At 40.1% G+C, this 1,091,115-nt stretch overlaps 3 protein-coding genes and 3 long non-coding RNA genes across 32 annotated transcripts; 4 read left to right on the top strand and 2 right to left on the bottom strand.

Annotated features, from left to right (window-relative positions):
* Window positions 1–43,102: 43,102 nt before the first annotated feature.
* CREM (cAMP responsive element modulator) lies at window positions 43,103–110,020 on the bottom strand. 12 transcript variants are annotated; one of them, XM_067542648.1, is made up of 8 exons: window positions 109,936–110,020; window positions 108,635–108,758; window positions 91,699–91,845; window positions 86,141–86,238; window positions 85,685–85,827; window positions 78,175–78,363; window positions 54,500–54,656; window positions 48,254–52,465 (listed from the first exon to the last, which is right to left on the bottom strand). In XM_067542648.1, the coding sequence occupies exons 1-8, from the start codon at window positions 109,977–109,979 to the stop codon at window positions 52,321–52,323; spliced, it is 1,047 nt and encodes a 348-aa protein (XP_067398749.1). In that variant the 5' UTR covers window positions 109,980–110,020; the 3' UTR covers window positions 48,254–52,320. The 12 variants fall into 12 exon arrangements, 11 of the variants coding, with proteins under 11 accessions (XP_067398742.1, XP_067398749.1, XP_067398741.1 ...); XM_067542647.1 differs by having other exon boundaries at window positions 52,324–52,882; XM_067542641.1 differs by lacking the exons at window positions 48,254–52,465; window positions 108,635–108,758; window positions 109,936–110,020 and adding exons at window positions 43,103–43,602; window positions 99,610–99,694.
* Window positions 110,021–150,204: 40,184 nt separating this feature from the next.
* On the top strand, window positions 150,205–151,435 carry LOC137149288 (uncharacterized). Its single transcript, XR_010918723.1, has 2 exons — window positions 150,205–150,734; window positions 151,244–151,435. It is a non-coding gene; the product is annotated as an uncharacterized lncRNA (long non-coding RNA).
* A 1,283-nt stretch (window positions 151,436–152,718) lies between these two features.
* CUL2 (cullin 2) lies at window positions 152,719–246,264 on the top strand. Of its 6 annotated transcripts, XM_067542633.1 has the most exons (23): window positions 152,973–153,080; window positions 153,879–153,942; window positions 159,819–159,957; window positions 167,873–167,975; window positions 171,820–171,914; window positions 189,876–189,981; window positions 190,519–190,601; window positions 201,796–201,882; window positions 207,751–207,847; window positions 207,944–208,054; window positions 209,464–209,626; window positions 215,373–215,497; window positions 216,901–217,008; window positions 220,513–220,572; window positions 220,995–221,123; window positions 221,271–221,357; window positions 221,950–222,102; window positions 222,551–222,628; window positions 230,780–230,846; window positions 232,614–232,816; window positions 236,315–236,416; window positions 239,333–239,449; window positions 245,667–246,264. In XM_067542633.1, the coding sequence occupies exons 3-23, from the start codon at window positions 159,839–159,841 to the stop codon at window positions 245,796–245,798; spliced, it is 2,325 nt and encodes a 774-aa protein (XP_067398734.1). In that variant the 5' UTR covers window positions 152,973–153,080; window positions 153,879–153,942; window positions 159,819–159,838; the 3' UTR covers window positions 245,799–246,264. The 6 variants fall into 6 exon arrangements, with proteins under 6 accessions (XP_067398735.1, XP_067398737.1, XP_067398733.1 ...); XM_067542634.1 differs by lacking the exons at window positions 152,973–153,080; window positions 153,879–153,942 and adding an exon at window positions 152,719–152,862; XM_067542636.1 differs by lacking the exon at window positions 153,879–153,942 and having other exon boundaries at window positions 152,968–153,080; window positions 232,653–232,816.
* Window positions 246,265–277,180: 30,916 nt separating this feature from the next.
* LOC137149287 (uncharacterized) lies at window positions 277,181–279,340 on the top strand. The gene is made up of 3 exons (XR_010918722.1): window positions 277,181–277,260; window positions 278,429–278,502; window positions 279,206–279,340. It is a non-coding gene; the product is annotated as an uncharacterized lncRNA (long non-coding RNA).
* A 27,023-nt stretch (window positions 279,341–306,363) lies between these two features.
* Window positions 306,364–308,793, bottom strand: LOC137149217 (uncharacterized). The gene is made up of 2 exons (XR_010918703.1): window positions 308,454–308,793; window positions 306,364–307,271 (listed from the first exon to the last, which is right to left on the bottom strand). It is a non-coding gene; the product is annotated as an uncharacterized lncRNA (long non-coding RNA).
* Window positions 308,794–308,874: 81 nt separating this feature from the next.
* Window positions 308,875–950,181, top strand: PARD3 (par-3 family cell polarity regulator). Of its 11 annotated transcripts, XM_067542620.1 has the most exons (26): window positions 308,877–309,456; window positions 382,365–382,466; window positions 532,321–532,501; window positions 564,588–564,665; window positions 574,927–575,105; window positions 595,011–595,142; window positions 653,782–653,870; window positions 657,920–658,003; window positions 690,562–690,687; window positions 691,793–692,175; window positions 703,894–704,033; window positions 709,295–709,423; window positions 713,527–713,565; window positions 727,914–728,102; window positions 728,556–728,726; window positions 739,390–739,540; window positions 754,567–754,756; window positions 759,183–759,331; window positions 760,569–760,613; window positions 767,558–767,785; window positions 774,116–774,332; window positions 798,324–798,434; window positions 820,359–820,616; window positions 932,910–933,030; window positions 944,514–944,641; window positions 948,050–950,181. In XM_067542620.1, the coding sequence occupies exons 1-26, from the start codon at window positions 309,337–309,339 to the stop codon at window positions 948,441–948,443; spliced, it is 4,134 nt and encodes a 1,377-aa protein (XP_067398721.1). In that variant the 5' UTR covers window positions 308,877–309,336; the 3' UTR covers window positions 948,444–950,181. The 11 variants fall into 11 exon arrangements, with proteins under 11 accessions (XP_067398728.1, XP_067398729.1, XP_067398724.1 ...); XM_067542627.1 differs by lacking the exons at window positions 944,514–944,641; window positions 948,050–950,181 and adding an exon at window positions 933,386–933,499 and having other exon boundaries at window positions 308,875–309,456; XM_067542623.1 differs by lacking the exon at window positions 798,324–798,434 and having other exon boundaries at window positions 308,876–309,456.
* Window positions 950,182–1,091,115: the final 140,934 nt, after the last annotated feature.

Here is a 1,091,115-nt window from a genome sequence, read left to right as displayed (position 1 = left end):
CTACTGAGAACAGCCTAGCTCCGTCCTCCCTGGAACCCCCCTTCAGGTAGGTGAAGGCTGCTATCAAACCCCCCTCACTCTTCTCTTCTGCAGACTAAACAAGCCTGGTTCCCTCAGCCTCTCCTCATAAATCATGTGCTCCAGCCCCCTCACCATTTTCATTGCCCTCTGCTGGACTCTCTCCAATTTGGCCACATCCTTCCTGTAGTGGGGCACCCAAAATTGGACACAATACTCCAAATGTGGCCTCACCAATGCCAAATAGAGGGGAATAATCATTTCCCTGGATCTGCTGGCAATGCTCCTATTAATGCAGCCCAATATGCCATTAGCTTTCTTGGCAATAAAGGCAAACTGTAGACTCATGTCCAGCTTCTTGTCCACTGTAACCCCCGGGTTCTTTTCTGCAGAACTTCTGCCTAGCCAGTCAGTCCCCAGTCTGTAGCTGTGCATGGGATTCTTCCATCCTAAGTGCAGGACTCTGCATTTGTCCATGTTGGACCTCATCAGATTTCTTTTGGCCAAATCCTCCAATTTGTATAGGTCACTCTGTATCTTATCCCTACCCTCCATCATATCTACCACTCCCCCCAGCTTATTGTCATTTGCAAACTTGCTGAGGGTGCAATCTGCCCCATCCCCCAGATCATTAATGAAGATGTTGAACAAAACTGGCCCCAGAACTGACCCCTGGAGCACTCTGCTTGTTACTAGCTGCCAACTAGACATTGAACCATGATCACCACCCATTGAGCCTGATGATCTAGCCAGCTTTCTATCCACCTTATAATCCATTCAACCAACCCATACTTCTTTAATTTGTTGGCAAGAATACTGTGGGAGACTGTATCAAAAGCTTTGCTAAATTCAAGATACATTATGTCTACTGTTTTCCCCACATCCACAGAACCAGTCATCTTATCATAGAAGACAATCAGGTTGGTCAGGCATGACTTGCCCTTGGTGAATCCATGCTGACTGTTCCTGATCACCTTCTTCTAAGTGTCTCAAAATGGATTCCTTGAGGACATGCTCCATGATTTTTCCAGGGACTGAAGTGAGGCTGACCAGTCTGTAGTTCCCCAGATCCTCTTTCTTCCCTTTTTTGAAGATGAGCACTATATTTGCTTTTTTCCAATCATCTGAGACTTCCCCCAATCACCATAAGTTTTCAGAGATAATAGCCAGTGGCTCTGCAATCACTTCAGCCAACAAGAAATTACACAGCCCCCTGTATTGCATTTCAGTCTTTGGCTCCCAATCAGCAACTCTGCTCAGTGTATAAAATGTTCTCCTAATCTCCAAAGGGTCAACCACATTACCAGATCAATATTGGTATGGATCTTACGCAAAATACGATGCTGCCAGCCAATTCTTTAGTATCTAAAGTTAAAGGTTTATTATAAGAGGAAAGAAACAAACAAGAAGAGAGGTTAAATGATCAAAGCAATCAGATACATACAAATGACTTCAAAGTCCATATATATCAGATTCTTAGCAGTGTTGTGGGTTTGCAGCTTGTACAGTTCCTCTGGAATGCATCCAGTACCTGGATGGGTCTGCCAGTCCTTTTTTTCAAAGCTTCAATTGTAGAGATGTTGATCCAGAGGTAAAGAACGAAGACAAATGGAGATGGTACAGCTGCCTTTTATGTCCTTTTGCCATGTGGCTTGTCCCAAACACAAGCTCACAGCACATGGGCATGGAAAAGCACTTGCAGTCCCCCTGACCGCAAGCATGTCCCTACATGTCCCTACATGGCCTGATGACTCATAGGCGCAGCCCCTGGCTTCTCTGAAGGCTCTCAATGAGTATTCAGTGCTGACACTAATCTGCGTGAGGAGGGAGGGATGTAACCAAGTAGCACAGCACAAGTTTTTGAATACAGAATATCGCTCATCTCCATAATTTACAATACAAAGATGATAAATATACATAAACAATATTATTATACTTAGTCAATTATAATCTTTCCAATGATACCTGACATGGCATATCTTGTAATATCCATTGTACAAAACAACTTGAAGCACAATTAATAATCTTCAATGGATTTTTTCCATTCATCACATAACAAAATTTTCCGTTGCTAAACAAGTCTAACAGATACTTCTTTGCCTATAAATCAATTACTTGTCTCTTTCTCAACATGGACTCGGGGCATACATTGTACAAAAAAGTTTTCATCCCGTTACAACAGAGATATGCCATTAAATACAATGGGCTGGATTCAAATGATTTAATGAGTGTATCAACCTTTTAAAAATAGACCACGTTTTATTTGGGTCTATAAATCTGGAGTTAGGCATCTAACTTGAGGCATCCATGTTCGAAAAACTTGGCTTCTATCTCCTCATTCATTTATTAGAACTGAATACAAAATTCATATTAGATAAGAGGGAAGTCAGAGGAAAAACCAGAAGTTGTTATTGAAGGTGAGTTTTAAAACAATTAAAACATTGATATATATTTTAGAGCAAACATTTAAAAAGCAGTCCTTTAAAATGTGTAATAAGTTCTGAACAAATTAATGTGATTTTCTCTTTTCCTACTTGATTACTTATAGTTTCAGTTATGTCTTGACTTGTATTCTTCTTGGTTTCACCCTAAAAGCTCACTCTAGCTGTCACTCTATTGACAAAAAAGGCAGGTGCTATATTATGTATTTAAAAGATAATGCGAAGGGAACAGAACATTGCCACAGGATAATGGACTCATGCTGGTGCTACACAAGAGCTGAGCCAAATACAACTGTGAAATAAATGTCAAGAAGATATTCTTGGATGTTCAATTATAATGACTTTATTTCAGCAACATCAAATGCATGATGTAGATGTAATCTTATTATTTGATTGATCTTGGTACAATAAAGTAAGAGCTGCTCCCTGTACCATTATTAACTTGCTTAAGTGCTATTGACTTCAAAGGAAGATCTGTTGTGTGCTTCATTTGGTCAGAGACCAGCATGAGCTTCTTTCTTCCCTGACCAGCTCTGTGCTGCCTACTGCAGAATAACCATAAAGCCCCTCAATAACTAGGCCCAGGCCTCTGAAAATTGGCTTGCATGGAGCTGACTGGGCTTATATGGCACCTACTCCTGCATAACCACATTTCTTAAATTCCATAGAAAAGGAAATGGACTTAAGAAAGGAAGGTTACTGTCAACTTGTGAAGATGGGACCCATCAGGGTTCATAAAGTCTGATGTCTGAGATCTTTCTCAAACATTCATGAAAACCTGTAAATGATTGGGACAGCCTGAGGTGGATCATTGTACTGCTTAAAATAAGAAGTCTTTTGACTCCAGGTACCACTACTGATGTATAAGAATCTGGAAGATAATATTTAATCCAAGACCATTTTCAGTTTGTACAATAAGTAATATGGGAAACAGAAGTTATGTAGGAATGCATTATAAATAATAGACTGGTGGCAGCCATATCTTTTAATATGGATTGAAATATAGTTATATCAAACCTATCCATAACTTCCAATAACTTCCAGTACAAATATGACACGTACACATAAACAATGTTATCATACATAGCAAATTTATAACCTTTCTAACAGTACCTGACATGGTATATCTTGTATGAATTACTGAAATTTTGAAATATTGATGTTAAATAACATCATAAATGGTCCCTCTAATCCAGACAGCATCACAGTAAAGTTTAAAAGGAAAATTCTTATGAGCTCTTAACTAAGGCAAAACAATTTGATCACCATTCAATTTCAATAATGGAAAGAATTTTTGACATGCTCTATTTATAGGGCATAATTTCTGCAGTCATTGAACTTATAGAAGTACTGTATTGTGTTCCTGATTTCACATTTAAATATAGATGTTCCATGTATGATAAATAAAGTTTAGAAAATAAAGTCTGTTATCCCAAACATAGTGAGAAAAACCAGTTAAATAAGAATAAATGTCATTTTTATGTTGAGATATACATAAAAAAAAACTATATGATGATTAGGCATTTAATCTGATCATTCAACCTATTTGTGTTTATTTTGGACAAGTTGCATTTCTTTTCTGACTCATTTTGTCCCATTGTAAAGAATTACATAACCTGACAAAAAACAACAATTTGGGACTTTAAAGAGGTAGATGCCCTTGTGGTCATGTGGATTATCTGTCAAATGTAGTTGAGAACTAGAGACTTCCAGTGCTAAGAACCTACACATCAAGGAAGTAGAGAGAGAACAAACGTAAGGGTTTAAGTAACTGTGGAAAATAATGAGAGAAATGTATAAAAGTATTATTTAATGAGACACTATCTGCAGAGGAGAATAGGTCTTTTAATGAAGTCCAAGAATAAAGAATGAGTGCCATGTAAATACCCACACATATAAACAGAACGTAACCATTGCACCAGCATGTATCTAGCAACAGAGTGTACTCAGTCTGGCTCTTCTGTTGCCACTTGCATTTAATACACCCAAAGTCTGCTAAAGGAAGAATGCTATTACACCTACTGGGCTGGAGTCATCCTTGTTGTAATGGCACTGATTTCAGTTGGAGCTCTTTGTGCTCAGCACTTCCAAACATCAGACTACTATTATTCATCAGTCATAGGGACCCAGATCATCAAAGGTAGGTAGGCTCCTAAGTTGCATTAAAATCAATGGCAGTTAAAAACCTAAATACCTTTGAGGATCTGGGTCACAGTTATTAGCTCTCACACACACTACTGAACTTGGGAAGCAAAGGCCTCTAGGGAAAGGGGTGAAGAGGGGTCTGGATAGTGTTGTCTATTACTGTATGTGCTCTCACTTTCACCACCACTTCTGTGGCCAAGCGGATAGAAAAGTCTTTTCTGCCATCTAATAAAGAGGCTGCGAGCACTTCTGTCACCATTTCATGTTGTGGGCTCAGTTGCCTGAGTGCCAGGCCACTCTATGCCACCATTGCCATGTGAACCAGCCTTCCCTTTTCTATCCATAAAGTGCAGAGACTTTTTTTAAAAATGTAGACATTATTCCAGTGTGTCTCTATACCCGAGTTTCATCTCACCTTCTCAGCCACCTCAGGTGCTTCAATATCTGCCTTACAAGATAACTCTGCAGTCAAGGATGACAGCTTCATCTGGAGCTTTAACTATACTCCGTAGCAGGAGATGTTGATATAGGGCAGCCTGCAAGTTCTTCAGCCATACTACTCCTAGTCTCAGCTGGCCTGGGAGAGAACTATTCCTTAACTCACAACTCAATACGTTTTGCCACAGACAGGGCCAGACCTAGACCAAATGGTGCTCCAGGTAAGGAGTGTATTCAATATCCCCCATCCTTCCATTTTGGCATGCCTCCCTATTTGGTGCCCCCCATGCCGCACATGTACATTTTCACAATTACAAAGTAAAACAAGGTTCACAATATCACAGCTGGACTCTCACTTCACTTCATTCTTTTATATCTCACTAATTGACTGCTGACGCCCCAACCCCTATATATCCGCAAGGGCATGGCTGACAACATCCTAGGAGATTCAAGGAAAATGTAGTTCTCAGAAAGTCTGGAAGGTTCCACAAGATTCTACAATGGTCCAGAACATTGTAGGAGGTTAGTGAAAAATGAATCCACATACAGAATACCTGAAACATTTTACTTCAAATATTCTATTTTCCCTTTTGTCATTAACAACAAAAACAGTACCCCGAGCTTTGTTAAGCCAAGCTGGACGCCTACCATATTTGCTATTCTTTCTGCACATCGGGTTGGTTTGTTCCTGTGTCCTCAATAAGGTTTCTTTAAAATACAGCCAGCTCTCTTGGATTCCTTTCCCCCTCATATTAGCCTCCCAGGGGATCCGGCCCATCAGCTCCCTGAGGGAGTCAAAGTCTGCTTTTCTGAAGTCCATGGTCTGTATCCTGCTGTTCTCCTTTCTTCCTTTAGTCAGGATAGGAGCAAATACTACAGAGAAACATATTGATAAATGTCTATTAGATAAATATTTTACAACTGAAGTAACACAGAATGCAAAACACTCCAGAAACCACCCTGCTGTTTACTTAATGCAAATTTACAAATACAAACTTACAAATACCCATAGGTTTTAAATAATTGTTCATAAATTAAAACCAGGTAAGTCAGTGGCCTTTCATTTCTTAATGGATTACCCTGTTTCCCAGAAAATGCAGCAGTATTCCAGACATCCCATCCAACTCTGCGAACCCTCCAGCAACGTGATAAGTGATGTCAAAGGGTTTAGAACTCTCGCATACTACAGAACACATTTTCAAAATGTGGTCTGCAGAGCACCTTACATTAGCTATCAAAATCTGATTAACTTTTGTAGTTCCATCAATAAACCTTCTCATCTGAATTATCCCAGGGAGAGGGGCATATAAAGAGCAAATCAAGCTTCCTATTTAAGAAAAGCACATGTCCACTATAAACCTGTTTTTATGCTCGAATTCGTACCTATGGGCATGATATCCTCACAGAAAGAAAAGGTCTCTCTTTTGTCATGGAGAAATTGTTCTTAAAGGTCTCCTCCAAAGCAAACAACAGGTACAGCGGAGTACTTAGACTGTATTTAATTGTTATCTTCAGAGCTGGAATAAGGTAGAATCCAGGGATTTGTGGATCAAGCCCTGAACCAGGACATATCCACAAACTACAAGTCTATATGGGGGAAGTCTGCTGTCAGAGATCGCTGGGGCCTGCCATGGGTACCAGGAAGAAACAAGCAGAGCATGAGTAAGGCTAGAAATGCCAGAAACCAGGCCGACAGGGCTATGAGCACACTTGGAGACAAGCAATCTGATTTCTTGGGGAGGGTGGAATTTGGTGGATTGGCTCCTGCTGGGTTCCAATTACTCTTAGTCTACCATGGAATGGGAAATCATATTAGAAATAAGGAAACTGTCCCTAATGCTACTGCTGTACACAGCTAGAATGCAATCTAGCACAGCCTCCTTATATTTTTCTCTCTTCATTGTCTCCCAAACTAGCTTTCTTGTGCCAGTGTGTCTCTCCTGGCATCAGGATTGGCTCCTTTCACTTGGCTCTGAGGTCCAGGATTTTGAGAGCTATAATTATCCAATGGTATGGCTTGGTAGTTATTTAAAACAGTGGGAGTGCCCCCTCCTGTAAAACCTCTTTTACAGAAAAGTGTAACAAAACAAAACAAAGCATAAGCAGTGCTACCTCCAAGTGCTTTGCCAACTGGAGATTCTATGTCATATGAGTGAGAGGCCCATTGTGTTCTACTGTTCTGCCCATTTAATCTTTAAAATACTTACGCCTGATTCTGATTTCACACCAGTTGGAGGTGTAATTCCATTGGTTTCAGTGGAACTACTCCTGATTTACACTGATACATGTGAGATCAGAATCAGATCCTCTGAAACTAGATTTTTTTTTTAAAGACCAACTTCTATTCCAGACCATGGATACTCAGCATTGCAGAAATATTCTTAGAGCAAATTCTGGACTGGGCTTTTGGGGACCAAATGTGTCCTCTGTTAATTCATTTCCTGCTCTCTGTCTCTCTATTAATATACAGTAGTACATTGCCATGGTATTATTTGTTAATATTTGAACAACTTTTCCCTGTATCTGAAGAAGGAAAGCCTTGAGAGTCAATCAAACAATCTGGACCACTAATACATTTATATGCAGCAGGAGTCAACAGCTCCTGTAATGTGAGCCAATTTAGACGAGCCTTCCAGCCAATGATAAATGCATGATGCACAACAGCAGCTGGAAAGGTACATCTCTGCATGTATTTGTACTTGGGCTGAGTCCACTACATCAGGGATTTCAAGGCCTCCTGGGAAATGATGACTTTGGTCTCCAGATCCCTGGAATGAGGAGAGTAAGCCTCTTTCAACCAAAACTGTAGAAGTTGCATTATGAGCATTGCAGATGTAAGCAAGATCTGAGTGTCTGAGTGGCACTCCCCCTGCTCAGCAGCTGAAAGGGGGGCATGTTATTTGCATGGGTTTTGTATTTGCATGAGTACAGTTAAGTACTCAGCATAATGCATAAGCACACTAGGTGCTGAGCATGATGGGAAATGGTCAATGTGTCTGGTATTGTGTAACAAGTCACTTTTGTGTTAACTGCACAGGTAATGAAATGTTGTCCTTCAATTGTATGAACAAGTGGCATCAGAACTGTGTTTAGCCTGTTCTGATAAAAAATTCACTGTCACCTAAACCGAGCCCAACAAGAGTGGCAGACGGATGTTTCAGCATTGGAAGGGCAGCAGGAAGGGGATGAGAAGTCTCCTGTTAAGATCATACTAGCACTGGCAAAGAGTTACCCTCAGGCATAGATTGATTATCTTCTTCCACTGTTAAAAGGTAGAATTAATGATTCCTTTTGGAGTCTTTTGTTTGTTAAAAGTAGGCACATTGCTTCTGTCAGCTGAAGATTTTCCTGGGAGCTGAAAGCTGAAATTCACTAAGAGCTGAATCACTAGAGGAATTGGAAACCTTGACTGACAACCAGCAGAGAGGAGCCAACAGTGGTCGGCACCTGCAGACGCCGGGAACCAAGAATGGTCGTCGCCTGCAGATGGTGGAAGCCACCAATGGGGAGTCGGGGAGGCCTGGAAGTAGTAGGAGACAGCAGAGCAGGAGGCCTGGTTAAGCCCGTGTCTGGCAGGAGCCTGTAGAAGGGGACTGGCTGAGCCCCAACTGAGAGGTGGACATTGCAACTACAACAGTCAGTACAGGGGAAAGCAAGAAGGAAGAGGTGAAAAACATGCCCCATACTCCGGGGTGGGTTTGGCTCATTGAGTTAATGAATTCTGTTTGCCAGACCAGTGCTGTGTTACTGCCTTCCTGTTATTAAAAGGTTTACTTTCTACACTCAGTCTCTGTGTTTGCGAGAGGGGAAATATTGCCCTTTGGAGCACCAAGGGGATAGTGCGTGATTTCCCAGGTGACTGGGTGGGGGCTCGAGCCGGTTTGGTGTTGTATCATTGACAGGGACCCCTAGATATAGAACCCGGCCCTTGCTGCTGCTGACTTTGTCTGGCAGAAGGGTTATATATGAATTGTTAAATATGTGTGATTGCTGTGAGACGTTGAAGTCGCATCAACAGACTAACCCTGTCCACTGAGTCAACCCAAACTAGTTGAGCTGTGCAAACCAGCTCCAAAATTTCTTTTGTGAAACAGGTGCTAGACTTATTTTCAGGTTGATTAAAGCTCCAATGAATATTATCACCTATGCTGGGGTGAAAATTGACTTTTCAGTTTATTTTCAACCCAACAGATTGAAAAAGTTAGTAGGTAGGTAGTAAGGCTGACTGGAACTCCTGGAGTGTCCAAGCTTTTACTAGTGAAGTGTCTAGACATGAACCTTTTTCCTTTTATTGGGTAAATGGCTACAATTGTGAGGCACTGCATGAAGACACTTGAAGCGGTAGAGACACCTGAAAGTATTGGTAATGCAAACACTCAATATTTCCCATGCTTTAGTCTGATGGCTATATAGAAGTATTGGTCTTAGAAGTCAATAGAGCCAACCTTGTGAATTTAAGGAATGGATAGTGGAAGGTGGAATTATTACCATTCTGAGTGTAAATCTTACAATGAATTTGTCCAACCTTCTCAGATCCAGAATGGGTCAGAGTCCCACTGTTCTCTTGGACATTAGAAAATATCAAGAATAAAAGCCTCTTCCTCTAACCCCATGGCATTTCTTCTATTCCTTCTGTTTGAAAAAGGGATTTGTTCCACTAGTGATGTCTTGTGAATGTAGGGGTGGCCTGAAGTAGAAGTGAATAGAATAATCTCGCTCAATGATTTCCAAAGCCAACTCTATGTTAACTGGAAAAAAGACAGATAAGAGAGAGAAGGTGTAAGTCTATAATGTTCAGGTTGAGGCTCCCAGGAAAAACCTTAAAAATGCTGCTATACCAAAGGCTGATGTCACAGCTGTGGCAGATTTCCATTTCTGTTGCCAGTAGAAGAGAAGGATAACTTATGGAAAGCTCTCTTCTATCACTTAGCACGCTAAGTAACCTATTCTTGCATCTGGTAATAAGAAGGTGCCTATTTCCTGTATGAAGACTGATACAGACCTAGCAAACACAAAGTAAATCTGGAATCCCTGACTTTCTCCAGCATTTTGTTTCTGGTCCCACAAAAGGCAGATTTTCTGGTTTATTTTGCACATTCTGAGCTAACCCAGAACTCTTTGGCCAGATGGCCCTCCTTGTTGTCACTAAAGTTGCTATTGAACGTGCTGCCATATCAGAGTAGCTTGAGGGAACATTTAGCTATATTCATCCACAGCTGTTTGTCAGTTTTATCCACCTGTAGTATCTTAGACTGTGAGCTCTCTGGAGTAGGGAATTTCTTCGTTCTTTACTTAAGAAGGATGGTCCAGAGGTTAGAGCACTAGCCTAGGACTTGGGAAACCTGGGTTCAGTTTCCTGCTTCATCACAGAGTCTGCATGACTCTGGTAAATCTTTTAGCCTCTCTGTGCCTCTGTTCCCCACCTGTAAAATAAAGATAATTGCACCATTTCATAAGGGGTGGTGTGAGGATAAATGCATTAGAGACTGTGAGTTACTCAGTTATTACAGAAATGAGGACCAAATAAGTAAACAAGATAGATTATTCAATGGTATTTTAAGGTTTACACAGCGGAGTTCTTTGATGCATGTTCCATGCCTGTCATGAAATGCCTGGTTGAGATTAATGTAATGAAGGAACAAATCACTTTGAAGTCTCTGTGGCTTATGAACTTCTACCCACAACATCACTTGACTGAGTGAGCAGACAGAAGTAAATTATCAACTGAAAGAAGAAAAGCTAAAAAATATGGAAGTAACCATCTTTCCACTATAAATAGAGCCAGTGTATATCACCAGAGCTTGTAATATGGGCCTGAGAAAATTAGTCACTGACCTAAAAACACTTCCCACTGGATGTCTGCAAATACATTTCACATATTGCGAAAAAATAATCACTGAAGAGAAAAGAACAAAAGTAGATAAGAAAACATCATATGGTGAAGTAAAAATAGATTACTGTACAGAAATAAAATTATAAGAAATATAAATATAACCAACGTTCATTAAGTTAATATTATTGGCCTATTTAAAATAGTCAAAAGTCAAAACAGTAGCTGCCTTTTAGTAGAAATAAAACAGAGTTTTCTTTTAAATCAGCCAACATTCCCTAAGCACAACAGAAGTGGGTAATTGCACATCTCCAGTCTGCTGCAATCTGCACAGCAGCAATGGCATTTTAGAAGTTTGCATTCCCAAAGGTGACTTGAACATTTTCTTTAAATCCAGCAATTTATGGTTAAACAGGAATTCAGTACATTAATTAAAAACATATTAGACCATTTACTCAGCTGGTGTAAGTCAGCAAAGCTCTACTGAAAACAAAGAAGATGCAGCAGTTTACATCAGAGTCTGGCCCAGTTCTTTTGCTTTTTAGATTAGTGATGTCCACATCTGCTGCAACTCACTGGCTCTCACTTTCCAAGAATACACTCTACTGATTGACTCATACCAGCCATAGAATTCCACTGGAGGTGGTTTATTGGAATAAAGCAAGTCTGTGTTTTTGCATTAGAATTTTATTGTTTTCCAAAGCTGTCAGTATTGTTAGGCCTGATACACCATTCCATCACTCCAGTTTTATGGCAATGTACATTAATTGCACTCAGTGATGTTACTCCAGTTGTACATCAGTGTGACATGATGGTGAAGCTAGATCTTTGTTTTCAAACTGTTCTTCAAAGGAGAAGATTCAAAAGACATTATATCATAACAGGTCAATCACATATCTCACTGCAAGTTAGAGCACATTGTGATAATTTATTAAATTCTAGGAAATAACGTGGAAGCACTTTACAGCATATGACTACAGGCTACAACCCTCCTGGTTATGCTTGAGTTGAAAATCAGAAGTTGTATCTTCTCAAATGCGTTTTTCATGAACAACAGTGCAGAGACAATTACCTACCTTTCTGCAACTGTTGTTCTTCGAGATGTGTTGTGTATGTCCATTCCACTGTAGGCGTGTGTGCACCTCAAACACAGCTGGAGAATTTTTTCCCTCAGTGGCACCCATGAGGGTGGCTCGAGCATCCTCTGTTGTCACAGGCTCCTGCATGCTGGTGTAAGAGGGCAGAGCTGCACTGAGCCCCCTCAGTTCCTTTGTGCCAGGTAGACTTCAAGCCTGCCTCCATGTTTGTGAGTCAGGTACAATGGAATGGACATGCCAAGCACTAGAAAAGAAATTGGTTACCTATCTTTCTGTAACTGTTTTTCTTTGAGATGTGTTATACAGGTGTAGCATGTGTTGCACATGTCCATGACCCATGTTCCTTCCCTTCTCTGTCAGAGTCTATCTGATTGGGGGCGGATTAGCTGTCTTAGACCAGCACGCAGGGATGTGTGACAACAGAGGGTGCTCGAGTCACACTGCTGGGTTCTCTGACAACTGTGTTCAAGGCACATACATGCCTACAGTGTGGAATGGACATGTACAACACATCTCAAAGAACAACAGTTACAGAAAGGGAGATAACTGTTTTTATTTCTGCACTGCTGGGGATACCGGTAGCAAGAGGGTAAGTAGGTTCCTTGTGGCTGCATATTCGTCCAGGGAGGTTGAGAGCGGCAATGACCACAGAGATCTTTCAGCGGATGCCCTTGATGGACCAGGCACAGGCTCTGGAGGTGTCAATCCCTACTTCTCAGCTAAAGCATGCTCCTGCAAAAGACTCTCTCCGAATGTCTTGGTGAGTCTTTGCCTCTAGATAGCTTCAGTACTGACACATCTGAGGGAGGTGCCAAACCTGAGAAGGGCTTGTGCCTTTTCTTTGGTACCAGTGAAAGAGACTGAGAGGCTGCAGACACCTCAGGTGGATTACTCCATACCAAAGCTGATGTACTTCGGGTGCTCACTCGTGAGATGTGTCCGATGGAGAGTGAAATACTGCCTCCTGGAGTAAGGAGAGCGTCTCGCTGCTCTATCTTTGTTTGAGCGGGGCTTAAATCCCTGACAAATGTGACATGTGTCACTGATGTGGGATTCTCCCAAACATTTTAAGCAGAGCAGGTGTGGGTCACTGACCACCATGGCTAATCGCAAATCCAGCTGTACTTAAATCCTATTGAGCATGGCCTTGTTCCGATACTGATATTGGTACCGAAAGATACAAACTGGTCAAACAAGACCTAAAACTCAACTTAGCACTAAAACCAGCTAAACTAACGTAAAGCCTAACAATACCAGGATATATATCTAAAGGAGTGAGGGAAGCAAGTCTGATGTCACTCCGACAACTTTTACTGGCAATAAGAAGGAAATGAGGGTGGCCGGAGGCAGCTTGGTGTGGCAACAGAGGGCACATGAACCACCCCAAAGGGAGGGAAAAAGTTCTCTGACAGCTATGCTCCAGGTGCACACACACAGTGAAATGGACACGTGCAAGCACATGAAGAAGAATTATGTCTTGTGTAACATAGGAGTGAATGTCAGTATATGAACATTTGATTATTTTCTGTCAGATTTGATTATGACCTACCAATAACTATAAGACTTTTCCAGAAAAAGAGAAAGGAGGGGGGAAAAGAAAATACAAGATCATTGGTTGGCAATTCACCCTCTGTATTAAAGTGATCTCTAAGAGTAAAAACAAGTGAATCATATGCATCATGGGGACTTGATGCAAGAATTACAGAGTGAGGTTCTATTGCTTGCAATATGCAGGAAGTTAGACTACACAATCACGATGTCCCTTATGGCCTTAAAATCCATGAAAAACAGACTTGTTCCTAGTTTGACTGCACTTATGTGTCTGATATGTATAAAGTTTTCTGAGACCTGGCTCCACTGGGACTTTCATCTCCTCTCTGTCCATAGAATGGATACCAATGGCACAGTGGTTCTGATATTCATTTTTTTAAATGGTGTGTCCGTTTTTCCATAAGCAAGATATGCTGTTTTCTCTGGATCCATTTTACCACTTGCAGAATATTTCCAGTTTCTCAGCCATTAGGAGATATGAACAGAGACTTCTCCATACATGGCTGGAAGTGTTCACAGTGTATAGGTTGTTAAAGTTAAAAGAGCATCATATTTGTGATTTTTAACATTTCCCCTTAAATGTTTTTCCAAAAAGAGGTTTAATTTCAGGGTAAATCTGCCACTGATGTAGGCAAGTGGACTTCTGGGCACAACCTATCTAAGAGAAAGGAGAGCCAATTTTATTAGTGATATTAATGGAAAATACAATCTCCATCATCCATCCATCCATCCATAGTATTCACATTTATACCTATTTGAGCTTTTTCTGTAATCCTTAATCATATGTGTAGTCCCATGGACTCAAATGATTAAGCCTTGTAGAATCCAACCTATTGCAGGCCAGCCTCTATGTGAAAGAGAAACACAAATACTTGAGTTAAGTATTTCATGGGGCCAGTGGGAGCTGTGGGTGTTCAATACCTCTGAAGATCAGCTCAGGTTTATTTAAATGCCTAACTTTAGGCACACAAATCTGCAGACATTGGCCTGTGTTGAATGAGGCATGGATTCTGTAGAACAAATAGTTTGTGAACGGTGTGATAGGGTCCCTGAGGTGCCCAGACTGTGGGACCACCACCTAGGCTCTCTCTCACACTGTGATGCTAATGTCAAGCTACAAGCCTCTGACAGGCACTGCATTTACACAGTCATCCACAAGCAGGGACATACCCAACTGAGTTACATGAATGATCTCCCAGCCACTCATGAACCATCAAAAGAGAAGCTTCAGCCAATTCCCCCCAGCTCCAGAACTGTACTGGGATTGCACTGGTCTGAAGCCTGACCAGTGTAAGCTCATTAGTTAGTTTCCCATTCCCTCGGTGTGGAATGGACATGCACCAGCTGTTGTAATCTGAGCTGAGATTCTCCAAGCACTTCAACCAAAAACACAAAGTTTCAGGTAAAATACAAAACAGATTTATTAACCACAGAACGATAGATTTAAAGTGATTATAAGTAGCAGGCATAGTGATCAAAGTTGGTTACCTAAGAAATAAAAATAGATTCACAGTCTAAATTCTAATTTAGACAGACTAAGCAAGATATGAATCAAACAGTCTCTCACCCTAACAGATGGTCTATGCTGCAATTTTACAGCCCCACAGCCCAAACCGTGAAAGTTCTAGTCAGTTGACATGGACCAGCCAGGGGTTTTAATTGCAGCACAGAGATACCCAAAGGGTTTGTGGAGCTGGTTTTATAGCCCCATGGAGCAGCACTAATAAGCCTCTGAAGCTGAGTACTGTGCAAGAAGGGAGGGGCCCTGTATGACAACATGCCTCTGCTGCTACCTGGGTGTATGACTCACAAAATGCCCCCCATCCTCCAATCATTCCATTACTCAAAGAATTGTGGAGGCTGCAAAATGATTTTTTTGCTGTTTATGCAGGTGGTGGATTTAAAAAGGTTGAGAACGGATACTCTACACACCACAGGCCAATTAAATCTCCCGCAGCTTATTAGAACCACTCTGCTGTGTTGTTTTCTTATTTGAATTAATTACAGTGATGGCTTCAACTACAGCAATTTGAACTTTTCCACATTGCATTGCTAAGCAAAGACCAGAACCAGAAGGGTCGAGGACAGAGGCTGAAAACAAGACTGCCTTTTTTTTCACTCTTGTTATTATCTTTATCAATCATGCTGGGAATCAAAATTTTGAATAATCTGATTTCACAAGCAGATGCTGCTGCATATTTTCTGGGGTCATTGTACACATGTATTTTGAAGTAACATAGATAGACAAGGCTTTTTGCTGTGCCAAAGGAAAAAAGATCAATGTCACAGTGTTCTTTTTGTCACAGAGAAACCCATGTATTTTACAAGAGAAACAGTTTCCAGTTGAATGTATCAGCTGTGTCACTGAGCAAAGCTTTGCTGCTTTCTGTGCCACTTCTCCACAAGAATCTATTAATACCAGCTGTACAGCCAGTCAGCCACTCCAGGCTACTACCAATTAGTCATTTAGCAATTGTGAGCCACTGTTTTCCCTTTCTCAAGTTGTACACACTGGTGTCTAGTCAGCCTTGAGCTTTGAAAATCTACCTAGAGGGCAGGGGAAATGAGAAAAGCTGTCTATTCTATCTACTGACATGATGGAAAAGATTATTTGGGAGTAGACAGAAGAACTCCCCACATCCACCCAGCAAAAATCAATAAAGAACCCAGTTTCTTCAGGGAAGTCCTACAAATGCAAGGCCATCTCTCTGATTTTTCCTGATGCATTTTAGACATTTTAAAAAATGATATTATTGCTCATGAGATGGCTGGATTGACAGTGCTAGAATATAAACTCATACTTAGTCTCATATCCTGCTCCCATTTATGTCACTGGTAGTTTTGACATTGATTTCAATGACAGATGGATTAAGCCTTACATTGCTGCATAATGTAAGTCAGAACCCTACCATGCATTTAATTCAACTAGTTATATGAACCAGGATAGCACCTATTTGCAAATAGGGCTTCCTCCATGGTAGTCTATTTAGACAGGCAGTAATTTTATATTATCTTATACAAACACACTGTGTAGCAGCTCCAGAGAAGCATTAAACACATCTTAAAAACACAGTCAGAAGAACATTATTCAGTGCCTCCTAGACAACAAGAGGTATTTTGGCAAGATCGCTATAGTACCTACTAATTAAATTCCAGCTAGCTCTGATATATAATTAAAATCCATAAATAAGATAAACGTGGGAAAGTTTCACTAAGGAGAATCAATGGGATGAAATTAGTTGGCACAATCAACCAATGCACTATGGAATTAACATGTAGGGCTGCTCCAGCAAAAGACAACAGCTTGATTCTGGATATAATTGCACTGCTCAGAAATACAAACTAATGCAATGCCCATATCCAGTTATCATTTCTATCGTAGTATTAGCAGGTGCTGTCTGAAAGTGGAAATCCAGCATTGTAATGTAATGGGACATGAATTAACCCAAAACAGCTAGTCTGTGATAGCATTAGGCATATGTTACTGTAGCAAAACCATCATTTATCAGTGCATGGGAGAGCAAGTGCATTTCTCCACTTCTGATTTTGACTTTTAAATTCATAACAATATAAATATTATAGACACTGCCATAACTAGATGCCGTATAAAGAGACCCCGCTAAGCACAAAGACTTAATATCAAGAGTGAAGACACTGCTGCTATAAACCAAGTTTTCTGTATTTTTCTAAAACACAACACAACAGATGAGAGTAAAAACCATACACTTAAATCAATGCACACTACCAAAAAGATCTCTATAATTAGGATTTTCACTTGTTATGATGAAGCTGCTAGCAGCAGTGGCAAAGCACCAGTATAAATAGGGCCCTACTAAAGTCAGTGTCCATTTTGGTCAATTTCATGGTCATAGGATTTTAAAAATCACAAATTTCACAGTTTTGGATATTTAAATCTGAAATGTCATGGTGTTGTGTTTGTGGGGGTACCAACCCGAAAGAGGGTTGTGGGAGGGGTTGTAAGGATATTATAGGGGTGTCACGGTATTGCCACCCTTTCTTCTGCACTGCTGCCTTCAGAGCTGAGCGGCCACAGAACAGTTGCTGGCCGGGCACCCAAAACAGTGCCATCACCAACAGCAGCACAGAAGTAAGGGTGGCAATACTCCCAGGGAGCTTCCTGCAGGCAGGGGAGGTTCCCGAAGGCAGGTCTGACCCCGACCCCAAGAGTGGCCCGTGCAGGGGAAGAGGAAATCCTGTCCCTCTCCAGCCTGTCCAGGACTAGTAGCTGCAGCCCTGGCTGGGGCACCCCCAGTCTTGCCCCTGTCTGGCTCCAGGCCCATTGCTCAGGAGATAAAGGGGCCTTGGGCTGGCTGTGTGTGTGTGTGGAGGGGGGGTGTGACCATGGTGTCCCCCTGACGACAGAGCCTTGGACATTCACCCACTCACCCACTCATAAAGCTGGCCCTGTCCCTCCTAAAGTGATGACTCCCCCCAATGCCATGCCACACTCACCTCTATGCTGCTGCTAGTGGGGGTGCTGCCTTCAGAAATGGGCTCCCACCCAGTAGCTGCCACTCTCCGGCTGCCCAGCTCTGTGAAATCTGGTCTCCCCTACAACAGCCAGATTTCATGGGGGAGAACAGATTTCCTGGGGAGATCAGGTTGCACAGTCCGTGACGCGTTTTTCATGGCTATGAATTTGGTAGGGCCCTAAGTATAAACAAATGACAAAAATAGCTTCAAACATTTTCATTAATAACATCAGTTATTAATTTATTAGCTTTATCTGAGTACTTCACAAAATTATTCAGCTGGAATCCAGGTAGACTAAACAACGATTATTCTGGATAGATTTGAATTTGTGGTTAGAATGAAAAATGCATCATTTTGCAGCCATGATTTTGATGTTTTGATCTACACACAAAAAAAATCTTGCCCAGAATAAACATTGATGATTTAAGACTCTTTCCTAGGCAGCAATGAATTCTTTCTTCCCCACTCTCAGTCCACATTACTGTCAATCCCCAATACCTTTGAACCCAAGCACTGCAGTGCATTTTAGTCTCTCCTTCTGGCATTGTGGATTTTGGAGGTATTTTGCTGATGTGTTTCCCAAACACTCATGGAACTAGACAGTTTAAATCAGAGGTAGTCAACAGGTGGGCGAAATCTAAAGTGCCAGAAGCTTTTCAATGGACTGCAAAAAAATGTTATTTGCTCTTTATTATCATTATTGTTATTGTGGTCTGAAAAACATTTCTCTGGAGTCTGGATCTTGACTATACCTTCATCAAGAAATTTAGACCTTGACAAAAAATAACTGTCTACCCCTGGTTTAAATCTTTGTTTGTGGTTTTTATACAATTATGCAAAATAAGTGTTTTTTTCCCTAAAATCTTAATTAAATGTTTTGTTATACAAAAAGTTCTAAAAGGGTAAAGACTTTTCAGAAAAACTTAAAATGTTACTAAAGTGTGGTTTCCATGAATCAAGGTAGAAAATGTCAGTTGTGTAAAGAAAAGTATCAAAGAAAAGAATAATAAAATTAAGAATAAAAAGTAGCATGTATATAGCATTCTGTAGCTGAGGATCTTAATGTGCTTGATGCAGGTGGTAAATATTACTTTGCCCATTTTTCAGATGGGGAACTGAGACATGGAGACAATAAATTATTTGACCAAGGTTACACAGCAAGTCAGGACACAGTTGGAAACAGGAGCCAAATCTCCTGCCTCCCAATCTCCTGCTGTAGTCAATAGGCAACACAGCCTCCCACAGTAGGTTGACTAGGTCTATTGCTTCCCAAACAGAGAATATTATGGGTCCTCTCATGAATCCTGAATGTAGAACATCCTTTCAGGTTCCAGTATCAATTTGGCTCCCTCTGGTGATTGATAACAGCAGAGCCTGAAATATTCTTGCAGCTCAAGTTTTAAATGTAAAGTATTTCCCACACCCATCTGTCTGTCTGTTTTTCTTCACTCTCAAATGAAGACTCACATTAACCACAACAGATTTTGGATCATACAGCTTAGCACTTGGTACAAAGGGCTATACGGCTACAGCAGAACCTTACAATATAATGTATACCACTCTCTACTATAATACCTGGCTAATCCAACAGACAATTGTCATTACTTTCTATTGAAACTATTCAAATGAGCTTGTTGATTATCATTCCAGTGAACACTGCTGTCTGTGTTGTACAGATGAGAGCATCCAAACAGAGAAGTGCTTACCATAGCTCCTGTTGGTTCATTTGGTAGATTTTGCTGCCTAGGGTCTAAGCAGGTTTCCTGCTGCAATTATTGGCCTATGTAGTGAGCTGACTATAAAACCTGTTGTTTGTTCTACTATAAACGTCATTTCCATCAGATATATTCAGCATATCTTTGAGTGTCTTTTATCTTATGGGGAATTGTTGTTAATGGTACAAAGCAGATGAATTTGTCAGGAATCTAGCCCTTAATCAGATCTAATAACATGTTTTACCACTGTGCTATGTAAATATTTTACTTATTAGACAGTTATTCCTTCATCAAGTGTTTGCTTTTAAACCCAATTGATCTTCTTACAATATTTCTCTGAATTAGCGCAGAGATAATATATTATTTTAATAGGATTATTTTTATATCAGCTATTCCATTAAGAGGGTTTCACTTGACTGGGCATCTATCCAAGATCTTAGATAACTAATCTCTTAAATGTGGCCCACAAATTTATCCATTGTGCCAATCCATGAGGGACATTAATTGACTCATATTTTCTCTTTGATCTATACACAGATTTCCTCTGTGCAATAGTATTAATTGTTATAAATCAGTCAAACAATTTTATTTTCTATGTGGAGGTCTCTCGAGTGATTTACATACAAAGAAAATTGAGCTAACATTCTACCAGAAATGAATTTTCTACTGAAATATACTTTAATTTATTTTAAATAGTCCTCTGTAGTTTAAATGTAAAAATACTACATGTCCATGTATGAATACACAGTAATTATATACTTTACACTTCTCCAGGGATAGCGAATACAGTTTAAACTTTTCTTTACCTTTTATAATAATACCGGTTCTAGCAGTATTCTCCATTTTAATGATGTGGAATACCAACTCAAACCAATTATAAGGAAAAAAATGAACAGTGACAACTCTGTATTTAAGTATACACGCACATAGAATTATTATGCATATATATGTACTATAGGCAGGGCTGGGAGTGCTATTATTAAGGTTGCCTGACACTTTCATTGTAAGAGCCTATTTTCAGTTGCTTACAACTTTCCCAAATTTTAGCTACTTGGGATGAAATCTGCCATGCCAGATGTTTGCCTCAGGCTGAATTTGTATGGAAAACATCATCCAAAATGGTTGGTGGTTTCCAAGAACAAGGCTAGGAAAAAACATGGTTGAGGAAGCTATTGATGTAGAGAGAGCTCTGGTGGAGTGTGTGCAGGGTGTCCCGGTGGGGATTGTAACTGTTGAAAGCAATAACAAAAGTCAATTCAACCAGAGATTCATTTCGACAGCCTCTGTTTAGACATGGTGTCTCCCTTAGATTGTTCCGTTATGGAAAAGATTAGCTTTGGTGACTTTCTGAAAGTCTTCGTCCTCTCAGTGTAAAAGGCTAATGTCCTTCAGACATCCAAGGTGTGAAGCATTCAATCTTGTTTTTTCTCATGAGGCTTCGGGAAGAACTATGGGAGATGGAGGGTTGATTCAAATGGAATGATGTAACTATTTTAGTTAGAAATTTGAGATGTGATCTTAGGGTAACTTTATTCTTGAAAAATGCATATGGAGGGTGTGCTATGAGGGCCCTAGTTCTCCTACTTGTCAAGCGGATGTGATAGCGATGAGGAAGGCCACCTTCATGGAAAGGTGTTGAAGTGAACATGTCACTTATGGTTAAGAAGAGGCCCCCATATTAGATATTGTAGCACCAGAATGAGGTCCTGCTCTGGAGCAAAAGTGTGACACTTGGAATTCTGATTCATCGCAAATAGATCTATGACTGGAAACACCCACTGTTTGAATATGCTTTACACCCTAGTGTACCCTGGTGTCCATTTCGCACTCATGGTCCTGGGAACATTTTCTGCTCAGTTCATCTGCAGTGGTGTTTTGTCATCCTGGAAGGTAGGCAGCTCAGATGTCAATATTATGGCAAATGCACCAGTTCCATAGTAGGATGACTTTTGTGCAGAGAGAGTATGACTGTGCTCCTCCTTGGCATTTTATATAAAACATGCAAGCAGTGTTGTTGTCAGTACCTTTATGGTCTTGTCCCTGATCATGGGTAGGAAATGTGAGCATGCATTACAGACTGCCTGTAGCTCAAGTAGGTTTATGTGTAATGTTAATTCCGATGGGGACCAGCAGCCTTGGATCACATGGTTGTGCTGGTATGCTCCCCAACCTAGTAAAGAAACATCCGTAGTGATTATCATTGATGGAGAGGTCTGTACAAAGTGAACTCCTGCGAAGATGTTGTATGGTTAAGTCCACCAACATAGAGAATTTTTTACTTTGGTTGGCATCATAAGAGGTTCATTTATATTGTGCCTGTGTGGGATATATACTGTTCTGAGACAGCCTTGCAGGCATCGCATGTTCAGGCTGGCATGTTTGATGACAAATATTGTTGCTGACTTGTGGCCTAATAGTTGCAGACAGGTCTTGGCTGATGTTTGTGGGCTGGCTTGCATTGCTGCAATTAGATTGATTAGAATGGTAAATCTCTGCCGGGGCAATAAGACTGTAGCTTCCAGAGAGTTGAGGTAGGCCCCGATGAACTCCAGTCTCTACACAGGTGTGAATGTTGATTTTTGTTCATCTATTTGTAGACCTAGCTGCGTGAAGAGAGCTACTGTCTTTTGGTTCACTTCTAATGCTTCTTTTCAAGTCAAGACTTTGAGCAAATAATCATCCAAGTAGGGGAATTCCTTGTCTGCAGAGGTGAATGGTCACTACCGCGAGAACTTTTGAGAATACTCATGGATCTGTAGACAATCCAAAAGGGAGTATTTTGTACTGGAAATGATCTGTTCCCAGAGCAAACCTGAGAAACCTCCTGTGTGAGGGATTTATCATTATATGGAAATAGGCATCTGGGAAGTCGAGAGCCAAGAACCAGTTTCCTCGTTTGAGTGCTGGAACTATCGTGGCTAGCGTGACAATCCTGAATCACTGGGTCTTCACAAACTTGTTGAGTCTTCTTAAGTTGAGAATGGATCTCCATCCTCCATTTTTTTCTGGAAAATAATAGGAGTAGAAACTCTTTCCTCTGTGTTGTGGTTCCTCTGTCTATGTGTTGGTTCTCCTGCACCCAGGTGTCTGAGGTGGTTTACCTCCTGTCATAGTAGATGTTCTTGAGAAGAGTCCCTGAAGAGGAACAGGGAGGAAGGGGGAAGGGGAAAGGGAATGGAAGTAAAGTGGATGGAATAGCTAGTCTTGTATAATTTTGAGTACTCATTTGTCTGACGTGATATTTTGCCATGCTGAGTGAAATGGAGCCAGACGGTCTCTGAATGGGTGGGTGGTGTTGGATAGTTCCAGCAATAGAACATGTGGGAGGTGTCTCTGGTCCTCGACCAAACCCTCAAAACTGTTGTTTAGAGGGAGGTTGTTGGGACAGCGAGGGCTGAGAAGGATGAGTCTCTATCTTGCAGGTCTCTGCCTCTGCCTTTGTGGCTCATATTGCCCTCTGTGGTTGGATATAGGACATAGAACTGGATCTTTGGGTCAAATAATACTTGCCCTGTTTTTTCTTTTGTGTAGGCATGTGTATGTCCAAGGACCTGAGTATCACTCTGGAATCCTTCAGTTTGTGAAGGGACTCCTCAGTCTTGGATGCGAAGAGATTGGGGCCTTCTCAAGGGAGATTCTCAATGGTTGCTTGCACTTCTTTAGGAAACCCCAAGAGAGGGAACCATGAAGCTCATCACATTACTATGACCACAGCTGTGGAATATGCCGCCAAGCCTGTGGAGTCCAGTGAAGCTTGTAGAGCCATCTGAGCTAGTAATTGACCCTTGGATATCAGGGCTTTAAGTTGTTCCTTTTTATCCTCCAGTATGTGCTCAATAAAGTCAGATAGTTCTGAGTAATTGGAATGATTGTATTTGGCCATTAATGTTTCATAATTTGTGATCCTAAACTGTAGGGTCGCTGAAGAATAAGCTTTATGCCCAAAGAGGACCAATTTCTTCCATTCCCTGTCATATGAGATGGATCTGGAATGGTGTTGTTTGCCCCACTCATTCATGGCCTCTACCACCAGCAAATTTGATGTAGGGTATGAAAATAGAAATTTCATCCCTTTCGAGGGAACATAGTATTTTTATCCGCTCTTTTGCAAATGGGCAGAATTGTTGCTGGTGTCTGCCAAATGGTCTTGGCTAGGTCCATAAGAGGCTCGTTTACAGGGAGGGCAATCTTGGGAGAGGTTGACGTCTGGAGGATGTCCAACAACTTATACTGGGACTCTGCAACCTCTTCCAACGGTATCTCCAATGAGTCTGCAATCCTCTTGAACAGTTCCTGGAACTGTTTAAAATCATCCCCAGATGTGGGTGGTGGAAAATGATAGCTCTGTCCAGAGAGAAAGATGAAAAATTTGCAGCTGGGGTGACTTTCTGATCTGAAGTCTGCTCCAGCTCTTCAACTGCCTCCTCTGGAGGTTCAGAGAATGCAGGTACAGAAGATGATGGAGAATGCCTCGACCTTTCTCTGTGTGGGCTGGGAGGTTTAGGGTAGTGTTGGTGGTACACTGTCCATGTGTCCCAATAAGGCCACTGAGGTGGAAATAGTATTGGTGGCAGCATCAAGTGGTGTTTCAGGTCTGGGGTGCTATTCCTGATGCTATAGTATAGCTGGTTTGGAAGATGTGCGTATAGGTGAGGAGTGATGGGAGGAGTAGATTTCACCTTCATCTTCATCATCCTCATGGCAGGATAAGAGAGGAGCTGATCTAGGTAGTGTGGTAAGAGGACTTGGTACTGAGCACGCTGGCGTAAGATCAGTATCTAGGAACGGGGATTCTGGCACCAAGGTGACCAGAAGCTCTTTCTGGTGCAGAAATTTCTGCAGTACTCAGAGAATCGGTACCGAAGAGGAAGTTATCAGCGATACCGATGCCTTTAGCGCAGTCGTTGGTGCTTAGAGTCATGCGCTATGCGCTGCAAAGCCAGAAGATAGTGCCTTAGCTGTAGCACTACCGAGCTGCTCGGAGCCACATGTTTGAGCAGCTCCAGCAGTACTGAGGCAGGGACTGTAAGTTTCACTTTCTTGCCCTTATCTGAGCTAGCCCACTTAGGGTTTTTGGTTCATATAGTACCCATGGTACCGGATGGTCCCACTACCTCAGAGGTTGACAGTCTCGGTGCAGACAGTACCGGAATGGTCTGACAAGTCAGGGAACATCTCTTTTTGGCGTATTCCTGAGATGGGGAGGTGTGAGCCTGTTTCTTTGTTGCCTTTTGCGGGAAGTGCTCCTTCTTTTGAGAGAGTTGTAGGGAACCTCTTTCCAATGTTGCCAGTGGGGACTGGTGCCCAGGAGGGGTCTGTGAGCCAGGATCAGATGCCGGGCACAGAGACTTCTCCATTATGAGGAGTTTGAGCTGTATGTCTCTCACCTTCCTGGCACAGGATTTCAAATTGTGGTAGAGGGAATATTCTGAGGAATATGTGTGTCGCCAAGTCAACAGACACCACACACTGTGAGTGACTGTCAGAGACTGGGATAGATGACCGGCAAGTGAGACAATGCTTAAAATCCAGAGAGCCGGGCATGCCCCTTGGAATAGGGTTTCTCCCATAAGGGAGGGTACCTATACTATACTAAGGGGTATACTGATAACTAAAACTTAAACACCTAAGGTAAATGAGATTTTTTTTTTTTTAAGAAAAAGGAAAATAAACAGGGGAAGAGACCGGGTAGGAACTATGAACTAACTAACTAAGTAGGTCCTAACTGATACTCTAAAGTTAAGCTAGATTAAGGATAAAGCTCAGAGGTGCTGCCAAGTGCTCCATCTCAAGCCAAGGGCAGTAGAGAAGGAAATGAGGAGAGTTGGCTGCACAGTGCTACATAACTGCCTGAGGCAGCGTGAGATGGGGACAGCACATATGCAACCCATCCAGGCCCTGCTACTAAAAATCTCCAATTACAAGTGCAGGGGTGGAGATTCACCTACACTCACAGGGACACTCCTCGAAGAACTATTGTAAGGCAGAGGTGAATGAGCTTTGTCTAAAAAAAAAAAAAGAAAACTTTCCACCCCAAAGGATGGATTTTCTCCAGCTTTGTCTCCACCATTTTGCTTTGTTTCCCACCTTCTAATGGTTTTTTCTCTTGCTTTCTTCGTTGGGGGCAGGAATAACTGACTGGCTGTAGTGAGGGCTGAATGGGGTAGACAGGTTGGCCTACTGAAGCAACCAAATATGCAATCCTCTAGTTATAATTCTGTGCTTTACCCAAAACCATAAGCTGTTAGGCACTAATTCTCTCTCTATTCAGCAAAGTCCTTGAGCATATGCTTCTCCCTCCCTTTCTCCAACCCCAAAATTACTTTTCAACATCCATTGACAATTAAAATATTTCCTTCCACCTCCATATCATGTGTGTCAAAAAGATGTAGACTAATTTTTATATATTTTTATTTCATGTTTTGTAGCCCAAAGCTAACTAAATATCAACCTCCAGGAACCATCAGATTTATCACTCTACATAGAGTTTGCAGTGTACGTTCTTGACATTTGTGTAACAGAGTTTATATTTACTAATCAGCATATGTTCAAGATTCAGGATCACCTATTTTGGCTCCTTCATCAGATGTCAATATCAGTCAGAAAAGAATCTGTAAATTAAAATTTTTCTAGATATGATTGCTTAGGATATTGAGAAAAGAGGCCAATAATGATAAAATTATACAGTCATTTTATTACTAGATAAATCTTTAGTGGTGACCCACAAATAATAGTTAGTTTTAGCTTTTTCAATAATCACAAAACAGCTTTTATGGTAGAATTAAATACTTAAAAAAAAATGAAACTTTTATATAAGAGAAAAATTTTTATTCCTTCTATTGGTGCTATTTGATTCTTTAATTGTTGCTTGGATAATAATAAATACAGCTGACACTGAATTCCACCAGGTGTCACTATAAAACAAGTATACTTTGTTTCGAATTCTAACCTGAAATGTTACAACTGATGGGGAACTGCATTCTCAAATGGAAAAGCCCTATGTCCTCTCCGCTCAATTACCTGACACAAAAAAACAGTGCAATAGGGATTTCTTCAATTAGCAAGTATATTTAGAAGCCAACCTATTGAAAAATTATTTATCAAGCTTGGTTTTACAAAAGTGTCAATAAATAATGTTTAATTTTATGTTAACATCCATACTACTTATTCAGGGTACATTCCAATGCCTTTTACACAACTGACATTGACTTAGCAAAGGAGCAGAGAACAACTAGATGATTTAGGCATAACAGATATTTAAAATTCTTATATTAAAAAGGTGTTCTCTCTCAAGAAAGTTACTCTAACCATGACACACACACTTACTTTCCCTTTTAAATTCTATGTGATGTATGTATGCTAAGGAAGTTTAGGCACATTTTAAAAAAATCAGAAAAGCAAAATACCTCACTTGGGAAGAACACAGGCCACAAGGCACAGGTTTTCTATTTGTGTGACTAAGTGCATTTGCTTCAGGGAGATGGTGGTAACTAATCATTTATACTAGGTTTAAGAATACAGAGCAATTTTGGGAAGAGATCATCTTTTAGTCATGTGCAAGTTTCATCAGAGCATGATTTTAAATGCAAACTGAGACTAGCCACAGGTGAGGGGTGATGGGCCCAGCACAGGAGGGGTGGGGAAGGGCAGGCTGGAGTGGAGCTGAACTGGTTATACATTTTAGCCTGCGGAAGCAACCAACTGTACAATCCTCTAGTAATAATTTTGTGCTTTACCCAAAACCATAAGCCTTTAGGCACTGATTCCATTCCTATTCAGCAGAATCCTTGAGCATATGCTTAAACTTCAGCAATGTGCTTATGTCCCATTGACTTCAGTAGGAACTAAGCATGTGATTAAATGCTTTGCTGAATTGGAGAACTCCTTCAGTAGAACAAGCATCTCTGGCCTAAGTCTTAAAAGACTTTTAATTCTGCACCTTTTGATTATTTCATTAGACACTGCTGGTGTTTAATATGTGATTAATGTAGCCATATAATTGAGTTTTGCTGTATGCTACACTCTTTCAGATAGAGGGGTCGTCCTTCCTGCCTCTTATGTTTTTCTTCAAGGGGTAACAATTGTTATAGATGTATCTGGTGAACTTTTTATTTGGTGTGAGCTCAACCACATTTGAAGCATCATGGAAGTAAGTCCTCAAATGTGGTTGCAACGGCCAGGAAGTGGTTTACATTCAAGTTACAAGCTTCTAATTAACTAGGAACCACATAACAAAACAATAGCTTTGCTGCATCACAAGACTTCTGAGTAGTGACAATTTTACAGGATGTATTAACCGCATCAGCCTTCACTAATATGGCCATTAAAGGGCAGGAAAAACCTCAGTAGGTAACAAAACAAAGGCACTTCCTTTGCTGTTTTTTCCATTTCATTTAAAAAGATTTCAAGCTGCACTTGATATGATTAAGAGCTTTCCCCTTTAATCTACACCCAACATTAAGTTCTCACGATGTCAGCAGCTGCTTTGACAGTTTGAGGTGGCTGAGGCTTGAGATGTTACTTCCAGGTTATGGAAACCCTGCAATATTTGTAATTAATGAAGTGATGGTAACAACCTGCCGTTTCTTTTGGTGCACTGAATCACTATATCTGCCATGCAAGTTGCAGTTACTACAGTGCACTGACAACTACTAGTAAACTACTCTCATCACTGCCTGCTGGACACCAACAGGTTCATAATAGAGGCCCATTAGAATTCTGTGAACAGTACAGAGGAGGAAGACAGGCTGTATAATAGACATTAGCGATGGAAAAGATCTATTTGATCAGCTTATTCATGCACCTGCCAGATTAATTTGGAGTAATTACTGTTTTGCCCTAAAATTTAATACTTGAAATCTTGAAACTTAAGAAACTTGTTGTAAGTTAATGATCTCCCACTATCAAATGAATACTAATGCCACATTTGTTGAAATAATGAAAGTGTTCTTATGTTTATATAGTACCTTTGATCCAGAAGAATCCCAAAGTACTTTATAAACTGATTTTACAAACCATATATTGCATAGGAATCACTTTATTCAACACTGAAACAAAGCCATTTCTGCATCAATTGTTTAACAGCTCAGCAACAGCACTCAACAATGTAATGTTATTATGATGCTGACAGAACAGGTACCAGCTCATGCCAGAGCCCCAGGCCAATTCACTTGTATATTAGCATAGATCAAAGTGATTGTTAAATGTGTAAGAGTGTAGTTGGTGGTTAGACTTCATGAAAACTAGTGAGATGTTACTTGAATTGTTTTCATTTATCCGTATTCCATTATAATGTAGTAGCAAACATTTACATCATGTATACTAAATAACCCAACAAACAAGCAAAACGCTTGTGGAATGCAAATGAACAGAAAAACACTAATTTCAAAGCAAGTGGTCATTGTGTGTGATGTTGGAGGTCAAAGACAAAATGCATTCCTCACTCTCCTTCTTCAAAGGAAAAGCCCACAGTGTACTGATATTGTCAGCTTGTTTTCTGTGAGAAGAATCTATAAATATGGATTCAAGGAAAGATCCTGCATCTCTGGACTCTTACACAGAAATATACCAGATGCAAAGAGTACATTCTCAGAGACAATCTGGGTACCCTGAAGAGACTTTTGAGAAATTGGCAGTTTATTACAACCCTGCAACCATTTGGAAAACAGGGTTACTTACCAGTAACTGTTGGTCTTCGAGATGTGTTGCTCATATCCATTCCAATATAGGTGACTGCATGCCAGCGTGCGCGGTTCCCGGAACTTTTTTCCCCTTAGCAGACCCCGTAAGGCCAGCACTGGTGCCCCCTGGAGTGCCATGCGCATGCCATGGCACATGAGGCACTGCCAGCCCCACGCCCCCTCAGTACCTTCTTTCTGCCAACTCCAACAGCGGGGACCGGGGGTGGGTGTTGAATGGATATAAGCAACACATCTCGAAGAACAACAGTTACTGGTAAGTAACCCTGTTTTCTACTTCGAGTGATTGCTCATATCCATTCCAATATAGGTGATTAAATAGCCATACCTTGGAGGTGGGTAGGAGTTACCGGTGAGCTGCTCTCAGCATGGCTCTGCCGAATCCTACGTCCTCTCTCGCCTGTTGAACGATGGCGTAGTGGGACGTGAAGGTGTGGACCGACAACCAGGTGGCAGCTTTGCAGATGTCTTGCAGGGGCACTCTCTCCAGGAGAGCTGCAGAGGAAGCCTTAGCTCTGGTTGAATGTGCCGTGATGACACCTGGGAGTGGCACATTCGCCTGCTCATAGTAACACTTGATGCAGCATGTGATCCATGCGGAGATGTGCTGGGTGGAGACCGGTGATCCGTTCATCCGGTCCCCCGCTCCTCCCCCCGCGGCAGGGAGCTGCGCCGATTTCTGGAATGGCCGTGTCTTCGATGTAGCAGGCCAGGGCTTGTCTCGCGTCTAGCGAATGCCATCTTCACTCCTCCTCCAAACCGTGCGGTTTGGGAAAACACAGGGAGAGATTTATCGTGGTTACAGCGAAATTGGGAAACCATCCCAGGCGGGGAGGCTGGGCGCGGCCTCCCCTGCACCTTATCCTTATAGAATAGTGTATAAGGGAGCTCTGAGGTGAAGGCCCTAATTTCAGAGATCCGCCAATCTGAGGTAATGGCCGCCCGGAAGGCTACCCTCCACGAAGCATGGCAGAGGGCATGAAGCCATGGGTTCCAAGGGGGAGGGCCCTATGAATCTCGAGAGGACCAGGCTGATACCCCAGGGAGGCACCGGGTTGCGTCCCTGGGGATACCGCCTCTCCACCCCCTTGATTACCCCGACCGACATGGGATGGGAGAACGGAGATCTCCCTGCTAGCGGTGTGATGGAAGGCCAAAATAGCTGCCAAGTGGACCATCAACTGGGCCAACACCAGCTCCCGGAGTACTCCAGGGTCGCCTGTGGAGGCAAGAGGTTGGCGGAATGCCCCGGGACTCTGCCCAAGAGGTAAACCATGTCCACTTAGCCTGATACACGACCTGTGTAGAAAGGTCCCTGCTGTCCAGCAGGACTTGTTGGACCTGCACCGAGCAGCCTCCCTTTACCTCCGTCAGCCACAGAGCCTTCAGGCCGTGAGCTGCAGGGAGTCCCGGTCCAGGTGCAACAGGCGACCATGGTCTTGGGAGAGACGGTCGTGCCGCCTCGGGAGCCCCATGGGCGGGGTGAACGAAGGTCCAGCAGCATGCTGAGCCAGCGCTGGCTCGGTCAGGCCTGGGCAGTGAATATGACATCTGCCCTGTCTATGTTTATGTTCAGTAGGACCTTGGGCAGGAGTGGAATGGGCGGGAACGTGTACCTGAGGGTCCCCGTCCCGTTACTGAGGGATGTATCTGAAACTGAGCCAGTCTCATGACCCCAGCGCAAGCCGAGCCTTGGCACTGTGCATTCCAAACCGACGCAAATAGATCCCACTGGGGGACACCCCACTTTTGGAGGATCGCAGTCACTATCTCTGGGTGCAGCGACCAGTCGTGGTGGGGTAGAAACGATCTGTTGAGGTGATCCGCCTCATTGCTCCTCACCCCCATGAGGTGAGAGGCAGTCCAGCGGAGTCGTGCCTCACGACAAAGCCCCACGGACGGGTAGCTTCCTCACAGAGAGCCGAGGAGCACGCCCCTCCCTGCCTCTTCATGTAAAATGACTGTGGTGCTGTCCGGCAGCGCCTGCACCACTCTGCCTGTCAGGAATCGGAGGAACAGCCTGCACGCTAGGCGAATGGCTCTCAGCTCCTCCACGGTGACCTGCAATCACTTTTCCTCCACCAACCAAGTCCCTGAGTGCTCAGGTTGGCACCCATGTGGGCTCCCATCCCACATACGAGCCGTCGGAGATTAGGGTGACCGACAGGACCAGTTCCGTGAAGGGAATGCCCTTCCCTACCGCCCTGGGGAATCTCCACCAGACAAGGGAGGCTAGGGCGGGCGGGAAACTGGACCACCCAATTCAGTGGGTGTCTGCTCGGCCCATGTACTGAAACATGCCTGAAGCGGCCTGTGCCTCAGGCGAGCTAGCTTCACTATGTACGTGCAGGCGGCCATGTGGCCTAACAGCAGTTGGCAGTGCCTGTCTGTTGTCATGGGGCATTGGTGCAGCTGAGAGATGATAGAGACCACCACCTCAAAACATGGCTGAGGCAGGAAGGTTCTGGCCTGGGGAGTGTCCAGGGCGACCCTAATGAACTCTATGCGCTTCACTGGGGTCAGTGGACTTCTGTTAGTTTATGAGTAGTCCCAGCCTGCTGCACGTGGAGCAGCGTGGGTCGTGCTCTCCTGCACTTGGAACCTGGACCTACCCCCTATTAGCCAATCGTCCAGGTAGGGGAAGATTTGCACACCCTTTCACCTCAGGTGGGCTGCCATTACCGCCACGCATGTGGTGAACACCCTTGGAGCCGAAGATAGGCCAAGGGGCAGGCTGTAAATTGGTAGTGGGAGCCAGCCACTGTTGGCTCCAGAGGATGGACCCATGAAAATATGCGGCCTTGTAGGACGAGGGCAGCATATTAGTCCCCTGGATCCAGGCAGGGATTATGGAGGCTAGGGAGACCCTGCGAAACCTGAGTCTTTGATATATTTGTTCAGACGACGCAGGTCTAGTATGGGTCTCAGACCCTTGGGGGCGTCCCTTCAGGATAGAAGGGCCTTGACCTGTCCCTGTTTCTGTAGGGTTAAAAAGGGCCTATATGGAGGTCCTGGTCGCTGCTGCGCCTGGGCCGCGACTGCCACCTGGAAGCCTGGGGCGTGTACAGGCCCAGGGAGTGAAGCATGGCCCTGGAGTCCTTTGGGCCGTGCAACTTCGCATCGGTCTGATTGGAGAGGAGAGCCGACCTATGAATGGGAAGGTTCTGGATAGACTGCTGCACCTCCTGGACAGGCCTGAGGGTAGCAGCCATGAGCACTTCCTCATGGAACTGGCAGGGGCTATGGCACTACCCGCCACAGCAGCAGCATCATTGGACGTTTGGAGCACTCCCTAGCCACCATGATTCCTCCATGAAGGATGGCGGAATCCAACCTCAAGGTAGGGGCCCTCCACTTGAGAGGACTTCCGAGGCAAGTCTTGCGGGTGCTTCCCTTGCCGAAGGGATGCACCCGTAGGGGGTGCCTCCACGGGGTCTGACTCCTCAGCCGAGGAGCGGTGTTTGTGGGCCTCAGACTGTGCCAGGGCACGTACTGTACCCCTGCTAGCAGAGTGGATTGGGTCCTGGTCCCATCTGGGTGTCCCATGGGGCCCAATAAGGCCCTTGGCCCCAGGGCCCAACTGGGGCTAACTTTTGCCACCTGCTTGGACACCTTGTGGGGGTGTCGGCTGTCCCGACGACTGTTCCCCCCGTGGGACCTGAGCCGCTACACAGAGTGTCTGTGACTCTGTAGTAAGATTGATATAGTGATCCAGGAGTTCACATTTGTTACTGCCTTGGTGAAATGTAATTATAGAACACACCACAAACTTGGGGTATCTGCCCTGTTTTCTGACATGTGACAGGAGTTAGGCACTCACAGCTGTGAGCCACTCCAGACAGGATGACAGTTATCACTGCATTAAGGAAAAAAATCCTTCTTTGACTGTGGTATCAGTCAACACCTCCATAATCAGACTGATTATGATCAGACACAAGAGAAAATTTTAAGTAGGCAAAATGAGGCTACTCCCAATTAGAATGAGAGTGGGATGCTGGGCTGCTTTCAATAAAATAGGAGGTATCTAAGGTATTATATGGCCCTTCGCCATAGTATCTGATTTCATCACAAATCTCTAATGTATTTATCCTCACAATGCCTCTGTGAATTAGGGAGGTGTTATTATCCCCATTTTACATATGGGGAACTGAGGCAGAGAGGATAAGGGATTTGCCGAAGATCACACAGGAAATTGGTGGCAGAGAGCAGGGATTTGAATCAAGGTGGCTAATGCCCTAACTACTGGACAATCCTTCCTCTCTCAAGCTATATTGATGAACTGAGTGTGGCAGGATGCATGCTCTGGGATATGGATCCAGAGCTGCAGCCTGTATTTTCATAAAATTTGGACTCAAATCCTCATAACAACCATCTATAGGAAGATTATCTTTGTGTCTAATTGCAGGGGATTGTCTTTCTCCTTCTTGCACCATGAATACCAAGTCCTCTAGATACCTTAGTAAGCTCAGCTAGTGAAAGTTGTAATCAATTTCAACAGGTAATCATCCAGCTTTTGAGAGTAACTATGATCTAGGCGATATGGCTACGAAGGTTCCATATGGTAAACCTCAGACGGGTAGGTCTAGGGGGCCAAGTGAAGGAAGTCCTAAGAAACCAGCATTATTCATGGCAGACATACACATAGAGCAATCTATGAAATCAAGAGTGTCTGAACTAAGGTACTACAGGTGATGAGCACAGTATGAGAACCTATATGAAACAGAATAAGCTAGTAAGGGGTGATCAGGATTAATCAAGCTTGATCTTGGTCAATCTTTCTGGTTACCCAGCACATGATGGGAAAGGGTAGAAAAAGTAACCAGCTGAGACAGCTGGCCATGGATTTATGTGACACTGAGGGACAGCCCCAAGTGTTCCAAGTGCAGAAGAACTTGTCTGACTTTTCTGTTTAGGCTTTTGCATCCTGTTCTGCCTAGGAGGGTGAGAAACACCACCTTGATTCTTTTGTCACTCTTCATATAAATGGCTACAATTCCCAGGAAAGATGTTCAAACTAATAGCACACTTGTCATGGCAGCATGCAAAACAATGGAGAGTGGTTTTAAGGTGGTGTTTGATTTTCTGGTCAAGAAGTCCGTTGGTGAAAGTCCACCTAATTGACTATGATCAAAATCCTTTCTGTGTGAACCTGATCCTATGATGAAGGAAGGCCAAGTCAATCTCACAACACTTCATCATCAGTGAGCCCAACTCCAAAAGAGTTTGATATTTAATTTTCAGAGCAGAAGGAAAATTAGGGTGGGATTTTTCAAGTCAATGGAACTTGCACTCAACTCCCTAATGCGCTTTTGAAAATCTAAGCCTTACTTGTTATAGAAGATGCTTCTATAGCCCAAGAAACAGACCTTCATTCTGCAGATCTTTGCACTGTGCACATCAGGAAGTCCAATGCTGCTGCATTTCCACAACAAGAACAAGTGGAAGCTATGTATTGGCAGAAATGAGGTTAAGCATTAGACTTGTGCAATGAACAGAAGTAAGCTTCAAGCCCCTGGTATGCCCTTTTCCTGACACACACAAAGTAAAAAAAATGAAACAGAGGTAGGTGAAGAATGGGCTTAACAGAAATCCTCCGGCTGTATTTCTGTTACTAGAGAGGAGTAACTTTCTAGCTGCACTATAATGCACTTTAATTTAGACTTGCAACCCCCTCTATTGCATGTCCTGCTCATCATTTTTATACTTTCTGCTACACTCAATACTTGTCCAGTGCAAGCTCAAGCTCTGAGTAAGAAAAATGTTTGAACAATATGTCTTGTAAACAATTTGACAGATGTCAGAGAGGAAAAGTGTGTCCTGTGAAGACTAAGGCCATGTCTAACAGAGTTAAGTTGACTTAAGTTATGTTGACGATCCTAAGTCACTTTAATAACATCAGTTGAGCATGTCCACAGATTGCTCCTTTTGTCAGCAGAGCACATCCAAAGTCGTTGCTCTTGCATTGACAGAGAAAGTGTTGTATCATGGATACTTGTCCCACTGTGCAAGTCGCCACCTTCTGTCACCCTCTGCCACTGTAAGCTATGGGAATGGATTGTGGTGCATCATAGGAACATGCTTGCCACCCCGTGATGCAGTTCTTTCTGTTCCATCATTCCATGGGCTTCCAGCTTCATTTTGCACCATTTTTTAACAGCCTCTGTAAACTGTGTGCACGCCATATCTGCCTGAAAGCATGAATCCTGAATTGCTGAACATTGCGGTGATAAGCATTATGAACAAAATGCGGCTGGTCCTGCATTATTTCAGAAGCAGTGAGACAGAAAGTGAATTAGTGATGCCTGCCCTCCTGTCTGCCATGGAAACCAATAATTCAAGATTGCTTCTGGTAGTCATGCAACAGCTTACCACAGTGGACCTTCAGTACTGGGCTTGGGAAACAAGCACTGAGTGATGGGATCGCATTGTGATGCATATATGGGATGATAAGCAGTAGCTGCAGAACTTTTGGATGTGCAAATCCACCTTTCTGGATCTGTGTACAGAGCTCACCCCAGCACTGCAGCACAAGAATACAAGACTGAGAGCTGCCTTCACTATGAAAAAGCAAGTGGCTATCGCTATGTGGAAGCTGGCAACTCCGGACTGCTATCAGTCAATCGTGAATCAATTTGGAGTTGGAAAGTCAACCATGGGGGTTGCAGTGAGGCACATGTGCAGGGCCATTAATCACCTCTTGCTATGAAAGACTGTGACTCTTGGTAATGTACAGGAAATAACTGATGGCTTTGAGGCAATGGAATTCCTCAACTGTGGTGAAGCGATAGATGGAATGCATATCCCAACTTCAGCCCTAGACCATCTTGCAATGGAGCATATCAACTGAAAAGGCTACTTCTCCATGGTCTTGCAGGCGCTGGTAGCTCTCCAGGGTCATTTCACTGACATCAGTGTGGGGTGGTCAGGGAAGGTGCATGATGCATGCATCTTTTGGAGCACTGGACTATATAGAAAACTGCACACTGGGACTTTCTTTCCAGACCAGAAGATTGCAGTGGGGGATGTAGAAATGCCCATAGTGATCTTTGGAGACCCCAGTTACCCCTTGCTCCAATGGCTCTTGAAGCCTTACACTGGGAATCTGGACATCAGCAAGAAGCACTTCAACAACAGGCTCAGCAGGTGCTGAATGACTTCTGAATGTGCCTTTGGCCAATTAAAAGGGCACTGGCTCTGTCTTTTTGGCTAGTTAGACCTCAATGAGGAAAATATTCCCATAGTCATTGCAGCCTGCTGCTCCCTCCGTATTAGGGAATCGAAGGGGGAAAAGTTTCCCCAGGTGTAGACTGATGAGGCTGATCGGCTGGTTGCTGATTTTGTGCAATTAGAGGGCTGCAGTGCAAGGCTATTTGAATCAGAGAAGCTTTGAAGGAGCATTTTGACAATTATTCCCAGTAATGTGTCTATATGTGATGGTTTGGGCCAGGCACTGTTTATTTGCCACCTTGAATTATCCCTGTAGTGCTTGCTTCCTGAGTGTTAATTGCAAGGAGCAAATATTCCTACCTATAGCCACTGTGTTTCAGTGTTAGCACTGAGCGAGGTATGTATGTATTTCACAAACAAAGACTCATTTAATTTCAGAGACTCAAGTTTAATAACAGGATCAAACACAAACTTTTGGTCAAACTGGGGACATGACAAAGAAGAACAGTCTCACAGTTAGGGCTCTCACACCTTTTTTTGGGAAATCAGTTCCTAGGCATGGAGTGCACTGGGTACTGTGAGGAACCAGGAACACACGAGGAATGCAGTAGGGGAGTTTAGGGAACTGTTCTGTAGTGGTCTGTAGTGGCTGGAGGGGCAGTTTGGATTGGATATGCTCAAATTGAAGGTTAATGAGGAACTTCAACATCTCAATCTGGCCTTCCAGGAGCTTTATCATTCACTGCTGCCACTGTGTCCTTTCCCAGCTACCCAGCCTGAATCTCTCATTGATTGTCTCCCTCCATGCTCTTATTTCGTGCTCTTATTTTGTGCTTAGTTTTGTGCTGTATCTGTTGACTGCAGTACTTCGCGAAACATATCCTCCTAGGTCTGTGCCTTACCTGTCAGAGGCACTCCACCAGTATGGAGGAGTGAATCTTCAAGAGCACATTTGCAGAAGGTATAGTAAAACAATGAAGAGACTGTATTTTGAGTGCTCTCACAGCCATCAATCACAAAAGTTACACACACCTACTTCTCATTGTCCCTTGGCCAGCACATAGGTCAGCACGAGTCCCACATATGGCGAGTTTGCGGGGGGGATGGGCAAGGGAGAGTGGGCAAGAAAGGACAAAGAGTGGTTTGTGAAGGGGGTTACTATAAGTGGCTAGGGAGCATATTCTGAATATTGGTGCCCTTTTCCACAGGCTAGGACAATTGAACCCAATATCTCACTCCTAGGGATGTAACCCAGTATACAAGGGTGCATCTCCTAACATGCGTGTAGATTCAGGCCAGCTCTGAATGCTGCTCGCCTGTGTGCCACTCTGGCCCCTGCAGAAATAATTGCTGGTTGGCATGGCCAAGTTTCCTACAGCAGGGGAGGGGGAGAGGACTGCAGAATATCTACAGGAAACTTTCCTAGAGATCTCCATGGAGGATTCCCAGGACATTCCCATGTACATTAACAAACTTTTCCGCCGTGGCCCCACTGCGTAGATGGACAGACTCTGTTCTTAATTTCTGTCCCTTATCCCTCCTTTACCATGTAACAAAGCACATGAGAGCTCAATCTACTCTCACTGTGCAATATCAAAGCGATGAGCACTTACCAAAGTTCCCCTCTTCTGCATCCAGAGCTGGCATGCTGGGATTGGCTAGATGCCTCCAGAGTGGAAAAGAGGTCCTGACTTGCCACGCCACCGGACAACCCTCCAGCGTGTTCCACATTGCCCTCCATCTCCACTTCCTCATACACCACTTCCTTGTCTGGGTTGAGTCCGCTGGCCACTGACTCCAGTCCCCCCAAAGTATCCACGGGGCTCTTGGCAATGGAGGTGGGTCACCGCTGAGGATGGCATGCTGCTCCCTATAGAAGCACAGTCTTTGGTCACACCAGAGCGATCATTGACCTCCCATGCCTTCTAGTACCCCTGCCTCAGCTCCTTGATTTTAGCACGAGACTGAGTGTCCCTGTCATGCCCCTTCTTGTGCATGCCACTTGCAATCAGCCCGTAAGTATTGAAATTCCTACAGCTAGTGCAAAACTGCAACTGCACAGCCTCCTCTCGCTATATACTCAGCAGATCCAACAACTCTAGTGTGCTCCATGTGGAAGAGCACCTAGTGTGTAATGTTGTCATGGTCAGTTGAGAAGATGCTATGTGAACTGTGCACGCCGAGCAAACAGGAAGAGGAATTTCAAATATTCCCAGGTCTTTAAATGGGGGAGGAGCGCATACCTGCGTACCTTCAGGACAGCAGAGGTCAAACTGTTGAACAGAGCGGTCATGACTGGCATTGTAGGACACCTCCTGGAGGCCAGTCAGGGTGAAATAAGCAAGAGCGGTGTCTACACTGATGCTGCATCGCTCCAACTATGTTGTAAAAAGCTCTATGCCGCTTGTCAAGATGGTTTTATTTTGTCCGTATAGCAAGTGAGTTATATCATCGAGAGGATCTCTTCAGCATGTATAGCTCCACTGTTCTGGTGACGAAAGCTGACTTTTATCGACAAAACTATGTAGTATAGACAAGGCTTAAGTAGTGTTACACCTACACCAGTCATTGAGAATTTTTTCCAGGCTATTGCATAGCCCCAAGAAAAATATCGAGTTCAGTGTCTCACTTTGGAGACTTAAGTTAAAAGTGTCACCTCACACCTTTAAATTTGGTTTCTATCTATGTCTGTGGTCACCTGACATTCCCATGCCTATGGAGACCTGTAGACCTGAATGCGACACTCCTCATGGGAAAGGACCCTTTCATCCATGCCCCTTTGCCTGCGAATCCCAAGCAGGGAAGTCTTCAGACATACTTCCTTCCCTACTTTTTCTTAGAGGTTGAAAGAACATTACTTACTTTTCAGCAAGTGTGGTTCTTGGAGACGTGTGGATCCCACTGAAAATGCACATAAGCCTCATCAGTGTGAGACTGGACATTTTTGCATAGTGGTGTCCGTTGGGGCTGTGCACACACCCTGTACCACCTCATGCTCCCATGCAAGGGCATAAAGCATAGGGGGTTGCTGTGAGCCTCCCTCTGTCCCCTTGCAATTCAAAGCGTCTGGTAGTTTCAAGATGGTGGGATTTAGGAGCATCATTTGAATGAGTCAAACAGTGATTAATGCCAAGTGGACTTTGAGAACTGAATGCCAGTCTCACCTGTTTCAGGAGCAGAATGCTGGGATCTTTGGTATCGGTTCCCTAACTGGATCCAAACAATTTGAAGCTGCCCATATGAAAATTTTTTCCACTTCGAGAAGTAAGTCTTCTTGATAGAGGATTTTCTGCTTTGCATGGGAATCTTTTGAACCTGTACAGAGCAGTCTCTGTCTGTACTGCTCAACCAGCCAACATCCAAGCCAGCAGTCGTAATGGTTGAGGGTACAAGTGCAAGATCTGATTGTGATTCTGGGATATTATATCTGGCAGGCCAGGTCTGACATCCAAAACTGGCTTGGCCAATAAAGGGCTATCAGGATGACTGTACCCTTGTCCCCTGATCTTGGATAGTATTCTGGGGATCAGGGAAATTGGTGACACAATATGAGGTCTATGATAGACTCCTTCAATAAGTGCTTGTGGTTAGACACTGCATGCCTGCTTAAGAAGTCTTCCAGGTTGTTGCTGACCCCTGGAAACTGTAGAGCCAGTGGGTTTAATCTGTGTTGTTGGCACTTCATCCATCATCTGATGGCTTCCTGACAGAGAGGGGATGATCAGATGCCTTCCTGTTTATTTATATAGTGCATCACTGACGTGTTCTCTGTCAGGATCTGCACCCTCAAGTTGTGCTGAACAGTCAGGAATGCTATGCAGACTAGTCTGATGGCCCTCAACTCCAAGAGATTCCTGTGTAATCTTAGGTCATCATTGTAACGATCTTGAGGGTTCATTAAATAAACTATTGAATGAGTAAAGAACAGAACTTTAATAACACAGACAGGAGTGATTCCCAGGTGTGTAACTGGGAGCAGCCATGTTATATCTGATATAGGGCACATCTCTGCAACATTGCCTGACATTTGCAGAGTGGAAGGAGGTTGTAAAACATCCATTCTTAGAGTTGTGCTTTACTTACTTGCTGAAGGCTTCAAGGAACTGTCCTTTGTTTGCAAGGCACTGTCCTTTGTCTGTGCTTTCAGTTGCAAACGCAGTTTTCCTTCAAATCCTTCTAGTTTCCAAACTCATTCACCACTTCTGACATCATGTAACAAACTTGAGGGTTCATTAAAGAATAAACTATTGAATGAGTAAGGAATAAAACTTTAATAACACAGACAAGAGTGATTCCCAATTGTGCAGCTGGGAGCAGCTGTGTTAGATCTGATATAGGGCATATCTCCCAATTCACACAACTGTGTCCCATGCCAGGGAGTGTCTCTAAATCACAATCTTCTACAAACATATCTCTACAGTCCTGAGGTCATTTTCCCTATGCATCTGCAGGAGGTTCATGTAGGCACCCGAACTCCATCCCTGAAGCATCTGTGATAAGTGTCACAATTGGGGAAGGAACAGAGAAAGGGACTTCTTTTGGTACATTCAGTGGGGCCACCCACCTAGTTAGTTCTCATAAGACTTGGGGCGGGACTGTCACCTTTTTGTCTATACAGTGTCTCGACAGGGTGTACAGGGACCTCAGCCATGGGTGTAAGGGGCGATGGTGAAGTCTGGGAAGTGGCATCATATACATGCATGGCAACATATGGCCTAACAGCCCCAGACACATACACACTGTCATTGAATTTGACTCAGGTCATTGACTAGCAATGGGAGAGACTGAGGCTATGTCTACACTGCCGAGACTGTCAGCAGGCGATTTTTAGAAATCGTAGCAGAGTGTACACACTACGGTGTTCGCGCTGGTCTCTTGCATTCACACTGACCAGCCTTAATTCGAATTAGAAAGCAGTGCAATATGGGTAGCTATCCCACAGTGCAACTAGCCACGGTGGCTGTTGGGACGAGTGTCTTCGTCCCAGGATGCAACTCTGCTTCCCTCCTGCCCAAACAAACAGGAAAAGTGTTTTTGCACCTTTTTTTTTTTACTCCCCGCGATCGCCAATGCTGCAGAGACATGGAGCCAGCTCAACTCTGCACTATAATTGTGAGCGTGACAAATACATCACGGCTTATTATTTTTTAAATAGAGCAAGAAGCCAAAGCAGAGACAACAGCAATGCCACCAAGACTGTCCTGCTAGAAGACATCGAGCAGAACAATTCTCAGTTGCTGCAGGCTGTAACGAGTCATCTGCAGTCCATGGAGCACAGGTTCTGGTGCAGGGAAACAAGCACAGACTAGTGGGACTGCATCATTAGCAGCTGTGGGATGATGATCAGTGGCTGCAAAACTTTCGGATGCAAAAGACAACTTTCCTGGAACTGTGCTCGGAGCTGGCACCGTCCTTGAAACGCATGAACACTCAGTTGAGACAAGCTATGACGGTGGAGAAGAGAGTCGCCATCGCTCTCTGGAAGCTGGCAACCCCCACTGTTACCGCTCGATTGGGAATCAATTCGGAATCGGTAAATCTACAGGGGGCATAACCATGAATCAAGTGTTCAGTGCCATAAATAGACTTCTGCTACAAGGGCTAGTGACTTTGGGAAATGTACAGGACATAGTGGAGGGGTTTGCCACGATGGGCTTCCCAAACTGTGGGGGGGCAGTTGATGGGACGCACATGCCCATCTTAGTGCCTGCACACCTAGCGACCGAGTATATAAACCGCAAGGGGTACTTTTCCATGGTCCTGCAGGAGCTTGTGGATCACAGTGGTCATTTCACCAACATCTATGTGGGGTGGTCTGAGAAGGTGCATGACGATCGTGTATTTCGTAACTCAGGGCTGTTCTCTAAGATGCAGGCGGGAACTTTCTTCCCCAACCAAAAAATTCAGATTGGGGGTGTGGAAATGCCCATAGTGAACCTGGGGGATCCTGCTTATCTCTTGCTCCCTTGGTTAATGAAGCCGTACACTGGTCACCTTAACAGCGACAAGGAGTGTTTTAATAAGAGGTTAAGCAGTTGCAGAATGGTTGTCGAATGTGCCTTTGGACGTTTAAAGGGCAGATGGAGGAGTCTCCTCACTAGGCTGGACATGACTGAGACGAACCTCCCTTCTGTGATATCTGTGTGCTGTGTTCTTCATAATGTGTGTGAAGCAAAGGGTGAGCGGTTCCCCCAGAGTTGGGCTGTGGAGGCAGAAAGACTGGCCGCCAATTATGAGCAGCCAGATGCCAGCAATAGGCTGAGAGCTAACCGTGGCGCACTTTGCATTAGGGAAGCTTTGAAAACCAGGTTCTGCAATGAGATACAGGACTGATTTCTGTTCCTGTATGTTGTTTGCCTTTGGTGTACTCCCCCCTCCCCCAAAAACAATATCTGTGCCCACCAAATCCCTCCTAAACAAGATAAGATTCAATAAAGAAACATGTTGAAATGATGCAAAACTTTATTTCTGAACATTCAAGTCATGCAGGAAGGGGGGGAGTGTCCATTCACTGTATCAAGGGGTTGGGTGGTAGCTTGCTGGCCAGCTATCAGCGTGGCCACCGCTGCTTTATGCTCACCTCCACCGGGGTGGAGGAGAGCACGTACTGCATCTTGGACAATCTCCTCCAAGACCTCTTGGGGGCGGGGGAGGGCGGCAAAGCCCTCAGTTGAGGATCATTATGGAGGGGTTGCAGTGGGACTCTGTCCTGCCTCTGCTCCTCCTGAAGCACCACAAGCCACTGGAGCATGTCTGCCTGGTCCTGCATGATTCGCAGCATTTCCTGCATGGTACTGCGATCATGCTCCATCATTTCTTGCCGACTCTCCCTGTCCCTGTCCATGTTCTGTGACAAGGTCAGCCTCCACACTCTGTACTCTGTCTCTGCGGCTGCTGAGGCATTCATGAGCTCCGCAAACATGTCATATCTGCTTTTTTTTTCCCTCTCCCTAATCTGAGACAGTCTGTCTGCAGCATTTCTTAAGGGTGGGTCCAGTGCCTAGGTATCTACAGAATGAAAGAAAAGTAACAAGGTAGCCACAGTTTGCATAGTGAAGAAAATTAAACAAATGTAACAATTTAGATAATGATCCCCTGAAAAAATTTAGCAAATGATTACAGAGAAACAACATACACAATGTTACCATTAAAATGCTGCAAATGATTCCCTTGATACAATATAGCACGATTCACTCTCTCTGCTTGTATTTTAAACCTTTACAGACAGGAACTGCGGACGGCATGGTCGGGGGGAGGGAGAGGCTATGCTTAAAACACATGAAGCCATGATGCTGGCTACCTTGATTGCAGAGAAGAATCCTATCATGGAGGGAGGAACAAGGCAGCCTTCCCCTGAAAAGTTTTTTCTGGGGATAACAGATTACATACATTAAATTTTCCATGAGATATCAACTGATGATAAACGTAGCATTTCTCATCACATACAAAAAATTATCCCTGGGTAACCACACAGTACAGTCAACGAAATGTCTGAGATCCCCTTCGTACTTCCCCCTCCCCCCCAATGTACAAGGACAGAAATGCTAATAAGAAAGAAAACTCACCAGATGTGCCTTCTCCCCAGGATCATTTGTGCTGTCCTGTGTGCTGATGGACTGCTCAGGGGTCAGGAATAAGTCCTGACTTTCGGGGAGAACGGATACCCCGCTTTCCTGCACCCTGATCTCCTCAGCTTTCTTCTCCTCCTCATCCACGGAGTCTTCATTGTTGATCAAGGACTGTGACCTAGCGGAGGTATCGATGTTTTGGGGAGGCACCTTGGGGGGATCCCCATGGAGAATTGCGTGCACCTCATCATAGAACCTGTATTTTTTGGGTGAGGAGCCAGAGTGGCTGTTAGCTTCCCTGGCTTTCTGATATGACTGGTGCAGCTCCTTAATCTTCATGCGGCACTGCTGAGCGTCCCTCTGGTGTCCCTTCTCCGGCATGCCCTGGGATATCTTCCCATAAATGTCCAGATTCCTTTTGCTGGCTCTGAGCTGAGCCAGAATGGACTCCTCGCCCCACAGCCCGATGAGGTCTAAGACCTCTGGTCGACTCCATGCTGGAGCGTGTTTGGGCTTTGCAATAGCCATGCGGAGAACAGTGACAAAGCTCTCTCCATGCTAGCAGCACAGGAAATGAAAATTGAAATCTTCCTGGGGCTTGAGGGGCGGGGACTTTTCCTGCTAACGTGACCACTGAGCAGCACAGCATGACTGTCCAGAGCAGTCAAAACGGGGCATTGTAGGATACATTCCGGAGGTCAATTAATTTGAATTAAGTTCCGTTGCATCTACAATAACACTAAATCGACTTAACAAATTCAAATTAGGTGCTACGCCACTTGCAGAGGTGGTCTTATTAAGTCGATTTTACAGGCACCTTAATTCGAATTAAGAGTGGTGCCAGTGTAGACGCAGGTGTAATTAGGTCAACTTCAGTGACTTTAAGTCGACCTAAGTCGCCAGTGTAGACGAGGCCTGAATCTGTCCTCTGACAAGTAGGTGTAAATGGGGGAATGGTCCCGCTATTATGGGAAGTTTCCTGACTTATACACTATTCCAGTGGAATTGACTAGTGAAAAGATCTGAGTCCTCGCTCCAGTTCCCTTACTCGGAGGTCTGTCTGACCTTGAGGACTCTCCTTTCACTCTCCCATGTGGCAGAGTCCTCTTAACCCCCACAAAGCTGGGCCAAGCATTCCTGGCAGGCTCGATCCCCAAGTCTTGTGGTGGTAAGGTGACCAGATGTCCCAATATTCAGAGCTTTTTCTTATATAGGCGCCTATTACTCCTCACCTCCTGTCTCGATTTTTCACACTTGCTATCTGGTCACCCTATGTCATGGTCAATTAGAATCGGGTCTGGGGTGTCCCTACTCCAGGGTACTCTCTTTGCACCAGACGCTTCCCTGACCCACTGAGCATTACCTATAGTTGAAAGCAAATACAATTTATTAAACAACTACTAATCAAAAAATAAGGGGAAAAAAAGGAAACAAGCAGCACTCTGTGGGCACAGGGAAACCACAAACAACAGTCTCTGGAACATAAGGAAAGTTCAGAGTCTGTTCCTCACATGTCCCAGGCCTCCTTTCCAGGTCCTGGCTGTGCTGCAGTGATTCCGTGGGTCAGATACTTGCTCTAGTGGTGGACACATGCCTTCAGGCTCTAGGTGACAGGACCCTTCTTCCCAGCATCAGCCCTCCCATTGGGGTTACGATCCCCCTTCAAGTCCAGCCTGCAAGACCTCTTGTCTGTGGCATCTCCCTGAACTGGGCCATCGTTGTACAGGGTCCCCCATCACTCATCCCAAATGCTCACTGTACTTGGGTCTGGACTGCTCCATCTCCACTCGACCTCAGTGCTGCTGCTGTTCTGCCTCCAGCTCAGCTCTTTGGTCCCACTGGCCCTGGGGATTGTCAGTCTCAGGGTCTTGATTTTTCATCAGCCCTTCCTCTTTCTTTTGGTACTGGGAGAGAGCAAATGAAAAACTCCCATTATTTCAACCCTATCATCTGTTATGGGACAAGGGACAATTTCTGTAGCTCATAAGGAATCCTAATTGGGACAACAGGAAAAGTATGTAATCCAAGGATCCCATTCTTCTGCTGGGACTTGTCTCTGATCAGCCAATTGCTCAGATACAAGTAGATATGGATTCTCTATCTCCCTAAATACACTGCAGCTACAGCCAGGCATTTCATGAATACTCCTGATGTGATGGAGAGTCCAAAGGACAGAACTCTATGCTGGTGATGGTTGGGCTCCACTGTTTGCTGTAGGTACTTCCTGTAAACCAGATGGATTGGGATATGAAAATATGTCTCCTTCAAGTTGAGAGCCATGAACCAGTCTTAAACTTGGAGAGACAGGATGATAAAGGCAAGCATTACCATCCTGAACCTGAGACAGCATATTTGTTGTCTTCTCAGGTCTAGGATAAGACAAAGACACCCTTTCTTCAGCATCAGGGAACACTGGGACAAGATGCCTCTCCTGAACTCTTTCAGTACTTCCTCTCCAGCTCCCAGATGAAGCAAGGAGGTCACTTCTGATTGTAGTAGGCTCTCATGAGAAGGGTCACTGAAGGAGGACAAGAAAGGGGGATAGGTGGAGGGTAAAGAGTGAAAATGGATGGGTTAGCCATGGGTGATGATCCTTAACACCCATCTGTTTGATGTAAGGGAAGATCATGCCCAGCAGAATTGGGCAAGGCAGCTTCCAAAGGTAAAGCTTATTAGATTGGATCTGAATTGGCTCCCAACTATGCTGTCAAATTTGCCGGTGAATTCCACTGATAGGTGTGTTGGCTCAAGGTGAAGGTCAGTGTCCTCTAATGTACCTTGATCTTTTCTTGGTCTGGTATTCAGGATACTTGTGCTTGTAGGATGATGTCTGTGGCCTCAACTGAGCCTACGAGTGCTACAGCTTGTGTTACAGTGTTGGGATGCAAATCCCAAGAGATTATAAAGTGATTTGAGTCTTCTAATAAGTGCAGAGCACTATCTGCCTTCCTGCTAAGTAGCTCCATGTCCTCAAAGGGCAGGTCTTCAGTTGTGGTTTGTACCTTCTTTGGAATACGATGCTTGCAGCCCTGCTGCTCTACACATCGTCACTGTGGTGACCACAGACCTCACCACTCTGTTAGAGGTATTCTCATTACAGCTTGTAGTGCCATCTTGGCCACTAGTTGATCTTCCTTTATTATGTCCCTTAGCTCCTTTCTGCCATCTTGTGGGAGCTTTGCAAGGAGGGGTGTCACCCTTAGACAATAAGGGCTGGCAGTTGGCAGCATGCAGCAGTAGGCAGGCACAGGAGTATGACTTTCTCCCAGATAGGTTGAGTTGTTTCAGGTCTTTGAGGACACACTTGCTCAAATTTGATTTCCTGTACTGCCAAAAATTAAAGAGTCTGGGATGGGGTGGGTATAGAAGTTTTCAAAACCCAATGGTGGTAATTGGTATCCGTTCTCAACCCATTTTGCAGGTGTTTCCATGGCAGATGTCAGCCACAAAGCTTTGGTTAGGTCCAGGAGTCTCCTTACAGGGAGAGTGATCCTGGCTGGACCAGAAGCTGTCAGGACATTGAATAGCTTATGGGATTTTTCTGATATCTGCTATCTCTAGCTCCAGAATTTTGGCAATCTGCACAAGGAATTCCTAGAATGATTGCAAAAGGAACAGGGCTTGAAGCCTGTGGGTTTCAAAACTGCCATATTAAGGAGTCCTGTGCAGGGCAAGGATCCATATAGGGAGTATGTCAGTATAGGGGAGCCTGTACAAGCAGGTCTAGCTGTTGATAACCAAGATGGGTCAATATGATCACAGCCATCAAAGATGAAGGTAATCAAAGGAGCTTTTGAGAACTTCAGAAAGTTTGCACAAGATCGAATTAGCAGGTTTGACATTGTCCAGGTTCTGTCTTGCTGCTATGGATGGTAAGAGGGAACTGAGAGAGGGTCATGGTCGCTTTGCTTATGCACTCACACAGGAGCATGAGGAGGCACAGTGCACTTGCATAACTTACTCAAAAATGTCCAGGCATAGGCACACCTACAGTGCGATCCATACTGACACTTCCTTGAATAAGACTTTTTTTCATGTCACCAAGACAGGCAGCATGAAATTCCCAAACAATAATCTAAAGCTACAGGCAGTGCAATAACGTAAAATTTATTAAGAGTAGAAAGAGAAAGGCAGATTAAAATAAAATGGTACTCATAACATGAATTAATAGTCTTACTCTCTGCAAAAACTATTCAAATAGATCCAATCCACATCATTACAGAGAATAACTAATTTTTTACTTTACTCAGGAGTGTCCATCTTGTCCCTTTCACTCTAACTCTTTGACCAGGGAGCATGTTAGAGACTCTGCCTCTGGTCTTAGGTGTCTCATATAATTCCTTCCTTCCTGCTTTGTGCTTCTGGGATGCCTCAGTTGTATCTTGATCAGTCCCCCTGTGACCTCCTCCACAAATACATTTACATAAATGTAATCTTGGAGAAGTATATGACAGTTTCTTATGAAACATTCACTGTATGCGTCCTGAATCCATTCAGGTTTAGATTTGCTCTTTTGAATAGTCGGTGGTTCCTGTTTTTTCTTTATCACCTTGACAACACAGATTCCTTCTGTAGAAGCATATACATAATAGTTATCTCCCAGCCCCATCCTTGAATCTTATTTCAAATAAACATTTCCCTTCTCTAAGGGTTATAGGATCTTTGTTCTCTCTTAGCAACCATATATTTGCATGTTAATTGTCCCAGTCAGAGCTGTTAATCTGAAATTGGCTCATTCTGTCTTTAAAAATACAGGACTCGTATTTTTGTAATTCTCTCCTAACATTAATTCTGTGCTATATCAATATGAATTATTGAGAGTTTAATAGGTCACAGGAAGTTTCTCCATTTTTCTAATCTCTTTCAGTTATGTGTCTTTTAGAATCTTGTGTCTTTTAGAATCTTGAACAAAGGTGCGCCCATAATACAAGCTGTACAGGCTTGGAACAGACATGGGATTCATTTGGTCCAGTTTCCAACAGTAGCCAACACTAGATGCTTCAAAGACAGGCATAACCACATAATGCACTTAATTTTGCAATAGTATACAGTACAGGGAGGGAGCTCTTCCAGATCCAGCACTGATCAGTTTATGCTTTGTGCACAACATTTGTAATTTTATAACCATCTTAACTGCAGATGTTATGCAAGCACCGTAAAATATATTATCATAGAAAAAGAAAGTGAACTTAAGTCATCTGCCAGGAAGCCTACTACTTTAGTCATTTCCTACATAGTCTGTTACCAGCTCAAAGGCTTGCTCCAGATCAGCAGGGAGGACTGTACATATTAAGACTGAAGCATGTTGCTGAGTATGGCCCTTCTGAGAGCCAGGTCCACTGGAAAGGACATGGAATCTGGGGCTAAGTGACTTGGAGATCATGGCTACACTAGAACATAGACGTTGTTTAAGATGGGGGAAATTTAGGAATATAAAAATGTCAGTCCTCCTATTGAGACAAAACTAGATATTTGGATTTCAAGGACTTTTAAGTATCAGTTTTGCCGAGCCCATTCCTGATATATATATATTTTTATTATAGCACTGTGCACTGGGAAGATACAGTGGAATTGAAATTTCTTCTCCCAAAAACACAACCTTGTGGTTGCTCAACACTGGCTTCTAAACTCAAAGAAATGAAGGCCCTGAGAATTAAGTCCTCTGCTGTCTCTGACAGGGGTATCCCATTCTCTGAAGTCTAGCTGGTCTGGTTGCACAAATACTTCATCCAAGATTATAAAATGACGTGGATGACTAGTCTGGCCTGTTTGCTAGTTTTGTATCTGTGTGTTTGGGAGGTCCCACAATGAAGGGGAGAATTCCCCAGAGCCTTCTGAGGAAGCAGTGCTGTGGGCATTGAGCAAAACCACCAAGTTCCTGATGGCTACTCTTGATTTAAGATTGCACGGGGAGAAGGAGTAGAGACAGAGAGTGTTAAATAATGGGACCCATCATCATGCATAGAAAAGAAAATGGGAAAAGTTTATACTGGAGATGGCACCATCTGCCATATGCACAAATGTCTTCCCACCTAATTTCTGAACAGGTTGGGGAGAGCAGTATTTGAACTGCTCACAGTGAATGAAATTGAGCCCTGGTGCAGATGGCCAGCATAAGACTCTCGGCACTACTTACAGCTGACATAGGGGACTGCATTGTGGGTCAGCCAATTGAATGGCCAAGCAGGGATGTCTGTCCTGATGTCTCTCAATGGGACTTCTCTCCTAAATCACTTTTGAAAATGGAAGATAGACTGACAAGTCACTGAAGCGGTTTTGAAAATTTGACCTGAAGGGCCAGATTTTCAAAGGTATTTAGGCATCTAAAGATGCAGACAGACTCCTAATGGGATTTTCAAAAGCACCTAAGCAGGTTAAATGCCTAACTCCCACTGATTTCAAATACCTATGAAAATCTGGCTCTAAGGGTATGTCTACACGGGGATAAAAACCCCACAGGTGGCCCGGGTCAGGTGACTCAGGCTTGCAGGGCTTAGGCTGCAGGGTTGAAAAATCGCTGTGTAGACATTCGGATTCGGGCTGGACCTTGAGCTCTGGGACCCAGCAACAGGGGAGAGTTCCAGAGCTTGGGCTCCAATCCGAGACTGAATATTTAGCCTGGTAGCCCGAGCTCCGTGAGACTGAGTCAGCTGATCCGGGCCAGCTGCAGCCATGCCACGGGTCTTTTATCCCTGTGTAGACATACCCTAAGTGACTTGGCCCAAGCCAAGCAGTGAATCAGAGTCAGAAATAGTTCAGGTCTACCTACTTTCAGTCCTTGGATGAAATCCTGATCCCACTGAAGTCAATGGGAGTTTTGTCATTTACTTTAATGAGGGCAGGATTTCACCTTCTGTTTTCAGTAAAACAAATTGAACAGGAATGAAATATTTCTTTCCTGCCTTTTTATAAGTTAAGCATTGTGGGTGACCAGTTACTACTGATATGTCCAAAGATCTATACTCACAATTTGGACCTACCACTGACAAATTAGATCAATCCCACAATATTCTCCATTTTATAAAATAATCATATATATAAATATGTAATAATTTAAGTATTTTTTTCCACCAAGGCCCAATGGAAAGTTGAGTTTATCAGAAATTTCAACTAGTTTAGAATGGATTTATTTTTAAATACATTCAGGTCTCACTTAAAGGACATTGTGGAACACCATAAATCAGCAGAGAGCTAATGTTGATTGGAGAGCCTCCCTGACAAAAAAATCTTCAGTTCCTTTTGACATCTCACAGAGAGGCCAGAAAAGATCCTGCATCTCAGCCCTCGCTATAGTTAACAGCTTGGTCCTGTTCAGAATCTCGATCAGTTAGCATTCAGGATGCAAAGTCAATTCTGATACATAATCCTCTAATACATCAGATATTTTTTATAATGCTTGACTTATAAGGATCAAGGAGCCATCTAACAGATATTGGAACTTCATCCAGGTATTTAAAATACTTATAATGTTGAGAAGCTTGCTTGTGTAATATAAAGTTTATACTTATAACTTCTCCAAGGTATTTCATATCGTATCATCAGTTTAAAAACATCTCAAAAGTGCCAGATGTTTAAATGAACAACAAACGCTACAAAGGTTAAACAACATGGTTCTATTAAAAACTATCTTCAACCATGGCACTCAGTGACAGCAATACAATACTTTCTTTGCAAAGCAACTAATAAAAATAGGCCATAAATTCATTTATAGGCTAATATTCTACTACATATATATAATCATAACGTACTTTATATAAACTTTTTCCTGAGATACTTTGGGTAGTTTAATTTTGTTGTATTACTGGATGCATTATCTTTGATGATTGACTTTAAAACACCTGTAAAATACTTTTGTGTGTGTAGGACACTATCAATAACACATAAAAAGTAGTAAATGCAAATATATGGCAATGGAACAGCTCTTATAAATGTTGCATTTTTAACCATGTTACACACACTTTAACATTTGTCTCCTTTCAAAAAAAATGAAGCTACAGCTAAGAATCTACAAAATGCAGAAAAGTATTTCAGGAATGTTAGGGATTGGAGTATAAGATAAATGACACAAAGAAAAAGTCGTAATTATTATTGGCTCGGTATTGTCTTCAAAAGCATCTGGACATGTTGTAATCAGTTCACAGCATAATAAATATTTCTACTAATCTGTTTTGGAAGAGCAAATGTCTTTTAGAGTTTCAAGCTCCTCTATAAGTTTCTTGTTCTGAACTTCTAGCACTGCAACACGACTCTCCAGACATTTTATGTATTCTTTCTTCCGACGTCGACATTCTTTAGCAGCTTCCCTGCAAAAAGCAGAAGTAAAGAGTGCAAACAAAAAAGCCATTTGCATGCTGTTAGGAAATGCAGATTGAAGAAAGCTCAGTATAGTATGGAGACCATGACAGCATTCCAAATTTTGGAACAATTTCCCAAATCAGTCTGAAAATGCTAAGCAAAACTGCATTCACAAGGGTCACAAATGTCCCTTCCTCAAGTTCACATGGCAATCTGTAGAATTGCTTCATCTCATGACTTGATTAAAGTTCATAGTAAACAAGGTCCAAGTCAAAGACAGTTATTCTGCTTTATGGCAATAAAGATCTTTGAGGGCCTTGAGTTCCTCAATCAGAGTCTTGTTTTGGTTTTCAAGCACAGCCACACGATTTTCAAGACATTTGACATACTCCTTCTTCTTTCTGCGACATTCTCGAGCAGCTTCCCTAGAACCAACACAAGGCAAATGACTACAGGAACAGCCACAACACGGCAAAGACCGGATAAATGAAATTACCTGCAATCCCTAAAATTCCACAATAAATCAATCATGCATCAGACAACAAGAAAGCTAAGCAATAATTGTAGACAACTGCATGATTAAACAGCAACTTAAGACAACAGGAACAACTTGTTAATTAATACAGTTTGCTCAGCATCTACAGCATGATGAATGAATTGTTACTCACATGAACCAAGACACACACAGTGGGCACAATAATCAGATGATAATGAACTGCCTTCAACTACACTGTTATGGTTAAATTACTGCTTTCATTTCTGAAACCAGCATTTTTTCTTCCCTTCACATCATACTTTGATGTACTTATGCAGATATTTAAGGCATCATAGTCTGTAATCAAAAAGCTTAACTCCAAATATGTTACAGAATTACCTTTCAGAAAATTTAATGTAGCAGTTCTCTCTTCAGACTGAACTCTAAGTATCAATTTAAAAAGACAAAGTAACCTTGACCTTACTTTTGCAAAAACTATGAGTTACAGTTAGTTATAGTTCAAACAGGGTATAATTGTTTTCTTTAAAAACATTCACTTGTACACATACAATCCTGATTCTTCTTTTTATGCAAAGGCAACCACCCATTACACAAATCTATTCAAAATTCTGTTACACAAAAGTTAAGCAGTTTGGGAAGGATTTTCAAAAGCACTTAAGTGAGTTACCACCCAACTCCGTTAGGCATTTAATTCCTTCAAGCGCTTTTGAGAATCCCACCCTTAACCTTTATAGGGATGATATTATAAATTGTCATCATATATTTAAAAAAATTATTTCCTGCATGCTCTGCATAAGAGGGTGTGGAAACTAGTTCAGAAACTGAAGAGAGAAGAATTAAAAAGAAGACGAAGCAGTATGAAAACACAACAATCCTCATGAGTGATTTAAAACGAAGACAGGCAAGACAGCAATGCAATATCATGAATGCAATGAGAAAACATGCAGCTATTCAGTAACAGATATACATAGGGGTCTATTTCCTGATGCTAAGTGCATCTCGTTCCATTGAGGTAAGCAGCAGGTATGCACATGCACAGATGAGAAAACAACACCATTACAAAACATTCAGAGTAATGCACGAAGAAAGCATGATAGGTCAGCTTATTCTTCACACCAAAGTACATCCAAAGAAATTTTAAAACATATCCAAAGAGACACAGTGCACCAACTGTCACATATGAAGCTACCAAAATCAAATTATCCTATGGCAGTTTTATTTACTTTGCAAAAACATTTTCCTGCCAGAGTATCATGTAACAGAGCCTGCAACAATCATTTCATTGTACAATAAAAGTTTCTTTTACAGCACACACTGGATAGATACTTCATTACACACACCCCAACTTTAAATGTAGTTCATATTTTAAAAATATCAACCATAAAAGGAGAGAATGTAATTTGTGTTACATAGAAAATAACTGCTTTTCGTCACACAAATATTTTTTATCCTGATTACTTACTTACCTTTGGAGAAGACTACTCTTTGCTGACATTTGCCCTTTACAGCAGTGACTAATAATTACATTATAGTTACATACTCTTACCTATTTTTCATAAGTCTCAGTTCCCTTTTGCGTGTTGCCTCTTCTGCTAGCTGCTGAGGGCTGTGCAAAGTTCCTGGTGAGGCTGCCATTACCACTCCTTGAGGCAAGCCTGTGGTGGGAGTTCGGATCTGGTAAGTTGGCATGTCTCCAGTAGCAGCTGTATTAAAGAAGAACATTTTTTATTTTATATAAACTTACCTGACAAAATCTACTGAAATAGCAGACTTCTGTTGACATGTTAATCGGGATTTCTGTGACATCAAACGTTTCATAGGCTTGTGATGTGATGACATCAAAGCTAACAAATACAACTAAGACATTCTTTTGTATACTTTGTAACATGTTAGTTACACATTTTAAAAGTAGTTTTATGTTTTTAACTTGGAACCAGTCTCCTTCTGATACTCTCTGTTTTCTTAGTTTCTCTAATTTTTCATTAATTTCTAAGACATTCTTTTGTTACTTTTATGACAAAGTCAACCTCTAAAATGTCATTAAAGCTAGGTAAGTGTTAATGTAAATGGTATGTCTAACATTTGAAATTAATATACATTTAAATGTTGAGTGTCTCATACTTAAAAATAAGAGCAAGTTCTTGCCTGTTAATTTTGATATGTTTTAGACTAAAAGACCAAAGAGCATAACTTTCCCTCATCACAGCAGATGGATACAGAAGATCAATCAAATTTCAGGTGCTGTCACATCATCTCTTGAAATTTTGTACTGCATTTCTTTAAAAAACTAATTCCAATACACAATAATGGAACACTCAGTGAAACTCAGAAATGGGCTAAAAATAAAACAAAAGGTAAAACTATCCCCCTCCCCGCATCACTTTTTTTTTGAGAGAGAGAGAAAGAGTGTGTGTGTATGAGAGGGGGGAGGGGTTCGGAAGACAGAGAAGTCAGTTATATGGAGGAAAATAGAAAAAACTAAAAGAATAAATAATTACCCTTCTCATAGCCTTCTTCCACATCTTTTCACACCAGTGGATCTTCTAAAGCAGTACTCAGAAATTGTGAAATGGGAGAAAAATAGATTTAAAATAATAGACTCCTAGGAAGACCACACCAAACATTCACTGGGCATAAGTCGCATTCAAACAAGAGAGGTTGGCCTTGTAGGTAAGGCACTGGACAGACTGGCATTCCAGAAATCTTGGTTCAGTATTGGTCTCCCTGTGTGACCAAGGGCAAGTCACTTAGCTTCTGATTCAGCAAGGTACTTATACAACTGGATTTTGTTTCAGTTCACCATTTGTAAAATGGAATAATATACTTCTTTGATATACTATAAACTATATTTACACTATATATGTCAGGTCTATTTAGATTGTAAGCTCTTCAGGGCAACGATCGTCTTTCACTGGGTGCATCTTCATTAGGAAAAAGGTGTCCTCTTAAATTGGGTTAATTAACATGAGTCAAAATCCTAGTGAAGACAAGACAGTTTGTAATTTTTACTTGAATTTGCAAGTAACCCTAGGCTTCCCCATAGTCTTTAACCTTACCTGTTAACTCCTGTGAAAACTACAAACTGCTTTTTCTTCACCAGAATTTTAACTCATGTCAGCTAACTCAAGATAAAAAAACCTTTTTTTCCTCTAGTGAACACAAAGCCCCTATGTATATGTACAGGGTTCTAGCACAATTGAGCGCTTACCTTAGTTTGGCCTCTAGATGCTACTGTAAAAAAAAAAAAATAACAACACCTTGACCACATCAGCATAACGTCTTTCCCTACCTAACAAATAGCTGCCATTGAAGTCTAAAAGCATGGTGTTAGAGGGAAACAACTGTTTTGCTCCAGCAAAGCTAACAATCGGATCACTACACCAAAACACAGACAAAGCCCCAACATTTTTTAGTTCACATCTCAGTATAACAGGATAATGTGATTGCGCAGTAGAGTAAATCTCTTCAAAGTACTTTACAACACACTGAATGAAATTACATTTGAGCTGTGATTATTTCTATCTGCAGACCATTTTGTATAATGTCTTAAAAAAATCAGAATTAACCAGAAAGGAAAATGCCATTTTCCTTATAGACAAGCTGCGAAATGTGATGTAAATAGACGTACAGGTAAAATATATCCACCTACTTTTCTATTATTATTTGTTTAGTACCAAGAGCCTCTGGTGCTATACAGTACACAATAATAAAGATAGTTCCTGTCCCCAAAGATATCGCAGTCTAAAAGACAAAGCCACAGAAGATGGGCACACTGGGAAATCCAGAGGATGGCGTGGCTTTATTTGGTTTGGGTGGGGGGCGTTGTGTTTTCATAAATGAAAAACATGCTTCTTGTGAGACTCACAGTGAAGTGGGTTTTTAAGAACTTGAAAGAAGACAGGATTGTACTTGGAAAGCTGGTCTGAGCAGCATGGCCTAGTCCTAAAATGGTATGGGAAAATGCACAGAGCCTGGAAGGGGGAAAGAAAATTGTGTTTTAAGACTGGAATCACTACCACAGTGAAGTGGTTAAGAGCCGACACAAGGCAAAGTTTAAGATTTAGGTAGGGAAGGAGTTATGAAAAGCTTTGATGGGAATATTAAGACATTTTAGAAAAGCTGATGTTTGATACCATTCTAACCTATGTGAAAGGTGCCCAGAGTCCATAGTGATGGGTGCCTTACAAGAACCTGCAATAAGTAATAAAATAATAATGTTCCATTAAACACTGGCATAGTGAAAGTGGAAAGCCCCAAAATAAGGAGGGTCATATATTATTTATTTTAAACTAATCTGTTTTGTCTTTCTGGTCCCCTGATATACAGATTCACCCGCTCCTGCTCTATATGATGCTCCACCATGTATTCTATTGGTGACGTCTGGGGCAGGTATGATATCACAATCAGAGAGAAAGTCAATGTGTCATATGGAGTAGGAGTCAGTGAGGCTGTATTTCAACAACCTAAAAGACAAAAGAAATAATAAAATCTGATGAATGTAGATGGACCCCTGAAAACACGTAAAACTTCATTGTCTTTAATGATATTCTATGCAAGTGTAAGAGTTTAGTCTACCATATGGGCTCAGACTGCAGGATTTTATTAGAGAGGGAAAAAATACACCCAGAGTGATCTTTTTTCTTCCTGAACAAAATCCCAGAAAAATGTGTTTCACAATAAAAGTATGAGCTCAATTCACTTATCTTAAAGAAATACAGTATTATTCATTATGACTTATAAAGAAATGTTATGTAGATTGTTATTGTAAATTGTTTTCACAATACAAACCAAACTCAAATCAAACACTAAAGTCAGTGGTGTGTATTGGTAACAGCCAAACACTGGGAACCAGTTCCAGAGGGGAACCAGGATAGTCCCGATGGCTGATCCATGCTCTCGCTGCATTGCCCCAGGCAAGTCACTTTGTCCTTAATATTAAGCAAAAGTAGGCAAGCAAACTGGGTAAAAAGCACTCACTGAAAACCTTGAGCTGTATCTGAGTTCAGGCACATAATTTACAAAATGACTAAATTACTAAAAAATCCCACCAAAGCAACATTTACTCTTACTGTTACTATTCAAATTAATCTTGTAAATCAATCTCATCTGGAGGATTTAATAAGACCAACATACTAATAAAAATCCCTTTAAAAAGAGGCTATTGAAAAATATTCTCTTGCTGAGCACTGGCGAGTATGAAGAGTTGAATTCTTATAATGGCTGTTCAGGAAAAAGAATCTGACAGAATCCCTCCCCCCTGGTGACGCATATGCAGTGACTGCCTTATTAGAAGGGTTTCAAACTTTACCACAAAAGCTTTCTAGTTAGCTCCTGAATAGTTGTTTGTGTGAGCACAAGAACCTAAAGTGTGGACCTATGGAAGATACTTACCTTTGGAATAATAAAACAAAGTATATGAAACAGCTTTACTCAGCTAAGAGCAGCATGTATAGACAGGCTGCAAACTAGTTAACAGTACAACTCTGCCAGCAGCGTCTGATGAAGCAGAAAGGAACTGACTAAATCACAGCATGACTCGGAGCTGACGTCAATGTGTATCTTGTTTGGAGTTTAACTTTTCCAGTTCCCTACTGCAACACGATTCCAGGAAATCTAATGACATCAGCCTTTTGAACTCAATTAGCTGAGGACCAGACCATTTTAAACAGAGGAAGAAAAAAAAACAAGCAGTCAGGCATTACAACACAACACTACAGCTCTTTCAGAAGCATTTGTGCTCCCTATTTTCTTTAGCAATGAATAGTAAAGGCTTATTTATATAACTGGAACAGTGCACATCTTTCACTTACAACTGCACTTTAGTTGTGACAAGCTAAAATAATCTGACGTGATAGTTTATTTATTGCTAAACCAAAAAGCAACAGACCAGCTGCACGTATCATTTATAAAGAAAAGAAACTGCTGCAATGGTAAAGTTAGTAATAGAACGACAAAGATACACAAAAGAGTACTTTTTAAAATGGTAAATTTACACTAAAATGCCATATCAGCTAATGGGGAATAAAAATAATTGGCACCAATTTGTGCCACTTTGCACTGTTAAAAGAGGTACCTCAACAAGTTCCAAAAACAAATTCCACATACTGCTAAATATGAAATCTTTCTGGATTTCCAAATAAAGTATAGAACCTGTTATTTTAAAGATCCTGACAAGAGATTCTTACCTGTTTCATCTCCTGTTACAGCCATGATCAGCTTTTGCATAGAGGATTCTCTTGTTGCTCTATCACAGCTCAACATGAAATGTTCCAAACTAGCAAGCATGTGCAGGATTACAAGCAGGAACACTGACATCACAATGACCTCACTAGCCTACCACTGTCATTAACATGCTTTGTCCTGCAACAGCTCACTAAAACTGCAGCCCAAAAAACCTACTTCTGATGATAAACCATCTTTTCATATTTCTGTAGCCTAGCTTTGGTTTTTTCTAATTTACATATTTTCCTAATTTACAAAACACACTCATCACAGATCTGCTTGTAAATCAGAATCAAAAACACACTGACAGCAAAAACTGATGGAAATTATTTCATTATCTTGGTATTGTCAACTCCAAAAATCAAGAGTCAGATCCCTAAAAACCATTAAACTGGACCAAAAATCAAGAGATTTTAAAAAGAAGTGTAAATCATATTTTTTGGTCTGTCTTCTAATTTTTCAACTCTTACTGCCCACCCCCAACATGAGTAACAATTATAGTATGCCAACTTCTGCAAATGTATAGTGAGTACAGATTTGTTCCCCTGGCAGGAACTTTTCCTAGAAGACCCAATTGAGATAGGGCCCCATTGTGCTAGAAATTGTACAAAAACATAGTAAGACACAGTCTCTGCCCCAAAGAGCCTACAATGTAGTGCAAAACATAGTGATGAGTTTGTAAAATGGGAACTCCAACTGGGACCCACCAATTTCATCTCATATGGGACTACCAAACATCCATTAGATGTGAACAACTGTTAATCCTTTTTCCTGGGGAAAGATTCAGACTGGTGACCTACAAGTGAAAGGCTCTGTTGCTCCTTAGCAATGTCCTGAGGCATCCAGTTCCCCATAAGTACAAATGTTATACCTTCGCGAATATGGCTGCTTTTTGGGGGGGGAAAGTTTATTAGATCAAGTTCTGACTTTCTTGGAGCTTGCACAGACAGGTCTTCCACTCTCTGGTCACACAGGGAAAATATCCCACACACTGCTCACAGCACCGTAATACACTCTATGATAAAGTCTCATGCCCTGTTCTTACAGGGACAGCTCCCATTAACCAAAATACAACTACTAAAAATGCAACAGTAAAACAAATATGAGTACAACATCCAATTTCAAATCCATAGTAAAATAATTACACCAGTTACTAAATCCAAGGTCCTTACACTAACTCTTGGACATATGTGTACATTTTTCCACTCCTACATGAGTCATCAGCAGAGTTTGGCCCCTCAACCCAGCACAGACCTCTTCTACTTCAGCTACAGAAGTAACTAACAGGAGGAAAGTATACCCTTTATCCTCTAGGTGGACTAACCCATACAGAGAGATTACCAGTGGGTTACACAAGTATTTATGAGACAGCAGTGCAATGCCGAGCATCAGGATTCCTGGTTTCTATTTTTGGCTCTGGAACCAAATTGTGATCTAGAGTTACAGACCATGTAGCCAAATGTAACAAAACTCTGTTTGGGTTGTCTGCAGGGACAAATCCTGGAACCTCTGGATATAAAAGCATGAGTTAAAGAATCAGCGCCCAAGCATGGTAGTGGCAGCAGAGTAATAAACCTCTATATGTGATCTAGCCACTAGAGGAAGACAAAGAGTCACACTATTTGTGTGGGTTGCAGAAGCACCTAATTTGACATGTTCCTTCTGAAAGGCTGTTGGCAAACTGAATGAGATTTGACTCTGTTACAGTAGAGACCTAGGCTCAATTCCCAGCCTGCCTGACCTTGTATAAACTTCCAATTAACTTTTCTGTTAAGCGAGTGAGCGATAGTTATGACAGTTACCCATCCTTCAAGGTAGCAGTATGAAGACACAATAGTGTTTGTGAAAGCACAGAAATATTAACAGCAGTCAGAGGAAAAGCTAGGATGTAGGTGGCCTAGTGGTTTTCATAGGAAAGGGGACCAAGTCCCCATGTCAGCCGGGGTTCAGAACCAGGAAGTCAAGAGCTGAAATTAGAAACCATGATTCAAATGCCAGGAACCAGGCCAATTCAGGAAACCAGGAGGTCAACATCAGGAGACAGGAGCAGGCAGTGCTGGATGAACAGTCTAAAAGCAGGGTGGGGCCCAGATGTACAGACAACTTCCTGTTCTTCCTTCTGACTTAAGTAGGACAAATGGGCCAGTCAGGAGCTCTGGTGTTCTGCCAATCAGAGCCCAGGAGTGGAGCCTTCTATCTGAGCTGGGCTTCAAGGAGTCCCAGTTCTAGATGATACTAGTAAGTTATCAGGTGGAGGGTGAATCATGATGATCCGCCAGGAACTATGCAGACAAGGGTTTGAGAGCCATGGGTCATGACATCACCCCTCACCTAGGGGTGCCTTTGGGGTAACTTTGGTCTAGCCTTCCCCAGGTCACTGTCATGGAAGGTTCATACCAGCGTGAACATTTTCTGCTGGTTCCCAGGTGTGCTCTTCAGAGCCATACCCCTTCCACTCAATCAGATACCACAGCCCACCGTACTGAAATTTGGAATCTAAAACTTCATGAATGATGTATTTCTCATGGCTCAGTACGTGGTTGAGTCCTGTGGGGAAATTAGTTCTTTGAGTGGTTTTAGGAGTGATACATGGAACGCTGGGTGGATTCAAAAGGATTGGGGTAGGTGGAGCTCGAATGTAATGGGATAATTTGTCACTGGATTTGATAGGGACTGAGGAATTGGCAGTAACATTTACAAAAGGTTTTGACTGTGCAAAAGTGCTCCATTAAGAGCTATACTTTTTGTCCCACTGAATAGCTAGAGTCCTAATGATAATGCTGACCTGCATATCATTTGTAATCTGTTTTTGCCTTTTCCAGGTGTCCCCTCACTTCCTCCTGGATTTGATAGTTCCATTGTGCCCAATCCAAGGCAGTCAGGTTAGAGGAAGTTGCGGGTAGGTTTCAGATGAAATTAGGGGTGGGAAAAAATGGATTTTGACCCATAAATGCATAGTTTGAGTCTTATACACAAATTTCACATATGAAAAAAGTGAGGTCCAATCATCCTGGTGATAACTGATTAGCATTGCAACTACTGTTCAAGGATCCAATTCACCCTTTCTGTCTTGCTCTTCGACTGGGGATATTAGGCAAAGGAAAGATGTGTGAGGACCACCCAAAGTAAGCTCAGGGTCCCACACCAGAACCAGAAAATCAACAGTGGCCTTCTACTGATGGTAACATGATACATGTAACCTATAGGATGGTTTGGGTTAAGATAAAGTAGAAGTTAGGTTGTGGACCTAAGTGTAGAGGAGTATGGGAAACTGAAGTTGCTAGTGTGTGAGAAAAGTCAAAAATCAATTGGAGACAAAAGTGTTACGAGAAAGTAAGAATTTGCAAGGACATAACTCATGGTTATGTTACCATTATGTCTTGGTTATAACTGTTTTTTAATAAGTGTTTTTAAGAACTGTGATGTATTATTAAAATATTAATAGTATGGGAAAGACACTGTGTAGATGTTAATTTAAATAATGTGCAATGTAAAGAGTCAATAAGAAGGTGGTGGAAATAAAATTATGGCAAACAGCAATTTAATGTTAATTAGTATTATAGTGAAGTATAAAAGGAGTAATTTTGCTAAATTGTAGGAGAGCTCCATTTAACATCAAAATGGTACAGTTAGATTCCAGGATTATAAGGCTGTACTTCACTCTGTTGGCGGTGGACTGGTCACCCATTGACACACCATTTCATCTTTGAATGGTAGTATAGCAGTAGCTTTTGTGCAAGTAGTAATTGAATGCCTGTTTGCTTAACTAATCATTTTTCTTTTCAATAAAGTTTGGTTGTGTCACTCAAAGTGTCACCTACTGGTCTTCTATTAAATATTTTTTTTGTAACCAACTTAGAGACTTTAAGCTAAAAACTAAGTTGGGTTTTATCGCACCCTTATCTTTAACAACTTTATATGAATAAGGAACTTTTCAAAATAAAGGTTACAAAAGGTTACACCCTAAGGCCCTGGAGACGGACTATGTTGTTTATCCATAGCTGGGCGGTTTCCTCAGCAGAGGATAGACAACTTAAGGTAATTAAATGGGCCATCTTAGTGAAGTGGTCAGATTCCAGTACTTCCATGATGAACACCAAGGCAACAACCGCACAGAATGGGGATGGGGTTTCCAGAGGTTGGGAAAATTGCAGGGTTTATGAGGGGTGTCCTGATATGGGTTGCATTTGGAGCCACCAGAAGAACTAGAACGCTAGCCACTGGGTCTTAGAGCACCAAAGTGTCATTACAAAGGGAAGTCATGACATAACTGTAGAGCTGCCATTCTTGCAGGATCCAGAGGAAAATTAATATGGTCATTTATGAATGTGATTCCGCCCCAAGCGTCATGTGGTTCTTTGTTTATGATGGCCAGTTAATTGGATAGAATCCCTGAGGCAGAGGCAGAATGGATCAGTGTGAATAGATCCTGGTGGAGAGTTGCATTAAGGAAGTTTCCAGGCTTGAAAATGTGGGCCGGTTCCTGGTTGAGACCTCACGCGTCAATTCTATATTTTCCCTTTTAGACAGGGCATTGGCTTTGCCATTTTTGGTTCTGGGATGGTACATAATGGTAAAGCTGAATTGTGAGAAGAGCATGGACTACCAGAGCTGCCATTGGTTCAATGTCTTGTCCCTGTGCAAATGCTCTAGGATTTTCTGGTCAGTAAACACTTGGACCGGGTAATAAGGTCTTTCTAAATAATGTCACTATGCCTCAAAGGTGGACTTTATTGCTAGAAGTTTTTTATCCATGATCTCATAGTTTTGCTCTGCAGGAATAAGTTTTCTGGAGTAATAGATGCAAAGGTGCAATACTTGCTTGGGCCTGTGATTTTGGGAAAGAACTGACCCAATCGCCTTGCTGAAGGTGTCAGCTTCAACAACAAAAGCTTGTGTGACATCTGGGTGAGCCAATATGGGAGTGGTGATGAAAGCAAGCTTCAACTGTTCTACTGTTCAAATACACACTGGGCCTCAGGGGACCTTAGGGGAAGTGGATGATTTTACAGAGCAGAGTGGTGAGGGGTATGATTTGTTTTGAAAAATTTGAATGAACCATTGACAGAAATTTGATAAACCCCAAAACACTGTAGGTTGCATACACTGCAGGGAGCTGCCCAGTCACAGACACTCTGGATTTTGGGTGGATCTATCTTGATTCCCTTTGGGATGGAATAAACTCTGTGGTGTTCTGGTCAAACACATACTCCTCAAGCTTGGCTCTTCAGGCTAGCCTCTCCAGGATAGTTTGGACATGAATGGTGTGCTGTTCAGATTCATCTGAAAAGACCAATATATTATCCAGGTTGACCACAACGTATTGATACAATATGTCTCATAACACATTGTTAATAAAATAATAGAAGGTCACTGGGGCATTTTGTCAGCTTAAACGGCATCACTAAATATTCAAAGTGGCCATAAAGGTTCAGAAGGCAGTCTTCCATTCATCCCCAGCCTGATGAGCATGAGGTTGTAGGCTACCAGGAGGTCCAGGCTGGTGAATATACATGCGGCCCCTGTACAGTCCAATAATTCTGGAGTCAGGAGTAGCAGATACCAGGTCCTGACTGTTGTCTAGTTTAAAGCTCAGTAGTTGACTCAGAGTCAGAAACTGCTGTCTTTTTTTCTTAATGATACACAGGCCTGAGAACTTGACTTGCAGATGAAGCTTCTGGCCAGATTCTCTTGGAAGTATTCACATAATGCATCCAGCTGGGGTTCTGAATGGTATTTTCACTCCTGGCTGCAATTCAAAGCCAGAGTCCTGGTGTGGAAGGAAATTTTATGTGTTTTTCCTTTCAAACACATTGGTGTAGCCATGATATTTATGGGGAGTTCTGATGTAGGTTCAGCAGATGTCCCTGTCTGGGTGGTCATCTCTGCCTGCGCCTTCCTCAGAGCTGAGTGATGAGGCAAGCACAGGTTTGCTTTTGACAATACTGCTGACAGAATTCTGAAGGGAAACTGACCTCCTGTTCTTATCAGTGAATGAGGGATTATGAAGGGTCAGCCAAGAGATACCAAAAATCAGAGGAGAGCGTGGGGATTGCATTACACCGAATCTCAATATTTCTTGGTGCCCCAGATAATGGCTTCCAGGAGGACTGTCTCCTCGACCATCAGACCTGAAGACAGAAGGGAGCTGTCAATAGTTTGTTTAGGTCTGTAGTGGTGTTATGCCGCAAAGAATCTGCAGGGCCCAGGCTGCTGCTGCATCTATGAAATTGTTGGCTGCTCCCGAATCCATCGGGGCTCTCTGCAGATGCACAGCAAGATACGCATTTACAAGTGAGAAACCCCTGGATGGGGTTTGGTGCATGTCCCAGTTAGGACTGAGGTGCAAGGGAATTCTTTTCTTACAGATTTCTCATTTCCCAGGTTCCTTGGGCTCACGCAGGAAAGGCAGAAATGGCTTGCTGCAATAGAAGCCAGAGGTGATGCTGATGGTGTCATTCCTTTTTTTTTTTTGGGGTGGGGGGTGAGCTGTCAACAAGCCAGATCAAACTGTATTGGTTTAGTATGTGGAACAGGTGCTGAGATAATGATATGAGAACAGATGGACTGTAGGGACCTTCTCTTTTCCTCCCTTTGTTCCCATAATTGATTATCTATATGGATGGGCCAATTCATCTTTGATCTCCTCCCACAGAATTGCTACCACTGCACTGACTCATTCCACTCTGTGTCCACAGTGAGATGGCAGAAATGTGCCACGTAAGAAACAATGGTATCCTGCCCCTGCTGTAGTTTCCTTAGAGCAGCCTCAGACAAATGGGCATGATGCTGATTGTCAAAGAGCACTGATATAGATTGGAGGAAAGCGTTCCAATTTGACAGCACTTTGCTGTTAAACTCAGCAAGGGAGAGACCCAGTCCAACACCTTCCCCATCAGCAGATTGATCACCAAGCCCACCTTAGCCAAGTCAGAGGCATAGTCTGGCATGCAACAAAAATAGAAGGGGGCATTGGTTCATGAATCACTGGTGACTCCGATCGAATTGTTCTGGTAACGATATCACGTGCCCCTGTTCAGGACAGGGTATTGTGGGCTGTGTCAAAGCACAGTGTTCTCTACATGAAGCTGACTTAACTCATCCCGCAGCAGCTAATTCTCTAAGGTCAGTTGCACAACCTGGGCCTGAAGCACTTGATTATCCACCTGGAGGCAGGCGACCCATTCGGGAGAGCCCATTGGCTCTGGAGGCAGCAGCTGGGCTGCTGGTTGCATACCTCTCATACCAAGTCCACTCCCTTAGGGATTACTATGTAGTCTGCACAAACTGTCAGGGCCAGAACATAAGCAGCCAGGTCTAGTGGTTCGTGTAGGGTGGTTGGCCAGGTTACCATGCCAGCCAGGATTCAGGGGCAGAAGTCAGGAACTGAGAGTCAGATACCAAAAATCAGGTTGATTCAGGAAAATAGGAGGTCAGGATGAAGAGTGAGCAGTCCAAAGCAGAGTAGATCCCAGTTGTACAGACAACTTCCCTCTTTTTCTTCTGGATTATGTAGAGAGAACAGGCCAATCAGGAACTCTGGTATTACACAATCAGGGCCCACAGGTAGAGCCTTCTATCAGAGCTGGGCTTCAAGAAATCCCAGCTCTAGCTGATGCAAGTAAGCTTTTTGGGTGAAAAGTTGGAGCATGATAACCCCCAGGAACCCTGATGACCCCTGGGTTCAAGACCCACGAGCCATGACACTGGGACCATGACACTTAGTCTCTGTGTTTGAAATTTAATTAGCCTTATTTAAAAAGCCTTCTTTAACTAGACTTCAGGAAATGGAAAAGGAGAGCAGGGTCCATGCCTCTCTCTCACTCACACACACACTCTCCCCTATTTGCATGCAGGTTAGATCTTTTTACATCACTGAAATTGCCAACAGGATGGGACAAAATCATGGTAAGTTTACAAGAGGTGGCTGTCACGCTGGCTAGATTGGGGTGGGGAGCATTTATGATGTTACTTAACATCGATATGTCAGAATCATAATAATTCATGTGAGATATGCCATGTCAGGTACTGTTAGAAAGGCTATAATGTGCTAAGTAAGAGGATAATGTTTATATTCATGTGTTATATGTGTAATGGAAGTTATGGATATGTTTGATATATATGTATTTCAAACTGTGCTGTGTCTGGGCGACATCCCAGATGGGATGGCTGCAGCACTAGCCTGCTTAATGGCCCATTAAGGAAACTCACAGGTACAATGGCCCAGGGTGAGGAGCCAGGGATATACGTGATGAGTCACCAATACGTACTCTGGACTCCATCTTGTTCCTGTAAAATTCCACAAGCAGCATGTCAAAGACCAAAGGAAATAAAAGGCAGCTGCCCGTGATCCATTTTGTCTTTCAGTCTCTGTCTTTAGACTACTGTCTACCTCTGGATCAACTCATCTACAACTGAACTGAACTGAAGCTGTGAAACAAAGGACTGAGACCCATCCAGGTACTGGATGTACACCAAAGGGACTATACAAGCCTGAAAATTCCACAATTCTACTAGAAACCTGATATATATGGACTTTCAAATCATTTGTATCAACATGAATTCACCAAGGGAAAGTCATGCCTGACCAACCTGATTGCTTTCTATGAAGAGGTGACTGGCTCTGTGGATGTGGGGAAAGTGGTGGACTTGATATACCTTGACTTTAGCAAAGCTTTTGATATGGTCTCTCACAATATTCTTATCAGCAAGTTAAAGAAGTATGGGTTGGATGAATGGACTATACAATGGCTAGAGAACTGGCTAGAGCATAGGGCTCAACGAGTAGTGATCAATGGCTCCATGTCCAGCTGGCAGCCGGTCACAAGCGGAGTGCCCCAGGGGTCGGTCCTGGGGCCGGTTTTGTTCAACATCTTCATTAATGATCTGGAGGATGGGGTAGATTGCACCCTCAGCACGTTTGCAGATGACACTAAGCTGGCGGGAGTGGTAGATACCCTGGAAGGTAGGGATAGGATACAGAAGGACCTAAACAAACTGGAGGATTGGGCCAAAAGAAATCTGATGAGGTTCAACAAGGACAAGTGCAGAGTCCTGCACTTAGGACGGAAGAATCCTATGCACAGCTACAGATTGGGGACCGACGAGCTAGGCAGCAATTCTGCAGAAAAGGACCTGGGGGTAACAGTGGATCAGAAGCTGGATATGATTCAGCAGTGTGCCCTGATTGCCAAGAAGGCTAATAGCATATTGGGCTGCATTAGTAGGAGCATTGCCAGCAGATCGCAGAAAGTGATTATTCCCCTTTATTCGGCATTGGTGAGGCCGCATTTGGAGTATTGTGTCCAGTTTTGGGCCCCCCATTACAAAAAGGATGTGGACAAGTTGGAGAGAGTACATCAGAGGGCAACAAAAATGATTAGGGGGCTGGAGCAGAAGACTTATGAGGAGAGGCTGAGGGAACTAGCCTTGTTTAGTCTGCAGAAGAGAAGAATGAGGGGGGATTTGATAGCAGCCTTTAACTACCTGAAAGGGGGTTCCAGGGAGGATGGAGCTAGGCTGTTCTCAGTGGTGGCAGATGACATTCAAGGAGCAATGGTCTCAAGTTGAAGTGGGGGAGGTCTAGGTTGGACATTAGGAAAAAGTTTTTCACTAGGAGAGTGGTGAAGCACTGGAATGGGTTACCTAGGGAGGTGGTGGAATCTCCATCTTTAGAGGTTTTTAAGCTGTGGCTTGACAAAACCCTCGCTGGGATTATTTAGCTGAGGTTAGTCCTGCTTTGAGTAGTGGGTTGGACTAGATGACCTCCTCAGGTCCCTTCCAACTCTATGATTCTATCTGATTGATTTAATCCTTTAACATTTCTCTTATAGTTTGTTTCTTTCTTTTTATAATAAACCTTTAGTTTTAGTTACTAAAGGATTGGCTGGCAGCATGGTATTTTGGGTAAGATCTAAACTTATATTGATCTGGTACTGTGGCTGACCCTTTGGGGTCAGGAGAAACCTTTCTGGTAAAGAGCATAGAGTTTTAAATAACTGATCTCTTTACTGGACCTAGTGGCTGATTGGGAGCCAGAGACTGAAATGCAGTAAAGGAGGCTGTGTATATTTTTATTTTGGCTTCTTGATAACCATTGTGGGGAATCAGAAGCACTGTTTGTGGCTGGTTGGGAAGTCTGACTTCAGTGTGCTGGGAGAATCTGCTCTCCTTTTACTGCCTGCCCTGACCTTGGCATTTTCAGGTGGCTACCCTAGGCACGGACGGGTCACAGTGGCAACACTGCTATCACTGTTTTTCATAACATACAAAGTGAAAACAATGTTTTTGAATATCAACATTTTTGTAAAAAATACACAGAAAACAGTGAAAAGTAATAAAATAGTTCTTATAAAACAGAGAAAGGGATTTTAATGATTTTAATGCCATGTTTTAGCTGTATGTTTGTTCCCAATGTTACCAAAATGTCAAATCCTGACACAAATATCAGAATGCACATGTAATCTACATGCCTGACTTATTTTTAAAAAAATGTTTTAACATGTGGTATTATATAATGAACTTGCAGTATTTCTCCACCCACAAAGTAGATGATGTTCAACCAAAAGTGTCTAAAGACTTAGTAAGACACAGATGAGATAGAATGGAAGTAAAATAAGTTGTTGCAGATGATGTAAAGAGCAAAACAATTATAAAAGCTAATGTGATCTTGGGATAAATAGATTAAATTACGCAAATTAGAGGTCGAGGGAGAAGATTAAAGAAAACCTCAACCAAATAATACAATGAAAATATGAATGATTTCCCACTCAACAGCAGATAGCAACATAAGAACTTTGGATGGGGATTTGCCTCCCTTTTAAAAGACCAAGGAGTAACTCCACTGAAGTCTTTACTTGCAGAGTAATTCCTGACCTAGCAATGTAACTTATCAAATTCAGGTCAATAGTCTATAATCTATGCACTGCTCTGTACGTGCTCTATGGCATATAACTTCACAGTAGCACTAATTCATTTTCTGCAATTCTGGATCTGCACAGCTAGGCATAAGATAAGACGACTTGTTCAACAGGAGTAAAATTCAGACTTGTAATTCACCATCAGGGAAACTACACCAGAGACAGCAGTATCAGAAGCACTAATACAAATAGCTAGCACCACACCACTCACCACACCTGACCCTCATTTGCAATAGAGATGCCAATGCTGATATCACTGATGGAGCTGTATTAGAGATGAATTGTGGTTATGACTTTTGCTAGTGTACATGAATTCCAAGAGGGGAATCAGTGATAGGGCTGCTACACATTCTAATTTTCACAGTTGCATCCTGCAGGATATTAAAAATTCTTGAATTTACTTTGGTTAGCGAAACTCCCGTCTGCATTAAGACACTCTGTCAAGGCATCATGAGTGCCATATGGAGAGATTACTCACGTCATGCAGTAACTAGAATTCTTCAAGATGTGTGTCTCTGTTGGTGCTCCACGTGAGGTTCACATGCACCACATGTGCCTTCGATCTGAGATTTTCAGCAGCAGTGCCTGTTTGGTCCATGCCTGCAGCCTAGCTATTCTCATGGCCCATAGCAAGGGTATATAGCCCCATGACGGATGAACCACCCTCACTTAATTCTGTATCATGCATTTCCATGGAGATGAGACTCCGAAGCAGAGAGGAAAGAGGGCTGGTAGTGGAGCACTGACAGAGACATCCAAAGAACTGCGGTTACTGGATATGGTAAGTAACCTCTCCTTCTTCAAATAGTGTCCTTATCGGTGCTCCACTTGAGGTGACTCCTGAGCAGTACCCTCTGAAGGAGGTGGAGGCTTCGGAACCCACTCCAGGACAGTTTGCAAAACTGCAGAACTAAAGGTATCTTCTGTCCAGGAGGCATGTGCTAGGGCCGCAAGAAGGTGTGAGCTGAAGCCCATGTAGAAGCTTTGCAGATTTCTGTGATAGGAACATCTTTCACTAGGGCAACAAATGTAGAATGAGATCTGGTAGAATGGGCTATGGCCCTAGGAGGACACAGCACATTAACTGCTGCATAGCAAGAGAGGATGCATCCAGAAACTTACCTAGAAAGTCTCTGGGTGGACACTGGAGTCATTATAATTCTGTCTGTGGTAGACACAAATAACCTCAAAGAAACTCAGAAAGATTTAGTCCTGGCTGAATAACATGTTAACGCTCTCCTAACATCTAAGATGTGAAGGGCAGCTTTCTCCCTAGTCAGATGAGGTTTAGAGTGGAAAACTGGCAGATGAATTGTCTGATTGATATGAAAGACCAAGATGACTTTGGTTAAGAACCACGGGTGTGATCAGAGGAACATCTTATCCTTGAAAAAGACAGTATAAGGAGGATCAGCTATCAATGCTCCTAATTCACCAACTTTTTGAGCAGAAGTAATTCCCACTAAAAATGCAGTTTTCATGGAAAGGTTTAAAAGGGTAGCTAGTGGCTCAACGGGAGGTTTCATCAAAGAATTAAGAACTAAGCTTATGTCCCAAATTGGGCTGTGCTCTCTCATATTTGGTAAGAGATTGGATAACCTTTTGACGAATCTGGAAGTTGCAGGGTGAGCAAATACCAAGAAACCTTCCACAGGAGAATTAAACGCTGTGATGACTGCTAGGGGAACTTTAACGGAGCTCAAAGAGAGATTTCCTTACTTTAAACTGAAAAGTTATTCTAGAACCTTGGAGACAGATGAGCTGACAGGAGACAGGTCAATGGTGAGTGCATTTTCCATTTCTGAAGGTAAGTTTTCCTGGGGGATTCTTTTCTACTGTTCAGTAGGACTTCTTGAACCTCTCTGAGAACCATCCATGTACCAAGCCGAGTCATAGAATGTGCAGGTAGGGTGACAAAGGTTCCCCAAATCCTATTTGAGGGAAGATGGGGCATCAGCAGAAAATTGATGGCCAGCCAGATGAAGAGGCAAAGTAGGTGAAGAAATCATACCTGTCTCAGCCAGGTTGGTGTGATCAAGATTATTGTGGCTTTCTCTTGTCTGCTTTGGTAAAAAACCCTGAGGATTAGCGATATTGAAGGGAAGGCATATAGGAGACTTCTCGACCAACATAGGAGAAAGGTGTCTCCCAGAGAATGATGACTAATACCTCCCTTTGAGCAGAATTTCACACATTTCCAGCTGACAGAGGTGGTGAAGCGTCTATGTTCAGAAAACCACAGTTGAGGAATATCTTGAGTATGTACCTGCTGAGTTCCCACTCATGATCTTGAGTGAAGTGTCTGATGATATCATCGGGTATGGTGTTTTGAAGGCCTGGCAAATAAACTGCCAGGATAAGGATTTGGTGGGCTATTCACCAGTTCCATAACTGGATTTCCTCTGCAGAGGGAAGGGGATTGAGTGATTTGTTCATACTGTCTCTGTTGGAGGTATAAACTGTCCTGAGCCAGGCTTGGAAAGCAGCATAAATGTAAGTGGGAGTGTAATGTGGCAAAGGTATGCACTGCCATGTGCCCGAGGAGCTGCAGGCATGATCTGGCAGAGACCTGTGGGCTCATTTGGACTCGTGTGATTAAGTATGTCAGAATGAGAAATCTGTCTTCTGGTAGGTAGGTTCTGGATGTCATGGCATCAAGAGTGGCCCCTATAAAACTCTATCAACTGTAAAGGTACAATGGTGCACTTTACAGTACTGAGCTGAAGGCCGGGCATGTGAAAGAGAGACAATCTACTTTACCACTCTTTGGTGTAGGAATGCCATTTTAGAAGCCAATTGTCGAAGACAGAGGAAAATAATTGCTCCCCATTGGCGAAGTTGTACGACTACCACCATTATAATTTTTGTAAACACTCTGGGGGTAGTAGAGGGTCCAAATGGGAGGACTTGATACTGATAGTAGTCCTAACCTATGACAAAGCATAGGAATCTCTTGTGAGAGGGATGTATCGCAACATGAAAGTGTGTGTCCTGAAGGTCTCTTGGATCCGTGAAATAGTCACCTGGATCCAGGAATGGAATTAGAGCTACAAGAGTTACCATCTTGAATTTCTGTACCTTGACAAAGGTATTCAGGTATTGAGATCCAGAATTGGCTTCCACCACCCTTCTTTTTGGGAACCAGAAAATCCTTGGAGTAAACTGTGCTTTCTCTGTACTGAATGGGAATGGAGGGAGAGAACTTCTTGCCTAGAAAGGGACAGGGAAGGCAGGTTGGAGGGAGGTATGGAGTGAAAGTGGTTGGAATAGTACAATGTTATAATTTCAAGATCTATCTATCAGTGTTAATCTTTTCCCATGAGCTGCAGAAATGGGAGAAACCAACCCCAAAAGATGGGAGGTTGGAGGAGACCAGGTGGTACAGTATCAGATCCATAGGGTTGTTTGGGGCTGCTGTACTGATCGTGGTGTAGAGGTTGATAACTTTACCCTCTGCATCCCCTTTTAGATGGCTTTTAGCCCTTTTAGGTGGCTCCAGAGCCCTAGGGTTGGTGGGAAACTGGATTGGGTAGGATCTCTGACCTGTCTGAGACCAACTAAAACTCCTCTTATTTGCATATATGTATATATATGCCTCAGCCCCATGAGTAAAGGGCTGCCCTACAGTCCTTCAGTGAATGCAGAGAATGCAGAGAGGTGGATTCACTGAATAATTTAAAACCATCAAAGCAGAGGTCCTTAACAGTGTTCTGGACTTCACATGGAAATCCTCAAGATTGCAGCCATAAAGCTTGATGCATACTATACTGTGGCGATGGAGGGGGCTGCTGTGTCAGTGGCATTGAGGGAAGCTTGCAAAGTTGCAAAACCTGCAAAAACTCTGCAATGAAAACCTGAAATTGTTCCCTCTGCTCTTGTGGGAGGTGTTCAATACAGGAATTACATTTTGAACAGCTAATGTGATTGATTATATTTTGCCAGAATCACCTGGTAATTAGCAATTCTGAATTACAGGGTATCAGACTAGTAACTTTGGTAATCAAAGAGACCTCAGCATTTTGGGTCTTTATCAGTGGGGTAACCTTGGAATGGTGTTGCCTGTTGTGTTCATTTACTGCATCCACAACTAAGAATTAAGGACAAGATGGGAAAATAAAAATTCTGAACCCTTTACCCAGAAAGTAGTACATTTGTTTGCCTCTGAGCAGTTGAGGGTGGGGAGGCTGGTAGCTAGAGTCTGCTAAATTGTCTTGGCAATGTTTTGTTTACAAGAAGGTCTACCTATGCTGATTATGGTGTGTGTAGAATGTCTAGTAACTTGTGATGAGTGATTTGGACTTCTTCTAATGGGACATGAAGGATGTCTGTCACTCTTTTCATCAAATCCTGAAATTATTTAAAGTTGGAGTTGGCAAAACAGCTTCATCAGGATGGTGGATACCCTTTTCATCTGCTCTCCTTTCTTGATCCTCAAACATCTCCTGCAGTGAAGATTGCCGTGGGGGAATAAAGGGAATTAGAGAGTGTTGACCCTCGTGTTCCCTGTGAACACTGCATTCCTTGGAGAATTGTTGGAGGTAAATAGCCTTAGGGTCTCAATATAGCCATAAGGGAATGGGAGAGGCATGAAGGACAGATCCTATCAAGGAGGATGCTAAGCAGATCCAGGTCACCCTAGCCTTGAAGTATCCCTCAGAGGAGCAGGTTCAGGAAAGGATGGTCTAGATAAGTAATCATAAGAGCCCTGAACATAAATCTGAGAGTCTGAAGAGCTTTCATCTGCATAGTCTAACAGAAGAACAGACAGACGAGGAGTGATGGTTTGTCTCTCCATACGCATGTGTACCAGGGAATCAAGCAATACTGGCAATAGGCGAGGTACTGGAGACAGTGGAAGTTGTGGTACTGTGGATCTGACTGAGCTGAATAAAGGAGACAGGTTCACTGAAAACAAATACCTGGAAAATCTGAACTCCTGTAGTACCAGGTGCAGTTGTTCAGGAGCCTGGTGGGCTGAAGATATGGAGGCCTGCTGTACCAAGGAAGCCGCAAGAGGTGCTGACATCTGTTGGACTGCTGGTTCAGGTACCAAAGACGCAGTCAATGCCACAAACAATACCGACTTCTTTGGGACAGAGTCCCTAGAATCTGTACCAGCTCAGTCAAGTTTCAATAGTACCGAAGGCTTTGGTACAGATTGGTGGGAACCATGTGATTTAAATGAACTTTAGGGCTTCAATTTAGAGCTCTCAGTACTGAGACTACTTGAAGCCTAGGTGGAAGCCTTTGAGGGGTACAGGATCTCTGGTACAGTGGTTCTCTTAGAAGTAGGCTGTTTCTGAAGAGTTTTAGTACTTCTTCTTCCCACGTTGCTTGGAGGTTTCCTGTAGGCTGACGGGGCACTAGAGTCACCAGGAGGCCACTGTATAGGGGGGATTTCCAGGCCTGGATCTGAAGTCAGATGAAGATAGCACTCCATCATAAGGAGGCAAAGTTTAATCTCCGTGTCCCTCTTGGAATGGATCTTAAAACTAGTGCACAATCTGCACTTTGAAGGCATGTATGTATCACTGAGTGCAAGTGTCGATCACTATATGGGAAGGACTCCCAGCAACTGAGCCAACATTTGAAATCTGGGGACTTAGGCATACCCCAAAACAAAACAGTCTTCTTTAAAAAGGGGGATCACCCCCTATACGCAGGGCTGTGGGTAGATGCAGTAGGCAAAAACATTGACCAACAGAAAAAAGAACCTGCAAATATGAAATAAATTCAAGAATAAAAACTATTAATTATAAAAAATAGAAGAAAAAACTATAAGAGCAACAAGTAGGCAGGTATCTGCAAGCACTGACCCATCTCTGGCCAGGGCGGTTGGCCTGGACAAGGAACTGAGGACAGTTGGTCCATCACAGTCCTATATGTCCTCCGTATGGGGCACAAGGATAGCTAGGGCATGTGTGAGGACCAAATGAGGACTGCTGCTGAAAATCTCCAATCGAAGGCACACAGGGCACATTCATACCTCAAGTGAGCACCCATAAGGACAATACTCAAAGAAGATTTCCATATTATTTATTATTCACTGAAATTTACTAAACTTTGTGGTAAATTAATTAAAAGAACCCATCAAATACAAATGAAGGATCACTCTGTGGATCAGAATTTTTAGAATGGCCCTTTGCTATGCATACACTTTTCTTGGTACAGTCATCTATTGACACACTTCAACCCCAGAGTGCAAGTAACACCATCCATCATTACACTAGGATTTTTCACAGGTTGCCCTGGCACTTTTAAATCAGATACATTTATACTTGCTCTTATCAGTCTAAAAATTTCAAACTAATTCAGCGGTATCCTTTTTTTAACCAACAGCACTATTTTTATGTTGTCTTCCCCAGTCAATGTTTCTTACAATGAATAAGACAATAAAATCATATGCCACCTAGCCAGAGTCAGTGGTAAAGTTTTTATACAGACTGTTTCTTTTATATTATAATAAATTGTGCTATCACAGAATTAGGAGCATAATTAACTATACAATATAGTGGACATATAAAAATGCTATTGGATTGGATTCCCACACCAAAAATTTCTGACATTTCCTTCCATCACACTGGAAAGAATATAGCAGACAACCTTAGTTTACAAGCTTTAAACTGTGTTAAAGAGTTATGTACCCAGTAAACTCTACCACCTCCTCCCATTCTGACTGATTCAAACTAGTTGATGATATATAATTAGCCCATTGGAAAGAGCTGTGCAATCTCTCTATATCTTAGGGAAACACACTCACTGAGGAGTTTTCACAAAATTAAAGAAAATCTTAAGATTTTTTTTTATCAGTGAAGACTTTATCGTCTTGAAATCTTGTACATTTCAATTGTTTAAATTAAATGCCAGAACTTTCAATTCATGCTCATCTGACTTCTTTCTCTTTTTATTTATTTTGCCTTTTTTCCATTTTATGTAGTTTTCTTTCCTGCTATTAAGTGTGAGGGTCACATCAGTCAGTGATGATGCACAGGCATATCCTCCCCATTAACTCACCTGGACAGCCTTTTCTCCTCCTATGGTGACCTGTTCCAGATAGAGCAGCAGCATGCTCTTTGGCCCATGAAAAGGCACAAGAAATGAAGAAGGAGACTCCCCATGCTTCCCACCCCACTTCTCATGGAAGGATGCAGAAGTGAGAAAAGATCACCTTTATCCCCCACTGCAACTTTCAGCTCCCTGACTCTGAGGAGAGATCCAGGAATTGGCCCTCCCTGTCCCTATTCATCTCCCACAAAGTAGCCTCAATGTCACTGCTGCTTCCCCCACCCTTGAGAAGAATCCAGGAAGATACCTACTGGCCTGACTGACCTCCAGTTGCCTTCTCTCTCAATTCTTTCTCTGCTCTTTGGAATAGCTGGAAAGAGAGGAAGGAAAAGAACCTGCAGGCCTTTGCTACTGCCTGCCTTAATATACCAAAAAGAGAAATCCACCTCAATGGCTCAATGCACGGAGATAGAGTAAAGGAGACACTCTCCTGACTGCTTTTCTATGCACCTTACTAGCTCCCTGCAGAGATCTCCTGATTTATAGAAGAGCCTTCCAACCCCTGTCCTGACTCCTGAAGCCATCTCAGGGTACAGGGAAATATTGTCCCAAACATTCCTGTCATTTCCTAGACTCCTATGGGACATATAAAAGTTCTATGACCATTGTTCAAATGCTCAATTAAAGGAAATTCTTAATTTCATTTTATTTACTAAAATTACACAGCAACTTCCAATCAAACTCAAACTGCAGCAGCTCCACTCTTGTTATGCTACTATTAAACACTCTCTCACAAGGCCTGGACAAAAGTGTGCATATGAGCAAGCAATGTCATCATGCTCTTCCCTCATTACTACATTTCCTCTAAAGTACATAAACCTTTATTTTCAAATGAGGACAGCTGCCTTTAGTGAGCAAACCAACCCATTCTTTTCCTAACACTAATTTTTTCAGTTCCTTTTATTACTAATTATCCCACTGATTTAACATCATGATAATGTGTGCACCAACAAAAAGCACTTTGTGAAAAAAGTCATTTGTGTAAATCCAAAATTTAGTAGATTACAAAATATACCTTGGACAACAACTTGGCTTCCAGGTACAAAAAACTGCTGTGTGCCATCGGGTGTTTGTGCTGCATATTGCACAATAGTAGCACCTGGTTGAGGGGCTCCTGAATTTGTCATTGTTAATGTCTGCAGTCCCTGGACGCCATCAGATGCAGGATTAGAAATCTGGATTGCTCCACCTTGAGCTATGGCAACTACATACAAAAAGAAAAAAAATGATGAGGCAATATAAACAAATATATACAACATATTATACTATATTTACCACTTCTGGAAGAAAGTTTTTTTCATCATATAGGGACTTTCAATCATATCTGTGCTCAAAAAAATTTGCAGAACTAATGCTATAGCATAGCTTGCTGAATTAACATATTTTTAAAAAACTGTACGAGCCTCTTATGTGTCACATTCCTGTTTTATATTATTCACTTTTGGGGTCAATCACATGGGGAAAGCATGACTTTGCCCATTTTTTTCAGTTTATAATCCCAGCAACTCTAATACTTCTATAATAATTTCCATATAAGAAGGGAATAGTAACTGATAAAGATACAGAGCATCAAGCCCTTGGAGAAATGGAGTAAGAAGTTGCGGGCAATTATACCAGATGCAACAAGAAAAATAAAAAGATATTTCAATTTATCCAGCTCCTTCCACAAGATGGAAAATACTGGAGGATCAGGAGGAAGGAAAAAGGCACCCTTCCCTGGAACTTACAATCTTCCTCTTTTTCTCAAGTTAGGATGTCCAAGTTTAAGCCCCTTGAAATTTAAGGTTCTCCATGTGAGAAAAGATGGGGAAAATTTTGTTTTGAGATACCAAAATGTGAAAATCAGAATCTATTACCATGCAGCCAAAAATATGAAAGAAAATGTATGTATACATTTTACCAACATCAACTTGATTAAATTCTTCCATGTGACTCAAAGAATACTTAGCATAGTAAGTGTTTTGTAAAAACCAAATTCATTACAGGGGTTAACGCTAATTTCAACAGAAGTTCACAACTACTTATTTAAAAACAGGAACATATTCACTAATTTCTATAATACCCACTTAGAAACACCATTTAAAGAGTACCCAAAAAGAAGTAAATGTTCTTTCTATGAAGGTATTTAAACTACACTCATCACCATAATATTTAAATGTTAAATGTTGCTATCTGATGGTACATAAAAATCTAAGTAGTCAATGTTGCCAGCTCATGAATGTACAGCGAGGCTCAAGTTTTTTGGTGTATTTCTTAAAGCCTCAGCTCCTGGAGTCATATGAGCACAAGAGAATCTCAGCTTTCATTATTTTTAAAAAGTAAGTTTTCACCCCTCATGGTTGTAGAGAAAAGCTGTAAAACGTGTAACATACAGTTAAAAAAACTGTAAGATAAATAAAAAGATATTTATTATTTTTTACATCGCAAGATTTTTAAACAAATTAAATGATTTTGGGGTCCTGACTTGTGATTTTTAATGCCAGAGGTCAGCAATACAGGATGTTTTTCTTTAAAATGCAACATAGTATATGAAGTTTAGCCCATATCAGAGAGCTTTCGGTTACTGACAGTTAATCTAGAAACAAGACGCATATACTTCAAATGGTTAAAACTTTTGAAAGGTAGGGGAGTTCCCTTTGTTTGCACAAAGGGCTAGATATGATGGTGCAGGTGCCCCACAGATAGCTTAGTTGAGTATAGGAAAATTACCCCCATATAGAAGATTGGGTGAAGCACCTGGCCTTGCTTGAATCACTGAGACATGGTTCAATCCCACCTCCAACCCTATCCTAGCACAGCTGGTCCCCACAGGATACTCTATGTCACAAGCCAGGACAGACAGAATGCACCAGAAAAAAAGAGAGGAGGTGGAGTAGCAGTCCTTTTCCCCTCCAGCTGTGCATGCAAAAGATGTTCCATACAAGAAACAAAACATTTGAGTGCATCCACATGACCTGTGAGATGAAGGACCAGAGGAACCTAGGACTCCTGGTGTTGTACAATTAAAACCTCCTATGGAAACCCTGTCAACTTCCTGTTCTTATAGATCTTATAGAGCTGCTGCTCAACATGGTATCAGAATCCCCCAGATTTCTCATCCTTCATGACCTCAACCTTCACAGACAATCTCAATGGCACATCAATACTTGCTCTCATGACCTGAAGACTCCTGAATGCCATAGGTTTTCAATTCATCCTAGGAGAACAAGCCCCCAAATACAAGGCCAAGCTGAAAATGAGTTTGTGTGGAGCCGTCCCTCCACACAGACAAAAATGATCACTATGGGCACAGATGAGCTATGGCAGATGAAGCACAAGTCTAGAAAGGTAGAATGCCAGTGATGCAAAAAACATTTTGAATCCCTCCACCACAGCACAAAACAACACTTACAGGATGATACCACTGCAGTAAAGAAGGCAGAATGAACCTTCTACTCCTCCATAATCAACATGGCAGAATCAAAGCCTACATAGTGAACCACCTACTCAACCCAGACTACATAGCCTGAATACCAGATCCAAGCATCAAAACTATGAAGAGCTGTCATCATACTTTAATTATAAGATTAGCTGAATACATACATACAGCTAACCAGGAAAGAAAATTCTATCCCTAACCAGAACTGCATTATCCTCCCCACCACCCATGACTAAGTTTGGCCTCTTCACACATGCCAAAACTCAATAAACCCTGAAAAATGTTAGAATCACAATCAGTGAAACAGATTTATTTCCTTCCTGACTGGTAAAAGCTAGTGAATAACTATTAAGCCAAGTACTAATGGCAATAGTCAATGCTTCCTTCAGAGAATCACATTTACCAAACTCCTTGAAAAATACAATAGCTTGCCCAATTTTCAAGAAGCCAACACTCAACCCTGAAGATCTTTCAAACTAGTGTCCCATCTCCAACCTCCCGTTTCTGAGCAAAATAATTTAGAAAATAGTACCCACCAAGTTCCAGCAACATGTGACAGCAGCCAATATCCGGGATGCCTCACAATCAGGCCTCAAACCAGGACACAACACAGAGGTGGCACTAGTGGCACTAAAAGATTACCTTCTCATGGCCATGGACACAGGTAAGATCTACATGCTTACCCCGTGGACCTCTCCACAAACTTTGATACAATGGACCACAAAGTAGAACTAACACATCTACATGAAATAGCAGGAGTAGATGGCTAGCAATACAGTGGCACCAATTGTTTCTCTCCAGCAGTACTCAGAGAGTGGAGATAAATAACTGCTCCTCTTCTCCAAAGGCACTAACCTGTGAGGTCCCACAGGGATCCATACTATCCCTGCTTCCCTTCAATACATAAGACCACTGGAAGAAATAATGAGACACCATATGCTTAGTTGCCAACATCATGCCAATGACTCTCAACTCTCTCTCATTCTCAGCTGATGTAAACACTGTCTCTACTAACATGTCAGAATGTCTACAGGAAATTAGCTCTTGGATGAAGAGCAGCTGAACAGAGCTGAACCCAAGCAAGATTGAAGTGATGCTGAACAGAAAGGAGAAACACTTCCAAGAGTAGGTCAAGATGTTGTCTCCAACTTCCATCAAAGGGGTGTAAAGGCATACATCCTCTCAACACTCTGTTTGACTCTTTTGATAAGCTTGGATAAGCAGGTAGCATTAGATGCCAACAATTTTTTTTTAACCTCCAGTTTGCTAGGAACCTTCATCCCTTCCTCCATCACGCCCACCCTGAAACTGACAAAGGGGAAGTGTCAGGGCATCCTTACGCTGTGCCAGTTCTTGGCTGTCATATCAGCTCCTTAGGACTGTAGGTGGCTGGAATGAAGTGATAAACTCACTGTGGCTGAGGATCTGTGCTTAGAAGCTCAAGACACAAAAAGAAGTAGTCAGGCAACATGATATCTTTTGATAAAACAACAGTAAATTCCAAATGGCCAAACTTAAAATTTCCAGTGCCAGTAACTGGCCATCCATCACTACTACAACTTTGATTGACTCTCAATTCTAACTTTTCTTTCATATGACAATTCTGACAGGAATGAGAAGCAGATCAAGAAACATTTTGTTATAATTTCCTTGATGAAAGGTAGATCTAATATACTGAATTCACTGCAATAAAAGGTGGATGTGATTTTGTTTTAAGGTTTTTGCCCTTTCACATACAATGGAGAACTTTTTCAGATCATGTTAATGAACTAATAAATAAATTATGGAGTAAGAAAACTGATTGCAAGAAGATACAGCTTTAAAAATAAAGCTCCTAAACCAGACTCATCATGGCATATGAAGGTTGATATCTGCATCCTTGAACAGTGCCTAATATTGAAGCATACTGTTGCAAATGTATTTAAAAAATACTGTACATTAAATCAATCTAAAAATGCAGAACATGTTGTTCCAAATTATAAGCATGATTTCTTATTTGAGGGGAAAACAGCATGCGTCAGGACTCTTCTAGACCATGCTCATACCAAAGCGTACTTAAAATTAGATTAAGTAAGATTTAATTAAATTTCTTATGGACTCTGCTAATTCAAGCAGACATTGGTGATGATTTTTTTTACTTATTCCAAAATAGATGTCTTACTGAACAAATATTCCAATTAAAATAGACAAAAACGCCTGCACAACTAGTCAGTACAAGCATGACAAATTATAACAAAGGCAATGATGTGCAATTACAATTTAAAAAATTCTTGTTACTAATATTTGCACTTAGTTTCATTTTAAAACATTCAATTTCTTAAAGAACCTGCTAAACAGCTGCAAAAATAACAAGAATAAAGTTTGAAAGAGTTCTTTCAGATTTGCCACAAGAGTGATCCCTGAGCCCAAAGAGGGAGGATGGCCACCTAGAGAGTATTTCCTCCAAATAATCCCAAAATGAAAGTAGAAAAGCATAGAGTAGACTCATACAAGAATGCCTATGAGTGCTGCTGACACCCTGAAGCCCAGGAGGTAGAGGTCCTGACCAATGGAGGCATGGGAGTTCATCAGGTTTGACTGAATGACACCTCAAGATCTTAGCCGCCAGGAAGAAGACAATGATGTGACTAGTGAAAACACAGGTCCTTAGATGGACTGGCTGCGGAGTTAAGATGTTTGAACTCCCAGTTTATCACAAACCTGCAAGCTTAAAGATTCATTATGAGTCCGTTAAAATACCCCTGCATAGTCCCGAAGGGGTTCCCGTTGTATGACAAAGATGATAAATATCTCATTGCAACTAGAACCAACCCAACCCAAAACTAATAGACCAGTGATATTTAAGAAGATAAGATAATTTTGGTATTAATGATGCCTACAATAATTCTGATATGGGGAATATATATTTAAGAAAAGTAAGTCAGAAAACATGGTCAAAGGAATTTTTACATAGAAAGCAGATTTATTCATTAAAGCACTCAGTAACAGTATTTGATATTAATTCTTAGTGCTGATGAAAATGCTTAACCTTTCATACATTAAGCCCAATTCTGTTTCCATTCAGATCAGCATTCAAATTCATGCTGACTTCAACAAAGCAAAACTGAACTATAAAAGAAACTCTAAATGAATTATATGTACTGAAAGTTGCTGCATAGAATAAGTAATCACTGAATTTGTGTTTAATTTCCAAATACAGATAGTTTCTTCTGGCACTTATATTCTTTTCAGTCTTGGATATATTCAACAACTCTATCCCTTTGTGTTTTGCTACTTCCATTCGTTCAAGCATATCCAGGTTTTCCTGAACAGGCTATATTTTGGAATGAATTCTTTACATTTTTTAATATAACTTCAATGTTGAGTCTTCTGACGAAATTGTTCTTTGGTCATGAAGACCCAAAATGTAAACCTGAACATAACTAATAAATACACTTTCCAGGTGAGTGGTACAAGTTGTGAGCAGCTCCCAACAGGAGCTTAGCACTCCTACTGCAGTCACTGGGAATTAAGGACTCAGCACCTAGCAGCATTGATTTTTTCACAGGATCAAGGCCCTAATTTCTTAGAACCAAAGAACTTAAGGAATTTCATGTTCTACAGAACCTTAATTTGGTCATCACCATTAACATCTCTATAACTAGAGTAATGAGTATGAAGAGTAGTAATTAGTAGTTCAATGCTATATGTAAATTTTGCTTTCTTGGTCACTTTACTTTACTTTTACAAATTATAAAGGATATCTAGAGGAATTCTAAGAACATTTAAAGAGTGAATTTATTTAGAAAAAGCCATTCTATTCTTTTCTAAGTTCTATTGTTAACATTTTAATAGGAGTCCTTGTTCTGATATATATGCTTCAGAAGAAGCAGACCTCCTTACCATTTTCCTGCCTTTGTGTAGGTAAAATACACTGCTGTTTTTATTTAAAAATCTTCATTATTTCTACATATGAGAAGACTTGATACATAAATGACTCACTGGAACAGTAAATTCTTTGTTTTAAATACTGTAAAAATAAACTCTATACAAAAAGGAAAAAGATTCATGGAAATTCAACCCACAGAACAGAAATGACTATGCAAAATGTAACATTCATAGTGAGGAGTGAAATGTTTAATATGTAAATAAAGCACAAAAAAAATCTTTGAGGAATACTGCTGTGAAGCTAATTTTTTCTCCCATTGTTTGGAGAAAATGAAATGAAACCAGTTGGAAACTGTAGCTTGTGGTTAATTCCATATAGAAAATTATTGTTAATGCAACAGAAAGATTAGAAAAATCAAACAATCAAAAGTCAGAAAACTGAGAGATAAAATAGAAAGTTTTATACCTTTCCCTCCTGTGCTTTATCCCTAAATTATGGTCTCTATCTCATTACAAATTATGTGTCAATTCATACCATAAATAAAAGGATGAAAACTATAATTTGTCATACAATGTGACATGCAATAAGTTACAGTACAGGACACATATTCTTCAGATGACAATTACTGGCACAATCAGAGATTTAAATAAATTAATATACTATTTCACACCATATAATTTTATACTGCATTGATCTTTTGCACTAGATTAGCAAAATGGTATTAAATTTTTGAAGACAAAAGGTGACCCATAGTCACGTACAACTTTGTATTGCACTGTACTAATGTTTTAATCAACATTTTCCAATCAACACAAGCATTTAATACAACATTAAAACAATACAGTAATGAAAAACAGAAAATTCTTAAAATATATAAATACAAATACCTACATACATAAAAAACAAGAGAGACACCTACATTTTGCCTCTTTCAGCCAATGCCTGGTTCTTCAATTCTTTAAGGCACAGTACAATTTCAAAATGACCCGATCTTTGGAAAATTAACAGAGGCTTTGAGGTGGGGGGAAACAGACCAGAAAAAGTTTTATTTTTGCTAATGTGATGTGGCAGAAGATGCAATCTACAATCCTCTTCTACAAATATGAAGATAAATCTCATTCTCTTTTTCCTGGTCCAAACAACTCTCTCCACTTTCAATCCACTATTTTTAAATTCAGCAAAAGATAGTAACAGATTTTTTTTTAATTAAAATGCTATACTGTATCTTAACATACATACTGTATTGCCCTGTGCTAGTCTGATATAGGCTGGTTGGTACTGCCATTGCAGGGATGCCAGAAGGTGTTCCTTCTTCCTCTGACTTTTCCTCTTCAATCTTAGGGACACCAGTAGCATCAGAAGATAGTTCATTCAGAATTTTTCTAAAATATAATTTAAACAATTTAATTTAAATTACAGATTTAAAATCAATGCCCATAAGAGAAATATTTTGAGTGACTGTCTTTTACTGATAGTTATGTTGTGAGTAGTACGCATGCAGCGTTGTGGTAGCCATGTTGGTCCCAGGATATTAGAGAGACAAGGTGAGCAAGGTAATATCTTTTTTATTGGACCAACTTCTGTTGGTGAGAGAGAGAAGCTTTCAAGCGTACCCAGAGCTCTTTCTTAGGTAGTATTAGTAGTAGTATGAGTAGTATGTGACAGTTAGGCTAGTTTTAAAAAAGCATAACTTACCGGTATGAAGGCCTTCTTGAAAGAATCTCTCTACGTTTTTGAGAATCAATTACAACCTCCGAGTCTGCAGAATCTTCTGCATTTGCAACTGATGCTACCTATAATTCCAAAATTTCTTAAATTCATCATCTCATATAATACAGATGCTGGTAACAGTGTGACTGACATATAGGCTACATCTACATAATGAGCTAGGGTGTGATTCCTCTGCTCGTGTATACATACTTGCACTAGCTCTGACTTAGCTAGCATGAGCATAAACAGCAGCATAGCCACAGTAACACAAGTAGTTGCAGCAGAGGCCCAGGTTAGCTGTGCTGAGAACAAACCCACCTGAAACCAGTAGGTATATATCTGGCACAGCAATGCCATGCCTCTGCTACCACCACACGTGCTACCACAGCTACACTGCTATTTATGCATGCACTAGCTCGATGAGAGCTAGTGCAAGTATGCGTACATGAGCAGAGGAATCACACTGCTAGCTTGTAGTATAGATGTAGCCTTACACCTAAGTAATTTCCATGTTCACAATGTGGTGGAACCTTGAAATTTGGTACACATTCATTATAAACAATAGTACTATACGCAATTTGAACTCTGACATTTCTGTTATAGATCATCAAATAATCTCCAATTTGAAATCTATATTAATATTTTTCTGTGAGGTGATCTCCAGTTTGGAGAAATGAAGATAATCCAAGTTCTATATTTCTAATTTTAGCCAAAAAAAAAAAAGTCAGAGGTGAACAAATGTACTGCATGCATCCATGTTATTAGTCACATCCATTCAAAAAGGTAGATTACTATCAGCTAGAAAAATATAACCATTTCTTAAATTGCAATTACAGAATTAATCAGTTTCAACTTAATACCTAAATACTAAATGCAAAATGTTATACTAAATGCAACTTTAACGCTAATGCACAATATACATGAAATGCAAAAGTTAAAGTTGTTGTGGTAACCTCACCACAGCTACAGAAATTAAGTTAGCATCCAGAAATTAAGGAATACATTTAACAACATAAATGATCACCTAAAATACTACATACCACATGTGCATTTGGGTTAAGTTATGCAAACTTTAACTTTAGAACTTTTTGACTCTTGTGAATTTACATTCTCACATTTTGTTAGAGTTGCATTAGCATCATTTTTTACATGTTAATTTCCACTTGGGGGATTTCAAAAGCAAAAATTTACACAGCTAAACCACAGTCTATATCAGCAGATATTATCTTGTGTAAAACTGAAACTGCGATTAACTGAGTAAGGAAAAACACTATTTACTTGATTCATTTAACTGCTCAGTCCACAGTTGTGTAGGATATGTGCAAAAATGGAACTACGCAGTTCTATTAGTTATATGGAATATCATAGAGAAAACTGAAAACTGTAGTTTTTTAGATTAGATTATTTTTAAACTAACTAAATTACCTAAATATTAACTAGACACAACAAAAGTAAGTGAGCTAGAAATCTGACAGTCAGACCTGGGCACAGTGGAGGTTCCTACAACTGGAGCTAACAGCGGAAAAGATAGAACTCAGATGATTGCTATACCTATCTCACATAACATGGGGCCATAAATGCTCGTGCACAAAGCAGCACTTGCATGGATCTGAAAGGGGATGACTTCCTGGAAGATTCTGAAAACTTGTAGCACTGTGATACCTCATCTCAAGAGTATAAACAGTCAGAGGCCATGACTTCAAAAAACTACAGGGTACTGTAAAACAAAAAAACCTAATGTCTCGTTTCCTTTACTGATTTGACTACAATTCCATTTCTGTTCAAAACCATTTTGCACAGTATGGCACTTGCTGGGATAAAGCGTGGGACATACAAGGTAAAATGAAGCATCCAAATAATTAAAAAATATAATGAGAGGTATTTCTGCAACTGTGCACAAATCTAATTTTGAACTAGACTGCAGAACCCAGCTGGGATGAGCAGAATCAATTTGTGGTGGTTCTGCTCATTCCTCTTACAAAAATCATGAAGTGTGTCAAAGGGGACTTAAAATTGCCTTAAAGATTCCCCTTGCATAGGCATAGGGTCAGTCTAAGGCAAGCTGGAGGCATGTCAGGTGTCCAAGGGACAAGGCAGCAACATGATGCTGTCCAGCAATTATGTCCGGCAAATGGCCTCTTGAGGTTCCTTACTGATGAGCACTGCTGCGATACAGTAGGCAATCTAGCCTCTAATATGTGGCACAAACCTTCAAAATGTGGACAAACTGGCCAAAATCAATAGATGTCATTTCTTGGTTATCTGTACACATAACTGGGGGGATTATACAAATGAAAGGGATATACAATTTGCTTGCTGTAATAAATTCTGTACCTATGGATTTTTTTAATGGTATGATAAAATATTTAACACTTGATGGTTGGTGAGGGATTACCAGAGACAAAGGCTCCATTAGAGAGCAGCCAGACCCACTGTTTCTACAAGCTTTCACCATCTCCATTCCTTCCCAGCTCTACTCCAGTCCACAGCTCTAGATTGTTGCTTAATTCCAGTGCACTGTTCCTATTTTACAAGGCCAAGCTAAAGTTCAAGGGCAGGATGGGTAAAGGTCCTTCAGCCCCTCTTTCTTGCTCCCTCCTATGAATCTGCTGTAGACATCTGACAAAAGGCAGAGAGGACTGGGTGAAAAAAGAAAGCAACTTCAAAGAATGAGCTGAAATGCAAAGCATTTAAGATCATTAATTTTGGGCAACAGCTTTTTCGCCCAGAAGCCTGTGGTGTCCGAAAATGCTCAGTCTTTGTCACCCTTTTTGTTCAACCGCTTGTGAAGCCACGTGGGAGAAGGGGGTGGAAGACTGTGTGGTGGTATAGTCACCATGTCATCAACATGCAGATGACATTAAGCTTCTTTTAGTGAAATCCAGATAACACCATTTCCTCAGTCTCCCAATGTCTAGTAGAAATAGGGTCCTGGGTGAAAGCCAGCTGAACAAGGAGGGTGACAGGGAATGAATCACTTGATTCATTCTGTTTTGTTTTGTTCTGTTCACTCCCTCTGAAGCACTTAGCATTGGCCACTGTCAGAAGACAGGATACTGGATTAGATGGACCATTGCTCTGACCCAGTATGGCCGTTCTTATGAGGTGCTGCTGACTGGAAGGGGACAATCCTTTAAGGATGTGATTAAATCTATAACTGCTCATGTAATGAGCATACTAGTCTACTATATACTAGTATAAGGTATATTAGTCCTTTAGAGCTTTTGGAACCCCATAAAGACAGAAACACCCTGTCTCCCTTTAATAACCATTTTCCCAAAGCTAAGGAAAAAAGGAAGCAACCAGCTATGGTTAACTGAGCAAAAGTGCTTTGTTCCCTCTGCCCTGATTGTGGGAGAAGATACGCAGCTGTAGTTGGATCAATACCCATTCAAGGAGAACAGCTAGTTCCTATTCCCCTAATAAAAGAGATGGTTGGTGAGAAACCAAGGGGAATGTTTCTCTTGCTGGATGACTTCTAGCTGTGGGGCAAATATTCTATTTTTGTATGTTTGTTCTGGACTAAACTGAGTTGAAGAAAGGTGATGATAGCAAGCGAGAAGGGCTCTCAGATATTTGTTTGTTTTATTGATAGAGTTGAGTTTGCTGTCAATTACTTTTGAAAAAAATTTCTAGAAAGCAATATTTTCTTTTGAAACTCAAATACTGGTGTGGCTGCCAAAGCGTGGTCAAGCCCAAACCTGGGGCCTTCTACACCCACCTAATGTAAAAGTAGTCTTCTATATTGGTATCTTGCCAAGCTCCACATACATATCTGGTATCCCAGATAACAGCCAGGCCAGAAGTTAGTATTTCATTTTCCACTAGATAAGAGACTACTCCTCTCTCACAAACACGTCCTTTCCATGTTTTTACATGTCTTTATTATCTAACTGGTGCTAAATCTGAAAGCTACTCAGAAGCTTCAGCGAATGCAGCATGTAGCTATCTGCCTTTCAAGCAGTCCGATGAGAATGTATTGTTCCTGTGCTCTGTTGCCAATAAATTTCTGGGTGAAATTTGAGATCTCTCAAGCCCTTGCTAACAGAGGCTAGATCCCAGTTATCTAAGATACCACCTCTCTTTGGCAGGAACACTTCAGCTGTCTGTGTGAAGACATGGAATTCCAGATGAGGTCTTCAGCGATAATGGGCCACAATTTTCCAGCACAGAGTTGAGGCAATTTGCCTGAGATTGGGATTTTCATCACGAAACCTCCAGTCCAAACTACCATCAATCAAATGGACTGGTGGAAAGGTCTATACAGATGGTAAAGAACCTGATGAAAAAGATTTTTGACAGTAAGGGCGATACGTATAAAGCGTTGCTGATCTACTGAAGTACACCCCTGGAGAATGGCTTTTCTCCAGGTCAGCTGTTAATGGGAAGAAGGATCAGATCTGATTTAGCTATTACTGATAATTTGCTGCAATCTCAGAACAATGCCACCATTCAGAAGATGAATGAAAATCAGAAATGGAAGCAAAAATATTATTTTGACAGAAGAGCCCATGATCTCCCATCTCTTAAACCCGGTGATAGAGTGTGTCTGAGAAATCACCTCTCCAATAAATGGGGACCTTTAAAGAACAGCTGTATCCATGGTCTTATGTGGTCCAGACAGACCAAGGGGGCACATTTCGATGTAATCGACAGGATCTACGAGTTATCTCAGAGAGTTCCAACACCGTGGAAGTTGAGGTAGATTCCGGTATATCTCCTCTGACTCATCCGGTATCATCAACATATGGTGAAGAAACTGTTGGGGAACAAGAGAACTCAGACTCGAATGAAGAACTGATACTAAGAAGATCTAATCGGGTGATCAAACGTCCAGAAAGACTCACAGAGACTTGCTAGGATATGTGAGGAAAGTGGGTAGTAAAGACTCACTTGAGAGTGATGTGCTAGTAACCTCTCTTCTCTGGGTAGCTGATACATTGAGTTGATGGAATTGCATAATGCATGAGTTATTAGATAGCTGTTATGTGTTATTAGATGTTAGTGTATTGTTATGTGTTTTTAGATGTTAGTGCATGCATCATTACATAGTTTTTCATATGTATCTAAGGGTTAACATGTTTTCCTTAGGAGGGAAGATGTAGAGATATGCTTGTAGAAGATTGTGATTTAGAGACGCTCCCGAGCATGAGAGTTGCATAGTGTTGTGTGAATTGGGAGATGTGCCCTACATCAGATGTAACATGGCTGCTCCCAGCTGTATACCTGGGAATCATTCCTGTCATTGTAATTAAAGTTCTATTCCATACTCATTTAATAGTGTGGTCTTTAATGAACACTCAAGATTATAACAATCTCTTTAAAAGATAAACAGGAAATATTAATGAATCTCTACAGGCCACCTGCCTAGCTATTATCAGTTGACCGTTACCCACGGCAATCATGGTAAAAGTGGGTCTTCTATCTACTGGTGAGAAAGAAGATGGAAAGTTGAAGATCCAAGGTGAAGGTTTCAAAATGGGGGGGAACCACAAGTTTAAAAAAATCTATAACTACAGTGAAAAATATAAAGGACAGCTAACCTGAGCAGCCTGCATTTGTGGTGACTGAATCACTGACGGCTGTGCAGCTTGAATCACTCCCTGGACATGTACAGTTTGACCAGAAGGCAACTGTACTAGAGTAACAGCTGGAGATCCTCTTCCAGCACTTGATCCAGTTACAGAAACCTGCAAGAATTATGATAATCATATTTAAATAAAGGGCCCTGTGGATTTCAACAGATACTTCAAAAAGCAATAACAGATAAGTTAAATGTTAAAAATTTGAGCCTAACTTCAAGCAAATAAAATATACATTATGTTACTTACTAGTAAGACAAAATTATTACTATTTGTACTAATTACATATCTTTAAGCTGTCTCAATTTGGGAACCAAAAAAACTCACTTATCACTTCTGAAAATCTTGATCCTTTGTCTTAAAATTTCAAGGACCTTGTCTGCTTTTTATTAAAGATCTCCAAGCTTTCAAAGACTAAATCCTCTACCTCTACCATATACTTTAGGACAGAGTCAGAGATCTCAGCTAGAAGTATCAGTGTGGGGTGAACGAAGCAGCACTTGCCCAGGCAGCAACATCCAATCATGTCAGGATACTCTCAGTCAGTGATATGAAATCCTCTGGTTCTCTTTATCCTATCTTTGGCTTTTTATTTGTATTTTTCACGAAGACATTCTCATATAAAGAACAATTTTTCCTATGATAAAAGTTGTATCACTAAAGCAGTATTCGGATTGTAGACTCTTCAAAGCAAGGACTGTCTCTATATTATGTTCATACAGTATCTAGCACAATGAGACCAGGGCCTCTCAGCACTACTGCAATATAAATAACAACATTACAGCACAACTGATGATTCTCAGTCCTCAAAGTTTCCTATCCAGATTAGCAATCTTTCTGGCCTGTTTTTCTTATAGCATTCTACAACAAACTCTTCTGCCCTTAGGCTTTCCTACTGCATCAGAGACTATCAGAGAACCACGTGTTAGTTGGGAGAAGAAATATTCTAATCCCTATGGTGAGACATTCTAATCTATATTGGTTTGCTTGCCAACAGGTAGCCAAAAACCATTTAAAAGGCTACAGTAAACTTTAAATAATTGACACAGCAAGTTTCTCTCTTTTCTGGGTCTCTAAAACATCATATTTTGTGAGATTGATAATTTTATGGAATTATGATACCTCCAAATGTAGCACATATGCCATTCTGGATAAAATGCCATTCTGGATAGCCATCCAGCTACAGAGATGTTGAAATGATGGAAATATTGCCCTAAACAAGGCTGGAAAACTGTCCCAAAGCAAAGGGAAGATTTTAAAGATCACTGTAATTGATCTGAATCTGTCTCTGGCAAATCATTCCTAATCCTGACACAAGAAGAAAGGATGATATTATAGAAGAAAAGGACAAAGACAATTCCATAGGATTTGTAGAAGAGGAGAGAGATAGCATTCTTTTCAGCTCTTCAGAGTGAACTGGATAAAACCAGTTTTCTACTGTGTTCAGGATTACAAGAATTCATCATCAGATGAGCTTCTCCAAGACTGTTTTTTCCATCCTGCCTTGGTTAGCATCCCCAAGAAATATCTGGTGGACAGAGGTCATAAACCAAAGCCGAACTACTCTGAGACAATAGATCGTGAACAGAAGTTGTAGAGGACACAGTGACAGGAACAGAATATTGAAATACAAGATGTAAAAAGGCCAAAATGGAACTAGAAGATAATGATAATTGCATTCTGTTTCATTTTCCAAAGTATCTGAGATATTCATAATAGGGAAGAAAAAAAATCCAACTGTTGAAAGGACTTTGATTAGTGATCCCTGAGGATTTTGATTCGTGATCTCTGAGCAATTTTCCTATCGGGAAAGCTGTGTTGGAAAATGGTCACTTATTAAGACAAAAGGTCTATCAGAGGAAAACTTTATCTTCATGTTATTTATTTACTAGGAAGTGTAGTAATATGCAATACCATCAAGAAGACTGGATGCTGAATCACAGATTCCTGAAGAAGCAAGTTTTACAGGCAAAGTAGACAGGATCTGGTCAACTCCTGTTAATATATTTATTACATAACTGTTAAATTGTCAGTAGGAAACTGAACAGACTCTCAGGAAAGCTAAAAGTAGAGAGCTTCTTCTAACTCCCAGAAGGAAACCATGCTAGCCTGAAAAGGATTTGAGGATACTTCTATAAACAAGCATCAAAAGCACTCAAACCTTCTCTCCACTCTTTAACACATACACTGGTATTGTCATTAAGATGCTGACAATTTGAGCCCAAGAGCCAGCCATTCCAGAAGTTGGAAACTCAATATGAACTGAGAATATGATCCAGATTTTAACTGATGGTAATTTGGCTTGACACAAGAACAGTTACAAGGAAAGAACAAGGGTTGAGTCTAAATATTTTCAAAGCATTCTAAATGTTCAATGCATACTACAAAATTATTAAACAAGCAATTTATAAGCACCTAGAAGATAATAGGATCATAAGGAATAACCACCATGTATTTGTCAAAGACAAATCATGCCAAACCAATCTAATTTCCTTCTGAGACTGGGTTACTGCCTAGTGGATGGCGGGGGAAGGGGACAGCAAAGTAGTAGATATGATATGTCTTGATTTTATTAAGGCTTTTGACACAGTTCCACATCACATTCTCATAAGCAAACCAGGGAAATGTGGTCTAGATGAAATTACTACAAGTGGGTGAGTTTGGAAAGACCATACTCAAAGAGTGATTATCAATGCTTTGCTGTCAAACTGAGAGGGCACTTCTAGTAAGGTCCCACAGTGGTCAGTCCTGGGTCCAGTACTATTCAATATTTTCATTAAATGTCTTGGATAACGGAGTGTCAAGTGTGCTTATAAAATTTGCATATGACATCAAGCTGGGAAGGGTTGCAAGCACTTTGGAGGACAGGATTAGAATTCAAAATTACCTTGACAAATTGGAGAACTGGTCTGAATTCAGAAAGATGAAATTCAATAAAGACAAGTGTGAAATACTTCACTTAGGAAGGCAAAATCAAATGCACAATTACAAAATGGGCAATAACTGTTTAGGTGGTAGTGCTGCTGCAAAGAATCTTGGGGTTCTAGTGGATCACAAATTGAATATGAGTTAAAATGTGATGCAATGGCAAGAAAGACTAATATTATTCTGGGGTGTATTAACAGGTGTTTCATATGTAAGACACAGTAGGTAACTGTCCCGCTCTACATGGCACTGGTAAGGCCTCAGCTGGAGTACTATGTCTAATTCTGGGCACCACACTTTAGGAAAAATATGGACAAATTGGAGAAAGCCCGGAGGAGAGCAACAAAAATGATAAAAGGTTTAGAACACATGAGGTATAAGGAAAGGTTAAAACACAGGGCATGTTTAGTCTTGAGAAAAGAAGACTGACGGGGACCTGATAGTCTTCTAATATATTAAGGGGTATTATAAAGAGGACTGTGATCAATTGTTCTCCATGTCCACTGAAGATTGGATAACAAGTCATGGGCTTAATCTGCAGAAAAGGAGATTTTAGGTTAGATATTAGGAAAATGTTTCTAATTATAGGAGTAGTTAAGCTCTGGAATTGGCTTTGAAAGGGAGGTTGTGAAATCCCCATCACTGGAGGGTTTTAAAAACCAGTTAGACAAACACTTGTCAGGGGTGGTCTAGGTTTACTTGGTCCTACCACAGTGCAGAGGTCTGGACTTGACAACTTCTCGAGGTACCCTCCAGCCCTACATTTCTATGATTCTAAAAAGAACGAAGCAAACATAATCACAACAAAACCTTTCGGTATGTAGCTAGAACACAGATACCAGAAATACAAAACAATACTATAACTGACATGAACAAATTATACCACACAACTGACAGTTATTAGATCCTGTGTCCAATACATTAGTAGGACACATGAAATTTTCATATAAACAAGGGCTTGAATCATCAGGAGTAACTTATCTCTGATTAACTGAAATACCTTGATAACCAAGGTAAGTTATGTTCCCCAGGATGCATAAAATGAAGTTCTGTTCCTTTGGATCTCATAAGTTTTACTGAGCTAGATTCTCCTGTTCCCTAGGAACAGAGAGACATAAGAATTTCTACAAGATCCCTATGGAACTTAAGAAAGCTTCAGGAGTAGAGCTTCAGCCAATGCACTGTACTGTACTGTACTGAAGGAGTGGAGTGTCAGTATAATACAATGCAATTTCAAGTTAAATAGAGTTGTGAAAATTGGGATTGCACTGTACTGCCACAAAAAGTAGCCTGCTAACCTGGGATAAAGTTTTACCTAAGCCATTTGTCCTAACATAGACATAATATCTATTTGTGCAAATTAGCGATGTTTCTTAGGTTAAATACATTTTGAGTAGGCAGCCTAAATCTTTACCTGGCCATATAACAATTAATACTAATACACATTCCAATACTTTCCTATTGTATAAGCACAAAAACTTAAATCAAAATTCAATATTTCTGGAAGTCAGTTTTTATTATAACAGTTTGATTTAAAATTTGGTTAAATTTCCTGCTTTCCTATAAGGCTGCACCTTAGCTAGAATATTGAACTACAAAAGCTTCTAGAATAGGCTTTCCCTGTACACTTAAAGGACAATTATATATAATAGCAGTTACACATGTATTTAAGAGTGCATTTTATGCAGACTTATGTAAGTGGAGCAGAGCAGCTGGCAGGGAAACCGGTGCAGCAGAGTAGGTGGAAGGGCGGCCAGTGGAGCAGAAAGTGGCTGACAGGGAGGCCGGCGGAGCAAGCAAGGTGCCTTCTTCCTTCCCACCCCCAACCAGGTTGGCAGATGAACTCTGCAGTTGCACCTCTGAACTCTTGAGTCTGCACTGACTAAGGACAACAAGTGTGAGTGGGGTATTGTGAAATGAGAGGCAGATTAAACAAACTTCTTGTTTCTGGACTTAAGAACCTGAAGCAAAAGCAAACTGCCCAACATACTATGGGGTGGATGTTTTGCTCCTGATTTTATGCTTGTGAACCCTGCTTGCAGCGTTTTCCCAAGTTAATGCTAGGTTACCTTCCCCCTTTTATTAAAAGTTTCTTTTCTACACTCAGTTTCTGTGCTTGTGAGAAGGGAAGTATTTCCTCTAGAGGCGCCCAAGAAGTGGTGTATAATTAGCCCAGATTGGGGCAGGTAAGGTGCAGAAGGGCTGTGTGTAATTGTCCCAGAGGTGGGGGCTCGAGCCAGTTTTGCTGAAGAGGAACCCCTTGATATTAAAACTGGCCCTTGTTGCTGCCGACTCCAACTGGCAGAAGGGTTACACTTACAACCACACAAGAAAATGTACCTAAAACTCTACTAGAGTAAAGCTTATTTAAAATTAAACAGGGAAAAATTATTTTGCTCTAATGAGTTCATACATGAGATTATGTTCTGGATGAAAACAGCACATTTAAATCTGGATCAAACTAAAAAATCATTTGTTCTTGTTTATAGAAAGAACTATGTAAACAGAAAAAACATAATTCACACATTAAACTAGAATTACATGAAAATTATTCCATTAGAGTGACTTTTTCTTTTAACATTTGCAGACCCTTAACAAAAAGCGATTTCACATCAGACTTATTTCTGTGATTTTTTTTAACTTCTCTTTTTAACAGAGTTTGGTTTCCGTAACTTTCAGATTAACAATCGTCTTTCCATTCTGAGATTCTGATATAAGTATAAATAATTCTGTAAAAGTAACATTGGATTTATTTTCTTTCATTCTTAATTGTTGACTGTGTTCCAAAATTCCAGCCTCGTGCATTAACTAAAATACCAGAGCGTTTTGACTGGTTTATTAGATTACTTGTGTATTGATTGAAGTAGTCTTGGCAAGCCATGCAATCCTTACGTCAGTGATGAGCAACACTGCCTACGACATCTGAATTTCAAGGCTTGCCTAGACTGCCAATTACTGAAGGCTGATGATCAGCAGTGGCAATTCAGCAACCTGAAAAACACAGTTTTAAAAACACTGAGTGGTGCAATGTTATAATGCATTTCACACTGTCCCAGGCAAGCGAGGAAAGGAAATTTTGCATCATGTAGTTTCATGGGATCTGATCCTCTGAGTTGCTCAGCACCCTCAAATGCCAATGACTTCAATAGGCATCAGTGGCACTCAGTGCCACACAGGCACTCGTGTTCTGTATATTTAGAGCCTGATTGTGTCCTACTTCTGGGTCGACTTGCAAAAAAGGAGAGGGTGTAAAGACTAAGCACAATCACTATGCTTATGCTTGGGCCTGCATCCATTCAAAAGGAATATTTCCCACAGGTAGTGGCATTGCTATAGGGAAAAGGAGTTTTGGAGGTCTCCTGCTTCCTGGTTCTGTATCCATTTATGAAAGTTGGAAGCCTTCCTAAACAGGAATTTAAAAAAAAAAAAAAAAAAGGCACAGAAACGCTCTTCTAAATTTCTCACCTATGACTCAAAGGCTTTGGGGGATGAAAGGACTTGAGGCCTTCAGCAGAGAGAGGATTTTTATGACTGTTTCCTTTTTTATATTGTACCTAACCAATTGACATCTGGAAATCTAATACAAAAATTAAAACAACCAACTGTCAATAATTGGCATAAATCAAACCCATTCCTACTTCTACCAGTCCTACGCCTCATAAGATAAATATCCTGGGTATAGGCCCAAATTTTTAAAATATATCTTACATATTATCTTTCCTCTAACCAACTACAAAAAAAATCACCAAAAAATGGGCTCTGACTACTGGAGCAAAATCAAGAACAAAATGCCTTCCACCAAAACTGCCCTGTGCCCATACTCAGGAATTTAACCACAGAGCCAGAAAGCAAAGGTATTTTGATAAGACATAATTTCTGCAACAGTGCAAGGTGGCAGAGGCTCTCTCTGCAACAGTCAGCTCCCAGGCCATTCATGACTTTATAGATGGCATCCCTTGAACTGCACTCCAGAAAGAATTCTGAACCACTGCTCATGATGACTTTCCCTGATCAGGCTGCATATTGACTAACTGACTTGCCTCAATTAGACTGCATGCTGACTCGCTGAATGGTGTCTGTATTCTTCAAAGTCAGTTTTAAGAGTACATTATAGTAGTCCAGTCTGGTGACAAAGGAATATATAACTGTAGTGAGATATGCATTAGAAGGAACAGGTTGGTCTAGTCTAGATTCAAGAAACAAATGATCAATTTAATGAAATCCCAAGATCGGAAACAACTGAGAAAAATTGTGACAGTACCGTTTCAATCAAGGGAGTAGACACAGTTCCCTTTCTTTTCAAATGTACTTTCCTCTACCTAGCAATGCTACCTTCATTTCGTCTATACCGAATTTAAACAAAGCACTGAGAAAGTAGAAAGACTGCATATTCCAGGTTTGATGTGGAGACACAGAGTTCATTTTCATCAACTTAATGATAATACTAAAGTCCAAAATGCCTTTCTTCAACAGCCTTAAATACAGAAGGGTGACAGGATGGAATGATGTGGGACCTTCACTAGGAGAGGACATGCAACTGCCTATCACAATCCTCTGTGTCTTTCCTAAATAAATAAACAGTTCCTCTGAACAACAATCCCATTCACCACTATCAGCTCCCACAGACAAATTAATAGTAACTCAAGATAACCTTATCAAAATTTATAAAATGTAATAAAATCATATGTACTCTGACCTCTAATCACTGCTCGAAGATCACCAGAAACAAAATACCTGAGAGAAGCAACCTTAGGGAGAGCCACAGACCCACCAGTATATGAACATACTGCACAATTATACCTATGAATTCCTTATGGAGTGAGAATGCCAACATCTTCCATTCAATACCTCTACAAAAATATCCATTTGATACTCCAACTTAGGGTGCTTACCCCCCAAGGAAGTGAGTTCACTAGCAACATCCTTTGGTGTGAGAGAGAGACTCACCTTCAGACTCTGGAGCAGAGAAGTCTCCCAGGTAGAGAAATTGGTTAACCAAGCCCTCCTCATCTTAAGTCAGCAGACACTTAAAGAGGGGACCACTGGAATGCTAATGCAATGTGCTCCTTCCCAGAAGTAGGCCGTGCTATGGAACCAGGCTGTGGCTTTGCAAGAGGAAGAGCTGGGAGAAGTTGGTTTGAAAATGTAAAGCTGGACAGAAGCAGTTGGGGATACCAGGTCCTGAGAATGGCAGCCAACTCTTGTACTAACCAACTGCGGTGGAAAAGAGCCGAAGCAGGAGACAAAGAGCAGCATCTACTATAATGCTTTGCTTTGTAGGAACAACTGGCTAGAACAACTGCATAGTCAAGAAAAAATGTCAGGCTGAGCAAAAACAGTATGCAGCCACAGCAGTGTGCCCCTGGTGGCCAGAAAGCTAAAATGCACGTTGATCTGCAAGAGTTGCCAGGGCAGCACTTTGGCTCCTCAAAGCTCTCAATTACCCTCCTCCTGCTGCAGATAATCTGATGCCCACATCAGTTTCTTCAGAATTTAAGCTTTTTCTTTTTTTTTTATTGTAAGATGCCTATTTTTTTAGAAGGGCTGAGCACCTACAGCTCTCACTGACTTCAGCTGGAGTTGTGAGTACTCAACATTTCTGAAGATCTGGCCATATGTTTTTAACCCTTATGGCTGAAAAGAAAACCTTCCAAATGTGAACTGATTCTGTGCTTTCTTCCTGAGTCTGCAGAAAAAAACAAGGTGTAAGCTGCTTTAACTAAAAACATCCATGGTAAAATAAATACCAACATTTCTCACTATTTCACAGTCGATCATTTTAATTGAAACATCTAAATAAGGTGCCTATCTAATGTGGTTAAATATCAGAGAAGTTTCAGACAGAAAGCCTTTTTGTAATCATCTGGTGCTGATTGTGAGAGAGCTCACAATTTCCTGCAATATCCTTCAAAAATCTTAAAGAATGAAGTTTAAGCATCTTTGCAGTCCATTGTATCAAATGAAAAGGTTATTATTATGGGTCGGGATTGTATGTAATCTCTCCAGCGGGAAGAGTTATGAACTTCAAAGGATGGCATTGAATAATGTGCCAGATGAATAGACTTTTGTGACAAACACTTACAAGTGGTTTGCCTGGGGAATTGCTATAGGGAAGTGAATGCAAATTCCTCACCTTTGCTTACGTAAAAACCCAGCCTTTTGAAGTTATGCCCTGGGGAGAGGACTAGCAAGCTCTGGCAAGCTTATTAGCATGCATGTAGGTACTTTTATTGTTTTTAATATATTTTTTTTCTGTAATGCTGTCACCTTAATAATAAACGTGATTGCTTATTAAGAGCTATGGGGTAACTTGTAACTGTTGGCAATTACAGTTATTCATAGCCTTTGGAGAGAAAGCAAAGCACAGACGTTGATCTGTTTAGGTCAGAGGTCTGCAAATTGTGGGGTATGCCCCCCTAGGGAGGCATGGAGGAATGTTCAGGGAGCACAGCAGGGCCCAGAGGGAGGAAACGCCACCCAGAAGTCTGCTGTGACTTCTGCTCTGGCCCCACTCCCCAGCCCCAGCCCTTGGCCCAGCCATAGCCTCTGCCCCCGGCTCAGCCACAGCCTCGGCACCTGGCCCCCGGCCACGGACTCTGCCACCGGCCTCCACCTCAGCTCTGGGTCACAGCACCCAGCTGCAGTCTCAACGGCTGGCTGTAGCCTCGGTCTCAGCATCCAGCCGCAGTCTCGACACCCAGCTCTGGCTTCAGCCCCTGGCCATGGCCCTGCTCCCAGCTTCAGTCCAACAGTGGCCCCCGTTCCCAGCCCCAGCTGTGGGGGGACAGTAGGGAGTGGGGACAGGTGTAAGGGGGGGCATGGGGTAAAAAGTTTGGGGACCACTGGTTTAGGCAGTCTGGTTTGCTGAAAATATCACAGTTTAGGCAGGGAACTGTGCAGCCTCAAAATACAACAGTCAGGAGGTTGAGAAATGTGAGTCTCTACGCAAGAGAGGTGACAGCTGAGGAGCCGGGAGCCTAGAGTGCATGCCCTTGGTGGACCATATAGGGGAAATGCAGGTGTTGTTGCCCTGAACTGTGACACAAATCATTACCAAAAAATCTTTCCCAAGGGGTAGTGCAGAATTCTTCTCTACAGAGTATTAGTCAGAGCTTTGTTTACTTCATTGTCAGAAGTCCCAAGAGATAGGATTTCCAGAACTTCTCTTGAGACACCATTCCACAGGCTAGTAGTGCTCAATGTTAGGAAGTTTATCCTGATATTCATCCTAGATTTTATACTTCTTAATTTCTTGCCATCACTCCTAGTTAAAATGTAGAACTTGAACTGAGCCACCTGAGGGAAGGAAAGGAAATGGGAGGCAGTAAGTGGTGCTTATTTTATTTTCCTGTTCAACCTTTGGAAGACCGAAATTACAGCCTGAAGGAACCCAGGAGTCTTAAAACCATCAAGAGCACTCCTATACCAAATACCTGCACTTCTCTGAAAAGATAATTTATCTATAGGGGACACAAAAGTACCACAAGAGAGAATGAATGAGCAGAGCAAATGCTCTCCAGCAAAGAAGAAGCAGTAACATTTATCCCTGAAGAGACAACTGTATTGATGACTGGGGTATAAATATGTGGGGCTCATAATAAGGGTATCAAAAAGTATAGATCCCTTGTCTTCATTGGGCAGGAATCCTGTCTAGGAAAGCTTAATTGGTAAAAAAAATTCACCTGGAAAAATTTCTTCTTCAGTGAACCCTTTCTTCTGCAGAGGCCTCAGGTATAGCCATAGTAAGTGGGGTCACATGGTTGCATGAAGCTATGAAGCCTAACATCTTCAGGAAGATTAATACACTTCTCAGAGTTTGGAATTCCAGAGGATACTATCTCCCAGATGGTATAGAAAACTCAGGGCTCTGAATAATCCCATCTTTTACACCAAGATAAAAATAGGTGCTTCATTGCTTAGGCAAAACCTCAGGGGTTGGAACAACCTTTATGCTTTCTCCAGAAATAAGAACACTCCCTGAGCTCATGGTACTGTTATCAGTCAACAGTCTAAATACAAGGAGACAATGATACTTGGATGTCTAAGGAAAGACGGCACAACAGGGAAAACATTCAGTGACATAGAAAGACCAAAGGGTAAGATATATTAATGGTAGTGGCCTTTTCCTACACAAAACCAGATGTACTTCTCATAAAATGGATGGATTAACAGGTATAAGAGATGCTGTTAGTATAACCCCTTTTCTTTTTCATAGCAAAAAGGAGTAGAACATGTTCTCCTTGTTACTATTAAAGGACCACCTCTATTCCCTCCCTCTTCACATGAGATGGATCTCTGAAAATAGAGAGGCAGAGAAAAGGGTACAAATCTAAAACTGAATAGTTGAAGGCTGTTGACTATCACATCAAACTTTCTGCCAGTAGCTCAATGCAACAGGCAATCTTACCAGTGAGATAGGGCAGACCACTGACAAAAATGTTTGAACCTCTGCCTGAAAGAGGAGTGTCTCTGGGCAGACTTCCAGCCTGTCAGAGATCAAGGAAGAGCTCTGCCTCTAGAATCCAAAGGGAGTGGAATCCTCTTAACTGAAAGCATTTAAAGAAGCTAAAGATGTCTGGAAAGTTGTCCAAAAATCTTGAACCTTTTTTAAAGTGTCATCTCCCTCTTCACTAACAGATCTTTTCACAAAAAGTGACCTACTGTGGTTTGAGCTTCCTACAGCAACATGAAGCTCTTCAGCCAAGAGAACTAGTGAATGGTAATGGCTGCATTATAATGGGCATTGTATGTTAAATCCTAGGGCATGTTTGGCCATCATCTCATCCACAGACACAAAGAATCTAAGATCCTGGATGAACCGGGAAAGGATTTAATAAAAAATGAGCAACAGCTTGTAACATGTGAAGAAGTTGCACTTCTCAAACATGGCTTACTAACTGTCAATTCACACCTGCAAGGTTACAACCTAAGAGACCAGTGCAGATCAGAAGGGTCTTTTCCAGCACCAGTGAGATCTTTTTAAAAATTATATATTTTAAAGAGTGCTTTTTCTTGAAGATTTCAGTTATTTTACAATCTATCTTTTTAGTTCTGTTGGCTTAAAACAAGATCAGTCTCCCCCTTTGATAAAGGTACACGGGTAAAGTGGAAATAAAAAAAGAAAAACATACTTGAAATACTGGCTAGAATATAATTTTTCAATCATGTTAAATGTAACAATCCTCTCTGCACTGTGTCTTACTTACTTGTGTCTAGATAGTGAAGCGAAATGTACAGAAAAGACCATAAGAGTTGCTTCAGCCACATGGAAAACTATGAGATGCAACCTGCTGTTTTTAATATCCTCTGTTACTCTTTTCCATTCCTGCAAGGATATTAAATGAAAAAGAGAAAATAGCAATAGCTGTAGTTCTTTAACCTGGCTCCCTCTGGCTATTTACACTTGTGGAATCTAGGTGTTTGTGTCACACATTCCAGGATCATGTAGAGAGCAGTGTTCACTGGAGACACTCGCTCTTTCTATTCCCCCTTCTTCACACAGGGTTTCAAAGGTATAAAAATGGAAATGGTCTCAACTACCCATCAGTTCTTACCACTAATGCAGGAATTCTTAACCCAAACTCTAAAGAAGTAAAGAAAGCAAGAGAAGAATATGAATATGCAGAGATAACAATACCTAAGGGCAGGTCTACACTTAAAACGCTGCAGCAGCTGCACTGCTGTAGCACTTCAGTGAAGATACAACCACGCTGATGGGAAAACTTCTCCTGTCAGCATAGTTAATCCACCTCTGCAAGAAGTAGTAGCTCTGTCGACAGGAGAAGACCCCCCGTTGACATTGCACTGTCTATACTGTGGCCTAGGTCAGTATAATGGTGTCATTCAGGGGTGTGTGGATTTTTCTCACTCTTGAGCAACATAATTATACTGATATAAGTTTATAGTGTAGACCTGGCTTAAGAATTATAGTTCTGGGACTATAACTTTTGTCATGTTGAGGTAGTCTCCATATATTCATTTGTAGAAGTTTGGCAAGCAATATAGCCCCAAAGGTGTGCACAGATGTTTTAGGTAAACAAGAACTGCAGAACTTGCTAAAACAGCTCTGGATACCAGGTCCAGAGAGTATTAGAAAGGACTTGTGAGGGTTAGTCTAACTCTTAAGGGCAGTGGTGCCTAAGGGTCAGCCCACCTCCCAGTCACATAGCATGGTATTTTAGGATTTTGAGAGGTTTTGGTGTATGCGAAGACTTAGGAAATAAGAGATATTTCTGGACAGGAAGCAGTCCTGGAAATAAGCAGGGTGTGGGAGAAAGTCAGTTACTGTTTCTTTAAGGGCTCAAGACCAGTAAACTTGCAGAGTGGGTGAGGCAACTGACCAGGGAAGAGCTGGGAACGGGACTCACATATATGCTACCTCCATCCTCTGAGCAGGGTAGACATCACCAGTATAAGGCTGCCTGCTGAGCCCTCCAAGCTTGAGGACTAATTGGAGAAAAGGAGTCAGGTGAAGGAGAAACTGGCTATGGCTCTACAGTGGGCCTAAATTACAACCCAGCTCCAGGGAGGAGAACTGGGGACTCTTGGCTTAAGGAGAAACAGAGGGACTGCCTAGTTACAACCCAACTTTGGGGAGGAGAGCTGGGGACTTCTGTCTTAAAAGAGGATGACCATTTAGGCTATATCTACATGACAAGCTAGGGATATGATTCCCCAGCTCAGAGAGCTACTTGTGCTAGCTCTCATCAAGCGTGAGTACATACAGCAGTATAGCCATGGTAGTGGAAGCAAGGCTGAGCTGTCATTCATCATCATCATTAGTTCACCTAGACAGCAAAGATCTGTTGCGACAATTCCCTATGGTGCATACCTTATTGGATCGTATGTCCCTAAATACTTGGCCACCTTGGGGAAGTGGGTATGGAAGCACAGTGACTGAAGCCGTTTTCCTAACTATTAGTATTTTGCCTTCAGCTATATGGCCACCATTGCTGTTAACCTGAAGGATTCATCCGCCACGGGTGACAAAGATGCTGCTGCTGCCCGGTATTCACCAGAGCTGAGATGTATTGATCACAAACCCACTTGAAAGTGGTAGGTATGTACTCTGCTGTCATTACCTATGCTACCTCGGATATGTTGCTATTTAGACTCACACTAGCTTGATGAGAACTTGCACCAGTATGTGTACACAAGCAGGGGAATCACACCCCTAGCTTGTCCTGTAGACATAGCCTTAGAGTATGACCCCATCTCCCCAAAGGGACAAAAAAGATGACAGGGACTCTTATAGGAACCAAGAGTGAGTGTGAACTGGGGTGACTGAGTGAGTTATACTGTGTAGACTTAATAAAGCGATCCCAGAAAGATGTTTTGAATGAATCTAGTCTGGGTAATTGAGTGAAAGAACGCAGGGAGCGCTGAATGCAATACACCTGCAGAGCTATGAGCGGCCACAAAGGGGGGGTGCTGGAGGGCAGTGCCCATGACAGGCTGCAACCTCATTCTCTCAAATAAGACTTCATTTGAATGGGAGAGAAAAGGATTAAATCATATATAGAGCCTCAAGTAGCAGTCTTGCAAAATTTTAAAATGAAGTCCATGTGAAGACATATTATATTTCCTGGTGGCCGAACATCTGTCAGATCACAACAATTCCGAAACATAGTCACATTGGGGACAAACTCTGAACTGTGATGGACAGATCCCTGATCTCATATATATATATACACACACACACCCAAAGTGGAAGGAAACTGCAGATAGATTTGGTGATATATAGATAATAACTTAAGACCCAGCAGACACAAAGTATGGGGCATAACTTCCCTAGATGTAAATAAGGCTCAGGGAAAATACAGACAAGCTAGTCACCAGAAAGAGCTGAAAGTAGGAGACTATGTTAGCCATCTAGAGTCCATAACCAGGACTTCATCCCAAATTAATGTCTAGAAAACTGGAGACTTTCAGTGGCTGGTAATGGCCAAAAGTAATTACTAACTGATGCCTATAATGTGCCTGTCACAGGACTGACCCTTTAAGGGGAAATCAGGGATCTACCTACCTGTGACTAGCTCCTGTAAGGGAGAATGAGCCAACTTATACCCACCTGGAAGCTACTAAATCTTTACGTGACTTATTGCTAGTTGTTTGCCTCATAAAGGGTTACTAGCACTCAGCTGGGTTCTGAAAAACAGGAAGTCCCTGAGAAGAGTAGCTTCGAGGAGAGCTCACCAGAGCAAGAAATCTGGATGGTGTGTTCCCAGAGAAAGTAGCTCCCCAGCAGCAGCAGGAGGAGGAGGAAGAGAACCAATGATGCCAATGTAAAGGGCAAGAGGATAATGCCATGAGCATGTGGGCTGCAGCTGGCTGGAAGAAAGTGGCTGCAGGTGAGTGCTGCAGCAGATTAAGGTAGAGATTAAACCAGACACAGAGAATCACAGACCTCATGAAGGAGGGCTGTGCAAACCCTGAATTCAAGGGGAGAGTCTTTTTATTTCAAATATATTTAGATTTAATAAAGTAGACCCATAACAGAACTTTGTTTTTCATTCTTTTGAACTGTGTGGCATTCTTAGGGGAAACTGAGGTAGAAAGAACCTGTAGTGCCACATTCAGCAAGCAGGGGATGTTACGGCATAGCCACCCCCCAGTACAATGCCTTGTATCTAGTGGGTAGTCTCAATTCAGTTTCTAATTCATAGGTATACGTATCACAAATAGGACCTTTATTAGTTAAACTAGAGAAGGCCAAAAATTGGTTGAGATTTCAGAAAGAACTACCCTGTAACCTTTACAGCTGACTCTCCAAGTCAGCATTGAAAAGAACAGGGGTGAATGGGGTGTATGTGGGAGGTGTAAACTGCATGGGCAGTATGAGCAAATTTGGATTGCAGCTGATACACCAGTTCTATGGAGAAACAGAGACATTATCTTTCTGGGTGCTGCTAGTCTGAGTCTTTCACAATATCAGAAGCACTAATGTGATAAGGACAGATCAGTTGAGCTTCAGACCAGTTGGCACAGTCCACAGGAAGACTGAGATTAACAGGGGAATGCATCGTGCTCACACTGGGGTCATGCTAATAAACTGTATTTGGACAAAATATTCAGCACAGAAGCATTTTCTGGATTAAAAAAAAACCTGATGGAAAGCCATAGGAGTCGAATGTAGTATTTCAAAGGATCAGGGTACAAATACTGACCAGTATATTGGAATATTAGTAGCAATTTATTTTTAATACAGATCATGGATAAGCTTCATAAAGGCTTCATTTTAAAAAAAAAAAAAACTTATCTACTATATCAAACTGTTTGAAATTTTTAATTGTCACCTCCATTCTGTTAACCATTAAAATACTTTTCCAGAGAATAGCTAAAGTTTCTTTAAAAAAAAAAAAAAAAAAAAAAAAATCCCAGAAAGTGCCATCAAGTGCATAGGGAAGAAACACAAGCAATGACTAAGAAGTTTTGCCTGCAGGATTGGACTCGTTTTGAGTAAACAAGAGCACTGGGGGAAAAAATCCAAAAATTATCTTAACCTATTATCATAATTTGCTGCACCAAGCATCTCCAAATTCTAGGACACATTGTACACTCCCCCCTCTAATCTTGTAGCTGCCTCAACTTAATAGACACTGTTATCAGATAACTACTATATAGCAGTACTGTACTTCCAAGAACATGGAAGGACAGTCTACGGGTTTCCACCCCAGTGCCATTCTGAGAAACTCAATCTTCTTGAAGTGCTACTTCTATGAATGACTTACAATAATGTGCTGTATTATCTGTGGCCCTTATTCTCATGTCCATAACACAGCAATCGACATTTGGGACTATATCTTTATTGTTTTTAATATTAAATCACTACTCTAAGAAGAACAAGATTGCTACAGGATATGGGGAATTTAATGTTGAACTACAGAATAGTATCATGTTCATCTAAATGCAAGTAACAATTCTAAATGATCATTTTTATTTGTTTTTCTCAGTTTCTTGCATGTCAAGTTACCTGAGCTATGGGGGGAATCTGATTTTGGCCTGGCTGATTTTGTATGCAAACAGCATCGCTCTCTGCCACAGAATCTGTTGCACTTCCATCCTGTTGCGATTCAACCATTTCCATGGTCATTTGTCTAAAAATAAATAATATAGTGCAAGGAAATGAATTCAGACCTGAAGAAGGGATATTTATTTCAACTCTATTCTTTTTCTCCTGAACTCCCAATTTCACCTCTTTAAAATATCTGATAAAAGAGCAACCCAAGAGTATATCCTAGCATCACAATGTGTTGCCCTCAATGACCTGTAAATTAGGAATCAAGCTCACTCCCTTGGCTGGCCAGGACTGGATGCACTGTGTCGCCAACACTCCCAGCACTGAAGAAGGAAATCAAAGCATCACTCTCTAACAACCCATCTACAGCTAGCACTGCTGATTCCAGGAAGAGACCTATCCAACCCTTCCATGTTGGAGATAGGGGAATGGAAGGAACATTAAAACAAGGGGAAACTGAAAATGAGGGGAGTTAAGAGGAAAAAATAAGGGGACAATTCTGAGGAACCCTGAGGGCGAAATATCTGGCAACTATTTATTTATTTAGTCAGGCATATAAAAGAAGCAGTAGTGTGTAGATTCAGTATAGTATAGGTGGAAGTGACTTGATTTGATATCTAGGAAGAATTGGTTAAAATTTTTCTTTTCTTTATTCAATTAGGTTGGAGAATCATAATACTATGTATCCCTCAATGGATACAATCAGATACACAAGATTATACCTAACATGTGAACCTTTATTCTGGATTATCATCTCTGGATTGTTTTTTTGTTTTGTTTTGTTTCTGATGAAATAAAATTTCCTTCAATTCTTATCTATATAAGTCAGCCACTGGAGACAGATACCAGAGTATGAAATTATTAAAATATGGAGACATCTGAAAAGTGTTCACAGAAGTATTGTACATAAATTCTACTATTCTGTCCTGCTAAATAGAAATATCATCCTCCTTTAGACAAAAAAACAACTTTATATACTTTTGTCTCTCTTTTGCTAACAGAGTAATTCCAAACATTAAGATCTCATATTCAGGACACTGAACTGATTTTATTTTGAACCAAATGATAGAGTTTAACACTTGATTTTTAAATTGGTATCAGCAACTCTTTTGTGATATTTCAAAACCATTTTATATCCTGTAAATCATAAACCTAAATTTGGGTAAATTACATCCATCAATTGAAATGTATAAAGTGAAGGACTCTGTTAGTGGAGAAAACTTTCAAACACATCAGCTACACAAAAACACAATTACCTTACAATTGTTTTTCCATGATATTTCTTGACACACTTGCTCATAATGGAAGGTCTGAGTGTTTAAAACAAGAGCTTGGTTCCCCTCAGCTCACTTTCTCTCCTACTGAACACTGCAGGGAAGTTATGATGTTGAAGTTGTGATGTCACAATCCTCACCATAGCAACAAATCAATGTCACAAACAGTATACAGCCTTCACTGCAGACTCAAGGAGAAGAGGGACAGTAAAACAGAGATCTTGTTCAAACACATACCAAATATTAGAGGAAATGCAGGAAAAGACCATTCAAGGAAGGGAAAATCACCTATTTGTAGTTCTGATTTTTTCTGAAGATATAATATGAGTCAGTTCCTATTCTTGGGTCTTGTGCTATCATGTGAGACAGGCAGGACCCTAGACACTCAGCCTTGAGAATGTTAGCTGGTTAATATGGAAATCCAAAAGGATGTCCCCATAGATCAAAACAGCTTAAATGCCAGGATCAATAACGTGGTCAGTATGTATCACCAACATAGTCACTAAAACTGCCTTCTGGAATTAAGACTAGGATCCTAATTATTTTACCCCATGCAGCCCCAAAATCACACCTTCATATGTCATATCCAAGAGTGTCTGTTACTCACAGACAAGGTTTAGTTCAAAATTACTAATTTTACCCCATCCCACTGAAATGTTCCATTGGCTTCTCTTGGCAAGGACCATCAATCATGCAGTGCAAAATGACATGTTTCCAATTTTACTACTTTATTGCTTTGGGCTTGATTTATATTATGTCTGGCTCCATACATCCACTAGTTAGAAATACAGCACTTTTCTCGCTTTGGTGAAAAGACAGTCTCAATTAACTGCTGAACATCATTGCCGGTTGCTCTAAGTATCATTGAAACAAAAGCAATAAAGTGTTAGAGGAAAATGCCAATCTGGTTTTGTAGTCTTGACAGTATCTTTTATTTCCTAGCTAGGAAGTTAATCCCTTATAGATTGCTGAAGGCCCTCCTCCTACAGAAAAGTTTTATTATTCCATTTATTTTTGACATCTCTATGATCCTTCCTGATCTTTCTAAGGGCAAGTCTTTCATGTAGTGTAGAAAGCTAAACACTTAACTAATTTCAGTTCATGTGTCTATGTTATTAGATGAAAGCACAATTAAACTGTACTGATGTAACTAGCGAAGACAAGAATAAAAAATTAAGACAATATCTCTAACACTTCTGCAAGCTTACAAAATACAAAAAAGAGGACTGTGTTCTTATTATTCTCTAGATTTTAGGTAAAACTCCTGGGCAAGTACAACACAAATGTCAGGTGCAGAACACAATTAAGATATACTTTGGCCACATTTAAGCGTGGGAATCTATTCAAGTGTATTCTTCAAAATTATATCTGAACATACTCTGGATTTTAAGGTAGACAGAGGATTTACTGTTTTTAATCTTCAGTACAGCCAAATAGCATTAACATTTTTATATAGTCTTTTTTGCAGTATTCCTGAGATTTGTTAATACCATTGTTCTCCTAAAACATTACTTCTGGCCAAGCCATTATTGTTATTATTTTCAAGGGGAAATGGATTTAAATGTCAACAGCGTGTGAAAGCATGAACTTGTTGAGCAAAATGCTAAACTGTGCATGGAAATTGCCTTCTCCAAGTATGAAGAAGGCCAAATGAAACCTAAAATTTTGGGCCTCTAAAAGACAAAGCTTAAAAAGGTAAGTAGCCATTTTAGGTGTGATAGTCCCCTTGGTATAAACTTATATAAAAAGCTTGACTAAAGACAAAGTTGCAGTATAACAGCTGCATAATATAGAGTACAAAACAAAGGATCTGTTTTGGCTGGCATATCTGAAAATATCCAAGCAAGTGATTGTTTTTCAAAGACCATTAAAACTGTTCTCAGTATCAAGCCCCCATAAAACAGACTTATTAATTCAGTCCAGAAACTACCAAAATGGAAGACTTTTTCTTCCTATAATGTAAGCACAGTTTTGATTAGAGGCAAACCACTGATGACAAAGGAAATTGGCAGATCCATTGCTCCTATATTTCAAAGTAAGGCTCTACATAGATGATACGATCTTTGGAGCAGAGACCATCTTCTTCTGTGCTTGTGCAGCCCAAAGAACAGTGGGGTTCTAGTCCATGACTAGGGCTTTTAGGTACTACAGTAATAAAAATATCCAACTTATCCCCCTCATTTCATGAGAAGTCTAAACATCTTTTGAAAAGGTTTATAGGATCCATAAGTAATGGAATTAAGTTTTAGCTTTATATATCCAGCAAGGATCTTAGCTCATTTTGATGACCGAGATCATGTTGTTTGGAAAATCAGAAACAATCAATCATTTTTGTTTGTTTGAAGTAAGACAGAACAAATCATTGTAATTTTATAGGCCTTGCATATGGACTTAATCCTAAACTCAAAAATTGTACAATGCTTTTATTTTATATAAATATGGTTTAATTACAAATCAGCTACATATCATGAGATTTACTCTGATGTTAAATATTAATAGGATTGTTACCTTTTTAATCTGGGTTGCTTTCTATCTTTCAAAAGTTATGGGGTAATACATTGATATTAATTTGGCAGGATTTTTTATTTTAATACACACAAATTACATGACTGCACTTCCATAAATTATGGTTGAAAATATATTCTGGAATTTAATGTAAAGCGAATCTACGCTTTTTTTTGCCTGGGGATGGTGAAGAAAAATCATAGGACTGGCAGGAAACAGATATGCCTATTGACTCTGTCTCACTAAATGACATTGTAGTAAGTTACTGTGACACTGTATATTGTGTATCCAATATTGAGATTTTGAACATTTTGGAAATATGCTTATCTATGTCTTTACTATTAAATTTGTAGTACTTATCTTTCTCAGAATGTCAGAAAATCTGAAACCCTCTAAGGAAATGCTTTTACTGTTTGAAAGCATGTTAAGAAATTATATTGCACTGTGATTTATTTCTTATGTATCACTTGCTTTAATCTAGTGTTTTCAAGGTTTATTTCAGCTTGTGCGATTGATGTTTGACACTGGCCTCATATCAGAAGTATTATATTCCCCAGGGACAGGTTGACATACTGCTCAATTAAGGAGAAAATGCCAGAACATTAGGAGTATTACTGGCAATAGATGCTATATGTAGAAATAGCTTGAAAACAGTGTCAATAAAAGATGTCGGACATCTGAAAAAGAAAAAAAGAGAGGCAGAAGTAACTGTCTTCAACCCCTCATCCCAAAATAAACCTCACAGAAAATCCATTCCATCAGAAATCATTTGTCTCATGAGCCACAGAAGCACCTGTGACTGGATAAAAGCCAATCAGAAGCAGCCACAGCTAAAGGAAAACCTGATCATGTGACTCAAGATAGGCAGATGCCACTAAATTAGGCGGCATGAACCTTTATTTTAAAACTTTTTCTTTACCATTGAGGGGAGACTGATTTAACACCAAAAAAAAAAAAAAAAAAAAAAGCTTAGCCCTATGAAGATTAACAAAATACTTTTGAGGAAAATAATTTCATACTATTTCTAATTTTGAAATTCTTACAATAAAAAATTAATTTTTAATATCTGTTGATGAGATTTAGCTGCAGAACCAATAATCAAACTGGTCCAGAATTAAATATGACCTGAAGTGGATACCTTCATTAAATACACAGAGCCATTATGAGATAACTGGTTTATTCCAATACACTTTTATGATATAAAATATCAAAATGTATAAATTCTCCCAAAAGAATGCTTAGTAGTGAAGAAACTACCACTAAATAAAAGGCAGATAAGCTGAGATTCAGCACTTCCAATAATGTCTCACTGGGTGCATCATTTTTTCGACCTCCGCAAATCTTGCAAATGTCAGATGGACATTACAGAGTTTAAGGGTTTTCTTCTCCTTGGCTACCAACCCTGTAAACTTCATTTGTAGAGAGCAGGGCCTTGTGTTTGAGTGAAAGTTGCAGAGAGGAAACTCAATCCTTTTTTTTTAAATGAATTTCAAGGCAATTATTTTTTCATCAGGCCAACTTCCACACCCTTACAAGCAGAGACCAGGCAGGAATAGTGTTCAGGAACATGGGTTTGTTATACAAACTGAGCACCACCTGCAGCTCTCTAGTTAATAGCACAATTCTATTGATTTCACATTAAGATAGTGATTCTCAGATTAATTTCCATTATTAGTAGCACTCCCCACTTTTCATCTTCTCCCATGTTCCAAGATTTTTCCATTCTTTTCCTTCCTCCCTTTTCTCTGAGGATTGTAACATTCTTAGCAAAAAGAAAAAAAAAGTCACTTGAATTAGGACAGGTGAGATGATACGTGTCCCTCAAGACACATCTGCTCACCTAATACAACAGATGAGACAAATCCAATACTAGGCTTGCTCTGACTTTAAGACATGAAACAGCTGTGTCAAAGAACAAAGTGGAGCCCAATATACAGTTACAGTGTAGATGAGATTAGCATTTAATGTGAAGATCTGGTTGGAACATCTGTTTAGCTGCCTGAGATACAGCTGGACTCAGGCCTGCGTAAAAGCATGGCAACAGCAGAGCTGGAGCTGACTCAAAGTTTGGAAAAGAGACCTGGTTCTCACCAACCCCATAGGGATCTTTTCCCCCACTCCTGCTCTCCTGCCTTTTCCTGAAAGGCAATAACTTAGTTACAAAGAAGGGATCAGGCCCAACCAGATCCCTTCCCAGATAACTGTCAAGGAAGGCAGTCAAGAAAGAGTGACTCTGTGCCCTTCACCCCCAATATTCTGTGAAACAGGAGCATCCCCAGTAATACACAGACACATACACTGTTTGAGAGTCTGCAGTTTACTTTAGCCACTTGCACAGTGCTTCCCCGCAACCTCCACACACAATACCATCTTTTATGCCCCCCACATACCCTTTGGATGCATGTATACAGTGTTGCTCCTACCCCAGTCACACACTATTGCCAGAGGACCTTGCTAAGCCCCTCCCCCATGCAATGTGTCCTCAATCCCTCTATATGAACCCTTTGCCCCCTCCCACACACCACATACTGGTACCAAGCACTGGCTGCCTGCTGCCAGGTGTACACATGCAGTGTGCCAGGGTATCCTAGTTTAACCCTTTATACCAGCATGGACCTATTATTGTTCCATGCTAGAGTGGAAATAACTCTCTAGCCTACTCTCTCTCTCTCCAGCACAATGAGATAGAATAACACTGTAGATAGTGATTAGGGAACCCACCTGGGAGGAGACCTCAGATTCAGGCCCCCCCTGCTCCAATCACTATCATTATTTATCTATATGTGAACAGCTTCAACAGAAGAAACTGAAGGAGCCCCACATCAGAATATCCCATAGTGCAAGTACACTCCTGAGCAGTTGTAAACCTCTGTTCAAATCACTTTTCCCTCATCTAGCAGGGAGGATCAGAACTGAACCTCTCTCCCACATCCCAGGCAAATGCTCTAACCACTGAGATGAAAGTTATGATAGAGACAGCACCACCTCTGGCTGTTTTGTGTGAAGCAGGAGCCTAATTCACTCCCCCAAGTAGCAGTTTAGGCTGCGAGACGCTTGACTGCAGACAATAGGTTCCACTTCATGGACTGATAAACAGAGATGGACTCCTCTGTGCAGCTCAGACTTACGCCTGGTCTATACACGTTACGCAAATCTGTGAAAAACGTCATGCCCTGTGTGATGTAGTAGATTGACCTAACTCCCTACCATAGACGCAACTAGGTCAGGAAAAATTCTTCTGTTGACATAGCTACCACCTCTCAAAGGGGTGGATTTACTACAGGGACAGAAAAACCTCTTCTGTCACTGTAGAAAGTGTCTATGCTACACAGAGCCTGCAGCTGTGCCCCTGGAATTCTTCGAGCTATACTCCTAGGTGCCTATTTCTGTGAACAGGGCTGGGGTTAGCGCACACCCCGCTGGTCAGCCTCTCACATGGACTAGCTCAGGTGGCTCGTGCTCTACCCTTCTGGCATGTGGACAGCATCACAGTGGGAGCGTAGGCACCAAAATCTGCTTTGGGACTCGCGCTGTTGTGCTTGTGATTTTCTACGTCCCTAAATGTTTGGTGCCCTGCTGCACAGCAGTGCCTTGGAGGACCCTACCCTTAGTCTCTCTGTGCCTCAGGTCCCCGTGGGTGGCATGGGGAGAGCGGCACCCCTCCCCCGTCGGAAGGGGTGACGATAAACACCCCACGGACTGAAGCACCCAGATCCTGCCCTCGTGAAGCTGACCTCCTACTGACGCCGTTTAAAGGGGAGGGAGCAATGCCCAGAGACCCGGAGAAAGGCCCCCAAGCCACCGTTCCAGTGCCGAGCTGCCCGGCTGAACAGCATCCTCCAAGGAGGGGCAGGCGGCTGGGTAAACGAACACCTCTGGACCGAGCCCCAGGGAACGGGGCGCGCAGCTGAAGGCCCCCCAAGGCGGCAGGCGCGTCTCTCTCCACACACACAGCAAGGGCGGCAGGCAGGTCCCGCAGCGCGGAGCCCTCTCCTCGCGCGGCCCTGCGTACTCTACCGCGCCCGCCCGCCCGCGCTCCCATGCCCCACTCCTCTACCATCCCCTCGGCCCTCGCTACCTCCACCACCCACCCACGATCCCGACTGCAATGCCTGATGGTGTCTCTCTCGCCCCCCGGCCCCTAGGGCCGCGGGGGGTCGGGCTGCGCGCACACGTGTCCCCGCCCCTCCCGCACTCACCCGCCGCCCTGTACGTGACGCCCCCGTCACAGGGACGTGGGGGGGATTGGGCCGGGCGGAGCCGCCGCACGTCGCCTTCACGTCAGTGCTGATGCAGCCGCGCCGCCGCGGGGGCGCTGAGGAAATGGCGTCCGCGGCGACTCCCAGACCCAGCGGTCGCAAGAGGAGGAGCCCGGGCCTAGGTGGCCGTAGCCGCCTGCGCCGATTGGTTACAAACGGGAACCAACCGCCGTCGCCGCGCCAACCGCCGCCACGGGGCCAGCAGCCAGGCACCTGATTGGCTGCGGGAGACGGACGTCTGTTCTCTCTGCGGACTCCCCTCGCTCTGCTGGGCGGGTCTTGGGGCAGCGCACCCCGCTCTCTGTGGGGAGGTGCTCCCTGCTCGCTCGGTCGGACCTCACCCCATCCCCTCCTCAGAGGCACGGGTTACCTGGGGGGGGGGGGTGCGAGCGCCCACCCAGCCTTCCTGGGCGTTGGAGGGGGCGTGACCGCCCTTGCTAGCCAGATCGGGGTCTGCACCCCCCCCCACAGGGATTGGAAAAGGTGTAACTGTGCCGCAGCCCTCCTCTCCCCCCCCCCCCCCCCACCACCACCTACCCCATGGCAGAGATCCCAGTGGGAAGGGCAGAGGGTTTAGAGACAAGGCTGCTGGGTGTTATACCCAGCTCTACTGCTGGTTTCTGTAGCTTAACTAATCGCTTAACTATTCTCTGCCTTAGTTTACCTTTCTGTAAAATGGGCGTAAACTCTTACCAAAGATGTTAAAATACTCTCATTGGGCACCAGGAAGCCCCTTTCTATGATATCACTGAACTTGCTTGTTGTACTAGGAAACTGAATGATCTGAGTTCTTTGATTTCTTTGAAAGACAGGCACTGTGTCAGTATTGCATATTAAGACTGGGCACTTACATATTTCCTTTCATCTGAAGATATCGAAGTACTGAGGACGGTACAACAGGTTAAGTGATGTGCTTGAGAATACACTTGTGGAATGTCATTGTTTACCTAAAAATTATTCTTTAATTCAGATCATATTACTAAGAAATATTTTTGTTTAAGGGTATAAATCACACATTGTTTTTATATTAAATTTTCCCCCAAAATGTTAATACAGGATATCAAAAAGTTTCCAGTAGATAAGAGAGATTGGTAGCTATGTTAATGTTCTCTCCCCATAGAACCAAATGAATACATTTAATGTTTGATACTTACTATGCATTTGGCATCTTTGCTGTATTCTGGGAGGTATAATATTTGTAACTTTAATTTTAATTATACAAAAATTCTGGTAGATGTAGTTTGGGCCATGGAGCATTTTGCTACTGTTCTAATATGTCTACTCTTACAAATGTTTAACAGTATACAAAAAAGGGATGATCCTGTGGTTATGGCACTCTCTTGGGACTTGTGAGATCCAGGGTTCATTTCCCTGCTTCACCACAAACTTCTGTGTGACTTTAGACAAGCCACTTAAACCCATAGCACATAACTGTTACTGAAATCAATGGGATTTGGGTGCCTAAATACTTCTAAGATTCTTTGCCTCTATATATTGGGGATGATAATACTTCCCTACTTCACAGGAGCATTGGGAGGATAAACATGGTACAGATTAAGTGCTCAGATGGTACACTAATGGGGGGCCAGATAAGTACAAATATCCCAATGTATAAAATTTTAAGAGTATAAACGAAAGGAAGGAAAAAACTGAGTCAATACTTTGCTGTATAAACTCTGCAAGTACTGTAGAATGCCAAATGTAATATTAGAGACTCAAGTGTTTATATCATATGTTTTACATAGCAGTTTTATCTGGCACACAACTTTTATTCTGAAGAGCCACCTCTTAATGCACTGTCCAGCAATACTGTGTGTAATAATAATAATGAATTTCTTCTGTGTGCTTCCTTAAATATTTGATAACCTATTCAATAGTGGTTTGATTTTTAAAAATGGTCTAATTTTCAGATGAATTACTGTGATTAATGAGTTGGAAACTGTTTGTCAGGATGGGTTATGTTTTGTCCACTCCCAACCTCCCAAGCAAATAGTCAGGTCAGGTGTTCAGTCTCATTTACTGAGTAAGGGAGAAGAAATCTGGGCATCTGTCCTGTTCACAGATCATAATTGGCTGGCTCCATCTCTGGTCCCACTGTTGAGACACAAGCAAAGTGACATTTATCAAGCTCTCACCTTTTAGGTTTCTTATTTTTCCTTTGTTTAATCAGTTCCTAATAGATGTTTCTCTATTAAAATGTTATATAGCACAATTGGCAAAAATACAACACAATGCAAATGAAGTAATTGTAGTAATCTAAACACTATCACTTATAAAATGTTTTTGTTCTCGTCCTACATTTCCTCTGTTGAAATATTGAACAACATCCCCTTCCTGTTTTGAATTCTCTCCACCTTCGCTTATTCATTGTGACTTCCCATCTGCTTTCCTTTTGGGGAGTTTGTATTGGGATTGCTCTTCCCTTGCTTTCTTTCCCCAACCCTTTCCTGTTAGTATGAGAGTCAGTTGACCCATTAGATATGATGTTCTCATGTATTATGGCAGTTAATAGAAAGGCCAAGTTCTGGATTAAATAATTTGATTTAAAATGTTATTTCAATTAGAAAATACTTAACTGAATATGCAGATAAGACTCTAAGGGACTAGCAAGCCTGAAAATGTTGAAGACAGATGTCTAAATGGCATCATTACATGTAAAGCTTAATATTGTTTTAAAGCTCAGAATCTTTAATGTGATATTCAGCTTGACCTAAAACTTGACATGGGTGTGACTGACATATCATCAAAAGATGTTTCGTGGAAATGCAGTTAGAGATGGTGATGTTTAGGGACTTAAGTGACCATGTTAAATAAAAGAATGAATTTGAGTGGATTTCATGTCCATTTAAACCAGGGGTGGGGAACCTTTTCCCTGCCAAGGGCCATTTTGATATGCCTACGGTCATTCGCGGGCCATGCCGAAAAGGGGCACTGCCCGCCGCCGCCGTGAAACCGCGCCGCCGCCGACTCCACCCCCACCGCCGAAATGCCGCCGCCGTTTCCGCCTTTTCGGCGGCGCAGTTTTACAGTGTCCGCGGAGCCTCCGAACTCCCCCGCCGCCGAAAATGAGCAGACGGCGGCGGGGTTTCGGCGGCAAGCTTTCGGCGGCGCACACTTCCCGCCCGCCTGCGGGCCGGATTAAATTCTTTCGCGGGCCGGAGGTTCCCCACCCCTGATTTAAACCATGCTTAGGTTTTCTGCCCTTCTGTATGGAGTTAAGGAGGAAAACACCTATCTTCTGTATAATATGCTAGGTAAATGATGGATATAAATCATCTTTCATCTTCCAAATGAGTTGCTAGCACCTGGCAACTTTCAAATCCAGGCTTTTAAAAGTTAATGTATTACAGCTTTATTTATACCACTTTGTTTGGCAATCCAATATGATCTTGCCTCAAATTTTTTTAATTGAATATGGATTTTAAATGATAACCTGACAACTGAGACCCCAGCCTCTAAAACTCCAATGAAAGCCAAGAGAGAGGAAACTAAAGAGATTGCATTCTAGAGCAACAGAGATGATGGAGCAAATTCAGCTCTGGTATAAATGGGCATGGCTCCATTGAAGCCAGTAGAGCTCTGCCCATCAAAGTCAGAGCTAAATTTAGTTCAGAGCGTCAGTGCTATGAACAGGGAGAAAAGGTGGTGAGGAATGAAATTGCTGTATTCTTGCAGTGATATGTTTTGGGGCAGTATTTGTATTGTCTAAGTTGAGATCCAGACCTTGCACGTACTAGAAAAGTGCACCAGTTTAACTAACAAGAGTCCTGTAGCATTTTAAAGACTAACAAATTTAATTTCTGCAGGCATAAGCTTTCGTGGGCTGTAACCCACTTAGTCAGCCCACGAAAGCTTATGCCTGCAGAAATTAAATTTGTTAGTCTTTAAAGTGCTACAGGACTCTTGTTGTTTTTGCTGTATACAGACTAACAGGGCTACCCCTCAGGAGTTTAACATTGCTTTTAAAATGATTCTGGTTATCTAGTGCAAATTCCTAATATAGCAACACTCGACCAATGTACCAATGTGAACCACATGTCCAAGATTGATGGCAACTCAGTGCCTTAGTACCACCACAACAGTTAGTACCACCACAACACATTTATGACTCTGTCCTCAGTCACATACTATGGGCCCGCACACAGCCTGGAGTAGGAAGGGGCCCTCCTCCTCCGATCAGGAGTGCCAACAGGGGTTCCTTATTGTTCACACAGAGAAAGAAGCAGGTCTCAGTACTGAAACGGTGTGTCTGCAAACTCAGTAAAGCATCAATGCTATGATAACACTCAGTCCATGTTTTCAAGCTTTTCTGAACAATCATGAGGGCTAGACATTTTTGCTTTTAAATGAAAGCTAAGGTTCTGATGTAATCCTATAACTTAGGTGATATGGCCCTTAGCATGGGCCTGTAGCATCTATGCTGTCATCTAGTTCTATTGCTTGTATTGCTTTAGCATAAATAGGTATTTTACCAATTAAAACTAAATCAGTGCAAGCAACGGGTTAAACTGGTTTAAGTTTCTACATTTGGGGTTTGTATCAGTATAACTATAGAGATTTTTAAATCAATTTAATAAAACCCATGTTCAACGTAAGAGCCATATTGATTGTCATCTTGTGAAATGTAACTATCCTGTAAAATATTCTTCTAGAAAATTTGTAGTCCGTGGAGGGTCACATGGAATTAGAAAAAGGATTACATTGTATATAAAAACATTGTTTATTGACTTCATTTTAGTGGGGTTTAAGCAGTTCTTGGCCTATATTATGCACTATAGTGTTTGACAGGAAAATAAAGATTTGCTGCTTATTGTTGCAGTAGTACTATATTAGATCATTTTGTTTCATTATGCATTGCAGTAATTGCTCCCTTGCGGCTTGTTTCAGTGACTGCAAACCCTGTTTAAATATATAAATGTTTAAGTTTTATACACTTTTGTAAATTTACACTGATTGGATGTGTTACAGGTGTTGTACACATTAAGACAGTGTGAAATGTGCTTTTGCTAGGATAAAAAGACAGCTTTAATTCAGATGTTGAAGTTAGACTGATGTCCCAGTTTTATATGGACTGGGGCTTTGTCTTATATAGGTGGCTATTACCCCTTAAAATTGTCCAGATTTTTCACACTTGCTATCTGGTCACCCTTGTTGAAGTCTGATACACCATTCATCCTGAGCAGGAGCAGTGCTGAGGAGGGCTTGCGGGGGCTATAGCCATCCCAAAATTTGTCTTAGCTACCCTGTAGCAGCTTCTGCTCTCTGGTCGCCCAGCTCTGAAGGCAGAGTGGAGAGAGTAGCAGCTGCTTGGTGGGCACCCAGCTCCAGCAGCAACGGAGAAGTAAGTTCGGGCCGGGAGCTCTAGAGCAGCCCCTGGTCCGTGTCCCACCCACTGGGGCGTGCCACACAGGGCAAGTAGAGAGTCTAGGGCTCCACACAGCGACCCAGACTGACCTGTTCCAGGCTGGGCTCCTGGGCCCCACCCCCCACAGTCACTGCTCCCCAAAGGCTCAGCTGGCCCCGGAGTTGGCTCTTAGTGACTGCAGGTAGCCAGCGCCTACCCAGCTCCAGCTTCTGACCTGACCAAGGAGAGGGGCAGGGCCTTGTGTCAAGGGGGTGGAGTGTACAGCCCACCAATTTTCTCTCTGGCCCACCTCAGCCCCCCCAGGAGGAAAAGTCTGGTGCTGCCTCTGATCCTGAGTATCAACATCTTGTAATGTTTTATTTTTCTGTAGTTTCTTCTAGGTTGTTTATTATGCTAGGAATCTCTGTTATATTTTTTTGTGTTAAATGCTAGTTAAAAGATGTCCAGTATTTTATTTTCACTTAACTGTTTTTATGGAGCTCATTGTTTTGGATTTTTCTAATATGGCTTTTTATCCTTTTTTTGACTTGTGTGATTTGTTGTTCAAGATTGCATACCTGTAAATATTTTAAAAGATGAATAAAAAAAATAAATGGGAGGGGGGGGGTAAGAGAGAGAGCTTGAAATGTTGTAATTTTTTGCTGAACAGCTTATATGCATATTGGTAATGTTTACAGCAGACATACCATGCTTTTAAAGGTATCAGGGTTTTGGGGGAGTTTTCCAATGTCTAATGGGCTTCATGTAAATAAGTATGAGCATTCTCAATGAGAACATGAAACTAAAAGAGATCGTCTAGATCAGCGGTTCTCAATCTTTTTTTCCCCAAGTACCACTCGGGAAAAAAAGGGGGGGGGACTTGCGGCGGCGGCGGGGTTTCGCGGCGGCGAGGAGAGATTTGCGGCAGCTTACATGGGAGAAACAATACCCGCTGCCGAAACCCTTCCGCCGTTTGCCCATTTTCAGTGGCAAAGTTTCGCAAGGGCGGACGGGAGGGCACTTCCAGCGGCGGATTCAGCGGCATGGTACGGCTCGCGTACCACCCAGCCTTCTTGAGAACCGCTGGTCTAGATTATATATAAGAAAGAAAGCCATATTTGAAGTCCACTCTTTTTACAGTTTATTATTGGTAAACATGATGAGATTAGAAAGTTGCCATATGGTGTTGCAGCAGACTACTGAGATGTCCAAAGTAAAAAAATGAATTAAACTGTAAAAGTACATAAGTGAAACTTAGTTAAATTATCAGCTGACAAGAATACTAGGAATAGAATGTGTTTAAGTTGGTTCTAAATGTAAATAGAAATAGACGTTTTCTTAATAAAGCAAATACTGAACTATATTGGTAAAGACAAGAAGTTTTTGTAAATTATTTTTTTCCAGACCATTTTTGATGTATCTATAAATATCTTCCATGGCTGAAATATTCTAATTATTCAATTATGTTTCTATTCCCAGATAAAAACTATGTTAAGATGAAGTTAAGGTTGAGAAATTGTAATAAATAAATAAATAAATAACCCACCAAACAAAAAAACCCCACCATTAACTTATCTTATCATTATCTTATCTGTTATAAGGGTGTTATACTGCCATCCATCACTGTAATATCCAAGGTCCAGATCCCCAAAAGCAATTCAGGTGCCTAACTTCTGTTGATTTCAGGATCTTTGAGGATCTGGGCTTGAGTGCCTTCCATGTAAAATCAATAATAATAGCGAAGTCCTTAATGGAGTTTCCCTTTTTGGGATAAAACTTCTATTTGGGGTTGGTTGGTTAGGGGTTTATTGAGTAGAAAAAGGAGTCAAGTGTTATGAGAGTCATTCTTATAGTGCAAAGGTCTTATCAAGGATGGTAGGATGTTAATAAATAATAGCAATGTTAATTATCTGAAAACCTAGGATTATAAACTCAGAAAATTCAGAGTTAAAATTACACTTGTCCCAGATTAGATTAAACTGAATTTTAAAAACAAATTTTTTTTCAATTTTTTCCCATTGTGGCATTGCTACATGGCAAAGTTAAGGATGTTTGTATCCCTAAAATTGTGCATTTCTAACCTTATGATTTATCTTAATTATAACCTTAACTCTGAATTTTCTGGATTTATAATGCTTGGGTTTGGGATAATTACAATATCTCAATGTTTTAGACCCCTTAAATTACTGATACATACTCTCAACCTTAACATCATTCCAATATGGGTTTTATGTTTGGGAACTGCCTTGCTTTTTAAAAATTATTAAAAGTTTCATTCACAAACATTAAACAAGAATCCCAAAGATAATGCTACCATATATTTCTAGTGCAAACCAACCGGAGTGCATGAAACAGTTAAACTAAGCTTACAGCTGTTTTGCATTGCCTGAGCTGCACAGTGCATCTGAAATGTATTGTGAATCTGGCCCTTAGTTTGCAGTTGAGTGCTGTGTGAATAAGATGGACACTATAAGAAGGGTAATAGAGGGAGACCAATTCCTGGATACCAGTGTCTCCCCCTGCACTCCCCAAGCAGTGCTGCCTCAATGAATGGTAGAGCTGAGGCCGCAGTGCCAGAGGGAGTCTTTCAAGCACTGATGCCCAAGCCAGTCTGCTGCTACAGAACCTTTAAAGAGCAGTGACAGCTGAGCTAAGTAATCTACCATTGAAAACTATTGACATGCATCTCATTGTCTATTCCACTGAATCATAACAACCAATAGAATTGTTCCTCTAATTTGCTAATTTGCATAGAAGAGTGATGATTGGTTCAGTTACCTTTGATATCATAATGGTTCCATTTAGAATTATCTGAGCTGTTGGCCTGTCTGTTTGTAACCTATATAATCACAAAATTGGATACAACAATCATTAATTGCTTCAATATAGCCTATGTGCAATATTTCAATTTAGCTATATGGAAAATTTGAAGTGTCTGTGTTAACCCATTGTTAAAATTATTTGAGACAAAGAAAAAACTGACACGTGCTAAATTTTTTAAAGGATCCAGTTTTTAATTTAAGGTCTGTTTAATAGATTTACTTGTATATTCTCAGCAAATTCATTCTGTACTCAACTAATAAGTGCTTAAATGTGGAGGGAGGGATACATTGTGATTTTTATATATACACTAGAGGTTGAATCACTGTAACTGGATCAGTACTTCCAAAATGACTACTTTTAAAGTGAACTCAATGCCTTTGAAAGTCACAGGACTTCATTTTTCTACAAAACACTGACAGCATTAGTGCAGCTACTTTATATTGTCATGTCATACCAGTGGTCCTCTGTCCTGACTTGGAAGGACCACAGAGGGAGAGAAAGTCGTTCTGACTCCAGACCCATTTAGCGTTGGCTTGTTGGATGATTACAACAAAGTTAACAGTGTTGTGGTAGTTTGACAAGGACAGTTACTTACTAGAAACTGGGCAGAGACCACCACCTTATTCAGACAGGTTAGTAAACATTAGAAAGTGATAACTTTCAGACATTGGTCACTGCTCATTTACTTTGAATCTCTAACCTAAAAGTAAAGGATGTGTAGTGAGGGGGCATGGCCTCCCCCTGACATGGACAGGGAAACACCTGCCCCTGCACCCAGGTGGGCAGAACCAAGGCATCCACGCCCGCCCTTTTGAAAAAGGGGTGGGGCAGGAAGGGGAAGTTCAATGGGTGGGCTTTTTAGCTCAGTTGAGGGAAGCTGTTGGAGGAGAAGGATGTTTCTCTCCCAATGCCGGAGTTGCCTGCCTCCTGGACGCCAAGGAGTTGCCTGGGATGCCGAGGAGCTGCTGAGCTGCCTGCCACCTGGGATGCCAAGGAACTGCTGGGACTGCCGCTAGCCATTTACCCCAGGGAGACTGTTGACCCCAAACTTCAGGTACCATCACTGAAGACCTAAGCCCCTAGACTGTGTTTGGTGTTCACCACTGCCTGTGAGCCCTAAACTATGTTTGTTGCTCACCCCTGCCCTGCCTGAGGGCCCGGGGCCATCGACTGCTTAGTCACCTGGGCATGCCTGAGGACATGGGCACCAGAAAGAGCCAATTCCCTGCTTCGAGCCTGCCTGCACAGATGCAACAGCACAGGGGCATGGCCTCCCTCATGGACTGACAAGGAGGGACGGATCTGCGCCTCTACAAGTGGTGGAGATTGCAGGCAGCCATCCCCCTAAAGCCAAGTGGGACTGCACCTATTTTTAGCCCACCACCAGTTTAGACTACCATGGATTGGGACCAGCTGGTGAGATGGTCAGCTGGGAACCAGTGGCGAGAACAAGCTACCCAGCAACAGTGACTGGGGGTGCAAGGCCAGATTTGGGTCATACAATACCAGCCCCACACTTTGAGAATGGCTGTACAGCTGATGGAGGATTTCCTGGCGGCCAAAAGCTCCTGCTATGTGATCCAGCCCTTGGCCAACTGTGAAAGCCTTGTGATGACAGCCAGTATCAGCAATGACAGCGTCAACATCCTGAAGTGGTCAGCTCCGATAGCCAGGTGTGCACCAGCGAAACCTGAGCCCATCGGCCCTCTGCCATCAAGGTTACAGTCCCTGTGGTCCTTGGAAAACTACATCTGCAAGCCCTAGTTGATTCTGGGTGTGGGCAGACCTTAGTGCGCTAGCAGCTGGTTCTGATCTGCAGCCAGATCCAAGGTCAGATTCCCATCCGCTGCATCCATGGGGACATGAAGACTTACCCCACAGCCAAGGTGGCCCTGACAGTGGCCAGACTGACCTGGAAAATGCCCATAGGAGTCACCCTGGAGTTGCCCTATCCCATCAGTTCCACCAGGTTCTATTAACTGTCAACCACTGAGGAACCCCTACCCAGATATCTCTCGAGGGGAATCACCCCAACAATATGAAGGTATAAATAGAAGCTGGGACTCAGTGACCTCAAGGGGGACCGCCCCAATGATGTGGAGGCAGAGGAACATGACCCCAGCAATCAGCCTACCCTACCAGCAGAACAGGTCCCCATAGATGACAAGGCACCTATCCTGCCAAAGGGGAAGATGCCCAACTAGACGCAGCCATAAACTTCTGCAGAGATCAAAAAGATGACCCCACACAGAGTAAGGCATACGAGCAATTGGCCTCCGTGGATGGCATTGCGCTAGACCCATAGCGAGTCACTCAGTGGCCCCAATTCGAGCCACTCAGTGGCTATACCGAGTCAAATAGGACCCTCGGACCCAGGAACCCCAGTCCTAACTACTAGTTCCTCGCTGCCATCGATGGGCTGTGCTGTGACTGGCCCATGATGTCCTGGCTGCTGGCCACCTGGGCCTGGAAAAAACCCTAGCCCGGATACTGGCCTAGTTTTTCTGGCCTAGCATCCACTAGAACATTAAAAACTGCTGCGCCTCCTGCCCAAAGTGCCAGTTGTCAGCGCTGGCAGGGGGTACTGAAGGGTAACTATGGACTCGGTGGGGCCCCTTGTGAAGAGTATACATCTGGTACATCCTTGTGGTGGTGGACTATGCCACTTGGTTTCCTGAGGCCAGGCCGCTGAGGAGTACCACCACACGGACCATTGCAGCGGCACTTTTAAAGATCTTCACCTGGGTGGGCTTGCCCTGAGAAATCCTCACAGGCCAGGGGACAAATGTCACATCCTGACTTCTCTGAGAGGTTTTCAGCCTCCTGGGGATAAAAAAGGCACTGGACATCTATATATCATCCCCAGATGGATGGATTGCTTGAGTACTTCAACTGGATGCTAAAGAATATGCTCTGGAAGTTCTTCCTGGAGGAACTGCACCGCTGGGACTAGCTGATTCCTCACCTGCTACAGGCAGTGTGGGAAATGCCACAGGCCTTCATAAAATTCTCACCTTTCAAACTCCTATATGGGACTTGCTGGACCTCATGTGGGAGCAGACCCCATCTCAGGCTGAGAGTCCACTCCAGTACATGTTCCAGCTACAGAAACACCTTGCCCAGGTGGGGGCTCTCACAAGGGAGTATCTCCAAGGGGCACAAGTGAGAGGCTAAAGTCAGGGGATGTGCAATCAGACATTTGAGCAAGGGATCAAGTCCTCATCCTGCTCCACTCCAACGAGTCTAAGCTGTTAGCCCGTTGGCAGGGTCCACATGAGGTAATCTACTGGACAGGCCTTGTCAACTATGAGGTCCGCCAGTCAGACCAAAGGAAGAAGCGCCAGGTGTATTACAATAATCTTCTGAAGCCCTGGCACAAATGGGAAGGACTCCTGATCACCCTGTACCTCCCTAAACCTGAACTAGGAACTGGCAACCAAGCCCAAGACTTCCCTGCTTGGGGATACCCACTCGGAAGAGCAGCTGAAGCAGGCCAGGTGTCTTACTGAGGCTTTCTCCAGGACTTTTACAACTGTGCAAGGGCAAACCACCTAGATCCACCACACCATCTCCACCAATCCCAGAAAAGTCATTTGGGGGACGACCCGACTCCCGTGCCACATATGGGAAGTGGTGGAACAAGAGGTCCAAGCCATGTGGGAACTCGGAGTCATTGAGTGATCCTCCAGTGAGTGGCAGAGTCCTATCGTGCTCATCACCAAGCTGGATGGGACCCATCAGTTCTGTATCAACTTCCAAAGGGTCAACGCAATATCAAGATTCAACGTATACCCAATGTCGCAAGTAGACGAGCTCCTTCACTGCCTGGGGTGGGGGCACAATATATTTATACCCTTGATTTAACAAAGGTGTACTGGCAGATCCCATTGGAGCCTGGCTCAAAGGAAAAGACAGCCTTTGCCACCCCCAGTGGACTCTACCAGTTTACTCAGATGTCCTTTGGCCTGCATGGAGCCCCCACAACCTTTCAGCAACTCATAGACTGCCTGCTGCAACCCCACACTGAGTATGCTGTGGCCTACCTGGATAACATCATAGAATCATAGAAGATTAGGTTTGGAAGGGATTTACAGCCGATGCTAAGAGGACCACTTGAACCAGATGGCAGCTGTTCTGAGGACCCTCCGGGAAGCGGGGCTGACTGCGAACCCCAAGAAGTGCCACATCAGTTAGCAGGAGACCACCTATCCTCAGCCACACCCTTGGGCATGGGAAGATTCTGCCCCTAATTGAGAAGACCCAGGCCATCCAAGACCATTTGGTCCCAACCCCGAAAAAGCAGATGAGACAATTTTTGGACTGGTTGGGTACTACCAGTCCCAGAAATTGGGTACTACAAACCTGGATTTCCCTTTATTGCTGCCCCCTGATGGAGCACCTGACTAAGGACCAGCCGCAGCGAGTCCAGTGGTCCCCTGCATGTGAGGAAGCTTTTTCTGGCTTTGAAGGACCACCTGTTCCACAAGTGCGTATTCTACAGTCCTGACTTTACTTGTGGATTTGTGGTCCAAACCAATGCTTTGGAGATGGGACATGGTGCCGTCCTCTCCCAGACCTTTGATGGAGAGGAACATCCAATCCTTTATTTTAGCCGAAAGCTGTTTCCCCAAGAGTGCAATTACTCAACCATCAAGAAGGAGAACCTGGTAGTTAAGTGGGCAGTGGAGGCCTTCCAGTACTACCTCCTAGGGGCCCTCTTCACCGTAATCACGGACCATGCACCCTTCAAGTGGCTCCAAACTATGAAGGAGACCAATGCCAGACTTGAGGTGATACCTTACACTCCAGTCAGCTATTTGCGTTTACCATGCAACATCAGGCTGGGAAGGAGAATATAAATGCTGATGGGCTATCACGGCTGGGCAAGGGAGGTCTGGCCAGCCCTGAAGCCTCGGAGCTGGACTTGAGGGGGTGTATGTGTTGCAAAGGGGCATGGCCTCCCTTTGAGATGGACAGGGAGACATCCACCCCTAACCCCTGTGGGCAGAGCCACGCCCGTCCCGCCAGAAGCAGAATAGTGGGGCAGGAAAGGGAAATATAAAGCGGGTTCTATAGCTCAGTTGGGAGAAGATGTTGGAAAAGAAAGACGTCCCCACTGCCAAAGCTGCCTGCCGCCTGGGATGCCGAGGCACTGCCAGAGCTGCCTGCGGCCCGGGACACCGAGGAGCTGCTGGGACTGCCACTACCCATTTACCCTGGGGAGACTGACAACCCCAAGCCTTGGTTACCTTCACTGGAGACCTGAGCCCCTAGATTGTGTTTGGTGCTCACCCCTGCCTCTGAACCCTAAACTGTGTTTGCTGCTCACCCCTGCCCTGCCTTGGGGCTATAGACTTTGGTGGCCCTCCCCTGGCTGAGAGTCTGGGCACAAGAGAGCTAATTCCCTGCTTTGAGCCTGTCTTCACAAGTATGACAGTGCAGGAGTGTGACCTCACTCATGAACTGACAAGGAGGGACGGCCCCGAACCTCTACAGGGTGCCATAACCCATTATAAGTTCCTTCGCCCCCTCTATTATATGTGCTTTTTTGGTATCTTGGCAGAGGTAAGCCTTACTTATATTTATAGCTAGAAAATAAGAGCTGGGCAATCTTATGCAATCTGCTACAAATCAGAACTCTGACTTTCCCTGCATAGTGCTAGACATAGGAAACTCTGTGCCTGATGCAATGTCTCCAGTGTAGTGAATGCTCAAGTATGGCATGGATTCTGTGATTCATGATTTCAGAAGATCTTAAAAACTAATATTAAATTAAGTGTTGATTTGGCCCTCTTACCTCTGCTACTTGAAGAGATCCTCGTTTCCACTTGTGACAGTGTGAAAATACATCTCAAGAGTTGAAAGTCTAGTGCACATTCTACTGCCTCACATCTGCATTCTAGAGGTTTACACAATAGACCGTTTGATCACCTCTATCACCAAATACAGCGTCTAATCTATTCACTGCACATATATCAACTGCAAAATAGTAGCCCTTGCAAATCCATAATGGCTTCTTTTCAAATCTCATTTTCCAACCTTTTTACTTTTTTTTTAAATACCCAAAATGATTACTCTACACTGGGGCATAAAGTTCTGTGAAATGTTTCTGCTTTCTGAATATTAAAAGAAGGCATCTGAACCAAATTAATGTTGTTCTCTAACTTTAAAAATGGGTTTCAACAAGTGTCGATAACAAAAAGTAGATGGAAAAACTTCTACTATACATTTTAGCCTGCTGTCAACTTTGAAAGCCAAATTATTCACCCCTGGAAATAAGTGATAATGAAAAAGAGCGCTAGGGATAACAAGTCCTGCCACACTATCAGGCAGAGATAATCAAATGACTGCTGGTGATGCAATAGAAGGTAAATAATGTATTTTAACTATAACACTTCCTTTATTGCCCCATAATTGTAACACATGATCTATTAATTGGGTTTCAGTGTTCATGCATTAATAAAAACATCAGTTGAAATCTAGTGTGTGAGGCTCTGGTTCATTTTTTCTGCCTGGCAAGTAATTGTTAACTCACAGACTGGGATCTGCTGTTAGTGTGCTCAGGAATTGACACGACTCTCGTTCGATAATGACAGAAAGTCTTTAATTACTATACTTATAAACATATAAAATGAGCCCCCAAACCAAAAGTCCAGTATATTTTAGCTGCAAAAGCAATTATCCTCACCAATGCAGGCAAGAGGCTGTGATGGTTTCTTAGCAGCTTCCCCTGAGAGCCTGGATCCGTGGTCTCAGAAGGCAGCTGGGCAAGGTGGTAGTTCTTCTCAGTTTCTTGTCAAGAGTGATTCTTCTTCTCTTGAAGCTTGCTTGCTTGCTTATTTCCATTGCTTCTCTTTTATATTCTTAAATCCAATGTTTTTCAAAGCATTTTGGTAATTTACATGAGTAACCACAGGAATTCCAGAAAACAGTACAAGAGGGGGAGAGACCCATGTGCTTTCATTAGTGAAAAGGTGCTAGCCACCTAGATTTGTTCTTTAGTTTCAGTGTTCCACCCTTCAAACAAAGGGGTATTGGGGTTGTTGTGATTAAATTGAGCAATACCTGGGGTGGCATCCAGCCATTAGCTTTGATCATAAGGTATTTTGAGAGGTCTGGAGCCATGGAGGTCTAGCACGCCCTGCATTTAACACATTTCTGTTTACTGCATAGATGAGTTACTCCCAGAGGATAAATTCATTAGGGAAAATGGTCCAGACAGAGAGGCAATTAATAAACAGTTATCTTAATGAAATACCAGACATACTTTGAGAATAGAAAGACAGCATGGGTGTATTGCAATGAGAAACAATCACCTCTTTTCAAAAGGGACTCCAGCCACCATTTCACATATTCTGCAATGTGCACTTATTAATTTGGTAGTTTAATTTTATAAGTAGGCCCAGCTTAGCTGAAATTCCACGGTCTACAGTAATAAAGTTTTTGTTTGTTTGTTTGTTTCCACGTCCACTGCAACCTCAGCCTCTGATCATAGCATGTTTTACAAAACTGCTTACTCTAGTTAGAGGAAAATCCTGCCTGTGTATGGGTTCACTACTGTCCTTCACTAGCTCATTGCTGCAGGTGGGCTAATCTACACTTCCCTATTTTATTTTTAAGCTCCTCCCTTATAATTATCTCCATTACCTCTACTGGCATGTCTGGCTCTTCCAATTAGCAGTAGAATTAAACTGACTTGATTCTTGTTAGTTCTATTGTTGCTATTCACAGTATTCTGAATAGTAGAAGTGAAAATTCTATCTCCTCTTTAGTGCTGTATGTAGAAAGACAACAGTGCAGCAGTTCGCAGTTTGAAACTTATATTTATAACCCCATGAAATATCCACTTGACTTTTGAAAGCTTAAGCTCTGCAAAAACTGATGGCTTATGGTGTCCTTCCAGCCTGTAAAAATGTCTTTACTTGCCACTGATTTTTATGAGTCCTTGATGAATTTACAAAACTGTATGCAGAAATATGGCAACAAGTGCTCATACCCTTCAGCATACCGGATCTTAGTTTGGGGGCAAGAATATGACATCTGACCTTATTTCTGTGGTGCACTGATGTTTTAAACAAAGGACACTGGTAAAAATTAAAAAACTAAATGGAAGCTCAGAAAAGGATCAGATAGTTGAATGTGAATATACACTACTATAGGAATTCCAGAAGAGTAGCCGTGTTAGTCTGTTTTTAGCAAAACAGCGAGAGTTCTGCGGCACCTTAAAGGCTAACTAATTTATTTGGGCATAAGCTTTCTGCCCACGAAAGCGTATGCCCAAATAAATTTGTTAGTCTTTAAGGTGCCGCAGAACTCTCGCCATTTTACTATAGTAATAGGCATCTGACAAATTGGCATTTTGCAAACACCTTGTACTCTAGCTCTTAGCAGTGCAAGCCCATTTAATAATGTGACAGGACCTAATGTAGCTGTTGAGAAGCTGCCTAACTCACAGTACATTTTGAATGATTTTGACCACTCAAATAATGCAGTATGAGTGAACATGAGAAAACGAAGATCTTGCTCTTGTTCAGAGTTATATAATAAAAATATGAAGAAAATACATAATAAAATTCTGTCCAGAGATGGATCTGTTTTATAAAGCAAATTTCCTAGCATCAGTAAATCTGTAAGGAAATGGCCACTCCCACAGAGTGGTGATGCAGCAAATATTTTAATTTTTTTTAATGGTTGCAAATGTGGATGCAGATATGATTTAATGGAAAACATAAGAAGCTAAGTGGAGCTTGTGAACCAGAAAGCAGCTTAAAGGAGTTAGTGGGACCCATACAAAGAGAAGGGAGCAGAAGAGACAGGAGTTTTAAGTAGGCCAGGCAGTATTCAACATAAAGGAATAGTAGCACTCTAAACATAAGGTAGTTTATTCCACCAAGCTATTCTATTCCTTTCATGTCAGATTCCCTCCATTTCCTTTCAGTATCCCAATAATAACAACAATAATTAATAAAAAGCAGGGATCGAGCAACAGGTTTTCTCTGCCTGAGGGGGAAGACTCCATCCTGCCCCTATTTTTCAAATGCTGGTTCAATAAACTTATTTCCTCAGCTAAGATATTTTGCCACTTTGCTTATTCACATGGCCTGATTTCCCCCCCTCTGGTTATATGTTCTCTTTGGACACCTAGACCTACTTTGGTCTTCAATAATTAATGAAAAAGAGTTTTATATTGAACTAAGTAAAAAGAGAATGGACATATTCTTTGGAATCAGCCTTTGTTTTCCTTTTGTGGAAACCATTGTACTTGAGTCTGAGACAGCATGCTGTCTGAAATATAGAGGTGTGATTTTACTTTGAAAAGTGACATTCTAGAAATGGTACTCTGAAGCTTCATGTTTATTGTACTTCAGTGATGCCAAATCCTAATTGCTCAGGTTACATATAAAAAAGATGTTTCTCTTAATGCCTGCTCTGCAAATTCAACCTTCGCTCAGAAACTTGATCTGTATTTTGTCTGGTTTGTGCATCATCAGTAATAAAGATTCTGCAAGCCATATTTTGCTCTCAGATACATCTGTGTAGCTTCATCTTCAGTAAACAGACGTGTACCAAGAGCTAATCTGTGCCAGTAAACATAGAGAAACAGATGTATTCCTCTCATAAAACTGGTTGAACAATCTTTTTTCACTAGCTATTGTGCACTGCTATAGCATGCCCTCGTCAAGAATATTTGGGGTTGACTTATAAAAAGTCATGTATGGAAAGCATGATTCATATATTTACATGAGATATGTAAAGTTATGCCCAGGAGATAGCATGAAATGTCACTTACAATTAGAGACCGGTTGGTAATGATGAAAAGTTACATCCAATGGCTGTTGAGCAGTGTTTGTGAAATATGTGGATTACCAGAGAAAATGTGTAAGACTGCAGAGAGCAAAAGGAAGCAGTATTTTATAATGCTGTTTATCCACTTCACTACTGCTATTGAAAAGAAATAAAGCTTTTATTATATATGGATAGAGATGATATTTATAAAGTCTATACATTTTCCATAGGGTATGGTGCCCTCATGTGGCTGTTTCATTTTCTTAGTACGTCTGTACAGTTTGTAATGAATGTTTTAGCTCTTGTGTTTACTAAAGATCTTAACTAAATTCTGTCATTCATGGATTTTGTGCTTGTGTGTGTAAGTTGGTGTGTAGATTCCCCAGCCAGGAAAAGAAAAAGTCCCAACTCCAGGTCACTTCCCATCCTTTTCTTCAGGGCTGTCTTTATTTCCAAAAACAAAACTCAAAAACAGAAGACATCAACTCTGACTACTGGGTAATAACCAACTCAGGCTTTTCCAGTTTGTCAGCTGAGAGGAGAGCAGACACACCCTTTCCTTATGTTAATGTCCATTGCATCAGCTTCCCCTTTCCTTTTTAAGCCTGTCCAAATCAGCTATGTGATAGACAGGAGCCCAGTAACTTCTTCCATGCCAGAGCAGATGTATGCCTTGCCAGGTGTGTTTATGTAAATTATACTAATAGCACTACTTACAACACAGGCTACAACAAGCAAGTGCTATCCACATTTTTCCACAAAACTTTGCCTTAATTTCAGTTCCATTCAGATTACAGATCAAATAAAAAATGATAATTCTTGTGGAACAAGAAACAAAAACTTTTAATATATTATGAAAAGTAATAACAATGATCAAAAATGTAGTTAATCATTAAAAAACAAAATTTACAATTATTTTAAAAATAGGGATAGCAAGATATGAAGTAGTGGATTCTTTCTGTTTTATATTCAAAAACTTTGCATACACCCAGAATTGCTCTTGCACTTTGATCCCATAGTGGGCATGGTTCATGGAAATACAAGGCTGAAGGATAATTCTACCTTTGCTTACAAGGTGTATCCCCAGGCATGGGATAGCAAGATGCTAGCAATGGGGATTGCACAGTTTTCTGCTGGTTGGTGTGATCTTATAATATAACTATTTATACCATCCCAAGACTTACAGAGACAATCCTTGTCCAGGAATTTGAGTGAACTAGGCAGTCAACTAATTGTAATTAACCCAAATTAAATGGCTTCGACAGAGCAGAATGTACCTTGTTCAGCAACTGAACATGCATGCTGAGACAGTTGTGGACATAGCTGATATATCCACAGACCAGCAAAAATCTAAATATTTGTAATAGGAAAATTGAAGGTTCTAAAATCATTTACTGTTTTGATACTTGGCACAAATAGCATTTTATATATTCAATGTCCTCTAAAAATGCTTTTTTACTCACTTAGATTCAATACTGCATTTTACTATGAAGTTTTATAATTTTAAAAGTATACAATTTAAATACACAGTTGTACTAAAGGATTCTAATTTACTAATTAATAGAATTATTCCAGATCTATGTGCATAGCAAGATAAAAAATGTGGGGAAAGTACAGAGAGAGACTAGCTCAGGGAGTTGCTGCAGAGGTATGGAGCCTTTGGCTGCTTGGGTGTCCTATGTAAAATAATTCCAGAGGGGTAGCCGTGTTAGTCTGTATACAGCAAAAACAACGAGAGTTCTGTGGCACTTTAAAGACTAACAAATTTAATTTTTGTAAGCATAAGCTTTCGTGAGACTCAGCTCACTTCATCAGATGCAGAGGTAAAATTCTACCTCTGCATCTGACGAAGTGAGCTGAGTCTCCCGAAAGCTTATGCCTATGTAAAATAAGTCGTGGACTTAGATACAAAGAGGAAAGATGTTTGTTTACATTATAAGTGCCCTTATTGGCAGTCTCAGTGGAGAGGCCCAAGAAGCCATAGAAAGTGAACTAACATTCTTACCATTAAAGGTGATGGGGATGACCAATTCACATTGGTTAGGAAACTTGGACTCTTGCTTTTCCTCTTTTGTGGATAAATAGATTGAGATTTCAGTATTGTTTGTCAGATCTCTTTCATGAACGGTAAATATCCTGTGAAAGTGTTGAATAAATATACACTGGTTTAATAGCTATTTATTAAATTCTAAATGTACTGCTTAGTATTGCCATCTAGCGGACATGACTGCATTGACATTTGACATTTCTTGAAAGAGTAAAAAGAAACTTACATGAAAAAGAGAGACTGAAATTATCATATTCTTTAACTTCTTAATTGACTTCCTGTGATAAAAGCTACAACAACACATTTCTTCCTAAGGATCTTAGATAGCCACAAAATCTGTCTTACCTTTATACTCTAATTCTATTAATGTTATTGTATGATGGACAAAAGAAGCTATGACAGAAAACAAGATTTTAAAAAGAACCCGTGTTTTCTTTGAGAGGATTTGAAAGTTCTGTGCTGCTGATTTCATGTCTTTTCCATTGATGTTATTTAGGGTAGCATTTTCCAACATGTGAGGTGCATCCTCCCAAAGACCTAACTGGTGAGTGGTGTGGGCGATTGTGAGAGGTTAGAGGGGATACAGTTCCACAGATCTCTGGATTGTTTTCCAGAACTTCAGCTTCTTTGTTAAATTAGTTTCTAGCTGTTATGATTATGAAAACAACTTTCAAAATGTGTGTCCCACGTGTAACCAAGGCAGCAATGTCTGCCTGAGTTTGCAGAGAGCCTGAAGCAGTAGCTCTGAGGGGTGATCTGCCCCATTTATTTCAATAGGTGCTAACTCAGATGCCAATGATCATACTTTAAATATCCACATTAACTATATCATTTCTTATTAAACCATGTTATGAAGAGCTATACAAGCATTTATTGAAGTAGTGGGGGGGTGGAAGAGGCATGAAGAATTAGCCAGGGTGTGTGGAAGATGTACAAGTTAAGATGAGTGAGCCTTTAACAACATATGGTGTAGTCAAAGTGAGGCTTGATTAGTTTCATTTTTCTAAGAGGACACTCAGCTTTCAAAAGTTTGGTAAATACTCACATGAAGGATTGAGGCTTAGGTGAATAATTGTTCAAATGAATCTAAACAGTGTAGAAGTGAAGACAGAGCTGAAAAGTTAACAAGCATTAGAGGACTAGCCTGTTCAGAAAGGGACTGATGTGATTGGGCACATGTTGATTTCAGTATCATTTTTTAGAATATTATTATTTTTAATATTTATTTATTATTTGGACTGGCTGAAATGTTTCCATTTTCTAATAACTTCAGGATCATAAGCCACAAAAGCACTACTAATCACTGAGGGGACTTGAAACTACAAGCCGAGAAGAAGTTTCTGAAATTATTCTCTTCAAACACCTGAAGAAAAGTCTCAGTTTATTAATATTGCTTTATGTTACATTATATTAGTGTTCTCTGTGTAGCAAATGGATACTATTAAAAAGTGCTCTATGGATAAATGGGTAAATAGTAACTGATTGGATTGTAAAAACTTTATTCTTGATTCTTTTCTCAGACCTTGGCTCAACAGTTCCAAGAAATATCTACCACATCCATGGATATTAAGTAAATATTGTACTGATTCCAGTAGGAAAAAAATAGATACTTGCTATGGGAAACGGACTGGAAACAGGTATTGGATATTTTACATTCTGAGTAACAAAGAAAAGCATTTTAACTAAAAACCAATTTATCTAGTGAGTGCTGCAACTTAGGTGGTATTTTTTCAGAAACCATGATCCATAAAATCCTAAGAACTTCATTCATCCTCTTTCAGATATGATGTAAGCCTTGTATATTCTGTAGCATGCTTTACTTAAGTTTTGTGGCAAGACCCATGATTTATGGAGCTCATTTCTGCAGAAAACTGGAAATACTCTGGCAGCATGAAATGGATAGATAAATATTCAGAAAAATTAGGCTTCAACATTATTGTATGTGTTGCTGATTTTAATTAAAACTTCTTTGTGAATGTTTTCCACATATTTTGGGGTGCTTCTTATTTCGTTTGTCACAGTATCAAATATTGACGTCATGTAAACTGGAGAAGGTAGTGGGGAGGGAAGAAGAGAAGAGTGTAACATGCTGCAGAATCTAGTCAGTATGTTACACTCCCTGTTTCAACCCGGAAGCAGCATGGACAGACAGAGGCAAGTGGAGAGGTAGATTTACAAGAGCAATGGATGACATAAACAGCTTTTGGTACATTCAGCACCAACCCAGTCTATTTATTTATTATTATTTATTTAAAGTTACTGAAATGCCTGAAGAGTTATGAGACATATAACTGACCTGTGGAACTCACTGCTGTAATGATAAAAGGTGTAACATGTAGGAGTGCAGATAAGAAATCAATCTCTATTTTCTTGGGTCAACTCACAAGCCCTGGGTCAAGGTCCAAAATACTATACCCATTTCACATGATAAGGGTCAATAGCCAATAACTCCATTGGCTCCTCTTACGACTTCAACAACATATCATTGGGTATATCTACACTGCTATAAAAAACTCACAAAACCAAATCTCAGAGCCCAGGTCAATTGACTTGGGCTGCTGGGGCTTGGGCTGCAGGGCTAAAACTTGCAGGCAGATGTTTGGGTTTGGAGTGGAGTCCAGGCTCTGAGGCCCTCCCCACATGCAGGGTTTCAGAGCCCAGACCTGGATGTCTACACTGCAATTTTTAGCTCCATGAGCCTGAGCGCTGCAGGCCTGAAGTCAGCTGACTCAGGCTAGCTGCAGCTGTGCCACAAGTCTTTTATTGCAGTGTAGATGTGCCCATTGAATTCATATGCTTAGTGGGATTCATAAAAGGACTGAATATTTATTATGGGCAGTATGTCTAGTGACACCTAAGGCTGTCTGACAATGTTTCTAGTTGCTTATAATTTTGTTAAATGGTAAGTTTCTAAACTAAACTTTTTTGGTATGTCTTCACTGGAGAGTTAACTTGGGTGATTAGCAAATGGATTATTTTAGCCAGAGTGTGAGCACCCACACTGCAAAGCCATACGCAAGTGTGTCCACTCAACTGCATCGATGCTGGTGCTGTACTCGTTTGTGTGAGACACTAGGCCTTCTGGGGGGACATATCCCATGTTTCTTAGTGCCGCAGTAAGCTAAGGTGGTTTGAAGATAGGAACTGTGAGGGCCTGCAGATTCCTGATATTGTATTTAACTCCTAATTATCAACAGACCTTGTCATAATCTAGAAAAATGTCTATATGTTATCAAACAATTGCTCAATATTATCTTATAAGATAACTCATAAGCAGCACAGTCCAACAGGATATGCAGTAAACCTCTTTAAATGGGTGTAATAGGATGTATCCAGTGATATGTGATAACCCACCCAAAGTTATCCCTTCTTAGTCATAAGCATACTATTCATTTTTTGATTCTCTTCATCTCCTTTTTTCATAATATTAAAAATATTTAGAAAAATCATATTTAGAAAAAAATTAAGAGGGAGTTAAGGTTGTATTTATTGCTTATCAGAAAAGACCTCAAGAACGTTGATGTTAAAAAAAATATTGGAAAGCCAAACAATTTTCCACTGAGTTAAAAAGGTAAAGAATAAAACTAAAAAATTACAAATTTCAGAGATAAAGTACCCAAAAGAACTTTCATCTGGCCCTATACCTCTCCACTAAATACCTGAGACAATCTTATGCCTTCACCCCATACATCTTCATCATTGATACTATGAGCCCTGGCCACTACACTTTTCCTTACTGTTTTGGGTACTCTAAAATATGCAATACTCTACTATATATATGCGTTCTACACAATCACAAACTCTCCTCCAATTCATCTTTCATTGAAATAGCAGCTTCCACATTTAATACTAGATGCAGACCAAAGACCTATTCAGCCCCCACCTTCCCTGTACAATTTCTTTTTGTCAGCCATTAGAAATCTTGCCATCATTTAAAATCTTTGTTTATCTACAGTGATCAGAGACTCCTGGGGTTTAAGGACTTTGTAAATCCTGCTCAACTTGCTATTTGGTTACACAAACCTTGTTATGTAAAATCTTGGGTGGACTTTATTAGGATGTCCGTATCTTCAGGCTGTATATTTCTAAAAGCTCCTTGACAAGATGTCAACTAGTTATGATACTTCTCATAGGTATGTATTTACCTTACATATGGGCACACAGAGTTAAGTTTTTTTGGAATATCTTGTCTCTTCTTTCATCTACTATCCAATATTCATGCATTCATTTTTTTAAATTTTACCATAACTCTGTCTGTCATGCTCTGCATCTTCTGTGCATGGTACATACAAATTTAGGAGACATATACATATTTTCTTTATAACTTAAATTAATAACTATTAAATAGACTTGGCCTCAAACATACTATTAATCCAACCCTCTTTATGAACAAGTAAGAATCCTGAACAACAAACCAGTATCATTATGAATAGTAAACATCCATTTTTGGTTGTTTTTTTCCCCAATATCTAGTCCACAAAGTTCCGTCTTTATAGGACTTGGAACATCACCTCCCACTTGCAATTAATTTTAAAATGTTCCCTCCTGTCTCAAGGTGTATTTCAGGTTACTTTTCTTCTTCTGTAGTCTTGCAGAGTTTAGACATTTAGGATTTGTTTGGCTACTGGAATTAAAAAATCATCGCTAAGTGAAGCTCTCTTGAAAGAGTATCCAAAAAAAGGAATAGATTTTTTTCTATTTTTTCTGAAGTGTGTGTATAAAATTGTTGATTGCAAACATTTAGAACTATAAAAATACAGAACTGACTTTCTTCAAATTTGACTTAATTTTTAAAGGACAGCTATGGTCAGAAAAGTAACTGTAAAATGCTACCTTCTTACTAAATATATATGCTTTGCCAGCATTCCAAATAATTTTAGCCATATTTTAATGACAAAAATCAGGTTTACTCCTGTAAGTACTACAGAAATAATACAGCTACAAGAGGGCAAGCTGAGTTCTAAGGTAACTCTTAAATTCTCAACAGTGTTAATAAAGAATCCAATCCTGCTCCCACTGGAGTCAGTGTGAAAATAAACTGACTTCAGTAGGAGTAGGATCAGACTCTGAGTTCCATTTGCAGAACTCTTATGTATGACAGCCAGAACAGCTTGACTTTGATTCAAGGTTGAGTTTTAAGGGCTGGCAGTTTAAAAGCAAAAAACCCAAGCTGTAGATGTGGACTGAAGAAAGCTTGAAGCAGAAACTATGGAGAGAATAATGAAGCCATTTATAGTCACTTTTCAGAGTCTAACCACAACTTAATTATCAACTAGAAGTTTCTAGTTTCTGACATATTTTTTAGTTGAGCAAGTGAAAAAATGATTAGAATATATTGGAGGGATGTGCATGGGGGTGTGCATATGGGGGTGTGCATATGGGGGTTGTCATGCTTATATAACATAAGAACAGCTAAACTGCTTTTGCTCAAACTTAAAAACCGAATTAGTAGGCTGAAACCAAACAGCTTGCTTTCTGCGATGAAACTTTCAATATTCATCTGAAAGGGGGGTTAGAACTAAGATTGGATTTCTGAACAAAGTATCAATTGTACTAGCAACTGCTACAATGCATTGTGATTTATTTTTTTCTCTTTTCGGAGAGTCACTGTTTGGCAATAATCTGTTTTCTTGTCCTTTTTTCCCTGTCACGCTGAACTTCCAAACAGAAAAGAAACACAGCAAATCTCCTACCACAAAGAGCAGATTTGTTAAGAAGGTGCAATTGTTAGTTTCTTTTCTGACCATAACTACCCTTTAAAAAAGCAAGTCAAGTTTGAAGAAAATATTTTTTTAAAGTCCTGAATGTTCAAGGCAACAATTTTACACATGCACTTTACGAAAAAATAAGAATATATTTTCTATTGCTTTGTTGGGTTGCAGAACACTAGAATTAGTTACTACTCATTACTATGTAACCCAGCATCAACAATTTTTCTGTTTCTGTTGTGGGGCCTTCAAAGGAAGTTCCCCCCTTCCCTCAGTTTCTGTATGGAGAACTGGCCAATTGACATTCCCAACTGACAAGAACCTTTTGACTTCAATGTTCCACCCCATCACCTATTAGAGGTCTCGCCTTAAATGGAATGCTAAACTGTATGATACCATTCAGCCACTAGGTGGTTTTGTTAGTTGTTGGCTGTATGTGTGTTCTCCCACTGTGTATGCTGTCCCAGCTCTGGGCAGATAACCGAGACACCACACCACAATAAGAGCAATAAGACCAGGGATCCGTTTCAGTCACGAAGGTGCCAGGCTAGGATGATTGTAGACAAAGCACGGTCCTAGTATCCTGCAGACCCTATAGGACCATTAACAGGTGTATGCTTGTTAGAATGGACCAGCTCAATAAACGGCAGGACTTTCTGTTTCCCCCTCAGCTGGACAAAGACACTCCCTTTGAGACTCTTCTTTATACAAACAAGTTGCGTATTGCCCCTCTGATGTGTATATTTGCCACCCTCTGACGTGGTAAGGTATGACCCTCTGACGTAGTAAGATACCATCTTCTATCTTGTACCAGATGGTTCGGCCAAAACATCCCTATCCATCATATTGTCATTCGGAGGGATCAGCATGCCCTCATTATCTTTGTGGTATTGGGATGTTCTGATACCTTTCTGGAATGTGGTTGCGTGAGTGTTCTGTACCTAGTGCTTCTTTAGGAATGTGTATCAGCTCTGTTCTTGCTAGTTACTGTGAGTCTGCCAGCATCCACAGCATGACTTCTACTAACTTTGCTTTTTAACAGCAGGGTTTGACCATTACTTTAGCTCAGGCCTCAGACCTGGCCTGTTATACTAGGCCTCATGTTTCAGGCTCTCACTTTCTACTACATTCCCTCACTTTTTTCTTTTTATGGGGAGGATGTTTACTCATCATCCCAGAAAAGTATAATAACCCAGTGGGCTAAACTGGCCACCTTTTATTATATGGCCACCTTTTATTGCCATCCATGCACTCATGCCCCATCTGTCCCTTAGTCTGCACATTCCCTCATATGACTGATGGGCAGATTTTATTTCCCAATTATTTTTAGTCCCTTATCATGGGTCTGGGAATGTTAGGCCCAGGACTTTGATTGAGGAATGTAGTTTAATGATTGAGCCTTGGGGCCACTTTCAAATAATTAATATATATGGATATAATGTAGGTATATATGTATGTTTACATATAACACCTCCTTATATTTCTTTTTTTAATCTGGTATTATAGTTTGGCCCTTTCACTCTGATACTGTAGATAGCAACATACTTCTATTACAGCAATTATAGTTACCACCTGTATTAGTAGTAGGCTTAGTGTTTTTGAAGTACTGGAATAGGCATTATTATAGTGTGTTTCACACTGCTATGTATATAAGAAGTAATTGTATTTGGAGTAATGACCTTTATATCTGAATAAAACCTTTATATATGAATTTAATTTGCTAAGTTACTACACTGTACTGTCCATTCATGTTATAGGTTACTCTTACTGCTGGTTGTTATCCTCTGGTAAGCTTTGCTGGTCAGGAAACAGGAATGGCTATCTTTTTTGTTCCATTGATTGTATTGCTTTGTGAGACACCAGTAGTGTACGTAGATCCAGCTGTTTCTTATAGATGCTGTCTTCCAGATAGCCTACTGAATGGACAGTAACAAATTAATTAAATTGCTCTGTCAGGATTTAATATTGGTACACAGACACTGAACAAGATTGTTCTTCTTCGAGTGATTGCTCATGTCCATTCCATTATAGGTGTGTGCACGCCTCTGTACATGGCTACTGGAACTTTTTTCCCCTTAGCAGATCCCATAGGGCCAGCTCTGGCACCCCCTGGAGCCCTGCACACATGCCACAGTATATGAAGTGCTGCTGGTCCTATGCCCCTTCAGTTCCTTCTTTCTGCCCATGATGGTTGCTGGAACTGCCTTTGCTTGCTTTGCAAGTACTTCATTCGCCATTGTTGAACTTTACCGTTGTTACTTCTGTTAGTTAGATTAAGTATCTGTGAATAGTGGTAGTTAGTACCTAGGGTAGTCCCAGCTGGAACTTAGCCAAGAACAGGGTATGCCTCGGTCACCAGGTTCAAACCGTGTGCCTCTTGTGGGAAGGCTTTCCTGCTCAGCGACCCCCACAACAGCTGCCTGAAGTGCTTGGAGGAAGCCCATCACAAAGAGACATGTAAGAGCTGCAAGGCTTTCAAACCAAGAACTCAGAAGGACAGAGAAATCTGTTTGAAAGCCTTGCTCATGGAGGCAGTGCTTTGTCTGGCCTCCGAGCCGACCCGCTCCATTTCGGTACTGAGTGTGGGATCGGTGCAGAGTGCACCGTCGGTACCGGCCTTGACTTGACACCGTGCATCTTCTCCAGTACTGAAGAAGCGGAAGCAGCGCTCAGAGCGCGGACACTCCCCCACACTGTCCAAACAGGCAGGATCGAGCACAGAGCCGCACCGGGGCTGGAACACAGACACCCATTCACTGGACCCAGCAACTCCAGTCAGGGAGCCAACTCCAGGAAGGGGAGGAGCTCCTCTGCACCTGCTGGCATCATCAACACCGGAGGCCTTTCAGGTGGCAAGAGCTTTGTTGGCCTTGCTTACGCTGCCTCCACCCCGGCCTCTACTAAGGGAGAAGGGGCCGGTGTTGCAGGGGAAGCCTGTGTTGGGTCCCCCTGAATGGCTCAGGAGATCCCTGGTGAGGGAAAGAAGATCTCCAGCAGGCTGGTTGCATAGGGTAGAGCAGCGCCGCGCCTCTAGAAGCCATTCCAGGTCGCGGTCGTTGGGCTGACCTGCACCAAGACAGGAAATGGAGTCACCCTCTCAATGCCGGTCTCAATCCCTCGTACCAGGAGAAGGCTACTCCAGGAGACAGCACCGGTCTCGGCCGCCCACTGGGTGCTGCTCCACAGATGGATCCTGCCATTCCCACTCCCCGGCACCAAAGAGTTCGCCTGCATCTAGGTGGCACAGAACCTGGTTGTCAGAGACAGACTCAGCACCAAGGCGGCGCTGAACCCAGTCGCCAAAGCCCGATGCAGCACCAAGAGGCAAGCAGCGCCGCAAGTCATCAGTACCGAGGCGATGCTCCGGAACATCCAGCTCCTCGGAGCATGGTTCCGTGCAATGGCACCGATCCAGGTGCCAACAGCATTCCTCCTCCTCGTCAAGGTCGGTGGTGGCGAGAGGATGTTCTCTGGAACAATGGAGCACCCGTGGCTCAGGACTCTGCTCCCCCTGACTCGGTACTGCACGGCAGATGCCTCAGAGGCTTCGGACGGTGCCTCGGTGTCCTCGAGGGGGGTAATCGCCGGGCGAGTCACCACCAACAAAAGGTGTCAGAGCCCCAGCACAGGTAGCCCCCGGGTGGTCTCAAAGGCAATGACCACCCCAATGGCCATACTGGGGCTCCTGGGGTTCCCCGGTGGGTCTGGGACCCCAGTCCATTAAGTCCTTGGGGGTACAGTCAGTGCCACCGGTACCAGGGAAGGCCCACCACTCGCCCTCGGAGGACGATTCGGACCCACAGGAGGGGACCTCTGTAAGGACCGCTCATCGGTGGGAAGGGGTGCCACCTCCTGTTGTACTCCTCCAATCCTCCTCCTCCTCACCAGACGAAGCAATCTCCCAAGGTCACTCAGGGCCCTTGGATGATTTCACGGTGGCCTCCAGGTTGGGGCTCGAGGTTGAGGAATTAAAAGAGGCATTGGACAGCCTCTTTAATGTACTTGCAACGGCTGCCACAGCTCGAGTAGCTCCCCGTCCATGAAGGGGTACTCAAAGTAGTAAAGGCCCTGTGGCAAACCCCCTCTTCCATGGCCCCGACGTCTAAAGGGGCCGAGAAGAAATACTACGTCCCGGCCCAGGGGTTTGAGTATCTGTTCACCCATCCCTCCCCTGGGACTCTGGGGGTGGTGGACTCTGCCAACCAGATGGATAGGCAGGGGCAGCCGGGGTCTTCTCCAAAAAATAAGGACAACAAAAAACTGGACTGTTTGGGAGGAAAATGTATTCCATGGCAAGCCTACAGTTTAGGATTGCCAATCAGCAGACTCTCCAAGGCAGGTATAATTTTAACCTGTGGGACTCGCTGAGATGCTTTGCTGAGGCCCTGCCCCAGGACTAGATGCCTGACTTTAATACCATTATGGAGGAGGGTACCATGGTGGCTAGAGCAGCGCTCCAGGCATCCTCGGATGCGGCTGACTCAGCAGGCAGAGTTATAGCCTCCATCTGCATGCACAGATGCTTGTGGCTCCAATCCTCCGGGCTGTCCCAAGAGATCCATCCAGGATCTTCCCTTCGACGGGTCGGCCTTGTTCTCGGACCAGACCAATGCGAAGTTGCATGGTCTGAAGGACTCAAGGGCCACGCTTCGCTCCCTGGACCTTTTCACGCCCTAGTTTTCCAGGTGTCAGTCACGGCCCCAGGCGCAGCAGCAACCAAGGCCACAGCCCAGGCCATTCCAACCGTATAGGCATAGGGATAGAAATAGGGGGTTTAGAAAAAAAAATCAGCCCCCTAGCTTGTCCTCAGCTCCCCAGCAAGGGCCCCCCAAGAGATCGGGCAATCAGAGGAGACAATTTTGATGGTGCACCCGAGGGTGGCACCCTGATTGCTCTCCTGGATCCCTCCCGCCCCTTCCTAAACAGGTTAAGGCCCTTCTACTCCACTAACCAGAGCTCAAGCTTCGTCTACAGTCTTCCTAGAGAGAGCGCCTGTGCAGGACATCTGCAGAGCTGCCATCTGGTTGTCGATACACACCTTCATGTCCCACTATGCCATTGTCCAGCAGGCGTGGGACAACGCGGGCTTCAGTAGAGCGGTGCTGCAGGCAGCTCATCCATAACTCTGGCCCACCTCCAAGGTATTGCTTGTGAGTCATCTACAATGGAATGGACATGAGCAAGCACTCGAAGAACAAAAAACGGTTACTTACCTTGTAACTGTTGTTCTTCGAGATGTGTTGCTCATGTCTATTCCACAACCCACCCTCCGTCCCCGCCGCCGGAGTTGGCAGAAAGAACGGACTGAGGGGGCGTAGGTCCGGCAGCACCTCATGCATACCTCAGCATGTATAGGGGGTGCCAAAGCCAACCCTACGGTGTCTGCTAAGGGGAAAAAAGTTCCAGTAACTGTGCACGGAGGCATACACACACCTATAATGGAATGGACATGAGCAACACATCTGGAAGAACAACAGTTACAAGGTAAGTAACCGTCTTTTATTGGGTTAACAGATAAAAATATTTCACAGCAGCTACAATTAAAAACAGACTTAAACCTACACACAGCTATTCAAATAGCAAAGCAGTCTGAGCTGGTGAGACAGCAAACCCAAGAGCAGCTTGCCAAACTTGAAAAACATCTAATTAGCTTAGAATACGTTAACAAATATAGCGTGAATGCTACAAGTCATTACCTTAAAATCCCTGAGGCAAGGAGAAAGCACTCCCAGGCTAAGAGGGACAAAGTCCAGTCAAACACCAAAGCCTTACAGACTAAATGCACAAGATGTAGAAAAATTCATATCCCAAAGAGATGATGTACATTCAGCTGAAGGTACAAGGTGTAATATGTGCACAAAATATTTGAATTTGCAGCAGTTTGCTATACCAAACAGTCAGGGAGTTGACTCATACTACAGACAATTAAGAGGCATTGTTTCTGGGATCTATCACTTGTGGTGACCCCACAGCCTGACTGGAGAGTGAAAGTGAATATTCATGGAAAGGCTATTTACTTTAAAATTGATTTAGGATCAGATGTCACAGTCATCTTGGAAGGGACTTACGATCACCTTCAACCTCTCCCTGACTTGAAGTCACTGACAACTCTGACCAGCCCTGCATAGGCTCTGACCTGAGCTGCATAGGCCAATTCACCACAGAAGCAGATTACAAAAAGAAAAGCTTTTAAAGTGCATGTTATCAAAGACCAAAAACCTTCTCAAGCTGCAGTGTGACAGCCATGATGGGCCTAATGAAAAAGGTAGAAGAAATTGCTGGAGTATTTGATAATATTGAACTTTTGAAAGGCAATCCAGTACAAATAAACTTGAGACAATGCTGAACCATACAGTGTACAATATCTCCACCAGACAGACCTTAGAAGTGACTAGTTGCAGATTTATGCAAATTCGGAGGACATCATTACCTGTTTGTAGTGGATTATTTTTCCAGGTACATAGAAATAATTAATTTGAAAGACATAACATGTTGCAGTGTTATTGAAAAACTACAGTGCACTTTTGCTCACTTTGGTATTCCAGAATGACTAATGATGGACAATAAACCACAATTCACTGCAACAGAATTTGTCATTCCAAACAAAATATGATTTTGATCATATTACTTTCATCCTACATTACCCACTAGTGAATGGAAAGGCTGAGAGATATGTAGAGAAAACCAAGAAAATCCTACCGCGGGAAGATTCATTCCTTTCTCTTCTGAATTACAGATAAACACCAATAGGAGTTACTGGATATAGTCCAGCACACCTTCTGATAGGAAGACAACTCAGAACTACTGTTCCAGCTATGAAAAGAACCTCTCTCTAAAGTGGTCAAATCAGATAAAATGGCCAAAAAAGAGCCTATGACTACTTTTACTACAGATGTCACTCAGAAAACTGCTGGGTCTAGAACCTGGTGATCATGTTTGTGGCAAATTGGAAAGAGAAAATGAGACTTCAGCTGTCATTAAGAAAAAAAAAATTCAGTGCCCAGATCGTATGTGATTGAGATCAACAGTGGAGATTTTAACAGAAACTATCAGCAACTACAGTTTGTTTCTCGGAAAGAACAATCAGCAGAGCAATCTACAGATGACAGATGCAGAACAAGAAGACGACTTAAGGATTCCAAACGGACCACAATCAGCTATGAATAGATTACCAAGTTCTTATATGTTCGGGTCATGTAATCAGAAAACCACTATAACTCAGAAACACTTAACAGACTGATAGGTACTGAATTTAAAGATGGCATGATAGTGTAAATTTTGTAACTGGTAGGAATGTAGAATTTAAAGGGGAGGTGTAATGGACTGATAAACTGTACCATACTGTTCAGCCACTAGGTGGCACTGTATGCAAATACCTGGCAGAGCAGAGCAGTAAAAGATCTTATAGTAAACATATCTGGTGTGTATTTCTCTGAGAAGTATGCTCGGTAGCTAATCCATATCTGGTATAGATGCCTGACCTGCTAGTAGCAGGTACATGAAGTACAAGAAGTACATGACATCACTCGGACCCATTCTACTTGCTATTTAAATAATAGCAGAGCTGAAGACCTAATCATTCAATGTGCCCCTTATTTCACATGAACCTAATACAGCTGCAGATGTTTCACCTAGCACAACCTTCCTTTAATTGCAATTGATCTAAAAATAGCAGCAGCCATAGGAGTATCTGACTCTTGCATGGTGGCGGACTCTTATTTTAGATAATTGCACAGCCTTGCCTAATCCCTGGTTTTTGGCCAGGGATCTTGTTTTATAGCCTGCTCTCTACCCAGCATCTTTTTCTTTCTGGATAGCTGCCAGAACCCCTCCTCCCCACAGTTGCTGGAGACTATATTCTCCTTATTTAGGCAAAGCAGGGCTTGTATTCAACAACTAAATTATTTGTATTTAAAAATGACGTAACTTTTAACACAACAGTAGCCAGAGCCTGGTGTTGAGTGCAAACTGCAACTCTCTGCAGTCCAGAACTCCATCTTCCAAAAGATCTTCTTTGGTCTCTGCAGCCATATTTGAATCCTGAGGTGGTAATCAGCTGCTCCACCAGCTGCTGTGGCTATGGTAAAAGGGGCTCTGTCTCCCATATTTTCCCATATGAACTGTAGCAGGAGCCAAGGGTGTAGAGGAAGAGCTACCCTCATATGACCTGGAAAATAACAGCAGTGATAGCAGCAGTCACTTTCCTACTCAATGGGTATCGGTATTCTGGAAGAAAGGCAGGGGGCCAGGACACTGTTAAGAGAAAACTGTCCTAACCTGCTGGGAGAATGAGAGATGAGCACAATATGGTAAGAAGGTGCCTAAATCCTACTAAGATTAGGAAGAAACTGATAGATGAGAATTGATACACTGTGAAGGTAAAAGCTTGATGGACTGTGCGTGTGTGTGCGCGGGGGAGGGGAGGGGATTTGGAGAAAAGTAACAAGTATTGTAGTGGGGATCTTGTTTGAAAGAGCCTATTCATAAACGGTTATACCCTTGAAGGGAGAAGCTGGATTACAGGTATGATTCAGCAGGCTGAGAGAAGAGTAGAGGGGAATTTTAAGAGGTAAGGGATGGATGAGGAAAGTCAGCCATGAATATATACAAGTTATACAAATGTTAGTTTTACATAAATTAGTTTACATCTTTTTGAAGGGCCAATGTAGGCAGGTCTGCAGTGGAATTTAGCAGAACTGCCCAGCTTCTACAAACTGCATCATTAAGCAACACACTAGCCTGCTGAGCTATATCTTGATTAAGAAAATACACATTTCAGACACACTTCCCCGTGACTGGCAACTGTTGATTCCCACAGCACATCTTCGATGAAAGATGAAGAGGCAGCTATGCAGAATACCCTGAGGAGTCCCTGAGGGTGGGAGGTAGAAGCACATCAACCCGTGAGAGTTCCATGTATATTTGTAATAAATTGTGTGAAGATGTAAGAATGTTAAGTAATCACACTTGGACTGCCTTCACTAATAAAAAAAAAAAGTGGTGTTCTTAACTTGTGTGAAAACTACAATCTGGCTTCCTTCACTAGGAATTCATCTTGTGTTAGTTAACTCAGTTGAGAACACCTTTTTTTCCCCAGTGGGGCAAGGAAGGTCATGGGGGAATTAAGAGTGACCAGTGTGCTTTGGAAGGGGAATGTGTGTTTAAAATTGTAGGTGTTTAGTTATAATTGCCTGTTACTAGCCTCCAAGTGTATGTCTTATAATTACAGTAGTTTTATTTACAGTATTTTTCACTCTAGTAACAGGTATAATAGTAAATCTATAAAATGTCCTTTATAGATGGCATAAAAATGCATAGTGGGCTATTTGGAAAGGGGAAGGAAATAAAAGGGCTGCATGCCCTGTCTCCCCTCCAGCCTCTCAAGAGGCATTCCCTCTCTTAGGGAAATTGATTTATAGGTACTCCAATCTCTAAGGACATAAGAATCACCATACTGGGTCAGCCCAATGCTCCATTTAGCCCAGTAGCCCGTCTGCAGCCAGTAGCCAATGCAAGGTTCTTCAGAGGGAATGAATAGAATAGATGTTCATCAAGTCATCAGTCCCAGAAGCCATTCCCAGCCTTTGGCAAACAGCAATCCCTGCCCATCCTGGCTAATAGCCACTGATGGACCTATTCTGCATGGATTTATCTCATTCTTTTTATAACCCTGTTACAGTCTTGGCCTTCACAACCTCCTCTCACAAGGAGCTCCACAGGTTGACTGTGTGTTGTGTGAAGAAATACTTTTTCTTAACTACTGGAGTGAAGGCTGATCGAGTATCCCATGGCTGCCTGCTGGAGGGTTACTCGCACTGCAGCTATTCCTCCGTGCCTCGCTCGCTCTGAGAAAGACTGGAGGGGCTGGCTGAGGCGCAGTTCTCCCCGAGGAAGCAGCACAAGTGTGCGCCAGTTGCGTAGGGAGAGAAAGCGCGTGCAGCAGCTTGGGTTTCACGTAGCGGGGCTGGGGCTGTGGTGCCGGCCGGAGTCTGGCTGCGAGCGGAGTCCCACGTACTGGCATCGGTCTTGGGGCTGGGACACTCCCCATTTCACGCTATACACCCCCGCGCAGCGGCACCAGCCGGGCCACTCGCGATGGCATCATGAAAGCCAGCAGAGAAAGCGCGTGTGTGGAGAGCAACGCATGCGCAGTGCGGAGAAGGGAAATCGCTCCGACGGAGCAGCGGGGAGCATGCGCTCACGGGCCCCGCCTAGTCCTGCGCTAAGGGGAGTTCTATTCGTTATCTGCGGTAACGGAAGTCGAAGGAATTTAGACCCTCCGTACTTCCCATAGTGCGGACTGTACCAAACTCGTTGCGGGGGGAGGGAGGTGCATCGCGGCCAGGCCCGGCCGTTCGCCGCCCGCCCCGCGCCTTTAGTTTGGGGAGACGCAGGCAGCGGCCGGCTGGGTGACCTGAGGTGCACGCAGTAGGGCCGGTAAGTACCAGGCCTGGAGCACGATGGGGCCAGCGTGTGGGGAGGCTCCCCCCAACCCCGCGCTTGGCAGTGTAGTGGCGCCGCCGGCGGAGAATCCGGGCTGGGGTCCGCGGCAGGGTAATGGCAGCGCTGTGAGGAGGGAGAGCGGGGCAGGGACTGCAGCCCCAGGACGCCGACAGAGGGAGGCCGGCTCCGCCGACTCAGGCCTCTGCTGCCAGGTAACCCCGCGCTGGAAGCGCCTCTGGCTTCCCAGGCGGACGCCGGGTGGGAGCGGAGCGGGGGCTGCCCCTGGCTCCGAGGGGGTATGACCTCCCCGCGCACGGCCTGGATCCAGAGGTGCGTTACCCCCGAGTGCTGCCGCCCCCAAGGGGGCTGCCCTCTTCCCCTTCCCCCGGGGGTCTGTTGGCTGCTTCCCAAACCTTCTCGCCCTCGTGACGGGTTTTGTTCTCCTCCCCACGCTAAGCCCCACAGGGTGGAGGTTCCGGCCATGTTTGGCTCCTTAGTCTTGGCTCACATTCTTCCTGAGTTCTGTTACTCACAGGCCTCCCCCCCGATCCGCCTCCCGGGAGGGGATGTCGCCTCCCCCTCCCCGGCCAGTTTCACTTTTGGTTTGAATAATGTGGGTGTGGAGGTGAGGGACCTACAGCCTCCCCCGTCCTGGGTGGGCGCCGGGGGACACTCACCCTGAGGGTTCTACTCCTGTATCTAGCTGTTGGGCAAGTTGCATCTTTTCGATGTTCCAACTTTAATGCCCATCCGCCCCATCTCTTCCCCTAGCTGTGCCCCAGCACCCCACCTTTGTGTTTTGTTTTCCCTTTTGCAATATATTTATACAGCTGAGAACTATTGAGGCCTTCATGTGGTCACAAACCCTGCATTTATCACATTTAGCAGCCCCACTCACACAAACGAATGCCATTTTTGGGGATGGAAACCGAAGGATAAGAAAACGAAAGGCTGTCTGTGTCTTCATATGTACAAAGGAGTTAAAATTTATCTACCTGGTTTTTCACTAGTGCAAACCCCTTGAAGTAGACCACCTGCTCTGGTGCAGCTTGCATTGAAGTGAACTGCACTAGTGTAAGTTATTTTTTTTATATTAGTGTAGTGTGTCCACATTGTAACTACACTTTTGCACAGGAGAGTTTGTGTAACACTGCCTTGTAGACAAGCCTTACTGAATTGTTCTGAAGATTAATTCATCTAAAATGTTTTGAAATTCTAAAAAGAAATTATGTAAATGTTTTGTTGGAGTGAAAACTGCAATAATGTATCCACCTCCAATAAGCACTCTCTATCTCAAACTAGTTAATATATTAGATTTGTGCTTTTTATCACAAAGGACCCCAAACTGCTATACAAACTACATATCCAGCATCACTGAAATATAGCCTCATTGGCCTGTATGCCTTACGGAAAAAAGGTACTTTCTTCCGTCAAGTTTATCATGATTGGAAGAAAACACTTTCTTGTGTAGACACCCACAGAGAATTGGGGCAGCAACAAACTGGTGCAAAACATGCTACAAAAAAACTTTTGAGGGGATGTTGTTGACCAGGGACATGGCAATAAACCCTGCTCATACAAAAAGTGCCATGGGAGCCTTCATATTCTTAAATAGCAGAGAGAACTTCAGCTTAGGTCACATCAAAAAGTGATCCCAAATTTTTAATAGAATTAATAGAACCTTTAGATAAAGATCAGTTACTAATTTTTTGTTGATTGCTGAAGATGAGCTTTATTGTGGCTTATGCTTCTTGGTGTCTTTTATCCCTCAACTCTCTTCCTTTTTTGAAATTTATTATAACTTGTTGCCATTTTTGTCAATTCATATTAATCGTATCCTATACCATGTGGAAAATTATCTCCTGGATTCTGGAAAATACTTTCTTTAAACATAGTAATGCACATATTTTACAAATGCAATGTTTTGAATGTTAAACTAGAAATACTAATACATCACTTAGTGTGTATGAATAGTAGTAACTTTGTTTTTAGCAGGAAAAAGGTTGCTGTTTTAGAGCCTGGGATAGTGTCCTGATGTAACTTGATGTTCTCATCTGTCTAAATGCCCAATACTACTCCGAATCCTACTAAGCTCTCTGCCTTTATGTAGTCTACTGATGAGTTCCACAGGCTAATTTTTAAAGAGTATTTCTTTTTATCAGTTCAAAACTTGCTGCCTTTAAATTGTGTGAGAAGATTAAATAGAAGTGCTGCTTCATCTATGTTCTCTTAAGTCATTCATTATTTTGCATGCTTTTCCCATGTTCCCGCTTTGTGTCCTTTTCAAACTACGCAGACCTAATCTTTGCAGTTTTTTATATGCAAATTGTACCATGCTTCAGATCACTTTTGTAGAGGGTGGATTGAGTTAAATCAAGGCAATTTAAATAATTGATTTAAATCAAGTTTCCCACTGGTACTTCACATATTTCTTAAACAATGATGCAAATCTGATCAATAAAACATGTTAATTTACAACTCAGTATAGCATTTTACAAGACCTAGGAGGATATACTTTGTGTAATTTTTTAGATAACTTGGTTTTTATTAATTTAGGAAATAGTACATAATACTTACTACCTGTGTCAAGCTGCATATGCAGCAGCAGTACATTAGGAATGGTAAGAACTAAATCACACCCACAAACACAATAGTATTTATATTTTATTAAACTAAAACTTAAATGTTACATAAATGTTTCACATTTGCAATTGCAGCTGTCTCCTGAGTTGCCGGCTGACGGCTGTCCTTAAACTTCTTTTTTTAAATTTTCATAATTTTTATTAACTCTAACAGACAAGTCACCACAACACTAAACGTACGCTGTCTTTAAAACTTGTACAGCTAGCTCTCGTCTTCCCCACTCCCACTGTCCTTTTTATTCATAGACTGAAACAGAAATATGAGTTTTTCTGCTTTCTTAACTCCCAGTCGATTTCTTAGCTTTGAGTGAATAATACTAAACAACAAAAATATTCTCTCTGTGCTTGCAGAGGAAGCTACTGCTGTGAAAAGTTGGCTTAGCAACTTGAAGGAACTCTGTTTCAAGGTGCCAGGCTAATGATTTCCACCAATTCAGGAGAGTGACTTTGTTCAAAACATCATCAGTAAACATGTACTGTTTAAATGGTTCTGCTCCAGCCCTGAAATTTATTATGACTTGTATAACTGAGGAATGAACTTGAGATGCCCATCCCATGGCAGCAGCATCTTCTTCAGAAGTTAGGCATCTACCTTTATATCTGGGGTTGGGAATGTTTGCAAGAAAATGAGGTGGAGTTAGTAATGCTTGATCCATTCGGTTCTTTATTGCCTGCAGTTTAAGTTTCTGGTGAGGTATTTCTTTCTTCAATGTCTCTTGAAGTGCCTTCCAAATTTTGACAGCATCAGCAATTCAGCAACAATATCTCTGAAGTTTGTTTAAGGCTATGGATATGGGCGTCAGTATACTGAGCATATATCCTCTACAGTCCTCTTTAATCCAATGTTAAATACTTTGAATGAGATACTTCCATCTATTTTATCACGGTTTTCTTCACAAAGTTTTATGAGAATAGGCCAGTTCTTAATAAATTGTTCAAAACAATCAACCACAGAATTCCATCCAACATTTTGAGGGAGAATTAGTTTGGATCCTCCTGCTCCCTTCAGTGAAGCTGAAGCAAAATGCTTGTTATGGAAATATTTTGCAACCTCAAAGTTTTCTTTTATTTATGAAGAAGATGTACTTAAGTCTTTGGAAAGATGCATTAAATGGGCACTGCAGCCATATGTTAAGGAACATCCTTCCATTTCTTCTTGTAAGTATCTTCTCATCTTTGCCACCTTTGCAGCATTGAGTGAGTAATATGAATATGAAAATATTCTCTCTTGCCTTAAGACAATGTCTCAACTAACTCCTCTGCCCTGCTTGGCCCAGCTCCACCACCATATAAGCACTGAACAACAACAGTCCTATCCAGCTTGTCTTTCTTTGCAGATGTGACTTTTGTCTGCTGAGAAACAGAAACTGAAAGCCCAGAATTTTCAAGAAGCAAGAATTGATAGGCTGGACAGACTAGAGCCATTAATTAATCTTTGAGTCTGTAAGTATAGGTTTAGCATGTTTGTGATGAGATTTAATTGTAATTGATGATTTTTTTTAAATGAGAGAAATTTAGTATTTGATTCTTTTTAAAAAAAATCAAAAAAGCGATTTAAACTTAAAAAAATCAGATTTTTTAAATTTTTTTCTTTAAAATCATTGATTTTTATCTACCCTGCTTTTGTCAGGGATCTCTAAACACCCTCTATTTCTACTATATCTGTATCAGAGAAACTGCCCAATACTGAACATGGTATATACTAAGTGAAGTTGTACCATTCCTCAGTATAATGGTATTCATATTTTCAGTATTTTTCATTCCTTATGCATCCTAACACTTTTTTTGGTCTTTTTGACTGCTGTTTCACACTGAAAAGAAGTTGATTACTAAAATTGAGTTATTTTTTTTAGTTTTATAATTTTATGTATTTAACAGCATTTTGTCAATTACAACTGTTTTGTTTATAGTCAGGTGCTCTTTTGTCTCATGCACAAGCATGCACTTTTGTAGGGGGAGTTATTGTGTACAGTCTTTCCTGTGCCCTACAAAGGAGTGTTCCAGTAGCACAGAAAGCTGTTCCTGAGTTTCGTACCCAGAGATGGTTTTTATCTAAAGATATATGGATCTTTGATTCTTTGTATAGGACATGCTTTACCTTACCTTCTTCTCAGATTTTTATCATTTGAAGCACTGATATTCTACCTTCATTCTGAGGCCAGCTGTCAATGCCCTTGTTTCAGTTGCTTTCAAGCTGTCTGTGCTGACCTCAGATTCCATTTGGACATTGTATAGAAGCCGTACGCAGCAACTATGTAATCTACTGGTCTAGGAACCATTCAGTAAGGGGGGGGGCAAGATTATTGCTCAAGTATAGAACACTCCTTAGGATAGTTTTCAGGCAGTAGTGAACATTCCAGAAAATACCAACAGCAGTTACTAGCTAGTATGTGAGTATGCTGACATATGCAGTGAATTCCTAAATGTTACCAAGTTGGTACCCTTCAAATTGACCAGTTTTGTTATAAATAGTCAGTACTCCTTGAGAAAGGAGTTGATTTTCTCTCAGAATCATGGAATAACATCTAGAATCATTCTTTCAAGGCTTCAGTGTAAAACACGAATAATTTACCAACAGATCAAGATACATAAGAAATGATGGGCTTTCTGGATTATGATGATCTTGCACTGTTGTTCAAGGTGGCTGAATTAAATCAGTTACTGAAGCTTTAGGGATTGTCACTTCAGTAATGTAGGAGATGACATTGTAGTGTTGCAGTGCACAACCCAGAATTTGACTCTGCACACCTGGCTTTGAGGATGGGCCTCCTTCTGTCCTTCCTTCCTTCTCTTACAAAAGTTTGTAAGTACTGGAGAACCTTATGTATTTAAGTAGTGCTAGTATAAAAGACTGAACATCAGAAGGACTGTGATAAGGCTTCTCTATTTAAGAATGTATAAGTATAGGTCCTTCTGCTACTCACGCACCAAGCACTGCAAGTAGCTGAGCTACAGAATGCTATACCCTTCAGTGGCCATTGACTGTTCATCAGGTCCTTGAAGGTAATAAATCATGAAGATGTGAAAGTGCAGGGATTTAAGTACAGTAGAGCAGAGTAAGTTCCAAATATGTGTATATAGAGAAGCATGATCATCTCAAAGTCTCAAAAAGGTAGAATCTGAGTGTCCAACTCACCATAAAGTGTTAAGGATGATGTAGTAGCATGTGAAGAGCATAAGCCAAACTCTTAACTGAGAGGGATAAGGAAGAAACTTATCTTATGGGAATAACCTTCTCTGCCCATAATTGTCTATGCATGGTTTCTTAATTTTTGTTTCTAGTTGCTGCCAGGCACAGGATGATGTACTAGCTGGACCGCTGGTCTGATCTAGTATGGTAATTCCTGTGTGTTGACTCTCATCCGTTACCCCATTGATCACTAATTTGATCACAACACATGGAGTCAACTTTACCTGGTTTTTAGGATTCTCAAGTATTCATGTAATGCAACATTATTAAAACCACCTGAAAAGAAAGTATTGCCTAAGCTACTAACGCTCATTCTGTTAGCAGCATTTGAATGAGTTCAAATGCCATTTTTTTTAAATACATTGTTTCTTCAGTAGTTTTCAGTGTTAACCTTCTGATGCTTATTTTATGTGTGTGTGAAAATATGTATATTCAATATAGCAAATATATACTTGTATATTCCTTCAGGAAAACATGACCAGCGAAAACATAGAATTACTTTCATTGTTAATCATCAGACTAAAAGGTGGATGGCTAGACTTTTGTGCCTTGTCCGAAAAATTTTGACAAAAATTGATGGTCTTAGATAGATGTAGGACACATGATACTCTAAATGTATGCAGCATGTTTGTATATCAACGAGACTGTAAACTCCTTAATTTGTTCAGAGGCAACCAAACCAGAATTCTTAATGTTATGTGAGTGTTAAGATGTACAGATTCAATATTCCTGTTAAATGTATCTTAATATGTTAAATGTACATCATAAAACACACAGGCTGTTCAGTGCAGTTGGGCAGATTTGATGATACTGCAGCAACCTTAATTTTAATCTTCATAGACTGACTTTGTGAGATCTTGATGTTAGAATAACAGGTGCATTTAACTTCTACATAGGGTCCTTGATGCACAATATCACACCAGTGTACATAGTTATAATCTAAAGAGAGTTTAAAGATGATGTTAAAGAAATTACTATTTGCTTTAAAGAAAGAAGAAAGTTTCAGGTAGACAAGGCTGTACTAGTTACGGTACTTTCTAAAAACTCGTGAAATGTGCTGTTTCTGACTGCTTCTTAATATTTAGGAGGTTGAGACTAACACTTTTTTTCCCCTACAGATTAACACTAAATCCCCACAATGTCCCTGAAACCACGAGTAGTTGATTTTGATGAAACATGGAACAAACTTCTAACAACAATTAAAGCTGTTGTTATGTTGGATTATGTTGAAAGAGCGACATGGAATGACCGCTTCTCGTATCCTTTAAACAGAAGTTTGACTTAATTTTTCTCTATATAAATATACTTAGGACAGAGTGGACCTGGGACTATGTAACACAGTACTGTGGGCTTGATCCAGAGCCCATCAAAACCAGTTGGATTATTTACACTGATTTCAATGAGTTTTGGATGAGTCATTGAGACCTGGGTTTTGTACACATTTTACTTGTTTTTCACTGTTGGTTTTGTATAGAAATGGTAATAATCAAGTCCTGTGTTTTTTCACATTCCTTTGAGCAGGAGAAATCTTAGTAGGTGTAACCAGAGCTGTTTTAACTGTTTTCTTTCCCTTCCAAACAGGTATTCATTCTGTTAATAAATTTATTTGTTAAATGTCCACTACTCTGAAACTATTCTACGTTAAAGCATCAGTAGGCTGAAGACTCCCTGTTCTTATAAAACTATTTTAATTGTACACCTAGTAAAACTACTTCTTGGTTCTAAGTATTCTTGATAGCATGTAAAGATACAATTGTTAAAACTTAAATCATTTCCCTAATTAACAGTGGCCAGGGAAAAAGCCTCTATCACATTAGAAACTCGCATCCTGCTTTAGTGCCATTTACCACCCTTATTCGTCAATAGCCAAGGATAAGTCATTTTTTCATAAATGTGATTTGTGGTGATATCTTTCAATCTTGTATGTATAATCTTATGATGTGAAGGATCTTTTCTTTTTTTGAGAGAAGCATTGACGTCGTAACTAAATTAGGCTTGTAGCATAATGTAAAGGCATAACCTACTGACCTATTTCTTTTGCTTTCAGAGGAGTAGTCTTTTGACTCTTTGAAAGCAGCTTAACTGCTTTCTCTTGGAAGGTCATGCACTAAGAAAATGCCTCATAATGGGAAATAATGGGTGAATTCTAAGTGAGTTTTTTAGATACTCTCCTGCAATCCGAATCTTTCAAGATTACAAGCAGTAATTTTCAAACATCTAAGAGCCCAGATGTTACAGGACAGCTTTTGGTACATAAATTTACAAAAAGAAAAGGAGAGCCTTTTGAATCTAGGTTCTGTTTAATAAACTGTGTTTGCATTTCGTGGTAGATGGCTTTCTGTTGTGCCCATGCTGCTGTCCCAAAGAACAACATACAATTGAGTCAGTTGCAAGTCCACTTACAACCTCACTTTTAAGGACAGTAAGTTCTCTAGTGGCTCTTTCACTTGAAACCCGTTTATAATTGCACTTCTAAAATGGTGACTTCTCACCTTCTTTAGGACAGCCAGATTTAAAAGGTAGCTGTTACTTAACATAATTTTAAAAGTCACTACTGATTTGATTTGAGGACTTTCTTGCATTTTGTCAAATTGCCTGTTACTCTTTAACCCTAAATGTGCAACTCATAAACAGCTTTTTTTCTGGTTTTCAAGAACTGCATTTTACAATCTCAAAAGGAAGCATAAATCAAGGTTGTAGCTCAGAAGTTAGCCAGGATCTCTAAGAAATGGATCATAAGTTCAAAATTCTTGCAAATTTACAAGAAATTATTACATTTTACACTCTCTTCAAGAGCCTGCAAGGAACAAGATAAATGTTCCTGTCCTGATAGATCATCCACCACAGCATTTCAGGAACAGGGGAGAGGAAAGAAGTATTTAGTTCTTAAATGTGGTATGGTATTTGAAACTTCCCATTCACTGCAAATAACTTAATAATTATACTGATACAGTAAAAGGAATCCTATTAATTCCAGAACACATTTTGTGACCATGTATTATAATGCACTGCAAAAATGGAGAGCTACTTCCAGTAGTTGAGATCAGCTTGGGTGGTCAAGTGGAGTCCTAGTATTTCAATGAGGGATGGTGCTCTCAGTGGATGACCCACACATGTGGAATTTGCTTCTCCCCTCTGCTTCAACAGAGTCTGAGTTTGTAGATATCCAAGGCATAGGGTTGTTTTTTTGTTTAGAACAATTCTATTTAAAATGCTGAAAACAGCATCAATAAGTTTTGGGGCACCAACGGTATAATGCTAAGGTCTTCTGGTAAGGAGCAGCTGAAAGATTATATGTCTATTTAAAGCATGATTCATTTTTAGCTACTTTTGACCTTCAGATTTCCTCTGTCTGAACCTCTGCAGAAATGAAATAGTTCTGACGGGGCTTTATACAGTGTTATCACAGTACAGATTCCACTTTGGTTTTGTTTAAAGCTTGTTACTGTAAGTATCTTAGCTATTGAAAGTAACTTTTTAATTTAGAAAGTTAATGTATTTATTAATTTGAGGTGGCAAAACATCAAAACAGTATCTTGCAGGATGCTTGTATGTTTATCAAATTTTATATGGCTAAGATAGCTAACTGTACCCTTTTGTATTTTGCTAACTATTTAACAGTAAAAGTAAATCTTAGGAAAGTTAATGTTCCACAGTGCAGAATAGTATGGTGTTTTGTTTTTCCTTTCTTTCCCACAATGTCAAGATCCACATTTACTTGCAGAATTCCAGGTGGCTTTTTGCCTGCATAGTCACTTTTCAGTGAACCAAATAGACTGAAGGATACCAGAAATAAAGGATCCTGTATGCAGAATATTGCAATTGGATATAAATGCCAGAGCATCTGCTTTCCTTCCCTTCCCCCCAACATTTCACAAAGGATTCTGCAACAGACTAGAAATCTGGGAGTCTGGATTTACATGATGTCTTTTTCTGTGTATGTTAATTCCTAACTTAATTATACTGTTAAATTGGATGCCAGCATAATTCAGGCCTCTCCATATTGAAGACTCCATGGCAAGGCTATGGCTGCCAATCTTCACAATGGGGTCTGTCCTTCTTTTGCCAACTGGTTCCAAGTGACTGTCCACACAAGAATTCTCCAGAGGTTTTGCCTCTGTTTGATAGTGAACATCAGTTTAGAGACTTCTGCTACTATATGGGTCTAATCTGGAGGGGTTTTTTAACTTTTGGATGCAAATATTCAGGAGCATTTGGAGCCCTCAGAGGTCAAATTGGTAATATTTATCTACCATTTGTAGATCCTCTCTTTAGCCTGAGGACAACTTAGTTTTGCATTGCTGGCTCAGGCACTGTGCATGGCAGCTGCCACCTACTTCACATGCTCTTGCAACCTCTTCTCTCTACCTGTATGCCAGTTGTGCCTCATTTTATTTGACCTTGGCCAGCTGTCAGGTTTAGGGGCTGAAATGAAAGGGCAGCTGGCTTCCACTGTTAAAGGTAACTCCTTGAATAGTAGAAGCAGGGTTCCAATCCATCTTCCGAAAGGACAGAAGAGATCTCAGGAGAGAAATGGTTAAGCGCTTCTTAAATTTTGGAAATTGATGTTTTTGGGGCATATTAGCAGGGATTATTAATTAACCCTTCCTTAGAGGCATTTCCTTTGTGAGGGAAGAGGGATTTCTTTTAACAAACCTGGAGGAAAAGTTTGGCTGAGGAATCACCTCAGATACCTCTGAGTTAGCTATGTATGTGAACTCTGACCTTTTTTGCCTCTGTTTCTGGAGCCAGCAGTTGAGAAAAAGAAAACATCTGTGAAATACTCAAAATCTAAACATAATTCTATCGAAGGCAAAAAGTTTCAGGTTTGGGGGGATTGTATGTCCCACTGCTATTCTTAGGTCTCTTCCACTTCAACCAAGAAAGAAAGTGAGTTTACACGTGTTCCAGGGTAGGGAAGGAAGAACCCAAAGACACACATTTTCCTTCTTATTCATGATACTGTATTCAAGAGAGTGACTGTCTGATTCAGTTACTGTTTGACTCCACTGACCACAAAAGGGTAGAAAAGCAGCAGATTCAACCCAAGTTAATACTTTTCTGGAGGGTCAAACAGGAGTTGGTGATACTAGTGCACAAATCAATAAAGAAGATCTCTTAGTGGGAAGCTCTTGTGAAATCCAAACAGTATAGACAGTTGCTTATATTCAGCATGTTTACAGAAGTCAAGAAGCAGTTATGCAGACTCCTGCTGTGGCAGTAGCTGTAGCTTTTTAGTTAAATATAAAGTTATTCCAGCTCAGGGATACTACTTCCCTAAAAACCAAATAGCTCAGAATTTTCTGGGGAAGAATGTTGATGATTTGGCAAGTACTATGCAAACTTCTGTCAAAGCAACTTTTAACAGGGTAGCCTTGAGAAACTATTAGGTCTGTTAGGGCAAGAAAATTTGTTAGTACTGAGAGACAACTTGGCCATCTGCATTTCTGGCAGATGGCTCATTTGACATTATTAAAATGCTCTGCTTTTGCTGTTACTTCTAATGTAGGCAGGTCTCCTTGCTCACCTGGAAGGCAGATGGATAGGTGAAGTAGTTTCATTTATTTATATAATATAAAAAGCTTTTGTTGAGTCATTTAGGCAAAGCAATCATGGAGTCTAGTGTAAGAAGTAACTTCTTTGCTGTTTAGAAGGACAGAAGGTTTTTCTGAGCCTGCCGCTATAAAATAGGAGAAAATTCTCCATACATTGGAAAGGCTTGGAATGAAGATAGGAAGGGGAATTAGAGTTAATCTCCAGAGCTTCTTTAGCTTTAGCAAAAGCCAATTTATGACCCCTCTTTACAGCAGCACAGTAAGGGCAACACTCACTATATATTAAAAAAATAAACAACCATCGCATACACACAGGTTTTGGAGGATATGAAGATAGAATATACTCTGGAGCTGTTTTATCCTGCTTTTCACACCATACTTGTTCTAGCCTTAGCTTTCCCCAGTCTGATGTTGACATAGACCATGTCAATAGCCATCTCTAATTTTTGGAAATGATGCATGTAAGTTGTCCCACTGAGAGAGCAGCATTTAGGAGAGTTTATTCTGTGTTCTTTATAGTTCACAGGAAGAATGTGTAAGTGAGCAGTTCTGGACTTGAGGGCACAACTTGCTCATGAGAATCAGAATGGAAACTCTGGTTTCTATCACTTTGTCTAACCAGAGTTATCGGTACCTTCATGAAGTTGTTGCGTACTGTTGTATTCTGTATAAATATCCTGCCTTGGGCCCATGAGGACTCTGCAAGTTTGATTCTTAGACGTTGGCCACACAGCTCCCTGAAGGAAAAGAAGTTAAAGGGTCCACCTAGGGATATTCGCAATGGATATGACATCTGCTCTAGTTTGGGAGCCAAGAGGAACCTAGAGTCAAAATTTGTCTTGTCTCCTGTTGCCCCATGAGTTTGGAACTATAAGACTGAAAGACCTACAGTTTTGCTTGGACTAAGCACATCTCTTCATCCATGTCAAAGGGCTAGTCTACACTTAAAACTTACAGCGGCATAGCTGTATCACACAGCTGTGCCACTGTAAGCACTTGTGTAGCCATGTTATGTTGGCGGGAGAGCATTTCCCGCCGACAGCACTGTCCACACCACTTTTACTGACATAAGCGCTTATGTTGCTGGAGGGGTGGGGCGTGTTTTTCACACCCCTGTGTGACAAAAGTTTTGCCAAAATAAGTGCTAGTGTAGGCAAGGCCAGAGTCTATAGAATAAAATAACCAGAAGAACCCAGGAGGCTCTTTTCTCTAGCAAGACCACAATCCTACTCTGTTGGATTCAGTTGCTTGCTTTTATTCACGAAGGTTCACATGCGACTCTGCAAGAGTGGCTAAGCAGGCAGCAGCTTCACTGGTGAGTAAGAGTCTCAATGAGAGTTTTTCACATTAATGTCCCAGTGGGGAGTTGCCAAGTTTTGGACCCAGGAAGTTGTGGTAGTATTCTATAATGGAGAATTTGAGAGATGACCCCTACCATGCTGCCTCTTCCTTCTGTGTTGGGTTCCCCCCTCCCCCCCCCACATCCAAATCCAGCCTGTCTAGTGACAAGAAAAAAATTGAGATTACCTTGTCTCCACTATTCTGTTTTGTGGGAAGTCTTTCATTGCACTACAGTATTGTTGGATATGGGCAACATTTGCATGTTGTTCCACTGAAAGATCAGGCAGTCTACTGAAAGCTAAGGTGTCATCTCTTTTCTTCAGGAAGGAATTTCTATGGGCATGAGTTTAACTTGATACTGTAGGGAATGTTCTCAAGTTCCCAGAAAAGACCTACTGTATCAATTCATCCCATGTATCAAGATTTCTCAAACTGGCCAATTCTCACTCTCAAGGTCATCAACATGGAAATTCAGCTTGGTTCCGTTGTCTCCGTGTAATCCCTATGAATCTTTGTCTGGCACGATGCAACCACACCGCTAAATGATTGATAAAATTGTTTTACCTGGGTTTCCACCCAACATTTCCTTCCCTCTTTGCATGCTGAAGGGAATTCTTCATGTAAAAAAGTTTTATAGTGATATAATACTCCACACACAGATTACAACTCTTGGCTTTCTAAGATGCCCAAACCTCTTTCTGACTTGAGTTTATTTTTGTGCTTCAGTATTTTCATTCTCATTCTCACTTACATTTAAAACTAAGAATTAGGTTCGGAAATTTTTTTTGCTGAAACTTCTTTGTAAATTCTTTTATTGGTGTAGAATGAGCAAATGGCTTACCCACTGTCCACCTCCCTTTAAACTCTTAGCAGGCAGACCGGCAGGCAAACATGCCATCCTAAAATAGTGTAGTACATTAGAGGAAGATGGGTCAGATGTGCTATCTTGCAGTTCAGATAATCTTTTGTATGTGAAGGTTTATTTCTAAGATACTGTACTTCTATCATGGATGATTACATAAATTTACCAGAATGGATTTGTATGAGTGAGTTTTTTGGGTATTTTTCTTTTGCATTTCTACTTCTAAAGGTGTACTAAGCAATACCTACCTAAAAATTGACCTAGTGTGTCTAATGTCATCTTTCAGGGAAATATCCTAATTCTAAAATGTTTCCCGGACTTAAGTGATAAATTGTTTGGGGAAAAAAAATACACTTTTTCTAGTAAACTTTCCAAACTACATGCTTTGTGCTTACTTTACAGTAACACTTAATAAGCAAGCCCTAAACTCAAAAATGGTTCCATTCTTCCATGTCCATTTCTCTGCATACTCCAAAAACAGAGCGTAAAATTTTTCATTTCATAATCAATTGCATGTAGAATGGGGATGATTGTTGGCAAATAAAAAGAGAATCTGTTCTGGATGAGAGTGAAAAATAATTATTTGATTTTTTTAGATTACACAATGTGAGTGTGGTGGGGGTTTTGTCGGGTTTGATTGCTTTTTTGGTTAGTGTCTCTGTCTGAATGAGAACCTCCTAGTGATTTCTAGTATTTTATCTTTAAAAGAGCGATCTCCTTTTTTTAAAAAAAAAAAAAAAAGAGAAATTCATAGGAGGTTCTCATTCAGACAAGGACACTAACACCCCCCCCCCCCAAAAAAAAAAAAAAAAAAAAGTCTCCGCTTCAGACACCAGTGAAGTTATATTTCTTACAGAGCAAGGTAGACGCTTCTCAAAAATCCATCTGTTTTATTGTTTTGTTTCTTTACAAAAGACTTCTCTTACTAACACAGTTGTTAAATGCTATGGTTCCAAAACACAATATAAATTGTTTTCCATTTTAGTATGTTTGGTAGTAATTGAGTGAGTTCATACATCTCTTAAAAATGTAATGAAGTGGTAACTTAAGACAATTTGCTCTTAATTAAGCTAATATGCAAGACTTTAAAAAGTGCTCCTAAAGTTAAACTTCTAAATTCATCTTTAGACACTTAAATAAGGGACCGAATTTTCAAAAGTGCTGAGCACTGAATTGTTGCGTACCTCACACTTTGAAAAGCAGGCCATTTGTTTAGGTGCCTAAATATGTACTTAGGCTCCAAACATTGGCCCAGGTGTTTTAAAAATGGGTGCCTTATGTCTTATTGTTCCAAGAAATGGTATCCAAAGAAGTGTTTGCATACGCCTATATAACAATTTAACTTCTTTCCAAAATGTATAACATTACCTGAAGCCTGTTTAAAAAACCTTTTAAACCTTGACTTCAAACCCAGGGACATTTATGCTTTATGTGTGGCCTATCCAGAACCTCTTGGAGAGAGACTTTATACCGAGACTAAATTTTTTTTGGAAAATCATGTACGCCATTTGCACCAGGTAACTATTACATGCCTAAAAGTAAGTATGTTTTGTCACTGTACGTAAGAGAAATTCTGCAAGTCCGATGTGCATAGATTTAGCTGCCGAGGTTCGGAGTACATATTCTAGCTGCTTTTACTGTTTCTTAAAGAGTATAAAATATGGTCTCATAACACAAAATATATCTTTTAGTTTTTAAAAAGCAGGTATAGTTCATTACATTTTTGTTGGCTGAGGAGGATTGTAAATACATTTAATGTGATGGGATAATTTCAACTAAAATTAAGTTTTCCAAAGCGTCTTCTATTTTTAAAAATATTTTAATGGAGAAAAAGTTGAAAATGGGGGAGAGGGGAAGGATAGAAGCAGAGAATCACAAATATACAGGCAAAACTACAGTTATAATTAGATTACCAAAACATACATTGTCCAGTTGAGAATTTGCATTATAAACATGTATAAATGAGGATATTTCAGCAATTTCATTTGTCATTGATTAACTCAATGGGTATAGGAAACTATATTTCTTCCAGCTTACTGTATAAATTCAGTTTTCCTGCTCCATGAATTGATCTCAGTTTTAGGCAGTGATTCATGTATATGTCAAATGTTTGAGTAGTCGTAAAACACGGGGGGGTGGGGCTAATGAAGAAAAGATTTAAAAAAAAACAAAACCCAACAAAGCAAGCAAAGCATGAGGACAGAAAAATAAAAACAGGAGGCGGGGAAGAGAGTAACATCTCTTCCCATCCACTAGCGATTAATCAAAGGGTTTAGCAAGGTTAGACCCACTCTTTTAGAATTTTCTGAGGTCCCTCTTTTCTAAAAACAATCACTTTTTAGCTGCTATGTCATCCAAGTTGCTGTGCCCAAGCTTCTATCCCTGGAGACTATCTCCTGTCCTTCTAAGTAGTATAAATTGTGCACAGCACAAATTAAGGAACTAATGTGTGATCTTTGTTTCCCTAATACACTGGTACTTAATATTTCTAATTAGAATGTTTTCTAGTCACATTGAAGATCATTGAACAGTTCTTTGGGCTACTAATTTAACATCTACACTACACTCTCAGTGTACTGTACCTGAATTAATTGTTGAGGTAGTTTTTCCATACTTAGTTGTTTACAAATATAAACACAAATACTCAGAGTCCAAAAGATTTTTTTCCCCCCAAATAGCTCAACTCTGCCCTTCCTTTTCATCTTTATACTATGGAATGATAACAGGAAGTCTTTGTCATAGTAATGCTATAAAGAGAAGATTGTACTTCTGATGCTCCTACCTCTAATAATTTTACGGTTTCATCCTGTATTGAATACACTATTCAGTAGATACCTATCTATTTTTGCTGTCTCCTTGAAATGGGAATTTATAAAAACTCTCTTTCTTGAGGATGTTACATGATTCTGTTTAGAAGTATTTTAAACTTTAGAAGTTTCCTGGCAAGCTTATGTGATAGTCATTTGCTTGAAGAAACTAGGCAAAGAATGGGGAAGTAAAGAGCTTCCTAACTACTTGATAAGTAATTTTAATTTCCAAGAAAATAAAGAAAAACTTGTAATTAACTTTTGGTATTTCTATGCCATTAATGTAACTATACTGTAACTATCTGTTAACTATGTGTGTGTGTGTGTGTGTGTGTATATATATATATCTATATAGGTGTATCTACACATATATTAAATATGGTATGTATAGGGTTTCTGCTTTTAACTGATAAAACTATCCTGAACCCATCTCTTATAATTAATCTTTTTTAAAATAAGCACTGAAAACAACTGATTTTCTTTCTTTAGGAATTTCTTCTCCCCTCCCCCCCAACTTTTTTCCTGGATTATGTCACTACATTTGTTGTTAGGGTATTGAGTAGTACCTGAAGAGCTGTAAGGAGCTGAATAAATGCAGTTTTGCAATTTATTGCTTTTCCTATATTGATTAAGAAAGCATCTGTTAAACTACAATAAATTAAAATAGGGAGGGGGAAGATATTGAAACTAAACATTTGGAAAATTACTTTTTTATTGATTGAAATGCAGTTTAAAATGAGCTATGATTAGAATAGGACGCCCCCCCCTCAAATTTCAAACTAAAATGTAAGACATCCTAGGTGTGATATGTAATGGTGATTACACCATGAAAACTATCACTGTGTTAATTCAGGCCTTAGTTCTGCAGTCAGATCTGTTAGCTTGGAGCTCCATTGAAATTGGTGGGGCTCCCCAAGGGCACAGAGGTTCAGCCAGCAGATCTTGACCTAATTTTCAGGCTCTTACTCACTGGTTGCTTGTTGGCAAGCTGTTGAACTTACAGTGATTTGTACAAGATTGTTACTTATTCTCTACATGGATTAAATTCTACTCAAAAGAACTGAGCCCTTATTCAGCAAAACACTTAAGCATATGCTTAAGGCCATCCAAGGTCAGTAGCGTTGTTATGCATGTGTATATACGGGCTTTGCTGAATCGGGACCTTACTGCTGAGATTCTTGGTAAAAGTAAGGTCTTTCCTAAACTAGCAAGTTATGCTGCTTTAACTATACTGGCATAGGTAAAGTAGTGTGGACACAGTTATGCTGGTATAAAGCTTTATTTTACAGGTATAGCTATTCTTCTACTGGAAGAGGAATAAGTACACTGTTATGTCACTTTTTATATCCATATACTGTCCACACTAGGGCTTTACCAAAAGTAAAAAAATACTACACACACACACACCCCTAACCAAAATAAACTGCTAAAATGCTCACAAGTGTAAATTAGACCTATAAATAGTGTTAGTTTGAAAGGTGTATAGTCACAACTTTGTCATTCATTTTTATAAATGTCTGAAAGCAGAACTAGTCAGTTGATGTAGTTCTGCTGTCTTCAAGAAATTGCAATACAAGGTCAAAGGATGGCTGTGGTACAGCAGAGGTAAATTTATAAAATTAACTTAAATAAGATTTTTGGGGGCGGGGGGAGGTTCATTTGGCCTTTAGTGTTTCCAACATATCAGTGAGATTAAATGTCTGAATGCCATTTTAAGTGAGGCTTCCTTGCGAAAGAAGGAATTAAACATACGAAAGTAAGAAGTATAGAATAAGACACTAATGCACTACTGACTTTTCAGCCTTACCTCATATTCTGAATGTTTGTTTTCAGAAGTGTTTGTGCTTTTCATATACCAAATTAAAATAGATGAATAAAGAATCTGTATTTCTAATAAAAATGAGAGTTCTGTGGCACTTTAAAGACTAACAAATTTAATTTTAGCAGGCATAAGCTTTCGTGAGGCTCCGCTCACTTTGTCAAATGCAGAGGTAGAAATGAGAAACATAGGATCATCATATACATATACAAGTGCATAGAGAACAATGGGGGAGGTGGATGAAAGTCAGGTACTTGAGGTCTAATGACAGTCATTGAGTAGGAGGTGAGAATGGGTGAGCAAAGCACTGTATTTCTAATGCTTTCCAATAATTACTTTTCCCTAAACAAATAGAAAAATGATCACATTCTATTTTAGACAGCAATTATCTCCCCCCAAAAAATCTTCCAATATAACCAGCTTTTGATAAACCAGTTAATTTCTTAGTTTGGTTCCTGTAAAGAACGGAGGGCAAACACTTCGTCCCAGAAGTGGAAAATATATTCCAAGAATCAGTGTCTTCAATAGTAAATAATACCATTATAAACTCCCTGAGATGCAGGGACTGTATCTCAATTTCTTCTTGTGGCTTGAAATACACTACTGGAACTCTGCTGAGTCAATTGATTACTGTAGTCTGTCAAAATTGTAATATACTGTACCTGCATATAGGCATATTTTGCCATTACATTTGAAAGTAAACATTGATAATATGGCATTTTTTTTCGTTCCTAGAATGTTCTGGAATCTGAAGAACAAGTACTGGTTATGTATCATAGATACTGGGAAGAATATAGTAAAGGGGCAGACTACATGGACTGTTTATACAGGTAAATTTTGCCAACAGGTTTTTAAATAAGGTAACTGGAGATGACTGGAGTAACAAAATTTGAGAATAATTTTGTACAGAGTTGGCTAAAGGATGCTGAAGAAGATGGGATTGCTCATATAATACGGTAGCTTTAGCCACTGGTTAGAATATGGCACAGAACATTAATAACAATAGTGTTATCTGATAATAAATAGTCTATATATGAAATAGGATTGTGGTCTCAATTAGTGTTCAGTGCAGTGATTCCCAAACTGTGGTCCAGTGATGATCTCTGGAGCACATGCTAGTGATTCACAGAAAATTGGCTGCCCAAGTTGTACTAACTCCCGTCTCTGTTTATATGTGCCACGCTGCATTAAAAGATAACAGGAGGAGCTCTCTATATCTCGAATGTTTATCTCTATCACCAACAGAAGTTAGTCCAATAAAAGATATTACCTCACCCACCTTATCTCTTTGTAATTCACTCATGTTTTTGTATATGAGAATTGTTCGAGTGATTGTCCACATAATTTCCATATTAGTGCAAATATGCCCTTTCATGCAAGACCAGATTCTTTTTGAATAGCACTGTCCTTTGGGGTGGCACCTGCACCTTGAGTGCTCTCTTGCTTCATGTAGTCAAGGGCATACAGGACAGGGGGCCTCTGCCATCACACAGTTCCTTCTTACTGCTTGTGACTGCAGGATGGAACATTGGCTTCGTCTACATCCCTTGCGTCTAGTGATTAGGCTATTACTTTAGTATTTCTTAGGTATGTTAGAGTAGTTAGTAGGTTAGTTAGGTTTCATTTTTGCCGACTGGCATTTAAAAAAAATCGTTTCTCGATAGCTGTTTTCTTTCCATACATGCAAAGCAGCATAAGTGAATGAGATCCCTTAAGAGAAGTGAGTGAAAAGGACAAAGGAAATGCCAAGATAATACAACTATTGCTAACACCATTCTTATTCTACCGTGTGTAAAACTGTACAGTTGATATTATTGATTTTTTTTTAAGTGTATAAGCTTCATAAGTTTGTTTAGGTGTGGTCTCTATCTTAATATCTCACTTACTAATATCTCTTTAAAATCCTGCTTTTCTCAAGGTTTTTATTCTAAATTGCTTGATATTGTATATCAAGAACTCAATATGAAAACAAACGTTTTATCTTTGGTCTCTGGTCTAAAGATGGAACCTGTATAGAAGAACTTTTTGAATGAAGATTCTAGGCTTGCAATACAGCATTCAGTTTTCATATACATAGAAGTTATAGCTTCTAAAATTAATAAATGTACTTAATTTGCATTTCCTATTCTTTCTACTCAAAGGGTTTATTTGAATTGATGGATTTGGTGCCAATTGATTCAGCTAAGGGAGTGACTCCTTTCCAGACATGCCTAGAAAGAAGTGTTAGCTTATCCAGTAAGAGGAAGAAAAGGATGGAGCTTTCTCTGCTCTGAACTTGTTCATTTATCAGTCTTTGCTTTGTTGCGTTTTGTATTGTGGTAGTGCCTAGAGACCCCACTTGGGGATCAGACCCATTGTGGAAGGCACTGTTCAACGTAGCAAAAAGATGATTACACCGGATGGGTATGACAAATAGTTGACCTAAGTATGCGGTAACAGTTGATGATTATGATCAGGGTAATGAGCAGCAGTTGCATCACTCCAGCTGCCAAATTGTCAAATGTTTAGTAGGCATCATGGCAGAGGTAAGTTAAGGAGAAATTTGAAGGATAGTGTGGTGGCTTTAAGGGTAGCATGTGGGAAAAAGTGAAGAGTTGCTTCAAAAGTTTGCAAGATTGGTTGCATTGTCCGAGAGGAGACAGTGGTATGGGAAATGATAGGTATGGTGAAAACAGGCTATAAAGTGCCTTTAAAATGAAGATACAAGTAGCTTTTCTTTGTAGTGGAGAAAGGGGAGCCACTGGATGGATGCCAAGAGAGAGGGGTGACTTGTCTCCACATTTGCTCAGAATATCTGGAGTCCAAGAGAGCCTTGGATAAAAGAACATTGAATATTCCCATCTCCAAATTTGCAGTTAGAATTTTTATAATTTGGGATTGCCTTAATGAAATTTCTTGCTTGAAAGGTCTTTCTTTGAACAAGCTTGTCTTGTTTCAAAAACATAAACCAAGAATTTTCAGATTTTTTTCATAGCATGGGCCAGATCTTGAGAGGTTGGGGTTTTTTTGTGCACCGCCTCCCATACCATTTCTAATATTTTGACATCCCTATGGCAACTATGCCAATTGCTTGCATAAAATAATATAGATATTGTTTTTAGTTGCTACTTATGCAGTAAATGTGGTCAACTTTTTTTTAAATATCATGTTATCTACTTATATAAATCCTTTCTCCATCTGTTTTCTTCCTCTTTCTCCCTGCTTTCCTGAAGTTGCTTCTGTGGTGCTTTGTGCCGTTTTCTTCCTTTCCACATACTAAGCTTGTTCCCTTTTCCCTTGGAAATTTCCCAGTGGTATTTGGCAGCTCAGTCTTACTACTAACTGTGGCACCATGCTATTAGCCAGCTGTCTGTAGACCACCAGTAAGGCTAAACTTCAGGAGCCTCTGGTCTAGGCACTTCAATGTGGTAGCTACATGCTTGAAAGCCGTTGTTTCCCACCAGGGCTGTAGTGGCTCTGTTCGTTACATCCAAGTTTACTACTGTAGAAAAACATCCTAGCACAGGAAGCTGGTAAGGATGTAAAAATTAGTTTAATATAGAATCAGTTTAAATGTTCTAAAAATAGAATGTTTAAACGATTAAACGCAAGGGGATGGAGCCGCAGCTGGGCTTGGCTCCTCACCGCCAAGCAAGAGCTGCTTAGTTGTGGCTCCCCCGCAGCACGTGCAGAGCCATAGCTGGCCAGCTCTCGCTCACAGGGAGCTGAGCCAAGCCAAGCTGCATCCCATCCCCCCCGTTCTGCACGTGCATGAGGAGCTGAGCTGGACTCCCCGTGAACAAGAGCAGCTGGGCTGCTCTCGCTCGTTGGGTTTCGAGCCCAGCTGCCCTTTCCACCTCTGCTCTGGGCTCTGTGCCTCCCCACAAGCGAAAGCTGCCCAGCCACTGTCACTTGCAGGGAGCAGAGCCCAGCTGCCGGGATCTGCACCGAGCTGTTCTTGGGGAGCCAAGCCCAGCTGCCACCCCACCAGTTTAAATGGTAGTCAGCTGTTTAAAACGTTTAAACAGCTGATTACTGTTTAAATGTTCAGGCTTTTACATCCCAAGAAGCTGTTCCAGTGCTGTTCTGTATCCTGCCCTCTATAAAATACTGCCTATTCACTACACCAGTGGTGCTCAAACTTTTTTCAGTTGTGCTTTCCGTTACCAGTAATGGAATCTGTCTCCTCCCCCTTCCCAATTACGCAGAGCCAAAGCTTTCTCAGCGGTGGAGCTGGGGATGGAACTGGGAATGGGGGAGGAGCTGGAACAAGAGACAGAGTTGGGCTGGTGGTTCAGAGGGAATCAGGGCAGGGCTGGGCTGCGGGTAGAGTGGAGCAGAGCTTCAGCTGGGGTCAGAGCTTGTTTGGTGACAAAGAGGGAATGAGGGCAGAACCCAGGGTGGAGTAGAGTGGAGCTGTGGCTGGGGTCGGAGCTGGTCTGTGGGCAGAGTGTGGCTGCAAGTGTGGCATGCTCTCCCCACCTTGTGTGGGGGCTGGCCCGAATGTTCCTAGTGGGGCGTGCCCCACAGTTTGGGGACCACTGCACTACTCAGTGTAGCAGCCTGTGCATATGAACTTTGACTCAGCATCTCTAGACCTTTAATGCTACCTATATTGCTTTGAAGCTCAGGATTTGCCAAGACGAATTCACCCCTATTATGATTTAGAATATATAGCTGTCAGCCACTAAAATTTTACATCTGCTAGGTACTAGCAGTTTCAGAACCTGTAGTGGGCATGATCAGTAGTGGGTAAACAGCCTCTCAGGGGCATTAGTTGCACTGCATTATTAAATAATGTATTCCTATTAGGGCATTTTCAAAGCCAGAGGTATTGTTATGCAATACATGTGCAGTAAGGGCCTGTGTCTGCAGAGAGTTACAAGTATGCATATACTCCTGTACAGAGTTCAGATAGGAGTATCTATTTGCACAGTCCTAATTTTTTGCAGAATTACAATGTGGTGTGTATTCATGTGTTGGTAGCCGCACAACTACTTGTCTGTTACTCATCATTGACACTAATCGTGATTCAAGAATTCATATGAATAAAAATCCATTTACAGTTGGATTTCACTGGCACTGTTTGTGTAATAAATGTTTCTGGGAGTTTTCCATTTTTCAGTAAGTGTTAAACTAAGAAGACATTAGAACCATTCCAGTCCCTTGGGTAAATGACTAATCACACACATGCCAGAAAGACGCTTGTAATGATTGTGTACTTCTCACATTTTGGATCATGAGTTTTTATAAGAGACATTCTTTGTATAACTGTGGTACATACCTATAGGGTTAAAAATGTACAGCATTTTCTGAATTACAGTATCTGAGTAATCTACCTGCCAACAATGAGAGCAAACTTTTTAATCAGTTGAAACTATCCTTTATCCTTTAAAATTCAAATCCAGCAGTGATGGTCCTAATTTTTATTTCTGCTTTGCAGACAATATTTTGAGGCTGAAAATTTTTTTTCAGCTAGAAAGGAATTTTTATATCCATGTCCTACATGTTTCAGTGTTGGAAAAGTTGGTGCAACTTTAATTGTAGTATTGGAGATGCTGCTGCTCCTAGAGTATGAGATGTAAAAACGATTCAGAGAGCCAGATGACAATTCTTGTTATGCTTCACTGACTAATTTAAAAAAAATTCCCATCAGCTGCAAGAAAACTAGCAGAGTCAGGGGACATAACTGGCATAACAAACATTGGGTGAATATGGCAGGTATGGGGCATGAATCACATTGTTTTAAGTTAGTACATTCTTGTCTACAGTCACTTGATTAAAGGCACTTTGAAGGCTTGAATAGTGTAAAATAAATACTAAAGATAAGTTTTATGGTTTTAGATCGTGGTAAGAAAATAAATATTCTTTATATAAGGCTTCATGAAAATAAAGTCAGCTGAACATTATCATCCTTTTGGATTTTTTTGAGTCTTTGAGTGAGATACACTCATGTTTTCACTACCAGACTGTATTTAAGCTAGGTTGTGAATCTTTACTTGTTTTTAAGGTTCTAGAGGTACCCGTATTAAAATAATACTAAAGTAATCTCTCAACTCCATTTGTTGGTCCTCTTCAAATTAACACACAACACTCTTTAAATGTCACTAAGATTTGAGATGTTAAATGTATTGAACAAAACATTTCTCCAAAATGTCTTTGGGGGGGGGACTGATCATATGATAAGGAGTTATGATGCACAGCCACCTTTACAGTTGCCATCTTTCCCATAGCTCTTTCTTCGTTGTGGTAGTCCTAAGGGACAAGCTGGCCCTATGTGCTCTGCACTATACAAACATTATAAATGACATTCCCTTCCCCCAAGTTAGAGACAAGTTTCAAGTCCTACGTATCCATGTACCTATTTTGAACTACAGTTTCCCCTCTCGTGGAGTAATGGATTATTACAGAAGGGAATGTTTACCTGCTCAAGCACACTACCTGTTCTTTTCCTCTCTATTGCGCTGTTCAGACCTTAACTGCCCAATGGACATCATGAACCACTTTTTCCTTACCCTGCACTTTGAGGAGCGTAAAATTCACTTTTTGTCAATGAAGATAATATTGCATTTCTTTGAAGTGAAGAAAAATAAAATTTCTATTTTCAAGAAATGGAGAAAATATTACTGAACTATTTTACACAAATTTAAAAATAAAAGGTTATCCAACATCTCAGACACTCAAGAACAATAAAATGGAAAGTATATCTTACTCAGCCATAATCTAGAAGGATCAAACTGACCACTATGCTTGTCAGGCGGGTGAGACACACTAATGCTCTTGTTCAGAATTCACTAACTCTGCATGAGAGAATGCAGTGGAATACAACTTCCCTTCCCTCCTGCACATTTACTCTACTTTTACTGTGCATATGCATTAAACAGTTGTGTAAGTTAACTCAGAAAATATTTAAAGTTGAATAAAAGCATACTGAATCTTAGTTCATGGTTCTGGATCCTTTTATAGCATGTCCAGTGTATAATATATAGCCACAGACTCACTTTATGGTTTCCAAAACAATGCATTGAAATGTGAACACATTCTATAACTATTCGTTTCTAGTTAATTGTTTTGCTTTTTCTGGCCAATGTGCACCAAAATACCAAATCTGGGCTTGTCCATATACTAGTCATTTTTTTTTATCCATTGGACATGAATGTAGTGTGGAGTAACTCAGTTGATGGCAGTGCATTTACAGTGCAAAAGTGACATATTTTTCCCCACTACTTGTGTGGGCTTGTGCTGTATACCTACTTTTGCCAACAACTATGTAGGTTGCTGTAACATTCTGATATTCAGCTGTGTGAAACATGGTTCCATGGCTGCATATGTGTCCTTGGTCTATTAAGATACATGTGTCCATACTGGAGATGAGATTTCTTGAAGTGGAACATTGGAAGGTGGATTTTGCAAAACATCAGATGCCTTATGGAGTTCTATGTGAAATTACAGCTGTTGTGAATGCAAACCTGGTGGTTGCATGGGCAGGTACATAACTGGATGTCTAATTAGTTATTCATGCATCTAGATTATGGATAGTATGGGGTGATTTTAAAATGTTGATCACTAGGTAACTCTATCCCATAATTTATTAAAAATTAATAGAGAAAAAAGAAATGGTAGGCCAAATCTTCATTGCCCATCACTGGCAATTCAGGTGTGTGACTCCCACTATTTTAGTCACGTCTTTCCATGTTTTAAGAGACACCACAATTAAAGACCAGAAAAATAATCACAATCATTAACTGACTATTTAAGAAAGGGATGCGGGGAACCAAGAAACAGTAGTATACTTTGGTTACTATCTCTTCTGTATGTCTCTGGGTACATCTATATTGCAGCTGGGAGTGTGCTTCCCAGCTCTGGTAGACAAACACATGCTAACTCTACTCTAGCTAGTGTGCTAAAAATAGCAGTGTAGCAAGTATATCATGGGTAACAGCTCAGGCTAGCTGCCTGTGTACAAACCCACACAGGCCCCCTGACTATGCACTGTCAGCGACTAGCCGGAGCCTCTACCTGTGTTCCCCTGGCTACTCTATTTTTAGCATACAAGTTTGGGTAGAGCTGGCGCATGTCTGTCTACCCAAGCTAGGAAGCATTCTCCCAGCTCCAGTGTATAGATGTGCCCTCTGTGGAGAGTTTTAACAGAAATTACACCTTTGAAAGTGAGTCTGCTCTAGTGGGACAGCTATCTTTAGGTGTACTAAAACCAAAGTACGTTACTCCCAAAATCATTAATTTCCTGTTTAAGTATCATAGGTAAATGAAAATCTCTTGTCCATGTATAAACAAACTGTTAAAGATTTGATTAATCCTGGGTGGTTTTATCATGGATAAACTAAATAGTTTATAAAGGGTCAGAGATAAGTGATCTTAATCAAGTCTTATGAAACAAAAGAAAGTTATACTTTCTCAGTTACTTAAAAGAAGTCATTCAGATAGTGGTCTTGAAACAAGTGAACTAATATTAAAGAATCTTAAATTCAGTTAAATCCTGCTATTTCTGTCTGTCTAGACTGTATAGTCCTACAAAAGAGACAAACTCTTTGGTAAACAATCTGATGTTTGGTATAAAAGGATTATCTTAAATTACAATAGTATTTCAGTATCCCATTACAATTTTTCTTGTAATTTTAATCTGATACCTTGGCAGTGCTCTTGCAAATTCCATCTCACCAATGATGCTGAAGTCTCAGTGATGGGCTGGGAAGTTGCTGCATCTTGTTATGTCGTGGCTTAGCTGTTGTTTGCTTGGGGAAATGAGATGAGCAGGATGAATGAAATGAGTACTGCTTTGTTGGCAAAAATTAAGAGACTTATCCTCTTCTCTTTCCATAGTTTCACTGAAGGTGAAAGGCCCACCCTTTCCAGGGACTTGCCTAGATTGAAATATCAGCTGATGTCAGCTTTTCATTGGGGCCACATCTTGAGGGGATGGTCTTGATAACATCATCAGCTCAGAGTGCACATGTAATCTACTAATGCCTGTGCAGCAGGATTGTAACTGCTTTTGTCCCTGTGACATAAAATTCTCAGAGTATCTGTCAAGATAGTTTTAACTTTCTTTTATTCATTTCCTTTTCTGAGATTCCTTTAGATCCATCAAGTTTTAATAGGAGTTGAAATTCTGTTTCAAATGAGTTCAAACATTCCTGTTTCCTGTCTCTATCTTCTCTAAAATAGTCTTTTAAAACTTGAAATTCTTAGATATTTAATTTTAAATGGTCATCAAAGAAGGTGTGTTTTTGTTTTTGTTTTTGTTTTTGTTTCTTTTTACCAATCCTCAGGAAGGTTCTTGTCTTCGTGAGTTTGGTAAGGAAGTGCTTAAGCATGGCCAGCTATCTAATTACTTAATTCCACAATTAATATCAATATTTTTATAGACAAATAGTTTTTCATTAGTAACCAATTATAGCATTAAATGCTGTTGCTATGTGTGTACATAAAACATCTTAGTATTCCTATAACAATAGTACCAACAATTATATGACAGTGTTTATATATAAATATTGCAATTATACATCCTAAAAGAAGCTTTTGTTAAACATTTGAGGGATAACAAAAAATTTTACTTTTAAGTGAAAACAAGTTACAAGGAACCATTACTTTCTGCGGAACATTTCCCAGCCATAGACAATGTTTTCCTTAACATTTTCAGAATGAAGACTTCCTTTGTAAAGAAGAGGTGTAAGAAAAACCCACTTTAATTTTATAGTTTATCTCTGATACATCCTAAGCATCACCTTTCTTCGAATTTTTCTGAATAAAAACCCATCCTCACCTTGTTTTATGAGAACTGATATAAAGATTAGGGGGATGTGTCCTGTGTGAGAAGACAATCTTGTGATGGTTTGCCCTTTTGACCAAATGGTTACTAGATTTACAACCAGTTACTGTTTGTAATACATTGACAATTGAAAATTCCCATCAAATATTCTATATGAAGCATGAATCACAGTAACCTATATCTTTCAAACATAGTATAAAGGAATATGGTATAGAATGCTAATGCAAAATAGAAGCTCAAAGGCAACGTTCTGGAGTCATAAGTACATTTGTAGGTTTTATGAGTAAGGAGGTGTCGTTTATTGCCAGAAGGGACCATTAGATCATCTCATCTGACCTATCCATCACAGGCCACCAACGCCGCCAAGCACCCACACACAAAACTCTGACTTTTGGAACTGTCACTGATTGACGACAGAAATTTTCTAATTTTTTCAGATAGGTCAAATCTTTCTTATAAGCAACAACAAAAAGCATGTAAACTATCATATTATCCAAGCATTGTATGTATGAACATAACTAAATTTCTCTTAAAGTTCAGCCACAGGCATGTTTGTAATAACCTAAAAATAAATGTATTTGTATTATAATTTAGTGACACTTTTTGCATCAGTTGTGAGGTCTATCCTATACAACATACTTGACTGGTGTGCACAGGTGGCATATTCTCCAGGGCGCTCTCCTGGTACATTATCACTGCACTACTTTAATGTTGTTCCATCTCACAGCTCTTTATAGTAGTGCTGTTTAAACTTTGAGAATACAATATGAAGTTCCGGTGGGATTTTGCAAACTACATTAGTCATTTATATACATGATAGATGCCTTATACACACCTAAAGAGAGTTAATATTATGAAAAAGTTTTACTTCCATAGTATCCAAACTATTTATATGTATGATTGTATTAGAGAGACTGTCTGTACTAGGTTAATACCGCTCAGCTCTTCAGTTCAGTACCTCATCAGTTTGTCCTTTTTAGAGTCATGTATTCAAGCCCAGAAGGGACTATTAAGATTATCTAATTAGATCTGCAAAACATAAATTGTAGGATTTGATCTAGTGATGGCTGCATCTAGTTGAATAATTTTTTGGTTAAACTAGAGCATATTTTTATAAATATATTCATCCAATTTTGATGTAAAAACTCCAAATAATGAATTCACATCATCCACTGGTAATCTTTTCCAATGATTGATTACTCTTATATTTAAAAACTCACTTTATTTCCAGTTTGATCTTTAACTTCAATTTGCAGCCTTTGGTTCTTAAGATTTTTTTTGCTGTTAGATTACAGAGCTCTCTAGTATCAGATATCTTCCCCCATATCGGTACTTAGTCTGTAACCAAATTTCCTCTTAACTTTCTCTTTGATAAACTAAATAGACTGGACTCTCTTAGTCTCTCACTGACAGGTATTCTCCAGATCTTGAATTGTTCTTATAGCTCTTCTCTAAACCCTGTGGTTTTTTTTCCCCCATCATGTTTTTTTAAAATGTGCTGTTTCAGTAGTGGTCTCCCTAAAACTATGTGCAGTGGTAAATATTACATCTGTACAAGAAGCAATGGGCTTAAATTACAGCAAGGATGGTTTAGGTTGGACATTAGGAAAAACTTCTCAACTCTCAGGGTAGTTGAGAAATAGACTAAAGTGCCTAGGGAGGTTGTGGAATCTCCATCACTGGAGTTTTTTAAGAGCAGGTTAGACAAATGCCTGTCACAGATGGTCCAGATAATATTTAATCCTGCCATAAGTGTAGAGGCCTGGACTAAAGTACCTTCCAGTCCTATGAGTCTATGATTTATACAACTAAGGCTTGTATTTACCCTTTTCATCATAACATTACACCTGGTAGCTCATATTCTGTTGGTTATCTGTAATGATTTCTAAATCCTTTTTAAACCACTGCTTTCCAGAGTATAATTCTCCTATCCCTCTTCCACCGTTTTTCTATTAAACATGAATTCCCCCTCCCCCCCCCCCCCCCTTTTTAATTGCAGATAGAAATATAGGCCAAGATTTTCAGATATGACTAGTAATTTTTGGGTATCCAATTAAGATGTTTTAAAACTGCCTGCTTTTCAGAAAACGCTAAGCATCCACCCTCCTTCCCCCTCTCCCCCCCCTCAAAAAAAAAATGGTCAAAGAGCTTATGTCTCAACTTGGACAACCCAAATGACAAGTTACAGCACAAAGTGGTGTTGGCTACTCCGTTTGTTCTCCTGTCAACTTCACTGAAGCAACAGCATCTAAGACCTAGGATTGTTAATTTGTGTTCATGTTTTCAGCTGACTTTGCAAAAGAAGGTAAAGCATTTTATTATAAATCTAAAGATCCTCTTTATTTAACAATGAAATTAAAAAATTACATAGCAAAAAGTTCTGGCTACAGCACTGAACTACACATTAATTCTATTACTTTAATAGGTTTTTCTTGTATTACTTCTTTAGGTGTACAAAACTATATTGTACAGCAGCTCCATTTGTATGAAATAGTACATGAAAGTGACATACTTAAGGCGTGGCCAGAGTTGTGCCATCCTATTTTTCCTTGATGTATAATACCATTGACTTTAACCGTAAGGATCCTTCAAAATGTAAAACACATTTTTATTGATCACTGGTATATTCACTTGGAAAGGAGCTGTGTCTTTTAAGAAATCTGAAGAATATCTTATGTTTTTGCCTTCAATGCAATGCTCACTTATTTGAATCAGAATAAGTAATAAAAGTTGCACAGCAAAATTTGCATTTTACTTTGTGGAGATGAAAACTGGCTATTATCCCTGTCTGTATGTACCAAATTATTGTAAATGCTTTCTACAAGTCTAGTACTTGTGAATAATCATCTAGGCATCTTGCACAGCAGAAAAGAAGACTGCTGGACTGAATATTCACACGTGAGGTGAATGGGTCATACCTGCAATCTAATGATGCATGTATACATCCAAAGATCAGTATAGAGCTCTTAAGTTATGGATCTACACTAAAAAATGAGACCCTCTGCTCTCTAATAAGTTTGTAGCACTGTTTAGCTCTGTTAATACCGGAGAGCCAATACAGTTTACACTGAATCACCTGGATTCTATTTCTTCTTAGAATTGTTTGCTAGATTACAGTTAGTTGCATAGTAAGAAAATAATTTCAGTACAGTGGAAGTAAAGGGGTAGAAGTTGGGCTAATGTAGCTTGTAGAACTTGGATTGTGCGAGAAGGAAAAACCTAACTTGAATGCATGGAACCCCACAATACCATTTTTAGAGTTGCTGTTCAGAGTATAATTACAATTTAGGCGTATGCAACATTTTCATAGTATTATGTGAAATTCTTATTTACTATTTTTAAATGCACGAAATGATAACTAAGCACATCACAGAAACAAGTAAGGGTTCAAATCTTCCCCAAAGATCTTACGTGAGCTTACACAACCAACATGATGATGTAACCAGCATGATGATGTGGTACATTGATGGACAGAAAAAGAGAGGCAAGGGCTAGGGGGTGCGACAGTACAACATGTTCATACCCTGGCTGTTCTGTTATGTCAAGCTTTTTTATTACCATCTTACTTCTCAGAGGCAATAAGACAGGAATGAGTAAATGAAACAAAATACAGATAATGAATTGGATAAATCAGCCCATATTGCAACACTTACAAAGAATCTTAAAATACATCCATTAGCAATGGATACAGCAGTTAGATATGCTTCCAAAACAGTCAGAATTGGAATATGTATGGTTCTGCATGATCCAATTGCATTTACAAATTGGCAAGATCATGTACTACTGTTTAAGCAAATGATCATTAAGCATGCAACAATTAGCATAATAAAGCAAAATTATGAGCTTGATGTGTTAAAGTGACATCCCTCCATCTTCCCACTTCTCTCCTTTGTAATTTTCCCCTACTTCCTAAAAAGAAAGGTGCTAGTTTATGCCTGCATCTATTGGAGCTAAATACATATACAATTTCAGGTTGAAGAGTAGTAGATTTAAGTTTTGAGAACTTGGATCTACATTGATAATGAGCAATTCTCATAACATTGAAGCATAATTAATCACTCACAGAGGTCTTGCATCTGTTTAAAGGGCTAGTATCAGGTCAAATTTGGCCTATAAGTTCCACCATAAAGATTACATAACCTGAGGCTAACAGAAGTATGTATATATATTTTTTAAAAATCAATAGCAATGAGCAATCAATAGTTTAACTAACCACCCACCTGCCAGTTCCATGCTGTGTTTACAGTGCAAACTCTGCTGCACTAAGAAGCTGCAAGTGAAAACGACTCCATTTTTACCTTCTTTGTTTTAAATAAATAAATAACTTAAGTATATTTGTATATAGTTGTGATATGAGTGGTAGTCAAACTTGCGCCATATACTCTAAATCATCTGTTGCATCTAGTTTGAGTTGTTTTTTTGGTCAGTGATTACTTTGGAAGTGTGTGATTACATTCCATTAGAACTGCCTTTGTAGTGATGAGAAGGTGGTTATATTGGTATTTTTAAGGAATCATTTTAGGTATCATTTTCTGTGGTACCCTGGAACTCTACTTCCCATTTTTATTTCTTATGGAAACAATTTATTGATCTCAGTATCAGTCCAACTTTGCAATTAATCCTTTTATCAATACAGATTCAAAGATAGATGTTGGCTGCTTTATTTCTTATCACTCTGGATTAGATCTGAGATAGTAGTGTAACTGGAATAATTCATAGAAATCTGATTTTTGAAGTCTGTATTATCTCAATTTCTCAAATGTCAGGTCTGTTTTGTAAGAATTGATCTAACTAAAATATTTTATTTTTCCTGGTTAATTTTTTCTGTGAAACCTGGGGCAGTCACATATTTTTAACACTAGACTATCAATGGTTCCTTCTGGTCTGACCTCTTGCACAACACGGGCCATAGAATTTCAGTCAATAATTTCTACATTAAGACCATAACTCCTGGTTGAGATAGAGCATATCTCTTAGATCTCCAGTCTTCATTTAAAGACTTCAAGTGATGGAGAATCCATCAGACCTCAAATCATCCTTTTAGAAGTGTGAATACTAGAATTGGATAGTGTATTCCACTAACAGTCTTGTAGAGGTAATGCCAGTTCCTTTACTCTCTATCTCCCTTCTGGTACATTCGAAGATCACATTAGCCCTTTTAGCCGCTTCATTGTACTGTGAGCTCATTCTCTGTTGGTTATCTACCATGACCTCCAAATGCTTTTCCACAGTCACTTCTTTCCAGGATACAGTCATCCATCGTGATACCGTTACCTACATTCAAGTTTGGGATATCCAAGATGTACCGTATATTCGTTGAGTGAGGAAGTCTTTGAGAACAGGTTTAACTGTTTCTAAATAGGAAGAATATTTTTAGTTGAGGTGTTCTGAATGCAGTATTTGCCTTCATACAGTTTTTGATTAATGCTGATTTCTGTGGAAATATAGGGGGGAAAATGACTGTTAAAAACGTCATCATACTTCACTACACGCAAGGAATCTGAAATCAAGCCAAGTAGATGATGTTATCTAGGCAGAAATAAATGAAAAAAGTAATCAAAAGAGCACAGAAATAAATTTAAATTTAAAATAAAAATGTTCTGTTGTCTAAGAAACTGGTAAGGACTTTTGTTTACCACATGTAATTTTAAAGTTGATGCTCTAATATTTGTCCATCACTTTGAAGTTATAAAGCTGTATACAGTAAGTGCTGAACATTTATAGCCATAAATGTCAAAACATAATGTCCTTTGGAACAGGTTACATATTGATCTTAGGTCAGATCCAATTAACAGTGGTATCTTGTAATTACTGACAATTTTTATGTGTAGGTACTCCAGGATAATACTGATTAAAATAATAAATCAAGCAATTATTTCATTTGTTGTATGTCATTAATATCTAGCAGCTAATGAGCTAAGATCTTGTGATATTAAAGTATGTAGAATGCAAGTTCATTCTCAATTACGTTTTAAGAATTCCTTATGGAATCCCAATGTGATGCTGTGGCCGAAAGGACAAATGCAAGCCTTGTATGTGTTGAAAGGTGAATCTGGAATAAGAGTAGGGTGGTTATATTACCTCTTTATTTGGCAGTGGTGTGACTGATACTGGAATACTGTCCAGTTTTGGAGTCGTCAAATCAAGAAGGGTGTTGATACATAGAAGAGGGTTCAGAGAAGAGGCACAAAAATGATTAAAGGATAGGAAACGCCTTATAGCTAAAGAATCCAGAAGCAAAATCTGTTTAGCTTAACCAAGATAAGTACCTAAATGGGGAACAAAACCTTGATAATGATTACTTGAGTCTAGTAGACAAAAGTGTATAACAAGATCCAGTGGCTGGAAGTTGGAAGCTTGACAGTTCAGACTAGGAATAAGGCACACCTTTTCAACTGCACATGAGATTGCTAGTCAGTAGCAAGGATTTTTAATAAAACTATTCAGGAGTACTACCATATGACTAGAGAATAGCTAATGTCATACTTGTGTTTAAGAAGCGGGGGGAGAGAAGGACAGTTATCTAGGCAATTACAGACCTGTTAATCTAACCTCAGTAGTGTGGAAGACTGTGGAACACACGATGAAAGAAATTTTAAAAGGGGGGGTGAGGAACTAATGGAGATAAACAGAAAAAGGAATGTCATGTAACACGGGAACATGGGTTTACCAAGAGTAGATTGTGCCGGACTAACCTGAATTCCTTATTTGAGGAAAAAAATTTAATTTTTTTAGATAAGGAAAATGCAACAGATCTAATATACTTGGACTTTACTAAAGCATTTGACACAGTACCCAATAAAAAATTATTAGTTAAATTAGCGAAGATGGAAATTAGCACAAGAACTTTAGGTGGATAAGGAACTGGCTAATGGAGAGAAGGCAAGCAAGAGGTAGTGCTGAAAGGTGATCTTTCAGACTGGAGGGAGGTTACTAATAAAGTTCCTTAAGATCTTTCTTAGGATTAGTCTTATTCAGTATTTTTGTTAATGAGCTTGGCACAAAAAGTAGGAGTATGCCAATGAAATTTGCTGACAATACAAAGTTGGGAGGTATCAATATAGAAGAGAATCAAAATGTTATACGGGAAGATCTGGCAGATCTTGAAGACTGGAATGTCAGAACAGGGATTAAAGTCAACAGTACCAAGTGTAAGGTCATGCTCAAGAGGTTCTGCTACAAGCTGGGGTCTTCTCAGTTGGAAATGATAGAGGGAGAGATAGGGTGTGTGGGTTGATCATAGAATGATGATGAGCCACCAATATGATGCAGCTGTGAAAAAGGCAAATTTGAATCTGGGCTGTATCAGGTGAGGCATTTTCAGTGGAGATAGAGAAATATTAATGCCATTGTACAAGGCAGTGGTAAGAGCTTATCTGGAATACTGTGTACAATTCTGGTCACCCATCTTTAAGAAAGATTAATTCAGACTGGAACAGGTGCAGAGAATAGTTATTAGAATTATCACAAGAATGCAGGTCCTATTTTATGAGAGGAGACTGGAAGAAGTTGGCTTGGTTAGCCTATCAAAAAGAAGGAGGAAAGAGGATATGATTACTTTTTGTAAATATGTTAGGGGAATAAACACTAAGGAAGGTGAAGAGCTATTTAAGATAAAGGAAAATGTTGGCGCAAGACAAATGGGAATAAACTGGCCATGAACAAATTAAGATTGGAAATTAGAAAAAGGTTTCTAACTATCAGAGACCTGGTCTATACTGCCGGCAGCATCAATAGGAGATATGCAAGCTACGTATTGAAACGTACGTATCTCCCATTGACTTACTAATGTTCCCTTACCATGGTGTCTCCACTGTGCTGCGTCGACAGGAAACGTGTTCTGATCGACGCAGCGTTACTCTTTTGAGGGTAGGGGGTTTACTGCGTCGGTTGGAGAGCACTTCTGGGATTGATTGTGCGGGTCTCCACTGCCTGCTCAATCGATCCCACTGCATTAATCCGTGGAGCCTGACGCAGCCCCAGCAGTGTAGACATAACCAGAGGAGTGAGGTTCTGGAACAGCCTCTCAGTATGTGGGGGCATGCAACTTAACTAGTTTTAAGAGTTTGCTGGACATATTTATGAGTGGAATTGTATAATGGTGTTTTTTGGAATGGTGGGGAGCAAAGTTCAGCAGCCCCGGGGGACACTTCTTTTTTATGTATTATGTTCATAAAACTCATGCTGCATGGTTTCAGCTGGTCATCTGCAGGGGTCAGGAAGGGATACCCCCGCCCCTGGGAATCTGGGTGTTCTGGGATGTGGGTTTTTTGGTGGGCTTCCTCTGAAGTATCAAGGAGAGCCATGGGCTGGAAATGGGACACTGGATGAGGTGGACCAGTGGTCTGAGGGGGTACTGAACATTTTGTCTCTCGTGCTTAGCTGGCTGGTTATGATTGCCATATGTGAGGTCAGGAAGGAATGTTTATCCCCAGATAGATTGGCAATGACCTTGAAGGTTTTTCGCCTTCCTCTGTAGCATAGAGTGCAGGTCACTTGCTGGGATTATCTGTGAATATCTCACTTAATGAATTCCCTGATATTGCAGGGGCTTCAGATATTGATGCACCTTGATTCCTCCTGTCTTCTGCTTGTTGCACATGATAGTTTAGTCTCCTGTAGGTTGTAATACTTTGGTCTAATTTTGGTTATTGCATTTAGTGTGCAGGTGTTGGTAGCCTGTAATATACAAAAGGTCAGTTAAATGATCTGGTGGTCCCTTCTGGCCTTAAACTTTGACTCTGTGACATTGGAACAACTTGCCAAGGGTTGTGGTAGATTTTTCATTAACTGGCAATTTTAAAATAAAGATAGATAAGTTGTAGTTCAAATGAATAAATTCAGCGGGGTCCTGCAGCCTTTGTTTTTATACAAGTGGTCTTATCTATGTAATAGTGCCATTATTAAAGTAATCTGATTTCTCTTCTTCCACTACGCTAAAGACATTGTGTTTATTTAAGTATTTAGCATTTCACTCAGTTCTGTGCTCTGGGGTTTGATTAGAATGCTTTTGTTTCCATAGGTACCTCAACACACAGTTTATAAAGAAGAACAAATTAACTGAAGCTGATCTTCAATATGGCTATGGAGGTGTGGATATAAGTGAACCACTGATGGAAATAGGAGAGGTAGGTACCTCTGAAAGTAGCTGTAAGAGGTAAACATAAACTGTACTTAAAAACATTTTTTATAACTCAACTGTGTTCTTTTAAATGTTTATCTTAGAACTAAAAATGTGTACAATCTAAAAGATATTGCTTAACTTTCAAATGGAGTATTGCAAGTATTGAGCACCTTGGAAAATCAGGTTAATAAGTTTTATAGAGAACTTGTCAGTTTCCTATCTGGAAAGCAAAATTAAATGAGGTAGAACCTGTGGGTTGAGCCCTGTGCAGATACAAAATTTGTATCCATTCGATCTGCAAAAATGGTTTGCAGATATCCGTGGATTTGCAGGGCGCTACACGGGTGTGGATCTTAGAAAAATATTGTTGATAAAGCAGACCTGGGATTTGTCAAACAAAAGAATTGAGAATGGAAACCAATATCAAGAGAAATATTTGTTTACTCACAGTTAATTCCTCCCCAATTCTTGCTTCAGTCTGTGGATTTTTAAATGGCATTTACTATGGGATAAGTTTTCTGTGGCGCTTGTGTCTTGACAGCTAGCACTTGATATGTGGAGGAAATTAATGATCGAACCACTGCAGGCCATCCTCATTCGAATGCTCCTCCGAGAAATCAAAAAGTGAGTACTTGCTTGTTTTCTATTAGTTACAGGGTTTCTAATGTGATCTAAATTTTTTTTGTAACTGTTTGCTGGGAGAGGTCTGTGACTTCTTTGGACTTCAGCTAAGCTACTTCTTATTTTTGTGTAAGCCAACTCTGAACATGATGATATTATCTCATTAATGTGCCAAAAACTCTAGCTGTTGAAAATACAAACACTTTTGTTGCAATTTACTTGTGCAGAAAGAGAACCTAAGTTGAAAATTTAATTCTCTATAATTAGGCCTGGCAGAATTTGTTTTTTTATTTTTTTATTTTTTTACTTTTTGTAAATTCAGTTGTTAATATTTTTTAAAAAGGTTTTATGCCTGATTTTTATCTATTTTTTTCCAGTTTCACAGCAGGATTACAACTTTGTGTGGCTAGGGAACTGGTAATGCCAGATTCCTGCAGCTGCAAGGTGTGGGAAAAGCTGCAGTCTTGGCAGGGCAGAGCAGAAGCCCCTGGGGGAAGCCACCCCCTTGCTGAATAGTTCCTGCCTGTGGATGGCCCCCACACTCCCAAATGGTGTGTGAGTGAGTGGGACTGTGACAGTGGGGCTGCAGGGTGTTCCCTGCACAGTTATAAAGCTGATGACATTGGATTCCTGTAGGCACAGAGTATGGGGGATGCCAACAGTATGCCAACTGTTACCAATGGATATTTTTATCACGTCTTTAAGTGTGACATACCTGTTTACCAAGGACCTGTTTACCAAGGACTAACAGTTTAAATCGAATCCTGCCAAGCCAAATTATAATCCAGAGGGAATGTTCTGTACTACCTAGGATTTGAGACTAGAACTCTGGTTTTTCTTCTTATTTTTAATGCTGAGTTGAAGAGAAACCTTGAGCTAATCACAGTGTGTTTATGCCTCCCTTTAAACATCTGTTTAATGGGGATTTTTACCTACTGCACTTAAAGAGGGGTGTTGAGAAGCTTAATGTTTCTGTACTGCTTGAATATAGTCAAACGAAGCTCTTTGTAATTGAAAAATAGTAATAGCATAATAGTAATGATTATTATTTCATTTCTACTTCTTTCAACTGGATTTTATGAATATGTGGTAAGGACTGATATTACATCCTTCTGTAATATTACTCCTGAGGCCCATATGTACTTACTAATGTTTAGAGCTGCCTTCTTCTGGAGCCAACATGCACACTGATTGAAGGATAAATTGGGGTTTAAGTAACAATAATTATACCTTAATTCTTTTGAGTCTAATGAATGAGGGTCACGAGGGTCTCCCATTTAGCAATGTGGAAGTTTCTGTTTAGTTACAGTAAGTATATAAGCAGCATGGATTCTTATCTTGACTATTTATTAGCTGACCTAAATGTGAATTACGCTACTCAGACAGATAATCTGATCAATCAAAATTGGATATTTTGTAGGAAAAGGGAGCTGATACATTTATTAGATAGGGCTATTTATTGTCAGTCAAGAAGCAACACTTTTAATAGCTATGAAAATGATCACCTTCCTGCATTGTGGAAAATGAACTGATTATGAGCCTGATCCAAAGACTGTTGCAGTCCAATGGAAAGACCTCATTAATTGCAGTGGGCTTTGGATCAGGGCCTATAAAGAGAATGGGGCTGAATTCATTCATTCAAAGATACTGCAAAAGTAGTGAAAGCTATGTGCCTGTAGGGCTTCAAGCAACACTGTCGCTTCTCTTTTCTGTTCTGCCACAGGCACTGCTGTATGACTTGGAGCAAGTCATTTCACATTTGTTCCTTAGTTTCCCCATCAGTAAAATAAGGAAAATGACTTTCCTTTCCAGAGCAATTTATAAACTCTACATGATGAAATGCACAAAACAAGAGAGAACTTAATAATATTAATAGCATTACAAATAATTATTTCTTCCGAGTACCTGATAGTATAGTGGATACTATCAGAATCTTTACAATTTTGCCTTTGCTGACGTAACATTACAGTAGCATTTGTGCTGTCTTCCGTAATTAGTATAAGCAGTTCGTGTTATGGCGAACAACAACTGTAAAGATTTTAGTGGCAACAGCGGTAGCTGTCTTTTAGAATCAAGTTTAGTAGTGCAGGGATTGCACAGTATTTCATAGGAAGAAAAAATATTAAATTGCATCTCATACAGAGAAATACCTGAAGTAACAAAGGTTCTTTGAGTAGTGTCCCTATGGGTGCTCCACTCTAGGTGTTGGTGCGTCCTTGATCAGATATTTTAACCAGCATTGTTCGTCTGGATTGTGCATGCACCATCCCCGTCTCTTGAAGCTATTGGCACCCTTTTCAGTTTGCGCGACCCTATGCCTTCAGTTCCTTCTCAACCGTCCGCAGTGCAAGACGGAGCCCTCGGTAGTTCTCCTCAGCTTGTCAAACAATTCATTAATAGTTAGTTTATTCAGTTAAATTTAGGCAGCTTTTCGCTTTCAGTACTTTCAGTACTTCCTGTAAACCAAAAAAAAAAACCTTAGAGTAAGTTAGCATTTTACTTTGTTCCCTTTCATGGAACTATGCATCATGCTGAGTTCACAAGGTTTCAAAAAATGCACCTTGTGCAGGGACGCAATGCCATTATCCGATAGGCACTCACAATGCATCAGATGTCTGGGTGAGGGACACAATGCAGAAATGTATCCACTGTAAAAATTTGAAAGCCAGAGCCAGACGTGACAGAGATCTGCAGCTGAAACTTATCCTAATGGAGAAGTCACTCAGACCCTCCTCTGACCCTGGTCAAGCTAACACAAGAGAAGGTTACCATCCACAGCGGGTAAAAGATCTGGTTCCAGTGAGGCTGTAGGTTCCTCAGGCACACCCAGTGTCTTGATGCCAAAGGACTCCCATCGTCCCAGTGCAGAGACAAGAGGCAAAATTAAACAGCCCCCCTCCAATGCAGCACTGGCAAAAGCAACGGTTTGCAAACCGCCTATTAGAATGGCAGCAACTTCCACAATGTTGGCACCGATACAGTTCACAGCACTGACTTCAGCACTGTTGCATGGCACTGATACCCACCGAGACACTGACTCCTTCACCAATAATAACTATGGTACTCTCTGCACCAATAACCATGTTGGCACCACTCAATACCTTGGCACTACCCCTGGTGTGGAGCTGCCTTCGTCAGCAGCACTGTTCGCAGCATCGACAGCCCAAACGCCGCGAGAACATACAGAGAAGTGGTACCATCATGACCAAGAGGAGATACTGTTAACATCTCTTCAGTCATCACTGTATGGGACAGATACCGCCCCAGTGCAGTTCACCCATGACAAAAGCCATCTCCTTAATCCCATTCTCAAGTGATAATGAGGATGAAGGAGAAGGAGCTGTATTCTCCTCCCAACATTCTTCCCCCACTATACAGACAGCCAGATGCCAGCCACAACCCAGACACCCCACACAGCCATGGTTTGGACCACCATGGTTTAGACCATCAATTGCCTACCATCTGAGGAGGCTAGGCTGGGATAGCTGGTCTAACTATACCAGATCTTATAGTAAACCTCCAGAAACAGATCCAGATCACCCACAAAGATCTGTTCCAACTGGCACTCAACCACCCAAACCTGCAGAAGAAAAGAAGGAAAGCATGGAGCAGGAGGCAACACTACCTGCACACAACTCATCTTCCTCACCAGACGAGGCTATAATCCCTCCACCTACTGCTACTGCAGATGATTTTTAAGTAGTTTCAGGAGTTGTTTAAAAGAGTGGCTGACAACCTAAAAATCCCACTCCAGGAGGCTGCAGAAACACAACACAAACTATTGAAGATCCTTCAAACCTCAGTCTCTTCAAAAATTGCTTTCCCCATTGACAGTGCCCTGGTGGAACCAGCCAATAATATTTGGCAAACACCAGCCATTTTCCCACCCACCTGCAAAAGGATGGACAATAAATACTACGTTCCTGCTAAGGGCACAGAATTCCTCTTTACCCACCCAGCACTGAACTCCCTTGTCGCAGAGGTCGGTAACCAGAGGGGCAAGCAACAACAGTACAAATCAATGCAACAGTACAAGGATGGGAAAAGATTAAACTTATTCGGCAGAAAGGTCTATACATCAGCAACTCTACAGATACGAGTGGCGAACTATCGGGCACTTTTATCCAGCTACGACCACAATAATTACACCAAGATATCTGAATTTATTGACGACCTTCCAGATAACAAAAAGGAGCAGTTTCAATCTCTCATAAAGGAGGGCCAACTGGTCGTAAGACGTGTGCTGCAAGCCTCTCTTGATGTCGCAGACACCGGGGCCAGAACAGTAGCAACCGCTGTGGTCATGTGCAGTGCATCGTGGCTCCACTCTGCAGCTTTACCTAGGCAGTTGCACTCTATGATAGAGGATCTCCCATTTGACAAGGCAAAGCTCTTCTCAGAAAAAACTGGTGAAGATATGCACACAATGAAGGATTCGAGAGCCATGCTTCGTACCCTCGGCATATACACACCTGCGACGAGGAGAAAACAGTATAGATATCAGCCGTGCACTCAAAGGTACCAACAGTACACACAGCATAAATGATATGAGCACTCACACACTAGACAAAGACTTCAACGACGCCGACAGTCGAACCAACAGCCATCGACATCCCAGGCAGCTCCCCCTAAACCACAATTTTGAAGTCTTGGTCAAGGGCCTGCACAACCTCCCTCGTCATCCAGGGCCAACAATGATGGCAATGACCACCCTGTTCAAACACTGATTGCTCCCCTTCCACCACAACGGAGCACACATCACAACAGACAGATGGGTTCTAGAAATTGTTCGGTTGGGATATGCTATTCCCTTTCCATCCATTCCTATTATCCAACTCCTTTCCCTGTCTCTCTTCAGGGACCCATCTCACGAGCACCTATTACAAGAGGTTGTTGTACTACGAATAGGTGCCATAGAACATGTCCCTCATCAACACAGAAGCAGAGGCACCAAAAAAAACACTGGAGGATGGAGACCCATCTTAGACCTCAGAAGACTGAATAAGTTTGTAAAGGTGCAAAAAATTCAGGATGGTCACATTGTCTACCATAATACCAGCACTGAAACAGGGACTGGTTTGCAGTCCTCGATCTTTGATGCATACTTCCATGTCACTATCCACCCGGCACACAGAAAATTCTTAAGGTTCACACTAGGAACCAATCACTGCCAATACACCATGTTACTCTGGCATTTCTACTGCACCAAGAGTTTTTTCCAAAATGCTCGCTGTGGTTGCAGTGCGTCTATACAGGGAAGGAATCGCAATATTCCCCTGTCTGGACAACTGCTTGATAAAGGCACACAGTCATCTGCAGGCCTTTCAAACTGTTCGACTGACGAGCACTATTGCAAAAGCTGGAACTGATGATAAACAACAAAAAGTGCACTCTTGAGCCTGCATGAATATTGTTCATAGGCGCTTACTTGGACTCACTAACAGCCAGAGATTGCAACCAAAGGCCAGGTTTGCTGCTATAGTAAACATGGAATCCAAAGTAAGGAACAGCCCAACCTTGAACTCAAGCACATGCCTACAAATGCTGGAACATCGGGCGGCCACCACCTTTATAGTGCAACATGCACGATTACACACGCGAGCTCTACAGCTATGACTCTCAATAGTTTACAGACAACACATAGAGTCACTGCACCAAACATTGCTGATGCCAAACAGAGTCATACAATCATTGACATGGTGGACGCAGCCCAGCACATGACAGCAGAGATCCCGTTCACACAGGAAACACCGTCAATCATGATCACCACAGATGCATCCATGGTGGGTTGGGGATCACATCTATAGCAATGCACCATACAAGGAAGGTGGTCGCAAAACAAAACAAATCTACACATAAACCTGTTAGAGCTACGCGCAGTCCACAGTGTGTATATCAACTTCCTACCACTTATAGCAGGCAAAACGATAAAGATGATGAACAACATCGCGTGCATGTTTTATATCAATCGACAAGGAAAAGCAAGATCCAACTCCCTGTGCACAGACGCAATAAAACTCTGGAATTGGTGTATCTGCTACAACATCAAGATTTCAGCCACTTATCTGGGATTCAGAACACCACTGCAAATACCCTCAGCAGACAGTTCGGTCGGAACCACGAGTAGAAGTTGCACAACGGGATCCTGAAAAATGTTTTCCAACAGTGGGGTCACCACACCATTGAAACTGTTTGCTACAACACAGAATCGCAAATACCCCATTTTTGCTCACAAGCAGGGCTGGGAAAGGGGTCAATGGGGGACACACTCCTCCTCTACTGCAATGTAAACTTCCTCTATGCATTTCCACCCATCCCAATGATACACAGAACTATCCACAAAATACATATGGATAGAGCAAGAGTAATAATGATAGCACCATCGTGGCCCAGACAAACATGGTACACTTACCTGATGCAAATGTCAGTCTGCGCACCAATCTCTCTTCCACTGTGCGAAAACCTCCTATCTCAAGACAAAGAATGGATTCTTCATCCGGACCTGAGGAAACTACAACTAAAAGCCTGGCTCCTAACTGGTTCCAACATGGAGAGCTAGAGTGCTCAGAATGAGTAAGACAAATCTTATTAAACAGTAGAATACTCACCACAAGGAAAACTCACCTTTGGAAATGGCATAGGTTCATCTCATGGTGCCAACAGAAACAGATCTCTGCCATGACTGCACCGATTCCAATCCTACTTGACTATCTCCTAAACCTAAAAGAATCAGGTTTATTCATTAGCTCATTCAAGATCCCTCTAGCAGCCATTACCACCTTCTACAGCCACATAGACGATAAGTCACTCTTTGCACACCCAACAGTGAAGTGCTTCATGACTGGTATACAGAATGTATACCTAGATATACGACTTCCCATAATACCGTGGGACCTTAATTTAGTCATAAGGACCATCATTAAACCACCATTCAAACCCTTAGCAACGTGTTCGCTAAAGCATATGTCTATGAAGGTATCATTTCTAGCGGCCATCACATTGGCATGATGTGTAGGTGAACTCACATCACTCATGGCCCAACCACTATACACAATCTTCCATAAGGACAAAGTGATGCTCAGTCCCCAGCCAAAATTCCTCCCCAAAGTCACATCCGTGTTCCATCTAAACGAGCCGATTCACCTACCTATATTCTATCCAAAACCACACAGCATGAGGCCCTGCTCACATTGGACACATTCTACCTGGAAAGAACAAAACCATTGAGAAAATCCCCCAAACTTTTTGTATTGATCACAGAACGATCCAAAGGTAATGCCATATCCACACAAAGGCTCTCAAAGTGGATTTCAGGTTGCATCCACACTTGCTACACACAAACGGGTGTATCAGTACCACAGGGGGGTCAAAACACATTCTACCAGGTCGGTCTCTATATCCACAGCTTTCTTACATAATGTACCAATCATAGATATATGTAAAGCAGCTACCTGGGACTCAGCCCATACGTTCACGAAACACTATACAATTGACTAAGCATCAAGAGCTAACGTGTCAATTGGACTATCGATATTCTCCTCCAGATAGCCTACCGACTCCTAAGTTCCTTCCTCCAATTAACAGTACTGCTCAACAGTCACCTAGAGTGGAGCACCCACAGGGACACTACTCAAAGAAGAAGAGAGGGTGACTCACCTTGTGCCGTAACTGAGGTTCGGTGAGATGTGTGTCCCTCTGCGTGATCCATTACTCACCCTCCTCCCCTCTACTTCGGAGTCAAGACTTATGGCTCCGCGGTGGAGAAGGAACAAGGGGTCGGGGTCACATGTGCTGAAAAGGGCACTAACAGCGCTGCAATACAGGGATGGTGCATGCACGACCTGGACAAACACTGCTGGTAAAAATCTCCAATCAAGGACATGAGAACGTGCCAACATCTAGAGTGGAGCAACCACAGGAACACACATCTCGAAGAACCTCAGTTACTGCACAGGGTGAGTAATCCTCTCATACATGAAGTGCATGGAATATTGAACAATATAAAAAAACTAAGTTAGATGCACACTTTTCATATATAGTACTCAGTATGCAAGCCCATACATAAAAGTGAATTCTGCTTCATGCAATTATTTCTCAGTCCACTAAAGTTGTATATTTATGTGTGTTTTCAAAAGTATGTTGGTAAGTAGAAGGGGAGTCATATCTCTTATAACTGGAACTTTTAATGTATAACACAATATAAAATTGTGGCATTACTAAATAAGTATATCCGAATTACGTAGCCTTGTTAGTTTTAGGATATTAGAGAGACAAGGTGGGTGAGGTACAATCTTTCATTGGACCAACTTCTTTTGGTGAGAAAGACATGCTTTTGAGCTACACAGAGATCTTCCTCAGGTCTGGGAAAGGTATTCAGTGTCATAGCTAAATACAAGGTCAAATAGATAGTGTAGCGTAAGTAGTTAACACACATTCTAAGAGGCCATTCAAGGTGAAGTTGCTCATTAACCCCCCTGTAGTCATAAGACAAAAAAGGAGTTTAGCGGGTTACAGATTGTTGTAATAAGCCATAAATCCAGTGTCTTTATTAAGACCGTGATATTTAGTGTCTAGTAAAGTTATTAATTTAAGATCCCGGGCTTGTCTTTTGAAAGAGTTCTGCAGGTTTCCTTTGAGGATGAGGGCTGATAGGTCAGATATAGACCTTTGTCTGTTTCATTTCGCTTTGTGAAAAATGTTCACGCACCAATGATACAGTATTTTTGTCTTCTGTCATTTTCCTGTGTGAGTTCATTCAAGAGGGTACTGATTGTCTTTCTGGTCTTACCCACACTGTAGTTATTGGCACATTTAGTGCACTGGATGAGGTAGACCACATGTTGTAATAGGCACCTGTAAGACCCACAGATCTTGAGAGGTGTGTTGTGGGGAAGGGGGCGGGTGTTGATCATTGTAGCAGTGGAGATATGTCTGCAGTTTTTGCATCTGTTGTTCTGGCTGAGTGTGGTACCATTTTGAGTTGGTGTGTCCTTCAGAAAACTGTCCTTGCCATCATGGATGTCACTTCCCTATGCACAAGCACCCCTCACAGTGACATCATAGTTGCCTGCCTCAAATATTTACAAGACAGTGGACAACCCTCGTTATCCACCCCAAAACACATTGCCAAACCCATCCATTTCATCCTCACATAACATTTTTACATTCAACAACAAACACTTAGTTAAAACCTCCATGGGTACTAGGATGGCTCCCCAATATGTCATCCTCTTCATGGGCCACCTTAAAGAAGAATGTACCACAAAACCAATGATATGCCTGAGATTCATCGATATTTTCATCCTTTGGACAGATGACTTAAACACCCTCATAGATTTCCACCACAACTTCAACAACCATCACCCATCCACTAAACTCTCTCTAGAACTTTTCCATACTAGCATCAACTTCCTGGACACCATGATCAGCTTCAACTATGGCCCCTACAGACAACTATATACAGGAAACCCACAGATCACCACACCTACGTCATAGATTCAGTAACCATCCCAACACACCAAGAAATCTGTTTATCTACAGCCAGGCATTCAGATATCACAGAATGTGATCTGAGGAGAAAGTTTGGAATGTACACCTTAACACACACAAAATTGCCTTCTCCCAACAAGGACATTCCACCAGAGAAGTAGATCACATCATGGAATGGGCCACCCAACTACCCCAAGAGAACCCTGCTTCAGTACAGAAATAAACCTTCTCCAACCTCACACCCCTAGTTGTCACTTATCACCCCACACTGGAACCCATACAGGGTATCATCAAACTACTACAACCCATACTCAATGGGGAACCCATCCTGAAAGAAATCTTTCCTGAATCTCTGCTGGCCTTCAAACAACCTGCCAACGGGTATGTCTACACTGACGGCGGCAAAGTCGCTGCCGTCAGATTGACCTTTCTGGATCAAGTGTGCGGTCAGTGAAGACCCGGTCAATCGATCCAGTAATCAACACTAAAACCACCCCCTCAAGTGGCACAGTGCAGTGAAGATGCCGTGCAGAAGGGAAGCACAGCAGTCGATGGGAGTTAGGCAAGCTACTCTGCGTAGCTTGCATAACTCCCCTTGACTGCTGCCGAATCGCCAGGTAAGTGTAGATCAGGCAGCCTCTCAAAGCTCATCATCAGGAGCTAGCTCCCCACAAACTCTGAACACACCAACTCAAAGCGGCACCAGACCCTGCCAGAACAACAGATGCAAAACCTGTAGACATATTTCTGCTGCTACACAGTGATCAACCACCACCACCACATCACACCTTTCAAGATTCATGAGTCCTACCCATGCCTATCACAACGTATGGTGTACCTCATCCAGTGTACTAAATGCCCCAATAGCAACTATATGGGTGAAACCATACAGTCTCTATGCTCTTGAATGAATGATAAAAGACAAAAATACTGTATCAGCTGTGAGTGGAACACTTTTCACAAAGCAGTCTCTCTATATCTGACCTATCCGCCTTCATCCTCAAAGGAAACCTGCACATCACTTTCACAAGATTAAGAGCCTAAGAGCTTAAATTCGTAACTCTGCTCAACACTAAAAATCATGGTCTTCATAAAGACACTGTGGATTTATGGTTTATTACAACAATCTGTAACCCACTAAACCCTTTTTTTTTTCCCTATGACTACAGGAGTGGTAACGGGCCACTTTACCTTGAATGGGCCCTTTAAAATATGGGTTAACTACTTACGTTAAATTATCTGTTTGACCTTGTTTTTAGCTGTGTCACTCTGAGTGTCTTTCCTAAACCCAAGGAAGAGCTCTGTGTAGCTTGAAAGCTTCTCTCTGACGAACGGAGGTTGGTCCAGTAAGAGAGAATACCTCACCCACCTTGTCTCTCTCATATCTCACTGAAACTGTTGATTTATTGGAAATGGTTTTTATTGCAACATTCTCAAGTATGTTACAGAAAAATAGCCACAAATGCTAGGAAGAATTTTTAGTACAATAAAAACTGAATAATTGAATTGGAATTTTTTCTTTAAAAATGGCCTTTAAGATCTTAAACACATTTATACTTACGCTTTTAACAAAGTACAAATGACTGTGATACTCTGTTAAAAATAACCCTGGAAATGTGTATTAGTGTTAAAGCAAGAAGACAGCAAAATATAACTAGGTAATTTAAAAATAATCCTGACTATAACACACTTTGTTCCCCCCCTCTAGCCCAAGCTATACTTCTACAAGGCAAGCTGAATGTCAACTTTTGCATTTGTGTTTGAACACAGCAGGAAGCAGACAAGATCATGAATTGTGAGGAAAATTCAAGTATGAAATACCTAAACGCTGAAATAATCTGAAAAGGATTCAAGTGCTAGTTCAAATGACAGTAATTAGTAGAAACTGACTTGAACTAGGTTACAGTTTTTTCTATTAAACACACATAATTAACTGATTTTTTTTAATTTACTAGTTATGGAACTACTAATAGATAATTTGTTGAGGTATTCATATTATCCATTGTAAAAAGGAAACCTATTAACAATTCAATAGCATTCACAAAAATTAATGTAAAAAGGCATTTTAGTCTTCCATATTCTCAGTCAGTGACTTCCATATCAAATTGGACTAGTTTACAAGCCTTAGTTTTCTTAAAGCACAGCTTGTTCAAAAGTTAAACTGAGTTTTTCCTGATGTTCTACTTTCATAATCATTACAAACCCAGTAAACATACTTGAATCATAATGTATTTTGTAGTTTTACTGACAAAATTTGCAACATAATTTGCAGTAGTTCGTTTTGCAGTGTTGAATACTGGCATTAGCGCACAAAAATAATCCTAGTAAACAAGCAGCTATGAATCTGAATATGCACTCAAGAATAAGACAGTGTGTGAAGTATCCATTTTTTTAAAACAGAACTTTGTAACCACATTTATTAACAGAACTTTGGATCTGAAGTAGTCATTGGAAATTTGTTCCTACATTATTTCTGGTTACTTAAATGTACTGTAGTGTAAATTCTTTATATTGAAGGCCATCTAATGTAAACAAAGGCTTTCCTTGCAAGGATAGACAGTGTTTACTGTTGTATCCTGAATTTTAAATGTACCTATTGTCACAGGGCCAAACCTGATGGCTGTAGGAGAATATTGGAGGCTATATATATTATCCCCAAGATCAACAAAGCCTTGTTCCCTTGGTGATTTAGCTGGGGTTACTCCAGGTCAATTGGGCCAATTAGGCCAGCTGGGGCCAATTAAGGAGCTTGCTCCCCCAGTTAAAAGCTTCCCTGTCAGGCAGATAGGGGCAGTTGGGCAGTCAGGCAGAAAGGGAGTTGAGAGGAGGGAAGGGAAGCAAAGCAGCTGCTACAGAGCTTAGAACAATTGCTTTTGCTACCACAACACCAAAGGTACAGGAGTTAAGGAGAAGCCCATCTGTGCAGGGCCAAGGGTCATAGGCACAGAGGCCTGAAGGAGGACCCGGCCGCTCAGACAACTGAGCAATGGAGTTGAGGTGGGGTGACCTCACCCAAACAGGGTAGGATCACAGGGACAGAGAGACCCATAGCAACGAAGGGGGAAAAGCCCTCGCCCCGGTTCCAGGGAGCAGACTGCGAGCAGTGGGGCCAAGGACAAGCGACCCAGGGAAGGTAGTAGCTCTCCTGGACTAAGCAGATTGAGGCTACTCCTTACAGGGTCCCTGGGTCGGGGCCTGGGGTAGAGGGCAGGACCGACCTCCCCCCTACTCCCATCCAGCCATACCACCAGCGTAGCCGAAAAGAGCGCAGGACCTGTGGAGGGGCAGAACAGGCCACCCTCGCCACACTATGATCACAGTTGTGCAGTATGCAATAAACCGTTGCCTTGTCATTCTACCACTATAATTTAGTTCTTAAAATGGCATAACAGTAGAGTTGACATGAATTTCATTGTGATCTACTTTAGATGTGCAGTTTTCTTATTTGATTTTTTTTTAAATGAAACTATGGAGGCGTTGGCAAGTTCAAGTGTATCATAGTATTTATAGGCTGCTTATTTGACTGACAGACAATCTAATGTACCAGACAAATGTATGGTGATGAAGTTTGCCATATAGTTCCGTCAATATCTTTATTAACAAAATAACCTATAGCAAGATTATCCTGCTCAGAAATGAGTTTTATATGTGCTTATCTTATAATGAGGAAGTTATAAATTGCTTGATAGAAAATTACTGTTATAAAGTACCTTAGTGGTCATTGTCATTTCTGAAGAATAATTTTTATGTCTATATATAAAGATATTTGTTTTAACAGAATTTTTTTTTTTAATTTGAAAACTCTGCTGTGGCTTGAAATATGAGACAACCCAATAGTGTTTGTTTACCTATTAGAATATTTCCTTCTTAGTTTTTGGGAGCCAAAACTTATTATCTTTGTGACACACTCCTTTGGTCATGTTGGAAATATTCACATAACAGCATACTAGTAGTGAAAGAGTGAATACATAAATGTGTACACTAGAAAATGTTTGCCAATATAGCTTTATTAGCAAATCCTCCTGTTGTAGATGTAGCTTCTATCAGCCTAAATGGGCTTTTGCTTTTATAGCTTATACCAGTTCCCCAAATTAAATAAGCTATACTGATAAGAACACTTTTTTCTGGTATAGCTGTCTCTACACTAGGGATTTTGCCAATATAAAAATATTATCAAAAATCACACCTCAAATCTGTGTTATTTTACTGACAAGTTTCTAATACATACCAAGCCTGTCCTCTTCCAGTAGGCCACATTCTGTCACTGATTTTAAGAGTTCTCACCCATTCTTTTACTTTTACATATAGTTCACTGTTTTGTGTGATTGTTGGTTGGATCTGGACTATTTTTGTTTATCTTGTCTGTTCCAGGCCTCTTGGTTTATGAATTTAATTATTGTAGGTACATAGAAAGCTGATAGTATTGGTTGTTCCAAAACATTACTACAGGAAGGCAAGAGTGAAGATGTGATGTGTCTGTAAAAAGGCTGTAACAAACACACCTGCTGCCTTTTTGTCTTGGCGAAGGTCAGTCTTTAGCTTGATGCTCTTTCAGTGCAAGTTTCACATTTAGGAGAAGACAGTTTTGAATAATTCTCTTTAGACTCTCCAGAGGAATTGTTATCAAAGCAACAGAAAAATTGCAATGGATCCAAAGGCAAAACACGAGAGAGAGCTTGCTTCTTACATTCAGAGGGATCTTAGAAAATTTCAAATCTTGGATTAATTTAAGTGGTGCTTAAAGAGCCAGTGCCTGTGGATCAAGTGTGTAGTGGATCCAGGAGGTATTCCAAAACAGTTGTTGGTTCTGGAGCTTCATTTGGTATGATTTAGTGTTAGTCCGTCACGGAGTAGTTACTCTTCTGACAACATCTCTTCCCTCTCTGGCTAGGAATAAGCAGAATAAGTCTCTTACAGGTCATTCTTGCATCCATCACTCTGCCTGCATCACAGGGGACTATTTCCCATTTTAGATAAGTTTAGGGGGATGCTCAAAGTAATGAACTCTTTTGTCCTCGTCCCCATACGTGCTAGCCCTTTTCTGCTCTGGACCATATTTGCTGTTAAACCATATGGTCCTTTTGGTAGCAACCTCTTTCTTCTCAGTAACATACTTGCTGTAGAGGGCCACAAGAAAATCCTGTGCCTGTGTGCTACTCCTCATATAAAAGGGACAGAAATACTTGATCAGTTTTATGTCAATCTCCTCTGGTTGGAGAGCATCCGTCCATTATAACCTTTCAGGTACGGATGGCAGAGGATTAAAACAATGTGCTGTTTGAATCAATGCTTGGCGAAAATGTCCATTGTTTGACTCAGAGATGAGCTAATGATGGCTCTAAATTATTAAAGATTAAAGTATTTGTAAGATGGAACATACCACAATTTTTCATTGCAGTTTTGTTCTTGACTATCATGCTCAAAGCTGCTAAAGCCACATTCTGAAAAATCAGTGTCAGACTGCATTATGGTTAATGGAAAAGGAATTTGAGTTGGTGGAAAAAATGACGCAGTGTGAGAGAAAGTGATTTGGCGACTGAAGAACGCAGGAGAGAATACAAGAATTGAGCAGATGGATTCAAAGGCAGACTTAACGAGACAAGCAAGTAAATCCGGACAAAATACAAGGAACTTGAGAACTAAGAGAGTAAAAAGATAAGTCAGATTTCCCATTAAAAAGCTTTTCCCAATGACAGAGTATAATAAAAGATCACGATGGCAGAGTTCTTACTGAAGGTGATATCAAACACAGGTGGACAGATTACTGTGCCAGTCTCGTCAGAGCCACTTATAATACAGGATGACAGAAAAGAGAATACAGACAGAGCTATCAATCCTGCAGGAGGGAGTGGTGTGTACTATTATGAAAATCAAGCCTGTGAAAGTACCTAGGTAGATAACATACCAGTAGAATTGCTAAATGTGATTGGTGACCATAATATTGATCTTGTGAAAAATTTGCAAAAATGTGGATGACTACAAATTGGCCAGACAGCTGGATGAAGAGAAAATTTCTGTCCTCACCAAAGAAAGGGGATATTACAGAGTGCAGTAACTATCGTACCATCTCCCTGCTATCACAGGCGATTGAAGTGCTGATGTTAATAATTCAGGATAAGTGAATGATAAAAGCAGAACTGTCACCACAACAAGCTGGTTTCAGAGAGGGACAAGGCATGTGATCAAATTGCAAATATCTGTCATATCATTGGAAAATGCAGGCAGTATAATCACCCATAGAATGTGTTTCATTGATTTCTCCAAAGTGTTTGATGATATCTGACATGACAGTCTCTGGAGAATACTGGCAAACATGGGGATTCTTGAGCTCTTCGTATCTAATGTCAATAACAGACCATGATGTGAACTGCAGTGGACGAAAGTGTCTGGTTAAACTTTTCCATTGGGCAGGGTGTCAGACAAGGAGGATGCATTTGATCCCCAGGTCCTTTTAATATGTATGGGGAATTTATTATGCGAGAAACCGTGGAAGGAGCTGGGATATCTATTGGTGGACACTTCTTAACTAACCTCAGATATACTGGTGATATGATGCTTTTTGCTGCAAACATCGATGCATGAATGTTGAAGTCTGTAAAAGCTGTTAGTGAGGAATATGGATTGTTCCTGAATGTGGTGAAAATGAAATGCATGTATGTTGGTACAATCAATAATAACAGGATGCAAGTGGATGTGACAATTTAACGGTCAAGCTGTACAGTCAGCAGATGAATCTAATTATCTGAGATCAGACCTATCCAACGAAGGAGTCTACACCAAAAAAATTAGAAGACCACCAGTGATTGCTTGCTCAGCCATGGTCTTCCTAACGAAAGTGTGGAAAAACCATAGCATCTTGGAATATATACAAAGGTTCAACAGGTGAAAAGCCTAAGCTTTCTCCATCGCTACTTATGGATGGAATCTTGGGGAACAAATGCTGCTCACCAGAAGAAAACTGAAGCCTTTGAGATGTGGTGGTGGTGAAGACGCTTGTATCTCCTGGATGGGAAAACAAAAAACGCTTATGTGAGAAATATTATTGGAGAGAAGCAGACGCTGCTCTCAAAAATCAGCAGGTGCAGACTTACGTACTTGCGGTCACATCAGGTATAGAGATGAGAATAACTTGGAGAGAGTTATCATGGTAGGAGTAGATAATTGTAGTAGGGAATGATCTGTAAGGAGATTAATAGATTGTGTGTAGCATATCACTGGGAGGTCAGTTGCTGAGTTTGCAAGTGAGTGATGGATTCCAAAATTTCTGCTTAAATGTCACCAGTATTCAGACAGGAATAAATGATCTTTACTTATTTACCTACTTCTTAACAGGCTGGAGTTGATTGACTTAAATAGCATGTTGATGTAATTTATAGTATCGTTAATGTACCCAGTACTTACTCAGTAATTGTTCAGCAGAAGCTGGCAACAACTTACGCATCACCATTTCTGCAGTCTAAATGGAATGAGAGGGAGAGAAATTTAATTAATGTACATTGGTATAACATATAAGAATCATCTTATAAATTTTTATCTTTGGTTAATTTAAGCAAAAACAATAACAGGAAAATCTTCTATGCCGTGTCAAGGGGTTCCATGTCTCATGTCTTCCTTACCAGTCATCCAAGTTCTTAGGAATGCATTTTTTTTTCCCCTGTTTCAGTGATCGCTGTGGAGAAGACCCAAACCAGAAAGTAATCCATGGGGTTATTAACTCCTTTGTTCATGTTGAACAGTATAAGAAAAAATTCCCCCTAAAGGTAAACATGCATGATTGTTTGGTGTGTTTTTAATTGTGAATATTAATAGTTTAATACCTTGTATTATTTGTCCTTGATCAGACTTTCTTGATTTAGTTTTATCAGGAAATTTTTGAGTATCCTTTTCTGAATGAAACAGGGGAGTATTATAAACAAGAAGCTTCAAACTTATTGCAAGAGTCAAACTGCTCACAGTATATGGAAAAGGTAAGAAGCCCCATTTTATATATATAGTAGATGCAAGTCAAATTATGTAAAGGCAGAGCACAGAAAAAGTTAGTTACTTTTTATACAGTAGTATATGTTAAAATGTTAATTATTTTAGAAGGAAAAGATTTTTGTACTAATTTTCCTCCTGGTGATACAATAACATGCACTCACAATGTTATTTTGAAGTTATCTGACATGTTAGTTTCTACAATTCTGTTTCATGATCTTGGTCCATGAGAACACATATATGGTGTCCTTTTAGAGTGAATGTAGATATCATAAGGATGGGAGATAGGCTTTCCAGAAACCTTGTTAAACAGCTTATGAAATTAATTGTATTTAAAGAACATAAAACTGGCTGGCAAGATTGAATATGAGGAATTTACTAGTTGTCTGCACGGCAGAAAGTTGTTTCCTCTTTTTAATTGTCTTCTACCTCTGCTGTTAGGTTAATTTTATTGCCTGTATTCATTTTTGTGCTTTCTTGTGGCTCTGGGATGGCTAAGAATTTTTTTTTTTGTTATTGTTAATCTGAATAAATATTACTACCCAAGCCATTTATATTGCTTTTTGGTTTCAAACCACTTTACAAACATTAAACTCTGATTAACTGATAAGTGTAAATGTACATGATATGTAATCCTAGATTTTAAAAATCACTTCAGTTCAATAATCACCATCCTAGTGTAGTAATTTTCAGGAGTGTAATGCCCAGGTTATGGGCCTAAGTTACAGGCAAGAAGGAGGCGTTGTCCAGAGAGAATGAGAAAAGTGATGACTGTGGGGAGGGGAGGGACAGATTAATAGGTCTATTTTAGTCACGTTGACCTTGAGCTGATGGACCTTGAGCTGATCCACGAGGAGAGTGCAGAGAGACAGTCTGAGATGGTATTTGAATGTGTTTGTATATGAAATTACCCAGAGATAGAGAGAGGGAAAAGAGAAGGGGGACAAAGGACAGAGCACTGTGGAACCCACACAGAAAGTGGGGATGAGAAGGATCCTCTGCAGGACATGCTGAAGGAGTAATAAGAGAGGTTGGAGGGGAACCAGGAGAGGACAGGTCATAGAAGCAGAGAGAGGATAAAATTTCAAGAACAGGAGCATTGTCAGCAGCATTAGATCTCATAAACTATATAATGAGGTTTGGACCTAGTCAGTAGTTGGGGAGTCACCAGTGCGAACAGGAATTGATGCAGGAAATCAAGTTAATGATTCAGTTAGGTAGCACTCTTCTCTCTGAATTAGCAATGAAATATAATACCTCAGTGTCCTGCATAAATTCAAGTTTGCCTTTTTCCTACTTAAATTCTTAGTATTATTTCAGATGGATACACATTCTCCTTTCCACTCCTAAACTGTTCTGTAGCATTTATCTGTTCTATAGCTTGAAAATTTGTCTGTAGGTTTTAGGTAGATTAAAAGATGAAGAAATGCGATGTCGGAAATACTTACACCCCAGCTCGTATGTCAAAGTAATTCATGAATGCCAACAACGAATGGTAGCTGATCACTTGCAGTTTCTGCATGCAGAATGTCATAATATCATCAGACAAGAGAAAAGAAGTGGTAAGTCTCATGAAATATAAATGTTCTGTAGGTGTTGTGTATGTTTTATGTTGCAATTGGTGATTTCAACAGATACAACTCTTACTTCTGCATTAGAATTGAAGTAGTGCGTCAGTGTCCTGGACAAATTCCAATATTCTCCTTCCCTTTTTACCTACCCAATCTCATTTTACCCAGTTTATGCTAAAATAGCATAACTTTTAAGATTTAGTTCCTATATTACTTTATTTATGCATTTCCAAACAGTACTTGTAATAGATGGGTCTGTCTTACTAGACCTCCACTTCATAAGGCAGCAGTTGGCCTGTCAGGTTTGCACAGTGTTTTGGCTCTCTTTGATGGACTTTTCCTATTGCATTGTACCTTACATTTTCCTCTCCTTACATTTCTATGATTCTATAATAAATAAACCAGGTGATCCAAGACAAGGACCAATTAGGACCAAAGCAGGGCAGATTTTGTTTTGGGCAGAGCAGTTCAGAAGAAAGCAGAGATGATGGCACATTGCAGGTAAAAGAAGCCCTTTTTCTGAGAGAGCTTGAGCAGGCACATCAGCCCTGGAGAAGTGGTCTCTACATTGAAGAGTAGTCTAGTTACTGTCCTGCCTGGAGAAAACAGGACTTGAATATCTTTGAATTGGTGATCAAACTTAAGACGGGCCTGTGGTAGTCTGAACCCAGATCTAGAACTTGCATATATGGTTAATGCTGATTTTCATTAAGTCTTGGAGCCCTGGGAAAGTTCTAGAAGAGTGGAAGAAAGATAATGTTGTGCCAATGTTTTTAAAGGATAAATGGGATGACTCAAGTAATTATAGGCCTGTCAGTCTGACATTAGTCCTGGGCAAGATAATGGAGCAGCTGATGTGGGACTCAATTAATAAAGAATTAAAGGCGTATAGTGTAATTAATGCAAATCAACATGGGTTTATGGAAAATAGGTGCTGTCAAACTAATTTGATATCTTTTTTTGGTTAGATTACAAGTTTGGTTAAGAAAGGTAATAATGTTGACATAATATACTTGACTTGGTACTGCACAATCTTTTGATTAAAAAACTAGAACAATATAAAATTAACATGTCCCATTAAATGGATTAAAAGCAGGCTAACCACTTGGTCTCAAAATATAATTATAAGTGGGGAATTGTCCTTGAGTGGTTCTGTTTCCAACGAGGTTCCTCAGGGATCAGATTTTGGGGCTATGCTATTTAATGTGGAAGAAAACAAAAAAGTCATCACTGATAGTTTGTAGATGACACAGAAAGGGGGGGGAGTGGTAAATAAGGAAAAGCGATGTAGATTGCTTGGTAAACTGAGCACAAGGAAACAATATGCATTTTATTATGGGTAAATGTATACCTCTTGGAATCAAGAATGCAGGCTATATTGACAAGATGGGGGACTGGTACCTTGGTGGCTGAAAAAGATTTAGAGGTTGTGGTGCACAGTCAGTGGAACTTGAGCTCCCAATTTGACGCTTTAGCCAAAAGAGCTAAATCTGGGATGCATGAACAGGAACAGTAAGTAGGAGCTGAGAGGTTATTTTACCTCTGTATTTGGCACTGACATGACCGCTGCTGGAATACTATGTGCATTCTGGTGCCCACAGTTCAAGAAGGATGTTGATAAATTGGAAAGGATTCAGAGAAAATCCTCAAGAATGATTAAACGATTAGAAAACATTCCTTCCAGTGATAGGCTCAAGGAGTTCAATCGATTTAGCTTAATGAAGAGAAGCATAAGGGGTGATCTTGATTGCAGTCTATAAATTCCTATATAAGGAACAAATATTTAATAATGGGCTCTTCAGTCTATCAGGGAAAGTTATAACATAATCCAGTGGCTTGAAGTTGAAGCTAGACAAACTCAGACTGGAAATAAGGCATACATTTTTAATGGTGAGAGTAATTAACTATTGGATCAATTTATTGAGGGTTGTGGTAGGTTCTCCTTCATTGACAATTTTTGACTCAAGATTGGATATTTTTCTAAAAAATATTCTCTATTAATTATTTTGGGGATGTTCTGTGGTTTGTTATATAGCAGGACAAACTAGATGATTACAACGGTCCCTTCTGGCCTTGGAATCTGTGAATACATAATCTGTCTCAATTCACTGGAACTATTTCCACTGCTACATTTATTCTGTTTCTCATGATTCCAGCTTACTTTGGAAGTGAGGAAGAAGTCTCAGATAATCCTACTGCTCCAAAGTGTTGGTACATCTGTATTTTTACATATGGTCCAGGAAATTCCCCGATCTCAAATTTTCCTAGATTGCAATCCACAGATGCTTTCTACCCAGACCTCAGCCCTCTTGCTAAGAGTATGGCTACTGAAAGGCTTGTCTCAAAGTAGTAAGCACCTTCCAAGTCATAGGGAAAATCCAAGCTGCTCTTTTTCTTGTAGCAGCCTAGTAATAAATTTTATCCAGCCTCTTACAATATGCTCTTCAGATTATTTCTTCGTTGAGTGACTGTACATTTCCCATTATTAGGAGATATGTCTGTGTTGCTAGAATCTTCTGACTAGCAGTAGACATTGCTTCTAGGTCTTTGTTCATCAGATCAAATGCCTATTTGCCTTGACTCCTCATGGTGATGTTGATTTAGGCACTTGGCTAGGCTTCTGATTCTCTAAGGATGGGCTGGGAATTTAAGATGGCCTCACTAATTCCTGTGTGGATGCTGATGGAGGATATTTATAAATAGTTCTTCATGAGATTTCCTTTATCGTACCAATCCAGGACTTCAGTTGGTTATATTCCTTGCTTGCTTGTTTATGTAAAGTAGGAATTGCTGGAAAGATTCATTCTGCTATAAGTCTGTGTCTGCGATGCATATTATTATCCATATTCTAGCAGCAGAATACAGACCCCGGACTTCAGAGAAGCAGACTTCGACTCCCTCAGGGAACAGATAGGCAGGATCCCCTGGGAGACTAGTATGAGTGGGGGGAAGGAGTCCAGGAGAGCCGGCTGTATTTTAAAGAAACTTTGAGAGCACAGGAGGAAACCATCCCGATGTGCAGAAAGAATAGCAAATATGACAGGTGACAGCTTAGCTAAACAGAGAAATCTTCGGTGAGCTTAAACACAAAAAGGAAGCTTACAAGAAGTGGAAGCTTGGACAGATGACTAGGGAGGAGTATAAAAACACTACTCAAGCATGCAGGGGTGAAATCAGAAAGGCCAAAGCACAATTGAAGTTGCAGCTAGCAAGGGACGTGAAGGGTAACAAGAAGGGTTTCTATGGGTATGTTAGCAACAAGAAGAAAGTCAAGGAAAGTGTGGGCCTCTGACTGAATGTGGGAGGAAACCTAGTGACAGATGATGTAGAAAAGCTCAAATACTCTATGCTTTTTTAGCCTCTGTCTTCACAGACAAGGTCAGTGCCCAGACTACTGCACTGGGCAGCACAGTATGGGGAGGAGGTGAGCAGCCCTCCGTGGTGAAAGAACAGGTTCAGGACTATTTAGCAAAGCTGGATATGCACAAGTCCATGGGGCCAGGTGCAGTGCACTTGAGGATGCTGAGGAAGTTGGCTGATGTGACTGCAGAATAATGGCCATTATCTTTGAAAACTCATGGTGATCAGGAAAGGTCCCAGATGATTGAAAAAAGGCAAATTTAGTGTCCATCTTTGAAAAAGGGAAAGAGGAGGATCAGGGGAACTACAGACCAGTCAGCCTCACCTCAGACCCTGGAAAAATCATGGAGCAGGTCCTCAAGGAATCCCTTTTGAAGCACTTGGAAGAGAGGAAGGTAATCAGGAACAGTCAACATGGATTCACCAAGGGCAAGTCAAACCTGACCAACCTGATTACCTTCTCTGATGAGATGACTGGCTCTGTGGATGTGAGGAGAGCGGTGGACGTGATACACCTTTACTTTAGCAGAGCTTTTGATATGGTCTTCCACAGTATTCTTGCCAGCAAGTTAAGGAAGTATGGGTTAGATTAATGAATTATATAAGGTGGATAGAAAGCTGTGTAGATCATTGGGCTCAATAGGTAGTGATCAACAGATTGATGTCTAGATGACAGCCATTATCGAGTGGAGTGCCCTAGGGTCCCCTGGGGCTGGTTTTGTTCAACATCTTCATTAATCTGGAGGATGGAGTTGATTGCACTCTCCGCAAGTTCGCAGATGACACTTCAGCTGTGGGGAGTGGTAGCTACGCTGGAGGGGTAGGAATAGGATACAGAGTGACCTAAACAAATTGGGGGATTGGGCCAAAAGAAATTTGATGAGGTTCAGCAAGGATAAGTGCAGAGTACTGCACTTAGAACGGAAGAATCCCATGCACTGCTACAGACTGGGGACCGACTGGCTAAGCAGCAGTTCTGCAGAAAAGGACCTGGGGTTACAGAGGACAAGAAGCTGGATATGAGTCAGCAGTGTGCCCTGGTTGCCAAGAAGGCTAATCAAATATTGGGCTGCATTAGTAGGAGCATTGCCAGCAGATCGAGGGAAGTGATTATTCCCCTCTATTTGGCATTGGTGAGGCCACATTTGGAGTATAGTGTCCAGTTTTGGGCCCCCCACTACAGAAAACATGGACAAATTGGAGAGAGTCCAGCGGAGGGCAACAAAAATGATTAGGGGGCTGGGGCAGATGACTTATGAGGAGAGGCTGAGGAATCTGGGATTATTTAGTCTGCAGAAGAGAAGAGTGAGGGGGGATTTGATAGCAGCCTTCAACTCTCTGAAGGTGGGGTTCCAAAGAGGATGGAAATAGGCTGTTCTCAGTGGTGGCAGTTGACAGAACAAGGAGCAATGGTCTCCAGTTGCAGTGGGGGAGGTCTAGGTTGGATATTAGGAAAAATGTTTTTACTAGGAGGGTGGTAAAGCACTGAAATGGGTTGTCTAGGAAGGTGGTGGAATCTCCATCCTTAGAGGTTTTTAAGGCCCAGCTTGACAAAGCCCTGGCTAGGATGATTTCGTTGGGGTTGGTCCTGCTTTGAGCAGGGGGTTGGATTAAATGACCTCCTGAGTCCCTTCCAACCCTAATCTTCTGTAATTCTGATTTGTTTTGAGTTCCCTGACATTGACTTTTAATAAATCACCAAGAGGAGAGAGCGATATGCAGCCTTCCTGTTACAAATATTCATAAATCCACATTTTCAAGATTTAAGTTCGGAGTTTTATTTCACATATTTTCTTTCATCAAGTTTTTCAATTCAGTGGTAGATTCCTTTTGCTGTCTGCTAGGAAACAGTCACTTAGATATTTTAAAAGTTTTCAAAGCTGAGATGAAGCAAATTGGGAAATATCTAGTAGAGGACACCAGAGCTCTCCTGTTTTGCCATTTGCTACCTTCTGACATGGAGGTCTAGGAAGATAAGAAGTAAATCCTAAATAAATAAATAGATCCTAGAAGATAGGAAATAAATTAGCCCAGTGGTTCTCTACCTTTTTCATACGGGTCTGCCGCTGTCACTCCACTCCCATCTAATTTCAATTTAGCAACATGTGAAGTACAGGTTCATTGTAGCTCCACCAATTACCTGGTAAAAACTGATATTTGTTTCAACCTTCATCCTTCCTTTTCCTGCTTTTTGCTTTGTTTACCTTCATGTTCAATGTTTAGCTGATTTATTTCGTAAGATTTTTCAAGGCAAGGGGCAGTCTTATTTTAATTTTGGTAAAGATCCATGCAAATTTATGGAACTATGGAAATATTAATAATTAAGAATAATGGATTTTTAAAGTATATTGTGTAAAAAAGTGTATCTTGATTTCAGATATGGCAAATATGTACACCCTGCTTCGTGCTGTGTCAAGTGGGTTACCTCATATGATTCAGGAACTGCAAAACCATATCCATGATGAGGGCCTTAGAGCAACCAGCAATCTTTCTCAGGAAAATGTAAGTTTCCTCAGGCAACAGAGTTAACCTATCTTATTACATTCCTTTTGAAATCTTTGCATTCTTCCCTAGGCTGCCTTAGTTTATTGCTTACAGACAACTGATGGTAATGAACAGAAACACCACAGTCACATTTTAGCTTATAAAACACCTTATTAACCAATGTTGTTTTTTAAATCTTGTTTATGTGAAATAGATTTGGAACTTTGTGCACAAATTGCAGTTTTTGATCAGCTGTCAGTTGTGTAATGCATTGATTCCTTTTTTCAAAAATTCTTCTTGCTGGACCCAAATTGGTCAAAACATTTTTTTATAATGGTGTAAAATCATCATGGCAAATGGCCTTCCACTTCTAAAAGGTGCTCTTGTTCTTTTAAATTTTCTTCCCGGACAGTTGCCAATGGGCTGTTTTGGGTTATTAGGAAACAAGAATATCACTTGCTTTGATTAAATGTTATTTATTTGCAAATATGGGCATCCTGTGCTAGTATCAGAAAGGTATTTTTCACTTAGTTGCTGCACAGTCCCATGCTTTCATCAGAATTTATTAAATTACTATGTCTACTCAATTGTTATGCTAAAGTGTTTTTGTTAAACCTGATTTTATTAGTTGATTTTTTTAAAGTACTTGCTTCTTTCTTCCACTTGTGGAATGTACCCCTGGCACTACTACTGTTGAAAAGCAGGGCTTCCACCTGCCATTCTGTTCACTTTAGGAGGGCAAATCTTGCCATCCTTTTTTAAATTAGAACTTTCAGCTGACTTTTCTAGAGGGTTATACTGTTCTTTAGACTCCCACAAGTGTCAGTATACAGATACCACCTTGAAGAGGAAAGAAAGTTTACTTATTTTAGAAACTATGGTTCCTTATGAATGCTGCATTTGTATATTTACATTATACTCTTTTTTCACAGTACTACCCAAAGATTTTAGGGTTTAGAGCAATTCCTCCCAAGCTTTATAGGATCAGATACCACTCACTTTAAGAATTGCTGTGAAGCGTGTGGCTGGAACATCAAGCTCACATATCACCACCGGTATGTGTACTACAGTATGGGAATCCCTGGTTTAGAAGAAAGGTCTTGGTGGTTGAAGTCCACTTACAATGTCAATTCTGAAAGTTTAATGCCACATTCTGTGCCCTGTTGTGGTGCTTATGTGCTCAAGGGTGCATCTTCTCCAGGCCATTTCCAAAACTCAACAGTGCCAGGGCTGCATCCTATTAGTGTGAATATGCAGAAGCAATGGTCTTAAAGATTCAGTTACTAGTAAGTTACCTTGATTTTTTTTGTGATCATCTTCAACCAGAATAACCATGAAAATCTGTTTATATTAATTTTTTACATTTTTGTATAGCTATTGCATTTTTCAATAAACCCGTTTTCTGCTTTGTATGTTTTTAGATGCCAACTCAGTTTGTGGAGTCAGTTTTGGAAGTACATAGTAAATTTGTTCAACTTATCAACACAGTTTTAAATGGTGATCAGCACTTTATGAGTGCCCTTGACAAGGTAATTTTTCGCAATATAACAAACAACACTGCACTGCAGTATGTCATCTTTTTTTTCCATCAGAGTATAATAGAGTTCGTTATTCAGGAATAAAATCATATCCTTGAGATAACTCATGGAGTTTTCTTGCTTTAAAACAAAGGAAAAAAACCTAGGTAATTTAGTACTAACAAACAGATCCTGTGTACAAAGGAAACAATCATATTTTTTCCGACCATTGGTACGCGCATTCATCCTAAAAGAATGGACAACTTTTTCATCAAAAAAAACCTCTTGCAGATCCTGAAATGAAAATGGATCCCTTAACTCCAAGTAATGTGAATTAGACATAATTGAAAATAATATATTTTCTAGAACACTGTGTCTACTAAGCAACTTTTAAACAACATCAAAATTGCCTTTGCTCTTGGCAATAATGAATTAGACTCTGATCACTGAAGTTGTCAGGTAGGTTAAAAAAACATTAATTTTGTATCTTACTGTGGCAGATTACTTCATCACACAGAGTTGTGTGGAAACTTTTTGTTTTTTAATTGCTTAATGTGGTTAATTGCCCTGTTCTCATTACTTACTATTTTCAGGACTGAAGTCTATTTAAAATCAAGTAAATATGTTTTAGGAGAAAAGGCTTATATAACTGTTTGGTCAAATGTAAAGCCAGTTAAGGCATTTGTACCTAGGTACTACAATTGGCACCCTATAAATAATGGAGGTTAGATTATTATATTATTAGTATTTCATTTTCAAACCCCGTGACTGGGCTTTCTTGGAATCAGATGTCTGGTTTCCCCTAGAAAAAGTACATAGTATCTAATGCTTTCTGCCAGTCATTAATTTCTTGGATCAGGATTATAATTTTTACATGTACAATATTTTAACTATGAAAAAAAAATTCTGTTCTCCCATCACCAAGCTTATGTCTTACATTTTTGTTACGGATAAAGATACAGATTAATCAAAATATTGCATATTTGCAATATCACTTTGTTCTCCTATTGTGGACAGTATATGTAAAATGTAAAGTAAATTATACATTATTGCCTGCATTCTATAGTTTTTTTCTGTAGTGTGCCCTTTTTATATAAAAATTAAATTTTATATGTATAGTCTATTTTAGGTTGTACTTCTACTGTGTATTGAAATCCACTTCTTGGTTTTATGATTCTTTTGTGTGTGAATTTTGTCTGTTTATGTTGTGCTCCTTGGAATAGGAAACTTATTTCCTCCATATCTATACAGCATCAATCACAGTGATGGTCACTGAATTAATAAGGAATTTTTAGACTTGTTTTTATTAATTTATTTGGGCTCTATACAATGAAACTGTACAATCAAGAAAAATCATTTTAAAAGTGTTGCAGCAGGAGACAATCTAACTGTTCTTTTTTAGGAACTTCTCGAATTTTTTTGGTAAATCTTTCACACCCATGCCCAGGAGCAGGGACAGTTTCTTTCACATATACAGTTTACTATCTCAGGACACACGTTACTTTTTGTGTGTGATATCTACGCTCGTAGCAGTAGTTGGTGGCTTTCCTGCAGAGTTGTATATCGGTTTCATCGAAAGAGTAAATTCAGGAAGACAAGCTTAAGTTTTACAACTTTATAATGTATTTATGGTTTAAAATAAAAATACTTGACAAGTGGTCTTTCAATATTTGTGATATTGTAAAAAGCTAAAAGCAAAAAAGATCCATTGCAATGCTAGTACATTTTTACTTCCCTCTCAATTGCAATTAGTGATATTAACCATAAGATGGAGTAGGAGTAAATTTATACTAGTGTATTGTACCTTGGACCACGTAAGCAATGCAACTTTATTCATCTTAAATAATACTTAATAAGGAAGGGGTTACAGTGAATCCTTTTTTTTTTCCTTCCCATCAAACATTGAAGGTCTTAGCCTGTCATCATTGACTCATGACTGTGAGCTCAAAATATGAGTGGAGCTCAGAATACTACTCTTTATAGTTTGTGCAAATATAAGGTATTTACAAAAATAAAGCCTAGTCTTTTATGTTGGGTTAACAAAATTTCTGGCACATGTCAAATTATTATTTTTGGGGTGTATTTTAAGCTTCTAGGAGTTTTGTACATTGTGTCAGATTATGTATTTGTTCATACAAGACTTTTCAGGGGCCTGTAGCCGTGTATCAGGATGTTGCTGAACCACATAATGCACTGTGCAGAAGAGTTAGGGGTTTGACCATATTCCTGCATGACGACCTATCCGTAAAGGTGAGTTTGGGCTTTAAGCTTCATAATGTGATATGAAAGTTAATGGTTATGTATGATGGTAAAAATTGCCTGTATCATATGTGAACTAAGTGTTTGTTGAATTTTGAAGCTTAAAGTCCCAAACCTACCTATAAAGAGTATAGACAAAGTTCCTTCCAGAGAAGGCTTGTAATCCCTTTCCTCCAAGGACATCATGTAATTCAGCAATGTCCTGATGTTCAGCACCATGTCCCTGTGGAGCCTATCAGGAAAAAATATACTTCAAACTCTTGGAAGATTTAAAAAAAAAAAAAACAGGAGTAGAGAGCAGAGATATTATTGCATCAGCGAAGCCCTTAAGCTTGGCTTCTTTGGAAAAGAACTTGTGACCCAGAGATCCTTGAACGTATATATAGTTCCCAGGAACTGGGTACAGTCTTTTTTTGGTTTTACTATAGTGAAGTTGTTTTGCAATTATTTCAGTAAGAGACTGAAATATGAACCGCCCTTTAGAATGCTAATGTTGACAACTGTTACTCTTCTCATCACTCAAGCCCTGATCCTCAGTTATTCATTCCCTTTTCTTCTCCCTCACATTCAGACTCTCTTCATATCTCATCTTTTCTATAATGTTTCAAAGATCTGCCTCTTCCGCTTCTCCCCGTAGTCCTATTCAGGCTGAGCTACTTTTACAGTCTACTGTCTCCCCCTGAAGTTCAAATATATGTTCTTGATTTAAGGCTTTGCTGCTGCTGCTTATCTTTTTTGCTATCTCCTTTCACTTCCCACTGTGTACTCTCACCTCAAGTTATACACTTCTCTGATTTCTCACCTTATTACTCCCACTGTGTTCTCCTCTTTGATGTTTGTTCACTCTGCTCCGTACTTGTGGAACATCTTTCTTCCTGTTCACGTACCATCCTCTCTCCTCCTGTGCATTCCCAATCAAAACAGTGCTGTGACCTTGGTTTCCATGACTGACTTGCTTGCCTATGCTATTTATTCCTTCCCTTTGGCCCTTCCTTGTCTCACTTAATAAATATCACCTCTTATGATTTGCTCATTGTATTCTGAGTCATTATTTTTCTCAATCTTTGTCTCCCTCTTTTTGTCCATTTTTCTGTTCTCTGTTTGTCTTTTTTAGGATAGTCTTTGCAATTTCTTCACACTTTTTATACAGCTTCCCAAAATAAGGAACTTGCAATATCTTCATACCTCTCGGTAAATCACCAAAGTGAAAGTTAAAGTATTTCTTAAAATCTGTCTTTATTGTGTATTTCTACATAGGCTCTAACATCAGTAGTAAATTATAGGGAACCCAAGTCGATCTGCAAAGCACCTGAGCTGGTAAGTAACAAATTTTCTTGTGTGCTGTAATAGTAATTTTAAAAAAACCCAAAAAACCGTCAAACCTGTCATTATTAACACATGGTGGCCACCAAATAAAAATAATGTTCACTTACTGAATCATCTTCAAAAGTCTTTTTTTAAAACAAGCATTTAACCTGTGCACACAAAATATGCATGTGCAAATAGCATGTATGCAGTGCAATTAATTACCAGTTTTGCACATAAAAATTCATGTTCTGGATGCACAATTTGACATGCCTTTGTTTCAAAATGTGGCTCTCTGTCTTCTGTTTGTGTCATTTGTAATTTGAGCTGTGACACATTTTAACCTTTATTTAATAGTTGTGAATACTTTCAAACACTGTTATTCTCCAGCTTGACAAGTAGGCTTTGTTTTGCTTTTTGTTTTTTTACTTGAGCTGGCCAAGTATTGTGACAATTTGCTGAAGAAATCAGCCAAAGGAATGACAGAGAATGAAGTAGAAGACAAACTTACAAGCTTCATTACTGTTTTCAAATACATTGATGACAAAGATGTTTTCCAGAAGGTAACCTCTAATTTTTAGTGAATGTTAAAACAAAAATGTAATTTATTTAAACCATTTTATTAGATGTAATATGTTAATGTTATTTTTTTAAAAAAAAATCCTCACAGCTGAGAAAATATTTTGCTTGCTTTATTTTGTTTCACACAGTTTTATGCCAGAATGTTGGCAAAACGATTAATTCATGGGTTGTCTATGTCTATGGATTCTGAAGAAGCCATGATTAATAAACTAAAGGTAATATGAACTATTCTTTCAAAGCAATATAACTACCAGTAGTAACTGTTGACACATGTCAGATTTAAGAGGGGTCAGCAGAGGATGCCAAAATTAATTTAGCAGTTGGTAGTTGCCATTGCCAGTCAGTGATACGAAAAATTGCAACCTCACCTGTGCTGAATTAATGTGTTCATATACAAAAAAATCCATTAACAGGAAAACCCCAAATATTACAAGTAGTTTCTTAGTTTGGGTAGTTGTATAAAATGTGCCACTTCACCCATATTTGCATAATAAGTAGTTCCAGTCAGTGATCAAAGCTAAGGCAATCCATCCAAAATTTTCAGTTTTGTAAGTATTGGATATGGACAGATTTTAGAAATAGGTTGTATAGAAAAGTGATGTTCTTAAGTTAGATTAGATAATTTTACATATAAAGGCACTATTGACTATACTATGGATGACAAGGCATTAGCAATATAGAAATCTGTAAATCAGTATGGTCTTGTGGATGTGTTCATAATTTAATTTTTTTCAAGAAATATATGTGTGTAATATATTTTAAATAGTTATATCTTACTTATGACATTTATTTAAATGTTTTTTACAGCAAGCCTGTGGTTATGAGTTTACCAGCAAGCTCCATCGAATGTATACAGACATGAGTGTTAGTGCTGATCTCAACAATAAATTCAACAACTTTATCAAAAACCAGGATGCCATTATAGATTTGGGGATTAGTTTTCAGATATATGTTCTACAGGTACTAATGCATAATTCATTACTATTTAGTTGCTTATACTTGGTTTCTTGTATTTCCATAATAAATAAACACGTTTCCTAAAATGTAACTAATCTGAATATTTCTTAGACTGAAAATTGACAACTTATAAATTTGATATCACTGTTGAACAATCCTGATTATATAAAACAGTCTGTTATTCCTAGCTTTTTTGAAAGATAGTCTAGCCTCTGCACTGCATAATGGTAAGACAGAAACACAGGCCTTAACAATTTTCTCACCTAGAGCAAATGCCTCACAACAGCATGCATTTTATTGAGTAATAAAACTCCTGAACCAACTCACATGTCTTATTACTTGATTTGAACTGTAGGACCAGTTCTTGAGAGGAAGATTTTGTTTAGCTCCTTGGAACTAATTTTAACATATGTTGGAATGCTAATGTTTTTGTTTTTTTCTTCCCCTCCAGGCTGGCGCATGGCCTCTAACTCAGGCTCCTTCGTCAACATTTGCAATTCCTCAGGAACTGGAAAAAAGTGTACAGATGGTAGGTTAGTAGTTTCTTGCAAATTTGTGGCAAATTTAATATTTCATTAGTGTCTCAAACACCAAAGCTGATAGTTGTTATTGTGAGAACACTGAGTCTTTCAAATATATACATAAACCACAATTATCCAAACTCCAGTTATCTGAAATTTGAAATCGGTTCCCCAAATGAAATTCTGATTTTATGAAATTCCAGTTTTTCCAATTTTAGCTGTGCCCCTCTAGTTATTTAAATAATTGAAATTTATAGGTACTTGCCTCTGAGCTCAAATACTGATTCCTAATATACAGGGGGAAAAGCTTACACATAAGTTTCTTGTTCTGTGATTCAGAAGAGCCTTTGAAAACCAAGATACTTTCTGTTCTGCATGAAAGTTCTTCTGGTACTTTTCAGAACAGTGTGGGTTTGTGCCTATACTCCTTGCCTTGGATGAAAAATCTACATCCACCCCATTGCTGGCATTCAGAATGCTGTATGATTGCTTTTTGTCCTCCGTTCTACAGGTGGCACCATTTCAGAGCCCCTGTGTTTTTATTATATGCTTGTATTCTAAATTCTAGTTACATGTATCTTGTATATTTTTAAAAGATACACAATATCTAAATTGCCCCCTGTCAACATGTATGTAGGTTGTGAAGCACAGTGGAAAGAAAGCATATAAAAATGAAAAATATTTTTACATTACCAGATATACTGAATTCTATAGAATTTGTGTACATACATGTTTTCAGGATCTAATTGAAACCTGGTGTCTAATGGAAAATATATATATTTTCTGTAAAGTGTCTTGTTGCTATTCACTAAAAAAAATTGTTTAAAGTGTTTTAATGAATTATTCCAGTTTCAACTTCAGTGTATTAAGCAATACTAAATCTTGTAGTACATCAAACAATGAAGTATTCTCATACTATTCTCATTCCACCAATCCTGGCACTGCTGGGAAGTCCCACCCCATGGCTGTCATCACTGATGCAGTTCTCTAGAAGATTCTTGGAGGTGAATATGCAGCCTTTATTAGAAGGTGGCTCCTCAACATACTCCTAGTACAAGGCCTCTGCAGCTGTTTTCTCCCTCAGGCCTTTTAGGAGGCCCACTTTACTACTATTATTTGATGGGAACATTTCTGTGCTCTTCCTCTTATGCCCTTCTTCCCTCACTGGCCTTAAGATCCATCAACATGCATACCCACCTACAAAAAGGTTCTCCACTGCTAGCCCAATGAAAGCAGTTTTCCAGTCTACTCCACTACTTGCACATAATTCTGCTCCTTTTTCATATACTACTAGCAGCTATGCCTAGAGCTCTGCAAATCCATGGATATCGGATATCATTTTTTTTGCTGATGGTGGATTGGATGAGGACCTCAAGGGCGGGGAAGCAGCTGTCTGCAGCTCATAGCCTTTGAGGCTGCTTCCCCTGCCTTGGAGATGGGGGTGGGGACTGGCTGCTGATCAGTTCCGTTGGACTCCCTGTGGGTTGCCAATCAGCAGTTTGGTTGGGGTGCCCTGCTGACCGGCTGGGGAGCCCCGCAGAACAGCTTATTGGCAGCAGGCATGGGAGCCTCGCAGACAGCTCTTCAGTGAGGCTGCCCTGCAGGCCGCCAATCAATCAGCTGTTGGGCAGCTGCCTAGAGGGATTGGCCCCTGAACAGCTGGTCAGCAGCAGAGGCTGCAGCAGGGCCTCCAAACAGCTGATTGAGGGGCCCCAGAGCTGCGGATGCGGATGACCTGGATTGCAGGTGATGGTCGGAAGTAAGCTGTTTGGGGTGGATGTGGATCAGATGTGGATCCACGTTTGTGTATTGGCGCAGTGCTCTAGCTATACCTCAGCTTGCTAAGAAGCTAGGAAAGCCTCCACTTAGCAATGACTGCAAAGTTGTCCAATGAGGGCAAGATTAAGAAAGAATCAAGTAGGCCATACTCCACCTCCGGGATGCCTTCCTTTTGACCCTGTTTATAAATATTGGGCTGATCCCTTCTCCATTGCTTTGTGCCTCTATCTAATCCCTTTTAGCATTGCCTTTCTTCTCTTCCTCCCAAGAATTTTTCCTGTTCTCAAAGAACCCCCATGTATCTCAGAAAGTACGGTGACAGGAATTGGCTATATGAATTAATACTGACCTCAGTTATGTTTTGGGGCAAAGGCAATGTGTCTCCCTACCTCCTGGGACTCTCCAGTGTCAGGTCCTGCCAGGACTCTGTACTTTCTGGCCACTGTTCCTCTGGGCTTTCAAGAGCCTGCTTTATTATGCACCAAACTTTTCCAAAGATTCAAAGGCAAAAATATCTGGGGGAAGAAGACACACACCTCAGAGGATTGTAAGCTTTTATGAGTTAGATTCAGATTCAGATGCGGAAAGTAAGTTAGTTTGAACTGAGCACCTTACCTTAGTTAGTGTCTTGTCATTAAAGGTTTGAAAATTGAAGATTTCCAGACCTTTTTTCCTTCCTATTTCCCTAGGCCCATGAAATAAAAAAGGCAAAGAGGGAGGCTACCTGAAGCATGCTGTCCGCTCCTCATGATAGTTGATATAGAACGCTTGAATCCATTTTCAAGGGATTAGGATTCCTGTGCCCTGGACCTGTCTGGTCACTTCTAGAGCCTCACTATCTTGCCTAAAAGCCTTCAGTAAAATGTAGAAACCCAAAATGGCACATACTGGGAATGTAAAATATTAGATAAAGGTCCTTATGATATTTGAGTTCTGTGGAGTGCTCCATTGTTGCTGGCAAGTATTTGCAGTTTTACGTAGAAGCAATATTTATATTGACTATGATGCATGCTCACTTCAGATGCATCATGTTCTTTGGAGGAGAACCTGGATATCATCTCTGAAGATTCCTCAGATCTTGAGCTTCAGTTTCCATGGGTGAACAAGGAAAAACACCCTAAAACCAGATTTAGGCAGCACTAATACTCTGCTTCTCACTCAGAGAATCTTTTCTCTTTTTTCAGAGCAGACCCAGCAGTTACTATTCTGGATGCTTTTTGCAGCAGTGCAGGTCTTCAAACCCCATGCTTCTGGCAAGCAACGGTAAAAAGTGGTTGGCCCACACCCCCTTCTGCCTATCAGGGAGAGATTAAAACTATATTACTGGTCCAGATGAAAATCGGGACCAGTGAGCTTTGTGACTGCCAACAAGGGCTACATCATTGAACTTGCCTTCTTCTTACTAGATTCATTTCAATCACTTGAGGGATACGTTCCAGTTTACTTCCTTATTCCGGTCAATATGGCTCATTCCATATTCCTTTGTTTTGCTATTGAGAAGCTCTCCTTTGATCTTTTCTTTGCTCTAAAATCTTCTAAAAAACTGATAATGGTGCCAGCTTCAGAGGGGGAAAAATTCCTTGTTTTCCATAGCTTGAATAGCCTGCTTATGAGATCTTTCTTCCAGCATACTTATGAACAAATGCTCTCTCTTCCAGACCATGGGTTTATGGTGCGCTACAAGAGCTCCCTGTTACTTTTCTGGGACATGGTCCTCCTAGGCAGTCAACCTCTCATTCACCTCAAGGTGGTTCTCATAGGTGAGAGGTCCCACAAACTAAAGGATTCAGTCAAATCATTTTGTCCAGTGTAGTCATAATCATCTGTCAGATTGTATATATTCTGTACATTCATGAATGCAAGCTGAGAAGGGCTGGGTTACTCACCTGGGCTTCCTCATGTGCAAGAAGGAGGCTCCATACAGTATCAGCTGACTGGAATTCTGGGCCACTAGGTTTATCCTGAAGAAATTTGTTTTTCCTTGGGAATCAGAATGGTCCTTGTGGAGTTGTGTAACCTAGGCCTCCATTCCTTCGCTATCAGACAAGGGCACTCAGCCTCTGAAGAAAGGCGCTTCATCAGGGTTCTGAAGATCCTAGTTGACCTCCTGTGTATGGGACCGTCTCTGTATCTGGACTAATTGATGATCAATTAGATCGGTTTTCTTCAGACTTTAGAGTTCTGGAATGTCCCAAAAACATACTTCATTTGCATCTTATAACAGCAGTTTTAATGTGTAGTACTGTAGGGACTCGGAAAAGGCAACCTGGAAAATAGACATCTCCTCAAAGTGGTCGAGTGCTCTTTTATGCTCTCCTTTTCTGTCATTATTAAACACGGTTACCAAGAGAAATCAGATTGGGCCAAACTGACCCCCTAATAGCACTAATATTGGCAAAACTGTCTTTTGTTGGCTTGTCTCAAGGAGAAGTCTTTGGAACCTCCTTAAATTCTTACCATAGCCAAAGAATATCCTGATCCTGGGATCCGATCAAACTTCCAAACCTGAACTTCTTGTCCCTTTCAGCTGGGAAATGAGGGGCTGAGACTTCTGGACTTTTCCTGAAAGTAGATAAAATGTTAGAACCAAGGCTTACTAATGTATCTGGTCCATGTATGCAGCCTGGCATGCCCCACTGGGATATCAGCTGTAACAAAGGCTCAGTCAAGCGACTGCCTTTATGTTTTTATCTGGTTTTTGAGAAAAGTTTCCAGCTAAATTTCAGGTTTAGATGGTGGCACTAGGAGCTTTGAGGATCTCTAAGGGAAAAACCACGGAAGTCTCACCTCAGTATTTCTTAATTTCTTCATTCAATCAAAAGAATCGGACAAACTTTGTCCTCTCCTATACATAGCTGGAAATTGTCTGGTTTTGCAAGCCTTGTTGCAACTTCGATTTGAGCCTTTGGGGAACTGCTAACTTTTTCCGCCGCAACAAACTAACTTCTTGTTGCAGTTACCGTTAGACCCCAGGATAAGTGAACTTGAAGTTATATCTGTTAAGAATGCTCTCCTACAGTCCATTCCTTACAAAAGGGTCCTGTGAACCATTCTGGAATGTGTACTCCCCATGAATTTAGTTTTTTTCCTACCAATCAAGATATTGCCTTTGCTTCCTAGGTCTCTGCCTCATTCTCTTCTTTACTGCTTGCTTATTCCCAGCAGTGCCAGGATTGGTGGATTGCATATGGTGTGAGAATGGGACAATTTGTTCCTTACCTGTAAATTGGTTTTCTCATATATAACAATCCACCAATCCTTTATTCCCTTTTTAAAGTTACTGTTTGTTGTTGATAGGAAATTACTGTTAGATGTGGATGCTTAAGCTTTAGAAGAATCTACTGGTAATATGAAGCACCCACTGCCTATTTAGACTGGGGACTGGATTCCAAGAATCTTCTAGAGAACCACCTCAGTTACAAGAGCCATGCTCGGGACTTCCCAGCAGTGCCAGGATTGGCAAATTGTATATATAAGAGAAGACCAATTTACAGGTGAGGAACAAAATTGTCCCATAATTCCAGGAAGATACTATTAAAGACATTCTCTTAAAAGTAAAAGAGAAAACATTCATTTTTTCATTTCTATGTGAACATCTTTGTACTTTTGGGTCTCTTGTCTTACTGTGTATATTTTTATGTGGCTTTGTGATATGAGTGTGATGAATCTATACTGAAATGTCTTAAAATAGTCACACAAAAATAGTTTCCAGAGCTCTCAGTGTGACACCTTTCACAAGCACTAAAATTTATGTAAAAATGTAAAGGAGAAAGAAATGAACAAGATCGTTACTGGGTTGAAGAATATTGTCTACGGTTTTTGAAGAGAGCAATGATTTTGAGTGCTTCAGTTTTTGGGTGTCTAGTTTGATGTGTTTTTAAAAGGAGACTACTTTTCAAGTGGTGGGGTGCTCAGCACTTTCTGAAAATCAGACTCCTGTAAGGTTCAGGTAGGACATCCAGAAATTGAGGCACCCACAGTCACTACTCACTTTTAATAATCTTGGCAATTAGATCTTGATAACTCAGTTGTGGCAGGCCTACAGTCAGTTACCCACCTACAGACTTCAAAATAGTGGTGAAAATTGCTCACACTTTGAGCCTTGCTTCCACAGAGGAACTCCTGAAAACTGGCATGGAGTGGGTGTGATTGCAGGATCTGCACTTGCTTGACAGTTAATGCTGCTCAGTTCATTAGCCTAGTAGCAATGTGTTAGCCTAGTAGAAAGAAATGAGGCCCTTACTTTTGTGTGTTTGGTAAGAGCTAATCTGTTTACATAGTGCCTTTGTTGGCTCATCAACAGTAAGCATGTGTCTAGTAAAAAACCATAGCACATTTAATGACAATACACAATATAAGTAGTGAAGGAGAGGAAATTGGGTTGCAAAGTGTTTTCTGCTCTACAGAAAAAAAACTTAAAAGTAACCTATTTTAAGTGTTAGAACCAATTTATTTTTATAATATGTTTGAAAACTTTTGACACGGTTCTGTAAATAACCTTGTTAAACATGTTAGTTATATTTAGTCCAAAAGGCCTAATAGAAATACTCTTAAAAGTGCTACTTCGGGAGGATGTAGACTTCAATTATGTTGGGGAATTATTCAGAAATACAGACTGTGCTCATATCTTGCTCTTCCTTTTTAATGCCTCTAATAGAAAATCATAGAGTTCCTGTGCTTTGAAAATTAATATTGTGACTTAGGTTAACTCTGATCATGATGTTGACATTTAATTTTTAACTGTTTGCAAAGTGAAACAATACTAATATGAACCACACAGGCTAGCCAATGCAACAATAAAGGGGAATTCGGTCCACCTTTGATGCTTTTGAAGGACACTGTTTGATTTTTAAGGGGAGTATATATCTGTGGCTCACTGGATCCCTGTAGTGAGTAATAATGAGGGGATTATCTGATGGCTATGTTGCTGTTGGACTTCATCCTCTTTATTCTTGCAGATATGCAGAATTAAATGTTAGCTACAGCCTTTGTTTGTATTTCTAACTTTTTGTGCCATTTAAACAATTACGTTAATCAAAATCTGGTGCATTCTGCTTTTCACTTTATTTAATCAGTAGGATCTTACAACTAATTGAACTTACTTCAGGAAGATACAAAATCTCTGTAGATCTAGTTCAAAACAGCTTCAGAGAAATCATTAAGAGAAAATAATTGTTGTTCCCCTGAGCTTTTATTCTGTAGTTGCTGGCTGTCGGTAGGATATGCTCTGAGAAGTCCTCACCTCTGAGGTTGGGGAATTAAATAAAACCTGACTGACAAAATCTTTCTAATAATTTTTCTTTAAGCAGCCATTTCCTTTAATAATTTATTAAAATAAATATATATGGAGGACATAGATAATATAAAAATGGGTACATATTTGTAGTGTACAATAAACTTCTGAAATTAGAACAAATTTCATGTATGGGAAACTATATTGTATGGAACTTTTTTTGATTATCTGAATTTCTCAGACCTCTTAATCTGTGTTGAAAATCACTTGTTTATCTAAATTTTCATACCTGTGAAATTAAAAAAATTAATGTAGTTTTTTACATTGTGTATTATGAATAAGCAGTCAGGTTAGTGCATGATATGGTACATTTCCTGAATTATCTTTTGAATTATTTTATTGACTTAAGTTGTTCTGAGAGATGTTAATATAGATTGTTTCCATATTTATTCAGCACCATAAATAGTGTGTGTATATATATGTAATCATTATGTATGGTTCACTTTAATAGCAACACCCATCAAAACATCTAGATATATCTAAATTACATCAAAACACAAATGAAGTGGGTTTTCTAATTTGATTGAAACAGTAAATCAGAACTAGTGTATATAGGATTATGATTGCATCAAAGGAAAGGTTACAAATATAATTGTACTATGCATATGAGAAGTGACACTGTAACAACAGTAATAATATTGATACACTATTAGTACTCTAATGCTATAATAATAGTAAAATATTCATTATAAAAATTTTATCAATTATTCTTTTGGGATCAATATTGACAACACTTGTATGGTACAGTACTGAGGTATAGCATTGATCATTACTACTTATGATAATTTCTTGGTGACACGTTTTACCTATTCAGTCCCTGAAGTCAGGTTTCAAATTATAATATGTAGATATAAACATGTTTGGCTAAGTCATTTTGATCAAAAGTAAAAGTTCAAATTGTTCAACGTACACCTTGTAAATATGTGAAGAAATACCGTGTAATATTTTTAAATGTCTAGGTACAAAATGCTGAATATTAAATTAGTATTTCTTCTCTGCTAAATATGGTGGTAGTGTGACCGTGAATTATTAGGCTGTAAATAGTTATACATAAGTGATTTAACTGAAGATGACTTTTGTTTTACAGTTTGAATTATTTTACAGTCAGCACTTCAGTGGGAGGAAGCTTACTTGGTTACATTATCTTTGTACAGGTAAATATAAATGCAGTTTCTGGTGTATTGAAAATGTACAAAGTAGCACATGCTTCACAGAATAGGCAATAAGTAATTTTCTGTTATACATGTCTCTGAACTCCTTCGCAATTTGGCATACATTTTTTTATAAAGCCATTTGTCTTTTTTTACATTCATAGGTAAATTAACATGGTTTTGCCCTTATCTCAAGCAGTATTTCTTACTTCATCTTTTATGATCTCCTACATTTTATGCATATGATTAATTACATCCAATTATTGGTACAAACATATTGATGTACATTATAGGCTTTAAAAGACCGTGGCAGAACTTCTGGGTTATTAACCAATGAGCTGACCTTCAGCCAGTTAAGTGCTCTGTACTACTTGACCTCTCGGGTGGCCTTTTAGCTTAACATAAGTACACAGAAGTTTTAAGTGAGACCAATTTAAGTTAAATTGCCAACTACAATAGAACCTTAGAGTTATGAACTGAGAAGTCAACCACTCATCTCATTTGGAACTGGAAGTGTGCAATCAGACAATATCAGAGACCCCCCCCAAAAAAAGCAAATGCAGTAGAGTATTGTGTTAACCATAAACTAAAAAAATACAGAAAATTTTTTTAAAAGAGTTGGCAAAGTAAGGAAACTGTTTCTGTGCTTATTTTACTTAACTTAAGATGGTTAAAAGCAGCATTTATCTTCTGCATAGTAAAGTTTCAAATTTCTATTAAGTCAATGTTCAGTTGTAAACTTTTGAAAGAACATAATGATGTTTTGTTGAGAGTTATGAACAATCTTCATTCCCAAGACGTTCGTAACTCTGAGATTCTATTGTACCATTTAAAAAAAATTGGTAACTTCCACTGCCTCTTGCATAAGGTTCAGCTCTGTGATTCACAAGTAGGGGGGAAGCCATTAAAAAAAATCAATCTTATCCATTAGTTGTGTGAGCCATAAAATTGATGGTTTACTTTTTTCCATGCTCATTCCTAAATTATGTATATTACACTACTTTATGATTTGTAGCATTAATTAAGGCATGATTTTATTACCAGTCATTCACATTACATTTGAAATAGTTCAGTGAAGTGGATCTTTAATAATTGAGTATCATAGTTTATTATATAAAGGTGAATGATAAAGTCAGAGTAGCACACAGCAATGTATTGCATATTCAAATGCATGTCGTGGTATGACAACTGAAGATCCCATTAGTCTACTCCTACCCCCAAACAGAATCTCAGGTTTTCAGGTAGTTCTCTCCAGTACTTCTTTCTTTCAGGGGAAACATATAATATTCAGAAAACTCCTATTATACAGAATTGTCTTTTTTCCACAGAGCATCTTTACCATAAGCCAGTGTTAACTCTAATTTATACATTGTAATGCACTGAAACCATTTGGGATTTATTTTTTTCATTACTATAAATGAAATTCTACCATGTCCAAGTACAATTTTAGAAGGCTTCACTTCATCTCTAAAACATGTTGCATATCTATATCATACATTATTGACCTGAATTTTTAGTCAGAAAGTCCATTCAGCTGTGTAGTCATTTTTGTGTGCGTATGTAATCAGGGTTTGCACCCACTCACAGCTAGATAAACACCTATGCCATGTGTACAAGTGCAAATCCCTGATCTACATGCACATCTATAGTATCATGTGTACAGGACTGCACATACATACACCTTTCAATAATCAAGTTTTATGACTTTACATTGCAAATTTCTTATACCAGTTTTTGAAACTATTATTATTATTATTATTATTACACCAGGTGAAGTAAAAATGAACTATTTGTGTAAACCTTATGTAGCCATGGTCACAACATACCAAATGGCAGTACTGCTTGCTTTCAACAACAGTGAAAATGTCAGTTACAAAGAGCTTCAGGATAGCACACAGATGAATGAGAAGGAACTGACAAAAACCATCAAATCATTACTTGATGTCAAAATGATCAACCATGACTTAGACAAGGTATGTAGTAATGTCACAAAGAAAATGTGTAACACTTCCAGTCATGGTTTGTTTCTGTCTTGTCATGATTATAACTTTTTTTTTAAACTAACAACACAAAAGATTCCACTGGTGTTTTTCCCCCAGATTATTGTCCCATATGCCTATTCTCAAATCCTTGTGGGGAAAGCATGAGCTATCTCCTCTGGAATAACCAGTGGGGAGGGATAGATGAAGAGATGTGCTATCCAAATTTCTTACACTGGCTGTACACCAGCAAGATCTGCTGAAAAGTTAACAAAGTTGAGGCTGTATTATCTTTTCTGCGGAGCCTCTTCCCATGTGCAAAACCTTCCCTTTATGGCTTCAGAGGCAATACTGTTAGGGAAAACTCTGTAAGCATAGCTCCACCAGAGTCAGGCTGATTTTGGAGTGAAGAGTTGTAGTGGCCTGATGAAAAGGCTCTGATCAGATGCTGGAACCAAACTGCTTGTTCAGCCTTGGGACCAAGAGCAGAAGCAACTAACCCTTTCCTTGATGAAACTTTCCAGAAGAATTTGGGAGGGAGGGGGAAACAGGGTTTCTGTGGGAGGAATCTGTCTGTCCCAAACTCTGACTGGCATTTTGCCAACATGCAGCAATTCCATAATTTCCACAGTACCCAAACAACTTTCAAGTAATAACATCTGAGGTAGGCTTGTGGTTCAGGCACTGAGCTGGGAAACAGAAGATATAGGTTCTGTTTCTGGCTCTGCCACAGATATCTCTGTGATCTTGGTCAAATCACTTAACTTTTCCCAGTGTTTGTGTAAAATGAAGGTATTTCCTTACCTCACACAAGAGTTGTGCGGGTAGGGTAGTTAGAGTTTTGTGGCGCTTGGATGCTATGGTGATGAGCACTATAGAAATGCTTGTAAATAAATAAACTTTGGCATCAGTAGGCTTATTTCCAGCCCCTCCAGAGAGCCTGGGCCATTCAAGAGATTGGAGCATCCACCTCAGCAGAATTGAGCTAAGGTTGTTCATGTGGTTTGCAAGACAGGAGCAGCAGACCCAAAGCTGTTCTGATAGCTGAGAAGGATGCTTTGTGATGAAGATACTTGCCAAGAAAGAATATTAGGAAGTGAAAAGGGAGCTCACAAGGAAGATTTGGATGCTTGGTTCAAGGGTACATGCCTGACGGTATCCAGAAATGAGCTCAGGTTGAAAGGGTAACTGAAAAGCCAGTGTCAGGCTGAGGGGAAATGTTTAATGGGGACTGGATGAGGTTTGAATGTAGTACGGGGAGCAATTACAGAAAACAGGGAAATCCATTTATAGTCATAGAGAAGTTGACACACAACTATTGTTGCTTTTGAATTTTGTTCTGTCTTTTAAATTCCATTATTTTGTCTGTGTAAATTGCTAGAAAAATGCTAGCTTTCTTTTAAAGTTCTACTAAAGCAGTTTACCATACTCTTTGCATAATACAAGAAAGATATAAGTAAACAAGTCAATTTCATCTATTAAACATGATTATTTATATTTGTGTTATAGTATCTCCCAAGGTGTACAATCATATTGGGTGCATATGAACATAAACATTTTTTCTTGCCCCAAGGAGATTATAGTCTTAAGTGGAGGCTTATTTGTAATAATAATTCAGTTATATTTTAATATTAAATCTTTCTTTTTGTATTGTCTCTTAAAGCATTAAAGTAGTCCATAGAATAATAAAAAAAGTGTTTTTGCTGAAGGTACCAAAAGCATGTAAAACTTAAGTAGCAGATATGAGAAAAATGCTATATTTACTATGTGAGATGTTAGGGGACTGTGCTCTATCTTTATATGAGCTGGACTAGATCATCTATTGGATCTTTTCTGTCTCTAACTTTCATAAATAATACTTTTCCTGTTTTCCTGTTTCTGAAACCTCAGATTGATACTATATGCCCACTAATTAAAAGGATATACATTTATTTGCATTTCTTTTCAGAGGATTTGTCCACCTTTTTAACGTCATTTGTTACCATAAGGGGGAAAAACAATAGCTTTCCAGTTTTCTTATTTTTCTTTCTGGACATGTTTACTTTTGTATCCTTCTGTCTTTTAGCTACAGGGTTCATGTACCAAAATACCTGTACTAATTATGTCTTACTTTCACACCACCAAACAATGAAAAAGCTGAGCTGTGCACATTCTGTCAGCTTACTTATTATTACACAAGTCAGTGAACTCCAGGGTGCTGGAACAGTGAAATGTACTTACATCTGTTTTGAAAGTGGTTTACCGGTATCTAAACCACACAGCAGCTAGGAAAGAAAATGCAAAGCACAATGTATGTTACATACCATACTTCCTTTCTGTTCAAGTAAAAAGCTGGGAAATTAACTTTTTTCCACTTTGGTGATAGATTCACTTACTCGTTCTAATCATTTTCTTCCTAGTGGCTGTTTGGCATAGACTGTATTTTTGTTCTGATTTATACTTAACAATTTAAGCATAATAATGCTAACAGTTTTTGATACTCTATATAGATTTTAATTGCTGATCTTTAACCCTTAATAAATTGCCAACACTGTGCCTCAGTGGCAAAAATATTTAATAAACTAGATTTCTTGTAGAACGTGAAATTAATGTTGCTATTTTAGCATGTCATTAGATAAATATTGACTGCCTATGTTCTAAATATTGGCATGTGAGCCAGCCAGTGGCTTGGCAGTATTCCAAAATACTACCATGAGGGAGCCCAGTAACTTTCCATTTTCCTGTGGTTGGAGAATTGGTAGTGTTTGTACAGATTATTTAATGAGAGACTGGTAAAGAAGATAGGTGCTTGCCCTACAAGTCATCATGCTTGCCAGTTTAGAGAGGCATCGTCTTTGGAGTACAGTGAACGGCTACCATGGCTATCAGGCATGAAGGGGATAAAAACAGAGACGTTTCGAAAGAACTAGGGTTAGAATGATGAGAGAACCCATAGTTGGATGACTGTGTACACAACAACAATAAAATATTTTAGGTGTTTTCTTAATTTCTTTATTATGTAAGCAAACTATGCAATATATAGAATGCTTGTGAAAATGTAGCTGTCTCCCCTAGATTCTGCTGTAGATAAATAGAAATCCTAGTCTCCTCTGTTGGCCTAAATGCAATGTGTGTTCTCCAAAAACTCTCCAAATTGTGTTTTAGGAATACTAAAACAAATAGAGTAATAGAACAAAAAATTACGTTCATTGTTTGAACTGATTAACACTCTTGATATATGGCAGTGTTCTTTCTGTTTTTTATTTTGGTTACAAAATAAGCTGACTTTCCAGCCAAATAAGATGTAGCATGAGAAAAGTTGAATAACTCAGTTCAAATGGTTCTTCAGAATTCCAAAACTTTAAAGAATTCTGTCAGTGAATATTTGAGCCATATTTAGGTGTATTAATTTTCCACATAAATTGTTAGCCCTCCTTGGAAAATGTATGTGCTGTTATGCTTTTTGGCAACGTTTATGTATGTTAAAATACACAAATGCTTCTTTTATTGCAGGAAGATATAGAGGCAGAATCTACTTTTTCATTAAATATGAACTTCAGCAGTAAACGAACAAAATTTAAAATTACCACATCAATGCAGAAAGACACACCACAGGCAAGTATTTTTCAACCTCTTTAAACGTCAACAGCTTAATAAAAGTGTTATTTAAAACTGATTTAATCTAAATCAATGTAACTGGTGTAACAGATGCAAGTGTATGTACAAAGGGGTTTAATTAAATCAATTAAAAATATTTTAGTTAAACCAATGAAAGCTTTGTGTGGATATAAGGCTTTAAAGAGGGCAAGAAGGATCACTGGGCTGATAGAATAGGTTTGGACACAAAATTGAAGGGAAGGGAAAGGACCAGTTATAAACTGCCTCTTCTTGTCACCCATGGAACTCACTGCTCTTTCATCAGCAGTTTGTGGCCAGAGGACTACTTACTGTTGGGGGAAAAAAGCATTTTCAGTACAAACAGAAAATCTAACATGGTTATTGGACCACAACTTGCTGCCTGAAAGGGCAGTTGGTTTTTGGGTGACAGGAGAAGGGAGATGCAGTTCTGAGTCCCAGGACCCAAGAAAGAAAGATTTTTTTTTTTTTTTAAATTCAAGCATCATTAAAACATTTTTAAGATAGATTAAAACAAGTATTTATAAACTTTTCCCTACTATTTCTTCTTTACCAGGGACTGTTTTCCTGGTGGAAAAAATACCCCAGAAGTTGAATTTCAAATCATGAGCCATGTTATGATGTGAATAAACTCCCATAAGATGTGCAATAGTAAATTGGTGCACTTTTCAGGTAGTAGATTGAAGGTATTCATACCTCACAATCCACTAAAGCATGCACCATTAACCCATTAATGCACTCCTTGACTTGTTTTATTGCTATAATAATATTCAGAGGCATTTCAGCTAATTCAGATACTGCTAATAAAAATATCCTAGCCTTTTGCAAAAGACATCTTTTTCCCGTGACAATTTCTGCAGTGTTGTTGCACTGTTAATACAGAAATCTGAGACACACTGGAAACTGAAAATACAGAAACACACACAATTACCACATGCGCTCCAGTATTTATTTTTATATTTTATTTTATATTAAAAATACATTTTAAAAATTGAAATGAAACTGTTACAGAAATCCCATTCTGCCAGTTTCAGAGAACCCACAGACCTTGTTACAGACCATGTTCAGTTGCAATTTGCTTCAGAATATATGAAGCTTTACGTATACAGCCTTTAGAAAAGTGCATTCAAAATCAACAGCACCTATAAATCTTTCAGGAAATAACTTTTTTTTTTTTTTTTTTTTTTGGTTGTTTGGTTCTGTTTAAATTTTTACAATATTTTTTATATTTGTGTGTATCTATATGCTTGTTAGCACGGTGAACATAACGTAAGAACGGCCGTACTGGGTCAGACCAATGGTCCATCTAGCCCAGTATCCTGTCTTCCAACAGGTGGATGTTGAATTAAAAGAATCCCATCAAAGCCTGAACTGATTGTTTCCCTTTCTGCTTAAAGTATACTAAGCTAGTGGAGTAGCAACTTTTTGAGGGTAGACATTTCCATTCAAGGCCTCCATGTGGTTGTTTATTATTTGGGCATAATATGCCACCTTTCATAGTTTCTATGGAAAATATTTTACAGAACCATTCTTTAGTAAGACTGCTAGGTTCTTCAGTTTCATAGTCTTCTCAAGGTTATTATCCTTAAGAGTTAGTCAGCTGCAGGCACATCTGTCTAAAAATGGAAATAGAATTATATATCATTTCTTGTTTCCTTTACTGAGGATAACATCCTGAAACCATAGCTTATTCCTTTTCCCTCTACCAGGATCTTTACCTTTATTCATCTATTGCCTTTTGCATGAAGTCCATACCCCATGGCTTCACTTTCAAGATCCATCTCAGCTGTGGTGCACCTTTTATATGTGTTCTCTTTTCCTCTTCCCTTATCCTTCCACTTTATACTATTCCGAATATACCCTTGCACTCTTATCCCATTCCCAGATTTTCGCCATCTTCCATGCCACCTCTTGTGCTTTGAATTCTCTCATCTCAGACACACACCAACTTTCCTTTCTTCCATTGAGAACATCTTCCTCCTGAAAACACCGCTTTTATAGAGCCTTTCTGCACTTTGAGACATCCTCACCACTTCATGATAATGCAGGCAGACAAGACCATTTAAGGTCCTCCAGGCAGGAGCTTCTCTCTGTTTGTTATATAAAACACTGATCACTTGAATTATAATGTATCGATTATAATCTGACTGAAACAGTAAGCATTTCTCCCTCTGTATGTTGGGGAAGAATAGGCCATTTGTATAGATTGGAACAGTTTTAATCAATTTCTCATTAAAACAGTTCCAAGGGATTTACACTTAAAGGGATTTGTAGAATTTTAAGGAAGCTTTACATTTAAAAAAATTAGCCAACACTACAAGTACGCAGAGCTGTAATTCTGTTTGTAGATCATGCTTTATGTAGATTAGGCTGCAGTACCTGTGCAGTCTGTTCCTAAAATGAGAATATGTAGCTTCAGAGGGATCTATTGGTGGCAGTTATGGGCTACAGAGGCTCTTACACTGCTTTTGTTCCCTGCTGTTCACGTAGCAGGGAAAGAGGGTTTGGACAGGACACTCTGACACTGACCCTTAACTGTGGTTTTGGCTGCTTAGGGCTGTTAACCGTCGTGAGTTACAGCAATCTTGAGGCTGCCTAACTGAGCACAGAGAGGCTGGTGTTTCACAGTAACTTCAGCTGGATCAAGCCAGTGCAATAAATGAACTTTTCGCTACTTTAGTACTTCTCCCCCGTCTCAACTTGCATTGCGTGTGCTATTGTCATAGACAAGAATCTTGCCCAGAAGCTCTAAAATTGAGATTTAATTTAGCTTTCATTGTTAAAAATTGACTCTTTTCCTTTAAGAAAGTCAAAAGCATTGATTGTAGATGTTTTATGAATGCTTATTGATCTTAGTGTATTTGCAGCATCACCATTCTTCTTCCCATATTTCAGGAGATGGAGCAGACCAGAAGTGCTGTAGATGAAGACAGGAAAATGTACCTTCAAGCTGCTATAGTTCGTATCATGAAAGCACGTAAAGTGCTGCGACATAATGCTCTTATTCAAGAGGTAAGGGAAAATGCTGTCCTTTATCATGATTTAGATGAAAAGCTGTATGATGACAGAGTGCAGAGTTCAATCGCAAAACTGAGGCAATGTACACATCAGAATTAATATTTTAATGAGACTGGGAAGAATTTTACTATAATTTCTTTAATTCAGAATGTAGGAGTTTTACTTAAGTGGGGATGTTTTCTTGACTTTAGCAAAGCTTTTGATACAGTCTCCCACAGTATTCTTGCTAGCAAGTTGAAGTATGGGTTGGATGAATGGACTATAAGATGGATAGAAAGCTGGCTAGATCATCAGGCTCAACTGTAGTGATCAACGGCTCAATGTTTAGTTGGCAGCCGGTAGCAAGCGGAGTTCCCCAGGGGTTGGTGCGGCAGCCGGTTTTGTTCAACATCTTCATTAATGATCTGGAGGGTGGGGTGGGTTGCACCCTTAGCAAGTTTGCAGATCACACTAAGATGGGGGAGTGGTAAATACTCTGGAGGGTAGCATACAGAGTGACGTAGACAAATTGGAAGATTGGGCCCAAAAAAATCTGATGAGGTTCAACTAGGAAAAGTGCAGAGTCCTGCAGTTAGAATGGAAGAATCCCATACACTGATACAGACTGGCGACCAATTGTCTAGGCAGCAGTTTGGCAGAAAAGGACCAAGGGGTTACAGTGAACAAGAAGCTGTATATGAGTCAATGGTGTACCCTTATTGCCAAGAAGGCTAACAGCATATTGAGCTGTATTAGTAGGAGCATTGCCAGCAGATCGAGGGAAGTGATTATTCCCGTTTACTCGGCACTGGTGAGGCCACATTTGGAGTACAGTGTCCAGTTTTCGGCCCCCCATTATAGAAAGGATGTGGACAAAGTGGAAAGAGTCCAGCGGAGGGCAACAAAAATGATTAGGGGGCTAGTGCACGTGACTTATGAGGAGAGGTTGAGGGAACTAGGCTTGTTTAGTCTGCGGAAGAAAAGAATGAGGGGGCATTTGATAGCAGCCTTTAACTACTTGAAAGGGGGTTCTAGGAAGGATAGAGCTAGGCTGTTCTCCATGATAGTAGATGACAGAACTAGGAGCAATGGTCTCAAGTTGCAGTGGAGGTCTAGACTGGATATTAGGAAAAGCTTTTTCACTAGGAGGGTGGTGGAGCACTGGAATGGGTTATCAAGAGAGGCGGTGGAATCTCCATCCTTAGAGGTTTTTAAGGTGTGGCTTGATAAAGCCCTCGCTGGGATGATTTAGTTGGCGTTGATCCTGCTTTGAGCAGGGGGCTGGACTAGATTATCTCCTGAGGTCCCTTCCAACCTGATCTATGATTCTATGTTTAGTTGTGGTCATCTGGCCGTGCAATTGTCTCTGTCACAGGCATTAAATGTATAATTTTCACTGTGGTACCCAACAAGCCCAAAGCTCTTATGATAAGGCTGGATTTCATTTTGCTTTATGGCTCAGGTTTTCAAAGTAGTCTTAAGATTTAAACATATATCTCAATTTTAATGTGAGACAAGTGTCTAAATTCTCTAGACTGCTTTGAAAATGCCAACCCATTGATTCTCCCCTCCTCCCACCACCCTGGAACAAAATAAGCATCATTCCAGAACTGTACAGCCAGAATTTTCAGAAGTCACTAATGATCTGGAATAATCAACTTGAGACCTGAACGCCCACCTTCTGAAAATCAGCTCTTTTAATGTATCTTAGTTTGAACTCCCCAAAATTGAGAAACCCTAAATCCTAGCCACTTTTGAAGACTCTGGCTTAGGTGATCTTCCATCACTTAAAATCACATCATTATACTATCTGATAAGCCATCTACACACTATACCAAAATCCAATCATAACCAAGTAATATAGTAAGTAAATCAATACTCCATTCCATCTCAGAATCTACCTTATTCCCTCAGTACTCCCACCTGGCCTAAAAGACAGGTGTGCTTTACAGCATGCCTAGGTGATCAGTAGGTTTAGGCTATTTTGTATCAAGAAAGAAAGTCAAGAAGGTCTTACAGAAAAAAACATGTTGGCAGCTCCCTTCCATACATAACTTAAGGAAGCTCCTGCTCGGATGCCTCTGCAGAACTCAATTCTGGCAGTACAGAACTGGGAAGGAAGCAGTCTGTCAAGACCAGTCCTGAAACATTTAGAGCTTTATAGGCAAGACCAACACTTCAGTTTCCACCCAGAAACTGAATGGCATCCAGTGAAGATCACAGTGTTGTCATGTATCTTGTTGACACTCCACTCATCAAGTGGTCAAAGCCACAGCTTCCTAATAAACTTAGAGTAAACTTTTCAAAAGTCCCTTACTGACTTAGGACCATAAGTCCCAATTTCTGAAGAGATTTAGGCACTTAGGTGCTAAAGTCACTTTTGAAATTGGGCCTTAGGGTGCTAAGTCACTCTGGCACTTCTGAAAGTTTTTTCCAAGATTCAGAGCAAAACGAGCATAGTGGTATAGAAGTCTAACAGTTAGCGCTAAGTGGGTGCAGCCTTCTCTAGACTAATTTGTTTATGCTAAGAATAAGTCTCTCCTATATGATTCATATGCTAAAACTTCAGCCTCTTCACAGTCCAAGTTGAAATGCTTCTTTCCCAATTCTTGCACCTTTTTATTTCTTGTCAATATCAGTACATTCAGATTTCTGAATATTACCTTCAGTCCTATGACATTTTTCCAGCAAAAAATTATTTGTCACTTCTTTGTCTGAACACTTGCACCTTTTCCTGTAGATACTAGTGGCAGTTTATATGTAGCCACACACCTCCCACCGGGCACCAGATTTCTGGCTGGCAGCTCACACAAGAACAGTGGCTCAGTGCTCCCATTTTAGGGATCCCAATGCTTAAAAGTTTTTTTGCTGGTAGCAGCAAGCACAAACTTCCCCAGCATCCCCACCTCCCCATTAGGGAATCAGAATTTCCAGAACTCTGACTATTGAATGGGATTATCTGCTGAGTTTCTTCCTGTTTCTCCCTACTTCCCTACCATTATGCAACAGGTTAAATGAACAAATAGAAGGCCAAGAGAAGCTCCATCTTTGAGGCAACCTTCTTAGGACGCATAGAAGGGGAATATTCTACCACAGCTTTTCTCAGTATATACACTCATGCTGTCCCACAGAAAGGGATTTATAATCCAGATCTCTAGGGGCCTCTGCATCCCACCCTACACCAGCCAAGACTCCTCCAGAGACATCTCAGCATAGGGAGGTCAGTCCTCTTTTTCACTTGGGACTTAGCATCCCAGAACATCCTCGTCAATTAAGGAATTTTCAGACCATCATGCCTCTCAAGAGGCTGAACAATCAGATCAGTGAAGAAAACAAAATTTAGGCTGAAGACTCGAGTTTCCACCATCACTACAGTCTTTCCAGTGGACTTTCTAATGACCATGGGCCTGACAGATACTTCCTTGCATATTCCAGTCCAGCCCTCTTATCTGAAATTTATTTTATCTGCCTACAGAAATCATCACTACCAATACAAAACCTAATCTTTTACTCTGTGTACCCCAAAGTGCTTTGGAAGGTATTGTTAGTAGTCAGTTTGCATAATTCAGGGTTTCATTTTATGCTAGAGTTTTTAGAGCATAATCCAGGAAGCTTTGCAGAAAGATTAGGAGGACCCTCTCCATGCTTTTGGCACACAAATATGTGATGATTTAATATCTAATTTTTATATAGGAGGTACCATCATTATTCCCATTTTACTGATAAAATTTAGGATAATTTTTTAATCCCTTCTTAAAGGAATCAAATTACCTACTGGGGTAAATGTTCAGAAGCACCTAAGTGATTTAGAAGTATAAATCCCATTTTCAGAAGTGACTGAGACACTTAGGAGACTGCCACTGAACTTCCATGGTAGTCATACATCGTGGCTACTGAGCAGCAACTCCTTTAAAAAAAAAAAAAAATTTCTTCTCTAAAATAATAGACTCACCTGGCCTCCCACAGACCTTCTTCTCTCTTGGGCTGTGCAAGAGTAGGGGCCATCCTCTTTTACCTTGAGTCTCCCTCAACACTGGTAAGTTCTTCAGCAATGTTTATGATGGTGTCTTCCATAATCCTTGTGTATGTAGTTATCACAGTTTTTTCAGTTTATCTACTAATAATTCAGTGTTCTTCTTCGAGTAGTGTCACTGTGGGTGCTTCACACTAGTTATTGGCGTGTCCTCGATCGGAGATTTTTATCAGCAGTGCTCGTACAGGTCGTGCATGCGCCATTGCCATCTTGCGGCACTGTTAGCACCCTTAACGGTGCACACAACCCAACCCCCTTAGTTGTTTCTCAACCATCAGTGGTCCAAAACGGAGCCCTCAGCAGTTCTCCTCAGCTCATCAGTTAGCTTGTTGTTAGTTAGTTTTATTGTTAAATTTTAATCAACTTTCCTTTCAGTACTTACCCTCCTTATAGTCCTGCCAAAAAAAAATTATGTACTTTCCATTTTCCTCTCCCCTATAGAGTAAGTTTGAGTTGCTCCCTTTCATGGAACTGTGCACCAATACATCTGATATGTGAATGGAAAGGGTGTGGTCAAACTCCAGAGTCATATGAACAAGTCTGAACTGCCTCAACTAGTTGTAAGAAGAGAGGCACAGCTCAAATGTCTCACTGTGGGAGAAGTTAGTTCCAGAAAAGATTACATTTCTGCAGATCATATTAGGCATTTAATGCATCTGTGCAATTCCTTCAAAATCTGGGGGTGAAGCAGCACAGCTATAACTGATTAGATCTTAGCAGACAATTTTGGTTATGACGGATAAGGAGGAACAGAATCTAGCTCATTCCCTCTTAGCTTTGCAGGAATGAAAGATGTGGAGTAAAGTTATGGGAAATTTGTTACCTGATGATTTCTGAGGATAATTAAAACTTTTGTTTGTCAGGTCATGACTTTTTTTGTTACAGAGAATGCCTTTTAGGGTTTTTTCATTCAAAATATGGTCTCTGTCACCCCAGCCAATCTGCTACTGAAAGTCTCCATTTTTTCAAATTTGTCTTTTTTTGTCTGTATAGTGGAGTATGGGAGAGTGTGCTCATTTTTTAAGTGGTTTTAAACCATGTATTTTATGAATGGATAACATGTTTTGTCCAAACAAATACGCTACCCAGGGTTTCATAAAATGTTTATCTTTTGGTGTATTTTGGTATTTTTCTATCTTCATATATATGTCCTTAAACGGTTAGTGATGGCTATTCAAAAGGAAAATTTTGTCCTTTTTTTTTTTTTTTTTTAAACTAGTATTACTGCCTTTTTTCCTTTAACAACAACCAGCCTTAATTATGATGATGCATGAGGAGAAAACCCTGCTTAACTCTGAGATCCAATGGTAGATTTAACTTCTTTAGTTCTCTCTCTACTTGTAATCTTAAACACAATTCATTTGGCAATCAGGCTATAATTCCATGTGAAAGGAACACTGTCAATCACCTCAAATTTGCCTCAACATTTTTTTTTATAAAAACAAACTGTTACAAAACCTAACACTAATACAATTATTTTAGTTTTAAATTCAAATTTAAACTGTTCTTTTACAAATAACAAATTAGTGTTCAGAAATGAAACACTGTTGTGCTGGTAACTTAGTTGAAATCACTTAGGTCAGTTTCACTTCTATCTATTTGTCTGCCAAGCTGACAAATTCAAAAAGAAAACAACATGGATAGTGGAAAACACATTTGGATTTTTTTTAATTATTATCTTTTTTTATTATCTAAGACAGTGGTTTTCAACCTTTATTTATTTGCGGATCCCTAAAAAATTTCAAATGGTGGTATGGACCTCTTTGAAAATCTCAAACATAGTCTGCGGACCCTCAGTGGGTCTGCAAATTACAGGTTGAAAACCGGTGACATAAGAAGTTATTAATATAGGTAAAGAAAGTTGTTTATACTATATGAATTTTAAATTGAATGTTTCCCTTCATCTGTTCTGTGGCAGAAGTTAACCAAGTGGTGCAACTGTAAGTTACAATTTTCCATTCATGGTAAAAGTACACTTAACCAATAAAAGACATAGATAGATATAATCAAGAAGGAAACAATCAGGGTGTATTTTTTTATCTTAGTGCCTGTTGGAGGCTTTTGCTGTCTCTCAGAAATATAGTATGTCAATCATTTTTGTTCCTTTTTTATTTAGAGAAAATTAACAGTACCTCAAAGCAAATGCATATACCTTTAATGTCAATGAATAAGTGATACATTACATGTTTTCTTTCACAGGTAATTAGCCAATCAAGAGCTAGGTTTAACCCAAGTATCAGCATGATTAAGAAGTGTATTGAAGTTCTGATAGACAAACAATACATTGAACGAAGCCAGGCCTCAGCAGATGAATACAGTTATGTAGCATGATGTTGCTATCCAGCAGGTGTGGTTGTAAGGAGATCATTGCTGTCACTGTTTGATGTGTTCCTGTGGGAAGAAGCAGGCCTGTGCCTCCATAACTGGTCACTTGGCAGCCCCTGTTTTTCTGCTGTTTACAACATCACCAGTGCCACGTCATGAGCGTCAAAGAAAATGCCTATAGATATTTCAAGCTCATGTCATTATGACATTTCTTAAAACTTTACTGAAAGAATGAGTGAAGTATTGCTGAAATGTGGAAATTTGGTTGGGTACCATGCTTTTTTTTCCCCCCTCCTTCACGTTTGCAGTTGATGTTTTTTAATGTATCTTAAAAGAAAAAGTTAAACTAAATATTGTAATATGACAGATATCCTAATAATTGTATCTACATTAAAATGTAAAAAAAAGATGAACATGATACTGCTGCTTGTCAAATAAAAAAATAAAGAAATGGAATGTGTCTCCACGTTAATGATTGTAAAAGTAGCTATGGAATCATATTTGTTAATATTCTGTGGCCCTAGAAGCTGTGAAAACAGTATCAGTTATGTTTAATTCCCTCCCATTTAGTTCTTTCATAGGGACTTGTTTATAAGGAGCTAAACACCAAACATGGTAAGTAAAACAGTATTCTAAAAGAAGATATTTAAATTAAAGTACATGTTCTGTTTTTCTGGGATTAGGCTAATTTTGATGTATTTTGTCAATGTCTAAAGGCTGTGTGTGGGGGGGAGAGCGGGTATATATATGTGCATGTCTCAATATACAGGGGGAGAATGACCAGGCAATTGGAGAATTAAAATCTCATAATTCATGAAATTAGGCTAATTATCATAAATCTCCAACTGGTTTGTGTAGTCATCACACTTCTGAGAAGGAATATAATTGACCAGTAATTCAAAATTTGCCTGTTCTTTCACTTTATACTACATATGTGGATCCAAGCCCTACATACAGAAGGCACCTGCTGCTTCTACTCTCCAGTTCCTGAAGAGGATTTCTGTGTCCTTTCTCCCATGCTCCTAAGGCATCTTTTATACACTCCTTTCTCCCACTGCTTCCTCTCCTTTGCTAGCTCCCCACTGTAGAAGTGGCCGTCCTGCCTTCACTAAGGCTGTTGTTCAGTCTCTCATTTCCTAGATGATGACACACTAGTGAATTACATGAAGGGTTCATTAGATTGGCTTGTTGTAATGTGTTTAACTTTGGAATCCATTCAGAATGTGCTAATACAGTTTGTTTACATGGCTCTTGCTGAGTAAGTAACAATAATGGGCACTACACATTTCTGTATACATGGTGCGTGATTTTAGTAGCATTGTTAGGATGATCTAGATTCACAACATCAAGTTCACCTCCCAGAATAATATCCAGTACTGATCTGAGTGATAGAATACAGTAGGTCCCTGTAGTGAGGCGGCATAGCCTCCCTCTGAGCCAGAAGGAGAGGATCCACCCTCCCTACCCAAGTGGGTGGAGCCAGACTGGGAGTGTGGGGAGGGACAGGAAGTATAAAAAGCAGAGTCTCCAGCTCAGTTGGGGCTAAGATAGCGAGGGAGACAGATGCATCTGGGTCGCTCCAGGCTGCTGCCTTTGCAGATGGGTCCAGAGATGTCCTGCATGCCAGGGAGTTTGGACCTGCATGGGAACCGCTAGGACTGACACCCTGACTAGTAGTCCCCATTCTGTAGAGTGGGAGCTCAATTACTGCACTTTCAAAAACATGCATTTCACACTTGGTGGAGCAAGTTGTTCCTGGGCCATCTAGAAAAGATTTGGCACAAATTTGAACCTCTATAATGGCTATCTTTATAAACAGAAGTTCTTTCACTTTATAAAAAAGAGGAAAACATTGCATGACGTAAGAGCAAAGTGGCAAAAATAATATAATCATCAAATCTTTTCTCCAGTTAACGATCAACGATGATACTAAAGCTTCTTAAAGCAAATCTATACCTTATTTCCTCTTGTGACTTCTCAGTGTACTAGACAGCTCCTTACTGTCCAATTGTCTAATCCCATGTCTATACTCACACTAGAATTTTTAGTATAAACATGTTTACACTGTGGGTATTGCTGTTACAATGCTAACATTTCATCTAATCAGAAAACTTTTACAAAGCACTTTTTACAGAACCATGTTATACGCTAAACAGAATTTTTGCTGACAGTGCACCGGAACAAACATCTGTGGCTTTAATGTTACCTTATCTCTGAGTCTTTAAATATCTAAAAATGAAAGGAGTAATAATTTTTTTCAGATTGCATTTCTTAGTCAAGACATGTCTAGTCGTTTTAAAACATCCATATATTTCAGTTGGCATCCACATATAGTATCTTTCATAATTATACACGGACTGAGTCAGTGCCCTTCTCTAGAAATGTAGCTGTAGCTATGCAATGCTTTGAATTTTACTTTAGAATTTATTCCTTACCCACACCCTCCCCCCAGGGAAAAAGCAGGGAAAAGATTCAACCTTCTCAAGTTGGTTAGTCCACTGAAGTCATTCTTGGCATAGGGTGATATAGCTTACAGCATTGTGCTACAGACTGGCAACTGAACAGCCTGGCAAGTGTCATCTCATACACCAGCAAGTGCTAATAGGCAACCAAGAAGGTGAAAACAAAAACAAAAAAAGGAAAGACGGAAAGGCAGATTTTTAAAAATGCAATAGTCTTTTTATTCTGGAACAAAATTAAATCTCAGAGGTTTTCATCTGTAATAAGCCTGTTAACATATGTGATTTGCTGGTATATTTGTAGCCAGACCGCTGGCTCTGAAAACATGATTTTGTCCAGCATCTGAGACTAAACCCTTTTTCCTGATGTTACTGCCACTCTTAAACTGGCATTATAGATCATTCCTACATGATGAGGAAATTGATTTTAATTCTAAATTTATTTTTAAAAATTAAGGTATCCTGTGCCTTTCTTCCCCAGATCAAACTCTGCATTATTTGTATTGTTGAACTTTGTCTTGGACTCTCATAGTCCTGTATCTATGCAGTGCAAAGAAACATATAGGAGAAAACTTTCAAAATCGTTTGAGAGTATATCTTCCTTCATCTGTTCATAGCTCCCCACTTTCAGCAAGTGTACCAGTATTCTGAAGAATGTATCTATTGACTATGTAATAGACAAAACTATTTTAGGAGAAAATATTTTTTATAAACTGGTATCTTTCAATTATATTTAGAAAAGATAGAAAAAGTATCTATTAAGAAAATAAGTGGTAGAAATGTATCCTGTAACATATATGCTGATGACTAGGGTAAAGAACAAATGGGGAAGGGTGTCCATATTTTTACAATTCCACATTTCTACAAATGTGTTAAGTACCTCACATTAACTGGCATATTAATGTGAGGTACTAAAGTCTGGTGAAGATACACCCTTCAGGAGCAATTGTTCCTGATCTGATTAGCATTTAGCTTCACTGTGATCTGAAGACATCCAGAGTGGTGTGAGCTGAGACAAGTTTTGTGCAACTCCAGGGAGCTAATGAAACAACATATTTTTTGCACAAAATAGCAGGAGCAGGAATCAGATTATAGTAATTGTGAAACAGTGCAAGATTGACTTTTGCTTTCCTTGACTGAGAGCAAGTTTGGATTCTGCTGTAAGTACTGAAGACTGTGCTAGACGGTGTCCAGAAACTAGACACCTATAAACTGGTGTACAAAAGAGGAAAATAAGTGACATGTATAGGATTTATGTGCCTCCATGCATGTGCATGTTGCTTTGTGAGGAAATAAAGACAAACTCCCTGCCTTGTGAATCAAATCAAGAATACAATAAAATGAGAACAGACTATAGGAGATAAGAGGGGCAGCAGGCTGTGAAAGAGGGTGTGTTGCATTTGGGAAGTCTAGTTTCTTCAAGTGTATGTCCTTAGGAGTGCTTCATGGTACGATGTGCCTGGGCACATGCACTCTGGACCAGGGATTTGAATTAGCCTGTTTATGCTCACTAATGACCTCGTGCCTCAGAACAAGGGCTGTGATGGGCTGTACAAACCCCACACTGGGCAATTAGGGGTTAAGGGATTATTTTGAGCCCAGCCACCCCTGCTCCGCCACTCCTGCAGCAAATACTCCATCTGTTGGAGAATTAAAAGAGAGAAACAGCTATTTTCTCATTTGGGCAGCAGAGTTGGAAGAGAGCAGACCGGCAGCCCACAACTCCAGCAGAGCAGAAGGAAACGTAGAGTCTGCCGCAAAAGGGCCCTCCTTGAGGGAAGGGAGGACCCACCCCAGAATAATCAGAGAAGGGAAATATCCCTCCACCACTCTCTCCAGCCTGTGGATATTGGTAATCCCCTCCCCACAACCCTCCTGCTGGTCACAGGTAGTGGCCATGACCATTAGACCTCACTTCCCCACCAAACCCCAAGGGAGGATTATTACAAGGGCATATGGGGAGGAGCGGACCACTGCTGCTTCAGTTCCTTTTCAACAGCCCCTGGCTTGAGACAGAGCAATTGTTTCCACTGCTTCCTAGTGGCTATTTAGTTACTTTGTCCCTTATTGATGTTTCTTTTATCTTCTCATTATTATTGGCACAAATTGTTGCCTTTGGGGGGAGGTTCCCCCTCTTTTACTTCCCTGCAGTTTCCAAGATTGAATATTTTGCTCTCTTGGCCTCTTATCTGGGGTACACCAAAAGCCCCAGGATTCAAAGCCTGCCAGACCTGCAATAGGTTTTTCCCCTGGAGCAACAGGTATTCTAGCTGTCTCCGGTGTCTTGGTGTCTCTCACATTCCATCCAAGTGCAAAGTTTTTACAGAGTAAAAGGGAAGGAAGTGACACTGAAGCTCCTCATGCAACACTCCCTAAACTTTAGGCCTGTGCGGTTTGACTACCCCTCACGCCCAGTACCTGAAACACGCCCAAAAAAAGAAAGTCTCTGTCTGCTGAGGGAAGAAAAAGAGGTGGGTCACGTTGGAGTTGTTCCTGAGGAGATCTTGTGTCCTGAAATGGGTATCCCCAAGGCTCCATCAGACATCAGCACCAGAATTTCGATAATGTCTAAACAGACATCCCAGGATAAGCCTGCCAGCTAGAAGTGCCAAAGTCCATCTTCCCTGACATCCTTCAGGAATCAAGACTTGTCAAAATCTAATGACATGAGACAGTCCAAGGCACCAGTACCATCTTTATCCCGGTCTCATACAGAGCCCTCTCTTGCCTCTACTCCTTCTCTGGCATCATCTTCCTCAAGCTGCATGTGCCCAGAGAGTAGAGATCCCACCTCAACGGTTCCCTCAGCACTGCCCTCAACCGCAGCTTGCTTCCTGTTCCTGACTAGGTAGTGCCCCCAGTTTTCACTATGCATTATCACAGCCCTCTGGCACCCTCTAAGTTTCTTTCAAATGAAGATATCTTCATTTTCGAGAAACCGGAGTCCCTCCTCTTAAGGGGGCCTGAGATGAGTTTCCCACTGGTGGCACTATGCCCACTAACCACTTCCCTTCATCAGGCTACAGCAAAAATCCAAGCCCGAGTACCCACTCATTTACCAGTCACTGCAATATGGCCTCAGCCTCCAGTATTGTCCCTGGTACCAATGCCTACAGCCACTCCTTTGGACACAGAGGACAATACCTCATACTCAGAGATCTTGGTGCAGGATTCTTGTGTAGTTTACTATCCAGTGCCTCAGGAAGTATACCCTGATGAGGACTCATCAGACTCCAGAAGGTGCCCCAGGCCCCCCCAAATATAACACGAGCCATACCTTCTGACAAGGAGGCAAAACAACTGGATCTCCTTGACAGGAAAACTTACTCTTTGAGTAGTGCCCCTATGGGTGCTCCACTTCAAGTGCACATGCTTCTCTCGAGCCCTTGACATCAATACAAAATGCTGATTACTTTGCTTCAAGGAGGGGACTAAGCCACAGCTCCTAGTCCACAGGCCCTTCTCTACCCCTTCCCTCCAACACGACTGATCCTCAGGACATTAATCAAACTGTGGCAGGAGGAGTTGAGAATCATTTTAATAGCCACTGTTTGGCCCTGTAGAGATACTTCTACGTCTGCCACTCAAATCAAATCTCCTGCCACAGAACTTGGGCACTATAAGTCATCCAAACCTTGTATTTATAAACCTCAAAGCCTGGTTCCTTGATAGCTCTCAACCTTCGAGCTGGACTGTTGGGCTGAAATTCAATCTGTACTGTTAAATAGTAGGAAGCCTTCCACATGTAGGACTTACATCCAGAAGTGGAAATGCTTCCTGTTCTGCATCCACTTCTGAAGCGCCTCTCTCCAGAATCCTCAGTTATCTGCTAGAATTAAAAACACAGGGACTATCTATGAGGTCTGTCAAGATACAGTTGGCAGCTATTGCAGGCTTTCATTCGCCAACCAAAGGTCTCTGTTTTTATTCACTCTACCATAGCCAAATTCCTTAAGGGTTTGTCTAATCTGTTCCCTCATATCCAGAACTCCACATCTCCTTGGGATTTTACTTTAGTGCTCAATGTCTTCATTAAGCCTCCCTTTGAAACCTGTGGTCAACTGTTGGTTCCTCCATTTCTCTTTTAAGAATTCACTTCCAGTACCCATCATTTTGGCTAGAAAGGTGGGAGAGCTGGGAACATTCCTGGCTGACACACCTTATACTATTTTCAACTGTGACAAGGACACGCTACATACACACACACACACACACACACACACACACACACACACCCTTCTCATTTTATCCCAAAAGTCTCGTCCAACTTCCATATCAGTCGGATATCCATCTACCAGTATTCTTCCCCGAACCTCACTTCTCCAGAGAAGACATGCCTTCACACTTTAGCTGTTCAGAGGCCTAGCCTGCTATCTGGACAGACTAAAGCCTTCAGTGAGATAATGTGGAGTTACTTCCCTACTCCAGATCAGATTTTTGGTGAGGAGGGGAAGAATTCCCACCCTTAAAGTCAGCCAGTTCTTTTAAGAAAGGTAGATTGTCCTCTACAGTAGCAGATCCATAGACAGCCAAGCCAAGGCTTTTTCAGTCCCATAGATGACCTATGTTTTCTGTGACTCTTCCATTTTTTTCAGAAAACAGAGGACAGATCTCAAAGTATCTTGACACCTTCAGCATTTATTCTGCTTTTCAAACTAGTCTTAGGAAAACACTAAAAAAACAGACTGCAGGAATAATCCAGTACTGGCAGGACCATGAATGGCAGGGACCACAGATGATAGATTGTTTCCATCTAACTTCCAGAGTTGTTTAGCTTTTATTTCCTCAAATTTTCCACCATTGCTACCAGTGCTGCAACTATGCCAGCCCTAGCAATGATAGGATCACTAGCATACGCTGACTGCCTGCGTCAAGCATGATGCTGTCACCTAACATCTAGCAGGGCTGGCTAGGGTGGCCAGCCAGCAAGTGTGAAAAATCAGGACACTTTTTTTGAGCGGAGAGGGTGTAGTTGCCTAGATAGGACAGAGCCTCTAATATCAAGATGTTTGCTCACCCTAGTGCTGGATGCCCCAGTGCTTTAAAACCGCTGGTGCCTTGTCGATACTCGAAGTACCATTGATGTAGCTGGACTGAATAGTGGGGCATTTGAGGAGGAGAAAGTTAGTACAGACTCACTCACTTCTTTAACTGTTAAGCCTGAAAGTGCAAGGATAGTGGGGTGATTGTTGCTACAGAAAAGCTCAAGCTTCACAGCGACTCTCTTATAATTTTATCTGAAATATTAGTTTTTCTCTGAATAATAGTACTTTATGTTGTAAGATATAAGAGAAGTATTAACCCATGTGAAGTGGCAACAAGCGTTTTCCAGACCTATTTTTCCACTCCTGTATTTATTTGCGTTACCATAGCACACAGGAGCCTACTCATGGACCAGGACCCCAGTGTGCTAGGCACTATACAAACACAACAAAAAGATGGTCCCTGCTCCAAAGCGCTTATATTTAAATCATAAGACAAGAGACAACAGATGGATCCAGACTGAAAGTTGGAGGAGTGGAGTACAAGAAACAATCAGACAATATGGGTCAGCATGACAGGCAGAGGTCTCAGCACACCAGCAGCCTGCCTGTTGTCAAGTTTTTTTGTAGGCAACACAGCAAAGCAGCATTTTAAGGAGGGGCTTGAGAGAGGATAATAAGGGAACTTGGCAGCTATTTACTTTTACAAAGTACAATTTCTTTTTACATTCTGTTGTAGTAGAATCCATTTCCTTGGCATAGCGCTGGCCAGGAGACAGCACTGTCTGGGTAATTTTGGTCTGGTACTACTATAAATTCCTGTTTTCGTATGGCCATCCAACATCTTGACAGATGAAAGGAAACCCGACGAAGTCAGTCAGTCAGTGGTGCTTGGCAGTAGTGTGGGAGAAGAGCCCCATGTGCGAGCAGCAGATCTCCCCACAGTGGCTACAGGTCCACTCACCAGATGTAGGTTGGAGCACACTCTGCTTCCAGGTTCACCTACGACCCTCAGCCTGGACTCTCTGATGACTCGCACTGCACCAGCCGGGTGCATTCCTATTTACAGCTTGGTAGGTAAAAACCAAAAAAGTCTGAAAGGTTTTGCTTGGTGTAGAGTAGAAGGGGGATAAATGATCTTTGTTTCAGTGAAGTGGGTTGTATGACGAGCTTCAGGAGATGCACCATTTAATTTACAGGATCAGCCTGCAAGCGCAGCACTCAATTAATTTATAATGAATGTACTAAAATGGGCTGTGCAGCCACTTGCATCTCCCAGTGAGGGGATTTATTGCTAGCAAATGAAGGAAGATGGTAAAGATGCACATTCTCAACTGAACCAGAAACTTTAGTGCAAAATTTTGCCAGGTCTTGCATGAATAAGATGACGTGGAGCTGAAAAGGGGAGCAGGGACCCTTTCTCCGCCCAGCAAGAGAAAAGTTATAAATCCTAGAACTCTCTGGAACATTAGGGTAACATCACAGTGAGAGAATGGCCTTGTGCAGGGCTCCAGGTCCCAGCAATGATGTACTCAGTGGTGTTGCGAGGGGACGCTGGCCTGGTCCTCTTTGAAGCCGCTGGGCTTTGACATCCCCAGAGGCCACACTGACCCCAGCTCAGGCCTGCTGGTGGCCGAGGGTTCCTGCTGCAGGAGGCGTAAATGTCCTCCTGGCCCCTCAAATAGGCACAACGAGGGACCGTGGGGATCAGACCCTGTCATGCCCCGCCCCAGCTGCCAGGCGGCCCAGGGGCATCTGCCCCTGTCACTCCCACTCCCAGCCACACCTGCTGCCCCCACAGGAAATGGGCCCGCAGACACCCCCCATGGGGCGCTGCCCCTGCCGGGGTGTGTGTGTGTGTGCAAATGCAAGTATTGGCCCCCGGGCATCGGAGACCCACAGTACGCCACTGGACGTACTGGTACCAGGTAGTCTCTAAGGACGAATGCCATCTGGCTACATGCACAAGGATGGTCAGCTTTTTTCTGTATGAATAGTTTCTGGACTCTTAGTACACAGATGAAACATTGTTGATGAGAACCTCCCTTCAAGCAAAACTGGCCTGTGTAGAAATGTGTGATCCTACTTTCTGTCAGGGAAGAGCTCCGGTGTGAGAAGTTTAGGTGTACAATCCTTTGAATTAAAAGAATGTGTTATAATAGAGCATTCACCCTGTAACCATGGACTACTCTGCAGCTGTCCCACCACATCCTTTTACCTGTCAGACAAGGTATTGTCTCTCCATTAACATCTGGTCCCCTGCCCCAGCTCTTTGGGTAGAGTAATGCAGGCTTCTGCAGATAGCCAGCATTGGCTCAGCTTCCCTGGAGCAACCAGATCATCATTTCCAACTAGTTGCTGGTGCCAGCAAGAACCATAAAGGTCATCTTGTACTTTCCTTCAACAGCAGATAAATTGTCCCTCGGTGCCTTAGGATTGCATAGAAATGCCTTCTAGTCTGCAGGGCAATACTATAGGTTGGTTAATAAGCTTGAGGCAACGGTGTTTTACTGTTAGCAGTGATAGCTGTCATGCAATGCAATCATTAGCTAAGTGCAATGTGAAAATACAGCCCCCTGCCTGCTGCTTGCAGTTCAAGTTTGTTGCACTCTCTGAAATTTATACACTAGTGAGGAAATATCCCAGACCTGCCATGGCACTGTTTACAACAAAATAAACACAATGGTAGTGAAAGAACTCTGTAACGTAATACTGGCCCTGGTTGTTAATACAAGCCGGCTCTAAAACATAAGTTCAGATATTTTCCATAAGTATCATATAAAATGTTGAGGCTTGAATATACCACCAGGAAAACCTGACAAGTGTCGCAAAATATTTCTCAGTTGAATGTGGCTTCCTTTGTTAAAATGTAGCTAGCTGGAGAGAGTGCAAAACCATTGTTACCTCACATTGTACAATAAACTGGCACGTGTAAGAAGGCTTGATCATGAGCCAAGCTTTTAGTAGCTGTTGTATGTGAGCCTGCTCCTAGAATTCATCCCACATGATGGGAAAGAGGCAGTTATAGTGTGAGGAATAGCATATTAACCTTCTACACACTTCCCCTGGCCATTCCGACAAATAAAACTCATGTTAAGAGAGGAAAGCATCAATCTTCAGCTAAAGAGAGCAAATTAGGAACAACACCACCACAGTCATGTACTGTAAGATGAGCCAACAGCAAGCAACGTCTCCTAAAACACCTCCTAATCTGAATATAGCCACAGTGTCTATTCCTTTCACTCTTATTCTGTCCAATCTCTTGATCTATTAGTGCTTACAAGGGCAATGGATGCATAAAGAGAAAAGGTTAGGAAGATTTCCAGCTGACAAGGTCCCTGGTTTTAGCATATTCAATGAATAGTAAATACTATGATTATCCCCCTCCTGAAGGAAGCTAGTTACTCTCATATGCATAAAATGACTTTCTTCAGCAGCTGCGAGCTAGGGCCCCTGCTTGCAGCAACTGGGCCGGGGTAGGGTGGGGGTTGTGTGTGTTTTAAGGCAGCTGTGAAACTGGCTGAGGGCCGCTATTATATCTTTCTGTTTGGGTTCCAAAATGGACTGTAATTTTCTCGATGCATATTCTACATATTTATAGATTCATATTATTTCTGAGAGAAAACTGATTGACATACCAGCCCCTTGCTAATTAAATAACTTTAATTTTGAACTCTTTCTACGCTATTCCAAAAGACACAGTTTACCTCACTCTTCCTTCATAAACTCCGCACGCAAGTCCATGTCCTCTGCTTTTCTCCAGCCTAGCAGACCCTTCTAATAAAATCTGTTATCAGCACAGAGGGAGTTTGGGGAAGTGAATCAAGCGTGCCCAAATAATTCACAAGATGGTAAATTATTGGGTTGCAGTACATAAATTAGAAAAGAGGCGCCTGAGGTGGCAGAGCTGAAAATTACAGGGTCATTTACATTACGCAGTCAGCTGTACGCTAGTGTGATCTCAAAGATACCAGGTAAAGGGTTGGTGTCCATTGTTTTCCCAAGGGAATCTTTCCCAACATTTTTAATATATTGGTGATATGTGTCTAAACACTGCAATAGCCACAGAGTGAAAAGAACAGACACTTCTCCCTGTATGAAATTCAGGACAATCACAGCAAATGCATTCCAGAAGTGCTGAAAGAAATCTGAGTCACCTGCTGTGATTCACAGCCATGCCCCTTGGAGACGTTGAAAGATGCCTGGAAGTATATAACTTCCTGTAGGACAGTGATTGTCACTCCAGATTGGCTGAGGAAACCCTCCAACCCACCCAAAAACACATCATAGTCTTAAGAAATGTTTTGTTGACTGAGTTGACCTCACAAACTACTGCCCACTACCCATTCTTGAGCAAAGTCATTGGGAAATTAGCTGAATTGCTCCCAAATGCACCTATCCTCAGCCAATAGCCTGGATCCCTTGCAGTTGTTCTTCCAGGCCAGATTGTGGGAACCCATCCCCATTTAGGGACAGGAGGCGCTCATCCAGCAGCACTACAAGGCTTGATGATGTCTGCTACTGCAAAAGGTGCCGCGGTATTTGGGCATTTCAGTTTCAAATGGGAAAAACCACGCATGTGATTTGACAGTGTGGGAGGGAATAGAAATAGGAGTCTGGGACTTGAAGAGGAAGGAGAATTAGGCAAGTGGGATGGAGCAAGTGGGGTTTGGCATCTTGGTTCTGCGTGGAGAAGAATTTGGTAACAAGGGGAAGAGAATTGCTGGCTTTTTTAGGCTGGCTGACAGGCCCTCTCTCTTTTTTCCCACACCCAGGCACGAGTTCTGGAGTTCAGGCTTGTCAGGGCTAGAAAATCTGCAACCTTTCCTGGTGCGGCTCCTGTGAGTGTGGGGCTACATGTCCCAGCGTGCCTTGCTTTGTCAGATGCTTCACAAAGAATTAATGTGGAAATATTGCTTCAGTACTTCCAGAGTCAGTATCCTACAGAGCAAGACAGTTTGGATTATGTAGTTGCACACTCACTCAGCTCCATAATAAAGATTTAGAGGTGCCAAAAGAAGCTGTGGGTTCTATGGACTGCACTTAATTCTAAAATAAACAGTGTCACCGGTGATAAAATGTGTAGTCATGCTCCACTGGGCACAGAAATTTTCTATATGGCAAATATTACATCAGTGACATCTGAAAAGTCTCTCTACATAGCCTGAGGTGCAATTCTACTGTACAAGTCTGCTCAGTTGGACTTAGCTAGGACTTGTCCTAACAGTTCATTAAAAGGTTCCCAGTATAAAAAGAAAGTCCTTGCCAGTGTTTGTTATTTGGGGCAGCATTGGGAAGGTCTTTATCTAGGCCATAAATACTATTTCAGTATGATTGGTACAATAGCTATCTGTTCACTGATTGATTTCTTTTCAGAGCTGGTGTTTTGCTATAGTCATACAAAAGTCAGACACTTAAGAGGAACACTTTCAAAACTTTATGTGGGGATTTAATTACATGTATCCTATTAAAATGAGTGGAAATAATGAGACTGAAATACCATCAGCCCCTTTCAAAATTTCCTCTTTAGTGCCTAAAATGGCTACTCTGTTATTCCACATCCAAAATAATGTTTGCTTTGCTGAATTCTAAACATAGTAAAATCCTGTTCCTTTCAGAAGTGACACCTCTTGGCTCGGCACCTAGTCTTTTACCTAGCTTGTATCTCTTTGCATAAGGAACATTTTGGGTCAGGAGTGAAATTTTCTAACTTTATAAACTATAATTTTTTTTAGTATTGTCCTCCAGACAAGAGCACTGGGAAAAACTTAACTGGCCGTCTCCCAAACCATTTTTTTGGCATCACTAACTTCTTTTAAGATGGTGGCTCAATATAATATCCGAAAAAAATCACACTAAAACCTGCCTGAGGTTTCATCCAGGCAGTGTGGGGCTCTGGTTTCAATCCTAAGGGGTATCGTAGGCTATCAATCAATGTTTCACATGTTAGAGATATAAAGTTCATAAAACTTGTTGGTGGAGTTTTGTCATTACCCTCTGGGCAATCCCACAACTTGGCTAATGTGCATCTTTATTTTTATTAAGTGAATCTTACCGCTTGTGAAGTCCACCATTGAGCTACAGAACCGGTACAATATGGGCAGCAGCATACTTCCCTATCTATATGCCTCAGCCTTACCTTGCTACACCACACTGAAGGAATGGCATGATGGGTTGTTTCGACTTCATAGTGCTGGATCTCTCTGTTGAGACTGCCTCCAAAGAGAATTTCTGGGATATAGATACGTGGCCAATGGGAACTGAACTAAACTCGCCAAACACAGGAGAAACTATAGTGGGGACAGGGGCATCCTCCACTCCCCAGTTTTCAGATTCAAGGGGACAATTCTTTTCTCCTCTGCATTACTCCAGTGGTTGGCTGGGTAGGGGTAGGTGGCTGACAGCAGTCAGACTTGCTTTGGTCAGCAAACCTAAGGACCAGATCCACAAAGGTATTTAGGTAGGAAGTTAGGAGCCTAAATACTTTTATGGATCTGGGCACAAGAAGCAACAGAGAAAAACTTGAAAACGTCTCCTGAAGGGTTCAAACATCAGAAGGTAAATAAGAGGAAACCAAAAATTACTACTTTAAAAATCTCATGAGTTTTAGAACAATCTCCTGACATTTTGGGGCCTGACTCATGGTTTTTGAACAGTTGGGGTTGGCAGAACTACAGTGGATGCCTCCCTGCAGCCAGCAGCAAATCCTCTGTTCTCCTCCTGGGCAGGCAGGAGGCTGCATTGAGATGCCTTTGTACAGCTCGCTCACTTCCCTTCCAGTCCTGACTGGGTCCCTTTCCTCCATTCCCCTGTCTCCCACAGCTGGGTTCAGAGGGTCTCCACAGGTGAGGGCCCATCCCAGATACTGGCCTTCTCACCAACAGCAGCCACCTCTGCTCCTAGGTTAAAGGCCCAGCGAGGGGGAAGACCTTTGGGAGGTATCTTGGGGCGACACAGATAGGACTCAGCGCTGTGAGCACAGGGAAGGTTTGGGAACTGGAACAAAGACAGGAGCTCTTGTAGCCTTGCCAGCTCTCATGATTTCTTTGGGAGCCTCATAATTTCAACCCTGCTGGAGCTAGTCTCACACTGACAAGAGAAGCTCCAGTCCTGTCTGGGGAAACCCCCCCACCTGACTCGCTGTCTTCCCAATGGGGGCTGCTGCAGAAAGCAGGCAGAGCTCGCCCCTATCCCCAGCAGAGGGGAGTTTTTAGGTGAGAAAGGGAGCAGCTGACACCATTCTCAGGGGGGAGGGAACAGAAAGAGCCCAGCAGCTCAGGATGGCTTTGCTCCCTCCTCTCCTCCAGTGAAGAATGGATCCCTTTGCTCCTTCCCTAGCCCTCTCCAGCTGTGCAACAAGAGGACTGGGGAGGAAGTCATAGCATCTGGAGCTAATACCACCAGGCATGGAGAGCTGCAGGAGAAATTGAGGGGGGGTTGAGGGACACAGAATTAATCATCATCATGTGAGGGGGAGGGGCTGGGGAGAAGCTGGGAGCTCTGCACCATCAGGCAGTCAGAGTGACTGCAGTAGGGGCCAGAATCACCTTACTTGCTACATTTGGGAAAGCTGGAGCCAGAGTAAGTATCTCATGCAATGGGGTGGGCAAGAGGAGGATGAAAATCAAAAGGGGACAAAAACCCCACAATAAAATCTAAAAAAAACCAAAACCCAAGATTTTGGGCCAGTTTAATGATTTTGTGGGGCCTGAAGTGGTGTTGAACCTTTGGGGCTGACAACATGGACTTTGTGTAGGGACACAGAGTGGGGCAGGGAGGGGCAAGAAAGCAACTTAAGAGGGAGAGCTGGCGAGTGCTGGTTCTAGTATGGGGGAAACTTGGTGGGGGACAGTTGGGGAGGGAAGGCCAGTGGGGACCTGAGGGAGGGGGAGAGATAGGGGTGTGGAGCTGGAGAGTGTGGGGTTTTGGGCAGAGAGAGGTAGGAGAGGTGTTGCTGGGTTTTGAGGAAGGAGCTTGTGCTGGGGGGGTTGGGAATTTTTGCACAGGGAGGGGAGAATGAAGGGGGTGGCAGGAAGCTCAATGGAGGGGAAGCAGGAGGGAGACTGTGGGGTTTGTGAGGAGATAAAGAGGAAACGTTGGGGTTTGGGAAGACAGAGGGAACGTTCATGAGGCTCTCTTCACTGTAAGGGGGGGCCTTATGCTTTGGGGGAGAGGATTTTTCCATCCCAACTTCATAGGCAAACATACTTCAGCATCATCAACTCATTCACAGAGGCCTAAAGTATTTATTTTGTTACTGCCCTACCAAGGTGGCTAATGGAAGCCAAGTGCCCTAGCTGTGAAAGCTGCTATGCTATCATCAGGCCTTGGTGTTAAGACTTCATGGTTTTCTAAATGATTATTTAATAGCACCAGAAACATCTGCTATACTGTTTTCATTATATCTAGTGCTGTCACAATCTCCTCCTCTTTGTCACCTGGCTGCAACTTAGCTTTTCTCTGCCTAGGATTCAGAGTTGGCACATTCTGCTTAAATGGAGGCAGGGTCTGCCTCGGTATCCAGCATTTGGGACCCATGAAAGTTCGTTTGAGGCCTATGCTGCTTGTTAACTGACAAATATTGATGAAGGTGTTATTGCCACGTGCGAATTCTATCTCTGCTTCTCCTAGCAGGCACCACACTGTGAGGAGCTTTTAGGCTCAGATTTATAAAGTTGGAACATCTTACTTTTTTTAAATGCATCTTACTGCTAAAGAGGGTTCTTTCTCATCAATAAGGTCCATACACTCTATCAGTGGGTTAAATCATTTGGAAAGCCCCTGAAAGTTCAGATGTTGCAGAAGTTTGACTCCTCCAAATCTTGTTTCAGCAGTGACCTGGCGTCTAAATCCTGCCAGCTGCTGCAGATCTTCAACTCTCTTTGAAGTCAATGGGTGTTATGGATTCTTTGCAGCACCCCACAGGACTGAGTCCATCTACTATATATTTTTAATTAAATAGTTTGTGCATGGAAGGTAGAGAGAGCAGATTTTGTTACATATTTAGCATATTGGAGAGGGAAGGAAACTGTTTTCAGGCTCCACGTTTCATGTATGAACCACCACGTCTCATAAAGACCATGGCCTGGTGCAATATACTGTGAAGTTTTAAAGAAAGGTCCATTCATCATAGAAAGCTGTGAGCGATGGCAGTTCCAAAGTAGTAATCAGTATTACGTATGGACACTGATATACCTATAATTAACTGACCTCAAGCATCCCAGAGACTTCTCAGCAATGTCTGAATTCCATGCCAGCTGGACTGTGCGATGGAATATTGAAGAGAAACTCTGAAGAGGCTACAGTTTTTATTATATCTGCAGAGTAAGCACCTTGGCTAACTTTTGTTTTCCAAGGGGTTTTGTATTTAATTAATTTTGAAAGTCATAACTCTTATTTCCTTCTTCAGATGATGAAGGATGAATTCAGATATATCACACAATATCTAATATTTTTTCCTTATAGAGTTGTTCTTCCCCCAAAGGCTGAATAAATGATTAAGCCTCAATTTCTCAAAGCAACAGCCCACAATGCCACCAAACAGGCACTTTGCCAAAGGCCGCATAATTCAGTCTGTACTGCGCATGTATAGAAACCTTGCAGTTACTTTGCTCTGCTGTCACTATTGTCAAGTAAACATGCCTCACTGAGCCAACTCTCAGAATGCTGAAAACTATATTGACGTCAGTACGTTCCAGAAACATTTCTGTGGTTTATTAAATCAGTTTTTAAAAGTGTTGTGTATTGCAACAGGTTAAACTTTATATCTTCTGAATACAATCTGGTCCTGCATATTCCATTCAGTGGATGAAAACTATATTATTAGCAAATCCTTCCTGAAGACTCAGCTCTGCTGCAAAAACTACAAGAAACCAGCCAACCAACAATGGCTGTGAAACAGCCAACAATAACTGAAAAACAGACAAATTGAACCAGTCAGGAAGCATTAGGGCTAACCTCTTTCACCATGTGATCTTATCGTTGTTACCCTCATCCTTCCTCCCCATTTTTATTGGTTACACAGACTTGTATCTTGTTTCAAATTAGAGAAGGGATTTAGGGTCAGTTATGAGCTTTGCCACAGACATTCCTGTGTGATCTTGGGCAAGTCACTTGAGATCCCTGTGCCTCAGTTCTCCATATGTGAAATTGGGATAATAATACTTCCTTTCTCGCAACCATTTGTCTATCTTGTCTATAGACTATAGGCTTTTAGGTGCAGGGACTTTGTGGTTAGCACAATGGGGCCATCATCTCAGATGGGGCCTTTTAGGGCCTCCATAATACAAATATCTTATTTAATAACAGATCATAAGTTGTTCAAGGCAAGGACCATGCCTACTGTGTGCTTTTCCAGCATTTACCAAAAAAGGCTGTGCTCCTGACTGAAGCTGCTGTGTACTGCTTCAATACAAACAATGATGTTAATAACGTTAAGTCCGCTAACGATGAGAGGGACTGCTGGAAAACTGTCAGCCTAGGATAGTGATTCCCAGTGGATTCCGAGCAGGTTGTAGATGTGAGGCACCAGGGGTGAGGGATGGGCAGTGGTGTTGGAGAAAGAGCCTGCCCCTCACTCACCCCACAGCAGTGGCTCCTGTCCCATGGGGCTAGCCCAGCTTCCCACTCCCGGCATTGTGATCTGGTGCACCGGATCACAGCACCACTCAGGTTTGAGCCAGCCATCCTCATGATGGAGAGGCAGCTGGGCCAAACCTGAATGGCGCTGTGACTGTGCGTGCCAGGTTTCAATGACCAGAGAGGGAAGCCAAGCCCAGCCCCGCAGAGTGCGTGTGGGGCAGGCTGACAGTTGCTCTCCATTTCCTCATGCCGGAGTCTCCTCTTTGCCCCAGGCCAGGATTACGGTTGTGGTACTGAGGTGGAGGAAGCTGTTGCTGCGGGCGATCTATGACCTGTCAGTGGTGTGAAGAGATGACTGTGGAGGAGAAGGACACTGGCTTAGGACTTTAGCACACGCCCTCTTCCCCCTGAATTTGGGCCCTAGGTGAGTCACAGAAAAGACAACATGCAGTTGGTGGGTCACCTTACTAAAAGTTTGACACGTACCCATGAAGAGAGCAGCTGACATACGAACATGTCCCAAGGTTAATGTTAATACAACCATGCTCCCCACAGGCGGTGAGTGCCTCTGGCATTTGGGGAGCCTGGCTCCACACTGAGGCCCTGCCCCTGCTCGGCCTCCTCCCGCCCAAAGCCCCGCCCATGCTCCTCCCCTCTTTCGTCCCAGGCCCGTTCATGCTCTGCCCCCTCTCCCAGGCTGCCCCCCACCTGCCTCTCATGCCAGTCCACCCCCTACCTGGAGGACCCCCCCACCCGACATTCGGGGGAGGAGGCGGAGCGAGGGCAGGGCCTTGGGGGGAAGAGGCGGATCAGGGGCAGGAAGAGGAGCAGTGCAGGTGGGGCCAGTGGCAGAAGCTAGGCAGGAGTTTCTAGTGGGGCCTGTTTAAGCCTCCCCAAGCCTCTTATCCACCCCCTTTTCCATGATGCTACCACTGTCCTGCATGACCCATGCTGGTGGTCAGGCTTCATCAAGTTAGCATAGCTGAGGCCATAGTGATTATTGCCGTCCTGTAAATCAGGGATTGTATGCACTGAGATACACATGCAGACAGGGTAACAATGAAAAGCTAGGTAAGAAGAGCATAAAAGAAAAGAAAAGAAAAGAAAAGAAAACAATCAGAATCAGAGAGTGAATAATGTGCTAGTGGAGACAGAGAACTGGCAGGTGCCATGGCCCATGGTACTTTCTTTCTTTCCAGCTGTTTTAATTACAAAGAGGAACCTGGGTGGCTGCAGAAGCAGCTGGAGAGGATGAGGAGGAGTCAGCCTCACTGCATCTGCTAGCAGCTGCTGTCACATAAAAGGAAAGTAAACAAGAGCCCTTCCCTCCGTGTCCTCAACAGCATCTGAACACTCAAAGTTAGTGTCTAAACTCAACCCCTTTCTAGAGTTCAAGTTACTGGTAACCTAACAACAAGCCCCAGCTTAAGCTTTCTCCTCAAGCTTGGCTATTCCTAGAGGTTTCCTTTTCTATTATAGTTCCTTCGTGGCTAAAAAGAGAACCCCCATTTTCCCACTTCATATCCTCATTGGAGCAGTTTGGCCTCAATTCACAGCACGGTTCAGCAATAATTACCCTGAACCTTAATAAAGCGGGGTTTCAGCACCTGAGCCCTGAGTGACTTCACAGAAGAGGTCCGTGTTCCTAGACAGGTTTTTAGACCGTGTTACCCTTTTACAAGGTGCACACTATATAAATATTTGAAGAGTGTAAACATCAAGGAGGAAGAGGAATTATTTAGGGTACCACCAGGGGTTTAATCAGGAGTGATTGAATGAAATAAAGAAACTGAAAACTTAGGCTGAATATCAGGCAAAGCTTCCTTGCCATGAGATCTATTAGACCGCACAATAGTCTCGGTTGGATCGTGATGGGAGCCCCAATATTTAAGCTATTTAAAACTAGCGTGGTATGGCATTAGGAAAGATACTGCAGAGAAACATTTTGCTTTGACAAGGAGCTGGATTTAGCAAGCTATGCTAGGTATTTTCTATTTCTAATTTATTGCAATTGAGACTGGGATGGGCATCAGGGATTTCCAGCTGTGAGGAATATAAATTAAGTTAGGAATCAGCAAAGCTCTGAGGAATAAGAGCTTTGTCCTTTAGGAAAATTGAATACCCTAAGATTGCATTAAAAAAAGAAAGTAACAAGATTAGTATTTAAAATAAAAAGTTATCTCTCTCCAAACGGGCTGTACCAAGGGACAGAAATGAATTATTTGCTTTATTGTACTCAGTTTTTTATTACATGGCTTTAATCCACAATAAACGCAAGGGTCATCTAGTTTAGAGAGGTCTTGTTTTGTGAGGCATCTGTTTTCCAGAATGAGCTACACAGATTGTCTCCTTTTAAATTATTTAAAGTGATTTAATTACTTTCCTATAATATATAATAATAATAATTAGGGCCCTGATCCTTGAAGAGGCTGAGCACACTCAGCCTCCACTGAAACCATGCCAGCATCACAGGATCAGGTCCCAGATTAATGAAGCAATGTTCACACTGCACTCTAAGTACTAAGCAATTTTCATTATAGTGGCAGTTGTAAAAGCTGATGATACAGTTAATGAAATATTTGATTGAAGGAAAACTACTGTATGTTGCTTGAAAACAGCTGAAAGTAGATTGAATGCTGAGTTACACTGGGATTTGCTGAGGGTGTTTTCAGCCTTGTCAGAGGATATCAGAACTGATGTTAATCAGTGCAGATGTGCAAAACAGCCAAGATGAACAGAGGCTTTTTGCTGTCATGCAGAGCAGCTCTAAATATAGGGGGCTGATGAAAATCTATCTTGGGTTCAAAGGCTTGACTGGCAAACATGCTATCAAGAGGCACTCCCTTATTGTTCTCTTCCCAAAGGCAGATTCATTAATGTAATTTCTCTTATTTAACTATTCTGTTGGGAGGAGCTAGACTCCCCCTCTCTTCTCAGGTCAGCCCAGAATAATGCTTAGGCCACACAGTCTGGTGGACTTGTCCTTCTCCCTGCCATTCATGCACTTCTCAGCTTCCAAGGCCCTGTGCTGCTTCCACTGAAGTCAATGCCAGTAACTTCAACAGGAGCAGAAGCAGTACCGAGCACATGAAAGGCTGAAGATTTGAAAAGCAGAGGCTTTTCGCAGGGAAGAACAGTGACAGGGTTGTATGGGGAAGGAGGCAAAGCACCTTCATCAAGGTGTCACTGTTGGTCTCCTACTTTCATTAGAGGTAGAGCTGATAACAAGAACTATAGTTAAGGCTTTCTAACACTTTCCATTATGAGACTTTGCTTATAACTTTGACAAACTTAAATTTTGGGGGCTGAAATTTTCTGCCTGTGCCTACATTTTTTGTTTGTTTGTTTATTTGAATGTTTCAGCTACAATGGTTGAGCCATTTCCAAGAATGAGATTGGGGGGAAATATGCTGATTTGCCCAGGTTAAAAGATTCTTACAGCTGTTTCACTGAGAAACCTTAATACCTCTAAGCTTGAAATTTGACCAGGAGCTTGCCCTAGAGCCAAGGCCATGCCTTTTGCCATCTCCATGAAAATCAGCCAAAATTCGGTTAAGATATAAGCCTCTGAAAATTACAGTTTGTACATGCTCAATAGAGACATGTCAGAATTTGGCAGCTAATTTTTTTGATTCAGTCTGTCCTGGGCACGCTGTGTCCCAAGGCTGCAGGTACTGAGCAGGACTTTCCTGGTAATTGCTTCTCCTGGCTTCTGGGGGCCACTATGGTGCCAAGGACAGGAAATGAGAATAGAGAGACAATGTGCTCTCCTACTAGGGCCCAGGCTGAATGGAGGAGACAAAGAAAACAGCCTGACTGGAATGCAGTGGGGTGAGGAGCTGGAGGTGAAGATAGATAGAGAGGGGTGTGATCATGTACTATTTTTTCTACAGGACCCTCCCTGCATTCAGGGCACATCTTGCCATCTCTCATGTTTTTTTAGTGTGGGACGGGATTTTGGCTGGGATTGACGCCAGTCTCACGATGATACAAGAAATTCCAGCCCTCTAGCAAATATGAGCCGTCTGACGGACTGCTGTACTTTCCCACCTCCAGGAGGAGAATAACAATCAAAGCAATTGCAGGCAGAGCTCTTTTCCTCTGTCCCCTTATCTGAATCCATTCTCACAGGAGGGGAGGAGGGAGCTAAGGAACCCGGCAGCTGAGGACTGTTCTGCTCCCTCCTCCCCCCAACTGTCTCCCTCTGCTCCTGTGTGCAATGGGGACAGAATGGTTTGGGAGCAAAGAACATAAGAATGGCCAAACAAGATCAGATCAATGGTCCATTTAGCCCCATATCCTGTCTTCTGACAGTGGTCAATGCCAGATGCTTCAGAGGGAATGAACAGAATAGGGCAATTATCGAGTGATCCTTCCCCTGTTGTCCAGTTCCAGCATCTGGTAGTCATAGGCTCTGGGACATTCAGAGCATGGGGTTGCATCCCTGACCATCTTGGCTAGTTGCCATTGATGGACCTTTCATCCAGGAACTTATCTAATTCTTTTTTGACTATATGTTGCATGAAGAATACTTCCTTTTGTTTGTTTTAAACCTGCTGCCTATTAATTCATTGGGTGCCCCCTGGTTCTTGTATTATGTGCCGGGTGATGAGCCTCTATTGCTCCCCCTCCAACTAGAAAGGAGAGAGTTGACTCTGCTGCAATGCCCTGAGGCCTAGGAGATGGGAGTGAAAAGCTCTAGGAAAGGTGGAGGTGAGGCAGGGGAGCTGAACTGATGGGGACTGAACTGAGGGGTGGCGAGTGAACTGAAGAGGGGTGAACTGATGGAGGCTGGGCGCTGGGTGGGAGCAGGGGATGGGGCAGATGTGGGGATGAAAGATCCTTCAGCAGGGGTCAAAATCATCTTTCCCAATAAATTTGGGAGAGTGGACAACGCATAGTCTCACACATACACACGCACACCGGGGATGGGCAGGGTGTGTTCAAAAAGAAAAAGATCAAAAAACAAAATAAAGTTTTTTTTCTAAATCTCATGAATTTTGGGGGTCTGACTCATGACTTTTATCTCAAGGGGGTTTGACTCAGGATTTTTGATCTCTTGAAGTTGACAATAATACTGAGGAGGAATCAGGGTTGTATAGTGAATGATCCCTACCCCGTTTGTTGCAGAAGTTGGAAGGTGTTTAGTGAATGAGGCAGAGGACTTTAGGAAAAGAAAAGATGGTCTCATGATTAAGGCAGTTGAATACTGCCCTGGAGAACTAGATTCTATCCCTACCTTTGCACACCGTTTCCATGTGATGCTAGGCAAGTCACTTAAACTAAACTTTTCACAGGTGGTCACTAGCTCTGTTCATCATTTTCTGGGTGCCAAATATGAGACACCTAGAGCCAGATTTTCAGAATTGCTGAGTGCTCACAGCTGCAACTGAAGTCAATGGGAGTTGTGCTTTTAACATATACAGTGCTATTAAAAATGTTAAGTATTTGGAAAAAGCCCTAGGTTTCTCAAGTTGAGCACCCAAAATTAGTGAACTCCTGACAATTTTGGCTTGAATGTCCCTCTATTTCAGGTATCCATCTGTCAAACAGGGATAACAATACCAACGAATCTCCTAGTGGTGTTGTGAAGATAAATGATTAAATTCTGTGGCACACTCTGATGCTTTGATGAATGTACCATAGAAATATCCATAAGGAAATTAATAAGTTTGCCTTCAGGATATGGCTTGGGCAATGTGTGGTTAAACAAGGCTTGGCGTCACACATTGAAAGTGCAGGATAAATTAATGAATTGCACAGGCAACCTTAATTTGGTATTTCATAGCTTTTGAGTGTGTGACTTGGTCACCTTAATCTTCTTTTAAAATAGCTTTTTGTATGTAACATTTAGAGAATGTCTGTAGCTCATATGAGTAGATAGTAAAAGATTTGGGACAGCGACGTGTGTGTGTGTGTGTGTGTGTGTGTGTGTGATGCCTCACACAATGAAACTCTGATTGAGGCCTTTAAACACCTTTATAACAGAAATAATGATACTTTTATAAACAGTAAGGACCTAATTATGTTACCCCAGTATATGAGGAACTCCTATTAGTGTCAGTGGAGAGGTATGTATGCAGAAGTAGCATAATAGGGCTCTAAATGAAAATAAACAAAACAAAAAACCCTCACCGATTACAAGTTGAAGGCTATAATTGTAGGGCAAGCTTGTGTTAAAGTGCCAGAGAAAGGATGGCCAGGCGCTCATTCAGCAGTGAGATTATCCCCCACAGCCAAGAAAGCTAGGATCACTGACCCTGCACGTCCACTGACAAAGCAGAAGCATGACAGATCTACTCTACCGCTTCCTAGTGCAATCAGTATGTGTGTCTTTTGATAACTGATGGTTCTGGGAATTAACAACCATTTAAGGGCTCAGTAGACTGTGCAAGCTAAAGCTCTATTATGTTATAAAGTGCCCAAATAATTCCAGATTACAGGGGTTTTCTCATAAATGTATTACTAATTTAAAACTCATGGAAAGAAAAATTAAATTTGCCTGCAGAAATCACTATACTTGAAAAAGAAATATATAGTCCCTTTTTCTCATTTGACAGCAATTTCTGTCTGGTCAGCAGTACATACCAAAAATAGAAGTGAATGTATAGGGTTAGATGTGTTAGAAAAGGAGATTAATCTTCAAAGAAAGAGGCTTCTCTGTGATAGCAGAAAGCAGAGGTGCAAATTCAGAATAGCCTTTGTGATGCTATGCTGGCATGTGTCACTGGAGTAGCAAACACTGACAGGACCCTGTGGTCAGGAATGTCTGACTGCTTCCCAGCACTGACACTCCACAAGAGAGATGTCCACAGGCAAGGGTATAGAGGACACAGACCCTAAGAATGTGGAGTGTGAGATGTTTGTACACTTTATAGATTCAATCCTGCAACACCTTCATGTGCAGAGCTACCATTGATGTCAGTGGGCATTGCATACATGCCCAGAGGGTTTTAAGTACTGGGCCCAATATGACATTGTAGTAGAACTGGGATTTATATTTTGAGGAAGTAGTTTAATGTGATTTCTCTGATGGAAATAGACCAGTGATACACAAGAGCTGCTGCTCTTGACTTCAGTTGGTAATTTAACCAAGGGATTGATTCTGAAGGAGAAATTAAAGAAAATGTGCTGCATGTCCAACAGGCATAGCTGAATCAGCTCTGACCCTACCAAAAATAACCCAAGCCTGAAGCTAAAACTCAGTGCGACCCTTCTTTCCCAAGCAGACCCCCAGCAACAGGAGTTTGAACCAAGATAAAGGAAAATTTCCCTTCATTCCCTTTATTTCTGGATGCCATTCCTCCCTGTTTAAAATCCTATTCCTGCACCATTGAGGTGAATAGGCCCTTGCTATTGACTTCAGTGGGTGCAGGATCAGACTCTAAATCCTCATCTGACTTGCATGTTATCAAGCCACGCTTCATCCATTCTCCTCTGCTAGGAGGCCCTGTTAGAGTTCACCTCAGAGACTGAGATGTGGACATCACCTTTCAACTGCCTTTCCTGAAAGCCTCACACCTGCCTTCATCCTGCCCAGAGCTACTGCCATCTCACTGTCTTATGTTCATTTAATTATATCAGAAATGCTGACTCTCCAAACTGAGTTAATATAAGTTATTTAATCCAAATAAATAGGACTCCCCTCATTGTTTTCCATACCAAACACACTGGTTCTTCTCCCACAAATAATATTATTAATCTTATGGACCAAACTCACAGGTGGCAAAATGGTAGTGTACGTTTCATAGCTGTACAGGAGGTTGGGGTTAGTGGGAATATGGGTGAGTGTGGGAGTATACTGCGGATCAAAATGGTGAGGTTGTAACAGGAACAACGAGTGAGAAGAGAGCATAAGAACATCAGGGCTGTTGTTATTTATCATATACTATCTCACCTCTTACATCCTTGCTAAATTTTTTTGCTACAGCTCAGTTTTTTTGGTCCTCAGTATGAAACTTACACCTGTGTATTCCTGCTTATCTCCATCATCCACTCTGAATCCAGCCCAACATGTCATTCCTTGTCCATGTAGACCATTCCCTAAAACTATTATACATTTCTAAGCCTTTTAAAGTATCAACTCCCTACAAAAGCCACTTGCCAGCTGGTATATTTCTCTTCCATGGACATTATCACTTAAATATACTTCCCCACCTTACATTTAAGAAACAAATAAGATACAAAATCAAAAACATCAGAAGTGACGTTATTTCAGATTCCTGTAACATCATACATGGCCTCCCACCTAACACTATCCAAGGCCTTTCTACCTGCTATTCCCCCTGCCTATCTGCTAATTCAGTTATTTATTCACTCCACTCCACTCCCTTTTCCCCCTTTGATTCCTTTCCTTCTGCAAAGTCCATCCCTTCAGCCCCTAATCTTGACTTATTCCCAACATTTATTTCCTTGCCTCCTGCTCCTACATTGCTGACTGCCTCTAGGAAAAGGCTCTGCAGCCATGCAGACTTCTTCTGTTCCTTGTTCTCCACTCCTTCAGTTTTTGGATCCCCTGCAGTTTGGCTCTCTCCACTTCACAAAAACTGCTCTCACCAAGGTTTTTAAGTCTTACCTTGCCCAAATCCCAAGCGCTGTACTTCTGATGCTGTTGATCACACATCCTTTGTTCAAATCTTGTCCTCCCTTGCTTTCATGACTCTGTCCTTTCCTGCTTCTCCTAACTTTCTGATTGTTCCTTCAACCTCTCATTCTCTTCCTCCCTCTTGTTCTTCACTGGGGATCCCACAGAGCTCCTTCTTCTCTCTTTACACCATCTTTGAGTGATCTCAGATGCCTACTGCATCACCTTACACCAATGACTTTCAGATCTACCTCAACATTTCTGACCTGTCTCCTGCCATCTTAACTTATTTTTCTGACATCTCTTCTTCAATGTCTCACTGCAGCGTCAATGAACTGTCACTGTTGACATCACCATCTTGTCTGTCACTTAAGTCCAGAAAGCAGAAGTCATCTTTGACTCCTCCTTCTCTCTTCCCTGTACATCCAGTCTAAATCTTTCCACTTCACTCATCGTAAAATTGCAATGCTCACCCCTTTTCTTTCTGCCCAGACAGCCAAAAGTCTTATCCAGGCTCTTAGCATCTCCTGTCTTGAATAGTGTAACCTCCTCCTCTCTGGCCTCAGTAGCCCCAGTGAAAGTTCCCTGCACAGCTGCTAAGATTGTCTTCCTTACAAGTCACTTTGACCACCTCACGTTCCTTTCTGATAGCTCCTTCTTGTTTCATCACATCAACTGTATGCTTCTTGTGCTCACTTTGAAGGATCTTCACAGATCTGTGCCTCTCTGCTTACCTACTCTTCTGTCTTATCTCATCATTCTGCCTCCTCCACGCCTTCAGCAATGCCAGCCATATCCATTCCTCATTTTCTCGTACACATCTCTGAACCTTCTTCTATGCTGGCCCTTATGCACAAACCACCCTCTCTCAATTGACCAATAAGGCTAGTGCCCTCTCCTCAACATCCAGCACTTTCATGATGCCTATAAAAAATACAGACAATGAGTAATGGTTTGTGACGCAAATGAAAATAGCTAATATTTATAGTTTTCAAGAAAAAAATTGCCAGGGTCCATATTTGATTGTATCCCTCCACTCCCTGGTTTCATGCATCTTTTATCTTAAAGTATAAACTCTGTGTGACAGCGACCATGTCTTAGTATGTATTTATACAGACTCTGATCACAACTGGCATAACACAATATAAATATTTAATAATAAGTATATAGAGGTAGGTAGAATAAGTTCAGTCCTTAATGTGTGGAAATAGGAAATGGTAAAGAGAAGATTGCTTATGACACTGTACCTTTCTGCATAGTTATTTTTAATTTTCCTAACTTCATGTCTGACTTAATCAACAATAGCATGTGTCAGCAGCAAAAGAGGCTTTGCCATCAGATGCATTTTCAAAATAGAACTCCTACAAGAATTCCAGCTGTCATGCTTCTCATTGTTTAACCTTTGCTGACTGTGCCTCTTGCGGGTATCTTTGTTTCCAGTTCCAAAGAGGGTGGTGGTTGTCAATCACAGAAACATTAAACCTTAAAGATTCCATTATATTGCTTGTTGTATCGTATATATTTTCTCAATTTGTATAACAGGCTCAAGCAGGGTTAGCAGTCAGAAATATAAGATGGACATACGTATTCCTATGTGTGGTTCCAAAGTTGTAATAGTTGTGTCAAGAAAGACTGGCAGTAGCAGTGTTTGTTTAGACAGAGATTCTGCCTGGTTCTTGTGCAGGTGCACGGTGAAAGTGGTATTGTGCAAGAACTCCCATTCACTTGAAGTAACCGGCTCTTAAATTAAACTACTCAGGACAGGGACCATGTCTTCTTGGTTGCTCTGCTACATTATGCACACCTGTCATTCCATTTAACTTATAAAAACATTGTTACCCCTTTTCACCTGAGCAATTAGCCAAAATTCAGGTGTTGTGGGTTATTTCCTTTTGGAGTAGAAATTGATGCTGGAGTCAGGTGTTTTGTTGGTGCAATCCTCTTTATGTACAAAGAACGTACCAAGTCCTGATTCCCTGATGTTGGACTTAATTGTCTGAAATGTTTCTCCCCATTTACAGACCTGCACAGCTATGCAAATGGCAGATAATCAACCTGCTAAAATAGCCAGAAAGGGAAATCACTTCAGGATTGGGGCTATTTTCAGGTTAGAAGAATCGTTGTTAAAATTGTTTTGACTTTATGCATACGTGAAAGAGTATTTCCAGCACATAAGTAAAGATTGTCTTAATGGTGTTTTAGAGACTGTATTGGAACATTGTGTAACCACTCCCTATGCATGTTACATCCGCACTGAGCTCCTCCGCAAAGCCCCTTCCCTGCCTACATCATACAGACCCACTTTTGCCATGCTGCTTGCTGTGATCCTAATTGATTTGTATATAAAATTCCTATTACGGTGTCTCACTTTCACTAACCACTGTGTACCTTTCTGTCTGTCCAGAGACTGAGCATTCCTCAGAGCTGGGACCGCCCCTCCTTGGCATAGAAAGTACTTAGCATATCTTGGGTGCTAGCAAACATAAACAAATGCAAATTATAATAACAACAATTGGACGATGAATCATTGCATGTAGAAATCCATTTCAGTGTATATTTAGCACATGCTTCCTTTCAGGGAAGATTTTTAGTGTTTATACTTATTAAGCATTATTTATTAATACAGGAACATGTTGCCAGTAAAAGCAGGTCTTGAATTACAGAAAAAAGACTTTGAAGTTTGAAACTATTATAAAATAGCTACATAGCATTAATTAAATAGCTTCTTGTGAGCAAGTATATAAACACAAACCAGTAAATTACACTCTCAATGCAGACATATCCTCAGGCCTCTGGGAATCAAATCCCCCTGAAACAAGGGCAACAGTGTCACAATATGGTCCACAGTTTCCAGCTACTATGGGCATGCAGAAAACACAGAGAACTACATAAGGGGAAAAGATTAAAATGAAAATAAATGCTAGAAAAGAATGATGGGGGTGGTTCCAAATTGCATTTTTAATTAAAAAGCCCCGGAGCTGTGTGGTCATGAAGTGGCTTAAGCGGGGTGGGCATCTAAATCTTTTCTCCCCCCAACCCACAAATAAGCCCCTGCACAGCTTTACTGAGCCCTGGGTCTGGGCACATTGGGATGGGTGCTGGACTTTTGCCACTCCAGATACAATGCAGGTGGGTAGAGAGTAGTGGAGAACTGGCTCTTCTCTCTCTGCCATGTACCAGTCAGCACAGCTGAGCCAATATGGGGGGGAAGATGGAGAATAAGGCTAAGTCTACACCAATGGCGGCAAATTCGCCGTCGACAGATCCATTTCTCTGGATCGGCTGAGCGGTCAGTGAAGACCCGCTCAGTCGATCCAGAAGTCGACGTTATTAATCCACCCCCGCAAGTGGTGCAGTGCAGTGAAGACGGCGCGCAGAGAACCACAGAAGTCAATGGGAGTTATGCAAGTTTTTTGCGTAACTTGCATAACTCCGGTTGACTACTGCCGAATCTCGGAGGTAAGTGTAGACAGGGCCAAAGTAATCTGCAAATGATAAGGACCAGTGCCAGATTACTACCTTGCTGTAGTGAGGTATGAACAGGAAAGGAATTGGGTCTCTCAGAAAATTGATACCTCCCTTGTGCTGCTCTTGGACTAGTGCACATGGTGCACAGAGATTGTAAACCAAGTTCTCTAGCCCAAATATTTTTCCTATCACAGCTTACAAATAACAAGCTAAACTCAAATCAAATTACAGTACAGTAAATGTGCATGTTAAAGGGGTGATGGTGGGTAGTTTAGACTAAAAAAGGAGGCTTTATAAGAGAGATTCTGTGATTGTATTTTCTTTCCTGATGTAATGCAATTAACTTCACTGGGTTTATACTGAAAATGAATTTGGCCCACTATTAATATATTTGCTTGGATTTAAACATTTCTGTCAGTGTTTGGTGTCTAAACATTGCAGTATGGTGCTTAAGAACCAGACAGTAAAATTGACCAGAAACCAACTGGCAACAAAAGTCAAACTGACCAGTCTGTTTTCATTGCCAAGATGAAAAGAGCATAAAAAGGAAAGAAACCAGTTGCATTGGGGAACAGTAATTTAGACTTAAAAAAAATATTTCAGTTCTATTAATTTCACTTATTAGTAACACAAATGAACATTTGCTTTTAAATAATACGTAGGCCAAGATTTTTCAAAATTGCCTCATAATCATTAGACATTAAAAAAAAATTGGCTGTAATTATTTTTTACCAGACAGTGTCTCTTTAAAATCAATATTTTTATATTATACCATATTACCAACATTTTTTTCCCCTTTTTGTTGATTATTAAGGGTCTGATCCTGCAGTCTTTACACAGGCAAACCTCCCACTGACGTCAAATGAAATTCCATTCAAATCAGTAGGGTTTTTAGCCAGAGTAAGGGTTTGCATGATGGGAACTTTGATTTATTCCTCCCCTCCCCCACCAGAGTGAACTGTTACGCTCCACTTCATCTGTATGTAGGTGACAGAAATTCACTGTCAAATAATGACAGGTGCCAATGATCAGAAGAGCAGTAAAGAATTTAGGGGCAGCCCCCATCTCAGAATGGTTACACATATTTTTGTCCGTTCTTTGGTTAACCGAAGTGCTTTTGATATATTTCATAGGATCATAGTCATTAAAGATAGGAAAGCCCTTCTGATGGATCATCAAGTCTGCCAGTCTTTTCATCTTTTAATCACAAACCAGAAGAAACATATATCTAGCATTGCATCGTTATATCACAACAAACCAATCAGCATTTACCTCCCCGCCTTTCCTAAATTCACATGATTCTGCAGGGCCCTTGTTTTGCTTAGAATGTGGTCTTGTGAAGTTCTCAGAACACAGGGGAGTCAAGCTCTCTGGCTGGCTGGAGGAAAGGACCTGTAAGTGATTTTTCTGCTGAGGGAACGCTCATTAGCAACTTTCCAAAAGGGTCTGTTTCTAGGCTTTAGGAATGTGAAAACTCACATTCGCAACTCAATAGTAAATTCTTAACACGCCCCAAAGGAGCCAGTGTTTGTAGAATTCTTTGTTTAAGTCCGTGACAAGTGGGTGGTAATGAAAACTGAAGAAAATCCTCCTCACAAAGCATGTGGCAGGTCTGCTGCACTTCTTTGTTTACAAAAATGTTTTAATCCATTTAAGTTCATAAAAAGTTGCCTTACTATCAAGTTGTTTAAAAAGTTTGCCATGTTTCTTTTAGCCAAGTTGTGTATTTAGCCTGCTATATCTTCTTCAGGATAAACTAGAAAGGGCTATATTTCTACATACAGAAATCACTACTGACTACGCTCACATTGAACAATAAAAAATGTAAGGCCTGATTTTCACAGGTGCTGAGCACTCACAGCTGTCCTTGGCTTCATTTAGGTTATGTCTTCCTTGAAGTGAGATGTGTTTTTACATTGAGATTGCTAACATGATGTATCTATCTTGGTGTAAATCTTAGAGGAGAAAAAGTTCAGGTAGTTTTTACTTTGGTATAGCTTTTTGAGGTCAACCCTCCCCCCACACCACCATCGGAGTTTACCCCTATTAGATGCATTGAAGTAAACTTACACTGTCTTATCTCACCTATGATTTTTACATTGAGAGATATCTCAGTATAACAACTCACTTTATGTTTGCAGTGAAGACAAAGCCTTAGAGTTGTTGCTGCTCTGCACATCTGCAAATCTGACCTATAATGAGTTGATTTCAATGTGAGTTGGTGCCTGACTTGCCTAGATACTTTGACCTGGCACCTATATGCATCTTTAGGCACCTAAATACCTTTGAAAATCTGGCTCTTTTCTACCATTTAAGTAAGATCCAGAATTTACCTTTCAGAGCAACTGTTTCTGAGGGATTTTGGGTAACATATTACTGGACTATAAAACTGGGTGTAGGTGAAATTATGTTTCTGTACCTGTGACTTGTTTATAATATACACTAATAATAGCACTGCATCTGAGGAAGTGGGGTGCAACCCACGAAAGCTTATGCCTACTGAAATTAAATTTGTTAGTCTTTAAAGTGCTACAGAACTCTCGTTGTTTTTGCTGTATACAGACTAACACGGCTACCCCTCTGGAACTGTTAATACTCATAGCCATATGGAGCCAGATAATGAAACTCTTATTCATGTGAGTAATCCCTACTCCCCCAATTAATGCCATTGACTTCAGACTGGTCTGTAAGTGTTAATGAAGTACTTAGTATTTGCACTGCTCTTAAAGGAAAAGAAAAAAAAGCTATTATTATTAATTAAATGTGCTAATGGCTTATGGGAATTTATAAGCTTCTAAGTACACAAATTATTAGGAGAGGAAAAAACATTTCCTGGCTGCAAAATTATTGAACATTTAGAGCCAAGCAACAGAAACCTCAGAGAAAGTTTCCCAAACTTCTCCCTACAAATAAATTGCTTTACAGTGCAATACAACTTTATTTAGTGTAGCATATTTCATACAGTGTGTCCCCCAAACACTTCAGTGAGCTACATTGCTGAGCTACACTGCAGAGTTAATAATTAAAAAAAGCAAATGAGAAGAGGCAATTTTTCAACTAAGAGTTGAAATGCAATAGAGAAGTCAGGGAAATAAAGGAAGGCACAAATTACAAGAACAGTGGTTGTAGATAAAATGAGCTTAGTGATGTTAAGCAGAGTGAGGGACCAATTCTACTGACTTCAGTGAAGTTATCCAGATTTACACTAGTGTAATGGGAATCAGAATCTGGCCCTCTATCTATGTAAACCTTCCTCAGATAATCTGCATTAGGTTTGTTGACTATATTTATTGATGACATTTATATTGCTTCATGTAATGCTGTCCATTTCCCAATCAGGAGCGGTTCCCAACCTGTGCTCCGCGGACCCCTTGTGCTTCGTGAGGCTATACTACAGGGGGTCCACGGAAAAGAAAAATAACAGCCTCACCAAGGAAATGTACAATTTCAAATAAAACTAATAGCATGTGGTGGTCCGCAAAATGTTTGGAGGTTGAAAAGGGGTCCGCACACTTGAGAAGGATGGGAACCACTGTATTAGCCAGTATTTAGGCCTCATTTGTTGTTTCCATTGATGATAGAGTCAGGTATTTGATGCAATCCTGTTTATTTACAAAGAACATACAAAGTCCTGTTTCCCTGAACACAGTAGGAAGCAAACAGGAGGCAGTTTCCTTAGTTACAATTCGAAGCCTCAACAGTTCCAGCCAGCACTCTTCCCCAAAAGGTCTCTCTTTACTTTCTCTTCGGGCCACATTACCGGTGCTTCTTTCTGGCTTTTCTGCTGTCTTCTGTCTCTGCTTGTGTTTGCTCCCTCCACCCATATAGTTCATTTTCTGATCATCCTTGCATCAGACTTGTATTTTAGGTGGTGATTCCTATTGTTTCACCTATCTTACTCCAAAAAGGAGCTTATCTGCTTCTTTTCTTAGGTTCATCCTGAATGAAGGGCAGCTGTCACACTATATTTTCAACATGGTTTCAACCAAATTCCATCATAACATTATTTTTAAACAGTGATGATTTAACAGAAGTGAATAGGTATTGTTTAGGTAGCAATAAGATGTTCCAGAGCAAGTTACATTTCCAAAATATATTATCAGTGATTGTTGGTGATTACATATAGGAAGCAGAAAACATATGGCACAAAATACACACTCCAAATTGAACAAAAAACAATAAGCCCCAAAAAGAGCTGTGGTAAGAAGCTAAATTATTAGGCCAGATCTTCAGCTTTTACAAAGTGTCCTTTGCTCGTAACAGCAAAGGAGTCCTCCAGCACAAGGGAATCCTTGGATAACATAAGGTGTTTCTACATAATACAACAGTGCATAACATTCTGCTCAGTCCTTGACTGCTCTACCTGACATAATTTACAGGAGTCCTTAAGGTGATGTAAGATACACGGGTGCAAACCATTTTTGTGAGGCTCTTAAACCAGGTTAACCCTTCCTTGCATTGGTTTAATTTGCATTGGTAAATTACCAAATTAAGCTAAAACGAGGATTTAAATTAGTTAAAAGGTGTCTACATTAGGTTCATGTAGATTGATTTAGAAGTGATTTAGTTAAACAGAGCAAATTTCCTAATGTAGACCAGGTCTTAGAGAGTAATTTTCCGAGTATACGTCCAGATTCCATCTCTATGGAGGATGAACAGGCATTCCCATATATTTCATGTGTTCTATCCTACTAATACTCTCATGTGGTGCTTTACACATAGCCTTTCATTTTCCATCCTGCGAGGAGGAATGTACTGTAGCAAGATGTCTGCTATATTTAGGATGGCAGTATAAATGAAAGGCTTTCTATGGGTTTACAACATCATGATGGAATGGGAAGTTACTGCTCTGTATTAGCTTTATTGTGTCACTGGTGGACTAAGTTCACTTTACTTCTGCCGAGTCCTGAGGTCCTTACATGTAAAATAAAGCCAAAATGTGTTTGCCTGAGTGAAAACTGATTTAGGAGGATTTTGCTCCTTGTGCAGAGAGATGAGTGAACCTTATCTGTTTAGAAGGAACAATTCAGATGGGCATTGCATATTTGGATAGTTACACCCTGCTTATTCAAACTAGCCAGACCTGTTGGGCCTGAGCTGTAAATCTCGTGGGGACAGGTTCTTTCATTGCTATATATATGCCAAATATCATAAATACTATGTGGTAAAGTCAATATCGCCGCAAAAGTTTGCTCAGATATTATGGAGATGGACATTTCAGAAATGCATACAAAATATATAATAATAACAGCAACAATACATAATAATTAATAAACCAGCTATTCTATGAAGAATTCCAGCACAACCACCATACTGTATGTCATAACGTGTGGTTCCCCTTCGTATTCAATCATTAAATTGAATTCTTAGCTCTACCTGTAAGGATCTCATCATTTGCTTGAAATAGCTCTCTTGTCCTACAGTCCTGTGTGCATTTGTGGTGATAAGTGTCCACATAATAAGTATGCACACTCCAGCTTCCTAACTCCAATAGTCCTTTTTTTTTTAAAGGCTCTTCTGGATAATAATGATCTTCAGCCAGTAAAGTGCACCATTGTCTTCACTGGGTGTTGGGAGCTCAGCCCCTTGCTGGATCAGACCTGATATTTTTTGTCAGTTACTCACATAAGCTAGATACAGCCAAATGCTGGGGTTCCTGTTCCTATCCAGAATTCCATTACTGAAGGTGGATTACATATGATAATAAAATGACAGCACGGTGAGTTGGATGCTAGTTGCCACAGGTGATGATTATAAAGGAATGTTATGACACTATGAAGGGTTCTCAAATTGGGGGTCGGGACCCATCAAGGGGTCGTGAGGCTATTATGGGGGGGGGATCGTGAGCTGTCAGTCCCCACACATGCTGTGGTTGTAGCTGTCAGCCCCATGCATGGCTGACAGCCCAGGGCCTTTCAGAATTGGGTGGTCAGAGAGCAGCAGCTGCTGGCTGGGTGCTCTGGAGGCAGTGCCACCCCCAGCAGCAGCGCAGAAGAAAAGGGTGGCATAGCATGGAGGGGGCCATAACTTTTTGGGGGGGTCATCACAGCCTGAAATATTTTCAAAGGGGGTCCTAGAAAAAAAAGTTTGAGAACCCCTTCTATTTAATTCAAAGCAATCTTCCAATGAAAAACAAACAGATGAAGGTTGCCTCTCATTAAACACAAGTGAATTGCTATAACATTCTATCACATCACAGCAGAATCCAGTTGCAGTATGACTGAAATCAATGCAGAATTTCTTGATCCATTTCATGAGTACACTGTTGGTTTCTCATGCTTGGCACTGGTGAGTCTCGGCTGGAGTACTGTGTCCAGTTCTGGTGGCACATTTTAGGAAAGATGTGGATAAATTGAAGAGAGTCCAGAGGAGAGCAACAAAAATGACTCAAGGTTTAGAAAATCTGATCTGTGAGGAAAGGTTAAAAAAACTGGACATGTTTAGTCTTGAGAAAAGAAAACTGAGGGGGAACCTGATAACAGTCTGTGTTAAGAGTTGCTATAAAAATAATGATGAGCAATTGTTCTCCATATCCATTGAAGATAGGACAGGAAGTTATGGACTTGAATTACAGCAAAGGATATCTAGGTTGGATATTAGGAAAATCTTTGTAACTATAAAGGGAGCTTAGTCCTGGAATAGGCTTCCAAGGGAGGTTGTGGAACCCCCATCACTGGAGGTTTTTAATAACATGGGACAAACACCTCTCAGGGATGGTCTAAGTTTACTTGGTTCTGCTTCAGTGCAGAGGGCTGGACTTGATGATCTCTCCCTTCAAGAAGAGAAGACATTACAAAAAATAGAAAGTGCCTGTAAGACCACCAAAACTGTCAGGTTAAGGAGGCGCAATGGGGCAGATGTAGTATCTAAAACTACCTTTAACTCAAGTTTTGAAATTGAGTAGAGTAAGTTGACTGTGCCCTTTGGACTCCCACCATTTAAAACCCCTGACTACTGATTATGGGCCAAAGAAGACAAGGGGAGGCCAGGTTCTGCCCTCAGACTAGTGTACATCACAACTAACTTGCTAACTTCAGTTGAGGTTACTTCAGAATCTGGCCATGCATCTCTCGGCCAGCATAATGATGTATTGTAAAGGAATAAAAGAGCTCTCTTAAATTCATGCTGAACAGATAAAATAAATTTAGCGATGATTACTTAGACCCCAGGGCTTTTGTTAGGAAAATATCTAACAAAGAAAGTCAAGCAAGAGATTTTTTAGTCCCCAGATGAGGATTTAATGTCATTGTGTAAAGACAGAACATTACACAGTTATAAGGGAGCTACATAATTTGAAAACATGTCTAAATAAGAAAAACATGAGTAGCAATGATGTCAGCACGAGCCATAGAGGAAGTTATTTATTGCAAATAAATACCTACCAACCTAGTGGCCTGTCAGTGGTCAGGAGGAGGGGAGTACAAGAAGCTAGGTGGCAGCTGCAACTACAGAAGCAAATAAGTCCTTACATAGTCATTCTTTCCCCGAGTGCTTTTCAAGTGCTGATTGTTATACTGATTCAGCTGTTTTGATAATACTAAACATTTGGCATCACACCTGGTGTCAGTGATTCTGTTACTGTTTTACATACTCTGATCTTGCTTTGGTGTTCTTATGCAGATATTTCCTTGGAGAAGTCAGGGCTTCATGGAAAAAAGATTCCACTACAACAAGTGTTTAAATTAGGATTGTCTCCAGCTCGCTAATTTTATATTACTGCATTATTATACATAGCACCAATTCTCTTAGTTTGTTTTTCTGAATGAATGTGTCACTTTGTCTTCTTGAATGAGAAGCACCCTAACGTCTACAGGCCAAACTCTAGGGTTCTTACACAGGAGAAAACAATGAGTGCTTTTGCTCAGGACTAAGTAAAAACTAAACAAGGATTTCAGCATTTGGCCCCATATAGCAGCAATTAATACTGTCGGTGGGATATCCTATGTCCAATGTTACCAATGATCATTATACATGTGAATAATATAGTAACGTTGCGCACTCTTGTACTTCCTTTCTTCTGAGGAACATTGGGTCAGATTCACACTCAGGTCTGCTCTTGTGGGCAAAAAAGAATAGCTTTTGCTAAGTCAGGAATGTGTGTGATTAGAGTGATTGGGGATGTACTAATTCAGAGCATCTCACAGGCAGCCTGGACCTCTAGGAATTCTTTTCTGCTCTAGGAGTTGAGAATCAGGCAACATACCGTAATATCAATTGAGCCAAAGAGAGATCATTTAATATATGCATGTAATGGTTCATTATTGCTTGTACAGAATTATAGCAGTAAGTAAATCCTTCGGTATTGAATATTGGAAAATAGGTTTAATAGTACACAAATGTTGCCTGGGGTGAAGTACAACTAGCAGCAAAATACAGCCTGACTGTTAAACACCTTCAGAAAATGTGTACAATATGTGAATGGACAGTATTATACTGTTTTGACTCTGGGCATTATTTTACTGTTAGTTGCACTTGGCCCCAGTTGCTATTTGTTTTATTAACCTGTCTGGATTTTTGCTCAGATTGGCTGTACACTCGAGAAATGTTGTGAGGAGAAGCAAGGAAACAGTGACAATAATAGCAAATGCTTGCAGTGGTGTCAGATGAACTATTACTTTCTGTATGTGGGCTATCGACATACTGCTTGAGCCAACCTCTGCTCTCAGCTACACTGGTATAAATGTGGAATAAATCAATTGACTGCAATGCAGATACTTCAGATTTCCTGTAGTGTAACTGAGAGCAGAATTTGGCCCTCTGTGCTCAGGGCTAGTGTCACACATAATTTTTGATGAGGAGACCACACCAAATCAGAATGGTTTAAAGAGTTCAAAAGTTAATTCAAACAGCTATTCTCTCTATTGACAAGGTTTATATTATACAGTGAGATATGAAGAACTATCAAAATTATACTATTTGTTTATAGCTCATATTGATTGGTCATATTTATGAGACTCTGTTGCTTTACGTAAGTAAATAAATAGTTGTAGTTAGCTATTGCCTAATACACTTGGATATCGGTTATTCAAAAAGCAGACTTTGTACATGGTATCACATCACTTCACAGAAATACAGGGTGTTGAAACTTCCACTAGGAGCCCTCTCAGTACAGATAGTGGGCCAGATCTTCCTTTGCACGGTGGCTGGTTTATTTGTCTGTAAAGCTGGCTTATCTGGCCCAGGGAGGATCGCCTCAGTGTAAAGGTATTCCTGCAGTAGTGCAGAGCTGATGTATGGGCTCATGCACCACACACCCTCCCTGCTGCTTGCACCACCGGGCAAAGGGAGTGGGACTGTTGAAAAATGGCATGGGCAGGGCACCGTTATGCAATGCTGATCGTGGGCTGTGTCTTTGGGCCTCTGGGGCCATTAAAGGCCTGCCTAAGTCAGAGCAGCCCTTAGGCCACTCTAACCCAGCAATGGGGGAAATGGCCATGCAACAAGCAAAACCCAGACGAGGATAATACAAAGGTGAGTCTTAAACCACCTTTGCACTTCATTCTCTGACTTGCACTCTGCATTTTGGCCTCACCTGAGGATCTGGCCCATTCTGCTGTTTCTGAAGAGCGAATGGTTACAGGTTGAGGCAGGTTAATTGAGACAACACTCACTTCACAGAAGTTATTGCCATCAGCCTTCCCATGCACACACTTGCTACATAATGTTTGATGTAAATCAGATGACTCTGGGTCCTCTTATGACATGAGTTTGAATAATTGGAATTTTTTTTTAAAGCAGACATAGGACGTGCTCATCGCAGTGCCATCTCCTCTTCCTCCTCCTACAACTCTCATTTATTTCCATCATCCACCTGTTGGGTCTTGTTGCAACCCTTCCTGGGGAAGGAGCTGTTGTCTCCGTAACTATTTGTACAGCTCCTAGCTCAGTGGGGCCCTTAATCTTGATTGGAGCCCTTAGATACTAATGGAATACAAATAAATAATAATAATATGGCTGATTTTTGGTATATTGCAAATTATTCACACAATTATATTGTATTGGTTGTATCACATGTTTGCAAGAGGTTACACTGCCATTACCCAGTCTGTTAGCAGAATATTCTCCACATCCTGTTTGATGACTCACATTGAGCAGCAGGTATTTTCATATCCATTAATTGTATGCATGAGTATGGTTCTGGGAACCAGGAACTCCCAAACTGTAATCCTGGTTCTGACTCAGAGTGACCTTGAGTAAGTCTCTTCACCTCTTTATGACTCAGTCTCCAATTAATTAGTTTATGGTTGCAGAGTGTTTGAAAATGCGAGAGCTAAATGTTGTTAATATTTTGGAGGGAAAATGTCTTGTCATTTGCTCCTTGTTCAATTTATGATTTAGGGTTCTCGTCTTCAGGAACAAATTGGGTACTTGGAAGTTCCTGGGTTTCCTTGGTTCATTTTGCTATCATGGTCTGACCATACGTACAAAATTAAAGTCAAGTCAAGTCCTTAGAAGGCTACGTGAGTGGATAGAAACTCAACAGTTTTAGAAGGGAGGTCCAGGTCTTGTCTGCTCCTGAGTGACCATATTGGTTCCAGATTTATTCTGGGGCCACTTTAGAGAAGGTGCCCTAGGTGGCTGTCTCCTTAGTAACTCTACAGCTTTAGTCTCCCAGCTTCTGGGACCTTACAACTCATTTCAGGAGCCTATTAAGAAAATATGGCTCTTCCGGCAGAAGTCAGGCAGCAGGGAGCTGTTTCAGATTTGTTATTTTTTGTACAGTTTTAAAGGGCAGTGGCAATGGAAGAGAGGAAAGTACACAGGCCAGTATCATCTTTGGAATATGAGTTTTTAAAATATTATTTTTATACTAAGGCTACTGATTCAAGAGCCAAATTTAGGTGCAAGAGACTCAGGTGACCACCTGGCATGCCGGACTTGGAGGGTGCCAGGCTCGGGATGCTGTTTTTGTTGTTAGTGAAAAAAGGGAAAATAGAACGTTTGAAGTAAAATGTTTTAGGTGTTCCGTGGATTAATTTTTCACTAACCTCCTAGAATGTTCTGAATCTTTGCAGAATCTTGTGGAACCACCCAGACTTTCTGAGAACTAAATTTTCCTCCAGTCTCCTAGGATAATGTCAGCCATGTCTTAACAGGTATATTTGCTTATATATATGGCATGAATAAATATAGATTTACAGATCCTAACTTGCAAATTTATCATCTTATATGACAGAGGTAAATAATACATAGGCTACAAATGCAATAAAAAATAAGGTATTAACACATGGAGAGGGGCGGGGGCACCATTTGGTCCAGGGCCAGCCTTGGCTGATCCAGTATCTGTGGCTATGGCCATACCTGCACTACTTCCGCCTTGGGTCGGAGTAATCCTTCAAAAATGAAACATGGCTGCTCAGTGGCACAACAGAGAACTAGAAAATTGAGGCTTGAGGATTAGGCAGCCCTCGGAAGCAGCAGAGCTAATTTGCATGAACTCCCCAGATCAATCTGCAATCCACTGTATCTTGAGGGCCATGTGCAACCAGACACAGAACAAGAGCTGCAAGGCCTGCTTGTGTGTGCTGAATCAGCAAGCCAGATGCAGAGCTGTTTCTCTCAGTGGCCTTGCAGGAGGAGCTTCTGCATGAAGGAAGTTAGAAATCTGTACTCTTGGACACAGCCAGAAAATTTGGCATTGCTGGGAAAATGTATCTCCATTACCTAAGGGACTTTTAAATACTTTTTGTTAGCTTGTATTTTTAGATGGCATTGTACGAATTTTATATATATCTCTTGAGGTGTGTGGATGTGCCTACTCGGAGCCATACGGAATAGTAGATGGGTTACTGTGCAGAGTCTGAATGTTTCAACAAGTGCTACATGATGTCAGTCTGTAACAGCATCCATAAGTTTTTTTCATTGTTTGCTATATATGTTGTCCTGCAAAATAAACATATTTCTTTGCATAGATATCTGAGCTTACTCTATTACAGACTATAGTTTAGTCTGTACTGAGCCTAAATAAAACATATCTAAGAGTGTTCATTAGAACAATTATAAAGGTGATAGCTGGATTTATTAATGGAACAGGTGAAATAGTTTTATGTAACCAGAGTGATACCATTTACCTTATGTAAATTGCGGGTGTCACACTATCAGACATAGAGTGTCCGTAAAGAGAAATACCCATGCAGCCACAGATGTAAAGGTTAAATGTATCTTCTTGTAGTTAAACTCATGCAATTTTGTAGTAATTGAAATATAGGATAGAAAGAAACAAGGGAAATGGCTTGGGAATAAGTACAATTTTGCTGATAAGACATTTAGGAGTAAACAAACAAACCTTGCTACATATCTAAATATTGGTTGAGAAATTTTAATTTATTACATATTACATGTTTTTTCTGGTATTGTTAAAAACACATACACCTAATTAGCTGTTTTGAGAATTTTATTTAAGTGACAACAGTGAGATCTAGTATTTGTGCTGCATGTATTAATAGGTCATTACTGAAAAAATATATCTGTTAAAAATTTAGTACAAGATTTCTGTCTATGAATAGCCAGCTGTTTTATAAGTGTCAGTATGAATTCTGTTTGAATTATCTACAGCTACCCACACTTATGTTGGTTATATTCTATTATTTTGACTTTGGCACTAACTTTCTGTATAGCTTTGGGCAATTCACTTTAGCTCTCTTTCCAATCTGTAAAGTCATTACAGCAATCTTTACACAACAGGAGTTCACACTCATCTGGGATTGTAAAGTACTTGGAGAGATTCTCCAGTACCAGATACCGTACAAGTGCAAGGAGCAGCAGCAGTGCTCTCTTACAGTCACTAGTGAGATAGTGGAACATTTTCCTTCTAAAGAACAAATTCTCATTACACTATCATTATTATAGGAGTGACATAATCCCCTACCCTCTGCACGCTACCATCTATCTCTTAAACCGTGTTTAAAAATTTACTTTTCATAATCATCATAGACCTTCCTCATGACTCCTGCGCATTCTCCACCCGCTGTTGACCACCTCCTTCTGAGATCACTAACACGCTGCAGTTGTGGTGGGTTGCAGTGTTATTTCAGGCTCCTTTAACTGCAGAGCCCTGCCAGAAAGTACCGCTCTGCTTGCTTATTACTGTACTTAGAAGCAAGTTCAAACTTGCAGTTTACAAGGTGACTTTCATTTTGTTCCCTACGTTGCTTCCTTGCCTTTGGCTTCATGAGCTGTGCTTCTTCTCTTATGCCAGCTCTACTGGGATCCAAAAACGCACTGCAAGTGAAGTAATTATTCTGTTCTTTTAAACAAACATGAATGCTGCCTGATTCTGCCTCTGAATTCTGGTTCTGCCCTGAGCTATTTATTTATTTATACAGCACCTATATATTGTCATGCTTTAATATTGATTTTTTTAAAAATATATATAATCCTGAAACATTAACAGAAAATGAATTCTCTCAATCCTCTTTTTAGCACTCCTATCACTACAATATCTAGGTACTGGCAAAATTATGTAAAGTACCAATCCGTCATTCTCTAGTCAACCTTATGTTGTTCCGTGAATTGAAGTTTGTATGGATATTTTTAAACAATATTTTAGTGACGGTTAATTCTGTTACTTATCTTTAGAATTGTAATTGTGGGGAAAAACCTTTGCAGAGGCAGAAGTTTTACATTTTGCTGAAATTGCTGAGATCCATGGTCATTCTGCATTTTGGTGAGAGGAACTTCTTCAGCCAAGGGCCAACTGCCAGCAACTGCTGTAGCTAATAGCAGTTCTTTCAACGGGGATTAACGTTCTTGCTTAGAGGAGACTGATGCAACATAGGTCCCACAGGGAGGAAGGGCCACAAGGATGACCTACAGTTGCTCCCTGGGAGGTGGTGTAATCCTCAGAGAGGGCATTAAATATTAATATGAGCCAGAGTCACAGTTTGAATCTGGATGAGGAGCCAAACCTTTCCACAGTTTGACGGCAGAGGTGCCTTCAATGAATCTGAAGTTTTGACTCATGCTATTGTAGAGAGTATGGCACAATTACAAAGTTCAGGTCTGAATTCAGGCTTTCCTAAGTTTGAGGTGTGTTTGGGTCTAGCGTTTCTTGTTCTGGGCACACCTTTAATTAAAATGATCAATAATATGATCTGCCATATTACATGAAGTTAACATCTCTGGCTTCAAAGACGCACAAAGCTTCAGCTGAGGATCCTAAATGGACCCAGTGACTGGTTGTTGTGGCATAGGTGGACAATCAAGGGGAAAAGGCCGGTGCGTGTAGCTGTGTTGCCTAGAAGCTACATCATGAATGAAGAGTGCCTTTTTAATTACGAGTATTAAAATATTTAATCCAGAGAAAACCGGGAAACAAAGAAGGTTTTATTTTATCAATTGTAAAGAAAATGGAAGTATCCACAGTTTCTCTGGTTGGTTAAGACAATACAATGTTCATTGTTCTCAAGGACCGTTCTAATGTTCATAAATATTGAAAACATATGTGTCTGTCTCTGATAAACTAAATCAACAGAACTGTGCATTGTACAATGTGTTCACTCAGTGCTTCCCAGTAATAGAATGAATGACTTGCCAGTTTTGGAGAATGAGTGTATTTCGTTTTTATTCTGAAGTATTAAAGATATATTAAACTACCTTACCAAACATGGAGGTGTCCTTCCCCCCCCCCAGTCCAACATGTCTGGGGCACATTAGCAAAATGGTGCACGAAAATTGTTGCTGCTACATTTGCTGCCTATGCTGAATCTATTCTGTGGATAAACAGAGCACATCATACTCTGGGGGCACAATTATTTAGTGCTTTGAACCTTCTGTAGCTGCTTCCCCTTGTGTAAAATACTATCAAATCAGAATTCTCCACACACTCACTTCACCCTAGGTGCAAGACTACAGAAAATCAGACTCCACAGCTGACAGTCTGGCACCTTTCACAAGCACTAAGAATACTGTCACCCTTTCTCATTTAGTCCCACTCATGTCCATAAGATTCTACTCAACATGAGTAAGGACAGCAGAATCTGGCCTTCAACATTTACAAATAATAGAGTCAAATTCTGTTCTGAGTTTCACCTGTGAAATCTCGGTGATATCTTTAATCCCCATCAGACATGCTCTTCCCACCTCTTTAGAGAGCTGTGTGGATTGTGCCCATGTCATTGGCTTGCTTACCTCCTTTCAGGTATGATCTGAAGAACTTTCCACAGGAACAAAAAGGAAAAGGGAGGGCAGGTCTTGTGAGGCAAAACCCTGAGAGAGTTATGGGAAGAACTTTCAAGAGAAACTGTGAGAAGAGGAGACTGGCAAAGGTGAAGATATACATTAAGCCAGCAATGGCCTTTGATAGAGAGAGAGAGAAATGGGATACCATAGAGTTTGAGGGCCGGAGGAGTCTGTAGAAGGGAAGAAGAGTGATGGAGACATAATTAAAGGAATTAGGGGCCCTTTACATTTGTTCTTATGTACGACTGCCACTTTTCTATACCAGGAAGTTGGAATATTGATGACAAGCTTTCAACAAACTTCTTCCATTCTCTTCATTAATATAAATTATCCTACTGCATAAACAAATACAAGTTTGGACAGAAAATATATTTCTGTTATAGGAGGCAGAATTTGTAGTGGATCAGACTCTCTCTCAGTCCATCTGATCTGGTTGGTATGTGTTGTCTGAAGTGAAAGTAAAGAATCCAGAGGCAAATTATAAAGATTACAACTGCTTGATCTAGAGCGATTAAGCAGCTGTAGGAGCAGAAGGGCTGGAGCATAAACTCAGATGGAGAGAACCAGGTCAAACTGGTTCCCACAGAAATCCACTCCACCCCCACAGTTGTCTGCTGAGGACATTAGGTTACTAGACTTACATCATCAGAACAAACATTCAATGGCTGAGCAGTGATCATAAGGGCCAGATCTTGTTGTCCAGCCACTTCTCAAAGCTGCTTTACCAATTATTAAACTTTTTTGTATGAGTCACACACCACAGCATCCTTTCATGCTTCAGTGGACAACACACACACCACCTAGTTGTAGATTGTTGTTTCTGTGAGTGTGGTCGGAAGGATGGTGACCCTCATAAATCATTGCACATGCTCTAAAAAACGACATACTGGTATTACATTTTCTACTTTTATATGTAGCCAGGATATTTGTGTTTTCATGCCATGCTCATCTCCATGGTATTCGAGCACCTTCTTGCTTCTGCTGCTCAAAGTATATACAGGGGTGAGCCATGGGGGCTGGGATGGGAATGGGTAGAGAGGTTAAAGCAGATCAATATCAGAGGAGTCCACCAATTATGATGTCTGTCATGACAGGCCTCTACATCATATGAGGAAGCAACATTGACAATAATGGGATGCTGTAAGGGGAAGGGAATAGGGCAGCAGAACAAACAATCAAAAGGAATCTGTATTCCTAAGCCACAGGCTCACAACTTAGGTTGAGCCATTGTTGTCAACTCTCTCAATGTTTTTGTGACTTTTGCAATATTTGATATTTTACTTTAAATCCTCAGCTGCTGGAGAACTGTGATGACATGAGAATCTCAGCTTTCATTTTGATAAAAGTAAGAGTCTCACCCTTGTGATTGTGGGGAAAAAAAGCTTGAAAATGTGACCAAAATGCACTCAAAAGATTCAGAAACTGGAAGGAAATAAAGGGAACCCCAAATGAATTATTTGCCTTAAAAATCATGAGATATTTTTAGCATCATGATTTTGGGACCCATCTCATGATTTTTCAATGCTGAGGTTTGGTAATACTGAATGTAAATGTGTCCTCACAAAGGGACCAGTTCTTTAAAAAAATTGGGGGTGTATGTGTGTGTGTGGGGGGGGAAGACCTTTACAGAAGAAGCAGAGCCAGGAATATGCTTTGTTCCTTTCTACTCTTCTGCCTGATGGATGGGGCAGATGTCTTCAGGTAGTTGAGAAACTGGGATAAGAATCCTGGCTTCCTAGGAGCAGCTGGGACAGTGGAAAATGGGAATGCCTGTCTGCTCTGGGGCAATTTCAGTAAGCCAGCCAATTAAAAACCTGTGTGTGATTACCTGCATGTGCATTGACATGCCTGCAAGGTGTTCATTCATTACTCGTCCTTTCTTAATGTTTATAAATGTAATTATTTAGATTTGACCAAGATGGAGAATCTGTAATGAGGTAAATATCCCCCCATCCAAAAAAAAGGGTGGCCATGGGGCTGGTGATTCCTTCCTCTGAAAACTATGAAATACTTGAGGCAATTTCTTGCATTTTAAATGAGAGACTTTATGCCAAATCTCTGGATTATATATTATTTGTGGTGTTTGTCCCATCTCCTTCCCCCCATCCCACCACCAGACAGGAGAAGTGGCTGGCAGCAGTGAATCCCTTTATTCCTTTCCCCTGGAGGAAATGGGGAACCAGAAGATTTTGAAAAGAGAGGAGATTAATAATGAACTCTCAGCTGCCCCTTCTTCCCCATCAGGTGGTGGTACTGCTGCTGCTCCACCTAGTGCCGGGGAGGCTGGAAGCCTCAAAATGCCTTGGTCAGGCACTAACTACTCCAGCTGCTCCCACTTTAGATTCCACACTGGGGTGACCAGGTAGCAAGTGTGAAAAATCGGGACATACGGTGGTGGGGGGGGGGGTAATAGGCGCCTTGTGACACCCTGCAGCCCCCATTATCACCCTAATGGTGTAATTGTGTATTGTTTAATGCAAAGTATGTCATGTAAGATGTCTTTGGAATGCTCATGACATACTGAACCTTATTGTTTTAGTGATATGTTTGTTACAATGTCATATATATGGTTATCAGGCTTCACTATGTAATGTTCCCAAAGGTGTGTTTCATAGCTTGAAGCAGATTCAGGAAAAACCCTCCAAGAGCAGAGGGGCAGTTCACATCTCACTAAGGCATGCATAAAACAAACCAGCTATTCCAGGAACAATGGACTAGCCTAAGCATTGATAAGGGGATGTTCACTGACTGAGGTATGCAGGAAGCCATGCAAGGACTTTGTTTGTCACTGTCCCTGAAGAGTGGGGAGGGGCAAATCCCCAGAGAGAGAAGAAGGAACATTTTTAAAAAGTGAGACATTTTGCCATTTGAATGGGCAGGCAGGAAATTTTAAGCAAATATTAAAATATATTCACAGATAGTAAATTCTGAATAAGCATTTGTACTCAGAGACTTTTGCTCATCCAACTAGGGAGCAGAAACAATATAGTTTAACTTGCGTAGCCAGGTGTGCAAACTAACCCATGCATCCTATATTTCAAAAATCAAATAATTGAACAATTCATGAATGATTCTCAGATCAAATTTTGTGGGTGGATAATCTGGCAAAAATCATATTTGTAATCTATTATTTTATTTGTATTGTGGTACCCATAGGTACAGGAGTTAGGCATAAGGCATCCCATAGGCATAAGGCATCCCAACAACATAGGCATCCCAGTTATGCATAAGGACCCCCTATTGTACTAGGCACTGTACAAATACAGAACAAAGAGTCCCTGCCCCCAAGAGCTACATCTCAGGCTTGTCTACATTAACATTTAGTTCACAGGAAGCTGGGAGGTAAATGTATCCCACGCTAACCTGCTGACATGCACTAACAGTTCCTTAGCGCACTTTGATCTAACCCACTTTGAAACAGGAGTGGATAAAAGTGCACTAAGGAACTGTTAGTGCATGTCAGCAGGGTTCACCCAGACACTTAGTACACAGCAGGCTAGTGCAGAGTAGATTTGCACCCCAGCTTGCCATGAACTAAATGTTTGTGTAGACAAGCCCGAAGTAAACTGTAAGATGCTAACAGAGAGTTTGGAAATAGCAAATCATTTGACAGGTTCTCTTTTTCTATGAATTATTCACTGAGTTGTAGAGAAAACAGAGAGAAAGAGAGAATGATACAAAGGCTAAGACTGCACTAACAAAAAAATTTTTAAATTCCTACCATAGCTCAAACGGGTACAACTCCATTTGTGTTAGCAATGTTGAGAGCCTCCTAGCCTGACTTTCAAATGTAGAGCACTCAGAATCTCCCAGTATCTTAAAGGGGAGCTCATGGGTCCTCAATACTTTCAAAAAATCTGGCCACTAGTAAAGAAGATGTGTAGGTGTTTTTAACACTGTCAATTTGTCCTTCTCTGAGCAGGGTTACATGACACTGTGTTAAAAACCCCAACAGCACCTGACCATCCATTTACATTAGGAATCCCAACATTGTTAACAGTAGTGGAGCTGAACCAAAGGAATTCAATGGCAAAAGGTTCCCAAAAACAATAACACAGAGTTAAGTTTGCGTGGTGGTAGTTCATGCCCTAGTAGAACATCAAGTTGAACAAAACTCAAACTTCTGAAAACCAGGAAATGCAGAGTTAAGGTTGGTCATCCAATCTTAACTCTGCCGTCTTTCAGAAATGCCCCAGTATGACCCGCTAACACACAGACCTTTACTCTATGCCTCCTTTTTACAGCTCATCCACTCTCACCCACAGGCTGCCATCTAACACTAATTAAAGGACAAAAAGGAGTGGGGGGAAAAGTTGCCCACACCAGGTTCCCTCCCTTGCCCTGAAGCTGCAATAGCCCATGGGATTTATTTGCATATACTTTCAGGGCAGTCAGAGTGTCGTGTACCTGTACTAAGGTACAGTAGCTGGACTTGCTGGGTAAAGGTATGTTTGTGATATGAGGACGTGGATTAGTGTGAGGGGTGTGACACTGTGTTTTGCACTGTAGGAGGGTTACTATTTACTGAGCATCCCATCATGGCCAGAGGTGCCTCTGCAGCACCATGCTGCTGTTTCCCTATCTTCAGAGCCCTTTAAGACTTGCACACAGGCTTCTCTCTCAGCAACCACCACCTCTGCCTGGAGCCAATTCCAATAACAGGAATAGTCCTTAACAGCCCTCAGTATCCCAGCACAAAGTCTATCACACACATAAATCCATACTTAGCTCTGCTGTCTTCACTCACAGCCAGAGTTCTTCATCTGTACTAATCTGTTTTCAGCCCACCCCCTCAGCTCATCCTAGCTGGCACTAGCCTATAGACCCATCCGAGCATCACCTTCTGGCACTAGCCTATAGACCCAAATTCCATTCAGGCATCCCCACAGGAGGCTCCTGTTTGTCACAGCTCCCTTCCTCTCAAGGTCTTCCCTGCAAAGGCCCTTCCCACTCTGCAAGTCTGCTCTCTTTTCTTTTCTTTTCTTTTCTTTTCTTTTCTTTTCTTTTCTTTTCTTTTCTTTTCTTTTCTTTTCTTTTCTTTTTCTTTCTCCTTCTCCCACTTCATTGCTGCTTCCTCCTGCTCTTTATAGGCCAATCATCCTGATCTCTCCCCCTGTCCTCCCAGGTGTGGTTCACTGTGTAATCAGGGTTGGCTAGCCCCAGCCCTTAAGAGGTGAACCACCCTGTTACAACCACCCAAGGCTCACCAATTATAGCAACCACCAACCACTCACTCAAAAGCTCCTTTTGTCCTAGGTGGGGCTTGTGATTAATTTATCCTTAATTATGTTAATTGAAGAGTGAGTTCACAGCCATCAATCTCAATGAAGTCTGTGGCTCATCCACACTAGGGATGTAAAAGGTTAAATGTTTAAATGGTAATCAGTTGTTTAAATGTTTTAAACAGCTGATAACCATTTAAAGTGGGGGCGGGGGAGGGGAATGGCAGCTGGGCTGGCTCCCTGCTAGCGAGAGCAGCTCGGCAGCTTTTGCTGGCGGGGAAGTGCAGAGCCCAGCACGGGGTAGCCACAGCTGGGCTCGGCTCCCCACCAGTGGGGGGAGGCATAGATCCCAGCATGAGGAGGCGAGCCGCAGCGGGGCTCGGTTCAACTCCCCACGAGTGAGAGCTGCCCAGCTACCACTGCAGCTAGGCAGCTCTCACTTGGCCATGAGGAGCCCAGCCCAGCATGGCTCTTCCCCCCTCCTGAGCGTTTAAACGTTCTATTTAAAATGGATTCTTAATTGAAGTAATTTTTCACATCCCTAATCCACACACGAGTACCTCTCATCTTAACAGTACAAGGTCACAGAAGGAAACGCGGGGGGCAGAGGAGCCCTTTGGTCAAATGACCTCAAATTTGCAGTAGTTAACATTACCCTGTGCCCTCATCAAGGACACCAAATTTCAAAGCAAACTGAGTAACCATTTGGATTTTGGAGCACGTACAAGAGTTGAGTTTTAAAGCATATTAAATGCCAGGAATGGAAACCTTCTCTCTCTCTCTATATATATATATATAATCTATGTAATATATTTTTCTGTACTGGCATATGTGTGCTGTAAACAATGTACATTTTCTTAAATACTGTTCACAGTTTGGGTTCCCCAAAGACTTACTGGGGATGCCATGCACAACTGTGGGTAAAACTTGACAAGCTGAGACCATTTTGACCGTATCACATTAATAATTTGATATCTAGCACTGCACAAAAAAGTCCTACTTAGAAACTTTTTGAAAAGTGGCTATTTTTTCCAGGCTTATATCTCTGCAACCTGTAGCTCACATGACCCCAAATTTGGACGTCTTATCATACTCTGCACCCTCCTGAGGCATACCAAATTTCAAAGGAATCTGACTAAGCACGTTGATTTTAGAGGTCTTAGAAATGTCTATCTTTAAATAGAAGTTGTGAGGCAACCTTAACTACAGTGGTACTGCCACATCACTATCATAATAGTGGAAGATATGGTCAACAAGAGTGTGACAGGCAGGCTTCATAGTCAATAGTTGAGAAACTTGGAGTCAGCTCACTCCTCTCTTTAATAGTTTGAACTTTTGAAAATTGTTTCTGACTGACAGAAAAACAGCACTTCACTCACTCTCATTTCAAATACTATCTTTTTATCTGGATCTGGAAATACGCATTTTTAGAAATTAAAGCTTAAATTCTCCAATATATCATTGGTAAGTCCCACAGTTCCAGGAAAAATTCCACACTCACTATTGGTGAGTGAGCAACTGCATTTGTCAAACCATGATAGTGTCAACCACATTGTTTTTATCCACTGTTTTATCAGCTATTTCTAATACATTTAACAAGTTGAACAGGAACAGGTTTTTTTTAATAGAAAATGGGTTTGTTTGACCTTATCAGATTTTACTTATCCAAGTCCTGTACTGGTCTATCTTCAATTAGATTCCCAATCAGTTTCCCTGGAATTGAGGTGAGGTTTGCAGATCTGGGATGTCACTGGGCTCCTTTTCTAAAGACAGGCAGTAGCTTGGCAATTTTCCAGTTTTGGGGAACAGTTGATGTTTTTAAGGCTATATTTGCACATGCTGATCTGTATCTCTACTTATTCACTCCTTATTTCTTTTGCCTCTCTGTGATAAATAACATCCATCCTGGTGATTTACTGCTTGTGAATTCCTCAAACTGATGCATAACTTATGTTCTTATTGTGTCAGTAGTAGCAAGGCTACATTTTTAAACAAGAAAAAATGAATTTCAGAATATGATTTAAACCTTCACAGTGTCCATTTAAATTTCTATAAGTGAATAATCGTCAAACACTGGGTCAGATGAATACCCAGAACAGATGCCACTGGTATAATGACAGCACTGCATTGGTATGCTACAGTTGTGAGATGTTGTGGCAAATCAGAAAAAATTCCAAGTTTGTAATGTATTCCCTACCAGTAGGATAGTAGCCAGAAGATCAACAGAGCTAATCTTATTTGTCCAACCTATCTATTTTGTTTTAGGTGCATGATGGGATCTAGTGAGCCTTCTCTACCCTCTGCTGGAGGCATCGGTGCCCTGAAACCCGTTACTCAGACCAGGTTTCCCATAAGACAGTCTGCCAGAGGCCTAGAAGGGCCAGGAAGAAATACTGACCTATCAAGAGCCAGCAGGCCAGTTAAGAATGGTTGCCTATGTCTCAGGGCAGTACAGGATGGGAGTGGGACAGAGCAGGTCCTCCTCCGTGATAGCCCAGAACCCCAGGGCTAGGCCTGGGCCTGGGCCCAGGCCCAGTCCCTCAAGCACTGCAGATAGGCATTTGACTTGGAGTTATGTTTTGTTTGTGTATTTAAAAGTACAGCTTGCCAAAGTTTGTGTTTGTTATTGAGCTGGGTATGGACTGATGCCAAGCTTACAGCTACAACCAGTAGACTGAGGCAGTGAGTGCCCACAGTACCACATTTAGCCCCGCAGGGATTACTATGAAGCAGACACACCTGCCTAAAGGTGTATTAGTACATCCAGGTCAAATTCTGCCCTCAGACAGGCATAGAGAGTCCCTGCTGAAGAGAATTTGATCCGATACCATTTCAGTAAATTCTCCTATGTAAAGATGATAGTAATCACAGATCGGGGAGATATCAACTATTTGATCTGTTCCCAGAATGATAACTCTATGCTTGAAATGCTGGGTGTATAGGACTCTTGTTTACTCAAAGAGAAACAAGATGAGACCTGAGTGAAGACTCTCCTTTTGGCACTGTGCACTAGCTCCCTATACTGCACCCTTTCTACCCACAGCAACTTCTGGAGTGTACAATATTCCATTCATTGTAGAAGACAGCAAGTTAGAAAAACAAAGTGGGGGGAAAGATCTTACTTGCTGATTGCATTCACACCACTTTTGCTTCTCTTGAAATACGCACCTTCATGAAACTGATAAGTACACGTGCTGAGAGTACTGCCTTTAATTTCACCAGGTATAACCTCCAAGAAGTAGTTTAGATTATGGATTTTAAACCAATGCAGAATTGTTTTAAGAATTAAAGCAGTCTGATACACCATAAAACACTGTAATTGCATTTGGGTAACTGTAGCTTCTTCTGTTTATTGTCAGCGTCTTTTTTTTTCTTCAAAATGAAGTAGTATTTACCATATATGACAAGCTGTCACAGTTTAGCTCAGCACAGGGAGTCTCCTATTTCACTTCATTCTTCTCTTTACTGCATTTCAGCAGCTGCAAATACAGTTAAGGAAGACAAGATGAAGGAGAGGGAAAAGGTTTGTGGTAGATGGAAGGAGAAATGGAAAGGGGTGCGATAAAGAGAATAAAAGATGGGAGAGGTAGGAGAAAAAAGAAGAGGAGAGAAGAAATGACAGAAGAAAGGATATAAAGAAAAATAAGAGGAAGGAAAGAATGAAGTTGGGTGTGTCTCCCTTCCCCCATTCCTTTGCTCTTATTCCTTCTTCTCATCTGATTTAGCCCCAAAATGATTTTGATGGAAGTGTCCTAATTTTCCAAGGGGCTGAGCATCCACTATTCCTCCTCAGTGGAAACTGCAGGTGGTCAACAACTCTGAAATTGGGCCATGGTGCACTTCCACAGCTTTTCAGAGTATATGGGAAATCATCAAAGAGTTATGCTGCAGCAGCATTCAAGATATTTGTGTTTGTCCTGGTCACACTTCTGACAAGGAGCTTTGGTAAATGCATACTCTATCCTTTCTACTTTGCCACTTCTTTGTTGTTTATACATTAGAAAATTAATTTTGCAGGCACTTCAGAATCTTGCTCTGCAGTAAATATTTATGGCGATGTAGATGGAGTTACAATGGCCAAACTAATGTGTCTATATAAACTTGTAACAGGGATCTAGGTTTTCTGAGGGTATGTTTGTATATGTAATTCTCTATATTCCTGTGAAACCAAGAAAGTCTCCACCCTCTTTTTGCCTTTCTTTAAGTCCCCCGTGAGGCCCCATGTTCCGGCCACCAAATTTCAACCCGTGAGGACCTGATGGAATTCCCATTACATCCTACCAATGCTGCTCCTTAATCAGCCAGAGAGTTCATTGATGAATGCCACAATACATTCCTTTGCCTTTTAGTTCAAAAAGGAAATTAATGGAAGCAGAAATTAAACTGGGATCCTTTAACAGGTCAGAGTAGTGCCAGCTGAGAAATTATTTCTTAATATATTTATAAAACCTGTACATAGTTTGTAAGGTGGAATATACCCACTATTTGACATGAATCCCAGCCAAAAATGACTGAGAATCTGGAAGAAGAATAAGGACGGAGGGGGACAACCTTTTAGCAGACTCAAAATGTCTTGAAGTAGCTTTTGCAGATTAAGATCTACTCCAGACTGGTCACGCAATCTTAAAATAGTTTTATGATAGCAGAGAACTTCTAAGAACCCTGAAAATGAAATTAAATGAACATCCTGAGTCTTAAAAATATTTAACCAATATAATACAATTTTGCCTTTGGTAATTTAACTGCATTATTTTGATGTGTTGTGGTCTTCAGATCATAATAGGAAGGAAAACCCCTGAAATTGTATTTAATACATTTAATACAGGCTCTTAATAACATGGATCACTTGAAAGATGACGATTACTTAATTTTGCTATTTAAATGATTTTATATTTACATTCACATTAATAGTATGGAGGAGCTGGCAGGTTTAAAATTGTCTGTACAACTTTAATTCAGCATCCTTATGCATATTCATTATGAGACAGTCCTTAATTACAGGATGACATACTATTTTTTCCACAGGACACTTACCTCATCAGTGCACAAGATGCATTCACAAGATAGCAGAATTAAGGTTGCACAGGTACCCTTAAATCTGGCATTTCCTAACTTTGAAGTGCTTGATTTTGCAATCTAAATTATGTTTTCTTAATGTAGCTTTTTTGTATATAGAGGCACATACATATGCACATACATATGCATCCACTTGTGCTTTTATCCCTTTCTTGTTTTGTCACTAGAGATACCAAGGCATATTGTGTTTTGTAGTACTGGAAGTTTCAAACTCCTGACAGTGTTGGTCTTCTTAGCAGATGAAAATATTATAATCTGTTTTCTCGCAAGAATAGAAGGATTTCATTCCTTTTTTAAACTAATACTGTAGTGATTTTATATTGAAATAACTGAAATTGAAATGAGACAATTTTCTTAATTTAAATAATTTTCTTAAGAAATGGTCACACAACAACATAATATCAAATGGATCAGAAATCACCTACTGTTACTTGTTACACTTAATAAAGCACTACCCTAATCTCATGGAAGAATAATATGATCGTAAACAGAGTATTTAGTAAATGTCCATCAATGGGTAAAGTTACTTATATGCATATTTACAAGTTCAGGGACTACAATTTTTGACATAGCCGTAGGTAGATGTTCACCTCCTAAGATTTCTCTAAATCATTTTTATCCTGGTCTTCTGTAAAATAGTTCAGTCCTCATTTTACATAGCTGGCCATGCAAAGAAACAATTACATAAATCTTTTGCAGATGTATATATATGTGTGCATGTGTATGTATATATAATGTTCTGTGACATTCATGTTGTAGGCTACAAACCTGCAAAGACTTGTGCATGTCCTTAATTTAATGCACTGAGTAGTCTCACTAAAATCAATGGGATTACTCTCAGAGCATAAAATTAAGTATATGCACAAGTTTTGGCAGGACGGGGCCTACGCATAACTTTTTCAAATGCACCTCAGTGACTTAGGGTACATCTACTCTGTGATTAAAAACCACAGGACTGAGTCTCAGAGTCTGTGTCAGCTGACTTGGGCTCATGGGGCTTGGCTTCCGGACTATACAATTGCAGTGTAGACATTCAGGCCTGGGCTCTTGAGACCCTCCCACCTTATGGGGTCTTAGAGCCTGGCATCCAGCCCAAACCCAAATATCTACACTGCAATTTTATAGTCCTGCATATTAAGCCTGCAAGCCTGAGTCAGCTGACCCAGGCCAGCCACAGCCATGCCACAAGTCTTTTATTGCAGTGTAGGCTTACCCTCAGCATCTAGATCCACAATGCATGTCTACAGGTATGATGCTGCAGTGCCATTGGTGAGAAAACACTCTATGCCGACAGGAGAGAGCTCTCCCATCAGCATTATAAAATCACCTCTGCGAGCGGCAGAAGCTATATCAGCGGGTCTACACTGGCACTTATGTAGGTGTAACTTATGTCACTCAGCAGAGTGGTTTATTCACACTCATGAGTGACATAAGTTCTGCCGACATAAGCTGTAGTGTAGACATAGCCATAGGGTATGTCTGCACCACAAGCAGACTGCTGCAATTAGGCATGTGGCTGCTATTTTAGCTGCCCAAGTCCAATATTTCTTCCTCTGCATTGTATAGGGAGCCTGGGTGCCTAACTCATGGATGGCCATGGATTCTACTGTTATTATTTATTACTGTAGTGCTTAGGGGCCCTAGTCATGGACCAGGAGCCCGTTGTGGTAGGGGCTATAAATACACAGAACAAAAAGGCAGTTCCTGCTCCAAGGGGCTTACAATCTAAGCCGCCTAAATGTTGGGTGTGACAATGTTAAGTCTAAGTCCTCACTGAGGATCTACCTCCATTCAGTGAGACTTAGGCTCCTGAGTGCCTAAGTCACTTTTGAAAATAGGACTTTGGCTTCTGTGTCACTTAGGTGCTTTGAAAATTGTACCTTGTCTACAAAATTTCTGAATGGGTTTTTTGTTTTGTCTGCATCGTCTAAGTAACAGTTAATCAGCATACAAGCCCTTTCTTCCTATTTATTTCAATCCTTCCAGTAGTGCCTGACCTGTGCTGGCCTTTCCATAACATATTCAGATTGAGTTTAATATCTTTATATTTAAAACTGCGTCACATTGAAACAAGACATAAACTGAGTTAGTGTGAAATATTATTATTATTAGACCAAAAGTCATTTGTAACCCATAAATTGACATCCAACTTTGAAATGCCCATCTGACAAACATTCCTAGAACCCAATGTCATTCTACTGATCATATATATTTTGATACTTAAATAATCATGTCAGGTTAGCTGCATTGGGCTTCAACAGAATCTCTTTGGGGTAGTGGCTGTCATTTACTACATGTTTATAAATGGAGTTCCAACTTGGTTGAGGTATTTAGGTGCTACTCTAATATAAATCATTATTAATAATAAACTCTGACTATTTCCATCTCCTGTTTCATCACCTACTCCTTTCTGCCAGAGTGGTAATTGCCTCAGAATGGAAATCTTCCACCAATGCACCAATTAATAAATGGTTTGTCTAATCCTGGGGCATAATTAGCCACTGCAAAACTCAGCATCCAAAAGATATATATATCACCCCAATTGAAACATGGGATCTTTCATTAAGTACATTGAAAGTACTTGTAATTTATATAAACCATCAGTCTTGCCACTTTTCCTCCTAATTAGTATAATCCTTTTTTCATAATCTTTTATAATGTTTCATACTTCATTCATCTTGCATAATTAGCCCTTGGAGACTTTCAGAAAATTTGTTTTTTTTGTGTGTGTGTGGCTATATAGCCCTTTTTATTATTGTATACTTATTCTTGCTTGAATAAAATAAGATTTGAAAAAAAACAAAGACACCCAACATGCAACAATCTTGCATTAGAGCTGTTTGCATATTTTTTGGGGGGAGAGGGAAGGGAGGGGGGAGAAACAGGAAGGTAGGAATTCCACAGACACTGGGAGTAATTTAATCCCTTTAATGATATGATCCTGAAATGCTTTATTCACATTAGTACTGAAACTATTCATGTGAGTGTGAATTTATAAGATTTGGCCTTAAATCAGGCAATAAACACATTAAAATATTATAATATGGCAGCACACAGTTCAGAATAATAGGATTGTAGCAGTTTCACTCAGGGTCCCCCTGCTGCTCCACCTCTGCTCCCAAACACCACTTGGAGACCTCTGCTCTGTGCTTTCATCAGTGCTCTTTATTTTCAGCATACCACCCACCACCAGCTTCATAAGGTCCAGCTTCACAACCTCCAGGGCCCCACAGACCCAAGGGCCACTCACTCTCTTACTATGGCTTCTCCCTTTCTGGCTAGGCTATCATCCCTCTTTCAGTTCTTTCCTGGTATCTATAATGCCCAGCTAATGAGCTCCACAGCTGCTCCCCATTAGCCCAGTCCCTGCAGGCTTCCTCAGCTGGATCCCATTCCCCCTTAATTAGGGTTCCAGGGGCAGAGGGCTGACTCAGAGTGTTCTCACCTAGCATTCTGTCACATGGATATATAATATTTTGTATGTGTGCATATCTGAGAGAAACTTTTATTCAATGATCTGAATAACATTAACTAAGCCTCAAAATATTCCTATGAGAAATGTATTATTCCTATTTTAATTATGGGAACACTGAAGTACAGAGAGGTTAAAAGCACACCACACTTCGATGGCAGTCCTTTAGGGGAGAGAACTTCCAGATGCTTTTCTCCTACTGTAACTACTAAGCCAGGTCTACACTAGGAAATTAGATTGGTATAACTATGTCACTCAGGGGTCTGAAAAATCCACACCAATGTAGTTAAACCAACCTAACTCCCCATGTAAACCATGCTAAATCAATGGGAGAATTCTCCTGTAGACAGAGTTGCCATCCCTTGGGGAGGTAGATTAACTATGCTGGTGAGAGAAGCCCATCCATTGGCATAGGTAGCTTCTTCACTGAAGTACTACAACAGCACTGCTGCAGCGTTTTAGATGTAGACCTGTCCCTAGACACACTGCCTCTTATATAGAGGGATACAGTTTCTTTCATGATTACATCACTAGTTCAAATTCAGTACAGGTTACTAGTGTATGAAAGCATCTGATGATTGTTCTGCAGCCTGTATGAAATGAGCTGGTTGTTTCAACGCAGTTCTTAGGTCTTGTCCAAAGCACACTGGAAAGACTTCCATAGACTTCAGTGGCTTTGGAATAGCCTTTAAGGTGTATGCGTGGTGGGGGAAGGAATCAAACTTTGCATCTCAGGCTATATCAGCAGACAGGCCAGTGATTCAGTGGATGTGGAAAAGGACAATCTTCATAAGGTGCTATCTCAATATCAGAGATGGACACATTAGCAGGGGGCTGTGGAAAAGGTCACACTGCTATTGTCCAGACTTTACCTGGGTTGAGGGGTTCAATTTACAGGATTGCCAGCTAATTACTTTTCAAAAGCATTCTGCACTATACTCACTAAGAAAAGAAACGTTAGGAACTTAGTGTAGTAAAATCTACTAATATCCGGTACATATTATAGTACTTAAAGGGTTACGATACAATATTATGAACGTGCAGTTTCTACAGCATTAGTGCCTATGCAGAGAATATTTAATTGGAAATAATTTCTCCCAAAGCTATGAAGAGCTCTGATGTCATTATGGTCTATCACAAAGCTAAAATTCTCATCCAAGGCCTCATCATCTGACGTCTTGATTACTGCAACGTCCGTTTTCTTTGGCCTTGACAAATGCAGTCTTGCCACACTCATCTCAATATTGTCTCATTCCTTGTATTCCCACATCTGTCTATATCAAACTGCCTCTTGTCTTATACTTAGCTTGTAAACTCCTTGGGGAAGGGACCATCTTTATGTTCTGAGTTTGTACAGCACTATGCACAATAAGGTCCTGGTCCATGACTCGCACTAGGCTAATATAAATAATAACTATCAGGTCACACACATCTTAGGGCAAAATTTTGATGACAAATTCTTTTTAGTATGTGGCTACAATCAAATAAGTCTGGCTTGTTTCCCTTCCTGCCCAAAGTAGAAGTTTTAACATTTTAAACAATGAATCTTTTTGAAATAATACTGGTAGAAAAGAATATCAGTAACTCCCTCCCCCCACTTCTTAACCCAAAACTGGTTATGTAGAATAGGGCATAGTTTACTTTAAGAAGTAGGGGTGAAATCCTGGTTCCACTGAAGTTGATGGTGAAATTTTCATTGATTTTAGTGGGGCCAAGATTTCACCCTAGATGTCTGCAAAATAACAGTAACCCAATCCTTTAATTATTGCACATCTCAGTGTTTCTGATTGTGCACTACTTAATCATAGATAACTCTATTGTCTGTGTCAGATTTGGAATACTTAAACTTAGTAGACTTATAGTTCCCAATTCTGGAAGAGTTGACTCAATCGTATTGCCTTCTGAGATAGATGAACAGAGTTTCATCATTATGCTATGCAGTTCACTGTGTGTGGAACCTTCAGAAGAAACCTTAAAACCAAAGTCCTGTTGGCTCTTTGTAGACAGACATTAAAGTATGGTTTTACTCTTCAAAAATGGCACTATGTGGGTCCATGCTTATTGTCCTCCAAATGTACTCAATTTACAAGTGTAAAAAGATGGTTTTTTTCTAATCATCTGCTCTGAAAACATAGCCTGTACTCGGCAAATCAATCTGGGATCTTTCTCTCTTGTATATCACTATCCGTAATAAAGATTCTGCAGGCCAAATTGAACAATTACTGACAATTGGGCAACATCATTGTCTTCTAATAATGCTGTCAGTGACATTTGTAAATCCCTTTGACTTCAATGGAGTTGTAATTGCAATTTTACTGATGTCACACATGATAGGATATATTCCAGTTTACTCATCACACTCTGTTGGCTCTGCTGAGCTAACAAGAATAAAAATAATATCCTCTTTGAAGACCATCTTCCAAATCTGAGTGGGCAAAATCTGTGTAGGGTGACCCTGTGAAAACACCAGAAGGGAGAATGGTTCATTTCCACATGCATCGCTGTGTATGGGCCTGTCTCCTATTGACTAACCAAGCTCCTTGGGGTCCAGGGTCCTCTACTTCCCAGTCATGACAACTAAGAGCAACCTTAGAGTGATGGGAGACTTCTCTCAGTCAGCAGAAAGGTATGGCTGCTCCTCCTGCCTCTTGCTGATGATCCACAAGGTGGGAAATTGTAGGGACCTAGGATCCAGTAAAGATACCTGGAGCAGGAAACATAGATTTCTGTCCCTAGCTCCTTCCATGCCCCACTGATTTGGATCCATGCAAGTGGACACATATTAAAGTCAACAAGGATCTGTTCATACTGATCCAGTTTGTGTCTAGACAAAAAATATAAATGTGTGCTTTTGTACGTTATTCTAGCCCTTCCTGTCTTGGGTCCGCCAGCCAAAATTGCCAAAGGTGGCTGCCATGACTCTTTTCACTTAATGTGTCTCAAACATGCAAAATATCAGGCTAGAAATTGATTTCATAGTGGATGGCTGGATGAAGGCAACCTGAGGACATAGGCATGCCATGGCTGCATCCCACCAGCCCACCTCTGTGTCATGGCCCTGCTCCCCACCTGGAATGACAGTGGCTTCCTCCCCCTTTCCAAGAAGCAGGGTCAGAGGAATGTGGCACCCTTAACACACACAGGAACAGCAGCATAGGCCTCCTTCCCTCAGGAGGCCCAGAGTGCATCTGCTTAGTGCCCTGCTGCACTCCTCTCCTCCCGCTACACCAAGAGTCCCCTGCTGTGAGTTGTTAGGGCCCCCAAGAGCAGTAGGTCTTGGAGTTAACACCCATAGAGATACATTGGGTAGTCCAGCCCTGTCAGAGCTCTTGTTTCAGGCTGTTTACAGATGTCCCTGCTTTTTAAGCTTTTCTTTACAACCAGGAGGGCTGGGAGCTTGTCTAAAATTGAAAGCTGGGATGCTGCTACACTCAGGTGCCTCCAGAAGCCAGGGCCCTAGGCAGAGGCCGGTATGTGGACAAAGCAGGCCCTTGTCGTTTTGTGAAAGGCCCCATTTTCAGGATGCTAGAGCCCCAAGAAAGGAGGGTGTGAAGAGAGGCGCCTGGAGTGGGGTGAGGAGGTTTTAAACCTGCCCCTGCCAGGTGGAGTAGGTCAAACTGGGCCGGCTTTCACCCACCTAGGTTGGGCACGGCTCCCTCTGCCCCAGGGTTGCTTCCCCTTGACGTGCCAGGGCTAACATCGCCCACCTCCCCGCGTGAGGCTGGGGGTGTGGGGCTGAGAAGCTGTGCACGGGGCTGGCGGAGCTCGAGTCACCGGCTCCGTTGCTGAGCTGAGCTGAGCTCCCCGCTGCGGGAAGGAGACGGCGGCCAGGCCGGGCGCCTCCGTCCTTCGTCCAGAGCCGTTAGCGCCCAGCATAAAGAGGAGCAGGGGGCCGCCTGGGCTCCCGTTTCGTCCCCAGCTCCCCACAGCCTCTCCCAGTCCCGGCCCGCCTGCCTCGAGTCGGTCGTTCCCCGCTGCAGGCTCCGTCTCCCCGCCCCCATGACCGTCCCTCCTCCCCCCCGGGGCTGTGACTGTGCCAGGAGGGAGGCGGGCCGGGCCGGGCCGGGCGCAGCCCCACACCCTGGCCGCCTCTGCCGCCGGCTGGCTGGGGGAGGGCCGCGCCCACCCGCCCCACAGGCAGAGCGAGCGGGCCGGCAATGCCCTGCGCGTCCATCGCGGGGAGACAGCGCGGCCCTTCCTCCCCCCGCCGCCGCCGCCGCATGTGAGCGAGCAGCAGCCGCCGCCGCCTCGCTGCGCTCCGGAGGAGAGACGCGGAACAGGTGGCCAGAGGCAGCCGCGAGCGCTGGCATCGCCCCGGCCGAGCATGTGAGCCGGGCCCCCCGCCGCAGCCCCAGGACTCGGAGCAGCAGCAGCCGCAGCCCGCCCGCCCTGGGGTCGGGCTCCTGCCCGCGGCTGGCGGCTGGCCTGGGGGGGAGAAGCGCAGAGCCAGGCGCGCCCGACCCGGAGCAGCCGCCCCGCGCCTGGGGGCCGAGCGTGTGCGGGGCCGCGGCCGGGGCAGGATGAAAGTCACCGTGTGCTTCGGGCGGACCCGGGTGGTCGTGCCCTGCGGGGACGGCACCATGAAAGTTTTCAGCCTCATCCAGCAAGCGGTGACGAGGTACAAGAAGGCGATCGCCAAGGTGAGCGAGCGGGGGACGAAGCAGCCGGAGCAGGGAGAGGGCGCCTGGGATCAATATGGCGCTTCCTGGAAAGGGGGAGGGAGGAGGGGATAAAAGGGGAAAAGTGCAGCCTGCTCTGCTCTACTCTACTCCGCTCTGCTGGGGAGAGACGTGGGGATGGGGCCTGGCCTGGCCTTCTGCAATCCCCCTTCTCGGGGGAGTTTGGGGGTGTCCCACCTGGCTGAGAGCTCTAGGGACGGAAGAAGCGCGGGGAGTGGGGCCATACGGGGGGCAGCTGCTGCTCCTCTTTTCCTGACAGTAAAGTTTACAGCGCTGCTGGCTTGTCCGGCCCGGCCCGGGGGGTAGGGAGCGTGTGTCTGTGTGAAAGGAGTTGCTTAACTGAACATGGCTTAGGTCTGGGGAAGCTGAGATTTATCCGCTAGCGAGCTACAGTTGCAATTTTGGGGCCTGAACTCTTTGTTACTATTTTGTAACAAGCAAGTGAGCCTCTTGTTAGGTGTGTTCTTAAAAAAGGGGGAGAGGACCCCTTGTTCTCTCTGTCTCTGTTTTTCTTAATGCTGGTTGCATACACCGTAAATGCACAGCAACAATCCAAACTGGATATTGGATGTCACTTTGAGGGTCACATTTTGTTAGTTTAATTGTCACGGAGAAGGCTGTGTAACCCGCATGCTTTAGGTTTTGTTACATCTTCAAAGTCTGATGTTTGAAACAGCAAAATTAAAATCCCCAAAGCAAGTCTCCTTTAAAATGATTTCTCTTTCCTGGGCAGTAGTTACTGCAAAGAGTTCAAATCCAGCCCCAGGCTTCCCAGCTGCTCCAGGCCCCGAGGAAAAGAACAGTGAAATGTGTGGAGTTCACAAAACAACAGGCATCTAATGTTTATATCTGAAAAAGCAATACGTCCTTTGCACTCCCAGAGAGATGAGAGGTACTGGAAAGAGAATCGACTGGAGAACAAAAAAGTTAGGGATGGGTTAAACTTTTAAAGAGTGTTTTGTTGGATTGTTTGGTAGGATGATCACTAGTGTGAAGTAGCACATTCTTCACTGCAAGTGGATGCCCTCTTGTTTGGGTCAGAAATGCTCATGTCAACACTGAGAATAGTTTACTTCCCCAATTATTGGGGGGAAAAAGTTTACAGTGTAGGGAGCCTCTGCGCTGGAAATATCTCCATTGCTTTTATCTTTGGAAATGTAATTGACTTCTTACTTTTCAATTATGTTAATAATAATTACAACATGTCTGGAACAGTTTCCACCTGGAGTTGGTGTATAATTGAGTGTACAGTCATTTACAAACAATCGCATCTGCCCTTCTGTATACACTTGGAATATTTCAATTTTTTTCTTGCTCCAGAGCATTTCTCATTTCTGATGGACTTAATCCCCAGAGCAATCTGAAAGTGACCAGTAATTTAATGAAATTTCAATAACTTTGATCAAGTAGTTGGGTCTGAATTAATTTTTACCTTTCCAATTTTTTTCTCTCCAGGACTTTATTGCAGAGTTTCAGTTTAGAAATGTTTACTTTAAGTTTTTTCTGAAATGGCACTGACCTGTAGTTTAAAGTCTGTTGGCATTAGCATTGGTGGGTTGGAAATGATGTGCAAGGGTTTTTTCCAAAGAGAGCCTTGGCTGGTATGGTGAAAGTGGCAAGGCAACAAAAGTTTCCATTTTTTGTTTCCTCTTTCCTGAAGATTTTCTTTTTAAAATCAGTACTACTTAGTGTAGTGTCACATAGTACCGACTAGTGAAACGGTTAATTGTTTCACACTGAAAGATGTCAAGATGCTATGTCCCAATTCACCTATGTTGTTTATGCAGCATCATTAATGTACATGGCATTTCACATGCAAGTAAAAGGCAATGTTCCAAAGCACTCTTAAAGTTGAGAGACAATCCTGTAAACCCTGACTCTTGGGCTTAATGCTCTCACTTAAATAGGACTATGTATGGGAGTAAATGTTTGCAGGATTGGTCCTTAAATTGTATGATATTAATGTTACATTAATACAGTTATATTAAATCTATGGTTCGGAAACCATAGAAGATCTGGCTGGTCATGTTGTACTGTCTCACTTTCTTGTTTTTAGCAGTTAATTGCATTAAAGACAGCTACAAATACATTCCTAATATTATATTTTCATGTAAGCAATTGCGGTATCTAACACAGGGAAGTTATGTGATGGTCAGTAGGAAGGAAGGTTGCCTTTACATTTGCAAATGGAGGGGCGGGGTCAATGACAAAAGCCCTGTTATGAAACAAAATTAAGAACTGAAATGTGATGTATTGACAGATGAACTATTTAAAGATAATTTGATGGGTTAAAACTTTGCTTGCTCCCAGAGTTCTGAGCTCTTGATCTTGGGCTTTAGAAAGGACTTCCTGGCTTTTTATTTTGTTTGTTTTGTCTGGGGTAAGCTTTGGTGCAGTTGTGTGGGGTTGGAATGGTGTTACTTACAATGAGATGGCTTCTATTATATGGAAATTCTTTTGGTGAAAATACTAATCTGCCCCAACTGAGAGCACAGGCCTTTTTTAGGGGTTTATAGTGTTAATTTAAATGTGAGGTTTGAAATTATAGGCATTGCAGATCTTCCATTGAGACACTTGGATAATATAGTGATGAGTACTTCTATAAGTAAATATAGATAGATTTTACCAAATGTTTCCCAAGTAACAATCCTAATATTTATGGGAGAGCAATGTGGAAATAGTTAGAGATGGTAGTGTCAGATTTTTATGGTCACTACCCCACCCTTCTAGTGGAAATTAGATGTGTGGTTTTTTTTGTTTTGTTTTGTTTTGTATTGGAATTCAACAGTTGTACAACTCTTCACTTTTCTTTTTAAAAGCATGTAAAGAATATAATCAGCGATATATTTGAGGGAACAAGTGTTTTGGGATTTTTTTTTTAATTTATTTTTGGGATCACATTGACATCATTTGAAGTTTTTCTGACCTTTCCAAAACATACTGCTCTAGCATCAGTTATAGTATCCTGCAGGAAAGTAGAAATCTGATGGAAGTTTATATAATGTTTTTAACATTTACATGAGAATGTAGGCCCAATCCTGCAAAAATGTATGCACCTGCTTAACTTTACCCATGCTGAGTAGTCCCAGTGACTTCAGTAGAGCTTGCTGCAGGGTGTAAAGCACATGCATAAGTCTTTGCAGGATCAGAATTATACTGAACTTAAATCTCACTTTACACAGTTTTCAGTTTGTGACTAGAAGTAGATCACTGTTTCTCACTGACTGGTCCATGGACCAGCGCCAGTCCCTGAGATCTCCCTGACACAGTGTAGGAAGGCAGCAAGCCAGTCCCTGGTATCAAAAAGGTTGAGAAACACTGTAGTAGATGATCTAAGAGTGGTTTTGAGGTGCATACATATCACTAGTCCTCTAGATGCATACTGTACAAATCAAGAAATGCCAATGGAGTGATTCTGACACTAAAGACCTTATTTGGAATTGTGTGTGCAAATGTGTTCACAAAATATTAGGAGAGTGTAACTTAATGTTTGACCTTTATTTTAATTTTATTTTTCTCATTTGGAATTATTTGAATTGAATTGAGGTAGTGGGAGTGTAAATAACACTGTTTAAAAAAAGGAAATAAATTAGGGTCAGAAGAAATCCTATTAAAATAAAAAAAATTTTTAAAAGCATGTGAATCACACATTTTATTTTCTTTGGTTAGTGCCTTTTATGTGTATTTGCATCTGATAATTAGGAATGAGTAAATCTAACCCCTTTATGTTTTAAATGTGGATCAGGCCCCTTATAGTTACAAAATCACTCTTTATTTAAATATAGGATAACTTTATTAATATGATGGACTTCATCCCCACACTGATCTGATGAAAAGTCTAAACATTTACTTCAAAGCTTTATTATAAGTATTCTTTCTTTTTTAATACTCTAATAAAGGCTGTGTAGTTGAAATATTGACATTCTGCTTTTTCTCAACAACTTTAAAACAAACAAAAAATCCCACCCAACAAACCCAGCTCTCAATATGGTGTATTCTTGATTTGTAGGCAGGGCTTGCAATCCACTTGTCTAGGCTAAGAAGACATCTTTCTTTGGGGAATGCAACTGAGTTTGACAGAATCTAAGGCCTTGTCTTCATTGGGATATTAGCTATTGGTATTGCTACATCAATGTAATTGGACTGGTGTAGACCCCTAGTGTAGGGAAACACTCTGGTATAAATCACCATGACTTGCACCAGTAGGTGATGGGTAAATTTTTCAAAACCTGCTTCTGAGGAATGCAGAAGTTTTTGTGTAGTTCTGCTAGCTATGTTATATGAATGACCTTGAAATTGAAAAGTTACAGAGGGTAGCAATCAGATTGTTGTAGAAGTATAAATTATGAAAAAAAGAACAAGAAGATTTGGCCTGTATAACTGAATAATAAGGATCTGAGAGCTAGAGTATCTTGGGAATGTATATGATTTTCAAATGAAATGCATGGATTGATGCCAATAAACTATGACATAGCAAATAGATTAAAATATATATTGCGGACTGCTACTTATAAGAGCGCAAGTAGCGGAACAATTAAAATCAAATAACGTCACCAAAAGATTTACTTAAATACCCGAGATGCTGAAATTTGTCAGAGAAGGTCAATTATATGTTTCTAAGAAGCTGGCGTGAGGTGACTTCAGTTCTCATTTTTTAATTTCTACCAGCACGGTCCTTGATTTGTCATCTAAGTGTTAGGAAAATATAAAGAATGTAAAAACAACGAGAGTCCTGTAGCACCTTAAAGACTAACAAATTTCTGCGAGCATAAGCTTTCGTGGGCTGCAACCCACTTTGTCAGATGCATGAAGCCCACGAAAGCTTATGCCTGCAGAAATTTGTTAGTCTTGAAGGTGCAACACGGCTACCCCTCTGGAAATTTTCATAAAGAATGTAAAGTTTTCAATCAAAAGGAGATAATGCCTTGTTCCTCTGGAGGTGAAAATGATGGAAGCAAGCATATGTGTTGATTTGTTTTCTTAATGTTTGATGTCTGTGTGACTGGACATGTAAATGTGCAGAGCAAATGAGATGTTGAATATATTTCATTGAGAATCTTATGTGGGTTTGTCTCTCCCAAAAGGCCAGTAAACAGCAAGTGATTGCTGGCATGCTTCAAAGAGAGAGAGAATCAAATTGGTGTAATTTCATTGGAGGCTGCAATTCAATTATCCACCAAAAATACCCAAAACTAGCAGGTAGGGAAATGTGATTCATAGGTAGATTAAGGACAAAGGAGCCATTCTGAGCATCTAAGCTGAGCTTCTGCAGTACACAGGCTAAAGAATCTCACCCAGTAGTCTTCTGCTTGAGGTAGTAGGAAGGAGGCCACCAATCCCCATACTGACACCATAAAGCTTTTAAGAGAAACATCTGGAGATCGTGTCTTGAGTCTGTGAGGGAAAATGAGGCAATAGGCATGCAGTCAATGGTTCCTTAGGTGTATTTCCCTCACTGATTTTCTAGAAGGTGCAAAACAAAATTATTTTTTGGGAGTTAAATGTCCAAGGGATTTAGTGATGTAACATGGAACATCTGGAACAAAGCTTAGTTGTCAATTTTAAATCCACACTAGGACAGTAGTGACAGAAAGTAGCTGCTATCTGATGGTTGTTTGGTGCATTGGTGGTCTCACATCCTAAATCCCAGGGGATATCAGAGTGCGCATCACAACTGGTGGTGGTGGCTGTCTAAGCGAAAAGGTTAAGCTGCAAACGGGGTCTGAGCTACTTGAAAAGTTGAAAGTTTCAGCTTTGTGCCTAGGACCGAAGTGCCATTGGCAGGGAGTGTGGGGAAAGCTTGTTCTCCTAGTGAATGTTCTGCGCTTCTTTTGTTTTGCACTCTCCAGTGCTAGCAATATGACACATGTAAAACAAAATACCAGAAATCCTGCACTCACTTCAAAGTATCTTTTTTTTTTTTTTTTTTTTGGTTAAAAGCTGATCCCTCAAAGATAGTCTGTTATGATACAATGATGATAACTTTTTATAAAGACCCCATTTCCATCATTTTTTTTTATATTTGCATCATAAACAGTTTCCCACCCTTCACCCTCAAAATAATTACTGAAAAACTCAGTCCTAGTAATGTAAACCAGCCCATAGTTTCTAAGGTCCTGCTGCTGCGTTATGTAGTGCATAGACTGCTGTGGCAGCATGGAACTCCGCTGACTTGAGTGGGGCGTCACTCAAGCAACTGCATACTACACACTGTTGATCTGGGACCTAGGTTTATAAGGGCCATTTTAGCTGGGATCACTGCAGTCACTTCTTAGCTGATAATAGTCTATGGTATCCTGGTAAGGGTACACATGAGCAAAAGTGACATGACAAATGCTAGTTGCTTCAGTGAAAAACTTGATTTTATTAGGGATCACTTAATTCAGTGTTTGTATGAATCTTGAGCCTCCTTTAAAGCTAAATAAATGTACCCTAGGCTATCTTCAGAATAAGAAAAGAACCTGCTACTCATTTCAGTTGATAATTTGAGGCTGAAATTTAACTGTTCAGTATTTGCCTTTTGATGTGCCGTGCTTAAAAAATTTACCAGATGTCACCCCAGCCAAAGGTTAATTTGAATGACTGGGTGTTTCCATTGCTGCTCATAGTTTTCAAGAATGATTTTTGACCACTTCAGTGATGTTGGTTTGTGAATAGAAGCAATGAAACTGAACTGACTGTTAATTTCGTGCTGCTGCTTGGGCAAAAGCTGTGAGCAGCAGCAGAGGGGTTGGAGTTTTCTATCAGCAGTCTCAGGAAGGAAACACTGTGTTGGTTCATATTAAATTCATGTTTGGAAGTTCATCTTTTCAATTATAAGGACTAGGAAAATAATATTTTTAAAATGCAAGTGTACTGTGTGCAGGTAGAGATGTCATAGATCCTCTACTCATCATAGAAAGTTTTCTACTTCACTCTGTTCCCTCTGATCTATTTCACTTTTGAATTGTGTTTGCAATCTGATGATGTAGGATCAGCTTCTGCAGTCCTTAGTGGTATTCTTCACATATTTGAATTTAAAGAAATCGCAGGATAAGGCTAGAAGGAGTGAGACCTTAGAATGTCTTCCTGCGTCAGGGACTGTGATGCATATGCTGTATCATGAGCTAGATAAATAATCTCATCTGTAAATGTGAATAGCTGTGAACTATAATACATTGCTGCTAATTGTGTCACTAGCAGGTTTGAATAAATTGTTCCCTATGCTATGTGTATACATGTAGTGCCTCAGAGGAGTAATTTGCACAAATGGCGATACTGTCTTTTGGATGTTGATAAAATTAATGCTTTTTCTATGTCAGGAAAAATTAGTTTTAATCAGAAAATGGAATAAACAATGCTGTATGCTATACAGTATATATTTTAAAACTTTTTTGCATTCTTCATTATCCCGACTTTCTCCTGTCTTTTATACAATATTTGTATAGGGAAGGAGAGGATATTTTAATATTGATTTATTTTCCAAATTAGATGCAATTGAGAGGTATTAGTTTGCACTAAGATTAGGAGTTAAGATAGGAAAAAAAGTGGATTTTGGTTATCTACCATGTATTTAGATATATATCTTGTTGTCAGTGGCTTAGTACGGTGTTTCTCAACCTTTTAAGTAGCAAGTACCCTCCTAACTTCTGAAAATTTTAATAACTCCAATACTCAATTTTTCACGGGATTTTATATTTACAGACTAATGTGAGCTATATGTTGGAAGAAGGGTGAGTATATAAGGCCGTGATATGACAGATGTCAGATCTAGTGTGGGTAGGGTTACCACCTTTACATCAGGGGTGTGCAACTCAAGTATGTACCTGGGCTAGACGTGATGTTGGCCAATGCTGGGGAATATAAAGCGCCATGCCAAATTTTTTGCCATAGATTTGAGAGGAGGAAGGGGTGAGAGAGAGACAGGGAAGGAGGGCGAGAGAGAGAGAGACAGGGAAAGAGGGTAACTGGTAAAATCTGGGGCTGTCATAATTGTCAATTTCACTGTTCAGCTAGAGCAGTGAAATTGACAAGTTTTCTGGGCACTAGGCTTTGAGCCAGGGAGGGGGGCTGCCACCTGGGCAAGTTGCAGGAAGCTGCTGCCTGGCTGCCAGTCCGGGAGGTGGGCGACTGTGACCCAATCCGAGCTGGCAGAGGAGGCTTCTGCGCTGGCTGGGACCCAGGGATGTGGGCAGGTGGCTGCTGCCCGTCTTCAAGCTGGGGTGCTGGAGGCTTTCCCTTGGCTTGGAGCCGGGGAGCAGGTGGCTGCCACCGAGGAAGCTGTGACCCGGCGGGAAGTGGGGGCTGCAACCGGGCGGGAAGTGGGGAACTGCCACCCACCTTCCCCAGAAGTCGATAGCTGCCGCCCACCTCCCCTTCACTCTGTTTTTCCCGGTAACCCCTGCGTATGTCTTGCGTACCCCCAGGGATGCGCATACCACAGGTTGAGAAACTATGGTTTAGTATATTGTCCTTTTTGAGCCTAGCATAAAGCTTGTGAATTCTATCCTTGCTATATGTTTTCACTTCTTGTGTAACTGGTTTCAAGTCTGTTGTGAAGGGAAACAAGGAAGAGGGAGTTGAGTTCACTTACTATCATTGGTAGCACCTGCTTAATAAGGAAAATGTACAAGTGGATGGCACTTACAGTCTTGGACCTTTGACTGTCTTTTTCATAAAGAATATAGCTGATCAACTAGTGTTAGTAAGAATCAATCCATGAAAATTAGGATGTGTTCTTTTATATGCTACCTACCCATCTTTTTTTTAATCAGTCTGATAAACATATTCCTTAAGCCAGACAACATAATGTATATTCTATGTATATAGTTTTTATTTAACTTCAGTATTATGAGGCTTTTTAATATATTTAAATACTCCGTTATGATGGAAATAATGTATTTGAGTGTATGTAGGGAAATGGTTTGAGAGCTTTTTCAGTGTGTAATATATAAATTCTGTTCAGAATATATTAACTGTATTTCATAGCTTTTTAAACAATGCTCATGGGTGCTGTGAAAGACCTTGGCATGTTAAGGGGGAACTGTATCTACTTTGGAGGATCAATTTAAAATTAGTACTTGAGTCGTAGGGAGCTGTCAGGCTTCCTTGTTCTAAGCTAGTGTTTCTCAACCCTTTTGTGCTGGTGTTCCCCTTTGGATTTAAAAGAAAAAGTGTGACTCCCCCCCCCCCACCTCATGGCTTTGGGGCTAAAACATGTAAATTAGTTTCACTGGGGCCCTGCTTCTTACCCCCTAACTCTGGCCCTGCTTGCAATCCCCAGATCTGTTCTATGACCAGGTTGAGAAGCACTCTTCTTGGTGATAGGCTTCAACCAATGGGAAACCATTTGATTCTCGTGGTCCTCCACACTTCAACCTTTCTAATAATGGCTGCAGATATTTATGTTGGCTTTTTAAAAAATGCCATTGGAAGTAATGCATTCTTATTTGTGCTATAGACTACGACATCTCTTTGCATACTGGTACATTCAAACTGGCATTAGGCAAAACAAACTGGATTAAAAGGGGAAAAGAAAAGATGAAGAAGATGTACACAAAATATGGCTCATGTTGCTTTAAAGTAATTTCCTTTTGTTTAGACCAATGAGCTGCTGCTTCAAAAGAAAACAATTTTTTTCATGAAAACCATTTTTTCATCCAAATATAAATTGAATGAATAAAATGTGCAACAATAGTGAACTAGTACACTGAAAATATAATCTAAATCTATAATCTAGAAATATAATCTTAATATAAATCTAGAGCATTGCACAGTTGTTCTTGCTCAGAAATATTTTGCAAGCAATAACAAAACCCAAAAGGGTGGGGGAAAAGTAGTATAAGGAAGTTCTGCAAGGTGTTTTGGGGCATCTGCTGTATTTAAAAAAAAATTTTTTTTGGTGACCTCTCCCAGTTGTAACAAAGAAAATGTGGGTTGAGTCACTGTAATGGCTCAGCAAGTCTGGTGCTGGAAGACAAATAAAAAATTAAACTGCCTCAGTGCTGAATTATATTATCCAGCAGAGCTCTGAGTAGGGGCATTTCACTTAAAAGGGCTAGGGCTAGGAAGCATTGCTGTGCTTCAGCCTTGTATTGTTTGTCTTTAACAAACTAGTAAAAGGCAAATGAGTCAAACTCCAAAGCTATCCAGAAATGGGACAAATTTCAAATTAACAGGGAACATCCAGTTTCTTTCACCGATCAAAATATTTTAGCAGTTGCAGATTTTTCTACTGTAGCCCTAGTTATTTTCTAAAATTGTTTCCAGATGTTACTGCTAGATCAAAGTCTATTTATATAATCACTTTGTTGCAGTGTTTACTGAATTTTAACAGGTATTGGTTATATAAAAGGTCATTTGTTTTTCACTTCAGTTTCTTCTTTGTATTTTTTGTTAACGTTGGTTATGTTTAGCATGTTTAAAAAAAAAAAAAAGAAAAGAAAAAAAAGAAACCAACACCTAAAAGCAGTTGACTTTTAAATACCTTGGACCAGATCATCTTAGCATTTCTCATGTGAGACCTGTTGAAAAAGTGAACAGGATTTGGCCCCTTCTCCACGTCCTGTAAAATATCTACAGCTTAGCCTTCAAAGTTCATGGACTCTAACTGCTAAATAGAGAATGTTGTTTGTGGTTTTAGGGTAACATCAGTGCAGAAAAGTTTTAATTTTACAAATTGCATTCTGATGTTGCTAATCCAGGATAATGGCCTGTGTCTGTAGGTTCTTCACTGAGCCCTCCTATCAACAATACAAAAACTCTTGATCCCATGAGGTGCTAAGGGGTATCCATTACTGTTGATTTCGATGGGATTTAATGACCCGCAGCACCTCGTCTGACTGGGCATTAAAACGCAAGAGAAAGCAGATAGCAGATAGCTCACTCCAGCCTGAGGGAGATGCAATTGTAGAACTGTAGTGCTTTGATTGTGGGCTCAATCCAGATGTTGCTGGGAGGTGAAAGTGCCCAGCACCTTGTAGGGTTAGAGCCTGGGTAAATTGCTGCTTTATTATGGCCATCTTCTGAAAAACCATACCCCCATGTGTGCTCCTTTGTGCTCATGCAATTTACTTGTCTAGCCTCTCAGTTCATTGTGTCTCTGGCTCTGCAGGACTTTCCTGGAAGCTACGGGTGGGAAATACTGGAAGGAGAATGACTGTGGGAAATAGGGAGAGGACAACTGGGAGAAGGGATGCACTATAAGAGATGCGGTTCTATAAGAGAGGAAGGGAAAAAAATGGGATATCCCTGGAGGCTGGCAAAAAGAAAGGGAGTGTGGGTAATGAGAGCATGAATAGAGCCCCCTAATGTGTATTCCCTTTCGATAAAGGCAGATGGAGGAAAGCAAAGAAGTTGTTTATATGGAAACAAGACAAGGTAAAGGAATGAAATAAGTAATCAAACTACAAAGTGCGAGAGCTGACATCTAAAAGTCTTGAAGGAGGAAAGAATGAAAATGGTAGGGAGAGGAGAGAGCGTGAAATGCAAAGCTCCAGAACTCTATTAGTAAAAGACATGGGGGAAAAGCTATCATAAAAGAGGGATGAGAAGACTGGAATTAATCAGAGCACAAATTTCTATCAAAAGAGTTTTTTAAAAGATAGAAAATATTATTGGGGAAATATTACTGGAAGAAATGCGTTGTCATGTTACATGTGCATACGCTTTCCATGTTCTTCCGTGCATAGCCTGCTGGTGATGCTGAGAGGTTCTGATTCCATTACATAGGAGTCAGAGCCTAATACTTCTCTATTGATTTGTTTTTTGGGGAATCTTTTTTTTTTTTTTTTTTTTTTTCTGAGGGGGTATAAATATCTTTAATTAGGAAGAAGATTAAAAAGATAATGTTTTTTGGACCTTTTTTTGCTTTGATTAATCAGTTTAAAAAAAAAGTTCTGAGTCTCGGGGTATGAAATATATTCAACATAGTTGTCAGGATTTCAATTTTGAAGAAAATTAGCCAGCGTTCCTAAGCTAAAAAGGTGTCCCACCTACCTCACTTTTTGTATCTGCTTACAAAGTCCCCTTATTATTACTTCATTTCCCCCAAACAGGTGCCAAGTAATCTATTTCTTCTCTTTTAAAGATCAGTGGCAGTATCCTACTTATGAGAAACTGCAATAACAAATCAATGTGCATATGTACAGTGGATTAGATGGGGGAATAACTTATTTCAAGTTTCCAGAGTTTATTCTGAACAGAGGCGGCAGGCAAGGATCTAATTAATTATGAAACAATACTTTAAAAAAATGAGCACTTTTCCTGAGTAATAATAGATTTAAAAATTTTGTGTGAAGGTTTGGACACTATAAATAAATTGCTATCATTTTTTTATTTCATAATAATTTGATGTACCAGCTGCTTTAGCTTCATTAATAAAACAGCTAACTGGAATAACCAGATTTGAACTCATTTGGTTCAAGAATCTGTTGTATTGAACACTATTTGCATTTGTAAAATCTACTTTTTTGTGTGCATGTGCTGTCAGTTTCTCCTCCGTTGTCTCCCTGTGAAGATTGCTTGCCTGCAGCTGAAAACTTTGGGAAAGCAGCCAGCTACCAAACACTGACAGAGGTGGAATTTCAACAGCATAGTGCTAGTGGACCAGCCTTTCCTAGTGAATGAGTATTTAACCTCTGTAAAGCATGATCTGCAGGGTAAAGGCATAAGAATTTTACCCCACTCTTGAATCTGGATCTCCTAGTTGGCAGCACAGAAACGCTATAAAACTGTTGTTGAGCTCCAAGTAGGAAGCTACACTAAAAGTTGAAAAATGGTGCTGTTGTGATTCATAATTGATCACAGAAGAAGCCCATCAAAGTGTAAAATGCAGTTATGGTCAGAAAATTGACATCTTTTTAGTTAACTTATTAGTTCTCTGTGACAAACCCTGCTTTCCGTTGTGGTGTTAAAAAGCCCTACGCATAGTACAGCAGGTCTGATTCTGCTGTTTGGGCACAAGATTTTAGGACTCTGCACAGAGTCCTTTCCCTGCAAGCTAGAGACCTCAACTCTGAAGATCTCTTCACAAAGATGCACAGGAAGCGTTTGCTTGGGCTCATGGATTCACTGTTCATGTCTTATCCCTGCCCCAGACTGCTTCTCCATGGCATGTGCAGGAAGGATCGCTTGGATAAGCTGTTATGTAAGCTGTGTACTGGGTAAAAGATTTGGCCCTGTGTATGCCACGAATCACATTATTTACTTAAGATGATGGTTTTTCTCTTTTTGGCATCGCAGAGCCAATATAGTAGAGGTAAAAAGAGCTCAAATGTCTTCTGCCTTGTGTATCATCACAAAATTGTAAGCTAAAATGAGCCTGGAGAACCTCCTCTACTGGTAACAATGTAAGAAAAGAATACTTAATTTCAAATCCAAGGCTGAGTTTTCATCACTGGTGGCTAGAAAAATTTCTTTGATTTTCAAGCTGAACAAATTTGAGAAGTTAAATCAGCAAGAGAGGGAAAATGTTGAACCTTGCTTAATGCCATTTTCAGAGCCTCTCTTCAGATTGATAACCCACACTTCGATACAGATACAATAATTCACAAAATTAGTTTTTTCATGTTTAACTGAACAAAACACATTCTACAGCACAAATTGATGGATATTGCCCTGCATAATTTTGTAATGGTTGATCATTCAAGGGAATGTATTTTGAAGACTGATTTTAAACTAAGTAACTGCTGAAAAAATGTGTTAAATATAAAGTGAAATAACAAAGGGTTCAAAGTTATCCTTAACTCTGAAGCTGTATGTTACTCTGTCTGACCTAGGCTTTAGGTTACCACAAGCCAGAAAATGTGATTTTTTTAAAGGTGTTAAACCTGTATACACAAGATGTTCAAAGATGTTGCAAACTATGCTAACACAGTTGGGGGGGAAAAAGGGAGTTTTTCATCATCTAGATGAAAAAAGGCCACAGATAGTGTAGTGAATTAGTTAACAGGATTGAAAAAAGGTACTTTTTTGTCATCTAGACAGTCTGCATTGCAAAAGTTCCTACTCCACATGCAGGAGCAGAATAGTGCATTTCAATGAGATACCCATGGTATGTATTAAGTTTATGGCATGATAGTATCTCTTCATGCACAGCAATCCATTAAGAACATAATGCATTGCTAAACCATAGTCAGCTAGTAATATGCTTTTAATATGGAATTGTGCTCAATGTTTTACAAAACATCACCTGCTCCATTGGGATGTTTCCGTGAGGTAAATACTTAATGAACTTTTCATGCTCTGTCACACAGCAGTTGTTACTGCCAGGTAAAGTCCTACAAACTAAGCACTTAAATCCAGGCCAAAATATGTAAACTTTGTATTATATCATTAAGTCCATAAACTATCTTCACCACAAGAAGCGTTTGGATCTGATTGTGTCCTCTGTGGAAGTAAGAGTAGTTGAGGCAGTCTTTTTTTTTTTTTTTTTGCTAGAATGGATCTCTGTTTTGAGTGAAAGAGAAATAGTGGAAACATGGAAAGTAAGCTTACAAGCAAAGTGAATTTGTGGTAGGTTTAATATTTTGTTGCTATTTGAAAATGAGTTAATTAATTTTAATTTACAGCTGTATTCATTTTAACATCTGGAGAATCCTAAACAAATAGAGAGAATTTCTTCTACGTATTTTTCCTGACACACTATATTTCAGCCCGAATCAAAATCCAATTATCTTAGTTACTATAGTGGACATTTTTGGTGGTCCATGGTTGATAAAAATGAAATGTAGAGCTATGTGTCATTAGTTTATTGATAGTCCCACAGCCCAAATCATTCTATTACAGTGGTTCTTAACCTTTCCAAACTACTGTACCCCTGAAGCCTGAGTCCCACCCCCACGGGGCTGAGGCATGTAACTTAGTTTCATGGCGCCCCTGTGGCTCCAGGCAGTTGCCTTTCTTGCCACCCCCAATACCAGCTTTGAACTTGCGACCCCTCTAAACCCCCAGGTTGAGAAACACTGTTCTATTATCTCCCCCCTAGGCCTCACTTACCGAGGCTCATGCAGGGGTGAAGTAATAGAACCCTGTGGAAACAACCTCTTAGAATGCCCTTCAGGGTGGATGAGTAATTGCACATGCATGGACACAGGTCTTCTGTCTCTCTTCAGTGTATTGTAAACTTTTATTACGTCAATTATTGTATTTGACTAAAATTTGCTGCAGAAAATGGTCTTTCGGGCTGTTTGTTCTAAATTCACTGTACTTTAGTAATTCAATGCCTGCATGATCTTGAATACAGTGGGGCAAGGTAAAATTCAGTTTGTTTAATGAAATTTTATTAACATTTATTTAGTGAGATTGTAAATCATCAGAGACCATATTGTAAAATAAATATACAAACTGTTTTCTGGGTGTTTTTAATTTATTAGAATTTATATTGCATAGCTGATAGATGAGATTGAAATAGCATATGAAGAAGCTGTTTCAGCCTTGGAGACAAAGGGCCCTAAGTTTTCAGAAGTGACTAATGATTTTGGATGACCCCAATTTTTGTCACCTTACAGCAGATTGAATTTTTTGTTTGTTAAGGAAGGCAGGTGCTCAGAGTACTGTGAAAATACGGTCATTCTAGCTGCCTCAAGATGGGCCAAATTACTCGTCATTTTTTAAACGTTTAGGCTGTGGCATTTTCCATTGCAATTCCAAAAGACATTCAAGTTGCCACTGCAATCTCTCCTACAACTGAGTAATGATGATAATTGCTGTATTTTATTGAAAACAAATTTTTAAAAAGTGGAAATCTTGTGTGGAAGAAATAGCGCATATTGTACATAATTGTGTTTTAGAAATTCAGTGTTTCCACACTAATTGCTTTCCAAAAAGTTTATATCAACTTGGATTTTTTGTTACTTTATCAATCCAAGTCCCTAATTTCATTTCAATCAAGGACACTTTTTTAATTAATCTGTGTAATAATACTGCAATTAAGTTTAAGAATAAAAGTTACAGCAGAGCTTTCAAATCACATGCCTTTCACTAAATGGCCTAGCCCACCCATCACCTGAATGATGGATCAGAAAATTCTCTTTAATGTAGTCTTTGAAAGGGCACACAACTTCACAGTTGTAACTCTCTCCTGATGCAGCAAGTGGGAGACTCCATTCTTTGTAACCACAAATGCTGCCTCTGTCCTCTTCAGCAAAGAGAAATAGTCCATTACTTTATACCTTCTTGTTTTTAGGGTGGTGGTAACTTGAAGTAGCTTGTACAATAAGATCTGAATCAAAGACATGTTGATGAATAATTTTGATTCACTCAGAAATTGGCTTCTGAGTTTTCTGATTGAAGTGTCTCTTGCCTTAATGTTTGAATTTAAAATGTGATATTCTGAAGTGACTGTCAACTGGCATTGTGGAGACCCATATTTAATATGTCAATTATTTCCATATTTAAACTACTCAATGTACAGGTTAAAAGATATGGCGAGGGTGAAATCCAGCCCCATTTAAGTCAATAGGAATTTTGCTGTGGACTTCAAAGACACTAGAATTTCAGTGAGTGTGTGTGTATATGTGTGTGTGAGAAGTCTTCCTTCCTCCTCCCCCCCCCCCCTTTCTTTTAAATTCCCCCATCTCTCAAGAGCCAGTCCTACCAACCCAACCTGGGGTCTGAAAGACGAACTATATTCTTTCTCTCTTTGCATCATCACAAATAATAAAGGTTCTGCAGAACAAATTATGCCCTTGTTATACCTGCTGCCAGACTGTCTTCACTGGAAGCTATTAGAGGGCAGAATTTAGCCCTGCAATTAAGAACTTAGTTAACATCAATAGATGTTGTGCCAGCAACAGTAGAGGCTTTTCCCATAACTGTTGGCTTGAGAAGTGCTAATAGGAGTAGAAAGTAGTAAGAAAAGTTGTTTTAATAGTTATTTTTTAGAGTAGAACTTCATGCGCAAATAATTATGTTCAGTGTGGCGATGTATGAATGGAGAAAATGGCATTTCATTGTTCCTCAGGCCCGTTCTCTGACAGTTAGAATTCTATTATCTAAATTCTCCTATCACACTTTAAAACTTTAAGATTGAGAGCAGGTTGTAGTAAAATGCAAAATACAAACTTTTTACCTAATGGGTCCTTTTAATGTGCCACTCTTTGCAGGGTAGATGTTCAGACTTTTGCAAGACATTCTGTGTTCTGGGCCAATTCCTTTAATAGTGGGTGATTGAATGAATAGTATGTGTTTCATGGTTCAAGGAAATATAAATACTGTATTAATCTTCAATCACTGGATAATGTGTATGTATAAAACTACCCTTTGTTAAATAGGAAATGTGTGATCTGTTTGACAAACCTACATTCCCACATAAATGGAGATCTCTCTCTTTTGGACACAAGTTCTGAGATCTGTTCTCAGTACTACATTTAACTCTGACAAATGTGACATTTAAAAGGGCTTGTCTACACCTGGAAATTATACCAAAATAACTATGAGAATCATTATTCCAGAATAGTTATTTTGGTAAATAACCCTTTTCCCACTCCCTCTCCCCTCCTCTAGCAGACACTTATTCTGGAATAGTTATTTTAGTGAATATCCTAGTGTAGACAAGCTCTGAGTATTTGGATACAGCTCCTTACGTGCTAATGATGGGGAAATGACATGCTACAGTTACAGGTTAAAAAAAAGGTACAATGTCTTCCAGTTTTCTGCAGCATCAGACTAATCCCATGGTCAAAAGATAGGAAATATCTAGTTAGCCCTCTTTCACCTCTCCTATGATTAGAGAGGGCATTTCTCATTGCCCAATTTGTTTCAAAGGCTTTTTCAATACAAAATGAATGGAGTGGAGTCTTTTTATTCCCCACTCCTCCTCCCAAGTGACCACAAATGAATTGAAAAATTAATGTAGCTCATCCCAGCTATACTTAAATACAGGCCTGATGAGGGTGGTGGTCATGGGGAAGCTCAACTGAAAATAATATCAAGCATTGCTGTAATATTGTCCCTGTGAGGACCTCTATGTGTATGAATGAATTAGACTTCACAACAGCACTACAAGGGCTATTAATTTTGATGAGTGAACACATGGCTCAAACCCATCTAAAGCCTGCCCTATGCCTTTGCAGAATCAGAGGTGGGAGAAAATTACTCTGGCACTACTGTCTACCAGAGGGTACATCTGTATGGTGCTAGGTGTAATTCCCAGCTTGTGGTAGATGGACACGCACTAGTTCTAATGAAGTTAGCATGCTAAAAATGTAGTGGCCATGATGACACCTGGCAGTGGTTCAGGCTAGCTGCTTGAGTACAACCCAGTCCGAGGTTAGGTACCTACTCAGGTGGCTAGCCCAAGCTGCCGCCCAAGTCGTCATAGACATATCGATACTTTAAGCATGCTAGCTTGAATATGTCTACCCAAACTGGGAACCACACCATGCAGCTGTAGTGTAAATGTACCCTGAATATTTATTGGACAGGACAGAGCTCCATCTCCGCTCTGGGTATACCTACACTAGAAACATAAATCCACCTAATATAGATCAACTTACAGCCAGCACAGTAATTGTTGTGGTGGTTCATGTCCACACTATCCTCCTTGGGTCAGTGGTGCCTGTCCTCACCAGGAGTGCTTCTACCGACCTAAGAAGGGTATGGGGAGCTGAAATTGACATGGCTGCCTGGCTTCCAGTGGACAAGGGGGAGGGAGCACATGGCTTCTCACCCTAGCTTCCAGCCCGGAGCAGGGTCCAGCCGACCAGCTCTCCAGGGAATCGTGGGGCAGCTGGGCCCTAGCTGCCTGGCTTTTTTATCAATTTCATAGTTCCTGTCATGAAATTGATAAGACAGCCAAAAATGGATTTAAGGGACACAGTGTCTACACTGGCATTGTGTCGCCTTAACTACACCAACATAAGCCTTATGCCTCTCGTGGAGGTGGAGTTATGTCCTTTGTAGTAGGGCACTTACATCGGTGAGAGGAAGGCTGTAGTGTAGACACTGACATAATTATGTCAGACCTAAACTGCCTTATGTCCATCTGTCTGTTTAGACCAGCCCTCAGTCACCTGGAACTCTGGGGGGGGAGGGGCCAGAGACTGTGCTATCTCCCTTTTTCAGCTCAGTAGCTGCTCAGGAAGATATGGTAGTCCAGTGTGTTGCCTGGGGCGGGGGCTGTTAGTCAAGGAAGACTCTTTTACAGTCCCTACCCCCGGTAGCCAGGGAGGGGCCTGATGGGCTGTAAGCGCTTTACCTCCCTGCTAATGAGCAGTTCCAGGCCTCTAGCACTTCCGTGGGAATAAGCAGCAATGCTGCAGGGAGCTGCTCAGGATGAAACTACAGTGAGGAGTCAGTGTGTGTAAATGCCAACAGCTATGCCTCCCCCCTCACTAGAGAGAGGGTATAAATGGGTAGGTGGAACAGGACATGGATGAGAATGGGGGGTTGGTATCAGAGTTAAATCAAGGTTTCCTGCTCGCTGATTTAAATAATAGTTGAATCCTTTTTTGTATTGATACTCTGTTATTTTCCAACAGAAAGGTTGTGTCTCATGAGTTGGCAACCATCAAAACATGCTGATTTGTAACTAAGGCCATATTCTACGGGTGCTACAGCACCATCGCTGTATGTCTGTAGCTATGCCAGCTTAACGTCATTGTGAAGGCGCAGCCTACATCAATAGAAGGATTTTTTCTGTCGCTCTAGGAACTCCACCTCCCTAAGGGATGGTAATTATGCTGCCATTGACTTAGCTGTGTCTGTACCAGGGGTATAGATTTTCACAGTAGCTACGTTGACCTAAATTTTAAATGTAGACCTGGCCAACATATAGTCTTTACACTAAATTTGGTACTTCTTTTTGCTAACTGGGAGGATACACTCACTTGGATTCTTAAATAAATGTGTATAGGTACAGTAGAACCTCAGAGTTATGAACACCGGAGTTATGAACTGACCGTTCAACATTTAGGACTGGAAGTACGCAATCAGCAGCAGAGATGAAAAAAGCAAATACTGTACAGTAAAATACTATGCTAAATGTAAACTACTAAAAATATAAAGGGAGAGTTTAAAATTTTTTTTAACAAGATACGGAAACTATTTCTCTGCTTGTTTCATTTAAATTAAGATGGTTAAAAGAAGCATTTTTCTTCTGCGTAGTAGTTTCAACACTTTCATTTAGTCAGTGTTCAGTGTTTTCTTTTGAAAGAACAACACAACACTGTTTAGAGTTATGAACATTTCAGAGTTATGAACAACCTCCATTCCCAAGGTGTTTGTAACTGAGGTTCTACTGTATAGTGTAAATTAAATTACATAATGGCTTAATTTTAACATTTTTTTTACATTGGAAAATGATGAATGATGTTTTGTTTTGTTTTTTTACTTGTGGGTGTTTTGTGTCAAGTTTTGAGTGGAAATTCAAATTCCATTAAAAATGCACAAAACTAGTATTTAATTTTCTATTACATAAAACTACCTTAAAATACTGGATATGTAAGAAAAAAGAGTTGATTAAAAATGTTCTGCATTTAAAACTAACTGATTTATTAAACAAAGGAAGTGTAATCTGAAGTTAGTGATTGTTTCTGATCACCATGTCCTTCAAGATTTTAGAATTAGTAAATCTCAGCCTTTCACATCTAGTTTTCATTCATAGATTGGAAGAGGAAAACGAGTCTTCCTGCTTTTTCAGCTCCTAGCTGGTTTTTTAACTTTGAATGTACCAGTCTTTGAACCGAACTAGTGGAATAAACTGAAATAAAGAAAATCATTTTGCACCTGCAGAAGAGGCTACTACTGCTGTTGAAAACTGGTTTAAAATTAACACTTCATCAGACTCTGGTTCCCGTACGTACTTACTTACTTAGTGACTTCCACCAGTTCAGTGAATTGATTTTCTTCAGAGCTTGGCAGCAAACATGTACTGCTTAATACTGTATTTTTGTATATCATTTAAATAGATAATAAAAATGTAGGCCTTAGGATGTCAATTTTAAATAGGCTTATTTTTTAAAAACTTGTTTAAATTTAAAAAACCCTTTTAAAAATTGATTTTTATTTACTCTGGTGGGTGTAGAGAAGAGGTCCACAACCGGTTGAGGAATGTGGAGAGGGGGAAAGGAAACAGAAGATGGGAGGTGGGTGGGCAAAATCTGATTCACTCCTATAATTTGTAATCCCCTCTTTCTCTCCCCCCACCCCCTTAACATAATGGCGTGAGCTTGTCATGTACAGTATCATCCTCACGCCCTGTGCTTCAGTTTTCTGCTATGTATTGTATGTCTACACTGTGATTAAAAACCTTCAGCGGGTCTGTGACAGCTGACTTGGGGTTACTGGGCTCAGACTAAGAAGCTCTTTAATTGCAGTGTGTTTATTTGGGCTTGGGCTACAGCCCAGGGTCTAGAACCCTGCGAGGTGGGAGGGTCTCAGAGCTTGGGCTGTAGCCTGAGCCTGAATCTCTACACTGCAGCTAAACAGCCCCTTCGCCTGAGCCCCGTGACCCGGGGTGAGCACAGGCCAGCTGAAGGTGTTTAATTTCAGTGTAGCCATACCCTGAGAGGTAAGTGACTTGCCCAAGACCACATGAGCAATTCATGGCCAAGCTGGAAATTAAAGGCAGGCACATTCACTCCCTAGTCTGTAACTGATTAAGTTTCCCCCCTCTGGTAAGGATGTGGGAAAACACTGCTGTATTTTATGCTGATGCTGTTTTGCAGTTCATATGAAAAACTCCTATGCCACATTCAACCAATCCATACAGGAGAATGTCTTGCAGTAGTACCAGCAAATCAAAAACGAATTAGTTTCCCTCTTGTTTAAATTTGGACTCTGTGTTTTGTTAAATTTGGCTTAATACTCTCTCTCTACCTTTGTTATAATTCCTTTCACAGTTTAAAATTAACTAACATCACTGTAGAGTTTTTATGTAGTGTGTAATACTTGGCAGTAAGAATACTGAATCCAGCATTGTATACCTGCCTACATATTTCTAAATCAGAATTAAGGCAAAACATTTCAGCTTAGTTTTAATGTGATGTAGCTGTCTCATGCCAGATGTTAGTAAATGGTGAGTTTTTCTTCTTATGAAAAACACAAGCTGCCAAGTTTTCAGTTTGTAACTCCCCTGAAGCCCTTGGAGTTACACCCAGGATAAATTTGGCCCAAAATGTCAGCTGTTGCCCTGATTTATTTCTGTTTGTCTAGTCAATTAGTGTTAGAGGAATTAAAGGCTTAATTTTGGTGTTTAAGTGCTGGAATTTTGCTTTTAGTCAGACAGTGTCTCTAGCTTTCAGTTGAAAACCAAAAGCATTCATTTAAAGGCCGAATATTCAGTTGATGTTTGTAAGATATGATGGGGAGGTCAAGAGATGATACATAGGAAGATAAAATAGTTATGTCTGCATACATTTGCCTTCATTTCAAATTACGAGGCTCATTGTTTGCGGTTTGTCTCTGTCTACAGATGACACTGCCAATGGTGCTGCTATAACCAATAATAATTCTAAACTCCCTCTACTTCTGGCATCGAAGACAACTAGAAATCTTTGCCTAAGTGCAAGATTGGATGACCAGAACTTCAAAGTGGCATACTAGGACACTTGTCACAAAGAGAAGGAGATGTGCAGAGGACTGTGATGGTGGGGTCAGGGAAAGGGGGAGTTCTGGCAGTTGCTGAGAGGGGAGCATGGTACCCCACTCCTCAGCCAAGCAACTTCCTTTCGTCTCCTTTCCATGCAAGGGGGGAGGGAGAGAAGGTACAGGTTTGAGGGCTCACACAGAAGGAGGACTCAGTGGGAGCTTGTGTGTGTGGAAAGAGAGGGTCCTGTGTTAGCATGTGGCAGAGCTAGTGGGGATTATCTAATCAAAATTGATTTTTCTCTCCTTGATCTCCAGCTTTTGAGAGGAGTGTGTGCATAATATATATAAGAACAGTGTTGAGAAACACACACACACACAGCTGAGCTAGTTTAATTAAGACTGTAATGCAGTATGTTCTTAATTACACTGGTTCAGCTGCTGCTGGCCTTCCAGGTGGCCCAAAGTCTGTCTGGGTCTGAATAATTGTGTTAATTTAAAAAACAAACAAACCCCAACCCTCTCCCCCAAACACACAACACAACACTCAAAAACCCAAGGAGGGAAAATGGGCAGATCACAGGTTATAATTTCACCCTAAAATGGCTCCTTAAAACATAAACATTTGAGTTTGGAAAGCGGTGCCTATCTGTAGAAAACCTGTAGCTCACCACTAGTGTTTTTTATTGAAGACGTCATTAAACGTCTGTTAACATGATGGATACATCACAGATGTTAACTTCAGCTTTTGGAAAGATTGAGCAGGTGTGGTACACAAACAAAAGAATTTAAGTAATTTTAGATTACGTTATAGTCATTGTTTGTCTTTTGACTTGTCATTTTAAAATGCTTTCTATATACTGGCCATGTTCTACAGTCTCTGTTATATGCCTTTGACAGACACACTATTGTAATACGAGTGAGGATGTGCAATGGTAAGCAAGGCTCATAAGATTTGATAATCTGATTCATGACTCCAGTGAAATCTATTGTAAAATACCCCTTTGATATCACACAAGGTCTTTGTTTCTCTTGTTAAAATAACACTATTGTTAAGGGTCTCTCATGTCGATTATTAACTCCTGAAAAAGAACAAGCTGGCAGCATTCAGATTTCACCACATCATGAGGGTAACAGGATTCTGCTCTTCCCATTAATATTCCTTTTATCTCTTCCCACTTGACTGTTACTTTTTTCACACTGCTTCCTCCATCTGGAACAAGCTTTCTTCCTACATGTCATGTCACTTCCATCTCTTCCAATTTTCTCTTCAAAACTCATTCTGTTCAGTTAGTTTCTCACCTTTTAATATCTGGTCTGGTGCTATTTGCTCCAGCTCTTTCAGTTGATCTTTATGTAACACCACCTTCCCTTTCCTACAAAGTGTGTGTGTGGGGGGGGGGGGCGGACTATAGGCATGGTTATATTTTAATACATTTCCTTGGTCTCTTGCTTCACGTCTTTCACTCTAGTTCCATCTCATTATGCGTTAATTTTATTTGTGTAATCTCAGTTGTTACGTCTGGTTCATTGGCAGTGTCCTGTTGTAGGGGAATGTCACAGGATGGCTGGGGGCCATAGGGGAAAATGGGCTCAGATCCACCTGCAACAAGTTTAGTTCATCTCTCCAGGTGAGGAGTAAGAGTAGTAATGACTGAGGCCATGTGACTAGCTCAGGCCAGGCCTAGGGATATAAATAAGAGGCCTGAGAGAAAGTGAGGAGCTAGTGACACTAGATAGCCTAAGAGGCAGAACAGAAGCTTGGGAAGTAGCTGCAGGTAAGTGCTGCTCCTGCAGAGAGTAAAGGGTTAGAGGGCTGGGAACTCATGAGTCAAGGAGCGAGAGCTAGGCTTTAAAATGATGGACTGGGTGGTGCTTTTGCAGAGCTCTGTGAGAAAGAGAAACTGAGGTAGTCCAAGTGACAGCTCAGGAGGCAGCTGCCTGGGTACTGCGAAAGAAAGAGTGTGTATTACTCCATGAAGAAAAGTGTAAATAAATACACACACGTCATTTCTTTTGTCTCTGTCACATCCTTTGACTATATTTTAGTGAAATAATAGCAATCACCAAACTAGTACATTAAAATGATAATCAAAGAATCCTATGCGGTTAGGTCAAACATCCACCATTTATATCACTAAAAGCTCTCTGATAATACTAACCCATTTCTTTGTATGGTCAACAGCAAAACAAATAAGAGGGGAGGTGATAAACGGAGACATCATCACTATGACTTTATTATCCAGCTGTGTCATGCCCTTAACTTTATTGTTCTCCAGAACTGAAACTAAAGCACAGCTTTTAGTATGAAGAGTGCATACGTGGCTAGATCATTCAATAACGAGTAACATTACTTGGATTTCTTGAAAAGTGGTCATTGTACTGAGCCATTTTCAAGTATTATAGTATAGAAAACAGCTTTTAGTATAATTTGAGTGTTGATTTTAAATTTACCTTTTTGTCTATATAACTGTCTTTAGCACATGCACGTATGTGATATGCAGTGCACATACGCTGCAGTGTACAGCTAATGGTTTTACTGTTGCCTTATGTTTACCCTCATGCCTGCATTTGTGATATATTCACAGCAGCATTATATTGCTGATTATCTTTGAATCTTATCCAAGGCCAGTACAATATGTTTTTGAAGTATGTGCAGACAGTTTGTTGAAATTATAGTTCCTATAATTTTTAATTTGCAAATGTGACACAATATAAATAATTACATTTTTTGGCAAACAGTGACAGTATGCTAAAAGTAAATATTGAGTTTCCTGTATTCTGTAGTATCTCCAGCTACATCAGCAGTAACTTGTGCCAAGTCAGAAGATGCTAAATTTTCTTTAGTTTTCCCTTGAATTAAACAGCTAATGGAATGTATTCTTCTGTTTTAAACTTCGCATCCCAGCCAGTGTACACAGTGCCACAGTGATGCTTTAATTTGAAACCCTGCTTGACTTTTCTAATCTCTTGAAGAACCTGTACCTGTAAATGCTTACTAACAAGCCACAAGACTTGCCACAGTGTTCCATTGAAGACAATGGGACTACTCATCGTAGTAAGTACCGCACACAGTGGTCTGTTCTTGCAGAATTGGGCCTGGGAGTTGAAATGTTAGTTCACTTCTGTTTATCCCAGTTGTTCTTTAAAAGTAGGTTACATTTTCACATGGAGTCTGTTTTAAGATTGGCTTAAAGGGACACTACTGGGTCAATTCTGCCTCAAAATATGCATGCTTGTTTTTAAAAAAGTTTTACAATATCTGAATTCAACATAAATGCCCTTATAATTTTTTTGTTGCGGTGCTGTTGTAGCCATGTGGATACCATGGTATTAGAGATGGAAGGATGGGTGAGGTAATAGCTTTTACAGAACAAACTACAGTTGGTTAGAGACAAGCTTTTGAGTTTATTAAATCTTACTTAAATGTAGAAAGCTTGTCTCTCTCACCAGCAGAAATTGGTCTGTAACCAACTATACCAACAGCTATTACCTCACCCGCCTTGTGTCTCATAATTTTTTTTCCCACAGCCAGTGAAATGTTTGTTTGGTTTAGACATACTCCTGTAGTGTTCACAAGAAAAACACTGCATCATAAAAGACAAAAAGTGAAACTGACCCGTCTTTTATTGTCCAAGCTGAGTTAGATGTAAAGAGCATAAACAGTATTAGCAATGAAAAGTAAATTCTTTAATATGAGGTGGTGCTTCAAAGGGAGGAAGAGAATGTCATTTTAAAACAACTTGATAGCATCGCAATAAAACAAATAACTTGATAGCACCCCAATAATGTTTAATTAAAAAATTAATTAAATTTTATAAATCTAAAGAGAAAAACAAACCCACAGTATAAGATATACTTGTATTGATGCAGGGACTGCTTATACTTGACTGTAATTTGGCATCCAAATCTGCTGGACCTCTTTCTGTTCCTCATGATACTGCTGTTCTGTCTCTTTTGCTCGTGCAACTGTGATTGACACTCTCTTTTTCTGAAGCTTCTGTATTGAGCTAGAGCAGAAAATGTTCTTGGTTCCTTTTGTTTCTTAAAAACACTGACAGCTCCAAGCGAGTTGTATCGGTAGAGGTAATATGAATGGATTTTCTGCTTTTAAAAACCAAGCACGCTTCACAGTGTTGCCATTCACTTCATTCTTTATCAGTCGGGAAAAACTGTTCCATCTATTTTTTTTCTTCCAACACATCTCCTTTTTATTAGCCTTACACAGAGGGCAGGTTTCATTGTTTGTGTTCTGCTAAATCATATACAAAACAAAGGAATAATCCCAACTATATCAGCCACTGAACCAGCTCAGCTGTTCTTCCTTTCAGACGTGCCAGTTGACATTTGGCTATGTACATCACCTAAAAATGCAAGCAGGGATATTTTGTAAACATATCTGTGTTCATCCTGTTACTTATGAATTTAGAAATTAACCTGAGGTGAGTCTAGGAAGTACTTGTTGTCTGTAAGGATTGCTGACAGAGAGAACGTCTTAAAAAAAAGAAAATGGGTCCCACTAGGTGCTGAGTACCTCCTGTAAATTCTGAGCCCCTTCAAATTTTATGATAAGGATGTTGAAGGATCTGCCCAACGCAGAAGACCATAAGAAACCCTGATGACAAGATATCTATTAAGGTCCTGATCATGCAATAGACTATTTGTGGATAGAACCCCTCATCTGTGTGGAGATCACTGTCTTCAGTGAGTTCTGTGAAGGCACAGGGATCTTGTCACCATACAACTGCCTGCAGGATTCAGCATCTAAGACTGTAAACTCTTTGGGACAAGGACTGTCTTTTACTATGTGTTTGTACAACGCCTAGCATAACGAAAATTATTATAATTAAACTCACTAATATTATCTCCTCTTTTATTTTTATTCTCTTTTATGCTTCCAAACAAAAGCACCATTTCTGCAAAGACTTGAGCGTGTGCTTAACTTTAAGCAAGTTCGTGGCTTATTTCATTTTCCTTAGGCGCCAGTCCTGCAATTGGCTTTGTGTAAGCAGACCTCTGCACCCATGTGCAGCTTCACCTGAAGTGGGTGCAAGAACCTGTCTGCATAGAGCCATTTGAATAATTGGGGCCTGCCTTTTAGATGTGACAAAATGACTGCAGGTTACAAACAATACAGAGCGTGTTGGGCCTAAGAATGATGCGGGTTACTGCATTGTGATTGTTGTTTAATATAGGAAGTGCACATCTTGGTGGTTCAATTAATGCTTTACAGTAGTACTCATGGGAGAAATTGATGAACGAGATATCCGGCTAAGACTTTGATAGGAAGTCAGATTTATCATCATCTCATCTGACTTCTTGTATATGCATGCCATAGATTTTTCAGCCTGCATTTCATTTGTAAAACCCATAAAGTCCGGTTCAGCTAGAATATATTTTCTAGAAAGACATCTAATCTTGATGAAGAATCCACCACATCCCAAGGTAAGTTGTTCTGATGGCTAATTATTTTCACTTAAAAGTTTACACCTTAATTCTAGTCTGAATTTGTCTAATTTTAGCTTCCGGACATTAGATCTTATGACTTTGTCTGCTAGATTAAAGAGCCTTCTACTATCAGAAATCTTCACCCCACATAGGTACTTACAGGTCAAGTCACCCTTAACCTTCTCTTGGATATGCTAAATAGATGGAGCTGAATACCATCAGCATAGGGAAAGAGGGGCAGCGCATGCAAAAAGAGACTAGGCCCTGATCCTCTGGTCAAGTCCATGTGGATGAAGCCCCATCAACTTTATTTGTGCTCTAGATGGGCACAGACGTCTTCCTGTCTGGATTCAATTTCAGTGTCAGGGCATGTAAATAAGGAGGTAATTTTGACTTTGAACTGTTAATTGGGATGGGGGAATAGCCATGTCTGGCACTTTTAAGGGGCTATATCAGGGCTTCTAGTCCCATTGCTATGTATGAACAAGCTCTGTGAATTTAGACCAAGGCCTGGAAGGCTTGTTTGCATGGACTGTTTTGGGATTTTATTTGTTTATATGTATATTTTTGGAACAGTTGTATTTTTGTTTTATCTTCAAATAAACCATGTGTACTAGGAAGTGGGTTTCTCTTTCTCATTTATCCAAAATACTCATCCTCTTTCTGTCTGAAAACTCAAATCTTCTAGAAGAAAACCACACCTGACAAAAGACTGTACATTTTATTATTATTATTTGTATTATAGCAGTGCCTAGGAGACCTAGTCATGGACCTGGACCTCATTGTGCTGTGCACTGTACAAAGACAGTCCCTGCTCCATAGAGCTTGCATGCTAAGGGTAAGCACTTGGAGCTAGGGTTGGGATTCCCAGCTTGCGTAGACATGCTTGCACCAGCTCTCACAAGCTAGTGTGCTAAAAATAGTAACGTAGCTGGGATAGCATGGGCAATGGCAAGTGACAGGTTCAGACAGTTTTGTACTCTGCACAGCTAGCCTGTAGCTTTATGTCATGTGCATAGCCTTGTGCACACCAGTGATTGGTGATCTTTGTTTGGGACAGACCCTTTCAGTGGTACCTTGGAATCATTAATCCAGAGAGCTGTTTAAAAAGAAAGAAGAAAAAAAGACAGAAAACCTCTGTGTCCCTATGAGATTATGCCTTCTAGCTATCATCACTTATGTCTGAACTGTCTTGCCTATGTATTAGACTGTGAGCAACTTAAGGATAGGGACAGCATTTCCCTGTTTCCATATTGTTGGTAATTGGCACTTAAATACATAGCATATTAATGAAACATCCGTGACAGTATTTTGTCTTGAATTTTTGTACCATAAAAGTGTTTAAGATGTGTGTGTCTGTGTCTACTGGAGTAAAAATTTAAACAACTACAATTGGTGTACTAATAGAAATTAGAGGTGTGTGGGTGGGGTGATAGTAACAATTTGCTCACTGTTGGTATGTCTGCATTTTGAGATAGGAGATGCAATTCCCAGGTTGAGAAGATAAATTTGTGCTAGTTCTGATCAAGCAAGTATGCTAAAAATAGTGTAGCTGTTGTGGTGGGAGGGGCTAGCTGCTCTGAGTATGTACTTTTCCTAGACATGGGGCATATACTCAGAGGGTTAGCCCTCTCCTACTGCTGACACCACTGTAGCTACACTCAATTTTAGAGCACTAGCTCAATCACAGCTTGAATGGTGGGTGGTTCCTTGAGCTGGAAACCAGCTCAAAATGAAGACATGCCCTCCGGGGCCTCTCCATGACACCTTAGGATTAGGCACTAGTTCCACCACGATACTTGTAGCAAAAGCCTTGCAGCAATGTCTCCACTTCCCCGTGTTTCGAAACAGATCTCAATTTTAGTTCTATTTCAGTTACACAAGATCTTGCCAGGGAGAGTGGCGTCTCTTTTATTCATTCATCTCAATTGTCTTCAGGGCAAGGACTGTAGTCAGCTGAGTGTGGAAAGCACCTAGCATGTTACCGGTACTGCCGTTCCACAAATTATAATAAAAAGCTCTTAAAATGAGTGCTCGAGATAGGGTCTGTGGGTTTGCTTATCAGTCACTTATCGCATGTGTGACTGGTTGGCATTGTCTGTCTCATTTACAGCCTAACCCTACAGACCCTTTTAATGAATAGTCCTGACTCTCACCAGGTATGAAATGGATTTAAATTTATTGAAGCATTTGGGTACCATGATGCTAAGTACAATATAAATACAAAAATAAGGCTTACAGGATCTGGGCCTTAGACAGGCCCTCAAGACGTGTGTGTTTCCCTTTGTATTGCACAGTACAGTTTCAAGAGCATTCATTAATTTCCGTTATATGTTTAGTCTATAAAATCTTAATGTGTTCATGTTTGTCTTCATTTATAAAATGATCTTTGGTTCTCTCATCTACTTAATTGATCCCATGTGAAGAGCTCCATGTAAGATCATAAGCTTCTCTCACCTACAAAAGTTGGTCCAATGAAGGATGTTACCTCATTCACTTTGTCTCTCTAATGATCCTGACTTTTTCTTCCAAATCTGGGCCTCGGATAATCAATTTTTTAGTTTGGAAAGGTGCATCTTAAAAAGTGATCATTTTGGGAGACATGAGATTGGTGTTCTTCCAATGTACTGCCTCCCACAGACTTTGTTAGATGGTTATCACTCCTGTTCTCATTGTTACAACCATAGAGCTCGTTGTTTCAGCTGTATTCAATCTGTTCTCATTCCAAATATTAAACTTGCTAATTATTTCAAAGCAATGATTTCTCTAGGCCAGTGTTTCTCAATTGGTGTTCCGCGGAACCCCGTTAGGGTTCCATGAGCAGCTGTTCTCCACGCCGCCGAAAAAGGGAAGAAGTCCTGGATTTTTCAGCGGAGGGTATCCAGTGTAAGTGTAATTTAATTGAGAAACGCTGACCTAGTTGTTGGTATATAATTTGCTTATTTCGACATTTTTTTTGGCCCCATATGTAAAAATACTGTTAAGAGTTTGCGGGGTTCTGCAATTATTTATCGAGTTGAAAAGGATTCCGTGGCCAAATTTAATTGAGAAACACTGCTCTAGGCTCTTCCAGATTCTCAGCACTTGCTGCTGCACTAGTGGGTTTCTGTAGTAAGTGGGAAAGTGAAAATCTGGTGCTGTTTAGGCTTGAATTCTAGAATGGGAGTTCAGAGAAATCTAATTGATCTCAGTTTCTTCTGTCATGCATGAGACTCTGTATAAGCAGTAATTCAGAGCATTTATCTAAGTTTTAAATAGAAAGCTGGTCTGAAGCTTGTGCTGTGATAGGTGTGTGTTTCAGACCTGGTATCTTACAGTGTGGGTGGGGAGGTGTCTTATTTTTCCTATTGTATTGGGGCAGGCTCACACACTGAAGGGAACTGTGCTTCTGTATGGGGTTTTCTCAAACGCTAATACATGATCTTATTCTTCTGCTATATCCTGAGGGCTGCTGTGTCTCATGGAGACTTTCTAGTAGGAAGCACAAGATGACGGCCTTGCTTTGCTGTGTTCACTGGATAGAAATGTACTAATATATATTCCACACATAGTATATCATAATATTATATAAAGGGCTTTGAGATCTTTGGGTGACAAGTGTTGTATGAGCCTTTAGTATTACATTAGGCCTATGGCCATTTATTTTAGTGACTCCTAGTGAGTTGGAATGAGTATGTCTTAGGTGAGTAGTCCTGAGTAGTTTGAATTTTTCCTCATCTCTCTTTATGTTGGTGTTGAAAGATGTGGTTGGCTCTCATTAAAGACAGTCTTGTTAGAGGAACATGTTTATAGTAATAAACAAGCTTCCTAGGTTAAAAATAACATTTTAGATTTAAAAAAATGCTTTAATTTTTAATACTACTTTTTCCGTTTTTGCACTTCTCTTGGCTTGAATAGCAAGAACAGATTAGCCAGTTTCCCTCTTGGTTTCACCTTCAGGTTCATAACACTACTATGGTGCTGCACTGCTTGGGTTGCAAACGCTGCAAGAAAATATTTCTTGAAATAAACAAAAGCAATACGTCTTCCACTGGAATATTAATAAAAAGGTTTATTGGTCTTAGATTTTCTAAATGCCTATTTTTACAACTCTTAGTTTTGACCTAACACTGTTTCATTGCCTTTCTAGTTTCCATTCAGAACCCAGTTCTGATTACACTTTGATTGTGCTATGACTCTGGGCATCCTTTCTTCTCAAGAAAGAATCTCAAACTTTGCCTAGTGTAGGACACTTAAGTAAAATATATTTTAGAGGACTTAAATGGCTGTTTCGTCTTAAAGCAACATGAGACTTGAGCATTTTGATTTTTGATAAACGATTGCTCAAATAACCTTGCATGTCTGTAATCCCATGTACATTTCTTAATGGGGTGCCACTATTTCTTCTGAAGTATTGATGTGGGAACTTACTTTTTTCCCCTTTTTCAGTACACATTTCAAAAACTGGGAGTTCTAAAACTCAAATAGTGGATTTTTTATCTGAGTTTTCATTTTGATATTTAATTTTGAGATTATATTTCAGTTTTCCCAGACAGTACTCCACTTCCATGTTGGAAATGGTCTGGGATCACTGTGATGGTATTTGTTGCAGAAGCAGATAAAGCACTTAGAGAGCAGTATCCTACCTGGAAGACTAGGATTTTGACACAATTTAGTATTGTTTTCAAAGCTAATGTTTCAAGCTTCTTTAAGATTTTGTCTTTATATGTTTTTAATCAAATTATAGCAGACACCCATTGTCTGCCCAATTCCACATTGTGAAATTACAGAACATAAGAAATGAGTTGTCATGAAAGAAACAAAGCCAGGGATCACTGCTTACAGTACACACTACTGTGTTTAAGTAGTATCATTACTATAGAAAGCCAGTAATATTTCAAATAATAAATCACTCAACACAAACACCATATACATGAGTCAGGCTGCATTCTGTGCCCCTCTGCAGACCTTTGATTATAAAGTGCATTTTCAAATCCTGTCACTGGAGAATGAGAGATATCTATGTAGGTAACAGCCACATATTGGTGAATGTGCTGAACTAGAGAGACTTCTGCTAACCTGGAATATTATCAAAGTTGGGGTGGGGAGGGGAAACAGGTTTTAAGGGTGGCTTTGGGGAAGCAAGAGCGACCTGGTTGGATTGAGCAGGATAGAGAGAAAGGAGACATTGAACATTTCAAATATATGCTTTTATTTTTTACAACTATGGCAAACTGTCCATTTGCCCATTGTTAGCTCTAATGTCTGAGGCTGTGTTAATGAGTGAGCCCTACCAATATATAACTCCTTATTTTTGTTTTTATGTTGCACATTTCATATTCCAGGTGGCTCTATGCAATTTTTAGAGAGAATCTGGAATTATAAAGTTCATGTAATGAGAGACACAATGTGGGTCCAATCTTTTATTGGATCGGCTTCTGCTGGTGAAAGAGAGAAGCTTTTGAGTGCCACAGAGCTCTTCTTCAGGTCACTGTGGAGCTGGAAAGCTTGTCTCTTTCACCAACAGAAGTTGGCTCAATAAAAGATACTATCTTACCCACCTTGTCTGTCTCATGTCCAACATAGCTCCAACAAGAGTGATCATGTAATGACATTTCTAAATGTCAGTGTCTATTAAAAATAGTTTGAAATATTTATATAGCACCGTTTCTTCTATTAAACAACGCTGACATCCACAGAGCCTCTCCGCAGAGCTTTGATTGTAAAGATCATTTTAGTTTTGAGATCAAGTAAGAATTAGCATCTTAGCATCAATGCCTACAGTTAGAGTTAAGAGCCTCCCCACAAAGCAAATTTTGTCATGTCAAAATTCTATCAAGTTGTAACATGAATTCTTATAATGTGATTTGGTCTTGCAAAGAGGCCATTTGGTATAGAGCAGTTAACATAGGCTTGGGAATTGACAACCACTGTCAATTACAGCCATTCTTCTGCTGCTTTGCCTCTGATTCACTGTGAAGCTTGGGGTAAGTCACTTCACTCCTCTGCGTCTTTCTGCCTGTAAAATGGGAGTAATACCTCACAGCATGTTGATTAACTAACATCTGTATCTGACATTGAACTTGTGAAGCATTAGTGGCTTGACTGTGTCATTTCAGCAGGGTTTTGCATTGGGAGCAGAGTGAGGCTTCACCGGGAATATGAGGAGGCACGTTACAGAGAGCTACGCGGTGTACAGAAGGAGCATTCCCACTGTTCTCATGGAGTGCAGCAAATTTCCCACTATACATGTGGTCAGCTGTGCTGGATGAGACATGGTGAGGAAGAGAACCAAAACTCCATCTACTCTCCACCCCTTTGCTCCTTTTAGGAGCACCATTCATCCTCAAGTTAGTAGTAAGGAAGTGAGCTGAGAAATGCCTATTTGCTTTCTCAGGGGATGAGGAGAAGAGGGAAGTACTTGGTTGGGAAATTAGGTATATAATAAACAAATTCTCAACATGGCAACAAAACCCACTTGGATCTAGTCATTTATGAGCTTAAAAAGATGTTAGAAATTTTTTTTTTAAAAAGTGACTTTAAGGCAACTTTCCCAACGTGCTACTGTATTGGTTTGTATTTGAATGAGAGAGAGTATGAAAACATTTACATTTTATTTTCTTCAGCAGCATGGAAACGTTGTTGGTTGTTTAATAAAACATAACCCTCACCTTTCTGTTACAAACAAGAGGAAATAGTTTTGAACCTTGTACTTCAACAAAGCAATACTCTTCCCAGAAATATTTGAAAATTTTGTTACTGCTGTCCCCACGACCGAAAAGCCAGAAAGCTTAAGGAGTAATTGGATAGCGACACATACATTTTACATATGCCTCACTGCTGCTTATGAAGTGTAGCATTTAATAAAATATTGAGATCCTTGAAAAACACACGAGAAGGTTATGTGAGAGAGAAGCCAGCAGTGGTTTGTAACCAGTTCCAAGCAGTACAGGGTGATGTCAATCTGAGAAGTAGACATGCTGGAGCAGAGCTATGAGCTCTTTGAAAAGAAATTGTAGCAATTCTTCCTTCTAATGTAAACATTTGTAATTCTAATTAAAAGAGACACAGAACAAAATTGCTGTTCTTACAAGTATGGAATGGTCTTACGCTGTTTTTTTTTCCTCCATTAGGAATAACAGTGGTGCTATTTTGCAATTTATGACTGTAATGTTAAAAAAGAAAGCCTTGTCTTGATTAATTCTTTTAAATATTAATATTTAATATTAGCTCCATAACAAATAATCCTAAATTAAAGAAGCTACAAACAAGCTATTCTAGACATCTGCAGGCGATTACCTGCCTTGTTTTGAAGTAAATTTGATAATGGTTATTTGATGGTTTTGTTAAGTTTGATGATAAAACCACTGACTACTCTGTACAGAAGTGTAACAAAGAGCATTTATAAAATTTTATCCATAACTTGGCACAAATAATAACAAACAGTACTACAGCTTGCACCCATGTTAGATTTCGTAGCTCTGGAAGCCAAACTAGCCGCTTACCCTGTGAAGTATAGTACCTTAGCTTAGAGTTGAGGCTCGTGGGTGGGACAGTGTACTTCTGGGGGAGTTATTACATACGTCTCTCTGTAGTGTCTATTACTGTAGTGTTGATTGCCTATACTTTATTAATTCATGAATGAATAGAGAACTTCAGTCTTGAAGGCCGTCAATCCAGCACCATTTATGAGCACTGAATTTACTACTGTTAAAATGAATCAAGAATTTCCCAAGGACATACTGAGAGGGTGGATAAATTAGGTTTCTGGCAATTAGGTGTCAAGTCATGTCTCCATGTTCATGAGCAGTGTAGAACTATACTACGAATTTGTGTTTAGTGCTTCAGTTATAAAATTTTTTCTGTTCCCTTATAAACCCTTTTATTAAAAACTCTAACATGTCAAATCAATGCCAGAACACCTTGCAGATGGGGGCTGAAAATTTTCTATATGCCCAACTCTTTTTGAAAGAGCTTGTGTATTTGTAAGTCCTGCTTTTACTTCATGAGTAATGTATAAATAGTATTGCAAGAGCCTAATGTAGTACAAGGAACGCTTGAAATTGTTGTGCTTTTGGTGTTGTGGGCAGAGTGTGTTGTGGTGGTGTGTCTCTCCATTTCCCTCAGTAATTTTTCAGTATTGCTGGGGTCATTGAACTTCTATGCCATCTGCTTTTTGACTCCATAGCGTGTCTCTTCCCCATGAATAGACATGTATATAGGCAGCTTTTATCATGTGGCCACAAGGACAGGTAACCAGCCTGTTCAGATGATGCTGACAACATTGTTTTTTGAATTTGGTGCTGCTAATGTGCTTAGAAAAGATGATTCACAGTTGTGAAATCTTGTTTATGCTGATCCATGAAATCAAAGTGCTAAAGTAATTGACGCCTGAATCAACTGTATTTTTCTCTTGGGGGTGTGTGTGTGGGGGGGGTGGTGAACAAATATAAGATGTTATAATTGGTTATGGTAACTACTTTGTTATGGAAATTAGTATTTTAAAACAGTGAATCCAGGAGTTGAGAGCTAGATTAATAATACAGTACACAGTGAAGAAAAACAGGAGCGGTTGGGTGGGTATAATCAACTTCTACAATATCTTTATTTTAGATCTATAAAACAGAGGCCTTGAGGTGAGAATCATTGGGTGGAACAAATTCAAGGTATAAATGGAAACACCTCACTATGACTACATTCATATGGTCAGGCTTTACCTAAAGCAAAAGCTCAGTGAAAGTGAATTTTAAGCTTGTAAATTCAAACACTTGCAGAAAACAAATGTTGATTTCTGTCAGTATTCACATCAGATGCCTTATAAGGGTTGGTATTTCACATATGCAAGGACCTAAAATCATATCAGAAAGGGAGGTCAAGGTTGACAAATTTTTAGCAAGGGAACTTGTAAGAGTATTGAATGGCTGTGAATAAGATTTAAAATCCAAACTATTTTAGCTAACTGTAGAATCTGTAGATCACGGAGTCTGAACTTGAAAGCATTCTGTCTTCCAGTAACATTTCTGCCCTCTACAGTCAAGACTGCAATTTGCAAGGAATATTACCAGTGAGAATTGGTCACAAGAATTTTGCTGACAAGAAAAATCTCTTAACTAAATAGTCTGTCTCAGAGAGAGGGAGAGAATCAGAACAGGAGATGAAGGCAGGGACACATGGTCTGTTTGGGGAAGAACTGACTGACCTTTCCACCAACTGGTGGATTCTATGCCAAATTCCAGGGCTACAGAATAGATGTTGGACCCTGGAATGTGGACCCTGGCTCTGAGACTCTCTGCCACAGGTCATTCTTCGCAGTGCAGATGTACCCTGAGGGGTCGAGGTCCTCAGTCCTGACCTGTGCCTGAATCAGGTGACTGAAGGTCCTGGGGTGGTAGCCTGGAAGCAGTGTCTGCTGTAGGAAGGACTGCCTTTCTCACAATCTAGGAAAGATCTTGTGTGAAGCACTCCACAACCGACTGCAGGAGGAAGCTGCATGGGAAAGTCAGTGGCTCAGGGTATATCTACTGTACAGGTTGTAGCTACGCTGCTGTAGTGTAAACACTTGCTACAGCAATGGAAGGGGTTTTTCTATTGTGATAGTTAATCTACTCCCTCAAGAAGTGGTAGCTAGAGTGACAGAAGGATTCTTCTGTCAACCTACTGGTATCTATGCCAGGGTTTAGGCTAGCATACCGTGTCTCTCAGGGGTGTGACCTAGCTGAGCAACATAGCTAGATTGACCTGAGTTTTAAGTGTAGCCCAGGCTTTAGTATCCAGGTGGGACTGGTGGAGCTCCTAGAGTGGAGGGAGTAGGTTGCAAGAGTCTAGGAGGGGCTCATTCGAGTAAGACAGCAAAGAGCCCTTGTCAGGAAGAGCTTGAGGTGAGCCAAGTGGTGGGGAAGAAATCTGGTACAGTAGCCGCAGGATGGAAGAAGGAGAGGAATTTGAGGTGAAAGTGGATGTCCACTCCTCTATATAGTGTCCAGGGCTGGACCAAGGGCAGAGGGAAGGTCTGTGTTCCTCTATGTCTCATCAGCACCGTATGCAGTGGGCAGGAGCCCCTGCAATCTATGGGTGAAGGGCCTAAGCTTGGAAGTGTAGAGGTGATGAACCCTGCTGCCTAGAGAAGGAACTGCTTGTGCCTGGGAAGTTTGAAGGAACTATTTATACCTTGTATTTTAATAAACAAGCCCCAATAGGGAGAGTGCTGCTTGAAATATGAGAGTGTTTGTGCATTCATTGGCGAGTCAGGTAGTTGGGGGAGAATTGAGGCCTGTACGGCTGACCACCTCCTTCATCGCCATACACTCCCAGGAATTCAATCTCCCAATTCTCTTTATAAAGGAGCTGCCACATATCCACTATGAGGTGGATAGCTCAGAGCACAGAAAGAGAAGTTCTGCACTATGTTGTTTCTTGCAGTTCATGTAACCCCGTCCAGATTGTCCTTTCCTGTAGCTAGTTTTTTGCTGTACTCTGGTTAAGTTCCAACTGTTAGTCCACATAGTGCTTTATATATACAAAATGTTCTACATGCTCTTTATCCTCAAAGATTCTTGCGAAGTAGGTAGATATTATAACTGCTATTTTATGAGTGGGGAAACTGAGACAGAAGTTCAGGACTTGATATTGTAAGGTGCTGAGCACTCTTAACTCTAACTAAAATCAGTGTGAAGGTGCTAAGGGCTTTCAGTGCTTGTGGATTTGGGTCCTAAGTGATTTGCCCAAATCCCTACAGAATAGTGTTGGAATTAGAATTCAAGAGTTACTGGTTACCAAAACCATGCTGCCTGTCTGGAGCATAGCTCTTATCAGAGTTTCCCCTTTGGACTAGTTTTTACTACTTATAAATTACTGGCATATTCTCTAGTAAATACTTTTAACAAGAAATGTTCATAACAAAAGAACTTTTTCTGCTGTCTGTGGAAAAGGATATTTCCCCAAGGTGCGTGTTTCCTTCCTGTTGCTTCTTCTCTATCTCCTACAACTGCTTCTCCCATGATCTGTTGTTGTGTTTTTTAAATTTAATATGGATTATAATATCCACTGGGATAACAGTGTGTAGCTCTGATATGAATACAACTGAAGTGTTGTGTTCTGTTTTTGGCACTGTTAACTAATAGAGAAGGACAGTGGAGAGAAACAAAAAAAAACATGGTGGGGTTGGAGGGATCAATTTATGAAGAAAGAGTGGAAGGGCATAATATATATAGTTTGAAGGGGCAGCTAACACGGATGGACATAATCTACACTCTTCGAATACACTCCATAGTGATGGAGAAGAATTATTTAAGACATGTCTCCAAGGTGTCTCTTCAGAATGTGGCAGCTAATGTTGCATAATCCTAGTATCAGGACAAATGGTAGTTTTGACTCAAAATTGATTGAGGTGAAACCCTAGGGTTAGTCAATATGTCGGAAAAAAATCTTTTTCCTTGTGTAGGCATAGCTTTAATATGAAACATGAGAGTGTAACTGAGGTGCATAAAGCATTGGAAAACATTCTGTATACATCTGGTAACAGTGAGCTATGTTAGGATATCGAGTGAGGAGGGAGAAGCCCTGTCCTCCTGGTTTTGTTGTTAAATTCAGAGAAAAAGCTAGAAAAATACATTGTATAGCTCTTCCCTGCATCGCTTGGGAGCTGGACTTTTTTTTTTTTTTTCCCATTTCTAATGTCTAATATATGGGTTTTTTTTTTTTTTTTTTGTGGTTTGGAAATTGATTTTGTGGAGCGGGGCTGAGAAAGCTGGAGGCACATGACTTGAGTATCAAAACTCTTGCAGCCAGTTCTTGTTTGTGCTGCTGCCTGTCAAACTCAACAACAAAGTTACATCCTACCAGTGTAATTGGAGAGAGAAAAGAATAACTTCATTTCTTTTTGGGTTAGCAGCCATTTCTATAGCCATTCTTGTTCCCTAGCAATAGTGCGTATCTGAATCACTTTCAAGGGTGAAGAGCCAAGGAGGGGAAAATGGTATGTGTACCATTGTTTTGCTTCTTTATGATATGTGCAAAACACCAGAAAGCCGTGTGGTCTCTCTTAAAATTCTGCTTAGCTCTTTTTCTTAGAAATATCATTAATCTTAAGGTTTATCTTTCATTTTTTTGTTGGAGGACTATTTGGATGATTGTGTGTGTGGGGTACTTATCCAGCCTGTGATTGAAGTGAGAATGCTGAATCTTTAAAATAAACCTGGAAAAGAAACATAAATATGCCTTTTTTGGCACCTTTATGTAGGAGCCCTCAAATATTCTCCTTCTTCCAAAAATAACTTTTTTCCCCACTTGTTTTTACTTTAGCGTGAACTTGGGTGTTTACTGGTCATGCTAGGTAACTGATGGTGTCTTGTGTGTTAAGCTGTCTCAGCTCTGAACTGAAGGGGTTGAGAGGCTGTCTATGACAGAAACAGCTTTTTTCCTAATAGTTTGTTCAGCTATTTAAGTTAACGCTCTTCTTTTTTTAAGCCAGGCACAACCCCTCATCCCCGGCCGAGTTCCAAATAGACAAATAAAAATAATTTCCTGAAATCAAATTTCACTTGTATGATTTTTCTGAAGTCCTTTTGCCAGTTCTCTAGTTTTCCACAGAACCTTACAGGGTAGACAAGACCTGAATTTCTGATTTAAAAACAACCAAATACATAAAATTTGTTATAATTGATATTTATCGTAAATGAGCAAAAAAAGTAGGATTTTTTTTTTCTTTTCAGGTCCAATTGTGAATTTCACATTTCTTGTGAGCAGAGGCAAACTTTGAAGATCTAGAAAGTTTCCAATCTATGCTTTTTCATGTAAATAACAAAAAGTTAGAATGGGCTTTTCAACCAGTGAAACATTGCTGGGCCAGTATGAGTATTTTTGAAGTTTCCAAGTCAACAAAAAGAGGTCCAGAGAGAACACTATGAAAATCACTTAGACAGCATTCATTGGGAAATAGAAAACAATGAGTATCTTAAACCAAAACCCCAAAGCCTATCTGTGCACTGGGGACTTCTTTTATTAGTGCAAGAATATATTGCATAACAGAGCGAAAATTATTTTTTAAAGTCCATTTAAATTTTAAAAAGCCAGATGATGATAGCATTAAGACACCCCAGGGCATGTTCAGAGTTCCGTTTAATATACACCATGCATGGTGGAAAGCCCTTTGCCTGTGGCCGAATGCTTCCCAGTACACCAGAGGGCTCTATTAATGGACCCGTAAAACAGGCCTTGGCATGTCATACTATATTAGCTTATGGGAACATTGATGGTGACCAAGGGAGAACATTATTTCTAGCAAGTACTTTAAATGGTTCATGTTGTCTTGTATGTGTGAAGTGAAGGCATTAATATTGAATGGATGTTGTATTGTATACATTTTAGAAATTAATGTAACAGGTAAGTTAGGGCTAAATCTTGCCTCTTCCTCTCTCCAGATACTAAAAGGAAAAGTGGGAGCAAGGAACTTGCAGAGTCTGGCTTCTAGCAATGGGGAGATAAGGTAGACGGCAGGCAATTATCAATGCTTGATACTCTACAATGACATCAGTCTATCTGGATGTATGAGCTGGTGGGGGGAGTGCGGGCTGTTCCTTTTGTACAGGTGCAGCATGGGTTTATCCCCGCATGCTTCCTTGCCTAGAACATTATATCTTTTAAAGGCATATCCCTGCTGCTTTCAGTGAGGTGGTACTCTCTTCCTCTCTTTGGCTGTGCCCCACAATAGGCATAAATTATGTCTGTGGAATGTTGTGAGAAATATGTACATTTCACATTGAGACCTAATCTGTTTAAATACTCAGACACTTATTAAAGTAACATTAGAAAACTGATTTTATTTTAAGTATTGTATTTTATTGGAGGCTTCCATGCATTTGTGAAAAACAGTGTGATTTATATAAATACCATTTTTTATATTATTTTGGTTAACACATAACAGAGAACTTTGTCCACTTGAGGTTAGAACAGTGAGAATATTCTTGCTCTTCCACTGTAAAATGTTCTCACTATTCCTTGAAACAGTACAATGAATGGAAGCTTGTTCCTGTTTTGCTGAGCAAAGCTTTGTGGAGTTTTGTGAGAGGCAATAGTTGTCACTTGGGAATATCAATTTTTAATTAAATGTATTTAACACACTATAGCCTAAGTCTATTGCTTCAGGTCTTCCTCTTGCTGAGAGATGTCATTTATCTCCTATACCTGCCAGCATTTGAAATCTATAAATAGGGATTTTTATCGAATGAAATGGCATGTCCCTGTCTTCTTCCCAGGAAATACATTTGACTGGGTGAACTTTGAAGCATATAATGGGAGGAAAAGGATGAGTTGTTTGCTCTAAAAGTGGAGGAAGGTTCTCCTTTCTAAACATGAGCCTTTGTCATGTGTCTCTCACCAGGACCTGATCTGGGAGAGTGACACTTCCTTGTAGCCTTCATTAATACTGTACATCTAACAATTAAAAACTAAACTCTACTCTCAGTATTTAAAAAAAAAAAAAAAGAAAAAAAAAAAGAAAAGCCAGCTAACCCATTTACCTTTTAAAAAAGTCAGGTTTGTGTTTATGTAGAGAGAAACTTTGGAGAAGTAAATCTAAAAAATAATGAGCAAATTGAAGGAGGTAAAAAAAGTAAACCTCTCATATACTCTGAGTCCCTTTATAATTCATCATGTAATTTCTTTGGCAGCAGTTCCAGAAATAGGCTTGCAGCATTTCAAAATAATCTCCCTTTCCTTGAGCACAAAGTAATAGCCTTTTCACTGGAGGGAAATGCTGCATTTATGAGCATAAAATACCACAGAGAAATAGCAGAAGGGCAGGCACTAGTCCAGCTTAACAGAATACATATAATTGATTCTCACAAGAGGAATTGATTCATTGTAAGTACTTTTTAAGCGATCCCATCATCATCTAAATGTCATCTAGCAAAAACAAAACTGTATTAGGCCCCAGTGGAAGTCTAGTAAAAATAACAGTGTAACTGGATGAATCCCAAGGACATCTTATCAGAGAAGTAATTTTGGCCGAAATGGGGACAAAAAAGAGCTGGATCTACAGAAGTCCTCGCTTTCGTGTGTTCCCATTTTTTCACCTTCCTTCTCGAGGCTCCGCAGCACCTCATCCTACATTTGCAATGAAGAATTTACACTTACATAGTCCAATAACTGCATTTGTGTCCGTGTGTGTACGTAATGTGGTTTCTGTTTAAAAATACAAACAAAAAAAGATAATGGTGGAAATGTCATGTTACTATCAGAATGAGACTTGGTATTTTTTCCATTTCTAGAGTGTCGTTACAATCATGTTATTTAAAAAAAAAACCAAAAAAAAAACCATTCTTTTAGAGTAACTGCACCTACATATACAATTCCTTAAAGAATATTTAGGTTGCCAGGTCAAGCACTCAGAAGTTGGGAAATGCCAAAGTCTAAGTTGCCTGTGTAATTCTACCTCCTTGTACATATACATTGCTTGGGGGGGAGTAGAATCCTGACTCCATTGATGTCAATGGCAAAACTCCTCCTGTTGACTTCAGGGGAGTCAGGATTTCACCAAGAACGTCAGAGCAGGGGATAGAACTCAGATCTCTTAGTTCACTGCCTTGAATACAAGTGAACTCCCTTGCTGCTCGTTTAACTCTCTCCTGTGTTCCTTGTTATCCTGTGCATTGAATGAAGCAAGGATCCTGTAGAATAAATAGTATGTGGACATGTAATTGACGATTGTACCATCATGTGTACATACAAGAGAGCAGGACTGCATTTACACAAGAAGTAATTGGAAAGCTTGTCCTTTTCACCAACAGAAGCTGGTCCAATAAAAGATATTACCTCACCCACCTCGTCTCTATGCACAAAAAGGCAGTCTTCTGCTTCACCCACAGCACATGTATCCTTCTTTTAGCCTTCAAGATACCTGCATGCTCCATTTTTGTCAGTGTCTAGGGGATAGGAGGCAGAGGAGCTTTTATATCCGCTTGCAGGTGTCCTTAGGGAGTGGAGCCACCCTGCCCTGCCACTCCTCTAGGATCACTCAGATCTGGCTAGTGTGTCTCATATGCTACTGTCCTGCGGGGCCCAAGAGGCTATTGCTGTCACACTGTATCTTTGCTTGAGAGAGCCGCCCTGGGGAGCATTATCAGAACTTCTCTACCTTCTTCCCATGTCAGGGGAGCTGGCCGGTGGCCAATAGGGGTGCTGCTGGGTAGCTAAGAGGTTCACTCTCCTCTCTCACTGTCATTGCTTGAGGAAGAAGAATGCTCTAGTTTCCTCACGAGAGCTCTGCCCTCCCTTACTCTGTTTGGCCTTTCCCATTCCTGGGATCTTTGTCCTGAACGTCACAGTGCTTGAAGGCCTGGAATCTGTGGCTCCCTCCGCATCTCAACACTGTCCTTCCACGTTCCCTCTATCTTCTTTTTCCCATTCTCCAGGATCTTTGTCTGCACTTTCATTCCCCCTGTTCTCCTTATAAGGTGTCTCTTAATTTTCCCATCTTGCCTCCCCACCACCAAAACGTCTCTCACATATATCCAGGATTTCTGGATCTGTGTCTTTCATCAGGGTTTCTGTCTGTCCTCTATCCCCAGTAAGGGTCCCTGTGTCCCCTCCAATATTTTGTCCCCAGATCTGTTTGCTTGTAGCCCTTTTCACATAGGAAGAAGGTGCTCAGCTGAGTAGAGAGGAGCTGTAGCCTGCTTAAGGTAATCCCTGGAGGGGCTCTGTACGGTATATCACTTCTGCAGACCCATTGAAGAGCTGAACCAACTAAGCGAAACAGAAGGGTTGAGTATGCTGCTAGGAGGAAACTCTGGGGAAAGGCTGGTTAGAAGTTGCTGGATGCAGGTCTCCCTTTGCCCCTGTTCTTACTCCAGTGTTATTGAGGGCTAGTCTACACTTAAAACTTACAGCGGCACAGCTGTTTATGTATCCATGTTATGTGACATCATAAAACCACCTAAATGAGCGGCGGTAGCTATGTTGGCAGGAGCACATCTCCCCTCGACATAATGTTTGCTTAAGTGGACAGCACTGTCGCTTGGGGGGGGGAGAGGGGAGGAGTGTTTTTTCACACCCTGGAGTGACAAAAATTTTGCCGGCCATAAGTGTAGACAAGGCCTTACTGTCCTCAAATGCAGTTAGTCAAGCAGACCCCAAAGCTTTATTGCATTTCTTGCTCACCGACCTTTGCATCAGAATGTCAATGTTTTTTCAAAATATTTTCATTTCCCAAATGTGTTAATGTTTTTTGTGCCTGTAACAAATAAAAGCAGTTATCACTTTAAATTGAGGATAGTACTTAAGGAGTTAAATTTTATTTATATAACACAAAAGTGCTAAGTCCTAGAATTACAGTAAGCTTGTTGACACATGCAGAATGTTTTAACAAGGAAGTCTTTGCTAGCAAAATGAAAGAAACTACTTTGATGTGGGGGTGGGTAAAATTGTTGATTAAAGTATTTGTAATAGAAGCTACATAAAGAAAGCATCTAAAATAAGATAAATGATTTAGGAAGCTTGGGTTTGTTTTTATTTTCCTGTAGGTTGAATGAGCAGAGTATAGAAATAAGTGTCCTGCAATGTGTACAGAATGCTGTGAAATGCCACTAACGGCAAAAATGAATCTGCAACAAAATACAGGATCATCTTTCTGTTTAATGTAATGGACACAACAACTTCCCATGAGCTGGTTGAAAGGTAACTTATAAGTTGCCACAGTGTGTGTATCATCAGTCACTCATCCTTTTTAATATTGGTTTTTGCCTTAACATTAACCAGTCTCAATCTCTGTATTAAATGATTTGACAACTTGGGCATGGAACTGTAAAAATCAGCTGCTTCTGTACCATATGCAGATATATATCTTTCATTTACAATTTCCCCATTTCTGCAGTTACTCTTTCTCAACTAAGTTAGATGATTATATGCAATATATGAATATATACAACTTTAAAATCTGTTTTAGAGAAAGGGAAACGTTAGAGCATAGGGTTGGAACAAAATCAAAACATTTAAAATATTCTGGCTACAGATTCACTTCCGTTTATTGTGGAATACTTGTTTCTCTTGCTTTGAAACTAAAATCACTTTGACTGGATTAAAAAGATGGTCTGTTTTCATTGGCGCATCTATTAAGAACTTCTGCTTTGCTATTTTGTAATGTCTTGCAGTGGTTTCCCTTCAGTGATGTATAATAGAGATCCCGCTTTCTACAGTAAGAACAAATGAGGAGGGCTGTTATTTCTCTTGAGCAATATAAGCACAATGATTTTTTAAAAGGTAGTGCTGTTTATGGGTTCTGTCCTCCTCTCTGTTGATACAAATATGTTTTGTAGATAAAGGATACACTTAAAATAAAGGAAGGGAAAGAGAGACAGCAGTGGTTCTCATGCTTTCCTTTTGGAGAGCTTATCTGAGGAACAGTCAGCTACTATGTCTTTTGTCTAACTAAAGCACTGTTAATTTTTGTTACATTTTAAAAAATTTGATACATGACCAAGGTCAGGGCAGAACCAGTCAGAAGGTCTGAAGAGTCTCATGTAAAGTAAGGCATATGAAGCCCCAATCAAATTTCTGTAACTCCATGTAGTATGTTTCTGGTGGGAGCTGAGAGGCTTCAGCACCTGTGGATGGCTTGGGTACTTGTGGTAGAGTTATGGAAAGTTTGTCCACTGGAAGATCAAGACAAGGGTGAGAGGAAGAAGCCAGTTTCAATAATTGGTGCAGGTGCTTCCTTCCTTGAAACTGCCTTATCCATCAAGGCTGGTGCCCCCTTTCTTCCCACTTGTCCTCATCTTGAGTGGGCAGGTTTTGGACTCCTCTGTGGCTTCTGACTCCTACCTTAAAAATTGGGCCTACTTGCCTACTTCTAGTCTAGGCCAAACCACATACCTTGGCCACCTATCATTTCTGGAACTCTGAAGTAAGCATCTGGAGGCACAGTAAATTCGGATCAGTTCGTCAGTTGGCTAATGTACCTATGACACTGTCTGGAATATAAGTGACCATTTATGATATTATTTGAAACCAAAATGACAAAATTGCAATGATTCTTACAAGCTGTGCCATGTCAAGTGCGATTGGAAAGGTTACAATTTGCTTTGATAATATGGTTTATGTATGTATCCTCTTTATATTGTGAGTTATGGATATGTCTGATATATCTATATCCAAAAATTTGTGCTGTGCTACTGAGTTACACTCCCCTGTCAGATTAGAGTCAGCACTGATGTCCTATCAGAGGCCATCAGCTATACAGTGAGCTCAGGGAGAGAAGCCAGGAGATACGCCTATGAGTCATCAGGACATGTAGGGACATGACAGTGGACAGGAACTCTAGGAGCTTCTCCCTGACCATGTGCCACTGCTATGAGCTTGTGTTTGAAACACTGGATTTAAAAGACACATGGCAGAAATTATAAAATGCAGCTTCACCATCTCCATTTTGCATTCATTCCTGCTTCCTACCTCTGGACCAACTATTCTATATCTGAAGCTGTGAAACAGTGGACTGAGACCCATCCAGGTTCTGTAGACCTTGTACAAGCCTGCAAACTCGAATATTGCTAAGAATCTGATATGTATGGACTTTTAAGTCATTTGTATGTATATCATTGCTTTGACCATTTAACATTTCCCATCCTTGTTTCTTTCCTTTTATAATAAACCTTTAGTGTTAGGTACTAAAGGATCGGCTGGTAGTGTGGTATTTTGGGTAAGATCCAAACCAATATTGATCTGGTAATCTGGCTGACCCTTTGGGGATCATGAGAACCTTTTTGTAAAGGGAATATAGTTTTAAATAACTTCTCTCTTTACTGGACCTAGTTGCTGTTTGGGAGCCGGAGACTGAAATGCAATAAAGGGGGCTGTGTAACTTCTTGCTTTAGCTTCTTGAAAACCAGTGTGGGGAATCGGGAGCACTGTTTGTGACTGGTTGGTGAATCTAAGTGTTAGCCATCAGTTTTGGGCTCATCTACTCTCCTTTTTGCAGCCAGCTCTGACCTTAGCATTTTCAGGGGGCTAACACAGGCATGTATTGGTCACAGTACCAACCAATTTAATTTATTTCTAGATTTGACACTGTCTGAAAGGCCATGTATGGATGGGGTGGGGAGCTGGGGTGGTGATTTACTTATCTGTTTTTGTCCAGATCCTATGATGACGGGTGCCTTATACATTTCTTGTTCAATACAGTGTACATACATTGATCTTTAAACTGACAGTCCCTCCCACACCCCCTCCAAAAAGGTGTGGGCGGTGTGGCTATGGGGCTGCAAGCCTGTATCTGGAATAGGGTTTGGAATAACTGCCCCTCAGAAAATGTGGAGTATGTAACTCTCCAGGCCTTTTTATTGGGGTTGGGGTGGGGCGGGAAAATGGAAAGGACCCATTTGGTTTTTGCCAACCTAAAACACACACCTATCTTTTGAGCCCCTCATCCTATTTCACTTTCCTTTTCTGTGAATCTCTCAGACTACATTTAATAGCAGTTCTCATGTCTAGTTGTTTTCATGGATCTTGTGCTGTGCTGCTATAATCTGTTGGCTGTGAGATAATTTGCTATCCATTTTGGCCACTTTCTTCAGTCAAGCTCAGTGTATCTACTAAAACCTTTTTCAGGTGCCTTCAAACCTTATTTTGTTCTGCTCCTTTTCTGTGGGTCTTTTTGTGCCTGTCTATTCAGCTTGTTCCAAGAGATTGTGGTTCTTGGTTCAAATTAATCTGGCTAGGTGTTCTAAAAATGTAGGGCTAGAATTGTCATGTCAGTCATTGTCATAAAGTCAAAGAGATCTGGGCTTGTGGAATTTGTTGTTAACCAGAAGCACCAGCCTTTTAACGTTATAATTTTGGATTCTCAGAAGGAGGTAAAAACTTTTGGGAATGGTCAACGGGATGGATCACTTGATGATTACGTGTTCCATTCTTTCCCTCGGAAGCACCTGGCATTGGCCACTGTCAGAAGATAGGATACAGGGTAAGATGGACCATTGGTCTGACCCAGTGTGGCCATTTTTATGTTCTAAAAACCAAGTCTCTGAAATGGTTTTGAGTTCCTTTCTATGACTTTGTTCTTCTAATTGCTGCTGAAAGGACTTTAATATGTGTTTTGTTGGAAATGTAAAATTCTCTAACTCATTTTTTGGAATACTAAATATACCCTGGTATTCATGCCAATAACTAAAAATAGAAACAAAGTACCAAACTTATTCAAGTAAATAAGATATACAAGGCATTTCATGATAATTTATGTAGAAAAATTAAATGTGAGGCCTTACAACTTTCTACTGAAACTCCTCTAGTAATGGACAAGACCAGTGTGTGTGGAGAAGAAAATATTGTGATAAATCTGTGGTCATGTAGAACTTGCTGCTTGCCATCATTGCTCAAAACTCCATGGTGTTAGCAGAAATTGAATACTGAGCCTTCTGATCCAAAAATCACAGATCCTAACTAGTAAAAATGAAAGAGAATTTTTTTTTTAAAGCCATGTAGGTTGTATGAGACATAGTTGGGATATGATACCATCTAGCAGAGGGTATTGTCTGTCATATACAAGTAGACGCTTATGCTATTTACTCATATGTTCCAATACCCCCTGTTTATAGGGGCAGAATGCCTACTTTTCAGCAAAATGACCATTTTCCAATCTTTTTCTCCTATGAGTTCTCCTAATCAGATCATGGGTGCAGCTTTCATCCCCAGACTGTCCCTATACACAGCTTAAAAAACTTGCCATGTGTATTTCTACCAAGGAATCTATTTTAAAACCACAGTATGCAAGCAATTAATTATGAGAGAACAGGAACTTTAGTACCAAATTAAAGCATTTTCTTAAAAAAGATGAAGAAATAAGTGAAAGGTAAATAGGAAAAACAATAAAGATATAATGCTGTCTGAGTGTATTTGTGGAAACCAGTGTTCCCCTAAGGGTACCAACCCTTCAGTGCCTGAGCCTCCCAGAAGTGCTCTAACTCTTGTGGCCACAATATTTACACGTAGCTCTTCAGGGGAATACCAAATACGATATGTAGCAGTAGATTCACACTAAGTTATTTGTAGTCAGCAAGGCCCCAGTCCAACCTCCTCCTGAGGTCAGTGCAACTCTTTCTGCTGACTTGAATGGTAATTGGATCTGGCCCTAAATATGCAATTGCATAATTAATTAGGCTTTGCAGAATTGTTTCTTGGCATTTAAAAAGTCTTCCGTCAAAACAGAATATATGAAGCACAGGTCCCAAATATTGCTGTCCTGACCCAGTCAATCTCTGAGATTTCAACTAGTGAAGACTTGGGGTCAGTAATGCCCAAAGTTGAAAGTACCAGATAATTAGAACAAAAAGCAGGCTTATCAAGCAGCATAGATACCATGTAATCTGATATAAGTGACCATCTTATCTTGTGAAACTCTGTCAGCTGTGGGCTTTAGCCCAAAATACAAGTGGTCTATCTTCTGGAATATGGCAGGAATCATTAGTATTACTGTAATGTAAGGTATGTATTTGAGGGAGGTAGAACCATAGCTAGTGAACAATTATGATGCTTTTTTTCCTTTGCTTTTTTCCTTAATATGTTATCCGCTCAGATCTGGTCCTTCATGTTATCAAAGGATGTCTGAGAGTCACTGAGAAGGCCGCTATTATTTCCCTGTCCCACCTCCATATGCAATCTCCAAAGGGGGGGGGGGAAAACCCCCACCACATCTTCCTGCTGCTGCTTCCTCCACTACTTAGCCTCAAAATAATGTAGCAAATGCACCACCCTCATCTCCTTTAGTCTGGTGCTGCTTCTCATGTTTATTTCTAGTCCCAACCCCCTTTTCTCTCCTCTTCCCTTCAGGAGGAGCCAGTGGAGTGGAAGAAGGAAAGGCTCCTAACTGCCCATTATCCTCAGGGAACAGAGATTGTTGCAGGCAGGGGCCCCCTCTCCCATACAATAGAAGGGGATGTAAACAGCAGGGAGTCCTTTCTTCAACCCCTTTACACGAGGGAGAAGAAAAGGTTTCTTCTTCCTTAGAGCTGGTCCACACACACTCTCCCACTGAAGCCAGGCTCATTTCACAATGGAAGTGGCTAAAGTTGAGTTGATTTATTATCAACTTTGCCTAATCAATTTTGCCACTTCTCTTTTGGAATAAGCCTGGCTTCAGTGGAATGTGTGAGTGGGTGGGTGGACGGACCAGCCTGTCCAAACTCAGAGGTATGGAAATTATCAGGTTGGTTTTAGGAAACCAATATGATTGGTGGTGTAAGTTTGTGTAGACCAGCCTTTACTTTAGACTGTGAGTTTTTCAGGAAGAGGCTATGTCACTTGAGTATGGTGGGGACCTGATCCTTACTGATGTCTCTGGCTGTTGCCATAACGTAAATAATAAGCAATCAGCTGTGGGGAGAGAAGAACATGTTGCAGAGCACATTCTTGATGTCACTACAGCTCTACAGGCAGCAAGAACTTGTTGCAGCTTTATGCATGGCTGGTGACCTTTAGTTCTGCTGCCTGCATCAAGTGTAAAGCTGGTCCACAGAGAGTGCCATATGCCATCTTCTGTGTTGTATGACCCTTGTGCTAGCTCTGTACTTGTTTTGCCATTACGCTTGTCAGTGTATGCTAATGAGAAGTACTTATTAGTTCAGTCTTTCAATGGGCCTCTTCAATGAATAACTACACTATATCCATATTTAGGATGCACAAAATAGACACACACCAACCCCTTGAGATGGGCTTCAAAATAAAACTAGATCCAAATACCTCTAAGACTGGGACTTGGTATTTGAAATCATAACCCAGATTTTTTCAAACAGCTCTATCTCTCTATTGGGCTGACCTTAAATCTCAGTTCCTAACACCCCATATGTTGATCCAGGTTTCAGAGATACTGATTATCTAAATTTTACAACTTGAGGTTGTCTGTATAAAATTAAATACATTTAATTATTTTCTGAATCGATTATTTCTGACTTCTGTTTAACAAATGTATTGAAAACATTGAATTATCAAGCACAAAGTATTAAAGGAATAATTAATATATTATATAAATTTCCCTTCTGAATGCATGTGATACGTTCACTCTTATACATGAAACTATAAGACTCTGAAGGACATATGCTGGGTCTCTACATTATAATCATAACACTGGTTGTTTTATTTGACGATCCTGTCCCATTTCTGAAGGTGTATTTCTTTCCTATGTATCTTGAAAAAGGTAGATGTTTACTCATCCAAACTATTGTGTGATCATTTTAAATTCTAAAGAACACCTTATTTCTCTTCCAAACTATTGTAAAATGTCTTTACACTGACTGTCCAAGTAAGGCTGATCAAGATACATTTATGAACAGTTTACAAGAATTTTTACTGGATTTTGATGTGATTACAAGATCACACAAATGATGTGATATGAGAACCATTATTATATCCTACTGGAATCTTGCAATAGATTCGTGTGCTGTCTTCTAAGGAATACTGCAGTTTGCACATTCTCAGTTAAAAATAGAAAAATATTATTGCTGTCTGAGCCCCACCTTTCAGAAATCTGACCTTATTTAGAGAAGCGAGCCTACCTAGCTTTATGTATTGTATTGTGCAACATGGGCCCACTTTTATTTTGAACTTGTTGAGCTGCTGAACTCTACCTTTTAATGCCTTAAAAGCAGAGCCCTCAGTATCTGAGAAATAAATGTTCACTTATATTCCTGGAACTCTCTCTCCCATTTTTGCCCATCACCCTGTTTAATCATGTCTCAGAAAATTTTATTAATCTTCCATACAGTGATGATACATCAGGAGGGAAAACTTTTTTCTGATATGAGAGCTGTTGTCCCATTTAAAAGGCAAAACGATTAACCTTTCTCAGATGAAAGAATAGGAAGGAACCTATATATCTACTGAGGACATACTATCATTTTATTGCCTACAATCTCTTATACCAGTCCAGACATCTTGCTCTGTCTGGGGAGGTATGAGGCATTTTTAAATACAATAATTTAAATATAATATTTAATGTTTTAAAATATTTTTTCACTGGTTACTGAAACTTCTAATTTATCCAAAAGTTCTTGCAATGTAGAAAGGAGGAAGTTTAACCTATCAGTTTTGTTTGCTATTGGAAAACATGCAGAATCAAACCAATTTATGAAAATTACTTGCTGTTCATGTATATTCAAAACTGTAACATACATTTTAAGCTTTAGGGTAAATACTGTTATGAAATGTTTTCTTTTGTTATATGTTTGTACTGCACCTAGCAGAGTGGGGACCTGATCTTTGATTAGGGGGCCTAAGGTATTAGCGTGATACAAGAAAAAATAATCGTAATAATGGTAAAATCATGTTATGGGGATACCCAGTGTTAATTATTGCTAGTTAATGGATATTGTAGAGTAAAATCTTTAATTCTGTATTTTACCTTATTCTCAGGTATGGTGATACCATTATGAAGATCCAGATGCCTAAGATAAATAGGCTTACTGGATAGTGATTTGCATAGTTTCTGTGAACCTGTTCTGTGTGGAGCTCATTGAGAAGGAAATCACTGATGCTATTACTTTTAGCATATCTAATAGGCAGTGTTTGCTTTGAAGAACAGTGATCTAGTCCAAGGAAAACACAAACATCCAAACAGACTTAAGTTTAACCAGGTAATGAACACTGTAATATGACCACTGTCTCTGGTGGGTGAAAAAAGAGGATAATTACCTTGTCTTTTACAAGCCTCAAAGGTATGTTTCTAAAGAGGAATACCTCATTATATTTCATTGCATTTTTAACGTGACCTTTTTGTGTGTGATTTCAGTCATTTCTTTATATCTTTTGCCAGAGTTGGGCTTTATTACAAAGATTGGAATTCCCTAAATTAAACCACATTCTAAAAAGTGGTTGAGAGCACCCAAATGTCATGTTGCATATTCTGCAAAAATTGTAAAGTTACTCAGCATTGTTTCCTTCCACTGGAAAATTAATCTGTTTTTACAACTTTATGTATGCTGTTTGATTCATACAGAAGAGAAGGTTTTTCTCGTCTTCACAGTAAAATTCAGCAATTTTGGATCTACTGATCCTCCTGTTTGAACAGGTATGTTTTCTGTTGCTTTCTCTGTTGGACATGAAATGATTTGCTTCCCTCTTAATCTAGTCTCCTGCTTTATTTTGACTAGTGCAGACAGGCCACTAGCGCTTTAAGCAATCTTGCAAGATGTAATCAGCTGTTAGAGAGAGTTCAATGTACTATTGTTAGATGTCTTGTACAATTATAGAGGAGAAGGGTAAGAAAGTAAAATAATGTTGTCTCCAAAATATGCGGTCTCTAAAATAACCCTCTGTCCAGCCATCAGTGGTTGGCTCATATTATTAAGGGCCTGATTCTGCAATCTTAACTCGTATTGAGTGGCATTAATACTGCTAGATCCATTTACTGCTGAGTAAAGATGACATGACATATAAGATATTGAATGAAAGTAGTGGGTGACAAAATAAAGGGAGAGGATGTGTATGTTAATTTGCAAATATTCAAGGCAATCCTATTATCTTCTTGGAAGTTCTGCCTCTCAGCTGGCACTGTAGTCTTATGGTGGCTGAATAGAGATGAGACAATCAGGAGTACCTGAGTGTAGATGGGCGACAGACATAAATTCACTTTGGGGACATACTCGAGGGAGAGGGAGACTAGTGAGATTGCTAGGTAGGCAAAGAAAGGTAGGTTGTGTCAGGCATAGGGAGGGATCCTGAAAAGCTATGGATTCATGACTGGGAGAAGGGAACAAAGGGAGCTTCAAAATGGGTAGAGTAGGACATTCAAGGGAATATGAGGGCAGAGTTGATGATGAGCTAAGGACTTAGAGGAAGGAGAAACGAGAGTCCTATAGCACTTTAAAGACTAACAACATTAATTTCTGCAGGCATAAGCTTTCATGGGCTGCAACCCACTTCGTCAGATGCAAGAGATAGAAATCAGATAGGGGGTATAGCTATACATCCAAGGGTAAGGAGCCCATAGAAAGGCTTGAGGAGGGAAAACCTCGTGAGAAGTGGCTGAATTATTGTTTATACTTGACAGCGTATGATGCTTTCAGTCCTGTACAGGCATCAGAGAAGACAGGATTCTTGCCCCAAGGAGTTTACAGTCTAATTCAGGAGCAGGCAGTACAGTGCAGATGGTGATACATGTGTTGAATTGCCTGAGTTCAAAGATTGGCATCCTATTTGCATGTTTTTAAATAGCCCCGTGAACAGTACTTAAAGGGGTAATGTTATTGGGGCTTGTGGAAAAAGTTAGGCCTTATCTGTACACAGGTTTTAGCCTTCAGTGGCTAGTAACTCCTGAATCCATACCTGTGCAAACTCCAGATGTAGACAAGGAAAGCTGCAATTTGCACTGATTACGTTTACACCTGCTTAAACCCAGGATCTACCCTTGGCGTTTGATCAGCACAGAGACACCAGTTTCTGGTCTGTGACGGCTAAATTGGGGCCAATCCCAAGTGAAGACAATAGCAAGATTTTAAGTATGGTTTGGAAAAGCTACTGTGGGTGTGCAACGAGGAAGTTTAATGGATATTTTTGCTGAAGGCCAAATGCCTACAAAACATAGGGTTAAACTGATGTAGGAAGAAAGCTAAATTGATGAGATTGCATTCTCAGTAAGGATCTTGTCTTAATTTTTTTAGTGCTTGTTTACACTTAAAACATGGCAGCTGCACGGCTGCAGTGCTTCAGTGAAGACACAACCTGTGCCGATGGGAGGATTCTCCCATTTGCGTAGGTACTCCATCTTCTGGAGAGATGGTAGCTAGGTTGATGAATTTCCTGTTGACCTACTGCTGTCTACACTGGGGGTTAGGTTGGTTTAACTGTGTCACTTGGGTGTGTATTTTTCACACCCTTGGGCAACATAGTTATACTGACCTAATTTCCTAGTGTAGCCCAGCCCTCAATAAAATGCCTTGCTTGCTTATGGCACTTCTTACAACTGTTAAGTCATAAGGAGGAGAATGCATCTAGGGTCTGTTACATAAATTTAAAAAAAAATCTTAATCTCTCAAAGTTGGTAACAGAATATCCGTGTAGCTGTAAAATGAAATTAAAAATAAGTTGTTTTTTTTTGTTCGTTTGTTTTTTCTTGCTCAGGCTAGAGTTGAAAGTTTTTGGGTTTTTTTTTTCCCTCCTCACTAAAACCTAGAACAATATATTGCAGCTCCTGCTCTTTTAGTTGTTGGTGATCTCAACATCCGGAACCTAACTCAGGTTTTGGCAAATACATTTAAATGTAACTTTTTAAGCAATCGTACTAATACTCATTATTTCTATAGCGCTCTTTGCTTTCAAAGTGTTGGACAAATACTAAATAAGAGTGGAAATGGATAAGTGAAACGTGATTAGTTAAAAATAGACTTGACTAAGCCCTGGTCTATACTTACCTGGAGGTTAGGCGGCAGTTGACGGGAGTTACGCAAACCATGCAAAGTAGCTTGTGTAACTCCCATTGACTGCTGTGCTTCCCTTCTGCGTGGCATCTTCACTTCACTGCGCTGACAGGAACTGCATTCCCATCGACGCAGCGCTACGCTGCTCGAGGGGGTGGTTTTACTGCGTCGACTTCCTGATCAATTGAGCGGGTCTTCACTGACCACTCAGTTGATCCAAATAGGTCGATCTGACTGTGGTGACTTTGCCGTCGTCAGTGTAGACATACCCTAAGAGTCATGGGAAAGTGTTTTACAGATGAAAATAAGTAGGGGCAGTTATTTGGAAAGAGCTGCAAAATATCTACTGTAAATTTACATCTTTTAAAAAGATGCAAGTTTAAAACGCATCTTTGTTTTAAATATCTTGAAAGGTAATATTAATATAGTAGTAATAATTGTGCTCACAAATTCTCCTGCAACTTGCTGATTAGCAGCAAAATTTACTCAGAGCTTCAATCTCTCTACATACTTTTTTCACTTCATAATTGCATAGGTACTACATGTAGATGACATCACTGGCTCGGTGGAGTCTTTCATGCATGAGTCACTGTTCCCAGTTAAGTACTGATGGAAAGTGGTTATCTGTTAGTTCCTTAGTCTGTGTGAACTTCATGTTGCATATCATAATTGGTAATCTTTCTGAGCAATCTTTGAAGCCAAAGAATGAAAGCAAATTCAGCTTTCATCTTTTCCATAAAGGTGCTCACTCCAGTTCAGTTTTGGGCTGTTTCATTTGCAGTGAGTGAAGCAGAATGCAAGTTGAGCCAAACAAGTGGAACTTTATTAAATCCTGTGCACTGCTCTGTCTGTGTGGCGGAGTTGCTTCCAGCCTAACATCCTGCATTTCCTGTTTTACTGGTGTCCCCTCAATAACAGTCCCTCCAGTGATTCTGGTTCCACTTATTGAGATACAGGGACTAGTTTGTGGGACTGTGTGGAGAAGACTGCACCTTTGCTGTCCCTGTTGTAATTGGTCTATGGTTGTAAACAGAACAATTTTCTAGGTCTGTCAAGCTGTCACCTTATTCCCTGACTAAATTCAATATGAAAAATACATTATAGAGTTGTGTTGGCACATCCCATCTTGTGGTATATTGCATTGTGCAAGGTTCTGGGAATTCCCACCCTGCTCTGATTCAGGGTACACAGAGTAGGTAGGGTCCAGATGTACCCTTTCCTACATTTTCCTTATAATTAATGTAACAGTGGACACACATCTCTTGCCCAAGTTTGGTTTTGAGTGGGGCTATTTCTAGAGTTGCCTTTGCAACTTTCTGTCCCTGCCTTTGGTTGCTTAGAGAGAGTCCATTGAAACTATGTATATCCTTGGCTGGAATTAAAGGGCTTGTCCAATAGAACACTTAGTTCTTGGTAAACCAGGGTGAGAAGTCAATCCTAGACTAACCTGTCATGTGCTAAGTGTCCATGTGGACCTTGCTGATGTGCAAAATTCCCTAGTGCGCTTTGCTCTATCCAACTTTGAAATAGAAGTAGATTAAAGTGCACTAGGGAACATATAGTGCATGGCAGCAGGGTCCACATGACACTTGTGTGTGGCAGATTAGCGTGGGGTAGATTCACAGCCTGGCTTGCAGTAAACTATGTCTACATAGTGGGGTAATGCGCTCTATGGGGTGTGATTTCTAAAGGACACTAATGTGTTGCAGATGAACTGGTTTGTGTAGACCATGCTGGTGTGCACTAAAGGTTTTCTAGTACACTTTAATGTAGTACTGTTTCAAACAGCACTATGTTAAAGTACACAAGCAGGGTCTACATGGATCAATTAAAGTGCAACATGTTAGTATATTTTAGAAAACACACCCCATGTAAAGTGCATTACCCCACTGTGTAGACAAGCCCTAAGTATTTGTGTAGGTAAGTCCTTCTATGATTGACTCCTTCTGCCTTCCAGCATGAGTCAGCACAAGTTCTCTGTATCTCTATGCAAGAGCCTAGAACCGAAATCTGTTACATAAATTTATTTTAAAACAGTTTGTCAGAATATTTTAATTGAACATATTTTCTTAATTTTATCCTTTGTTAGCTATGTACAATTGTATGCATCATAGAGAAATACAGATATTAATGCTTCCTTATTTGTCATTAACATGTTGACTAAAAATTTTTATCGGTCTTGATTCAGTTATATAATCTTAAATAAACAATGCCGCAGAAGTATTTTATCTAAAGCATTTAAATACTTGTGCATTCTGTAGTGCTGCTACTCTCTACAGGAAATACTTTTTGCTTGAGCAAGTCAGTAAACACAAATTCCTGTCAGGAACTTAACACTGTGTATAGATGACACTTCATTCTCACCTGCTGTTATCTCAATTGCCCTAAATAATGTTAGTTCTTCTTCAAGTGATAGTCCCTATCTGTATTCCACATGTGGGATACACATGCACACCAGCCATCCGAGTCTGGAATTTCTTGCAAACACTGTCCATTGGCTTGCACATGTGACGTAGCTCTCTTTGTGCTCCCAACTGAGGGCATAAAGGGCAATACAGGCTGATGCTTCTCCAAGTTCCTTCTTACTGCTGTATGGTCTGAGTCGGAATCTTCAGTGTCTTCAGATTCTTTTAATTGCATCATTCCTGTAAGAATTGTATATAGTTAGGGTGTGGTGGTTTTTTTTTTTTTTTTTTTTTTTTTTTTTTTTTTGGTAGTAGTATAGTAGAGCATAAATAGTCAGATAGCATTTTCCCCATTTGGGTATTTCCCCCCACAAGAAGTCTGGGATTATGCCCAGGGCCCAAGGGTTCAGAAGCTGTGTTTCCTGCCCTCGCTCTTTTTCTGTGAGCGACTAACATTGTTGCCTCTACTGTCTGGATGAGGCTCACATTTCTGTCAAGTGCAGCATCTGCCACTCTTCCCCCTAGAACTCTTGAGGATCAGGAACTGAGACTCAGGAAACACTTTATGGAGAAGGCAATGAAGCCCCAATCAGATCCAGTACATCAGCCTCAACAAACAGGCTGCTCCCCTCTGAGCATAAGCTCGAGAACGGAGACTAAGTCTATTAAGCCTAAGAGAAGGCTTCGCAGGAGAGTAAGGGGCACTCTCATAGACAAAAGGACAAATCATCTTTGTCTGACTGTCCCCAAAAAGAAGACCCTGTCAAAGTTGGGAGAGCCAGAATGCATGGGTGCTAAGGTCTTAGGCCCATCTAAATCCTCTTGATAAGAGAAGGCGTGCAAGGGTGTGGATCTGACAGTTCCAACACCGGCTCCAGTAGTGAAGACATGGGATAGACAGTTCCTGGTGCTTCCATCCACTTTGAAAACAGAGGTGGTACCGATAGTGACGTGGCTCCTGAGGAGCTATCACTATCACTAGAGAGGCTCTGTCTCCATCAGTGGACTCTTCTCATACTCCAATCAGAGACATATGTCTCCTCGGAAGACACCTTTGCTCTCCCCATCTGCATTCACCGCACCTATTAGGTCTGTCTATACTAGTCTGGGACATTGTTAAACGGAAGATGGAGTCTATCACGAGGAGATGGTGTTATTTCCCCATATCACCTGCCAGCCTTGTAGCACACCCATTGGTCCCATCAATGATCAGGGATCCAGCTTTCTCTTCCCGTGAGTCTGTGGCTCCACAGGAGTTTCTGTGGCACTGAGGAGAGGTAGCCCCAGACAGAAGCTCTAGAAGATCAGGGTTCCGACCTTTAACCAGACATGACTGGCCAAGGGACAGGTGGTACCCTATGCCACGGGGTCCTCCTCTACCATTGGATGTTTGGGCATTGTTAGAACCGTACCCCAGACACCCAGGAAATTCTAGACACAGGTGCATCGTGTGTGTGCATGCATATCCCATGTGCAGAATAAAGATATGGACAGCACATGTCGAAGAACCTCTAGCTAAAGGTAACCTCCATTTTTCCCCATGAATCAGGTAGTGTATGCACTTTTCTTCCACATGGTTCAGGGATACATGTTTATATAAGTGAGCTGTATCCAATACAGCAATAATAACGTAATAATTCTAAGAATAATGGCATTTCATCCTTCAGTAGTTGCTGGAATTGAAACGTATCTTCTGCAGTATCTACAGTAATATTTGGCATCTTTAATATTTTTAGTCTGTATCTGCCTTTCAAGAAGTTAATCTCTGTTTTGTGTCTCATATCCTCAAATTAGATGATCTTGTCATATCTAGCCAAGGGGAATACATCCATACTCATTCTGCTGCATGTTTTTGTTATCTGATATCACTTGCTGACCACCAAATGCAAATCCTGCCTCTAAGAAATCTTACGGGTGAATAGAACATGCTAAATTGGCTCAGATCTTTCATGCTGAACTGGAGAGTCATTGTGCACAAATTGTACCTCCATTTCCAAAGCCCTCACTTTCAGAGTCTCCCAAATGCATTGTTTTCCCAGGTGTTATTTAACATTTAGATAATGTAACTGGAGGAGCTGGTGAGACAACATGGGCTGGAGTTCCAGCTGTACACAGATGACATCCAACTCCACATCTCTTTTATGCCAAATATAAAGAGTACAGTCTTCCAGGATGAAGAACTAGTGAATTCTATCACATCTGTGACACTTACATGTCCTTTCACCAATAGTATCAGACAAACAACAAAAATGTATGTATGTGTGTGCATGTGCAGAATTAACTGAGGGAAAACTAAGTTGGAAAAAAATGTTTGGTACTGAGGATGGAATTTCTGTGGCCATTTTTTCTTCTCTTGTGGGAGTAAGTTCCACAGTCTAAATTCAGCTCTTTTGTCTCCTGCACTTACAAGCTTCCCTCCATTCTTATCAGCAGTTTCATTGTTCCAACGAAAACGATCTATCATAGGTAGTCATGGACGTGGAGGGAGAGGCAATCTCTTAAGTATTAATAGCTTTATACAAGGTACTGGTAAAACCATATCTGGAATACTGAGTACAATTCTGGTCACCCATGCTCAAGAGAGAGGAACTCAAATTGGAACAGGTGCAAAGAATGGCTACTAGGATGATGTGGGAACTGACAGCCTGTTTTCTGAGAGGAGAATAAAAGAACTGGGGCTCCACTGATCTAGCAAAACATAGGACTGAGAGGGGATATTATTGCTCTCGATAAATGTATCAAGGGAAATAAACACCAGGGAGGAAGAAGAGCTGTTTAAAGTAAAGGAAAATGTGGACTAGAACAAATGGTTATAAATTAGCCATGAATAAAATTAGACTAGAAATTAGAAGACGGTTTCTATGCACAAATGGCTGTTTTTGCCACAGTAGCACTAAGACAGAGGACTGACAACAATCTAATGCAGATGCCCTTAACAAGGGTAAGGGGAGACAATGGAGGGCAAGAGAAGGCATGTTCTTCAAAGTGCTTTCCTCTTTCTTGTTGTCGTCATGGTCTAGCCTAGGCTCAAAATTCCTTATTTCTGTTGAATTATGTGTAACGTTGATTCCATAAGTACAGAGAAATCTTTTCCGGTGTCTGTGTGGCGGGGAGGAAGGAAGGAATCCTTATTCATGGATTTAGAGCAGTTGGAGTTGGTAGGAATGTTTGGAAGGGGGCAGTAAGTCAGCAGGACCTGACCACAATGGAATGAATCCTTAGTAAAAACTGTCATCTTGTTTCCGTCTGGGAAGGAAGGATGGGGAAATAAAGGGTGCAGTGAATGTGTGAGTTTTCTGTCTTGTGTTTTTTATGCGCAGAGCAGAAATTACTTCACTCAAATTTTTTTCTCAAGTGTTTAGAAAAAAGTGATTTTTGACTTTCCCTAACCAAATATAACATAACCTTCCAAGATTTAATTTAAGATCGTTTTAATATTCATGGTAAGTACATAAATAAGTGTCAGCAAGGTAACTGTCAACCTTTTTTCCCAGCAAAGCTGACTGCTTTTTACCCTTCATTTATTAATTAACACAAACTACTTGTCATTTGTATTCTAATACCAGGAAAAACGTTATAGTTTTCCTCTCCCTCGTTCATATTTTTTATTCAGCTTGGTGGCTTTCTCAGAGATGGTAATTACATGATTTGGGATGTTTGTCCCATCATGTAGGGGGAAGGAGGCCAGAAACATTGTAACGTTGCAGTCATTCATAGAATTCTAGCTTGCTATGTGGTAGCAGCACTGCTTAGTGGTTATAGATCATTCAGTATAGAAAATTACCTTGTTCCTCTTGGTTGAGATTCATATGCTGGGAAAATAAAGTCATATTAATACTACGACTTAGACTTTACATAGCATGTTTTGCCCTTAGATCTTGAAATGCTTTACATTGGAGGGTAAGTCTCATTCCCATTTTAAGAAAACTGACACACACAGAAGTGAAGTGATTTCTCCAAGGTCCCACAAGAAGTCAGTTGCAGAGCTCAGAATAGAATTCAGTCTCTTGATTTTTAGGCTAATGGCCTGTCCGCTTGACTGTACACCCCCTAAAGAAGGAGTGGATGAAAATCCAAAGCTCCAAGTCAGATTGAGATAACCCTATAAGAACTTGGGGTACTAAGGGAAAGTCTGTGTTTTTTGTGAATACTGTTGGGTGGGAGATGAGAACATATTCAGGTGTTGATCCTTCCCAAGTGAGCAAGAAAAGAAGCTTAAGAAATCATTAATTATGTTGACTCTGTCTTCTACACAAGAGCGAGTAGGTTTGTATATATTTGATAGTCTGTAAAAGTCAGACACCATTTCTTAATGTCCTTTACCAGCCAAAGTGAACGTACCGTTTTAAATTAGGACTTCTTGCTATTAAAATGAGATCCAGGAGTAACCAGTTAATTGACCATGACTGCCAATTCAATTCAGTGAACTGTATTAGGTTTTTAGGCACAGATCTAGTTCTGAAATGGGCTAATGATCAGTTCACGTTGTTTAGCCTGAGAAAACGAATAAGCGCTAATTTTGTAATGATCACTGGTACTGTTAGTGTAATTTGAGCAATTAAAAAGTAATTTTTTGTTACTGTTGAAAGTGGATATGTAGGGAGAAACTAGCGTTACTTTGTTCCATTAATACTGTTTCCCTTTCTGGTGTTTTTTAGAAATATGACCGCTCAGATATCCAAATTTCAACTTGGATGGCCTTTCATTATGTGAAAGCTGGAAAGGGGTCTGATTCTCTTCTAGAAGGAGAAGAAAATGCTCTGCTAAGCAGAGTTTAGTATTAGATATTGCTGCCATTCACTGGTTGAAGTGGGAAGAGTTATGCAGCCTCTGATGTTGAAGGGGGAAAGAAAAAAAGTACGTACATTTGTGTAAAAAAGAAAAATATGCCGATCCGGCAAGGTGTTGAGCTTCTTCTAAAGCCATAGAACTCAACCTACAAAAACACCCACAAATTCATCCCATAATCCACCATATTCCCAAATCCAAAGAACAATTTTTCTACCACTTTGTTGGTTGCTGATCATAAAAGGTGAAGTGGGTGTAATTTGGCTGATGCTATTGGAGTCAGAGGGTGTCTCCCTCCTCTTTCCTTTCCCCTCTGTCAGTGCAGTGCTTCGCTCTGAGGGTTGAGAAGATCTGCTCCAGAGGTCCTTGAAACCCCCCTTACCCTGTTTTGGAACCAAATATTGCATGAGACGGGAGATGGATGGAGTAGAGAGCAGCACTGATGGGAGGGATAGAATCAGCAGTAGGAAAAGGGGAAATGAATGAGTTGGTCCTTCCTTCCCCTGCTTATGTGTCCCACAGGTTGCCACAGCCATCAGCTTATATCAGGTATCTCCTTATACCATCACTTGAGAATGGCTGCTCTATGATGTTATGGAGCACCTCAAACTCTCATTAAACTTCTTCATCTTGCAGATTTAGGTCTTCAGAGAGCAATTGAGTGTGCTGATAGTGAAATAACTATTGCTGAATGCTTACTTAGGATACAGTATCCACATATCTTGTACAATTTCTTTGTCTTTAAAACATTTTCTTCCTGCAGCTGAAGTATTTGTTGAACAGTGGGTCTTTGTATTTGGAATTCCAACAGAGATGTGAAGTGAATTAAATGTAATTCAAACCAAAATATTTGCTCTTGTTAAGTTGTTGGACTGTGGAACATAGTTAGAATCCATCTTACATTAAAAACTGTTGGCTGCTTTTTCTTTGGCACCTGAAAGTTTGTTCTGACAGTTCCCTCCTGCAGGACAGAGGTAGACATGGAAATGAATAAATTTGTTGGCAATTTTTCAGATGTATTAGGATTTTTCATTAACCATTATTTTCATTTCAGCCTGTTATCATTCTCCAATGTTTTATGGGGAGTTTTTGTGCTATGTTGTTGAACAGATAGATCTGGTACACACCTCAGGCTGATTATTTGTGTTATTTTTAGGGTATGTACACTTTTGCCATAAAAGCCTTATCTGTTATGAAAATAAGGAACAGTGCAGATAAGAGCACAGTATGTAATGTACCATTACATTCCAGACAATTTTAAACAAATACTAGAAAAATGTTGCTTGCATTTACTATCTGCAGTATTGTAAAGGTAAAGCAATCATTAATGGAACTGGAAATTTGAAACCTCTAAAACATGCTAACTTTCTGAAGTTGTTGTACATAAGACAACCAAAGAGATTTACTCACAAATAATTTCAGATAAGAATGTGATGAAAGGAAATTTAATATTCAAAAATTCACTTTTATAAGGGTAAACTTGATGGCACACAGACGCTAAAGGCTTTATTTGAATAAGTGACATCTAATTTTGGATACCTCCAATTTTAAAAAAATTCAGTTTGCTTTTCAGAAACATTGAGCAGCTACCATTGATTTCAGTTTGCTAAATAGATGCTTATTGCCTTGGAATACCAGTCACCCACATTAAAGGGTACATTTGAAAATTTGTTCTGAATTGATGTTGAATTGAAAGCATGGAGTCAATGTAACTACATCTTAAAAGGATCTAGTTTAGTTTGTTTCCAGATAAATAAACTAACAGTTGTAGTGGCAGCTAATTGGGTGCTACCAGCTCCGAGATGGTGGAATGAGTAAGCATGGGTTCACATGGTCTGAAAGAAGTAATGTTGGAATGTCTCTTAGGAGTGAGCAGCAAGGCAAATAGTGCTCTCTGCTGGCCACTTCACAGGCATTTTAACAACCAGAAAGCTTTTTGTTTTAGTTACACAAATATGGACTATATCTTTGGATGGATTGGAACAGTATGCTGGTGTTAATGGTGGATCAGATACTACAGCAGTGAGCATCATACGAGAATCTAATGATTAGATTAATAAAGGGAAGACTGAGATTAGATTTTTTTTTTTTTTTAAATTAGTGTGTGTTGTGAATGTTGCAAAATAAAATGTTTTAAACTGGGAAGTTTTAGGAACTTATTTCTGTTGTCCCAACACAGGTAATATTTTCTGAACTGGGAAGCTAGAATTGCCTTCCTCATGTACAGTCTGAATTAAAATATTCCATAAAACAAGCAGTTTTACTGTAACTTTCCCTCTAGATTAGAAACTCCTTTGTACTCTTTTGGAAAGGATAGACCTAGGAAAACTGAAGCAAAATATTTAGAACTAAAGGAGTAGGAAATCTCCTTCTGTGCCATTTTGATGCAATTTCCATTACCGTTTCCTTTATATTCTATCCTCTGCACGTGGTCCTTGTTTCCATTATTTGGGAGAGTACAATCACTAGTCCTAAAATTGCTATAGAGTGTGTTCCTTACAGCAATGGCTTTCTCAGTTTATCCTGAGTACTACTTACTTTTCTGTGTAATCCCTGTGGAACAAAGAAAATGTCAGTGAGTGTGTGCTTACTAGCTTTGTTAGACAGTATGTTGGTTCTCACATGCACTTGCTAGGTGAATGTTCAGTTAACTAAAGATTTATCTTTCATTACAGAAAGCTCTGGGGTGGAAAGTGTAGTATTTACAAATGTCAAATTTAACTAATTTTCAGAGCAGAGTCAGGCAGAATATGTAGCTGGGTGGTGTACACAGGAAATAGGAGGACTGACTTGCTTAGACTTGAGGAGTGTGATGCAATGAGTAAATGAGTGTAGTGTTGCATTGAATTTCAAGTTTAGCATTACCTATGCCCTTGAATTGAATGAAGTGAACTGGCCAGTTCTTCTGCTTGTTGTTTGAACTAATGCTAAAAACATCCACATAGCTTTTACAAAATGATTGGGCCTTACTGATTTACTCTTCCCAAAAGTTTAACCTGTTGCTGTAATAAAATATATCTGGATACCTCGTGTGCTGAAAAGTTAAAAACGTCATTGAACTCTGAGGTTAGCATCAACAAATGAGTGAATATAATAGTGTTGTGTCATTTGATTGCCAACATTTTAAAAATCCTAATTTTGAGTAGCTAAGTCTGAATTTTAAAAACCTAAGTCTACTTCAAAAAAATGAAATTTAAACCATCACCGAAATGTTATTGTCCTGAGTAGCCATATATGTAAAATTGTAATTGACTCTAAGTGGATATTACTATGAAAATATGTTCCTGGGAAAATTTCTTAAACAATTTTCTAAATACCATTTTAAAATATATTTAGTTCTTGGTTTTGGCCCTTTAAAAAAAGTTGCATTTCCATTTAAAATTCAATGCATTTGCATATTCACCATTTTACAACTTTTTTTTAAAAAAGGAATATTTGACATAGGTATTACAGAAGGACAGCTCTGAATCACAAGCTTTTATAGATTTATTTTTTATACAAAGCAAATAATGCGACATGCCTGATATACAGACATCTAATGTGTGTCTAAGTTCAAAATGGGGGCACCTTGAGAACTTTTATTGCAGCATTAGTGTTAACTGATTTGTAATAGAGTTCCCCCATAATTAATTGTGCTGGGTAAAAATCACTGAAAGCAACTTTTCTATTTGGGCTGAGCAGAATACGTTTCCAAGAGTCTCATTTGAGAGATTTCATTTTAGGACTCTACACTGTAGTTCATCTTGCTTATTCACTGTAACCTCAACATACGATGACAGAATGACTTTCAGAGTGTCCCAAAGGACTGATCAGAAGGGTTTGCCACTTGCTGTGAAAATTCGGTTAGTGTTGAAGATCAGGATATGATCCGATAAGTCTCTTCCATCTAAGCTAAAATAATATTTTCAGTAATTGTTCCAAAACTTCACTTTGAAGATGTTCTATTAACATTAGATAAGAAACACTCAGTGTTGTTCCCTAGCTGTGAAGGAAACAAATAATTGGCCAAGTTGTGCACTGACAACCATCTAATGCGATCCTGCTGAAGTGAATGGCGTTGCACTTGAGTGTGACTCAGTGCAGAGTTTAGTCTAGTGTCTTTTGAAGGTAGTAAATATTATGGATGGGCTCAAGCCATATAATTTATATCCTGGTTTTGAACATTTCCGGAGTTGTGGTGTTTGGACCCCAGTTGTTTGTTTATTCTGCTGTATAGTATAGATAGAGACCATGGTCAAAATTTGGACTCAGCTCTGGATTTAGTTACTCTCAAAGTTCAGTGGTGGTTAAATCTTGGGTTTTCATTTGGACATATCTTTTTCTAGAAACTACAGTCTTTTTCATTGCTCAAAAGGCATGTAAATAAACACTGTAAAATGTGGCGTAATCACAGGGTGCAAAGGGGAATAGAGAAATGACTGCTTCCACATGGTATAGAAAGAACTTAAATTAAAAGGTTTATTGTTGTTTCATATTTACTTAACAGATCTTGTCTGTGTAAGCTCTTGCCAAACTCGTTTTTTGTATTTCTTGTCTAGTCTTGCTGACCTACTATTTTATGTTCCTGTCTTGTCAAACAGGAAGAGCCATAACAGACTCAGCTCAGGTTTTGTGGGATAAACTATAAAATATATGTGGTGTATGAAATGAATTTTTTCTTCGATATTTCTCGCAGAAGAGAAGAGCACCTTTAAAAAATGAAATAGAAGCTGCATTCTTCCTCCAATACAAAGTATCTGAGCTACCTTTTTACTTGAGATAACACATATGATGTACCATAAGGGCAGCAATGTTGCTTTTGAAGCTGTCATTCCATTATCAGTTCTGTAATTTTGTGTGTTTGCTATGTTGCCCTTTTATTTACATTGAATGGTGTGGAACTTTGGCATGCACACTGTCGGAACACAGGATAAAGATCCAGAAATACCAGAGTTGATCTTAGATGCTGGCTGTCCTTGCGGATTTAGCCACTCTGGCATCTGTTCTTGGTCTGTAATATTCCCATTTGACAGCTGGAAACAGAGGCTAGAGAGCAGTGCCGTCCCTAGGGTATGGCGAATCGGGGCGACCGCCCAGACCCCGTTCTTTGGGGGGCCCACGCATCTGCTGGCCCTCTCACCCCCACGGGGCACTGTCACTGACGGGCGGAGGGCAGGAAGGGCCCGCACAGTGTGTTAAGGGGGGCCCAAATAGTGTCATTTGCCCCAGGCCCCGCACCACCCAAGGGATGGCCCTGCTGGGAGATTCAGCGATTTGGCCAAGAGCAGTTAGGGTTCAGAGGATAGGCTGTTTGAAGAGGCAGGCTGGATCTTGATTCCCCTAAACTAGTTCTTTCTCTTTTTCCAGATTGGGATAAAGTTTGGATTATATCTCAAATCCCAGTTGAGTCCTTGAGCTGGTAATGAGCCACTGTAATAATTGACTTGTTTTGAAGTATAAACCTTATGGTAGCCTGTCAATTCTGTCAAGCCTTAAAAACCCAGCTGTTTGTAAGTGATCATGTGTCAGAGTTTTTTCAGAAACCAAGGTAGAGCTGCTTTTCATAATGGGATGTGAGATGAGGAACTAACTCTTCTCTACTGTTTACTGGTTTGAAAGTTCAGTTTACAATGATATGTTTTCTTTGGACTTTGCTTTAGAGCTTGCTAGATGAACGTTAGGATAGTGCGTATAAGCTGATTGCTTTTCCCAATCTTTTTATAAACAGTGAAACATTAAATGCTCAAATTAAAGAAGAGTGTACATGATTTTCCTGTTTGGTATAATCACTTCTGGGTGTATGTTCCCCCGAAGGTCCAATAGTAACTTGAGAAGTGTTTTTTCATAAAGGTAAGAGAAGAATTTAAAACAAACTTGAGCTCTACTCTTTACTGTAGAATTTTTGATATATTGACAAATTACATAGGAATGAAGTATTTTCCTCTCCTTTCCCAAGCAAAGGACAAAGTAGGTCACAATCTTAATGTAGAAACTTTCTAGCTAATCTGTATACAATCTGATGTTAAATCTGTCCATTAAATTATGTGTACACACAGTTTTAGCTAAATCTTGGTGCAACTGGCTGATATTGAAAGCTTTTCTGATTGGGTATTTCAGTTGGGTGAATATATTGTTAAAATGTATTAAAAACTATAATAGCCTTTCTTACGTTGTATGTGAAAAATAGCCCTGTAACTTGGTATTGCCCTGCCAAATGGGGGGTAGGAGTAGGGAGGAGGGAATGCTGGATTGCTGTGTAATGTTTCTCTAAACAACCGTGTTAGGTTCATTTTTGCAGGTGTAAAAATTGTGTTTCTGGTTCCTCTATGATGATGATATGTAAAACTGCTGATATTTGCTAAATAAACATCTATAAAAATGGTGGTACAGTGTTTGCCAATATTGTCCAAAGCCCTTGTATCTTACAGTAGTGATGTAATATGTTGAGCTAGTACTTGTAGAAAACTTTATTTTGTATAAGTGATGATGTCACTAGGGCAACTACAATAAGGGGCAAACTGTGTGTTTTGGTAAATTAGTGAAAACTGCAGGAAAAGTATATTCTTGCTTCAGCATAACTGAAATGTTTTTCATTTAATAGTTAATATAGACTTAAAATCACTAACTAGATGAAATTTCTGAAAAGAATAGCATTTTAACAAAATATAATTCTAAAATCTGATCTTTGGTCTAGGGAGCTGAGAAATAGGTGAAAGCCTGAAAATGAATCCATTACATAAATGAGCAGAGTAAAAATCTCTAGGCAATTGAATTCCCCCAGATCATTAAAGCATATAAACTCCAAACTGGCTTTGGAGTCCATTGATTTCTGGTAGTACTAAAACCAATGAGTGTGTGACCAAATGTCTAAAAATGAATAGGGCAGTTTCTCAGGGATACCATTTGGCCGTACTTGTCACTTTAGAAAACAAAAATTGAGAGGAAAAAGAAACTTTCCTTTTTCCTCTCACTTTCATTAGGTATGGTTGCTCTGTTTTCCATGCAGCATCACCCAAGGTTTAACAATAGAAATTAATTTATGGGAATTTTAGGACTGTGTCTTTCCTTGCCTATCTCCCTTTCCATCCAAAGATTCTTATGCATTCATATCTATTGTTAAACCTTGAAAGATGCTGCATGGAAGGCGGAGCAGCCATAGCTAGTGAGCCAAGAACTATAGATCTTAGGTTGTATCTGTATCTGTTTCCCTTTGGCAGTGGCAGCAGCAGGATGAAATCAAGGCCTGTGCATGTTGTATTTATGCTGTTGACAGGTTTGCCATGGGATGCAAAATATTACCGTGCATGAGGGCAGCCTAGATTGTGTTCCTAATAAAGTTCTTTGCAGGCTTTTGGGATCGCAGAGGAAGAGAAGGGAAGGGAGGTGAGGGAATCTTTATGGGAAAGTGGAATAGGGAAATAGAGACCCAGAGGTAAAAGAAGGATGGAAATCAATACGTGGCAGCAGAGGAAAAGAGAATTGTGGGTGTAACAGAGAGAGTGGGACTGTTTTGTGGTAAAAGTGCTTGCTAATAACTTTTATTTCTACCTCCTAAGAAAAATCTCCTATCTAATATTTTGGCCACACACCATGTTAAAACAGGGGATATGTGGGAAGGGATGGCATTCCTGACTCCCCATTCTAGTCCTTCACATGTGAAACTGAGGTGAAAGGTAGCCCTTCTTCCAAGAGCTCTGCCTCACACACACCAGTGATTTTTGCCTTACACCTTTCTCCGTGTTGGTAGCAATGTAGCTTTGAGTTTGAAAGGCTGTTACTTTGAACTGCAATAGCTTAACTTTTAATATTTTGTAGGCAATTTAAAGTGAGAATTAAAAGTAATTCATAATTGTACCTTTAAAAATCCAAATGTGAAGTTGAGATAATGTGGCTGAGGATAAGCCCTTTAGGAATTCTCAAGGTGCTCCAGCAATTAACTTGAAAAACAGCCTCTATTTAAAACATTCCACAGTATTCTTGATCTGTCAGAAACTATGTAATACATGCACCTGATGTCACATCCATATGTAGGAGGTTTGTGACTCATGGCTTAGGAATGTTATCATAGTTTGTTTGGTAAGCTGACAGTGCCCTTGGCATGGACAAGATACAAACTAGAGACAACCCCAACCAATCTGATTGAGCCAGATGCAGAGCAGACATTATGACTGGGAAACCCAGAGCTATTAAAACATTTGAGAGGTTTTGGTGAAAACATAAATGAAGGGAACAAAGAGTAAGTAGTGATTTAATAGCACAGGAATTTAGAAGTGTTCATAAAATATTCAGTCCATTCCTACTATAAGACATGCACGCCATAATTTTTAAACTTTTGGATGCCTCAATTTTCTGGGCCCGTCTTCAGACCTGTCAAGTCTCATGTTTAAAAGGTAGGTGCTCAGCACTTTCTGAAAATCAGGCCTCTTTTAAGGTGTAATAGTTTTGGCCTCCCAAAATTGTAGCACCCAAAACCACTAGTTGTTTTGAAAATCTAGCTAGCATATGCAATATATTGAATTTTTCCTTATGTTGGACATTGAACAATAGCTCAGAAAGTTGTCCTTGTTATAAGTGTGTTAGCTGAGATGGAAGAAAGAGTTAGATGTTCTGTCGTGTCCAGCCCTCTGTGATTGTAATAAACTTTTCACTATAAAAATGATCTCCTTTAGTAATAGTAAATGTAGTAACCTATACTCAATACAGTAGATATCTGTGGGAACCGGTTGTGTACCTCTGTTGATGCAGCATCATTCTAGTGATAGTGCTATGTATAGTGCAGGGGTGAGGGAAGTTGTGGAAGCCTATACTCCCATTTGTTGGTAAGTTATGGTATCCTTCCTTCAAAATACAGAATATATAAAATATATGAGACATACATGTCTCGTTATAGCAGTAGTATGTGAAAGAACGTTGTTGGAGATTGATGTGATGTTTCTGAAATGTTCTTTGATGTAACGTTGTACTGGTGTATAAAGAGTGTTTCTCTTTATTGGGACCTGTTGACCAAAGTTCTTGGACTATTTCAGTTTGAGGAGACGTTTCTGAAAATTTACTGTCACCTTAAAAAAAACATCCTGAGAGAGGGAAATACTGTCATTTCCCATCACACAGTGGTGGTGTAAGGTGCTCAGATACTAGAATAATTGGGGCCATAGTAATGCTGAAGATACCAGAAAGGAAAGACTTCTGCTTCACATAATTCACTTGTGTTAGAGGGTCAAAGTTTTTATGTACCGGACTTGCATCTGAATGAAAACTTTGCCATTACCTACAGTAAGTATAGGACAGGGCACATTGACTGTTTGGGAAATACCTTCTTTTACCAACATGTACTTGCAATATCTGATGGATCTTTTTCCTTTGCATACAGGATCCAAGCTACTGGATACAAGTACATCGCCTGGAGCATGGGGATGGAGGAATACTAGACCTTGATGACATTCTTTGTGACGTAGCTGACGACAAAGACAGAGTGAGTACAGACTGTTATTAAACAGGCTCCAGATTCATTGCCTGTGAACGCACACTGTTTCATATTTCTACTGTAAACACTGAAGAAGAAATAGGAGAATGTGAGAATCAAACAACATGAAAGTAATTTACCTGAGTGTTTTAATATTGATGCTTTCACAAAAAAGCTAAATACATTAGTGAAATGGAGCTAGAAATGTAATATAAAATATTTGATTTAAATTAAGGCATTTTCATTATGGCAATATAAATAAAGTTGGAATATGAAAGTCAGGGTGAGGAGAGAGGAAAAAACCCTGAAGAATATAGACAAGATTTTCCAAAATGTGGAATTAAATTTAGGATCCTACTCCATAATTAGGCACCTAAGTAAGTAGCCTGGTTTTAAAAAGTAGGTGCCTAAATAAGAAGCCTAGTTTCAGGTGCTGAGCACTCACTGATTTAACTTTCAAAAGTCATTGATTTTATTGGGAGCTACTGGGTACTCAGCACTTCTGAAAATATTAGGCTGCTTGTGTAGGTTCAGACTTTTGGGACCTATTTCTGAGACTCTTGGACATGTAATGCATATTTGTTTTGTTTGCAATCAGCTAAGTTGTTTCACTTCAATATTGGATTTTTGTTGGAGATGATGGATACATTTGTACTGTCTTAAGTATCACAGTCAGATTGGATAAAATAAGAGACTCTGACATTAGTAAGATGGGAAAGTTGTATGCAACATGCTAAACCTTTTGCATTTTGTAGCTCCACTACATTGGAGGTATTGAGGACTGTGATAGAGCCTTCAGTCTAGAGATTTGATTCTCAGGTCTCTGTCCCATTCATAACGACACACAACTGCCTTTATGAGCAGAAATAGACAATATTAAAACTTCTTGAAAATCACTCAAATGTAGAAATAAATACTCTTACTTAATATTGCTTGGGACAGAAGTTAATTGACAGGGTTATTTTAACTCCTGTACTAAGGCTTTAAAAAGCAGGGAATCATGGGGTATGGAAGATTCCTCACCATCTGAAATGCTAAGGTTATTCAAGCTGTATAAAGTAACAACATACAGTGTCTAGTTTTTAGGAATCTCCTCTATAAAAAAGTGGCCACCTAAGAAATCATGAAAAGTGGAGACCATGTAATGTTACCATCATGCTACTACAGTTTTGTTTATAGGCCTCAAGTAGAACGACTGTTACCATCAGCTCTGGTTTTCTGTTAAACTTGGCCGTCATGTATTTTTTACACCTGTCCTTCCTAATGGAGGAATCTAACGTCTTGTTACTTAGGGTGTGTCTACAGTAAAAACTAAAGTTGACCTGTATTAAGTCGACTTACAGCCACTGCAGTAATTACTGCCATGGTGCATGTCCATACAACCCTCCTTGGTTCGGTGATGCGTGTCCTTACCAGGAGCATTTTCAGCAACCTAAGAGGGGCAGTGTGGGGAGCTGAAAGCCTGGTCTTTCAGCTCTGCTGGCAGCTCCATACAGGAGCCCGGCTGGCCCACAGGCTCCTGGCAAGCTGCCCCCTCCCCCGCCATTGGCTTCCCATTCTCCTCCTGGAGCCTGGGGGAAGCTGCCTGGAGCTTCTCACCTCCCCGTTCCCTGCCCGGAATGGGATTCAGCCACCTAGGCCTCTTGCCTTGGCTCCTGGCCGGGTGTGGGATCCAGCTGCCCAGTGGGGGGAGGGGGCAGTTGGGCTCTAGGTGCTTGACTTCCTTGTCAATGGAGCCGTGAAATTGACGAGTGCTAAGGCAACTGTAAGTAACATGGTGTCTATACAGACACTGCCTCAATCTAACTACACCGATATAAGCCCTACATCTCTTGTGAAGATGGAGTTATTATGTCAATGCAGTAGGCACTTACGTCGGTAGGATAAGGCTGTAGTGTAGGCACTGACCTAATGAGGTTGATGTAAGTTGCCTTATGTCGAACTCACTGTGCAGTGTAGACCAGGCCTTAGAGGTTTCATTCTTTAGCTGTAACCTTTGCTTGCAGGCTTCAATGGTGAACTCTTCATACTGAAACTATCTGTGGGCGTTTTTATACGCATGATTAAACGAAAACTCTCTCTGCCATTGAAATAAGCAACGTCATCATTACAACATAAGTGGATAAGATACTTTTTGAAACAGTTGACTTATACCATTTCTGTAGATTTGCCTAGCTTGTTTCCTCTCTCTCTTATGAATCTGGCATTTCTATGTTCAGTTTCTACTCACTGCATATATCACTTAAGATTTATTTTTTTTAAAAATCTTGAAATGTTGATGTAAAATGTGAAACGACAAATGTATGTTGTACATAGGTTGTACTGTACTAGTTTATTCTTAATTAACCATTCCAGCTTGGCCTTCCACTTTGATTGTTTTCAAGTACCTCAGTCATTAGACACTGTTTTTTATTACATATCTTCTGCTATTTTTACTCCCACTTTGAATACTAATTACTTTTCTAATTCTGTTTTGAGTAACTAACTTCTTTCCATATAGCAAATGTTTTAATTGCATTATGTTTGTTAAACCTGATACAGAGTTTGCAAGTTGCTGAGCTTCATTGGCCCTTTAATGAGACCGGCACATAAGTACATATTTAACTTTAAACATGATGTGTCTAAGAGTGTTTAAACAGTTCATAAGCATGTACTTGAGTTGCCAGTGAAGCCTGAGATTGCTGAAGTATTTTGTTGAACTGGGACCAGAATACTGAGCATCTTGCAGAACTGAGCTTTTAACATCTTTATGATAATTTTCAAGGGAGAGATATTCAAATACACAAAGGACAGTGGTGTTGGTCAGTCACCCTCCTTAGCGTTAATGCTATACGTAGGAATAATTTTTAATATGCAGTATTGCAATTTTTTCTTAATTTTCCGCTGCTCCTGCAGTATAAATTGTTGTTCTAAAGTTGTATATCTTCAGTTTATTAAAGGTCTAATTTTAACTAAGCAGCCATACACCTAAAACCTTGTACACGTTTTTGTAAAGTCTAAAGTCTTGCAAAATGCTGCTACAGAATTGCAATTCTAGTACAGAATATGAAATCATTGTGCTGTACATTCCTTTGGAGCCTTAATTGTAAATACCCTAAATGTTATGCAGGAGCAGCAGCTACTTCAGTGAAATAACATAAGCTCCAAGAGTAATATGAAGTATATATACTCCAGTGTCTCCATGGAAAAATTGTTATATGCTTTAAATGCACATGAAGAACCTCATGACAACAGCTGCTACAAGTGGAATAAAAAAAGACAGATCTTATGACGGTTCCTTTCCCATTAAAATGCAGTATGTTAGGACAGTCTTATTTTATCTTTTTCACCATCCTTCCCCCTTGTTCCCTGGTTTCGTTTATACCTTAATAAAATGGAATAGATTGGTGGTAAGGAACTCTCTCTAGAGTGATTTGAAGTGTTAAAAACAACCCTCAATATATTGGGGGAAAGGGGGGAAGGGAATATACATTAGAATGTTGTGTGCCCAGTTTATTTGTTTCTTCTTTGAAACCACAACTTCTATATTAGTGATTTTAACATAAAAAATAGAAATTGCATGATTCATTCTAATTTTAGACAGCGAATCAATGTGATTTTCACGTTAAACTGCATTGCCAAGATGAGGACACCTAAGTATTGTTGGAGACTCTTTATGGAGTTTTATTTCTCAGGAGGGTACATTGTTTTACAACTCTGAAATACTGAATTTATTTGTAGTTACTTTAGCTTATCACAACATGCTGATAAGATAAAAACTATCATTAGCCTATTCCTCATTTCCTTTATGAAAAGTGGATTTATATTTTTACATCTTGAGTTGATGAATAATACAAAACTAGCATGTAACTTCTGCCCCCTGTTGCAAGCAGATTAGGTGATAATGCTTTGGGTGGATTTTGGGATTTTTTTCTTTTCTTTCTTTTTTTTTTTTTTTAACCTGAAAATAACTTCCATTCTGAACAGTTATGAGTGTACAGCTTACTGGGAAAGGGGCATTAGGATATTTACCCGTTCAAGCAATCTGACTGGATGAATCCTAAATGCTATTTAATAAAACTAGTCGTCGTCATAAATATCCTTACATTAGATTAAAATGTAATAAATACATTGTTCTATTAGATAATAAAACATTTTTAATAGTTTCACAAAAAGCTGCTTCTTTCTATTTAACAGGACACTGTCATTTGAAAATAGCCCACATTAGGTTTTGTTAATGGAAAAACATTGTATAATGGAAACATTGCTATTGAAAAATGTTTTTCTTTGTATAGCTATATCTATATGTGAACATTTTTCAATAGTAACAGTTTTTTATTAGCTTTCTGAAAATTTTTCTTCCAGCCAATCTACTTATGACTGGAAATATCCAATCCAAACCCAAAAGAAAGGCATATTTGTTACTATGAAATTTAATTAACTTAGGGGATATTTTTCTGTGTATTAGGAAACTGAAATACAGTTAATGTTTTTTCAATATTAAGTGCATTGGTTGTTATGTCTGTGAGGAATTAACCTTTACTACGTTTTACTTTTCAGTATCTGAAAAGTTTCTTTCTCCCTTTTTTTAAATAACCTTCAAATAGTTTAAGTCCTTAGAGACACCAACCAGTCTGGGAAGGTAGGCACTCAGACTTCCACACTATCAGTCGCCAACTGAGTTAGCTGGTTTTCTGTCTAGGCAGCCCAGATAAGGAGAACAGTGAAGGACTTTAGCCTTGATATGTGATTGTACAAAATCAACAGAACTCGATTGGCTGTATTTGCATTATTAACGGCACAAAATTGGGAGTTCTTCAGATAGGTTACTTTGAGTCCAAAATTTAGTTTCTAAATTTCTTTCCTTTGTGTAAAATGACAGAATTCTATCTGTATATTTAATAATTTATTTAAATTGTACAGGTTTAGAGACTGATTGCTGTAGGGGGTTGGTATTCGAATATAGAGGTTTTCACTTGTAGATTATCATAACAAATTCAGTTCAGGTTGATAGGTTTCCAAAGAGCCACATATATTATTGTGTAAAATTATTCTGTGATCTCAGTGTAGTTCCTAGTGGATATGCATGCATATACAAAAAATCATCCACCCTTCCATCCATCCTCTGATTATTGTCTTCTCAAGTCAGACTGAGGTACATAGAAGTTGGTGCTGCTGTCTGAGCTGTACTTGTGTAAGTCAGGAGGACTTATTCAGGATCTCAGACTGGCACCATTTATGAACACTAAATCTCTATAAGAAAAAAAATACTTTGTTTGCTCTTCTGTTTTTAAAAGCATGTGTATAGGTATATAAACAAAAGCAGTCTGTTATATGAGTTCTAAGTGAAATGATTACTTCTAGGCATGGATTTAGGACAGACGCCTTTTTTAAAAAAGGTGTTGAAAAAATTAAGAATAATGCATAATTGGAGGCCTGCACGGTAATTTTAGTACTGTTGCCCAATGAATTCCTTGGAGACTTGGGGGTTCCTCACTGGTGTAACTCCAACACATCATTTACATTACAGTCTTTGACTTCAGGGGAAGGGTAAATGCAGTAACTAGGCACACAGTTAACCTATTTTCCATTATGGTGAGTAGTGTGAAATTAAGAAATGGTGACTCTATTTCTAGAGTTGAACTAATTTGGGACATGAGGGGTATAGCCATTATTCAGATGGTCTGCTTACCCAAATGTAGGTTGCATTTTAAGTAGCTTTCGGTTGTTTAAGGTTTATGCTGAATGAAAGCATCAGCTTTCCATGGTTCTTGTACTGCTTTCTCCCCAAGTATAATGTACTACTTCTCAGTTCACTGCAGCTCGTTTCCTATTTTTGGGTTATGCTCATAGAAGAAACCACTGTGACAGTAACTTTGCTGAAATGATTCCCCAAACTAAGAACATGCTTTCTTTGTTTGGCTTACTGTTTCCTAATACTCCATCAGCTCTTCCCTTCTGCATAAATCTTCATCTTTTATTTATGCACCATGATACGCAGAAATGCAAAGTGAGACAATATAATGCAGTAAAGTGGCAGTGTCTAGACTAATTTCCATGCTTCCATGTCATGGTAGCTGCATATTTCTTTGTAGGTTTTTTTTTTGGTGTTATTTTGGCTCAGCTATTGCAAAACAGATCAGGGCATTATCTTTTTATTGGTGATTAGGCATGCCAGATCAGGGTCCTATCTTTTTATTGGTAATTAGGAAGCCTGAGAAATTTGTTGTGCTGTGACTCTGAAATGTAGTTGGTGAAAATGAGAAATTCATTAAGTAGATCAGTGTTGAAATGGAGTTCATAAAACAGAGCTATTAAGTGATCAAATTATTGCTGAAATTTCCAGTGAGCTAACAAATTGTATTTTACACAAATCCCATTTTAAAGCCGTCTAAAGGCTCTTTATCCCCTTAATTAATGTCTGGCCATGTCTTGCCTAACAGGAGAAAAAAATAAGGCATAAATAGTTGCCTCTATGTGACATCAGGTCAAATTAGGAACTCTATTATTTTTTAGTATACTGAAGATGGTCTTTTGGTCTGTGTTTAAACTTTTGGCCTACCATAGAATAATGGTTACTTGACTTGTTCTTTGAAAGCTGTTGTTGGGCTCCAGAGCTGGGTGTATAATCTAGATGTATAAGACGTGTGTGTTGGGAAAGATGATGTATTTTTTTGTAGCCAAAGTTGTCTTGCAATAGACCACCTTAAACCACGTTAAGAATAAGTCAGAATTGTGCAAATGTGTAATGGTCTTGTGGATTAAGGCACTGGACTGGGACTCAGAAGATCTGAGTTCATTTGCTAACTTTGCCACAGACTTCCTGAATGATTTTTAGACAAATTATTTAAACCCTGATCCTTTAGTAAGCTCTGTTTGGACTGACCGGAGCAGTGCCGTGCTCTGCACATTGCAAGATTGGGGCCTTAGTGTCTCAGTTCCTTTTCTGTGAAATGGGGATGATGATAATTGAAATCTCGCAAGATGTTGGGAAGGTTAAATTCATTAGTTGGTGAGATGCTCAGATTCTACACTGATGGAGGCCATATAAGATTCTAGCTAGATATAATGTTGTGTTCTCCCAAATTATGGGTCTGATTCTGTAGTCCTTCCTTAAGCAAAATTTCAACTGACTTTAAATCAGAGTTCTATCTGAGTAAAACCCCAACAATTTATTTCTGCTTGGACAAGATTATCACTGTAGCCTAAAGATCACGTCTTTTGCTGATAACAATGAATGACCAAAGTGCTACTCAATCCCAGTAAGGGTATTTGAGCCCCATAAGGGTAGCAGAATCTGGCCCAAAATGATGATGAAACATTACTTTGTTGAAACAAACTGCAATATGGAATGCTTGTATGATTGATCCAAGTTGCTGATCTTTCAGAAAGGTCTGTTTGCCATTCAGAGGCGCATTCACAGTTGAATTGACCATCCTTACAATAGTATGAATACAGTTCTTAAAGAAGCTGTTTTTCCTGTTGAGTAATGTTTGCAAATTGGTAAGAATGACTTGAAGATGTACTTACCTATGAAAATGATTAAGTAAAATGTGTTGCCCATACTTTGAGTGTGTGATATGTGAAAAGAGGCCTCTGTTGACCTGAAGTAAATATAATGCCCCTTATGTTAGGGCCACCTTCCATTTTCACCTTCAATATTTTTAAGGTTAAATTCTGCTTCTGAAATGAATTTGAAGACATAAGGCTATCTAGTAGCGTAGCTGATATTATTTTGCACTGCCATGAAGGTGGGAGATCTGGGTTTAGTTTCCAGGTTTGGTCTCTTGCTCCTTGAACCAGCAGGAGTTGGAAACACTGTCAGCCACCAGATGGAGAAGGATTTGCTTTGGGTGCTTCAGTGGAGACCCTTCCTGATAAAAACAGACTAGTGTGCTTTGGCTGCAATATGAGTGGAGTCCCCACCTCATTCTTTTACCCAGAAAGCGTGGTCACAACTTAGGGTGACCCAATAACAGGTGTAAAATATCAGCACAGGAAGTGGGGGTAATAGGTGCCTATTTAAAACAAAGCCTCGAATATCGGGACTGTCCTTATAAAATCGGGACATCTGGTCACTCTACCACAGTTGGAGATCTTGCAAATAAAAGGGCCTTTCTCCTTTGCTAGAACTGCATGTCTTCTGAGAGAGAATCTAGTGAAAGACAGGCGGAGGCACTTAATTTACTGTTTTTAGAGTTGTTTATTCCTTCCTAGGTCTTATTTGGGGTAGTTTTCTGAAGCGCAAATAATAGTGCTCTTATCTTCCCATAGCTATCTGTCATAAGGCTTTCTGTGTCTTCATTTTCACCACTTATCAGACTAGAAAAAATTGCAGCAATGATTTTATCAGATGTTGAGCAGATGTTTCAAGGAGGTTGGGCAATTCTTTCTGGAGATCTGTCCGGATGTAGAAGGAATGATTGTGTGGTTGCTGCTCTCGTTAGTTAGAGGTACTATCCAGAAATGCTGGGAAATGCTAAAGTATGCAAGATTGCCTTTCTTAAGAGGGAATTTTTCAGGTAACCTGCTCTATAAAACATCAAAACTGTGCAAAGGTAAGGTCCAAATATAAATCACTGAAAACAGGATAGCCATAGCGTTGAGTCTTGGCTCCATTAAATTTAAAATGGGGCTACTGCTGATCTCAGTATATATTATTATAAATCTGTATTGATGACTGTTATTCATTGAAAGTGAACATGATCTTTCTTAGTGGCTGTTTGTTGTACTTTCAGATGTCTTGCACTTATGGAATGTCAGCGATAAAAGTTCACTCCTGTGTTAGCATCACTTTGCTTCAGACCTGCAGTACCATCATAGAAACAGTGCTTGAATATGCAGTACTATATAACTCAACATTCTGTAATTCTCCACAGAAATCTGTAGCAAATCCAGAATTTGTCAAAATTAGGCCACTATGACTAATAATTATGTGCTGCCTTCTCGCACCTTTTCATTCATTCTAGCAATATTATCATTCAATCTACGTCCTAGAGGTATTTTTTTCATCGTCTTGTAAAGGAAGAAATGCAGGTAAAGTTGGCACTGAGGATTCATTAACAGTCCTTTTTCCCCTTGACACAAAAAGGGTATAAAAGAGATCGTAAAATCATAGACTATTAGGGTTGGAAGGAAGCTCAGGAGGTCATCCAGCCCAACCCCTTGCTCAAAGCAGGACCAACCCCAACTATATCATCCCAGCCAGGGCTTTGTCAAGCCGCACCTTAAAAACTTCTAAGGATGGGGATTTCCACCACCTCCCTAGGTAACCCATTCCAGTGCTTCACTACCCTCCTAGTGAAAAAGTGTTTCCTATTATCCAACCTTAGACCTCCTCCACTGCAACTTGAGACCATTGCTACTAGTTCTGTCATATACTACTGAGAACAGCCTTGTTCTATCCTCCCTGCAACCTGCTTCAGGTAGTTAAAGGCTGCTATCAAATCCCCCCTCATTCTTCTTTTCTGCAGACTAAACAAGCCTACTTCCCTCAGCTTCTCCTCATAAATCATGTACTCCAGCCCCCTAATCATTTTTGTTGTCCTCCATTGGACTCTTTCCAATTTGTCCACATCCCTTCTCTTAGGGGGGGCCCAAAACCAGACACAGTACTCCAAATGTGGCCTCACCAGTGCCGAATGAAGGGGAATAATCATTTACCTCGATCTGCTGGCAATGTCCTACTAGTACTAGCCCAATATGCCGTTAGCCTTCTTTGCAACAAGGGTGCACTGTTGACTCATATCCAGCTTCTTGTCCACTGTAACCCCCTGGTCCTTTTCTGCAGAACTGCTGCCAGTTCCCAGTCTGTAGCAGTGTATGGGATTCTTCCATCCTCAGTAGAGGACTCTGCACTTGTCCTTGTTGAACCTCATCAGATTTCTTTTGGCCCAATCCTCCAGTTTGTCTAGGTCACTCTGAATCCTATCTCTGCCCTCCAGTGTATCTACCACTCCCCGATCTTAGTATCATCTGCAAACTTGTTGAGGGTGCAATCCACCCCATCCTCCAGATCATTAATGAAGATGTTGAACAAAACTTGTCCCAGCACCAACCTGTGGGGCACTCTGCTGGTTACTGGCTACCAACTAGACGTCGAGCCATTGATCACTTTCCGTTAAGCCCGATGATCTAGGCAGCTTTCTATCCACCTTAGAGTCCATGCATCCAACCCATACTTGTTTAACTTGCTGATAAGAATACTGTGGGAGACCATATCAAAAGCTTTGCTATAGTCAAGGTATATCATGTCCACTGCTTTCCCCACATCCACAGTCAATCATCTCATAGGTACTACTACAACTCCACAGATTTACCTTATAGAGACAGTGAGATTTATATACAACAGCCCTGGCCCATATAGGTTTTCCTAAACTAATGGATAAGTCTTACACCTATAAATTATAGTTTGCCTTGTGTGTGAATTGATATCATGAATATATGGAGAGAAAGTCCCTGGACATTGTATACAGAATCAATGACAATAATGCAGGCATGTCATATTCATAAGGTATTTTTGTTTTGTTTTTATTTCAGGATTCGTTCCACCAGTTTTAGACTGTGGAATGTTCTCTGGAAATGAATGGTGGTTAGCCTACCTGGCAACATAAATCATATAATACATGTACATGCAATTTTGGGCAAAGGCTGTGATTAGCTCAGTCTAAATCAATATCTAACAGTAAGTTTTAGGATTACACCATTACAATCATAATTGTCCTAATGCAGTTATGCAATCAAAACATCCATACATAATGCAATATATCACAAAACCCACATCCTCACCAGCACAAGTGGTAGTCCACAATGGCTTTGGCTTTATTTCCAGATTGGCTTAGAAAAAAAGGGAAGTGTGACTGGTTGCAGATTTAAAGCAGCAGATCCTTGTCTTTGCTATTTTATTATCAAAACTGTTTGACTTTAATTTCGATAGTTATGTTACTGGACTTTAATTTTTGTTTCAATGTCCTTCTCCCAGCTCAGAGTGCTCATGTGTGGACAACCACACTGAGCTTTCTGCTCCCAAAAGCTATGGGGCATCTTCTCCTGTTTCCGGTCTGCCAGATGCATAGATGATGGTGTGGGTTCAGGAATTAAGTTTGCTTCCCATCTCCAGGCTACCATTTTCAGACAATAGCAACTTGTTGCTTTTGGGCTACTGCTGGCTCTGTCCACTTGCTGAAAATATATGAACATAACTAGGTGGAGAAGAAAGGCTTCTCTCTATAAAAGGAGAGAAAAAGACCGAGTTAAATGTCCATAAATTGGTTCTTTACTCAGGATGGCCCCCATTTTTTCCAAAAGGGAGGCCAGCAAGTACTTTTTAGAGTTCAATTTAGGACACCCTCCTCCCCCAAAAAAGTCCTTCTTTTGAGGAAAAATAAAAATCCTAGTTTATAAATCTGAATAGCCAACCTGGTGTCACTAGATTCAGTGGCTTTTTGCAAGGAAGGAGTTAAGAGGATGCTTTGAACCCAAACTCTTCTGGTTCATCCCCACACCCTGTTGGTACTGGCTATACTTACACGCCCTGTTGGCTTGTAGTGAATTTCCTTTGATTCACCTTTAGCATGTTTAGCAGGATAGTTACTGCATTTTTAGATCAACATCACAGCTGCAGCTGTTTCAGTTTGTATGTTAAGAAGGATCGTATCTGCTCTCTGATGACAGTGATCCTTAAAAGAGCACCTGCTCTTTTCCAGCTGTCTCTCCTTTTGGCAAAATTAAAATTGTCTTCAGGTGAACTTTGTTTTTCTAGGTTGCTTTCCTTCCGGTAAGATTGAACAGAGTCCATTGCATAACTGGTGTCCTGGGAAGGTAACATCTCTGCTGAATTTCAATTTTTTGGGACGTTGCCTGCTTTGAAGCAAGCCTATTTATTGTGGATTTTAAATGGCAGATAGACCTAGAAAGAAAATTACAAAGAAATCTTCCTCTTTTTCATATGATCCCCGGAGAGACTCTGTGAAAGTTCGGAGATACTGCAAGTCTCTGAGCTTCAAGTCAGCTACCTTGGAAGCTCGGAAAAGTCAGCTGCAGGAAAAGCCGGTTTGTATCAGTTTATTTAATAGCTTATGAACACAAAAATCTGTATTTCCTAAATTCTTAAATAATAAACCTAGCTGTGAGTCCACAGAAAGTGGGAAATGACATGTATTTATCTCTGACACCTGTATGTCACTGATCAATGGCTGTTGCGATTTCTCATTTATATTTTTTGTCACAAGAGTCAGTATCCTTCCCCCCTCCTCCCCCGAGAAAGTAAAACCTATTTACTTTGTTTTTAAGGAGCTACTTCTTCCCTGTAACTTGCATCATATGATCTTTTTTCATGAGATGTTTTTCTGTCATGTTCTTCAGATCAGTTTAAAGGTTAAATAATTAGCATGGTTATTTAAATGAAAACTGCTTCATTGATCTTTCTTACTTTTTAAAATGTTGAAAAGTACCAAACTGACATCTTTAGGGACTGAAGTATTTTAATGATCTGTGGAACAAGTAATGCAAATGAGCAACAGCACCTGTTCTGGAGGGACCAGTTCTATGGGTTAGAGGGCAGTTTAGCCTCTAAGCTGCACTGCACTTTATTATAGCAAAGGACTGAGTTTGGAATTCTTTTGTTTTGCATACTGAGGTAGTAATTAAATGAGAGTTTCAGAGGAGAGAAATTCAGTATGGATTACAGTAAATGAAGCTGAAGTGTGTCAATTGATGAATTGCGTCAATGTGCAAAGAGTTACATTTTTCAGTATGGTTTCTACATGTTTATAATATAAACAATAACCTTAAAAGTATCAGTACTCCATTCACTGTTTAAATGAATAAATGCATATGTATACATGGGATGCCTTTCTGAAAGGCCTAATTTGCTCTCTTTGATATGTAATATGGACTGTGTTGAAAATAAAGGCATAAATATTTTGCACATAGTATACCATAAATGCCTATAGATATGCCAGTTTTCCATTAAGAGCATTAGTGAGAGGATTAGTTTATATATAATTAATTAAACACACTAGTGTATTCTCTGTGTCTCTGTTCATAAATTTTCAAGATTTGAAGTGAGATTTTAACATACACATTTGAAGCAAAAGAATTACATTATCATGCTAGTGTAAGATGACATTTGTAATAAAAAGACATTGAATATGGCTTTGCTGACCTCAGAATAATTTTAGATGACTAAGCATATTTTGTTGTATTTGGAGATTTGAATGGCAGAATATTAAATATGAAAATCTCCAGATGTAGGGCATCCTTTTCCAGTGCTGTTCATTCTAGCCTTAAAATGCTCTTTAATTTTAGTTAGAGTTGAACCTCACTGATGTGCATTAAAGGCTGGAAGAAACATTTTTGGATTCCAGAATTTTGTAAAGCAGTGAATATGTGAACAAACATGATCATTATTGTAATATTTCATACTATACTAGCAGATATAACAATATATTTTGAAAGTAATAGTGATCAAACTTAGGGTTTAAAGATGAAATGTTAAAGGGCTATACAAACAATTGAGCCTTTGGTGGGAAATGGGGAGAGACCACCAAATTTTTGTGTGAATTATTAGATTTGTAAAGAATAAAAAAGTTAGAATTGGTGAGGTACTACTTTTGAAAGTTTTCTGGCTCTAGGTATTTTGCATTGTATTTCTACCTTTGGATAACTGCCATAGTTAGTGCATGACCCCTAGTGGTCAATAAGGAATATTTTTAGTTTGGTAAGAGTCAATTTTATTTTATTTTATTTTTTTTTAAAGGACATTAATAATTTTAAGTGTTAAATATTTAGGTGGAGATGCCAAAATCTGCTGTTTTAGAAGACTGAAAGGTGCTAATATGTTTTAGCTGCTAAAACATTTTATATTCCTGCTGTCAGAAGGAAAAGTTTTTGCCATAAACATTTCTTCATGGTATATTGTGATGCAAATTAAGTACTAACAAGCTGTCTCAATATTATAATCATTCTATATTTACTTGCATGGTTTTGAATTCTGCAAGACTGTTAACATCTAACATGAAATGCTTAGACTTTCAAGTACTGTTTTGAGGAACTTATGTTGGAAACCCTACTGTACACACAGCACTAGCTGTTTTGGTCACGACCAAATGTCCAAAGTTTTAAACTTTTGGTGGAGAATAATTGGTCTGAATTTGCTAGTATAGATGTACTTTTGGGTATTGGTTCCCAAACTTTTTACCAAGGGGAGACCCATCATTACTTTTATACTGTGTGTGTGTGTGTGTGTGTGTGTGTGTGTGTGTTTAATATATATATAAATAGTTATTTATAGATAACTGTTTACTATTTTTAATATCTTTTAAAATTCAAACACAAAAGAAGAACAGTCTCCTCGCTTAGCCCCCCTGCTCTCCCAGTCCTGTTTCCTCCTGTGGATAGAAAACTCTAATAGGGTTCCTGAGGTCATCATTAATTTACATGACAGTTCAGGTCAGGATACAAGAAGTGTCCTCAAGGCTGTCTCTGTCCTTGGAGAGAATTAGTCGTTTTATGTCTCTTGTGTTGTAATGGCGTCTGTTAAGTCTTCTCTGCCCCTGTTGGAGGCATGAGCATCGTGACCCTCCCTACCCAAAGAAAATCCACTCAGACTGGGCGACCAACAAGACAGTCCTCCGGGGGCCTGAAGGGCCAGGAGGAAATAGTGACCAATCAAGAACCAGCAGGCTAGTTAAGAAGGCTTCTCTTCTTTTGCTCAGGGGTGGAACTGTGTGAGACGGGACAGAGGAGGAGCTCTGCAGGGCAAACCCAAAACTTGGGTTGCTGTTTTGTACCTGATGGATGCTAAGCCCACAGCACAGACTGCCCTGTCTCAAGCTGGCAGCCCAACCTTGCAGACGAAGGCAAGGAACGGCTGCAGTACCAAATGTGGCCCTCAAGGGGCACTTCAGAGCAGCTCCATCTGCCTTAGGGGACCTAACTGGCACAGCATAGAGCTCCCTCCACACAATCCCAGTCTTCCCTGGCATGAAGGGGAGGAGAGCACCCCTGCCCCCCCCAAATCCCTTCCTCAGTCTAGCCTGTGAAGTGGCCTGCTCGGCTTCTCCCTGCCCTGTCCCCTCCCACAGCCCTAGCTGGCCTCTCTATCTATGCCGGCACCACGGTCTTACTGGTTGCTGCTGCTGCCTCTGTTGCTGCCTGGATCCAGCTCTCCATGTGGCTGTCTGCTGCCCAGGGGAAGTGAGAGCTAAATCTGGGCAGCGTCGGCAGAGGAGGGGGCAGTGGCTGCAGTCAGTGAGCCAGGCTGTCCCCACCCCACTTTTGCCCCAGAGGTGCTTAGTCTGCGCTGCTGCTCTCAAATCCACTCCCCATGCTGCTGCCTGCTGCCCAGGGAACACTCTCAGGCCAGGGACAGACTGCTGACTGACTGCTTCTTGGTTCTAGCCCTTTCCTCCATGCTGCTGCTGCTGCTGCTCTGTTCCCACTGCCGAAGGCCCGGGAGAAGTGAGTGTGTCTGGGGACGAGCCTCGGGCACATGCAACTGAACTAGACCATTACTGCAAAAACAATGAGAGCCCTGTAGCACCTTTGAGGCTAACAGATTTTTGCAGGCATAAGCTTTCGTGGGCTGCAACCCACTTTGTCAGATGCAACACGAAAACTTATGCCCACGAAAGCTTATGCCCGCAGAAATTTGTTAGCCTTTAAGGTGCTACAGGACTCTCGTTTTTGCTGTACACAGACTAATATGGCTACCCCTCTGGAACTTTAGACCCTTACTGTGACTGTCTGGAGGATCAGGACATTTGGGAAACAGTGACCTGCTCTGGGGCTGAATCTGATCTAATTTACAGTGGCGTAAATCAGGAATAACGCCATTTAATTCCATGAGTTATATTCATGGGAATGAGAGAAGATTTGGGCCCTAAGTATCTGTCAGGCAGCTTCCTTAAATGTACTGTAGGTGAAGGATTACTCAAAAATATTGTCTTTTTATTTTTTATTGTCATGTCTTGGTTTTGACTCTAATTGTCCCAGTGTTTGACTCTTACACTTTTTAGACACTTTGATTTTTCTTTTTAGATATTAGATTTTCTGTATGGAAAGCACTGCAGAAAATAAGGCTGTCACTATATTTGGCAAATGGGCGGAGAAACTACAGTTACTTTTCTCTAAATATTTTGGCAGGACTAAATTCAGGACAAATCACTTAAAACCATTTCAGTCTCCTCCTCCTACTACTCAGCCTTCATATCATCCTCATTTTATTGCTCTTTCATTTTCCTTCTCTATTATAAAACTTGTGCTGTAATTTACATAAAACATTAGCATTTCTTTAAATAGATCACACATGAAATATTAAAGAAAATTTGAAAAAATTTGCAGAGGCCAGATGCCACATTCTCTGAATAAAGTTGTATAATTGTCATGGTTACAGGGCTAGCTGTTCCTCTGTTCACTTTTGGGTCTCTTGGCTTCTTATCTACTAACCACATTTTAAGATCATGCCAACTCAAACGATAAAACTGTTCAAACCCAGGCATTTCATACAGCTGGTCTAGTGTAGAGACTCCATAGTCTTTCCCAAATTTGCAGAGGTATTCCTCTACCCGAGTCACCACTTCCATGTAAATCATCCCCTTCTTTTGAACCCCCTGAAGCTTTTTCTATAAGTCTCTGGTGACAAATTTAACAAATAAGGCTGATTTAAATGGTTCGTAGTCCCCACAGTCTGTCTCCTCTATTTGGCTGTAGGCCTCTATGGCTTTTCTCTCCAGTAAGGGATGAGGTAACAGAACTGATTTGCGGGGAAACCCTATTCAAGTCACAGGCCTTCTCTTCTCAAAAGTGGAGAGGGAGAGGCATCAATAATTCCTCACCCCCCTCTTTAAATTGGGCCAACAGTTTTGCATCTGTGTTCCCTGTGGAATTGGTGTTCTATGTTTTATCAGCTCTTACCAGATCTCTGGCTCCTCAGTTACATGAGGTTCAGTTCATGCTGGCACTGCCTCTCCTCATGCTGGTGTTCTTTTCCACAGGTTGCGTGCTTCTTTCCTCTTTCCTAGCTGTGGCTTCCTCCACTCTCGGTGCTGCTGATTCATGGAATTTGCTGTAGATGGAACTTTGTCTCCCTTTACCTCTGCTGAACCCACTGGCAAACTTGATCCTGTCCACTGGGCCTCACCCAGTTCTTGTCCAAGTTTTGGGGATTAATTTTTGTACATGCTTTGATTTTTCTGGTCTTCGGAGTACAGCTGGCTAATCAGCTGTGTCTTTTTCAGCTCTTTAGAGTTTAGGTTCCTTTCTCTGCCCAACTCTACTAGCTGTTCTTTTGTGAGCTGTGCATAGCTCATTTGTTTTCTTTGTCTTTTCCCAAAAAGAACACAGGACAGTTTTTCTCTTGCTCTTTCCTTCCTTCTTGTTTTTACTGCTGTTACCACTTATCTCAATCCCACACGTGCTACCACCACTATGTCATACTTATGGGCTAGTTGCCCCTCTGTCCCATTTGTGGTCTCTCTGAGAACGTTGTTACGTGTAAGATCTCCTCCCTTTCCCTGTCCAGATGGAATTTTGCAATTCTGCCACTCACTAACAGTGTCTGCACACGGTATTCATGAAGAATTACAGAGCTGAATCCAAATCTATCACAGTTGTATTTCTGGATAATGCAGAATAATATATAGAACACCTTTTTAACTTGTTCTTTTGGAAGAAAAGTTGTTTACTACATAAATCTGTAATAAAGTGAAAAAATGATATAAGCTAACTAAAGGAGAACATAAGAACGGCCATACTGGGTCAGACCAATGATCCACCTAGCCCAGTATCTTGTCCAGATAATGTACCAACTAAATACCATCCACTTAGACTGTGATAGCTAGTTAGATTAAAACAATAGGTGGACAATAACTCTTCAGAAGGCAAAAAAGAGAGAAATAATAATGAGGTAGCAGGAATGAGTTGGAGGAGGACGTTGATAGAATAGGGAATTGGGTGATGAGGAGTAGGAATCTTAGGTTCACATTTCAAGAGTTACTGTAGATAGAGCTATAAAAATGGTGGTGCTGACTGATTTCTTGTGCTTGTATAATTGGGTCAGAATTCAGTCAGGGAAAAGATGAACACCCAGTGGGATAATTCCTTGGGTCCTTGTACGTGGTTTAAAATGATCACAGCACTTTTCACTCACTCTGAATAGTTTGTCATTTCAGCCCAGGATAGAGTTAATGGCAACAGCCTCCTCAGCTAACCCTCCCAACCCGTAAGTGAAGGACTACCGTCAAATCATAAATTTTTCAATTGTTAAAATTCTTTACTAGACCCTTTTTTTTCGGTTGGGCATGTACCAGTAACCCCAGCTTCCGGGATACTCCAGAATGCCACGTGCTCTTTCCTCAGCAGGGTCTGATGGAAAAGCAGTGCTCCCAAGTCAATGTGAAACTGGTGAGTGAGATCACAGATCAGCTCTCAGGCTTGGCAATGCAATGTTGCACTAAACACAAAGCTAAAAAGGTGGGCCATTAGTCTCTTGATGCTATGCAGCTCATTAAGACACTTGTAGCTGCTCAAAAATATTAAAATACAAATGATATGTACAATGTGGTCAGCTAAAATGTCAGGTTGATGCAATGTGTCTTGTGGGATTTTGAATGTTTTCTATAAAAATTGTTCCAGCAGCAGTGGTCTACTTTTGTATCCTTGATTAATGTTTATGAATGACTATTCCTAAAATATTTGCTGTTGAATATGGAAATAGGATCAAGTAGAACCAAAAACTAAATGATTTTAAATAAAATTCCTGATGACCTCCTGATACATTTTTGACAAAATCTTTTGCTGAGTTCTGTTGTCTTTTGGTATTGTCTGTTCTGTTTCTCTTGCCATTGGTTTAAGTGTATATAATCAGAATGCATTTTGTAAACAATTTAAAAAATAAATTGTGTTGCTTATTGACATGATGACAAAAGATCCCAGTTGTCCTCTCTTCCTGCCCCTCACTGCTTGCCCAATCCAGTAAAGAAAATGAATCTCATATGCCTTATGATAGCCACTGAAGTCACTAACCTACCTTAATTTACACCTTGGCGTGGAATTTTCTGCCTTACAAGTCCTTTATTCCTCAGGAAAAGCTGGTATAAGTAAGTAGCATGTGCCACCTTAGGTATCCACCTCTGTTTTTATCAGTTTAAGGGCAATCATGAACCAATGAGACTATGGCTGTTTCAAGGCACAGGGAGCTTTCCTTTTAATTGGATAGTAAAGCACTCTTCATATCTATATTCTGCTATGTAAATAATATATGAATGGCTACATATTTTAGGCAGTCAAGTAATTTTTGAGAGCTTAGTATTTCATACTTTGTTTTTAAAGCTCCAGAAAAAACTGCAACTTAATTTATATATATCAGGCATTCACTGATAGTGTACATTTCAGCAAGTATTCAGTTTTTAACATATTCACTGTCTTTTTGCATTTTAAAAAATGCGTTCAGTAGATGTTAATGTTGTAAAAATGTCACTAACAATCACATGTCTAGCTAATATAATTCTCATTTTTAATACAGTTTATATTTCTCTTGGTCTGTGTAAGAGAAAAATATTCTACACTTTACAAAAGCGTTATTTTAATGTTTCATGACAAAAGTGGAAAGTAAATTAAAATTAATGATATAAAAATGTGTCCCCTGACTCAAACTATATTTCTCAAATGGAAAAGAAAGCAGTGTTTTTGCTCTCGCAGCAATTTCTCTGTCACTTGAACCATGAATCGATCATAGAGGTAATAAGGCATGGGGAAAATCCAGTGGGAGCTGTCTGATTTCATATATGTTGCACTTCAAGCACTTATTTTTCTTTTGATTTGTGGTCTGTAATTTTTACTGACAGTATTGGAAGCTTTTAGAAGAACAGCCCCTGACAAGTGACATCCTCCCAACCAGATGCTACCTCATCTGACTTCAGTCTAATGATTGCATTATCTGGCTGATTTGAACTACAGTAAATCCTAATGGTTGTTCATCTATTATTTAAAATAAACAATAAGCAGTGAAATGGTAAAGGCAGCAATGCCACATTCTATATGGCTGCACTTACCAATTTCTTAGCAGCTGTTATATAATGTTAATTTTTGTGACAAAGGTATTTTGTTCCAACTAAGCTCTTCGGGAAATGGAATGTGAGAGTGAAGTGAAAAATACTGTTTGACAGCATTTTTAATTTTTAAAAATTTATCTAGGGCATAATATTTATAATGTTAAATACTTAGAACCTCCTACAAGCATCAATAATTTTTGAAACCTAGTTCATACTCTGCTTATAATATTTTTATGACAATAAGAATACCATTAATGACTCAAACAAAAGGAAGAAGTTTGCTAAGTAAGAGACTCACAAAAAGCATGCACTGAGTTTTGGTCTTTTGTGGTCAGTTTCAGCAGTGACTATAGAGTGTGAAAATGACCACTTTCCATACATACTATAATGATGACACATACAGATACAAAATATAGAGTGTGCATTCTTATATTTCAAAATGGGGTAATAGTTTGGAAACTTAATGTGAACTCTATAGGAAAACCCCTTTTATAATGAAGTAGAATGGAAGTCCCAAATTGCTTTATTTTCTTGCAATCAACAAATTGCAATTTGTGTTATAGAGAACATCCAGTAAGTGAAGTTCTCTTTGGGGAGATGAATGACTTATCTGTAAGGGTTCATGGAACTTATATTTAATAAACACTTGATTTCATTTATCCTCTTACCATTATGAATCTCAGCATTTTCATTTCATTAAAATTTCTGTTCACAGACAAATATTGTAATATGTATTAGGAGTCTGCCAGGATGAGCGAGAATTCTTCTGCATTTAAAACATCTCCTGAAGTTGCTACTTTTGGGTACAGTGAAATTTTATGGCCTTAAGTTCATCTTCTGTGCTTCTCTAAGACCCAAATATACCGTGTGTTTATCCCGTGGAACCATTCTGATTTCTACAGCAGTATAAGCAACCCCCGTTAGTTCACAATGCGAGCATTTTTCAAAATTGAGCCCATCTAATACTGTACATAACTCTCTCTCTCTTTCTCCATTCACGTTCTCTGATCATTGGTTGAAAGGTAGTTTTTATTATCACTGAGTACCAGATGTTTCAGATGGAGGAGCAAGCAGAGGCATGTGGGGGAGGGGGAAGAAGCAGTCTGACTCTTTGCCTCCACCCCGACTCACCTCAGGGGATGGTCTACAAAGCAGGCAGCAGTCCTGGGACTCTAGCAGCAGGGAAGGAGAAGCAGCAGGCTGCAGCTGTAGGGGTTGGGGGAGGAGGAGCTCAGACAGCCATTCTGATGCTTCCTCCCTCCCTGGGCTGCGGGGACATGGACAGTGCCATTGCCAGGGGTGCCGCTGCCTCCTCGTTACCGGGCATCCCCTCAGAGGCGTCCCGAGAAATCTGGCGGGGGGGAGGGGAGAGTTATTACAGAAACCTTTTCATTTGTGTGTGTTTAACGTGCCCCTCCAAAAGCAATGAAATTTTAAATTTCTGCGCACGTCTTTGGGTGCAAGAAACCTCTTAGTGGACAGTTATGTCATAACCTGCCCATAGGGGAAGATTCTTTCCATCCATCATTTATTGGTTGACTTATGCCCTGAAGCATTATGAAATACCCTTAGAGATTATAGATACTCTCATGTATTTGATACAGTACAATTAATGGTGAGTGGATAGTCGTCAAAATAAACACATGTAAATGAATTATATGACTGAAAACACTACCTCAGGTTTGTATCCTATTACCTTTTTGCTTACTGCTTTAAATCCAGCCCAGGTAATATAGTATTGGATAGCCAAACAATCGCTCATACCGGTAAGTTGGTGGTCTTAGTCTAGTTCTAACTGGAGGAGTTAACAAACAAACAAACAAACCAACCACACTCCATAACAATCCCATTTGTGACAATAACATCCCAGTGGCAACTACAGCAATTGTTTACATGGAAAAATCAGTTTAGGAAAGTGTTTAATTTGTCTTTAGCTATCTTTAATGAAACTTACCATTTGGAAGCAAGAAGAGCCATATGACCATCAAGCTCTCCATCAGCCACAGTTTTGGAACCTCTGCCATAGAACCTTGCAGGGCAGAGAAGATCTTGTTGAAAAAACAAAAAACAAGCAATGCCTCTGCCACTTTTAAAGGAAATAACTTTCAGCTTTGCTTAATACATCATAACAAGCAAAAAAGACCTAAGCCCCCTCTTGTATTTTCTCCTGTGCGCACCATTTTTAAGCTGTTAGAAACAAATATAAATACAATTTGTTAATTTATTATTACACTAGAACCCCTGTTTTTAATTGTAATATCTTTTTGTTTAAGAAAAAACTTGTGTGGAGGCAGTAAGTTAACGTAATAGCCTTGCACACCTCTTCACTCTAGTTAAGATCTATTTTAATCAAGAGCAGAATCTAGTGGCTTCAGTTTTCTTTGTGTTTCATGTTTATGTAAACAACAACTTACCACAGTCTGGCATTGCAGAAGAGAATGGACTTGTTTAGGAGTGTCCCAGTTCTCAAATGTTAGACATATGGTAGGGCACTATTGAGCTTCAACACCTAACATGGTTGAGGGAACTTGTAATTGCAAAGCCAGGGCTATACTAGTTTCAATCATTAAAAAGACAAGGTGGGTGAGGTCTGACCAGACCTGAAGAAGAACTCTGTGTGGCTCCAAAGCTTGTCCTTCTCACCAACAAAAGTTGGCCAATAAAAGATATTACCTCTCCCACCTTGTGTTGCTAATATCCTGGGACTTACATGGCTACAATTACACTGCATAGTATCAATCATACCATTGAATTTTAATAAAAATCACAAATCCTTTCCTTGACTAGTAGTTTGCAATGTCAAAGCATGTATAAGTTAAAATTTTTGTTTTTGTTTTTGTTTTGACAGAAACCCACAATATGACTACGGTTAAACAACAGATAATTTATCACATTTTCCATCAAAATAGCCCTTTGTAAATATGTGACAGTAGCCAGCTTTCAATACTTTTAAAAAAAAATTACAATAAATTTCTGTTAAAGCAAACTGTCATATAAAGAACATCTTCTTTTACTTATAACCCTCATGGTGCTTTGATGAATGATACCCAAGCATCGGTGCTTCACATTATTACATTACTTGGTGTACAATAACAGTGAATATAAATGTAAGAATAAGACATCAGTCTTCTTTCTGTCAGCCCACTGTGGCTGTTCGGTTTGAGAGAAAGTGGCAGAGTACTGACACTGGCAGTAGCTTGGAGACTTTGATAGATGTGGCTTATGTGAAAACAGTTACAGGATGGTACTTGTAGTGGTTGGTTGCTGTTTTAGAATGAAATTTTTTTCTGAATCACTGAAAATGTTAAAGTTGCTAGTTGTTTATATAATGACAGAGGGAGCTATTTAGTATGCTTATGTAATTGTATGTGGCAATGTCTGTCTGTCTAAATCAATTCCCTTCCCCCTTAAGAAGTGAAACTACGGCCACTGAATCTAAAATAATCAGTATATGCTGAGTTAAATTACCTTGTGCTGTATGTGTCATTGGATTAATTTCTGAAGTGTCCTTTAGAGTCAGATGGTATTTGAGAATTGACAATTTTCTAAAAGGCTTTGGGACTCCTGTATTGTTTGGACTTATATAAATAAATTAAAAGCTTTTTCTCCGTGGTGTACCAAAGAAATGGTGGCTAACATCTGCTTATTTGGGGCAAAACCAGCCTTTGATCTTTCCAGTTGATGGAGTAGGGTTTATTATGGAGGTTTTCAGGATTAATAAACTTTTCTTTTTAATTCTTGATATTTCATCCTGTGTGTTTGAGGACATTTCTTTTCCTGCATAATTATCTATCTAGCTATATATAGTGTCAGTGATTTATATTTAAATAAATTGTAGCGCTAAGGGGTAGTAACCTGCGGTAGGTTTAGAACTCATTCTTGGGAGTCACCCTGTATTGTACTTGTTCCTTGCAGTTCAGATAGCTGGTAAACTAGGAGACTGGAATCTCAATGATTTACTCTGTTTTTCCTCATCCAGATTTACGGCTGCTGAAGAATGAATATACTTTTGTCTGCCAAAGTAGGAATTGGGGCTATCCTTATACTCTTCAGTGCATCAATGGGTGAAATCCAAATCTTTGGAAGTTGTTTGGAGATAAGCATCCAAAAGTTTTTCTGCTTATGCCATCCTCTGGAAATGTAACAGAATATAGGCGTTCTCCTTAGAATTCTCTAAGACTATTCAGACGTGTGTAAGGTTAAAACAGGTTAAAAATATATTTGATGCTCTTCCTATCTGTTCTTAACAACTCCTAAATGTTTTGGCCTGGTGATACGATATGTGGGGAAGTTACTCAATTTTTCATGAAGGATGCTATATGAATTAAATGGTGTTGGTTTATATATTTCCATAGTTGTTTGCCAATTTGTGTGTGTGTATGTAGTTTTACAAAGATGAACAACGTATCTGTGTTAAGCCGTATTTCATAATGGTTCCTTATTTCTATTCTCTTGTGATGGGGGAAGACTGTAGAATTTGGATGGGGACCTGGTCTTTCCCCAAATTCAGGGTGCTTGGATAGGGGTTTTAGTTAGATTCCTTATTTAAAAAAAAGAAAAGAAAAAGTGGCCACACGATGATTGGATTCAGTTACAAATGTCTTCAAAGATTTGGGTTTTGGTTCTGGCTTATCTGTAACGTTTGTAAACGTTTAAACCCCATAGCATGTGGATCATAATCTGAAAAATAGTTTTTGTTGTTAAAATATTAGTTTTGTTAACATCCAATATGAAACCTGAATCTGGAGTATTTTTCTGAATGTTCCCTTAAATATTTTTGCTTTTGTCTTCCCTGCACTATTTTAGTGTGTTTTCTCCAGGAAGAGTAATCAGGCAGGTGTCGTTTTATAGCCAATCTACAGACCAACTTTAGTGAGTAGGCTTTTTGTATGTTGCAGGTGCAGAAATGATTTTTGTAGCCACAAGAAAACTGGTGGAAAAGATCAGCAGCATTTTGCTGTTTCTATTATTTTGTTGGTTCAGCACGTAAATCAATAATACATTTGTTGTTGAGAGAGATTTCATTTCATGGAAGAAATTTGAGAATAGGCATACATGTTAAGAAGGACCCACAACTTCACTGCAGACATTGTTCAGACACAAGTCTGTATGGTTGAGTCGTTGAACAAATTTTATTCTGAAACCTGGTTGAATCCATTTGATTTTTTGTTTAAAGCCTTTAGAAATCTTGGGTGGTTAGTAGTTAGAGAGACCCTCTGAGACTAGGGGTAGCCCACCTGAAAATATCAAGGGCAGGGCAGGCTGCAAAAAGGAGAGCAGTTTCTCCCAAAACTGGTGGCTAACACTGAAGTTAGAGTCCCAACCAGTCGCTAACAATGCTTCTGATTCCCCACACTGGTAATAAGAAACCCCAAAATAGAAATACACAGCTCCCTTTATTGCATTTCAGTCTGGCTCCCAATCAGCAACTAGGTATACCAGTAGGTAAATCAGCAACCAGTAAAGTGAGAAGTTATTTAAAAACTCTATTCGCTTTATCAAAATGTTCTCCTGATCCCCAAAGGGTCAGCCACATTACTAGATCAATATGAGTTGGGATCTTACCCAAAAAAGCACACTGCCAGCCAATCCAGTATCTAAAACTAAAGGTTTCTTATAAAAGAAACAAACAAGATGAGAGATGTTAAATGATCAAAGGAATCAGATGCTTACAAATGACCTCAGTGTTCACATATATCAGATTCTTAGCAGAATTGTGGAGTTTGCAGGCTTGCACAGTTCCTCTGGAGTATATCCAGCACCTGGGTGGGTCTCAGTCCATTGTTTCACAGCTTTAGATGTAGAATAGTTGATCCAGAGGTAGGAAGCAGGATTGAAGACAAGATGGAGATGATGCCGCTGCCTTTTATGTCCTTTTGGCATGTGATCTTTTTCAAACACAAGCCCACAGCACATGTGCAGGGAAAAACACTTGGCATTCCCTGTTCACAGGCATCTCTTTACGTAGATGACTCATAGGCATAGCCCCCTGGCTTCTTTCCCAGGGCTCATTGTGTATAACTGAGGGCCCTTGATTGGTCCTCAATCAGGCTGGACAGTGCTGGTGCTAATCTGTTGGGCATCACCCAGTAGCACAGCTCAAGTTTTAGATACAGAAATATAGAGGTGTTACGCACATACAGATGAGCTTATTTTCAGTAAATCAGAACTTTTCCAGTGATAACTTACATGGCATATTTTGCAAGATTTGTTGTAATTTTGCAATATTGGTATGAATAATATTATAAATGGTCACCCCAATCCAGACAGCATCACACCCTCCCAAAATGATGGTTCATATTTGCAATTTACAAGTTGTTCTGAGGCAATTAATGTATCCATGTTTTAAAAGGGCTTCTCTTTATATATGCAATTGTGACAAGTCACTTGACAAAAATACATAAAAAAGAAAGCTCTCAGTGAAGTGAAAACAAGAAAATCTTGTGGACTGTCCTGAATGGGACTATCCTTCAAAGAGAAGCTGATGTGTGGGACAAAGGAGAAGTTTGCACATGGTTGCTACCTCAGTTTCAGACTGTTAGTTAAATACATAAACAATTTTTTAATCAAAGCAAACCAATTTTTAAGAATGAAGCATGAGTAAAGATGCTTCTGAAGAGTGTGGAGCTAAGAAAATAACTAACCTCTGTTTTGACATCAGTTTAGTAACTGGCCTCCACATAGAAATGCTGAAAGCTTTCTGGGCAAGCTATTAGAGCATCGGCTCCCAGCAGCACGGCATCGTCATCACATAACACAATGATAATGTCATGAGCCGATACTCTCTTTATGACATCAGACAAGGCTTATGTCTATTGTTCCTTGTTGGCGAGTTTAGTGGGTGAATAAGCGGTGATGATGGTGATGTTGCCATTTCTAAGAGTGCCACCTTGGAAATCAGAGACCAGCTTATGAGGCTTTTAATGAGCATTCCTTGACAAGGTTAAAGCAATGCTACTGAGGCCGACGTGGATGCTGCTGTGCCAGCCAGTTGGGAGTCTGACCCATATTATCAAGAAAGTATGGATTCATCAGTAACTACTGTGTTCTAGTGCTGTGCAATTATTTTCCCATTTTGGAAAGGGAAAGGGGATGATCTGGTGTGTACTAATCACTACTGCATCACTTGGCTTTTCATTACAAGCAAACTATTCACACCGTTTCTTCTTGAACATGTTAAGCCTGCCATAAGGAATCTTTGCTCTTTACAGCAAGCTGGGTTTATGCTTGGGTTTATGATCACCCATGGTGCAGATTTTTACCAATAGCCAAATTATTGAAAAAAAGCACAAGAAGGATGAGGTTTATATAGACTTCATTGTTTAAAAGCTGCCTTTGACTCTGTTGACCGTTGCTCCCTTTGGTTCTGCCTGCAAGCTGCTGGTGTGCCTGGCAAGCTCCTCAACTTTCTTGTAGAAATGCACTGCAAAAGAGAGAGCTGAATGCATGTAGGTACTAGGGTGTCCAACTGGTTTAAGTACAAGAGCAGTGTTAAATTTGCATGGCTGCCCCATATCTGTTCAACACTGTTATTTGACTGAATCATGGAAGCCATCATTAGCCATATACATTTTTGCATAGCAGATATAGAATATGAGCATGACAGGCTATATTTGGATCCTCATGAACTAATCTCATCAATGCTCTGACTATATTTATGAAAGAAATATCTTAGCTTGGTCTTCAAATCAATTGGGAGAAGACCAAACTGCCTCTACACATGATAATCAATGGACAAGAAGCTGAATTCATCAACTCATTTGAGTATCTTGGCTCTGTTGTCACCAAGGAGGGAGTGTTGCCTTGCTGACATGAAACATCACATCAGCAAGGCTATGGGTATTAGGCACACGCTTTGGAAGCCCCTGCCACGTCAACGCCACATATCAGTTTGGGCTAAGATGCATATCTATCAAGCAGCAGTGGCTTCTGTCCTTTAGTATGTCTCTGACCACTGCAGAGATGCAAATGTGCCAGCTGGATGCTTCCGAGACACAACAGCAATGATGTATTGAAGGCATATAGTGATCTCCTCACGTTATGAATGAGGATGTCAGGCATTGGACCAGCCGGTCGCTAATGTCTTCCCAAATAACTCAACGCTTGGCCGTCTGCTCCATATGCTGGAGTGCATTCTAGTTCTCCAACTTCATGCATTCAATCCAACAAAAACTGGATGGAAAAAGACCTTGTGGATGGCTTCACACATGCTGGAGGGATGTTATTGCTTCTAACCTCACCTGCCTTAGCCTTCATATAGAACAGGCCACAACATTGGGAAGAGACTGGGCTATTTGGAAATGGGTGATCTGAAGTGTGTACTCTGTGTTCCACAAGCAGGAGAATGAATGAGGAAATGCCAGCAGTTGCCTTGTTTTCAAGTGAATGGAGTGGACTGGGGACTTTTGGGAGGAAGTAATGTTGCATTCTGATCTTTTCTTGTAGCTATTTTTTTTGGCCCTGCCACAAACATCTTGTATGACTGTGGGTAAGTCAGTTTTGGAGAAAATATTAGTGTGACATAAGGGGACGAATCAGAAGAGGGAATGTGGGGTAGTTAGCTTTGATTCTGTGTACTGAAATTTTAAATGTAAGACACAGGATTTCCTGAATGTTTGTTAGGTCTGAGCTGGACAGTGAGGAGATTCAAGATGGAGGATCATATAGAGTGAGTATCCTTCACTGCATTCACACTCCTAGACTTTTATTCTTCATTTGTTGTTTTTCATTCATTTAAATGATCACCTAGACTGAAAGTACGTGTTGGCTCTTGGTGTGTGAAAAACATAATGTATTCACTGGTCCTGTTTGTTAGTGCCACCACATGATACCCAGAAAAAGAGAGGATACTCTAGTTTGGTAGAAGGGAACAGTCTTCAGTTTTATGGGAAAAACATATATATGAATGCCAGTTCATGTACTGTAGCAGACTCGGTGTTGCCAGTTACTGCAATATTTGGTAATATTCTTGAAGCTGGACCCTCAATAACATGAATCTCAGCTTTCATTAAAGAAAAAAGAAATTGTAGGTCTATTGAAGTGAAAAGCAAACTTCTTTTGACTCCATGTGATGGGCTTTACTCCCTGCACTGGCCCTGCAAGAGCTGAATTAGTTAAGTGGGCTCAATCAGCCAGTTAAGTTGCAAATGGGGGAGGTTTAGACTGGAAGAAGCTAATTAGAAGGAAGCTTATATGTGAGGGAATAGGCAGGGATTGTATAAATCTAGGAGGCTGGTAATAGTGTCAGGAGGAAGTTTGCAGTCTTACTCCCTGAGGTGAGGAAGAAGTCAGGCATGAAGGAGTATAGTAGGAAGGAATCCAGGGTGAGAGCAGTCAGGTTGATGCAGAGGTACACCTTAACTGTTCATTTCAGGGCCCTGGACTGGAACCCAGAATACAGGGTGGGCCTGGGTTCCCCTACCAACCACTGAGCTAGTGGCACCTTGGGGTGGTGAACAAGAAGACTGCCTGAGTCACTGTTGGAGTGACATTGTCAGGGCAGGAGGACTGCCTGATGATTTTTCTGGCAAGAGACTTTGAAAGACTACGCCACAGAGGGAAACTGCTGAGTGACCTGGCCAGAGAGCTGAGTTACGAAGAGGCCACAGTAGCTCCTGGAGCATCAAGTCAGTGACAGACTGGGACTTGGTTATTGACGGGGACTAGAATTCAAGTGTTCCTAGTCTCATGCTCAGTTGCCTTGATCAAGTTGCCTTAAATATTCATGTGAGAAAACAATGGGCTTTATTGTAAGTGTAGTATTGTTTAGAAATAAACTACTAAAAGAGGAGAGACAAATGTCCAGTTTCTCATCCAGTGATTTTTTCCCCTTAAATCATCTATTGCTATCTTTCTGGTTTACATAAAAGAAATTTTTTATCAGTTCCAGCTTTTGGCTGCCAGCAGTTGCTGGAAGTCTGGAATGTAGCTAGAGATTTTACCTATGTATGATTAGTTAGGGCTTTTTTATGCTAGAGCTTTGTTTACTCTGTTGAATATAGTCTGAGACCCTTTAAACGTTGCTAATAAGTGACTTTCAGTAGTTTGTGAGAAATTTTGAGGTAGGTTTTTTTATTCAAGTTATTTCTAAAATTTGGATTTTATAAATTATTTTTCTAAAATAAACTGAAATAGCAGAAGTGAAAATATGCTTTAGATCTTGAACACATTTAAATGATTTTATGCACTAAATAGCTTGTGGTTGTTTTCAATACATTTAACTCCAATTTGACTTCCGTTACGGCTAGCCTTGCCAGTGTATTATGTAATTCAGTAGTTGGGGGAAGGGTCTCACTTTGTGATTTGCAGGTGATTTTTTTTTCTATGGCAACTGAGATAGAAGTAATTACAGTTTTAATTAAACAATATTTTACTTGAACTACCTTGTGTGTCTTAAAGCCTACTTTTATAGATAGTTGAAAAACACATCTATGACACCAAATCCTTACTTCATCTTGACTCTACAATTAATTCACAGTCTCAAATCTTAAATTCATACATGGAATAGTTCTGTCTCTCACAGAATATATGAATACATGTGAGTGGATAATTTATCTGAGGAAAAGACTGTAGCTGCCTTAATAATAATAATAATAATAATAATAAAAAAAAACCATAATGGTTCCATTCATTTATAGTTTCATTTCAGCAAAACAGTTTAGCTAGACATTAATATCTGTCTTCCAAAAGGGGGAGATTGGATAGTTTAGGAGATTGTTAATGACAGTGACTAAAAGTTACTGCCTGATGGCTGGTTAGCAGATCCTCTGTCTAGTTCCTTTTGGACAGATATCTACCTTGTAATTGGCATTAATTAGCTCTTAATAGGCAGTCTCTTCAGAAAATAAGTACCCTGTTGGCCAAAACCAGTCCTTTAAGGGTTGAAGCATGTTTCATTAATTATATTACAAGGCACATCACTCTTTTCGGATTCCTATTTATCCTACCCAAACTTCACCATAAGATAGCTGTGGAGAGAAATATTGAAATTAAGGTTATAGAAAACTTTCTGTATGTTAAATAGAAGAACCCTACATAATCTCAAGTGGGTTCTTCCCCTGTTTTTTATTTTGGGATCCTGTCTTGCATTGAGGAGGCCAGTGTTGCAAGTTTAAAGCTGTGCACTAGTGGGCAGGACCATCCCTACAGGGGTGCAGGGCCCAGGGCAAACCACATTGTGTGGGGCTCCTGCCCGGTCCCAGCATGAAGCCAGAACCCTGGTGGCAGCCTCCTGCCTGGTCTGGCCTTGAGCTGAGAGGCAGGCTGCAACTGCTTGCCTCCTGCCCGGTTCCCATTCCCACCTTGGAGGCGGGCTGCAGCTCCTAGCTGGGAGGCGGGCTGCAGCCACCCGCTTCCCACTCTGTCCTGGCATGAAGCTGTGACCCTGGCGGCAGTTGCCCGGTCCCAGCGTGCAGCCAGGAGGTGGGCTGCAGCCGCCCGCTGCCCACCTTCTGGTGGTCCTGGCTGGGAGGCAGGCTACAGCTACCTGCCTCTCGCCTGGTCTGTGCTCCCAATCCTGTGTGGGGGCCCCCAAAGCAAGGGACCCAGGGCAGTTGCCCTGATTCGCCCTACCCTAGGATAGCTCTGCTATGGGGGCATTATGGAGGAGTTGTACATGTTCCATGGCTGACAATTGTGGTTATATGGAGATGTCCTCAATCTGGCAACTTTCATCCGCATTAAATTCATTACTAAGGAAAAAGGGTGGATGGAGAGCAGGAACAGAAAAAACAGATTTGTAGACAAATTCAGTGATACCACCTGTAACACAAGATTATGGCTACAGAAACATTTCTACCTTCAAAGTTGAACAGTTAGGTTGGTAAAGTTTTGCTGTAGTACCAACTTTTGCGATGATAGAATAATTTATCGTTTCATTTTTAAAAAGTTTTTTCAAAAAGGTTATCACTCACTAATGGCACAACATTGCGGTCAGATACATATATGCAGTCCCCATTGTCATCAGTCACATTGGTAGATGTGATTTGTATGGGCTGTGCCTGAGTATCTGATGGTTTAATTGAGCCTTGTAAAATAATTTCATGATAAACTTGATTTTCTAGTTTGCTATGATTTTGCCATTAAAATTGTCAATTAGGACTTTCTAATCCTAGAACAAAGCCTTTGAATATGACTTAAAGAATGCAGCAATTTTTTAATATATTAGTAGAGAATTTAATTTATCAGTTGTTTATAAAAACTACTTATCAAGCTAAGTAAGGTGTTTGGGAATTTTGCCTTGATACAGCAGTTTTGCTTTGTTTTAGTTAATTTTTCTATTTGTATTAAAATTGGTGATAATGCCAAATTATAATATATGATATTCTACTTATTAATGGATTCTGAACCTGTGTCAAACTAATTATAATCAAGTGTAAATGTAGGTATTTAATTTTGCATTTTTATCTGTTATCCTCTAGATGGAGTAGCTTATTTGATCTAGGATATTTATAATAGCGATTGACCGAGTAGTAAAATACTGCAATAAACTGCTTCATAACTTCAGTTGCTTAAAGGCTAAAGTAGAATTTAAAAAATTAATGAAGATGAGAAGTATGTTCTTGAAACTTTCACTCTAGATACAAATGCATATATACCTTTAAGTTGCACTGTCATTTTTAATACAAAGTTGGCATCAAATTATTTCCCAGTTTTAAAAAAATCCACATCAGAAATGTTAAGAAAAGAAAATGTTTGTAATTCCATTATATAGATAAAAGTAATAGCCTAAAAGGAGCACTTAAGAAAAGGAAAAAGGAGAAGACACCAGGGCCAGATGAAGTACTGTGGATGCACAGAAGTTGTTGGGAAGGGAAGGCATGAAGTATTTTACAAATCTGTTCAGTTATAGTCTTAAGAAAGAGAAAATGTCAGATAAATGGGTAAAAACGTTGTGGTTAATTGTGCTGGAACAGTTTTTATAGTGGGGATGCTGAGAGCCGTTGAACCAAACTCTAAACCCTGTATATGATAGAAACCACTTCAATCCAGGGGGTCCAGCAGCATCTCCAGTACCTCTAGTTCCAGCACCTATGTTTGTGGTGCCCATTTTTAAACATCAAGGAGATATTACGCTATGTGCTAACATCACATGCTATTAAAGTGTGGGAGAAGATTCTTGAAAAGCATCTGCAAGGAACAGTTGAAATTTGGAAAGGTCAGTCTGGATTTATGCTGTGAAGGGAATACAATTAATGCCATATTTGCTCTATGAATCTTCAAGGAAAATTTCAGAGAAAAGAGATGGCAACTGGACATGGTCTTTGTGGACTTGGAGAAGGTGGATGACCATGTACCAAGAGAATTCACTCAGAGTGGTGCGCCAGAAGGATATGTCTGTCTTATCCAAAATATGTATGATAGAGTGACTACCATTGTCAAAACCAAATGGGGCTACAGCAGAGAATTTCCAGTAAATGTTGACCCGCACGGGGGTCAGTGCTGAGCCCTTTTTTGCTTGCTGATGTCTTAAATGTAATAAGTAAGAAAATAAGAATGTGCAGTTTGCTGATGACTTAGCAATATGTGCAGAATATTTTGAGAATGTGCAAACCAACTTTGAACAATGGCAATGCAGATTTGAGTAGGCAGGACTTGGAGGGGATGTTGGTAGGACTGAGGTTCTGGTAACTGGGGAGGAGACATACCATAAAGGATATTACAGGCAGAGTGCTAAGAAGAGTGAAAGAATTTTAAATACCTAGGATCAATCATTGCTGACTATGGTGAACTCGTGAGTAATGCCTGACATCATCGCGGAGCTGCTTGGCTCAAATAGCAGGAACTGTTCCCAGGTCTCTGTGATAAAAAGATGTGAAAGTTGAAAGGTAGCATGTATAAACCTGTAACTTGACCCATCCTAATGTACAGAACAGAGACTGGATAACCACAAGAAAAGTAATTTGTACTCTCTCCAATATGGAAATGAAGTTGTTGAAACAGTCAAATGGTTGGATGCTCTGTGATAGGAATGAGGTGGTGAGGGGCCTAATGCGGGTTGCCCCAGTTGAAGACAAGTTGAGCGAAGCTAGTCTACTCTTGTGTGGGCATGTCTAGAGGAGACCTGAGAGTTGTATTGGAAAGATGGCCCTTGCAATGATGATGGATGGAAGAGGACCAAGGGGAGGCCAAAGACTTGTTACATAGTCCAGATATCAGTGGACCTTAGAGAAACCAGTTTGAATGATATCCAGGCATACAATCATAAATTTTATAGAAAGGCTGTACAAGTTGCTGACTTTGAATAGGGAAGAGGCAAGAAAGAAGAAAAGTAGTCTAAAAATCATTCTGCTTTGTGAGTGTTCAGTTGGTTGGAGCCTGGACGTGTCAATTTTGTCTATAATCTAAGACAACATCAAAAGCTTGCTTTGTTTGGGATAAAAATTTCAAAAGACCTGAAGTCCCTTTTTCAAAAGTGATGTAGGCTACTAAATGTCAGAGTCCCATTGACTTTCAGGAGGCACTCCTAAATACCCAAGTCACTTAATTGCTTTTGAAAATTTTGCCTCTTGTGAATAATTTACTGATTACAATTGCAGTTGTCTGTTTCTATCAGAAGTAGCAAAGATTACAAGAGGATGTTTATAAATGCGCTAAGCTGGATTTGGAGTAACCTAACTTTTGAACATTATAGCATGCACATTTGAGTGGGAGAGGATGCAAGCAGATCTTCATCAGGACTCAGTACAGAGGAGGAACACTGAGCTGGATCCTGATCATGGAAATAAATCTGCCTGAGTATAGGGGTCCCTTCATGTGAAGTCAGTTGCATTTTGAGGCTTTAATCATTCATGTGAGGCAATGGAGGGAGAGAGAGCTTGCTACGGGGCTAGGGATTGAGATCATCAGTGGTAACAGGGCTTTGTCTATTATCAGATACTAATTCCGAGAAATAAAATAGGTCAGAAAGATATCATCATGATATATTTTACACGTTAAAGTTGATTACAAGGCAGATTACTTACACAGAACACTTTAGTTGAAGCAGGATACCTATTGTAATTGCATAAAAGACTGGAAATAAATGTTCCATATACGTTTGTCACTCAGGTCCATTGAGTTAGTTTCACCAGTCATATGTATGTGTGGTGTTTTTTTTTTAATTTCTCTTTAGTCCAGTCCAAACTAAAATGGTATCCAGCTGTGCTGGTTTGCTCTTTAATCCCTTCTGGTGCTGGAATGTGTATGTGTTCCAGGATCAGAATCTTTTGGCTGTCCACTCAAATAAATGAAATGTCAGGATTTAGCAAAGTACTGTATATCTAACCAGGCTGGACAAGTGCATTTGTTTAAAATACTTGGTACTCCATTCAGCAATGAAACTGTTTACAATATTAGCGCCTAACTTGTCGCAAGTAGCACCCCACTAATATTAATTGGGAAACGTGCACAAGCTAGTGAGCTGCTTCATTGTATGATTGCACATACATGGATGCCTGATTGACAGGCTATTCTGAAGGCTGCTGTATGGCTAAGTATTTGGATTGAAACTATTTTAAAGAATATAATCTATAGATTTTAATTAGTCAGCCCCTAAATATATGACTCAAGATTATTCAATTAAATAAGAAGTTGATGATTTCAGGATATCTTCCAACGGTAATTAAAATAGGAAATATTAAAGAGAAGAAGATAAGTCAAATTTAAGACACAATTAATGTGTATTAAATAGTAACTGCCAGTCCATTTCATTCTTAATTCCATCAACACATGACACTAAGAAAACTGTTAGTTTACACTGATAAGCACTCAAAGGAAATCACAGTTAAAATTGCAGGTCAAACTGTCCTCTACTCCCTTGTGCATGATATTCTTTAACTGCATTAATACTTCATGTTTCTCAAATAATACAATATAACAACATACAGTCCTTCTGCAGAATGTGCAGATGTAGCATCTTGTAATTTCTGTTAATTCTTGCATATATCTACTAGTTTCATTGTCATCAGACTCACTGATGTCCTCCCTGAGCTGCACACAGAAGCAGAGCGCTCATTGTAGGCTTGGGGACTTAGACTTTTTGTATAATTTCTTTTCTGTTCAAGGTGTATATTTTATATTCAAGCACTTTGAGAGTGTCTGATTAAAAGCATATTTTGAAAACTAGGTACTATTATTATTTTAATAATTTAGTCAGCCACAATATACTAGGCACTGTTTTCCAAAAGCAACTCTGGATTCCTAAGCAGTCCGGTGGATGGTGGTTATTTTAAGTTGTTTGCGTTACGCTAGTGCACAGAGGCTTCAATCACAATATCAGTTTTGTTCAGCATCTTCCTTAATGATCTGGAGGATGGGGTAGATTGCACCCTCAACAAGTTTGCAGATGAAACTAAGCTAAAGGGGAGTGGTAGACCCTGGAAGATAGGGATAGGATACAGAGGGACCTAGAGAAATTGAAAGATTGGGCCAAAAGAAATCAGATGAGGTTCAACAAGGACAAGTGCAGAGTCATCCCCCCTTAGGACAGAAGAATCTCATGCACAGATACAGACTGGGGACCGGCGAGCGAGGCAGCAGTTCTACAGAAAAAGACCTGGGGATTACAGTGGATAAGAAGCTGGATAAGAGTCAGCAGTGTGCCCTCGTTGCCAAGAAGGCTAATAGCACATTGGGCTGCATTAGTAGGAGCATTGCTAGCAGATGGAGGGAAGTGATTATTCCCCTCTATTCGGCATTGGTGAGGCCGCATTTGGAGTATTGTGTCCAGTTTTGCCCCCCCTCCCCCTCCCTTTACAAAAAGGATGTGGACAAGTTGGAGAGAGTCCAGTGGAGGGCAACAAAAATGATTAAGGGACTGGAGCACAAAATTTGAGGAGATTCTAAGGGAACTAGACTTGTTTAGTGTGCAAAAGAGAAGAATGAGGGGGGATTTGATAGCAGCCTTTAAATAAGCCTTTAAATAAGAAAATATTTGTATGACCCTCTTGCAAAGTGTTATTACTGAGCTTAATATAGTCCTACATATTAATTTATGGGGCATAAAATATGAGATAGTGAATTCTCTCCTTTCCAAAGTCTAGTGCATCCATCTGACTGAAGCAAAAGGTACTGTGAATGCTGTCTGGCCTCTGATTGTAGAAGGAGATTTGCTTTGGTAGAGGAATGCTTCATCTAATTAAGCTAAGCATAAAAATTGTGACAAGAACATGAAATGGCCAAACAAAACCCAGGAGGTTGTCATAGGTCAGTTGGTTAGCAAAAGTTTTGTTCTAATAATCAAAAGCATGCATGAGCAATTTGCACATGCAAAATGCATCTGCAACTATGTGTCTGATTTGTGCATTGTAGTGGGAATGGGAATAATTGCACAAACAGACCAGTGAATTAAAAAAAAAAATCAATCCCTTAAGTATGTATTTTCCACTAACGTTTTCTTTTGAATAAACATCTGTTGCATTGTCACTGAAATATAATGACTAAAAAGAGGCTGGAGCTGAAAAATCAATTAACAAGAGAGAATTTTGTGATAAGCACCAAATTCCTCATGGGTCTTTATAATTTGGTGGAAAGACAAATACAAAGTTTTCCAAAGCTACAAACTGGTTTTATGATAATGTTTGGGATTACATATCAATTAGATGAGTTAAGCAAATGAATTCTTCTCTCTGAAGAATTTTTTCATTACTTTACTTCAGTATCTCAGTATACTATATTCAGCAAAATCTAAACAGAAACACTCGTTGGTTAATCATAAATTTCTACTTGTATTATTTCACATGTTGTCTTTTCTACAAAGGTTTCAAAGGCTTGGCATTATTTTAAGTTGCTTTAAGGTCAGAGGGTAGATAATCTAATTCTACATAAATTAACTATAAAAATTGAAGTCCCCTCCCCCCCCAGCACAATATTTAAATGTTTAATAAAAAAGCCTTTTTCTTTGCAAAATGTTTACATCAAGCATGAATGCTGTAGTTCCATATTCTTGCAATTTTTATGCAGCATCTGTTTTCAGATCTGAGTGTTAAAAAGACTGTAATACAGATAGCAGTTAGTACAATAGGGAGGTGTTCAGGTTGTTTCATGACTTCGCCTGCAGACTTGCGTTGTTCATAATGTAAATTCTCTCTCATTTACCAGCATGTACATAATTAATGGAAGAAACTACCCGAGAACGAACTACAACCACGAATAGGTCATCATTACCAGATGTTTAATTATTGTAGTTAGGAAGCATTTGGAAATACCTGGTGAGCACTTGAAAAACATAACAGTAACAGAATCTCCTTGGATTTTGATGGATTGGTTCCATTGTATTAAATGATGATTAAAATGATTAGGTGCACAGTGTTAAAGCATTAATCTTCTGAACATCTTTATCAAGAAGAGGTAATAATTATGCCGCAGTTGATATGTGATGCATGTCATACTCCTTTTCATGCATTATCTGGGTTTTCTGCAGCTGTGCCAGGTTTTAATTAACGTACTTGAGCAATATGAAAACTATTGCATCTATAATTATATCTTCAGTAGCAATATTGTTATGCTTTCAAAACAATGTATTTATCACATAGAATGTGCCTAGCATTAGGGTCAGCTATCTTCATCATCAAGTAAATAATCATCAAGATTAAATGTGCGACCAATAATAATAATAAAAAAAAAAATTTAACAAGAGAAGCAGCCTGACTGAAAATCTTACATGGTATTTAATCCTGTATATGTGTTAACTTTTGTCCTGTGAGGACTAATATTTTAATGGTGAAATGACTCAAAGAAAGTACAATGTATTCCCAACAGGTGATGCCAGGTTTCACTGGGCTGTTCTCTATGGAGTTTCAGTGCACAGTAAAAATGAATGCAGTATGAAAATATTTTTAGTTTTTTCTTCCATCGCAGATTTGTTGAAAATTATATCTTTCTGTGCTGGTCCAGTTTTATTCAGTCAGATCTGAGTATTCTCCACTGACTCACTGTCGGGCCTCTTTCGTATTTTATTTTAATGTCGTCATGATCTTCAAGGTACTAATCAGAACATGGAGCCACTAGCTACCTCTTGTGTCTGATCTCTGAAACTACACCCGCTTTGGCTTTTTAAGAAGGTTATATGGTCAGTAGCTTTTTATTACAGTTTCAGAAAAAAATGATTTGTTCTGAAGGATTAGGATTCACTAATAGTATTTCACTGTTATGCTCTAACATCATCAGCATTGCCATTATAACTCCCTTATTTTCAATGATACATATAATTTCCTTTTAAAACTGTCTTGTTGAAATAAGCAGAGATCTTGTATGTAAGAGCCTGGCTCTTTTGTGTTGTACAAAAATTGGAATACATAAAAGCTATAGAGCCAAACAAGAGGGCATCTGAAACCACTGGCTTCTGATTTTCGTTCTTTATTTAAAGGTAGCAACATGTTTAAGAATAGGTCGGATACCCATTAATACAAATGAAGGTAGCTAAATTATAAATATTCATTGTTTATATACAATTATTTAAGTGGCATTTTGTGCGTGTGTGCGTGCGAGAGAGTGAGAGCACATAGTTTGCTTAGCAAGGGTGAAATTATTATTGCAGTAGCACCTGGAGGCCCCAGTTGGGTTCAGAGCACGTGTTGTACAAACATTCCCCAAAACATGGTACCAGCCCTATAGAGGTAATAATTGAAACTTGATATGCTAAACTTCATAATATAAAGACATTGTTGAGAACAGGAAAATATTTGACTTAAATAGTAATCACTTTCCTGTATTAACTTTTTTTTTCTTTTACCACCACACACAGCATTGGGAAAACAACAAGAAATGACTATTCGGTCTTTGGTGCTTTGCCTGGGCATTTAAGATGCAGTTTCCTTTGTTACGTATAGCCTGTGTGCTGGGAAAGCTTGTGTTTTAAGAAGCAATAAATACGAATCATTCCTGTTCTGGGAGGCAGTTGCATATTTTACACAATAGTGTTGCCCACTCACAATTTTTGATGTTTTTCTTAAAGCCCCTAGTTGCTGAAGTAAGGTTGTTGCCTGACAGTCTCTGCTTGTTTTTGTTCCAGTTCCTAGCCCTTATGTTTCAGGGAGCAGCTTGAAAACCTGTTCTTAAATGATCCAACCCCAGGAGGCAAATTCAAAACAAAACAAAAACCTAACATTTGTTGTTTTTTAAATGTCATCATCATTAAGCCAATTTCATGATTCTTTGGGCCTGACTCAGGTTTTTTGAATGCTTGGCTTTGATGATATTGACTATTGCTTTTAAAAGTGATTTACTTTGGCATTTTACAATGTTAGCCATGTTAATCGTACTACCTTTATGAATGTCAAATAGTTAATTCCTGTGTTTTACCATTGTCTGCAGTGCTCTCGAGCCAATACAGCATGACTTTTGTTGACTTGGTACTTACTGCCTTACCTGTCAACGTATTTCTGAAAAACATAAAGGTGCAGAGTTACAAGAGTTTTCAAATATTTTCATGTATTTATGCAGAAAACATCAAAGCCTGTTCCTTCCCATGTTAAAGTTAAACTCTAACAAAGCCACAACATCAGGAAATGATTCCTAATGTTTGTGGGAAGTAGTGTTTGGTAAATTCCTGAGCAACTTTAATTTGGCCCCCTTGTTGCATGCATTATAATATTAATTCAAGATCACATGCTATTTCTTCAGAGGAACTTCTACTTCATTTCGTGCACCGGATGGATGGAGAAGGAGGCTGCATAAAGGTTGCATAGGAAACGCTAGATTATTAATTTCCTAACTTTTGAATGCTTGTCTTTGCCACATGCATAGAAATTTTAACTTAGTTTTTTGTATGCAATATGTAGTTTTGTTGAGATTTGTTTATAGAAAATATAGTAGCTTCTGAGAGAATACAAGTAAGTTGTGCTCATTGATCAATTTGAATCACTTGCTCTTTTTAAAAAATTGTTTTTCATCTGTGTTTCTGGCTAGAGACTTGTAAAGAGCAGATGGCTCACCAGAGAGCAGCATAAGGTTTTTCTTTCCATTAGTGGCTGAGTCAACTGACCTATCCCTTCCCTGTTCTGCTATATAATAGAAGTTTAATATAAGATATTCTTGATAGATCTGCCTTAAAGTGTGCATTCAAAAATCTCCCCTGTTGTGGAGATGATAGTTAAACACAGGGCAATCTGATATAAAGAGAGAACTTAAACTGTTTCTTTTTTGAAGTGTTTTCTCCTTTTTTTTTACTGCACTGTGTATTTGGCAAGATTGTTCTCTTAAAAGTTATATAATACACTTTATGTAGCATGCTTCATCTAAGGACAAATGCCTTTTTTGTGAGCTTTCCTCTCTTCTGTTAACATGGCAACTACTGAACCCAGATGCCATTCTGTGGAGGGTGGTGTTGTTTTCCAGCAGCGTGTATCTTTGGCGACTACTTCAGACAGTTGTTACGCTGAGGGTGCCAAATGGTTGGGTTGTCTTAGTTGTTAGGTTTGACTGGGTACGGTTTGCTCGTGACTTTTCTGATGTATATTTGTGGAAAAAATCAGTGCAAATCCCTCGTGTGCAGGCTTTTATTTACAAGAGGGAAGGTTAGTTTCACATATTTTCTGTTAGGGTCTAAAAGCAGCCAAGATTTTACTACATGTCCTTTGTGACGTGCCTTTGGAAGCAAAGAAAAACAGAATACATACATTCAGAGACTGAGTATTTTGTACTGTTCTTTACAAATCTGGAGTACAGTCAGATCACTCTGATGGCAGAACTTTGACACCTGTAGGAAATATGTGACATCTTCTGTACTGAAAGAGCTCTCCATTGACACTATGGATAGGAAAGGAAAGAAGCTGAAAAAAGTTGGTATCTTATTCTCGATGGGGGAATGTTTTCAGTTGCTGTCAGTAAGTGCACTCCCCATCTCCCATCAAACTCTCTTCATCAACTTGATGGGCTGAAATGAGCTGCTAGGATTCCTTCCTCAGCCCGATACCACTGCTCCTAACTCACCCATAAAACTTTCTGCACGCAGAGAGTAATCAGATATGACTCTGACTGCAAACAGAGCGATTTCTTGAGTAGGTAATTACCATTTTTACATAGTCACTTTTCGAAGTGTTACTGTACTTTAAGAAATTATCCCTTCAAATGAAATCTCAATCTGCTATTTATAAAATGCAAATAAACTCTTCAGGCACATAGAGGTACCTTATGCCAAGATATTTTCATATGCAGTTAGTATTCAACAAAAACAAACAACAAAAATATTCTATATAAAATGCTAGACACACTTATATAGCATTGCAATTTATAGTTCCAAAGCATTGTACAAACATTGGCCAATTAGTCTTCCCAGCAGCCTTCTTGGGTAGGTTAGTATTATTTCAATTTTACAGGTTGGGAAATTTAGAGACAGAGAGATTAAGAAATTTGCATGAGGTTACACAATAGGGCAAATGTCAGAGCTGGAATTAGAGCTCAGATTTTTCTGGCTCCTGGCACTCTACCCTATTACTGGTCTGTTCTTGATCGAGTCTTAATCTATCTAAAATATCGATTCAGACTTTGAATTTCATATTCAGCTAATGCATTAATTATTATAATATTACAGTGTATTAAGGGATTTAGATTTATAAACATTTACCATTTTCACATTATTTTTTTTTAAAAAAGTGACATGTAGGCATTCTGCATTACGTGTGTGTGTCTATTTTGCTGAATGCAAAATTTGTGCTTTCTTCCAAATAGAAATTTTTTGCAATATATTTCCTCAATTGTATGCATCTCTAATTTGATGTTGAATAAATATATTGTGAACAGGGGTGGCAATCAATTTAGTGTGTGCAAACTGGGCAAAGATTATTAAGAACAGAACTTTTTTTTCATTTGTAAAATTAGTACTGATTTCTTTTGAAATAGAAGATGGTTCTGTTTGAACAACTGAGTAGAAGTGCTTATGTTGCAATTGAAAAAGTAGTGGTAAATTAAAACACAGAAGCACTATTGTACAATATTAAATGTCCCAAACCCATTAGTGCTCAGAATATGGTCTTAAATTCTGTATTTAGTTATCTCATCATATCTAAACCTTTTGAAAGTATATTAACAATGTTGGAATTTAAGTATTTCATGCAATCCAAGAACTGCATCTATACTAAAGTTTTTTGAGAACTCTATCAATTTATTATCATTGCTAACTTACTTTATCATAGGGAACTGGTAAGAGAATCTTAAAAAAACAAAAACGGAACTTCTGTTTGACCAGAACTAATGAAATAGTTGATCCCAGATTTAGGCCTCTGTTCAGCAAGAAACTTAAACATGTGCATAACTTTTAGTTGCAATGAGAGTATTCACGTTTAAAGTTAAGTACTGTTAAGACTTGGGGTCTTAATGTATTTATTCAGGTTTTCTTTTAAAATATTTAATACCTTAATAAACAATTTTTAGGCCAAGGGTTTCTTTACTAATAACATACAATAGTAATCCCAAAACTTCTCAAACGTTTCTGTAGTGTGGGCCATATTTTAATAGAAGGATGATCTTGTGGGCACTTCTGTTCCCTTTAATGATGCACTCGCTACCTCCCCAGTCTTTTACAATCATGTTGAATCCTGTGGCATCTACAGCACTTGTTTACATATAGAAGGTAGTATCCGGAAGGTGACTAATATAATTTTAGCTGTCTTTGCTATGGTATATTTTTAATCTTTTTAACTTTGGGAAGGAGGGGAGAATTAATTACACCATCCACGTGTGCTCTTCCTTTCATATTTGATGGTTTGCCCCTTCTGTCATTTTTTTTTGTTCTCCCTCCTTCTTTGTTCCTCTCTCACCTTCTGCTTCCTTTCTCTCTGCACATGCTTTTTCTGATCTTTTTCATTCCTTGAACGTTTTATTCTTCCCTTCCTCTGTGGATGTTCCTCTCATACTAGCAACTGGCAGCTCCCAGCTCCTCTCCTTTTTCTTCTGTAGCAGCAGCCCCTAATGTAGGAGACGGAGTTTGTTGATCATTGTCTTAGTTTCCAGCTGCTTTTATGGACACCCAAAGTCACATGTTCAATTAGCACAGCTGGAAATGAGGAGGAGTCAGCACTGTAAACAGCAGCTAGGTCTCCATGGACTACCAGCAAGTGCTGTGTGGACCGTTCTTTGAAAACTGCTTGTGTATGTGGTCATCCTGGCATGCCCTCTGTTGGCCAAGGTATGGACCCACAGTGCTCCTCCAGGACTCAGCCCCTTGCTATCTCTTAACAATAACAATGCAGACACTTTTATGGTTCAAGCACCTTTTCCTGGGGTTTTATTTACTTTTCTCAATTCCAGCCTATCACCTCAGGTTCTTCAGGCTTTGCTGTTTTCAGGAATACATCTTTTACCTGCTCCCTTGCAAGGTTCACAGTTAACTTAAGTATGTTTCTGCACTTCCCAAACTTCTCTTCCTTCTGAAGGGTTTGTTGCTCTTGACAGCTAGGCACAGTTGGTTCATGTCTTCCCTGGGCCTGCCTTCCTTCGTAAAGGGGTTTGCTGCTTCTTGCTGCTAGATACAACTTATTCTTGCACTCCCTGGGCTTTCCTTCTTTCTGAAGGGGTTTGTTATGCAGACTCTCTCTCTCTGGTTAAAGCCTTTCCCCCAAGCCCCTCTTTCCAGACCTCTCAAAGCTCTCTTTGTCTTGCCTTCCGTTTTAATTATGCTTCCAAACACATATCACCCCGTCTCCTCATCACATCCCCAACTGGATACACCTGTTTAATCTTCAGAAAGACTGGACCTGCTTCAATTAAGGGCTCAACTACCCTGGGAGGCAGCTGCTTCATGCTTGTTCAGATGTCTTGCCTTTTAGAATATAGTGTAGGAAATAATTGTGTAGTGACGGTGAGGGTTGTTTTTGTTGAACTTTCAGATGTTGATGTTCCATCTCAACTTTAATCTGTAACCCCATTCACCTGCTTCCCATCTGCAAATTTGAGCTGGAAATCTCACAAGAACACTGTTTCTCGCAGATTTCTGATACTACTTCTGATGGCCTGCCTGAAAATGCCTTGGGTAATATTGTTTATGGTATTTTGTCACTTTCTGTTCCATTCCCATCTAGGTCCAGAAGCAAAAAGGTTGTTTTTTTAAAATGGTGTGCCAGCTCAGGTCCTTATTTTATCTAAGGGGTAGAGCCCGGGAAAAAGAATTGGGAAACTAAGTTCTGCCACTGAGTCATCGTGCAGTCTCAAGCCAGTTACTTAGAGACACATTTTCAACAGTGGTTTCTAATTCAGAATTTCTCCATTTTGGAGTGCCCAACTTCAATCACATTAGGGTCAGACTTGGAGGTACTGAGCACCCACAATACCAGTTGAAATCACTGGAAGCTGTATGTGTTTAATTCTAAGTACCTCAGTTCAAGGGCTAATACCTGCACTCATGCACCTGTCGTTCTAACATCTGCTACTGCATTTATGCTACTGGAGAACCCACACAGGGTTCCAGTAAGCCCTACTGATCTTCTGAGAACATCACTTATGCCCAGAAGACAATGATCTTGCCTCTAAGCAAGTAGGTGGAACCTTTTGTGAGGGAAATGTTTCATTATTATTTACTATGTTGTTGCTTTTCCCTTTGCTTTACTATTTTATCTAATTCAGGACGTTTAAGTTATCCTTCTAGACAGTCACTTAAATTAAAATTAACAATTTAAAGTGTGTCATTAAAAATATATATTGTGCCAAAAACGGAGCCAATAATGTGTCCCACAGGACCAAAAAAATGAACCTCCAAACGTTGTGGACAATTTAAAGTGGGCAAATTTAATTATAGCGGGAAGTGCAATTACTGAATGAGGTATGAGAAACATGGGAAATGTTCCCATCTAAATAATGACCAGAATGTGCTTGTTGGAGAATAATATTCCATTACACATTCAAGGCCCTAGGATTACAACACTTCCAGGTTATTAGAAGATGATGATAATACTGTGTTTTATTACCAAATTACTATCATATTCTCGGAGGTGTAAAGCGATATTAATGACCATTTTCAATAAAAAATAACTTTCTGCAGCATCAGTATCATTTAAACATATTAGAATACGTTGCAACGTGCGGTAAAGCCCTAGGGTATAGAGATGAAAAACTAAAGAGTTTAATTTTAAAATGCAACTGGGAAATTATATGGACATTCAAAAAAGCTTCAGGGTGAAGATTCATTAATGAAGCGTTTGGGTTTTTTTTAATACCATTCATGATAAATACAAATATTCATGTAGATTAGCTGGCAATAATTGTGGTTTATTAAAAACATTAAAAAAAATCAGTTCCTAGCTTGTATTTTTAGTACAGTGTATTAAATTTCAACCATCTAAATGTTAATGAAATTTAGAAATGAAGCAATAAAAGAATTAGTGCTAATTAACATATCTATGTAAATGAATGCACAGTAGGGAGTTAACCTATTAAAAATATTTTTCAAAATTGAAGCCACTTATAGAGTACTTTATAAAGCAGTACTCTGTTTCCCTAGTAATATATTTTTTAATGAAAAGCCCAGTGTAAAACTGACAATTTACAAACAGCCTTCCTTTAGGGCTCCTCTCCCCTCCCCCCCATTTTGTACTGTAAACATTACAAATAATTACATTATTTGCCAAGGTCAGATGCTCAGATTTGCTGACACTGTTGTCATTGATCTAATCAACTGGAACTCTCATGTCATCTGTTTAAGTTATGTTGATCCCAAATAAATAAGTTAATTTCAGTCAGTCGGAACTGCCAAATATTGGGGACATTGTATTGTGTGAAAATGTCTTCCACAGAAAAAAAAAGTAGAGACGTTGTGTATTACAGAATGTTCTAAAAATGAAGGATTCTTTTTCTGTATAAACATCACAATTCTAATACAATAGAACTACAAAGATACGAACACCTTGGGAATGGAGGTTGTTTGTAACTTTGAACAAAACATCATGGTACAGTACCCTGCAGTCAGTGTCTTCCAGCTGTGGCTGGAAGAGATCTCTGCAAAGGTGGCACCTGGCAGCACTGCCTAGTTTGCACGCAGCTCCCTGCCTTATTCCTTTTTCTTGCCTTTGGGCTGAATCGGGGGGAGCGGGGCCAGCCCTGCACTCTTGGCACTACAAGCCCCAGCTTTCAGCCACCTCTCCCCAGGGCTCGCCCTGCTCAGTGCACTGCCCGCTTTGCTCCAGAGGCAGCATGTTGCCAGCCAGCTGCCAGAGCCCCTCCCTCCTCTGACCCTTGCACTCCAGAGGTGCTGGCAGGATCCAGGCTTGCAGCCATGGGAAAAGCTTGGACCTCATCAGAACATAGGCTGTGGCCCTTTAAAACTCCTCCAGAGTGCAGCTGACTCTCACTCCAGCTCCAAGCCAGGCTTTAGCTGCAATCTTCAGTTTCTTGCAGGGAGCTTTCTTTCCCAGGGGATGGTGGTGGTGAAAACAGCTTCCTTTGACTTACAGGAATAGCACAGACCCCAGACTGTTTCTGCTCTGCATGCCGACCTTACAATACAGGCACAGTATTTGCTTTCTTTTTTTATTTTCCCCCCTCCGCTGCTGCCTGATTGGTTACTTCCAGTTTCACAGGGTGCTTGGTTGACTGGTCAGTTTGTAACTCTGATGTTTGTATCTTTGAGGTTCTACTGTAATATTCAACATTAGTAATCTAAATCAGATCAAATTTAAGTGGGGAAATTCAGAGTTTTTTGGCTTTCAGTATCTATACGTTTTCATAAACTATCCATAAATCAGTGTTGTGGTTAAAGAGATCCCGAATATTGGGTAATTGTGCATTATATAAGTGTGTCCTCAATGGGATGCCTTCTGGCTGGTTTTGCAGCCACAACTCTGGATTTGTTTTTTTTAATTCTAATGCCTGTGCATCTGATATTACAAGATCTATGATAACAGCTGCTTGCATATCTGAGATCAGTACCAGGCGTTAATAGATCTATTTTAAACTGCGAATAAAATCTCCCAATTGTACTACATAAACAATTTGGGCCATTTCTGCATCAAACATGGAGAGCTTCATCAGTATTGCTGACCCCAGGCATCCAAAAATTGTGAGCTGAGCCCCAAAAATCATGAGATTTGTTTACAGTAATGAAATTTTGGTTCTTTTCCTCTGCCTCCTGGTTTCTGAGCCATGAGTGCAGTTGCTTTACATTTTCAAGCTTGGCAATTATGAGGGCTAGAAACGTTTTTTAAAATGAAAGCTCAGATTCTCATGCCATCTGTTGATTCTAGCAGCCGGGGCTTTACGAAAAACAGCAAATCACAAGATTTTGGATAAAATTGTAAGAGTTGGTAATGCTGGAATTCTTTTGGCTTCTATGACATCAGAATCCGGCCCCATTTATTGAAAACATTGGGCCTTGGGGTGATGTTGGACATGTCTACATTGCCAAGGTGGCAGGCATTAGTGCAGTGGCATCGATTGAGAAGGTCTGTGTAAACCTGTTCAGTCGATGGGAGAGTGCTCTCCCATTGACTCAATTAGTCCACCTCCCCGAAAGGTGGAAGGCAGCATCTATGGGAGATATTCTCCTGTCGACATAACATTGTGAAGATGCCATGCTGCTTAGACGTAAGTATGTCCATGTGAGATACGCTAGTTACTTTATGTAACTAGCGTATCTCATGTTGACCACGCGTGGCAGTGTAGACCAGGCCATTGGGGCAGGCAGGAAGTGAAGTGTAAAAATATAATTAGAAAGGCCAAAGAAGAATTTGAAGAACAAAGACTCAAAAAGTAACAGCAAACATTTTTAAAGTACATCAGAAGCAGGAAGTCTGCTAAACAACCAGTACAAACCACAGGACGATCGAGATGCTGAAGGAGATTACACATAAACCTCTTATTAAGGAAGATAGAAAAAAGGCTCCATAGGTGATCCAGGCAGTTACAGGCTGGTAAGCCTAACTTCAGTACCAGGCAAATTGATTGTAACTACAGTAAAAAACAGAATTATCAGATACATAGATTAACATGGTTTGTTGGGGAAGAGTCAACATGGTTTTTGTGAGGAGAAATCAAGCCTCCCCAGTCTACTAGAATTCTTTGAGGGGGTCAACAAGCATATAGACAAGGATGATCTAGTGGATATAGTGTACTTTGGTTTTCAGAATGCCTTTGACAAGGTCCGTCACCAAAGGCTATTAAGCAAAGTAAGCGGTCATGGGTTAAGAGGGAAGCTCTTCTCCTGGATCAGAAACTGTTTAAAAGATAGGAAACAAATGGTAGGAATAAATGGTCAGTTTTCAGAATGGAAAGAGGTGAATAGTGGTGTCTGTACTGGAACCAGTACAGTTCAATATATATTAATAAACGATCTGGAAAAAGGGATAAACAATGAGGTGGCAAAGTTTACAGATGATACAAATTACTCAAGATAGGAAGTCCAAAGCAGACTGCAAAGAGTTACAAAGGGATCTCAAAAAACTGGGTGACTGGGCAACAAAATGGCAGATGAAATTCAATGTGGATAAATACAAATTAATGCACATCAGTAAACATAATCTCAACTGTAAATACAAAATGATGGGATCTAAATTAGTTATCACTCAAGAAAGATCTTGGAGTCGTGGATAATTCTCTGAAAGCATCCACTCAATGTGCAGTGGCAGTCAAAAAAGCTAACAAAATGTTGGGAATCGTTAGGAAGGGTATAGATAAGACAAAAATATCATATTGCCTCTATATAAATCCATGGTATGCCCATAACTTGAATGCAGTTGCATTCAACTTGCATGCAGAACGGGTTGCCCCATCTCAAAAAAGATTTATTGGAATTGGAAAAGGTGCAGAAAATGGCAACAAAAATGATTAGGGGTATGGAATAGCTTCTATATGAGGAGAAATGAAAAAGACTGGGATTTTTCAGCTTGGAAAAGAGATGACTAAGAGGGGGATATGATAGAGGTCTATTAAATCATCACTGGTGTGGAGAAAGTAAATAAGGAAATGTTATTTACCTCTCATAACACAAGAATCAATTAAATGAATAGGCAACAGTTAAACAAAAGGAAGTATTTCTTCACATAACACAGTCAACCTGTGGAACTCTTTGCCAGAGGATGATGTGAAGACCAAGATTATAACTGGGTTCAAAAAAGAACTAGATAAGTTCATGGAGGATAGGTCCATCAATGGCTATTACCCAGAATTCTCAAGGGTGCAAAACCATACTCTGAAGTGTCCCAAGCCTCTGTTTGCCAGAAGCTGGGAAAGGATGACAGGTATGGATGACTTGATTATTACTTGTTCTATTCATTCCTTCTGAAACACCTGGCATTGACCACTGTCGGAAGACAAGATACTAGGCTAGATGGACCATTGGTCTGACCCAGTATGGCCGTTCTTATGTACTTATTTTTGAGTGATCCGCAAATGTGATGGGGAAAAGGTTAGTGTTTAGGTGGTGATGTGTTCAAAGGTCTTTTTAGCTTGGAAAGAAGGCATACTGTGCACATTGCAGGGGATAGTAGAATTAATTTCACTTCACTATTGAACAACATTTGGAGTGTAAAGAAAGGAATTTTAGATCTTTTAGCAGATAAGTACTTACCATGCACATAAATTTCTTCATCTTAAAGCTTTTAGTGTCTATCTCAATGTCAACTTATTGGACCAATTATGTAACTGTTTGACATTTTACTGGGTATTGTTTAAATGGAATCTAAATAGGTCCAGTGTATGTGAATTTTGAATTAGACAACCTATATAGTAGTGATGAAATTGTGTGCCCCAAAGCTTTCGTTCCCTGATTAGCAAGCACTAATAAATTTGTGGTTGGTATATTTTTTCGTTTTTACATTAACAATGACTTTACATAGTTCTCACCTTTTTTTGGTCCTATGTAATGTTGTATGCAAGGAGTTTGAGGCTTTTTCTCATCACCGTTTGATGCACAATGCTTTGCAATGGAAAATTTCCCCAGATGTATAATTCTGAGGGTTTCTTGATGACCTTCATTGGAGCAAATAAGATTCTGAACTACTAAACCATGATGCTTAAAAGCTTGCTGAAAATACACTTCAGGGTCTCAGAGGCCTATCCATTTTGCAAACAGAAAGTCAATGACAAAATAATTTGTGCGCTGCGTATTTAGTTGGAGTCATCAATTTGTAATGATTTGCCAAATAAGAGGCTCAATTATCTTTTAGAAGTACTATGTGCAGACTCATTACTACAAGTAAAACAGCTTCCTCCTTTTGTAGAATATAGCTGGAGTCACATTTTCTATTATTTGTCTATGCATAATGACTGTTGTAACCTTAAGTTCCCTTGTTCTTGTCCCCGCATGCTTAAATCACTCTTACTAGATGTTGTTACTATATCTAGTGGTTCAGAGATGTAGATGGCTGAAAGGGCTGCAGTCAACTTGAAAATCACTTTTCTATCCATTCTACCCATTGTGTAAGTAACACCAAAAATTACTAAAACAGGCACAGACTAGAGGAAAATAACATTCCTTGTTTACTCTGTTTTCTTTGTGCACCTGGTAGCACTTTGTATAGAGTCAGTCATCCTGCTCTGGGTGGGAGTTGGTATAAATATTCTTCCCTAGGTTCTGCATGAGAGAGTGGACACCAAGGGACAGTGGCAGCAGAGCTTGTCCCCTCACTTACCAGAGCATTGAATGGGTTCAAGGATTCCCATCACTTTGATGGAGAATACTGGGGGAGCATCCTTCTCATGCCCTGGACTTTTGGATAAGATCAGGGAACTCCCTTCTTTACTCTTATTTCTGTATGGGGCTAGTCAGCCCCAGGTGACCCACTGTAGAACATGGGTTGGGGGAAAGAATACTATGGCCATTTAAGAAGTAGGTGTTATTGAACAAACCTCTGTGGTAAGGGAAAAAGCCAAGAGATACTAGGCTGGGAGGGAAGGGAGATGGGCAAACCCTTCTGGGAAAGAGTAAAGCTGGGAGGAGTTGGCAATGACCTTTCCCAGGTAGCTAAATTAACTCAAATTGGCAGTTTATGGACCACAGATGTTCATGTAGTGAAAGGGGTGCTCAGAAATAGAAATGCTAGCTTTAAATTGTTTCCTAAAATTATCCTAGATAGGAAGTAAAAAACCAAATTTTAGAAATCCTCACAAGAAAATAAGGATTCTCAGTTTTAATTATTGAGCCCACTCCTGCTTCCATTGTGAAATCATGATTTGAACTCACTTAACTTCATTGGGAGCAAGATAGGCCCATTACTGATGTATTCAGTTAAAAAATGTAATTTTTTTTTAGCTGTTTGGTTAAAGTATAGAGAGGTGTGGCCTGAAGTACACACATGGACAAAGCAAAAAGAGAATCTTTATCATGATGGGCTGATGTTTCTGGGTGACCAGACCAAGCATTTTCTTATCTGTGAAGAGTCCTCTTGACTGCCATTAATAAATCAGTCAACACCCCATCCACATCCCAAAACCCCCATAACTAGGTCTCTTGCCACTGATTTATCTTACAGCTTAAAATAAAGGGAAATGTTTTTCAGAATTGTGTGTAACTAACGTGAAAGTGGTTAATAAAATTGTGGAAGTAAAGTAATCCACACTTGAAAACAAATAAGATATGCTAACTGTTCAGCAGAGGTCACTATAAGTTTGTGATTGAGATTTGAGATATTTTAATCATGCTCGTCAAGATGTTATCCAAGTAATAGCAGTGTACCATAAGGAAATTCTCAGGACTGCATCTAGTTCAAAACAAACACCACACACAAAAACGCTTAATATGTGACATATTGGCAGTAATTCACATCCTGCTTGTTCAAAAATAATATCTGCAGTGGTGTGTACTGGCTACATACAAATCATGAATGTCTGTGCATATATCCATTTATATCAGAGATCTATTAATTACTGCTCCAATCAACTATATTATTTGTACCTGTTAATTTCACAATATTATTCTACAATCTCTTACTTGAAGGTTTTCCAGTTATAAAACATAAGATGCAAACAAGGAATACAAATGCAAATATGGGGCTTGAAATTCAGGGAATGATCATGCACTTTTAAGACCAGTGCTGCATATTTGATTCTCAAAATAGATAAATCCTGCTCTGAAACGGCTGCCCTCCGGCTGAGTCAGGGTGACTTTTGCTCCATTCCCACTTTGCTCCTGGGTCTGCTGGAATTGTTGGCCTTGGAAAGCAGCTTGAGACCATGACTCCTTCCTCTCCAACAGTTGATTAGATTTCCCCCTTTTGTCTGGCTCTTTTGTGGAGGTGTGATAGCAGTACAGTAAATGGCTTTTATGTCTGGTTAATCTCAGGGTGCTTGGAGAGGTGATTCGGTCTCCTCATGGCCTTGTATGGAGTAAAATTTCTCCCCTCCCTGCAAAGCCTTTTTCTGCCTTCCTCACCAGGTTAGTACTGCTCCATATAGGACTTCTGTGGCAATTTAAAAAGTATCCGCATTAGGAAGAGAGAGGGAGCATGCTTACTACCACTGGGCAGGAAAGATGGAGAGTAGCTTTGCAGATAAGGATTGTTGTCCACAGTATCCAAGAACCAGAGGAGTTGGGGTTAATAAAGAGGTAGGGAAACATGGGGCAAGAATGGGGTAGAAATATGTAGGTCAGGTTTTAAGAACATGGATGTTTGTGTGAGGAAATCTACATTAAATGTAGATTTTGCATGCTTTCTGGAGCTGTGGGTGGAATGAGATACCTCATCCCCAAACAAAACTTAAATATTAAAAATCCTGGTTTCCGCCCACAAATCCCATTGTAATCCAAGCAGCAGTAAGAAGATGCAATTTAAAGAGAGCTGGGGAGGGGAGGGAGAGAGAGGAGAAGGAAAAGATGAAGTGGTGGTAGGGGAAAATGGCTGTCTGTAATCCCTCTCCTACTCAGTCAGGTGCACAAGTTTAATTGCATCCTCATTTGTTAAATTTATGATGGTGGCTAAGAAATTGTGCAGTTCTCCTACTATGTTGCTAAATCATTATTCACACAGCATATTAAATGGCCAATGATGCAGAAAGTATTGAAATAAACATTTGTTTCACTGCGCATCATCACACTTGAATTCTTCTTTGGTCAGTCACCAGGATTTTGACTGTCATTTTTTCAATATTTAAGAGAGAGGCAAGAGAACAGTGAAAACCCGCAATTCCTACCCCAGCTGTTACCACTCACACCATGGGATAGCGAGCACCTCTACTGAGAAATTGTATGGGACACATCATTAGCTAGTATAAATGGCAGCAGCTTCAATTTCTCCACTGGAGCTGCTCCCATTTACCTCAACTGATGATCTGGCCCTGAATCTTTCCTGGTCTGAGGTTGGATTATTTTCTATTCTGTGTAGGTCCTTGTAGATTCTTTCTATCTAGTAATTTCAGACCTTGTGTTTTGCATCCAAATGTTGGGGTGATTATCAAATTACATGGCATCATATCAATTGTGTAGAGGGTCCCTCACCTGCAGGGTTTGGAAAGAGAGGAAGTTGATAGAAAGTAAATTGGGGGAAGGAGAACTGTTGGTCCTGACTGAAGCAGTGCATGAAAAACCAAACTCAAACTGAGCTAATATTCCAAGTTGTTGTTTAAAGGGTATGACAGCCCCTGTACAACATTAGCTTGATTAAGTGACTGACAGAACTTGCAGTCAAATTGGGCAAAGGGAGATGCCAAGTGCTTGTGCACAGTGTTTCTCAGTTGAAATAAATTTTCTCACTGAAAAAGCCAACAGCTTTATTTTTCCCCCAGCTCTGTTCTGAGACTTGTCACATTACTTCAGACATCTTGAAGCTTTCAAAAATGTTTTAGCAGAACAGAGTGGGAATTTCTCTGTAAACTGTGATGATCACAGAAGATGATCTTGCTAACATTATTGATTTCACTACTTCACTGTGTTATTACAATTAAGAGTATAGTAAAAAGAGCAGCATCCCATCAAACAGGGCTTGGGACCCTGTCAGTGCACACTTTACAGACTGTTCAAAAATAAAAACTAAACACAATTTCCTTTATAAGGAAGAATCAGCTCACTTTGGTGGAAATAAGAATATTTTCTTGTTCAAAGGTGGGGCAATTTTAAGAGATCCTTCCACTGTGGGAAAACTTTATTTTATGATGGGTTTAAAGTAGATCTATTTACCTTTAACATGTTCTTTATAGTCAATAGGTTTGTTTGCAAATGAGTTTGCTCCTTCACAGCCTGATTTTTTTTTCCCACTTCTGCTTACTCCTACAATGGAGAGGTCGTAATTCTGACAATCTAATATATCAGACATTTCAATGGCAACAGATAAATTGACTACCATATATCCTTCATCACAAAGCACACTGCAACCACTATGATATATGCTAATGCTCCTGGGAATTATCTGAGGGACTTTCAGCCAAGAGTGGAGGCTGTCGTCTTTCCTTTGCTTCCACTAGGTGGTGATTTTGTTCATGTGTTGCTTTTTCCAGGAGTGGAGGCACACACAGTGTTAATCTTATTTTTTATAGTTATAAAAATGTCCTTTTGTCAGAAAATATAATGCTATGACAAAGTCCATAGAGAGCGGCTCAAAGCCTCAGTCCAGCAAAGCACTTAAACATATTCTTAATTATAACCTTCAGTGGTACTGCTCACATTCTTAAATTTAAAATGTATGCTTAAGTGCTTTTGCTCTTTCTATGTTTAGGTACTTATGGAACACATTACAATAGTATCTGAGCTCTTCATGAATAAAATTGTACCTTTATTTTGTGGGAATGGCAAATTTTTTCACCCTTGGAAAATTTTGGAAATTCTCTTAAGAATTTGAGAAAAACATACAATTTAGCTTTGATGGTATCAAGGTGAAAATCAATACCTTTATGCAAGCTCTTTCATTAACACAGGGAAACACACAGAGAGAATACTCAAAGGCTGATCTCTTTCTAGGAAAATGGTTTACTCTATTGAAGCTAAATACTCTACTTACAGGACATACTAGATTTTTTCATTTTTTTTCTAGTGTTGGCTTTCAGATGCATTTCTTCCTGAATATTAACCATAGACTTATACAGCATGATATAGTTGAAATCAAGTAATATTTCTGGTTTTCTGAAAACTAATTCAGAATCATTTTTCTTTTATAAATATGTTTAAATGCATCATTTTACTAGGCACAGACTTATACAGCATGATATAGTTGAAATCAAGTAATATTTCTGGTTTTCTGAAAACTAATTCAGAATCATTTTTCTTTTATAAATGTGTTTAAATGCATCATTTTACTAGGCACAGACTTATACAGCATGATATAGTTGAAATCAAGTAATATTTCTGGTTTTCTGAAAACTAATTCAGAATCATTTTTCTTTTATAAATGTGTTTAAATGCATCATTTTACTAGGCACAGACTTATACAGCATGATATAGTTGAAATCAAGTAATATTTCTGGTTTTCTGAAAACTAATTCAGAATCATTTTTCTTTTATAAATGTGTTTAAATGCATCATTTTACTAGGCACATAATTTCAATCTAATACAATTTAAACAGACTAAGTATGAATCTAAAATAAAGTGTATAAAACATGCATGTTGGAACAGCTTTCATGATCATTATTTGAGGAAAAATATTGGGATAAATAGTCATGAAGTATAAAATCTGAAGAATTGTCATATTGATCAGACCCATCCAGTCCATTATCCCATCTCTGAAAATGGCCAGTGCCAGATATTATAGAGGAAGATGCAGGAAGCCCTATGGTGAGCTATAATGGAATAATTTTGACCCTAAAGGAATTTCTTTCCTAACCCCAAACTGCTAGGCTTTGGCTTAAGCCCTGAAGCATGAAGGGGTTTGAATCAATTTTTTGTCTCTAAAAATACAAAATGTTTTCCAAGTACCTAGGTTAATCCAAGTTCCAAAACACGCTAATATTTCCAGCGTTTTTACATTATGGATTTATGGCGGATTGTCCTATAACTGAAACCTTCTTCCACTCCATAAAGGAAATTAAATTAAAAACTAAAAATTTGCTAGCCAAAGGCTTAAGGGTAGAAGAACTCTTCAAGGTTAAGGCTGGTACTAATCTGTGTGCTGCCGACCATTGGTTATATTAACCTCTGATACAAGAATATTGACATCAGTGGAGTGTGCCAGTTATGAACTTTGCACTGTGTGCGCGCGCATGCATATGTGTAAGTAATATAGGACAGGTCTACACTACAAATTTGCAGCAGCACAGTTGCATCAATGCAGCTGTGCCACTGTAGCGCTTATGGTGGAGACGCTTTAAGCAAGGGGAGAGAGATCTTCCGTTGGCTTAAAAATTCCACCTCAGTGAGAGGCAATAGCTATGTTGGCAGGAGAAGCTCTCCTGCAGACATAGCAGTGTCTATACGCGCTTAGGTCTGCATAATTACGTCACTCGGGTGTAGGTTATTCACACCTCTGACTGATATAGTTATATGTAAGTAATTCTGTAGTTTAGACCAGGGCATATTCTTTCAGTATGTCCTCCTTTGCTAGGCCACAACTCAAAATCCTGCATCAGTGTTCAAATGGGAGTTTACAGTCTGTTGCTTTCTATATAACGATTCAAATACAAACACCTGGAACTCAGGAGAAGTTTGAGTTTGGATTTGCAAACTTCATATTCAGGAGTGGTCAATATATATCCAGGGCTTTTTTAAAAAAAAAGTGAGGTTCTCATGACTCACAACTAGGTCTCTAAGAAAAAAACATCAAATATTGCAGGACGCATGGTTAAGGCTAAGATTTTGTCATGGGTGTTTTTAGTAAAAGTCACAGACAGGATACGGGCAATAAATGACGGAAGCCCGAGTCCTGCTGTCCTGCTGGCTGAAGTTGTGGAGGTTGCGTAAAATCATGGAGTCCATGACTTATGTGATTGACTCGTAGCCATGCTCATGATAAAATCGCAAGAGCTTGTAACACTGGTAGTTTTAAAAGTTGTTCAAGATAAGGGGCCAGATCCTCAGCTTGTTTGAATTACCAGACTCCAGCAAAATCAATAGAGCGATGGCTATTTACACCAGCTGTGGATCTGGCCCAACATAATTTGCAATAACATTCATCAGGATACTAAAGAATGCCATATAGAGATGTTTTCTGATAGATGGAGACACAATATATCTAAACTATTTGATATTTTCATCTTTTCATCCATATTTTGTATTAATGTGTTCATACACATATGATACATCTGTGTTTAAGCTAAAATAAATGTATTTGTATACGCACAATCTCCATTATGTGCATTGTACTTTGTGTGAAATGTGCTTTGCTAGAACAATTTGAAAGAAGTAATATCGTTTCTGTGATATTATTAATAGGACACCTAATGTCACCTATTGTAAAAGTTCACCGTTCTAAAAGATCAGTTTCAGATTCTGTTAACTCTCAAAAGTTTTACCTTTTTTGTTGTTGTTGAAACTTGGTAAACTTGCCATAGGGTTAGGGAGCAAATGTTTTCTAAACGTTTTACCTCAAGTGGTTCAGATGTGTTCAAACATGGAAAGATATAAACAAACAAAACAAAACAACCCTCTACCCCATTCCCCCAAAACCCTGCAGTTTTTCTGCTACCAAAAAAAGTCTGTCATCTATTTTTGAACAGATGTAGCACCTCAGTTACAATTGTTAGAAACTTGTACTGTTCAAGTTGGTATTAATCTGCATTGTTTGAATCCCCTTTAATGTCTGTAATACCTTCTGTAGTATTTAAACAACTGGCTTTTTCTGCCTGTCAGATATATATTTTAGTTTTCTGACTCCATCCACTACGGGGTGCTTCATGTGCTTCAGACATTGACCTTTTGTGTTTAAGGCAAGCACCTTTTTTTTTCCTCCCCACATCAATCCTGACAAAGATTAAGCAAAAGATTAAAACTGTCCCATTTGTAGAACAGTTTTGCATTCGTCTCTTGTGTTGTTATCCCTCTTGCTCTTTGGCCTGATTACAATTGAGCAATCCTAAACCAGGGAAAGATTTTTGGTTTTGGTCAGGCTTAACGTCCTCAAACCGATACACTTCTTGGAATCTGGCCTATATAAAGTGTTCCTTATGATTCAAACTAAGTGGTAATTGGGCATTTCTTCAGCTCCAAATTCCTCTTAACAGCTTAGCCCTCATTTTGTTATTAGACCAAGACTTACTTGAAGCATCTTTAATATACTCTTAAGAGGCCTCTTCTGTGTTTTTAAGTTCAACAGCTATCTTTGGCTCCATTTACCTTGGTCTGTCTATATACCTTAGACAAGGGCTCCATCGTTTTTAGTATGTGTTAGTGGTTAGACTTAACTGTTAATGCTGGTAGGATTTGGAGCTGTAGTTTCCTCAACAAAATGCACTAGGTTTCCTATCACGAGAAAACTGCAAGAGCAGCATCCTAAAGGCAACCTCTGAACCATGATTGCAGCAAATTTCATGTTGAAGATGAGCCCACCCAAGGTACCCTTCTCCTAAAAAGTGTTTCATAAGAAGTAGCTGAACCACTTTAGTACAGGGTTAGGGATCTTTAGTAGGTGGTGTATTTTTAATAAAGGGTTTTTCAGTTACTTTTGGAATTGATCTAGCTGGGTATTGTTAAAGATATGTTCCAGACTCCTGCAGGTTTCTGTGTATCTGCAACAAGTTAGAGAAGATGCAATTGCCTACTCTAGATGCAGCCTACAGCAGTGATGTCTTTCATATAGTTACTCTCTAGGTCCTTGCTCATCACTCTGGTGTGTCCTGTTTTCTCACCCTAGATTGATTTACAGTCTCCTACCCACCTTCATAAGGATAGCAGAGAAGTCTTGCATGTTGTGTTTTAGAACAAGTGTTTTTTGAGTAAAGCAGACCAGATAAAACTGAAGCTGACACTTCTGTTGTAACATTTCCATTTGGTTGAACTACTTGATGGATGGCAGAAGGCAGGGAAAGCTCATCTGTATTAGGAATGTAAAAATTAGTTTAATTAAGAATCCATTTAAATGTTCTAAAAATTAAACGGTTAAATGCTGGGGGGGGATAGCCACAGCTGAGCAGCTCTTGATGGCAGGGAAGCAGAGAGCCCAGTGTGGGGGGACAAGGTGGTAGTCACAGTTAGGCTCCCACTTCCCCCTGCTGCACTGGACTCTGTGCCTCCCCCCACTCATGGGGAGCAAAGCCCAGCTGCAGCTAATCCCCCTCCGCCCTGGGCTCCATGCCTCCCTGCCGCTCACAGGGAGCTGGGCCCAGCTGTAGCTCGTCCCCTCTGTGCTGGGCTCCACGCTTCCCTGCAAGCAAGAGCTGCCCAGCTGCTATTGCTTGTGGGAAGCCAGCCAGGCTGCGCTACCCTGGCACTGGGCTCAGCTTTGCACCTCCGTCCTCCCCGCTTGTGGGGAGCCAATCCAGCTGAGGCTACCCCCCTCCGTTGGGCTCCAAGTCACCCCGCCAACAAGAGCTGCCCAACTGCTCTTGCTGGTGGGGAGCTGAGCCCAGCTGCTGTACCCCTCCCCCAGTTTAAATGGTGATCAGCTGTTTAAAACATTTAAACAGCTGATTACCGTTTAAACGGTTACACTTTTACATCCCTAATCTGTGTGTATTTATGGGTCTGAATCAAAGAAGCAGTTTAAAGAGAAGAAAACTTCTGTTTTCCTTAGAAAATATCCTTCACCTGGTTCTTCAACTTAATAAAGTTTCTTTGAAATCCATGCTAACATTACTCTTTTAGCTCTGAGCATTCTGTGCACAAAAAAGCTGAACTCCAATTTTTTTCCTTTTCAAGTTTTTTTTATAGCTACTAAATCATACAGTGAAGAGAACTGCTGTCATGCTGTCTCTGGCTATGTCTCAAACTACAACAGTAATTTCTACATTGGTTTCTGGTTTATTGATCAGATCTCACGTGCAGGCTGCACTGGTGGGATATAGCAATGAGTGCATCAAGAGTTCAGCAAATGCAGCTTGTGCCATGGAAGAAAATATATTTTAGTTTTGTTTAGAGGTCATTGAGGTTTGCAGAGGCGCGTCTAAGGACCGCATTGTGTGGTATAGTGTATTGTTGCAATATATTGGCAAGGTGTGGTGGTTGAAGTTTCCAGAGTTCTTAGAACAATATAATATTGCTTCATCCTAATTTCCCTCTTCTTAGTCAAACTTCTGTCATTATTATTATTTATATAGCACAATGTGTGCATGACAGCTTACAGAAATAAGGCAAAACTCCTGCTCTGAGGAGCTTTCATTCTGATTTATGCAATGAACACATCAGTAAACATATTAACAATTGGGTGGGTAAGGAATTAGTGGGATGATAAAAATGAGGAGAAAAGCTCTTAGAAGACTCTGTGCACATGTGCATGTATGATTTGCTTTTCTGAGGTATGTTTTATATGAATGGATTATAGTTTGCTTTTGCGTTGCATGTGTCTGTATACACACAGCCGCATATGCTGAGAAACTGTAATTAGTGAATGCTAATCAAAAGAGTTTGATTGTGAAGAAAAGCTGATGACCCAGCATGACCAGACAAGAGTTCATGAAAATGGGTTCAGTGAACGTCTGCACAAATCTGATAAAATATTAGACAAAGTTTATATAAGAGCTTGTAGCATCTGTTGTATATCACTAGCAGTGCTGCCTCTACACTACTTTTTCAGAGTCTTAACGAAGTTATACATTGAAGCCTTCAGTAATCATGCTGCTGGGAGCTTAATTCTAGCTTTACTGAACATCTGTGGGGTAATTGTTTTCTTGTGATTTTTTTTAAAATTCCCATTTTGTTTTCCTTTATTCGCACAATGACAGTTGCTGGTAGTTGCCTAATTGTAATGTCATTGAAGATTTTCTTTCTTCACGACTTTGCTAATGGCAGCCATTGATTAACCAGAAACTGCAAAAGCCTTCATTGTATAACCACTCAAACGCTTGTTTCTATTACATAGTTAATCGCTCTTGTTGACCCCACTGTCTATATCATAAATGTAAAATATTCCCCATTGGCTACTGTGGCAGTTCTCAAAGTTCACAGAAGTGCAGGAAATCAGATATTCATATTCCTTCATGTTCGGTATAAGTCAAGAAAGAGTAGAGGGTTTCATTGTTTTATGTTAGCTTTTTAAAGATATAAAACATTAATGGAAAAATATTGATCAAAATATAATCTGGAGTATAAACAGATTATTTTATAACTTTTGTAAAACAATCTCAAATATCTCAAGTACCAAGTGGAACTCACAGGCACATAGAGTTTTTCTCGAAAGCCATCTGGGGTTAGTAGCCATTCTGCCCATCTTAAACTTAATGTAATGCCAAAATAATATATATATTTTTAAATCTTCACACTTCTCCCACATCTCTAGCTCTCTCTAGCTGTGAGACCATAATTAATTATTGCCTCCTTCATACAATCTTGGTGGAAACGATCCATAGGCAGTAATCCTCTGGGTGGTGTGTGTGTGCGTGCGTGTGTATAAAGCCACACAGAAAACACTGTGTTAAAAGAACATTAAGATTGCATGGTCAAGCACCAAAAATTTATGAAATGGCCTGTGAAATCTTACTTGAGCCCCCTTGTGTGACAGTTATGATGATGGAGTTTTTAATTAGATGATTACACATTGTTTTCACAGGACCCTTTCCTCAGTCAGTTGACAGGATGGACCTGCTGCGGGGATGAATCAGGTCTGTTGAGTGAAGGAGGCTGTTGTCTATAGGATTCCTGCCTCAGTTGTTGCAGAAGTTGGAAGGTCTGCAGTGAACAAGGCTAGGGATCACGGAGCACAGTAGAGACAGGATCGCTGCTTTCAATTCTGGTGCCTGGTCCAGAGCAGCAGTTACAGGGACAGCTCTTCTGAGCTTCCGTAGCCCTGGGCTGGAGCATGCTCAGTCTCTCCAGGCATACAGTCTGTTCAGCACTGAGCGCTTTGAGACGCTGGATCGTGCTCAGTGAGGACAGAATCTTTTCAGAGTTCAGACGTTAAATTCTAGGAAGTCTGTTGGGTATGTGCAAACTGAGTTTTCAGAGGCTTATAACTTGGCCAAATTTTGGTGCATTTTCTTGGAGATGGCAAAAGTTACAGCTTGACACAATCCCACCTGGTAAATTTAAAGTCTCTACTCTGTGGCCAAAATGTATTTTTTACTTAGCCCTGTTTTCATAAACAGCTGAATTGTCATGGCTGAACTTTTCCAAAAAAACTTAGTCTGAGGCAGATACCTGGCAAGGAGAATTTCAGAACTAACAGTTAAAGCTTGGCCTGATTATAAGCAACTGAAAACAGGGTCTTAAAATGGGACATGTTGTGCAACCTTAATTATAAGTGTCTGGGCCTTCCTGCCACACCTGTAATCTATCAGTGAACTTCATACAATACTGATTGTCTCAGCTCATAAATTATAGGGCACCTGTGACCTTATTTAAGTCAACCATTTTTGAAATGCCACACACCAGTTTTGTAAGAGCCATCGATTGACATCATATTTGATCTCTTCTTCCTTCCTGAAAGTCCAGGACGTTGCTGGTTTCTTCTCCACCATGTTAACAGTCACACCCTTCCTTTCTGTCCTTTAAACAACCTTGTAAAGATTTCCTTCTTTATAGGTCCCTCCTGTGGCAGAGGTCGGTTGGGCCCAATATTCTTAAAATGCTGACAGCCTGCTCTGTGTGTTGCATAAGATATAATTAAAATGAAGTCCCTGCTGCTACGATTTAATACGAGGAATTTTGTTAGGAATATTAATAATCTAAGTAAAATCCATTGTTAAAATAAATAGAACTTGTTGTGCTCTAAAGAGAACCATGCGTTTCATTTTGTGTCTGAATTGTTTTCTGTCTTATTTTTAAATTATATGCTCCTCTGTATAGCATCCATGTCAAATTCTGTGGGTTCTTTCATGTGGTGCTTAGCCCTCTTACAGCAGGTAACTAGAAATAATGGAAACTAGAAATTTTGGTCATTTTAATTAGGAATTTTTATCCTGAAATACATCAATGTGTCTTTGAATTCATATTAAAAAAAAAAAAATTAGAAGACTTGAAAGATAAAATGAATTAATCTCAATGTTTATTTGCAGCCAAGACAGACTTGTTCAGGTCAGCTTTTTCCCATATTGCCATATTGTCTAAACTTTCTTCCTGGCTACAAAATTGATAGGGAGCTAATAACCACAGTGGAGACAAAACAGAAACATAAAGATCACATATTGTATAATCATCCTGATCCCTCTGAACAGTACTATGCTGCAGGTTTCACTAATGATGATTAATTGTGAGCCAGGCTACATGAACTGCCATGTAGAGTGGGTTGTAATTAAATAAAAATATAATCATTTTAACATTGTGCCACTAATATGTATTTACGATAGATAGTACTTTTGAAAAGAGTTTGATTCCCTGCGGTCATTAGGAAGTTCACTTATACATTTTAATGGCCCAGATGTTGTTAAAAGCTCATATTTCAGGCCATAAAAGCTTATTTTATTTTCGGGTAATATTGCAATATAAATAAGCTTTGTGCAACTTTCTATTTTGTGAGGCACTAAAGCTTTTTTTTTTTTAAAAAAAAAAAAAAAAAGCCTGAGAACTTAAGGAGGCTAGATTTATGACAACCTAATAGAGATGAGAGCTATGGTCTACAGCAAAGCATTTTTTATAGTGTTGTTTTAAAAAAAAACAAAAAACCAAAAAAAACAAAACAAACCCAAACAACAACAAAACCAACACACCACCTATTGGTTTTTATGACCTCATTTTGCTTTGGCAGTTTTTTCCACCTCAGAGGAGAATGTTTAAGTACAGGAGAAACATTTCAGTTGTCTCTAAAATTGAATTGGCAGCATCTTTAGCACTCGTGAAACAAACTTTTCCCTTCTTCATCTAGAAAAGAAATCGGTGTGTCTGAACAAACCTAAACATTTCACGTCATTCCCAAACTTAGGAAACTGAAAGATTTGTTGAGTATTTTTGTGGTTCTGAGGTTCTTTGTGTGTGGGCTTTGTATGTTTCTGAATGTAAATTATATAACAAATCCATGATGAGCATTCATAATAAATTAGCTGTGTGTAAGCAGAAAAATATAAAAGCTTTAAAATCAATAGTTTTCACCATTTCTGCCAAATGGACTCTTAGTGATTTTTTTTTTTGCTGGCACTGATGTTTTTTTGGGCCAGCAACCATTCCTGTTGTTAGATGGTCACTATGCTGGGTGTCTCGACTTTCATATAAATGTCATCGACCTAGATATTATCATGAGAGTGCACCATGGATTGGCTCAGAAAATTTCTGAATAATCCTGCATGGTTTGTTTTGCTTCTGTACTCCACTAACAGAAGTGCTCTGGCCACTGAGCTTCCTAGGCTTGCAGGAAATTAGAACTGTATTATTAGAGGGGTCAGTTTACTGACCTTGCATCAGGTTTGAGGGAGCCATGTTGGTGTCGAAAGTGTATCAAATATTGCAGTGAGATTGTGTTGAAAAAGCTGTCATATCAGGATTAGAGCTGTCTCATGCACTTGGCTGAGATTCTATCAGCTCCACTTCTCCTGTGTGAGCAGACAATGTAGTTTTTTAATGTGAGTTGTTTTTAAAATATATAATTGTTAAACCCAAAGGAAATGAAACACAGACACGCACAAGAAGGTGAGTTAACAGCAGATGGCCTTAGTATTAAGTGTTTGTGCAGATTTTGTTGTTGATTAATATTAAACATAACATTATTTCAGTGATTTTCTTACAGATTAATAAAAAAAAAAACCCTAAATATTTAATTTATTCTAAATCCAGCACTTTCTTTAAAAAAGCAGATGTTATCAGATATTGAAACATCATGTGTAAGGGGTGATGAGCATCAGGTTTACTGGATGATATGTGAGACCATCTTCCAGAAAGACTGAACCCAGAAGGCATACTTGCATTTTATCATAGCTATAACCACGCATTTTCTTTGGAAATATAGGTGATGAGCTGGGATCAATTCATATGACAGTTATCAGTGCCAGTGAAAACTCGGATTCAGTTTCTCCAATGCAAAGAAGACTGTCATCACAGACAGACAGCAAAAGTTATATGTCTCTCCTTTAACAACCTAATCCCAAAAGCATAAACCTTCAGTAAATATGTTGGCCCCAGATACTATCCTGATTAGCAAACAAAGCAGGTATAGCTTCAAGTTCTAGGTGGAGACTGTTTCTCGTCCTCGTTGTCTGTCCTGCTTAATGGCCCATTGCCTCAGGGTGTTGGCTACCCTGAGACCCTCTGGTTCCAACGTCCCTCTTCAGATGTTAATTGGGGTACAGTTGGCATTTGATGTTCCCCAGTACTTACACCTTTTTCAAAGGAGTCACGTCCCCAAAATATGCTCTTCTAGCACTTCTTTAGCATATCATGATTATTTATAACTTGTTTTTCTACTTAATTTTGGGAGGGACAACAAGGATCGGCTGACATGTACATATTGTCAAATATTCACCCGGGCACCTGATGTCGTGCTTTTCTGCAGGGCCAGTTAGTTCCAGGTTCACCATTACACACCTCCACGTGTACACACTAGGCGAACTGGCCATTGACTGACCATGACCATTGGTCTCTTCCATCAGCACAGCTACACACCCTGGCCCCTGGATAAATATTCATGGCTTATGTCAGAGCCAAGTGCAAGTTGGGTGTTCTCAATGATTTTCCATTTAATACTAAGAGTCCCTGCCACCAGAATCCTCTGACACTCAGGCTCCCAAGCTGTACCAGATTTTTGTCAACCACAGTGATTTATAGTAATTCAGCACCAGCCCCTCTGAAAACCAGGCCAGTAAAGTTTATTTGTGTTTTATGGGACATCAATAACAGCTTCTAAAAACCCTGTCTCACTACATTATTAGAGGTTAGACCATGAAAAAAAAGTTTGATCCCACCCAGAAAATATTGTTCTCATATTGTCTAATGTTAAAAATATGAAGTAAAATAGCAGATTTTTTAGCTGTTAAAAACATCAAATTAAGAATGGCTGTTTTGTTTGATTTTTTTCCCCGTCTTTGCAAACAAAATAAACAAACCAAAAAAACAAACAAACCAGCCTATGCTCTAGAAATTGCAATGCCTACCAGACCTGCGGAAGTGTTTTCTTATGTGAGAGATGTTGTAGAAACTTCTGGTTAATTGTTAGAGTGGCCAAAAAAAGTCACTTTGTGATTGACTTTGGAGCGCACCTATTCTCAATAATCTCTCTCTCTCTCTCTCAAGTGTTACAGAGTGGGTAGTAGTGCAGTAACCTACTAGCACCTTTGTGCTGTTTCATCCAAGCCACTCTTCTTTGAGAAATGGGACAGTCTTGGCAGAAAATAATCAATCAAGTGGAATGCTGTCATCAGGCTTGTGAATATTTTCCCCTTAGGGTTGCTGGAACAGTTCAGCTGCTGCTTGCTAAGGCCAGGCTGCACTTAGGGATAGAAATACATTTTTGTGGGAAACTATGGCAACAATTTTACTAAACATAAAACCACACAGTAGTAAGAAAGTAGTTTGCGCTGAGTTAAGCCAGTAAATTTCTGAGTTTCATTTGCCCAACCATAATATGCAGGCTGCGGCCAGTTTCTTAATCAAGAATAATTTAAAATGTATATCTTTTAGATTTCACTCATTTAGACCCTGTCATTCACAGGTACACATAGTGAACCGAATTGTTAAAATTAATTATGGGAAAACCTGAAAGGAGTTGGACTCTGATTAGCACCCACAATTTAGTGAGATTATTGCAGAACTTCAATTCAGATAAAACTCCCAGATCTTATACACTAGCAGACGTTTGGGGGGACAGGCGGATGGAGACATTCCTGCTGCCTCATTTCACTATGTGACTGTGAACCCTGCTTCCCCTTTTAGTTAACTGTGCTTTCAGTAGGCAATCCACTCTAGCTTGTGTCAGGGCCCCACACAGTGTGCTGCTCTGTCATAGGCCCCAAACCAGCACAACACTTGGTTAACTTCAACAGTGTGAGTAGTCTTATCGATTTCGCTGGGATGATTTATATTTAAAATTGAGCATGTGATCCAATACTTCGCTGGATCAGGGTCCTAGTCAGTAGGAACTAAAAACTCATGGCACCGGGTCCTACACTTAGGAGTTGATGCAAGTGTTCCTAATTAATGTGATTCATTTTTTATTGGTTGACAATGAAAAGTACAAAAAGTAACTGACTTACAGCTTGCATATGTTTCCAAATACAACATGCTTCATGGTATCTACAGTAAGATCTTATTCCTTTGGCTGTATGGTTATCCCTGAAAACACTGGTGGAGTGAGCCACCTGGTTGTCCTCTAATAGGCAATACCGAGTTTCCCCCTCACTCAAGACTTGATACCCAGTAAGCAGCAGGGTGGGGGGAAGGATAAACACTTGTTTTGTTTCCACACTGATTATTGAATCTCTACTCAAAATTAATTTAGAGCTGGTCGTGGGTTTATGGAATTGTCATCCAAACAACACTGATAAAAATACTTTGTCCCAAGTTTCATTACACATTACTATGAATCATAATATTATTTACCTAAAGATATTCTATGAAACCCTGTTTTTCTGGCTTCTCCTGTGGGACTTTATGTGGCTGATGGAAAAATTAATGGTTTCTATTGTGTTAGCAGGTGCCAGATACACAGCAGATCAAGGTAATAACAAAAGCATGCCATATTTATTAAAGCATAACTCAGTTTGACATGCTTTCAGTCTAGCCCATAGATACAAGCAGCCAGAGTCCTGACATAGTGGGAGGAACAAAGTAAGGTCGCAGAGAAGTCAAGTTCTGTGAAGCACAAACCCCTGAACAGTCCTCCAGATAGAATTAATATTGTTAACACCCTTAACCAGGCCTCCGTTAAAGTTTCGGAGAAGTAAGGTGGGTAAGAGATGTATCAGACCTTAAATTAAAATCCTACACCTTTCCTCTCTAGCCAACTTTCCAGTTGAGACCTTGAAAAGTGATCCAGAATTGATTAAAGTCCATGCAACTAATCCTTCCATTACATAGAAAATAAAATAAGGAGTCCATAAATAAGGGAAGTAGTTCAAAGGAATGTAAACTAAAATAAGTCCTTAAACATGGTGCTAATTTCCGAGGGTTGAAAAGAGATCAGATCCACAATACGACAGATCAGGAGAGCAAAATTGTGTTTGCCATAAAAGTCCTTTGTGGAAATTTGTTGCCACTAAGACAGCCTTATACAATTTAAGTTTCTGTGTAATGGCATGCCAAATAAGGTCAGAGAAGGTTGAGTTTTATTAGCAACCCTATTGTTCAAATGTTTACTTAGAATGAAGGCAGCTGATGACTTACAGTAGCACAGGATGCTTGGTGTGGACCTGGGTACTGTAAGTGCTGGTTCAGGGCTGAGGAGTGGTGACGCAACCCTGTCTTTCCTATAGTGCAAACATAAAACAATAGAGCTCCTGAAACAAGGACAGGATGAATAGTGTGCTGCCAGCTTGGAAGTGAACTTGGGTGTGCAAGGAAACTGGGCAGCAAGAATGAGAAGACATGAGGGAAGTGGAAGTAAATGATGACCAAAGGAAAGAGGAAATGCATTTTCTGTGTGAATCACACAGCTTCATGGTAAAGCCAAGAAAAACTCTTAGGGTGCTGTTGTAATTTGGCAAATCTTTCTTTCCCTTTTTGTAGAAAATTGAGGGTGTCGTTAACTTCAGCCAGCAACCTCTTTTGTGTGTGTGTGTGTGTGTGTGTGTGTGTGTGTGTGTGTGTGTGTGTGTGTGTGTGTGTGTGTGTAAAAATTATGGGTTAGAAACAAAAGTGTGCAAACTGAGTATCCCTGTAATGTAAGTACAGGATCTGTTTTTGTGAATATTTTTCAGCCCTTATAGACACGGAAATATATAGGCCTGTTCTGTGTCTGATAGTAGAAGATGGAGTGTGACAGCCCAGAAGTCAGTAGAAAGGAACATGAGCCATAAAGGAATTTTTATTGAACTGTGCAAAGGTCTAGAATATATATTCCGATCAAAAGCTTTTCAGATGTCGATATCTTGGATATGGATGCTATAGAAATGCCTATAGATAGATATACAGAAAAGCCAGGTTAGAAAATTAATAGCTCAAATGTGAAGTATTATTTTTATTTTATTTGTTGAGTGCTGACAGTGAGCTCAGCACTGTATATGAGTTAAAGAAGATATGGTTCCTGCCTGAGAAGCTTGCAGTATAAATACACAGATAGCAAGTATCAGACACAAATGTGCCTGGAGGAGACCTCTGAATGTTTTCATTTTAGTATTGAATCACATTAGGTGCTCAATAGCTTGATGGTTGACATACATGTTAATTATGTGAATTAGAGTTTTTCTTTGCTTTGTAGAAAAAGTGTTTTATGGGAAGAGAGGGAGGTTACAAAGGCACAGATAGTAGTTAGGTGCCCAACTGCTATTGAAAGTCAATAGGAGTTAGGTGCCGAACGGTGCCGTTTGAAAATATCCTCCAGACATTGCATAATGATTTAGGACAAAACTTTCAAAACTTGCAGGGTGGGATTTATGAAGGAACATAAGGGAAGTTACCTGCTCATCACCCATTCAATTTCAATTCCCTTTGAAAATTCAGCTCCTTTGAAAATCCTGGTTTGGATGCCTGTCTTAGTATCTTAAATGAAATGCTGAATTTTCAAAGGTGCTAAACATCTCTTGATTCTGTTAACTTCGGTGGGTACAGCAGGTCTAGTTATTTTTATTTAGAAACTTAAATGTAGTCACCAAAGTTTGAAAACGTTGGCCTTCATATCTAGAAAAAACAGCTGTTAGGAAAACTACAGGACTCTCGTTGTTTTAGCTATTGCATAGATTCATAGAGTTTAAGGCCAGAAGGGACCATTAGATCATCCAGTCTGACATCCCATATAACACAGGCCATTAATTTTCATTCAATTACCCCTATATTGAACCCAATAACTGTTATGACTATAGGATAATTTGCGTTTCGCTAAAGCATATCTTCCAGAAAGACATTTAGTCTTGATTTGAAGATGTGGAGAAACAGAGAATCCACCATGTCCCTTGATGATTTGTTCGAATGGTTAATGACAATTTAACAGTGAGGATGAAGTTAAACCAGACCTTATTGGAGTTAGTTTCATCCCCTCTTAAACTTGGCAAACTAATGCTTTGGAGCAATGTGTTGGAAAAGAGGGGAAAACCAAGTCACCTCTAGCAATGTTTCATTAAGGGTTGAGATTGTTCCTTTTCTCCATATCATGTCTCTTCAGCTAACTTCAGCTTTTTTTCTAGCTAGGTTTTTTTGCACCATGGACATTTAATCTGTTGGTTGACGACAAATCACTATTTTGCTTTAGAAAAGTGGCAAGATTTAATCTGTAATCCTATTGAGGGAAAAAAGTTAATGGAAATGTTAATGAAAACACAACACAAGTAAAAATAATGGGAGATGGTTTAGTTTAAATCAACAACTAGACAGACCCCATTCAGTACATGGGAAACCTTTATGTTGAGAGAAAATAAACATTTAAATTTGTTACAGATTTCAAACAGACTTACTATCTGTGTGGTGTGGAGTCAGAGATTATAAAGTTTATCGACACAAACTGCCCTTATGCAAAATTTCATAAAAACATAATTTAATATCCTATGTTATATATTCCTCCAGAAACTTTTTACAAGTTCTTGTTAATGAAGTGTTTTGGGACTATAAGCTAATTAAGTTTGGAAAATGCAGTTTTCCATTTGAGGAGGAAAGGCAAAAAGGAAACATTTTTAATATAAACCAAGCACCAACAATGTTTGTACAGTAATACTATATATGTTTTTGTAATACCAGTCAGTCATGTTTTCCACCAACCTATATTATTGTCTGGTAAATACATGGATATTTGTACCTGAGAAAACAGTAAGTTAATTTTTGGGGTTTTTCTTTGATTGAACTGTCATACGACTTAGTATGTCATGGATATCCACCCATTACATTGTCATTTGAATAAAACACACATCATGAGTTGCCTTACTTAAACATGTGACCACTGATAATTAAATAATTTTCTTTCATCTGGTCCACCTCCCGAGTGGGGGATCCTGTCCTCTGAATCTACCAGATTTTCAGATCTTCTACATGTATACAGAATCTCTTTAAAAACATTTAGAAGGGTTTCAATTATTTTGTTTTTGATTTTCAACACACTATACAACTGTACATCTCTCAAAGATATTTTTTTAAAAAAAGCCACGTTAGTGTTACTTAAATATAGCGTTCCAATGTTTAATGGTTTTTCAGGGCACTATCCAGATTCCTCATCACGTTGTTTCCTACAGTTAACAAGTGTTCCATTTTTATTTTTTCAATATTTACTGTGAACTGTGATACAGAATAATTTATCAAACAAAAAAGTCAGAAATAGAAAATAAAATCTGCTGTTTTGAAGACTTGTTTTTCAAATCTTTGATTGTCAATAGTTAGAAATGTCCTGTTTGTTTGTTTTTTAAACGACTTATTATTTTGGAGTTGACTAGATTTTGTATCTTGATTTCAGTGATTTTTTGTTTTGTTTTTTTGTTTCCTCATTTTGTGTGTTGACTTTATTATTTTTCCCCAAGGATGGCCTTCTTCAGGTCACAAACATAAAAATATTTATTATTCTCTGTTAGTCGGGGGGGAGGTCAATTCATGCAGGAGAACTTTGGCTGGTTGTTATAGAAGTGATCTTTAGGCAAGTCCCAATGATGAGGGGATTAGAGTTCTGTATCCATTTGTTTTGGAGCCACCATTCCCACCTTATACTTAACCGTTTCCCTCAAATGGTTGCCATCACTATAATTATTCCCCACCTGGGGCACCGTTAATCAGCTTCTCAGAAATAAATAAAATGTTGCTGTGGAAATTGATCTAATGCTTGAGAAGTCATGGCTATCTTTCTCTGGAGAGCAAATGCCTCCCCAGTTAGACACTTATGTGTGTATTTTCTTACCTAAGAGTGACAGTCTTGAGGCTGCTCTAGATTAGGGTCCCATGGGTGGTTTCAGCAATACCTTATGTTAATGGCTAAGCACTGAGCTGACTGGCAGAATTAATTACAGATACACGTTTCATGATGTGTAGAATGCTCACAACCGTGAATGCCTATCTCAGGGCAGATGGTCAAAAACAGGGCAGACACCCCAAAGTGGTGGTATGTTCTATAATTAGATGTCACCAAGCCAGTAACAAATGTGAACTCCTGGATCACTATAACGGTCTTGCCTATAGAGTCACAGACAGTTTCCTTAAACTCGCCAGTGTATCTTGCTGCTAGGCAAACTGGACTTAGTGATATATTATCACTTATACCAAAAATTATAGCATCTTCAGGTTGCTTCCAGTCCCAAGAGACCAGTCACTTATCCCAGATTGATTGGTATCCTAGATCTTACATCAAAGATGACACCTGTAGCCAATCCTGTAATAAGCTATCTAAAAGTTTATTAACTAGGAAAAAGGAATAAGAGTTATTTATAGGTCAACGCAAACAAACATATACAAACAAATAAATTACCATCTAAATCCTAAGAGTGACAGAGTTGTAGTAATCTGTCAATTCAAAGTGTGTTTCAGAGCGGACCCAGGAGACAGCTCTGAGGGATCTCTGACTTTAGTTAAGAGTCTCTGACCCTTCAGAGTTCATCTAGCCAAAAAGATGGAAAAATTTCCCGTGGCTTTGTTGTATTTCCTTTGTTCAGCTTCCAAGCCCACAGGATGAACTTCCTTGGGCATAGCATTTTCCAGGTGCGATAGGGCCATTAACCAATCGTTTGTATTGCAGTGTTCCTTGATGACCTGTTTGATTTTGCTAGTTCTTGTTGTTGCGGAGTGGGGGAGGAACAACCGTTCCCATGCCTAAGTTCACAAGTTCAGAGCAAACGTTTTCAAAATTGTAAAGGAAAATTTACATATTTTCTTACAGCATGGTTACAAACATTGCAAGTGAGATTAATGCATGCAGCAATTTACAGGCATTTCATTGAGATTAAACACATTCTTATAAGTCTCATGCCTATTTTGAGCAAAACTAATGTACAGGTGAATTGGTTTGGTCTCCAGCTATGAGTTTAATTCTTAGCTAATGCCTGCAGCCTGGGTGAGAGCTGGCATTACAACATGTAATCACAACATGTTTAACTTTCTCAATCAGTTATGTTCAATGTACTAATAGTGCTGGTTCTTGTGATAACTCTGTCAGCTTCTTTACTTGGTCAGTAACACAGTGCCAGCATTGAATTCTAAATGGCAGGCTCAGTGTTCACTGTGTGTGCAATCTCTGATAAAACATGAATCACTTGAAGATTCCATTCAAACACATTGACAGAAATTGTGAAGTGTAATTTAGCTTTGGGAATAGAATTAATAATTTCTAATAGCTCTAAGATATTTTTTGATTTATTGGTTCTACTGCTTGAGTGTTTTTATAATCTAAATCGGTGATTGAAAATAATACACAACATTGTATATCATAAATAGGGATTGTGTCTGGTGAAGACCATAATAGGTTTTTTGACTAGTATGTGTATTGGTACATTCAATAGCATATTAAGGACTATTTTGGGAATCTGAAGTTAATTTTGCCCACATTTGTTCTTCTCAGCTCATTCAGTTTGTAAAACTTACTGCTATGTAGTACTCTTGCTCCAGACCAGAGTACATACAGTTGTTTAAATATGGTATTACTTGATACTGCAGTGCTGTCACAATGGACTAAAATAAGAAGATGTCTGTGGAGTATCATTATCTAGGTCGACACACTGGATAAATGTCTTATCAGTTTTTCTGTTTTAAATTTTGGTATTGACTTAGTACCTTTTGGAGGGAAGAATTTCATGACTCCATAAGAGTCTAGTATAGTCAGATCCCTGCTGTTAGAAAACATCACTCAGACTTATGAAGAAGATATGGCAAACAGCTTTGCATATGATAGAAATGAACCTATTAAAATCATGTTCTAATCTGAAGCATTATTTCACATTCCATTCAAAAATGTCTTTCCTAAGGTGCAAATATGCAGTGCTGAACTGTTTTTCATGTGTTTGTTCTATGACAGCTGGAATAACAGGCTGTCATGACTATTATCACTGGAGAAGGTTTCAAGAGGCTGTTGCATTGACAGAAATTTAAAACTGTGTCCCAGCAAAACAAATTAAAATGGCTACTGTGGAAAGTAATTCTATCAACTTGTACATCCCATTTGTTGCTGTTCCTGTTCAGAGATCTGGAAATTCTGCCTGGTATCTTTTGACTTCCTCACCTAGAGACAGTGGGAACAGGGGACCCACAATTACCCAGAATGTTGTGTGGGTTACTTTTTGTTCATCATAACTTTTGTAAACACTGTAATGACAATCTCATGAAATACACCACATATATAGAATTAATGATGTAGGAAATTTGTTTAGGAATTAGTTAAATTGTAGATCAGGTATTTACCAATGTGTATCACTTTTGCGGCAATGTGTATCTCTATTTGTATTTATTTTGTTTATCTCTAATTAAAAGCAAACCAGCTTCAGAGAGAGCTTTTAAAGAAGAATATAGAGGTGCTTTAATAGATTTAGCATATTTCTAAAATGCACAGTTTTCATAGAGATGAGCATTTATTATTATTTGTGGTACAAATACTTAAAGTACAAGATCTGATACATTTTTTCTATGAGGAAAATCACTTTTGACTTACTAAAATCTTTTGCTGACCATATCATGCTTTTTCCCCCCTCCTCTTTTATAGTAAATCTAAATCAGATTTGTCTGAAGCAGTAGTAGGGATTAGCTCCTAATTGCAAAGTACAGATGAGCCTCTTTGGTTAATCTTATCCTGCTTGCCATCTACAATGACTGGAAGAAAAGAGAGTAAGAGAGGACTTGAAAATGTGACTTCTCTGAGATCATTTTTCATAGGAGTTGTAATTACGTCCAAGCGCTTGGCAAAATGGAGAGAGAACATGGCAATCGGTTTTCAGTGAAAGGGACATGTGAAATGATTATATTTGAGGGCTATTTTTTGTCTTTACATAAACAAAGTAAATAGAAGTTATTCTTTGGCTAACCTTGTCATACAGGCTGTGACAGAGTGGGGCTGACAACAACACTTGTACTTCACCATGGCAGGGGACCTTCTGAGTCACAACAACTTCTACGTATGGCAAGTTGGCAGACTTTGCAGACACACTTCCCCAGAAGGATCAAGCGTGCTTCTGGGCTTTCTTATAGAAGGGGAAACTGTTTGCGAGGACAATACTCCAGGCCATGGTGGATGCGGCAGACACTTTATGTGGATGGATGATGACTGCCCTAGAAGTGAACTCTCTACTGCAAGGAGGAGTAATAGAACTTATTCTTACATCCTATCAGGTGCAGGGTTCCATTCTATGTATTTCCTAGTCCCCAAAAAGAAGGGTGAGTGGAGACTGATCTTAGACCTCCATTGTCTCAGCTGCTTCATATGCAAGCCAAAGTTTTTGTATGGTCATCCTAGCAGCCATCATTCCTTTGTTAGAAAGAGGCATGTGGTTTACAGTACTCGATATACACTATGCTTACTTCCACGTGGATATCCATCCTACCGACAGATGTTTCCTGAGGGCTTGTCTACACTGCGCAGGTCCATCAATGTAAGTTATGTTATGCAGGTAACGAAACTGAAGTCTATGTACCTTGCATCGAGTAGCCACGCTGTCTTCACTATGCTATGTCGATGGGAGATGCTCTCTCATCAACATAACTTATGCTTTTCATTCCGGTGGAGTCCTGGAATTGACAGGAAAAGTGTTTGGCAGTCAAGTAAGTGTGTCTTCACCAGACTCGCTCAATCGACGCTGCTGTGTTGATGGCTGCAGCACCGATGGAGCAACCTAGTGAAGATGAGCTCTGAGATTCATGGTGGCCTTCATCAAGGTGGTTCTGTAGGGCCAAGTGGAAACATTTCACCTCATGGGCCCAACAGAGGGGTCTTGCCCCTGAAGATATGGACATCCCTCTTTTTTTAGATTATCTCCTCTCCCTGAAGATGTCAGGCCTCTTTCTCAACAGATTTGTTAGGTGCTTGATGAGCATGCTTTATGGGAAGGGAAATGTTTGCATATCCCATCCTTTAGCCAACTGCTCCTTTTACCCTGACGTAAGTAGGGTAACTTGGTCATGACAATAGTCATGATATCCTTGCTGAAACGAAGCTCCTGTTCTACCATGCCATTGTTATCCCAACTCTGCTGTACGACTTGGAAAGCTGGACCACATACAGGAGACATCTCAAGAGCTTGGAAAAGTACCACCAACGGTGCCTTCGCAAGATCCTTTGGATTATCTGGGAGGATAGATGTAGAAACATCAGTGTCTTGGTTGAAACAAATTCTATCAGCACTGAGACCATGATTATCTAAAACCAACTTCGTTGGATAGGTCATGTTGTTCGCATGTCTGATTCCTGCCTCTTCAAGAGAATCATTTCCTCACAGCTGAAAGAAGGTCAGCGAAGTTGCGGAGGACAAAGATAGTACTTCAAAGACACCTTGAAGGCAAATGTGAAGAGGTGCAACGTTGACATCAATACTTGGAAGATCCTCACTCAGGACCATCCAAAATAGAGGAAGCCTTTGTCGGAGGGATCTCAGCATTTTGAAATAGCTTGTCGGCAGGTAGAAGAGGAAAAGAGGAACAGGCAGAAAGAACATCAGAACCTTCAATGCAGCATCAATGTGCCTATCTCTCCTGGAAACACTTGTCCTTACTGTGACAAGACGTGGATCTAGGACTGGGCTATGGAGTCACCTGCAGACCCACTACTGAAATCCCTGAAAGACTATCTTTCTTGTTTGCAGGTGATCGCCGATGATGATGAGTGAGACCATACTCTATCATTGATCTTTGTGCTGAAATCCCATTGCTATCAATGCATTTTGGAAAGAGAGTAGGAAAATGGAATAAGTTTGTAATTTGTGAATTTATTCATTTGTTCAGCACACTCTGTTTCTAGTTTTTAATGCTTTGTACACTGGAACATAAATCAACACAATAACATGATTATCATTCTGAAGGTAACGTTGCATAAAACTATTAAGACACCTTCCCTCAGATTACTGGCAGTCATCCACTGTTGTGTTACAGGGTGGTATGATATAAATAATGTATGCCATGAATTATAGGTTGAGTGCTTTACCTACTTGTACAGAATTTCTTTTTGACTCTGTAATGGGTGACCTGTCAGTTGTAAAATTCATGTAAATAAATCTAATATTTTGGGGAAGGTCATTTTGCATGGGCAATTATTCTAGAGCTATTCTATCTGCAATTAGATCAGTCTACCATGCAATGTATTTCTATCCTATTTGACACCACCATGTTCACTTGACTCAAATTAATACAATTTACCCATGTAACAAATTGTATAAATGTGTGTCTCAGAGAGAGAAAATCAGTCAGCGATCCAAAATGAGGGACATATGGCTGTTAAAACTGCATCCTTTTTAATTATATATATGGCCCAGCAAGGAACTACACAGGACTTCAAGATTATCACTGAATGCTTATGGACACTATGGAATCTCTATCTCTTAGCTCTTAATTTGGACAGAGATAGAACATAGGGCTGGATTGAGCCACATGCTTTTTATGATTACAACAAATCAAGTACCTTAGTTTGACTGGTGCGTTACCCAACTGAGCATCTAGAACTGTGTGAGATTTTCAGTTCGAAGTCAGCAAGGCTGGTATATACATTGGCCCTGTAATCTGGACTACCCCTTTAGTGTGGTACAAAGATGTCTTTCAGATTCTAGCTCTATCATATTGGTCTCATGCTGTCAAATTTAGTGTTTACAGAGAATATACACTGCAAAACGAAAGTTTTCATTCAAAAACTTTTCATACAAAACCTAAGTCTTCCATTAATTAATGACGTAGTAGTAGTAGTAACACATTAAAGAGAAACTCTCTGTGGGTGAGCAAGCTAGTGATTTTATTATTTCTCTAAATGCAGGTGTATTGTGGTGATTATCCCTTTAAAACTGTATCATTTAAATTGTTCCGCCTTCTCTTCCTTCCAACTTTTTGTGGCAAGAATGATCATTAGCTATATGACTACACTTACCACAATGTAGCCCCAATGAGGTTGTGGCCTCTGTGCACTAGTGTAAGAGAAATAATAATAATGAAAATTGAATACTTCAATTTCTAGTGGTGTTCTTGTTGATTTTAAAAAGAAAAAATTAAATGACATGGGGACCTTTTGGAAGATTGCATGATTTGCATTTGTGGTTAATACATTCAGTATAATTTAGTTAAAAAGGGGTCTTCAGCTTACAGACATAACAGAACTGATGAGAGTACTATGAAAAAGATGCCGGGTTACAATTTTCCTGGCAATTTCTCTGCCCTAGTACTATTCGGAGAACAGCTCGGATTTGTGTGTGTTTCACGTGACGACTACATGGAAAATTATTTTTCTATAAAAGAACTAATTTACAGTAAAGAGAAGTAGCTGGAAACTAGTGTATTTGACCTTGACCATAAAAGCCTTGTGATGGCTCAGGGTGAGCTGCACATGTGAGCTCTCTCAGGAGCACTCTTTGAATGTGACCGACTTTGATCTGCACTCTCACCAGGGTGGAGTATTGTGGTTTGTCCCACATTAGACTGGATCAGCAGGCCTACAGCATGCCTTACTTCCACCATCCTGCCACCCAATGCAAGCAGTGCCTTATATCCTCTTGCAGTCCCTCACAGGTGCATCCCTTCAGGTGTCAAGTTTCACTATCTTCTTCCTTCAAATGGACCCTCCCACTGTACTACAGTTCTTAGACTGGATCCCGTGGCGGCCCCTGCAATTGGTACCTGCAAGACACTCCTCATCAGGTGCCTATGATCAGTGGCTGATTAAAATGACTTGCAAACAGATGTATTTTCAATTCACTCAAAATACACAGGAGGCCAGGAGACAGGGTTAAACTCCCAACAGGCTTCCATTGCCTGGGGCTTCCTGCGGCTCATCACCTCCCCAACAGCTTAGTGGAGCCCAGCTGTCTCAGACTTATCCTGCAAAGCCTTGCTGCATGCATTGCCCTAACTCAGTATCTCTCTCCAAGAAGCTGCTGCTCACTCTCTATTTTTCTTGTAGGCTGGGGTTTTTAACTCACTTAGTGTGTTTTTGATCTTAGTTGCTGGCCTTATACAATATCAAGCTGGTAAATTGAGGCACATATTTAAGCAAAAGCTGCAGATATCTCCTTCGTACTCTGCATTCGTTCTGTAAGTTATGAGCTTTCTGTTCTTGAGAGTGAGATATTTTGACAGCTCTTCAGAAACATGTAGACAAAGCTTCTAAGATTCCATTTCCATGTGGCTATGGAATCACTGATCCCCCACAAGCTGACTGTACTAGCTAATGAATTATGGTAAAAATTTTTGTAACTTCAAAGGTGCATGCAGAATGGAACCACTGTCTTAACAAGGAATAGGACTGATTCTGTTGACATTTTTCCTTGGCTGAAGTAAGATCTGAATTAGAAGGCTCGGTATTGTAGTCCAGGTTGACAAGGTATACAGGATAGCCATGCAAAGTGTATTGCATGACAAAAGCAAAGAAACTGCTTTTCCACATATTTTAATAATTTTAGATAATTACTAAGCAATATTGTTAAAAGGCACAGTTTAACAAATCCTCATAGATTTATATTTGACAACCTTCCATGCACAATAACATGTTTTAAGAACAAAAAAAACCCAAAACAAACCAGTCAGTTCTGCACACCTACCAAAGCCAAGGCCAAATTTGACTTAGTTGCTCCCAATCATATAAATTAAAAGGGTCATATATCTCAACCTACATGTATAATCCCTTCTATTCATGATGAGCGTTGTTACTACAACTACAAATCATTTATATGACGGTAACAAGCAACTGCCCTAATCAGGATTGAGCTGTATATCATAAAAATGCTGATGAAGAGTGTGTCCCTATCCTAGAGAGTTTACAGTCTCCTATCATTAATAATTTTTTTTGCATTTAATGTTTAGCCTTGCACATGCCCACGATAATGGTTTTCTTATTTCAAAGAAGAGATGGCATGTCTTGGATTTCCTTATTTTTGTTGTTTCATACTCCTGGCTTTGTGTTCTCTGAGGTCAGAGTTGAGTTTCTCTTTCTGAGGAAATGAAGTGAGTCATGGACACTGGTAGATATGTCATGTTGTCTTTTTGCCAAATTGCAGAACCAGAGAGAAAATCATAAATTAATATGTAGTTAAACACAGATACTGGCTGCATAATGCAAAATACTGAGCTATTACCTGTGGCTTGTCAGGGAAAAAAATTCTAACCTGGAGCATGTTCTGCCTCTGCTTCCCAAAGAGGAATGGCAGTGGTCTGTTAGCAAAGCCCCTTCACTTGTAGGAAATACAAAATATTTAGTTTTCCCCAGTGTTCACGTAACTTTCTGAAAATACCCATTCCTAGCCCCAAACATGAATAAATTTGAGACGATCACCTATTTAAATGCCCATCTACTGGCATTAATGCCTTTTCATTTCAAGGAGATAGGCACTTGTCAAATTGCTAATTGGGCAGTCTCTCCCAGACTCTGGAGAGCACAAAATTCATGGATACATGCTAATTAATCTTTTTTGTAAGTCTGACTGGAAACACTTTGAGTGGTATTCCATTACCATGCATAGAGAGAGAGAGAGACCTTTTGCATAAGCATCATAATGCAGATTATTAAAATATGTGTATGAAAGAAGCATAGCGAGAGAATACTTATTTATGGAGCAGTTCAATTTCATAGTGGACAGTCAGTGCACCATAGGCTAATTTCAGACCTGTGGCTAAACATCTTGCAATTCCTTTCAGTCTGTCAAAATGCATATAAAAATAGTTTCTGAAAAGTAGTTTCTGCATTGCGTAACTTAGAGCTAATTTTTACGGCTGAGTTGCAAATAATAGTGCAGTATGCTGCTTTCAACACCTCCATTTTCAGTACTGTTTTGTAATGATGTATGATGCATCTGACTGTTCAGGTCAAACCAGCACATTTTCCCACTGATGTATGTTGTCCACCCAGAACTGCTAAAAGGATTAAGCAAATTCCAAGGCTGATAAATGATTTCATTGCAAATCATGTGGACATGGATTTATGAAATGGACGTATTGGTAGATATATTACACAGGACTGTGTGGGACAAATCTGTGGAAAATATAATATGATTTGGTTATCTGAGATCTAACGAGGAAAGATATTGAAAGCTCATTTCTTTTCATGTTGTAATTACTGAAGGTAAACTTAAATTTATTTGCTCGAGTTTTCAATTTAATAAAATATGTTTCATTTAAATTTGATTTAAAAAAAAAAAAAAAAAAAAAAGATATTTCTTTACCTTCCATTCAGAAGTCATTAATGAAGCACTCTTCTTTGGTTAATCATTAGCATTCACAGCTCTATCAGACTGCAGTTCAAACTTTCACTTGTTTTTGTCACAGAAGATGATGGAGCAAGGTTGCTTAGAAACACTTAGCTGCACTCACAACGGGAATTATCAATCTGTTCTGTGTATTCACCTCCACATGCAGGGGAGAAAATTGAGTTTCATTGTTGACAGTGTTAATTGATTGCTAGTTGTAGCAGGAGTATGTTTAAACTCAGTGTTCCTTTCATTTTCTTTCATTAGATAGAGCAAGAAGATAGAGTAAAATATTGACATTCAGTTATAATGATCATTTTTAATTTTTGCTTTTATCTATGTTTTTACTATACAAATCTTTATTCTGGTCTGCGTTGTTGATCGTAGAAAGTGTCTCCGATCAACAAGATGAATACATTTAGGATTATTTCAAGTCCCATTAAAATTATATACATACTTTGTTGTTGTTTAGAAAAAATATGTATTTCCTGGGTTGATGATCAGTTAGCAAATACTCTTGGATTAATAAGATTTGCAATTTTAGACAAGGTCAAGGATTTCAAAATCACTGGTGGATTGGCCTAATTTTATATCAGCTGTAACTATTTATTAATTAGTAGAAACGCTAATGTTATCCTAAGGCACCGATCACCTTAGTGTCTAAGCACAAACATTCTTTTTTCACTGGGCTGGGGTGGGGGGAAGGAGAGGAGGGGACCCTCCATTATCTTGAAGGAGCCCCATTGCATGCCAGGTATACTCTTTTGCTTGGAGGTGGCTGCTTAATGGGTTCTTACAGCTTAAACTATTTCTCACCTCCTTCTTGGTCTGAATACCTGTCTCCACACCCTGAAGAGCAAAAGACCACAATAAAAATCAGAGCGAGGTCCCATGCTTAGCAGAGCAGAGTGCTACTGTAGGTTTATGAAGAGCTTATGATTACTTTAGAGACGTTCACTATTAAAACAATAGAAAATAACTCCTGCATCCATAGTAGTTTTCTTTCAAGTGTCTGATAAAGCAGCTATTGCTAGCAAGCAGAAGATTACTTAATCATCACTTTATTAAATATTGCTGTGCTTTTGATGAATCTCGGAATCCAATAATATCATTCATGAAAGTATGTCACATGTTGGTAATGAATGAATAATTCCACTTTGCTTAAATATATTAAGTCTATACAGTATCTGAGTTGCAATTTATTGCATACTCTGTTGTTGAATCTGGACTGTTATCCTATGGACTTATAATTTAGAAATTAAAACCGCTCTTAAAAAAAACTAGACCTAGTATATTAAACAGATATTAGGCTTTAATGGAATCCATTTACCAAGACTCTTCATTTGTATTGTATATGCACTAATTAATGGAGAGAGGAAGTTGGCTTTCACAGTGGTACCTCCATTTACTCAAGAAGGAGTGGTAGCGTCTTTACTTTCTTAGATGTTTTTGGACTCACCCATTAGCTTGATGTCGCAATGAGAATGTGGATGTGTTAGTTCTTGAGCATGAGAAGCATGTTCCATTTTATCTGTATGTTTCTTTTCTCCAGAGATAGCATTTGAGCCAATCAACTGTAGCTTTTGGGGTGGTGTTTTTGTTTGGTTTAGGTCGGGAATTGTAAAATTGGATTCCTGTTGTTCTCTGTTTTTAATATACTCCTTGATGCAGTTGACCTTTTTCCCAAGTATTGTTGCAACTCTGTATCAGTCTATTCTAGGTTCTAGTAGGCAGGTCTGTATTCACAACAGGATCATTGTGAGCTATTTTTGTATGTCTACATTTACCAGGGTGGTCAAAGTATGTTGATATCTGTGCCTTATTGGAAAATCTGGACAACTATCCATCCCACAGTTCCTCATCAAGGAATAGAGTGTCTTGGAGGACATGCACACAGAGCAGCCTAGAGAATTGTGGAGAAAGGGGGCCAGCCAAACGGGTCAAATAGGAATGGTTAGGGGGTTTCATTTATCCTGAAAAACAGCGTGCAGAACTGGTTATAGGAAGGCAATCACTGCCAAAGAAGATGCACTTTTAGCTATCAAGGACATTAGTAGAGCCGGTTGGAAGAATTGCAATAAAGCATTTTTCATTGAAATTTGCTGGTTTGTCAAAATCAAAAAAGTTCTGTGGAGACTGTTTGATTTTTCCAGACACTGATGAAACTCAGGCAGGACTGCTTCAGACTCAGGGACCTTGAGGCTCCCAGAGTCCACTGCTCCAAGCCATCTTCCACCAGTTAGTTTGCCTGGAGCCAGGCTTCTATTCCCTTTGGATATTTGTTTCCTGTTCTGAACTGGAATGAAACCAAATTTTGAAATATCAAAATTTTCCATGAAACTGGATTATCTTTGTCCACCCAGCTATACTCATTAATCAGGATTTTGTCTTCACTGCAAAAAAAGATATTTTTTTACATCAAGGTAGCTAACTCGAGTTATCTAGCTCAGTGTAAAAACTTCATCTTTTTTCTTTCCCAGTGTAAACATTAATCAGAGTGTGTGTTGAAACAAATTATCATTAAAGTCAGCCATGTCTCTAACTCTAATACAAACTCAGTTATAAATTGTAGTCTCAATGAGCTTTGGTAGAAAATTCAAGCACTCCTGTATTCCCAAGATGATAAGAGAAATTCTTCAGGGAGTCTGTATATCCTGAGTGTCACAGAAGCAGAACTAAAAATACCCAGAGAGGAAAGCAAGTTGAAGCATGCCTCTTCTGGTCTCCCTTCTCATTAACTCTGAAAAGCAATGCCCTCCTGTACTTGGGTGAAATTTATATCAGGTCCCCTCCCACATAAAGGAAGAGTAGTTTTGGAGCTTTCGGAAGGTGAAGCGTGAAAATGGGGGCAGAAAATCCAACCTGCGAAGCTGCCTAGGCCTATGCTGTCTCGAGGCAGGAATGGCAGTGCTGCCTTCATAGAGTACATGCTCAGTGTGTTTGGACCATTGAATCCCCACAGTGTTACAGCCTCTGTCTCCCCATCTTGTTTCTAGCCAACCCTTCACATTGACTGAGACCAGTGCAGAAACCCCTTCCCTTGTGCAGATAGTGCAGAGATGCAGCCCCACTCAGGGGTTTCAGTGGTGGGCAGGGCCTGGTGCTTGACCTTCACTCCAGAGTGAAGTCTCTATAGATTGAGGTGGTCACTAAATGAGTTCACCTTTGCTTTGTTTATAATATGGAGGACACCCCCCTCTGCCGTCCCTGGTTTTCAAATCTTAAACGCTTAGATGTCGTCAAATTCTTTCCAGGCTTCTATGAGACTATTAAATGGAAAGTATTTAAAAATCCAGTAATATATTTCTTGAGGTTGTTTACTGAAGTTAATATTTTTTGGAGGAGAAAAAGGGATGGAGGAGGGCAGAAGAGGCCTAGGACATTGAAGTGTGGGCTCTTTTTGCCCACACGGATGTTTGACAAGCTGCTTCTTTCTTCCTGTCCAGGCCTGAACATAAGAATTGTACCAGAGGGATCACAAATTTTTCTAATAATCTCTTTGAGCTGTAGCCACCCAAAATTAGCCCTGCCTCTTGCATGTGGGAAACTGTGGAAGTCTGCATCCTCCTGGGCTTTTTATGCAATAAATAAATTAATAAATAAATAGGTACACTTTGTCATTGTTCCCCCCCACCCCCCCGCACCTGTACTAAGGGAAGCAGAGTGTTGGTGGAGCATTTCTTTTTTGTGATGCAGCAGTGTACCACTAATGCTGAGGCAAGGAGGAGGATGTAGTATAATGTCTGCTACCTAAGTTTGTCCTATTGTAATAGGTATTGGCCCTTTAAGGCCAGAGGAGGTAGTTTGAAAGGCCAGTTACCCTGATCCGAGTGTCTGGAGAAGGCGAATGAAGGCTGAAGGAATAAACAAAGTGGGCACAGGGTGAGAGGGAGATGATCTTGGGCAGTAGTTAGTGTCTGGGAGAGGGAAGGTATAGGAAACCCCAGGCCATTGTTAATTTAAGGGCCCAAGACCTGGTAGAGTGAGGCAAGGCTTTGATCTCTCCCAACCAGCCCAGACTGATATTGAGTGATTTGATCCATCTGGGAAGGCTCAAGGGCATGGTCAGATGACAAAAGCAAGTGACTCAAAAAGGACTGCAAGCCCAGTGACAGTCAGAGAGAGCTTGTTGAGAGGAGGACTCTGCCAGGACACAGTCCCAGAAACAGAGCTGTGGAAACCTTGAACTAAAAGGGTGGGATTGCAGGCTGGGTAAGCCGGGAATTGAACCCCCCCATTCCCAGGAGGGAGGACTTGTGGGGACCTCATCCGGCAGGTGCACAAACAGGGCTCTTTCGGGAGTTGGACTGTGTTTAATAAATGAGGCCCCAAAAGTTGGGGAATATTGCTTTTAAAGGCTTTTTGCATGTGAGTGGATTATTTCCAAGAACTCTAAGGGAAAATCAGGCAGGGGATTGCAGTGGCATGCCATGGCATAAAGGTGAGTGCTCAGAGACTGCACCTCTCCTACTGTATTCTGAGAAAGACTGAAGGCTACACCATACCAGAACATATGGGTGTTAGCAGCGGTTCAAGGTCCTGGTACCTGGTTGAAGAGCCTGCTTCATGTGTGCTAGTGTTAGTCACATGACCAGGCATTCTAAGTAATGCATTCTAAGTAATTGCTATGTGCAGGCAAGTCTGAAAAGGAAGCATGGAATAGTTATCATAAATGTAATGTTTACTGGTCTAGGGATCACACCTTCAGAGGCCTTTCCCTAAACCACAGGTCTCATAAAGTTGTGTGTAGTATATTGCTATATAAATGAATTGTAATTTTCTTAAATCTGTTAGAACTTTTTTCATTTATTGTGTACTTAATAACATTTCAAGCTACTGATTTAAGGGCATGTGTTGTGTTTTGAGTTTAATTTAATGTAAATTGTATGGTTCTAGCTAAGCTGTTGTATAGACATGAGCATGAAGGAGATGATTTAGAAGCAGACTTGTAAGTACATAAATAACTTTTAAAAAGCAGCATAGTTTTCAACTAAATGTTCAGGTTTTTTAAATGTTGAATGGAACTCAAGAAAGAAAAACGACTTCTTTCACATTTGAAGCATCCATTTAGTTCTAGTGGGCTATTATGACTAGTCTAATTTTACTTGTTACAAACCGTTTTAAAAAAAATATGATATACGATTTATGGAATCCGTGATTGTAATTAGCCCTGTGCTAATGAGCATTGACATACATTAACATATTATACAAAAAACACACCCAGACGTTTGTTTAAATCTAGATCCATTTACTTTCCCTCCATCAGTAAGAGTACATTACTGCAAACTGTAAAGACTAATCATAACGGGCAGTTCTACTGTCAAGGCAAAAAACAGTAATATATATTTTTAGTTCTACTTCGAGTGATTGCTCATGTCCATTCCAATACAGGTGAGTGCACGCCAACGTATACGGTTCCCGGAACCTTTTTCCCCTTAGCAGACCCTGTAGGGTCGGCTCTAGTGCCCCCTGGAGTAACGCGCACATGCTGTGGTACATGAGACAGTGCAAACCCCACGGCCCCTCAGTCTCTTCTTTCCGCCCCGACAGTCGCATGGAACTAGCACTTGCTCTCTCTGCAAGTGCCATTCCCCTTCTTTGAACTTTTTGTTAGTCAAAGTACCCTAGTTAGTTTTAAGAAGTTGTTAAGTAGTGTAGTTTAATAAGAAGTCCCTGAAGGACTTAAGGTGACCGGGCTATGTCCCGGCCACTTGGTTTTAAGCCCTCTCCCTTCTCTCCCTCCCCCCCATCTCCCTGCTCGGTACCTTAAGTGCCGGGGAGGGGAGAGCAAACAGGAAAGACAAGAGTAAGATATGCAAGGCTTTTAACCAGTGAGCCCAGAGGGACAGAGAGATCAGAGTTAAAGCCTGGCTCTTACTGCAGCGCTCGGCTCCGTGTCCAGGCTGTCCTGCTCCCTGTTGGCACCGAACGTCACCTCGGTGCAGACCGTTAGCACCGGCTTCGACTCGGCATGGAGCAGCATCCCCGGTGCCGACGACGAGGGGAGCACGTGGAGTGCGGACACTCCCCTGCGCCGTGGGTACGGGCAGGGTTGAGTACGGAGATGCACTGGCTATGGTCCGTCGAGTCCCCTCCGGGTCTGCATCTCTGAGCAGGGAGCCACCCCCGCTCCCTGGGAGTGGGAGAGTGCCCCTGCCAACACGGAGGTTTTCAGGCTGCAAGAGCCTTTTTGGACTGCCTACGCCACCTCCGTGCCTCCCCTCTTCCCCCCCCCGCTGAGGCAGAAGGGGCCGGGGTCCCGGGGCACGCCCACATGGGGTCCCCCCGAAGGTCGGTGGAGATCCCCAATATGGGGAGGAAAATCTTCCTCCGGACGGCCACCGGGGGTAGAACGAGGATGCTCCCCCAGTAGTCGCTCCACGTCGGCGTCAGTGAGTCGACCTGCTTTGACACCGGATGCAGAGTCTCCCTCTCGGTGCTGACATTGCTCGCTGGCACCGGGGGCAGTGCATGCTAGGAGGCGGCACCAGTCGAGGTGTGCCAGGTGGCGCTCGGGCTCCTACTCCAGATCTCTGGCACTGAGGAGTTCGCCCGCCCTGAGAAATAAAAAGAGAAATAAATCATGAGAGAAATGTTAAAAGATTAGAGCAATCACAGATACACAGATGATTAAAAGTCCATATACAGCAGGTTTCTGGAAGAAATGTGAAGTTGCAGGCTTGTATAGTTCCCTCTGGTTCACATCCAGTACCTGGATGGGTCTAGGTCCTTCAGTTCAGTTTCAAGAAGAATTTATCCAGAGGTAGGTGTGTGTCTGCAGCTGGACAGGAGCAAAGACAAAATGGATCCTGTAGTTTGATCTTATAAACCCCCTCCCCTGGCCATGCGGCCTGTGGAAAGTCACAAGACACAAACTGGAGTCCAGAGTCACATGGGCCAATCCTGGTGACTCTTCAGGTGTGCCTAGGGTCCATAGTCACATGGGCCGATCCTGATGGCTCTTCAGGTGTGCTTGGGCCCCTCCAATCTGTGAGTGCCTCAATGGGCCATTAAGCAGGCTATTGTCTTGCTGCCTCTCTGTCTGGGGTGTATCCCAGCCAGCCCAAATTGACATACAGAAATAGCAATACATCCATTACTTTCATTTTATATATAATACATGAACATAAGCATTAGTATCTTATTCAGCACGATATATTCTTTCTAACAGTACCTGACATGATCTCTCACACGCATTATCATGGTTCTGCCATACTGAGGTCACATACTATACTAAATGCCCCCCCCCACTCAAGCCAGCCCGTGTGACAGGAGCGGCACCAGTCTTCATCAGCGAGGGTAAGCGGCCCCGCTGACATCCTCGGTTCCGAGAGCTCTTCACAGTGTGCATCTGTCTAGGGGCACCGCCCACAGCAACGGAGGCGGCGAAAACTCGGGCCCTGGTGTGGCACAGCGCCTGGGGCCAAGGACGGCCATGGACACCGCCTGTCTAGTGGCTCGAGGTCCCACAAGAGGAACAGCCGATGACCTATAAGGCGTCAAAGCAGGTGGCACAGTCAGCCCCAGTTTGGCCCCTGGGACAATGGCCTTATTGGACCTCACGGGGCATCCAGATGGGACCGGGGCCCCCAATCCACCCTGTCAGAAGGGGTGCAGTCTGGGCTCTGACACAGGAAAAGGCCCATAGTCACCGCTCCTTGGATGAGGAGTTGGACCCCATGGAAGACCTCTCTATGGTCCCTTTGGCAGGCGGGGAGCACCCACAGGACGTGCCTAGGCAGTCCTCTTTCCCCTCCCTGGATGAGACAGTCTCACGGGACTACATGGCGCCATAGAGGAGTTTCAGGGCACACCAGGAGATGCCCGAGGGTGGCTTCTAACTCAGGACTGGAGGTCAAGGAGTTAGTGGAGGCTGATACCCTCTTTAATGTGCTAGTGGCGGCTGCCCCAGCGAGGGTGGCCCTACCAGTCCACTATAGGGTCCTCAAAATTGTTAAGGCCCTGTGGCAACCCCTTCCTTGGTCACCCCTGCATATAGGTGGTGGGGAAAAAGGTTTGGCTTATGTTTATGGCTGCCCGAAGGGTTCGAGTATCAGTTCACTCACCTGGCCCTGAGAACCCTGGGAGTGGACACAGCCAACCTGCAGGACAGGCAAGGTCTGCCCAGTTCCATTCCCAAGAACAAAGACAACAAAAGGTTGGGATTTGTTTGGGAGCAAAAATTATTCCAAGGCAATTATTCCTGTAGTGCAGGACTGCCAACCATCAGGCCCTCCTGGGGAGATGTAATTTTACAGTCTTCATCACAATCCAGGATGAAGGAATCATGGTGGCTAGGGCAGCGCTCCGAATGTCCAGTGATGCTGCTGACTTGGCGGCAAAAGCTACAGCCTCCGCCTTTTTTCCACAAGGAGGTGCTCATGGCTGCAACCCTCGGGCCTGTTGTAGGAGGTGCAGCAATCAAGCCGGGACCTCGCACTATGCGTCGGCCCTCTTCTCCAATCAGACTGATGTGAGGCGGCTCAGTCGGAGGGACTCCAGGGTCGCAGTTCGCCCTGGGCTGGTACGCGCCTCAGACTCCCAGGCGGCGGTCACGGCCCCAGGCACAGCAGCGACCAGGACCTCTGCCTCGGCCCTTTCAACCCTCCAAAATAGGGACAGAATTAGGAGGTTTAGAGGATGGAATCAGCCCCCCCAGCTCATCCTCAGCCCTCTAGCAGAGGCCCCCCAGGGGGTTGGGCAATTGTAGGAGACAGTTTTGATGGTGCGCCCAAGGGTGGCACCCTACAGCTCTCCTGGACCCCACCCCGCCCCGTCCTGAACAAGTTAAGGCCTTCTATCCCGTATGGGCTAAGGTTACGTCGGACTGTTGGTTCCTCGGAATAGTCTCTGGGGGCTCCGCTATACGCCCCCCCGACGAGCAACTCCTCTTGCAGGAGGTGGACACCCTTCTCAACATAGGAGTGGTGGTTATGGCTCACCAAGGCAATGGGGGGTCTGAGACCCATACTAGACTTGCAGCGTCTAAACAAACATGTCAAACGAGTGGGGTTTTGCAGAGTTTCCCTAGCCTCCATAATCCCTTCCAGGGATCGAGGAGACTGGTATGCAGCCCTCGACCTCAATGGCGCAGACTTTCATGGGTCCCTCTTCCCCAGCCACAGGAGCTTTCTCCACGTCACAGTGGCTGGCTCCCACTGACTGTTTACAGCCGTGCTCTTTGGCCTGTCTTTAGCTCCAGGGGTGTTCACCACATGCATGATGGTAGTGGCGGCCCACCGGGGGCGAGAGGATGTGCAAATCTCCCCTTACTTGGACGATTGGCTGATCAGGGCAGGTCCAGTTTCCAAGTGCAGGAGGGCATGAACCTCACTCTCTCCACATGCAGCAGCCTCGGTCTGCTCATAAACAAGCAGAAGCCCACATTAACCCCTGTGCGACGCATAGAATTAATTGGGGGCACCCTGGACGCTTCCCAGACCACAGCCTCCTTGCCTCAGCCACGTCTCAAGGCTAGGGTCTCTATCATCTCCCAGCTGCACAGAGGCCTCACAACAACAGCCAGGCGCCGCCTAGAGCTGCTAGGCCACATAGTGGCCCGCACGTAATGGTTGGCCTCGGTGTGTGTGCCGAGCAGACACCCGCTGATTGGGTGGTCATAGTTCCTTCGCTCATCCTAGCCTCCCGAGGCTGGTGGGGATCTCCCAGGGCAATGTTGAAGGGCGTCCCGTTCAGGGAACTGGTTCTGTCGGTCACCCTAATCTCCGACACATTGGAAGGCCCACATCAGCCAACCTGTGCCTGGTTAATGCGGACCAGGATGGACTATTTTGAAAAATAATGATAGGGACCTAGACTAGAACATGGTTTTCTGGAAAGGTTTAAAAAAATTGGTTTCTACCAATTCTAGGCAAACTGTGTTTATGTTAATTCTGCTACCCTGGACTGTATTGAAAACTGGTTCAGCTCATGTTTTTTTAACACCCAGTAGAGATGGGCTGGGCTTAGAGCTACTTGAGGAAGAGAATGAGAAACTGACTTGATGCCAGATAAGAAGGTGATTGTTTAAAATATTTTCAACGGTCTAATAATTGCACCATTTGTACTGTGACCTCCATCATGTTTCTAGCCCTTCCTTGATTATCCCTACTCTTACTAGGGAGTAGCTGAATTAATTTATCTATGCTTCGGATAAGAAAAAAATTCAGTTAAATATGGCTTAAATAAAAGCATTGTTATTGTGTCAAGATGACTTTGATAGTGACTTATGCCAAGATACAGTTGTGCAGTGTTGTGATATTACATTTTAATACTTCGAATCCCAAGTATTCAAAAATCATGAGTTTGGCTTAAAAATCATGATTTACAAAATAATTGATTTCTCTTTTCTGGACCTTTAGGGTATACTCATTTTGTGTTCTTAAGCTTTTCCTCCAGAGCCATGAGGGCTAGAACTTTGGTTTTCTTTTTTAAATGAAATCTCAGGTTCTCACTTAGTAACATACATCTAGGAGCTTGGGACTTCAAGAAAAACACAGAACATTGTAAGATAGAATTGTGGGAGGTGGAAACATTGAATTGGAATGAATTTTATCTAATCTTCCCTCCTGTTTCTGAATATATTTCTTTGATTTTTAAAAACTGGGTGGCTGAAATTAAATAACAAAATAAATCAATGATGCATCCGACGAAGTGGGTTTCTGCCCACGAAAGCTTATGCCCAAAATAAATTTGTTAGTCTTTAAGGTGCCACAGAATTCTTGCTGTTTTGTTGAAATAAATCAGGCATCTGATTTTTGATTAAATTAATTTTACCACTAGTCATTTAATATTACTCATTCTGAGCATATTGTTGTTATCCGTTTTTTAAACTTTATCTAGAGTGTTGGCATAATCACTGCCTCGTTAAGGATTTTTGGTTTAAATATGTCCTAAAAATAGAAAATATATTCACTGTGAACTTTATTGTGTGTTATTTTTATACCGTATGTGTACTGAAGGGTGTGAATAACATGCTTGTCGTCATTGCTTAGATTTTGTTGGTTATATTAAATGAATGGGTGATTATTTAAGTGTAAATGTAAACCTTATTTCAAAAGCAAATCAGTTGATTTGTGTGTGTGTGAGGGAGCTATGAAAGGACATCACCCAGACTAAGTCGACCAGATATAAAACGTTTCCCAAACATTGGAATCCTTGCCTTTTAAAATCCATCTGAATAGAGGCGCAGAGATAATGAAAAATAACATTATACCCTGTGAAGAAGCTGCCTGTGGACACTGCATACCCTAGAACAATCCTTGATGATCATGGGCTGTATGCAAGGCCGGCCCTAGGCCAAATGGCACCCCAGACAAGGAGTGTCTTCGGTGCCCCCCCATTTATTAAACTTTTGAATACCTTATTTTTTGTTGCATTTGTAGCCCATTTCGCAGAACACCAGAAACATTTTACTTCAAACATTCTATTTTCCCTTTTGTCCCTAACAACAAAAACAGCGTCCCCCAAGCCTGGCATCCTGTCACTTGCCCCTAAATCCGCCCTTGGCTGTGTGGTAAATGGAGATTTATGTAAGTTTCCGCTGGAGTTGTGGCATGGACTGGGACGTACAGCTGTGCTCGGTGACCAAAGCCTGCCACAGAGGGATGTGTGCAGGGGCCACTGGTTGGACGCCTGGTTGGAGGATTCTGTTTTCTCCAATCTCTCTGTGGAGAAATCCCTGTGTTTATTCAGGATTTATACAGGGGTTAAGGTTTCAGCCCCTAGTGTGGAAAATACCCAGACTCTGCAGGACTCTGTTGTGGTTTGAAGATCACATTTATTTTTTTAATACACACTGGGTGATATTTTGTCTCGGCTCACTGGAAGGCTAAGAAGGAAGCTCCATTATTGAGGAGTTAGAACTCAGGGAAAAACCTGCCTTGGGAAGAGTGAGCCCAATACTTCCATGGAAAGGTTCCCCCTTTTTATTTGTGAACAGTATCCTGTATAGAATTGATATCTCCCTCACTCTTTTTTTATGTTAAGCATTTTGAACATTATAATGGATTTAATTTGCATTTCCCATCTATAGATTTTGAGGCTAGAAGGGACTCTTACAATCCTTTAGTCTGACCTACTGCATAAGACAGGGCAGGGACTTGTATCCTGCATTTCCTACACCAAACCTAATAACATATGGCTGAGCTAGACAGAGTATCACATTCTTGTTCTGCCTTATGAGCTGTAAAAGGGTCTGTACACATAATAAGACCTTACATCTGAGCTTTGTTCCTCCCTCTTCCCCATTCCTTCCTTTTCTCCATTTTCCTCTAATAAATACTTGTCTATGATTTTCCTAATGCATGTGTAAGGCTTACTCCCAGAAAAAGTTGATTTTTCTTACTTTGAACTTCAAGCAACTTCTACTGAGGCTGGTTTTGGATATTGAATGGGCTAAAACTGAAATCATTTTGTTCTGAACAAAGAGTACTGTGGATGTTTTTTGTTTCTTAACTCCAAAGAGGGATGTGTATTTGTTGTATTCATTTTATGCATTTACTACAAATAATGCTATTTTTATTATTAGCTATTGCTAAAAATTTCCTTTGAGATAAAAATTAAAGCTTTTCAGGATTTTTGCTCATTTTATCTGGAGATTTATCATCAGTGCTGCCAGACCCATAAAGTGAGTTCAGCAACTTTCTGTTGAATATGCTTTCACCAATACCTGAAATATACTAAACCAATGAAAGTGCTTTTGATGTATTTTTTTGCCTGTTGATTTGTCCATTGGGACTGAATTTAGGTCTCCCTTGAGTTTTGACAAGCTCCTGTTTCTTTATGCTTTATATTTACATTTGTCAATATTACTTTTCATCCGTGTTGCTGAGCAATGTGCAGTAATTACTGTCTCTGCTCGTTAAGGTGGTTAAATGCCTCAAAGCTTCATTTAATGGCACCCCATCACAGACATAGCACCAATTTTGGTGGGTTTAAAACAAAACAACACAAAAATTGAGGAAATCTTCAGAATAAACTTCTCTTTATGGAATTGTGCCCAAATTGGATGAAAATATTGTGGATTTCTATTTGGTGTAGCTAAAGGCTGCTTTGTTTGTAGAGGGTGGAATAGAAACACATTGTGGAAAAAAGGGAATATTGATTTTTCTTTACCTATTTAAACAGCAGTTTTCCAAGTGACAGACCTCAATTATATTATACTGGCTATAGGACTATTTAACGTATGCCTTTTAGTCAAGTGATTGTGGTTGCTGGTTTCCTGTATCCTAATTAAACCAATAAAACACATTGTGAGGACAGTTGGCTGGAACATAAATTTGAAAATATAAATGTCAAGTTAAGTTTTGCTACAGTAATCTATAAAATATTGTTACATTGCTGTCCAGATGTAACTGTTGGAGGTAACATAGCCTTTTTTCTGTGTTATGGTATAATTGAATCATGGTACTCTCTCTCTGATAAATATGGGAAAGCACCAAATTAGATTAAATTATAAGTGAGTGTATGAATGTGGTATTTAAATCTTTACTTAAGCTAATTAATGAGTAAGTGCTCCGCAGGAGGTCAGCCTCTAGGCCTGTTTAGAGAAAGTGTGACAGGAGCTGCTATTTGATTGTAAGAAAAAATGCATGTATTAAACGGGGGACAAAATCTACCCCAGAACAGAGATTGCTCTTCAGATATGAGAATTATAGATACCCAGTAGGTTTCATTGTGAATGTTTGATAAACTCTGTCACAGGATACTTATAAAAACTTAAGAAAAACTCAAAGATGCTGATGCTGATAGCATAGTACAGAAGCTGTTAAAGTAAAACAAAAGAGGTTATATTTTGAATGCTTTTCTATCTTTAAAAATGTGTATGGTATTGAGTATCATTTTTAAATGGTTAATATGAAAGACAGAATGGTTTCACAATAAGTGTTGATCATTTTTCTCTGACCTTGCAGAGAAAGAGAGAGAGAATGTGTATGTGTGCATGCGTGCACAGGTATACTGGGTCCTGGAAATAGCTAGCAATACACAATGGTATCTTGTTTATCTTAGTAGGCGTTCTACAAATTAACCTTTGGTAGAGACCGTGATTTCTATTTTTGTGTGAAACCATCACTAGAGTTACTGAAAAAATACAGAAAAAAAAAATTGTTGCCAATAGAATTTCATTAACCTTTTGTTTCTCTGTGTGATTCATAACTGTGAACAGCTGTAATGTGCATTTTGAGGTTTGAGCTTCCTGCTGTTTTTCTTCTATGACCCTCTCCACCCCTTTTCCTAAGCAGCCATCACTACTACCCACTTCCAGATGTTTATAGAGAAAGTGGACATAAATAGCAGGATAACTATTACAATTAGCTTTCTGCATGAAATGCAGACATTATTCTCTATACCAGGAAATCTCTTAATAGCTTGGGAAGTGTATTTTTTAACTTTTCTTTGTATTTTGCACGTCGTTATTCCTATTAAGTACTGTAAACTGTTATAATGAGTTTTATTCTAAAATTGATTGAGACAGTGTTTCATGCTAAAGATTACTTAACTGGTCAATCAACTTTTAGAATGTTTTTTAAAAAACTTTCAGATATGTGCAAGGTTTGATGAAGGTGACTGTTTAATAGTCTATAATGTATGCAATTGGTGCATTTTTAAAAATTCAGTGTACTGCTTTTTCTGCCTTCATTTAGTTTATTGGGATGATCTCTAAACCTTATAATTGATCATTTAAATGTCTTCAATCTATGTATGTGACTGAAACTTCTCTGTAATCAGGAATGAATGATCGAAATACGGCATCCTTTGTTTGGGGGATAAGTAAATTACCATCCTGTTATCACAGAACTTCTGTGCTGTTTTGCAGGATATGACCTTTCTCTACTGAATGCACATAAGTATCTGCAGCAGTGATTTTTTTTTTAAATAATGCATGTAGACTGGGGGGGAGGGAAACGTCACTTTGTAAAGATTTGTTGTTGGTATTTACTTTAATGTTGAAAATGTTTTTTAAGATTGATAGTGCACGTTTATATGGCTATTGTCAAATGCTGATATTTGTAATTCTTGGTTCTGTAATGATCTGATGCAATTCTATACTACTAGAACAGTAAACATTATGTATGTGTTAGTGTAGACTTCTGAATATTGTTAATTTGGAAAATTCCATAGGTTAGGACTGAGGAGTAGTTTGCTCTTTGCAATTTGGAAGAGGTTTGCTCACCTTTTAAAATAAAATTAAAATTTCCTTGTGTGTCATTTCATTAAGTAACTTGAGATCCTGTGAGAAGTTCCGTTCTCATGGTATTTCTGGCTTGGCTGAAGGAAATCTTGTAAGAAAAGCCCAGGATTGCCAGATTTCTGAGAGGTTAATTTAAACATTTGAACTTTGGATGCTTCTCTGAATCGCCCAGGGTTTCAGCTCTTGCTGCTTCTGTGAAGGGGGTCAAAGTTAACAATTAAACCACAAAGCAATTTAGTTGTGGAAGTTATAGTTGCGTTATGATCATACTACTGGAAAAAATATTCTTCTTTTTGTATTGCCTTTAGAGCAACAGGAAACAATGATTCTGCTTTGTTTCTAATTTTTCAATGCAGTATCACAAATTACCAGTGAGACTAGGAGAATGAAATATCTCCATGAGAGGAGATTTTCTTAATCTCTTTTTTTGTGTATTGAAGGAATACGTTCCTGTCCAAGTAAGATACTTTCTTTTGTCTAGGAAGAATTGGTCAGATTTGAGGGAATGTGTGTAATGGAATTGCTACAAGGGCAAACAATCTAGTATGATAGGCAAAGATCTAAGAGGCAAATATCTAGTTCACTACATTATTTCGGGGGACTGATTACATTGACTAATATGAAGGGTTGGTGGTATTACAAGGAGAAAATCTGTATGTCAGCCTGGAATTCACATCTACTTGTTCCTGTCTACTGTAGAATTTTTAGCAGTGTATACAATTTTATTAGTCTGTTTCTTAGGTGACTTTTATGCAATTATAGGTGCATCATTATTTCTTCTGTCGGGGGTCCTAAGATCTTAGGACCCCAACCCAACTGCACTTCCACCTTCATGATGTCTCAGGTTCTATGTGGAGAAGTGGATTTCACACTATGCAAGACTCATGGCTTGTCTGTACATGGAATTTGACCAGCATAGCTATTGTGGGATAACTATTCCGCTATAACTCGCTTGTGGGACACACTCTATTCTGGAATAAAAGTGAATTTATTTCAAAAATCAAATGATTATTTTGGAATTAAGTCACTTTTATTCCAGAATAGTGTTTCCACCTGGGAGAGTTACAGCAGAACAGCTAATCTGCATAGCTGTGCCATTCAATTTCTATGTGCATACAAGTCATTATTTGCTGCTTCACTTGTATGGGGGCATAACTACAGAATTGTGGATGCACAGATGGAAAAGATCATCCTGTTCTCTTTTATCTTGTTATTCACGTGTCTCCATGTGAGCATGTCACAAATATGAATTATTATCATAATACACTGAAATATTTAGTGATAGGGAACTGAAATAGAGATTGAGGGTCTAAAGTCAATGGGAAGCACATTTGAAAAAATCGTGTCCTAAATGGCTTGTCTAAGAACACAGAGGAAGTCTATAGAAGCGCTGAGAATTGATCCCTTGAACTTAGATCCCTTGAGTTCCAATCCAGTACCTTAATCACAGGATCATCCTCTGCCTTTCCTCTATTGCAATGTAGATTGTTCCTAAGAGTGTATTTCTAGTTGTTTGTTTAGTCCAATTTTCAATGTCTCAAATGATGAGATGTCTACCGCTGTCCTGGGGTGATGATTCCACAGTTTAATGCATCACACGGTATGGAAACTTCTCCTGTTGTTTAGCCTTTCACAATTTAGTGCCTTTTCTCCTGATTATATCCCTATGTTTCACCTTGAACTTTCCTCTCTCTCTTTGGTGTTTTCTTATGGCAATCTCTAGATTATGATTAATTTTCTGACATGCCAGATATAAAGTACTGAAATGTAGTAATTTGAGTATGTGCTGCAGAAGATGTGGTCAAGTTAGGAACCACTGAATAATTTTGGGGATATTTCTGGCTTTGTCAAGGTTTGGAAACAGAACACGACCCAAAGGAAATGATTATCATAATTTGAGTAAGATCTGCTTTTAACTTACTTGCTAGATATGAAATGTACTGGGGATTTGAACCCTTCAATGCATAAAAATATAGTTTAAAAAGGTTAAAATAATTCATGTGTGTAGGGGACTGGACTAGATGACCTACTGAAGTCCCTTCCAGTACTACACTTCTGATTCTATGGAATGGAGAAAATTATAGATAATCAGACACACAATCAGCACCTGGTTGTGCCAGATGGCTATCAATACTGACCTTGTATAAAGTTCTGTGAGCTGTTATAGATGGAACGGGATAGTCAAGCTCTTCAACTATTCAGTTTGAAATTGGCTTTTTATTTCGGTGTCTTGTTATCAATTAAATATGATTATTATATGTTAAGTATGTTTATCGTTAAGTTCTATTCTAAGTGGATAAAGAAATAAGATTTCTGATGAGATGTTATTAATTTCTTCATGTTAACATTGCACTGGAAAGAGTATCACTGAATGTGCATTTCTGTACAAATATATACAAAGAGAACCTTAAAAATAAAACAAAATTAAGGTAGGCATGCTTCGATGGATTAACGGATTCTAACTAAGAGCTGATAAGGCAGCGTATGATACATAACAGTACTTTTAAGTTGATCCTTGGAAGCTTAATGATAGGGTTGATGAAGGGGAAAACACAATCAATCCTAAGAGTGCACACAATGAAAAATGGTAGGGAAAATAGAATAAGAGGTAACAGAAAATGTATTCTGTGTCACCACGTTGTATGGCATAGGAGCCTTAGCTAGCAACTAAATTTTGTAATGCAGAATGTATTACAAAGAGCAGCATCTATTTCTTCTTTTTATTCTGTGAATTATAGAAAGTCAATATCTTATCTGTAGCTAAAACCCCAATCCTACCAATTCTCATGCATGTGAACAGCTTCACACACACAAACTGTCCCATTGAACTCAATTGAACTTCTTGCATGCCTAAAAATACTCTCTCATGTATGAATGCTTACAAGATTTGGACCCATGTTTCCATTATCAATTAGATGTTGCATACACCCCTGCCCCTCCCCCCCAATTGTACTCCACAATGGAATATTGACGTTAGAGGTGTTAGGTTAGTTCTGTGGCTGAGGTGCAATTTTTCTATCAAATATGAAGTTACTTGGTCAAGAGACTCTTGGATTATGGTACTCTGAAAGAGGTGTTCACCACAGTCCAAAAAGAGAGAGGGACTGTACAGAATCCCTCTAGTCAAAGGTTTTATATTACCAGTCATGCTGGGAATTTGACAAATCAATGTCTGGTAGCCTTTTGATAATACTCATTGTGTTAATAACATAAAACAGGAGCACCATGCGCATGAGGTTCTCTCAGAAAACGTTTGGGCACAACATGGGATACCGATGTGCACACTTTGAACAGCTGCTCTAAAACTAGTATAATTGATTGCTGAATGTTGTGCACCATTCTGGGCCGGCGGCTCACATACCAAATCTCTGGATGTGCAGGTTAATGCTGCAATTTGAATTATAACCTGAACATTAAAATCAACACCGTTTTGTTGGTTGTTTGGCACATACATCCCCACCCAGGATGTGGAGAAACACACATGCAGCTCATGAGTACAAGAGACCCATGGCCAGCCTCAACTTGTCAATTAACGAGGAACTCCAGAACCTTCCAAAGACAAGCCTGAAATTTTGAAAACCTTTTTGTGATGGGGCTAACGCATTTAACATGTCCTCATTCAATCCTGCAGGACACTGGAAAGAATTCTGGGATAATGCTAATGTCCCAAAAAACTGATCGCAGACTCCACAAAAGAACTTCTAGGCTTCAATTTACCCTGGAAACAGTGGTTGATGTTGAATCATTTCAGAACATCGCATGGCAGATGCTGTTGTCTCTTAGGTCTCTGGAGGATAAGACACTATACAGTGTGATTATGTACACTAGTTGCAAACTATGGACCACATTGTAAATCAATGTATGGTTCAATTGTTTGCCAGTGGCATCTCAGCCTGGCACCAAGCCCCTTCTGAAGCTACCCGTTGGCTTACTAATCTGTATTTGGCTCCTTGTATGCTGCTATTCACCTCTTTTGACATAGAAAATAAGAATTTAGTCAAGATCTAGTTCCCAGGCCAAAAGATTAATTGATTGACCTCTGTTTTAAAACTTGTTCAGATTTTAAATGATAATGTGAGAATGGTACTGGTCATAAAATAGGCTGCCAAATTAATGTTAGGATCCAAAGTATCTTGCTCTCTTCCTTGTGGAGATTGAAGTCAACATGTAAATCAATTGCTAGAGACTTATCAATGAAAAGAGGAGAATTTTCCCACCAAAATTGAAGTTAACCAGGCAAACTCCTCGCAGATTAACACACACACACGCAAATGAGTGCTGGTTGTGAAAGTGGTGATCATGGGTGCTGGAAGAATTTTTGTAGTGTGGGTGCTGAGAGCCATTGAACTGAACTGTAAACCCTGTATATAATGGAAACCTCTTCAAGCTAGGGGGTGAGGCAACACCCCCAGCACACCTAGTTCCAGCACCTTGGTGGTGACCACATTTAGAAATCTCCTCTAACACTTTTAGGCCAGATACTACTGGGAAGTGGGAGACAACTTCATTTTAAGTATATTTGGTCAATTTATTCAGTGGGAGAAATTACTTCCTGCTGTGGTGCCATTGCCATCCCCATCTCCCCCCTTCTTGCCAATCTCCTAATGTGCTTATGTTCTTAGAAATTTCTACAGGCTTAATTCCTGTTTTGAAGAGGTTTTGTTGTGGAGGGCATGGAAGGCTGTGGGAAAAAGCAGGGGTGGTGGGGAAGTCAACAGAAAAGGCTATATGTGGGAGGTAACAATACAGAGTGGAGAAAAGGACCATCTCAAGGGGCTAGCAGAGTGTGAACTTTGGAGGAGCACAGAATGGAAGGTATTTTATTTGTTGGGCAGATCTTAACTTGTGTTGGGTACCATAAACACTTGTTCCTTAGAGGATCACTGGAGCACTAGCCCCTTCAAGCTATAGGGTGTTATTGGGCCCTTAAATTGCTAATATATACTTTCAATCTTAATCTTAATGGAGTTTTCTGTCTGGTAGTATTGTGAGAACAGCTAAATCTTACATTGCCTGTTGATATATGGGGATTAAAATCCTGTCATAAAATTATTAAACCATAATCTATTAAAATAATTTGAAGGATGTGATTTAAACCCAACTAATGAAGGAAATTCAGACTTAAGTGACAACTCTGTACTTACCCCAAATCTGTTCTGTCTACAGTGTTACAGGAGTTCATAAAAATAATTGATAGCAACATATAATTTAAGCAATTTGAGTATAGTGTATACCATCAACCCCTGGATAGCACCGCATCCTCAAAGAAAGAAGTTTAATGTGCATTTTCTTAGAGTTTAAATATTAACTGTAATAATTTTTCTAGTGAGGTGCACTGCATTTTAGTGGCTAATAGAATGGTATAGGAATCTTGGTACACCTCTAGTAGAAATACTTATGTATTAATACAGAATAGTCTAAAAGCTCTTCCTTACCAAATTAACAGAGTTGGAACTTGCCCTCCCTCTAAAGAATGCTAACATCTGGTAAGACTCCTGATTTTCCTACAAAAAAGTAAACAGAATGACTGAGTTCTGTTCAATTCAGCCAATGTTGTACTACTTCAGAAAGAAGACATGTGAGTGCAAGCCTAAATGAAGTGTGTCATAAGTCTTGACTTGCATGTGAATCAGGTGCTTCAGCAATCATTATTAAGGTTAATATAAAGATATAGGTGCATATGGCATTAGAAAAAGCAATAGACTTTAATCAAGTGTTCTGCAAAAGTTTCACTGATGAAAGGAAAGCTTCAATTTTGTCTGTCACACAGAGATTTAGAAAATGAAATTTCAATATGAGTTTCTCCACTCACCTAGCTAAATTAAATGAAATCCCATATACGGATGCTCAATCATTGGAACTAACAAAACCGAAGACTGGTGTGTGGAATTGGAAGATAGTAATCTGCAGAGCTGTGTTCTCCAGCAGTCTTTTTTTTTTTTTTTTTTTTTTGGTGGCATTGCAATGAAGACAGCACTTTATGGTAATAGGGGAACTATCCTGTTTTTATATCTGATTTGAAAAGTGGCTTTCAAAATCTTCCATTGCAGAAAGTAAATTTAGGTAGTGCTCTTTTTAGTCACTTTAAATATCGAATAAGCCAAAATCACAACAGGTAGATACCACATTTTACTATGCTTCATCTTGGATTTTAAAGTACTGAATCCGGATATATTTAGTCAGTTCAGGATTCCAATGTGAATTACGTCTTTTCTGTTGTGCTTGCAAAGAACTGTGCCAATTGTGATAGAGGCTTGTATGATTTTGCCATGTGTCCACTAAGTTCTAAATGAACACCAGTAACTCATTTCACATACCCCATTGAATAGCCAGCAGACGGTAATGGATTTCAGTCGCTGTGAATCTGGGCTGGATTCAAACCAGTGTTCTAGAGGTGAAGGTTTCTGTGTAGTTGAGGGGATGCAGAAGTATATTATGAACTTTCCTTTAGTAGCCAAAAGTCAATATCAATTCCTTGAATATCTATTGGTTTATACTAAATGAATTTGTGGTTATATGTTACCTGACTGGGTTTTACACCATCCCTAATATCATGGCTCACATCACAAAAAGCCACTCGCACAATTGACACCTTTGTTAATGGTCTCACCATGTGGGTTTGGGAATAAGCTCTACCGAAGAGCCAGCCTCCAGGCAGCAGGGGCAGAAGTAGCCAGAGCAGGGCCTTCGGTCCTTGCAGAACTTGCCATTTTAATTGGACTCTCTCTCTCCTGTGCCCCCTGGCTAATTGTGTCCACTCTCTCCCACCCTCAGTCTTCACCTCAGCTTAACTCCCTATCTGCCCCTTATCCCTTCTTCTCCCTTGCTCTGTGCCTCTTACCTTCCCCTTTCTTTCCATTTAGCTGATCCCTTCCCAGCTAATTCCTAAATAAATAAGTAAATCATGATGGAACTAACTTCTCTGCTGCCATCACATGGTTCACTCTGCTTGTGTGTTGCATCCCTTCCGCCGCCCTGTCTGTCTTGTCTATTTAAACTGAAAGCCCCTTGGGGCAGGACCATCTTTTCTGTTGTTTGTTCTGCACCTAGCACAATGATAATAGGTGGCCAGATATTAATGAGCGTAGACTTAGCAGTAACCTTTCATGTAGCAGTGGTCTTCAGTGTTGAGGTACATGGGATGTTTGGACAGCTTTCACGGATATTTCCTATTCTGTCTGGGGTGTGTGTGCTACACATACCCACACACCAGATGTTGGTTTGTTTCCAGGGCCACCAGCCTAGCTCCTTCTATGATGACTACCGTTAAGAGATCAGGTGGACATAGATGGAACCAGAGATGCAGTCTCATTAAGGACGAAGCATGACTTCATTGTTAAGGCACAGGATTGGAATTTGGGACACCAGTGTTCCCATGTCTGCTGCACAGTTCCTGCGGGACTTTGAACAGATGCCTTACTCCTTCGTACCTTGATTTCTTCATCTCTAAAAATGAAATAATATTTCTACCTCTCAAGAGTATTATGAAGCTAAATTTATTCATTTGTAAAGTGTTTTGAGGGCCACAGATGGAAAACGTGACAGAAGGATGAGGTGTAGAAGCATGATTTTATAATCTTAGGATAGCCTTGTAAATGCAGCCAATGCAGGATATGTTTAGTTTAAAATGGGTGAGCTGGATAACACTTTGCCTTTGTGTTAATAACTTTAGCAAAAGAGTTGATATCAGTGAATTTGCAACCAATTTTTTTATCCACTATTTATTATCTGGAGAGGATTTCAAAATGTTAATTAATGAAATTCAAGATCATATGTTTAGCAGATTAAATCAATCACATTTTGGCTTTACATTTTTGAGTATTTTTCAACCCCCCGTTTTCAATATATCTTCAAAAAATGATCATGATATTTTGAGGTCTGATCCACAAGTTTCTAAGTGCCTTCAGTTATCAGTAACTGCAGTTGGAATCACTCAGCAAAGCACAGGACTGGGCTCTTTGATTTACATGGCTTTGATAACAAATTTAGGAAATTCAGCTTAAGTTCACAATTCACGCTTATTGTCAAATTCCAGAAATGTGAAATGAAGAAATGTGTGCACAATATTTTTTTTAGACAAAATGCAGTTGAAACATCCAAATTACTTAACTGAACTCAGAATACTTGTATTGTTTGATAATGATTAAATTTAAAAAAGCAGGAAAATCTTACCAAGAAATTACCAAAAAGCAACAATTTCTTTTAATTCTTTTAATACAAAATTCTGTTCTGTAATATTTATTAAATTCCTCAAATTTATGAAAATATCTAGTTCACAGTGGTTTAAAATATATTATATAAATATCAGACCTGGCAGGGAAAACTGTTAATATGACCTCTGCAAAATTAATTATTTTTGCTATTCATAGAATGTATCATGCACATTTCAATTCTGATGGAAAACCTGCCCCAATGTCTGATTTGGCATCTTTTTTTTGTAGCATTGCTGGCCAAGGAACCTTTATGATTGGAAGCTAATAGTGCTTCCTTTGAAAGTTAGCTCTTAATTAATGTGATCTAAGTAACTTATTTCCTTTTTCTCACATCTCTAAGAAAGGATTTACAAAGTATTCTTTCAAGAAGCTTAACTAAGATGCATTTCAACCAAATAATCAATAATTGATATTGACTTATGTAGATGATGCAAATTTTTCTTTTGGTGCATATACTTTCTAGCATCCTATGAGATTGGCATTTCTTAGACATAAAGAATAAAGTTGAAGACTGAATCTTTTGCTCATATAAGATATGCAGATAACAGCTTCTAGCTGAAACAAGTTTAATGCCACTCCAAATGGCTTAGTCAGAAGAAAGCTCCCATTTGGCTCATCTGGAAAAAAATTTCTACAGGACCAGTGTTCTGGTCAAACCTATAGTACAATAGTGTGCTTGATACATGCACAGTGACTCTAGACACTGCATGAAGGATCTTCTTAAAAGTTTAATCCCTTCTAGTGACTTTCCACCCATTGATGTGCAAATGGCAGTTTAAATTTATTCTCAATATTTATTGAACGCTTTAGTTTTAAAATGTCTTCCCTTTTTAAGGCACTGCCAGGGTCCTGTCTGTCTTTTTTCATAGCAATTAGTGCAAACAATATTTTTTCTTTGAAATTGTTTGGGAATTTTGGCACAGTTGCATTTCAGGTATAATGATATACCTTTCTCTGTTGTTATAATTACATTATAATGTTATTCCACCACTCTGTGTTCAGTTTGCATGATCTGATAAAGAAGTAAAAAAAAACCCTATAACTTATTTTTAAAGCTCCCCAACATTTTTAATATATTTGTGGTTTTAAATTTCACACTAGAGCATCACAGCAAATTTGCTTTTTTCCTCTGTCATGCTGGTTGTTTCCCAATGCAATCAATAATTTATTGTATCATCTAATATACAGCATCTGTCTCAAATCACTTTAGAAAAGTAGATAATTCCATATATTGTTAATTTATTTCTAACTCTGATTATATGACTAAGAAGGATGATGGTTCTGTGATTAAAGCACAGGACTGGGAGTCAGAAGATCTGATTTCTAGTCCAAGCTTGCCTACAGACTTCCAGTTTGGCCACCGGCAACTCATATAACTTCTCAGGGCCTCAGTGTCCCTATCTGTAAAATGGCAACATTTGCCAAATTCAGAGAGGGGTTCTGAGGTTTAATTCATACATATTTTATGAATGAACAAGCAGAGTAATTTGGGTGTATCTCTGATTGCCTCCCACACAAAAGTAACAGATTCATAGCCACCGTGCGTCTTTATGCACATGGATTGCCTAGGGATGTTAGAGGGGGTTAGTGAGATAATTGTTTGGAACACAAAACATAACTGGCTCATTTTACATTAAATCTATCTGTGAAAGAGTGGAAAAAGTGTAAGTGGAGCACAGCTGCCAGCTCCATTTTAACCCTAGCAACAGGTTTCTTTTTCAAACTTAGCAATTAGTTTACATTAGTTTAAATTTTCAAGGCTAACTCCACAAGGAAGAGTGCTAGAGACTGAATTTCTTAAATAAACATGAGATTTTTCTACCCATTGCTGGCCATATCAATAAGCGTTTGTGTGAACTCCCATGAATCCCCTGTTCAGCACATCAGTTCTAATGCAGTTAATACAATAAGATTTAAACAGACACTTTGGTCACCTTTTACAAAAACACTGCACATGGATGTGTGATTAATGACTGAAGGAAAGGAGGTAAGTGGTAGGATGACCCCAGCATGGTCCCAGCATGGAAAGAGAATTAGTGGGGAGGAGGAAATACCATGATTTAGGGCATCTTCACTTGCAGTGTGAATCTAAATTATGACTGTCTGGATTCTTCATGTGATTTGACCAGGGAAAAGATGGTTGAAGACAGTAAGAAGGGTGAATGAAGATGGAAAATGAGTTGCAGTGACCTTTGCAAAGGCATGTTTTGCAGTATTCTGCCAGAACATGAGATTTTTCATAGACGCAGTCATTGCAGTGATCCCACGGTTGTTGCCAAGACCTCCCTGTTAGATTGCTAAAAGTTTGTTGTCGGGGAGGGGATAGTGCAAGAGGGAAATCAACTATCTTTCTTTTACAATGGCAAGTCAATATATTGCTGCTTCTCTGCCTTAGGTGAGCCCAGGGATTTAAAAAGCTTGTTTGATAATTATGGCAGTGAAAAGGTCAGAATATGGCATTGTGTAAACAGGTACCAAATCACTTCTTTTGCCATAATGTATTGTTACAGATTTCAAAGCAGCAGGGTTAATGTTACAGAGTAGTGGACTTGAAAGATGCCTTATAGGAAGAAGTCAAATACCCGAGTTCCTCTGAAACCGCTGAAGAAAGCTAATCTCCCCTTGACGCACGCACGCACGCGCGCACGAGTAGGACTTTGAACTTTATGCTATATAATTTGACTGGTGTTGTTTGTAATCTGTATTGGCAGGGAAACAAGGAATAGAATGGAATTCATAGAAAAGAAACTAAAGGATTCTTTTATATCTTCACTGTAGCTGATTTTCTTGATGAATGTGACAATTTGTGTCAGTCACGTTTTTTTCCTCCTCTAATTTCCAGTAAAAATGTAAATCTGGCATTAAGATTGAAGAGAGGTGATATGTGCTGAGCAGGGAGTGGACTACGTGTAATCCAAGGGTAGAAACATTACAGTGACACAGCTGCTGCTGTGCTGTAGCGTAGACACTTATTTGCAAAAGCAACGGATCGGGTTTTTCTGTTGCCCTAGTAAATCCACCTCTCAGAGGTAGCTAGTTGATAGAAAAGTTCTTCCATTGACCCAGCATTGTCTACACTGGGGCTTAGATTGGCTTAAATTCACACCCCTGAGTGAGGTAGCTAGGTTGACCTAAGTTTTAGGTGTAGACCAGGCCCAAGTTGTACTACTTCTTGCTGAATATTTTAAACATATGAATAGATGCATAGAACTGGTACCAGAATTTAAGGGGGTGATGGGATTCACCACCCTATCCCCATAAGTTTTAGACTTTTCTGCAGAAAAATGGTTCCTTGAGTATAGGTAGCCAAAGGACCAAGACAACAGTAGGGAGAATGGCAGTGGAGGAATCGAGTAATGGTACAACACTGAGTTCCTTGTATATTATGTATTCCAAATCATACACAGTTTACTTCTCTGAATACTGCCTGTCCCCAAAAGCAGTGATTTAAAACCTTTTTTTATTTGTGGACCTCAAAATATTTCAAATGGCGGTATGGACTCCTTTGAAAATCTTAGACATAGTCTGTGGACCCCAGGTTGAAAACCACTGCCCTAAATGATATATTATCATACATAATATATACCTCCCTGATGTGGAATTCTGCACATTGTGTATAATTGCTGTTTCTCCCATACCATCATGGGAGCTTGCTGGATGCTTCCCCTCTTTTGGGTATGAAAGGTGCTTGGAAGCTTGCAGCCCCATCATATATTTGGTGTTTAATAGTTGTGGATTTCAGGCTTTGTTTATTTTACAATACTGTAAATTTAATTTTTCCTTTTCTCTTTGGAGAAGCCAAGAAATCTTTGGTTTAATAAAACATTCTGCAATAATTATGCACACTAATGGAGTAATCACATTACTCTTAGCTATACATACCTAACCCCCCTAGTAAAGTTGTCAGTCCCAATCAAACAAAAAGATAAAATGGAGAACTGCATTTATTAGCAGACATTTTGAAAAATGCATGAACTGAGAAATGACTTTTTATTATAAAACACCCCTCGGTTGAATCAATATAAAATCCCACTTTCGTAGAACATGAAAAATTAATTTACATTGTGGATCATAGGATCACTTCTAAATGCCATCCACATCCATTGTATTTTTCTGCTTTGAGAAACAGAAGCAGTGTTTGCCTTTGAAGTGTTGTGTGTTATGTGCGCTTTTAGTCTCCGTAAATGAGCAAGGTCAAATTATATTGCCGTCATGGGAGTCATTCTTTTCATTGTTCATCTGTACATTTTTTTTTTGTTGGGTGAGTAACTCTATTAAACTATAGAATAACAATTTACCGTAAAGATTGCAATTTGTCTGCTAGGGGGCATCTAGCTATGTGAAGCACATCTTTCTTGTAAGAGGCACTTGCTAGATTTTTTCTGAGTGGTAGTAATTGTTTCTTTTGACTTGCCATTTTCTTTTTATAATAGCACAGTATTGGTGCACAGTATTGGTGCTGTGTAATGATGAACAGTAAACCTGTGTTTCTCCCATTTATTTCAAAAGAGGAATATGAGCATGAAGAAACAAAATAAAAAGGAAATGTAGTTTGATACACAAGGAAATTGAGTCACATACCCTTTTGTGACATGACTTGTAGACAGAGGGAGCTAAGTGTTCTTACTATAGACTTTTTGTCTGCAGTACCATTGAAGTAAAGGCTACATTGTGGACAAATATCAGAATCAGGTGGGTCATTAATTAATGTGAATTTGTAATCAGCTGCTCAAGCAGAATTCTCTCTTTTGGGTGTTACTTCCTTAGCTTAAGGTTGGTGGAACTCTCCTAGCTCTCAAATTCTTTTGGATGCAGCATTGGCAAGCTAGATTGCCTACCAGGACCCCAAATGGACACTTTATACTATACTTCTCATTTTGAAATTGACTGTGTTTTATATGCTTCTGTGGATTTTAAGAATTTTTTTATTTAAATATGTGCTAATATGGTATTTGTGCAGGAGCACTGTCCCCCCTCGATTTAATTGAATTTATTCAGATCATTACCGGTATTACCCTGTAGCTAATTTTATTTCTGGTAGATTGAGACTCTGTAGTTCTCAGGAAAATTAATTGGGAAATTTTGCATACAGGTGTATGTTTTGTTTGGGTCTGTTTCAGCAACTGGAATCAACTGAGGCACTTGACTTAATAGTCATCATAAGGACATTCTCAGTGAATAGCCCTTTTGTTTCAGCCTTGGCTGAGCCACCCTTTGTGGATGGTCACCAGTCTGCTGTCTTGAACCTAGCCCTAGAATTTTACATACTAATCTCTCTGGGTTTGATGGAGACCTCATGCCTGATATCTGTCTTGGCAGTGAGATCCCACAGTGCCTCTGCTCTTGGAGTCCTCTCCCTTGCATATGCACACTCCTCACCAGAGTCTATCTCCACGGGCACTCTAGATTATAGTTTAACTCTCTGAGGACCATGTGACAGTTGAAGAAGCTTTTTGCAAAGCCTGTGCTCCTTACTTTAATGCATATACTCATAGACAGCACAGGAGCATGACAGATCTAGGTAAAACAACAAACACTTCAACGCAATCCTCCTTAGTCTGGTCTCTCGTGTGTTTCTGAGGTTGGTCCAAGTCTATTAGAAAGACTGGGTCCCTTCTGCCCTCTACTCTTTCTGCTGTGTCGTCTGGTTATGGTGATGAAATGGCTTCCCTTTCTAGAGAGCATGTCAATATTAAGAGCTGTCTGTGACACCTGTTGTTTGTTCCTGTCCTTCTGTTGGGATTTTCCATGATGCAGCCCCATGCAGGATTGCTGACAGAGTAATTAACTCCCCTCTGTTATATCAGGATAGAGCTACCTAATGCTGATGACTCCTTGAAAAGCCTGCTGCAGTTCCCCCAGACATATAAACTGTTTTTTGCTACAAAATGTTCTAGTCCACAATGATGGTTTCAAACAGAAATGCTGTTCATAAAACAAAGAGGAATTCATCAGTTTACATTGACACACTCCACCCAACTGTCATCAGGTCTGCTCTTTTATTGAAAGATGTTTCTCTGTGGACTTGTCCCCTGGTTTAGGACCGTCTTTTATGATAATGAAGTACATCCCCTATAAATAGAAGGAATAGTCCCTCTAACTGTACAAATTCTAAAAAGAGATCTAATAAATATTGCTAAGTCACTGAAGAGTGGTGGTGTTAATAAGTGGCAAATAGCATTTCGGTAGAGGATACAGTAATACCTATGAACTGTGAAATGAATCAGTCTTTCATGCTATTTAATAAAATGGCTGGACATCTTACTTCCAGATAGAAAGAGCAATAAAAAATATTACTGAGTGGAAAAAAAAGCATTTTAGGAAGTATGTTACCAAGATAATTCATAGAAAAATTACTCTTTTATTGTGTATCAGAATAAATACCTCAGTTTTCTATTCTCAAACTCCATTTATTCCGGTAATGGAATACTATATTTAGCTGAATGTTTAGCTAGTTTAGTAAGACTCTTTCTGTGACGTTGGCCTCTAGGAGAGCCATGCTAAGATAGTTTAAACAGGGCAAACTGCAAAGAATGAGGCAGGCAAATCCCTATATACTGGTGGTTTTTTCTTCCATAAGAAATACCAAGCCAGCAAGAAACAGCTTCTGATCACCAGCTATTAATGGGTTTTTGAGTTCTTGATCTGAGTTTTTCTTCTTAAAAGATAATGCCCTTTGTGAGCACAAGTCTTCAAGGGCTTTTATATCAAGATCTGCATATGCTCTCGTTTCACCCATTTTAACTGATTTTTAACCCCTAAACTCTCAAGCATGGGGTTTTGATCCAAAACTCAATTAATCTGTGGTAATGTGCATCCTAGCCAGACTGCGCCTTGACATTGGCCTCCAGGGGACCCATGCTGAGATAGTTTAAACAGGACAAACTACAAACAATGGGGTCCTAAATACTGGTGGTTTTTCTTCCATAAGATATACCAAGCCAGCAACAAAGAGTTTCTGATCATCTCATTGGTTATTTAGAAGACAAAACTGAGTTTCCTTAAAACTATCCAGCCCTTTGGCTAGCACTCAGACAGCCAAATCAAATATGATGTGGATTACTGAAAATCTTGATCCATCATATATAAAAAATGTTCTACCAATCCCAAAGGATCGGACACATTATGAAACAGTTCAATGAAGAGTTCAGATCTTACCCAAATACACACTTAAAGCCAATGCTTATTAACTAAACTAATATTTATTTTAAAAAAGGAAAGAGTAATGGTTCAAAGTCAGTATACATACACAGATGAAAATAAAGCTCTTGGGTCAGTTCCAGTGTAGAGATGATAACTGAATTGCAAAATTCTTAAATTGCAAAGTCTCTGAAATTACCCAAACAGCTTGGGGGCACCAGTTCTTGTTTAGAGCTTCTTTGTTAGAAATCCAGTTGAGAGAAATGAAGACTAAATAGTCCATGTTCAGAGTTTGTTCAAATTCTCCCATGAGAATTAGCAGGGTGATTTCAGGCTGGTGCTGGGATCCCAATCTTGTGATCCAGACTTTCCCTGACAAGCTTGGACAGATCAAGGAACAGTCCACTAGAGTCTTTTATAGATCCATGCAGGCTTACCGATTATCATCTTGACAGCAGGTACCTCCTTGAACAATTAATAGGTGATTACTTGTGACTCTCAAGTACCATCTCTTATGTCCTGTGCACACTGGTGACTAGTTACATTAGCACAAGGTAATTGGCAATCTACAACCATTCACAGGTATTTACTATTTAAACTTCAAAGAGAAATAAAAATAATAGTATTGTTACATTCAAGTTCCATCTAAATGTAAATATGTTCCTTTTGAACTCTTAATGATTACAACAGTGATAGACAGGAAAGCAGTTTATCTTCATTGTTAACTTCTAACAAGATATATGTAAACAACATCAAATAACTACCAACAATACACTTGCATATCAAAGCTCAAGTCTACTTATAAGGATTAACCCTCATTACCATTTGTATTTTCCTTTAATATGTCTTTAAAGGTCAGATTTGGGCCATGCAACTTACAAAGTTGCTTAGCCCTTTCTGGCCCAGTGTCACAGCTTCATCTAGGGAGAAAATATACAAGCAAGAGGACTGTGTGAGTATTCTGCATCTGTGCATTTTTTCTGTCTTGCTTACATAAAGAAAACTAAGATGATTGCAGTGTTTTTCTTGAAGTTGGCAATGCATCTTGACTCAGTGGGAAGCTATAGTAGTTATCTCTCTCTCAGATTTGAAAGACAGACCAATCTGATTAATTAAAGGACAGTATGTCTAGAAAGATTTGGGGATTTGGAAAAGAACTGGGCGTTTGTGACATCTTTTAAGGCAGATAACTTTTCTGTCAATTATTAATTTTCTCAGACAAGAGGAGAAGAGTAACCTGGATTTCTCCCCTTTACTCATTTCTATTTACCTTTCTCAGCAGAAGAGGTGGGCCATTTAAAATAGTATGTTTAACTCTTCGATGCAAACCTAAAGTCTTCTGTCAGAATTGAGCCTCTCTAATCTAGACACAAAGTTTCAGGTGTAGTTTTTCTTTCCTGTCTTGGAAAGTTCAGATCAGCTGGATTCCTTTATAACTGCATTTGAAAAATGCACACTCTATGCTGATAGCTTAGCACTTCTTCCAAGTTTATAAAGCTGTGGAATATTGTTATAAGACTACATTGATCATTTTGGGATGAGACTAGACAGTTGCTCTGTATCTTACAGAACAGCATTTAAAAAGTTCAGAGAGATTTTTGTTACCAACTCCCCAGCTAACCCCTTTTCAGGATCTCCCTTGTGAACTTCAGTTTTGTCTGTCTTAGTAATTTTTTCTTTGCATATTTCCCAGCCTTTCCATAAAAATTAAATCCTCTTTTGTAATTTTTGTCCTCCTTCATGCCTTTTATCTTAAAGTATTTTCTATAGTGTGGATCCAAAATAATGTGTGTATAGTAAGGACTGCTGAGTTAATGTGACATCTTTACATATACAACATTTACCTAGGCATTCCTTGCCTTAAATGCCATGCTTATCAAATCCATTTTTCCACTCATTTCAGGAAAAATGAGGTGTTTGTTCTGAAGAGTGAGGGGACCTACTCTATCAATTTTGGCAAGAATTTAAGTCTTCATTAAAAAAAAACGTATTGTAGGTCTTGATGTTTTCAAAGATAATGTACTTTATGTGAATCAGGTGTAAATGGATGCAGATATCCTCTTTGAGTCTGTTAACAGACGAATCTAGTACCATTGCCTCTGCTTATAGCTTTGTGAAGCTGCGGCAGTGACTGGTCCCTTGGTTGCTTTTGGGCAACAGAGAAGCTGCCCAGAATCTATGGGTGGCAGCAGGGGCAGGTACTGGAGTTATTAGCATGGAGAGAGAACACACAAATGTAAAGCTGAGGGTGGAGTAAAGTAGAGGTCACCCTTTTTTGTGATGAGGAGGCTTTTGGTTGAAAAGCTTTCCTTGATTCCCAGTGGTTGAGAGACTGTGTGAGAGATGAGAAGTAGTGGGATTAGAGTAGTGAAGACTTATCACTCAATATCCAGCAGGCTTGTAGGGAGAGAAGAGAGGATTAAACGAAAAAGTTCTTCTCCATTCAGCACCAGGGACCTCTCACCAGTGGGTTGCCCCTAACCTCAGCCAATCTGTAATATCTATCTCTATGGACTCTGGGGACCTCTGTCTCAACAAATAAGTAAGGTCCTACCAAATTCACGGTCCATTTTAGTAAATTTCAGTCATAGCATGTTAAAAATCTTGAATTTCACAGTGTTGTAACAAAGCATGAATATGTACTTTAAAACAGCAAAATATAAACATGTAAAGCCCATGACAACTGTGACCTGTCCATGCCTAGGGTAGCCACCTGAAAATGCCAAGATCAGGGCAGACTGTAAAAGGAGAGCAGATTCTCCCATCACTGGTGGGTGACACTGAAGTCAGACTTCCCAACCAGCCACAAACAGTGCTTCTGATTCCCCACACTGGTTATTAAGAAGCTAAAATAAAAATATACACAGCCCTCTTTATTGCATTTCAGTCTCTGGCTCCCAATCAGCCACTAGGTCCAGTAAAGAGACTAGTTATTAAAAACTCAATGCTCTTTACCAAAAAGGTTTCTCCTGACCCCAAAGGGTCAGCCACAGTACCAGATCAATATAAGTTTAGATCTTACCCAAAATACCACGCTGCCAGCCAATCCTTTACTAACTAAAACTAAAGGTTTATTATAAAAAGAAAGAAACAAACTATGAGAGAAATGTTAAAGGATTTAAAGCAATCAGATACATACAAATGATTTGAAAGTCCATATATATCAGGTTTCTAGGAGAATTGTGGAGTTAGCAGGCTTGTATAATACCTCTGGTATACATCCAGTACCTGGATGGGTCTCAGTCCTTTGTTTCACAGTTTCAGTTCAGTTCAGTTGTAGATGAGTTGATCCAGAGGTGGGTGAATGGTGAAGACCGAAGACATAATGGATGTGGTGCAGCTGCCTTTTATGTCCTTTGGCCTTTGCCATGCTGCTTGTGGAAATTTACGGGAATAAGATGGAGTCCAGAGTCACATGAGTAAATCCTGGTGACTCATTAGGTATATCCCTGGCTTTTCCCTCTGGGCCCCCGGTACCTGTGAATTTCCTAATGGACCATTAAGCAGGCTAGTGCTGCAGCCATCCTGTCTGGGGTGTCGCCCAGACACAGCACAATTTGAAATACAGATATATCAAACATATCCATAACTTCCATTACATGTATAACACATGAACGTTATCATCTTACTTAGCACATTATAGCCTTTCTAACAGTACCTGACAAGGCATATCTCATATGAATTATTATGATTTTGACGTAGTGATATTAAATAATATAATGAATGTTCCCCCCCCCTCCCCCCAGCCAGCCAGCGTCACAACAACCCCTCCCCCCAATACCATGCATCCCTTACTTCTGCGCTGCTGCTTATGGTGTTGCTGATTTCAGGTATGGGTGACTGGCCAGCAGCCGCTCTTCTCTGGATGCCCAGCTCTGAAGGCAGTGCAGAAGTAAGAGTGGCAATACAGTGATCTCCCTACATTGACCTTCTGACTTGGGACCCCCAGGTTGTAAAAGACTGCTATAGGTTAAAAGCATACAAAAGACCAGATTTCACAGTCCATGACGTGTTTTTCCCGGCCGTGAATTTCGCAGGGCCCTCCATGAGTCTTCTTTACATCTCTGCCCTCTTGAAAGGCCCTGTTAGCATAGCTGGCTGCCATTGGATGCCCCAGTGTTACCTGCATTCTGGTCCCCTCTTGGGTGTTGCAGGAAGTTGAGGAGGAACCGTGACAAAGAATTTGTTCCCTGATTCCAGTGCTTCCTACCATGCCACACTGTGTGTGTGCGCACACATCTGTCATATCTATTTAGAATGAAGTAGCTAGAAATCAGTGGTGCACGGAATCGTACAGTATAGCTGCCTGTGTTCTCAGTGCTGTTCCTCTGTCATTTTTTGAGGGTTTCCTACTCCATGTCTTCCTGGAGAGCACATAGGCAGACTCCCATGTACTCAGTGTCATTTGCCGCAGTGTTCACTGTTCCAGCAGAATTGTTCTTGAGACTCTTAGCGTCCATTTAAAATTATTTTTCAAGCCCTCATGTTTATGAAGATAGCATTGAAAATGTGAGTAGATTGTCAACAGACAACAGTGTTGTCCTTCTGAGTCTTCAGAGCATCTAAAACCAGTGCTCTGAGAGATGTTATTGCCACCATCCACCTCAGTGGATTAACTTGAAAACCTAGAAGTGACAGTTGAAGCCAAACTTGCTCTAATGCTGCTCCAGTTGGGGAAATTAATACTAAAATAACTAGGACAGAAGCTACTGTACTGATCACGTTATTCATTTTCATATTTAATCATTAAAAGTATCTTTTTAAAATTTAAACAAAGTTGCCACAAAATTTTCAATATGCCACACTAGAGGGAGTCCAAATTCAAGGACCTTATATTTGAATTTAGATCTAGCTTTGGTGCCTATTATGTGGTGGGGTGTGCATATTATTCAGAGTTATGACAGAGGCTGTTATGTCTTTAACAGAAAGTCAGCGATTATTTTCAGCCTGAGGATGCAAATGGAAACATTCAGGCCATAAAGAAAGTTGTATTCCTAATTAGAGCTACTTTTAAGCATTTTTATGTGTGAAGTCTAATTAGTTTATCCGTTCAATGTGCCATCTATCATGTTGTTCTGCCAAGGTAGAATGATCGAACTGTTCCTGCAGTCTGGCCTGTCTTCTGCAACTTGATGTGGTTGTACAAGGTTTGCATGAATTGGAAAAGGTACAGAAAAGGGCAACAAAAATAATTAGGGGTATGGAAAAGCTTCCATATGAGGAGAGATTAATAAGATTGGGACTTTTCAGCTTGGAAAAAGAGATGACTAACGGGGGGAATATAATAGAAGTCTATAAAATCATGACTGGTATGGAGAAAGTAAAAAAAGGAAATGTTATTCACTTCCTCTCATAACACAAAAACTAGATGTCCCCAAATGAAATTAATAGGCAGCAGGTTTAAAACTAACAAAAGGAAGTATTTCTTTACACAGTGCACAGTCAACCTGTGGAACTCCTTGCAACAGGATGTTGTGAAGGCCAAGACTATAATGGAGTTCAAAAAAGAAATAGATAAATTAATAGAGGATAGGTCCATCAATGGGTATTAGCCAGGATAGGCAGGAATCATTGTTTGCCAGATGCTGGGAATGGCCGACAGGATGGATCACTTCATGGTTACCTGTTTTCTACATTCCCTTTGAAGCACCTGGCATTGACCACTGTATGCAGACAGCATACTGGGCTAGATGGACCATTGGTCTGACCCACTCTGGCTTTTCTCATGAAAGATGGACTGGAGATGCAAGTCCATTTTGTTAGCAGAGTGGGTTCGTCATGGAGAAGAGGCAGTGCAAACTTCCTTGCACTGTTCCAATAATGTGCCTAACCTTTTATCTGGAAGTGACTACCTTTCAGATCCAGAGTAGCTAATTTTTATTACTCTTCAGTGCTTGACTTCTCTGCTTAGACAGTTAACAAAGATGTCCTTTATAACTAGTTGTGGAGATGGATTTTCTCAATCCCCTTTCAGCAGGAACTTTTGCCAACACCACTACCTTATTACACTTAAGTCCTCTGAACACTTGTTGGGGCAGATCTGAAGGCAGTGATCCAGAAGCATAAGCCTTTTATCCTTTAACCAATCCCCTTGAATCAATCCCTGAGAGACACCATTTAAAAAGATTTCTAGGAATCAGAGTTATTGCTTCATTCCTTATGCAATTAACGACATTTGTAAATGATTATAAAATGTATAATTTTGAGGTAATGTTGGAAAATTTGTTAACAACATTACTTTTACTTCTGGGCATCAGAACTAGTTTACATTACTTTAATTTAATTTAGATTTTTCTGAGTTGGCTGATTAAACTCCTGAGAGAGATTTACATCAGAATTAATCATATCGCTGGTTGAGGTGCTTGAATAACTGAAAACGAAGTTTAGAATTAGATCATAGCAGTTTGTTTAGAACACTTGCTTTCTATACACAAGAGCTATTTGTATCAAACCAGCAGATTCTTAACAAAAAGGTTTCTCAGATGTGATGGATGCTATAGATGAAGTTGAAAATTACTATTGTACATATTGAGATAGGAATATGAAGTGTGCATGTATATATAAAGTAGTGTTCTTGTGCAGCAAATTTTAGAATTAATATAAACCTGATAAATCTTTTGCAATTGTTGTTATTAAAAAAGAAATCATCACAAAAAGAGTCCGGTTATATATAAAGATGATAGTTACATCCCACCATAGCAAAGTTCTTTGTTAAATAAAATCCAAATTCTTTATAGGAAAATATTGATATTGCAACTTATTTGAACAAATATATTATAATTATTCAATCAGGTGTTAGTTTTCCAATGTTCTTTAAAATATGATGAAGTGCTGTGCTGAATATGGATGGAGTTACATCTGTGCTTAAGGATTTTATTGAATTGGGGCCTTAACATTATTTTAGTAGAAATTTAAGTTGATCCTGGGAAGCTTTTATTTAGAAGAATATCTTTTAAAAAGAAGAAAGAAAGATAAAAATATTCTCTAAATAATTTTGGTGAGCTTTCCTTTTCCAGCAGCACTTGCTTTGGATACAATAAACTTCATCAGTTTTTAACGGTGGATTACATGTAACCTCGACAAATAATTCAATCAGGGACCGAAGTCTGGATTTATTCTAATTTTATTGATTAGCTTTTTTACAAATGCCAGTTACTTTAAAACATGATGCATGTACTTTATCTTAATTTAACTTGCCAGAAGACACGAAATTGTCTTTATTTTACACTATTTTTATGTCTAATGTTCCAGATCTGTAAGAATGTGTATGAAATACTTGTGGTGTAATATCTGGGCTAGGGAGCAGGCATTAAAAATGCAATGAGAAACTGTGACTGAATGTCTGTTTTTTGAGGAATAGACTCTTAATGTTGTTATAACAAGAAATGTGTATGTAAATACACACAAAAAACCTTTAAAAATACCAAAGTATCTTATTTAGCCCTTTCTTCAAAAAGAATAATGGATAAATGGAATACAAGTGTTACTTACCTTAATGAAAAACAGAACCTCCTGGAAACCAGAGCACTATAATGTTCACTCCTGCTGTTTTATTTTTAACCTCAAATAGTTAAAAGAGTTGAAAATCTATTTACCACTTTGCAGAGTAGTAGAAAGTGCTTAATGATTCTCTAGCACAGAGCAGCTACAAATCTTTCATGCCCTTTCCTTCATTTCTTGGTGCCAAGAGAGGATTTCCCTCCCTTCCAAATAAAAAGAAATCTTAACATACAGAGCACCATTTTTGACATTTTGCCTATCATGCTGCAAGATTCTTCAGAGAGTAAAATAGACTCTTCGTGAAGAAACTGTGAATTGAATGCTTCTTAAAAAGTGTCCTATGTTCTTATGGTACCCAGATTTCTGAAATAATGCTGTGCAATTCATATATGATACTCAGAAATTGATTTAGATGTGTTTTATACTAGATTGTTATGGTATCAGAAGTGGCTGTATTAAAATGCATGTATCCCGAACTTGAATTATTTTTGTAAGACAGAGTTCTGATTGGCTGAGGATTCCAGTCCTTATTTATCTCTCTTAAAAGAACTTGTTAGCTACGTTTCCTTCGCTCTCCCGTAAACCCAATAAAAGACAGAAAAATAGGCACACTTTTTATTTCCACCTTAATCCCGCTTTTACTTAAACTGAAAATAAATATATTGCAGTCTTAAAAAACCCTCTAAGACCAAAATGTATAGAGGGTTTGTGAAATTCAGGAATACAACCTGAGAGGGAACGAATTTTGAAGTTTACACAAGTAGGATACATAAGATGTCTTAGCAATTCTAAAAATTTTATAATTTTGGCCTGATTAGGTGGAAGTGTTCTTCTGAAATGCCAATGTATTTGAAAAGATATTGAGTCAGATTCTGATCAAACTTGAGCCAATTTTATGCTGATGAAACACTGCTGACTTCAGTGGGGTTACTGTGGATTTACACTGACACAAATGAGATCAGAATCAGGACTGTTAGATCTCTTTGTCTCTTACAAGGGCCATCTTCAAACAGTTTGGACCCAAGAATTTCATTTTGTAAAAGCCTATAAGAGTCATTGTTCCACAGGGTTCTAAAGACTGTGCTTCATTAATATTCCTGGGAGAAATGTAGCATAAGTGCCATAGTAGCCTTTTGCTGAGTGTAGTACATCATTAATTCATTTTGCTGCCATTTTTCTGTGCACTTGATTTCATCATCAAACATTTGATTGGTCCTTATTGGTGAATTTAGGGGTGAGAATGCTCAAGAGAAACCCTACATCCGTGGCGTAGCTGTGCAGCAAGCAACCATAATGGCTGGCTGCACTAAGAAATACTAGGGGTATGTCTATACCGATGGCGGCAAAGTCGTCACTGTCAGATCCATCTTTCTGGATCAATTGAGCAGTCAGTGTAGACCTGCTCAATTGAACAGGAAGTCGACGCTGGTAATCCACCCCATCAAGTGGCGTAGCATTGCATCGACGGGAACACAGTGCAATGCAGTGAAGACAGTGCACAGAAGGGAAGCACAGCAGTCGACTCTGTGTAGCTTGCGTAACTCCCGTCAACTGCCCCCGAATTTCTAGGTAAGTGTAGACCAAGGCTTTCTGTTGTGAGGCCTGGCTAGTATTGCTGGCAGAGCTTACCAGCTCAGAGAGGGGGAGTCTAGATGCTATTGATTGCAAGGGTCTGGCCTCACCCCACACTTACTGTGCAGAACTGGAAGTAGCAGTGCATACACTTGACTTTAAAGGAATAACAGATACTGTTGTCTATTATACTTCTTCCTCAAGCCCCTATTATTGTGCAGAAAACGTTTTCCTCATACAAACAACATTTATTTAATTTTAAAAAATTGTTTCCTGTAGCACTGCTTGAGTTCATGTGAGAAGTGCCCCCTCTTCTTATTCCTCACCTTGTCTCAGTGCCTTGAAGGGCTACAACTGGGATTTTTTTTTTTTGGGGGGGGGGGGGGGGGGAATAAATACTCACTATAGTAACATGTAAAGTTCTAGTCATGCTGCTTATGTCAGGCCATTCGTTTCTGACCCTAGCAGAAACAGGTAAACATGGTAGTTGATAATAGCAACCAGTCTATTAAATGCAGTGTCTATTAAAAAATGCTATAGAGAACTTGAACAGAAAAAAAGATTTATAAGCTTAAGCTCATGTTCTTTTTTTTTTTTTAAGCAATTATCTTCCCTTGGTTTTCCTTCTTGAAGGGGTGATATTGAAAAGAGAGAACCAGAACATATCAGAAATCTTGTTTCTAAATTGGTGATTTGCACCAAAGTGACCTGACGTGGTCGGTTGATATATTGTAAAAAAATTGTCCTTGTAGCATGTAAATTTTATGATTGTACAAAGGTTCTTTAGGGGAAAGAAAAACTGTTCACATACTTCTGTTAGTAGTTTGCATAAAAATTCACGTGCTGCATTTTTTTGATGTTGCAATCAAGGCCTTTTTAAAGTACTAAGTGTGGAATAACCTGGTTTTTAAAATAAACCTAGAAAAGTAGAGAAACATCCTCCCCCCACTCCTCTATTTTTCTATTTCCAGCTTTTCTTCTGAACATCTGGCTAATAACATCTTGCCATTTTCAGAATATTTCATTTGAGTTCTGACAGTAATAACCATGTTTTATCTGGCAGCCAGGGGTCCTCCTATGATGGACTCATTGTAATGTGTTCATTCCCTGTCCAGTGAGGAGAGAATACATTAACTGTCTAAAAAAATATGAAAAAGATGAAAGCCAGTTCAGTTAATTCCAATGGAAATAAAAGCAATATATTTATTTCCAGTGGAAAGCTGGAAGTTGCTGGTAGATGGACATTGGTAATTGCTAGAGATAAAACATTTGCTTTTTGCATGGAGATACATTCGTGTGTATTTTTACCACTCACTTCATGGTTTTCTTCATGCTGGAGAGTTTGAGCCCTTTTCTATGCCTGTGAAGGTTATGGGAGATTTTAAATTAATTTAGTGCATATGAAAAGTTCTGGCATGACTGTCCTACAGTGTGGAATCTTCTGCTTACTCCAACCACTGAGATTACTTGTGCAGTAAAGTTACTACCCAGTGTGAGGAAAGGTGGCTGACTCAAACCCCAAGTGGTTATGGAACAAGTGGCAGCAATGCAAGGATCCCTGCACCATGTTGATGTGCTTGAAGCTCTGGCGGGAGGGATCAGTCTTGGTGGAGAATAGTGCAATCTCCAATCCCATTCATGTGCTTTATTAATATTCCTGGGAGAGGCATAGCATAATGAGCATGTGTGTCCATGTTATGCCCAAATATACTGCTGAGACTTCCAATAGAACAGACAGCTGTGTTACTAGTGCTGTGGAAACTATCCACTTTGTGCAAAGGACAGTAGTGACATGGCAGATTATCTCTATCCTAGCTCTCTCTTCCTATCTATTCCATCCTAGCTGTCTAAGGATTGTGGCATGTACCAAAAGGGTTTTTGTTTTTTAGTTGTTTGATGGCAAAGGGTCTGAAAGGTTATGTTGTTTTTAAAACTTTTAAGGGCACATTTCATGCCAGATAACCGGAAAATGGCCTTTCTGGTCTGTTAGCTGTCTGAGCTGCTCCTTTCTTCAGTTGTCTAATTAACTAGTCCAATGCTTTGACTATAATTCATTAATAGAGAATGGCCAATAAATGGGGTTTCAAAGCCATTGTTAAAATACATATCTCAAGAGTATAAAGAGTTGGATCATTAATAGTGATGGGACAGGGCTGGAATCTGAAATCCAAACATCCCACAATCTTGTAGTCTCTCACTTTTTGTGAAGGTGTGTGATAAGGATTCATTGTCCTAATCAAGTTAGTAAATTCTTTCTGTCAGAGGACAACTGGGATCCTAAATGCAGTTATCCGTCAAGAAAATGTAGTTTTCCCTGGTTGCATTACCTGGGCAATGTCTGATCTGAGGCTGAAAATAAAAATTGTCTGCCTGCCCTGAGCATCCTTGTAAATGTCATTGAGTGGCAGTTGCACCCAACTGCACTTTAGGGAGAGCATATACATAATCAGCCATATGCACTTTTAATCAGACAAGTGCAGCATGGAAATCAAGTGGTTGAGCAGAGCCTGAGGAGGAAGAATTGAACCAAGTAGTCAGTGCGTCAGTCAATTTCTTCTTCATTTGGGTGACATTTATAAGGAAACTGAGGCAGGAGGCCAGTTTCTATTTTCAGCCTTGTGCTGGATGCACCAATCTGTCAGCACACTGAATATTTTTATCTGAAGATCAGCAACATGACCAGCAGGCATAAGTAAATGAAATTTCACTGTCTGGTCCATGATTTTGGTTGTCTTGGCCTATCTTGATGATAGGTGTTTTCCTAGCATGTTTTTAATGTTTTATCAAGTAATGCTGGTGTTTTCCATATAGTTTTCTGTATTGTATAAACAAATATTTGACTTGCTGCATCCTTGCTTCATGTGGCTGGACAGTCATCAGGATAAGCTAAGGTAAATAAATCACTCAACTATTACAGATTTAAAATGTCTGATAAGAGCCATAATTTAATCATTAACATATTTGTTACTTTAGCTCAGTCAGTATGCTGAATCAGAGAGATGTGAAAATAACTTGCTGTAAAGATGAGGTATTGGATCAAAATAAAAATGTGTGTAACAAAGGGATGCATGGCTTTCAGAGAACCTTCCATTCAGTCCTTGGCCTTTATTTTCAAATGCTTGTTTGAGTTTGACTATGACCCAGTTTGGTGGGAAAGCTGCACACCCTCAACTAACAGCCGTAAGGGTATTATCCTTTGGTTGTGCAACTTTTGCCTTTTAAACCACTGTTCCTTGATTTAGACCAGCAACACTTGAGAGAAAACACGCACAGAATGTGATGTTACTATTGCTGAGACAGTATTTGTTCTTTGAACTGATGCTCTGGTAGATTTGATATTTCTGATAGGTGGAAACAGTAGGTTATGGTAGCTTTCATCTTTACCAGTGTGCAGTAGTTGAATAATTGGAAGTAGAACTGGTTAGAGACCATTGTGAAATTTCACTGACAAGAAAAGAAAAACTAGAATTTTCTTTGTAATTTTTCTTCCTTCTTTGTTTTCCAATCAGCTCTGCATTTGAGTAACATGAAGAGCTGCATTAATGAATGCTGAAGCAGATTCCAAATTATACACTTAATATATATCCCGTAATTCTATAATGATGTAAATGGGAACTGGATGAGTATCGGGATAGGATTTGGCATTTTTTTCAGAAAGGGATGGCTGGTATTGGATGTTGTAATGGGAGATATTCACCCCTTGTGTGCTTCCTAGTGGCTAGGTGTGTTACTTCAATCCTTTTCTCGCCCCGGGCACTCCCTGAAGGATGTCTGAACTTGGTGGTTCTTCTGTGTCTTGGCCTTCTGGCCAAGTCACCATTTCCAAATGAACCCTTCCAGGGTAGTAAAGAGTCCAATAAATGAACAATCCTCTTGTTCTTGCTAGGGTCTTTGGTCCTAGCTCTGGACCCTTTAAATTCAGCCATGTGTTCAGCCTCTCAGATAAGCCCTGTCCCTTTCTTGTGGTTTATGCCACTGTGGCCAGTAGGAGAAACCAGACCCCCCCACTTCCTCCACATTGCTTGCCTTCAGTTACAGGGGCTCTCAAACTTTTTTGCTGGGACCCTCTTTGAAAATATTTCAAGCTGTGACGACCCCCCACAAGCCATGCCACCCTTACTTCTGCACTGTGCTGGGGGCAGCACTGCTTTCAGAGCAGCCGGCCGGCAGCCGCTGCTCTCCAGCCACCCAGCTCTGAAGGGCTCTGTCTGTCAGCTATGAATGGGGCTGACAGCCACAGCCACAGCATGCGTGGGGGCTGACAACTCAGGACCCCTTGAGGGGTCCAAACCCCTAGTTTGAGAACACCTGAGTTAGTTGCTGCTTCTTCCCTGGGCCTCTTCCCATCTGGACCCGTTAGCTTCACCCTTAACTCAGAGTTAAGGGTCTTAGGTCCTCTCTCTCCATGCAAACCAGCTATGTAAAATGCAGCCAGAAACAGTCTCTGGCTAGCCCTCAAGCTCCTGACCAGAGAGGAGAACCCTTCCCTAATCCTCTGGTCCCAGCCAGGAACTGACCTGCTGAGGCCCTTCAGCTCCTTTTATCTGGGTCAGTGGGGCTCTGCTTGGCTATTTCTTCAAGCCCTTGGAGAACTGATCTCTGTGGTTTCCAAAATGGATGCTCTTGAGACTCCTCTCAGCTCATTACTTCTTCAGGCAGGGTGTAGTAGGATGGCAGGGCCACCAGCAGGGATCCGCAAAAGCAGAATACACCTCTTCACACGTGTAATCTATAGTGAGCTATACTATTTAGTACTAAAGCACTCTTTACGGTTTAGATGCTTTGGGATCATTCGTTCTGGATTAAAGATTTGTGTCACCAACAAAAGTGTTTATTTTAAGTTCCCAAAAACCATTTTTGGTTTAGTGGTTGCGTATTGCCAAGACCCGGCAGTGTTGATTGCCCTTTTTCAGCAAAGCAGTGCCCTTTTCATATAGTCATGACATCTTCTGGAAATGCATTTTTAGCTCATGATCTCTTTCCCCTGCACCTATTTTGTAATCAGAAATTAGTAGTAATTTTAATGTCTATTATAAATAGATGGTGTTTTTTGTTGAATTTAAAAGTATTTTATTTTATTAAGTATGTAGGTTCCCTGGCCTTACTGTAGACACCATTTTCTGGTTCTGGCAATCACCCTAAACAGTTGTGTCCTGCTTAGCTTTCTGTATCCTGGGAAAAGAAAGTTGGGGGTTTAGGATTCTAATCCATTCTTACTGTTTTTTTGAAAGGCAAAGCCAGAAAGTAGAGAAGTGAATCTCAGATCCATGAATAAGTGGTTTTTTCCCCAGAAAAGGTGTACTTTGGCTAGAGGTGCTCCAAGCAGTCAGAATTCATTCATCTAGGAATCCCGGAACAAGAAAGCAGAAGCACATGCAACAGGAAGAGGTCTTTTGTGCCAGCTGGCAAAAGACACATTCAACACACCATTGTCAGAATACTTAGCCAAACAATGTCTTGTAAGGTATCATATAAAAACAGGCGACATGCTGGCCATGACTATCATCACATGCTGTGTGTATGGTTTGGGTATGAAGGCTTATGTATGTGTGCTGGAAATATTTTTCTTACAAGAAGTTTTGGAAGCCGTGGATTCACAAGTCTGCTCTGAACAAAGGAATGTTATTTTGCCTGTTCGCTAGTGTCTCCAGTACAAATTAAGCAAGGTGAGGCCAGAGATAATGGAAGTACAGTTACATCTAACCTGAACAAACTGATTAAGCCTATTGGAGAAACAAATTGACCAGAGGAAGAGGGAGGCATCATAGTTTCTGCACAAGCAGCAGGGAAGAAAAGCTTTTATTTTAGAATACTCTTGAAAGGAATACATTTAAAAGGTTCACTGGACTATAAAAAGAAGGAAGAGAACCCCTTAGTAATCTATCACTTCAGGGACTTAGGGAACAGGACCCTCTGAGCCTGTGAATGGTGGAGCCTCTTGGTTTGAAGGGCAGGAATTTATAAGTTTGCTGTAAGTGAAAACCTGTTTTACGGAAAGATATAGGTTGCTAGAATTAAGTTTTAGGTACTAGAAAGTGTTATTTTTGTTTTGTTTGTAACCCTTTTCTACCTTTTTTTTTTTATTCTTGCCTGATATTCAAACCTTTGTTCTTTATTAGTAAATTTATTCTTTTCTTACAACAAAACCAACTGTGTACTGTTGTTAGATTAGCTGAGGACTTGCATTTTAATTGACTGGTGTGCACACTTTCTCTTTGGAGAAAATGAACTTAATAACATAAGAATGGCCATACTGGGTCAGACCAATGGTCCATCTAGCTCAGTAACCTATCTTCCGACAGTGGCCAATGCCAGGTGCTTCAGGGAAGGAACAGAACAGGTAATCATCAAGTGATCCATCCATAATTTCTATGAGTATCTAGTGAGAGGGACTGGTCACTGCAGAAAGATGTCTTTGGGTAACTTGGAAATGTTTATATCAGTGCTGCTGTTCACAGATGTTACTTTCATCTGACTTGGCTTTTGGCAGGCGTACCCTGCAGGTGAGACTTGTAAATTCTGTAGCCCCTACATGCTAGATTTAGAATGCTAGCATTATCTGGGATAGTACTGTATAAGAGATGCAGGTGATATTTAAAAACAAATAATAACAATTTTAAAAAAAACCTTCTCTGTGACAACAGCTGCTTTCATGCGAACAGTTCAGGCTGTTTATGTGTGTTTGTTTTTGGTGGTTCATTGGCATGTACTAATTGCATCTTGCCTGTATGAGTTAAGAAAACTCTTTCCCTCTACACTTCTTGGATTATATGGCACATATGACTCCTACGCCAAATTGCTCCGCTTCTTATGTATTTATTTTAGGCCTAAGGCTTACAGCATTCTGGATCAGTTTGGTCATATTAATACAACTCTAATTCACCCAATGATAGGGACACCCATTGTTGGTTACTAAGTTCTGCAAATTAGCATGCAAGTGAACAAACACAACGAAAAGGCGAGCATAATGCAGCGGTAAATGTACTTAATTCATTTATTTTGGCACATGTGATTAAGCTTTATTTTATGGTAATGCTTCCTTATATACTAGTAAATATACTGAAGAAAATTTTGAAAGCATAATAAAAATCTTAACAAGAGAGCTCACCACAGCGCTGTCTGCTGTTGAATCTTTGCTGAGTGGTGGGAGGAAGTGACCATTTTTAGTGTGAATTCTAAAGATTGACAAAGTGTGAATTAGTGAGGTACTAATGTACTTCTAAGATAAAATTTACAACAGCCTATATTAAAATGATGGGTTTTTTTGCCCACAGGCCTCAGAAGGTATTTTTGTTCTCGGCTTCAGAGAGAGGCTTAGAGATGGATGTAAGTTGTCTTGCTGTGTTTTCAAGAGACAAACCTACTTTGTGCTGAGTTTCATTCCTTTCTCCCAAAATAGTTCCGTGCCTTTTTCCCCTTGGGTGAAGTAGGATGAGAAAAGGTGCTTCTTCTCTCAGCCCATCTTGTGCAAGCAGTGGGGCATCTTCCCTTTCATTTTGGAAATGCACTATGAAGTAATCCAGGCTAATGCACACATCACAGCTCCAACAGCTGTTTTGGGGTGTGTTCAGCCCCTCAGTCTGGCTACTATATGCGTGCTGTGGTCAGCATGAAGTGCTAGCTGGCAGATGGATGTGCACAACATTCTTGCTCAGAGAAGCAATGTGACATGCTGACAGAGCTTTGGATGATAATTATTTGAGCCCCTTGAGTGTCAGATCTCCCCCATTCTTTTATGGCTATATCTTGTATTGCAGATTCTGCGAACTTCTGTGAGGATGATAGGCTTTAATTTTGGACAAGTTATGTAGTTCCGCCTACCTGCATGGGAATGAACCTCAGCTGATGTGACATATGGGGTAGGCGAGATGCAAAAAGTAGAAAAATGGGGGTGGAGTGGGAATAGGAATTACATGGTGTCACAGGGATATGCAGGATTGTTTGAACCAGAGTTGGATAGAACAATGAAGGTGAATTCTATTTAGCTATTCTCAGCATATACCTTGAATAGCAAGGTGTTATTATACGAGATAATAAAGCAACACAAAATTAGCGGTATTGATTGAACCCATGTAAATACCTTCCATTTGCATACAAATGCGTTTTATTGTTCTTTAAGAAATATAGCAGCAAAGGACCCAAAATAGACTCATAAATTCCACATCCTTCAGTGCCACAAGATGCACAATGAATGAATAAATTCAGTTCTTTTTTTAAAATGGAGCCTATGATAGCTTTGTTAGGAGGCACATTTAACCATATCTAATATAATATCTTCCATTCCGAGAGCCTCAACACAAGCCATTCTCTCAGAGCCTCTTTTGTGAATTAATGACTTGTAGAAACCACTATGAAGAGTTCTGCTCAGTATCAGCTGACTTTCTCTAGGTTGCTTCCTTTCACCAATAGAATTCTAATTCTACCCTCATGAGGTATCACACAAAAAGGTAAGCCTCACAGTTTTACCATCTCCCTGGCACTCTTCCAAAGTTCATACTACACATACTTTAATATAACTGCACTATATCATGATATCTCCCAACTGCTTGTAACATCAGTGTAAATGATGCTTACCCATTTAATTCCAAGTTCCGTAATAACTGCCTGATCAAAGGACTGCAGCAATCTCAAAGCACTAAAATGTATTTTGTTCATTTATACAAGCCAATCCTTCCTAGCTGAAAATTCAATTCCTTTTCTCCTTCTCGCTGCAGCAGCCACTGAGTATCTGTAGTTCCTCTTCTCTGTTGGTCAGCACAGCTGCAAATAACCATGTGCTGGATTCTTAGACTCCCTCCACCTGCTCAGTTCCCTGCTGCTCCTCTTTCTTTCCCAGTTGTACATCCCCCCCATATCCCTCTCTGATCCTGTGACATGCCTCTCTCCCCACTGTTGCTAATCTCACCACTTGCATCTGTGTTTCCCGTCTGCTCCAGATCGCCTGTCTGCCCCCTCTCCATATTGTCCCTACTGATTCCCCCCACCAACCACCCATTCCATCTTCTCCAGCAGCCTCTGTTTCTCCACTGTCTTACTAACATACCTCAATCCTGACCCAGAGGGGCAGCATCACAGGGTAGTCCACTCTTTACTGCATCTTTGCTAATCAGGCGGTAGGATTGTGTTGGTAACTTTTTTTTAATGTGTTTGTCCATCCTCTATGAACTGGACTGAGGTCACCAACTAATTTCATGGAACTCCTAGAAAAGGCCTTTAATGGTAACATACCTTAATTACTACCAAACAGTGCCAGGTTTTGACTAGTGAACTAGAGGTGAAAGCTTGGGGATCTGTTATCAGTTCCATATAAAGATTTTCTGTCTTTTTGAAACAATTATTGAAGTTACAGCATTAGCCTTCCCTTATTCCCCAGCAACTTTAGATTCCTTATCCTCTTGACTGTCTCTGTCCTTCCATCATGCTGTCTGTGAAAGCACTAAACTAAATCTAAAATAGAATGGTCAGCAGTGTCTGAAACCAACACAGCGCAGGGAGGATGGCCTTTCTGACAGAATGTAGTTATTATATGGAACATTGTAACCGTATTGGTCCCAGGATATTAGAAAGATGAGGTTGATGAGGTTCTGTTTTTTAGTGGACTAACAGAAGTTGGTTCAATAAAAGATATAACCTCACCCACCTTGTTTCTCAGACATAGTTATTACACCATTCCAGTTCCAATAAAATGGCTTTTTTTAAAATTGTCTTAAAAATGATATATATTCAGACTAAAAAACCTCCCAAATTCTCTTTGAACGTGGATAGTGATATAACAATAAAATCAACTGTGATTTATTACTGAGCTCTTAATGGTGTTTTCTGCTTAATATCGTATAAATATTAGATGCATGTTCATGGAAACTCTTTCCATCTCTCTGATCAGGGAGTTTTTACTTTTGATATTTAGGTTAATTTTTAAAGATGTTTTCTGCAAGTCTGCCACAAATATCAGGGAGAGAGAGTGAGGAGACAGTACAGTCACTGGTCTCTCAGGCAGTTGTTTTCTCTTTGCCTTGCTTGGCTGACAGAGCATTTGCTCTGGCAGCTGCTGAAAACTGCACTTTTTCTGTGAGATTCTGAGAGTTGAGCAAGATTCCTCATTGGAAAGTGCTGTGACACCTGTGGCCACTTGGTGCCTTTAGCTCTGTGTTAATCATGCGTGCCCAATATATTCAAATAAGCATGACAGAGATGGTAATCCAGAATCTTTGGTTTGCATTTTTAGAATGCCACAACTATTCATCCATAAGGACTAATCTCCTTGTCCTTTGCATTATGTATTATAGAAAGGCCAATAAAACAGAAGTTGTGCCATATTTGAAAATCCAGGCGTTATGGTTGGGGTTTTTAAAGAACTTCAGCATAGGTTTAAATCACAAATACATGAAGTAAATGGGCAGCATTTAAAATTTTGATTAAGACAGACTGATTTAAGAACAAAATAGTTCTCAGTGATCTGTAATGCGTATTATTTACAACCCAAAATACTGAAATAGTAATTACCTAATACACTGTTGGCACAATATAAATAAGAGTAGGCCAACACTTTCAAAATGGGATGCCTTAAGTTAGGTATGAAAATCTGTATTTAGGTACCAAATAAAAACTGTCTCTGAAGTTAAAAAGAGTTTTAGCTGCTCAGCACCTCCGAAATCAGGCCACTTGTATTTAGGCACCAAAGTACTTTTGGCCATAATAATAATAAAAAAAAAGTTTACTCAAGTGAGAGATCATCTCATGGAAATATTATAATGCTGTTGCTTGTAAAATCAGCTCTTAGAAATTTATAATTGTTTTGAATTCTGAGGCCAATTGCCTGGTAAATGGACACATTTTATTTATCAGCTTATGTTTTTAGCGTTGAAACACACATTTCGTTTTACTTTTGTTTATTGTAAACAACTCCAAAGCATCATGGGGAAGAGTTTATATCCGTTTATTTTGAATTTCAGTTTATTTTGGCTGCCAGTACAAATAATAGACATTGCTTCTCCAGTTTTCTCTCTTTCATTGTGTCTCCTACTCCCCACTCCCTGCACTGATCTTGAAATTTATGGGATCCCAAGTTACTTGCTGGAGTTGGCCAAGTACAGATCAGTCTGCGAGTTTCTTTCTCTCTGGAGCCTGCTACTTTAGGCAGAGAACAGGCAAATACATAAGATGCAAGTCTGTGAAAGCCACGAAGAAATTACTTGAGCTGCTTGTGCTTCAGGCTGGCACTTCTTCTTTCCTTTTCCCAGATACACCCTTCAACCCTTATTATTCCGGCTCATCTGTTCCTTCTTGTGTCTTCATTTTATTGCCTCTCCTTTTTGTTTGTCAGTTCATACTTTGTTTTTCCTCCGCTACTGCTTCCCATTCTGCTTTGTGGCCCTGCCCTCCTAAGAACCTGTGTGTAGGGGAGGTTTCCATCTCCCAAGTTCCTGCCATATAGTGGTCCCAGCGTCGGTCCTAGGGAGTCACCAAGTGGAGTAATTCTAAAAACCTTGGGGCCACAGGAAAACGTGATTCCCCTGCTCCTACATCCAATTAAAACTCCAGCCATCAATAGCATAAATATGTTTAGGAAGCTGTTAATGTAGTAGTCAAATAATACTAATGTAGAGTGTCAGCCTATTGCAGGGGGGTTCTCCAACTTTTTTTTCTGGGGCTCCCTTTGAAAATATTTCCGGCTCTGATGACCCCCCCCCCCCCCCCCAAAAAAAAGTGACACCCCTATACCATGCCACCCTTATCACCAGCAGCAGCGCAGAAGTGGCACTGCCTTCAGAGCACCTGGCCAGCAGCTGCTACTCTCTGGACACCCAGTTCTGAAGGACTCTGGCTGTCAGCCATGCATGAGGCTGACAGCCGAAGCGACAGCATGCGTGGGGGCTGACAGCTTGTGACCCCTCTCATAATAACCTGACGACCCCTTGAGGGGTTCCCACCCCCAGTGTGAGTACTCTTGACCTGTTGGAAATGGTGCTTTTGACCAGGAAGGTTTTTGTTGCTGTTATGTATACTAAGTTTACTGTTCCTCATTTCCTTCTTGACATATTCTTTGTTTTGGGTGGGGTCAGGTTTTCCCCCCGATGGATTGATAGAACCAGCAGAACATCAAGCGCAACAAAGGTTACACGAGGTGCTCCTTTGCTGGACATTCATTATATATCCATAGCTCTTAAAGGGCTGACTGCTTAGGACTTCTAATATATTAGCACAGGTGATATTTGATAATTTCACTAACCCGAAAAAAATTAATTTTGAGAAAGGAGTTATTAGATACAAAGATTCTTCACTGAGGTGCAGTGTTATCCTAAAGCACAGGGTTTGAACAAATATTGAATGCATAATGTTTCTGATTATATGCATCATGTGGCTCCACAGAGTATTTTTTACATTTAGATGGGCAGAACTACTTTAATAAACAAACAGTTTCCAATGTTGCAGGTCATTTAAAAGTGATGATACATTTCCTAAAAAGTGACCATGAAAAATTTAGAAACATATCTTCTTTAGAAAAGATTGCCTTTCTCATTTCCTGTGTTTCCCTCTATTTTTAATTACTGGAGATATTTTAATTAAAACAGGATCTTTAAGGTATTATCTGCTCCTGCTGTTTATTCCCCATCTTAAATTCTAATAGCTCATGACAGTATAATAATTTCCACAGCAACCCATAGTTCTTTCATACACTAAATCTTTATTTTGTACAGTGACTTCCTTACAAACTTTATCCCAAAGTGTTTCTAGAAGTTGAAAAATAGGTACAGTTAAAGATCAAAATGAAAACAAAAAAGAGTTTGGCAATTGAAATTAAGAGGTATATGCAAAAAAGAACAGATGTATGCTTTCAGATGAGATTTTAAAAAATGAAGAACTGATGAGGCGAAGAGACAGGAAGGCTGTTGTTGATGGCTGGAGCAGCCGAGAAGACGATTCTTGTACCAACAGTAATGAGATTAAGTGAAGGTACAGAAGGAGGTCAGTGGGTTTTTTTTGTTTTTTTTTTTTTTTAATGAGACATTTGGAGAAGAGTAGAAAGAAAGACAAGGTCCTTGAGGTAGCCTTGAAGCAAATCCCTGGAGAGTTTTAAAAACATAAACAGGATTATGGTAAATGGAAAATAAGCTAGAACAGATATACTCTTAAACCCAAACATCCTGCTTTCATGCAAATGTTAATAGGAGCAATGCAACCAGAAATACAGATGCTTTGACAGACGCAGAACAGAATTGTGTCTAAATGGAATTTTCAAAACCTCCTCCTCCTGCCTCCCTTTCTCCTCTACCCCCCGAAGTCTTTAAGGTCCTGATTTTTCAGAGTCATTGAGCTCCCAAGACTCTGGTTGATGTCAGTGGGGGTTGTAAGTGCTTGGCATCTTGGAAAATCCAGCCCTAATTGTGTAAACATGTAATTGACTTTTTATAACAATCCAAGTCTACAGAGTAAGTCAGCATTATGCTTTGTATGCCAGCATAGAGCCTTGCATGGTACCATCTCTAACACCATTCCCATCTGAAAACCTGAACGTGAATTTTGGTGCCCTGGTTTGGATGGGTGTCTTTGGACAAGGCACTCCACTGTTGTCTGTGTTTGTCTTAACTGCCAAGTGAAAAATACTGCAGTCATTGATAAATGTCACTTTCCAGTCATAACCCACACCGAATATAGTGGGGAGGAGTGTTAGGGAGAGACACCAGTGTGTGGGGGTGGGAAGTGCTACAGAGCATGAGAAAGAGGAAGAATGGGGAAAGTACTGGGATAGAATGGGATGCAAAGGTTTAGAGATAAGAGAATAGAGGACATTATTGATAAGAGGAACCAGGATGAGTGCTCCTCTAGTCTGCTGTATTTAAATGTCTGTATACTTCACAACAAAACAGAACCCCCATAGGACAGTATTAATTTTTCAGGCACACAAACATATCCATAGGTCTGACCCACCCCCCACCCCCAGGCCCACTTCCCCCAATGGATGAGCGAAAGGAAAAGTAACTTACGTATGGGTGATGCCAAACCATTTCCCATGTGTGGATTTAAAAACAAAGGCTAGAAAGAAAATGTTCTGTTATGAAAGACATGATTTCTGTAAAAATAGCCACACTTGAAAAGTTAGCTGTGTTTCAGTGGTTAGGTTCAGCCAGACAAAATTAGAATTAACTTAATCCTCTCTAACATGGAAGCGCTGATTGGAACCAAGCGTCTGAGGGGGACCAAGTTAGACCTGCGACTGCAGTAATTGAACTTGACAATTTGACCAATCCTTTTAGAAAAATATTTCTTCTCTCCCCCATTTATGTGGCTGAACTGTTCTTTCTCATACCTTGGCTTTTAAATGTGCGAATGTACACAATCTTTTTATCTCTTTACTAATGCTACATCTGTACAATAGCTAAATGTACAGTTGTATACAGAGTTGCTATATAATAGCTGTACATCTATACAATAACTGTATATATCCATATATGATGATTACTCTGTAATCCCCCAGATAGAAACTTAATAGAAGCATTAATGAATATACAATGCCAACAAAAATGACAGGAAATTATAAAATTAAAATCAGCCACTAGCCAGAGCACATGCAGTTTCATGAGTACCTGGGAAGAATTTATATTGATGGAGATAGAGAAACATTTAAATTTGATGCAGAGTTCAAACTGCTAATATCTGTGTGATGTGGTAGCCTGGAACCATGGTAATAAGCTTCCACATGCACTCTGTTTATGCAAAATTTAATGAAAAACAGACTTACTATTGAATATTTTGTTTCACCTATTCAACAAAAGGAGTTAAATTCAGAATATTTTTGCATAATAAAGATGTGTTGACAATGTAATGATCCATTTGGCACTGAGAGATAAAAATCATGTATGATTTTTAATTAAAAAATCCCCTGATTTGATTTGAATTCAGTATGAAATAGACACTTTAACGAAAGACCGTGTAAGTTGTAGTCCTGGAGAGGGAGCCCCAAGTGGGCCATGGTAGCCCCCAAATTAGTTTATCAGAGATATGGTGGTACCAGGGAATCCAGAGGATCAAACTGATTCAAAGTCTCTCCGGGAAAGCTTTTACTGGCAAGTCTTCACTGAATTCCCTGACTCAGAGCCCTGTCTTGGTACTAGAACTGATTGGGAAGTTTCTAACAAAACATTTTTTGTTGGAAATGTCAATTAATCGAAAGCAAACCTATTCATGAGAAAGAGTTGGTTTCAGCGAATCTCCTGATTCAGAAACTTTTTGAAAATTTTTTTTAAATTTAAAAGGTTTGTGTTTTGACCCAAATGACTTTTTTCATTTAGAAATTTTAGTCAGTTTGCCCTTTTTTTTTAAAGTTGGAATTGAAATGTATCAAAATTACCAAAACAAAATGTTTCAATTGTTCCCTTCTGAGAGCTTTTTGGTTTATTGGTTCATAAACGTTTTCAAGTTTTCTGACTTTTTGTTCCATGTCAGACCAACACAATTTTTCAAAAACTCTAGTGGGATGGGAAAACCATTTCCAGCTCAGCTCTGTTTAGCAGTACCACTGCCTTGCTTCTCATCCAAGGAAGCTGATCAATCTGAACGGGTGCAGGATGCTTTTGAATGCCTCTGCTTCATTGGAGATAAATGGAGTTCAAACACTATAAATATTCCCAGGTTAACTATCAAATTGTTGTTCATACAAAAATATATTTTTTTTCTTTCTGTTTAGCTTGTTCATAAAAAAAAAAAAAAATTTGCTTTTTGGGTAAAACTTTCAAAAGCCCCTAAATGATGTAGGACCACAAGTCCTCCTTTCAAAAGTGATTTGGTACTTAAGAGCCTAAGGAGACAACTTTGAAAATGGATCTCAAATTGGGATTTTCAGAAGCATTTAAGTGGTTTAGGAGTACAAATCGCATTGAAAGTCGGTGGGATTTATGCTGCTGTTGCTCAAGAGCTTTGAAAATGTTACCCATTGTCTATAAAATTACACATAAAGTAGAACACTTATTAAAACAATATTTTGTATGTAGCGATGGAGTGACTTGCTCTGTACAAATCATAATTGAGAATAAAGGTCTAATGCTTAGTATTATTAGGGAAATAGTGTAGATTTCATTTTCAGTTCAGCTCTGTGTAGGAGGGGGGGAAAAACTTTTGCTAACTTGACTTCAAGTGACCTCTTAGTGTGCGGAATATAAGCATGTTGACAATCGGCTGTTTCCTATGCTCTTCAATTATTGTCTTCCCCACGCTCTTCCTGTTGTTAGTTTCCTGACATTACTTACTTCAAGGGTAAAACTTTCAGAAGTGTCTAAGGGCCAGATTTTTGAAGGTATGTAGGCACCTAAAGATGCAGATAGGCACCTTGTGGATTTTCAGAAGCACCTAGACATCTATTTTCTATTGATTGCAATGGGATTTGAATGCCTAGGTGCTGAAAATCCCACTATATGCTTATCTGCATCTTTAAGTGTCTAAATACCTTAATGATTTAGGAACCTAAGTCCTACTTTGAAAAGTGATTTTGGCACTTATGACCCCAAGTTTCATTGAAAGTCATTGGGATCTAGGCTTGTGGGTCACTTAAGCATTTTTGAAAATTTGTACTCAATGTCTTTTTATTCAAACTAAACCCTGTTCCTTCCTCTTCCTGAGCAGATCATTATATACAGTGTACACTAATATGTGCAGGTGTACAAGGAGTCTTTCCCTTACGTCCTTGAACAACAATGCAGGGACCATTCAGAGCACACGGAATGCATAGTGCAGTGTCAGTCATAGAAATCCCAGAGGGGTCAGGGAGATATGGGGTGAGCCATGTCCATATCCTTTTCCATATTTGGGAAGTGGGGTGAGGGGTGTACCTTGTTAAAGAGTGTCACAGCCCTTTATCGGTCATGTGTTCCTGGAAAAATTCTGGCTGAGTCAGCTAACGTGTCTGTGGGAACTGCCACTAGAACAATGGACCTCTGTACCCTCCAACATGGTTTGCAATGTACCAAGACTGTATAGCTGGAGCATGAACTGAAATGTGATAATATGCCCAAATGGCATTATATTTTGTAATTTATGGTACAAGTACATAGCTAATGGATATTAGCTATCTGGAAATTAGGTTGCATTATGTGCTTTTACTGTTAATATCTTTTAAAACAAAGGTGTTTTAATGGTTATAAAATGTTTGCTTGTGACTATTTAATCATAAATGTTTACATTTAAGCTTTTCTGTTAAAGTACTATTTAAACAAAAAGGATGGCATGAACCTCTGCGTATTGTTTTGTGTCTTAATTCTTTCTGAGACATTATGCATAGAATCTTGAATGTAGTTGTTGACTTGCAGGTTGTTTTGTTTGTTTAGAAAAGGCAAATAAAAATAAACATCTTTGTGGTGTATGAGCACCTAGTAATGTCAAACACTGAGTTTTTTGGTTTATTAAAAATATATATGGTAGGTTTTACTTTCAGAACTATTTTTATAAAGAAAAGTTGCTAAATAGGTTATAAAAATGACAAAGGGTAGTTAGACAGAATTTTATTACAGTGTTTTACCTTTTGAATCTACTTTGGCAGTTGATTTAAAATAAGTTTAATTTAATAGGTATTGTATTGCACACCAAAGATAATTTAAGTTAATGTCAAGGACAAGTGTTATCTATTCCTTTGTTGTAGTGATGTATTGAAATTAATGAGTGGAACAGAAAGGAATAAAAACGTTTGAAGTTTTTCATGTCTGTCTCTAGATGGGTATTTTTAATCATATTCTCCTGGCTTTTGCATGCAAATTAAACTGAAAAGCATACACTATATAAAATTAGCAGTTATATTTTACAAAATCTATTTCCTTGAACTTTAATATTTTGCAAATGTTAACTTGTGCTTTTAGTTAATTGGACACTTTTTGTTCTTTGGCACAAATTAAAATCTTAGATATTTAACGTTGTTGTTTTAATCCAGTAATATAACAGAGTTGATAGTGTTTGTATCTGAGGAGCGGCAATGGCCATTTTCTCTTTGTGTTTCAGGGCTGCAGCTCAAAATGACAGATGAGACAACTGTTAGATTTAATATCTTTATTTGAACAATATATCTTGCAGTGTGACACCAGCCCCTCTAATAACCCCACTGTTTGAATTACTTACTGCATAGCATCACTGCTTAACTGGCAACCCCTGTGTCAGTAGTAAAATACAGAACTCCTGTGTGACGCACATTTTTTACTTGAAAGGCTGTTGACCTGCAGAGTCACCTCATACCCATGTACTCAGTTGAGTAGAGAAGAGTGGAGTACAATCAGGGCCCCTTTTAGAAACCTGCCCTCTTAAAAGGAGCAATTTATGGAGCACTCTAAAGATGTACATAGCTTGCAAAGTAATATTAACAGCTTTGCCCCTAGTGTGGATCACAGACTTCCGTTTGGGTTGAGAGAGTAAGTGTGAGAGAGATGAAATCGGGTTACTCACACAACATGTACATGTACCTGTTTCTTTCCAAACATAGGCCCCTCATCATAGGTTGTACGTCTCTCCTGGTGCCTCTCTAGAACCAAGATATATATTCGCTTAAAAAATTAATTGGACACACACAGTTGTGTGTCACATAATATGGTTATTCTTCAAATTACATCCTGAGTCTCAAACAAAGGGGGCTGCTTTTACAAAATGAGTAGTTTTAGCTACAGACTCATTTGCTGAAGATGAGAAAAATTATACTCTGTATGCATCCAACAAGAACTCCCACCAATTAAAATCATAATGTTAGCACTGAAGCTTTGAACACAGTCCTGTATCCATTAGGTGCATTGAATTTCTACTCCTTTTAGGAGCACCATGCCTCCAGTGCTCTGGAATTGAGCCTTTTGATTCCATTTAAAGGGACTTCTATAATTAAAAAAACTTCTCTCTGAACTTATTTTCCTCACTATTGTTACAAGTAGCATTTACTTCAAACTAAAATGGAAAAAGATTAATCATTTTTTTTTTAAAAATACTTTTTCTCTGTTTTTGCAGTTTTACTTTTGAATCGGATGTCACTTTGTGTATAGTCAGTTTCAAGGTAACACCCTTTGCCTCCCACCTCTATCTCACCTTTTTTATCTGTTGGTTTTAGTCCTTTACACAGGCATAGGGGAGGGAAAAACATTGTAAAAACCCAGAAAGTATGGTACCTGAGACTACTTTTAACTCCTATTTTGGAAGCAGACTAGATTGCATTATGACAATGCTCTTCTAATTATTCCTAGTAAAATGCACAAGAAGAAATAAATAACATCAAAAGCAATGCTAAATCTAATATTAAACATAGTTTACTTTAAAGTCATGTTCTGAGATTTAAAACAATACAAAGGGCCTAAGGATCTTACTCTGACAATCTGAGAAGTAGGAAGGCTCCTGAGAACAAGATGAGATATGAATTTGCAAGTGAATCAGAAAGGCTGATGGGCAAAGTTATTAGTATCTTTGTAGGGCATTTGTGTATCTAGCCAGTGGGACTAGGAATGACTTTTAGTTAAACCTCCACAGTGTTTTTCTTTTGGAGAAATAAAATACATTATAGTTTTTGAGTACTACTTTTAATTTCTTCCTATGTGGTTTGCACAAAAATACTAATATGAAGTGAACATCTGATGGCAGAATTTGGACCTTAAAATAGAACACTCAAAATCTATATTTTTCATTGTCCAAACTTTAATTTGTACTCTAAGAATTCAAATTAAAGTATGTGAAATAGTGTTGGAATTAACATTGCATTACAACGATATTTTCAATATCCCTCATGGTTCTTGAAAAGCTAGTGACTTTAAGGAAACTTGTCAGGGAGGAAATAGGATAGTAAAAGCTGATTTCTTGTTTGAAGTTACTAAGTGGTTTTTTTATTTGTATTGTAGTTCGTTTGAAATTTAAATTGAACCTGTCATTTCGCACGCATGCCTGGGTGTGGGTGTGGGTGAGAGAGAGAGAGAGAGAAACTTTACCTAGAATGCCTCTTAGAAGCTTCTGCTTTTTGCCATTTGATTAATTTTTTTAGGTTTGTGGACATAAAGCATCATTGGCTAAAATGACACTTTTTTGCTATATTTTCCTCTTACCAGCCCATTGAAACAGTAGTTCTATTTAAATGGGTTTTTAATGAAGCATGGAGAAGACGCAAAAAATGATTAAGTATTTAGGACTCTCACTGTATCATTAAAGTCAGTGCAGTCATCAGAAAGCTTACAAATTGATTTTATAGTTATTTTTCTTAGTGTCTAAATAGTAATTGGTTACTATCTCATTAAATGCACTCCTAAATTTCCTATTGCTCCTATGCTCATTCTACATTTGCCATTCACAGATAAAGCAAAACTTGATTATCCTCAAATGGTAATTTATGATTTTAGGTGTCTGAGGTACCAGTAGGTGTAAGATGATTAGTACTTGATCCTATTAAACAGGTACATTTTAGACCGGTATCTTAACTATTTTAGTAACATAACTATTTCATAATATGAAGACTACTTTGGTTACATAATATCACCAGTTCTGCCCATTTTCATTTAAATAATGATTACAAAAATCTGTTCCTCTCCTATGCCACTGTGGGCTCTGCTCAGTGCATATGGGATTACCTAGTCAGTGATGAGATTGCTTTTCTGACTCCATAGTACATGCTTGCTTGCTACTGCATAACTGTCTGAAAAAACGTGGCTCATTAGGAAAGAGTGCCAGTGATCCTCTTATTTGAATCTGCTGTCATACTTCTCCAGCTTTTTTCCCCTCAGGCTTCCTGCTCACATACAACAAAAGGTATATGTCAAGGATCTGACATTCATTGAACTCTTCCACATCAGTAGATCAAGCAGGTGGCTAGGGGAGACATGCTAAAAGAGAGGTCTGCATATTGGGCATCATTAGATAGTACTTGCAGAAGCTCCTTGTCTGTTATTTGTAAGGGAATTACTCTTCAAGATGTTCCTGGTTTGGATGAATACTTCTAACAGGTCTTTTAAATTTCAGAATCTGATATGGGACATTGATCAAAATCTCTCTTCCCCAAGGCCCAAAGTCTTTCATGGTGCTAAGCATTAATAAACTAAGCATTTCAATCCCAGCAGGTGATAAACACAAGCTGAAAGGTGTTGGACGCCACCACTTTACATTAACTCAGCTGAGAGTTGAGGACATTCCATAATTCTCAGGAGCTCTCAGAACTGTGTGTTGTTGGACTCACAGTATCTTGTGCTTGTCAGTTATTTTTCAGATGCTGTAGATTTCCCTGTTGGTTTCCTCTGTCTTTAAAGAATGCTGACATTTTCAAGATATTGAAAACAGTACTGTGCTAAATACGTGTTAATCACTCAATATTAATGAGGGGGTGTAGTGCTAAACATCAAGACTTAGTTGCCTGGTGAACTCTTGAGTGGGTAAACAGGAGCAGGAAAGAGGAATTATTGAGGGAGTGGGGCTCTATTACAGGAGTGGGTGGGTGAGGTTCTGTGGCCTGCATTGTGCAGGAGGTCAGACTAGATGATCATATTGGTCCCTTCTGACCTTAAAGTCTATGAGTCTATGAATCATACTGGAGAAGGAAGAGATATGTGCTTTAGAAGTGTAAATTTCAATACTGCATAGCATCTGAGAAAATGAAGACTTCTTGGACAAACAGATATGGAAATTGTTACTGCAGACACCACAAGGGGAAGGATCTCCAATAAGGAACAAGAGAAAGTAGAAACTAAAAAAGTAACTGATGATTAGTAGCAAGAGGGCAAAGAGAATGAGAGGGCATTCAACCCAGCTGGACTTAAGTTATCAGATGCTTAGTGAATCAACGACTGAAGAACCTGTCTCTGGAAGAAATAAACAGAAAGCTACTGGTGACATACCTGATAGGCATCCTTGTAGTATGAAGTAAGCAGATACCAAGAGAGAATTCAGGAAAGGGTAACAGTAGACAAGCAACTAACATGAGTTCTGTTGTATTAATTTTGATGGAATGTGTGTTCCCAAAGAGTCCCAAGGGTGTTAACATGAGCCTTTCACTCTCCAACATTAAACAGTGTTCATGGTTTGGTATACAGAGTCTTCAGCCTGCTTAGTTTCGTGGCAGTTTATTAAAGATGCAGAAAAGAGGAAAACAATTAAAGCATTTAAAATGTAAATTAGTATCAGGAAAGGATTTTATTTTAACATTCCTTGTTCTCTTTCCCTTTAGTTGTAGCATCTTTAGAAGGGGAAAAAAAAACCTCTGAAGAGCTTTGTGTAAGCTTGAAAGTATGTCTCTCACCAGTAGAAATTGATCCAGTAACAGATGACCTCACCAACCTTGTCTCTCAATTGTTTGACAGTCTCTTCGATGGCAGTGACTACAGTTAAGATTCTATCACAGGTATTTTTAGTAAAAATCAGGAACAGGTGCGGGCAATAAACAAAAATTCATGGAGAGCCTTGACCTGTCAGTGACCTTTGCTAAAAATACCTTGGGTGGGAGGGAAGGAGCGGGGACAAACAGAGTGCGGCTAGGGCTTGCAGCTGCTCCAGCCCCATCATTACTCCTGCGGCAGGGGTTGATGGCTGCTGCTCTAGCTCCAGGCTGACCCAACGCTGGCCCCTGCTCCCGCGGCCCTGGGGCTGACCACCAGTCAGCTGTTCTGGGGCTGGCCCCGGGGCTGACCACGGCCACCGGTTGCGTGACTGCTCTGCCTTCTGCCCTGAGGTTCTCTGTCTGCTGGTCAGCTGTTTGGTGGCCCTGGGGCTGATGACTGGTCAGCTGTTCCAGTGGCTGCAGTTTGGCGGCCCCCCGGGCTGGCTGCTGGTCAGCTGCTCTGGCAATCTTGGGGCTGTATCTGCTCTGGCTCTGCCTACAAGAGGTCCTGGAGATCCCAGAAAGTCACAGAATCCATGACCTCTGTGACAGAATCTTATCCTTAGTAATAACTCCTTTTTGGGGAGAAGAGAAGTTAATTGAAATGGGCTGAGCCTGTGATGGGGGTTGTAAAAGAGAAAACAGGATGACAAACACACATACAGAAGGGGAAAGAAAAGAACAGCAAAGATAGAAAATACAGCTTCTGTCTCTGTGTTGACTTTCACTTACAATACCACTACTGGAAAAACCACAGGACCAGCATATGGTTTTATTAGTTACTTTGGGACCTGGCAAACTTGTACCAATCTCAGGCTATTTAGGGCATTTTTAAAAAAAATCTGCATCTCTGGTGATAGGCTTACAGAAGTATTGCAAAATATACCCTCATGGCTGGCTAAGCCAGACTCTTTATTAGACAGAAGGAAAAAGGAGAGGGATAGAATAGAGAAAAAATAAGGTGATGGTTAGGATTTAGCCAAAGTAGGTGATGGTGGTGATGTCATCTGGATCGCTCTCATTGGCCCAGTCTGGTCAGGATGTGTCTCCGGATCAGGATGATGAAGGCCCAGTGATATCACAGTAGATTCTGGGTCCCAGGAGATCGTGGGGTTGGCAGCCAGGATGGCGAAGCCCACTGCGGTAGTTGGTGGCGTCATCTTTTTTTCTGCCTTTTTTCTCCCGGAAGTCATTTATTTTGAGGACCCTTAAAGGGAGTGATGGGCAGAATAGCCTTATCCCCTCATTATTTTGTTCACCAGTTAGGCCTTTGCTGTGTACTGAACTTTGATAGCCATTTTTAAAATGTGATGTCCCTTTATTCAAATGCTTTTTGAGCATTACATGGATTCTAATTATATGTGTGCTAACACCTTGCTTTTCTAAAATTTTATCTTGTCTATAATTCAACATTAAATTACTTGGATTTCTGTATCTGACTCTTAGATTTTGGTTTAAAATAATCTACAGTTATATTTTATTGACTAGCAGAATATTTCTGTCACTGGAATTGAAAGATTTGTTCATGGTACAATTCAGTTTTAGAATACGTGGTTCTATATTTAAAAGTGCTGTTAATAAGACAACAATTGAAACAAATATATGTACATACGTACTAATACGTGTATGAACTGTGAGCCAGATTCTTAGTTTGTGTAAATTGGAGATGCTCCTTTGACTTTAATGGAGCAATGCCAGTTTACACCAGCTGAGGAACTGGCTCAATATTTAAAATTTACCCATTTGCTGGTTCCATAGTGTAATTTGCAATACACACGTCAACCTGAGTTAAGACCATCACTTAGTTAAATTAGAGATAGTGATAACCCAATGGTTTCTTGATGTCAGATTTCATTCCCGTATGATAGAGTGGTCCAAGAGTTCAGTCTCTGTGCCCTGCAAATCCTGGGTGATTGATCTACTTCAAACCACTAATCAGGAATTCAGCTCTTCACCTCTTAGGGAATCAGGAAGACCTGGGGAAGAACTTGAGCCCTCTGCTTGGTTGTAATGTCCCATTTGTGGGCTGAGATTTATAGAGGGCCCTAAGGGTATGTCTGCACCATAAAGAAAAACCCTTGCCCTTATCTGGCCTTTGCTGGCTGACTTGAGCTTGCGAGGCCCCAGCCATAAGGGCAGAAGCTGCTATCATGGCCTTTTCCGTATAGTTAATGAGGAGCAATGTGATCCAGGACTGGAAATCCAAAAGAGAGATGAGATCACCCTGATGTCAAACTATCAGAAATTGCCAGTGTCCCTGATTAGCTCCAGAAAGTGATTACACATTGTTTCATGTTTGACAGCCTGTATCCTGAAAAATTATTCAGGGCCTTAGGCAATTCTGTTACATTTTTTCTTAGGAAAATCAGTGATGATATCTTCTTAGAATTTATGCAATAGTATTTTGAACCAGAGTAGCATGTTCCTAGGTGGTGATGTCTAAGGAAAGAAGTTCCTCTTCATTCTCCATCCTCTTTTTCAGTTGGACAGTGAAAGTCTGTCACGATTTCGCACTTTTACCATTGTAGATAAGGCTGTTAAAGCCAGTCTTGTAATCTGAGATGCTGTGTCAAATCGACAGTGCATGTTTGGCTTCAAAATGTACTGCTGGGATCCCAGCTTATTGCAGGCCATCTGTATACAAATGTGTAATGAAAGGATGAGTTCCCAGGGAGCACTGGTTAAATTATTATTGTGCATACTGGGAACTCCTGGTCACAGAAATCGTTCCTCAATCCTTAATGAGGTCCTGAAGCCCTAAGTGTGTGAAGTCTAATGAATGGTACAGTTTTCTTCAAGATAGCATTGAGCTGGTTCTTTGTCAAGAGTGTTTGTCATGCAAAAACAGCAGCTCAGGAGTGGACAAATGTAAGAGGAACTCATTGGTTTAACGGAGCACATCTCTTCCACCCCAGGCTCTTGCCACCTCACCATTGCCCTAATGCCAGTTTTGGAAAATCTGAATTCGCTCATTGCAAGTCTTCCAGAACTGAAGACTTTTCAGAGTATCATTACAGAGCATGATGATGATGATAATCAGTAAATGTACAAAATACTGCAGCAGTGTAAGCCTCGTGTTGAACTACGAACCATTACTGTAGAACAGTGTTTCTCAATTAAATTTGGCCGCAGAACCCTTTTTAACTTCTGTGGGGCCGTGCGATACCCTCTGCTGAAAAATCCAGGACATCTTCCCCTTTTCGGTGGCGTGCGCTGTCAGCTGTTCGCGGAACCCTGAAATTCATCTCGCGGAACCCCAGGGTTCCACAGAACACCGATTGAGAAACACTGTTGTAGAAGAAGAAAATGAAGTTATCAGGATTTCAGAACTTGGCTTATAGCTTATATTTTCCCAGTAGTGTGCAGAAATGTTACAACTTGATGTATTTTTCAGTGGAATTGAAGCCTTATGAAAGAGGTTTGGTGCTGTCAGAATTAGTGAAAAACTGCTATGATGTGGGGGGATGAAAAGGGGAACTTGAAATGGGAAATGCTAATTTTCAGAGCTTGTACAGTTAGTGTAGTCTTTAGGTTACAGACTGACTAGTTGGAATAGGGAAAAAGCTGGAGGCAACTTAAAGTAAAAGGTATATCATGCCAGAAATCGAGAAACATTTGTCAGTTAGCTTCAAGGGAACAAAATGTAATTTTGGGAAAAGGTTGACACACATTCTGTAGGGGGGAAAACAGTTTGATATGTCTCTCTGAGCAGTGTTTAAATGTATTTTTCATGTCATGGTGCTATAAATAACACACTTTTTTGCAACCCCCCCCCCAATGTCATAGTCAATAGCACCTTGCAAATTTACACTCATGGGTTGAGCCACTATGAATTACTAACGTTTGGAAGTTAATGCATCAGCAAAAATAAGGAAATAAGATTGAGGATAATAATCACAAAGCGTACTTAGAAGTTTCAGTTGCCATTAGTTATGATGTTTCACAGTATACTAAAAATACGTGCTTTTAGTATGTTTCTGAAGATACTGACGTATTAGTAATAGAAGAGGAGACATCTTTGCAGCCCTCATGTACCTTTGGTGTGAAGGGAAGATAGATATTTTGTGTGTGAATTAATGAATTGAGAATTAGAAATGTATTGGTTGTCTGTTATCGTGGTTTGGTTCTTAGTCTGCCCCCTGCCTTTCACTGGAAAAAGTACCAAACTTTCACCCACCACGTCATTCTTACTTTTTGCCCCTGACACTAGATGCTATGATGATGGGCACATAGGAGGTGCCTGAGAGAGATTTTTTTTCCTCTTCAACAGTTAAAGGGACATTGATTTTAAATCTAGTCATTTAAAAGTAAGTGTTAAAAGTAGTTTCAGGAACCCTGAGATCCCATGCCAATTTTTCTGGCTTTAAAATAACTTTTTCTAATTTCTGGAAATGTTTTTCTTTCCCCTTTTTTGTCAAGGTTCTGCCCAAACCACTGGGGAAACAATGAAACGGACTATGTGCAAACGATGTCAATTCACAAACAAAACAAACTGGAAAAACTAAAGAAAATGTTTTTATCTCTAATCTCTTTTGATTGTGGTAACTTTAGGGGTTACTTAGAATAATACTAGGGAAACAATTTTCTGAGAGAAATGTGATTTTATGTTGTCTGTGTCCATCTATTCTCCTGCGTGGACAGTTGGAGGCAGTGCTTTCTTGGAAGTGCTTGTTAGATGTTGCATTATGGATCAGTTTAGAGAAGCCAGAGAGTGCTGATAAATATAAGAATCTTCCCCTTGGAAGTTCTCAGCTTTTAACTTGAGTGCATAAGAAACAGGCCTTCTGTTTTTAACATGATTCACTGAAGTTGACAAAATTGGATAGATTATTTTCATTCCAAATAAATCTTGGCATTTATTTAATGTGGAAAAATATCTAACACTCATTTAGATATATTTTTTTTTCTGTGTGTGGCAGTGAGAATAAATTTAGGGAGTTTGTCTCCTTTAAATTAAAGTGACTTAAATAAATCTTTATCAAGCTCTAGTTAAAGCCAACTGTTTTTTATTTTTTTGCCTACCTAGGGAAATCCTACTTCATGCAAAGACAGAAGTATCTCTGGAGAGTTGGTTAATGAAATTCTGCTGGAGATGTACACAACTCATATTGTATTAAAAATACATAATATACAGTATTTAGTAGCAATTAAAACATTTTAGGATAGCTTCATACATTCCATTGCCTTCAGTGCGTGCACCAGCACTTCTTGATATGTATTATTTCTCATCAGACACATTTATTTAATAAAGCTATGTGTGTGTTGTTACTTGCCATTTGTACTTTACCTCTGGTTACAGGAGAGTACAAATTACACCCCTTGCATCCATAGGAGTTAATGCTGATTTATTCACTGCCAGGTAGGACCAAAGGCAGTACTGCATCTCCCAGGGACTTGACAGAAAAAGGAAGCTTTATTTTACAGATGTGGCTCCTTTCTCAACCTGGTCCTGCCCATTTTTAGGGGTGTGTTATCTGACACTGAGCTTGTATGACCATACCACATTCCTGGTGAACTTTTCACTGCTAGTTATTAGGACAGCCCATGTAGTGACTTGGCTCTCCCTATTAGGTGGTGGTCGCTATTTGATAAAGAAGGGATAATGTAGTACTGAAATACAATGGCAAATTTATGTTGCTGTCTTTTTAACAATAAATACATTGTCATTCACAGCTCGTAGCCATATTTGATGAACAAGATCCACATCATGGGGGTGATGGCACCAGCGCCAGCTCGACGGGCACTCAAAGTCCAGAAATTTTTGGCAGTGAACTTGGCTCTAACTCTGTGTCAGCCTTTCAGCCTTATCAAGCAACAAGTGAAATTGAGGTCACACCTTCAGTTCTTCGTGCAAGTAAGTAAAAACCCTCAATACCTCTGCACATTTCATCTTAATTTACGATGTTGCCAGCTTCTGTTACCCATTTGTGCTGTTGGGAATGTGATTCATTATCTGTCCTTATCGAAAGCAGATTAAAGTTCAGAATCTGTGTAAATATTTGATGCATGCAAGTAAATAAACCTCTCAATTTTAATAAATTAGTTATAGGCATTTTTAAACAGCAGTAAGCTCTTTTTTGTCTATCCAGTTTTAAGTGACATAAACACAGAAAATTACAACAAAATATCCAAGTGAAGTCACTGTGTGTGTAGATTCCAGTTTGCCAGTTTTTATTTATATAATGAAGATGAAAAGGGTAAAAAGGAACTATAAATAGCATAGCTACACTCTCCCCTAAATCTGAGAATGCAGGTAGGTTACTGTGATCACCCTTCAGTTAAAGCACCTGGTGATTCATACAGTAAAAAACTTTTTATAAACAGTGAAGAAAAGTCTTATTTTGTTTATTTCCAAACTGGGAATGTTGTCTGTTCAAGACTGTAAACTCAGAGAGGCAGGAAGTATATTTACCATTGCGTTTGTACAGTAATTAGTACAACATGGCCATCCTACCATGGCCTCTGTGCACTATTGTATTATAAATAATAAATAGTAAAAATTTTGGGGGATTTCCTCTTCTTAGGTGTTGGTTCAGTCTTAAATTATTACACAAAAACTGAAAAAAGTGCTAGAAAGATGATTAAGATACCGCCCCCTTAGAGCCACGAGCACCACTCCCCCTTACTTATTTTGCATTCATCCTTCTATTCCATATTTAGGGAAAATGTTGGGAATATTACTTAACTCAAAATAGCTTGGACAAAGGTTATACTTCATCTTATGTAGGCATCTGATGTATAATATGGAGATTCTCTTATGGAAAATGCCTCTAGAATTTAATATGAATAAAGCCAATAGATTTCTGTAAAAATCTAATTTTTATTTTAAAGAAAAAATATCTTGAATTACATGTGGTTTTTAACCAGAGAATATTTTTCCATGGGTTTTTTAAGAATCGTAAAATTCTAAGCAAGATATAATTTTTTTTTTTATAAATTTGGTTTAAAAAAACCTCTAGAATTTTTTTTTCAATTAAGTCCTAAAGGATTTTTCCATAAGAGTTTTCTGTATAAAGCATATGGGCATAAAGCATATGAGAATAACATTTTAAAGTCAGCTGCAGTCTCATTAGTTGTAATTATGGTGCAGCTCTTCTAAAATACACTTATGCTACAGTGAATAACCCAAAATAGCTTGGGAGGGAGTGTGGTCAGGTGGCTAAAGGAGCGGTCTGGATACTTCTGTTTTACTCCCAGCTGTACTAACTCTGCATCTACTCAATGAAAATGTAGCATTGCTACATGCACAACTCAGTTGCTGGCCTGAGCCCCATGAGTAGCAGTGTCCTCTTGAGTTCTCAACAGCCTAGAGTTGCTCAGTTGTTGGCAAACATTAATCAGTTTTTTCAGTGTTGATGCCCCCTTAATGTTGGTGCGTGGTGTGTTCTTTGTGTTCCTACATCTGTATAGTGATGATCGCATCAAGGCTACTGTGGCACATTTGACAAGGCATTTGACTTCAGTTGATTAGTCTATAAAATGTGTATGATGATACACACGTAGCACACACACATGTTGAAGGATACCTAATGACTGAAAAGTGCTTTGAGATTCTATGATACAAGGTGCTTAATCACAGGCAAAGTATTATTTTAACATTATTATGAGGGATAGTATCTTGAAGTGCTTTTGCGAAAGCATGAAAAAATAAAATGGGTGAAATATTTCAGCATAAATATGTTAATACCAATCAGAGATGTTCCACTTACTGTTTAGAATGTGTTTCTTTTTACGTTGACAATGAGATGCATTTTGTGTTACGTGGAGTTCCAGCCCATGGGCATAGAAGCCAACCCAATAATATTATCCTATATTAGACATACCTATTTCAAATATTTTATTTGAATACACATTGAAAATAGAAATAATACGCCTGTTGTATTTTCTTTTTGACTTGTGAAGGGAAGCGTAGCATACAAATGGTATTTTCAGGATTTTACATAATCATGTTCTTACTGTATAAATTCTATTCAGTATATAAAACCCTTCTAGTTTTGTGGTAGATGCAGTTCCTGATTATTACATGTTGACAAGGTCATATATCTATTAATTGGATTGGAGATGGGATACAAAATTGCTATAATTATTGTAATTTTCTAGCTAATTGCAGGGTTGGCAGTGAATATTTTACTTCTAACAGATGAAAAACAGTGTTCTGGCTGAAATTGTTTTATAGCATTTTCGACATTTTGTTTTACATCTCTGGTACCTTTCTCCCATGAGCTGGGCTGTGTTTCTCAGTGGTTCGGTTTCAAAGTATTGCTGCCCCCTTCTTCTACCATTCACCTGGACGTAAGTCGTATGTAATGGTCTCTGTTCTGAGGCAGTGTCTAAGCATATTAGGCTGGGGATTAAGGGCCTGCTGAGATTTTCATCTCTTTGTTCTGGTTGCCATGTTACCTGTTTTGTTTGTTTATAAATCACACCACCAATCCACCCCCAGAAAGGAAAAAGGTGAGATAGTTCAGGTCCAGCTGGACTCTCATCTTCCCCATGCACAAACATATAACCATGTACTGTGCACATGTGGGGATGGCTCAAATTGCATCTTTCCAGCTAAATGTAAAAAAGAAAATAATGCTGGGCAATACATGAAAGCATCAACCATCCATAGAAGTGCTCGGTATAGTTACATTTCTTATTCTAGCCCATTCTCCTTGTATTATTATTATTTTTGCAAGCTAAACTTCCTGTTGCTGTATTTCATCAGTTGTTGAGCTGGATTATTTTATAACCGTGCAAAACACATGTTTTTTGTGTGTGCGCGCCTGTGTGCTTCTGAGAGGAGGTTGGAAGCTCACTGCAGAAGATTGTTAAAACAGACTGATGTTTATTCCCTGCTGAAATATAAACTGGAGGCGCAGGTGAAAATTGCCAAACCTAATGAGCAATTTGGCAGATAAGACAGGATGTCAGGCAGTGACAGTTCAGCAGCGGGTGCGCTGTCTGTGAACCAAGTTGTTTGCTTCACAGTACTGCATTTAAATAGCATAAATAAAATCCCTTTTCAAACATCGCATATTGTTAGTCCTTTTACTTTGTATTGTTCTCTTTTAAAAAGTTATATTTACATTTTAAGTTTATAATTATATTTACTTAAATAACGAACAGGTGAGAAAATTTGTTCCAAAGTATATTTGGAACATTTCAACAAGTTACAGCAGAGTGTAATCCCTCCCCATCACTGTATTAGCGCTATTTGGAAATTAATATAGCAAATAAAGTATAAAAATGCAGTAGTAAAATGAAAGTGATCATTTGGTTCACTGGACTGCATTTTGTTTGCTGTCATCTTTATGGTGAAACATTTAGCAGAACATTGCACTGTTATAAACACACTGTGCCTTAAATCCTCCTATATTCTAAAGAAGAATTCTTTTTCACTCTGTACCTAAAAATTCTCACCTGATGCTTGACTGTTCTTCGTACTAGTCCATGAGACACCATGGCATTCAGAAGATGACCATGTGTGTCAGGAAATTTCTCCTTTGTCCATTTTTCACTAGTTGTTTTTGTGTACTTGTGTTGAAGTTTTCTTAACCACTGCAGGCTGGCCACCTGCATGGAACACTGACCTGATGAGTCACTAAAACTTTAAAGAGCATGCACTTCCGGGGCCATTCCCTGTTTCCATTCTCTCCACCCCACAATGGCCTCAGTGGGTATGTCTACACTGCAATTAAACACCAGCATCTGGCTTGTGTCAGCAGGGTCGGGCTGTAAAATTGGAGTGCAGACACTCCTGCTCAGCCTGGAGCCTGCGGTCTTGGGACCCTAGGAGGGTCGAGCCCAAGTCAGCTGACATGGGCCAGCTGTGGGTGTTTAACTGCAGTGTAGACATATCCAGTGAGGATTCTTCCTTTCCAGGCCCTCCCATTCCTACACATCATTGAAACAATCCTCTTACCCTCATTTATTTTGTACATACTTACTTTAACTTTCTGTTCTTTGAGGTGGTTTCTTTTACCCATCTGAGTGTATTCTTTTTCCCTCCACAATGTCAACCAAGCTACCTTGTATACCAGGCAGGTCCATGCTACCTTGAGGGAACAACTCATAAGACTTTTTCTGTCCTACCCAACTTCAGACTTTTCTAGCTAGAGTGCAGTCTAGTAGTTTGAGAAAGGGGCTGCGTTCTATTCCTGGCTCAGGATCTGTGTTGTGTTCCTCCTGATTTGTTGCGACACCATAGGTGAACTACTTATGCCCATATTTTAGGTGTGCATTCATTTTTGTGTGTGTCAGAATTTGCAAAAATTTACAAAAAACTCATTGGGAGCAAACGAGTTAGGGGTATGAGTGTGCAAAGGTACATGCAAATTTAAATCCTTGAGTTGGGGCCGTAAAGTAAGAGCCCTGCAAATCCATGGCTACCTGCTTTATATCCACGGATGCAGCTGTATTGTTTACTATTTTTGCAGATTGTGGATCAAATATGGATATTATCATTCAGATTCAGCTAATACTGGTGAAAGTTCACTTTGCTTTTATATCGCGTTGTCAGTTCTTCAGCATGAATTCAAATTGTCACTGGATCACCCCTCTGCACTTCCTTGCTGGGTGCTTCTAGAAAAGATTCCAAATTCTATATTTGAAAAGCCAATGGAGAAAGAAATTCAAAAGAAATTATGTGCTGGTGCATACAGTTTGAAGGGAAATGAGAAAAGGAAATCACCAATTTGGAATAGATTCAGGTTTCTTATTGATGAAAATGGAGATATTGTGGCAGGATATGTCATAGGTGACACATGCAAAAAAGTCTGTGCTTTTACTAGCCGTAAAACCAGTACGTCCAGCTTACTTAAACATAAATATAGACCGGAATCGGGATCCAATTTGCTGCAGATATTCACCAAGAAATTTGACACTATTGCACAAGACATGAAGACAACTGTAGTTTGTAGTAACAGACATAAGACCTTTTGAAGTAGTCAGTGGCAAGGAATTCCTTGCATATTCTCAATATTTGATTAACATGGGTGCCCAATATGGTCAAATGAATGCATGTGTGCTAATACCACATTCCACAACATTAGCCCGGCATTCTGCACTTGTGGCAGAACTAAAAAACAAATTTCCACAGAGCTGAAAAACATTCTTGGCACAGTGGGTGGAGGGGTTATCCTCATCTGCGGATGGATGATTACCGAAAGGTTGCCCATTTGGGGGTAACCGTTCATTACATAGCTTGGAATGCTGGAGTGGGTGCTTTGTGTGACTCAGTTTGACAGTGGGAAACCAAACACAGCAGAGAACATTCTGTCGGCTGTTATTCAGATACTCAGAAGATTTGATATACACAGCATTACCAGCGCTGTTTTTTGTTATGAACTGGGAAGTGAGCGTGGTTGCAGTCCTCAAGTCCTACATGTGAATAAGCTGCTTAATGAACATTATAAATTCTGTACTTGAGCAAGCTACCACACTGGGAAATCAGAAGGAGGAAGCAGTAACTGAACTGATCCACACAAGCCGAAATCTCCTTACTTCAGGAGATCTGGACTTCAAAGCAGCCTGCAAAAATTTCTGAAAGGAGATGGAGAAACATGATGGAACAGCAAACTACTCATGTTTAAGATAGTTAAGGAGTAGTGGGACAGAATATATGAAATTTTGACAGAGAAGGGGGATGCTCAGCTCATTGATGGCATTGACCACAATACCTTAAGCATCTTAATAAAATTCCTGCAGCTCTTCAAGGAAACATAAGATGTGTTAGAGCAGTCACCACAACCCAGTCTCCACTTGGTGCCCATTTGGTACCGAAGTCTGAAAAAGCATCTCCATCCTTTTACCACTGATGAAGATGGTCTAAGTCAACCAAATCCAAAGCCTTGTAATGTCTCATCGAAAAGTTTGCAATCAAGCCTATGCACAGAGTAGCGGTTTTCCTGCACCCACAAATGCAGGGGATGAAAATTTTCACTGAAGAGGAGCGACAGGAAGTTCATCAAGAGACCAAGAGGCTTGTCTCATTGCAGGAAAAAAATATTCCTGCAATGAATCTTATGCTTCTTTAGTCTGCTACATAGACACCATCACCAATGGAGACAAAATGGTCATGTACAGAGTTTGAGGATTCGGACAGTGAGTGTGGAAGTGATCATGAAATCTCAAAGTATATCACTGTGAAACTGACAAAGAATGAAGATGTGCAACTGCTGGTGTGGTGGAGACAACACGAGCACAACTTTCCCCTTCTCAGTCGAGTTGCATGATTTGTGCATTCCATCTCTGCATCCAGTACACCCTCCCAGAGAGCCTTCTCAGTCTCTGGTTACACAATTAATGAGAATCATACTTCACTTAAGCAGAAACTATGGACAATTTGTTTTTACACAGTAACATTTCAAAGAAAATCAGCTGTCCCAGGGAAGACATCTAATACAAAGTCCCACAATTCAGGGCTAGAATAAGTTACAAACTAAATTAGGTGGTCAACTTTTTGATTTTATCATTCAGTTTGTGATTTTGAACATTATTGACTTGAGACATTTATTTTATTATTGTTTATGTAAAAGGCTATTTGTTCTGATGCCTGTTGTATAATAAGATGTTTAAAATGACAACAATAGTGTGCACCTTTATTAAGCTTTATAGCTTTCTTATATTGTACGCATGCATGCATACAGGTGTTCCTCCTGAAAATCACAGTAAGATACGGTGCTGATGTGAATGCAGATACTTATAAAGGTGGAGTGTGGGTTGGATATAAGTTAATTATCTCAGATGCTGATCCAAATTTTTGTATCCGCACAAAGCTCTACATAAAATCTCTGTGCTTCAATTTACTTGTCTGTAAATTGGATACAAAAGTACTCATCTGTAGTTCCCTGAAGCAGTATTGTAAGGATTAATATTTGTCAGTTACTGTGTACAGGGATTGAAGGCACTACAGCATATTAATTCTAGTAGTATTCTACCAAAGGAATACCCAAGGCAGAGTCTTACCTATTTCTGTATGCTTCAGATGAGATTGTGATTCTGGCACTCTATACTGCCATTTTGAAGTTTTAAAAACTTCCTCACTGCCATTTTTGCCCCTTTTGCCTGTTCGTCTTTTCTCCATTCCAAAGGTGCCTAAAATCAAATGAACTCTTCATCACAACAGTTCTTCTAGGAGGTGCTTGTGTGAGCAGTGCAGTAGATGTCATTCCCCTGGAGGCTGGCAAAGTGAAGAGATGTGGGATGGGAGGAGTTGTTAGAGGCAGTCCCCTTTGTTCTCTCAACAAGGGATAGTCCAAGGTAGCTATCAAATTGGGTCTCAAAAACTGCTGGGCTTTCCCTCATTTGTGGAGATGGCCCTCATGTATTTTATTACATTAAAATAGCACACCTTTCCAAAGAATAAGAGGGAGAAAATATCATTAAGCAATGTATTAAAAAAGTAAATAATCCTAGAAATATATCACTTGGTTCAACAGGCCATACACCTGCTCTGCTGATAAACCCAGCTTTTCTTTAGAGGGGAAAGAAGTATTCCCTTCCACCTTCCTTTTCTGTCCGGATTCTTCTTTTATTAGTACCTGTCATGGAGACACATATATGGTGGATTATTTTGTCAGCGAGAAAGCCTGACAGATAAAATTCTTCCTTCTCTTTTTGCTGCACTTGATACAAATTTCTTATTTACTTCTCTAGAATGTATTTATTTTTTCATTTCCTTTTTAGTGTCAGAAATTGCTTTTCACTTCCATTTTTGTTTTCTTCTCCAAATCCCCTACCCTGCTGGAGATTGGCTTCGTAGCTAGAAATCACGTCAATTCCAAATAGTGAAGGACTAAGGAGAAGCAATCAACCAGGGAGAGGTGGAGAGAAGGATAGGTTTGGAAAAGAAAGATGCCGGTACTGCCATAGCCTTTCTGCAGCTTTGCTCAGATACACACCCAGTTTGAACTTTAATCTTAAAGTTAAATCAAGACAAAAATTCCTTCTACATTAATAATGAAATACAACTATGGGCTAGATCCAAATACCGTTATGTCAATAGGCTATTTTCCCATTGACTTCAGTGAGCTTTGGATCAGGTCCGATATGTATAGACCTAAACATTTCAAACATATTTATTTTTAGTCCTCCTTGCTCAGAAACAGTCATTGCAGTGAGTGGGAGGGCAGTATAAGTGAGCTCAGAAAGAGTGAGGTGGAAGGGGTGCTCAGATGTCCTTCATTCTGCTACAAGAACTTAAAAAACCCACAAATGTTACTTGAGCATTGCTCTTACCCTTACTTACCTGCCTGGATCCAAGATGAGTTTGTTTCCTTTACCGCACCTGGAACAGAGGCTTGCACTCAACTCTTGGCAGGTAAGTGGGAGCTCTTGCTCTGATTTTACTTTTCCAGGGGTGGGGGGGAGGGTGCAGCAGAGTCCCTGGGATTCTCCATTGTCAGTTTCAACTGCCCCCACTGTTCAGGCCTGCTCCTTACAGCTGTCCCTCCAGCTGACTCTGGATGTGACTCTCAACAGGAGCAATGCTGGCTAGCTCTGTAAAGTCATTTATAATCACTACAAGGTGAATGGGGTTCATTGTGTTACCTCTATTACACTCCTCCCAGTCTCTATCAAATGAGGAAGTTCAGAACCCTAATGTACTTTCCTTGTTTTGTAATGTAACATAGTGCTGGACGATGGTTAGGTTGGTCTGTCTGAGATTGTCGCCACTCCCCTATATAGTGTTCTGCTATTAATTTAGGAACTCAGGCAGATTATAAACCCATTTGTTTTTACAAAAGCCGTAACACTTTTGTAAAAACAAATGGGTTTTAAAATGTTTAAGATGCTAAATTAACCTTTAATATCTTGAGTCTTCTCAAGCTATCATCAAGGAAGATACTGTAGCTTTCAACATGGTAAGAAAACTTGGAAGCAATAAACAAAAATATTATAGAATTTATTGAATTCTAGAAAGGAAGTCTTTTGTAATCATGGGCTATTTCAAGGTTTCATTCTATACGAGAGAGGATGACATTTTTTCCCTTGGGTGTAGGGAAAGGCTTACGAAAACAAGTTATTAGAAACATCTTACAACTTTTTTGAAAGAATCTCTCAGCTTTTGGATCTCAGTTCCAAGGCTGCCTTTTGTTTTTATTTTCAGAAATATCAACAATTCAATAAACAAAAAATGTTTCATACATTACAATAATAGAATGAACATGATAGTATTACAGATAATTGGTATAGAACATAGTGGCCAATGGAGAACCAGAAAGATGATTTAGATGCCTAAGTACAGAATTTGAATGTTTTATGTAGATCAGGTTTAGTATTAAAGGAAGTTTGGTGGCTGAGTTGGACATGTGAAATACATTTAGCCATCAAATTGACTGATTTTTTTTTTAACCTATTCTGGAAATTTATGATCACTATATTCCATGAGCATCAACAAAGTACTTCCAAACTTGTATGCATTTGTTTCACATGTCTTTAGCTGAGAAGTAGGCTTTTACTGGAGGGATTATATTTTTGATATCCTTTATCCAGTCAGACTTGAATGAGGGATATGCTAGATTTCCACTGCAGAGAAGCTAGGCAAAGTAGTATTCAGATACATTTAACCCTATTATGAGGAACCTATATGCTTGTTGAAAGAGGCTGTCATCGTGCTACAAAAAGGAAGCATAATAACTCTCTGAGAATTTCCTGATTGGTTCTTCTGTTTTCAACTTTTCTACCCTAAGAGAACAGGGGGTCACACAACAAAGTTAAAGATAAGTAAATTTAAAACAAATAGGAAATTCATTAAACCATCCTGTGAAATTTACTGCCTTAGGAGGTTACAGAGTCAAATACCACAGGTAAGTTTAAAAACGGGTTGGATGCAATTTATGACCAATAGTAACTTTTGAAGTTACATATGCAAAAATGGGACAATTAAATGCCATGCTTCAAAGCATTCTGTAACATATAAAGATACGAGGATAGAATTTCTGACCAATCTAACTGTGATCCATTGCCGAGTTTCATTATGTTTTTTGCCTTCCTTTGACAGGTTAAGTATTGACCTAAGATTAGGAATAAGATGTGATCTACTGACAGACAATTTGCAAACAGCATAAGATGTAAAATCTGTCAAATGTATTGATTATAAATTATTCCCTCAGCTCTAATTGGGGAGTGTATTTTACTTGCTACAAAAACGTTTTGCAGCTAGGAGACCAAGAAAAAGCCGGAGGGTATGAGAGGAGATAAGGCCCTGCATGCTTGTTTATGAGCACATTGTCATTGCTTAATAAATAATAATGCTATCTGGTTACCCTGCTCATGTAGGAAAATTATTTGTATTTAAATTGGTATTGTGAGGCTATAGCAGTGTTTCAGCACAGTGCTTTGCTGACTGTGTAGTGTTGTCAGCCTTGGTCAGAATAATATTCCTCAATGCCACAGCTAAAAAACCCAAACATGTGGCTTAGATTTTTTTACTAGCCAGCCCAAGGCTGTAAGACATTATTCTCAAGTCATATTCCAAATTAGACCAGTCTTAAACTTCCACAACAAAAGTTAGACAGGCATTGGCTGCTGTTTTGTGGTTTTTTAACCACCGGGGGCTTGCTTGTTCCCCCTCCACTCCATTTACCACCAATGAACTTATATACTCTTGTTTTAGAGAGCCAGGCTGGAAAGCAGACTATCATTTCTGCTGAGTGTTGGGATAAGCCACATTTGGTTTTTTTGTGTCATTGTGTGTGTGCTTTTGAGAGAGGAGAGAGGTTGACAGATGGGTACTGGTTAAACAGACTTGTTAGTTCTCCAGGTTTTGTTTTCTCTCTCTCAGAGAAGACTGAAAGATGAAGTGGGAATAAAGCAAGGAGTGAATGAGGAACAACTCTCTACGAATTTCTCCCTTTATTTCATAGTTGTCAAAAGATCAGAGTTGTTGCTCCTCCCTCTTTGCCCCCAGTTATAAATCTGAAATGATTTGTGTAAATAAGATGAATTCCAGCTTCAAAAATACTCACATGGGTCCATTTTAGGGGCAGTTTAAATGCAGAAGATAGGAATTCAGTTTGTATTACTTTTTTGTAACTGGAAACCACAGTGAGCTACATCAAACACCCTGGTGTTTGTGAAATTCAAGGAAGCCTTACAGTCAGAAAATCTAATACTCAGTCCAATACTACCTGATAGGAAAATGAAACTTCATGTCCTTTTGGGTTAACTGAACAAAAAGTGATATTCAGATTTGGATAAATAATTTGAAATATTATAGTATTGTTATTTGGGGACATGAGTATGCATTATTTGCAGATAAGATTAAAATTGGGACCATTTTTTGTGATTTGTAGGCAGCACCTCTCAAACGAGTCCAAGGGCGGTGGAACCTTAGAGCTGTAAAGCTAAACAATATTTATACAAGACAGTCTTATTTGGCTGTGGGATTACAAGCAACAATGTGCAAGAGGTACTGGGGTATCGGCTATGAAGGTGAATGCAGTCCAAGAGTCTATAGAGAAAGAGACAAACAGCAGCAACATCTATGGAGTTGTTTCCAAATGAAATGACATTCACGGCAACACTAGTGCCTAGTTCTCTTTACAGTTGGCAGGTGTTTAATAGAAGCTAAAATTCTTTCAGGCTGGAATAAAAAATGCTGTTTATTTAATTTCTGATAGGACTGAGAGCGTATCAAAAGCCCCCTTTTATTAAGTAGCTATAAACCCCATGCAAATCCATCTTCTGCATGTAACACTGTCAGTATACTCCCTGTATTTCTCCTTTGTTGTATGTTTGTATGGCTCAGGGCAGGCACAAAAATGTGTGCGTGCGCATATGTATTTGTGAAAAGTGCTCCCACCAAATATAAAAATTACATTTACCTCTCTATTTCAATCCATTTTAAGCCAGGTGTTCCAGGACCTTCAATTGACAAAGCCTATGTAGTTTAGGCCAGAAAATTGACCTACCCTGATGATGGGGTAGCGTGTAGAAGGTCTCACCTTCTGATGATTTTCCGTGTTTTCTTTTAATTATTTAAGACTAGTTTGGCCTTTTCAACTTATGGGAAAATAAATAAGAAAATATAGTGTGCAACTTGCTGAGAGTGCTGCAGTGAAGAAAGCTGTATTTATACGCTGCCTCTAATATGGGCTGCATGACACTTCTCAACAAGAAATGTCCATTAGGTAGTTGCACACATTGCTGATGTTTAATATAGCTGATGATATATTTTGGGTTCTATAAAGGCAGAGGGAAAAGCTAATTTTGATTTAAGTGTTGAAAATCGAAGACTGAAAATAGATTTTAAAGTAATGAAACAGAAACAGCCAAATTCTCTCCTCAGCACTGGTCTCCCAGGGGCAATACTAAACAGTTCCTTATTGCTTCATTTAAACAATGATAGATTGCAATAACATAATTTTCACTTTTCTCCAGTGAAAAAATCAGGTTGTAAATATTGATGCTATTCAAGTGCTTTGCACTTCCACTGGAGGATTTCAAAATATTGCTCAAGCATTAATGAATAAAGTCTCATCAACCTTTGTGAAGTAAGGAGTATTATGTTAATTTTTTGGATGGAGAAACTGGGGCACAGAGAGTGTGTCACTTACCCACAGGTCACAAAAGACGTCTGTGCCATAGGAATAGAACCTTTATGTTCTTTCTCCCAGCGTATAGTGCCTTTTTCAGATATCTAAAATTACTTTTTTCCCCACATTCCCTGAAAATTATACAGCTATGCTAACTTTGTTGTGAGTTTAGTGCTGCTTTAGGATTATATATTTCTGTCCTATCATTCTAGAAGATCTGGTGGAAGTTACATTATTCCTTCAATCTTCTACTAAAGATAACATGTAGGCATATAAAATACTTAGAGATGTTTAAGGAAATATGTTTATGTAATGACTGAATGAAACTATCTACTCCCGTTCTTGTATGGAACTTTATTTCATGCACCTGTTTGACTTTCATGGTCAGGTATAAAATGAAATGGTGGATGGACAAATTTTATTCCAAACTACCTGCTTCATCAGTCTAATAAAATGTTTTAAATAGTTTTGAATGAGTGTATTCTACAAATATTACAATATTCTTAAATTTAACACACAATTTAATTTCTGATGACTGCTATCAAAACTGGGGGTAATTTTGTAGGAGACTTGTAATGTTTTTTTTTCAACATGCCGAAACCTTTAACTCATCTCCTTACTTCAAGATGAGCTATAAGCTCGGTACACAAATCTTGATTTTATCTTTGCATAACTATCAGTGAGATATGAACTTCTATGGATTGCCATTTTGAATGAGACTAGTGGTTCATCTAGCCCAGTATCCTGTCTGACGGTGACCAGTATAGGATGCTGCAAAGGAGGGGACAAGAGACTCCATAGGGGGAAAAATATGAAATAACTTATCCCTAGGGAATATTTGTTCCTTACCTTTCTCTGTTAGTGGTTGGCTTATGCATCTGAAGCAAGAATGTTTATATCTTCAGAATTTTTTATCCATCTAATATCACTGATGATGTTCTTATGAACAATATGAATGTTAAATAATGTGCGAATCCTACTACAGGGTTGGCCTCATTGATGAGTACCACACGTTAATTATATGTGTTGTGTACAAAAGTTGTTCCTCTTACCAGTTTTGAATTTGTTGTCTTTCATCTTCATTCAGTGTTCCTTTGTTCTTGTTGCAAACAAGAGTGGGCAAACTGGATTTTCCTTTGGAGGTACATTTAAAAAAAATACAGTTTAGCTGTTGGTTCTTTTCAGTGACTGGTTATTGTAATGCTTTGTCTACCTGTGTGACTGCTGATACAAAATCCAGCATCTAGGATTCTTCCTTATTCCAGAGGTTACCAGTATGTTTTTCTGGTTTGAAGTCTCTGCATGGGCTTTCTATTAAAGGCTATATTGAATATTAAATTACTCTTCAGACTGTTAAGGCACTACATCTACTCAGTGTGATGTATTGAGCTATTTGCGCCTTGCAGTGTGTGCCAGCAGTTTTTTAGGCTCAATTCCTGGGGGTCTAGAGCTTTATAGTTTTTGTGCCACTCTAATTTTGATCTTTCTTTTTTCCATTTTTTTTTCTTTTTCAAATTCAGCAGGTTTTAAGAATGGTCAGAAAGCATTTTTTTAAATAAAGCACTTTAATTTGTTCTTGTGTACTTGGTCTTTTATTACACTTTTAATGCCCAGAATTGTTCCATACATTTACTCCACCAGAAATAGTAATAATTTTCCCAGTACGTATGCTTTTAAGGTCTCCTTGAAAATCCAATAGACTTGAACAGAATAGACTAAATCCTTGTAACCACTTGCTGCATTCTTTTTCACTTTATATCTCCTGTTCTTAAAGGTTTTGCCAAGTCTAGGACAAGAGGTATTTCAGTGCTTTCCATATAAAACCTGATTAGATTGGTACATAATGTACATTCTGTTTATGAGGAGTAGAGGATTTCAGACCTCAATGGAAAGGGAGTATTAGTTACCTGTCTTTTTGAAAATTCAAGTTCATGGTCTCTGAATGTATTTAACTAGTCTAAAGCCAGTAATATGTTATGTTGCATCCAAAAAGTGATTGTTTAATAGGAACTATAGCAAATCCATACATGTCAATCTTAGAATTAAATAGAGGGTGAACATGCAGTGTCGAAAGGAAGTCCGACAACTACCTGCTCATGGGCTGGGAAAATGTTCTTGGTCAAATCCTAAACTCCTGAACTCTTATTTATTTTCTACCAAGGCAAATCTTTTTTGATCTCTGTGGGCATTTTGACTTAGTAAGGGATGTGTACAAACTTCAGGTCTCAGATTTTATGTTTACTTTTAAGAACTGAATGCCACATTTTACCAATCTTTCTCTTCCTGTTTCCTTTTCTCTTTCATGTTTTCATCCATATTGCAATGTATTTTTTCTTCATTTGTGTCTTAACGCTTATTTTTTTCTCTTTTCCCCCTTCTGTCTGTCATCCCTTTAAAAATATCTATGTTGGAGCATGTCAGTGTTGCATGTTTTAGCACTCAAAAGTGGGGAAATGCCCAAGGAAAGTTACCTGTGCAACTGTAATTGTGCCCTGGCATTTGTGCATTATGACTGAGATTCTCAGACTCTGGGCCTTGGTGGTTAGTGTATGTTCCATGGACCATTGGTGGCCTGCAGAGGGCTGGCTGGTCACATGGTTCTGTCTCCTTCTCCTTATTTCCATCTGCCTCTACAGACCTTCAGACCCAGGTCAGCCTAGCTACCTCTAATGGGGCATGTGTTTTATAAAGACTTCGATATAGCCACCCCTCAATCCCCAAAGAGCAAGAGAGCTGGCAGCTGAGAGACAGAGAAGAAGGTGCAGGGGAGAAGGAAACTAAAGACTACAGAAGCATAAATAGGTAGAGAAGAGGAGAAGGGTACCGGGTGATAAGAAAACACTTACCTCAGAACTGGCAACTAATAATACATAACTATTTTTCTAACATTATTTTCCCATGTTAGCAATTGCTGTAGTAGCCAAACAGATGTTATATGATCATGACTGGGGAGAGAGAGAGACTGTACAGTCGAGTGGGAAGCAAGCTGCAGGACAATCTCTCTCTTATTAAGATATGTTCTATGCTATGAAAAGCTTGATAACTCCTGCATGATGATGCAATTTTTAATTATACAATATCTGATCATGTTCTATTTCTCAATAACAATATAATGTCATACAGTATTTTCTGCAGTCTTAGATTCATAAATGCAGCATTTGGTAGTACTCTGCGTACTATTCTGGGTGCGTCAGAAACCCAGTCCATGAAAGATATTGGTTTAGAATATACACATTGAATTGAAAAGCTACAAGAATGATTCACAGTCTGGAAAACCTGCTTTATTAGGGAGAGGCTAAAGAAACTCAATTTATTTAGTTTTATCAACGAGAAGTTTAAGCAGTGTCTTGATGACAGTCTACAAGCAACTACATGGCAAATAGATTTCTGATATTAGAGGGGTCTCTAACGTAGCAGAAAAAGGAATAATGATCTTCAGTGCTTGGAAGCTGATGCTAGAGAAATTCAGACTAGAAGTAAGGCACACTTTTTAGCAGTGTGTGTAATTAACCATTAAAACAACTTAATTTAGGGATGTGATAGATTCTCCATCACTTGAAGTCTTTAAATCAAGCTTGGATGTTCCTCTAAAAGATATGCTATAACTCAACCAGAAGTTAAAAGCTTGATGCAGAAATTATTGGGTGAGGTTTTTTGTTATGCAGGAAGTCAATCGAGATGATTATAATGGTCTCTTCTGTCCTTAAAATCAATGGGGCTTTTTTAGAGTTCTGCGTTATTTAGTGAACACCACACAATCTATGTCAGAGTATATGTGGTCTTGTGTTCCTCTGATTTAGCTTTTCTCTTGCTGTTCTTTTTCCTTCAGTGTTTTCTCTGTCCCAATCTCTCCCACATCCCTCTTTCCTCCATTTCCACCAGTTGTGAGGTCCTCTTCCTTCCCATCTCCCACAGTCTCTCATTCTTTATGTAGGCTCTCTCTCTCCCCCAAACTCGTACTCGTCTTCATATTCTCCTCTCACGAGTGCTCTCCCACTCCCTCCCCAAACCACCGTTCTTGTCCCTACTCTTCTCTCTCTTTGCCAGTCCCTCTATTTCTCCCGTTCTCGTTGTCTCTTCAACAAGGAAGGCAGGGGAAGCAAACTGGCAACTAGAAAATGAGAAAATGTGCTAATTCTCTTACATGCAGTACCACATCCATAAAATTATCTTAACTGGGCTCAGTGTGTCAATTCCTCCTCCTGTCCTGCAGCTGGCAGTACTGGTGCTGAGGGAGAGCATTTGGCCCTATCTTTATTTCCCTTGTTGATTCTGTTTTCTCTCTTGATCAGCTGACATATAGTGGATTGAATTTTGGGCTGCTAGCCGGGAACTCCGTGTTAATACCAACTCTGCCACTGAATGGCTGTGTTTTCTTGGGCAAGGAACATGAGCCTCTGTCTTGGCTGTCTCATCTGAAAAATGGGGATAATAAGCCCTTTTCTTCATTGAGGATTTATCCTGATTATAGCTGTTGGTGACCAGTCTCTGGCATAGCTGCACCAGTGCAAACCCCTTCTGTGGACAAGCAAAACCAATGTAAACTGGGATTTGCACAAGTGTTTTCAGGCTGGGTTAAATTGCATTGATATTAGTTTATATCAGCTCTGCCTCACTATGGATTTGCACTGGTAGCTGCCCTTGTGGCTAAAATCTCCAATATAGACCAGGCCTAACTTACTTACTTTGCAGGGGTATAGAGAGGATTATATACCATAATTGTTTACAATTTCAAGAATATGCTAGAGAACCATATAAGTGCTATGTATTATTACTAATAATAATTTTTAAAAATGGCGATAATAGTATTTACTATGAGAAAAACTGTATAAAGAGGCTTGTGGGCCTACATTTTTATCCTTTAGCTTTTACAGCAAGAGACCAAGAGTACTTATGCAATATTAATTCAGAATGTACAACAAATTGGCATTTGGAAGCATTCAATTTTCTGCATAATTGTTCTTCATTCAGTTAGTCCATTATCAGTAATTTCAGGGAATTAGAGATACTCCCTGTAAAAGTTTCTAGTGAACTCTTTGGAATTGTCGAACAATAACAAACCTGCCACTTAGGCAGTAATTTTCCCTCTTGCTCTCCTCACACAAATGCTGTATTGCAGTTTGGAAAGTCTAGACAAGGAAACTGCCATGTAGTAAATCAGTGGAAATTTTCTTTCCAGCTGTATGCTGCTGAGTTTATTTTGATCCAAGAGCCTCTTCATCTTTCATTTTTGCAAATTCCTTTTGTACCGCGGGGTGAATTCGTTCTTGCAATCTTCTTTTTGTGCTAGCAAGATTGCAAAAAACAGTCTTCTTTTAAATATGCTTAATGCTGTATCTTTGTAGACTACTAGGGAAGTGTGTGCTTAGTCTGTAGATGAGTCCCATGAGGGCTTCCATTCTAAATCTCTAAGGAATAAATCTCAGATCTCCTCTCTGCTGTAAAGTGAGGAGAGGGACAAAATGCAAAAGCCCACAGGAATAGAGTGAGAGGAAGCCACACACACAGAGAAAAGGTGGTTACATGGTAGTATTCTGTGCCCACAGTACACCCCACATCCCTTCTCTGGCCATAACACAGGAGTGTGCTGCTGCATATCAGAATGTATACCCTCACAGGAGGAGGAAGACTTGAGCAACAGCTTATCATAAGCTCTCCTTCAACTAATAGTCCCTGTTGTATTCCACTGAGGGTTACACATGTGTGCCATGTGTCCAGAGTCAGAGAATTTGAAAGTAGCATGCATTGGTCCGTGCATGTGCCCTGGCTTGCCTCGTACTTCCACGTGAGGCGATAAAAGGCGGGGTGGACCGACTGCATCTTCAGTTCCTTCTCACTACTGCATGGTCCAGTTCAAAACTCTGTGTCCTCGTCTCTGATGCACTTCTAGAAATGAGAGGTGTACATAGTTTTAAAACAGTATTTGCAATAGTTTACAAGTTTTATTTCTTTTCTAGTTTTTAAATGTTTTTTTTAGTTACTAGCTTCAGTTGCTTTAGATAGACTTGGGGTTTTCACCCTCTCTCCCCTGTACCCACATGTGGGTACTGGATTATGTCCATGACTCTGGGCTTCAAACTCTGTGCCTCCTGCCCATGATGCTCCTCAGTCTCCTACTGCCTAGGGGAAGAAGGCCAGGCATTTTGCCTCCAGAAATATCTCATGGAGCTCACCAGGAGGCTGCACTCTGACCCAGGCCGGAGAACCCCCTCATACATTGATTTGATTTGGTGAGAAGTGTGCCTCCTTCCATTACATCCAATTATGGTGCCAGCAGACCCACACACACAGACCCCATGGCGGGTCCTAGTAAGGAAGCACTCCTATAGCATGGAATTAAGTTTTCTTGCAAATCAAAGAAGACTTCCACCAGGTTGGACCAAGAGGATGAAGTTCCACAGGCATGAGAGAGACTCACAAACAATGGGACCCAGCAGTTTCAGGCACCAATCTGTCGGTACTGCTATCCCTGACACCCCACAAGGCTCAGGACCCTCCCGCACCGGGAAAAACCCCACCACCAGTTCTGATGATCGGGAAGGAAAGAGTGCCTCTCACAGCGGGAACATTGGGGGCTGTATCTGCTCTCCAGGAGGTCTTTGGCTTCCCAGATCTGGAGTCCCCCCTTCATTGGGCCCTTCCATCTCCACCGTGGGATGTGCCCCCGATACAGAGTCCCTCACCCTCTGCACTGATGCTCTACACTCTTCCACTGGCTTAGACGGTACCATCATTAGAAATGGGATCCATATTCTCCTCCTCTGAGGACTCAGAACTGGGAGAAGAACCACCTCATCTGGGGCAACAATTGCCAGCCACCGGAGCCAATAGTACCCTATGTCATCCTTTGTTGGATCTGACTTATCGGCCAAATTGGGGACCCTGGGCTCTATACCTCCCCTCAGAACCCACCCAGTCCATGAGTCCTGAGTCCTGGCCCCGACCACAGACCTGCTCCCAGCCACGGCCACTGACTCCTGGCCTCCACCTCGGCCCCACTCCCAATCGTGGCCCCAGGTATAGCTTCTGCTCCCGAATACGTGAATACATATTCCTGTTGTTGGTTTTCTTTATAGTTATGTAGCTACAGAATTCAAGCATGCATAATTATGGACAGACAGTGGCTACATTCCAGAGTTAAGGTTTCGATTCACTTTCCACTATAAGTTTAAATTTGGTTCCCTTCCTAAAATTCTTAAAAAGGTTCAAATTTTGCATGTGTGGTGTGTGACTAGCAGATAATTTTCCTTGCCTCCAAATTTGAACTGTGGGTCTCAGAAAAAAGTAGGTGTTAATCATGTTTTGAAAATTCTTCAAACACTTTCTTTTTTTGTGCACTATATGTTATCTCAAAAAGCATTTGGCCTATGTTATGGTTTAATTGCTTTCTAAATAACTTTATATATTTCTGAGAAGTACAAAGTATTTCACTTTAAAAAAACAAAGTTATTCAACTTCAAATTAGTTTTAGTGAATGCTTTTCAGAGTTTGTTTAAATAATCATGATAATTTGTATGTGGACTGAAAAGCCAGACTTCCACTTAAAATTAATAATTGTGGCAAAGTTGTAAGAAATGGACATAAGAAATTGCAATAATAGTATATCTTGCTGCTCATTGTAAAGGATTCCAAAGCACCTATATGAAGTGAACAAAATGAAAATGAATCTATACAAAAGAGCTTACTTAATCCACCACTAAAACTTGATCACTTCTTGGGTGAAACAAAGAAACTGTAGAATAGTAGAGAGTAAAACTTCGGAGTCATTTCTGAGAGGAGTTGAAGGGTTCTCTGTTTGTTTTTTTTTTTCTTTCATTTTTCTTTTTAAATGTTTTCTCTTTTTACCTCTGCTTCTAGGTATTTCCTATTTAAAAGTATAGGAAACTTTGGATCAGTAACATCTTTTCCTCTTGGTGGAACTTTTTGAATGTACCCATTTGTCTAACTCATAATGCTTTACTAGTCCTTAGATAAAGGTGAAAAAATTGTCTTACCAAACAAGATCAGATGCTATTTATATATTGTGTGTGCACCCATTTTAACCTGCAAATCCATTTATGGTTATTTAGCTTAAACTTTGGAAGGGAACAAACACATAGTAAGCAAAAGCTAATGGAATTTAAACACCTTATTTCTGATAACGGGAGCTGTCCCTTGTTATTTTGACGTTTGGCCATGTGGCTGAAATATTATTTTTTAAAGTTGCACAAAGTTCACTTGAAAATACAGAAAGATTCTTAGGTTCTTTATGTGAACAATTTTAAACTAAATTCTTCAGAAACTTAGAATGCTTCCTAGTAGATGTAATTAGAATTTATTTTTGTCTTGATGATCAGTGGGGTGCAGTAGGCATTCTGCTGCAACTGCTATCTGTATATTTTCTCTCACCCACGCACTCATCCTTAAATCATCCCCCAGATTCACCTATGTTTGCTCTGGGAATGTCCATGTACAATATACAAACCTCATATGGATACATAGATTGAAAAATCAATATGCTTGGAAGGCCATAACATCAGATAGCTTTCTAAATTCTAATGTAAGATAAGAATGATGGTGTGCTTGTAAACCTATTGCACTCCCAGGTGAGTTAAAGTAATAACTCCACCAGCACAGGAGATGTCTGTCTTCTCATGCAGCGCTGTCTCTTCAGTGGTTACGTAAGGCCTCATTCGTCTTTTCAGCAATCAAAATATTTCAGCATCATTTCACAAAGCTCATAGATTAGATACTGTGGAGATGCTAAGAAAATTGCTGTCACAAGATGATTATTTTATTTTTCTAGTAGTAGCAGCAGCAGCATTAAGTAAATAATAAAAGGATCCACATGAAGTATTGTATGCCACCAAGCTGGGCTGTAGCAGAGACTTTGGGAGGGTTGTTGCTGGTGTCTCTTGGCTGCCTGCTGTGGGGTTCTTACACCATCCTCTGGAGCACCTAGTACTGGCCACTCTGAGGCAAGATTCTGAAGTACGATCTCATCCAATATGGCAATTCCTATGTTCCTCCTCTGGCCCTAGCTGTTCACTGGTTGGATGGATAGAGGCTGCTGGTGGCTCACTTCCCTACACTATTTTACTCCTTACACATTTTCATATGCAACAGCTCAGATTGTCCCTGGGTGTTCTGCCCTGGCACTTTGAGTCACGTTGGCTTCCTCCCCTTACGTGGTTTTGGAAAATGTTGTAGGAATCTCACAATGGAAGAGAAGAAAAAAAAAAAAAAAAAAAAAAGCAATGGCCATCCTTCTCCCTTAAAACTTGTCAAGAAACTGGGGTAGGTGGCTAAAACACATTCTCACAATACCCTTTCAAAAACATGGCAGTTTCTTTCTAGTAACTTAACAAAATGGGCAAGGGGTGGTATTCTCCACTTCCCACAACCAAATATTTCACAGTGACAAAGCATCCATCTGAAGCATAACACATCTGGTTGGGGGCACTGGAGAACAGTTGCTGAGCCCTGACAAATTCCAGCATAAAAACTATATCAGAGTATTTCAGCAGTCCCTCAGAGTAGCTGTGGCCACCCTACAAAACCTCTTTTTCCAAAGATCAAGAAACAAACAGGATTTTAATCTCCAAGAACTGGTCACAAGCTATAAACGGTATTGCCAACAGCAAGCACTAAAAAAAAAAAAAAAAATGTCCTCTCCCCTCCCTTTTGATGTGGGGTAGTTTCCATGTATGTAAGCACCTTCTGCTAAAAAAGATGTTTAACTGGATGTGTCAGTGTTTGGCATGACATCTTTGTTTTCTCTAATCTCATTTTGCCTCTTCTAACTTCACACATCCTGGTCATCCGTGGCAGATCTGAGGCTGTGAAGCCCTAACTTGCATTTATTGGTGACACATTAAATGAGTGTGTGCTTCATGAATGTAGCGAACGTGTTTCTAATAATCTTAGTAGATGTTTCTGCCATGGAAATAAGAGAAAATGCCGTTACAGTTACAGAAATGGGGTAAAAAAGTTAGACATTTTTAATATCAGTTCAGCAGTACCGTGCCAATATATCTCGTTCTAAAGGTTAGCTGTCAAAGTTTTGTAATGGAGGAAATTCAAATGGAAAAACAGAACTGCCTCTCCAAGCACCTCTCCCCCGATACTGTTTTGTGCAGAGAGAGCAGATAGGTCTGTTACAAGGAGAGAAATCTTTTATCTTTTAAATGGATATAAATCAAGTTTCATTACATTAATTATGTTAAGCCTTACATTCAATTGCAAATGCATCTAAACTATGCAGTCTGTTGTCAATATGTACGCTATCTATAATGCACATGTAGGTCTCTGATTCAAATTCAGCCTAAGTCAATGAAGACCAGAAGTTGTTGCCCTCTGAAGTGACTTGGGAGGCAGTTGGAAGGGCTTGCTAAATAATTTATTTAACATCAGAGAAAAACCTCCACCTTCACAATTAACAGTAATGGGACATCATTGTTGGCAGTTTCATCAGAGAGGCCAGAATGAGTGTGAAAACTAGACTACCCTGGGGTCCCTGGATGTGTTACTTCCAGCTGAAGCTTGAGGCAGATTTGTGCGGTGAGAGAGGAGGAGCTTGCATGGTACTAGGTTTGTGGAGAGAGGATGCTACATTGCAAGGATGTCAGTTGGACACTTTCATCAGTCCTCAATTCACACACACGCACTTTAGAGATGAATCATTTATTTAACAGTTGGCAGAGAGATACTTCTATCCTCATTGGTTCAACCACAAGTGAAGGAAACAAGGATCCTATTTATGTAGTCCATAGTCTCACAACTGAACTAGTGAAGATAAAAAATAGCAACCCCATTGCCATCATATTATTTACCGTATACTGTTTACAGTATGGAATTTTCAGAGTTGGTCCCTGTGTGATGCTTTTAACAATTCAGACATATTTTGTTTTAAACCCCAGTAGAACTACTGCAGGTTTTTTGTTTCTCCACACTGTCTGTGGCTGTACTGGTTACCTAGGAAACAGCCATTGGGTGGAATTTGATTTGGTTGGCTGTCAGTTATGTTGAAAGTTTCAAGGAGTAGAATGGTGCATGTAGGCTTGGGCAATGTAAATTCATGGCAATATCATTATTTGGATATTAAATAGCTTATACTTACGAAAATTTGGTTAAGAAATAATCTGCTATATATGTAAGTATCAGCACTTGCATTGGGTTTCTGAAGGAGAGTGAGAGAAATTTCTGCACCAGCTAAATGAAGGATTTGTATAGCACAGGGATATTAATTACTCATATAGTTGTTAGGTAATAGACAGAGTTAAATATATGTAACCTTTGGGTATTCACACATGTTCAACATATAAACTTATTGTTTGGTGACAGCTCTTTGGGAATTGCTTGTGTAGAATGGGAGTTAATTTCTCTCTGCTCAAGGGTGAATTAGCAGAGGAAAACAGTTTTCTACTGCTCTACCCAGGGAATATATACAAAAACAGGTTTATTGGAGAGTAGGAGAGATGAGGGTTGAGCACTGTGCATAGTAAAATGGCAGATATTTCTAGCCCACAATAATACAGACTATACTTATCACAATCTGAGACCTCAGTAGGGTTAGTGACTGACTTCAGTCATGTGGCCACTGTCTCAGAAGCCCCTCAATGCACAAGGTGATGCCCAGCAATAAAGCAATGGACTGGAAATCCTAGTGGTTAGTGACTGTTGAAATGAAGTTATTTGCAGCTTTCAAAAGATATGAGAAAGCAAAATATAATAGAATTGAACCATCTTTCCTGATGGTTTTTAAATAGCTGTTTTATGCACATGCGTTGGAAGGAGGATTGAGGTGTGTGTGTGTTGTGTGTGTAACTAATTTTAATAGTATTTCTGTCTCTGTACCAAATGTGTGCAGGCTTCCTTCTGTAAATGTGAATGCCTGGCCCTACCACAAATGCTCAGACACAATCTCAAGTGTGCAACTGTCACTTTGCTCCTGCCATGGTTACTGATAGGAGCAATCCAGCACAGTTGCAGATGGTAATTTCTCTCCTGCCTACTGACAGTTCACTAAATAAAATCTAAAGTGATGTTAGAGACAACATCATCATTATGTTTGAGTCATCTGCAAACTTCTCACACTCTCTGAAGATGGAATCCGAGATGGAGGGCATACTGTAAATTGGGTCTAGTCTCGGCAAGCCTTGTATGAACTGGGAAATGGATTTTAAGTGAAGAATATGCAAGACATTTTTTTAAATTGTGGGGATCACTTAAATACCTAAAAAGAAATGTAAGTCAGATAAATCAGACTTTTATTAAATGTGCATGATCTTTGGGCCGTGAAACTCTACAAGCTTGACCAGCTGCAAGGATGGCAATGCATACCTTATTATAAGCAAATGTTTGAAGAAACAATGTAATGGAACGATATTTTGCAAAAATTCATGATTGCTTTGGAGGAGTGAGAAGAACTTTCTTACAGTTTTATAGCAGTAGAGATGCTAAAGTTGCTCAGACAGTGACACTTACGTATTAGAAGAACATTCACAGGAAATGCATGCAAAAATACTGAGACTGTAACTCTCACAAAAATACTAGTGAAATGTAATACTCGGCCAAATGACTAGAATGAATAAAAACTTCAAATAAAAGCAAGAAACACAATAATTTTGGGTGTGCCAGCAGTGATTGATTTGTGCAAAATCTTTTCATTTCATTTTGCCAGACAAAGATATTTTTATTTCTAAGTTTTAAAAAGTGAGATGATTTTCCTGAAGTAGGAGAGAGAGGACGGTAATAAACTAGAATTGCAAAACTTGCTGATTAGGAGAGAGAAGTTTGAAAGAAAGCCTTGGTCAGGAGAGAGTGACAGTTTGAAGGTGCAAATATCTTTATCTTCCCACCTCTCCATACACTTACTCAAAGTAGGAGGAGGGAATTAGTGTGTACTGACGAGGACTTTCAAGATGAAGGATTTAATGTGTCCTTATTTTAAAATAGGACCATGGCAATAGCATTTATTTTTCTCATAATTAAATCTGTGAAGAGATTGTTGGAATAAATACCTTTTGAAATTTAAATTCAAAAGAAGCTTTGGCAGAGGAAGTAATTTGAAAAAGGACACAATTACTAAAGGTTTGTTCAGTTTTTTTCTTTAAACCTAGGCTTGTTGGGTGATGCTGCTTGCTGCGCGCGGTTGTCACCTTGCTCTGTTCTCCTTGCATGTCCAAGGGTTCTTTAAAATTTTATTTTAACACTGTAAATTATGAGGAAGCATGTCCTGTATTTGTGGCAAATGTGCAAGCAGACAAATATATGGAAAATTTTGCTAAGTAAAAGGTAAATTAGAGTTTAATTCATGATAGGTGGTGACACACATAGCTTCTAATACTTAATACTACCCAATTCCCATTCACTTGGAGGATAGGGATATAAACTTGAATGTGCATTTTTCATTCTCATAACACTTTTGCATACTGTTTATTTTATAATCATTCTTATGGAATTAGTTCAAGTAGTTGTAATCTACTTAATTGTATTTAATCTTCTATGATTCTGTGATAAAAAGAGAGCTGGAAGGGACCTCAGGAGGTCATCTAGTCCAACCCCCTGCTCAAAGCAGGACTAACCTCAGCTAAATCATCCCAGCCAGGGCTTTGTCAAGCCGCAGCTTAAAAACCTCTAAAGATGGAGATTCCACCACCTCCCTAGGTAACCCATTCCAGTGCTTCACCACCCTCCAAGTGAAAAAGCTTTTCCTAATGTCCAACCTAGACCTCCCCCACTGCAACTTGAGACCATTGCTCCTTGTTCTGTCTACTACCATTGAGAACATCCTCCCTGGAACCCCCTTTCAGATAGTTAAAGGCTGCCATCAAATCTCCCTTCATTCTTCTCTTTTGCAGACTTAATAAACCTAGTTTCCTCACCCTCTCCTCATAAGTCTTGTGCTCCAGCCCCCTAATCGTTTTTGTTGCCCTTTGCTGGACTCTAATTTGTCCACATTATTCTTGTAGTGGAGGGCCCAAAACTGGACACACTACTCCAAATGCGGCCTCATGAATGCCGAATAGAGGAGAATAATCACTTCCCTCGATCTGTTGGCAATGCTCCTACTAATGCAGCCCAATATGCTATTAGCCTTCTTGGCAACCAGGGCACACTGCTGATTCTCATCCAGCTTCTTATCCACTGTTACCCCCAGGTCCTTTTCTGCAGAACTGTTGCCTATCCCATCGGTCCCCAGTCTGTAGCTGTGCATGGGATTCTTCCATCCTAAGTGCAGGACTCTGCACTTGTCCTTGTTGAACCTCATCAGATTTCTTTGGCCCAATCCTCCAATTTGTCTAGGTTACTCTGTATCCTATCCCTACATTCCAGGGTATCTACCACTCCCCCTAGCTTAGTGTCATCTGCGAACTTGCTGAGGGTGCAATCTACCCCATCCTCCAGATCATTAATGAAGATGTTGAACAAAACCGGCCCCAGGACCAACCCCGGGGCACTCTGCTTGTGACCGGCTTCCAGCTAGACATCAAACCATTGATCGCTACTCGTTGAGCCCAATGATCTAGCCAGCTCTCAATCCATTTGATAGTCCTTTAATCCAACCCATATTTCTTTAACTTGCTAATAAGAATACTGTGGGAGACTGTATCAAAAGGTATATCACGTCCACCGCTTTCCCCACATCCACAGAGCCAGTCACCTCTTCATAGAAGGCAATCAGGTTGGTGAAGCATGACTTTCCCTTGGTGAATCCATGTTGACTGTTCCTGATCACCTTCCTCTCTTCCAAGTGCCTTATAATGGATTCCTTGAGGATCTGCTTCATGATTTTTCCAGGGATTGAGGCTGACCAGTGTGTAGTTCCCTGGATCCTCTTTCTTCCCTTTCTTGAAGATGGGCACTATATTTGCCTTTTTCCAATCATCAGGGACCTCTTCCAATTGCCACAAGCTTTCAAAGATAATAGCCAATGGCTCTGAAATCAGATCAGCCAATTCCCTGAGCACCCTAGGATGCATTACATCTGGCCCCATGAACGTGTGTATGTCCAATCTTTCTAAATAGTCCTGAACCTGTTCCTTCAGCACTGAGGGATGTTCACTTCCTCCCCATTCTGTGCCGCCCAGTACAGTAGTCTGGGAGCTGACCTTGTCTGTGAAGACAGAGGCAAAAAAGGCATTGAGTACCTCCACTTTCTCCATATCCTTTGTCACTAAGTTGCCTCCCCCATTCTGTAAGGGGCCCACATTTTCTCTAATCTCCTCTTTTTGGTAACATACCTGTAGAAACTCTTCTTGTTCCCCTTCACGTCTCTTGTTAGCTGCAACTCCAATTGCGCTTGGGCCTTCGTGATTTAATTCCTGCATATTTGAGCAGTATTTTTATAATCCTCCCTAGTCATCTGATCAAGGTTCCACTTTTTGTAAGCTTCTTTTTTTGTGTTTAAGCTCACCAAAGACGACTTTGTTAAGCCAAGCTGGGTGTCTACCATATTTGCTATTCTTTCTGCACATCGGGATGGTTTGTTCTTGCACCCTCAATAACGTTTCTTTAAAATACAGCCAGCTCTCTTGGATTCCTTTCCCCCTCATATTAGCTTCCCAGGAGATCCTGCCCATCAGCTCCCTGAGGGAGTCGAAGTCTGCTTTTCTGAAGTCCATGCTGCGTATCCTGCTGTTCTTCTTTCTTTCTTTTGTCAGGATTCTGAACTCTACTATCTCACTGCTGCCTAGGTTGCTACCCACTTCTATTTCCCCTACCAAATCTTCCCTGTTTGTGAGCAGCAGGTCAAGAGGAGCTTATATGAGCTTTTGGAATTGCTTGTGAATGTGTAATGTTAAAAACTAATTATTATGAAGGCTAAAAAAGGAATATTTGGAAAGTGGAAATATATATAGTGTTTTTTTAATAAGAAGGCCCAGATAAGGTCTGAAGACGTTTAGCTAATGAAAGTACTTAAACCACTGACAACCTCTTTTGAATAGGCATGAAGTACTTGGTGCTACAAATATCATAACATAGCAGGAAAAGGTAATGGGTGGGCACTCTCCTTTCTATAAAAAAAAAAAAAAAGGAAAACAATGTTGACAGTTACTAAACTGAGTAATCTGAATTTAGACCCTGGTAAAATACTAGAATAAATATTTGAGTGAAAATATTAAACACCCAAGTATAGCTTCTCATACTTTCTCCTAGTTCCTAGAGGATAGAGCCATGATCATTAAGTAGCATGAAAATATGAAGAACAAATGATTCCAGACCAAATTAATCATTTTAGTTACAAACTATAAAATTTGTGGATTTAAAAAATGCCGTTAGTGTAATATTTAGAGCTAGGTAAGGCATTTAGAGCATTTAATAGAAATGTCAGGGTAGGTTAGATAGTTTTCATATGGGATAGATTACCAAAGCAGAGATCTTAAAGGATAATGACAAATGCTAGTGTATTAGTCTGGGGGAGAGTTGTCCAATAGGGTACCATAAGGATTGTTGTTAGGACTGGTTTTATTTAACATCTTATTAATTATCTGGTACAAGAAATACTGTAAACAGCACATTAATTAAATTTGCACATGTTGCTAAACTAAGAGATGAGATGATAATGACATTGAGGATAGATAAATAATGCAAGGAGATGCAGAATAGTTAAATGTGTGTGCTAGAAAAAGCACAATGAAATTCAACCTGGAAGGCACAGAGAAAATGTGAGCTAGTAAAATGAGGAATGTTAATCTACATTTAACAAAGATACTTAATCTGAGGGAGATCTGGAAAGTTGTTCTGTTGAGAGAGTTTTTTGGGTTGATTATGGACAACAAGTCTGTTTTGATGTTTTGAAGTGAATTGGTGACCATAAAAATAAAAATAATGTTATTTTTGGCTGGGTAAACTAACATCACAATCCTAGGGAGGTAATGGCTGCTTTCTAGGTGGTACTGTGGAGACCATGCTTAGACTATTGTATATCTCCTAGTTTCTGGACACATTAATACCAAAAAGATGTTGACACTATAAGAACAGCAACCAAAAATTATTAAAGAAAGAGAGTGTGGTGTGATAAATACAGCTTGGCTAAGTTACAACCAGTGTGGGAAATTTATAATACCTGTGACACAGAAGAGGGGAAAATATTGTTTGGTTGTACAAGGAGAGATAACTAGTAGTCATGAGATTAAATTGTGCAAAGGAGAAAAACAGAATGAATAGGAGAATTAATTTTCTAACAGAGCAGCCTAAAAGACTGTGGAATAGTCTCCCAAAGGAAATGGTAGAAGTTTCATTACTTAGTTTTTAAAACTAGATTAGACAGAAAAGAAACTGAAAACACGTAAAGAAAAATCCTACACTGGGCCTGTTGGAGAAGAACTAGAATAGTTGACCGCATAGACCATTTTCATCTCTGTTGTGTTGCTGGACATTTTGTTGTAATTTTGAAAAAAAAAACGAATGTTTATAGGGAAATTATTTCGAAGTGCTATGGGTTAAGTGTAAATACTTTTTATGATTGCAAGGCTAGTTTTACTCTCCAATCAAATGGTGCTGCTTTTCTATAGATGAAATGTATATTTGTACTTTACATGAGAAAAATGTATGAAAAAAATAAGAAAATATCTGTGGTCAATTACATAAGCTCCTTAAATTATGTATTTAATACTCTTGATCAGCAGACTAGTAGTATGTTTCAAATGGTGCTAAGGACATGCCCAAACAAGGTTATGTTTTGCTCAAACAGGTGAACTGAAAAGCAACGACATTACACTTTTCCATTTTTCTATTCAGACTTAGTGGGGTGTATTTTGTTTTAAATTTAATGTGGTATAGCTAACATTACTGATTTTAATAGTGGTAATATATTTACATTTGATACAAAAGTGTATAAAAGATCTCAAGCCCCCTTACTCTAGCTAATACTTATGAATCACCACTGCAGTGCAACTACCTGTGGGGAGAAGTGTGACAATCAACCAATACTCTGAAGACCATTAAGGACAAAGGGAATTTTGGCCAATTACACCAGAGCAAGCCCTTACCCTTAATTTAAATTATTCCGCTATAATAAATATATAGACTTTTATTTATATGTAACTGCACAGCAGCAACCTTTCTTCCTGAATCTCAGCTTAACTCTTTGCTGAAGTATGGGCCAGAATTCTGTCTTTTTCAGAAAGAATTACACAGAGCTGAACCTCCGGGCTATTGTATGTAAAATCCTGATAAATAGATGTTAGTAGTTCCCAGTCAGTTTGAGTTCAAAAAATTAAAAAAAAAACACATTTAATACACACAGAAAACATTGTAAATAATATAAAACATTGAAATTGCTGACTCATCCTCTCAGTTGCTAGTGAAATTGAAATTTGTAGCTTGTATTCAAAGTAGTACAGGGTTTGGGCTCAGCATGTAAAATATCAATTTCCTGAATCCTTCTATGGCTGTCACTCTATAGGGCATTATCTCCCTTCCTCCCTCCCCCACCCAACCCACTTAAATCAGGCAAGAATGTACTAATCTTCACCTCTGTGAGCTCTTCCCCTTGCTCTCTTTAACTGAATTAGAATCCCTGTTTTAAGCAGGTAGCTGATAGGTAAATGTGAGTTCCATGGGATCTGTAGTAGCCTTTAGGGATAACAAATACTCCCCTCCTAGGTGTCCTTCTAGGTTCATAAAACAGACCATGGTTAACCAACCATTATCATAATGGGGGCTCCCTGATATGTAAAGCTAGAATAGCACTCATGTGTATCCAGAGAAGTACAGGGATTGGGACCCAGCCATCATAGCCAACAGCTGTCTTGATCCTGTGTGGATCATCTGCTTAGTCTGCTGGACTGTCTCTTTAATTCCTGTATTTATAACATTTCCCTGCTTGTGCTCTGTTTTGTTCAGCTCTCAGAGAGTGACTGTGAATGACCTGCCCGGTGGATTGCCCACAATGAGAACTTCCTTTTACATCTCCAGAAACAGCTACTGAGCATACCTAGTAACTGTCACACCCTATTTCTGATTGTGTGTCTGCACATGTGCAAAAAAGAGCAGGACAGAGAAATTCAGCAGAAGGGCTCAGAAGCAGAGTATGAGTATTCCAACTAAAATCTGTCTCCTCCCTATTGCTTCTCTCCCTTTTTTGGGTTAAACAAAGTCAAATGCTGAACTATAAGGCATGTGGATTGCGCTTCAGTTTCAATGGAATGCTCAGAATAGTGACCAGATCTGGTCTCTGCATTCCTCTTCCATGGATCCTAAATTCCATTCACTAAAAATTTCACAGCCCTTAGCTGTTAGCAATCACCAGTTAATGTCCAGTGTCATTTTCCCGGGCAAGGTGATAAGTGTCTAACTGCATAAAAAACTGGGTCATCAAGACTTCTTTCTGTTTTGAAAGAATTATCTTCTGATTGTCAGTCCAAAAACAAAATATTTGGTCAAACTCTGGGAATCTTCTATTATGTTGTTAATCATTGCTATTTGCAGTTTCCAGAAAACCGGCAGCTGGTAGTCTATGTGGTTATGCAATTCAACCTGTCCATTCCCTCTCCAGCAATCAGCCAGGTAATGGAGACTTAATTTCCTTTAAAATAAAAGATATATTTATCTGGCAGAGTCACTCTTCTTGCTACTGGAATATAGTGATATTTTTAACAATCTTTCTTCTTTAATTAGATAGCACGCTTCTAATTGTACTTCTCTGTTAATCTGCCAGAAGTGTTCACAAGTTTTAGCCCTTATTAAGTTCTGATAGTTTGTAGGTCAGTTTGCAATCAGCTGATTTTTTTCTTCTTCTGAGAGTAAAGGCCTTAAAAAACTTGTTTTGAAGTCCAGTTTATAATTGGCTCTAAATTCTTTCAGAAGTTAACATCTTCCTATTTCTATAGGATTGAAAAATGAATAATAGCCTAGTTTTCTCTGGTAGAAAATTTCTAACTCTGTAGTGATTGGGGAAGTGCATGGAACTCGGTGTATCTAACTTAGAAAAATTGGAAGCTGAATTGCCCCTGCTGGGATTTGAAACTTTAGTTCCAGGAAGTTTAGGTATTTAAAACCTTAGACTAATTTCAGTGTTTTTTAAAAATAGAATAGATTTCACTTAACAATAGCTGTCTGAAGTCTTTACTTGTAGGGATTGAAGCTGTCTACTCGTGGCTGTACCCATTATTATGAATAGTCCTGCTTTTACCTCTTGCTTAGTTTAGCTATTTGCTTATGTGCACATGCCAATTATGGTGGCAAAACACAATCCATTTGGCTGAGATATAGTCATATTAACCAAATATAGTCTCCCAACTGTTCATCAAGTTACTGCACTATTTGTCCACATGGTCATTTACCGATTGTTCAATAGTTTCATTTGAAACTCATCTTTCATGGTCTAGATCCTTGGCTGTGGGTGAAGAGCACAAAGCACGAGCTGGGGTCAGGGAGATGGTGTAGAAGTGGCCTGATGTGCTCACTCTGCAATCCCGTCTCAAGCTCACTGTATGTAGCTATGGCTTTCTAAGCCATGAATGACTCTGAGGGGCTGAAACATCAGACAGAAATCTCACAAGACAGAGGGTCTCCTAGCATCTGTGTCCTGTCTCCCTCTGTGCTGTCAGCAGGGATGAAGTGGTATGGAAGTCTGTTCATCAGCTCTGCACCACTGGAAGATCCTTCTTTGCACTGACAGCGTTCTCCCAGGACTGGATACTCTGGGTTTACAGACACAATCTGCCAGATCCTTAAACAGTGGCTATTGCAGTGCAAATATACAGTGAGAGAGGTTTGAATTTATTGCTTTTGTTTAACAACAACAAAAAGCAACTTCCAGTCAGCAATAATGCCCAACCTCTGAATTGAGGCCTTCTATCCCCTAGGATGGTTCCAACACACCAGATAATAGTTTTCTAACTTAACCATCAAGTGATGGCATTGAAGATATGGTCTAAGTACATAAGCTCCTTAAATATGGCAGAAACATTGATTCAGTGACACCTTTCCATGATTTTTTTATATTTGATTTTTCCCCCAGTTCTTTCACTTTTAAAACTTTCTGTAATTCATTATTAGATTTACATTTCTAGTGGTTATTTAAAAGGCACCTTAGCTACAGAAACAAATCAATATTTACAGTGCATTAGTGCCACAGAGAATTTGAAGCCTTGTGATTAGAGTTCATTGCTTTTTTATCCACTCTTCAAAGAAACCTCAGACATCAAACGCTATCAGCTGTCATCCTGGAATCAGTGACATTGCATTGGTCCCAAGCGCATTTTATCTGGTGGTTTAATTATTGAAGCTCATTTTCTTTGATTTTTTTTTCTTTTAATATTTCAGAGGATATCCTTTAGAAATCTATAAATTAGATAAACCAGAAAATTATAACCAACAATACTTTAGAAAATCCGTTCAATATATTTTTTTATGGCCATCACAATTGGGTAGGAGGAGATTTTGAGGTAGCAGTGTCAGAAAGGCATAGATATTTAATTTCCCCCACACTATAATTACTGCAAATTATAATCTGTAGGAGCAGCAGTGGTGAAATGCGCTAAATTTAGCAAGGGGTATGTGACACAGCTACATTAGCTCGTCACTCAGGTTCCAAGAATACAAAAAGTGTCATGTTAAAACTTACATATGTGTAACGTGGAAATGCATTTAACATGTGCTTAATCAATTTTGCTTGATAATTCTATTTTTTGGTGAAGTCTGGATATTAACATCTATCACTTTTATGTTTAAACATAGAATCAATCTGGGAAAGACCTCATGCTGGCTATGTACATGACAGCAGTAGTTAGTTAGCAAGTAATATCTTCTCATTAGCAGTGTGTATACAAGACTCTTTGCTCTCTCCTCCTCTCCCCCAGCGACACTTTAGGAAAGTGTCCAAGAAATGACTGAAAGTGCCTCTTTAGGCTGATGTTTCTGTTTAGGAATTAAAATTAAATTTGGAGACTTGCAAGTTCATCAGTGAGTGTATTATATGCTGACCTCATTACATTAATTTTTTGCATATTAATATTTGGGATTCCTTGTTTGTGCAACAGCTTTCTTTTTTGAAAAGCCACCACAATTTAGCAAGGTGCAAACTATCACCTTTTTTGCTGCAGAAAGACAGCCAATTAAGTGTTAATTGCAATCTCTTTCAGAAAAGTATTGTCTGAGTAAAATTTCATGTTCTTTCCTATGCTTAAAATTCAGCTTCATCTACTTTACTTCTAACAGTTAATTGAAAAATCATCACGTCAAGTAATTTGTAGAGAGAAAATGAAAAGACAGGGACTGCATGCCAGCGGTATCTCTTGGACTTGTAATCTCAAATATTTCTTAAAGAAAGTGAATAAAGTAGTTACATGGCAATAAGCTATAGGTGCAGGTAGTAGGGTTCATTACTGCTGTTTAGCAAACTGGATAAATATATTCTGGTGATTGCTGTTTGGAATTGAAATATAGATTTGCATTTTTCTGAAGTGACACAACTGTTACCACAGAACCACTTGCCTGCCCAGGCTAATCTAATAAATGAGAGATGCCGTTCAGAGCTAAGACGAGCTCACATCCCTCTGTTAATGTGGTCACTTCATTACACTTTGTGGTGCTGTTGCCTGTGAGTACAGCTGTGTTTTCTTTGTTATACAGATCTCTTGGGATTCTATAGTGTTTCTTTTATTATGCTTAACATGTAGAGGTAATGTGATGCTTTTCTTTCAGCTGCTTATGACTTAAGTTTTCAAAGCTATTGCAACTTGAAAACGAAAACACCCTGTATTTGAGATGGTGTAGTGTATGAGCATACTTAGTATTCGGAAATTAACTAAAATGAATATGAACTTCAAAGTATACACATATTATACCTTGAAATATGCCTCTAATTACTTCACTTTTGTTTTGATTTTATTAAATACTGTACATCATTAGCAGACAATGTTCATATCTTTGCTGAAGTAAAATTATTGTGGAAAATTTTCAAGAGTAATAAAATGTAAGGTTTTGAAAGAGGAAACAAAACATTAAAAAATATTGATTTTTCTTCTTTTTGCTATTTTCCCCTGTAGTGATCTTTGCAAAATGTGATAATTGCTATTGGGTACTACTCGCACGGAATGCGTTTTAAAGACAGGAAATGAAGTTGCTGAACAAATATTCATCACATAAATATTCTTGCACTATAAATTCTGGATGGCAGGAACCGTCTGTCTGTGGGATTCTGTAAAACCACCCACAACAGAATCTGAATGCTGAACAGGGCCTTTGCGTGCTAGTGTATAAAATAACATTGCAGAGCCTGGAAAATCCAGGTGATGGATTTTTTCCTGCTGAATCTGTATGGGACACATGCCATCAACTTCTGCAGAATCTGATCTTTCATTTGAAAGGAAAAGATGGTTATGGTTTTAGCCCTACAGTTCTGAAGATAACTTTTGTGAGTATGGACCAGATGTAAATCAACAAAGTGCTATCTATCTTCAGGCTGCTCCACTGACTTAGCTGCTGACAGCTCAGTGTTCTCATGGTTTTTTTATTTTTGCCAGTTTTTACTTCTGTTATGCAGAACGCTGTGAGCAGAAAGAAGCTAACAAAAATAATTAGCGAGAGAAGGTGGGTGAAGTAATTGGACCAATTTCTATTGGTGAGAGAGACAAGCTTTTGAGCCACACGCAACTCTTCCTCAAGTCTGAGAAAAGTACTCAGTGTCACAGCTAAATACAGGTCTAACAGATAGTTTAAGTTTAGCATAAGTAGTTAACACATATTCTAAGGGGACCATTCAAGGCGAAGTGGCCCATTAACACCCCTGTATCATAGGATGAAAAGGGGTAGAGATGACTACAGATTGTTATAATAAGCCATAAATGCAGTGTTATTATTTTTAGCGTCTAGCAAAGTTATGAATTTAAGACTGTACTTCTGAAAGTGTTGTTCAGGTTTCCTTTGAGGATGAGAACTGGATGGTCAGATATAGAGTGATGGCTTGGTGAAAAGCATTCCACCCACAGGGTGTTAATGGGCCACTTCACCTCGAATGGTCCCTTAGAATATGTGCTACCTACTTATGGCAGAGTGTGTGTTCAACCTTGTGTTTAGCTGTGGCATTCTTGAATACCTTTCCCAGATTTAAGGAAGAGCCGTATGTAACTCAAAAGCTTCTCTCTCTGAATGCAGGTCTGCACTTAGACCTTGTCTACACTAGAAAGTATTGCCAACTCAAGTTAGAGTGGTGATCAAGAAGCGCTGTAAACAGCGCTTGTGCCTGTCCACACAGCACTCATGTTGCTGAAGTGCGTCTGCTGTTGGTGCTCTAGCATGGACAGGGAGAGCAGTGCATTATGGGCTGCTATCCCATTGTGCAGCTCACCACCTTACGCCGCTAGGAGTTGTGGGAAGGCAGAGGGGGTCATAGTGCATCATGGATGTCTGCTCAATGACCCATGATGCAGTGATTTCCATTCCATCATTTCATAGGTTTCTAACAGTGTTTCATGGCATTTTTCAGTGGCCCCAGTTTTCTGTGTGCTTGCCATCTCTATCTTAAAGGATGGATCCTGCACTGCTCTCCACTGTTGTTGTCAATGTTCTGAAAACATTGCAGCTGGTCCTGCAGTGTATCATGAGCACCCAATCGGAACAGGAATCCAAGACCCCTGACGTGCTGTGTGCCATGCAAACACACAATGCCAGATTACTGTTTGCATTCACGGAGCAGCTGCACACAGTGCCACTTTTGGATACATGAAACAAACACTGAGTGGTGGGATTCCATTGTTGTGCAGGTCAGGGATGACGAGCAGTGGCTACAGAACTTTCGAATGTGCAAAGCCACCCTCATGGAACTCTGTGCGGAGCTCACCCCTGCCCTGCAGCACAAGGACACTAGAATGAGAGCTGCCCTCTTGGTGGAGAAGCGCATGGCGATTGCTGTGTGGAAGCTGGCAACTCCAGACTGCTACTGGTTGATCACTAATTGGTCTGGAGTCGGGAAGTCCACCATTGGAGCTGTGTTCTTGCAAGTGTGCAGGGTCATGAACTGCATTCTGCTATGAAGGACTGAGAGTCTTGGAAACGTGCGTGAAATAATGGATGCCTTAGCAGTGATGGGATTCTGGTGGGGTGGCGTGATAGTTAGCATGCATATCACAATTTTGGTCCCGGACCATTTTACGATGGAGTACATCAATATAAAGGGCTACTTCTCTATGGTGCTGCAGACACTTGTGGATCACTATGAGCGTTTCACTGACATCAACGCGGGTTGCTCAGGGAAGCTGCATGATTCGCACATCTTCAGGAACACTGGCGTATATAGAAAACTGCAAGCAGGGACTTTCTTTCCAGACCAAAAGATTCCAACAGGGGATGTTGAAATGCCTATAGTGATCCTGGGAGATGCAGCTTATCCCTTACTGCCAGGGCTCATAAAGCCTTATACGGGCAACCTGGATAGCAGTGAGGAGTGCTTCAATAACAGACTGAGGAGGTGCTGAATGACTGTTGAATGTGTGATTGGCAGATTAAAAGCTTGTTGGTGATGCCTTTTTGGCAGGTTAGACCTAAATGAGAAAAATATTCCCATGGTTATAGCCCCCAGCTCTGTGCTCCATAATATTTGTGAAGCTAAGGATGAAAAGATTCCCCCTTGGGGGAGCGCAGAGGCAGATCACCTTGCAGCTGACCATGAACAACCAGATGTCAGGGCTATTAGAGGGGCACAACGGGAGGCCATTTGAATAAGGGAGGCCTTGAGGAGCCATTTTGACAATGAACAACAATAATGTGTCTTTGTAAACATGCTATGACTGCTCTCCAGCTTGCACTGTGAATCAGTGTAAGCTGCAATCACCATGTGCAAAAGACAAAGACTGCATATTCTTCACACGTCTTTATTAAATAACAATTATTCACCACACACACAAAAAGCTGGGCTGGAGGGGAGAAAGCAGTGAGGGGCAGTGTGAGCTATGACAGGTGCGTGTAAGTCCAGCTTTTGTTCTGAAGCTGTCTGAAGGATTGGAGTGAACGGGGTACTGAGACGAGCCAGGAGTTTGGTATGAATGCGTGGGTGGAGTTTGGAGAGGGCAAGGAAAGCAATTCTGTATTGGTTGCAAGCAGGGGGCGAGCATTCATGAATTCAGTCTGCAGCGTTATTAGTGACTTTAGCAGCTCCATTTGCTCCTCCATGGCTTTTATCATGCACTTGTGACCTGTTGTGATGTTCCCCCTGCAGTTTGCACTGGTGTGTATTCCTCATTGGTGTATTCCAATTCCTCATTCCTGGGCCCTGACTTACCCTGCTTTGCTGTGTGAACCACCCACTCCTGGGCCAGCCCATGCCCAGTATCCTGCGAGTAGTCGGTCTCTGGCCTCGTGAAGGAGTGCTTCAGGCCAGCCACCCATGGGATAGACCCCCAGCAAACAGTCCCAGATGCAATCCCAGGAATTGCCATCTTGCAGGGTTAAGTGCTGTACACTGCACCCTGCAAGCTCATTTACATTTGTCCGTCAGTTTATCAAAGAAATTGATATGTACCATCTCTGTCACTCTGTGAGGTCTCTGCACACACTCAATCCACATGCACTGTTTTAGAAAAGACAAACAAGTTTATTGATTACAGTAAGATTTTAAGTGAATGTAAGTCAGATTATTAATAAATCAAGGAGTTAATCACAATAAACTAAAAAATTACTCATGCCCTAAACTAAGATTAATATTGCAGTCTTTCAATATATGACGTTAGTTTACCACACAGGCTGGTTGCGTTGCATCTTACAATGAGGCCTCCCTCCCTGTGAGTAGTGTCAGTCTTTGATGTTGCTTGGAAGATAGATGCCGGAGGAGAGCCCCGAGACAAAGATGCCTCTTTCTTTTTAACAAGTTTCCTCGACACCCTCTGGGATCAGGTCTGGCAATGGGCATGATTTTTCCCTCTTGAGCCAAAGTGCTCAAAGGTGCTTAGGCCAGTCCATTGTTCCTGTATGCATGCCTCTGCTGGGCATGGAAACACAGTTTTGTGCTTGTCTGCATCTATTCAAGTGGTGTGAGAGACACATTTAGGAATATGATATAGAAGGGTTTTATATCCGTACATATGTATGACATTGCAGGGAAGATGCTACCACAACAATAATGTTCAGTATGTCATGAGCATTCCAACGACACTGAGAATGGCTTACTTTGCATCAGACCATGCGCAGTCACATTGTAAGGGTGAACATGAATGATATACAAATCACACCATAAGGGTGTATATGGGATACAGCATGTCTCACCTGCTATCACTCACTCCTGGTTTACCCTCCTCTCCTGCCTATCAATTTTCTGATTTTCGGACATTGTTTCTCCATGTCCTTTTTTCTTTTCCCCACCTCAAAGGAATGGAGGAGTTCTAGGAACATCTCCTCTTTGCTTATCCATAGTCATTTTCTTATCAGCTGCAATCACTCAGCAGATTCGGAGGTGTTTCTCCTCAAGGGCACATCTGTAGATGCACAATAAACAGAAGCATGATTGTGAGTGCAATAACAGTATTGATTCACTACTGTAAAATACACCTCTTTCTCACTGTTCCATGGCAAGCACACAGCTAGACAATCAGCTGGGGCATGGTGAGTTGTGCCCTGGGGGAAGGGGTACTCAAGCTGTGGAAAACGTTCTGGGTGGTTGTTCGGGGTATTGATTCAGGCAGATAGGGACAAAATTTAAAATTGTGCCACCATTTTCCACAAGCAGGGGGCCATAGAAGGCGATATCTCACTCCTGAGAGTAAGCAGGGATGCTAGGGTGCAGCTCCTCCATGCGAGCAGCTTCAAACTGAGTTCCTATGCTGCTCGCCGTTTTGGTCCCTGCACAAGTGATTGCTGATTGGGGTGGGAAAGTTTTGTACAGCAGGGGAAGAAACAAAGCAGCTCTGCTGAGGAATCTCCAGCAGAGGACTGGCGAGTACCTCCAGGAAAGTTTCCTAGCGATCTCTCTGGAGGATTCCCATAAAATCTCTGTATGCATTAACACTTTTCTACTGCAATGCCTAGTTGAATGGGAATGGGAAATTCATGCAAACACAGCTACTCTTGTGCATTTCAATCCCTTCAACCACCTGTATAATGCCACAAAGCAAAGGTCAGCTGTACCTCATGTCACCCAGCAGCATGAGCTCAAAAAAATCACTTACCTGAGCTCCCCTTTCCTGCGTCCTGCACATCAGAGCTGGAGGGCTGGGACTGGCTCGAAGCCTCTGAGCTCGAGAAGATGTCCTTGCTCCTCAAGTCACCATGTCTCCTGCTCTGTATCATCCTCCAACTCAACCTCCTTGTCCACGACTTCTTTGTCACAGTTGAGTCTGGTGTCTGCTGCTTCTGGGCTTGCAGAGGTATCCATGGGTCTTGTGGCGATGGAGATGGGGTCGTCTCTGACCCTTATAGAAGTGGCAGGTCTTTGGCTCTGCTCCAGAGCAACGATTTGACTCCATAGCCTTTTGGTACCCTTGCTGCAGCTCTTTGATTTTTGCACGGCACTGCAGAATGTTCTGCTCATAGCCCTTCTCCGCCATTAAATGAGAAATTTGACTGTACATATCTAAATTCTTTTGGCTGGAACAGAGCTGGGACTGCACAGCCTCCACTCCCCAAATGCTGATCAGATCCAGAAGCTCCAGTGTGTGCCAAGTGGGGAGAACATTTGGTAGATCTGTTGTGGTCAGCTGGGAAGATGAGATGTGAGCTCTCCACGCCAACCAAGCAGAAAGTGGAATTTCAAAAATTCCTGGGACTTTAAAGGAGGAGTGGTGGATGGCTGCAGGGCAGCAGAGTTCAAACTGATTGCAAGGGCGGTGAGGATGGGCATTGTGGGACACTTCCTGGAAGCCATTTACCATGACAGGATCAAACACGGTGTCTACACTGACACTTTGCCACTAAAAGTTTGGTGTAAAAAGCTCTACACCTCTTGTCATGATGGTTTTATTTTGTCGTAAAATCACGGGAGTTGGGTTAGTGGAGGGAGGGCATTGCAGTGTGTACACTACTACTGTTTTGGTGCAAAAAGCTAACTTTGGACAACAAAAATCTGTAGTGTACACCAGGCCGAACCAAAGACACTCAACTTAAGAGCCTTTGAAGTGAGAGGAGAGGGGTGTGTGTGTGAGAGAGAGAGAGAGAGAGAGAGAGAGAGTGTGCTTTGGAGGAGGAGGTGTGTGTGTGAGATTGAAAGCAAGGGAGTGCTCTTGTTCAGTGGACAGCAAGAAGGTTGGGGTCTTCAAACATATCGGGTATTTATTAGCTGATAGCTAATGGCGCTCCGAAGCGCTGTATGGGTCAGCACCTGGTAGAAACCCCAGCTCCGACCTCTTTCTCAGCAGATAAGAGGAAGGGACTGTGCTTTTCAAGAGGCATTTCTCCCAGACAAGGCACCATCCCCATCTCCTATTTTGTAGTGGCTTCTGTCTATTTGGCTTAGACTCCAGGCTAGTTGGTCTCTCTCACATTTTTCTCAAGAGTTGCAGTAGTCTCTCTTGTGCTTCAGGTTGGTCACAACTTCTAAAATAAAAGGTGTATAAGATATTGTGCTTATACAACCAAAAGTAGCTTCAAATAGTTCATTCTTTGGACCCACTTAGTCCTTTTCATCTCTTCAGAGACTGCCAAGCAGGGAATAATTGGTGGTTGTTTTCAAGAAATAGACCCATGTCCACTGGGCAGTTGACTGAAGTTAGAAGCTAGTCACTGTGCAAACTTCTTTCAGTCACAACCACCTACTCAGAGTTTTAAAATATATTTTTGTGTGTGTGGAAGAATATTCAATCTACCTGATGTTAATTTACAGTCTATTTTATTCCTTCAGATATGCCTCTTCATGTACGGCGTAGCAGTGACCCCGCATTGGTTGGCCTCTCGACTTCTGTAAGCGATACTAATTTTTCTTCAGAAGAGCCTTCACGAAAAAACCCTACAAGATGGTCCACGACAGCAGGCTTCCTCAAGCAGAACACCCCTGGGATTCCTGGTAGTCATGACAGAAAGGTGCATTTTTGTTTTATCTCTGTGTATATGGTTATATTTGATATATGAGCAGTATGTTTTCATTCCAGAGCCACAATTTTTTTATTTTCCCTTAGTTTCAACCTTCATATTGCCTTCATCCTCTAGACATGAAATGTCACCAGAATGATCCTTTTCATGGTAGGATGTGCAATGTTCTTAAGGATATTGTCTCTTATGTTTACTAATGGCTTGATGTTTGCCATTAACTTCATTTGGTACTTTGAGTGCTCAGCACTTCTGTGAGGCCCCAAATGCTTTCAAACATTTTCTGTGAACCTGATGGGCCACCTCTACAATGTGCCTGATTTTCACCAGTCTCCTTTTAAGTCCTGATGGTCCTCGGGAATCTCTGTATGATAACACAAAGCACTATAAGCATACCAGCTAGTTGTCTGGTTTTATCTTTCTATTGTAGCAAATAAACATTTCCAATTTTCAATTTCAGAACTGCTGCTTGAGTAATACAAAGCAAAAAATGCAAATATTGTATTCACTGGATAACTTCATTAAATCTGAAACAGTCAGGTTCACAGTGTGGTTTTTTTCCCCCCCGCTTCATATTTTCATTTAGAATTCACTATCTCTGTGTGAGCTATACTGGTAAATAAAGAAATCACCATGAATCTTGTTTCTGTATGCACTTAATTTTTTTAAACTAAAAAGGTGAAAGATATTTTTTGTTTTGTACAGTCGCCTGTTATCTTTTCTCTCCCCTAACTGTGACAGTGAAGAAATAGTTTGATGTTGTCTAACTTTATTTTCTAATACAAATTAATTAGGTAATATGTTACATTTTGGGTTACCATTGTGACTATACTCCTATTCGAGTGTAAAAGTCTTTTCTTTCTCAGATTTGGTGGTTTGGTTAATTCCAGCACCAGGTTTTAAATCCTACATTACTAGCTTAAATCTTATATGAAACAGCAGAAATGCTGCAGAGCCAGGGCTTACTGCGATGTCCTCTGACAAAGACATATTATAGCTTTTGCAAAAGAACACTCATCTCTCTTGTGGTATTCGTCTATCTATTTAAAAATAACAGTCCTGCCTATAAGAAGGATCTGCAGTGAAGTATCATGCAGTGAGTATAAATGCATAGAGGCAAATTTTTAAAGGAACCTTAGGCTGGCTCTGCAATTGACTGTGTGCGCAAATTATAGAGTTTAGATGTCTACTTGATTTGCAAGTCAAATCTGATAGTTTTAAATGTCCAATTTCTGTCATTTGCACTGGTGCTTGATTGTGAATGCAGCATTAGAAGCCATTTTGAAAAAAAAAACTGGCTTTTGATATTTTAACTTTAAAAAGAACAAAACAGGTTAGAGTATTATGTGTGCAGAATACTAAACATATTTTGATTTCAGATAAATTATCAGAAAAAGGTTATACTTCATTACTCCAGAAACTCCAGGATATTGAAAAGAGGGCCATACATGAACATGAAAAGCCTCCTTTGAGTGTCTCAAGATAGCATTTGGAGGGAATTAAAAAGCAGCCAACCTTCCACTCCAGCCTCTGTGCATCATTAGCTGTTCAGCATGTACTTACTCTTGATTTTCATGAAAATATTTGAAGTGCACTGGAGCATGGCTTCCCTGGAAATGAACATAGTGACCAAGGTGGAAAGGAATTCAATTGATCTAGTGTAGTGATGGGAAGCTGGGCACAAGAGAGCATTAAATCAAGAAGATGGGAGAGAATTAGTATAAGTTAGTACAATAGATATTGATAATGTATCTTTTAAAATGCATTTTTTTACATACCATCTGCATTAATATTTTGAGTGAAGCAGATCATTCGGAGTATTAGTTTTTGGTAGGTAAGATATTGCAAACAATTGAAAGTAAACAATACAGTCGTGAACATTTTGTGCATTAACCTCATTCTGAGTGCAGTTATATTAAATAATTTTTTTATATTTTAGTGTATTGATTGACATCTCTTACTGCTGTCCAAATTTTGCAGAGAATCCCAGTTATGTCTCTTAAGAATTCCTATCTCCTCTCTATTACCAATTTTATAAAATTGTAGCTATAAAACATATATTTAATTTGTGTCATTAATCTAAAATGCAAATGTATAAATTTTGAAGTCTCTGTCATCAGATAGCACTGGAGGACTGATACTGAGCTCTTGCAAAGTGTAAAACTTCTTGCCTAAGAGATTTGCATGGATACTTTGACTATCTGGACAATAGGAGCTTGCAAGTTTTAATATTAAGATTTCTTCTTCATCCATTCAGATAATGATACTGCCTTGTGCCAAAATGTTCCATTGCATATGTATGGCAAGTACAATTAAAACAAAGTAGTCAGAACATTCTTAGTTTTCTGCTCTGTGTATGGGATTCCAGGTAACACCCGTCTATCCTATATGAGCGCTGGCACTGGGTAGTGTTTTCACTGCAGTTCCACTTCCTGGCTGCCTTGTGGCTGCTGAGACATACTTTCTTACTATTCCTGTGCTGCAGCTTTGCTCCCTACAATGTCTATGCTTCTGCTGCAGAGCTGTTGAGAAAAGCAAGGAAAGGAGGACAGCTACCAGAAGTCTCACCCATCCACTGATTATAATCAGTGGTGTTGGTTACAGCCCTTCACCCCTAAGTGTATGGGGTGGGGGGTAAGAGAAGAAATGGCTGGTAGGTGGAGATACCATACAGCTGGGAGGAAGGACCACTTCCTGGGCAGTGGGAAGCATCATATATTAAGTGGAGAGGTGTAATTCTCATGGGCATAGGGAGCACCTCAGGATAGGGTTTGCATCGCCCTGGGTATGCAGGATTTGGAACACCAAGTCAGCAGTAAGGCCCCCCAGGGTAGGTGGAAGAGAAGAGAAAGCAGTGGGATTGCCACTGTCTCAACAAGGCTACAGGGAGGCAAGGTGTGGGGAGACAGACCTGAGCAGTAGGAAGTGAAGGGTGGGTTCCTTGGGACGTGGGAAAGGGGGGGGAAAATTAGATGTTCCACAAGGACTGCAGGAAAAGCAGGCATACTCCTGCTTTCAGCCACCCCCAATGGCTGGTGCCAGGAGGTAGCAGGCAGCCAGGCTCTTCATTGTATCCAGGAAACAGTCACAGACAGTGGGTCCAAGAATCAGCTATGGAGGAGGGTCAGATTCCCTGACAGAAGACCTTTATAAGTTTGAATGAGCTTTGAACTTTAGAATGCTTTGGAAGCAGACCCAGACTCTGAACCTTTTGGATTCTTCCCTCTCTGGTTTTGGTGTGCATTAGCAATGTTGCATTGCCCTGAAGAAACATCACCATGTATTATTGTGATGTCATAATACACTGTAGTAGAGTGGGAAAGGAGGGTTTTGATGGTTTTTTGTTTTGTCTTGGCCAGATAGGAAAGCAGCCTGAAACCTGTATTAGTTTTGAGGCATTTGAAGTTGAGAGACACTTTAAATACACAGTCTGGTGAACCCCAGGTCTCCTATTTATTTGAAGAATTATTTCTGGAGAAAGACTGTAATATTGGCAACTACACTCAGATGAGTAATTCCCACCTATGTGAGTAATTTTATGGAAGTAATTAGAGCGACTCTTCTAAGTGTTTACAGGATTGGGTCCCTAGTTATCAACACCTTTCTTAGGTAATTACGTTTATTGGGATCTTTTAAAGTACACACTCACTTTATCTCTATTCCTTTCACCAACTTATTTTGATTCATTTTGGAATATTTTTTCTTTTATGTGGCACATCTGCATTCCCAGTAAGGAAGAGCTCAAATTAATCCTTTAGATCTTACTCCCTCAAGTTACTAAATTAAAATAAAGTTGTTAACAAAAACACTTTCCAAATTTTCCCATGTCATTGTGTGCCAACTGTACTTTTGACTTGTTTCTTTAGTCCTCCCAACACAAATGAAATCTACTACACGCATTTTCTGCCACAATAAAATATCTTACGACAGTTTGATTTTTTGAATAATTGTTACACAATTGAATCACAAACTTAAAAAATAATAATCCATTATTCTAGCCCCATGGCACAAGCCACCACTTGTGTAGCTTTTGTAATATGTGAGCTGTGTTCATGCAAAACGATATCAGACTTTTTTCTTCAGATCTGAAGGAACCAGATATCTTATCTCTAATGATGATTACAAGTTAATTCAGCCCTTTTTTTTTAGTGTGCTCAGCAGGTACTTTTTTCTTTTGTACATCCATGACAGTGAGGAATTGGGTGGCGTGACTAAATATTGTACCTGCTTTGATCCTGTGTCACTGAAATACGCAAGGTTTGTCTAGTAACTGCATCTGCTTAATACAAAAATTTGGTATGGTCATTTGGTTTCTAAAGAAATTACCATGGTGTGATTTTTCTGGAGCTGTATTATATATTGTTGCATTAAAAATCAACATTGCTGCCATAACCTGAAGAAGTGAAAATGTATACTTAGAAGAAAAAGAGATCAAGAGAGAGTAGTGAGGGGGAAAAATGAATGTGCATTGACTTGCTTCCACTCTCTTTCTCACATTCATCCACCTGAAGCAAAGCAAATGGCATGTAGCATGCTCTGCAGGGGTGGATCAGTAATAGCAAACACACAGCTGAGTTTACTTGGTGTGCAGGTTTTTTTCTATTTGTATTTGCTATTTAGTTAGCAGCCAGCTTTTTTTTAGTGGTCTCACCCACATGTGCCTCACTGAAGGAAAGAATAGCCTAATCTGTATGAATAAATTAAGCATTTTTGCTGTCTCTCTGGTTAGGAATCTCATTTCATTGTGCATTGTAAACAGGGGAGGGAGGTAGATAATGTGGGAACCACATGGACATTTTAAAAAGTAGATTTCTCATCAAGGGTCAAGTCCCTCATCTGTAATGCACTTGAGTTCCTCCCCCTTCTTCTCTTGCAGAGGTACTTGTTGATTCCTAACCAGGATAATGGAATTTGCCAAAGATAGCTAAAGAAGTAAGCTCAGAAAGATGTGGCCCTTGTTAGCACCAGCTTTGTGTGTGTGCGTGTGTGTATATGGAATGCTTAAAGTTTCTATTCAAGTTTCCTTCACTGTTTTTTTAAATGAAACATTTCAATATGTGAGAACAGTGATGTTTGTGATATGGAAGTTAAATGAAAAAAGCCTTAAATGATATAGCAAGCCAGTGGTAGAACTCCCAGGTTTCAAACCCTGGTCTGCTGACTGTCAGTTTTGTGCCTAATCTGCAAGGCCACAGCATTTCTGTTTGAGACATGTAACCCCTTTAAACCTCAATTTTCCCATCTGTAAAATAGATTTTTACTCTAAAGGAGTTAAAAATAATGTACTGGATTGAAGATATTTGCAGCCATTTGCAGTCTTGCATTGGCAGGACAGATATTAGTCCTACTTTTACATATAGGATAATTGAATTGCAATGTATGAGTGGATTGTCTTAATGGTTCTCAACCTTTCCAGACAACTGTATCCCTTTCAGGAGTCTGATTTGTTTGTGTTCCCCAAGTTTCACCTCACTTAAAAACTATTTGCTTACAAAATCAGACATAAAAATACAAGTGTCACAGCACACTATTACTGAAAAATTGCTTACTTTCTCATTTTGTCTGTATGAAATTTTAGTTTGTACCGATAAGCTTTTTATGTAGCCTGTTGTAAAACTAGACAAATATCTAGATGAGAAGACCTGGAAGACCTCTGCATATCCCCAACAGTTCACATACCCCTGGTTGAGAACCACTGGTCTAGGAGGCTCTGTAGACTGGAATGACTAGGGATCAGACTGGGAGTTTGGGACTTTAATACTAATCCTGATTTTTGGATCTCTGAGCGTCACATTCCCACATGAAAAATTGAGGTAACGTTTACCAGCTGAGTAATGTTTGTAGCATGCTGAATAAATACAAAGGCCAGTCAATGGCAGTTGTGGTAATAGTGTCCTTTTGACACTAAGCTGTGTGTCTAAACCATTAGACTATATGCAACCCTGTTCCTTCAAAATTTGAAGTGTGAATTTTTGAGCAAAAGTGACCATTGAAATGCTCAAATTTTGAGGAATATAGTTTGTGTGAAATTTCTTGGGAAATATTTTAGATTTTAGGAAGTTACTCCAATTTGAAAGAAGCTTGGTGCATGAGAAAACAGGATAATTTCAAAGTAATTTCAAGTAAAACTGTCAAATAATGCTTTCACCAGCTTTATTCAGGTGGAGCTCTCTTTTGGGGGGGGAAGAGCCTGGGGTTTTGTCATTTGAGATGCAGAGACAAAACACAGCTACAAATGCTGAATTAATAAAGCTGTTGAAATAGGTTGTTGTTATGCTGGAAGATTAAATAAATGTGACCCTAAAATAGCTGGATAAAAATTTAAAGATACTAAAATACACACATTTTCCTTCTTTGCTTTGTGATGGGGTACTTTGTGGTCAGCTTGTCAGGTGGTGGTGAAATACTTTAGATCAAATGTGACCAAACAGAACTTAAAATAATAATATTAAAAAGTGTGTGTGGTTTTCCTCTCACATAGAGTGCAAGATTCATGACTTTTCTGTCAAAGCTGCTGCTGCTGCTGTTTTAGTGCAATAAAAATTAACATCAGTGTCTCTGTGGGTGACCTCAGCATTTCCAACTTTCATAACAAAAGTAAATATATATTTCTCATCTGTTTTTGTTTTGTTTTCCCTTCTTGCTGTGGTGAGAGTCAGCAACACCCTTTATGAAATCACTTCAGCAAGTTGGGAGTGAGAGACATGAAATGAAAAATCCCTGCCTGGTGCTCAGAGAGATAGCGGACAGTGCTATACATTTACTTCTCTGCCATTCTGTTTGCTGAGTGCTGTGCACACAGACAGAGAATATTCTGCTGAGATGGAGCCAAAAGCCAACCAAGGCCAGAAGTGTCAAAGTGCAAAAACCAATCCTCCTTCAGTAAAATGTTTGCTTTTAAGGTTTTCATTATTTTCCCCTTTTTCCTTCCCTTTACCTAATCTCACCATGGGGGATACTCCTTCATATTTGCTGAAGAGAATCCCGTCCACTCATCCCTCTATCCCCAAGAAGATAGAGGAACATTAATAGAGGGCTGTTTGGGGAAAAAGGATGACGAGCATGTGGATAAGGTACTGGACTGATTGTCTGAGATCTGGTTATAGTTCCCATTCTTCTTCTGTGAGGTTGGGCAAGTCATGTAATCCCTCTCTATCTCAGTTCCCAATCAGTAAAATTGGGATAATAATCATAAACCTATGATAAGTGTATTTTCTAAGAATATGTTTGCGCCTTCTTTTTCATGGTTTAGGAAAGACTGCTGCTCAAGGTACTCGAAAAGTGAGGTGAATTCCTGTTTACCCACCCCCCACCTAATTCCCTGCTAGTGGAAGCAGCACACCAAAGGGGCAAGTAGACTCACCACAAATCCACATCCCAGGATAAGAACTGGAAGAGAGTGGGTTTATTTGGATGGAAAATTTACTCCATGGCTCCTTGTCTCGAGTGGAAATGTGTCTAAATTTGCTAGAACTTCGGGTGGTACGCAACACATGCTTGCATTTCCTTCCTCTTATAAGGAACAAAACAATAAAAATCATGACAGACAACATCACATGCATGTATTCTATAAATCGTCAAGGGGGAGCCCGATCATACTTGCTATGCAGAGAGACAATGAAGCTATGGAGATGGTGCATCCATTATGGCATCAGTATCTCAGCTTCATATCTCCCAGGGTGCCAGAATATAATGGCAGATGCTCTCAGCAGAAACTTCGCACAGAAACACCAATGGGAGCTAAACAAGGCAGTATTACAAGACATCGTCCGACAATGGAGCCGTCCAACCATCGACCTCTGCAACCCCACAGAACCAGAAATGCCCACTGTTCTGTTCCGGGGGGGCGGATCCATAGGCGATGCCTTTCTTATCAGTTGGAACAAGGATCTATTGTACGTGTTTCCTCCAATACCAATGATTCTGAAGGTCTTACACAAAATACGATGAGACAGAGCAAGAGTAATCCTCATAGCTCCTGCATGACCAAGACAAGTATGGTATTCTTACCTGCTCCAGATGTCGGCTCGCACATCAGTAGCCCTCCCAACATCCAAAGACCTTTTCCATCAGGGCAACGGCCACACCCTGCACCTGTACATAGCTAAACTCCACCTCCTGGCGTGGCTCCTACATGGTTCAAAGGGAAACAATTAGAATGCTCAATACAAGTCAAAAACGTGTTATTGAACAGCCGAAAGTCAACAACTCACAAAATTTACCTCCAAAAGTGGACTAGGTTCAATGAATGGTATATAAATAGATATGTCTTACTTGTATCTGCTTCAATACTAAATGTGCTGGACTACATACTCTTAACTTAAAAATTCAGGCCTGTTACTCAGTTCTCTCAAAGTTCACTTGGCCGCCATAGCTGCTTTCCACTTGAAAATAGTAGACAAGACTATCTTTACTTTCCTGTTAGTCAAACGATTCCTTAGCAGCATACAGAACACATACCCTGAGATCCACAAACCCACTATTCCAGGGAATCTTAATTTAGAATTGCGCACCATAACCAAACACCCATTCGAACCATTAGCGACATGTTCCCTACTACACATGTCCATGAAAGTATCCTTTCTCATGGCTATAACATCTGCACGACATGTAGGAAAAATCGGGGCACTCATGGTGCATCTGCCATATACAATTTTCTTCAAGGACAAAGTCATGCTACGTCCTAACCTGAAATTTTTGCCAAAGGTCAATTCCCCGTTTCATATCAACCAACCAATCCACTTGCCCACTTTCTACCCAAAACTACATGAGAACACACAAAACGTCTCACTACACATGTTAGACGAGCACTAATATTCTACTTGGACAGGACTAAATCCTTCAGACAAACATCAAGACTCTTTGTATAAATAGCAGACCATTTTAAAGGACGGACCATATTTAATCAGAGGCTTTCCAAGTGGATAAAAGATTGCATTCACTTATGTTACACCCTGAAAAATGTGCAACCTCCACAAGGGATTAGAATGCACTCCACCAAGGGGTTGGCAGCATATATAGCCTTCTTTAAGAACGTTCCCATACCTGATATGTACAGCAGCTACATGGGCTTCGATTCACACATTTACAAAACATTGCCGTTAACCAAGATTCCAGATCAGATGCAACCATAGGCCTAACTGTGCTATCATTTATAGACAACAACTCCAGAGTTCTCCCCGCCAAATGAGAGAGACTGCTCCATAATCACCTGGAGTGGAGTATCCACAGGGACACCACTCGATGAAGAAGAGACGGTTACTCACCTCGTGCAGTAACTGAGGTTCTTCGAGATGTGTGTCCCTCTGGGTGCTCCACTACCCTTCCTTCTACTTCGGAGCACATCCTTATTATTGCTCCACGGTAGAGAAGTAATTGAGGGTCACGTGCGCACAACTCAAGGTGCCAATAGTGCTACGAGACAGGCTGCGTATGCACGACCCAGGCGGTCACTGCTGATGAAGATCTCTGATCTGGACGTGCCAGGCACCTGGAGTGGAGTACCCATAGGGACACACATCTCGAAGAACCTCAGTTACTGCACCAGGTGAGTAACCTTCTCTTTTTACACACAGATCCCTGGTAGTGTCCAAGTTTTTCCAGTTTGAAAATGTGGTCATCCTCAAATGGGATTTTGTGCCACTTGCCCTATTGTTCAAATGATAGTACTAATTTTGATGGATCTGTCCCACAATCTCCAAGTTAGACTTATAAAACACCGAGTCCTGAATTATGTTGACATTCATACAGTGCCATCATGTGATTTCCTGTAATTATTTATTTATTTGTTCTCCTTCTGTTTATTTGTTGTTCCTTTTCCTACCCCAAAGAGATGATTTATTAATACACTAAATAATTAAAATAAATACCAGCAGTCCAGGACTTATGAGCAACTTTTTAAAAAGAAATTAATCAGCAGGAGGGAAAATGGTAAGGAAATAGATTTCAGTTTTATGCTTGGAAGAAAAGAGGAATTTAAAATAAAAATCCATTTTTGTAATATATAGTCTGAGTCCACTGCCCACAAACCCCTGGATAAATATGGGTACAAAACCAAATTCTTCTGAAAATTGCAGAGTTGTGAACAACTATTTTTTTCCTTCACCTGTTTAGTAAAACCTGTTTTGTTTTTGTATGCATAGCTGCATGCTCATAGAAACTCTTTAGAGGGCTTTCAGGAAGGATGAGAAATGGTGTCAATGAGAGCCCTGCAATAGGGGTGGGAGGAGTGTTGAAAATATAAAAGCATAGGATCTGTTCCTGTAACTCAGCCTCACACAAATAGTCCCACTGAAGTTCTACTGGAACTGTCATGTGAGAGAGGAATGCAGGACTGAACCCCAAAAATCTAAATTTGCTTAATTTGACGTTAGCCTACTGAGTTTAAAAGAAGTTAGAGACTTCAGAACATTTTAGAGAAAGGGACCTGAATGGATGTAGAAAATGAAAACAAACATTTAAGGAGATTTTTTTTTTTTTTGGGGGGCTAAATGAATATTAGAGTGCTTAGTGCTGAAGAACATAGGTACTGTAGGTCAGAGGGGAAAATGCTTTCTAAACATGCATCTGAGATGCAGATCCATTGTTTATGAAAGGTTTTGTAAATATTGGATTAGTCTCTTTTGGGAGAGAACAGTTTTAACTTGGTGTTTTGATTTATGAAACATACAGTCAGGAATAAGCCCCAGCTTCTGAATTGTAATTGCAGTACATCAATCACCATATGCTGTTTTGTTTGTTTTGCACTATCTTTACTGAGATTTTACTGTGAAATTAATGAGTAAAGAGAGAATTGAGGAAGAGAATTTCTTCCCAGCCCTGAGAGTCTGAGAAATATAATATGTTAGCATGCTTGATAATTTTTGGTTTTGCATGTGCACATGCAAAGATCATGACATTTTTGATATTCCTTTGTAAATAGGAGATTGATGGCACAAGTTTGATTGGCAGCCTAACAGATTTCAGTTTAGTCTGAATTTAATCCATATTCTTCCATACTGAATATCCACATATAACACCAGCTGCACAGCAAAACATTTATCACAGCTGCCCTTAGTAATTGTTTTGTGTGTGTGTGTGTGTGTGTGTGTGAGGCCTTGCTTGTCACTCAAAGATATTGTGGAATATACAAAATTGGAATTGCACAACTTTGGAAATTTATGAACACAAGGTGATTGAAGTTAAATATAGGAATGATTTTTAAATGTGGCTGTGTTCTCATTGCACTGGTATCTAATGATCTACCCCTTATAGATTATAATAGACACATATACAAAATTAGATTAGCTCCATTCATGGAAATGTAGAGGCAGTCATTTTCTAAAGACTTCAGTAATCAAAATGAGTAGTGAGTAGTCATCCTTCTTATTTGTTCCCACATTCCTTGTCAAAATAATAGGCCTTCTGCTTCCCAAAATAGCCTTTATCAATAACTGTAAATAACCCATGTTCTAGGTTAGCAGCTTCACACGCTCTGGGAGAAGACATTAGGCTAAGAAAATTCTTTAACTCTGTTTCCTTAACAAAGATCAACAAGGTCTTGATATTGTGCAACTGGAACTGCTGCCTTGCTAAGCACTTCTTATGGCCATCATCTGTCCCTTCTGTTTTAGCTTCCAAGGTCATGCTCTAAAATCATCTTAAACTAGATAGACTGTTAAATTGCATCGTATAATAATAAAATAAACTGAACTTACCCAAAGGGGAAGGAAGACTGCCAAGCAATGGTGTCCATCTCATTTAATATACACAGATGCTTGTAACAAGTCACTCACTTGCTGACTGACACAATTAGTTTCCATGTTTCCACTGAGCTAAAATCTTGAAATTTGGCACACTAGCTCACAGAGAGCTGCTGACAAAAGAAAACATCCCAAATTTGATTTCTCCATCAGAAATCACCCCAAAAGCAATCCACTGGTTAATGGTTTTGATATACCTGTAGATGCGTATCTGGGAGTATCCTGTTACAAAAAAAAAAATTTGTTTCCTGTAGGACAACGTTGTTTTGTACAGTGACTTCGTTCTGGAGAAGTGAAGGTCATTTGAGATCAATAATTGTTTTTATACTTGCTTAAAATGGTTGATGTTAAGTAAAAATGAAGTGAAGGTGTTGTATCAGACCTCCAAAGTTTGTAAAAGCTAGTAAACAGGTTATAATAATATCACAAAAACATATTACTCCTTGTCTGTTTAAAAATTGCATCATGGAGAGAAATGAGGTTGCATTTTTACAGAAATTTTATCACTAACACTTTTTAGAATTAGCCCATGACCAAACATCCCCCAGTGCAACATAAAACAGCCCAGGAGCTGATATGTTCTCTTATATGGCCTAGGGTAATGTGGAATTAATATAATTTTATAATAATCTATCCATTAAACATTTTTTGTAGAAACCTTTTAGTCTCATCTGGTAAATAAGAGCAGTGGCCTCAGATGACCTTCACTTGACCAAATAGAAGACCTCATGCCCAACATGACCCCACACTTCCTAGAATGAATAAATAAATAAGGGTTTTTTTAAACAATTCCTACCTCTAATGTGCTTTGAAGACACTTGCATTGTTCATATCTAAAAACTGATGACTTCTGATGGAAAGATCAAATCTGAGATGTTTCTATATTCCAGTGGTTCATAATCATAGAATCATAGACTGGAAGGGACCTCGAGAGGTTTTCTAGTCCAGCCGCTTGCACTCAAGCAAGGACTAAGAATTATCTAGACCATTCCTGACAGGTGATTGTCTAACCTGCTCATCAAATCTCCAGTGATGGAGATTCCTCAACCTCCCTATGCAGTTTATTCCAGTGAGTACCTGACAGTTGGGAATTTTTTCCCACTGTACAACCTAAATGGCCCTTGCTGCAATTTAAGCCCATTGCTGCTTATCCTATCTTCAGAGTTTGAGAACAACTTTGCTCTCTCCTCCTTGTAACAGATTATATGTACTTGAAAAACTGTTATCGTGTCCCCCTTCAGTCTTCTCTTCTCCAGACTAAACAAACCCAATTTTTTTCATTCGTCCCTCATAAGTCATGTATTCTAGACCTTTAATCATTTTTGTTGCTATTCTCTGTACACTCTCCAATTCGTCCGTATCTTTCCTGAAATGTGGCCCCCAAAACTGGACACAATACTCCAGTTGAGGCCAAATCAGTGCAAAGTGGAGTGGAAAAATTACTTCTTGTGTCTTCCTTACAACAGTCCTGTTAATACATCCCAGAATGATGTTTGCTTTTTTTGCAACAGTGTTACGTTATTGACTCATATTTAGCTTGTGATCCACTATGACCCTTAGATCCCTTTCTGCAGTACTCCTTTCTGGGCAGTCATTTCCCATTTTGTATATGTGCAGCTGATTGTTCCTTCCTAAGTGGAGTGCTTTACATTTCTCCTTATTGAATTTCATTCTCTTCAGACCATTTGTCAAGTTTGTCCAAATCATTTTGAAATTTAATCCTATTGTCCAAAGCACTTGCAACCCCTCCCAGCTTGGTATCATCTGCAAACTTTATAAGTGTACTCTCTATGCCAGGGCTGTCAAACTCGCTGATGGTGATGGGCCAAATTCACAGAACCTGTACTTCAAAGGGGCCATGCAATGCCCACCGCCGAAAAATTCGGCCCATCTTCCCCTTTTTGGCAGCGTGGCATCAGGCGTTTTCGGCGGTGCGATTATGCGGTGGGCCCCACTGCCAGACTGACTGCATTGCCGCTCTAAGGGGTTTCTAGGAGCAATACCCACCGTGGAAAAAGTAAGGGCGTCTTCCGCTTTTCCACGGCAGGGTTCTGCGGAGGAAGGGGTTGCTGCTTTAAGACTCTCTTAAAGTGGCAATGCCCTCAACCCAGAAATCTCTTAAGGTGGCAATGCAGAGAAACTTTCCACGGCAGCCTTCAGCTTCAACTGCCTGAACGCGGGCCGGATCAAAAAGGTTCGCGGGCCAGATGTGGCCCACGGGCCATATGTTTGACACCCCTGCTCTATGCCATTATCTAAATCATTGATGAAGATACTGAACAAAACCAGACCCAGAACTGTTCCCTGTGGGACCCCCTTGATATGCCTTTCCAGATTGACTGTGAACCACTAAGAACTACTTTCTGGGAATGGTTTTCCAACCAGTTATGCACCTACCATACAGTAGCTCCCTCTAGGTCATATTTCCCTTGTTTGTTTATGACTGGTGTAACAAATTACAAGATTCTAGATCAATGGTAAAATGGCATTTGTTAATGGCCTGTCACAAGCAGGTGTGTGTGTATATAATATATGTATGTATATAATAGTTATTGTATAAGAGTGTGAATACAATGTTAAGAAATGTTCACAGGTGACTAGAAGCTTATATATTTTATGTATCCAGTCAGTGGATAAATTCCACAATATGGGGTTGATTCTGCTGCTCATATGTTGAGTAGTGCCTTACTCCCCAAGTAATCCCATTGAAATCAATTAATCTGTTTGTGGGATTGGGTAGTACTCAATGCAAGTGTGGGTGACCGACTTTAGATTTTTATCTGTGATAAAATTAAATATAATTAATATTTTAAAAAGTATAATGCTCTTGATAGGGGGAATATGATACGATTAGAGCAGAAGACTGGGAATCATGAGATCTGGGCTCTAGTTTTCAACTGTGGCACACTCTGTCATCTTGGGCAAATCATTTAATACCACTGTGCCTAGCTTTTGCATTGTCACAGGGACATTGTGATGTTTAATTCTTAAATGTGTATGATACATTTTAAGATTCACTCATGGAGAAGGCAGTATAACATTGCAGAATACAATTTTATAACTGTGTGTGTGTGTGTGTGGTTTTTCATGCATTATGCTCAGATTACACCGGGTCATCAATTGAATGGCATGCCAGCTTCCTCTTACCTCGCCTTCACCTATGCCACATGAGGAAACAGATCACATTTTGCTGCTGTTTAATTGGAATTCACATTATGGTGTTTTTTGCCAGCACTCTAGTTGGCAAAAGTATACATTTTCCGAGTTTAAATTCAATATTTCCTCCTCTCAACCCGCTCCACCCTTATAGTCCTGACATAAAATGGTAGAAGTAATTTTCTTTTTATAAACTGTCAGTTTTACAAATGGATGCCTGTAGTGTTGCAGATGAGCAATATGAATTGCATTTTTCAAAATTTGGCTTTTAGTACGTGTGTACAATTTATTGCAGTATTCCTTTGCTCCAAATTTCTTTAAATTCAAAGCTCCTGCCTTTGCAACAAGCCAGATGATGTTGCTGTAACTATTTTCTGAGCAATCAGGCTAGAAGAATAAAAATCACTGTTCCAGAAATGTACAAACAATGCAATACCAGACGTACATAACAAAAGTTTAAGCAAAATAAGTTATTGACTGAAACAAAGTCCCTTGGGTGAGGGTCAGCAGATGAGACTGGATGGCTTGTCGCAGAAGTGGTTATGGTGGGAACATTGCTAAGAGTGTGCAACTTGGGAACAAGGAATCCTTACTGAGAATTTCATCTGAGACTATTTTGATCAATTTCATTGTTGTTATACTCCTACCCTGCAGTAACAGTAAAAATTGAAAGCATGCTCTTGTCATAAATTTTACATCAGACATATGGGAAGCAAGACACATTTGGCAGTTCATATGTTGAAAGTGATCCAGTAGCAACTGAAGCAGCAGGCATGGAAATCTCCTCTTGTAGAGTACAGGATAACTGTGGTTGGGATAGGGTGGTTAGTGAGTCTAACCATGTTACAACTATAGGTTTAAACCACAAGCTGGTTTATGCACTGCCAGCTAGTAATTAAGGCATTGCTGTAGAGAGGTCACGCTAATGCATCATCTCAACAACTTCTAGAGGGTCTCTCTCTAGTGACAAGCTCATTGTCAGTTGCAAATTGTCTGAAATTGAAAATACAGCAAAATCACTGTACCATTTTTTTCCAGCTCAGAAAAAATTCAACAGGGAATCCATAGTAAACTTAAACCCCTTAAGTTGCTGGCATCTGCATTTTAATTTGAAATGCAGCAAAATGTTACTGTTCAGTGTTGCTGTAATGTTGTGACCTAACAATTCTAGCATTATACTGATCAGTTCTCATTACAAATATTACAGAACTTTACATGTCTGCAGTCCCCTAAAGCTGTTTGGGGAAATTCTTTTTAAAAATTAGAACATTTAATTATAACCGATGATCCATGTCAGTAGCAGTCTCGTGAGGATACTCAGCTGCAGCTCCAGAAGAAATGAGTTCTCTGTATGACCCTGGTGGCTACCTTGTTAAAAGTCTTGTTTTTTATATGATATTGCAGTTAAAGTGATATGCACCATTTTTGCATCTCAGGGAAGTGCACATGCTAATACTTTTTTGTTTTGTTTTTAAATGAATGTGTGATTATTTTTATTATATCATACCGAGTATTAGAAGAAGTTCCCTGACTCGGTTTGCATATTTTACCTTCGTTTAGAACTGTTGTTTTAATTTATTTTTTCAATGACTCCCAATGTACAAAGTGCATCTTACAGTAGTTCTGTTCCCTTCCCTAAAATTTCCTGCTATGGGTTTAGCTTTGATAGTGGAAGTAATGGTGGGAACGTTACTATAGATAGGATTCCGGTTGGCCACCGGCGGCATAAGTACTGTTGTATAACCTTGCTCAGAACAGGACTACATCAGACTTTGGTTAAAATGCTAGTGGTTAAAATGCTAGTGCCCTGCCTTGTCTACACTAGTGTTCTCACTGTTGCTACCACCAATGAAGAATAGCTGGTGGTAGCAATTGATGTTGGGAAATTTTAGAAAAAATGTCTTGGATTTGTCTATGCTAGGTTGTTTTCCTAAAATTTCCTAAAAATTATCAGCTCTATTGGTGATCACAGCCAGATGGATGAAGTACACTACAGTGCCATTTTTTACTTGCTCTGTGTAGGTTAACAACATTGTAAAAGCACCAGCAGCTACAGGAACCTGGCCTTCATTAGCATTCCTGTTTTTGCTTCCACTAGTGCAGCTAAATGTTGGTATCAGCTGTGGGACTGTGTTGGGAAAAATAGCTTCTAGTAGAGAAACTTAACTTTTTGTGGAAGGAGAAACTTACTTTGAAATGGTCCAGAATATTCGTGTTTGATTGGTATTTACTTTTAGCAGAAAAGAATAACAGACATGCATGTGTATGTCTCTCACATCTTGGCATATAGTCCATGCAAACCCACTGATATTAGTTTGTTTTTGGTGCTGTCACACAACATTCCTGACTTAGTGGATTGAGATATTGCTATGAAAATTTAATTGTAAGCAAAAATGATTGTCTTCAATAATATGTAGTTAAATTCACAATCGAGGCGTTAATGGTCAGCTGAAGTTGGAATACAGCCTTTGATAGAGCTGTTGAGTTTTTTTCTTTTACTCTCGCAAAGAGCTTTTATTTTTTGTGAATGGTTAATGGAGACTAAATGGGGAAGGATTTTTGTGTAGAATAGGTAAAACTGTTGTGTTGAAAAGGCTGTGTTGAAAACTAAATATAGATCAATAATAATAGAATTATATATGAAGAATAGAAACACAAAAAGCATCTTCATATATGAGGCACGGATGTCTGTTCATTCAGACTAGCTGACGGTCTGTCATATGACAAGGACTAATCAATGACTCATGAGCCAATTGTGACTTTTCTTCATATAAAATCATATTTCTTTATTTCCTCATCCAGATTGTGATTTTGTGATTGTATCTTTCCACCACCTAAAATGATTAAAATTGTTTTTCATGGCTCACAGTAATTGCGCTGACAGTTTGACCGAAAGAGAGAAATAGACTGAGAAAATCCACAGACAGAACTCTATTTGTTGCACACTGCTTACTGCCTTCTATAGCTCTGCTGGAGAAACTTGTATTCAGCAGAGTTCTGCAAAGTAAACTAACAAACTTTCTGGTTTAAAAAAGAGAAGATCTTCTATTTTTGCCGTCATGGTCCTCAATATGCCACTTTGAAAAGTCTAAGTTATTTTTGACGACTTATGACTGATCTATGGCATGGGCAAATCGGTGTAGTAGAAAATTTTATTTGATTGGTCATTCAAACAGGAATTTTGTTACAGGGGTATTTGGTCTGGTTGAATTCATGCTTTAATTCCTTGATGCTGAAATTCATTTTCTGTTTTAGAGTCCATTTTTTGGTAAACAACTTGAGTCATGAGGCATTAACTCTGCAGTGCAATATATTTAAGAAAAAAGTTGTTTTATACAAGAAACCTTATCTGGAAAACTAAACTGTGTGTCCCATTTAGGTATTGAAGGTTTCATTTTGTAGCATTTCATATTATATTTTATATATCCTTTACAATTTTCTCTCCCTGTAAGTGTGGCTGTTAGAGCAGGAGGTATGTTCTAATGCTTGCCTAGAGTAGCACCTTATTGCTAGAACTTGGCCTAGGTAATTAATCCATAAGATGGAAAAAAAAATTAAGCTAACTAATGTGCTGTAGGTCACAATAGTGATTTCTGTTGTTTTAAAGAGGACAGAAATATGCTGTAGATACTGTAAATAAAAAGCCAATCCTTGTCTATGGAAAAGCATCTGTTTGGGGTAATTTTTTTCAGGTTTGCACAAATGGTGGGACGGCGAAGGATGTCACATTTTGACCTATTAGTTTTTGAACATGAACAACTGTCAAAAAATGTTTACACCTCTACCTACATTTCCGATTTTGTAAGGGAATGGTTGGCCTAACCTACAATGGAAAACGCATTTTGCTCCAGAAGGCATTCTCATGCTGTGCTTATAATCGCTTTTTTGTGAAGTTGTATACAGTTCCTATGACCATGTATTTTTTGGGGGGCAGATCCTCAGCTGGTGTAAATTGTCATATTTTCATTGACTTCAGTGGAACTATGACATTGAGAATCTGCTTCAGGGTCTCTTGGCTTTGAATAATCAGAGATGGGAAGGGTTAGCAGTACATGTTTGTAGAAGGCTAAGATTTGGTGCAAGTAGGACATCAGGTGGCATGGGGAAAAAGTTGTGATTTGTTTAAAAAAAATCATAGTAAACCAAAACTAGATCTCAGCAATTAAAAAAAAAGGTTTTACTACAATCTCAATGGGAATAAATGGGTAATGTGCTAATCAATGCAATCCTCATCTGCTATTGTTTTATAAATGGTTTCATATTTGCTATTTTTCCAGGGAACCGAAGTAAATATGGACAGGGAAACACCCTTCAAAATGAGAACAGCAATTTTTAAAATAATAAATTCTTCACTAAATTTTTAAGTGCAACACATCACATCCAGTATGCAGATGTAGGTAGAGAGACTTCACGATACATTGACAGTCATGTACACTGTGACAATGTTTTTCATTAAGATGTGAGAAGATAATTCAGATAGCATATAATGCCTAACGTGCTACACCCAAGAGCATTGGCATTGTATGTGATGTAGTATTAGTTGTGCGTACGGGCTTGGACAGTGATGTATTAAAATTAGTAACCATCTTGCTATAGTTATTTTGAAGTGTGTTTACTGGTAGTTTATTTGCTTTGGGAGGGAAAAGTTGGTCTGAGAGCCTCAAAATGTCACTGAAATATGTACCCATGCAGTCTGTCCAGCAGAAATTTAAGTTGGAAGAGATTGTGGAAGCACAAGCTGATGCAGGAGATGGAGAACCTCATAAAGCTTACTTTTGAACTTCCTGTCTTAAATAAGAAAGGGTCTTTTGCGATTAAATGGCTGTGTACAGACTCAAGGCAATAGAATCGTATATGCATCTTTCCAGTGTAATTATCCAAATTTACTTTCTCCCTTTTTCAGTGTTTCTTTCATATTATCTTAAAAACCAGCTGCATTGTAAATGTGCAACGACTGGTTGTGTTTTTTTATAAGACACTCTTTGTTTTTTTTTTTAAATAGAAAGATGAAAACTACAGAAGCTTACCACGGGATACTAGTAACTGGTCTAACCAGTTTCAGAGAGAGAATGCTCGCTCATCGTTAAGTGCCAGTCATCCCATGGTGGACAAGTGGCTGGAGAGGCAAGAACAGGTAATATATATTAATATATATATTACTTTATAAATCTAACCTTTGTTAGTCCACAAATATTACAAAGAAATAAATTCCAAAATGATAATGGGTCTGGAAGCATGGGTGTTACACACATCAGATGTGTAGAGAGTAAATTTATATTGGGGTTTTTCTGCTTCCAAACACTTTATTAGAACTGAAAGTAGAAAGCAGGAAATATCTGATTTTGAGCCATATATACATTTATACAGTATGTGGAGAGCGTTCTGATGAGCGCTGCTATTCTTTGCTACTCTTCTTCACAGCTGATATCAATAGGCTTGTTTTATTTAGAAATTGTTATTTTGAAGGAAATTTTATGGATGAAAAGCTAATGATGTTACTCACAGACCTATATAACTAAATAAGGATCTATTTTTGCATATCCTTTTTGAAATGATCTTTATTCTTCTGAACCAGTAACTTGTCATTCAATTCTAGCTTTAAAGTCATAACCATTATTTGCCTTTATTAACATTATATTGAAATTACCGGTTTTAATTATTTATTGTTTGAAAAGAAAAAGTTTGTTTCAAGTTTTTTCTCCTTTATTAAGAATCTCATCATTATGAATATTGAAAGGCTTAAAATGAAGATCAAGATTGCTAGATATCACCATTGTTCGATCAGTTTTATGTTCAGTAAATATCCAAATTGCAAACTTATTTGGAACCATTTTCTGATTGAATGATGTGTATTAGAATGTAGAATTGGTGCCCGAGATTCTAAGCCAGGGGTTCCCAACCTTTTCGGCTCGAGGGTCACAGATATCATTTTTACAACCTTCAAGGGCCACCAGTCTCCGCCAGCAGCCCCTTCCCCCCTACTGCAGCCAGATGGAAGGAGTTCAATGAGGAAGCTGCTTCCCTCCTTGCTGATCTCCTGTGTGCCTGGCTGCAGCAGGGAAACCACACCATTCCTGTAGCCCGGTGCACTTCACTTGGGTCACTAGGCAGTGGCTCCCTTCTGCAGCCGGGGGGACAGGAGATTAGTGCTCCCCTCCCTCTGGCTCCAGCAGGGACCCCAGCGCCTAGGGACCCAGGCAGAGCACTTTGCTCTCTACTGGAGCCAAGGGGAGGGGAGCGCTGATCTCCTGTCCCCTTGGCTGAAGCAAGGAGCCTGCCCTGATCTTGTAGCCCCACAGCAACACGCTCCCTCTGGGTCCATAGCCAGTGGCTCCTTTCTGCAGGAAAGACCCTGCGGGCCACTTTTGGCCTGTGGGCCATGGGTTGAGAACCACTGTTCTAAGCAATCTCCTGTTGCTTTGTTGTTTGTATTTGGTTTTTGAGGCACACCTCCTGAGTCATTAGAATCTCACTGAATTATTTAAATGAACTGTTTTCTCAGCAAAAGGCATTGGATTAGAAATTTTAAAAGCGACCTTCCTAGAAAATGTCAGTGACTTGCATATTTTAATGTCTATTTTCCAATAAATGTAATATTTTGTGAAGTTTTTGCTCTCAGTCCAGTAATTAGACCAGTTTATTTATTTAACAGTAAGCTGGGTAATGCTATCAAAGTCTGTTTAAACTACTGTAGTCAACTGATTTGATTTCTGTACCTGCAAATTTTTAATTTCTTATGATCAAGTTTTTTTTAAATGAGAAAGATGATCCAATCATTAAATTGGATGTTAATAAGTCTGCATGTAACTGGAAGAACAGGATCCTTTGGTGATTTCAGATCAGCAGGATAAGTAAATAGATTGAAAACTATTTAACAGGGCATTAACAGCGGAAGGAAACCCACAATGAGAATGGAATAAGCACAGGGGAGAGCCTTCCACATGAAAGGGTGGATGCAGGTGGAAATCCTGTTTACTATTTCTTCTCAAACTAACATCCTTTTGAATGTCACCTCGGAGTCCTTTGTGTTTCGTTGGATAAACTTAATGCTTTTTTATTTAGCCAATTAAATTTTGATTGCTAGGCAATAAGCAAACTGGAACTTACTCAGCATAAGGATGTGTTGCGTAGTAAACAATAACTAAGCAACAAGTTCTCTGTTTTTGAATGCTGGTCAAGAAGTTACAAGCAGATCAGGGGGTTGTCCAAGGAACTCTTTTGTCCTGTCCTGCTCTCTGTGGCTTTAATTGTAGAATGGAATCGTAGAAGAGCCTTTTTGGATTTATAAATACTCTGAATTCAGTAGTTCAGAATGTAAGGTGTCTGCACTTAGAGTAAATAGTTTTCCCCTGCAGTCTGAATTGGATCGTCCTTGCCTGGCCTGTGCTTTTAACTTACTTTCTTTTGGGAGGCACTGAAGATAGTAGCAGATCTGAAAATGGACAAAGTGACAGGAAAAAGTACGCAAAGAGGAAGAATTCAAGTGTCTAGCCTGTGGTGTGGCCTGCTAACCTGCCATAGTCATTTGGTGTCTTTAATCCTTATAGCGAGGTACTTACCAGAGGTATGGACCATGGAGCTGGAATCCTCTTAGGCTAGTACACTAGCAGACATATCCATGGCCATTCAAAGTAGCAGACTGTGGGTCTGGTGATAAATCAAGTGCAGTGTCAATGCCAAGAAGCCACTAGAAGAGACACTGTTGCCAGAATCAGGGCCCCCACATATGGGGATGAGGGGAGAAGGGTACACTTTATCAGGGCCTGGCGGTCCTGGAGGGCCCAGCCCAGGCTGCTACCCACATTACCCCTATTACAGGGGGTGCCCATGTTAATGATTGTACTGGGCCTGAAAAAATTATGCTTGGACCCTGGCCAGAATATAGTTGTGCTCTAACATAGCTGTTTGGTTTTGTGGACCAGGTAGAACTGAAGGGAGTACAGGTTCATCTGTGCTGGTTCCAGAGATGTTGGTTTCCAACAAATTCCAAAGAATTTCCTTTGGACCTGTCTTGCTTCAAGGAAGGCTTATTTTGTATACAGGTCAATCCTGTGCCTCACCTTCTGCTGTCAAGCATATAGAAGAAAGGAAATTTCCCAGAGGGTCCTGGTAATCTTCAGAGATACCTAAATGTTATGAGATTCTGCTCTGAGGAGCACAATTAATTCATTAAGCAACTTACCAGAATGACTAATGTTAAAGACCCTCCCTCATCCCTCCAAGCCACCAGGCGCAGAGAGAGATGTTTTCTCTCCTGTAAAAATAACTATATCTCATTTCACATATAGCCAGCTATAGAGAAGAGAGTGATCTTGCAGTGACATTGTTATAGGATGATATAATTAGGAATAAAGTATCCGGTTTCTGTTGGTTTCAGTACTGGCACTTGTTAAAGAAATGGCTCTGCTCCTGTAGACTACTCTGGACTTTAGGGTCTCAAAATAGAGGGATACTTGAGGAAGCCTTTGAAAATATGTAGTACAAATAGCAACCAAGTGCACTAGGTGCATTATCAGGGCTCTACTAAATTAGAAGTGGGACATCCAAGAAGGTGAAAATTTTTTTGCCTTCTGAATCCTCTTGGGGAATTATGGCTCCGTTTTCTGGGTAGGATCAAAATTTAAAGATCTTTCCCAATTCAGTTACAAAGGGTTCAAATTATTTGCTGAAAGAATTAATTAATGTAATTTATAGAAAAGTAAGAAAAGTAACATACTAACCCATAATATAAAACATGCCAGAACTGCTTGCCCCTTGAAGAATTCCTTTGCCAGCAGGAAATCAAAGTTCTAAATTCAGGTAGTTTCAGCTTTCAAATGTCTCATAGATTGCTTTAAACTAATAAGCCATTCTAGAGGATATGGATTTATATTGTTTCACTGGACAGATGGGTTCACTCTGATAGATTTCAGTGTAGTATTACCATAAATTGTTTTACTTTCTACTATTAATCCCTTTAAATAATAATTAGACATTTATAATTTTCTTATGGAATCAAATTAAAGGCAAGTAGTATTTTTAAACTTCTCTTCATAAGAATTTCCACTCTCAGACCTGTTCCATAGAATCAGTTGGAGATAGTTGGCAATTTTCCCAAAATTTGTTTACATACAGAGTATTATTACTGTTTAACCAAGAAATCTTAAAATAACTAAAAAACTCAGCCCACCTCAAACTGTTTGCAGTATTGGAGTCAAAGATTGGGGAATGCCATCTAGCTACAGAAGTCATCACAGTGGGGAAGGTGAGAGTTAAAGTTAGCATTTGATGGAAAGTTTAAATACATATACAGATTCTATAGGGTGGTCTTTCAATTTCTATAACCAAATATTGAAATTGGCAAAGATCAAGTTTACAAAAGAAACATCACACTGAAATAGTATATTATTTGCTATACTGGAGAGGCCCTGCTTTTTAAAAGGATTAACAACCCCCTGTTGTTCTGTGATGGTGGAGCAGAAAAAGGGGAGGGAAAGGGAGTTATATTTTTGATGGCTTAGTTTCTAAGGCAGCTGATCAGAAAAGCCATTTACAAATCAAAAGGCAGCATTCAATTAAATTAAAACTGTATAGGAATTATATAAATTGATTTATGTTCATTAATGAATAAAGACAAGAGACTTTATCGAGTACTGTTCAAAATACACAGGGTCTTATTCAGCACAGCTCAACATAAATTCAGTTTTCCACATCCAATAAGCTTTTATAAAATCTTAAAATTAAGAAAGCACCAAATTTAGAAGATGAAATGCACATTCGTGATCATTGCTGATGAGCAATTCTGAATAGCAAATCCCTGAAGTGCTGCAATATTCTTTAAATACAGAAAATGAAAATGGACTTTTCTGTCTTCTAAAATGAGGGCTGAGGAAGGAGCAGTTAAGTAATTATGTCTGCTCTCCTCCTGTGGTGGAAACTTACAGTATAGTAGATCAAGCTGGACAGAGCTCTTTTAGTTTTAAACATATCGCTAGCCGCCTCCTTCCTCTTATAGTTAGCTTCTTGCTTGTGACATCTGTCAGCAGTGAAATAAAAATGTAATCTCTGTGTGATTTCTCTAGTTCTCTTCCTAGCAATGATATCTGACATGCAGGTATTTTTAGTGCTAGATTTCCAAATCCAGAATATCTGCCTTCCACTTTGTTTTGAGCAAATGAATGCTTATTTTTAATATAACTAAATCTACTATGTTAAAACGTTCAGACTTCACTAGATAGACTGTGATTGCAATGCTGCAAAGAGTTCAAGCTTGAAGTAGTAGATGGTATCATATAATCTTCCTCCCATCTGAGAAGAAGATGGTAGTCATCTACCAGGGGATATAAGCAGCTATCAAATTTTGAATTTTGCACATGCCATAGCACCGTAGCTAAGGCTGAGTTATGTTCATCCTTGTAAGTTCCTGTTTACAGGTGTTTGTCATTGGCTTACATCTCCCCTGGTTGTTCTTGGCTCTAAGGCATGGTTGTGTTGTGTGGTTTTTTTGTGGTTTCACCATTTTTGTGTTTTCAGAGTGTTAAAAGTTGGTGATTTTTATGCTTCCACAAATAAGTGCCCCCCCCCCCCCCCCTTTTTTTTTTTTTTTTTTTTTTTTGGACTCTGAACTAGTACTGTTCAGATTTAAAACTTAAAGCCTGGAGTCACAGTTCAGGGCAACTGCACCTGTATTTCTTACCAGTGGTCCAGCAAGAACACTCACTCTCAGCTTTACAGCTCCACAGTTGTTGCCTTTGTGGGTAGAGACCTGTGTCTCACTCTCTTCTTACCTTCTTACCGAGGTAGTTCCAGGCTGTACATTCTTCTTCGAGTGTTTGCTCATGTCCATTCCACTATAGATGTGTGCACACCTCCGTGCATGGCTACCGGAACTTTTTTCCCCTTAGCAGATCCCATAGGGCCAGCTCTGGCGCCCCCGGGAGCCCCACACACATGCCACGGTATATGAGGTGCTGCTAGCTCTACGCCCCCTCAGTTCCTTCTTTCCGCCCATGACAGTTATTGGAACTGCCTGTGCTTGCACTGCAAGCGCTTAATTTCCCACGTTTTGAACTTTAAGCAATGATTATTTGTGTTAATGAGTTAGTTAGTTTAATAACTGTTGTTAGTGGTAGATAGTCTAACTGAGTCTTTACCGGCAGTGGGTATGCTCCGGTCTCATGGCTTCAAGCCATGTGCTTCTGCCGGAAAGGCTTTCCCGCTGAGTGACCCCCACTGCCTGTAGCGTGGGGGGGGGAAGCCTTCGTAAGGAGAAGATCAGATCTGCCAGGCTTTCAATCCATCTGAAAGCCTTGCTCATGGAGCCCCTGACCAGCTCCGAACCAACCTGTTCCGCTGCGGTACCCAACGTGCCGTCGGTGCAGAGGCACTGACCCGACTCGGCACTGACCCGACTCGGCACTGCGAAGAGACGGATGACCGTCTAGAGGGAGGGTTTCCCCAGAGGGAATCTGTCCATGTCGGACTGCACAGTGCTGCTCTCTCTCTGGTCAAGGGGCAGGGGTGGGGTGATTGCCAACGCCATCCGTCACTAGCCCGTCTTGTGAGCTTTCTGCTGTGCAGGATCCTGTGCCTGCAATTTCTGATTTAATGTACTCTGTGTCATTGCACCCCACTACGCACATTTTGAAATTGCAGGTACTGGACTACCACAGAAACCAGATCAAGTTGATCCCTGACAATGTCATCTTTTCTATTGCCCCGCTTTTCCCACCCACCCACACACTTCAAGATGCCCTTCATAATTTGCAGACTTTTGTATGTTGTTGGGCACCTCAAATATAAAACCAGCGAGATATAAAATACAAGAGGTAAGGATCCAGTCCACGGCCCACTGCAGTCACTAGGAAGATTCGCATTACCTTCAGTGGGCTTATGGACAATGCATAAGTGCCCTACGAGAAGTGTTTTAAAGTCTCTATCCTAAATCAACATTTTAAACCTTTTCAGTTTTGTTGTGATGAAAGATATTGTGGGCTAAAATTATGCCAACATTTATTATATCAGTGCAATCCCATTGAAGTCAATAGGATTGAAACCTTGTAACTGAGAGAAGAATTAGTCTCTTATGCTCCTCCAGGGAAAAGTAATCCTAAAATTCTGTTATAATATCACCATGAGTCCGAATAAAGGGCAATAAGACTTGTAGATATATTAAAAATGTTATGTAACATCTATAGCACAGTAGGACCTTTTAGTGCTTTATAGTAGAATCCATACAACATAAACTTGAAATAAGTGAAAGATAAAGCATTCAGATAAACTACAAATAAATGAACAGGTCAGATTTCAATCACATTTGAGAGTAAATACATATTTTTAATCAGGGTCTTAAGGGATTTATTGAAATATAAGAATCATTTGTGAGTAGGTTTGAGATATTTAAATTTAAAAATAGACAAGTATTTGCATTAAGGGTGTCCGTAACACAGTCATAACTCAGAGTGACTTTGACATTCATCCCTGGAAGGACAAAGGAGAAAATCCACTAAGAAGGAGTTTATGAAGTCTGAAGCTTTTCACATCAAAATAAAATCAAAATTTGTATTGAAACAAAATTTATTCAGGAAAAAGGAAGCAAGAAGACTTGGCCAGTACTTTTTATAAACATTGCTGGTCCAGACAGACATTGCTACATCTCTATAGAGTAGTTCAAATACTTTGAATAGTTAATCATTTAATGTCGGTTATTTCTGGTTATTTTTCCTGTATTTGAACATGTAGTTTGTACAGTGATGGTTATTTGCATAGATGATTCTGGTCTGCATCTACAATCACTGATAGGGGCTGTTTGTTACCAAAGATTGTAGGTAACATTTAGAATATGGGGGATTGAAAAACAGTGCCTCAGAAAAGGACTTAATGGTCATGGTAGATAACCAGTTGAACATGAGCTCCCAGTGTAATGCTGCAGCTAAGAGGTGAACATGATCCTTGGATGTGTAAGTAGAGAAATATCTAGTAGGAGCGGGGAGGTGGAATAGCCTCTGTTTAAGTTACTGGAATAACGTCTCCAGTTTTGATGTCCACACTTCATTACAGTTTACGGAACATGTCTGTGTCCGGTTATCGATTTCATTTGGTTTTATGAATACTATTTGGACTTGTAAGAATTACTGGAATTGGTAGCTGGCCATGGAATCCAAATACTGTTCATAAAGCCAAATGGAGTCCACTACCCTCCTATCCCTTACTAATCTGAACTAGACTTCAAGCAAGGAAAAAATTGTATCCTGTTAACAGATTTGACTGTATTTCCTATGTGGCCAACCGGAGGGGAACATTATAGGGATAGCAAGGCTCAAAGAATGAATATCACTTGTTAAAACAAAAGCTTGAATGGTGGACATGTCATAAAATGAGAGAGAAATCTGCCAGTCACCTCTGTTTTCCATCAGAACCAGAAAAATAAGCTATCTCTAGATTTGGATCCAAATCATAGTGAATCAGATCGAGAGATTTGAAACCACATCTCATTCCCAAATTCAGAAATGGTTTGGCTTTGAGATTCTGACTTTGACCATCTCTGATTTTCAGATAACCATTGCATACCATGTATTTTCTGTGGGCTTTAAAATATTGTCTTGTTACCCTTTTTTAAGTTTACATCGGAAGTAGTGGAATACCACTCATTAGTTTATAAATTTATATTATGTGTGTGTGTGTGTAATTCTTTCTCTGCTCTATCTATATCTGCTCAGACATATATATGGATATGTATATATGTATTTACATATATAATCTCTATGTATGTATAGGTATACAAACCTTTTTAAAGTTCAAAATAAAAAGGCCCATATTTAGGCTGAGAGCATTAATATCTGAAAAGGAATAATTAAATTCTAAATTTATTTGTGGGTGAGATTTCTAAAAAACACTGTTTAGCTGGAATTTAGAGTTTTGTGCGCACATGTCCTGTGTGAAAAACAATGAAATTCTTGAAATATATGGTAAAATGGTTAATCAGGTCTGTTGGATGGCTTATGTATTATCTCATTTGCATGACAATCATGTATATTGGTTAGTTTTTAAGTGTGGTAGAGTGGGGCTTTAGTTTATATTAGACAGGAAGTTGGAATAAACTGATTTACTGCTTGTGGACAGCAAGACTAGTTCAGTTTTTATAAAATTATCTCATGCTGGCACCTGTCATTGCATACCATGCTTCAAATAGGGGAGACAGTCTTGGGGCCACAGTCTGCACTCGCATGTAGTGATACATACACTGGCCTTGGAAAACGGAGGGAATTGCACATGTGAATCTAGGGGTAGAATTTAGTTCTTTGTATGATGAGTTGTTCATAGTCAACTATTTTTTTAAAAAAGGGTTTGTTTCTTTTACCAAAAATGATGGGGATTTTGGGGATTTCAGCTATTTGGAGATATAGAGAAAAGGAGACATCAGATATTTATTTAGCAATTTATTTTGTTTGTGTGTACACGTACACTATACAATGGATATAGAGTCTATAGCACTCACCTTTAAACCACACGTGGTGCCGGTGTAATAAAACTGCAAGAGAAATCATTGCAGCTAGTCAGTTTTTGTTGTTTGTTTTAAATACATCCCATTACAATATCAGCTCTGACTGTATTCAAGTCTGCCTCCTTGAACCGCATACTGATGAGTATCAGTCTTCATATACCACCTATCTTTGAAGGAACCCCCTCTAAGTTAGGGGGGCTTGAGTCTGAGGCTGTTGTGCTGTTGCAAGAATGATATTTGTTGCAGTTCTTACTTCCCTTCTTTTAAAAACCAGCAGTTTATCATCTACCTCCCTCCATATATATGAGGGTTATTTTTTAGCATGATCACTTTTGGATGCACAAATACCCTACCACTTTCTTGTCATGTGTCACTTGTCTTCAGTTCACTTTCATTCCAAGTTTTCTGAGGATGATTTATAATACAATTGCTCTTAATTATTTTTATAACATGTTTGTACTACTGCACAGCATCCCCAACTATCTTGGTGGGAGTGCTTTGTAAAGTGTTACTGTACCATTAGAGACGCTAATGGTTAAATGTCTGTGGTCTCTCAGATTTTCTACACTAAGTCCTGTGGAACCTCAGTTCTGTGCTTCTCTAAAATTATTAGAGGCTCAGTTCAGAACTCCATGGGGATTTCAGTGGGAATATTGCCTTAGTGAAGAGAGAGTGAGCAATGCTGAACATGGCCCTTAATTACTATAGTGCCAAAGTAATGCTTAAGTGAAATACATTAGTAAAATGAAAATTTGTCTTCATTCCCTTGGTGGGTAATACAGTTAATGAATATAGATCTGACCAAATTAAGATAATTTATTTCATTGGTTTACGTCACTGTAAAACTTTTCAGGGCTGTATAACTCTTTTATACAAAACTTAAACAGATGCAGTTCTTGTATCCACTTCAAAGACCGTGAAGGTTAAAAGTTTCAAGTATATTAAACCAATTTCCTTAATTACATCTATAGTAGATATATTTTCCCCTCTAGATAGCCTTCTTCAGTTAGAATTCATAATATACTCATCAGGCACATTCTTTTCCAGCAATTTAAACCAAGGATTTTTAATAACAATTATTTACATTGTAGTTATTGTTTTAAAAATCCCACATTTTTCTTTCAAAAGATAATATTTTTAATTGATATTGCTCATTTTCCCCTACTCCTCTACTCTACGTTCCTCTCTCTTCTGTTGTCCCTTTGCCTGTCTTTCACATTTCTAGTTCATGCCTTGTATTGTGCTGTCCCTGTGGTGAAGTATCCCACTTCCCATCTCTCATGCTCTCCTTCTTTCCATCTTAAAATCCCTTACAAGAAAAGGCAGTGTTCAGATACGGGCACAACAACCCAAGACCATGGAAACTTCCCTAGTTACAGGTTTTGTTGCAAAGTCAAATCTCAGGTCAGATTTGCTGGAGTGTTTGCTGAGGTTTGTGAACCTTTTAAGTGAAGATTGACCAGTTCACAATTTTACACTGAAAGCCGGTGGAAGTCGGTGCTTTCAGCTGAATGTCACTCTGAGATTGTTGGGCTTATTTGAACCTGAAACTAAAAGTAAAATTCCAGGGATAAGAAATCATGTGTGTAGAAATTGAAAAATATTTTTCTGAAAGTCCTTTCAAAGAGAACCTGCCAAATTTTTCCTGTACTCCCGCATGTTTTCACTGAAATGGTTAATGTTATATTGGAAACAGGGTGTATATGTATAGGTATATAAATTGGTGCTATAATTTAAATATTTTTTTGTTCAATTGAAATAAACTGATTTAACAGGGTGGGTACATGGATGTCAAGGCTCTTCTGTTGTCACTCTTGCTTCAGGTTAGATCCTGGGCTACAGAAAATTATGACAAAGTAGGTTCTTTGAGTGCTTGCTCATGTCGATTCCATTATAGGTGTGTGCGCGCCTCCATGATGGTTATTGGAATTTTTTTTTCCACTTATCAGTACCCATAGGGTCAGCTCCGGCACTCCATGGAGCCCTGCACACATGCCGCAGTATATAAGGTGCTGCTGGACCTACGCCCCCTCAATTCCTTCTTTCGGCCATTGATGATTGCTTGAACCTTGCTTCTGCTTGCTACTGCAAGTACTTCAGTTCCCCTGTTCCTTATAATTAGAGATTAGGTTAATTAAGTAGTTCTTTGTTAGTTAAGTACCATAGTTAATTAGCTAGTTAGTGTTACGTTAGTGCTGTTAGGGACTTTGGCTCGGGAGTGGGACATGCCCAGCTCTCTGGGCTTCAAGCCCTGCACAGTTTGCAGCAAACCCTTCCTGCTCAACAAACCCCACGACAGTTGCTTAAAGTATTTGGGGGAATCACACTGGAAGGATAAGTGCAGGATTTGCAAGTTTCAGGCCGAGGACTCAAAGAGAGGGAGATGCCTGAAAGCCCTTCTCATGGAAGCGGTGCTTAAAACAGCCTCAGAACTGCCACGTTCCGTCTCGGTGCCAAGTACATCGTCGTTGCAGAGCGCCCCACCAGCGGTGGAAACATCACGGCACCGCCCTTCTTCTGTACCACAAAAGAGGCAGAAGAAGCAGTGCCCGGACAATGACTGCTCCCCCACACTGAAGAATAGAGATGCATGGTCAAGCAAGGGCCTTACATTGGCCCAGCTGCTGGTACAGGGACACTCGCAGTAGGACTCGCTCTTTAGGGCTCCGAGCCCTCCGAGGGAGCCACCCCCAACTCCGGGGAATGGAAGGGGATCCCTCCACCTCATGGTGCCGTCAACACCAAAGGCGCTTCAAGTGGCGAGAGACCTGATGGCTCTCCCCCTGCTGCCCACTGGGAAGATATAAGACTCCGATTTCGAAGGGGAAGCCCAAAATGGGACCCTCTCATTGGCTGCACTGGTCACCTGAGCCCTGAGGTGTGTTTCCTGTGAGCCAGTCTCTGAGGAGAAGGTCTCTGCCATTGAGATGCAGATCCCTGGGGTCGCACTCCTTGTCACTGGCACCGGATCAATCATCTACGGCTGAGCGGCATCATCAATGGCAGTCTCCAACAAAGGAGCGTGGACAATCTTGATCACCGGCACAGAGGAGCTTGACGTGGCACCGAACCCACTCTGTGGCACTGAGGTCTGCGAGGGAGCGGCACTGTTCCCACTCCCCTGCACTAAGGGACACCCCTGCGATGGTCAGGCATCGAAGCTGGTCAGTGTTGTCAAGAGGCTCTCCCCAAAACGGTCGGCACCAAGATAGACCCCTGGCACCAGGGTGTTCCTCCAATTCCCAGCACAAGTCTCCGCAGTACCGTCCTGGGCAGTCCCATCACTGGTCCTCAAGGTCCCGCTCTCTGATGCCCTGCGCAAACCATCGTGCTACTTACCGTGGTGGATCTGAAGGGGTCAAGGTGTTGGTCACCATTGCCCAGGCGCCTGCAGGAATCGCCACGGGACGGTCGGAGGGAGTCATCAAGTGCCCCCATGGTCCTCGGCTAGTGGCTCTTACTCCTTGGAGGAGGATAGATCTGCTGTCCCCTACAATCACTGCCGTGACCACAAACCCTGGGACCAGGGCCTAGGACCCTTGTAGATACTGGACGCTTAGTGATCAGTGTGAATACTAGTGAGACACAGTACGTCTGATTTGCAGATCAATAAGGTTTAATGTGTACATTTTTTTATAGATATACTAGTTGAATACAAAGCCTAAAATTAACTACAATATATTATACTTACTAAGCCTGGAGAGCTAAGCAGTTACTCAGAAAGCTGTATACAGGAACAGCTTTTTTTAGGGGCTCCACCAGTCAGTGGATCCTTTGGTCCGACCGGCAACACCTCCAGCGGAGTCAGGAGTTGATGGAGTGCGCTCTTTGGTTAAATGGTAATTTTTTATATTATTTTATAAACAACTTTTACTTAATTATTTTGTTTTACTTATTATATATGCTAATTTACTTACATTGGGTTTTTACTTTTGACTACATTTTATTTTTACTATGATAATTGGGGTCGTCAAAACAACATCTGGTCATAGGAGGGGTGTTGTAAAAATATGTCCCTTGACAGTAGAAAAGTGTACCCTGTTCAAGGATAACTTCTTGTTCTCATCACCGTTATTTATATGCAGCTGCAAGCATACATGTTGTGTACTTTGTCTTATGTGCGGTGGTATGCAGAAACTGAGACATCTGCAAGGTTACTTAGTAATCCTATTCATTTCTGTCAACCGGAAGATGTCATGCTATAGGGGTCAGAATAGCCAAGCAAGCCAAGGACAGTGGTCAGGCAACTCAAATTGCACTGGGCCTCCAACAACCCTCATCATCGGGTTGGCTCCAGGGGCAATGGCCCACGCAATGGCCATATTGGAACCCAGGCCCACATTCCTACCAGTCATCAGAAAAAAGATTGGCAGCTCCAGCAGCACCAGAAGAGTCTCGGGACTCAGGATTGGAGCTGGACTGAGACCTCTTCGAGGAGATGTCAGCATCTGTGGCCCCATGGAAAAAGATGCCATCATCCCCCGTGCTGGTGTAGTCGTCCTCATCTCCGGACGAGGCGACCACGACAAGCTCGTCTGTCCCACTGAACGATTTTAGAGCCCAGGAGCTCCTTAAAAGGGTGGCCTCTAATCTGGTCTTAGAAGAGGAGGAATTTAAGGAAATGATAGACAACCTGTTTAATGTCCTGGTAGCCACGGCACCAGCCCGGGTCATCCTGCTAGTTCATGAAGGGGTTCTCAAGCTGGTTAAGGGCCTGTGGCTAACCCCATCATCGCTGCCACCAACCTCAAAAAGAGCAGACAAGAAATATTGCATCCCTGTGAAGGGATTTGAGTATCTTTTCACACACCCCTCACTGGGGTCCTTAGTGGTGGCAACTGCGAATGAGTGGAACAGGCAAGGTCAGTCCAGCTCCACGCCAAAAAATAAAGACTACAAGAAGTTGGACATATTCAGCAGGAAGGTTTATTCCATGGCTAGTCTTCAATTTAGAATTGCCAAACAGCAAGCGTTGTTAGGGAGCTACAGTTACAACCTCTGGGACTCCCTTAAGCGCTTTGGTGAGGCATTACCCCAGGAGCAAGCAATGGATCCTAAAATGATCTTGGAAGAAGGTAGGACAGTGGCCCTCTAGGCAGCCTAAGATGCAACAGACTCTGCGGTGAGAGCCATGGCTTTGGCTGTAGCCATGCGGCAGTGCTCAGGGCTGCAGTCATTGGGCCTGTCCCAAGAAGTGCAGCAATCCATCCAGGACCTTCCATTCGATGGGACTGCACTTTTTTTGGACCAGATGGAGCCAAGCTTCATGGGTTGAAGGACTCGAGGCCCAACCTGCACTCGCTGGACCTTTACATGCCACAGGCCTCAAGAAGACAGTTTTGCCCTCAGCAGTAGTTCAGATGCCAGGCTGCTCCACATTTTGGTGCCTACGGAAGGAGAGACAGAGACAGGAGCTTCAGAAGATACCGATTGGCCCTGTCCTCCTCATCAGCGCATCAACCAGGCCCCTCCCGGTGCTCCAGTGGACAGCACCAGCCATTCTGATGGTGCGCCCGAGGACGGCTTCTCAGTTTCCAGTCAGGATCCTCCTTCCCTGCAGTTCCTGAACTGCCTCGCCCCCTTCCTTCCTTCCTGAGTGGGCTCGTGTTACATCGGACTTGGGATCATTGCAGTGGGCTACGCCCTACAGTTCTCTCCTCTCCCCACCTCCTCCACCAGCCAGTCTTCCTTCCTCATCCCTCTTCAGAGACCCCTCTCACGAACAACTCCTCATGGAGGAGGTGGAGAGCCTTGGCAAAATAGAGGCTTTGGAGGAAGTTCCACTGGACATGAGGGTAAAGGGTTTTGTTCCCAGTACTTTCTCATCCCCAAGGCAAAAGGGGGTCTCAGTCCCATTTTAGACCTGTGCGAGTTGAACAAGTACCTCAAAAAGCTCAAGTTATACATGGTCTCCTTAGCCTCCATTATTCCCTACCTGGAGATTGGTGTGCCGCCTTCGACTTGAAGGACACACATTTTCCAGTTACAAATGGTTTCTCTGATATGTAATGGTTTGTTCCCATTTCCAATTTACAGCCCTCCCATTTGGCCTGTCTTCCGTCCCATGGGTATTTATGAAGTGCATGGTGGTCGTAGCTGCACATCTCAGATGACAAGGTGTGCAAATTAACCTGTATATGGATGACTGGCTGATCAAAGGCAGGTCCCAATCTCAGGTCTGGACCAGTGTCGACTTGGTATGGGCTACTTGTCATCGCCTAGGGCTACTGGTGAATGAACAGAAGTCCACACTCATACCAGTTCAGAGAACAGAATTCATCAGGGCCGTTCTCGACTCCACGCAGGCAAGGTCTTTCCTGCCACAGCCTTGGTTCGAAGCCATGTCGAGCCTTATCACACACATTCGCGCTTATCCCCTTAAGATGGCCCGGACTTGCTTGCAGTTGATGGGTCACCTGGCAACCGGCATGTACATGGTATGCCACACACGTCTAAGACTCAGACCACTCCAGTCATGGCTGGCCTCAGTATATGCCCTGAGAAGACACTTCTTGGACAGAGTGGTCACCGTACCCCCGCAAGTCCTTTCGTCCCTGAGTTGGTGGTTAGACCCCTGGTTAGATCCCATCATGCGAGGGATGCCCTTCGAAGATCTGGTTCCCTCGGTCACCTTGATATCAGACACTTCGGACCTGGATGGGGGTCACATATTAGCTCCAACCACGGTACCCAAAGGACCTGGTTGGAAAAGGACCGAGGGTTGCACATAAATATCAGGGACTCAGGGCGGTACGGCTGGCATGTGGGTTGTTCCTCCCCCTTTTGATGGGCAAGGTGGTCCAGGTTTTGACGGACAAAATGGCCATGATGTATTACGTCAACAAGTGGGGCAGGGCTTGCTCCCCAGCCCTGAGCCAAGAGGCAGTGGTTGACATGCTCTTCTAGAAGTGGAGGTTTCCTCAAGTGGACCTCTTCGCTTCCAAGCTGAACAAGAAGTGCCATCAGTTCTGTTCCATTCGCGGACTTCACAAAGGGGTGCAGTCCAATGCCTTTCTTCCGTGGTCAGAGGCCCTTATGTATGCCTTTCCGCCCATACTGCTGATTCACAAAGTCCTGTTAAAGATCAAGAGGGACAAGACAGATATCATCATGATAGTGCCCACCTTGCCACGGCAGCATTGGTTCATAAGCCTGCTGGAGCTGTCGATTGTTCCCGTGTTAGAGTTCTCACACTGGCACAATCTCATCTCTCAGGACGAGGGGCAATTGTTGCATCCAGACCTTGAGTTTCTGCATCTAACGGCATGGAGGCTGAGTGGCTAAACTGGAGGAACAAGAGTGTTCTTTTCAGGTGCAACAAATTCTAATGGGTAGCAGGGAACTTTCCAATAAAACATTGTACCTCGCCAACTGGAAGCCATTTACCTGCTGGGCGGCATCCTGGGGAGTTTCGACCCAGTAGGCTTTGATCCAAACTGTTTTGGACTACCTGTTTACACCTTAAGCTGCAAGGCCTGGCTATCGCCTCACTGAGGATGCATCTGGCGGCTATCTCTGCCTTTCACCCCCCAATTCAAGGGAAATCGTTTTTTTTCCTATGACATGGCAGTTAGGATCCATTGCCTCCCTGGGACCTAAATCTGGTTCACTCTAGGCTCACAGGGGCCCCGTTTGAGCCTTTGGCGACCTGCCCACTGTTGTTGCTGTCCTGGAAGGTGGCCTTCCTGGTAGCAGTCATCTCGGGTAGAAGGATATCTGAGATTAGGGCACTTACCTCAGAGCCACTTTATACAGTCTTCTTTAGGATTAAGTCTAATTGCAGCCTCACCCGGCCTTCTTGCCCAAGGTAGTGTCCCAATTTCATTCTAATCAGGATATTTTTGTGCCCATTTTCTTTCCGAAGCCCCATGCTTCGAAGGAGGAACAATGATGGCATACGCTCAATGTATGAAGGGCCTTAGCGTTTTACATCAAGCGGACGAAGTCGTTTCGTAACTCTATGCAGCTTTTCGTGGTAGTAGCCGATAGGATGAAAGGCTCAGCTGTTTCGGCTCAGCGGATCTCCTCACGTATAACCTCCTGCATCCGGTTCTGCTTAGGAGCAGGTGAAGGTTCCTTTCTCAGGGATTGTCACAGCCCATTCTACCAGAGCTCAGGCTTTGTCAGCAGCATTTCCAGCATAGGTGCCCATTGAGGACATATTCAGAGCAGTTCCCTGGTCCTTGATGCTCACTTTCACCTCCCTCTACGCCATCGTTCAACAGGCATGGGGTGACGCCAGCTTCAGCAAGGTGGTGCTGCAAATGGCTCACCAATGAACTCCGAACCCACTTCCAAGGTATAGCTTGTGAGTCACCTAGAATGGAATTGACATGAGCAAGCACTCGAAGAAGAAAAGATGGTTACTTACCTTGTAACTGTTGTTCTTCAAGATGTGTTGCGCATGTCCATTCCATGACCTGCCTCCTGGCCCTGTTGTCGGAGTTGATGCAAGAAGGAACTGAGGGGGTATAGGGACGGCAGCCCTTCATATATCGCGGCATGTGTGCAGGGTTCCAGGGGCCACTGGAGCCAGCCCTATGGGTACTACTAAGGGGAAAAAATTCCGGTAACCATGCGTGGAGGCATGCACACACCTAGAACAGAATGGACATGAGCAACACATCTTCAAGAACAACAGTCACAAGATAAGTAACTGTCTGTTCTGGAGGGAAAACCTAAGAACAACCAAACTTGAATAGTAATATTGTGCTGAAGTTTGTTACTGTATGTGAATTACCAATAAGGAGCATTCCCAAGAAAGAAGTGAGTTCGGACAGTAACTCAGGTCTGCATACTCTGGTGAGGGGTGTTGTAATCGGTGTGTTGGTCACCGATGTTTATCAGTATAGGCTGCGTGCATGTGTCCCTGTGTAGGTGCTGTCCCAGCTCTGATCAAGAAACTGAGACGGCTCTCACGATAGAATGAGTCGACATGACCACAGATTAGCTGAGCAACGAAGGCACCCAGGCCAGTTTATTGCGTGCGGCACAATGAGAAATGACTTACAGAGTATCTCTGGGTCAGTTTCGCATAGGCGGTGTTACAATGGTCTCGGCCCAAAGGCGGAACTTTCCGTTATCCCCTAGACCGGACGCCGGTATTCCCTCTGACACCCTCTTTTATACACTGTTACATACACTTTCGTTCTGCCCCCTTTGACGTAGGTAGTTGCCTCCCTCCTGACGTAGTCTAATGCAACCTTTTTCCGTTGATTGGCTGATTTGGGCACCGCCACTCCATGTATCATTTCTATCCATAAAAGTGTCATTTCAGAGAGTTAGTATCTTGGTACCTCTTATACCTACTACATATTTTAGTACTATTTTGGCAGTCTTACAATCTTGCAGTATCAGCACTTTCCTGTATCAGTTTCAGTTAACTTGAGTGACCTCTTATACTTCTGTTCACTCGGCTTTTTCCATTTAGGCTTTAGCCTGTTTTACAGGCCTTAAGCTCTCACTTCTTACTACAAGGAGGAGGTAGTGAGTCAGCCTTTTTGGAAATGTAAATAAATAAAGGGGCTTGCCTTGCATAATCCTTGTCTGGACGAGTCATTTTAATGACCTGATTCCACATCGCAGTAATAGGGAATGGTATTGTATAATGTAACATTAATTTAAAGAGTTAATAATTTACAGATAAGTGATTTGTCTGTTTTTTCATCTTCATCTTAATTTTATTGCTTAAGGACAATAGTTTCGTTATTAGATGTCTTCAGCTATATTAAGTGGTGAAAGGAGTTCCTGTAATTTATTGGTTGCTTTGAGAAATACGACAAGACCCTCTGAAGCAACTCAGCAAGATTTTCTGAGTACAGCACACTGAGCACACAAAATTATGTAATATGACCTGTCTTTTGCGATATACCACAAGATCTTGATTCATTGCAGCACTATAATAGAAAGGAAAAAAGGAGTAGACAAACCTGACCACTCATTATATAGTTCATTGAAAGTAAGGTCATTTTAAAATTACCTTAAGATTATTTGGCTTTGCATATGAAATTGCTAAATATTTAAATGTTTTTCTTTATCAACATATTCAGTGTATGTTTTGTATGAACAGAACAAACATCTTGTAGGAAGATGGTAGGTAAATATGAAGTAGGGAAAGGTAGGAGAGAGGTCCTGGAGGCCAAATTTAGGCTGCTAGGTAATAAATTCAAGTCCAAGACCTCCATGGTAGCATTCTCTGAAATGCTTTCAGTTCCATGTGCAGGGCTAGTTAGACAGGCAGAACTGTGGAGTCTCAATCCATGGATGAGATAATGGTGTTAGGGAGAAGGGGTTTAGGTGTATTAGAACTGGGGAACATTTTGGAAAAGGAGAAGCTTATATAAGAAGCTCCACCTAAACCAGAATGGAAGCAGATTGCTGGCATGTAAAATTTAAAAAAGGCGTTTTTAAACTAAGGGCTGGAGGAAAGCAAACAGGTGTGGAGGAGAACACAATTTGGACAGAGACATTCTTTAGGGTAAAATCTGTTAAGGGGTGGAGGGAGGGGGTTTCTATATATAGTGAGGAGAGGCTGGAAATTGCTAAAGTACAGGTGGAAACTGAAGAGAAACAGTTAATTGAAAAAGGGTCCTATTCAGTTACGTCACATAATGGTAGACCCTAAAAAGTCACAAATTTTATAAGTGCTTGTATACAAATGCTAGAAGTTTGAATGCTAAAATGGGTGAACTTGTGTATCTGGTTATTAAATGAGGAGACGGATATAATAGCCATCACAAAAACTTGATGGAATGGTGCTAATCAATGAGACATGGTAATATCAGGGTAAAAAAATATATAGGAATGGCAGAGTAGGTCATGCTGGTCGGGGAGTGGCACTATATGTGAAAGAAAGTATAGAGCCAAATACAGTAAAACCTCAAAGATACGAACACCTTGGGAATAGAAGTTGTTTGTAACTCGGAAATGTTCATAACTCTGAACAAAACATTATGGTACAGTACCCTGCAGTCAGTGTCTTCCAGCTGTGACTGGGAGAGATCTCTTGAGCCACGGCATACTGTTAGGACGGGGGGGGGGGGAAGCCATGTTAATTCCTAATGGTGGGAAAAATGGTCGGTCATGTATCAAACAACCTACTATCCACCATTAGGTTGATAGCGGGTAGTCACGTATCAGGAATAGACTGGAATAATATGCTGTATCCGTTATGTCCTATAGAATATAATTCTCTCAAATCATATCAGTACTAGTGGGACCAGAAGGGGGCGGTCAAGGCATGTTCCTTGGGATCTAATAAAACTCCCGCGGCAGAAGTGAACGGGGCTTCAGATGACCCAGACATCGACTGTCCCTGATAGCCCACCGGAGCTTGTTAGACCTAGCTAATGCTGTATGTTAGCGCGGTGATTGGGTGAGTCGTCTCTAGACGCGGTTGTTATTCCCCTTTTCCCCAATAAAGGTTTTCTTTGCATAAGTCTTGCCTGTTGTATTCCATCCTCCGGACCACATCTCTACAAAGGTGGCACCTGGCAGTACTGCCGGGTTTGCAAGCAGCTCCCTGCCCTATTCCTGTTTCTTAACTTTGGGCTGTACTGGGGCGGCCTGCCGTGCACCCTTGGCACTACCAGCCCAGCCTTCAGCCACCTATCCCCAGGGCTCACCCTGCTGTGTGCACTGCCGGCTGCGCTCCAGAGGCAGCATGTGGCAAGACGTTGGTGCCAGCCCGCTGCCAGTGCCCTTCCCTCCCCTGCCTCTTATGCAGAGGTGCAGCCACGACCCAGGAGTGCAGCCATGGGCAAAGCTTGGGCCACATCGGTGCACAAGCTGTGGCACTTTAAAACTTCTCCAGAGCGCAGCCTCTGGCTCCTACTCCAGGTCAGGATTTGGCAGCAGCAGCTGTCAGCAGATTCTTTCCTGGGCTCAGGCTCCTCAATCTGAGCTTGTAAGCTTGTCTCCCTCCTGAGGGAGAGGAGGAGGGGTGCTTCTGCTCTGCATGCTCCAATGAGACTGCCTTGGGCTGGCAGCAGCAGCTCACAGCAGCGCCTGTGAAACTCAGTGTCTTCACCTTCTACCTGTAAGTGCCTGCCCTTCGCATGGCAAGTGGAGTTGGGGACAGGAAACCCAGATGTGCCACCTTTTAAGATGCAATACAGGCACAGTGTAGTAATGTTCAGTTGACCGGTCAGTTCGTAACTAGGGTGTTTGTATCTTTGAGGTTCTACGGCGTAGTAAAAATCTTAAATGAATCCTACTTGACCATGGAATCTCTATGGATAGGAATTCCATGCTTGAATAATAAGAATATAGGAGTAGGGATATACTACTGACCACCTGACTAGGATGGTGATGGTGACTATGAAATGTTCAGGGAGATTAGAGAGGATATAAAAATAGACAACTCAATAATAATGGTGGATTTCAACTATCCCCATATTTACTGGGTACATGTCACCTCAGGACAGGATGCAGAGATAAAGTTTGTTGACACCATAAATGACCACTTCTTGGAGCAGCTAGTCCTGGAACCCACAAGGGGAGAGGCAATTCTTGATTTACTCCTAGGTGGAGCACAGGATCTGGTCAAAGAGGTGAATATCGCTGAACTTGGTAATAGTGACCTTAATATAAATAAATTTCACATCCTTGATGGTGGTGGAGACACCAAAAAAGCCCACCACAGTAGCATTTAACTTCAATAAGGGGAACTACCCAAAAATTAGGAAGCTAGCTAAAGGGAGATTAAGGTACAATCAAAAAAGTGAATTACCTGCAAGTTGCATGGAAACTTTTGAAAACATCATATTAGAGGTTCAAATTAAATGTATACCCCAAGTTAAAAAACATAGTAAGAGGACCAAAAAAGAGCCACCATGGCTAAAGAACAAAGGAAAAGAAGTGGTTAGAGGCAAAAAGGCATCCTTTAAAAACTGGAAGTTAAATCTCACTGAAGAAAATAGAAAGGAGCATAAACTCTGGCAAGTCAAATGTAACAGTGTAATTAGGCAGGCCAAAAAAGAATTTGAAGAGCAATTAGCCAAAGATTAAAACATTAACAACAAAATATTTTTTGAGTATATCAGAAGCCTGCCAAATAATCAGTGGGGTCACTGGATGCTTGAGGTGTTAAAGGAGCACTCCAGGGAGATAAGGCCATTGCAGAGAAGCTAAATTATTTCTTTGCATCAGTCTTCATGGATGAGGATGTCAGGGAAATTCACATATCATCTGAGCCATTCTTTTTAGGTGGCAAATCTAAGGAACAAATTGATAAATTAAATAGTAATAGGTCACTAGACCCAGGTGGTATTCACCGAAGAATTCTGAAGGAACTCAAATATGAAATTGCAGAACTACTAACTGGTATGTAATCATTTAAATCAGCTTCTGTATGAGATGACTGGAGGATAGCTAATATGACACCAATTTTTAAGAAAGGCTCAAGAGGTGATCCTGCCAATTACAGTATACTATAGTAAAGAACAAGAATTATCAGAAAACATAGATGAACACATGCCTCACCAATCTATTAACATTCTGTGAGGGGGTCAAAACGTGCAAAAGGGTGATACAGTAGATTGGTGTACTTGGACTTTCAGAAAGCCATTGACAAGGTCCTTCAGCAAAGGCTCTTAAGCAAAGTAAGAGTCATGAGATAAGAGGGAAGGTCCTATCAAGGATCAGAAACAGGTTAAAAGACAGGAAACAAAGGGTAGGAATAAATGGTCAGTTTTCAGAATGCAGAGAGGTAAATAGTAGTGTTCCTCAGGGATCTGTACTGGGACCAATGCTGTTCAATCTATTCATAAATGATCAGGAAAAAGGGGTAAACAGCGAGGTGGCAAAATTTGCATATGATACAAAATCATTCAAGATCGCTACGTCCAAAGCAGATTGTGAAGAATTACAAAGGGATCTCACAAAACTGGGTGAACGGGCAGCAAAATGGCAGATAAAATTAAATGTTGATAAAAGCAAAGTAATGCACATTGGAAAACATCCCAACTAATATAGGATGATAGGATCTAAATTAATTATTACTACACAAGAAAGAGATCATGGAGTCACTGTGGATAGCCCTTTGGAAACATCTGCTCAGTATGCAGTGGCAGTCAAAAAAGCTAACAGAACGTGAGGAACCATTAAGATCATAAGACAGAAAATATCGTAATGCCACTTTATAAATCCACGGTACACCCACACCTTGAGTACTGCGTGCAGTTCTGATCACTCCATCTCAGAAAAGTTATATTAGAATTGGAAAAGGTACGGAGGTGTAATAAAATATATAGATAGATAGATAGATAGATAGATATAAAAAATTAATAGTATGGAACAGCCTCCCATGTGAGGAGATATTAAAAAGCCTGGGAATTTCAGCTTGGAAAAGTGACAATGCTGTGATAGAGGGCTATAAAATCATGAGTGGTGTGGAGAAAGTGAATAGGTACTCTTCTTCACACAATGCACAACCAACCTGTGGAACTGGTTGCCAGGGGATGTTGTGAAGGCCAAAACAATAAATGGTTCAAAAAAGAATTAGTTGAGTTCATGGAGGATAGGTCTTTCAATGGTTGTAAGCCAAGATGATCAGAGATGCAACCCCATGCTCTGGCTGTCCTTAGCCTCTCATTGTCAGAAGCTGGAAATGGACAATAGATGATGGATCACTTGATGATTGCCTATTCTGTTCATTCCTTTTGAAGTACATGCCATTGGCCACTGTCGGAAGACAGGATACTGGGCTAGATGGACCATTGGTCTGACCCACTGTGACAGTTAATATGTTAACTGCATTTTTACTTGCACTTTACATTTTCTTTGATTTAATAAATAATTTTCAATGTTTTGATAAGGCTTAGTAACTGTGAACTGCCCTGTAACACTGGCAGGAGGGATTTAGTGTTGCTGAGCATGAATGCTAAATCCCTATACCAATGGAGGACAATTGATTTGCATTTGTACATTCAGTAACTGAGAATCCTTGTAGAGATTCCATGCCCGAGATGCATAGATATAGAACAAATATAGCCTACTTACTATTTCCATAGTTACCCCCATACTTCCTTGCAGAACCAGTCTGCGGCTCATACTCAGAACACCACCCTATTCCACAGCCAGGCACCCATACGGCTCCCAACGGGACACCAGCTGCTGAAAGCAGCAGCTCCCGACTCAGCACAGAGGGTTTCCCCAGGGCAAACCCAAACATTAAAGATGTATATGTGACTCAGCAGGAGGATGGGGAGAGCAAGTTTGGGGTATGTCAATCTGTGGAAGTGTAGGGGAGAGAGCAAGGCTGGAGTTGGGGATTGGGTGTATAGTGGATGTGATCTGGGCTTGCTGCAGCATCTTAGCCTGTGATCCAGCCAGCCCACCTCTGTTTTGTCTACTTCTTTGACAATGTCTGAATTTCAAAGCTTCTCTTTATTTGATGAGTCAGGCATAATAAGCCCCCTGAGACTTTCAGCATTGTCCACCAGTGTGACAGGAAGAGCAGCTTGGCATCCAGATATACCATTGTCTAAATCTGTGTGGGGGAATCCCTGCCATGGCTGCCAGAGCTTCCCCTATGGATGTCATTGTAAAAGTACCCTTAATGTAAAGGCCAGCATAATGTCACACTACAGCTGAACAATGATTGAGTCTTTTCAGGAACTCCAAAAGTGAGTCCTTTCGGGCAGAATTGTTTTGTTTCCCCCCTTTGTTGTATTATTTTTCAAAAACATAATTACACACCGTGGATTAAACAAACAGATCCATAAAGTGGCACATCCTAAACGTCCTAGGCTTCAGATTCCTTCTAAATGTTTCTTCAAAGTGGAGCCAATATTCAACCACTGTATTAGAACTTAATTTGCTTCTTCAATCAAATCCATATTTTTTGTTAGTTTCAAAACCTTATGTTTTCCCACTGCTTTGTTTTCTATGGTGATTGCTGATAATTTGATTACTAGCGGTAAATATGCCCAGTGGCCTGTGAAGGGATGTTAGGTGGGGTGGGTTCTGAGTTATTACAGAGAATTCTTTCTTGGGTGTCCATCTGGTGAGTCTTGCTCACATGCTCACGGTTTAACTGATTGCCATATCTGGGGTCGGACAGGAATTTTCCTTCAGAGCAGATTGGTAGATGCGCAGGGGGGTTTTTGCCTTCCTCTGCAACAGTGTTACATCACTATTTTTCAAGCGGGGGCCACTTTGGCAAAAAACCTTCAATGCGAGAGCCACATCAGCTACTAAATTAACACATTTCTTACTACTCCTTAATGATGTAACGTTACAGAGCGATTCATGTAATTAAAACTTTTGTTTGTTCATTTCATTAATATTCAGTTACATTATCTCCTTTTTCTCTAGTTTCACTTTCTGATTTTCTCTTCAACAGAATTAAGAATCTATCTGTTCCTTCCAGTAACTCACTGGGGTCAAAAAATAATATATGAACAAATGGTTGAACACTTGAGCTCTGAATTGGTTGCTATGGTAATATTAAGGTTATTATACAATGGATATACTTAAATGTACTTATTGACTCACCTCATACCATCTGGTCAATGTGACGTGTAAAGAAGGCGAACTTTGATAGGTTCGGTACATATTCTAATGTTAAAAATAAAATAAATTGGAATATAAACAATTAGTCAGGGAGCCACACTTAGAGTCAATGGGAGCTGCCACTGGCTCCCGGGCCTTGCAATGAAGAACACTGCTCTGCAGCATGGGGTATGGGTCACTTGCTGGTGGATTTTCTATAACTTGAAGTGTTTAAATCATTATTTGAGGACTTCAACAACCCCTGATAGGTTAGGGGTCTATTATAGGAGTGGGTGGGTGAAGTTCTGTGGCCTGCATTGTGCAGGAAGTCAGAGTAGATGATCATATTGGTCCCTTCTGACCTTAGAGTCTATGAGTCTAATTTCAATCCATTTACCCAAAGCAAATAAATTAAATGTCCAAAAATAAAATATCTGCAAGCATCTCTGTTTGAAATGATTAAAACAAACATTGATGTTAATTATTAGCTTTCCTCATACCCCTTTTTGGGATAGCCATTTTATTTATCTTGATTTGCTCTGGATGCAAATACAGTGCAAACTAGAATGCACTTTATAAAATAAATCAATGGATAGTGAAACTTTGCCTTACCTAGGCTAACACATCAGCACTATCAATAGCCATCTCCCGGTGTCCTGAGGGTCAGTGGAGATTGCAGTATAAAGAATATGTTTTGAATACAGTGTGTAAATAGGGTGGCAGACTCCCAAGGATCCTGTTTGGGGAGCAGCGGTCCTTTGTTGGGCCATCCTGAAAATCAAATACTTAAATACAGCAGGATGATGCTATGCCTGCACAGCAGCTAGGCACCTGCAACTGGCCTGTGCCAGGTGGGTTGGGCTGAGGGACTGTTTCACTGCAGTGTAGACTTCTGGATTCTTGCTGGAGCTTGTGCTGTAGGACCCTGTGGGATAAGAGGGTTCCAGAACTCAGGCTCCAGCCTGAGCCCAGAAGTCTGCACAGCAATGAAACAGCCTCGCAGCCCGAGCCCAGTGGTGGCTGCCATGGGCCAGCCTCAGGTTTTCTTTGCTGTATAGACATAGCCTCTGAGATAAATTCAGGTTCATCTAGTTAGCTGTAGTCTAGGGGAATAAAAATGTGTGTTTCAGAAGCAGGAGAAACAAAGGTCAGATTCAGGTCGGGTTTTTAATGAAACCCTGGGTATAGCCTAGGTTAGGGAGAAAACTGAGACTGACATTTATATTTGGGTACTGGTGATTGACTTACCAATATAGGCAAATCCCAGAAAAGGCATAAGTCTTCGATTTTATAATGTGAGGGTTTAGAGCAGCGTTGGGACTTCTCTTCCTTAGAAAGTGGTACTTGCAATTGCTGTATGCACAAGAGCATTGTCTGAATTGAGTTGTAGAAGGAAAACAAGAAATGGTTGAAATTCTATAATTCTCTACACTATTATGACATTATTGTCTGTCTTGTCTAAAAAGACACATTCTAGTTCTTCTGAATTTGGAACACATACCATAGACCAGTTTTAGCTGATTCTGTGAAACCATTTATCTGGTTAGAGAGAAAAGGTGGGTGAGTTAATATCTTTTATTGGACTAACTTCTGTTGGTGAGAGAGACCTGCTTTTGAGTTTATGCAGAGCTCTTCTTCAGATCTGGGAAAGTTTCCCAAAGTGTTATCGCTAAATACAAGATTGTTTAGTATAAGTATATAAAATAAAAAAGGGCATCTGGGGGAATTGTTAGTGGGTCATAGATTGTTAACAACCTGCCACTTCCCCATCAACTGCTTCCCCTCTCCTCCACCTTACTTTCTTCCCTGTGACTGGAGGGGTGTTAACAGGCCACTTTACCTTGAATGGTCCCTTGAAATATCTGTTAACTATTTATGCTGAACAATCTGTCCACCTTGTATTTAGCTGTGATTCTCTGAGGGCAAGTCTACACTACAAAATTAAGTCAATTTAGGCTATGTCTACACTATAGCCTATGTCAGCAAGACTTATGTCACTTAGGGGTGTGAATATTCCACTTCCCGAGTGACAAATTACACCGATATAAGTGTTTATGTGCACAGCACTGTTGGCGGGAGAAGCTGTCCCACTAATATAGCTTATGACACTGGAGGTGGTTTTTATGCTGACAGGAGAGCTGCTCTTGCACCGGCTGTGGTGCAGTGGCACAGTTGTATCGGCACAACTGTGCCACTGCAGTGCTGTACGTATAGATATACCCTTAAGTTACTTCAACAGTCGGAACAGTCTGATGTAAGCACAGTTTCTACACTGACACTGCGTTGACCTAACTTCATCAACCTAATCATTACGCCACTTGCATAGGTTGAGTTATTAAGTCAGTGTAATGGGCAACTTACATCAACAGGAGCAACATTGTAGTGTAGATGCTTACAGAGTTAGGTCAGCATAAGCTTCCTTACTTCAACCTAATTCTGTAGTGTAAACCAGGCCTGAGTAAGTTTTCCAGACATGAAGAAGAGCTGCTTGTGGCTTGAAAGCCTGACTTTCTGACCATCAGAAGTTGGTCCAATAACAGATATTACTCCACCTTGTCTCTTTAATCTCCTGGGACCAACACACTGCAATAACACTGCATACATCTGGTTGTCAAATGTTGTGTATGTCAAAATTTTCTTTTTCTTTTTATAGTTCTGGTTTTGGTCTTGTTTTGTGGGCTGTATTCATACATAAATTTGTCTTAAGTAATGTTCAGGTCAGCTCTCAGAATATAGAGGTTTTACTGAACATATTTAACAAATTGATACCTACCTGTCCTCAAGTGGTGAATAGTTGGGGCTATATCATTCATAGATTTTTGACCACGATTCTTATTGAGAAAAGTCAGTCATTGGTAACTTGTATGTTTTCCCTCATTAATTTTTTTTTCTTTACAGTAGTTTTTCAGACCTAACAAATGCACTTGTATTTTGCAATTTGGGGGCATTTTCCTGCTCTTATTTATTCCGATATTCATTGAAAATGAGTAATTATTTCATTCAGTTGCTCAGCAGGAAGATGGCCTATTGTAATCTTCCTTGCTGCCAAATTTAGCTGACAACCCAGTATTTTTTTATGTAGGTAGTGGTGTGTTTTTTGCTTTTGATACCAACAGATGTGTTTCAAAGTCCCAAAATGAAACACCACCATGTTTAGGTGATGGAGATATGGTACAATCCTGGAGTTCCGCAATATCAACAGCAGTATAATAGAATTAATTTAACACTCTGGAATGTTTGTTTTTAGTAATGTGTTTTTAAAATAGTAATTGTAGTTATTTACCTCAGTTTAATTTTTTATTGTTTTTTTAAAAATGTAAAACATTTGAGAACTTAGAACATATAACACAGTACATACAGCTTCTTAATTTTTATGTTAGAGGCAGCCTATTTCTCTCTTTCTGTGATTACACTAATGCTTTCAAATGCATTAGCTTTTAAGGTAATTGTAGTGATTGAAATCACAGACTCTAAATAAGATTAAAGACCAGTAAAGTTATTAAAGTAGCAAACTTTAACAGTACAGAACCTTGGAAACATGGCCTTGCTTCCATCGGGAGCATTAAACTTGAACATACTTCCAAGAAAGAAAAGCTCAAAAATGCTTAAATAGCCAAATCATGCTCAGTCCTGTAATATTATAAATCTGCAAATGGATTTTGAGTCACCTTTCTTATCTCATTTACACAGTTAAAAATGTTTTTTTGCTCTAAGACATTAATTTCACAGTGTTGCATGGCTTAATTTTTTTCTCCTATACTTTAGAAAACTGACAGTGCAGGTATCACCATGTCTGTCACCATTTTTCTTCGTACAAGAATTGTATGTTCCAGGGCTCTTGTGATTCTCATACATTGATAGCTAGTAGACTGGCCCCAAAATCACAATCTGGTATGAGTGTCTTTGTGTATCCTCAAGGAGTAAAGTCACTGTAGCTGTTGGTACTTAAGAATTTGATTTTTGTACTTTTTATTTTTGCCAGCTTTTACCATCTGTGTGTCTGTTTTTTGGCATCTTGATTTAATTTTTCAGTTTAATTTCTCAGTTGCACTGGGATTTCTCTGTCTTTCTGATTCATCTGTGAACTTAGACATTTAAAAAAAATCATTTATAGTAATTACACAGTAAAAAATCTTGGCCTTCACAATTTGAAGTTTTAAATGTATTCCGTTTAACTTTTTATCAAGTCTTTTCTGGTATAAGCTGCCCAGTTTTGGATGTAAAATACTTTTATTAGACTTTACATTTAATCATTTTTTTAAAAAAAGTTGCTTTGGATTAAATTGAAGTATTTTGGCGGGAAATGCTAGCTTGATCACATTAAGCACATTCTAGTTTTTTATACTCATTTTAGTTTTTAATACCCCAGAGGGAATAATTTTCTTGAGAAATTTGTGTTGTAATCATAAACAGACATAATTTAGTAATTTTCTCATGAAACATTGGCTGAAGTTTTGGCATTAATGACCTGAAACTCTCTCAAACAGGAACACATTTTTGTTTAAAGTCCAAGAAAAATAGTTCTTGAAGTCAAATAAAAATAAGTTGTTATTCTGTATTTTACAGACTTATTTTCAATAAAGAAGATGTATAATCATCAGTTAGTAAAAGTCATATGACTTAATTTACAACATTTTAGAAGGAAATCGCATTATGTAAATGGCTTTTTTTTAATGTACAAGTGTAAATGTGTAGCTTGGTTCATTGAGTCTTTTCCTAGGATATGTAAGAATTTTTTAAACTAACAGTGCTGCTGTCATGATCTTCTGACATACATATTTGCTTTTAGCCTGGAAATATAGTACATTCCTTGTGGTCAAATTTAATGAATTTTTCATAGGACAAGGTTTATTTTTAACACATTTTTGTCACTGACTATTAAAGGTTACTTTCACCCTACTGTATACATATTTACTTATAAATGATTTTTTGAAACAGGAAAAAAATGTATCCTTTTCCTTTTGAGTTTCTTTTCTGGTTCCTAATTAAATATTATTTATGTACTGCTGTCAAAAATACAGCAAGTTTGTGAATCTTATTAAAATACCACTATTAATAGGTGAGAAGATGTTCACTTTTGAAAACATGAGCCTAATGATCTTATTATGCTTTCCACTCTGTGTGGTCTACTCTGAATTATTTTTCATATCAGTGATGTAGAATATCAAAGGCCAAAAGGCGTGTTCCATTTACTGAAGCTGGTATCCCCTTTTTTAAGGGAAACATTGCTGTGAAGCTATTCCTTGTTCTGTGCAGTTTTGATATGCCTGTAGTTTTTCATAACCACTGTTCCTCTTTTAAATACATGCTATTACCTTTTTTGTGAAGAAGTACAGCTGGGAAAGAACAGTTCAGCCATATCCTGTTACTATTTCTTTGAATTATTTTGAACTTTGAGTCCTATAGAGAGAGAGAAATCTGTTTTTGTTTCAGAGAGGAGAGGAGGAAGGGCAATAATAAGTGCTTTGTTTGATGTTCCGAGTTACATAAAATTTTAGCAAAGCCTTTCAGTGTTTCTAATAAACGTACATGCAAACACTATTTTAGTTGCCCAAAGAATCTGATTAAAAGACCACTCTCAGGGATTATGAGCTTCAAAATTTTACTTGACCTTACCTTGAGGTTTTTTTTTTCCTTTCAGATTTAACTTCATGAGTCCCCTAAGAAGCACTAATCCTTTTACTGATCCTTTAAGTGATGGAAACTAGACAAACCAACCAGTATGTGTTCTCCATTGTAATAATGCACATACACAGATGGGATTAATTTAGAAATGACAATAATCTGTGATCTAGATTTTGTTGTTGTTCGTTTGTGCTTTGAAGTTTTAGGAAGACCTGTGTTTCAGTTGAGAATATAGGTTTTAGACTCAGACTTAGATGCCTGCATTCCTCCTACTCTCTGGCCTGCAATTTGTTGCCATCTTGTCTATTTAGAACACCATGGTTAAACTAACCTTTTTATATGGGCCAAGTAACTCACATCATGTTTTCTACACTGGTTTCCTTTTGTCTTCCACCTCAAGTTCAAGCTGCTTGCACTCATCTTCACGGAGCTGTACACCTTTGCCTCCACTTAAATATTTTCTTTCTTATTTTATTGCTCACCTTCTCAGCCCTTTGCATGAATCCTGTCACATCTTTTACGTTACAACCTTCTTCCATGTGTGTGTGTACTTTCTTCTGTACTGCCCTCCACACCTGCTGTGCTATACCTATCCAGTGGCACATCTGTTTTTACAGTCCTCACTACTTCTGCAAAGCCCAGAAATGCTAAGCCAGGTCTGTAAAGATCTCAAGTCTCAAGCTCAAATTAAAAATATCCTGAAAGACCATTCCTCTGGGTCTCCCAGCCAGTCCAGTTGGTGGTGTCTGTCTGTAATATAAGGTCCTCAAGGCATGGACTGTGGATATGTCTACAAAGCAAAGAAAAAACCTTAGGCTGGCCTGTGCCAGCCGACTTGGCCTCAGGGGTTTAGGCTGCGGGGCTGTTTCATTGCTATGTGGACATCTGGGCTTGGGCTGGAGCCCAGGCTCTAGGGCTCTATGGGATGGGTCTCAGCTTGAGCCTCAGTCAGCTGTCATGGTCCAGCTGTGGGTTTTTCTTCGCAGTGCAGATATACCTTGCGTTTTTTCTGGCTTGTACGTTGCAGATATAATTACTAGTGTTCAGTAATATTGACTTAATTTGTCAAAGCGGGAGTTTGCATCTCTACCACCAAGTTTGTATGTGCACATTATGGTGATTGTTTGTGGGCACCTGAGTACGTATGCACTCGAAAGTGTACATGCACTGGCCCTTTCATAAGTCTCCTGTTTACTCTGGCCCATAAGTATGGGAACAGCTCACGAGGTTTCAGTAACATCCAAGTTGAAAATTAACACTCAGCCTTGAACTCAAACTCCATATATAAACCTAAACCCAACCTGTTTCTGAGTGCCACCTTCTGAGCTCATCTGCAATATAGATGTGAAAAGAGCTGAGGAACTGGGTGGGAGAAACTTCTCATAACATACCTGCCTAATTGTACAATGCTTTGACCAGGGATAGAAGGAGTTAGACTCAGTTCCTTCCCAGTACTTGCATGCAGTCATTTTATGTAATGAAGCATAACGATTGATTGCCATAGCAACAGTGTTTTAACTGTATAATTGTAAGGATGGTTAATGATGATATAATTCTATACTCATTTAAATCCTGTTATACTATTAGGTCATCTAGTCCATCCTCTCACAAGGTGCTGGGTTATTCCCTGCAGTGAATCTTGTAGTTGTTCATCCAGGCTAGTTTTACATATTGTAAGCAGTGGGGGATTCTGCCTATTCCTTTGGGAGACTCTTCCACAATCTGATACATCACACCATTAGGGAATATTTCTGATATTTTATTAAAAATTCACTTAATGTCACCTCCTTTCTTCTAGTTATACAGCCTTGCACCACATGGCAATTATGGTCTGATCTTGGTATTTACATCTGTAGAATACTTGTAGACCATATTGCTAATTCTCCTTATCCCAAACCTCTGTCAGACTGTACCCATGCTGTACTTTTTTTTTTCACTTTTTCCTTCTAAATAAATTTTTGCTGATTTGTGTACACCTACTGGTAACAGGGTGACCACTACTGAACACAGCATTTGTGTGGTCTCACTGCCACTGTTGCCGTCCATGGGCAGTTATAGCCTTAGGGTATGTCTACAAACTAGCTGGTGTAATTCATAGATTGCGTGGACATACCTGGACAAGTTCTGTGTGAGCTAGTGTCCCAAAATAGCAGAGTGGCCATGCTGGCACAGGCAGCAGCTTGGGGTAGCTGCCGTGTACAATCCCACTCAACCCCCGGTACATACTTGAGCATCTATCCCAAGCTGCTGTCTGTGCTGTTATGGCCATACTGCTGTTTTTACAACACTACATCAAGCAGAACTGGGGTGTGCATGACAACATGTGCTGCGAATTACACCTCCCAGTTGCTGTATAAACATACCCTTAGAGTCGGCTGTGCCCAGCACCCCAATGCACGTCCATATATATAGTGGAGTTTTTCCCTTCCCTAATCAGAACTATCTCTAAAACCAAGTAATTGTTGTTTTCCCCATGGCCTGAACTGACTTACAGGGTGAGGGAGGTGTAAAATTCAGATACAATCACCTTTGTCTTCCCCAACCCCTCAAGTCCCCTGCTGAGTACAGATTGGTTGGACCTGAGAATCAAGATTTTCTGTTGCTTGTTACTAGAAGCTTCCTCCCCATTCCCATCTTGCTTATGGTTTTTTGGCGAGTTTTCTCTTTGTAATATTAATTTTTACATAATGCAACCTATTATCTGACTCATACAATGTGTTTATTTGCTTAAATATTCAAATACGTATAATATTAAGAAATACAGATGCCAGTGGATGGCTCACTCTGCCACTTCTTCCCTCAAAAGGCATTGGGAAGGGGAATTGCTAGCTTTATATCAATGTTCAAGTCAGATTTAGTGAGACACTGTCAGATGCTTTAGTAGAATCCTGATAGATTAAATTTACTGCATTCCCATCATCCTCTAATTTTCTGCTTTTTTTTAACTGCTGCCCTTCATTGGCCTGACATCTTCCATGACTTTCCCAAGAACCCTGTTTTTTAGAACCTTCTTAGTGGATCCTGCTAGTTGAGATTACATTTTCCAGTATATTTTACCTTACAGTTAACCAAGTTAAATTTCCTCAGTCACCGAGCCCCTCAAGCCACAAGTTTGATTTGATCCCCCTGGAGTTTCTGAAAAATTCTTTGGTTGCTTTGGTGTGGTGGTTGATTTTTTTTACTTATTTATTTATTTTCAAGCTAATCTGATTAATTTCATCACCAGCAAATTTCATCACTTCACTTTCCAATTCCTTTTGCTTATCATTAATTTCATTCAGTAAAATCAGTCCTACTACCAATTCTTGAGGAAACAATTATGAATTTTTCTATGCTCTACTCTAAAGAGAGTTTTTCGTGTGTGTGTGTGTGTGTGTGTGTTCTCATTACTGCTTTCACTGTGGCTATATGTAAGGAGAGAGACAACTGCCTTTCATCAATTTTATAGATTTCTCTTGCTTTCATTGCCTATTATACTGTTGCACTCTTACACAGTTTGTAATTTGGTAGGATTTTCTTGGAGTAAATCAAACCTCAGAAAAGCTACAATCCAATAATGTTAAGGAACTGATATGAACCCATAATGGGAAAGCAATTCAGGGTTAAACTGCGCTTACATATTGGAGCACATGTAACAGGCATCAGTAGAGCTGTGGGTAACCCACTGTTTTCAGTAAACCAAAAGCACTGGATTCAGTTGAAGTATGTTTGTATCTCCCAGTTTACTTGGGGTTCTGGGTTGATCTAAAATTCCATACGAATCCAGTGAACCTCAATAGGTTTGGTATGAAATGAGTCCTCCTTATAGGCTGCATCTGCGCCCAACAAACCTTCTAACTGTGAGGCACAGTAGCCTTTGTTTTCTTTCAGATCCCAGCATCTTTAAAAGGTAGGTGGCTGGTCCTTCCTGGGTTATTAAGGTGATTACAAACTGGCTTGCTATTCAGAAGGGTCACCAAGGAAGTCCTGTTCTCTCATGAAACCTCTGGCATTTTTATGGGGCAGGAAGTACATGTCTAGCCACCATGGTTGTAAACCTTCAGGACACTGTCCATCCATGGATTGACAGGGGCTAGGAAATAACTTTGTCTGTGGGCAGATTAGGATTCTTGCACCTTCTTCTGAAGCAGCCATTGCTGACCACTCTCAGAGACAGGATACTGGACTAGATGAGCCTTTGGTCTGATCTTGTATACTCATGAGAATAGAAGCTATAGCCTTCCTGCCCAGCCTCTCCCCTGGAAGGTAAATGGAAAGAGAATCCGTACTTCTTCAAGTGCTTGCTCATATCGATTCCAAGTAGGTGTGCGCGCACCGCGTGCACGGTTGTCGGAAAGTTTTTCCCCCAGTGGTACCCGTTGGATCAGTGCAGGCATCCCCTGGAGTGGTGTCCTCATGGCATTGTATATAGGGCCCCACCAACCTGCCACCTCCTCAGTTCTTTCTTACTGCCCGTGATGGTTGTTGGAGCTTGTCATCTTGCTTCTGGAAGCATTCTCCCTGTGTTTCTGTGGTTCTTGTAAAATAGTTAAAAGGAGTTAGAGTTAGTGTTTCATTAAAACAGTTTTATAGATAAGTGTTTTATAGCTAAGTGTTAGTTAGGGGGATTCTCCCCCTTCATTGTACTCCCCTTCCTGGGGTACCGGGGCATGCCTCGGGCCCAAGGTTTCAAGCCCTGCGGATCCTGCCACAAGCCTATGCCCAAGGGCGATCCGCACGACTCCTACTTAAAGTGCTTAGGGGAGTCGCACCAGACAGCTCACTGCAGGATCTGCAAGAGTTTCCACCCTAGAAGCAGAAAGGAGAGGAGAGCTCACCTCAAGCAGATCTTTATGGAGGCAGTTCTTTGGCCACAACCTCCGGACCTGGCACCTAGCATGTCGGTGCGCAGTGCTCCAGTGTCCATTAGAGATCCGGTGGCACCGAAGAAGTGCTTGGTGCCAAGGGAATCCCAGCATTGTCACCCCCCTGGCCCTGAGATCAGTGCAGCACCGTTCCCACTCACCAGTGTCCCTCAAGAAGCAGAGGTCCAATGGGGCCACTCACCCATGGTGCGATCTATGGGAAAGGATGCTACTGTATCGCGCCCCCAGATGCACCCAGGTCAGGAGTCTCCAGTGCCATCTACTTCATCTCTACAGAGGGCACCTGTAAGTCTTGCACATGTGGATTCTCCGGCAAAAGAAAGTGAGGTGGAAGAGCTGGACTTTCCTTCAATTCTGGTTACGTTCAAGGCGCCAAGGGAACAGATTGCCATGATGATGTAGCAGTCCCCCATATCAGCAGAAAGGGCACTAGACATAAAACCTTTTTCATCGTAGGTCATGGTGCCATCTAGAGGCAAGCCCACAGTGATGCAGCAGTGGTCGCCCTTGCCACGGCACCGGTTGCTTGAGCCTCGATGCTGATCGCCTTCACCTTGGCACTGTTCACCCGTGCCTCAATGCCGATCACCCTCGACTTGGCACCAATCAGTCTCGCCTCAGCACCAGTCTTCTGCACGTCGGCACCGATCATCTTCACTTTGGCACCGGTCTCCCGTGCATCGGTGCTGGTCACCAGGGCACCAGTCGCCTGTGTCTCAACACTGTTCTATGGCTCCCCCGTGGTCTCCACAATCGGGATCCAGATCATCAAACTTGGAGGCAGAGTCCTATTCCTCCAAGTGGAGTAGGCGCAGATCAGGAAGGTGTCACCCCCCTGCAGAGGAGAAGGGACAGGCTACCTCTGTGGGGCCATGGCCTATGCAGTGGCAGATGCCCCAACAATGGCCATTCTGAACTCTGTGGGCGTACTATCAAGCCCAAGGGTCACATCCTAGAGGCCCCTACTTGATTGCTTTGAAGATCCAAGCGGCCTGCACCCCAGACTATAGAGTCCCACCACAGGGCACCTATATTGGTGAATGCAGGAAGGCAGAGCTGTCGGTGGTAGAGCTGTCAGTTTGGGACATGGTACCGAGGAAGATCCCAGCACTGAGGAGTGTCCTGAGGCCAGCAAGGGGATTCCATACAAGGAGGACCCTACTGGTCAAGACAACCTGGAGGCTGATGTTATACCCAGAACCTTGTCTTCTTTCTCCCCGGATGAAGCAGTGGCAGGAATGTAGGCTACCCAGATCCCTATGGACAATAGAGCTCACCAAGAGCTCTTGCGACAGGTGGCCCAGAACTTAAGGCTGCAAGCAGAAGAGGTCAGTGAGTCAGTAGATCCAATGGTGGATATTCTGACACCAGAGGGCCCTTCAAAGGGTAGCTTTGTCTCTGATCAAGATGATCCAGACCACTACAAAAACACCTTGGCAAACTCCAGCCTTGATTCCTCCCACAGGGATAAAGAAGAAATATTTTGCCCCATCCAAAGGATACAGTACCTGTTTACTCATCCACAGCCAGGTTCGCTTGTAGTGTCTACAAAGAATGAAAAGGAGAGACAAGGTCAGCAGGGCACAACGCCCAAATCAAAGGAGCCCAAAAGACTGGACTTATTCAGGAGTAAAGTCTTTTCAACTGGCGGGCTTCAGCTGCGTATTGCCAATCATTAGGCGATTCTCAGTAGGTACAACTTCAGTTTGTGGAAACTGTTGAAGAAGTTCAAAGACCTTTTCCCGACCGACTCCAAGACTAAGTTCAGGGCCATGGTGGAAGAAGGCAAGGCAGTAGCCAGGACATCACTTCAAGCCACATTAGATGCAGCTGATAGAGCTGCAAGGACTATGTCTTCAGGTCTGTCTAGGAGAAGAAGCTCCTGGCTGCAGGTGTTGGACCTTCCACCAGAAGTGCAGTCTACGATCCAGGACTTGTCTTTTGAAGGAGCGGGCCTGTTTTCAGAGTGAACGGACTCCAAGCTCCACAATCTCAAAAACTCAAGGGCAACTTTAAAATCCTTGGGGCTCCACATGCCTTCCACTCCAAGCATTTTAAACCCTAGTCCAGCCAGAGGTTCTACCCACCTCAACCCAGGCAGGACTTTTCCAGAAAGAGGGGTAGAAATAATAGGTGTAGACTGCTACAGCCAATCAACCCGGGGAAGAAGCTCAGGCAAACAGCCTGGGCTGAAGCAAAAATTTTTAGGGTACGCCCAAGGGCAACACTCCAGGATTCTTGTCTTCTTTTCCTAAACCATTTATCCCATTTCTACCATACCTGGACCCGAATAACATTGGACAGATGGGTTTTGCGCACAGTAGAAGTAGGATACTCCCTCCAGTTTTGTTCTACTGCACCCCTCCTCCCCCCTTCCCTGTACCTCTTCAGGGACCCCTCTCACGAGCAACTTCTTGTAAAGAGGTGCAACAACTGCTCTGTGCCAGAGTGGTAGAGGGAGGTCCCTCAGGACCTAAGGGGAAAGGGGACTTACTCCAGATATTTCCTGATCCCCACGGCAAAAGTGGGGCTCAGACCCATTCTCGATCTGTAGAATCTCAGAAAATTCTGAATGGTCTCTCTAGCCTGAATCATCCCCTCTCTGGATCCAGGGCACTGGTATGCCGCCCTCAACTTAAAAGTTGCCTTTGTTCACATTTTGATAATACTTCTGCACAGGAGATTCCTCATATTTGTGGTAGGACACACACATTATCAATTCACAATCCTCCCTTTCGACCTCTTGGCGGCCCCAACAGTTTCCACCAAATGTATTGCTGTCGTCGCAGTGTTCCTAAGGATACACTGTGTTCATTTGTATCCATAGCTGGATGACTGGCTGATCAAAGGCTGATTCAGGGAACAGGTAGATGCTCATGTTGCTCTAATACAGTCAACCATCTCCAGTCTGAGTCTTCAGTTGAATATAAGCTAATCAACGTTAGAGCCTACGCAGAGAATAGAGTTCATTGGAGTAGTCTTGGACTTGGTCCAGGCCAGAGCACTGCTACCAGAGACTCGTTTTCAGACCATCTGCTTGATAATAGAAAACTTCAGGTGGTGACAGTTCAGAGTTGCCTGGCGCTTCTAGGCCACATGGCATCCTGCACACTACACACAGGTTGCGACTGAGACCTCTCCAATCGTGGCTGGCATCGGTTTATCGACCCAGCAGGGACAGGCTAGACAAGTAGTCTCCCTCCCACCTCAAGCCTTAGAGTCTTTCTAGTGGTGGCTAGACCTTCTACAAGTTCGCAAGGGGGTCCCATTTGCCAGACCACAGTAATCCGCAGTGTTAATTATGGACGCTTCAGCATTGGGGTGGGGAGCACATCTCGTATCGCTGAGAACTCAAGGTCTTTTTATCTCCAGAGGAGCTATCGTTTCACATAAATATCAGGGAAATAGGAGTGGTCCGGTTAGCCTGCCAGGCATTTCACACTCACTTGAAAGGAAGGGGAGTATCAGTAATGACGGACAACACCATGGCAATGTTCTATATAAATAGATGGGGGAGCACGCTCCTCTCCCCTTTGCCAGGAAGCCCTCAAGCTATGTGACTTAAGCATTGCCCATTATATTCACCTGGAAGCACCATACCTGCCTGGTGCTCAGAATGAGCTGGCAGACCATCTCACCACTCCTTCAACACACATGAATGATCCCTCTGTCCAGATATCACAAGAGACATTTTCCAAAGGTGGGGATTTCCCCAAGTAGACCTCTTCGCAACACGGTCCAACAGGATATGTCACCAATTCTGCTCCTACTTGAAACACGGTCTGGGATCCCTTGCTGATTTGTTCTTCCTTCCACAGTTTCAGCACTTGTGCTGCACCTTTCCCATCATTCTTTCTCATTCACAAGGTGAATCAGGAGAGACAGGGCCTCGGTCATACTCATAGCCCCAGTCTGGCCCAGACAACATTGCTGCACAACGCTGCTTTAGTTTTCAGTAGACACCCTGATCACTCTGCCCTTGGTCCCAGACTTGATCACACAGAACCATGGGCAGCTGCATCATCCCAGCCTAGAATCACTTCCCTTCATGGCATGGAAGCTGCGTGCTTGAACTCCAGGGAGTCAGCATGCTCGGAGTAAGTACAGGAGGTCCTCCTTGGTAATAGAAAGCCATCCACTTGGGCGGCGTACTTAGCTAAGTGGAAGAGATTCTCAATGTGATTGGCACAGAGGAGCACTCCTCCAATGCAGGCTTCGCTGCCCTTAAATTTGGATTATCTGCTGCACTTGAAGCAGTTAGGGCTAGTTGCATCGTCAGTAAAGGTGCACTTAGCAGGGATCTCTGCTTTCCATTCAGGAGAAGGAAGTTGCTCAGTATTTGCCAACCTATGGTGTCTTGCTTCTTAAAGGGCTTAGAAAGACTTTACCCCACTGTACGTTTCCCAATCCTAAAGGGCTTAGAAAGACTCTACCCCACTACGTTTCCCAATCCCACCATATACAGTGTTCCACGGGGATGAAGTGCAGCTACATCCCCACCTGGCTTTCCTCCCCAGGGTGCTTTTCCTGTTTCCACACAAGCCAGGAGATCTTTTTGCCAGTGTTCTTTCCAAAGCTGCATGCTAACAGCAGGGAACACAGTCTCCACTCACTGGATGTCAGACGGGCATTGGCGTTCTATATAGAATGAACTAGACCTTTCTGTTCATCAAATCAGCTATTCATAACCATAGCAGATAGGATGAAAGATCTTGCGGTGTCATCCCAGAGGATTTCGTCATGGATTACGCTTGTATCAAAACCTGCTATGATCTGGCTAAGATGCCAGCCCCGGCTCTGAGAGCGCACTCTACAAGGGCTCAGGCGTCCTTAGTGGCATACTTGGCACAAATGTTCGTGCAGGAGATTTGCAGGGCTGTAACATGGTCTTTCATCCACACATTTACATCACATTATGCCATTACTCAACATGCTTATGTCCATTCCAAGACACACCTCCCCACCCCTCTTGTTGGAGCTGAACGGCAAGAAGGAACTGAGGATTCGGTGGGTCGGCAGGGCCCTGTATACAACGTCATAGAGGCGCCACTGAGGGTGTGCCTGCACTGACCCGACGGGTACCACTGGGGGAAAAACCTTCAAATGACCGTGCATGCAGCATGTGCACACCTATTTGGAATGGATACATTTCAAAGAACAAGAGTTATGAAAGGCAGGTAACTGTTTTGTCTACTGGCAAGGGATGTAACATAAATGAAGAAGAGTGGCCTACTTCAGCCTGAGCCTCAAAAGTTTGTATACGTCTCAAAGTTGTGCTTTTTCTTGAAAATTGTGTAAAATCTTGTGTAGCAGCACTTATTTTGGTTTGAGTTTCTTATATCGGATTAGTTCAATAGTTTGTCTTAACTAGGATTTAAGAATGAGTTGGTTAAAATGCGTTAGCTAACTAGATCTTGCTTATGCATTCTTAACACTCTAGTGTACACTTCAACATGACCAGATAATGTATGTTAAAGACTGTGGGGCACACCAACTTGTCTAAACTAGAATGATAAAACACTTTAGTTAGAATGTGTTGGTTAACATGGTCTAACAGCACACCATTAAGTCGTGAATCAAAACAAACCCCAACTCAATTTCTTATCAACTTAAGCTAAATTGAAATAAATCACTCTTAAACTGAAATAAGAAAGTCTATACTGAATATTTCATCAAAGAAAAATGGTTTTTAAACTGATTTAAGTTAAATCGGTGCAACTTTCTTGTGTAGACAAGCCTTCTGGCAGGCATCTCTGCACAGGTTACAACCAGGTCAAGTTTTCAAGCTTTTCCTTCCAACCATAAAACAGCTTTTCTTTGTTTTATACTGAAAGGAAAGTTTAAAAATTCTGACATCACATGACTCCAGGAGCCAGCGCCCTAGACACATGCCTTTTGCTCGTATTTCTCAATCTGCCCCTAAATGTAAGGAGTACTGGTAGATATGATTTATTTGGATGAGGGTATGAGGGAAACTAAGTAATCCTATGGTGACAAGAAAGTTCAGTCTTAGATTAAAAACTGGCTTAGAGAGGAAACAGAGTAGGAAAAAAAATGATCAGTGTCCAATATTGAAAGGAAGTTGAGTAGTGGGGTGTTCCAGGAACTGTACTTGGAATAGTTATTTAATATATTTTAAAATGATTTGCAGCAAAGGATGAGAACTCAGGTGGCTAAACTTGCAGAAGACACCTAAGTATTTAAGTTAGTCAAAGCTAGATGAGATTGCTGGAGGAGGGAACAACAGGAGAATCTAGGTAACTGGGTAACATAATGTATGCAGTGTTGTAGCCATGTCGGTCTCGGGATACTAGAGAGACTAAGGGGTGAGGTAATCCCGTTTATTGGATCAACTTCTGCGGTAACTTCTGGGTAACATAATGGCAGATAAAATTTAATGTAGCTAAACTCAAGGTAATACATATTGCAAAGAATAACTTGAACTATCTGTACTGTTGAGTGCCAAACTAACTGCAACAACTATGCAAAATTCTAAGGCGTCATGGACAGCAAAAAATTTTGCTTGATGTGCTTCAGCCATCAGAATGAATAAAATTATATTTATTAAGAAATTATAGAACTAATACTGGAAAATTAGTGTGTTCATATAAAACAATGTTGGACCTTCAACTTTGAATGTTTTATTAAATTCTTGTTACTTTGTTAGACCAAGGACAAAAGGGGCAGTGAAAAACATTAGTCATGTGGAAGGATTTCCATATGAGTGCAAATGAAAAAGATTTGGGGCTTCTTACTGACAGAGAAACAAATAAGAGGTACATAAAATAATGATTGGTACTGAGAAGATTAATCATGTGTTGTTGATTCTTAATAGAAGAGTAAGGGGACACGGAACTCTGAAGGGAACAAAATTAATATTTGAAATAAGTTTTTACATAACTCATTGTTAACCTATGGAACTCATTATCACAAGTTCTTGTGGTGAAAACATAGGTCTGGGATATGGTCTTTCTTGAAAGTTACAATATGGTATTGCCACCCTTATTTCTCCACTGGTACTGGTGGTGGCACTGCCTTCAGAGCTGGGTGCCAGCAATTGCCCCTCTCCAGCTACCCAGTCTGAAGGCAAACCAGACAGTGGCAGCTGCTGGCTGGGCACCTAGTTTTGAAGGGAATAAGACCATGTGGTGACTAGTCACAGATCACAGGTGGTTGTTCTTCACAATTTCTTCACAGTTACATTATAGGGGAAAAAGTTCCGTAGCCTCATCGCTTGTGAGAGGTAGTGGCTAAGTCAGGTTTTACTGTATTTTTAATTTGATTTAGTTCTTTTGATGTAAAAATTAATAAAATTGTCAAAGGCTGGGTTGTAACCCTGTAGGCAGTTGAAATTGAGTGAGCATTCACTGAGAAGTTTCAATTTTTTTTCCACATTGAAGTCAACAAAACAAATTTACCAAAAACCAATGAAAAATACTATACTATTTTTTATTAGTAAAAATTTATTTTTGGTCGTCCTAGGTAGAGTCTGTGTCTTGCAAGAGAATGTCTTGACATAGAGGCTTAATTGGAACAGGCTTTGTTTACATTGTCTGCATGCCGGAAGGGTTAAAGATATAGGGAATAACAGACTAGAATGTGGATTTAAAAAGAGAAATTAAACCACAAAACTCTAAAATTGAATGAAATATGTTTAACTCAAAGGGACACTGAATTATTTTAGGTCCCAATTTAGGAATTGTATGTTTGTATGTGTGTGTATTTAAAGTACTTAACATAGATAAACAAAATTCTCATGAGATTTTTTTAATACCAGTAATGAAAATTTCAACCTGCCTTGATAGAAACTCAATCCAAACAGAATTGTGCTAATGCATGAGAATGGAAGGTGAAAGCAACTATAAACAGAGAGTAAAACTGACCTGTCTTCTGACTTCAAGCAAATGAAGAGTAATAAACTCATAACGTGAGTGGCTATGAATCTCTGAATAAACTGGATTTTAAAAATTCTTCAGTTTTATGGTATGGGTGGCAGTTAGTAGCACAGAATTTTATTTTTTTTTAATCCTGTCATTTTGATTTCAACATTCTCCCTCTTAAGAGAGGAAACTCAAAGTTAAGACATTCACACCAACTTTAAACTACCCATAGATATTAGGTACCTTTGCATTATTGGAACATATATTTTTTGGTTTAAATATATTTTTTAAAAAGCAAAGTCTTTTATTAACCTTCTGATGACATCACTAAACAGTGCTGTGCAGAGATGGAGAAAAATATCCAGCCCTGAATTTTGATATTAAATGCGTGAGTGAGTAAGGTGATTTTCAAAGTGACAGAGAACAGAACAGAACACTTTTAGCTCACTTCTGGATTGACTCTTACATTCAGTACTCAAGGGGATCAAACTGAACTGAAGCCAGTGAAAACCTTGCATAGTGATATAGTTCTGCAAATCAGGGAGCTAGGGACTACTTCAGATTAAAATAAAAAAGGATAAAAGAGTCATGGGACCTATTTGAAATTTAACTAATGACAAATTCAGGCTCCCAAATAAGAAATGCTATTTTGTATTCAAAAAAATTAGTTCAAGAATAAGAAAAAAATATAACCATGGTCCTTGAAAAGGTGAGGTGAATAATAAACATGCAGCAACCATTACAGCAAAAGTATGAAGTGATTTATGCCAAATTTCTCTCTTTCTTTGTCTCTGTATCAAGAGAAGAGTATGCAACTGATATATAATACATCTCTACAGAAATCTTTCAAATTGCAAAATGTATAGGTGAAGGCTTGTACTCTTGTTTTTCTGTAGAGAAAATGTGTCCCAATTCCATATATTCAGTGTTGTTTTTTTCTACTTTTAAAAATCATACAGGACTACATGACATTTTTTCTGACAGCAGTAACCAACTTCGTCAGATTGAAGCAAAAATATTAAAAATTCTGTTCTACATTTGTTACGAGCAGGTGAACTCAAAGTGGTCTATTTATAGAAGAACTAATGGACATGCCTAACTTGACCTACTTTTGTCCAAGTACTTCACAGAGAAAACAGATGCACTGTACTTGTGTGAATACTGGCTTTTAACACAGTTTATTTTCTTCCTTAAAAAAAAAAAAACACCACGTTGCCAAATCTACCATCTTGGCCTTTTGAATTTTTTTTTTTTTTTTTTTTTTTTTTTTGCTTCTTGGACACACCAGCCCTTTTTATAGACATTGTAATGAGATCTTTCTTTTTTATAAGTATTAATGTGGTAAAAACTTTGTAACTATATGATGTAATGATCTTCCAGCTTAGTTTAACATCAACTAGGGACAATGTTAGCAAAGAAATTTAGGAACTTCATCTTGCGAAATTCTGTCATCAAAATAAAAAAAATTAAAATAAGATGTTTTTCCCCAAAAGTTCTCCATTATTGGTGTTTTATGGGTTTAAGTAGCTATGGTGCCTACTTGTTGCTCTGATAAAATGCATTATATTTTATAGGAACAGTCCTTGCTTTTAACATGTTTCAGCAAAACCTGACACAAACTGTTTGGGTTATTTTACTTTTAAATATATGGATTGATTTGAAATTAGGTTCATGTCTAGAAACCTAAAACGAATGCAGTTAAATTGTTTACCAATATGTCCTAACTGAAATATTCTGCAAGCTATCATATTAAGATGCATTTTCAACTTAATTTGAACATTTGGAATTAAAGTATCAAATAAGTCATTGGGAAGTTGTAATCTAATTATTAGAATCAAGAGAAGCTAATTCATTCCGAGACACGCAATAACTGAGTGACCTTGGAGTAAGTTAAGTGACCCTACTTGTGCTTCCGTTACCCTATTGAAAAAAATTAAGTAAAATCATAATATGTCTAAAAACAGGTTTGGTATTTGAGCTAAACTTTCCTAGGTAAATGAATTATAGACCATACTGTAACTATAGCTTTGTTACTAGTAATGTTCACAATTATATCCATCTAAAAATCTATCCCATGTTTTCATAACAGCAAAACATAACTCTATTGGTCGGTCTTAAATGTTGACCCCAATATTTATTTTACACAGATAGATCTTGATAGATTCCATATATTAGTCTACAAATTGTACACCAAGAATGTGCACTGCCAGAGGTTTGATAAGGTCAAGAAGTCCTGAGGTCAAGGCTAAAATTTAAAAAAAATTTTTTTTAAGTAGCACAATCCACTGTTTCGTGGATCTTTACATAAAAATAGAAAGTGTATAAAATCTGCAACAATGTAATTATAGAAATGAACCCATTTTATTTTCAAGTGACTGATCAATTTGATGGAATATTAAATATTTATATATAGGTCTAATACATACACCACAATATAATACTTGTATTTGAAATAATGAAATAGAATTGCCTGTAATTTTGGATTGATCATATCTCTTAGAAAGCTCTTTAGATACACTGGAAATAGCTAAGAATGTTGTTTATGCTGCATTTTATATATATCAAATATTTAGCACAATAAAGATAGTGCTAAAAGATTTCCTATTACATGTCATCTTTCTTATTCCTTAACTGTCATCTCATCATTCTTTCAAAAACATACTGTGATGGATTCACCAATAGGTTTCAGTACTAGCACTGTAATGGTGTAATAAACAAATGTAAACCCTGGGAAAAAATGTCTTAACATTTAACTTGTTTATGGTTATGGATTGTTCTTCAAGTTAATTATTGACATAAAATAATGATCATAGCTAATTTTCTTGATGTTTTGTATCCCAAAATGATTTTGCATTATTTCCAGTAAAAGAACTAAAAACTAGGTCAGAGATCCCAAATGTTATGAAGAAGAGAGAAGCACATCTGATAAAGGCTTACTCAGGCTTAGGCACTTTCTGGCAATATGTTCTGGCCAAAAGACCTTTCTTAAGGCTTTAATAAACAGCGTTTTGTCAGTATTATTGCTCCCAGAAGTATTCTCTGCCCAAAGTGTCCAAGGATCACAAACCCCATTGCAAATCTGGATAAATAACATTATTTCCAATATGCTGATATTAACTGAGACACAGATAATTTAATTGATTTTGCCATGGTTACATAACTAGTCAGTGGTAGAGATGGAAAGAGACCTCAGATCTCCTGACTGCCCAGTTCCATCCTGTAATAACTAAACAATGCTTCTCATTGTAATATATATATATATATATATAGATATATATGGCCTGATTTGGGTGCATTTTGCACTTACTTCGCAGTTTGTGAATGAGGACACAAGAATATATTAATGACTATAGAAAGTGTTAAGATTAATGGAAAATGGGTAAATAACATTTGCTATGCCAATGACATAGTTCTGTTGGCTCGTTTAGAAGAAGGTCTGATGATGTTAGTGGAGATTATATATGAATATGACATAGAACATGGTCTAGAATTGAGTGTGGATAAGACAAAATCTGTGGTGGTATGGAGGAATCCTGAGAAAACATGCAAAATTCCAATGAATTACATGTCTATATCGCAAGTGAGAAATTATTGCTACTTAGGAAGCATTATTACAGAAGATGGAGAATTGGATACTGAAGTCAGCACCACAATTGGAATAGTAAAAGAAATTCTGGAAGAATAAACATCTGATGAGAAGGGATATGAATCTGAAAACTAAATTCCAACTCTTAAAAACTTATATTTAGTCTGTGTTAAATTAAATTATATTTGGTCTGTGTTAAATGCCTGACACATTGAATGTTCAAATAATCAATAATAGACAACAATCCTTCAAATTATGGTGTTACAGAAGAATTCTGAAAATATCATAGATAGACCTTGTAACCAATAAAGAAATGTTGGAGATTATTGGAACTACACAAATGCAAGTTCAGAGATTTTATGAAAAGAAAAATTTGATTTGAAGGACACATTTTAAGAGGTTCAGTGGGCAATGCAAGTTTATGGGCATTGAAAGGGAAAGTTGATGGGCAGAGGAACATGAAGCAGAAAAAGATGAACTTGGATGGATGATGCGGTGTTTTGGGTGTATCAAAAGGATTATTAATCTACAAAGAGTTTAGCAGAGGGTTGTATAGAATGGGCTACCAGTAATGGAGATGCCACATAAGAAGAAATGAGTACTCAAGATGCAGGGCAGCGAAGTATCAGGCCCATAATTTCTAACACACTATTTGCATATGATATTACAAATTATTAGTAAATTTAATGCTGCTGAACCTGTTGAGAGCTCTGAAGATAGTCCTCTGTTCCTGTTTTTTTTAATAGTATGGGAGTGACACTAGAATGGTCCTTTCAAATATGCCTCACACCAGAACTGGCAGGAGTGAGATTGTGTTTCACTCTTCTTATCTCTTTAGTTCTTGTCGTCTTTTCTAATAACCTTGGCTCATACAATCACTGATGGTCAGATTGCAGTACACTTACTCAGATTGAATAGTATCTTTCACCATGAGTAGTCACATTGAACTACTTTCACATTGAACATGGGACTACTAATGGCATAACATGCTATTCAGTGTGTGAGAAGGGATATCACAATTTGGCTCTTAGCGACTAATATATTTTACAGTACATTACCATGACAATTCAAATTTATTTATGCTTTATAACTAACAAAGCTTTGGAAAGCAGTGAAGGAGCTGCATATTAATCTTGCTATTATTTCTCCCCCTTCGCTCTCTCCAGTGCAGATTTGCCGAGTATATTATATCTGTATGGAGTCTCTTATTTTACAATCTCTCTTTTCTTCATTGGTGGGCAAAGACTATTAGAAAAGTCCATCACATGAGTATTTCTTTTGACACAAACACTTTAGGCCAGTGTGAACCTGAGTTTTACTGCATTTTTTGTTGTAGCTCTTTGGCAAACTGTCACTTTAAGGTCATGTTAAAGCCCCGCAACAATAGCTAGCTTGAGATTGGTTCTGCCACATGAGATCTGCAAGGCAACCCCATGGAGCTGATTACATGAATGTACTATGTAATAGCACTTCGTAAAAGTATTGTGGAGGCAGATCACTTTCAGTGTGTCTATTCTGCAAGGTCTCTTAATGAGCTGAGGAGTCCAACCATTTCTAGTTACTGGGGCATCTCCAAGTCTCTTGTCATATATTCCAGGTTGTGAATATGTAGGTTTCTTTTGTGTTGTGTAGTTAAAAGAAGACTTTTTTCCTGGCACTATAGCGTGTTCTTTTGGAGCAGGTTTTTATGAGTTGATTTTCATCTTAGGAAGGTTGTGCTGCATTTTCTGGTTGCCATAAAGTTTCTGAATGTCATGTGAAGAAGATCTCACTTTACTATTGTCTTCCTCACATGTACTGAGGTATGTGTGAAACACTCACAGCTAAGAGGATGAGAAATTACCTGTAAATTTGTCCTTTGAAAGGATCACACTAAGTCCCAAGACACCCAGCTAGTGCTCTTTCCTTTTAAGAACTCTCTCCTGTCTGAGGTGAGAAGATAAATCTCAAAGCAAAGAAAACTGTCCAAAAATACATTTTCAGTAGTTAACCATAAAAAGACCTAAAGATTCTTGCCACACATTTTTAGTGAATACTTACTTTTTCATTATAAAGATCTCTTATAACATTTCTTAATTTAAAAAACAACCAAAAAACAAATGTAAAGACATGCATGTTTTTTTTCTCAGAGACAATCTTTTGTCTTACGTGGTAGAACTGGCAACACAACCACAAATCAAATTCTCAAATAAGAAAATATCTGGTCTTTCCTGCCAAACTTGAATCTTTGGTACTTGGCATCTCTGTTCTTGTCTTTTACACACTACCTTAAAAAATGTAAATATGAAAAGGGTAGAAAGGATTTGAATGACAACCACAGTACAATGTAGTACTGCATATCCAAACCCTCTTTCTCAGTGGCTGCTGCCTTAAGTGGAGTAGCAGATGTGTGTCTGAGCAATACTTACATGAATAGTGCCACTGAAGTCAGTATGGCTAAATGTGTGGGGAAGTGCTATGGAACATAAAGATTACAGAATAGGTCCACAGTGATTATCAATGACTTGTCAGAAATTGTGACCTTCAGGACTCTGGAGTTCTAGTATATATGATCAGAGGACAATTATAGATCTAGATTGTGCAATTCGGTCACTGTTTGGCCTTCCTCCTGGAGCTTCCAAGCATGCAGAGACTGCATACTTACCACAACAGCTTTTTGTGGGGTGCAGCTTATTTCCCACTGTGGAAGATGAAAAATAGAAAGTAAAATGAGTTTAGGCTAACAAAAATAACTGTTGACTGGATTTTTTTTTTTTTGGTGGGGGGTGTATGTGTGTGAGGTTTTAATTTAAGGTCTGTCTGGTTTCTTATTTTCAATCCATCACCAATGACATCTGTGTGCCTGATAGGGATTGCAGAAAGTGCCTTTCTAATTATGAGAGAGGATTCATAATTTTTGTTTTGTTTTTGTGCTTACTCAAGAACTTCCATTTTTCATGTTATCTTTGTAACAGTTCACATTTGATTGAAAATTTCTCTTCTCTGAAGATTCATCAGTTCATCAAGAACTGAGAACATTAGCACAAAAGCCTGATGTTAGTGTTCTTATGGTAGTTAAGATATTTCCTAACAAACCTGATCATACAGAGAAAGAAGGTACTTGCAGGGGTCCAAACAAACATTTATAAAACACTGCTGCCAGGAGTTTAATAGCCAATACAGTATCTCTCTCTGGTTATAAACAAAATAGTCATTACACTTAAGCACAGCAGAACAAATGGGGGAAGAAGGAATAGAGTAGTAGGGTTATTTTAATAATGGAAAGACAATGTTTACTTTGTATTTACCAACTGAAATAAAGTTTGCTTCTGTGCAGTATATTAAGAATTACATTTTAATATCAGTCTGGTCACAAATGTTAGTTAATTTGTTTTCACAATACCCCAAAGAGATGGGGCGGTGGTTTTATCACTGGTAAATGAGGCACAGAAATATTAAGATAAAAGACATACACCAATTTGGGTGCTCAGAGATGCTTAGAACCTGAGTTACAGCTGTGAGGGCTCAGTGCTTCTGCATCTCACACGTTACGTTTAAGTGTCTTGACAAGCATCAGATGGGAACTCTGCAGGGATAGAATACATTTCTTCAGGGCAGCATTCAACTACCTTAACAATGAGACCATCCTTTTTTGTCCTGCAGTCCTGTCTCATTCATTACTCTCTTACCAATTTCTGCAACAAATGAAGCAAGGGTCCTACAGACCATTGCCTATAGTAGTCAACCCTCATGCATCCCCAGGACAGATCTACACTGAACTGAATGAGGCCTGTGCCAGGGGCCTTAGCCAATCTGGGGGCCCCCGCAGGAGAAATGGAACCTGTGTAGAAGTGGGGGGTGGGGGTGGCACCAGTGCACTGTGGCCCTGCCCCCTGCTCCTCCTCTTCTCTCTCAGGCCACGCCCCCGGCTAGGCCAGAAGCCTGAACCAGGGCACGGTAAGAGCCTGGCCTAGTGTGGGGAGCCCCAGACCAGACTTTCCACTTGTCCTGGGCAGGGGGCTGGGGTGCCCGAGAACAATCCTCGGCCCAGGCCCCCTGGAGTGTGCAGCAAAGGGCAGCTGGAGGGTCCCACTTCCTGGGTGGCTCTTACTATGGCCCGGTTCTGGTTTCCAGCCTTGCCAGAGTGGCGGAGCCTTGGGGGAAGAGGAGCAGCAGGGGGTGGTGCCTGTGGCTAGAGCGGCGTGGGGTCCCGAAGGTTCTTTGTGCCTAGAACCCCAATAAATCTTAGTCCACCTCTAAATCAAAGTGTAAACACAGAATCTGAATTAAGGTTGCACAGGCAACCTTAATTCTGGTATTTCTTGTCTTTTGAGTGCTTGACTTTGCAACTTCAGTGTTCTTTTAATGTAGTTTTTTATGTGCAATATTACTTAAGCTAAGTAAAATTATTGAAATATTTTACCATGCAATTTCAGTGACTGGATCCCTTCTTGTATTCATCCATTAAGAAACACCAGAATTTTAAATGTCCAGTTTGATTACCTTAGCTGATTTTCAGTATTTGAGTAGTTAGTTTTATTATTTATTATATAATTTAGTACAATAATGATGGAAAAATAAGTAAGTTACTGAAAAAATGCTATGCTTCCATGTTTAGGGAGTGCAGTATATAAACACATGCTTTGAAAGAAACTGCTACTGCATTCACATGCACAAGCTTGTTAACTGATTTTATATGATTAAGAGTAATTGCATATTATGCATCTGAAAGCCTGATATAGCACTTTGGACTGTCCAGTTTAATTGTATTAACTGGGTCACAAGTTTAAAAAAAAACATAATTCACAAATAATTTTACTGTGATTGCACAAGATTTTTACCATATTGTTTCTTAGTTACACTGAAATGCTTTATTCTTTTGATGTAGCATAGATGTGTTCTCTACATAATATTTTACCAGTGGTACTAAATAGGTTTGCCATGCATTTTGTACAGATATGTTTTTGTGGGAAACATGCTTCAGAGACTATCAGAACCTGGATTTTTGTAACTTTCTTGACCTACTAAATGCAATGTGCCTTCTCCTTAGTTTACCTTAGTAATAGCACACAGGTGGAATTTGCCTTTCAGGAAGAAAACTACTTTCCAAATAAGAAATAATTGCTTGATACAGAGATTTTCACAGCTATTTGCTTTCCAGTTACAAGTTACATCCCTTTGCAGGTGTCCAATTTACTGTATATTTGGTTCCATGTAAATCAAAATCTGTGTTATATTGGAAGGAAAAGAGTTCCTGATTACTGCAATATTAAAGTTTTTTTTTTTTTTTGAAGGATGCATTCTGTTGATTATGGCATTGTGGTAGCACTGCTATAGAGTTGAGAATATACTGTCTAAGCACCTATATTCTGGGGATGATAACTTTTTGATTAAAAAAAGATCATTCTACTGTCCATGAGTCACCAAGTGCCGTTTCTTGAGATTGTTTTTTGTGCTTGGATAACTAAAAAACTGTTTTGTTTCAAATGTACAAATTTATCATGTACATAATGTTCACTAAGGAATAGCCCCTTTCCATGTGTGGAATAGAAATGAGAGACAGAATGAGGGTGTATTTCAAAGGCTGAGTTGTACCCTTTCAGAAGGGAGGAGCAGGAAGTAAGGCTTTGGCACCTCAGGCCACTGTGGTGCTGTCCAAGGCAAACCTGCTATGGTGCAACACCGGTTGCCCTCACCTTGGCACTACTTCTCGGACCCGTCCTTCTCAGCTCTGCCATGGTCTCTACAATCTGAGTCACAGTCATCTGGCTCAAAGGCGGAGTCCTATGTGTCCAGGTGCAGCTGGCATTGGTCGTAGAGGAACGACCAGAGGCCAGGAGCAAGGGGTAAAACACTCTTATGAGATCATGGCAGGCTCAGTGGCAGCTGCTGCTGCAATGGCCCTTTTGGGCTCCTTGGGCTTGTCATCAGGCCCAGGGGTCCTCATGCAGGAGGTCGTACTCAGTTACTTCCTATGCAAAAAGCTCAAGATCTTCGACACCGCAACAGTCTACCTGTGGCACTGAGAGGGACGACAACCATAGCACCAAGGGGAGAGTGGATCCTGGCATGGAACCCAGTGCCAACAAGGTTCATGGTACCAAGATAGAGGCTCCAGGGGTCCTGCAGCATCCTGCAGGGCAGGAAGACCTGGCCCTTCCAAAGGCATTCTCATCATTGTTCCCGGAGGAGACAATAGAGGGGACTGCAGCTATTTTCCCTCCCTCCCCCTCCGCCCCTGCCTCACTGGTGGATAATAGAGCCCACCAACAGCTGCTGAGAAGGTGGCAAAAACCCTAGGCCTCCAAGCTGATGAGGTGCAAGTGTCGAAGGACCTGACAGTTGACATCCTGACTCTGGAGGGTCCCTTCCAGGAGGCCCTTCCTTTGATTAAAACAATTCAAGTCACCACTAAGACTTTGTGGCAGATTCCTGCATCTGTTCCTCCTATGGCTAAGGGGATAGAGAGCAAGTACTTTGTCCCATCCTCTGGACATGAGTACCTCTTTATATAACCACAGCCGGGGTCACCGGTGGAGCCTGTGGTGAATGATAAGGAGAGACAAGGACAGCAGGCACCAACTTCCAAGTCTAAAGAATTGAAGAAGCTGAATCTCTTTGCTAGAAAGGCATACTCTACCAGAGGGCTCCAGCTTCACATAGCCCAGTGTTTTTCAACCTTTTTGATACCAGGGACTGGCTTGCTGCCTTCCTAATCTGTATCAGGGAAATCTCAGGAACCAGCACCTGTCCGTAGACTTGTCATTGAGAAACACTGACATAGCCAACCAGCAGGCTATCCTTAACCGTTAAATATTTTAACTCATGGGAGGCTACGCTGACATTCAAAGAGTTACTTTCAGCTGACTCTAAGCAGAAATTTGCTGCGATTGTTGAGGAGGGAAAGACCGTGGCGAGTACATTGCTGCAAGCAGCTTTGGATGCAGTGGACTCTGCCACACGCACTATGTCCTTAACGATTGCAATGAGGAGATGCTCCTGGCTACAGGTGTCTGGCCTCCCCCCAGGGGTGCAGCAGACCATTCAATATCTAATGTACGCATTTGCCCCATTCCAAGTGGTTCACAAGGTCCTACTCATGATCAGAAGGGAGCATTGGTCATCTTGATAGCCCCAGCCTGGCCTCGGCAGCATTGGTATGTGACACTGCAAGAGCTGTCAGTAATCACTCCCATAGCTGTGCCATTAGTACTAGATCTCATCACATAGGATTACAGTCATGTGCAGCACCCCAGCCTTGAGTCCCTTCACTTCACAACATGGAAACTCCATGGCTAAACCTTACGGAGTCTGCATGCTCGGGTCCATTCATGGAAGTTCTCCTAGGTAGCAGGAAGCCATCTACCAGGGCAACATATTTGGCCAAGTGGAACAGGCTCTCGATTTGGGCGGCACAGTACCTGCTTGGGACCTTAACTTGGTCCTTACCAGACTTATGGGACCCTCCCCCCCACTTTGAGCCCTTACCTTCCTGTTCACTCCTGTATCTTTCATGGAAGGTAGCGTTCCTGGTCGCAATCACCTCAGCCAGAAGAGTGGTTGAATTTAAGGCTCTGACATCCAACCCTCCATACATAGTCTTCTACAAGGACAAGGTTCAGCTGTGACAACATCCAGCCTTCCTACCTAAAGTGGTGTACCAGTTTCATATGAGCCAGGATATCTTCCTTCTAGTCTTCTTTCCAAAACCGCACATTAATAGCAGGTGCGAAGCCTCCGACTCCCTCGATCTTAGTAGAACACTGGCTTTCTACATAGAGAAGACTAAGTCTTTCAGTAGTTCAAACCAACTCTTCATTGCTATAGCAGTAGGGTGGAAAGGCCTATCTGTCTCATCCCTGTTCTTGGATCTCCTCCTGTATCAGAACTTGCTATGACCCAGTAAGGTGCCAGTTCCGCCACTATCAGCACACTCCAGGAGGGCACAGACCTCTTCAGTAGCATTCCTGGCGCACATCACTACACAAGAGATCTTCAGGGCCGTAACCTGGTCATCAGTCCACACATTCAATGTGCATAATGCCATCACCCAACAGGGATGATACGGCATTCCTCAGAGCAGTGTTTCAGTCAGCGATTCTGTGAACTCCAACCCCTCCACCTTGGATCATCTTGGGAGACACCTAATTGGAATCGACATGAGCAAGCGCACTTGAAGAGGAAAAGATGGTTACTTATCTCCATAACTGTTGTTCTTCAAGATGTGCTGCTCATTTCCATTCCAAGACCCAACTGCCTTCCCATCTGTCGGAGCTCTCCATCAAGAAGGAACTGAGGAGGCGGTGGGTCAGCGGGGCCCTATATACAGTGCCATGAAGGTGCCACTCCAGGGATCGCCTGCGCTGACTCAACAGGTACTGCTAGGGGAAAAACCTTCTGGCAACTGTGTACACGGTGCACACACACCTAATTGGAATGGATATCAGCAACACATCTTGAAGAACACCATTATGAAGTTAGATATGTGTCTTTTTTGGTGAGTGATACTTGCATCTGAAATATTCCTTTGCTTTCAGGATTTTGTTTGACTATGGGTTGATAATTATATCACAGAAAAATTTACCACCTTGCATCACTCCATATATAATAAGCATCACCAAGAGCCACACAAAGTGAAATAAAAGCAGCTGACCCATTTAGTGGTGTGTGTGACTCTACATACTTGTGCAGAGTGCATGTCTGTGCATGCCTGAAATTCAAAGTGATGATTCTACAGTAACTGACTGCTACATTGCAGATATTCATAAGACATTAATTTTAACACCATATGCTGTGACACTATATATGCAAAACGGGGAAGGAGGTACTGTTTATATGAGGAATAAATCTGAATGTCCTGTTTTTGCATGCTTAAAACAACTCAGCATTAAACAATGTATACATTTTTTTGTTCACTACCTCTAATTGTAAATCATGTCTATGATACTTAAGTATTATTTTCAGTTGTATAAAATTGAACATATTCTGATGCATTTGTTGCAACTTACATTAAGACCAATAAATCTGAAAGCAGGTAAGTGTTAACTTGTTACTGCATATTTGTGACTTACATTCTGGTTATTCTTTACAATTGGTTTATAAACAAGTTTTTCTGTATAGTTTGGAGTTTTTGTTTACATTCATAAGGCAGTTCCAGACAGGTTCAAGATGCTGGTTAACCTTTGAAATGTATTACTTGCCTGGTGCTTAAGAGAGAGAGATGACTAAGAAGTGCATATTAGAGCCTCTCAAAACACAGGATCATCAATCTTCAAGTAGCTTGGCTTCAAGCAGTGCCCTGCTATCCAGGATGCACAAAGCATATCTGCAACTCAGAGAAGCTCAGTGCATCCAGCCACTGATTTTTGCAGACTCTCAGAGGAAATGTCAATTGGACATTATGGAATGCCTCTGCCTTGCTTTAATATCTCTTCAATAATTTAATATATTGTCTGGCTCTGTGTGCTGAACTCATAACCCATCATTTATCATTTTGCTGATTGATGTCTCTGCCAATGGAATCTAAATCTGTGCTTTGAACCATACTAATTACAATATAATACTTCTGTTTGGTCAGATGGGTAATTAAAAACATAAATTTCTATTGAATAACATAGTTATAAAAATGTTTTGATTCTCTTTTCCTAATGGAAGTCCTTTAATTACAAATTTGAAATTATTGTATTCCCAATTCTGATGTTAAAAATTATAGGCGCAGTGGAGAATATATGTATTTTTAATTTGCCCTTCCAGAAAGTAAAATCAATCAATTAACATTAGAGCTTTTCTTAATTCCTTGAAGCCATAAATACGTCTGGATTCTGTTAATGTAGTTCTTTGGTAAACAGTATATAAAAGTCTCTCTACTTTGTTGAGGAATAATGCATTCTTATGTGAGATTCACAGGCATTGGTGTTTCCATTATTTTAGTAATTGAAAAACACTTGCAAAAAAATCTATCTGTAATTTAATGACTAAGAGCCAGATCCTGCAGAACTTTACTCAGGAAAATAATCCTTACTGACTTCAATGGGATTACATATATGAATAAGGATTTGTGGGACTGGGATGCAAACACTGCATTGATTTAAACCTCATTTAATTTAGTGAAATTTCACGAGGCATAAATTGGCCCAGCATCTGGCCCTAAATATTTTAAAGGGACTCCTTCAAATTAAAACACTGTATTTCTGTGATATTATTTTATCTACTGTTAATACAAGTTACAACAAATATTTCTGTAAATTGGAAAGAGATTTTATATATATATATGTATATTTCCCCAGTTCTTTTCAGTTTTAGTGCATTTTAGTGTCTTTTAGTGCATTTGACAGCTCTTTCAGGATAATCACTTTTCACTGTTTCCTCTGTATAATTAGTCAGTTTCCCCATATATTTATGGTGGCTTTTCAGAAAGCAACTTTGGAGAGAATAACTGGCAAAGAAACTCAGGAGCAGCTGTAGTACCTGATACGATTTATTCTTCTAAAATGAACTAACATTGAAGTTGACTGTCTCTTTATATGAGTCCTTTAGTAAGCTGCTTAATGAGTGGGCTAAATTCATTAGTCAACAAAGTGTGTATTACCTCTTTATTTTTGCTTTTACTGTGTGTAACATTTTAAAACGTTACTTACCATTTTTTTCCATGTCATTTCATACTTAATGTTAAAAGCTAGCAAACCATCATAATGACGATTCTCTAGACTTCATCACTGTAAACTTTTCTGTAACTTACAACTGTGTTTGTAATGTTAGACAAGACTTTTGATAACTGAAGTATATATTTCCATTTTGGATACAGTAATTGTTGTAATTTTAAAAATCAGACTAGTAAAGGAGAACATCATTTTTACTTCCAGGATGAAGATGGGACAGAGGACAACAGCAGAGTTGAACCAGTTGGACATGCAGACAGTGGTTTGGAGAGCACCAGCAATTTTTCCTTAGAGTAAGTTACTGATAGAATTCCATCATTTTTAACAGTAAGATTTAGAGTAATAAAAAGGTCTTACTGCCACAGGATTGATAATGTCAATAAAGAAACAGCAGAGAATGTAACATGCATTTTATTTTGACTGAACTCTGCATAAAAGAGATTTCTTTTTCCCTTTGCATTTTGGACATCTTTTAGCCCCAGTGTTAAAGGATCCATATTAGTGATGCAGCAGCAGAGAGATGGAGCATATTCAGAGGTGTTGCATTAATAGGGTTTGGAGGGTGGATTTTTCTATGTCCGCAGAAGATGCTAACCCTAGGGCTTTTTAGGATTTGGCTCTAATGATGAGGGTCCATCATTGATAGGGGATGCCAAAACATTGGCAGGCGAGGGTTTATCTGTAAAAGGTCCTTAACATCTTCTACAAATTCAGTAAATAAGTCACAGGGAAGGAAGAGTTTTGCAGGGGAGACAGAGGGAAGGAAGAGTTTTGCAGACAAAACAAAACTCCACACTGGTGAGAAGCCTAACCTGAAACTCCCCTTCATACTAGGAAAGATTCAGCAACTGATGGTTTTATGCTGAAACCTGAAATCAAGTGAGTTTTGCCCTTTGAGTTTTATTACAAAGACCTGACCCAGACATTGCTGTGATATTGGTTGGGAAACAGTCCATTTTACTCTTAGTATTTTAAAATTAATCCTTTTGTCTGTAGAGCTAATGATTATTATAGGTATTAAAAAGAGTGAATTAAATATTATAGTAAGTGCATTAATATGCTTTAAACAATAGTGTTTCATATCCTATTTGCAAAATACTGTATGTAGTATTATGAATTCAAAATACTATTTGCTAATTAGTATGTATAAAAATATTGTATCAAATTTAATGCTTCTTGTTTCTATTTTTAAACTGGTTTTTGTACCAACATCTTATCACGTCTTTTCTTTTTATTCTTTTATTATTTTCTTTCCTTATTTTTTAACCATACCTCTATTATATGCTTAGCGACCAGCTCAGCAAAGCACATCAGTTAAAAAGTGTAGTGGGACCTCTTAGTGCTTGTGTACATGGTGCAACTGTGCGGGGGGGAGGGGAGGTTATTTCTAAAGCGCACCAACATGTTGCATTCTAATTGGCCCATGTAGACCCTGCTGGTGTGAGCTAAAAGTTCCCTAGTGGGCTTTAATGTAGTGTTGTTTCAAACAGTACAACGTTAGAGCATGGTAGGAAGCTTTTAGTGCACACCAGCAGGGTCTATACAGGTCAGTTAGTGCTAGCACGTTGGTGCACTTTAGAAATCACCCTCCCCATAATGTGCATTGCCACAGCATGTAGACAAGCCCTCAGTATTGTTTTGAGTGGGAATCTCAGAGTTAGGAGCAAAATGGACTTGAGTGAACTGTTTGATGGAGAGCAGAGGTACAGTGAAAGCCACTGCGGGTATGTCTACACTACAAAGAAGAACCCACGGCACCAAGTCTCAGAGCCTGAGTCACTTGGCTAAGGCTCATGGGGCTGGGGCATCAGGGCACAAAATAGCAGCGTAGACATTCCTGCTCTAGCTGGAGCCTGGGCTCTGGAACTCTGTGATGGGGAAGGGTCTTTGAGCTTGGGCTCCAGTTTGAGTGGGAACATCTACCCTGCTGTTTTTAGCCCTGTAGCCCAAACCCCGCAAGCCTGAGTCAGCTGACCCAAGCTCTGAGACAAGGTGCCTTGGGTTTTTCTTTGCAGGGTAGGTGTACCCTTATAATGCCTTTACTTTTCCATGCCCATTTTATGGGGCTCCGTATCTGGGAGTTTTGATAGAGTCTGCAGAAGGAAGTCAGTTGTAGCAGCAGAAGCTAGAAATAAACCTGAGTAGATCATGGAAAAAATGTCATCTATGGTTTAAGCAATTGAAGAAGTAAAACAGAATCTAGGCTTGGTTATGGAAAAAACTCTTGTCCTCTGTGTCCAGTTTTAATGGATTCTATAGTATTGAATGTCCTTACAAAAGTTCTAGTTACTTCACACTGATTGCCGCTGTTATGTTCCTCTCTGCCCTGAAAATTGAGAACAAATGGAAGCAAAAAGTGTTCCTTAGAACAGAAAGATATAAAACAGCCTATAATGAGTTGGGAGCAAAAGGCACTTCTTAGGACACTTTCTTCTGGACTTAGTTGAATTTAGTTGGTTCCTGGAAGTTATGATGCATGAAGATTGGGAAAGAAAATAATACTGAATATTATAATATTCTTAAGTAAATCTCTGGTTTACCATCATCTGGAGAATTGATTAATTCTGGTCATCCTATTTCAAAGAAGGCAAGCAGAAATAGAAGGGCAGTGAAAATGAACATAGGTATGGAGATATTTCCATGGCGTAAATTGGAAAGATAGGAACAGTCTGGTTTAGAGAAGTGGACCTGAGATAAAGGTATACAAATGAACATATGCTAGAGAGGATAAATTTGCCACCTTTCTCATTGCATAAGAAAAAGGTAGATTCAATTAAATCCAAAAGCAACAAATTCAAATCAGATAAGAAAAATATTTTTCATGCAATACATAATCTGTAGAATTCATTGCCACTTGATAGCATAGAGACACGAATTTAAGTAGGACTTTTAAAAAAAATTGTACATTTATATAGATTATGAGGATACCTGCATATAATTTAGGTAGGATTTCAAAAAAATCTGGAAGGGCTATAAAGCAATTGCTAGCTGACGAATGTAGGGGGAAAAATCCCTTAAGGGCAGGTTGCACCATAATGTTTATTTTGTGGTTTCTTGAACCTTCCTCTGAATGATATGGTACTGGCCAGTGTCAGGCACAATATTCTGGATTAAATGGTGTCTTTTGGTGTGGCATGATGGGTCTGATCCAATGCCCATTGAAGTAAGTGGAAAGTCCCCTCATGACATCTGTAGGCATTGCATCTGGCCGTACGTTCCTGTAGTGACCACAAGCAAAATCTTGCTTGTCCTTACTCAGGAGGCAAGCCAACTGTCAAATGTACTGTATATAGTACCAGAGAATATGAAAAATGTACACTACTGGAGGCCAGCAAAAAACACAAGTTCAGATTTGGGTTCAGAGCTGCTGTTTTCTAAAGTTCTGGAGTGTTTGGATTTGGGGTCTTGACTCATTATTAATCTGTCTGTTGCTTGTAATCTTTTATGGCCAAATGTTCCCAAAATGTGTGGGTGTTCTGAACAGAGGAGACTTGCTTCAGGCTTGCTTCTGATACCTTCAGAAATCTTTCCTTGCGCTTTTTTGACCTTTGACTGATTTGATTTTTTCTTTCCAAAGCAGAAAGTAAAACATTTGCTTTGAAAGGACAGAAGTATAGATCTATAAAGACACATAGTAAGGAGAAATAATTGTAGTAAACTCACTATGCAAATTGTGGGAACATGATATCAAATTTGTTAGTGTGTTCCACAAATGAAGGTGGTTTAACCATTTAAATATTAAACAACCCTCTTTGAATTGTTTAAGCATTATCTTAAACTAATATTAAAGACTAGTGCAGGCTTTCTCTGGGATAGTTGAATGAAGTATGATAGGGTCAGTAACAGCCGTTGTGTTTTTTGAGAAAAATGGATTGTTCCATATTTGACACATTTCTGCTTTTACAAAACAGAGTCCCAAAAGTGTGTCATACAATTCTGAAGAATCTGAGACATAAAATCGAAAAAGAAATAAAAAAATCTTAAGTTTGAACCCTCCACAAGACAAAACAGCTTAAATTTAACAAAAAGCCCCAGAACAAAACAAAAATCTATATAAAATTGTGTGGCTATGCATTATGTAATTCATGCATCTGATTAAGGTTACCAGAAGGATTAGTTCACTTTTCATTTGATTTATTGATTGAATTGCTTTTGATGATTGATCTCCTTTCATACCATCAGACTAATATTCAGGTATGTAGTATTTCAACATTGCTTTCATCACCATTGCTTAAGTTCTGGAATATCTTGGTTTGGTTTTGTGTGTGTGTCTGTGTGTCTGGGTTTTTTTGGTTCATTTACGGTACATGTTCATGTTCCCTCATTCATCATTGTCTCACAGTGATATGGTAAAGCTCGTAGAAGTCTCCAACGACGGTGGGCCTTTGGGAATCCACGTAGTGCCTTTCAGTGCCCGAGGCGGAAGGTAATGTATTGTGTAAAATTTTAATTGAGTCATAACTTGCTGTGTTTTTATCTTGGTTGTACTTATACTTGTTTACGTGCCTGTAGGTTCTGTTTGAAATAACACTTTTTTTAAGAGGAAGGTTTACTGACTTAAAACAATTGAAACATTCTGCACCCCTTACTCACTCTATATGTATGAAGGTAATATATAAGAGGAAGAAAGATGGCAGAATCTGTCGCTTAATTTGTACTAGAGATTGTATTGTGACCTGATAGAAACTTGAATTGAAAAGATATGTAATATTTCCTTCAGACTCCGTTATTTTGTCTCTTAAATTCAGTATAATAATTGTACATCATTTCCCTCCTGACTGGTCATTTACCAAAGTAGCAGCATTCTAAACCAGAGAATTCTACATTTATATGCATCTTATATGCAAGATTGAAAGAAAATGAATTGTTGTACTTGTATAATTAAATAGTGTTCACTGTGTTTAAAGGAAAACAGGAAAGGCAAACAGTATGGATTTTGAGGTGTTGGAGAAAGTTGTGGGTGTGGAGAATATGTGCCTATCTTAAATTTCATTGCATGACAAAAGGCAAGAATTCCTTAAGTCTAAGTGCCAGAAAAATGAGTACAACACAGGTGATTTACATTAAAATAAATTTCAGGATTATATTAGTAAACAGAACACTCCATTTATAGCGTTTTGCTTTGCTGAAGTAGAATTTTGTACATAGGATCCTTAATCGAAATGTTAATGTATTCTTAGGAAAATTTCATTACTTTTGTACCAATGATTATTCTTCATGGGGGATTTAAAGCTTGTGGGTATACTGAAATGAGTCAATCTGTCAAGAATATAAGTAGGATTTTATTTTGGGGAAAATTACGTTTATCTTTTAAGTGTAATTGCGTTCACTATTTCTGCTCTTTATGGTGAAAAGGGACCAAACATATATTTAAAAAATGTTATCTTAGATTACATAACAAAAGGATATTATTTTCTTACAAGTCTATCTACCCATTAGCAATTTCAGTTTAAATTGATTAAAAGTAAGTGTCACCGTATATCAAAAAATATTTGTATCAACTGCTTTTCACACATGATATGGATTTTTCTTCTACAGTAGGATGAGGATTGTGGTTTTAAAAACTTAATTTCTGACTATTATTTTAACCTTTATGCTTTAGTTGCCATACTGACATGTAAGTACTGTGACAAAACTAATAATTTTGTTGAACTGAAGGCAACTTTCCCTGAGGACTTCAGGAGGTAAGAGCAAACTGCCATGATATGGTGACTCCCTTCCCATGATTGACCTGACCTGATGTTCAGTAAGTTCAGTCAGTAGATATGAGAGGAGTAGTGTTTTAATCACAACCTCATAAATAAAGACAGGAAGCAATAGCATGCTGTAATTTTACATAGTTAGCTGGGCCATGGACAGTGGTGGAAGAGATGGCAGGGTTATCTCAGAATTCTTGGCTACCTCCTAATCAGGGTGGTATTTAGTTTAATAAAGCTGTGATTTTATTTTTTTTTAAATTTGCTCTCAAAACATTTTTACTCTAGGTCTTCTGACATCTATCAATCAGTGGTTTTCATGTAACTGGCCCTCATGGAAAAAATAGGGATTAGATCACCAGTCTTTGTAGAAATGAAATATGGTTTTTATAAAAATTACTCTAAAAACCTATGAGAGTCCTGTAGCACCTTAAAGACTAACAAATTTCTGGGTTGCAGCCCACAAAAGCTTATGCCCGCAGAAATTTGTTAGTCTTTAAGGTACTACAGGACTGGCATTGTTTTTGCTGTATACAGACTAACACGGCTACCCCTCTGGATATAAAAACCTACCAAATCTAATAATGATTCAGTAAAAAGGATGTAATTCAGTGGTAAGTTTTGTAAGATAGTTAACAGAAAAATATCTACAGGTTTTTTTTTTAAATTCTGTAGGAATTTTCCACTCAGGAAGGTTTAGTGGAACCATAATAAAAGTATCAGTTGAAAAGGCCACAAGTTTAATTCTTGATTTATGCTTACTAAAATAAAAGTGACTGTATTTATCAACATGGATAAGCTGTGGAATGGGTGCTTTTCAAGGACATTGCTAATGAAAAATTATATTTTTAGTTTTTGTTATTCAACCTACTAATTTTTTCATCTTAAATTATTAATACTATACTTGGGAAGCCCCAGAACTCTGTCATGTAAATTGAAGTGTATGGGAGATATTTCCCCCCTAAAAATGAGTTTATATTGTAATTTTTGTCACTTCATATTTAAATAATGTAATTTCTTTTTTATGAAAAAATTCAACCAGTCCTGCAAGTTCTTACTCATTATAGTTCTTTCCCATCAGTGGAATTACTTCAATGAGTAGAGACTCAATAAGGGATTGCAAGCTCCTTAATATGGTTGTGAAGAGTAAGAAGCAAAGTTTAAATTGTTTAAATTGTACATAATGACTGTATTAAAATATATATATATATATAAAGAACACTAGGTAAGTTGTAAAACATCAAAGGCAATACATACTGTGTACTTTTAAGCTATTTCTCCTTGGTTTAGGATTTTTGTTGTGTGTTGATAAAAACAAGTGTCCATAAAGCGTGCCATACTTTAAACTTGAACTTAAATAAATGGAAAAGAGTTGGAGATAAAGTTATGGATCAAATTAATTGACCTATATTGAAACAGATCAGGTTATGTTTAATAATCCCTTTGGATGGCACATAGATAGGACCAATAAATCTAGTTTGAGTTTCAGGAAAGTCTCAACTCCCTAATTCCTTTCAGCTAAATTAGAACATGATAGCTAAACTTTTCCCAATCCCCAGCTCCTTATGAGTGGCCTTATTTCCCTTTATAGTCTCTCTGCACTTTGAATTTTCCAGTTCCTTAATGCTACAGTCTCTTTTGGTCTTTATAATCTCTAAATGCAAGTGAAGGTATAATCTAGTGATGATTCTCAGATTGCTAACCTCTGTCTTGTCTTGTCTTTCTCAGTCTGCTTACGTTTACATAATTAAAAACCAACTGTTTAAACAGCTGAAGAGAGAATGTACCCAAATCCTCAGTTAACAAAAACATATAAAACTTATTATAAATATATAAACTTAACACATTGCAAAAGATTACATTTTGATTTATCCAAAGCCAACTGTGCAGTAACATCAAGTAATGTATCATGTACCTTACCATTACCTTGGTATCTGAGCACAAACATGAATGGATTTATACTCAGAACACTCCTGTGAGATAGCGAAATAGTATCATATCCATTGTAAAGGTAGAAAATTGAGGCACCGAGAGACTAAGTGACTTGACCAAGGTCACACAAGTCCCCTGGCTAAAGATCCTTTGAATTCCAGACTAATGCCTTAGCCATAACACCACTAGAACCATAACGTACAAGCATACTTGTTCAGCAGGGAGTTTTGGAGAAGTTCTGTTTTTTTAAATACATATCTTTAAAATAATTGAGAGATTATTTGTGATGATATAGTGAGTGTAGACTTCACTGCTGTCACCTTCAAATTGCATTCAGTGATGCAATAGAGCTAAGATGTGCTTTGGATGTCTTTTTGAAAAGCTCAGCCTGGATTGTTATATGGAATAACCAATGTAGCATTTACTTTACCATGTTGTGATTGTCAGCTTTTGTGGTGTTCATAATAGTGCTATAAAGTCTACATAAATCAGGTCAGGCCACTATACTGAGAAAAATTAATCTTTTTAGCTCTCAGGGGGACATAATCTCCCCAGAGAGCATCCTCTCAAACTGGACTAGGTGCACTTTCAGTGGCACTTGCCTGTGTTTTCATTGAGATCTGAACTGTTACATTTTCAAAGACATATTTGTATGCATGTGTTTTGGTTTTTTTTTTAAACAGGAGTGGCAAAGATGAATGGTGGGGAGGGCAGGAAAAGTTAATCCATTTTTTCAAAGGATGCTGTGCTTGGTATTACTGCACTACTCAGTAAAACAAACAAAGCCAATGACCCCCCTTAAAAACAGTTAAAAATTTGTTTGTCACTGACAAAATCAAGGTTTTCAGAGTGAAGGATGCTGTGCTCCATCTATCACTTATGCCTTTGTGTTATATCTGGCAGCAATGCATGGTCTTAAGTCATGTGCTGCCTGCAATAGCCAAGACCCTTCTAGAACAAGCAGAGGTTACTTGGAACATTCATAGAAATATTGCAAACTTTAAAGTGTAGTTCTGCTCACTGAGGGCTTGTCTACACTTAAAATGCCGCCATGGTGCAGCTGCACTACTGTTACTGTGCCATGGTAGCATTTCAATGAAGACAGTACCTATGCCAACAGGAGGGCTTCTTGCATTGGCGTAGGTGATCCACCTCCCATTGACCTATGCTTTCTACACAGGGTGTTAAGTAGATTTAAATGCATTACTCAGGGGTGTGGATTTTTCACACCCCTGAGTCATGTGGTTATACTGAGCTTATTTTCTAGTGTAGACTAGGCCAGTGAGAAGTTTTTCTAAATGTGTTCAGGTTGGGCTTAGCAAATAGACATTTGTTCAATATATATATATTTGGGTTATTAGTGGCTGCCTATTTCATCCTTTTCACAGGTAGAATCCCCACCTTTGGCTCTGGTGGGTTTGTTTATTAACAGAAGTGTAGGGCCTGAAGCAGAAGAGTGTTGTCATTCGTCATTGAGTGGTTGCACGCATGTATTTTACTTAGGTATGTGTGCCCTCAGAGTGCTAGAGCCCGAGAGTTTTCTGCAGCAGTACATGTTGGGGCGGCATGCATGCCCCCATCTCCTCGTGAGGCTATATAAGGGCAGCGCTGCCTTGAGCCCCCTCAGTTGCTTTTCACTGTCCATGGCCTGAGTCAGAGTTTGCTGTGTGGTTTACTTCATGGGGACTTTTTTCTCCCTAGTTAGCCACTTTAGCTTTCTACCTTATCTGTAAATAGTGAACAGTTAATGCCTGTGAAATTTTTTTATTTTTACTTTAAAGTTCATGTTTAATAGTTAGTTTCAGTGCTATGCACTGGTGGCATGCAACATTTGCCAGGTTTTAAGCATCACCTGTCATATGGGGTGTCTACCCCGAATAGTGACCCCCCATACACACTGTCTTTTATGCCTCAGTGAAGGGTCCATTAAAGAGAGGTGCGGTATCTGCTGCTCTTTCTGGAAAAAAGAGGAGATGACCAGGGACCTGTATCTCAAACACAACCCCATGGAGCATGCAGGCAGACCTGCCTCATCCCTAGGGCCTTCAAGTGAGTGCCTTTAGTATCCCAAGGCAGTCTGCAAGTGTGGCTGTGGTTGACTGTGACAGAGACAGAGAAAGAGTGGTCAGGGCCTCCCCAAAGATTCAGGTACCCAGTGCAGAGCTGGGCTACCAACCTGTTTCTCCCTGGTATCATGGCAGGAAGATATTGGTACTATGCTGTGGACTGTCTGCAGGGAGGCTGTTGATTCTGGTACCAATGAATGCCATTTTAGTGCCAGCAATGGTTGGTACTAACAACCCTGCAGCCTTATAAGGCAGCGAAGGATTTGCTTTGCTTCTCTTTACCAGTGCAGGTGTCCATTGTGTTGGCAGCACTTCCTGAAGTACTGGGTCTGCCTGTCTCCTCAGTTGAGTCTCAGTACAGAGACTTAGTGGTATCAACACTGGTACCGCCTAAGAAACGTGTCAAGAGTTAGGCTTATTCTCCAGTACCCTCTTTGGCACTGGTGCACACTGTGTCACCACCAGCACAGTCTTTGGCCTCCGTTTCAGTCTCAGACTCTCTTGGCACTGACAGCCTCAGTACTGGGACAATCGCTGGCTTGGGTACCAACCCCAGCCACCAATCTCCCTTTCGATTGGTTTTGTTGAAACTTTTCACACATTCAAAGGCTCTTATGCTATCCTTCTCTCATTCACGGTCTATACCCCAGCCTCCAACAGACATCACTATGGACTCCCACAACAACAGTGTTCACACCAGTATTATAGACTACTTCTCTATCTGCCAAGGCAGCATGATTTTTCGAGAAGGAGGCACAAATCACAGAGAAGGGGGTTCTTCCAGTCCAGTTTGAATCAATCAGCTCGTCCTCAGGGCTGGTTCACACTGACCGCGCGATTCGGCAGCAGTCGACGAGAGTTACGCAAACTACGCAGAGTAGTATGCGTAACTGACATCGACTGCTCAGCTTTCCTTCTGCGCGCTGTTCACACTGCGCTGAGCCAACGGCTTTCCTGTCGGCTCAGCGCTACGCTAGTTGAGGATGTGGACTTACCCAGTCGACTTCCTGATCGATTGAGCGGATCTCACTGACCGCTCAATCGATCCGGAAAGATCAATCTGGCAGTTTTGCCGCTGTCAGTGTAAACATAGCCTCAGTGAGCTCTGGGGAAGCAGCCCATTTGACTTTCCACTCAAGGACAGCTATACAGAAGTTGATGAACTTTCTGCTGCCTGGCCCCATCTGGGGACAGATTGTCCCACTTCTTCTTCGAGTGATTGCTCATGTCCATTCCACTATAAGTGAGTGCACGCCACCATGCACAGTTCCTGGAACTTTTTTCCCCTTAGCTGATCCCGTAGGGCTGGCTCTGTTGCCCCCTGGAGTCCCGCGCGCATGCCACAGTATATGAGGCACTCTCGGCCCTATGCCCCCTCAGTTCCTTTTTTCTGCCCATGACGGTTGCTGAAACTAGCCTTGCTCTTCACAAGTACCATTCCCCATTGTTTGATCTTTGTTCTTGTTCTTTTAATACCTTAGTTAAGTTGTTGTCAAGTAGTGTTAGTTTAGATAGATTAGAAGCCCTGAGGGGCTTAGGGTGGCCGGGCCATGCTGGGGTCACCTGGCTTTAAGCCGTGTGCCTCCTGCGGGAAGGCTTTTCTGCTCAGCGACCCCCACGACCGCTGCCTTAAGTGCTTGGGGGAAGAGCACAGAAAAGAAAAATGTAAAATCTTCAGGGCTTTTAAACCGAGGACCCAAAAAAATCACCGCTCGGCCTCCGAGTTGACCTGATCCACCTCAGCGCCAAGGGTCTCCTAGGTACAGATGGCACCCCCAGCACCGACATCAACTTGGCGCCGAGAGGCATCCCTGGTGCCGAAGAAGAAGCGGCAGCGCACGGAGCGCAGACGCTCCCCTGCGCTGCTGGTATGGGCAGGGTCGAGTGCAACAATGCACCGGCCATAGCCCGTCGAGTCTTCTCCGGTGCCTGCATCTCCAAGCAGGGAGCCTCCCCCGACTCCTGGGAATGGAGAAGTGCCCCTGCAGATGCCGTTGACACCAGAGGCTTTTCAGGCAGCAAGAGCCTTGCTGGCCTTGCCTATGCCACCTCCGCCCCTCCCTCCACTGAGGGAGAAGGGGCTGGTGTCCTGGGGCAAACCCGCGATGGAGACTCCCGGCAGGGGTTGAAAGGTGTCCTGCTGGATGGCCATCAGGGGTAGAGTGAGGACACTCCCCCAACAGTTGCTCCGAGTCGACCTCGTCGAGCCGGGGTCCCCTCAGCACTGAAGTCGGTCCCTGACACTGGAGACAGCACAGAGAAGGCGGCATCGCTCAAAGCCTGCTGGGTGGGGACAGTTCCCAATCCCTGGTACCAAGGAGGTTGCCCCCAACGAGGCAGTCACTGTCGAGGAGCCCGGCACTGAGGAGTTCGCCCGCACTGACGCAGCGCAGAACCCGGTCGCCCTCAAGGGAGTGCAGAACCCAACCCAGTCAACAGAGGCTGGTTCGGCACCACGAAGCTCCCAGCGGCACCTCTCCTGTTCTCCTAAGGGCAAACGGCACCGAAAGTCGTCGATACTGAGACGGTGTTTGATGACATCGAGCTCTTCGGAGCGCGCCTCTGTTTACCGGCACCCATCATGGAGATGGAGGTGGTCCTCATTGTCCTCCATGTCAGAGGTGTCAAGAGGACGGTCCCCGGCAGGAGTGACACCAAGGGCCGGAGGTGGGCTCGGCAACACCGCTCCAGTGGCTTGGAGACCCAAAAGGGGGGCAGCCATCGGGACACTCATAAGGCCAGCCAATGCCCCCACGAGACACCTCATCCGGTGCCGCAGCCAGCCTCTTGCTGGCCATGGGGTCAATAGCAGCAGCAATGGCCTTATTGGGGCCCATGGGGCATCAAGATGGGATTGGGGAGTCAGTCCGCGCCTCCCGCTCTGGACAAAGCCCATAAAGACCATTCCTCGGACGAGGAATCGGACCCAGGGGAGGGACCCTCCACGGGTGCCCCCAGTCGTCGGGGGGGAAAAGCCACAGGTTGCACCTTGGCAGTCCTCCTCCTCCTCCCCAGACGAGGCAGCCTCCAGAGACCACATAGCGCCTCTGAGAGACACTGAGAGATTTCAGGGCGCAACAGGGGCTGCTTAAGAGGGTGGTCTCTAACTTACGGCTGGAGGTCAAAGAGTTAGTGGAGGACAAGGATACCCTCTTCAATGATTGGCAAGAGTGGCTCTGCCCATCCATGACAGGGTCCTTAAAATTGCCAAGACCCCATGGCAAACCCCCGCCTTGGTCGCCCCTATATCGAAGGGGGCCAAGAAAAAGTATTATGTCCCGGCCAAGGGGTTCGAGTTTCTATTCACCCACCCGGCCCTGGGAACTCTGGTGTTTGAGGAGGCCAATCAGCGGGACAGACAAGGTCATCCGGGGTCCACTCCCAGAAATAAGGACAATAAGAAACTGGACTTGTTTGGGAGAAAGGTTTATTCAACAGCAGCCCTGCAGTTCAGGATTGCCAACCACCAGGCCCTGCTGGGCAGGTACAATTTTAACTTATGGGACTCCCTCAGGTGGTTCGCTGAGGCCCTGCCCCAAGACCAGACCGCAGACTTCGCCGCTATCCTGGACGGAGGAATTACTGTGGCTAGGGCGGCGTTACAAACGTCCAGTGACGCTGCAGACTCAGCGAGTAGGGCACTGGCCTCCGCCATCGCCATAAGGTGGTGCTCGTGGCTGCAGTCCTCGGGGCTGTCACAGGAGGTGCAGTGGTCCATTCAGGACCTCCTCTTTGACAGGTCAGGCCTGTTTTCAGATCAGACCGATGCGAAGCTGCATGGTCTTAAGGATTCCAGAGCCACTCTTCACTCCCTGAGCCTGTACATGTCCCAGGCTTCCAGGCAGCAGTCATAGCCACAGACACAGCAGCAGCCAAGGCCCCCGCCTAGGCCCTTCCAGCCCTATAGGAGGCAGGGACAGAAATAGGGGGTTTAGAAGGCGGAATCAGCCCCTTAGATTGTCCTCAGCCTCCCAGCAGGGGCCTCCCAAGGGGTCGGGCAATCGAAAAGGGCAGTTTTGATGGTGTGCCCGAGGGTGGCACCCCTACCGTCTCCCTAGATCTACCCCGCCCCTTCCTAGACATACTAAGGCCCTTCTACGCCGAATGGGCAAGCATCACGTCGGACCGTTGGGTCCTTGGGATAGTCCTTCGGGACTACGCCCTACAATTCACATCTACCCCCACTACAACCTGCCTCCCGTCCCTCTTCAGGGACCCCTCTCACGAGCAACTCCTCTTACAGGAAGTGGACACCCTCCTCAACCTAGGAGTGGTGGAAATGGTCCCTCAAGGTAGAAGGAGGCAAGGGGTTTATTCGAGGTACTTCCTCGTCCCCAAGGCGAAGGGGGTCTGAAACCCATATTAGACCTGCATCGTCTAAATAAATATGTCAAACGACTCAGGTTCCACGTGGTCTCTCTAGCCTCCATCATCCCTTCCCTGGATCCAGGAGACTGGTATGCCGCCCTTGACCTGAAGGACGCATACTTCCATGTATCTATCCTTTCCAGCCATAGGCGTTTCCTCTGTTTCACGGTGGCTGGTTCCCATTACCAATTTACGGCCCTACCCTTTGGCCTCTCATCAGCCCCCAGGGTATTCACCAAATGCATGGCGATAGTGGCGGCCCACCTGAGACAAAAAGGTGTGCAAATCTTCCCTTACCTGGACGACTGGTTGATCAGGGGCAGGTCCAGGTCTAATGTACAGGAGAGCGTGACCCTCACTTGCTCTACGTGCAGCAGACTGGGACTGCTCATAAATGAGCAGAAGTCCATACTGACCCTGGTGCAGCGCATAGAATTCATTGGGGCCGCCCTGGATGCTTCCTGGGCCAGAGCCTTCCTCCCACAACCACAGTTTGAGGCGATTGCCTTTATTATCTCCCAGCTGCACCGGTGCCCAACGATAACAGCCAGGCACTGCTGCCTACGGCTGTTGGGCCACATGGCAGCATGCATGTATGAAGTGAGGCTTGCTTGCCTAAGGCTCAGGCCGCTTCAGGCGTGGTTGGCCTCTGCATATGTGCCGAGCAGACACCCCTTGGACCGGGTGGTCACAGTTCCCCCGCCAGTCCTAGCCTCCCTAAACTGGTGGCGGACCCCCAGGGCAGTGATGAAGGGCGTCCCGTTCAGGGAGCTGGTCCTGTCAGTCACCCTAATCTCCGATGCCTCGGATGTGGGATGGGGAGCCCACATCAGCGCTAGCCTAGGCACTCGGGCTCTGGGTGCGGGAGGAGAGGCACCTGCATATCAATGTGAAGGAGCTCATGCAAGGTGTTCCTCCGATTTGTGACGGGCAGGGTGGTACGGGTGCTGACAGACAACACTGGAGCCATGTTTTATATAAACAGGCGGAGGGAGCACGCTCCTTGGCCCTCTGCCAGGAAGCCACCCGACTGTGGGACTTCACTGTGGGTCATGACTTCCACCTGACTGCCTCTGACCTCCCGGGAGTGAGGAACAACAAGGTGGATCACCTCAGCAGGTCGTTTCTACCCCGCCACAACTGATCGCTGTATCCAGAGGTCATGACTTTGGTCTTCCAGAACTGGGGTGTTCCCCAATTGGACCTGTTTGCGTTGGCCTGGAACACAAAGTGCCCGAGGTTCTGCTCCAGGGTCGTGAGGCTGGATCGATACCTGATGAGTTCCTCATCGACTGGACGGGAGCCCTCAGGTTCGCATTTCCGCCCATTCCACTCCTGCCCAAAGTCCTGTTGAAAATCAAGAGGGACAGAGTGGATGTCATACTCATCACCCCAGCCTGGCTGAGACACCATTGGTTCAGCATGCTACTGGAGCTTTCGATTGCCCCACCCATGGAGCTCCAGAGACAGCACGACCTTCTCTCCCAGGACTATAGTTGCCTGTTGCACCCGGACCTGGACTGCCTGCACCTCACAGCCTGGAGTCTCTGTGGCTGACAGAGGGAGAGAGAGCGTGCTCAGCTCAGGTCCAACGAGTCCTGCTGGGCAGCAGGAAACCTTCTACACAGGTCGTGTATCGGGCTAAGTGGAGGCGGTTTACCTGTTGGGCAGAGTCCCGGGGTATTCTGCCATGCCTCTCTCCTATTCAGGCAATCCTGGACTACCTGCTCCAGCTAAAGCACCAGGGTATGGCACTGGCCTCCCTGAGGGTTCACCTGGCGGTCATTTTGGCCTTCCACCAGCCACTAGAGGGAGATCCCTGTTCTCCCTCCCCATGTCGGTCAGATTCCTCAAGGGGGTAGAGAGGCTTTATCCGCAGGTCTGTGACCCAGTGCCTCCCTGGGATCTCAACCTGGTGTTCTCCAGACTCATGGGGCCCCCCTTTGAACCCATGGCTTCATGCTCTCTGCTCATCCTTTCATGGAAGGTAGTCTTCCTGGTGGCTATTACCTCAGCTAGGCGGGTCTCCAAGATTAGGGGCTTGACCTCGGAGCCCCCTTACACTGTATTCTATAAGGACAAGGTGCAGTTGCGGCCACATCCAGCCTTCCTGCCCAAGGTGGTTTCCCAATTTCATTGTAACCAAGATATTTTTCTCCCTGTGTTCTTTCCCAAACAACACAGTTCGGAGGAGTAGAGGAGATGGCATTCACTGGATGTGAGACAAGCCCTGGCCTACTACATTGAGAGGACAAAGCCATTCCGGAAATTGACATAGCTCTTTGTCGCAGTGGCTGACCGGATGAAAGGCTCACCTGTCTCCACCCAGCGCATCTCCTCGTGAATTACATCATGCATCAAGTGCATACCTTCACGGCCCACTACGCCATCATCCAGCAGGCGAGAGAGGACGCTGGATTTGGCAGAGCCGTACTGAGGGCAGCTCACCGGTAACTCCGGCCCACCACCAAAGGTATGGCTTGTTAATCAACTATAGTGGAATGGACATGAGCAATCACTCGAAGAAGAAAACAAGGTTACTTACCAGTAACTGATGTTCTTCAAGATGTGTTGCTCATGTCCATTCCACAACCCAGCTCCCGTCCCGCCGGAGTTGGCAGAAAGGAGGGACAGAGGGGGCATAGGGCCGGCACTGCCTCATATACCATGGCATGCGTGCGGGGCTCCAGGAGGCAACAGAGCCGGCCCTACAGGATCAGCTAAGGGGAAAAAAGTTCCGGGAACCGTGCATGGTGGCGTGCACTCACCTATAGTGGAATGGACACGAGGAACACGTCTCCAAGAACATCAGTTACTGGTAAGTAACCTTGTTTTTCTTAATTGCTTGGGAAGCCATAATAACAGACAAATGGGTCCTATGGACTGTGAGACTGGGATATTCAATCCAATTTCTTTCCACACCTCTTTCTCACTCACCTCTCTTGTGCTTTTGTAGAGACCTATCTCATAATCATTGCTCCTTCAAGAAGTTCAGACTCTGCTTACTCTAGTGGCCATAGATGTTCACCATCAACATTGGGAAAATAAATTTATTCATGATTTCCGATCTCCAAGTCCAAGTGGGTCAAAGACCCATACTGGACCTTCAAAATTTCAACAAGTTAATCAAATAATGAGATTTTGCATGCTTTCCCTAGCATCAATCCTTCCTTCCTTTAGCTTGCGATGACTGGTTTGCTACCCTTGATATCCAGGATGTCCACTTCCTTGTGGCAATACTGCCAAGTCACAGGAAGTTTCTGAGATTAATTGTAGTGAGCCAACATTATCCATGAACAGTACTTCACTTTGGCCTGTCATTGGCATCATATGTATTCACTAAGTGCATGGGAAGTTGTGGCAACTTACTTGAACAGGAAGGAAATTCATGTCTTCCCTTCTTTAGATGATTGCTTAATGCAGAGCAGATCCCAACATCAGGTTCTTCACCACATCCAGTTTAATCATCCATCTTTTCGATCATCTGGGATTCATGCTGAGCAAACGGAAATTCACATTAGTCCTGGAAAATCGAGTATATTGGGGCTTTGCTCAGTATTCAGTGGCTTTCTCCTGCAGGTCAGATTTCAGACCATTCACCAGTTGTGCCTATCTCTTAAGTCATACCCTGCCACCGTAGTCCTATATGTTTAAAGCTACTATGCCAAGTGGCCTCACATACTTACATCACCTTCTATGCCAGGCTTTGCTTGCACATCCTTCAAAGTTGGCTGAAGTTAGTCTATTGTCCAAACAGATGCCCTTTAGACGAATGGATCTGGCATCCTGTGATGCTTTCTCGGGGTGCTCAGGACTATGAGTTATCGATTTAGTCCCTTGCCTCCAGCTAGAGAAATAACTGCTTGTACTTAACTGGGTGTTAGCTCCTTGACAACACCAGCCTGTTAGCCACCCAAACAATCTTCTCAGGGAAATGCTAGCCCTCACTATGTTTTGCAGATTTGCAATAGGCATTCCCCAAGCCCTTTTGAAGTGTTCCCAGGTGATATCCAGCCCCTTTCACTGGCTACTCACAGAAATAGTATATTTGCAATCCCCAAGGGGACAGCATACACACTAGCTTGTGTGATTCAGCCGAGGATCAGCTCTTATATAACATCACATAATTGAGATATATTTATTGTGAAATCAGTCATATGCTTATTATCAAAGATTAAGATTTAAAAGATGCTGAGTAAGAATAATAATAAAAACAGAAAAGTTACTATGATGCTAGTCCCGAAAAAGCCAAGCAACTTTGCAAGTTGCGTGGCCCAATTCTGACCTTTAAAGATATATTATAGGAAAATACAATGACAGTGAGGGTCATTCCTTATAAGTAGACTAGAGCTTTGATATGCAAGTGTATTGTTGGTAGTTGTTTGATGATGTTTACGTATCTCTTGCTGGAGGTTAGCAATGTAGATAAACTGCTTTCCTGTCTATCACTGTTCTATTCATTAAGAGTTCAAAAGGAACATATGAACATTTTAGATGGAAGTTTGAATGTAACAGTAGTATTCCTTGTATTTCTCTTTGAAGTTTAAGTATTTAATACCTGTAAATGGTTGTAAATGGCCAATTATCCTGTGCTAATGTAACTAGTTACCGGTGTGCACAGGACATAGGAGATGATACTTCAGAGTCCCAAGTAATCATCTATTAATTGTTCAAGGAGACATCTACTGTCAAGAAAATATAGGTCACCCTGCATGGATTTATAAAAGACTCTAGTGGACTGATCCTTGACCTGTCCAACCTTGTCAGGGAAAGTTTGGATCACAAGATTGAGATCCCAGCACCAGCCTGGAATCACCCTGCTAATTCCCATGTGAGAATTTGAACAAACTTTGCACATGGACTGTTTAGTCTTCGTTTCTCTGGACTGGATTTCTAACAAAGAAACTCTAAACAGCTCTAAACAAGGACTGATGATGTCCAAGCTGTTTGGGTGAGACTTTGCAATTGAGTTACCTCTACTTTGAAACTGTCCCAAGAGCTTTATTTTCATCTGTATATGTATACTGTGTATGTATATTGAGCTTTTAACCATTACTCTCCTTCCTTTTTTAATAAACGTTAGCTCAGTTAATAAGCATTGGCTTTAAGAATGTATTTGGTTAAGATCTGAACTGTTTGGTAATGTGTCCGATCCTTTGGGATCAGGAGAACTTTTTTATGTATGATGGATAAAGATTTTCAGTAATCCCTGTCATATTTGACTTGGCTGTCTGGGGGCTAGCCAAAAGGCTGGACAGTTTTAAGGGAACTGTGTTTTGTCTACTGAATGACCAGTAGGGTCGTCAGAACCTGTTTGTTACTGTCTTGGTATGTCTTATGGAAGAAAAACCACCAGTATTTAGGGCTTTGCCTGTCCCATTCTTTGCAGTTTGCCCTGTTTAAACTATCTCAGCATAGCTCTCCTGGAGGCCAACATCACAGTTACATATAAAACTCAATCATAACATGCTTTCTAGAGATCAAATTTAATAGGCTAATCTCCTGTTTGAAGCAGTCCAGTCTCACCCAAAGTCGAGTTGCGGTGTTTTCAGCTGGGACAGGTTGGGAACCTGTTTTCCTTATTGTAATCATACTACTTGATTACTTCCTCAGATACCGGATGAAGAGGTGTCCTTTTGCCTTCTCCTTATATCCTCTCAAACTCATTGTTGATTCCCAGAGTGAGGATGACCCAGCAGGGTTTGTTCTCTAGTGTGCTGACTTCATGTTGACTTCAGATCCTCATGTTGGCTTTGTATGCAAATTAGGCTTCCATTGTGTTGGCTTACAAAGTTTAATTTACATGTCAACTGACTATATATCCTTTGTCTGGCAGAAAACTTTTTGTCAACCCTGCCTTTCTTCAGACTTTAGTAACATATTTTCATTGTACATATATAACTTTTTACATAGTATCTGTACATACATTTTTAATGATATATACAATATTAATGATCAGTGTGATCCTGGTTTTCATTTAAGATCTTACATAACTTCATGTATGGATAAATACCATGATAGCAGTGTGCTAGGTATAGTGAGTTTGTCAGGCCTGTCAGGAGTTACTGTTATAGAACAATGAACCCTTTGCCCATTGGCATTGAGAGATTCGTAGGGTCACAGTTCCTTCTGCAGTTCTAACTCCCTACAATGGTGGATAGATCAGAAGAACATATGCGGTGGTGGACCTCTTTCTCACCCCCTTCTAACGAAGATACTCATTACCGATGCCTCTCTCATAGGGTGGGGTGCATGCCTAAGAGGGTTGCCAACCCCAGGATTATGGATGGAGTGAGAAACTGCTCTTCATATCACTCTCCTCAAGCTTTGAACAATTCACAAGGCTTGCCATGCTTTTCTTCCTCACATCAGAGTCTTGTCCTTCCTGATACTGTCTGACATTGCAACCATGGTGTGCTATCTAAAGAGACAGTCTGCTCAGCTTTACCAGGAAGCAATGACTCTCTGGGACTTTTGCTTCAAAGAACACATTTCTTTCATTGCCACTCACTTACCGGGCCAACTACCTCAGTAGGAGATACTCCCAGAGTCATGAGTGGCCCCAAAAAGAACAGTGTATTGGGTACAGTCTTCTAAGTCTGGAGCATTCTAAAATGTCCTGGATCTTAGAATCTGCGGGCTGTCTTCCCTGACTAGTGGACCAAAACAAAAAACACTTCCATTTAGCTAAACAAGTGGATATAGTGAACTGATTTCTATTCTTAAGTAATATTTTTTGAACTGTTGCTGAGCCAGCCCTTCTGCATGTGATCTAACCACTGAACAGCCATGATGTGAGGTGCAGTCTGTTGGGATCAGGGTGGCACTTTGATCTGTGTTGTTGGGACAGCAATTCTGGAAGAAGAGATTGGGACCAGGGAGGTTGAATCCAGAGACTGAAGATGTGGGAACCAATAGTCTCACACTTACGTAATGAGCGTTATCTTGTTGCAATCTTGCTTCGGCCTGAGAATAACCTGAGTGGAATATGAGGAGAATAAATAAATGAGGCTTCATCCCCATCTCAGAAGAAACATGTTGATTAGTAAACCTGGATTGTGTAATCCAATCAAGAGCAGAATTTATAGTATTTCTTGTTGTCTTTCACTGTAAATTGGTTGACTGCTAGTATACCTTTTATACCTTTAATCCTTGGTTCTTTCTCTACCTAGCAGTGATCTCAGCTATCCATCCTCCCATGGATGGATTCAAGGGAGATCAGTTTTTTCCGCCCTTGTGGTTGCTAAATTTTTTAAAGCGATTATTCGGCTTTTTCCTCCTGTTAAAGATTCCACAGTATTGCTTTGGGACCTCAACACCGTATTAGTGGCTTTGATGGATCTTCCATTTGAGCCTTTGTCAACAAAAGATATTCTTTCTTATCCCCATTACATCAGCCAGACAAGAGGTCATCAGGCTCTCATGCAGGGCCATATGTGGTTTTTTTTTCAGAGATAAAATACCTTTGAGGCCCCATCCAAAATTCATAAAGAAAGCAGTAGTGTCTTTTCATTTGAACTAGACATTATACTTACCTGCTTTTTCCTTGAAGTTGTACTCAAATTGGCACAAAGAAAGTTTGCATAGTTTAAACATAAAGTTTAAACACAAAGCAAGCACTGTACTTCTGCCTTGACAGAACCAAGCCTTTTAGGCTCTCTCCTCAGCTCTTTGTTTCCTGTAATGGTGGAATGAGAGATCAGGCTGTTTCAGCGATGGATTATTTCCTGTATTATTACAGCAAATGGGGTAGCAAACACCGCTCCTCTATGCAGACTATTGGTCCATTCAACTTGTACTAAAGTTACTTCAGTAGCATTTCTAAGGGATGTCCCAGTATTTGTAGGGTGCTACTTTGTCCTCCATACATACTTTTGCTCATCATTATGCCATCACGACTGCTTCACGATCTGAGGCCAGCTTCGGAAAAGCAGTATTGCAGTCATTGTTTAAATAGACTCTGGTCCCCATCTACTAATGGTACCACTTGTGAGTCACCTGAGTGGAATACATGTGTGCAAACACTCGAAAAAATGGTTACTTTCCTGTATGGTAACTGTTGTTCTTCGGGACTTGCTTGCCCACATTTATGCCATGACCTTCCTCCATTCCTTTTGAATTGGAAGCATGAGCCACCATATTTTGGTGTGAAGGAACAAAGGGGGTTCCAGGAGGCACAGGGCCTGTGCACCACTCTGATGGGTACTACTGCAGAAATGTCTCTGGCTCCAGCATTCTGGGTGCACAGACACCTGTGAAATCATGTTTCAGAGAACAACCGTTATAATACAGGTAAGTAAATGGTCGTCTTGCTGCTTCAAAGAGAAGCAACCCACAATCCCCTCCACCCAGTTTCTTGCCTGGGGTGATTGACTATCTGCTGGAGAGTATTTTCCCAAGCTCCACGTGAGAGAGCTGGAGGAAGCATCCATGCCTTTGTCTCGAGAGTCTGGAGGAGTGGGCAGGATTGGGGAGTATCACCTCTTGTTACCAAGTGATGCCAGATCTCTGCAAGGTAGTTGGAGAGAATGAAGAATTAATTGCGTAGGCCCAAATTTGCAGTAATCAACCTGCTGATCTCTTCCATAGTGCTTCTCTCACCTGCAACTGTATCCTTATCTCAAAAGCATTTTGTGGGAACAAAGGAGTTCTCCCTGGGCTGCCCCAAGATTCTTTTGTTTGAGGGGTATACTCTTCCTCCTCCTCTCCCCCTCATGGCTATCTGATACAGTCATGAGTTAATGAATTGGAGAGGGTTCACAGAAGAGCCATGAGAATGATTAAAAGATTATTAAACCTGCCTTATAGTGATAAATAGATTGATCTCCTTGAGTCTATCTTAACAAAGAGAAGGTTAAGGGGTGACTTGATTACAATCTATAAATACATGGGTTTAAAATTTTGATAATGGCTCTTTAATCTATCAGACAAAGGAACAACACAATCCAATAGCTGGAAATTGAAGCTCGACAAATACAGACTGGAAATAAGTCATAAAGTTTTAACAGTGACGGTAATTAACCATTGGAAAAATTTACCGAGGGTTGTGGTGGATTCTCCATCATGGACAATTTTTAAATCAAGATTGGATATTTTTCTAAAAGATATGCTCTTATTTTGGCAAAGATCTACGGGCCTGTGTTATACTGGAAGTCAGACTCGATGATCACAATTGTCCCTTCTGGCCTTGGAATCTCTGAATCTGTTTAAATGTTGGGGAGCTAGTTTCTTCCTAGCCTCCCAGGTACTTTTGGGAAATCTGGAGACCGGGTGCTCGTTGCTCATGCTATGAGGGGGGCTTGGATTCATTGGAGGGTGCCTCTGCTGCTGCTTATCAAACTTCGATGCCCTGTCCCTTGCTCAGATATTTGTAAAATGTAAGAAAAATGAGAGAATCAAGTAAAGGTCCTAAATATCCAAAATTAAACAATATCTATAAAAGGCCAAGAGGGGTTTCAGCAAAAGAGAGGATCTGGATGCACTGTTCAGACTATTGTGACTTGATGTTCCGTTGCCTCTTGTGGCTAGGGTTGGTATGTTGGTGCTGTGAAATCTTAGTGTTTTGTTCCCATTTTCAAAGATAATGACATTTTTCCTATTATATTTTATTGCACAATTTTGAGAGGCAAAATGGGAAAACCCCAGAAGAAGTCTTTGTGATAAGAACATTTGACAGATGTAATAATATTTAACTCCCCGGTGGTCTTATGAGTAAGGTACAAGACTGGAGTCAAATGATCTTGGTTCTTTGCCTGTCTGGTATGGACAGTGTGACCTTGGGCAAGCCATTTCTCTCTGACCCTGTTTCCACATGCATAAAATGGAGAAAAATAATATTTTATCTACCTGGCAGGAATGTTGAGAGATTTAATGTTTTAAAAAAAAAAAAAAATACCACCCCACACACAAACGCCTATGATCCTCAGGGGAAAAGTACTATTGAAAGCATTCTGATTCTTTCAGTCAGTCTTTCTTTTGTGGATGCATTTCCACATTGCTTCTCCTATAAGCATTGCATAAACTTTCCCCTCTGTTTTCTTTTTGCATTTACGCTGTGTAGTGTCCTATTGGTCAATCACACACTTTTGGTAACAAGATCAATTATTGGCTCACCCAGCAAGAAGCGTGGTTACATATTCATCAACTAGATGGCTGGATTAAAATAATCTCTTCCATGAAATTTATCAAGGTAACATTTTGAAGCAACACAGTAGCTTGTTAAATGGGCTAACTATAGTGTAAAGTAGAAGTCCAACAAGAAGAAAATATAAGGTAGAGGCAGGACAGCGAAAGTAGCTATTTAGATACAAATGGAAAGGCAAATGGAAAACTGCAAATGAAGAGAAAAGGGGAGAGAAAACAGAGGAAAGCACAGAAAAAAGAAAATTAAGTTTAAGAATCAAAGTTTCCAGAGTGCATGTTCTATGCTAAAGCCGTGGTTAGTGCATCTTAGAACCAGTTTCAAGCTCAGTCCCTCATTCTTAGGACAGAAGAATCTGGGTATATTGGGCAGAGACTGCTCAGCCCCAGCTTTCCAGCTAACCTTCTGACTAATGGAAGGAGGTACATTAATCTCTAAATGCAGCCATGTTTGATTCTTCTCTGCCCATATAATGGTAATTTATAATAATTTACAAATACGTGTCATCTTCTATCTAAAGGGTTCTGTTAGAAATAATCAAACAGGTTGTCCTTGGGGTGGACTGGAGAGATGGAACCCTTTATTGCCTGCTCGTTCCACCTCGACACTGCAAGTGAACAACAAGGGAATTACTTTACAATTCTTTTATCCATAACATACATTTTCAGCAACTTCCCATAGACCCTTATTTGGTTACATTGACACCTATAAAATGAATATTAACAACTACATAATAAATATAATTATACCCGCCCCTGTTCGTTGTTTACAGGATTACCATACAAGGGTCAGGCACATCACCTTAAAACCTATAAATTTTACACTAACGTTCTTTGAAGTAAAGGCATGCCAGGGGGAGAAGGAAGATAATGCTTTCTTCCCACCAAAAGGCCTTGCACAGGAATGGCAATAGACTCATCATCTGTGCAGATGGCCAGGAAGGGAGGAGAAGAAGAGAGATAACAGACTCTAACTAAAATTCACACCAATTAACAGAAACAAGGTTTGCCTTTGCCTTGACCCCGTTCCCTGTAATTTAGGCCTGACCACTTGTCCAGCTTTTAACTCTTTACTCTCCTACAGATTCCAAAGCTCTTCACAAGCTATATGCCAACTGAAATGCAGCCATCTCTGGGACAGAGGGTGGGAGCCAACTGGTGCACAGAATACACTAAATACTGCTCAACAGCAAGTGAGAGGGGAAGGATTTGGCCAAGGATAGTGTGGAAAACTCTGTACTCTTATGAAAACTGCAATGAGATTGTTAATATCCAAACAGTGCAGAAGAACTTGGATTTTAGTATCTCATCTGAAACGCTCCTCCCTCTCTTTAAATAAACTGTGTGATGTTCAACATGGAGCTTCTCATGGAGAGTGATGAGATGATCTTTGGGATTCTGACTGGTGTGCAGAAGAACTTCTCCCCACCAAATGCACTGAGAAATCTAAAATAAATTAGAAAATATAAATTTAAGTACCTATCTTATAAAGTAGCATAGCTTGGTCCGGATTTACTGTAATCTTTATTATCTGGTCCTGCAAGATACTTTGGAAACCCCTGAAGAAGGGATAAATAGCACGGACTGAACTCTGAATTTCCTTGCTTTTGTCAGCGTAAATTACAACCTTAATATTACTTTAACAGATTTTCGTGTATAAATATTCCCTGCATTTATGTGAAGGTAGACATTGACATACATACAGTTCCCATACTGAAGAATTGTTATAGATTTTTCTGTTCCACAGCGCTCTTTTCTCTCATATTTTTTCATTTCCACTATGTGTGTAAGTCCCTTTTATGTTCCAAACTTAATAAATCACTTTAAAATGTGTTGCCTGTTTTTTCAGTAAAGTTTGCTCCTTTGCTTTGCTGCTTTAGTTATTTAAGAAAACCGAAGCAACATATTCTAGCCATGGTTATACTGAAATACCTTTATGTCAGACTTTATTTTTTAAGCCACATACTGTTATAAAAAATGACACTGTATTTTTGCTGATCTAATGTAGAATGGGTGAGTTTTTTGTCCCCACTGGAGCACTGAAAATACTCTCCATTTATTCTTCTCATTGATTCCCCATCCTCAAGGCTTTGCATTGTAGCCTTAATTCTCAAAAGCATAAATGACTGGATGAGCCTCCCTTTGGTGCCAGTCAGTCCCATTTTCTTCATCATCCAGATGTGCTGCAGTTGAGTAATCCAAGACATTCTTTGTCTCACCTCCTTCTCCTAAAGGTTGTATGGAACCTCATCATCCCAGCCAGTCTGAGGACTCAGAGCCTAAGAATTGAAATCAAGCTTGAGCTTCTGCAATGAGAGTGCTGAACATGAGTATAACACCACTATCGTGGGGCAATGAAATGTTTTAATATCGTAGGAAGGGTCCGGGTTAGTGTCCAATTTTGAGTCTGTCTGCTATAACCATATAATTGACTAGACAAGGCCTCAGTTTCTAATATAATGAAATTAGCAATGTTTTTATTGTCTAGACTGATCATCTGTGGTAGTTTTCATCACTGCCCAGCTTTGTGTGTGGCAACAATCCTATTATTCTTTTGTTTCAGAATCAGTTGTTTTATAGGAATACTTTTGCTCTAGTGATTGCCTTGGGTGTTAGTTACTTTCTTTAAACAGTTTTAGCTGACTATTTTCATTTGTCTCAGCTGATTCAATTACAACGAGGTCGTATTTAACAGGTGAATAACTTCAGTGCATGTGTGCAATGGGCGGTGATAGCTGAATCATATTCTGGTATATTCAGTGTAATGTTCCTATTACGCTCATGATGTTTACACTGTCAGCTTTTATTAAGATAAATTATGATCATTTCCACAGCTGGGTGGCAATTGTGGGGAGTTCACATTTTCAAAGAAGAACTCAGACTAACTCAGGCAATTTAGTTGTCAGTAAAACATTTGTACTTCTTTCCAGTTTTATCATTGGTTGTAATTTATACTTAGAAGTTAAATGTTAACATGTGTGCCTGAGTTTATTTTAATTGTATAATTAGACTAATGAATCTTGTGTAAATATAGTGGTGCAAGTGTTAATATAATCAAAGCAGTTAAATTCCTAATTATATATCTAAAACAAGTACAAAGACAGAAGATCTCAGTGGTTTGCCATTTCTGTTTTTTCCCCCAATCAGTTAAAATTAAGCTGGTGTAAAACACAGCATGGAGAGCAATTTTCATACATTATTATTGTAATTTCTACAGGATTATAGGATGACAACATTCTTTGCAGACTTTATAAGAAATTCAATCCCAGTCTTAGAGAGTTCCTAATCTAAGGCCATGTCTACCCTGCGAAAATGTATCATTAGTTAAAATGTGTTAGTTAATCTGTTTTCTAATGTGATGTTAAAACAAGCATATACAAGGGCTAGTAATGCTTAAAAACATGTCTGGTCACGGTTAACCCTTAGGGTTTTAAAAAAATATTTTAAAAAAGTATTTGTCTTTTTGTTTAAAATCATGTTAATTAAAACTTGTTCATTAAGATGTTTTCTAACACGATGCATTTTCCTAGTGTAGGCAAGGGTAATACACCATACATGTATATACTTGTGTATTAAAGTGTGGCTATCTTCTTAAAAAAATTCTATAAAATGGCAGCGGCATTTCATGTTTTTTTTTCTCTAGATGCCAACCCAGTTGTGCTTGGTTTTCAGATTTAAAACAAAAACAAAAACAGAACAGCTAGCTCTGCAAAGAAATCCTGGATTCATAAAGTCAGACCGGGTTCTTCCTCGTTACACATTATCACTACTATCCCTGACCCAGATGCAGAATGTAATATATGTTTACTATACTTGCATCTGAACTACATCTGTGCGGCAAATCTCCATTGATTGGGATTTCTGGTGGTGATGCTTGAAGAGGAAGGAATCCAATTTATTTTGTAGATCCCACAATAAGATTGCAAAAAAACTCTTTTGCTTCTAAAATGAGCAAATGTGATTTGAAGTCATTGCAACAATGAACATGAATCCAAACAATGCCAAGATCAGAATAACATTTCTGAGTCGAACTCTACTTTAAATTACTTTTATGATGAAGCAGCATGAGAGGAAATTGCTATTAAAATTGTATGGGAAAACTAGGATCATGCCAAATTTCTGGGAAAATTATTTTGTCTCTGACAGAGTAGGATTGGAAACCATTCCTGTGTGTGTGTGTCTAAAATAATACAGTATTATGCCTTTTCTCAACATGCAAACTGTCTGTGTGTTAAAGAGGGAGACACAGATGTGATATCTAGTGCTTACAGCAATAGGCTAGTAACCAGGAGGATACTGGAATTAAATTTGACTAAGGCTATTCATCCCCTTTTTGATCATTTAGTAGAGCTGTTTGGAAAAATTTTGATGGAACCATATTCCATTGGAATATACAGTTCTATCTAGACTGAAATGCTTTGCAAAATTGTGTCAATTTCACCAACATTTTGTTTCTGAGGGAAAGGGGGGGAAGGGTCTGACAATGTTGAAACATCCCAATTTTTCCTTTTGAAAGGAACTTTTGATTTAAAAAAAAAAAAATTCCATGATATTTTATAACATTTTTTAAAAGACCAAATTGAACATAAACATTTTGATTGGCCCAGAACATTTAAAAAAAAATTTTTTTGTGGTGTATTTAGAAATTTTCAAGGTTTGTAATCTCAAAATTCTTCACAGAATGGCATTTCTGTTCTCCAACCAGCTCTGATTGTTAGTTATGCCACTTCAGCTGTATGTTCCCTAGTCCATCCTGCTCTAAAATTGGGTAAAAAGCAAGATCTCCATAAACACCAGATGCTGCGTCTGAGGTGAGCATTCCTGCATTAATAGAACTTGCAAGCTTTGTTTAATGAGAGTAATTGCAATTTTGACATGTAGTTTATTTCTGCATTACATTATTTTACCAGTGGTTAGGGTCAAAAAGGTTTTTATTAGATTTGAGTGCTTATATGGATAGGTTTCAGAAGCCATGAATCATGCTGAAAATAAGATGTATCTTATATTAGCAGTAGTCTAATATAATTTCACTAGAAAGGATAATAGCAATCATTATATAAAAAGTAACATTAATAGGTAACTAATCTTAAAATTAAAATCTATAAATACTTTGTGTTCTGATGACGCAAATACCTATGAGAGTTTGAATAGGTTATAGTGTCACCATAACACTAAAGTGATGTGCTATATATGCCATTATATAGTGTAAGCCTTCACTGTTTACTTAGAATAGAAATAAAGGATCTGCTGTCGTAGTGAAGCACCTATAGATAGGTATGTGCACCCACATCCTGATTTATTCATGGACATTGAGCCCATGCAGAAGAACAAGTTGAGCTCATGGAAAGTGTTGCTGGGGGTGGGGTGGAAGAAAGAGAGATTCCCAAAGAGTTTGTTTTCAAATAGAAAAGGAAAAAGTGTGTGTTCTTTTGGGGGTTAGAGGTATTTGAATGGCTGGGATCTGCTTCTCCCCCATCCCCATATCATCATATGGCGTGCAGGTTGTAGTGTGCTCTGGACCCACTCCTGATGGCTCCTTTACGGAGCTGAGAGTGGGGAGATCCTTTGAGGGCTGCATGATCTTCTCAACTGCCAGTTAATTGTGCTTCCCTGCTGTCATCCACCAATCTGTGCTTCTGAACAGGTAGAGGGATTGATTTTGGCTTCAACAGGTGTAGAGGTCAGCCAGGCCATATAACTCTATTAGGATCTGAATTGCAGATGCGCCAAAGCTCAGAATTTAGGATGGGATTTTCAGAAGTATTGGCCCAACCAACATGCAAGTATAAATTGTATGGGCGACCACTGTAGGGGGCCAGAGTAGGGCCTTAAGCACCACTTATATCCCACTTCGGCCTTATATTGGGCCATTATAGTGGTGCTCTACATGTGGTGAATTTCATTAAAAATATTGGATTTTTTATTTTTATTATTTTTTACCCTATTCACATAGGTTGAACATGATTGAATGGAGTGTTTTTCGTTGAACTTCAGTAAAAACAGTAAAATAAAAAATAATGCCCCCTCCCATAACCCCACTTTTGGGGCGACAGACATAGAATGGTTGTAAATTTCATCTCCCTGAGATAATTTCAGGAAGTTAAATGAAGGAAAATGAGTTGGAGTTGTTTCACAACCTTGACTATAGCTTAAGCTACATGGAAACTGTAATTATGATACAAAATGATGGAATAAACGCATGCAACATGTTTTTGTTACTTTATATTTTAGTTAGAAGAAAAAAGTATTTTGTGTAATCAACAGTTATGAATCTTAATTTTATTGTTTTCCCCCAACTAACAGACTGAGCAGCTTAGTAAAGTTTTATTTTTTAATTACATACTATAATTTTAAAATCCCAGTGCTGTGATCAAGACATTTTGTAATGAAACCAAAGAAAAATAGATGTAATCAGAAGCTATTATTTTGTTTTACTGTTGTGACAGACGTGGATTTACTGTGTAATCATTACAAATATTGAGCTCTAATAATCTTATGAAAATTGTGTGTGACCTGGTAGGTGAGATAAAGTTACTGTATAACTATGGTGGTATATTAGAATTCTTCTTCGAGTGCTTGCTCTTTTCGATTCCAATTAGGTGTGTGCGTGCCACAAGCACAGTCACCAGAAGGCTTTTCCCCTAGCAGTACTTCTTGGGTGGTGCCGCCATGGTGCTGTATATGGGGCACTGCTGACCTGCTGCCTCCTCAGTTCCTCCTTACCGCCTGTGATGATAGTTAGAGCTTCTTGCCCATCTGTCTGGCAAGCTTTCCTCTATCACAAAAAATAAAATAAAAAATTGTAAATAGTTATTAGTTAGTCATTAGTTGTGGTTAAGTTTTCAGTTGAGGGGTTTCCCTCCGCCCCGAGTCTTCTCCTCGGGACCAGGGCATGGCTCGGTCCCAAGGCTTTAAACCATATGCCACAAACCGATGCCAAGAGGAGACACACACAAATCCTATATGAAGTGCATTGGAAAAGCACATCAAGTGGACAGGCGTAAGATCTGCAGGGGTTTCTGGCTGAGGACAATAAAGGACCAGTGTCAAGACTTAAACACCTCCTTATGGAGGCAGCAGTCTGCCCTCAGCCGAGTTCCAACTTGGCACCCAGCACGTTGGTGCAGAGTGCACCAGGCTCTATAAGAGAGGCTATGGCACCGAAGAGGGATTCGGCACCAACATCGCTCCGGCACTGAAGACTCGGCACTGCTCCCATTCCCCAGTGCCGTGGAAGACATCCTACAGGGAACGTTCTCTGACACTGAAGCTTGCAGAGAAAGAAGAGATCCGGATGTGTCCCACGCCGGGACACTCAGTGCCCTCTCCACCGGAGCTGGCACTATTGACTTCAGCCCCGCAAGGAGCTCTGTCAAGTCCGGTGCTGTTGGACTTACCAGATAGGGAGAGCCATTTGGGGGAGCTACACTCTCCTTCAACCCCGGACATCTTTGAGGCGGCATAGGAGCCAATAGCTGCGATGCCTCAGTTGTCCCCTGCCAGAAGGGAGGAGCAGGATGTAAGACCTCCAGCATCACAGACCATTGCGGTGCTGTCCAGAGGCAAGTTTCCTATGGCATGGCACGGGTCACCTTCGCCTCAGCACCACTCCCCAGATCCATCCTGCTCTCCTCCACCATGGTCTCCATGGTCTGAATCACAGTCATCTGGATCAGAGGCAGAGTCCTGTGTATCCAGGCGCAGCCAGCACCAATCGCAGAGGCGTGACCAGATGCAGGGGCAAGGGCAAAACCATCTTAGGGGACCATGGCAGGCTCAGTGTCGGGACGCCACAATGGCCCCTTTGGACTCCTTGGGCTTATCACCAAGTCCAGGGGTTTTCATCCAGAAGGTCATACTCCATTGCCACCCGCACTAGAAGCTTGAGGCCTTCAGCACCACAACAGTCTCCCTGAGGCACTGAGAGGGACCACATCTGCAGCATTGAGGGGAGAGTAGATCGTGGTGGAGAACCCAGTACCGACAAGGTCCATGGTAGCGAGAGGGAGGCTCCAAGGAAGAACTGGCCCATCCCAGAGCATCCTCATCATCGTCCCTGGAGGAGGCAGTAGCAGGCACTGTAGCTATTTCCCCCCAGTGGATAATAGAGCCCACCAACAGCTGCTCAGAAGGTGGCAAAAAACTTATGCCTCCAAGCTGAGGAGGAGACAGAGTCAGAAGACTCAGGTTGACATTCTGATTCTGGAGGGCCCCTCCCAGGTGGCCCTTCCTTTGATTAAAACAACTCAAGCCACCATTAAGACACTGTGGCAGATTCCTGCATCTATTCCTCCAATGGCTAAGGGAATAGAGTGCAAATATTTCGCCCCATCCTCTGGACATGAGTACCTCTTTTACGCACCTGCAGCTGGGGTTGCTGTGATGCGTGCAGCGAATGATAAAGAGAGACAGGGACAGCAGGCATCAACGCCCAAGTCCAAAGACTTGAAGAAGCTAGATCTCTTCGGTAGAAAGGTATACTCTACCATGGGGCTTCAGCTTCGCATAGCCAACCAGCAGGCTATCCTTAGCCATTACAATTTTAACTACTGAGGGCCTATGACGAAATTCAAGGAGTTGATTCTATCTGACTCCACAGAGGAGTTTTGGTGACTACATCGCTACAAATGGCCTTGGATGCGGCAAACTGTCACATGCACTGTGTCCCCAGTGAATGCAATGAGGAGATGCTCCTGTCTGCAGGTGTCTGGCCTCCCTCTAGAAGTGCAGCAGTCCATTCAGGACTTGCCTTTTGAGGGCTCAGGGTTATTCTCAGAGCAAACTGACTCCAAGTTGCACAGCCTGAAAGATTCTAGGATGACTCTGAAGTCTTTGGTCTTGCACACTCCGAATACTCAGAGGAAACATTTTAAGCCTCAGTCTACCCTTTGGTTTTATACCAATCCCAGAGGCAGGAATAGCCCAGGAAGAGGGGCAGGAGCAATAGACATAGAACACTTCAGCCTCAGCCTGACCAGGGCTGGAGCTCGGTGTGACAGCCCCCGAGCTCCAAGCAGTTATTTTGAAGGTGCGCCTGAGGGTGACACACCAGTCCACAATACAGACCCTTGCCCTTGTTTCCTGAATTGTCTGTGCCATTTCTACCAGGCATGGACTTACATCACTTTGGATGCTTGGGTGCTGTGCATGGTAGAAATGAGCTATTCTCTCCAATTTTTCTCCTGCCCACTGTCCTGCTCCCCTTCCCTGTCCTTCTTCAGGATCCCTCTCATGAGCAAATTCTTATACAGGACGTGCAAAAACTACTACAAATGGGCGCTGTGGAGGAGGTTCCTCCAGAGCTAAAGGGAAAGGGGTTCTACTTCCAATATTTCTTAATACCTAAGGCCAAGGGGAGGGTCTGAGACCCATTCTCAATCTGCAAAATCTCAACAAATTCATGAAGAAGATGAAGTTTCATATGGTCTTTTGGCTGCGGTCATTCCCTCCCTGGATCCTGGGGACTTGTATGTCATCCTTGACATAAAGGATGCTTGCTTTCCCCTCTCGATAATTCTGTCTCATAGAAGGTTCCTCAGGTTTCTGGTAAACCACGTTCACTATCAGTTTACAGTCCTCCCTTCCAGACTGTCAGCAGCCCCTCGAGTTTTCACCAAGTGCATGCTGGTGGTTGCTGTCTTCCCGAGGAAGCATCAGGTGCAAATATTTCTGTATTTAGATGACTGGTTAGTCAGGGGCCACTCCAAAGAACAAGCAGTAGAGCAAGTCAACCTGGTACGGTCAACCTTCAACAATCTGGGTCTTCGGCTAAACATGCTCAAATCAACATTATCCCCTACACAGCGGATAGTGTTTATAGTGGCAGTCCGAGACTCAGTTCAGGGGAGGGCGCTCCTGCCGGTGTCTTGCTTTGAGCTAGGGCTGGTGGTATCATCCATAAAGGTACACCTGGCAGCAATATCCGCATTCTACCCAGGCATATTTGGGCATTTGGTATTCGCTGATCCAATGGTGACTGCTTGCTCAAGGGGTTGATAGACAGGCCCACCATCCAGTACCCGCTTGGGATGTTAACTTGGTACTTAAGAGACCCCTCTTCGAGCCCTTACCTTCCTGTTTGCTTTTGTATTTTTCATGGAAAGTAGCATTTCTGGTCACAATCACCTCAGCCAGAAGAGTGTTTGAACTTGAGGCTCTGTCATTCGACGCTCCCATACACGGTCTTTTACAAGGACAAGGTTCAGCTGTGACAACATCCAGCCTTCCTACCTAAAGTGGTGTCCCAGTTTCATACAAGCCAGGATATCTTCCTTCTAGTCTTCTTTTCAAAACCACACATTAATAGCAGGAGCAAAGCTTCCACTCCCTAGATGTTAGAAGAGCACTGGCATTCTACAGAGAGAGGACTAAGCCTTTCCTTAGGTCAAATCAACTCTTCATTACTATAGCAGATAAGATGAAGGGGCCTTCCCTTCCTGTATCACAAGTTGTTATGACCTGGCCAAGGTGCCAGCTCCAGAGCTATCTGCACACTCCATGAAGGCACAGACCTCTTCTGCAGCATTCCTGGTGCACATCACTATGCAAGAGATCTGCAGGGCCGTAACCTGCTCATAAATCCATACATTCACTGCACATTATGCCATCATCCAAGAGGTCAGAGATCATGCAGAATTTGTCAGAGCAGTGCTTCAGTCAGCGATTCTGTGAGCTCCGACTCCTCCACCTTGGATCATCTTGGGAGTCACCTAATTGGAATAAACATGAGCAAGCACTTGAAGAAGAAAAGATGGTTACTTACCTTCCTAACTGTTTTTCTTCGAGATGTGTTGCTCATATCCATTCCAAGACCTACCCTGTGGCGGAGCTCTCTGGGTCAGTAGGGCCCTATATATACTGCCATGGATGTGCCACTCCAGGGGATTCCTGAACTGACCCAGCAGGTACTTCTAAAAAAAATACCTTACAACAGGACCAACCCCAACTAAATCATCCCATCCAGGGCTTTGTCAAGCCTCACCTTAAATACCTCTAAGGATTGTCAGTCCTGACCAATGAGCCAGTCTGCTTATTCATAGAATATATATAACATGGTCATTGGCAGTGCATGTTGCCCTGTCAAAATGTTACAACTCTGACTGAAGGGGAACCTTTAGTAAAGAGAGCATAGTTTCAGGCTGGATGTTTATTCACCTTTGCCTCTTTGAGGATGCCAAAATGGGTGGCTTGGGCCCCCTCTGCAATACAGACTAGAGAGAGGTAACCAGCTCATTGCACACAAGCCATCAGATAGTAATTATTTTCTATCTCTAGTGACTTGGACTAGGTTTGACCTCATTTCTTTAAGGTAAACTGTCTACTTAAAAATCACACTTCTATCTGCAGTTTTTCCCCTTGCTGTTTTATAACTCAAAGAAATCTGAGAATGTTGTTTTATTTTCAATTTTTTCAGGTGGTTTATTCAGGATGTATTTTGCCCAATTGGGGCTTCATAAATCTTCTACTCATCCCTTCATTTATCTGGTATATCATCATGTTTCACCCATGCATAAAGCCCTGCACGGATACACAAATGTAGATCCGCATCCAATCCACATCTACCCCAGTCAGCTTACCTCTGACAGCCATCTGCAACATAAGTCATCCACACCCGCAGCTCTGGGGCCCCCAATCAGCTGTTCGGAGGCCAGTCCGGCTACAGCCTTCACCACTGATCAGCTGTTCTGGGGCCAGCCCCTCCAGCCTGGCTACAGCCTTCATCACTGATCAGCTGTTCTAGGGCCAGGAGGGCAGCGTTCTGGATCAGCTGATTGATTGGCAGCCAGTAGGGGAGCCCCGCAGAAGAGCTGAGGAGCTGCCAATCAGCTGTTCCGGGCAGCTCCCCTGCTGGCTACAAATCGATCAGCTGTTCCACGGGGCTCCCTTGCTTGCCGGTCGCCGATCAATCAGTTGTTCCACGGGGCTCCCCTGCCTGCCGGTCGCTGATCAATCAGCTGTTCCACAGGTTACCCTTGCCTGCCGCCTGGTAGGCCAGCAGGGGAGCCCAGCCAAGCAGCTGATTGGCGGCCCATGGGAAAGCCAGGGGAACAGTTGATTGATGACCAGCCCCAATTCCTTTCTGAAAGGCAGGGAAGCAGCCTCAAAGGCTATGAGCTGCAGACAACTACTTCCCCACCTTTGAGATCCACATCCGATCCACCATCCAGAAAAAAATGATCCGTGGATATCCACAACCACGAATATAAAGCAGATATCCACGGATTTGCAGGGCTCTACTCATTGCAGTAGTAGTAATAATGGCAGAGGATTCTTCTATTAACTAGAAGCATTGAAGTGTGAATTAAACTTGCTGTGTCCTCATCTTCAGTTGCCTTACAAAGAAGATGCAGGCTGTCGTGTTGCTTCCTGGATCCAAATGTGCAAGAGTCATAATCCAGGTTTCTTGCATCAATCTATATTGTGATGTCAACTGAGCCATATTGGTTGCCCTGCTTGAATTTTAAATGTAAACAGTATTGTATATTCTTATTTCAGAAATGTAATACTCTGACAGTCTTTGTTTTATATAAGGTGTTGGACTAGATGACCTCCTGAGGTCCCTTCCAACTCTAATGTTCTATGATTCTATGATAATTCAGGTAATGTTTGTAAGTGATTTGAAGCTATGATATCCTGCTCAAGAACAATTTTTTTTTTAGTTTGGTAGTAATGCTTTAAGCAGAGGATAGGCTTAGTCATTATCTGAAAGCATATTAAATCAGGGGACATTAGGTACTGAGGAAATATTAGATGTGTAATCATTTGTAATCTTAATGTTTCAGAACCCTGGGGTTATTAGTAAAACGGCTGGAGAAAGGTGGAAAAGCTGAACAAGAAAACCTTTTTCATGAAAATGATTGTATTGTCAGGATTAACGATGGAGATCTTCGCAATAGGAGATTTGAACAGTAAGTGCATTTACTGTACAACATATTGCTTTTTAAAAATCTTTAACCACTGCATATTGCAGTAATTTGATGAAAAAAAGTGTTTAAAAACAAATTATCTAACCTCTTCTTTTATAGAGGAAAGAAACAGTCTACAATTTTAGAACATATTTCTTTTAATTAGTCAAGCTATGAAACTACAGGATAATTACTGCCATTAGAATATATGTAACTTTTCAGTTGTCTGATAAATTATGCCTTGTTTTTTAAACATTATGAGACCTTTTTTTTTTCTTCATCAGATGATAAACTGAGCCTGGCTTTATCTTGAAAAATTAATCATGGTTCTTGTTTTCATACATTTACAGTATTGCATGTTGCATATATGAGGGCAGCATGGTGCCCTGTATGTTGAACATTTTAAAACATTTGTTGTTTTGTGTGTGTGAAAACTAAAGACACTGTAAACAAAGTAACTGAAGGTGCCCTTTAAAAATTTGTGAAGTTATAAATATTTGCTTAGCAGGAAGCTGGGCTTTGATGGAAGGCCAGAATGTTACATCAAGAAGATTTTTTTAAGTGAAAACAGGTTTAGTTCAAAGAAAAAATAGTTGACCAAAAATATAGAGAATAAAGGACATATTCTGAAGAAATTTATCACCAAAAAAAAAAGAACATAAGAATGGCCATACTGGATCAGACCAATGGTCCATCTAGCCCAGTATCCTGTCTTCTGACAGTGGCCAATGCCAGGTGCTTGAGAGGGAATGAATAGAACAGATAATCATCAAGTGATCCCTCCCCTCGCTATTTGAGGAATATATCACTGCAGTTTTGTCAGAAGTAAATTTCCTTTCAATATGTAATATATTGTCAGCTGAAGGAATGATGTCTTAAACTGACAGTTGTGCACTCATTATTTGTAATGCATTAGTTTCCATTAGTCATAACCAGGATTGGGACACTATTGTGTAGAATTATAGTTGAAAAAAACCCACAACCCCCCCCCCTCCATCAGCCCTGTCTGTCAGCTCACATTGGCTAATTAATGTTAGTAATTATGCTTGTAATGTCTTGTAGTCTGCCAGTCTTAATTTGTTAATTTTGCATTCATTCTGAAATGTAGAGCACAGCATATGTTTCGTCAAGCCATGCGTACACCCATCATTTGGTTCCATGTGGTTCCTGCAGCAAATAAAGAGCAGTATGAACAGTTATCCCAAAGTGAGAAGAACACTTACTACTCCAACCGGTTTAGCCCAGAATCACAGTATATCGACAACAAGAGTATTAACAATGCTGGACTTCACACATTACAAAGAATATCTAGAATAAGCAACCAGACAGAACAAACAGACTCTTACTCACAGCTACCTCATAGTGTGAATTCGTCAGGGAAACCACCATTGGGCCTGGCTCCATCACCTCAAAAAGTTCTTACCTCCACTGCAAACAGTGGTTATAACACCAAAAAGATAGGGAAGAAACTTAATATACAGCTGAGAAAAGGTAAGGAGTATGCTTCTGAAGTAATTTATATTGAAGATATGTGTATATATAGTACAATATATGTGTATTTCTTTCTCTCTCTCTGTATATGAAAGCCTAATGTAGTATAAACAATCTGTTGGCTTCAGTTTGGGATGGCCATATTACTCATCAGCAGTGAAGCCATGTGCAAATTATGTGAGTTATCCCAAATAATAAAGCCATTATGCCACACTGCATCCTATCCTGTATTCTATATATAAAGCACGTTTTACAGAAAGTTATTTTTGAAACATTTTAAAGAGTACTTTAACATTTTAGTGGGACATCTTTTTGTACTTTTCAACTTTTAAAGGTCAGGTGCCCTAGTTACAATAAATCCTATTGAAATGCGCACAACGGGGGAGAAAATATGTAATTTGTAAATATTTTTAAAACCTTAAAAATAACTGTATCCTGTATCTAAAAACTTCATGACTTAAATCTAGTACTTCAGCTCTGCCTTCACTGGAAATAAGGGTTGCACATCCAGTTGTAAATCTGGGAATTTCCTCTTTCTAACAGTATAAAACTGTTGTTTCTTACTCTGAAGGACTGTGAGATATTTGGTCTAGATCACTGACTGATATAAACTCTGATATTTCTCATGCTGAGCCTTAGGATACTGTAATTTGAGTTTGAAGGTAATCCAGTTTTGGGGGAGAGAAAAATTACTGTATTTCTGTGTGTGCGTGCACAGACATGTATTATAATATGTGTGGTATATGTATATCTCTGTGTATGTATATGCATATAGAGAGACAAGGTGGGTAAGTTAATATCTTTATTGGATCAACTTCTGTAGGTGAGAGAGAAGTTTTCGAGCTTACACAGAGCTCTTCTTCAGCTCTTCAGGAAGCTTGTCTCTCTCACCAACGGAAGTTGATCCAATAAAAGTTATTACCTCAACTTTCATAACCTGGAACCAACAAGGCTACAGCAACTGCCTTTTTAGAGAGAGAGAATTTATACAGTGGATGAACAGCAGTCACCATTAAAAGTCAGTATTTGCAAATAGTTACCACCCTGTCATTTTTGAGATACTTTAGTTATTTCATTATACTTAAAATAGGAACTAAAGTGTCTCAGAGGCCACTGTGTTGTAACTATTGGCAAATGGTGAGTATTTAATGACAACACATGCCACAGTCTTTGAGATTAAAGCAAGTGAGTTCAAGGCAAGATACACTGCATTCAATAAGGAAAAATGACATTGGAAATAATGTAGGAAACAGCCGACTGTTGTGGCAGAGTATGCTATATCTGTTCACTCTGTTTTACTTTGTCTTCATGTAAAGGGTTATTTGTTTAGTGTTAGATTTTTAATTAATAAAAATTATTTTCTTAAAAGGAGCTGAAGAGAGAATATGCTAAAGGATGGAGATTTAATGTGGTTTCATAATTACCAGGATAGTAATTTTCTTTCTAAGATTATGCTCTCTTTTCTGTGAACTTCACATGAACTACCAGATTGCTTGTTTCTGGTTACTGAATTTTAAGCTCTACAAACTTGGATGATATAAGGCTGAACTGACAGTTTGCTTCTGTTGCTGATGCTCCTTCAGAAATACTTATGGCTATCAGCTTAAGACAACTTGGTTGGAAAAATGTTGTTATTGGCTGAGTAAGGAATCACTGTACTTAAAGAAATGCCCTCAGTCACTACAGTGATTTGACCAATTTTTCATCTTTAATGGAATGGATAAATAGGAAGCCTAAGAAAATATCACTGGGATATAATATACAAATATCTAATTTTCTCAGTCGGGGTGAAAATATATATGTTTCTTATAGCTTGTACAACACCAACAATAATTATGATTACATAAATGTTGGCTGGAGGAAATAATTATTTTGTCACAAAGCAATCTTGATGTCGAAGATGCTGAAAAAAGAAAACAGGAATATCAGGGTTTAATTTGCTACAGCAGAGATTCTCAAAGCATGGCATGTGGCTCACATCCTGGTGCCCTGCAGAGAGCTGGCTAATCACATGATGCTAACTCGTCCCCTTACCATTCCACCTGCAAATACCACATTAGAGATAGCAAGAAATACAATAAACATTTTCCTAATGTAATTCAGCCACGTAAACAATTGCTGTAATTGCCACAGGATGCTGAGATCGTAAATGTGAGAGAGAGGTAGACCATGAGATGGGAAAGGGTGGAGGTCCACGAAGTAATCTGTCTAGGAACATGGTTCATGCTATAAAAATGTTTGAGACCCCCTGTACTAGTGAATCCCATTTTAATGAATTTTCAAATAAAAAATACAATAAGCACCCATACTTGATTAATTTAATTCAATTTGATTTAAAAAAGGCCTCTAAGTTCAGATTTTAAAAATGCTACCTACGTGTTTTATTTCAGTTTTATTTCTAATAGATTGCTTTTGTGAGAGGAATTGCTATGTAAAGATAGCATGAGTCAAATTGTAAACAGGCGCACACAATAATTTAGCAAACTTTATTTTGTGTGTGCTAACCTAGTATAAAATGCACGCATACGGAAAATTCCTCTTTAACATTATTTTCATTCATTCGTTAATATCCACTGTAGAAAAATGGATGTCTTCCCATCTTGATTTTCATTTGATTACTCTGAGAACATAAATGTGGAGCAACAAATGAAGCAAAGTGCTGAAGTATACCCACAAGTAGTTTATTATAAATCTGAGTGAAATAGGGACTTTGATTGTCTTTTATTATTTCTAATGAAGGATGTTGTAGTAATAGAGGTTGTAATAGAAACCTAACGAATGCATCTTCTTTGCTGCTAAGAGACAGCCATTATTTCACCAATTAACAATTTCACCCTTAGATTAAATATTCCTTGTGGGGTGCATTTAAGCATACATATATGTAAGGCTTCAACTTGGAATTCACTTCCGATTTAATCAATGTATTCAAGATGATGTAGTAGGTGTGAATTGACTTTTCAACATAAAGAGAGAGAGACCTTTATTAAAGCTGCGTTTTTACATATTGCTTGTGCTTTGTCAAGTAAAGTGACATAATAGGACAGCCTTGTAGTACTTGCCTCCATAATTATGATTTCTTAATATTTATTGCCATTTTGGCATTTTCAAATAACCTGATCTTTCATAGGCATTAGCTGCTTAATAAAGTCAGAAGAGAAGGTCAGTAATATGTTTCAGTCAACGCAGAATGTTTGTTGGCTTTTCTAAATGAAAATTGATATCTATTTAAAGGTCAGGGCCTGAACTTTTAGCATCCAGATTTAGGGGTTATTGCTGATATTCTAATACTTTTGAGGCTTGTATGTCAGTCACTCTTCATAGTTTTCATGCAAGTTAAGACAGCATGAGGAGTGACAACCGGCTTGCATTTTTTATTTATATTTTACTGTGTATCATAATTTACAATAAATCTAAACAAGAAATAAAATAGAGAAAACACCTCCCAGATGAAAAATAGAAACAAGAAGGCCACTTACACAACACTCAAAATCAGGCCAAACTTTGATCTCAGTTACACCAGCAGAAATCCAGAGTTAACCGCTTTTGAGAGAACTACTCTGGATTTAAGCCAGCGTAACTGAGAAAATCTGGCCCAACAGTTATTAACAAAAAAAAAAAGGAAGAAGAAGATTCCGAGTCTCATTCTTCATGTGTTTATTAGCTTACAACATTTAGCTCAGTAGTTCCTAAAGCATTCAAAGGACTGTTTTCAGTCAGATATCATCACATCACTCAGAGTTCAACGAGGAGTATTTCAAGATTGCTCTGGACTAGAATGGCTTCATATTACCTGAATGAAAATACCATTGCTCCTCCAGTACATTAATATTCAGAGCATCAATTCATTTTGGCTTGAAAGAGCTTTTGTTTAGATTTAGTAAATATAATACAAATAATACTTAATAAAATGTTAAACAGAAAACCCTATGTGTAAAGTGGCCATAGAGACAAAACCAAACTCTTTAGTTCTAGTTTCCCAAGCTGTCTATAAATCTAGCATGAAAAGAGAGTCTTTCAGAAAACCTAAACATTTAGCCAGAAGTCAGAAATTCTATGATTTTTTTTGTCATTATCCAAGTTGGATTCCCATTTTGGCTATCAACCAACCCATCTATCTTATCTGATAGGTTTGGCCTAGTTAATTTGGTTTTTAGATTTTTCTAGCCTGGATTGCAAGAGTTTACTTTTTTTTTTTTTTTTTTTTGGTTTGGGGCCATATTCTGAATTCCATTCTCGAGCTCTGACTTTGTAAATAGCTATGTGTGAACAGACTTCTGCAGCTGTTTAGCTCTTGATTGAAGCTGTGGGGCTCCAGAAAGGCATAATGATTCATGTGCAGAGCTGCTTAAAGGATCAGAGCCTAGTTTTTAATCACGCAAAGTTCCACTGCACCCTAGATACGAATAAAGTAAATTTTTTAGGCTTATTTGTAACATGTGGAGTTATACACCCACTATGGTTAAAGTGTAAAGATTGCTAACTATTTTAGATTATAGCTTCCTGTTTTTACATATATACTTTTCTGAGATAGTTGCCTTTTGGGCTGTAGGTTCCATGGTAAAATTTTCAAAAGTGATTTAGGATACTAAATCCTACTGAGATGTAGGAGCCAAAGTGTCTGTCATTTTGAAAATGGACTTAGATTCCTAAAGCACTTGGGTGAGTTTCAAAATTTTACCTCAAATCTGAGGTGAAAGTGAAAGGAAATCACTTCAGCCATTTGCAAATTACTGAGGGAGAGGTGCAGGAAACACCATTTTCCTGTGGAAAAAGAAATTATAACCACTAGTTTTAGAAGGGATGAAGCAAAAATGGCTGGACTTTAATATTGGAATGGTCATACTACGTATTTAGGGAGTGTGTGCTTTGAGTAGAGGGGAAAGTGATGTTCCAGATTCTCAGACCTGCAAAGGTAAACAAGCATGCAATTAATTTTTTCGGCTACCTTGATTGCATGCAGTTGCAGTAATTTGGTTTCTAACTGATCATATCCTCGTGCAGTTATTCTGATCGGAGGTGCACAATTCTGAAAATATGGATTGCAAAAACTACTTCTCAGAGAACATCTAAAATTGTTTTAATCATCTTTATGTAGCCCCCTTTTGTGACATCACAACATGCATTCTCCCTGCCTAGTTCTCCAGCTGTAGTGTAGACTCTAACAAAGCATGCTTCACCATATAGAGCTCATGGTTGATGAAATAATTAACCTATCTATCCTGAGAATAGTTCCAAAGAGAGGCGACCACATGGACCTGAAGGAGCCCCTTTCTCTACCTTGTCTGCTTTAATTATTGACGTACAATGTATGGCAGTCCTGCATGGATTTTTTTATATGTCCCACATGTTTTATGTAGTTTAAGAACAGTATTTGCAACATTGCCATTTAATGAAAATGCTTCTGTTTATAATTCACCTTTGAGCTATCTTCATCTATGTGCTACCAGTGGATTTTCCCCAGCTATTTGCCTCCTTTCTCCCTGTCCTTAACAAATTGTTAACTTGTATTTAAAAACAAAAAAAAAAAACAAAACAAAAAAAAAAAGAACCCAAGGAGTTTAGCAGTCAATATCGCAGTCTCATCATCTGAATAGGCAATACTCTTTTTAGCTGCCAGCAGACAAAACTGGAAGAAAATCAATTAGATACAAAGGGCAAAGAACATTCATTGCAACATTATATAATTTTTTATTGTTCTCAAGCACTTAACCAAAAGAAGATGGAAGCTGGGGTGGTCTCCAGTTTAGCCCATGTACATACAATGGGAGATAATAATTAATGGATTAACAGTGCACAAAGTTCCTGCCTAGCAGTAACACGAAGGCTTTTTTCAAGTCAAGAGAAGGATCTTCAGGCCTAGCTCCCATTTGCATGCTAAGTGTGGCCATTAACTGACTCTACTGTTTTTAGTCCCTATGTGGAACAATCAGAGCCAGACTCTGGATTTTGGTTCTGGGTACCCAAAGGGATCAATGTTGCCTGTGAGCTCACCTGGCAGCTTGAGCATGAGGAGTGATGAGTACTCCGCCTGGTCCCGTAACTGGTTATCTCTTAGGTGTGCAATACAATGTCTAAACAGCAGAGTTTGACATTGCTGGGGAGAATTCTGCTCTAGCCTTGGTCTGAAAGAGGACGGGGGTGGAGGGGAGGGGAGAGCATGAGGCTTGTAGCTTGCTGGCTGCATATGTTCAGGTTTGCACAAATTGCTCCAATGGAGGTGAAGTTGGGTTAAATCTGTGTTGCCAAGTAGTCTTTTTACCAACTCCAGATACTGTGTGCTCATTGTGGATCACATACGACATGAGGATAAGAGTAGATGCCTTGTTGCCCTCTTACGGATTATGCAGGGGGGCTCAAATGCATTCATTTTAAATTCTAACTCTTTCTGTTTCCTCTGAGACTTCTGGACTGTGGCTTTAAGTGCAGCAGGACCTCAGGCTTCATTTAATACTGCTCTTCATCAGTTTGTAGTAGGAAGTCGGAAAGGGGAGATGCCTATTGAGAAGGGCAAAGCCTCCTTAATGTCTTGTGTCCAGGCAATACTTCCCCCACAGTGGCACACCTGTATTTGACATAGGCCATCAATTATTGGTGGGTGAGGAGACCACACTTCTGTCCTGCCAGAGAACCTCAAAGAGACTAGCTCATAACACTAAGGACACTGCTTACCACTAAGGGACTGATCCTAGGAAAAATGGAAGGCTAACCCCTACTTCATAGGGAGGTAACAGAATCTTTGTGGTACACTAGGAGGAGGTTCCTGCCATTCCTGAACCAACCTCCCAGTCAAAGTAAGGCTGATCTATATTAAGGAAGGGATTTTCATTACAGTATTCTGTATTACTATTACTAGTAATTATCATTACTATTCAAGTATACAGTATAATGTAATGATGGTTTTTTTGCATTTGAATTTTATCAGCTCCCCGCTTCCCAAAAACTAACCCCCAAACTTTGAAGCTGCTGTTCCCTGTTTCAGTTGAGAATGCTGCTCTGAGCAATTAGTCCTTTACTATCCTCCTCACCCAATTAATTGCCCTTTTTGAATTTATCATTGAGCTTGCTGCTTGTCATCCCATGGTTAACTTGACTCTAGAATGCTTAATCAGCATTGCACATGAGATAGAAAGGAAGTTCCAACTTGTCAAGAAAGCCACTGATGTTATCAAGAGAAGCTTGGGAATTTGAATTACACAAATCAGTAGGGTAATTTCTAAATGCTTCATTAATTTCAGTATCATTAAGTGTAATTTGATCATCTTCGGAGACAGCAGCTATAGAAGGAGACATGGATTCTGCACTCATTCAGTAACATAGCCATTTCCCGGCTTTGTCTTTGAAATCCTATAAAAAAAGATTAACTTGAAGCTTACAGAGCTTAGCTCAAATGGAAGATAATCATGTAACGATTCTAAGGGTCAGTCCATGCTGTCATTGGTACAACCCCTTAAAAAGTAAAGTTGAGGGTGACTGAGTGTGAGAATCAAATCAGCTTGTGCTGGTGATTAGGGGGCTCTCAGCTCAGTAAAACGTGTATTTGGGGGGGCAGGCGGGAATCTCATCTTCTTCCTAAGTTTCCTTCCCACTCTTACTCTATATTTTGACTATTGGTGTGTCCAGTTTCTTTTGTCCTTCAAAATTTGGACAGGATCTTTTCTTTGGACCTTTCAGGGGTACCATTGGAGCCTGCCGTATGTTTGCACTGTTCCTTCATAAATAATATGATGTTCAATTTTACTCCTAACAGCTAAGTATGCTCAGTATCTTTCAGCAGCAGGGGGTATTGATTCTCCCAGGTCACCTAAGTAATGCACACTTCTACTGCCAAGTTGGCTGAGACATATATAGCATGCATAACTGAATCAATTATATGGGCACAAAGGAAATAATTGGCATAAAATCTATCCAGCCACATGTATTACCCTGAGTTGAATGTGTACTAGTAATGTCCAAAGTTCATCAAGCCCTCAAATTACATTTGGAACACATGGGTTCTGTTTAAAAAACAAGGAATACTTAATAGACAACAATGGTCTAAAATTAAAAAAAAAAATCTGGTTAGAATGGACAGAGCAAATGTTCACCAAAACGTTATCAATTGCAAATATAAATAACCTGGCAAATGTAAGAACAACTCTGGCAAAACATCACCACATTTCTTGCTGCCCCTTCAGGATTTAGTGTTGAAAAAATACTGCTTTTTATACTAGTATGCTGGTATAAATGTCATCTTCACACTAAAAGATATCCCAAATTTCTCCAAATGTGTAAGTTTTTCTTTTTCTTTTCTTTTTCTTTTTAAACTGGATTTCCATTAGGAAAGTCCAATATAAATTCATTACAATATATAAACTTACAACTATCCAGGAAGACTAAGTTGTATTTAAAAACCCAAGTTTTAAGTAGCACACTTTTGAATGCAAAAGCAAAGCATCTTGAGGAAGAGATCCAGCCATGTATGCACTCAAGAGAGAGTACAGAGTTTTCAGAGTAGGCAAGTAAAACTGGAATGTTATGGTATCTGTAGAAATGGGCATCTGTTATCATGCTGGGAGAAAATTTATATTTATCCCAAGATAGACCAAACAAAAAAAATCTAAAATGCAATTTAACCAGAATTCATGGATTTGTAATATCATTAAAAATACAATTGTGAAAAACAAGAGCATAACGACACTGAAGAATCATCTTGTCTATAGAGGGAAGCATAGGGCTTTTATAAAACAGCCTAGCAAAATGTATCCTAAAAACTACAAACCTGTTCCTTATAGCAATGGGTAGATTAAGATTTTACTTCCTGTTAAAAAAAATATAATCAGTAACCTTATGTGAGTGAACATGTAGAATTTTGCAAAGCTTTCACAAAAGCTGTGCTAAGCACACTTGCAACATGAAAATGTGAGGTCCAATTTCTTTTATTATATCTAGGGTTTAAACTCAAACACAAGGGTGTGTAAATTGTGGATCTGCAATGACATTATAATGAGGCAAAGGGAATTAAGATTAACTGTAAAAAGACATTGTCTTGGGCATGCAGTCAAAGTCTTAACATTATTTAGAAACATTAATATCTTTAAAACAATATCAATTACATAGCCCAAAAAGTGTTTTTAAAACAGTACAACCAACAACCCATATATGAAACATTTTCAAGATCATTAACATATTAGTATCTCCTAAAGAAAACATGGTGGCTATGGGATTTATATATTTTTTCCATCTTTTCAAGTAGTAACATTGATAAATTTCTGTAGTGTCCTGAAAGTAGGTGGTTTTCAAACTGTCGGCATAAATATCTGAGCCCCATAGAACTGAGGGAGCAAATTTATTTCATGTTAAGATAGCTTGTAACAATTACTCTGTCCCAAACTTGCTGAACAATATCAATCACATACCCTTACTTATGGATTGTGGACATCAAAATATGTTTCTTCATTTTGTGTAGGAAAGTTAATTTTTAGAGAGTTGTGATTTTTTGCATCTCCTTTCTTAACCTGTTTCTTTCCACAAAGAGCATCTTGAATATTCCAAAAACCCAGGCCAACTGTGGGTGTTTTAATTACTGGGTAGTTGTACCCAGTAAGGTGTCTCTAGGAGTCTGTGTCTTAAAATCACTCCTTGCTTCTGAAATCTTGGCCGTTGCAATATATTCGTCTTTTCTGCTGAAGCTGATGCTTGTGAATTTTATGTAAGAAAATAAATTAAATCTACTTTCATATCCTAAATTAATTCATATATATGTTTGTTAGTCAATACTTAGATTATTTTACAATTTATAAATTATGTCTCTGGATCCATGTACAAACAAGGAAATTAATATATGCATCAATGTCAACTAACTTGGACTCCAACTTTGTTTTGATACATGTAAAAATCACCATACTCACTCAAAAAAGTGGAGTAAATAGATGCACATGACACTGTATCCTGAAAGTCTACAAACTCAGGTTTTGCATCAAATAAATTCCAGGTTGAATACCGTCCACAGAGAACATTACATTTATCTTCCTCAAAGTTCAGATCTAGGGACTGTTAACAGGAGCTCCCATCTTATCTCAAGTTCCAGAGGGTTAGCCGTGTTAGTCTGTATACAGCAAAAACAACGAGAGTCCTGTAGCACCTTTAAGACTAACAAATTTCTGCGGGCATAAGCTTTTGTGGGCTGCAACCCACTTTGTCAGATGCATGCAATGGAAATCACAGATAGGACGTATATATATTCATCCAAGGGTGAGAAACAACAATGGGTGGGCAAATGCTAAGAAAGTCAATTCAGTTAGAGTAGATGAGGCCTATTCACAACCGTTGATTAGAAGTTGTGAATGCGTGAACAGTGATAATTACTTCTTGTAATGAGATAAGTATTCCAAGTCCCTATTCAGACCCAGTCTGATTGTGTCAAGTTTGCATATGAGTTCCAGCCCTGCAGTTTCTCGCTGAAGTCTGTTTTTGAAGTTTTTTTGTAGAGAGGTTGTGTCTAAGATGACTAGGAACCAAACCACCGGGGACATTATAAGTCTAAGATGAAGATGTCTTCTTTCTCCAACAGCTGAGGGCTCAATAGGTGCTTATCTACATTCTTCACTAGATGAAAATTTCTGAATGGTCCTCAGAGATAACCCAATGGTGGAATGTTGGGGTTATCTAATGCGGAGGTCACAAACCCACCAATAATTGTGGAACAGTTGAAATAAAAAAGAAAAGGTGAAATTATTTCACAGGCTAGTGGAAAAAAGCCTTTCTAGCCACCACTGCTACCCGTGAATCCAGGAGTTGGTAGGGTGCAAAAGCACCCTTAGGCTGTACATCACATTGACCAATTGTGTGTACCTCCTTTGTAACAAGGGCAGACCTCATCTGCTGTATCCTCTTGTTATTTCCTCATATCTTCCAGAATTCCACTTCCAACTTCTCTAAATTGAGCTTTTAGCTAATTTTAGCCAGGCAGAGAAACTGTAATAATCTGTGCTCAACAAAAGAGACATAAACCTGTGTGCAATCTTGATAGCAATGAAGCCTAGACAGTCTCACTATCTTCCTTAGAGGCATCATATAGATGTTGAACACAATGTAAGATAGCATAGAACCCTGTGGTAGCCCACATCAGTGTGTCTTCAGGGCAGATGAGCAATTGATAATGCATTCAGAGGCTTCTCAGAGTGAAAAAAATGGAACCACTGAACTGTGATTCCATCCATCACTGCCAGAGTCCATAGATGAGTTGACAAAAACCTCCTGGTCAACAGTAACAAACTGCTGATATTGCTAAAAGAGTCATAATAGAGGGAGAGTACATTATTGGCCAATGAAATCAGTGAACTCTTTTTACTAAACCAAGGACAAAATCCATATTGACAAGGGAGAAGGAAGTCAAAGGATGCCAGATCTGCTTTGCCCTACTTTCATCTCATTCGACTTAATCAAAAGTGGAAGGTTGGAGATATGGCAATGAGTAGGAAATTCTCAATACAAAAGTTTCATGAGAAAGGGCCCAACAGTCCCTTGCGTCATAAACCTGGGGATCTATGTTTCCAGAAATTCACATTTTTCTGTGTAGCATTGTTATGCAGTATTTTTATGCCTTCTGTATGTAATTATCACAAACAAAAAATAATGGTAACAGATGAATTTGTTTTGCATGGTAGAAGCAATATGCAGTATAATTAAATGAATATACACATATCAGACAAATGATAATGTTTTATATTATTTGTGCAGGTACAGAAGGCTTGGGATTTAGCATCACTTCAAGAGATGTACCAATTGGTGGCTCAGCTCCAATTTATGTGAAAAACATCCTTCCAAGAGGTGCAGCTATTCAAGATGGGAGACTAAAGGCTGGAGACCGACTTATTGAGGTGATGAAACATTGTATAATATTTTTCTAGTTCAGAAGGCTCACTCTGTATTTTGGAATGAATCCGTGGATTAGTTCATTTCCAGTGTGATTTAACAGGAACTGTTCTTTGCCTTCTTGGTGTAACAAATTAAGGGCTGTATATGTGCAACAAGGTACGTATTAAAAGGAGGGGCCCTAGCCAAACTAATGATTTTACAAAATAAATTCCCTTACATAGACCACTAATATCACTTTCCATCATTAAAAAAATGAATTGACTTTTAAAATTTAGTTTACTTTTCACTCTTCATACTATTTGTTATTTTTTGTACTAGCAGTGTTGGGTTGCAAACATCATAGGGGGTTGTTTATATGTTAAAGAGAAGAAACCTCACTTCCATTAGAATTTTTCTTAAATCGTGGAGATTGAAGTACAATAGTCACTAATTAATAAAAGGTAAACTGTCACATTGCAATCTGCACTGAGTAAACTGCAGACCAGGGGAGAAATTGAGACTGAGTCCTAATTCTCTCATTGGCTTCCCGCTTTCTCCAGATATGTTGCTGGCCAGATATGTTGGTCAATGGCTGCACCTTGCCTCCACCCATTCTCTGTGCCCACAGTTGGACCTGCTAGGTGCATGCCCTAGAGATTCAGAGAATTTGGGACAATGCCTACTTTTCTGTGTAGGGCAAAGAATTTTTTATACAAAGTTATTTGAAGGGAAGTAAAGTCACAGGAACATTTTGATCATTAGTTTTTATGAAAACTCACTTTTTATAAGATACAAATTTTGGTTCAAAATAATTGTCCCTTTAAGGCTATAGATAAAACAAAAGGGCAAGTAAAGGTGCAGCTAGTCTTTAAATGCTGGAGAAGGGTGGTTGCTGTCCTCTCCCACTGGAAAGGTGTTGAATGAAAGCAAAGGGGAAAAATGAGAAATCATCTTTTTTTTTTTTTATTTTAATGGGCATTTTGGGAGGGTTGGAAGGCTTGAAGGCTGAATTTCTTGTTCAATGTTGAGAATTGGAGTGCTTTTGCTTTGGCATATGGTCTTGCAGTCTCATGGGCTGTTTGCTGATTTTTGTTTTATGTGGCCTTCCAGGTGTAAGGATTGCATTTGTAATTGATGACATGGGCCCGGCAGTTCTGAAGCCTGAAGTTCTTTTATGGTTGCTTAAATGCAAATAAATAAGAGGAAAAAATGCAATAGAGGGGACAGGGAGGGCCAGAGAGAAGACTGGAAGAAAGAAATAGCAAAATAGAGCATGACAGATATTGGAGAGAAGGAAGAACAGAGTAAATATTGAGAGCAAATCAAAGTGCATACTTGTTGTATGATAGAAAAGTCATTTAAAAATAAATACCTGTGACTCTTTCAAGTTTATCTGAATTCCCTGCTGTCGCTCCCCTCTCCTTCTGCAGACGAGATTGTTGTAGTGTCATATTGCTTCACATTGCAGATTCACATTCTGTCATTTACAATATTGAGCTTAAATAAGATGTTCTGGTGTCAGCAGTCAGCTTGAGCCAACTTTTTCTTTTAAATATTGGCCCAAATTCATCTTTGGTGTAACTCTATTAATTATATAGGGGACAGACTTTGGCCTAATGTTTTTATTTAGATTAATTGCCACTTCCAAAATGAGTTTCTGTCCTCTTTCACTCCTGTTCTCTAAGATTTCTTTTGTCACTTCTGCATTTGATATCTCTGCATTTACCATTTGCTTTCTCTCCAGTCAGGAGGATGACCAAGTTTCTCTTTAAATATTACAATACACTGGTATACAAACCATTTGGTAGGGAATGCCATGTAACTAGGTCAGGTAGCCTTGCTTGTTGGAGTGCATGTGACAGGGTGCCTGGGGCTTAGCTCTGACCCTAGTCACTAAGGAACTAGTTATTTCCCCTTAGAGTGGATTTAATTGAAAGGTGGGTGTGCAATAGTTTAATTAGGCAGGAGGCTGACAAGCTAGTGAGAACAATCAACCCATCACAGGGGAATAGTTAAAGGGAAGGAAGGAAGTGCAAGGGAAGGAGGCTGGTAGGGGCCTGGAGATACAGGATCTCAGGATGAGCAGTTTTTTCCATCTCTGTCCCCAGTGAGTGGGCTAAGGGGGAAGTTTATGTCCACTTGTATGTTGCTGCACAAGGCTGTACTAATAACTAATGCACTGGTGCTTATAAACCAGGAAAGCATCCCGCCTATTTGTGATGGTCCCAGGGGTGGAGAAGAGAGCCCTGTTACAGTGCCATAATACAATAATTTAAGACACTGGTGAACCAAAGACCTTTTTCTAATATACAGCATTCCTACCTTCCTTTCATTTCTATTTTTTTGCCTCCCTACCTATTTCTTTCTTCCTTCCCAAAACCATGGCTTCACTCTCTTCTTGCTTTGGTGTTTTCTCAACCTGTGACTCACCTCCTTATATCAACATAGCAGCTAAATACAAATTTGCAAGGCCTCTTATCAGTTTCAGTTTGCTGTTCCACCAACCTATGGAAAAGACTAAGAAAGTGAAACGGGCCAGATTGTACAAATTTCATTTTTCTAATCTGCTTTATGAGCAGTAGAGCAAAGTGAAGCCAACAATATCTCTTGTCAATTTCACTTTGGAGCTTACTGGGGTGTTGAGCAGAGTATCAGGGGAGTAGGCAAGAAGCAAAGGCTGTCAGCATGCCAAAGCAATAGGGTTTTGCATTCCGCCCCGATAGCATATTTATCTGTGGTTTCTTACTTTTGTTATAAAGGGACAGAGTCTGCTCTCAAAAGCTCAGAAAACGTGTTTCATATCTATCTCCACTGTCCAGCCTCTTACATGTCTGTGGAGGGAATGCTAATTACAAGAAAAAGCTTGGATCTCCAGCTTTCTTGTGTAATGTTGCATCAGTATGTTGTCCAGTAAAAGATTTAATTGATATATAGTAGCTGTCACTATCAAATATCTGTCTGTTTAAACAAAATGTCACATAAATTCACATTTGCAACATATCTTTGAGGCAATTAAAAAATGCAGTGTTCCTTAAAATAATAATTGTAACATACTTCATAATTTGCATGAAAAACACAGGTGAACATGCCAACATTTTACTTGGATTTCTTTTGGCTATGCAGTAGTTTTTTTAAAAAAAAAGGGGGGGGGGGAAGCGTAGAGAGAAGGTTTTCAAAGGTACAAAGGACAGGTAGGTCCTACTCCCTTTTAAAGTTAATGGGAGTTAAGCTCCTAGCTCCCACTTATGCCTTTGAAAATCCCCTCCCCCACACCCCCAAAAACACAAACAAACATGTGGGGATGACCCATAAAGCCCTCAGTGCCAGCTGGCAAGGGGGTTATAAGAATATTCTGGTTTATCAAAGAATATCCTGTGGAGTCTTAAATGAAAGCCATGGTCACAATGGTCATTAATATCATTGTGAAATGTATGTATAAATACTATATGTAAGAAGTTATGTATCTGTGCTAAAAATATGTTTTTAAAATCTGTATTAAGGCAGAATTGAGAAACTGGTTTCTGCCCAACAAGGAATGTTTATTGACCTGTCTCTGTTGGTCCACATGTAAATTAAGCATTGTAAGTTAACACAATAGGGAGTCATTTACATTCAAAGTCAGCAGCAGGATGTGAAATCAGCAGGAAGGCAGCATGCTGGAGAATTAACCAGGGGGATTGTGTGTGGGGTTGTGGTAGTGTTGTCCTGACTCTACGGGACAAACAGTAAACTTTGGGGAATATAGTATCACCACCCCCAAATGTCTAAAAATTATGAGGCAGGCTCACTAAAAATCATGAGGTTATATACTAGATTTGGGATTCTGTTTATTTGTCTTCTACTTTTTGACCTTTTAGGGTGTTTTGGAGTAACATTTTGAAGCTTTCAGCCCAGCCACTGGAGCTAGAAACTTACTATTTTTTTTTTAAAAGAATGATGCTGAAATCATCACACATATGCACTTGACTTCAGGAGTTGGGGCATTAAGGAAAACAGTAATTATCACAAGATTCATGACCAAATCATGAGAGTTGGTAACACTGGTAATATAAGGGAAAGGCAAGGAAAGAAGGGACACACTTGTATCCTGTGCCTAAGAAGTAATCAAGCAGTGCGGTTACCTTAATGAAAACAGGATCACAACTAGCCTTGGTTGAAATGTTCCAAAGGATATTTGGGGTTAGAGAAACTTACTTAGAGTATGTCTACATTGCCAGCTCTGTGGCGATCGATGCAGCGTTGATCGATTCCAGATGGGCTCTTCGGCCAATGCTGGTAATCCACCTCCCTGAAAGGAGTAAGGCTGCGTTGACGGGAGGGCATCTCCCATTGATGTAACACTGTGAAGACGCTGCACTACGTGAACATAAGTACATCAACGGGAGATACACAATCTACATTACGAAGCTTGCGTATCTCCTGTCGACAGCCGGCAGCAGTGTAGACCAGGCTTTAGACTAGAGGTTAGCCTCTTAAGTTTAGTTTCAAAGGATTGTGTTAGGATTTTGTTTTATGTGTGACCCTTATGTTTTCATTATCCTTACGATCGCTTAGATCTTGATCTTTGATAATAAATTTGATTGGTTTCACTGTAAATGTATCTCGGAGCTGGGGTATTGTACCAGCAGCTGATCCTGTGCTGAATCATTCAAGCTATTATGGATACTGTTTCTCTGGGGACAGCATATCTCTGTGTTCAGTGGGCAAGGAGTTGAACACTACAGGGGAACACTTCAATGGGGCTCTGGGGTTGGGGTGCACCTATTGTTAACCTGCCAGACAAAACAAGGGCCAGCATAGGACAGAGGAGATTGTTCGGGTGGTTAACAGGCTGGAGGTGTCAGGGAGCTGATCCCCAGTTAAGCATGAGCACGTCCCCTTCTTGGAGACAGCAGGTAACAAGGTGACTCCCAAACCTGAGGACCCCAAGAACTGTCACAGGGGAGACTTCCATTTCTGTCACACATGTTGTATCTATTCTTGTGTATAAGGAGGCCTGAGGTCTCCAGGGCTGTCAGTGTGACACCTTTCATGATCATCTCTTTCTATTGGTTGCTAGCAATCATCATTAGAAACATAAGACCAGAATGGGTCAACCCTGCTCCTAGTGATCGCGTTAACAACACTCCCATTGACTTGAATAGGAGCAGATGCAGAGTCATTATGTTAATTCCTTCTAAATTTGTAACATAGTTTGGCCTGCAAGTAAATTGTGCTGTGTGATGGGTATAGTAATATTTTCTAATGTTGGACTCTTACAGTTTAAAATAATTTTTTAACACAGGTAAATGGAGTTGATTTAACAGGCAAAACCCAAGAGGAAGCTGTCTCCCTGCTAAGAAGCACCAAGATGGGAGGGACTGTGAGCCTTTTGATTTTCCGTCAGGAAGAAACATTCCATCCAAGGGAACTGGTGCGTAAAACAGAGAGCATCTAGGAGATTTTTAGATTAATTTAAGCAAATGGTCTGGTCCTGATACCTGCTGGTAAATGTGTGTGGCCAGAAATGAAGACAAGACAATCAGTGTTTGTTATCCTCAGATCACGTTAACTTTATCTGAACATTTTTATTTTTCTAACTTTGATCTTGGAATTGGATATTCACTATGATACGTCAGTGGGAGTTTTAAAATCAGATTATGATGTTGTTTTGGGTGACAGAAAATGCTTATTACAGATAAAACTATTGAATGGACTTTACTTGACGATATGTGATAAGTGGATTATTTCATATCTTTCACATTCATGAGTCTGTGTTTGAAAACTTGCCATTTTTCCCACCACTTGATCAAAAAATTTTCAGAGCACTTAAAATTAAGCCAGAATGGGATGTATGAATGCTATGATATCAAAAGAAGAATTTTCAAGAAAAAAGATTATTATTTTAATACAAAGCATGCCGTAGGTGGTATGGAACCCCACTGTTATTAATTTAGCAGGGTAATTCAAAGAATGTATTCTGAATAATTTGAGTGAAATGAAACAATCATTGCAAGTCGAACAGGTGTTGTAATAAACAAAGTGTATACGCATATTTCCTTGATTATTACCAATGATAACTTTTGTTATAAAAAGGTAGACTGAATAGAAATCGTATTATGTTCTATGTTAAATTAAAGTGGTGTCGTTATAAATATATAGCTATAAAATAAATTGTCTGCATTCTCATAAACAGGCAGAGTAAGAGCACTTGCTGTCTTCTCTTTTGATGTGATGAATACATTGTTTAATTTCTACAGGATTTTTAGTATTTTGAATGCAGAAGTAATTAATTTTTATTTGGTTATTTTATGGCATTTAATATCAGTCCTTGCCCTGTCTCTTATCTTTCAAAACAACATTTAAACCTAAAAAACTGTAGTGGCTGAGAAGGCTGCAAATGAACTACATTTGCTAATTCTCTTCAAATGTGACTTCAGGTACTGATGTGTCATGATTTATGAAAACTTGCCTTTAAAGACTGAATCAAATTGAATGGTACGGAAATTGCATCACATGTTTCTGAATGGCTGGAATTGTGAAAGCAATCTGTTTATAAGCTTCTGTGATGTAATTTTCACAATAATGGCAATTTACAGTAAAGGTGAATGGAAATAATTTTGAGTGTGTTCTAAATAAACTCTCAGAAGGAAGAAAATGCCTTAATTTTGTATATATTATTTCTATATTAATTTTAATTAATAGTAATGCATATAAAACCATATCAAGATTTTACTTCTTTGTATATAGAATACCCTAGAAGTACATATTATCCTTAATATTTAATCAATTTAATTTGAGTTATATTGCATATATTTTGACATCACAAGGTGAATGAATCAGTCCTTTTAAATGAGCTGAGCCTCAGCAACCTCCCTGCTGCTGCTCAGTTGATGCCACTCCGTGTGATATATTGATAGAAGTCAGTATAGCAGTGTCACCTTGTTCATGGCAGGTTGTAGATGGAGAAATCTTTACTTACCTACATAATCAGAGGTCCTGATCATAAGCAGGTGTAAATTGCTACAACTCCAATGGAGCTACAGCAAAATACACTAGCTGAGGTTCTGACTTGGAGTATGTGATGGTCCCTGATTGCATAAAGATTTGTTCATTCACATCTTGACATGAGCGAGCGCTAGCTCTGCTCTGCTGGCATCTGTCATAGGGCATAATGAACAACATAAGCAGAAAAGTGGTGGGGGACCTGCTGAACTGAAACTTGTTCCGTAGGGAATGCTCTTCCATCTGCTAGTAAGAAATAATAAAGGCAATTTGTCTGAAAACAATTAATCTTATTATGGACTTTTATCAAAATTTTACATATGGAAGTTTTATGATGGGGAAAAAAAATCTAAAACTGTGTCTTTTCACCTTTAATGGTAAATGTAATTTTTACATGTGGTCCAATTGCAATATTTTGTCCTTTGTGTCCTCCCAACTTCCTTCCATATTTCCCACACAGCCTTATTATTTCATACAAATAATATTGTAAGTAAATTTAATGAGCAATATATAAACAGAGTTTTCATTGCTGTAAATACTCATTTACTTGATATGATCTTGTGCATTAAACACCGGAGTGGGAGTTGTCTTTTGGCAGGCACTCAATATTACAGCCATTTACACTTCGACTGCACTCGCATGGCTTGTCATGCCAATAAAGAGTTCTTTAGACTTGATTTTGGGAATCAGGAGTTGTGGCTTCTGCTTCCTGTATGACTTTTGACAAGTCACTTAACCTAACTTACCCTTACTGCAAAACCTACCTACACCACAGGAGAGCTGTGAAGCTGAATGTCCTTACAGCATGTTGAGATTGTTGGCTGGGAGTAGCTATGGAAGTGCACAGTATTATTTATATATAGGTAATTAAGGGAATGTTTAAGCAAAGACTGTCATGGTTTACTATAAAATCTGTACAGTTTGTGTTGTCATATGTGTGTCTGATAGAGAATAATCATTCAACGCCAGCAGAGTTGAAACCTGCACTTACATTAATCAGGACACTCAGGCAAATAAAACACAGATGCAGGGAAGGAATTCAAAGTGGCAGGCTACAACTTTATTCATTTTAACTGATGGCTGTAGTGGGACTATCACGCCCCTCCCCAAAATGCCAGGCATTTTTTTGGGTTCACTGTGTTGTTAAATTGTGTCATGCCATATTAGCCAGTAAATCTGGTTTATCTCTCTTCAGCCTTCCCTCTTCCTCTCTTCAGAACACAGACTTCCTCTGAATCCTCTTGTCCTCTCCCGTTAGGGGAATCAGGATGCCTCTGAGGGGTACCTCTGTTAGTGAGCGTAACCTGCTGTCATAAACATCTCCCTTTGTTCCTAGTCCACAGAGGATGCAAGTTTTGGTACAGCTCTGAGAACATAGCTCTTTAGCTCAAGCTCTAGAGGCCCCAGGTTCAGTCCCCAGTTTCAGCCAACATGGAGGCAGTTAGATACAGATTTAAGGTCTCTCCTTTGCTCTATGATGTACTAGTTCTACCAGTCATATCCTGGGTCCCTTATGTTTATCTTTGAGAGCATCCTCATTGGACACTAGCTGCAAGTTGTGGCTCACTAGACATTCACATGTAACATCCTAACATTACATTTCTATTCTTACTCCCAGTTCTTTGTTGCCTAAAAACTGGGCATTCAGGATGCTGCAAGGAAGCCAGAAAACCCCACATAAACAAACCCTAGATACCTTGCCATTTTGGACCAGAGGGGAAAAAAATATCCTACCCAGTCAGGCCCCAGCATCCTGGAAATACAACTTGGCAATACCTCAGCTAGAAGGAGGGAGGGATGGGCAGCAGTAGTGACAAGATGGCCACTGGGTGCCTGGGTGGGCCTGGGCCTGTAAGAGCCAGTCGGTTCCCCAAACACACCTGCAAACTGGCCAATGTGAGGCAGAATATTTTGCTCCTAAAGTGCACACACAGCCTTAAGGAGAGTCATAGGGAGGAGCAAAGACCCCCGTGTGGCTGAGCATGAGCACTTCCTCTCTCCTCACAGCCCCAGGGTTTGGCCATTCCCTTGCCAAACTCAAACCCACTACTCCACTGAGAGAAGTTATGGGGCATTTTGAAAGTAGATATTTCTTTAAAATATTTGCACAAGACCATCCAGTTCTGCTGTTTTGTGCCATGTGAAGTGGCCTTAATTCAGCAAGGGATGGCCAGCAGAGAAGTCCCCCTGAGTAGGAGAAATCTCCTGTGGCAAAAAGGTGGTGTGGACAGCTGTGCTTCCTCCTGTGCCAACCCTCACCCTCATCACTCCCGGCAGAAATGGAGAGCACGGGGCTTGATAGTATGAATGTGGTCAGGTGCACTGGTAGAAGATTTGTTACAGCTGCTCTTGCATAGCTCTTTCTGTGTGCCAGAATTGGGCAGCTGTGGATCGGGGAGTTCAACCAACTCTACACTCCCCCATCTCCACTCCATGCCAGAATTGAACCTCTTTGCATTTCCATCACCTAATAGACAGTGAATGTCTTATGTAGCCATGTTCTTATTTATTTTCTTCTTTTACTTCCTTTAGAATGCAGAACAAAGCCAGTCACAAATTCCAAAGGAAACGGTAAGAGCTTTATCTTTACCATCTCAGAAATCTCTCAAAATATTTTAAAATTGATATGGCACTTTTCCATCAATTAAAGTTTCACAGACCCTTCTTTCACATTATATACTGTAGATGACTCTCTCCAGCTTTACATTTTAAATGTTGTTGTTATATAATTTGCAGTATTATTTGAAAGTTTCCTGGTCAGAAGACAAGGGCTACCCATTCAATGACTTGGGCATTTAATCAGTATATTTAAAAAAAAAAAAAAAAAAAAAAAAAAAAAAATCATTATATGATTTAAGTTTGAGGCATAAACAAATAATAATCAGGAAGTTTGAAATTAAGGCTAACATATCCTTATCTCAAGCCATTGCTTGTTGTTACAAGTTATTTTTAAGGAATTGTGATGTAAGTTAAGGAGGTAGCAAGTTTTAGACAGTTTGGATTGAGATCCCTTGGTAAAGTTGTGTAGAGAGATTTCCATAGATCCCTTGATATGCTCCAGACAGGCATATCAGTCCTAAGAATGCTAACATATGCTTAGTCACTTATTTACTTCAAGAAATGGATCATCTTATGGAGCATTATCATAGAATAATACAATATATATCTTTTATTTGTACAGTATCTTTCATACAAACCGTATCTTAAAAAGCTTCATATAGTTTGATAACATGGTTGCTAAGTTTAATAATAAATAAGAGCAGGAAGATATTAAGAGTTAGAGGCAAAGGAGAAGAGAGATTCGACTGGGATGTAAAATAAGATGGGAGTTGGTGAGATACAGAAAAACTATTCCATGTTACGAGAGTGCCTTACCAACCAGGGTGAGTTTAGGTGCAGAGAAAAAGTCAGGACTATGTGAGCAGAAGGAATGGGAAGAGGAGTAGACAGTCCATGTCCATGAGGTAGATTGGAAAAAGTCTTTTAAAAGTTACTAAGTCAAGGTGCACAATTTTGAATTGGATCCTAAAGTACATATGGGACAGTGGAGTTCTATAAAGATGGGCTTATTGTTGCACTTTTTTGTACATTTGAGAATTGTGCAGCAGCATCCTCCATATGTTTGACAACCTAGAACTTGAGGAGGCTATGGAAAAGGTAGCTGCGGTACTCAAAGGCAGAGGAGACCAAAGACACATTCCTGGGTGGGAATAAAAACTTGACTCAATTCTGAAATGAGAATTTGTAATGCACAATGATCCTTCATCCACCTGTCTTCATTTTGCAAATCATCCTTGTGATGGAGTAATTATGACCCATCCACGTTTTATAACTATCACTTACAGTATAATTTAGACATTTCTACACAGGTAATCTTTCCCAGCTGCAAATCAATAATACAGTCACTGGTTTATTTGTTTTTTAAATCTTGTTTGTTTTGACTGCCTTTCCCTACTCTCCTTGGTTCTGCCTTATTCCCTGTTTAGTTCTTCTGTCTCTAGCTGTCAGACCTTTCAGATTCCTACTTTTACAGTTTCTGTTCTTTCATCCACTTCTGGTTTTTATGTTGCTAGTTGTGATTTTTGTGACTTTCACTGTCATGGAGTTTACAGTAAAAGGCAGAGTGAAAATCGTAGCAGTAAGAGCAGGGAAGATGCTGGATCTCTGTAGATCAGGAGAGACAACTGAAGTACAAAAAAATCTGCTCTTTTAGTTTTTAAATAAAAACTGCCACACTTATTCATGGTGGTTTAGTGCTGTGTTTATAATTAAAAAAAAAAAAAGTTTTAAAAAATCTGTTGAAATCACAAGCCAGGAATAGAATTTATATATAGATATTAAAATTGCAAAAACATAAGGGCATTAGTCAATTTTGCATTACTCCAGATTTACGCCTATTGAAGTTCATTGGCTTCAATGGAGTTTATCAATGTAAATTTAGAGTAGTGCAGTAGACAATCAGACCCCCCTCCCCCAATATCTGAAAATCAGTTTTTACTTCACTTGTCTATGGGCTGTGAAATCTTTTAAGTATGAGTTCTTTCTTGCCATCCAGTTCAGTAGAGTACATGACTTTAGGTTTCCCTCACTTTCCCAAGATTCAGTCTCTGAATATTCCCATAATAATAATAACCATCAAGAGCTTCCCCAAGGCATTAAACTTGCAGGATGTAAATTTGCTTGTCAGTCACCCACCAAGAAATGCACCTTCATTTCTATCTCCAGCCAAGCCCAGCTAAGCATAAGGTCTTACCTTTTGCTTCACTAATGAACAAGAAAGAAGCCACATTACTCCTGAACCATAGGTCTCACCTATATAACATTTTGAAACCTTGGCTTTATGCTTTACTAGCTACACCAGTTTGATGGCCAATAACAAAACAAAATGGAAGAGACGCACCTGTTGCTCAACAGGATGATTGTTTGAAATTTAAGAGATTGACTGTGGTGTAAAAACTAGTAATTTGTCATTACATTTCTGTTTTGAAGCATAATTAATCTTGTTCTTCTTTGAGTGCTTGCTCATGTCCATTCCATGCTAGGTGGGTGGGCGCCGTGTCGCACAGTTGCCAGAGATTTTTCCTTCAGTGGTATCCATAGGACTACCCTAGCACCCCCTGGAGCAGTGCATGTATGCATCGGTATAAAGGGTGCTGCCAGCTTCGAACCTTCTCAGTTCCTTCTTATTGCCCTTGACGGTTGCTTGGAACAATCCTTCTTGCTCTTGCAAGGCTTCTTTCTCAGTGGTTTGAACTTCTGTAGATATTGTATAGTTATTGTATGTTCTTAATTAGTGTTAGTGTATATAATAGTATGAATAGTTGTCCCTGACATCAAGAGACTTTCACCCCAGGGTCTGGGCATGCCCCAGTCCCAGCCCTATGGATGCCACTGAGGGAAAATTCTCCGGCAACTGTGCAGGGTACACACACCTACAATGAAATGGACCTGAAGCAACACATCTCGAAGAACAACAGTTACAAAAATGGTTTTTTACAGAGCAATGAAATAAACTGTTAATTATACTGTGTAAAACATCTGCCAATTAATCCCCGCCCCTTCTCTTTGAAAGTCAATTGTGTTTGTGCATTTACAATTGTTTTTCTCTAAATTCCAACCTGCATGTCTGTGTACTACTAGGAAAACAATAATTTCCAACTACTTAAGAATTTTACATTAAAGAGAGTTATGGTCTAGTGGTCAGAATAGGGGAGTGAGAATTGGAACTCCTGGATTCCATTTTTTGGCTCTTGCAGTGATTTGCTGAGCACTATGGGAAAATCACAGTCTCTCAGTATGCAGTTTCCACTTCTGTAAAATGGGTATAAATGAACCTTACCTCCACAACTGGGTTGTAAGGTTTGAATAATGCCTTGTTTAAGGCAATGGTTTAAAAATATATTGGAGATACATCCTCTGAAAGGCACTATAAATGGTAAGCATTTTCATTCAAATATCAGTCTTGGTTCTTTCCTTGATATCTTCTTGGTATGTCTTTAACATGGCACTGATCTTCTATTCTTCCATGGTTATTTATCAGAGTATGTTTGAATTTGGCTGCTTAATCTTTTGCAAAAACCTAGAACATGAAGTTGCTCTATACTTTTACATGATATTTTGCCCAAGGAGAGAAGTATAGGTTCTCATCACTTTTTAGAGGTAATTTATACAGATCTTTAGTTTATATGGAAGCATTACTCTATGGGAGAAATAGAATTGTCTTTTTCATGAGGAGGCTGATTTTCGTACAGGTGCTGAGCACCTATATTTCCCATTGAGTTCAATTGGAGCCATATGTGTTCCGCACGTTTGAAAATCGAGCCCATACTATATATTGTGTATAGTTTTAGCCTATATGCATACACTGAAGACAGCACTGACATCATTTCATGTGGAATGTTATTACCAGATGGGGAGAGGTTTACCTGCTGATGAGGTTGACAGTGTTATTTTCTCTTATGTTGATTGTGTGTATTGTGAATGATTGATGCTGATTATTTTTTGTAACTTTTTCTTATATACAGAAATATATGCAGCCTTTGTCTTCTAATAATGTGGTACTGATAGCATGGGATATGAGGGTGATTGCACTGGTTTCCAAGCTGTTTTTAGGGCAGTTTTGAATGGCTTTAGATTACATTTTTAATAAAGATGTAATCTAAGAAACTGATATCTTTGGAAAAAAAGAGAGAGAGAAAAAATCTGTAATCTTCTGCAGTATACTGCTCTGTTTAGACTCTCTTACCATTGAACATACAATATTACTGAATGGCTTATATGAAGTATTAATGAAGAGAGCTGAGCCAACAGTCCACAAGGAATAATTTATATAACAAATTTAACATTTTTCTGTTTGTGAGTTTTCTTGAAATTAATGAGTGACTAATTTCTGTGGATAATTCCTATCCTGTAGATCCATCATAAGCAACTTGCTGAAAGTTTAAAATGCTTGAAATTCGAAAGTCAATTTGTTGGTTAGATTTGATTGGGCATGTGGGCCACATGGTATTTTGTTCCCTGGTTGGATGTGTAAATTTTAGGATTAGGTTTCTAGTTTGAATTTGCATGGTAAAAATATAAAATTTGTTTACTGCACTGTGGGCTCTGAATTCTTCATGTATGAGTTCTTCTTTGCCATCCAATCCAGAAAAGACACTGAGAGGTGAAATGGCTTGCCAACGTCACCCAAGAAGTCTAATGAAATGCTCTGTTTCCATGACCATTCTTGGAAACAATGAAATTGTTTGGTGGAATATTGACAAAGGGCAAGCCTTCAGGGGCGTAAACACAGGGCAAAGGATATTTTTTGTTTTTATTCAAGAGAACAGTCATAGAGAATTTTTTATTTTGCCTCCGCTTTATTAACGTTATTTCATATAGCAAGACTATGGATCAGAATGGATTTAAATTAAGGTTGCCATCTTTACAACTTTGACCTCTGGGAGGAAAAAAAGCCATTCTGTCATAATACGATGCAGATATCCAACTAAGGACATAAGAATCGCCATGCTGAGTCAGACCAATGGTCTGTCTAGCTCAATATCCTGTCTTCCAATAGTGGCCGCTACCAGATGCATCAGAGGAAATTAACAGAACAGGGCAATTATCGAGTAATCCACTACCAGTTGTCCAGTCTCAGCTTCTGGCAGTCTGAGGTTTAGAGACTCCCAGAGCATTGGATTGCATCCCGGACTATCTTAGCTAATAGCCATTCATGGACTTATCCTCCATGAACCTATCTAATTCTTTTTTTAAACTCAGTTATACTTTTGGCCTTCACAATATCCCCTGCCAATGAATTCCATAGATTGACTGTGCATTTTGTGAAGTAGTACTTCCTTCTGTTTGTTTCAAATCTGCTGTTTATTAATTTTATTGGGTGACCCTTGGTTTTGGTGTTACATGAAGGGATAAATAACACTTCCTTATTCACTTTCTCCACACCATTCATGATGACAGCACAGGCAGGGATAAAAAGGTGGAGGAGATGCACTGTATGTAAGAGAACAGTATGACTGTTCAGAGCTCTAGTATGAAACTGGAGAGAAATCTGTTGAAAGTCTCCAGGTTAAGTTTAGAGGTGAGAGCAACAAGGGCAATGTCGTGGTGGACATCTGCTATTGACCACCGAACTAAGAGGATGAGGTAGACGAGGCTTTCTTTAGACAACTAACAGAAGTTTCCAGATCACAGGCCCTGGTTCTCATGGGAGACTTCAATCACTCTGACATCTGGTGGGAGAGCAATATAGCAGTGCACAGACAATACATGAAATTTTTGGAGAGAGTTGGGGACAACTTCCTTGTGCAAGTGCTGGAGGAACCAACTAGAGGCCAACGTCCTCTTGACCTACTGCTTACAAACAAGGAAGAATTGGTAAGGGAAGTAGAAGTGGATGGCAACCTGGGCAGCAGTGACCATGGGGTGGTCGAGTTCAGGATCCTGACAAAAGTAAGGAAGGTGAGCAGCAGAATACGGACCCTAAATTTCAGAAAAGCAGATTTTAACTCCCTCAGGGAACAGATGGGCAGGATCCCCTAGGAGGCTAATATGAGGGGGAAAGGAGTCTAGGAACATTGGATGTAGTTTGAAAAAACCTTATTGAGGGTGCAGGAACAAATCATGCCAATGTGCAGAAAGAATAGCAAATACAGCAGGCGACCAGCATGGCTTAACAGAGAAATCTTCAGTGAGCTTAAACACAAAAAGGAAGCTTACAAGAAGTGAAAAGTTGGACAGATGACTTGGGAGGAGTGTAAAAATATTGCTCGAGCATGCAGGAGTGCAATCAGGAAGGCCAAAGCACAACTGAAGTTGCAGCTAGCAAGGGATGTGAAGGGTAGCAAGAACAGTTTCTACAGGTTTGTTAGCAACAAGAAGGTGGTCAAGGAAAGTGTGGGCCCCTTACTGAATAGGGGAAGCAATCTAGTGACAGATGATGTAGAAAAAGCTGAATTACTCAATGCTTTTTTTTGCCTCTGTCTTCACTGACAAGGTCATCTTCCAGATTACTGAACTGCGCAGCACAGTATGGGGAGGAGGTGAGCAGCTTTCAGTGCTGAAAGAACAGGGTCAGGCCTATTTAGAAAAGCTGGACATACACAAGTTCCTGGGGCCAGGTGCAACGCATCTGAGGGTGCTTAGGGAGTTGGCTGATGTGACTGCAGAGCCATTGGCCATTATCTTTGAAAATTTGTGGTGATTGGGGTAGGTTCCGGATGATTGGAAAAAGATATATATAGTGCCCATCTTTAAAAAAAAAAAAAAAAAAAAAAGAGAGAGAGAGAGAAGGAAGAGGATCCAGGGAACTACACACCTGTCAGCCTCACCTCAGTACTTGAAAAAATCATAGAGGAGGTCCTCAAGTAATCCATTTTGAAGCTCTTGAAGGAAAGGAAAGTGATCAGGAACAGTCAGCATGGATTCACCAAGGGCAAGTCATACCTAACCAACCTGATTTCCTTCTATGATGAGATGACTGGCTCTGTGGATGTGGGAAAAGTAGTGGACCTGATGTACTTTGACTTTAGCAAAGCTCTTGATATGGTCTCCCACAGTGTTCTTGCCAGCAAGTTAAGGAAGTATGGATTGAATTAGTGGACTATAAGGTAGATAGAAAGCTGGTTAGGTCATTGGGCTCAGCAGGTAGTGGTCAACAGCTCGATATCAAGTGGAGTGCCCCAAGGGTCAGTGCTGGGGCTGGTTTTCTTCAACATCTTCATTGATGATGGGGTGTAGATAACACTAAGCTGAGGGGAGTGGTAGATACGCTGGTGAGATTCAACAAGGAACGTGCAGAGTCCTGCACTTAGGATGAAAGAATCCCATGCACTGCTACAGACTGGGGATCGACTGGCGAGGCAGCTGTTCTGGAGAAAAAGATGGTCTGGGGTTTACAGTGGACAACAAGCTGAATATTAGTCAACAGTGTGCCATTTTTGCCAAGAAGACTAACGGTGTATTGGGCTTCATTAATAGGAGCATTGCCAGCAGATCGAGGGAAGTGATTATTCCTCTCTATTCGGCACTGGTAAGATCTCATCTGGAGTACTGTGTCCAGTTTTGGGCCCCCCACTATAGAAAGGATGTGGACAAATTGGAAAGAGTCCAGTGGAGGGCAACAAAAATGATTAGGGGCTGGAGAATATGACTTATGAGAAGGGACTGAGGGAACTGGTCTTGTTTAGTCTGAAGAAGAGAAGAATGAGGGGTGATTTGATAGCAGCTTTCAACTACCTAAAGGGGGGTTCCAAAGAGGATGGAGCTAGGCTGTTCTCAGTTGTGGGAGATGACAGGACAAGGCGCAGTGGTCTCAAGTTGCATTGGGGGTGGTTTAGGTTGGATATTAGGAAAAGTTTTTTGACTAGGAGGGTGGTGTAGCACTGGAATGGGTTACCTAGGGAGGTGGTGGATTCTCCATCCTTAGATATTTTTAAGGCCTGACTTGACAAAGCCCTGGCTGGATGATTTAGTTGGGGTTGGTCCTGCTTTGAGCAGGGGGTTGGAGTAGATGGCCTCCTGAGGTCCCTTCCAACCTTAATCATCTATGATTCTAAGATTTTATATCCTCACCTCATGATGCAACATCAAAATGTTCTGAAATTGCTTTACACAGCGCTGCGCTGTGATGAAGCTGAGCTCCACTGGAAGGTAATTTTAGGATCATTTTAATCAGCTGTTGATGGGTATGTGGCCACAGCCAAGTCATGGCTTGCTTCATGCATTCTAGCATGAGAGTCATCAAGGGAAGAAATTGTAGATAATGTGTGTGTCCTAAAGAAACTTTCCCTGATTAGCCAGAGAGAGCAAAGCTGGGGGTCTGCTGAGCCAAAAGCCATTTCTCTCCTCCAAGCCATTTCTATCATGACAGTTGTGGTCCCCTTGAGTCTCTAGGTGATCTCAATAGACTCTCTCCAGTGGTGGTGGGGACTGCTTTCATTAAATATTAAAAGTTTGTGTGTGCTGAAATTTAAAGATGTCTGGGTCCTGCATTTCCCTTTTTTGTGGGCAGGCACTGGGGAGTGCGGGGTTTAAAAATCAATTTGTGTGTGATAGGTGATGGAGGTGGACTCCCAGTTATTATTTATTATTTGTTTTGCAGTAACAGCTGGAGGCTTCCAACCAAGCATTGGTCCACTTGTGTTTGTCACTGTTACACAGACATGGTAGGGTACAGTCCCTGCCCCAGGGAGCTTTCAGCCTGTAGATGAGACAGACAAAGGGCAGAAGGGGTATCACAGGCACTGAGAGGTGAGGTGATTTGCCAAGAATACCTGGCAGGTATGTGGCAAATCTAGAAATAGAACCTAGATTCTCTTACTGCCATATTCAGGGCCCTTATACACTAAAGTATGTTGCCTGCGTTTGAAGTTGTAGCATGGTCCCACCACAAACTGCTGCAAAGCCAGGATTTAGACCTTTGATTTGCTGGCTTTCTGTTGGCTATATCAGCTCCCCGTATCTTCCAGGCCATGCTATAGGACAAGTGTTCAGGGTTAGGATCCTATAGGATCAATAGGTCGGACATTGAAGTTTTTCCTTGAACCTGTGATAACTTGGAAAGGAGAGCTATTTTACAGCCTTTCTGGGTTGAATCACATGCCATTGGATTAATGCCCCTGTTTTCAGGTGTATAGTATAGAAATCTGTGAAGCATCAAGGCTATTTTTACTGCTACTTATGGGTTTTATTCAAACCAAAAGTTTGAATAAGAGCAAAAATCTGAGACAGAGCATATTAGCTTTAATTAATTGTACCCATTGTAGTAGCTACAACTGACATTAACTGTGTGATCAAGAGTAGCTGATAATTATTACATTTTTTTCATCTGTTTTACAGAGTTCAGAAATGTATGATGATCAGGATGTTTATAGAGTTTTGATCAACTGATTTTAATATTGATTTAAAACTAGTTATAGCAGTCACTAAAGGTGAATAAATCTACAGGTCAGAACGGTAGTCGTGTGATCGTAAAAAGAAAAATATTAGTATAGACAAGCAGTGGTATTTTTATACACAGGTAAATAAGAAAACACATGGAAATACTTAGACTTCTGGTTCACGAAGCTTTGATTTCATACTAAATGAAAATCATATGCTAGCATTTTTTTTCCTTTGAAAAACCCCTGCAAAAAATTCTTTCTCTTGCACTTTTTAAATCCATTTTAAACATTAAATTGAAAGCGTCTTTTAAGAGGGAGTATATGTTTTTGCGATCAAAAAATTTCGTTAGCGTGGCCATGAACCTAAATCCTTTGCTTTAAAATTAATCATGAGTATTTGGACAACAGGATTACTTAAATGCTAGTTCAGTAAAACACTGTATTAATGTACAAACAAATTCCTAACTTAATCTGCGTTTAATATGCAAATAATTTCTCCTTGCTGGGATTAAAACTAAAACAGACCACATTTCCCATTTAACCCCTCCCTCCCCAAAAACAAAACAAAAACAAAAAACCAACACCACACTCATTTCAAATATAGTTTTTGATATTTAGCAGCTGCTATTTGATTTGTATAAGACTGCAGTCTCTGCCAGATGTGACATATTAATTTAGCTCATATGAATGATGAGTCTTGGTATATATGTGCAAATAAGATTCATTACTGTTCGTTTAACGTATGGGGGAAACTAAAATACTTAACCTAGGAAGAGTTAGGGAGGGAAAGAGAGCACAAGATTTTTTGTATTAGTGAGTTTTAAGGAAATTCATGATAAGTTCTACATCAATTTATAACTAGACAAATAGACACTTTAAGCCAGTAAAACCTATAATGCGCAAAAAAAAAAAAGATTGTAAATCATTTTAGTCATTTTATCTCTTTTTCAAAGTATTTTTTATCAGAGGGAAACATAGATGGAATCTGTGTGTCACTTTTAAATCGATGGACAATGTTTTCTCCACTGGAGACCCAATTTCAAGTCTAAATGAGCTCCTCTTATATGTGCCTTTTAATGCAAAAACTGAAATTGTAGAGGTGTGTTGCAAACCACCTACATGCTTTGTTTCTAGTACATCTAGCAGTCTTAAATATAGCCAGTACTTAGATAAGTGCTAAATTTTGCCTCCAGCAAAACAGTTCTTTATAGACAAAATGAGCTGCTATTGACTTCTTTTCACTTTTATGTCTTTATAAATGTATTTATACATGTATATAGATATATACAAAGACACAGAGAAGGAGAGAGAGTGTTGGTACATTTTGATGGGGTTTGGTTTAAGAGTTCGCTTAATATGAAATTGGAATGATCCACATAACTCATGAGTGGTGAAGCCAGAAATAATTTATGCAGGTCTTCCCAAACAAGTGTCAATAAAGCCTTCACACCACATCAAACCAAACCATCATGTGTCCTGTATATGTCATATGTAACAGAATAAGTATTTTAGAAATATTTCAGACAATTTTTATGGATTTTATTGGGACTTTTTCTAATCTTTCTATCTATAAAACCATGATCACTTAGTACCATGAATCTAATTGTACAGGCCTCTGAGGGAGAGAAGAAAATAATGAATACATTCTAAAACTCTCATTTAAAAAAATGCAGTAAAATTTCTTTCAGTACATAAAAATGCCATGATTTTAGAGTCTGATTACACTGGGATTTTCAAAGACTACAAGCAAAAGACAGAAGCTGGGACTCTCCTCTTTTCAGTGATGTAAGGCTACCTTTTATAGCCAGAATGTCACCTTAAATCTATCAGACCTTACACTTACTACTTGTTCAGAACTAAATATTGTCTGTTTTTGGTTTTGGGCCAGTGTAATTATGAGGCCAAAATTCCACAATTGGAAGGAAAGAAGAAAACCTCCAGCATGGCAGTAGATTTACAAAATATTAATAATAAATGGAGGCTGATGGCATTGGCCTAAGGTTTGCAATGTGACAAGTTGCAGTACAAATGGATTAAGGAGTGGAATGGTCATTGTTAGGTTAGGGGTTTAGAGGCTTCAGGTAAGTGCAAACTATAACATAGTTGTACAATTTATCACATGTGTATCATCACCATGTATGTAGGGGGATGTTCTTGGGAGATGAGTTTAGTACTTAAATGTTCTGCTTTTTATTCTATAAATAATTTGGAGATATAATTGTGTTCCTTCAATCTGAGTGGGTGTACAAAGCTTTTTTAACTCCCTGCTTTGAAAGAAATCAAGAATGAACTGGAGTTTGCCTGAGAGCCACATGATAAATTAAATTTCTTTATATACTATCACAAAGTAACTACAGACAAGTTTCAATGACTTAGTTACTGCTGAGAAAAAATGATGTCTAAGCTTGCTCAGAGAATGAACCTTGTCTGTAGAGAATGCAGCCTGCTTCGGAACCACAGCAAGCCACTTTGAAAACTCATCCCAGCTTGATTGAAAATTGCTTCCCCCATTAGGTGGGAGTAGTTTGTTGATTTCTCCATCCCATGCTGGTTATTCTCTAGCTGATTCCAGATGAGGTCCTGCAAAGAGAAGACATTCCAAGCAGGAAATTTCTCTACAGGGATAGCAGCAGGAAATGATAAGAAGGAGATGCTGTTACTAAAATGACAAAATGGATTTAGCAGATTGTCAGTGGTTCCATTTTTACCTTTGTGTAAAATTACAAGTTTTATGATCATTCTAGGATCAGGACAGAGTTATTAACAGCAGTATAGGATAGAAACACCATCTGTTCTTTATGTTATTACCTTTTATCACCACATTAAACATATCTAAACACTACCACAAGTTTACTCTAGTCAAAAATTTTTTTAATGTAAATGTATACTATATTCATATTATATTTAAAACATAGAAAACTTATATCAAATGTCACTTACTATGAATGGATGCAAGGTGTGAATTTGAAGCCAAAAATTCACCTACCTATTTTATCACCCATCAAATTTATTTTATGAATTACATACATGAGCAGCTTCATTCATTCATTCATTCATTCGGTTGAAGTCATTTCAGATGACCTTTCCTTCAGCAGACTAAGTCTGAACAGAATATTGTACAGTTGCTAATTGTTTTGGACATGGTGTGTAAAAAATCTTAAGGGAGGTGAATGTTGTTCAGGGATCACAGTACATAGATTTACTTGTGTGTTTATTTCAGGCATGTCAAAGTGTATGAAGCGGTACATTTTTTCCTGCAGATCAACTAATCATGAAAATAATGTTGAGGTGTTTGATTGACATACTGAAGCTGTTAATTTGGAGTGTATCAAGATCAAATGGAAGTTATTGCAATTAGGCAGTGATTGTGTAGTCTTTTCATTTTAAATTTTTAAATGCCACATTTTACATTTTTGTGCATTTTAATGCTGTTGAGTGATGTTCTTGATGCAATTTTTATAGTTTCTTAAATTGAGATTTTTCATATTCAATATGACTTCAATGCAAATTTTATTTTCTCATAATTATTGGTATATTATTGTTGGCTATGGAAAATTTTAGTACGATGTGTTTCTAGGCTCTGCAGCACTGTGATTACCAATTAAAGGGGAATTGTCAATGTTAAAGTCATATGTTGTTATGGCTTTGGCGTAGTCTAAGATCTTACCAGGCTAAGATCTTGACACGCTGTTTCTAAGGGGTGGGTTTAGGGGTAACGAAAATGATCCCACTACGAAGAAGGTGGATGAATTAGAGGACCCACCTAGAGGCTGCTGGCAACAGAAATGATTCTATACCACTTATCTTCTGAAACAGGAAGCTGAGTCATCAGTGATGCACATATTAATATATCTTTCTGTACGGTGGAGTGGCACAGCAGAGACTGCTTTTTTTCATACTCACCAGTCTCAGTGCTTACCATTATTTCAAACATCTCTTGTCACTCAGACATCTTTAGAAGAATTTTGCCTGGACATGGTGATATATAGATGGGATAATAACCTTGATATAACATCCCCTCTCCAGACTGACCTCTCTCTCTCTGCCTGCAGGAGTATGTACATGCTGCTCCATTTCTGGCTGCTCAGTGGGCCCCTGCTTCCTGACCTTCATAGCAGCAGGCCAACTCTCCACTGCAGTAGTTGCTGGGCTGTCCTCATATCAGCAGGAGGTGGAGCTGGAAGCCCGCTGCCTGCAGTTGAACAGCTAGGAGGAAACATGGGAGGGTATCACTGAGCAGCTGCCTGCCACACAGTCTAAAGACATGGTTTGAGATAGCAGTTCCTTGGGATAGGTTTTCTAAAACTGTGGTCATAAATGGAGCAAGGAGGGTATGGAGCAATCAGGGACTGGAGGCATGGAAGATAATAACAGAGGTGAGGGGCTGAGCAAAGAAAGAAAGAAAGGAAATAATGGTTGGGCCCAGCCTTGACTGTGCAGTTTTTTTGGCACCCGAGAGCAAAAAGATTCGCTGTTGCTGATCTCAGCTGTAATGTTTTTCAGAACATTTCTTTAAAATACTGCTAAGTTCAAATGTAGAAATTTGGGCAAGTGAGTAATTTATCTATCTTCCTGCTGTTTGTTTCTTCCTGTGGTCTAAAATACATACATACTGAAGATGATTAAATTATTTTACACACCATATGCATTTGCAAGTAAGAAAGTATAATAATTAAAAATATTTCTAATACAGTTTTCCTTTTTGGCTAGTAAAATGGTTTGTATCAATACTGAAAATTCCCTATATATATGGCACTTAAAACTTGTTACTAGCCAATGAGGAGTTAAGCAAATATGTGCGCTCTCACATATACACACACACTCTCTCTCTCTCTGTCTCTCTCTCACATCTGGTTCTAGGAATCATCTGGAGGTGATGCCAGATGTTCTATTAACATGGATTTCTCTATAGAACTTCAATAGGAAATATTGTGATATTGCCGTTAAAGAACATTTCAGTGTTAATAACTGTAGCTGGAAGATAATTGCAAACAAGAAACATTTTAAAACAGTGCCGTATTAATCCTTTCCTGACAGAAATCAGAGGAAGAAGATCTTGTTCTTACACCTGATGGCACTAGGGAATTCTTGACATTTGAAGTTCCACTTAATGATTCTGGATCAGCTGGTCTTGGTGTCAGTGTAAAAGGTAACCGGTCAAAAGAAAACCATGCAGATTTGGGAATCTTTGTCAAGTCCATTATTAATGGAGGAGCAGCATCCAAGGTAAGAGCAATATCCGTCTTCTTTGTTTTCATCTGAGAAATCCCACAATTTAGGCTCCAGCTTCTAGGAGAATGGGATTTCTCTGTGTTCGTTTTAACTAGCATTTTCTCACTTCTCTCTCAAACGTAGTTTTTATATTGCTACTCAGATTCACACATTTGTGTATCTCAGGATTTAAACAACCTTTAAAGGGTCTCTGGAAGGAAGAAAGCAATCACTGGCACATTTCAATTAGTATGCTATTTGGGTAAACAGATTATGATAATGGCTTGAAGTGCAAATGTATAAATGATTAGAATAGACACTTCCTATAATGGATGCTTAAAAGCTATTATACCAGTGTTCATTTGGCCATAAACTATTAGGATTAAGAGAAGTTTTTTTTATTAAGACATAAACTTCTTTTATAACACATTATTTTATGTGATTGACTGCTACCTTTTCTCTTGCCAGGATGGCAGGCTTCGAGTGAATGATCAGCTAATAGCAGTAAATGGAGAATCATTATTAGGCAAGACAAACCAAGATGCTATGGAAACCCTAAGAAGGTCCATGTCTACAGAAGGAAACAAACGAGGAATGATTCAGCTTATTGTAGCTAGACGAATAAGTAAATGCAATGAGGTAAAGAATACACTCTTCATTTAGGATCTGAAAGCTTTAAATACTTTTAGATATTCTTGTTGATAGAAGATTTGATGCTTCCTTTGCTGCTAGGAAAATAGTACTTGAGAATCTACAAGAATGGAGCATGGAATTATTTCAGTTTCACTTTTATACACATTAAACTTATTACCAGATAAATGAAGTTTATTTCTTTTGAGTATATTCTTTCTTTTTGAGTATATTTATCAATACATAATAGGAAACACTACATAGAAATACATTGATTTTGTAACTGGATTACACTATATATATGAGTTTAGGGTTTTTTTATGCAATTCTTTTTTCTTAAATGCAATTTTTGCATTTATACTTTAGGTTTAACTGTCTTTTTTGACTCTCAAAACTGGTTTTCGTTTGTGAAGTGTAAAATTTTTAGGATGGAGTGAATTTTTAGTGTGGTATTTGAAACTGAATAATTTAAAGTTCTATTGCAAGCTTTTATAAAACTAAAAAAGAGCATATATTTAAAATTCCCAATCATAAGAGAATTACTGTGCCTCCTCAGTTCAGCATATACCCAGTCTTGGCAGGGTAAACAAGAACTATAAAGCTGGAAATAACTTTCAAATATTTTCAAGTTTTATCAAGCATTTTGTTGGTTTTAAATTTCTCTTTATGGTGCCCTGATGGTTTATCTTTGATGCTGTTTTAAATAATATTACATAGCAGAAAAAACATACATACACATATAGTTTGGAGTATAAAATTTTAAAGACGTGTTTGAAGAAGACACTGATTGCATGAAGTGCATTTGGATCCTGTGGCTCATTCATTAGTGCATGATCTTAGTGTTATTAATGGTCTTCTTGCCATCCGAGGTAAAGGTTATTAGAGAAAAAACCAGCACAGACTCATATTATATTTTATATTTATGGATCCAAACTTTGTCATCTCATTTGCACTGAAAGAATTCTGACTTTGTATATTAGTCTTATCCTATCAAGTCAGAAGAATTGTTGGGAGGGAATCCCATTCAGTGATGTTTCAGGATGTCTTCCATTTCTATTTGCTGTCAAATTTGTTTTATGTGCTTCTACGTACTGAGAATGAAATGTTTTAAATTGGGTAACACAGGCCCAGACCGTACTGAAAGGTCGATATGATGAAAATCTGCCAATTCTTAATAGAAACTTCATTAGCAAATGTGTTGGGATAATGTTTTTATAAATATAATGGGGGCAAATCCAGCCCTGATCTAGGTGAACACCATGCCCATTCAAATCAGCAGGATCTGTGTATCCACTTACATTAGAACTGGGTTTGATTAGGAAGAGATTATGTCTATTTGATATTCATCATGTGTACTACACAAAAGTCACATGGCAAAAACAGCAAAACTCAGTCTGTCTCATCTGCTTCCAGCCTGGAAAATCTGTGTTAGAGCCTGACGCAAATATAATAAAATGTACTTGTGAGGGAGAGAGGCTTGTTTCCATCTTGTGTCCAAAACTGGCCCTCATTGACCAGTTTTGTAGCTTTCCCAGATCCTTGGTGGGCTACTGGCTCAGTGTTGTTGTGCAGTTTCTGGCCCTGTCTTCTCCCTTGGTAAATGGTATTTAAGCAAACTTTTTTGAGACTACTTCGGTTTTCTCATGGAATACTTGCTTTCCCCATACTTGCCAAAACCAAAACATGGTGGCTCTGGTATTTGCATGATGGAACGTGGCTTTCATAGGCCAAAAAAAACCCTTCCTGCCCAATAGAAAAAATACGGGCCCAGTTGCTTACAGAATCTATGCCCAGGCTTGAATCGTACGTGAAAAGAAAAGTAAAAACTTCCTGGGTGCGTCCCAAAATCCTCTTCCTAACCTGCCTTTTATCCTTTATTTAGGAACAGTCCAATCTTTAAGCCTCAGGCTGATGACCACAGGGACTGGGAATGCATCTACCCACCTCTATGTACCGCATTAAATAATTTACCATTATGGTGATATTTTCCTACTTCAGAAGCATTTCTTGGACTGTGCTAGATTCTGACTGCCAGACTTGTGAACCTATAGTATGGTAAACCTTATATCAGCACAGTGGTGACCACTTCTCTCTGGTGGGCTAGTATGTCTCCAGCTGCCACCTAACCATTGTGCAGCCTCAATAAAGTTTTATTTGAAAAGGTATTCTGAGCTGTGTCCCGAACAAACCATCCACATGCCAGCAAGTGTACAGAATAGAAGCGGTATCATGGTGAAGGATTAGAACGATACAATTCATCCAAAGGAGGGTGTACTTTAAAAACATTTTCACCAGGAGTCGACTTCTGCAGTTTTCAAGTGGTCATAAAGAAAATTCTACCTCTTGTCATAGCAAAATATTAGGGAAAAGACAGTCTGTCTTACTTGTTGGAGAATCTGATAAAAAAATGAAAGTGTGCTTCTGTTCTCAAGAGTGTCTGTAAAACTTACACTTTAGAGTTGTATCTGCCAATTTTGGTGACCAAAAATAGTTTATATTGCTGTTCATCTTGCAGAGCCAACATAAGATGGAGGGAGCTAGATTATATATGTTTCATCTTGTGTATCATCAAAATTGTGTGTTACCTGACATTCTAATTACAGTTATTTACACCGTTGCAATCCCCCAGTGGGTTGGCCTGCAATTTGGCCTGCACAACCATTAAAAGTGGTGATGGTGCCTAAGAAGTAAGAATCCTGCTAACTTTCAGTCCAAGGGTTGCATTGCCATGCTACCAGATAGAAAAAGCTTCTTTTTTTTAAAGCTGCTAGCCCAGTAACAATCCTGCAATTTGAAAATCAAAGTGGATTCTTGTATGATACTGTCTTGTAACCCTTCCTACTGTTAGTAATAAGGTAGAATGGCTTGGATGTTAAATAAGTAGGATACATGAGGTTTACTATTATTTTTAACCATTTTCAATCTCATGTAAATGTTTTTAATGGTTATCTTTTTACTTGTAGAATTAGTCCATTTGATCTGGAGTTGGAGGCTGGGGGAGAGAGAGAAAAATAAAGTGGAACTGTAGATATCACATTTTAGAGTCCCTTTTCAGAGCAGAATATCAGTTTAAGGCCTAATCCTGTGTCTTCTCAATGTAATGAGATTTTGGCCATTGAAGGGAACGGAAGTAATATTGGTAGACCAGTGTCCCATGGTTCTACAAGGAACAGATAGTTACAGTCTTAAGTTAAATTGCATTTTTAAATTTCTAAATTCTGAGCTTACTTAATTTGAGCTGTTTCACAGGTCCGTGAAGCTTTTTCAAATATTTCATGTGTCATATTGACATTATACAACTCCAGTGGATCATGGGCCAATCTAAGCTTATAAAGCAATTGAAGCTACAATAAGTGATGTAAAAACTACGTAAACATAGTATTTTGTCTTCATCAGCATGCTAATGAGGGGATCATTTGTACTGACAGGTCAAATATAACACAACAGTGTCAAAAGAAACCAGTATAACTTTTCAGAAGGAAAAAAAAAATATATATATAGTGTTATCGCTTCAGTTGTACTAAGCAATAAGCACTGTATCTAGAAGCAAAAACAACGAGAATCCTGTATCACCTTAAAGACTAACAAATTTCTGCGGGCATAAGCTTTCGTGGGCTGTAACCCACTTGGTCAGATGCATGAAATGGAAATCCCAGATAAGAGATGTATATATTTATATATCCAAGAGTAAGAAACAACAATTGGGAGGGCAAGTGCTAACAAAGTCAATTCAGTTAGAGTAGATGAGGCCTATTCACAACCGTTGATTAGAAGGGAAGAATGTGTGAACAGTGACAATTACTTCTTCTAATGAGATAACCATTCCAAGTCCCTATTCAGGCCCAGTCTGATTGTATCAAGTTTGCATATGAGTTCCAGCTCTGCAGTTTTTCACACAATCATGTAGTTAAATGTTTGTCAACATCTCCATTGTAAACCTTGCAAAACCATTATAAACCGATATTTACTATCTCAGCCATTTCAAGGAAAATCATGCAATTAATATTTCATGTATGTTGCTAGCCCAGAGGTGATGAGTATATATTTTAAACATTTTGGGCTTTTCTGGTTGTTGGTGTTTTAAATAAATTTAATAAAGTTACATCCTTAGCTAAAATCTGTATGATCAACTTTACACCTTTTGGGTACTCTGTGAAGCATAACATGCCCTCTTGTGTATAACTAGTATTGTATATTGATCCCCAAATATTCTAAAAAACTGAGGGCATAGAGAGGTTAAGCGATGGGCTCAATGTCAAACATAAATTCAGTAGCAGAGATGAGACAAGTTAGCAATAGGGAGGACTTGAAATTAATATTGACTATATTTAATAAAGATTTCTGGATCTGCTGGAAGGTTTCTGATGATCACTCAACCAGCTTTCTGCCCACTTAGCACATTCTGCCCACTTAGCACATTGATGCCTAATGTCATGGGGCCAGCATTTCTTGTTAAATCACTGAGATGACTAAGATGTAAAAAGAAATACTAGGCTCGTTACTTTAGGGTTTTTTTTTATTGGGCTGGATGGGCAGACAGCGGGCTTCTGTATCATCATAATGAGCATACAATCCTCAAGCACCAGCCCCCGCCAAATCAGCACAGCGGGCAAGCATATGTGTTCAGTCCAGAAAATAAGAATAACCATTAGTTGCCCAGTTCTATTTCCCCACTTCCCCTCCATCCTGGACAATTTGCAATGACAGATACCCACACTGGCACTGAGTTACTCATAGTATGGGATAGCTGAATATCTGCTCTCAGGAGGAAGATCAGTACATGGTCACTCATGTTGCAATAAGATAAAGGTTTCCATAGTCTAATTAACTTGTTAAGTATTTTCAAGGAATTTGAGACTCACTTATCTCCAAACATGCCAAAAGAAAACACGTTTGATAGATTTCCATGTTCCTAAATCCTTTGTGTGTCTGCTCATCTCTCTTCCTGCTGCCTTCTGAATGCAGAACCAGCGTAGCTCAGAGTAGAGAGCGGTAGTGAGCCGCAGTAGTCTTCCTTCTGCCCTTTCATCTATTTTAACACTAAAGTGATTGGAACTGGCTCATCTGTCCCACTCACTTTCCCTCATCACTTTGAAGTAATTGGGTGCATTAGAGAGAGAGAGAGGAAACAGGGCAAACAAATTAATCCTCCTGCTCCTAAATGTGTGAATGCATAGAGCATTCGTTGCCACTCTGAGACATATAGCACATCCATATTCCAACTTCCAGTCTCTCCTGGAGTGGATAGTGGCACTAAGTAGAGAATCTGTCAGAAAAAGTATCTCAAGTAGAATGGGCCATTTCTTCAAGTAGTCAAGCCCGTAAAAAATCTGTCCATGTATCCAAGCTGCAAACATATCTGGAAATATTGAAAAGTTAATTGTGGGCAAGACGTACCCCAAATCCTCATCTTCACATCTCTTCATAACTCCATGCCCTTTCCTCTTCCTACACCACCTCCTATTCTCTTCTGCCTGCCCATGCTTTTCTTCTCTTTGGCTCCTTCACTCACATTTTTCTTATGCCTGAAACAGACTATCACCAAATGCATGTCAAGCTCCAACCCATCCCTGATTTTAAAAAAAAACAAAACCTCCAAAAAACCCTCCAAAACCTATGGTGCAACTATTTCTGCAAAGCATTACAGCTGGATGCACTTACGCACGGTTCTGTGTGTGGTTTTGTATTATACCTGGTGTGGCTTTATAATGTAAAATTGTCAGGGCAGAGATGTGTTATTTCTTTGGTACAATGCACAGCGCTGCAGACCCCAGTAGTACTTTATATAAAATAATTAATAGCACACAAACCTGAATTAACCTCCTCACTTGCCATTGCTTACGTTTTCCCATCTTACGAGTTTGTACCTGGTTTGGGAGGCTAAATTAGATGTTAACAATCAAAAACACATTTAATTTTCATGGTAGTAAAATGCTCCCTCATGCCCATATATCTCATTGTAAACCTTAAACCTAACACCGCCACCCCGCATCCGGGATACTGCAGCCCACCCCACCATTGTCCTTCCCAGACCTCCACTCCCGCACATGGACTCACCTGCCTCCCTTGGCAAATGCCTCCCTGGGATCCTCCCCCCACGCTGGATAGCGTCCCCCTCTCCCCACATACTCCCCTGCAACCCTCAAGTCCCGCACTTCCAGCCCCTCCTACGGGGCCACAGCTCATCGTGCTGCTGCCACCCCCTGATCCCCGATCACCCCCCAATCTCCCCACTGCATACCATCCCTGGATATTGTATTACTGTGCCTTGTAAACCCTGACTGTTGCTTTTTTGTTTTTGTTTAAACATTTCCTAATAAAATGTTTAAATTCTGAAAGGAACTATGTTGGGAAAAGAGGTCTGAGTAATTTGGACACATTAGCCTACAAAATGCAGAAGAGAAAGGAAGAAGAAAGCTTGGAGAGTAATTTTGTGCATCAGAAAGGACTTTAATTCCCCTGAAGTTAAATGCAGCATTCTATTTAACAAATTTCTATAGCAACTCCTCTAAAACCGCAAATGCGTTCACGTCAATCAGAGTTTTGATAAATTACATTGTGAATGGCAATGAGAGAGCTGGATGATTGTTCTGTAAATAAAGATGCATGGTATGAAATTGGATCACTTATACAGTTTAATATTTTGGCAGTGCTTTTGCAGATAAACTTTTTGCATACTTATGCTCGTAACATCACACGGGATGATATTGTTTAAGTAACAAGGACCACGTTAGACGTTTTATCTTCTCCTTATCTGGATGGCAGTGCAGTTAGTTTCTAGCAAACAGCTGGTTCTCATCTGAATGATATAGGGCCATGCTGGAGGTCTTCATTCTTTTTTTTTTTTTTTTTAAACCCGACTGTCTTAAGAAGAAGACAACCTGCAGCATGGACCAGTTTGCTTATTGTTTGTTCTGTGATGATTTGGTTAATGCAACTCATTATAGTTTAGTACTACTTCATAAAGGGGGAACTATGGTGTCAAGCAATGCTGCTGCTATCAGTAACCACTGAGGTGAAGTGGATGGGAGCCAATAGCAGCACTGCTTGTCTTCATAGCCAGGTCTTTGTTGAAAATGGGAAGCTTGTAAGATTTTGTTTACATTAACTGCCCTTTATCTGTTCATCAAGTTAAATGATAGCAGGATAGCAATGAAACCAGTTTAGGAGGGAATGAAACCACCTATCTGGAATAACAGCTCTTTATTTTTATTTTACTGTTGCTTTTACTGTCCATTCCTTTGTCTTGCTAGCAGCATTCGCTCCAACTTTGACATATTTTTTTACAAAAACTTTCTTGAAACAAGGCTAGACAAAAGATTTATTGAAAAGGCCTTTGTGTACCCCCCCATCCAGGTTTTGTTAGTGTAGAAAAGGCATTGTATCTTTTGTTAAATATTTGTGTAGCTGACTGTTGATGTCTTTTATTTAGATCTCTCTTTTGAGATGCTAATTAGAAACTGAAAAAAGTCTTTCCCATGAAAATGGTAAAATACATGGTTCCTGTTACAAAGCACAACCATCTAAACACAATGGTCCCATAGTTTATTCTTTATGCACACTGCAGCTTATCAGTTTACCTGGTGTGAATTTCTATGCACTTCTCTATGATTCTAAACTTCCTTCTTGTCTTTATCTTTGAAATCTGTTGGGATCGTCTCACAAATGAGTTGATAGTTGTCTTCAGAGTTTGTTTGTCACACAGAAAATGGTCACATTATATGGTTCAGTAAAAAGCTAGACATTCCTTACATGAACTCAGTGATACAGGGCTATCTTTCTGGGAAAACAAACCATTTGCTTGCGTGAGTGTACTAATTTATTTAGACTCATTTTCACACTTTCTTTAAACAAAGTGAAAGAAAGGTTAGTTCATCTCTGAATATAATTGTCATGGAAGTTAAATTACTGAACACTCAAATTTTTTACAGCATTTCAAATTTTAACGTTTTTATTCTTCCCAAATTTGCCTTTGATTTCTTTACATCAGAGGCTTAGAATATTGTTTAATTTACTTTCAGTAAAGCTGTCACTTGTAATCTGCAATTTAAAAAAAAAAACTAATAAAACAAATCCTCATCTCACAATTTAAACCTTACTGAGTCTAATTCACTTGCACTGCAAGTTTATTATTCTCCTGCAGCTTGACGTGCCTCCAATTGTAATTGTGTTGACCCTTCAATGCAGTAAATCTCCCCAGTGCTTATCAAACTGGGAAAGATAAGTCTACAATTTGAAACTTCATTAAATATCTCATTTATATTAAACAGATGATAGCTTTGAACAGAAATAATAATTTTTACAGACGGTATGACCTCTGACTCGGGTTTTTGTGGTCATGGTCTTTGGAATGCAGTGAATTTCTCCAATCCCCACCCCCTCTGTGTTCCTGGCATTGAGCCGGTGACCAAATGGCATATGATGTTAGTCCATTGGGTTGACTTCAAAGCCTCTCTTGCGAAGATTATAGTTGAGTGCTTTATAGCTCTTGAAACAGATTTTATTTAAAGACTTTAATAGCATAAATTTCTTTTTCATGCTGGATACATGAATAGTATGAATCATAATGGGCAGCTATTTAAAAAATGTTGCTAAGTCATGAAACTGCAAACTGTTCTTCCTTTGCTTGTTTAGAGACTATTCCTGAGAAGTCCTGAGTACTTGCAGTGCTCGGTGACTTCCAAGGTATTGCAGCATGCTCCAAATCTTTTGGGAATCGTTTTGTACCTTGCAGGATCTGGGCGCTAGTGAATTTTGATAGATCATGAAATATTTATATGCTAAAGGATTCATATAAGAACACTGTGCATTGGATTCTAAACACACCTTTAGATAAAATGGCCAAAACATACTGATCTTCATGCCCTAAATGATTACAATACAACACAATTATTTGTGCTACATTCGTTCATCAGAATTTCTCCTCTGGAGATCTGGATTCAGTTCATGAAATGAATTTAATAGCTAAACTGAGGGTAGAAATTTAGTGCAAAATGCTTTTCATCACTCAGGGTCCAAAAGTCTGTGGTTCAGACACCTCAGCAAAGCTTGATAAGCAGAGGGATTGGATGGCTTAGGATTGGATAATGAAAAATGAAGTCTTTCATGTCCATGGTTAATGGCCTAAGTGAAACAAGTTAGAAGTCTCAATTGATTCCCCTGTGGGCCAGTGTTCACATCATTCCTGGGACCCTTATTGGAAGTCTCAGCAGAGTGGCTAACAGTTAGAAGAGACATGTAAACCAAGTCACGCTGTGGTCCCTAGATCAGAGATACTCAGACCTCAGTGATTCAGGCGCCCAATTAGTGATCAATATTACCCAAAAGAGTCACAGGAGTTTGAATTAATTGTTTCATTTACTATAGTGCTATATATTCATATTTAAACAGTATGGCAAGGGAAATACTCAGTTTATGTATATATTAATATTATTCTCACAGCAAAATGACTGACCAAATAATATTATTTTATCAACTGCAGTTGGTTAATAACATAGCAAAAGCATCCTGATTGCTTACTAACTTAGATTGGTTAACAATTAAATCACGCAGTGCTTTAATTTCATGTGCTGCAAAGAGCTGCAGGAGACACTTTAAAGAGCCACTTGCGGCTCAGGAGCCACAGTCTCAGTATCACTGCCTTAGATTATGTGAAATTATATTTATTTCACCATATAAGAACTTTGCTTTCCCCTGAAATCTGACTCTCTCTAGTTCATTGAGGAAAACGTATTATTTCTTCTTTCTGAAAATCTATTCTGTGCATATAAAAAGAGAGGTGACCAAATTCTCCCAGAAAAAACATAGGGGCACCCTCGAGACACACGGGACAATTCTGTTGAAGTGGGGGGAGAGAAAGGATGTTCGTTCTTTCTCCTCCTATTTGCATGGTCAAGTAACATTCCTCCTTGTCCTTCTGCACCACATAGGGGATCTGGCTCTCCATATGCGAGGGAGTATTGTCTTGAGCACTCCTGCTGGGCAGAGGACTCTGGGCTGTGTTAGGTTACCGGCAGGGTTTTGGAAATGCTAATTGCTGTGAAACTGACAGGGATGCTGCAGAAGGCCATGAAAATCTGGGACATTCCCAAATTTCATGGGCATGTGACATCTCTTTACCCTAAGGGTGAAAAGTCAGCAAAAATTGTATCATAAGCGGCATGTGTTCATGTATGTCAATACTAATGTGTATGACGGGGAGTTTCATGAGGAATCCCATGATGATTATGTACAGAAGCAAATTTCACCATTTCAAACAGGGTCAGTAGCTCAATTCCCAAGGGAGTTTCCGTTCTCTGCTGCTTCAAGGAGTCTTGTCCTGACAGCACCTCAATGAGTGAAAGAGGCCAAGCTGTTTCTCAGATAATATTGAAACATGCTAACTGTACATTTAAGAAAATATGCAGCAAAGGTAGACCAAAATGTGCTGCTTTTTATCTACATATTTTCAGCTGGAAGTGTTGAAATCTGACAAGGCACCATGGGAGGTACAGTATAAAGTGGCATGGAAAGTTGGTCATTAAGCAGAGCTGTCATTGCAAATTATTTTGGTCCTGGGTGAAAAGTTCTAGCTCATTTGGTGCCCAGCCGGGTCCAGGCCTTAGGCAAGTTGTTATCGTCCCCCCATGCTGTTAAATGGACCTTTAGTGCTGATTTTCCTCTCTCTATGCAGTTGGAGTCACCTGGTAGCCCCCCTGGGCCAGAGCTGCCTATAGACACTATACTGGATGACAGAGAACGTAGAATTTCCCATTCGCTATACAGTGGGATCGAGGGTCTCAGCGAATCGCCCACGAGGACTGCTGCGCTAAGTAGAATAATGGGTGAGTCAAGCAGACTCTGCTAATCAGATCTTGTTTTGTCCTTTCTGTGGTTCACTGAAGGGTGATTAATGTATTATTTATGTGGGAATCATGGAACATGAAAGTTGCAATGACCACTTTAAAGCATGCCTTTTTAAAAAAACTGTTCTTCACAAACCTTCTAGATAGCTTAATGTGCGAGGGGAAGTCAATAAATTGATTGCTAAAGTAAGTTTCAGATCCCATAACAGGTGGTAGAAGAAATAATGGGAACATTTAACATGGTTTTCAGTGTCTGAGGTGGGAAATATACTTCATGTTAGTCTGAGTGGCGAGGTTTCATTGAAATAAAATGTCAGTGAATATTACTCTAAAGAATGTATAGTTATATTTCAGCACTGGTTCACCTCCACTATAATCCTGCTCCAAAATTAAAAAAAAAATAATGTAAACTTAAGTCAGTATGTGTAATAAGGTTTTTGCTTATTTCAGTTGAATTTCTGCTTTGGTTTTAAAACCTTATAAGTGATTTTATGCATTCTTTGTTTGGATTCCATGCCATACTGTCTGCCTAGTCTCCAGTGGGTAATGAGGTTATTAGCACTTGCTCTACAGCAATTCAGCTTTCTACTAACAGATCTAGTTCATAAAGACTTGTCTTGCCACAGGAGTGGTTGGATTTACTGAGTAGCTCATCATGGGATTAACTTGTAAGGATTTTCAAATTTAAAACACAAGAAGATGTTTGATTAAAATAGCACCTGACATAAAATACTTTTATTGCTAGCTTGAGTTGCAAGTCCCGAACTCCAACATAGCTATTAAATCCACTGCCTTTTAGTATGTTTGACATATATGTACAGCATTAGAATCGGAAATCCTGTTAAAGAATTGACATGAAGCAAGAGTGAATTTAGTTTTCAGTCCTCTAGGATAGCTATTAAGCTTTAGAAAGTTAAAGTCTCCATTTTTGGCCTTTTGCTAGTTATCACTTTGTAAATATTTCTCCTTGTATTTTTTGAAGTAGCAAAATCACATTTTCTTAGACCTCTGTGAAACGCCTCCATTTTGGTTTGTGTGATTTTATAACCGTTCAGTCATGTTGTAGTCTGAATTCACAGAGCAAAGCCCAAAACTCAAACTCAAACTGAAAAGTTCTGGTAAGCTCTATGGCATTGTGATTCTGTACAATCCAAAAGAAGGATAACAGGACCAAGTATCACAAACCCATGAAACTTTGTTTCAAAAAATTCATGTTTGTCTAAAGAGAGAAGTTTTATTCTTAGATCTGATTAAAAGTTCAAGGAGTGAAAATCTGGCTGAAATTGTTAGCTCCGTCATTTCAAATGTGAAACTAATCAAATTGCTTGTGATTTCAGTTGTCCAGATGAAATATTTGTAGAGCATGTAGCTACTGCTTTTTTCCATCGGTGTGTTGGGGATTTACATCTAAACTCATATGCACATTAATGAGTTACCACATAAACATCTTGTGCAGCAACAGCTGAACAGACCTCGAGAGAGGGTATTTGGTAGGCAAGTGAAGGGATGCACTATAATTTGACATCAAAGGAATAGAGGATTTGCCATGCTGCATAAAAACTAGTTGTCTGTCAAGTCCATTTTCTTTCTTTCAGCAGTGACTAATAACTGAAGTCTCAGCCGGAGGCAAAAACAAACAAACAAACAAAAAACCCATATCCTCTCCCAAAAACTCTTTAAAACCTAATGTGCTCCTGGTCAACTTTACAGTGTGTGCTGTGCATATAGGGATACAAATCCATCCTGACTCTTGCAAATGTTCATCTTAGGGCAGGTGAGTGCTACAAAGTTAGGTTGGCTTAACTACATTGGATAGATGGAGGCTTCACTGTTGAAGGGGAAGCCGGCAATGGCCTCCCCGCAACACACCGGTCAGTATCTCCAGGTCTGCGTTCTCTGGTACGGAAGAGGTCTCCACCCTCATGACGCTGGTAGCCTATATTACGATCGCGGTCTGCTGCATCAAGACGTTCACCCTGATCTGAACAGCATTCTAGCTCTCTGTGGGATCAGTCCTCAACATTCTGGCACCGGTCCTTGGTGCCACGGCACTGGTCTAGCGGATCCCAGCACCGATCCACGGTGTCCCATCTGTCTTTCTCCCTGCGACACCGCTCCCCGGTGCCACATTGCAGCAGGGATGCACCTACAGCCCCTTCTTGGTTCCCTCAGAAATCCTACTCTTTGGATTCCAAAAAGAACTATCCCAGAGACAGCTGCCGTCAGCGATGGGGGGGCACAAGGGACAGGGACAACCTTTCCTCCCATGGGATGGCCCCAAGGACACAGTGGCCGGTACCAAGGCCTTATTGGAGCTTATGGGCATTTCCCCATGGTGCCAGGCCCCCAGTCATTCCACTCCTTGGGAAAGGTTTCCGTGGTACTAGCAGCACAGAAGGAGGTTCAGGACTCGGCATCAGACCTTGGCACCGAGCCCCAACCACCTGCATCGGTCCAGGTGCAGTTCTCCCCACCCCACCCCACCCCACCCATCCTCCTCCTGATCCTCGGACGAGGCGGTTGCCAGCACAGAGCCCTGAGCCCTGTTAGACGATTTCAGGGCTTACCAGAAGCTCTTGAAGAAGGTAGCCTCCAACTTGAGCCTAGAGGCGGAGGGAGCTCAAGGACACTTCAAACACCCTGTTTGATGTATTTGTAGCCACGGCGCCAGCCAGGTTTGCTCTGTCTGTATATGAGCGGGTGCTCAAGGGGTTAGGGCCCTTTGTAGATGCCATCTTCGTTGCCACCAACATCTAAAAGGGGCGAAAAGAAGTATCATGTCCTGTCTAGGGGATTTGAGTACCCCTCTTTACACACCCTCCCCCAGGGTCACTGGTTGTGGCGCGGCCAATGAGAGAGACAGGCAGGGCCAGCCAAGCTCTACTCTTAAGAACAAAGACTCAAAGAAGCTCGATTTGTTCTGTCATAAAATTTATTCTACAGCCAGCCTCCAGTTTTGAATTGTCAACCAACAGGCGGTGCTGGGAAGGCACAATTTCAATCTCTGGAGCTTGCTATCCAGGTTCGCTGACACGTTGCCGCAGGAGCACTCCCAGGATTTTACTGCCATCTGGGAGGAGGGCAATACAATGGCCAGAGTAGCGTTGCAGACAGCGGGTCATGCAGTTGAATCAGCGGCAAGATCCGCTGTGTCCATGAGCCACTGTTCGTGGCTGCAATCATCCGGATTGTTCCAAGAAGTTCAGTAGTCCATATAAGATCTCCCCTTCACCAGCTCTGCTCTCTTCTCAGACCAGAAGGCTGCAAGTCTTGGAAAGATTCAAGAGCCACCCTGCGCACATTGGGCCTTTACACACTACGGGCCTCGAGGAAGTAGTTCCGCCTGCTGCAGCAGCAGCAAAGCCTCCAAGTTCCTTGCTCCTCCTCCTACAGGAGAAGAGACAGAGACAGGAGTTTCAGGCACCAACGCCTTGCCTTAATCTCTGCTTTGTCTCAGCCAGGAACCTCACAATACCCCAGTGGCCAATGGCAGCCATTTTAGGGTATGCCCAAGGACAACACTCTAGTCTCTGTACAGGATTCGCTCCATTCTTTCCTGAACCATCTTTCCCCCTTCTTCCAAGCATGGACCCATATTATGTAGGACCGATTGGTCCTCAAGGTCATCTCAGAGGGCTAAACCCTTCAGTTTTCCTCGCCTCCTCCTCACCACTCCCCTTCCCTGTCCCTCTTCGGGGACCCTTCTCATGAGCAACTTCTTGTCCAGGAGGTGGGTTGTCCAGCAACTTCTGAGGGTTGGAGCTGTGGAAGAAGTAACTCCAGATGATGGGATTTTATTCCCACTACTTCTTTGGGGATATCCAAAGCAAAAGGGGGCCTCCGACCTATCTTACACACCTGTGGCTTCTCAACAAGTATCTCAAGAGACTAAAGTTCTGCATGATCTCTCTAGTCTCTATCATTCCCTCTTTGGATCCCAGAGACTGGTATGCTGCCCTTGACTTAAAGAATATTTCCCAGCCACAGAAGATTCCTCAGATTTGTCGCCAGCCATTCCCATTATCAGTTCACAGTGATACCTTTTGGCCTTTCTTCCGCCCCGAAGATATTTACAAAATGCATGGCGGTGGTTGCTGTGCACCTAAGATGCCGGGGGTCCCTACCTGGACAACTGGCTGATCAGAGAAAAGCCCCAGTCATAAGTACGCCGCAACATACGCCTTATAAGGTCCACCTGCCATCGATTGGGCCTGTTGATAAATGAACAGAGGTCGATTCTCTTACCGGTTCATCAGATACAGTTCATAGGAATGGTTCTTAACTCCACTTGCGCCAGAGCCTTCCTACCGGACTCTTGTTTCCAGACCATGTCCAACTTCATCAGCAGCATTCGTACCATTCCTCTCACAACAGACTGCGCTTGCCTGCAGCTGCTAGGTCACATGGCAGCTTTCACTTACATGGTGCGGCATGCCCGCCTAATTCTCAGACCATTAGAGTCATGGCTGGCCTCAGTGTGCTCCCCAAGCAGGCATAACCAAGTGATTACGGTACCCCTGTACATATTGTCTTCCCTGAGCTGCTGGGCCATCTTTTAATCAGTGATGCAGGACATACTCTTCGAAGGCCTCACCCATGGGTTACCCTGGTGTCCCATGCCTTGGACTTGGGATGGGGCGCTCACATCAATGGCAACCTCGGGACCTGGTCTCTGGCAGACTGCAATCTCCATATAAATGTCAAGGAGCTCAAGGCGATACATCTGGCCTGTAAAGTATTCCTTCCCTACGTGGAGGGGCGAGTTGTTCAGGTTCTAACAGACAATACCACCGCGATGTTCTATATCAACAGGGAGAAAGAGGTGCATTCGTTGAATTTTTGTCAGGAGGCTATGCTTCTGTGGGACCTTGCCATTCAAATAATTTCCATATCATGGCGTCCCACCTGCCTGGGGCCAGGAATGCCGTGGCAGATTAACTCAAACTCAGCAGATCCTTCTTACCTTGCCACAAATGGTCGTTCCATCCTCATGTGGCTGATATGATCTTCCAGAGGTGGGGAACTCCTCAAATGGACCTCTTTGCTTCCAGGCTGAACAAGAAATGCAACCTGTTCTGCTCAATTCATGGGGCCGATGAAAGGATGCTGTCTGCTGCTTTCCTCCTCTCATGGATAGGGAAGCTCATGTACACCTCCCCACCAACACCCCTAATCCACAGAGTCAAGAGGGACAAGGCAGATGTGATCTTAATAGTTCCCGTTTGGCCAAGGCAACATTGGTTCAGCATATTGCTGGAACTCTCAAATACCCCTTTTCTGGAACTGCCCTGTAGGCTAGATCTGTTGTTGCACAACAACAACCAACTCCTACACCTGGATTTAGTATCCCTCCACCTGACAGCCTGGAGGCTGAATGGTTAAATACAGATGAACGGGCATACTCGTCTCAGATCCAACAGGTTCTAATTGGCAGCAGGAAACCCTTTACCAGAACATCCTATCTAGCCAAATGGAAGAGGTTTTTCCTGCTGGGCAGCGGATTGGAATATCCCGCCCCTGCATGCCTCAATACAATCTATTCTGAACTACTTATTGTGTTTCAAGGCACAGGGCCTACCAATCTCATCAATAAGGGTTCTCCTCACAGCCATTCCAGCTTTTCACCCGCCGATCCAAGGGAATTCAGTGTTTTCCCACCATATAACGGCCAGATTCCTTAAAGGACTAGAAATACTTTACCCCCAGGTGTGGGACCTGTTACCTCCATGGGACCTGAACTTAGTTTTGTTGAAGTTAACAGGGCCCCCTCTTTGAGCCCCTAGCAACTTGCTTCTTGGAAAGTGGCTTTCCTTGTGGCTATTACGTTGGCGCGTAGAGTCTCTGAGATAAGCGCGCTCAAACTCGGGACTGCCATACATGATTTTCTGTAAGGACAAGGTACAGCTGTGGCCTCATCCAGCTTTCCTGCCCAAAATAGCATCCCAATTTCACAGCGGCCAGAACATATTCCTGCAAGTGTTCTATCCTAAATCACATAATTTCAGCAAGAAGCATAGATGGCATACCTTAGAGATGTTAGGCAGGCGCTAGCTTTCTACATTGAAAGGACCAAATTCTTTCTTAGAACTTCATAACTCTTAGTTGCAGTGGCGGAAAGGATGAGGGGACTATCTGTCTCCTCTCAGAAGATCTCCCCATGGATATGTTCCTGCATCAGGCTCTGCTATGAGCAGGCGAACTTACCTCAGCCGGAGATCGTCACAGCTCCTTTAACCAGGGCTCAAGCCTTGTCAGCAGCTTTCCTGGCATAGGTCCCGGTACAGGACATTTGTAGAGCAGCTACCTGGGCCTCGGTTCATACTTTTACATCTCATTATGTCATCATCCAGCAGGCTCGGGGTGACGCCAGCTTCGGGAGGGCAGTGCTACATACAGCGCATCTGCAAATACTGAGCCTGCATCCAAGGGTACTGCTGGTAAGTTGCCTAGAATGGAATTGACATGAACAAGCACTCAAAGAAGAAAAGATGGTTACTTACCTTTGTAACCGTTGTTCTTTGAGATGTGTTGCTCATGTCCATTCCATGAGCCGCTCTCCGTCCCCACTGTCGGAGTTGATGGCAAGAAGGAACTGAGAGGGTGCAGGGCCAGCAACACCTCATATACCTTGGCATAAGCGTGGGCTCCAGAGGTCCCTAGACCTGGCCCTATTGATACCCTATTGATACCGCTAAGGGAAAAAAATTCTGGCTACCGTGCACATGGGCGCGCACACACCTAGAATGGAAAGGACATGAGCAACACATCTCGAAGAACAACAGTTACAAAGCTAAGTGACCTGTTGGTGAGAGAAAAGATGAAGTTGATCCAGTAAGTGATATTACCTCACCCACCTTGTCTCTCTAATATCCTGGGACCGTCAGAGGTACAACTATATGGCATACAATCTAAGTAATTGTTAATCTAACTATAACCTTGATAAATAATTTCTGTTTAGTCACCTTTAACATCAAAACCTGCTACGATCATAAGAAATCAGTAAGTATTCAGGCTGCAACTAAAGCTAAGAGATGCAAAATGACTTTGTATTAAACCATTTGCTCAATAAGAATAATTTACATTGAAAACAGCTCTATATTTGTGTATTATAGAACTCAGTTGTATAATGAAAAATAAATAGCTACAGTACTTCAGAAAAAAAGTTCAATTTTTAAGCATGGGCACAAGCAGATTAGAACATTAACACATGATTTTATTTTAAATTTCACTTTGGGTACACTGCAAGCATGTTGCCTAGAAACACTTTTGAATACAGTGACCATTCTCTTTAAATTGGAACAGAAATGGTCTGCTCAGAACCATTCTCCCTCCTTCTTCCTGGCAATATATTTTTCCAGTGTATTTTTTTGGGAGGCAGAGGACAATGATGACACCTATAAAACAGAAAGTGATAAAGACCACCCACAAAAGAAGTAAATGAACAAAAAGAAAATTCAAAACATAAGGAGTTTCATGAAGTGTGGCTCTAAGCAAAAGTTCTCTATATATAATTAAACTAATATTTAAAATTCTTATCTAAATAATGTTAATTCTCACCCCCATGCAGATACAATTTAAGTCTTGGAAAATTGGACAACTTGATTCTTACTGTCAGCTGCTAATGGAAGGCCTACGGGTGCAGGAGGTTTAAATACCTTTCCTGACTTCATTATATTAAATTTTAAAAAGAAGAAATGTATGTTTGTGCAAGTTTTGTTGCAACTTTGGGCAAGTAGCTGTGTCCAGGGCTTAGAGCACTTAGGATTAATTTTCCAACGCCTGGGAACATCACTTTTGAACAGGGTGGCATGGGAAAAGACCAAAACTAGAAACCCAGCAATGATGAAAGGCTTTAAATCCTTATTGTTAGGCTCAGATGAGAGGCACAGATGCAGGCGAACCCAAGTCTTTACAGAGGAAGTTAATATTTTTAGCAATCATCAGAGAAGTGAAAGTTCTAGGGAATCTCAAATTATAAATGCTAATAGAACTGTTAGGTCCAATGGATTATGTGTTTGCTTGTTATGTGGTTTATATTAATAACACTGTGGTCTTTTTGCCTGTGCCAAAACAAGCAGATTTATGGTTAGAGACCGCTTCTGTGGCAACAAGTAATGCAAATACATTCGTGTTGTGCTATGTAGCGTGCGCACACACACACACCATTTTTGCAATAACTAGAATTTTATTTCATCAAAGAAGAGAAACCTGTCAGAGGGGACTTGACTGAGGCCCCATTAAGATTGTAATCAACCCACACTGGCCTTCAAAATGGTTTTAAATGTGATGGGCTAATGCAGCTATGCTGATTTATAGAGCCCTGAAAATCTGCAGATATCTGCTTTAGCAGTACCCCTAGGGCTGGCTCTGGCACTCCCTGGAGCCCTGCACACATGGCGCGGTATATGAGGCGCTGTTGGCCTTACGCCCCCTCAGTTCCTTCTTTCCACTTCATTGCGGGCAAAGTAGTGCATGTACTGACAGACAGTACAGTGGCCATGTATTACATCAACAGACAATGGGGGAGCCCGTTCCTCAGTCCTCTGCAAAGAAGCAATTTGTTTGTGGGACCTGGCGGTGAGGCACTATTTTCACGTAATAGCCTCTTACCTACCTGGACCACGAGTGGTCGTTTCATCCAGATGTGATCTCTGATTTTCCAAAGCTGGGACTCTCCCCAGGTGGACCTGTTTGCATCAGCATCAAACAGGCAATGCCCGCAGTTCTGCTCCCTCCACAGTCTGGACACTGGGTCGCTCTCCGATGCCTTTCTTCTCCAGTGGTCGGGGAGTTTCATGTACGCGTTTCTGCCCATTCCTCCTCTTCACAAAGTCCTGCTGAAAATCAAGAGGGACAAGGCGGATGTTATCTTAATTGCACTGGCCTGGCTGCACCAGCACTGATTCAGTATGCTATTGGACCTATTGATCACCCCCTCCCCCCGTTGAAGCTACTGAGACGGCACGATCTCCTGTCCAGGACTACGGTTGCTTGGTACACCCAGACCTGGACTCCCTACACCTCATGGCATGGAGACTCTGTGGCTGAGCGCAGATGAGTGAACTTGTTCGGTGCAAGACCAGCAAATCCTGCTGAGTAGCAGGAAACCTTCCACACAGGTGGTGTATCAGGCAAAATGAAAGTAATTTACCTATTGGGCAGAATCCCACAGAATTTCGTCTGGGGTGTCGCCAATGCAGGCGATCCTGGAGTACTTGTTGTAATTAAAATATCAGGGTCTAGCCGGGGCCTCCCTGAAGATCCACCTTGTAGCTATATCGGTGTTCCACCAGCCTTTGGAGGGGAGACCAGTTTTCTCCCACCTATGACAATTAGGTTCCTGAAAGGGGTGGAGAGGCTCTATCAGCAGGTCTGGGACCCAGTGCCTCCCTGGGATTTCAACCTGGTCCTCTCGCGGCTCACGCGGCCCCCCTTCTAGCCCATTGCTACATGTCCTTTACTGCTGCTGTCATGGAAAGTGGCCTTCCTGATGGCCATTACCTTGGCAAGGCGGGTCTCTGAGATTAGGGTGCTGACCTCAGATCCTCCTTATACTGTGTTCTATAAAGAAAAAGTTCAGTTGCGGCCACACCCAGCCTTCCTGCCTAAGGTGGTTTCCCAATTTCATTATAAGCAAGATATTTGCCTCTGTTTTTTCCCCCCCCCCCCAAGCCGCATGGTTCGGAGGAGGAGAGAAGGTGGCACATGCTAGATGTTAAATGGGCGTTAGCGTTCTACATTGACCGCACAAGACCATTCCGGAGGTCTACCCAACTCTTCGTCACGGTGGCTGATTGGATGAAAGGCTTACCTGTTTCTGCCCAGCGCATCTTGTCACGGATATCTTCCTGCATCAGGTTTTGCTATGAGCAGGTGAAGGTGCCCCTTCCAGGGATAATTATAGCCCACTTGACCAGAGCTCAAGCTTCATCCACAGCCTTCCTAGCGAGAAGTGCCTGTGTTAGCTATCTGCAGGGCTGCCACCTGGTTGTCTGTACACACCTTCACATCCCACTACACCATCTTCCAGCAGGTGTGGGACGACGCAGGCTTCAGTAACTCTGTAACTCTGGCCCACCTCCAAGATATTTCTTGTGAGTCAGCTACAATGGAATGGACGTGAGCAAGCACTCGAAGAAGAAAAGATGGTTACTTACCTTGTAACTGTTGTTCTTCGAGATGTATTGCTCATGTCCATTCCATGACACACCCCCTGTCCCCGCTGCCAGAGTTGGCTGCAAGAAAGAACTGGGGGGGTGTAGGGCCGGCAGTGCCTCACATACCACGGTATGTGCACAGGGCTCCAGGGGACGTTGGAGCTGGCCCTACGGGTACTGCTAAAGGGGAAAAGGTTCCAGTAACCGTGCACACAGGCGCGCACACACCTATAGTGGAATGGACATGAGCAACACATCTTGAAGAAAAACAGTTACAAGGTAAGTAACCGTCTTTTACCTCACCCACCTTGTCTGTCTAGTGACTTAAAATGACATTGCCTTTCATCCCAAAGGATCCCAATGTACTTCATGAGCTACCATACATATGCACAATAGGAATTGCTTTACTCATTCTAGAAACACAGCTATCTTTGTGATGGAATACAGTAGCCACACTACAAAAAGATTTAGGATAGAAGTGAAGAATATACCTCAACCAATAAAAAAAACTCCAGAGTGAATTTAGGTAGGCAGAACATGAATTCCCAAATAGGAATTTAACCAGGACATGGAGAATCTAGAAATCTGTATTCTTGCAGATAATCCCATGGGACCTTTAAAGATCACACACACATAGTCATGACCAGTTTTATGTGTCATCTACATAATAGCTCTTCTGGGAGCATATCTACACCACCACTGTTTCTCTGTCTTAGTTCAGATACCCAAAAAGATAAGTGTCACCTACTGAATCACTAACACCTTTTCTTTAACATGCTGGGCATTTCCTTAGGACTTTTACTATTAAAGTGCTCACTAGTCTGAACTCTATTTAGCTTGTGAGATCCAGTGATATCACAATCTGAAGTAATATGATTGCGCCCACTGTGAGTGTGGAAGGAACTCCTACTGCCAAGCCAACTATTGATAGGAACAAAGGAGCTGCTTGTAAAGCAATTAAAAGATTTCTTCTTTCATAATGTGGTTCTGCAGATCTCCACTGTAGGAGTCACATGTGTTACATCTCAGGTCATTGAGATGTGCCAGTGTTCTGGAATTAACAGTGTAAGAACTCTTCTCTGACTGACCAGCTCCATTTTCTCTTTCTGTTGTCTTAAACACTCATAGAAACTAGCCTTTTCCCTGTGATTAGTGTTAGGTTTCTTCCTTGTTAATGTTAAAATGTATGCCTTAAAATTAAATGTAGAGGTTTTTTACATAGAGGAAGATTTTTTGTTTATAATCTTTAGAATTAATTAACAAACAAAAACTAGTTGTTAGGATCCATCTGTGGGGCACAATGACAAAGGGGCCATAGGCCTCATGGAAGAGGATTTAAGAGTGTCCAGGGTCCAAATCTCACAGTGCCAAGACAAAGTTTTGGGTCTAATTCTAAAACGACACTTGGATTAGAACACCTATCACATGGAAGTTGAGCGTCTGAGACATAAGTCTGACTGCTCCCCAGAAACTCCTTTGACGCAAGAGAAGCAGCAGCATAGGAATGAGGCCATATCCAATAGCACAAATCAGTCTTCCAGATCTAGTATAGTGTGGGAACTAAATTCAATTCCAATTATGCCTCGGCACTGAGAACCTCCTCAGATTAATTTCAGGAGTGCCAAGAGTGATAAGGCTTGCTTGGATCTCAGGTAGTTGGATCCTTTGTCTGCTGGTGGTGCTGTTGTTTCAGCTTCTTCTACAGTGCATGCCTTCAATGTCTGAGGAGTGTTCTTTCAGTGGCTTTTTAGCTCTAAATCTGGATTATTCTCTAGTCAGATCTGGAGGCTTAATTATCACACACTTTCCTCCAGAGCTGTTGTCTCTTCAGATCTCAGACTCTCCTTGGATCTAAGGGAGGGCTCAGAAGTACATGGCTGAGAATCTGGTAGGGCAGCCATCTGGTGCTGGAGCTTTGTGAGTTCCTTTTTCTGCATTAACAACCATGACTCCTTGGGTGTCTTGTTCACCAAGTGGCTGGCAGTGGTGTCATCCCTTCTTCTCCATCAAGGCAGCAGGTAGGTGACTGGTTGTAAAAGCCCAGCCATCTCAAGCTCTGAGTCATACTGTAAAGATAAAATGTTCTCTATTCCTTTTTCTACCATTTACAACATTGAAATCAAATGCCCTCATCTGAAGTTGTAGGCTTTAGGCAAGTTGGTCTTTAGAAACTGCTCAGCTTCTAAAATGTATAAAGCTTCTCTAGACTCAGAGCCTATGCCTTAGAGAGTTGTATAGATTTCCAGCAGGCAATCTCAAGAGCAAATTCTTGAACCAGTAGCTGCAATTGAGTTATATCGAAGAGTGCTAGGATTGAGGTATCATGCTTTTTTTTTTTTTTAGACGTTTCTTCTAAGGGAGTGGATTCATCCTTTCCAAGGGTGGGTTCTGTTTATATCTGTCTATAAGCTCTCCTCAGAAGACATGATTGATTCTTTCCATCAGTGAGGTGTGTCCAACAATCTCCTGAAGGTGATGCCCTTCTCCGGCCTTTTTAATCTGCAGTAAAAAGCCTGGGTACTTCAAGTTTATCTCCTTCTTAATTTTAAAGCATCAATAAAATGTGACTCTTGTCAAATATTAAGAAAGGTAGAGGAAAAGTTAAAAATGTTACTGAATTACTTTAGCCTCTCAAACTGGAAGTTCAATCTGTAAAAATGCAATAAGGTTCTAATTTTTCACAATCAACTCTTTGGAGACATTATTAACTGCAGAGTTAACAATCTTGTGGGCAATATGTTTGAAAAGGAGTACATTACCAGGCTAACCATTAACCTGTCCATCAAAGAAGCAATTGCTGGGCAAAGAATTAGCTGTTATGCAAACTGAATACATTCATTTCAGCTTGACAATGATGGGCTGTTTGCCATGTAGTGCCAATGTATTTCAATCATTTTTATCTATTTTAGAAAATATCTCATGCAGCCACAAAATTTTCTTTAAATAACCATATAAAATATATTTGATTAGCTAATACAATCATGAATTTTAGCTATTTGTTGAGTTAGCTAATTTTCTTTTGTACCAGTTTATTGGCACAATTAAAGTAACAGTACCGAAGCATGATTCTATAAAAGAAAGAAAAAAATAGAATCGCTATATATCTTATAACTCCATGCAGGTTTTCCCATTTGTCCTTACATTTCTCATCAGTGATGAGCAAAATATTAATATCTGGCCACGTGTGGCCCATATTAACAAAGCATTTTTCCAACTCTTGGTACTTTATATAACATAGTATATTATTACTATACAGCACCATGGTGCACTGTCTCTATATTAAATATATGTATATAATATATCGTATCATATGATGTCAGCTTATTTGATAAAACTTCTTTGTTCATGAAATGTGAGACAATTTTGTTAATTAATTTTATATCAAAACAAAGTTTTCTACAGCATTTACCATTTTGTTTCATGTTGATTTATTGGAAATATTTAAGTCTATACCAAGGAAACAACCAAACTTTTTAGAAGGCAATTTTTTAGCAGGCAACAATGTTCATGGGGTAAAGTGTTGAGTTACGGAGAACATTACATCATGTGGAATAATTTAAATAACAAATACACTGGAGTCACACTTAACGACTTGTTAGTTGCCTGTGATAGCTAAATAACTTTATTTCCGTATTTGTAATATGATTGGTATTCCTTATAGCAAGTATAAATTTAGCTCAGTAATATTGCAAATATTGAGGTACTCATCTATTTAAGGTTAAACTGGCAAAGTTTTAAGGCTGATCGTTTTCTGTAGCATCAGTTTTACTATTCTACTAAATATCTTCACTTGTTCTTTAACCCTGAGCACATTTTGCATTGAAAAACAGGAAATGGTGACTCAGGCTAAAATTATAGTGATATTACTGAACATTGTCAAAAAAGCCCCTTTGTGACATATTTATATCTGTTTAGTCTATTCTGGTGACATAGGATTTTTATATACATTAAGTTACATCTGCTTTTTGTTAAACAGTTTGAAAACTGTTACACAAAATGCCATAGAAAATATTATTGGAAAATATAATTCTTTGTATATCTAAAACAGGAGAATTACAATGGTGGCATCTTTAAAAAGATTCAAACTGGCTTTTAGCTGGGAAGAAACAACATTTTGCTAATTTTGTAAAAATCCTTAGGGTGCAATCCTACAACTCTTGCCTGTGGGAGTTGTCCCACTGAAGCTGGCTCACATATGAAGTGAAGTGTCAAACCCTTCTGTCATCTCTTTCATTCATGAGGGTGCTGTCTTGGTCCCTTTAACATGAAATTCAAAATTCACTCGAGCTTCAGTGGGAACAGAATTAAGGTCTTGGGCCAGACTTTCTAAGTCTGGTGCATAAAGTCATGTTTTAAAATCTATATTTGTGCTCTTATATAGGTGACTTTATTTATTGATTCATTTATTTAATTATTTTATTGTGGGGTAAAAAAAAAATTCCAAATTTGAAATTTTGCACCAAGCTCTAGCCACGAGTACCCAACAGTTCTGAAAATGAAGCCATTTGTTCAGGCATCTAAAGAGCTGGATCATGGGAGGTGATGAATTCCCTCAGTTCACATTGACTCTATTCCTCCACTTCTGTTGACTTCTGAGAATACTCTGAATCTAGCAGAATCACGACCGTTAATATTCTCCTTCAGTAGGATATACTTGATATGTATATTTTTCAGACTTCTGTGTTATAAGTCACATGTAATTTTATGAATTGTGTTTTGTCAGTCTTATCAGTGATGTGACAGATTTGACATGACATTTTATCATTTGGATAATATATATAGTATGTAATATTCAGGGCTTTATCTACAGTTTCTTCCTCCATTCCCTCCCCACCCCATATTGAACAGGTAAATACCAGCTGTCTCCAACTGTGAACATGCCACAAGATGACACTGTTATTATTGAAGATGATAGACTGCCAGTACTTCCTCCACATCTTTCTGACCAATCATCTTCCAGCTCCCATGATGATGTGGGATTTGGAACAGCAGATGTTGGCACATGGGCTAAAGCCACAATTAATGAATCTACAGACTGGTAAGACCATAGTCCAGAGAATGAAAACCAAAGTCAATTGTAATAATTTCTTTCTCTTTAGTTTCATGGTTAGCAACAGCGAATATTAATCTTATTTTTTTAATAACATTCAGACCACAACATTTTCAAACCTTTAATTGCCACTGTTTCAGTAAAAAAGTCTGTGCAGATAACTTTGATGGACTTTTACTTACTGCCTGTATAGTTTTATGCAATCTCAAAACACATTTAGACAGGTGTTACCAACTATTATTAGGACCAAATTGGTACATAGCTGTGTTAACAAGAGTTAATATTATGTAATCAAATTATAAGATTTCTATACAATAAAATCAAAGATTCTGTTTTGTGTACCAGTGTATATTTAGGAGACTTTTATCACACATGCATCAGCCTTTACTGTATTTAAGGAAATGAATAATTTTAGATAATCTATTTAGAAATTAAGGGAGTTCTAAATTTAGGCCTGCCAGTTATATGTTAATGCTCAAGTTAAGATTTCCTGAATATTTAGGATAAATATTATGTGCAGCACTGTGATTTACAAGCAGTGCAGAAGCAGTGTAGTAATATTTCCCATAATTTAAAAGATTGAAACCAAATTATCTCATGTTTAACCTTCCAGTTGGGTTGGATCTGTGATCTTATGTGAAGGTTTTTACATATGAGCTCAAATGGCTAATGTATTTGTCCCATTATTTACTTGTTTATTGTTCGTTATAAAAGAAATATTGCATACTGTTAGTACAGATCTAAAAGAACTGTGCATTAATTTGCAAGTCTAGTAATTATGTACAGCAGTGAGCAAAATAAAAGACCTCTCCATGGAACCACCTCCTAAGGGTGTAGTGATAATTAACACAAGCAGAGTGAAGAATTAGAATTTTCTTACTACCCCCATCTCCTGGATCTGTTATGAATATGTCAGCAATATCTTAATAAAATAGCAGTGGCAATGCCCTTTGGTTCTGATTTGCACCAGTCAGCTATTTCTGTTTTGATATTATGTTTGTTTGAGTTGATGTTCAGGGATTGCTCTTGCTGATTCTAAACAACATTTTAATGATTGTATTAAAAAGTAACTTTTTTTAATCTTCATTTTGCTTTTCTGTTAATATTGCAGCTTTTCTCTTAGAAATCTCACCTGTAATTTGGGCCCTTGAAATGTCCATCTTGTGTCTTTTGTAAAAGGCTTTAGAGCTGAAAATCTGAGATTTTTTAAATTGAATAGCACTTAAGACAGCATGTAATAGCTTGTCTCTGAGTGAATTTTTCAGCTGAATGTGGGGGGAAGAAACCTTTAGCATAAAGTAAAAGCCCATTTGAAATCTGCAGATGCTTTTACATTTACTGCTGCAGTGTAACTTACTATTCATATACTTTTCTGAATGTCAATAAAAGTAATAGTAAAGAAAATAGGGATTAGATATTGTGAAATTCATTTTGTACAAAAACCTTTAAATCTCTACTTTTATGAGAAATTGTTGAGGTCTTTAGCTACAATTGCAGGTAAAAGAGCAGATCAGTTTAGTGCCTTACTCATAAGTAATGCTTTCTATTTATAAAAAATAAATAGCAGCAGAAGTAGATTGTTGCATTAATTTCCTGCTGCTAATGGATGAAGGAAGACTTGTAAAATGAAGGTGCATTATATGATTTTGCTGGAAGGCTCAAAGGGTAAAGCTAAGAATATGGACAAAGGGTTATCCAAACAAGAATGGCAGCTGTTCTGAATCACAGCAGAAAATGTAAGCTTTTCCAGCCTGACAATATCTCCCTAATCCTTGATGAAAATGTTATGAAAACAAAGGGGCAATAAGACAGGATTAATAAGTGGAATTTTAATAACACTGAGGGTCAGAAGACGGTTACATTCTTTTAAGAATCAGCTGTCGTTCCAGAAATCTTATTTGTTAAGTAGGCTAGAACATAGTAAATTGTGATGGGTATTAAATGAGTTGCATTATGTGAGACAGAAGGTGATTTTAACATAGCTGAAAAATATTAAAATTAGCTATTTTGGGTGTTAGTACTCAGCTATTCTTGTTAACTTTTTAACTTATGGATATTTACCATATAGATGTGCTTTTGAGTTACATTTGGAAAGCATGTATTCAAATGGCTAAGATGTTGGACTTGGTTAATTATTGAAATTGGTATGTGCCTCATTAGTAATGTATTTTAAATTCTTTATTATTGTGGACATTAAAACTGATGGCATAATGTGGCGTTCTGGTATTTCTAGTCAGCTAGATTTCAGTGAAATTGAGACTTGAAGTACTTTGCATCTAGATGAGAGGAAAAAATAAATCTTTGTACTTATGTAGCACCTTTAACTTTTAACTTTAAGTTTGCAAACATTAAGCAATTAGTCCTCATGATAGCTCAGAGGGGAAGATAAGTGTGATAGGGTACAGATGGGGAAGCTGAAGAGAAACTGAGAGGTTAAATGATTTGCCCAAGGACTCAGAAGCAGCGTCAGTTGAAGAACTGGGATTAGAACTCAGAAATTCCTGACTCCTCGTCCTGTGTTCAGACCATACCACTCTCTCCACAGTCCTTGATCTGCTTTTGAAGTTTTTATTTAATCAAGTTTTAGCATGTTGGATATTACTTTAAATGAATAAACATGCACAAAGCTGAATTTACCTGAAAATGATATTCAGCTTTATAAGAAACTTGGTATCTCTTGGACAAATAAGCAATTATGCGAAGAAGATCATACCAAGAAAAGAATCAAGCCACCAAAACAAGCAGTTAGAAATTCAGCCCTTGCAGAGAAAGAAACACACGATACATTCTGTTCAGCAAGATGAAACTGAGCATTTCTACTTATCTAAATCACATTCACAGCCGTTGCTAGGAGAATTTCTCACTTAATAGTAACAAATTTCTCATTCAATACCAACTTATACCAATACTAGTTGTGAGCCACAAACTCCTGTGTGGCCTTTCGGAAGACGTTTATGATTTGATGAGGAGAGGTGCTGAAAACCCATGAGTTTAACTGAAGTAATTGAGAACATGTTCTCAAACCCATGTGAGCCATATTCAACTCACAGTTGCGCTTCTGTAAATTTAAAAAAAAAATAAATCTGTTTTCTCCTTCTGTAATGTGGGGATAATACTTACTTCCAGGGATATTGTGAGAATTAAATTGTTAATATTTGTAGAGCACTTAGCCTCCAATCCAGCAAAGAAAGTTAAGCAGTGCTTAAATACTTCGCTAAATCATGGCCTTGGGTATCACGAAGGCTGGCAACTTAGAAATGGCTACAGTGGTTAGCTGTAAAGTACTTTGGGTCTGAGCCAACACCACTGACGTCAAAAGACATTTGACACTGCCTTTAGCGGAATGGGATCAGCACCTATATAAGTGAAAAGTATTACATGGATGTCACTCATGAGCATGTACCCATTGTCACTCATGAGCATATACTTATCTCATCATTCGTAAACTGATCCCAAAACTCATTCATCTTCTACAAAGTAAACCAGTGCATAACTACAGTACATGAACTTTGACTGAGATTTACACATTGATGTTTTAGCGTAAGAGCTAACAGTCTAGATTTAGCCATCACTCCTGAGCCCTTTAGTGCCACACCAAACTAGATCCATCCTCAAACCTTGATCCTCTTTCTCCAGTTTCTCTCATCATTCTACAAACATTAGTGAATTTATTTTTTCAAACACTCCTGTGAGGTAGAGTCATATTGTGATCCCTCCTTGATAAAGTGTTAAATGACTTGTCCAAGATCACACAGGAAATGTATCCAGTCACTCAGTGACTTAATCAAGACTATCCTTTTCTTCCGAATACGAGATGGGAAAACGTTAGTGCAGTATTTCTAGTCAAACTAAATCCAGAAAATACACTGAAAAATTCACAAGAGAATCTTGGTTTTGTTTGTTTTTGGTTTTTTGGGGGGTATTCCTCTCAATTCTTTAAATGCAGAGTTTCAGAGAAACTCTTCAGACAGGACAGTTCACATTTGTGTTTTACTACTACGCTATGTAAACCATGTTTTACTTGGAAAACAAACTATATGTGTCACAAAGAACAAGAAATCCTCAAAAATTATTCCTATATATATATATGGAAGGTCAAAATAAAGTGCACTATCATTCTAATAGCTCTGTGTATTTTTATTGCATGTGTACAGGTGTGCATAGGCATTAGGTACAGATTTTTTCCATTGCGGTTTAGTAGGCTTTTAATTGCTGGTACTTGTTAAACCACTGTTGCTGTGGATACAATAGGCCATATTCATTCTTGATATAACTCCATTTACTTCAGTGGTTTATTTAAAATTGGCTTCATTATCTGTTGGTAGAAGTCATATAGCAAAGAAAGATTTTCTCTGCAAATGAAGGAGTTGCATGATCTTGATAAACGTCTGCATGATTTTTTTCCTTCCCACAGCACTCTTAGTCCAGATGTTGATCCAGTGCTTGCTTTCCAGCGAGAGGGTTTCGGACGCCAGAGCATGTCAGAAAAACGCACAAAGCAATTTTCAGATGCCAGTCAGTTGGACTTTGTTAAAACGCGAAAATCCAAAAGCATGGATTTAGGTAGTGAGTGATATTTCTTTTAATTGTTTTTTTGATGTTGTAAATATAGATTTGATCGTTTCAAATACATGATTGACACACAGAGCTAAACATATATGTGATGGTGTGATATGAAAACATGAGTGGTCAAGTGGCCTTTACAGTTTGTAAATGTCTATAAATTTGCTTGTTGTAAACATGCAAATATATATGAATATACATGGGTATATATGCTGAGATATTTCACTTATATGCTAAGATATTTCATTGTTGTATGCAGTGCTGTTGTAGCCATGTTGAGCCAGGATATTAGAGAGACAAGGTGGATGTGGTTTGGACCAACTTCTGTTGGTGAGACAGACAAGCTTTCAAGTTTATACACAGCTCTTCTTCCAGTCCTGAAGCTACTCTCTCTCTCTCACCAACAGAAGTTGATCCAATAAAAGATATTACTGCACCCACCTTGTCTCTATAAGATATTTTATAGTCGGTGGAAATGTGTACTTAAAAATCAACCACTGAATACTATTTTTTTAAAAGTAACTACTTAAATAGCCATAACTATCCTTGACTATTTGGTGTTCTAGTAGTCTACAGTAAGTCTTACTGAAAATAATAGGGATACAAATGAAGCAGCATGTTAGAGAATGTGGGCCAGTCCTACTTCTGGTTTAGGCCGTACATTAATATATATGCTGGAAACTGTATTCTGTAGCAGCAACCAAAACAGGGAATTAAATGTTCCACTTACAGACATAATCTTTTAAATGATGAAACAATCGGGAATAAAACATTTCTAACTAAACTATCCATAGAGCTGTCATTGGATTCAGGATTTGAGTGCAGAATCTAGTAACCTTAATAAGCAAATTTTGAGTGTTTATGCAATAAAAATTTTAAAGGCTGCAATTTATAAAATACGAGTTTCTTTTGTTTTATATTTGTGGATATCTTAACTAATATCCTTAATTCACCGCCTTCACTAAAGTAAGATTGGTGGTGTTGACTTGCCTTGGCTACTTGTGATGTGCTAACATGTAAATAACATATTGTACCTGCTTGTGATATGAAAATGACTGACAAATTGCATGATGGTTACTAGTTTGCTGCTGTTTTTATCAAGAACATTTGCTCAGTGTTGCATTTTATTTGCATGAAATGTGGTGCAATGCCTCCTAACTTAGAAAATTTGAATGTTGTATGCATGTGGGGTGTGGGCACTAACTGGGCTAACCATTATACATTTACCTTTTAACAGTAGCTGACGAGACTAAGCTCAGTACAGTGGATGACCAGAAAACAGGTAAGAATTGACAGTAAGGCTGTTGCTATAGAAACCTTGGTCAAAGCAGCTAACCACAATTACAGAACTGCCAATCACGTTGCATGAAAACATGAATATTCCAGTACTTGCATGGCTGTTTTCTATTGTTGTGAATAATCAAGTTGCACAGAACAGAGAAAATTCTGTGTAGAGATAAATATATCTGAGTAGTATACTCAAAGCAGGTCATACAGTATAACTGTACACCAGTTCCTACATTCCTGAAATTCATAAATATTCACTTTAGTTTTGAAATTGTTTTTCTTTCAAAAATCCTGAAGTCAGTTCTTCAGGCCTTGAATTCTAATTTAAAATGGGATGACTGGAGAGAGCTGATTGTTTAGCTACTACTGTGTTAACATTATGCTTGCAAATAATTAGTTTAATTCTAAAGTTTCTTTCTTTGCATTAAGACCCTCAGACACACGTCATGGGTCTTAACTGTAAATTCTTAGTTCATGCTGAATTGCCTTTAGAATTCAAAACAAAGCGTCATATTTGAACAAAAGAATATGTAAATAGAATCTATTTCATACACCAAGCATTCTAACAGATTTTATATGATTATGAAAAATAGCTTTCAAAGCATAATTTTTATTAGTAATTAAAATAATGCACCAGCTGCAATCATGAACCTTTATGATTTATTAATGCAAGTTAGCTTTTGACCTTTGGAATGCTATTTTAATTAGTCTAGATCCAGAGGACATAGTAACATTACTTAGCTCTAATTAGGAATAATTCACCTTTTAAACCTGAAAGTATTACTTATTTTTAACATGACTCAGGGAATAGGACATCCCACCCACGTTTATGATTAGCATTTTACTGTTGCTTCTCTGTTTGTTTAAACCACATTTTAGAGAGTAAACAATAGAATGGAAAACTAGCTAATAAACTGATAAAATAACTTTTATGAGACAATAGGAATAGCTTTTAAAATCTTGCTGACTAAGACCACAATGCTACAAAGAGTTAGGTACTTTCTTAACTTTACAAGTTGAGAGTAATTCCATTACCTTCAGTGAGACTACTTGGTGCATAAAATTAAATCTGTGTACATTTTAGTGGTGTTGGAACGTAGGAGCCAATTCTGCAACTTTTGTTCATGGGAGTAAGCCCTACTCATGAGTAGAGCGTGGTGACAGTTTTCTTCAAAAACATTTTTGCCGAAAAAGTTTTAGGTTGACTGAAATATTTAACAAATTCATGTTGAATTTGCAAAATTGCTTCGGTCAGAAAAAAGAAACAGAAAATTGAAAGTTTTTGTTTCAGCATTTTCAAAATGAAATGTTTCGATTTTTTTATTGTCTTTTTAATTTTATGTTGATTTTATATTAAAAAATCTCAAAAAGTAAACTTTTTTATTTGGGTTTGAATGAAACATTTTGTTTGATTCAAAATTATTTTATTTTATTTTCTCAGTTCATTTGATTTTTTTCTTTGTTTGTCCATCAAACTATAAAACCATTTATTCATACAGCTCTGCTCCTGGGACTACCTGCATTACTAAACACTACTAAAAGCTACAAGATCAGCTCCTAATTTATCAAAAATTAATATTGGTTTCCTTTTAACTTGTTTTTAAGATAGAGCTGTGACTGTAGTTGTCTAAAGGCCCAGAGGTGCCTTAAGAAAATATAATGATTGTATTTAAGGTTGCCCAGTGTTTGAGGTTTTGTTTGTAAGATGCAAACCATTCCACGTAGAAAACCTATGTTAACTTCCAGAAAGACCCAAGTTGTACTAGTTGGGTTAAAGGCAATGACCTTAATGAAGGACATGAAGCCACCTGGGCTAAGCAAGAAAAATATTTTATTTACAGCCTCAGTGGCTGGAGAAAGGGAGAACACAATGTGTTGTGCTTTGATTTTATTCCTTTCTTTGTTTTTGCATGATGTTAATCAGATTCTACATATAACAACGGAGTTCTGCCATTGCTGAAGATAGATACTGTAGTTAAACGAACCACATACAGTAGTTTCGCTGAAGAATTTTGTGAGGTTTTAAAAGACAAATGTTTAATATATGTCATGAACAATATTCTGATGAACTATATAAAATGAAAAATTTCAGCGTATTTACTTTAGAAAAATAAACTCAGACTCTGTTAAAAGTGAAATTGGGTTTAATTGTGTTGACTGAAATGGAAAGCAAAGTTCTCACCAGCGCTAGGTACTATAATAGATTTTTAATTATTTTCCTTTCTTCAGTTCACTGGAACTGTCTAATCCTTGCAGTGTTTACAGTTCATTCCAAAGGTTAGAAGTATATTCAGTGGCAATTGAGTATGGCTCATTTATCCAGCCTTAAGCATACAGTAACTATAGTAGGTCCTTATTTCTATATACATCTTGTCATAATGCTAAAGATGTCTTTCAGAGCTAATCTAAATCACTTGTTTTTTCATGGTGCCTATTGAATATCATCAGCTTTCAAAAAACCCTCCCACTATCTTCAGTTGTAGATATAATTGCTTATTATTCCTTTCTTTAAACTGAAATGTTGCTCCTTTATTGGGTGGAAAAATAATTCTATTTTTAGTTTAACTATAGTTTTCTATTTTAGTTTAGTTTTACTTTGGTTGTTAGGAAATAAATTCACTGGCACGCTGCTGTCATGTGACCAATACAAAAAATAAAAATAAAATAGACTTTGTAGACTTGCAAAAGTTTAAAGCATAGCAGACTTTTATATCATCACTAATATCTGACACTGTTGTGCACTTTTTTTTTTTTTTTTTACCATTTAGCATCAAATGTTACATTCTTATCTGAGACTATTTTAATTAGATAGCAGGATGACTTTAAATCTTAGGTGGCAATTTATTTTTTATAGTATTATTGAGGATAGAAACTGAAGCCAACTGTCTTTTTTTAGCAGTTATTCCAGTTTTGATTTAAATATCCTCAGGATCAAGAACAACTTTCTGAAAGAAAGAAAATAAGTGCACTAAATTATTTAGAAGAGAAAATTCAATTAAAAATTAATTTTACAGACTTCTTAAAATAATCAGTGATAAAGGAAACATCACACATCCTTTGAATCAGGGACTGCATATGTTTTTTATCTTTGGAAATCACCAGGCAAAGTTATGACACTATATAAATACTTAATATAATATCTAAAGGGGAGAAAGTATGATGTAGTTGTTTGAGCAGGGCAGTTCAGCACAGTAGGATAGGAAAAATAAGATGCTTGGAGGGGGCAGCAAATACGTATAATATGAGCCAAGTGTATCATGTGTCTTCATGGGCACGTGCTAAGGTAGTTTGGGGAAGGTGGTTGTGTGCACTGTAAGGGACATTGTGTATGACTGTGAAGACATATGCATGTGTGGGAAGGAGGTGAGGATGTGTTCTGTGAGATGATGTTCTATGATGTGGGGACAATAGAAGGCTTAGCAAAGCGGGTGGGGGGGGAGGCATGTGAGGCGCACTGGACGAGTGTGTGTGGCCTGAGATGTATATTTATATCTGGTAAAGGGGTGTGTAAAGGTGTATGTCCCAAGTGAGGTGGTAGGTAGAATGACCTGTGGAGGTAGGTGTTTGGTGCACTCTGAGAAGGAGTGGTTGTATGTATGTGGTCAGAGTGGGGGATGAAGAGTGCATGGGTTGCAGATGTGTGTGCCTGAGGTGTTTGTACAAGGGTGGCTGTAATGCACGTGTTCACACTGGGACGAGGGTGCCTAGCAGTGCCCTCTGAGAAAGGGATGTTAGCAGTCTGAAGGAGCGTGCTGCACTCCTGAGGGTGGGCACAAGGGTGCCATAAGGATGCAACCAAGTGTCTTTATAAGGAGTAATGATATGTGTGCTGGGTTGGGAGTCACATGGATGAGTGAATGAATATTTATGTACATTGCAAAGGGAGCGGATGCACACAGCATAGTTTTCCTTGGGAGTGTTGCTTCGTTACACATGGTTGGCTACATCAACAATCATTTGTCAGGAAAAAAATGTTGGGGAGAAAAATGCTGATAACTTCAAACTTTAAAATAATAATAAAATCTGTTTCCCCTCACATACACAGATGATTTGGGGCAGAGGGAAAAATCCTGTATTTCTTTAAATTAAACTAAGACTTCAAACTAAATCTAAAAGAAGTAGAAATTGATTTTGTGTGTATAATATTTCTAATGATTACTATCAAAACTGTAACTATGGAAAAAGTTAATATCTTCATATTAGCACTATAATGGAAAAGGCAAAGTTATGATGTCTCATAGATTTTGAAATTAACTTATTTAAAAAAAAAAAGTTGACAGTTTCTTTGTGGGTAACCACTGGGTTTATGATAATCCTGTTCACATAGATTTTAAACTTCTTCACTCAGTTTCCAGGAAGACTTAGCCATATGTTTTGAAAATAGTTGCCTTGCTATGAAATGGCCACAGATGATAGTCAGGGTATTAAAATATAAATAGGTTTATGATCACAGTACTTACATTTCTTTTGTGGCGATACTTCCCCTTTCCAGCTTCTGCAACCTGTCCACATTTATGTTGATGGCCACCCAAGTTCGATAAATATTCCTACCATTTCTGCAATCCATTATTAGTTTTACAGTACTCTGGGAAAATTAGGTCATATCCCATCTAGCTTTTCCTTTGGGAAAGCGTGACTTACATAAATATTGTTCTCACAATGATCTTTATTGGGCAGCAGGAAATGGGATTTTTTCAAATGTCCTTCATGAGCATAAATGGGCACATAATGCTTGCTTTATTATTACTGTTTACAAAAAGTATACAGCCATTCAGTAATTAGGAAAAGATATAAGAGCATTTCATTTAGAAAGATATTTCAGATTTCACTTTGCAATAAGGAAACTTACAGTAAGTTGCTAGGTAATAGGATAACCTTCTCCCTTTGTATATGAAAGTGAATCTTTCTAACAGCTGGTTTATTCATAGCTGTCTTGTCTTTCAAAATTTTGGCAGGCATTTTTTTTTCTTTCTCATGGATGGGTTTTAACACAATTTTATCTTGAAATGTAAACTGCTTATCACTTTTGTTATACTGCAAGCACCAGTAGAAGAATGCGTGTGTGCATTTGTGTGTGTGCGTGTACACATGCACATGTACATGCAAGAAAATAATCTGTGCAAAAGTTTTTCGGACAATGACTATATCAGAAATACTTATCTGATGAAGAGAGGTGAGAGCTGTGTGAATATTAACATCAAATTTCAGCCCATGCTCACAAAAGTTTGTCAAACATGGTGTGAGGTTTGTTTGCACAGCTGGGAAGACATTGAACTCCCTGTTCCCAGCTGACCTTTCTTGCTCACCCCAACAGCTGTTTCGTGCCCCCAACTATCCCCATAACTCTAACCCTCCAAAGATATTGGTTGTCTGTGAAAGGAAGGGTTCTTCTTGGAGGTGTGAGTTCAACAAATGTAAACTTCCAAGTGAATCTGTAGGGGCTTGTTTGTTCCCAGAGTCTGAGTTCCAAACTGTAGTGTTTTTTATGGACCTGTGTGTGAACCAAACTCTGCAGGGTTTGCACAGCCATGGCGAAGATGTGATTTTTCAGCAAGTTCATACAATCAAGAAGGCAGCTGTGGAAAGAATACTTTGGCAGCTGCTGTTTGAGTTCACCTGGCTTCAAGCCTTTCAGTTTAGCTCAGTGTTTCTTAAACTTTTCAGAGCTGAGTCCCCCTTTAGGAAAATGAAACTAATTGTCCCCCTTCTTCAACCCTTGTGTTGTCACAGTTCTGACCCCCATTCCCCCATCATTTGAGCACCCCCACAATACACTTGTTGGGAAATGCTGTGTTAGCTTATGCTTGGGGTCAGCAGGTTTACAATTTCTGGCTTAGATTTAAATATATTTAGTTCAAATTTCAGACATTTACTTCCTTATAATAGTTCTAGGAAGATGGGTTGGACTGTTGTCTATTTTTCTTTGAATGATACTTTGCAGAATGGGGCCCAAATCCAGATTGGAGCCTACTGGATACCTTTCTAGTATAAATATTTTATGACAATATCATTCTTCATAGCTCTGGTATGAATAATACATGCTTATGAGAGACAAGATGGATAGAGCACTGGACTGGGACTCAGCAGAACTGCGTTCTATTGCTGGCTCTGCTACTGACCTGTTGAGTGACTGAGGGCAAATCACTTTGTTCCTCTGTGTCTCATTATCTCATTGTGTAAATGAAGTTACTGATCTCCTGTGTTAAAGCACTTTGAGATCTGCTAACAAAAAGCACTGTATAAAATCTAGGTATTATATTATTATTGTTATAATGTATTCAGTTATGCACATTTTATTACCAGAAAGATGATTAAAAATGGGAGAAAGATCAGAGAAAACCAATGAAAGGGTTGGCAGGTGGGGGACTGCAGTGTTTTATTTATGAAGTTGAAAAGAGTCATGTACCTATATCTTGGCAAAGTGACAACTAAATGAGGACATGATAATAGTTGAAAAAATTGATGAGTGGGAACACCAGTGAGGAAATGGAATTGATTAATATAATAAAATGAGGACTTCCTTGGAGTGATTACATAAAATAAGTTATGCCTAAAAAACCAAAACAAACTAAGTCCCAACCCTCCATATCCATTATAGTTGGATGCCAATTAGACTCGTGTCACTGATGTTCTTATAACCTACATTTTTTTTTAGAGATCAAGAATTATTTTATCATAATTCAGGTGGTTAAAATAACCAGTGGTAAGGTCCCTCTGATCTGGGAAGTTAGACGTCACTAACCTTGTTAGCTTCATTGGCTAAGACATGATGTACTCATTCATTGTTCAAACCAGCAGCTCTGCACAGAAATCCCCACAGATTATAGAGATGATGCGCATAATATTCAGTATATCTCCATAGACTTTCTCTATAAATGTGAATAATCAAGCATGCAGTTCTCTGTACTAATCGTAATTAACATTTTTTTAACCACTAAGGTTCCCCAACAAGAGACGTGGGTCCTTCATTAGGTCTGAAGAAATCCAGCTCATTAGAAAGTCTACAGACAGCTGTTGCTGAGGTGACTTTGAATGGTGACATTCCCTTTCATCGTCCACGCCCACGGATAATCCGAGGCCGAGGTTGCAATGAGAGCTTCAGAGCTGCAATTGACAAATCATATGATAAACCTGTTGCAGATGATGACGACGAAGGCATGGAGACCTGTAAGTATACTCTTGCTGCATGTTAAGAACGTTGTTATTGTTTAATTTCCTTTGAAGGATTAAACACAGACTTATAACTAAAAAAGGGATCCAATAAAAAACATAATTTTATGTCTTTTTAAATAAAGTATAACTTAAATTTCTCTAGATCGTTAGATTAGGCTTTATAAATGCTTGTGTCCTGCATATGGATTCACAGATTGAAACACTCTGAAGTTACTTCTTTTTCTAGAGCAAGAAAATGAGTTTAAAATGAGTACATTTGATTTAATTGTTTAGTGTGAAAAGTTTTTATATGACTATATATGGATTTGTTTAATTAAAAAGGTTAACCAAAAAGAAAAAAGTTGAATTCAAGTTGAAAAATATCAGCATGAAATGATGTGTTGGGGAAAAAAATTACCACTATTCTTTAATTAGAATGAGTAAGGCTGGCAGATCTAATAAAATTCTAAAGTTAATGACCAGCTATTACCCACCCTAATGGGCATTCATTTACATTTCCAGTTCTTTAACCCCAAATGTGACCCAACATGTGGAGAATGTGTCATTAACATAAAATAATCACTTCAAAGCTAACCTTATCATTATTGAACTATGTAAGAATGGGCTGGTAAAATGACAGTCCCTATTGAATGCAAATAGTATGAATGGTAAATTACCTCAACTGGGGTCTGTATTAAAATTATTGAAATTTTAACCTTCTTGTTGTACTACTTTCGCTTGTCACCCTTTAGAAGATTTTTTTAAAAATCAGCCTGCTTCTATTCAGAAGAAGTTTATGAATGAAGAAGGCTTAGGAAAGAATGAAGAAATAAAATCGCTTTGCTGAATACTAACAAAAATGGTTTGGAAAGGGTACTTTCACCCTCTGCCCTTATTTTTTGTATTTGTTTTCAGTTTGAGAAGGTCTATGCTTAATTAAATAATTTGATCCTGCAATTATATTCATATACAAGATCACTCATCTTCCTTACTCTGTTCCTACAAATATTCCATGACTTAATCTGAGGTCATTTTGCCAGAATCAGTACTCCCCAAATAGCTAATACATTCTGCATCCCCTCCCCCACGTGCCTAGCAATTTCACACAGCAGTGAGGCTAAATACCAGTCTCATGCTACTACCTGTCAATCTACTGTTGACCAATGGCAGACTCAGAATGAGAGAATGTGTAAAACGATCCTGATCATTCTTCCAAAGTACATGCCTAAGGTCTTTTGGGACACGAGACCATGTTTTTCTAAATGGCTTTGTTTGGTGCGAGCCAACGGACAGTGATTTCCTGTTGTCCGACATCAGATACCCCATGCGCAGTGGGAATTAAAGTTTCAAATGGTTTAACCTCATTTGACCAAAAAAGGAATCTAAAAGGGGACATAACAAAGGGGTTATCACTAAACACTTTCTAGGTGATTGAAAATATGCCCGTTTACTGTAAGATATTTTGAGCCAGCTCATTTGACTTGATTGGGGGTTGTACATGGCCACTGCTATACCATTTGAAAGAGTGAACTCAATGCTTCCCTCCCACTAACCTACCCTGTACATGGTCAAGTCTGCTGGTTGATATGAAGAAGAGGCAGTAGCCTCTTCCTGCCCAATTTGTGGAGTCTTGCACTGATAGATCCAGGGTGTTCTCATGTTCATGTAGCACTGAGCCCAACCCATACACGGTGACTCAATAAGGAAAGACATCTTAAGTCGTCTCTACCCTTTGTGTACCCATATAGGACTGGGCACACTCTTATCCTTTTGGTTCTTAGTGCCATGTAAAATATACAAAATAGCATGTCATATTGGTGTAGCTTCACTATGTAACAAATCTTGTGTATTCATAAGTGATACAGAAACTGGTAGTACCATGGCAGTATAGTGAGTTCAACCCAGGAGTTGTACTTGTGCAGTCTGTGGTTTCCCATGTGTTCATGATGGTGGTGTGAAATCTGTGGCCTGTGAAATCTACAGGTCTTAGCCAGCCATACTACACTTAGGGTGGAAGGAATGTCATTTACTGGGACCTTTGTCTCAGTGCTGTGCATACATGTTAAAGCCAAGAGCATCTGCAATCTGCTCCATTTTATTCAAAGTATCTATGGTCTCAGTTTCCAGGGAAGTTGCCAAATGACCTCTTCACTTCGGCAAAGTTTGGACACCCCTGAATGGATATAGGTCTATTTAGCAATCTGGTACTCAAATAAATAATGTCACATTGCTGCCATAGCTATATGCCCTAAGTTTTGTTTTAATTCTATTTAATTATTTTGTAATTGTTTAGAATTAAAAATGCTGCTTTGTCTCCTAAAATCCATGCAAGATGTTGGTGGTCCATTTGCTGCTGCCCCTGAGAATGTATTCATTTGTCTTGTTTGAAATTTTTCCTGTTTCTTTTCCAAACGTTTTAGAATTAGGAATGTTTTTTCCTTCCGGTCCTTCGGGCTGGCAAAACAATAGCACTGAATTGCAGTTATGAAGGACTTTTTAACATTTGATCGTCTCATGAAAGAGCTCTAAAAATATGGAGATACTGTGTGTGATAAAGGACTGGAACTGTTTTTTAAATATAATTGCTCTCCCTAAAACAATATGTTGTTCAAACTGTTAAAAATAGTATAAATACCATCTGGAAATGTCCAATTCTGTGAAAACATTTAAAGAGTTTTGAGGAGGATACTTAAGGTGTTGTAATGGCTATAATCAGATAATAACAACAGAATGTTGTGGGTGTTTAGATTATAAGAATCATTGTGCTTGTTTTTTAATACTTGGAATAGCTGACTAGAAGCAAAATTTCTATCTCTGGTGTGTTGTCTGAGAACAAGTCATTTGAATCTGGAGAAATTGGCAAAGCTTTCTAATCTTTGTTGAGTCTTAATTGCTAGAACCTACAGTCCTATTAAATATCACAATAAGCGGTCTAGGAGTTCAGTTATGAAACAGCTTCACATTAAATAGCTTCAATTTCTCATATGCATCTTTTCCATTTTATGGCCTAATTAGGGGAATAGTTTCACAATACCTTTTTTGTAGTTCTCTTTAATACAGTGTGGTTTGTGAAGGATGACTTTGGTCTTCATCTTGAATTGATGCTTATAACATATCTCAAGTTAATTTTTGCCTTCAGTAGCCTAAACGGGTGGGGGAAAAATCTCTTGTACGTTTTCCAGTCACCTAACATCATTACTGCAACATAACAAAAATCAGATGTTTCATTTATAGTGTAGACTTGAATTTTAATTGGACAACATTTGCATCTGTTCTAAACACTGGTAATTAGGTATATCTTAATTGTTGAATGACTGCTGCACAAAAGAGAAACAACTTTCTTCATGTCATGTCTTTTTAAAACCTGGAAATCTGCTTATTCTAGCGTGTCACGGGAAAATGCTTCGTAGTTCATTGGGTAGGAGAAGCTATGGTGCAGACTAGTAAGTTAATTGCAGGCAAACTACTGTGAAAGCTTGGTAGAAAAATATTTATTGCAGAGCAGCTATGGAAAGGAAGCAATATTATCTCTACATAATATGCAAAATAAATAGTAAAGGGGGATTCATTGTTATGCAAGTTGTTTAGCAACTCAGCATAGTATAGTACCCTTGATACACGCTTAGGATTAATTTTCTGTGTGATTATTTTGAACATGAACAGCCATGGGTCAAAATCCATTCATCTTTAAAATCCTAGCAAAGAATTACTGAGTAAATGTATGACTTAAGTGTGCACCAGATTTTGAATTTATTTTTACTACTTTTATTCATTTACAGGCACGATCAGATAGATTGCCTAAATGTTGTTGTTTGCACCAGCAATGGATTTTCGGGGCAAATTGACATGCACAAAATTAGAGTGTGTTTTTAAATGTGATCCTCTGTGTCCAAATCTACACTTTTAAGAATCATTAAATACATCCCTATACTCCAGTTCTCTTAATAAACACTGTGACCTCAAAAGCACTAATACTAGCTTTCAGTCTTATCTTGTCAGTTACAATTGCCTGAATATTGAAAGTGCACCTGCAGCTGAAGATCTGTCAGGCCTGGTCTACCTCTAAAACTTATGGCGACCTAGCTACATTGCTCAGGACTGTGAAAAATTTCACACCCTGTGCGATGTAGTGAACTCGACCTAGTCTCCACTGTAGATGCAGCTAGGTTAATGAAAGAATTCTTCCGTTGACTTAGATACTGCATCTCAGAGAGGTGGGTTACCTACATAGATGGAAAACCTCCTTTGGTCAATGTAGGATGCATCTGCGCTACAGGGCTACAATGGAACAAGCTGCAGTCCTGTAGTTGTGTTGCTGTAGCAGCTGTAGTGTAGACATACACTTAGCTGTTTTACTCCACGCACCCACAATAGATAGGCTAATAGCAAGATGCAGTTAGATCCTTCACCTATGTTCAGTTGTTTGGGATTCAAAGTTATAGTTGTTGTGGTTTAGCAATAAATGTCTATGTCCAGATTTGCCTGGCCTGAAATATTGCTTTTAGAATATGTTTGTCAAAGGCTGTTGGGTTGGTGGGATATTCTAGCAGATTTTGAATGCTTAGTGAACAAGTCTTGCCTGAGTCAGATGACTGACTGTGGTCCTGCAGAAGAATGACAAACTGCTCATTATTCAGCAGACAAGTTTCAGACACTTCAGCAGCTGATGATGGTGCACCAAAAAAATATCTCTGTAACCTCATGACTTTCATTTCCACTGACCCATGGGAAGCTTTTCTATTTTTTGAGTGGAGAATCGTTTAGAAATATGGATACCACCATATATTTTTTGTCATTTTTCTCTTTAATATTTCTGTAATATGTGTTTCAAATTATATATAATCTCTCGGTGGGTCCAGGTTTTAAACAGTTTATAATGTACTCTTAGAAGGTCTTATTTGTTTCAGATGATGTAAACTTCACAATTGCAGCTCTAGAGTCTTCACCTCCAGCAATGGAACTCCTTTGGAAGAGTAAAACTGTAACATGTTTTAAAAATTAACTGCTAAAGGGAATGAGTTATTTCATCAAATTCACTGTGGTGTTTTGTAGTTGAAGAAAAAAGCTTCCTAAATGACTTTTTCTGCAGTGGTGATGTAGCCGTGTTAGTCCCAGGATATGAGACACACAAGGCAGATGAGGTGATATCTTTTATTGAACCAACTTCTGTTGGTGGAAGGTATAAGCTTTTGAACTACACAGCGTTCTTCAGGTCTGGAGGAGGAAGCAGTGTGTCTGAGCTTAGTACAAGTTGGGACAGATTGGTGAGCAGAAGGGGTAAGGCATGTTGGAGGCTAACACTTGAAATGGTGAGAAATTGGGAGTTAGATTGATATACATAAAGGCTTTGAAATGGCAATTAGGGGTAGCAGGCAATGTGGTGTGTTACAAATTGATGTAATGTAAATTACTTGTATATTTTGAGTTTAACTAAAAAGTTATTAACTACATGTATAATCTGTATTTTAAGAATATCTAAAACTCTCCTCACTGTAGAATCTAAGCACTAACACAGGGGTTCTTAAACTGGGGGTTGTGACCCCTCAAGGGGTCATGAGGTTATTATGGGGGGGTCCATGAACTGTCACCCCTGTGCATGCCAGTAAGGGTATAATGGTATGGGGGGCGGGGTGTCATCACCTTTGGGGGGGGGGTGTTGTTACAGCCTGAAATATTTTCTAAGGGGGGTCCCAGCATAACAAGTTTGAGAACCCCTGTACTAACACAAGTTAGCGTCACTAGTTGTTAACCCTGTTTATTGATCGGTACTGTTATTTAGAGCAGTGGTGCCCAACCTTATTACACCGGAGGGCCACATAAACCTAAACACAACCTTGTGTGGGCCAAACATATTTTAGTAAGATTTAAACTCACCTGAATGATTTATATTTTAAGTTTAGCTTGTTTCATATGTATTTAGATAGATTATTTCTATGTACAGTATTGCCTATTTACACACTTGTGTAAGATAAAGGAATATAAACATCTTGACAACAAAAGGCTAATGAATGGCCATTAGTATTGCTTTGAAGCAGGCCATGGACCTTATGAAATACTCTGGTGGGTGGTAGGTCGGGCACCCCTGATTTAGAGCATCCACAATGTTCTGTATGCCTCACAGAATATACACTCATTTCCTTCCCTGTAGAGTTTATAGGGGAGTAACAGACATAAAGAACATAGATGTGGAACCGGCAGAGTGAGCAGTCAAAGGTTACAACATAATGTCATGTTGTTATTTATTTGTTATGCATGTCTTGCTCCAAAACATATTCCACAATATGCTGAAAAAACTTTGTATTTGTTTGTTCCTGTCCCACTAATATTCTTTTCTTTCTCTTTCAGTGGAGGAAGACACAGAGGAGAGTTCAAGATCAGGCAGAGAATCTGTGTCTACAGCAAGTGACCAGCCATCCCACTCACTGGACAGACAGATGAATGGAAGCCAAGATAAAGGGGAGAGAAAAAAGGTTGGAAAGGACAAGAAGAAAGACCGTGATAAAGAGAAGGATAAAATTAAGGCAAAGAAAGGAATGCTCAAAGGCTTAGGAGACATGTTCAGGTAGGTGTTACGCAACCAAAGATTATGAGAGTGTATAACAAAATAGAGCTTCATTTTTTTGTATTGTTGTCGTGCACAAAGGCCCCAGTTGGGAACAAGGCCCCGTTGTACTAGCCCCTGTGCAAATGTCTATTTCACTACAAACCCCCAAATACCAAAATTTGAACATACCTTTAGAGTATCATATTGTGAACATCTGTGATTCTGTGCTAAGTTTCTCAGGGGGGCAGTGAAGAATTTGCAGCCTAAGGGGGAGAGAGCTGAGACACCTTTGTGACTTCCTGATCCTGGGCTGCTCTGGGAGTTGGAGTGGCCCAAGCATAACTTAAGAGAACGCTGTGGGCCTGTCTAAGGCTGCCCTATGGGCCACAGTGCTGCTTGCTTCACACCCACACTGCCTCCAGCCTGAAGGCATGGCCCCTATGCCAGGGCTTGCAAATGGATTCTTAGAAGACAGCAAGGATGGGTGTCCACTTCAGTTCATATACTGAGAGAATTCTCTGCCAACTGGAATTCAGGCTACAAGAGCCACTTTATACCACTTGTCCTTCTACTTGTAAAGGGGCCAGAGCAGAGGTGAGGATCCCACCTGTTGTCTTCATCTAGGTCTGACAATTGTCTTCATCTCAAAGAAGACTTCATCACAGTCTGGGAGAGAATTTTGAATACTGTTTTAATAACTTTTCAAGACTGTCTTTCCTGTAAGTAGTCGGGGGAGAAAGTAAGCAAAATCTTTCTTCTAGCTAGCAAGGATAAATAAAGTTCCATAACAAAGGAATAGTCAGGTACTGTCTGTCTTTCTTATGTGTACAAAAGTTCATTACTTCTAAATTAAATTAAATTAAATTTAGAAGTAGATTTCCTAGTATGATTTTAAGGGTCATAAATAATAATTCATCATGAAAAGGTACCAGAGCTTCAATTAAGCTCAGTCAAAATGTAGTACTTGTTACATTTCTGCTTCTATAAAGAATTCATTAAAGGGAGGTTCTGGCTATAGCTTGATGGTTGTTTTGTGTGTCTGAATTATGTTGTAGGCTTAGTTAGCTTGTCATTTTTTTTACAGAAAGCTAAATAATACGATCGAGTTGTTTAGCAGTTGCATGTGTTTCTGTAGAACTGTTCACCAAAGAAAATTAGTATTTATCTAAGGAGGAAGTAAGACCTTGTGGTGAAGGCATGAGAAGTGGGAAATCAGGCAAACCTGGATTCTATTCTCAATTCTGCCACTGGCTTCATCTATGACCTTTGATCTCACCTGGAGTTGTGGATGTTTGATCTGATTTTCAAAGGTGCCAATCTGCCAAAGCCCAAGTTTGGGATACAGCATGTGATAAAGGCTCAAAATGACGAGGGAGGGGACACAACTCATTCATGCAGGAAACTTAAAATGTTGTGGGATTCATTCCTGTAGTGTCATCACCTCAGCTTCATGAGTCTTTTATTTCTGATGTTGAATATTTTTTGGCAATAACAGTGAAAGAGCAAAAGACTTATGTGGAATATAGATAACTTGGGCAGTAAAATGAGTGATGTCCCTTGAAATGAGGGAGTTTTATAAGGTATGGCCCAACATCTAAAAAGTTAGACACTTGCTTTGTTCTTGAGTTTCCTCTTCTGTAAAATGATGGTACAAATATCCACCTGACAGGGATTTTGTGAGGCTAATGCCTCAATCTTGCAAGGTAAAACATATGGGTAAATCATTTGCTTGTACCCAGCCCCGTGGACATAGTGGGGGTCCGTCCATGTGAGCTTAGGGCGCTTTTCACATGTTGCAGAATTGGGGTCTAAAGATTTTGTTTCTACATCACTTGGAGGTCTCCAGATGGAAACTCCTCCTGTAGAAGAAGGAAGTATTCCTAATTTTTATATGACATCAACAACTAAATATAAAATCAACTTGATTGTGTCAGATACGTTAAGCAAAACACAAGGACATCTTTAATTTGAAAAACAGTAATTTGGATCTTCAGAAAGGATCATAATTCTCTTGTCTTCAGGGGCATGCGCAGGGGTTTAAATGTGACTACTTTAAACACTGGCCCCCCACCCAGGGCCCCCAGGCTCCACTGCCTCTCCCCCAGTTGTCCTGAGCTCCCCTCTGCACACCTTAGGTGGGCTCCAAAACTTACTGGAGGCTGCGGGCGAGGAAGGGATGGGACTCAGCAGGCTTCCTCACGCCCCCATGCCCTCCCAGCTTCCCTGCAGTCTGGGCTCCATCTACTGGAGCTCTACGGGAGTGCTAGTTATGGTGTCTTTCCCAGGAACGTCTCCTCAGCTGCACTCAACCCAACACCCACCCTGGCAGAAAGAGGGGAGGACAGGCTAGGGGAGGGAATCCCAGGATGGAGAAGGGGGGGCAAGACAGAAACTGGACGATGGCAGAAATGGTTATGGAGGAAGTGTGACCCTGCTTGCTCCTCCTTGTGCACGCCTCTGCTTGTCTTTTATTGTTCATTTGAGTAATTCAACATTATGTCTCATACTCATACTGTGCTTAGATTTGCTTTGTTAATCCATTCTCCATAATTTTTTGAGTGATGGACTTTGTTGCATTTATAAGGTGTAACAGTTGCCACTTGCTTTGTATTTCTACACAATTGATGCAGTTGATAGTTTGATAACTGGTGAATGAGTTGGTAAATAGAAAATCATGATGCCCATAACATTTAATATTTAAGCCATAATTAAAATATAGTTAGTTGTTCTGGTGCCTCACAACATTCTTAGTATTTCTCCCATCTCTTTTCTTTCCTTCCTCTTTTGCTTCTTTTCAATGCACTTAACTAATCTTAAAATAATCTTTCTTCATTACATTGCATTAACACTTCTGGAATGGAATTACTGTATCTGACACTTTATTTCAGTGTCTGTATTTAGCGACGGGGCTTTTTATTGCCTATATGCAAACTGACAGCTCATAAACTGGCGCCTACATAATGCACAAAAATAAGGCTGCTTCCCCTCAATTAAAATCTCAGGATTTGGTACTCTTGATTAAATTGTAGTGTAGAATGCAAACTCCCACTAGAGATCATAGGTTATGTTTCTCCCTCTTCCGCACAGAATCATTATTTCCAAAAATTCTCCTTAAGATCCTTATAGCAAATTTAAAGTAATAAAGAAACTTTTTAAAAGCTTACATTATTTTGCCACTTCTTTGTAATAGAAGAAAGAAACTTAGTACAACTCAGAATGACGGTATCAGGATTAAAAATGAAGTGTCCAATTCTGCAATCCCATCATGTGCAGAACCTCCCATGGATTTCAAAGAAGTTCTGTTCACAGAGGGCTTGAAGGATTAGATCTGGATATTCTAATGATCACTCATTCTAACCAAGAATGATATCTGGGTTCTACATATTTTGGAGTGGGGAAGGCAATAGTATAAGAAAATTCTTCAGCTGAAAAGGTGATTCAGTTCAAAATTATGCCTTTACACCAAAGCTCATATTTAAATACAGGGCATTAATATACACTTGGAACTTTGCTCAGCAAAATGATGGCCTTTGTTATCGCGGTAACATGTGAAATATTGAAGAATCAGCTTCTGGAGCTTGGTGTACAAGATGGAAATATAGATTTTGCTAAATTCAGATGTTGTTTTGCTGGCTTTTATGTTTCACTCTTAGGAATGCCTGGAAGACTGTACTTTTTTGCATCATAAGATTTTAAAAGTTTTCCTGCTTGTCCAAATATTTTTCTTTTAAAAGTGCCCTCAGGACAACCAGTTAATAAAAAAAAAAAAAGGTGCTGGTAATGCTTTTGTGGCTGGTTTTTTTGTTTGGTTTTTTTTTTTTTTTTTTTTTTGGAGAATGTTACTTCAATAAAGGCAAAAGGAATTGAAAAGCCTCAGTGCAAAAACAGGCTCCATCATTAGCACTGCCTCCGCTATTCTCTTCTGTACAAGTTCATCACCGTAGTATCTGAGTGCAATATACATTGAACAATGTGAGTAGCTTCTGCTGTGTGTAATTCCTTCTGGGGAGAGGACTGGAAAAGGAAAATTGCCTATGGATTTTTTCCCCTAATGTGCAGTGTGCTTTTATTTGGGAAAATGAGGCAAGCTATTTTTGCCCTGCCCTTGAAGTATAAAGCAGTGAGTATTAGGAACTAAGAACAATCTTGTGTAACAATTTATGGCCATAGTATCACCCATGCAGTTTTACCATAGTAAATATAGCCACGTAGAAGATCTATGTATTGCATTCATGCTTCTCCCCTGGGCATCAAGTTGAATGTAGTGTCCAGAGGGGTGGTGAGCTGTGTTAGTCTGGACCAGGGACGCTAACATCCAGCCCACACATGATTCCCTGTTCATGATCTTGAGCATGGTTCTGTAACACAATGGCATCACAGTTAAAAGGTGGCACAGTACAATTTCAAACTGAGTGACTCCCTTTTAAGCCATGGTGAGTTCTTAAATATGGTTTATGGGCCTCATCTTGTTCCCAAGGGAGGTGATGGCAAAGCTCCCATTGGTTTTTGTGGTAGTAGAATGGGGCCTAGTAGAATGGGACAAGGACAACTGTTCAATCTCAGGAAAGGAGCACAGATCTTCAGGTTTCATGATGCTGGTAACAAGAACAGATAAAAGATTCTTATACTTAATCCAATTAGGAAAAATGAAATAAATGCATTCCACATTAGGACATAGAAGTTGATTTTTCCAGCCTTCTTAGGTTCTTGAAGCAATGAAGCCATGGTTTCCAACCACATCTGGTTGCAAATATAATAAAAGGGGAGAGGGGAGCCTGAAGAGCTTTAGGTAAGGATGTTGTGATATAAATTAATTCTACTTGCCTGTGTAAAAATAATGCCTCAATCAAGCGAGCACATGTCTGTACAACTTTAAGTGTGTGGATTAGTCCATTGAAGTCAGTGGGAGAGCACTATCTGCTTAAAGGGCATAAGTGTTAGCAGGATTGGGGACACAGTTTCAAGATTTGGCTTACAGTGTTTACGGAAATGTAAAGCTCTAACCATACAATGTCAGGCCTTCATCTCATCTCTCGGCTATTGTAGAGCACAGATGGGTAAGCTGTCACATTGGAAAGCCAATGCAAATGCAATATTCCCATATTACCATTAGAATCTAATCCTACAATTACATTTAAAATGATTACTGGGAGCCTTACAGTGTTGTTTCATCCAGTTCTGCAAGAGGAAATAGATAATTTAGTTTGAAACCTTGTTTAGCTGAAATCAGATATAGTGTTGTCTTTTTTACACAGCCGTTTCCAAAGTGCTCTGACCATGTCCAGATTCATAAATATATTATTTGTAGTTTGAATTACACATTTCAACCACATTAGCCATCTGAGACCTCTGACTGGGCATTTGGGAGAATAACATACACAGATTACTATTGTCTGTTACTTAGCTTCCTGATTGTGTTGCTTACACCAGGTTTTTCATTTAGCTATCCTTATCATGGTGTCTGAAGAGATGAAAAGCAAAACATAAGTGTTTTTTCTTGCAAAAGGTTTGAAGATCAGTTAGAAATGAGCATTTTCTGAATGTCTAGGGTTAAGTAAGCCGTTACTTAAGTCTTTCAGTTAAAATTTCAGCCATTTAATAATTAACCTCCATATTTGCAAACTTGATATTTTCTTTCTTTTTTCGATCTTCTCCAACCAACTCCAGACCTTTTAAGCTGAACATATATGGCAGAAATGCCTAATATTCTATGATAGTATTGAAATGCGCACAAATCAAAATAACTGGAAAGCACCCCAACCTTCATAGAGTTAAAAAAAAAAAAAAAAAAAAAAGAAGAAAAAAAGAAGTATGATCTGATCTAAAAAAATCCAACAACTTAAAAAAGAGGTAATAATATAATTTTCCATCAAAAGCCTGACTGAATAATAATGCCTTCTAGCAAGAGGTAAAGCTTGCCAAACCAGGGCTCTGGTAGACAATTAAGAGGGAGCAAATTCCAATGGTTGGGGGTTGTCAGGCAAGAACACTCTCTATCCTTGCTCTCTAAAGGCTGTGTTCCTAGCACAGGGACCGAAGAGCTCATGTCTCACAGCAGGACACAGTGAAAGGAGATCACTTAAATAACTGGCTGCATACCATTTAAGGCTTTGAAGATTATCACTAGAACCTTGAACTGAACCTGGAGCTGGATTAGTACCCATTTGGGAACATGACACACAGGCTTTATGTGCCCACAGTGACCTACCCAACCCAAAAGGTTGAATGGTCTGTTCAGAACCATTTGGAATTTTTAGGAGCTTGTCAGAGGCTGCTCTATGTCTAGCACATCACTATAATCTATTTGGGTTGTAGCAAACTGTGCATAAGTGTAGCCAGGTCCACATCTAATCAGCCACAGGTAGAAAAATGCATTCTGGGTCATTGCTGCAATCAACATGTCCAGAAACAATCAGGGATCCAGTAGGACTCTAACTGAATTATACAAGGAAAGGGTTGCACTATATTTCTCCTATTTGTGACAGAGGAGGCACAATCCTCTTCCATTATACTGGGGGAATCCTATTCATGACCCACCAGCTTGGCTAGGTTCCAGTTAGCCCCGATTGCTGTGATCCTGGTTCAAATTTCTGTTAGCTACTGGGAACACACAAAGCACCAGTCTTCAAAACAAATTAACTATAGAGTAAATATTACCCTGATATAGATCATTACCCAGGACTTTTATTTTTATAACTGTCATTCAGAGAATTTTCTTATTCTTCAATTCTTACTTTCTAATTAAAAGTAAATATGGCATGAAAATAGTTATGTTCTTATTAGACAGAAAAAACAATTCCTTCTCCATCTCTCCTCTTCCCTTCCTATAGTATCATCTCTTTTCCTTTTCTCCAGTCCCTCTTGGCAATTGTAATCAATTGTTTTGTGGAATATAGACCTTAAACTAATGGTGTTTCATTGCTTGCTTCTGAAAACATCAGGCGTTATAGTCATTTATGACTGAGATCTAATTGGTACATATGTGTGTGGTTTAATGTAGCAAATTTCTCTTTGCTAACTAAACGACCTCACATAATCCGGCAGTGATTTAAGGAATGCAGTTACAGTAAGTGGGCAGTAAACTCTATGCCTTTTTAAATGACATACAGAAAGCACTGGTGTGTAATTGTGAAAGATGAATTTAAAATGAGAGATTAACATAATCTTATGTGGTTTTCTAGTTTGTCATTCTGACAGGAAACAGTGATTTTGGTATATGTATTCTTACCACTTGATTTTCGCAGAGTAAATCTTGAACTTGTAAATTTGATGTGGGTATAGAGTATGTTTTTTGAATAGAATCAGGGTTTCTGTTTCTAATACACACAGAAATAAGTGTCAGACTGACCTGTTACCAAAGACAAGTCCATAGTAGCTGATAACATATTCTCCCAGTATTCTTCCTTTGCTTGTCAGTGAATTTAAATAGAGAACCTCTGACATCTACAACACAGTATCTGACTGCAAAGCAAGCAAAAGGAGCCACATAGCATGACAGCTGAGTTTTCTAAGAACCTTTCTGACGTTCCTTAATGTTTCTTTTCCAGATGTGCAGTATGAATATAGAATGCAAGTGTCAAGGATGACACCTGCTTTATAATCTCTGTAAAGCAAACCTTTTCATAAAAGAATTTGTTGACAGTTTAGCGATTCTAAGTCAATTTCAATTCTAGTCCATATAGAAAATGGGATTTTTTTTTTCTGCAATTGATGTGAAAATGAAGGCTACTGACTATTCAGTCCCTAACAAAGTATGGTAAATAAATACTGTCTTGAGTAGTGAAGGATCTGTTAATGACATTCATTGCAATGTGTTCTGGAAACATTTATTTTCAGAGTTAATTAACTGATAGAGGCTGGATGTCTGTAATATTGGCATAATAGTTCAGAGATGCTTTGTTTCTAGATTTTGTTTTTAAAGCTGTTGTCCTTTTTGAAAATCCTGACAAAAAATGGTTTTAAGAATATTTTGTATTTTTAAAAGAAAATTAATGTAAAATTATATTTAAAAAATTGAATAGACCGAGCCAGATGACTGTTGAACTTCTTAAGTTGACATTTGCTTGAATGATGATCTATTTCTGAGGGATAGAACTTTAACTTACTATTGCATTTCACGTCTTATGAGAATTGATCTGTATTCATAGTGTGTTGGAATGCTAATACCTCCTGTTAGGACTTGCTTGTGTTTTGTTAGGGAATAAAATCATTACATTTGTAGTAAACAGTTGTTTGCTCAGGAAATACCTATGTGGATTAGCCTGGGGTCATGAACAAAATGATTCCTGTAGATCAGTAGTGCACAATTAAAAAGTCTGTGTCTATAAACACTGTGCACAATCTGTGAAGCCCTAGAGTCTAGGTGAAATATACAGGATGAAAGTATAGAGAAATCAGTTGCTGTACTGGAGAGTAGCAAATGTTGTACCTGTCTTTTTAAAAAAAAAAAAAGGGAGGGATGATCCTGGGAGTTACAAACCAATGAACCTTACTTGAATACCAGGTAAATTGGTTGAAATTATAATTAGAGAGAGAGTTATAAAACACATTTAGGAACATGATACAATAGGGACAAACCAGCAGGATTTCTGTAAAGGAAAATTATTCTCTGTAGCCAATTGGAATTCTCTGAGTGTGATCAGAGAAATAGTGGATAAAAGAGAATGTATTGATATAATGTATATAGACTTTCAAAAAGCCTTTGATAAAGTCCCTCCAAGAGGCTATTAAAGAAACTAAATAATCATAAATAGTCACAGGAAGAAAGGTAAAGTACTGGTCTTGGATTAGAAACTGACTGAAAGACACAAACAAAGAGTAGGAGTAAATAATCTGTTTTCAAAATGGGAAAAGGTTGTTACTGTAGAGTTGCCCAAAGATCCATACTAGGACCAGTGATTGAAATACTCATACCCACTGCTGAACAACAGCCACTCAGGAAAAAGGCCTACGTGTCTTCGTGAGCAGCTCAGTGTAAACCTCTACTAATTGCACAGTGGCATTCAAAAGATGAAACAAAATGTTTGGATGTAGAAACCATGGGTCAGAAAATAATACTGAAATGCCATCATATAGATAGATGACATGCCCTCACTTTGAACACTGTGTTCAATTCTGGTCATCCCACCTGAAAATATATGTGCTAGACAATGACTAGAGGCATAGAAAGACTTCTATATGGGGAGATGTTTAAATGATTGGGATTTTTGGGATAGAAAAAATAAGAGGAGATATGATAAAGGTAAGGTATACAAAATAATGACTATCATAGAGAAAGTACACTTCTATTTTATTTATCCTTTTTCATAATACAGAGTATGGGAATATCTAATGAAATTGAAAGGCACAAATTTAAAACTGATAAAAGGAAATGCTTTTTACATCACACAATTAACCTGTGGAACTCACTGCCACAAGATATCCTTGAGGTCAAGAACATAATAGGATTGAAAAAAAGGATGTGATTCATATAGATAATGAAAGCATCCACTGTTGCGTTAAATAGGATATAGATGTATAAGGGATAAAAACTTTAATGCCTATGGCCATAAGCCAGTCACAAACTTATAGGGGTTAGGAAGAAATTTTTCATATGGTCAGGTTATTTTATTATGGGATTCCTTGTATCTTCCTCTGAAGCATCTTGGACTGGCCACTCTTAGACATGATGCCAGACTAGATGGACCACTGGTCTGATCCAGTATGGCAATTGCTTTGTTCCAGTGAGACATCTCTAAGCTCAGAAATGTTATTTGGCTAGTGATCAGTAAAGTAAAAATGGTGTTTCAGTATTAACTCTGAAATTTCTCATTTTGATCTCAAAGCATAGCAATTAAATAAGATCTTTAACATAATGAGATCGGTCAGTCACTAAAGGAGATATTTTGTATTCCTTTTTAAAAATAATATGTTGTACCCTCTTCACATTTTGTATAATTGTGAGCAGTGATTTTACAGCATGTGTACAGTCGAGCTCAGCTAACTCATCTTACAACTCACAAGGGACAACTTCTTAAATATGGCTTCATTCGAAAATGAGTTATGTAGGATATCATGTGTTAAAATTTCTTTCAAGGATTGTTTAGAGTGGCTCCTGCATGAAGGAGCAGGCTTCTCATCTCTAGTGTGAAGAACTGATTGGAATGCATTGCAACAGACCCAACATTATATGTCAGTATCACTCCTTTTATGCCTTTCAGGTAAGTATGTTTGCAAAGTTGCAGTAAGCCTTCGTAATGTGCAATAACATTTCAGCAGTAATGTAGTGTTCCATTGCATATTAACTTCTGCTGCTTCTGTGCAAATTTACAAAAGATGGGAGTGAAAGAAAATGTCACTGCTGTTTGTAAAATAGACCCTGCTGCAATGTGCAATCAGCATTTCCTACTGAGCATATTTGGGCTAGCTTCTGATATAGAGTGACTAGGAATGATTCTTGAAAGATCACTTCGCCAGAAAATAGCCTTATAAATTCCATATATGCCAGCACCTTCTTCAATGTCTTTGTTGACTCTTAATTTACAGAGCTAGTCAGATTTTTTTAAAATAAATTCATGTTAGGAAGTTAAATGCACCATCATGCATTAGAGCTCAGTGCTACTTTGGCCCAGAGTCCCTATCCGTGGATCTACTGGGACTTGTGCATTTTTAATGTACATTCATGACATACTATTATAATGGATATTCTGGAGTCTTCCCACATTATCTTGTGAAAAATCTTTATGCTTAATATTTATATATGTTGTATGTCCACAATGCTAAATTTATAGGAAAATTCCTTGTTAGAATTGGGCACCTTGGAGCCAAAATCCCTTTGATAGTTGATGGGATTTAGGATCTTATGTGCTAAATCATTTTTGAAAATGAAATTTAAATCCCACATTGCCTAATACTTTTAAAAATCTGGGCCGTGGCCTTTCTGTACCTCCATTTCCCCATCTGTAAAATGGGGATAATACCTAACCTATTACTGTCTTTTATAGTGCCTTCAGATCCTGTGACGGATGACTTTTTTGAGGTTCAAAATATTATTATTAGGCTAATAACATACAGCCTTTACATACGCTGAATACTTGTTAGGTTTTGTTTGTTTTGTGGATTGCCTTGTTTCTAAATGAGTGGAAATCTCTGTATATTTGTTTTTTTTAAATTATGGTAGGTAACTAGCACCCACTAAGAGCTTCAAATCAGAACCAGAGTTTATGGATCAGCAATATACATTCCATATAAAAGGCTTAATATAAAAGCTAGTGAGTCCGTTACTGTATCAGCATTAATCGGCACTGTAATAAACAACATAAATATAGTATACTTTATACCAATATCAGGGGCCTTGCGCACATTAGACAGGAGGTGTGCTAGCAGTATTTAGAATGCAAGTTGAATTGCTATTAAACATGTAATTGGCAATATCTAATAAACAAATAAATCCTAAATATATCAGGCTATTACTAATGCTTTATTGATTTTTAATCTCTAGTGCTGAAAGTCTTAAATTCAGAATCCAGGCTGGTACTAAAAAGACATTAGTGCTTAGCTGCAGGAGATCCAGACAAAGAGGCAATTAATGAGTTAAAAACATTTCTTTCCTCTGATGATACTGTGCAACTAATGATACCCACTGCATTATCTTCTGTAAAGTGCAGTAGTCTCCAAAGCAGGATATCTGGATATTAGATCCTGATGATATCAGCAGTACAAAGAAATCTTTACTGGTTCATTTCTCTGTCTTGGCTACAAAAGTATGAAAAGTGCTTTGGTAAGATAAAGAGTTTTACCAGTCTTAAGTCCCAATTTCATCAGCGTTTGTTGTCTTAAGATTTATTTTTAGGCTGCAAATGTTTCAGTTTGTGGGAAGTATGTTTTGAAGTTGAGATTTTTAAAACCCGTTGTATTGCTGTAGATCTGTTAATATGTACTGCACCAAACACAGTGGTAGCCCAGTCTTGTTAGGGTCTCCAGGTACCAGTTGAATACAAATAATAAGAACAATGTGTCAGAGTCTGAAGAACCATTAGGCCGGGGGGTGTGTGTGTTTTGATTTAAATAATAAATTGATGTTTCTGGGGCTGTTAGACCATTTTCTAAGAAAAAAACAGCAGGCCTGGCTCCTCTGAACATCCCATGAGAACAGGAGTTAAAAGGTGAATGTCCTCCTGTATAAATTAGAGCAGCCAGTGGGCTGCTTTAACCAGAGACCCATCTCCATGGTAACTGGAACCAAAATAACTAACTTGCTTGTAATTCACACCTTTAGTTGTTTTGGGGAAGGCTTTGTGCGGACACTCTCATTTTTAATTGAGTGTTCTATTTTAATATCTTATTTCTCAGTTAAATTATATCAAAATAGGACTTTCCTAATCTGAAATAAGTATGCACACACAAATAACTTAAGGCATGATTCACAACTGATTTAGTTATTTCACTTCCAGTTACCATGAAGACAAATCCTATCTCTGACTGCCAATAGCCCAAAGGGGCTGTTAGGGCAGCTGGGTATTTTATGGCTCAGAACATCTCCAGCCAATTCCTCCTTCTTTCTGGCCAACCTCCAGCACCTGTGGTGGGGCTGGCACAGGAGCCTGTCTGCCAGCTCTCTGCTGCTGGTGAATCCTCCTGCCATAAAATGATCTTCCCGTGGCTGGCTGTGTCAGCTTTTGAGATGCTTTGCCCCAGGAGTGCTGCACAAACGTTATTGTGATACAGAATTCAGCTCTTAATCTTTCACACAGAAGATATTGCCCACATGAGGTAACGTTCAACACTGCTTGCCAGATCCTCAGCCAGTGTAATTTTATGTAGCTGCACTGAAGGCAACAGAGATATGTCAGTTTGTCAGCGGAGGATCTGGCCTTGTATTTCCGCAGTGAAAAATATGTCTAAAATGTTTTATTTATAGAATTTTCAAAACACACAATTTAGCCGTTACTCTTTGACCTCCACTTGCGATTTGCACAGGAGCATGGATTTCATTTGTATGCAATAAATTAATTTTTTGTGTCTTAGGGCACCTTGTAAAGGTGTCCTGCCTACTGGGATTACTCCTTCATATTTTTTTTAAATGTATTTTTATTTTGAATCTCCCAAGAGACCTAAGTGCAATCTTTATGACTAAAAAGCATCTCCTATGTTCCAGCCATATTCAGTTTTACTGGTCAAATCAGGGGCAAAATGTAGCGTGGGACATTCTAAAATGTGACCCACCTTCATGTCTTCATGAGCCTGTACCTCCATGATGGAGGTGAAGGCCACTGCTCATCTTTATTAAAATTAAGCATGGCCCACAGTTTTCTGACAAGTTGTCTATGGTCTGTCACCCTCTGTTGGAAAGAATTTGTTCCCCTCCTCCCCTCATATTAAGTGTGAATTTGTGAATCAGACTGAAGGTATAAAGTGATATCATGTATGCTTAATTTACCCTACAGAGGATATTCTCTAGGAAATGTAACAACAAAGATTTTCCAGTAATTGACTGAAAAAATGCTGACTGACACATTAATTTTTCCAGATAATGAGATCTGTAGGGAAGTTTTAATCTTTGGAATGTTTCACATGAACTCTCAGTAGTTTGATTAACCTTTTATGTGGCCATGTAAACTTTACTGATTTTCTTAGAGTTATATGGCTGTAGGAGGAATGTTACTGAGGAGTCCTCATGATCTAACTAACAAATGCATCTCTTAATATTCCATCAAATCATTGTATACCATTTGTATTCTGATGCTAACTGTGTCGATGTTAAGCATTCACTGTATCTGAAAAACTTTCTCTTTACTAAGATACCAACTAGGTACACGTTGACTGGTGCCACCTGAAAATCCCAAGGTCAGGGCAGGCTGCAAAAGGAGAGCAGATTCTTCCAGGGCTGCTGGGTGACACTGAAGTCAGACTTCCCAACCAGCCACAACCAATGCTTCTGATTCCTCACACTGGTTATCAGGAAGCTAAAACAAAATATACACAGCCCCCTTTATGGTGTTTCAGTCTCTGTCTCCCAATCAGCCACTAGGTCCAGTAAAGAGATAAGTTATTCAAAACTCTATGCTATTTACCAAAAAAGGTTCTCCTGACCCCAAAGGGTCAGCCACATTACCAGATCAATATAAGTTTGGATCTTACTCAAAATACCATGCTGCCAGCCAATTCTTTACTAAATAAAACTAAAGGTTTATTATAAAAGAAAGAAACAAACTATAAGAGAAACGTTAAATGATTAAAGCAATCAGATACATAAAAATGATTGGAAAGTCCATATATATCAGGTTTTCATTAGAATTGTGGAGTTTGCAGGCTTGTATAGTCCCTCTGATGTACATCCAATACCTGGATGGGTCTCAGTCCTTTGTTTAATAGAATCACAGCTTCAGTTGTAGATGAGTTGATCCAGAAGTAGGTGAAGGCTGAAGACTTACTGAAGACAAATGGATGTGGTGCAGCAGCCTTTTATGTCCCTTGGCCTTTGCCATGCTGCCTGTGGAAATTTACAGAAATAGGATGGAGTCCAGGGTCACCTGAGTAAGTCCTGGTGACTCATCAGGTGTAACTATGGCTTCTCCCCCTGGATCCATTGTAGCTGTGAGTTTCCTTAATGGGTCATTAAGCAGACTAGTGCTGCAGCCATCCTGTCTGGGGTGTTGCCCAGAAACACAGCACAAGTCGAAATACAGATACATCAAACCTATCCATAACTTCCAATACAAATATGACACATACACATAAACAGTATCATCATACTTAGGCCATATCAGATACTGTTAGAAAGGTTATAATTGGCTGTCTCATATAAATTATTAAAATTTTGACATTGATGTTAAATAATATCATAAGTGGTCCCCCTAATCCAGCCAGCATCACAATTGAGTTTTCATATTGAGCCTTTACATTGCGGGTACACAAATGCAAGCATTTCAGTTATAAAGTGAATTTATAAAGACTATTCAGAAGACTAAGTTCTACTTCCTTTGCTTTCTAATATAAAAAAAGTGTTAGATAAAATTGCCCATCCAACTCTTATTTTTTGCCATCTCTTAAATGCAGGTATAAATGGATGGGATTTTTTGATGCATGCCTCATTACCATTTCTTATAAGTTCTGCTTTTGGACCAGTACTCATTTTCTAAATTGTACTGCTTCTTCAGGAAAAATAAAATCATGGTAACCAGATGTGGTATGCTTATTTGCCTCTGACCTGGCAAAGTGTTAGGTTTAACAAAAGAAGCTAATAGAAATATTCAGATTGACCCTTCTCATCATTTAGGTTGCTTGGAGCTCAATCAATCTTTCATTATTATCAGAGTTATTCAGGCAGAGGCAGCAGTGCTAGTATTTCTCATGATCAGCCCTTGAGCCAGACATAATTTGCAATTTGTAGCATTGTATTTTGAAACAATGATGCATTGAAATGAACAGAGCAGGAATTAGAAGTATAGTAATCAAGAGGACACACTATAGAGTATCTACAGCGTAAATACTCTTTTCAAGTACTGTAAGTGGACACTAGTGATTTAAACTAATATAATGTAGTTTTATTAGCACCCATATTCATCCACAATTTTTAAAATCATATGTATAATTGAACAAATCCAACAATAGAAAAATGACCGTCTTGGCCTGTGTTTTTGACATGATAGGTCAAAATTAGGAGTTGTGATGTGGTTAGTTAATAAGATCCCTTTACCTGTATAGTGAAATTTGAACAAAATAGTGTTGAAATGCTTTGACATGAAATCTTCTAGAGTAACATTTTTCACAAACAGAAATTTCACAAAAGAAAAATTTCATACCGTCTGTAGAACAGTTAACAGTGCCATACTTCAGATATAATAGCAACTGGCAAATGTTAATATGCTGTTGCTGATGATTAATTTGATCTTAAGTATAGACTTGAAAATTCTGTTCCTTATATATGTTATTTATATATCACAATGTAGAGGCCTTTCTATCTGTCTGTACAAGAAAATTGCTAGTATTGTGGCACTGAGATGTTTAATCAATTTGACTCTTTCAGAATGAGAATCACACTGCCCTTCACTTTGTAAGTGAAAATTGACTCTCCAGTAAATCTTCTCTTCCACCCCATCTTCTATTCAAAGTTTTCCAATATTTGTTTTAACATCCTGCTGTTGACGTCTTTATAGAACTCCTAAGTGCTGAGTTACCTAACAAAGCATTGCAGCCTTAATTGGTAAATACTGACTATGAGAGAGAGGGATAGAAAGCATTTGTAAATACATTAAATGACAGTAATGAAAGGATATGTTGTCAATTTAAGGTACATTACTGATTAAAAGCCTGGTTTAATTTGCCAAATCTCCTGTATGAGTTATTTTTTAAAAACAAATCTCTGTTCTTCAGTGCCAAACAGCACACACTTAGTTTATCAAATCTCATCTTTCTAGGACTATTGAAGCTGTACACAACCAAATAATTTTTCCCGTGTTGGTGGTTGTGTGCCTCTGAAGAACTCTTGCTACACTTGAGCAAACTTCCAAATGCATTGCATTTTACAAAACCTTCATTGAACTGTCATGTACTTTTTCTGTGGTTGCTCTCATCATTGCTGATTACCAAGATAGTTGTGTCTCAATATAAGTTTTTACTTCGTAATCAGTCGCCTTCTTTCTTGATTTGTTGGGCAGAAAGGGTAGGCTGAATAGGAGATGAACATCTCTAGGTCTCTATCTGCTGACTGGCTGTACTGGCTGTATATTGTCACTTAGAAAATTAGCCCTGCCTCCTGCGCCCTTTCCAGTCTATACATGATTTGTTTTGAAAGTTTAATATTGTGGATTGGATGTTAATTTCTCACATATTTCTGACTTGCCACAGGGTTTCTTTTTATTTATTTGTCACAACTCTTAATGGTAGCAGCAGGTAGAAAAGGTCAGAAGTGTAGGAAGCAATGCAAGAAGTTTACCATATTTTTGTAATTTACAGAAAGATGGACTCTCTTCGCAGAGAAATTGACTAATTTGCCATAGTTAGTAATGTATAGAAAGATGGACTCTCTTAACTCTCCTTGTTTTTGCTGTATTCAGACTAACACGGCTACCCCTCTGGAACTCTCTTAACAGAGATTTACTAAAGTGTTTCATACCTGGTATTAGATGCAACCATTGCAAATATACAGACCGTAAAGGAGCTCTGGTATGGAATAATAATCATTTATCCATATGTAGTGCCTTTCATTCCAAGTAATCAAAGCACTTTATTAAAGTTATTGCAGCATGCCTTGGTTTGCTCATCATCATTTTATGGATGGACAGACTGAGTCACAGAGAAATTAAGTAATTTGCCCAAAATCACAGAGGAAGCCTGGAACATAGCTGGGAACAGCAGCAAAGTCATCCTGATTTCTCCTAACTTAACTACAAGACTATCTTTCTAATGTAGTAGATCCAGATTTATGGTTGTGAGAGTGCATGTTGGCTTGGATACATACAGGGAAAGGAGCACCTAGTGAATGTCATGGCTCATCTGGTATTCTTTATGGCATGGACGTCCATCCAAGGGTGACGGACTGATAGGTGCAAAGACCATACTAGTTATCTGTCTTGGTAGTTTATATAATAATGGTCTGTGTTGATGGTATTCTTTTTCAGAGCAGACTCTGCAAATGATTTTCTTGTGGAATACATTGTGACTCCCAGGGTTTCCTCTGGAGATATTCTCTGTTTGTACAGAAGATCTGCCACTACAGAACATGCAGGGCCCCCTTACTCACCTCTGTAGCATTTTAGTTTTAAATAAGTCGTGTTGCCAGGGCCTGTCCTGCTGGATGCTGCATCAAAAAACTCAGGCAGGGTGGGTTCTTCATAAGATGGAAGAATATGTTAAAAATGATTTAAAAAAAAAAAAAAAAGGCAGGAAATCATCGTGGGTTTGACAGGGGAATGAGAGAGTGTCCATCTCAGCCATGTCACCAAGTTTAACCAGGGCTTGCACAGCACATGGGGGAGAATGATGCTGCAGAGGCAGCTCATGCAGAGAGATCTGATCTTCTAGATTTTCTGAGACTTCCTGGTTAGTAAAAATGATTGTATGGAACATGAGCATTTAGGACTACCGTATTTTCTCTTCATATATTGGGAATATATAATACACACACTACATTAAATGGGAATTTTATTAAATATAATTTTTTTAATTTTGTCAAAGTCTGGAAGGCCAATAAACTTTCAAGATAATTAATATTTCATGATTTTATGTTAAGCCTCTACCATTTTTTAAGTTAAGTAGCTGATGCTATTTTAAGCATCTGTTTGCCCTAAATCAGGCATTTTTTGTTTTAAATATCATGTTAAACACTTAGATCAAATATTTTTTTATTTTATCTACGAAAAGAGGTACTGTGTGTGTTGTCATTTGGAAGAATTTTTAAAAACATAAATCTTATTTTGCTGACACAACAGGGTTAAAAACCTTTTTTGAGTAGTAGTGGTGTGTGTGGGTGTGTGAGAGAGAGAAAGAGAGAGAGAGAGAGAGAGAAAATATTGTCACTACTAGTGGGAAAAGAGCATGCCTTACTTTATGACAGAAAGCATCGATAGAATAGCTTGAGACACTTACCATTTGTTAATTTTTAATGACAGTCCTTTGTCTATTAAGGAACATAATGCTACTGAACTTTTTCTGTCTCAATCAATTTTTGTGTTTTTTTCATTAATCAACTAATGCATATTTCTTCCATAGCTCTTTATTCTAATGAAATATGTGGACGATTTGGCAGACGGCAATGATCTCATCAGTAACGCATCAGAGTAAAATCCATTTAGTAGATTACATGGAGATTATTTTTGTTGTATCAGAAATATTGATATGTTCTTTCTAACTGATGCTATTCTCGATAGACATTTCAGAATTCATATTGCTCACGTATAATCATTTTTTCCTCAATCTGATTTTTTACATGAAATCATACAGTACCTTGAACTTGTCCTGTGTACTTATTATTATATTCCAATGAATTATTCTCCCCTCTTTTCACTCTTATATTGTTGAACAACTCTGAGGGCCTGATCCTAAGTCCAGTAAAGTCACTGGGCATCTTTCTGTTGAGTTTAAGAGGCTTTGGATCAAGCCCCAAATTGGCTGATGGAAAATTCACTCAAGCAAGCAGATGCCAGTTTAGTACAGCTGAGTGACCAATAAAAGGAATTTTGCTATATACTTTACACAGCTTGGATGGTACACACAGGTTATCCTGGCTTGAGGTAAAGATACAGAAGTACAGGACTCTGTTCTCAGATCCTCTTCTCTTTGTTGATAATGCAACAAACTACCACCATGTCTTTAAGGTTAGCCCTTTCTTCTGCTATATTGTAACTTGAAAAATGACCTGTCTGAGAAGAACACGCCATTCTAGAACATAATAAAAGAAAAATAATCCATCCTTTTATATTTTAACTGTCTTGACATTAAAGGATTGTTGTCATACATTGAGTTGAAGTTTAAAACTCTGAATCTGACTTTGAGTGTTCACATGCTTATTGAAATGTTCTGACCCTTGCTGTAAAAGGAGAATTAAGAAGCTAAAAATTAATAGAATTCTGGAGTATGTAGGCAATTAGGGTGAACAAGATTTCAGTTATTCTCCCTCATCAGTTTCTCTCACTATTGGATAGATAGGATGTTTTTAATTTGCACCTCTTATTTCAATTCATGAAAAAAGATTCTTGGAATATTTTCATATGTTACAATTAGAGTAACATTACACTGTTTTTTAAAACTATGCTTTAAGGAGCAGGACTTGGATTAGGGAAACATTAAATAAACCAACTAATATGTGAGGTATGCTCTTGCTTGATTATGTTGTTATTAAAAGGATATTGCTTAATAGTATGATGTGTGCTATATCCATCCTCAGAAGAATATTAATGAAAAAAGTTACGTTTAAAATTATTCTAGTATTACCTAGGGTGGGGAGGAAGTATTACATTTTTTTTTAATCTATATTTCTCATTGAGGCAATGAAGAAATCAAAGCCCAATGGGACAGGGAACATGCTGGCTTCAAGTCACCTTTATATTCTCCCAGTGCTGCGCTGCTCCTGACATAACATAGACCACTGGGGTCCTGTCAGAGTTACAACAGCTTTGCCCTGATTACCTGTGGGCCACAGTGCTGCCTGGAATCTCCACAGCAGTATTTGCTGAAGCCCCACCCCTGGCATGCTTCTCCCACCACCGCCCCACCTCCTCAGCACACCTTCCTGTACCAGGGCTTGCAGCAATCTTCCACAGTTCTGGCCCTGGGGGAATCCTTCTCTGGCTAAATACTGGGTTTTAGTGTCCCTTTGCACTGCTCTGGCATTTTCATGCAGCCTAAAGGATCCAAAATGTGGATGAAAATCTTTCCTGAGATATGTAATTTTTATTGTCTCGTTAAGGGGTGCAACTATTATTTGATAAATAGGTGGAATTTTTTAGAAGATTGCAGAACCATAGAAATGTAAGGCTGAAAAGGACCTCAGGAGGTCATGTAGTCCGGTGTGCTGTGCTGAGGCAGGATCAAGTATATCTAGATCATCCCTGACAGGTGTTTGTCTAACTCGTTCTTAAAAGCCTCCAGTGACGGCAAATTCCACAACCTTGCTTGGAAGCCAATTACAGTTCTTAACTATCCTTACAGTTAGAAAGGTGTGTTGTGTGTGGTTTTCTGCGGGCTTTGGGGTTTTGTTGTTTTTTGCTGATATCTAACCTAAATCTCCCTTACTGCAGATTAAGCCCATTACTTCTTGTCCTACCTTCAGTGAAAGTGGAGAACAGTTGATCATCTAGTTTAGAACAGACCGTAACCTATTTGAAGACTGTTATCAGGTGCCCCCACAGTCTTCTGTTCTCAAGACTAGACATTCACAGCTTTTTTAACCTTTCCTCAGAGGTCAAGTTTTCTAATCCTATTATCATTTTTGTTGCTTTTCTCGGGACTCTCTCCAGCTTCTCCACACCTTTCATAGAGTGCGGCACCCAAATCTTAACCTAGAACTCCAGCTGAGGCCTCACCAATGCTAAGTAGAGTGGAACAATTACCTCCTGTGACTTACATATGACACTCCTGTTAATACACCTCTGAATGATATTAGCCTTTTTTTCACATCTACATCACATATTTGGCTCATATTCAATTTGTGATCCATTATAAACCCCAGATATTTTTCAGCAGTATTTCTGCCTAGCCAGTTATTTCCCATTTTGTAGCTGTGCATTTGTTTTTCCCATGCAAAGTGTAGTACTTAGCACTTGTCTTTACTGAATTGCATCTTGTTGATTTCAGACCGGTTCTCCAATTTGTCAAGGTCATTTTGAATTCTAAATCTGCCCTCGAAGTACTTACAGTTCCTCCCAGTTTAGTGTCATCTGCACATTTTATAAGCATATTCTCCACTCCACTGTCCAAATCATTAATGAAAATATGAATGATAGACCACCCAGGAGAGACCCCTGCAGGATCCCACGAGATATGTCCTTCCAGTTTCACAGTGAACCGTTGATACCTACTCTTTGAGTACAGTTTTTAACCAGTTGTTCACCCACCCTATAGTAATTTCATCTAGGCAATTGCCTGGTTTGCTTGTGAGAATGTCATGGCAAAAGTCTTACTAAAATCAAGATATAGCGCGTCCACTACTTCCCCCTCTCCAGTAAGCCAGTAACCCTGTCAGAGAAGGAAATTAGAATGGTCTGGCATGATTTGTTCTTGATAAATTTATGTGGGTGATAATTTTTCATCCTATTTTTCTCCAGGTGCTTACAAATTGATTTTTAAATAATTTATTCCAGTATCTTTCCAGATTGGTGAATAATTCCCCCTGCTCCTTCTTATTCTTTTTAAAGATAGGTACTATGTTTGTCCTCCAGTCCTCTGGGACCTCCTCATCTGCCCTCCATGAGTTCTTGAAGAAGATAATCACTGATGCTTCAGCTAGTACCTCAAGTATCCTAGGATGAATTCTTTTTCCTATTCTAGTTTGTGTTTCTCCCCCCTTGTTAATGTTAATTGTGTTAAGCATCTGGTCATAATTAACTGTTTTAGTAAAAACTTAAGTAAAATAGGCATTAAATCCCTCCATCTTCTTGATGTCATCTGTTATTAACTCTTCCCCAAAGTATGGTGGACCAATGCTTTTTCTCTTGTTCTTATTGTATTCATAGAACCTCTTCTTACTGTCTTCGTCCCTTGCTAGGTATAATTCATTTTATGCCTTAGCCTTTCTGATTTTGTCCCTACATGGTGTGTGCTATTCTTTTATATTCAACGTTAGCAATTTGTCAATGTTTCCATTTTTGTAGGATTCCTTGTTGATTTTCACACCATTAAAAAGCTCCTGATGTAGCCATATAGGCTTTTAATATTCTTCTTATCTTATCCAGGTATTGCTAATCACTCATTAAATTTTAATTATAAAAATGAGGCCCAAAGCAACTGTCACAATATATAACGAGATTTTAATTGCTATCATAATATTATACCTCCTTTTAGTGTTTCATGTTCTCCAGCCCTGTCATGTCTTCTCCCTTTGCCTTTTCAAATAATTATTAATGATCAATTTAGCCATTCCAGGTTTGGATTACTTTGGAAATGGAAATATTTCCTGGGAAAAATGAAAACACCCATGTACTCCCTCCAAAACTTGTATAGTTCATGTTCACTACATTTTTATAGCTAACTCTAAGAACAGACTTGGCTGCCTTGTATAATATTATCTTTAGATTGAGTAGCCAGAGATTAATCTTTCTGTAGGGTCATTGTGTAGTATGTATTCGGCCCACACAATGGCTTTGTTTTTATAAAGAAGAGGGAAAAAGGAAAAAATGTTATAAATTATTGCTAGTTTCAAAACTTTCCTCAGACCCATGAATACTAATTTTTTTAAGTGTTTAAAAGAACTTGGAGTTTGTATTCTTCCATTTATAAACATTATGCCTGGACTGCTATTTGAATGACCTGGCTCCAGTTTGCACATTAGGTGCTTTCGTTTTACTTTTGATGTGAACTTCTGAGTGAATAGTGCCACAAGTGGACATCAACTTTCATCGGTTTCAGCAGAGCATTTGGTGGAAAAAATATTCTCAGTGCTTTTGAAATGGTAAACACAATGGGCTTAATAGATGTTATCCCCTGTGCTTTAAATATGCCAAAATTGTCTCTTTCTTAATCCCTAAATGTTAAGGAATATTTTATTTATTTCTTTATTTCAATATGTAAAAGATGTAATTTCATCTATGATCAGTAAAAATTAACACACAAACACTCTGCTCCTAACAATAAATAAATAACCTCCAACCTCAGACATTCCCCTCCCCAAATGCCTGGGAGAAAACAGTGGAATGTGCAGCATGCCTGGAAGTTTAACAGTTCTGAGGTCTGGCTAACAAAGTGGGGGAAAGGCGTTCCGGAGGTGAGGGACCCTCATGGAGAACATTCTGCCGGCAACTTCTTCCTGTATGTAGCAGAGGAGGTCCAGCTCAAGCACCTCTGCTGATCTTAATCGCAACAGCATGTCACAAGGAGAGAGGCAATCCTACAGGTAACCAGGTCTCAAACCATTTGGGGCTTTAAAGGCTAAAACCACCAACAAAAATTCTATCCACTATACCCAGTGCAACTGCTGCTGTAGTGTGAAGTGAGCTGCTATTGCTTTCCAAGCAATTATTATACAGATGATTCTGGATTTTCTCTTGCAGTTCATAAAAGAGGGTCCTAAACTCATGTAAACTTTGATTTACATTGTCTGGAAGTTGCAGTGTTGAGCAATTTTTAAAACATTGGTTGATTTTGTATTTAAAAATAGGGATCCAGAAATGTTCTCAGAAAAAAGCATACAATGCAAATAAAAAAAAAAAAAGACTAATCTTTAATAAATTCTCAAGAAAACACACGGAAAAATATTAAAAACGGAGATTCAGAGTTCTTGGCATTCTCCCTCCTATGATGAGCACAACATTGTCCTAGGAAAAGAGGAATACCTTTGTGTTCATTTGACAAGTTAGAATGTTTTGTTATTAACAGGTTTGGCAAACATCGCAAAGATGACAAGATTGAGAAAACTGGTAAAATAAAAGTTCAGGAAGCCCTTACTTCAGAAGAGGAGAGAATACGAATGAAGCAAGAACAGGAGAGGTAGACTTCAGTATTTGCTTAAACCTTAGTAGAGAGAGTTTTCATTTATTTTTTGTGTTTTTAAACTCAAGAATTTACATGCAACTGAAGTTTGGTTTTCATTGATGATATTACCCAAATGCCGATGTGTTTATATAGTTAATATACTGGAAAGAGACAGAGAGAAACTAGATTTGTTTGGGATATAAATAGTGACAGTTTCTTTGATTGCGTTCGGTATCTTTCACACAACCAGTAGCAGCTATATAATTATTTCTGTATTGGAGTACATGAAAGAGTAACTTTAATTTTTTTCTCAAGACTGATTCTATAATCAATTTTGCAAACTTCTCAGAAAACAAATATTTATATAAAATTGAAATACATTTTGTATCTTTCCCTTAAAGTCTTGCATACCTAGTTTATTGCTAGTTGTTTTTATGCTGTTCAGAAATAGAATTTAAAATTTGATCATTGCAAATAAATTTGTCACTGCAGTTCTGTCTATGTTGTCATGGAGTAATGTGTACATTAAACTGTTAATTGTAAAACTGAGTGGTGAGTAACTGTTTTTGCCTTGTTTTCCTTCTCTTAACATTTGAAGCCTTTATATTTTTTGTGTCATGTGCTCCTCATTATTTTAAACAAGCTAATATTTCCAATCTAAATTTCACCCTGTCTCTTGCAGGCCCCAGTGATTCTGGGCCCAGGCTCTATCATCTCTTATTACTTCATTTAGGGGAAAATCCAAGAGAAGATTAGGAAGTGACTCGATCACAGTCTAAAAGTGCCTCTATGGGGAGAAGATTTCTGAGAGTAGATGACAGTTTAATCTAGGAAACAATGGCATAACAAGCTATAATGGCTGGTAGCTGAAATTAGACAAAGGCTACACAGACTAGAAATAAAGGTGCATGTTTTTAACAGTGAGGGTTATTAACCATTGGAACAACTTACCTAGAGATGGGGTGAAAGCTGAATGTCTTTCTAAAAAATGTGTCCTACCTCAACCAGAAGTTGTGGGCTTGACGCAGAAATGACGGTAAAATTGTATGACTTGTGTAATGCAGGAGGTTGGACTACTTGATCATGATGGTCCCTTCTGCCTTAAGATATATGAATCTGTGAATTCTATATTGGATCTCTGACTCCCAAAAAGATATTTAGGATTAATCTGTTAGCAGAGCTTAATTGTAAAAATTGCAGTTTCTCTTCTGCTAGTAGAGAGGCTGAACCATGGATTTGATTGTTCTTTACTCATGGCTTAATTTTCCTTTTATTGACAAAACCAAAAATCGGAGCACTAAACAGCTTCCTGTTTTTTGAGACTTTCTTTTAAAGTAATTGCTCTGTCAAATAAAAATGTAAAGGGAAGTTTTGAAACTGGAGGAAATATGTAACAAAGTGTGTTACACATGTGTGTTGTGTGTTGGTTTATCATCATCATCATCAAAGCTGAATGTTGGAATCTCTGCGTGACAATTTTTTTTTCATAGTAGGAAAATTTCCTGCATGCACTCTCTCTCAATAATATTGGTGAGAGTCTAGAATGTGCATGTAATAAATCAGATTGTAATAGTCACTCTGAGTTCTATTGTATAATTAGTTATATAGTTTCCTATGTATGGAACAACTTCCCAATCTCCATTCATCAAAATACTTGTACCTCCTTGAAATTTTTCCTAAAAACTCACTCCTGCTGTGTCATAAAATAATTCATATATTCACTCAAATCATCAGTGTACACATGCCAGAACTTGGTAACAGCATGATGTTGTTATTGTGATCCAGATCCTTCCTCTGCCCTCACATCCCCACCCCAATTGTTGGTTTCCTTTTTGGTCTGTCCTGTGTGCAATTATAATGTAAGTTCTTTGTGGCAGGGACCTGTACTGTTAATAAACGATGATAATATAGCAACAAAAATATGCTGGGTGCTTCCTTAAGTTTCCAAAAGTACCAGATAGTGACTCAGTCCATGGTGGTTTTGAATTGCTGCAGTCAGATTGCAGTTCTTCCTTTCTATTTTGTAATGTAACTATATTAGATGCATAATAAATTACTGCCCATGCGAATTAACCAAAAGTCTAGAAACAATTATTGGGAAAGACAGTAAAATATTCCTAGTCAAATAATGCTGGTTCATAATGGGTCCTTTTTTCACTTTCATTATGTTTTAGTAGCACAGTTCACTTACTCTGTTTTGTTTGGTGTTTGAAGCTCTATACCTTTAATGATGCAATACTTTTGGGAATTAGGCTGAATTTAATGAATTTACTATGTATAAGAGGTTTGGAACAAAAAATCCTTAGGGGTCAGAGAACAAGTGAATGTTCCATTAAAAAATCAATCATGCCCACAATTTTATAAAATTATTATACTCTGACTTTATAATTTTAATAATAATGTGCTTACAACAGTATTTTGCTTAAACTCTTGAAAGTATTTTGTTCATATTGATTAGAAGACATATAAGCAAATAAATGTACTTTAATTTATCACTTATTGAAATGGATAAAAACTGCCTTTTATGAATACAATATTAACACTAACAATAATTCCTTTTGAAAAGAGTGTCACGTTAGCCAGCTCTGGTTCATGTGTATCAGTAACCATAACAAAGCAGTTTAGCACAGGAAGTAAATGGACCAGAATGTTTAGCAAGTGCCTCCATTGGAATTGTGTCAGGAACCTGGAGGGAGCACCCACCATTCTTACAAAAATTGTCATAGGATACTTATTGGCAGTAAATTGTCAGGATCTTAGATTGACATTTCATCCAACAACACAGTGCTGCATATCACCATTCTGGGGCACTGATTTACTCCTAAGAGGGGAGGCTAGCGAGTTATCTTTGAGTATTTCCAGGAATTGACCAGCAGACCCAAACCGCTTAGGTTATGAGCTCTGACAAACTTACAGCCCCAAGTGGCATTGTTACTGAAGCTTGAGTGCAAAGGCTTTATTTTAGATTTACACCGCTGGAACTGAGATCAGAATTGGGTCCATTCAGGGCCAGATCAAGGCAATCCTGGGCCTTAGGCACACCACATCATGCGGGATCTCTGTTCCTGACACTCATGCTGTGATCCTGCCCCTCCATGTGGAATACTTGGAGTGGTGGTGTCTGTGGGTCTCCTCTCCCCATAGAGAGGTAGGGACAGTAGCATGGGGCCCCCTGTCCCCTCAGGAGTAGCAGAAGGTTTCTTCTGCTTCCTCAAGAAACACTTGGGGGCCACCCCTGCATCTGCTTCGGTTGGTGAGCTGCATCCACTACATTCTTCTGCTCCTGCCCTACATAGAATCCCCTGGTGTGGTAATACTAATGCAGCCCCTTCGGAGTAGTTGGTCTTGGATTTATATCCCATAGAGATGTATGGAGTAGTTTGAGATGTTTCAGGTTGTCTACAGACTCAGGCAAACTTTGCTGTATTGGTTACACAAACTTTTCTGGGCAACCGAGAGGGTAATGCTACTGCCATGGCTGAGCTTCCCTTTGTGGATGCTCATCAGGCAGTTGTACCCAAACTTTTCACTCCCACCAGCTTTTAAGGTTATGATACTGTCTCTATATCTGGCCTTTCAGGCACACTCCTGGTGTGCAGACTCCAAGTCTGGTGCCCCATGGGGATGTGGGACCCCATAACCCAACTGCTCCACCCAAAGTCTCTTCAGAGCCTCCCACTGTGGATTACTGTCACCCTTTTGGAGACTTCATGACAGTTACAACAAGTAATACATAGACTTTGCAAAGGCACTTCTAAATTGTACTTGCACTTTAACTCATATATGAAGCACAGGAGATATACAAATCTATGGGAAAATAACTTCACATCTTACCCTTCTTGAGAGTCTTTTAGGTCTTTAGTCAGTGTCTTCCAGGGAGTCCAGACTTCATCTGCACTCTCCTCTTCTCCTGCCCAGTCCTGCCTTCTGGTTCTGGTCTGTTCCCCTTGCTGGAGAGAGAGAGAGACTTCCTTTTAACATCATTTGCTAATACCTTTGTTTTTTCCTGTCCTTTCCCAGGGTTTTTCCATTCTCCAGCAAGTCCAACGTCTGTGGCTAGGTTGTACACTGCTTGGATTTGGACAGTTGTTCTTTGAGTAGTGTCCCTATGGGTGCTCCACATCAGGATATGCATAAGCCCATAAGCCCTTGATCAGAGATTTTCATCAGCAGTGTCCATGGGTCTGCATCTGCATCCTAGACACCTTCATGCCCCAATATGAGGGTATAGTGAGGAGCAGACCAACAACCATTCCAATTCCTTCTTAAGTGCCTTCAGCTTGAGAGAGAATGTTGCAGTGTCCATTAGCTAAGCTATGTGGCTTGCTGCACATCTTGCTTATTTTTTTTTATTTTACAGGTATTTCTTTTATTATTTTTTCCCTTGTTTAGCACAGTTTGTGCTTTTGAGGGATGGAGGAGGGTTCTCCTTCCCATTTTTTTTTTCTTCGCCCATTCTGGGCCTTTATCGTTTTCTTGGGCCTCGAGCTGCAGCTTTGAATATGGGTTATGCCCAAAATCTCAGGTGTCAAATCCTGTCAAACCTGCTGTAGGTGTTTTCCCTGCAGCGACAGACATTCACGCTGCTTCAGTTGCCTTGGGGAAAACTCTGTGCAAGATCTACTCAAATTTTAAGAACAAATATAAGAAATTCAGGGAGGTCAGACTTAAACTCCTGTTCCTGGAGTGGTCTCTGAGAGCTGGGGGGTCTGAGTCACCCCCTATACATTGAAATGGCCACCTGCCTCCAGTTTTTTGGTAATCAAACGCTCCAGGGATCCTATGGTACCATCGAAGAAGAAAAGACCCCACTTCTCAGAACAAGAGAAGGGATAAGTCACCCCTGCAATCTGGATCTCAGGAGACCTCGTATCCCAGTAAGGAGACCGTAGAAGCTCCAATTCCTTCTGGTGCTCACACTGCAGCACCAGCCAAGAAGCTGCATACCAAGAAGTCATCTAGAGTGGTCTTTGGCACCAGACTCCTTGCCTTCAAAGGATAGAGGCTCTAGAATCCAGCAAAGGCTGTTGTCATGTCCTGATGCAACCTTGGTACAATCCCTAGTACTGTGTGATATATTGACTCCTGAGGGGCCATACCCAGAGTCTCCAGTACTGTCTAGGCTGCTCTCCCATGAGGATCTTCAACTCATGGAAGAGTCTAAAACACCATTATTGACAGGTACTGACTCACATCTTGGAGCATACTTACCCTCCATCCATACCATTGTCAACTCTGGCTTGTCCTCCAGTACCATTACAATCTCCTTGCAGGCTATCTGGGGGCATTGAGAGTGCCTCCCTGCTGGTAGTGGCACATTCTTACCAGCTTACCACCTATCAGACCTCATCACTAATGCATGTTCAGATGCCTACAGGAGGCCTAATACCAACTTGTGCATCTATGATAGACATAGGGGATGACACCACATAGGACTTGGAGGTATCTATACATGGCTTCTCTGCCTTCAAGCTTTCCTCTTTTGGGATTCATTATGAGGAGGAAACTCCTAGCAGGAAACACATCAGAGACTCTGGCAAGGACTTCACAAGACCTCACCCCTTCCCTTTTGCCCCACGTCAATGTGCATAATGTAACCCAGAGGCCTCCAATGTGACCAGTTCTACATGGTCCTGTTTCATAATAGGACATGGCAGGAGGAACAACAAACATCCCTGAGTCTTGCTCAACAGGAACATCACACAGAGAAACATGAACCAGCTGAGGTGGAAGAAACACCACCTTCACACAAGTTCTCTTCCTCACCAGATGAGGCAGTCATGCCTCTTCCACCATGTTGCCCTGATGATTTTAAGGTCTTCCAGGACCTTATGAAATATTTGGCAGACACATTACAAATTCCACTGGAGAAATAGGAAGCCCAATAGTCCCTATTGGACATCCTTCATACAGCTTCTCAGAACAAGATTGCAGTACTTGTCCCAAGCCGACATGGTGTGGCAAATCGCAGCCACTGTACTACATACATGAAAATGGGCTGAGAAGAAGTATTGTATCCCACCCAGAGGCTTGAAGTATTTTTTTCTTTTACCCTACACCTAACTCTCCAGTGGTTGAGGCATTAACGAATGGAACAGACAACATTGGTACCATTCAACCCCATCAGATAAAGAGCTAAAACATCTGGGTTGTAAGAGCTACTCCTTGGCTTCTCTACAGTTCAGAGAAGTCAATTACAAGCCCTGATGGCAAAGTATGACTTCAAATATTATTCCAAATTTGCATCTTTTATTGGACACCTGCCTCAGGATCACCGGGAACAATTTCAGACTCATTATGGAAGGTCAGACAGTTGCCAAAGCATCTGTCCAAGCCTCGCTTGATGCCACCAACACAGCCACATGCCCTATATCTACAGCAGTAGTTATGCGCTTACTCACTGAGCTTCCTGGCTGCAGTCATCTGGCCTTCCCTGGGAGGTCCAAAATACTGTTTAGGACCTTTCTGTTGAGGAGACTGAGCAGCACTATAGATGGGTCCCTTCGCTCTCCTAAGAACTCCTGGGTGACACTATGATCTCTAGGCATTCACATGCCTGTGACAAAGAAGAAATACAGCAGGTCACAGACTGTTCAATAATCTTGTCCAGTCTGCCCCCAGCCCATGAGACCAACTCCACCCTCTAGGAAAGAGCCCAAATCTAAGAAAGGGCAATCTCCCAATCAGTAATATCTTCGAAATGTCCATTTTGACCTATTGGTTGAGAGTCACTCCCAATCCAGATCCTGCACTTCACCACCATTACGGGGATTGTCTTTCCCATTTCCTACCTTCCTGGGAGCTTATCACCTTGGAGAGATGGCTCCTGGAAGTAGTTTTTACAGGTTATTCCATTCAGTTCAGCTCCCTACTGCCCCCCCACTACCCCCACTTCCGGTCCCTCTTCAGGGACCCTTCTCCCAGGCAGGAAGTATGATCCCTCCTAACACTGAGGGGGGGGGGAGGAAGGCGGGGTAGCAATTGACCCTATTCCACTGGACTTTGTTAGAAAAATGTTTTACTCTCAATACTTTCTGGTGCCAAATAGAAATGTGGGAAGGAGTCCAATTCTGGACTTCAGAGCTTTGAACACATTCATTCATGCTCAATACTTCAGAATGATAACCCAAGCAATGTTAATTCCCTCTCTGGATCTGGGAGATTAGTTTGTTTCCCTCAGCCTTCAAAATGCCTCTTTCCATAGTGCCATGCATCCCTCTCACTGACCATTTCTATGTTTCATGGTAGACAGGGACTGATACTCATCCTACCCTCCAGCCTGTCCACCATCTCAAGAGTGTTTAACAATGTCCTGTCAGTTGCTGCATTCCACTTCTGCAAGATAGAAATAATTGTCTTTCCCTACCTGGATTATTAGCTCCTGAAAGGTCTCATTTCTAGAGATATAGACAACAACCAGCAAAGCCCTATCTCTGTTCCACACAGTAGGCCTTTACCTCAATGCAAAAAAATATATGCTTTCACCTATCCAATGCATAGATGTCATTGGGGCCACTTCATCTCCTCCACTGCTAGACCATACTTGCCCAAAGACAGATTTGCCACAATGTCCAGCCTTGTTTCGAAGATAAAACAAAGCTGGCAAACTACAGCACAGGCTTGCCTACAACTTCTGGGCAATGTGGCATTCTTTATGTTTGTGACACCCTTAGGAAGACTAAACTCTGTGTCTTTAAACCTGGCTGAGAATATTCCATTCACCCAACAATCACATTCTCTGCAAATGAGTGTCTAACCTTGGAGAGTCCCCACTCTAATTTCGTGTAAAGACTCACTAAATGTGTGCAAGAGAGTTCCATTCCTGCAGCCCCCTCCTATGAGACTCATCACCACAGACACTGCCCTGATAGGCTGGGGCACACACTCCCAAAATCTCACAGCTCAGGGAAGATGGGCCCCTCTGGAAGCTATCCTCAATATCAATATATTAGAGCTCAGGGCATTTCATCATGCTTGCCAGTACTTCCACTTCCACATCGGGCCACCCAATCAGAATAAAGCTGGGCAACAGAGCAACAAAGTATTATATCAGTCATCAAGGTGGCACAAGATCCCACTTACTATATACAGAAGCCATAAAACTATGGAACTGATACATACACAGCGCATACAGATTTCAGTGGTTAATCTATCAGGACTACAGAACACAGTAGTGGATTCTGTCAGCAGACATTTCAGTGTCTGTCACAAATAAGAGCTGAACAAAAAGGTTTTCTGAAAGATATGTCTTACCTGGGGCAATCCACAGATAGATTTCTTCATGATTCCATCCAATGCGAAGTGTAGACCATCCTGCTTCAGGAGAGGGAATGGCTGCAACTCAATAGGGATGCCCTAGTTATTCCTTGGCCTCGTGTACTGCTTTATGCATGTACTCTAATTCTCTTACTTCTTATGTGCCTGAACAAATTGGAAAAAAGATTAGTAGCCATCATCATAGCACAGTCTTGGCTCAGTTGGTGTGGTTCCCAGAGCTGGTTTACATGTCTCTGCAACTGCCTCTCCATCTTCCCCTGTCAGTGATTCTCCTCACCTGAGAGGTGAGATCCAAAACACACCCAAATCTCTCAGCACTTTATCTCAAGTCATGGCTACTAGATAGCTCTTTGGTATAGAACAAGACTGCTCCCCAGATATATTAATAGTTCTGCTTCAGAGCAGAAGACCTTCAATAAGGAAAACTTTCTTGCAGAAGTGGAAACGCTTCCAGACTTGGTGCAGTTGCCACTCTGTGCCTGCTCTTGAGTCTTACTGTAGACACATACTCAGTTAAAAACCTCAAGATTATCACTGAGTTCCATTAAAGTTTACCTAGCCGCTATCACAGCCTTTCATGTCCCCGCCCCATTGAGGGGTTTTTAGTTCTCACCCATCCAACCACAACAAGGTTTATGAAAGGCCTGTTTAATCTCTTTCTGCCATAGGACCTCAACTTAGTCTTCAATGCGATGAGGAAACCGCCATGATAAAGGAATCTATGACAAACTGTTCTCGCCTTTGTTTGTCCCTTAATACCGCATTCCTCATATCCATCACCTCGGCTAGAAGGATAGCAGAACTTGAGGCCTTAATGGCTGAACCTCACATCTACAGTGATTCACTGTGACAAGGTGATGCTCCATTTGCACTTTCTCCTATTTCCCAAGGTTTCCTCAGAATTTCCATCAATCAAGAAATTCATCTGCCGGTATTCTATCCCAGGCCTCACTCTTCCATAGAAGAAATGGGTCTTCATACACTGGATGTAAAAAGAGCTCCCGTTTTTACCTAGATCGGACTAGGCCTTTTAGGATTTCACCCAGGCTTTTCATCTCACTTGTAGAATGTATGAAAAGATAGGCGATTTCCACCCAAAGACTACCCAAATAGGTTACTGCCTGCATCTTAAACAGTTATAAAGCCTCAGGGGTTGGTCCTCCTCTGAGAGCCATTGCTCATTCCACCAGGGCTCAATCTTCCTCATTAGCCATGCTGAAAAACGTACCTATTCCAGACACTTGCAGGGCAGCCATCTGCTCCTCAGTACCCACATTTTCCCATCACTACACTCTTGTGACTGCTTTCAGAGCTGACACAGCTTTCAGTGAAGCTGCTTTATGATCTGTACTGAATCCTTCTCCTCAGCAATCTTCTCCATGATGGGGGTATTGCTCAGGAGTCTCCTCAGGTGGAGCATCCACAGGGACACTATATGAAGGAGAACAGATTATTTATCTTGTACAGTAACCTGGAGTTCTTTGAGATACATGTCTCTATGGCTGCTCAACTATCCACCCTCCTTCCCCTCTGCCTGGGAGTCTCTCTTTTTGGACTTTTGTGGTTGAGAAGGAACTGGAGTAGCAGTGGGTTCCCCCCTCCCTATACGCCCTCCTGTCTAGGGCACAGGTAGGGACCCACAGACACTGTAAAAAAAAATATCTCCAATTAAGAGCACACTGTTGTGCACAATTATCCTGATGTGGCACACCCAGAGGGGGACACATCTCGAAGAACTCATTCCTGGACAAGGTAAGTAACCTCTCCTTCTTGATGACTGTACTGATGTCTTGATATTTGGTTAAATACACCCGTAATTTGCCTTCCTGCAGAGGAGTAGTTGCACCCATCCTCAGGACTAATTTAACTCTTTTACCCATGTAGCAGACATGATGAGTGAAAAATGTACTGTTATCTATAATAGTTATATGATATAGAGCTATCTTCCGTGTTCTTCATAGCTAGATACTTGTTTTTAGTAAAAGCTAAAAATCACATGTAATCTCATGATTCAGAATATGAATGGCCCCTAAGCATGGGGCTATAGGGCCTGTGTCTTAATCCAGCCTTGGGTCTATTATCTATCTCATCTTGAAAGATCATTGAGCCTATGGAACATTTTATCATTCTGGCTATTGCACTTTGATATTAAGTTAAGTCTAGGTTACTATATTTTTAAACATTAGTAAATTTTAATATTTTATTCCTCGCCTACTAATAAACCCCAAATGTCTAGACAATCTTTATTCTCAATTCACTTACCAAATTCCATTTTAAAACAAAAGTTGTTAACTTATATAATTACAAAAATTGTTTTAAATCAGTAAGTCTTATTTTTAATCACTCTGGTCAATAACTCTTTGAACACTACTGTGTTTGGGAAGATGATACATCCTGAGGATTTCTCTGGGATGGGGGCAAGCATTGGGAGGAGGAAGGATGCTATGAACCTGGAAAAGAAGTGGATGAAGTAAGTGTTTGTGGTGGGAAGCTGTGGTGGGAGTGATGAGAAATTCACTTGGAGAGGGAGAAAGGTCTGGAAAAGAGGGTCCAGGATTGGGTACTTATGAGATGTTAGGAGGAGAGTGTTTGGCAGATGAGAGAATAATGGTAATAAGTGTTTGATTGAAGTTGGGGACCATGCTGGATGGGTCTTGTGTTCCTCTGTTTTTTAAAGATGATATCCAGATTTACTGTAATTATTATTGTCCTTCTTTGGGTTAGGAATGATGTGTTCTCTCTCTCTCTCACTTACATATACATATATATATAATAATAGTATCATTTTATTCTTTTTTATTTTTGGAAACACTGACATTTTCGTCCTTTAGTTTGTAAAGGAGATTAAATTTACATAATTCTTCTGTTGTTTGTATACTTGTCTGTGCAAATGTCACACCAATGGCATCAGTACGTGCTCTGGAAATAGTGTCTGTCAATTTCAGCTGCAGCTACAGAGCCAGAAGGGGGAGCTCCCAACATTGTTTTTTGTGTGTCTTGACTAAATAGAGGATATTGCATGTTTTTAATATCATAGTCAAAATGGAGGGTCGATATTTGGGTTAGGGAGACTATCTTCCATCCGCTCATAAGATTTTTCTGTATTGCTGCTGTAAAAGATGTGGTAACAAATCCTGTGTTATGCAGGAGGTTGAACTAGATGATCAGAACGATCCCATCTGTCCTGTACATCTTCGAATCTATGAAATCGCAATCTTACTTTGTAAGTTTATTGAGTACTTGCCCAGCTTCCCAAAATGAAGACATTGTTAGTACTCAATACATTTAAATACAAACAAGGATTAAGAGAAATGGAATGTTCTTTTAAAAAATTCTATGTACTGTAGTGCACCAGAGCTATCTAACAGTAACTGAAAAGTGATGTTATAAGTGGCTGCTTATGATGTTGTTATGTTGAGCTTTGTCCCAGAGTAAATTTTAATGCCATGTTATAAACACCTGAAAAAATTTAGACTGGAAATGCTGATGGAGCTCTTAACTATAGCAAATTGAACAACCTCCTGCAACAGCCATTGTCATTGCTTTATCTACTTGAATAGAAAACTACAAGTGATGGAAGAAATAACTAGTGAACTTCTGTCTTATAGGGACACAAGAAGAGTGATATACCATCTATTTGAAGAGAGCTATTCTGGAGCAGATTTTTAATTACTTTTGTTAGGTTACTCACTATCCCAAGGGAAATATTTATATGAATTAAGATTTTTTTTTAAATTAACATAAACACCACTGTATTTTTTAGTGTCTTTTTTTCTGTAAAAATGTTTCCTGGATTTTGAATGCAACACTTCGTATGTTCATCAGTAATTAAAATAGCCCATTGATATTTTGTCCCAGAGGATTTGGTCATTCCATAAAGACAGTTTCCTGTATTGTATATTTCCTGAGGGTATGAGAGCCTATACTTCCTACATATAATAAACTTCTCTTCATCTTTCTCTAGCACCATTAAAGCTACAAGCCTTTTGTTGTAAAAGTATACTAATGAATGGAAATGTTACAACAAGAACAGAAGTCTTGTGTTTTCCCTTCATCATGCATCATCCATTTTAATTAGACAAAAGGCTGGTGAGCACTGTGACAAGAGTCTGGAATTAAAATCATTAATTGATGTCAAGCTGAAGAAAGACGCTAACATGAATTTAGTGACAGCAGGAAAGAAATTAACCTTATTACTTTATTTATTATATTAGATTATTTAATATTTTTGCAATGCAAGTTCAATGCACTTTATTTATGATAATGGGAAAAGGACAAATAATTGATAAAAACTACGTGAATGTTCATTATTTTCTAGCAATGAAACGTACACAAAAAATTCTCTAAAAACAAAAAATCAAAAGCCATGCATCAAAATTTTTAGTTTCTCTTCATAACAGCCTCTTACATATTCTAAATGATAGTCATATACTATATGGTCTGTTTTTAGTTGGCCACATGTGTTAACAAGAACTATCTGATGAAAAAAATGCATCTATCTAAATTTTACTTTTCTATAGAATGGAGGGAAAATATCACTGTAACAAAACCAAAACCCATTTCCCCTGATGGTAATGGTGATTGGAATAACTGAGTTTCTTTGCATCATTGGAAATTTGGACTAATAAGAGCTGACATTTAATGTTAAGCATCTACCTTTACTCCTGAGAAGAAAGGATGACAACAGCATCCTACAGATAATTTGTGACCTGAAAGGTCATAATAAAAGAATAAAAGGAGCGTTATCTTCCAGTAAAGGCCATCTGGAACTATTAAAGTATCAGATGGAGTAAGGGTTGAACAGCAGGACACTCTCCTGCTGTCCTTCCAAATTTCCCAGAGAGACCATAATATTTTTATTGGAAAACACGAACTTCCCACCCCCAGCCAAATATTTTCATAAAACTGTTTTATCTTACATAAAGAAAAAAGGAATTCCATATACTGTAATATAGAGAGACTTTCTGCTTGGTTTGTTACATAACCTACTAAGTGTTCACATATATCTTTAAAATAAAACCATACCGAATTGAGTTGTAAGGTCTGCTTTTGATTTGGCTTATCCCAATACTGCTTAACGCTTCTCAGCAGTGATCATCACCTCAACATCCATATATACAATAGTATTAATTATTCCAGTGTTTTCCATAAAAGTGTGAGCCACAGCAAACATTTTCTGACATCCTGGACAACATTTTGCATAAAATTCATTAGTGAGTATAAGATGTGAGGAAAAAATCAAAATGTGAATTTCTCCTTGGTGCTCTTTAGGAAGGAGGATAGATATCAGTGATGTGTTTGTTCCTTTCAGCAGAGGTTTAGTGGAGAACATTTTAGTGGTGTTGACTGTATTTTTAAATAATGATCACGGGCCTAATGCTGTAAGATGGGTGCAGTGTATAAAGTAATTCAATGGCCATAGTTTTGGTCAACGAGAACACAAAAGTGGAGCATGAGAGACTGAGCTTTGGCTAATTCTTTGGGCCCAATCCTGCTCCCACTGAAGTCTATGAAACTATTGCCACTGACTTCAGTAGATGCTTACATTGGTTCATTGGTGGAATGACAATTGCTAAAAACTATCAGTTTTTTTGTAAGACACTTTTTCTTTTCTATATTCTGTAAGGACCTTTCATAGTTCAGAGATTATTAGATTGTATATTAAAGGTCTGTTGTATCTGAGTCTAGGCAGTACAACGGCTTAGTGCACTCACCCATCTCTGTTGGAAACAGATTCAAATCAAGGATGCATTCTAAAGAGAAATAGAAATCTGCAAGGAATTTTAGAGAAAAATCTTTCTTCGCAAATCTGATGAATTATTGCAAGCACAATAGAATTGTTTTTATTTTTTAATCCAACGTGGCCATACACTTACATTTTAATTCTAAATAACCATTTAAAAAACAAGAAGAGTCATTCCACTATGTCTGTTAACTTGTTAAATTGAACTGTGTTTATTTCTGTTGAACCGAACAGCACTGAAAACCCATAAATTCCTTTAGGCTGCACTACATGAGTCTAACACTTTGTAGCTAGCATCCCTTAAACACTGTGTTTACTCTAATTCTTAAGGACAGTAGCAATTATCTGAATAATCAGAAGGATACCTGATAGCATATTCACAACATGCAGTATAGGCTCCATCCACAGTGCAGCTAGAACCTTCCTTTTGTAACCAGCTACAGGCATAATCATTTTAGCAGGATACAAGTTACATAGTTCAGGTTGACAATGCCATGCTTTTCTGCCCTCACAAATGTGTTTCATGTTCATGCCTAATATTGTGCCCAGTCAGGTTTTTATGGCAGCATTCTGGGATATTTTGCTATCCCATGGAGCCCCAGCAACAGTTGTACACATCAAAACTGGAGATTTTTGTGTTTTCTCCTAAGATTTCTTATGTAAAATCCATAATCCCCTGCCTCGCAGGTCATGCTGGTTTTTTCCATCATGGAGACTTTTTTGTCACTACAGATTGCTTCATCTTCCAGCTTCAGGATTATACTGTTTGTCACCCAGTGCCCTGGAAGCACAGCAGCATGGAAGAGGTATCAGCACCCAGAGTGCTCTGGGAAGGTATTGGAAAAGGAAGCAGAGCTGCATGCAGAATTTGCTGTCCATTTACATTACCAAACTGAAGGCTGAGGGAGTAGACTGTTGGCTAGCCGGAGTTCAGCCTGTTGGAAGAAGGACCAGCAGTTACCAGATGAGACACCTGCGAATAACCAAGCACATTTCTGACATTCCAGCTGGCGAATGGCCTAACAGAAATGTGTGAATATGAGAGCTGCTGTCCCTCTGCATGATAGAGTTATCCCAGCCCACTGGAGACTGGCCACCAACACCAAATGCTCTTCCTTGGCAGAGCTCTTCAGCTTGGGGAAGATCACAGTGGAAGAAATGGCCCAACAAAGCAAGTGCTCCTGATGTAAGCAGGGGAGAGATTGAATGACACTACTGGAGTTTCCAAGTCATGCTTGGATATTTGATGGAACTCATTTTCCAATTCTTTGCCCTTTCAATCAGGCATTGGACAATTAGCTGAAAGTTTTGCTCCTCTGTAGTGGATGACAGGAGTTACTTCCAGGAAGGTAGATACCATTTGGTCTGTCATGTTTCAAGGTGCCGGAACATTAAAGAATTCCTAAAAGACAGACAGCAACGTTAGTATTCCTTCCCCTCAGCAGGGATACCAGCTGGGTTTCTGTGCCAATTGCACTTCTTGGTGACCCTGTATATATTCTCTGTGGCTCTGGGTTTTGACTCCAAGCCCAGATTATAAGGATGAGGATGCGTCAGCTCAGTTGTGTCAGAATGGTGCTTCATGTATTTTGGGAGCCTAGAGGGCCAACACTGAAGAAACATGACACAAATACAGTCATGACTACTTGGTGTGTGCTTCCAAACACCTTGAACACAAAGAAGAGCATGCCATGGGATGCTGAGGCTGGCCTCTGAACTCTGTGCTTGCTATTCCTGGCTGTGCTGTGCAGGTGAGCAAGAAAAGGAATGCTCTGTGCCATTAATTCTTTCACATTTATGCTTGATGCAAATGGAGGGTGAAGAGATGTGAACTCTCCATGTTCCTGCCTCTCCAGGGTTTTGCTACATGACCTTTTTTTTCTTTTCGCTCGTATCTAACATACTAATTTGATGTCTGTCCATAAGTGCTGTCCATAATAAACTGATTTTGATTAAAATGTTCTTCCATAGATTCCACAGAGATAAATATTGGCTTAAAAAGTGAATAAAATCCTAAAAACACCACAAGCTCTGCAGACTATGCAAAGTTGTGAAAATGATATATTGGAGTATAAATAAGATTTTTATTTTTTCAGCCATTGATCACCACTGGTAATAATTCTCACCTGTGTTTTCGAGGTGCCATTGTAAACAGGTCTGAGATCCTGGGGTGGATGGGTAGGGCCCTTTCTAATTAGAAGAGAGGTTGTCAGATTCAGATAAAGGTCAAAGAAAGATACAGGAGACGGTAAATTGCTGAAAATAGGAGAGAGGTTGTCATCAGCCTGAAAGCAGTAGAGAGGGGGGGATAGGCTGACTTACTTGCTGGTACCCCAAGCTAATAAGGCATTTTCCACTAGCAAAGGGGAATATCTGGCAAGAATCGGCTACATGCCAATCCACCTAATGACTCTTTATTGGAAGGACTATCTGGCAAAAATGGGCCTGAATGCTGGCATCCCATTTGAATGACTTAGGTCTGTTGACAGACTTTATGACATGCCATTGGTTTTTCCTGTTTTGAATCCGTTATGCAGAAGCAGGCTAATCAGTGGCAAGAGCAAAGGGAAATTAACTGTTATGGGGAAGCTGGTTCAGTGACCTGGCTTTATCGAACGGCTTGTCATTTAGCTTGTGCCCTTAAATAATGCTGTTTCTATCCTTAATAAACCACTGCTTCAGTCATCACATACATGGAATTGTGACTGTTCAATGCAGACTTTTGTAATACAGTGAGCCTGGGTGGAAGAGGCTAGGATACTGATTATCAGCTGGTCAATAGCCGAATCTTAGCAGTAGCAGGAGCAATACGTTAAATTGGCTAGGCATGTTGCAGACCTGAAGGAGTAGCAAATACCATTTCCGCTTTTATGCGAGGACAAGTTATGCCTTCACAACAACAGACCTAGTGCTTATGCACTGGATGCTGTGGTTCCATTACAGTCCCCCTCCCAGCCTGCTGTGGGCTTGCCATAAACTGCACTCTCACACTGTGCACATTAATAAAGACAGAGGGTAGAGTTTCCAAAATGCCTAAATCAGTAATTTAAAAAGTCCCACAAATGGGATTTAGGCTTCTTTAGGTACTCTTGAAAATTTTACTCCTAGCCAATACTTGAATTAGAATTTTCTTCCTCCTATGGCCAGACCAGCTTATCAATCTTGACTCTCACCTGCAGGTATCTAGGGTTTTAGTTATCCACTATCCACAAATTCAATTTCCTTATGTAGGTCTAGTTATAAGCACACAGTTCAGTCTCTTGGAAAGGGAACAGGTGTCTCTGGTTACTGGAGATCTTATTCAAATCCTTCACCTGATTGTACTACACCTTCATGCAGTTTTTCTTCTGGCACTGCCAAACAATCATAAAACCATAGGGTTAGGAGGGACCGCAAGGGTCAACTAGTCTGTTGGATTTCATTCTCAGGAAGGTGATCAGAGACCTGTCGATACTCCCTTTGGTTTCATTTGGCAGATTTCAAATTGGCTGGAATGATCTCCTCACTCTAGAAAGCGAGATCCTGATATTCTTTTTGGGCAAAGTGTATTGTCTGTTTCTCCATAATAGAGATGGGGGGGCTGATGGTCAGGTCACTGCTATCTGGACAATTTTGTGAGTGGTATAATGTACAGTAATTATAAACCCACTTGCAGCTTCCACGTGACATAGTCAGGTAAGATTTCTGACTTAAGTACAGGGGATAGAGCCCCAGGGGTCATACACAGTGGAACCTACAGAGTATCTCTCCATACTAGTTACTGGAAAGAGACAAAGAGTTAGATTTACTAGTTACCGTGGTACAGTGAGAGGTGCACATCCACAAAACAAATAACCATGTGCCCAGTGACTTGCAGGAAGCCCGAGGGTGCCAGAGTAGGCCTCTAGCAAGAGCAGTGCAAGACTAAGGTTCATTGGTGGTTATCCACATATTAACCATGTGCTGTAGTGGCTTGGTAACTGGATTAAGGAGCTTTATTTCTGTGAAACATCATTTCAAGTGAACAGAATATCGGGAGATGATAGGGAGTCTAGCATCAGTGGATCATCTTGGTAGTGGAAAGTTCTTGGCACAATTATATGAAGTTCAGTGGCTAATAGTGTTGTCATTTAAGAGGTCATCATTAGCCTTAGAAATTAATGCTCCCACAGATGTGTGTAGAGAGAGTTCACACCTTTCCCAATGCCATAGTTTCAAACTGTCTGCATCAGTTGACATTTTCAAGGCTATCTTTACAAACAGATGGTCTTAGGAACTTTTTGCATTTTTAATAGTAAAGTTTGGATTCTTTTTAATGCAGAAAAATTAGTGTTTGCAAAATGCTTTGAAGATGTAAAGGACTATATAAATGCTAAGCATTATTATTATTGTTTAATCCACTAGAAATCTGTAGGCAGGCCCTAAATCCTCAGAATTAGCTGATTTGAAATGCCAGACACAGACATTTTTATTGTCCCCTGTCATAAGTAAATTACATTCAGCAGTTGTCAGTCTAGTATCACACATCACAGAACTGCAGCATGATGGTCAGTCTCTTCTCCTAAGGCAGGATTTAAATAGCAGGAATGAGAAACACTGGTGGGGATGAAACAATGTCAGCAACTGCTCGACTCACCCCTGTTACACTGTGTGTTTTCATTAATATATACACGCACATACATATTTTAATCCCTTCCCAAAATCTAGATTCTAAATTTGCCATATGTATGTTTATTTAATGAAATGCACAGAAATCAGGTAAGTGAAGAGCTCATATACGAAGCAAGAAATCAAAAAGGGTTTAAAAAATTTAAAAAACCTCTTACAGCATTAACTACTCGTGCCGATTGTTTAGCCCCACATGCACAAAGACATTTCAGAGTTAAAAGTGGTTAAACTCGTAGACATTACAGCACAAAGCTTCCTTTGGAACAATAGCCAGAATTCTTTGTGAGAATATGTTTAAATATTTCCTTCTTGTCATGGGAGTCCTTTAAGCTTGCAGACGCACAAAATAATGTTAAAACTTATTGTGTGCCCTGAAGAAGACTGTAAGCCAAACCAGTATTTTAAATATTATTTTAAAAATTTTAAGCAAGACGGGATACATTTTTAACATCTGAAAGTGATACCAGTGTGTGTAGTAGGCCTGTTTTTCTTTTTCTTTGATCTTAAAGCACAGAAAAGTAATTTAAAAAACATTTTAAGGGTCAGTAGAAAGGAACCTCCTAAAACTTTAACCTGAGAATTATGCTGTGTGTTAAACATTACTGATTGTAAATGGCAATTGAATAGCTGGGGTATAATTCACAGGAAAACTGCTGCTTTAATTTACGTGGTATTCAGGCATGAATCTAATTTTTAACTCTATGTATTATAAAATGGAAATGCTGCATCTGACGAAGTGAATTGCAGTCCACAAAAGCTTATGCCTGCAGAAATTTGTTAGTCTTTAAGGTGCTACAGGATTCTCGTTGGTTTTTTTAAGATGGAGAAGAGTTATTCTCTTTTGCCACAGAGGGCAGGACAGAGGCAATGGGTTCAAACTACAGCATAGTAGATTTAGATTAAATCTCAGGAAAAACTTCCTAACCGTAAGAGCAGTCTGATGGTGGAACAGACTGACTAGGTAGGTTGTGGAAGCTTCTTCTCTGGAGGTCTTCAAAAGGAGGCTGGATAGCCATCTGTCTTGAATGGTTAAATATAAAAAATCCTGTGTCTTGGCAGAGGTTAAACTAGATGACCCTTGCATTCTCTTCTAATCCTATGATTCTATGGTGTTATACATGTACGATAGGATATGCATTACTAATTAATTATAGGTAATATTCTACAAACTAGTCTGGGTACTACAATAATTATTGGTGGAACACCTTACTTTATCAATCCTCAACAACAGGAGCTGGAATAAACACTGTGTGTTGAACTATATGTGGTCAAGTAGCTTTGCCCATGATCATCTACTTGAGTTCTTGATGTGAACTATGGTACTGCATTGCTGCAAAAACATGAATGGCCTGTGAACAGATGAATGACAGACTATCATTAAGAAAAGATGAAACTTTACAACGTACATCTTGTCAGAATGTAGATGGCTATCAAACCATGGCTAAATTCACCAGAATGGCAATGTGATATTAATTGTAACATAAGGGATGATCTCACCAGTTGGGTGGGAATGATTCATAATCATCACATGTAACAATCATAGCAGGCATAGTTCTGAGTGACCAATCCATGTTTTAATTCATGGCATTTATGGTTAAATTGTCAATTTTCATGCACTAAAAGGTTGGCTGCCTGCAATATTTGAAACAGTTGTTTAGTCAAGACAGTATCAACTAACACTTCTAGTATGTGATGAAACGATGGCCAGAACCTATCAGACCAGTGCCTGACCTCCGTTATTTATTTTTTCTTTTCAGATAGCAGTAATGTCAACAGATGGTACACAAGCCCCAAAAATACAATTAACAGAACTGCAAAATAGAAATGAAATCTTCAGCTAAAGCAGGTCATTTTCAGGCTCTGGTCCCTTGTGTTACACCTTATATATTATAGAAGATGCTTGATAGAACCTAGTATAGTTAAGGTAGCAAACAAAAATTTGAATCACAACCGCCTATTCTTTGAGTTATGGGACAGTGAAAAATATGTCTTTTTGCCCACTGTGTAACAAATTGTAATCACGCTATTTTTTAACAGGCATACAGCAAAAACAGCAGAAGTTTGAAATTTGTCTTGGACACAGTCCGCATAGAGAACTAGTTTCTTTACTTAATTGAAAAAAAAAATTGTTTCATCTGAGAAAAGCTAGGAGCATTGAAAAGGGGAAACTGAATCATTTCAGTAAAAAGTGCCCTTAACTCTCAGGGTGTGTGTCAAGAGATGTGTTGCAAGCTGATTACTTCTTGATTTTCTGTTTTCCTTACAATCGAATGGAGAAAAAACCCCTAATGTTAATACAAACATTAAATTTTCAAAATCAAACCTCCAAAAAATTAATGTATTATAAAAGTTAACTTGCTCAGGTAAGGTTCACTTGATCATGTTGTACCTACTTGCATTTTCTATTTTTTCTTAAGTGAAAATCACAATCTATTGCTTTTTATTTGTGTATACCATAAAAGCTATTAGAGTCCAAATTCTCTCCAGTGAATGTGAGTATAGAGTCTTGTCGCAATATCTAGCTGTGGAAAGACCACCAGAAAGAACAGGCTGAGGCTGCACAAAGTTTCCATGACAACCGTAGGATAGGTGAGGGGACTGAAAGCAAGTGACTACTACCTAAAAAATGGATAGCAGTGGCTGGGAAGGGAAATGTTGCCAGGCAGTTATTTTGTGTGAGGAATCAATGCTTTCACCCAACATCTGTGGAATTCCAACAGGAATTAAACCTCTTTCCTCTTGGCATAGTGCCCTTCCCTAGTACGAAGGGGTTTGCTAGTACAAGAATGAAAAATTTACATTTCCCTGGGTCTTCTTTACTGAATCAAATCTGGGATAAATCATGTTCCCAATGGTAAACTTTTCAAAAGTGCCTAAATGATCTAGAAACCGAACTCCCATTTTCAGAAGTGACTTAGTCACTAAGGCGTCTATCTTACTGAATGTCAATAGGACTGAGAGCCTAAGTGACTAAGGGCCAGATTTTAAAACATATTTTGAATTTCAAATTTGAATATGAAGTTCGAATTTCAAATGCCTAGGCATCCAACGCCCATTGAAATGAATGGGAGTTTGCCACTAGGTGCTAGTGGGCTGTGCTGTAACTGAAAACACTTGAGTGTGCAGATGTGCCTACAATATTACCCTAAAATGACTGCTAGTTAGTGAGGAAAATACCTTGCTTTGAAGAAGTATATTATCATGAATAAAAGTGTTTTCAGTATTTTATTTTTTTTTAAAAAATCTGTTTCAGCCTTTTTTTAATTTTGCAGAATTCAAGCTAAAACTCGGGAATTTCGAGAGAGACAAGCTCGTGAACGTGACTATGCCGAGATCCACGATTTTAACCGGACATTTGGATGTGAGGCTGACCCAAAGTATGCTGGAATTTCTTCATATAACTCTTCCACAAATAGTGGTGCAATGACTTTGAACACCAGGCCCCAGAGCCCCAGGGAAGGACAGACAGTTGAAGCGCTGTATGCCCAAGTGAAGAAACAAAGAAATTCAAAGTCTTCACCTGTAGACAGGTAGGCACCAGACATCAGTCAATACTATGTTTCAAAATTCAGCCTCATAATGTTTTTGCCATAAGAGATGACTGTTCATCAATTGTAAAGCCAGCCTGCATTTTATTAATGGCTCTTAAAAAGCCTTTATATAGAAAAATATTGAGTTAACACAAATTAAGTCATAAAGGAATGAGAAGCACAAGCTTTTGTAATGATTCTAACCTTTCATCTCATTCTTAAAGTGGTTTTGGATCCAAGATTCACTGTTTAGTATAAGTCAGATTACAGTCAGACTTGTAACAGCCTCTGGTTTAATTATCAGATGTTTTGCTGATATGATTGGAGGACAATGATCGTTCTGAACTCTGTTTGGAGCAGTTATTTGAGCTGTGCAAAACTCTTGTAATGAAACCAAAAGCCAGGCAAAGCTTACCTGCATTCTGATTTTATTGCAAATCTGAACCTCAGCCCAGTTTTGTGAACCTTTTGAGAACATCTAGGCCAAGTAAGTGAACCAGGACTGGCTTTGAGCCAACTTCACATATATGGGCTCTGATGTGAAGAAATTTGTGTGTGTGTGAGAGAGAGAGGGGTTGTTTTGGTAGTCATGGAGAGAGTTGTTTGTTTTTGTTAGTTTGTTTTGGTGGCCAAACTGTGCTAAATCTGTCAGTTTTGCATTGCTTCATTCCAAAATCAGGTAAAACTCTGCTCCATTTTGGCTGAGATTTGAATGCACTTGAAAATTTGCAGCAAAAATTGGGATGCAAAACTCCACAGTCTAAAACTGTCAAAAATTGTCTAAACTTTGGTCGACCAATGTGGCAAAGTTCACACAGCTCTGATTATTGTCTTGTTAGTTCATACTCCTGGCTTAGTAGTGCTGCAATTTCTAAACTTTGAAAAAAAATAATTTTAAAGTCCTAGTGTAGAAGACATTGGTATAATTCAATAGTATATGTATATTCATTGCAGATATGTTTTAGCTCATAGAAGAAGAGGGACTGTTTCTCCACACACCCCTTTCCTCTCAAAAGATAAATGCTGCAGCACTTACAATAATCCAATGAAACCGTTTCTCCTGGTTACAGTGTTTGAGGTCTGTAACCTATATCAGAATAGGACTTTGAATTTGCATTTTTCACTTAAATGAACAGACATTAAATTCCCATGGTACCGGTGATGATATAGCATTTGTCCTGAAGGGGATGTAGCTATCACCTATAGTTTAGGTGATTGTTTAGTGCTATTTTTAATAGAAGGATGGAAACTGTTATGGATAACCCTGAGGTGGACCCAGTGGGAAATATTTTTTTAAAAAGGGGCCTTCAGCGTGGCAGAAATATGTACACTATGACAGAAAAATTTGCCATCAGACATTGAGAACTAATGAAATTTCAAGTGGACTTTGCCAAACATCTTTATTAACATTCAGTAACATATGTCTGCCTTTCCTTTTTTCGATCATTCTGCTCTTCTAAATTGCTTAGAAAATATGCAGTGTGTAGGGCCTATTTTGTGCATAAAATAAAATGTTTATAATAAATACAGTCTGAATATACTGCTTATTTATTTAATGTGGGAAAACTTATGTTTCTAAACAAAGACTGTTTTACCTTTAGGCTTGGGATATTTTATATACCTTCCTTTTTATTTATCCCTGTATTGACGACTACCAATATAAGTAGGTGCCAGAAATCACATCACTTTTAGTGACCTTGAAAATCAAGATAGTCTGTTGGATAATATGGTTGCCACACTGACTTTTACAACTGTTTTTGTTAGACCAAAGACACTGTTTCATGCCTGAGTTAAATAATCATATGAACAAAAAGAGTTATCTTTGATGAAAACCTGGCAGGGAGAAAAGTAAGACCTCCCTGACCTAGCTAACTGTGTGTGATTGCTGATGAAAGAGCTAGGAGAGTGAGAGAGAGCAAAAGTGAACTTATGGCTGGGATATTGATGGACTGTGATGATAATCAAGAGGGCAGAATTGAAGAGCACAGTAGTCTCCTGTTAGCACCTTCAAGCTGTTCTATTAGTTATAGAAGTCCAGGAAGTACAGAGGACTCCACTAAGGGCCATTGAATCATGCCACAAGAAAAGGAGAAACCTAACACACCCATCAAAATTGAAGAAAAAGCAACTCAAAAGCTAGAGTTGGAGCAGAAACAGCCATCTGGAACAAAGGGTTTTATGAAACAGGGCAGGGAGGAAGCAAGGTTCACTAAAGGGAAGAAAGACAGGAAACCTAGCAAGTATGAACTTAGGAAAACTGAACAGTTAAAACAAAAAAGGAAGGGTATTTATTGATTCATATTTTTAAAGCACCCATCACAGTAGTTAGTATCTGGGCTCTATGACATAAACTTGTCTAGTACATGGAATGCTCTCCAACAGGACGCTACCTCTCCGCTCTCTCCTCCCATGTGACTTGTTGTTAGAAGTTAAACTCCAAATGGAGTTGGAAAGCACCTTCATTAAGATAAGGATATTGCAGCAAGTCCCTGCAGCTCAGGCACAGCTTAATCTCTTATCAAAACCTTAATCTATGGGCCCTTTGCTGAGAAGCTTGGCATCTGACAGATGAAAATCCTGTTTGAATGCAGCTACCACTCTGGGGTACAGAGATGAGAGACAGTCTTTGAGATAACCGGGTCCCAATCTGTTTAGGACTTTGTGAATGAAGACCAAGATCTTGAATTGATTTAGTATTCAATAGATGGGTCTGGAGATGGTGTGGTATGTTCATAAAAGTTCATTCATCATGTGTGCATGTCTTCTTTAGCTTGTGGGCTGCTGCCTGCTTCACCAACTTTATCATCTTGGTGACCTTTATAGTTATCTCCAGACAGAGCATGTTGCAGTAGTTTGGCCTGGAAGTACCAAAATTCTAAATCTCTCTCAGGTTATCATCCAAAAAAAGGCAGCATCTCCTGACCAGCCATTTCTAAAGACATTCTTTGACCTTGAGGGCCTGAGGTTGTACACTACTTTGACGTGCCTCAGCCCTGTCTCAACCTTCTAGCTTCTTGTCACTATCTTCCAAGCTCTGAATAACTTTGCCTCTCCGTCTCATCCACCCTCATCTTGTTTCTGATTGTTTTCCACTGCATCCTCTTAAATGATGCTGGCCTTATCTGCTTTTTTGTCATTTCCCCACACAAATGTCTCCAGGCCTTTTCCCCGTGTCTTTTTCTCTTATGCACTGACTGCCCCCTCCTAAGCTTGTTCACAAGGCCACTGCCCTGTCAACAATCAAGTTTGTGCTGATGCCTCACATCTCAGGATGCCCACAGGGAATCTGATAACTCATAATGGCTAATTTGAGAGGTAATTGAGAACGTTGTTTATATTAATGTTGACATAAACGTATGTCATGATGTAAGTAATCACCATTTTGATTATAAGCTGTACCCATTTGCCCTACTCTATCTGTTTGTCTTTAATATGTAAGCACTCCTAAATAGAGATCCCCTTTTTCTTTCTCTTTGGAAAGTGTCTTTTGACCATTATGGATGCTAACAGAAATGACAAAAATAGTATTTCATCAGTGGATCATCTGGCTAAATGTCGTTAGAAGATTCTAACAGCATCTCTGTCTCAAACGTTCAGTTCATATTAAAAGTGAGGTGGTTTAGCTGGGAAATTTTATTTCTATTACAGCTTTGTGTTTAGTGCCAAACAAAATTTGACATTTAAATATGTTTGAAAAGTTATTTGAATTTTCATGTGACAAAACCTGTAAACAAAATGTCTCCAGAATAGCTAGCATACTATTGTTGAGAACTTATGTCAAATCTTTCCTTAATTTACAACAGAACTTTGTGTCTATATGTGAGGCCATGGTCAGGGTTTGTTTTTCTGGAGTATCCTTAGACTTCCTTTATTTTCATCAAGACTAGCCATCAAGTTGCGTAACCTTAACTGTCATGCTACATGAATGATAACAAGTAATAGATAAAGCATGTAAACAAACAGCTGTTCATCACTATCTTGTGAAAGTTGGTTTGTGTTACGTGTAAGGATGTTGTAGCAATAGCACCTATTGTCCTGGTAAACTATTAAACAAAAGCTGTCCCAAAAAGTTCTTTTGTATCCCAATATTTCTAATCAGCGTGCTTCTAAAAATCCATTTTTTTTCTTGCTGTGTGGGGGTGCTCAGATTTTTAAATGTACTGAGAACTGTTACGATGTTTGACAAATTTCTGCAACACATTGAAAAGACAAAGAAATCTGTGTTCCGGAAAGCATCTATCTACACCTTTTCCAAAATGTAAATAAAAATGATGTGTTATAATGACAAAGTAAATGAAAAGAGAAAGAGGTGTTTGCTTACTAACTGGGGATATAGATAATATAGTGTTCAATTCTCATGAAAAAGTTAAAGTGCTTCAAACTGCTGCTAAATTAGTCATGACAGTTTGGCTACAAGAATTCTCTATACAAATTTCTGAGCACCCTCTCTAGAACTTGGCCCTTTTCCTCAGTAAATTTCTGTGTGGGATTTCAGATTGTCTCAGAATTATTTCTGTATGCAGAATTTAACTGAGGCTGGAGGAAAACAAATCAGTGACAGGTATTGTAAGGTGGTTCTTCTATAAGAAGGGTAGCATCAGTCAGGTCATATATATAGTTTGACGTGAAGTTCTTCATTATGAATTTTTATGAAATCTTTGCAATTTCAAGCCTGCAGTAATGTAGGCAGATAACAAGCCTCAATGATTTTCAAAATCCATTTTAAATCTTAATGATTCTAGTCATATCAGATTGTCTCTTGTAGCACTAAACATGATGTTTTCCAAATCAGTCTCTAAGAATTACAGTAGGTGGTTTTTCTTAATAGAGAAGGAATGTATGTGTTTGATGATGTGCTGCTGTGAATCTAAATAGTTTGATGAAGAATACTGAAACTGTAACAAAACCCATGCAGTTTGAGAAGTTGGTTATCAGTTCACCTGCAAATATATTAGTTGTCCTTGCTATTAGTTCCATTCTGAGTTCTAATGATTTGCACAAACAGTTTGTGCTGCCAAGACTTTTCTTAAATGTATCATCTCTTCACTTTAGACATTAAAAAGAAAGAAATGTGATAGAGTTCATAATGTATGTTTATTTTACACTACCGGACCAAAAAGTATCTTGGGAATTCCTGTAGATATGGCTTTTAGTTTAGCTGAGAAATGTGTGTGTAGTATGTTTTACGTCATGCAGAAGAAAATATGGATTGCTGATCAATAATATTTTTCATTTAGATAACGATGCTATACAATCGAGTTTTTATAGCTATCACCTAACATCCATAGTTGAAGAGTCCATAGAAAGACAGCTCCTAATGGGCATTTACTGGCTGTCGCCATGTAATCATTTCCCACCAAGAGTGCATTGTCCTCAAATATAATTGAAATAAAATAGGCACTGTGCTGCTGTAAATCTAAATAGCTTGAAAATAGTAGGCTAGACTCCCCCAACTCACTGAGGACACTTTAATGGAAACATAAATACATAATCATATGCTTTTTGCATGCATTTGACCATTAAAAAGAAAAATGCCCATTTTAGAAGAAGAGACCTCTATGAACTGGTTTCTTTTCCATCAAAACTGGAATCAAGCTATGTCAAAGAAATATTTGGGGACTTGGGGGGGGGGGAAACAACCAAAAAGGTTTCCTTAGCTATCATCTGTTTAATACTAAAAGGCAACTGCTGTTTTAAAAATTTAAGGTCACACTACATATTTTTATTTGCTGCTTTTACAGATGAGAAGGAGCATTTTATATAGATGTTAACTTTTATTTGTTCAGTAGAGTTTATCTCTGCTTAACTTGAGATATGAGTTATGAATTCTTCAGAGTGGCGCACTCTAATATAATTTAGAAATATATCAAAAAAGTAGAATAAACAGACTCATTCTTTCTGGCCTATGTGAAATAACTCTCTGTAATAGCCCAGTAGATCACAAAAGCTATGAAATATTATATAGTAATGCTAGGATAAATATTTGTTTAAAAAAAAAAAAAAAAACCAAGACACCCATTCTGTTATATTAAACTTCTCTTTTATTAGTAATGTCAGGCAGAGGAATTTTCTTTGAGGCCTGAGGTATCATTCATGCATATAGATCTAAGCTTAGTGTCATACCCATAATAGATGAAGGTACGAGTTATTACTCAGAGTGACACACCCTGTAAGTGCCTAGATATTTCTTTTTCTCTTATACAAAAAGAGTGATGATGATTCTTTCAGTTGCTAGTATAGGAACATCATTGCAATAAAATAAAAGACCAAGATAATATAAGCCACCTAACCAATAACATTTTAAACTGTTAACTACCTGGGTTGAATAAGGCTTTGAGTAACGCCTACCACACCCAACCTTTGTTTGTTGCCATCCTTCCAATGGACAGTCTGAAGGCCTTGTCTACACTACAAAGATAAGTCAACTTATGTTAAGTTGACTTACAGCCACTGCATTAATTACAGCATCCTCACCGGGAGCACTTCCACCGACCTAAGAGGGGCAGTGTGGGGAGATGAGTGCCCGCTCTCTCAGCTCAGCTGGCTGCCCCACAGGCTCTTGGGCTCCCGATGGGTTGCCTCTCCTCCAATCCCCATTCCCTGCCTGGGGCTTCTTCCCTCCCCGTCGAGCCTCTCCAGGGTAGTGGGGGGCAACTGGGCTCTGGCCGCCTGGCTTTAGGTGTGAAATTGACAAGAATGACAGCCAATAGCCGATGTAAGGAACGTAGTGTCTACACTGACACTACACTGAGACATTCGATCTATACTGACACTGCGTCGCCCTAACTACACCGACGTAAGCCCTACACCTCTCGTTGAGGTGGTTTTATTGTGTCGTCATCGCAGGGGAGTTACATCGGTGGGAGAAGCATTTCAGTGTGCACACCTTCACTGTTTTGTCGACAAAAGCTGACTTTTGTTGACAAAACTCTGTAGTATAGAGCTTTATTCTCCACCCTTGTTCTTGTTCAATACTATCTTACTCCACAAGTAGCTGCACTAAGATTATTGTTATGGGGCTCCTTCCAGATTAAGGTGCTCCTCCATGTGAGCAAGGGTGACAGAATCAGGCCTGTGTATTGTAAGCTTCTCAGAGCAGGGACATTTGTGGTGCTGTGTAAATAATAGTTTTTTAAAAATCCATATATTTTCATTAGGGTTACCTCAAAAATGCAGAACCCTCTCATTTATGCCCATTTAAGGCCCCTTTACATTGCCAAAGTGGTGAAAAGAGGCTTAATGTAAATAAGAATAAGTGGCTTTTAAGAATGGCATGCATCCTATCCTGGGTAATTCATTGACAACATTGTGGGGATTAGCAGAATAGCTAATAGACATGTCTGTCCAATGCACCAAACTGAAAATAATATCTGAAAAAAAAGGGCACATTTGGCTTGAATTTCTCTTCCTTGTGGTATATTCCTCCTGTGATTGTGAAGAACTGCAGATGGGCTAGTAAATGGGGTTTGAGACTCAGTGGGGATCCTTTCTGCCTGCTTATATTCCATTTGATTTTAGCACTTACACTCATACTTTACATGCAATTCAGTGCATTCCTGTTCTTCCACTGCCCACACCATAAACCAACAACCCTAACCCCCTAGACTGCCTAAAAATAGTTTGCTGTGGATCTAAGGACCATTAGAAACTAATAGCACTGGTATTCTGTGGACTTAGGTTGCTTTCCTTTTTCCTCCTTCAATCTTGATGGAATATAAAACAAATTTTAATATAAATTCATGAGGATTTATGTAGAGCCCCTGTTGTGAGGAGTATTTGCTGTGACCCTATCAGGTGTTTGGGTTATGACTTGGGTGAGGGGGAAAGGGGAAGATTTACAGTGAGCTCTATTTAAAACCTTCACTTTAATTACTCAAATGTTCTAGATTCTCTTTGAATAGATCCCAAGGGCTGACACTGTTGTGAGAACCACTTAATTATACATTTACTACAGCCTCACTGAAACCCTGGAATGTTTGCTTCTTTCCTCTCCAAACAGGCTTGATTTGTAATCTAAAGGGTGACAGCTATTTGTTGTTTTTCCAAAAACGGAAAGAGTTAGTGCATCTACAAATGTTTTCAATGGGAAAACGTATGGTAAGATAAGAAAGAAATGAACTTCCTATGGAAGGTTACAAAGCAGGAAGTGAACTGAGTTCCACCCAAAAGTACACCTTGTTGCTACTATATCTAAAAGTTGTCATAATTTTCCGTGAGTAAGCAATACCTCAGTTCAGTTCTGCAAATGATTTATTTAAATACAACTACTGTCTGTGGTAAGCCAAGATATTATAAAAAGTGGAATTTATCACAGCAGAGATTCAGAACTTGTCACCCTTCACTCGTCAGGATACAATACTGTACAATCTGTATGCAAAAGTGGAATAATAAAGCATTCTGTTGCCAGGATATGAAAGAAGAAAGCAGCTTTTACTTTCTTCGTGCTGTAAAAGACAAAGCTTAATAAAAATAAACTTGCATAATGTTTTTCTTTCGTGTGAAGGAATATTTGATGTAAAAGAGGAGAAAAAAGCTGGTGTTTCAGGTGTCTAGTGATTATCATACATTTTTATTATGCACTATATCTGTACTGTAGAAGTTTTGTGGTTTTCTTGTTGAAAAAAATATAGCAAATGCTCTTCAAAAGCATTAAAATGCTTTTTGAAAAGCAATAGCTCTTTCAGTTCTTAAAGGAAGTGTTATATTCTTCCCATTAAGTGCTGTTGACATCTGTTCCCTTCTAGTCCTGTTGACCTAAATGTACAGTTGGGGCCTTGCGTTGTGCACCATAGTTATAGCACAGGGCGCTCCATTTGTTCTAGGCACTCAGCATGGACATATACACAGATTTTAAAAAATCTCTAAAGGACAGTCAGGTGTAATGGACATTGTCTGGATTTTCTTGGGCATTATTAGTGCTCCAAAGGTGGGAGAAGAAAGTTTTCAAGAACTTGAAATGGAAATGCTGGAAGAAGAAAATTTGCTACAGCATAACTTTTCACAAGCCTTCAAACAAAATGAAAACTTAGGCATTTGTTAATATCTTCCTGCTGAGCATGAGCCTCAACAAATAGAAAGCAAATTTGCTTCCTCTTATACCTTTGGTTGTCCCTTCAGTCTACTGGTCTCCTCTGTTCTTTTGAAGTACTCAAAACCCTTGCACTCTGAGCACTTTAGAAAGCAGGGTTTTTATATATTTCAGTGTGCTTGCCTGATCGTAAGAGTGGAGTAGATAGGCAGAGGTAGGGGAGAACACTATGCATATGAAGAAAAGTATTTATCTGCTCATTAGGGAAAAGCAGAATTTTGTTACTGTTGCAGCACTTATGTTTATAGTATATAATGTTTATAGTTTCCAGGCTAAAGATGAAAGTTTGCAAAATGGGTATTATGGAGGTGCCACTTGCAGCTCTGTAGTTAATTTGAGTTTTACACATAATTTATGAAACAGGTCAATTTTTGGATTCAACAACTTTTACAAATATCCCTTTTAAATATGCATAGGAAGCAAAAATAATCAGGATTTTGGATAATCTCTAAATCCAACAATGGTCTGTCTCTCACCATGCTGTTCTATGTACACAGTACTGTTTGCTTTTGTCCCGTGCATTGTACCCTTTTGGAGCACAATGGGCACTGTTGACTGCAATAAACAAGAAGTAGTTTTAGATCAGTGCATGTCAAATAGTGTTTGAGGAAATATAAGAATAGCCTTGAGGAGGAGGGTGGAAATACTGTTTAACATGTACCCTTTCGTGAGGCTCCTAGTACTCTCACCTCTTCCCTATTTAAAAAAAATAAATGAACTGAATTACCTTGGAGGAGAAACTGCTTCATGCTTACATCCCTAAGACCTGCTCTGATTTAATGCATGGATATGTCTGTTATACAGGAAAAGTCAGGCATTCCCTATATTTCCACTATTTAGGGCCCAGTTCTGCAAACACTAATGGGCATAGTAGCCCAATTTCCTTTAGTGGGACCACTCATGAAAGCATAATCTACCCTCAGTAGTAAATATTTGCAGGATCCAGAGGCCTTCAACTATAAGTAAGTTACAGCAGGGCTCATGTCTCTTTGAGGTATCTTGTACAGTCCACTGGTACCTCTTAACAGATAACATATGATGATGATAATAGGGGAATGGTAGTATAATAGTTAATTTCTATAATGTTCTTATAATTAGCAAACTAGATTTGACCCACTGTCATGATTAGTGTCTTATTTACAACTAAAACAAACTATATTTAACCACGCTGTTTACTCTCATAGCCTGGCTTGTTTGTTTATGTGACCTAAAGCATATCCTGCTTCCAATCCAAGTATTACATAACTGACGGAAGTGGTGCAGCCTTGTCAGGGGGAAGACAGTCCTGTACAGAAACTTTTAGGAAGGAAATGACATCACTGTGTGTATGTGTGGGAAGGTTTTTTTTAATGCCTTTTAACATCTTGTGAGCTGATTTAATGGTTGTGAAAAGTTCCAGACTGACAGCCCTGGAAGTTGAGTAGTTTCTTTAAGACCCAGTTTAACTTTTTCTCGGCTGAAAAAATACAATGCTTCCATCTCTTCCCCTCCTGTATAACCAGTAGTGTATTGTATTGGTACACTATAACTCATGGCATAATTTCCTAAGAACTAATAGATTATATATAAGAACACTGAAATCTTGTTCCTTACAACTCAGACATTGAGATGTTTAGAAGTTAAAAGGTTTTTCACATGACTTATTTTATATTATTATGATTTTCTGAACAATGTTCCTGTAACATCAGTTGTATTTACTCTCCACGGAATTATTTTCGATCCCTTAAAATACTAGTGACATTTAAATAGGTTTTCAATCTGATATATTTGACTCATGCATGCAGATCTTTCATAGATTATGGATGTATGAAACATTTTTACAGTTAATAGGCCAGATATTTGTAACTGATAAACAATTTAGTCTGCCCTCATTTTATGCAGTTTTATGTGATGTTACAGTATTAATTAATTTGAAAGAAACATGACAAGAACAGTTGTGCTTCATTTTAATTTTTATAAGCCATCTAGTAATTTAATATTAATAGATTTTGTAATACTATATAGCACTTGTATAATACATTATATTATTTAATAAAAACGTCCCCTGCATTCAAACAGTGAACAATTAACGCAGGTGTCTTGCACACCACTTGTGTCCTTAAAACCATGCATACCCTCAGTCTTAAGATTAGAAGGGACCACCAGATCATCTCTGACCTACACAGGTGACCTACACACCAGCACCACCCAGCACCCATACAGTAAACCCAACAACTGAGATTAGATGAAAGTACTATAGCCCACACGAGATTAAACTACCATGTGCCACTGGGAGAAAATGTGGGGACCAAAGTGCACCAATGCCCAAAGCCCCTGCAATGTCTGGGAAATGATTAAATGTAAGATATATCCAGATAATGAGCGACCCACACTGCAGAAGAAGTCAAAAAGTTGCCAAGGTCACTGCCAATCAGACCTGAGGGAAAATTTCTTCCCAACTCCATGGTTAGACCCTCAGTGTTGTGAGCAAGAACCACCCATCCAAACATCTGAGAGAGAGAATGCCTGATGCTACCTCAGATCCCTGAATGACCCAACCCCATCCAGTATCCCATCTCCAGTCAGGGCCATCTCCTGATGCTTTAGAGGGAGAAGACCGAAAAAAGATATCCATCAGAATACATTTGGAAGCGAGAGAGTGCCTTCCTGACCCTTGCAGGTGGCTGGCTGAAGCCCATAAAACATGAGCTTTTAGGAACATAAAACAGGATTAGACACATTAGTATGAAAGGGCAGCACAAAACTATTAGTACCATCCTTTTAGAATGTGAATTATTGGAATCCCAACCCCTTCCAGGTATCTGGCACCCAAATATCTTTGTTACTCCCAAATCCCAGTTATCATTGGGAAAGGAATGCCAGAAGAACATGGTCCCCGTAGTAAGAGTCCTACTATTGGGCATCTAAGAATAATCCTTCTATCAGCACTTTCATCTAACAACACAGGAGATAGAAGATAACAGCCTCAATTTTTGGCCTATACCACTGAGACATGGTTTATTATTACTTCTAGCTCATGCCTCCCATGTAATGTAATAGTTGTTGTATATGGCATTGGGGATTATGTGCCATAAAGAAAACACTACAAGACTGTCTGATTTTCTTTATCACTGGCATAATAAATCTAGTATAAAAGTTGTAAAAGGGTTCCCTCTGTGTTGTTTCATGTATTCTCTTAAGTTGATTTTGTCCATTTGCCTGAGATCATCTACATGCATAGTTACTAAAATATAGTCACATGAACTCACCCCTTCCCAAGGATAGCTTAAATACACCTCAAGGAAGGAAGAAATGCATCTGTGCTGTTTTAATTAGCTAGGTGTGATTTAAAGGTTGCTGAAATCAAAAAGGCTTATTCATTTTCCATCAATAATCATTTTCCTTAATATTTCATCAAAACCTGCTGATTTGGAGACCACCTTCTGGGCTTTGATTCATTATGACTGCAGACATAATTTAATTTTCCCTCTTTTTCTCATTCTGTGATATGCTCTTTCATCTCTGAGACACTGTTAAGATGTTTCTAACATTCACAGATTGCTAATTGATCTAACTTTTTTTAAACTGTACTTAAAGCTAAGACCTCTCTGCTGTAGAAGCAATTTTTCATGCATTTGCTTTTTAATAAATTTTCTTTCATTCTGTACATCTGATAATGTGTACATTTTCTTACATATTTATTGTAAATTAAGGACATTTCATTTTTTTCCTGCTCTAGTAATAAATGAATCACATTCCTCTATACTTTGGAAACATTTTTGGGCTATAGACTGATGATGACGCCAGCACATTGGCTCAAAAACGTATTTGTTCCATAATTGTTTATTATTATCACTACTACAGCATTCAGATGTGTGCTAGGTGCTTCACAGTATGAGTCGAAAGAAATGGCTTCGGCCCTGATGCGTTTACAATTTCGGTTCAGGTATGATGCAGTGAGTGAGGGTAACAAACATTAAGGAAATGGTGGGGATGAAATTAGGGGTAGTCTTTAAAGCAGTGGTTCTTAACCTTTCCAAACTACTGTACCCCTGAAGCCTGAGTCCCACCCCCACGGGGCTGAGGCATGTAACTTAGTTTCATGGCGCCCCTGTGGCTCCAGGCAATTGCCTTTCTTGCCACCCCCAATACCAGCTCTGCACTTGCGACCCCTCTAAACCCCCAGGTTGAGAAACACTGCTTTAAAGCAACAAGATCACACAGTTACTGAGTTAGGCATGTGCAGATATTTATGATTCAATTGAAACTAATTTAGAATTTTTAAAAAATTACTATTGTCACTTTGCATAGTCCTTACATAAGAAGTGAGTCTCGAGGGATTTGGATGAAGGGTGGTGTAGTAGCTTGGAGGACCAGAATTGAAAGCTCATTTCAATGTAAGAAGGCCCCAGTCAAAAGTTAGTTTTATTCCTCTGACACAATGGAACTCTCAACAATAAGAATCTAGCTCATCTCTGCAGGAGACAGAACCTTCTCTGGGCATGGGGGTCTGTGGAATGAACTCCTTCAGGAACTAAAAACTAGCTCAGAACTCACCACTTTCTACTCCAAGTGCAAGGTGTATTTCTTTGACCTTCCTCCTCTAGTATAAAGATATAGCAATAGGTATATTAACCAAAACAACAGCAACCAAAAAACCCACACAACACCACCACCCTACCTAAATTCCACTCTGCATGCTTCTCCCTCTGGGGAGGGGATGAGAGAACAAATGACACTTGACAGATGTGTAGTCACATTGCTTAATGCACTATTAGAAGGAGCTTAGATGCTATGGTGAGGAGCGCAGTATAAAAATCTACATAGCATAGAATAGACTTTGGCAGAACTATTCATGTGAGCAAAGGTTGTGGGATTGGCACCCAAAGGACCATATTCTGAGCATGGGTAACTTCTAGTTTAGAAAATGTGTTAGTGCTGCTTTTTTTCAATTGAATTATACTGCTTGCTTCCTGACGGAAAAATCTCTCTACATATCAGAGTGCAAGGAGCCTTAAATGCAGGTTTTAACACTACCAATCACTTGTTATGTGCCAACAACAGAATTCAGTGGGACAGGAAGGTTAGAACTACCATGCAGACTGGGACTCTTACAGGTTTTCGCTTGGGATGGCTCTGGAGGAGCCAGAATCGTGGTATTGTGACATTTTTACTTTGCTCATATCTCACTCATAAAAAGACCTGTCACACTTAGTGGAGGCAGTTGATGTCCACAATAGGCATGCACGTGATTTAGAGCAGGACCATGTTTTTCTTTTGGTATGCATGTACCTGCGGAGGGGAGGGGCTGGAGGCTTGTGGGGGTGCAAATGCAGGCTTGGCTCCGCTGTCCCCCTCTCTCCGCACTTACCTGGCGCGCAGTGCCCGCCTCTCTCACTGCAGCCTTGCAGCCCAGCGCTGGCTCAGACAGGGCAACAGCCTTTCACGATGTCCGTGGGGGGCGGGGAGGGGGTGCCTCCTGTGCCCCCGACTCCTCGACCGAGAAGGGCTGGGTGGTGCCCCTCCACATTTATCTGCTACTCCAGCCCCGCAGCCCAGCACATGGGATGCTACAGGGCGGCCTCCCCCCTCCTCTCCGCCACCTGGGTGGGGGCTGGGCTGGCCCTTCATGACACGTGGGTAGGGAGGTGCTAAGGGGCGCTCCTCAGTGTCTCCTGCATTCCCAGCCCCACCACCTATCTTGAAGGGCTGGTGCAGTGCTCACACTCCCCCTCCCCCGCATTTACCTGCCACTCCAGCCTGGCTGGGGCAACCTCACCCCCTCCCTGGCCTTGGAGGGGAGGGTGTCGGCGTGGCGCCCCCTGCAGCCCAGCGCCCATGGACCTGTGTGTCTCCCCTTCCCCACCGCCCCTCTGAACACCTCTGATAGAACCTAGAAAGCATTCAACATTAGGAATAATCTTGCTTCACTGGGCTTCAAATTTACATTTTTTAATACTCCTTGCTACACTCGCTGCTGTCTCTATCGTGTATGTAATATCTTGTGTGTGTGTATGTATATAAATATATATAGTGTCTGTGTGTATAAGAGATAGAGACATAACTATATACATCTGTTTAATATAATATATAAATCCATCACTCTGTGTAACATCAGAAATATGAAACTTAAGAATCAAGATTGAACAGGGTTTGAAGGATTGTTTAGCTAACAGGATAAGGGCCACCTTGCAAAATTATAATTCACTGTTTACATGCAACATTTCTTGACATATTTGCTGATGTTCATAGTTCTTACTCGTATTGCATTTCCATAAAATAAATAATTTGTTCATACATATTTCATAGTTACACTTAGCTATATGGCTTGTTTTGCCTGAATTATTTTAATAAATCCATTGTCTCTTTTTCATATAGTAGTCAAGCCTTATAGAAAACGTTTCAGGGCAAACCATCACCCTTAATTTTTCCTTGTCCTTCAGAAAGTATATGAAGCTGCTTTTTCTTTTTTTCAGAACACACAGTCATATATATCATCTGAATATAGTGTATATAAAAGTAACCTTTATGATATTTAAGAATACAGCTGTGCAATTTCTGTGCTATTGGAGCCATGAAAATATACACGAGCTGAGGCTATGTCCCTCTATGTGTTTACAATTCATTCCTTTCAGTTTACTTCAAATCCTTCCACAGAAATTATACTGTTCTGGCACTGTTGCTGTTATCGTGGCCCTACTTTTGTTGTAGCACTGTTTCTGTTATACTTACAAAAGGTTTTTGCATTCTTATTTTAGGATTCTGTAGCTCATCTGTACCTTGTCGTAAGCTGGAAATTAGCATAAATAAATCATAGCCCACAGAGAATTGATATTGCATTATCAAGGGACTGTATAACAAAAGCTTCCATCCAGTCCTCGACAATGTCTCACCTACCTTCTTTTGTGAGCTAAAAATCACAGATGGTGAGTGCTGTGGCTTTGCAGGAGCTCAGCCTCAGGAGAAGAAGAAATATCCCTTCTGTGGAGGGTAAGGGCTCCACAGGAGAAGGTGGTAGGGAGGAAATGGAGCATCTCTTCTGTAAAGATCAGAATCTCTACAGGACAATGATCTGGGAAAGGAGGCTTGCTGCTGAGCTCTGCTGTGCTGGAAGATCACGGTTGGGAGACAACCATTCTCCTCCCGGCATGCACTGATGGCAAGAAGGTTACATGTTCTGCGTAATGAGCCACAAGTTGATTTATGATTTATAGAGGGTTGTCTTTCATCTATGCAGTATATTGGAGCACCTGTCAATGATCCCAATCAACTTTATAAAGTTTAACCGAGACACATATTCAGTATAAAGATCCTTTCACCCCACTATTGAGCCCTTTACCCACGTGTAAAGATCCCTCCACTGTAATGCAACTACCTCTGGAGTGAAACATAACAGCTATTTAATAGCATAGGCAACAGTGGCAGGAAGTGAAGCCTACTGAAGTCCATTGAATCTGCAAGGGGAATTAGATAGGCAGAGATAATTACCTGAGCCGGAATCTGGCCACGGCACCCAGGTTAACACCAGTAAATGTATGAAAAGTGCCAAGTGAGATTATTATTATTATTATTACTGTAGAAAAGCATATTAATTAAAAATAGAAAAGACCCTGTTGGTCATCTGGTTCAATCTCCTGCTTACACAGAATTGCTTTCTACAGTATATTTTCTACTACCATGTCCAGTCTACTTTCAAATGTCTCTTGGGTTGGGTTTTTTTCACCACTTTATGTTGGGAATCTATTCTTCATCTGTATACATCTCAGCTAGCAAAATTTATTTCTTGAAATTTAACCTACATTTTCCTTTTGTTAACTTTGTCCACTTATTCCTAAATGTGTTATGCTCGGGGCCTGCGAGATGCTGAACACCTGGAATTCCCAGCAATCTCTGGAGGGTGTATCTCAGGATCAGATCCTGAATCTTTTTTTTTCCTTAGCATCAACACCCTTCGTATATTTGTAGGAAGGTACCAGGTCTCTAGTTGTTAGCTACATTTTTCATGTTTAGCTCTTGCAAACTTAGTTCATGTCAATCCCATTAGCACCTTAATCATTTTGTATCCTAAACATGTAGAATACAGTTTAAGGTAATTGAGTAATTACATCTCTTTTGTACTATCTGTAATTATTCAAGTCTCCTCTTTACTGTGGGAGGGTGATAAAGACTGGACCTTCAGACACCTCCCATTTTGGAGCTGCCCCATTTATACAAGAATTTTGAAAGCTAGTTTTTCAAATCTTGGTCAGCATGACATTTCTACAATCTGAAGTCCAACAATAACCGTATCTGAAAAAGGGTAACTCTTGATTTCATATCTATCTCAGTAGCAGGAGGGGAAAAAACCCTCCAATCTTGTTTTTGTATAACACCTTTCATCTCTATAGAACCTTGGAAAGTGCTTCACAAAATAACAAACATTCAGTTTTATTCTTTTTTTCTTTCATGCTGTGCCTGTTGCTGGTAGCTGAGCACCTCTGAAGTGCAGCTGTGACAATTGCCATCTTAGCTTGTACACTGGGGATTGAATCAGGGACCTCCAGAACTAAAAGCATGAACTGTATCAGCTTGGGCTGTTTGTTTAATTTGTAATAAACTCATATCCTCTGCAGGTCAGGCAGAGAGAGGGATGTTCACCAGTGTGTCACACATCTGCCCTTACAACAGTTATCGGACGTGATTGGTTGTTTTCTGTTATAATGTTTTTCTTTCTGACAATAACATGGCTAATATAATACTTTGTTGCCATATTCATTGTTAAAAGGGCTTGTTTTAAAATGGTTTTAAAAGATTATATTTTCATAATGTCGGAGGTGTGTTAAAATTCACATACTATTGCAGAATTCATCACCCACTCATACATTCCTGATTTCAAAAATATTCTAGGGGCCAGAGAACAAGAATGAAGAGGAGCAAAGAGGGGATGAAACTCACAGAATTTTGAGTAGAAGGGGAGTAGATGTGGGGGGGATCATTTAGATGGTGAAGAGATAAGGGGCAGGAATTAGGAACCGTGATCTCAGAGGAGAGGTTGTTATGAGAAGAGACAGAGATGGCTATGGTGGGGAGAAAATTAGTCTTGGAGGGAAAGTGGTAGTGAATGAAGAGAGAGAAAGAAGCTGTGTGTCCAAAGAAAAAGGCAACTGGAAGCCTGGCACCTGAGGAGAATGAAGAGTGGAGCTGGGGAAAGAAAACAGTCCCTAATCTGTGTTATCTAAACTACCTGACTATACTAATTCACACATTATTCACTAGAATACAACCAATTAAATGTTGCTGTTAAATGTTTTTTCTTGTATGAGCCTTTTCTCTTAGAAGTCACCTAAGATTTAGCTGGTCAATGAAATCCAAACAGTGTTCATTCCCTCCCTGCAACATCAGCAATGCTGCAGAAACAGAAATGAGGACTGGCTGCAGGATCCCATTATTTAAATTCAGCCTTTCTCCTTGTCTGTATCAGATCAGAACAACTTAAATGGGCATGAAACAGCAGGAGAAGCAATGTATGTGTTCAGGTTCTTGCAACTCAGTCACATTACTATCTTATTTTATCTACAAGGGTGCTGCAGACTTGATTAAAAAAATTAATGATGAGAAACAAAAGGAGGAGAGAGGAAAACAAAGGGAAAAACTAAAGGGAGTACGGATGAAGTTGACTGCATAAAAGTCATTCAATTATCCCTCAGAGCCCAGATCCCTTGTCTAATTGTCTAAGTTGGAGCAAACTGCTTAAGTGAAATGGCAGTGCTGGTGGTATGGAGACTATGGGAGGCAGGTTGTGAACGAGATTGCGCATATATGCATGAACAGTGAAGCAGAGTTTCCATCTGTATTTATCTTGTACCTCTGTTAGTAACAGAGATGCAAAAGACTGGCAGATATAAAGACAAGTGTTAGAAAATAGTCCCTTCTGGTCAAGCTTGAGTCATTGGTGGTACAGTTAGAGGAAACATCCTGATGCTTTGTGTGCTGTGCTCTTTCAGTGGCTAGTTTCCATCTGTAAAATCTATCAGTTTATACTATATTAAATACCTTTGAAAAACTGAGGGAAAAGAAAAATAACTTAAAAATATCTCACTGCAAAGTCATTGGAGAACTTCAGACCTGAGCTAGAGTAGAAATGAAAGAACTTTAGCCAGAATCAGTTTCCCATTGCAGCTGTTTATGCCAACAAAATACGATAGGAGAAGGGGCATTGTGAGGTTAAACTTTTAACCTTTAAGCATTAAGGAAGAATAAACTGGAGCCCTTCCTACTTCTTTTCCGTCCCTTCCCCTGACGACAAAAAAACTTCCTTCCAGCCCTCTACTTCTGTGCTATCATCCCCTTTCAAACAAATCCCAGGATACCCAAGACATCCAACCAAGCACTGGTGGACAATACGCTTCCCACGCACCTAAACGCAACAGCCCCGGTTATCAGTTGATTAGCTTTGTTGATTCCCTATCAAGTATTTTTCTTGTCCGTGTTGATTTCTCCACTGAAACCATCTCAACCCTCTTTCTTTCCCAACTATACGAAGATGTCAGAAACAGGTTGGGTGGGGAGGCACATGACCTTGGGAACAAAGTCAGGGAAAGGAGATGTGGGTTCCCATTAAGGGGCAAGAACTCCTCTCATTGGCCAAAAACCTAGGGTTTGCCTAAACAAAGAGTTTAGCTGGGGTGTAAATCTACAGGGCATAAGTGTGCTGCACACTACCTGATCATGTAGACCCTTCTATAGAGTACTAAACGTTCCCTAGTGTGCACTGACCTAGTCTTGTTTACTGAAGTAAATCAAAGTGCTCTGGGGAACTTTTAGTGTGCAGTAGCTGTGTCCAGATCGGTAGTTGGTATGCGGCATGCTAGTGCTCTTTAGATTTACACCCCCGCTTCTTGCGCACTGTTTGTCTAGACAAGCCCTTCATTTTTTTCCTCCATCACATTGTCCTGTAGAAACTTCACTTTCTCAGAAAATTAGCAAGTCTTTGGATAGTGATATATTTATTTTTATTTATACAATGCCGTAAGTGTATGGTATGGCACTTTTTATAAACTAATAAGATACAGTCCCTGTCCCAAAGGTCTTACAGTCAAAGTTTAGATATAAGACAATATAAGGAGGTGGAAAGGGAAAGGGGTCGGCAAAGGTTACAACAATAGGATCCCCGTGTGGTTGTATTGGATGACTCTATGTGACATCCACCTGGGAATTTAGCTAGTTTCCCAAGGGGTCGTGTTCCACCTACAACAATGCAAATATATGGAGTAAAAAAGAGTTTCGGAGACACAGAATCAGAAAAAGAAGTGTTTTCTTTAGCAATCATAATTCTTACACTAAATCATTATACCTACATTTCATCTTAGATTTTTTTTTAAAAAACCTCCTATTCATTTAAGATATTTCCATCAAAAACTTTTTCCAAACCTGCTTAGTGCTGAATGAATACTGAAATGCTTCATGCAATCTGACCTTTCAGACTGAATAATTGATGCATTTTGACAAGCTGAACGTACAATTGGGTATATTTGCCTCACTATATGCATATGATGATTAACGTAAATAGTTCTTACATGTGCTCATCAAGGGGAGAAAATGGCCTAGTGTGGATATTGCCTGAAGGCTCAATGAGCTGAATTTTGGTACTAGATTTAGTCTGTTGATAATTTTTAACATAGTATCGTGATGGTTTATGGATCTGCATGTGAAAGTATAAAATTCAGTGCATTGCAGGGAGATAAAGAACTAATTACAATGTTGAGAATGTAAAGGGACACTATTGACTTGTTTAGATCCCAGAGTTTACCCTGCTAAATTCTAAACCATATTCCTGGAGGATGTATTCATATATTCTCACATTATTTCTTCCTCCCCTCTCCCCAGGTTGCCTTCAGGCCCTTGAGAGTACATTTACACTGTATTAAAACACCCGTGGCCTGGCTGCAGCTGGCCCAGATCAGTTAACTCTGGCTTGCTGGGTTAAAAATTGCAGTATTAGATATTCAGGCTCAGGCTGGACCCTGGACTTTGAAAGCCAGCATGACACATGGGTCTCAGAGCCTGGGTTCCAGTCCAAGCCTGAATGTCTACACTGCCATTTATAGCCCCTCAGCCCGAGTCCTATAAGCCCAAGTCACTTGACCCTGTCTCTGAGACTTAGTGCCACAGGTTTTTTATTGCAGTGTAGATGTGTACCCATAGGCTCCAAGTAAAATTACAGGCCCTCAAATGCCAAGGAGATATGTTACCTCAGATCCCATATCTAGCCCATTTGTGCCTCCTTTCACAGCTTACTTAGTCGCTGACCCATGGGCTCTAGAGTGGACATTGGTGTAATGGAGGTGGCTGGGCATCTTTTCTGTGCAGGGGCTGGAGGAAAGTCCATTCATGTAGAGTTCTCACCAGGTGTGGATCTCAGGGGGACAATCCAGGTATTTATCTGTTTTTCTCTTAGGTATTTATAGGTCCCCATTACTGTAATATCTGAACGTCTCGCAATCTTTAATCTTTATTGATTCTCACAATACCATAGGAGGTTGCTGCTATCCCCATTTTACAGACAGGGAACTGAGTCACAGAGTCTAAGTGACTTGCCCAAGGTCACACAGGAAAGTGTGTGGTGGAGCTGGGAAGTGAATCTAGGTCTCCTGAGTCCCAGGTTAGCACCATAGCCCCCGGGCAATCTTTCCCATTGTTTGGAGGGAGGAGAGTATGTCTCTTTCTCTCAGTAGACATATGATAATGCCTAGACACCATGATGACTAGTACTCTATCGCATGCATTCATAAGCACTCGTGTATGTAAATAAAGTGTGTGTGCATGTAATATAAAATTACACACACATGTTAAAAGAACATTAGTAAGGTTGCAAAGTCAAGCACTGCAAATTTAGGAGATGCCAGAATTAGGGTGGCCTGTGCAACCTTAATTCAGCCCCTTGTGCATATGCATTATGCTCTTTAATTACATGATAACATATTAATTTTTCCATAGGGCACCTGCCTCATTCAGTGCCCAGGGTGGATATAGCTCACTTAATATTTTATTTTCTTCTCATTATTTGATGAGTGGCCTCTTGTCTTTTTTTTATTACACACAATTCAAACCCTGCTATGAAGATAGAATTATTAATTTCATCATGGGCTTTTTTGTGGTGCTTATCCCTATAGTATCTGAGTGCCTCATGAAGATTAATAAATTCTGTTCACAACACCCCAGTGAAGTGAAGGGGTGGTATCCCCATTTTACAGATGGAGTATTGAGGCATAAAGAAATTGAGGTTAAAAGTGTCCATTAATTCTGGGTGCTCGATTTGAGACACCTAGCACATGATTTTTCAGAGTACTTTGGATTATGTAGCACTTTATATGTTCAAAGCACAGCTCCCTTTGATTTTGGTTGCAGCTCGGTACTTCTGCAGTTCACAACCCAGCATTTCAAGTTGTGCATCCAGAAAATGAGGAACACACAATTAGTGACCACCTGTGAACAATTTGGTTTAAGTGACTTGCCCAGCATCACATAGGAAGTCTGTGTCATAGGCAGGGAAAGAATCAAATTCTTCAGGGCAGCATTCAACTGTCTTAACCATGAGACCGTCTTTCTCTTCCTGCAATCTCCTGCCCCATTCACTACACACCTTCCAACTTCTGAAGCAAATTATGCAGGGATCCTAAACAAACAGCCTCCTTCACTGCACAATCCTGATTCATCCCTAGAGCAGGTCCATTCTCTGCACGGAATGAGACAGGTATCCTGTGGGAAAATAGCATGGGATCATGTAATTAAAGATCATAGGGCATATACCCACGAGAGATGAATTAAATTTGCAACCTTAATTTTGGCATTTCCTAACTTTTGAGTGCTTGACTTTGCAACTTGAATGTTTTTAGCATAGTTTTGGGGGTATAATTTCAAAGTTTTAAAAAAAGAAAACTTAAACAAAAATTGCATCATATTGACATCATTCATCCCCTCTGACCGGTTCCTGCCTGAGTTCTGTCTCTTCACCATCCTGGCTCCTTGCCCTAATCTCATTCCCTGTGCCCACCTAGTCCCAGTCTCCATTCCTCAGCCTTCTCATCCCAGTCCTAACCTCCTGGCCTAACCAGTCTTCATTCCCCTCCTGCTGCTGCAACTCCACATCCCCAGTCTTTTTGTTCTCCCAGCTTCTGCTTTCGAGCTATCTCTGCTCCACCCCCACTTGCTGCCAGTCCTAGTCTCCCTCGTTGGGGTCCTCTTCCAATCCCTCCTTGGCTCCTTTCCATTGTGCACATCTCCCCTAGCTTCTTGTCTCATGCTCTTTTCCCAGCCAGTCCCAGTTCTCCCTTGTGCCCCAACTTCTTGTCAGATCTATTTCCCCTTCCCTGGTCCCCTCACACTGATTTCCTTGTCCAGCCAGTCCCAGTCTCCCCATGTCCAGCTGACTCCTTATCTAAACTCAGTGTTCCCCTAGCTAGCTTCCTAGTCTGTTTGTCTCTTCCATCCTCCCACTCCCGTGTTTCCTCCTCAGCTACCACTCAGCCTCCCCTGGCTCCCAATTCTGTACCTAACTAGTCCCAGTCTCTTCACCCTCAGCTCCCAGTCTCTTTGCCCAGCCAAACCCACCTTCTCTCTCTCCCAGTCCATTTTCCTTGCCCAAACTGCCCCAGCCCCTCTGCCTGTGCAATCTAAATTCAGCCCCCTTGCACTTGTGCATTATGATCACTATTACATGATCAAATACTATTTTTTCATAGAATCTCTGTGTCATTCTGTACACAGTTTGGACAAAGTTCAATACTACTTTTTTATCCTCACCGTTCAATGTGGCTCAAGGCTTTATTTACCTCACCCTCCCAATCATATACCAAATACAAAATTATTAATTTGTTAATGTATGTCTCTAAAGTGCTCTCACCAGAATATCTGAATAATTAATTAATTTTCACAACACCTTGTGAAGTGAGGTGGTATTACTACCCCAATTTTATACCTGCGGAACTGAGGCGCAGAGAAATTCAGGCCAAAATTGTCAGAAGTGTTCACTGATTTTGGGTGTCCAACTTGAAACAACTCTAGAGCCTCATTTTTCTGAGATTTCACACTTATTTGCTGACAGCAGAGGCATTTTGTGACTGAGGGATCATGGATTCATCTCCAGATTTAAGGGGAGTGTTGATAAACCTTCTGTCCCTGTGCCTTCAGATATTCCCCTCCTGTTTTAGTGGCCGATTACTGCAGTAACAGACCATTTTGCAGAACAGAGATATGTAAGACTGAAACCAGTAATGATTCAGTGCATTAGGCCAGGTTATTCTGAGAAGAACTTTTACTAGCGTGTGTTCTTCCCACTGTGAGAAATCACTAGCCTCGAACCCTGGCCCACAGGCCATGCTCAGGCTGTGAGTGCCACCCAGCAGCTCATCTGAGTAACCAGGGAAGGGTCCGCTGAAGGGCAAGTTTGCAGAGGGCTCCAAAGCTTCCAATTGGGGGAAACATCCAGCCCTCCAATTGGCTGAGCAACTCTATATAAATCCGGAAATAACACCAGGAAGTCATCTGAGCAACTACAGAGAAATCCCTGGCTGGCTGCTACTACAGACCCCTCCTGATTACCTGACTCCTGAGCCTTGCATTCCTGCTGGCTCCTGATTCCTGTTCTCCTATCCCAGACTCCCATCTACTCCCAGTTCCTTCTGTCCTGCCCTACTCCAGGTCTCTTCTCCTCCCCATTACCCCTGACACTGTCTCTGATCCCTGCATTGGCACCTGACTTTGTCTCGAGCTCTGACCTTCGGCTTGGTACCTGATGTTTTCAGTTCTGACCTTTGGCTGCAACCACTATGCATGAGTTCAGCTCCGACCATTGGGCTTGACTGTCCATGCCATGTCATTACATCCACTCATCAAATTCAAGAACTAACAAAACACTGCATGTTTCACCAGCTCCAACAATGTTGCTGATTTTTCCTTTAAAGGTTTCCTGAGTAAAACTTCTAGTATCCCTTAATCAAGTACTTCATTTAAAATGGCCATTTACGCGTAACAGAGTCAGTGATCCAATTAATTGTAACTCCAAAATTGAGCATTTAGGTAAGTAAGCATTTTTTTTTCCAGAAAAGATACTGTTTCCACACTGTCACATAAAAGCTGACATATCTTAGTGGAAAGAATACTCTAATTCTGATTGCTGTCTTTGTGTAAATCCTGCTGCACAACTTCTACCTACTCAAGCTCCGGTTTGGATAACTATGTGCTGCCTACGTAAATCCCCCCTGCGGTTTCATTTGAATATGGTATCCTTCACTTTATGACTTGAATGTGTGGCTTGCTGTGTGCCATTAAATGCCTGCCTTTCAGTGGTGGGCAAGTATCATCAGTGTATAGCATTCTCCACTCTTGCAAGGTTCTGAGCCCCTTGCTGGACCAGGACCTAATTTTATAAAGTATTTTGAGATCACATAAGATGATATTTAAATTCTTATTTTATCTGGACAGTATAGTATGTGGTAGACTGGGGGAGACATTACTCAAGGAACAATTTGAACTAGCATGAGTTCCAATATCTGAGCAATTATAATATTTCTATAGAATTAATTGCATAATGCATTTGATCCCTTAAAAAGAAGTAAGGGACTATTTTGGATTCGTAACGTAATTTTCTCACTAGAAAAACATAATTGGTTCTGGAAGTAACACATTTTAAATATTTTATATTGTTAGTAACACCAGTGTGACACCAGAATTAACATGACAGAAATGCAAATGGATTTTTGCCTGACTTCCTCAACCATAATTGCTAATGGAAAATTGGTTCAGAATGATTTTCAGTATACACTTCTCCTTTTAAGTGCTAATTATTTTTAGTGTCTGACTATGAGATCCGTGATATGATGTCCTGCTCCTCTGTCAGTGAAGTCTATTCCACTATGGGCTTGATCCAGAGCCCAGTGAGGGCAATGGAAGATTTTTCATTAACTTCTACAGGCGATGAACTGGGCCGCCTTTGGATGAAAAGTTTCCTTTTTAGCTATTCTGTTACCTTGTTCTTTTACATAATGTTAGGTAATTTTTCACCAATACTTTAGGTTTTGGTGTTTGCTTGTTGGATTTTTGAGCCAGTAAAATATTTTTGTGTTGTGCTAATACATGTAGCTACTGCGTTTTAGAGAGGTGTATTATTTCCATGTGTGCAATAAATCTGGGTTTTGAGTGTTTTTTATCATTATTTTTTACAAAGTGCCTAAATCCAGAGACTAACTGTAGCCAAAGCTATTCTCCGAAAAAATGTGACTGTGACCTTGCATTAAGAATGAAATGACTAGAAATGTCAATTTTTATAAAGATGGAAGCTGTAGTTTTGTTGGTTTTTCCCCATAAATTTGCATGTGTAACTTGACTCATATGAGTAGCCCAATCATTTCAAAGGAACTATTTGCATAAGTAAAGTAACACACGTGCTTCAGTGTTTGCAAGCATCACGGCCGGCCGTAGTTTTTGTGTCTCTGAGAAGTAAATGCTGCAGCTACTGTGTTAAGCTCATTATGATAATTTTTTTTAAAGTAAATGTATTGCTTGGGGTTCTTTAAGAAACACCTCATTACTACAACAATAGTCTTCAGAGTGCTTTTCATCAGAAAATCGCGTAAATAGTTAGACTCCTTGGCAGCTACTAGGCTACAATCTTCAGATGAATTATTATATACTTACACAAGTAATAGGCATATTAAATCTTAGTGTTTCATCATCAAATCGCTAATACAAGTGAGATGAATTAAAATAATAATACTGAGCACTTATAAAGTGTTTTTCATTTCTAAAGCATTGCAAAAATAATTGTTACTACAGCCCTGAGGAGCTAAATAAGTTTTTATCCCTTTCCTTAGAGAGGGGAAATGGAGGCAAAGAAAGCTCAGTTCCCCAATTCAAAGCTTGCAGGGTTCCATGGGTTTAACTGAAGATAGGATATGCATCTCTGGGTATGTCTATACTGCCATGTAAGCCCAGGGACCAGGTTAGTGGGATTCGAATCAGCTGACCTGTGTTAGGGAACCCTGGGCTTGAATTGTATTTGAACCCTATGATAAGAATTTTCTAATACACACTGCAGTTGCGCAGACCTGTGTCAAAGAAACCACATCCTCTGTGCTGAGGCAGGACCAAGTATACCTAGACCACCCTGACCCGTGTTTGTCTAAGCTGTTCTTAACCTGCTGTGTTTAGTGCCACGTTGAATCAACTAGATCCCACTACTACTCTGCATTTTATTACAACCAAAAGACACATCCAACTCAGGTGTCATTTAATCTTCTCTCCTCCTCCTCCTGTTCCTACTCCAGATCAAGAACAAATATTGAAAAAAATTGTTTTAAGCCCCACAAATTTGAGAATTGTTTAACTTTGTCTTTAGTATCCTGAGCTATTTGAAATTGTTCACTTTCAACTCACTGGCTTCTCTCTGACTTTATTCGGTGCTGTTCTGTTTCATTTTAGGAAAGGAACTTAGAATTGTGGTTTTAGCATGTGCTCTGTGCGTGTGTGTAATATCTTCTTAGTGGTTACATATTATGTTTTTTAAGTGTGCTGATTTTTACAGCTTTTAACCTAAAACTCATGTTTAGAGCACACTGTTATACAGTGTATTTGTTTAAAGAAATCCCAATGCCCCGTCAGTGAAATATATAGTTTACATCCTAATTAGTTTTTCACTGTCTCTATCCATTAGATTTCTCATGTTTTTATTTATTACTTGGGGATCATTCTAGGGTTTTTTAAATAATCTATAACACCAGGCAGTGTCGAGTTTTTTCTGTTCCTCTCATGAGCTTTGTTGGGTCCACCTACTTCCTTTTTGCCATGATAAATTTCCTTTGTAGCTGAGTATAGTGATTTTCTGGGTTGACATCCCTGAGGCTCTGTCTTCCAAATCAATATAGTTTTTCAATGAGTGTTATTTTATGTTGTGGTGTACTCCTTCACCCCCTTTAAAGTGTACTTTAGGATAAGCCCAAGTGGAGACTTTTGATGATATGTCAATTTACTTTTTCTCCATGTGCTTGTTTCTTAGTCAAATCTAAATCAATTGTTGTCCAAAGGTTTCTCATTTTCTGTTCTTATAAATTGTCATGGTCAAATGGTTTTTCTAGGCTGGCATTTATCTTTGTCATGTAGCTGTCTACATTTTGAAGTATACAAATACCATAGACCTCTGACATCCCTTCATTAAATATATTAGAAGGGTTGACCAGATTACAAAACCCATCAATGCCCTTTAGTTAGGTTTGAAGATATTAGGAATATGAAATGCACCCGGGCTTCTGAGAATGATGTGAACAAATTTCTTTGTTTAATTACTCATTTGGGATACTACAATCTGTTGTCAAAACCAGTTATCATCAGCTTTGGTTGGAAATCATGCAAGACAGCTGCTGAAATATGGAGTGAAAGAGATTGCATTGGATTAGAAAGGAGTTCCTTTGAATTTGAAAGAGCAGAAGGGTATCACTGGGGAACATTTGAATATGCATTTATTTTAATATGTAGATGGCTGAGGGTACAAGTATGTATATTCTGGTTTTGAATGTTTTTCATTATAACATTAACTATCTTCGCTGAGTTTCTCTGTGATCTGTAGTCTTTTTTTTTTTTTTTTTTTTTTTAATTTTTAACCTAATTTCAATTCACAGTGTTGTGGCCATGTGTGTAAGTAGAAGCATTTCAATGTTCATAAGACAAACCAAGAAAGAACTTTTTTCTGACTGACTGAATAGTGACTAGCATGAATCTATCCCAACAGAAGGAAGCAGTGAGAATGAATAGCCCACCTCTCTTCTAAAATAGTACATTCAATTGCTAAACTTCCAGAAGCATTGTTCTGCTACCCATTCCTGTTTATCTGGAGGTTAGTCACTTTTTGTAGCAGTACCTTACTAATAGAGTATGTGTCTAATTCAAAATTACTGAAAACTATAATAAATAAGTTAAATGTCATTTAAAGCTTCTTGCTACAAAGATTTCAGAGGTGTCCTTGGATTTGTCATTTGTCTCACTTCCTAAAGGGCAATGTTTTAGGTAAGGGCATAGAGAGCACACTTATAAAGTCTGCGGATGATACCAAACTGGGATGCACTGCAAGTGCTCTGGCGGATGGGATTAAAATTAAAAATGATCTGGACAAACTGGAAAAATGGTCTGAAGTAAATAGGATGAAATTCAATAAGGACAATGTAAAGTACTTCACTTAGGAAGGAACAATCAGTTGCGCAGATACAAAATGAGAAATTGGAAGGAGTGCTGTAGAAAGGGTTCCGGGGATCATAGTGGATCACAGGCTAAATATGAGTCAACAGCGTAACACTGTTGTAAAAAAAAAAAACCAAGCATCATTCTGGGATGTATTAGCAGGAGAGATGTGAGCAAGACTTGTGAAATAATTCTTCCTTTCTACTCCATGCTGATTAGGCCTCAACGGGAGTATTGTGTGCAGTTCTGGGAGCCACATTTCAGGAAAGATGTGGAAAAATTGAAGAAAGTCCAGAGAAGAGCAACAGTAATGATTAAAGGTCTAGAAAACATGACCTCTGAGGGAAGATTGAAAAAATTGGGGTTGTTTAGTCTGGAGAAGAGAAGACCGAGGGAGGACATAACAGTTTTCAAATACATAAATGATTGTTTCAAGGAGGAGGGAGAAAAATTGTTCTTCTTAACATCTGAGGATAGGACAAGAAGCAATGGGCTTAAATTGCAGCAAGGGCAATTTAGGTTGGACATTAGGAAACACTTCCTAACTGTCAGGGTAGTAAAGCACTGGAATCAATTGTCTAGTGAGGTTGTGGAATCTCTGGTTGGAGATTTTTAAGAGCGAGTTAGACAAACATCTGTCACCAATGGTCTATAAAACTTAGTCCTGCCTTGAGTACAGGGGACTGGCCTAGAAAACCTTCCCAGGTCCCTTCCAGTCCTACGATTGTATGATTATATGTGGGATAGTCTTTCACAGGGAGAAAGTGACTGAATTTTTCCCTAAGGATCTTACCCTGTACCATGGGTACATGGGGGGGAGAGGGGGGAAAGAAATACCCTTATAGAATATGGGGATGATTTTCATGTGCCCTAATGCGCCTTTACATGATGCTCTGCCTTTGCCCTTTGATACAGCCAAAGTGGTATAAAGAGAACTTAATGTAAATGAGATTCAGATCCTATGTGTTTCTGTCCTGATTCCTGGGTTTATTAATTTTATGTGTATAAACACCCTTTATCATTAATGAAGATGCAGAGCATTAATATTTCAAATCCTGCAAAATTATCATATATTTAGAGCTTTATGCCCCTTATATAGGATTTTAATTTTATACTATTACTGTAATTGACAAAGCAGCCATTCTATAAAATGAATAGATTTTAAATTAAAGATCATTTAAGTATTTGCCTTTAATAAGTCAACACTTAGGCCAACGTTTTCCTAAATAAGTATCCTGATTTTCACATGCGCTGAGCACTTGCAGCTCTCAAACAGTGGGAACAGTGGGTGCTCTGCAGCTCTGAAAATCAGTCCACTTTGCTTTCGCGGCCTACCGTCAGGTGACCAAATTGGAAAATGTTGCCCATGCGCGGCAGATACATCAGTGCAAATATTAATTTAAGCTATTATTTACATAGCATCACAAGTATGAATTATGTTCTTTACAGACCCTTTAAAATGATAAGTGTCTGCCCTGAGGAACTAAATTAGATATGTTGTAAAACTGCAAAGGGTGATGGCAAACTAAGGGAAGGGGAAGGAGGCATAGGATGATGAGAGAGAAAACAGTGATCAAACATGAAAATGCTTATGGTCACAGATACATCTTTGTTCCTTTTTAACTGATTACCATTTTTCAATAGTGAAATGAAGGCTAGTTCAAGAGTCAGCATTGGAAGAATAGCCAAAAGAAGGGTTTAAGTGAGGGGAGAAGGGGTAGTTGATGCAGAGGATTAGAAAGGGCAATTCTGTCAAAATCAGCAGTATGAGAAACAATTGTAGGGCCATGTGTAGTCAAAGATGTACAAAGAAGCATCACGGGGAGCTGAAATAGCAAAGCATGCAGAGCATGGGGAGGAATCAAGAAACAACTAGCGATGAGATGAAACATAAGCAAGGCCTCGAAGTTGAGGATGAGGAATATGAAAGGAGGTAAAAACAACTTAATGGGATCGTTTTGTTTTTGGCACAATAAATAGCTTGACCTACTTATTCTACTGTTTGAACCAAACATAACCAGATATGTCCTCTTCAGCAATGGAGCTACAGTTCCTCACATTCCATTTCACTCTAAAAGGAATGGGATTTATGTAACTGGCACCAATTCATTGGTCAGGGTTCTATTCACCTCCTATACTATCTAAAAGACAAGCTATAATAGGTGGATGAGACACACAAGTGGGTCTGGGCGGCAGGGTGGGAGAGAAGTAGTAGCAAAGATATGTGTCTAACTCTTAGCCAGTCAGGTACAATAAGCTCAATGTTATAATGGTACAGTCCATTATAAAATATCTCTCTGGACAGAAAGATAGGTGGGGGGCATCTATAAAATCTACTGTATATACATTACGTGTATTTTTCTGTGTATAGCCACACTCTCTCCCATACACAGACACATGAAGCATTAGATTAATCCCCAGTAATGGTCCAAAATATTGCATTAAAACTATTGTTTTGGCTGATTATTGTAATAATTTTAAAAATAAGGGCTTAAGCAGCAGTAAGAACTTACAGTATACATAATATATACTAATATTTTAAGCATAAAAGTATTATTGTTTTCTTTCCTGTTTCTGCTCATTTAAAAATTTAAAACTTCAAATAGTCTACTTTACTCATTACTGCAGTGAGCTGTGACACTTAAATAAAACAAAGATAACATTCTCTGAATGAACAATGGATCACACAAAATGCTTTCCTTCATCCTCACTTCTGACCATCTGTTTAAAAGGGGGAAAAAAAACCACCTAAACAACCACACAGGAAGCAAGACTTTAATCTATGGTTAAGAGTTAAAAACACATGCATATTTTCACAATACAGATATGTGTACAAAGTGCTGTAATGGGTTTGTATTAGCTGTAAAGGTTGGGTGATTTGACCTCAGCATCTGTCATATATGCCTGCTCTATTCTTCACAAAAAAAGTGGGTGTCTTTTCTTTGAAGCGTGTGTGTGTGTGTGATTTTGTTTCACTTTAAACTAACTTTTTTTGGTGTATTATGTATAACATAGTTTTAATTGTGAAATTGTTTTTGGTTGTATCTCCCACATACATATAATTTAAAATCTCATTTTCTTTCATGCTAAAGCCACACAATATATATGTAAAATATTTGTGCATACTGTTTTCTGTCTGAGGACTTGTCTCTACGGTGAGCTAATATGCACTACAGGGGTGCAATTTCTAAAGCGCACTAATGTGTTCCGCATTAATTGGTCCATGTGGACACTGCTGGTGCTCACTAAATGTTCCCTAGCATGTTTTAACATAGTGCTGAGTTACTTTGATCTAGCAACTTGGGATTTTGCCACCCATCTCACATTAATGTCAAAAAGGAAACCTTGTGGCTAGAATGAGTCGTGGGTTTTTTAATTATTAATTGGTACCAAGATTTGGAGTGAAGTTGATTTGACAGAGCCATTTGTAATGAAAACCTTAAGCAAACAAAGCAGCAGGTGAAGGAAAATCTATGTCCAGCTGCAGGCAATTAAAAAATTGTCAAAGGTTTATATTTGCTTCTTCAGAAGACAGAATTTTTCACACTCATAGCATTCAGAAATTAAAAAGACCAGTTATGTCACCTATGTCATCTCCATGCCAGTGAAGCATTGTTCCATATAGTGTACAACATCTTTATTAATGATCTGGAGGATGGGGTAGATTGCACCCTCAGCAAGTTTGCGGACGACACTAAGCTGGGGGGAGTGGTAGATACCCTGCAAGGTAGGGATAGGATACAGAGTGACCTAAACAAACTGGAGGATTGGGCCAAAAGAAATCTAATGAGGTTCAACAAAGAAAAGTGCAGAGTCCTCCACTTAGGAAGGAAGAATCCCATGCACAGCTATAGACTGGGGACCGACGAACTGGGCAGCAGCTCTGCAGAAAAGGACCTGGGGGTAACAGTGGATAAAAAGCTGGATATGAGTCAGCAGTGTGCCCTGGTTGTCAAGAAGGCTAATAGCATATTGGGCTGCATTAGGAGGGGCATTGCCAGCAGGTCACGGGAAGTGATTATTCCCCTCTATTCGGCATTGGTGAGGCCGCATTTAGAATATTGTGTCCAGTTTTGGGCCCCCCACTACAAAAAGGATGTGGACAAGTTGGAGAGAGTGCAGCGGAGGGCAACAAAAATGATTAGGGGGCTGGAGCACAGGACTTATGAGGAGAGGCTGAGGGAACTGGGCTTGTTTAGTCTGCAAAAGAGAAGAATGAGGGGGGATTTGATAGCGGCTTTTAACTACCTGAAAGGGGGTTCCAGGGAGGATGGGGCTAGGCTGTTCTCGGTGGTGGCAGATGATAGAACAAGGAGCAACGGTCTCAAGTTGCAGGGCGGGAGGTCTAGGTTGGACATTAGGAAAAAGTTTTTCACTAGGAGGGTGGTGAAGCACTGGAATGGGTTACCTAGGGAGGTGGTGGAATCTCCATCCTTAGAGGTTTTTAAGCTGAGGCTTGACAAAGCCCTGGCTGGGATGATATAGCTGAGGTTAGTCCTGCTTTGAGCAGGGGGTTGGACTAGATGACCTCCTGAGGTCCCTTCCAACTCTAATATTCTATGATTCTATGAATATTACATCCAGTCTAACTTTAGATGTCTCAAACAATGGAACTTCCACTACTTTCCGTGGAAGCGTTTTCCATAGTGAAATGGATCTCATTAATAGGCACTTCCCTTCTAATATATAGCCTGACTTCACCCATTTTCTGGCTTCTTCTACGCCGACGAAAATTGCTTACATTGAGGATATTCATTAAGACCCAATGTGATTATTTTCAACATTCAGTAGTTTGGCCTTTGGATTTAGTTCAGTACATCTCTGACCATTTTGGCTACATTGTTTTACAACAGCTATTTTATACAACTAGAGAGTGCCATATGTTTGCAAGGCAATATTCCAGACAATTTGACTATATGATCTTGATCCTGAAGAACTTATATTTGAAATCTCCACTTTTTGAACTATTTTCTTATAATCATTTTTATTTTAAAGAATGTTTTTCCCCTCTGGGGATAGATCAAGTTTTTGTGTAAATTCTGTTGAAAGATTGTATGGTGACCTAGAAGTCCACAGATGGACTTCTTATATACAGTCATTTGATAAAATAAAGACATTTAATCCCTGGCAATCTTTGTGAAGAAATTTCTAAAAGCACATATTAAAAGGGAGAAATCTAGTGAGTAGTACAATTTTTTTTTTATGGAGAATATATCACCAGTGGGAGATATTGGTATGTTTAATAGTGTGCAGAAGAATAAAATTCTTAATTCTAGTGGTACTATTTGAAGCATAAAATATTTTTTGCTTTGTAAATGTGCAATCCATAGCTATAATAAGTAAATACAGCAGTTACATTTTACAGTACTGTTATTGTGTTGCTGCATTCACTATAAAAAGCGAATTAATAGTAATTCTCAGTGGTTAAATTTTACCTGTTTTCTGTTAGGCTTAGCCTTCTAACACATCCTTAGAGTGAGAATGCACATTTGTTGTTTACTAAAATGAACCATTGAAGTTTGTAGCCCTGATGTCAACTATGTGAATTGCATGAAGAATCGCAGTTTCAAAATGTGTGTGTGACTGTATTTTGAGTTGCCCCATTCTTTTCACATCAGTTAGCTCAGGAATTGCATAGTTAGCTATAGTTTATCACAATGATAAAGAGAGAAATCGTATTTCTTGGTCAAGGGCTATTTTTATATTTGAACAAAACACGTATTGTTTTACTCTGCTTATCAATGAGCACTACTGTTTTCTACTACGGTTACATTTGTTAATTAGGTTTTCTAGGGCCAAAAGTCAACTATATCTTTAATGAGTTCAGTGACATCACTAAGGGTGCTTATATTCCTGAGCAATAGTCTGTATTGTTTCAGTATATCACATTAGCTTTAGGAGGAGTAGCACAGATGCCAAGGTCAGGGCATTAGCAAGTAAGAGATCTTTGAGTAAAATAAAGATTTAAAGCTAAGTCTGGCCAAGTCAAGGGGAACAATGAACTGCTGTTCTGGGAGTATGGTAGAGAATCTCTAAGCAGTCGTCGTCCCCCCCCCCCATACAATATTTTCCCTTCTTTATAAAAGTTATCTAAGTAAACACTAATCCAGAATATTAATCCATTCTTAAATTTTCAGCTAAGACCTGATAAGAATATTGAGGTGTCACATCAAAATTGTGGCCTCTGCCATTTTTAATTGTTAAACCTTTTAAATACGTCCCCAGTAGCACTACCATTCCATAAAGTGATTGAAACGGTGACTCTCATAATCAATTATAAATGCACCATTTGAAGAAGAATGTTTGGCAACCGAATAAGCAAAAAAAAAAAAAAAAAAAAAAGTTACTTGGCCAAAAGTGTTAGGGCTTTCATTCATTTTGTTGCTGTTCTGTGTTTCAGCCTGAATACATGTCAGGTGTAATGGGAAGAGAGCTGTTAGTTAATTTATCTGCATTTGGAAGGTGATATCTCCATATTCATTCTTACCCACTCCTCCACCTCAATACACATAACATCCACATTGGGAGGGTGAGCACACCCTGCTTCCCAGCTCTAATCCCAAGAGAACCGAGGGGTTGAGAAATGGAGAGGAGAGATTTTGTCAGAGAGGTTAGGAGTGCCAGTTGGGAAAAGGAGGGAAATGGGGTATGGAAGACGATATCTAGGAGAAGTAAAATTGGAGGGGTCAGAGGCAGTGGTAAAGAACAGAGGATAGCCTAAGAGAGAAAGCACTGGAGGAAAAATAGTGGATGAAAGCCTACATTGGAACAGAAAAAGACATGGATAAGGAGAGCATGTGGGGGAAGTAGGAATTAAAATGAAACATTTGAAATAAAATTTTAAAAGTTGCATAAAACATGGATGCTGGAAATGTGAAATATACATCAAGTATGCTGTAAAGGTGCTACTGGGGAAAAGAAAAGGGGAAGGAGGAGTAAAATTACAAAGGAGACAGATTTCATTACAAATTTCTTGAAAGTTTGCTTTATAAAACATCTTCACTCTATGATTTAATGGTGGTTTGTCTGTCAACTTTTCAGCCCCAACACCTGGGGACCCTAGTCAAGAGATCACCGCCTTGGGTTTGGAAAAATTGACAGGTATGTAGGGAGCCAAGCATTAGTGCTCCTGGTTAAGTATCTGTATGTGGAAGCCATTTGGATTTGGAACAGAAATTTAATGTACTTTGGCCTGAATGTTATTCATTTGACCAAAGAGAATAAGGGAGTTAAGCCAGTTGAATGAAAATGTCCTCCCAAAGCATCAGATCAAGGTGAACAGATGTACATCTGAAACATTTGTGTATTGGTGCTGAAGTTAAGCTTTCATCCAAATCCCGATTCATATCATTCTCTCAGATTGAGCCCTCAGATTTCAAACAAAACATCTAGTGGTTCTGTTAAAGCCAGAGGAGAAATAAAAAAATCTAATTGCTGAATCAAATCAGAGGAAGAGGAGCCGTGTCTTGTGCCCTGGGGAAAGATAGAGGAGATTCCTTCCTCCAAGTGGGCTGGAACAAATAACAGTGTAATAATAATTAGCTATATGTTCAAAGTGCTGTGCAAACTTTAAGCCTCACAACGTCCTTAATAGGTGGTAGGCATTATCCCCATTATATAGACAGGAAAACGGAGCTACAGAGAGGCCTAGATTATAACTCCTCACTCCCAACTCATGCTTATTTCTTCATATCATGCTGCCTTTGAGATGCAGTATGCAGAGCAATAGATACTTTCCATGGAGTGGGCTGGGGTATTGAACGGAAGGTGCTTTTTCCTGAGCAGGCTGGAGCAAGTTTGTAAGAGATACCTTCCTCTGATTGATAGTAAGAGCAGCATAGCACAGAGCAACACAAAGATGAAAAAGGGGGAGGAGGGAGAAACTGTGATCCAAGAATACAACTTGTACAATAAATAAAAGCTGTAGGTGCTGCTTCACTCTCACAGTACTTGTTCACATTTGCACAAGAAAAGCTTGCCATATTGCTTTCTGTAGGAAGCAGAAATGCTGATTTTAGTACAAATCCATCAACACTGAGTGACTGGTTCAGTATATGCAATATTCTGTTTGTATTGAAAGAAAAATGGGAAAACCAAAGACTTGATCCAGAATGGCCCAAATGTAAACAGGTCTCTTGGAGTCTTTACGCTAGGAACCTTGATCATTTCCATCTTTCTCTTCAATCACTCTGGTATAGGTTGATGTCATCTTCTATCAATCACAGAGATGCATGCCGTCCCACAGGAAATATGGTTTCTGCACTTTCTGCTACTGGGCCTACAGCATATTACACAGCTCTACAAAATACCAGTACTACTAGTTCTTAAAGCTCTCAAAAATAAAACACAAAAACAAACCCTCTCTTTTAGACCTCTCTTCCAGAACAAACCTCTCTTGGCTAGCATTAGAGACAAAAATATGGTCTCTGAAGCCATTTCAGTCATTCCACAAAAACTTCATGAGACTTTTGCGTGAATCTAGCTCTGTATATAAACTTTACTCTTCAAAAGCCTTTTCTGCCAGATAGAATTCTAGATACTATGTGACTGAACATATTCTTGATGGAGTCATTGCATGCATCAGATACAATGTTATTAGGAAGAACCTTGTTCTTCACTTTGACCAATCAATGGAGTATGCTGAAAAATCTGTTCCAAACTGTAATAATCCCATTGAACAGCACACTGGTAGCATGGTGTTCAAATACTATGGGTGTCTGGCAATCTCGAAACTTAGACAGACAGATAGTGCTGCCCCTTTAAAAAGGAACCCAACACTTCTTCTGTACCTTTGCTTTAGGAGTGAAATTTGAAAATATTGAAGCAGTAGAAGAGTCCCTCTGGAGAGTCTGCTCACCTTTTAAGTTTGAATTCTGGCTGAACCCTAATAGCTCCCCATGGGGCAAAAGTCTCTTATCCCTCCAAGAATGTGATTTGATCTATGTATAGCTAACCTTTTATGCTAACCTAAGTGGACTCTAAGTATCCCTGGAACTTAGTGGAAGGTGTTGCCTGATTTTGGGTGTTTAGTCATTTGAATGGGGTTATAGGCTCACCAATTGATCTGATCAGAAGATAATGAGGTTCTTGTCCTCGAATCAGGCTCCAGAAGAGTTTTATAGAGACCCCCAGGATGCACGACAGGAATGCTCACACTGATAGCCAAATTTGTATAATTTTATGAGCTTTTATTAAGATAACATATAATGATAGTCAAATGACTGATTAAAAGAAAATGATTAATCGAATGGATAATGGATAGAATTACAGTCTTATTTTAAAGACGTTATATATATATATATATGTACGGTATGCTTTGGATTAACATACTCACACCCTTCCCTGGTGACCTGGTTGGGAGAGATGTCCAGTTCCTCAACTCTTGAGCAGAGGGGTGGAGAGCTAGGCAATGCTCGAGAGCTAAGAGCTATAAGGCTAAGACTAACACTACAAATAATACTAAGTATAAACGAAGAACAAAAGATCTTAACACATTAACTAAAAGAAGCTTCAAGAAGAAGTAGCTGACGATCACTCCAAGTAACATGGTTTGCCCCTTTTTATACTCTGAGCAATATTGGTCCTCCTTCTAAGTCCAAACTTGGATTCTTCACCCCCAAATTATTAGGGTATTAGCCTGGCAGGTTCGTGCATATTAATGACATATCCATATCCTTTCCAGATGGTTCGCTTATCTCACCTTTGTTATTTCTGGCCATTTTGTGGGTTTTGTGGTGTATCTGTGAAGTTTACTCAGGGCATAACGTGAGACAGCCCCCTCCTCCCCCCCTCCCCCCCCCCATGCCTCCTGACTTATCTTGGGTAAAGGTTACAACCATATATGTCTTATCCTTTAACTCATCATTACTTATCTGGGCCAAAGGTCCCAAACATATGTATGCTAACTGCCTTAGCTTTCATACAGGATGTGGACTGTAAGGTATCTTGCATTACAGCTATAATACTTTAATATGAATCTATGACTTTATTATAATAAAACAACAATACTTAAATCTATAAGGAAAGGTATATATATGCAAGAAGCAGGCTAATCCTATAGGCTACAAAGGTGAAACTGCAAACTCAGCTACTTCTTTGCTTTTCTCTTTTTTTGGAGTGTCACTCAGGGCTCGCCTGTATATTGAAATATCTTAATAACTTGATGATTGACCCTTTGTGTAATCCAGAGCAAAAAAGGTTTTATTAAAAATGTTATCATTTGCCCACTTGTTCATAAAAATAATTTAAAACCAACTCAGATCTCAGGTGGGACAGGTACTGCATTTAAAAAAATGCAAATTAATGTATGGCTACATTAGATAGTGTTCCTCAGATCTTTGTAGTTTTTTTTCATTCCAAGAAGCACTCAACTTTGGGTATGTGGAGTTTCCTTACAACTTTTGATAGTGGCTCATCACGGATCTTATTTCAGGTTTACATTTAACAGCCCACATGTTATTAGATGATCTCATCAAACCTGTGGATTGCTCATATTTGAACTCAGTGGAGGAGGGAAAAACTTTTTATCTAATGTATTTTGTCCCAAATAGCTCTGTGTCATAACATATGTGAAGTATGATGCACCAAATGCAGTCACGCAGTGGAAAAAATATCAAAGTTGTTTTGAAGGTTGCAAATGGGTTTTAAAGGTGAGAATCCTCCTTTTTGTTACTCATGAAGATGAAAGTGCTCAATTTTCACAACACAAAAATAAGAGGCTGTTAGACGTTTCAAATGTAAAAACTGTATTATGTGGCTTCCTGTCATAGCTGCAGTTTCCCTGTGGATGAAAATTTTTATCAGATGTTTTTGTACTTCAAAGATTTTCATTTGATTTACAACTTGTAGGAGTGGAGCTGCAGTAAGTAATCAGGGAGAATGCCACAAGGAGGACAAAAGGAAGGTGAAACATAGCGTTAATAATTTAGTTTCAATAACCTTAAAAGGTTTACTAGTCACTTTTAACCTTGTATCCAAAAAAAAAAAAGCCAGCTACTGCAGTGAATCATAAAAAGATTCTTTTAATTTGCAAGTCATTTATCTAAGTCCAATTACAAATGGTATCTCACTTTCTCACATATGGTGTCTGCAGAGCAATGTTGTGTAGACTCAGTTGTAGGTTCATAATTCGTTTTGAGGTTTCCTCTGTGATACTGTGGGCATCATTCATTTCACTTTGAATCCATATTTGGAGCACTGTGTAATGATAGTTTGGATCTTCTCACTGCTGTCACACGAAGGGGAGTGTTTGATATTCCACGGATGCATCAAGTACTTGTGTGGCTGCGTTTTCCATGTTTTGTTCAGATGCACTTCAATGTGCTCCAAAGTCTGTGTGGCAGGTTAAAACTGGGAGGGTGGTTTATTGGGTCAGTTTTAATGTGCTCATCTGGAATGGTGGATGAGATCCAAACACTTCCCTGGCCACATCCAGAGACATGAAGTCATTGCTTTTAGTCCATAGTGGTTTTTGCAATTTCAGGCCTTTTGGGGGTACGTTGTACATACCCTGCAGTTCTGGCTTGTCTTTGACATGTTTAAGTTCTTGTGCTGTGGCTATATCTTTGTGGATAGCTGGAGGTTTGGTGTTTGCTAGTACAGAAATCCATGGCAGAGGAATTGATTTTAAAGTGATACATTTGTTAAACAAAAAAGTTAAAAAGATACCCACTGTTCAGTTTGACTCTGGCCTGTTGATGGGCTTCCTACATGCACTCTCTGGTCAAAAAAGCACTTGAGTTAGATATCATTAAAAGTGTAATAGGAATTGGTATTTTTTCAAATGTATAAATAGTCGTAGTATAAATTGTAACCAAAGCATTTACCAAACCTTGCACAGTATGTCTCATCACATGCCAAATATGCACACAATCACTACTAACACTTAGCTGTTATAGCTTTTTTCATCTAAGGATGGCAAAGAACTTTTTAAACTTGTTAATTAAACCTCACAACACCCAGTTAGATAGGTAAATTGGTTTGCATCCATTTTATAGGGAGGTAAAGTGAGCACAAAGGGCCAGATTTTCAAAGGTATTTAGGCACCTAACCTACTTAGGTGCATTTGAATATTCCATTACATACCTATCTGCATATCGAGGTTCCTAAATACCTTTGGACATCTGTCCCAGAGAGATCAAGGGCCTGATTTTCATAGGCAATGTAAACCCAGAGCTCCCACTGGAGTTGTTAGCGTTTAGCACCTTTGAAAATCTAAGTGATTTATCCAAAATCACATGAATGACAGAATATAGAAGCAAACACAGGAATCTTGGCTCCCAGATCCAAGCTCTGTTTCAATTTATTTATTTTATGCAAAATGTTTAATATGAAAATAGACAAGATCAGGACATTTATAAAATATCAGGCATTGTTTATGTGATAACGTAACTATCCATATATTTTTAATTGTGAATATTGTAATTTACTTTAAATCCATTACCGTAATTCTCTGTCATCGTGGCTTAGGCAGTTTGTTCAGTGTTGGCTAATGAAACTAAAAGTGCATAACCTGGAAATCCTAAATAATGTGATAAAATGAATGAGATTTGAGACAGGAAACCAGAGCTTTGGATTCAGTTGCTAAGATCCAGTGTCATAATAATGATTTAATGCTTCAATTTTAAACACTTAAAGCACCTGATATATCTATTATGGGCCAGCTGGATTTTTTTTCATGTTTAGGGCATGAACAATAAAAGAAAAGTTATTTTTCCAGTTGTAGATCTCTCCTATGCTACCTAAAAGCTGTAAGTTCACAGTGTTTAGTAGTGCACAAGTATATTTCATATTCTGCTTTATAGGTTTATTTTAACCCTTTAAACAGACCAAATTTATAATCCTTGCTATATTAGTTACCTCATTCAAAAATGCATCACATGCTCTCATATTTATGTAGAGGTTTTATTCCTAGGCAACAAAATGCTATCTGCTCTTTTTTAATTTATACTAATAAGTTCTTGTTGGAGAGAGACTCATAAATCCTCATTTACCCCAGATCAGAAGTATAGCTGCTATTATTATTTGTATTGTGGAAGTGACCAAAGATTCCCATCAGGGGCCCATTGTTCTAATAACAATAAAAACACATAGGAAGACTCAGTCCCTGCCATGAAAAGATTATAATCTTATTTAAATCAAGAAGCAGTGAGTGAGACAGTCACTGAGAAAGGTGTGGGTACTGATAATATCACAGAGCTCTATAGATTAGGTATTGCGCAACCTGATAATTCCATAGCACCTGAACTTTATTTGTGATGAATGAATAAAATCAGCTATCCTCAGACTGCCTCACAATCTAACCATCACTAATTGGCCGATTATTTGGTGGCACCAGACAGAAATGGGTCCTGAGAAGGGATTTGTAAAAAGGTAAGAAGAATAGCTTCACAGCTTAATCCAGAAATGGTGAATTTGGCAGTAAAAAAAAACATTAAAACTGAATGGCATACCAATGTAAGCAGTGAAGTTCTGAGGAACACCATTCTTAATGATTTGCATTGGGCCTAATTGTTTTAAAACATCTGGAATAAAAGATTGCCACTGAGCTCCCTTGAATGAAGGGTTGGGTGGGCTTCACCATAGGTTTCATTATGATGATGAATGTTCTTATATACCATAGCTGCACTTTAGCATAGCCATTTTGATGAGATACAGAAGTTTACTTGTTCTCATATTGTTTTGTGAGGGGTTGAGGAAGAATCCTCCTGATTTGCTTGTGCTATAATGAAAATGCAAGTTCCTGAATGCATCTAAAATCCCTGTCTTTGAACAAACTTTGATTTTACTCTTTTTACTAACTTATTTGAAACTGTACAGCCATTTTATGTAATTATAGTTCAGTCTGGGGATTGTTCACAAATGAATTACTTCCACTGTGGCTTTGACTGTTGCTTATTCATGGTGTGCGATTGGTAATCAGCATCACATAGCATAGTTTGTTTCTTGATTGGAGGACTGAAACTTTTATAAACAGCAGAGGAAAATCAAATATTTCAGGATGGCTATGCAAGCACAGCCAGTATGAATCTTTGTCAAACATGGGCACCCAAAAGGGTTTGTTCACAAGGCATGAATAAATAGGATCACAGATACTACCAAAATGAATCTTCAGCTTTTACTCCAGTGAACGTTCGTGAATACTTTTTGCAGCATTTCCCCATACCTATACATTTAGTGTGTAGCAACACTCAAATTCAGTATCTCATTTTTTTATTGCATCTGTGCCATTTTATAATTCTAACTTCAGGTTTATTATTCACTGCCCTCTTTCTTTGCTCAATTAGTTTTCATGGGTTTGTTCTTCAAACACTGTCTTCACTTACCTCGGAGATTCAGCGACAGTGGACTGGAGTTACGCAAGCCACGCAAAAAACTTGCGTAACTCCCGTCAATTTCCCTGCTTCTGTTCTGCACGCCATCTTCACTGCACTGCGCCGATGGGAACTGTGTTCCCATCAATGCAGTGCTACGCCACTTGAGAAGGTGGTCTTAATACATTGATTTCTGGATCGACTGAACGGGTTTTCACTGACCGCTCAGTTGATCGAGAGAAGTCGATTTGATGGTGGCAAAGACATAGCCTAACTCATCTATGTGTTCAAGATTATGGTTCAACTGGGCTTACGTAACAGTTATTTTATTTATTTTATTTATGTATTGACTTTTCTGTAACACTCATCATTGTAGTGTCTGAGTACCTCACAAGTATTAATGCATTTAGCATTTCAACTCTCCTGTGAGGTAGCTTAGTTTTATTTTACAGATGGGTAATTGAGGCACTTAGAGATCGAGACTGGCCCAAGGTCTTATAGAAAGTTTGTGGCAGAGCTGAGGAAAGAAACCAGGTCTCCTAATCCGCAGTCAGGTGCCTTAAGCACAAGACCATTTTTCCTCTCTAACCAAATTTACACTTGTTTTCCAGTGATAAACTGACTGTCAACACATTTTAAAGTCTGTCATAGTTCGAAGCCATCAATTGTGATTCCAAAGTGAACCATGAGCTAAAATGTTCTCTTTCTGTTGGCAATGTCAATTGCCTTCTGAATTGTTCGGTACCATGAAAATATTTGAACATCTGAATTGTTCGGTATCATGAAAACCCAACATTTTGATCTTACTCCAAAGGAAATTGAAAACCCCTGGCACTTTGAGACCTGGAACAATTGCCAATGAACTGTGAACAATATTTTTTTTTCTGTAACATTATTGACAAATGCTTACATTGTGAAAGGATGGATCCAGGGATGCAAGGGAAGATATGGAATAAGATCCATGTTTTTGAGACTGTTGTTCCAGGGTGCCCATATATTCAGCTGAGTCATTTTCATGTGGAGCATATGAAAAAATTCTCCTTAAGACTAGTATGTTGAAATTTTGGGCAAAGTTTTGGATTTTTTGTTTGTTTGCTTGGGTTTTTTCGGTAAGGAAAAGCTATATTATTAATAACAACCAGAGTTCTGTAGCACTTTAAAAACTAGCAAATTTAATTTCAGCAGGCATAAGCTTTCGTGGGCTCCAACCCACTTTCTCAGATGCAAGTAATAGAAATCATACTGGGGGCAACATATATAGGAGGCAACATATACATATTCAAGGGAAGTGACAACAGTGGGGGAGGTGGAGGAAGGCAGGGTACTTGAGGCCTAATTACAACCATTGAGTAGGAGGTGAGAATGGGTGATCAGAGGTAATTACTTCTTGTAATGAGATAACCATTCCAAATCCCGATTCAGATCCAGTTTGGTTGTGTCAAGTTTGCAGATGATTTCAAGCTCAGCAGTTTCTCTTGGACGTCTTTTTCTGAATTTTTTTTTGTGAGAGAATAGCAACTTTCAGGTCAGAGACAGAATGTCCTGGGAGGTTGAAGTGTTCTCCGACTGGTTTATGGATGTTGTTATTTTTTATGTCTGATTTGTGTCCATTTATCCTTTTGCGTAGTGACAGTCCAATTTGTCCAATGTACATTGCAGAGGGGCATAGCTGGCACATGATGGCATATATAACATTAGTAGATGTGCAGGTGAATGAGCCCCTTATGGTGTGAGTGATGTGGTTAGGACCAGTGATGCTGTCACTAGAGACAATGTGTGGGCAGAGCTGGCAACGGGGTTTGTTGCAGGGATAGGTTCCTAGATTGGCCTTCTTGTAGGGTGTATGGTTGCTGGTGAGTATTTGCTTCAGGTTGTGGGGCTGTCTGTAAGCAAGGATAGGTCTGCCTCCCACAGCCTGAGCAAGAGACGGATCATCTGCCAAGATAGGTTGTAGATTTTAATGATGTGTTGGAGAAATTTTAACTGGGGACTGTAGGTGATGGCCAGTAGTGTTCTGTTGTTTTCTTTGTTGGGTCTGTCCTGAAGTAGATGACTTATGGGTACCCATCTGGCTCTGTCAATTTGTTTCTTCACCTCTCCAGGTGGGTATTGTAGTTTTAGGAATGTTTTACAGAGATCCTATAGGTGTTTGTCTCTGTCTGAGGGATCGGAGCAAATCCGGTTGTATCTTAAGGCTTGGCTGTAGACAATGGATCATGTAATGTGTCCAGGGTGGAAGCTGGAGGCATGAAGATACGTATTGCGGTCATACTGTTAATAGGGTATGAAAATGTCATTGGTTTAATTTCCACCTCTTCTGCTTGCCAGAAGAGAACCTTATATCTGAGTTTCCAGTCACCTGAACTGACTTATTTGTCATAGACTATATCATAAGAGTCTTGATGCTAAAGACAAAGGAAGGCATTCCTGTCACTTGCATTAAAACTAGAGATAAGACCAATATAATTGCCAAGGCAAAAGTGTTTCTACGTAGGAATAATACCATTAGAAGGGAAGTGGAGGAGGACAGGAGGGAAAAAATATTTTGATCTTCAAAGTTTATTTTAGTTTAGTACATCTGTACAAATGCAATTTACTTTTAAGTGTAATTGGCTGTGGTGTTAAACTCTCTGTCCACTGCCAAGGAAATCGCTGTTATAGCTTTCATATGTGAAGGAACTCAGAAGTGCCTTGTTTACATTGCTGCCATTTATAAAACATTTAAAGCAGCTATTCTGCTGAATAAACATTCAAGGGTCTGAAGGATAAGCATATCGCTTAAACTTCTTAAGACTAAACTTTCCAAACCATTTCCTGCCAGAGGGACCTAGCAGTAAAATTGCAAACTCTGTGCTCCAAGATGAGATAGGCAGAATTAGATTAAGCAGCTTACTGTTGACGAGTCTATTGATCTGGGTTCAGTGCAGTTTCCTGTCTCTGCTAGCAGTCAGATTGCTGTATACAATAACATAGTGGCCTGGTTTATGTGAAATGGGGGACTCCAAGCATCAATTACTCCAGGAAGGCAGTGGCACTGGGAGATAAGGTTAAGCTGCTCACAGTGTTTAAGACTGCTGAAACCAAGCAACATATTTGCTGTCTAAATTGCTGCTTATAAATTTGACAGAGTTCCATTTGTACGTGAGGATATTTCTTCCCAAAGAGATCATCCTGTATTATTCTCTGCAGGTAGCAACTCAATGCACATTATAAGCACCCATTGTAGGTAGTCTTCCTCCTCTCTCTCTCCCTCCACCTCTGTTAAAAGTATCTGAACTTCATTTGAGCATTTTATATAAAAATATATTAAACTTGGGGGTCGTCAAAAATATGAAATACTATAGGAATCAAACCAACAAGGTTATCATTACAGATAGATAACTGGCCACAAGAACTGCACAAAGCAAAGATCCACTTTTTTTCTTTGGTCTGTGTTCAAATAATGCTGTTTGTGGGAACAGATCTCTTACTCTATAACAGTTGCAAGAGGAAAAGAAACTGGTACTCTTGGAATTTTCTTCATAATCCATTTTTTTATGCCATGATACTCCTTTTTTATCTTTTCACAAAGAATGTTAACAAAGTCATTTGAAAGAAAACTGCTTTTCTTCACATTTTAGAGGAACCTAGTGAGCATTATTGTTGCAGGACCTTATGGTGAGCTAGAAACTCAGCCGCACTATATTTTTCAAAAGAGGTTCTCACAGAAGAATTTTTCTCCAGGGGGTACCTTTTAAACTACTTTGCAGGTGGCTATCTCAATACCATGCCACACGCTTTGCAGCCAAGTTGCCATTGTCTTAAATTCAGCCTTCAAAAGGAAATTCACTGTTCCCATAGTATTGCAGAGTGGAGTCAGTTCTTCTGGCATTCCAATGAGAGATCTGTGCTGTGAAACTGATGAAAGGAGATATTTTAATAGTGACATTTGAGTTCGTTTATCATGACATTTTAGGGGCTTCACAGTACATATTTTTATCTTTGAACAATCTCCCAGCAGTCTAGTACTGTTAAAAGGGGAAGAAAAAACCCTTCACACACAATACAATACTATGAAAGTCCAAAATGATGCAGCATTTGACTGAGGAACAGAACCAGGGTCTATCTGGTATACTTTAAAATTGAAATTAAAGCACATTGTATTAATTTTATTTTATTTTTAGCGTTTAACTTGCTCTAATTAGCATTAAAACTGCACAACATCTGAACTGCTGTATACCTTGAGACTAACTGAATCTTAGCTGACTGAATGTGTTTAAAATATGTTTTAGCATTTTTATTGGCATGATTTTGAGTTTTATCTTTTAATGAGATGTTAATTGATTTTACTGCTGGTTTTTATGTAAGGGGACTAGAATGCCAGTGGCAGATGGGCACCTAATAAATAAACTTTATTATTAATAATGAATACAAGTACAGAAATGCAAAAAGCTATGTTAGAATATTATTAGATGTTTTAACCCATAAAGTCCATTGTCAGTTAAGATTTCTCATTCCATCCTTGTATTGTACTAATGTCCAGGTACTGAGAACAGTGTCTGAGATCTTTATGGAGAGTACGCAGTAGCTTATACTGTAGTCATTCAGTGATTTAAATCACATTTTATTTTGTTAACCCCTTTAATAAGTGTTTTATACTACCATCTTTCTTTTGTTCGTCCGTCCGTCCTGTGGAGCAGGCTTGCCAATTCTTAGGACCTTTCCTGACACCTTTCCTGTTCTTCCTTTAGTGTGCGGTTAATCAAGGGGACCAATCAGAATAGAGGGATTAGCATAGAGCAGAGTTAATCTTGTCTGTTCTGCAGTTAATTGTGTCTATTGTTATGGGGGAAGTAAGCGCATAGAGCAGGAGCTCTGTATTTAGATTACTTGCGAGGCTCAGCTAGTAATTTGATGCTCAATAATATGTACCCTGGAGTCGCATATAGTAATTAGGAAATAGTTCTAATAATTTTAGTCTTAAAAATATAGAAAAATAATTGTTTTTAAGCAGATAATCTCCCACCATGAAAAGGGCAATTTATGGCAGATGAATGTCCCTCAGAAGCAGGTAGAATTTTTGGACTGATAAAAATGTATTAAATATGATATGATTAAATCATATGCACACTTACATATACATATCCTCTCACACATGTGTACTTTAAGAAGGCACTAATAGGAAAGTGGCTTGACTCTAATTAAATCAGTGTTTGAAGCCACAGAATAGAAATCAATTTACTATCAATACAACTTTAGTTGTGATATAGTGACACTGCTTTTCATTTTAACGTTTTGTTTTGTTTTTTGAGGAAAAATAAAAAGTAAATCTAAATTAAGGGAATGTAAATATCAGTATATTGCTAAAAAAAATTGATTTTTATGTGCTTAGCCATTTTTTGCTACCGAATACACATCTGGCTCGGCTCTATTTTCCAGCCATGTCTGTATGAAAGCACTCGCATAACCTGCCCCCCTGCCCTCATCACCAGCAAACAGTAACAAAAGGGTTAAATACAATAGTCAAATTATGTATCAGTAAAGTAAGGGCCTGATCTTGCAAACACTACCAAGTGTGTATAGATGATTATTCGTATGATATTAGGAAACTATTAGTATCCCCAAAGGCCACTCCACACTCATCTCATATTTTCTCCAAACTTAGGTATACCGACATGATCACACCATTTCCAGTTAAATATGTTCTCTGCATACCTGAAATGGTAATGATGTGATAAATGGTTTCCATATGTCACAGGACTGATGCACTTTTCCTTTTCATACATGAGGCGTCTCCATTGGTAGCATTTCTGGATAGTAAATACCCATTCACTAATTCAAGGCATTGAGACATTATTTACAGTTTTATAACATTTTTTTCCTTACTCAGTGCAAAGGGAGTGAAATTACCTAAGCTCTTCCAGATGAGAAATTCACAAAAGGCATCCTATCTCCCAACAGTAAAAGGAATGACCTCACTGCACATTCAGCGGTGGGGGCTGTTGTCTGGCTTGTTGGAAATGGTGTGTCTCATTAAGGGCTAGAGAGCCAGGAGTGACTTTCTGCTGCAGCTGCAGATCAAGTTAGCGTGGGGAGGCTGTGACCCATCCCCCCAAGGTGACTGGAAGGGAGGGTGGGGACTATTCAGGTCCATGCCGGTGCAGAAAATCCCTCTTTTCCCTGGACCAGGCAGAGCAGCACCCACTCTCCCTCCCTTGAAATACCGTGTTTTGTCAGGATTCACTGTGGGCATTCACTAGTTGCTCCTTTCTCAGGAGGGTGGGAAGGAATTTTTCCCTCACTGCCAGGATGACCAAGGTGACGTTTGGGGGGGTTCACCTTCCCCACAGCGGGTTAGGGAGGGCTTAGTTGGAGGCAAACATGAAATGACAGTTAGGCTATGATAATGTAAATCGTGTAAACCTAGGGTGGATGTCCAGTGCAGGTACCTGGTAGGGAAGGGATACAGTGATCAGATAAAATGGTAAAGGATTTAAAGGAGGTATTCTTTAAAGGAGTGGTACTGGCGGGTTCGTGACTCCTATGACTGGTATGACAGAGCCAGCTCCCCATTATAGTCCCCCTCTTAACCCTCATTTGAGGGTGGGGGTGAGGTACCAACAGCGGGTTGGCTGGGGACCAGGATGGGTAAAGGGGAGGCTGATAAGCTGCTGGGTATATATTGAAATGATTATGGAATTATCTGTACTGTATACTTTTATCTGCCGGTATTCCCAGACACTTAAGAATAAAATTATGGCCTAATTAAACCACATCCAGTGTCTTCTGTCCTTCCTCCAGCATAACTGGACAATGTATTGCAAGGAAGTAAATACCATCCTGGTAGACTTCTGGATCTCATCAAATGTCTCATTCTACAATGCAGCTGTAGTTTATGTGGACACTTCCCATATGGAATGCAAAAACACTTCCATGGGTTATTTATATTTCTGCCATGTTAGTGATATTTGACCATAGCTGACCTGAGATTGAAATAAAAATTTAGTATTTCCTCTTAAATATGATCGCTTTTATGTTATTGTAGAGAGTTTTTCTGTTTTACAAGAGATATGAATAACTTTAGTGCTCATTTTTACAGTCTTGTATACTATCATGAGCATTCTCAAAATATTCTGCAGATATTTAATTCTTGTATATTTGATTATTTTTTCATTTGGTCGTGAATTATTTTGCCGGGGAAGATTTTAGCTGTTAGGAATATAATGGCATATCTGGAAGAACACCAAGGGCAAGATATCCATTGGTACTAGGTTTGTACATGAAATTCTTAATAATTTAGACATTGAAAAATTCACTTCATTGTCAATAAAGGATTGATTACATGGTCACAGATGGAATTTCTACTCTCAGTATTTATAGCCACAGTTTTACTGCACAATTGCCACAGAACAGTAGCACTAAAGAACATCATAACATATTCCAACTGCTGTCCTTTGTTTCCACAGTTCCTCTCCTTTACACACTGTGACCTTTCACATCATTTCTTTGTAACAAAATAAAGTGGAGAGGAAGAAAAAATAAGGGTTCGTATTTACCAATTAACTGACCAATATTTTATTTTAAAGTTGTGTTTTTAAACCCCACTTTGTAAAAGGTACAATTCCTTTGTTGTTTTAAATTTTCTATGACAGCTGAGTCCATCATAAGTCCCATTTAAAACTGGAGTTGCTGATATTGGCTGCTGTTTTGCTGAACCTCTGCTTAAAGAGTCATGTTAAATCTCTATAATTTTATCCCAACCTATTTTCAGATAATCTTCATTTAAGTATCCTCTTTACTGTTCATGGCTTTGTTTACTTTTAAATACACTTGATTTAGCACTTTTACTTTAGAGATTGGCTCATTTATTACTTGCTTATTATACTGTAGAGAATGAAGTTTAAAAAGCATAATTTAACCAGGAAAAAAGTGAAAATCTTGTGTATGTGTATTTGTATTATTTGATTAATATTGTTCAATTTACAAATCAATGAGTGTCTGAAAGTGCATAAACTCATCAATAAAGAGCAGGAGTAATTAGTATTAACAAAAGAAAAAAGAGGCAATCTTTGGCATTTGGCATGGCGTGTATCTTTTATGGTGGGTCGGAGAATATTAGATTCTAGTGACAATGTTAGATTCTAGTGAGCTGATTACATTCATCTGTCTTCCAAAATGTTAACAAACCGCATTATCCCTCAAAGTAATACTTTTTGGTTTTAGAAGCTGAGCAGGTTTCATACAGAGAAAATGAAACAGGCTTTTTTTTTTAAGTTCAATTTCTGGTTCCCCACATTTTTATAAGAAAGATCCACTACTGTAAAATATGTATAAAAAATCTATGTGTTATGTTGTGCCATTGACTTTAAACTAAGGTATTAACAATAAAATAAATGAGCTCTACTTATTAACTGATACACCCACAGCCATATATTTTTAATCTGGGTGAAATTTGTTTTTGTTATTTTGATGGGCTAACATTTGAAATTTTTTATAAGAATAGGTCTTTAAAATATAACAAGTTATAATGACTAATTTTTGGCTCAAAAGATGAGCAAATGCATTTATTTCTTTATCTCCCTTTTTTATTTAAGATAATGAGAAATAAAAGAAAGTATTCTATACCTTTATGCAAAGCTGAGTTTGAACTTAACTCTTCCCATACAAGAATTTATGTTTTAAATATTATTGAAGTGTTATCCATGATGTTGCACTATGCTATGACCTGTAACGCACCATCAGATATTGGGTAGACAGTTGTTCCCAATGTGTCAGGTTTCTCCATGCACAATTGGAAAGGCTATTAGCCAGTTACTGCAGGGCACTGTTTTCACTTTTTCTGTGTCGTGGCTTATTTATGTTAAAATTAGACTGCAGGAGGTCTGCTACATCTCTCAGGCAGTTAGTGCAAGGCGTGCTGTTGCAAATGCTAGCTGTTATACTTATTGTATCTTAGGCACAAATGTTTACGTAGTTAAAATAAAAATGACAGGCAAAATCCAGAATTCTTCCTGCTCTTATAATTGTAGAACATAATATCTCAGTAATGGTGTGATCCGTAGTGACTCACTAAGAAGGTCCTAAGTTCAAATACTGTACTAGCCGAGGAACTTAGACATATTCCAATTGCTGGCATGACATTTGAAGTATTTGCTCGACTGCTGGATGTAAAATATTAATCAGAAACACCTTCTGCTTTTGCTAATGTCTGTTCAAATGGAAGCTAAAGATCCTATGGCAGTATTTCAAAAGAGTAGGATAATAGACAGAGTCTAGACAACATTTTACTCGGATACTAAGATTCAATGTATTAGTAATAATCACCTCTCTCAAGAGCAACATATCTAAATGTATGTATTTAAATATTATAGTTGTTCTCCATAGTGCATCCAGCGCCAAGCACTATTGATAATGATAAGCAATAGTAAATGATTAGGGGATTTAAGATTACATTATAATTCTGTACTAATGTAAAATAAATGGTAAGAAATGTATGAGAGGCATATAATGGGCTATAGTCACAAATACAAACTGTTCACAGATGTGTACAAACTGAATCACTGAGTTGTACATTTTTTTTCAGTGACTTAAGGTTAAAGCATTTTTTTAAAAATTACAGTTGTGTTCATTTCTTTGGTTTACATTGTACAAATTGGTAGGTGGAATACAGCTAAGCCAAACACAACAAATGAAATTACTTCTATGAAACCCGAGGGTTGAGCTAATCAAATTGCTTTCTGGTATTTTAGGGCTCTGTGTTCTCCTTGATACACCTAATGGTTTGGTATGGGAAGAAATCCCCCACATTGTCCCTATTGCAAGAGGGGGCTGATAGAGGATGTGGAACTAGCAGCCTGGGTGAAATTCATTCTGTGTAGAGGGCTATCATGTGAGTTTCCATATGTAATTCCCATGTGAGTTCTCAAAATAAGCATTTATTGGAATTTTGTGGTGGCTAGGACTTGTATTGGGCTTTTGTGTGAGGAACTAAAACCAGATGTGGTCTCTGACTGTGTGAAGCTTGAGGACGCATGGAATAAACTGGACCCAACTCCACACAGCATCTGCCCTTAAGTGATAGCCCTCAAGCCAACCTCCAGTGCTGGCGGGAGAACCGGGTCATGTGCCTGTATTGCCACTGACTCCCACACAATGGCGAAGCACATGTACACCTTCAGCTGTGTGTGTGTGGAAGCCATGGGAGCCTGCTGCATAGATTAACTTCTTCCTGGCTCCTCTCTTTCTGTGCCAGATCATACTCCATATTTTCATGGAGTTTCACTTGCCTGTTGTTGGCATAAAATAGCCGAAAGCAGCTATGTAGTGGTGGATGAAATGTACCCTGAGCAACATTTTGCTTCCCTGCAGCCCCCCTATAACTTGTGATTTTGCTCCTTTTAACACTGTGCAAAAAAGAGTAATAGGAACTTTAATGAATTTGTTTTGGTGAATGGGAAAGTTTTTCCCATGTCATAATAGGGTTCAGCAGTCTCATGGATTTATTATTAAACACAAAAAAACAATTATGATGTATCTGGTATTTTGGAGTATTTCATTGTATTTGGAAAAATTAATAAAACATAAATAGGGCTGTCAATTGGAGTAAACTCAAGTGATTAATTTGTTTTGCGTGAACTTGATTTAAAAAAATTAATCACAATTAATCATAGTTTAATCACACTGTTAAACAATAATATAATACCAATTTAAATGTATTATTATTATATATATACATTTATTATTGGATGTTTTTCCTACATTTTCAAATATATTAATTTCAATTACAACACACAATACAAAGTGTACAGTGCTCACTTTATATTTATTTTTATTACAAATATTTGCACTGTAAAAAAGATAAACAAAAGAAATAATATTTTTGTTCACCTCCTATAAGTACTATAGTGCAGTCTCTTTATCCTGAAAGTGCAATTTACAAATGTAGGGTTTTTTGTTACATAACTGCACTCAAAAACAAAACAATGTAAATCTTTAGAGCCTACAAGTCCACTCAGTCATACTTCTTGCTCCGGCTATTGCTAAGAACAAAAAATGGTTTGTTTACATTTACGAGAGATAATGCTGCCCACTTCTTATTTACAATGTCACCTGAAAGTGAGAACAGGCGTTCTCATGGCACTGTTGTAGCCGGCGTTGCAATGTATTTATGTGCCAGATATGCTAAACATTGGACTGTCCCTTCATGCTTCAGCCACTATTCCAGAGGATGCTCATTAAAAAAATATGTTAATTAAATTTGTGACTGAACTACTTGGGGGAAAATTGTATGTCTCCTGCTCCATGGTTTTACCCGTATTCTACCATATATTTCGTGTTATGGCAGTCTTGGATGACGACCCAGCACTTGTTGTTCGATTTAAGAACACTTTCACTCCAGACTTGACGAAATGCGAAGAAGGTACCAATGTGAGATTTCTAAAGATAGTTACAACACTTGACCCAAGATTTAAGAATCTGAAGTGCCTTCCAAAATCTGAGAGAGAGGAGGTGTGGAACATGCTGTCAGAAGTCTTAAAAGAGCAACACTCAAATGCGGAAACTACAGAACCTGATGCAGAACCCAAACCACCAAAAAAGAAGATCAACCTTCTGTTGGTGGCATCTGACACACACGATGAAAATGAACTCACCCCGCATACACCCCAACTGCAGGTACCGATGACTTTAGTAACAGATTCCTTTCAAATCTGTAATACAAATTGTGTGTGATTCAGGTTTGTTTCCACTGTAAGTAAATAGCACACTTAATTGATTTCACTAGGCCTGTAGACCGCTGTTGACCAAGTGTACTTATGATGCAGAGCTACATTGTGTGTGGTTGTTGGGGTTTTTTTCCGGGTTTATTTTCCTGAACTGCTTGTCCCTAGATTCAAATTGCTCTTAACATTTGCTGTAATAATGAAGGTATCATAGTTCTGCTTAATTACAGTTTGCTGTCTCAAACAACCTTTCCCTTGAGTCACTGAAAGTTTTACTGCAGCTCTTTAATACAATTATGAAAATTAATGATCTTGCACTATCGTTTAATTTATAAGAGTGAGAAAAATGTATATTACTCCTATTCTTCCGTTTCAACCCAGTTAAAAATATTGTGTGGGGAAGGCCCAAAAGTCTTGACATTCTTGGTATGTCTGGTGGCTGCCTTCAAGTCCCAGCCATGGAGGCAGTAAGTTATTACAAATCTGAATTAAATAAGAACAAAATTTATCTCCCAGTGCACAGGGTCTGAATTATATATATATTAAAAAAAAAATCCAGCAAATTCAGGCCTTGATACTGCAAAGACTTACATGTGTGCTTATCTTTATGCTCTGTGAGCAGTCCCATTGAACTCAAGTGATGCACCATTATTTATTTCAGAGGGACTACTCACATTTTAGAGAGAGAAACACATACATAAGTCATTGCAGGATTAGGGATGCTGACAACCCAGGCTTAATTTGTGTGGTTGCTGAGATGGGAAAAAATATACTATAGGCAAAAGCCAGGAAATGTACACTTTAGTTCCTAACTCCTTGACATGATATGATTTCAGTGGATTATCTTCTGGGAGAAATGCTGGGAAAAAAGTATCTAATATCTAGGAAGATGAAAACATTCGTTTGGCTTAGACAATACAGAACCTGCAAGAGTGTTTCCTTTGTAAAGCCTAACTCAGGGAACCTTGGTTTTGGGAAACTAACATCCATGTCAACAACTTACCTGCCAATTTTACACCTAATTTGCATAGTATTTTATTCACAAAATAAATCCACACAACTGTTTTGACCGTTATCTTCACAGCTGAACACCACTTGCACTATGAGTTCCTCAGCAAGAAAAACTTACAGATCATTAACTGTATCTTCGCACATCAGTTACAGGGCAAAGGGTGACCATGGGCTGCATTTAAGACTAGGTTCTGCTGCTTTTACTCATATATGTACTTCCACTGTCGTCCCATAGTCATGAAGGCATCCCACGCAACAACTATTGAGTTATCAACAGCAATGATATAGTGAAATGGAGATAAATTGTCTCTCATGTTTTAAAAAAAATCATCATTGTGGCAGACTGTAGGAAATGTTGTTGCATATTTTAGCAAAATACACCTACAGCTATATCCTGGAGACCACTTTTGCAGTTCACAATTTTTTAATTTATTTGCTTTAGAAAGCTCAACCCTAGCATAGCATCTGTTCTGGTGTTTCTAGTGAGTTCCTGGTTTTAAATCTGGGTTATTGAGGCATGGGAAAAAATAGAAAACATATTCTGTAATCAGTCTATACTCCGAAATCACTTTTTCATACTATGGGAACTTTGCATGTGAATCCATCTCAGGATTTAATTCATAATTGAATCCAGGGTTCTCCTGCTTTACTAGTTTGCTCAAACTACTCATCAACAGTTATACTCTAAATCTGACTAACTCAAACTACTCATCACTAATTATACCCCAAAATTGACCCAAATCATTAAAGTCCTGACAATGAAACTCCCCTGGATTTATAAATTACTACTTTTCAATGGAAAACAATCTACAACTTTATTATAATGAAATCAGACAAAATAATCTAAAAGGATAATTTTGGAAAAGTAATTTTAAAGGAAATCTGGAGGTGGTGTAAAGTAGTAAAGTTAAATAAAAGACACATGGGCTCTCAAAAAGGAGAAACTGAAGGCAATCTCAATTTGAAGGACAGGTAGTTGGGCACATTATGAAAACAGCTAATTAAAGGTAAAGCTAGTGGCAAGATGCATAGTCCTAAATATTACTCTGCTTGAGATCATGTTTAGAACTGGACAAATATTTTTCAGGGCGCCAAAACTATTCACAATTCAGGTCAAATTCTGCAAATATTTTCAGCTGAAAAAATTGATTTTTTCAAAATGGTTCATTTCAACCATTTCATAATGAAACATTTTGACTTTTCATTTCAAAACAATGTTTAATTTAAAATGTAACTATGTTTATTTAAAAAGTTGAAAAACACCCAAAAACTAAATAAATGAACAAAATTTTAAAATTGTTACTTTTTTTTGTTTGTTTGTTTGTTTTTTTGTTTTTTTTTCATTTCAAGTGTTTTAAAACCTGAAATGTTTTGGGTTTGGTTTTTTTATTATTATTATTTATTTGTTTTTCATTTCATCGAGAGAGAAAAAATCAATATAGTTCAAAATGAGCCTCTCCTCTCCCTCCTCAGTTATGCCTCTAAATCAAAATATCCATTATTTGGTCAGTTCTAATCATAATACATTCTGCTGAGAGGATGAAATAATAAACTATAGAGCGGGACCTAGACTCTAAAAATATCTGATACAATTTATTTGAATACATTTATTTTCATGTATGGAATAATCATACAAAAGTCTGTCAAGGAAACAGCGGTTGTGATTCTGAAAACATTCATACTTAATTTACACCTGTGAGTATCCCATTGACATCAGTGGAACTACTCAATAGTAATGAGGACTCTTTTCATATTCATTGACATTGATCCTGCAAACATGCACATGCTCAATTTTTTGCAGAATTGGGGCTAATGAACGTAAGAAATTAAAATGGGCCAATCAGTTGCGGGATGATGTAATTAGTTGACCTGTAGCACACATTTTCCAGCTTGAAAAGGCATATGTTTCCGTGTAGAAAAGGATTAGCAAGTTGGGTTTTGTATCTGTGTATGTGAAGAGCATATTTTTTTAATTACTAAACGGAGAAAAATATGTGTAGTTTTCAATAAGTGCTGTTCTGTACTTATACAAATATTTAAAGTGATCTCATGAGTACAGTAGGTGAGTAAAGAAACATGATGTTTCTCACAGAGATTATAGTTTTATTTAGGGAAAAAACAGAAGAATTTACAATCTCTTACTTTCTGGCTTTTTCAACATTTCCTTCAAATTGTATGCAAATGAATGTAAATAAGCAGGCCTCACTACTTAGAAGTGTAAAAATGCATAGAATTAAGATGCTCAGAGAGCAGTGTGCATCTAATTAAGGTAACATGTAAAGAAATGTTTGAATTCAAATTAGATACTTGAGTTGAAAGAATTACTGGCTCAATTCATAAAGTGTTTTTGTATATTTCATAGAGGCTTTATTTCTTCAGTGGTGTTTCCATTATTCAATAAGGAGCCTTGAGGTCTGACCTCATCCCAGTTAAATTTAAAAGAGAATCTAGCTCGTACCTAAATGGCTAGCATTGCAATTGTGGACATGTACTGAATGTATGTGTACATACTGAACCTTCATCTAGAGCAGAATGAGGTTTACCTGTTTATTACAAATTTGCTCCATAATCTTTATTGACTTCCAATTCATTTCCAAATGCAGTTCATGGTGTTGGTTTTAATCTATAAACTCCTGGGTTTAGTTCCTGGCTGCCTTAGCAAATTGGCTCTATTTATGTCCCTTCAGGCAGTTGAGGTCAGCTGAAGTACTTGAACTAACAACATCCAGTTCTCGTGCTAGAGATGGAGCATTCTCACTGAGCAGCCCTCTGTGGCCACTGTTCCTGTTGACTGAAACAGTGGCAGCTGCCCTTCTGTACTCCTTCTGTATGGTCTTAGCCACTGGGCCCACAGTTGTGCAGACCCCATAGCCTCTCCTAAATCCACCCCCACTGTCTACTTTTGTTTTTCTATTCATTGCTAGAATAGCAAGATACACCCGTTGCCCCATTCATCTCCACATACTGGCATAGGTGTAGAGTGCAGAAATCCTGCCCACCCACACAGTTCCACTTGCAATTAATGGTGTGGAGAGTCAGACAGGGGGCCCCACTATACCCTTGGTGAATTCCACCTGAGGAGAGGCTGTGTTTAGTTTGACCTGTAATTCTGGTCTCAAAATGTAAATGTATTAAATCTGATTCCTCCTGCCCCTTATGAGTGCTTTCCTGTCTGCCTCTCTGTCTGTCTGAGGCAGGGCATTACATGTAGCAGTGAGGGATCCCGGATTGTCCCATCCCAGGACAAATTAAAAATCCATCAACAAACCCAAAAAATCATGACTACTGCAATTCCTGTACACTTCAGTCTGGGTACTTTTTAAAATGTATTCTCTTCATAATAACACAAACCAAAATTTATCTTTATTAAACAATTCGTAAGACTCATGTTTCTAAGACATAGTTAATTTACTCTGCATATATCCGTTCTTTGACTGGGTAGCTCCATGTAAATAATCTATTTTGGGTCATTAGTTTAGGCTCAGTCCGCATTCCCCTTAGCATAGGTACTCTATAACACATCGTTCTGTGTGTGGAAAACATTTTCTTGCCATGGAAACCTCCAATGTAATTCAAAGTTGGGAGCCTTATTGCATAGTTAAAATATCTAGGTGGTAATTGGTATTTAAAATGAATCTCCTGTCGCTTCAGAAACAGGAAGCCCAGGTGCCATTAGAGTTCCAATGTGCTGTCACTTTGATGAGCACTTCTAAAACACTGGAAGAAATATAGAACATCTTTTAACTCTGTTGATTCCATTGTGATTGATCTCACAGATTTTTGAGATAATTGATGGTATTGTCTTAGTTGAGTCTGTTAGTGCAAATAATTATTAATCAATATGCACTCAGCTCTTACTTTAGAAGATAATTTTAACACATGATTTATTCTGAACATTTCAATTGAGCTACCTTTACAAGGAGAAAATCAATTGGCTAGTGGGCTAAAGCACTTTAATTATCTGAAGAGCTGTGTTCTTTTTTTAGGCATTTTTGCCACTGTAACTTATTGTGTTCCATGGTCAATAAAACTTTACTACTTGGCACTGATGACAGGAAGTTTTTCATTTCTATATTAGAGAAGTAAAAATAATGTTTTTCCTATTGATTGGTTTTGTTTTAAAGATGTTTGTTTTAAGACCCTAAGAACACTGTCTTAAGCACTGACTTTGAAAACTAATTAATATTATATAAAAAGGAGAAAAATTAGCAACTTCTTTCAAATATAAAGACAGCTAAATTTTTTTATGAATATGTCCATAGACCTGTAATTTTTTCTTAAACATTTGCTCATATGTGGCAAGTGCAGCAGTGGAAAATTGCAGTTACTTTGAAGGGCCACTCATGCCAGAGCTCAGACTTAGGTGTGAAGCATTATAGGACAGAGGTGAAATAACTAAATCACTTGCAATGTGTGCTAAAGTTGCTCAAGCTTGCATCTTCTATCTTTTAAGCAATACTTTGGCTGTCTCCATGAACATGTTAGTAATACTTCCTTTTCATGTGATTTCCACTAGCATTCACTTAACACAAGGTTATGGATATTATGGACAATCATTTGAATGAAAGGGGTACTCATGTAACTGTTTATCTGTGTTGTTATTTGAACTATAGCTTCACAAATACAACTGTCAGTTATTCAAAGATACCTCCAATGAAGACATTTAAAGATCATTTCCCTGCCTTATCTTCTGGAATCTAATACACTTGCATTTGAATAACACTTTAGTTTATAAACTCCCATTGAATTCATGAAGTAAGGTACTGTTCACTGTGAGTAAGGGTATCAGAATCTGACCTTGTGTTACTAATAACACATTACATTGCTAAAGTGGATACATTTTAAATATCTAGTTTAGTTTTCACTTCTTATTCTTTTTTATTTTTTGCATTTCTCGCAACATGCAAACTAGTAAGTTTCCATTTTTGTATCCTCAGATTCTATTCTATTTCGGTTCTAGGTTCTGTTGCATTACCACAGTTCTGCAGTAGGTGAGTTGTAGAACTTGCATGTATATATTTGTTTGTTTGAAAATCAGTTCCCACTGGAATTTTTGAAAAATATCATGAGGATATGTTCTTGATTTTAGGTTTTGTAAAAGCTTTCTCTCTCTCTGTCTGTCTAAAACCTAAATGTTAAGAATCAATTGTCTTGACGGTGTTCCTTTAAGAAAATAAACTTCAGTGTTTATGGTATTTTAATATCATATTTGCAGGATCTGGCTTTAGGCCAGGACAGGTTTTGTTGTACAGAACAACAACAACAACAAAAAATGTATTTTTAATCTTAGTTCCTACAGCTGACTAGAAGAAGAAACTTGAAAGACATCAGAGATGATTTCCTGGAGTAGTATGTTATGGCTGCTTATGTTTTCCTGCCAAATGCCGAAGTTACCTCTGACCAATTATCATACTAAGATAAGATAAGATAGAAGATAAGATAGAAGCAAGCAAGCATCTGAATATTGGTCCTGGTCCCACTGAAGTCAATTTGAGTTTTATCAGTGACTTCAGTTGGGATCAAGATTTCTGCAGGAGATCTTTGAAAGTGACGATCAGTCTTTAGATATGTTTACTTTCCTACCAAGGTCTGTGAATTTCAGTGCATAAAATTTTACCCTTCTCTTAATCTAAGCAATAGCCCTATTACTTTCTTCTAAGTTGTAGCCCTTATTGTTTTCCTGACATAGATGTAACTAAAGTTATTTGGTAAAATTTTGGCCCCATTTAAATCAGTGGAAGTTTTGCTGATGAGTTCGTTGGAACCAGAATTCACTTACTGTCTGGTTAAGTGACACTCGCATGTTATATTACTCCCTCCAATCATGTGAGTGGAGTTTGTTAAAAATGTAGCAGCTTGCTTTTACAGAATACCCTATTTAAATAATTGCTGAGGTGAGCTGTCTGGAGTGGCTCAAGAGTGTGAGTACCAACCTCAGAGCAGACTGTTAAAAAGCAGGGTAAAAACCCTAAATTAGTTGTGAGTTCTCCTCAGACACTACAATAGCTTAACATGGAGTCACAGACGGTCCCATTGGGTATTCTGATCTATCTCACCACTCAAGTAAGCTTGTCTTTTGTGATTGATGGTCTCTTACACCAAAAATCTAACAATATTCAGGTTACTCCCAGTTCCAAAGGATCGGTCACATACCCCAGGTCAATTGTACTTTAGATCTCACACCAAGACAGTACTTGTAGCTAGTCCTATAATAAACTATCTAAAGATTTATTAACTAAGAGAAAGAAATGAGAGATGTTTACAAGGTAAAGACAGGTAAATGTACGCACACAAATGAGTTACAGTTTTAGGTTTGAAAAGGTAATAGAAGCTTCTATAGTAAGCAAGCACTGTATGTAAGTCTAACCCAGGCCAAACACTGGGGTTCTTCTGCTTATGCTTAGTAATCCTTGCCTCTCAAAATCCAAGCAGCATGGAGACCCAGTTTCTTCTTGTCAGGGATTTTTATTTCCTTTCTCCCAGAGTTCAGGCCTATGGGATACATCTTCCTCTTCATGGGTGATGGGGAGCAATCAACAAAGTATTTTGTCCTGTGATGTTCCACAATGGCTTGTCTGGTGTTTATGGGCCTTCTTTTGCTGGATAGCTGTTAACAACATTTTCTTTGGCAAACTAGTATTTCACACATGGTAATGTTTGTCTCCTGACTGGTGGTTTACAGTTACAGAGCAAAACTTAAATATTACCTTATACCATATATTATAGTAGATATTATAAGAGAGATTAAGGCATGCAGCAACTTATAAGAATTTCACAAAGTCTAAACACATTTTTGTAAATCTAATACCTAGTTTAACAATACTAACACACAGGTGAGCCAGTTTTGTTTCAGCCATGCATTTGTTCAGTTGAGGCCTATGGGCCTTGGCGTGAGCTGGTACCTGGTCTAATATTTAGACAGCATTTAAACACATGAGGTCAAAACTTAGACCTGTTATAAGCAGGTGCAATATCAGTGCAGCAGTACTCGCAGCACATTTGTTTTTGGCCCCAATTAGTATTTGTGGTTCAGGAGCCAAATTAGTGATCAACATTACCCAAAAGAGCCACAGTAATGTGAATTCATTGTTTCATTTACTATTTTTATATATTTGCTGTGAGAATAATATGTATTATTATTATGATAGATAATATTAATATATGTTATTCTCACAGCAAAATGTCTGACCGCGTATTGTTATTTTATCAACCACAATTCGTTAATAACATAGTAAAAGTGTCCTGATTGATTAATATCTAAATCACAGTGTTTTAATATCATGTGCTACAAAGAGCCAGAGGAGATTTGTTAAAGAGCCAACTGCGGCTCGCGAGTCTCAGTCTGAGTATCACTGGTGTAACTAATTATTACTTACTATTATGCTGGTGTGACTATGTCTTTTTTTGGATATAGTTATCTCCATCTCAAGATAAGACTTCATAATGTAAAGGATAAAGGTTAGCTCTTTTATATGTTTGTTTCAGGTTACTTCCAGCTGAAATGAACTGTGCAGGAAGGTCCCATTTTTAAAAGAGGACATTGTTTCTTTCAAGCGTTCTCTCTTTAGAACAAAGGAGATTATGGAGTTCCAAGAGAACTTCCATGCGGTCTGATTAGCAGGTACCTCTGACAGAGAGGAAGCGCTATCGAAGCACAGGAAAATCTGTTTGGTATGTGTGAAAGATCAAACAGGTTAACTTTTGAGTTTTTGCCCATCAAGTTACTCTCTTCCTTCTAGTCTGTTACCTGCTGGCTTCTCAATGCAGTAGTATTGCAACTTTCCAGATTAAAAACATCTGGCTTTCTATCTATTGTGTGCTTCAGAAAGATAGCCCTGAAGAGTCACAAAATTCTTATCAGATGTGTTTTGTTGACATCATTTGGAATTGGTATCCTCACCAAAGCTAAAAGATGAGCAGGTATGACTGTTTTCTACAGTTTTGCCACCCACTATTAATCCTTTTTTTAAAAAAATTTTTAAAAACAGATATTGTATTGCCATTGTAATAAAATTCCGTTCCTGGATGATGGTTAATCCTGATTTACATTAGGAACCAAAACGATATTTGCACACTAGATCAAATTAAGTATTTCCTCCAGCAGTTGCTTGCTTGTGATTTGTGAAAGTAGGCAGGCTTGTAACTTCAAACATACTATTACACAGGAAGAGATCATAGTTTGTTACCTCTTGATATTAAAATTAAGGTATGAAGGTGAAAGGACTAGACTAGTGTATATTATTGAAAAGAATTTGGAAACACTTTTATATACGAGTGACATTTCTACATTGAAGGAGATTTGGTTTGTTTGACTCCAGGAAGAGATGAATATGAGCTGAAAATTGTTGTGCGCTTACAGTCATATGAAGAAGCTATTTATTAAAACCGGATCTTATGAAGAAATGATAAAGTTTGTTTTATTCAGGGCAAATATAATTTTAATGCTTTTATTAATGCTTGCTGTGGACTTCAACTTTCAGGTTTTAACTCACATAAAACTGCCTTAATTTGCGAGCTGTCATGCTAGTATTGGATAACTAACTACAAGATAAATCTGTACTTAGTACAAATCTGTCGAGTTGATGATGTTCAGTATAATTTATATAGAAAGCGTAGTTTGGTTATGAGAAAGAAGTGCAGTTTTATGTGACAACTTTAGGTGTATGGATGCTTATTAATCTTGGATCATTGCATAATCTCTGTGCAGTAGCATGTACATTGCCCTTTGATTTTCATGGGTCTGACTATGGAATTGGGAGGCATTTCAGGATTCCCATTTCTACCAAACATGATCACAGTTTTAACTCCTGTGCTGTAAATAGCCAGTTATGGATGGCTTCTCTGAGAAGGAGGACAGAAAGGTTTTGGGTACTATGTGCCTTGTTTTTGCTTTGCAATTCAAAAATGACTTCTTAGTTATTTACCAGATGTAAATCAGCTTCATAACTGTGATTAGCATGATATGAATAATAAATAATATTCAGCTGAAATGTCAGGATCCACAAAGCTTAGACAACATCTGTTTGATCCAGAAATGCAATACACTGCATACCCTATTTTACAGAGCTTTGCTTAACCAAAATTCTTGGTTAACCAAAGTTCGCTTATGTCCTCCAGGATTTTACTGGATGAGGATACCAGTCAGCTTTGCTCAGCATATCCCCTTTAAAGCTGGCTTTTTGAAAGACAGCTGGCATCTCTCCACTCTGGGATTGGGGATGTGGAATGCAGCCTGTTCAAAGGGAGAGGAGGCCAGTGGGCTTTGGAAAGGCTGAATGTCTTTTCCTTCAGAGACAATAAATGGGATTTCAGCTGAAGGTTTTGATGCCCCTCGAGGCCATTGCATAAATTGGGAAGGGACAGAGGGGCAGAAATGTGTGAAAGACAAGATGCATATATTGAGACGTCATGTGGATTACAAAATCCCATGTGTGTTTTGCTAAGGATACAGCTCCTAAAATGGCTAATAGTTAGAATAGTACAGCCTTGGTTTTGGGAGGGCCTTGGTCTTTGCCATACTCGGGATCTGTTTTAAAGGTCATTTTGCCATTTCAGAGGGTTCTGATCCTATTTGGGTCTATTAGTTTTCACAGCAAAAATGGACCTGACCACAAAATTCAGTTCCAGATTCAGATTTCAACTGTCCTTCTCGTCCGAAGTTCCATGTTCAAATTCAGCTTTTTGTTCAGTTCATTATTGTTCAGGAGCAGTAGCCACTCCACAGTTGGTAACACAATTAATTTCCATTACAAACCCCATTTTCCCCACTTCAGCTTTGACTTGAAAAATGAATTTGGCCTCAAAATTGCTGTGTTTATTTTAAAGACAAAGAAGAATGTTTTCAAACTGTTTTTGAGTTACATGTCATTACACATTTTATGAACTTGAAATGTTGACTTTTATCTCTTTCTTTGTCTCCGTCTGTCTCAAAAATGGCTTTATCACATCTTTCCATATAATTAAATCTTCTCGAAAATGAATGTATTTTTTTCCTATGTTGCAAAGAATAGGTTGTAATTAAGCAGAGTTCTTAACAGTTTTGCTGTTGATAAATTTAGGCCCAGTCCTACTCTAATAGATTTCAGTTGATGTTATGAGCCTGATCTCCTCCTGTTGGGATTATATATGCTACCCAAAAACTAGCATAACACAGCAGAGAATAATACCCAATCTGTTTGTTTGTTATGTGAGCAGTATGTGCTTTATGATATCCTTAACTATTTATTTCTTTGTTTATAACAGCTTAGGTTCCCTAAATGATGAGTTAGATAAGTGCTTTGCTGTCACTTAACAACTTTAACTGATTTATTAAGTTAATTTTATTTATTCTTTTAGAATAGAAATAGAAGCAGCTGTGCAAAATAGATTTGTTTGGATTCCAAGTCCTGCCACCACAAAGTTCACATGTGTTTACATCCCGAGTTTTGGTTGGGACCCATTTTTCTTGAGCAGAGCACATTTGCATGGACTTTATGGATCATCTAATCCTCACTGTTGCCTGGCTGCATTAAGAACTAAGTTATTAACATTGGATTTCTGACTAAACTCAATACAATTTGATTTAGAATTTTGTGCTGTTCAAGTTTTGTTCTTTAGTTCTTGTACAGTCGAGCCTGTTAAACCTAAAAATACAGTCATTTTATTTTATTATCATTGTTGATTTTATTATCCTTGTTGATTTTTTGTCAGTTTTTTTGCATCTTTCCAGTTGTCTATGATTTAAAAAACAAACAAACAAAACCCAGACAATTATTAGTTCATCCTAGGGCAATGGTGCCCAAATTTTTCCTGTCGCACCGCTCCTTACCAATAATGGTATTTATCCACACCCCGCCTCTATTACTACACAGCCAAGGCTTCCTCAGCAGAGGAAGGGGCAGAACTGGGGATGGGGGAGGAGCTGGGGCTAGAGGCAGAGCTGGCCTGCGGGCTGAGAGAAGGAATGAAGGCAGAGCTGGGCTGAGGGCAGAGCAGGGGCAGAGTGGAGCTGGGGCTGGAACCGGAACTGAGCTGGGAGTGGAGCGGAGCTGTGGTTGGGGCCATAGCTTGGCTGGGAGCAGAGCTGCAGCTGGCACCAGAGCTGGACTGGGGGAAGTGCAGGAGGCGGAGTGGAGCTGCGGCTGGGGGAGGAGCTGGTCTGGGGGCGGAACGAGGCTGGGTGGCACTTCCTCGCACTCCCTGTGGGGGCTGGCCCAAGTCCCATTGAACACTCTGAACTCCAAACGTTCCTCCATGCCTCCCTTGGGGGGCCCACCCCACAGTTCGGGGACCACAGTCCTAGGGTATTAACCAACAAGTGGAATTGCACATTAAAATGTCAGTTACTGTTTTCTGAATCTTGTCAGAGACTTACCTGTCTTTGTATTGAACTACAAAACTGAATAATGTGTAGGAAAATAAGTTTGAATATTTAAGATGGAAGGTCTTGTAAAAATAACTATTGGTAAGAGACTATTTGGAAAATTTGTATATATACCTACTAACTGGTCCAGCCAATAGGCAACTTAGAGTACGAAGAGAATTAGCTCATCAGCCACTATAGTTTTTACTATTCACTGATGATTAGAAATATACCAGAAAATTGAAGGAAAATGAAAGGTACCACTTTTAATTTTTTGAATGGAAAGAAGATTGATCCTGGCAGTAACTGTCCCTTAAATCTAACTCTGATACCTGAAAAGAAAAGAAGAAAAAAAATTAACCATCTAGAGAGTAACAGAACCATGAGTATGAATTGGGGGTGGTATTTGCTGGAATATGGTAGTGACTGGTGTCCAATCTTGTTTAACATGGGAAATTATGATCCATAAAATGATGGGGTGATTGAGGATAGCAGATCAGACATAAATTTGCAATGTAACAAGCTGGCAAAAAATGATGATGCAAGTGAGTTTACATATACAAAAACATCATTTTACAGAGCAGGAAGGTAACAGTGACTCTGTTTGTGATGCAATGGCAAATTGAATATTTCACTCACATGTGGGTATAGGATTACTTGAAAACAGCTGACAAACTGGAAGCAGTTCAGAGAAAAGCAAAAAAAAAAAAAAAATCAGTCTGAAAGAGTTGATTTAGGAAAGATGAAAAGAGCATGTAAAGTCTGGCTAACTGATGACTAAGTGAGGATTTAACAATGTACAGATATTTGAAGGGTGAGAGTATGGAGAGGAATTATTTAGTGGGGTGAATAAGAAATAACTAGGAGTAACTGGATGAAATTGAGAAAATACAATGTTAGCTGTATATCAGACATCACATATCAGGCTGTGGAATAATCTTTGATGGGGAAAGCTGAAAGCCTCTCAATTACTGTGGATATTACCATCATCCTGCCTGTCACTCAGGCCTGTAACCTGGGTATCATCTTCAAACTGGACCTCTCTCTAGGTTGTCACACACAGGCTAGATTGTAGATTCTTTATGCAAAACATCTGTAAGATAAAGCCTTTCCTATCTATTCACACAGCAGACGTTCTCATCCAAGCTCATCCTCTTGTGTTTTGCGTACTGCAGCATCCATCCCTCTGGCCTTGACAAATGCAATCTTGCCCCACTCTTATCCATTCAGAATGCTGCTTCTGAGATCATTTGCGTAGTCCATCACTTTGACCATATCACCTGCTTCTTTGCTGCCCTCCCACTGGCTCCCCCTTCTCTATCACATCAAACATAAGCATCTTGTATTCATTTTCAAAGCCCAGTCAGTCCCCACCGTACTCAGAATCTCTCGTTCACTATCGAACTGATTGATGCTTGTCTCTGATTGGCCCATAATGCCTATCTCTACTACACACTTGTTACGTTTTTCAAACAAACACTTTGGGCTTTCACCCATGCTGCCCCACATGCTTGGGAGGCGCTCCCTGTAAACATCTGTGAAGCTACCTCATAATCCACCTTCAGATTCCTCCTGAAAATTCTCCCCTGCTGTGATGCCTACAGAAAACTTCACAATGGGTAGGCTGTTGGTGTGGTGAGATGTACACCCTGCCAGGCTGACCAGTATTGTCTCATTGTTTCCTTGTATTTCCATGTCTGCCTGTATCTGTCTATTATCTCTTGTTTTATGCTTAGATTGTAAATCCCTTGGGGCAGGTTCTGTGTTTGTATAGAACTTAGCACAATGGGGACCTGGTCTATGACTAGGACCCATAGACATTATGGTAATGATCATAACGATGATAATCGGATATGATAAAATTCAACTAAAACAAAACACTAGATAATGTTTTGCAGAGAATAATCCTGCAGTGGAAGAGTGATGAACCACATACTCTCATGGGCCTTTCTTTTCTGGTCTTTCCCCAATTATTGTATCCAAGAACAATAATGTTTTTTATTTGCAAGCATTATCCCATATCTTATTCTGAAAACAGAATGGATTCAGAGACCGTTTCAGCAATGAACTCAGGTTTTAAAATTAGGTTCAGCATTCTTCTTTGCTGGGCAGCAGGACTCTTCAGAAAAAAAAAATTGTTCCCTATTTTAATTTCTGCTTTTTTCAAGCTGTCATAAGAATTTCCTCCTTACCGTGGTTAACACTGAGAATAGCAATTGCAGTACTTCTAGCAGCAGGCTTTCTATGTGCTGCACAGACCTTATTATACCAGAGTCTTTTTAATTACAGATGTCTCTTGCTATCTTTTCCCTTGCCTTTTCAACATGCTTCCTATGAGCCTTCAGATCTTTCAATTTAGTGGCCACTATAAAAGGCTTAAATGGTAAGGTTCCTACTTAGTTTTCAAGTCCTTATTTTCCAGTATAAATTGTCTTTATCTGTTTTCCATTCCAATATCTCCGGTGCTTATTTGATGGACAACTCACTTGCAGCTGAGGCAGGGTAGGTGAAGTGAGGTGCTTCATTGTCTATGCTGAGAGGAGCAGCAGCCCATAGGTCCTTAAAACTTCACAGTAACCAAACCTGCACTCCTGGGATCTAGCCTTTCCCTTTGTTTCAGCTGACCAGAGCCATTGAGAGTACTGTACTTTTCGGAATGGATCAATCCTGGCTGGCTGCTAATGGCTCGCAGGGCTGTTCCAGCAACTGAGAACCTTTGGGGTACAGGGATACCTGGGACATTTCTCTACCACAACAGGAAGGAGGTGGGGTCGGAGTAGCTCCAGGCCACCTGAGAATCCCTCTGTACAGGAGTCGATGCAGTATTTCCTTAATGGACTGGAGAATCTGGCCTAGTTCCTGCAGCATAGACAAAAGGTGCCATCTCCGATCCCTTGGCTGAGCAAAACTGCCTTATTCTCAGAGATCTTTCATGGTGTTTTTTTCACCCTCCTGCAGCCAGATCATTTGTTCCCATCCACATTTCACTTCCCTCTGGCCTCATGACTCCACCATCCTTGTTAACACCCGGCAACAGCCCTCTTTCTGGTTGAGAGATTTTCAGCTCCTTGTCACGTTAACATTTGGGCAATGCAGGCTCAATATAGCCATTTGATACATGGCTGCATTTCTCTCCCATTCGCAACATGTATATACCATGAGTTATCTCCCATTTTTATAGTCCTTAGTAAAAGTGGCGTCTGAGGCCACTAATTTTGGGATAGTCACTTGTATTATCTAAACAGTACTTAGCTGATCTGTAAAGAGCGGTCATCTGGCCAGATCACTCTCCCCAGCCTACCCCATTTTCTCCAGGAACACATGCAACACAAAATTATACCTCACATATTCAGGTAGAACCATCTTTCACAATCTTCAGCACCTTGCCTTCTTTATTTTACCCTAACTTTCCCCTGGCTTCAGAGAGTGCACACCATTTTTAACAGATGAGTCCAGGAAAATAACCACAAATAAATAAAAGGAAGAGCGAGGTGAACACAGCATGACAAACAGGTAATACCCAAGACATTAATTTTTAAAGAAAAGCTTCACAGTGATTTGTAGATGAATGAAATATTTTCATGAGATGATTCTTACTGGGTGCCCTACTCAATAACAGAAAATGGAGAGGGAAAATATCCTTTTAGTCAACTTGTCTACCCTGCCACTGTAGGAATGTTCCTACTGTATATTTTTACTGCTTTATTGATTTTATTATTACAAAATGTTCCATAAAAATCAATTTGAAGTATTTTCCAGTAATATTATTAGCTTCACCTCAGTTGTGTAGCAGCAGTTACATTTACTTATACCCAAAATTAGTTTCTAATTTGGACTACTGGATACAGAATAAGGACACAACTTATATAAAAGTAAAATTTATAAGAGTTCAACCATGAGCTGGCTTATGTTTGTGCTACAGTGTAAGGGAATGTACGGCATGTGCATCTCTGTTCACAATGCAAGTGGAAAGCAATAGCTTCTAGCCGTTAATCTCCTTCCTGTGTAGCTGGGCAGATAATGAGTGGGTATAGAGTTGGCTTCACACCCCAATGTGCTGAGCAACAAAAAGTGTTAGTGCTGCATGCTTTCCCTATGCTTCCTTCATGGTGCTAACCTGGCCTTAAGCAAGTTAGTAAGGGAAATAAGTACAAACTCTCCAGCAGTATTGCTATGATAAGTATATGGGTGTTCTGTGGTGGATTATTAAAGCAGCTCTGATGTTCAGCTGAAAAGGATTGAATTCCTAAGGCTTAATGGGATCTCCTTGATCACATCATTCTGTTCAGGAAGGGATGGTTGGTTGGAGTGCTATGCTTGGGGTCAGTTTAATTGCCCATTGTATTAAGGCTGGGAAACAATAAATGGGCAGTAGAGGAAAAGGTCAGCGGTTGAGAAGGAGAGAGAGACTGTTGTAGCTTCTAATCACTTTACTTAAGTTAAATTCAATTATTTTAAAATTTTTGAGCTGCATTAGATGAAAAGAATCAGTTTGTATGTTCAGGAATGTATTTTTCACTGCAATGACCCATAGGGCTTGTATTCAATTATTTATAATGATGTATCAGTAGCTATCGAGATTCAGATCAAGTATGCTAATGGAAGTATCAGAACAATATGAGAACTTAAAAAATGAGGTGGAAAGAACCACTATTAAGTAGTGTTTAATTCTCTCTATTAACTCTCAGTAGTTTTCAACTGTTCCACGTTGATATATTTGTAAAAGTATTTGAATATGCCTATTGCAGTGCCATTTGCCGTCCAAGTTACTTCCTCAGGGTCAAATTAATTAAAATGGCAAAATTGTCCTGCCATATAGTTGCATGTAAACACTGCAAAAGCAGCATTAACCAGAGCCCATGTCCTGTCTGGTTCATGCACAGCTTTCTCAGAAAGATATCTCCTGTCATTTGTACTGGACGGGGATATGTTAGGCCAGGCTAGGGCACATGCATACTAAAATGTTCAGGCCCTTCCCTCAAGCCTTTATCTTGTCCTTTGCTGCTCCAGCTATGTCGGCCTGGCAGGAGTGGATGGGAGTTCTCCCTTTCAGTTCTCTTTCTGGTTATTGCTTTTCAGGTGTATCCCTAGTTCAGAACAGAATTTGGCTCTGGTATCGTCTTAATCTAACCTGTTACAGTAAGCACCCAGAAATCATGAGACTGGCTTTAAAAACATTTTTTAAAAATGTGTTATTTTTATTTGGTTTCATACTTTTGAAACCATTTTATGTTTTCAGGCCTCTCTGTGCATCCAGGAGGGCTACCAACTTACTTTTTAAAAAAATTAAAGGTAAGATTCTCAGCTCTAGGAACTGAGTCTTTAAGAAAAATAGTAAGTGTGGTGAGACTCATGTCAAAATCACAAGAGTTAGCAACACTCCTGTTATATACCAGTGTGTTAAAAATGAGCAATTGGTCCAAAAGATTAGCGGTTGAATGAGTTACATTATCTTAACAACACACATTTACTAAAACAAACAGATAACAGGAGGAACTAAATGTGACTGTTATATAGACATCCTATAATTATGACAAATAAGTGGAAGCTGAGTAGAAACCACAGACCTAGGGTTTCATTAAGAGAATAACAAGCTCTATTCTCTCCAGTGTTGCTAATCACTTCCTACTGACTATTTTATAACCACAGAAAGCTGTGTGACTTTAATTGCTGGAAGTTGATTTTTTTCAGTGCCTGATGTTCATGCTGAGGGACACCAATCCACCCAAACTGTAGCAGTACCTCTCTCTCTTTTTTTGTTCTCAGTTAGCCCTTGAAGATGTTTTTATTTTATTTCATTTTTAATCTCCTTCCACTTGGCTGTGTGCAGAACACCTTTATCCTCTTGGTGAGGTTAACACTCAAAGCCACCTCTGAGATCACTGTCAATGCTGCTGTGTTGATTGGCAAGCCTGCCCCAGCGCTGAAAAGTTGTGCAGGTGGCAAGCCTTGCCCTGGAGACAAAGCACATCACCTCTGTGCCTATTATTTTGGTCAGAAATACATAACAGAACCTTTCCCAGAAGTGGCAGCAATAAACAAATTACACCATGTCCAGCGTCAGCAATTTTAAATGCTAATTGTGCCTGCTCATGGATAAACAGGTGGATTTTCTTCTAACAAGCCTATAATTCATCATTTTTTTTATCACAAGGTCTATGGGTACTTTAATTATGAGTTTATGTAGTATATGGTTTCTTCATATAGTAACTTTTTAGCTGTACCTTATCCACATTGCTGATTCTTGTTTATTGTCAAACTAGAGTCATGATACTTTGTATGAAGGCTTAATATTGCTTTTTGCCCAGGAAAAGAAAGATAGAGGTAGTTCAACTCTTTATAACATGTTCTTCTTAGTTGTAACAAAAAAAGTGGCAGCTACCATAGCTTCTCCAAGTGAAACCAAGACCTGATCTGACAGCATCATTCATTATTCACCGTTCCTGAAATAGATGAAATGATTATGTATGTGTCTCCTTATTTATAATAACATTTGTTTTAAATCATATCAGACTGGAAGATTTAATTTTCAGTAGACAGCTATTATTAAATAAAGGTACAAAGAAAGTGATTTGTTACAGTATTGAGTTATATATGATTTACTGAGTGTTTGCCAGAAACACTTATTAGTCCATTTTCATACATCTATAAAAGTATTTTTATGAAGGGTATTCTTCATTGCTGAGCTAAGTAAGGTCACATTAGTATTAGTGCTTAATTTCAATAGGACAAAAAAGTAGTATGGGTATGACAGATGTAATATAAGAACTTAAACACCTGTTTTCTCTTAAGTGATTTAAAGGATTTTGAAAGAATCAGCACAGTGCAGACTTAGCACTTGTATGACAAATATAATTCTACTTTAAAAATCTCAATCATCCCATAAAACTGGTTGTTTAAAACCTATTTGTTTTACTCCAGCTTTTCTGTTTTCTACTGAGGAAGTGGTGTTTTTTATTAGCCTTAAAAAAATTCTGGAACATTCACACCCCTTTATTGTAAATCATCTTGGACTGCATATGTAATGAAATATTTCATTGTTTGAATACTGTTGTTCCCCAGCTGAAAATATAATTTTTTTGTTATGGTTGCTCACTGCACCATCTAAAGGGAAAAAATCTTCTAGGCACATTGTAAAGTGTGAATCTGTGATAATACCTCAGAGGTCTCTGACTTTCCAGATGGAAGCATATTTCAGTTTACTTTTCATCCTTGTGGCTGTCATAGTTTCTTCTAGGTCTATGAGAAATTATAGCAGGAAGTATTCAATGGAAAGAAGCAGCAATTTTTTATGGTGTTACTGATTTTTCAAGAAATAGTAATGTGTATTGCATGTTATGAACATAATACCATATGACTGCTAAAGCTAAACTGTTCATTGCTTAATAGCAATACAATTTAATCATCCATTTTTCAGTCTTCTGCCAGGAAGTTAACCTCGTTGGTACAGCACAAATATTTGAGACAAATACTTGTACAATAGTCTAAATGTGTACGCATCATGTAAGAAATAATACTTTAAATAAAATTCATATAAGGAAAAGTATTAACAAATTTTTAAATAGCTGATATTGGTGAATAATTTATTTCTTCACCTATATGAAGTTATTCATATACAATAAAGAATATATTTCTTCTAGTAATCAGTGTGTATTGTTATGCAAATATCACAGCAATTAGCAAATTCTTCAGCCAGCAGGAAAATTTAACTCTTACGGAAGTTTACTGCAACTTTTGGTTGGTCCATAGATAATATCACTAAACAAAAATAGGTCTCACAAGTTTAGTGGACAATAACTCCAAAAATATTATAGTCCAATACATCTTTTGCAATTGGTAACTGAAACCAACAATGTTTTTACAAAATTTTCCAGTCACCAAATGGTAAGGGTCAAATTTTCCAAGTTAAAACACGCACAAATATTTGTGCATATCTAACTTTATGTCTCAAATAGTATTTGTTTCTATTTGTTTGTCTAGCAATATCATAATGAGATCCCACTCTGGGTTGGAGGCCTCATTGTGATAGGCACAGTACAAACACAATCTAATTTAAAACAAGACACAACAAATTGGTTGGGACTGAAGGGATAATAAGGAAAACTAATAAGATTGAGGATTTACATTTGTTCATTCATTTATATTCTTTTCTGTGGCATTCATACCATAGTATCTGAGTGCCTCACAATTTCAGATTCAAAACACCCTTGTGAAGTAGGTAAGCAATAGTATTTCCATTTTCAGATGGGAGGCTGTATATATGTATACATAGAAAGGGAATCTCTGTATAAAAGTAAATCCTATTGGCCTCTACCCAGAATCTACAATCAGCTGTTTGCACAAATGCATGGCCAGTTAGGTTCTTAACTGTTTCTTGTACAAATAGCTGGTTGGTATGTGAATACAGTATTTGCCTATATGCAAATTATGAGTGCACAAATTATTATCTATTGCCTAACTTCCAAAAATCTGACTCTGTGGCACTCAACTCATTCATTTAGTCATGATTTTAAAATAAGTGACAGTGAATTCACCATGTCTCTATGTAAATTGTTTCAGTGGTTAATTACCCTCACTTTAAAATGTGTGCCTTATTTCTACTTTGAATTTATCTAAGCTTCATCTTCCAGTCATTAGATCTTATTATACCTTTGTCTGCTTGATTAAAAGAGACCTGTACTATCACAAATCTTGTCCTTATTTAGGTACTTATAAACCATGATCAAGTCTCCACTTAACCTTCTTTGGATGAACTAAATAGAAGAAGTTTATTTAGTAAACTGGCTTTTCCAATCCTCCGATTAATCTTTACTTAAGCCCTTTATAGTTTATCAGGATCCACTTTGAAATATGGAGACCAGAACTGGACACAGTATTCTAGTAATGCTCACACTAATACCATATACAGAAGTAATACCGCCTACTTGATATTCTCCGGCTTATAAATTCAAGAACTGCTAAGAACTCTGAACATCCATTGGGCTGGAAACTCATTTTCAGTTGGAAATCCACTGTGGATCCCACAGTTGCTTTCAAGGTCACTGCTTTCCAGGATACAATCCCTCTTCCTATAAGTGTGATCTACACTCTTTGCTCCTAGGTACCTGACCTTGCATTTGGCTGTACTGAAATCTATGTTGTTCAAATGAGTCCAGCTTACCAAACAATTCAGATAGGTCTGTAGAACTGAACCGTAGGCACAAAACGAGATTAAGTTAGTTAGACCATGTCTACACTGCCGAATGAAGTCAACTTACTTTAAGTCGACTTTCAGCAGCTGATTTTTAGAAGTCGCAGCAGCGTGTATACAGCTCAACTCTGCACTATTATTGTGAGCATTTTTTAGAATACATCGTGGCTTATCATCGAGTATTTTCGAAGTAGAGCAAGAAGCTGAAGCACACACAACAGCGATGCCGCCGAAGCTGCCCTGCTACAAGCCGTTGATCAGAACAATTCCCAATTGCTGCAGGCAGTAACGCATCATCTGCAGTCTGCGGAGCGCGGGTTCTGGTGCAGGGAAACAAGCACAGACTGATGGGACCGCATCGTTATGCAGCTGTGGGATGATGATCAGTGGCTGCAAAACTTTCGTATGTGAAAGGCAACTTTCCTGGAACTGACCCCATCCCTGAAGCGTGTGAATACTCGCTTGAGACAAGCTCTGATGGTGGAGAAGAGAGTCACCATCACTCTGTGGAAGCTGGAAACCCCAGACTGTTACCACTCGGTTGGCAATCAATTCAGAGTCGGTAAATCTACAGTGGGCACTGCCATGATTCAAGTATGCAGGGCCATCAATAGACTTCTTCTACAAAGGATAGTGATTTTGGGAAATGTGCAAGACATAGTGGAGGGGTTTGCCACGATGGAGTTCCCAAACTGCGGGGGAGAAGGGGAGGGCATTGATGGGATGCACATCTCTATCTTAGCGCCTACCCACCTAGCAACTGAATACATAAACTGCAAGGGGTACTTTTCCATGGTCCTGCAGGGGCTTGTGGATCACCGACATCTATGTGGGGTGGTCTGGAAAGGTGCATAATGCTTGCGTATTTCGAAATTCAGGGCTGTTCTCTAATATGCAGGCGGACACCGACCAAAAAATTTTCCCCGACCAAAAAATTCAAATTGGGGGTGTGGAAATGCCCATAGTGATCCTGGGGCATCCCTTGGCTAATGAAGCCGTACACCGGTCACCTTGACAGTGACAAAGAGTGTTTTAATAAGAGGTAAAGCAGTTGCAGATGGCTGTAGAATGTGCCTTTGGGCATTTAAAGGGTAGATGGAGGAGTCTCCTCACCAGGCTGGACACGACTGAGAAGAACCTTAAAACACAGATTTGCTGGAAGCAGTGGGGTACCAGCAGTGTTCCGCCATGATTCAGGTTCCCTTGATTGCAGCATAGTATCCTACCATGGAGGGAGGAACAAGGCAGCCCTCCCCTGAAAACTTTTGCGAAGGATAACAGATTACATACATGAAAGTTTCCGTGAGATATCAAGTGATGATAAACGTAGCATTCTCATCACATAAATAAACTGATCCCTGGGTAACCCCCCAGGACAGTCATCAAAATGCCTGAAATCCCCTTCGTGCCCCCACCCCACATGTGAAAGTACAGAACTGCTAAGAAGAAAAAAATTCACCAGCTGTGCCTTCCCCGGGATCATCAGTGCTGTCCTGTGTGCTGCTGGACTGCTCGGGGGGCAGGAATATGTCCTGATTTTCAGGGAGAACGGACACCCTGCTCTCATGCACCCTGTTCTCCTCAGCCGCCTCCTCCTATTCCTCCTCCACAGAGTCCTCATCATTGTCCATGGACTGCGACCTAGCGGAGGGATCGCCACGGAGAATTGCATGCACCTCATCGTAGAAGCGGCATGTTTTGGGCGAGGAGCCAGAATGGCTGTTAACTTCCCTGACTTTCTGATATGACTGACGCAGCTCCTTGATCTTCATGCGGCACTGCTGAGCATCCCTCTTGTGTCCCTTCTCCAGCATGCCCTGTGATATCTTCCCATAAATGTCCAGATTCCTTTTGCTGGCTTTGAGCTGAGCCAGGACGGACTCCTCACCCCACAACCTGATGAGATCTAAGACCTCTGGTCGACTCCATGCTGGAGCGCGTTTGGGCTTTGCAGTAGCCATGCAGAGAACAGTGACAAAGCTCTCTCCACGCTGGCAGCACAGGAAAAAAAAATTCAAATCTTCCCAGGGCTTCAGGGGAGGGGACATTTCCTGGTAGCGTGACCACAGAGCAGTACAGCGCGACTGTCCAGAGTGGTCAAAATGGGGCAATGTGGGATACATTCCGGAGGCCAATAAATTCGATTTAAGTGAAGTTGTGTCTACACTGACACTAAATTGAATTAACAAATTCGATTTAGGCGCTATGCCACTTGCAGAGGTGGTCTTATTAAGTCAATTTTCGAGGTGACGTGACTTAATTCGAATTAACAGTGGTGCCAGTGTAGACCAGGCCTTAGAGACTTGAAGGGTAAGAAGAAAATTTCTTTGAGTGCTTTCTCATGTCCATTTCATTGTAGGTGTGCATGCACCTTTGTGCACAGTTACCGGAACTTTTTTCCCTTTAGCAGCACCTGTAGGGCTGGCTTTGGCGCCCCTTGGAGCTCCGCACACATGCTGCGGTATATGAGGCACTGCCAGCCCTACCCCTGCTCAGTTGCTTCTTTCCACCTATGACGGTTGCTGGAACTACTTCGGCTTGTGCTCAATCCCTTTTGTTCTCCCCTAATCATTTGTTGTTTGTCTTATTTAGGTAGATTAAACCTTAAGTGTCGTTAATAGTGGTAGTTAGTCACTTAGGATAGTCCCGGCTGGGACTCTGCTGTGGGACCTTTCCACTGAGCGATCCCCATTATAGTTGCGTAAAGTGCCTGGGGGAAGCTCATCGTAAGGACAAATGCAAAATTTGCAAGGCTTTCAGACCTCGGACCCAAAAAGACAGAGAGATCTGCTTGAAAGCAACACTAAGACCGGCCTCCAAACCAACCCGTTATACTTTGGTACCAAGCATGGCATCAGTTCAGAGCGCACCATCAGCATTGACCTGACCTTGGGACCAGACTTCTTCCTCTCTGTCGAGGAAGAAACAGTGAAAACAGCGCACAGAGTGAGGATGCTCCCCTGCACCGTCCAAGAAAGTGGGGTCGAGCACGGGGCCGCACCTAAGCCAGACAGTGGAGACTCGCACGCCACCGCCGGAGCCTATGTCTCCAACCAGAGAGCCAACCCCGACTGCTGGGAGTGGGAGGGTGTCTCTGCATGTGCCAGCGCTGTCAGCACTGGAGGCATTTCAGAAAGCAAGGACCTTGTAGGCCTTGCCCATGCTGCCCCTGCACCGACCGCTGCCCAGAGAGAAGGGACCAGTGTCGCAGGGGAAGCCTGCGCTGGGACCCCCTGGCTGGCTCAGGTGATTCCCAGAGCCGGGAGGATGATCAACAACCTGGTCACCCCGGGTAGAGGGGTTGACATGGTGCCGCTCCCCCAGAAGTCGCTCCAGGTCATGGTCACCAGAGCACCCCGCATTGGTGGGGCATGAAGCGAGGTCACCTTCCTGGCACTGGTCATGATCCCCAGCACTGGGCAAAGTTTGTTTCAGGAGGTGGTGCCTGTCTAGGTCGCCTGCAGGAGGATGCTCCCCAGAGGAAAGTCGGCACTGCTCCCCAGCACCGAGAAGTAACCGGTGCGGCGTAGAACCCGGTTACTGGATGCTGACTCAGCACTGAGAGGGAAGTGGCACCATAAGTCCTTGGTGCCCAGGCACTGTTCCCGGTGCTCCGATTCGCAGTCGGAGCATGGTTCCCTGCGTTGGTACTGGTTGCGGCACCAGGTCTCATCGTCGTCATGATCGATGACGCTGAGAGGCCGTTCTCCAGAGCGCTAGAGCACCCACAGATCGGGTCATTGCTCCCCCGCCACTCGGCACAGTACAGAGGGAGCCTCCAAGGCAGCCCTACCGTGGTTGTCTGACAGTGAGTCAGTGTCCTCTCGAGAGGACGGCCACCGGGCGAGTTGTTGCCACTAACAAAAGATGCCAGAGCACCGTTTGGCTCAGGCAGCCCCGGGATGGCCTCAAAGGCAGTGGCCAACCCCAATGGCCATATTGGGGAACCTGGGGGTTTCCAGTCGGGCCAGGTCCACAGTTCCTCAGGTCATCTGGGGTGCAGTCCGCTACATGGGTGCCGGAGAAGGGCCATCATTTGGCCTCTGATGATGATTCAGACTCCCAGGAAGGGACCTCTGTTGGGGCCCCTCATCAGTGGGAAGGGATGCCACCACCCACCATGCCCCACCAGTCCTCCTCCTCTTCCCCAGATGAAGCAGTCACCCAGGAACACTCAGCACCCCTGGATGATTTCAGGGAGCATCAAGAGCTTCTCAAGAAGGTGGCTTCCAACTTAGGGTTGGAGGTGCTGAAGGAGTCATCACACAGTCTCTTTAATGTCCTGGCAGCTGCTGCCCCAGCCCGGGGTATTGAAGATAGTAAAGGCCCTGTGACAGACCCCTTCATCAGTGGTCCCAGCCTCTCAGGGGGCCAAGAAAAAATACCATGTCCCGGCCAAAGGATTCAAGTACTTTTTTACCCACCCCTCTCCCAGTACCCTGCTGGTAGATGCTGCCAACCAGCAGGATAGGCAGGGACAGCTTGGTTCCATGCCAAAAAACACATACGTAACAAGAAATCGGACCTGTTTGGTAGAAAGGTTTATTCGACAGCAAGCCTGCAGTTTCAAACTGCCAATCAGCAGGCTCTCCTGGGCAGGTACAACTTCAGTCTCTGGGATGCACTAACGCGCTTTTGGATGCTTTGCCCCAGGACCAGGCACTGGACTTTAGTACCATCCTGGAGGAAGGTATCACGGTGGCCAGAGAAGCACTGCAGGTGTCTTAGGACGCAGCAGACTCAGCGGGCAGAGCCATGGTTTCTGCCATCTGCATGCGCAAGTGCTCATGGCTGCAATCCTCGGGGCTGTCCCAGGAGGTCCAACAGTCCATCCAGGACCTCCCCTTCAATGGGGCAGCCTTGTTTTCATACCAGAAGGATGTGAAGTTGCATGGTCTGAAGGGCCATGCTTCGCTCCTTGGGTCTTTATATGCCCCAGACCTCTAGATGCCAGTTCCGTCCTCAGGGCCAGCAACAGCGGAGGTACTAGCCACAGTGGTTCACATCCTACAGACAGAGGGACAGAAATAAGAGGTCTAGGAGGCGTCGACCAATGCCAGAGTCCTCCTCGGCCTCCTAGCAAGGGTCGTCTAGGTGATCTGGTAATCAAAGGAGATCATTTTGAAGGTGTGCCCGAGGGCAGCATTCCAGCCTGTTCCCTGGATCCCTCCCGTCCCTTCTTGAACTGCCTAGCTCCCTTCCTGTCCAAATGGGCCAAGGTCACTTCAGAACGCTGGGTCCTTGGGAGGGGTAGAAACAAACTGGAGGGCATAGCCTGCCGAAACTATGCCTTCCAGTTCACTTCTCCCCCTCCCAACAACCCTCCCTCTCCATCCCTCTTCAGGGACCCCTCTCACGAGCAACTCCTCATGCAAAAGGTAGACACTCTTCTCAGTCTGGGGGCCATGGAAGGGATTCCACCAGACATGAGAGGAAAGGGATTTTACTCAAAGTACTTCCTCATCTCCGAAGCGAAAGGGGGTCTAAGACCTATACTAGACCTGCATCGTCTCAAAAAATATCTCAAGAGGCTGAAATTTTGCACGGTCTCCCTGGCCTCCATCATCCCCTTCCTGGATCCAGGAGACTGGCATGCCACCCTCGACCTAAAGGACAGATACTTCCACATTTCTATCTTACCCAGCCACAGGCGTTTCCTCTGTTTCGTGTTAGCTGGCTCCCACTACCAGTTTGTAACGTTGCCCTTCTGCCTTTTCTCAGCCTCAAGGGTGTTTACAAAATGTCTTGCATGACCTTCTCATAGACAAACTCAGGAAGTACAACCTAGATGGAGCTACTATAAGGTGGGTATATAACTGCTTGGAAAACCGTTCCCAGAGAGTAGTTATCAATGGTTCCCAGTCAAGCTGGAGGGGCATATTGAATGGAGTCCCACAGATATCAGTTCTAGGTCTGGTTCTGTTCAATATCTTCATCAATGATTTAGATAATGACATAGAGTTATAAAGTTTGAGGATGATACCATGCTGGGAGGGGTTACAAGTGCTTTGGAGGATAGGATTAACATTCAAAATTATCTGGACAAATTGGAGAAATCATTTGAAGTATATAGGATGAAATTCAATATGGAGAAATGCAAAGTACTCCACTTAGGAAGGAATAATCAGTAGCACACATACAAAATGGGAAATGACTGCCTAGGGAAGAGTATTGCAGAAAGGGGTCTGGGGCTCATAGTGGATCACAAATTAAATATGAGTCAATAGTGTAACACTGTTGTAAAAAAGCAAACATCATCCTGGGATTAGCAGGGGTGCTGTAAGCAAGACACGAGAAATAATTCTTCTTCTCTACTCTGCGCTGATCAGTTCTCAGCTAGAGTATTTTGTCCAGTTCTGGGTGCCACATTTCATGAAAGGTGGACAAATTGGAGAAAGTGCAGAGAAGAGCAACAAAAATGATTAAAGGTCTAGAAAACATGACCTACGAGGGAAAATTTAAAAAATTGGGGTGGTTTAGTCTGAAGAAGAGAAGACTGAGGGGGACACGATAACAGTTTGAAGTACATAAAATTTTGTCACAAGGAAGAGGGTAAAAATTGTTCTCTTTCACCTCTTAGGATAGGACGAGAAGTAATGATCTTAAATTGCAGCAAGGGCCATTTAGGTTGGACATTTGGAAAAACTTCCTAACTGTCAGGGTAGTTGCTCACTGGAATATATTGCCTAGGGAGATTGTGGAATCTCCATCATTGGAGGTTTTTAAGATAAGGTTAGACAAACACCTGTCAGGGTTAGTCAAGATAATACTTAGTCCTGCCATAAGTGCAGGGGACTGGATTAGATGACCTCTGAAGGTCCCTTCCAAGCCTATGATTCTATGATTCTGATTTTACCATCCATATCTGTAGAGGACCTATTCCATTGCTAGGATTTCTTTTGTTCCTGATGTATTTAAAAAAAAAATTTTGTTGGGTCAGTTTTGTTTGTAACGCCCTCTTTAAAACAAAAGAAAACAAAAAAACATCCACAATGTGAAAACCATAGAATCCTGACTTTTCCTTACTTTGGGCCTACTTTGACAATAAGAAAACCCTTTTTAGTGTGTATTTACTTTTGTTCGGGGATGTAAGCTAATGCTAGCTCTTTATACTACCAGCCTTATCCAAAATGTTGGTGTTTGCCACCTTGAAGAAACGTACACGCTTATTAGGATAAAGTTTCAAACCAGGTTATACAACTGAAGTTCTGGTAGCAATGTATCTTGTTTATTTCAGAGCATATACATATTTGACTGTGTTTTTAATTTAGAAACTGTTTGTGTATGTTAATTCTTTTCTTATGTTCCTTTAATAATGTTCTTTAAAATTTTATTTTGACATTGGCAAACTGAATTTACATATGCCAACAGAATTCCCATATTGTGTTGAGAAGCTTTCTAATAGCCTAAATAACTGTATACCAAGAGCTTGAATTGCCGCCGGCTCTCTTTTGTACTATCCCACAGGAACACTACTTGCAAAAATCAGAACATTATTCTTGCTTAGTTTTAAATAATATTCTAACAAGCTTTAAAAGTTTGCATCATGAATTTTATTTTCTTCTCTCTTTCTGACTAAATAATACGTTATGAATCAGTATGAAAATACTTTTTGTTTTATTATCTACATTAGAAAAGAATAAATTACCCAATGTTTATTTTCTTTAAAAACTTACCTAATTTAAAGAGTATACCTCTTCCATGTTGCCTATTTTGAAACATAGGGTTAGCAGCACTTGACTTTTTTTTCAAAATTCTGATATCATAGAAGGGGATACAAACATTATTATAGTCCCTGGATTTGTTATTTTTGTCAAAAGAATTGTAGGTGTACTTGGAAACATTTTGCAAGTTCCTTAAGGCTTTTTACTACATGCAGTTCTTGTTGCTTCTAACTGAAAAAGTAATAGACACATGCTTGTCCCTTGTATAGTATAGCCATGTGCTATCATTAACAAAAGGGCTGCCCTTTGACCCTAACTGCACCTAGGAATCAGAATATAGTATTATGTTGGAGTGCAGTATTTCATAACAAAGTTCATAATGTAAGATTAACTTGAGGTACTGTTGGTTGGTTGGTTTTAATTAAAAGGATAGGATATTGAGAAAAAGCATGACCTGTTAACTATATTTATCATATACCTTCTGTTACTGCTGGCAAAATATAGAGTCCTTAGATATGCTGTGTAAATATTTTATGAAGGAAGCTCCTCCAGCAGAGATGTTAATAATTTAAAATACGATGTACTACATACAGAGTTTTAGACATAGACATTTAGTAATACATTTGTATTTTGTATGAAAGCCTAGTAAATGACTCCCTTGCCACATATTTAGTGTAAACATTGAGTTTGCATGCCTTTCTTCACAAATTATGCCCACGTAAAACATGTCATAATGAACTTAATTTTTAAAAATAATTGTGTTCCAGAATGCACCCAGAAATGCCTAAATGTTTGTTTTACAGAAAGTTGAAGTGAATGTATTATAATACCATAAAACTATCTGAACCTTGCAAATTATGTCAAAGTAATATTCTGATGATAAATAATCACAGTATATAATAAGCATACTGGGTCAGCAGATTGGTTAAACCAGCTAATGTTAAACCAATACATAACTGAGCTAGTCAATTTGTCAAAATACATTTTAAAAATTTGTTTTTCAGTTGTCTTTGCCAATTCTGTTGTTTTTGCCACTATCACATGTACTTCTCTTCTAACTTCTTGTCCTTATGTGCATTCACTGTCCCATGGATCTTTTAAAAGGAGACATGAGCTTCCTGAGCAGTGTAGAATTAACCCAAAAAAAGCATCCAAAATAAGCAGCTATGTCTCACTATGTCACTACACTTTAGCCAATTCATATATATGAAATATGGCATTCAGTGCAGTAGTGCATAAAAAATATGCAAAGTTCAGATTTAAATCTTTTTCTATATTGAGATTCAGGATGCTGTGCCATTAGGTTAGCATTAGTTCAGTCTCTCTGCATCAGACAATGCTCTCCATTTATATTAGTCAATGAGTGCAGACATTCATATTTTAGTACCTGAGGCAAATGAGAGAGACAAAATATAGATGTCCCCCCTAAATTAGAAAGCTCTCTGAACTAAAGTTGATTAATAATCATTCTAAATAAAAGTATTGTGAGGAACTACTATGCAGAACTGAAAATGAACTCTTCTTTTTTTAAAAAAAATCTCTTTCAAAGCTGTTATTTTCATAATTTAGTAAAGCAATTGTTTGGGGGGGGGGGGTAGAGAGAATATTTGTCCCAATTCTGCTGCTCACTAAACTGGAAAAAAGAATCATTCAGCTAATGCACAGTATTGCAACACAGATTAAATTGATACGTCTTTTAAAGTATTTCTAGAGCACCCATTGCTGTAATATCTGGCCTCTGTACTGATGTGCTGTACAGCGCAGTACTAGAAGGCAATAGGAAAGACAGCAGTATGACTTTTACGACTCTACTTTTGCTGAATTATATTATTTAAATCAAAGGCAATGTGGACTAGAGGATTAAGACCCCAATACTGCAATGAGCTCTGGGTGGAGCGGGACTTGTGAGCCTGAATGAGTATGTCTGCGCTGCAATTAAACACCTGTGGCTGGCCCGTGTGAGCTGACTCAGGCTAAGGGGCTATTTAATTGCAGTGTAGACGTTCAGACACAGGCTGGAGCCCGAGCTGTGTGATCCTCCCCTAGGGTTGCCACCTTTCTAATTCCTGGTAACTGGACCCTGAGGCCCCGCCCCCTGCCTGCCTCTTCCTCTGAGTCCCCCCTCCCCCTCCACACCACCTCTTCCCTTGGGGCCCCACCCCCTTTTCTGGCTCCCCCTCCCCCCCGACCCCATCCCCATCACTTTCTCCTCTTTCACCCTCCACCAATCACTTGTTGGATTGTCTCCATCTCTGTTCTTCCCCCCCTCCCCGTCCCCCCCCCCTCCCCCAGCTGGGCTCCCTCTGCTCAATGGCTGGGACGAGAGCTGTTGCAGCCTGACAGGGAACCTGCCTGGAGGTAGCCCAGTTGAGCAGGGTTTGGGGTGGGTTAATGACCCGGCACCTCCCTCCTGCCCTGTGGTAACATCTGACCAGACACCATCAGGTCCCCTTTTCAACTTGACTTTCTGGTTGAAAACCAGGCACCTGGCTTCCCCGTTGTGGGGTCCTAAAGCCTGGGCTCCAGCCCGAGCCCAAACATCTACACCACAGTCAATCAGCTCCTTAGTTCAAGCCGCACTGGCCCGAGTCAACTGACCCGGGCCAGCCACGGATGGTTTAACTGCAGTGTAGGCATACCACTTGATGTCAGTGGAGCTGTGAGCATGCTTGGGGATCCACCCATGTAGAGCTCATAGTAGGGCTGGGGCCTATCTATGGTGCTGGGAGCCAGGAACCTCTGAGTTCTGATCATGACTCTACCATGTACAGACTGAATGGCCTTGAGCAAATTATTTAACCTTTCTGCCTCAGTTTCACTGTCTGATTACCTACCTCAGGGGTGCTGTGAGGCTTAATTACATAATTTATAACTTCTGGAAAGTATTGAGTATTCTTGTTATTGATGCTCACAACACCTTTGTTTTAGACTGCTAAGGTGAGTCAAACAAGAAAGGTACCAGAAGTCACATCCATTTTCCCTAGAGAAGAAAGATTGGAAAAACTTCACGTGCATTTACTGTTCCTGAGTAAAACAACAGAATATCTAAATCTGTAGCATCCCTCAAATAATCCAGTTCCATGTTTTGCATGAAAGCTATTGCAGTTCTGAATAAAGAATTTGAGAATTTTCCACAGTTGTGCTGCTGGTTAACCTCCTGCCAGAATGGATGTGTTCAATAAAGCTACTATTTATTGAATCTTATCGCCAAGTCTTAGTTTTCAGTGTAATTCTAGGCTCTCAGGAATCTGAGACCCAAACAATTACTGTTTTTAACTTGTTAATAAATTATAAACACGTGTGTTGTACACCTGAAGAACTGACTCAAGGGCACACGGTTTGGATTCATTGTGTCTCCTCTTTATGGAAAACAGTAAACAGACCACAGGGAGTATTTCAGTTCAGCAGCTTTGCTCTCTGTTGCCTTCTTGCTCTGTAGTATCTTTTACTGCCTTTAGACATTCCGTAAATAAACACCAATCACTCTCATAGATCGCATTAACTCACACAGACCGCCCAGCGGTCCTCAAAGCCTCACAAAGGTTGTAACATTTCTTTAATCATAACTAGCTTACTTTTCCTGTGGCTGCCTTGTTTCCATGCTGTCATCTAGTAAGACGCTTGCTCCATGGCACAGTGCCACAATTATATTAGTGCACCTGTTACATTTTCAGAATGAAAATGAGGGTGCCATACAATATATAATCCAAAGGAGGCTAGGCCCAGGGTTAGGGTAGCACCCATCTAACAATAAGAAAAGTCTTCAGGATTTTGTTGTTTTACTGTGTATTCAAAAGTTGAATGAAAGAACAGTTGCTATGTGTCTGTTTACTTTCCTTCCTCCGTTCTCCTCCAATTTTGTTAAATCCCTTCAGGCAACTTTTCTCTTTCTACAAGACTTCTCTCTTCCAGTCGTTCTTCCCTCTCACTGTCCTCTTTTCCCTCCATTGTCTTCCTCAACCCCACCTGCCGAATTCTTATCCTCATCCATTTCCCACACTCTGCTTGTCCTATTCCTCCTATTCTCCTTTTAGTGTTTGATTTTCCAGATTCTTGTTTGCTTCCTGTGATGCATTTTGTTCACTCACTGATTGCCTAAACCCCTCATCCTCTTGCTTTCGCACTCTATTTGCAGGATTTCTCCATTAATTTAATCAAATTCCTTATTGCCCTATTCTCTCTTACCCCTGCCAACACATCCCTTACCTCTCAAATCTCCTGAATCCTTGGATAACCTTAGTTGTTCCTTCTCGGGGGGGGGAAAAAAAAAATTCCTTGACTCATCTAGTCCACCTTGGCCCCATTCCTTCAACAGTCCCCTGGCTCTCCCTTGAGCGCTCCTCAGCTTTCCTCAACCTTACACCTCTTCTCGTGGGTAGAAGGGGGGAGAGGAAGACAAGAGACCAGAGCTATAACTAATCTCTTTCCCATCCACACTGCACTATCTTTGGCGTAGATGCAGAAATGCTCTGCCTGGATTCATTGCTGTAATTTTGTGTGTGTGTGTGTGTCTCCAGCAGCTGGCAGTGCTGAAGGGAAATGTCTGGCCTGATTGCATCTTTTTGTTTCCAAAATGCAGGTGATCAAATGGCCTTGGAAGGTGAGAAGGGCAAGATGTGGGTCTAACCCAAAAAATGCAAGTGTGCTGCTAAAGTCTGTGCTGGTAGCTTAATAAAAGCGTAGTAATCTTTTTCCTCTTCTCACCAATTGTTACTTCATATTGCAGCCATACATTTTACTCCCACAGTTGCCTATTGTTGTTTAAATCCTCTGACACTTAAAACCAAACTATTTATCTGAGAGAGAGTGAGCAGGGCAGAAATATTCATTCAGTTCAGTGAATTTTCTCTGTTACTTTATGTTCTTACTCTGCAGCTTTTATTTTACTGACTTGGAGCCTTGCTGTAGTAACAGCAGCACCACCTGCTTAGTCTGTGACCTTCCAGGAGAAGTCTTAATCAGTTCTGTCCCAAGCTCTCTCTATATCTGACTGCCCTTAACTTATTGGTGGGGGGCAGTTTTCTTTCTTGTTTCTCATCTCAGTTACATGCATTTTACTTACACTAAACTAACACCTTCCTGGGGCAGAGGGGTGAAATTTCCTTGTGAGATGATCAAACCTTATACAGGTTTCCTCTTCAAAGCTGCACACCAGACACAGGTCTCAATGGCCTTTCTTGCAGTTTAAGATGAGGGGGATAGTAAGTTAATCATTACACTATCCTTTTACCAATTAGGTCAGTAACTGAATGATATGAAAGGTCAGGGTTTACAGACTGAGAACTCTGGTGCTGGATGCCCTTGTTTTCGCACTTGCTTTTCCCATTGAAAAGTAATTGCTTTGAACACCAAAAATGATTACAGAAGATTATACCTTTTAAAGGCAATCTCAGAATCTTGTTCAGTGGAAGAACATAGTTTATAAAATGTAGTATGACTTGCACAGCAATTACTTACCTTGTTGTAGCTAATTTCAGAAAGCATAATTTGGACATTATTTCTTCGGTCTTTTTGTAAGCCCAACAACAATGTTGAAAATAGCTGCTTTTTTACAGATTTGTATACTGGTTGTGCACATTCAATATAAAGGGAAAATCATACTTTTCTTTTTGCTATTCCTCTCCTATCTTTGTTAGATTTTCACTGTTGTTTGAAAGTTTCATTTAGATTTTGTGGTAAAAGCTTTTACCAGTGGGCAAAGTTCAATAAAATCAATGGAGCTGGTCAGGAATTTTTCATCAGTGCTTTTGTTTTTTTCTGGAAAATACAGTTTCCACATAATCAAAATTTTTCACTGGAAAAAAATCCATTTTGCTCCCTTTTTTATTTTTCTGTTGGGAATATCTAAACAAAATATTCTGTTTCAGGTTGGTCAACTCAGATTGAAATATTTTGGTTTGTCAGACAATTGAAACAGTTCAGTATTTCTCTCTCTCCCTCAGCTGTTGCGGTGTCTCATGCTCTAGTTCTACTCTGTAAACTGGGCATTCTGGCTGGACCACATCTCCTATGATAAAGTACATTCTCCCCTTTGGTTGAACTACTATGGTGCATCATTTTAGAAGTAGAGGAGAAGGGAGGTATGAGGCACCTGAGTTACAACTCCCGCGAGGCACTGTGGCAGTTCAGAGAACAGAGATTAATGTCAGATTAACCCAAAGTGAAATGTGTTGATTCAGTTCGACAAACTGAAATAAACACTTTAATTTTGGAGAATGTCAAAACATTACTGAAAATGTCAAAATGAAATATTTCAACATTTCCAAATCATACTTTGTTGGAATCTTCTATTTTCTGAAAGATTTCAGTATTTTGACATTTCAGTTCAATTTGGGACAAAAACAGATGTCAAAATACTGGAATTTCCCACAGGACAGAAATTCCCATTTTCAACCAGTTCTAAAAATCAATCACTCTTCAGCATGCTTTCAGTAGCAGTCAGTCAGAGTAAAAGATTTGAAAAAAGTGTGTGCACATGTGTGTATTTGTGTATACATATATAATGTATTATGATATATTAAATGCAAATGTATTTTTAAAAAAACTCATCAAATTAGCAAAAATAACTTCTTTGAAATAATTACAGACAATAGAAGGCTGGCTAGGAGGAGACTGAGCTGACCTCAAATACACAGTATACTCCTGTCCTACATGCCCATGCAGGGGAGTAAAGAGTCCTAACGTGTACCCTTATTTCCTTGTCTGTAGCTGTTTAGTGGTGATTAGCCTCTACAAGGCTACTTCATTCCTTTTCCTTCAAACATGTGGGCAGGGAACTGGACAAGTATAGGGCTGGCATAAGGATGGCCCACTCAGTGCAATGGGGAACCAGAAGGCAAATTGAGCCTGAGTCATAGTCTGTTTCCTGATTTGTTTCTGGGGCAGCATTGCACTATTTGCAGGGCTCCTGGCAAAGTGATGCCTGAGCCCACAGTAAGTGATTTGGTAGATATATATTTATAATTAAAATATATTATTTAAAGAATCTAATTGAATCTGTTTTCAATCTGAATTGAAATTGAATCATCACCACCATGAAATGACACAATTTTATTTTATGTTTGAAATTTGCATCATCAAGATTATCTGTTTTTCAAAAACAGTGCACACCAATAATATACATGAGTCTATGTCACCAGTTTTGTAAGCTTGTATATCGGGACTGAAAAAAGAGTGCAGTACAATCAGACTTTGTTCCTGGCACCCTAATGTTCCAGAAAATTAAATTGTAACCAATCCCATTGAGCCAGGTTGTTAATCTGAAATCTTAATACTGAAAAAATTGAGTCTGAAAATTGATTTGGAATAAAAAAATATATGATGATCGAATAAGTGAAAAGTATAGTATATTATCACCAGACCTATTCAATAATTATATACTCCGCAGTTTAATTTTATTTTAGAGTAGAAGATACATCTTTATTTATGTTCACTTTTTGCAGATTCTAACACTAATTATTAAAGGAGGTCTGTCATTAAATATATTCAGTTGTTGAGGTCATGACGTCTGCTTAATCTATAAACCAAATGAGCAGACACCAGCACAGTGAAGGGGACTGGTAATTCGAATCCTGAGGGGAAGTGTAAGCAAGAGAAATTTGCTCTTCCTGTCATAAAAATAAATCTACCTGAATCCACATGTTTTCCGTAGCAATCATTATTTGGAACTGGCAGATCTTCAGTGCTTCCTACCTACACATGCTATTGAATTTCCCATTAGAAATATCTTTTCTATCACCCTGAGAATGTGTGTGTCCAAGGGGTAAATCTTACTCCATTAGTACGCTATTCAGTATATATTCTCTGCTGTCCTTCTACTAAAAGCTACAGCTGACATGGAATTTGAAAAAATACATCTAGCATAGGAAATAACTGAAAGAAATAACTTAATATCTAGTGCTGCATGGAATAATTCAGCTTCTAGGCCAGTTAAAATATAGAAGCAGAGGATGGAAAAGCAAGTAAGGATTGATCATTACAGAGTACTCCAGTGACTGTATGAAATTCAAGAGATTGGTGTCCAATTTTCAACTGCCAACTTAAAGATGCCAGCTAATTGATCAAAGCAGGGTATATTTGACAGATGCTTCAACCAATTAGGGGAACAATGAGAAGTTCCCTCCTGAGCTACAGCAGTCTGGAAGGGAGCATGTGCACATAATATAATAGCTACATATGCTTCTAAGGACAGGTGAATGTGAAATGCTACTTTTATCCTCATTCCCTGAATAGTTTGGGGATGAGGGAAGGAACTACTATAACCCATGAAAGGTGAAACCTCGTGAATTACTATCCTTCTTATGAACCAGTGAGATTATTGTTAGCCTCCAACTGCCAACAATGTTTTCTTTTCAGTGTTGTAGCTATGTTGATGCCAGATATGAGACAGACAAGGTGGGTGAGCTAATATCTTTTATTGGATCCACTTCCACTGGTTAGAGAGACAAGCTTTCAAGCTTCCCAGAGCTCTTCTTCAGGTCTGGAAGAGGAAACTAGAGTGTCCAAGCTAAATACTTCTTTATACTACATTTTTTGCTGGTATTTTTGCAGCTTTTTTGGCTATCTATGGGCCTTATCCTGCTACTTGCAGAGCACTTCTAACTCCCACTGACTGCAGCGGGTATTGAGGAGGATCCTTAGCCCCACTTAGAAAGCACTCCTGTAAAATGCAAATGCCAGGGTGTGAATGTTGGTTTACTCATGCTACTTAAAGTTGACTTCTAGCTATGTGGGTTACCTAGGAAACAGCTGTAGAATAGAATTTGGTTGTAATGTCAGCTTTGTAGGAAGAATATATTTCGTGCTGTAGATGTGTGCATGTGGATTCACATACACACACACACAAGAAGGAAAGAAAATTACTTGATAGTTCAGCTTTTTTTTTTGAATCATGAAAGAAACATTAGGCAGGCTGCTCTTTATTTAAAGATTTTTAGGAAATGAATTGCACACTAAAGTGAATTAGCTGGAGTGGGGAAATGGTTTACATTATTGGGAGTGGTGTTTATTGGTGATTCAAGCATAAGTGTTAGGTTAAATTTGTTTCTAACAGCAATACTGAAAATAACGTAATTCATGTACCAATTATTTCCAATTACTGTGCTACAAATACAATATTTATAAATGATAGTATTAAACTTACATAACAATTTCTATCCTCAGAGTTCTTTTACAAACGTTAATCTTCATAGCATCCCTGTGAGGCAGATAAGTGGTGGTGTTATCTCCGTATTATAGTTGGAAAAGCTGAGATACAGAAAGGTTAAGTGGCTTGCCCATGTTCTCAGAGGGAGTCATTGTCAGAGCTGGGATTAGTTCTCAAAAATTCTTGGTTCCCCCCTACTGATCTCAAATCCACCACCCTGTGCCACTTCTCAAAAACAGAGAAGGGTAAAGAGGTGCTATCAAAAAGCTCACTGTCTTGGTATAAGGCTGTCATGGAGTTCTGATGACCTAGTGATAGCTACAAGATCAAAGCTCACTTGGTTTGCTGCATCTCTGTATTCTTACGTGGAGTTTCATTGTGTTGGTTCAACAAAGAAAGATATGATATATAAATAATGTGTGTGTGTAAATTATATTAAATGTGTGTTCGCCCTCCTGTTGGATTAAATTTTCTTCGGTAAAGAGAGAAATAAACTTTTTTTTTTTAATTATTGGATTTCAAAATAGTTGTGATCAGCTCACTATTGATTTGTCATTATCATGCCATTCACTTTGGTTCAACAATTTCCTGTTGACTAAAGTGCTGGAATAATTTTCTTAGGTTTCTCTTGCATTTTATGGCTGGTTTTTCAAAGGTGCCTAAGAGAGATAGGCATCCAACTCTTACTGAAATTCAACAAGAGTTGAACACACAGCTCCCTTAGGCTCTTTTGAAAATCCCAGTCTAAAAAGTCCTGCCATTTTTTCACAATAATAATAATGTAATAGTCATTAGATATAATCCTCTTACTACAACACTGGTGTGAGAAATGATTATTTGCCAATGTTAGTTGAACCATATACAGCACAATTCCAATTAACTGAAACTCCCAGTCATAGAGAGACATACAATAAAAAGAAAATCACATATAGGCAGAGATGGAATATACAGATATATATATATATATGTAAGTATATATAAAGTACATATATCTGTAAGTATTTGTTTATCAGCATACATTTACATAGGTGCACAGAGATATAAAATATGTATTCATGGATATTGGATAGCCTGCGTTATTCACAAGCAGGGAAGCCTCTTGTGTGTTGTGTCTCCTCACAAGTATATTGCAATAAAACCTTTGTACCTCCATACATCATCTATTCTGAAATTATTTTAGAAAGTTCTTTAGAGCAGGGTTCTCAACCTTTTGAGCTCAAGACTCATTTGAAAACCTTGCAGCCCATTACAAACCAGAGACCCAAGAGATGCCTCAAGGCCCAGTGCCTCACCACAGGAGTCCATTGGGGGTGGGAAGTCTCAGAGCTAAGATTCCAGATGGTGTGACCCTGGGGTGCTGGAAAAAAATTATAGTGGGGGTGCTGAGAGCCATTGATCCAGACTGTAAACCCTGTATATAATGGAAATCTCTTGGAGCCAGGAGATGCGGCTGCACCCCCAGAACCCCTAGTTCCAGCACCTATGGTCTGACCAGTCCCTCCCATGGCAGACAGGAGAGCAAGGGGAGATTTGGGGACCTGGAGGTGAAGTGGGAGACACTGGGGGGCTTGTGGGTGTAGTGAGAGAGCAGTGGGAGGCTGAGGGAAGGAAATGAAAGAGAGGAGTTTGGGGGAGGGGCTAATAGCTCCCCAAAATTTACAGCCCCCCACACACAGGCCATGGGGGACAGAGGGTAAAAGGGTGGGGAGGATTTGGGGTCTTGGGGATGAAGTGCTGGGGGACGGCGTGAGAGGGCAGAAGAGTCAGGGGTATAGAGGGAGAAAATCTGGGGGGGGGCAGGATGAGTGATAGGACGGCGGGGGAACCACTAGGCTCTGGGGGAGGGGTATATGGGGTCATGCTGAGGGGCAGAACAGGAGGTATGGAAGATGAAGTATTGCCCTGCTGTGCAGGTTGGTACTTACCAGAGCACGTTATCTGTGAACCAAAGCAGGAGGCTGCTCTTCCCCACCCCTCTGGGAAGAAGAAGCAGATTAGGGGGTGCAGCCAGGACCCTCCAAAAGCCATTTGCCAGGGAAAAATGTGTAAAAACACGGAATTTGTGTTTTTACAGAGAGTGTTTAGTTTTTACATTTTGTGAAAAAATAAAAACATAAACAGTGGAACCCTGGTTGGAACCCGATCTAATTGGGACCAGGACCATCTCGGATCATCAAAAACTTGAATAATCAGAAGAATGGGAGGGGCTCAGACTGTCAGCTTAAAAATTGTAAACATATGACTAAAACATTGTGTTTAACAGATACCTATATATATATATATATATATATATATATATATATATATATTGTGGCTAGGGAAATTAAAGTTCAACGTTTCATCTTAATTGTGTAATAGCGTAGATTTTTATGTTTTTTTATCAGAGAATATTGAGTTTTTTTATCATGGAAAACTAGGATCCCTGCTGATGACCAAATTGATTTGTGCTGTTATACTCTGATGTAACCGTTGTCTTTTATAGATGCTCTTAAAGTGCCCATACTGAATGGGGCTGTGTCTCTCCCCACTCTGCAGTCACTCCCACTGGAAAAACAAACCATTTTTAGGAACAGAAGTCTTTGAGATTGTAAAGATTTCTGCACTTCAGAAATGGGAAATTTCACACGTGTGCATGTGTAAATAAATAAGAACATATATAGTGTTGTAATTTTGTTTTTGAGACAAGGATATTATAGTATAAAATAAACAATCAATCTTACATACGCTGCTGCTGGAGCTGCATACTGCTACACTTAACAAGTCTGTTTGTCAGAAGGCTCTAATTGCTTTATGTGTGAGAACATTAAGCTGCAATAAATTTTTATACACAGCTGTTCCATTACTGCAGAACAAGTTTTATCTTCTAATAAATTGATGTTTCTTTTTAGTGTCAACTCAAACCAAAATTTACACTCAAGTAGGTGAACCCTTAACATCATATAATTAGTTCAATGCCACTAGTGATAATAGAGGGTACATATTGCACACTGTACATCCCTTAAATGTATCAACGAAGAAAGTTTTGACTTCTGTTAATTGTTTCTTGAAAGCTTAATTGTGATTAAGAGCAGCTTTAATTGGAAGAGGAAAAGAAATTATGACCTTTAAAACACATACTGCAAATAGCATGTCTGCGTTTGCTATGAGTTGCACCATAAGGAAAAAGACTAAAAGCCTTCTTTTAAATATATATATATATATATATTATTGCATTGGTGGTTCTGCAAGGAGTCACATTTAGGTTAATGGAACAGAAGCTGTGATTGCTCTGGACTTTGATCAGCATTTAATTAATCTTTGATAGAAGCCTCTGATTTTAAATTCATCTGGGTACTAATAAAAGATCCAATTCACCAAAGAGGTCACATCAATTTGAACTGCTATTATGAAGATTTAAATCAAACTGGCCCAAGTTTTGTTTTCTGCTTATTTTATACCTTCTGTACATCAAGTGCAAGTAATTTACTAGGGATGATAGAGCTGAGGAAAATGTCACCTGAATTGGGTGGTAGTCATTGAGCCATCGCTGTAATGTAAGACATGCCATTTGATTTATTTAAAATAAATGGGATGGCCTAGTGAGTTGTATTGCTCTCTCAGTACACACTTTTAACACCTAACAGCAAGGAAAGGAACTACCTGCATGCATCAAGGGGAGAATGTAATCCTATATTTGTAATCAGTTTAATAGACATGTCTTAGTGCTTAGTTGGATAGACTGCTTAAGACATGGAACTGGGAAGGAGATACCATATAAGGAGTATGAATCAAGGTTACTTTTATTTGTCATTATTGCTTAAAATGCGAAGTTTATGATTGTTTAATTCTGTATCTTAGAAATTAAGGAGTCCGTTCTCCTTCCCTTTGCATCCATATGTGGACTCCCCAGTGCCTACGGAAGTGGGAAGGTCTCCTACTATCACATGTTCCCCTCTTCTCTTCCCAGGCTTTGCGAGTGCCTCCAAGTAGGCTCTGTATGATTCCAGCCCTGTGGACTTTGAGGGGCTGATGCCTGGAGAGCTAGTTGGGCTTCTGGAGTCTCTCACTCCAAATCCCACCTTGGAAAGCAGTGCAAGTGCTGTTCTATCTAAGCTATATTGACTCATGCTGTCTCTCCTTCCATGCCATGGAACCACATAAGGGCAAGTGCAGACCGTGGAACCCCTGGGAATGTGGGTCCTGCAAGGGCCGTGTTCTCCAGGAGCCAGAGGATATGAAGGGGCTGGCAAAGGGCAGTTTATGGATCCCCAATATTTCTGGGTTAAGTGACCATTATCCCTGGCTTCTTCCCTGAGAAGCAAACCATCATGGAACCCTAACAGAAAAATTCATAGGAAACTGAGTTTAAATTCTATCTATTTTCTATCCTCTTAGTAGGTTCTTCTCAGTCATAAGAATGGAGCCTTATTATAAGATAGAAATATAGTGATACAAGTTAAAGTCTGGGACCCGTGTCTTTGCCTTTTCTTCAGTGAGCAAATTCCAGTGGATACTCATGGAATTTCCTTTCCTTTTTCACAGGAGTAGCCACTGCAGGTGGTGGTACTTCCCTGAGTATATACCAATGATAGCACATGAAATCATGTGACACATTACATGATAATTTTCTCTACCAGGTCATGGCAGTTTCTCATGACAAAGTTACCAGGTGACTGTCTTGATACAAACTTGACTTAGCATGTTACCATTGTACCATAATTCTGTTTCCATGAAGTTACTGTGAAGTATATTGACCATCACTTGACAAACTCATCAAGTAACTGGTGAGTAACAATTAACACTACCACAGTGTTTTTGAATATTTCTTTAGTCGAGTGGTCCCCAAACTTTTTCCATCGTGCCCCTGGTCACAGAGAACCGCAGTCGGGAGCCAGGGCTGGGAGTGGGGCCAGAGCCATGGTCGGGGCCATGATTGAGCCGCGGTTGGGGCAGGGAGCTGCGATCGGGGTCAGGAGCCAAGATCGGGGCTGGGAACAGGGCCAGGAGCAGGACCCGGAGCAGAGATGGGGGCAGAACAGGGCTGTGTCACACTTCCTCCCCAGCAACTGGAGTTTGTATAATTTTTCAGATAATTTGGAGGAGATTCATCTGAGGAGCTTTTTGCATGCTATACAGGAATTGATACGTACTTTATTTTTAATAAATCTCAGCATTTTGTTAAGAAGATATACCTTTACTAAATAAGCAGTTCAAAAAACTTATCAGGCTATATGCTTGCTAGGTTGTGCTCGGTGCCAGTCAGGATCAAGTGCATAATTTTTCATAAAATGGAACAAGTTTCACTGCATGGCCTTACAATAACTACAGGTGCCAGGATGAAATCCTTCATCTTGGCCTTGTGTATCAAGACAGACTAATGTACATGTCAAATCTCTCAGATCTGTTGGGTTAATAGCCTGCACATTTCCACTGGGGGAAACCCTTTTTTTGATAGAAGAAGCCAGAGGAAGCTCTGAGGGGATATACTGGCTGCTATATATTTATTGGCATGTCAGGGTACAATCAGGTCCTCTTATTTATTTAATAACTATCCTCTTGTATAGTGTGGTGTACGTTGCTTTTCCTCCCACAAGTAGCTTTATAATATATTTATAAAAACTGCCTCAGCTATCTTTTAGGAATTATAAAATGCTTTCAAGAACAGTTTGAATAATTCCAAGTTCTTCTCATCTGTGTTATTGTCAGCCACAGAGTTCCTGAGAACACTTTATAATTTCAGAATGAGAGAGGTAATGAAAATCTTTTAAACATATGTATATGGATGGTAGCAAAAATACGATGTTCTTGTGTTTTTTTCTTTTGATAGAAAGAACTTTACTGGATGGATCAAATATGTAGACTGTCCTTTTGCACAAGGCCAGTACATTGAGTAACATTGATCTTTATTCATGAAATGGGATCAGAAGATGGTCTCACATAAACCTTTCTGGACTTTCGAAAACGAGATAAAACAGGAAATTTCTACTAAACATGATGACTTTAGGAGGATCAGGGAAAAGGGGAAAATTCTGTGATCTGTTTGATCAGACTTGAGCACAAGAAGAGCCTCATGCAGTGATGTTTAAAATTAGAGATTTTATCAGTGGGCTTTTGTAAATAGGATGTGGAGTATTGTACAGAGTAAATATTCTTCTTAATATATTAAATACACTGGCTCCTGAAAAGATGCTGTTTGATTTTGTATAAGAAAATTCAAGAACTAGAAAATAACTAAGAGTTGTTTTCATGATATAGCTCTAAATGGCCACATTAAAAGTGATATTGAATGTAATTTCCTAGTACTCCAGGTAAAGCGGTTAGCTGCTGTGCACTCATTCCAGAATCAAACTCTTTGATTTTGTGTTTAGAGCAGAAGAACATGAGCTCATAATTTACACTTTAATACTAGCCTCTATAGTGGATGTGCACTGATTTACACTATCTGAAGATCTGGCTCAGTACTGCATTTTATAGAACTACACTGATACTGTTGATACTGTTTTTCATTCAGAATAACATGTATAATAGTTTCCATTTTATGAATGGAATCAATAGAAATCCATTTTAAAGTTATTCAGGAAATTATTTCTGCTCAGTATACATGGAAACATGAAACCATTTTTAAATATTTATATTTATGTAAAAATGTGATTATTTGAAATATTCACATTTTTACAAACTCTAGAACAAAAGACATTTGACATTTTCTTAGGGGCAGATCTTCAGCTGGGGTGAATTTTCCTAGAACCACCAATAGAGCTATGACACTTCACACCAGTCCGATACAGAACCAATTCCTTATTGTATTTTGGATATGCAAGTTTCAACAACAGTAGCAACAAAACCCAACAACAACTATGCAGAAGGTGTTCAGAACTTTGTTCTAGTAACTGTCCTATTGAACCAACTATTTTAATAGGCTAAAAATCCTCCTTACAAAGGATTTCAAAACAAAACAATATCATGCAGACCCAATCAAGACAATATTATGGTGACAAAATGAGGTGATATCAGTGTGGGTATATTTTAAAATGATGTCAAAACAAAATGTCATCCTGAATCCATGGAGACACTATTATGATGTCAAAATGAAACATCATCAACACAAGTTTATGAAGACTATAAGAAAGGCAGAATGAAATGATATTGGTGCAAACCTATAACAGTAATGTGAACATCATGCTAAGGGCATTTGACACATTATGTGGTATTATTTATTATACATTTTCATTTCTTTCTCTTCAAAGCAAAAAAATAATTATACAATTGAAAAAATCCTGCAATTTAATAGCATTTGTTGAAATACTAATGTTGAAAAACAAATGAGCAAAGCCAAGGTTTTAACCACAGAACCAATTGAGTTGCTAAGTTTGCATATAGTAGGAGGTTCTTGTACTATATTATATGGGTTTTCTATAAGTGAGAACTATGTGTTACATGGCATTGTATTCTGTGAAGAACCAGTCATGATAGAATAATGAAAATAAAAGTATTTTCCTTTTATATAGCACTTAAATTGAATCTCAAACACTTTATAAAGGTGAGCATTAACTTCTTTTGCAGATGAGTAGACCAAAGCACAGAGTCTCAGTAACTTGGCCAAATGTCAGTGGATCTTGACTTGTAAATCTGCCTCTTGTGGCATTGCTCAAGTGTTAGACAATGCGGCCAGTCCCTCAGGTAGCTACCTCCACCAAGCACCATTACAAAACTTCAGGCTTTATGTTTCCTGCTGAAAAAGGCAAACCCCTTAGCTTTTCCTTAACTTCCTCCAGGCTAGCCATCTTAGTGCCAGCTTTAACTCATGTCCTAGTAACTCAGATTGTCCTGGATAAATCTCATTCCTGCTGTGATCTGCTGTGATAAGAGGAATATGTGGACATTGAGATATCTGAAGTCCATTCATTGTTAGAAAAATAAACAAAAGTAACAATGTAGAAGTAAAGTAGGCTTATAAATTTTCTTAAACATCCAGTTTTCTTAAACATGGCAAAATCACCAGTTCTCCTTCAGGCTTATGTCCTTCACAGTACATGCCAACCAGGAATTTAAAAAGAAAAATAACATTTAAGGTATCCAAACACAGAAATAATTTGCAGTTGTCTTAACTGGCAAAACCTGCTTGTCAACTTAAAAAGAAAACTAGCCAAATGAATTCTATTGAAGGTAACTGTTTTGACTGTAACATTTATGATAATTTGTAGTTTTAAATTATATGAGACAAATGTGATTAAAATAAAGGATAAAAAAAATAAAGAAAAAGTGTCTCAGTTTCAGGGCAACTGCACCTGTATTCCCCTTTGTGGTCCTTCAAGGGTACCCACTCTAGCCTTCAAGCTCCCAGCCATCAACTCCCTTGGGTGGGGATGGCCATCTGACTCACTTCTGATGGGGGGTTCTTTAAGGCTGTACAATTTCCTGTCTACATTGTAATATCCCCAGCAAGCCAGACTGCCTAAAATGCCAGCTACTGTGCTTTGCTCTCTCTCTAGAAGCTCTGACTAGTATATTGCCCGCAGTTGTAAGTTACCACACAGCTCTTTCTAAGCATGCACATTTATTTTTAAGGTGAAAGCATAACAGAGAAAATATTAAAAACAATAAAATTACTGCTAATAGCTTACCAGAGGTCACCTATCAGTCTTATGGGGCCTCAGTAGGCCGAAGTCTTTCCAATCCTTCCCTATGAATTGGGACTCTCTTTGAACTGGAAGTCATGTCTGTTTGCTGGATCAGAAAGTAGGACCCATGTCAGTTTAAACTCAGGCTATTTATCCCAAAGTCCTTTCTTTGTCTGTGGTCTCTGGAGAATCTATATATATGCAAGCCTCTCCAGATGATGATAATTCTCTGGAGGTGTTGCAATCTGAGTGAATTTGTCAAATAATTCCTCACTGTTCTTAGTTTCTGGAGGAGCTGTGGTTACCCTTCCTCATGGAAGTCCATACAATGGCCCACAGTGATACATAAACTTAATACAGTAAGATCTCCCAAAGACATTGCAGGAAATTGCTATATTGGTCACAAAAAGTATTTTAGTAAATATGTTATAGCCCCAGAAATAAAGGTGTGTTTTGATAAACCAACTTTTTAAAGATTTTTTTAAAAAAGTTTCCATATGCAAATATTTATTTTAATCTTAATTCGTTTTTTTTTTTTCTAATCAGTGTATTAGAACTAGGAGGTTAACTTCATAAAAAAGCACCATCTATAGGAAATGCATTTAGACACCAATTCAAGACTTACCTTTGATTTCCTTTTTTTTTTTTCCCCCTGGTTGATTCAAATAGAGTATTTCAGGTTTCATGAGATAGCTGGTGAAAATGTCAAACAATAGTGTATTAGTGTCAATTTTAGAGGTGGTCCGAATCAAAACCTTGACACCAACTGTCGCTAGGTTTCAGAGAATTTCAGGTCTGATCATGAATCTTAACTCAGCACTTAACTGTGCTCTGATACCGCACCCTCTGAAGTTTATGACAATAAAAGCCTTGACTTTAGTGGGAGTGGGAATAAGCCCCATAATGGGGATTTGAGGGTTACTGAAGTTTGAATCCGACTCTGAAATGCTTTGGCCCGTGTCAGTTTTTTAAAATGGACTGTTTGTCATTTGGTATGTGGAAATTAATCTGATTTTAGAGTGAAAGGGAAAAGGTAAAAACCATGAAAATATTAGTTTGCGATTCATATGTAATTATCTCACAGTTAAAAAATTAAAATAATTATACTGGAATTGGATTATACAGTGGTAAGGGAATGAAAGACCATCTCTAATATGACTATGTGAACACTGAGTAAAGTTGTATCATCCTCAACTGTTCAGGTCTTTCAATGAAATTTGTATTGCTACATTATTTACTTATTAATAGATTCCAAGGCAAAAAGGGACCACTGTGATTATCTAGTCTGACCTCCTGTATAACACAGGCCATAAAACTTCCCCAACATAATTCCCAGAGTATATCTTTTAGAAAAAAATCCAATGTTGATTTTAAAATTGCCAGTGATGGAGAATCCACCATGACCCTTGGTAAATTGTTCCAATGGTCAATTACCCTCACTGTTAACAACGTACGCCTTATTTCCAGTCTGAATTTGTCTAGCTTCAACTTCCAGCCAGTGAGATGGTCCTTGACATTGTCGTTTTATTACTTTTCTTTTTTTAAACAAAGATTTCATTTTTACTGAAAGTAAATGTGCATTACAGTCTAGAGAAGATGCTATTTATTTTTCATACACACAACACCAAGATAATAGCATTTTTTATGGATCATTTCAGTGGTTAAGAGAAAAAACAATCAATCTAAAAATGCTTTTCCATTCTGTAATATAATTTCTATCAGTTCGCTAAGCATGACATAGGACCCCTCCTGACCTTTTAAAGAAAATAAGCTTGTTGACGTTGAAAGAGAACTAAAGGATGCATTTTGGATATGTATAAAAGGATAGTGCAATATGCACTAACATTTTATAATGAAATTTGCTGGTGACTTTAAAATCAAATGTATAATCAAAATAATTTTGCTCTGTTAACATAATTTGTAAGTAATTAGGCTCCCATCCTGCAAAGACTTAGGCCTGATTGACACTAGCAGTTATACTAGTATTGCTTTGTCAGTTAGCGATGCAATTTTTTAGTGACTTAGCTATGCCAGTATAAGACCTACTGTGGATGCAGTTAGACCATAAACTATACAGTATAAGCACAATTATAGTGGAATTACTATGTCCAGCTTGGAACATATTATCAGTTAACTATACTGGTATAACTATACTGGCAAAACCTTCTGTCATGGGGGTGTACCACTCACTGTTTGTCTGGTGTGTCCTCCTGATCACTGTGGGGATTAGCTCTTGAGGTTGACATCCCCTCCCTGTGATCTCACGCCATCACTCTCTCAGGTCTGCAGCACCTCTCTCATCCCAGGAACCACAGCATCATCTTCATGACTCAGCCCTCCAGCCAGGTCACTCAGCATTTCCCCCTTTCCATGGTATAGTCCTTCACGGTCTCTGTCACTCCTACAGAGACCCAGACAGTCTTCCAGTTCACTGCCCTGCCGGTGCCACTTCCTCAGTGGCAAGTAGGGGAGCCCAGGCCTTCCTTCTCCTCTGGGTTCCAGCCCAGGAACCCTACAATGCACAGCCAACGTCTGTTGTGTCCCCAGTCTTGCTGCTTACTCCCTTCGCTGCTTCCTACCCTAGCACTCCCCCCTCTCTGGGGTTTGCCAGCCTCTACTCCCTCCTTCCAGGGAGGAACTATGTCTACTTGTCTCTATAACCCCATAACACACCTCCCTTCTCCCAGGGAATGACTCCATACTATTTCCCTGTATCCCCCTTCATGCTCTCATCTCCCTGGCTCTATAGAAACCCCAACTGTCCCTGCACAGTTGAGCTTCCCCTAGTTAGGGCTTTCCTCTCAGTCTTCAGCCTAATAGGTTAACTGGCCATCTGGCCTCCATTAACCTCTTCAAGATAAGTGTGGGGTGGACCACCCCATCACACCCTCTTAGATTGGACAATGCCTTCCACAAGGCATTTTATGGAGATTAATCATTTGTGCAGTTACCTGCATAAATCTTCGCAGAACTGGATCCATCATCAAAAATATATTGCTTTCAATGTTGATGGAGGAAAATATTTTGAAGATCACAAACTGCCTTTAATGCTTCATCTGGTGTCAAGAAGACTGAACTCTCTTATGCCCCACCCAACAGATCACCTGTATTTTTCACCGTCAAGGGATTTGTTGATTCTTATTCATCTTCCTCTTTCTTAACATTTTGATCGTCTTCACCAGAGTCAAATGTTTTACATTTTCTTTTATAATAATTTTTTTAAAATAGTAAATCGTAATAAAATATTTTAAAAATTAAAAATTAACAGTGTGTTTTTTTTTACTATTACATTTAAAACAAAATCATCCATGGCCATGACTGCAGCAGATTTTAACAGTTGTTTGTGGCTTGAAATTGGCTTGGATTATTTCTGTACAACCTCACAGCTCTAATATAAGGATTAGATTTCGAAATAGCCCAGTAGCTTAATAGCTGAGTTCACATGTTTATTGCAGGGTTCTAAAATATTTGCTATTCTTTTTAGTCAAAGATTTCTCCTGAAATGTAAAACTAAATTTCTGTCTCCCACATGTGAGCTCTGACAGGATAATAAGGAAGAAAGATGGTCGCAATAAAAGGGGTCTTGGGTGCATTCCTGAGATTTCACTGGTTGTAAAATGATGGCCCTGCTACAAAATGACCACATAGGGTCTGGAAGTGAAATCTAGTCTTAAGAGTTTGAAGACTCTGCTGTAGTGAAGTGACCTCTCTATCAACCATAAAATATCCAGAGTAGAGCTATCACATCAAAAGCAAGTGCCATATTAACAGCTTTGGAGACCACCGTTTTAACCCAGAGAATAGAGCTGTGTGTTTTTAATTTGTGATGATTTACTACATTGAAATTGGTGTGAAATGGACAACAAATCACGGTGTCAAAATCTGGAAATGAATTTTATCAGCTGAAAGAAGTTGAGTGCCTTTTGGGATTAGCATAACTTTCTCATAATACTTTTCCTATTAGAGATGATGCTTAAAACTGTGAAAGTAAACTGGAAAAGATGTAAAACTTCCTAAGTAGCTGTTTTCACACATACACGCTGACATATATCCTAGTTTTTATAGCCTTGTTTTGATGGAGAGTAATATACCATTGTGTGTGTGTGTATATATATACATATGACCCAGGTAAAATGTGAAGAGATATTGCTTGTCATATTAAACTGATTGCTGAGTTTAATGTTTTCACTTTTTAAAATGTAGCTAAAGGAAATATCATTCTCTGTATTCACTTTGCAACTGTGAAATGAGGATTTTCTGAGAGGGGGTTTTGTAACTTTGTGTATGGTAGAAATAAGCTAAGATTGAAAAAGACCTGTAAAAGGAAATTCAGATGGGAGGTTTACCCTTAAACATGCAAGAAGCTGTCCCTGTTAGAAACTAACTTTGCATACATCATTAATTTGAGCAACACAGTCAGTCTCTACAGCTAGAAAAGAAATTGAATTCAGGTGTTTGCTGAACATATGGGGGATTTACTGTGAATTTATGACCTGTGGTTTGAGTGTAAAACCCCAAGATACTAGCTGATAAAACTTAATGAAGCTTGTACAGCGAAGCTATTTTTATTTGCAGTTTAGTAATTGATACATTTTCTTCTTTAACACCTTCCCCTTGGCCCTGTTCCCCATAAATTCTTTGGAACTTGAGGAAAACAGGAGCAGTAAAAGACCCACCTTTCTGAGTCCCCTCCCCTGGTACCTGTACAACTGTTCATTTTTAAATCCATTTGACACACTCATCTGACCCTATTACAACACACACTGTTGAGCTGTGACCACACAGGAACTCCTTTGTACAATGCAACCTTATGCTAACCATGTTCGCACATCCAGAACTATGCCGCCTCACCATGTAAGTTCATTCTGGGAAAGTCTGGTCCTACATTCCATAATGTCTCTGAAAGGGTTAGAGTGTGGAGGACACGCACACAAAATGGCATCCATGGCATGTGGTGGACTATGCATTCTAGATGTCCTACTGCACAGACAGCTAGGTGGAAGAAGGGCTGACCAAACTGGTAACACAGGTGTGCTTAGGGAGTTTCAGCTAGGTTGATGGAAAACAGAAAGACTATTAACTACCTAGCTTACCAACCAAGTATTAACCATATTGTGTATGGACGCACCCATCCACATCGCAAGCTGTTTACAGACTCACTTAAAACTTGCAGAGTAGTGGATTGCATGGTCTAATATGGCGTTAACTCTAAAGCTAAATCCAGGGATGTTTTCCATGGCATCTTACCATATATCTGCATCTTTTTTTGCCACAACATGACAGTTGCTGTTTATTCACCTGTGTGAGTGATCTGAGACTAGCCCATCTGCTTTGAACAAGCTCTGTTGGGGGAAAGGTGTTCTAATTCCATTAAATTTAGCGGAAGCTTTTACAGTAGATTAACACTGCCCTACAGTCTATTCCTCTATTTTATCCTTTCCTAGCAATGAAGGGAGGTCCAATTTAATACACACTCAGCTAGTTCTGAACTGTGGCAAGCATATATTCTGCAGGCTAATGCATTGCCCCAAGAGTGATAACACTATTAGTAGTCAATGAGGTAACCTTTTAAAATCCATAGGATCACCTTTTCTACTTGCTTGGATAGAGGGATATCTGACTCTTGATTTTTAAAGTAACATAGGAAAGTTTAAATGAGGTGACTAAACTTAAGGAAATTTAATTAGCACAAGTAGGAAATATTTGCTCACTAGCTTACCATGATTAAGAGCCCAGTTATTACATTTGTGTTTTATAAATGCTATCAAGAGATCTAAGCAGCTAGCTAGATCATGGAATCCTGGGCAGCTCCAATCCATATTGAAAAATTCGAGCTGCAAGAAATATTGTTCATTTTCTAACCTTTTGGTTATTCTAGCCAGGTTGTTAGTGCCTGGCAGCGGTGTTGTTAGGACCCTTTTTCATCTTTTTTCAGGCCAATACATTTTTCCAAAGCTTTAGTCATCCCTGTTCAGAAGCTTGTTTGTATCCACTTTATCACACTGACAATCTGTCTGTTTTGAAAGGATTACAACTCTGTACATCAATGCATGACATCACAGTGAGACATTGCTTAATGATCTGAGACTCTTATGGTCATTGTTGTGGCTGCTTGTTACTGAAAATATGTGACAGGTCTGGCCTATATGAACTTTGCTTACAGCTACTTTTTTCTTTCTTTTTTTTTTTTAGCCAATACTGGTGGTTGTGTGTTTTAAGTTGCATTCATGAAATAGCTGATTCGTCTATTGATAGTCAGAAGATAGCTAAGGGCCACATGCAGAACTGGTGTAAACAGGCCCAACTCCATTTCAGCCAATGGAATTGTGCCTGCTGATACCTGGGCTAAGTTTGACCCTGAAAACTTTCCTCTTGATTTTGTTCAAGAACTGTTAGTAATTGGAGCAAGGGGAAATGTAACTTGTCTTCACAAAAACTGAGCTTTCACTAGTACCTGATCCTTTGAGGTGCTGTCTTCTGTGAAGTTGTGGGCACCCTCTCCTGATGTAAATTGGAGCTGAGTGAAAGGTTTGTAACAAAAGCACAAAGTTGGCAATTGGCAAGGTTGTTTCAAGTTTATCTCCTTCCTCCCCATAGATAATTCTGGACAGTTTGGGTTGAGTTTGCTTTGAAAGTTTGGGTTCATTTGAATGCAAAACACAAACAAAAATGTAATATAGTGCGTCTGGCTATTACTCATCCCCAACCCAATACTGGTTCTGTACACGTCAACCCCAGTAGAGGAGATGTTTAAGTAGCCTGAGACAAAGCCTCTCTCCTAGTGTACTTTCTGTGGCTAAAATTCTGCATCCAACTGACATACCTACCAAGTCAAAATTGGTATTGTCATAGACTGGGAACTTGCTAGGTTATTTATTATTCATAAAGTGCTATACAAGACTAACATAAAGACAGTCCCTGCCCTAAGGAACCTGAAATCTAAAAGCAGCCATAGATTAGACAACACACACTGGAAGACCCAGGAGAGAAGTAATCTTAGAACAGTTGTTTTGTGTGTGTGGTTTTTGTTTTTATTTTATTTTACCTAATTTCTTGTTTGTCTTTTCACTTCCTCATGGAAGAAATGAGTAAATGTTCAAGATGACTTTTGCTGAGGACAGGGTGTTCTCCTGTCACATTGGTCATTCCATGCATACAAGCATGCAAAGATGGGAGGGAGAGAAGGAAACAAAGGAGATGATGGTAGAGTTAAGGAGGAGAGGGGAAAGGTGGAAAGAAACAAGAGCTAGGGTGGAATTGTTCAGGACCTTGAAGACAAGAATGAGAAGTTTAAACTTGATATGGTGGGCAAGGAGATCACTGGAGTGATTCAAGAAATGGGCGTAGAGCAGGGTTGAGAATTGAAAATCAAAATAAAAGAGAGGTAACGTACTCCTCCTCAAACCCCCCCCCCCCCAAAATAATCTGTCCTCCCTTAAAGATTTCTTACTGTCACTTCCCTCTTTTATCCTAATATCCCTCCAATCTCCCCATCTCCTTTCTTAATTTTTTAAAAGCTTTTTTATAATATAAGGTCACTTGACCTCACTTAATCTATATCTTTGTGACTCTTGGAGTGCAAAGAATTTTGTGTTGCAATTGTGCTGAGAGACTCAAGTGAATTTGTTCTTTAATTATCTATTTTTCAGTGAAATAATCCTATAGCTCCTTTTCTCCACTCTCTCTATTTTCTAATTTTAGATTGTGTCCCTCACTTTTTTTGAGCTGGGGATAAAATAGAAGAAGTGGGGAAGGTTTACTTTGTCTATCTGTATCAAACTCATTAGTAACTTGAATACTTCTCTTAAGTCAGCTTGACATTTTCTTTTTGCAGTTATGAACAAATTCATCCTCTTTAGAGTTGTTGGTGAAATTATTCTTAAATCCTGGGGTCCTTCTTACCCTGTGTTGCACCATCTTATTCCAGTGAAAGGATGACCAACCTGCTGAGCGTACAATTCCAGAGGAGGCTTAACCATTATACTTTACAATATCTATATTGATTACTTTGTATCATATTCAACTGTTGATGGAACTATTGTTAACAGCATCCATAGAATGAGCAAAAGTCTTTTACAATAGCCCCTTCATCCATTTTGTGGCCAATAGAATGCATCAATTCCATTTAATCTTTGGACTCTATTTTGTCTTATTGTCCCAACATTTTAGCACAAGCTGCCTTACTGCAGTATTTTTTTTACCATTAAACAGAGTCAGCTCTTTATTGTCATGCCCTCTTTCCTGCTGTGCCTCCAACAGGCTAATCCTTCAGCGGCTCTCTTATGCTGTTATCCCTTCTGAGTTTGAAATGAACCTCATTCCCTGACTGATGAGCCCCTCATATTCATTGATTATTTTAAGTACATCAAGTGGCCTAACTAGAGCTCTTTGCTAATCTCTTTGTACCACAACCAAATGGCATTGTGTACACACACAAAAATTCTTCCCTCTGAAAGCCTAAAAATTAAAAACATGTCAGCAGGTCTGCATGTATTTTGCATTACATCGTACACATACTCTACTACTATATTTGTTTGTTACGGTAACAATCTCTAATTTTGAAAATCAATAAACGATACTAAAAATATTTGTGTACTTGTTGTATTGGACTGTGCCAATTACAAAAGCCAAAGTGCAAGATATTGCTACAGGTTAACCTTGCCAATGGCTGTACAGTTCCAGCAGGATTGGGAGATGACATGACCTCAGAAATCTATAGTCTTCAAGCCCTTCCCACTAGAGGGGGATAAAACTGGTAAAACTCTGCAAGTGAGACTTCAGAATTTCCTCCTCTTCAGATTTTTTTTTCCTAAGGGAGGGGATGATCTGGGCTTTGCATACATTATGTTTTTACTGTGTACAGTGTCTAAGTCTACAAATCTATGGAATTATTCTCCACTGTTTCTCTTTAGATTTCTCATTTGAAACAATGTAATACCTGAACATTTTTCATCTGCACTTTTAATGGAAGGCAATAAATGCAGAGTTTAAGAGCCCCAGAGTAAGAGATTCAAATGGAGGAAGAATTGGTTCTGGTTAGCCTTAATATAAAAGATCCAACAATTCCCACATTAAAAACTCCAAAGTTTGCCAGAAGTTAGTGGGGGGAGAGAGGAGAAGCTAGAAAAATGGCAATGAAATTAATGAATATCTTCTTTTCTGTCTGCTTTATGAAATGAACCATTCCTGTGCATATTTCATGATGGTTGCACATAAATCAAATATAAAATGTACTCTGGAGAGGGGATTACCTGTTACTGCCATTATGGAAAATTTATTATTTTAAATAGTTCAAGTCTCCATATAATGATATTATTCAGTTGTCCACAGAATACTGGAATGTTACAGGATGTTAACAAGCCTGTAACCTGAAGGTGTTCTTGTGAGCCTATGACCCAGTTGTGTTCTTGAATATTGTACTGTCAAATGGATTTCATTTTACATGCCTATTAGCCTTTTAATGATATCACAATATTAGTTTGAAAGACTTGTTATATACAGAACTAAGGGATGACAGGTTCTTATTGATTGGAGAAAAATAATCAAATTGTGTATAGGCAGGATTTCCAAACATCATTAATGAATTTGGTGGAAATAAAGATCTGACATCAGTCCAATAGATTAAATGGTGAATGAGTATCTCTAAGGTTTATTAAATATTAGAGGTCATTATGTTAGTTTTTCTATATGTTCTTAACTTCGTAATCTAAATGTTTGTCTGATGTTAATGTAATGTATTCTATGTCCTTCATAATCCTTATGGTAACATTTACTATAGAAGTGCCCATTTTCTTTGATGAGTTTAGAAATTACATTTTAAAATAGCCTTACTAGTGTTGTTCTCATTCTGTTTGAAATTTCTTTTAAAACTGCAAACAGCATTAATAATAAGAACAAACTGAAAAACATTTTAGTTAATGCCCGCAAATATTGTTTTAAAATTCTTTCACGACTTCTAAAGTAGTGTCACTTCACAAGAAACTGACATTTTCCTACCAGCCAAATTTCACAGATTATGGTTTTAAAGTGTGTTTATCCTTTCTTTCTTTCATCTTTTAGCAACAGATCAACTCCTAGCAATCATGACCGGATACAGCGTTTGAGGCAAGAATTTCAGCAAGCAAAGCAAGATGAGGATGTGGAAGACCGCAGACGTACCTATAGTTTTGAACAACCATGGGTGAGTGTTTAGATTCTCTGTACATTGGAGAAACCTCTCAAACTTTCATCAAGTACAGCTACTTCAGCTGATGTCCTTAGTCCTGCGTGCAACAAGGCAATGTAGATCCAAGCTCCTCTGCCTTTTTACCTCCTGACCTTTGTCTTATCTCCATCTGTGGTCCATTGTTGCTAATTTATTTTATATCATGCTTAGCCATCTGTCCATTGTGTAAATGGTAGCATTTGCTCTGTGACATAATATAGCTCAGTTTCTCATTGCTATGGACTAATTTATAGTTCAGTTTGTACCTGAATGGGAAGGGGATTGTGTACCTTTTCCATAAATAGATGATTTTTCACTTCTCAAACTATAGATCAAAATGAAATATGGATGTATTCATGAAATACAAACTGGACTGGATTGAAAAACTGTCTACATAGCAAAGATCATATAACTAATGCCTAAAATACTGAGGTTCTTGTGAGGCATTATCATGGTTTGAGATGAATTTTTTTCTTAAGAAAAAATTAAATGTATTTTTCCACTAAAAAATGTGAGGTACGTATCCCAATTGATCATTTAAATCTGCTTCATGCTGATATAGCAAGGTGATACAATTATGTAAATCTACATGCTTTCCTTGTTTGCCATAACTGAATCAATTACTTTTTTTTTAATCAGTTATGATTCTTAAATTAGGATTCTTTAAATATCCGTGGCAAATATTTTTGTTAAAAATGTCACAATAAAGAAAAGGAGCTTGGTGACAACCTGTTCAAGGAAAGAACAGTTATATCTTGACGCCAACAGACTACGTCACAATTCCAAAGTCATGTGTGTTGGGTAGTATTCTTGTTGTTAGGCTTGGAAAAATTAGATTTTCATCAGTAATTGTTGATAAACATCGATTTCACCATACACCCACAAACTGACAAAAAGAATTCCAATGATGATAATAGAAATCTACAGATAGGCAAAGTGAAAAGAAATGTTGCTTGAGGATTTCTTAGAGTTGGATTTGAGGTTGTTTACTCTGTATATTTTGACATGTACTGTTGACAGTTTGTGTTTTAATAGTTATAAAACTTTAACTTTTTGAATCTCAACATCTACTGTCATTAAATAATTATTGTCTGACTGTTCTGCCATAATTTAAATTGATGTGAAAATTTAAAAGGATAAAAAATAGGGAAAAGAAAAGAGAATAGAAAAAAATGCTTAAAAATAAACATCATCAAAATGATTAAAAATAAGAAAATTGAATTCTGCCAAACCTACTTAATAGTATTATAATGTGTACTGGGCTGATGTGGAAATACCCAGAGATAAATTTCACTGAGTATGATGTTATTTGGGACAACATAGGTAAAATCATAGATATGCACATCATCTCTATTTGTGATGGTGAATATAGAAGAACTGACATGTTTACACACAGTTTAACCTTTGTGCCCTTGTCCTTCTTTAATGCTTCTTTAATTCTTTAATGCATTTGAAATTGTGGTGTTTTTAACATGCAGCATGGAAAGGAACAAAGGTAAATGTGTCCCTAAATAACCTACAACTGCTGAGAATACTATGTGTAAAGATAAAAGCTTCTCTTTCCCACGTTAGAAAATCTTAACCTTCTCTGAAACCGAATAAATTCAAGGCACATTTTATTTTTTCATTGCCAGATGTTTTTCATGTGATGTGGTGAAGATAATTTGATACCCCATTTCTGTTGTACTGTGAGATTTTTTGGGAGATAGGCGGTTGGGAATGGGGAGCATTTGTCCATAATGCATATCCGCTGTTTCTTAGTCTCTGAATCAGAGATTGCGTAGAGTTCTTGGGAAAAGTGTTCTATGAGAAAAACTTGCACTCTCGAAGACTTGGGAACTTAACTACTGAAGGTCATGGGCCAAATTGTTGTATATCTAAATGCCATAGCAACTTTAGACAGACAACTTGGCTTGTATTATAGTTTCCTGTAATGAGTGAGGAGGGAATTATTTGGATGACAGGCTGATTACCTTAGGAATGGAATAATTTCCTAAATTGTGGGTCAGAACATTGACCTTTCCTTTTTTTTCTCTTTCAAACAATTGGGATCTCTCCATTTACTCCCCATTCTACTGATCATGCAAATGAGCTCAAAGTGACTGTAATTCTGCTTAATGTATTAATTTTAATTCTGAAGCTTATTGTTGCTTTTGTAAGAGCTGCTCCGTTGTTAAAGCTGTAACTAGCTACATGATTTTTATTATATCTGTACTTTTAAAAAAATTGGTCCAGAGTAGCTTGGAATTATTTTTTCCTCTCATGTATTCCAACCTTGTAAGATCATAATGCTTGGAATGGATAAAACAATGATCTCATCCATTTCAACAGTTTACAATCATTTTAGTGTTCAGGAACCATAAACTCCTCTCTTCAGCAGTGTGTATATCTTTAACATATTAGTCTAAGATTATGGAGTTTGTAAGGGCACCCGCTCAAAATGCATCCAGATGTTTTATTAAATACCAATGACATTCAAAATGTGCAAGTAGTTTACTATACTTACATAGGAGAAGACTTAGATACATTTGTCAAACTCCTTTTCAGTCTTCTGGTTTGTAAGCTGTTGGCTATAAACTATAGCACTGAAAAGTACACCTGTCACCTGTGCAAGGACTATTGTTAAACAAATGTTTTTGCCTGAGGGAGCTGATTTGTGGCACAAAGGGGGCTTCCATGGACAAAAGGCTTTAAATCTGGAAAAGCGCCTTAGCCATGTGATTGAAATAAACTCTGCCCTGATTTGCACAGAAAGAGGGAAAAAAACCCAATCCATCATCTTCAGAGTCATGTGCACTATGAAGTGATAAGTAGTTTGCATTTTTCATTAATATGATGAGAGAGTAGGGAATAGGAAGCAAAGTGATGATATGATATGGGACTGTTGGTTACCTTAAAATGGCAAATGAAAACACATTTTGAAGTGTGTGTAATGTATACTGATAGAACTCCTGTGTCTATTAGGATATTCAAAGGGGATTGAAGACTAATGGGTTAGAAAGACTATCATCTCTATGTCTTCAATTCCAATCCATCCTGGGCTGATAGTGACCATAGGTACTACAGTTCAGTTACCTATGTCAAATGAGTTTAATCTTAGCCAGATCTTAGTGGGCAAGTGTCTCTGTTACAAAAAGCTGCATCAAATAGCACAGAATGATACCCTTGGCAAAAAGTCTGGTGACTGAACAGGCATGGAGTCTGAACTACCCCTTTTATTGTTTGAAATTTCCCATCAGGTCATGTTTATAGCTCTGTAGCTGGGGAGTGTGAGAAAGCTGGCACTTTTGCCCACCTATACCTGTTCTGTTTATAACAAAGGACTTGAGTCTCTAAGGCTGTCAGTCCAGCATCTTTCACGGACACTCAATTCACATCAAAATGTTTTTTTAAATCCTGAAAAAGATAGCGTATGAAAGATGAGATGAAGACAAGTATTAAAACAGCAGTGTGCAATTATACAAATTTACTCAAGGTCATTTGAATGATGTATAGATTTTTTTCAACCATTTTCAGTTCATTAACACTGATTAAACTTTTTTACATAGAGTCCACAGAAGTCCAAATTAATTTTTCTATCAGCTCTGAGTTTTGTTCAAGCTGACAGGAAATCAAGCCAGTATTTGGTGTAATGAAAGTGTAATTTATATTTGTAAATAAATAGCAGTGGACATGTAGGGGAACCAGTCTACATACAGAGCCTGGCATGGCATCATTGTATATCAGTTAATACTTCAGATGTTTGGTGACGCTTTCTCATATTTTCTCTCAAAGGCTGGAGTCATTTTGTGTTGATATTTCAGTTCAGTGCCAATGTCGTGTGACTTGGTTTTTTTGTTCTTTTTCATGTTGTGAGTATTAGGTCTGCTGAGACTCATCTTTTCTTTGAACCAATGCTGGGGTTGTGGGATTTGGGCTGTAATTTGTTCCATATCTAATATTTCATGTATTTTTGTCTAGTCACAGCTTAATTAACTGATCCCTATCTTCAATAACAAAAACACAGCAACCAAATATTGTAGCCTTAAATGTCTGGGGATTGAACCACCCAATTAAAAGAAAAAAATGATACTGAATCAACTGAAAATAGTGCACTGCTTCCCCCCTACTCCAGGAAACACACTTCCACCCAAAAAGTATAAACACTCTTTTTCACACAAAAAATTATGGTAAAAAGGGGGCATTGCAGTTTCCATTCATAAAAAACATTCCATTCCTGTCATTCATAATCTAATTGGATGATTCAGTCTGGAGAATACTGGTATCTTGAGAGATTGCAGTTAGACAGAACACACTCCTAAATATTTATGCACCAAATAAAGATCCTTTATTTTTTGTTTTAAAGTCAAAACTGAATATGTCACCACTGTTCAGAATATGGGATTTTAATTGTACACTGAATTTTGCAACAGACAAATCACTCCGTGCTTTCCATAAGGTATAGGCTCCAAAACATTTAACAACTTAATGGATTATAGCCTGGTACTGTGTAACAAGTCTTGGGAAATTCTCATTCCAAAATCAGGGACTATACTATCTTCTCTATGGCTTTTTTCCAACCCAAGCTTTTTCCTTGTTTCTAAAGCAGACATGATGGAAACCATATCCTTTCTGTCACTTCATTTCACTATCCTCTTATCCCTACGAGCAACTCTTACACCTTATATGAAATCACAGGGACTTAATAGCACATTCCTAGAAGATTAGACTCATTATATTAGAATCATTTGAACAACTTACCCAACAATGCAAACAAGAAAGGTCAGCTTTCTATGAATATCTGCAGTTGCAACGTCACCTTAACACTATTTCTGACTGGGAAAACACATGAAAGTCAATGTTGAAGCAAAGGCTTGGACAGATAAACAGGAAGAACTAAAGGATAGATAGCTGAAAATTATGCAGAAACAGGTTAATCGTTACAAGGAGAATGAGAGTTTAACTATTCATAGTTTTAAAATTAATCTGAAAATTGGCTTATGATATAAGATCCTTTGTAACAATTTTTATTCCAAGATATAAGAGCCCTGATCAAAATGTAGAAGAACTAACAATTATGTGCATTAAGAGCCAAATAATGTTTTCTTTTTCCCTGAAGTCCAGAGATAGAACCATAGCCATGTAGGGGGTCTTGCCCACAGACTCCTCCCCTTCATTCTGTATATAACCCCATCCTTCTCTTCGTCAACAATTAAGGGAATTAATACAATATCAGACCTGGCTTATAAAGATGTAGGTTCCAGCTTTAAAATTTTATATTTTAAAAGTATTTTTTCTAGTTCAAATTATTTTGCGATTCTAATTTACCCCACATAAAATGAAGGTGAAAGATTTTTAAAATGCAATTATATCAGTTTGTATTTCAATATATTTATGGCTCTCATAATGCAATTCATAAAAATAGAAAGGACAGAATTTCAAAGTTCTGAATGTACTCAGGTTTCCGCCATAGTGATTATTATTTTTCCATCTGTGATGATACATAAAATTGGAATCTTAATCCCACACCATTCTATTGCTTTTCAGTTTTCTACATGTACTCCATAGAGAGCGTATACAAAGAGATGGAATTTTCTTGTTATATGGTGTTTGAATGAATACACCTGCTGGCAATTACTTTAAGAGAATATCGGTATATGTTCTGTTCCTTGTAGCAACATAAACTAAAAGATGGAGGTAAAAATACCCTTCAAGGATATCTCCAGAATCTAGAACTTTTTATATCATTGTAAATATTGATACACACAGTTAACAGATTACATTTCTTCTGTGTCAAACATCTTTACATAAAGTAGACAAGGTCATGCAATCTTATCTATTTCTAATTCTACTGAACATAGGCACGTCAAAAGTTTTGAATGCAGTAAGTCTATGAGTCTATGAATGCTCACAAACTTGCTGCTACTTTTGAGTTAAACAATGAAGCCTATTCTGGAAAAGTTAAGCAAATGTATTCAAATAATTAATAGTGACTTTTTTAATTGAGAAAATAATAAAGAACTATTAGCCCTATGTAGGTGCAAGGAAATTCTGTGAGTTTTAACTCATAACGTTTCTCTCAATTCTTTCACCAGAAAAGTGGGTGGGTCTATGAGTTTCATCTCTTAAACTAGTGGTTCCCCAAAAATCTGCACAGGCCTTGGCTCCTGAATTCCCCTCATATTTTATTTTTCTTATGCGCGCATGCACGTGCCAACACTACCCCTCTCTAGTTCTGTGATAGTGCAGCTCTTACAGGAACCATACTATCATGGAATCTATTGCTGCCCCAGAACCTTCCTTGCCGACTGGGTAAGTCAGCATTAACTTACCCACAAAAGACCCATAAGTTTGGTGGTGGGATAGTTCCGTGGATAGTATCCTGAACTCCATGGAGAGACTTCTGCAATAAAGGGGGGGAATGCTGCTGAGGGGCAGTATGCCTGCCTTCTGCACCCTCCCCAGACTGGAGTTCACTAGAATCGCCTTCCCTCTGTTGGTGGTAGTGGAAGATACAATATGGCCATTACAGATTAATGACATCAGCACTTTCTGTGCAAAATAATATCTTAGTTTGACTATTTTAATACCATACCTGAAGTAATAGAAATGTGTAACTTCCCCAACCCAGGTTTTAAAGCAGTGCCTATTTAAGAATAGAGCTGCCTAATTTCATACAAATCACACCCTCATATTGAGTTTTCATTTTACAAGATAAGTATTCTGTTTAATGATGCTGAGTGGAATAGCTATCATCATCACTTAAATGCATTGTTGAAGACTTGAACATACCTTTATTTGAATAATTCAGCCTTGGTTGTTGTTGCAGCCTTGACTGCTTTTTGATTTAAAAGGTCAGTGCTTGTCATACATCTCATCACAAACAAGGCCAGAGTTCTTTGCAGTTTGCACTAAGACAGAGCTGTTGCCAGGTTTGTTTGATAGCTTCAAAGAATTATTATAATTATACTTTTCCTTGTGGTACGCTGTTTGTACACGTGTTAACATGTTTTTGTGCTGTGTTCCAAGTGCATGGTTGTGCTGCAAGACATGAAACTACTTTAACTTTTTCACCGTGTAGGTTTTCCTTTATTCTTGATGTATATTTTTGAGGTGACATAAATTGTGTGCATGTGTGTCATGCTTTTTGGATTGAAATGAAACTGACAAATCTTAACACATGAATTTTCTTTAGAAGACCCATTTTACTTGTAAACTAATTTTTTACTATTGTGGCAACACCTTTAAATATATTTTTCTGAATTAATCATTTGCAAAGAGAAAGCTTTATGTTAGATTTGAATTTCTCTCATCAAGTTAAGAAAAAGTTAAGCAAATTGGGTAGCTCTATGGTGTGACATCACATCAATGATTTATGAGGCTTTTATTAACCATACTTTTCATACTTTGGATACCTAAAAACAGCCATCTGAGTCCATTCTATGACCAACATTTTCAAATTGAGGGGTTTAAAGGCGATCACTTAGGATAGTCTGCACTGCAATTAGACACCCACAGCTGGTCCGTGCAAACTGACTTGGGCTCGCAGAGCTAAGGAGCTGTTTAACTGCAGTGTAGACATTTGGTCCTGAGCTGCAACTCTAGCTGTGGGACCCACCTACCTTACAGGGTCCTAGAACCCAGGCTCCAGCCCAACCCCGAATGTTTATACTGTAATTAAACAGTCCCACAAGCCTGAGTCTCATAAGGCCAAGTCAACTAGCATGAGGCAGGCACGGCCTTTTAATTGCAGTGTAGACATACCATTAAACACGTAAATAACTGGCCTGCTTTTCAGATGTATTCAGTAACTATGATTTCAACTGACTTTAATAGGAGTTGCAGGTGCTTGTCATTTCTGAAAGTCAGGTAAGTTGATTTAGGTGCCTTCCTTAAGATCCCTCAGCTTGAAAATGTTGGCCATAGAGTGAAATTTTCAAACTTGGGTGACTAAGAATCCAAGTATAGACCCCTCAGAAACTGTCCATGGGCCTGATGCCATAATAGCCCACATCCCTGCACCCATACAGAGACTTTTTGTATGGTCTTAGACTGGCATTAAGGAGTCTCATGCAGATTTAAGTGCCTAACTTTAAATGTCCACTTATGACATAACCTAAGGTTTAATGTTGGTTCATCTATAAACATTTTTAAAGCATCTATCACTTTAGTAATGTTTCCATGATAACTTTATTTAGATCAGTATGTTGTGTGTGTGTATTCATGTGCATTCATGCTTTGTAGGCTTCACTGTCCTGCAAAACCCTGAATTTCATAGCAGCTTTTAGCCAACAGCGCCAGCCTTTTTGACCAAAACTGCTCTGACAAACTGAGAAAAGCCCATATTTAAAAGACAAATAAATAGACACAATTATTTACATGATCAAGATTTTTAATGTTTTGAAATTTGAAAAAGTGGCTGAAAAGTCAGTTTCATTTAGGCCCATTCAGGTAAACTGCAAAGCAGCTTGCTGCTGTTTTATAATGTCTTGAATTTAAAAGGGCTGGTTGCAGAATCCTTCTGCATTCTGTAAGATGCTCTAGAGTCCTATAACCTGCATTGTGAAACGAGTGAAACATTAATGCCCTCGCAAATGAACAGGGAAACAATTTAGATCTATTATCCGACCGTATTACTCATCAAACAGGTAGATTATTCTTTGTTGCCCACTGCATAACTATATGCACTATCAGTTTTGCCAACCCCAGGCATTCAAAATTAATGAATCAGGTTTCCAGAAATCATGAGATTGGCTTAAAATCATTATTTTTTAAAATAAACATGAATAATAAATATGTGAGGAAAAGGTTATTTGCCTTCTGGTTATTGAATGTTTAGGGTGCTTTTTCATTGCAATTTCAAGATTTTCTCTATAATCTTTCTGTAACCAGAATGGCTAGAATCTTACTCATTTTTTTTAAATGAAAGTTGAAATTCTCATGTAATCACTTGCCTTCATAATTTGGGGCATTAAGTAAAACACAGAATATCATAAGATTCCCAAGAAAGTCAGGAAAGTTGGCAACATTGCACTGAAGAAGAAGTGAAATGCGCTTCTCTTCATTTATGTCTGTCAAGTGTTGTTAGGAAATTTGTCTGTGTGAATTATTATATATGTATATTCAGTACAGTTGTTTATCTCACTGAGTTTCCTGTTTATGTCGCTGTTTGTGAGTTTATTGCCTCATCATCACACATTTCTTTTAAAGGGTTTTTTGTTATAAATATTTTTATTGAGGCTTTTTAAGAGTAAATCTCTAAAATAGGCACCATAATTGTATCATGGACTCTCTTACACATGCTTCCCTGCACCAGTCATTTTCAGTGTTATGCTTTCAGACTGATTCTCTTACACTATAATCTTCTACTAACAAGTAAAACCATTGCTCTCCAAATTTTATCTGTCAGATTTTGAGCTGCAGCTGATGTTCTGTCTGATGTCAGTCTGTCTGTCTGTTGTTCAAAACAGAGGTTCTAACAGCTGCAGACCTGTCTCACATTTTATGTTTATGGGCTACTTTCAAGTACCTGAATATATATTAAAACAAAGGAGCAGCTTAAGTCAAGAATTACAACTTTCTGTTTTAACATTTGCCTTCAAAATGTAAGGAGCTTTTGAGAACTCTTTTATTTTTCAGAAGTTTGTCAGCCACTACTGTGTGTGTCTGCTGCAAAAATTATAATGGCAGAAAACAAAAGAGATGTTTAGTGGGAGTGAAAGAGATAGAGGAAAAGGAAAAAGGTGGCTGAATATAACTCATTTACCAACACGGCTAATAATTTTTTAGAGAGAAGCTAAAAAATGTGGGTTTTTTTAAATAACTAGTTTTCATTTCTCTCTCGCGCGCGCACACACACACAAACGACATTGTTTGCTCTATTGGCAACATACTGAAAAGCTTGAAACCATGAAATCTGAAGTATGTTCATATTGGAGTCTTGTAATGCTCTGTACTATCAAAACAATAACCCATTTTCATCTCAATCCAATGTATCTCAATCCAAGAATTTCAATGCCAGTTACAGCCTGGCTGGAATGGTATTTGAAATCCTTGCCATGAGGTATGGATTGCCCTAGTCTCTCCACAAGACTTGCTAGCATTTTCAGTGGAAGGATTCTATTTACTTGATGAATGGATTGTATCCAAGCAGAGAGAAGGGGTATTCTGCCTGGTATATTGTACATAAATTCCATGTGTGTACTTATTTCTTAAGGAAGTCCTCAAGTTATGCTGCTAAAGACTAAGGGCATGTCTACACAGGGATAAAAAAACCTGCGACTGGTCAGCTGACTCGGGCTCTGGGGCTGAAGAATGCTGTGTAGATGTTCAGGCTCAGGCTGGAGCCCAAACTCTGGGACGCTGCAAGCCCAAATCAGCTGATCCAGGCCACCTGCAGCTGTGCCACAGGGCATTTATCCCTGTGTAGAGGTATCACAAGAATCTGCATTTCAAAGGTGCTCAGCATCTGCTGCTCTTGTTATAGCCACTTGGAGTTTTAAGTGCTCAGTGCCTCTGAAAATCTGTCTTTAAATAAATAATCCACCATTCTTTATTTTACAGTCTCTACTTAGCAGATGCCACCGACTACCAGTTAAGGATTGTAGGTTAGAGTAGTAGTAGGGAACTTTCTATATTTGGTAGTACTATAATTAGAACTACCAATTGAAGGCATTCAAAACCTGTGCTCTGTACAGACACAGCAGAAGGGGGTTTGTGATTGTGACTCCCTGATTGCCTGGCCTCAGAGCAATTTCAAGATGCAGCAGGCAAGCGGACAATTGGGTCTGACTGAATCTCATTTTGCCATAATTCCTGCACTTCCCTCCATTTTCCTTGTCTCCCTTTTCCACTCCTGACATATTCCCGGCCCCCCACCCCTCTTACTCAGGACAATGCATACAAATAAGGAAGGCAGCAAATAGTGGAGCAGAGGCAAGAGGCAACTGTAGCTTCCTTCATACCAGATAGCAATTCCCCCTGTGCACGGGGCTCTTCAAATGGTGTATGTTCACTTTGCTTTGTAGCTGACTAGAGAATCCAGCCCTACGTATGCATCTTACTGCATTACATGGCAAGAAGCAGGGTTTACTTTCATTTGAACTAATTAATGTCCAAATGTTAGGGTTAGATTCACATTAGGTCAGATCTTCAGCTGGTGTAAATAGCTATTGCATCACTGACGTGATACCGATTTACATCAGAGGAGGATCTAGCCCATTGATTTCACATGGAGTTAGGTATTCCTTCATACAAGAGTGAATCACAGTCTGACCCTTAGTATTTATTAGATAACATTTCAAGAATGGAGGCCAGACTGAAAGATAGCCCACAGCAGAGGACATTGTCAATTTGAACAGCGTGTTGATGATATTTTAAAGTCTCTGTGTGTAGATATATAACAGTCATTTAATTAGTCGCTCCTGTGTAGATATTTTTATGCTTTGCTTGATTATATTTTTTAACTTTTCATATTCTAGCCAAACTCCAAGACATACTCACAGAGTGGCAGACATTCTGTATCTGTAGAAGTTCAGATGCAGCGGCAACGACAGGAAGAAAGAGAGAGTTTCCAACAAGCTCAACGCCAGTACAGTTCATTACCCAGGTATAGTAACTGTCTAAAACTATTTGGTTTATGTAAGCTTGGAACTAATTTCTTTTGTGGAAGAAAAATGCTGTGCTTAGTGCATGCACTTCATTGGACAGAGATATAAGGAGTAATGCATGCAAAGAGGAAGAGGCATCCAAATTCCATAAGCATGTAGTGGCTTTTTATTTCAGAGGATTACTTCAGAGATGACTACAGTGGGAGCTGAGGGCACTCAGCACCTTATAGAATCAGCACCTTAAAGGTCACTATCTAGTATCATTTTCCATCTTTAGAAAAGAATGTGTTACATATGAAATAGATCAGAGGAGAGAAGCATATTGAGGGGTGTCTGTACCCTTTTTGTGTATCATATTTTTTGTGTTGTTTGATTTCTTATCAAACAAAAGTCAGTCTTATGATGCTGTTACAGACGTAGATGTAAAAAAAAACCCCACGAGATCCAAAAAAAAAGAACATGGAGACAACCATGAAAAGCTATCCAAAATTGAGCCACATCCAAGTTTCTGGCATACGGGTTTCTTCAAACTTACTGGATCATTAGCATTGGAATGCTGACAATTAATATACTTTTGTCTAAACAAATCTGTATTTATAACAAGTTCACAGGCCAATGAACTGCTTAGAGTTAATTAAAAAAAAAAAAAAAAAAGCCAAATATGAAGTAAAATGAATGGTCAGAATTTTATCCAGCTTGTAGTGTATGTTACATAAGAAGGCTTATATTTGAACACCAGATAGTTTTTAGAATTCTCAAACATTGATCTATAAAGTGGCTTAAACGACAAACCTCAAATAAGTTTTACTAAGGAGAAGTATGTTTTAGGCATTTTTGTGTGTCTTTTGGAGGATGAAGTAATTAAAAAAGGAAAATAAATATCAAAAGGTTCTGATTCAGTGGACAAACCTCAGATTAACTTTGGCACAGAGTGGCTTTATTAGGGGCTCATGAGTGTGGGTATGAAGAGATGTCACAGGAAGTCTCTCTCTAGCCTTGTTAGTACTAGGATTTTGCAGACCTTGTAATTCTCAAAGGGTACCGCTCCACCAGTGGATTGTTGTGATATAAATAAGGCTCAGACAGGTTCAGAGGATTAGGTGACATGGCGGTAAAAACACCAAACCTGTATAAATAATAATATAAAGGGCTCGCTTGAACAAACTGGAGCCCATTTCAGTCCCATTAGCCCTGTTAAGGCATAGAACACCTGGGAAAGTCTAAATCCTGCATTTTGAACCTGTGTTTTGGGTTTTGCTGTCATAGCTGTTGCTGTAGTATCAAAAAGCTGGAGACTGGTTGTAATGCAAAGTTCCAAGTGAAGAAATTCATATTTTTAAAGAGAAATTTCATTGACCACAAATTTGGAAAATAACTGTAGGAAACAGAGAAGCTTACTCATAAGAGTGTAAGAGAGAAATTTACTGAATCTGTTGATTAGTGTAAAAAATTACAAGTAAGCGAATCAGAATGTTTTTTAATGTGCAATTGATGAGTGTTTAATTACAGTGTTCGTATCACCCTTCACATAGCTACAGACACAAGGTAACTCAGCTCAAGGTAAAAGGAGGTGTTAGAAAATTGTGCTGCTGAAGTTCTGTGGCTCAAAAAGAGTTACGTGTAATAAAACAATAAAATGGGACGTCAGGGAGCTTTTCAATCATCCAGATTGTTCAGAGATTTTTGAGTAATCTAGAAAGAAATCTCCATATCACTAGTATCATTCGGTCCCAAATTCATTGATACAATTACCGTTTTATGATTAACGCCAGTGCATTAGTTTTATTCTTAAACTTGGTTACTTTCCATCTTGCGTAACTTCAAGCAGCCTAATTTTTTACTTTTTAAACTTAAAATGTTGAGTGCTTTAGGGAAATAAAAACTCTTCTGTCATATTTAATAAATCTTCCCAAGAAGACAACACAAATGGTCCAACTAATTTTGAACTAGTACCAGAAAACAGTAATTAGATAAAGTCTATTCAATTAGTCATTATCATTTCCATGTGAAACTGTTCTAAGTAACCTTTAACTCCAAGCGAATCTTTCATATTGAAAAGTTATCTTGCCATATTGTACTCTAAGGAGGGTCATTCACTTTTTTCTTGTTCCAGTAAGTAATAGAGCCACAGCCCAGAGACCTTGTTTTGTAAAAAAGAGTTATGCGAACATCGACAATAATAATAATACATTACATTTATATGGAATAGTAAAAGTTTTCATCCAGTGGTCCGAAAGTTCATTACAAACATAGTTGTCTCCAAATTACACATGTGGAAAGAGAGAAACAGAGAGGATAAGTGACTTGCCATAAGTCTATGGTGGTAAGATTACCTAGGTCTTCTGACTCCCAGCTCACATTCAATTCACTAAGCCAAACAGAGTTCTGTTGTTACTCTATGTGCTGACATGAAAAACTGAGCTATATATACAGCAGCTAAATTACTTTCTTATTGATTAATGCAGCAATATATTTTGTTTTACTGCTAGATTCTCTTACACTAATTTTAATCTCAAAGTGGGTATCTCTCTTATTCCAGCACAAAATTGTTTTACTTTATCATATCCAATCTTATTTTAGATTCATAAAAGCATCTAGTGGCTTGATAGTAAATTAAGGATATTTCAAAACAATAATGTTTCCTTGAAATAATGTGGTGATTTATTGCAAAAAAGCAATAAGAATTTGTAATTTCTATATGCATTTGATTTATTTGTCTACCCTGTGGAGTCAGAAAATGAACAAAATAGGTTATCTCTGCTGTTCCTTTCATGAACGATCTAGCATGCTGGGAAATAGTTCTGATAGTATAAAACGCCCTGACTCTGGAATCTGGATGAACAAAACCTCATTGGTACTGTACATCCACGAAGCTTTTTGACAGCAGACTTTTACAACTTTAAAGCAAGTATTTAAAGGATCAACCTGTTGTGTTTTTAATCACATAGGAGTCTAGATTTAAATCTTTTGTAACTGACTTATCATTCATTACACCTACTTGCTGTTGTCAGGTTTCTCTGGCATTGTGATGATATTTTTCTAGACTGTTTTGTTGGTTTACAGTTGAATTATAACGTTTTTAAAGATTCTAATTATTGTTGTAGTACTGTCTGCCAAATTCCATACACCTACTGCAGTGCTTTGGAAATACATCTAAAATGCAGAAGAAATGGTTACTCTAAGCAAAAGAGACAAAGTGGCCATTGGGGGGGGGACACTTATCAAGAACTCTACTCTCTGCAAAGTCTACTAGTTGTCATAGCAGAGTGTCCTATCTAGGGGGAAAAATTTACTTTATGAAAAAGTTTACTTGACTATTGAATCCCCATTCTTCTAATGATTCTTATTTAAACATTAAGAGGCTCCTGCAGATTTTTTTTAAAACATTTTTCTGTTCTTATTTTCAGGCAAAGTAGAAAAAATGCAAGTTCTGTATCTCAAGATTCCTGGGAGCAGAACTACTCTCCTGGTGAAGGGTTCCAGACTGCAAAGGAAAACCCCAGGTATTCCAGCTACCAAGGATCAAGAAACGGCTACATGGGAGGACATGGCTTCAATGCCAGGGTAATGCTGGAAACACAAGAACTGCTCCGTCAAGAACAGAGGCGGAAAGAGCAACAACTGAAAAAAAAGACATCTTCTGAAGAGCCTAGCAACCATGACTCATATAAGAAAATTCAGGACCCTAATTATGTCCCTCCGAAAGGCCCTTTTAGGCAAGATGTACCACCTTCACCATCTCAGGTAGCCAGGCTGAACAGATTACAAACTCCAGAAAAGGGAAGGCCATTTTATTCTTGAGTTGAAGAAATAGATGATCAACATATCATGCAATAAGGAACATTTTCATATAAAGACTTGTATTTCAAAAACTGTTTAAACTGATGGTACTAAGGAATATATCTGTTGTCTGTTTCAGTGCCTTTAGCAATATGGGCAAAGAATTGATAGGCCTTATGTCTTTGCCATTCTGTCCCAAGTGTTATATTCATGGAAGGATTTTCCACCATTTGACAATCATACTGTAGGTAAGCAACACGTTGGTTACCCCAAGCGTCCTAACCCAGTCCAGTAGCAATCAATGGCTTATTATTAGGATTTGCTATAATGTGCTCTACTTTTCAGTGAGTTATTGCACCAACATACAGCATTGTGGCATAAAATTAAAGAATTTGAAGTTGAAGAAGGCATTGGCACATCTTTATTATTTCTCTTGGGGTGGGGGCAGGGTTACATATCACTTTTGAGTGATAGGACTTAAGTCTACTCAAGAGCACAGTTCTAAGATGTTTTATGGTGGAGTCATTTACCATCTTTGTTGATCAATATTTAATTGTCTATATGCTGACAAACTGTTTTTCTCCTGTTTTGCGGACATTCTCTTTCTCTCTCTCTCAGCTCATAGAAAAAGTCTTTATCCTGATTCATAAGCAAAACAATATTACGGCTTTCAGTTCTGCTGGGAATCCTGTTACAATGTCTTATATCTTAACACATGGTACTTTACCAGTGAAATAACTAAAGAGAAGATACTGTATTTATAAATCTCAGTCAAGACTATGACAGATATATTTGTTCTTTCATGAAATATGGGGAATTGTGGAAAAACATAAGGCTGGGTTGCGATTTGTTTTTCTTTAAAATGTATCACGACGTGAAAATTTTATCTACGAAAAGATTTAGGGAAGAATCACCCACAATCATAGTATATATGATTATAATTAATTTGTCTTTATTGTGGCAGGATTGGGAGGGAGGGGCTTAAAGCAAGACAAAGTGAAATGAAACATTCTTTTTTTATCAGAAAGCTAAAAATAAACAAAAAACCCCAACAAACAGCCACCCCCCCCTCCAAATTTTTCTTTCTTTAATTTGTAAAGTTTTGTGAATAATCACCTTGTGCTTCCATATACTGTACCTTTGCATTGTGGTACCACATTAAAAAGAAACTCTAAAGTGTATGAATAAGAGATAAATGGAGAAAATCTGTTACACATCATCCTGAAAACATGTTAGTGTCCAAAAATAACTGAAATAAAAAGATTGCTCTAGCAGTGATATTTTAATGTGCATATGGGATATGAGACTTTCTTTTGCAGCAGCTGTTTTTATGTTTGTTGGTCTGAACTTCATGTAGGGTAAAAATATAGCTGGGTTGCTAAAGTGCCTGCAAATCCTCATGTGAAAAGGCTTGAGATTAAGACTCAACATATCATGCTTGAAAGAAAGAAAGAAAGAAAAAAAATCGTGTATTGTGTGATTTAAAATATGCCTTTTTTTTTTTTTTTTTACTGGCACATTTTATTTTTACATCAACCAGTTTTTAGAATATATGTGAAATTTCAGCACATGTATCTGTCTTTATGCCTGTTTGTTAATGGTTTTCGTTTTGTTAATAATGTACTCCAGTGTTTAAAAATTGTTACTAATGTAAGCACAGTGACATTGGATGACAATGGCTCTTTTACGCAGAGTTTACAAAACTGTGTAAAATGGCTTTCTCTGTACATATGAAATTTAGAATAAAAGGCTGTTTCCATTCTGGTCTTAGCATTACCTGTTCTATTCCTTAGGATTGCCTGTAGAACATTATGAAAACTGCAGCAGTTATTACCTTTAAAAATATTTAACAGATGCTATGTTATCACATTCCTTATGGTTTATGTCTATCTTTTTGTGAGTGCTTATAAATATAGACTGAAAAGAAACGAATTATAGCCCATTTGAGCACCTAAAGACCCTCCCAGAAAAAAATGCACTAAAATCTCTTATATTTTTAGAGCAGACCTGTGACATTAAAACCAAATTCTGTGACAGTCCTCAAAGGCCATTCGCTCTACACATCTCCAGTGGAGGTAGGGATGGGATGAGCAAAGAATCCATAATTTACATAGATCCATTGGCCTAAATTCCCTGCTAAGCCAGAATGCATGAGTTGTGGTTGCTGCTCCAACACCAAGATTGCAGAGGTTTTTACAGAATGTCTGCACTAGTGCTCCATAGTAAAAATGGATGAGATTCTGTTCCCAGCAGGCCAGCATGAAGAACCCCTCTACAAAGAAAGTTTATTCAGGCTTTGCTCAGGGTTAAGATTTTGGCCCTTACAGAAAGATGTCAGCATTGGACAAAACTTGAAAAGAGAAGGCTTATAGGGGCTAATAACAAGAATATTTGCTATAAGCTGGGGATGCATCAGTTGGAAGTGACAGAGGAGGAGAAACACCTGGGCGTAGTGGTTGATCACTGACTGTTGACAGATTGATCACAGAATGACTATGAGCCGCCAATGTGATGTGGCCGTGAAAAAATCTAACATGGTCCTAGGATGCATCAGGCAAGATATTTCCAGTAGAGATAGGGAGGTGTTAGTACCATTATACAATGCACTGGTGAGACCTCATCTGGAATAGTGTGTTCAGTTCTGGTCTCCTATGTTTAAGAAAGATTAATTCAAACTGGAACAGGTGCAGAGAAGGGCTACTAGGATGTTCCGATTAATGGAAAACCTTCCTTATGAGAGGAGACTCAAAGACCTTGACTTGTTTAGCCTAACCAAAAGAAGGTTGAGGGGAGATATGACTACCCTCTATAAATACATCAGAGGGATAAACACCAGGGAGGGAGAGGAATTATTTAAGTTCAGCAGCAATGTAGACACAAGAACAAATGGATATAAATTGGCCATCAGGAAGTTTAGACTTGAAATTAGATGAAGGTTTCTAACCATCAGAGAAGTGAAGTTCTGGAACAGCCTTCCAATGGGAGCAGTGGGGGCAAAAAACCTAGCTGGCTTCAAGACTGAGCTTGATCAGTTTATGGTGGGGATGGTACAGTGGGACAGCCTAATTTGGCAATTAGCTGATCTTTGACTACTAGCGGTTAAATATGCCTAATGGCCTACGATAGGATGTTAGATAGCGTGGGTTCTGAGTTACTACAAAAAATTATTTTCTGTCTGTCTAGCTGGTGAATCTTGCCCACATGCTCAGGGTTTAGCTGATCTCCACATTTGGGGTCAGGAAGGAATTTTCCTCCGGGCAGATTGGCAGAGGCCCTGGGTTTTTTTTGTCTTCCTCTGCAGTATAGGGCACAGGTCACTTGCTGGTGGATTTTCCATACCTTGAAGTCTTTAAACAATGATTTGAGGACTTCAGTAACTCAGTCATAGGTTAGGGATTTATTACAAGAGTGGATGGGCGAGGTTCTGTGGCCTGCGTTGTGCAGGAGGTCAGACTAGATGATCATAATGGTCCCGTCTGACCTTAAAGTCTATAGATAAAACAATGTTATTGTGCCAGTGATACTCTGTTTCCCGCATTAGTATTGAAGCTGGTCTGCTTTTGTCCCTTTTCACACAGCTTCTTCTGTTCTGGGACCCTGCAGTAGTATCAGTCATAATCCTATATGTGCATGACATCAGTTTGTTGCCAGGACAATAATAACATCAAATAATGCGCTGTGACTTTATTGTAGGCTCTCAAGGGGGAGGTAAAGATTGGACTGCAAGATGCACAAGCAGTTTTTGATGCACAAATATATCTAAGACTTAATTTTGAAAAGTAGCCTACATTTTTGTGGCATGCAATTGAGAGTAGCCAAGTAATTGCACTCACAGTTTTGCAGGCCCGACTACCATCTAGATATCTCACCTCTTGACTGTGTCCACAAACCAGCTAATTTGATGTTGCGATGGTAGCGTTTGTACACGCAAATAACTGGGGGCCCAAATTTCATCCATAAAAATGGAAAAAAGATTGAAGTCCTTTTTCAGAATTAGGCCCTTGATGTTGTAAGAAAAAGGAACATGCATTGAAAAGTATGAAAAGCCAGATGAAAGGTGTTTTAAGTGCAAATATGGTGTATGTTAAAGTTTGCCCTTGCATGAAAGTCTGTCTTCAATGTGTTAACAATTTGCCATAATTAGAAATGTTCATGAAAATAGGCAGATGTTCTCTTTGGGCAATGTCTGTGTTATGTTAGCTAAGAATATGGTATTTTTCTTGCCTTCATCATGCTGTCTTCTTCCTGACATAGCATAGATAGGATTTCTATTATTAACTTCCATAAGTTGCAAAGGGCGATAAGGGGGAGGGAGCAAGATGCTTTAAGAGAACTGACCTTTAAATCTGACTAGTGAGTAATCCAAAAGCTAATTAAACAAAGTACATTACTACAGCAGTTCATTTGGGGACCAATTAACGTTATGAAACTAACTCCGGAGGGTTAGTGTATCTAAGAATGGTGGCGAGACAGAATTTCAGGGAGTTTATAGAGGGATCCAGCAGTGGATTTTGTCTTACAGAATCAGTCAGCATTCTTTTTCTCACTACATATCCTATCATGTTTGAATCATCCTGGTATTTTAATCAAAATAATTTGCAAATGCTATTGTAATTCCATGGGAGAGTTTTATATTATGAATGTATGGGTCTTCTGCCTTTCTGTAAAAGTATGTTTCCCTTCTTGCTGGAGAGCCTCCCTAGAAACAAGACTGTGGCCTCAGAGAGTTATTTTTGCTGGCCCAGATATTTTAAAATATATCTTTTGAAGACTCTTGCCATCAAAAACACTTAAAATGGCTCGGTGCCCACCATAACACAGACATGAAGTACAATTGCCATTTATTGCTGGCAAACAGCATCAAGGACAAGAAAAGAAATTTTTAAACAAATCCTGACTTTGGATACATTGTTCAGGTTTGAAGAATCTACTAATATCTGGCTCACGTTCATTCTGTTTATGAGTGTCAGTGGCATAGCATTTTTCTATGCTGCTTCTGTTGGGAAGAAGCACTGGCCAGACAATGAGGAGATGTGCCAGATGAGCAGTGTCGGCTGAAGACAGGATATGCTTGAGTAATTCAAACCTTTGAACTTATGTTGTTGAGTCTTAAAGTGAATTTGGATATTACATGTCCTGGCTTGCAACTCTATTTTCAAACATGCCCTTACTTTATTTGCCAGGCTAGACTGTTTCTTCATCTCATTCTACAGTTTTTAGGACTTGTCAGGAGCCATGCACAGCATGCAAATACAGGACAAAATTCACATATTCTTCATCTTACCTTTGTGTCACCCCACCCTGGGCTTGCAAACTCCTTTTTAAAATCACATATCAGTGAAAATATTCTGTTACAATAAAGTGTAAATTGCAAAAGCGAGCACCAGCCCTGAGAACAGAAAATATTAAAATAAGTTTGATAAAGCGCAGGGGGGAAATATCAATCACAGGCAAGAACCAGCCTAGAGTAGTAATGGGTGCTGTGCCATTAAGAGAAGAAAATAAAGGCAACTGAATTCAGAAGCAGACACAAAATGATGCAGATCCAAAATGGGAAAAAAACAGTGAGGGTCACGAAACAATATTAATCTGCAGCCAATCAACAGCTGGTTTCTGCACAGATGAAAGAAGACTCGTAAGAAATGTTACAAGACATTTGAAGAGGGTTTCAAACCGGACATCAATTAAGAACAAATTAATCCAATCTCACACACACACACATACCCCCTACTCTCCACAAGATCACCTCCCATTTACACACTCATCATCTTTTTCTCTCTCAAGTTGATATTAAAATGTATTGTTGATACTATGGTCATGCCCACAGCATTCTTGGCACTGTCCAAAGAAGTAGTCAACAGTTCCACTGTGAATGCTCACAGTCAGAGGGTATGTCTGCACTTACGGTGGTGTATAAAGTAAAGACACTGCATGCCAAGCTAGCACAAATATAAATAGCAGTGTAGACAGAGAGACACTGCTGAGGTGAGTAGAGTATAGACATGCCAGAACCACAGGGTATCTACCCTGCACAGCTCTCTCTGTGTGCCCAAGCAGCGGCTCTCACGTCTACATTGCTATTTTTAGCAGTGTAGTGTCTTGCTGCCTCTGCCCCTGGTGCTGGAGCCTTTTCCTGCTTCAGTGAAAGACTCTGGCTGGGGGAGGTGATAGAGAAAGTATTTAGCGGCTCCCCATTGCTGGAGCCTTTCTCCAACTCAGGAAGACTCCAGCAGCGGGAAAAGGCTCTGGCAGATGAGAGGCTGCGGGGACAGGCTGCATCATCAGGGAGCTTTTCCCCACTGCCGGAGCCTTTAATTGCCACATGTGGTTACACACTGCATTATGGACAGTGCCTGCTTTTCACTGCTGCATGTAGCTACGAATACTCTGCACGTTGCTGCCAGGGTAGACAAGGCTAAGAAAACAAGCTAAGAAGAGAATGGAGTGGGAAAGAAGAATAAAATGTGACCTTCAACTGCTTCTTTTTATAAACCAATATTGTCCCCATCCTACTCATTAGCACTTGACTAATTTCTTGTAAGCATCAAAGAGAAATTTGTCCGCTGCAGGGATTTGAAGGAAGAGTGGGCCGTAGCCCTACAGACTAACTAAGGTCCTTTCTAAAGATAGACGCCTAGTGTATTTTTAAAAATAAGTGAATCAATAATAAAATGAATAATACAACTGTGATCATCCTCCATAATTTCTTTCTGTGGATTTCCTCTGTGTGTTAGACTGTGAACCTCTTGAGTCAAGCACCATATTTATTTTACATCCTGTAGAGCACTGAGCATATTGTTGGTGAGTTACAAATAATAAACAGTTTGGATTTTCAATTTAACATTTAAAAAGGTCTTTTTAAAGTTAGCATATCTTGATTTTTACAGATTTTTACACTTGAATTCTCCATTTTGATTTTTGACATATTCTCAGTTCTAGTACCCTTTTAAGTCTATGGAATACAACTAGAACTAGTAATTCCTCTAAAATGAGGATGGACTTTTTAAATGACCTCATTCTATGTAGTTATATTTGGCGATATGCTCTCACTGCACAAGAAGAGCTGGAGGAACTTGTTAATTTACACAGCTAGTTAGACAATATTTATAAGGATGGATTATAATTATACTGGGAATGACACATTTTGCAGCTATAAATAAAAAACAATCTAAAATGTTTAGTTATCCTGCTCAGGGCCTTCAACAACAAGAACTTTGAACAAAGTGTTGAGATCAACTGCCTTATTTAAATGCACCAACATCTTTTGTGATGAGCTTCCAGCCATGGCAAAGATGCCCAAATGTGCTAAATCCAATAGTTTATAACTTCCAGATCCCCTCTCCCAGCTCTAAACCCTCCTGCCTAACATCATCTAGCAGAACTTCAGTTGTCTGACCAGGATCTCCCCTCGGGGCCTTGCATAGCACCAATGAATTGTTCAGGCCTAGTCTTTTCAATTAAGAGGTTCCCGTCTCCAGTTCCTCTGAGAAGGGAGAGGTCTCTTCCTCATAAAAAGAGGAAATGGACTCCCAGGGGCACTTTAAAATTGAAGACTTAGCTTAGGAAATGAGTTTTCAAGGTGCTTGTGTGCTCTCCAAAGCCACAGTACAGTTTACATCCAGGGTCTCTTTTTTCCCTGCTCGCAGTAAGCTGGAGAAGAAGTTAACTTTGTTCCCCATTGATTTGGTTCTTATTTCCATTTGGACTCTTCTGAAGACTGAGAGCCTACTCTGGGATACAATTCAGATTTTATAGCCTTCCTAAGGACAAGGTCTCGTAATACTGAGTGGGGTGCAGAGCTGTGTAGTCATATCTTCAAAAGGCAAGAGGATCCCTTGACTAGGAAAGAAAGTATCTTTGCCTAAAACATTTGACTCTAATGATGATGTATAAATTGTGCCCTTTGTCCCTAAGTGCTTAGCAAAATATGTAATAGAGATGAGAGCATAGTGGGAAAAAATTCTGCTAATATTTGTTAAAAATATTCTTTTCTGTGTTCCCCAAAAGCACATTTTGAGGTATATATTCTGTAGCGAAGTTCACAGGTCTCAGTGTGTTGGTTATGTACATAAGTTATCTAATAGGAAACCATTTCTTTAAAGACAATTTGCAAACAGACTAAAAGGTGAAATTTGTCAAAATGGATTGTTAATATTTTTACTATTTTTAGTGTCCAAAAAATGTGCTAGATGCTTCGCCAACAAGACACAGTCCTTGCCCCAGGGAATATGCAAACTTAATTTGACATGGCATTTCAAATGAGGTTCAGAAATGGACGACAGGAGGGGAAAAGGGAGAGGAAAGGGCTATAAATTGGCATGGTTGCTTAGTACAGCCTGTGCCTATCTTAAGGGTCCCCACCCCTGCCTCTCCACCTCTTCTGATCAAAGTGATGTATGAGAAGGATGATTTAACAGCATTTTTGGAAGACCAGAAGAGGATGCTATTAATATAAAAAAGACCCAAGAGGAGGAGAGTGTGGTAATTCAGATAAGAGATGAGTAGGATGTGGACAAGTTATTTGGCCAGTGTGTGTGACAGAAAAGAAGGAGTTATTTTTAGAGATGCTACCAATTACTCATTCAGGTCTGTTATTTATATACAGGAATCATTTGTCCGCCACTGACCTGCACCTACCTCTGGTGTAAAATGTGAGAATTGTGCACAGCTGTGCACAGCAGTTTAGAATGGGAAGTGAAGAAGAAGATTGTGTGCAATTGAAACTTCAAGGGAAACTTTGGTAGGCAAAATGTAATTACCTTGGTTGGAGTTTGCCCATCACCTATGCAAATTCCTGCACAAGCCCGTTCTGTTTTTTAGCAGAGCCCAATCTCACTTACCAACAATAATTGAATGAAAAACAGTTCTTTTCAGTAATTCTGTGTCATTCTACACATAGGATTCAACAGCTATTCCTCAGTGGAGACAAATTGCCTGATGTACACCTTATTAACTTTAGCTGGGGTTGCAATTTGGGCAGAATTTGACTCTCAGGTAGACACCACGCTTTTCTCCATGTAGTGGAAGGACATAATGGATGCCACAGTGGGATTGGTTCTCCCTCTCTTTTTCCCAAATCCAGAAAGGAAAAAAACTGGCATTGCCAGGACATTCTTAGTCATGGCATTTTATCTTGATCATACTCAGAAAGGAAGTGAGGTCCTCTGTGAGGCTTAGGCCTGGTCTACACTGAGAGGTAAATTTGGCAGCAGTTGACAGGAGTTACGCAAGCTACATAGAGTAGCTTGCGTAACTTATGTCGATTCCCTTCTGCATGCCATCTCCACTATACTGCACCAATGGGAAATGCGTACCTGTCGATGTAGCGCTATGCTTTTTGGGGAGTGGTTTTATTAAATCGACTTCTGGATCGATTGAGTGGGTCTTCACTTCTGCTCAATCGAGCTGGATAAATCGATCTGACAGTGGCTAATTCGCCGCCGTCAGTGAAGACATACCCAGAGACTCCAGCAAAGTAATCCCTGTGTCTATGCTGGTTCTGGTTGTATTGTTACACTCCTGAGTTCTTTATACGGTATTGGTAAGGAACCAGATAAAGCCGATTCATCTGGTGTCTCACCATAACTTTCTGCTCCTTCTCTAGTCTACGTCCCTCAGATTTGTTTCTTCCTTCTCTTCCTATATATCCAGCTGTCTAGCATGCTTTGTTAAACCCAGTTTTGCTTCTTCCCACTCTCTCTACCCTGAATCCACACCATCAGCCCTGCCTCCCTTAAATTCCAGTGGAATTCTCATACCATAACTAGGTTTGCCAGCAATGCTCTGTGGCTTCCTGGCTTGGCAGATTTTCATCCATAGTCTATCAAACCATCTCTAATTTATGACCCACAAAGAGTCCACTTCAACGGACATTTGCAGTGCAGACTCCTGACAGTCATTGACAAAAGTTGAAGTGACAGAATTGGTATACATTATTTGTTGGTGGGAAAGCATATGTAAGCGTAAATTAGTGTAAGAGGGAGGGGGCCTGCTCTATCCTCCTTTTGTTTCATTCTTGCACCTTTCTGTTTGTGCTGTCTCTGTGATGCATACATAAAGTCTTCCACACTTTAGCACACATTACATTGTACCATCAAGATGCTGATTTTTAAGGTGAGGCTGGGTTCTTTGGCCCATTCAACCTATTGTAAACCCCGTCCACACAAAATCATACTACGTAAGTGATTAATAATAGTGAGTAGTTCCTTACTGTAGACTAAGAGGCCTGATTTACATTTTTCTGGGAAATATTTGTTATAGAGGAAGTCAAGTGAATGCTACAGGAAATAGTTTTGCGTTATCAGGGGAAGAGCTAAATCTAAAAAGTCTTTCCATCTCTAATTTCTGAAATTCAGTGTGGGAAATCTAACCTGATCTAGAGCAAAGAAGGACTCAGGCCATTAACTCTTGGATTGGCCTAAAGACTAAACTACAGTTTGGATTGAATTCAAAGACATTTCCAGGTAACTATTCATCCTACATACTATATTGCTATTTATTACGAAAACTATATAGAGATTAAAGTTATCCCAAAACCTGAATATACAAGTCACTGAATTATGCAATTTGTTGATAGTCATGAGTTCTTTTAGAAGTTGCAGAATTAAAAGGCAAAATAGGATTGCTATGGGCTGGATGTGAAATAATACATATTTGATTATTTCATTCTACAGTTAAAAAAAAAATGCAGAGACCTTCTTTTGTTAGTGGCAGTGTACAGAATTTTACAATTGTTTCTTCTTGTTTTTAAAAGTCAGTCTGCATGAATAATTTTCTCATCTTTATGCAGAATTTTTCCACATTTTTGTTGACTAAAATATTACTATTCTAATTTCCTATTAAAAAACTCATTTCCAGCATTGCAGAGCTGAAAGGTGCTATGAAGCATTTAGTCTTCAATTTACATACAACAAATCCTGTAATCTGATGGGGGCTTTCACACAAGGGTGGCTGCAAGAAATTACATGAGCAAAGAATTATTTTAGTTCATGGTTCTGCTCTATGTTAATTTCATTGGTTGACTTCCTGTTGAGATGCTTCTATTGTTAAATTGCTTATAGGTGTGGATATAAAAGAGGAAAAATTCACGCAATGTTGGGATGCTAAGTTTTTAATGCTGTTTGCATTTCTTTTATTTTTCTTTTTAATTATAATTTAGGGAATATGGGTTTATTAGAAAGGGACAAAGACACCAGATTGGAATAATTCATTTCATTTAATACTCATTGACAAGACAACTTTCAACATTCTCCAGATGAAGCAGCAGTCATGAAAGACCGAAGGATAATCCTAACATTACAACTCAAGTAAATTAGTTTCCTGTGGTATATATTCCAGCATTGCATCAAGCTGTACCAAGCTTAATGCTTGAATAATAAACGGGGGTTTTAAATGATGCCAGAAATTATCATTACAGCACACAGATATTTCAGTGTCTGTTTTTATTAATGTGGGAAAGGAGGGTCTATTGTATGCAGATGAAGCCGGAGAGGGTGTTTCATATTAGAAGTCACAACTGAGAGCATTTAAAAGTTAAACAGTTGGAAAACTGAGCAAGAGGCTTCATAAAAATTAAAGTTAGGGGGCTAAGCTGAGGTTTTAAGCCACAGCCGGGGGTACGTGTGTCACAGCAGTGGCTCAGTGGTATTATGCATCAATCAGGCACAGTGCCTCTGGGTTCACAGAGCAATTGCAGCCACTGTGAACCTCTTTGTAAAGGTGCAGTAAGTTTTCCTCTCTGCTTGGTGGTTGTAACAGGGTGGCTTGGCTAATCAGTCAGGCAACCCTGAATAGTGAAGGAACAGCTCCAGCCCATGGGTGTTGTGTTAACAGCCTGGATGGGGCTTGATAGGGGTCAACTGATTCCCCTAAAGGATGACAGGGCATTGCAGATAAGGAGGGGAAGAGAGAAAACTCAGGACACTGCAGCGTGAGAGAGACTCCTGCAGAGAAGACCCTGATACATAGGGAGTTGAGAAGCCAGAGCCAAGAGACTAAACTCCAAGTAAAGCATGGGATTGATTGTTGAATTAGGTCTGGGGAGGAGGACTGGGGATTTCCTACCAAATGTGGGGTGGGGTCAGAGAGAGAGAGAGACTTAGTGAGTGTGGGCCTCGGCCTGAAGGGCTAGACTTCTGCTTGAAGCCTGAGAGAGACTGCACTGGTACCAGGTCTGGGAAAAAGGGCTGGGGGGGACTCCCTACCGAAGGAGAAAACCAGAGTCTTGCTTTTCTAGGGTATGTCTCCCATCCGATACGCAGACAAAACTGGACATCACTGGCATGTGACATCGCATGCAAAGTTGTGCTGGTGGGGGTGGAGCGGTGCACGTTTAAAAATGGTGCCGTCCCCCCTGAGGCATGATCTCACATGCAAATCACAGTGGTGGGAAGGGGGTAGCATCCTCTTAAAGAATGGCACCCTCCCGTACAGTGTGACCTCACATGCACCATGCAGCCGAGGTAACTGATGAGGGGTGAGGGGGGGTCACGTTGGCGGAGCAGGTCTACACCATTACTGGAAGTGCTGGAATGGCCAATATTCTGGGAATGTGGGATTGGCCACCCTACCTAAAGGAGAACTGGAGGTGGGCCTGGAGGGCCAGTGTTTAGCCAAAAGACTGAATTATTGGACCCCCCCAGAAAGGGAATGTTTTAACTAACTTTGGCTTGTGTTTTTTAAGTTTATTGAGGAACTAAGAGGGAAAAGAGAGGCGGGGGTTACTGCAGAGTGACTACTGGCCATGAAGGGATGCTCAGGAGACAGCCCACTCTGTTACAGAGGTGTAGAGGAGAGGCAGATAAAAACCTGCCTTTGCCCTTCTCCTGTGGGGAAGCCCAGCGCTGTTGGAGGCATTAGCCTGAAGCAGGTTTCGCACCTTCTGAGCACAAGGGAGCAACATGCAGCCTAGCTGACCCAATCCCTATGCCTATGAGTGGCAGCAGGCACCATCTAGCTCTGTATTTATATTGGTGCCTATGGATAGAAAACGGGGAAAAGTGTATTTTCTTGTGTTTGGATACAAATGTCAGCTGTTTTTCCCACTAATGGCCAATGACTTTAACAATAGTCCACAATAACATTATCTCACAGAAAGCAAGATGTCTTCTTCTGCTAACAGCGGCACAGGAGGGAATTTGACTGACCAGCAAGAGACTGCAACAGACTGCACATCATCTTAACCACAGAAAGCTTCACTAGTTAGTTCCTGCAGAGGGAAACAATCAAGTAAAATGCCGATTTTCTACTCTGAACTGTCAGGCCTGTGCTGAATTACACTGCATGCTTTTGATTCTGTATGGACGTAGTATTGCTGTTGACGTTTTCCCTCTGCTTTTCCCTTCAGATCAGGGACCCAGGACTGGGACCTGGAAAGAGACAGAAAGAGATGGAACACAAGAAAAGGGATCAAGACTTTACCCAAGTCGGAAAAACCTATATTACAACGCAGCTGGTCTTCTAGTTCCTGTCACCTGCATTCTCCCAACCCACCAAAGGGGACTGTGAAAGAAACAGGAACACAGGGCAACAGGATTCATAGATTCCAGAAGCCTTTTCCCCCAATGCACTGTATATTTATTAAAAGATGATAGAGCCTCATTATTATTAAATGTGATCCGTGGTATTTTGGATCCAGCTGGTAAAGTTTCATTAAAGAGCTGTATAACAGCAACAACCTTTGTATTGTTTTTAGCTGGTGTTCTAAAGCACCAGTGAAAGCAACACAGCCAGTGAGGCAGTAATCTAATACAGAACACAGTCTGCTTCTTTTGTTAAACATCTTCTCCTAGAAATGCTGGCAAGTATACATTGTTCCCTTATCAATTTTTCCTCTTGAGAGATTTCAATTCCATTTACCCCCACAGGCTCAAATCCTTCCTGAACATATGAGTTAGACAGCAAGGAGGATTACTAGAAATAGCACAGACAATGACCAAAAGGCTGTCTTGCATGCCTTTTTTTTTTTGCCAGTCAGCCAGCCACCCACCTTTCATTATCAAGGGGATGAATACCATATCTGACTGCATAATCAAAATCCAGTGACCTCTCTGCGCAGGCAGTAAAATAAAGCTCTCTGGCTGTTTCCTTTTGACTAGGCTTCAGTTCTGGAACTCTTTTAACCCAATTTTTCTGACATACTGTATCTGGTAGGCATTTAGGGAAGCAATCACTAAGCTAACATGCTTTCACTAGTACACTTGAAACAAGCTTGGCATATTTAGAGTCCCCCTTTCTGGTAAAATTGAGCACCCTGGTGCTAAAGTAATAGTGTTTAATTAAAGAGCTACAGCAGGAAAAAGTTAAAGTGAATTTGAACAATGGAAATCTCTGCTCAGTTTGCCCAGCAATCTTTCTGCATATGATTTTTGCTAGCACATTCCTGCTGAATGCATCTTAAAACTGAGTGTCTAAAGTAAAAAATAATGATGATGTGGCTCTTGAATGCAGTTCAATATATGGAAAGAGCCTGTTGGGTTTTTTTTTAATTGCAGTCCCATGCAGCCACATTGAAAACCTGATTTTTACTTATTTGTTACAATTTGATGATCTGATTGGTGCTGGGCAAACCAGAGGTTTCAGAGACGGGTCTAAAAGATGACCAAGAGGGCTATCTTTTTGGTCTCAGATTCAGGGCCCATGCTGTGTTGCTCAGAGCCAACTACAGAGCTCTCTGTAGAAGCGAGGAAGGGCTCAGCTTTCCTTTTTTTCCCCTTTCCTGGGACTCCACAAGTGGTGAATGGTGCAAGCTAGGAACAGACATATATTATCCTCCCATCATCACCAATGAAATTATCTGGAAGGGGCAGCATTACTCCCCTGAGATGTTCCAGGGAGTGTACCTGATGCAGCCATTTTGGCCAAGGTTTTGTTTGTATGCTTTCCATTAAACCTATGCTACAGGGGAGGAGGCAAAGGTTCCAGGGTATGGGACAGAACGTTTCTTTTGGAGCATCCAGAACACTCAGTGAGGAGATCTCCCAGGCGTTTCCCATAGTTATTTGGCAGGAGGGGACAGTGAGTCCAGGTTTGGAGTGCTTAGACTCCTTACTTAAAACACCCACAAAAATCCTGTCAGGATCAACTCAGCCCATCATCTCAGTGTAATAAGCAAGTAATACAACCCTCAACTGTTGTAATAAGGGCCTTTTGGGTTTGCAGTGGGAAGGGGTTACAGGAAGCCTTCTAAAATTCCTCATTTTTTCTTGTATTTCTCTCTTCTCCAAAGGTCCCGAGTTGAGTCAACCCATCTTCTGACCAAACAAGGAGGACTGGATGCACCTTCCTTCAGAACCTAGAAGGGAATTGACAGAAGGGGAAAGTCTTTTCTCCCATCTAGAAGTCAAGCATACTGACTCCAAGTACCAGTCTGTGAGCATATGACCAAGCCTCGATCTAGACCTAGATGACCAGACCTAGATCTGTCCGATAGACCTAGACCTGTCCACATAAAGGACTGTTTGATTTCCAGGTACTCAGTTAGTGTTGTTTATTTATCAGTTTCATATCTCTGAATTCAATGAGACTTTGATTTTTAAAGCTAACAACCATTTAATTAGCTGGTCCTTTGAATATACACAATGCTCTATTTAGACTATTAGAGTCTGTCAATTGATTTCAGAGGTTCAGTTTTTGCATATCAACACCAATGTACCCTACCTGGATAAGGCAGCATTTCTAAGTTGTTTGTTTTCTGTGAAAACAGAAAATTAGCACTAGCGGAAGAAGTGAATTTTTAATGTTGTGTTTCAAAATTTAAGCCAGGCAGTCTTCACATATTGGCTATGGCTACACTGATGGCAGCAAAGTTGCCGCCTTCAGATCGATTTCTCTGGATCAACTGAGCAGTCAGTGAAGACCTGCTCAGTCAATCCATAAATCGACATACTAAGACCACCTTCACAAGTGGCGTAGCGCTACGTCGCCGGGAACATGGCACAGTGCAGTGAAGATGACACGCAGAAGAGAAGCAGAGAAATCAACGGGAGTTACGCAAGTTTTTTGCATTGCTTGCGTAATTCCCGTCGACTGCCGCCGAATCTCGGAGGTAAGTGTAGACAGGGTCATTGAAAAATATCCCAAAATAGGCACTTCTGGAAGATTCCTAGGATCTCCATGGTCATTATTTTATGTTTTTTTTAATCCATTGTGATGATCAGGAACTGTTTGTTTCTTCCTGGTTCACAGTTCTTTTCATAGTGTTGTTTATGTGAAGCAGTTCCACACTGCCTTCAGTGGCTAAGGCCATTCTTGTAACAAATTGTCTCTAATTTTATAGATTCATAGAGATTTCAAAGCCAGAAGAGGAGATAAAAATGTAGACTGACCACCTGCATGACACAGACTATAGAATTTCATCCAGTAATTCCTGGATCACGTCTAACAATTTGTGGTTTTAGAAAGACATCCAGTTTCTAAGAACGGAAATTTGACCATATCCCTGGGCAATCGGTTTCAGTTTTTAATTGCTTTCCCTGTTAAATTGCATGTCTTCTTTCCTGTTTGAATTCTTCTACCTCAGCTTCCAAGATTTTGTTTCATTTTTTTGTCTTCTAAATTAAAGAGCCCTCTGATATCAGATATACATTCTAGGTATGTAGGTTTTTATACATTGTGATAAAGTCACCTCTTCAATTTCACTTCAATAAAGTAAGGGTGTCTCGGGTGATGAGTGCATAACTTGAGGGAATTTGGGCTGGATTTTTGGAAATGCTGACCCTCAAAAACTCCATAGGAAATCCATGGGAGCTATAGGTATGGAGCAGGCCTTAAGGTCACTTAGGTGGGACGTCCAAAAACTGGGTGCAAACAAAATTAAAGGCCAATATTGAAAATTTGGCTGTAAATGCCACAGTCTGGCCAGGAGTGTATCTATTAGCAGGACTACATGTGCCACCATAGTTAACAATCTGTTGGTGTTTCAGTTATCTCTTCTGGGAGTTATAATTCATCAGTTATTTTTTTCCTAATGTTTCTCTAACTAAAAACAGCTTTGTTTTACAAAATGATATTTTTCAAACTATTAGTCAGTAATATGAACTATAGCCCTAGTGAACAGAAAATTCTTAATGCTACATTAGTTTGGTATTAGGTAATGAAATATTGTCACCTTGAATCTGCTATCTCCCCGTTATGGGCTTTATCTCATAATCCCTGTTTAACAGAGGCATGCTCAGATTCTTTTGTAGCAAAAAGGGAATAATTGATTAAAGATCTCTTCAAAGAAAGGACATTATTGTAATTTGAAAAGCTAAGATTAAAGGTTAATATTCCTAATATGTATTTATTTATTTATATTTTTTTGACAGTTGAGATTCTAGATAAAAGTTCAGGGAGAATACATAAAAAAAAAACCCTCCAAAACCCAGAATTCAAAACATCTGAAAAAAAGTGTCATTTTGTCCTCTTTGCTGATATTTTTTCTCCTCTCAATTTAGTTATCTAAACACAAAAAAAGTATTCACAAATATTGTGATGAAGCTGAAGGCAACTTTGAGTTCAAATGAGTCTAGTGAGGAACATATTTTACCAGAGGAAATAAAGGTAATGTCAATAAGACACAGAATGAATTTTTAGTTCTTTTACATAGATCTTATCTATGCATAACCTAAATCAATCAGCTTAATCATATATAAGAGCTTTTATATAGCACTTCTCATCAGTAGACCTCAAAGTGCTTTACAAAGGAGATCAGTATCTTTTATCTCCATGGAAAAACTGAGTGACAGGAAGGGGAAGTGACTTACCCAAGAGGTCAGTGGCAATACAGGAATAGAATCCAGGCTTTTTGAGTCCTAGTCATTGCTTTCTCCGTTAGGCCATACCAGCTCTCCTAAATCAAAGAGACTCTGATTACTTCATTACATGCAAAATACAATTAGATCAATTCTGTCATAAGGCTTGCAGTTACAGTAAAGCCACACTACTTCAGGTTCAAGTCACTGATTGTCATAGATGATGTTGTGAATGTCACTGATTTATTTAGCTCAAAGAGCTCTGTGAATTGACCTGCCTGAAGTTTGGACTTTAGGTTGTGGTCATGATAGATTTACTGGGTTACCCAGAGTATTATGGGATGGAGCCAGACTCTACCCTTCTCTTGCTTCCTATTTAGTCAGTGGGCATTCTGCCTCCAATCCCCCCCCACTCTTTTGTGATGCCGGTAAATGAAGTGGCAAGTTTTCAATCTGCAGTTCTGTGAATGGACTTATTTTCATTGCATTGAGCAGTCTCTTTACATACCTGGTGATGAGGATGGGATAGTCTGTATGACAATGCAGATGGTGTCAGCCAATTGCTGTTACCAAAACAATCTGCTTCTATGGAACTTAGTTTTGCCGTAGGAATTATTTTGGGGAAGATCTAAGGCCTATTTTATACAGGAGGTCAGATTAGATGATCACAAATGTCCCTTGCGGCCTTGGAATCTATAAACTTCCAGAAGAGATTCTGTTGCTCACCCCAACCAGACACCAGTGAAAGCTTCCCAGGTAAGATAGTGGACTAGACAGGATCCTATCCTGTCCCAGGTGCAGAAGCATATAATATAGGGCTGGCCAAATCAGTGGAAGGAGGAATAGTACGGCTCATTTAGGCCAGGAGTACAGAACTGAGCATAGAGAATGGATGTATATTGTGAGAGAATGTTATTTCTCCCATAAGGGACATGATCAGGGTTGTGATAGAGCTATATGAAATACACCCTGGCATTTCTTCCAGGAAATCTTTGGCTTTGGAGCCATGTATGGGGACCAAATACAGATGAGGACCTGGAAAAAGTAGTAAAGGAACGTCACCAATGTTGAGTACTCCAGCAGACCCTGGCGCTGGTACCCGTCACCTCTGAGAATTCCCCAGACATCCATTGTTCCACATACATATAAACTTTAAAGGACCAATGTCTATATGGGAAAAATGTTTCTAATCATAACGGAAGCATATCTGAAATGATTAGAAGTGCATTTTATGTCCTCAACCACCTCCAGTGCTACCTGTGAAAAGCTCCAACAGATCTTTGACACACACAGACTACCAGTAGCAGAGAGAACAGTTAGAACTTTTAGAGATGGGATGAAGAATATTAATATGAGCTTGGAAACAAAGCTGGCTCAATTTTTGTTGAAATACAGCACAGTTCCTCAAACTATGATGGATATGAGGCCAGGTCAGCTTTTGATGGGCAGAAAGATACAAACTCATTTGGACATAGTCCATCCCAGCATGGAGAGGGAACTACTAAAGAAGCAAGCTTTTCAAAAACAAAACAATTACTATCATGCTAAAGACAGAAAGTTGAGCCAAAAGACTCAGACTATACCAAAGGATCAATACTTGCCAGCTAGAACATAAGAACAGCCATACTGGGTGAGTCAGAAAAATGGTCTATCTAGCCCAGTATCCTATCTGCCAACAGTTCCCAATGCCAGTGATTCATAGGCAATGAATAGAACAGGTAATCATAAATGATCCATCCCCTTAGCTGTTCCCAGCCTCTCCTAGTCAATAGCCATTGATGGACGTGCCCTCCATTAACTTATCTAGTTCTTTTTTGAACCCCATTATAGTCTGGGCCTTCACAACATCTTCTGGCAAGGAGTTCCACAGGTTGACTGTGTGTTGCGTAAAGAAATGCTTCCTGTTGTTTGTTTTAAACTTGCTGCCTATTAATTTCATTTGGTGACCTCTAGTTTTTGTGTTATGAGAAGTAAATAACATTTCCTTATTTACTTTCTTCACGCCAGTCATGATTTTATAGACCTCTATCATATCACTCCTTAGTTGTCTCTTTTCCAAACTGAAAAATCCCAGTCTTATTAATTTCTCCTCATATGGAGGAGAGATGTTCTATACCCCTAATCATTTTTATTGCCCTTTTCCATACCTTTTCCAATTCCAATATATTCTTTTTGAGATGGGAAGACTAGATCTGCACGCAGTATTCAAGATGTGGCCATACCATGGATTTATAAAAAGACAACATGATATTTTCTGTCTTATTAGCTATCCATTTCCTAATGATTCCCAACATTCTGTTCGCTTTTTTGACTGCTGCAGCACCCTGAGTGGATGTTTTCAGAGAACAATCCATAATGATGCCAAGATCACTTTCCTGAGAGTTAACAACTAATTTAGACCCCCATCATTTTATATGTATAATTGGGATTATGTTTTCCAATGTGCATTACTTTGCATTTATCAACATTGAATGTCATCTGCCATTTTGTTGCCCAGTTACCCAGTTTTGTGAGATCCCTTTGTAACTCTTCACAGTCTGCTTTGGACTTAACTATCTTGAGTAATTTTGTATCATCTGCAAATTGTGCCACCTCACTCCGGCTAACATGGATTCCAGGTACTATCCTAGAGCAAAATGAACCCTTGGATGCTCAGGTCACAAGATGACATCAGGATCACGTCTGCTTGCAGAGTGACATGCAATCACCAGAGTCTTCGCTCTTGGTGATGACCACCTGGAGGAACTGAGGTTGGTGAGGATGCACTTTTGCCAGGAATGCTTGAGTTAGAGACATCTGCAGACTTACTGGAACAATAGACTGGAGGAAGTGGATCCCTGCCTCTGGCTGCCACAAAGTGATTACCCAATCAGAGACTGAAGAGCCCTATATTATTTAGAAGATTACATCTTGGCTGTAAATTACAAGGGGTGGGATGTAGTCATTGGCATCACAAATTTATGAAATATAGAGTTAAGGTTACATTTTAAAGAAATCCAAACTCATAAAGGTAAGAAATATACATGGCAGGAACCCAAACAACCTTAGCTCTGTCCTGTAGTCACATCATGCAATAATCTTGTAATTATAATTAAGGCACTTTAGCGTTTGTGGTCCCAGATTAAAGTCAACTGATTTTTAAAGACACACTGCATCTAGCATAAATGTCATCATGTACTCCTCAGCTGAAGCTAAGGATCTGGCCCAATATTTTACATTGCAAGGAACATTTTAAAAAAACAACCAAATATAGCGCTGGTGAAAAGTGACCGCTTACCAGGTCTAGCAAATGGAGTGTTCTGTTATTCTACAGAGCTTCACAGGCACAAACAGTGCAGTGCCAGCTTCCTCGCTGTGTTCTGCTAATATGTGTCGCCTTGTTCTGAATAAATCCCTAAAGTGGTGAGAAGAGCGTTTTATTTTTCATGGCCTCCCTACTGAGCCTGCCAACCAAGGTGCCAATGGCTAATGCCCGAGAGCACTGCTGAGCCTCACTTTTGTAAAGGGATCTTTCAGTGCACGAAAAACAAGTCTACTCACGGAATTGCAGGCAACTTGCTGAATTGTTGAACTGTATCACAACAGTACGTGTGTATGTGTAGTCAGTGGGAGGTCCCCCTACTGCACACAAACAGGTAGTAAGGGAGCTAGAGCATGACTCCATCCTATAATACTTTAGATAACACGGTTAACCCTATCATGGGCTCTTTGCTACAATTTGGTTTTGAACAGTCTTTGCTGCAGTGGCATTGTCTGGGTTTGGCATGGTATTGCACTAGGATACAGGCAGAATTGTGTCTACTGAGAAAGAACAACTGTACAGGATGCCTTTGGGAAGGTTTACCTAAGAACTAAGCACAGTCCAATGGCTTTATGCCAAAGTACTGAAGCACATACATAACTTTGAGCATTATGTATAGTCCCACTGAAGTCCATGGGTCTCTGCACATAAGTACCTTGCTGAATCAGGGCTTTAGTTAGCATGTAGATATTTTTAAAGGACTGGATTGCAAACTCTTTGGGGCAGGGACTGTGTCTTCCTATATGTGTTGAGAGCACTTGGCACATTTTGGGTACTACCAGAATATTGTTATGCTGAAAGTGTTGAGGAATCTGAAGACTATCACAGGCCTTATTGGGTACGTCTACACAGCAAAGAAAAATCTGTGCTTGGCCCATGCCAGCCCATTCAGGCTTGCAGGGCTTGGGCTGCGAGGCTGTCTCATTGCTGGGTTGACTTTTCTGGGATTGGGCTGCAGCCCGAGCTCTGGGACCCTCCCACCCTGCCAGTTGCTTGCTATGTGACTTTAAGAAGTAACTGAAAGTCAAATCTTTGCTCCAATGGAGTTTAAGGCAACCCTTCCACTAATTTCAGTGGGGCCACTTTGTAAATGTAATTAAAGTACTTCAGAGAGGTAAATTGGTTTGGAAGTGGTAAAAGTATTGTTATTAATACTACTTAGCATGTGAGATTTGAGCACTTAGTCCTAATCATATATGTTGCTGCTGAATTACTGAGCAGTGAAGAAACCATAGTAATCAAGAATATAACTAACCAATGCATCTTCAATCATATAAATTGCACAGTTCCACCAGGGATTCTTCTTTAAAAAATTGACATTAAAGGATTTTATTCCCAAAAGTTACATTAAAATAACACTCAGTATCTACCTTAAGCCAAGGTAGTCAGAAAATTGAGAGCTCTCCTTAACTCATCCCATTTTGCCCTATGGATGGAAAACCTATTTGCATCTAATAAAACACTCTTGCCAATAGAAATCTCATATCTATTAGCAATCCAAGGAATTCTTTATAGCTATATACTAGAGCCAAATGGTTTAGTAAAGGATATTTGCCTTCAGGAGCAGGGCTCCAGGACAAGCTATACTGATCCCTTGTAATTACAGATTGGACTATCGCAATTATTAAAGATAGAAAATCATTTTGATTCTGCATTGCACAGCCCCAATCTTACCTTCTGTTAAATAAACTATTTTTATATTATTGTGTATTTTTAGCAGGGCATCATAAAAACAGATTAAATGCGTTATCAAGAGAATTTACCAGTATGTTATATGACCATTTATTGTACAAAGCTGGGTCAGGCACAAAGAATATAGAATTTGTCAATATCCTAATGTCAAGGCACAGAACGTGACCATCCACTTCCCAGAATATCACAATTGTCCACAAATGTACAGGTGCAAGCTAAAGTGATGTAAACCACAAACCACTGTGTGTGGACTCTCTTATATTAAACCAATATATGACAGTCCACACACGGTTGGACCGATTTAACTAAATAACCTTTAGTTGTAGTGGTACACCTTTATGTGTAGACCAGGCCTCAATCAGTTTTAAATACACAAGACCTGATTCTCATTTACATTAAGATTTACTGTAAATGAAAATCAGTCTCATAGTCCTCAAGTTCTTTGAGCTGTTTGGTAGCTAAGCAGCAAGACGTATGAAATAAATGTCCAAGTAGCAGAGTTCATCTGTCTGCCTGGGTGTTCAGGGCCATTTTTCAAAAGAAAGCGTTTTAAGCAGTAAACAGAAAATCGCAATGAGACCTTCCCAACAAAAGGAGGCTCTGCAGAAAGGGGGCAATCTACAGAGGCACTGTCTGCCAGAATCAGACATGCACAGAAACTGTGAGACATTGCCCCCCCCCCCAGTTTCCAACTTCATCAGTAAGTTTAACTAAAATGTAGCCTGCCTCTGAGTCTGTCTACATTGCAAGTGTAGGTGTGATTGTAGCCTTTAATGTAGCTAGCCTGAGTAACAGTAGCAATGTAGATGTGAGGACACAGAATGGGCTAGCAACCAGAGTACATACGCAGGCTCCCCAGTGCACTTGTAGTCTGGTTGTCAGCCTGTGCTGAAGCCTATACCCCCATGTCTACAAAGCTATTGTTACCCAAGCTAACTAGACTAAAGCTATCAGGGGTTGTATACTCATTTTATAGTCGCACCTTCACTTGCAGTGTAAACATATCCTGAGGGAACAAGTGAAAATGGCTTTTGCTGAGCTGACCCACCTGTTTCTTTAAAGTACTCTCTGCCGAACAGGAAGACAGAAAAAAATACCAATACTGTGTGACTCACTACAGGTGCCTTCATCTGGCAAACTCAGCTCCAGTTCAAAATACAGTATGAAGACATGTCTGGAAAAGTTTGTGGCTATAATTTGTAGGGTTTGTTGGTGATTCTGATGGTGAAATTGTTCTATGTGGTGAAGATGCTACTACCTGAAAGCTCCTGGCCTCATTGTGTGAGTTGTCAAATTGTCTCCATTGAAGGAAATGTTTTGCAGGACTGGAAAATAAGTGCCCAATCAATATGAATTTCATAGCTTTGGTCAGCTCCTATGACAAGTCTACAATTTCACCTGAAGCCTTGAAAGTGCCTGATCAATGTTGTTTTTAAAATCCAAATAAACCTGGTTCATACCACTTTTTGGCTCCAATCTGTGTTTTCAGGAATTTTTTATAATATGGTTAAAGGTTAAAATTATTGTTCCGCGACCTTTCCCCTACTTTGGACAGAGTGCTAGAGTTCAGCCCACCAGTAGGTTCTCACTGCACAGCAGCACAAGACTGAGAGATACCAACAACATTTTGCTTGACCTAATAAGTAAAATCAAGATAAGCAGCTCTAAATTCAAAGTGAGGATTTGTCCACAGCATGGAAAGTGAAAGATCAGAATAAAGAGTTGTGTTCCCTACTCAAAGACTAGATGAGAAACAACATGCAATTATGAGTACCATCTTCCTTGAATTCTGCTCTGCTCCTATGGAGTGTACTGTCAAAGTCCTCTTCTCACACCATCATACTCTCAAGTAGCAATAGTTCATCAGGCAGTGGAAGAAAGGAATGTTCTATGGACAGCCCTCAATGTTTTGGGAAAGTCCATGTCATATTATGGCTTGCACAAATGGATAAATTACTTTTCATGGAATCTGAAGTCCCCAAGAGAATCACAGTATATTCTGTGTACAGTACATTAGCCTGCTCTTTCTTAGGTTATTGGTGTTTGCTGTGAATATAGTTTAAACAGGTGAGAGAGAATTTTGTTGTGCAGTGTTTATTTTACTTGTTCAAGCACATAAATACCCATATAGTGGTTACAAAGGTTAATTCCAGGCCCCTTAGGAAAAAGGGAAATCAATATGCCTTTCGCTACTATCAAAAACATAAAAATTGTAAGTAAAATTGAGTCCCTATGGTTTTCTAGAAAGTCAGGATTGAATGAAAGACAGGCCTACTGCTGCCCTTTCTAACTATTCAGTCTACATTTTTCCATAGGCATCTGTTAAACAGGTAGAAGGGCTGTAAAGAACTTTCACTGTGATTTGAATCCAGTTTTAATTCAATATGAAGAAGAAAGAGGATGGCATTTTTGCTACACAGACCCACACAGAGTTATAGAGGAGTTGTATCCTGGTGTAACACCATAAGACTACTTTAACAGTAGCAGAGGATCAGTAAGGGCCTGATCCAAAGCTCTTTGATGTCAGTAGGAGTCTTTCTATTGACATCAATAGACTTTGTATCAGGTCACTAATGCCTTATGATCAAAAGTTTCTCATTAAAGTACCTTTTACACTTGGAGATAAGAAATAAAACCCTTTCTCTCCTTCCACCTGGTGTTTATGATCCAATCTCTATTCATAAGAGTTTACCCTGAAATCCCTAAAAAATACCACTGAAAAGTTTCTACCTGTACAGACGTACATAAACCTCCTGTTGTAGAAATAATAGTACCATAGAACAGAGTATTCTTTTAGATGCTGGCTTTCACGCACAAATTTCTTCAAATAAGTCTTAGTTGAACGAAGTATCAGTGAATTACAAAATACTCTAACAGCACCAGGAATACCTACACTTCCCTACAAATGTATCCTGAGTAATTTAAAACAATAATTTTTTGTCAATGACACCCCCCCCCCCCCCCCGCCTGACTCTCAACCATTCACTCAAAGATCACGGTCTCATTGACTTTATTTCATGCGTACTGTAGTGTCACTTGGTGTCATGTGCACAATTGAAGTCTATGGAGTTATATTATAGATTAATTTAAATGAAGGTACTTAGCTGTAGACAAGCCAAGGAAACTCTATGCTCAAATGTTCTGAATGTCCAGACCTTACTGAAGTAGATTTATTTTCTAACCAGAGAGTGTAGCGAACAAGCCAGCACACAATTCAATTGTATATGGAACTTTGAAATGTATGTTTGTTTTTATACATTTTTATGTGGTTGCTTAGTGGAAATACTACTTTGGCCATACTCTGATAGTGGACAGAGTTTCTGGAAATAATCATCATGGCCGAGTCAAAACAATAGCGCTAATATACCATCTAGCTGTGTCAGCTCCTTAAATAAATAAACAAATTCAAAACAAAACCTTTTCAGCAGCATTATATATCTATGTCAAAGTTGTGTCCACCAAAGGGAAACTGGGGAGTAGTTCTCCAACCACATACTAAGAGACCATCCAGTTCCTATTGGTACACATATGTGAAAGGCAGTGGAGACTGTTACTTGAGTAAACGGTCAGCCATGCCAGACCCAAAAGGCATTAACTGGTTACATTTATGAAGGTATGTTTGCTGTTTATCACACAGCAAATGCACCTACACAGAAGGTTTCATGAAAATAAGGAATCTTGTTTCATGTAGGTATAAAAGGAATCAGTTAATAGTAAAACTAGAAACTGTCACACACTTAGGTGCATGTTATAAATAGAAGTGGGTCCAAAACAAAATATTCAATCCATAAACGTTCAGGATTGCATCCAGAAGGGAATCTATTTTTCTGGTTCAGCTGTAAACCAAATAGCTGTTCTCGTGAGATTTTGGTCAAAGATGATGGAAATCTCACAAGCCCACCTGATTTCATAACACTTCTACAAGTCAAGGTGGCAGACCACTCCCATGATCAGTTCATTTAATTAGACGTTTGCCAAGTTGGGATGAAATCTCTGGAGAACAGCTTGCAAGATTTTGGAACCTGAACCCTCACCCAACTTCAACCATGATCCTGAAATCTGAGTTGTAATCTCAAATGCCATCCATACCCATAACCAATTTACTGTCCCCATCTCTTGTCATGATGCTTTTGTGAATTCAAAGTGACAATTGCAGCCTTTTGCCTGAAATGTGGGTTTAGTAAATCTCTTCTTCTCTGTCATCATAATAGGAGACACTTGGATGAATCACCTCACAAATTTCAAACTAATAACTTATTATTTTTCACTGATACAACCTGTAGGTGGATGACATTCCATCACTGATGGCTGTAATCACCTTCAGCCCAGATAAAGCATCCCAAGTCCTGCCATTCTTTGACTTGATAAAGTATTTGTCAGTTCTAGTTCCTCCTCTTCTGACAGAGATAACTTTGTTTTAATTTAAACTGTCACACTTTGGAGTTCAGCAAAGACACATAAGTGTCAGGTAATAATCCTCCCTCAGTCTGGTGAGCCAGTTACCACTGCTAATATGCAGAACCGTTAATGTGTTGATTTACTTTTTCTAACATCATAATAATCCTCAGCAGCACAGCTTTACCGATGAATCCTAGACCTATTAAAGCTGATCAGGATAAGCTTCTGCTGTCTTCACCAACATTATTACACTTTGAAAGCTTTTTAAAAATAAGCATATTTAATAGATAAGTAACTTTCAGTATACTTTAAAAACTTTATTGTAATGAGTTTTGGAATCATTCAAACATCCTGCAACAATGCACACACATTGTGCACATAAACATTTGGCTGCAAAGCAATCCAAAGCAAACTGAAGCCCTCTCCATCTGCAGAATGCCTTCACTGCTGGATGACTGAGATTATGACAGGCCAGTGCATTAATCACAAGAAATGCTTGTGCCTCCAAGAAAAATAGGGAATAAACATAAAATCTGTTTACACTAACAAGGTAAACAACTAACAAAAAGCCAAACGTAAGAGAGGGAACTGATCAGCTATGAAAATAACGGTACTAATGTCCCTGCACCCTGTACTGTCTAAACTTCTACTATTTATCTGTTATAAGAACATGTCCTATGGCCGTTCTCTGGTTCCATTCTCTCCCCATGGCAAAATAAATGGGGACAATTTTGGCCTGAGGTGCTGAAACTACAAACACAGCCAGTGAAAACTTGTCACTTTTTAGACCTTTGGGGCCTGATTTTTATTGAGACTGTAACACCATCACACGCCTATGGCAATATAAATGCTAATCAGCCTTTTGGCCAAGATCAGTCTGGGTTCAGGTTATCTGGTATGTCCTCTGTTAGAGGACTATAAATTATTCTTGCAGCATGATGGAGTTGCTGATTAAGTACATGTAGACCTTTTCCATTTCTGACTCCTCCTATACTCCATACCATTGTCTTTATCTTGATGCCAGTAAAGATGTTCAGTACTGTTCCATGTCCTTACTACTTTACTTTGCCTGTCTGAGAAGCATGAAACCTACCATCTCCATGTCTTTACTCAGTAATGACTGAGTACTACCATCAACTGGTTGTTCTGATGTGATGAGTCATATTAGTCAATAAGACAGAATGACTCCAAAGATGAGGAAACACTGCTCTGTTCATGATAATTACCCTTTTTACGCAGTTAGGAAAAAATCCTCAGAGATGAATGTGTTATTTGGGGCAGGGACTGTTGTTTACTATGGCTCAGTCAGATCCTCAATAACATTTAGACACCTAACTTCCATTGAAAACAATGGGAGTTAAACAACTAAGGCTATGTCTACACTGACGGTGGCAAAGTCACCGCTGTCAGATTGAGTGATCTGGATCGACTGAGTGGTCAGTGAAGACCCGCTCAGTTGATCCAGAAGTCGACGTTATTAATCCACCCTCACAAGTGGTGCAGTGCAGTGAAGACGGCATGTAGAAGAGAAGCACAGAAGTCGACGGGAGTTACGCAAGTTCTTTGCGTACTTTGCGTGACTGCCGCTGAATTCCGGAGGTAAGTGTAGACCAAGCTTAAGTGTCTCTGAGGATGTGGACATATCCTTGGCATGCTTGGCTCGTACAATGTGCCTTCAGCTGGGTTGACTTCTAGGCACTACCTCAAAGTTAAATGAAAATAAATAATAAAAATGCACTTACAGGTTCCCAGCTGAGATGTTTTGAGGTTCTTAATTCAGGTGAGCATTTCTAGTTTCCAGAAAGACACTTTCTGATAGGGAAAATTTAGATTTGTCTGAATGAAAAGACCAGTCTGTGATGAACAATGTTGGAAAGAGAGCTTTATTAAGAATGCTGGTGTTGCCAGAGTAACATGCTCTACAGTTTGAGAGTTAGCAACTTGGCCTCTGCTTGCATTCCTGAACCTCTTGGTGTCACCCCACATCAGGATGCTCCTGAAACCTTGACCTGCTTTATCCGCTTTCACTCGTCATGCCTATAATGTTCCCATTTTTATAAACAAATTGACACCAGTGAACTAGCGGTTACCAGCATTCAGACTAGCTGGATTCAGGTGTTTACCATGGATTCAAGTAGACTTGTAGTCCCTGAGATAATGTGATTTCCCCTGTAAGCAACTGGTCCACACTACTTCTGTCCCTCTGTCATATGTTTCAGACCCTGGCAACCTGGCTCTCTCTAGAATTGATTCCAACCCTGCATGGTCGACCTCAGGATTATTCTGACTCTGCTGATACCCTTGGCTTCTCAACAAATTCAGATTGGGTGGCTTCCCCACTGTGTGCATTGGTTTGTAAATGCCTGCTGTTTTGTCATAGCCGTGGGCCCTCCTGAGTGGGTGCCTTGGATGTCCTTGGACCTGCTGCTCACAATTCATTGAATTCACCAGTTCTTGTGTCTTTCTAAAGGTTGGAGCCATACTGGAATGCCCTCTCCCAGAGCTAGCAGATTTTTGCCTGAGAGGCCATAATAATTCACTCACATCTTCTGTTTGACATCTCCATTCTGCCATTTCCCACTACTTTTGGCTGCCACTTCCCACTACTTCTGTCCTCATTGGCAGCTGGGTTTGGCTCCGTGACTCATCAGGACTTGTGCTGGACTCCTCTGGCACCTCTGCAATGGAATATTCCCATGTGCCAGGAGTGCTAAATAGGGATCTCGCCATGTGCAATAGTCTCTTCACTGTTTTCATGGCCGACTCCACATTCCCCTTGCTCTGAGCGTATGCTGTGGAAGATATGCCTTGCTCAAATGCCCATTGCTGAGAAAATACTCTCAATACTTTGAAGGCAAAGTGGAGTCCATTGTCAGTGAATACAATATCTGGAATGCCACCCTTTCAAAATTACTCTTTTAATCTAAGAATCACTTCCCTCAGTATGGCTTTGATGTACAAGAGCTGGTAATTCTCTCTCTCCATAACACCCAGAGGCAGGAATACTCCTTTCTTATAGTTAAAGTATGACTCTTCTGCATCCTTGTAAGAGCTATAATTCATTTTCTTAGCCTTTTCCAATCCATCTATTTCATCCTGAGAGCAGGTTTTTTCTTTTCCTCTTCTGGATCATGTCACACAGGCGTTAGTATTTACTGATGAGAAACTATTTAGCAGAGATTAAATACACCCTTTCAGTGGTTTGGGTGCATGAAACATCCAGTTATGAGGGATCAAATTCAATGAAATCCTTATTGCTAGGTTAAAAAATTGTCCAAGGACTACTTTCAGATCATTATTTTCTGGTTTCACAGATACCTTTGTGAAAGAGAGACGATTAAGGGCTAGATTCTCTGCTGGTGTAAATTGGCTTTACGCCTTTGAATTCAATGCAGATGTATCAGTGAAGACCAGCTGAGAATGTCTGTAGGTTTGTGAAAACTGGTATGTATTAACTCTTTGTGGCTATTGGATCCCCACCTCCTAATATGATATACTCATGTGAAATGCATTAACACATCCTGTTGGGAAATTAGCTGATGATATTATCAAGAGATATTAAATCTTTAGCAAGCAACCCTTTCTCCAGAAGGATGACATTTAAAAAAGCAGAATTGTTTTGGAGGTAGATTAGTGTGGGGTTGGGGTGTGGCTATGAAAAGGCAAGGCTAGTTAAAGGGGTCCTCCAGCTGGGAACTGGATTGAATTGGATCAGGTTGCACATCTCATTGGGAGAGGGTAAGGGGTGTGGAGGTCACAGCTGTATCAGTTTATGAGTGGCTGGAACAGTTCAAAAAGTTTGCTGACACTGGGTGTATTTGCTCATAGTGTTCTACACAGTAAGTGCAATCTTTCCTTATCTCACTCTTTTCCTCAGCACCAAAATCTACACCCACAACATCATTTTTAATGTCAGAAAAAAAATCAAGAGTTGAGTCTCAAGTGGAACTTATAGTACAGTTTTGAGCTTCTAATACATTAACAAATCATAGTGGCCTCCATAAAGAAAAATAAATGGGAATGAGGAGGAAAAAAGAGAAATGGAAAAATAAAATGGAAATATTTGATTTCTGATTTTCTTCCTCCTTGTTTCTTTTCATTTTTGTTGCTTTTTATTTCCTCTTTGGATAGTAAGAAGAAAACTGTCTTTAATAAGAAACTTTCTGAAGAAAATAACTTGTTCTTCTTCGAGTGATTGCTCATGTCCATTCCACTATAGGTGTGTGCACACCTCCATGCATGGCTATTGGAACTTTTTTCCCCTTAGCAGATCCCGTAGGGCCAGCTCCGGTGCCCCTGAAGTCCCTCGCACATGCCGCAGTATATGAGGCACTGCCGGCCCTATGACCCCTGAGTTCCTTCTTTCCACCCTTGGCGGTTACTGGAACTGCCTGCACTTCCATTGCAAGTACTTTATTCCCTGTGTTTAAACCTTAAAACTAGGATTTTTGTGTTGATTAGTTATATTAGTAACTGCTGTAGTGGTAGTTAGACACTTGAAGATAGTCTAGCTTAGTTTCTTACCGGGAGCAGGTATGCTCCGGTATCATGGCTTCAAGCCGTGTGCGCCAGCGGGAAGCTTTCCCGCTAACTCAGCCCCATTGCCTAAAGCATGGGGGGGAAGCTCTTTGTAAGTAAGAGAATGGATTGTAAGGCTTTCAGATCTCCAGAAAATCTGCCTGAAAGCCCAACTCGGCACCGCAGCGACAGAAGCACTCGGATCCCCCACACTGTCAGAGTCGGTGGGGTGGAGCACCGATCTGCACCGAGGGCAGATCACGGTGACCCGCTGCCAGAGTCAGCGTCTCCAGCCAGGGAGCCTCCCCTGACTCAAGGAGTGGGAGAGACCCTTGGCACCTATTGATTTTGGTGTCCGAAGGGTGGCAAGAATCTTGTTGGCCTTGCATATGCCATCGCCCCACATACCTCCGTGAGAGAGAAGAGACTGGCGTGAAGGGGAAGCCCACGTTGGGACCCCCTGAATGGCTCAGGAGATCCCCAGTACGGGGAAGAAGATCTCCTGAAGACCGGTTTCCTAGGGTAGAGCATGAATGCTCCCCTAGAAGTTATCTTAGGTCGCGGTCGCCAGACCAACCTGCATCAAGGTGGAGAGCGAAGTTGCCCACCCGACACAGGTCTCGACCTCCGGCACCGGGTGAGGTCCATCCCACCACTTCGGCACCGAAGAGTTTGCTAGCAAGTATGCGGCGCTGATCCCGGTACTGGAGACAGTCTTGGTACTGAGGAGCTGGGTGGTGCAGAACCCGGATGCTGGAGACAGGCTTGGCACTGAGCAGTTTGCCCCCCCACGCTGAGGCAACGAGGAACCCCCAGATGCCAGAGATGGACTCGGCACCGAGGAGTTTGACCGCGCACCGAGGCAAAGCCCAGATGCTGGAGACAGCCTCGGCACCGAGATCTCACCCACGCCCCCCACCGAGGCTGCACCAACTCGGATGCTGGAGACGGACTCGGCACCGAGAAGTTCGCCTGGCACTGAGGCAAGCCTGGATGCTGGAGTCAGCCTCGGCACCAAGGGTTCACCCCTGTACCGAGGCTGCGCCAAACTCAGTGGCCGGAGACAGACTCGGCACCGAGGAGTTCGCCTGCATCGAGGCCGGGCACAGCTGGTCACTGGAGCTTGACTCAGTGCCAGACACATTCAGAGTACAAAAAGTCCTCAGTGCAGGAACCCACGACAACCCTGGTGAGGTAGTTGTCGTCGAGGGGTCACTCTCTGGAGCAATGGTACTGCACAGTAAGAGGCTTTGGGCAGCACCAGCAGTGGTCTGTCAACGGTGCCTCAGTGTTCCTCTGGGGATGCAGTACCTGGGGGACCATACATTAACAAAGGTGCCAGAACCCCAGGCAGATGGCCTCAAAGGCAATGGTCACCCTCAATGACTGTATGGGGGCCTAAGGGGTTTCCCAAGGGGGGACAGGACCACCATCTGTCAACCCCTCAGGGATGCAGTCAGTGCCTCAAGTACAAGAAAAAGGCCACCATGCACCCTTGGAGGACGACAGTGGATAGGGCACAGGGTGGCCTGCACCTATGGGGTGAGGATAGCTAGCCTGACACTTAGGCCGCTTCAGTCATGACCCCGAGTAGGCATCTCATACATTGAGGGGCTACGATCCCCTCTCCTCTCCCGCTCCCCTCCCCCCGCAAAAATAATAACCTGACAGCAGCAAGCCCTAGCCTCCCGAGTCTGGTGAATGACTCCTCGGGATGGGTGAAGGGGCATTCCATACAAGGAACAGGCTCCTTCAGTTACCCTGATAATGGCCACCTCGAGCAAAGGGTACAATGCCATATCAGTGCTCACCTTGGCTTACAAGGCGTCTGGCCAAGGAAGAACAGGCATCGGCACACTGATGAGAAGACGCGTGAAACACTCGCAGGGCTTGCGGAAGGTCCCCCCGCTTTATCGAAAGCAGGGAGGTACAGGTGCTGTCGGTCAGTGTAGCAACCATGTACTACACCGACAGGGGCGGGAGCCCATTCATCAGCCTTATGAAGGGAACCTATCAGTTCTTGGGACCTGATGGTGATCACCTCCCAGGGGTGAGGAACGGCAAGTCGGACAGCGTCAAAGCGTTGCTCTTCCTCATCACGAGGGGTCGCTGCGCCTACTAAGGGCGTCTACGACCATCTGGAGGGGGGTTTCCCCAAAGGGAATCAGTCTGTATCGGTCTGCAGCACAAGGTGTCCACGGTTCTGCTCCCTCCATGATCAAAGGGCAGGGGTGCTTGCCAACGCCATTCGTCCGTAGCAATCAGAGACCTTTATATTTGCTCTCCCACTCTCCCCTCCTGCATACAGTCCTGCTCAACTAGGAGGGGCTAACCAGATGCCATCCCAATTGTTCCAGCTGGCCATGCCAGCACAGGTTCAGCATGCTGCTGTATTTCTCGATCGCCTGCCTTGGGAACCTCAGAGCCAGCACGACTCCAGCTACCAGGATCACGGTCACCTGTGGTGCCCAGACCTAGATCCGTGACACCTCGGGGAGTGATAGATTGGTGGCTGACAGGCAATGAGCGAGCCGCTCAGAACAGGCCCAGTGTGTACCGATGGGTAGCAGGAAACCCTCCACGCAGGCTGTGTACCAGGTTAAGTGGAAGTGCCTGTTGCCTGCTGGGAGCAGTCCTGAGATACTCTGCCCGGCCTCTCACCGGGGGAGGTGATTCAGGAAATACTTGCCGCAGCTAAAGCTCCAGAGACCGACTGTGGCCTCACTGGAGCCCCACCTAGCAGCCATATCAGCTGCCCATCAGCCGCTAGAAGGGGGATTGCAGTCCTCCTGAAATGGCAGTTCGGTCCCAGAATGGGGTGGAAGGCTCTATCCATAGACCCACGACCCAGTGCTTCCCTGGGATCTCGACCTGGTCCTTCCCGGCTCACGGCACCTTCCCTGGAACCCAGGGCATCATGTCCTCCACTCTAGCCTTCTGGAAAGGAGGCCTCCCTGGGAAAGAAAGGTCTCCAGGATCAGGGCTCTGACCCCAGAGATCCTCCCTCATACTGTGGTCTATAAGATAAGGTTCAGTGAAACTGCACCCTGCCCAAGGTGATTGCCCAGTCTCATTGGACCAATTATATATTCTCCTCAGGTTTCCGCGAACTACATGGTCCGGAGGAGAGGAAAAGGCAGCACTCACTAAAACACAAGTGGGGCCCTGGCTTCTACATCACATATATGAGGCCGTTCTGGAGAGTGACGCAGCTCTTCCTCGCAGCTTCCGACCGGATGAAAACTTCACCGGTCTCCGGCCACTGCAAATTCCTTGTGAATAATTTCCTGCATTGCGTTTGGCCATGAGCAGTTGAAGGTGCCACTTCCGAATGCCACAGCTCACCCAACAGAGCTCAAGCTCCATTCGCAGCCTTCCTAGCAGAAGTGCCAGGGCAGGGCATCTGCAAAACAGCTGCCAAGCTAGCGGTACATACCTTCACATCCCACCACGCCTCTGTCCAAGGCACGGGAAATAGTGGGCTTTAGCAGGGCTGGGCTGCAGACAGTTCACCGCTAACTCTGGCCCACCTCCAAGGTATTGCTTGTTAGTCACCTATTGTGGAATGAACATGAGAAATCATTCAAAGAAGAAAACAAGGTTACTTACCAGTAACTGATGTTCTGCGAGATGTGTTACTCATGTCCATTCCACAACCCACCTCCCGTCTCTGCCGCCGGAGTTGGCGGAAAGAAGGGACTGAGGGGGCGTAGGGCCGGCAGTGCCTCATATACCGAGGCATGTGCACAGGACTCCAGGGGGCACCAGAGCCGGCCCTATGGGATCTGCTAAGGGGAAAAAAGTTTTGGTAGCCGTGCACGGAGGTGTGCACACACCTATAGTGGAATGGACATGAGCAACACATGTCGAAGAACATCAGTTACTGGTTAGTAATCTTGTTTTTTTCCTTTATTACCAGATGCTTTATAAATATACTTAAATGTGCTGATGTTGATTAAGAATTTGAAATAGTGCACTGGAAATACATTTGCATAGTAATGTCCTGTGGGGCTATGCATTACAGCTTTTAAAAACCTATATGTTATTGATTTTATTATTCATTTTGTAATAATGTTGGCTCCTGGATTTCAAATGAGGCACAAGCTGTAGATTCTTTTCTTACAGCAAGAGCCCAGAATCATTTCTGAGGACAGTTGGGTAAATGAATAAATATTAACAATTCCCCATTATCTGTCACTGAAAAGCTTTGAAATAAGAGAAAGAGATCCAGAGGGGTAGCCGTGTTAGTCTGTTTTCAGCAAAACAACGAGAGTTCTGTGGCACCTTAAAGACTAACAAATGTATTTGGGCATAAGCTTTTGTGGGCAGATGCTGATGAAGTGGGTTTCTGCCCACAAAAGCTTATGCCCAAATACATTTGTTAGTCTTTAAGGTGCCACAGAACTCCTGTTGTTTTTAAGAGAAAGAGAGAGACTCATCCAAGTAAGGTGTAAAGCACTAGTGAATAGTTTGAAACACATTACTTCTAGGTATTCTGGTCGGTCTGGAGAGTTCATTCAGCATTGGTCTTTCCTCCAAATGGAGATATTTGATCTCTCTTTCACAGACAACAAGAGAATAATCTGATGCATAGCTAAAAAGAAAGATCGATGCAATCCTGGCATTAAAAATTAGGATGTGCCATTTTTTTACAAGAACTAGGGACAATCTTCTGTCACTCAGTCTGGCTTCATGGTTGCATCCATTTAAAAAAAGCTTCATGCAGTCAAATTGTAATGTTTCAGTTAAATGCTAATCTACTGTCCTGTGAATCTGCAATTGAAGGGAGGGTATTTTGGATTAGACACAGGAGAGGGGGAGTTCTGAGAACGGACAGGTTCAAAGTTCTGTGAGTTGAGTTCTACGGGGTGACCTTTCCCAGGTCGTTTAGGACCCCACCAAAGTGTCTTGAAGGCAATGGATCAGGCACTTATTGATCTGGCCACAGCAACAAATGAGGCCAAACACAGGGATGGATTTTTGGCAGCAGGCCACAATCTAATTAAATTTAACATGGGGAGGAGCACTACCCACCCTGTCACCCAGAATCTCACGTACCTTGCATTTTAAGTGATTCCAGTGGAGGGAGTGGGAGTTATAGGCCTCCTACCATATAGCCCATAACTCAGGATAGACTGACTCAGCTCGCTCATCTGAGTCCTACCACCCCCACTCCCTCATGAGGAGGACAAAAGAGCACTAAAGGAAGTGACTGCATCACCTGGGTGAGGGTTTAATTTAATAAAAGTGGAGAGCCTCCTTTCTCTTCTGGCTGGTCAATGATTGGCTAGAGACTCTGGAAGGGGAGAGGGCCATCCTGTGTCCCCCGCAGTGTGTGTTCTCCTCCCTCTGTCTACTGGGACCATCCCCACACGCAAGCCATTCTTTTTAGGTTACAAATCTGTCCCAACATGAAGTGTCAGTAGAGGAGGTTTTGGAACAAATTGATGAATTAAATAATAATAAGAAGTCATGAAGACCAGATGGGATTCACCCAGGAATACTGAAGGAACTCAAATATGAAATTGCAGAACTACTAACTGTGGTGTGAAACCTATGGCTTAAATCGGCCTCTGTAGCTGAGGACTGGAGGGAGGATAGCTAATGCAATGCTGATTTTTAAAAAAGGTCCAGAGGTGATCCTAGCAATTGCACACTGGTAAGCCCAACCTTCAGTACCATTTAAATTGGTTGTGTAACTGGGAGGTGTGGCCTTCCTCTGAAATTGACACTGAGGGAAGGCCATCCACACCCTGGATCGACTGCCAAGTAGACATTGGGCCGTTGATCACTACCCGTTGAGCCTGATGATCTAGCCAGCTTTCTATCCATCTTATAGTCCATTCATTCAACCCATACTTCTTTAACTTGCTGATAAGAATACAGTGGGATACCATATCAAAAGCTTTGCTAAAGTCAGGTGATGCAATCACTTCCTTTAGTTCCCTCTTGTCCTCGTCAGTCTGTGCTGGGGCCAGTTTTGTTCAACATCTTCATTAATGATCTGGACGATGGCGTGGCTTGCACCCACAGCAAGTTTGCAGATGACACTAAACTGGGGGAGTGGTAGATATGCTGGAAGGCAGGGATAGGATACAGAGTGACCTAGACAAATTGGAGGATTGGGCCAAAAGAAATCTGATGAGGTTCAACAAGGACAAGTGCAGAGTCCTGCACTTAGGACGGAAGAATCCCATGCACAGCTACAGACTGGGGACCGATGGGCTAGGCAGCAGTTCTGCAGAAAAGGACCTGGAAGTTACAGTGGACAAGAAGCTGGATATGAATCAACAGTGCACCCTTATTTCCAAGAAGGCTAACGGCATTTTGGACTGCATTAGTAACAGCATTGCCAGCAGATTGAGGGAAGTGATTATTCCCCTCTCTTTGGCACTGGTGAGGCCACATTTGGAGTATTGTGTCCAGTTTTGGGCCCCCCACTACAGAAAGGATGCAGACAAAGTGGAGAGAGTCCAGCAGAGGGCAACAAAAATGATAAGAGGCTGAGCACATGACTTATGAGGAGAGGCTGAGGGAACTAGCTTGTTTAGTCCGCAGAAGAGAAGAATGAGGGGGGATTTGATAGCAGCCTTTAACTACCTGAAAGAGAATTCCAGGGAGGATGGAGCTAGGCTGTTCTCAGTGGTAGTAAATGACAGAACTAGGAGCAATGGCCTCAAGTTGCAGCAGGGGAGGTTTAGATTGGATATTAGGAAAATCTAGGAGGGTGGAGAAGCACTGAATGGGTTACCTGGGGAGGTGGTGGAATCTCCATCCTTAGAGATTTTTTTAAGGGGTGGCTTGACAAAGCCCTGGCTTGGATGATTTAGTTGGGGTTGGTCCTTCTTTGAGCTGGGGGTTGGATTGGATGACCTCCTGAGGTCCCTAATAATCTATGATTCTATAATTCTAACTATACGTTCAAAATGATGGGGTCTAAATTAGTTGTTACCACTTAAGAAAGAGAGCTCAGGGTCATTGTTGATAGTTTTCTGAAAACATCTATTTAGAGTGCAGTGGCAGTCAAAAAGGTAACAGGAACTGTTAAGAAAGGGATAGACATTAAGACATAAATATCATAATGTCACTATATAAATCCATGGCATGCCCAGGCCCTGAATACTTTGTGTGCAGTTCTATTTGTCCCATCTCCAGAAAGATACAATAGAATTGGAAAAGGTACAGAGAAGGACAACAAAAATGATTAGGGGTATGGAACAGCTTCCACATGAGGAGAGATTAAAAATACTGGGACTGTTCATTTTAGAAAAGAGATGACTAAAAGGAGATGTGACAGACATCTATAATATCATGAATGGTATGGAAAAAGTGAATAGGGAAGTATTATTTACCTCGTCACATTACACAAGAACTAGGGGTCACTCAATGAAATTAATAGGCAGCAGGTTTAGAACAGACAAAAGAAAGTACTTCTTCACACAACCCCATCAACCTTTGGAACTCATTGCTGTGGGATGTTGTGAAGGACAAAAGTATAACATGTCTAAAAAGAATTAGATGTGTTCATGGAGGATAGGTACACTAATGGCTATTAGCTAAAATGGTCAGAGATGCAGCCCCATGCTCTGGGTGTCCCTGAACCTCTAACTGTCAGAAGATGGGACTGGATGACAATGGATGGCTCACTCAAAATGGCCGTGTTCTGTTCATTACCTTTGAAGTATCTGGCAGTACTACTGTCAGAAGAGAGGATATTGGGCTAGATGGACCATTGGTCCAATCTGGTATGGCCATTCTTATGTCTTTATGTTCTTAATCACTGCTGGATCCATCAAGTTTCCTGCCTATTGAGGTGAGTAGCAATCTGTCTGTCCTTTGTTTTCCATGTGTGCAAAATGGGAATAAGAATACTTATCTTCTTCACATGGATAGTATTAGCTTAAATTCAGTAATGTTTTTAATTCTGTTCTGGGATTCTTGTACTACACACATTAGTCTAGTATCTGAGTGTGTTGAGATCCTCAAAAGACATAAGACGAAAGTATTATCAAGTTCCGGCATATCTTGGTCTAATGTTTTTTCGGAGACGCTGCATCTGTTGCCCTCGGTGGGATCCGAGAATACTGAACACCAATAACAAATCAAATGACCAAACTGTGTTTAAATGTACTTTTTGATATTGAAACAGGAAACTTCTTTAATTTCATATCTCATGAAACTCAGGCTTTTCACAAAAATGACCTGCCATTCTGATCCCTGACACCGCCTGCTTTTGTTTTTGTTTTGTTTTTTGCTGACAATTCAAATAGTTATAGCTTGTATTTTCAATGAGGAGATCTCATAGTAGGCTTGACTCTCCCCTCACTTTGCAGCAGTTATATGGTGGTGTAATTCCACTACCATCAACTGTCTTGCTCTTGGTTTATGCTCAGGTGAATGTGCGGAGAATGAAGCCCCATTTTATAAAATGCTATTCTACTGGGCATATTAACATAACTCCCTGTTGCTCCAGGAAAGTAATACGAGCCCTTTTAGACCAATAGCAGGGATAGAACTATCTCTAGCAGATTTGTGCTGCACTGCATGCCCCCTTTCATGTAGTTTTTATAATTAATTTGGCTGGCTTCACAAGAAAAACTATTAAATTATTGTCCTAGTGACTTAAACCTTTAGCATGAAAGTCATATGACACAATTGTCAGGGACTTTATTTGTAGGCCTAGCGATAGAAGAATTCCTTTAGGAAAAACTGAGATTTTAATTATTGGCTTCTAGGCAGACATGATTAACCAGGCTTTCTCATCCTCAGCTATTAAATCCCAAGCCTCTGCTCTTGTATCCACTGTTTCTTAAGTGAAATCCCCAAACTGCACCTTCCAGTTCTCAGAGTAGCCTCATTAAATCGACTACAGTTAAACCTTCAGTAGATTAGAACTTGTAAGGGGAATGTAGATGTAACACCTGATTACCTTTCTAAAGCTGATGACATGAATTGATTTTTTTGGAGCTTGGTCAGCCACGCTACTGCTAGCTCCCCCACTCCTGTTTTCTTGTGCATGGGGAGTCAAACTGTGCATTCAGCATGACAGGATCAAATGAGCTCTGCTACTTACAAAATATTGCCAAGGTTTGAACTAAGAGACTACTAGGAGAAAGCACTACATATTCTGTAATCCACTGATTTCAGATGTGTTGCATTATCCTTAGAAATGACTCGGCCAACAAGGAAAGGGATTGTATATCACCACAGCAGGTGATCTTAAACCAGTTAGCACTATATTATTAGATGTGGACTTGTCCTTAGTTTCTGAAGGCAAGAACAGATACAGTACTGCTGTTTCCATCACAATAAAGATATACAAAAGACCTAGACATTCATACTGTTCTTAGAAACTGGATGAAATGGAGTAGTTGCATTTCAATGGTGAGTTTTATATCTAAAGAAGACCCATTAGGGGTAGCTTCTCTTTTATCTAGGTGCTTACAATACAGGTGTTTTCTGCCATGTATAAAAACATAGTTATTCATTATGTGACGGGACAAAAATATGCTCTTAAATAGTCATTATATTGAGTCATAATGTGCCTTTGTTCAATTTCCAAACTGCCTGCCTTGATTACCCAAGACCTGAAGAAACCGACTATTAAGAGCAAAACGATGTATCTGCTGTTCCCATATAAGGTAACACTATCTATATAAGGTAAGTATGTGCACTATGCAGATACTGATTTGACTATTGTATTTGTTTTGCTCTCTATTCTTCTAGCTAATGGAGAATATTATTGCTAAACAAGCAGCTGGTGTAGGACTTTCTCTCTATGTACTTTGTTGGCTTCAGAATTAACCACTAGGTTGATTTTAAGATTCTGTCTCTAAGAAGGCTTTATAGGCTTAACATCATCCTCTCGACGTGATCCTGACTTCACATTTATAATGTGCAAGCAAAATAAAGTCCAGACCAATTATACATATATACTTAGTGCTTTAATAGGGTCAATTTCACAAATCAAAAAACAATTATGAGCCAAATCAGCTGGGAGGAAGAGTTTAATCAGAAAAATGCAAATGATAACTGGGAACCATTTCAGAATCATAGAATATTAGAGTTGGAAGGGACCTCAGGAGGTCATCTAGTCCAACCCCCTGCTCAAAACAGGACTAACCTCAGCTAAATCATCTCAGCTAGGGCTTTGTCAAGCCACAGCTTAAAAACCTCTAAAGATGGAGATTCCACCACTTCCCTAGGTAACCCATTCAGTGCTTCTCCACCCTCCTAGATTTTCCTAATATCCAATCTAAACCTCCCCTGCTGCAACTTGAGGCCATTGCTCCTTGTTCTGTCATCTACTACCATTGAGAACAGCCTATCTCCATCCTACCTGGATGATCCTACCCTTTCAGGTAGTTAAAGGCTTCTATCAAATCCCCCCTCATTCTTCTCTTTTGCAGACTAAACAAGCCTAGTTCCCTCAGCCTCTCCTCATAAGTCTGGTGCTCCAGCCCTTTAATCATTTTTGTTGCCCTCCACTGGACTCTCTACAACTTGTCCACATCCTTTTTGTAGTGGGGGGCCCAAAACTGGACACAATACTCCAAATGCGGCCTCACCAATGTCAAATAGAGGGGAATAATCACTTCCCTCAACCTGCTGGCAATGCTCCTACTAATGCAGCGCAATATGCTACTAACTTTCTTAGCAACCAGGGCACACTGCTGACTCTTATCCAGCTTCTTATCTACTGTACCCCGAGGTCCTTTTCTGCAGAACTGCTGCCTAGCCCATCGGTCCCCAGTCTGTAGCTGTTCATGGGATTCTTCCGTCCTAAGTGCAGGACTCTTCACTTGTCCTTGTTGAACCTCATCAGATTCCTTTTGGCCCAATCCTCCAATTTGTCTAGGTCACTCTGTATCCTATCCATACCTTCCAGGGTATCTACCATTCCCCCTAGCTTAGTGTCATCTGCAAACCTGCTGTGGGTGCAATCTACCCCATCCTCCAGATCATTAATGAATGCCTTACTAGATGTCCAAGAAGCCACAATCCCACCATTGAGGAAGAACACTGCTGGTTAAAAAAACAACCTGGTTTAGAGGGGAAGTGAAGGAAGATGTAAATTATCATCTATCATATCTCTCTCACTCACTCACTCACTCACTCAATAAATGGAAGAAAGGGGAAGTAGATAATAGTGCCTATATATCAGAAGCTAGGAATTGCAGAAAATTGATAAGGGAAACCAAAGGCCACAAGAAGAAATCTATGGAAATCAGAGCTAAGGACAATAAGGCATTTTAAAAATATATTAGGAACAAAAAGATTCCTGAAACGATGGTATTGGTCCATTACTAGATGGAAATGGTAGAATTATCAATAGTAATGCAGAAAAGACAGGAATGTTCAATAAATATTTCTGTTCTTTATTTGGATCAAAAACAAATGATGCAGTCTCATCAGATGGTGATAACACTTTTTTCATTCCACTAGTATCTCTAGAGGATGTTAAACAGACACTATGTAAGTCAGAAATGTTTAAATCAGCAGGTCCAGGTAAGTTGTATTCAAGAGATTTAAAAAGCTGACTGAAGAGATTGCTGGACAGTTAATGATGATTTTTAATAAGTCTTAGTGAACTGGGAAAGTTCCAGAAGTCTGGAAGAAAGCTAATGTTGTGCCAATTTTTTAAAAGAGTAAATAGGATGAGCTGGGTAATTACAGGCCTGTCAGTCTGACATTGATCCCAGGCAAGATAATGGAGCAACTGATACAGGACTCAGTTCATAAAGAACTAAAGACGGGTAATGTAATTAATGCAAATTAACATGGGTTTATGGAAAATAGATCTTGTCAGACTAAATATCTTTTATGATGAGATTATAAATTTGGTTAAAGGCAATAGTATTGATTTCATAGACTCCTGTAATGTGTTTGACTTGGTACCACATGACATTTTGATTTAAAAAACCAGAATGCTATAACATTAACATGGCATTCATTAAATGGATTAAAAACTGGCTAACTGATAGGTATCAAAATGTAACTCTATATGGGGAATCATCTTTGAGTGGGTCTGTTTCCAGTGGTGTCCCACAGGAATTGTTTCTTGTCCCTGTGCTACTTGACATTTTTATCAATGTCTTGGAAGAAAATGTAAAATCATCACTAATAAAGTTTGCAGATGACACACTAATTGGGGAATGGTAAATAATGAAAAGGACAGGTAATTGATTCAGAGTGATCTAGATTGCTTAGTAAACTAGGTGCAAACAAATAATATGCATTTGAATATGCATATGGCTAAATGTAAACATTGAGGAACAAAGAATGTAGGCCTGACTTATAGGATGGGGGCACTCGAACTTGGGAAGCAGTGATTCTGAAAAAGATTTGGGGACTGTGGTGGATAATCAGTTGAACATGAGCTCCCAGTGTGATGTTCTGGCCAAAAGAGCTAATGCACTCCTGGGATGCATAAACAGGGGAATCTTGAGTCGGAGTAGAGTGGTTATTTGGCCCTGGTGTGACCTCTGCTGGAATGCTGTATACTATTCTGGTATTTACAATTCAAGGAGATTGATAAATTGGAGCGGGTTCAGAGAAGAGCCATGAGAATGAGTAAAGGCTTAGAAAACATGCCTTATAGTGATAGACTCAAGGAGATCAATTGATTTAGCGTGATAAACAGGAGATTAAGGGGTGATTTAAATGCAGTCTATAAGTACCTACATGTAGAACAAATATTTAATTATATGATTTTCAGTCTAGCAGAGAAAGGTACACCATGATCAATGGTTAGAAGTTGAAGCTAGACAAATTCAGACTGGAAACAAGGCATACATTTTTAATAGTGAGAATAATTAACCATTGGAACAATTTACCAAGGATCATGCTGGATACTCCCTCACTGACAATTTTAAAATCAAGATTGGATGTTTTTCTAAAAGATATGCTCTAGGAATTATTTTGGGGAAGTTCTATAGCCTATGTTATACAGGAGGACAGACTCACAATGGTCTCTTCTGGACTTCAAATCTATGAACCTTTTTGGCCTCTTATTAACAGGCCGTTTCCTTTGCTCAACTTCTAAATGCTTTTCATCTATCCCTTATGTACAAAATGCTTTATATGGATTAGATACATTTGCATATTGTGTGCCCATAACTATGGGAGGTGATTACTTTATATATCTACACTTCTGAACCCAATTGCCCAATTTTTAGTCTCAAACTATATTTGCAAAATATTATTGGTATTTTATTTTACTGTAAAAACTCATTGGTGGTACCTCAGCAACTTGCTTAATAAAGGATACCTTAAATAATCATTTAAACATTTAAGGTACCCACTTCGTCAACTTGCATCTGCCGAAGTGGGTTTCTGCCCACAAAAGCTTGTGCTCAGCTAAATTTGTTAGTCTTTAAGGTGCCACAGGACTCTCATTGTTTTGCTAAAATCAGACTAGCACGGCTACCCCTCTGGAACTTAAATAATCATGTCGTATTTATACAGCCAGCACCTCTCATATCAAAGGATTGTTAAATTCTTTACAAATTATATGCAGTAGGGAATTATTTCACCCACTACTGAAATGCAACTAGCACTGTTATGGAAGACACCAGACAGCACACTGGAAAAGAGAAAATGAGGGATCGAGTTTTGGTCACAGACACCAGGGCACACACCTACTTTTATTAAAAAGTGCCACATATCTTTAACGTCTGGGAAGAACAAATGGAACCTCACTTTTGAAGAATTTGTCTGTGAGGCACCCTGTTGTAAGTTTCCTGGAACTCAATTTGTCTCATTTGGAAGGATGAGAGTGAGGTTACTAGACCTTGCCAGGGTTTGAGCCTATAGTTCAAGGGAGTCTAGGTATTTCAGACCTAGTGCTTAGGCCTCTAGAGCAGTTCATTCAGTTTTTGAAGTGTCGGCTTAATGAATCATTCCCCACAAAATGGTTGCTTCTGAGATTTCAGGCAAAGCCCTGTTGCTTTTGCAGGAGTCCGCACTCTTTTATCTTGCACGTTGGTCTGACTGCAGAAACATTCCAGTTTATCACATACTGTTCTGTTCTGTCACTTAGAAATATGCTCTCACTCGCCAAGTGAATATTGATAAGATTCCTTGAGAATGTGATAAAAACGGAGTAAAGAAAAGATATCTTTCAAATGTGATAAATAAAGACTTTTAAAATGTGATAAAAGACTTCTGAGAGGCCATTCTTTATAATGAATCCTCAGAGGTGTACATGGAGTTGGGGGCTTTATTGTTTGGTCATACTTTTTCAAAGGTTTAGGCCTTTTACTTTGTGTTTCTAAGTAAAAGCTCTTTGAAGGTCATGTTTGAATTCAAAGCTGTACTTATTGTCTGTTTTTCCATGCTATCTACATTACTATTGCATATCGCATTTGGAAGTCCAATATTGCCTAGAGGTAATATTTTCTAATTCCACTTTTATCCTGCCCTCTGGTGTAGTGTTTGCCAGTGCACATTTGCGTCTGCAGGTGCTGATAAGGTAGAAAAAGCTACCTGACTAACATTATTATGCTGCTTTTTTTTCCTAGGTAGTTTGAAATGATTATCGCCTCCAGACTACTGTCATATGCTAAAAGCTAGCATACCTTCATTCTGCAATACTGCCCTCATCACTTTGAAGCAATGGTGGCTGCAGAGATTACCCGGCAATGGGAAATCTTTCTGTCATTGAGAGAGGGGAAAGGCAGCTTTTGAAGATGAACACTAACATGAGTAATATTATTTCTGTACTGAAGGCTGTGGCTCCCTGTTCAGCTTTCAGAGCAGGCAATTAATTTTTCTTGGTTGGAGAGCAGTACTAAACAGAACCATTCCACTAAATGGCTGGATGTAATGATGGTTACAGGAAAAGATGCCAGCATTAAAACTGGAACATTAACACTCTCCCTCCCCAATTCCAACCTTGTTATGTGAAATGTTGGCCTCTGTAATAGAGTGTGATTGTGCAGTGCCTGGTCTTTACATGGGTACAAAGTCTGGGGGAGAGTACAGAAGATTCCCTCCCAATGCATAGCCTGTGGCAGAGTCAGGTGCAGTTACAGGCTTTGCATTAAGAGGAAGCTAGGGACTGCTCCCTGTCTACTACTCAAAGGGTGCATGGTCACCCAAGAGGAGTGGAACGGTCAGAGGGGACAGGTTTCACTCTTCAGTCTCCCTCATCCAGAATGAGACTGGTGTACAGGGGTGAGTATGCTGCGCTCAGGGAAGGGGTATAGCAGTGAGTGTGCTCCCTAAGCACCCTGGCGAACTGTGGGAGGCAATAGAATGCCTCCCTGTGCTCCCCCAGAGGCAGTGCTATTCTGCACCACCTCAACACAAGGCAGTACCTTCAAGGCACAATTGAGCCAATATAATATGCCAGTTTGACTCCACTGAGAGGCCAAAGAGCAGCTTTTCCAGGGGTGTAAGTGGTTGATACATTTGGGTGACAAGTCTGAAAATGATTTTGTTGTCCTTAACCTTTAAAAAAAAGGTACCCAAAGAAACAATCCACTGATTAATACATGTTCTTGTTTTTAAATAGTTGTGGGATGTTCACAGAACTAAGCGCATCTTAGCCTGGGTACAATTTCACCATAACAAAACAAGAGAAGAGTTTTGGGGCAGGATGCTTAGCTGATGTAAATGGCATAACTCAACTGGCTTCAAAGGAGCTAAGCTCATTTACATCAGCTGAAGATCTGGCCCCTCATATCTAAAAAATACAACTTGGCATGTCAAGCCAGACCTGCCATTTGAGGACCTCAGGTGTGGCTAAAGTTTCCTCATGCCTTTCTGTTTTTGTAATAGAAACAAGCTCTTGAAACACATTCAGTTATAATGGAGGTAGTTACAGCATTCTTTCACATCCTTCTCTTCCCCAGGCTCAGTAATAATACAGAACAGGGATCAAAAGGCCAAAAAGAAACATTTCTTCTGAACCATGGTGCTTATATTCTTACATATTTGGTCCCTTTGTGCATGTTTTTCCTTTTCCTCTCTCATCTTAAACGAGGGAGGCAGTAGAAAGATACATGATAGATAGATAGATTATGGAATGGGAATCCAGGATGCTCCTACCTTCCAATCCACCATGTAGCCTTGGGCAAATCATGAATGCCAACATTTGCATATGTAGGTACCTAAGAATCCATTGTTAAATATAAATAAGGATGAATATTTGGATAAACTGGGACTGCCAAATTTATATATTTTGGCCTAAATCCCTCTGCCTCGGTTGCCATAAGAAGTTAATATTTAATGAATAACTCTTCACTAGGATGCTGTGAAGATTAGTTAGTATTTGTAAAATGCTTTGGCGCTATCTATCTATCTATTTTTGGCAGACTCCATTACCATAGTATCTGAAGACTTCACAGACATGAATGACTTTATCCCAAAACACTCCAGTGGATTGGGAAGTATTATTATTCCCATTTTGTAGATGGGGAATGAAGGTATAGATGGATTAAGTGACATTCACAATGTTATACAAGAAGTTCATATCATAGCCAGGAATTGAACCCGGACTTCTTAACATCTGCTACTAGACTGGGGAAAAAGCCTCCCCAGTTTAGTACCTTGGTTATGAGTACACCCTTTCTTTCCTTTCACCTGTGTATGCTTCCTTGTAACTATATATCACGATAGAGCCAGTACTTGTTGTTGTTGTTAGAACAGAATGAGAGAGAATTCCAGCTTCTCCCCAACTTCTCTTCATCAACAGTGTCCTGATTTGCTTTTCAGGTGTTTGTTATTGTTCTTCATACTTTCCCTTTGTCAGTAAGACTTTTTATGTTTTATTTTCAAATCTTGTTTTTGTAACTTATTTTTTTCTCAGTTAATGGAAGAGCACTCTTAAAACTTGCCACTGCATTAAAAAATGAAGGATATATGTAAATATTATGGTCAATTTATCTAAGACAAAACTGGCAAGTTTCAGGTTGAGCAGTGTAATAATGAAAATGTGTTTCAATTGTTGTCCATCTCAAGAAAATAACACTTTATAAAGATATGGGCCAGATCCTGAGCTATGAGGAAATCCTCATAGACCCACTGAAGTGGATGGAGATACACCAGTTTTACACCAGCTGAGGATTTGGGCCATGGACTTATGCTATCTCCAAATGAATATAATATATTTTATAAAACTGAAGTTCCACTTGTTCTGAACATTCTTGGCAATGTATAGTACCAACAGAGCATTGCTTTCATTTTCTGAATTAAATCTATGCATGACACATGTATTATTAAACATAAATTGTACCTGCAATATAACAACACGTGATTAATAGTGTACAGCAACTGGGTAGCTTGTTTATTTACATTCAGAACTGGAGCATGGCAAAATGTCAGTGCCTAATTTATTAATAAGACCCATTAAAACTAATCTAACTGGCAACTCACCCATGGTGTGGCTTGGTTTTCAGGCATAAGGCGGATGAATTTGTATGCAGTGAGACATTGGCACCCAGAAGAGAGACAAACAAGTAAAGGTTTCTATGTTTTCCTATCATTATCTGCCATTGTATTTTTTCCAAAATGCTATGTGAATCCCCATTTTATTACCCCCTCAATGCACTTATGTTGACAAGTATTGGCCATAAACCACTATTTCAATAGCAATAATGTTAACCAGGGTGTGGAACTTCTGCATGAGTGCATTAACACTTTGCATAAGGCCCATTCATAATAATAAAAAGGATATATGTCTTCACTGTTTGGTTTTGACTCTGTTATAATGCTTTTAGAAAGAATTGAGATTTCAGAGAAGCATACTTACTTCAGAAAAGGGTTTCAGTCTAGTTTAGAGTCAATTCACATGACTGATTTTATACTATTTATTTTCTGCCATGATTACAATGAATGTCTGATAAACCGTAAAGTTGATGATATTTTTATCTTCTCAGCATACACAAAACCTGTTGGCATTTTAAAATATCCCTTCTCCTTTTGGAACTTACTTAGACAATCCAACTTGCCCTGTAGGATTGAATATAAAAGCTCTACACAGCCATATGAAAGAAGAAGAAAAGAATATTAAAGCAAATAGGAACATTGATTTCCCCATTTCATCACCTCTAGAGAACAATTCATAAAGCACGGAAGTTCTAACTAGTCAATCAATATTTGCTACTTAAATCAGAGACACCATGGATAGCCTGTTGTTATTAAAAGTGTTCTTTTAAAGATGTTGCTAAATAAAAGAGATGAACTGATCCAATCTCTGATCGGCGTTCAAACTCAGACACTTGAGGAAATGGTGTTGTTTAGCCATATTTAGAGCTTTTCCTATTTGATTCCTGCCCAAGAAGAAATAAGAAAAAGACATCTCCTTAAAAGTATCATGCTATGAAATACTCATTGGAACCTGGCTAAATGGTGCTGTTGACAAGTGTACTTTTTCCTCCTAATGCTTGTACAAACTAAAAGGAATGTTAACATTATATGATAGCTCTACGCTAACACTTCTTGAAGATTAACTACAGAACTGGGAATGATCCACACTTTGAAGAAAGCTGATAAGTCTGTTTACCAGCTACTGGAAATGCTGTTAACTCATTCATTCCACTTTCCTTTCAGGAGCCAGATACTTAATGATATCTGAAACAGCATAGAAAGTCTTTTATCACAACCACTTGATCTCCATTAAAATGATCTTTCTAGATATTTCTTATATTGGGAAAAGATTAATTTATGTTTGAACAATGGAATAACTGAAGTGGATTTGGTTGTGGTGATGTGTTGGCGGGGGGGAGAGAAGATGTGCAGTGTAATCTTACAATCTAGTGATATTTGAACAGGAAAGTCATAGATTGTTGTCTTCCTGCTTTTTAATAAATGATAAAACTAATAAACTCATTGATAGAGCTCTGCAAAGTGCATCTAGTGTGTAGAGCTGTTCTGAAAATTACTATGGAGATTAAGTGACCACTAAACATGTCAGCACTCATACTCCACTGGCAGGGAGGTGGTCAGCTGCCTGCCCTGGGTAAGAAAACAAATCCCTTTTAACTGGTTAAGTATGTGCAACTCTTACTTTCTTGTCTCATACCTTTTAGTTTGTCACAAATGCTCTGTCTGTACCATTTAAACTTATGGGACTTACAGTAGGATGCCATTGAGATGACACCTAGTTGCCCATTTGTATCAACAGCCTTGTACATGCTGTTGTAATGGTGCATGACTTATCAGGAAGAAATTCCAACTAGCATGATTGATTAGACAGTGTGTTAATCTTTCTATTAAAAGAAAAACAAAAACCCTTCTCCTTAACCTCAAGTATGCCATTTAGATTTTCCCAGGCTGGGGTGCATTAGACCATGATACTGTATGTCACAACCCAAGACATCCCTGCTATACCCACATACACACACAATTTACTCCCACATAATTACAACCTGTAAAGAGAAACAACAATAAATTTAAGATCAGAGTCCTCAGCTAGAATACAGAGTGATAAGCAGGGTAATGTTAAGGCAGGTTTGCTGCAGTGTAGTAATTGTCATGTATCTTAACATGCTTTATTATTACAGAACATGACATGACATTATATGATATAAGGCTGAATCAGTTCTTGTAGCCCGTGCAGAGACAGAGCCAATATATCATCATCACTAGTGGTGGTATGGCAAGAACTTTGGTATAAGAAACATTTTTTAAAAGTGAATGGATGAAACAAAATCAATGCCTAACTCCCTTAGGACTGACACTGGGCTAAGCTTCCTGGAAGAAGGGATAGCCCTACCTGCTGTTTGACCACCTCATTTCAGGACTGGTATATACCTGTAAATAAAGGAGATAATACTTCTAATGTGCCCAGCTATTTCCTCCATTGGGAAGCTGACTGGTAAGGCACCAGCTCCAAGCTACTGCTTGGCAGTTGGGTGAAAGTGGTGTCAGAAGAAAGGGCAATATTGTTGTTACTATTACTATAGGGGTGTCTTGGAAATTAATCAAATCACATAAGAGGTGAAGGCCCATGAGTTCTAATGTATAGTTATTGGGTTCCTCTGTGGGTTCCCTAGCTGTCATGCTAAGCCTTATGGGATAGGATAGTTGTCAAGTTTCTAGTAAGGGCGTAACAATCCACATGAGATGTAGTATAGAAGTGACCATGCTAGTAGCTGTATTAAACCTCTGAGCATGGGCAGACATTTCCAGAAACCTGAGCAGAGTCAAACTTAGCTGAGTGTTCATGTCAAGCCAGCTGGAGCAGGAGAGGGAAGGTTTCTCTGTCCCACTGTCTCTCTGTATGTCTGTGTATGCCAGCATGAATGGGTTAAGACAATCTCATTCCCCTCTGGAAGACTTCAGAGATGTTTGTGGGGTGACACTGGCCCACCCATGAACATGAAATATGCATTCTCTGAAGAACATGGGGAACCCCAAGGTAGCAATGAGAGTGAGAGGCCTCCCTGAAGATACCAGGGATGCATAGAAGGGGAATCCTGGGGCATGGTGTTGTGAAAAAGGTCAGGTGGCTATGAAGGGAAAAAGTACATGGAGTTCCTATTTTGTGAACTTCCACCCTTCTGTGGTGGTCATCAAATCCTGAGTCTGAGTGGGTTCGAAGTTCCCAAAGATTAGTTCACAGAACTGTACCAATACTCTGGGGAGGGAGTATGTGTGTGTGAGGGGGGATGGAGGGAGAGGGAAATTCAGAGTAAGGATTCAGTTTCTTTAGCCTCTAAATTACCAGTTGTATCCAGCACCAGCTGGTGACTGTGAAGAAATTGTCATAGATTCAACCAGCTGATGGAGTGAGTGGCCAGCATGAACTAAATTGGTGCACTCTGTCTCATCCCAGTGGATATCTGTGCACCTTTAGAAAACAGAACAAAAAATAAATAGAAAAGCAACACAACAAAACCCTAACCCAGTGCTTCCCAAGTATTATTATCTAGTATAATAGGTAAACAAATTCAGATGGAAGTGTGAATTTTTTTTTAAACTGACAGTGTCCCTTTTAGGTAAGTGCTTGCAAATGGAACAACTGCCAATTTATGGTAATTTTAATGGTAACAACCTTGAAATGTCCCTTTAATTAGCCTGTAAAAATTAGGTTGCTTTTGATAATATAGCTCATTTGCGATTATCTGCTGTACAGTGAATATCAGTATTTTGTCATTGGGAAAGTTTGGTAATACTCACATTGTTGCTCCAAAATACAAGCACGAAGAATGGAAAAAAAGGCTTTATTCAGTTTGCTGTTCACACACTGGATTCAATTTATAAGGAATGGTGCTGAGAGCCACCCGGTTTTCAAATGAAACCTCAGCATATAACCTAAATGGGAAAATAGATGATTTTCAGGCTTGAATCATAGGTGATGACCTCATTATAAGGGAAAAGGATCCCATTGGCTAAAAAAGATAAAGGTCATTTGGTTAATTTCAAAATCATAAATTCCATATGTCAACTGATGCTCATTAGCCTGCAGTCTTAACTGAAATACACTAAGTGATGTGTTATGGCATAGACAATATTGCACCTACCACAACCAGGGCAAATTACATTAAGTCAAAAGAAATGAGAGTATAGAGCTTTAGCTGCAGGATGAGTCCTTTGGTTAGCATCTGATATGCATGAGAAAAAGTGGTTGAGATGGACAGTCAAAGCAGTAGTGTCTGACATTAAAAGAAATCTAAGGGCCTTGTCCTGCCTTCACTGAAATGAACAGCAAACTCCCATTGTCTTAACTGAGAACAAGCCCTAAGGCCTGGTCTACACTGGCAATGGAGGTCAATATAACGTCACTTACGTCAATCTCCTAAAGCCTGAGTCTACACTGGCACGTTAGTTCCAGCAACTTAAAGCATGGCAAAAGTCAACCTAACAAAACCACCTTAAGTGGCGTAGCGCTTAATTCGAATTTCATGGGTCGAATTTGCATCAGTGTAGACAGAGCGTAATGTAATTCAATGTTAGTGGCCTCTGGGAGTTATTCCATAATGCCCTGTTGTGACCGCTCTGGACATTTGTGCTCTGCTGTTACGTGGCCACGCAAACAGGAAATGGCCCCTCCCCCTATGCCCCGGGAAAATTTGAATTTTCATTTCCTGTGCAGCCAGCGCGGAGAGAATTTTGTAGCTGAACTCGTCATGGCGACTGCAAGGCCCAAACGCGCTCCAGCATGGAGTCGACCAGAGGTCTTGGATCTCATCAGTCTGTGGGGCGAGGAGTCTGTTATGGCTCAGCTCTGAGACAGCAAAAGAAATTTGGACATTTACAGGAAGATATCCCAGGGCATGTTGGAGAAGGGGCACAACAGGGATGCGCAGCAGTGCTGAGTGAAGATCAAAAAGCTACGGCAGGCATATCAGAAAGCTAGGGAAGCTAACAGCCGTTCTGGCTTCTCACCCAAAACATTCTGCTTCTATTCTGCATTCTCAGCGGTGACCCCACCACAGTGCCACCACGCAGCTCGATACCGCCACTGGATCCCAGTCCAGGGAGAATGATGAGGACACTGTGGATGAGGAGAGCAGGGTGTCCATTCTCCCAGACAGCCAGGACCTATTCCTGATCCCAGAGCAGTCCAGCAGTACACAGGACAGCAATAATGATCCTGGGAAGGCACATCTGGTGAGTCTTTTTTTCTTCTTAGCAGTTATGTCCTTGATACAATGTCTGAAATGGCCTTTTAAATGGGGAGGGAGGGGATTTCAGGGTCTTAGTGGACTTTTACTGGAGGGTTACTCCCGGAACAGATTATTTATGTGCTGAGGTATGCTCCGAGAATGATCCATTGATATCGCAAGGAAACTTTCATGTAGGTAATCTGTTACCCTTTGCACAAGGTTTCGGGGGAGGGCAGCCTTGTTTCTTCCGCCACAGTAGGATACTTTACCGTGCCACACTGCAATCAAGTGAGCCGGAATCATGGTGGAACACAGCACAGAATCATAAGGGCCAAGCCGGTACCCTGCTGCATGCAACAAATCTTCCCTTTCTTCCTGCGTTACCCTCAGGAGCCTGATATAGCTCATGGTCGCCTAGGGAAGACGGCGCATGTTTAAAGTACCTGAGCTATACAACCGATACCCTGTACTTCTCTAGTCCCCTTTCGCAGATCAGAAAGAGGAAAAAAAAATCACGGGAGACATGTTTGGTGAGCTCATGAATGCCTCCGTGGCCACTGAGACAGAGCTCCGAGCATGGAGGTTGTCCTTGTCTCAGAAACTGGACGTGGACATGGAGAATAGAAGATCAATACAGAAGCAGGATCGCAGTACGCAGCAGGAGATGCTGTGAATCATGCGGGATCAGGCAGACATGCTCAGGCGCCTTGTGGCAGGAGGCGTGGCGGCTGGACAGAGTCCCTCTGCAGCCCCTCCAGAATGCTTCTCCGCCCATCGCTTTGCTGCCCTACCCCACCCCCAAGCGGTCTCGGAGGAGACTGGCCAGGCTACAGCACGTGGTGCACTTCACCCCGGTGGAGGCAAGCAGAAAGACGCGGTGGCCCCACTGAGAACTTTCATGCAAGCAACCACACCACTGCTTTGAATGTCAACCCAAGTGTGGCGAGTGTGGACGCATGAGCCCAGCCCAAGGAGCATGATGTGAACACACTCCTGTAACTTCTAAAAATCGGCGGGTGAAAGTTGATTTTAAGTAAGTCGCCTTCATTCTTCAGTATAGACATACCCTAAGTCTCAGTGTAGGAAAGTGGAGAGAACAGCATTCACACCTCATTGAAGTGAATGGGGCAGGGAAAGGAGTAAGTTCACACCTCTGCTGTTGCTAAAGTTGGCCTGGAGGCATGTGTCACAGTTACTGTGTGAAATGTGCCTTGAGCCCCATTTAGTCTTTCTCAAATCCACCCCCCTTAGGTGATAGACCAGGCCTCCTGCACCTCACTAGGAGGTGGAACCTCTCATAGTTCAACCCAGCATTGCCAACTGCCTGTAAATTTATGGACAATCAGTAAAAAAATGTACAATTTCAACTCTGTCCGTAAACCCACAAATAAATGAAAATGTCCGTGACATTGGATAGAAGTAAAACATATTGTATTTTGACATTGATTGTCATTGTTCAGAATCACTTCTTATATCATAAAACTACACTGACCATGACTTTATCAATTTCTTGTTTTCTATTATTGCACACGCCCAAAGAACCTGACTGAGCAGCTAAAACAATTGCGTAATTCCGAATTCCTGTATACAGAATTTCGCAAGTGAGTACACACTTTTGTGATGCTATTGTATTGTTTAATGGTATTTTTAATGATGTCAGTAAAAGTTTGCCGTGTCAGTAAAAAAAATCAACTTCAGATCTTCATGTCAGTGAAAAGTAAAATGCAAGGTTGGCAACCCACTTCAGACACTCTCAGGCTGGATTTCTTGGCTGCAGAAGCCCCCGGCTCACAACTGTGTTAACACCACAAGCCGATCTTAGTTTGGGCACCTGTGTGAGTTTCTCTTTCGGAGCCTGTCACAGCACACCGTTGCAGTGACACAAGAAGAGCATTTTCAAAACAAAGCACTGTTTATCCATTCCTCAAAGGCACCAAGCATGTAGAGCAGAGGTAAAAACAATAGAAGGCTGACACACAGGCATATTACTTACACCTTTGTAAGTTCCCCTGAGCCCAGCTAACTCCACCTCTGACTGGTAGAGGCAGACTGCACCTGCTTTCAGCATCTGTCTCTTTCTCTGTGTGAATTCGCTGGCCTGTCAGCTCACCCAACACCACTCCCTTTTTTAGGGATTTTGAGATTTTAGATCCCTTTTGATCCCAGGCTCAGCCTGGGGAAGTGTAAACCATTCCAGGCTGCAAAATGGATAGTTTCTTTGCCATTGATGGCCCAGCCATTATCTTAGTTGTTTTGAAGGTGTTTATCTAAGCCATTGTTTCATTACCTGTGGGTTTTCACATTTTTACCTTCCTTTGATTTAACTCTGCGTCATAAGCAAACAAACAGAGATGTGCATCATATTCATAACAAATAATACAGAGATTTACCAGGTCATCACAACCATTTCCTACAAGATTGGTTTAAAGCTGATATGAAAGGGAAAAAAAGGAAGAATTGGGTGTATGCTGTTTTTTTTTTTAAATTTCTTCGTAATGTATAAAGGAGGCCTGCAAGACCTTTATCTCCTTCGTTTCCTCCCACTTGTGTTTAACATTTGAAATCCATTTTTTTGTTTGCCCTCGAGTTCTGTTGGTGGAATTACGACCTAACAAGTAATAGTAGAGTGAATGTTGAGCAACTGAGAGAGAGAGAGAGGGATTTTTATGTTTCCATCATGAAAATGATACTCACAACAATGACATTCCCATAGGCCCGTAAATCCTTTCCTCCCCCACAAAGAGAGGAAATTAATAAAATCATTTTTTTAAAAAAATCAAACCAAACTCCCTACCCTAATCAGAGTTTTGACCCGAAAGAGAGAGCACTGTCAGATACTCCCTGAAGTGCACTACGGACTCGGCTATTACTCCTGATACTGTGTGCAAGGTGCTCAGATACTATGGTGTTGGAAGACATTAGATAAATAGATGTGTTTTTGTTAATACAGGGTTCCTACCCACTCCTCTTTTAGAACGGATTGGTGGTAAGTGCTCCCATGTCCTCTCATACCATGTCCTGAAACACTTGCCACCATTCTTTTTTTGGTCCATTTTTCTTTTCCTATCTGTCTTTCTTTTCTTGTCATCTGTTCTTTGCTGACCCTTTCCTCTTTGGTAGTACCAGTCCCCATTCAACTGCTCATCAAATGGTTACTTGTTGATGGGATGCAGAAGGAAAGGAGGAAAGTGAGAAGCATCCATTAGTGCTATTACTAATGCCTGAGCCATGCCATTAGAGGGCAGGAGCAGAGAAGGGACGTTTGGGCTGGTGGGCTGCTGACTGAGCCTGGTATATGTGAGTCACTCCTGGAGCCACTTACAATAGGCGCCACAAGGGGAGAAAGTATGTGGGAGCTGAGGGAGGGAGGGAAAAAACCTTGAAAATAAATGTATAAGCAATTGAAAAATAACTTTTGCACATACTTGATGGTCAACTGCTAAAAATTAAGCATAATTTAACAGAGCCCTGTCCTATATCAGATGTCATTAGCAAGGACATCACTAGCAAAAATTGCACTTCTAATTCCCTGGAAGTGCGGCTCTATAAGTGAAACAGCCTCGTAAGAGCATGGCCCGTCCCCTCTCTGTGCCTGAGCCACTGAGGATAGCTGGCGTCCTTTATTCAAGTGTTAGAGGTGTGAACTTTGATCCTGAGTCCCAACTCAGTGGATGATCTGTGGTGGGTGTTGTTACAGTGGCAAGAGTGGAAACAATAGTGTAGATGGGACTGAGGTATTTTTACCAGCATGTCATCTAGCCCTGACATTATGAGAGCTACAAATGTGGTTTTTTCAGTTGTTAACTTTATTTCCATATATGTTTTCCTCATCACTCTAGGCTAGGAGGCACGTCTTTGGTTAGGAACAACCGCATGCCAAGTTTGAAGCTCTTTGGGCAGCCATTTTTATGTTATTGGTGAGCTAAAAAATGCCTTAAGCTGTTTGGAAAATGAACATGTGCAACTCGAAATGGCAGAATGGGTTTTCCTGAGATTTCCTATTTTAACACTCCCTCCATCCTCCTGGGGCAAACGGAAGCATGAAAATGTTCAGACGCACAGGGTCACTTTTCAGAAAGATATGAATGAGTGGGTTACAATGAAGGTGTGACTGAAACTTTTACTATCGTTTTTACTGCCATTAACATTATAAAATGTAACTGTGTACTGGTCTGTCTGAAATGTATAGCTGTCCTATACATAATGTTTTCATGGAGAAAAAAAGAATTAACTTCTCCAGCTCACATTTTTAAAAGGTGCTTTAGGACTGCACCTGTGTAAAATTAGGATTATAAATAGACCTAAATCTGACACCTTCCAACATTTTTTTTTACCACTATATTTAAAAAAAAATACTGATTTGTATTGCATTTTCCAAAACAAGCCACTGTGAAAGTACCAAGAAAATACTTTTGTTTTGTCCTCTGTGAAGCCAACTAGAATTTCAAACTGGAACAAATCAATACAAATAAAGATGAAAATATGATCAACATGTAAAAACTTAGTGAACAGAGTAGCTGTGCATTCTGTTGACAAAAATGACACATTTCTCCTGCTCTGTTGAGATGGGCTGGTAGAGTAGAAGATTCTCAGCATTTGTTCATTTAAAGACAAGGATAATGCCCTGCATGCAGCACTGCAAGCAGAATGCAAAGAGAATTCCTTCGAAGTCTGATCAAGCCAGTAAACACACTTCTTCAGCAGTATAAGAATTCTTGCTCATCCTCTTGAAATTCCACAGGCAATCTGTGCCAAGGCAGCTTCTTCTAATTTCTGTTTAATGAATGATATCTTATTTAACTCAGATTGATGTGTAGGTCTTAACTATGGATGGGAACTTATCTTGTGGATTCTCTGATGCACATGGTAAAAGAATCAACACTGTGACTCATCTACATTGATTGAATTATGTTGTAGCAAAAACCTCATTTGGTTTATACAGATTTTTTTATCGGAAAAAAAACATAATAGCTCCCTGTAGAGGATCCCCTGTAAGGGGAGGCACCGGTAGCTCTCCCTCTGCATCAATCTCAGAGGAAGGCCACACCTCCCAGTACCTACGCCCTTCAGGGAGTCTGAATTAAGGGGTTGCCTCCGGCCTTCAGTAGCGCGAGCCTTGGTTCAGGCCGCTCCTTTTGGGGAATAGTCTCTTGCCCTACAGGGTGTGCCAGCAGTCTATGGTCCGTCTCTCCGCCAGGGATGGGCTGGCAGTGGGAAACAGCCCACAGCAGGGCGAGGAAGCAGTCTCTAGCCTAGCCTCCCAGGAGGGCAGGCCAGCAAACACAGTCTCACGCCCTAGACAAGGCGAGTCAGCAGTCTCTGGCCTGGCTCTTCAGTAGGGCAGACAGGCAAACCCACACAGGCTCGAACCCTTAGCAGGGTGAGCAGCAGTATATGGCCTGGCCCTTCTGTAGGACAGGGCAGGCAGTAAGGGACAGGTTCTGGTGCTCAGCCAGCTTTCACCCCAGGTCAGGGTGAGGGAAGGGGGGAGGGGGACACAGGCCCAACCGTCTCCACTGCATCCCAGCCCAGGGCCTTGTCATTGATGGGGTGTCCCGATACTGGGTCAGCAGGGCTCCGGCCGAAACACGCTGACTCACAGCGAGTGTCAGCTCAGCTACTCCATAGTCGGCTTCCCTGGGCTTCTTCCTCCCATCCTCTCCCTAGAGTACCTGGGGCTAGTCATTTCCCTCTGAGTCGCTGGGGTAGAAGGTGTACGGGAGTCCCAGGGACTCCCTCACTGTCAATTGGCAGCAGGTCCGGAAACTGTGCGGGGTCCTCTGCGGAGGGCAGTTCCTCTAAGTCCTCAGGCCCCCAGGCAGTAGGCAACTCCAGCAGGTTCTCAGGGTCCCCAGCAGTAGGCAGTGCTAGCAGGCCTTTCTCTGGGTCTTACGGTTCAGGCAGCTTCTCTGGATCCGCAGGGCCCTATGCCGTTGGTAGATCTGGCAGCTTCTCCTCTGGGTGGACGTTGGGTGCGGTCCTAGGCTCGAGCACCAAGGGGGAAGCATCCTTCTCCCTTGGCCGCTGGCCCCTGACTGAGCGAGCAGGCCTGGGTTTTAAAGGCCTAGCCCCGCGTACCTGCTTCCGGTCAGGTGGTGTCTTCCTGGGTTCCAACCCCCAGGGGGGTTTGGCTCTCCCTCTGCATCAATCTCAGAGAAAGGCCACACCACCCAGCTAAACTCCCCTTCTGATCTCTCTCTCTTCCTCTCTTGTTCACTTTCTCACACATTTTAAACAGAAACTGGTTTACTGAGAATAATATATTTTCTATGGACTCAGACACTGGTTGATGATCTTACCTGCCTATTTCCTTTACAGAATTTGTATTCATATACAGTTTCTTGGTGTGTGCCTACAAAATAAACATATCCATATTGATACTTACAATGATTGCAATAATATTCAGAGGAAAGAAAAATCATGTATGGAATCGGAGAAAGCAAAGTAGAATATATTTCTTTTTGCCTTTAGGTTTGAAGGCTTGGAAAGTCCTATTATCCTAAGAATGAAATTGGCTTAGTTTAACGCATACAGATGGCAATGCCTTGTGCTAGATACAGCTGTCATTTTTGTCCTCACAATAAGAAAGGGAAAAAAGTGTTATCTGTCCACCTCCAAGAAACAGCAAGTTTTCACAACACAAAGGTGAGCTTGAGGGTCTGTTTTACATAATCTCATCTGCATGCAATGAAGCAACATTTGGTTCCTTTAAAAATATTTTAAATAGAAATTCTGTCCTCAGTGAATTCTGTATGTGAAGTTTATTGGAAATACAACCAACTGGTATGTTGAAATATGGTTCCCCCTGAAGCTTTAGTGAAGTAGCATTTGGTATTGGACCTTTAGTAGCTGATAAGCATTGGTCAACAAACAGATTTACAAAAAAGCAGGATAGAATTAAAAAAGCCTATTTATAACATAAAAAGCACACATAACAAGGTTAGCATATATCACCACGATTAATCTTCGTTTGAAGAACTTTAAGCTAAAAACATCAGAACACTTAAGTTCATTGGTTATCAATGCAAATAGATTTCTAACTCATGTGCCTTTGTGAATACGTTTTCTGCGTATGAAAGTCTTTTTGTTTAAATTAGTAGTAATGTATCCATTCCCAAGTCAACCCTCACATCATTGTCAGTTCCAGTGCTGGGTGAATATTATAAAAAGTATTCATGAACATTAAATTTAATAATAATTATAATAAAAAATACTTGGCTTATATAGCACTTTTTCATCAGTAAATCTCAAAATCCTTTTTGAAGGAGGACAGTATCATTCCCGATTTTACAGATGGGAAAACTGGAATAAAAATGGACACCCAGGCTTCTATGGCATTCCCAGCTCTTTTTGTTTTCTATTAACTTTGGTATGAGTCATTCTTTTATTCACAAGAATGTTCATGGAAAACAAAAGTCTCACAAAAATTGAAGTGAGACTTTGGTCACTGAAAGGTTTGTGCTGGAAGTATTTGTGTGGCTTTCCTGAAGTCTTGTTAATTTCCCTCCTCTTAGTTATAGAAGTTTGTCTTCCAGTTAGAGAGGAGAATCAATACCATATGGCTCAGGTGAACAGTCTCACACCATGAATGACAAATAGAAAATAGGCAAAGACATAATTGTAACAAATAGTTCAGGAACTATCAGAGGGTGAGATGTGGTTGTATAAAATGTTAATCAAACAATTTAAAATGGAAAACATGTTAATAGAAATTAGGACTCTTGTGAATAATTCACAAGCAGAAAGCAAAAAGACCAAATGCAGTGAATAAATGATTTAACACTGATGTTTTGCCTGTCTGGTTAGCACACGCCTCCTCACACGTGAAAGAGCCACAAAGACATGGACCACAGATAGACTCTTACTTTGTGGACAAAAGTTGCAGGTTTGCTAATTTTTCTTCAGTGTGTTACACTCATGTGAGGAAAATCTGACTTACTGGTTCAAAACCCCCCTAACAGTAAACTGCAAAGATTTCGCTGAAAGTTAAATACTTGTGTATATGGTAAGAGAAAAAAATAGCTATAGGATTTTTCTTTAAAAATGTTATTAATACTACATTTCCTGCCTATGATCATGAGACGTCTTAGCTATGGGTTTCTTAGTTATTCTCCTTGAGTGGGACATAGCAAGTACCATAATCAAAGAAAACAAACGTGAGGTGTAGAATGGAATGGTTCTGATGTCACTTGGTCTAGAAGAGAAACTAGGGAGTCTAAAATCCACATTTCTCAGGCTCAGAAGGCAAACACAATTATTTTTAAACGTGTTAGTACTTGTTGCCAGTTAGATTTTAAAACAACTTCTGTAACATTTTTCCTGCTTTTTGGGATCTTTCAAAAGAGTTTTTGTTTCAAACAAACAAACAAACCCCAGAATAAAAGAGAGAACCCCCTGAACCTTTATGGTCTGTTGATATTTTTGACTGATGGAAATTAGACATGTAGACAAAGTAAAGTACTCTGGCTAAATGGTTTTGAATAGGATGATGGCCTGCTGTTAAATAAATCCTCCCTTCTGTCAGATCCCTGGAGCATTCTTTGTTCTGGCTTTGGAGAGACTTCTTGTCAACTCACCAAGCAATAAGAAGAAAACTATGGCTGGTGCTGTCAGAACATCATAATAAGTGGACAAAATGATTATTCTCAACATAAAGGTTATAATTCTTTTTTGGAACTCCATCTGGTTCTGGCAGTGAGAGCAGACTCAAGAATGGAGAGGCATCCTCTTCTGATGGCCTGAGTGCTGCTATTTCTGAGCTAAATTATAACCCCCTACAACATTATTTTTTCTTTATTCTTTCCATAGAACTATCAGTGAGGGAAAAGGTGGAAGGTATTATTATCTATGAGGTAGGTAGCTTAAGGAGCAATATTCCTTGTAAAAGTCCTGCTAAATCTTTACTCTTCTCTTGTACTAAAGTGTAATTACCCCCTGTCATGCTGGCTAGATTGGGAGGGGGGAAGGGGACATTTATTATGTTGTTTGACATCAATATGTCAAAATCATAGTAATTCATTGAGATATGCCATGTCAGGTACTGTTAGAAAGGCTATAATGTGCTAAGTAAGATGATGATGTTTGTGTTCATGTGTTATATGTGTAATGGAAGTTTGATATATCTGTATTTTAAATTGTGCTGTGTCTGGGCGACACCCCAGACAGGATGGCTGCAGCACTAGCCTGCTTAATGGCCCATTAAAGAAACTCACAGGTACAATGGCCCAGGGTGAGGAGCCAGGGATATACCTGTTGAGTCTCTAGGACTTACTCATGTGACTCTGGACTCCATCTTGTTCCTGTAAAATTCCATAAGCAGGATGGCAAAGATCAAAGGACATAAAAGGCAGCTGCACGACATCCATTTTTGTCTTTAGTCTGTTTTTGTCTTCAGTCTTCACCTACCTCTGGATCAACTCATCTACAACTGAACTGAACTGAAGCTGTGAAACAAAGGACTGAGACCCATCCAGGTACTGGATGTATACCAGAAGGACTATACAAGCCTGCAAATTCCACAATTCTCCTAGAAACCTGATATATATGGACTTTCAAATCATTTGTATGTACATGATTGCTTTAATCCTTTAACATTTCTCTTATAGTTTGTTTCTTTCTTTTTATAATAAAGTTTTAGTTAGTAAAGGATTGGCTGGCAGCGTGGTATTTTGGGTAAGTTCTAAACCTATATTGATCTGGTACTGTGGCTGACCCTTTGGGGTCAGGAGAAACCTTTTTGATAAAGAGCACAGAGTTTTAAATAACTGGTCTCTTTACTGGACCTAGTGGCTGATTGGGAGCCAGAGACTGAAATGCAGTAAAGGGGCTGTGTTTATATGTATTTTGACTTCTTGATAATTAGTGTGGGGAATCAGAAGCACTGTTTGTAGCTGGTTGGGAAGCCTGACTTCAGTGTCACCCACCAGTGTTGGGAGAATCTGCTCTCCTTTTACAGTCTGCCCTGACCTTGGCATTTTCAAGTGGCTACCCTAAGCACAGACGGGTCCGTATTGCCTCCGTATTGCCTTAGCAGATGAAGCCAGTGCTCCTAGCACCACCTGAAGTAAATGAAAGAATCAGCTGCTCTCAGGAACAAAACACCCTAAGAATAAAATCCTGCATCCCAGTAAAGTCAATGGCAAAACTTCATTGATTTCAGTTGGGCCAGGATTTCATCATAAGTATAGCTAAACCTGGGTCTCTGAATGGTGAATATTTTAATGTTCTGTATTTCATTCAAAGATAAATATATATGCAGTAGGGATGGCTCAGGGCAGAAAATTCAGAATGCAGTCTAGACTTTATGCAGCCCAGTGGTCAATGGTGAATGGTGTTGATTCTGCCCACTATAAAGATGTGGTATCCAAACTTTTAGACAGTCAGTTTGTTCCAGTAACTATGGTGTAGGACTCAGCTCCAGCATGTTGGATGCTAGTCTTAGCTGTGCAGCTGACCTGCTGTGTGACCTTGGACAGGTCACTTCAATTCGCCATACTTCTGTATTCCCTCCGACCCTTTGTCTGTCTGCCTATTTGGAAACTTCAACTCCTGAGATCAGATCCTGAATATCCCCGAAGTTCAGGGGTGTTTGGATCTGGGTGCTTGGTTTGGCCCATGTGTAGCAGATCACACATGTAGTAAGGTTTTGTAATTGCTATTTTGGTGAATAAGTGACTGTCTAGTTCCATTTCCTAAAGTTAATTTAATCCAGCTCATTGAGTTTAAATCATGTTATTGTCAATATTTGAGCAGGTAAAAATGTGATCCTGAGAACTTTGTTAAAACATGACCTAACTTTTCCTTGCAGGTATAGGTTCCTGGGTTAGTGTTCATGTTGTATGGAGTACGGTTGCTAGTGAGTATTTGCTTCAGGTTGGGGGGCTATCTGTAAGCAAGGATAGGCCTGCATATGCAAACTTGACACAATCAGACTGGGTCTGAATAGGGACTTGGAATAGTTATCTCATTACAAGAAATAATTATCACTGTTCACACATTCTCACTCTTTAATCAACGGTTGTGAATAGGCCTAACTGAATTGACTTTGCTAGCACTTGCCCTCCCCGTGATGATGTTTCTTCCCCTTGGATGTATATATATACCTCCTATCTGTGATTTCCATTTCATGCATCTGATGAAGTGGGTTGCAGCCCACGAATGCTTATGTCCGCAGACATTTGTTAGTCTTTAAGATGCTACAGGACTCTTGTTATTTAGGCTAAAGACTGTTTACCACATGACAGCAGGAGATACCATGTGGCTGCAATCTGAACATGGCTGCTGTTAGCAGATACTTGTTTTTCCCTTTTGTTTTTCTCTTGGATTGTATGTCTGTGCATGACATTAAGGAATTCTAAAAACATTTGTTTGATGCCTGCAAAATAGAATTCTTAATATGGCACAGAGAGTCCAGCCTAGTTAGCGGGTAATACATTTGAGTTTATTTTATGGATTTTTGCATGTCATTTTCTATGAATAGAAGAGTCAGTCTCATAGAGAGAGGCTAGAATAAAGAATATTTTAAATCCATCCAGTCTAAGTAAATGCTGAGTCCTGAACAACAGAAACCAAGGGTTGGATTAACCCCTGCTGCTTCGGCGAGGTTAAAGTTACACATTGCCAAGAGGGAGAGGAGAGGAGATGCTGCCATGTTTGCACCAACACTCCCACCTCAAACGGCAAACCCTGAGTTCAAAAATCATGTGTCAGGCATGCCAGAATCCTGAGACTGCCTTAAAAATTACAGAACTTTGTTTTCCTTTCCATTGTGGTTTTGGAACCTTTAGGTTACACTTGGATCATGTTTTCAAGCTCTTCTCAGAAACCACGGGGACTAGAAACTTACCTTAAAAAAATAAAATAAATAAAGCTGAGATTCTTACGTAATCGTTTGACTCCAGGATCTGGGTCTTTAAGAAAAACACCAGGTTTCTTGAGACTTCTGATAAAATTGTGAGAGTCGGCAACACTAAAAAAGCAACTTTAATTTCTGCCTATGAATAGATCAGCAGAAGCTGCAGCAGGGATGCACTGAATGAATCAGTGATCCCCTGGCTGCCTTTGTCTATTCTCTTTCCCAAGTAGCTTTGTCCATTTTTGGGGCTTTGCTGGCTGGCTGCCAGCCTTTTTCCCCAGCATGGAAATTGCGGCTGTCGTGCTTTACCACTGTCTCATCTACAGCCGTGGTCTCAGCTGGATTGCTATCAGTTGGATCTGTCCCTGGAGTGAATCAGACCACTGAATTCTTGTTACACATTCATCGTGAGCAAAACAAGAGCATTGCTGATGGTCCAGTACAACAACATGTAGCATAACATTTTTCAGGTCCTGAACACCCAACAGGTATTTTTCTTGTTCCAGAAAAATCAGGTACCCAAGAGCTTTTCACTTGTGGGGAGGTGCCGGGAGGGTGGGTATGCACTTTAGTTCTGCCATATCTCTGTATCTCGTCCACTTTTTTGGTTTGATGCATAGACTTACCATCAATCATTAAATCTAAGGCAGTGGTTCCCAACCGGTGGCCTGGGGGCCAAAAATGGCCATGGGATCTTTCAAAGTGGCCTGCCACTCCCCTCCTGCTGGCTGCAGAAGAGAGTCGTTGCCTAAGAACTCAGGCGGAGCGTGTTGCCGCAGGACTACAAGACCGGTGCAGGCTCCTTGCTACAGCCAAGGGGATGGGAGATCAGCTCCCTTCCCCTGGCAGTTGCAGGGAGCATGGCAAGTGCTCCTCCTGGGTCCATAGGTGTTGGGATCCCTGCTGGAGCCAGAGGGAGGAGAAATCAGCACTCCCCTCCCCTGGCTCCAGCAGAGACAAAGCACTCTGCCTGGGTCCCTAGGCCCTGGGGTCCCTGCTGGAGCCAAAAGGATGGGAGCACTGATTTCCCATTCCCATGGCTGCAGAAGGGAGCCAGTGCCTAGGCTCAGTTGGAGCACACAGGGCTACAGGACGCGCGCAGTTTCTCTGCTACAGCCAGGGGGATGGGAGATCAGCAAGGAGGCAGCCTCCTCACTGAATTCCTTCTGTCTGACTGCAGGAGAACGGGGGGGCGCTGCTGGCAGAGCAGCCAGGACCCACCATGCTTGAGTGACAGTCACTCATCGACCCTAGTGCTTTGTCGGTGAGTGTGTGACATACTGTGAGTAATTTGTAGGTGTAAAATAGTGAATGTAAAAATGAGCACAGCAGCGTCACAATGTTTCCTTTAAATATGTAGCGACTTGCAGTCCTTAATGGTGTGTACATCAACTCATTTTTTATGAGCTGATAGACTGGTGGTCCTTCAGGGTTGTAAAAATGATATTTGTGGCCCTCGAGCCAAAAAGGTTGGGAACCACTGGTCTAAGGTAAGCATTTTTCTTCCCTTCTTTAGCAGGATTATTATGTGGAGGTGAGGATCCAAACTTTTAGAGAGACTAGTGGCTACGGCACTGGTATGGGTATCCAGAAAACTTGGGGTTTATCCCTTCCTTGCCACTGACCCTGTTGTGTGACGTCAGGCAAGTCACGTCACCTCACTATTTGCTCCCACAGTTTGTCTGTCTTTTCCATTTAGGTGAGCTCTTTGGGGAGGGACTATTGTACAGTACCTAGCACAATGGGACCCTGATTCAGTTTTGTTCTCTAGACCAGTAGTTCCCAACCTTTTTGGCTCAAGGGCCACAGATATCATTTTTAAAACCCTGAAGGGCCACCAGTCTCTGCCAACAGCCCCTCCTCTGTCCATCCATTGCAGCCAGATGGAAGGAGTTCAGCGAGGAGGCTGCCTCCCTCCTCACTGATCTCCTGTACCCTTGGCTGCAGCAGGGAAACTGCTCCCATCCTGTAGTCCTGTGCGCTCCTCCTGGGTTCCCTTCTGCAGCCAGGGGGACGGGAGATCAGAGCTCCCTTCCTTCTGGCTCCAGCAGGGACCCCGGCATTAGGGGTCCAGGCAGTGTGCTTTGCTCTCTGCTGGAGCCGGGGGAGGGGAGCGCTGATTTCACCTCCCTCTGGCTCCAGCAGGGACCCCAGTGCCTATGGACCCAGGCGCAGCGCTTTGCATGCTCCCTGCTACAGCCGGGGGGTGGGGATTAGGGGAGCGCTGATCTCCCATCCTCCTTGCTGCAACAGGGAAACCACAGCGTCCTGTTGCCACGTGTGCTCCCTTCTGCAGCCGCTGCCAGGGGGTTGGGAGATCAGTGCTCCCCTCCCTCTGGCTCTAGCAGGGACCCCAGCGCCTAGGGATCCAGGCAAAGCGCTTTGCTCTGCTCCCATCCCCTTGGCTGCACCAAAAAGCCTGCGCCTGTCTTGTAGCCCCACAACAACACACTCCGCCTGGGTCCTTATGCAGTGGCTCCCTTTGCAGCCAGTGGGATGGGAGTGGCAGGCCACTTTTGGCCCATAGGTTGGGAACCACTTCCCTAGACACTGCTATATTATAAATCTAATGACAGTGAGATGTGATTGAGCAGCTAAATCATAGAACTGGCAGTCTGAAATCTTGGTACCGTTCCCTGCAATATCACAATATCACTGTGTGTCCTATAACAAATCACTTAATCTTTGTACCTCATTGAGCCCATCTGTGAAAGGGGATAGTAATCCCTGCTAATGGCAATGGCCTGGTGTGTGACCAACATGTTAACATTTGCAAAGTACTTTGAGATGCCTGATTCGAATGTGCCACATAGGCCCACAGTGTTGTTGTTGTTATTTAGCCAGCTCTTGAAATCCTTATTCAAAATCGACTCAGTCTTTAATGAATAGGGATCTTGCTGCAATAAGAACTGAATAAAACTAACCAGAGTAGTGGTTCCCAACCTTTTTGGCTTGAGGGCCACGAATATCATTTTTACAGCCCTGAAGGGCCACCAGTCTATCAACCCATAAAAAATGAGTTGATGTACACACCATTAAGAACTGCAAGTCGCTACATATTTAAAGGAAACATTGTGTTGCTGCTGTGCTCATTTTTACATTCACTATTTTACACCTACAAATTACTCACAGTATGTCACACACTCACCGACAAAGCACTAGTGTGGATGAGTGACTGTCACTGCACTCTGAAAGCACATGGCCTGGCAGCTAAGTCATGGTGAGTGGCCTGCTAAGTGCAGGCCAAACCGGAAGGCACCAATTTTTAGAGTCCTGCCCCTCCTCAAGCATGGTGAGTCCTGGATGCTCTGCCAGCAGGGTCCCCCATTTCCCTGCAGTCAGACGGAAGGAGTTCAGTGAAGAGGCTGCCTCCTTGCTGATCTCCCATCCCCCTGGCTGTAGCAGGGACACTGAACACGTCCTATAGCCCTGTGCACTCCAACTGGGTCCCTAGACAGTGGCTCCCTTCTGCAGCCATGGGAATGGGAAAGCAGTGCTCCCGTCCTTTTGGCTCCAGCAGGGACCCCAGGGCCTAGGGACCCAGGAGGAGCACTTGCCATGCTCCCTGCAAGGGTGGGGAGCGCTGATCTCCCATCCTCTTGGCCATAACAAGGAGCCTGCACCGGTCTTGTAGTCCTGTGGCAACACACTCTGCCTAAGTCCTTAGGCAACAACTCCCTTCTGCAGCCAGCAGAAGGGGAGTGGCGGGCCATTTTGAAAGACCCCCAGGCTACAGGTTGGGAACCACTGAACTAAAGACTTGAAAATTAGGTCCACTATTACTATTGATATGGCAGAAGGTGCACCCTCTTGGAAATGACCCTTGTTTTTAGGTGCGCTTTTCCTAGATACTTGTACTATGTAGGAAGTCCTGTAATAAAGGTTACATGTGTTTCGAAGATGTCCTCAATTTTAAGCTGCGGCAGTCAGTAATTAAACTTAATAATAGCCATGTCTGTGACGTTCAGGGTCAAAAATTATTAAGCTCATCTACTCAGCTGCTTCTTTTCTTCACCTGACTGAAATCAGCCCAGGAGGCAAGAAAAGAAAAACTGACAGCAAGGACTTTTACATGTAAAACACTCTTTTACAATTAGTATATCAGTTTCTATATCCTACACTGTGCTATAGCAAGCCATTTGTAATATTTGTAGAATCTCACAATCATTTGTTGCTATAGATGTGAAAAATAGTTTTGTTATATGTATATTTCCTTTCAGTGTTATCTATCTCATTATATTCCTGTTGTCTGTTCACACATACAGAGAAAGGGACTTGGATTTAGTGCACTCATTCAGTTACTTATAATAAATAATCCAAATTTTCCCTCTCTCCCCTTTTGACTGTGGCAACCTCCTGTCTGGATTTCCTGACATCCACTTTGCTCCCCTCAGATCCATTCAAAACATTGCTGTAAAAATCATCTTCCTGGCTTATCCATTCCATCCCTGACACATCCACACCCACACCCACACACTCCACTCCAAGATTCTGCTCCTCGCTCTTCACAACTTATCATAGCCCTTTCCAAGGCATTGTAGTATCTCCATTGTCACACACTTGTATATTTTATCATGTCAAACCTGCCCCATCACCTTCACTAACAATGCTAGCCTCCATCAGCCACTTAGTCTCTTCACCCACCTTCACACTTTCTCACCTGCCACAACCCTGTTCTCTTTCAAATCTCTCCTCAATGTCCATATCTACCATCTTGCTTATAGGAATTGCCAGCTAATTAATGGCAAGGTAGATGGACTTATATTTATCTTATTTCCTTATTTTTGTCTTATAACTTTATATATATATATATATATATATATATATATATATATATATATATATATATATATATATATAAATACTCTATAGCTGTACATACCTGGTCTACTTAAATGCAAATACGTATGGTCATTTCCCTCACTCCTCCTTCCAGTTGTTTGTTACATTCATGTGTAGCATCTTACATGAATTAGATTGTGAATTCTTCAGGGCAGGGATCATGTCTTCCTACATGTTTTATAAGGTCTAGTGAAAAGGGGTCCTTTTCTTGACTGGGGTCTATAGTCACTACTGTAATATAAATAAATAATAACTCATCTTTTCATCACTTTAATGGCTGTGTGATCTGTGTGTATTTATGCAGTTGCAGTAAGTAGTGTAGAAAGCATTGTGATAACGTCAATAGAAGTACGGTATGGGAATGTAAAATTAATGAGCTAGATGGTAATCTCCTTTTTAGGCAAATCACATTTTGCAATGCAGCACACCCTCTCAATTAGTCTGTTCTCAGGAGCTGGAGAATCTGTGTATTGTGGTGAAGTGCACATTAAAATTGAGTGCGTTTCCCGGGAAGATCAGTGTAGCTGATAGTCAAAGTACAATAACCTTGTATGAAATGTAATCTTATAGCAGAGAGCATTATAGAGGCAATGCACTGTACTTTCATGTTTGTGAGTTCTTTTAAATGTTTCTGTGGTATTTGTTAGTGAAGTGAAAGATATTTTAGCAGCTTTTGTTAAGAAAAACATAATAAGAAAGCCGAGCTGCTCCTTCTGCAAGTTTGTGCTTTGCCAAAGCACTGATCAAATCATTAGCAAAGTGTATGACTGGCAGAGAGCATGAAGACCTGTTTCTTGTTCTCCATGGTAATTATCATTCTCATCACAAAGGTTAAGATTCAGACTTCCCTTCCCAGTGCAACTGAGATCTGAATCTCTTCATAATAAACACTGTGCTGCCAGAGAAGGTGCACTGGGCAGGCATTATAACTGCAGTTCTGCTGGAGTCTATCAGTGGAAAATGATTGAAAAAGGAAGTATCTTGAGAGAGGGAAATGTAGAGAATGTGAATCTTTGCTGATGGTAAAATGCTGCTGTTCTGTCTCCAGAATCCTCTCGTTTCCTAGCATAAAGCAGATTTCTGTATTTACCTGTTTTGTCATTTGTCTGAAAAATGAATGCTTATCCCCTCCGCCCATCAGGTATGTTGGGATCCTAATGAAGAGGCTGCACACATGAAATCAAAACACCTGTCTACTTCATTAAAGACAGTTCTAAGTTAATTAGTAAAACCTGCTATTATATAAAGAACGGGCTCAATCCCGCTGTTTTTAACTTAGGCAAAATTCCCATTCATTTCATGAGCTCAATAGGAGTTTGGCTAATTTAGGAGTAGGACTGTCAGACTGGGCACATTATTTGCAGTGATAAGATAGGGCAAGGGTTAAATTAATGGGGCAGTTTTGGAGACCCAGGTTCAAATCTGGTTCAGGTCATCATCAGTGAAATTAGTTTGGTGGTGTCAAGCCAGACTTCAGTGGACATTAATATGCACCATGACACCTCAGTGTAAATTGGCAAAAGTGGTGATTTCTGCTTAGGCTTAGCGCAGTGAAGAGGTAGCAGACCACAGGTCAGACACGAAGAGACTATAGCTGGTCAAAAAAAATATTTTCGGAAAATGTTGTCAAATTTTGAAAAAAAGGGGAAGTTTCCAAACTAAAAAAAGAAACAGTAAAAATGTGGAGAAAAAAATTGTGATTTTTTTCATCCCAGCTTTAGAGATGACTGAATACGTTTGTACTTTTAGTGGAATGATCTTGGACAAGTGAAGTGCAGGAGAGATTTGCTTGAAGAGTGCAATGGGAGGGACAAGACCTGTAATGCAAAGCAGAACATGAAGTCCCAGAGGAGTCAGGGGAGTGTTCTGACAGCTGCAAAAGCAGCAGCTTGGTATGCCAAACTGGAAAACCATTGGGGGCCAAATTCCCAAAGAGGCCTCCACCCAGATTTCAATTTGGTGGCCCAAAAATGTAGAGGGTGTTGCTGGAAATGAGTTCTCTTGTGTATATCCCACAATACTTTGCATTCCTCCTCCACCTCCTCTTATGAAAAAGAATATTTTATATTAGTTTCACACAAAATAAATGACTACTACATAGGTGCATTAAAGTTGGCCCTTGAGATATTATGCAGTGTCATGAGCCAACGCTATAAACCTTTTACTCCTTATGATTTTTTCATTAGTTGGTTGGTACCCAACATTGCGCCAAATTCAGGGGGTATTTCCATTCAGTTCAAAGGAGATCCACCTGCTTATCATAAGTGATTGTGACGCATGGTGTAACAGTGCCTCAACTCATCAGTTTCACTATATGAAAAGGTACATGAGCTGTAGCGTATTTAACATCTTCTTAGGGTGTATCTTACTTTTGCTCTTTTAAAGTTTTCAAACAAAAGAACTGTGGTTTATACGCAGAAGAGTGTCTGCAGAAGAGTGTCTGCTGACTTCAATTAACAAAAGCCCTCCCTGAGTTCAAATGGCAAAGTGTTTTCCTGGAACATTTCCTGCCTCTCTGAGTTTTGTCTGAAAGTTAATTTATCAGCTGGCATGCATACTTAGGCACATGGACCCCAAACCTGCTTTCATTGAAGTAAATGGGAGTTTTGCCATTGGCTTCAATGGGAGCAGGTGCATACCCTTAATGAGGTGTATAATGGTAGCAGTGTACACACAGAAAACCTGGAATCAGTCAGCGTTAGAAGCACTAAAGGAGAAGAACTATTTATAAGAATCCCAGAGCATGTGAATGGTGCATCATGGTGACATTTAAGCCTTGACAAGGAGAGTGAAAAGATCAAGTTGAAGAACAGAATTAGACATGAAGATACTGTCACATTGAAACTATTCACCTCCCACATGGAGAAGTTTATAAAAACCTCGAATAGGAAGGAAAAGGGCATCATGATAAATGAGAGTACCTAAGCCACATCAGATCAGCAGATAACATAGTCATCTTTGCTGAAATCCCTGAAGACCTTGAAGCACTGATCAGAAAATTAAACATGAAGAGTATGGCATGAGCAATTAGGATAAGGGAGGGTGGAACTGCCCCCAATAAGTCTTGACACCCAAACCTTCACCCCATATTGAAATCAGGTTTGACCCCAACCTTTGCACAGATATGAAAAAGTCAGATAATGTTTTCCCCTGCATTATTTTTCATTTGCAATTCCTTCTATACTTCCTGGCTCTCATTAGGATCACAAGTGCTGGAATGCTGCAGGAGTCTTTTCTTGCAGTGTTTCCAGCTTGCCCTGAAATAAGAAGTACCAGAAATCTCATAGGAATGCTCTCATAGCCACGGGGACCTTGTTGCTTTGAGCAGTGATCTTATCACACACTAAATGGATCAGGTGTGGTTGCTATTTGGATGGGAGACCCTAGGGTGAAAACACAAGATACTGCAAGAAGCATGTAGGATGATTAAGTAGATGATGCTCGGGTGCTCTTTTTTCCCCAGCCAGTGTAAAATGGAGATCCCAGCATGCTGAGCGGAGGTCTTGTTTTTGCTAGATGGCGCTGCTAACATTTGGATGAGTTATGCAGCCATGCTCCTTACCACTTGTCTTTATTACATGATTTTTATTTTCCTCAGCTAAGATACCTACATTTTGCCTAACTGAATATCTCATGAGGTTTCAATTGTATACTTGGTAGGGAAGGTGTGGTATTGGAGACTGTGTCCTTTAAGGACTTAGCTTCCCAGATAGAGAGTTTGGGTGGGTTGCTGTGAAGCTCCTATTTTTATGGACAGCCAGCTGGAATCAGACAAAGAATAAAGCCGAGCTCTTGCTAGCACCTTAAGCACTGAGTAATCACTGACCTCCTCAGATGGCGAGGAGAGAAGCCTGTGCTCCGAAAAATGCTCTGTGCCTTGTGACAAAATCAGGGCATTCTGCTGTTCCAGACTTTTAAGCTTTTTAAAAAATGCTTTTCTTTGTTCACCAATGCCATGTATAGTTTGGAAAAAATCTAACAAAGGCATCATTGTCAGAAATAACTCCTGTTTTCCTGTCCACTTTTAGCATTTTATCTTAGCCAAAAATTGCAGCAAACACAATAAGTAAAGCAACATCGCTACCTATTTGTCTTCTTAATAGGCAGAGTTGCATGGGAGAAGGCAGATATGGGCTCTGGGGCCTCCAATAGCTGCCCTTGCAGAAAATTTTCACAGTCAATCTTTAGAATGAGCTCTGAGAGACCCCAGATTCAGATACTTTACCTCTAGTTTTATTTTTAGTGATATCACTTTTCTGCTTTAAGTATTTTTTTTTGTCAAGATCTATTACCAGCACTGTGAAGGGTCAGTCACAGTCCTGTGACTTGTTCTTTTCTTGTGAAAGTTAATTTTTGTCAATTAAATAGTTTCCTGTGAAGCATTTTATTGTCAGGTCATTAGCAGATTAGATCCCAAAGCTTTTTTAAACCTGTCTATGGCTAACACCAATAAAGTGTCTGGTGTCAAGGCCTTTAGTTGCTGATGGGGTAAATGATAATGCCTGTTGTTTTAAAGTCCACTGCATTTTTTAGATAAAATGACAAGCTTATGGACAAGAAAGCTGTGATTCAGCAAAATACCTAGGCACATGCTTAATTTGAGTACTTTGATATTCTAAAAATTAAGCATGTGCGTAAGTGCCTTCTATCTGTCTCTCTATTTAAAGTACTTAAATAGCCTGCTTCACTGTAGCATCTTCAGTGCCTCACAATCTTTAATGTATTTATCTTCACAGCACCCCTGTGAAATATGGAAGTGCTATTTATTCCCCTTTTACAGATGGGGAGCTGGGTCAAAGAGAGACTAATGTCGGGTCTACACTAAAAGAGTTTGCTGGTATCGCTTATCCCACTTCCTGAATGAAATAAGCTATTCTGGCAAAAGGACCTTTTTTGCAGGTATAACTATGTCTATGCTATGGGTTTTTTGCTGCTACAAAAAAGTCATAAAGAATCACACACCTATCTGCCATTATATGTGCAAAACGTTCTAGCATAGGCCTGGTCCAAGTGATCTGCCCAAAGTCATACAGGAAATCTGTGGCAGACCAGGGAATTGAACCCACATTTCCCAGCTAGCAAACTAATCAATTCCTCTCTGCCTTCAGCCTTAGAGAACTGGGGCCTAAACTAACAAAGGGAAGAGAGCAGCTGTAAAAATGCTCTCCACATTGATTTTTACATAAAAAATGGACATTACTGGTCAACAGAGAGGTGCAAAGTACTGGTGGAAAGACCACAGAAATCTAAACCACACTTTATGGCTGGCTTCTATCTCTCTATTGTGAGAAGAACCACAAGCCCAGAGATGAACACCCTTAAATTATGGGAAAATTTGGATCCCAATCTGGATCTGAAACCTGTGGTACAACTGCTATTTTTAACTTGGCTCTACTCGGTCCCTCTAATATTCAGGTGAATGCTAAAAAGGTTGTTGTTGCTTTTGCTAAAAGAAAGTGATAAAGAATCCAGCACCTACAGAAAGCAGATTAATGATATTTTCCTTCATTTTATTTGTAAAGAATGTCATAGAAACAACCTGTTGTTGATGATTTCAATATTTAACATAGGTTTATCCAAACCACAGAATATTTCTATTTCTTGAATTGGCACCTGAAATATTTATTTTTCCTTTGATTGAACTTTTTTTTTTTATTTTGACAGACATGGAACCAAAAATCTACTTAAAGGTTCAGAAGTTGAATTTGACTTCTGTCTACTCTAGTTTTCTTTACAAGTCATCACACATCCACTAAGATGATGAATTATTGGTTGTTAATACTGTATGTATTGACCATAATCTTTCAGAGTCTGTCCTTCCTATATGTGTTAAAACAGAATATGATGTGAGCTGTAGAACAGAATTGATTATTTTTCCTTCAGAAGAAGAGAAGATAATTGCTAAAATAACACATCTATCAAAGATATCTCTAAATCCTGAGTACCATGTAAGGCAAGCTTCAAAACTAATAAACTTATTGGCGCTCTCATAAAAGTTAAACTTTCTAACTTTTCAGTAAAATACTATTTGGAAATCCTCACTTTTATAATTAATTTTGACCTGTTAAAGAGCAAATGAAGAATGGACGTTACAAAAGAATACGTAAATACCTAGAAATCTTGTTCTTCCCTACAGATGTTTCTGAAGAGATTATTTTCATGATGTCTTACATTGAGGATTGTTTTTAACGCCTGTTGGTTAATAAAGTTTTAATGACTTTCAAATTGGTCACCTCTGTGTTAGGATGGCTAAGTAAAAATTCTATAAAACTCTGTTTTAGAGAGTACTATAATTAATACCTCTCAAACAATCCCTCCTACTTAGAGACATAGATATAGCTTTGAAGCAGAGAAATGCTGAAACTCTCATTACTTTGTGTGCATGGCTGATTTTAAAAAGAACAAAGGGGCACTTGCAACTAAATGCAGCTATATGCATTTTGCTGGGCATCCCAATTAGCTTAGTGATGCTAATGTTACACTTTAGAATTCAGTGGAGATAGCTTTCGTCAGTGAACAATAACTCAATCTGACTCATTTGTGTTAAACAAATTCTACATTTTCAGATTTAGAGATTTTTATTAGAGTTCGTTGAACTATTCATTGCAAATAAATAGAGCCCTGTGTGGATACAAAATTTGTATCCGCATCCAATCCGCAAAAATGATCCATGGATTTGAAGTGGATATCTGTGGATTTGCAGAATTTTAAATATAAAATCTGGATCCTCATCCATCCTCAAATATGGTCCTTGGATATCCATGGATTTGCAGGGCTCTACAAATAAACTATCCAGCAAGTGTAGCTTTTTTCTCTTGTTTGTAGGTTTTTTAAGACCTGATCCTGATCTCTACCAAGTATTCGTTATTCAAAAGTCTTTGCTAACAAAACGAAGCCAATAGCTTATTTGCAAACTCTTTGCTTTGTCTATTTCCTATTGGTTATTTGTGTTGTATGATTGGGCATCAACATCACATGGCATTGTTTCTGCCCTCTGCCCACTCCCACTGATTGGATAACTAAAACCTTTTGAGCAGATAAATAATGCACTGCTCAACTCAACTAGGTTAATATGTCTCAAATTTTTAATAGTTAAACCATTTTTCAGGAAAATGAAACCACTCACATTCCTTTGTAACTCATACTGTTAAAGGCCTTCCCAAAATGAGCTGCCACTCACAGTAGATTGTGCAGAGCTTCATAATATGATCTTTCCTCTCCTTTCTTTTACATGCTTTGATGAGCAGTGATGTTAACAATGCAGACATTTAAAGTATTATCAGTGAGCATATGAATTAACACACTTTTTTCATACCTCAGAGCTATTATTTCAGGCTTTCTGCAAACTTAGGCAGACATCTGCATTAATTACATTTTGATCAAATTTTTAAGGTTTTCTTCACAATCATAGAAGCTAAACACTTACTATTTTAAATTAAATTTGGGATCAGGGAAAAAATGGAGAGGTCTGTCCAAAACCCAACCTCCCACAGCTAGGCATTCACAATCATTCACCTAGGGGGACATGCCCTCACACTGGATAACACTGCCATGTGTGAAAGTTGCGGATTCATATTTAACTTAATAAATGAGCTGTTTGAATACTCGGAATAATTAACACTATAACCCTAAATTCATTGTGTTTATTAATTAAAATAGCCACAAACTACTTCCTATATTGTTCAGCCAGCTCTTGCTTTCCTCATGGTATTATATAGCTAGCTAGAGCTTAGCAAAGCAGCATTCACAAATATTGTTGTGACTAAACCCACTGATTTGCTTTGCTTGTATTCACTATCAATTTTACTGACTTGCTCAGGAAGAGTGAGAATTTATTTGCAAATTTGTTTGTGGCAATATAAAGTATTGCATATACTACTGTGAATAAACACAAGAGTTACTCACACCGAAACTGCTTTTGTGACCATTTTGAAAAGTTCTGTTTAATACACATACAATATATTCAGTAACTATTATGACCGTTCATGGATATTTGCAAATAGGAAAAGAAAATTTGCCTGCTTATAAAGCTTTGGTCATCCAACAGAGAACAAAAACAATACCGTGTGACTTAGTTGATTGTGATGGGACATGCCTCTGTCCCACTGACACCAAGCCTAATGAGCATCCCTGCATTCAGGCAGTGCCAATTAAATGTACTTGCAGAGCATGCTCTTCTGTACTCCTGGGACAATTTTGCACCAACAAATTAAAAATTCTGCACCAAAAGTTAAAAATTCTCCACACAATATTTTAAAATTCTGCAAAATTCTGCTTATTTTATTTGTCAAAATAACACAATATAATCACACAAGTTTCAATTATTTTGGTAATTTATTTCAAAATACCTGTCAGCAAGTATGTCTTTAACAATACAGACAACAAAAAAGATTCCCCCAGTAGTAGAGAGTTAAAGAAACCCCTACAATAACCCAGTTCCTGTTTCTCTATTATGCTTTTTTGGGTGCATCAGTCTGGAGGCATCACATATGTCAGCTAGGCACATCTTGGGGGAAAATTCAGCCCCTCCAGTCTCAGACACCCATACCCCCTCTCCCCCAGAGCCAACCATTGGACTTCCTGCCAGCCCAGATACCCACACCCCCAGAGCCCAGGGATCCAGATAGAGAAACAGCCTGACGCCGGCTCCCAGGCTTGTATGGAATTTCCTGCAGTGCACGCCACCTCCTTCCTTCAGGACATGCTGGGAACTACAGCAGCTGGGAACCCTCCCGCTTTCCCTTCCCTTCCCCGCCAGTGTCCTGTATTTGCAAGCTGGAGAGCCATGCTCTGCTGGGTCCAGCAGCCTCTAGTGGTGGCCAGCAGCTCTGCAGTACCAAATCTGCAGGAAAAAATGAAATTCTGGGCAGAAAATTAATTCTGTGCAAATTCTGCATTGTGCAGTGGTGCAGAATTTCCCCAGGACTAGCTACTTGAAGAAGTGGAGATTAAAAAATTGAAGCTGGCCACAGAGCAGAGGAGGGTTTGCTCAAAAAGAGAGGCTGCTAAAGATCCCAGCAGCCAGGGGAGCCCAGCCCAAGGCAGTGATTAGCCTTGCCTTCCCCCCGACCCTTGTTTAGGGCAGACAGATACTGCAGCTCTGAGAGGAACACTGGACATCTATTCTCTCCATCAGTGTCCTGTAGCTGGACCTGAGGAGCAACGCCAGGAACTGGAGATAAATAGACCCAGAAACGACTCCTGGGGAACAGTGAGCTTGCTCAGAAATTGAGGCTCCTGTAGCAGACTCAGATCCGGAGACTGGAAGACGCTATGGCCGAGCCCAGGCTGAGGGTTGGCTGACAACCAGCGACCAATAACATTATGATAGATTTACTGGATACATTATTTGTAAGGAACAATTCAACCAGCTATGCACAGAACCAAGAATATATAACTGAGTCCTCCCCACCCCCCTTAAGATATATTTTGCGGACTTGTAGTGTATTACAACACTGTAGGCAAAATTTGGCTAATCAGATTTCATGCTTGCAGGCTTTTTTTCATGGCCAAAGGCTGCTGAAATCTTCAGTATCCGTTGGTGTGGGGTGGAGGAAGAGGGGATTATTTTGCTTTGTTTTAAATGTGCATTACTCTGCTTAACTTACTTTGACATTAAAGCATTGCAAAGAATAGTACATTTAAACATTGCTAGATGCCTGAACTTGTAGTCTCTTCATGTGTGGAACTACCTTTGATGTCAATGGGAGTTTTGCACAGGAAACGATTGCATGATCAGGCCATACCTCTTTAACAATTTGTTATTCTAATAGCAGCCGACCCACACTGACATAATTGACCTCGACTTCTCATACATGTCCTCCCTTCAGCTTACAACGTGTAACTTGCAGTGCAATGAATTCTATTCTCTTGGATAGGGAAGGACAATTGCTCAGAGCCTTGAAGCTGGAGCTAAATTATGGTTGCAGAAACTAAAGGTTGAAGCTCAGTTGTCAACATACATCTTATAGTATAGTGTTCTCTACAGAAAGGTATAGTTGTCTTATTATTTGTATTCTGGTAATGTCGACTATGTACTTTCAACACAGGAAAACAGTCCTTGAACTGAAAATTTTTTACAGCTTGAAATAAATACCAAACATTTCATCGGATTTTAAACAATTTGTTGAATATTTCCAAAGAACACTATATAAATAAAATCCTGAATGCTCTTCTGCCACATGCACACTAGATTCTGCTCTGTTACCTGAATATTAATTTGGAGTTCAACTCAGTGAAGACCATGGGATTAGTGCAGGTTTTAGGGCCAGTCCATCTTGGAAGCCTCTTTACAGATTGATGTAAATGGAACACTGTGCAAACATAAGGGCCCTTTGCAGAGATGGGCTTTAGAATATTATAGAGATCAGAATCTAGCCATATGTGCTGAGTGGACACTGGCTCCGTGAATCATCCAAACAGAAAAAATGGAGGCGAGCAAAAACCTGAAAGATGATCCTATTTTTCTAGTATAACTGAATGGTTACAAAATCCACTGCTACCCATAGTAACATTCTGAAGTCATATAGGAAACATGTGTTGGCATCAGCTGTCAATCAGTGTTTAGAAATGTCACTAATAATTTGTACTCTGGAAGTGATCAACTTATGGACCCCAGGCTTTAATTGGATCCACTCATGTCAGTTAAAACTTGTTTTGCAAGCAGCTCAGCAGTAGGTAGGATTTTGAAACACTCATGAATCCAGTATTGACTTGAAATTGCCAGACTGGATATTTGTTTTTAATCCGGTGAAAAAAGTTGTGCTTTTCTGTGAGCAAAATTTCTTGAACCACATAATCACTTCAAATCTTCACTAAGTAGACAAATAGTTTTATATATACTTTGGTCTGGTTTCTCATATTTCAGTGGAAAACTACAAAGTTAGGAGTGAAGAAGACATGCTGGTGAGAAGTTGTAAACATGTGAAACGGGGGTGTTTTTATACCTTAGCTTACTAAGCGTGGAAGTTTTCTTTTTTTTTTTTAAATGTCCATTTTGAGAACTGTGGAGTGAGAGAACAGAAGGCTGCACAGCATCTGCCTGTCTTGTTTCACTAGCTGTTTTTTGTGTCTTAAGTGCAGTCCTACAATTTCAACTCCTGATGTATTTTAGCCCTGACTTACTTCCATTTGGATCTGCCCATGCTGAAAAGCAATATGTCACCTTCTCTTGCTAGGTCAAGCAGGAGATCTCACAGAGGGGCAACAAGAATGCATTTGAGTGCACTTCAGTGCTTCTGTGACGCATTGTCTGCGATAGAGTAATAGGACCTTTTTTTAAATCTCTCTCTCTCTATATATATATATACACACACACACACATTATAGTACTTCTCAGAGATGCAGTGAGTGTCAGGGCACCTTGTGCTAGGGGCTGTACTAACATACATATACAAAGCCATGTTCCCTGCCCCTGAGAGCTAACAATCGGCTGCTCCTATTGCCTCAGGATGCAATCTCAATACAATGAGTGGATTAGAGCTAAGAAAGTCCTGTTAGGTCACCTGTGACATATTACAGACTTAATTCTCCAAGTGGGTATAAAATGTTACCATTCAGTTTTAGAAGCATTTTATCTACTTTACACTCATTTTGTAGAGGTGACAATGACAACACAAGGTGCAAGGCAATGGAGAATCAGCCCTATATTTCCTAGTTCCTTGTCTACTTTTAAATGTCCCAAGCATATTTCCACTAGTTCTCTTATCCAGTGTTGATAGATCTTCTGTTGAGGTTGCTTTTTAAAAAAAATATATATTCACACTATATTTCCCTTTTCTTAAATCCAGTGCATTATTCCTAGTTATACATTCAACAATTGCTCTCCTTCCTGAGTTTTTAATACATTCAAATACCAGTATTCCAGGATGTTTTCTGGAATTACCCCCACCCCATCTCCCAGGTCTGAAATAGTTTGAATTTGGTGACCTTCTGTGCATGTTGCAAAAGACATCTGTTTGCCCGGGTGTTTTGAAAGAGAGGAGGGTGTATGTCTTAGATGACGAATAGATGCAAGGGAGTTTTTGTAGGTGGCTTGCTGGCTAGGTGCCTGTTGAATTGATTATTTTAATGCTTCTGAGATTTAACTGCATTGTTAATGATGTATAAGGGCACCTCAAGCCCTTGATAGGCATCATTTTTGTTATTTAAATCCAAATAAAAAAATAAACAGAAATATCAGTAGACTATTGTTGTATTCCCCCAAATCATCATTTACCCAAATTTTTAATATTCATTCAAACTCTTCATCTCCTTAATCATTAGAGATATTCTTCTCTACATCCCCTTTAGTTTGCCCACATCATCTTGGTGCTGGGTTGCCCATGGAAAGGAAGGAGAGGAAAGTGATTACCGAAGCAGGATAAACTTGGAACATAGGAAGCTGTGGTTGAATTCTTCTGTGTGCAAGCTGGATCAGAAACTGCAAGCACAGGGCAGCAAGGCGTATTTTCAGATTTTTGGCTTGCAAGGACAGGAAGAAACTCAAATGAAACATGACCACAAGAGGAAGTGGGTAGCTGGAGAACAGGAGGATGTATGACTGCCACCTGCCTCCTTCTGGGCTGAGTAGCTGATATGAGCATGTTTTGTTTGGAATAATTTCAGTCCATCTTTCTAAACTTCTGCTTTCCTTAGTCTTGGATCCTTTCACGGTGGCGTCTCTCCAAAGAGCCTTTATTATTTTGCTCCAGGTAAGTAACTTTATACTACCGCAGTTCCCATAGCCAAACCCTAGGAAACAAATATGTACATAAATTAAGAAGAGAGAAAGGACAAGGAGAGACATTAATTAACAACATTTAGATCATAATTGTCTGATAAACAGTCTAATAACTGCAGGTTTCTCTCAGGGATCAGAGTCAACAGTCAGATATGTGAAGCTGCTGCTTGCTTTGGGTTTTTTTTATATACTGGTCAGCGGGGAAACAAAAATAAACATAGTAGATAATGCCAAATGAAATGATTGACTGGGAAGTTAGAGTACGGATACCTTTCCCAGAGTAAAGTTTTCTAATGCTGTGCAGTGAATCTCAGAAGAAGAGATATTAGTTAATTAGTTAATGTTTGTAATGTAAATGTTGGCAAATTAGTTAATGGGCTAGCTTCATTCCCAGGAGAGGGCTGCTGAAGTGGAAAGTCCACTGAAGGAGGATGGGGAGGGAGAGATTGTGATGGAAAGTGGCTGCATCTTCCCTTGTGCTGGTGAGCAACAGGGGCACTGCCCCAAAAGACAGCAGTTCTAGTTGGAAAAAATGTTTAGCTGGGATGGTGGGGGACTGCTCTGATCCTCTGTATTGCTTCTGCTGCTGTCACAGCTCCCATGGCAATTGACCTCTCAGCAATTAAAATGGCTTCCCTTAGAAGGAATCTCAGGGCATACCCACGCTTTGAGCTGGGGGTGAGATTCCCATACTCATGCTAGCTCTGATCAAGCTAGTTACTCCAAATAGATACCCATCCAAGACCATAGGCATCTATTCAGAGCAGGTAGCCCATCTTGCTGGTCATGTCACTGCAGCTACATTCTATTTTAGCAAGCTCAGGGGTGTGTGGGATGGAGGAGCTAGAAAGACCCCCTTCCGTTGGCACGAACCAATGGTCTTCACTGCTGCAGGGAAGTGTCATTTACACCTACCCATGCCAACCTCAGTGTACATGGCCTAGTATTTGAAAAGTGCTACATGAGCCTTCAGAATCACATATAAGGTAAGAACTAAACATTGCAAGTATAAACAAAGTTCAGTAATTCAGAGGCTTCTGACTACAAAGACGTTGGATGACTCTAGCTAGGGTGTGCATTATATACCGACCATCCCTCCTCCCAAACCAATGACCCTGCTAATTGATCAGCTTAACTAGGAGATGAACTTAAAAGCAAGGTCTTGTTAAATCCATGATGGAAAACAGCAGATAAGACAAATTGTGGAGCAACCACTCTCTCGTATCTGTGGCCTACATCATTGTGCATATTTAAGGCCCATAAAAACCTCTAGGCTGTTTGTCCATTGGTATTGAATTGACATTTCCATCCTCTGACAGAATGTATATCTGGAAGTACCTTATCCAAAGCAGTGGTGCTTCTAACAGAAATGCCAGTTCAGCCCGACAATAGAAGAACGGCTTGGCCATATTAATTGGAACATTCACTACTTCGAATAGTACCAGAAGTAAATCTTATAGGGTCAGATTTTCAGCGCTGGACTCTCAATGCAGATGCAGGTTTCTGCCTGTGAATAATTACAATCATGTTTTTGGACCTGCAGTTCATTGGAGCTTGAATCTAGTGTTAGATAACTAAATACTACATCCAACATCTCTGGTTTGGAACAAGTGACTTAAAACAAAATTTGCCTACCACAACCTGGGAGCTGTGATTAACTGGCTGTTCACATTGTCCACAAAAAGTTGCTACTACAGCAGGTATTTTAGGCTATAGGCACACTATTAGTTAGTCATCTAATTTATACAGTGCATTCAAACCCACTGATTAGCTAAAATTGTAGTGGCTGCCTCTCAAAGAAGGTATTTAAATGTTGTTATTTGTGGCATTCTCAGCTCTCATAAGTGGTAAACACAAAAAATCTTCCCACCATTAAATGTCGTCATAAGCTGTAGCTTGAATGTAGGGGTTTTCTTTGTATAAACTACCTATTTTGGAGTAAGATGCTATATTATTATTGCTGTGGTGGTTAAAGAGTTCACATTAAATTGTTGTGGGTATTTGCTAGTGGCAGAGAACCATTAGCTTAGCTACCCACCGATTCCTAAATGTGGACAGTTAGATTAAATACCTTGGTTTTTGATAGAGCCATTGGTTTCTTGTCCACATAAACGCACACACACACAAAACTCATATGCATGTGTGTGTAGTATACGTGGGTTGGCAAATTTTAGAAAAAAAAATGGTTTAGGATTCTTTCTGTTTTAAAATGACTAACAATGAAGTAATGGTGGCTCAGAAACATGTTTTCATTAAAGTTGCACTCCAGAGACTGTGGTTAGTTTCTCAACTCCGCATTTGGGCCAAGAAAAGTAATTACAGTGATTAATAATAATAATATTTGATTTGCCAGTCAAACAGTCCACTCTTCGAAGCTGATATTGTCTCAGGGAGGGGGCGGTAAATTTTAGGGAGGAAATTAGAATGACATACTGTCATTAAGATATCCTGCACTACCTAATCCAAACATTTCTGGTGCTAGCCCAGCCTGGCATAGGATGTTATATATAGCTATATACTATAGCTATGGTGCAGTGTGGTATAGTATGGATTATTTTATATAACTAAACACTACAAATATGACACTATATGGTATAGTACACACTCTTTTATACAGAGGTACACATCAGTACCGCTGGCACTGAAAACAATGCAGTGGCGAGGCTATTGATTGCTGAGGATGAATGTCAACTAGGTCCACATCATGGTGTGGTGACGGGAGTTTGCTCTGAGCACAGCCGTAACAAGTGATGTGCGGCATAGCTGAAAATGAAGGTCCAGAATGTAGCAATAATGCTAAAATCTTAATCAGGCCTGTTCAATATTTCCTATGCCTATCTTGTGGCATGCCATTGGAAGGAATCAGAGGGGCAAGAGAAGGCCAAAGAGTAGCTGCTTAGGACTACCCTATACAAACAAACAGAGCAAGAGGGGGGGGGGAGAAAGGAAAAACACTTCCCTTGGCAAAGCTGGGCTTCATGATTACAGTAGTCTTCGGCAGCACCACAACCAGGAGGAGTTGCCATGGGAACCATTGAGAAAGATTAAATATATCAAGGAGACCTGATTGAGAGAAATGGGTGGAAATAAGAGAATTAAATTAATGTAGAAATGATGTTTCTGTTTCGCTCCCCAAGTCACAGCAGAAACCTTTAAATTCACAAACATCCAATTAAGAGGAAAGTTATAGTGAAATCTGTAAGCCCTTTTTAGGGGAGCCTGATTGCTCTGTAATTAAAGGAAAATAAACAATGTTTTACTCTCCAAAACAAAAATCAAATGGTTCAGATTCTTTTGTGTTTCACTTCCCCCCTCTATATTCTGCCGTTTTCAACATTTTGAAGCAGATAGGCCACAGTGACCTCTGAGATGTGCTCACAGGTGCAATGGCTTCAAGCCATGTGGTGGCCAAATGATTTTCAGAGAGAAAGGGAATGCTTAACTCCCTATTCTCCATTGTCATATATTGGCCCAGGTTCCTGGACCAGCTGGACTGTGCTCAGTTGCAAGTTATGGTAGTAGGGAAGCAAAAGACTTCCTATTCCAAGCAGTGCCAGAGCCAGGCTTCTGGCATAAAAGAAAGCAGCTTTCAGGCTGAATTACACTGATTCTGAAAGAGCCACAGGGCCAGTCCTGGCAACTGGGGATCAGCTGGTTACAGGGGATCACTGACTCTTACTCCTGGCAATGCCCTCTATATGGGCAACCAGGGGTTTGGCATGGGAGCCCAGTTAAACCAGGATTACTGCTTTGAGCCTTCTGCTGGAATGGCATATTAACTTGAGTGCTTGGGTCAGAGCCTGAAATTGGCTCCCCCCCAACCCCTCCGCTGCGTGGCTCTGGCAGTGGAAAGCCAATAAAGAGCTGCCCTAAGAGGGAAACCAGGAATTCCCCTGATGTAGATGGTGCAAAGCTTGTGTAGCTGGCCATATACCATCCAGTCCCCACCCCACAGGTACTCGGAGCACATCTGATCAGGAGGAGACAGTACTCTCCAGCAATCCAGGCTGGAGGAGTGGTTCCTGGGTATCACTTGACCCAAAGTCATCTCTAGTCTGTCCTAGTGTAACGTATTGGTGAATGGGTACAGTCCAGACTAGTGGGGAGCTGAGCCATCCCTGTCGTGCAACCTTGGATACCTTACAATGCCTTACAAGGTCTTGCTGTGGTAGCTCCCACCTGGGATGCTCACAAACAGCCTTCCTGTATGCAAGTCACACCCTGAGCATCTGTTTGTAACTGCAACCTGCCAGCTACACTCTGGGTCCCACCAGCCTTGGTTATACTGCAAGGTGACCCCAACACACCCATAGTCCCAGATCTCCCCCCAGAAATGTATGTTCTGTACTGCCCAGCCTTCTCCTAGACAGTACAAATATATTAAATCCGTTAGTCCTTTCAGGGAATAATATGACAGATTATTATTTTAAATAATTACCCAGACACTTCATTTTAAACACACTGTATTAGATAAAATGGAAAAAAAGTTTATTAGCTACAAAGAAAGATATTTCAAGTGAGTATAAGTAATGAGGCATAAAAGTCAGAAATGGTTACAAGAAAAATAAAGAAAAAACATTTAGTAGTGCCTAACTTAACAAACTATATTAGATTCAAGCAAAATTTCTCACCACATGCTTCCAGCAAGGTTACTGAACAAACTCTTCAAGTCAGGACCCCTCCCGCAAAGTCCAATAGTTGTTTCCTTTTGTTGTGCAGAGAATGTGATGGACAGGGGAAGAGAATAAAGGGGGGAGGTGCCTTGGAGTGTTTGTCTGTCCTTTTTATAGTTTCAGTCTCCCGCTTGAAAAATGTTTCCAGTTGAGATTCTGAAGACAAAGAGTTTATGTGGAAGAATATTCCCTGCTGTTTTTTCCCCATTTCAAATTCTTTTGTTTTCCCTGCCTCCTTGATGACTCTGTTTACTACTTTAATGCAAATTAAGTCAAGCACATATTCTTTCCTTTGTTTAGGACAGACCTGGCTTCTGCCTGGGCAGAGCTGTGGGATTTAGAACATGTATTAATAACATCAAACAGGGAATCTTATAACTTCATATACAATGTTGCCTCACATATTTTACCAAGACAGTACTAACCAGCGAACTATGAGTTTTCAAATGATACCTGACAAGGCATACTTTGTACAAATATTATTATAATAGTGTGTAGGGAGTGACTGCAGAAGTTTATTCTGTCACACCTAGGTTATTTTCTGGGTTTGGTGCAAGGACAGGGGAAGTCGAAAGGTGATTTTGTGCCACCTTTTTCCAGCGGCGTGAAGTGCAGCCTGGCTTCCCCTCTGGATCTAGCTTTTACTTGTCATGTCTGTGTTTTGCATTTTGGATACAGGGAAAAAAATGCAGCATTTTAAAATTGAATATAAATGCCGTGCTTTGTGGAGATAGCTTCCAATACTGGTGGGAGTGGCAAGCTTTTGTGTAGAGGTTCTTGCAGGGAGCTGATATATGGAAGACATTTTCACCAGGCTTTGCCATTACTGTGTTGCACTGCGCCAGGACAAGGTCTTTTGAAGCTTCTGGAGAACACAGCTCACCTCCACAACTCACCCCCACAGCTAGCCAGCTACACTGGCCAGTGAGAAGGGAATAAGGGCTCTGGCCTCGATGGCTTTCATACCCTTCTCGCACCTGGTGCCTGTGTGCTGAGCGGTCACAACCTGCTCATTTAGAAATACAATTCAAATGGGCCATTATAAAGATTTGGGGGCACTCTTTTTAAAAAGAATTGTATGTATCTTAACTATCTGTAATGCTGCTGAGGGAGATGATGACGCCCTTTGAGGTGCCTGTCATTGTGACATTCACCTGCACATCCCTTTTGTGTTGAACACGGATGGTGTGGGGTGTCTGCTTTCCCAATGCCTGCCTAAGACAGGAACTTGGTTGAGGGCAAGCTAGCTGAAGCTCACCCTAGAGAAGACTAAAGTTATTATTATTAGTTAATTTATATTACTAAGGCCCTGAGGCCTCAATCAGGATCAGTGATTCCCTTGTATTGGGCCCTGTACATACAAATACAAGGGCCTGGTCACAGCTCTGAAGGGTTTATGGGCTAAATATCTTGGAAGGTAGGGTTTGCATTGTGAGGGTACTGCTGGGGTGCTGGCTGCCCCCACTACTGAGTGCAAATCTGGTCTTACTCCATGGCCAAGATGGTCATAATTTGGGGGTGATTTTTGTATCCTACAGTTGCTTTTTGGCATCTCAACTTTCCCTTTTTATTTATATGTGGTAAATAAAATAAGTGACTTCTGCTATGGTTCTCTCTGTCTTTGGGAATGGATTGCTACATTGTGGTGTACCTCGGGTACCCTTTAAAACCACTTGGTGCAGAATGTGGCTGCCCTTCTGCTAAGTTGCTTTAGACTCAGGGAGTAAAGATGCTTGGCACCATGGTGACGAGTTCTATATAAAAGCCCACATAGATACATTACAGTTCTCTGACAGCTGTACTGGCTTCCTGTTTGCATCCAGCTCCATCAAGATCTTGAGATAGATCTATAAAGTCCTCCTTTGCTTGAGGCCTGGCTCTATATTTATCTGCTTCTCTCCTGTCATGGCAGTAGAAGTCAGCTGATGTACCTGTGCTAATATCTTGTGGCTGGGGGCAAGCAGTGGAGTCTCCCAGCTCTAGGATTCACTTCCTTGTCGGTGCAACAGGATGCAAATCTGCTAGCTTCATGGTCTATTACCCAGCACATCTCTTCTCTTGGGTCTTGCCAGTGGGGACTGGGTACTTGTTTTAGTTGTTTGGAGGGTGTCTCTACTGACATTTGCACAATATGATGCGGTATGTAGTGCTTTCAACTATTGCACATGTACCCAGAGTTTATATAGATTGTATAAAAATAATAAAGAAATAAAACACAATTAATTCATAAAAGTGTGTGTTTCCTTTTGATTCGGACAGACAAGAGAAATGTATGGTAATGAAGGCAAAATACTTCCAGCTCTTGTAATTATTCAAGGTCATATTCCAATGTGAATCTGTGTTAAGAATATACAGTGCTGTAGCTTTTGTTTCCATTACTTTTTCCCACACTGTAGCTCAGCACACTTTATTATTGCTGTCACAGTCTGCTCTTTGTCCAATATGATTGTACTCCCCAATGGTTTATTCCACATAGCAAACATCCTGTAATAGTGACCTGCTCTAATAACAGGAAATTTATTTTTAAACTGAATAATGCCTGCTCCATTTTAATCTGTTTCTTTTCCAGAAAACTTTTGACATGAAAATGTATTATATTGACCAAAGTCTGGTTTGGTCCCAACTGAAGCCTACAGTTTTGTATTAATTCTAAATAACAGCTAACCATTTTTTCCATCTTGAAATCAATAAGCACCAAATAATAAATAACAGCAAACAATATCAAAACAGACAAACATCAGAAGGTCGTTGCCCATCAGTCATTTTTCATACTGAAGCAACTTGACTGTCCTCATTTTAATCAACAACTGCACAAAGATTTTCCCCTGTTATGGGAATAGATCATGTTATGGAATAACATTATAGAATTTGATGGTTCTCTGTCCTGTGATGTGCAGGAGGTCAGATTAGGTGATCACGATGGTCCCTTCTGGTCTTAAAGTCTATGAGTCTGAGTCTATTCACACAGTACAAATACCTGAATCTTTGCTTTCTTTACCTACACTTGATAATGTGACATTGCTTGGTGGTCAATGACACTTCTATTTATTGGACAATAGGAGTTTTTTTCAGACCTATATGCACAGTGTTGATCTTTCTCATATAACTGATTTGTCTGGTATGCCTGCAAGCCCGTCATGTCAGACTCTTTTTCAAAGGGCCCTGCCAGGCTACATTGAATATATCTGCCTGAATATCTAATAAACAGATGTAAGCCTTTGGGATGTGCTAACTCAGGAACATGATATGTCTTAGACCATATTTTAATACCCCTAAGCCTAGAGGGTGACAATATTGAGTGTCTGTTTAACAATTTATTTTCAATTGTGTCTTCTTTTTACTCCCTTCAAACACGGCTTGACAGTCATTCTGCCATATCCATTTTAAATTCTCTATTGCCTGACTAAAGTCTATCATATGCATCTACATCTTAATGAGGTCGAGTTCTATACCTATTACTAGCTTATTTTCTCCCATATAAATCAGCATGTTTGATTCTGTCAGTGCATCTGAAATAATGTGTAGGAGAGTACGTCAGCTGATTTCCACTCGTATACTTCTTTGCCTACCAAATCACAGCTCTGTATACTAGGTTGCATAGCTGATCCCTAGAGAGCTTCCAGTATCAGCTCTTTGACACTGATCACCTTTATGCTTCATAGCTTTTCCCTTTAGGGAATTAAAGGGAAATTCACAGGACCTCAGTCAGCTTTGCAGGAAGGCAACTTTGTGTGTTAAGCTCTGTGAGAATGCTAGCAAACATTAGCATAAAACTTTGGAGTGAGATTCCTCACAGCTTTGTGTAGTATTGGCCCAGTTAGCTTTGACACTCCCATTGACTTTAATGGGAGTAATGTGCTTAACGGCTGAAGGCACTCACCCATGGTACTGTTTGACCTTGTTGACCTTATTTAATAAAACAGAGTAAAAAACAAAGCAGCTAAACATTAATAGCAGAATCGAAACAGAGACAAACTATTCTCTTTTTTATCTGGTGCCTAAATATTATGTAGATGGGCACTTTAGTAACAATTTAGCTAGAACAAAATATTCTGTCCTGTGTTTCACTATATCTTCTAAAAGAGTTTGACTCATGTACAGGAATAAAGTTAGCTGGATATTTATTTGTGCTTGTGAATCTTTAAATGGGTATTCACTTTATTTTTTCTTAAGTTATTAAATGTCTAGATCAGTGGTTTTCAACCTTTTTTCATTTGCAGATCCCTGAAAATTTTGAATGGAGATGTGGACCCCTTTGGAAATCTTAGATGTTGTCTGCAGACCCCCAGGGTCCATGGATCACATGTTGAAAACCACCATGTTAGATGAACTATCAATACCACTTACAATTTTTCTGTTTATTTATTTTAAATAATGCTATCAACATTAGAGAAATCCTTATTGGTGAGTATGGTTGGCACTATTCTTCCTTCATAATAATTAATTGTAGTCTGTATAAATATACCTGCTGCCAGTGACAATTGGGAAGAGGTACACTAATTCTCTTATAGTCAAATGCCAGGGTGCTCTTTGCCACTTGGAGGCAAGTGACAGAGTACTCTACATGAGTTTTGGTGTAATTTGACTCTTTCCCTCCCAGTCTGTGAGGTCTTGAAGGTGGGACAGAGGCAAAAGAATAATAATAGATCAGAAAGTTTCAAGTGATGTACAATTAATTACTTCATCATAAATAATATTTTCTCTTTCCCTCAGTTTCAAGATTCAGCATTTCTACTGTAACAAAAATTAATATGAGCATGTGAAAAACGTGTTTTTATTAATTTTTGCACATGCACACACACACGTTCACATATACACACACACATACAGAGTCTTAGATCACTAAACAGTGCTTGCAAGCACAAGAAAAACTCCCAGAATTGTGACTTCCTTAACCAGTTCTGCTATAACACACAAAAATTGGCCCTCTATTTATATGCACGGTGTCCCTGGAAAATACAGGCAGCAAATACAGCCAAAATTCCATGTACATCTGTAAATAGTTGAGTATCAAACAGTTCATGCCACTCAGAATGTCACAGAGACACCCCATTGAATTTTGTCAGAAATCTTTTCCAGATTTGCAAATTCTCTTTGATGTTTTGTTTTAAAAGAATAAAGTTCTGACACAATTTTACAGGAGAGGTGGTACTGGCTGACCTATAGCAAAAGAACCTTCCTGCTGAAACCAGGATGCAATAAATATACAATATTTAGGTGGCCAAATAAATGTTGCAGCTGGTTTAATTTTTGTTTTTTGTTTACTCACTCTTAAAATAACACAGGCAACAATCTGCAGTTTTCTTCTGAGATTCCATTCCATCACTGCTCTATATGCACAGAGGGAAGATGATTGAAGACCTTGGGTCAGATTAATTAGTGATGTAACTCCATTCTTTCTGGCATCAGTGTATCTCTTGATTTTCATAACAGGTGTTCAAAAACCTGCAAAGAGTCTTTTATAGACTGGGCTGTGAGTTTGTGTTTATGAAGAAAACAGTTGTTGAGCTAATGGACAATAATGAGGATGATGGCAGGTTGTTCTTGAGCTGCCCAGTATTAGCATGCAGCAAACCAATAGGAAGCAACGCTTGAGAGAGAACATTCCATGGTGTATGTTATAAAAACAGAACTGAATTTTAAAGACTGAGGGTCTGTCTATACTGCAGTCTCGGGGTGTGATTGCCGCTCAAGTAGACATGCCTATACTACTTTTGGTACTGGAGCAGCGCAGCTGTGGCCTCTGCTCGTAATTACTCAAGAATTCCAGATGGGCTTGTATAGCCTGCTCTCAATTCATGCTCCTGTGGCTTCATTGCTCTGGGACTAGATTAAAGCTAGCTCAGGTATGTGTTCTTGAGCTGCAGACATGCCCTGTGATTGCACCATTGACATACCGTTAAATCTAACAGCTGATTGGGCTGGGCTTCGTTTAGAATGAGAGGAAGAGTGCACTTTCCTACTACAGAAATGTCCTGGGTTTGAAAGTAAGTGTTCTCATATCTTTCTCCCTACCTCTTGTTGGCCTATCTAAAGACTAATATTAAACGTAACCACAGGAAAAAAAATCTACACATGAAGAAAGAAGGAGATGTGTTATAGACAGCAGTAATGAGGTGGAGGAAATGAAGTCAGTGGTACTAAATTAATGAGGTTAGCAGGGTCCTCCCAGTTGTAGAAAGAGCAGAAAAGACTGTGGTTTACTTGTAAAAGAAATATAAATATATATTATTAAATATATTAAAATAAGGTAGTTTTCACCTGCTGTCAGCTATCATATGAAACATATCAGATGCACAGGGTTTAAACAAGCCCCCCCAGCACCACTTAAAACCCCATTATAAGGGATTAAGGATCCCTCTGTATGGCGGTGAGTTTCACTCCCAAGGAATAACATGGACTGACTTGCCAAACACACCTAATCACTGATAATACTAAGCACTTCTCTAGCATTTTTCATCTGTCGATCTCAAAGCTAATTATAAAGGTGGGAAGGCATTGTGACCTCTTTATAATGTTGGGTAAACTGATGTCCAGAGAAGTTCCTTGTTCAAGGTGACGCAGCAAGTCACCAGCAAAGCCAGAATCCGGATCTGTTGACTTCTAGTCCTGGGCTCTAGCACCTGGACAAAGCTGCTCCCCTGCATGCATGGAACTGGCAAAATCATTAACAGAAGTTCCTGTTAGGTAAAAGCAATGCTGGTTACACACGACTATTCAATGTGCCTTTCTAGAGGTAATGTTTTCAGATTGGATAGAAAGAACCTCTCACTCTGCCCAGTTTAATTTCTTTTTTATTTTTAGAGTCAAGGTCTTTAGGTTGGCTTCAGGTTTTTTGTCATGCAGTGAGCTGATTTAGAAAAGCTTCTTCTGGTTCTAAAGGTAGAGAAGATTGCTCTACCCTTAAAATGGGGAATACCGCTAGAGCCAGAACATATCTCCTGAACTGGAAAAAAACATTTTTAGGTATGCCCACTGTGAAAGACTTATGAAGCTAGATAGATGTAATTCAATTTATTGGCATAGGTGATTTTATTGCTGACTGATAACTGTCAAGAAAAACAGTATGACACCTGTATTACTGATTATGCTATATATCTTGAGAAATTATTTTAGAATAGAGTGTTCTTATTTCAAATACGTAGATGTTCTTATGCAGCCAGAGAAGTAATAGTGCTAAATTGGTAGAGACAACTTGAAAAATATACAGGATACTTTTTTCCAAGTGGTTTCAAAAATCTAAATGTCTGTTTTTACTTTCTAAGATAAGTTACAGGTGTTGAATATTTCTAAGAAGGTGAAGATACAGTGATAGCACAGCTGAATGAATTCATTATTATTGATCATCCTCTATATTGTTCACAGTATAATTCTATTACTAGGGATTATATTGAAATGGAGCAGTCTTGGCCAATCAGAGTACAGAGATTACAAATAGATGTTCACAATGATAAACTGATTTCCAGTAACTATACAATGTGCAAATTCTTTTACTCTCATTTGTGACTGACCTTAAACTCTCCATCCATATGCCCACAATTCTGTACGGTCACTGTAAATAATTTTTTTTCCTTCCAGTTTTAAAATAAATGAAGTCTCAGAAGTTCAGTATTTAGTTATTTTACTTGCAATATAACAATGTCTGGGTTTTTTTCTGTTAACTCAAAAATAACCATATTCCAGACCAATTATTATCTTGAGCTTCTGAATTTATTTAGCCCAGGATATGGTTATAACTTAATAAACAAGAAGTATCTCCTTCAAGTTGTCATCTACACACGTGGGGTGGTAACGAATGTACTGACTGGTCAAAGGAGTCCCTTTGTCCTAGAAATATGGACAAAACCCAGCATAGATTCCTATGGTGAGCTCTTGCCTTACTTTATTTTTTTGGCATTTAGGAGCATATCTAGATCCCAGCCCTCTGCTTGAATCCCAGTGCTGGGGGGTTGCACAAAAGGACACAGTGGGAGTAATCCATTTCCCCAGGCCATGGAGTGGCTGCAGATCTGCTCCACAGAGGCTTCTGTGGAGTAGCTCTGGAGTAGCATATGGCTGTGCTTTAAGTGGGCTCCTGGAACACAGTCCCACTCCTTCCCACCCCGCCTTATGCATTGCTCTTGGGGCTCACACAGAGATGGTGTCACGCCGCTCCAGGAAGACTCACATTTACTAGAATGGGAGTTGGGTCAGGTCCATGCTGAGAAATGCCTCCACAACCTCTTCCACCCCCACCAGAGCTCCACCAGTTTATCTGTGGAAGGACCATCCAAATCATGGAGAAAGGGACTGGATTTGCCCCTCAAAGAATGTAGGTGCTGTGTCCTGCTTTCTGCCAGTAACACATAGGGTTTTGATAAACAGGAAGACATCTATAATTGTGGTGACATCTATACTTGTAGAAGGTGACTTTCCCAGTTTTCCCTGTGAATTCTGTATTTTAAACCTAGGAGATTTAAACCAGTCCACATGGAGGAATTTTTAGTGGCCAACATAAACAAGTTTCCTATTAAGCAAAACTATTCTCTGGAACTAGCAAACCTACTCAGTTTACCAGGAGGCTCAGTGAGGGGTAATCGGAATGGAAAGTTAAATTAACCAAGAAATTTCTAACTTGATATCTAGCCAACGTTTCTTTTCTGTTGGACAATTAAAACTCAAGAAAATTCAGCCAAGTATCCAAATATTCTACTCCCAGCTATTTAATTTACTAAACATACTTGTACAGTATTTATATTACGGGGTGTATTGTATTTTACAGGGGCTTGTAATATTGTCTCTTGGCAGAAGGAAGTTGTTAAACAATTGCCCTTTTACATCTGTCAGCTCAAGGCTATTCAGCTTTATTCTAGTGGAAGCTGAACCTTTCAAGTATTTCCTCACATTCATCTCTCCTAACCCTCCCATTACAGAAATGGACTCTTCCAAACTGTATTCAGGGCTCTGGTGAATGGCAGGTTACTGTTTGCTGTTGAGAATCCACAGCATCCCACCCCAATATAAACAAACAGGTTAGATGGTCTTTCAATATGGAAAATCTTGTCGGGAAGAGTTCTTACAAATTTTTTTCATGCCCAAATTCTCAAAGGCCACAAAAAGATAGTGCATTTCTCACTGGGGTGGACAAGCTCATGCCTAATTTTGAACCACTTGAACATGCAAATTTTGAAAATTTGACTAAAATTGAGAATGAATACATTCACTTTCCATTAAAGAGTGAATGTGAGCAAGGAGCAGAGAGAGAGTTCTAATGCTAGGAAAAATGGTGCTGAGAGAGGACAGCGTGAAAATAGAGAGAGATTGTCAAAATAGAGGGAAGGATTTTCATTCATCCTTATTACTTACTCTAAAAGTTAAATCAATATGTGAATGGCTATTGCAACTTAGGGAGAAAATGTTTCTGGTACTCATCAGATCTGTGAGAATTCCTGATAATTTGTATTCCACACAGGGAATCTTGGTAGCATAATGCCCTGTCAAGAGATGAGAGGGGTTTCTCTATTCTCTCAGTACAATACAGAGTGATTCAAATTGAAGCAGATGTGCTTCAAATTATTCAGGCGTAAATCCAGAGTAACGGTTTTGACTTCAATGAAGTTACTCTGGACTTACACTGTTGTTACTGAAAGTGTCTCCTGGTGCAAAGTTATTAAATGTTAAAAATATTCGTTCCAAAATATAACAAGGCTGATCACTTTTGTCCACAGCCCAAGACTACAGCTAATCATTAGTCATTTTCTTTTATTATTCAGGAATGAATATTCTGTATGTGTTTTCCCCTTGCCCGTCTGAGGGAACTTGCACATGCTGGAACTGGAGGAATACTGTAAAGATGTGGGCAAGGAGAGGGAGACAGATTGGCTACCAGAAAGGTCAAAGAGAGGGAGAGAAATGCTGTTATTGTTGGAAGTCAGGGTGTAGATGGGGTATTGGAACCAATCAGAACACAGAAAAGGTTTCATCAGGTGTTGGATGATGGTTCAGGCCAGTTCTCATTTTCCTGAACTGTTTTTTCTATCCCCAGTTTTAAACACACCAAGTTAAATTCATCCCTGGTGTCACTACAGTTACTGCAATGAGTACACATCAGGAATAAATTTGCCACAGTGAAACTAACTGCATTTTACAGTAGACCACAATGACTCAATAATTATTTGCATAAACTGGGTAAAATTCTGCTGTCATAACCACAGTGGATCTCAGCTATGATATTTTGCTTTATCTACGTGCACAGAACTCCCAGTGGTGTCAGTGGGGGATTTTTTTTTAAATGTGTTTTCAAAATGAATTGCTCTGATGGCAGAAATCAGTGGGAGTCCTCTGAACATATGGCTTGATCCTGGATGGTGCTGAAGGCGCTGACCACCTTTAACTCCCATTAAAGTCTTTGGGAGTAGAAGGCATTCAGCACTTTCCAGGGGTTGCTTGGCACCTTGCAGGACTGAACTCATAGAGACTACAGGCATGGAGATTTGACTATGTAAAACTGAGAGCAGAAGTTTCCCATTCATTTTTATTACTTATTTACAAAACAGATTCCAACAGCTCAAGAGCATTTATGGCCTAATGCAGCAATCCTCAGCGTGTGGCTCTTTGGCTCTCATGGAATGAGAGTTTTATCCAAGGCAAAGAGATCAGAGCACAAATGCACACAAAGCAGTGCAAAGAACAGAAGAAATGGTTAGGAGCCACCAGAGATCATCAGGATTCCTTTGCCATGGGCGGAAGTTCCCTCCAAGCGGCTAGGCACAGAATCAGAGAGGACAAACACTGAATATCCCCTCCCAGCACACATAGAGAGCCGCCAAATAATTGTGACATGATATCTTTCCATGTCATTACAATATTTACAGCATGGTCTCTTAGACTGATCTTAGATGATTTCTTAGGTTGGAAGTTTTTTGGGGCAGGGGCTGTGTCTTTGTCTGGCATGTGTAGCACCAAGCCCAGTTCCTGATGTTGGCCTTTGTGCAATATTTCAATATAATTATTAAATAATAAAGGTAATAATTAATGATATGGCTGCACTAGTACCAGCAGGCACAGTGTGGAATGTCAGAAGGAGAACACAGAGATGGAACATCAACGTACCATTCCGAAGTAGTGGCTCTTTAAAGCAATTCACTAACAAAGTGGTCTATGACTCTTTCAAGCTGAAGATGGCTGGTTTCACCAACTGTGGATTCTCATGTATGAAGATAACTTAATTTTGTTTTAAAACAAACAAGAAAATTCAGTTTAAGAGCCCCACAGTTGTGATATGAATTAGCAAAAGCCAGAAAAAGCTAAGCTTAGACCCACTCTCTGTCCTTCAGTTAAGCAATTCTTTCTTTGTCAGACACTGTAAATTAGGAGAAAGGCACATCTTCAGCTTTAAGCTTCTTCAGAAAAATTTAGTTCTGACACATGCTTATACATCTCTTTTGCAATTCTAGTGAACAGAACAAAACAGAATGTAACTCCTTATTACCATAGCTGTTCTCTAAACATGTTTTCAGCAGTGACACCAGGTCTTAGGGGGACTGGCATTCCTAAACTTGTTTAACAAACTGGCATTGGGCAGGTCAGAACTTGCTTCCATTAAGCATGACTGCATTTGCACTTAGGTGGAAATCCTTGACTGTTGACTTCAGAAGGTTGAATATAAGATAATCCATTACATGATATTCATTTGTCTTTTCTCTCTGCAAAATTTACTGTCAAGCCTCCTCAGACTCTGAGATAAAGTTACTTTGAATTGATGAACTGTGACCATTAAGGGATAAACCTAATGACCTTTAGACCACAAACCCAAATCTACTCAAAGTTCTAGTATTTGAGATTTAGTTTATGGCCACAATAAGGGTGCTCTTTGTATTTCTTTCTGCTTGCATACCTTTTTAACCAGCTATTTAACCAATCCAATAATCTTTTTAACTACTATCCCTCATAAACCAGCAACTCGAAACAATGTCAGCTGCAAGATTAGATGAGTTTTTGCTAAGGCCACATTAATATCCCGGTATTCACACCTCATTCCCTTGGAAAGTTCTGTCCGCCTAACTAGAGCCATTAGTCTTCCCCAAGATTTTAGTTTTGAATATGGATGGATGAGCCAGGAGGGAGAGGTTTCTGAATGATTATTCACAGCCTTTAGATAACATTGTATGCACAAGAGAAAAAAGATTTTATCTCTCACTTGTAAGTTCACAATGCAGATTCAGTTTTAGTGTAAGACAAAGACAAGTTACATGTGATTTGTAAGATGACTGGGTAACATAATTTCCCTAAGCATGATTCATCTTTCCTCCTTTCATTTGTGCTCTCATGGACCTGAATGTTTTCCCAGATCTTTTTCTTTTCCTGAAACAGGAAAATAGGATTAATGCTTCTAAGTCAGAGAGGTAAGAATCAGTTCTCCAATCTCCCAAGATTTTCTCCATCTCTTTTAGTAAATCTTCATTAATGAGCTGTTTTCTTGTACCTCCTTCTCTTTGTCATGGCTTAGTTTGTTTCATTTTCCACTTTATTTTATTACTTGGGCATTCCCTTAGTGCCACATTTCAGAGCAGGGCATAATGGATGTGCACACAGATATTGCATTTGGAGTGTATAGATTGGCAACTTGAATGCATAAATGCACAGTTACATTGTTAGATTTCTGAAGGCAACGTAGGTTTGTCTGAGTTTGTGGGGGAAAACCATTGTGACCTGGTTTGAAAGCTTAACTGTTGAGGCTTGATTTTGACCCCAACCTTGCTTTTTTGCACCTGCAACTTTGCAGGAGTAATTGAAACCATTACATGTCTAGCTATTATATCTGACAAATTGTAAGCAAAAGAAGTGAGGGTAGGTTTTAAAAATCTGTTTCTGAAGGTTTTTGATCTATTAGGCTGTTTCTCATATAAAAGCGCTTACAGTAGGGAATTTTAAGCAAGGAGCTAGAAGTGCTACACTTTCATACCATTACAAACACCATTTTCTAGGTGTGTATATAGCATGATCATACAAAATCTAAGTGAAAAAAATATCAGCATCTCAGCCTCAAACTTCAAAACAAATTTCTCCGGATTTTTTCTTTAGACTTTAATCTTTGTTTTAAGAAAAAAAATCATACAAATTATAGATGGAAAAGATGTGTATTGGGTTATTTTGTTCATTCACTTTGTCATTATAGAACTGCTCCATCCAGTACTGTACTATTTTCGAGTTGTGTGTTCTAGTTCAAAATAATCATTCACAGAGTACACATGATTAGCTGTACAACAGAGCTGCATCAGTTCCTATACAAGGATGTTTGCTAGAGTGACTAGAAGAGACATGATTATATCTCTGGCTTTTGAATTTTTCTTATTCTACAGAGAGAGACAAAGGAAACAGTGAGAATGAGTGTGTGTGTGTTTAACCATAGAGTGCACATCTATGAAAACAGACCAAAGGCTTCCAAATACATTCATTACATTCATTTTGTCTGGCATTGTATAGAATGCATGTTCCAGGGATGCCAGGTTACTAAGTCCTCAAATCCATTTATTGAGGCCTGGAAGAGCTGTTGATTTCCATTTCAATAGTTATTAGCTGGTGGGTGTTTTTTTTTTTTTTAGCCAAGCTCAAAACAAACACATTTTCTTAGAGCTGGCGAGTTCAGGAACAGATGTGAGATCGCTTCATATGTAAAGGTGTGGCTTCCATGGGACAGAGTGTCCAGGATGAGTATTATCCCTTGCAAGGTCCAATGGTTCCCACAGTATGTGAGGTCTGGACCCATTTCAGTGGTACAAGTTTAGAGAACAAAGGTATTTTACTTGGTTTGGGCATTGTTGGCATTTGTCCTGTTTTAATACTGTTCGTAAAATGTGTCCAATCATGATGTGTTTAAATGTGTGTACTGTGCCTATCCCATAATATTAGGCCCTCCTAAGCAGACCCATATATTATACAGAACATCTGCCATCCCTAGGTGGGGGAAGGGTCTTCAAACAGAGTCTTCCAAGAGTCTCTGATATATCTCTTTCATGACAAGTGGATTCCCATCTCAGAACAAAACAGACCTCCTACATGCTCTTCCCCCAGGCAGCAATCAGCTGACCTCACTCCTCACCCCCTCCTTCAGCCCCACAACCATTTATCCTAATCAATCCTCCCTGGAAGAAAACTGGGCAAACAGTTGGGCCATTATCCTAATAGTTTTTGGCAATTTGGAAAGAAAATTGAAATGGAGCAAGATATTTAACAATAAGAGACAGCTGCTGCAATTGTACAATAACTAATTTTCATAAGGATTTTTGCTGCTTTCACATGTATGCTCTTAAAAATTACCAAAATTTCCTTTTTTATAAAAATACACATCACATCACTGGATACATCAATCCCGTTTTTAATACTTCTTCACACCCAGAAATTGTCCAACTGTATGAAAAAAATGGGTAAATTGATGGATTCAAACCATTGGCTAGATAAGGATTTGCATGGTTGGAATGGTTGCAGTCCAAAGGCATAAACAATATTATGTTGTAGGGTGAAGGTAGCTTCCAGCAAGTGTGTTGTTGAACTATGGGCAATCATGTACCTTGCTGAAAATGCTGGGTATGCTGGCCACCCTTCATTCTGGCTAAATGAGAAGTGCTCCTTTATGAAATAAAATGGCTGAAGCAATAGAAGCCACAACGCAAAGTATTCAAGGAGAATATGAAGGGTTTCCCTGGAAGTTGGTTGCAAATGTAGGAACTGGGTTTTTGACTGGATTGCAACTGTGGATGTCAGAAGCAGAAAGTGAGCAGAAAGCAGCCAGAAAACTGGTGAACCAAAAAATGTGAATCAATGACAGCGAGGATCTGGGAGGAAGCTGAGAAAGAGCTTCTTTTCGGAACAGGATGGCTGGAAGCAGGTTTGGAATTCTGAACAAGGAAACTGCCCCCTTGTTTGTTCCCATTGTGTTCAAGGAAACAGAACTTTGTGTATATGCTTTGTAAATGAATAGGATTGCACCAAAGAAATATCATTCTCTCCTCCTAATGAAAACAATCCTGTCAAGTGCCTGGATATTTGTTAACTATTTGGGCCAAGGGGCAACAATAATATGAGAAATGGGAAAAATGGTTTGTTGGGTTCATTTTTATAAGAGAAAATTACTTCCACATCTTTTAAAACCCTCTCTTGTCTCGATCTGTAAGATGGGCATCTAGGCTCTGATCCTGCAAGTGACTCAGTGTGGCTGGACCCCTATTGCAATCTGTGGGGTAGCACACGAGTGCAGGGTTCATCCACATGCATGTGACAAGTGCAGGATTGAATCCCTAAATACTATATGGAGTTGTGCCGTATAAATATATAGATTTGTGTTGCATAGCAAGCATTGTGTCTCAGATTCTGGAAGACGAATAAAAAATAATAGGTGTCCAACATTACAAGTTCTTGCTGAAAGATCATTCCTCATTGTAAAGCAGCAGGTTTATTGAATACATTCTATCTGGTGAGAAACACTGGAGTGACTTAAATATTTAAAATGTCCTGACCCAGCCTCCACTGTGTCTTGTGTGAAATCTGAAATGAGGCCATTTGTAATCTAGTTGTTCTAAAGTCTTGGGCTGAAATCCTGATCCACTGAGGTCTATGGCAAAATTTCCCTTGAGGTCAGTGGGGCAAAGATATCTCCCAGGGTTTGGAATGCAGAGGTGATTTTTCCAGGGTATCATACTAAGTATTTTAAGCCTGGTCTTACTTATGAATTACAAAAATTCTAGCGATCCCAGCATTCCTTTATTGGTAGCATTTTGTCATTATCCTTCAAATTCTGCCAACTGACCACATGCGATTCCAAAAAGCACATCAAAATGTCATGCCTAATGTTAATGAAGTCTGCATAGTACACTCTGGCTGAGAAATATATTGCTGTTATGTGCTGGGATATTGTTACCATGCACAACGTTATCTTTGTGTTTTATTTGGATTGAAGGTCTAGTGGAAATATGCCACACAAATTGAATTTGCCAGACGGTGGCATGGTTAAATTCTATCCATCCACTCAAGTTTGCTTAAAGGTTTTCTATTGCATTTGCTAGGTTGCATTACTGTTAGTTATGAGGTTAGCAATATCAAGTGAGACCTCTAGTGGTGAATCCTGCTTCACATATTAATACCTAACTCTTATCTGTAGATCTCAAAGCACTTTACCAACAAGGTATCACTATCCTATTTTACAGATGAGGAAACAAAGAGGTGAAGTGACTTCCCCAGATCATCCAGTAGAATAAAGCCCACATCTTGTGAGTCCCATTCCAGTGCGCTATCTACTGAGCCAAACAACTTCCAGCCAATTACTGAGGATTAGGTATTTTTATAACAAGCTCTTTGTAATTCTTCATTTTTTTCTTAAGGTTAAGAATTGTTGCTTGGTTAAAGGATCTATAAAATGCTAACACTATTGGAATACAGTTTTTCTTTTACGTCACCCAATTTACAGTTGGGAAGTGGTGTTCTCTAAATTAAAAGCATGTGATTTGCTGGGGCATCGGAAATGGAGTTGCCACCTTTGCATGTTTGAGGTCTGATGCTGTGTGTGTTAATAATAAAACTGACTAATGAAGTTATTTTAGCTATAATAGATTCCCATATTTGGTCTGCTGAGAGTCTTCATGTCACCTTTTCAAAGAGTGAATAACATTGATATATAGCACCAAAGTGTTTTCCCAAAACCTTCTTCCAGAAATCAGGCACATTTTCAGATATTTGTTTGGCAAGACACAGCCAAGTCATCATTAAAACATAGATTCTAAATGTTGCTGAAAGAAAACCTACCACAATATAATACGTTCTCCATTGTTTTTTTCCTTTATTTCTTCATTTTTTTGTCCTGTATAAACCTTTGATGAACAATTTCTTCAGTTACTTTTATGTTCTGTATTTATCTTAGACTAATTTGTCTAGAATTTTTTTATTTTCTTTGAATGTTTCATTTAAACTAGTCTTTCTTAAGTCTGCCCTCTTACCATGTGGCCTTTCTTCCCTTTTCCTATTTTTACTTTCACACTATTTTTCTCCTCAGGAATGGTTGCACTTCTCTTCTGTCTGCTGCTCACCTGGCATATCAGAGAGAGAAAAAAATGTTGCTTTAATATTTATGGAGGAAAAGCTAACCCCAACCACCCAGGGCCACTCAGATTTCTGATAGTGACTTTGTTGTGCATCTGAGACAGGAGGAGAGAGATGAGTTGCACAGGAGTTCTCTCAGCTTTCTACAGGAAAACTCAGTTTGACCAAGGTCATTCTGGGCAATTTCCCTTGTGTAGGAAAATTCCAAAATGTCTCCCCACAAACCATCACTAATAGTCATGTCAGGATTTTTTCCCCACTGGATCGCACATGCCTATTGCCCAAAATCTGTCATCCTCGCTGTTAGCCAGTGCAAACTGAGAGCTCTAACATCCCAGGGTTATCTTAACATTAGTAAAAGCTTCATACTGCAAATACTCTCCTTAATTTTTAAGCTACTTTCAAAAGCCTGGTATTTCCTTAGAAAAATGAATCCAAATACTAGCCTCCTGAATGCAAATATTCAGAGTTATGCACATCTATAATTCCTCATGCTCAGAAAGAAGGAAGAGAATGGGAGGGCAGAGCTGACAAGTGTAATGAGATGAAAGAGCTTACAGAAATTTAATTTTCTGCAAAATAATTGTCCACCCTGATAGAAACTTTTCTTTGTCAAACAAATATTCTGACAAGAAGCATTTGATGTACACTAATAATTGCCTGTTCCTGCTCTTTCCAGAACCTCAACAAGCAGCTGTAAAAGTCAACCCATTTGTTGAGCAGTGGTTTACTTCACCATAGTATAGTATTTTCATTTTATTATCATCATAGTTATGTCCACTATGATTATTCTCACTGCTGGTTCTGTTAGAGAGTCACTGTCATGATAAAAATCTTATGCTCTTAAAAAAATCCTCTTAATAAGACTTAGACCTTTTCTATAGACTTCCCTTGTGTCTCCGTATAAAGGTTTTCCTTCTGCTGGGCCTTCACTTCCATTGAATATCTCAGATCCATATCTCCTGGACACCTCTGCCCTTCTAAAGCTAAATACCACAACCTTAGTAACGCAGATTAGAAAAGATAGGTCACGCTAGTATCACAGTTCTGTATCTTCGGTCTTCAGATTAAATACTGTTGAAGCTCATTTTGTCCTATCTTTATTGTTATGCATTTACATTGTTATGTGTTGTGTGTAACACAAAAGGGACCTGGTTTGTGACTGGGACTCCTAGGTGCTATGGCAATCCAAATAATAATATTAATATTTAATAAACTTTTCTAAGTCCTGCAAATACCAGGGCCAGATACATTTTTTAAAGTGAACAAGCAGAATATTCAAATTTGTCTCGGCAATTGGGTTACATGCAAAATGTACAGTTAATTTATTTTACCAGAAGAGATTGCATGGCGGGGTCTGACTTTTCCAAGTGTAACCCATTACTATTTGATTATCACTTAGGAACGTTTGGTGCAGAAATGAACCTTCAGGAGTATTGGGGTCTCTATAGACCAAACCCATAACCAAATACCGTGTCACATGTCTTAATAGGCACCTGATAAAATTGTTTTTTAATAGAGTTGTTCTTCTCATAAGATACAGCAGGTGTGTACTCTCTGCACTTGGAGATACTTTGAGATGGCCTCCTCAAACAGGAGATTGCCTAATTAGTGTAGTCTGTAGTAGAGGTTTCACTGTGTTCTTCTTCAATACATTCCTTTCCGTCCATCATTATACTAAAAGTGAGCCTGTGCCGCAAAGACCAGATCTGGAATCAAAGTTTGTGAATGTTTGTGCAAAGTTTGGGAATGTTTGGTTCCAGTGGGGTTAATGAGGATTCTGCACAAAGCAGCTCACATTTCTGGGCACATAGTGATTTCTATGAGGGACATGATTAGACTTCCATGTAAATGTTAATCTTATTCTTTGGACTTTGAATAGGTCTCTTGAGCTGAGTTTAAAGAGAGAGGAGGAAGGAAATAGTCCGTGTTTATGCAGGATCATCTGCTGTCCCAGACATTCTCCTACAATTGTTTGTTTACATGTATGATCTTCCTACTTTCTACCATAACAAAAAGAATATTTTCAGAGAAAGCAAACATCCCTCTATTCCCTGAATGCAAACCCAGACCATGGTTTTAAGTCTTGACACAAGCTGGAGAGGATGCAACAGCAGGAGCCCTAAGGAGGAATTCTGACTGAATCAGAAAATTCCTCCAGGGAGCATGGCTAGCTCTATGTCATGACCCATGCATCTCAAACCCAGGCCTGCAGGGTTCACTGGAGCAGCCACACTTCAACCTTCCATCTAGTAGCCAGCTGATAACTGCTTATCTGGGACACATGAAGCCCAGTCCCAGTATGAGCTATGCCCCTGAGGTCCAATTGCCAGAGTCTTGGAGCAGCTGATTGGCCTGCTGGCCCTCCTTAAGCCAGTAGCAGCACCAGGAAGATGGCTGAACAACTGGACTCTACTGTGCTCTGGACTATGCACTTCCTGCTCCTTTCCTGCTCCCCTACCTTGATATCCTGACATCCTAACCCAGCTTGAATTCTGGCATCTGACTTGTGGTTCCTGACCTATCTTCTGCCTCTGGTATCATGACCTGTCCTGACTCTGGTTCCTGTCTCATGGTTCTGATCTCCAGTTTGTCTCCTGCTTCTGACTCCCTGGTATCCTGAGCGGGAGGAAAAGAAGACTGCCTTTCTAACCTGCTATGGCCACTTTGAATATTTGCTTATGCCATTTGGTAATGCCCTGGCAACATTCCAGCACTTCATTAATGACATGCTACAAACCTCCTGGGCCAGTTTGTGATGGTATACTTAGATGATAAATAGATCTTCTGAGAAAATCTGGACCAACTCAAATCCGCATAGTTCTGGAGACACTACAACAACATGGTCTCTATGCTAAACTTCAGAAGTGAAGATTGGGCCTCAGCTGAGCTCCTGGGTTTCATCCTGTCCCCAGAAGCTATCAAGATGGATCCGTGCAAGGTCCAGGCTGTCTGTGACTGGGCACCCCCTGCAATCTGTGTGTGACCTACAACGTTTTTTATGTTTCACAAACTTTTATCAGTGGTTCATTTAGAACTTTTCAGATCAAGCTGAGCCCCTCACTGCCTTACTCCAGAAAATCACCATTCGTCACCTGAGGTCCAGCACACATTCAAGCAGTTGAAACTTGTTACCGCCACTGCAGTATTGGCCCACCCAGACAGGACTCAAGCTTTTGTTGTGGAAGCTGATGCTTCTAGTTCAGCGATCAGGGTCCAAAGTCCTATCCCAAACAAATCCTACAACCCATCGCCTACTACTCAAGGAAGCTTATTCCTTGCTGAGTGAAACTATGAGATCTTGGATAAGGATCTATTAGCAATTAAGGCTATCTTTCAAGAGTGGGGACACTACTTGGAAGGGGCCTGTCATAATAAGATCCTGGAATACCTGCTCAAGGCCAAAACTCTAAACCAATGACAGCTCCAGTGGGCTCTGTTCTTCTCCCAGTTCAACTTTACCTTGACTTACCACCATGGAAGCAGAAATGGCAAGGCTGATGCCTTGTCCCAAAGATATGGCTCCGACCCATGAGGCCCCAATGGAACCAGCCCACATTCTCAATTTCCATAATTTCCTCAATGCAACTAGCTTGCAGGACCTGCTCATGCTCATCCACTCTGCCTCTCCTCTCTGTAATTCCACAAGTTGGCCATTTTCATCCAGAACCACAAGGCACCTGGGAGGGGATCATGTTCATAAGAGATTGCATCCATGTTCCCTCAGGATCTGAGAGAGTGGTGGTTTTTCAACTGTTTCACAACTCCACCCTGTCAGGACCTTTAGAGTGATATAAAACCCAAGGATTAACATCCCATTTCTTCTGGTATCCCTGAATGCATGCCCCACAATAGAAACCTTTGTAGCTTCCTGCCAGGTGTATGCCCGTGCAAGAAACCTTGTGGTCTCCTCCAACCTCGGGACACCCTATCTCAGCCCTTGGAAGCCATTTCCTTGGATTTTAACTAGCAGAATGCAATGGTTTCATGACCATCCTGACAGCAGTAGATCTCTTTTCTAAGATAGCTTACTTCATGCCTTGCATGATTTTACCTTCTGCAGGGGAAATCTAGCCTGTTTTCATGACCTCTCGGATTATGTTAGCTCTAACTGAAGAACACAGTTTACTTCCGGCTTTTGGCATGATGCCCTTCATTTATTAGGCGTCCAAGTGAACCTGTCCTTTTCCTACCATCCTCAGACCAATGGTCAAATGGAAAGAATCAACCAGATTCTAGAACAATACTTACAATGCTACATCAACCAGGATGACTGGTCTACACTGCTACCTTATACCAAGTTCTCATACAGTAATGAAGACTATGCATCCACAGCCCCTTCATTATCAACTAGGGGTACCACCCCCAATTTCATACACAACTACCCACATCCTCCCCCAACCCATCTGCCTCAATCGTGTGCATAGCCTCACACCACCCCAAGAAGTTAGAACTGGGAATAGTGTCTGTGCTTCCCAATAGAAATCCTCTGCGTAGTACAGCAAGGAGAAAAGAAGCCATCCTACACCCTCTGTCCCCACTGTGACTTATGTTAGTAAGGCAGGCCAGAAAAGAGCTCTAAATTATTATAAGGAATGAATATTGTTAGGTAGGACTGCATGATACACTCACTCTCTGGCTCACACAAATATTACATGAAACTCTGTCATACGTCCTGGGTATGGTACTGGGGGTACGGTTGGGGAACGGTTGCATAGTCCTCATTAAAAGCTGGGAGCTCTAAAGTAGTTCTACACTGCACTGTATTGTCTTGAGTGACTAAAGTAGATATTTGTATCATCTCCAGGAATGTCTATAGCAAGCCATATTGAATGACGTCCCAAATTAAGAACATCATTCTAATGGAATTCCATGAGGCTAACTTCAGTGCCCTCATACTGTCTGAATACACAGGAGATATTCTAATAGCTTATGGAACGGACAGAGCTGTTATGTAAAAGGGACATCAAATTAGTTGCACCAGAAAGAGCTGAGTTGTTGTTACTTAAGTGGTTTGTTCCTCACGGTATTGAGGGTATCTAGTGATTTATAGCACTGGAGGAATTTTGATATGTTCAGTTTAGAAAGGCTTTAAAATTTCTGAGGCAGATCACTGTTACATTTCTTTAGTTAGAATGATTGAAATGAAAAATAACTTCAAGAGGAATATACACTGTAAACCCTATTCCTGGCCTTAAATGAGCCTCTAGTTTTGAGGACACAATTTGCAAGCTCAAATAATTTCGGACATATAATTGTGCCTGCAAAAATAAAGGCCATTCGCTAAAATCTGGTGCTACAGCTCTTCTAACTCCAGGTTTAAAACCAATTCAATTCAGCATATAAATTATATTAATTCAGCGCCTTGTCACCTGAATCAAGGATCAGGGCCCCATTGTACTAAGCACTGTACAGACAAATAACAAAGACAGTCCTTGCCTCAGAGAGCACATAATCTCCATGTCAGACAAAGTGTGTAATTAACATTTGGAATGGTTAATAAAAGTTTATTACAATGAACTGGATAATATACTGTCCCACTGAAAGTATTAGATGATGTGAGGATAAAAACTGAGGGCTAATGAGGAAATTCACTGTTCATCTGCCAGGGTATGCTCTTTGAAAATAACTTGCAGAATTCCTCCAATGTGTCCAATGATTTTAAGATATACTGCTTTGGTATTAGTGTTTCTGAAATGTATCGCTTCCTATTGACCCTAACAGCCAACTAGATTTGATCAGATCCAAACTATGTGAATCAAGGGACATTTCCAGTACACTAGTACTACAATATAATCACAATTTTGAAATTTTGAACTGAAAACTGGCCAACTGGCTGAAAACAGAAGCCAGACATTTTAATCTGGAAAGATAATGCAACCAGATGAATAAAAACACGGTACTAAGATCTCAGCATTTTATCCTTATATTTACTGTGTTCCAACATCCAAGTTATGATTCTGAAAACAAAAAAATGTAGATATGTAAATGTTAACATGTAGGGAAGCTTATTAGGTGTTATGATACAGAACAGTGTAATTATGCAGAAACATTTCAGGCATTTAAATGTCAGAATTAGGAGATGCTAAATGTAGTTAATAAAATACTGGTTGTTTTCTGAAGGAGAAAATACATGAAAGGTATAAGAAGCAAAAGAAAAATAATTAGTTAACGTGATAATAGTAAGAAAGCTTAGAATTTAGATAATGAATTACATCTTCAAAGCCCTGTAAAAATATTAACTAATTGATCCAAGTTACTCTATACGCTCTGTTAGCCTGGTTCAGAGCAGCAGTAAGGAAGCCAACAGAATGCTATTGTTGTGTAGCTAGAAGAATGTTGCTATGTCAATAGAAGGAAATCAAATTATTACCATATATGGGACACTACCAGGCCTCCTCTAGAGTACTGATTCTAGTAGTAGTAACCTTGCCTTAAAAAGCATATAATTGCTCTTCTGGGGTTACACTACACAGAAACCAAAATGATATCAAGCTTCAGTAATTAAATTATGAAGCAAGACTGAGAAAAAAATGTTTCTGAGTAGAACACAAGAGGCTTCTTGGTTTGGTGACCTAATTGCTACTCTTTTCTTAAAATGATTATGATAACCGATTAAAATGAGCCATGCAGTTCATTCACATTTGCCAAGAGCACACAAGCATATCATCAGGATCCAAGGTTTATGATGTGAAGTGAAACTAGGTGCTTTGTCCAACATTAAGTTAAGAAAGGAGGGTCACTGAAGTAAGGAGTTCAGGAGAGCATAAGAAACTGGAAGGATGAGAAACAAATAGCAGAAATGAAATGAGAATGGTCTGAAGGAGACAGAGTTCCTTTTCTGTTGCCGTCATTCATTTCTCTGAGAAGTTAATGAACGAAGAGAGAGGGGAAGTTCAGTTGGTGACAGGAAACCACAACATCCCATGCTATACAATGACACCAAGAATCTGATCACGAGAATGAGTGGGTAGTGACAGGAAATCTTTCGGAAGTGAATCTAATGGGTATTTAAAGTGACTGCTGCTGAACTCCCTAACACCATTATGTTGGCTGCTTGGAGGATGCATACAGCAAGAAAATCAGAGGAATCTGACATTATGAAGAAGCAATAGTTAAGCTTGCAACCAGGGATCCATTTTAAATCCTCCATTTGTTGCTCTTGACACTGCTTAGGGAAAGAAACTAGGAGTCAGATTCTCTGTCCCCAGGCGATTTCCTTTGTGCTGTTCAGGTGGTGCAAAGCAAGCAGAATGTGAAGTTCCCTGATTGGGGTACCTAGATTGTGGTGGAGCCCATAGCAGGCTCAGAGCTGGCAGAGGGGGCATGTTTGCTGCAGGGATGGGGAGTGATGTGTACTAGCTATCCCCAAATGGCTTATGGTCCCTAAGGAAGCATACACCTGGTGCAACTTAGAGTAGCCTCCAGGCTGCTCTCATTTGTTCCAGGGCCAGGCCTGTGGCAGAGAATTAGGAGGCTGTAATTGGCTCCTGAACACAACCTCTACCCTGCTCTGCTAAGCCCAAATGTGTGCTGATGAAATTTGTTCCACACTTTTATGTATATGTCACATGCAGAATATTTACATGTTGTAAAACACTGAAGAAATGTAAGACTCTTATTAAGATTCTTGCCATATCAAAATGGCCTTATAAGCAAGTTCCACTGCATGTTGAACTTTAGCAGTCCATGATGTGATTTTTGTGCTCCCATAGCTTAAAGAGTGCTTCAGTTTAGAAGTCCATATTGTAGGGTGGTGGGTATTCTGAGGTATAAATTTGCAAGCTATTGAGATTTTGAAAAAGGAAACAGCAGAGGAGAATCCTTAAGAACCAGTCAATGCCTTAGCACTTAATAGGCTGCTGAAACGTGGCCTTATTTGTTAAACATTTTTCACAGACCTCTCCTGAACCTGAGCTGAGATTTTAAAAGGCACACATAGAAATCATAGAAATGTAGTACTGGATGGGACCTCAAGAGGTCTTCTAGTCCAGTCCTCTGCACTCAAGGCAGGATTAAGTATTATCTAGACGATCCCTGACAGGTGTTTGTCTAACCTGCTCTTAAAAATCTCCAATGACAGAGATTCTACAACCTTCCTAGGAAATTTTTTCCAGTGGTTAGCTAACCTGACAGTTAGGAAGTTTTTCCTAATATCCAACCTAAACCACCTTTGAGGCAATTTAAATCCATTGTTTCTTGTCCTAGTCTCAGAGATTAACGAGAACAATTTTTCTCCCTCTTCCTTTTAACATTATTTTATGTACTTGAAAACTGTCATCATGTCCCCCTTCAGACTTCTCTTCTCCAGGCTAAACAAACAGTTTTTTCAATCTTTCTTCATCGGTCATGTTCACTAGACCTTTAATCATTTTTGTTGTTCTTCTCCGGACTTTCTCCAATTTGTCCACATCTTTCCTTTCAAATGTAGCACCTGCAACTGCACACAATACTCCAGCTGAGGCCTAATCAGTGCAGAGTAAAGTAGAAAAATTACATGTTGTGTCTTGCTTACAACACTCTTGCTAATACATCCCAGAATGATGTTTGGATTTTTTTGCAGCTGTGTTACACTGTTGATTCATATTTAGTTTTGTGATCCACTATGACCCCAGATCCCTTTCTGCAGTACTCCTTCCTAAGAAGTCATTTCTCATTTTGTATGTGTGCAACGAATTGTTCTTTCCTAAGTGGAGTACTTGGCATTTGTCCTTATTGAATTGCATCCTATTCTCCAGACCAGTTCTCCAGTTTGTCCAGATCATTTTGAACTTTAATCCTATCATCGAAAGCACTTGTAACCCCTTCTAGCTTGGTATCATTTGCAAACTTTATAAATATACTCTCTATGCCATTATCTAAATTATTTATGGAGATATTGAACAGAACCAGACCCAGGAACAATCCCTATGGGACCTCACTTGATATGCCCTTCCAGCTTGACTGGGTGAACTGCTGGTAACTACTCTCTGGGAATAGTTGTCCAGATAGTTATAGTAGCTCCCACCTTATAGTAGCTCCACCTTGGCTATATTTCCATAGTTTGTTTATGAGAAGGTTGTGTGAGACAGTATCAAAAACATTATTAAAGTTAAGATATACCACATCTACTGCTTTGCCCATGTCCACAAGGCTTGTTACCCTGTCAAAGAAAGCTCTTAGGTTGGTTTGATATGATTTGTTCTTGACAATTCTGTATTGACTGTTACTTAACCCCTTATTATCTTCTAGATATTTGTAAATTGATTGTTTAATTATTTGTGTCATTCTCTTTCCAGGTACTGAAGTTAAGTTAACTGGTCTGTAATTCCCTGGGTTGTTTTGATTCCCCTATTTATAGACTGGCACTATATTTGCCCTCTTCCAGTCCTCTGGAATCTTTTCAATCTTCCATGAGTTTTCCAAGATAATTGCTACTGGCTAAGGTATCTCCTCAGTCAGCTCATTGAGTATTCTAGAATGTATTCATCAGGCCTTACTGATTTGAAGACATCTAACTTGTCTAAGTAATTTTTAACTTGTTCTCTCCCTATTTTAGCCTTGGATCCTACCTCATTTTCACTGGCATTCATCATGTTAGACATCCAACATCAGTTTTTGGTGAAAACTGAAACAAAAAACTCATTTAGCACTTCCAACATTTCCACATTTTCTGTTATTGTCTTTCTGTCCTCATTAAGTAATGGGCCCACCCTGTCCTTGGTCTTCCTCTTGCTTCTAATGTATTTATAGAATGTTTTCTTGTTACCCTTTGTCTCTAGCTAATTTAATCTCATTTTGTGCCTTGCCTTTTCTAATTCCCCCCCACATACTTGTAGTATTGCTTTAATATTCATCCTTTGTAATTTGACCTAGTTTCCACTTTTTGTAAGACTCTTTTTTGAGTTTCAGATCATTGAAGATCTCCTGGTTAAGCCAGGGTGGTCTCTTTCCTACACGGTGGGATACTTTGCTGTTCTGCCCTTAATAATGTCTCTTTGCCAACTCTCTTAAACTGTTTTTCCCCTTAGACTTATTTACCATGTGATCTTACCTACCAACTCCCTGAGTTTGCTAAAGTCTGCTTTCTTGAATCCATTATCTTTATTCTGCTGTTTTCCCACCTACCGTTCCTTAGAATCATGAACTCTGTCATTTCACGATCACTTTCACCCAAGCTGCTTTCCACTTTCAAAGTCTCAACCAGTTCTTCCCTATTTGTCAAAATCAAATCTAAACAGCCTCTCCCCTCATTGCTTTCTCTGCCTTCTGAAATAAAAAAAATATCTCCTATGCATTCCAAGAACTTGTTGGATAATCTGTGCCCTAATATATTATTTTACCAACAGATGTCTGGGTTGCTGTTGTCCCACATCATCACCAAGTCCTGTGGTGTCTTTGTCTATATTTTCATTTGATGAATGGGACCCATATCCTTTTGAATAGGTCTATTCATTTAATAATGAACAATATTCTTCTGCACAGGGAAGGTCCACAGATCCCTTACAGTAGGACTTCTCCTGTTGCAGAACCAGACCTGTCCATCAGGTCAGGATGGGAGAGGCCAGACCATTGAAGACCGCCTCATTTATTGTTCTGCCTCTGGTAGCTGCCCACTGGACCTCCTGAACAGAGCAACAAAACAAAAAATCTGGCTATTTGGGTTAGCCTGTGCAATGTTTGTCAAGGGGAAGTCTGTAGGGGAATTTTCTCCACCCTTCTCAGTTCTTATTTAGCCAGAAGATCTGGCAGCTTCCTTCAGAGCCAAGTGCCTGCCTTATGGCAGAGAAGCAGAAACACAGACTAAAACTGTGTCTGAGGTGTGCTGCTCCACTCAGCGTATTTGGACAGGGACTTTTGTTTTGCATGGACCAGCCATCTGTTTATCGGAATCATCAGGAGCTCTTCGAAGTTTCAGAGTCAGGCAGTTACTGCCCCCCACTCCATTGGACCTGGGCCTGAGCCTTCCCCCACTCCAGATATGGTGCAGGCTCATCAGGTGGCAGCAGCAGCATGTCACAACCAGGACTTGGGTGGTCTGACTTAGTGATCAGAGCATGAGTCGGGGGTCAGGCTGAGTCAGACACCAGGAGGTCAGAGTCTAAGACAGGCCACAGGGCAAACTGAGAGTCAGGTGTCAGAAGGCAGGAAGGTCAGGTTACCAAGAGATCAGAGTCAGAGTGTAGGAGCAGGTAGTGGAAGAGAAGCAGTCCTAAGCGGGGAAACCCAGTTGCATGGACAATCTACTGTTCCTCTACTTGGTTTAAATGGAGGCTGGAAACCAATCAGGACACCCAAAATTCCACCAATCAGATCCCAGGACTGAAGTCCTCTGTCAGAGTTCAGCTTCTATTCTGGCAACTGTTAGCTGGTCACTGAGTCACAGGTTGGAACTTACTTCCTTGTGAGGCCCCTATTGACTAGTGTTTAAAACCTGTGGTCCCTGACATCACTCCCCTCTCCAAGGAGTGCCCCCAAGGTGATGTAGGGCCTGGCTTTTTGGAGTGATTCCTACGGAATGCTTGTACAAGTATGGGGGGGTGAGGGTGTTTTCCATAGATTCCCGGGGACTCTCCTCAGGACCATACTCCTCCTAGTCTACAAAATATCAGAGCCTGCCACATTCATGTTTAGAGTCCAATATCTTGTGAACCATGTATTCCTCATGGCTCTGTGCTTGCACCAGTGGAACAGGTGGCTTGGTCCTGTGAGGGAAAGAGTTTTCTGTGTAGGGTTTTAAAAGCAATAGATGAAACACCGGGTGAATCTTCAGAGAAGCAGGATAGTTGAATACAAAAATGACTGGATTAACCTGTTGCAGGATCTTAAAAGGGCCAAGAAACCATAGTCCAGCTTGCAAGCAAGTCTGTTTGTGCAGAAATGCTCTGTGGAAAAGCCATACCTTTTATCCCACCTAATAGGTCAGTTGATGCTGTCTGCATATCTTTTATAGTCTACTTTTGCTTTTTCCAAGTGCTCCTTCACTTCTTCCTGAGCCCGACAGATCTGCAGTATTAGGTCTGAGACAGCCACTTTGGGAGAGGACAAGGATAATTGCAAGTGGAATTGGGGGTTGTACCCATAGTTGGTAGAAAAGGGGCTTTAACCCATAAATGAGTGGTCTGGGTTGTTGTATGCAAACTCCTCACAAGGGACAAATGAAGACCAATCATCCTGGTGATGATGGATGTAACATTACAGATACTGCTCAAGAATTTGGTTGGTCTTTTCCATTTAACCAATGGACTAGGAATGGTAAGTGAGGGAAAGACATGTGCGGCACCCCAACAGGCACAGGGCCCCATGCTAGACCCGGGCTGTGAACTGAGACCCCTGAGCAGAGGTGATATGCTGTGGAAGGCTGTGGAGATGGATTACATGACTAATCCATAGCTGGGCTGTCTCTTCAGCAGAGGGAAAACCTGTGCAAGGAATGAAGTGGGCCATATTGGTAAAGTGGTCCACTACCATCAAAATTATTGTAAATGTTTTGGACTATGGTAATTCTATAATAAAATCTATAGTAATGGTCACCCAGGGAAGAGAGAGGGTGTCCAAGGGCTGGAGGAGACTCCAGTGTTTGTGGTTTGGTGTCTTGGTGTGGAAACAAATATCACAGGAGGCAATGAATGATGGTGGCAATGAATGACATGGCCACCAAAAGGAGCGGGATATTAGTCGTTGGTTCTTGAAGTGACTCAGGTGTCTTGCTAGGGAAAAATCATGACAAAGTTGTGGGACTGCAACTCTTGCAGGTCCTGAAGGAAAATAGACATAGTCCCTTACATATGTGATCTCTTTCCAGGAATCATGTGGTTCCTTGTTAACAGCTTGTTCATCAGGTGGAATTCTAGAGACAGAGCTTATCCATCTGAGTATATCTTGGTGACAAGCTGCACTAAGAAAGTTACAGGATTTGAGAATGAGGGTTGGTTCTGGCTGGGACCGAATGGATTAGTATTGTATCTTCAGGACAGGGCATCAGCTTTGCCCTTTTTGGATCAATGTGATAACAATATCAAACTGTGCGAAAAATAGGGCCCACCGAAGCTGCCATTGGTGTAAGGCAGGGGTAGTCAATAGGTGGACCATGGGCCAAATCCAGACTGCCAGATGCTTTTGAACAGACTGCAAAATCTTTTTATTTACTTATTATTGTTATTTTTGTATTATTTTCTCTGGAGTCTGGACTGTGATCATACCTTGACCAAAAAATTTGGATCTTGACAAAAAATAATTGATTCCTCTTGTTTAAGGCTTTTATTGGGATCCCAACAAGGGCGGTTGTGACCAAGGGTCAAAGCAAACCTGAGGCTGGGAGTAGCATAGGAGTTTATAGTCAGATTCCAGGCCAGGCTGATACCAAGGGTCAGAGTCTGAGTCAGGTTTGAGGGTCTGAGTCAGGCAATGAAGTCCAAGATCAAAGCCAGGAATTCTTGAGCTAGGAGCAGAAATGGTCATGGCAGCTACAGGTAATCCACACTGATGCCTGGACACTTCCTGAAATGCCCCTTGGGTTTATATATGGCAGGGAGCCAATCAGGAGCCATGAGGCTGCTGCCCATCAAATCCTCGAGTCAGACTTCCCATTGTCTGTGTCCACAGTGGTTTGTAGGCAGGAGAGTTCAAGCTGTTTACAGCTGCTTCTGGGTGGTAGCCAGGCAATGTCAGCTATCTGGTAGCTCTGGAGGCCTGGAATTTAGACCTACAAGGCCTTACATTTTCACCCTACATAAGTATTCCAGATTTTTATGATCTATGAATACCTGAACCAGGTGGCAAGCTCCTTCCAGGCAGTTTTTATTGCCAGGAGTTTCTTATCAAGTACTTCATAGTTTAGGTAGGCTGGTGTTAGCTTCCTCAAGTAATAAGTGCACAGGTGTAACCCTTGTTCGGGACCAAGTTTTTGGGAGAGGACAGCCCCAATCACAGTACTGGAGGGGTCAACTTCTACAACTTGTGTGACATCTGGATGACCCCATATGCTGTAATAAAGGCGAGTTCTGGCTCATTGAATACATACTGGACTTTGGGACACCAATGGAAGAGGACATTTTTCTGGAAGAGAGAAGTGAGGGACTCGGTCTGTTTTGAACAATTCAGGATAAATTGTTGATAAAAATTGGTGAATCCCAGGAAGCATTGAGGTCACATACTGTATGAGGAATCGGCCAATCTTGGATAGCTTGGACCTTGTCTAGATCCATCTGGATCAGTTCTGGGGAGAAGATGAAGCCCTAGAACTCTGGGGAGGTCTGTTCAAAGGCACACTTCTTGAGCTTCGTGTAAAAGTGATGTTGCTGTAAGCATTCCAGGATTGTTCGGACATGAGCGGTATTCTTGGACATGAGCCATATGCTCATGGTAGTCAGAGAATATCAATATGTCATCTACATAGACTATTACATGTTGGTCCAATAACTCTCAAAACACATCATTTATAAAATGTTGGAAGATGGCTCAGATGTTGATCAATGTGAAGGCCATTACAATATATTCACAGTTTCCATAGTAGGTTCAGAAGGTGGTCTTTCACTCATCTCATTCCCCGATTCATATGAGGCTTTATGCTCCCTGGATCTCCAATTTAGTGAATATATGGGCAGCCTTCACGTGATCCAGCAACTCAGGAATTGGGGGAATGGATAATTCGTGATTGTTATCTGATTCAAGGAGGGGTAGTCCATGCACAGTCAGAGACTACTGTCTTTCTTCTTGATGAAAAGGACTGGGGCGCCAGCCAGTGAGATGGACTTGCAGATAAACTTTCAGGCCAGATTCTCCAGGAGGTATTCTTCGAGTACTGTCATCTTGGGTCCCGACATGGCATAGATTTGTCCAAATGGCATTTTTGTTCCTGGGTGAAGTCATAGTCCCAGTGAGGAGGTAGGGTTTCCACATTCTTCTTTTCAAAATGAATCGAAGTAATCTTTGTATTTTGAGGGGAGTTCAGGTGCAGCTTTAATGGAAGGTTCTGCCTGGATAGTTGTCCCCACCTGGCCTCTCAGGGTTCAGAAGCTGGAAAAGTATCTACTGGTCCCCTACAGTGCTGCTGACAAAACTCTGATGGTTTCTGTGCTTGCGCCCAAATGAGCAGATTGTGGAGGCCAGCAGGAAGATTCTGAGGATCAGGGGAAAGTGTGGAGACTGGATCACACCAAACTATAACATTCCTTGGTGATCCTGAAGGGTTAGCCAGATCCATTCTGTTAGCACCAGGCCGACTCCTGCAGCCTCAGAGGTCCATGCAAACTGTTACAACCAGGACATGGGTGGTCTGTCCTAGTGGTCAGAGCAGAAGTCAGGTGGCCACGCCAGGTCAGATAGCAGGAGGTTAGAATCCAAGAGGCCAGAGAGCAAAGTGAGGTGTCAGGGGGCAGACAGGGTCAGGTTATCAAGAGATCAGAGTCAGACAGTAGGAGCAGGTAGTGCAAGAGAAGCAATCCTAACCAGTTGGAATCCAGTTGCATGGACAACTTCTTGTTCCTGTGCTTGGCTTAAATAGAAGTTGGGAACCAATCAGGACACCGAACATTCTGCCAATCAGATCCCAGGACTGAAGTTCTCTGTCAGAGTTTGGCTTCTATTCCAGGAGCTGTTTGCAGGTCACTGGGGGGCAGGTCAGAACTTACTAGCCCCTAAGGGCTCTGTAGACCAGTGTTCAAGACCCATCCCTGACACAGCAGCAGGATGCAGGGAAAAGCAGCAGATAAAGAAGAAAACTGCCCTCAGGTTAGGAGGTGAGGGAAGGTGCCAAGGCTCCTGGGCTAATGGCTCTAGCTCATGCAGCAAGACACTATGCCCTGCAAATTCCTCAACTCCAGCTTCCCTTTCTTCTGTTGTAAAAAAATCAAGAGGGGTCAGATCTAGCATAACTCAGACAATAGCTAGGAAGGGGCCAAAATGCAATTGTTCTTCTGTGACTTCCCCACACAGGGACAGTGTTTGTTTTCTGGCTCCCCACTACCCAAGGTTCTCCTTCCAGCTACCTGCCTCTGGAGCCCCACAAGATTTTTCAGGCTCCCACTGCAAACTGTGGGGAATCTGGTCCCTCTGATAAGTCCCATATCTAGAGGCAAGTAGAGCCACAGGATCTGCCTTCAGGGCCAAAAGGTACAAGACCAATTTTTCCTGGTCTGCTCCATGCCCATTCCCCACAAAGTGGAAAGAGATCTTAGTGAATCAAACCCTTGCACACAGGAAAAGAGGCAATCCTTATAAGTTTAGAGGCTCTTTTGAGCTCAGAAAATCACATCACTTTTCCCACCTCAGTCTGAAAAGCAGAAAAAATGCAAAAAGGCCACCAAAAATGCCACATGGGGGCAACAGGCCTCACCACCCCAACTAAAGGATGGAAGGCAAGTGTGTTAGAATGAACAACTCACCTTCCAGACTCAGACTGTGGGGGCTATTCCTTCCCTGGATCAGTTTCTCACGTTTTTGGTACCTAAAATACCACAGAAACAAGAGACGGAGGGATTGTTCTTATTTCTTCTCTGTATCCTCCTACAGTTTCAAAGGGACAGCAAACTCCAGGCACAAAGGTTCTAAAGCGAATAGGAAGAAGAAAAGATCAAGAAGGAATTCTCCAACTTCTCATTCTTGGGAAGGATAGCTTTCTGAATCTGAACCTGAGCCCCCAGAGGAACCTCAAAACCAGCTGTTTCAAGAGAAGTATTTTGTTTCCATCCTTAAAAGTGTAGTGTCAGGCCTTGATCTACCACCAGAAAAACCTCTGAGAAGGGCATTAGAAGACCTGGACAGGAAAAAGTGAAACTGCTCATAAATACTGCTCTTCATGTTCAAAATCTGAATCCTTTATTCCTCTGTATTCAGCACTAGAAGATGCTATTAGGACTGCATGGGAAATTCCAAGAAAGGCTAAGAGGCTGGAAAGGCTGGCTAAGAAGCAGTCTTACTAACTCTACCAAAAGTTGATTCAGATCTGTCATCTTGACACTTTGACCAAAATCGAGGGTGATTTTTCTGCCTAAGGACCAGACTGATGGGAAGATTGATTCCCCTTTATGGATGAGCTTTGGAGCCTTCTGAGCAGCCGTCCAGGCATCGACAGACTCTACCTCCTTTACACAAGCCATTGTGACATGGACTGATTCCCTGAATGATTCAGTCCCTTTGAAGATCAGAAAATCTTCCCATTTGGGAGTCACTTTGAAAAGAATTGGAGTAGCAGCAGCTTTCATAGGAAACGCCTTCCTTGACAGCCTCAGATTTACTGCGAAGCCAATGGGATACAACTTTGTCTCAAACAGGCTCTGGTAAATGCTAAGTGCACAGGTGGTAGTCCCCTAGGTGAACCAATTGACAAATCCATAACACAATCTTTTGATATCTTAAAGAAGACCTTCCCAGCATCTAAGAGCTTCAGTAGGGAATTCATGCCCTATTACAGATCATGTCACTCTTTTCACTTCTACTTGGCTACTGACTTCCACAGGCAGATACAGACGGAATGATTCCAGAGGCACAAGGGGCAGAGATATCCACTTTAGAAAACCTCAGTCTTCTTTTCTGCAGTCCTATGTGGTCATCTGGATGGGGGCAAATTGCAAAGATTTATGAATACTTGGATTAACACCCTTCCAAATAAATGGTTCCTGATTTCTCTGAGGCCACAGACCTGTCCTAAGGCTCTGACTATTGAGTCGATGACTTCTAGGTAGAGAATCCTGGACTCCTGATCTATCCTCCATCCCTTCAGCCAGTCTATCTGGGTGTTTAACTTCTGTTTATGTGAAGAGCTCAAAGAGGCAAAAAGTTCTTTTCTGCCCATGAATTTAGGATGTTGAATTCTCATAGCAAGACTGTGGATCTGGTGCCTCCTTGCTTCTTGAAACAATCTACTGTAGCTATATTGTCAGACATCACTAGAACACCTTTGTAGCTCAACTCTGGTTAGTGCCATTAAGCTTGAGCCATGTGATATTGTCTTAAAGTTCCTTGACCATTCATGATCTCTGTATGGATTTGTTCCTTGAATTATATTCCCACCTCATCTTTTGATGCTGGCACTGGTGGTCACTACAATTCTCTCTGGCTCTGACATCTGTCCCTATGAATATCTGTTGACTTCCAGCCACCAGGATAGACATTTCAATACTGCTTTGGGGAACGAGACTAGAGTAGATAGGCCTGAAAATAAATGTCTACACAATATATCCAGGTTTGCAGTAAGCCAATAGCACAGCTGGAAATAGAACTCAGGAGTTCTGATTTCCAGTTCCTTCCAGACCCACTTGTTCCTTTCACTTAAGTGAGCTTTACTGTACTCTGATGTTTGCATAATCCAGGATTAAACTGTGGGAGCTTTACAATGTGTTTGCCCTCCAGATCTGAACATTTATTTTGACCATAGCTAATAAATAGTTAATACTCATTTTTGATTAAAAGAAACCTTTACAAAGAAAAAAAACCCCAAAAGTAAAACTCATAAAATCCTTAAATATCACAGAGATTTAATATATATATATATATATATATAATATAAAACATTAGTGCACTCAACAGAAAATAATATAATTTTGATTTGAATCTGAAAATACATTTGTCAACACTTCAAAGGAAAATATAAGCAGCTCTGCCAGGTAACTAATAGGATTTTTACAATGTAAAGATGATAATATTTCAAAAACGCTCATACTAATTTATCTTCTTTTAATTTATCAGTTAAGGTTTATTATTATATTCCTAGTTATAAGAAGCAACAAATGGTTTTTCTAACAAATATGTGCTTCTATATGTGATCCGCAGTCTCCGCTTAGACCCCTTTTTTGCAAAAACCTTATGCATGTGAATAACTTTACAACCTTATGGGAGGATTCCTGTGTCTGTGAGAAGTCCCATTGACTTCACTGGGGCTCTGCCCGGGTATGAAGGGCAAACCTATGAAGAGAGGAACCTTAGTTTTCTGACCTACCTGTCTGTTTTGTCTGTGGTATTTGTGAGGCACATATTTCCTAAGTCCCTTTAAAAGTCAATAGGATGTAGGCTCCTAAGTGCCTAATTATTTTTTGAAAATAAGACTTAGGCTCCTAAAACATTTAGGTACTCTTGAAAAGTTTACCCTTAGTATCTAACAACTGACATAACAGTGATATCATTAAGGATGAGATGTAAAGCCAAAAATGGAAGCCACTTCCTTGAGACCAAAATTCTAGGTGAGGCGCAGTAATTTGTCTTAAATCTTATCTATGCCAATTACACCTATGTCATAGACCCAGATTACAACACAGTTTTTCCCTAAGTAGTTAAAACATGGCTCAATTTGTGGTATAGATGATACCAGTCATTGTCTGGTTAACCCAGTTAATGTACATAAAATAAATGTTTGTGCAAGTATCTTTCTTTCTTTCTTTCTTTCTTTCTAGTAACAATTATGAGCATCCAGTCACATCTCTGAACACCTTAACTTCAGGATCAGACCCTTAACTCAAAGTTATACAGATAATGTGTTATTATTAAGTATAATTGTCATCAATTTTCATTATTGTGAAAGTGCTCAAGGATCTGAATGGGAGCTTATAGCTGTTGCCAATCAAAAGAAAGTAATCAAGTAATTAACATTTGGGCAAATAACTACTTAAGAATGCATTAATTAGTTAACCAAGCAATGCACATAATTATCATTCCCTTGACTTGTAAGCTATTAAATAACAAAATAGCTTTATTAACTCTATTTTAAAATAGTACAATGTTGCCAACTCTTACAATTAGAATGTCTTGAAATATTTGGAGTTTTTTCTTAAAACCCAGCTCAGGAATCTTGTGACTAGATGAGAATCTCTGCTTTCATTTAAAAAAAAATAGTAAGATTCTAACCTTGTTGGCTGCAAAACGCATGAAAAGGTGAGGCAAGTGCACCTCTTTTGTCTCAAAAATAAGCAATTAAAGAGAACTCAAATGTATTATCATTGGCTTAAAAGTGACATTAAAACAAATCTCATGATTTTGGGGGACTGACTCATGATTTTTGAATACTTGGGATTGATACTACTGTTCTTTTCCTTTTCCTTTTCCTTTTCCTTTATGCTGCTTTTCCTGTTGAGGGTCATGGCAGCAGAATGGAGAGCAGGGAGGACCAAACCTCCCTTCCCTTTGCAAGAGGTTCCAGTTCCTTCTGGGGGATTCCCAGGCATTCCCAGGCCATCTGGGAGATATAATCCCTCCATTATGTCCTGGGTTGGCCTCGGGGCCTCCCAGTGGGATGTGCCCAGTATAGTTCCAAAGGAAGTCTACGACGGGGCATTCTTATCAGGTGCCCAAACCACCTCAGCTGACTCCACTCAATCTGAAGGAGTAGTGCTCTACTCCAAGGCTCTCCTGAATAGCCAAGCTCCTCACTCTATCTCGAAGAATAGGTTAAGCCACACTGTGCAGAAACTTCATTTCCGATGCTTATACCCACAATCTCATTCTTTCAGTCATTACCCAACGTTCATGGCCATAGATAAGGATGGGGACATAGATTGACCTGTAAACCGAAGGCTTTATCCGAAAACTTAGCTCCTGCTTCACTATCGTGGATTGGTACAGCACTCACTTCACTGCTGCCACCGCACTATTCTGCTGATCAATCTCATGCTTCCACTTACCATCACTCATGAACAAGACCCCTAGATACTTAAACTCTTTCACTAAGGGCAGCTGCTCCCCCTTCACCTGGAGAGAATATTCCACTTTCTTCTGGGAAAGAACCATGATCTCCAATTTGGAGGCACTGATTCTCATCTCAGCTACGTCACACTCATCAGTGAAGCATTCGATTGAACATCAGAGATCATTGTCTGAAGAAGCAAGAAGGACAACATCCTCTGCAGAGATGCCACCTCCAAGTCCCCATACCGGATACACTCCCCAACTCAGCTGTGCCTTGATAACCTGTCTCTGAAGATCATGAACAGGAGTGGGGACAGAATGCACCCTTGGTGGAGACCAATGCGTATCTTCAACGATCTCGACTTAATGCCTAGAATGTGGACACAACTCTGTCTCAGGGAATAGGGGGACCAGATAGCAGGCAGTAGAGGTACCGGCACCTCATACTCCTCCAGCACTTCCCACAGGACAACTCGGGAAACACGTTCATAAGCCACCTCCATGTCTATAAGCAAAGGTAGAGTGAGTTAGTAAACTCCCACAACCCCTCAAGTATGTGTGAGAGTGCAAAGAGCCAATCCATTGTTCCACATCCAGGATGAAAACCACATTGTTCCTCCTGAATCCAAGGTTCAACTAATGGCATAGCCTCTACTCCAGCAACCTGGCATAAGCTTTGCTGGGAAGTTGAGAAGTGTGACCCCCTGCAGTTCTCCCTCTGTTCTCCTTTCTTAAAGATCAGGACCTCTACTCCGGTTTACTAGTCCCATGGTACTGCACCCGCTTTTCATGCAACATTGAAGAGGCACGTTAACCATTACACCCTGACTTTGTCCAGTGATTTCAACATCTCTGGGCGAATCTCGTCCGCCCCTGCTCCCTTATCGCTGTGAAGGCACTTTACTGCAGCAATGACCACATCAACAGAAATAGATCTGATCCCACCAGAGGTTTCTGGCACTACCTCCTGAAATGAGGGCCTGTCCACTGGGTTGAGGAGTTCTTCAAAGTGCTCCTTCAACCTCTCAACAATCTTTTCAGTCGCAGTCAGTATTTCACTGCCCTTGCTGAGAACAGTCTGGGCAATGTCCTGCTGACCCCTCCTAAGGCGACGAATGGTTTGCCAGAACACCTTTAAGGCTGTCCGGAGTCATTATCCATGGTCTTTCCAGACTCCCAGACTCGGGGTTTCTCAGCTGCAGTCCTTTGAGCCAACCAATACCTCTCAGTCATAACAGGAGTCTGATTCACAAGCATTTTTAAGAAGGTTGCCTCTTTCATCTTGACAGCTTCCCTCACCACTGGTGTCCACCAGGGGGTCTTAGAGTTGCCACCATGACAGGTACCAACCGCCTTCAGACCACAGCTTTTTGTGACTACCTCAACAATTGAGGCTCTGAACATGGTCCACTCCGACTCAATGTTCACAACCTAACCCGGAATGCAAGAATTGGGAATTGAAGTTTTTCCTCACAGGATCTTCCACCAGGCATCCCCATGTGACCTGCACTGATCATTTGGATCTCCCGTGTCCATCTGGCTGGCATCCTTTGTGTTGGATCCAACTCACCACCAAGTAGTGATCGGTTGACAGCTCTGCTCCTCTCTTCACCCGGGTGTCCAGAACATATGGTCTTAGGTCCGATGAAATGACTATGAAGTCAATCATCGATCTTCGGCCCAAGGTGCTCTGATACCAGGTACATTTATGAGCAACCTTGTGTTGGAATATGTTGTTCATTATGGACAATCCATGACTAGCATAGAAGTCCATCAACAGCTCACCTTTCATGTCCAGATCAAGGAGGCCGTTCTTTCCGATCATTCCCCTCCAGGTATCTCCATCGTTCTTCACGTGGGCATTAAAGTCCCCCAGTAGAACAACAGAGTTGGTAGATGGCACTCTATTGAGCACCAATCCCACTGTCTCCAAAAAGGCTGAGTACACTGAACTGCTATTAGACGTGTAAACACACACAGCAGTCATGGTTTTTCTCTCTGAGACCCAAAGTCTCATCAAGGCAACCCTCTCATCTACCAAAACAAACTCCAAATGTGCAGCACCCAGCCAGGGACTTGTGAGTATCCATACCCCCCACCTGGGGCCTCTCATGTAGGGCCACTCCAGAGTAGAAAAGAGACCACCCTCGATTAGAAGTTTGTTTCCAGAGCCCTTGCTGTGTATGGAGGTGAGGCTAACTATGTCTAGCTGGTACCTTTCCACCTCTTCCACCAGCTTTGGTTCTTTCCCCACCAATGAAGTGACGTTCCACATCCCTAGAGCCAGTTTCCATTGCGGAGGTCCAGTCCATCATGGTCCATCCCTTCTGCTGCCATTCTGGCATTGCACCTGGCCCTCACCCCTTTGCCTCGCGAGTGGTGGGCTCATGAAGTGGGTCCACGTTGCCTTTTCAGGTTGAACCAGGCCAGGTTACATGGATGGCCCGGCCACCAGACCCTTGCCTAACACCGCCCTGGATTGTTTTTAGTCTGCAGTGTTCCCCCCAGACCTGTTTGCCTAGGTTGATCCTACCAGGAGCACTAAGTTCCAGATGACATAGGCCTCGGGTTCATCAGAACACACAAGCCCCTCCACCATAACAAGGTAACGATCCTCAGAGAGGGACAGTACTGTGCTAATTTAAATATCTACCAGCAGAGATAAAGGGAAGTAAATGGATAGAGACTAATTAATTGGGTTACAAGTCATTATCTGGAGTAGCCGCCTCAGTTCTGAAGATGTATATTGTAACCAGAATAGAAATGAAAGGATTCTTATGAATCACAATGTCAAAGAATTTGCAAAAATTACTTCATTTTAGTCTGCTATAAAAAGATTACAGTTAATGCAAGTTGTGTTAAATTTAGAATTTTTCAGTTCATCAGCTCTGTGGGCATGTGGAGATATACAGTTTGTCTTTAAAGAAAAAAAATCAGCCAGGGTCTAGATTGTGACTCTTTTTTATTTTCACTCTCTACATTTTTTAGATGCTTTTCAGACTAGCATTTTATTTAATCATTTTCTCTAGCAAACACATTTTAACATCTGGGAGTAATTTTAACAATATAATCAACTTTGTGCTTTTGGGGGGATATCGTCTGTTATTGTTTAACCCATAACTGACTGTGTAATTTACCAATTTAACCCTGACCAACCTGTGAAATTTGTCATTTTGGGTTGTGACTTACAGAAAACATGAGATATTTTCACTAATTCTGTTCCGAATACAATGCTGTTCCTGTCTGTAACAGGATGTCCCAATTCATTCCCTGCTGCTGCTCAGCAGTCCTACAGTTGAAAACAAAAGGGTTTTCCTAAATACAGAGGAATATTCCTAGAGTGAAGAAAATCATTTTTTAAGGAAAAACTTTATGCATATAAAGCCTGAGGTCCTTATTTAGCTTTTAACTCAGGCCTGAATCAAACGTAAACTCAGTTTGCCCGTATTAGAGTAAAAATTAGTGAGGAACTCAGGTGCTGGCCAAATGATATTAATAATACTGAGTGTTATAAAAGAAAATAAGACAGAATAGAAATTTGCATATTTCAATACACTCAGGGTCTGACCTTGTAATTCATTGGTTTTAATGGGTATTGGGAGCATACAACAGTTTGCAGTTTTGTTGTGTTTCTCTATAAACAGAGTTTACTACATCCAATTCGCTGTGGACCGACTCCAGAGCCTGTTGAAATCAGTGGCAATGCTGTCATATCAGTGCTTTTAGTTTTAATTCTCCCTCCTTCTGCTTTTAGTGAAGTAAAGGTATGAGCAGTGGCCAGGAAGAAGGCCAGAAAGCAAAAGATGGAAGTATAAATGGCGATATAGTCTTTTAAACAAGGTCTAGGAAAGGTCAAGCTGTAAAGTGGTGAGAAAAAAAAATAGAAGGGCAGATGCAGTGGATCCAGCCATTAAATCAGAGGTGAACTCAGATTGGGGAATAAATCAAATAATAGAAGCTAGACAGAGGAAAAGGTTGCAGGCCCTAAAAGTGCTAGGAGAAGGAATATGTAAGTGGAGACAAGACAAATCAGAATTTTCATTCATATAGTGAAAAATTCACCTATTGGACATGATCTATGGGGAAGTGGATAGGAGAAGAGTAAGTATCTGCTGTGTGTACCCCTTCTTTTTACATTTGCAGATATAGAATTGAGAATCTAAATGCAGTTTCTAACTTGATTCAGAATGACTAGTTCTCACGGTTGAAATATTCAGTCTTTTCACCATGGAGGAGAATATTAGCACTGACATAGTACTGATAATAATACCAAATGTTCTTGCCTGTTGGGGAAGATAGTTCCTCAGGCATAAATCATCTTATAGTTAAGTAGAACTTGAGTCTCTTTTCCTGTCACACTAATACCACAGATACTCAGGCTCATGAGTTCATCTATTTTGACCCACAACGTTTTAAAGATAACTTTCTCCACATTTTTGAGGTGATTTCTTTTAGTTGGTGGTAGGCTTTACAGTAGTCACAGGGATGGAAGATGAATAGTTTTGCTGTCTTCCAATAAGTAGGCCAGTTACTGTCCCCATAATTCCATCTATCATACTTCCTGTAAAATCAAACATATGGACTTCCAAGCTAACTTAAAATTAGATAAACAATTGTTCGTTGGCAACATGACAGATAGGCAGGACAAGGATTAGGGCAGATTTGTAAACTATAAATTGTAGAAATCCACTTGGAGTCTCTGAGGCAGACTCATCCATTGACTTTCATTGTGTTATGCCATGGATGAATCTGTCTTTCTGTCTAACCTTCTTCAGTCCTTTTAGCTGTCTCAGTCATTTGTGTATTATAAAAGTTAGGGCTACAACAAATCTAAAATAGTTTGTTTTTTCCCTCCACTTTGTACTCTGCTGTGCTGTATTTCCTCTGGCTTAGTTTTGGTATACTGGTTTGGTATCCTGATATCTACAGATATCAGAAAGAATTAATCTAATTCAGAATTAAAGTGGTTTTAATTTGATTTATCTTACTTCACTAAGGCCACTTTAATTCTGAATGAGAATGTCCTTGCAGAGATGCAGTTTAACTAATCCACTTCAATTTCACACCTTTAATTAATTCAGATTAATTTTTCAGTGTTCCCATGTAGACAAGTCCACAGCAAAGATGCAGTATGGATTTTAGTTTTTCTCTCTCTCCTCCCTGGTGGTACCCTGTACATAGTATTTTCAGTTGTTGCTGGCAAAGGGTTCCTGGGTATAATGCAATCAGCTGGGTTGACTGTAAAAGTTGGGGGAGAATTGAATGCAGAGGGGAAGACAGACCTAGGCTGCAGGAAAAGAACCCGAAAGGAGGTAACCTGGAAAACATGACACATATTCTGTTTGTTGATTCATGTTTCCTAACTTTAAAAAAATGTACAAGCATGAGCAAATATTTGAACTTTCTTGATGGGGGCTAAAGAGGCTCAGCTATGAGGATAAAGAGAGAAGTGGTGTAAAATGAGAAAGATGCTAGCCATACAATATGGAAGATGGTGAAGTGGGAGGAGTTGAGGAAAATGAGGCAGTGGAAAGCATTTCTTCCTCTACCATCAACAAAAGTTTTCATAGCAAAGAGCAGAGCTAGTGCCTAAATGGTGGCAGTGGCCACAGAAGCAGTCAGCACCTTCTACCTTTTACCTAGCTTCACTGCACCCAATATGGCAATTGCTGCTTCTCTTAAAACACTTAAGCATGTGCTTCAGTCCATTCCTGTTCAGGAAAACATTTAAATACTTGCTAAGTGCTGTCCTGAATAGTGATGCTTTCCAGGCCAAGGACTTTCATGAATTTGCTTGCTAAAATCACTTTCTTCGGGAAATAGCTAGCAATTCATTCAGATTTGGACTTGACATTCTTGCATTGTTTTTAGATGATATTTGAATGACAAACATGGTTATTTCTTTTTATCAAGACTTTGCTTGATAAGAATTGTTTCTCATAACAGGATTATATTTCTCTGCGTGTCCTCCCTCTTCCCATGAATGAGCAACATTATCTGGAAGAAAAATTAGCTACGTGCTCTATTTGAATAGAAGGAAGGAGTGTTGATGGCAAATAACAGGGGCCATAGAAAGGTGTCTAGTGTGGCAGCTTTATTCTGAGCTGCTCCTTTTGATTCTGCTGTGGAGTTCAGCACAAAGGCAGCTGTTGGATAATGAATAGTGACTTAAATGTATCCTGCATATTCAGTATTGGAAGTAAATGTCAGATTACTATACTATGGTGTATTGTTCAATAACCTTGGCCCATTTCATTTTACTAGGTTTGTTTGTTTATTCTCCCTTTTGCCATTTAGCATTTCATTTCCCCCTGCTCTATTTTGCCTTTAGAACATGTTAACTTCAATTCATTAGAACACCCTAGAAACAGGCAATTTCTATTGCCAAGTCCCCATGTGAACACCAAAACAAATGAAAAATAGTGGAAGTACTGAAACTTGGAATCATTTCTGTTACCTAATATTTCTCTAGAGCTGAAACTTTATATCATTCACACCTCAGCAAATTGTGCTTTACAGGGTGAGGGCCAAATTCATGGGTGGTGTAAACTGGCACAATGCCATTGAATCCCATAGAGTTGTGCTGCTTTAACTAGTGGGTCATTTGGCCTCATGATCGCGATTTGTGTTATCATGCGCTAGATCATCTTGTAGTTCTTAGACTGGAAATGCCAGTTACTTAAAATTATAACCCAGCAAAATTCACCCTAATTTCATTCATTTAAGGGGTATTGTAGTTACTCTTATTAATATGTGCAGAGGGCCCTTCCTTCTATATGCCTCATTAGTGTTATAAAAGAAGCCTATGATGGTAGAAAGGGGTTTCTTTGTGACCTTTGCAGCTGAAAATAGGAAGTATCTCAATGACATAACTGCTTTATGAGGGTATTTGAAACTGGAACTGTGCTTCTGGGAATAAGATCACAGCATAAGCATTGACCAATGTGATTATTTCATAGCTGGAAATATTTGGGGGAGTTTACTTCTGAGAATTGCTCTCTTATTTCAGATTTATTTCTGTGCTCAATATCCCACCCTCCAGTGCTTCCTTGGCCTTCATCTTCTCATTGTAATCCTCCCTCCAACTCATCTGCTCTGCCAACCAGGCTTGCCTCAACTAACCCATTCGTTTCATTTTTCCTGTTTCAATGACACACATTTCCTCATGTCAACCTTTTTGTATGGAATGATCTTCTACTCCCAGTTCATCAGGTTACCACCCTCTTTTCTACCCAAGCCCATCTATACATGCCCCTAAGAAGGGAGTTGATCATAATTACAAGAGAGAAAATGAAAAGACCATTGTCCTTCCAACCTCTGAGCTTTCCAGTTCTTCTTGTCTTCTGTGTGTCTATTCCTATCGAGCTAGATTCCAATACCCTTCCTCCTGCAGAGTAGCACTTCATTCTACACATAACACCACTGAACTCAGTGGGGCTGCTTGTGTAAATAATTGTTTATCAATGTGAGAAGAAAAAGGGGGTCACCATAGGGCCTTTAAACTGAGACTTTAAACTGAGACTGTAAACTCTCTGGGAGAGGGACTGTCTTTACCTTTGTGTTTTGTATAATGCCAAACAAGAGAATACTAATAACAATAATAACATTTAATAATTCTGATCTTAATTCAATGTATATATTAGTGTCACATTTCACCTTTTTAAAAAAGTATTCTCTGACCTTGTTTTTATCTTCTGGTTTACTGTCAGTTAGTCACTATATATGGTAGTCCAGATTCTCAGCTGAGGTAAATCAGCAGAATTCCTTTGAAATCAATGGCACTATACCAATTTACACCAGCTGAGGATCTGGCCCAGTATTCCCAGAAAGTGAGGGATTGGGGGAAGGGTAAGTTTTACCATGAAGAGGAAGAAATCATAGTTCAGCATATCAAAATGTTTTTTCTGAATATATATTTCTAGCAATAATTGCAGCCAGATGTATAGTAAAAGAAAAGCCTCTACCTGAATGCCACATAAACTGCGTTTTATAAAGTTCTGTTTGCAGGATTCGGTTTTTCAGAAAACTTCCACACTGTTCATATTTATGCATCCAGATATTTAGATCTCTCTAGCTATTGCTTAGCGACAACAAGAAAAAACTAGCTGTTCATCAAATTTCAAATAACTGGATAAACGAGTAATTAAAATTACGTAACATTTATGTTTGTCTTTAGTGTGCATCTGTAAAAAGCTGTGGATACCAACATGGTATTTGTACTAGCTAGCTATTGAAAAGTACTCATCCTCATCTTTTAAACAGGCAAGAAACCTTAGATTGTCAGATCTTTGGTGCAGGGACTCTTCTCTCCCGCACAGGCATAGCAAAGCTGTCCTGCAAACAGCTGGTTTAAATATCTAAGCAGGATTCCCTACATGAGGCAGACACTTACAGGCTCCACAGAGGGTGAATGATGCCCTGCCTATAGCCAACCAGCTAACCTTTGCACTACTAGGGCCTGGGGCTCAGAGTCAGGCTGGCATGTCGGGTTCCTACCCTGCCCTGAGGAGCTGAGCTACACAGAAAAGCCCAGGAAAAACCTTTGGCCTGAAAGGCTGTGGCTGAATCTGTGAAATTGCTGTGCTGGGTATCATCTCTCTTATGGCTTACAGAGTCTTTTGGAAGGAAGTCCCCTTCTGCACGTGTGCCTACGTCTTTCACTGTGCGACCTGCTGCTGCACCAAGCTTGGGCTCCCAAAATTGATTAAATGTCTTTGTTTGATAAGCATTTGAATTTCACAGCAAAGTCATAATTCACCCTTTGTAGAGCCTGTAAGTGCTGACTCTGAGCACCGTGCCCTAGCAGTACCAGGGGTTTTCTCCAGCATAGGAAAGCTCAATCAGGAGCTTCTGAGCATATAGGGTGCAAGTCTAAGGATAAGGAAGAAGCTGTATGGCCAACTCAGAAGGTAAGTCCTGCAAAAGACCTAGGCTGGAAGGGGAAAACACCTGGAAAGGATCCAGAGTCCTCCCACCCCACCCCAGATAGTGATGTGAGTCCTCTTCTTCCTGGGAAAGAAGCGGGGCTCCTAAACAGTTCTTCCTCCCCCCTGTGCATTGGGGCATTTTCATGGTACTCCATGCTAAATCCTGCAAGTCCCAGAGATTCCCAAAAAGGCAAAAGTATGTCCTTCATGAGGCAGTAATTTAGTGTTGTTCTTAATGACCAGATGGGGTGAAAATCAGGGGTTAAACCCTTCTCCTTTGCCTCGCTCCCCCCCACTCGAGGGAGTGTTTGCTGGGGTTTAGCTCCTTCACAGGGTCTCTCTCACAGTGCTCGGTACCATGCTCACCACCCCTCCCCCAGCCTGCGGCATGCCTGAGCATGCGGAGAAGCCTGTGATTCCTATGCAGCCCTGCCTCAGGCCACAGCCTACTGGAAATTTTGCTTGTCTGGCTTTCAACCCAAGGACTCTGGCTCTTCCAGCCAAGGCAAGAGGCTCAGATTTGAGGCAGCAGTGGAATAGGAATTGTGCCTTCTGATCATCCACCATAAACCCTATTCTGCCAGGGAAAGGTGCTCGGACTCAGAAAGGCAGGAAAGGGTCTCGCTCTCCACCCGTCCCGAGCTTCACAGGTTGGTTGCATGTTAAATCCCTCAGAGCACTCCTGGCAGCCTGTGACCATAGCAGAGTGACATGGTCATTCTACTGCCCATGAAGCTGCACCCTCATAAGATTACAGATGAGTAAGTGAGAAATCCCTTCCCATGATGATCCTGGTTAACTGAGTAAAGACCTGAGTAGTACTAGGATGATGCTACAGTGCTTACTTGGGTGCTTGCCAGCCTGGGGGAGCAGGCAGGCAGCCTTTCAGGCTCCCAGGGATGTCTAGCAACCTACTTCCACTATCAAGATATGTATCCCAGCACCCCTCCTCTGTTATGCGGTCCCCTTGCTAGGATGAATAGTGTGTTACCTCCCCACTGTAAACAGCTGGGGGAAGAAGTACCACCACATACATCACAAAAAAACAAGCCAACAACCTATAGGACCTTTCCAGGACAAGTAGTCAGTCAGTGACTTGCAAGGAAGTCATTAATATTCATAAAATACCTTCTCTTTCAAACATGATTATATACATCTTTTCCTGTTGATGCCCCTTATGAGGGTACTATAAGATCCAAATGAGGACATCTGATTAAACTAAATGTTAAATTAAAATGTGTACATGAAACAAAGACCTTTAATCAATGTTGGGATCCTAAGCTTGGCGCAGCAGTAGCTCTATCACTGAAAGACGTAGTCACACCTTCAGAAAGGGACTTCTTTCCAAAAAACCCTGTAGGCCATAAGAGTGATGACACACTACAAAGAAATGTCAAAGACTTAGCCCCAGCCTTTAAGACCAACGATTTTCCATATATTTAGTAAGGAAAGCCTATGTTGTGGCAAACAAGTGGCTTATCATTTAGAGTTATGATCCTTGCTTGGAGTGAGATATCTTGAATTCTTTCCTGCTCAGACCCTTGGTGTGATTTGCAATGAGCAATGGATTTCAACTTGGTCGCTACAAGGAAGCCATGTCATACCCATGAATAGCCATTGCTCATCCTACACAGATATCTTATGCATGCAAACTTGCAGATGAGGAGCTATTGAGGGAAACATTGGAGAAATTACTAGCTGAGATTGCAGAGAGGTCTCAGTCCTCACTGTCAAAACCAGCATAGCAATCCATTGGTTGCTACCAACATCAAGGCTATTCAAGAAAGGACTTTTACTCTGGCACAGGGAAAAATCTAGAGCAGAAACTTCCAAAAAAATCTAGATAATTTTTCCTCCAAACCAACAAAATCCTCAGCATGACAAACAGCATCTGTGTACAAGAACTCACAGTTCCTGTGCAAAATTATTTCTTCTGATCCACCTTCTCTGCCCAGAATCATAAGTGGTCAGTGGTATCACAGCAAGACACAGGTTGCCTGTTAGGCATCAATACCAATGAATAGTCAACATACCAATCAGTATCCTGTCCAGAGAAACAGACTCATTCATAAATGAACAGCTTCTGGAAAGGATTCATAGCCATCAGTTCTTCCAAGACAAGAGACTCTTTTTGACCCCAGTGCAGAGAATTTTTCACTCAGAGATCAAAACAGACATAGTTCTGTCTGTAATTTTACCACAATAGTAAAGACTTGCAATGATCCAAAATGTCATTACATGAATCACTTCCTGAGAGGTCACCAAATTAGTTCCAATGGCTAGGATTGCTGGTGCCATGCACCAGCTAACTCCCCTGAGTGTGTTTCTCAAAATGCACCTTCTGAGATTTCTTCTGAGGACATAGAACCATGCACTTAATGCTATGCAAAATTACCTTTGTGGGGAGATAAGTTCAAATAACATGCTGAAAGTCAGCCCAGCTTCCACTGTAGACCCTTTGTATGGAAGCAAACATACTTGGAAGACAAATTTCCAAAACCTCATAGTACACATCCTTTCATTTCATTTCATTTCAACACTTCTATCAGGGTGTGTTTTTAAAAAATGCCACAAACATGGCCATATGGCTTAGACCAGTGCATCCTATCTTTGACCACGACCAATACCAGATGCGTCAGTGGAAGCTGCAAGAAACCACATAGCAGACAATTATGATTCTCACAGAGGAAGTCTCCTTCTACTTCCTGTTAGGGGTTGGCTTATGAGTGAAACATGAGTGTTTATATCCTTTCTCAAACCAGAGAGAAACCAGAGATCAAAGCTTCTCTGTGACAATGGAAATAATGTCCTGGGCTGAGAAGAATCTGCTTCCTTTCAAGAAAGTTCACATAAAGGATACAGAAAAAAGTAAAACAGAGAGTTGTGGTCCTCCATTGACTCAAAAGGCCCTTTGGATTTGCTAGATAGGCTAACCAAGGACCTCTCATTGTACCTGAAGAAAAACTCCAGACCTCTTGAAGCAGGGGCTCCTTCAGTCAGACCAGGAACACTCATAGTTAACAGCCTAGGTATCAGAAGAGAAGTGTAGTTCAGCATGGATTCTCCATTAACTCTTTGATAGAGTTTGGTATCCAGACAGAACTCAACCAGGATATTTCATTCACTGGTTTGGTCAAATGTATGTTTCTGATGTGAGGGGAAACAGAAAGCTCTTTGGGGAAGGGATTGCCTCTTTGCAGTGCCCAACACAATGGGTCCCTGACCTCTAGATGCACTGGGGTACAAATATTATAATAATCCCAAAGTTCTGGCAATCTCTGTTACACTAGAGTTTCTCCAGGAAGTTTGTTGGAGTCCTACACAAAGCACTGTAGAAACATGGGTACCAGCCATAGCAGCATTTTGTAGCCAGGCACATAGGATCTTCCATTTGAGTATCAGTTGCCAAGTTTAATCATGTTGGCAAACTAGACAAGTCTAATTAGACAAGTCTGGCTGGCCTTTCTCATCACCATTACCTCTGAAAGACAAGTTTTGGAATTAGTTCCCATATCAATACAAGAACCATGTTGTTTTTGTCGTGCAGAAAAGGTTATTCTTATAGCCCCAAAAAACTTTTTCTGTTCAAGGTAAGTTCCTCTTCCACAATTCCTGAAAAATGGTTCTCCTATCATTTTTGTTCTAACCCTTGGAAGATTGTGGCAATAAATGGGCATGCCCACAGCTCTAAAGATGTATCTTAATCATATGGAGTACATATACCAATTGTACCCTGTTGGTTTCATTTTATCCAAAATGTCAAGGCCTCAAGGTTGCTTCAGGCAAAATGTAAAAATCCTGCACCAGTTGGGATGGTAGGCATCTGGGAAGCTATTCATAGAAGTTCTGAGAGGTACTGGGGGAAACGTGTATGAGCCTCATCTGAGGAAAATTTGTAAAGTTAAGTTTCCATTCCTATGCAAAGGCATCGTTTGGTAGGAATGTGCTACTGGGTTGGTTTCCACATAACTCCTTAGTTCCTAAAGCTCTTGCTTTATATGCGGGGAACTTCCATTGCTTTCCTGCCTATTATTCTACAATAATAATTAAACTCTGCTTATCCCTTTCTCTGCCTACTTCTGGGATTCACTGCTCTCTACTTCCCATGAGTAATGAATGAAGAGAGAAGCTGTGCAACAGCATGAGAAATTTCTCACCTGATAATTTTCTTTCTGTTAACAGCTTGTCTCTGGATTCAACCCACCCCGTAGGCTTGTAAATAACAAGAATATAAATTGAAAATGTTCTCTAAAAGGGAGACATTGTCTTAAGGTTAATTTAATACATTATATTAATTTGTCTTTTTTGCTAATAATTGGCTGCTGGAGTGTTTCTACAGCTGTGGAAGAATTCCTCTGTGGACTGAGCTGAAGGGTGGAGCTTAATCCTGGAACCTTCATCAACAACATTGGACCCCTTCAAATTCCACAGATGGGGGGCATTAGCCCATGAGTAATGAATTCCGAGAGATGCTGCTAACTAAAATAAAATTATCTGGTAAGAAATTTCTCATTCCTTATGGATTGCAAGCAATTTTTTTTAATGTGTGTGTTGGTTGGTTGATTTGTTGCCGTGTTAGGCTAATACCACTCATTCATTCAATAATCTGTGCAAATTTAACATTACTTGGTTAATAATTTCCCTGCCATATTCAGAGACAATTGTACTTCAATGAAAACCGAATTTTGATACCCTATTTTAAAGTCTAATATGAGTAACTCTTTTGCCTTGTAATTCATTTTGATTTGCTGCATCTTTTTGCATTAGTGATATTTCTGTTGCTGCTTTTCAGATCCTTTCTGTTGATATTCATGCCATTGCTTGACATGTGGGGAATTTTCTGCACAAGGTAAGGAAGGGCAGTGATGCGATACTTTGATAGGATACAGTAAGGTTCTGAAAGGTCAAAGATTATCTAATTTATGTAGGCTGGAGATGTTTTGTTAATGACAGTGTTGAAAAAGGCAGCTAAGTATCAGAGTGCATATTTCGACAATCACGTTAATGGAATTAGCTGTGTAACTTCTGGTTTGAAGAATGAATACCAGACCTAAGGCCAACTCTTTGAAGATTGTCAGAAAAATAAATATGCTAGCATCTGCAAGTAATCCCTTCTAGCGGCAAGAAAAATACATATATTAATAAAAATAAAAGTGGTGTGTAAATATTTGTTCTGAACAGGAGCAATGTAAATGTAAAAATGAGATTCTGTTTTTCGTACAACAATTCAAGCACTTGGTGGAGTAACATTTGGTAGGGAGGAGCTTAAGGGACAAAGAATGTCTTAGTTCAGTTTCCCAAACTTCTGAAAACTGAGCCCTTTAGGAAAATTAAATCAATCTTTTTCTTCTGTATTTGTATTACTGTAGCTCCTAGGAGCCCCAGTCATGGACGTCATTATGCTAGGTGCTGTACAAACAAAAAGACAGTCCCTGCCCCAAAGAACTTACAATCTTAGGTATAAGACAAGAGACAACAGATGAATACAGACAGACAGGGGAGCACATGGAAACAATGCAACAATATTGGTCAGCATGAAAGGCAGTGGTCTCAGCACAGCAGCTGCCTAACCGGTGTCAGATTTCACCCTCCCTTCAACCTTCAAGAGACAGTGAAAGGGTAGACCATACTGACATATGCACACAACTGCTATCTGGCTTTTCTCTCTATGGATCATTATTATTGGTATTGTCAGACAGCAGTTCTTTATTTCTTCTGTCTGAAAGTTAAAATATCAATTTCTCAAATGGATCAGAGTAATGGGTTCTGCCATATTTATTTCTAAACCAGGGGAAATAGCAATATCCATATTGTATTTATATAAATAACAACAGAGTTTTTAGATTTTCATTTTAAAAACTCCATTAGAAGCAGTTTTTTAATAAAACATGCATTTCTCAAAGTTTGGTACATAAGCCAGAGTAAGCTACAACACAGAGAAATGTCAGTAAGTCAGTAAACCAATACAGAATATTAGTTTCTGAAATGTTCTGACTTGTCTGTAGTAAACATTTTGGGCATGTTTCTTATTTACATTATAACCCCATTACACTGGGTATAAATTCTACGTTAAGACCCCTTTACTCCGCTGGAGCGTATAGGACTATGTCTACATTGCCCCGTTGTAACTCTGCCATCCTTTTTGAAGTAGGATACTTTTAGTTTGCACCCGCAGCATCCACACATAGGAGTTTGGTGTGCACTGTTGTTCACACCCTGGTAGTCTAAATTGCAGGGCAGTGTAGACATGCCCTAGGTTGAGTGCAGTCACTCTTAACATCACTGTAGCATCTAGCAGGTAGCTATAGATATCTCTGTGAGACATGGGGTGAGCATTCTGTGTAGACCTGCAAACACGGAGGAAGCAGCCTCCTATGGGAAAATTGGAAATTATTTGGCAATCTGCTCTGCAAATCGCTCGCCCCAAATCTAAAAGTTTGGACAGCACACAGAGCTGATTTTTCTCTCTCTACTGTCTTCCCACACACAGTTAGTACGTATCATGAATTTGAGGGTTTTCATTCAAAATTATAGCCTAGTCAAAAGTTGTTACTGGGAACTGGCAAGAAGCATTGCTTTTGAGAGTGGTTGTGGTTTTGGTATCTGCTTGAACATGGGAATGTGAGGCATATCTCTGATCTGGGCGCCACTGTAGGAAGGACAATGGGGAGTAACTGAACTGGGCAAAATCTGTGGAGACTTTTCTCTGAAATCTGCTGGAGTTTTATCAAGGTTTTATTTTTTCCCTGCTTATATGGCACAAATCCTCCTTAAATCTGCTTGGTCTATGTGTTCCTTGTGCCAGTGATCTGGCCAAAAGAGACCACAGTGAGATGCTGGAGCTGGGCCATTAATAATGACAAACTACCTAAAGCACTTTGTACTGCTTAGGAAAAATGTACTATATATGTACAATGGTATTATCGTACATCAGGTAGGAAGGATGGGCTAGCAGATTGGGCATTGGGCTAGGAATCAGGAAACCAATATACAATTTCTGACTCAACCCTAGACCTCCTGTGAGACCTTAAGCCCAGATTTGTAAAGGTATTTAAACATTGTTGAGCTGAGTGTTGAAATGCCTCACTGATTTAGGAGCCAAAATCTCATTTTCAAAAGTTCATAAATCACTTTTGAAGATGAGATTTAGGCTCCTAAATCAGTTATGTGTTGCAACATTTAGCACCACAACACCTAAATAGTTAAAAATCTGGGCCTCAATCCACCATGTGCCTCAGTTCCCCATCTGTAAAATGAGGATAACATCTCCATACCTTATAGGAGTATTGTGAAGATAAAGTTCATTAGTGATTGACACACTCAAATATTTCAATGGCAAAGGCCATAAAAGAATCTAGACATATTGTTAAATATTTACATGGTAATTTACTAGGTAAATTTAGGGTATTCTGACTTAATACTGTTGCTAATTATCTGTGGAGTCCCGACACTGAGTTTGGCACTATACTAAGCATAAGAAAGGACAAGTTCCTTGACTCAGAGAATTTGCAATCTGAACAGGCAATAAAATACAAGTCAGACATAGAACGTGCTGGGCAAAAAGAAGATGGATTTATTGCAAAGCAGAGCAGCTGTGTGTTGCTTTGTAAAGTTGAGGAAAGTTTCTTTGTTTGGCGGATTAATGGTGCTAGCATTTGCAGAAAAGCCTGTTTTAAGGAAGGATTTCAGAGAAAAGATGAGAGTGCTCAGCTGACAAAGAGAGGGCAGAGTATGAGGTGTAAAGGGCAATCTGGTGGAAGGCACAATGGGAGACGGAGACAGTGGGCATGGTCAGGTAGGAATTTAGGGCTTCA

This window comes from Emydura macquarii, unplaced genomic scaffold (genome assembly GCF_026122565.2).
Source record: "Emydura macquarii macquarii isolate MOO-44397 ecotype Brisbane River unplaced genomic scaffold, CSIRO-AGI_Emac_v2 contig_719, whole genome shotgun sequence".
Classification (NCBI taxonomy): Eukaryota; Metazoa; Chordata; order Testudines; family Chelidae; genus Emydura; species Emydura macquarii.
Note: the sequence above shows the minus strand (reverse complement) of the source record. Positions and strands in the feature narration are given on the sequence as shown.

Coding starts and splice junctions, on each gene's coding strand:
- CREM (XM_067542648.1), bottom strand. CDS start 109,979: ATGAGCAAGTGTGTCAAGAAATATCATGGAAAAACAATTGTAAG. Junction 91,846..108,634: donor AGATTCCCCCCATAGCTCAG/GTAACTTGACAT, acceptor TAATTCTTGCAG/GTTTCTGTAACTGGATCAAG. Junction 86,239..91,698: donor CACAAATGCAGGCTGCTCAG/GTTAGCTGTCCT, acceptor TTGGAATTATAG/GTAGCATCAGTTGCAAATGC.
- CUL2 (XM_067542634.1), top strand. CDS start 159,839: ATGTCCCTGAAACCACGAGTAGTTGATTTTGATGAAACATGGAACAAA. Junction 159,958..167,872: donor ACATGGAATGACCGCTTCTC/GTATCCTTTAAA, acceptor CTTCAAACCCAG/GGACATTTATGCTTTATGTG. Junction 189,982..190,518: donor CACTGATGGAAATAGGAGAG/GTAGGTACCTCT, acceptor GTGTCTTGACAG/CTAGCACTTGATATGTGGAG.
- PARD3 (XM_067542620.1), top strand. CDS start 309,337: ATGAAAGTCACCGTGTGCTTCGGGCGGACCCGGGTGGTCGTGCCCTGC. Junction 767,786..774,115: donor CGACGAAGGCATGGAGACCT/GTAAGTATACTC, acceptor TTTCTCTTTCAG/TGGAGGAAGACACAGAGGAG. Junction 944,642..948,049: donor CAGTACAGTTCATTACCCAG/GTATAGTAACTG, acceptor TCTTATTTTCAG/GCAAAGTAGAAAAAATGCAA.